General features: G+C 44.4%; 2 protein-coding genes across 2 annotated transcripts; one reads left to right on the top strand and one right to left on the bottom strand.

The window, feature by feature from the left end:
* The first annotated feature begins 135120 nt into the window (after positions 1–135120).
* CNTNAP2 (contactin associated protein 2) lies at positions 135121–879698 on the top strand. The gene is made up of 22 exons (XM_056857035.1): positions 135121–135135; positions 135604–135751; positions 172921–173130; positions 177465–177649; positions 181032–181175; positions 188757–189021; positions 285926–286075; positions 370695–370866; positions 417118–417224; positions 439750–439869; positions 476000–476200; positions 621405–621561; positions 645755–645882; positions 752961–753131; positions 772701–772919; positions 774766–775002; positions 786112–786357; positions 788729–788862; positions 792683–792776; positions 848779–849009; positions 877533–877601; positions 879491–879698. The coding sequence occupies exons 1-22, from the start codon at positions 135121–135123 to the stop codon at positions 879688–879690; spliced, it is 3603 nt and encodes a 1200-aa protein (XP_056713013.1). The 3' UTR covers positions 879691–879698.
* On the bottom strand, positions 354593–361272 carry CFAP141 (cilia and flagella associated protein 141). Its single transcript, XM_056857431.1, has 4 exons — positions 361198–361272; positions 357674–357714; positions 355842–355971; positions 354593–354694 (listed from the first exon to the last, which is right to left on the bottom strand). The coding sequence occupies exons 1-4, from the start codon at positions 361270–361272 to the stop codon at positions 354593–354595; spliced, it is 348 nt and encodes a 115-aa protein (XP_056713409.1).
* Positions 879699–892706: the final 13008 nt, after the last annotated feature.

Genomic DNA, 892706 nt, shown 5'->3' with positions numbered 1-892706 from the left:
TAGGGAAGCATGTAAAGGTAATGAAGTAGTAATAATGGGAGACTTCAACTTCCCTCATATTGATTGGATAAATGTATGCTCCAGTCAAGCCAAAGAGATAAAATATTTAGACACCCTAAATGACTATGCCTCGAACAGTTGGTCATAGACCCAACCAGAGGGGAGGCGATCCTGGATTTAATACTCTGTGGTGCTGCCAGTGACTTAGTGCGGGATGTGGATGTAGTTGAACCAGTTGGCAATAGTGATCACAATGGCATCAAATTTAATTTATATGTAAGTGGGAAAGTGACTGGGAAATCTCACACAATTACCTTTGACTTTAAAAGAGGGGACTGCTCTAAAATGAGAAAACTGGTAAAGAGGAAGTTGAAAGGAACAGTTAAGAGGGTTAAATCTCTTGAAAAGGCTTGGGGGTTACTCAAGTCCACATTACTAGAGGCTCAGGTAGCTTGTATACCGCAGGTCAGGAAAGGTAGTAATAAGTCCAAGAGGTCACCACCATGGCTAACGGGTAAGGTGGAGGAAGCAATTAGAGAAAAAAAGTCTTACTTCAGAGACTGGAAGGTATGCCCAAACGAGGCTAACAGAAGCAAATACAAACTTGCACAAAGGAAATGCAAGCAGATAATTAGAAATGCAAAAAAGATTTTGAGGGGGCATATTGCTAAACACATCAAAACAAACAATAAGAAATTCTTTAAGTATATTAGGAGTAGGAAACCAGCTAGGGAAGCGGTTGGACCATTGGATGACAATGGGAGTAAAGGAACTCTAAGGGAGAATAAAGCGATTGCTGAAAAACTAAATGAATTCTTCTCATCTGTCTTCACTGTTGAAGATACAGGGCAGATTCCTTCTCCTGAACAGAGATTTTGGAGAGGGGAAAATGAGGAACTGAGGCAAATAGTGGTAAGTCCTAGAACATCTCGACAAGCTGCAAACTAACAAGTCACAGGGACCAGATGGTATTCATCCTAGAGTTCTTCAAGAACTCAGATGGGAAATTGCTGAATTTCTAACAAAAATATGTAATATGTCCCTTCGATCAGCCTCTGTACCAGAGGACTGGAGAATGGCCAATGTAACACCCATTTATAAAAAAGGTTCCAGGGGGGACCCAGGAAATTACAGGCCAGTTAGCTTAACGTCTGTTCCGGGTAAATTGGTGGAAAGCATTATTAAAGATAGAATTGTCAAGCATATAGAAGGGCAAGGTCTGCTGGGCAAAACCCAACATGGCTTCTGTAAGGGTAGGTCCGGTCTCACTAATCTATTAGAGTTTTTTGAAAGCGTCAATAAGCATGTGGACAGGAATGAGCCTGTGGATATTGTGTATTTGGATTTCCAAAAAGCTTTTGACAAAGTCCCCCACCAAAGACTGCTAAGCAAACTTCATAGTCATGGGATAAGAGACAAGTCCTCTTAGGGATTGAGAGCTGGCTCAAAAATAGGAAGCAGAGAGTAGGAATCAATGGTCAGTATTCTCCCAGTGGCGGGATGTGAGCAGTGGGGTGCCTCAGGGATCTGTGTTGGGACTGGTGCTTTTCAACCTGCTCATCAATGACCTGGAGTTGGGGTTAAACAATGAAGTAGCCAAGTTTGTAGATGAAACCAAATTATTTAGGGTGGTTAAAACTAAATCGGACTGTGAAGAGCTCTAGAAGGATCTCTACATACTGGAAGAATGGGCATTAAAATGGCAAATGAGATTCAACTGATTGTCAATGGATTGACTCAATAAAGGAAGCCACAGCCTTCAATTTGCAAGATCTGAGCAAGGCTGTCAAAGATAGGACATTTTGGAGGACTTTCATTCATAGGGTCGCCATGAGTCAGAAGCGACTTGACTGCACTTAACACACACACAAGGGGAGACATGATAGAGGTCTATAAAATTATGCATGGTTTGGAGAGAGTGGACAGGGAGAACATTTTATCCCTCTCCCATAATACTAGAACATGGGGTCATCTGCTAAAGCTGGAGAGCGAGAGATTCAAAACAGATAAAAGTAAATATTTTTTCACACAACGCCCCAGGATGTGGTGATGGCTGCCAGCTTGGAGGGCTTTAAGAGAGGAGTGGACATATTCATGGAGGAAACGGGTATTCATGGCTATTAGTTAGAATGGATACTAGTCATGCTGCCTACCTATTCTCTCTAGTATCAGAGGAGCATGCCTATTATTTTGGGTGTGGTGGAACACAGGCAGGATGGTGCTGCTGCACTCGTCTTGTTTGTGGCTTCCTAGAGGCACCTGGTTGGCCACTGTGTGAGCAGACTGCTGGACTTGATGGGCCTTGGTCTGATCCAGCAGGGCCTTTCTCATGTTCTTAAGAAGAAGAAGCTGCTCCAGATAACAGGTGGCCATTTTGTGCCTTTTCCACTAGACTGAGAGGATGGTTGGGGGCACCTTATTAAGGGGCTATAAAACTGGACACCTTTGTCCAATTCACTTGAAACTTGGAGAATCTTTAGAAGAGAGGATGGACCAGGTCATCTGATATTTTGATACCATTTAGCGGAAAAAAAATGTCCATTCAGGAAAATCTAGCATTTTCTGCATATGGAAAACAATGGGCAGAGATCCAATCAAAGTTTTCACTATACGACAATGGCATTTCTAAGAATACTTAAAACTTGTACGTCTTCCCTTTCTTAAATTACGATATGGAATTAAAACCATAATTTTTCCAGTGCACACCCCTAGTGGAGAGCAGTGTGATTCCCAAAAGCTATCTGCAGAGCATCAGTGCCCTGTAGTAGTAGTAGGAGGAGGAGGAGGAGGAGGAAGAAGGGCAACCATTATATGATAAATATTCACGTTTCAAGTTCTGCTTTCTGGTGAACATAGAGATAGTATTTCAAATTACTAGGATTAGAAGTTTGTAATCTTAGATCATTGAGATAAAAAAGAGTATGTAATAATAGCATCGTAATAGTCATTATTCAACTATTAATAACCAATCAAGTGCTTCCAGCTTCCTTGTTTCTTAATATTTAATTCAGAAGTACAATTAATATAAGATTTCAATAGTGTAAGCTTACAAGTTGATAATGGAGGTATGTACCTATTATTATGTAGAAGCCTGGACATGGACATATTGTTCTTATTTGATTTTCTCCCTTTTCCTTCTCTTTTTTCTGTATCCTAACATATAAAAATAAAAAAAATTCTAAAAAGAAGAAGAGAAGAGAAAAGTTGGCTTTTTATATGCCGACTTTCTCTACCACTTAAGAAAGAATCAATCTGGCTTACAATCCCCTTCCCCTTCCCAAAACAGACACCCTGTGAGATAGGTGGGGCTCAGAGAGCTCTAAGAGTGCTGTGACTAGCCTAAGGTCACCCAGCTGGCTTCATGTGCAGGATTGGGAAAACTAATCCAGTTCACCAGATTAGCCTCCATCGCTCATGTGTAGGAGTGGGGAATCAAACCCGGTTCTCCAGATCAGAGTCCACCACTCCAAACCGCCGCTATTGACCACTACATCACGCATGAGAACAAAAAAAGCAAAAGAAGCCAACATAGGGAAATGTGCTTGCTTTTTAAATACAATCTGTATGGATTCTGGCATTCGGGCTTTCTTTGCACGGAAGCTTGTAAGCACAAAGTACATTCCCATCCCCATATGCTCCTTTGCATGTTTTTCTGTTCCTTCTTCACAAAAATTTGTGCAATGCTTCGTTGGCAACAGAGTGCCTTGACCAAAATGAGAAAGTCCGAGAATTTTTTTTTTTTTTAAACCCTCATACTGCAGAGTGCAGCAATATCCATGCAAAAGCAGTTTAATATCAAATGACACAGCCAGGGGACAAAATCTGGGGAATAAAGGAATGAATAAAATAAGAACAGCAGTTTGGGAACTGGCAGGGGAAAGAGCAAAAAGGGACCAGGGAAATAATTTCTAACAAAGATATCCAGGAGAACCGACTGCGACAATCTACATAAAAATGTTGAAATGACCCTGTTAGGGAAAGAAGGCCTATAATTACTTGCAAGGTAAGAAACAAATTGAACATCCCACTATAGAAGATGGAGATGGGAGAAGTTCTTTTATGGTATATTTAGGGTAGGCTTTCTCTTTCCTTCCGGGAGGTTTTTTTCTCTCTGTGCTTTGAGATTTGTCCAGTTTTTCTTTCCATTTTAATCACTGTATAGAGTTGGTCTCCTTTCTAAACAAGGCTTAGTGAACACTACAATAAGTAATTGTCCTGAATTGTTCCTCTGAAGTGGACTTAACAAAAGCAGATGGTTCCTCCTTAACTACTTTTGTAAAGACGTTGTGGGGGAAGCTCATGTAGCTTGCCTGTGGTATTTTTAGCCCTGTGAGGAGAGATGCACATGGCTTTCATACAGAAGGAGCTCTATCCTCCCCAGCTATCCCTCTTTATAGGATTGCCAACCTCCAGGTAGTAGCTGAAGATCTCCTGGAATTACACTGATCTCTGGGCAATAGCGATCAGTTCACCTGGAGAAAATGGCCACTTTGGAAGGTGGGTTCTATGGCATTATGGCCCATCGAAGCCCCTCCCCTCTCCAAACCCCGCCCTCCTCAAGCTCCACCCCAAAATCTCCCGCCGGTGGCGAAGAGGGACCTGAACCCTGTGCAAGCCTAAGGTTGCCAACTCTGGCTTGGGAAATACCACAGAAATATGCTGGTAGAGCGAGGCGACCTCTGATGGTCGGAAAATGCAAGCATAATCAAAGCAAAGCCACCAAGTAGTCGGCGGGGTGACCACAAGGAAACAGCCGTACGGTGCATAAATGGCCATAGAGTTTTGATCTTTCGCTGTCCTTAGCACATAGTAAGGAGGACCTAATAAACGGAGAGAGTTCCTGGGTCACAGTCACTCCCTTAAGAAGGGAGGACTGCGTGCCTTTTCTTGGGCAGCTCATTCGTGAAGGGGGGCCAAAGCTCCTTTGGAGCCGGTGTAACCCACGCCGGTGTAGGTGCCACTTTATTGCGGATTAAGGTGGCACCTACACCAGCGTGGGGGCAAACATGCCAGCATCGATACCGCTGGCCCCCACCTCCAACGCAGCTTTCCCTGAAGTGAGAGGGGCATTCCCTGGGTGTTCCTGGAGTGGAGCTGCCTTTAGGCAGCTTCCACAGCCCTTTCACCCCGGGATAGGGTTGCCAGGTCCCTCTTTGCCACCAGTGGGAGGTTTTTGGGGGCAGAGCCTGAGGAGGGTGGGGTTTGGAGAGAAGAGGGACTTCAATGCCTTAGAGTCCAATTGCCAAAGCAGCCATTTTCTCCAGGTGAATTTATCTCTATCGGCTGGAGATCAGTTGTAATAGCAGGAGATCTCCAGTGAGTACCTGGAGGCTGTCAACGCCACCTTGAGCGGTGGTGGTGCTGCACTACCTTTTTTGGTGGGGCAGCCTTGCTGTTTTCAATGGGGCATTTTCCACCCTTTTCATTTTAATAAATGCTTTTTTAGTTTCCTGGCTAGCCATCGCAGATCTACTCCCCCCCTTCAGGATTGCACTCGAACACCACAAAGTGTCATACTGGGGTTGTTATTTCCCCCCTCCAAGAATAAACAGTGTTTTGTTAAAACAATTAAAGAAATAGTATGATCAGATTTGATTTTTTATGTGTGACTGGGTTTTGGTGTTGGGCCATGGCAGGCCAAACTCCACATTAACTTAAACAGAGATGTAGGAATGTTTTAATACAATCCATATGCCCCAGCTGCAAAGCGAAATACTAATGGATCAGTCTCTGCCTTCACTTCCATTGATCTGCAGCTTGGACAAAGGGTAATGCGATGAAGAAAATGGATCCAGTACCGTGTGCCCTTTCTCATCAACACAGTAACAAAGCCTCGCATCAACAGTTCCTTTTCTCCTGCTTCTGAAAGTACGAAGCGAGGCAGCGATGAAAGGCTGGTCGTGACCCCAGAGAAAGAGAGCAAATTAAAACACCATAGGATGAGTTGAGCGGAGACAGCACTTAACACACGGGGTGAAACAGCTAGGCAGCAGTCCTGTGAACCTGCATTTAAGTAGCCATTTAATTGTTTCCAACAATAGGCCCTTGATGTGTAGAACCGGCAGGCGATCCAGACATGCGGGTGCTCATGATTAAACACAGGAAAGGGATTGTTTATGATTTATTGAGAAAAGGCATATTCTGTATCTCGAGAAACCTGCTTGAGGTGGCCTGTGTGGCCCTTCCAAAATAGCATCCCTGCCTACAAAGGACATCAGCATAGAACAGTCCCCTATTTCTACAACTCTTACAAAGGAGAAGGTTCCAAAACAACTATGTCCTTGCAAATATCTTCAGACGTTTATGCTGTTAGAGATTATTTCGAAGATCCTGACACAAGTTGTTTAGTAGTTCTTAAGGAGTGACTGCCATTTCATGCTGTGCCTTGGTAAATAGGTTCTAAAGGTGGAACGCGTCTCTGGCTTGCATGTGCCCCTGGCTGTGTGTCTTGCAATATGGGGTTTGTACAAATATGCGTTTGTATATTTCTATACACAATATCCCAGAATAGCCTGAGCTTGTAGCTAAGCAGGTTCCGCCCTGTTTAGTACTTGGATTAGAGATCACCATGGATAGGGTTGCCAGGTTGCTTTGATTGGTGGGCAATTGCCTGCCAATAGGGCTGTCAATTCGGTTAGTCTGAAACCGAAAAATAGCTGAATTTTCCCCGATTCGGCAGGTTCTAGTTAAGATGGAACCGAATTCAAAAAAGGCAGGAAAACAACGAGCCGAATTCGGCGAGTTCAGGGCAATCACTGAATAAATTCAGGAAATTTGGGGGCTCTGAATCAGCAGCATAACCATAAAGGCATTAAAAACCCGGCCCGGGGGTCTGACTAAAAGGCAATTAATCCTGAGTTATGGGATCCTCCCCATCCACCCACTGGAATGAATGGGAGCAGGCAATCCTTAATGTGCATCTAGAGAGCGGCAAATCGAAGGCAAAACCTCCCCTGCATAAATGGCCAGAGAGTATGTGTGGTTGAGTCTGCTAGAATTGTATTGGGTTACTCCTGAGTCCTGACTCCCAGTCCCTGCTCCTGATGGAAGAGAAGAAGAAATCCACAGTAAGACCCATTTGGGGGCTTTTCTCTATGATTCTCTATAATTTTTTTCGGGTGTGGGTGTGAGGGGGAAAGCCAAAGGGGGGTGAGTTTATCTGTTCTGCTGGGGGGTGGGCTTGATTGCCTCTGTGTGGGACTGTGCTTTCTACTGTTTTCACCGGTTGCCAACTTTGTGTGGAGTTAACTGTGGGTCAGTGAGTCCCTCTCTGGCTGGTTCCTATTGTTTCCAATGGGCTGTGCAGCCACTCCTGTTGTTTCGAATTGGCTAGCCTGTCATTCGTTTTAGTACATCCCCTGTAATGTATTTCAGTGGAGTCAATGCAAGTCAACCGACATTCCTCTCTCCCATTATCTTCAATGGACTGGGCAGCCTCTCCCGTTACTTCCAATGGGCTGACTTGTCATTCCTTTTAGTACATCCCTTTTAATGGCTTTATTCCAATGGGCAGATGGGGGGACCCCTTCTGGGCCCCATAACTTGGGGGGCCCTGACCCAATCTTCACAAAATTTGGGGGTTCTTGCAAGAAGGGTCCCCTCAAGCTACACTGAAAGTGTGGGACCTCTACCTCCAAAAATGCCCCCCCGAGCCTTGGAAAGCCTCGAATGTGTTTTTAATGGCTTTATTCCAATTGGCGATTTTAGGGAGCGACCCCTTCCGGGCCCCATATCTCGGGACTCCCTGACCCAGTCTTTACAAAACTTGGGGGTTCTTGCAAGAAGGGTCACCTAAAGATACTCTGAAATTTTGGGACCTCTACCTCCAAACATGCCTCCGCAGAGCTGCGGAAAGGTGCAAATGTATTTTTAATGCCTTTATTCCTGTGGGCGATTTGGGGGGGACCCCTTCCGGGCCCCATATCTCGGGACCCCCTGACCCAGTCTTCACAAAACATGGGGGTTCTTGCAAGAAGGGTCACCTCAAGATACGCTGAAAGTTTGGGACCTCTACCTCCAAAAATGCCCCCCGGAGCCGGGGAAAGGCACGAATGTGTTTTTAATGGCTTTATTCGGCCGATTTTTTTGTTCTGAACTCAGAACTTGGCGCTAAATTCCACGGATCCGATTCGGGGGAGTTCGGACTTCGGCATTTCCTGAATAAAAATGGGCCGAATTTTGCCAAATCTGAATTTTACCGAATTTTTTTTTCCAACAGCCCTACCTGCCAATCCATTGCTCAGCTCGGAAGCAGGGATCACTTGCACGCGCGGCTACGCCAACATGATTGTGTCACTTCTGGTTTACATCCAGAAGTGCTGCATCGCAATGGACCTTTTACCACTCAAAGTCCCAGTTTGAAGTGGTAAAAGGCCCGTTGTGATGCGGCACTTCTGGATGTAAACCGGAAGTGGCACAATTGCATCAGCACAGCTGTGCGCACGCGATCCCTGCCTCAGCTCTGCCCCAAAAACCTCCCACTGGAGGAGAGAGGGGACCAGGCAACCTTAACCATGGAAGACTGGGGTCACTATGCAGACCCCATGAGGTTGGTTGTGATTTGATGACACCCAATTGCTATTATTATATACAACTTTCCAAGCCCGAAAAGGAGGTAGATGGAACTTATAAACACCGTGAAGGTGACTGGCCTTCAGGTGGTGGTTGGAGATCTTTCGCTATTACAACTGATCTCCAGGAGATAGAATTCAGTTCCCCTGGAGAAAATGGCTGCTTTGGCAATTGGACTTTATGGCATTGAAGCCCCTCCCCTCTCCAAACCCCGCTCTCCTCAGACTCCAAAATCTCCAGGTATTTTCCAACCCAGAGCTGGCAACCCTATTGACATCCCTTCTCTAACCAGTATGCTAGCAATGAGAGACAGCAGTTAGAGATGCTTGGAAACTCACTGGGAGTTGATTTTTCATCAGTCAGCTCAACTGTCTATTGAACAGTTGGAGCCTGTTCATCGGGTTACTTTTCACTTATCCACACAGTACTGAATGGTGCAATCAGCGGCATTTCACTCACACACCTTCCCACACAGCCCAGTGAGAACTCTAGTTTCTCCCTTCTGCCCAAACCTGTTGTTATAGCATGGTGACAGGCACCTGATCATTTTAAGTGAGCTTATCAGTCTGTCAGCCAGTCCTTCTTTATTTATAAGCACTGCATTTTTAAAGAAGGCTTACTATTTGTTCATTTAAGTTGGAGTGGTTGATTATTTTGTGTGTGTTTTTTGCAAGATCTGATAGGAAGTCCTTAAAGTATAGATCTTATAGATCCCCCCCTCTCATTTAGTTACCTGTTTTCGACTATCCATGACCCTTGGCTTGAATCAGTTTCACCTGTTGTGGAGTTTCAAAATCCCCTGCAAAGTAAAGAAATAAAACTCCAGCACCCCAGCTACTGTGCCGATGCAAAGCTTTTTTGGCAGGTCCTTGCAGTGGACATAAGCAAAACAGACCTGAGACTCAGTTCACAAGTGATCATGGGCATCAAATACAGTATGCTCATCTATCAAACCTGTCTGCAGTGACTTTCTCAGCATTCCAGCATGGTGTCGTGGTGTAACGGTTAAGAGCAGTGGACTCTAATCGGGAGAACTGGGTTTGATTCCCCACTCCTCCATGTGAGCAGTGGACTCTAGCCTGGTGAACCAGGTTAGTTTCCCCACTTCTACACATGAGGCCAGCTGGGTGACCATGGGCCAGTCACAGTTCTCTCCAAACTCTCTCAGCCCCACCTACCTCGCAAGGTGTCTGTTGTGGGGAGAGGAAGGAAAGGCGATTGTAAGCTGGTCTGGGACTCCTTAAAAGGTAGAGAAAATTGGCATATAAAAACCAACTCTTCTTCTTCATCTTCTTCTAATACCAACATGATCAACTCGGCTTTTGTTTTGCTGTGAGATTCCAGTGCAGTTTGTATTCGTATGGAACAAATAAACTACTTCACTTTTATACTTCCACAAGCATCCTTGCCTCATCTCAATTTGATCCAGGAGAACACGTCCCTACAGAAAGTGCCTTTTTGAGCATTACCCCAAATGTCATTGACCAGTGTAGTCCTTGGAGCGACTGTGTGGTTGTCAGACTTAGGAAAGTCAGTGAGGTTGGGCGACTGGTGCATGTTAAATCCCAGCTGCAGACCTTTGATGACACAAAGGCAGCCAAACTAGATTATGGCCCTGGGATGTATCTGTCACTACCGCTATATCTTACAAAACTGATCAAGGTTGACAGGGCACCAGTTAGAGGTCAAGCATTTGCAGCTTGTGCATATTTTGAGCATCTTCCATGGCACAGTGTTGAAGAACATTAAGCCTTGTCACTTGTTGGTCCAAGACCAGAATAGGGTTGCCATCCTCCAGGGAGTTAGCAAAAACAAAACAAAGGCACCTCCGTGCCTATACCTTGGCAGTTTGGAAATTAGCACGGGTAAAAGGTACACAAATGCACAGAGCCAGTTAGCAAAATGCAAATATTAATAGGTGCTAGAAAAGAGAGACAAACAGTGTGAAGCAAATATTCCTAACAACTGTGACTAAACAATATACAATATATACATGGAATTAATCATTTTACAGGCAAAAAAGTCCTCTTCTTAAATATTTCAAAGATGATCCGTTCCAATGGCATAAGTTATTCTCAGGTATAAATCCAACAGGTATAGATCCAAAGTTTTATAGATGAAAACATGGGGGACGGCCGTTTCACCTTGGTTTCTTCAGCCCCACATTATTTCATCCATACAATGGTAATTTCAAAGCCTAGCAAAGTCCATAAAGGTTCAATATTAAGCCGCAGCAATGTCCACAAGTTCCCAAAAGGGATACTACCTGTTGGATTTATACCTGAGAATAACTTATGCCATTGGAACGGATTATCTTTGAAATATTTAAGAAGAGGACTTTTTTGCCTGTAAAATGATTAATTCCATGTATATATTGTATATTGTTTAGTCACAGTTGTTAGGAATATTTGCTTCACACTGTTTGTCTCTCTTTTCTAGCACCTATTAATATTTGCATTTTGCTAACTATCCTCCAGGGGGTGGCTGGAGATCTCATCAGCATGGTGTAGTGGTTAAGAGTGGTGGTTTGGAGCGATGGACTCTGATCTGGAGAACCAGGTTTGATTCCCCACTCCTCCACATGGGCAACGGAGGCTAATCTGGTGAACTGGATTTGTTTCCCCACTCCTACACACGAAGCCAGCTGGGTGACCTTGGGCAAGTTAGAGCTCTCTCAGCTCCACCTACTTCACAGGGTGTCTGTTGTGGGGAGGGGAAGAGAAGGTGATTTTAAGCTGGTTTGTGTCTCCCTTAAGTGGTAGAGAAAGTTGGCCTATAAAAACCAACTCCTCTTCTTCTTCTTTTTCTCCTCCTCCTCCTCCTCTCCTGGTGACAGAGTTCAGTTTCCCTGGAGAAAATGGCCGCTTTGACTATTGGAGTCTATGGCACTGAAGTCCCTCCCCTCTCCAAGCCCCACCCTCCTCGGGCACCACCCCCAAAATATCCAGGTATTTCCCAACCTGGAGCTGGCAACCCTAGGCCAGAATGAAAACTAGGTGAGTCATGTAAATAAATAGAAGAGCTTCTTCAAACATCTGCACGAAATGGGGAAATGTGAATTTAAATCACAAGATCATATCCAGACTATACCTTGTTTCCTTACTCATCACAATAATTGTTTATTTAGCTTGAAAGAGAATTAAAAGAACTTACATAATTTCAAAGAGAGCTTTTTAGAATAAAAACACATTTTGTACAATGTATGAATTTAGAGATAGACTAAATATTCTTTCATTTTGATGGTTGCTTCAAACTGAAGCTTTTGCCAAAATTAAAAAGCGCATTAAAGAGCTCGATTATAACAGCACTACTTTTCGTGCTCGTCGCGTCTGTTCATCCCAGTTCTTCGGAATACCCCCTCCACGTGGTCTGCCTGCCTATACATATTATCTGACAACTCCTCGTCTCTGTAGAGCTTTTTGCTTGGCTAGATTGAATGCTAACCCTTCTATGGTAATGCAGGGCAGAATTCTGAATATACCATACTCAGACAGGATCTGCCCTTGCTCTTCTGGCTCTATTGACACATTAGCCCATGCCCTTTTGGAATGCCGCTTTTACGAGGAACTTCGATCGCACTATATTTCCCCCCTTTTAACATACAAATCCAATGCCTCTGTGACTGACATAATGCCTTTTTTACTAAGCGACAGGGACCCCAAGGCTACATTGTCAGTGGCAAGGTTTGTTTCAGTCCTTATATCCCTCCAACACTAGATATATGCAGCTCAAGATCAATTGATCAAGGAGCTTCTAAGGGATAAAAGGAAAGGTTACTTCAAAAGTAGCTTACTTGATAAACATTTACCTTTCACACTTTTGTGTAGTTTTGGAGTTGCTGTTTCTCATCACTTATTTTCCTCCTTTCTTTAACCGTCCTTCTCTTCCCCTGACCCATTCAGTGTGTTTGGCTGTGGTAAGGCAGAATGTTTTGTTTATGGGCATTCAGGACAGCTTCATGAGAGTAAGTCGGAGGAGCAAAGCAGTGACGAATAACACCGAAGCGACACAAATCTGTTTTCCAGCAAGTGTTGGGAGTGGCTTTTTGCCAAAAACAGTAAAAGCCCGCCTCGTTGTATTGCGCTTCGCTTTATTGCATTTTGCAGCTATTGCGTTTTCTGCCTTTCACTTCACAGGATTTGTTTCGCAACAGCTTAGGGGTATTCTAAATGGAGATTTGCTGATGTTCAATGCTGATTTGCGTCGGAGGCAAATTTTGGTTATTCACTGCAGATCCGTGTTTTCCCCCACTGAGCAAAATAAGCCGGGTTAAAAGTGAGGCAATCCAAACCACTTCTGAGCCGTACTTTCCAGTAGAAGAGCGCTTTGTTGCTCGGATGCCCATGAAAAAATGTTTGCTTCGCTCCCCGGGACGTCTCCTTTCTCCTCCCCCAAGAACGGTGATTGGCTGGGGGAGTTGCCACTCTAACAGCATCGCACCGGCTGGAGGGAGACCCAGAGCAGACTGGCTGCCCCTCTTCAAAAGGGTGATGGGGGTTTTGGCTTGGATTTGCCGCTCTCAGGACACCCCCCCCCCCCAACACACACACACACACATAGGATCGCACTGGCTGGAGGGAGACCCAGAGCAGACTGGCAGCCTCTCTTCTGAAGGGTGACGGGAGTTTCGGCTTGGATGTGCTGCTCTCAGGATGCCCCCCCCCCAACACACACACACAGGATCATGGGAAGAGTGGGCGGGATTAGGCGGATTTGGAGCAGTGAGTCATGAGCGGCAGCAGACGTAAGCAGTGCAGAGAAGTGCGCTGTTTCTCCCGTGAAAAATTGAAAATGCCTCGGGATGGGGGGAGAATCTGCGCTGCCATGAAAAAGCTATTTAAATCGGTTTATTGTTTGCTCCGATTCGAAACCGAAGCAAAATCCACCGTGAAGAATACCCCTTAGGCAAAACTGAACTCTCCGGTTCCCCGAGTCAAACACAGCTACTGAAGACGCAGGGTACCAATATCAGAATCAACTCCTTTCTTCAGGACAGAGAGAGTTCCTTAGCGCCGTCCACTCCGTTACTCTGAGTTTCTCTCAAGGATTAACTGCACTGTGGGAGAACCTACCATATTGAAATCGGCCCGAGCTATTAACCTATAATATAATAGAATACAGGACATACCCCAGGAAAATGGAGAAGGGATTGGTTGCAAATGGGATTTTATGAACAGATGAAGAAACTGTAATTGGGCAGAACGTATTGTGGTCTCATGCGCCATTAGACGCCGGAGAAGTTGTCATAATGTTTTTAAATGTGCAAAGATATGTCCCAATAAACTTTGCAAAAAGAGTTGGTATGATTCTCTAGCAAATCTTCTGCTCTTTACTTTCCCTAGAATGAGAATCTTAAATGCCAGACCTTTTCCCCAGATTGCAGTGTATACAGATAGTATAGTGATTAGATTTACACATGACTTTCATTATAGTAAAAGGTCAATGTATGAGCGGAATTCACTTATCTTTTAATGTCAGAAGATATTGATGTAATGAGGTAGCCAAGCTGAAGAAGAATACCGTCAAATATTGGTATTTTTGATCTTTTAAGGGAGTGCCGAGACTAGGAGATCTTAATAGATGGAGACTTGATAGCTGATTAACTCAGTGTCTCAAGTGATTTTTTTCCTTCCGTTAATTTATGAAATTAGCATGGTTTTCCAAACTTTGTAACCCCCACTGCGGGCTGCTCAAAGGCTACTGTAAGCACCTCATTAAGGAATGAAAAAGTGACACTTCAAACTGGAAAAGAAAACCTAAATACCCTGGGCCTGCCTTCAAATGATGAAATAGCACTGTAAATTGCAGCTGCTGTTTAGCTTCAATTAAAGACTATACCAAACCTTCCCAATTAAACCTCTGTTAGCTGTGCAATTCTGATCACTTTGATAAAACTGCAGTTATACATTCAAATAGCCCTAATTTGGATGATTTTTTTTTCATACTGTCACCATGTTGCATCTGCTATTTTGAAATCTCAGGCTGGGAACACTGCGGGAGGGGGGGAATTGTCAAGCATCTTTAGTTTTACACCGATAGCCTCCTAGGGTTGCCAATAGGGTTGCCAACCTCCAGATAGCAGCTGGAGATATTCCGCTATTACAATTATCTCCAGCCAATAAAGATGAGTCCACCTGGAGAAAATGGCTGTTTTGGCAACTGGACTCTATGGCATTGAATTCCCTCCCCTTCCCAAACCCTGCTCTCCTTAGACTCCACCCCCCAAACCTCCCACCGGTCGCAAAAAGGGACCTGGAAACCCTAGCTGCCAACCTCCAGGCACTAGCTGGAGATCTCCTGCTATTACAACTGATCTCCAGGTTGAGTAGCCTTTATCTAGACATCCGATATCCGGAGTGACCTGAAAACCAGGTTTTTTGACCTGGCATGGCATTACTCACAGGCCCTCAGCAGCACACCAATTTGCTTTCTGATGGCTCAATGTACACCAAATTATTAAAAATATCATTTAAAATTACATTCAGGCTATGTGTATACAGTGTATACAAAACACATCTAAAACAAATGAATTTCGTGTTTAGATGTGTCCCATCCCCAAGATATCTCATTATGTATATGCAAATATTCCAAAATACAGAAAGATCAAAAAGACGGACCTCTTCTGGTCCCAGTCAATCTGGATAAGCCCTCAGTCAGGGTGGGGGTGGTTTATACATCTCCCGTCTTGCCGGCAGGGGCCAATCACAAGTAGTTCACCTTGGCACTTCTCGTGGCTAGCTGGTGATCCTCGAGAAGAAAGTCTGGCTGCACACCTGCCTGCATTTATTTATTTATTTATTTGGGCAACTTCTAAATGAGTATTGTCACTTCTCCAGGTGGAGGATTAACTCATAATAGGTTTCACCAGAGAAGCGCATCACAGCGTTCGTCTGTGGCTCAAGCGATAACTTCAGCCTCCCGGGATCTTAATCCGACATCTTTCAGAAGCGCTAAAATTCACATTACAAAATACAAAAAAAAAAGAAAAAAAAAAGTCAGGCTCTGGCTAGGGGAAACCATCAACACAGTGTTTGTCAAGAGTGTCAAGCTGCATCCCTTGCTTTTCAAATTAACAGTATCATGCTTCAGTAGATGCCCTTGGAAACCCTTCTTTGGGCTCTGAAGACTATCTTAGGGAGGCCACATTGTCCTACTCCCTCATTCAGAATCAACTCTGGTTTCCAAATGAATAGGGTTGCCAACCTCCAGGTACTAGCTGGAGATCTTCTGCTATTACAGCTGATCTCCAGCTGATAGAGATCAGTTCCAGCTGATAAAAATCAGTTCCAGCCGATAGAGATCAGTTCACCTGGAGAAAATGGCCTCTTTGGCCATTGGACTCTATGGCATTGAAGTCCCTCCCCTCCCCAAATCCAGCCCTCCTTAGGCTCTGCCCCAAACAGCTCCTGCTGGTGGCGAAGAGGGACTTGGCAGCCCTGTAAATGAAGCTGCTGAGAAGTTTTATCATTATTCTCATTCCTCCCTTGCATTTTCTCCTTCCTCTTCTCGCCATCGATGTTTACAGTGCTGAATTCTATAGTGTAAAGATGCTTCACACATCTAGGTGCACGCCGAAGAGACAAATAGGCTAGGGGCTAACAAGATGTACATATCTCTTTATGCAAATGATCAGTGAGACTTCTTTGTTGGTGCTGGGGATAGGATAGCAGTGTAATGCGCCTTAGCTAATCAGCATTGGATATGCCCTTCAGGTAGCAACCATCTTTAACTGAATGAGGCCCCTATTCCCAATGGCTGTTTGTTGTCCAGATTAAATTGATACAGATGTTCCAGTGTAGGTGAGAGGGTTAGAATGGAGCCAGCAGGGTGTAGTGGTTAAGAGCGGCAAACTCTAATCTGGAGAACTGGCGTTTATTCCCCATTCCTACACATGAAGCCTGCGGGCAGACCTTGGGCTAGTGACAGTTCTCTCTTAACTCTCTCAGCTTCACCTACCTCACAAGGGGTCTGTTGTGGGGAAGAAGAAGAAGAGTTGGTTTTTATATGCCAACTTTCTCTACCACTTAAGGGAGAATCAAACCAACGTACAATCATTTTCCTTTCCCCTCCCCACAACAGACACCTTGTAAGGTAGGTGGGGCTGAGAGAGCTCTAAGAGAGCTGTGACTAGCCCAAGGTCACCCAGCTGGCTTCATGTGTAGGAGTAGGGAAACAAATCCAGTTCACCAGATTAGTGTCAGTCACATATGTGGAGGAGTGGGGAATCAAACCTGGTTGTCCAGATCAGAGTCCACCGCTCCAAACCTCCTCTCTTAACCATTACACCACACTGGGGAAAGGAAGGTGATTGTAAGACACTTTGAGACTCCTTAAAGGTAGAGAAAAGCTGGGTATAAAAACCAACTCTTCCTCTCAAGTTGCAGGTGTACTCCTGCTTTAGGAGAAGGACACAGTGGTAGGTTACTTTTGTATCTCAAGGGTGTGTGTGTGCAGGAATTTCCAAAAGGTCTTCCATCTGGACACCGATCAGACCTGCTTAGTTTCTGCAAGTTTTGTCTATCATGTGCCATCCAGCCATTCCTTTAAACTCTTATGGGGCTATATTTTTGACCATGTAATGGTTATATTGGGTTGTAGTCCCCTACAGTAAGCTGATGGTTTTCAGTTGCCACCAGCAAACGTTTCTATTTGTAGAGCTAAATACTAGGAAATACTTCAGCAAGGGAAACGGAAGCGGCTGTTCAGAAAGAAGTTGATATGAAAGAAGATCTTCCAATTGCTGGAAAAGATTCAGCGGACTCCTACCAAGTATATGATAGAAAAGAATACAATAGAAAAAAGCACAGGCTCTGATAGATGCCGTTCAGGCTACCTTAAGCAGGTGAACAGCTAGTTGGTGACAGCCAGAAGGCCACAGTTGGTACATTGGGACATATGGGGAGTGACAGTCCTTCAGATAGAGTCCAGCATACCAGGTGCTGGAAAAAAATAATAACAGTTACCTAAGGGAAAGAATATCACCTTGTCAAACCTCAATGTCTTATCATGAGGATTAACCCAGGAAGGAGAATTTCTAGCACATTGGAATGGACACCGCACGTGGGTACTCAAGAGCAATGCAGAGTTTGTTCCAGTAATTTTGACAGTTTTGACGCTATCCAACCGCTTCCAAAGAAATCAGTGGCAAGAAAGAAAGAAAGAAAGAAAGAAAGAAAGAAAGAAAGAAAGAAAGAAAGAAAGAAAGAAAAGAAAAGAAAAATTAGCCTGCAGAAACCCGTTGGATCATTGTATAAATGGTTGGGCCAAATTACATGTTACATAATTTCTCTTAGACTCAGGGACCATCAAACGTTTATATATAAAATGTTATATATATAACCATATAACATACATACATACATACATACATACACACACACACACACACACACACATATATATGTATGTATATATATATATGTGTGTGTGTATATATATATATATATATATATATATATATATATATATATAATATTTCTTTTGTACAGGAGACAGCCAATCTTACATTGAACCTTGGATCTGTATGATACATAGGTACAACATATTTGGGTTTCCCCCTCCCAAAGTCTCTGTGGAGTCATCATCCAGTCTCCTGAATGGTTATTTGAATCTGTGAGCTGTACAATAAAGTCAGCCATTCATTGTTATTGTTACTCTAGAGATGTGGAATAGGAGCACTAGATTTATTTCAGACCTTTTTCTGCCTTAGGTTAATTCTTTCCAACAAAATTAGAGAGGGTAGAACCAATAACCAGAAATGGTGACATGCAAGGCCTTTCCCTTAGGGTTTCTCTAACTCCAACTCTTGGGTCCATCTTATTGGACTTTCTGAGAACCGCAGTGAAGTCTCACGTGGCCTTTTGTTCCTCAGACTAGCTTGTGGCAAACACGCTCTCTTCTTAATTTGTGGAAAGCTGCGGCTCATGGGGCTCGTTTCCTTATGTTCTCTTTTTGACCTATAGCTGGGCCTTTGGAACAGTTAATGAGTCCGGATCCCTGCACCAAAATAAGAACAACTCCTCGTGCTTGTTATGGAAAAAGACAACAACCACCTAGGTCCATTGCAGGCATTTCAGCTGAACACAACAGATGATAAGGCTAAGTTAAGGCTAAGTTAAGGTTAAGTGAAGACCAGCCCATTGGATTGTATATAACAATAGCCTTCAAATAGAAGTCTGCTGTTTCCATTTTTTCAAATGTGTGCATTCGTTAGAAAAACTACTAGCCTTGCCATCATTATCCCATAAGAACATTAGAAAGGCCATGCTGGATCAGGCCAAGGCACATCAAGTCCAGCAGTCTGTTCACACACTGGCCAACCAGGTGCCTCCAGGAAGCCCACAAACAAGATGACCGAAGCAGCATTATCTTGCCTGTGTTCCACAATACCTAATATAATAGGCGTGCTCCTCTGATCCTGGAGAGAATAGGTATGACTAGTATTCATTTTGACTAGTAGCCATGGATAGCCTCTTCTCCAAGAACATGTCCACTCCCCTCTTAAAGCCTTCCAGGTTGGCAGCCATCATCACATCCTGGGGCAGGGAGTTCCACAATTTAACTATACCTTGTGTTAAGAAATACTTCCTTTTATCAGTTTTGAATCTCTCCTCCTCCAGCTTCACCCATAATAAAAGTCACTGTTAAACCACTAAGGAGGAGGTTTTGAAAAGGGAAGCATTGCGCAGAAGGACAGAATCTATCTCCAATTTGCCATGGTTGTCATGGATGATTCAGAATGGCCTCTCTTTTTTATCACAGAATGTGTTCGATATATATTGGATATACTTTTACCACTCAGAGCCAGAATTACTCTGGTAAATGTTGAGGTGTTTACTGATTTGTGGATTAACAGACTTCTCTGTGGGTCGATCCATGCACCGCCCAGTTCACATCATAGGGCAATCACATGTACTAGGTGCATCGTGGTGACCGTGCACACCCAATAAATGTGTTTGGTGGGCTCTCAGCTTGCTTGAATGTAGTGTCTGCAGCCTAAGGAACCATAGCCAGTCACAAGTTCTTGATAATTGCCCCTGTATGATTCTTGTGTTTATAAATGTGTTGCCAGGCCACTGGCAGGAGGTTTTTGGGGTGGAGCCTGAGGAGGGCGGGGTTCAGGGAGGGGAGGGACTTCAATGCCATAGAGTCCAATTGCCAAAGTGGCCATTTTCTCCAGGCAAACTGATTATAACAATATTAGGACAGAATTTTCTTTTCTGCATCATGCCATTTATACATACAGTATGAAAATATGGTAGTCATTTGAACTCATACCTTATTTTTAAAGTGTATGCACACCTCTCCTTAAGACCTCCGAGGGTTCCTATGAGTAGCTATACTAATCAGCAAGCTGAGGTTTCATGGTGTAAAGTGTTTTTTTGTTGGCAGATTAACTTTGTTTGAGTTTCTAAGGGTGGAGATGCATTTCTTCGAGGTAAGCGTGAGATGCTGTCTTCTCCATTATCCACCTTGGCTGGCTGCACTTGGCCCCATGAGGGTCTCCATCCCACCTCTTTATGCCTAGCTCTAACAGACCTCCAAACAAAGGAGGCCTGCCAGTCAACAGGACTCATAGGTCTGATCTGTATCCATCCTGAACAGTAGCCGCTTGAAAGAGGAGCCACAACAGGAGAGATCTCCCAGTGTTCCCTTGCATGTTGTAAGAGTGATGTATAATTCATCCAAAGGCCTGCGATGGATGGTTCGGCAGAAAGGGAGGGGGAATTACGACATTCTGCTACAGTTCTCTACCAGGTTAGAGCAGAAGAAGGAGAGCTGGTTTTTATGCCCTGCTTTTTCTCTACCTTTAAGGAGTCTCAAAGCGGATTGCCTTCCCTTCCCCTCCCCACAACTGACACCTTGCAAGTAGAGTTGCCAGGTCCCTCTTCACCATCGGTGGGAGGTTTTTGGGGCGGAGCCTGAGGAGGGCAGGGTTTGGGGAGGGGAGGGACTTCAATGCCATAGGGTTCAATTTCTCCAGCCATTTTGGCCATTTTCTCCAAATGAGCTGATCTCTGTTGGCTGGAGATCAGTGGTAATAGCGGGAGATCTCCAGCTACTACCTGGAGGTTAGTATTCAAAATCGGGCTATAAGTGCAAAAATAGGAGAGTGGAATTCAAAGGTATGCACTAATACAAAGCTCAATAAAGCGCAAATACAACAATATGCTTTCAATTGTATTCAGAGAGGTAGTCTCACATGAACATTATCCCGAGGATATAATAACAGAGCAAGAAGATTGGTACAAAAAGAATACAAGGTGAGTATATACGCCAGGTGCGCGAAAATTAATAGTCCAGAATGGTAATTCAAAACAAGCGCAGATAATATTCAGTCGTAATAAAGCACGGAACAATATTCAATCGCAATGGGCTTCCGGTAAAATCCCCATTTCAGAGCTTTCTTCAAGCTTCAAAAGGTTTCTGCGTGCCAATAATACCACAATTGGGAAAAGACGTCTATTGTGCCATTCTGTCTGAGCTTAATTAGCGTCTCTACCTGGAGGTTGGCAACCCTACTTGCGAGGTAGGTGGGGCTGAGAGAGTTCAGAGAGAACTGGGACTAGCCCAGCAGGCTTCATGTGGTGGAGTGGGGGATCTATTTTTTATTATTATTATTTCAACTTACTAACCCGCTCTCCCCGGTCGAGACCAAGCTCAGAGCGGCTTACAAAGATTATAAATATCCTATTAAATCAATAAAACTATTAAAACAACATTTAAAATAGCCCTGTAAAAAAAGTCATATGAAACAGATGTACTAAATAACCGAAGGCGCCTCTAGAGTGGAATACACAATGCTACAACTAGGCAAGCAGATGGAATAGAATCCTAGATTGATGTAGGGAAAGATGTAACAACAGTGGGGGTAAGGTTGCCAACCTCCTGGTAGCAGCTGGAGATCTCCTGTTATTACAACTGATCTCCAGCCGATAGAGAACCGTTCACCTGGAGAAAATGGCTGCTTTGGCTATTGGACTCTATGGCATTGAAGCCTTTCTCCAAACCCCGCCCTCCTCAGCCTCCACCCCAAAAACCTCCCACCAGTGGGAGAGAGGGACCCAGCAACCCTAAGTGGGGGTTAGGGAGGCCAGCATTTATACATAGGGAACCGTAGCTGGCCTCAACCATAGCCCTGGCAGAATAGCTCTGATTTACAGGCCCTGCTAGGGTTGTCAGGTCCCTCCTCACCACCGGCGGGAGGCTTTTAGGGTGGAGCTCGAGGTGGGGGGTTTGGGGAGGGGAGGGTCTTCAATGCCATAGAGTCCAATGGCCAAAGTGGCCATTTTCTCCAGGTGAACTGATCTCTATCAGCTGGAGATCAGTTGTAATAGCAGGAGATCTCCAGCTAGTACCTGGAGGTTGGCAACCCTAGTCCCTGCAGAACTCTTTAAGGTCCCGCAGGGCCCTAGTCTGATTAGAGAGACGATTCCACCAGGCAGGGGCCAAAGCAATTAAGCCTGGTTCTCCAGATTAGAGTAGGGTTGACAACCTCCAGGTACCAGCTGGAGATCTCCTGCTATTATAACTGATCTCCAGCCGATAGAGATCAGTTCCCCATGGGACAATGGCCGCTTTGGCAAGTGGACTCTATGGCATTGAAGTCCCTCTCCTCCCTAAACCCCGCCCTCCTCAGGCTCCACCCCAAAAACCTCCCGCCGCTGGCGAAGAGGGACTTTGCAACCCATCTGAGTCTACTGCGCTTAACCACTACACCATGCTGGCTCGGTTTTAGTCTGTTTTAATCCATCTTCTTCTAAGGCGCCATTTCTTTGTGTGATTGTTTGTTGTGGGTGTAACCCAGGCCCTAGGATATAGTCTTTATTGGCTATTTATGTAGGAATTATAAGCAGCCTTCAGAGTGCAAATTCCAAACTGACTCTAACGTCAGCTCGGTGATTCCCCGAAGCATTGCGCTTCATGTTCTGCCTGCACACACCGCCTTGATTGGTATTTTATGTGCTTGCTCCAGTCCTTCTTCTCCCCCCACCCCGACTGGGAGTTTTACAACGCTGCTTGTAAAAACTATAATCTAGTACTCTAAAATGAATTAATTTGAACTCTGTAAAGGGCAGTCTTCATGGCTTGCCATATGTCACTGGCAGAAAAGGATGAACTCCGAAATGTTAAAATCTGACTCTGCGTACTTAATTAAAAACAGAGCAGCGATAATGTTTTCAAACTGCTAGGCATACCATTTGGTCAATAAGGAGCTTTCCTCCCTTTATGTTTCTGGTATAGTAGCATAAGGGGAAATTAATTTACGAATGATTTTATACTTGGCGGGCTTTATGTATTCTTGTGAAACCTGAGCATTCGAGGTCAATCTTCAGGTTAGGAAGTCTTCGTATTTGTTGGGGGATGCCATGAGGCCTTCGTATCAGACACGTGATGGGGGGTTTCATGCTTCCCAGATACACACCGGGCCTTTTTGGCATGTGACCATGGCTCACAGAGAGAAGAGGTTTCAGCCATGCCCTCTAACCGTGCCGTTTTATGCATCCTGAAATTGTCCCATGGAGCTGCTGTTGGAAAAAAATCACGTTACTTACATGCCTGCACATTTTTTTATAGGCAATAGCTGTACTCCTTGCAGTGGTTGGAGGATGAAAAAAACTGTGCCTGGGGGTAGGGGGCTAATTTAGGCAGGATATAAATGTTTTAAAGAAAGAAATAACAGTAGGGTGCAGTTTTGATTAGAGACACTGTGCTACTTTGATGCGGGACCCCACGCAGCTGTGATACATCTTGAAAAGCCTTTGCACTAAAACATGTTGGAGGCCACAGGTCTCCACTTGAGATCCATGAACTTCCTAATTTCTAACCTGAGCCTTGCAGAGAAATTTTAACGGGAATCTGGAATTCCCCGATCAGTACAAAGAACTGAAGAATTTCTATAGGAAGAAAATGGAGAGGGTTGCACATGCCTAGTATTTTGCCTTTGCCTATCCAGTATCAGAAGGAGATTGAGACTGGGAAGGGCAGCCATGAAGGAGCTAGAAAAAATTCTTAAGTGTAAGGATGTGTCACTGGCAACCAAGATCAAGGTAATTCATGCCATAGTATCCCCCATTACTATGTATGGGTGTGAAAGCTGGACAATGAAGAAAGCTGACAGCCGGAAGAAAATAGGTTCCTTTGAAAAGTGGTGTTGGAAGAGAGTGTTACAGATACCACGGACTTCCAAATATATATATATATATCGGTGGGTTCTAAATCAAATCAAGCCTGAACTGTCCCTAGAAGCCAAAATGACTATATGGAGGCTATCGTACTTTAGTTACATTATGAGAAGACAAGAGTCACTGGAAAAGACAATAATGCAAGGAAAAGTAGAAGGCAGCAGGAACATGAGAGGGATTGAATCTATAAAGGAAGCCACGTCCTTAGCTTGCAAGAGCTTAGGAAAGCTGTTAACGATACAACGTTTTGGAGGGCATTGATTCATAGGGTCACCATGAGTCGGAAACAACTTGAGGGCACTTCACGCATATGCACATCCAGTTCTATTTTCTCCCTCACAGAGAATTTTGTGGAGTTGTAGTGCTAATCTTTGCTTGAACTTTTACAGATCAGTTCTGGCTGTTAATGGGTAAATGTAATAATTGTGTTTCCAAACCTACATTGTAATACATTGGATATAAAGCAACAGTCCAATTTCAGCACGCTCCGGCTTTGATACTTCCCCCCAACTCGGTAATGCTATTTGAAAAGTCCCTTGGCCAGGGTTTAATTGAAACAATCCTGCAGCTATCCATGCCAATTTGAATTAGTTTCAGGTACAGGGTTTTCATAAAAAGTCTGTTAAACAGTCTGCTGGAAATCTACTCTGTTTTCTACCTCCCTGTCCTGTATCATTTTTATTATTCTGGTGTTGGTTGGGTGTTTTTTTTTTTTAAAGTAATGTTTTCCCAACAAGGTTTATTATTTTTTTTATCAGCTTAGGCGATGCGTTTCCCAGCTGTAGGTAAGACCATCTGTTTGGAAAGCTGCAGGCCCGGTAATTACGCTTCATGGCTTTCCTCTAGACGCAGCAGGAGTGGTTTAATGCTGCCTTTCCAAATGAGCAGTGGTCAGCACTGGGATGGTTGCGCAGGTGGGGAACTTGCTGGCTTCCTTGGCTTGATCGCCACCGGCGGTGTAAGTGGCTCCCAGCGGGTGCCAGGATAATGACTTTCCGCCCTGTGGCAGCTTTCCTTCAAAAGAATCCCCAGCTGAATTCAAAGCTACCTTACAAAGAAAATACCATCCTGGGAGCAATTTGTAGCCTGCCGTAAAGGGCACACGGGCAGTGAGGAGAAGGTCTTCCTTTCCCATAATTTCATCCTGGTTTGTTTTTTAGAGGCGTGGACATGTTCATGGAGGAGAGGGCTATTCATGACTACTAGTAAAAATGGATACTAGTCATGATGTATACCTGTTCTCTCCAGGATCAGAGGAGCAGGCCTATTCTATTAGGTGCCATGGAACACAGGCAGGATAATGCTGCTGCAGTCGTCTTACTTGTGGGCTTGCTAGAGGCACCTGGTTGGCCACTGGATGAACAGACTGCTGGACTTGATGGACCTTGTCTGACCCAGCATGGCCTTTCTTATGTCCTTATGATGCATACCTATTTTCTCCAGTATCAGAGGAGCATGCCTATTATATTAGGTGCTGTGGAACACCCGCAGGATATTACTACTGCAGTCGTCTTATTTGTGGGCTTTCTAGAAGCACCTAGTTGGCCACTGTGTGAGCAGACAGCTGGACCTGATGGACCTTGGTCTGATCCAGCATGGCCTTTCTTATGTTCTTATCAACCTCTTTGTGCAACCAAGAACTGCCAGGTGTGTCCAGAAATGCTGGCTGGGTCCTTCCTTAACTTCTTGAACTTCTGACTTTGCTTGAAAGGTCACGCACTACTGTTCCCATCCTTGGAAACAAGGTTGTGTTAAGAAGCCTGGCCTTGGAGTACTGGGGAGGATGAGATCACTGTATGTAAAGGTTCACCAGAGTCTGCCAGGTGGTGCCATGCCATTGTATAGCAAAGAGATGGTCATTATAACTTCACTTAAACTAATGTGTAGTTGAATAAGGGAGAAAGTAGATTCCTTTGAAATGTGGTATTGGAGGAGAGTGTTACAGATACCATGAACTGCCCCCCCCCCCCAAAAAAAAACAGTGGACTCTAGATCAAATCAAGCCTGAACTGACCCTAGAAGCTAAAATTAATCAAATGAGTCTGTTGTACTTTGGTCACATTATGAGAAGATAAGAGTCACTGGAAAAGACAATCATGCTATGAAAAGCTGAAGGCAGCAGGAAAAGAGGTTAGAGGAAGACCCAACAAGAGATAAATTGACTCTATAAAGGAAGCCACAGCCCTAAATTTGCAAGACTTAGCAAGGCTGTTAACAATAATACGTTTCGGAGGACATTGATTTATAGGGTCACCATGAATCGGAAGCGACTTGACGGCACTTAACACACACACAGTTGAATAAACATATAGAGCTGGTCTTTTTCTTGAGTTGGTTACTGGATGCTGTCAGGGCTCTAATCCAGCAGTTCGGAATGTTGCTCCTTCACGGCTGCCCTTCCCAGTCTCAATCTCCTAGGAATTGCAACCCGCTCCATTTTGTTTCTGTAGAAATTCTTCAGTTCTTTGTACTGATCAGGAAATTCCAGATTCCTGTTAAAATTTCACTGCAAGGCCCAGGCTAGAAATTAAGAAGATCGTGGATCTCAAATGGAGGTCTGTGGCTTCCATCATGTTTTAACACAAAGGCTTTCCAAGCTCTGTGGGAGCAACTTGACCATTGATGAGCAGCTGTCTGTCCTCGCCTGAGGCCAGCGTTACTGTTGGGTGTGTGTGATCCAGTCCACCTTGGTTATCTTAGCTCGGTCATGTCTATTATCCCACCAGGATTCTTTTCACACTTCAAGGGCAGAGGTACAGTAAAATGTGAGCCTGCTGTACAGCAATATGAGAGGGTGAGCTAGCACAAAGATGGATGGGAACAAGCACAATGTCTAAGTGCATTTTGTTTATTTTGGATATTTATGGTGGTGGAAAGTTGCAATGGACGTATGGCAACCCAATAGAGTTTTCAAGGCAAGAGATGAAGAAGGAAGTTTGATATTTCCTGTCTCTGCATAGCAATCATAGAACAATAGAGGTGGAAGGGGCCATACAGGCCATCTAGTCCAACCCACTGCTTACTGCAGGAACTGCCTAGACTAGAGCATCCCTGATAAGTGCTTGTCCAGCCTTTGCTTAAAGACTGCCAGTGAGGAGGAGCTCACCACTTCCCTAGGTAGCTGATTCCACTGTCAAACAACAGTTACTGTAAAAAGTCTTTTCCTAATATCCAGCCAGTACCTTTCTGCTCACAATTTAAACCCATTATTGCGAATTCTATCCTCTGGCACCAACAGGAACAACTCCCTGCCCTCCTCTAAGTGACAGCCCTTCAAATACTTAAAGAGAGCAATCATGTCCCCCCTCAACCTCCTCTTCTCCAGACTAAACATCCCCAATTCCCTCAGCCTTTACTTGTAGGGCTTGGTCTCCAGACCCCTGATCATCCTCATCACTCTCCTCTGCACCTGCTCAATTCTGTTCACATCCTTTTTGAAGTCCAATCCTGGAGTTCCTTGTGGTCTACCTTCTGAGTACTGACCAAAGCCAACCCTGCTTCGCTTCTGAGATATGATGGGACCCAAAGAGGTTTTGCTGCGTCATTCTTCCTGTCTTCCTCCAACAACTCTGTGAGTTAGGTTAGACTGAGAAAGAGTGGCTGGTCAAAGGCCAGACAGTGAGCTCCCATGGCAGAAGTAGGGCTTTGAACCCGAGTCTCCCTGAGCTTGTCTGACACTCTAACCACAACACCATGCAGGTTAACTATTATTGTTTGGATGGAATGCTATCCCAAGCCCATGTGACATGTTGTTCAGGATTGGAAACCCTCTCCGTTTAATGGTCTTTGATGGAAGCTGACTCAAGGATCCTTGGGGGTTGAAACGCAGGCTAGCAATCAAATCAATACATGAAGTAAGGGCTGGCTTTTTGTAACTTGGGCTGTTTCTGCACGAATCACTTACTGCATATTTTCCTCATCGTCAGTCCTCAAGGCTTGGAAAAACGTGAGACTTTTCTGTCCGCACATCTCCTCTTTGAGAAATTTTCACTCTGTCTGCACTTCCACTCCCCCTCCGAAAAATGAAAGGAGGGGCGGAGAGGGGCGGGTCTGAGCAGCTGCCCAACCAACAGGGGGAGTCCAAAGCAGTGAAGCAGAAGCAGCCTGGCCGGATCAGCTCCTGGCAGGCAGAGATGGTGCCAGGTCGGTATCCTTCCCTTTCCTCTAGCCACTGCCACCTCTGACGGGCTGGTCATGGCCAAGAGGGTTGCATTGGTATCCGTGAGTGGGATGGCGAAGTAGCAGGAGGGTTGCATTGGTATCCGTGAGTGGGATGGCGGCATTGACTTACACAATCCTCTGATGTGGATATTTTTCTCCCCCACTACCCTTCCCCTAGAGATTGCTAGAAGATTTCCCCCACCGCCTACCTGCTTGTTTGTGGGTTTCTTAGGGGCCGTCCCTGTTTCCATTTTTCACAATGCCGCAAGCACCATCTGCTCCTCTCTGCATACACAGGAAACACATGGGAAATACAGCAATCAGGACCCCACACTGATCAACATGGAGGGACACTCCTACGTTGCTTCATTGCTGTGTTAATCCTGATGTATTAAATTTTTAAAAATTACGATGGGAAATGGCTGGCGAAAACAGCTGGTGGTGGGAGGAGAGGGGAAGGGAGAAGGATAGTGTATCTAAGATGTCCTCACTAAAGGAGAAGCCATCTTTGAAACAGAGGCAAGAAATACATCATCATATAATTGTTGAAACAAATTGGGGGGGGGGCGCAGACACACTAAATGCTAGAAAAAATTAGTGCAGAAACGGCCTTGATCTTAATTTTTTATTTGATTTATATCCCACTAGGGCCAGGCTCAGGGCAGCTCACAACAACAACAACCCAATAAATATAAGATAGAAATTAATTAGAATTGAATAAAACACACAACATTATAACAAGATCAATAAAATATCCACATCTTATATCCGTAGTTAAAAGATAGCACCCACATCTAATCTGATCCCACATATGATCGATCTTTGTTGGTGTTTATTTATTTTTTAATATATATTTTTTATTTTTGAAAAAGAAAATTCTAAAAGAAAAAGAAAAGGGGAGGGGAAAATTAGGTAAAGATAAATAAGAATGATATACAATATATTCAAAATTTCTTCTCCCCCCATCCCCTTTCCTTGGCATCCAGAATATGTTGTGGTAAACTCACTAATACATTAAAAACTGCCTATTAAAATAATATTGGATGTTTTCAACATTTCTTGTCCTATCTTCTTTTCTTCTCTTCTTCTCTTCATTTCTTCTCTTCTTAATGCACATACTCAGTTATAACCCAAATTGGGTTGTGATAAAGATAATAACACAGTGAGACATACCTATAAATGTAAAATTGCAAGTGGATATTTACAATATGATTTAAGACTATAAGCCCTAATATCATTTTAAGATAAACATAGGGAAATCAATAATATTGATAGAACAGCTTCCATCTCTCTTGGAATAAATCAGAAGGTTTCGTGTTTACTTGATTTATAAGATTGGCCATTGAAGCGAATTCACAAAGTTTGTCCCTCCACTCTGATATTTTTGGTATTGTTGAAAGTTTCCAGTTTCTGGCAAAGATAATTCTGGTAACTGAAATGGCATATTTATAGTTCTTTCTGTGAGTTGTCAGTTTGAGGTGGAATCATGTTTAACAATGTGTATTTTGGTTCTAGCCCAAAGTTAGTTCTTAACATAGCTTGGAGTTCACGATGAATCTTCTTCCAATATTTTGGCTTTTTTTACAAGTCCATCACATATGGAAAAAGGTACCTTCTGAGTCTTGATATTTCCAGCAATTGGCCTGACTGGATTTAGACATCTTCTGTAAATCTTTTGGAGATAGGTACTATCTATAAAATCTTGTACCAATTTTCCTTAATAATTTGAGAAATTGTGAATTTTATCTCTTTGTTCCATAAATATTCCCATTGCTGATTGGTGCTTATTTCTGACAGTTTGAGAATTAGTGGTAGCAGTAGGGTTGTGCATATTGATATACCCGAACCGAAAATAAACCTGAAATTAGCCGTTTCGGCACTACTCGGATTTTGGGTTGACCAAATACCAAAACCTGGGAATCTGCCCAAAGCCAAATAGTATGGGTATTCAGCTTATTCCGGGTTTACTGGAAAAAAACAGGCCCAATAACCCCGAACCTGAAATTTACCTATTGTTTTTTGTGCATGACCCTAGGTAGTAGGCAAAATCTCTACTCCTCTAAGCACTGTAACCAACTTGCAGGTGAGTTCTTGTTCTGCACTTTGCTCCCTGTGCCTGATACCTTAAGACTGGTGAATTGTTTGGGGTTTGTTTCCTTTCTTCTCACAATTGAGTCATCTTGCATAAATAGTCAGTTTATGCAGGTTTGACACCTGAAATACAAGCTAAAACTCCAATCCTGTGATAATTATGATAAGGAATTTTTAAAAAACGATCAAACCAACCAGAAAGAGTAGCGAGAGTTGTTACAGTTCATTTTTGTTTTCTTCCTTTACTTTGCTTTCATCTGACATTTTCCAACCTTTGATTTCTGTTCAGCCTTATTAGTAAATAAAACAATCCCTTTGGGAAATGTTTTCTCTTGCATTCTTCCTGTTAAAAACCACACTTTGTTCCCTGTGTATCTCAGCTCTACTGTGAACCTTTTATCTGGTTCCAGGGCAATGAAAACCGGTGTCGGTAGCAATTCCACATTGCCAAACATCTAGATGACCCAATGGTTTTGCACGTCTCCTGGTTCCATGTATAAGAGGATTGATTGTGCAATATTTCACTTTGTTCCTAATTGATGAATTGGTAGATTAGGGAGTTATAATTAAATGAGTTAATTTGCTAGGGCATTGGCCTTACGATGCTTCCCCTTGTAATTAGGGTTATAAATCAGTGGTATTTCCTGTCTTTGTCACTTGATAATTTTCAACGTCTATGATCAGTTAATCATCAAACTTTTAGGGAATGATGAGAGCATCTGGGAACAGAGCCCTCTTGATTTAAGATGGAAAATTCCATGTGCAGAACTCATGAGACTTCTTTGCATATGTTTTTCTTTGGGTACCATGACTCTGTCTAGCCACAGGTGTAGCATCATATGCACATGCTCTTTCTCTGGCAGGTTTACAGCATGAGGGCCAGCGTAGTATAGTGGATAGAGTACTGAACCAGGATCCTGGGAGAGCCAGCTTCAAATCCCCACCTCTGCCATGGAAGCTTACTGGGTGAACTTGGGCCTGTCATAAACTCTCAGCCTGGCCTACATCACAGGGAGGTTGTTGTGGGAGAATGGAGGAGGGGAGAACAAAATGGGATATAAATAAATAAATGCAAACGCAAATGCCACCTGTTGCAGCTGGTGAGACCCCGTGTGGTATGGTGGTTGAGCTGTGGTTTGGAGCAGTGGACTCTGGAGAACTGGGTTTGATTTCCCTCTCCTCCACATGAAGCCTGCTGGGTGACCTTGGGCTAGTCACAGCTCTCTTAGAGCTCTCTCAGCCCCACCTACCTCACAGGGTGTCTGTTGTGAGGAGGGGAAGGGAAGGTGATTGTAAGCTGGTTTGATTCTTCCTTAAGTGGTAGAGAAAGTTGGCATATAAAAACCCACTCTTCTTTTTCTTCTTCTAGTGAGGGATGAGTGTTACTCTACCATTTCTGTCTCCATGTTTGAACCCACAAACGCAAAGCTGTTTCTCATCGGTAGTAGTCGTTGGTAGGTATAGACTCTGACACCCAAGTTGTGGCTATTTTTCTGCCAGCCAGGAAACTCTGGATGATTGTCTAGCTTCTACATAAGTAAAGTAGCCATGGGCAATGAAGGACACATTCTAGTGGTGAAGTGAGCAACAAATGAGTTATTCTCCCTCCCTGCATTACATGCTCCACTTCCTCATTCCCAAGTCAAAGCTACAGCTGACACATGCATTCCAAGACGGGTTGTTGGAAGAACTGGTACCTTGGGTCTAGCTAGTGTACAATAGCTATGGGCCAATTTGGGAAGACTTTTTTTGAAGGGGGGAATTGGTGGCTCCCCAGTAGAATTTTTGGTGGGACACATGCAGCATATCTTCAATTGATAGAGCCCTTGTCTTGCATGCAGACCTTTCACTGTAGGAGGAGTCAAGCTTAGGACCGAGATCTTAAAAGTGGGTGGGAGGTATGGTTGCCAGTTCTGGGTTGGGAAATATGTGTGTGTTAAGTGCCATCAAGTCACTTCTGACTCATGGCGACCCTATGAATCAATGTCCTCCAAAATGTCCTATCTTCAACAGCTTTGCTCAGGTCTTGCAAATTGAGGGCTGTGGCTTCCTTGTCAACCTTAAAGTTGAGAAATACCTGGAGATTTTGGGGGTGGAGCTTGAGGAGGGCAGGTTTGGACAGGGGAGGGACTTCAATGGGGTGTAATACCATCGAGTGCACCTTCCAAAGCGGCCATTTTCTCCAGGTGAACTGATCTCTATAGCCTGGAGATGGGTTGTAATCCCAGAAGATCTCCAGCCACCACCTGGAAGTTGGCAACCCTAGTAGGAAGCTATATTGTGTTGACGTAATATATCACCCTAATGTAGTTAAAATAACTTTTTAGAAATGAGAGCAGTGATTCTAGTAGGGTTGCCAGGTCCCTCTTCACCACCAGCAGTAGGTTTTTGGTGTGGAGCCTGAGGAGGGCGGGGTTTGGGGAAGGGAGGGACTTCAATGCCATAGAGTCCAATGGCCAAAGCGGTCATTTTCTCCAGGTGAACTGATCTCTATCTGCTGGAGATCAGTTGTAATAGCGGGAGATCTCCAGCTGTTACCTGGAGCATTATAGTCAGTAAGCCTAACGGACGGCATAAGGGAGAACACCATAGGCACCCCTGGCAGATGGCGGCTACTGAGCTCCTTTGTCAATTACACGCCTACAAAACAACGTAAGGGCAAGAGCCTTTCAGGTAGACATTGAGCTTCCTTGTTAATTCCATGCCCACAGCGTGGCATAGGGATGAGCGCTTTTTGGTATCTTTGGTCTGTGCCGTAAAGTTACATACCACAGATGATAACTACAGAATGAAAAGGGACACACCATCGGTACCCTTTGGACTAGAACTCTGTTTTATTGGCAACTGAAGAAGATCACCGAAACAGGAAAATTACCAAAATCCTGTTTCGCCAACGTTTTTATTTTTTGTTCGATGTTCTGGGTGTTGCACAGCCCTCCCTAGGTACTTGTCACAAATGGTTGTTAATTCCATCGTCTTTAGTTACTATTAAGTACACTTAGCTTGTTAGGATTTTGTTATATTATGGTTCTGCTATTTATACATTGTTCTATTTGAAATACAAGACACACACACACATGCCCCATTGTGTACATTTATTTATTATTTATTATATAATTATTTTCATATATATTTGTGGCCATAGCGGCTGTGAGTGAAGTTTATTGTATAAGGCCATAGGCCATTACAATCTAAAACAGTATAGTATAGTAGTGGCTGTGATTTCATAGGTATTACCTGGAGGTTGGCAACCCTAACTTGAAGCCATCATCCTCTGTCCACGGAGACATTTCCATTTTACCATTTTGCATTTACTTTTTAAGACATGTTAGCCTAGTTAGGGATTACTCTCGAATTGGTATCAAGGAGTCTGAAGGCTTTGTGGTGAATCTGTCGAGATTTCTTGACAAAGGATGCTGTCTTTGAAACGATATGTTTTGTATAGTCTACTGAAATGCACTGGGGAGAACACTATATGTGCCAAAACGTGGTGTTTCAATGTATATTCTTCTCTCCCCCCCCCCCACCGCATAAATACACAGAGGGAGAATTGAAACGGAGCTCAGAGACTGGTGGTGAATACATAATTGCTCAGCACCATTTGAAAGCAGATGATAGAATTAAAGTCTAATAAGCAATCAGGTTATGAATTACTTGTTTGGGATTTTTGAAAGGCCAGGGTCTCCTCAGAGGCTGGCGCGCCGCAACCAGCTCAGCATGTAATTCAAACGGATTTTGAAGTTTCCCCTATGGACAGTGTCTTGTATCAAAAGAGGTTTCACAAGTAATTTGGAGCGATTCGGCCAAGTTAATGGTTTTTCCTCCTAAGGGGCAGGACAAAACTGTTGCAAACATTTCTCCAGAGAACCTCACCAGTCCTTCTCGGACATGAAGCATTCTGTTCGAAGCCGTTTAGAACATATTCTTTGCACCGCTGGCAGTAGGGCGGGGAAACGTTTCTCGTTGCAAAACTAATTAGATATGAGATTGTGAGCTCCTGACCATTAAAAAATGGATACAGTTGCTATTGAAATGTGCATGAAGGCCAGGGTTGCCAACCTCCAGGTGGTGGCTGGAGATCTCCTGCTACTACAACTGATCTCCAGCCGATACAGATCAGTTCACTTGGAGAAAATGGCCCCTTTGGCAATTGGACTCTATGGCATTGAAGTCCCTCCTCTCTCCAAACCCTGCCTTCCCCAGGCTCCGCCCCAAAATCTCCAGGTATTTCCCAACCTGGAGCTGGCAACCCTAATGAAGGCCTAATGGAGGTTCACATCCCAGGGAAAGCAACAGTAATTTGGGTGGGGCGGGGTGAGGGTTAGTTAGATTTTTAGGCCATCCTTTTTGACCAGTAGGGTTGCCAACCTCCAGGTGGTGGCTGGATATCTCCCGCTATTACAACCGATCTCCAGATGACAGAGATCAGTTCCCCTGGAGAAATTGGCCACTTTGGCAATTGGACTCTATAGCATTGAGGTCCCTCCTCTCCCCAAACCTTGCTCTTCTCAGGCTCCACCCCCAAAATCTCCAGTTATTTTCCAACCTAGACCTGGCAACCCTACTGACCAGGTCAGGCTCAGGGCAGATTACAACCATTAAAACAATTCCACACAATCCCTAAAATTAACAATTTCGATATACACAATAAAAACCCAGTGCCTAGCAGCAGCAAATTTCAGATTAAAATAATGCCCACAATCAACATAGATGTGCTCTGCCACCATAAAGAGACTTCCCTGATATTTTATTCTTGACCAGCCAACTTTTCAACAATAGGCTGGCATGATAAAATATTTAAAAGTATTACACATTATTTCTCATACTCATACATTTTAATTCCTCAACACATTTTTTGCTATGAAGGATATTGAGAAATAACAGAGTTGATACTAACTGGAATTGTTTTAGAAGACTGGAAAAACTTAATGTCATTTCACAAAAATACTGAAATGAACAGCACTGAAAATATACATATTAATATGATAGGCAACGATGTCAGTATCAAGAGGTATGTGAACAACATCACCTCATGCTGGAGTGTCAGGCTAGGCTCTACGTAGGGTTGCCAGGTCGCTCTTCGTCACCGGCACGAGGTTTTTGGGGCAGAGCCTGAGGAGGGCGGGGTTTGGGGAGAGACTTCAATGCCTAAGAGTCCAATTGTCATTTTCTCCAGGTGAACTGATCTCTATCAGCTGAAGATCAGTTGCTAAAAAAAAAATGGAAACATATATCGGGTAGTGGCTTGAAACCAACAACTTCAATAGCATCTTGTATCCAACCAGATAGGTGGGTCTCCTTTTTTAGTAATCTCTACAGTGACAAGATACCACCTCCTCCACCCTTTGAATTAGGAAATTTACCAGCCTGGCCCCCAGTAACTCTAAGGGAGATCCAATCCCTGATCAATAGGCTAAAGAGAGCCAAAGCCCCTGGTCCTGATGGGATCCCTCCAGAATTTCTAAAAGAAAATGTTAAGTGGTGGGTCTCTTATTTGGCACCCATGTTCACTTTTATAGATCATACCGGGCTTGTACCTAAATCATGGGACACTGTTATAGCGGTACCCTTTTACAAAAGATGGGGAAAGAGTGACCCTGCATACTACCGGCCAATAAGTTTGTTAAACATTATAAGCAAACTATATGCGAAACATCTCCTAGACAAACTGAGAGATCAGTTTTAAACAAGGAGATCTCCAGCTAGTACCTGGGGGTTGGCTACCCTAGCTCTGGGAGACCCATGTTCACGTTGTCTCCCCCACAAAGCTCACAGGGGGACACAGGCCAATCACACCCACTCAGCCTAACCAGCCTCACAGAGTTGTTGTTGTGAGGTTAAGATGGAGGAGGGGCTCCTCAATTGAATTTATGTGGATGTGAGGTTTTTGCCGATTCCCCCCCCCCTCCTGCATGAGACATCTGATTTCTCCGCCAAACTGTTCCAGGGGGTTCCCCCCCCCCCTCAGGAGCAGGATTTCAGGGGGAGTTTTGCACTACTACAGGAGGAGGGATTGGCTGAATTCACCCCCTCCTTGTGCCTCTGCAAAATCTAGGCAGGGTAAGGTTGCCAGCCCCCAGGTGGGTACCGGGTATCTGGAATTACAATGGATCGCCAGACAGCAGAGATCGCTGCCCCTGGAGAAAATGGTTGGTTTGGAGGGTAGTCCCTCCTCTCCCTAAACCCGCCCCTCTCCAAGTTTCACCTCCAAATCTCCAAGCATTTCCTAACCCAAAGTTGGCAACCCTAATCCAGGGTTGGACACCGCCCTGAGCTCCTTAGAGAAAGGATGCGATACAAATATGCTAGATGGATTCATGAACCGAAATTGTTTTCTCACAAAAGGTGGCAAACAGTGGAAACACGATAGCACTCTTCCAAGGAGGCATTTATTAAATTGATCATGATAAGAACACTTCAAATTAATGAATGCCAATTTTTTTAAAAAATATCCTAAGATTGTAGATTTTGCAGTTCTCTATAGATGAGCTCTTGAAAAACTGGGGGAAATACTATTTTGGAAAGGCATAGGTAAGCTCCAGGAATGCCTTTCCCCAATGACTGCTTTTTGATTTCTGTCTGGTGTGTGGGGAACTGTACTGCAAGTGAGTTATTATTTATTGAGCAAATTTATATGCCTCCTCTCCAGGGACTTGATCTAGGTATCTCACAAAGTGAAAAGCAAACAAACAACCCTCCCCAATAACATCATTGCACACTACATAAGAATGATTAAAACAAGCCAGGGGCAGAGAAACAACATCCAACAACATTCAGCAGCCTTAAATGATATCTCTAAACAAACGTCAAGATAGAAGCTGACTACGAAAACAGCTCAAAAAGATCAAACCTCTTGTTTAAAAGCCTGGATTAAAAAAAAGACATATTTTGGCCTGGTGCCTCAGGGTCAGTAAGGGATGAGGCTGCAGACAAGCCTCAAGGGGGAGGGCATTTCACAGGTGAGGTGCAACCACTGAAAAGGCCCTGTCTCTGGTCACCATCTGCCTTGATTCAGAAGGTGGGGGTAGAAGGAGCCAGGCTTGTGAGAAACATCTTCGCTGCCAAGTTGCACAGTTCACAGCGTTGTTGTGAGGATTAAGTGGACAAATCATGCATACCCCTCTGAGCTCCTCAGAGGAAAAATCCAGTTGACCTGGATAAGCAGTCTTGACTCTAATCCCAAATGTTCAGGCCTTTTTTAAGACTGAATATTCATTTGAATCCGTCCCTTTCTTTCTCGGGCACCCTGTCTCAATGCCATGTTTTTCTCAGTTGGAGATAAAATTGTATGTTCCAAACTTCTATATTTAATGCAGGGGTTTGTGGTGATGATATGTCTCTAACATTGCAATGACGCCCAAAATACTGTTGAATTTGTCCTGCAACGCAATTGTCCTGCAATGCAACCACATTCCTTCTGTCCAAGAATGTGGTCTTTTCTGGTTTCATCTGCTATTGTAAATATCAAAAACAAAGTTGAATACCTTCCTTGCAGGGAATGACAACGGTTAATTGGGTTATAAGAAACTTTTTTTTTTTTTGCTGGTTTTCTTGAAGCTGATTCAGGGATAATCAAAATAAATTTCTCTCTGCAGATCCCATGCTATAATTGAGTCTTGACTCTTGTCTTTATCACTGTTTGCACCAATGCTGATGTCCCCCCCCCCCATGACCAAGTCTAGGAGAAATTGTTCCTCCCAGGACCTCCAGGTGTGTGAGTGTAGGTCTTTTTCTTCTGAGTGGTCTTTCATGCATGGGAGTTTTACCTGGGGTTCGAGGCTTTCTCAACCCACACTTTTCTGTTCCGAATCCTAAAAATGCTATGCACATTGTTGTATGTCCTGGAGAAAGTCCTGGGGTTTCCGGAGTACTGCAGGATAACCAGCAGAAATCCAGAAGCGTCTGAGTCCCCGACCCTTGAAAACGTTGCTTTGTAATTGGCTATAGAGCTTACTGTGAGAAAAACTTCATCCCCAGCTCCCCTCTCCTGCACTTTTGCTTATGCATGGAAATGGGGACAATTTGACCTGGGTTAATGTCAGGGAAGATCAAAAAATCGTGTTACAACAGGATTGAGAAGACAATTTGGGGACAATTTGACCTGGGCTAATCTCAGGGGAGACTGAAGAATTGCATTAAAACAGGATTAGGTAGACCCGGACATCGCGTCAGCAGCCTCGCGTCATCTCTGGACGCGAGGCTGGACGCGAGGTCATCTCTAAGGGACAGAAAACTCATGCATAACCCCAACAAAAAACTGAGTCGGACCGGCGAAGAAAGTGCCCATGCATAGAAGACCAATTACTACTTTGAGGTTTCAGTCTTAACAGGGTTCACGGCTGAGAGTTGGCACAAATTAAACCCAATCAGCACCACAGCAGAAGCAACACATTTTCCCCTTGCAGAATAAGGAAGAAGAAATTCCCACTGACACGTTGGCATCAGCAGCGCAACTCTTCCCCTTTCCTGGGGCGTACATACTCTGCCAGCCATGAGTGACAGCAGCTGTCCAGGGCATAGTACCCAGAGCAAATCTTGAGATGCGACTCCCCTCCCGGCTGCAGATTTCAGTTGGTGTGATGGTCTCTGCCTGCAGCGCTGTTCATTATGTGCCAAAATAATCGCCTCATGGCGGGAATTGTGGGAAGAAGCATATGTTAACCTGCACAGCTTGAGAAATCAAATGGCCAGCTTGATCTCTGGGGTGTAGTTCTGACTGCCTTTTTGAATAACAGGGCATTTATCATAGCACACCTGCTGATGAGAGGGTGGTTAGGAGGGAGGTGGATTTTTTAAAAGATATATATTGGGCCGCAAGAACGTCCTTCACTTTACATTGTGCCTCGTCCTGATAATCTCGCTGTAAAGACATAAGCCCAGGTCTGTGCCAATCTGTTATACACTTTTAAAAATGTATTTATATGCTAATGAGAGGTATGGGGAAAACCAGGTTTCCTGTGTGACTTAATTCGAAGCATTCAGGGGCTCCTGTCAGTCACCGGTTTTCTTATCAAGCTCAGCTTCTTATAAGTGGTCTTTCATGCATGGGAGTTATAAACTCAGTTTATAAGCTCAGCTCCTATGCTTATGGTGGTAAGCATAATGCCGTTTTAATTAACTGTTAGAAACGCAGAGAGGTTTCTTGTATGTCAAAGTTCAAGTTTAGCCAGCAGGCACAATGTTGCTGTTGTGATTTGAAACATAGAATAATTCACACCTCTCCTGCACATAAGAGAGGTGACACCTGCAAGGCCTGCCTTCCGTTGTGAAATTCCTCAGGGGACTGCGCTACTGGAGGGTCTCTTGAGCCACAGGCACAAGATCTTCATACCCTGTGGCCTAGTTTGCAATTTCAAGGGCCCCCCACAAGTTAAGTGGCCTGGTTGCTCCTAGGTAGTGCTCAGAAATCTATGTTATCATCACAACAGCCCCGTGAGGCGGTGTTGCGTGCAGGCAGGGACCAGGCTGAGGTGCTTGGCCTCTGACCCCACTCCCAGCAATGGAGAGTACTGGGGGGAGCAGAGCCGGTCGCGGTTTACTCTTCCCGATAGTGTGGGCGGACTGAGTGCGTACCCAAGGCAGCACTCTAAACAAGGAACGGGCTAACTCACCAGCACGAGTTCCTTCTCTTCAAGGTCTAGGCTCGGTCCTCCCAGGTTCTGCAGGGAGGCCGGAAGGGCAGGAGCGGGTAGCTGGCTCCTAAGCAAGACAATACTGTGCACAGAGATCTCAGCACGAGCAGCAGAGCTTGTGTTAATTAGCAAAGTTGTTCCCACACTGAATGACTTGACAGCCCAAGATTTAAGGCTGTTGCTCAGCACTCCCTTCCCGGGCCAGCTGCTCTGCATCACTCACTGGGGTCAGTTCTTGTAAACACTTACAATGGAGTGCTTGTAATCTCGCGCTGCGACGTCTCTCCTGCAGACTGAGCCGAACCTTTGATCTTTCCCGGCTAACTGGGCTGGGCGGGTCTGGAGGTGATAACCTTCTCTGTTCCTCTGCTCCTTGCCAATGTGCACCACCTTCCTCTGCATCTGGCTCGAAGCTACGGTCCATCACCCTGCTCTGCCACACCTTCCTCCTCTTCCTCCGAGGAGAGTTTAGGCTGACTCACGGCAGGCAGGCTGGTTTGATGGGTAGCTCTCCCTAGAACTAAGTCATAGGAACATAGTTGAGGACAGCAATGGTTTTTATGGCAAACATCGTATGCCTGCCTGGATTGTGGGACTCCCCTCTGTTGTTCTGCCACCCGGTCGCTCCACCTACCAGTCCTCCCAACGTCATCTGGACTGCCTCTAACCGCTGTACCTCTGTTTTTTCTGAAGGGTCATTATTTTATTTTAATCCGGGTTGCTATTTTTTTTTAAATTTCCATCTTTGATGGTTAGATGTAATCACTCGAGTTTATCTGATGTGGTTTTAATAGTTGTAATTTATTGTTATTATACTATGTCTGTCGTGAGCTGCCCTGAGCCCCGCTAGACAAGGGGAGGGGGGATATAAATACAAACAATGAATAAATAAACATAAGAAGAGCCATGCTGGATCAAATTGAAGACCCGTCGAGTCCAGCGTTCTCTTCACATAATGGCCAACCAGCTTCACCTAGGGAGCCTGCAAGCAGGATGACTGCAGCAGCCTTGTCCTGCCTGTGCTACCCAGTGGCTGATACAAAGAGGCATACTGCCTCTGGTATGGTGGGAGTAGATACCCATTGTGATTAGTAGCCATTGATAGCTTTGTCCTCCATGAATTTATCCACTCCACTTCTAAAGCCTTCCAAGTTGGCAGCCATGACCACATTGGTGGCAGCAAGTTTCACAAATTAATGGTAGACTGTATGAAGAAATATTTCCTTTTGCCTGTCTAGCATTTCCCACCCTCCAGTTTCAGTGGATGACCCCAGGTTCTAGCATTAAGAGAGAGGGAGAAGCTTCTCCCTGTCTACTCTCTCCACACTAGGCATAATTTTATAGACCTCTACTACATCTCCCCTTTCTCACCTTTTTTCTAGGTTAAACAGCCCTAAGCGTTTTAACCGATCTTCATAGGGCAGTTGCTCTAGCCCCCTGATCATTTTGGTTGTACTTCCACCATTCTCTTCACTCAATTCTCTTCTCTTCACTCAATTCTCTTTTCTGTACTTCCACCATTCTCTTCTTGGCTTTCCATCAACTCTCTTGCTTTTGTGATGTCTTGTCACTGGCTTGGTCTAAATGATACCGTAACAAGTTTTCTATTTTCATGTGAGATATGTTTTTCTTTGTAAAGATTATCATATGCATCTGGCATGTTATTAGCTAGCCACCTCAAGAATTCCATGATGATTTGACAGGATATAACCCATGGCATTTTAAACTTTAACATTATGCTCCCTCGAGTGGAGGCTTTTTATCAATGCAGGCATTGTGATCTGTTTACAAACTGTCTGCAGGAATGGAGACTGTTGGCCCATCTTTGAATGTGTGGTTCTCCCTCAAAATAATGGTATCTATAACTTCCTTTAGAAAATTAGCAATGGCTCATGGTATATGATACCTGTAGAACTGTGAGGGATGGGAGGACACAATTGGAATGGGGACATTAAAATATATCCTTTTACACACCAAAATATGTATTGTTTTCTCCTACCATCAACACTACAGGGCAAGTACATCATCTCACCAACTAGGAATGAGGAAAGTGTATCATCTAGACTATGCATCTATTTCCATTGTTGCTTAAGACCATTTTTGCTGCTGTTACAGCTTCTGCATTGTTGCCCTTTGCTAATGCTAATTAAATTTCTTGGAGTTGCACTCATGAATCGCAACATATTGATATCTCCACCATTCATACCAGGTCAACTAACGGCCAAGAGTATCCATAAAGAGACCTCTGTTATAGGGACAGTACTTTCATATCATTGTCATTTTTATATTATAATAGCATTGTCTGTCTTCCGCTGCTTCATAGACATATATAAAAGTTCTTTAACTTACTATCTCTGGGTACCACCAAGTACTGTTTTCATTTTTGTGGTTAATTTGTGTTGTTTCCATAGGGTCACAATCTAGATTCCACACCTCTGGGTTTTTTTTTCTTTATGTTTGTTGGCAAGATTTAATTCTCTGTGTATCTAGAGAATTGTTCGTGAAACGGAAAAAGCATGTGTTTGTTTGTGTAGACTGTATGGAAAGCATGTTACAAAGAGGGGGAAGAGGGATTTAAAAAGAGAGGGGGTGGTTGCTCGGGAATAAACAAGCTTTACTGCATCTTCCTGCTCCAAAATTCATTCTGAGTGAAGTCGGCTGTCCTATCACACTGCATTATCCTTCCTTCACTCTCCGGCACAATCAACATGCCATGCATTGCTTGCATTAGTGTGAGGAGCAATTCACCTAGAAGAGTGAACATAGGGTTGCTGTGAGCTGATATTTTTACTTGTGCTGCATTGGTCATTTTTGTGCCTAATTTGCATTTTTAACAACAAAAGCTTGTTTTGATCACTTTTAATGTAAGGCTGGAGGGAAACTGCATTTCAGAAAGGCGAATGCAAGTGAACATAGAGAGAAATTGGATACAGGATTGAATTCAGTGACGAATCTACCCACATGGATCTCTGATCCCTTATGGCTACATTAGATCTCCAAGTCTCATGTCTGTGGACTAAATAAACAAGTATATTAGAAAGGGGCATAGTTTTAAAGAGTCTTCCTTACGATCTGGCAGCAAGACAAGACATATTCATGAAACACAACTTGTAATGAACCAGAAAATTCCATCTTTGTCCATATTTCTTTTAGTTGAGATGCAATCCTATGCAGAGTTCCTCTGTCTAAACCCACTGATACCAATAAGCTTAGAATGGGTTAACTCTGCATAGAATTGCAGAGGCAGTATGTAATGTATATTAAATCGGGGGTGTGTGTCATAATTTTTTAAAGATTAATTCCCCACCAGTTTATCTTTTCAAAGCCTTCAAAGAGGCTTTTGGAGTCTTCCAAGTTTACCTGCCTTGCTTTCCTTCCTTTAAACGGTCTTCTGTAATTCTATGTAGATTGCTAGTTCTTGTACACTTGCATTTATTTTTAGGTAGTGTCTGCAGGCTGCTCCAGAAGTGAGGATGCTACGGTTTTGCGAGTTCTTCTTGTTCGTAAAGTCTTTCAGCTTCATTAATTTTGTCCCACCCTATCCTTGAAATCTTCTTTTTCTCTGATGAGTAATGCTGTTGGTGGATGCATAGATCTAACATAACCTTTTAATGTAATATGTGTTAATTGTTCATATAGCTGGACTCCCGGTCCTTCAGTTTATTAGCTCCTGATTTGCTCGTTTGTGGTAGAAATATTCTTATGTGCTGTGCACAAATGAGGGAGGAGAATGTATTTTGCAGACATCCCTGGAAAGGAGGAAAGACTCTGGAGAAGCTGAGTTTCCCCCCACTCCTTGCAAGTTCATAATGTAGCTATTTGTTTTACAACAAGGTCACTCTATTCATTGGAAGTGCACTGCAATCAGTATGAGGAGCAGATTGCTGAATCTTTCACCTATCCAACCTCCCAGAATATCACTGGCACAGCTCAGGTTGTAATTGGATACCATGGGGCCTAGAGACTGTAGAGTATGGGACCATTCACATACACAGCCCATTCGTCCAACTTGCTGTGTTTGTTTGGTGGTTACAAGGAGAATGGCCTTTTCCTTCGTCTCTCAGAGGGGAAATTCACTCCTTACTCTTCCTGCCCCAGCACCTGGGCCCTATCTATACTGCAATATCAAGTTTATTCCACTTCAACTATCATGGCTTCCCCTAAAGAATTCTGGGAGAGGTGACTAGGTGAGATGCTGAGAATTCCCAGTTAGCTATTCCCATGGTTCCCAACTCTTTAAATCAAAAGTTCTGGTACCTTGGGCAGGTCCTTGGTGTGTGGAACTTTCATTCTGGAACAGAGACCAACTTTTTTTAGGTCTACCCCAAGATCAGCCCTAGTGTTTTTTGTTTTGTTTTGTGTGGTAGAGTATGGATCCAAGGACATAGGGCTAGGGTTGCCAGCTCTGTGTTGAGAAATACCTGGAGATTTGGGGGGTAGAGCCTGAAGAAAGCAGGGTTTGGGGAGGGGATGGACTACAATGGGGTATAATGCTATAGAGTCCACTTTCCAAAATAGCTATTTTCTCCAGGTGACCTGACCTCTGTCCCCTGGAGATCAATTGTAATCCCAGTAGATCTCCAGCCACCATCTGCAGGTTGGCAACCGTAATAGGACAGCATAAGAGATGTGTGTTCACCAATGGTGCAAAACATTTAGGAACAAAGACATGGAGGGGACAAACAGCCATCCCCTTTGTGGTTACAACAATTTGTTTGGCCACCTGGCTTAATCCATTGGCATCTCAGAGATTCTTAGTTCTCTCACTGTCTTGAGCAATATCTGGGTCAAAACCAGTCCAGGAGATGAATGACTACAATAGCACAATATTTTATGACATATTGATCCAGTCCAAGACAACTGGGCATTGTATGTTCTTATTCTCAACACCACACATCCTGGCAAATGAAAGCACCTTTCATGCTGCCTCCCTCTAGTACTCTGAAATACTTCAATTGATGATCTGAGAGATGACGTGGAGCAAGGACTCCTCTGCAGATATACCTTTATCTTGCTGGAGGCAGATTCCAAAGTTCTTGAATACTGGACTGTGTGTATAATCTTTCATGTTCTGTGCCTGACTCCTCTCTATCTTGTGTATTCTGTCTTGACTCTTCCCTGTATAACAGAAGCAGGGAAGAGCTGTGGGAAGATATAACTGAGGAAGCCTCTGTGTGTGAGGCAAGGCTTTTGATTTTGGCTTGAGCACTTGTTTGTAGGTTTTAGATTGGTTTCTTAGTGTAGAATCCATCGCAGTTGACATATGCCTAAAACTTTCCTTGGTACATTTAAGCATAGTTAAATTGTGGAACTCCCTTCCCCATGATGTGGTGATGGCTGCCAACTTGGAAGGCTTTAAGAAGGGAGTGGACATGTTCATGGAGGAGAGGGCTATCCATGGCTACTAGTCAAAATGAATACTAGTCATGATGCATACCTATTCTCTCTAGTATCAAAGGAGCATGCCTATATTAGGTGCTGTGGAACACAGGCAGGACAATGCTGCTGTAGTCCTCTTGTTTGTGGGCTTCCTAGAGGCACCTGGTTGGCCACTGTGTGAACAGACTGCTGAACTTGATGGGCCTTGGTCTGATCTAGCATGGCTTTTCTTATGTTCTTATGAGTGTATTCTGGTTTGTTACTTGAATACAAGAGATCAGAGGTAGATATTATCGGACAGTTCTTGAATAAGACTAATATTAACAGAATCTCCAATGGGAGAGGAAGTAGGTCAGAAACAAATTAAGAATAGTCACCGTTGTGTTCTCCTTGGGAGTCACTAGAGGCCTCCGTCTGTCTGCTGTTCGGGATGGCATACTTGAATAGATTGGTGTTGATCATATCCAGGAAGGTGATTTTTCTGTCTGTACCGAAATCCACAGCGAGCATTCAACTGATGACCTCCCAAGAGATGTCACGTGGGGATTTTCTCTGTGTGGCACTAGTCTCCAGCTGTGCCCAAAAAGCAGACTGGGGAGAGCTCAGCCACTCTAGTCAAGGAAGATATGCCAGTTACCAGCGAAGGGCAGGTAATCTTCCCTGACTCCTCTCAAGGCTTTCAGATCAGACAACTCTGAGAAAGTATGAGAGTTGTGCTTGCTTGTTTTCTTTAACTGCAGTTTCTTAACTTTGGTTTTGCATGATCTGCAGATGCAAAAATGCTGGCTCGGTGCTGTCTTGCTCACCCTCAACCTTCGCCCTCAACTTCATGGGCTGAGTTCTGTGCATTTGAAACTTTTCCTGCTAAGTCCAAATTTCCCTGCAGCCTCCCTCCCCTGTCACATGATTTAGATACCGACCCATACATCTCTATTCATGTGATAAAGAGTAGCTTTCCATCTAGTGCCAGGGACTAATGAATGTCTCTGCACGTTCCATTTAATCAAGGACACTGTTATATATTGCGAAGTCTGTAATTAGTTGAAATGCGAAACAGTAATTGCCAAGATGGCATTCTTTAGACCGTCGGACCAGACTTGGAGAAACAAAGGAAGATAAAAAAGAAACGAGAGGAGCACAAAATAACATGCAATGTTCAAATTACTGGGGTTTTGCTTTTTATGCTCCATTATTGTGTTGCATGGAATCTGTGATGTGAAAAATTGTCAAAAGACGAGATTAATAAAAACATTAGCAAAAATGCGATTCCGGCCGCCTTTTAAAAGAACTTCCTTTCCCTAGATTTAACAGCCATTAGTTATTCATCTGCCATTTCACACTTTAGAAAAAGGGGGGAAATGAAGAACTAATGAGACAGATCAGATAATGTGCATCAAAAAATATAAAAGTATGATTTGTTAGGGTGTTTTTTTAAAAAAAAAAAAGCTAATGAGGCACATCTGATAATGTGCATCAGCAAATGTAGCCTATATTGATGAGTAAGGAGAAAACTGTAAAAGTAATTTAGTTACTTGTAAAGATTTGTGTAACAAAAGGAATGCTAAAAAAAAAAAAAACTTCAGTCATTGAAGGGCATTTGATACCAAAACCATGGTTGGTTGATGGTGTATGCCTGTGACGCATTTTGGAATGGCTTCTCAGTTCTTTGCAACATCAAATTATTATTTTTTAATCAGCACCTTTTTGGTTTTAATAGTTCTGCTCTTGAACTCTTACCTAATTAAAAATCATATTAAGGAGAGCCAGCTTTGGAGAGTGATGCATAGGAGTGTGTGTATAAATTGCCGTCAAGTTGCAGTTGACTTATGACGACCCTTCATGGCATTTTCAAGGTAAGAGATGAACATCAGTGGTTTGACATTGTCTGCCTCTTTGTAGCAACCCTGGACTTCTTTGGTGGATGCCCATTTGAGTACTAACCAGGGAGGAGGAGGAGGAGGAGTTGGTTTTATATGCCGACTTTCTCTACCACTTAAGGAAGAATCAAACTGGCTTACAATCACCTTCCCTTCCCCTCCCCACAACAAAACCCTGTGAGGTAGGTGGGGCTGAGAGAGCTCTGAGAGAGCTGTGACTAGCCCAAGGTCACCCAGCTGGCTTCACGTGTATGAGTGGGGAAACCAACCCAGTTCACCAGATTAGCATCCACCGCTCATGTGGAGGAGTGGGGAATCAAACCCAGTTCTCCAGATTACAGTCCACCGCGACAAACCACCGCTGTTAACCGCTACACCACGCTGGCTCTGCAGAGAATAGGCCTATTTCTGGATGTTAGCTATGAGAGCTGAATGGGACTTCCATGTTCAGAGCCATAATGTCTCTGATTCTCAGGTGCTGGGAAGCATTCAGCAGATTAGGGTTGTTGCTAGTGGGTCCTTCTTTTAGGCTCCCATGTAGCATCTGCCTGGCCCCTATTGGAAACAGGATGCTGGACCAGAGGGGACGTTGCTATGACCCAGCATGGACTGGATGGACCACTGGGCTGATCCATCATGGCTGCTCATATATTCTTAATGAAAAGGTGAAACTGGAGAAAATTTGATCAAGAAATAGACTTTTGAAACACGTGAAGGATCTGTTTTGACAAATATGAAACAACTTCTCTCTAGTCAACTGGAATCTCAGCTACATTGTTTGCCCTTTCAGTGGCTGGTTCAAAGCTGTATAACTCTTTAAAGCCCATTACCATCAAAAAGTAGCCAAACTGTCCTAAAATAATATTGAAAGCATGTGTGGAGGTTTTTCTTCAGGTAAAATACACAAAGAATTTCAATAGATGCTAACTGAGTTCTGCAGCTTTTCTTTTCTTTTTAAAATAAGATTATATTTTTGTTAATTAAAAGAAAAAACAGATAACAGTGACAAAATCCAGTTTTGTAGAATGAGAAAGGGAAAAAAGATGTACCAATAATATAATAAACAATAGATGATAATAACAATAACATGAAAGAATAAATGGTGATAGGATAATAAATATTGAGTGGTGATGACCATAATAATATATTGGTTAGCCCATTCCTGAAAGGGGGGAGTGTTTTGGACCTATCTTGACCTTGTGCCAGCATAGGTGCCTCCTTATCACCGAATAAGGTGGCATCTATGCTGGTGTGAGGGCAAACATGCTGGCATGTGGGCGCCGTTGGCCCCCAGAAGGGAAAGCCCGCACCAGCATGGAGCAGGTAGAGGAGACCCGGCCTGAACTCCGCCAGGCTGGCTCCTCTTTTGGTTCAAAAGTTGCCAAAAGTTTCCTAAACAAATCACCCACTGGGTTCAAGCGTCTTTCTTGAACTCAATGAAGGTAGACTGCCACCAGCCCTCAATTCAAAGGGCTAGCTTTCCTGGGTAGGAGCTGAGGGCAACTCTTCCCAGCTAGTTTCCAAAAGTCAAAAGGGAACACCGACCTTGCAGAGTAGAGGCTCTGCCAAGGGAAGGTTTCCTACAAAAGGAATAACACACTCGGTAGGTGGTTCAAAACAAACGTAGACACTGAAATTTAGCCCTGAGGCCCCACAGAGGTTGCAAGATACTTCAAGATAAGAAGATAATTCACAGTGGGTAGCCGTGTTAGTCTGTTTGCAGTAGTCAAAAAGGGCAAGAGTCCAGTAGCACCTTAAAGACTAACAAAAATATTTTCTGGTAGGGTATGAGCTGAAGAAGTGAGCTGTGGCTCACGAAAGCTCATACCCTTCAAGATAAGAATAAAGCCTTTATTTAAAGATTGTGCTTGTTACAGGAAATAAAGATATTGGTGAAGCATATAGCACAAAAATAAGAAATCTTAGCAATGTCGAACTACACAGTAAATTAAGTTCAGACAATTTGGCACGGCTTAGATGATAGTTACAAAAGACAAAGATTATTAGTTGCAAAGCCTTTACCAGAGTTCCAAGAAGCATCGCTGCTTCCAGCAGGCAGAACATCAATCACGCCTAGTTTCCCCCTAGGGCAAGAGAATCACAAAAGGTGATGAAATTTAGGACATGGCCCGCGTGTCCCAAGCTCCATAGTTTGTGGCTTGAGGAGGGTTTATTTTATACTTTCAATCTCATCAGGCAATGGCCATTTACCCAATGAAATTGCCAGGATTCCAATAAACCCATAAATTACTTGTCATGTCATCTCTATGCCTTTGATACTAAAGATGAATTTGCATTTCTGCGGTAAATGCAAACCACCTGAACTTTCTCAGGCTCAAGAGATAACAATTAGCTGCCAGATTTGTCACCTTGGGAACCAGATAGCCATTTATGGCCCCACAATGGGAGGATGGGCTTGAAGTGGAGATTGCTGTATCCGCCCTTCAAAGACATTCCCCCAAACCAAAAGTTACTTCCCACGGGAATGGTTTGCAAGAAGGCTGCTAGCTGTCATCAGCCCTCAGAGCTTGATATTAAAACATAGAAGGCCTGAGCCTGAACCAAAGTTTTGTAGCAGAAAGGAAAAGTAGGGTACTTTTCCTTTACAAAGGTGTTCCCGGGGGTGGAGCTGCTTTAGGCAGTTTCCACAGTCCTTTCACCCCAAAAACACGCCTTAGAGCCATGACGGGACTGCACCACCTTTTTTTGGTGGTGGAGCCTCGCTGTTTTCAATGGGCCGTTTTTCCCTTCAGGATTGCGCTCTAAGCATAAGTTTCCAAAAATAATTTCCAGATATTGGAAAATAAATCCACATATTGGCCCTCATGTGCCTGCTATTCATTCAAATGTTTTTCCCCTCTTAAACACTTTTTAATACAATGTAACAAAAAACTAAGAATAATACATGGCATATATATCAATTCAGTTTCTCCCTCCTCCGTTCCAAATTTTATGAGAATAGTTTGAATAATATGCTTTCCATTTATCTTGAAATTGTGTGGCTGGTCTATTATTCACATAATTCATTAATTTTGCCATTACTGCATACTCTGCTAGTTTACTTTCCCAATCGTCCTGCTGTGAACATTCTTCTGGTTTCCATTTTCTCACAAATATAACTCTGGCCGCCGTTATCATATATCTAAATTTTTAGGCAGGGTGCCCATTAGCATACTATTAGTGTCCATAGCAAATTAATTTTTTTACATTTTCTGGATTTCGCTGAGTATTTCTTTCCAATACTTTTTTGTCTTTTTGCAAGCCCACCACATATGATAAAAGGTACCATACAACTGTTTCCATTTCCAATAGCTTTTCAAAGGTATATCCATGTATGCCAAGGTTGAAATTCAAAGCAAACTTTGACAGTCCTCTTTCTGTTATAACAGCCAAGACATTTTGAGGGGAGCTGAAAGAAGTTTCTGACAAGCAGCAAAATGTCTCAGGAGTTGTTTGAAAGAGATTTAGCCTATATCACCCATATCTTTTCTGGATGTAGACCCTCAACTTGAAAAATGTCATTCACTGTCCAGTCATGCAATAACCCAGTTATTCCATGGATTGTGCTCTCTTGAGCAATGTATTTCCCGTTGTTCCTTTTCATCACTGTCATCATTTCTGATTCAGAAGATGGTCGAAACGGTATCAGGCACTATTCATGAATAAAATGCTCAGGTCCCTGCCCACAGGCCCCCAAATCCTTTGATATTCTCTAAACATAACTTGACTTTTCAATATGTTTTATTGAGTATTATTGTTGTATCAAGACATTAAAGGAAAACCCCAAGTCTGTGAAATGCACATTTATTATGAATGAACCGTTGGTTAATTGACGGCTACTATTATAAAATTGAAGGTGACTGATAAGAAACAGCAAGCCTTGCTATGCAAGATTTCACTTCAGGAGGAATTGGTGCAGTTGTCAATCACTGCACAAAAGCAACATACCAATGAGTTTCATCTTTCCATGGCCAGGGTATTTATGAGTGGTGTGCGGATTTCAATTTCATGAACACAGAATCGTCTTCGTAGACTCTGAGCTATGAATGAGGTGCAGCTCCAATTCCACTGGAACTCAGGATGGTGTCTTTTCTTCTGATGAAAGCAGATGCACTTCTAGAGTAGACCAAAATGCAATGCTAGGCTTCAGCTCAGATCTGAAGGACTCCAGTCCAACAGTAGGCTGTTTTTGTCACATTTGCCAGTGAGCCGTGGAATCTGTTCCATTCTCCAGTTACATGTAATCTCTGAAACTGAGGAATTCTGTCAGCCAATGTCAGCAGGCAGTGGGCAAAGTCCGTTGAGCTGACAGGAGTCTTCTTGGAGGGAGAGAGAAGTTCTTGATCTTTTAGCTCAGAGCTCCCAAACTGTGCACTTGTGTGTTGAGACTCTTAGAACCTGTGTGTTCACATATTACCTAGCTTTCATAAACCAAACCTGAGTGGTGACAAAGGGAAGAATGGAGTAGAAAGAGAAAACCCTTTCTTCAGTCACAAAGTGGGAGGTGGCTCCTGAAATAGGGAGACTCCTAATTCAGTGTTTTTGGGGGAAAGATTTGTTTTCCACAAGGTGTGGGCAAATCTGAGGAGTGGGAAAGGTTGTGGATAAACCTCCACTCTCTGGTGTTCTCTGTGCTAGGGTAAACCGAGTCCACACTGAGTATAATGAGTATAATGAACAAAGTCTGAATATCTACCAAATAGCCTGAAGAGACTGTACTGAAAACTAAGTACTGTGCCTGTGACCATTCAAGATCTGAACTGTACCTAACCAGCTAAGCTTAGTGCCTCTCTTGAAGTAAAGCAGTCAATCTAGCTACCTCTCTGTAAATAATAAATTTCAATTTATGTTCATTATTATAAAATCAGCTACAGCCTCTAAGTTTCTCAGTTTCATTTGTGGGGAAGGGAAGCTTTCTCCTCACACAAATGAAGGTGACAAGGTGTGGGGTTTAAGAAATAGTTAAAAGCCCTCACATTTATTGGTGGCAGTAAATTTGTGGTGTTCAAGGGAAGAAGAACCCTCACACCATCCTTATCATATTTGGATTCTGTATGAAAGCAGACCAGTGCTCCAGTCTGGCCAAGAAGAGCCATGTGCAGAAGACTTCTGCAGATGCTTGCTGATATGCTTGAAACACCCAATGCATTTCCCAGTCACACTGCAGAGTATGGTTGGAGGCAGGTTCCTGTCTGTCTATCAGAAGGGAATGCATATCCTTATCTGTCCTATTAAGCCACTAGTTCTCTGTAACAGCTTCAGAGAAAGTGGCTATTGGCATCACTGAAAACCTAATGTGCCCTTTGGCAGTACCCTGGCTGGAGTCTTTCTAGATCAAGGTTAGGGTCAGCCAGAGGAGACAAATATCACTTGTGTCATTCCCTCCATAATGTGCAAAACGTCAGCTTGTGCAACCTCAATTTGCCTTGGGGCTATGCAGGGAAGGAAAGGGGAGTTTAACCCTTTATCCTCCACTCCATTTTACTGTCCTAAACTGGCTCTCCTGCTTTGCTATTAGCATTGCAACGGAATAAATATGGATTGTTTTTGTAAAAGTGGTGAAACATTGGGGCAGCTGAGCACAATGGTTAAGCACTGTTCTTTATACATGAGAAATTCTGCTTTGTATTTGTGGGGGGGGGGCAGGTTGCACACCATTTAATGCTAAAAAATAGAAATACAGTTATTAAGACCCCCTCCCCTCCAAACCAAATCTGGATTTATGACTCGACGGAAACACAAGAAAAGTAAGCTGGGGATAGAAATAGCAGCATTTGTTGAAATCATCTTTGTGTAGCTCCTATGGAGCGAATTCATACCCAGTGGAATTGTTTGCCTAACCTTGGCAGCATCCTATTTTATTTAAGGAGATAGGGTCATGAAGAGCAAACACTAGGAAGTTAATTGGTTAGAATGTGCTATTTTGGTAGTAACGATTTCCCTTGTTCCTAGGGTCTTTTATAGAACTAACAGCGGCAGTTATGGAGGACGCTAATCATCCCCAATCCCTTTGCTGTGGTCAGAAGTTATCTATTACTATTGTTTGGAGGGAGGGAGGGCAAATAACAAGCAAATCGAAGTCTTCTCCCAAACAAAGAACCTGGCTGAAAGAGCCTTCGTTGGGGTTTTCTTAAGAGAGCCTTGTAATGTGATGCTTGGCAAAGGTAGTCCAGTGTGAACCCATTAATCACAACGGAGTGGAGTAATTCTGTGTAGGATTCCATGTGGTTTTCATTCTGGCCCTTTGCACATGTTCCTAATCGTGCTGGAGATTTGGCGGGAGAGATGCAAATAAAAACGTGGAGTAGATCTGCTAACACTGTTTTTTTAAAACCAGACCAAACTTACAGGTGTCCATGCTGGTCCAATGGGGAAAAGCTCCAACTTGCAAGAGTAGGCTTGCTTCAGACATAACGAAACCACAGTTCAGTTAAACTATGATAGGTTTTGCACGGGAGTTTTACCTGAGTTTCGTTGCTCACTGGACCCACACTTTCCTGTTGGGAATCTATGCACCAGCAGTCTCCAAACTCAAATCAGGAAGTATTTGAATCCCCACCCTTTGAAATGCTGCTTTGCAACTGGCTGTAGTGAGAGAAAGGTTCCCTCCCCCCCGCAAACCCAATTGCCACATTAAAAAGCATTTTAAGAACAAGAACAAAAAACAGAGCTATCTGAAAGGAATGGGGGGGGGGGCTCAAGCCTCATTTTTAAAAGCCTTTCTTCTGCTCAGAAAGAACTCTGAGGAAGCAGGAAGCATTTGAGTCCACGGCCCTTGACACACTGTTTTGTAATCGGCTATAGTTCTTTCTGTGAGAGAAACCAAGCTTCCATGTCCCACGCTTTGCCTTATTCATGGTGATTAGGGGAGAGGGAAGAATTGGGTTAACAGAGGGAGTCCTGGAATTTGTGAGGGCTGGCCGCAAGGTAGGTTTGCCAACCTCTAGGTACTAGCTGGAGATCTCCTGGTATTACAACTGATCTCCAGCCAATAGAGATCAGTTCCCCTGGAGAAAATGGCCACTTTGGCAATTGGACTCTATGACACTTAAGTCCCTCCCCAAACCCCACCCTCCTCAGGCTCCACCCCAGAAACCTCCCACCGGTGGCGAAGAGGGACCTGGCAACCCTACCACAAGGTCATTTCTAATGGAGGGAAAACTCATGCATAACCACTGAGACAGACCGGGGGTGAATGTGAGTGAAATACCCATGCATAAATGACCTTAGTCTGCCTGTGAGATGCAGCTATAGAAGTTTATTATACTACATCAGGCACTCTGAGTTGGGATATTGTCTCTGGTAGCCACATAGATTAGCGCCTCTCTTTAGATGCTGTCCTTCCAGCTGCCATAAATTGCCTGATTATGATGATACTGGTCTGGTTTGCTCATGGACTTGATTGTGCTTGGGTATTGAATAGTTAAGCCACACTGCAATCCAATGCAGAGTTACTCCAGTCAAAGCCCATTGATTTCAGTGGACTTAGACTGGAGTAACTCTGTATAAACCTGCACTGTTAGATGAGCATGACTTGATTGCCTATGCAAATGCAATCAAAGCAGGATGTATATATAAAGCTTCCTTGCATTTTCTTAAATTGTACCTTACGTGTCTTAATTTCACCATCCTACTTGTTCCATACATGAAGAAAGAAAGGGACTGAATTTCATTTCTGTAAGATTAATCAGTACTTTGAATGATACATTTTTGGCAGTCGTTTCCTACTCTATCATTACCTTGGTTAAGTTACATGCTTTTCAGCAGAAATCATTGGGTGCTTGACCCGAGTAGAAAATGTGTCGATGGGACACAAGATAATTTAAAGGCAGAACCACAGAAAAGAGTGTGGGCTGGGGGGACCATCTTGCCCAACTTTGATAGATTTCCAATGAACCATTTTGGAGCGGGCACTGACCCAAAATGGATAGTCTAAATTGCTTGCTTTGTTCTTGGTCTGTCTATGACTGTTTACAAGCCCATTTTTGATTTGGTGAAAACACCATCAGTAAGGTCAGTTAAGCCAGTCTAATGGTTACTAGCAGAGCAATCCTAAAAGAGTTATTCCCTTCCAGTCTCATTGAAGTCAAGGGGTTGGGTGTAACTCTATTTAGGACTGGACTGTAAGTCTATATTTATAAAATGACTGGTGGTCTGGAGAGAGAGAGAAAAACACCAACGATTGAGTTGTGCAAGGATGAAGAAGATGAAGAAGAGCTGGTTTTTATATGCCAACTTTCTCTACCACTTAAAGAAGAATCAAACTGGCTTACAAACACCTTCCTTCCCCACAACAGACACCCTGTGTGGTTAGGTGGGGCTGAGAGAGCTCTAAGAGAGCTGTGACAAGCCCAAGGTCACCCAGCTGGCTTCCTGTGGAGGAGTGGGGAATCAAACCCGGCTCTCCAGATTAGAGTCCACCACTCCAAACCACTGCTCTTAACCACTACACCATGCTGGCTCTCTGTGGATGGGAGAGGGGTCGGTACACCGTGTTAGAATTTCATGGTGTCCTGGCCGTGAGCGAAAAAAAAGATATGTGAATCAGCTGCTTTTCAGATTGAGTATTTTCAGTCTTTACCAGAAGACCTCCTAAATTAAAATGCCTGAAGTTGATTTAAAGCATGCATTTATAAAATACACAGCAATCTGCTGTTTGGATGCAGGCTGGTAGAGACACTGTTATTTTATTTTTTTTGGCAGAATGCTGCTTCACTATTTACAGTGCAATCCTAAAAACCCCTTCCTAGGAGTAAGCTGCACTGAGTAGACCTCAGAAGAATTCTGAGTAGGCCTGCTAAGATTTGCGCTGTTACTCTGGTGTTCAGTCACAAACTATGAAAGAGGAGACAACACAGTCATTTGAGGGTAAGGCAAAGTCAGTCTGATCCAGAGCACTTACCTGAGGTTTTTTCAAAGCCTCCTTGAATGGGTGTTTGCTGGTGCAAGTTAGAAATAGGGTTGCCAACCTCCAGGTAGTAGCTGGAGATCTCCTGCTATTACAACTGATCTCCAGCCAATAGAGATCAGTTCCCCTGGAGAAAATGGCTGCTTTGGCAATTGGACTCTATGGCATGGAAGTCCCTCCCCTCCCCAAACCACGCCCTCCTTAGGCTCTGCCCCAAAAACCTCCCGCTGGTGGCGAAGAGGGACCTGGCAACCTTAGTTAGAAATGTGCACAGAGGCAGCATTCTTGAGAGGAGTCAGTTGTGGGATTGAAGAACAAATATTCTGACTGGATGTTGATGTGAGGCTCTACTGTGATCTGCATTGGTACCCTAGCTTTTTCACTGTATGTGTATAAAGTGCCGTCAAGTCGCAGCCAACTTATGGCCACCCCTTTTGGGGTTTTCATGGCAAGAGACTAACAGAGGTGGTTTGCCAGCGCCTTCCTCTGCTCAGCAACCCTGGTCTTCCTTGGTGGTCTCCCATCCAAATACTAACCAGGGCTGACCCTGCTTAGCTTCTGAGATCCGATGAGATCAGGCTAGCCTGGGCCATCCAGGTCAGGGCAGCTTTTTCACTACTGGTGTATAATTTTGCACATAGTTGTACGTTGCTTCAGCCAGAGAGTCCTCGAGAGCCAGTGTGTTGCAGTGTTTAGAGCAGGGGTGTCAAACATAAGGCTTGAGGGGCCAGATGCAGCGCCTTGAAAGCACTTATCTGGCCTGCGAGCCAGTTGAGCCAGCCAGCCACCCCCCCCCCCATCTCAATCTGGGCTAATGAGGCCTGACCCAACCAGGTGACATTTATGTCATATCTTGCCCTCCTCGCAACAAATGAGTTCAAGAAGTGTGCATCAGCAAACGTCACTTTGGCGTAGTCAGAAATTTGAAAGTACCCCGGAAAACAGTGTCGGAATTTCTACATCTTTTGCCGACAAAAGTGCTTTTTTGCTAATCTTTTTTACCTTCTCCTTCCCCCCTCTTGAAACATTCTTGCCTCAAACCTTTGTATGTATATAAAAAAATGGGCCGGGGTAATTGGGGGTCAAATGCCAATTAAAATCGTTGCTTTTGCCAGTTCGTGTGCGTGTGGTTTCGACATGTCTTAGAAACGTCTTGTCTTCTGAAATGATCACTGTTTCTCCAGCACAGTTCTCATTATCGGCCCCCTTCTGTTAGAGAAAGGATGTTTAAAATTGCAAAAACAAGACAGCAAAAGAAACAGAGCTTCAGGTTCTCCTGCAGGTTTGATGATTTTTTTTTCATCCCTCTTGAAGTGAAGGTGGAACAAAAACACAAAACAAGAACACCCTGCTAGGCTTTGGGTGTCCCTAAGGGGTATGTAGATGTCATCTTCCATTGTTGACATCTTCATTTCTTCAGCTTGACTGAAAGAGAGCTTTACTTGTATCTAGCTCCCTGTTGTAGAAAAATAGAGATCTCTATCCCTCTCTCTAACCCAGAGTGATTTAATCATTCCTGGTGGCTTCCCCCCCACCAAAGGTTGTCAGCCTCCAGGTGGGGCCTGGAGAATCTTCCAGAATTATTACTGATCTCCAGGTGGTGGCTGGAGATCTCCCGCTATTACAACTGATCTCCAGCTGATAGAGATCCATTCACCTGGAGAAAAAGGTCACTTTGGCAATTGGACTTTATGGCATTCAAGTCCCTCCCCTCCCCAAACCCCGCCCTCCTCAGGCTCCACCCCAAAAACCTGCCATCGATGGCAAGAGGGACCTGGCAACCCTGTCTCCAGACTACGGAGATTAGTTTCCCTGGAGAAAATGGATGCTTTGGAGGATGGACTGTATAGCGTCACATCCATGCTGCCCTCCCCAAACTCCACCCTCCCTAGCTGCAGCCCCCAAATCTCCAGGATGTTTTCACCCCAGAGTTGGCAACCCTTCCCCTGGGTCATCCTCACATCTAGAGTTGCCAACCTCCAGGTACTAGCTGGAGATCTCCAGCTATTACAACTGATCTACAGCAGATAGAGATCCGTTCATCTGGAGAAAATGGCTGCTTTGGCAATTGGACTCTATAGCACTGAAGTCCCTCCCCAAACCCCGACCTCCTCAGGCTCTGCCCCAAAAACCTCCCACTGGTGGCGAAGAGGGACCTGACACACCTATTTATCTATCAAAACTGTGTGGTTGATTGACAAAATTAAAATCCCATGTTCAGAAAGCCTCCAGCCACTACTATAGCTAACTTCACATTACTACGTGGACTGTGTTGTCATACTGAATTTTGATTTTAGTTCATATACCCGTGTGCTGTTTGTATGCCCCAAATCCCAATGTGAGGGGAAAAATACTCTGAACTTGCTCATAATTATTTTTGTTCCCTTTCTTCCATAAACCTGCTGTTCTTCATAATGCTGCAAGGAAGCTCTGGAACATTTGAGCAGCACAAGAAGAATGCTGTAGAACCACAATACAGGCCGGGCTGAACAGAGTTAGTCAGATGGACATAATACTTGTCCCAGTATCTTAGCAGCACTTTGCAATCCGATGTCTGTTAGTCTCGAGATTCAGAATAGCCATCAGAAACAGGAGTGAGGAGCCGAAAACGATTTCAAGAAATTGCACTCAGCGGAGAAAAATAAAAGACGTTTTTCGTCTCTTAGCAAAGAACCCAATTTTGAGGCCAACGACCAAAAAGCAAGTGTTCAGCACCTACAAAAAATACAATGATAACTTAATCCCGTTCTCATGAATTTCAGATGAAGCGGTAAACCTGTTTCTTGGCAGAAGTACTTCAGAACGCATGGGAGTTCAGATGAGTGAATACTCCTCCATACAAAAGGATTCCCCACTTACAAAAAGCTATCATGTCGGAGAGAAGGTGTCCTCAAGCACACGCACACAGCACTTAAATAGTTGTGGTTTTGTTTCTGGCATCCATGCGGGACCATTGATGTCTCCATGGTAGGTACAAAACCACAGTTCTTTGCAGTTCTGTACAAAGACTGTGAAAGGCTGCTTTTCTTATAGATCAAAATTAACCCTGTGAACAACCACCTTGAGTATAGCCTGTAGTAACAGAACAAAATCTGAGTCCAGTAGCACTTTAAAGACCAACACAGTTTTCCAAGGTGTAAGGTTTTGTGAGTCAAAGCTCAGTTTGCTAGGTACCTTAAAAACCTTGAGTATATAACTTAGTTACATTACATCCCTTTCATCTGTAATCTTCGGATATTATCAAGCATTGTAATTTTACCCATATTTGTTTTGATATTAAATAGCTATGTATCTTGATAATTTTGCCATTTTAACCATTTTAATAGCAAATCCATTTTGTTTGTTTTACCCTATACTATTTAACTATGTAAATTTGCTTTATTTGATGGTCTGTGACTGCAAATAAATTAGTTATTGATTGATACATTACATCCCCTAACTGAAAATATCTGCTAAACTCCATTTTCTCTGGTCCTCTTCCCCATCATGGTTTGCTTTGTTTCTGTCCCTGCCTTACCAAAACCTAGAGCTAATAACGCAGCTGTCTTCATACAATCAGAGTATCTGAGAGACTCAGATTGTGATCCTCAGCATGACAGCTAAGAAGTCCCATTTTATTCAGTGGGAGTCACTCCCAGAAAAGTGTCTTTAGGTTTACAGCCACAACATACTTGTGGCAAAGTTCACATGAAGCACCACAGATATTCGAGGCACAATGGCACGCATCAGGTCAAGACTGGAACTCACCTGCATTTCAAATCTTATTTGTGAATATGGCAGATGCAGCTCACACCGCCCATCTGTCGTGAAAAGAGGTGACAGATTACATGGCTGGGAGATATCTAAGTCAGCATATTTGTAGATAGTGGTAGGTGTGTGTTGCTGAGAGAACATTAGTGGTATATCCCAATTTTCAACCATAAGTGTTCTCACATCAGCTTCAAAAAATGGTATAATCTTGTCCCTTCCGCCTGCATTTCCAATATATTAGCTGTCTGCTGTTTGGCTCAGAGGTTACTCCAGTGGTAGCTCTGGAACAGCATCTCTCAACCCTTTCCTTCAAGACCTAGAGAACTTGAACATCCTTGGCTCAAAGCAAGGAGGACCAACAACAAAGGGGGGGGGGAACTTAACCCTAAAACCAACAGAATTAAGTACCCAAAGGTCAAGTAAAAAATCAACATTGATTTTTTTTTCTTGATCTTTGGGTACTTAATTCAAAGCAAGGAGGAGCCATTGGCTACTTGGTGTTAGATGTTATTCCACTGGTGGTGTTGGGGCAGTGATCTACAAGACAGGCCACCTAATGACTGAGAGACAAGATTTGAATGAGAGACATTGTAGTTCCCACATCAGCCAACCCTATCTCCAGGGGAACTGATCTCTGTCGCCTGGAGATCAGTTGTAATAGCGGGAGATCTCCAGCCACCACCTGGAGGTTGAACAAATATGAAGGTTCATTGCAGGGCAGGTCGAAAGAATAACCAACCACCTTGGGGTTAGGGTTGCCAACCTCCATGTGGTGGCAGGAGATCTTGTGCTATTACAATTGATCTCCAGCCAATAGAGATCAGCTCCCCTGGAGAAAATGGCTGCATTGGCAATTGGACTCTATGGCACTGAGTCCCTCCCCTCCTTAAACCCCGCATTCGTCAGGCTCCACCCACAAAACCTCCCACTGGTGGCACAGAGGAACCTGCCAACCCTACCTTGGGTACAGAAGAATGAAGGTCTATTCCTGAAATATCCCGTCATTTGTTGAATGGCAGGGTTGGTGGTAGAGTTGCCAACCTCCAGGATCTTAGTACAAGAATATGCTGAGATATCTGCAAAAACAGTTTGTATTGGAAAACCAAACAAACAATAACAGCAAAGTGCTATATACAGAAGTAACAAATCACATCAGTGAAGTGTTATGTACATAAATTGCCATAAGCATATACAGCAATCTAGGCATATATTTTTCGTATCCTAAATGCAGGTAGATGTTCAATGGATGTTCAAATTACTGAAGAACAAGATGGAATGCTGGGATACGATCATTTCAGAGTCTTCTTCAGTCCCACATATTTCACCATAAGTGTATGTATTCACTTCAATGAAGATTAATAAGTTCCTCATATGGATACATGGTCCTGCTATATTCAATTTTCATAAAAATCTGTAGTACAGTAGTCTCAAGAATTTTAAAGCAGACCAGGTGCACAGCTTCTTACAAAGACTGTAACAGGTTCTATGGCATTGAAGTCCCACCACTCCCCAAAGTCCACCCTCCTCAGGCTCCCCCCAAAACCTCCTGCTGGTGGCGAAGAGGGACCTGGCGGATCCTATGCACATATGGGAATATACTTATGGATTTGGTATCACACACTTCATACTTCCATCTTACTGCATGTCTGAAGCAGCCATTAGAAACTGGAAACAGATTTCAGTGCTCGAAATCATCAGTCAACCATTTTCTCCAGCACTGTTTGGTAAATTTTGCTGGCTTTGCTAGAGCAATGATGAAAGGACATGTCGATTTGTCATAATTTTGGATCAGCCTGTAACTGAAATGAGTGAGATCATATCTCAATTCATATGAAGACATGGTTTTATGAAACTAAATATGATTACTGTGCAGTCCTAAGCAGAACTATACCCTTCTGCATCTGCTGAAGTCAAGGGGCTTAGAAAGATGGAACTCTGTCTAGGATTGCACTGTTACCGTCAAATGTTTGGATTCAGGCCACTCCACTAACTATGGTTAGTCAAGGTCTTCAAACAAGGATATCAAATGATGGTTTAAAGTTGATCTATTAAATGAAGATAATTCTAGTTTTACATGATGTGTGAATACTGACATCCTGGCTTAACAATGGTTTAATCTCAATGTGTTTCTTGGCACTACTTTCACTGGATACAGAATAAAGGCAATGAAGGCAGCATTTGTCAAGGCAATCCAGGATCTGGCTGATCATATGCAAGACAAATTCTGGTCTCACAAACTAACTATAGTTTAAATAAACCATAGGTTTGCTTTATGTCTAAACAAAGCCAATACATCCATTGTGCTTTTGAGCATTTGAAAGTACGATATAAATGCTCTGTTCTAAATATATAGATATAGATATGGATATAGATATATATATAACATAGTTAATGCAGAGTCGATAGTTCATTAACCCTGCCTTGTGACTTGCAAATGGAGTCCATTTTTCCCTCTTTAAAGTGGTCTAGAAATGTCAGCTTTTAATATACAAAGCCATGGAGTCAGAATGCGAAATAGCACTCCCTCCTGCAGTTCCCTGTCAAGTCTAATATCTGTTTAAGTTACAGAATGATTCACCATTAGCTACAATTTAAGGCAAATTAGATGTTATCTATAAAGCTTCTTCATTTCACACAAAAAAGGCAAGTCTAAAATTCCACCTGTAAGACACCAGTGAGATGAAAGAGACCCGTGGTAACAAAGTGGCTGTTGCCAATGGTTTAGGGAATATGAATCAAGATCTGAAGGTCTGTTCTTTCCTTTTGATGCTGTGTGGAGAAGTCCATGTTTCTGAAGGGCACTTAAAAAAAGAAGCGGCAGAAGAGAGAGAGAAAGAGGGACCTTTTGCGCTTCAACTGCTGCCTCTGTTCATTCTTGCTATGCTCAGACATATGGCAACAGTCGGGGCAAGCCCCAGGGTATATTCACAACAAGCATCTGTGCATCTCGCCAAAATGGAATGAACACTCAAAAACGCATGGATGCTATAAACTTATGGGTATCGGGGTTGCCGTTCTTGTTGTCTTCACTTGTATTAGACATCTGCTGCCGAAATGCAAATGCTTTTTAAACTGTACAACAGCAGAATGTCTGACCAGCTGCAGCGATTTTTGCCTTTTTGAGAAATGGCCCTTGTTGCTTAAAGGACGCTGCATCTCAAAATTACCATACCCACCATTCAGCTGAGCATTTGTACTGTGGATTTCAATTTCAGAATGCCCAAAATTTTGTCCCTACTGAGAGCCACAGGATTTAAAATTGTTGAGCTTCAGACTATGGCCCAAGATGGCATTATAAGTGGGGGGTTTCTTTCCTTCCTACCCATCCAGAGAGAGCCAGCATGGTGTAGTGGTTAAGAGCGGTAAACTCTAATCAGGAGAACCAGGTTTGATTCCCCACTCCTCCACATGCGCAGCAGACTCTAATCTGGTGAACCAGGTTAGTTTCCCCACTCCTCCACATGAGCAGCAGACTCTAATCTAGTGAACCAGGTTTGATTCCCCACTCCTCCTCATGAGCAGCAGACTCTAATCTGGTGAACCAGGTTAGTTTCCCCACTCCTCCACATGAGCAGCAGACTCTAATCTAGTGAACCAGGTTAATTTCCCCACTCCTCCACATGAGCAGCAGACTCTAATCTGGTGAACCAAGTTGGTTTCCCCACTCCTACACATGAAGCTAGATGGGTGACTGTGCCGGCGTAGGCCAAGGGCTGGGCGGTGCCCGCAGTCCTCAGACGTGCGGGGGGGTATCTAGCCCCTTTCGGAGCAGGCAACAAAGATTCTGCTATCTCCCAAGGTTAGTATTCAGAGGCATCGTCAAAACAAGCAGGAGTCAACAGCCGGAAAGATCAATCATAGCAGTAGCAAGAAGGCAGGGAAATTGCACGGTTGCTTCCGCAAAGTGAAAGCGTGCCTGCACTGCCTTTATCAGTCAGTGCACTTCCAAGCTAGGCTTCATCCTGCAACGACTCAGCACCAGTTCTCTGTCTGCTTAGGCTTTCCAGGTGAGCACTCCTTCGCCTACCCTGCAAAACTATACGCTGGCGAGTCCTGATATGCCTATCAGGTTCAGGTGAGCTTGGAGGGCTGCCATTCTCAGCTTCCACTGCAGGAGTTGGGGGACGAGTAGCTTCTGTCTGCCTTTGTTCCATCTCTCTGCCTAGCTGTGGTTCCTGCTGAGTTGTTTCAGGCTCCTGTACTACTGACTGCAATGGAGGTACTGAAGGCCCAGAGGCAACCTGTTCCTCCACTTCAGCTCCAGAGTCCTCCGGGTCCTCAGCTCCGAAGGCAGGGCCCATGACACCGACCCTGGGCTTGTCATAGTTCTCTCCGAACTCTCTCAGCCCCACCTACCTCACAGGGTGTCTGTTGTGGGGAAGGGTAGTGAAAGTGATTGTAAGCCAGTTTGATTCTTCCTTAAGTGATAGAGAAAGTTGGCTTATAAAAACCAACTCTTCATCATCCATTTAGATATGCAACACCTCCAAAAGCCCTTTCCTGTTCAAGAGGCAGCCCCAGGTTGCGGATGTTTTGAGTCTCATATACAAAAACCATATACAAAAGGCTCCAATTGATGTGATTTCATTAATTTATCTAATTGTTTCATTAATATCTAGCATATGTCTTCATGATATGCCAGCCTGTACTCACTTTTGTCCTCAAAACAATCCTGAAAGGTAGATTACTCAAGATCATAGGTGAAGTTCTTGTATTTTTTTAATATTTACAAACCTCAAACAGAAAAGAAATAGAAAACATAACAACAGTGGTGTCAAGTCTACACATAAGCATCTATGAAAGGTACCCAAACATGTCCATACACCATTGGTAGACCAATGGTTCCAAAGTGGGCAGTACCACCCCATGGGGGGCAGTGGGATTGCCTAGGGGGGCACTAAGAGGCAAGAGGGCAGCAGGGGGTGCTAGAGTGGGCCCCTTCAACTGTGTTGTTCACTAATTTACAGTAGATCAAGCTTGCAAATTTGGTGGAAACTATCAGAATTTTTTTCCAGACTTTGAAGAGCTGCTACCACTGGATAGAGTTCATCAGTTTCATTGAATAAATTTCAGCTAAAAAGTTTTACTTTGATTTTCAATAGATGTGCAATTAATTGTTACTGTTTTGAATTTTTCTTGTTATTATCTTCTTTAGAGAGTCACACAAACCCTTATTTTGAATAATGCTTTTTATAGGATAGAGTAGGGGGCGCTGGGGTTGAGTTTGTGGAACCAAGGAGGCAGTGGCCCCAACAGTTTGGGAACCACTGGTGTAGACCATTGTGGTATATATATATACAGGCAAGCCAGCGTGGTGTAGTGGTTAAGAGCGGTAGTTAGGAGCGGCGGACTCTAATCTGGATAGCTGAGTTTGATTCCCCACTCCTCCACATGAGCGGCAGACTCTAATCTGGTGAACCGTGTTGGTTTCATCACTCCTCCACATGAAGCCAGCTGGGTGACCTTGCCAGGTCTCTCTTCACCACCAGTGGGAGGTTTTTGGGTTGGAGCCTGAGGAGGGTGGGGTTTGGGGAGGGGAGGGACTTCAATGCCATGGAGTCCAATTGCCAAAGCGGCCATTTTCTCCAGGTGAACTGAACTCTATCGGCTGGAAATGAGTTGTAATACCAGGAAGTCTCCAGCAACTACCTGGAGGTTGGCAGCCCTAGTTCAAATGGTGATAATTTTGTAAGGTCCTCACTCCACTGGGTTATGGGAGGTGAGCATTCCTCTCTCCTGTGCTGCAATATATGTCTTATAGCAACAGTAAGGGCACGGAAGGTTGACCATCAGTTAGCCTCCAGGAGACCGGCAAATAGTTTATTTCATCAGTGGCTTGCATGTGTATTCATGGTGTGCTTCCTTCCAGTCACTTTTGTTCTCAAAACAGTCCTGAAAAGTAGGTTACTCAGGATCATCAGTGAAGCTCACAGCTGTGTAAGGGTTTGAATCTAGGTAAGACCAGGAGCAGAGTGATAAGCTGCAGTATTGCAGTCCAAGCTCTGCTCACGACCTGAGTTTGATTGCAACGGAAGTCGGTTTCAGGTAGGCGGCTCCAGGTTGACTCACCCTTCCATCCTTCTGAGGTAGGTAAAATGAGTACTCAGCTTGCCAGAGGTAAAGTGTAGATGAGTGGGGAAGGCAATGGCAAACCATCCCGTAAACATAGTCTGCCTAGTAAATCTGATGTGATGACATCCCATGCATCAGGAATGACCCCGTGCTTGCACTGGGGACTACCTTTACTTCTTATGACAAGCGTGCTTGCCCCCCCCCCCCAAAAAAAAAGCAGAAGTTGGTGTTCGCTAATGTTTCTTGTCCTTCCTTGCTATATGAAAATGCTTTCATCCTCTTTTTTGCTGAAGAAATACAGAGCTAAACAAATTTACTTTGTTTGCATAATCTGTTCCAAGCGCAAAGGGTTGCATCCAGCAGTCCAAGGCCATGATCACAGATTGTCCCTTGTTCCCTTTCCAATAACAGTTTATCCCCAAGGTTGTAGGATCTGCATGAATGAGTAGCCACACAGGAAAGGGGGGATATAAAAATTACCTTCTCCTCCTACTAGGGTTGCCAGGCGCCCGGTGGTGGCGGGAAAAATCCTGCCAATCCACTGGGTTGCCTGCCAACCAGCTGAGGGCCAGAGGGCACAGCAGGCCCACATGCGGGCTCAGCAGGCCTGCGCGTGCACATGCTATGTGCATATCACTTCCGGGTTTACCTGGAAGCGACACGGACACTCTGGCAACCTCGGCTGAAACTCTATGGAAACCATAGAGTTTCAGCCAGGATTGCTAGAGCGTCCACGTCACTTCCAGGTAGACCCAGAAGTGATGCAGGTGTAACGTGTGGGGTGTGCAAGCGTGCCGTGCCGGGGGGACGCACGCACCATACACGTCCACCGCGGCCCCGCAAAGCTCCCGCCGGTGGAGCTGCGGGGCCTGGGAAGCCTACCTCCCACTTACATCAGCATGACTCTGTTGATGTGGAAGAGGTACAAGGGTTGATTTCTCCCTCCCTCCTTTTCAATGCAGACCCTTCAAACCTTTGAGGCAACTAGTGCACATTGATCCCACCACCTTGGAAACCAACTTTCCCAAGGTCTGAAAGGATTTCTGGGAGTGAGGAACAAGAAAAAGATTTGCGTTGCTAGGCCCAACCCATAATTTTGGTTTCCCTTGTACAGAAGGTAGATTCCTTCTCCCACATTCAGGCTTCAGACCATCACATTGAGCTGCCATAGGCTAGTTCGATAAGCTGAGGCTTGCAAACTTTCAGAGAAGGAAACAGCCCTAGTTATTTTCCTATTTATCCACCATCAATGCTGGTTTCTTTTCATGACATTTTCCTATAATTGCCCATGATTGGCGTTAGGCTGCACATTGATTTTTTTCCCACAGCTGGAGAGTGTTGCTTGTTCTGTAGAGAGTCATTGGAAAACTGCGTTCTGAACTTTTGACTGGCTCCCTGTAGCCAAGTCTAAGCTGCAACTCCGCGTACACATGTTATGAGTAGTTTCAGATCCACCCCGGTCAATCCTGAATTGAGAAAGCACGAACCAATCAGCACTGTTTACAAAGTGGTAGTTCTCATGCTGAGTTCTGTAACAGTAGAAGTGTATCCCTCTGTTGCCTTTGTACATACCAGTTGCTGGGACACAGAGAAAGAGAAGAAACCAGGTTATTCAAATACAATGGTGATCCCTAATGAAGTACCTTTGGGCATCGTGGCACCTGCCAATGCAGTTCTAAGTGGCTACTTTCTCCTTCCCCAAATCAAAGAAACAGTCTGGGCCTGGGGTGTCAAGCTTAAGGCCCTTGGGCTGGATCCAGCCCCTTGATAACTCTTATGTGGCCCATGAGCCAGTCAAGGCAGCAGTCTCCCCACACTTTTGATCTGGGCTGGCGAGGCATGGCCCGGCCTGACCAAGTGACATTTATGTCATATCCAGCCCTCGTAACAATTGAGTTCAACACCCCTGGTCTAGGCTTTCCTCACTGGAGCTGCAGGGGCTGCAGAAATCCCCAAGAGATATCACCTTTGTGTCTTCAAGGAACACCCATTGCAGTATTATTATTATCATCATCGTCGTTGTTGTTGTTGTTGTTATTATTATTATTATTATTATTATTATTATTATTATTATTATTATTATTATATAGTGCTCTCCAGCTGAAGCCAGTAACAAGAATCTCCATCATAAGATGGCAGTTGGCTTGGAGCATCCCAACATTTTGTGACTGTTTCTAGCTCCAGTGGCAGACATTTTTAGGGGTGCTCATTACCTGTTCTCAACATTTCAATAATACACACATGCTCAGTGAAGTTAGGGACCCCTGAAGTGCTTGATTCAAATGTAGTACTTCCGTGTAGGAGAGATCCAAGGTGGCATCCCTTTTTTCCCCCTGAGGAACAGCAAAAGAAGCTTCAGCAAAGTAGGGGAATGTCTTGTGTCATCTAAGACTCGAAAGGTGTCCCACTTTTAAGTGAGATGGTATCCCAGATTTCCCTTCCTTGCATGGATGGGAACACTATCAGGACCTACTAAAAGGCAACGGAAGAAATATTTTTTTTTTGTATGAGAGAATGTTGAGAACTGGAACTCATCAGTCCTGCAATCTCAGTCTCATCAGTCCTGCAATCTCAATCTAGCACTTTGCCAATCTTCTGTCTTATTCCAAAGTCATTCTCTTGCATTTCAGAATCATGTTTTCCACACTGAGAAAATGGAAATGGTTCATCATCTAATTTCAGCATTCCTTTACTAATTGGCACACTAATTAAGAATGAAAAAGCCTTTACTTCTTTTTTTCCCCGTATCGTAATTTGACTGGTGACACAAAAATGATTTCATTTCCAAATGTTTTACTATTCTACATAGTAAAATAAATTATATTTGCTGATATTATTGACAGGACTAAGGGGGGTTTGCTATAAAGAACATTACCCTTTGCATGAAAAACTAAAGAAATGATTGAGACATCATTCAGAATTCCTCTAGGGTGGGGATGCAACATATCAACAATTGAACAATATTCTGGTTTCTTGTGCGTTCCGCTACCGAAAAAGAGCAGTTTTCAAACTATCTCATTTTGTTTAAGAGATAACTTACCTTTGCTACTTTTGTCTTGCAGTCGGTGACGTTGGTTCCCACTGATAACTTCAGATAATGGAAGGGGGGAGGTACCCTGGTTCCTTGCTCTCATGGCAGACCTCAGATTTGCCCACATGCTGCTCCTGGGCGTCCCTTGGCCCCCATAGTTGTATTTCAGGTGGTGCCTTCCATTAGCAGAAGTGATTGGTGAGATCCATCGACTGGTTGACAGATCGTACCCAATGAGTGCTAGTTAATGGTTCCTCATCTACTTGGAGAGAAGTGACTAGTGGTGTTCCTCAGGGATCTGTGCTGGGCCCTGTGTTGTTCAACATCTTTATAAGTGATTTGGATGAAGGAATGGAGGGGATGCTTATTAAATGTGCAGACAATACTAAATTAGGAGGGGTAGCAAATACGGTAGAAGACAGAGCCAAGATGCAGGATGATCTTGCCAGGATGATCTGGAGAAGTGGGCTAGAACTAATAAAATGCACTTCAACAAAGACAAATGTAAAGTTCTGCATTTAGGTAGGAAAAATCAAATGCATAATTATAGAATGGGGGAGACTTGTCTGAGCAGTAGTGTGTGTAAAAAGGATCTTGGGGTCTTAGTAGAACGAGCACTGAACATGAGTCAGCAGTGTGATGTGGTAGCTAAAAAGGCAAATGCAGTCTTGGGCTGCATCAACAGAAGTATAGTGTCCGAATCACGAGAAGTGATGGTATCGCTTTACTCTGCTCTGGTTAGACCTCAACTAGCGTACTGTGTTCAGTTTTGGGCACCAAAATTTAAGAAAGATGTAGACAAGCTGGAACGTGTCCAGAGGAGGGCAACGAAGATGGTGAGGGGTCTGGAGACCAAATCCTATGAGGAAAGGTTGAAGGAGCTGGGTATGTTTAGCCTGAAGAGGAGAAGACTTAGAGGGGATATGATAACCATGTTCAAGTACTTGAGGGGCTGTTATATAGAGGATGGTGCTGAGTTGTTTTCTGTTGCCCAAGAGGGTCGGACCAGAACCAATGGGTTGAAATTAAATCAAAAGAGTTTCCGTCTAGACATTAGGAAGAATTTTCTAACAGTTAGAGCGGTTCCTCAGTGGAACAGGCTTCCTCGGGAGGTGGTAAGCTCTCCTTCCATGGAGGTTTTTAAGAAGAGGTTAGGTGGCCATCTGTCAGCAATGCTGATTCTGTGACCTTAGGCAGATGATGAGAGGGAGGGCATCTTGGCCATCTTCTGGTCACTAGGGGTGTGGGGGGAGGTAGTTGTGAATTTCCTGCATTGTGCAGGGGGTTGGACTAGATGACCCTGGTGGTACCTTCCAACTCTATGATTCTATGATTCTATTATATGATTCTATGACAAAGGACATGAAAATTCAGGAACTGAATCCCCAAGAAGATTCAACCTGGCCAAGACAATAATATATGCTATTAATAAGATATTATTTTAACTATTCAAACGGTAAGAGTTATTTTTTCAATGAAGACCTAATGCAGCAACAAAAATGTGGTATGAAATACTGTGAATGAATTGGAGGTTGTGAACACAGTGAGTCGCGTTGATATAACTATCCTAAAAACAAGAAAGCAACTGTGCATGTTAATGGCTATTGACAATTTTCTGTTCAAAGGAAACTCACGTTTTATGGTGTGTGTGTGTGTGTGTGTGAGAAAGAAGACTGAAAACCCTTAAATGCTATCAGAATGCTACATTTGTCAGGTCAATTTGTTACTTTGGTACTGAACTTCTGTATTATTTCTGCCTCATTTTAAGATGTGGGAATACAGCAATAAGCCACAGCAGGATTCGTGCTAGTTAGCTTTCGCTGCCTTTCAGAAGAACACTTCCAGCACCCAAGATGTGTACTTAGAGCATACTAATGTGGCTTATTACTGTGGTGTGACTTGCTGGTTAAACAAGTACAGCTCTTGGAAATTACACTTGAGAAGGCCAATTGATAAATCAACATAGCAAAAACTCAATTGCTCCCACACACACGCAGTATTGCTGGCACCATCCTTTATGATCTGTTAGGGATGGTAAACATCTCTGTCTGAAACTGCTTGCTATTTTGGACGGGTGGGGGGTTCAAGGTTCCAAACGGCAACTGCGTCCTGTTCCCTTTTGCAGATGCAAACACATATTAATACCATCATTCATCTTCTCCATAATACTGCCATCTGTGATGCTGCGTCAAACCACATGTGGCTTGTTTCCTTGGAAAAAGCAAATATTCCATTATATTAACCCTTTGTGGGCTGACGTTAGTCCGCCTCCTGAGCCGTTTTGGCTCAGGAACGCCCCCTTTTTTTAATGAGCCCTCCCACCCGGCGCTGGAACGCCCTGGGAACACCTCCCAGGACACTGGGGCGCCTCTTGGGGTGCCGCCGCAGCCGGTGCCGGCAGCCGGATGCCGGCAGAAGGCTGTGGAGTCATCCGGGCCCAGCGCTGCTGCGGTGGTGTCTGGGGACTGGTGTCCGGGCCTGCACGCCAGCACTGGGGCCACTAACGCCGGCATGCGCCTTCTGGGCGCCGGCGGTGTGGGCCCTTGCGCCCGCAGAGACTTTCGTCGGCCTCCTAAGGCCTTTGGGTTGGGCCAAAGGCGTGTATGAGGAATGGGTTGTTAGACTGGTAGCGGCTATCCAGGGTGTCAGATAGAGACCTTGGCTTAGTTCAGACATATGAGAAAGTGGGGTTTAATAAAATTAATCATGGTTAATGCAACTGTGTAAATGCAGGCTGCTATACTAACAATGGTTAGCTAGGTCTAAGGCAGTTTCATGCATTCACCGTTTCAAGTTACATCTCTCCCAAGCCATTAACTTCCTTAAACAGCAACCCAAAAGAAAGGCGTTCTGCGAACTTATTGCAACTTTTTAGTGGCACTCTCTTAGTTTATTGCCAGCTCTTATGGTCTTTGGCTTGTTGCAGAGCAGGCTGTGATCTACAGATAGACTGTGTCCAGGAAGATCTGCAGAAAAGCACAGGGACCTCATTTGCTTTTCTACCTTCAGGCGTCTCCTTCCGTTGTGGTGTGGTGTTCTCCATTACAGTGACCTATTTTTGGGAGGGGGGGGGAATGTTGGCCAGCTGCACGGCTCTCATTCACAGCTTCCTGCCGCTCAGGTAGACGGGCAGCCTGAGGCCACACAGCGTGAAACCCAATCATTAAAAAAAAAAAAAAAAGTTAGGAAGATGAACAACCATAAAGGAACAAGGCCAATTCATGGCTTACAAAGAAAAAGGAGACTTATCTCAGCATAAAATGTGATAAAAAGCTGGATTTGTGAAGGTCATTTTAAAAAAAAAAAAAATCAGTATCCAGCAGTATATTTATGAACTAGATTAGAGTGTTGACATGCATATTTGCCAGATGGCAAGACTAAGGCTAGGGTTTCCAGACCCCAGCGGGAGGTTTTTGGGGCACAGTCTGAGGAGGGGAGGGTTTGGGGAAGGGAGGGACTTCAGTGCCATAGAGTCCAATTGCTAGGGTTGCCAACCTCCAGGTAGTAGCTGGAGATCTTCTGCTAATACAACTGATCACCAGCTGATAGAGATCAGTTCACCTGGAGAAAATGGCTGTTTTGGCAATTGGACTCTATGGCATTGAAGTCCCTCCTCTCCCAAAAACCCTGCCCTCCTCAGGCTCCGCCCCAAAAACCTCCCGCCGGAGGCGAAAAGGGACCTGGCAACCCTATCAATTGCAAAAGCAGCCATTTTTTCCAGGTGAACTGATCTCTATCGGCTGGAGATTAGTTGTAATAGTAGGAGATCTCCAGCTAATCCCTGGAGGTTGGCAACCCTAACTAAGGCTGACCCACACATTATGCAGTATGCAGGTTGGGTCCAGGATCCCTGCCTTGTCTCCTGTTTAACAGTCACAAGTGAGCTGCAAGTCCTTCTCACTTCCCACACACATGGTGCCCACTTTGGATTGCATCCACAGGCTTGGCTTCCTGTCCTGAAAACCTCCAGACTAACAAAGACTACAGTCCACAATAGCCATGCGGATTAGCCTTGGATTCCACATGTTAACAGATCACTTCAGGATACAATGGTTCCACATTAACATACCACACCCTCATTAGCACATTATCTTGATACTTACAGGACAATGATTTGCACATTGCCTTTAATACTTTGCAGGACAATGACTCAGCTCAAGCCCAACCCCCTTCTGGCTATATATTACTCTTCCTACACACTTGACACTGAGAGACACTGTCCTTCAGTGTTACTCCTCTGAAGATGCCTGCCACAGCTGCAGGCGAAACGTCAGGAAAGAAAATACCAAGACCACGGTCACACAGCCCGGACAGCCTACAAGAACTGATGAACTCTGACCGTGAAAGTCTTCGACAATAAGGTCTAGCACATTCCTCCAAAAACTCTAGAGGAATGTCTGGGGTAAACCTGGAATGACATTAATTGTCCCCCCTTCAGCTGGCCTGCTTCCTCCTGCTGGCCAGCTGAGGGGCGGCGGGCAGCCCCCTTAATTGGTGGGCAATTGCCTGCCAATACCTGGTATTGGCATGCAAATACCAATACCTGGTATTTGGCAACCCTATTTACTATAGAGTTTTACCATAATGTTTCTGGGAATTCCTAGAGCAGGCTGATATCACTTCTGGGTTTTCCCTGGAGCTGATATAGTGTTGTCGAAGGCTTTCACGGTCAGAGTTCATTGGTTCTTGTAGGTTATCCGGGCTGTGTGACCGTGGTCTTGGTATTTTCTTTCCTGACGTTTCGCCAGCAGCTGTGGCAGGCATCTTCAGAGGAGTAACACTGAAGACACTGTCCTTCAGTGTTACTCCTCTGAAGATGCCGACCACAGCTGCTGGCTAAACGTCAGGAAAGAAAATACCAAGACCACGGTTACACAGCCCGGATAACCTACAAGAACCAATGATATAGTGTTGTCACACAGACTGATATTTAAAGAATTTTTTTCTGCTGGCCACCAGAACAGTGGTGGGAAATGAGAGCTGGGGCCAGGGGTTCCCCACCCCCAGTAAAAACCTGGCAAGCCTACATTTAAATCAGGCCTATATTTCCACAGGTAAAGAGTGGAGGCAAGGCCTATAGTTCTGTTAGGGTTGCCAGCCTCCAGGCGGTGGCTAGAGATCTTGCGCTATTACAACTGATCTCGTGATGACAGAGATCAGTTCCCCTGGAGAAAATTGCCACGTTGACAATTGGACGCTATGGCATTGAAGTCCCTCCCCTCTCCAAGCCCCACCCTCCTCAGGCTCCCCCCCACCCAAAATCTCCAGGTTTTCCCCAACCTGGAGCTGGCAACCCTAAGTTCTGTCCAGTGACCTCTTTCCCACCTAGCAGCTATGATTCCTAGAAAACGATCCGCTCAAGACTGATGTATTTGTAAATTGAATCTTCCTGGATAACTGCCTTTGCCTCTGTTCTCTTGAGAAATCCATGAACATCTCCTGCAGAAGGCTGGTGAAAAGATTCAGGAGTGAAAGCCGAGATACGAGAACAAAAGGGAAATGAAATATCCTGAGTGGCAACTGACTGGGTCCCTGCAATAATATTTTCTTTAGCCCAGTGATCAAAGTCCTTGTTTTCAGAAATGTTGAAAGAGGCCGAACCCTTTCAAGAAGGTGCTTGACATTCACTGAGCCTTCAGAGACAAAGCCTGCCTGCTGCTTTTCACAAATACATATTGTCATTCCAGACTGAGAAGTCCAAAGTGTATTCAAATGTACTACTTTTGTTTTGCCTCAAGGTTGCCTCAAACAACCTTGGCAGCTGAAGACCTAGGTGAAGATTTGCTGGTTTTTCTTTCTTTTTTCTTTCTTTTTTTGAAAAGGTTTAGTGCTTGGACCAGACTTCTTTCTTGGCGTTGAAGCAGTTGCTTCTAAAGTGTTACTGTTGAGATTTTCCAGGAGCACATCTAAGATTTTCCAGGAGCACATCTTGATCCAAGATCAATTAGTATTGATCTTGCCAAAGCTCTTATCTGGAAATCACCAGATCAACACTGTCAGTTTTCCAGAATAAAAAGTGGAAAATATAAAAATAAGCTTTTCTGAATAGTTCTACATAAGTCATGAGTGATCAAAGGAGCTAGATTTCCCCCTCAGCAGAAAGCATCACAGCATGTCATAGAATCATAGAGTTGGAAGGTACCACCAGGGTCATCTAGTCCAACCCCCTGAACAATGCAGAAAATTCACAACTGCCTCCCCTCCACTCCCCCAGTGACCCCTACTCTACGCCCAAAAGATACCCCACACACACACACACAAAAAAAGCCCTCTGGCCAATCTGCCCTGGAGGAAAATTGCTTCCTGACCCCAAAGTGGTGATCAGCATTACGCTGGGCATGTAAGAAAGGGCTATGAGAGCCAAACACTAATGCAACCCTTTCTGCCCTCTGTCTCATGAATTAATTAATCATGTAGCACTGACTTTAAAAGCCTCAGTCACATTGTACAGCTTATTTCCCGAAGCCAAAACATCCAGACATCCTATAATTAGTAGACAAGAAGAAGAAAAGTTGTTTTTATAGGCCAACTTTCTCTACCTTTTAAGGAGGACCAATCTCCTTCCCTTCCTCTCCCCACAACAGATGCCTTGTGAAGTAGGTGAGGCTGAGAGAGTTCAGAGAAAACTGTGACTAGCCCAAGGTCACCCAGCTGGCTTCATGTGTAGGAGCGGGGAAACCAACCCAGTCCGCCAGATTAAAGCCCGCTGCTCCTGTAGATGAGTGGGGAATCAAACACAGTTCGCCGGATTAGAGTCCACTGCTCTTAACCACTACACTTTCTGCTAGCAAATCTTAACTTGTATTCCCCCCACATTGGCATGTATGCTTGGTCACCAGGAGTAATTCAGAATGAAAATGTGACTCTCCCATGAAAATGTTAATTAGTTGATGATTTACATGCTCAGTGAGGTGGGATGGCTATTGCATCAATTCTCCCCCACCCGTGTTTGAAAGTTGTGAAGTGTTACTAAAAAGCCCGCTGAAGAAAGCAGGCCAGAATGGTCTAATATTGTGGTGTTTGCCCATACGTTGAAAGATTACTGCAATTAGTTGATATTAGTATGCTGAAGGGGTCATGGTGAACACGTTTAGTAAGTGAACATACCATTTTTGAGAGTTCTCACATGAAGCTGCCTTATACTGAATCAGACCCTTAGTCCATCAAAGTCAGTATTGTCTACTCAGACCGACAGCAGCTCTCCAGGGTCTCAGGCAGAGGTCTTTCACATCACCTACTTGCCTAGTCCCTTTAACTGGAGATGCTGGGGATTGAACCTGGGACCTTCTTCATGCCAAGCAGATGCTCTGCCACTGAGCCACTTTACCCCCCCATGGTGATTAAATGTGTGTTAAGCCCCAGACTCTTAATTTTTGCACCGTACCAGTCAATCAACTCTTGAGAAACATGGCGGCTGCATAGTTTTTTTTTTGGGGGGGGGGCTTTTGATTACATTCATTATTTTCTTTTCCAGCGTGACCAGGGCTCTACAAGGCAGACATTGCACTGTGTGTATAGTTCCGTCTGCTGAGAGATGCAGCACGCTTGGGATGCGGCCATGTTCCTTCAAAGACAGGGTTGTAGTTTTTGAGGATCTGTGCCTTTTGATATATCACCTAGACCCTTGTCCTTGGGCAAAGTTTTTGCTCCTTTCTATACCAATTGCATGGGTGGCTTGTGATGTCTTTAACGTTCCAAGTTTCACGTGTCCATTAGCGGTTATGGATAGAATGGGCTTCTGCTTGGAATTTACAGTCTGGAGGTACGGTTGCCAACCTCCAGGTAGTTAGCAATCCCGTGGGTTCAAGAGGTATGGTTGATTATATTTCCATTTAAACAGAAGTCCGGTAGCCTTTCTGTTTCGGCTTATAGAAAGCCTTCCTCAGCGACCACTACATAAAACAAAAACAATAACATATACAACGCAAGAACTGCATAAGCAACAGAATCAAAGAGTGAAATATAAAGTTATCAAGTTACAAAGTTACAAGGTACAAAGTTACAAGGTACTTACACGCGAGCTGTTAGTAACTGGCTTTCGCGTTGGAAAAGTAGTCATGTTACTGCCCCATTTTTAACAGTTGAATCACATGATATGCACTGATCAGGTGAACATTGTAACTTAAAGATACAGAGAGCCATACAGACAAACATATGTACAAATTATTGTCGAAGGCTTTCACGGTCAGAGTTCATTGGTTCTTGTAGGTTATCCGGGCTGTGTAACCGTGGTCTTGGAATTTTCTTTCCTGACGTTTCGCCAGCAACTGTGGCAGGCATCTTCAGAGTAGTAACACTGAAGGACAGTGTCTCTCAGTGTCAAGGGTGTAGAAAGAGTAATATATAGTCAGAAAGGGGTTGGGTTTGAGCTGAGTATTGTCCTGCAAAAGTATTGTCCTGTAAGTATCAAGATAATGTGCTAATGAGGGTATGGTATGTTAATATGGAACCATTGTATCCTGAAGTGATCTGTTAATGTGTGTAATCCAAAACTAATCTGTATGGCTATTGTTGAATGTTGTCTTTGTCTGGAGGTGTTTCAGGGCAGGAAGCCAAGCCTTATTCATTCTTAAACTCTCCTCTTTTCTGTTAAAGTTGTGCTGATGTTTGTGAATTTCAATGGCTTCTCTGTGCAATCTGACAAAATAGTTGGTAGAATTGTCCAGTCTTTCAGTGTCTTGGAATAAGACCCTGTGTCCTGTTTGTGTCAGTCCATGTTCAGCCACTGCTGATTTCTCAGGTTGGCCAAGTCTGCAGTATCTTTCATGTTCTTTTATCCTTGTTTGTATGCTGCGTTTTGTGGTCCCGATGTAAACTTCTCCACAGCTGCAAGGTATACGATATACTCCTGCAGAGGTGAGGGGGTCTCTTTTGTCTTTTGCTGATCGTAGCATTTGTTGTATTTTCTTGGTGGGTTTAAACACTGTTTGTAGGTTATGTTTTTTCAAAAGTTTCTCCATCCTATCAGTGACTCCTTTAATAAATGGCAAGAATACCTTTCCTATGGGAGACTGTTTTTCTTGAGTTTTCTGATTTTTGTTTGGTTCAATGGCCCTTCTGATTTCATTCTTGGAGTAGCCGTTTGCTAGCAGTGCGTGATTTAGATGGTTAGTTTCTTCCTTGAGAAACTGTGGTTCACAGATCCGTCTTGCACGGTCCATTAATGTTTTGATTATTCCTCTTTTCTGTCGGGGGTGGTGGTTGGAGTTTTTGTGTAAGTAGCGATCTGTGTGAGTTGGTTTCCGGTAGACCTTGTGACCTAACTGAAGGTTTGATTTACGGATGACAAGGGTATCAAGAAATGGGAGTTTACCCTCAATTTCCTTTTCCATGGTAAACTGAATGTTTGGATGGATATTATTAAGATGGTTTAGAAAGTCCATTAATTTTTCTTCACCATGGCTCCAAATGGTAAATGTATCATCTACGAACCTGAACCAGACTGTAGGTTTGTAAGGTGCTGATTCTAATGCTGTCTTTTCAAAATATTCCATGTAAAAGTTTGCTATTACTGGACTGAGTGGACTTCCCATAGCTACTCCATCAATCTGTTGATGGAGTAGCTATGGGAAGTCCACTCAGTCCAGTAATAGCAAACTTTTACATGGAATATTTTGAAAAGACAGCATTAGAATCAGCACCTTACAAACCTACAGTCTGGTTCAGGTTCGTAGATGATACATTTACCATTTGGAGCCATGGTGAAGAAAAATTAATGGACTTTCTAAACCATCTTAATAATATCCATCCAAACATTCAGTTTACCATGGAAAAGGAAATTGAGGGTAAACTCCCATTTCTTGATACCCTTGTCATCCGTAAATCAAACCTTCAGTTAGGTCACAAGGTCTACCGGAAACCAACTCACACAGATCGCTACTTACACAAAAACTCCAACCACCACCCCCGACAGAAAAGAGGAATAATCAAAACATTAATGGACCGTGCAAGACGGATCTGTGAACCACAGTTTCTCAAGGAAGAAACTAACCATCTAAATCACGCACTGCTAGCAAACGGCTACTCCAAGAATGAAATCAGAAGGGCCATTGAACCAAACAAAAATCAGAAAACTCAAGAAAAACAGTCTCCCATAGGAAAGGTATTCTTGTCATTTATTAAAGGAGTCACTGATAGGATGGAGAAACTTTTGAAAAAACATAACCTACAAACAGTGTTTAAACCCACCAAGAAAATACAACAAATGCTACGATCAGCAAAAGACAAAAGAGACCCCCTCACCTCTGCAGGAGTATATCGTATACCTTGCAGCTGTGGAGAAGTTTACATCGGGACCACAAAACGCAGCATACAAACAAGGATAAAAGAACATGAAAGATACTGCAGACTTGGCCAACCTGAGAAATCAGCAGTGGCTGAACATGGACTGACACAAACAGGACACAGGGTCTTATTCCAAGACACTGAAAGACTGGACAATTCTACCAACTATTTTGTCAGATTGCACAGAGAAGCCATTGAAATTCACAAACATCAGCACAACTTTAACAGAAAAGAGGAGAGTTTAAGAATGAATAAGGCTTGGCTTCCTGCCCTGAAACACCTCCAGACAAAGACAACATTCAACAATAGCCATACAGATTAGTTTTGGATTACACACATTAACAGATCACTTCAGGATACAATGGTTCCATATTAACATACCATACCCTCATTAGCACATTATCTTGATACTTACAGGACAATACTTTTGCAGGACAATACTCAGCTCAAACCCAACCCCTTTCTGACTATATATTACTCTTTCTACACCCTTGACACTGAGAGACACTGTCCTTCAGTGTTACTACTCTGAAGATGCCTGCCACAGTTGCTGGCGAAACGTCAGGAAAGAAAATTCCAAGACCACGGTTACACAGCCCGGATAACCTACAAGAACCAATATGTACAAATTAATTATAATTCATTACAGATAGCATGCTAAGTCTAGCGATGTATTGAGTCCCTTAGGATATAAAGAATCAAATAAATGAATATATTTAGATTCTTGGCGTCTTAGTATAAGTTCTACATCAGATTTATCATGCCTATTTGTGTTAGTAAAATGCCATAGAACAAAAAATGATAGCTCCTCGTCCGTGTGGCTCTTTTCTAAGAAATGTGGTGTCAGAGGAGCCTCTAAAGTCCGGTTCCGAACCCTGGACCTGTGCTCACTAATGCAATATTTTATTGGCCTTTGGGTTTTACCGATGTACCAAAGAGGGCATGCACATCTAATCACATAAATAAGGCACCGAGAGTCACAGTTATTAAAACTTTCAATTGTAAAGGTTCGACCAGTTACAGGGTTGGTGATCTCGCGGACTGTCAGCATGAATTTACAACTCTGACATGATCCACATTTAAAGTTACCCTTGGGTAAATGTGAAGATGTCAAAGGACGTGGGATATTGTGCACCAAAATGTCTCTAAAGGACCTCGTGCGTGTATATGCAATGCGTGGTGGTATTTGGCAACCAGGTAAGTGTTGCACAAAGTGCCAGAGTTTCCGAAGGATTTTACTGATCAAAAAGGACATTGAAGTATACTGCAACATGCAAGTAATCCATGTATTTGGTTGCACAGGTGATTCTATAAGTAGCTCATTTCTAGGTTTGCTCTCAATTTTAAGTATAGCATTTTGAATGATCTGTTTAGGATAACCCCATTTAGGATAACCCCATTGTTGGAAGTCACGATCGATCTATGAGCTGCTTGTACAAAATCAGAGTGCACAGTGGAAATTCTTTTTAAACGAAGCAGCTGGCTATACGGCAGGTTATCCTTCAAATGAGACGGATGGAAAGATTCATAATGCAATAAGGCAATTCCTTCTGGCCATTCCTTCTGGTGGGCTTAGGGCTGCCAACCTCCAGGTAGTAGCTGGAGATCCCCTGCTATTACAACTGATCTCCAGCCAATAGAGATCAGTTCACCTGGAGAAAATGGCCGCTTTGGCAATCGGACACTATGGTATTGAAGTCCCTCCCCTCTCCAAACCCTGCCCTCATCAGGCTCTGCCCCAAAACCCTCCCGCTGGTGGTGAAGAGGGACCTGGAGACCCTATCTGGAGTTCCAGCTGTTATCCTGTGTTCATTCTGTCTTTAGTACGCATGGTCATATTGTTGTGAGGGTCATGCCATCATACAGTTTCAGATTGATTTTGCTTGGCAAGTTTTGCTGCTCTGTTTTGCAGGATGTTGAGAGAAATTCTGTAACCTCTTGCCTTTAGAGACATACCACTATTTGACACTCAGTTTTGATGCTTGAGGGTGAGACAGGAACTCAAATTTCCTTTACACTCTGCTAATACAGCTTTACAAGCCAGCTTCTTGTTTTCAGTATGTACCATTTTGATACCATAGTTGTAGAAAATATCGCTCTCTAAATTGCTACATAGATCGTCATTACTCACTTATCTCAAGTGGTGTGTCAGTTTATTCTGCGCAGAGCATTTGCAAACCCTGGCATAAATGATTTCTCCTTCTACAGCTTCTCCATATAATACCAAAGGTTGGGCATTTGCCAAGATCATGTCATTTGCTGCAGTATCCATAAAGTTCATTTTGGAAATAATTTGGAGATCTGCTGAGCTCATCTCTATTCTTCTGTACGCGCTTATGTTGATCATTACATATTTATTTTGTTGTTTTGCCGTCAAGTCACAGCTGATGTATGGCAACCTCCGTGGGGTTTTCAAGGCAAGAGACTTTCAGAGGTCGTTTGCCATTTGTCTGCCTCTGTGTCGTGATCCTGGACTTCCTTGATGGTCTCCCATCCAAGTACTAACCAAGGCCGACCCTGCTTAGCTTCCAAGATCTGATGAGATTGGGCTAGCCTGCACTATCCAGGTCAGGGTATTGTTGATATAATGCATGCTTTTTGCTTCTTGTGGGTGGATCACCTCCACTGAAAGAGAATGTTCATATATTACATTTTAGAAGGTTCAACATGCTTTTGCAGTGCTGCTAATAATTTGGAGCAATATTCTGTATCTGCTGATGCTATATCTAGGCCTGCTGTAGCAAGAGATATATAATCCATTCCCGTCAAGGATGATAGGGTCGTATGTTTTTTTGGTCCTATCTATTTCTGTGGCAGTTTCATGGTGCAGCAGAATTATGAAAAAAAAACTTAGCTACTGAAGATATGGTGCCCATAGGCCCATGACTTGGAATCAGGCTGGTTGTTATTGCCCAAATCTCTGTTGCTTGAGAAAGCACTGCTGCTTGATCCTTTTCTTTTCTGAAAAACTCTTGTGACACCTAGATAGTACGTGTTTTATCCAATTAATGCAGAGACCTAGTTTCAGTGATGCAGGTTTTGTTGCTACAAAATCTTGTGCTGCTACCTTATTGTACATTATTTTCAATACTAGATAGTGAATCCTGACGAAGAAAAAACTCAAAACAGGTGATTACCGGATCCCTGTCTCTTTGCGAGATCCCCTTGGGGCTCCCCAGAACCACCTTCCAGGGTTCAGAATTCTGAACTCCAGCTTTGGTGATGTTGGGATAAGCGCACAATTTGCAAGTCCACAAGAGATACAAGGACTGTTTATAGGATAAAACGTATGGACATTGTTCTTTGGATCCCATTTGGATATTTGTGTAATGATTTGTATCCACTTACCTTTTACACCATATTTGAGTATGTCGCTGGATTTATAATTGTATTCTAAGTGTTAAGCATAGTTGTCAATTACATGTTATTACAAATTGAAGATTCTTATTTATTCCATGCTTTGTGAGCCACCACTGCTGTTATTTGGTTGAACGTCTATGTGCAGCAGGCTACTCTTTTTTGTTAAGTGTTAACCACTTGGAGGTTGGCAAAACAGGAAATGCAGCTCCTAAAAAAGTCAGAGAAAATGTTTCTTGCAGCTCCCCTAGTTGGATGGAAGGACTATCTAGGGTTGTCAGGTCCCTCTTTGCCACCAGAGGGAGATTTTTGGGGTGGAGCCTGAGGAGTGGGGGTTGGGGAGGGGAGGGACTTCAATGACATAGAGTCCAATTGCCAATGTGGCCATTTTCTCCAGGTGAACTGATCTCTATTGGCTGGATATCAGATGTAATAGCAGGAGATCTCCAGCTAATACCTGGAGGTTAGCAACACTAGGCCCGGGGGGGGGGGAGTATTTTTTGCATTCCTTTCAGTCTCTCTTCTTTTTTTACTTCCCTCCATCTGTACCTGGTAAACTCCAACAGTCTCATATTCTAAACAGCAGCTAAATGGCTCATACACCATAGAATATGCAAGGAAACAACCAAACGTGGGCTATCTCCCTCCAGTCATTCTACATGATATCAACTATTGTCTCCTTTCTTCATGTGTGTGTGTGAATGCACACGGGTGTGGGAGAGAAGAATATCGTGCATCTTACCAAAAGCCTTCCTCTTAGATGCCTTCGGCTCAATCACTGTGGGCAACAGACCATGTGTGTTTGTGTTTCTTCTGCCTGGCTTACCACCTGATGGTTGTCATCAAACAGCATTTCCTTTCTAGCATCACAGATTACCGGTACTAGGCAGAAATGCAGAATGCGTCCCTCCAAATGCTAGAAGAGTCAAGGAACAAAAGAGCGATAGAAGCTGCATGCAAATTCCCCATTCATCATAAAGGACTGATGTGATTGTGTGGTAGCTTCATTTGACTTTTCTTCCCAACACGACTTCCCATCTGGGAGGAAGGGGGGGGGGAAATGGCCTTTTATGATACTTTTTTAGCATTTCTGTTTATATGTATGAAACTGTTTTTAATATTAAAGGTCACATTATGCATTCTAATTGTTGAACTCTGTAGCAGTCCCTGGCATAGCGCCAGTTGCGTAATTGCCAGATATAAATGCAAGCCAAGAGTTCGGCAGAAAACCAAAACAACGGATTACATGTTAGGCTTTTTGCTTGTGTACATTTCAGCATAATTGAAAAATTGGGCAAGATAAATAAAGTCACAGTGCGGCGCCCAGTCCTGCATTGCTTATAAACATGAGTTATTTCTCGCCAACATTTGTCTCACATACATAAGGTTGCCAACCTCCAGGTACTAGCTGGAGATCTCCCGCTATTACAACTGATCTCCAGCCAATAGAGATCAGCTGGAGAAAATGCCACTTTGTCAATTGGACTCTATGACATTGAAGTCCCTCCCCTCCCCAAACCCCACTCTCCTCAGGCTCCACCCCAAAATCTCCAGGTATTTCCCAACCTGGAGCTGGCAACCTTACACATACAGGATACAACACTCTACCCTCTTTGGTTGATTCTGTGTTTGTTTATGGGGGCGCTTAAAGCCGATGGCCAATACTTTGTACAGATAATGTATTCTGCTTTGGTTTCTTTGTAGACAACCTCCATCCACTCACCCATTCAACCCAACAGATAAGCAAACTATGTACTTTTTTGGGACCCCTGCTACCCTTTACCATAGAGTGACATTCAACTCATGCACTCCCAGATCACCATTGCCATGTAGGGTTGCCAGCTCCGGGTTGGGAAATACCTGGAGATTTTGGGGATGGAGCCTGAAGAGGGTGGGCTTTGGGGAGGGGAAGGATTTCAATGCCACAGAGTCCACATTCCAATGAGGCCCCTTTTCTCCAGATGAATTTATCTCTGTTGCCTGGAGATCAGATGTAATAGCAAAAGATCTCCAGCCACCACCTGGAGGTTGGCAGCCCTATTCCCATGTCTTGCTCATTATACCAAAATGAGGGTATGTCCAGTTATGTGCATAGGGCTTATTGTTAATTAAAACATTTCCATAGATGTCATGGCAGCCATAAAGCTGAGCTGCTCCAAACAGTGTGTTCTTGGCATGGATGGTGAAGTCCCATGGGGGGAAAAACTTGCTTGGAGACCTCCAACACTATTGACACAGTCAGCTCTGCCAAGAAAGGTAGGATAGATTGCTAGGAAGAAAGGTGGGTACCCAAAGAGTCCCTCTAGCAGCATATACCATGTACAAGCAAACCTTAGTGACAGTTGATCAGGACACTAGGTGAGGGGGAAAGAGGATGAACTAGTGATTCTACCTCCCTGTCTTGCAGAATACTTTTGACCTAAAAGGAAACTTGAGAGAAGACTGACACAGCTACATGTAATCTGTAGTTTGGCTTAATGGGATGACTAATTGCTGCTTCAGCCCAGAATTCCCTGTTTTGATTACACTTTTCCTTTGTCTAAATTGTGAACGTGCGGTTCCTCTTTTTCTGCACTTTTTTTCTATTTCATCACACTATATTTTTCACATGAATTCTTTGCATTTTTAAATGCTCATCAGTAAATCAGCATTCTATGTATACTTAAAAATGATGCACATTATACGTATACATATTTTATAGATTGCATATAAAAATTTGTGAGAGGCATACAAAGTACAAATGGATCTACAAAATCATAAGAAGTCAAGAACCGAATCCATTAATAGATTAACAGAGAAAGAAACAAAATAGGCCATTCATTCATCCCATCTTGGGAATTTTAATTTTACAACCACACTGCAACCACCTTCATTATACAATGGGAAGTTAACAGGTGGAGGAAGTGCATTGCCCCTATGCCAATGCTGCTAAAATGTGTAGGGTTCTCAAGGTAGGGTTGCCAGGTCTGTCTTCGCCATCGACAGGAGGTCTCTGGGGCGGAGCCTGAGGAGGATGGGGTTTGGGGAGGGACTTCAATGCCATAGAGTCCAATTGCCAAAGCAGCCATTTTCTCCAGGGGAACTGATCTTTGTCACCTGGAGATCAGTTGTAATAGCGAGAGATCTCCAGCTAGTTCCTGGAGGTTGGCAACCCTATCTCAAGGCAAGAGATGTTCAGAGGTGGTTTGCCCTTGTCTGCCTTTGCATAACAATGCTGGACTTCCTTGGCGGTCTCCCATCCATTTACTGACCACGACCAACCCTCTTTAGTTTCCAAGATCTGATGAGATCGGGCTAGCCTGGGCCATCCACCTCAGGGCAGTAGACAAATACTGGACATCAATAAAATGATATGAAGTTTGGGGACAGGGGAGATGATTGTGGGTAGGTATTTTCAGGGCTGAAAACCTGGTATCACTAAAGTGTGCATTTATTATGGCTGCGACCTGGGCATTTTTACTGACCTGTATTGACCACATGTTCCTATTTTTAAAAGCATAGTCTGTTGGGGTAGCTCTGCAGGGATTTTGGCTATGGATTTTCTTCTGCCCTATAGCAAGAAAAAAAAAGACCTCTCCTCTGGAGTCTCCAGTATGTCATTTTTTTAAAGCTAAGTTTCTTGCTTCTGTAAGGGTTTTCATCTTTTATTACTTTGTACTACTTATAGTTGGCTTTATCTTTCCTTCTTAAAGAAATAGCTGTGTAAGGTGTGTTTTCTTTTTCCTTTTCTGGTGAACAGAAATATTAAACTTTTAAAGCTCTGCTTCTGCCATTTTTTCCAGCTGCTGATGTCAGTGAATTTGGCTTCCTCAGTAGGATGTGTAGAATTACAAGATACAGAATTTCCCCTTCCTCCTGAAAATTCAGATTAACAGTTATTTTTGCATTTCATCCTTGGTCATTTTGATCCCATCATTACAATATTTTCCTTGAACATGGCAGGATAATAAATTACATGAATTGTTTCTTTGAACCTGTTCATTTTAAGAAGAAGAAAAACCCTTGTTTCATATGAATTATAAGATATGGTACAAAAAAAATGTCCTGAGAAATTTCACCAATCTTATTAACTCTATTGTGACTTCTTTCAAAACTTAGAATCATAGAGTTGGAAGGGACCACCAGGGCCATCTAGTCCAACCCCCTGCACAATGTAGGAAATTCACAACTACCTCCCCCCACACCCTCAGTGACGCCTATTCCATGCCCAGAAGACGGCCAAGATGCCCTCCCTCTCATCATTTACTTAAGGTCACAGAATCAGCATTGCTGACTGATGGACATCTAACCTCTTCTTAAAAACCTCCAGGGAAGAAGAACTTACCACCTCCCGAGGAAGCCTGTTCCACTGAGGAACTGCTCTGTTAGAAAATTCTTCCTAATGTCTAGACAGAAAGTCTTGATTTAATTTCAACTTTTCAGGGGGCCCTTCAGATGTTACCAGAAATAAGGGGATGCTTCTTAATGGGAATTGAAATTTGATTGCAAATTACAAAAAGCACCCTCACATACTTGAAAACAGTTGGTAATTCCAGGTAGGTAGTTGCATTAGTCTGTAGCAACAGAATGGCATGTTAAAGACGAGCACTGGACTTCGGTTTTATTTTGGGGAAAGTTGTTTGAATTCTCAAAATTGTTGTAAATTGTATTGCAGATGTTTTGTGCAAGCATATTCTGTTGCTGCCTACTCACAGATGTTTCTGTCTCCTCTCCCCATCTGCCTAACCAACTAGACATGTGGTGGGGGTATCAATGTACAAAAGAGGTGCTTTTCTTGGTTGTCTCATGTCTTCTGGGATTATAGGCAGGGAGGAAGCTACATGGCTTATTTCTCTGGTCTTCCAGACTTGCCTGTTTTGTGTGCCTGACTCCCCAAAGTGAGCATGTTCATCTTAACAGAGTGTTCTAAATTGGTTTGCAAATACTTGGTGCCACCTTTCTCTACCACCTGGGATCTATTTTTATATACTGTTATAGCAATATAAGGCTATTCAATTACTAGTTTAAAAAGAATAAAAAGCCCCCAGTGGCAAGGGAGGAAACAGTCACTACAACAGCCAAACCTCACAAGTAGGGTTGCCAACCTCCAGGTACTAGCTGGAGATCTCCTTCTATTATAACTGATCTCCAGCCAATAAAGATCAGTTCACCTAGAGAAAATGGCCACTTTGGCAATTGGACTCTACAGCATTGAAGTCCTTCCCCTCCCCAAACCCCACCTTCTTCAGGCTCTGCCCCCAAAACTTGCCACCAGTGGAGAAGAGGGACCTGGCAACCCCACCACCAATGCTGGCAGCAGTAGGGTCGCTAGGTCCCTCCTGTCCACCGGCAGGGGGGGGGGTACAGTTGCCAGATCTGGTTTGGAAACTTTTGGAGATTTGGGGATGGAGGCTGGGGAGGAAAGGGACCTCAGCAGGGTACAATGCTATGGAGTCTACTCTCCAAAACATCCATTTTTTCCAGGGGAACTGATCTCTGTAGTCTGGAGATGAGGTGTAATTCTGGGGGATCTCCAGATCCCAGTAGGAGGTTGGCATCCCTAGGCGTAGGGTGGCCAGCTCTGGGATGGGAAATACCTGGATATTTTTGGGGTGGAGCCTGAAGAGGATGAGGTTTGGGGAGGGACTTCAATTTCATAGATTCCAATTGCCAAAGCGGCCATTTTCTCCAAGTGAACTGATCTCTGTCAGCTGGAGATCGGTTGTAATAGCAAGAGATCTCCAGCTGGTACATGGAGGTTGGCAACCCTACCTAGGCTGCAGGGAGAAGCCTCCAGCAGGGATAATGCTGGCATGGTAAATCTGGGGCTATCTTCTTCTCTTTCCCTACCCACTTCCCTCCTGTTGTCTCGGGGGGGGGGGAGTTGAGAATGACAAAAAGAATGGTCCCAGCTTTTGAGAATCTGGGAACAGCAGGTAACAACACTTGCAAAAAAAAAATCGGGTTAATGAAAACAGTGTCCTGCCCAAAATCCAGATCTGAAATGATTTAAAAAAAACTGCCACCATGGGTAAAATGACGTATATGGTAAATGTAACCAACGATATGACATTTGAACAGTTTAATGAAAAATGGAAATTATTTAACAAATACGTTGAGACCCAAGGTTAACCAAAGCAAAATTAGACTTACATAATATAACAGTAATATAATATTAAGAATAGAGCAAGAAACCATTTTGCCCATTGCAATAGGCAATGGACTAGGATTAGAGGGAGTTCTTCTTTTGAAAACATTTATATATATTTTTCTGAATAACAAAAACAAAGAATAATGTAGTCTGCTTAATACGTTTCTAAGTTCCTAAGATGTCTATGTGTATGTAATCCTTTCTTTTATTGTCAGACAGATACCTAGGGTTGCCAGGTCCCTCTTTGCAACCAGTGGGAGGTTTTTGGGGCAGAGCCTGAGGAGGGCGGGGTTTGGGGAGGGGAAGAACTTGAATGCCATAGAGTCCAATTGCCAAAGCGGCCATTTTCTCCAGGTGAACTGATCTCTATTGGCTAGAGATCAGTTGTAATTGCAGGAAATTTCCAGTTAGTACCTGGAGGTTGGCAACCCTACAGATACCCTTTTTTACCCACCCTTTTTTCTTTCTGTACCCTTATCATAAAATAATTAATAAGGTCTGTACACACACTGCAGCAGCTTTGGTGTCCAGAGAAAGGGCCCTGATAGAGTTTGCCTGAGGAAGAGTCACAAATTAGATTAGAATTTCACTTTCATCAGAATTTCAGGGGAGAATATTATGGCACTTCAATTGGCTTGCCCGGATGCTTGCAGAGTACATATGACAACGGCATATGGCTAGCGGGCTTGCCCGTCCCTCTTGAGACTCTAAGCAAATGCTGATCTGCTGCTTAAAAGTTTAAAACAGAAAGTTAAGGAAGAATTCCAACCTGCTATTTCTCCAGCATTACTGGAAGAAAAGTAGGAGTTGTGGGTGGCAGGTGGACTAATTTGAGGAAAATTATAAGATCTGAGAAGAAAGATTCTTAAAGAGTACTTTCAAATGATTTTACGAAGCTTGAAGAAAAAAATAATGTGCAGGAAGACAGAACAAAATGCAAATCCTTGCATAAACTAAGGGCCACAATTGCATTTTTGTACAGAAATCTGCAATGAGGCAAGCGTGAATCTTTAAATAGCCAGACTCCCCCCTCCCATCCTTTAGAGCAGGGGTCCCCAACAGGGTGCCTGTGGGTGCCATGGTACCCGCTGACACCTTTACTGGTGCCCGCCAAGTGTTTTCTAGGAAGTGGGTGGGGCCAAGGAGGGCTTTTGGCCAGCAGGGCTTCTGATTGACTATTGGAGATTTGATTGGCCATGCAGATTTCTCCTGTTAACTGAGGGCCAAAGAAGACAAAATATCAGAGAGAATGGAGGGTCAGGTTGATTTTGGAGGGTTGTTTGTTTTAACACGGCATGGCCAACTGCTTATTTTCACACGCGTAAGATCAGTTTAGAGAGCCAGCATGGGGTAGTGGTAGGGTTGCCTCCTCGGAACCGGCGGGAGCTTTAGGGAGATGTCAGCCCTTGGCCCACAGAACCAGAAATCACCACAAAGTCGTATAGAGTCCAAACAGGTGGATTTTACTGATCAAATAGGCATACAGTGCAAACGAATAAAATGACAGCTATGAAAGGCTCACTAGCTGGGAGATATTATAAGGCAGGAAAGGCGGGAGATTACGCGGGAATACAGTTTCCCAGGAGCTGAGTTCCCAGGCTTAGGCTTAGGCATGCGACCTTGGGGGGCAGACAATACAGCACAGAGACAGAGGCAATAACGAAACCGAGATAGCAGCCTGACATTCTGCTCCCCTCAAGGCCCCCTCCCAGTTCGCAAGGGGGCTGGCCTGTTCGGGTAAGCAATGTGAAAGGCGTCAATGAGATCGGGGGCGGAGACATCCCGTGCGCGCACCCATTCGTCATAGGCAGGGGGGAAATGTTTCCAACGAACTAGATACTGGAGAGTACCATGGTGAATACGGGAGTCAAGGATCTTGGAGACTTCGAAGTGTTCTTCCCCCCCCACCATGATGGGTTGCGCAGGCGGTGGGTCCGGATGCCACCGTGGAGAAGCAACATGGGGTTTGAGGAGGCTTATGTGGAAAACAGGATGCACACGCCTCAAAGATTTGGGGAGAGCCAGTTCCACTGTGACAGGGTTTATGACCCGAGTAATGGGGAAAGGGCCAATGAATTTGGCGCTGAGTTTATGGCACGGTTGGGTGGACCGGAGGTTTTTGGTGGAAAGGTAAACCAAAGCACCCACTTGCAGATCACCCCCGGGGGAGCGATGTTTGTCAGCTTGCGCTTTGTATTTACGTTTGGCCCGGTCGAGGTTGCTAACGAGCCAGGGCCAAGTGGTACGGAGGGCGTGTGCCCAGGAGGCAATGTCGGGGTTCCCCTCCCCCTCTACATCATCTGTAGGAACGATGGGACTGAAATCTTGTCCATACACAGCAAAAAACGGGCTAAAACCTGTGGATTGATGCATGGCATTATTGTAGGCATATTCTGCTAAAGGTAGCAGTTCCACCCAGTTATCCTGGTGGTAGTTAACATAACAACGCAAATAACATTCGAGTACAGCATTGACACGTTCAGTTTGACCATCAGTTTGAGGATGGCATGCACTAGACAATCCCTGTTCCACCCCCACCAACTTGAGGAAAGCTTTCCAAAACTTAGAAACGAAACCACTTCCGCGGTCACAAATTATTTTACGCGGAAACGAATGTAAACGAAATATATGCGTCACGAAGAGGCGGGCTAGTTTCTGGGCAGAGGGGATCCCTGCACATGGAATCAAATGTATTTGCTTAGAAAACAAATCAGTAACAACCCACAATACAGTTTTACCCCCACTGAGAGGGAGATCAGTCATGAAGTCCATAGCGATCACTTCCCAAGGTTTGCTGGGCGTTGCAAGAGGTTGTAGCAGTCCCGGGGGTTTGCCCTGCGATCGTTTCGCAGCGGCACAAACGGGACAGCTGCGGATGAAGGAGTCAATGTCGGAACGCATTCCCCCCCACCAGAACTGTCTGCGCAATAAGTGAAGGGTCTTCAGAAACCCAAAGTGCCCAGCTGTCTTGGCTCCATGAGCTAAATGTAAAACGTCCTTCCGGAGAGCTTTGGGTACATACAATTTTGAGTCTTTGTACCAGGACCCCCCTTGTTCCAAAACACCAGGAGGTAGGGTATGAGCGGAACGTTCTAAAAGGCACTGGTCCCGAAGGACAGTTAAAAAGGATTCGGAGATGGGGAGTTTGGAGGGAGCCCCCCCGTCGGTTCTGGAGATCTGAGAAATAGTTATAGGGCTAGTGCTTACGTGTGGCGGCGCGCAGACTGCAGGCGGCTGAGCGGTCGGAGGGGTAGGAGGGGCGGGAACTCCGGTCTGTTGCGGTGGCGGCTGGGCAGCCGGTTGGGCTGGCGGAGCTTGCGAGGTGTGTTGATGCTGGGATCGGGTTTGCACAGCCAGCATAGGTAGGGCCCCACGTTGCATAGGGGTGAACAGAGAGTTGGTGGGTCTTTCGAGTTTTACCGGATATTGTGGTAAACGGGAGAGGGCATCCGCGAGAACGTTCTGCTTCCCAGGGACGTGCTTCAGGGTGAAACGGAACTGAGCAAAGAACTCCGCCCACCGTTGTTGTTTCGCCGATAGCTTATGGGACCCCGTGAGGGCAGCTAGATTTTTGTGATCGGTCCAAACTTCAAAGGGTATTTTAGACCCTTCCAAGAATTGCCGCCATAAAGTCAGTGCATGATGAACTGCAGAGGCCCTTTCTCCCAGATGGGCCAGTTTAATTGAGCGTGCGCAAATTTTTTTGAAAAGTAAGCGCAAGGGTGAAGAAGACCGTCCGGTCCTTGCTGGAGGAGAGCCCCTCCCATGGCTACATCGGAAGCATCGACTTGCACAATGAACATTTGATTTGGGTCTGGGTGCCGTAGCACCGGCTCCGAAGTGAAGAGGCGTTTGAGGGCCAGAAAGGCGGCTTGGCATTGTTCAGTCCATAGGATCTTTGCGGAGGGCAAGGCAGCCGAGCTTACTTTTCCTTTAGTTTTCAGCAGGTCCGTAATGGGTAGAGCCACTTGGGCGAAGTTAGGGATGAATCCCCGATAGAAGTTTGCAAATCCCAGAAATTGCTGTACTTGCTTACGGTTGGTGGGGGGAGTCCAATCGAGGACGGCTTGGACTTTGGCGGGGTCCATGCGAAGACCTTGGTGGGAGATGATGTATCCCAAAAACGTGAGTTTGCTTTGGTGAAATTCACACTTAGCTAGTTTAGCGAACAGTTGATGGTTACGCAGGCGTTGTAGAACTTCTCTGACCAGAGTCACATGCTCGTCCATAGTTTTCGAATAAATGAGAATGTCATCTAAGTAGACCACCACCCCACGATATAGAAGGTCATGTAGGATTTCATTGATGAGTTGCATGAAGACCCCCGGGGCCCCTTTTAATCCGAACGGCATTACAAGGAATTCATACATTCCGAAACAGCTAGAGAAGGCAGTGAGGTGTTCATCTCCTTCGCGGATACGGACTCGGTAGTAGGCTTCCACCAAGTCTAATTTAGAGAACACACGGCCTTCCTGTAATTGTCCCAAAATATCCGATATTAATGGGATAGGATAGGCGTTGGTTTGGGTAACCGCATTGAGCTTTCTGAAGTCAATGCACAGGCGAAGGTCGCCCTCTTTTTTCCGGACGAAAAACGCGGGGGCCGAGTTTGGGGCATTCGAAGGGCGAATGAACCCTCTGGCGAGGTTTTTGTCCAAAAAGTCCCGGAGGACAGTGCGCTCGGAAGCGCTCATAGGGTAAATCTTACTTTTGGTTAATGTGCAGTCCTTAACTACTTCAATCGCACAGTCTGAGGCCCGGTGGGGGGGTAAGGCATCACATTCCTTAAGGTCGAAGACATCTTCAAAGTCCCGGTATACAGCGGGTAGAGCCGGTGGTACTGGGGCAGTAGAGGTTAACGCTGGAACGGGCGGAAATGGCAGAGCAAAGTTTTGCCGATGCTGGTCGCAGGTGGGACTAGCGAAAGAAATAGTGTCTGTTTCCCAATCAATACTGGGACTATGTCCTTTAATCCAGTTAATTCCCAAGACCACTTCAAATCGGATAGGGGCTATAGTGAAGTCTATTTGTTCCCAGTGGGAACCAATTCCCATTGCCACCCCTATGGTGCGATGATCAACTGGACCCCCCTGGAATTGGCTCCCGTCCATTTGAGCAAATTGGACGGGGGCGGGTAAAGCCTCTGAGTCGGCTCTGAGGGCAGCAAACGTGGTTTCGCTTATGAGAGTGCGACAGCAACCGGAGTCAATTAGTGCTTTGACGGGGATTTGTGGACCTCCGTTCAGTTGTTGTAAAACTGCATCTACGTAGACGGTGGAGTCCACTTCTTTGATTTTGGTAGGAGCATTCGGTTTGATAGGAAGATCCTGAGAGGTCTGTGGAGATGCTCCATTCACCACAGACCGGAGCCGTTTTTTGACAAGTCGAGGGGAGATTCCAGGTTTAAGGCTGGAGAAATCCAAGGGTTTTCCTCATCCGAAGAGGGAAAGCTGTCCCCCAATGGGGCACTTGTAATCCGAGACCCGGCGGGGTCGTTGGAAGCAGGCAGGGAGGCTGGGTCCCCGGCATGGAGTGCAGAGGGTGTGGGCCTTCCCGGAGCTGCGCTGCGGGTGGCCGCGGTGCCTCTGCGTGGTGGACGACCTCGGGCGCGGGTGGTCGTGCTGGGACGAAATAATTCCTGGCGGCGTGGGCAAACGGCTGCAAAGTGGCCCATTTCTCCGCATGTAAGGCAGGCACCCCTCTGAAATCGGACTTCACGTTCCTGGAGCGGACGTGGGGGATTTCGTGGGACGAGCAGTGGTGCCTTGGGTTGAGGCTTTTGGGTGCCCTTCTCCTTGTGCTTTTGACGGACGAGAGAAATAAAGCGGCGGCGGCTTTCCACTTCCTCGGCTAATAGGATCCAGCCTTCGAGGGTATCGGGATCGCCCCGCATGTAAGACCAGTTCAGAATGTCAGGATGCAAGGCTTCCCTGAAATGATGGATTAGGGTGGTCTCGGGCCAACCTACAATTTTACTTGCCAGTCGCTGAAATTCATCGGCAAATTCCCGAACTGTAGCAGAGCCTTGTTTTAATTGTAAAAGTTCCGTTTTGGCTCTTTCTCCCAGGAAGGGGTCCTCAAACCTCCTTCTCAGGGCAGTCATGAAGTTGTTGAGGGAACGAATCGCACGAGAGCGGGTGTCAAACTGGAGGACCATCCAGTCAGCTGCTTTGCCTGTCAGGAGGGAAGCTACGTACCGCACCCGGCTATCTTCCGTGGGGAAAAGTTGACCTTGTTCTCGCATATAACTGTCCACTTGATGCAAGAAACAAGGCAAAGTCTCAAGAGATCCGTCATACGTAGTCCTCAATTTGAGTTGCTTCCAAGGGCCGGGCGCGGGCTGACCCGGTTGCACGGGTGGTCCGGGCGGAGGAGCAACAGGAGCTCCAGGAGGCAAGGGTGGAGCAGGCACATTAGCAGGTGGTTGCACGGGTGGTCGGAGCGGAGGAGCAACAGGAGCTCCAGGAGGTAAGGGTGGAGCAGGCACATTAGCGGGTGGTTGTACGGGTACCGCCTGACCCGGTATCGGAACGGGCTGTCTCTGAGCTATCAGGGTTTGTTGTAATTGCCTGTTCTCGTGAAGCATAAGTTCCATTACTTCTTGGAGTTGATCCACACGGTCGGAGAGCTCCCGATTCTGGGCTCGTAAAAGATGAACCTCCTCACTTGGGCCCCCAGTAAGATGAGGCTTACTGGTTCGGAAGCTCGTGGCCCATTGAGAGCTATCCCCATATAAATCCTCGTCTTCAGACTCATCTGAGTCTCGACGTCGGTCAGCCAAACGGCGTGCGCGTTGGGTCGTACGCGACGGGACAAACGCCGGGGAAAAGGTGAGACCTGATAGTCCCAGTACATAGTCCTTGGGGCGCGTGTCCACGTTCGCCTGATTCCTTGCTGCAGCCGCCCTGGCTGCTTCCGCCGCCTCTCTCTCTCTTGCGACCCTAGCCGCTTCGGCGGCTTGCTGATCCGCAAGAACTTTGGCGTTCTCAAGTCTTAGGGCAGCCTCTGCCGTAATGCGCGGCAAAAGTTCTGTCTCGAGGAGCAAGAGTATGGGGTCAGGTTCCCCGCCCAGCAGAGGTTGTACTCGAACCGCCAGTGCGGATGCCTCGGCTCCAAACGTCGGGGTCAAAACTTGAGCCAAGGTGGCTACCGGGGTGTCCTTTGTACATTCCACAAGGAGAAGAGCGGTGCTAATAGCGACTCGCTTGGCCTCAGCCTGGCAGCTGGCCGCATCCGGGATCAGGGAAAAACCCTCCGGTGGGGCTCCCGCCATGGTAGAAAGAGTTTGTCGAGAAATAAGATTATCCAGAAGTCCAGTTAATATTTGTAAATCCTCAGTCGCCAATCGGGCATCGTCCAGTAATTGATTCAAGTCCTGAAGATCTAAACGAGCATCAGTATCCTCCGATGTTAACATCCAGAGACGTCCTGTAAGAGATTGCCACTGCGCGTGTACCAGTCCCCTCAAGCGGCAAACCTCTCGGTTCGTCCGGAAAAGTTCAGCAATTAAGTCCTGTAACAGAGTAGGGTCCTCTGAGAAGGGCTCCAGGGTAGTAGATCACCTGGAGAGCTGCACAGCTCCCATCCAAGTGGCAGGCGAACCCCCCTGGGCTCCAGCCTGGCTAGGAGAACGGTGAAGATGTGAGATAGCTGTCATAATGTCAGCCCTTGGCCCACAGAACCAGAAATCACCACAAAGTCGTATAGAGTCCAAACAGGTGGATTTTACTGATCAAATAGGCATACAGTGCAAACGAATAAAATGACAGCTATGAAAGGCTCACTAGCTGGGAGATATTATAAGGCAGGAAAGGCGGGAGATTACGCGGGAATACAGTTTCCCAGGAGCTGAGTTCCCAGGCTTAGGCTTAGGCATGCGACCTTGGGGGGCAGACAATACAGCACAGAGACAGAGGCAATAACGAAACCGAGATAGCAGCCTGACAGGAGGCGGGTTCAGGGGCGGCAATCTGCGTCCCCTGTGTGATGACGTCACTTCCGGCTTGAGGAGTAAGCACCGGCATCGCTCTAGCACTTGCCCAAAACTGTATGGTTTCCATACAGTTTTTTTGAGAGAGTACCAGAGAGTCCTCCTGGTGTGATACCATCAAGCTGGAAGTGATGTAATTGTGCAGGAGACACAGATCACTGCCAGCTTCCACCGGCCGGCTTCCACCTGCCAACCAGCTGAGCATCAGCTTCAGCGATACAAATTGGCAGGCGATTGCACACCATTAGCGGGCAGCTGTGAACCCTAAGTGGTGGTTAAGAGCAGCCAACTCTGATCTGGAGAACTGGGTTCACTTCTCCACGCCTCCACGTGAAGCCTTCTGGGTGACCTCGCTCCCGTCACAGTTCTCTCCGAACTCTCTCAGCCCACCCAGAGGCAGGCAATGGCGAAGCACCTCTGAATGTCTCTTGCCTTGAAACCCCTCAGCTGTGACTTTGCGGCACACACACACAAGAACAGTTTCCCCAAATCACCTTATTAGCAGAGAACATAAGAACATCAGAAAGGCCCTGCTGGATCAGACCCAGGCCCATCAAGTCCAGCAGTCTGTTCACACAGTGGCCAACCAGGTGCCTCTAGGAAGCCCACAAACAAGACGACTGCAGCAGCACCATCCTGCCTGTAGGAAGATAGAAACAGAATGGAAAGACCTCTGCCTATCTTCCTACAATGCAAGACAATTGTGTGAGCATTTGTATGTGAGCTGCCTAGACAAAAGGAGTAGAAAATCTTCTAGCGGGATTTTTCCCCACTCAGGTTCAGCATGTCTAAATTCACATAGGGGATATCACTGGGGACAGGAGACACAGAATGGCAAGGAATTACGCATTACCTCCGTGTCTACCATTGGATTGACCTACAGCTGCCAAAAAAGAGTAACCCTGCTCAAAACCTTTTAAGAGACGGCACTGCGATGCAATTATTTGCAGGTTGGTGGGGGCAGCCATGACCCTCCTTTGCTGTGTTTGACATGCTTTCTCTATTTAATCTTTCTGAATGTCGTATCGGAGGGCTGATCCATGCTGTTCAGTCTCTCCATGGGATTGTTTGTCCAAGTAAAGGACCAGCTGGAGGAAGGTCACTGTGTAAACTGGTTGATACATACATCTCCCTTGCTGTGTCCGCCATGGTTATGGAGGTAGCTGCTGGATTACCACCGCATGCATTGCCCCTTTTATGCTTCCCGCCATAATTATGTCATGAACACAACTGTGTGGGGAAATAGCAGTCATAAAAGCTTTCTGTTTGAAATTCTAGATGCATGACACTCGGAAAAGTGTCTTTTTACAGCAGCCAGTTAATACTAACTAAAGGTAAAGGCTATTCCCCCGTGCAAGCACCGGGTCATTACTGACCCATGGGGAGACGTCACAGCACGACGTTTACTAAGCAGATTATGTTTGCCATTGCCTTCCCCAGTCATCTACGCTTTGAACACATGAAGCTGCCCTATACTGAATCAGGCCCTTGGTCCATCAAAGTCAGTATTGTCTACTCAGACTGGCAGCAGCTCTCCAGAGTGTCAAGCAGAGGTCTTTCCCATCACCTACTTGCCTAGTCCCTTTAACTAGAGATGGCGGGGATTGAACCTGGGACCTTCTGCATGCCAAGTAGATGCTCTACCACTGAGCCACGTTACCCCTCTGCAAGCTGGGTACTCATTTTACTGACTTTGGAAAAATGGAAGACTGGGCCATAATGTTTTATGTGCTGTATTTTGACAGGATCCAGAGGGTTAGAGAAACATACCCATTGGTTACTGAAATGTAATTTTTATTAACGATTGTCATCCTGATGTGGTGTATTTTTTTCTTGTAACAGCCATTGGCCATATGCAATAAAAACTGAACTGTGAAAGGCTGAGTCAACCTCGAGCCGGCTACCTGAAACCGACTTCTATCGGGATCGAACTCAGGTCGTGAGCAGAGCTTTGACTGCAGTACTGCAGTTTACCACTCTGCGCCATATACTAATTACCCATGAGTAAAAAGATGTGTTGCCAAAATATTGTCGAAGGCTTTCACGGTCAGAGTTCATTGGTTCTCGTAGGTTATCCGGGCTGTGTAACCGTGGTCTTGGTATTTTCTTTCCTGACGTTTCGCCAGCAGCTGTGGCAGGCATCTTCAGAGGAGTAACAGTGAAGGACAGTGTCTCTCAGTGTCAAGTGTGTAGGAAGAGTAATATATAGTCAGAAAGGGGTGGGTTTGAGCTGAATCACTGTCCTGCAAAAAGTATCAAAGGTAATGTGCTAATCATTGTCCTGTAAGTATCAAGATAATGTGATAATGAGGGTGTGGTATGTTAATATGGAACCGTTGTATCCTGAAGTGATCTGTTAATGTGTGAAATCCAAAACTAATCTTCATGGCTATTGTTGACTGTAGTCTTTGTTAGTCTGGAGGTTTTCAAGACAGGAAGCCAAGCCTTATTCATTCTTAAACTCTCTTCTTTTCTGTTAAAGTTGTGCTGATGTTTATGAATTTCAATGGCTTCTCTGTGCAATCTGACAAAATAGTTGGTAGAATTGTCCAGTCTTTCAGTGTCTTGGAATAAGACCCTGTGTCCTGTTTGTGTCAGTCCATGTTCAGCCACTGCTGATTTCTCAGGTTGGCCAAGTCTGCAGTATCTTTCATGTTCTTTTATCCTTGTTTGTATGCTGCGTTTTGTGGTCCCGATGTAAACTTCTCCACAGCTGCAAGGTATACGATATACTCCTGCAGAGGTGAGGGGGTCTCTTTTGTCTTTTGCTGATCGTAGCATTTGTTGTATTTTCTTGGTGGGTTTAAACACTGTTTGTAGGTTATGTTTTTTCAAAAGTTTCTCCATCCTATCAGTGACTCCTTTAATAAATGGCAAGAATACCTTTCCTATGGGAGACTGTTTTTCCTGAGTTTTCTGATTTTTGTTTGGTTTAATGGCCCTTCTGATTTCATTCTTGGAATAGCCGTTTGCTAGCAGTGCGTGATTTAGATGATTAGTTTCTTCCTTGAGAAACTGTGGTTCACAGATCCGTCTTGCACGGTCCATTAATGTTTTGATTATTCCTCTTTTCTGTCGGGGGTGGTGGTTGGAGTTTTTGTGTAAGTAGCGATCTGTGTGAGCTGGTTTCCGGTAGACCTTGTGACCTAACTGAAAGTTTGTTTTATGGATGACAAGGGTATCAAGAAATGGGAGTTTACCCTCAATTTCCGTTTCCATGGTAAACTGAATGTTTGAATGGATATTATTAAGATGGTTTAGAAAGTCCATTAATTTTTCTTCACCTTGCCAACTTACAAGGAAAAATTCTTGTGCCTTAACTGCAGTTGGATTTTGTCATTAGATTTTTTTCTCAAAGTATATCCCAATATATATAACGTATTTCATATTCTGAACTACAGAATGAAACAATGAGGCATTATAACTAATCATAAAACTTGTACAAAAACCGCTTTCCGTCTTAACTTACTATTCCATAGCTTGATAAACAATATCCAGTGCTCGATAAATTTTATGTGAACTTTGAAAATGATATATCTGGCCCCTTAATATGTTAATTTAGTTAATAAGGCAGCATTTCACACACAGAAACTATTCAACCTTCTAAAGGAGGTTCTAACTTTTTCCATTTTGTTTCACTTGCCAATATAGCAGTGATAAGAAGATTCAAGATCAGTTCTGCATCTAGAAGGGTAATGTGTCCTTATATATAACCCAACAGAATAACCCTTGAACAAACGGAACAATTTCCAAAAGTGCTGGTTTTCTAAACATGACTAACAAATATGTTAAAAATCTGCCATAGATGAGCCACACAGTAAATCCTGGTCTTGCATATTTCTGTATATACTGGCTAACCTATATGGCATGAGTTACCACTGAAACAAACTTGTAAAGACATTTTATTTTAAACTCATAGAAATAAGTTTTCGTATCACAACATTCCAAATCTACCTCTATGCCTCTGAATCAACACTGATCTGTAAGTCCCCATACAATTTTTTAATGTAAGGGAGCCTGCATGGTGTAGTGGTTAAGAGCAGCGGACTCTAATCTGGAGAAGTGGGTTTGATTACCTGCTCCTCCACATGAGTGGTGGACTTTGTTCTGGAGAACCAGATTCAATTTCCCTCTCTTCCATGTGAAGCCTGCTGGGTGACTTTGGGCTAGTCACAGTTCTCTCAGAACTCTCTCAGTCCCACCTTCCTCACAAGGTGCCTGTTGGGGGGGAGACCTGTTTTTTATCTCTGATTTAAAAACACGGGCAAAATACGGGGAAACGCAGGGGGAGAGAGAAGTGACCTCTGACGGTTGGCAAGAGCATGCATAATCCAAACTAAGACTACCTCCAGGTAGTAGCAGGAGATCTCCTGCTATTACAACTAATCTCCAGCCAATAGAGATCAGTTCACCTGGAGAAAATGGTCGCATTGGCAATTGGACTCTATGGCATTGAAGTCCCTCCCCTCCCCAAACCCCGCCCTCCTCAGGCTCTGCTCCAAAAACCTCCTGCTGGTGGCGAAGAGGGACCTGGCAACCCTAACAAAGACCCAAAGTCATTGGAGTGAAATAGCCATGCATAAAAGACCCAAGTCACTATTGCTTTTTCTAACCTACCTCAGGGTTCTTTTGAGATATTTGTTTATTGACTTCATTTGTACCGTGTCTTTCTTCTCAACTAGGGTTGCCAACCTCCACGTTCTAGCTGGAGATCTCCTGCTACTACAACTGATCTCCAGCCAATATAAATCAGTTCACCTGGAGAAAATGGCCCCTTTGGCAATTAGACTCTATGGCATTGAAGTCCCTCCCCTTCCCAAACCCTGCCCTCCTCAGGTTCCACCTCCAAAACCTCCAGCTGGTGCTGAGGAGAGACCTGGCAACTCTATTCTCAACAGGGGCTCAAAGCGGGAAAGGGGGGGCGATTATACTTTCTCGGGCAGGAGAAAGAAAACCTGGAACAAAAACCTAGAACCGGCCCTGTTAAACATGCATAGGATTTTGCTGCATGGTTGTGGGCTGATTGCGTTCCAAGCAAACACTAATGATTTGTCTCTTTCTGGTTCATGAACCTCTGCCAATTCAAAGCGTGTAATTGTGTTTTGAAGGTGTTAGCCTAGCATTTTGGACACTGCAGGAGTTTGGCAAAGTTATATTCATCACATTGATAAGCAAGACAGAGTCATTTTTAGCCCTGCTCTAAATTACGCCCAGATTCCAATCTAAATCTATCACTTTTGATGTATGCTTATTGCCACACCAAAGATGCTTTAATATGAAAGAGCATCCTTGCTATGCATCATAAAACTGATTTCTGGCTTTCCAGAGTCCCAGTCACATATGCAACTCTCACAAGAACAGCTGACATTTTAGAATTGGAATTCTTAAAATAACTTCTTTGATTACTTCACTGGAATCACATTAACTACTTAAAAGAATCCCAGACCGGCTGGACTAAATTCTGAAAACCTTTAAAAGGAACCTTAAAAAAAAAAATTGCTCTGAAACCCGACTCAAAGCCGTGCTTTGAGCTTTTTCCAGCTGCTGGCATTTGCAGGTGATCTGAACTCTGAAACAGAACGTTTGCCACTCATAAAAAGACATTCAGGCAGGGGGTCCCAGTTCTGATTACCGCTGGTCCAAATGGATCAAGAAAAGCCGCCCAGAAACCCTGTACTAGGAAGTAAGGCTTGAATGTGGTACCTCTCGCTAGTTACACTCCTCAAGCACTCTCATCTTAATTGTGTGACCCCCTTGAGGAAGTGGGTTCGCCCATAAATTTTGGTGGGTGTTCTGGGAGCCAGGTCCAAGTCGAGCATCCTTGACACACAGTAACATTGGCCACAATTTGATGGATCCTAACACCAATACTTCATGATCAGTATCTTTACTTGATGACTGCTAAATCCTGCCAGTCTTCCTCCTTCTGTGTTGTGTGTGTGTGTGTGTTAAGTGCCGTCAAGTCGCTTCCGACTCATGGCGACCCTATGAATGAAAGTCCTCCAAAATGTCCTATCTTTGACAGCCTTGCTCAGATCTTGCAAATTGAAGGCTTCCTCCTTCTACCCTCTTGAATTGTTTCCTCTCTAACCTCCCTGTATTCTTACTTAGATTTTTGCCCCTTCTGCCAATGTCAGGCCTGCTCTCTACTCTCTGCGTTTGGGATGTTTTGGTTTCTCACAGATGCTCTGCTCAAGGATTGTATACCTAACTGTTGCATTCCTCTCCATGCTTTGATGTCTGTGGGAGCCTGGTCCCGTGGGCCTGGGGGGTTTCCATACCAACCTGTACTATCTTGATATGACCTGTATGACCAATATTCCTCCATATATCCTACTGTATGTCTCCATCCCACCATTCCTGCCTTTTTATTGCTGCAAGCTCTGAACACCTGTATGTTTACCAATAAACCAACTCCAAAGTCATACATAGAACTTCCTGCTGTGATCATTTCGGCTTGGGAAAATGCCATGGAAGGGAAGGCGGGACCCTTTTCTCCCCTCACATTGCCGTTCCAAGCAGAATTGTGTTCCTGGGGAGCCAATGTTGTGTAGTGGTTAAGAGCGATGGACTCTAATCTGGAGAACCGGATTTGATTCCCCACTCCTCCACGTGAAGCCTGCTGGGTGACCCTGGGCCAGTCACAGTTCTCCTCGAGCTCTCTCAGCCCCACCTACCTCACAAGGGGTCTGTTGTGGGGAGGGGAAGGGGAGGAGATTGTAAGCCGCTATGAGACTCTTTAAGGTAGAGAAAAGCAGGGTATAAAAACCAACTTTTCTTCTTTCCTTACAGCTGCTATGTGATTGCAGGGAAAGCAAGCTGAGTCCAGAGAACCCCAAACCCAACTCAACCAAAAAATGTAGCCTGTACTTTGGCTCTAACTTGGCAGAGTTCTTGGGCTGTACTTATTCAAACTGCATGTGGGGGAATTGCAAACCTGAATGCTGCACTACCCTTCATTAAAAAAAAAAAAAGTAAAATCGTAAATGATATTAGAGCTTATAGTCTTAAATCATATTGTAAATATCCACTTGCAATTTTACATATATAGGTATGTCTCAGTGTGTTATTATGTTTATCACTACCCAATTTGTGTTATAACTGACTTTGTGCATTAAGAAGAGAAGAAGAGAAAAAAAGAAGAAAAGAAAGGACAAGAAATGTTAAAAATATCTGACTGTATTTTAATAGGCAGTTTTTAATGTATTAGTGAGTTTGCCAGAACATATTCTGGGTTCCAAGGAAGGGGAAATAGAAGAAGAAGAAATTTTGAATCTATTGTATATCATTCTTTTTTTTTTGTCTTTTTCTAATTTTCCCTCTCCCCTTTTCTTTTTCTTTTCCATTTTTTAAAAAAATGAAAAATTATATAACTAAAAAAATAGTAAAATCCTCTCCCAAATGTGCTTTTATGAGGTTGCACGAGTGAGGCTTCAAAAATACGGCAGGCATTCCTGCAGAGTGAAAAGAGACCGTCCGAAATTCCGCCTATCCATTCTGTGCAATGCGTAAGATGACCCTTCTATCTGTCTGTAATGTGGCTAATCTTACTGGTTTCTGATAAGGGGGAACCTTTTCACTCTCCACTGCTTTCAGTATTTTCATTACGAAATGCACCCTGTTTAGACAGTAGATACAAATCACAGACTTCTACTGTTTCACTGCTTTCTTTGGTTTGATCTAATGCGGTACCTCTGGTGCTATAATCACTCAAGCAGTAGCCACACATTTATACAAAAGCAGCAACTTGTTCCTCAGTCAGCTCTTATACATGACCATAATGAAGTGTCTTCACTGGAAGCACCATTTCTTGTTTATAATATGGTTGCCTCGAGGAGGCGTTCTGTTATGGAACAAAGCCACAAATCTGTAAGACATCTGGATGGGGTGATGGCTTTTCGTTAGGACTCTATTCAAGTATAATACTGCATTAGAATATAAGGTATCATCTTGCTTTGTGGGGCATCCCTCATTTTAACTGGTAAGGATTTGCAATATTTCAGGGCCTTTAATGTAAGCAATCACTGGTCTGTATCCAGCTATGATTTCACAGAACACTGATTTTCCCACGTGCCTCTTCATTCCTGCAGCCTGTTTTGCCACCAGCAAGATCATTCCTGGCATTGTGAGACCCACAGAGCAAAAGAGTTGTGTGGGTCAGGAAACTGCAGACTGCAGGGAGTAGAGGTGTGGAACTCACTCCTGCTGTGTCTTCTGCCAAGTATGGATCTGCTGATGAAAGAGACAGGAGAGGGTTGTTTCCCCACTACTCCCCGTCTTAACTGCCACACTTCACCTGAACAGCTATTACTGCATGTGGGTCCTGTTTAGAGTTGCCAACCTCCAGGTACTCTGGTAATCAAAACTTGGCTAACAAGTACAATAGGAAGTAAGGAATCAAAACCTGTACTTGTGTGAACTACAATGAAATACACTGAACATATGCAAACAAATTGTATTCTGAAAAAACCTCACTCAAGTACAGAGCAAAAGCTACAGCAACAGGGTGCAGCAGAATACAAAGATTATATACAGATAAGTCAGGTCCAAATGAATTACAATCCGAGGTAACATTAATCACGGAACACTTTTAAACCACGCAATGGGCTTCCGATAAGATTCCCATTTCACAGCTTTCTTCAAGCTTCAATGATTTCCGTGTATCAATACGCCCTGAGATTGATCCAGAAAGATTTACCACAGACGCTGCATAAGCCTTGTACAATTGTTGGCTGTATAGACGTCTTTTCCAATGTTGGTCATATTGATACACGGAAATCATTGAAGCTTGAAGAAAGCTCTGAAATGGGAATCTTACCGGAAGCCCATTGCGTGGTTTAAAAGTGTTCCGTGATTAATGTTACCTCGGATTGTAATTCATTTGGACCTAACTTATCTGTATATAATCTTTGTATTCTGCTGCACCCTGTTGCTGTAGCTTTTGCTCTGTACTTGAGTGAGGTTTTTTCAGAATACAGTTTGTTTGCATATGTTCAGTGTATTTCATTGTAGTTCACACAAGTACAGGTTTTGATTCCTAACCTCCAGGTACTAGCTGGAGATCTCCTGCTATTACTACTGATCTCCAGCTGATAGAGATTAGTACACCTGGAGAAAATGGCTGCTTTGGCAATTGGACTTTATGGCATTAAAGTCCCTCCCCTCCCCATACCCCACCCTCCTCAAGCTCCACCCCCCAAATCCCCAGGTATTTCCCAACCCAGAGCTGGCAAAAAAACCCAAAAAACCCAATTATCTTCCTTGGGGTTGGAAGGGGCTTTCAGAATGGAAAAGACCGTCTTCTACTGAATCAGACCTTTGTCCTATTGAGGTCAGTACTATTTGCTCTGACTGGCAGCAGCTCTTCAGGGTCACAGTAAAGGTCTTTCACATCATCTATTAACTGATTCTTTTAACTGGAGATGCCAAGGATAGAACTTGGGGCCTTTTGTATACAAAGGAGATTCTCTGCCATTGAGCTGCTTTTTGCTTTAATTTCTCCCTTTTAATGAGCAGTGCCTTTTAGGGCTGCATGGAGGATAGAAAAATCAGTAGTTGCACCTTCCCCGTCACTGTATTTTGATGTTATAAAAAAGCTTTGCATGTTGAATATTTGCATCTCTTGTAGATGTTTAAGAGTGCCTCTCTAAGCACAGTTACAAGCTTCTAAGTGCACCGACTTAAATGGATTTAGAGGGTTGGGAACTGTGACCCCGTTGCAAAGCTGGGGACTGACTTGGTTTCCCAATTACCTGGGCCTAGTGGGAAATTGCCTGCCCCAGGCCCCAATATCCTGCCCTTGATAATCTGAGGAGTGGCAGGAAAAAAAATGCCCTTCATAGTGATGCTCCAGGAATTTCCTTTAATCTCTATGGTAAATTTGGAGGGTCCTGCCCAGGGGAAACTGCCTAGGGTTGCCAACCTCCAGGTACTAGCTGGAGATCTCCTGCTATTACAACTGATCTCCAGCCAATAGAGATCAGTCCACCTGGAGAAAATGGCCACTTTGGCCATTAGACTCTATTGCATTGAAGTCCCTCCCCTCCCCAAACCCCACCCTCCACAGGCTCCACCCCAAAAACCTCCCACCAGTGGCAAAGAGGGACATGTCAACTCTAGAACTACTATATGAATTTTGAGGGGAACTCAGATAACTGAATTTATCAGCTTTATTAAGCGCATAAGGTGCCCTGTTGGATGGGGTGCCCTGTTGGAGGGATGTAGCTTCCATCTAGCTGCCTAGTGTTAGAAACAAGATAATTCAGTATCCTGTTTCTAACATTGGGCAGCTAGATGGAAGCAACACCCCTCTTCCACCACATATCCCTGGTATTTCGTATTCCCAGATCTATTGCATCTAATGAATGATCCCCAGCAAGAGACCTATCCTCTATGGCTCCGTTGTTGAATACAAACTTGGCTTGCAGAACTCCTAGATTTAATCCTTTACATCTCCAGTTGAAAAATCTCAAGTACTGGGAAAGACCCCAAAGAGGCAGAGGTGATAATGCCGAATGACATGAACCAGTGATTGACTCCGTATATTAAGGTAGCTTCATAGTACATGTCATATGGATGTACTAAATCCCCTTTTAATGCTGACAAAGGTGCGTTAAGCTGGAGGCCATTGTTACATTATGTAGCAGTGAACTCAATAATGCTTTGTATGAAACAATATTTCCCCTTGTCTGTTTTGAAGCAACTGCCAATCAGTTTTCTCGAGCGACTCCTGTTATTACGAATGAGGGAGAAAAAATATTTGCCCTCATGTTCAATATTGTATCCGTCATGACATTGTCTTTCTCCCTAGACTACAGAGGTTCAAATGTTTTAGTCGTTTTTCTTGTGAAGAATGTACTCCAAACTGTTAAATATTTTGGTTGCTCTAGCCTTTACTTTTTCTGGTGACTTTTGAGATCCTGTCTCTGTGATGGGGTGATTCAAACTCTCCATTCTATTTCTAACAAAAGTTATAATGATAATAATTGTGTGCTGTCAAGTTGCGACCAACTCATGGCAACCCAGGACTATCAGGTTTTAAAGGCAAGAGATGAGCATGAGTAGTTTGCCACTTCCTTCCTCCACAGAGCAACCCCAGTCCTCCTGTGTGGTCTCCCATCCAAGTGCTAACTGTGACTGGCCTTGCTTAGCTTCCAAAAGGGTTGCCAACCTCCAGGTTCTAGCTGGAGATCTCCTGCTATTACAACTGATCTCCAGCTATTACAACTGATCTCTCACCTGGAGAAAATGGCCACTTTGGCAATTGGACTCTATGGTATTGAAGTCCCTCCCCTCCCCAAACCTCACCCTCCTCAGGCTCCACCCCAAAAACCTCCCGCCGGTGGTGGAGAGGGACATGGCAACCCTAGCTTCCAAGCTCTGATGAGATTAGGCTAGGATGGGCTATAAGACTGCTAATAATAGTAATCCATCATAGAATTCTTTTAAGGCATGATGGTACTGACCATTATATTTATAATCCCATGCTAAAAATTCCAGCAGTAATTTTGCCCATTTTTTTAGGACTTTGAGTAAGCTATTCTCAACCTCAAGTTCTCTTTGCTAGAAAGTCACAGCTTAACAGTTCATATGTAAATTCAGGATTTTGTTTTGCCCCATCATGCATGTTGTGTGTCAATAGGGTTGCCAGGTGGGTGGCAATCCACCCAACGGCTCTGGCGTGGCAGCCGTGTGCACGCGCGGGCGGTCTTATGCGATGACCGCACTTCCGGTTTTACTTCTGGAAGCCCCACATCGCCGCAGCTGATTTAACACTCTAACCCCCAAATTTTGGAAGCTCCGCACCCACACTTGGACTATATGGCATTAAAGTCCCTCCCATACCCCGCTCTCCTCAGGCTCCGCCCCAAAAATCTCCAGGTATTTCCCAACCCAGAGCTGGCAATCCTATTTCCAATTTATTGCAACCCTATGAATTATTGACCTCCAGAAGTCTCCTCATTCACCGCCTTGCTCAGGTCTTAAAACTGAAGGCCGTGGTTTCCTTGATTGAGTCAATCTATCTCCTGTTGGGTCTTCCTCTTTTCTTGTTGCCTTCAGCTTTTCCTAGCAATATTGACTTTTCCAGTGAGTCTTGCCTTCTTGTGATGTGGCCAAAGTACGATAGCCTCAGTTTAGTCATTTAGCACTACTACAGCCTTTTTAAATAACATCCACACTGCCTGGAGGGTTTTGACCGACCTGACTTTCTTTTTAACTCATGCCGTCGTTCAGTTTGAGACATTCTAGCCATTATGCGACATTAATATTCTTAGGTTGAGGCGACAAGCTTCAGAAATATGATTTTGTTCTCAGTTTCTGCAGAAATGTTGAGTATTTTCCCTTAAGACTAGTAGTGAAGCACATTAAAATATGCATAAGAAACTGCATTTTAAAATATGCCAAACTACCAAAATCTGTAGTTTCAGAGCCTGGTTAGACATTATATGCTTATCAGGTTTTCACATACTTAGAGAAGCTTTGTTTCACATTGTATCCCCAAACAACAAGCCTGTGTATGCTAGCAGGAAATTTCAGATATTTGTACCAAATCTCTCACTCTAGGTTTGCCAACCTCACTCACTCTAGGTTTGCCGACCTCCAGGTAGGGCCTGGAGATCTCCCAGAATTGCAGTGGATCACCAGACTACAGATAACAATTCCTCCGGGGGGGAAATGGCTAATACACTGCTGAGGTACAGTGCAACCAATGATCCTCCTGCTATGTGTGCTCACCATGTCACGTGAACAGTATCAGAGGAGTATGTAGTATCAGAGGAGCATGCCTGTTGTATTTGGTGTTGTGGAACACAGGCAGGAGAATGCTGCTGCAGTTGTGTTGTTTGTGGGCTTCCTAGAGGCACCTGGTTGGCCACTGTGGGAAAAGACTGCTGGACTTGATGGGCCTTGGTCTGATCCAGCATGGCTTTTCTGATGTTCTTAACAAGGGCAGTGGACGGACATTTATACATGACTGTTTTCCGGCATAGTGCCACACTACCCAATTCGGCACTACTTACTGGAGCCCCCCAACCCTGGCCATTCTTGGCATGCAATAACCATCCCCATGATCCTAATACTATGATGGCCTTAGCATACAATTAAACTCGCTGAGACAGTAGCTGGCATGGAAATGGCCACAGCTTTATTGGTTACAGCATCAGGCACTGACGTTGCATAGGGGCTGGATCCAAGGCATCGGCCAGACCCACCTGCCGACCGATGTATCCTACTCTCAGCCCACCTGCTGGGAGTAGCCTGAGATGGCAGTATGTGGGACCCACTTGGACGGCAGCCTGCTGTGTGGGTCCCCTTGGCGGGAGGCCACCACCCGGACAGCCCCCGACTGGGCATGTCCCATCCTGACAGCCCCTGACTGGGCATGTCCCTGTTCCAGGCCTCCCCCAAATCCCCTTATTGGGGTCCCCAGAATGGGGAAAAGGGGGCACGCAGGCCTCCTTTCCCCAAAAAATGGATCTGGCCCCATGTCAAAACCGCCAAAAGTTGTGACAAATTAACATGAAGTTGACAACAACCAAACTGCCCAAGTATAGGGAGGGAAGGCGGGACAAATTAGGAAGCAGATTCAGCTGGGCAAGGGGGACGGCTTCTTAAATCCCTAGCTGCAGGAGCTGAGTGCAAAAGCTCAGGTCTGGGCCTGCCTGCTGCCCCTATGGAGCCAGGGCCTGATTGGTCCATTTGAAATATAGGGCGGGCCAGGAAGGTATGCAGCAGGGCAGGAAAAGTTCCAGCTAGAGTTAAAGAAGCTATGGCTCCTTCTCCAGCTTCCACACCAGCAGCCAATTTGTGGCAGTATGCTGGCTGCCCAGTTGAGTCCCTGCCCCACCAGACCAGCCCCTGAACCTTGTGCCAGCTCCCAACCCAGCCCCAGCACATGAGTAGAGTTGCCATGTCCCTCTTCGCCACTGGTGGGAGGTTTTTGGGGTGGAGCCTGAAGAGGGTGGGGTTTGGGGAGGGGAGGGACTTCAATGCCATAGAGTCCAATTACCAAAGCAGCCATTTTCTCCAGAGGAACTGATCTCTATTGGCTGGAGATCAGTTGTAACAGCAGGAGATCTCCAGCTAGTACCTGAAGGTTGGCAACCCTAGTGGTGGGGGAATACGCGGAAACCCGCGGGGAGAGAGAGGCGACCTCTGACGGTCGGAAAATGCAAGAATAATCAAAGCAAACCTCCAAAGTAGTCGGCAGGGTAACTGCAAGGAAACAGCCATGCATAAAGGGACAATGTGTTTACCTGCACAATCAGCTTCAATATGTGTTATTTGGAGAGTTCAGGTTTGAGTACCAAGCCCGTACATGCATGCATAATATGCTTATTGCCCCGTTTATGCATCATTGGCCATTTTGTGTATCAGGAGGATCGCAGGTCGTCTGCACTTCCATTCTGCATGGCAATAGGCTCACTGTATGTGTAGTTGTGTGAAAAGAACGATAAAAAGGACTACTAAATTAAATTTGCACAGGGAGTTTTTTCAGAACTGTCAAGAAAATACAACTGGAGCTGAGAGTTGTGATTTAAAGATGTTTTGCCTAGATAAAGACTATTATGTTAAGTTTTCTATTACCTATTGTAATATATATGAAAGAAGTCACAAAAGAGATGGATCAGTTATCGTGGTAAAGTAAAAACTAAATACAAATATTATGATGTGATTGATAAATTGGGGCAGTTGGTAATAATTTTACACATAGAACAATTAAGAAAATATATGCTTCTATTAATAAAGTAGATTTTGGCATGCCGTAATGTTAGAATTGTGTTGGTGTTATGTTTGTCTGATAGGTTATTTGGTTGTTGTTTTTTGGTTGTTGGTTGTTAAATGTGTTTTTGTTTTTTTAAACAAAGTAAGTGTGTATTATTTTGTAACGTCTGCTTTTGTTTGTTTTATATGGAACTGAAAATAAAGATTTATTGGAAAAAAAGGAAATACAACTGGGATGCAGTTTTAAAAACATACTCACAACTTTGAGCTGATGTTTGAGCTGATGTAGTGAAATGTATGCAAAACTGTTCGGCTCTTCTCAATGTTGCCAACTGAAGGAGGTTGGGGGAGTTGGCCTGTTTCTGTGCCCCGAGAAGCAAGTTTGTGCAGTAATCAGCAACTGAAGCTTTTCAGACCACAGAGCTAAGAGAATTCTCACTATTGCTGTGGCTTATTAGTAGAGCATCTGCTTGGCATGCAGAAGGTCCCAGGTTCAGTCCCCAGCATCTCCAGTTAAAGGGACAAAGCAAGTAGGTGATGTGAAAGACCTCTGCTTGAGACACTGGAGAGCCGCTGCCGGTTCTGAGTAGACAATACTGACTTCGATGGCCCAAGGGTCTAATTCAGTATAAAGCAGCTTCATGTGTTCATGTGCTTGGTAATACCCACAGGACCAATTGCTTTTAAAGGCACAGGAAATACAGCCCACTGCTTTCACCCATATATAAACCATTCTGAAGATAACTGCATTTACACAAGCTCCTATATGGGTGACTTTGGAGTATCTGATCCAACACAGCCCTGGACATCTGTTTAATAGCACAGTAACTATCGGGATGCCGTTTCCACTAGTAAATGGCCTTTTGTGAGTGAAGTTTTTACGTTATATAAATATATTAAAATCCCAGTGTGCTACAATTAATTGGTTACACTTGAAATTAAATGGCTCCATACAATGAATAATTGACTTCACTAGTATTGGATTTGCTTGAACGTACATGAAAGAGTAGCTACTTGAAGGTCAGTCTACCCATCTGCCACTTGCCGAGCCCGCCTTCTATTTGATATTCTATGTGTTTCAGTATCAGTTAACCTGGTATAGTGGTTAAGAGTGGTGGGTTGGAACGGTGGGTTCTAATCTGGAGAACCGGGTTTGATTCCCCACTCCTCCACATGAGCGGTGGAGGTTAATTTGGTGGACAGGGTTGGTTCCCCCACTCCTCCACATGAAGCCAGCTGGATGACCTTGGGCTAGTCACAGCTCTCTTAGAGCTCTCTAAGCCCCACCTGGGGCAGGGAGTGCGGCAATTCAAATATGCCTTGTGTGAAGAAATGCTTCCTTTTATCTGTTTTGAATCTTTCACCCTCCAGCTTCAGCCGATGACCCTGTGTTCTGGTATAGTGAGAGAGGGGAAAAAGCTTCTCCCTGTCCACTCTCTCCATACCATGCATAATTTTATAGACCTCTACCAGATCTCCCCTTACCATATCTTCTTTCTGAGCTAAACAGCCCTAAGTATTTTAACCACTCCTCAAAGGGCGGTTGCTCTAGGCCCCTGATGGCTTTGGTTGCTCTTTTCTGCACCTTCTCAAGCTTTGCAATATCCAAATACTTATCTAAATGACCTTCCAAGAGGCATCTAATGTGGCCAGTACTGGAGGCAGAATGCAGGACTAGATAACCTTTTGGTCCAGTTCAGGAAGTAGTTCTTACATAGATATCCCAAGTGCATACATGGCTTTTGTACATGCAGATCTCATGATGACAAGCATCGCCGTTTATGGTGGCCAAAAAAGGACCCTCATTCTTTTCTCACCAGCAACAAAAGTGGTTGATTTCAGCCCAAGTTTGTCCTACCTTGTGTTCCAAACTGTTCATGTTTGGAAGAGTGTGGGTGCTAATATATTCTCCTGCTTCCTAAAAAATACGCTATTTAAATCAAGGTGTTGAAGCACTCTGGAAGAAAATCATGGGGTTCTCCCCCCCCCTCCACTTGGTATACTTATGCCACCACTCACTTTGTGAGCCACTAAAAAGGAGAAATAAATGAAACACTAGATAATAAATGCAGCAGATGCGGTAGCTGTCGAAAGGTCAGTTGCTTGCAGAGTGGTCTAAACAACACTTTGCCAGAATTAACGTGACAGTGCATTATACCTCTGACCTTTTAATCTGTTTTCTCAGACATACCTTGCACACTTGAGTTAAATGCTACAGTATGTCAATTGTGTAAAAAACCAACCCTACCTATACACTTGATTCATGTTTCTTTTTTCTTCTTCTTCTTGGAAGGGAGAATCAGAAGGATTTTCCCCCTTTGTTACCATTTTAAATATTTGCATTGGTGAGTTTTGTATGGATTATCACCTTTTTTATCCAAACTGAAGAATGTAACTTCTCACATTGGATAATCCACTTCCTAGAATTCTTCATGCAGAAGGAAAACCATTTGTGGCTTTGAAGGATAACCATAAGATTACTGCCTAATGAGAGTGGATTAAGTTTGGACCATTTCCAATTTATTGCAAATCCTTGACAGAAGAATGGATTCATGTTCTGGGTTTTTTCCTCGTTCTCTCCATCCTGCCTTGGCTGCCAAAAATAGAACATCTGAAATCGTAATACCCCTCTGTAGTCAGAGAAAAGGCACTTGTCCTTTGCTGAATGTGTAGGAAAGAAAGACAAAGATGCCTCCAGGAAAGAAATGCAGAATGTACACTAGCAAGCCACTGCGTTAATTTTGTAAAATGCAGGTTGTTAACCAGCTAATATTTTATTGGTCTGACCTAGAAAGTCATTTTATGATGGGTGAGAATTACTGGAGGCTGAAAAGATGGCATGCTGCATATTATGCCCTGCCCCTGCCGATTTTCACCTGCCCAGATCCTTTTGGGATCACCCTGAACCATCGGGTTCTTCCCTGGCTCCATTGTTGACATAATGATGAGTTCTACCCTGGCCTGCATCCACAGGGCTCGTCATTTTGAAATAATAGGTTGGCAACCCTGGTTACAGGTTATGGTGTCCTGCCATGGTAGCTTCCCTTAGTTTTTTCATAAGACTTGACTAGCGTGGTATAGTGGTTAAGAGCAGTGGACTCTAATCTGGTGAACCAGGTTTGTTTCCCCACTCCTCCACATGAGCAGTGGACTCTAATCTGGTGGACCGGGTTGGTTTCCTCACTCCTACATACGAAGCCTACTGAGTGACCTTGGGCGAGTCAGAGTTCTCTCCGAACTCTCTCAGCCCCACCTGCCTCACAAGGTGTCTGTTGCGGAGAGAGGAAGGGTAGGCAATTATAAGCTGCTTTGAGACTCGTTAAAGGCGAGAAAATCGGGGTATTAAGACCAACTCTACTAACAGTGAATGCTAATCAGTGGAAAAACAAAGACCTTGTAGGGATGTCACATCCATCTGCTGGAACAAGGTTGGACTTTGATCTAAAAACCAGAGGCAGTTTAGCATTTGGGCAAAAAGAAACTGTTAGGGTTTTGGAGCCATTCTGAAAGAAGCAACATTGATGAGATGCTGTTGCTTTTTGGGGGTGGGGGGGTGCTTTCAGACTAGTTCAGTTGAGGTCTGTTCAGTCATTACAGTTTTGGTGCTCCAACCTGATGTAATGTGGGAGAGGTCGTGGCTCAGTGGTAGAGCATCTGCCTGACATGCAGAAGGTCCCAGGTTCAATGTCTGCCTGCAGTTAAAAGGACCAGGTGATATGTGATATGGAAGACGTTGACTCGAGACCCTGAGAGTTGCTGCCAGTCTGATTAGACAATACTGACCAATGTCTGATTCAGTATAACGCAGAATCATGTTTCCATGTGTCCAGTGGAAGAGAGTGGTACCCATAATCCTCTGGATTGTACAAAGGTATGCTAGCAAGGGGGAGGGAAGGCAGCATAGTACAGCCCGATCTCGTCAGATCTCGGAAGCTAAGCAAGGTCAGTAATTGGAAGGGTGACTTCCAAGGCAGACCCTGTAGAGGGAAGGTGCAAACCACCTGTTCTTCTCACTTGTCTTGAAAGCCCCTTGCTGGGGTTACCAAAAGTCAGCTGTGACTTGATGGCATTTTACACACGCATGTTAACAAGGCCTTAACTGTAGGTTTCAATCAATTCAATTTATTACGGTCATTGACCAGCAAAGCAGATATACAAAAGGATCGTGTGTGTGTGTGTGTGTGTGTGTAAAGTGCCGTCAAATCGCAGCCGACTTATGGCGACCCCTTTGGGGGTTTTCATGGCAAGAAACTAACAGAGGTGGTTTGCCAGTGCCTTCCTCTGCACAGCAACCCTGGACTTCCTTGGTGGTCTCCCATCCAAATACTAACCAGGGGTGACCCTGCTTAGCTTCTGAGATCTGACGAGATCAGGCTAGCCTGGGCCATCCAGGTCAGGGCACAAAAGGATTAATATTGATTAAAAAGATAAACTATAGCAATATACCTTTCCATAAAACACAAATTAGAAAAAAAATGTTTACAATAAATTTAATATTTGCTTTTTATAACCCATTCAGCTATATAGTACACTTTCCTTATCAGAATTAGACCAAGTACTTCTATGCTTAATACATGACTTTGCATATTTGGCGACTTTATAAGTTATCTCGTTGTTCCTAACTGAAAGTATTTTCATTAGTTGGATGGATCTTTGTCTAGTTGGAAGGCCAGCCAAAATGGGTAGTACCAATTCTTGCCGACTCTGATTGTAAATCCTGCAATCACATGTTCTGTTGACTCTACACTACCGTCCTGGCAGATGCACATGTGTCCTTGAAAAGGGATCTTTTTTATATTTGCTTTCTATCACAGCCGACGGGAGAGGGTTGTATCGCATTAAGGAGAAAGCTCTAACGTAGGTTTGCTTGTTGGCTAACAGGACTGGAGAGTTTTCAAGCAAATAGTTCTTTAGCCCCTAACGTTTCTCCTACAGGTATATTCTCACTTGTTTGGGGGAGGGGGGGTGCTGGTTGCCAGTTTCTTTATTCCCACCCACCCCCTGTGATGTGTTTCTCAACTCAAGCTGTATTCTGTATGCATTAGTCCAGGAGTTAATTCTTTTGCATATGACTGTTCCTTGCTTTTAACCAACATCATCACCATAATTTTAAAAATTGTCAGTTCAGGCTGATAATTTTCAGCGGATGACTTTCGAACCGATTTTCTGTCTGTGAAAAAAAACTGATTTACTCCTTTCAAAGGAATTCCGCTGGTTTCACAAAAGAATTTATGACGACCTGAGGGAAACCACTGCTGGTTACTCCTTCTCCATTAATACAGTGTCTTTCTCTCTGCTGTCTCCCCACGTACTCCTAGCCCACCCCTAAGCAAGTCTGGGTGAGCAAGGCTAAATGCTTACATATTTTGTACAAACGAGGCAGTGGTGAAAATTCATCTCCCGTCAATGATGCATTGACTTCTCTCGCCAGCCTTCCCATCAACTCAATATTCACCCTGTTTGCCAGTTTGCTAATAGGACATATTTAATATTTGTAAGTGCTGTTTGTAAGAGCTTTTCAGAGCAATCACTGGGTGTCGAAGCAAGATTATCGAAAATGATAGTGTGCTACGTAAGGTGGTGAGGTTCTTTTTAAATGGAAATATTAGCAATTGTGTGACTGCATTGCCTTTTGTCTCTTTGAGTTAAGCTGAATTGATGTAAAGTATGTACAATAGATTGCTTGAAGATTGTTTTTTTTTTTTTTACAGTACAGCAATCTAAATAACTCATTGTTCCATCTAAATCGAAATAAATCTAGTGACTAAGAAGGGAGGCAGTCCCTGATATTTGTAGAAATAAAGATGGCTTCTGAGCATTTTAGAAAGAAAGTACCCCTGTATCTCTCCCTCCCCTCCCAATGCCGGTTGACCACAAGTTTTCTGTTGTTTTTGGTGTCATCTGCATGTGGTAAACATGCATAAACACACAGCCAAGAGCCCTGGCAGATTGTGCATTCAAACATGTCCTTCATCTGTGACAGGGGAAAGAGATTGGCGAGGGCCATGGCTGAGTGGAAGAGCACAGGCTTTGCATATCAGCAGGCTTACCAAGAGGTGGAAGAGGATCCTCTGCTGCCAACAGGCACTTCCCTCTGCCCCACAACTGGCCAGCAGGAGGGCAGGGTGGAAGGAAACTGGGAGGGGGTTGTTGGCAGCATCTTGACATGCTAATGTCACTCCCTGTGCACCCAGAAGTGACATCAGCACTCTGACATTTGGGCAAAACTATGTGGTTAAACCCAGTAGAGTTTTGACCAGGTGCCAGAGTGTCCCCAGAGATGTGCTGATGTCACTTCTGGGCACACAGTGGGTAAAGTCAGCGTAGGGTTGCCAGGTCCCTCTTCGCCACCGGTGGAAGGTTTTGGGGGCAGAACCTGAGGAGGACAGGGTTTGGGGAGGGGAGGGACTTTAATACCATAGAGTCCAATTGCCAAAGTTGCCATTTTCTCTAGGGGGACTGATCTCTATCAGCTGGATATCAGTTGTAATATTGCAGGTGGTATTGTTTGTATTACTAATGTCAATAAAGGCTTCGTATTCGATCAGTTGTAATAGTAGGAGATCTCCAGCTAGTTCCTGGAGGTTGGCAACCCTATGTCAGCACATCACTGGCAACCTCATTATGTTGTCAGTACACTCCCCACCCAAAAGGTAAGTCTCCCACTGGATGCCATGACAGGCCTAGCAGCACGGCATATTGAAACTCTCATGTCATATAGTCATAAGTTATATTGTCACAATAGGCGTCAACTGGAGATGTCAATGGTGAAGTTGGTGGACTTATTCTGCCTCTGCATTGAAACCATATTCTTAACAAAGCATCTCTTAAAATGTGTTTCCCATCTCGGTTTGAATTGTTCTAAATGACTTCTTATTCCACAAATAATCATGTATTCCTTCTTTAATATCAATTATTTCCAATTATACATTTCTCTGTTTCGGATCAATAATCCATTCTGATATCCAGACTGATGCTGCTGCTTTACGGTACAATTTGATATTTGGTACGGCTAGGCCTCCTCTTACTTTTTCACCTTGTTCAGTCCCCAGCATATCTGCTTAAAGGTTCTTGGAGAGCGGAGCTGAGAGAGGCCTCCAGCTGAGTATAAATGAACTTCAGATATCAGAAGGTACCTTTGGGTCCCCATGGATCAAAATGAAGGTGCACTTAGCTAACTACTTCAGATGAGAAAGGGTGAGCCATCAGCTGCACTGCGGCTTCTGATTGTTTCAGGTCCTCCATCTTGCCTTCCTTTGTGCAGATATTATGTAGGGCTGCTTTCTTTGTATGCATTTGATGTGTCATATCACACTAAACTAATTCCAAGAGAGGCATAATTCCTTACCTGTTCTTACTGATTGATTGTAAGGAACTATGTAATATGAGTTGCAAAGTGATTTAATGGCCTAATTTGCACACAACAGAAACTTTCTAAATATAATTTCAACTGGTGTTATAAATCTTGGAAGTATAGGCACTTAGAGTCAATTGATCATTACTTGCTTCAGAATCATTTTTCTCCCATGTAAAAGATGAGAACATTATACACTACCGACTTTTTTGTTTGCTTTTCAACAGAATATTTTATTTTTGTTTTCTGTTACTCTTCCCGTTTTTGCAAAACCATGATTTAATCTACAGTTGCCAACCTCAAGGCAGGGCCCAGAGTTCACCTGGAATTACAACAGATCTCCGGACAACAGAGATCAGTTCCTCTGGAGAAAGTGGTTGCTTTGGAGGGGGCATCACTGCTCCCTCTCCTCCCCATACTCCGCCTTCCCAGGCACTTACCTAAATCCCCTGGGATTTCCCATGCTGGAATTGGCAATCCCAATTTAGGTTTGCCTGCTGAACTACAGTCACAAGTGGGTGCAATGTAGAAATGGTGAACACACGAAGCTGCCTTATACTGAATCAGACCCTTGGTCCATCAAAGTCAGTATTGTCTACTCAGACTGGCAGCGACTCTCCAGGGTCTCAGGCTCGGGTCCTTCCCATCACCTACTTGTCTGGTTCCTTTAACTAGAGATGGCGGGGATTGAACCTGGGACCTTCTGCATGCCAAGCAGATGCTCCACCACTGAGCCACATTACCCCTCTGCAAGCTGGGTACTCATTTTACTGACTTTGGAAAAATGGAAGGCTGGGTCATAAACTCAAGGCTGTATTCAGATAGCATCAGCAAAACAGTTTGCTCAGGACCAGAATGAGTTGGTGGCGAGGTTTATTCTTGTACTTATGACCTCCGACTCTTTTTACCAGACAACCCGGAATACTGAGCCAGGATTAAACAATCCAAATTAATTCCACGTGAAACGGTGTGCGGAGGAGAGTTTGTGAGCCCAACTGAGCTCAGACTCATCATGAACAAACTCTAGTTTGTTCATAACATGTGAGTACAAAATATCGGAAGTGAATATTTTTTAGCGACTCTGATGCTGCCTGTAGCCTGCAGAGACAGTTGGGTACATTCATTACTCTGTGATGATACTACAGGCTAAATCCTTGCCATAATTTTAATTACATTTGTATACATTATCTGTTTTTTCTGAGCTGGTGACCTTTAGTTCAAACAGCAAATGTAACAATAATATTGATCTATCTTACTGGGTTATGAGATTTACTAAGATGATGTATGCCAAGTGCTTTCGGTACTCGGGAAAGCCTCGATATAGACATTACGTTCCAAGCAAAAATGGAAACATGCCATCTGTTCCTTTCAAATATTGCCAATATCTATTGCCCCTCAAACCTGAATGCAAAGTACTTTTACATTATTTAATAAGGAATTGAGGATAAAACGGTGACTTTCTGCTGTCCCCTTAAGCATTTACTCGTCCTGTACCTTATTTTTGCACTTGACAGCAGAAAGCTTTACTAAGTTTATTAGAAAGACCAAAGGAGAAAAAATGGGATCATCTGGACTCGCACAAGAAGAAATGGAATCTGAGATTCTAATTTTATCATAATAGGAATTAAATACAGTATCTTGGACACTATAATCGATTTTCAGTAGTGACAGTAAGAGTATTGGGAAAATAGAAGTGGATTTTACCTGCCCTGACATCTCAATTAGTTCTCTCAAGTTTCATCCAGTATTTGATTAGAATTTCATAAAAGGCTGTTTTGGGGTGTGCAAAGTTCTCTGCATGCTCAATTTTTATTAATATGTTGCATGGTGGCTAAAAGTTGGATTACAATGAAATGAAAGCACAAGTGAGATTTGTAAAGCCCTTCCAGATGTAGCGCTTTGAGTTGTACATTTTATTAGGGACAGATGCTCATTTAATGAAATCAGTAAGAGCTTAACTAGTTTTAAACAGCTTCCATTTCATTCACGGCATGATCAAAGGAATCATTAATGGGATCTGTACAATACCGTTATCTCCAGAAAGCCTAACTGATTCAAAACGCAGAAGGACCCGGAACAGAGAGGCAGTGTGGTTAGAGTGTTGGCTCTGGGAGGGAAAGCTATTACCCTCAATGGGAGACATTGGGCCAGTCATTCTCTCAGCCTCCTACCTCACAGGGTTGATGTGCAGATAAAATGAGGATGGGAGAACCAGGGACACCAGTATGAGCCCTTTGAAGGAAGAGGGGCATCAAAATGTCCTAGCTGGAGACTGGTGTAAAGTAATAGGAAAAAAACCTCAACCAAAAGGAAGCTAGAAACACCATATGATCCATTAAATTGAAGAAAATCAGGTGGCAACATTATATGGTATTTCATACACAAGAGGTTACATTGCGTGAAATGAATTTAGTCTGCCTGATATTTGAAAGATTCTGCTTTGGTTGGTGAATACTTGGGTGGTGGTCAAGCTGAAAGACGCATATTTTTTGGAATATGGCATGTAATTAAAGTGTGGTTAAAAAATCCTGTTACTCTGAATATTGTCCTCTGAATGTCTCTTGCCTTGATAACCCCATGGGGCCGCTATGAGTCAACTGTGACTTGATGGCACTTTCCACCACATAGGACTAACCACCCTGACCTGGAAGGCCCAGGCGAGCCCAATCTCATCAGATCTCAGAAGCTAAGCAGGGTTCGTCCAGCCTAGTACCTGGATGGGAGACCACCAAGGAATACCTGGGTGCAGAGGAAGTCAATGGCAAACAACCTCTCTTAGGCCCCTTTCAAACTGCCCTTATAATCCAGTTGAGCAGCTGGTTAATAATGGATTGCAGGGCTCTGCCGCTTTTAATGAAAACTGCTTTCTCCCATTTTCAGTTCTTCCTTGCGCTTCTGAATTGCTCCAGTGTGCTGTTTGAACTGTTTGGAGTGCTTCCGGAAGGACCACTATTTTCCCCCACCTTTTTTGGTGGCACATTCTTTCCCAGCTGTTTTATTTTAACGTTCTAAAATGAGCGCTATAGCGCCATAGCAATCCAATGCATTCAGCTTACAATCACCTTCCCTTCCCCTCCCCACAACAGACACCCTGTGAGGTAGGTAGGCCTGAGAGAGCTGTGACTAGCCCAAGGTCACCCAGCTGGCTTCATGTGTAGGAGCGGGGAAACAAATCCAGTTCACCAGATTAGCCTCCGCTGCTCATGTGGAGGAGTGGGGAATCAAACCCGGTTCTCCAGATCAGACTCCACCGCTCTAAACCACCACTCTTAACCACTACACCACACTGGCTGCATCTGAGGTAGGGGCAGTTAAGTTTCTGTTTGTGTATTGAAGTGCTTTCTGTGCATGGATGCAGGGCAGATCTTTGGATGTAAATCAGTCACTCATTTTCCCAGACTGCAGAGGGGTAAAGGGATGTTGCTCATGGAATCCTTTCCTTCAGCTCAGGTTAGCGTGTTTTCTACAGACATATGTTCCATCATGTTGCAGACAGCTTATGGTGACCCCAGCAAGGGGTTTTCAAGGCAAGTCAGAAGCAGAGATGGTTTGTCATCGCCTTCCCAGGTGGTTCCGCCATCCAAGTACCAACCCTGCTGAGTGTTCGGGGTCTGGTGAGATCAGGCTATACCAGTGGTTCCCAACCTTTTTTTGACCAGGGACCACTTGGACTTTTTTGTTCGGTGCAGGGACCCCAAGGTTCAAAATAAAAATTCTGAGAATTTGAAAATAAACTTTAATCATAACTGTTAGTTAAACATTAAACTTAGAATAATATTTGAATATATATTTTTATAATAGAGAACTTTTAATTGAAAATATTAATTTATTATGGGTTTATAACTTTGTTTTGCGGACCTTAATTTAGTTCTCGCGGACCCCTGGGGGTCCATGGACCCCTGGTTGGGAACCAGTGGGCTATACCATACCGTTCCACATCCCCAGCATGCTTTCTAGCAACATGCAGATAGCTAGGTGATGTTCTGTTTGCAAAGGTGTGAGCAATTAGAATACAAGAGGAGAACAAAAGCAATTTGAGCAGGGGGTCTTTTGTCGTTGGGGTTTTGCTATTATGCTTCATTACACGATGTAAATTAAAAACATGTTGATGAACTACTGGGTGAACAAGGAAAGGGTGGGAGAGAGAACCATTTCAATCACTTCCAGCTACGACTAATCATAATGTTGCAACCGGTAATGTTTGGAAAGAAGGGAGGAAAGGGCTCCTAAGCAGAGCTGGCAGATAATCCTGCTTCCAGCAAAATCTGAAGTGTGTTTGGTTCCTGCCTGAGCAAAATATCGGAGGAATTTTGAGCGAGACCAAGAAGACTTTTGCGAAAAACGGTGAAATTTACCAGGGGGATGCACACATCTTTAGCCATAAAAAATATTAATTGGTCGGAACAAGGGTTCAGCCAAAACAACTTCCAGCCGTCCAGCAGCACTGGAAAATGCCTCCCTTTCCCAACACTTTTTGGGCGCTCTTTGTGAAAATGGCCACCTAGTTTACATAGTTACTTACTCTCCCTCAGCTTCTCTTGTCCTCAAGTGCATATCGACAAGAAGGGTTTTCCAGGACATGTTTCGACCCCTTCAAAATTGCTGTGACTGACCTGGAAATCAAATATTTGATTTCTGTCTCATCTGACTTGTGCTTCCTCCAGGGAGCTCAGGGCAGCATATCTGATTCTCCCGTTCTCCTCTTTATTCCACAACAATCCTGTGAGGTAAACTGGAGACCGACTGGCCCAATGTTTTCCACTTTTAAAATATTTGCTGATGTCATTCCTTTCTGGTCTCTATTTTTGACTATTGGTTTGGTAGGACGCCTTGAATTGCATCCGTGTGTTGTGAATGGTTTTTGAAACGCAAGTTATGTGTTATTTATACTCAGATTAGTGCAGCGTAGTATAGGCGGTGAAGCGGAGCGGAGTGGGTAGAGTTGTGGATTAGAAAAGAGGAGACCGTTACAAATCCCCAAGAAACCCTGAAGCCTACTACACTGATTTGATCTACAAAGACCCTCCCTAAGAACCACCTCACTGCAAATGTTCCCTGATTTTGTTAACACACCTAATGCAAACATGCAAAGAAAAACGGCGGGGGGGGGGGAGTTAATTTACACCAGATTTCCAAAGTATCTCCAAAACAACACCAAGTTATCCAATGAGAGATTCAGAGCAGCTCTCCAGGTAGGGTTGTCAGCTCCAGGTTGGGAAATAGCTGAAGATTTTTGGGACAGAGCTTGAGGAGCTTGAGGAGGGTAGGGTTTGGGGCGGGGGGGACTTCAATGTCATACAGTCCAATGGCCAAAGCGGCCATTTTCTCCATGTGAGCTGATCTCTATCAGCTGGAGATCATTTGTATAGCAGGAGAGCTCTAGTTAGTACCCAGAGGTTGGCAACCCTATCTCCGGGGTCTCTGGCAGAGGTCTTTCACATCACCTACTCCCTCATCCTTTTGACTCTTATACATGTGGTGTACGTCATTTATACTTATAATGCATCCGGTTGACTTCTTGATGTACAAATAATGTTGGAAAATGCATACCGTATGTGAGGAAATGGAGAGGAGCTGGAAATGGGTACAAAGCTGACCTCCTCTCAGCTTTCCTTGCATTGAACTTCAAACAATCCGAGCCCTGTTCTGGTTAATCATGAATACAGTGTGCGGATTGGAAGAGCTCAGACTTCTTGGAACGTCTCCTTTCCTCCTGTCCTCCTCCAACCTCACACTAGACTGATCTTTGTGGTCAATATTGTTGTCATAAGTGGGGCTTACTTTCATGCAAGTGTGCAGTTTGCCTCAGAGAAGACCTTCATTTAGGGGAGCCACATTATCCACCAGAAAGACAACCTCGATCTCAGACACACAAATGTGAACATTTGTTTTGAAAGGATCAATTATGAGCCGAAGATTTCTTGGAGAAGCATCAGCTCCTCTGATCAAATTTCGAATGAGTGTGGCAGAGTTTGATTTTGATCTACAACTGAACATAATTCAAAGTTATCTCTCGTTGAAACAGAAGGAATGATAAATTTGAAATCATCCCTAAAATAGAGTGAGGGGGGGGGATGACCCATGAGTCGCTGCTCCTGAATCTGCAACTCAGACAGGCTGGGTAAAGAGCTCAATTTGCCACAGCCGCAGAACAATGAGCCAAATAGCAGGATGCCGCTTTCTTTGTGACGGATTTGGGGAAGGGGGATGAATAGGGTTGCCAGCTTCAGGTTGGGACATACCTGGAGGATTTGAGGGCGGAGCCTGAAGAGGGTGAGGGTAGGAGAGGGGAGGGACTTCAATGCCATAGATTCCAATTGCCAAAGTGGCCATTTTCTCCAGCTGTACTGATCTCTGTCGGCTGGAGATCAGTTCTAATAGTGGGAGATCTCCAGCCACCACCTGGAGGTTAGAACAGTTACAAACAAGGTGCAATTTATATAAGCTACTGAGATGCCTATATACATACAATGTACAAACACAAGTAACCACACTATAACCAACGCACAGTATGTACAAAATAAACAATCAAAGGGAAAAAAGTCTTTCAAAGGTCTCAGCAGAGTACCAAGTAAGTAATGAGTTCAAGTTCAATATTCACATCATGCTGCATGATGTGAAGTACCTTTTGGACGTCTTATAGTAACCTGATTTATACTTACCCTGTGTGGGATATGAAAATGATTGTGTATGACTATACACTCTTTAGAAGCAATTCTCTGAAGGACTGAAGAAGGATTCTACATTATTGTGAATTTGAAACGGCCGTATCCTATTGAAGATTGTGGCTTCTCATTCATCTTGAATATTGAACTGTAACTCATTACTTACTTGGTACTCTGCTGAGACCTTTGAAAGACTTTTTGCCCTTTGATAGTATATTTTGTACATACTGGGTGTTGGTTATAGTGTGGTTACTTGTGTTTGTACATTGTATGTATATAGGCATCTCAGTAGCTTATATAAATTGCACCTTGTTTGTAACTGTTCTTCGCTCCTATACTATTTTCCTAACCTTTGGTATTAGTATAGAGGTGCCTGTTTCTCCCCCACCACCTGGAGGTTGGCAACCCTAGGGACGAAGCCATAACAGCGGGCCTGTCCCCCACCCCCTCCTCTTTTGGACCATCAGTGAGGGAGATGGCTCAAAGCTCAGAGCCGGGGTGGCCATCCCATTAATTCAGGGATGCATAAACAAGGGGAGGCCTGACTCTTCTGCATCCCATTTGGCTCAGTGTGATTCCCAAGTAAGCACGCGCAGGATTGTAACCTTAACATATCTTATAATATGTTGGACTGCTTCTCCAAGGAGTAGGGTTGCTAACCTCCATGTACTAGCTAAAGATCTCCTGCTCTTACAACTGATCTCCAACCGACAGAAATCTGTTCACCTGGAGGAAATGGCCACTTTGACAGTTGTGACTGTTCTAAATTGTAGGCCTGGTGGAATAGCTCTGTCTTACAGGCCCTGCAGAACTTTGTAAGTTCCCGCAGGGTCCTGATGTCACTAAGCAGAGCATTCCACCAGGCCGGATGCAGGGCCGAAAACTCCCTGGCTCTTGTTAGGACAGCCGCACACTCCTTGGGCCGGGGACCACCAGCAAAATATTATCAGTTGAACGTAACGTCCTTCGGGGAGTGTACTTACATTCCTGTATCTGGTCCTTCTTTCCTTCCTTGTGACCCTTTGCGTTTGTTAAATTGCATCATGCCGATACCTGCCCATCTCACTCATTCGAAAACCAGGTTGACATGCCACCGTTGAGCGTGTCTGCAATCCGTAGGGTTGCCAAGTGCCCGGTGGTGGCGGGTAAAATCCCGCCAATCCACTGAGCTTCCTTCCGACCAGCTGAGGGCCGGCGGGCACAGTGTGCACACGCGCACGCACAACGAGCCTACGTTGCTTCCTGGTTTACCCAGAAGTGACATGGACGCTCTAGCAACTTTGTGCGTGTGCACCGCACACTCCAAGAAACCTCTTGCCCATGGACCAACAGGACCTTGTAAGCCTAGCAATCCATCCTAAATTTGTGTCCCCCCTCTCCATGCCAAGTATCTTTTGAAGGTGGGGAAGAACACGGCAAGGTCAGGTTTTGCCAATTCAGAGCTTGATGCAAGTGCTGAGTGCAATTTCATGCTCGGCATCGTGCTTGTCAAAGGCCCCTCATTGTGAGTGACAGCCTGCCTTTGGCACACTCCTAGCATCCAGCAGCCCTCCGAGTGGCTGAATGGCTGTGAGCAAGCCGCACACTGCACAACCAATCTGCACATCCCATGGATCAAAATCCTGTGCATCAGCACTTGACAGCCACATAAAGCTTTACTAAGCAAGTTCATTACAACTTTTGCTGGGAGTCAGGAAACTTGGCCGCTTTCGACTTGACATTCAATAATCATATGAAATGTTGTATTATGAGTGAGCTGGCAGGATTCGATAGACCCTTCAACAGAATCAAATGTCATGGTTGAGACTCGGAGATGGAGACCCCTTATTTCAGACCTGTATTTTGTGAGAAACAGAAACACATGTCAGTCAAAAGAAAACCCTCAAACTTGAAAGAAACTTTTGAATCTCATCCAAAAGTTGTGGCAGTTGTACATGGGCGACTTGCTCAGACTTCGGGATTCTGCAAATGTCACTTTCAAGGTGTTTGACGGTTGAACTGACTGTGTTCAACTGTGACGAACAGAAGAATCTATAAACTGAGGGAGGTGACAAAAATTTAAAAATCCCGAAACATATAAAGGAGAAATCTCACAATGGTACATCACGAGGGGCCATGGCTCAATGGTAGAGCATCTGCTTGGCATGCAGAAGGTCCCAGGTTCAATCCCCAGCATCTCCAGTTAAAGGGATGAGGCAAGCAGGTGATGTGAAAGACCTCCACCTGAGACCCTGGAGAGCCGCTGTCGGTCTGAGAGGACAATAGTGACTTTGATGGACCAAGGGTCAGATTCAGTATAAGGCAGCTTCATGTGTTCATTAGATCACAGAGGCAGTTTTGGGGGTTGCCAAGCAACCCCAAGATGCTTTGGTAGGAGTGTGTGTGTGGGGGGTGAAGACTGCAGGAAGAGGCAGCTGGGGAAGGCAGACCCTGAGCTTTGGCAATTGGACTCTATGGCATTGAAGTCCCTCCCCTCCCCAAACCCCTCCCTCCTCAGGCTCCACCCCCAAAACCTCCCGCCGGTGGCAAAGAGGGACCTGGCAACCCTAACTCCCATTCTTCTCCTCTTCTTTTATTGATGTTTTTGCATCTGCATTGATCTGAGGGGGCCCTGCCTGCTTGCTGCTTCTCAATGAATGCTATATGGTACAGTGCGCCGGCGCTGGTTTTAAGAATTAGAAAATTGCTGTGGTATGTTTTATTGTTTTAAATGTCACAGTGGGTAGTCGTGTTAGTCTGTTTGCAGTAGTCAAGAAACAAGAAATCAACTTCCTAGACATCACAGTACGGATCCATGGGGGACACACAAGCACCACATTGTACCGGAAACCGACAGATCGGCAAACGTATCTACATGCGTCCAGCCACCACCCCAACCATATCAGACAATCCATTGTCTATAGCCAAGCCCTACGCTATAGTCGCATCTGCTCCAATCCTTCAGACAGAGATACACACTTGAGAGACCTACAGCAAACATTTTTGCAACTACAATATCCTGCAGATATGGTGCGAAAGATGATTGAGAAGGCCAGAATGATACCCAGGCACAACTTACTACAAGATAAGCCCAGAGAGAATGACAACAGAACACCTCTGGTTGTCACTTATAGCTCCCAACTAAAACCAGTCCAACGTATTATTAAGGACCTACAACCAATGCTGGATTGTGACACTTCCCTCGCTGAAGCACTGGGGGAGTGTCCCTTTCTTGCTTACAGACAGCCGGCTAACCTAAAACAACTTCTCACCCATGATGATAAACTACTTAACAAGAACATGGACTCTGGCACCAAGGCCTGCAACAAACCCAGGTGCCAACTTTGCCCTCATATAGATTCTAGGAACACCATCTCTGGACCCACCAATGTCAGCCATACTATCTCAGGTTCATATTCCTTCTCATCTTCTAATGTGATTTATGCCAGCAATGCCCTTCCACAATCTACATTGGACAAACAGGTCAGTCTCTTAGACAAAGATTAAATGGACATAAGTCTGACATCAGAAACCACAATATTCAAAAACCAGTGGGTGAACATTTCAACCTTCCAGGACATTCTGTTGCAGATTTAAGAGTAGCAGTTCTCTTACAAAGGAATTTTAAAGGGAGATTGGAAAGAGAAACTGCTGAATTACAGTTGATTTTCAAACTAAAGTCAATGCATTTACCTGGGCTGAATAAAGACCTTGCATTCATGGCCCATTACCAATGCTGATTTCTCCACACCCATCTCTCCCCTGGACATCACAGACTCTTCTGCATATCACACCTAATCCCATCAAGCCTGCTATTCACATTTACATACTGTTCCTCTACTTAAAGACCGATGGATTCACATTCTAGCTGTATCTGAAGAAGTGAGCTGTGGCTCACGAAAGCTCATACCCTACCAGAAAATATTTTTGTTAGTCTTTAAGGTGCTACTGGACTCTTGCCCTTTTTGACTGTTTTAAATGTGTCATTGGTGTATTTATACTGGAGGATGTGTTGATTCTATGGTTGTTACCTGCCCTGATCCTGGCTTTGGACGGGGAGGGCAGGCTATAAATTGAAATAATAAATAAACAAGTTGGGTAATAGTTCTCCACAAGCTAAGGAAATAACCATCTCTCCCCATATGTGCCTCTCTGATCCATGTGTTCTTGAAAAACCTTGTTTAGGACACCTTCTTTAAAGATGGAGCAGGGCTCTCTTTGGGGTGATACTAGCTGGGGTTGCCAACCTCCAGGTACTAGCTGGAGAGTAATATATTAATATATCAATTAATATATTAATATATAATAATTGGCCGCTTTGGCAATTAATATATTAATTAATATAAGCCAAATAAATGTAATCTGATGGCACCAGTTTAACCGTGAACACCGCTGAGAAACCCAGCCAGGCAGTCCGGTCCCCACATAATTAAGACTGAAGAGCTGGGTTTATAACCAGTATAACCTAGCCCTCTCCCTAATTAACCTATTATATATAGTTAGGACTGAGGGTGAGGATGCTGTGGTGGCTGGCCCTGCAGCAGTCAAAACCCTAGCAGACCCTGCTGTTCTTCAGTCCTCCAGCTCCCAGGGGCCATCAGGGGAAACACAGCCAACTGCTGGACCAGAAACCCAGATGGCTGATGAGCAGAAGCCAGGGCTGGAGACTGGGGCTACTAGCAAACCCACTAAAATGATCTGCCTATTTCCAGGCATCCCCTGGTCTCTCCTGAAACCTCAGGAGCAAACACTCAAGACTGGAAGCCTAGACGGCTCACGAGCAATGCCAGGGCCAGACACTCACTAAGATCTGCCTATTTCCAAGGACCCCGTGGTCTCTCCTGGAACCTCAGGAGCAGAAACTTCAGAACCTCAAAACCAGAAGCCCAGATGGCTCACAAGTAGGGTTGCTAACCTCCAGGTGGTGGCTGGAAATTTCCCACCATGACAACTGATCTCCAGCCAATAGAGATCAGTTCCCCTGGTAGAGTTGCTGATTGCACCTTGTTCTCCCCATTTAGTGGTGAAGTCATTTCTGAACCACTTATTAGCCGTCACATCTCAAAACCCTTATAACGCGATGTTTATCTTTCCACATTTTTAATGACATTTTCGGTATGGGTGCAAACTAACATGCAGCGTTTTTGGAACTGTGCTTGGAGAAAGGGTGTGTGTGGGGGGGCAATCTTGAAAGATGATTTAAAATGCTTGGACTGAAGATGACAAAGTTCAGCAGAAGGCACTAGGGGCGGTAACAGTAAAAATAAATCAGGAGATGGATGCCTTTGCCACACACCAAATGTAATTGTATCTGTTGTTCCCATGATAGTGTTCTAAATATTCACTAGTAACACCAGTATATTTATTGCCCTTTGCAGTATCCAACCCCTTTAAAAATAATAATCCAGCAGTATTGATTTGAGTTAAATTTTTAAAAACCTTTTTTTTTTTTAATGAGACATGTGTTAACTTTGGCAAAGACGAGGCTTGGTAAATGATTCCAAGTTTAGTTTTTGAAGCTAATTTTCGGGTACGCAAATGCACCGCTGTCAGAAACGGACATGTAGTGGATCCAGAACCTAATTTACAGGCCCTGTGAATTGATTCTTCCCCCCACCCACCCCACCTCACCTCAGCCTCGCAATGATGAATTTCAGCCTGGTGTTTGCTTTGTGCATTGAATGTGTGCTACTGTAAACCATTTGTCTAAATGAAGGCTGGAGTTCAAAGGATATTGTTGTGCTGAAGATGAAATGAAATGCGTTTTAATTATCAAGGAAATTGATGTTTATGTACATATTTTAGGAAATATGGCTGTGGTTGCCCTGAATTCTACCTAACTTGGAAGTAACAGTACATTCCTAAGGAGAGTTACTCCAGTCCAAGCCCACTGAAATGAATAGGCTTAGACTGGAGTAACTCTCCTCAGGAATGCACTGTAAGTCACATTGATTGAGAGTAGGTTTCCAACCTCCAGGTATTAGCTGGAGCTCTCCTGCTATTACAACTGATCTCCAGCCTATAGAGATCAGTTCACCTGGAGAAAATGGTTGCTTTGGCCACTGGACTCTATGGCATTTCCAATGGTCAAAGCAGCCATTTTCTCCAGGTGAACTGATCTCTATTGGCTGGAGATCAGATGTAATAGCGGGAGATCTCCAGCTAGTACCTGGAGGTTGGCAACCCTATTGGCAGAGCTGCCCCCCCCCAACCTACACTGTTGATGAACCACAGTTCCAGGGTTCTTGGACTGTGCACTGTGACCATTAACTCTAAATCTGTTTTAAATTTATAACATGGAATTATTTTGAGAACATTTCAGGGATGCGCCATCAAGCATCTAGGCCTGTCGTTGACATGCTGGCCCAGGTCCAATTAGTTCAAGCAAATTCTGCCACCAGTTATTAGATGCTAGGGCCTGCCACTTCTAATAAGTGCTGTGCAGCAAGGGGATGCACATCCTGGATAAATATTCCATTTTCAGCTCTCACTTTTCTGATACTCTGCCTCACTGTAGGAGGCTATAGTAAAACAGCAAAGGGATTTTCAAAGGCACACAGCAATGAAACTGTATAAAGCTGCCTCTCTCTTCTGCAGCAGGCAAGGCAGCGACAGAGCTGCTAAGTCAAAGCCAGTTGGGAGGTCAGCGCTGTGATGTCACCCCCCTAGGGTTGCCATCCTCCAGGTACCATCTGGAGATCACCTGCTATTACAACTGATCTCAAGCCGATAGATCAGTTCACCTGGAGAAAATGGCTGCTTTGGCAATTGGACTCTAGGGCATCAAAGTCCCTCCCCTACCCAAACCCCACCTTCCTCAGGCTCCACCCCAAAAACCTCCCACCAGTGGCGAAGAGGGACCTGGCAACCCTACACCCCCCCTCCATGGGTAACAATGGTAACACTGGAGACAAGTTGGATGGTTAGAGGCTCCATCGTGGTGTAGTGGTTAAGAATGGTGGTTTGGAACGGTGGAGTCTGATCTGGAGAACTGGATTTGATTCCCCACTCCTCCACAGGAGCGGCGGAGGCTAATCTGGTGAACTGGATTTGTTTCCCCACACGAAGCCAACTGGGTGACCATGGGCAAGTTACAGCTCTCTTACAGCTCTCTCAGCCCCACCTACCTCACAGGGTGTCTGTTGTGGAGAGGGGAAGGTGATTGTAAGCCGGTTTGAGTCTCCCTTAAGTGGTAGAGAAAGTTGGCATATAAAAACCAACTCTTCTTCTTCTTCTGCTTCTGCTTCTGCTTCTGCTGCTTCTGCTTCTTCCATGTTCAGATGCCACTACAATTGGACCCTTTGATCTAATCCAATTGAGATTGGGTGTGTGTGTGGGGGGGTCTTCCGTGGACAGGCAGGGCTAGGTTTCCTGCAATTTTGGCATCATTTGCTTGAAAAACAGCCAGCCATTCCAGCCCCCTGGAAAGATTCCCCATGTGGAATAATGTACCCAAAATGTCAGAATTCTGGAAGAAAAAACCCCCCAAATAACCTGGAATACCAGCGTGGTGTGGGGATTAATAGGGGTGGACTCTAATCTGGTGAACTGGGTTGGTTTTCCCACTCGTATACATGAAACCTGCTGGGTGACCTTGGGCTAGTCACAGTTCTCTCAGAACTCTCGCAGCCCCACCGTACCTCACAAGGTGTCTGTTGTGGGGATAGGAAGGGAAGGTGATTGTAAACCGGCTTGAGACTCCTTAAAGGTAGGGGAAAAATGGGGTATAAAAACTACTACTACTACTTCTTCTGCTGCTTCTTCTCCTTCCTTCCTTCCTTCCCAAACTCCAACACTGAAAAAAATGGATTTTTTTCAGGTACACACCCCTACCCCGCTGTTTATGAACTGGAACTTCTTTTATTTGGTGGTATAGAAGTGTGAAAGAGGTTTTATTTTAACAGTCAAATTAATTCTTGGTGGCAGATATATAAGGGTCACTGGAAACATGCTGGGGGTAAAGATTTTGAGCTGCCACAAAGGTTTAAGATATAGAAACTTAAGAAAAGAGCACCTCAATACTTTTCAGCCCCTGCGTAGGCTTCCCTCACCCACCTTCAATTTCTTGTCAGTTTTTTTATTTCTTGTATGGTATGATGCTTTCCAGGCATCCACTGATGTGTTTGTTATTTGAAGCTCCCTTTACAAAACTACCAGCATCTCATCCAGTTTGATGCTCATGGTGTCAGAGGGGAAACTCTCTTACCCAGCTTACGCATGTGTGTTTGGATTTCTGTTCCTAATATATAGCTGAAAAATACCTTATTGGTGTGTGTGTGGGGTGTGTGTGTGTGTTTCATTAATGTATTTAGCTGTCTGGATGTTATTTGAGGTTTTTTGGGATATCTTCAGGTTTGAACAGGTAGCTAAAAAGGCAAATATGGTTTTGGGCTGCATCAACAGAAGTGTAGTGCTCAGATCATGTAAAGTGCTGGTATCACTTTGCTCTGATTAGACCTCTCCTAGACCTTTTATGCAGGGATGTTTCCCCCGCCGTCCCCCTCGCCAACTGCTTTGGGGCTTCCTTTTGATCATGCATGCCTTTTCCACCCATCAGAGGTCACCTCGCTCCCCCCATGTGTTTTGCCCGCATTTGCCAGATTTTGGCTAAAACAGCATCTGGAAAACACAGTAGGATCACTGGGTGTAAGAGGGGGTAGTTGTTAATTTCCTCCATTGTGCAGGGGGTTCGACAGAATTGTCCCTGGTGGTTCCTTCCAACTCTATGATTCTATTCTGTGATTTGGGGCCAAAGGCTCCAGGACTGTTTCTCTTCTTGCTGTGTAGGGCTGGGAGGCTACGATAGGCATAAACCATGCCTACTGCCTTCTCCTGTGCATTTGGTGCCAGCAGTACTGCCAGTGCTTCAGTTGCTTCCTCAGAGATGTGTCCCTGGGTAACAATGCCAGAAACTGTCTTGATTTCACTCCTCCTAGGAGAATTAATGGGTCTGGTAGACTGCTGTTGGCATGCGTGCTGGGGATTTCCTACCCCAGGCTTTTAAAATGTATCATTGGAACTTAGTTACTGTGGTTGATAAAGATCCATTGAGTACTAAGAAAGAATGACCTGGGGGCCGTAATAAAGACTGACAATGAACAATGACAATACTAAAACAGTATGTTGCTCAGAAAGTGGCTGTGAGTTGTCCTGTGAAAAACTTGAGAAAACTGTCACGTGGACACATTTTGACAATGAGCTGGACTCCGGGTTGTTTTCCTCAAAAGCCATTTGTTGCCTTTGTTACAATAAGGGAGAGAAATGGAAACATTCGTCTAAAGCAGTGGTTCCCAACCATTTTTTGACCAGGGACCACTAGGACTTTTTTGTTCGGTGCAGGGACCCCAAGGTTCAAAATAAAAATTCTGATAATTTGAAAATAAACTTTAATCATAACTGTTAGTTAAACATTAAACTTAGAATAATATTTGAATATATATATTTTATAATAGAGAACTTTTAATTGAAAATATTAATTTATTATGGGTTTATAACTTTGTTTCGCGGACCTTAATTTAGTTCTCGCGGACCCCTGGGGGTCCACTGACCCCAGGTTGGGAACCAGTGCTCTAAAGAGTTTATTAGAATATGCTGAAGAAAAATAACCAGTTAAATATACAATAATTATGTATCCATTACCTGCTGGCTATGAAGGAAGATGCTGTCCCAAGTGTTACTAGGTTGCAAGGTTGAATAAACAAGGAGATATTGTTTTCATGGAGTTTCGTGCAGTGAATCTTCAGTCCAAAAGGTGCCTAAAAGAAAAGCCAGAAACTGTCTTGATTTTACTCCTCCTACGAGAATTAATGGGCTGGACAACCACTGTGTTCTTCTCTGGATTCCAGTATCTCACTAACAATTGTGGCTTGGATCCAGACTAAATAGGGGGACAATGAAGAATGACACTAGGGAGGTTTGCAGGTTTAGTCTGGATCTAATCCATAGTATTTGAATGGAAGGAGAGTAATTCTCATAGCGCTATGGTGAAGATTAGGGTACTAATCCTCCAGGTACTAGCTGGAGGTCTCCTGCTATTACAATTGATCTCCGGCCGATAGAGTTCACCTGGAGAAAATGGGCACTTCGGCAATTGGACTCTATGGCATTGAAGTCCCTCCCTTCCCCAAAACTCCTCAGTCTCCATCCCCAATCCTACTGCTGGTGGCGAAGAGGGACCTGACAGCCCTAGAGTACTCCATCATGTGGAGGTCCAATTTGTGCATTTCCTTTCCTGTGAAAAACTTCACACAGACGTTTTTTCTTCCTAGTGGATGGGAGAAGTGTATGGCATTCCTGTCCTGTCCTGTGAATGTAGGCAGATGCCCTGGTTCTTGCATTCAGACAGGTGCCTGAATGCACGAACCAGGGCATCTGCCTACATTCCCACACAAACATGCCGCAGTGTTCTACAGCTTATTACTGACAATAATACTAAAAAGGATGTTTATTTTCTTTTGCTCTAGGCATTTCCGGGAAATATAAATTCTGATGGTGTGGTGCGACATGATTTACAGCATCCAGTGGTGGCACGCTATGTACGGATACTTCCTCTAGACTGGAGTGGAGAGGGTCAGATTGGGCTAAGGATCGAGGTCTATGGCTGTCCATATTGTAAGTCCTTTGTACATCCACTCTGTTCTTCCATTTCTGTTTTCTCAAAGGTCTTTTTACCTTATGGCAGATTGTCCTATGGTGATGAAAACAAATATGTTCCAATGCATCAATTTCCTTCTGATCATGAAAAAAAAAAGTTGTTATCTGTATGATGTATGAAAAATATATATAATACAAGTTGAGATCCAAGAAGACTTATGGAGGAGACAAAGAGCGATAACGCATGGCTATTTTGTCATGTGATTCTCCCATGAATGTAGCAAATCTCTGTTGTCTCCCTCCTACAGGACCAGCCCACTTCCGTCACAAAACTTTACCTGGTTTTCCAATCCCAGTTTTGTCCCGACTTAAAATAGAGAATCGCTGAAATTGCGAGTAGTTGCTGGTGCATTTCAGTGCGCAGGTTGACTCCCCTTCCTTCCTTATGGTGCCCCTTCTTCGCTGCCCCCCTGGCAGGCTCTCCACCACCCCCAGGAACCATTCCAAGCCGGGGGAAGGTGAGGTGGAGGAGCACATGGAGCCTTTGCCACCTCTCGAGCCCCCCCACCCCAGACATCCAGCCAAGGCACAGGGAGACCTGGCCATACACTCCGTGGCACCATGCGTCTATATTTTGAACGAGGGATTGAAAGGCATGAGACATAACAGGGACAAACCAATTACATTCTAGCCATTTGTTAATGGCCAAAATCCCATTCCCCCTACTGGCCCTCTTCACTGATTCCATTTCCCCCATACCCCACTGACACTGACACTTTTTTTTTTGTTCCTCCACCTTTGGCTCTATCCTTTTCTTCACTAGCTTTGGTTCCACCCCCTTCTTTTTCTTCGTTGTGCTAGTGGCTAGCACCACTGTCTCAGTGTTTCTGTTTTGGGGAAGTGTTTGGTTGTGTGTGCATCACTTTTAAGGTATGGGAGGAATTACTCCCCACATACTTTTTAGAACAATTAGACTTGATCTGCAAATCCGAGGATATCTCCTGGGTTTGCAGAACCCTAAATTGTAGCCATGGTTGGCTGTTCTGTGTAGTTTTTATGATCCTCCAAGGGGTCAGCCCTGGAAATTAGAACTGAGGATAATGTAGCATAGTAGCTGAGCTGTGAACCAGGTAATTCCTGGTTCAAATCAAGGCTCTTCCATGAACTCACAGTGGCCTTTGGTAGCTGTTATCTCTGACCCCGTTAATCTGCATTGTGGGAATAATTATACTAATTTGTTGCAAGGGTTACAGAGAGGATACACATAAGAAGCAGTTTGAACACTCAATATATGCTACAGTTAGATTTCCAGTATTACACTTCTAGCTCTAAATTTCTAGGTACAATTTTTGTTAACAGTGGTGTCATGATAATCTTCGCTATTGTCAGTCATTCTATTCATTCTGTGTGATTGCTGCTATCAAGAAAAGTATCATACCGTTCTGAACAAACTGGTGTGGGAACGAAGCTTTTGCAGAATGTAAGGAAAACGTATTTAAAAAGCCTAAGGGGAGTAAATAGAAAGGGTAATGGAATTCACGGGTTTATACTCATGTCTGTCATATCAACACTCTATAGGTTTCCTTAATATTTCATATTATTTCTGGAAATGACTCAGTCCATCCTGCCATCCATACCACTTCCAGAATTCCAAGCTTCAGTATAAGCTGTGCAATGAATCATCTGCCACATTATACCTTTGTCTGCTGAGAGGGGCTGGACAACTTAAAACAGGGGTGGGGAACCTTTTTCCTGCCAAGGGCCATTTGCTCATTTATAACATCCTTCGGGGGCCATACCAGGTGTAGATCTCCCGGCGTGGGGTGGGGGAGAGGCTAGGGTTGCCAGGTCTCCAGCCACCACCTGGAGGTTGGCAACCACACAGAGAAGGCCTGGAGGGCACCCCTGCTCCCCCCTTCCAGGCGGGAGGGCAGCCAGCGGTGGGCCCCGAGCAAACGAGGCGCCAGGAGGGGCGCAGCCCATAGCCGATCCTCAGGGAAGGAAGGGAGGAAGGAAGGAAAACAGAGAAATGGAGGGGGAGAAAAGGATGAAAGGAGACAGACAAAGAAAGAGATGAGGGAGAGAGGGGGAGAAAGGAGAAAGAGTGACGGAAAAAGAGGAAGAGAGAAAAGCCTTCCCCCCACACTCACACCCGCACACGATGGCCTCACCCAACTGGGCCCCAGGCTCCCCGCCTCCCCCAACACACACACACACAGCAGCACACGCAGCCTCGTGCAACCGGGCCCCAGCCTCCACCCCCTCCCACCCCCACCCTGAGTCCACAAAAGGCCCTCCAAGCCCAATCGGCTCCCATGCACATGTTCCGCCACCGGGAGCCACAGGCCTCTCCCCACCCTGCCGCTTGACAGGCGGCGAGAGGGGCTTACAGTGTGCCGCAGCATTCCTGCATGCCGCGACTGTAGGGGGGCAGCCTTGGGGGAAGCGTCCCTCGCCCTCCTCTCGCCAACCATCAGTCGACAAGAGGAGGTCCAAAGGGTGCCGCTGCCCCAGGAACACCCTCGGGGAGGGCCGCGCTGTGCTGCCCCTCCACGGCTGGGCCCTGGAGCTCCTGAGGGCCACTGAAAATGTCTTCGGGGGCCGCATACGGCCCCTGGGCCTGACGTTCCCCATCCCTGGCTTAAAAGGTCAAGGTAAAGGTCCCCTATGCAAGCACCAGGTCATTCCTGACCCATGGGGTGGCATCACATCCAGTGCCTTCCCCAGTCATCTTCCCTTTACAAGCTGGGTACTCATTTGACCGACCTCGGAAGGATGGAAGGCTGAGTCAACCTTGAGCCGGCTACCTGAAACTGACTTCCGTCGGGATCGAACTCAGGTTGTGAGCAGAGCTTTTGACTGCAGTACTGCAGCTTAACACTCTGTGCCAAGGGGCTCTTTAGACAACTTAAGAACGCAAGAAAAGCCATGCTGGATCAGACCAAGGCCCATCAAGTCCAGCGGTCTGTTCACACAGTGGCCAACCAGGTGCCTCTAGGAGGCCTACAAACAAGATGACTGCAGCAGCATCCTGCCTAATATGCTAGACATGCTCCTCTAATACTAGAGAGAATAGGTATACATTATGACTAGTATTCATTTTGACTAGTAGCCATGGATAGCCCTACTATCCTCCCTGGTGATTTTGCAACCTGTATTTCGTTAATTGCATTTAAAAAGATATATGTTAGAAACCTTAAACAAAGAATACTTTTAGATAGAAAGTACTACTTGATAGTTGTTTGCTTGGACACTTTAGTACCTTCATTCCCCTTTAGGATAATTGTTTAGTACCTGGAGGTTGGCAACTCTAGCTCAAGTCATAGAGGGGATATGACTAAGCAAGATTTTCAGGAGGTTGAATGGCCTCAGGGAAGAAGAAAGGGAAGAGGATCTGGATGTACAGAGCACAGATGATCAGGGAGATTATTTTTCAAGGGCCTTGGCCAATCATGTAGGATTTTCCAAGCAGGGAGAGCTTCAAAGGTTGAGCTACAAACGATACACTATAACAAATTAATTACATTTATTGCAAGGCGTACACTATACAATTGCTAAAAACACAGGCCTGGAATACAGGCTACATATAAAAATATCAGTTATAAAATTCTTATACACGGTTGATATAAAATCAATGTAAATGACCAATGTGAGACCAGATGCGTGTCGGTCTGAATAGGCCTTCCTCAGTGATCATAAACACAGAAAGTTAAAAAACACATCCAGAAATAAACCCTATGAGATATTTTTATCTAATATTTTGTGTGGCGATGTAAACTCTTAACCCAAATCGTGGGTCTTACCTCATTAGGGTTGCCAGGTCCCTCTTTGCCATCAGAGGGGAGTTTTTTTGGGCGGAGCCTGAGGAGGGCGGAGTTTGGGGAGGGGAGCGACTCCAATGCCATAGAGTCCAATTGCTAAAGCAGCCATTTTCTCCAGGGGAACTGATCTCTATCGACTGGAGATCAGTTGTAACAGCAGGAGATCTCCAGCTAGTACCTGGAGATCGGCAACCCTATGCTTCATGGGCAGTTGCTCATACAATCTGATAATGGAATTAACAATGCTTCCGGATGTGTGTACGTCAACCTGTGATGAATCTAAATGGCCAATTATTTTGTTGTATAGTTTGTAGCTCAGCCTTTGAAGATCTCTCTACATATTTGGTTGAGTGTCCCCCCCCCCCCGCTTTTTTGTTGTTGTTGTTCTGTTGGTTTTCCCAAGCAGGCCAAATGTCTGAATGATGGGCTGTGACTATAAGCCAATAGCGTGGACTCCACCCATGCTCCCTTCTAACATCAGTGTCTAGAAAGTGACCTTAAGGCAATTGTAGTCACTGCAGGGGAAACAAAGAACTGCTTTTTCTTATTAATAAATCGTAGGTTCTCCTTCAAGTTTTTTTTAAAGAGCAGAGCTCCATAAAATTATAGCAGCATCCAGTACTGTGTCGTAACATTTTCTTCCCTGAGATCTTTCTAGCACTTTAGTTACTGTAAATAATATTCTGTCTCTTGAGTAAGCCACGTTTGCAAAGAAGGGAAAGAGGTTCTGAAACACGTGGCCTTTAAATCTAGTGGCTGGGAAATGAAGCTACGCAGGTGTCCTTTCATTCTCCTGGGGCAGGTAGAGGTGGGGTGCTTACCTTTCAGGAATCGCCACCACATCTGTTCTGCGTAGCCTTTCAAGCTGTTGGCTTGAGTGAATGCCCACGACGGCGCCAGTCGGCATTCTGCTGCCTTCTCGCTTTTGAAGCGGTGACCGATCAGTTTGTCCACAGTGACTGGATCGCCTGGGAAATCAGGCGTTGCTCTTTCTGGAATGGAAAAGTTCACCGGATGTACGGGTTGAGGGGCCGGCTTTCCATGCTGCTGGTGTCAGGCTGAAGGGTCTCTTCTGCGTGAGATTCTCTGCATGTCTGGAATAAAATATGAATCACAACGATGGCAGTTTATTTTTAGGCTTAATGCAAAATTGATCTGTTACTTGTCACTAGCATTTTCTCTGTGCTTCAGCAGCCAGTGTAAGGTGGGATGACAGGAGGTAGCTTAAGGAACAGTTTGGGATTTGGTATGATTGAAATGTTCCCTTCGGGCTCTGAGCACCAGTGATTTCCTGGAGAGGCACACTGAAGAGAGAATAATAAGCCAGGGTACCACTGCATGACTAGGGTTGCCTGCTCTGGGTTGAGAAATACCTGGAGATTTTGGGAGTGGAGCCTGAGGAGGGTGGGGTTTGGAGGGGGAGGGACTTCAATGCCATAGAGTCCAATTGCCAAAGCAATAGAATTCACTGAATAATCTGAATAATCAGGGGCATTCATGCATTAGGATTGCCAACCTCAAGGCATTAGCTGTTACAACGGCTATTACAACTGATCTCTGGCCAATGAAATCAGTTTCCCTGAAGAAAATGGCTGCTTTGTCCATTGGACTCTATGGTATTGAACTCCGCTCCCTGAACCCTGCCCTCCTCAGGCTCCACCCAAAAACCTCCCGCCAGTGGACAAGAGGGACCTGGCAACCCTACTGTTGAACCTAGGAGCAGATTTCATAGAATCATAGAGTTGGAAGGGATCACCAGTGTCATCTAGTCCAGCCCCCACACAGTGCAGGAAATTCACAACTACCTCCCCCCACACACACACACCCAGTGACCCCTACTTCATGCACAGAAGATGGCCACGATGCCCTCCCTCTCATCATCTGCCTAAGGTCATAGAATCAGCATTGCTGACAGATGGCCATCTAGCTTCTGCTTAAAAACCTCCAGGAAAGGAGAGCTTACCACCTCCCAAGGAAGCCTGTTCCTCTGTTAGAAAGTTCTTCCTAATGTCTAGACAGGAACTCTTTTGATTTAATTTCAACCCACTGCTTCTGGTCCAACCTTCTGGGGCAACATAAAACAACTCGGCACCATCCTCTACATGACAGCCCTTCAAGTACTTGAAGATAGTTATCATATCCCCTCTCAGTCTTCTCCTCTTCAGGCTAAACATACCCAGCTCTTTCAGCCTTTCCTCGTAGGACTTGGTCTCCAGACCCCTCACCATCTTTGTTGCCCTCCTCTGACATGTTCCAGCTTGTCTACATCCTTCTTAAATAGATTGGGTCGGGGGGTCAGAGGGCCCGATTTTATGGGGTTTGGAAGGGGTCACCCCCCTCCTCCATTGACAACCATTGCAAAGTTTGCAAATGTTTGTCAATGGAGGAGGGGGCAGCCCCTTCTGGACCCCATAAAATCGGACCTCCTGACCCAATCTTCACCAAACTTCAGGGGTCATGCAAGGAGAGTCCCTTCAAGCTACACTGTGAATTTGGGGGCTCTACCTCCAAAAATGCCCCCCGGAGAATTTTAAATGTACTGACCTTTTCAGACTTGTTGTCTCAATAATGGCTGCCGATCTGCTTCCTTCCTCCCTCATGGTGGATTGCAAGGTTGCCGTTCATTTTGGGAAATTGAGTTTTCCCACACTTGTAATGGCCGCTTCCTTCTTTCCTTAAGAACTCAGTTTAGGTAAGGGGGTCCGATTTTATGGGGTCCGGAAGGGGCTGCCCCCTCCTCCATTGACAACCATTTACAAACTTTGCAATGTGGTTGTAAATGGAGAAGGAAGGTGACCCCTCCCAAACCCCATAAAATCGGACCCCCTGACCCAATCTTCACCAAACTTTGGGTTTTGTGCAAGAATAGTCCCTTCAAGCTACGCTGTGAATTTGGAGGCTCTACCTCCAAAACTGACCCCCCCCCCCCAGGACACGGAAATGCCAAATAATTATTTGGCTTTTTCCGGAATTGCCTATTCAGCTTCAGCTTTCTCCCCAGGTTTGTTCTTTTGGTAAACCTGAACTGGAAATTTACTAAAATGGCTAATTTCGGGTTTATTTTCGGTTCAGTTTCACCGATATGCACACACCTAGTCAAAATCATTTGTTATGAGGGCGGGATATGACAAAACTGTCACTTGGGCAGGCCATGCCATGCTCCCACAACCCAGATTGGGAGTGGGGGAGTGACTGCCTCGGCTGGCTCGCAAGCCAGATAAGAGCTCTCCAGGGGCTGGATCCGGCTCGCAGGCCGTATGTTTGACACCCTGGTGTAGAGGCTGCATCTGAGGACACTGGCACCCCTGTATGTGGACTGTGGCCGCCATGATTGATGCAGTAGTGGCAACATGAAGAGAGTGCTGCATTTGGTGTGCATTGCAGTGTCAGCATAAGCAAACCCGATGCACATGGATTGTTTCTCAGAAATGCAAGTGGTGCTTCCCTGGAGGCCTGAAGTCATCTGATTTCAGAGATTTGTGTGTGTGTGTAAAGTGACCGCTGCAAATTCTGTTTGTGGCATTCAGTCTTTTTTGCACATGCAAGTCACGCACCTGAAGATGCAGTCATCAAATGAATGAATGAATTTATTTATACAGTATTAGCCAGAACACCTCAGCCATGTTACCAACCTAAAAAAAGGAAAACAATCTCTTGGTCTAGGAAATATCAAAAAATTAAAATTAAAAGTCATCAAATGATATTCATACGAGGTGCCAAGCAGGAATGCCAAACAGAGGTGAGGAGTGAGTAGGAGTGATATAATAATTGGTTGTGAATGTTGGCACCAAGGGAGTAGTTCTGAGTTGGAACATGTGTTTGTGCAAGCAAGCAATCATTCCTGCACAGCAGGAACCCAATGGGTTGAATTCAGCCAGCTTTTTTCACTGAACCTTACTCAACTTCCCTCCATACTGCAATTCTCCTTCTACCAGTTAGGGTTGCCAACCTCCAGGTGGTGGCTGGAGATTTCCTGGGTTTACAACTGATCTCCAGGCAATAGAGATCAATTCACCTGGAGAAAATGGCTGCTTCTGAAGGTGGTCTCTATGGCATTGTACCCCATTAAAGGCCCTCCCCTCCCCCAAACCCCACCTTCCTCAGGCTCCACCTCCCAGATCTCCAGGTATTTCACAACCCAAAGTTGGCAACCCTACACATGGTTTTTGTACATGCAAGTCCCATGATTCTTAGCATAGTCTTTTTGAGTAGTCAGAGATGGTGTTTCTTTTTCATCAGGAAAAAAAGCCGGTTGGATTAGAGTTGCCAGGTCCCTCTTTGCTACCAGTGAGAGGTTTTAGGAACCTGAGAAGGATGGGGTTTGGGGAGGGGAGGGACTTCAATACCATAGAGTCTAATTGCCAAAGTGGCCATTTTCTCCAGGTGAACTGATTTCTGTTGGCTGGAGATTAGTTGTAATAGCAGGAGATCTCCAGCTAGTACCTGGAGGTTGGCAACCCTAGGTTGGAACCAACCCAGTGTGTCTTGTGAATTCCTTTGCCACTGCTACCAATGGAAGAGCAGCTAACTCTTCCTTGGTTATGTTGCTGCATCAATATCAATGACTTTATTGAGCTACACAACTGAACATGTAGAAAACATCTGTGCAATAGCGTTTATTCTGTTGTTCCCAATGTGAGAAATATATGTATTTCAGGATGCTGCTAATATGGTTTCTTTTTCTGCATTGCGATCAGCAGAATAAAGAGATGAAACCATTTGTTTCCTCTCTGAATAGAGACGCAGTCTTGTTGGTCGATAAATAATCATTTTTACCGCGTGTGCAGAGTTTGTGTGGCAATTCAAGGAGCTGGTTTTCCAAACAATAGGTCTGATTGTTAGGGAAGCAAGTGGGACAAATACAAATTCAAATAAGGAAGTAATTAGAGCCCATATGTCGTTCCCTTGCATTTACAGCGTGCATTGTGTTCCCAGTGCAAATCGGAGCCCTGCAAAATTGAGTAAATTCGTATCATTTGTAAACTTGAAAGGAAGACCCGGTTTGCCTATATTGCTAGACAATTCATAGAGATAAATGTTTGTGGTGAAGAGGGGGCAATTGCAAGAAAACATTTCCTTAACACATGTTCAGGTTTTTGTACACACTCATTAGAACTTGAACGGGTAGCTTCAGATTTCAACATGCTCATTTGTGAATCGTTCACTGATATGGCAAAGAGTGTCAAAAGGAAAAGGGCTTCGAGACAAAAGGCCTTACTCTGGATCTTTGCTTATTCAGTACACACTTTTGCTGTGAGCTCATAATGCCCCTCTTATTTCTTCCCATCTTTAAAAAAATTTTTTTATATGCTTCCCGTAATGACCGTGACACAAAGCAAGAACTAAAGTGTCCCACAAGTGGTTGTAGTCTAGGAAGAAGCTGTAGGAGCAGCCATCTTGGATTTCCTTTCCAAGAACGCTCACCAAAGTTTATTTTGTTCACTCCAACCTACACCGTTTCTCAAATATGCATCAGGACCGAACGGAAAGCTACCACCTCAGCCAACCACAATGCTCCTTCGAGCTCGCGCATGAATGCTGCCGCACATGCGTGGGAATTTGACGGCGGTCATTACTGTGACGGCGGAAGCGCTGCCCCCGTTTCTCTCCCCAAAAATACGCTCTAAATCAGGGAGTGCGAGGGGAAAACATACGAATTCGATCTAATACAGCGGAGGAAGGCGTCGCGGGGGGAACAAAATTTTTACGTCGTGTTGGATGCTTGCGTACTGGACATGTTTAAATTGTGATCTGGGATCCCTGCATTAGAAAAACTGCTTATGTTGAGTTGTTGACGAATCCCCCTTTTAAATTCCTTGGTATCTCCCTGTAGGTAATTGTTCGGTGGCGGCAATCACTTTTAAGCAAACTGATTCACTGCTACCCTTTTATTGACTTCTGAGTTAAAAGAGCCAAGAGGAAGCTTTGGGGAGCTGCCTGTCTCTTGGTGGTTTATTACTGCAGCTTTTCTCCTGCTGACCTCGTCATTCTTCGTTCAGCGCCCCGAGCTTTCTTCCATTAAAGTCTCTCCCGTGACCTCTCATTTTCTGCCCCCAAGTGTGCAGTTCTTCGATCCCATCTCTTCCTGTTCTAGCTTTCTAATTACTGCAGTGTGGAGTGGCGTCCCGCCCGGGAGATTGTCAGCAGAGTCAAAGGGACTCTTCTTCCCCTTTCCACAATAGGGAAATTAATGCAAAGCCATTGGGGAGCAGCGTCGGGGCCTTTCTTTGACACAGAGGCTCAATTTACTTCTGGTGGCAGAAGGCTTTTGATGTGAGGCACCTGAAAATGTTCATTTTTGATTTGGAAACATTCCACACAATTTTGTGGCACTAAAGGTGAGGAAGAGAGAATTGACTTCATTGAAGTGACTCACATCCTTTAAACTGAGCCAGCGTGGTGTAGTGGTGAAGAGCCGTGGTTTGGAGTGGTGGACTCTGATCTGGAGAACCGGGTTAGATTCCCCACTCCTCCACATGAGCGGCAGAGGCTAATCTGGTGAACTGGATTTGTTTCCCCACTCCTACACATGAAGCCAACTGGGTGACCTTGGGCCAGTCACAGTTCTCTCAGCCCCACCTATCTCACAGGTTGTCTGTTGTGGGGAGGGGAAGGGAAGGTGATTGTAAGCCACTTTGAATCTTCCTTAAGTGGTAAAGAAAGTCGGCATATTAAAAACATCTCTTCTTCTTCTTCTTCTTCTTCTTCTTCTTCTTCTTCTTCAAGCTTATACTTCAGTTTTGGGTTGAATCAGATCTTCATGAGCACTAAATTACTGTGTATAGCAGTTTTTCCCTTTGGTGCCTTATAAGAACCAGCGAGTGCAAACATACCATAACTTTCTCATGTACACTGATTCATTTTACACAACTATTGGATTTTGAACACCGGACTTAAAGATCTTCAATTAGTACTTCTCAGATGAAAGAAGGTGTTTGATGTTTATTTTGAAATTGATCATTTTTTAAAAGAAACAAAACATGTCCAAATTGCATTCCAAATGTTGATTGGAATCCTGGCAGTAAATTGTGATTTAAGAATATTGTCCAAATAGCAATCTTTACAGCATTGCCTTAAATCACCATTTGCTCCTCTGGATTTATTCATTGCATATTTGAGCTTCAGCCTCTGGAGATATAGCATGCACATGGAATTTCAGGGAACAACCAGAATGTCCTAGATATAATGTGTCATTTCCCCCGCATAAGGTGTCTGTTTGGTCTGAGTTTAGTCCCTCCGCTCACAGCCAGCATGGTGTAGTGGTTAAGAGCAGTGGTTTGGAGTTGCGGAGTCTGATCTGGAGAACCGGGTTTGATTCCCCACTCCTCCACAGGAGCGGTGGAGGCTAATCTGGTGAACTAGATTTGTTTCCCCACTCCTACACACAAAGCCAGCTGGGTGACCTTGGGAGAGTCACACTCTCTCAGTCCCCACCTACCTCACAGGGTGTCTGTTGTGGGGAGGGGAAAGGAAGGTGATTGTCAGCCTGTTTGATTCTCCCTTAAGTGGCAGAGAAAGCTGGCATATAAAAACCAACTCTTCTTCTTCTTCTTCTTCTTCTTCAAACATGCACAGTCCAATCTGTAGAATCACTTCAGGCCAAGTCAATTGATTCCAGTGAGCTTAGTATTTCTTTTTTTTTTTCATAAAGTTTTTATTATTTTTAAAATATTTTACTGTCAGGTACTTTTCAACAACACATTCATTTAATCAATCATACAATAAAAAACTAACAGCGTCATCGAAAAGCATATTCATCTATTAATGAAAAGATATTCAAATAAGAGACTTCCCCCTCACCTTCCTCCATCTTGCTATAAATTTATCTATTCTTTTGCAAAGAAATTCGAATCCAGAAAAATACGTCAAGCTTGATTACTAAATTAATTCTAAATTATTCAATTCATTTACAATTAGTACGTGTTTATTATTGATTTCATATATAGTAACAAATTTTATTTCAAAACCGTTCTTAAGGTAAAAGGATTAGATCAGTAAATAAAAAAATCCCTAGTCATCATTTAAATCCCTGTTTAGCCCTCCGTTTCTCTCTATCACCCATAAACTGCATGTTTCCTTTTAGTTTTGTTCTTGCTGTGAATTTTTGTTTTTCCAACACTTCTGTTATTTTTGATGTCCTGTCTTTTTTGTCCAGATGTCAAGGCCAACTCCTTTTTCTCCTCTTCTTGTTGATGTTGTTGCTCCTGGTTAAGGCCAACTAGATCTTTTTCATAATTTTTCAAAAAAAAATTACCTCCTCCTGTGAAGAGATGGTAAATCTGACCTCTTTGTAGGTAAAAGTGAGTCCCTGTGGGAAGATCCAGCAGAATCTTATTCCAGTGAGCTTAGTATTTCTAACGGATTCCTTGTAGTGTGTACCTCAGCTGAGTTGTATTTAAATGGCAGGTGTGTGGCATTTGGCTGCCAAGAAGTACATTGAATCGCCAAGCACACGGTGACTCGCCTTGGAATTCTAAACCGAACCTTAGACTTATTTTTTCTAACACCTGAGTCTGCTTTTAACAGCACAGAAATAAGGTCAGTTCTAAACCCCATCAATGAAATAACTCTCTGTGACACAGAATTTGCTCTAGATACAGTGAGGGAATTTAAATGATTGATCTTCTGTCGTAATTCAGGCATTAAATATGGTAGGCGAGCAAACCTAACTCATGGTTTTATCACATTTTGCCGCAGAAGTTTATAAACCTCAGCCAGCTCACAAACCTTAAGGTTATCTGACCCTAGAGTGGTTCTAACTATTTTTTTCATGTACTTTACGTTTTATTTATGTTAGCTCATAAGCAAAGGTAGTATATTTGTAGCAGTAATTGTTAAAAACAATTCAAGATTCCTACTATGATCCTCCTTTTGACCATAGATGCCAGGAATATTTATGATGTGTTCCCAACTGTGTTGAAGATAATTGTCTTGAACAGGCAGCAATTTTGAAAATGTTATCAAAAAAGGAAAAGGTAAAGGTAAAAAAAAAAACCTGTGCAAGCACTAAGCCATTACTGACCCATGGGGTGACGTCACATCCCGATGTTGACTAGGCAGACTCTGTTTACGATGGGGTTTGCCATTGCCTTCCCCAGTTGTCTACACTTTATCCCCCAGCAAGCTGGGTACTTATTTTACTGACAGTGGAAGGATGGAAGGCTGAGTCAACCTTGAGCCGGCTACCTGAAACCGACTTCTGTCAGGATCAAACTCAGGTTGTGAGCAGAGCTCTGACTGCAGTATTGCAGCTTACCACTCTGCGCCACTGGACCCAAATAAAAAAGGGCAGCTTCATTGCACAGGCTGTTTATGATTGGTTGGATCCAACCAACTTTCTCACTTAACTTCACCCAATTTCCCATCACGTTAAAGTTTCCATCCCACATGGCTGTTGTAGGTACAAGTCTCATGATTGTTAGCATAGGCATTTTGGGTGGTCAAAGAGGAACACTTCTTTTTTTCTCTACAGAAAAGGTGATTGGACCCAGCCTAATGAAGCCAATTACACATACAATGTGCAGCAGTTATTCAGATCTGTACCATGAGAATGGGGACAATGATGTGCAGTTGTAGATAATAACAATAATGATAATAATAGGCAGTACCTATAGGGTGCCAAAGTAGGTAGACATACATGCATAGGTGTATTCCCAATTCCTCTCCCCCAACTGCAGAGCACATTTTATGTGTGACAAGAGGGTACATGTCCTCCACTTGTTTCTAAGGTCCCTGTTCTCCTCTTTTCATGGTGAACATGGGGAGGGGCTGTGGCACAGTTTGTAGAGCATCTGCCTGGCATGCAGAAAGTCCCAGGTTCAGTCCCCGGCATCTCCAGTTAAAGGGACTAGGCAAGTTGGTGATGTGAAAGACCGCTGCCTGAGACCCTGGAGAGCCGCTGCTGGTCTGAGTAGGCAATACTGATTCTGATGGACCAAGGGTCTGATTCAGTAGAAGGCAGCTTCATGTGTTCAACAGTTCCATTTATCCCATTCTGCAATGCAGAGACCTATTCATATCTGCAGTTATTTTCCCATTGCAGAGGACAGGCATGAGTCTCCATTTTCAGTGTGACTCTGGAATGGAGAAAAATGGATGTTAAATGCCACCCCGTCCTCTACAGTCATCATGTCTGAAGTTGCCCTTCGTCACCCAACTATGATAATTTATTTTTGGATGCCCGAGTTCTGTTTATGGGCATCTGCATAAATATTTAGTGTCTTGAGAGTAGGAAAAAAATGATAAGATTTTCAACAATACGGCTAAAGGTAGAATTTATAAGCCATAGAGTCCACTTAATAAGCATTTGAGAAAGATCAATAGGCATTTCAGAGAGATCCCTGTATCGGGAGAGATAATACATAAATTATATAGTTTAATCTTGTCTCACCAGCCCGTTTATGATGTTGGTGTTGGTAAGAAGGTATGGATTTTCCTCTGTCCAAGCAGGATGTAGGGGCGGCTGAATGACTCAAGAGGTACAATCTTGGTTTTACCAAAAGCTCCAGAGGCTTAGAATTTGACACATGCGACTTTTAATTTTACAAGTTTCTGATCAGAGACAAAATAAACAGATTTTCCCCCTCCTCCACTGAAATTGGCACGATACATGGAATATTCGTGTTTATAACTTAATTGACAGATAATGGCAATGAGTGTTTTCAGTTGTTTCTGTCTAGGGAAAGGTATGAATATTTAAGCACTTTTAAATAGTTAAGAGCGGTGGTTTGAAGCGGTGGACTCTAATCTAGAAAACCAGGTTTGATTCCCCACGCCTGCACATGAGAGGAAGATGCTAATATGGAGAACCGGGTTGGTTTCCCCACTCCTACACATGAAGCAAGCTAGGTGACCTTGGGCTAGTCACACTGTCTCAACCCCACCTATCTCAGAGGGTGTCTGTTGTGGGGAGGGTAAGGGGATTGTAAGCCGGTTTGATTCTCCCTTTCTCAGTTGAGAAAGTAGGAATATAAAAACCAACTCCTTCTTCTTCCTCTTCTTTTCAGTGGGAAATGATAACTGTACGATGAGAGCCGCTTCTTCTGGTGCCACACATAACGACGTACAAATCGCTTTGCTGGACCAGAACAAAGTCTGTGCTGTAGTCCAACCAGATGGCTGCCGAGATCCACAAGCAGGCGCTGCAGATGGTGGCCATTCCTTCTGGTGGGCTTAGGGCTGCCAACCTCCAGGTAGTAGCTGGAGATCTCCCGCTACTACAGCTGATCTCCAGCCAATAGAGATCAGTTCACCTGGAGAAAATGGCTGCTTTGGCAATTGGACTCTATGGCATTGAAGTCCCTCCCCTCCCCAAACCCCACCCTCCTCAGGCTTCGCCTCAAAAATCTCCAGATATTTTCCAGCCCAGAGCCTCAACCCTAGGTGGGTTCCTGAAGGAACCCTGGGAAGCTGGAGTTGCCATCCTCATGAGAATCCCATCGCAATATGGTAGAGTGTAAGGATGAACTGGTGATTCATATGTTACCAGTATGGCACGATTGCTTCTGTTCCATGATATGAGTTCATGTCACTCGAACATGTGAATGATACTTTCTTGTAAAGGGGATGGATTGCATAGGAAGGTCCTCAGTGATTCAGAGAGAAATCTTAAATAGGTCTGCCCCAAACCCTACGCAAGTCTAGCCAGTGGGACTAGGGTTGCCAACCTCCAGGTACTAACTGGAGATCTCCTGCTATTACAACTGATCTCCAGCCGATAAAGATCAGTTAACCTGGAGAAAATGGCCACTTTGGCCATTTGACTCTATGGCATTGAAGTCCCTCCCTTCCCCAAACCCCACCCTCCTCAGGCTCCACCCCAAAAATCTCCCGCCGATGGTGAAGAGGGACCTGGCCACCCTAAGTGGGACTTACTCCCAGGCAACTGTTCTTAGGCTGGCACAGTGAGTTATTGAAACAGCCATGGAGAAAGGGAACCTGTGCAGCCTTGATGGCCCTTATTGTTGTGTTGCTTCCGTTCAAGATGTACAGATTTTCATCTACAGCATAACTTGAGTTCAGGTAATGTGACTCAGAGCTAGGGTTTCCAGGTAGCTTGGAATGGGAGGCAGTTGCCCGTCAATCCATCGGCTGGCTCACAGCAAGGATCCTGCTCGCATGTGGGCACCAGCGACGCGTTCCCATCACTTCTGGATTTCTTCTGGTTTGAGTGGTAAATCATCTTGTTGCCCTGCTGCACTTCTGGAAGTAACCGGAAGGGACAGGTTTGCGTCGCTCGTGGATGCGCTCATGTGACCCCTGCCCCAAAAATCTCCCGCTGGAGGAGAGTGGGGACCTGGCAACCCTACTCAGAACACCATCATGTTCATGTTTTTGCCCAGAACTCAGTCCCACTAAGTTTAGTGGGGCCTATTCCCGGGTGAGTGGGCACATGGTTACCTCCTGAACCTCTGTAGGTTGCAGTTTTCCATCCGGATGGGCTGAGGGCCAACCACGTTTCTACAGGTTGAATCATAGCTGGCACCACATGCTAAATGCAGCGAGTGCCTTCTGAACTGTCTTCAGCTCCCCATCACATCCTCTGCTCTTCATGGCAATAACACAAAATGCAAATGGCTGATGTCTCAACCATGCAGCAAAGCCTTCTGAATAAAATGGAAAGGTCTTGTTACTTGCTTATACACAATCCCTGGAGGGCAGAGTATTACAGAATCCTCATTGTTCTCTAGCTCTATGAGATGACAGCATAATCCAGAGCTCAACAAGCAGAAATCCTCAATAAAACAACTCTCAGCAATGCAATAAAAACATCTTATGTTTGAATGAGGCATACATAGCTCAGAAAACATATAAATGTTAGATTCCCCCCCCAAAGTCACATGGGTGACAGACTGCGTTCATTCTCAACCACTAGTTCAGTTCTGCCATGTGGCATACTCCTTCTTACTTCTTGGATATTACCTAGGGTTGCCAACCTCCAGGTGGTGGCTGGAGATCTCCTGCTGTTACCATTGATCTCCAGGGAATAGAGATCAGTTCACCTGGAGAAAATAACCGCTTTGGAAGGTGGACTCCATGGCATTATACCCAAATCACAAAATCAAATCACAAAAATCACAAAATCACACAAAGATGGAAGAGACCATAAGGGCCATCCAGTCCAGTCCCCTGCCATGCAGGATCCCACAATCAAAGCGCTCCCGACAGATGGCCATCCAACCTCTGCTTAAAGACCTCCAAAGACGGGGACTACACACACACACACCCGAGGCAGGGCATTCCACTGTCGAACCGGCCTCACCGTCAGAAAGTTCTTCCTAATGTTTAAGTGGAATCGCTTTTCTCTTAGTTTAAAACCATTACTCCATGTCCTAGTCTCTGAAGCAACAGAGAACAAGCTAGTACCCTCATTAATATGGCATCCCTTCGAATATTTAAACATGGCTATCCCCGTTAAAGTCCCTCCCCAAACCCCACCTGCCTCAGGCTCCACCCCCAAAATATCTTGGTATTTCCCAACCCAGAGCTGGCAACCCTAATAGTACCACTTCAGGCTATAGATTGAAGGTCCTACGTTTGAATGCTTCCCCATGTAAAACTCGGTCCCTGTGTATGGAAAGCTAGTATGTTAGGCTGCAATGTTCTAGTGTAGCCTTTCCCCTGACATGCTGGTTTTGTGTATGCAGAAAGTGATTTTTGTTTCAAGGTAAAAAAAAAAAAAAAAGACAGGACACTTGCTAGTACCTCCGAGATAATTTTTTTCGTGTTATTTTACGGTTACTGTTTAAAGAGCCCTTGACTGTTACAAGATCGGATTTTTATAGTTTGGTTTCATCTTCCATCTAAAATCGACAGGGGAGGTGTTCGCAGCTGAGAGATTTGCTGGATGAATTTTTGGATATTGTTTTGCTTTCCGAACGAGCGAGGGGAGTTAGTGCGAAATCTGGATGGCTGCAACAGAGTGAAGGCGGCCATCGCTGTAACTGACACAACTGTGATTAATTTCCCAGCGACTGGGTGACCCTGGAGTAGGGTGACAACCAAGTAGCTGCCTTGCAGCTCATTCCTCTGATACTGCGATGTATCAGAGGACAGACAGGAGAAGTTGCCAGAATTTTAATCAGCGTTCTTCATTGACTGTGTTGTCACTCCCTGACATCAGTTGCCAAGTCCCATTTTTCTCTCCGAAACAAGAATATAGCCTTTTGTTTTGGGTGGGAGCCCTTGACAGACATACGGCTTGTGACATGGCGAGTCTGAATGAATACAATTTCCTTAAGAGTCATAATTCTTAATGAACTCTGTTCCTGGGTGATACTCGGGGGCCAATTCAGAACCAATTTAGAGCCGATCTACTAATTAACTCGGATCCTTGCATGTGTGGTAGTCTTTACATCTTTACATGACAGTCCTCATCAGTCCGCTTCTTGATTGGTTATTTGGGAGGCAGTGGCCTGCTTCTGGTTTTGGCTGCTTTTCGACTGTGTATTATATCTGAAGACTGTGCTCCTGGGGCAGGGACCCATTTCCTTTGTGCTGGTTTTACTCTCTACAGCTGTATGGACATTAGAAGCTCTGTACAAATGTTTTACAAGTGGAAAGCCTTTGATAACTTAGGGAGACTGGCTCCAGCTTTCTTTCTTTCTTTCTTTCTTTCTTTCTTTCTTTCTTTCTTTCTTTCTTTCTTTCTTTCTTTCTTTCTTTCTTTCTTTCTTTCTTTCTTTCTTTCTTTCTTTCTTACTTACTTACTTACTTACTTACTTACTTACTTACTTTTCCTCCCTCCCACTAGCTCCTTTCTGTTTCCAGCTCTGCTTCCCTCCCACTTCACCTTCTCCTTTTCCAGGTACCAATTTGAATTGCCATTTCCAAAATGCCAACCAAACTCTGAGGCTCATCTCTCTTCCTGTTTGGGTATTTTCAACACCCCCTGTTTCTTTTCTCTCTCTCTCTCTCTTTTTTTTTTTTTACAAAAGTAGATTTTTGTGCAAACTTGTGGGTTCCCCAGGGATTGCAGAACTATCATTTGTCAATCTGCATACATCAGTGCTTCAGTACAAAATAATGCTTTATCAAAAGAGGATGTAGGCAATCTCTAACCTCATGGACCAAGTTTCTGAACACCTATTATGTGCTTCCTAGTTACCTGAATATAGGGTTGCCAGATCCAGGCTGGGAAATACCTGTAGATGTTGGGGGTGGAGCCTAAGGAGGGTTTGGTTTGGGGAGGAGAGGGGCTTCAGTGGGTTATAATGCCATGGAGTCCACCTTCCAAAGCGGCCATTCTCCAGGTGAACTGATCTCTGTCACCTGGAGATCAGCTGTAATCCCAGAAGATCTCCAGCCTCCACCTGGAGACTGGCAACCCTACCTGAATCCACACTCTGTGTGTCATCAGGAGTTATTGAAAATGGAGGGCTTAGATAGGGTTGCCAACTGCCAGGTAGTAGCAGGAGATCTCCTGCTAATACAACTGATCTCCAGCCGATAGAGATCAGTTCACCTGGAGAAAAATGGCCGCTTTGGCAATAGAACTCTATGGCATTGAAATCCCTCCTCTCCCCAAACCCCGCCCTCCTCAGGCTCTGCCCCAAAAATCTCCTGCCAGTGGCAAAGAGGGACCTGGCAACCCTAGACTTAAAGACATGCATAGCGCTGGTTTGTATTAAACATTGTCCTGAAGAAAGGCTGTACGGCTAGAAATGTAGGTCTGGATCCAGATCATGAGCTTGTCCAAGAGTACCTGGAACTGATGTGGCTTTAGAGTTGGCCTTTAGATTTTTAAAATCTAGAAATGATTAACGTAAAAATCACATTTGACAGAACCTATTGTAACCATAAATTTAGGTTGCATCAATTAAAACATAGCTCAAGTAATCAAAAAATTTTATTCATTTATTTTCAAATTTATTTTTCAAATTTATAGGCCGCCCTCATTCCCAGCAAGCCAGGCTCAGGGCAGGTAACAACCTTTAAAACAAATAAAACCACATTTATTTATTTAGTTGATTATTTTTTAGTCACCACTCACCCAAAGGATCTCGCGGCAACTTACAACATTAAAACAGTATAAATGAGTCAAAAACAATATAAATGCAGATAACAAATATAAATTATATTAAAATGTTGAACTGCAGGCTGAGGACCCCTTATCTGGACATCCAATATGCGGACTGATCCAAAAACCAGACCTTTTGAGCCAGCATGCAGGCATTTCTGACAGGCCCTCAGCAGTGCCATTGATGGTTCAATGTACACAAAATTATTAAAAATATTGTTTAAAATTACATTCAAGCTATATGTATAAAGTATATAGTGTTTATAAAAACATATAATACACCCCCCCAAATATTTCGTTATGAATATGCAAAAAATTCCAAAATACGGAAAGATCCGAAATACGGATCACTTCTGATCCCAAGCAGTCCAGATAAGGGATACTCAACCTGCATTAAAATATGTGGCTAACATCATCCCACGAACAAACAACCCAAACATGCGGATTACACTACAAAGGCCAACTTGAACAATTCAGCTTTGCATGCCCTGTGGAAATTAAAATAGTCCGGCAGGGACTTTTCAAGCTGCTTTAGACTGGAGCTGTGTAGGGAGGAATGGGTGGAGTTAATCTTTCCACCACTGTATGGTTTGGCCTAATATTGAACCACTGATGTTAGTCTGGGGGAGGAATGGGCATAGTCTCTCTAATGCCATGGCTAAGAGCAATTCAAGGAAAGGGGCACAGTTTCAAGAGGCAAAGCCATGCCACAGTGGAAGGATTAATTTGCCCCTCCCCATTCCAATCTAGGCCACCAATAGGGTTGCCAGGTGGGTGGTATTGGTGGGCAATTGCCCACCAATCCACCCAGCCGCTCCAGGGACGCGGCCGCATCGCCGTGGCTGTTTTTGCACTCAGATCCCCAAAATGAGGGTTTGAATGTTAAATCAGCCACGGTGATGCGGCGCTTCCAGAAGTAAAACCGGAACTGCCATCATCACATTTGTGTGCCCACCCATGGCCACTTCAGCCCCACCCCCTAATACCTCCTGCTGATCTTGAGGGGGGACCTGGCAACCCTAGCCACCAAGCAGCTGGAAATGCTCAGAAAATCTGATCACAGCTCTCCCAACCTCTTGGAAGTTTTGACCTTCTTTTTAGGAATGATGGAAGACCTCTCTCTGCCATAGAGTTCTTACAACCTTCTTCCCTTATATAACTTGTTTCACCATTTGTTTGTTGCCTTTCTTCAGAACTATACAGTATGAACAACAGGATGGATGAATCTGTGACTGATAGTATCAGCTATGCATATTAATTAATTTATTGTATTTATTTAGGACTGCATTTGGTTAACTTAGTTTTCTATTTGTTGGCAGTCCTGAATTCTGATTTTAAACCATGGTCTTTTATATATTTTATGGTTTTTGTTTTATTCACACTGTAAGTCCTCTTGAGTTTCTGTAATACAGAAAAGCAGCTAATTAATTTTTTAAAGAATAATCATATGAATTCCAACTCAGCATCTTCTCACTGGAGTCTCCCTTTTGAAACTTCTCTGCTAATGAACTGCAATCTTTCAGTTTGTTATTGAATGTCCAAGCCATGAGGTTGAAATGGTCCCCCAGTGGCTTTGGTTTCCATTTTAATGTCTAATTTGTGTCCATTTATTCCCATGCATGCAAGACTGTCAAATTTGGTCAATGTAAAGGGCATAAGGGCATTCCAAGCATATATCACATTAGAGAATGTGCAGGTGATTGGAATGGAATGGTATGTTTAATGTTATAAATGTAAATGGGGAAGAAGAAGAGTTGGTTTTTATATGCCTACTTTCTCTGCCTTTTTAAGGAGAATCAAACCAGCTCACAATCTCCTTCCCTTCCTCTCCCCACAACAGACACCTTGTGAGGTAGGTGGGGCAGAGAGCAGAGAACTGTGACTAGGCCAAGGTCACCCAGCTAGCTTCATGTGGAAGAGTGGAGAAACCAACTGATTCACCAGATTAGAGTCTGCCGCTCATGTGGAGGAGTGGGAAATCAACCCTTGTTCTCCAGATTAGAGTCCACTGCTCCTAACCACTACACCATGCTGGAAGGGCGTGATATATCATATTAGAGAATGTACAGTGAATGATATGCTTTATATGACTGCGCCCTATGACAGAGTCACTCGAGTGGGGGACAGATTTGGCATGTGACAGAGCAGTGTTACCTTCCAAACAGCATCTCCTGAGAATCTAATGGGACCATAAATTTAGATATCATTTATTTACTTAAAATATTGCTACCACGACTTTGAAATACAGTCTTCAAGTTGTTGAAGGGGCCACTCCCTAGATTTGTATTTCCATAGGATGCTACATTGTTGGTGTGTGTGGGGGGGAAAGGGGGCAGTCTCTAAACAAGGACTGGTCCACTCCCCTCCACCCATGCTGTGAGAGGGAAGGATCATCTTCCAGGAGAGGTTGTAGAACCTTGATGCTCTGGAGGGGTTTTAGCTGTAAGTGGTAGGGGACAACCAGTAGCGTTCTGTTATTTTCTCTACTTGGGTATATCCTCCAGAAAGTGATTTCTGGGTCCATGTCTGGTCCTCTTGATTTATCTCTTTACTTATGCAGGCGAATACTGTAGTTTTCAGAAAATCTGGTGTAAATCTACAGACGTTTGTCCCTGGCTGCAGGACTGTTGTGGATGGGACTGTTTCTTAGGGGTTGGTTGTAGGCAACAGATCATGAGGTGTGTTTTGGATTGAAGCTAGAGATGTACAGGCAAGCATGTTGATCAATAGATTTCTAACACAAAATGGATACACTTGCACTACTTTCAGTTTTGTATGAACCACCTCTCCCATAATACTAGAACATGGGGTCATCTGCTGAAACTGAACTGTGAGAGATTCAAAATGGACAAAAGGAAGTATTCCTTCACACAGTGCATAGTTAAATTGTGAAACTCCCTGCCCGAGGATACAGTGATGGCTGCCAACTTGGAAGGCTTTAAGAGGGGATGGACATGTTCATGGAGGATAGGTAGGGTTGCCAGCCTCCAGGTACTAGCTGGAGATCTCCTGCTATTACAGGTGATCTCCAGCTGATGGAGATCAGTTCACCTGGAGAAAATGGCTGACTTGGCAATTGGACTCTATGGCACTGAAGTCCCTCCCCTCTGCAAACCCTGCCCTCCCCAGGCTTTGCCCCAATAATAGGGTTGCCAGGTCCCTCTTTGCCACCGGCGGGAGATTTTGGGGGTAGAACCTGAGGAGGGCGGGGTTTGGAGAGGGGAGGGACTTCAATGCCTTCGATCGGGACTTCAATTGGCTGGAGATCAGTTGTAATAGTGGGAGATCTCCAGCTACTACCTGGAGGTTGGCAACCTGCCCTTCTGGGATTTCCCTGCCAGCATGGGAGTGACAGCGGCGAAGCTCTGTGGGTCCCCGGAGCCGGTGTGTTTGCCCCCTCACCGGCATCTATGCCTCTTTGCTCCATGGTAAATTGGCATGGACTCCGGCACGGGGTCATGCCAGCTCCTATGGTGCTTCGCCCCCCACCCCCTTCAGGAATTCATGGTTAGAGTACACTTGGTTGTTTCTTTGGTGTAAATATCTAACATGCCTATTGAAGACCTTTTAAAGATCACTAATACGGGATTGTATTTTCATTCTCATAAACCTTAAAGGGATGACAATTAAGAAACCCATACATGGGTTGTCACGAATAACATCGAGGAGATACTTTCACCCCCGAATCACCCTTGGAACATTTATTTCATACTTACTGGGCTTGATTTCTGTCATTTATCTGAGCATCAAGGAAGATAATTAGATTGCAAAGGATAGGGCATCAATTAAAAGATAGACTGCGGTTATTAAAAATAAATTCTTTAACACTGTTTTTTTATAATTATTCTGCCTGAAGTCGAATGTACCAAGGTAGTGTAGCAATGGAGCCCAAAGGGCAAAAAGACCCTGTCATCCCATATAGAGAACAACATCAATACATTTATCTTCAGTGATCCATAACAGTTTCAGAGCCAGGGAATAGCACAGGCACTTATGACTAAACTGTCATCTAATTTTCTTATGCCTTTTGGAATGAAACACCCTGTGATAAAAATAGAGGTTGACAGAACTACTATATAGCCTTCTGGAAATGTTTTTTTTGATAGAGCTAGATTCCCCCCCTCCCCCCGTCCACCCCAAAAATCTGGGTGGATTACTGGAGTCTGGTGGAGTGTGGAATGGTCACACAGGGATTCATAATGGACCCCAGAAAGGCCATGCCTCACCATACATTGATGTAACATAGGGTCAAAAACATCTCTGGGACATCCCCAGATCATGGTAGGTCTTTCCACACTTGTGTAGATGCCTTGGATGTGCATGTTGGAGTTGGACATATTGGGCACTTCAATGTACATGTACACATGGAGCAGTTTGTATGATTGTGTCACTTTAATACTTAATGGGTCAGAGACCTTTGGACGTGTGTGGCAACACATGCGATTGGTCCAGAATTTACTGCAATCTGCTAGTCATCATTAGATTCTTCTGAGTCCTAGGGCAAAGTCTACCTCAACTAGAAGCACTAAATCTGGAATAAATTTCAGACTGGGTAAAAGTCAATGCCATCTACAGTGAGATTCATTTCCCCCCATAATAACTAAAGTCTGTGTACTTATGCCATGGAAAATACTTATGAGGGTTTACTTTATTTTAAAGAGTAACTGGAAGTTTTGACCAAAGGATTCAGGTAGGGTTGCCAGCCTCCAGATGGGATCTAGGAATCTCCTGATATTACAACTGATTTCCAGATAATTTACTGATAATTTACTGAGGTAAATTATCCTGAAGAAAAAGGCAGCTTAGGAGGGTGGACTCTCTGGTGTTATACCTTGCTGATGTCTCCCCCCACCACAACCCTGCCCTCCCTAGGTTCCACACCTAAATCGCCAGGATTTACCCAGCCTGGAGTTGGCAACCCTAGAGGCAGGATGTATTTGGCAGTATAGAAAAGTTTTATTTCCTGTTTACATAGAAGTAGGTCAAAGCCTACAAATCTATGCATGTTTTGAGCAATGGTCAAGTCGTTTCCGACTCATGGCGACCCTATAAATCAATGTCCTACAAAACATCCTGTCCTTAACAGCCTTGCTCAGATCATGCAAACTGAGGGCCGTGGCTTCCTTTTTAGAGTCAATCCTTCTTTTGTTGGGTCTTCCTCTTTTCCTGCTTGCCTTCAACTTTTCTTAGCATGATTGTCTAGCATAATTGTCTTTTCCTAGCATGGTTGTCTTTACTTTAATTGGCACTAACTTTTCAGGGTCTGTAGCCAAGACCTTTCCCGTACCTGGTATCTAAGATCCTTTTAAACCAAGGGGAAGGCACTGGCAAACCACCCCATAAACACAGTCTGACTAGTAAACGTTGTGATGTGATGTCACCCCATAGGTCAATAATGACCTGGTGATTGCACAGGGGACTACCCTTATCTTGATTGTGATGCCAAGTATTGAAACTTAGACATTCTGCATGCTGATTGACAGCCCTTTCCCTTCAAGCGCAGGAAGTCCAAGTGGGCCTGGTTACCCTGAACTTTCCCAGGACCCTGAACTTTCCCTGCATACACAGTGCAACATAAAGCATTTTTTGTGTCATGTTTTTGCATGAGATTAACATGGACAAAACTTTTGTACTCTTAGAAATACATGGGCAGTCTAAATTGTTTCCTTTACTCCATGAAACAGGCAATAAATGGTTCTATTTCACAGGTGAAACTGAGCCTCAATGCATTTTCCGTTGTGTCCCAGTATTTTGGATCTGATTTAGAATTTGTCTGTATCGGTTGTGTGTCCTCATTGCTTATTTGATAAATTCATGTATCTTCAGAGGTCAGTGCTGCTTGCTGGTACAATCTAGAACCAGAATCTGATGTCCCTGCCATTGCCAGCATCTAGGTAGGGCCTGGAGATCTTCCAGAATTACAACTGCTCTCAAGGCTATAGACATCAGATCCCCTGCAGAAAATGGTGACAGAGATCAGTTCACCTGGAGAAAATAGCTGTTTTGGAAGGTGAACTCCATGGCATTATACCCCATGGCAGTCCCTCCCCTTCTCAGACCCCGCCCTCCTCAGGCTCCTCCCCCCAATCTCCAGTTATTTTCCAACCCAGAGCTGGCGACCCTAATTATGCCCCACTGAGTTCCCCCTTCCACCCTGTCTTCTACAGGCTCCACCCTCAAATCTGCCTGAATTTCCCAAACTGGAGTTGAAAACACTTAGATGACCCCATTCCAGACTGAATCACACTGGCTCACACATCCTGTTTCCCTAGAAATGTAATTATTTTATAGTAGCACATTCTGCTCTTTCTTTGTAAACTACTTTCATTTTGAGAGATAAGAAGTATTTTGTTAGAGAGGAGAATAGAAAATCCTAACCATGCAGGATTAAGCATGGCTTTTGCCGTTCATTTGAGGAGGAGGGAAAATCCCATTTGCCCTTTAACTCGCCTCTGAGATTTGAGGCATTTACATTCCAAGTTTAAATCTCCACATGCTGTGAACATATCTTTATTAATGCCTAAAGCCTCTTCACGGCAGACATATTGAGGCTAACGGTGGGAAAATGTTTTCAGTAATTCTGTATGAAACACCCACAAGGAAGAACAAAGTGTGATCCGGAAGGAAAAGAAGAGTTTGTATTTATGAACTTATTCCAAGATAAAACGTTGCGGACCTAACGCTCCAAAGTTGGTGTGAAAAACCTGATATCTGGCTTGAGTGGAGATTCACAGGAGGGAAGAGGAAATCACTGTATGCTTTCTAACATTATGTGAAGTATCTCTGTCAGGCCCTCTATTTTGCTGGAAAAGGTTGATTTTATAATTCGGGTATACTCTAAATATGGAATGAGAAACCAGACAATCAGTACGCCCCAATATTCAAGCTTGTTCAATGCCATGTAGTTTCTTACATGTATTTTGTTAAATAAATAAGACTTCAGTTCTCAAGATCTCCTACTTAGGAACAAGATCCTGTGGCCTAGTTCATCTTCCATGTGACGGGTCCATGTGGCAGAAGCCACATGAATGGTAGATGCTGTGTCCTTTAGAGCTTGAAGAAGAAGAATTTGTTTTTTTTACCCTTCTTTTCTCTACCTTTTAAAGAGTCTCAAAGCGGCTTACAATCACCTTCCCTTCTCCTCCCCACAACAGGCACCTTGTGAGGCAGGTGGGGCTGAGAGAGAACTGTGACTAGCCCAAGGTCACCCAGCAGGCTTCATGTGGAGGAGTGGGGAAACAAACCCAGTTCTCCAGATTAGAGTCCATCACACCTAACAACTACACCACACTGGCCACCACCAGCCAGGATCCAGCTGGCAACCACTGAAGTCATTGCAGTATTGGGCTATGTGTGGGGTCCCCATGGCAGGTTCTTATAATTCTATTGTGCACCCATAATAGCCCCTCACAGAGCATGTGACAGTGGTCTAATAGTACAGAATAGTATAGTTACATACTTGTGCAGCTTAGCTCACACATCAACAAGGTGGATGTTTTCTTACCAGTATGGGTAGGGTTGCCAAAGCGGCCAAAGCGGCCGTTTTCTCCAGGTGAACTGATCTCTACCGGCTGGAGATCAGTTGTAATAGCGGGAGATCTCCAGCCACCACCTGGAGGTTGGCAACCCTATGGCTCCCCCCCCCCGCCTGCCTAGCATCTCTGGGTCCCATGGCGAGCTGGGAAGCTGCCCCTGTGGCATCTCATTGGGCTTCTGTGGTCCTCCCTGGATGAATCCTTTGGCATGGTCTAGAGGCCTCTGTCTCCTTGGAGGTAAGTGCAGGGATGGGAGTTCTGTCCCTAGGCAGAAATCTAAAAACTCACTGCTCTGCAGTGTTAAAACAATGTTATCTGAAAGGCAGAACTTCCCCCGAGAACAGTCAGTGCTGTAATCTTTCCACAAATTAAAATATTTCACCCCCTTAACAAACCACCGATTATCTAGACATCTAAAGTGTCCTTGGAGACTTTGGGATAATGGTAAAATAACAAGCCCATTTCTCCCTCTCATATAAAAATTACCTTTTAAAGTCTACTTATTGTTGTTTACTTCAGTTCTTCTTAGGCTTAAAAACTGTAGACTGAAATTAAATTTGTCATACATTACCTGGGAATCCATATAAGAGTTCCCCAGAGATAGACAATGTCTTGTGTTTTAGCATGACGCTTCTTTCTCTATTGTTTGAAGCTTCAGAGAATTTAGTCATCTGTCTGCAGCAGGGGTGTTTTTTTTTTTTTTTAAATGAAACTGGGACAGCTCTTCTAGACTTAATACCTAATCATTTATTTCTTTATTTCTCTCTTGCCTCGATTCACTGAAGAAAAAGGGGAAAGGGTTAAACTGGCAACTATATCAATCAAGATGGGGGAAGAGGGAATTTTACAGAGCTTCAAATGCTGACGGAAAATACCACAGAGTTATATCATGTACTGGAATCTGCAGAGTTATTTCATATCTGAATGCATCCTTTGTACCCAAATTGTCTACCTATACCATCTTATTGATTTCAGATTTCAGATTTTAAAGGGTATTATTGATGTGGATTCAGCACTGTTGTGGACTTCTTATATATTAGTACCAATCCTTTCTCTGTACCCTCCCAGATTCACAAGCAGCCTGCAAGGAATTCTATGAGACTAGATATATAAGCATACCTCGGACATATTGCAGATTCGGTTTGATGCCACTGCAATAAAGCAAGTCGCACGAATTTCTTGGTTTCCCAGTGCATATAAAAGTTATGTTTACACTATACTGTAGTCTGGGAAGTGTCCGATATCATTACGTCTCAAAAAAAAGTACTGTAATAATGATGGAAATGTTTGAAATGTTGTGAGAATTATTAAAATGTGACACAGAGACACAATGTGAGCACATGCTGTTGGGAAAATGGCGCCAATCAACTTGCTCGTGAGCGCAATATCTGTGAGGCGCAATAAAGGGAGGTATGCCTGTATATGTAAGAAGCTGAATGATATTCTAGGAAGATCCAGCTACAAATCCCCACCCGGCCATGAAGCTTGCTGGGTGACCTTAAGCCGCTCACCTTCTCTCAGCCAAATCTTACCTCACAGGTTTGTTGTAAGAATAAAATGGAAGGGGAGAATCACATAATCTACTATAAGAAAGAGGGGGATAAAGAAATGCCCTTGATAGCTACATTGGACCCTGAGGTAAAGAATACTGTTTTTGAATGTCTTCTGATGGAAAGAAAATATACTATGAACAGAAAACTAGCACAGCAGTGAATGGTCTTAGGGTATCCATTTCTGGTTCGGATAATTAGAAGAAGAAGAAGAAGAAGAAGAAGAAGAAGAAGAAGAAGAAGAAGAAGAAGAAGAAGAAGAAGAAGAAGAAGAAGAAGAAGAAGAAGAAGAAGAAGAAAACTTTTTTATATGCCGACTTTCTCTACCATTTAAGAAAGAATCAAAACAATTTACAATCTCCTTCCCTTCACCTCCCCACAATAGACACCCTGTGAGGTACGTGGGGCTGAGAGAGCTCTAAGAGAGCCGTGACTAGCCCAAGGTCACCCAGCTGGCTTCATGTGTAGGAGTGGGGAAACAATTCCAGTTCACCAGATTAGCCTCCGCCGCTCATGTGGAGGACTGGGGAATCAAGCCCGGTTCTCCAGATTAGAGTCCACCACTCCAAACCACCGCTTTTACCACAATACCACGCTGGCTCTCCAATTGGGGAGAATCGGGGGCAATGCCTTGAGAGGATGGGGGAGGGGGGTCAGTAGGGATCTGATGCCATAGAGTCCACAGTCTGTTTGGACCAACCCTGCATGAGGCGAGGATGGTCTTGTCTCAGATGGGGTAGCTTAGGTGAGGCCAGGAGAGTCATCTCACACAAGGTGAGGAATCTGCCATTTTAGACAGGGCTGCCATGGGAGCGGTAAGGCCAGTCTCACCAAAGGCAGTCTTAGCCAGTGAGCAGCCAGGGCAGCTCTCCTGGGCCATGCATTGGGGGGCGCACCCACAACTCCACCCTCCTCACAGAGGGTAGTAAAAAAAGTGGATTGGCAGGCTTTTGCCCACCCACCCTGGGCAATTGGTAAGCCTACTTGCAAGGCCCTGTTTGTGGGGGGGTTGGCCGTAGCAGGAGCCCTAGTGTGAAGGGCCCTAGTATAGAGCGCAGCAGTGATTCTGGGGCCCCGTCATAGACTTTTTCCCAGGGCCCCAGGATTATTAAGACCCCCTCCCCCGGGTCTCACCCAGGGCCCAGGTGACCCCAGCTTGGGTGGGGGGCAGACCCCGGGCAATCAGCCCACCTAGACTTTTTTAGGAGGCTTTCATGACCAATCCATCTTTGGATCAGTTGTTATTCCCAGAGAAATCCAGGACCCATGTTGAGATTGGTGAACATAAATAGGATGGGTGAAGTACTTGTCTCCCTGATGGGTAGGGTTGCCAGGTCCCTCTTCACCACTGGCAGGAGGTTTTTAGGGCAGAGCCTGAAGAAGGCGGGGTTTGGGGAGGGGAGGGACTTTAAGGCCATAGAGTCCAATGGCCAAAGCAGCCATTTTCTCCAGGTGAACTGATCTCTATCAGCTGGAGATTAGTTATAATAGCCGGAGATCTCCAACTATTACCTGGAGGTTGGCAACCGTATGGGCTAGGCTTTTTTTTAAAAAAAACAACCCAACAGTTATTTACATGGAAGAGTACGTTAAAATGGCGTTCCCACCTGTATCCTGAAAAGTTTCACACCATTCTGCCATCTCAGGATAAAGCCAATTCATATTATTAGCCAGGCCGGTTAATGGTCCATGTGCAAGAAACAAGCATGTGCCCTCTCTTTCCCTGGTTTCTGTAATGCTTTTATCCTGCACTCCCCCCCTGCTTGATTTTGACCTTTAAAACATCTTCTCTCAATATTTTCTTACCTAATTAGTATTCTTCTATACAACATGTTATTTAAAAAAAAAAAAAAGATTATGCAGTCTCTGAGGGCTCCTGACACTTTTCTCCACAAAAGTGTTTTTTTTTTTTAAAGTGATTTCAATGAAGGCTTGCACATAAAAAATGTTAAATCAGAAAAGGGCCACTTATATTTTGCATGGTAGACCCGTTGGAGGACTTCCTCTTCTTTTGATTAAAAAACAAATAAAAAATCAAACTGTAATGTTTAACTTTCATAACCACATACCTCAGGAAATGTCGTGTTTTTAGAGAAATAAACAATTCCAAAATGCATATTTTGGGGGGAAATGTTAATTGTAACATATATGTGGCAGAATTTTTGAAGTTGCCATCGAATGTAAAGTGGCCTATTGATAGGATAATACTGCCACTGTATTCTGCATTGGTCAGACCTCACTTGGAATACCGTGTCCAGTTTTGGACTCCACAATTTAAGAAGGATGTTGACAAGTTGGAGCGTGTCCAGAGGAGGGCGACCAGAATGGTCAAAGGTCTGGAATCCATGCCTTATGAGGAGAGACTTAGGGAGTTGGGTTTGTTTAGTTTGGAGAAGAGAAGGTTGAGGGGAGACATGATACCCATGTTTAAATAGTTGAAGGGATGCCATGTTGATGAGGGAACTAGCTTGTTCTCGGTTGCTCCAGAGACTAGGACAAGGATTTAAGGAAGAACTTTCTGACGGTGAGGGCGGTTCGATGATGGAATGCCCTGCCTCGGGGGGGAGGGGGGAGTCCCCATCTTTGGAGGTCTTTAAGCAGAGGTTGGATGGCCATCTGTCGGGAGCGCTTTGATTGTGGGATCCTGCATGGCAGGGGGTTGGACTGGATGGCCCTTGTGGTCTCGTCCAACCTTGTGTGATTTTGTGATTTATGATTTAGGACAATAGAGATTCCTGCTTTTGGCAAAACATGAAAAAATTTAGAGCTTCTTGAGAATACTGGGAAAAAAACAAAAGGGTTTTCAAAAACAATAGCAACATTTCTCAGAGGGAGAGTCCACGTATTAGAATTCATTTAAATGTGAAGGAATATGTCCAGTACTTTTTCAGGGGTAACAAAAATCCCTACACATCTTAAGGAGAGCAAAAAAAAAATCATAAGGGAATTCCACCCATCACTAATGTATCTGGTCACACAACTGAAGAGGGGTGGAGTCCCAAAAATAATAAGGTTGCCTACCTTCCATTGGTTTACTGATTTGGGTACAAAATGGAATTCTGGAAGGTCATTAATGTCTGGTCTGGGAAAAAAACCCACTACATTTGAAAGGCAGCCAAACCAAGATTTGTATTTATTTATTTGCTGTTGCGCCCATTTCCCAGTTTGCAATTCTGCTAGGTCATCCTACCTATCACTTGATCCATAATCTGTCAGGTTTTGTTCATGCTCCTCTTGAAACCTGTCTAGCCCACCAATCACTGCCCATATCTGTCCCCTTGTCTCACCTAGGAAACTTATTTCCCCCCCCCCCCAAAAAAAGTGTGGAAAACCTACAGTGTACTAATATTCTGTGAATATTGTCGATCCTTGTGCTTATCATCCAGTCCTTGGCCATATTAACACTTTAATAGATCTTCCAATCTACATTGTGTGACTAAGGTTGCCTTGGATTGGTGGACAATTGCTAGTGTTTTGGGGTTTTGAGTGGTAAAGTGGCCCGTCACAATGCGGTGCTTCCGGGTATAAACTGGAAGTGATGCAGTTGTGTCGTGCGCAGCTGCGCTTGTGTGATCCCCACCCCACCTCCGCCCCAAAAACCTCCCGGCGGAGGACAGCAGGGGCCTGGCAACCCTATAAGTGACTCATTTCTTCACTGCAAAGACACTGAAAATTAGAATTTTGTAACACTGCAGAATTCTTTCTTTCACTGTGTTGCCTTTCCATTATGTTATGAACAACCTTGGGAAGTTTAGTTTAATAAAGCATAACATCTATTTTACTCATGGACTGCATGTTTATTCATTATCTATTGAACTGGAATTTTTAGTTTTCTTTCAAGAAAGCATGAGCTTTCTTGTGGAAAATAAATTATGTTCTTGACTTTGCCTTGTTTGAGAACAAGATGTTATTTGCTGCCACCTCTAAATGTCCCTTGCCTTGAAAACCCCATCAGTGGTCACCATAAGTCAGATATGACTTGACCAGGGGGAGGGAGAGAGAAAAGGGGGGGAATTGCATTGGGTTGGCACATTGCTGAGTGCACCCCATGTATTTGGTTTCCATTAATTAAACTTAATGGACCATCAGGTTGTGGCTGTCGAACCTTTGACCTTTAGGACGTTGGCTTACAGAGTTGAAAGATGAAGCCTATTTGCCTATCTAGTGAATTGGCATTGATGGTTATTAACAAATGTAACATCATTAAATACTACATAATAAGCTCTGTAATAACTTTTGCTATGGCTATATTTGTGTATGTAAATATCAGCAGTCCCCAATGCAATGTCCACCATAGATGCTACAGTGCCTACCCGTGTGTTTACTGGTGCCCATTTGCTTCTTCCCAAAGAGCTCATCTTGGCTTTCCTTCACTTTATTAAAGCAGGAGGTGCTTCTGATGACTCAAGAAGACCTCATTTTTTGAGACTGGGGGAAGAAACACCCATTCAAAAATAGCTCCCCCTATCATAGCAGGATGCTTGGCCTGTAATGAGGATTGTCAACCTCCAGGTTGCGCCTGGAGATCTCCCGCTGTTACAGTTGATCTCCAGACAATCAAGATCACTTCGCCTGGAGAAAATGGCTTCTTTGAAGGGTGGGCAGTATGGCATTATACCTTGCTGAGCTCCCTCCCCTCCTCAAACCCTGCCCTCCTCAGGCCCCACCTCCAAAATCCCCAGGTATTTCCCAAACTAGAGCTGACAATTCTACCAGTAACCTTAAAGCATTCCTCCATAGCAGCCATTTATTGTTGGTGCCCTCTACTGTTCTTCAAAATTACAAAAGTGGCTGCATGATCAACAAGGTTGAGGGACCCCCCTGCACTCTGTTTCCTATTGACAGCATTTGAGTAGAGTAGAGTCTGCTGCCCCTAACCACTACACCATGCTAGCCTCAAGGAATCACACTGGGACATGGCATTAAGCATATTGTAATGTAACATACACTTATGTAATATTCCCAATGTTCAACCTATATTGAGTTTTGGAGAGAATTCTTTCTCTAACTCACCCCAGTTGGTGATTCAATTGATTTTTCACAATTTATCAGTGACAAAAACTAGCCATTGGATAGGTTGCAGTTACTATGCCTATTTGAAACCAGCTCTCTTAATGGTGGGGATTCTTACTGTTGCCTTTTCAGCCAAATGCTACAAGGACCGACGTGCCAAATGCATTTGCTTATAAGGTTAAGCGTTCCCTTTCAATGTACTTTCGGAGATCTCCCTTCGGGGCTTCATTCAAAGAGTGCCGAAGCCTGCGGATAGATTCCGATTGACTTCAATTGACTTTAGATCAGCCCCTGGATGCTAAAATATGACTGCTGCGGGACTCAAAGGGAATGGTAATGCGCCAGCTGCGGGGGGTGCCATAATGAGGAAGCTGGCCGAGAGACCACGCATGCAGGGGAGTTCAGTCTAGAGAGCACATTTTATGACATGCTCAACGTTATGACCTCTACAAATAGGTGAGCATGGTTGTTGTCAGGGAGGAGAAATAGAGTTGCATTATTAACATTACCAGGGCATTAGACATTCTTCAGCCATGATTGTGTCAGCTCAAGGCACCCAGAAAATTTAATTCTAAGGGTATGTGTGTCCTACCCCTTTTGTGTAATTTCACTAATCTTATCAGTTGAGGAGAAACTCCCATATGATTTCCAGTTTCCCTTTAGGTAGAACGTGCTGACAACCTAGAGGTCTGTGGAATGTCTTAGGCAACGCTAATATTATGGAACATTAGATGTCCTTTGAAATACATCCGATGAAATGCATCCTTTGAAATACATCACTCGTTCATTTTGAATTTCTCGGCGGCAAATCAGGAACATGTTCGATGGTCAAAAATAACTCTGCATGCAGAAATCCGAGCTATTTTCCTTCTTTCAGTGCCAGGGAGTTTGTGTGACTCTTGTAATTACATGGGCAAAGCCAATTATGTCGGTCGGTTCTATCCACCTGCGATCCTGATCAGATGAGAAAGGCAAATGTGACTGACCCTGCCTGTGTGGTTGCAGTATTCATACTGGGTTGGATCCACCCAGCTTTTCTGCTGGTGAAAAATGAAGGAAGGGTTCCCTTTGACCACCCAGAAGCCTGTTTTAGGGATCTCTGGCCACCAAAAATGGCAGTGCTGATAATCATGGGAGCTGCACATACAAAGATCCTGAGGAATGAGTGCTGTAGTATGGAGGGTAATTGGGTGAGTTTGAGTGAAAGAGCTGGATCCAACGCACAATCTATTGTTAGAGGATTGCATAGCGGGGAAGGTTGCATGCTAGTGTGTATGTTTGTGTGTGTGTGTCTGTGTATGAGAGAGGCAGGGAGGGAGGGAGGGGAGAGAGAGAAGGGAACTAAACTCTTGCCACTATAAATGCAGAAAGCGCAAAAATGTTACATTTTCTTGGAGCAGCTGTTAGAAATAGATTCCATATTGGTTTCCCCAAACTGTGAGAAAGTGGAGCATTTTCTGGGATGTTGTGGATATCACTTCATTTTAAGAGGGGGTTGGTTGTATCTAAGAGCCCCATGGCGCAGAGTGGTAAGCTGCAGTACTGCAATCCAAGCTCTGCTCACGACCTGAGTTCGATCCCAACGGAAGTTGGTTTCAGGTAGCCGGCTGAAGGTTGACTCAGCCTTCCATCCTTCCGAGGTCGGTAAAATGAGTACTCAGCTTGCTGGGGGTGAAGGGAAGATGACTGGGGGAGGCACTGGCAAACCACCCAGTAAACAAAGTCTGCCTAGGAAACGTCGAGATGTGACGTCACCCCATGGATCAGGAATGACCCGGTGCTTGCACGGGGGACCTTTACCTTTGGTTGTATCTCTTGGATATCTTAAGTTTGGGAACAAGAGAGATGGATTTACAAAGGAGGCTTTGTATATCTCCAAGATGGTGACCTTTTCCCGCTTGGCTTATTGTCTTCTTCGAGGTTTTTAATGAACGTGGGGACGATGGATGTTTTGCAAGACAAATTGCCAAAAGTCCCTTGTGCCCAGTTTTGATTCAGCTGCTTTTAGGGGTGTTAGAAGTGGCTAATTCCAGCTCTGCATTTATTTATGAACTAATTCCTACCCTTGAATGTATAATTGATAAGGTGATCTGTGGATTGATAGTGCCGGCTGCCCTTTCAAGGCGAGGAGAGCAATTTACGAGGAATTTATGATTGCAAGCTTTTGTTTGTTTTGTTTTTGCCGTAAAGCAAGTTGGGTGCAGTAAACTTCAGAGCAAATTTGGGCGGTATTACATCCACCTGATACTGTAGATGGATATTTTTGAAGGAGAAGAAGAGTTGGTTTTTATATGCTGACTTTCTCTACCATTTAAGGCAGAATCAAACCGGCTCACGATCACCTTTCCTTCTCCTTCCCATAACAGACACCCTGTGAGGTAGGTGAGAGAGCACTAAGAGACCTGTGACTAGCCCAAGGTCACCCAGCTGGCTTCATGTGGAGGAGCAGGGTAACCAACCCAGTTAACCAGATTAGCCTCCGCCGCTCATGTGGAGGAGTGGGGAATCAAACCCATTCTCCTGATCTGAGTTCACCGCTCCAACCCACCACTCTTAACCACTACACCAGATTGGTTTAATTTATGTGCTTACATAAAACTTCAGGAAGACTCACTTGGGGGGACGAGTGGGAACATTATTAAGTATCCTTAGGGGCAAATTTCCTGGTGGGCCGCTGCCCTGGGGGTATCCAGAAGCATGCAGAGCTAAGACTTAGCAGCTTGCCAACACCTTGGCTCAGACCCCCCAGCAGCAGTTATAATTGATGTCAGCTTACCAATTGCCTCCTCCTGCATTGATATCAGTATGCAGGAGAAAGTAACGGGTCAGCTAATGCCTATTGGCACCAGTTATGTGTTGGCACCATCAGTTCAAAACTACTTGTTGTTTCTCACAGCCATATCAGGGCAGTTCAGCTTGGCCTTCTCCAAGGTAGGGATGCCAGGCAGTGCCTGCTGACTGGCGGCATGGCTATGGGTGAGGATATGGGGGGGGGGGGGCAATGGAAAAGCTGGTTGGATCCAACACATGAACTCAAATACATGGGTACAACAAGCAAGAAACATAGATTGAGACGGTGTTCCATTTTACATTCTTTCAATAGATTAAGCCAGCAGAAACTGTTTTCTGGATGCATATTACATTTATTGCATAGTCCGAATATGAGTGTTGGTGCGGCATTTGTTAGAGATGTTCCCCCATAAAGCATAACTGCTCAGCAACTGTTTGTTTGATTTTTTTTTTCCTTTAGGGGCTGACGTTATCAATTTTGATGGCCACGTTGTATTACCGTACAGATTTGGACACAGGAAAAAAACCCTGAAAACGCTGAAAGATGTCATTGCTTTGAAATTTAAAACCTCTGAAAGCGAAGGTGTAATCTTCCACGGAGAAGGCCAGCAAGGAGACTACATCACTCTGGAACTGAAAAAAGCCAAGTTGGTCCTTAGTTTAAATTTAGGTATGATTTGTCTTATCTGCCTGTTCATCTCATGGTACAATGGTAGATCCGACTCTGAGTGTTATCCTTTGCCTTATATTTTCTCTTCCTCAGCTATCTCTGGAAGAGCTGAAATCGGTTTCTGGGTACACAGAGTGGTCATGTATGGATGGGCAGCCCATTCCTGAAGAGGGGCAGTTAGGCAGCGGGCAGGAGTGGTGCAGCCAAACTGCCTCCACAGAGGCTTCCCAGCCGCCACAAAGAAAATAAAGGCATTTTTAAAATAAAAACACGAAAACACCCCTATTGAGTAAAACAAGGATATGCCACCAAAATACCTAGCAACACCGCAGTTCAAGGGGGCATTCCTGGGGCAAGACGAGTTTGGAAGTTGCCTAAAGGCAGCCCTGCCCCCCAGGAACACCCTGGGAATGCTTCCTAGGATGTTGGCGCGGGGACTTGTGCCACTGGAACACTGCCAGGAGGCAGCACCTGTGCCCAAGCCCCACTCCTTGGTGCCGGGGCCCCAGTGTGGATGCCACCCATGATGGTGTAAGTGCCCCTTAACCCGGGTTAAATGGGCACTTACGCCGGCACACGGTGACTGTTTTCACACATGAATGCTCCATCATCATCAATAATAAACCTTCAACCTTCAGTGTTACTCCTCTGAAGATGCCTGCCACAGCTGCTGGCGAAACGTCAGGAAAGAAAATACCAAGACCACGGTCACACAACCCAGATAACCTACAAGAACCAATGAACTCTGACCGTGAAAGCCTTCGACAATAATAATATTGTTTAAATATATCTTGCTTGCAGTCATGTGAATAATAATTGTTCCCTTTGTTTATTTCACAGTTGAGGGTAATGATTTCTCCTAACACTTTTATTTATTTACGGGCATCCTAGCAAGCATATCCCATGTTTTCTCTTCCCAATAACCCCATGAGGTAGGTCAGGCTGATATATGCTGATTGTCCCAAGATGACCCAATGGGATTCATGAATGAAGAAGGATTTCAATCTGCGTCTTCCTGGTCTGTTGCACCACATGGTGCATATTATATTATTTTCTTGTGGTTTAAAGATCAACAAGTTTGCTTGATGCAAATGAGAATAGTACAGCTTCATTTAGTATAAAACTTCCTGACAGATATCACTGAAATTCTAACCATCTGCTTTTCCTTACTTTTTAAAATGTAGTCAGCTAGTTATCAGTATGATAAATGACATTCCCTACATAGGTACTTAGTTTAGGTGAGAATATATAGTCTCAGGTCAGAAACTGGGTTAGGAAGGGTCTCCCAGGAAGAGAAATTGGATACTAAAAATGCTTTGGCACAAGGTTTAGATCAAGTTGCAGTTAAAGCATGAAAAATGCAGAAGGTTACTTTGCAATGTGGCTCAGAAGTGATTTACTGCTTAGTCTAGTTCCTCTTTCACAGTTGGACCAGTTACCAGATTCCAGCTCCTAGACCTTAACAGAACAACTCAGTAAGCCTATCAGTGTCAGGGTGCCCAAATAGTAATCCATATTCAGAAGCTGTCTTGCAGATACCAGTTGCTGTGAACCCAACAGAGAATGACCATCAGGACCATGCTATGCTCATGAGCTTCCTTTCCTTTTATCCCTTAGAAGCTCCTTGATCAATTGATCTTGAGCAGCATATATCTAGTGTTGGAGGGATATAAGGACTGAAACAAATCTTGCCACTGACAATGTAGCCTTGGGGTCCCTGTCGCTTAGTAAAAAAGGCATTATGTCAGTCACAGAGGCATTGGATTTGTATATTCAAAGGGGGAAAATATAGTGCGATCGAAGTTCCTCGTAAAAGCGGCATTGCAAAAGGGCATGGGCTAATGTGTCAATAGAGCCAGAAGAGCAAGGGCAGATCCTGTCTGAGTATGGTATATTCAGAATTCTGCCCTGCATTACCATAGAAGGGTTAGCATTCAATCTAGCCAAGCAAAAAGCTCTACAGAGACGAGGAGTTGTCAGATAATATGTATAGGCAGGCAGACCCCGTGGAGGGGGTATTCCAAAGAACTGGGATGAACAGACGCGACGAGCACGAAAAGTAGTGCTGTTATAATCGAGCTCTTTAATGCGCTTTTTAATTTTGGCAAAAGCTTCAGTTTTCCCAAGATCTGATAACATATCCTGCGAGAAGCCCAGCAACGCCAGTTTCTCATCTAAGATTTTTTGCCATGAGGATTTGAAAGGGTCATACTTCAGAGAAGCTAGGAACCCCTCAGTGCTAAAGCACAGTTTAAGGTGTAGTTTAAAGGCGGCCAACCACGCCCTAGCTTCAAGTGACATTTGGCCAAACTCGGAACGAAGAGTAACGCCAGCAACACATCGAGGGGCATTTAGGAGTTTTCGTAAGAACTGAAGCAGTGGACGATCTATAGATTAATGGATGACTGTAATCCAGATGGCAACACCAAAGAGGATAATTGGGGTAATTTTCAGGTTAAAAACCTGAATAGCCCCTGGAATATATTTGCCACCTTTGGTGTGAAAAAAATTGACAATAGCACCAACCCCAGGTTTAATTTTGTTGGACACTGCTTTTTGATGGGCATTCCAATTTAGGTTATTGGAAAACAGAATGCCAAGGTAAACAAACTCCTTGACTTGGTCAACCTCAAAGCCATCTAATACCCAGCGAAAAAGAGGCATTTTTCTCCTCTTAGTGAAGATCATGATCTTAGATTTATGATGGTTTATTTTAAGACCTTCCCTAGAGCAGTACTCAGAAAAAGTTTGCAAAGATCTTTTCAAACCAATTCTTGTGCGGGACAGGAGAACTGCATCGTCAGCATAGAGTAGAATCGGGGTGGAATGGCTTGCAAGCTTTGGGGGGTGCCAAAACTCTGAGAAATTGGTTGCCATATCATTCAGGTATAGATTAAACAAGAGAGGAACAAGGAGGCAACCTTGTCTAACTTCCTTGACCAGTTCAAAAGGCTCGGTTAGTTCTCCTTGGTTGCCACAGCGAACCTGAGCTGTGAGGTCAGTATGAAATTGCTGAATAAGCCATAGTAACCTCCTATCCATAGTAGAATGTGATAGTTTCAACCATAGCCTCTCCCTCAGGATGGTATCAAAAGCTCCCTTAAGATCCATAAAACCCGCATAAAGGGTGCCATTTCGGGGGGAGGAATATTTCTCGGCTAGATGGGAGAGCACTAAACAGTGGTCCATGACAGACCAACCCCTTCTAAAGCCAATCTGTTCCCAGCCAAGGATGTCATTACTCTCAACCCAGTCCAACAGCCTCTTTAATAAGTAGGAGGAATACAATTTGCCTAAGCAAGACAAAAGGCTGATTGGACGATAACAGCTTGGGTCAGAGCGCTGACCTTTTTTAAAGATTGCGACGATAATAGTATGTCTCCAAGATTTTGGAATAGCTGCTCATGAGCTTCCAGGGACATCTGACTAGCCACGGGTAAAATTGTGGACCAGATAGCCCTTTGATATGGTAGAAGAAAGCAGTTTTCATGGTCATTATAACCTGTATTACGTAATTCTATAAATCTGGTGGAAATGGCCATTTATCCTCTCCACATGGTTTTAAAAAGTTTTAAAATTTTCTCTCTTCAAGACAACAACTACACCTCAGTAGGATTTCTTTCAAATGTCTCACTTATCTGTTTTTCCTTCCCTTATCTCACCACCATTTCTGTCCATGAAAACTTTCCACAAACACCACTTCCTGAAGTGCCCTAGTCTTATCTTTTATTTATTTTATAAATGCTAGCAAAGTACACTCATATTGGTTTTTAACAACACTTCTGAGAGCTAATTCAGACATTCAGTTTCAGTTGAGAGCCAGCATGGTGTAGTGGTTAAGAATGGTTAAACCTGGGGAACCGGGTTTATTTCCCACTCCTCCACATGAACATGGACTCTAATCTGGTGAACCGGGTTGGTTTCCCCAATCCTACACAGGAAGCCTGCTGGGTGACCTTGGGCTGGTCACAGTTATCTGAACTCTGTCAGCCCAACCTAGCTCACAAGGTGTCAGTTTGATTCTCCTTAAAAGGTAGAGAAAATCAGCAAATAAAAAACAATTCTTCTTCATCATCATCATCCTTAGTTGCAGTAGAACCAGCCAGGGGTGTATGATCTTAATTAATAAATGATATAGCTTAGAAAAGATGTAATATTTGCAAATTAAGTGAAAATACCTTATTGTGTCGTTGCTAGCCATTCACGTGTATATCCTCACAACAAATTTGTTTGTGGAACATGGTGTGATAAGATACAATGCCACGCTTCATTCCATTAAATTTGAGGCATTCGTTTTTTTAAAAAGTAATTGGACTCCTCATCCATTTTATCAGGTAGCAACCAGTATGGCTCAATTTATGGCCACACATCTGTGACAACCGGCAGCCTCTTAGATGACCACCACTGGCATTCTGTAGTGATAGAGCGTCATGGGAGAAACATCAACCTTACACTTGATAGACACATGCAGCACTTTCGGATCAATGGGGAATTTGATTACCTGGACCTGGACTATGAGGTATTCTGTTCTATGTATTGCAGTTGACAGTGTTCACTGAAACACTCCAAAAGCTCTCAGTTGATGTGTACTAACAATGCATAATTCAAAAGCTCTTGATGTCAATATTTACAGACCTTTGGGAAAAGAAGTTGTTTCGCAGTTTCCTCTTTGCACTCAATGATAGCTGGTTTCTCTGTCCCCTTTGAGAAATCAAAGCAACCAAGTAAGTCAACAGCAGCCAAATGACTTGTGATTCCTCTGCCTGCCCAGGTCTGCTCAGAGCAGATCATTCAGTGGCACTGAGAAGTCTGGCATGCAGACAGGTCAGAGGCCAAGATTGCCAGAGCACCCTTTATGTGAATCATGGAGATGCTGCCAAAGCAGTAAAGGTAAAGGTCCCCTGTGCAAGCACCGGGTCGTTACTGACCCATGGGGTGATGTCACAGCCCGACGTTTACTAGGCAGACTGTGTTTATGGGGTGGTTTGCCAGTGCCTTCCACAGTCATCTGCACTTTACCCCCAGCGAGCTGGGGACTTATTTTACTGACCTCGGAAGGATGGAAGGCTGAGTCAACCTTGAGCCGGCTACCTGAAACCGACTTATTTGCATGCAATTTAAATTTGCTGGTCTATGTTTGCTAATTTACTGACAGCAGGCTAACTCAAGTTAACCAGCATACCCAAGGCAAAAGGGGGCAGGAGGCCTGCCCCGGGAATGCCTCTCAGGACGCCGGAATGCCTCCCAGGACGCCAGTGCGGGCCTTTATGCCGGTGGGACGCTGGTGTAAGGCCCTGTCGGCGGCTCGGGGTGGCACTGCCACGGCAGCACCTGGATACCAGCGCCTGGGCCTCCCCCCCCAGCGTTGGGGCCACTAATGCCAATGTAAGTAGCCCAGACGCCAGCACGGGGGGCCCTAACGCAAGTGCAGCGCCTTCCTGGCCTCCTAAGGGCTTTCACCCTTAAAGCTCAGGAATGCGCTGTATATGTCCCCATGTCGCCATTAATTTGATGAACTCTTCAGTGGGAAAGATCGGTCGGGAAACATGGCAGAGAGGAAGGAGCCTAGTGAGACTGGAGTTTCCGATGAAAAATTGGATGGCAAGAAGAAGGTTAAGTACCCACTCGCTGCTGCAGTTTACTGCTCTCTGAGGGGCACTTTCCAAAGGAGAAAACCATAAAACTAAGGCTACTTCAGCTTACTCATGACTATGTGCTAATGTGTATTTCGTTCTTTATAGGCAGAATATTTTAAAATGATATGCCAGATCAAGCATGTATTATGGTAGCCTGATGCAACAGAATTCAGGATTGTACCTCTTCAAACAGCAAGTGGGGAGATGCTATTTTAAAATATTCCACAATGTTCAAAAAGAAATGTAGTAAATCAGTACACTAGAATGAGACTTCAAGCCCTGTCTGTGATGGCATGATGTTCCTTCCGGAGAAACCCTGGAAGTGATGTCAGTCCATTCTAGGAATCACCAGAAACTCTGTGGTTTTACCATAGAGTTTCTGTGGTTTTTCCTCTCTGGTCATCCCTAGAGAGGTGTGATCTCAATTTCCCCAGAAGTTATGTCACAGTGTCGCCCCCAGACTCCCGCCAGTTACCTGGCAACCCTACTCACATGGGATTAAAATAAGGCTAAGGCCAATGGTGCAAATAATCATGACCCCTCTGAGTTGGTATTTTGGGCAGTACAGAAAAAAAACTTGTAAAAATAAAAGGTTGCTACGAAAAAAGAAGCAGATTGTTAGACTCCAGACACTGACACCAAAAGAGTTAAATTTATCCCTAGAATTGCATCAGCTTTTGTAAATTAGGATGATACTGCCATGACTAGATACTGGTATATAGAAAGGTTCTTTAATTAGCAAATTGCTTCAGAATTCATGCTCATTTGAAGGACTATTGCAATCACTGCAGGCTGGTAGCATTCATTTAGATACAAATAAGGTGTTTTTTTTTTTTTTTTAAATGGAGCTAAACCCTGTCATGTGCTATACAGCTGTATCTTATATCTCTCTCACAAGGATTTTTTTTCTTTTTCCTCTGTGTAATCTCAAGGACGAATAAGCGCTAGCAGTTTTGCATACGGTATAGCTTGTATTCTGACTTTTAATATAGTGCTTTATTTGCCTATATAATTTTAACTAAATATTTTTTATAAACTCAGTAATGTATTACATATTGTATTTTGTAGATTCCCCTAAAGAAGCCTTTTGGGAGAAACACTTAGGGGATTTCTATTCTGAGTAATATTTTTTTAGCCTATTTTGACCATTGGCCTTGGCCTTATTTTTATCTCCTGTTACTGGTGCGGCCTTTTTATTTCTCTTTGCAACCCTACGCACATAACGTCTGTCCGAGCGGTTGGTCACTAACAGTTCATCCAGGAAAGCATTTGAAGTAGCAACATACCAATAATTACGAAATCAATAATTACCTCACACACACACACATACATGAACCTTTATTGGCATAATAGCCACATTGCCACATGCGTTTGTTCAGACACCTTAAAGGAAAACTAATGTTCCATCATAAAATGACAATCAATTAAGATCAGTATATGTGTGTGTGTGTGTGTGTGTAAAGTGCCGTCAAGTCGCAGCCGACTTATGGAGACCCCTTTTGGGGGGTTTTTCATGGCAAGAGACTAACAGAGGTGGTTTGCCAGTGCCTTCCTCTGCACAGCAACCCTGGTATTCCTTGGTGGTCTCCCATCCAAATACTAACCAGGTCTGACCCTGCTTAGCTTCTGAGATCTGACCAGATCAGGCTAGCCTGGGCCATCCAGGTCAGGACAAGATCAGTATATAACTAACATTAAAAAAGATCTCCTTATATTTCAAGTTAATAAAGCCATCTGGACCCTTTAATAACAAATACACTGAAACATCTCTATAGTCACCATTCTTGTCCTATACCATCATTCTCTCTCTTTGTCTTTATAACGATTGCAAGAAATTCAGCGTCATGCTCAGTGACTTCTGGGGTTTTATCCATCAATAAAAATTTGATACTCTTGTCTGCTGAATTTTTTGGACTGGAAGGTGAGGATGAATTAGTTGTAAATGCTGTTGAGTAAGGAATGGACAGCACAAGAGGATATGATGGACTGAATCTGGTTCTTTAAGATGACAACTACAAAACCTTTCCTCACGTGGTACTTTCTTATATCTGCCACTAACCATAGCTGAAGGAAATATATTCAGCCTGGCCAATAATTACCAATAATTATGAAATTACGAACCAGTAATTATGGAATCAACTTCTGCACAAGGCTGTAGCAATATGGTTCAAAGTTTAAAAAACAAAACAAAAACTTGCTTATAAACTCTGGTGGCAGGGTCAATGTTCACACCATTGTAAAATATTTCACCTTTTCTTTTCAAAGATAACGTTTGGTGGTATGCCTTTCTCTGGAAAGCCAAGTTCCAGCAGCAGAAAGAATTTCAAGGGCTGCATGGAAAGCATCATCTACAATACCAATAATATCACAGACATGGCCAGGAGGAAGAAGGTGGAGCCTTCTCATGGGGTGAGCGCATGGCTTGGGGATTGTGTATGTGGAAAGAGCTTTCTATACCTGTGTAACCTCATCACCAATGACAGGTTTCTTTAAATAACTAAGTGTTTCTGTGAAGAATTATAAACTGCATTAAGGGGAAGGAAGGAAGGAAGGAAGGAAGGAAGGAAGGAAGGAAGGAAGGAAGGAAGGAAGGAAGGAAGGAAGGAAGGAAGGAAGGAAGGAAGGAAGGAAGGAAGGAAGGATATGCCTCAGAGGGGAGGGGGGCTTCTTGTAGTGGGGGATTCAATCCTTAGGAATGTAGATAGCTGGGTTTCTGGCGGGTGCATGGACCACATGGTGACTTGCCTGCCTGGTGCGAAGGTTGCGGACATTACCCGTCATATAGGTAGTCTGGTAGATAGTGCTGGGGAGGAGCCAGTGGTTGTGGTGCATATTGGCACCAACGACGTGGGGAAATGTAGTCCGGAGGTATGCAGCATGACCCAGCTAGGGAAGCGGTTGGACCATTGGATGACAATAAAGGAACTCTAAGGGAGGATAAAGCGATTGCTGAAAAACTAAATGAATTCTCATCTGTCTACACTGTTGAAGATACAGGGCAGATTCCATCTCCTGAACAGAGATTTTGGAGAGGGGAAAATGAGGAACTGAGGCAAAGAGTGGTAACAAGGCAGGAAGTCCTAGAACGTCTAGACAAACTGCAAACTAACAAGTCACAGGGACCAGATTCATTCTAGAGTTCTTCAAGAACTCAGATGGGAAATTGCTGAACTTCTAACAAATATATGCAATATGTCCCTTCGATCAGCCTCTGTACCAGAGGACTGGAGAATGGCCAATGAAACACCCATTTATAAAAAAGGTTCCAAGGGGGACCCAGGAAATTACAGGCCAGTTAGCTTAATGTCTGTTCCGGGTAAATTAGTGGAAAGCATGATTAAAGATAGAATTGTCAAGCATATAGAAGGGCAAGGTCTGCTGGTCAAAACCCAACATGGCTTCTGTAAGGGTAGGTCCTGTCTCACTAACCTATTAGAGTTTTTTGAAAGCGTCAATAAGCATGTGGACAGGAATGAGCCTGTGGATATTGTGTATTTGGATTTCCAAAAAGCTTTTGACAAAGTCCCCCACCAAAGACTGCTAAGCAAACTTCATAGTCATGGGATAAGAGGACAAGTCCTCTTAGGGATTGAGAGCTGGCTGAAAAATAGGAAGCAGAGTAGGAATCAATGGTCAGTTCTCACAATGGTGAGATGTGAGCAGTGGGGTGCCTCAGGGATCTGTTTTGGGACCGGTGCTTTTCAACCTGTTCATCAATGACCTGGAGTTGGGGTTAAACAGTGAAGTAGCCAAGTTTGCAGATGAAACCAAATTATTTAGGGTGGTTAAAACAAAATCGGACTGTGAAGAGCTCCAGAACTCTGCGTTCTGGAAGAATGGGCATTAAAATGGCAACTGAGATTCAATGTGAGCAAGTGTAAAGTGATTGGGGCAAAAAATCCCAACTTCACATATACACTGATGGGATCTGTGCTGGCAGCGACAGACCAAGAAAGGGATCTTGGAGTGGTGGTGGATAGCTCAATGAAGATGTCAACCCACTGTGCGGCTGCTGTAAAAAAGGCAAATTCTATGCTGGCCATAATTAGACGAGGAATAGAGAATAAAACTGCTGATATCATACTGCCCTTGTACAAATCTATGGTGAGATCACACTTGGAATACTGTGTACAGTTCTGGTCACCACACCTAAAAAAGGATATTACAGAGCTTGAGAAGGTGCAGAAACGAGCAACCAAAATGATTAAGGGACTAGAGCAACTGTCCTATGGGGAGCAGTTAGGACGCTTAGGGCTGTTTAGCTTGGAAAGAAGGCGGCTAAGGGGAGACATGATAGAGGTCTATAAAATTATGCATGGTTTGGAGAGAGTGGACAGGGATGAGCCTGTGGATATTGTGTATTTGGATTTCCAAAAAGCTTTTGACAAAGTCCCCCACCAAAGACTGCTTTTTCTCCCTCTCCCATAATACTAGAACACAGGGTCATCTGCTAAAGCTGGAGAGCGAGAGATTCAAAACAGATAAAAGGAAATATTTTTTCACACAATGCATAGTTAAATTGTGGAACTCCCTGCCCCAGGATGTGGTGATGGCTGCCAGCTTGGAGGGCTTTATGAGGGGAGTGGACATATTCATGGAGGAGTGGGGTATTCATGGTTATTAGTTAGAATGGATACTGGTCATGCTGCATACCTATTCTCTCTAGTATCAGAGGAGTATGCCTATAATTTTGGGTGCGGTGGAACACAGGCAGGATGGTGCTGCTGCAGTCGTCTTGTTTGTGGCTTCCTAAAGGCACCTGGTTGGCCACTGTGTGAACAGACTGCTGGACTTGATGGGCCTTGTTCTGATCCAGCAGGGCCTTTCTTATGGAAAGAAAGAAAGAAAGAAAGAAAGAAAGAAAGAAAGAAAGAAAGAAAGAAAGAAAGAAAGAAAGAAAGAAAGAAAGAAAGAAAGAAAGAAAGAAAGGAAGGAAGGAAGGAAGGAAGGAAGGAAGGAAGGAAGGAAGGAAGGAAGGAAGGAAGGAAGGAAGGAAGGAAGGAAGGAAGGAAGGTTGGACCCTAGAAACAGTTTTCTATTCTGCGGGGAACTTCCTTGTAGTCCAAATGAATGCTCTTAAACCGCACTGAATGCCAGTAGAAAAGGGAATTGCTTTCAGCATGTGTACGGTTTTAACAGTATTAGGGGGGAAGGGAAAAACACACCAAATACATTATGTTCGTAAAAGTGTCCAATGTTTTGTTATCGTTCTGAGAGCCAGTGTGGTGTAGTGGTTAAGAGCAGTGGTTTGGAGTGGTGGACTCTAATCTGGAGAACTGGGTTTGATTCCCCACTCCTCCACATGAGCAGCGGATGCTAATCTGATGAACCAGGTTGGTTTCCCCACTCCTCCACATGAAGCCAGCTGGTTTACCTTGGGCTAGTCAAAGCTCCCTTAGAGCTCTCTCAGCCCCACCTACCTCACAGGGTGTCTGATGTGGGGAGGGGAAGGGAAGGTGATAGTAAAGTGGATTGATTCTTCCCCTTAAGTGGTAGAGGAAGTCGGCATATAAAAACCAACTCTTGTTCTTCTTCTTGTCTAAACACAGAATCCAGACTAGGGATTATGCCATTGTCAAGGAGGGGTGAAAAACTATGTGCACAATCTCACTTCCACCTTATATTTGCCAATCTGGGAGTCAGTCGTTAATTGGCTGCCACCTGCATGGCAGTTCCTGTGCCTTGCTGGGTAATAACATCTACCATGTGGCTTAGACATACATTAGGGTTGCCAAACTCCATGTGTTGCCTGGAGTTTCTCTCAGTATTACAACTGTTCTCCAGACTGCAGAGATTAGTTCCCCTGGAGAAAACGGTTGCTTTGCAGGGTGGACTTTGTGGCATTATATTCCACTGAGGTCTCTGTCCTTCCCAGGGCCCATCCCCAAATATCCAAGAGTTTCCCAACCTGGAGTTGGCAACCCTAAAAGTTATCATTTTGGTCATAACCCACATTAGTGGGGTTGCCAACTCCAGGTTGGGAAATACCTGGAGATTTTGGGGAAGGAGCCTGAGAAGGGTGGGGTTTGGAGAGGGGAGGGACTTCAGTAGCATAGAGTCCAATTGCCAAAGCGACCATTTCTGCAGGGGGACTGATCTCTGTCACCTGGAGATCAAATGTAATAGTGAGAGATCTCCAGCCACCACCTGGAGGTTGGCAACCCTACACATCATCTGATGCTCTGCCACTGTGGTACCTTCCAACTCTCCTCCCTCTCATGATATGAACCCCCCTAATTCTGTACCTTTCTCTGGCTCCACTGTCCATCTTCCACATCTAGGATTGCCAACCTCCAGGTAATAGCAGAAGTGGGGAGGCACGAGAACAGATGTGCCATCCAGTTTTTCCGTGATGCTGGCTGAGACCCTGGAGAGCCATGGAGAGGGGCTGTGGCTCAGTGGCAGAGCATCTGCTTGACATGCAGAAGGTCCCAGGTTCAATTCCCAGCATCTCCAGTTAAAGGGTCTAGGCAAGTAGGTGATGTGAAAGACCTCTGCCTGAGACCCTGGAGAGCCATGGAGAGGGGTCGTGGCTCAGTGGTAGAGGATCTGCTTGGCATGCAGAAGGTCCCGGGTTCAATCCCCAGCATCTCCAGTTAAAGGAATCAGGCAAGTAGGTGTTGTGAAAGACCCCTGCCTGAGACCCGGGAGAGCTGTTGCCGGTCTGAGTAGACAATACTGACTTTGGACCAAGGGTCCGATTCAGTATAAGGCAGCTTCATGTGTTCATGTATTTTATTGTCTTATGGCTTAAGAGTGCAGTAAGTCCTCTATGTGCGCTGTTCGTAATGCATGAATGATGCAGCAAGCAGCTATCGGGAGCTGGGATAATTTGAGGCTCGCTTGGTTTTCAGTGCTAAGGAAGGGTATAAAAATTGCTTTCCCTTTTATTTCAGGCTGAGTTACTTCTATTGCCTTACCTCTAGGAAAACAAGATCAATTCTGTTCTAATTAAATCAGCATAGATTTTCATTTCTCTCCCTCTCCCCCTCATTGCCCCATGGGATTGTTTTAGCATTAAAAAAAGAGGCTATGGTGGCAATAATTCTTTTAGAAATCTAGAAGAAACCCAGCATTACGCCTGGCCGTAAACCTGATTTTTGAAATGATTTTGAATGCATAGAATGGTGGTGTAGAATAATGTCTGGTGTTTGTACATTTCTGACATCCTGAAATAAATAGTATGTGCGAGTGTAATTCATATTAAGGTTAGGTAAGGAGTAGGGTTGCCAACCTCCAGGTACTAGCTGGTGATCTCCCGCTATTACAACTGATCTCCAGCTGATAGAGATCAGTTCACCTGGAGAAAATGGCCACTTTGGCAATTGGACTCTATGGCATTGAAGCCCTTCCCTCCCCAAACCCCACCCTCCTCAGGATCTGCCCCCAAAACCTCCCACCAGTGTTGAAGAGGGACCTGACAACGCTAGTAAGGAGCTCCTTAAGATAACAGGCCCTTCCATCCAGCTAAACATGTAGGGAGAGGAAGAGGTCGCAAGTGTCAGAGGGGAAAGGCTCCTGGATTCACTTGTAGCAGTGAGATTTTGGGCCTGTATCCCCCGAAGTCTCTCGAGACCCAGTGTTTGGCCAGGAGTCTTGCTAGACTTCTGATGAGAGGCAGGAATGCGACACAGAATGAAGGAGAAGAAAGACAGTATAGGGTTGTGGGTTAGAGTTTCAGAAGGGTAGCTGCATTTTGTAGGGTTGCCAACCTCCAGGTGGGGCCTGGAGATCTGCTGGAATTATGGGGCAGTTTGAGCTTGGAAAATGGAAAGCAGGAGAAGGCAGGTATCCTTCCCCCCCCCCCCCCCATACACACACCACAGTTCTGAGCAGAATTGAGCTGCTGGGGACTTTCACCACAGCTGCTGTATTACTGTGGGGAAACCAAGTCGGGCCCAGGGAATTCCAACCAAGTCGTCCCTAAAATGTAACATGTAGTTTGGCCCTAAGGACAGGGCATTTTTAATACAGAGAATGGGGTTGTGCAAAAAAAAAAAAAAAAACAGTAAATTTCGGGTTCGGGTTTATTGGGCTTGATTTTTTTTTTTTTTTTTTTTTGGTAAACCTGGAATAAGCCAAAAACCCATACCAGTAAGTATCAGACATTCGGAAAAATTCGGGCCCATTATAGTCTATGGGGATTTTTTTTTAAGCTTATGTGGGGGTATTTTAGGAGGTAGAGTCCTCAAATTTGCAGCATGGCTGCAAGGGACTCTTCCTAGATGGTCACCAAAGTTTGGTGAACTTTGGGACAGGGGTAAAATTTTATGGGCCCACAAAGGGGTCACCTCCATCCTCCAGGTATTTGCAAGCCTAGCTGTCCATCGGTTTTCAGATTCAGAAGTTCAGTGTTGCCGAGGACTGGCAGAAAGAGCCAATTGGTAGGCTGGCACCTCAAAGTTTGAGGCGCATGGCATGATGTAAAGGCAAATTAGCTTCCAAACCGAGGGAAATGGCTTAAATGCAAGAAAAATGAGGCACGGAAAACATTTCTTTTGGTGGCAAATCACATTCTGTGAACAGTCCTTTAATATTGCCATCAAAAATCTGATTTCAAGAGATGGTCACGGTGCAGGGAAATGAAGTCTCTACTCAGGCCACCTTCAGTTTGAAAGCAGGTTTTTTTTTGGGGGGGGGGGGTTGATGTTGGAGCCAAAGTCATGACCAAGGCAGCTTTTGTGAAGGAGATTGCTCATTAGTGCGAGTTGGCAGTCTTCTTCAAATGCCCAACAAGCAGCTGGAGGGACAGAACTGGGTGAGCTGAGCCCCGTCTTTTAAAGTGCAGATCAGCTCATTGTCAGTTGGCCAGACCAAGTTGGCTCCAATTACACAACCCCTACCTCAAAAGGGCCCCAACTATGGGGCCCTAACAAAACCAGTCCAAAAAAAAAAAAAAAGATCGAAGGGGAGAAAGCACACAGCCATGCATCTGAGCAAAGGTGAATAGCCAAACCGAAAAAACCTGAATAATTATTTGGCTTTTTCAGGACTTGCCTATTCAGCTTCGGGAAGATCCCCAGGTTTTGGCCTTTGGTGAAACCAAAGCCCGAATATTGCCAAAACAGCTAATTTTGGGTTTATTTTCAGTTTGGGTATATCGATATGGACAACCCTAATAGAGAAAATTCCAAAAGCCAATCCTCCACTTTCAGTCCATTCCACCACCTCAGTGTTTTACCACTTTGTTTTTTTGTCTGCGTAAATCAGGCCGGACACCCTGGCCAAGTACAAGCGATCTTGGCCAGGAAGTGACAGGCTTGTTCTGGTAAGTTAGCACTTGGTAAGGGTTGTCGTTCTTCCACAGAATAATTTCTGTCCATTTGAAGGCTCAGACATGCGGTTGGGAGCTCCCAGCATTTTCCCCCCATCACAAACCTTGGATAAAACAGTGGCACAGTGTATATGAGTGTGTGAAACCTTCCTTTTACACCATTTTCCCAATCTGAAATGGTGCCAGGGATCACTATGTGGTCATTTCTGGAAACATACAGATACACATGGACTTGTATGTTGACTCCAGTGGGGCAAATAGCAGCTTCCTGGAGCCATTTTGGATAAGGAAAATGTTGTGGAGGCCTAATTCCCCTCATTCCATAGGCCCTATTAAGGTTTCCAATTCTGAGTAGGGATATTACTGGAGATTTTGGGGTGGAGGGTGGGATTTAGGGAGGGGAAGGAGCGCAGCAGGGATGTGGTACCACAGAGTCCATTATCCAAAGTAGCCGATTTCTCCAGGGGAACTGATCTCTGTAGCCTGAAAATCTCCAAGGCCCACCTGGAGTTTGGCATCCCTACTTCCATTCTTCCCTTTACCCAAACCTTCCTTGGAAATGGCATTAACACCGTTTGCCCAAACTACCACAGTGGAAATGTGCTTAGCCCTAGTAGGGACCTCTGTTGAACGTAACACCAAAGCACTCACCATTTTCCAGAAATATTTGTCAGTTTAAAGCTACAAGGACTTTTTCTCCCCATTTTTTTTAACAGGGGAATTTAAGCTTTTCCTGTGTGGAGCCCCATACCGTGCCTGTCTTTTTCAATGCCACCAGTTATCTGGAAGTGCCTGGTCGCCCGAATCAGGATGTATTCTCAATCAGCTTTCAGTTCCGGACTTGGAATCCTAATGGACGTTTGCTGTTCAGCAACTTTGCCGAAGGACTGGGTAACGTAGAGATCGACCTGATCGAGGGCAAAGTCAGCGTCCACATCAATGTCACTGGGGGGAAGAAGAATCAGATAGATATCTTTTCAGGTAAGCACAATGAAGATACTTCTTTTCTTAAAAGTCCAATCACAATAATTTCAGAACTGCAACCTGGATTGCTGCCTGCTTTTCATTTTAAAAAAATGCTGGACAGCCTTGTGCGGGAACAAAAAAGTTGCTTTGTGTGTGGTGGGGAACTGAAAATGATCAGTTACAAAATCCTTACTTCTTCAATGGCTTTAAGAAAACTGTTGAGTATATGTTGACCATGATATATGATTTGGTGAAACCAGAGTTCATAATTCACCCTTAACGTAATCAGAAACACTGGGGACAGAGAAAGGGAAGGGAGGGGGCATAGCTGAATGTTAGAGCATATGCTTTGCATGCAACATTTGGTCAGTTCATTCCTTGACATCTTCAGCAGGTCAGCAGTTGAGACAAAAGACCTCTACCTCAGTGTGTGTGTGTGTGTGTGTGTGTGTGTGTGTGTGTGTGTGTGTGTGAAGTGCCATCAAGTCACTTCCAACTCATGGCAACCCTATGAATCAGTGTCCTCGAAAATGTTCGATTGTTAATAGCCTTGCTCGGGTCTTGCAGACTGAGGGACGTGGCTTCAATCCTAATTCAGTCCCAATGGCAGAACATTTTGGCCACTTTGGAAAGTTTCCATTTGCAGAGGGACTTTGTAGCTGTGACACAGGGAGCCTCGACACCTTGCTCCATTGTCTATTGGATTGTCCAGAATTTCATAGGTATAGAACTATGTTTGTCTCTCCATTTCTGAAGGATCTGGTTAGCATTCCAGCCAGCGTGGTGTTAAGAGTGGTGGTTTAGTGTAGTGTTTTGGAGCAGTGGACGCTGATCTGGAGAACCGGGTTTGATGACCTTGGGCTAGTCACACTCTCTCAGCCTCACCTGCCTCACAGGGTGTCTGTTGTGGGGAGGGGAGGGGAAGGTGACTGTAAGCCAGTTTGATTCTTCCTTAAGTGGTAGAGAAAGTCGGCATATAAAAATTAATAATTCTTCTTCTTCTTCTTCTCTACAGACCCTTTTAGCTGGGTGATCATAATATCACCCTGGCAGTCGCCACGTTCCCCCTCCCCACCATGTAATCAAATCTAACAGTTAGATAGATCTGAACAACCTGATCTATAATTTTTCATATATCTTATGAACGAGGTGCATGAACCTGAGGGGCTTTTCAGTTGTAGCACCTTGACTGTGGAATTTTCTCTTTGTTGAGCTTGAGGCACCAAGTGCAAATGTGGGCATTTTGGTAAGAGGGGGTTCTGTATGGATTGTTTTACCCCACTGTCCTGTTTTAAAAGATTGATTTTTATTGTCTGCTCTCAGTTGGTTTTATTGGCTTTTTCCTGGTTTTATTGAAACCCTGGGAGTTGGCTTTCATGGATCTTTGCTGGCTATTAATTGATTAACTTGTAATATTTTTATCGTTTAGCATTTTGTGGCTGTGTTTGGTGTTGTACATGATATTTTAATTAATATATTACCATATTTTTCGCTCTATAAGACACAATTTTTCCTCCTCAAAAGTGAGGGGAAATGTCTGTGCGTCTTATGGAGCGAATGTGCGCACAGAGCCGGCTGGGCGCGCTGGAATGACGCGAGCCGGCTCTGTGCGCCCCGTTCCAGTGCGCCCAGCCGGCTCTGCGCGCCCCGCCCGCCTGCCAGCTGGCCGTCGGGGCAGGGAAAGCCGGCTCGCGTCGTTCCAGCGCGAGCAGGCTTTCCCCGCCCCGACGGCCAGCTGGCAGGCGGGCGGGGCGCACAGAGCCAGCTGGGCGTGTGCGCGTCACGCTGGAACAACGCGAGCCAGCTCTGTGCGCCCCGCCCGCCTCCCAGCTGGCCATCGGGGTGGGGAACGCCGGCTCGCACCATCCCGACACGCCCGCACCCAGCCGGCATTCGCTCCATAAGACAAGTTTTTAGAGGAGGAAAACAAGGTGTGTCTTATGGAGCGGTGCGTCCTATGGAGTGAAAAATACGGTATTTAAAATCTGTTGGATGCTGCCTCTGGAGCATTCTGGTAATGCAACAGGACAGAAGTGTTTGAAATAAATAAAGTAGAGATGGATTTATCTACTAAAGAATCTGTGTATCATGTAAAGAATTCCTAACTTTTCCATCTATCATTGCTGTTTGTAAAATGATGAGGGAAATGCTGAAAATCATGTTAAGTAAATATCACTTCTATCAAGGGCATAGCAGGGTAAGTGATTTTTTGGCATCCCTTCAAGGTACAACTGCCATTATATGTCGTGCTTAGAAAGTTGATGGACAGATGTACAGCAAGCAGTACACCTGTGCTTAAATAATTCAGAACTGAGGCAGTTGGGGAAATAAGGTGTAAATGTTAAGAACAAAACCCTTCCTATTGAAACAAAGAAGAGTGTTCTTTTCTACTGGAAGAGAGCACATTCCTGAGGGGGGGGAGTCGTTTGGAGGTGGTGTGACCCCACGTCAGCGTAAGTGCCCACTTATCACAGTATAAGGGGCACTTATGCTGGTGCGGGGGGCATTTCCACTGACGCCTGGACGCTGCAGAGCTGTGAAGGGTTCCCCAGCTGGTGCAGCCTCTCCAGGAACTAAATTCCTGTAGAGAATGGCGGCGCCGGCATGGGGGGCATTCACGGGGTGTTCCTGGGGCAGAGCTGACTTTAGTCAGCTTCCTAACCCCTTCCAGCCCTTGAATGCCCCTTGCTGCTGCGGTGGGGCTATGACACCTTTTTTTGTGTTGCAGCCCCACTGTTCTCAGTGGGGGCATTTCCCCCATTTTTGCCTTTTATATTTTAAAAAAGGCTTTTTTTATTCTCCTCGGTGACCGGGAAGCCTCTGAGGAGGTGGTGTGGCTGTGCCATCTCCCTCCGCCCCGGAATGCGCTGTCCATGAGTTAACTCAATATAAGCACCTATTCTAAGTCAAGAACATTAAAATTTTGCCGGTTTTAGCTAAGAGAGCAGAAGTGACTTTGGAAGTCTCTTGTCTTGATGACTCACCAAACCAGTGGGGATAATGGGGAATAACTACTATATTGGTAGACTTGCTTAGAGCTTGGGATCACGTAGAGCAGAGGTTCCCAAACTTTTTGAGTCATGGAGCACTTTTCAGGAGAGAAATTCATCATGGAGCACGAATTTTCACCTAGCACCTATATACGAAACAGAATGACAGCAGTATTTATCTTTCCAATCTCTTCATGGAGTACTCAGAGATGTTTCGTGGAGCACCAAGTGCTCCACAGAGCACAGTTTGGGAACCTCCGCTGTAGAAGATATCCAGACAAAGAAATACACATTGAATTCTACCATTGTAATGTATAAGCATGCAACTTTGGCTGGATCCTGTTCTTCATACATGCAATTCAGAACACCATGGATTGGATTCACAGGCTGGCATTCATGTATGCCCTGACCAGGCCCGGAGATGCTTTGTTCCAGAAACCAAACTATATGAGGTGCCAAGCCATTTGTTGGTTTGAGAAACAATACATACAAAATCTAAATCCCCCCCCCCAGTAATTTGCCCTTTCCCAGTAATCTGTCCAGTGACTTTTTTTTACCTTAAATCGTCTTGCTTTGCCAAGACTTACAAAGTTTCACTCATAATTTGCACAGCATTTTAAATTCTGTTTGCTCTTTGATTATTACCTATGTGAGATTAGAAGTGTGCGGCCTACACATATTAATTTTATTCCCTTTGTGGCCCTAATGTAGAATCATTTAAAAAAAGCAAAACTACTGTAGAAGAATACTGCATTTTATCACCCAATAAAATTAATCCCTGTGAATTAGCTTTCCCAAATTTTAAGTGAATTAGCTTTCCCACGTTTTAAGTGCAATCCTAAACAGAGATGCGTTTAGATGGTGTAAATTTAGGATTGCATTGTTAACATCTTTGGTCTTGCCTGTTAGTTGTAGAAGGGTACTTTCGTCTTCAAAAGTGACTGCTTTTGACTGTTTTCCCCTCTCACTGTAGAGTGTGACTTTACCCCCTGTCTTCAGAGTCTGCCAGCCTCCAGTAGCAAGATAGGGAGGGGGCTCCGTGAGTTGGCAATAGAGGCAGGAAATTCAATCCCTGCAAGGTCTACACCACACCCAGATCACAACACACTAAGTTTTCAGCCTACAATCAGATTTCACATGGTTCAAACTCACCATCTTAATTTATTTTGTTTGTCTTTTTGATAATATTTGGTTTTTAGCTAAAAATACTCAATGTGCAATACAATAAAGGCAGCACATTAAAACAGCCGCAACAATAATAGCTTAAAAAGGGCAAGGACAACAATTCAGCACCAAAAGTAAACTATTGAGGGATCAGTTACTGAGAAGTGGGGGTATTGTTTTGTTTTTACTTGGATGTAAATCCACATAATGAACGCTTCAAAGATGTTTGGAGTTAACACACCTGAATCCAGGGAGCCCCTGTTTGCTCTGTTGGGGAACTTTTGTAATTTACATGGCTATGCATATTTTTTGCATTGGAGCAGATAGCAGTGTGGCTGGTGGGGGGGTACTAGATCTCCTGCTATTACAACTGATCTCCAGCCGATAGAGATCAGTTCACCTGGAGAAAATGGCCACTTCGGCAATCGGAGTCTATGGCATTGAAGTCCCTCCCCAAACCCTGCCCTCCTCAGGCTCCACCCCCAGAATCTCCAGGTATTTCCAGCCCAGAGCTGGCAACCCTACTTCCTAATCTCATCTGAAGGGTACTTGGGTGGGCACTCTGTCCCTCCCTTCAGTGGAATGAAGACCCTCCCACTTAGCAAACCTAGAAGTAGAAGGAGAGTAATCTTAAGGAACTTACATCCTGGGGCCTCAGAAGAACGTCCCTTGAGTGAACAATGCACAGCTTGTAACCTGAAAATGGAGCCCACCATTATGGATAGGGCTGCCAGGTCCCTCTTCGCCACCAGCGGGAGGTTTTTGGGGCGGAGCCTGAGGAGGGCGGGGTTTGGGGAGGGACTTCAATGCCGTAGAGTCCAATGGCCAAAGCAGCCGTTTTCTCCAGGTGAACTGATCTCCATCGGCTGGAGATCAGTTGTAATAGCAGGAGATCTCCAGATATTACCGGGAGGTTGGCAACCCTAGTTATGGATGAATCACAGCTATTGAGCAGGTGGAGCAACTCGGGTATGAGATCTTTATTTTGGTCCGTCCGCCTAGCCACTCAGAACCACAATATGTCCTTTAGCTACTTGGCATTTTCTGTTGACATTAATAGAGTTGAAAGTAAACTTTTATCCCAATTCTTCCATCAAAGAGCGTCACCTTTTTGGCTAACACTGTGTTTGCTTTCCGTGCCCTCAGAGCATTAGGAGCCAAAATAGTCCTTGGGGAAAAAAACAAAGCTTCTTATGCTGTTATTGTGGCCTTCAAAGAACCAGAAACTCTTTTATTTTTTCCCCCAAGCCTCTTTGCACAATCCGCTGTTTCGTTTTCAAATGCTGCTGAAGTGGCAGCGGGGATTCATTGAGGTGAAACAGAACGCCTCGGCTACTTTGGGTTTCCAAAGGGGATTCACACAATTGATATTGTCTTGAGGGAGTTTGCTCATTAACTTTATGCATTTGGTAAAGCAGCTAAATTGCCTTCCTCGGGAAACAGCCTCTATAGAAAAAAGGCAATTTCTTTTCATATCAGGAATTTTCTTATAAACAAGAATGGCAGTAGGTACAAATCTGACATATTCTGCTATCCAAATCTTTAATTGTTGATGGCAGGGTTTGAAGCCTCCATTCTGATCAATGCTAAAGAAGGTGCATTTCCCCCTCCGCAGAATACCAAAATAACTAATCACATTCTTACTGTGAAGTGTTATGACTTACAGCTCCAAGCCTGTATTTTTCCATTAACCTCTTAATCTGCTTTAACGTCTATTTTGGTGGATGTAAAGTAGCCAATATATGCATTAAAAGACTGTCGGTTTGAGTCTTTCAACTGTTCTCACTAAAAGCTAACACATGTCTCTCTTTTTTTTAAAAAAAAAAATTGCACACTAAAAGAATTTTAATGCTCACGTCCTCTTTTCTTGGTTTAATTTGAAAGACAGTACAAAGATGGCCTCATCCTGAAGTGGGCTGAGAAATGCATTGTCCTAACATAAATGGGCATTTTGCCTGCTGATGCACTGTCAGGGAAGGCAGTGTTCAGTGCTGATTTCGACTCTTTTCTGGCTATCGGCTGTTTCTGTAAGCCAGTGTAAAGAGTAGTGGAGAATTGCATTTGGAGGGAGAATAGAAAGACATTAGTAGAACTGTTTCATGCTGCTCTGCTAAACGGAGTTCCTCCAAATGACCAAGCAGGTGACTTCAAGGTTCTGCTCAATGCGATTCCACACACAAGAATCAAGACAGCTACCTATAGAGCCAATGCGGTGTAGTGGTCAGACTAGAACCCGAGACTGTCACGCTCAGATTCCCACTCTACTATGGCAGCTCGCTGGGAGACGTTGCGCCAGTCACACACTCTCAGCCAAACCTACCTTGCAGGGTTGTCGTGAGGATGAAATGAGGAGAGGAGACTGATGCAATCCACTTTCTGCTTTGGGTCTCCATTGGGGAAGAAATAGGGTTGCCAGGTCCCTCTTTGCCACCGGCAGGAGGTTTTTAGGGTGGAGCCTGAGAAGGTCAGGGTTTGGGGAGGGGAAGGACTCCAATGGCCAAAGTGGCCATTTTCTCCAGGTGGACTGATCTCTATCACCTGGAGATCAATTGTAATAGTAGATCTTCTGCTGTTACCTGGATGTTGGAAACCCTAGGGAGAAAGGTGGGGGTATAAGTGAAGTAAATAAACATATGAACATGTGGAGATGCCTTATATGGAGTCAGATTTAACTCAGTTCTGCCAGTCCTAGGGTTGCCAACCTCCAGGAACAAGCTGGAGATCTCCTGCTATTACAAGTAATCTCCAGCTGATAGAGATCAGTTTACCTGGAGAAAATGGTTGCTTTGGCAATTGGACTCTATGGCACGGAAGTCTCTCCTATCCCTAAACCCCACCCTCCTCAGGCTCTGTCCCAAATATCTCCAGGTATTTCCCAACTTGGAGCTGGCAACTAGGGTAAAGGGCCAATTTACCACACAAACTAAGAGGAAAAGGCCCCTATCGAGGCGGCACTTCCGGTTGTAAACCAGAAGTGTCGCGCACGCGCCAATGGCGCACACATGCACGCACGCGCCAATGCACCCGAAGCCCCATAGCCTCCCGCCGGAGCAGAGGAGGGACCTGGTAAGCCTACAGCAGCTGCCACCACAGCAAAAGGATCTGTACTGTCTTACTGAAGATAATCTGTTGCAATCATTTTGTGGTTGGCTCCACCTCCTGTGGTGGTAGCTATTTTGTTTTTGTACCCAACATGCCATGTCAGAATTCCAAATATGCCCATAGGCTCAAAAAGCTTGGGGGGGGGGTTGATCTACAGCATAAGAAAGCTGTATGAAGACCTATCGTATCCAGGCCTCCAATGCTCCCCCCCACATAAATACCAGCTACGTTGTATATTCTAGTAGCCAGCTAAATAATCTTAACACAAGAAGTGATTTACATGTGATTTGGACACCATTCTTCCCCCCCAAAAAAATCATAACCGTAGCTAGGGTTGCCAACTTCCAGGTACTAGCTGGTAATCTCCTGCTATTACAACTGATCTCCAGCCAATAGAGATCAGTTCACCTGGAGAAAACGGCTGCTTTGGCCATTGGCCTCTATGGCATTGAAGTCCCTCCCCTCCCCAAACCCCACCCTCCTCAGGCTCCACCCCCAAAAACCTCCTGCCGATGGCGAAGAGGAACCTGGCAACCCTACTGCACTCCCAAAATCTCCGGGTATTTCCCAACCCAGAGCTGGCAACCCTAACCATGGCCTCCTTTAGATTTTCTTGTTCTACCACAATGTACCCTTTGTTCTTCTTCCTTCTGCTACCATTTTTGAATACCCTGCTCCACTGATCCTCCTTGGCCCATAACAGAGCATTGTATCTCTTTTTCCAAAGATTTTTACCTGCCATTGTCCGCACATGTCTTTGCAACCGTAGGAGAGAGAACCTTGCTTTAGCAAAGATGAAAGCTGGGATCCAATAGTTGAATTTTGTGTCCACTAATGCTCTTGAGAACGCACAGCATGCACACCACCTTTCCAAACTCCACAGTTTTTAGGCAAGCAGCTCCAAGTGAGGGCCATTTTCTCCAGCAAATCTGCCCCCTCCTTAAATTTAAGCCAACAGTTCTTTAAAATATATATATCAAAGTGCCTGGGTGGTTTTTTGAACGTAGAATTCTGGTTTTACAGACCTTTTCAAAACAGCTGTGTGGATACATTTAATAAGAGCATCAACTTTTACTGGTACAAGATTCCAACAAGCATGAAAGGCTCTTTAATGGTTTTGGAAATCTGTTTTAAATGACAAACAGAACTGCGTTTAGTGCAGTTCAGTGGTAATGTTGCTTTTTATGTTAATTGCCCTTTAGTTAGCTATATCTTTGCGCCCTGCTTTATATGCACAGCAGCAAGTCGCTTTTTGTTTCTACTCCTCTGAAAAGTGCTATTTTTCCATGCAGTTATGTTAAATCCGAGTCTTGTTATGCAGAATTGTTACTTATTAAAATTAATCTGCTTTTTCAGAAAAAAATCATTTTTTAAAAAAATGGGAGAGGATTAGGGGTGCGTTGATTTTCTAGAACATGAGTGCTTGCAAAACCAGGCAGTGCAGTTGTCGTCTAAGGGAGCTGTTTTGTTTTATCTTTGCTACCAGTTGTGGTTGTCCAATGGAACTATATTTGTAACATTTCATGTTGCTTCTGTGCATGTTCTGCATTGCTAGCTGTCAATGGTAAAATGCTTGGATAAAAGTCAATCAACTCCAATTTTGCTAAAGCTTAATGTTTGGCCAAACCTATTTTTCGAGCACTGAATAAAAAGCCATCTCGGGAGCAAATGTGCAAACAGCATGTGCTATAAATATGTTTAATGTTTCTAATTAAAGGTTTATGTGTTCTAAACAGGAGAGAATGTGAGAAGGTGAAATTTTTAGAGTAACGGTACTTACAACTTATTTAACATGTATAAAACCCTTGCTAATGTCTCTGGGGTTGAATTTCTAGCCTGGTTGCTTGAAGTGGGGGGTGGGGGCAGGATGCACAGAGAAATGGTTGTAGACTTTTTTTCTCCTAAGACATTGTCACCTGTGCTTTAGTAAACAGTGGCTTGGATATACTGGAGTTTTTCTGCAGGAGGAACTATTTCCAGACCATCCAGCAACATTCCAGCTAAGAAATTTGCAGCAAGATGAGAGCCAGTCCTTATCAGGGAGATCTGTAGGAGACATCTCCCTAAGCAGGTTAGGATTTGCTGTAGGAGGACACACTATTATGGTTGGTTCCAGAGGAACTGGGGCATTGCCTTGAAGTAGGTCAGACTCTTGGGCTGGCTGGTTTACTAAGTCAGGAGTCATATCAACCAAGTGTTTGGGATTTGGTTGGTGCTCAGTTCTAGTAGAAAGGGAAGGTACCCTTGGTTTAGATGGGGGTAAATGGGCCTGTGCTGACTTAATCTATTTCCAGCCATGGATAGGGCTGCCAGGTCCCTACTCACCTTCGGCGGGAGATCTTGTGTGCGCACGTGTGTGCGTGCCGCCTCACAAGGAGCCTTAGACTACTCAAACTCTCCAGTGGGCACCTGGCAACCCTAGCCATGGAGTGTGATTTTCTTATGCATGGGAGGTTTTCCCTCAGATTTGCCGCTCTCTAGATGTACATTTTCCCCATTCAAACTCTTAGTTTGAGTTGTAAAGGGCCTCAGCGACCGGCGGGCAATCATGCACGTGCGCTCCGAGGCGGCTGCTTCGGCAAGTGCACGATTGCCCGCCAGCCCTCGGTTGGTTGGTGGGCAGAGGGGCACATTACCGGGGGTTTGCCTGCCACCAGTGGGCACCTGGCAACCCTAGCCATGGAGTGTGATTTTCTTATGCATGGGAGGTTTTCCCTCGGATTTGCTGCTCTCTAGATGTACATTTTCCCCATTCAAATTCTCAAAACTCTGCATGGGGGCTTATTTTTGAGTTTTGAGAATTTGGATGGGAAAAATGTGCATCTAGGGAGCAGGAAATTCAAGGCAAATCCTCTCATGCATAAATGCCTTTTGTTCCTTCCTCCTGTGGCATCCGGAAATGTTCTCCCAAATCTGTTGCTGTGGTTCCTCTGTCCCCCTGGAACAGAATTTCCAGTGGTATTTTAGGTGCTGCTTTGAGCCGCAGTTTGCCTACCCCTGGTCTAAGGAAGCATCTTTAAATACTCTGAAGAGCAGTTAATAACCCCTCCTAGAGAACATTTCCCTCACCACTGAAAGCTACATTCTTTGGGTAGCAAAAATATCCCAGATGCAAACAGTGTTAGCAGTTATTAATGACAGGAAAGTCATGCTCTGAGGACAGAAATCCTTCCCGCCTTGAAAAAAACTTTGGTGGATCCAAGCTAGCGTCTCCAAAGTACAGTCAGTTAGGAGTTACGTTTTTTTCCCCTGTAAACAAAAAACACCTGGCATATAAAATAACTCTAGAAATCTGTTAATTTTGCCATTGGGATGCTTTGTTGCCCCTGAAGTCCAAAAAGTGTCATGCTAAAAAATACTGCATGAGTTCCCCTCTCCCAGGTAGGGTTGTCAAGTGCCAGGTGGTGGCAGGCAAACCCCCGCCAATCCACCTGGCTGCCCGTCGACCAGCTGAGGGTTGGCGGGCAACGCGTTCATGCGCGCCTGCCCGCCGCGCCATGTCACTTCCGGTTTACACCTGGAAGTGCCACATTGCAAGGAGCCGTCTACCATCCAGACTCCCAGTTTGAGTGGTAAAAGGCCCGTTGTCATGCAGTACTTTCGGGTGTAAACTGGAAGTGACGCGATTGTGTTGCTGTGGCCACGCACACGATCTTGCCTCATCTCTGCCCCAAAAACCTCCAGCCGGAGGGGAGGGGAGACCTGGCAACCCTACTCCCAGGAAAACCTTGGTCAGTCAATCAAAGTATTTATTACAGTCCACAACCAGCGAAACAGCAACAACAACCTTGGTCTAAGGCAGGGGTCGGCAAACTCATTAGTCAAAAGAGCCAAATGTCAACAGTACAACGATTGAGATTTCTTTTGAGAGCCAAATTTCTTAAACTTAAACTATATAGGTAGGTACACTGTTTATTAACTTAATAAACTTTAATTAAAGTTTTAAGTCTTAATTAAACTATAGGTACACTGAATAAAACTTGATATCATACTTAATAGTGATCTTATTTGTTGATAAAAATTAAATTGTAAGTCCCTGCCATTTCCCTCCCCGTCCGGAGTCCTGGTCTACCGTCATAAAAGCCTATTGGTAGACCTGGCCTCTGGCTGAGTCCCATTGGGAGGCCAGGTCTACCCATTGGCTTTCTTGGCAGTAGACCTGGCCTCCAGAGGCCCATAGAAGCCAATTGGTAGACCTGGCCTCTGAAGGGGGACTTTTTCCCCTCCTCGGAGTCCAGGTCTACCGCCAAGAAAGCCAGTGGGTAGACACGGCCTCTGAGGAGGGAAAAAAGTAAGGTATCCATAAAATTAAATCATGACAATGACTGACAAACACTTAATGTGAACAATGGCCTTGCATCTCCCCGACCCCCACTGACCTTTCAGCGGCTGCCCTGGCGCATCCCGGCCACCTCGGCCTCCCGCACTCGCCTCTCGGCCTCCTCCTCCTCCTCGCCGCCTGGGCTCTTTCCTTCCTTCCCTCCCCGGCCGGCCTGCCATCCACCCTTCCGCCCCTCTTCAGCGCCTCGGCCTCCGAGGAGGAGGAGGAAGAAGAGGAGGAGGAAGGCGGAGGGGTGTCCTCCCCCCTCCCCTCTCGCTGGCATTCTCCAGCGGCGGAAGGGAAGGGCAGGCCACAAGGGGGATTCGCTGGAGCTTGCAGGTGAGGAAGGCGGGGGAGGATGTGTGTGTGCTGGATCGGGGCCTCCCTCCTTCTCCCCAGTGCTCGAGCCAGCATGTTGCAAAGATCCCCCCCAGGCGCGGCGGTGGCTCTGGGCTGGCGGAAAGGCAGAGAACTTTTGCAGGACTTCTGCATGCGTGCAGAGCCCGGCCGGGGCAGGGAAGGGATGCCAGGCTCTCCTCCGCCGTGACGTGCAGCCCTGATCCTCCGCCGAAGGAAGCCAACCCCCCTCCCGTGCCCTGTGCGCCCGGGGAAGGTGGCTTCTCTCAGGTGGGCGGCCGCGATCCTGCAGCCCAGAGCCGCACTCAAGGGGCCAAAGAGCCGCATGCGGCTCTCAAGCCGCAGTTTGCCTACCCCTGGTCTAAGGAAGCATCTTTAAATACTCTGAAGAGCAGTTAATAACCCCTCCTAGAGAACATTTCCCTCACCACTGAAAGCTACATTCTTTGGGTAGCAAAAATATCCCAGATGCAAACAGTGTTAGCAGTTATTAATGTCAGATGTTTTATGACTAGATTGTTAACTCCGGGTGGGAAAATTCCTGGAGACTTAGGGGCGGAGCCGGGGGAGAGTGGAATTTGGGGAGTAGAGAGACCTCAGCGGGGTATAATGCCATAAACTCTACCCTCCAAAGCAGCCATTTTCTCCGAGGGAAGTGATTGCTGTCATCTGCAGATCAGTTGTAATTCTGGGAGATCTCCAGGCCCACCTGGAGGTTGGCAACCCTAATTTTCTCCCTTTCATGAAAGTGCTTTTTCAGTTTTCTGCGTGTTTGCATGTTGTGAAGCACAATGTCTTCTGCTGCATCAGAATGACAGAATTGTTATCCTTGTCTTGCTGTCCGAGGGCTATTGGGCTGAGGACTGAAATAGAGTAAAGCTACTACTCAACTTTTTAAATATAACAATTTTATTAATTGTCGTGAGAATTTTCAGTATTGAACATTAGTTCATATTAAATAATTTATTAATTTATATTAAATGAGTTTGGGTTAAAAATGACCACATGCATACCTTAATATTATCACCTATAGTCACACAAGACCTTTAGCTGACTTCAGCTCCAATTAGGCTTTTGACCCTAAAGGGCACAGGCGCTAGTCACCCAAAGCACATTGCGTGCTCCAAATCAAGGCCGTTCAAGCAGGCGGCAAATTGTCTGCCCACTCTAGGAGGAGATTGTTTTGGGAACACTGACTGATGGATAAAGAACAATCAGATATCAAAACTGACATTGAAAGAATTATTATGGAACAAGATATTTCTAAACAATTAAGTCATGATTTGCAGAAAACTCATTTCCTAAGAATGTGACAGGGAGGGGTCATTTGAGACCCTCTCCTCTCTATAAATGAACTGTCCAAATATCCCTCCTTTGTCCTTCCCAGGGAGAAAGCATTCTCTCTCTCCTTTGGAATGACCCAGAGCGGCTCTGTTTGTGTCTGTTTGTTGTCTGTCTATGTATCATTTTCTATGTGGGGTATTGTTAAATCTGTCTGAGTACTATTCTTCTCTATGCCTTACCTTTGCAAGTTCAATAAACCTATATGCTTTACTGCTATAAATGTGTGGTCTGAGACTGTGCTAAGAACATGGTTTGTGGTTTCCTACTACACTCTCTGGCTTTGCTTTGGTAAGTAGCAGGCAGAGGGGTCCAAACATTAAAGAGCTCATGGGAGAGAACTTGCAGAATTCTCGCCACATTAATAACGAACAGAATTTTTATTGGATAAACATGGCCACAACTAAAATTAATGGCAACAGTGATATCAACGCATTGGCGAAGCATGGGAGGCTGTATGGGGGCATCAGCTTGCCTGCTGCGAACTGATGTGAGCCTGAACTCCCAGAGGTCCCGCTGGGAGTAGCAGAGGATGACGGTATGAGGGATATGCCGGGGCTTGCGCCACTTGGTGTTCCCCCGTCACTCAGGTAGACGCCAAACCTGCCGCCCCCTATGCGGCAACTCAACACCCTTGGCCTCCCCCAAAACCCCTTATTGGGGTCCCCCAGTTGGAGGAAGGGGCACGCAGGCCGCTTCCCCCCATCAAAACCCATCCAGCCCCATGCATAAACCGCATTAGTTGTGACAAATATAACATAATATCCTCACCTACAGCCCTTAGGGAAGGAGGGTGGGCCAAAGCCGGAGACAGACTGAGTCCCGGGCGGGGGCCGCCAGGACGTATGCAGAGCAGGGGAGGGGGGGCTGATCGAAGCCTCCCCTCCTTCTCCGCAACAGCCCCCAGGCGCAGCCTGATTGGCCGGAACTTAATTGGCTTACCTGAACCAATCAGGAGACGAGACCCTGGGGGCCGGGACCAGGAGAGCGAGGAGGTGCCAATGCTCCCATCCCCCGCCCTGGACACCAAAACCGGCTCCGGGTCAGTTCTGGAACCGTTGCTTTTAGGGGCAGGGGCTGAATCTTGCTGGCTATCGTAAAGCTAGCTTAGTGGGCTCATGGTTGCAGTGAAATCTGAACCCACTGAATAATCAGAATTAATAATTCATACATTAGGGTTGCCAGCCCTCCTCAGGCTCCGCCCCCCAAAACTTCCCAGTTGAGTAGGGTTGCCAGGTCCCTTTTTGCCACCAGCGGGAAGTTTTGGGGGCAGAACCTGAAGAGGGTGAGGTTTGGGGAGGGGAAGGACTTCAATGCCATAGAGTCCAATCGCCAAAGTGGCCATTTTCTCCAGGTGAACTGATTTCTATCGGCTGGAGATCAGTTGTAATAGCAGTAGATCTCCAGCTAGTACCTGGAGGTTGGCAACCCTAGCAAAGAGGGACCTGGCAACCCTATTCATGCATTGTTATTAACTTCCCTCATTTCCCCCTTTCTTGATTTTTTATTCCCGCTGGCTATGACAAGCAGCTGGAATTCACAGTGGGGGGCCCTTTGTTCGCATGTAGCTGGTTGTCTGCGCTGTGGCAAAAGAAACTCGGAGTTTAATTGTTTAAGCCTCTCTCGCAAGTGATAAGGCCGCTGCCAGATCCCTGAGCAATGCGGCAATGTGAAGGTGTGTGAATTTATCACACACATTTTTACTAACGTTGAGTTTTGCCAGCCTGGTCCAGCTATCTTCCTGACCAGATTTCCTAAGCCTTATATTCATTTTGCTATCAATGCTACCTGACAGAGTTAGTTGTCTCCTGAAATATGAACAACCATTGATCTCTTGTCACACCCGGTTGTTCCCTGGGCTCGCTATGGGTGGTTGGTCACATAATATATACTTTTATCATTTCTATGCATTTGCATTTATTATTTTTGACTTGGCTGTCCAGTTAGAAAATCTCCCTCGCTTTTTTTCAATGATATCCACCTCTTCTTGTTCCCTGCCCATTTGACTTTCCACCAAGTTGTGTAGGGGGGAGATGATGGTCAAGTTTCTATTGATATTAAGAATATAGGAGATGTCATGATGGATCAGGCCAGTGTCCATCTATTCCCCCGTGGTGTTCTTCCCGCCAGCCAGCCAGATGTCTCTGGGAGTTCATAAGTAGGCAGTGATGGAAATAACCAATTCTTCTTGTTTGTTTCCATTCTCTGCTGTTCAGAGGCATTCTGCCATTAGCAAACTTCACATCCACATATTTATCCAATATAGGGTTGAGAGCCTCCAGGTACCCTGCCATGATCTCCAGCCGATTGAGATCAGTTCACCTGAAGAAAATGGCTGCTTTGGCAATTGGACTCTATGGCATTGAAGTTCCTCCCCTCTCCAAACCCCGCCCTCCTCAGGCTTCACCCCAAAAACCTCCCTCCAATGGTGAAGAGGGACCTGGCAACCCTAATCTAATCCTTTTAAAAAGCAATTTAAATTGCAGGTGATTGCTACGTATACAGATGGCAAATCTCATAAACTGATTACAGCTTTTGAGATTCGTCTACCTTTGTCCATCCCTTACCTGGATAGCCCTAGGCTAGTCTGAGCTCATCAGATCTCAGAAGCAAAGGAGGGTTGGCCTGGTGAATATTTGGATGGGCCACCTCCAAGGAACACCAGGGCCGTGACGCAGAGGCAGGCAATGGCAAACCACCTCCGAACGTCCTACAGCGTCAGTATAAACCAGCCGTGACTTGACAGCACACACACACACAAAAATACTTTTGTCCCAAGTCCCAACTAGGGTTGCCATCTCCAGGTTGGGAAATTCCTAGAGATTTGGGGGTGGAGCCTGGGGAGGGAAGTTGGGGAGAACAGGGACCTCAGTGGGGTATAATGCCATAGAATCCACTATCCAAAGCAGCCATATTCTTCAGGAGCATTTACTGCTGTATTCTGGATATCGCTTATAATTCTGGGAGATCTCCATGCCTGCCCCACCTCTAGGTAAGCAATCCTAGCCCCTACCCAGTGCCATTTCTTTTTCATGGACTGTTTTATAATTAATTTGTTGTGTTGGTCTGTCTGAGAAACTTAGACGCTGTGTGTGCCACCTCTTTGGAGATGTGAATATATTTTTTTACATTATCGTTTCTTAAAATGTTGTACTGAGGCCCAAACTGCACATGTCCATAGGGTTGCCAGCTCCAGGTTGGGAAATACCTGGAGCCTGAGGAGGGCGGGATTGGGGGAGGGGAGGGACTTCAAGGTCATAGAGTCCAATTGCCAAAGCAGCCATTTTTTCCAGGTGAACTGATCTCTATTGGCTGCAGATCAGTTGTAATAGCAGGAGATCTTCAGTTAGTACCTGAAGGTTGGCAACCCTACATGTCAATGAAGATCTGTGATTGGATTCCCCAGTGTATTATGAAGTAGGGCTGTTGAATTAAAAAAAATTCGGTATAGTTCGGATTCGGGTGAATTCGGCCCGTTTAGATTCGGGATATGCCGAAGTCCGAACTCCCCCACTTCGGGTCCGTGCAATTCAGCGGGAATTCAAAGTTCGGGAAAAAAATCCGGCCGAATAAAGCCATTAAAAACACAACCGCGCCTTTCCGCGGCTCTGGGGGGGGCATTTTTTGGGGTAAAGGTCCAAAACTTTGAGCGGAGCTTCAAAGGACGCTTCTTGAAAGACCCCCCAAGTTTTGTAAAGATTGGGTCAGGGGAGGCTGAGATATGGGCCCCGAAAGGGGTCCCCCCCACCCTTAATGTGCATCTCTGAGCAGAGCTTGCCGCCCACGCACAAAGCTCCCAGCCCCGACAAACAGCTGATAAGTTTGCAAAGCATTGCAACACAACTGCAAGCAACACGACTGCAAAAGCAATACAACCTTGTAAGCAACACCTTTGCAACTGTGCAAAGCAACACCTGACACCTGGGAGTTTGCAAACCATGGAAAGAGACAGAGGCAGCTAGCTATGCATAATGAGCAGGGGTGGAATTTCCCCTTTTGCATCGGACTCCAAATGCATTCTTTAAGTCACCATTTGAAAACAAGTTTTGAGCAAGCATCCAAATAGACCTAACCGCTCTTATGAATGAGGGAAAACCTGAAGACACACAACTGAAACCCCCCCTCAAACCAGGGAGAGAGAGACTCGAGGGGGAACACACCCCCAGGCAGAACCGGCAAAAGCCCCCTTTGGCTTCCCCCCCACCCACAGAAACTGCTCCCTCCCCACACACACACAGACTCTGCTTCCCCCCCACACACACACAGGAGAAAAATTATAGATTAAAGCCCCCAAAGGGGTCTTACTGTGGCTGTCTTCTGTTCCAGCAGGAGGGGCTGGGGAGGACTTGTAATCCAAGACGATTCCAATTAGGCACGGGACGTTTTGCTCTGGAGATGCACAGGATCAGCTGATCCATTCATCCCAATAGGGAAAAGGGGAAAGCCCATATCTCGGGACCCCCTGACCCAATGTTTACAAAACTTGGGTGGTCTCTTAAGAAGCTCCTGAAGCTGTCTGAAGCTCCGCTCAAATTTTGGGATCTGCACCCCCAAAAATGCGCCCCCTGCAGCCACGGAAAGAGAAAAGGGGGGAGCCGATATTTCTGCCCTCACTGAACCCATCTTTACAAAACTTGGATGGTATCTTAAGAAGGATTGTCTGAAGTTATGCTGAAAGTTTGGGGGCTGTATCCCCAAAAAAGCGCCCCCTGCAGCCACGGAAATGGAAAAGGGGGGAGGGAAAAGGGATGGAGCCCATATCTCGAGACCCCCTGACCCAATGTTTACAAAACTTGGGGGGTATCTTAAGAAGGCTCATCTGAAGCTCCGCTGAAAGTTTGGGGTCTGTACCCCCAAAAAATACACCCCCTGAAGCCACAGAAAGGAGTGAATGTGCACAAGCACACCCCCCCACACACACACAAGGATTTCCCTCTCTCTCTCCCCGGCCGGGCCGCACATCAGCTGATTCCTCCAGTACCCAATCCTGACTGATTGGCCAGAAGAAGACCCAGCTTGGCCACCAATTGGCCAGGGGAGGAGAATGCTGCTTACTGATGGTTATGCTGCTTACTGACGGCCGAATTTGCCGGATTTATTCGTGAACTCCCGAACTCGCTGAATTCGCCCCCCCCCCCCCGGTTGCCCACCATTTTTGAGTTCGGTTCGTCCCGAACTAAAAACCACCGAATCAGGGGAAATTCGGCTGTTTTTCAGTTCGGGCCGAACCGAATCAACAGCCCTATTATGAAGCCCTTGTTGCCTTCTGATCCTCCTGGGAGAAACAGAGCACACCATTTAGTCTGCTTTTTAAGGCAGATGGCAATTTTAAGCAGTCTTCTGTTATTTTACCCAACTCGTCTATAACATTTAGCAAATACATCCCCAAAGACAGTTTTGATTTGTGACAGGAGGTAACTACAAAGGAGATGGGAATTACCTAGTGCTGGGGGGCCCAACCTTGTTAACCCTTTGGCACTTCTGAGAAAGGTAGTGGGATGTTCCACAAACAGTTAGGAAGTTTCAGGCCAAGTACACTCCTATGATGGAGGCAGCTGCTTCTGAATGAACACTTCCTGCAGGCACAAAAGCTTCTGGGCTCTGCTGAAGTACCTTCTACATACTCGGGTTACCAATCTTCAGGTGGTGGCTGGAGATCTCCCAGAATTGCACCTGGTCTCCAAAGTCACAGATAAATTCCCCTGGAGAAAATGGCTGCTTTGAAAGGAGGACTCTATGGCATTATACACCATTGAAGTCCCTCCCCTCCCCAAACCCCACTCTTCCCAGGCTCTACCCCTAGGGTTGCCAGCTCTGGGTTGGAAAATACCTGGAGATTTTTGCAGCGGAGCTTGAGGAGGGTGGGGTTTGCAGGGAGGGAGGGACTTCAATGCCATAGAGTCCAATTCCAAAGTGGCCAATTTCTCCAGGGAAACTGATCTCTATCGGCTGGAGATCAGTTGTAATAGCAGGAGATTTCCAGCTAGTACCTGGAGGATGGCAACCCTATCTAACCCGCCAAATCTCCAGAATTTACCAACCTAGAGCTGGCAACCCTATGTACTGAGTAAGCAGAGGAAAGCCAGGATCGGTTCTTTGATTTGGGGAAAACACCCTTTTGGTTTCCAAAAGGAGGTATTTTCTTTATGGCGGGAGACAGAGGTTTTCAAGAGAGATTAGAATCTAAATGTATGGCCAAGGGAGGAAGCATGGCTCTGAGGCACTTGCCCATGATGAGCTTAGTAAGATGGTAGGGAACCACCTTGAGCCCCCCCATCCCCCTTGAAATGTATGGACTGCAAAAGCAAGTGGATTCCAGGAAGCACATCAATGGCCATGATGGCACTCCTGGGAATCACTGACCATATGGGTGTACATCCCCATTAACTAGTGGTAATGCTTAGAAATATTCCATTTTGTTGAGGCTATTTACTAGACATAGGGTTGCCAGCTCTGGGTTGGGAAATACCTGGCGATTTTGGGGGTGGAGCCTGAAAAGGGCAGGGTTTAGAGAAGGGTGGGACTTCAATGCCATAAAGTCCAATTGCCAAAGCGGCCATTTTCTCCTGGCAAACTGATCTCTGCCACCTGGAGATCTGCTGTAATAGCAGATCTCCAAACACTACCTGGAGGTTGGTAACCCTAACCCGACATCTTATATCAGGGGAGTCAAACATATGGCCCGCGGGCTGGATCCAGCCCCTTGAGAGCTCTTATCCAGCCTGCAAGCCAGCTGAGGAAGCCACCCCCCCCCCATTCTCGATTTGGGCTGCCAAGGCAAGGCCCAGCCCGACCAAGTGACATCTATGTCATATACGGCCCTTGTAACAATTGAGTTTGACACTCCTGCTTTATATACTTTATATATACTTTGCAAGATGTTTGGTGCTCTTTTACCCTTAAGGGCGTCACGGACGAACTCCCCAGTATATTGTGGATTGTTTGCCTGCTTAATTTTGTAAGTTTACCTTTGGTGTGCTGACAGTAATCTACTTCCCCATATCTATCAGTAAATGAATGATCCCTTTTTGTTGGGGAAATTGCCACACCAGTTGTTCAGTGTATTTCAGTGCCACTCTATCTTGAAGTATCAGGGGAGTTACGAATGTGAACATTCCATTACAAACACTGAGCTTTAGAAGCTAATAGCTTGGCAGCAACCATCCCCTCCAGGTTAAAACCTGGCAAACAAACTCTCTGCCTGGGAGCCAGTAAAAATTTTTTGTTCGATCTCAGCAAAAGAACCTGATTCAGTACAGCTACCCCGTTAGATTCAAAGGTGCTATGCACCAAACGGGAAATTTGGCACCCTAACGCTGCTGCAAATTAGTATCTGATTGCTCCTAAAACGTCTGGATAAAAAGTTCATAAGCTTAGAGAGGCAGTTGGCTGTGGATTTATGCTGCAATTTTTTTTCCGCCAGCAAATGTACCCAACATTTGATTATCTCACAGGGTAATTATCCATTCATTTCCCTGCATCAACTTATTTCCCCGATAACTAGTAAGTATTCATTTGCCCTAAAGGGAGGCAGGTGGCTACGATGCCAGTTACAAGTCCACAGGGTCCTGTGACAGCAGTGGATTATCTTAAATTTCCACCTGCTTACCAGAGAAATTCTGCTTGTAAAAATCTCACAATGGGGTGAAATGATTTGTCATAACCTCTGGCTGTTCTCATCGAGTCTCTTTCCTTTCCTGTCTCCATCTCTTCAGGGTGCGGATTCTATTGGCTTTCAAAAGTCCTATTCCCCCCTTCTATATGGCACTCAACTTGTTAATTGTCTACTTTGGAAGAGGAAAAATGGCACAGAACTTACAGAACTAGAGTTCCTTACTCTTTTTGCTACTGTGAACCAAAGCCTCCTATAAAACTGACTTAGGAGTATTCCTTGCAGTTTTGGCTGACCGCTAAAGGGTGGAAAGGTGTTGAATGGAGAAGATGGGCTCCGGCTCATTACAATCCTTTTGGTTTTCTGTTCCAGCCCTTTGAAAGTAGCAGTTTCCATTGGATTGGTCCTGTTAAAGAGTATATGTGTTGAAAGCAGAAGGTGTCAAGACAGGTTTAGTCAGTGGTATCTGTAGTTGAAAGGATTGGGTGAATAGGTGATGTGGAAGGCCTGAGACATTGGAGAGCTGCTGCTGCCAGTCAGAGCAGACAATACTGACTGTGATGGACCAGAAGTCTGGCTCAGTAGAAGTTGGCATCTTAGGAGTCAACCACAGCCTCTTTGTCCGCGGATGCGTAAATAATGTGAGCCGACACCAGAGCTGGGATAATAAAAGGGCCAACTTTATTTAATCATTCAATAGGGATCTGCAGCGCACAAAACCAAAATATCCCCAATAACTGACTGCAGTGCGGGCCATTGTGGGGATGCTGAAGAGTCAGGCCTCCTCTTGCTTTTGCATCCCCGCTCTAAGGGCGAGACCCACCCTGGCTCTGAGCTCCGAGCCGTCACATGTGGTACGGCTCCCGCTCTTCCTTGCCAAGCCTTTTTAGTGCTCGAGGGAGGTGTGCCGCGTCCAATCCACCCTAGCCGCGAGGTCTATAGGTAAAGGATAGCGGCACCCCTCAAGGAGTTCCTGTCCCAGTTCCCTGCCAGGCACCGAGGCCCCAGTCCTGGTTTGAGGGTTACTCCTTCATCTTCCCAAGTGATGCCTCAGGGTGCTCACCGGAGTTGTAAAATGAACCATGAAGCCACCTTTCTCCCGCACTGCTCCCGCCACGGGGGCGGATCAGCCCAATGCTTGGTCCGCCCCCAGCCCCCACTTGCCCTCTAGGCTGCCAGGAGGCCCCGCTGCAGATCCCTCAAGAAGATGTCATAGCCTGCATCTGAAAGATGGACCCCATCAGGTCTGTATAGGTGTGGAAAGCAATGCTTGATTTCCAGATGCGCAATATGCAAGCCATCCCCCGAGACTACTGCACGCCGTATTTCACCATTCACCTTTGCCCGAGCCCTTTCCAGGTGCCCTGGGGCCAATGCGCCCTTCCAGACCCGTCTCTGGAGCATGTCTGACCAAACCAACCGTACGCCGGGCACCAGGGCCCTCAGGTGCTCAAAATCCGCCAGGGCTTGCAAAACAATAGACTTTCCAGGCCGCTTTCCCATGTCATTCTCGCCCAAGTGGATGACGATTACTTGAGGTGGGTGAGACGCCTTCAGGTGATCGTGGAGGGTTGGCAGTAACTGTTCCCACTGCATGCCCCTTCTGCCCAGCCATGCAATCAGCATCGTTTCGCTTAAACCCAGCTGCGTGCTGAAACCCCCTGTGGCTGCCCTGCGGCTAGCCCAAAAGATAATGCTGTGGCCACAGATGAGCACCCGCCTCCTCCTGCGCTGGCAGCCTGTAAAGACAAAATGTCAGTGTGCCGGCAAAGAGGATCCCTGCCCCGGACCCACTCCTTGTAGCTGTGCCACCGCGACCAAAGGCCTGACATAAGACCTGAAGGCTGCTGATCGCCACCTGCCAACTGCCTTAACCATTTCATCCCCATGTCCCAGAGTGGCCGCTGTGGAGGCAGCCCCAATGCGAAATGAGTGAGTACCAAAAAGGTGAGGGGGGGCTCCCAGGCTGGCTAAAACTCTCTTCACCACCGCCCAGAACTGGTACCTAGTAAGTGGCTTGCCATCGGCATGCTGGAAAAAAGGCCCAGATCCCTGTCCCCGTGTTGCAACATAGCTCTGCACGGCTTGCACGGGGCAAATGGCCACTGATGCACAGGGGTACAATTGAAATACCACTCCCTTACCCTTCTGATCAGTCTTAGATGCTCGGAGCGTGACCGCCAAACCCGTGGCCGTTACGGAAACATCCCGCATATGCAGTGCCCTGCCTGATCGATCCCACTTGGACCGCACTAACATTTCACTAATCCGCAGGGCCCCAAAGAAGGCCAGGAGGGCAGTTGCACGATACAGTTTGACCTCGAAAGCTGAGGCGCAGTGCGCTTCTAGGCCCAGCGACAGGCCTGCTAGCAACTCAGGGGACACAGGGGCCCTGGCATCTGGCTTCCTTGGCTTTTCTCTGGCCCACCCCTCTAGCATCCTCCGCACCCTAAAGTCGCCTGTCGTGTCTGCCTTCCCGGCTGCCTTTGCGTAGAATGCCAAAGCTGACAGGCGGCCAGAAACCGTGTACCCTGTGTCGTGCAGCTGGACGCAGTACTGCATGAGGTGGTCCACCGGTATAGGCCAAGCCAGCTGTAGCTGCTCCTTCCCCCTAAACTCCTCAAAAGCCCGGAAACTCCTGGCATAGCCATTCCGAGTACGCGGAGCCAAAGAGTTGTTTATGGCACGCCAGGCCTCACCCCTCCAAGACTCCACAGTGCCACGGGCATCTCCTCTGGTGATTCCTGGGCTAGAGGGGCCAGGCTCCTGAAGCGCTCTATCTGAAAACGGGATAGTGCATCAGCGCAATTATTTGTTATTCCAGGAACATGGCGAGCTGAAAAGAGGATGTTATATTTGAGGCACTGTAGTACAAAAGCCCGCACCAAAGACATGACTCTAGGGGAGCGGGAGGACAGTGTGTTAACGATGTGGACCACAGCCTGATTGTCACACCAGAAATGCACTGAATGATTGGCTAGAGCCTCCGGCCAGATGTGAACTGCCACAACCATTGGGAAAAATTCTAGGAAAGTGAGGTCCCGTATTATGTCACTGGCCTTCCATTCTGCTGGCCACCGCTCGGCACACCACCTGCCCCGGAAGTAAACGCCAAACCCATGGGCCCCCGCTGCATCAGAGTGCACCTGAAGTTCTGCCTCGAGCAAAAGGTCTTCCCTCCAGAAAGATACCCCATTGTAACTTTCCAGAAAATGGGCCCACATGCAAAGGTCCTGCCGCATGGCAGAAGTGACCCGTATCCTATGGTGGGCGGCCCGCACGCCGGCCATGGCCCGGCAGAGGCGACGCAAAAAGGCACGCCCCGGCGTGACTACCCTGCATGCAAAATTCAAATGTCCCACCAAGGATTGGAGCTCATGCAGCGTGACTTTCCTTGCCCGCTTAGCCTTAAGCACGAGGCCCCGTAGCTCAGCAAGCTTTTGGACTGGCAGCCTCGAAAGCTGGCCCACGGTATCCAGTTCGATACCTAGATAGGTCAGTTTGGTGGATGGGCCCTCAGTCTTTTCGTGGGCCAGGGGCACTCCCAGCCCCTGGCACAATGTATGAAATCGCTGCATGAGCTCCAAACACTTCTGCGAATCGGGGGGGCCGGCAAAAAGGAAGTCATCTAGATAATGTGTTACACCTGATAGACCAGAAAGCACCCTAACTGCCCACTCCAGCATGGAGCTGAATTTCTCAAATGCTGCGCATGATATGGAACAGCCCATAGGCAATGCCTTGTCAAAATAGAATTTGCCTTGAAATGAGAAACCTAGGAGATCGAAGTCAAGTGGATGGACGGGGAGGAGGCGGAATGCAGACTTAATGTCGCACTTCCCCAACAGTGCACCCTCTCCAAAATTGCGTATCAAACGCACTGCATTATCAAAGGATGAATATTTGACCGAACAAAGCTCCTGGGGAATGGCATCATTCACCGATCCGCCCTTTGGGAATGATAGATGATGTATCAGCCTAAACTCCCCAGGAGCCTTCTTTGGGACTATACCCAGTGGTGAAATACGCAGGTTTTTTAGGGGCAAGTCACTGAACGGGCCTGCTACTCTGCCTTCCTTGACTTCCTTATCAATTTTCGTTTTAACTATACCCTCCATCCCAGTTAATGACTTCAGGTTCCTGGCCATGCTATGAGCCCTAGGGCCCACCGCTGGGATCCGAAAACCATATGTAAAACCATCCAGCAAATACCGTGCGTCTAAGTCCCTCGGGTAGGCAGCTAAAAGGCGCCGGAGTTCGAGAACTTTAATTGGACTGGGCGCCTTTTGGAGCAGCACCTGTGGCAGTTCCCCCACCTCCTTTCTGACCCCAGCCCCGGTCCCCTCGACCCCGCCTATTGGGTCGGCCCTTGGGGCAGGAAGTGACGGGGTGGGGTTCCCTACAGATGGGGCATTCATGTCTGTATCTGCAGGGGCGATGATCACAGCGGCCGGTGGAACTGAAATCCCAGCAGAGCAAGCGGGGTTGAACCGCCTGGCCCCCAGGGGGCCTAGAGCTCGGAGCGCGATCGATGAGGTGTCCGCTGTGGGACCTCTCACCCTGCACAGCCCTTGCAGGCATCATGCACTGCATCCACAATTCACCCTGCGGGACATCCCAAGCAAGTGCCGGATTACGAGCCGCTCGCAGTCTGAAATTCTCATCGTACTGGAGCCAAGCCTGGCCCGTGAACTCGCTATAAGCACGATTAATGATGTCCAGATACTTGACCAAGGCCAAGGCCCTGGATGGCTGTTCACGCACAATCACCCCCTGGTAGATAAGGTAACCTACCAGCCAGTTGGGCCAAGTGCGGTCCACTTTCCTCCTCCGCCACTTATCGTCATCTCTATGCCCTTCCTTGTCTCTCCCTTTTGGCTCCTCATCCCCATTCAGGAGTGAAAACATATCCACATATTCCCCTCTAAGTATTTTGTCTGTGAGGGCCTGGGGAAGGTGGGATCCCAAAGGAAGCCCCATCTCCCCATGTGCCATCAACTGAGGTTGAGGGCCATGGCCAAGCGTAGCTGCAGCAGTAGGCTGCCCAGCCACTGTAGCGGGCCCTGTGGCTCCCCCGTCCAGCGTCCCCCGGGGGCAAGTGGCCTGCTGTCCTTGCCAAACCTGATTGACCACAGACATTGGATCCTGGGCAGTGGCAGCAGGCTGGCGAGAAGGCTGCCGCCCCCGCCCAGAGAACTGTGTGGGCCCCAAGGCAGGCAGTGCTTCATTTGACTGGTAAGGGGGTGGCAAGTCCATTGCCTGCTCATTAACTAAAGACTCCCCAGTAGATGTTGTGGCCCGTGACTGTGTGTGCACTGGGGACTCACCTGATTCCGGGAGCCTGGGTGGAGAGCAGCTCTCCCCTGTTGGTGCAGGGGCAGACTCACTGCCCTTCCTGGGTTCACTGGCATTCCCCTGCTCCAGCGTATCCATACGCCCTGCAATGTCATCCATACGTCCTGCAATCACGGACACAATCTGGTAAATGGATTCTAAATCATGAGCCCCCTGTGGTGAGGCCCCACCCCGAGCAGGCGGCCTCCCTTGCCCCACGATTCCTTGCACCCCACTCACTCCTTGAAAAGCACCGCCCCGCTTCCCTTTCCGGGCGGTCGTGCTTCTGGCTTGGATGTGCCGGGCCACGTGGCCAGCAGCCTGCCCCTCCAGCACTTTCAGCGTAGGCTTACGTGCCCTTTTAGACCTTATGGCCTGTGAGGGCTGTGTGCCTTTCCTTGATCCCATGGCTGGTAAGGCCAGAGGTTGAGGGGTCAGAGAAGGAATGCAGGGGCTTCCGATTCAAAAACGTGCGCGAAGCAGGAGGCAGATGCTGCAGCCGACAAAAGTTTCTGTTCTAAAACGTGCGTGAGTGAGAAACAAAAGCTAAGCCACCAGCCCCTTAACAATGGGGGCAGTAGGACCCTGTTGCCGGGCAGCCCGTCCGCAACCCGGCTTCCTAAACAGGACAAAGGATATGACCCTTAAAAGCAGAGGAAACAAAAGGAGCGAAGCAGCGTGCGGACAGCGGGAGCTGCTGATACCCTCCGTGCACAAGCAGATGCTTGCCACCCCCTTGGGAGGACTGTACTACGCGGATGCCCCCCCCCGCCTTTCTCCCTCGCTCGGATACTTAGCCACGTGTCCGGGTGTGAGTTCCTCTGTTCCTCCGACTGCCTGTCTGCTCCGTCCGCTTCCAAAAGAGGGAGGAAATTTCCACCCCGGCGCTCTTAAGCCCTTTCCCCCAGGCCCGCCCTCTTCCCCACGTCAGGCAAAGATGCAAGAGGACTGGCTCTCCTTTCGCGCCCGCAGACAAAATGCGCCCCTCCCCTCAATTCTTTGAATGTGGGGAGGGGGCGGTCTTTTATCCATCGGTCATATAGTTGTGCAAAGCAGCATTCTTTGGATTCAATTTGTTTTGTTCGATCATTTTTTCCAGACATTTTAATGTTGTTATGACACTAATCCCAGGCTGTTCATCAGTTTTGTTGCTATTTCTGTTTTTTCCAGTGAGGAACTCATTCTCACTTTGGACTCTCCCCATTTCCCCATTGGAATGAAATTCTAAGAGACTGTACACCTTTTCAAAAGTGAGCATCCCTGCCAAGATGTAGACAGAAAGGAGCAAGCATCCATATTTCGCAGGCTTTTAACATTATCCCTTTCCCTGCAGGTGTATGGAGACATGAGGATTTTCTCCTCTCTGCCTTCCCCTCTATCAGAATTGCAATATGGCAGGTTAGGCGAGGCCTGACTTCAAAAAGAACAACAAGGGTTCTAAACTTTGCACACACACGGACCTTGCGCTGGGTTAACTCCATGATCCCCCCGCTGCCAGGGCCTAGTTTACCTTACTTCCCATCAAGCAGAAAGCTGGCTTGCTTGGAGAAAATGAAATGCTTTACACATAGGTAGAGTGGCCAGCCCTGCACCAGAAATGCCAAGAGATTCGAGGTGGGGGGCTGAGAAGGGTAGAGTTTTGGAGATGTGACATGACATCCTCTGTGACGCTCTAGGAATTTCTCCATCCTCTATGGTAAGGATCATAGAGACTTGGGAAATTCTTGGAGCATCGCAGAGGATGTGAGATAACGTTCAGGTGGAGATTCAGAGAACATGACATTACTTCTGGGTGGTGCTTTAGGAATCCCTACAATCTCTATGGTCTTTACCATAGAAATTGGAAGGATTCCTAGAGCATCACCATCATTGCTATTGCCCCACCCTATTTTTTTCTCCTGCTCCTCAGATCATCAAGTTTGGGGGAAGGATTGTACATTTGCATGCCACAGGCGGGCAAAGGGCAAACCTATGGGAAGGCCTCAGTCACTTGCTCTTTTTTATTTTTCAAAATGTAAACCTATTCCCAAATGTGCTTTACAAATGATGGACAGACTCGTGCCTAGTCAGAACTAGCCCCAAATCGCTGCCTCTATCCTCTGCCCACCTTCCGGTTCTCTGTGATTGGCATTAAGAAAGGCTTTGAGAATTATTTATAACAGAGAGCTGGAACGTATATTTTCTGAATACATTTGCCCATTTCTACCATTCAGGACCATGCTGTTCTTCCTCTCTAAATAGCCCAAATAATCAAATAATCTGCCTTTCTGGGGAAATCTAAAGACAGCACAAGGAAATGGAAACCAAAGGCAGCCACAGATGAATAGCTGGAGCTACCCCAGGTCAATTAGGATCCAAAGTCAAAGGAAATTGCATTTGGGTTAGTTACCCTTCTGAGGTTTATAGAGAGGCCGTGCTTTCCCAATATCAGCATGGTTTTCCAACAGAGCGTTTTACAGATAGTCCGTGGATTTCCCAGCCAGCCGTACCACTGCGAAGAAAAGACAGGCGACTTCTGTGTTGGCCCTGTCTGTTTGGGATGTACAAAACATTATTTCTGTGAGTATTTTTTTTACCTCACACAAAAGTGGCCTCACGTGTTTGGGACATTTAGCCGCAAAAGCAGATGTGTGGTTTTCATAGGGGTTTCCAGGCTGCATGTTAATGCACAAGTTCATTCACATCCTTGTGTGTGTGTGTGCGCGCGCACAGGTGTATTGTATTTAAGGGACTGCTTGGATTCTTAATGCTTACTCTTATTCTCTATCTCAGTGTTTCCCAACCTGTGGGTTGGGACCCAGAAGTGCGTCATGAAGCCCCTGAAAGTGGGTCATTGGCCAGCCTTCCCTAATGGCCTCTCCCCCCGAGCCGCTTTGTATCATTCTCTCTCCCTTCATCCTCCTCATCAACATCTCACATTCTCATCTTCCACCTCCCTTTCGAGAATAATGAGGAAAGGGTAAGACTGCCAGGTCCCTCTTCGCCAATGGTGGGAGATTTTGGGAGCAGAGTCTGAGGAGGGCAGCCTGCTGGCAAGGATCAGCCAGACTCAAGCAGGTCTCGGGGTTCCTAACAATCATTGCCCCAATTACATAGACCAGATTTCCTTATTATTTCAGTTTTTTGTACTTTTTATATGAGACAGTTGGCATATATCATGACGTCTATTTATCCAGGGGTTTGGGATATGTCCCAGAGCAGTAGAAGTAGGGTTGCCAACCTCCAGGTACTAGCTGGAGATCTCCTGCTATTACAACTGATCTCCAGCCGATAGAGATCAGTTCACCTGGAGAAAATGTCCACTTTGGCCATTGGACTCTATGGCATTGAAGTCCCTCCCCTCCCCAAACCCCACCCTTCTCAGGCTCTGCCTCAAAAACCTCCCGTTGGTGGTGAAGAGGGACCTGGCAACCCTACATAGAAGGTTTGGTTCCTCATAAGTTGATACGTCTCTCCACTACTGAGTACTGCAAAATGTCCTCCATGCCTTTGAGTTCTGTAACTGATTTTGGATTCCCTTAATGTGATTCTCGGCTAGGTAAATAAATTTCTCTCTGACACATCCTAGTTTACATGTCTTCCAGCAGCCATAGCACTCACTTGAGTAATGCATGTTTTCGTGTTCTGATTGCCTTGCAAGATAATGTTAAAAACATAGTTTTCGAAGTCTTTTGTGTCAACACAACAATGGAAGTCCATTATATTGTACACCACACAATTTTCTGTTTGGCCTCCCACAGTTCAGCTCCCATTTAAAAGCATTCACAAAAGAGTGCTGTCAAATTGTTTTTAATTTAAAAAACCTAGTACAAGTTTACCGAAGATAAGTGTTTTGACAAGCTACCGAGTCATCGGTTTCCCAGGGAGAACAGCTAGCTTGGTTGCTTTGTGTTGTTGCCCATCTTAAATGAATTTAGCAGACAGGATTTCTGCTACTTACTTTAAAAAAGGAATGCCCTACACGGAATTTTTCTCCCACCCATTTCTTTAGTTGAAATCTGATCATTTCTGCTGGAACCCTGAGTAATTAATGAATACAACCGCATCAAAGTGAACAAGACATTTCAATGCATAAGTAAAAGAATTACCACGGTAAAGTTAAAAGTGTTGGCTTTGATGGGGAAAAAAGAAAGATATGCCTTTTGGCTGTTGTGGGTTTTTTTTTTTTTTTTTTCATTGCCATTGTGTATGACTTTCCAAAAAGTTTGAATTTTTTTACATGTCCACCATTGATGGAAATATGTTCCTTCTGTTTCTGAACACTTCCAACAGTTAGCCTGGTTTGCTTTGTACATCTTCTGCAGGCCTTTCGGAGCATAATGCCATAAAATCTTGGGTGTAGGAAATTGTCTCATTAAAGAAAAAAATAGTGTTGCTGCTGAATTTCCACTGAAGACAAATTTGAGGTGCATTTGGAGGTTCGTGGTGGAGCATGGAAGGCAGGGGCATGGGGGGTGTTTCTCAGTGGTTCCCTTTGTTCTTTTGTTTAGTTGCTGTTTCCTGAGTGAGGAGGGCAGTGTAATTGCTGGGGGTAGTTGCTGGCTCCATACTCTGCTGTAAGCTATTGAGGGGTAGGGCTGAGAGCTCTTCATTAGAAGGCTCCTCTCGCCAGAGGCCCGAGCTCTTAACCTGGGTGTTTGGCCTGGGGGCCCTGCAAGCCACTGACAACTTTCTATTTTGTGTATGCGTTGAGTGTTTTTGCTTCTTCAAGGAGGGAGCCTTGAAAGGCAGTTTGTCAGGGGAACTATCAGAGCAAGTCTAGGAAAGAAATTTCAGCAATGGATCACAGCAGTGTGGCTAGTGAGGATGCTGAGGCAGTAACATGCAAGGTCTGTGGCATGTTTTTATTTTTTTACCTAAGGGTAACAATAATTATACTTGCAGCAAGGGTAAGTTGGTAGCCCTGCTGGAGGAGAAGATACAGGGTCTTGAGGCATGCTTGTCCACACTCCATTTTATAAAAGAAGGTGAAGAGTGCATGGACGTAACTCATGAAGCACTCTTTAGTGAGCAACAGGAGGAGGAGAGTAAGGAATCTGAACAAATGGAGGTACAAGCAACACAGGAGGAGGGCGCGTAAAAGAATGTGACCCACAGGGGTAGGAAAATCAGGACTCATTCGGATCCTCTGTTGCTCTGCAATCGGTTCCTGGGTCTCCCCATAGATACTGATTCTGGACCACTGGAACAAGGGCTACCCCCACAAAGCGTGAAATAAATTTTTCAGGCTCCAGCGCATGAGAGCACTCAATCTTCTTCTTCTTCTTCTTTTTTAATTAATTTTTTATCATGTTTTTCAAAATATAAAGGAAAAGGGGAAATTAGGGAAAGGGAAATAGAATTACATTCACTGATTTTCACCGGCACACGGACTATTTCATCATCTACATACAATGTCTCTCTATTAATGGCCTTATTTCCTAAATCTAATATGAATTTCTTATACTACATCAATTCTTATTCTTAATAACTCTGTCTAATAAACATATTTCTAAACATCAGCGCATCAGTATCTTTCATAAAAAGGTTGCCATCTCTGCGTGTGTTCTTCGGTCATCTCATAATGCAATATGGCCGAAAGTCTTGCCATCATTACATATTCATGCATTTTTGTAATCCACAACTTTAAGTCAGGTGTCTCCTTGACCTTCCTTTTCTGTGCTATTAACAGTCTCACAGCCATCATTGCATATTGATAAAGTTCTTTATACATTACAGGTATTTGAGTTGGAATTATTCCCAATAGAAAATATTTCACTTCCAATTGAAAGCTCGTTTTCAACATCTCTTGTATTTCTTTGTGTATGACTTTCCAAAAAGTTTGAATTTTTTTTTACATGTCCACTGTTGATGGAAATATGTTCCTTCTGTTTCTGAACACTTCCAACAGTTAGCCTGGTTTGCTTTGTACATCTTCTGCAGGCCTTTCGGAGCATAATGCCATCTAAAAAATATTTTGTACCAGTTCTCTCTTACTGCTTGTGATCTTGAGAATTTAATATCTGTTTTCCACAGTTTTTCCCAAATTTGCATTGGAATCATCTCCCCAAAGTTTTGCATCCACTTCACCATACATGTCTTTACTTGTTCTGATGCGGTGTCTGTAGCCAACAGTATTTTATATATATTTGACAGAAGGTGATCCTGATTTTTCATAATCAAAGTTTCAAAATCTGTCTATTTTCTTTGTTTGGATCCTTGTGATAGTCCTTTCTTAATGCATGAATTATTTGGTGATATGTAAACCAAGAAATTTTTACATATTCTTCCTGAAGTTCTTGCAATGATTTTATTTGTCCGTCTTTCTTAACTAGGTCATTATAAGTGAGTAAACCATTTTTGGTCCTGCTTGAAAAGTCTGTGTATGCTTCAATAGGAGACATCATTCCTGGTGGTGAGGGGCTGAGAAATCTTTTAAGTAGATTCCATACCATCATCATCTGTATTGGTAAATTCTCTGGGTTTACATTCTTGAGTTTGGTTACAACTTTTTTGGTCCAAAGTTGGACCTGTCCTAGTCCCTGTGTTGTTCAATATCTTTATAAATGATTTGGATGAAGGAATAGAGGGGATGCTTATTAAATTTGCAGATGATTCTAAATTGGGAGGGGTAGCAAATACGGTAGAAGACAGGATGATCTTGACAGGCTGGAGAATTGGGCTAAAACCAATAAAATGAATTTCAACAGAGATAAATGTAAAGTTCTGCATTTAGATAGGAAAAATCAAGTGCATAATTATAGGATGGGGGCGACTAGTCTGAGCAGTAGTGTGTGTGAAAAGGATCTTGGAGTCTTAGTAGACCAAACACTGAACATGAGTCAGCAGTGTGATGCGGTAGATAAAAAGGCAAATGCAATCTTGGGCTGCACATGCGCAGATTATGTTTTGCTTTGTGTTGAATGCCAGCCCCAGACGCACTGCAACGTGAAGTCTCCTTTACCTTTGATGATGCTTGGGAGTGCCTTTTCAGTTTCCTAGATGATATTTCAGAGAGGGAGCAGTGAAGTTCCCTGCCTTTTTGTGCATGGCTGTTTTCCTTGCGGTCGCCCCTCCAAGGGCTTCGGGTCTTTGTTTTGATTATGAATGCTGTTTCCAACTGTCAGAGGTTGCCTCGCTCTCGTTAACTAAAAAGGCAAATGCGATCTTGGGCTGCATCAACAGAGGTATAGTGTCCAGATCACGTGAAGTGCTGGTATCGCTTTACTCTGCCCTGGTTAGACCTCAACTAGAATACTGTGTTCAGTTTTGGCAGCACAATTTAAGAAAGATGTAGACAAGCTGGAACGTGTCCAGAGGAGGGCAACAAAGATGGTGAGGGTTCTGGAGACCAAGTCCTGTGAGGAAGGTTGAAGGAGCTGGGTATGTTTAGCTTGAAGAGGAGAAGACTGAGAGGGGACATGATAACCATCTTCAAGCACTTGAAGGGCTATCATATTGAGGAGTGTGCCGAGTTGTTTTCTGTTGCCCCAGAAGGTCGGACCAGAACCAACGGGTTGAAATTAAATCAAAAGAGTTTCCATCTAGATTTTCCATCTAGAAAATTCCATCTAGAATTTTCTAACAGTTAGAGCGGTTCCTCAGTGAAACAGGCTTCCTCGGGAGGTGGTAAGTACTCCTTCCCTGGAGGTTTTTAAGCAGAGAATAGATGGCCATCTGTTAGCAATACTGAGTCTATGACCTTAGGCAGTTGATGAGAGGCAGTTTATGAGAGGGAGGGCATCTTGGCCATCTTCTGGGCATGGAGTAGGGGTCACTGGGTGTGTGTGGAGGAAGTAGTTGTGAAATTCCTGCATTGGGCAGGGGGTTGGACTAGATGACCCTGGTGGTCCCTTCTAACTCTATCATTCTGTGATTCTTTGAAACATGGAAGTGATGCTGGGTAGCTCTAGGAATCGATGGAAACCCTATGGTAAAACCATAGAGCTTCCAGTGTTTTTTTACAGGTACCCAACATCACTTCCAGGTTTCCCCCATAAGTTACATCATGGCATACATGGTGCTAAGTTGTTGTTGTTTTTTATTATTTGTCGCCTGCTGCCACTCACTGCAGCAGTGAGCAACAAGTGACTTTTGGAAGGAAACTTTAAAAGAAAAAGTGTCACTGTGATTGTTAGCAATATCAGTCAGGAAAGGGAAACAAAGGAAAACCATTGGGATTCATTTATCATTGATATGGGAACCAGGACATCAAATGTGCACTACTGCAGATTGAGAAACTTTTAGGAGTACTTTGTTAGCAATTACCCACTCCTTAGAAAGAATCAGTGTGGTATATTGGTTAGTTCATCAACTGGAACTGGTGAGATCTGGGTTCAAATCCTTGCTCATAATGAAATTTACTTGATTGCCTCAGGCCTCTTATTTTATCTCAACATAACCTACCTCTCAGGGTGGTTGTAAGGTTAAAAAAGAGAGGAGAAGCAGGTATGCTGCCTTGATTTCCTTGGACTAAAGGAAATGCACAAAATAAAACAGTCCAATTTGACACTACAAATCATGATTTTCTCCTTGATTCTACATCTTAATGATATGTCTCCGTTATACTGCAAGGAGCGCATTTGTACTGCAGCCCTCTGCATGCTTATTTTTGAGACTTAACCATTGGGATTCATTCCAAGTATTAATTTTGAATAAATGTGCATAAGATTAGACGCTCTGTCTTGCATTTAAGGTAAGCACTTCAGTCGCCGTAACCTTTGCCTCTCACAAAAGTTTACTCTGCGGCATCTACAGAGTGGGAAACGGCACAGTATCAGAGGCCTTGATCTTCCCTCTAGCCATCTACTGTCAAGGCTGGATGGCTGGACTGCGGCTGGATTTGCGGGAGATAGACGACACAGGGCTCCAAATGTGCTGGGCTTTGTGCAGTGCCGCTGCCTCATTATAAGGAGCCAGAGGGAAATGCCAAGGAGGAAGGAACCGCCAACTAATGATGAGGGCAGAGGAAGTTGCCACTTACAACGGTCAAGGTGGATGACTCACACAGCTTGAACTGGCGGCTGGTGTGCTGAGAAGAAGATCGGGAGGCAGGTGAGAGCCAGCCCCTTATGGCCGAGATCACGCAGTCAGGTCTTGCTGTCACGCGCAAACAAATGCGCAGTACTGTTGGGGATGAGATGAAGGGAAAATGGATGCAGAGAAGTCTGTAGATTTAACAATAATTTGGAGCGGTTATCTCTAATAATGCCTCTACGTGTGTGCTCTGAATGACAAATGAGGATTCCAAACGAGTTATTGAAAGAGTCCGTTCGCAGAGAGTAGCCAAACATGCCTCCCCTCGAGGATTATGATTCCAAGGGATTTGCCTGGAAATGAGCAGAAGCGTCATTTGAAAAGGCTGCCGTTATCAAAGGCCAGCTTCCTGTCTGCAAGAAGGCTCCTTAAAGGTTTTCCTCCCTCAGACTTTCACTGTGTCTGCTATCTACACCGCAATATGTTCAGAAGTCAGTCCTGTGGACTGAAAGTGCCAGAAATTGCTGTCATACAGTCCTAACAAAGTAGTTTATAGAAGCTGCCAATGAAACCTTCATTAAATGAAATAGGAGAAAACACATCTGTCATAGGTGTAGGGTCAGTAATGCAGGGCAGTGCCTTGTGCTACCAAGTTTACGGTGCACACCACCAGTCATGGCTAGTCCCACCCACCATGTTATCCCCCCCTTGTGCTGCTGGGGGCAGGGCTGGCCCCAGCCAATGGGGAGATATGGCACACATCAATTAATTTCCTGATTCAGACTAGAAACTTACTCTAGGGTCTTTTATGCATGGCTGTTTCGCTTGCCGTTACCCCTCCAATGACTTTGGGTCTTTGTTTGGATGACGCATGCTGTTTCTGACCGTCAGAGGTCGCCTTGCTCTCCCCCTGCATTTCCCTGATTTTTCAAATTTGAGATAAAACAGGTCTCTCAAAACGCGGGCAAAACGTGCGGAAACACGGGGGGAACGAGGTGACCTCGGATGGTCAGAAATGAGACCTAGCATTTCTGTCTCCAAGTTCATTCCCACACTTTGCATCTAAACCCTGTTGTTAATCTCCAAGTCAGGTCTTTTTGATGGTAGCCAAGTCAGTAGGTGTGGACACCGGCTTCTCCACTTATTGATCAACAAGTCCCCCCCTTATTTGAGCGACAACCCAGCAGAAAGCTGTCTGTTGCACCACAAACTTAAGCAGTCACTCTGCGTCTATAACATTCATTACGTACGTACGTATATGAAAAGTAAGCCTCGGTATCTGAGTAAAAGGTAGGGGCTTCTACAGGTTGGCTTCCCTTCCTTTGCAGGAAGATTTCAGGGGCTCAGAACACACACACACCCCAAACACACATACCAATTTCCATTAGCAAAGGTTGCCAATTGGTTCTTTGCTTATAACACAGGCACTGTAACTTGGAACAGGCATGTGAGCTTCGTGGGTAACAGGGAAGCAAGCACAACTCACTTCCCTTCTGCCAATATAGCGAGCCAGCAGGTGGGACGGTTCTGAATGAAGCATGGTAATGCTCTTCTGCTGTTGTTGATACCTCTTGTCAATTTGATGATGAATAAAACACTAAGAGGCAGCTGTCATTTGGACTGAGCTGAACACTCTCACACCCCAACCCCTTTCTGTTTGCCAGCAATATTATTCTGTTGGCCTAGCTTGTGATGCTGCAGGAGCTGGCCAATTTGGTCAGCCAAGGAGTAGCCTGCATTGGTCTCCTCTTCAGGCAAGCCTTAGTCTTGGAATGTTACGACCAAGCAAATCTTCAACATCAGATTACTGCCAGATTAGCACTGATGCGATTGAATGAGACAGAGCAGCTGGCATCTGTCAAATATTTGGGAGCCATTCCTTGGCAGTTCTAGAGAATGGTTGGATATCCATATAAACATCAGGTCTATCCATGTGTATCTGGGCAATTTAGAGTTGGCACCTTGTCAAACCTAACTACTGAGTTGATGATTTATTGAGATAAATTCCCTCCAACTCATCTGAATGTCACTGATACATACACTGAGGCCATCTTTGCTAGAGGCTTTGTATTCAAGTAGTTGTATGAGGACTCATTGTTTACAACTGTATGAGAATCTGAAACTTTATATGCGTGTTTTTTTTTTAAAAAAAACCAAATGTTTCCCTAATGGAAAGTTTTTAATTCTGTTCGTTCAATTCACTGCTGATTAATAAAGGAATTGTCTTTGGGGAAGTGGTGTCCACAATAGGGTAAAAACACACGGTCACTTTAGCCTCCTTTATTCCCTGTTTCAGCCAGGATTCAGCCAGGATCAACACATGAGTTTCGCCGAACGTGCGTTCGATCCTGGCTGAATCCTGGCTGAAACAGAGAATAAAGGAGGCTAAAGCGACCATGCGTTTTCGCCCATAGTGTGGTGGATCTTCTTGTACTCTCTGACATCTCTGGGAGGTAAGTGGTAGTCGTTTAACAACAGGGGCCATAGCTTGGCAGTACAACATGAGCTTTGTATGCAGAAGGTCTTGGGTTCTGCCCCTGGCATCTCCAGTGAAAAGGACCTCACAGAACAGGGCTAAGCCTTCTGCTTAAGGTCTTTTATGCATGCTGTTTCACTCACCATCACCCCTGTGACGACTTGGGGTCTTTGTGTTGATTATGCATGCAGTTTCCAACCATCAGAGGTTCGCCTCTTCTCTCCCCCCTGCATTTCCCGGTGTTTTGCCCACGTTTTCAGAGACCTATTTTATTTCAAATTTGAAAACACGGGCAAAATGCTGGCAAATACAGGGGGGAGCACGAGGCGACCTCTGATGGTTGGAAACAGCATGCATAATCAAAACAAAGACCCAAAGTTGTTGGGTGGGTAATGGTGAATGAAACAGCCATGCCTAAAAGACCTAAGATGACTCTAGCCATCATGGATAATGGAGTAGGTGGGCCAGAAGTTTGATGGTTAAGACAGTTTCACAATTTATGTTGCTAACTTTAAGTTTATATCTGGCCACAAATAGGTAAGTAAGAAATGATTAAAATACAGCTTTGGTCTTCAGCAAGGTTAGATCCGTTGTGTGCTTCAAGCTTGCTTTGAAATTCCTGGAGATACTTTGCCTCCCAACTTATTAGTAGCTATTTTGTGTGACACACTGGCAAGTGTAAAATAAAGGCAGCTAATTCATACTACATAAACATTGCCAAGTCACAACCGACTTACAACGACCCCAGCAAGGAGCTTTCAAGTGAGGAGCAGAGGTGATTTGCCATTGCCTTCCTCTACAGGTCTTCCTTGGTGGTCTCCCATCCAAGTACCTACCCTGCTTAGCTTCCAAGATGTGATGAGATTGGGCTATACCACGTTGCCTTCCCTCCCAGTTTTCACAGAAAATAGCAGGCAGCTATGTTCAAAAGACTAATTTTCACTAGAGGAAAAAAAAAGCATGGATGGAACTGGAAAGGGGGACCTTTCAGTTGGAAAGGAAAGGGAACCCATTCCATTCTGGAGAAAACTGCCAACGCTGACAGTCTTGGAGTGGGTCCCTGCAGCTGGGGCTCATTATAGTGTAGGTAATAAACAAGAGCTGGGCATCTATCTCAGTTGTTGTGTGGAAAGATTTGTTTTCAACTGCCTGGGGAAAGGGCAGGATTCTTTCAGGCCTCCCCAGGAGTTGCCTGCACCTCCTTTCCTGCTAGCTCATAGACGGAGGTGCTGCTGGCACAGAAGCCAAGTTAATGAGGGATGGTTTTAAGTGACAAACAGGATGATTTCGGTTTCCCTGCAAACAAGCAAACTTCTTGATTCCTTAACTTTTCTTTCCCAAAGGGACTGGAGGTTTAAACAGGCAGCCGTGTTTCAGTAACAATGCGGCAAGGTTTATGAACTAACTTTTTACTAGGGTTGCCAGGTCCCTCTTTGTCACCAGCAGGAGGTTTTGGGGGCAGAGCCTGAGGAGGGCGTGGTTTGGGGAGGGGGAGGGACCAATGCCATAGAGTCCAATGGCCAAAGCGGCCATTTTCTCCAGGGGAACTGATCTCTATTGGCGGGAGATCAGTTGTAATAGCAAGAGATCTCCAGCTATTACCTGGAGTTTGGCAACCCTACGTTTGACCCCAAAGAAGAGGAGGCAGCATAAAGACCTTACTGGGGTGGGTGGCTTTTTAAAAAATAAACGCTTGTGGCAAGGCTGGGTTAATATTTGATGCATCTGGCCACCATCAACTGGCCAGATCAATAAAAACCAGGGCTCTTGTACCTATTTTTTCAATTATATATTTTTATTTTCAAAAGAATAAAGAAAAAAAACCTAATAGAAAAAGGGTAAGGGGCAAATAAGGGGTTACAATAATGCATCAATAATATTGCATCTACCGTTCAATTATACACAAAGACTATATATGCTGGGTGGGACCCTTATCCCTATTTAATTTCTAGCATTCTAAGATATGATATATTTGATTTTCTTGTTAAGATACTATTTTCTATGTTTCTATATTTCTATTATACTAAACAAAACTACCTTTATAAAATAGAATACTAATAATAATAATAAGAAGAAGAGTTGGTTTTTATATGCCGACTTTCTCTACCACTTAAGGGAGACTCAAACCGGCTTACAATCACCTTCCCTTCCCCTCTCCACAACAGGCACCCTGTGAGGTAGGTGGGGCTGAGAGAGCTGTGACCAGCCCAAGGTTACCCAGCTGGCTTCGTGTGTAGGAGTAGGGAAACAAATCCAGTGCACCAGATTAGCCTCCGCCACTCATGTGGAGGAGTGGAGAATCAAACCCGGTTCTCCAGATCAGACTCCACCACTGCAGACCACTGCTCTTAACCACTACACCACGCTACTTTTAAAATATTGTCCAAATATTTAACTCCTCCTAATTTATACTATTTTACCAATACTCTCGGTTTTTATATCACCATTATTAAGTCACATAAGCATAATAAAGCTTCCAGTTAAAAAAAAATTCTCTGTCTTTTGTTTACTAACAGCTCATTCCTGAACTCCGAGGACAAAAGTCCTCAGGAGGCCAGGAAGGGGCTGCGCCAATGTTGGGGCCTCCTGCGCCGGCACCCGGGCTACTTACGTCACGGTGAGTGGCCCCAATGCCAGTGGGGAGGCTCAGACACTGGTCTCCTGGAGCTGCCATGGCAGCACCAACCAGGGACGCTGGCTGGGCCTTCTGCTGGCATCCCATAGGCGCAAAGGCCTGCGCTGGCATTCTGGGGGGCATGCCGGCATCCCGTGAGGTGGTCCTGGGGCATGCTGGGGGAAGAGCTGCCTGTAGGCAGCTCCCTGACCCCTTTTGGCCCCAGACTTCGGCGCCGAGAATGGCGGTACAGCGACTGCTATTTTGCAGGTGCAGGCTTGCTATTCTCTATGGGGCATTTTGCCCCATTTAAACTTTAAAAATCCTGTAAAAGGCTTTTTTAAAGCGTTCGGCAGCTGGGAAATGGATTAGGAGGTGCCGCAGCGGCGCCTCATCCATGCTGTCCCCTGCCGCTGAAAGCCTGCAAAAGGGCTGTAAATTAGTTAGTTTTGCATTCACGGCATATTCTGCCAATTTAATTGTTTATTCTATGTTGGGACATTAATACATTTTCCATTTCATGGCTAATACCACTCTGGCTGTTGTAACTATGTATCTATCTATACAATTCCTCAGATGACTTTTCCAGTGTTATTGGTGTTATCCCAAGTAAGGCTGTTGAAAAAAAATCGGGAAAATTCGGGTTCGGGTTTAATTGGCCTTCCCCCGCCCCCAGGAAAACCCGAATGCCAAATTCCCCTATAACGGTAAAGGTGGGAATTCGGCTTTAAATTTAGGATTCCTGAAAAATTCGGCCATTTAAACCCATTTAAAGCCATTTGCGGTTTCCGCAGCTCCGGGAAACATTTTTGCAGTTAGAGGTCCCAAATTTTCTGGGTAGCAGGAAGGGACTCTCCTTGCAAGTACCCCCATGTTTGGTTAAGATTGGGTCAGGGGGGTTGACATTATGGGGTCTGGAAGGGGTCGCCCCCCTTTCTCCATAGGAATAAATAGAAATCTCCATAGGAATGAATAGAAATGAATAGAAGCAGCACGACAAACCACACAAAAGCGCATTCTGCAGATTCATGAGAACAAAGCAATTACATTGTGGTTTCCTGTTTTCTCCCCCAGCCTGAGAACTAGGTCACAGATAATTAGAATTCTCTCATGAATCTGCAAAATGGGCTTTTTTGTTTGCAAAGCTCCTGGGGGCATTTTTGCAGGTAGAGGTCCCAAACTTTCAGGGTAGCAGGAAGGGACTCTCCTTGCAAGAACCCCCACGTTTGGTGAAGATTGGGTCAGGGGGTCCAAAGTTATGTGGTCTGGAAGGGGTCGCCCCCCTTTCTCCATAGGAATGAATAGCCGGGTCCAATGCTTTCTGATGGGGGGATGGGGGCAACCCCTTCCAGACCCCATAACATCGGACCCCCTGATCCAATCTTCACCAAACTTGGGGGTTCTTCCAAGGAGAGTCTCTTTAAGCTACCCGGAAAATTGGGGACCTCTACCTTCAAAAATGCTCCCCCAGAGCCGCAGAAAGCCGTGAATGTGTTTAAATGGCCGAATTATTCGAAATTCCTGAATTTAAACCCAAATTCCTACCTATACCGGTATAGGGGAATTCGGGATTTGGGATTTCCGGGGGAAGGGGGGGAGGAAGGCCATTTAAACCCAAATCTGAATTATACCAAAACAAATTCCCAGTAGCCCTAGGCTGACATCATAAAACATTATGATACACCATAATTCCTTCATTGTACTAATACATAATAAATATATTTAACGCTTAAAAACCCACAATTCTAAAAACTGGCCCTAAAATCCAATAGCACCCATTATGTTGACACAAGGGTCAGCAGCCATCCTGGAGGAGAGGTAATCAGGAACACCCACATTAAATAAAAAAAAAATAGATAAGGTAGGAGAATGGAGCCCAACTACAATGGAAACCATTGCTGCCCTCAACCTTAGGCCTGGTGGAACATCTGTCTTACAGGCCCTGCAGAACTGTACCAAATCCCTCAGGGCTTGTGTCTCACTAGACAGAGAGTTCCACCGGACCAGGGCCAGAGCCGAGAAAGCCCTGGCCGAGGTTGAGGACAGCTGGATACTTCTCGGGCCGGAGACTACCAGCAAGTTGTAATTCGTTGAGCATAACAATCTGGGGGGGGGGCATACCAGGAGAGGCGGACCCAGTATCACTGTAGCTTGATATTGGTTCCAGTTCTTTTACTTCATTATTGGCTCTCGCATGTCTCTTGCCGATTCTGGAATTAGTTTTAGAAATCATAATTAAACCAGAATTCAGGAGAATGGAACACAAGCCCCGAACAATGGACCAATAAAGGAACAAAATGGGGGAGATCCGCTCAATTCCATCTTAGACATCATGGTGCTGCTCAGTGAATTTTTTTTATCTCTCATTGTCTTGCTCACCTCATTTCCCCTCAATTCTAGAGGAAATTAGCTGAGCAAAGATAATGAGGTGTAAAATCTCTTGGCCATCATCATCAAGGCAAACACGCCCAAGATTTCCTTGAATGTCTGGGGGGATCCCTCAGGATTATCTGCAGTCAGAGCTGACTATCTTTCTTGTGGTGAGTGTAAGGTGTAGTTTGGCTCTGAATCTAAAAGAAGGTGGCTCAGAGCTCTGCTGAGAAGATCTAAGATTTCCCCAGGCTATTTACAAGGATACTTCAGCTGCTTCTTTCAACTGGCATTTTCGCCATAGTGAGACTTTGGGTGCCACTGCTTAGGCGCGTATCTTTCCATTCCACTCAGCGAAGTTAGATGCTTTCCTCCAGCCTCAAGAGCTTTCCTCCAACTTAATTGGCTGTTCTACCAGAAGACGAAATAAACCTTATAAATAACATCCTCGATCCTTGTCTGTCTTTATTGGATTATATTTTGCTCCGTAATGGAAAGTAATCTTTCTCTCCCCCCTCCCATATACATGGTGTATTAGTGGCAAATTAGAAATTTGTATTTATTTGTAATATCTTAATGATGGATTAGTTGGATGAACAAATATTTAAGATGGGATCAAAATGCTTCACTACAAGTTTAGATAAGGCTAGGAATATTTTCCTGCACTGCTACTAACAGGATCAGGCTGTATGAGCCGAATCTCCTAGAAGTAAAGATATAAGAGTATGAAAAATAACTATCTGCAATATGAGAAACCTAGTTTATTTCTTCTTTTAGAAGGTACCTCAAAGAATGCCATGGCTGAGTTGGCAGCCCCTTTTTTATCTGTTTACAAGGTTATTTCCCAACCAACGGAAGAGCTTTTTGATTCCCCAAAGCCCTGGCAAACACAAGGGGGTATTCTTCATGGATATTTGCTGCTGCTTCGACGCTGTTTTGCGTCGGAGGCAAATTTTGGTTATTCACTGCAGAGCCGTGTTTTCACCCACTGAGCAAAATAAGCCGGTTTAAAAGAGAGGCAATCCAAACCACTTCTGAGCCGTACTTTCCAGTAAAAGAGCGTTTTTTTGCTCGGATGCCCATGAAGAAATGTTTGCTTCGCTCCCCGGGACGTCTCCTTTCTCCTCCCCCAAGAACGGTGATTGGCTGGGGGAGTTGCCACTCTAACAGCATCGCACCGGCAGGAGGGAGACCCAGAGCAGACTGGCTGCCCCTCTTCAGAAGGGTGACGGGAGTTTTGGCTTGGGTTTGCCGCTCTCATGGTCCCCCCCCCCAAACACACACACACACATAGGATCGCACCGGCAGGAGGGAGACCCAAAGCAGACTGGCTGCCTCTCTTCAGAAGGGTGACGGGAGTTTTGGCTTGGATTTGCTGCTCTCATGGTCCCCCCCCACACACACACACACATAGGATCACACCGGCTGGAGGGAGACCCAGAGCAGACTGGCTGCCTCTCTTCAGAAGGGTGACGGGAGCTTTGGCTTGGATTTGCTGCTCTCATGGTCCCCCCCACACACACACACATAGGATCACACCGGCAGGAGGGAGACCCAAAGCAGACTGGCTGCCTCTCTTCAGAAGGGTGACGGGAGTTTTGGCTTGGATTTGCTGCTCTCATGGTCCCCCCCCACACACACACACACATAGGATCACACCGGCTGGAGGGAGACCCAGAGCAGACTGGCTGCCTCTCTTCAGAAGGGTGACGGGAGTTTTGGCTTGGATTTGCTGCTCTCATGGTCCCCCCACACACACACACATAGGATCGCACCGGCAGGAGGGAGACCCAAAGCAGACTGGCTGCCCCTCTTCAGAAGGGTGACGGGAGTTTTGGCTTGGGTTTGCCGCTCTCATGGTCCCCCCCCCCAAACACACACACACACATAGGATCACACCGGCAGGAGGGAGACCCAAAGCAGACTGGCTGCCTCTCTTTAGAAGGGTGACGGGAGTTTTGGCTTGGATTTGCTGCTCTCATGGTCCCCCCCCCCACACACACACACATAGGATCACACCGGCTGGAGGGAGACCCAGAGCAGACTGGCTGCCTCTCTTCAGAAGGGTGACGGGAGTTTTGGCTTGGATTTGCTGCTCTCATGGTCCCCCCCCCCACACACACACACATAGGATCACACCGGCAGGAGGGAGACCCAAAGCAGACTGGCTGCCTCTCTTCAGAAGGGTGACGGGAGTTTTGGCTTGGATTTGCTGCTCTCATGGTCCCCCCCCACACACACACACACATAGGATCACACCGGCTGGAGGGAGACCCAGAGCAGACTGGCTGCCTCTCTTCAGAAGGGTGACGGGAGTTTTGGCTTGGATTTGCTGCTCTCATGGTCCCCCCCCCCACACACACACACATAGGATCACACCGGCAGGAGGGAGACCCAAAGCAGACTGGCTGCCCCTCTTCAGAAGGGTGACGGGAGTTTTGGCTTGGGTTTGCCGCTCTCATGGTCCCCCCCCCCAAACACACACACACACATAGGATCACACCGGCAGGAGGGAGACCCAAAGCAGACTGGCTGCCTCTCTTTAGAAGGGTGACGGGAGTTTTGGCTTGGATTTGCTGCTCTCATGGTCCCCCCCCCCCACACACACACACATAGGATCACACCGGCTGGAGGGAGACCCAGAGCAGACTGGCTGCCTCTCTTCAGAAGGGTGACGGGAGTTTTGGCTTGGATTTGCTGCTCTCATGGTCCCCCCCCCCACACACACACACATAGGATCACACCGGCAGGAGGGAGACCCAAAGCAGACTGGCTGCCTCTCTTCAGAAGGGTGACGGGAGTTTTGGCTTGGATTTGCTGCTCTTGGGATGCCCCCCCGCCCAACACACACACACAGGATCATGGGAAGAGTGGGCGGGATTAGGCGGATTTGGAGCGGTGAGTCATGAGCGGCAGCAGACGTAAGCAGCGCAGAGAAGTGCGCTGTTTCTCCCGTGAAAAATTGGGATGGGGGGAGAATCTGCACTGCCATGAAGAAGCTATTTAAATCAGTTTATTATTTGCTCCGGTTCGAAACCGAAGCAAAATCCACCGTGAAGAATACCCCAAGATCTTTAGATGTAGATTTTTTCCCCCTTCTTCCTTTAGGCCAGTCATTTCCCAGTAAACAGAAGTCTGAGGTTAACAATGTGCTCGAAACTTAAGCATTATTCATGGTGTTTCCTCAGTAGAATTGAATAGGTAAAGGTAAAAGTAGTCCCCTGGGCAAATACTGGGTCATGGGGTGATGTCACATCACAACGTTTACTAGGTAGACTATGTTTAGAATTGAATACTTTGTGTATTTGCTTTGAGACTTGACTTACACAGCAATTTATTTATTTTTGTTTAGAGCAGTGGACTCTGATCTGGAAACCCGGGTTTGATTTCCGACTCCACGTGAGTGGTAGAGGCTGATCTGGTGAACTGGATTTGTTTCCCCACTCCCCCACATGAAGCCAGCTGGGTGACCTTGGGCTAGTCACAGCTCTTTTAGAGTTCTCTCAGCCCCACCTACCTCACAGGGTGTCTGTTGTGGGGAGGGGGAAGGTGATTGTAAGCCGGTTTGAGCATATAAAAACCAACTCTTCTTCTTCTTCTTCTTCTTCTTCTTCTTCTTCTTCTTCTTCTTCTTCTTCTTTGGTAGGCAGGTCACAAGGTGGCCCTGATTTCCTTGAAAGAAGAAGCTGTGAGACCATGCCTAAAAGATCCCCCAGCTCCCACTTCCATTATCACCTGTCACAAGTGGCGGCAGAAGAAAAATACCCCCTCACAATGCCAGCTGCAGCATCACCTCACTTTTGGTTTAAAAAAATGGAAGAGACATCAGGTACCTCTAGGAATCTCTGGAAACTCTCTAGCGATTCCTAGAGCTTCCCATGTCACTTTCAAAAATTTTCCCCCGGAAGTGATGTAATGCTGCAGCCAGCAATGTGAGTCCCCCCCATCACTGCCCACAGCTCTCCTGGTGGTTGCCCAGCAACACCTGGCAACCCTAGTATCAACCCTATGTCAAATCTCACCATTTGGGGCAAGATAGTTGAGAAAGTGTGGCCACATCTCAACCATAAACATTTCTGGGTTACTCTGATTTTCTAGACATATTTCAATTTGCCTTCTGGCCCTTCTGTTTGAACTGAAACAGCTTGGTTAGCTTGGCAGACAACCCTACTTGGGAGAAAGAGGAGGGAGTGCAAACTGTTGGTTCTCTTCAGCCTCTCAATGGCTATTAATACAATTCATACATCTTGAAACATTTGGTAGGGTTGAGAGTGAGGACGCTACTCCATTGTTTCCGTCTCTATGTAGCAGCTCTTCTTCAGTTTTGGGGGGGGAGGACCTACCTTAAGCTCCAAACCCTGAAAAGCACTCAACAATACTGCTGCTACTTTTACTGTCAACACTGGTGTGTTTTCTGCTATTTTGGATCACAGGTTGTAAGACGTACACAAATCTTCAGTGTTTCACTCTAGCCAGCAACCCTCTGAATTTTGGGCACATTTCTAACCAGGCTGCTAATATTACTACTGTGTTCATGTGTCTTATCCATTAGTTGTAACAAAACACATTCTCAGTGTTTTCCTCATAATTAAGACAAGATTCCACACAATGCTTCTATTTCAATTACTTTTAAATTGAGTTTTTCAAATTATTCAACCAGTGGGTTACATAAATCCTATGTGACTGGTTTTTTGTTCTTGTAGCTTATCGCAGGTGTCATTAAGAGGCAGATTTGATCTGGAGATATTTTGTTTGCTGTCTTGGCCATGAAGCTCGCTGGATGGTCCTGGATACATCACTTTTTCTCAGTCCAGGTTAGGGGATCCCAACTTTTTAAAGCCTGTGGGTACCTTTGGAATTCTGACCCAGGGCGGTGGGCACAGCCACAAAATGTCCACTGCAGGAGGCAGAGCCAACCACAAAATGTCAGGGAGTGAGGTCATGCATAGCTAATAGCTGCTCTTCAACACTTCAGGCAGAAGCCCTGTTTAACAGGATGCCTTGGAAAATGAACCTTTTGTTTAAAAATATTTTCCTTTCTTACCCATACAACTTACCTTTAGCCTTGCAGTGAAAATTCTTTATGTGTTTTGGTGACACCTGTTGCTGAAGGAACTTTTTACAAAATTTGCATAGCCAATCAGATCTCAAATGTCCAATCAGAAGTGCTGCTGGGCAAAAGCCCCACCGGGCTGCAACCACTTTCTAAAAATACTTCATGGGCTCCAGGAAAGGGGTCGGCATGAACCATGGCACCCATGGGCACTGTATTCAGGACTCTCGGTCTACCGTACCTTTCAGAGTTCTTGCAAGGGAAAATAGGGTAGTTTACATTGCCCCACTCTCCTTAGAGAAATGGTGGGGTACACATGTAATTAAAGTGCCATTGAATTCCAAATATGTAACTTCCCTTTAAAAAAGTCTAACACAAGCCTCTTTGCATCCCCTCCCCTCCTTCCATGCATAGCTCCTCTTCATGCAGGGGATTCCCTTAAGCTATTCCTACACAGTCTGGGGAGGGGCTATGGCTCAATGGTAGAGCATCTGCTTGGCATGCAGAAGGTCCCAGGTTCAATCCCCGGCATCTCCAGTTAAACGGGACTAGGCAACTAGGAGATGTGCAAGATCCCTACCTGAGACCCTGGAGAGCCGTTGCCGATCTGAGTAGATAATATTGACTTGGATAGACCAAGGGTCTGATTCAGTATAAGGCAGTTTCATGTATTCATGTATATAGTACAAATATGCTACAAGCAAGAATATGGAGAGCAGGGATGTGTGCTTGCTACTCTAAGTAGGCAATCTCCACTTTAGTTGGGGGAATTAGCTGCAGACAGAGAGCAAGAGGAGGTAACTGGGATCTATAACCTAAGTATACCAGGATAGTCCTTGGTGAAAACTCTCAAATGAGCAGGCAGTTGTATAATTACAATATGGTTTTATTAAAGAATAACAATAAAAACAAGAAATATATCTCAAGCAATGAGCATACACACATGAAGCTTACAAAAGGTGACTAGGAGAAAAGGGAGGAAGCTGGTAGGGTTTCAACATAATGCCTTTTCTACTAAGCGATAGGGATCCCAAGGCTACATTGTCAGTTGCAAGATTTGTTTCAGTCCTTATATCCCTCAAACACTAGATATATGCTGCTCAAGATCAATGGATCAAGGAGCTTCTAAGGGATAAAAGGGAAAAAAAGGATAGGATTTCAAGGATGGGTGATAGTTACCAGTTTTGAAGGGATGTCCAGGGAAAGCAGAGCTGAAGAGGGAAATGACCAGCATTTCCAGGAGCAAAGGAAAGGATCCCTCACACAAGTGGGGGTGCGGGCACAGATCCAGAATACATGCACACTATGAATGACCAAAGAACCAATATTTAGACCCAAAATGGGTCCTGAGGCCGTATAAGGTAAACTGGCAGGAAAGCCAGACACAAAGAATTGATTGCTTTTCAGGGGTTCCAACAAAAAGCTAGGAGAGGTTTGATGAGTCATCAGGACCCAAAGGAATGCCTGGGCTATTCTCTTGAATACTGATTGATTTCTGGGATGGGTGCAGATAGGTTAAGTAATGGTCTGCTCGGAGTGCTGATTTAATCACCTTAGAGTGACACGATGGGGATTAGCTAGCCCTATTGTCAAGCCAGGCACAATTTAGGGCCAGGGGAAAAGTTCAACAGTCAGATGCCTTCCTGCCCAGGCTTGACACACAAGGTGGATTCCAAACTCTCTGAGAGGCATCCATTTTCTGAGGAGCAGAGTCTTGCACTTAAGCCAGTCTTTGGTCCCCGTGCCTTCATGGCACCCCTTAGTGGAAGGAGGGGTCTGGCTACTTACATGCTCAGTGACTTAAGAAGACCTCACGTGAATCAGAATGTCTGGGCTTTTTGCATGGCAACTAGCAGAGAAAGGGAAGGTTTCAGCAGAAGACTACAAGGATCACCTGCATGGATGATAATGGGGGAAGAATCATGCCTATGATTCCTTCCAGATCACTGTTAAAATCAAGACTAATAGGCAGAATAATGCTAAAAGTCTTGACTTCAGTTTGCTTATGGCTAACAATCCCCCACAAGATTGTGTGTGTGTGTGTGTGTAAAATGCCGTCAAGTTGCAGCCGACTTATTGCAACCCAGTAAGGTTTTCAAGGCAAGAGAGGTTCAGATATGTCATTGCCTGCCTGGGCATCGTTGGTGGTCTCTCATCCAATAATTAACCAGGCCCAACCATGCTTAGCATCTGAGATCTGATGAGATCAGGCTAGCCTAGGCCATCCAAGTAAGGACCCGCTTAAGATTACAGGACATAAAATGCATTCAAATGTAATGTTATCCAAAGAACTAAGATCTCAACAACTTTTACAGAGCTATGTTTTCTGTGTTTTGTGTCTGTGGTGACAGTTCATCAGCATGCAGACTTCTGCGGTATCAGGATATATCAGGAAGTCTCTTTTCTCCCTCAGCTCTTTCAAAGGTTGTTTCAAAATGTTTTGAGGGCATCTTCTTCCTGTGCGGATCTTGTGTTGTTCAGTGACATGGGATATTCAAATGAATCTTTTAATGCAAATCAGAGTTAACTATACTTTATCACTTACAAGCGCAGCAGGGAGAAATCTGTAACATCTGAATTACTTAAAAGGGGAAAGTAGTAATAGGAAGAAAAAAGTCTAATGTGTTTTGACCGTGCTTTGAAAATATCTTGATTGATTTTGCTGACTTACTAATCAACTAAGTGAAAAATGAATATTTGAAAGTGATGCCGTTTGAAGTTCAAAGCATTTCAGCAATCTTTGGTACAAACTGGTATCTTTAATAAATGTTGTCATGTTTTTGTGACTGTGTGTACAATATTGAAGATTATTTGCCTTTTAATTATATAATTGTATCCTTTTCCCCTTTGGATGCTTCTTAAAATTAATTTTAAGCTCTTAAATATGTCGTTTATTTGTAACAGTTGTGATGCTAGTCTTGTTTTAGAATTGCTTGATGAACAGTGATGTTGAGCTATCCTCTCATTTTTCAGCTTATTTGCAATGTTAGAGTATATGTCAATGAGCTGTAGGGTCTCGGCCTCTGGATACAGTCGAGATTTCTTCTCAAATTACAACTGATTTCCAGACTTTATATATTAGTTCTGCTGGAGAAAATGGCAGGTTCCGAGGTGGATTCTATGGTATCACATCCTACTGAGCTCCCTTCCCTCCCCAAACTCTACCATTTCCAGGATCAACCCCCATATATCCAGGAATTTTCCATCCTGGAGTTAGCAACCCTAATGGGTTGGCCCAACTTGGTTTTCTGCTGTTGAAAAAGGAAGGATGGGCCCTTTTGACCACCCAAAAATGCCTATGCTGAGAATCACAAGTCCTTTTCCCATCTGAATTTCTCCCTAGATTTTGAGGGTTTAAACTAACTGATTTTGTTTTGCCTACCAATCCTCCATTCCCATATTTCCCCTCCTGACTGTTTGGGTTACCAACGTACACCATCTTTTAGAACACCTGAGGCTCAATGGTAAAACATCTGAGTTGCATGCAGAAGGTCCCAGCATCTCCCGTTAAAGATCAGGTCGTGGCTGATGTGAAAGATCTCTGCCTGAGACCCTGGAGAGCCGCTCCCAAGCTGAGTGGACAACACTGGCCTGTATAGACCAGTGTTCTGATTGAGTATAACCATCTTCATATGTTCATATATGGAGGCCCACTTGATAAAAAGCCTCTTAGTTGTGCTTCCTTCCTGGGATTGCAAAAAAAAGGTGTTGTCATCTAGCAAGCCACACTATATTGCTGGTGGGCTGTGTTGGGTTTCATGGGTCCCAAACTGTGCCGGCTTGTTTTGGGATTGTGCAGGCTTGTTCTGGTATAGAGAATAAAACTGCTGCTATCATACTGTCCTTGTCTAAATCTATGGTGAGACCACACTTGGAATACTGTGTACAGTTCTGGTCACCACACCTAAAAAAAGGATAATGCAGAGCTTGAGAAGGTGTAGAAAAGATTAAACAAAATGATTAGGGGGCTAGAGCAAGTGTCCTATGGGGAGTAGTTAAAATGCTTAGGGCTGTTTAGCATGGAAAGAAGACGGTTAAGGGGAGACATGGTAGAGATCTATAAAATTATGCATGGTGTGGAGCGAGTGGACAGGGAGGAGCTTTTCTCCCTCTCTCATAATACTAGAACGTGGGGTCATCTGCTGAAGCTGGAGGGTGACAGATTCAAAACAGATAAAAGGAAGTATTTCTTCACACAGTGCATAGTTAAATTGGGGAACCCCCTGCCCCAGGATGTGGTGATAGCTGCCAACTTGGAAAGCTTTAAGAGGGGAATGGACAAGTTTATGGAGGAGAGGGATAGCCATGGCTATTAGTTAGAATGGATACCAGTCATGATGCATACCTATTCTCTCTAGTATCCGAGGAGCATGCCTAGTATTTTAGGTGCTGTGGAACACAGGCAGGATGGTGCTGCTGCAGTTGTCTTGCTTGTGGAGTTCCTAGAGGCACCTGGTTGGCCACTCTGTGAACAGACTGCTGGACAAGATGGGCCTTAGTCTGATCCAACATGGCTTTTCTTATGTTTTTATGATATCATCCCAGCACTTCAGAACTACTTACATGCTTTTTTAAAATGGTTTTAATATATACTGTTCTATTCATATGACCTGAATTCCACTGACTTAAATTTTAGAATGGTATTGTTAAGTCTGCGTGGGGAGGACACACGAGGTCGGAGACAGAGTTCAAACAGCAACCACGTTTATTGTGAACAGGAACAGAACTAGGGAACACAGTGAAGCAACCCAACTTATATGCCCCCCTGGCCGCCTGATCCGGGATAGGGGGGGAATTACCCTGGGTTGCCAATGGCGCGAGCCGGCTTAGGGCCGATGGCGTGAGCTGGCTTGAGCCAATGGTGCGTGCAGGAGTTAGGATCCTTTGTCCTGGACTCAAGCTCCTAAGGTTCCTCCTGCATGTCGGCCAACTATATACATACATTACAGGTATATAGTCAGATCTTGGAAGCTAGGCAGGATCACTACTTGGAAGGGAGACCACCAAGGAAGGCTCTGCAGAGGAAGGCAATAGCAAACCACCTCTGCTTCTCGCTTACAATGAAAGCCCCTTGCTGGGGTCACCATAATTCGGCTGCAACTTGAGATCGCTTTACACATATAGTTTATTTCCAGTCTGATTCTTTTGCATTCTCAAAAATGGCTCATAGAACCATTTCAGCTGGGTCCCTGAACTTCATAGTATTTATCAGATGGGGAAAAAAGATCACTCTTTGTTATCCAGTTTCCTTTATTGTTTGCCTTCTCAGTATTCCTCTTTATATCTTGCTTCCTCTGTTCTTTTCTTGCCTTGCTGTCTCTAATGGTTTATTTCCCTCATGCTGTTGTTTTAACTCCGAGGAGAGTCCCCAGTTTCTCCTTTTCCAGACTACTCTCCCTTTGCTCAGCACTTGAATCCTACTACACAATCCTCTTAACACAGATTTTCCATTTCTAGTTTCATCTAAGAACCCCTGGGTCCTGAAGTGATATATTCTTTATACTCAATTTTTGTCCCTTTATAAGCTTCTTATTTTTGCTGACTGCTTTTTTTTAAAGCTCAAGTTCTAGAGCTAATGGACAAATTAAAAATTATCAAGTCACTTTGCTCCAGATGGTATTTTTCATTGAAAGTGTTAATAAACATGTGATCTGACAGTTATATACTTAAATTTCCAGAAAGCTTATGACAAAGTCTCTCATCAAAGGTTCCTGTAAATTTAGCAGTCATGGGATTAAAGAATGGGTTCTTTTATACATTGATAACTGGTTAAAGAACAGAAAACGGAATGTAGGAATAACTGGATAGTTTTCACAGTGGATCTCTCAAACTGGACACACAGGCAATGGTTTGCAAATTAGGTTCAGTGTTACTATAAACGGATGTACATGCAGACAAATGTTAATTTTACAGTATAGAGATGGCGCCTAATTGGTGGTGACTGATTAGGAGATCTTGCTGCCATGGGCGACAGCTTGATGAAAACATGACTAATGTCCAAACTAGACATGACATCTGATACAAGCTGGGTCAGGGTTGTCATGTCCTTTTACAGTCAGACATGACAATGGGGAATTCCCAAGTGTTCCGGGGCCTAATTTGGCTCATTGTCATGGCATGCCTTTTCTGGAGCTAAAACATTTGCCCAAATATTGAGTTGTGGAGAGCTAGTGTGGTGTAGTGGTTAAGGCGTCTGTCTGGGACCTGGGAAACCCAGGTTCGAATCCCCACATGCGCCATGGAAGCTTGCTGGGTGACCTTGAGCCAGTCACACACTCCCAGCCCTGACCCTGGCTTGTATTTGGATGGGAGACCTCCAAGGAACACCAGGGTTGTGATGGGGAGGCAGGCAATGGCAAACCACCTCAGAACGTCTCTTGTCTGGAAACCCCTATGTGGTCGCCATAAGTCAGCTGTGACTTGACAGCAAAATGCACACAGAGACAGACTCATGCATGGAGTTGCATGTGCTCTGACTGCAGCACACAGAATCAGGAATCCCAGCCCAGAATCCCAGCAGAGCTGTGGACTAGATGAACTGCTGGACTTCAGGGCAATCCTATGTTTTTATGCGTGCCTGAGACCGCAGCAACGAGTGGTTGTCGAACACCTGGCAAGTTGCATTGTTTGACTGGTGGACTGTATTTGGCTTGATGTGTTACACTTTGTGTAGGTCAGTTTTGCATTCAGAAACTTAAATTCATATATTTTTTCCCTATGAACCATCCTTAATAATATGAAACAAGTAAGTAAACAAAGAGAATGACCAATTTTCCTAAGCCCTCTCACCCCCATGAATCCAAAAATAGCCATTTTTAGTTCTGGACTGTGTGTGATGTTGTAGGAATTGAGGTTGAATGAGAATGTTAGAGATTGTCATTAACAATCCTCCAGGCTCCAAGTTTGCCTCAAATTTCACAGTAGGCAAAATTTGGTGGCAATTTAGAGATATGTAAACTCCCCGGGAGAAAAGCTGCTAATCTTAATGAAATTCTTTTAGCTCCCTTATAATTCCTGCAGATGTTCCGGTTGGCAAGATTCTCCGCATTTACCTCCAAATCCATCTGAGATGAAATTCAGCAGCAACTTTGATTTATTGAGCCACTCTGTCACTTTTAGCTGAGTTAAACTGGACAGGAACACTGTACTCTCCGCAAGCTCTTTTGTGAATTAGCTGCAAAAAAATATTAACTATGCCAGCAGAACAAATGGGATACGGTATCTCTGCTAAGTGCTTCTACTAACTGGTATAAGCCTATTAGAATAATGAAACTGCTGAATTAAAGAAAAAAAATATCAAAAATATATAGAGAATAATAAAGCAGAATCCTAGACCAAATTCCGTTTGCAGATTTACTGCACTTAGTGAATTTAGATTGAATCAGCAGGGGACAAAATAATCTATTTTGCGAGATGTGTTCTTTTTTTTATCGTTATTCTAGCGAAAGCTAGTCAAGTCAGTGACAGCAGCACGAGACTTTGAGACTTCACAGTGGAAGACAGAAGGAAGCTATCTCCCATTAGCTTGGCTCCAGCTCATTTGGTAGAGCAAGAGAATCCATATAGTCTGCAGGTTGCATTCATGCCTCATCTGTCCTCTGATTGCGCAGGACAACAATACTATACCCTGGTGCTGCTGCAAGACGGAAACAAGTTGGGGAAGTTATCCTAGCAAACAAAGATTTTAAGCTTCGCTTGTGAAGCTTCCAGGGTTAACTCCTTATCACCTCTTCTGCTGTGCTGTCCTTCTTCTCTGTTCTGTCTCCTTGCCTACTTTTGTAACTATATCGGCAGCCAGATGTAAATGGTGGGGTTGAGAGGCTCTAACAGAGCTGTAACTTGCCCAAGGTCACCCAGCTGGCTTCATGTGTAGGAGTGAAAAAACCAACCCAGTTCATCAGATTAGCTTCCGCCGCTCATGTGGAGGAGTGGGGAATCAAACCTGGTTCTCCAGATCAGACTCCACCGCTCCAAGCCACCGCTCTTAACCACTACACCACCCTGGCTCGCTGGAGGGGGAGGCGACCTCTGATGTCGGAAACGGCATGCATAATCAAAACAAAGACCCGAAGTCATCGGAGGGGTTACCATGAGGAAAACAGACTGCATAAAAGACTGGGGAGAGAGCCATGGTGGGATCCAGTTTATTTCTCCAGGTATTTCCCCCCTCCCCTTGGGTCAAGATAGTAAATGAAAAGCCATGTATTCTGATCATCCTTGCCAATGTTTGCTTTCTACACTCCCGATTTACAATGGATCTCTTTGCTAATCATACCTTTCTTCTTCCTGCCACTGAGTGTATGTAATACATTCTCCCAGAGTCTACCTACTGACCCTCTCTCCTCCAACACCTTGACAACATAAGGTTGTGTTTGCGGGAACTGCAATGCTCCATTACACCCTTATTTCTTTAATTCATAATGTTCATTGTCACAGAAGTATAAGGAGATTCGTGTAATAGATTTGTTCTACGTGAAATGCTCAGTTTTCTAATGACAGTCTGATAGGAAAGACTTCATTAGTTTTGAAATGATCCGCACGGTGCTTTTCTCTCTTTACAATATTGATTACCACCACTTGGCGGGGGGGAAGTCCCTCAGAGGTACTGCCGGTGGAACAGTTCATTGTTGAGTGAGCTGTTCTGATTATCCATTCCGATTACGCATGTCGAAAGGTAGCTGTTCCAAAAGCAAAAATGGCCGTGTGTAAGAATGTCTGTCATCCATAGGATCATAGAGTTGGAAGGGACCACCAGGGTCATCTAGACCAAACCCCTGCACAGTGCAGGAAATTCACAACTACCTCCCCCCCCACACACACACACCCAGTGACTCCTACTCCATGCCCAGAAGATGGCAAAAGAAACCTCCAACATCCCTGGCCAAATTGCCCTGGAGGAAAATTGCTTCCGGACCTTAAAGTGGCGATGGGCATTTCCCTGGGCATGTAAGAAAGGGCCACAAGAGCCAAGCACTGATGCAACCCTTACTGCCCTCCTTCTCTTGATCAGCCTAAGTTCACAGAATCAGCATTGCTGACAGATGGCCCTCTAGCCCCATGCTTTAAAACCTCCAAAGATGGAGAGCCCACCACCTCCTGAGGAAGCCTGTTCCACTGAAGAACCACTGTAACGGTCAGAAAGATATTCCTAATGTTTAGCCCGCCGAAAATCATCCATGAAAATCAGTGAGTTATTTCCTTTCTCAAGGCATCTGTCCTGTAAAGGTAGACTGGCAAATCCCAATGACTCTATCTAATTCTATATGTACTCTTGGTAGCAAATATAATATTCAAGATAGACAATGGTTTACACAGTATAACACTAGGGAACAAGAGGAAATGAATTTGAATATGTACATCAATTAGTATAAACAACCAGAAGGTAGGTGAGATCACATCATGGAGGAAAGCTCAGTGATGGTTGATACCACTGACAGTTTCTTCTGCTTGGGAAGCCATCACTGGGCTCCCAACCAGGAACTGTTCATTTGTGTGAGCTGGCTTCTGCCTAGAGAGTATTTACCTGCCTGCTGCAGTATATGAAGTCCCTGAGAAAAGGTTGCCATGATTGCTCAGATGTGATAGCCATGTGGACAGTCTCCATGTAGGGATTGCCATTCCTAAATAGCATCTCTGCATGGGCACCTGGTAGTAGCACCAAACACTCCAGAGTTAATTGCATGAGGATGGCCAGAGATATACCTGGCCCAGAGGAAGACGACTTGTTTTGCATGTAGAAGATACCACATTTAGCCGCTGGTATTTCCAATTAAAGTATCTCCTCTCCCTGAGATCCCGGAGAGCTGGTGACAGGAAGTAGATGTTACTGGGGTAGATGATCCAAAGGTTTGACAGCAGAAGGCTGCTTTATATATTTGTATAAATACGATATTGGGAACACATTTGTTTGCATTGTTTCTATTATTCCTCTGTCTATCTGATCAAGCTGAGATCAAGGAATATGAAGCAGGTGACATTTTATTGGTACACCTGTTGGTATATGAGCAAATAAACCAGTTTCTCTTAGCCCTTTTTGCTAATGGACCCTTTTTAATAGATGGCTGTGTAATTGCCCGTATGGGTTTGTGGATCCGGTAAGGTGTTTCTTCCCCACAATTTACCATAATAACTAACTTCTACATCTGTTAGGGAAGGCGAGCTGCTACATAAATAGATTTCAGCCATGGTCAGTGAGCAGACTGGCGCTACAAGCAGCTAAATTCCTATCTAAACATTAATGATAAGCCTGTGGTTTTTGACCACCTGCGACATAATTACCGTTGCCCGTAAATCGGTAGGAATGCCAGCAGTTTTAAACCTTCTCTCCAGAATATTGGGTGCATCACAGAAATGCCGCTACGGTTTGCCATGAAAGCTGGTCACTTGGGAGGGCTGTATCTCATTTGCAGAAAGTGACCCGTTCCTGATTGCCGGACAGAGTGCAGAATTTTGGTACCTACCCACTACGTAAGAAAGAGTACATTATGGTAATGTGAAACGCCGAGTTGCTTGTGTTGCAGTCATTCTCAAATAGGGTTGCCAGATCCGGGTTGGGAAATACCTGGCGATTGTTGGGGCAGAGCCTGATGAAGGTGGGGTTTGGGGAGGGACTTCAATGGCACAGAGTCCTATTGCCACAGCCAGTGTAGCGTAGTGGTAAAGAACGGTGGTTTGGAGTGGTGAACTCTAATCTTGAGAACTGGGTTCGATTCCCTACGCCTCCACATGAGTGGCGGACTCTAATCTGGTGGACAGGGTTGGTTTCCCCACTCCTACACATGAAGCCAGCTGAGTGACCTTGGGCTAGTCACAGTTCTCTGAACTCTCTCAGCCCCACCTACCTCACATGGTGTCAGTTTTGGGGAGAGGAAGGGAAGGCAATTGTAAGTCGCTTTGATTCTTCCTTAAGTGGCAGAGAAAGTCAACATATAAAAACCAACTCCTTCTCTTCCTCCTGATCCTCCTCTTCTTCTTCTTCTTCACCATTTTCTCCAGTGGGGGGACAGGAGCTTTGCCCAGGGCCCCAGAATCACCAAGACTGCTCCTAGGTGGAATTGGTGAATCAGCCCATATGAAAGAAGCCTTCCACGGGCCAGCATTTGAGCAAAACATTAGGCAACCATTGCCTGAAGCCAGAAATAGCCAATGTCAATAATCTTGAGGGTTTCTGTATTTTCCAGACACTACTCCAGAGGCTGGTACATCATGGACTGTCAGACTGTATAATAAATCAGATTGCCAGCCCACAGGTGGTGGCTCGAGATCTCCCACTATTACAACTGATCTCTAGGTGACAGAGATCAGTTCCCCTGGAGAAAATGGCTGCTTTGGAAGGTGGACTCTATGGCATTATGCCCTATTGAAGTCCCTCCCCTCTCCAAACCCTGCCATCCTCAGGCTTCACCCTCAAAATCTCCAGGTATTTCCCAACCCGGAGCTGGCAACCCTAATAATAAAGTGAACATTCAACTAACAAGGAGGGACTTTGCTTTTGCTTAATTCTAATAGCTGAGTTAGGTCCCTCTTCCTAATAAATCCTGTCCTGTTATGGAGACCCAGCGTGGTGTCGTGGTTAAGAACGGCAGACTCTACTTTGGAGAACCGGGTTCAATCCCCCACTCCTCCACATGAATCCTGCTGGATGACCTTGGGCCAGTCACAGTTCTCTCAGAACTCTCTCAGCCCCATTTACCTTAAAAGGATTTTGTTGGGGGGGGGGGAGGCAATTGTAAGTCGCTTTGAGACAGAGTAGAGAAAATTGGAGTATAAAAACCAACTCTTCTTCTCCTCCTCACCAAAAATGTCATTGTTTTTTCCTGTGAAAAGTAGTAAGTATATCATTATATACACACTGCATTTTGGAAAGCAATCTTGTTTTCCTGGCTCTAAAATCTTTTCACTGCTTTCATCATGACACAGTTTTTCCAGGATTAGTGTGTGGGTGTGGGGTTGCATTATTTTTCTGTAAAATAGTGTAACGTATGGATTTCCACCTATTTGTGCATCATCACCACCACCTGCCAAGGAACATGATATTTGCTTTGTTCTGCACAGCCACATCTACCTCAAAATAGCACACAGATGGAGTCTCTGCTTTTACACTCATCAGAGTTATTGGGGTGTTAATGCACAGCGTGTCACGTTGTTTGGGTATGGTCATTTTTTTTTCCAAAACAAAAAAAATTACTCAAAGAAAAGCCCAGACTTGAGAAGAGAAAATAAGCATGTACAGGAAACATACCAAAAACAGTGCATCAAGAGAGAAGTGAACAAAAGAGAAAACAAAAGGAGTTGTTATCAGAAGGAGAGCTGAGGCAGACATAATTTAATCAGTTATTTATGCAGGGATGGTAAAACAGTACTGTACAAGTTGAATAAAGATGGTTTATAAAAAGTTGTTGCATTAGGGATCAAACTAGATGTCACCCGAACCCAAAACTGCTTACAAATCCAGCCACGCATCTAGTACTTGTCCCGCTTCCATAAAATCAAGTCTGGCCAGGTAGGGTGGCCAGGTCCCTCCTCACCACTGGCAGGGTTTTTTTGGGTCAGAGCCTGAGGAGGGCGGAGTTTGTGGAGGGAAGGGGAGGGACTTCAATGCCATCGAGTCCAATTGCCAAAGCGGCCATTTTCTCCAGGTGAACTGATCTCTATCGGCTGGAGATCAGTTGTAATAGCAGGAGATCTCCAGTTAGTACCTGGAGGTTGGCAACCCTACTTGGAGGCCAGGAGTGGAACTGTGGGAGTACAAAATTTCGTGGGTTGCTCTGAGGGCCCTGAGAAATAGAGTTGCCAACCTCCAGGTGGTGGCTGAAGATCTCCCACTATTACAACTAATCTCCAGGCGACAGAAATCTGTTCCCCTGGAGAAAATGGCTGCTTTGGCAATTGCTTTATGGCATTGAAGTCCCTCCCCTCCCCAAACCCCACCCTCCTCAGACTCCACCCCAAAATCTCCAGGTATTTCCCAACCCAGAACTGGCAACCCTCTAGGAATTCATAATCATTTAACCCTTTGCTTTTCTTGCTGTTGTAACACGTTCTTTCTGAAGTAAGAGAGTTCTTACTATTGTCTGGTCAAGCAACGGGTTAAAGTGAGCATTTATGGATTCCCAGAAAGACCAATTTTTGCCCCCCCCTGTTGTCGGGACTAGTGGGTTCCCTCCTGTCTATTGCCTGTCTTTTAAATGTGGAGTGGGAGTAGGGTTGCCAACCTCCAGGTGGTAATCAAAATTATGCACTTGCGAGGCTGAAAATACAAGCACAAACTCTGGTGTGATGCAAAATGGTCTATTCAAGGGAATGACCTCTGTATGCAAAACACAAAACACAAAACGTGCTCAACAGAGCAACAAGCAATGACTGACCACAGTTCACAATTTCAAAGTCCCAAAGGTAAGTATAGATGTACAATTACAATTTCCCAAAGGTAAGTCTTGGTATCAATAAAAGTATATGCAATTCAGTCAGAATTCCAACAATACAAAAGTGAATAGATGCATAGGCAATAGTCCAACGTCCAAAATTGGTAAGTATCACTGGGCAATGGAGTAGTTATCAACTGCAATGGGCTTCCGGTAAAATCCCCATTTCACAATCTTTTTCAAGCTTTCAATATTTCCGTGTGCCAATGGAACCCTTTTGGGAATAAAGCTTTTAAGCTTGCAATAATGTGGACAACTTTCTAAAGCGTCTCAACCTCCAGGTGGTGGCTGGACATCTCCCAGTATTACAGCTGATCCTCAGACTAGAGAGATCAGTTCCCCTGGAGAAACTGGCTGCTTTGGAAGGTGGACTCTATCAGCCCATTCCTGGGGAGGGGGAGAAGCTCCATAGGAGCTGGTGTGACCCCGTGCCAGCATCAGTGCCCATTTAACCCATGATAATGGGCACTTACACCATCCTGGGTGGCACAAACGCCAACTCCGGCATGCCACACCACTGTGCAGGGCTCGCCCCCCCAGCTCAGCCTACTGCCGGTGTTCTGCCCAGCATATTTACCCATGGCGGCAGCCTGGGAGGCATTCCACGGGCAGTTCCAGGGGCAGAGCTTCCTTTAGACAGCTTCCTAACCCCTTTTGTGCAGGGAATGCCTTCCTTTACCCTTATTGCAAGTTATGCCACCTTTTTAGGTGGCGTAGCCCCTTGGTACGCTATGGGGCAGTACCACAGGGCTCGCAAGTAAGTGCAGCATTCTGGCTTTGGCAGAGGGGCCGGATCCTGCTGCAGAGGCACGGCTGAGCTGCCTGCGTCCAGAGCCTAGCCACCCCACCCCCCTCAGGAACGGGCTGCCTGACGGCCTCCGTTGCTGCTGTGTGGGCAGCAAAATCCTAGTAGCGAGTGCCCGCACTAGCATCAGGGGGGCTCTCCGGGGGCATTCCCGGGGCAGGCCTGACATTAGTCCGCTTCTAAACCCCTATTGGCCTGGGAACACCCCTCTATTCTGCAGCACTGCTATGCCAGGAAATAGCTGGCATAACCTCGTGTAACTTACTTCATGGAGGAGTTTCACTTTTCCTTTCCTTTTATCCGTTAGAAGCTCCTTGATCAATTGATCTTGAGCAGCATATATCTAGTGTTGGAGGGATATAAGGACTGAAACAAATCTTGCCACTGACAATGTAGCCTTGGAGTCCCTATCACTTAGTAAAAAAGGCATTATGTCAGTCACAGAAGCATTGGATTTGTATATTAAAAGGGGGGAAATATAGTGCGATCGAAGTTCCTCGTAAAAGCGGCCTTCCAAAAGGGCATGGGCTAATGAGTCAATAGAGCCAGAAGAGCAAGGGCAGATCCTGTCTGAGGATGGTCTATTCAGAATTCTGCCCTGCATTACCATAGAAGGATTAGCATTCAATCTAGCCAAGCAAAAAGCTCTACAGAGACGAGGAGTTGTTAGATAATATGTATAGGCAGGCAGACCACGTGGAGGGGGTATTCCGAAGAACTGGGATGAACAGACGCGCTTTTTAATTTTGGCAAAAGCTTCAGTTTTCCCAAGATCTGATAACATATCCTGCGAGAAGCCCAACAACACCAGTTTCTCATCTAAGATTTTTTGCCATGAGGATTTGAAAGGGTCATGCTTCAGAGAAGCTAGGAACCCCTCAGTGCTGAAGCACAGTTTAAGGTGGAGTTTAAAGGCGGCCAACCACGCCCTAGCTTCAAGTGACATTTGGCCAAACTCGGAACGAAGAGTAACGCCAGCAACACATCGAGGGGCATTTAGGAGTTTTCGTAAGAACTGAAGCAGTGGACGATCTATAGATTCATTGATGACTGTAATCCAGATGGCAACACCAAAGAGGATAATTGGGGTAATTTTCAGGTTAAAAACCTGAATAGCCCCTGGAATATATTTGCCACCTTTGGTGTGAAAAAAATTGACAATAGCACCAACCCCAGGTTTAATTTTGTTGGACACTGCTTTTTGATGGGCATTCCAATTTAGGTTATGGGAAAAAGTTTCACTTTTTACAAAATGTATTTTTAATCTTTATTTTTTGGCCGGGACACCTCCGTGGAGGCAGCATGGCTGTGCTGTTCCCTGCTGCTGACTATCTACCTCCCCCCCCCTTTAGGAATGGGCTACACAGGCATTTCACAGTTTTTTTCCTTGTAATAAATCAAAATGAAGTAATGGCATCCTTCAAAAACCAGTGGCTCTAATTGGAGGTTATCCTCAAAGGTTCACCATATTTTGTCAGTGTACTTTTATCAAGGTAACCGTGATTGCAGTTTAGTGCTGGGAGCAAGCGCTATTCAATTAGTTGCATTTCCCTCCTTTGCTTCTAGTTTCCGTTTCACAATTATAATGCTAGAGTTCACGATAAAAATAATTCTGTTATCTGCTGAAGGTTAGTTACAGTAACACCTTCTTTATCAGTCCTTCAAACACCTTGGGAGTTAGAGGCTGGTATGTTCTTCTGAAATACTTTTATTATTAATTTGCAATTCCGTCGTTGAATAGTTCATGTTTTTTTTCAGAAGCAAATGAATGAGTGATTCATTTTAATGCCAAGGCTTTGCATCTCTCTTTATAATGCCCCGTGTTTATAATTCTATCTCTTTACATATCTGTATACCTCTTATTTTTAAACTTCTTCATGAAACCTAGAAAAGGGGACGCGGAAGGCAGTTGTAAACATGCACCTGCAATAAAGCTTCTAAAATTCCTTTTCTAGGAAATGTAGAAGGGAAACCACACAGTCAAAAATGCCTCATTACACTGCAGTTAGTGTCTTTATTACACTGGTATAAAATATCCCTTTCTTCCCTTTTTGCACACCTATTTGCATGATTAGAAATGAATCCCTAACTCTTAACTGCAAAGCAGCTTCTGTGCATCTCATGCTGCAAAGGTTGCTGAGCAACCAGTGGCCAGTACTTTTGTCTATGTTATTCTCATCAGCTGGGGCTAGGGTTGCCAGGTCCCTCTTTGCCACTGGAGGGAGACTTTTGGGGTGGAGCCTGAGGAGGGTGGGGTTTGGGGAAGGGAGGGACTTCAATGCCATAGAATCCAAATGCCAACGTGGCCATTTTCTCCAGATGAACTGATCTCTATCGGCTGGAGATCAGTTGTAATAGCAGGAGATCGCCAGCTAGTACCTGGAAGTTGGCAACCCTAGCTGGGGCCTAATGCATAGGGTTGCCAGCTCCAGGTTGGGAAATACCTGGAGATTTTGGGGGTGCAGTAAGAGGTGGGCAGGGTTTGGGGAGGGGACGCACTTCAATGGGGTATAATGCCATCGAGTCCACCATCCAAAGCGGCCATTTTCTCCATGTGAACTGATCTCTGTCACCTGGAGATCAGTTGTAATTAGGGTTGCCAGCTCCAGGTTGGGAAATACCTGGAGATTTTGGGGGCAAAGCCTGAGGGGGGCAGGGTTTGGTAAGGGGAGGACTTCAGTGGGGCTTAATGCTATGAAATCCACTTTCCAATGCAGCCATTCTCCAGGTGAGCTGACCTCTGTCACCTGGAGATCAATTGTAATCCTAGGAGATCTCTAGCAACTCCCTGGACGTTGACAACACTATGCCGCTGTAACAGTCTGGATGGTATATGCTAAGCAAAAAATAATAATTCTTAGAAGAAGTATGCCTAGAAGCTGTACAAACATCATTTTGCAAACCTTGCATTCCCATTTAAGAAATATGAAACACAGGCAGAAAAGAATATTGGCACATGTTCTTGGGGGAACTTAGTTTTATTTGCTGGCCAGAAAGATATTACAATTTCATTTAAATCTTGGCTGTCCTGGGAGTAGGGTTGCCAACCTCCAGGTAGTTTGTGGAGATCTCCCGCTATTACCAAAACGGCCATGTTATCTAGGTGAATTGATCTCTATCGGTTGGAGATCATTTGTAATAGCAGGAGATCTCCAGCTAGTACCTGAAGATTGGCAACCCTATGAGGATGGCATATAAATTCTAAAAATGCTGTGAACTTCGTGGAGAACATTATAAGCAGGCAAATGTGCCGTTTTGAACAGCTGCGATCGCTCCGGAGCCTTGAATCTTTTCTCCTCGGCCCTTCTGTCTTGTGGCCGCTTTTGCTTCTTCAAAGACAATTCCTGTCTTTGATACTTTCCGTTTTTATGCATTTGAAGATGATTGCCCACATGGTTTTAAAATTTAACCGTAAACACGAGGACTAGAAACTTCCTTGGTTAAATGCTTTGAAACTCTGTTAGCATTTCACAAGCTGCAGTGATGCTCAGTGATTTATGATGGCGCTATTTCTGCCGTGCTGGTTCTTTGACTCTGCAGGCAGAATATAAAATATGAAATAAATATACCGTTTTACCATAAAGATGCAAGCCAAATAACCTTATTTCTGTATTCTGTTCCTAGCATGAACATGTACATATCACTTCAGCTTGATGGATGAGTTCTTAATACAGTTATCCCCACATGCACCTCCCCGTACCTAGAAGCAGCTGAACTGGGCTGCATTAGTATTTCCATCTGTTGCTCTCATTTCTTCTTGTTTACTGAGGCAAGACAAGGGGTAAGCTTAGTAGAGAAGAGATGTGATTAAGCATCCCTTACTACCTCTAAGGAATGTCGACTAAGAATAGCAAGGAATCAGCAAGTAGCATGTAAGCAGGAGAATAGAACTGCAACTGTAGAGTAGCTGGTACCAGAATAGTCAAAACTCATAGTTGTGAGTAACCCGTAGGCCATCCAGAGTTCCCTCCTTCTGCCAGGTATACAACCATTAGGCTTGCCAGGTCCCTCTTCGCTACCGGCGTGAGATTTTTGGGGTGGAGCCTGAGGAGGGCGGGGTTTGGGGAGGGACTTCAATGCCATAGAGTCCAATTGCCAAAGCAGCCATTTTCTCCAGGTGAACTGATCTCTGTCGGCTGGAGATCAGTTGTAATAGCAGGAGATCTCCAGCTAGTACCTGGAGGTTGGCAATCCTAACCATCACAGTAATCCATGTAACATTTATATAGAATCATGAGTATCTGATCTTGATCTTGCCCCAGGATGTGGTGATGGCTGCCAACTTGGAAGGCTTTAAGAGGGGAGTAGACATATTCATGGACGAGAGGGCTATCCATGAATACTAGTCAAAATGGATACTAGCCACGATGCATACCTATTCTCTCCAGTATCAGAGGAGCATGCCTATTATATTAGGTGCTGGGGAACACAGGCAGCATGCTGCTGCAATTGTCTTATTTATGGGCTTCCTGGAGGCACTTGGTTGGCCAGTGTGTGAACAGACTACTGGACTTGGTGGGCCTTGGTCTGATCCAGCGTGGCTTTTCTTAACAATTATGACTTCATTTAAGTCTAAGGTGATAACAGGAGGAGTATGTTGTTGATTGGTCTATACTAGACACACACACATAGTGGCTTTTTTGTCTTTTGTCTGTTGTAAGCTGCTTTGGATCTCTTCAGTGAGAAAAGTGGGGTACACATAAATAAACAAGGCTGTTTCTGGCTGTGATGTTAGCGATTAGTTGGCTAGGGCATCGCCTCCCCCCCTTTTGGGTCACTTGCAGAGACCAGCCACAACTTGCCAAAAACCCTATTTTAAATGTATATTAGCTTGCTTGTGAACTGTGTCTGGAAAGGAGCTGATGAGAAATTTTATATTTTGCGTGCAGAGGTTTGTATTTGATTAACCCATTTTCCTCCCTGAAGATTTTGTGGAACACAACTCAAAAGTCTCATTAGCACAGGTCAGCCAGTTTCAGTCACTCTTTGCAAACCAAGAGAAGCGATTCCATTAATTTTGCCGAGGTCATTTTGGTCCTTCCTGAAGATGCAGTTCTGTTTAAAAAAATAATAATAAAAAAATACTGTGACTAATATATCTGACACATTTAACATTTCAAATTGGTAGCTTTGTATTCGACTCCTTCTGTTGTAGTAGCAGGCTTTTCTCTTTGTTGTCTGCCATTTTGGATAATTCTAGCATTTGACTTCTTAAAAATGTAATACACACGCTAAAGCAAAGTTGTTTTTGTTTTTAAAAATCTCAAATCCATAACCATTTTGTTAACCTTCCCTGTATGCTGCTATAATTTTCCAACTGGTTGTAATGTGTCGTCTGAGATATCTGTTGTGTCAGCTCTTCTCAGTTTTGTTGGGCATTATTAAAATATAGTTTACTATTGAGCATCAGAAGATGTAAGAGAGTTCTGCAGGCAAGATATTCTGAAGGGCTCCTTTGAATTAGCCACAGGGGCTGTTTTCTAAGCCCCTTGCCCACATTTATGCCTGACAGATGTTGCAGAAGAAGCCCAGGATTTGCTACATGGACTTCAAGTTCCTTCATCAAGTTGTCCTTGCATTATCTTTCTGTAGGGTTGCCAACCTCAAGGTGGTGGCTGGAGATCTCCTGCTATTACAACTAATCTCCAGGCGATAGAAATCAGTTCCCCTGGAGAAAATGGCCTCTTTGGCAATTTAACTCTATGGCACTGAAATCCCTCCCCTCTCCAAACCTCACCTTCCTCAAGCTCCACCCCCAAAATCTCCAGGTATCTCTCAACTCAGAACTGGCAATGCTACCTTTCTGACATTTGCATTTCTGCCCACATGTTATACAACTTAGCCCAGAGCTTTGTATCAATTCTGACCATGACACTAGGGTTGCCAGGTCCTTCTTTGCTATCGGCGGGAGATTTTGGGGGTGGAGCCTGAGGAGGGCAGGGTTTGGGGAGGGGAGGGGAGGGACTTCAAAGCCATAGAGTCCAATTGCCAAAGCAGCCATTTTCTCCAGGTGAACTGATCTCTATTGGCTGGAGATCAGTTGTAATAGCAAAAGATCTCCAGCTAGTATCTGGAGGTTGGCAACCCTACATGACACATTGGGCCAGCAACTCTCCTTGACATACACTTTATGGTACTCAGAGCTGTTTTGTTGTCTGGTTTCAGTATTATTAAGGCAGGCAAATGCAACAGTCAAATTCTCCTAGGAATGCCTCAGAGAGAATTTGCAAATAAGTTGTCTGCTGCAGATGTCCATCTGATGTTCTACTTCGCTGCATGTTTGGAAAACATGATTACACTTTCCCAGAACTCATTCCATTCCAGAGCATTAAATCAATGTCGTTCTTGGTATTATTAGTCCATCAAAATGGAGAGCACTTTACAAATTGGTCAAAAAAAGACTGCTTTAAGCACGGGGATGAAATCGCTCCCTTCCCTCAGTAGAGCTATGCTTGCAGAAGAGAAAGAAGGAATAAATCCACCCCCTTGTTCCTCCTCTCTCTTGGCTGAGACCCAGGCAGTTACTTAGAGTTGCCAACCTCCAGGTAGGAGCTGGAGATCTCCTGCTATTACAACTGATCCTCAGCTGGTAGAGATCAGTTCACCTGGAGAAAATGGCTGCTTTGGCAATTGGACATTGAAGTCCCTCCCCTCCCCAAACCCCACCCTCCTCAGGCTCCACCCCAAAAACCTGCCGGTGGTGAAGAGGACCTGGCAACCCTACTGTTATTGCTCCATGTAGGTCCCACAGTCCTGGGAATGATCTTTCCAGGGTTTGGGAGGGGATGCAGAAATGGAGAGGAATGTGGGAAAATTCCATGTTTCATGCACGGATGGCTTGTACCACACCAGCATCTTAGTATCTCTACACATTTTACTTGAGTCGAGAGCTATTTTGGATTTTGGGCTAGTAATGAGATTGCAGTGGGGAGATGAGATATTCCAAGCCTATATCACCAATAGTATGAAAATGAGAGTGTGCAGAATGTAAAATTTTAAATTTATACAGGGGCCTGTGGTAGGCTGAACCGTAACTTCCTCAAGACAAATGGTTTAATAAAGGATGGGAGGAAGAATATCATATAACCTGAATACTTTTCCATCCTCCTTTTTTTATATTTTTTGGCTAGGAAACAATGCCTGCAGACAACAATAGGTCAAAAGTCCTCCACTCCCCCCCTCCAGATTATGGATAGGGTTTTAAAATCTTTATTAAAGCACAACTTTCTTTCCCCTCCTGTGAACTGCATGCTAAAAATATGTAATCTGCCCATTATTATGGCTTTTGGCTAGCCTGTAGTGTGGCTCTAGAATCCCTCTATCTCTTGTAAAGTGTCTCATCAACTCCCCCCCTTTTTTTTCCAGAGCGCAGCTTCTGATGCTCAGCTGGGATCATGCAGCTCCTTGAGCCAAAGCTGTTGGTCATGTTCCAGCTGCATTCATGTGGCTGCTCTTTGGGAGCTCCACTCCCGAATGAAAGCAGTGGGGAGGGGTGATGTCCAGTACAGGGAGAAGGCTGGCAACCTGGACATAACATAGATATTGTTAGATGGGTAGGGTTGCCAGGTCCCTCTTCGCCACTGGCGGGTGGGGTTTGGGAAGTGGAGGGACTTCAATGCCGTAGAGTCCAATTGCCAAAGCGGCCATTTTCTCATGGGGAACTGATCTCTATTGGCTGGCAATCAGTTGTAATAGCAGGAGATCTCCAGGTAGTACCTGGAGGTTACTATAAAGAACCAATACTCGGCCAACACACATTAAATAGAATACGAGTATACAAAATTTATATGAATCTACAATACACGGCAGTGCAGGTGAGATAACAGGTGAGACTTACGGTTACCCCTGCAGCTTTTTCAAGGCAAGAGTGAAAAGGAGGTGGTTTTGCCATTGCCTGACTCTGCACAGCAACCCTGCACTTCCTTGGTGGTCTCCCCTCCAAGTACTAATCAGGGCCTGCCCTGCTTAGCTTCTGGGATCTGATGCGGTTGGGCCAGCTTTGATTATCCAGGGCAGTGCAGGAATACCTTTTTTGGGAGGGGGCATCAAATCACATCGAACTTATGGTGACCCCGGTGGGGTTTTTCAAGGCAAGAGACATTCAGAGGAGGTTTGCCATTGCCTGCCTCCATGCCACGACCTTGGTATTCCTTCGAGGCCTCCCATCCAAATACTTGCCAGGGCCAACCCTGCTTAGCTTCTGAGATCCGACAAGGGCAGGAATATCTTAGATCCCAGTATTTATGCCTTACTTGGAGTACTTAATTATTTGACAACACCTTTGATATGGTTTTTCTTTGACACAACTGTAAATGTTTGCTTGCTGAGTTCATACTCTACTTTTTTTAGGTTTTGAGTAGCCATCTCAGGGTTGACTCAGCCTTCCATCCTTCTGAGGTCAGTAAAATGAGTATGGAGCTTGCTGGAGGCAAAGTGTAGACAACTGGGAAGGCAATCGCAAACCAGCCCGTAAACGTAGTCTGCCTAGTAAATGTCAGTAATGACCCGGTGCTTGCACAGGGGACTACCTTTACCTTTTTACACTTAAAATATCTTTGGTCTTCAATGCAGAAGGGTTATGTTGCGATACTACCCCAGTGAAAGGTGCCACTGCCATGTAGAAAAGTAGAGGAACACCATGTGGTAACTGGTTGACTGTTTCCATCCATCACCTTTTCTTGTCTTTGGTGTTGTTACGGGATGAGGAATGTCTTTTTCCAAAATTCGCTTTTTTTTAGACGTAGCCATTGGTTTATTTTGTTCTCTCCCCCCCCCTTTTAAAAGAGGGATTTCTCTTTCATTTATCTTCAAAGAGATAGCAATGCATCCTTTTGTAACTTCAGCCCTTGTGGTTGTTTTATGTTACAAATCGCAAGGTGGTGCTCTAGCAGGAGGACAGAAATGGGTGGGAAGACACTGCCCGTCTCTGAGCATCTAGAAGGTGAAATTCTGAAAATTTACAGAACTTCCCTTCCTGCCACTTCTCTCTTCAAATTTCTCATTGACCATAACAGAACTGATTAGAAACAGACTCCACATTCTTTAAAAAGAGGAAAAGAAATTGATTGTTGGATTTTGGGGATAAATTGGGATTCAAAAAAGGGATTAAGAGAATGTATCTTAGTAATGCTACTGGTCTTGTACATTGTGCATCATCCTCAGATCCACCAGTAATTCCTCCTCACATTCTCTGTGTATTATAACTTCTGCTATGCATTTCTTTCAACAGCAGAAAGCAAAGACCATGGCATTTGGAATGATTGGTGCCAATGTGACTTTTGACTGAGCCTTAAATATCAGCAGCCTTTTATCGCTGAACAAATATTTCTAGATGATTTGGGGAAAAGTGATCGCTTTCCTCATCATTAGCTGTTGATTCAAACCACTTTCACCAGAATATTGTGTGATTAATGCTCACTGATATGATTCCTCCAGAAGTCTTTGTTCATTTCGTATTAGTCTTTGGAAACGTGGCGTAATATTTATGCAATTGGGGAGAAAAGTAGGGTGTCAATATATAAGGAAACAGCTGTTTGAACTAGGGGCTGCCTGGTTTATTGAAAGGAGCATTTAAAAAAAACTCTTTCTCTTACATTTCCCCTCTGTCCTTCTCTATGGCATTGAAGTCCCCTCCCCAAACCCTGCCCTCTTCAGGCTCCACCCCCAAAACCTCCCACCAGTGGCGAAGAGGGACCTGGCAACCCTACCTGAACGGAAATGACCCGTCTTAGTGAAAACAGTAGGGAAGGCTTTATGTTAGGATCTGAAACTCACTTAATTAATCTGCTACCATTCAGGGCGATGAATCTTGGTTTTGGCTTATTGATAATAAAGGTTAATCACACACAAAAATACCACAGAGTCGTTTTCTTAATCAAATCAATTCTTTACTAACTAATCTCAAGGGTAGGGTACATGGATTAAACAATAAACATCCTACATCTCTAAGTTTCCTAGACTTGCTAAACTCCTTTAGCAGTTACTACGCTTACTCACGAGTAGCCATTCTCACAAGGAGAATGTGCTCCTCCATGCTTGCAGGTTGGTAACTTACAAGTAACTGGGCTACAGTTTCTCTTTCAAACAAAGGATATACCAAAGCAGTAAAATGCAGATTACTTTGCCTACGTGACCATATGACATGGAAGCAATGGCGATCTGCTCTTCCTGACCATTTGGCTAATTAACCCTTTGACTGTCTGACATGTAACGAATCTCGCTATCTAAGACCCAACAAATCCCCTTTTCGAGGTTCAGTTACATTCAGACATGCAAACATAATTCATCACATTTATTAACATATCATATCATATCAATAAGTCCCTTTTGTTTCTTGTCTTTCACTGAGTTAATCTTGAGTTGAAGATTTCTTCCTTGTCTTGTTTGATTTGCATTCTTGCACTTTTCTTTGCTTGAGAAATTCCAGTATTTTGTCTCTTTCTGTTTCCATATTAAAACAGTGTCTTTCTTCAAAGAGTTTGGATCCTGCTGATTTCTCCAGTTGTTCAGCAATTTTCTTTGCATTTGACTCAGTATCACAGCAAATTAAAACATTGTCCATTATTATTAAAATGTATTGCAATAGGCCATTTTCCTTTCTGCTGAGTAGACATTTCTCTTTATTTCCCCTTTTGAAGCCTTGCTTCTGTAGTTGTGAAGTAAGCTTTTGGCTATCTGTAACAGTAAACATCATCACTGTCATTTTCTTTGAAGTGGCAATGTTTAAAAGAATGTTTATCGCTGTAAGTTGTTGCAGTGATTTCTTCTCCCCACTGAGAAACTTTTGCTCTTTGTTCTCCCAGCTTGAGAAGTTACTTTTCACTTCAGAATGGTTTAAGGTGGTTGAAACCTTTATATCTCCATCAGCTTCAGGACTGCCCCCTTCTGATGCTGTATCCTGTAGACACTTTGCTACACCAGGCGGCCTAAGCTCCCATGCTGAGGATGTAACCGGCTCGGTTTCCCTTCTTCCAACCTTTGCATCACTCATTCTCTCAGTTGCATTCATCTCGTTTACAATGGAAATTTCCTTTCCCCTTTTGTCTCCCGAGATGCTAACATTTCCTTCATCAGTAGATGGCGCTAGAAGTTCTGTTGAATCACTCTGCACATGCTCTGATGCTTCAATACAAATTTCACATTGCTCATAACTCTTCACACAGTCCTTTACTGGCAAGCCAAACTCATGTAGTTGCTGCCTCACAGACTCCATATTTCTGTGTTTCAATTTCAAATGCCAGAAATACACGCAATTCTCATGTTTACATTTCTCAGTATTTAAACCTTTAATCTCCTTATTGCAGTCAACAAAGCATTCCTTCTCATCAATAACAGCATTTTCCTTTGCACAAAGTCCATTGTCTTTCTCACACTGATACAGTTCATCAGAATTAACACTGTCCTCAGTATAATCCACAATCTGGTCTGCAACGTTCTCCAAGTAGTAATGAGAACCTTCTGACAAAACTTCATATTCCCTTGCTTGAGAATCAAACAAATAGCAACCGTTCTCATTTATTGTCACTTGGAACTTAGCATTTGCTAGCCTTTTCACAGACAGTAAACAATGTTCAGATTTTTGCATATAAAGTACATTCTGTAATCTTAAGCCCATTACATTTCCACAGAGAGACTGGATAGAAACAGAAATTTGTCCTTTCTGGGTGCATATTTGTCTCTCCCCATTGGCCATTATGAATGTTTCAGCGCATGGTTCCAAATAATCAAAGGCTTCCATGATCCCACATGTATGGTTACTTGACCCTGAATCTAAAAGCAATTTTTGTACACGCTTTGGGTCATCTTTTATTGGTAAAATGTGAGTTGATTGATCTTTTAGCAAAAGCGTAGCGATCTGATCTGGTCTCTTGGGCTTGCTATAGCCTTGACTTCCTGTTGTGGCTGAATCTGGTCTTTGTCTAAAATTCGCGGGCTTTTCCCCCGGAGAGGGGGGTTTTCCCCCTTTTGATTCCCTCTGCTTGCATTGATACGATTTATGGCCAAATTTGCGACAGGTGAAACATTGGAACTTTTTCTCATGCACATGCAATACCTGTATTCCATTAGACAGTTCATTTTCGCGTGCTCTGTCTGTTTCAAATTCTTTCAAGGCTGTGATCAGCTTATTAAGGGTTAAATCCTCTCTGGCTAGCAGGTTTCGCTTCTCTGCATTAAAGCGTGGGTGGAGACTGGCAATGAATATTGTTAAAAAATCTTCTGAGCTCACTTCCCCTCCTGCAAATTTCACCTCTGATTCCAAATCTTGCATATGCTTTAAATGTTGTAAGAGAGTTACATTTTCAGGCATCTTATATGAGAGTAGATTCGCCTTGAGGCTCATCCTCTGACCTCTGGACAAAACACCATACTTTTCATTGAGTGCTTTCATCATATCTTTCGTTGAATTACTATTTAAAATGATGGATGATTCTGTTGGTGATATTGCTCCCACCAGAAGGCACATCCCCTGGGCATCAGCTTTATCAAAGGCATTAAACTTATCTCTGTCAGTCTCATCTGGGGGATCTTCATTTAGTACGTGTTTAATCCCCAGTGCCTTAAATGCTAATTCGACAGATCTTTTCCATATTGGGAAGGATGACTGACTTATGTGGGGAATTATTACTGATTGGATCCCTTTCCCATTTACACTCACGGCTCCTGCGTTTGTGCTCGATGTTACTGGCGTGGCTGCCCGGTTCGCGTCCTCTCCCATTCTTGCAGCTTGTCGCTCTCCTCCTCCAGTTCACAGGCGTGAGGGTTGAGTTTTCCTGTCGTCCCCACAGACTCGGCTGCTCGGCTTCTTTACAGGAATTCCCTCAGGCGTCTGTAAGGTCCTTTGTATTCCTCAGTTCCCCGATGGGACACGATTCAAAAATCAAAAATTGTTCTGTGTGACTTTATATCAATAGCCAAGAATAAACCATCCACTCTGATACCACTTGTTAGGATCTGAAACTCACTTAATTAATCTGCTACCATTCAGGGCGATGAATCTTGGTTTTGGCTTATTGATAATAAAGGTTAATCACACACAAAAATACCACAGAGTCGTTTTCTTAATCAAATCAATTCTTTACTAACTAATCTCAAGGGTAGGGTACATGGATTAAACAATAAACATCCTACATCTCTAAGTTTCCTAGACTTGCTAAACTCCTTTAGCAGTTACTACGCTTACTCACGAGTAGCCATTCTCACAAGGAGAATGTGCTCCTCCATGCTTGCAGGTTGGTAACTTACAAGTAACTGGGCTACAGTTTCTCTTTCAAACAAAGGATATACCAAAGCAGTAAAATGCAGATTACTTTGCCTACGTGACCATATGACATGGAAGCAATGGCGATCTGCTCTTCCTGACCATTTGGCTAATTAACCCTTTGACTGTCTGACATGTAACGAATCTCGCTATCTAAGACCCAACACTTTAAGTGACATCAAAATCCTGCATTTTGTAGGCATTCCATCTCTAGTGTTCCCATCAAGTAGCTTGAAATGGTTAGTGCCTATTTTATATTCAACAAAGGGGGTCTCCTTTAAATAAACCTGGGCTGCTGCATCCATGCAGTGGATCACTTGTATGTGCATACTTGGTTTGGAGCAGCTACTAATGAATGATGCCCTGTGCAGTGCTGCCCCCTTTTTCACTGGCCCAATCCTCTGTCATTAGCAGCCCGATGTCCAAAAACTAAAACAGGGAGACGAACCAAAAGCAAAAGCCTTGTTTAGCCTGATTTTTGTACATCTGGCTATCCTAGGGTTGCCAACCTACAGGTAGTAGCTGGAGATCATCTGCTATTACAACTGATCTCCAGTCAATAAAGACCGGTTCACCTGGAGAAAATGGCCGTTTTGGCCATTGGACACTATGACATTGAAGTCCCTCCCCTCCCCAAATCCTGTCGTCCTCAGGCTCCGCCCCAAAAACCTCCCGCTGATGGCCAAGAGGGACCTGGCAGCCCTAGGCTATCCCAGGTTCAGGGCTAGGGAAAAGCGGCCGTTGTGTGGTCCTGTATACACTTCTAAGTCTATTTATGTCAATGGTCTTAGAAAGGTATTATAACTCTATTTAGGATTAAAATAAGAACATAAGAAAGGCCCTGCTGGATCCGACCAAGGCCCATCAAGTCCAGCCATCTGTTCACACAGTGGCCAACCAGCTGCCTCTAGGAAGCCACTAACAAGACGACTGCAGCAGTACCATCCTGCCTGGGTTCCACCGCACCCAAAATATAGCCATGCTCCCCTGATACTAGAGAGAATAGGTATGCAGCATGACTAATATCCATTCTGACTAACAGTCGTGAATACCCCTCTCCTCCATGAATATGTCCACAACCCCTCTTAAAGCCCTCCAAGCTGGCAGGCATTACCACATCCTGGGGCAGGGAGTTCCACAATTTAACTATGCGTAGTGTGAAAAAATATAAGAACTATGAAAAAATATAAGATTGTACTTCCAGTCACTTGGAGAAATTCTGAGCACATGCTCTGCCTCTGGGTACCATAATAATTCAGTAGCTACAACTTCACCAAGCTGCTAGGGGTGGGGGGACACGATGGACCTCGAAATTCAAATTGGGATCCAGATTACAGTAGATTCTGTGGGTATTTTTTAATTTTTTCCCTTGGTTGCAAATTTTTCTATCAAAATGCAAGCCTCATTGGGCTTTCTTAATGTGCCATTCAGATCTCTTTATCATAACAAACCTTATTAATGCAGTAAGGGAGTCCGTTCCCCCAAAGCATGACATTTCTATGGAAACCCTGCAAAATGTTCTCATTTGGATTTAGCATCACTTTATACTATTTGAATGAACTCTGAGGATTCTGGGGGCATGGCCGCCAGAGTATATTTGGGCTCCCCAAAACAAAAAAAAAGGCATTGAATGGCGACTGAACTTGGTCCAAACTCTTAACTACAATTCAAGTTTTTTGTTTTCATTTTCTTTATAAACCTTATTAACACTGAAATGTGTAATGAATGCTTTCCCCTGCTGTGTAGTGCTCAACAAACTGGGAACCCTCAACGAACAAATTACCCTAATTACTAATATTTTAGAATGCATCAACATTTAATTACCAGCATGACAAACTCTGTCAATATTTAAAGGTCATTTGGCTCTTGTAAAGCTTTTACAAGAAGAGGAAATCTTTAAGGGGAAAACATGAAAGAAACCACACTGTTTCTTGTCAAAACTGTATGAAGAGCTTCACTGTCCTGCTTTAAACTTTGGTATGAATTGGATGATGATGGGAAACTGTGGGCAGTAGGTGGCCCTTAGCTTACCTAAATAGGTTCCTGGAAGACCAATGAATGGTTTTCAATTACTATAAATTATTTTTAATTACCCTGACCTGGATGGCCCAGGCTAGCCTGATCTCATCAGATTTTGCATGGTGTAGTGGTTAAGGGTGGCGGACTTGAATCCTGAGGACCGCATTTGATTCCCCACTCCTCCACATGAAGCCTGCTGGGTGACCTTGGGCTAAGTCACAGCTCTCTCTGAACTCTCAGAACTCTCTCAGCCGCACCTACTTTACAAGGTGCCTCTTTAGGGTTGAAAACCTCCAGGTACTAGCAGGAGATCTCCTGCTATTACAACTGATCGCCAGCCGATAGAGATCAGTTCACCTGGACAAAATGGCCTCTTTGGCAACTGAACTCTTTGGCATTGAAGTCCCTCCCCTCCCCAAACCCTGCCTTCCTCAGGCTGGAGCCCTCCCCAAAAACCTCCCTCCGTTGGCAAAGAGGGATCTGGCAACCCTATGCCTGTTGTGTAGGGGGGAGGAGGGAACATGAATGTAAGCCTTTTTCTTTTTCTTCTTCTTTTTTCTTTTTCTTCTTTTTTTCTTTTTCTTCTTCTCTGAAGCTAAGCAGGGTTGCCATTTTTCCACCTGTCTTTCCCCCCTTTTTCTAGAACTAAAAACATTTCAGGAGAGGGGTGTAATGGCAGGAGTAAAAAATGGGCATGCCCCTCTCTCCCTCCCTCCCTCCCTCTCTACTATCTATCTATCTATCTATCTATCTATCTATCTATCTATCTATCTATCTATCTATCTATCTATCTATCTATCTCTGTCCCCATGCCATGAACACATGAAGCTGCCTTCTACTGAATCAGATCCTTGGTCCATCAAAGTCAGTATTGTCTACTCAGACCGGCAGCAGCTCTCCAGGGTCTCAGGCAGAGGTCTTTCACATCACCAACTTGCCTAGTCTCTTTAACTGGAGATGCCGAGGATTGAACCTGGGGCCTTCTGCATGCCAAGCATGCTCTACCACTGACCCACAGCTATGCCCATAGCCAGACAGCTGAGTGTCTACTGTTGCCCTTTACAAACTGGTGGAAAGTTCGTTTCATGGGTCTCCATGTAGCCATGCCTAGTTGTACTGCATTTCAGGGTGGGATAACTTAAACTACTTTGGCCAGTCTGACAGGTGAGAGCATGTGTAGGGACAGGTAAAGAGCAATAATCCATGGAGTCATTTGGCAGAAGAATAATCTGGATTTTTGTGGCTGTTTGTGGAATGATGCTGTTTGAAATAGCATCTGTGTTTGTGCCCCCTGTAACCTCTGTTTTGCCTGTGAATTTGTGAAGTGGTCTCAACCAGCATACTATACATTTCCAATTCTTTCTCTTCCAGTATCCTGGAGGCAACCTGAAGCTTCCAAAAGCTCAGGTAAAGGAGGATGCAGTACGACTTTCTGTAAAGGTTTCCTACCTTCAAAAGTGTGTCCTTAGGGCCTTAACATGAAGAGACTATTTATGATTCACAATAAAGCCTAATATTCAAGATATTTCTGAAATGCAGATGATCCCAAAACTCTGTGATAATGTTTAAGCAACTGTAAAATAAACTGCCCTTAATCTTTGAATTTTCATCTCGGCTCCGTTTAAAAATTCATCTCAGGGCATATAGGGGGAAAAAGGCTTTCCTGGATAAGATGTTAGGTCCAGCATGAAATGGTGTTACCCTGAGCAGGCAGTCTCCACTGAAGTCGGGGGAATTAGTTGGAGACAGAGCGCGAGAGCAGGTGACTGGGATCGATAACCTATGTATATCAGGATCGTCCCGGGTGAGAACTCTCAAACGAGCAGGCAGTTGTTCTAATTGAAACTGGTTTTTATTAAAGAATAAAAGTGATTAAAAAAACAAGAAATATATTTCAAGCAATGAACACAGAGCATACAAGAGCCGACTAAGAGGCAGGGCATGAAGCGTAGTCCGTAGGATGATGTATCTTTCCCAACCATTGTTTTACTTCTGGTTTAAAAATGTGTAGTGGAGGGCCATCCCAGTGGATGAGCCTCAGAACAGATGCTCTTTGTAATAATACCCTTATCAGAGAGATGATAGTACTCATAACTCCCACTCACATTCTTCCAGTGACATGATCAAACTGCTAACAGCTGCTTTAAGTGGCTGACAGTCCTTTAGTATATTGTTCCTGTTGACCCTCATTACACGTTCTTAAAAGACTTGTGATGATGTGCCAACACAGATGTTTAACACTTTTTAGCCAAGCCTCCAATCTGCTTGTCTTCAAATACAGATCATTTTCTTTTGGACACTTTCTTGTATCGGTAGCTTCCAAATTCAAAAAATGATCTCCTGATCCTGCCACCCCACAACATCTCCAGATGAGCAAAACCTGTTTCCAGCTAGACTTGCCCAGACAGACATGAGTATGCCCCAGTGTGGTGTACTGGTTAAGAGCGGTGAACTCTAATCTGGAGAACTGGGTTTTATTCCCCACTCCTCCACATGAGTGGTGGAGGCTAATCTGGTGAACCGGGTTGGTTTCCCCACTCCCCCCCGCAACATGAAGCCAGCTGGGTGACTTTGGGCTAGTCACAGTTCTCTCCAAACTCTCTCAGCCCCACCTACCACACAAGGTGTCTGTTGTGGGGAGAGGAAAGGAAGGAGATTGGAAGCCGGTTTAAAACCAGCGCTTCTTTTCTTCTTTTTTCTAGGTGATGTTTTGCAATGCTTGTGTGGCACTGCTTTATCCTGGGATCATTTTTATTCATTGAAAAAGTTGGGATGGGTTTAGCTTTGCCTTATTACAGATGTTAGTAACTATCAGATTTGGGTTCGGATACTTTCGGAACTATCTGAATATGGCATTATCCGGTGAATTTCGAATATTTCTGAATCCGAATGCACATCCCTACTGGAAAGCACATCACCTCACTCCTTCTCACCCAGCTCTGAGCATTAGCTCAGTTCATGTTCTCGGTGTTTTGAATCCTGCCTTGGGAAAAGTTAAGTCTAGGAGGATTCCAATCCACAAAAATTACAAAAACAAAAAGTTAAACGAGGATTGGTCCTTAGTGTTTAAGGTCATAAATCGTAAACGTTCGTGCTGCTTCTTCCAGATACCCTGCAACAGAACTTTCTCCTTGCCAGACTCTTTCCGCTGGTTAGAAATTCATAAGTTCAGACAACCTTTCTTATTGGCGAGATGTAATGCCCTAGACTCAGCGGAGACACAAGGGCGATTCAATAAAATTATTGCAGAAGAACAAAATGTCAATTTTGTCTGGATCAAATATACTCCCTAGCCCACATCGTTTTAGCATGCCCACAAAAATAATATTGCACAAAATAAATATATCACTCCCTGGATAAAACAGCTAAAGATGCTTTCTGAGAAGTGTATACTGCATTATCTGCTGTCAAATAGATTGGTCAATTGCATGAGAGATGTGGCAACGTTCCTCTTTATAGCATCAAGGAAAAATTAAATTTCATCTCCCCTTTTTAAAGTGTGAAGAGGTTGATGGATAGCCAGTGGCTGTTAAATCTAGGGAAAGGAAGGATCCCAAGTGGCAGGGAAAGGTTTAAGCTGCCCCTTTCTTTGCCACTTACCCAGAATCCCCTTCTTTTCTATAGCTGTTATGTTTTAAAACATAGCAATGGGGCTCTGTGGCACATTTATATGCAATAGACTGTGTAGGATTTTTTCCTAGTCTTAGATAAACCTTTTCCTCCTCTTCAGAATTCTTGAGACATTTCCCCTGAAGAAACTCCTCAAAATTTTAGTAGTAACTAGACCTGAGATTTATCCAGTTAGGCTCTATGGAAAACTTGTTTAGCAGACCCAGACTCCCAAAAGGACCGCCAGTGCTGGCGGGAAGCAGATAAACACCCACAGCATTAATATTGTCTGTGGTTCCCAGGCAGGGTCACTCAGAAGCTCATGAGAAATTGCATGTGTTTTGGTATTTTTTGTTCATGTATACTTGGTTCTCTGAGATGTCCTTCTCGTCTCGACATTTTGCTTTCGGTGAAATACTTTGTCAACTTTATTCTCCCTTTTTCAGAGGGATACATTTTTAAGGTAAGAGCTGTGGAAATGTTTCCCAAGGGGATTGCAAAATAAATAAATATAAATAAATAAATAACACTAGACTGCCCAGACACATTGATTGCTTGGCGATCTTTGCCTGTCTGTCGCCACCCGACACAAATAAACTCAAAAGCAGGTATGAATGGCATCTATGTACGGGGTACGACTCTTAAAAGAAAGACGTGCAACCTCCTTCTGCCCCCTAATTTAGCGTTTGCTTTCCCGGTGAATAACCAGAACGCTGGATGACAATGCAACAGCATGCCATTTGATCAAAAGTTGTGCTATTACATCAAGCTCCTGCATTTCTTGCTCCTCTGGTCTTTCAGAAGTGACAGCAAAGCTAATAGCTGCATTAACTTTTCTATAAATTGAAGCCTTTTTACGTGAGCGCTCGGGTTTAAAAGAAACAGGCTTTTCACTTTATAATTTTTCTTCAGAGAGAGAGAGAGAGAGAGCAAGAGCGGTGGACAGATGACAAAAAAAAAAAAGCTAATTGAAGCACCGAAAGAGTTTTGCATGAGAATAGAATTTCCAATGCAGCCGTTCCCTTGCCGATTTCCAGACCACCTATGTGGGTACAGTTGTCAGTGGCAACGGTGTCTTGTGTTGGAATGAAAACTACGTTGTGCTCACCCGTGTTTAACTGACAGTGTCACGAGATCCTCTGGGACCCCCAGCTGACTGATTTATTACTATTCATCTCATGATTTGTGTGGCTCAATGATTTATCTTCATAAACGGCTCATGACAGCTGCTATTAAGCGTCAGGATGTGGTTTCCGCGAGCAAAGGATGATGCAGGGATAATTTGTTTTCATGATTTATTGGCAATGGGTCTCATAATTACTAATCGGGTGTATGGCGGGGCACCTAACGTATATAAAGTTTGGCATGGACTCTGTGGGAAAAAGAAAGAGGGACAACAGAATTGTATGTTTTGATTTTGATGTCTAGATTTTAAAAAAAGTGGTAAAGATGAAAATATTGTCGAAGGCTTTCACGGTCAGAGTTCATTGGTTCTTGTAGGTTATCCGGGCTGTGTGACCGTGGTCTTGGTATTTTCTTTCCTGACGTTTCGCCAGCAGCTGTGGCAGGCATCTTCAGAGGAGTAACACTGAAGGACAGTGTCTCTCAGTGTCAAGTGTGTAGGTAGAGTAATATATAGTCAGAAAGGGGGGGGGGGTTTGAGCTGAATCATTGTCCTGCAAAAAGTATCAAAGGTAATGTGCTAACCATTGTCCTGTAAGAATCAAGATAATGTGCTAATGAGGGTGTGGTATGTTAATGTGGAACCTTTGTATCCTGAAGTGATCTGTTAATGTGTGAAATCTAAAGCTAATCTGCATGGCTATTGTGGACTGTAGTCTTTGTTAGTCTGGAGGTTTTCAGGACAGGAAGCCAAGCCTTATTCATTCTTAAACTCTCTTCTTTTCTGTTAAAGTTGTGCTGATGTTTATGAATTTCAATGGCTTCTCTGTGCAATCTGACAAAATAGTTGGTAGAATTGTCCAGTCTTTCATTGTCTTGGAATAAGACCCTGTGTCCTGTTTGGGTCAGTCCATGTTCAGCCACTGCTGATTTCTCAGGTTGGCCCAGTCTGCAGTAGCTTTCATGTTCTTTTATCCTTGTTTGTATGCTGCGTTTTGTGGTCCCGATGTAAACTTGTCCACAACTGCAAGGTATACGATATACTCCTGCAGAGGTGAGGGGGTCTCTTTTGTCTTTTGCTGATCGTAGCATCTGTTGTATTTTCTTGGTGGGTTTAAACACCGTTTGTAGGTTATGTTTTTTCAAAAGTTTCACCATCCTATCAGTGACTCCTTTAATAAATGGCAAGAATACCTTTCCTATGGGAGACTGTTTTTCCTGAGTTTTCTGATTTTTTTGAAAAAAAAATACAATAATCTTTAGGTAGCCTGCTCGGTTAATTTTTCGTATGAGCAAGAATGTATGTCCCCCCCCCCTATGTTTTGTCAATACCTTGCCTTTCCTTACCTTTTTTACCTCCTGTATCCTTAATAAAATAAAATTGATTTTAAAAAAAAAATTACACATACCTAATGAGATCTTGGGGATGGGACATGGGACCCAAGTCTAAATATGAAATTCATTTATGTTTTATATATGTTTTATATACACATTATACACATAACCTGAATGCAATTTTAAACAATATTTTTAATAATTTTGTGTACACTGAACCATCAGAAAGCAAATTGGCATGCTGCTGAGGGCCTGTGAGTAATGCCCACATGCCAGCCCAAAAAGTCTGGTTTTCGGGTCAATCTGGATATCAGATGTCGGGATAGGGATTTTTCAACCTGTACAAACATGAATCAAAAAATGGCATTCGTGTTAATTTACTCTGACTGTTCCGTGTTCAAAACACATGTTTATGCTGCTGGATGTGCCATATAAGGACACCTTCAGAAGTTTACTGTTCCTTAATGTCTAAAAGCACATGCAATTGTCTAGGTCCCAATTCCCAAAATGTGGAGGACTTTGGCCTTTGATATTAATATCCCCATTTAAACCGTTTGAAACTCTCTCCAGAGTGGTGTATAGGGTTACAAACCTCCAGGAGATCTTCTGCTATTGCTACTGGTCTCCAGCCCACAGAGATCAATTCACTTGGAGAAAATGGCCGCTTTGGCAATTGGACTTTATGACATTGAAGCCCCTCCCCAAACCCCACCCTCCTCAGGCTCCGCCCCCAAAACCTCCTGCTGATGGCCAAGAGGGACCTGGCAACCCTAGCGGTGTAGTGGCTAAGAGCAGGGGCCTTTCAACCCTAGCTAGAAGAGATCCATGTCTCGGCTTGGTGGACCAATGGTCTGACTCCATAACGTAGCTTCTCTCCCTGTTCCACCCATGGGTAGTGTGTCCATCTGGGTGAATTGTGGAACCACCTATTGTGAAATTCTCCTGCACAAGACACATAAGCTTTGTACAACATAGTTGCTGCAGATGATTGAACCCTGTGTGCGTATCCTTTTAAGGGCAAGGAGGACTAAGAAGACATAGTCCTATAAAGGAAAGGCTTTATACAACTTCTTGTGTTTCTCTTGGAAAAGAAAATATAGAAAAAGCCGTTTCCACTTCAAGCAGGTCATAGGAGGAAAGGGAGGTCACACATCCTCCAGCAATTCTGTTTGATATTCCAGTAAAACTTGCATCGCTGGTACCAGGAGAGTTCAGGCAAATGCAATCCATGTCCTGAAATGCCAGCATTTTCATTATTTTTTGTTTTGTTTTGAATCACTTTTGCAGAAAAGAACAACAGACAGCAACCCCTTTCATTTGTAGTTCTCATTTTGTTTGTAAAGGTTTGCAGGGGGATAGGGAGAGTGGAATGGGTTTCCCGGAAATGGAAACTTAATTAGCATCTGTTTTTTAAAAAAAATCAAGGTGTGGTTTTAGATTTTCTGCATGGTCCAATAAATATTGTGGCTGTAATGTACCACTTCAATGTGCTTAAGCCAGGTAACTTAAATGGAACTGGGCACCCTTCTGTACATTCATAAGGCTGCAACAAACCAGGCAGCCCCTGTTTCAGATTTTCCCTGGCCATGCTTTCATTAGGTAGCTCTAAGTTTATTCCCTTCCCCCCCACACAAGAAAAGGAAAATGCAGCTTGGGCGTAAGTAATTTTCAGTGGGGAAGCAGAGAGAGAAACATTATATGCTCCCTCAACCTCCCTGATGATCTCTTGTTTAACATTTTCGCCCCAGCTGCAGCATTCTGTAAAAACAAATTTGCTTGGGGGGTGGGGTGGGGGAGGAAGATCTACCGATGCTGCAGATTTACACATCATGAGGATTTCTCATTATGCAAACATCTCTATCTGTAATTAATATCTTTTCATTAGATTTTCTCATTTCATTTTTTTTCCTGCAAGAAACTATATAACATAGAGTATAACATTGCCTAAACCAGGGGAGCCCCACTGAAACCTTTTCTGGTGCCTGCAAAGTGTTTCTAGAAAGTGGACAGGGCCAGATGGGGCTGTTGTAGGGTTGCCAACCTCTAGGTAATAGCTATTACAGCTGATCTCCAGCCAATAGAGATCAGTTCACCTGGAAAAAATGGCCGCTTTGGAGTCCCTCCCCTCCCAAACCCCGCCTTCCTCAGGCTCCGCCCCAAAAATATCCCGCCGATAGTGAAATGCCTGTGTTATAATATTAATTTTGAATCAATATAACACAGTGGGAGGTTGATAGTTCAAAGCAGTTGTTTATTGAGCTCAATATACATACTGGGTGAAACTGCCCTAATGCGCAGGACAGTTTTCACACCCAAACAAAGGATTGCAACCCCAATTATAACTTCTGGTTAGGGATATTCCAATTACATTGACTCACTAGACATTGAGTGTCTACCTTACTTTAATTAACATAGTATATAGAGATTGGTCAAAGCTGTCTCTAAGCAAGCACTTGGTCTTGTGATTCACATTCCTAACAGTGTAGGTAAGACACTGTTTTTTCTCTACTGGGGAAAGCCTGTACCAGGCAATGTGTTCTGTTAGCCTCTTATAGTTATGGATGCCAACGTTCCCAAAGTTTCCATGTGTGGGCAGAATATATCTGCCTGATGCTGTGCTCTATTTTTGAGCATAGCACCTTGTGAACCTATGAATGTTTATACATATGAAAGCATATATGTTTTCCCATAAATGAAGTTTATAGGCACTTCAGTAGCAAAGAGGGACCTGGCAACCCTAGGCTGTTGGCCATTTGAGATTTGATTGGCTGGACATATTTTTTGTAATGTTGCTTTGGCAACAGCTACCACCACAGGGCAAGGATCTTCACAGAACATCTAAAAGTAACCTGTGGCAACCGTTTTGTGATGGGCTTCAGCTCTTGCACCAGCCATCTCGTGGTTGCCATTATCATGCAGTATCAGAATTCCAGAGGCGTCTACATGGTCAAAAAGGCCGGGGACCTCTGGCCTAAAACATTCAAAGAACTGCTACACTAAACGAAGGAGACCAGATCTGACCCAGTAAGCAGTGTGTGACCCCTGGTGGGTCTGTCAGATTTTAATAAGAGCGGGTTGACAATTCTACCAACTTTTTCCCTTGAGTTTGGGGCCCTCTGGAGAAACTACGGTTCCCAGGGTGCATCTTGGTGCCTGGGATGGTAATGAAACAGCAGCTGGGGTACTAAGGAAAGTGGGAGGCAGGGTTGGAGGGGGGCTGTCTACCCACTAGAGTCTAATGACCAAAGCGACCATTTTCCCCAGGTGAACAGATCTCTGTTGGCTGGAGATCTGTTGTAATAGCAGGAGTGTGTGCTCCTGAATGTAATTGTGTGCTCCTGAGTGTTATTGTGACTTTTGCAGGGTTTTGTAGATGTTTTTATTTTGTTTTTAATAATGTTTTGTTTATATTGTAACCCACCTTGAGTTCAGCATAGAATAAAGGCAGCTAATAAATGTTTTAAATAAACAAATAATACATTAAACTCCATCATCATCATCATCATGATCATCATCATCATCTAGGGTTGCCAGGTGCCCGGTGGTGGCAGGTAAAATCCCTCCAATCCACTGGGTTGCCCGCCAACCAGCTGAGCCCATTCCTGAGCTGGAGAGCCATTTGGGCTCAGGAGGCAGCATGACCCCACCACCAGTGTAAGTGCCTCTTAATCCATGATAAGAGGCACTTGGGGACAATTCCATCAGCGCCTGGGTGCTGCGGAGTTGCATGCCGCTTCCCCGGCGGTACAGTTTCTCCAGTACGTAAATCCCAGAAGAGACATGCGGTGCCGGTGTGAGTGGTGGGGGCATTCCCAGGGCGTTCCTGGGGTGGAGCGGATGTTAGTCATCTTCCAAAGCCCCTCCAGGCTGGGAGTACCCCCTCCAGCCAAAGTGTTGCTGCACCAAGTTTTTCCTGGTGCAGCCTCGCTGTTTCCTATGTGGGGGGGGGGAGCCCCATTTTCAAGGTAAAATTTTTAAAAAGGCTTTTTTAAGCCTCCCGGCAGCCGGGAAACCACTTTGGAGGCGCTGCGGCGGCGCCTCTCCTACGCTGCCCCGGTTGCCAGGAAGCTCAGAAATGGTCTGTAAGTTGTGCACACAACACAAGTTGGTTAAGTTGGTCGGATTTGATCACTCATTACTCACACTTGTGTAAATATGAGGCCAGATGGAGTGCCATGGACAGTTTTACAAAGGCTAAGGCAGACACAAGGGTTGTGTAATGTGTAAGGAGAGCCATAGATATTACAACGCCTGGTTTTCAAATCAACTTCAAACCACAGTTTCTGATTTGGATTTGGCTGATCTCAAGCCACGGTATGACCAGACCACACCGCACCATACCAGGGATGCCTAGAACTTCGATGCAATTATGATTGCCAACAGAACATATCTTTACTGACCTCCTCATTAACTTGTGGGACAAACCCCCTTACTAGAATGCCATGGTGGAACAATAGATCTTCCCCAGAAAAAAATAATGCAACCCCCACTAGCCAGTACAAGAACGCTGAAGCATGAATTATAATCCTAATCAGAACAATTATGTGCCTTTCATTTTAGTTTTTCAGTGCAATGAGCAAGAAAAATAGTGCATAGAGGTTTCTATTTTTGGTAGAGTAAAAGCTTTAAAGTGAATATTTTTGCAGAAGAAACCATAGTTCCCATGAGGCAGTGTGAGGATGTGCATGCCCATACCGATTAGGATGTGGTCACTACAGCAGCCATTGGTTGACATCAGGTGATGTGGTCAAAAGACATATGCCTGAGAAGAAATTCTCATTTAATTAAAAAAAAAAACTAATAACAAATCTAGTAATGCCAAACGATATTTTATTTTAATAACGTGCCTTATAACATGTGGAGTTAGGGTTCCCAGTCTCCAGGTGTTGGCTGGAGATCTCCCGCTATTACAACTGATCTCCAGGCGACAGAGATCAGTTCACTTGAGAAAATGGCCTCTTTGGAAGATGGACATTTTACCCCATCGAAGTCCCTCCCATCCCCAAACCCCACCCTCCTCAGGCTCCACCCCTAAAACCTCCATGTCTTTCCCAACCCAGGGCTTTCCCAACCTATTTCCTCTCCCCCCCACACACACACACACACAAGCCGCCACTCCCGCTCCAGTATTTTTCCATTCTCCTCTCACGGGTGTTTCCCTCCCCCCGCCTCGGCCTTTCCTCCCCTCCCCGAATCAATGGTCCATTCCTCACCTGGCCCCTCAACCATCCCTCGCCCTTGCCATCCACAATATGAAACACGCCTTGCCGCCCTTTACCTTTCTTCTCTACCACATTTCATTTCAACCCTACTTTGCACATACCCTAGGATTTCCAGGTCCCTCTTCACCATCAGCGGGAGGTTTTTGGGGTGGAGCCTGAGGAGGGCAAAAAAAAAAAAAAGAATTCATGGAGAGGGATGGAGCAGCGAAAGTAGGGTGGCCAACTTTGGCTTAGGAAATTCCTGAAGGTTTGGGAGCACTGTCTGGGGAAGAGAGGAGCTTGGGGGAGGGGAGGATTGTGATACCATAGAGTTTGCCTTCCAAAACTGCCATTATCTTCATGGGATCTGATGCCTGTAGTCTGGAGATCAGTTCCAAGGGGCTCTGTATGGGAGGTGGTTAGGGTTGCCAGGACCCTCTTCGCCACCGGCAGGAAGTTTTTGGGGTGGAGCCTGAGGGGGCAGGGTTTGTAGAGGGGAGGGACTTCAATACCATAGAGTCCAATGGCCAAAGCGGCCAATGGCCAAAGCGGACGGTTCCTATTTTCATGTTTGGTGGACATGTCCAAAGATACAAACATATTGGAAAAAAATTCATCAAGAATTGCAGTTGATGTTAAATATCAAGTTTACATTTGACCCAAAATTTTATTTACTCAGCATAACGCCACAAAACTTGCCTTTAAAATACCACAATGTTTTTAAGTATGCAACAACCGCAGCTAGAACGGTTTTGGCAAGAACCTGGAAACAAAATCATATTCCCGAAATAGAAACTTGGAAAGAAAAATTGTTGGAATATGCCAGCATGGCCAAGATGACTCATGAGATAAATTCAAAATCCAGCGAATCTATAGAGCAATTTGACGATAAGTGGGCGCTATTTTATACTTATATGACCTGTAACTAATTAACTGAAATATGCTGGCACTGTATTATAGAACTCTGTTTTAAATAGTTGTTAAGCTAATAAACTCTTATACTATAGAATAGTATTATATATAGAGTAATCTAATGACACACAGTATTACATTTCTTCTCTTTATTACTATTACTATTATTTGGTATAGAAAATGGTTTATAATATACAATTTACAATATATTACTGAGCTTACTTTTTATATAATATCTATATTTACTGTTTTTATATTTACAATGCTTAGCCCTTTCCTTTTTTTTCCCTGTACCCCTTCAATTATATAAATAAAAATTATTAAAAAAAAAAAAAAGAGTCCAATGGCCAAAGCTGCCATTTTCTCAAGGCGAACTGATCTCTGTCAGCTGGAGATCAGTTGTAATAGCAAGTGATGTCCAGCTAGTACCTGGAGGTTGGCAACCCTAACAGACCCTGCCGTTTGCATGTTAGCTCTTTTGTGCCATCAGAAATGAACAAGACCCTCTTTAAATGCTCTGGAAGAGTTATGACATAGCCAAGGTTCAAGGTTCAAGTTTATTGCATAGGGCCAAAGGCCGTTACAAGAAGTCGACTAAAAACACTATACATTTGTATGACAATTGTTGATAACATATATGTTTACATTTACATTTTAATATCAAATTAAAACTCTGGCAGGAAGAAAGAAGAAGAAAGTTTATCTAAGCCTCTGAAACTTATCAAAATATTGAACATAAAACATTTGAAGTAATTTAAAATTCATGTTACAAAAACCAAAACTGCAACCGCTCATGACTTGAAATTGTAGCTTTCCTGAATAGAGCTCACTTTTGTGAATTGAAAAACTTGCATCTTACCATGTCGACCACTTATAAATGGGATATGCAGTTCAGCAATTAGCAACCTGATCAGGACACGGATTCAGCCCTCATGGGGCTTACCAGAGAGGTGAAAATGCAGGATAGCCAGACCGTTTTATTGAACCTTGTGAAGAAGGGGCAGGACCACGGCTGTTTCGAGTTTCCAACCTTGAAAGTGGGGGCTGGAGTTCTCCTGGAACTACAGTTGACCTTCAGATTAGTTCCACTGGAGAAAAGGGGTGCTTTGGAGGACAGACTCTATAGCATTATTCCCCATTGAAGTCCCTCCCCTCCTCAAACCTGGAGATGGCAATCGAAGAAGAAAAAAAAAACAAGAAGAACAAGAAGAACAAGAAGAACAAGAAGAAGAGTTGGTTTTTATATGCCGACTTTCTCTACCACTTAAGGAAGAATAAAATGGGCTTACAATCACCTTCCCTTCCCCTCTCCACAACAGACACCCTGTGAGGTAGGTGGGGCTGACAGTGTGACTAGCCCAAGGTCATCCAGCTGGCTTCATGTGCAGGAGTGGGGCATCAAACCCGGTTCTCCAGACTCCACCACTCCAAGCTGGAGTTGGCAGCAACAGTACCCATAGTGACAAGGAAAGGCACGTCTGACAAAGCAGTATGTAATCGAGCAAGCGAACGATTAAACATCCCTGCCCCGAATCATAGCTAAACTTCCTTAATCACGATTTGATGTGACATCTACATTGAGCCGCTGGCTCCCGCCGACACAAAAATTGCATGCACCTTTTTATGATTCCACAGGAGCTTCACTGTTGCTGATGGATAATATTAGTAAAACGAGCGTAATCTTATTTTCCTTGCAGGGCAATAAAAAGGGCACCTCTTCTCTTGCAAATTGATAGTTTAAAAAGGAACCATTTCTAAAGAAATTGCATATGAATAAATAGTGAGGCAGATCTTTAGTTTCATTCATTGAATCAGAGCAAAGGTGAGGACCCTGAGCGCTGCTTTCCTTCAAACCTTCCGAGGTAGTAATTATACTGCATTAATTGCATATGCAGCCTGGTGCATGCCGTTCTCCAGGGTGTTGCTAAAGAGCATTGTTAAAATATGCTTTCAGACAGAAGTTGGGTTGAAAGAGACTTTGCAAATGATGGTGTGTCAAGGCATTTGGAAAATAACAGCTAAACTTTTCTGCTTCGCTATCCCGAAAATTCACTCATCTCACCTTGTCAGATTCTATTTTTTATGTAATTCGTGATATAAATGGGTTGACTCCCGCCCCTGTATTGACGCGCACACACATGCGTCCATGCATACACTGTTGAACATATGATGGACATCTTTCATAATAAATTGTGGTAATGAAGATAGTGTGGTGTAGTGGTTAAGGGGTCGGACTGGGACCTGGGAAACCCTGGTTTGAATCTCCCCCTCCCCCACTCTGCCAGGGAAACTTGCTGAGTGACCTTGGGCCAATCCCACACTTTCACAGCTCATTCCTGAGCCCTCGGGCCAAAAGTCAGAAATGTAGGATAAGCATTTTGGGGCCTTTCATGTGCCCCTGAAAAAAAAAATTGGAACATGGGACAGAAGGGGAGGAGAGAGGAAGGGTGATGAAATCATGCAAAATGTGGTCCACCAATCAATCAATAGTATTTATTACAGTCCACGATCAGCAAATACAACAAAAATACAAAAATGGTAACATTATAAAAATAATCATAGGACACATCAGCCACAAATACAAATAAATTCAATGAGTTTAACATATTAACAGTCCTTAAAGAAAACTAAAAATAAAATCACCTCAAGGACCTAAAATCTATACCAATCTTTACTTTAAGATCACTTCTCAGTTTGTTTGTTTTTTATTAATGTTATGGACCTGAGCACAAAACCTGGCAACCCTTTGTGTCATCTGTCGGTTTTTATCCAAGAGAAGATATTTAATTTTATTTTATTAGATCTTCCTGGAAATCCTTCCAACAATGGCCCAATGGTTTCACTGCTGGATTTGTTGTGTAAAGCACAGTGATGTGGTCCACCAGTTGAGCTCAGCATTATTCAAGGGTTCTTTCTTGAAGTTCCCCTTTCATTTTAAGAAGTGTGCCTCCGGCCTCTCTGGAGATATAATGTCATATTCTATTTAAAAGCCAGCCACATCCCAGTTTTCTGACCAGTTAGTGCAAAGCGCACTTGATGACAGACAAATAGTGACATCCACTCAATCGGTAACAATGCCGATTTACTTCAGTAGACTGAGAAAGGTGTAACACTGCTCAGCCCAAAATCTCATCAGATCTCAGGCTAGCCTGATCTCATCAGATCTCAGAAGCTAATCAGGGTCGGCTCTGCTTAGCGCTTGGATGGGAGGCTGCCAAGGAAATGCAGGGTTACTATGCAGAGGCAGGCAAGGACAAACCATCTCTGTCCATAAATCTCTTCCCATAAATCATCTGAGCAGCACTTTCGACCACCAACTTTGCTTTGGATTGTACTCTAGGAAGCCCACAAACAAGACGACTGCAGCAGCATTGTCCTGCCTGTGTTCCACAGCACCTCATATAATAGGCATGCTCCTCTGATCCTGGACAGAATAGGTTTGTGTCATGACGAGTATCCATTTTGACTAGTAGCCATGAATACCCCTCTCCCCCATGAACATATTCACTCCCCTCTTAAAGCCTTCCAAGTTGGCATCCTGGGGCAGGGAGTTCCACCATTTAACTATGTGTTGTGTGAAGAAATACTTCCTTTGATCTGTTTTGAATCTCTCACCCTCCAGCTTCAGATGACCCCGCGTTCTAGTATTATGAGAGAGGGAGAAAAGCCTCTCCCTGTCCACTCTCTCCATACCATGCATAATTTTATATATATGTATATATTTAGAACGGTCAGCCCTGGTTAGTATTTGGATGGGAGACCACCAAGGAATACCAGGGTTGCTGTGCAGAGGAAGGCACTGGCAAAACCACCTCTGTTAGTCTCTTGCCATGAAAACCCCAAAAAGGGGTCACCATAAGTCGGCTGTGACTTGACGGCACTTTACACACACACATATATATGTAGAACGGCCACATTTGAATCCAGTAGCACCTTAGAGACCAACAATATTTTGGGGGTCTCATGGGGGGTCTCTAAGGGGCTACTGGACTGAAACCTAGCTCTTCTACTGCAGAGTAACACAGCTACCCTCTGAAACGATCACTATCCTGGTTTTAAGATTCATTTAACTAGAGTAGGTTTCCACATGCTTATTTTAGTTGCAAGCATTGCTCTGTTCAGATTTGATTTCTCAAAATCAGGTATAAAGACATTTGAGAATTAGCTGCTCTAAACGTTGTTTGAAGAAAAATTAGCATATGGCATCTTTCATTATTTCTTACTAGATTTTAAGATCTTGCAGAAAAAAATGGTATTCATTAAACCATTTCTTCCTCCATGTCTCTTATAACAGAAACATCTGTTTCTTCTTGTTCAATCAAAGTGACAATCTCAAGAGTCCTAATTTTAAAGTAATGCCATTTAAGAGAAATTCTAGCAAGACGGAATATGCTTCATTAACATATCTAATTTGCACATGAAACTGGCGTCCCTACGACTCACAGGAGGGTTGAGGTTGCATACTTTAAATAAGCAAGTTAAGGATTTTCTAAAATGATGCATGGAAAGAATAAAGCTGAGGGGAGCAAAGAGAAAATGGACTGACTGCCATGGGGAGGGTTGAAAAAAAGATATTAATGGCAGATGCATGCTCTGGCATTTAACTGTTCCAAATGTTAAGTTACAGTTCTCTTTGTCCACATGCAGCCCGAGTCACGGCACTGATAAGAATTATTGCAAAGTCAAAATGTTCAGAATTCGAGCTTTCCTTGCTTCAGAGTTTCTTGATTGTTGAAAGTAAAAGAAGGATGCTGAACCAGTCTGCAGAATTCACTTGCCACTGGAGCTAGTGTGTGTGAACAGCAGCCATTCGGGCTCCATCTACACATTACAAGAGCCTTGGGTGTGTTGGGGAACAACACGAGACCTTTGTATCATACGGGTGTTGGGAGTTTTGTGCCGCCCAGAAGCACACCGGCATTTTCTGCTTGTGATCAAAGCAGGCAGGGAGAATAGGCTTTAGCCTCCACTGTAAATATCACATTGCATGGTCTCATTATCAGTGCTAATATCTCCACTCCTACTACCCCTCTGCATATCATGCGTAATCCAGTCATGCCTGCTAATGTCATTTACTTGCTTTTGACATTTACATTGCCATTGTATGTCTAATTCACTCGTCTCTACTTAAGGATAGATGGAATCACATTCTAGCTGTATCTGAAGAAGCGAGCTGTGGCTCAGGAAAGCTCATATCCTGCCAGAAATTTTGTTAGTCTTTAAGGTGTTACTGGACCCTTGTGCTTTTCTACTGCTAGTGACAGACTAACACGGCTACCCATTGCGATTTATCACATTGTATAAGTGGCTACACACAAGATTCACAATGGAGCCAGTAGTGGTGCAGTGGTTAAGAGCAGTGGTTTGGAGCAGTGGACTCTGATCTGGACAACCGGGTTTGATTCCCCATTCCTCCACTTGAGTGACTGATGCTAATCTAGTTTTCCCCCTCCTACACATAAGGCCAGCTGGGTGAGCTTGGGTTAGTCACAGCTCTCTCAAGCCCCACCTACCCCACAGGGTGTCTGTTGTGGGGAGGGGAAGGGAAGGGGACTGTAAGCCAGTTTGATTCTTCCTTAACTGGTAGAGAAAGTTGGCATACAAAAACCAACTCTTCTTCTTGTTCTTCTTCTTCTTCTATGGGGGGTGGGATTTGAAGACATGAAAACAGCATGAGGCATAGGGTTACCAGCTCCGGGCTGGGGAATACCAAAGTGGCCATTTTCTCTGGGTGAACTGATTTCTGTCAGATGGAGATCCGTTGTGATAGCTGGAGATCTACAGCTAGTACCCAGAGGATACCTATGCTGAAAATAGTGAAGACTGTGAAAGGCGGCAGCGCGTGGCTCATAATAATCAATTTATAAAAATAAAAATAAATGAACAATTCCAATTGAGGCTGAGTTGTTTTTATGTGACCAAAACCAAACCAAAACCAAAACATTGTGTTAAGATACACACGATTTGCCTCGCCGGCGAGGCAAATCGTGGGTATCTTAACACAATGTTTTGGGTTTGGTTTTGGTCACATAAAAACAACTCCGCCTCAATTGGAATTGTTCATTTATTTTTATTTTTATAAATTGATTATTATGAGCCACGCGCTGCCGCCTTTCACGGTACCCAGAGGGTGGCAACCCTCATGAGGCAGGAGGCTAAAGCCGCTTCTCCCTGCCCGCTTTGATCACAAGCAGAAAAGAGCTGGCATGGTTCTGGGAAGCACAAACTCCAATCGCTCATGTGATAGAAATGCCTTGTGTTGTTTCCCAGCAAACACAAGGACTTTGTAATGGGTAGGTGGAGCCCATCGTTTTCGTGAGAGAGAAGCAAACTGCGGGAGAACTGTTTGCCGTCAGGGGAAGAGTTAAGAATCTCTTTAAAAGGTAAAAGTGGTCCCCTGTGCAAATACCGGGTCATTACTGACCTATGGGGTGACGTCACATCCCTAGGCAGGCTATTTTTCACATGGTGGTTTACTATTGCCTTCCCCACTCATCTACACTTTACCCCCAGCAAGCTGGGTACTCATTTTACCAACCTCCGAAGCAGTGGCGGACTGGGTCTAAAAATATTGGTTGCCAGGAGACAAAGGAGGCCCACCCACAACTATAGGTCTATCATTTAATTTTTATTAGTTCTTTATTTTTAACATATTGTCTAATGGTTAAGGGGGCCCACTTCATCAGGGGCCCACAGGGCCCACTTGCCATTGGGCAAGCTGACACAATGGCCAGCCCATCACTGCTCAGAAGGATGGAAAGGTGAGTCAACCTTGGGCCGGCTACCAGAAACTAACTTCCATCGGGATTGAGCTCAGGTCATGAGCAGAGCTTGGACGGCAGTACTGCAGTTTACCACTCTGCGCCACGGGGCTCCTTAAGTATCTCTCCCTTTAACCTGCTGCTTCCCCCCCACCCCCGATGGTGCATTATAAGAAAGAAGTGGACATCATGGTTTTATTACATGAAGTGGTTGTGAGTAATGCACAGGAAATCTGTTCTGAAGCATGTGTTGCCTCAGTTTATCCCTGTCACTCAAAGTCTTGCTTCCACTGAGTGGTGAATTAATTCTACTCTCCCCAAAGAGAAAGTGGGTGGTTGGATCCAGCCAGCTTTTTCACTCACTGCCCATTCCTGACCTTTCGGTGCCAGGGATGGTGTGGCTGAGGTGCCGCCGTGGCACCTCCAAACCCGTTTCCTGGCCGCCGAAAGGCTCACCCAGTAAGTGTCCATGGGATTTGAACCTGGGTCTCCCAGATCCTAGTCCAATTCTCTGAACACTATGCAACACTGGCTTTCAAAGTAACGTATTACTGTGGTTTTTATAGCCGGTTGTCTCCTTTTTTGCACAGTAGTAATCCTGTTTATTATATTTGCTGGGAGATGCCGGGGATTGAATCTGGGACTTTCTGTATGCCAAGCAGATTTTCTACTGTTGAGCCACAGCCCCTTCCTGATGTTACAGAGCCTACCGAGCCATTCTCGAGGAATGTAAAAGTAGTGTTGTTCAAAGAAAACTGAACCTACTCTCTTCTTTTCCTTGCAGGCGCTGGGCTCCATGATGGGCAGTGGCATGAAGTCCAGTTCTTAGCAAAAGAAAATTTTGCAGTGCTCACCATCGACGGCGATGAAGCTTCCTCCGTTCGGAGTCACAGCCCACTAAAAGTGATGACAGGAGACAAATATTTATATGGAGGTATGTGGACTGGCGAGGAAGGGGTTGGGAGAGGGAATTGTTTTGAAAGAGGACCATTTTTCCTATGAGAAGGTCTTTCCTTGGTGTTCAGTGCCCACCCCTTCACAGGCAATGTCAATACTACATTTTCATCTCTTAAAAAGCTTTCTGTTGTACTACTGAGAAAAACCTCTTCTCACAGTATCGTGTCTGAGGTGTGAATTTCCAATTAATGCAACATTACAATGTTGTGAGAACCTTATATTGTACACAGTGGAATCTGCAGCACTGGACTGAGCTGAACATTTATCCGTTTCAGATATTTGTAGATGTTGGCCTTTTTGTGGTAGAAATTTTCAGCGAAATAGAAGCCAACCCATGTGAAAATGTAAGGAAAGGGCTATAGATAGGTGCATGTTTGCTAGTTTTTGTGCCCTAATTAATGCATCAGTAAAGAAAATTCCTAGAATTAAGAAATAAATTGAGAAATAAATGCCACTTCTAATTAAATAAATCTGAAAGGATTCGTTCGCACTCTTGACGTTTTAAAAAATAGTTTCTCTATTTCAGCAGTGCCCAAACATTTCCTAAATCACTTTGAATCATAGATATAGTTGGTTTCTTCCAGTTCTTTGCCCAAATTAGTTTAGTATTTATTTTTAATTTTGTTACTAGAAGGTTAATATCATATTGTATGTTAATTTTTTTTAAAAAGCAATAGAATCGTGCTCAGCATGGTTCAACACGATAAATAATATGGAAAACTCTGCTAAAACAAATATATGCAGATGTTTAAAATTTGCTATCTAAACCCTGAATGTGAAATTTCAAGTTTTACTTCACAGTTTGAATGTTTTAGACTTTCTTGATATCTCTTGCTAGCTTTGGGATCTCATGTCACATACCCATCACCTGTCAAATACAGTCAAATATAAAATACTTTGGCATGATGAATAGAAAATATAGAATATTCTGTATTGGCTGTCATGTATCATCAGGCATCAATTCTCAGATATGAAATAAATACTGACGTCAAATCAGAGTCAGATATGGAACTGTAATCTCATGAGATGTTAAATACTAATATTAAATAAGAATTCCGGAGACCCTTTCATTTGGAAATAACAGGGAAGAAGTGTGATTTTCTAGTCACAACAGTGAGCTCTATTCAGGCAAGAGCCAAAAGCTACGATTTCAAGTTATGAGCAGTTGTGGTTTTGGTCAGTTACATTTTAGATAACTTCGAATGCCTTATGTTCAGTGCTTTCATAAGTTTCAGCGGTCTAGAGAAAGCTTTTTTTCCTTCCTGCTTGAGTTTTAATTTGGTACTAAAATGTAAATGCTATCAAACATTGTCATTTTATAGGGTTGCCAACCTCCAGGTACCAGCTGGAGATCTCCTGCTATTACAATTGATCTCCAGCCAATAGAGATCAGTTCCCCTGGAGAAAACGGCCGCTTTGGCAATTGGACTCTATGGCATTGAAGCCCCTCCCCTCTCCAAACCCCACCCTCCTCAGGCTCCGCCCCAAAAATCTCCAGGTATTTCCCAACCCGGAGCCGGCAACCCTATCATTTGAAAGTATAGATTTTTAACCTTGTTTTTGTAATGGCCGTTGGTCCATATGCAATAAACTTGATCCTGAACCTGGACATAATCAGAGCTGCAGCTGGGACCTTTGCTAGGCAAACCATGTGCTATGTCCCTGAGGTATGGATTGTCCCCTATAATATTGTAACAGCACCATCCTAAGAGCACTTTCCTGGGATTAAACGCTGTTGGGTAGAATAGGATTCTTACTAGACCCGTTTAGGATTGCTTTCTAACAGTGTGATGTTACGCAGGGTCACTGAAATGGCCGGGGGGTGGGGAACTCTGCCAAGAATTGCAATGTGACATTCCCAAAGAGCTGTTTTGAACAGAATTTTTGTGCCTTTCTTTTCTTTATTAAAAATACAGCTAACAGCCAAACATACACGGAAGCCCCCCCCCCAAAAAAAACAACCAGAATTTTGGGGCACTTTTTTTTAAAGGAACACTCTAATAAATAGACATAGATACTTGTCTCTATGATCTAATTTATTGAGAAAATGAAAGCCTTTAGAGGGAAAAGATCCATATATGTGCAGCCATTCTCAATATACAGATTGTAGGCCCAACCAGAACAGTTCCAGAGTTTACAAATGGCCTAGTTAGGGTTGCCAGCTCCAGGTTGGAGGGTGGGATTTGGGAAGGGGAGGGACTTCAGTGGGGTATAATGCCACAGAGTCCACCTTCCAAAGTGGCCATTTTCTCCAGGTGAACTGATCTCTGTCACCTGGAGATCAATTGTAATCCCAAGGGATCTTCAGCTACCACCTGAAGATTGGCAACTCTAGGCTTAGTATAACATTTGTGCATGCCCCCAAATGGGCAGGTCTACAGCTGGTATCCTTTGGAACAAATGAGTGGCTTCCAGTGCAATCCTAAGAACACTTTCTCGGGGGTTGCCCCATTGAGTAAAACCTGAGTAGGAGTCTGAGTAGACCTGCTTAGGACTGCTTCCTTAGGACAGTTGCGGGTATTCTAAAGTGTGCCTCAATGGAAAGTGGGAGGTCTTATAAGATAAAGCTTATGATGTCATCTTGAGAACTCTGAAGCGTTAAATGCTATGTGTAAACAAGGGTTGCCAACCTCCAGGTGGTGGCTGGAGATCTCCTGCTATTACAATTGATCTCCAGGCGACAGAGATTGGTTCACCTGGAGAAATTGGCTACTTTGGAAGGTGGACACTTTGGCATTATACCCCATTGAAATCCTTCCCCTCCTCAAACTCTGCCCTCCTCAGGCTCCACCCCCATAATCCCCAGGTATTTCCCTACCTGGAGCTGGCAACCCTAGTGTAAACTCACATGCTAGAACAGGTCGGCTGGAAGTGCTTTTTGCTATGAACATCTTTTTTCTAATGAATTAATAGAATTTGATTCACAAGTCTGTTATAACTTAAAGAAAGAAAGTGGTCCAAAGCCAAAATGATATAGGATGCCTCCTTGGGGGGTACTTTAAGGTGGGAAAGTTGTCCATGTGTGTGTCAAGTGTGATCAAGTCGCAGCCGACTTACGGCAACCTCAGCCAGGGTCTTTAAATGCAAGTGAGAAGCAGAGGTGGTTTGAAAGCTGGGTGCAGATGGGAAAAATTAAATACAGAATTTTAACCAAAACAAAATTTCAAATGAAATCCGACTGCTCAAAATGAAGTAATTTGAACTTTACAAAGTTTATTTTTATAAGTGTCTGATCTCACATGCCTTTTATTTTTACCCTTCTAAATCTATTCCAAGGAAAGCTGTATAAATCTGACATCTAAAATCCAACAGGTTTTTCCCTCCTCAGCAGGGATTTAAAAAAAGAACATGTCTGGAATATTTCATCTTAGTGTCTGTAGAGCATATACAGAACACTCTTTATTTATTTTTTTAAAAAATAACCTTTTTACAGTTCTGTAGTTGTGCCGCTTTTTGTAAACATCCCTTGCAGAGTTATACTTGGTGAATTATGTGTGTCCACCTGTATTAAATGTTGAAGTATCGATCGATTCCAACAGCGATCAGCCGAGATTCTATTTCAGAGCTTCCCCCCAAAGCTTACCCCTGTTTTGTGGGGAAATTATCCAAGGCTTAACATGAGCCAATGCTTGAGCCTAGGAATATGTTTTCTGTGTTAGAACTTGGCTCCGGAGCACAAGGAGTGGGGATAGGAATGAATTACTAGGATATGAAGGTATCTTCTGCTAAACCAGCACAATCTCAAACACCTCGGCCTCCGCTTGTGTACTTCCGGCCCGCGACTTACAATTCTTCCAGGATTTATATCAAAGATATACATCCACAGTTCTAAAAGTGTAAGAATCTGTTTCACTGCTTCAGTTCTCTGCCGAGGTTTATTGCAAAAGGCCCCAGGAATCCTGGTGGTTCATTCCTTTGTATGAACAAGCCCATCCCACCTGTGGGACCTAGTAAGCTCGACAGCACATTTGGTTGGTTGGTTGGTCCACCAGGAACCCAGAAAATTTTTTGGGTCAAAAAGAGGCACTGGACTCAAGTATATCTTATTCTTCCATGGTTGTTCTGTGTGGATTTTTAAAAAAAAATATTTTGCAAACACAGCTTCAGGAATTGCTTTATGAAGAAGAACGGGGTGGTGGGAGAAGAGCGGAGGACTTTAACACTTTCCTCCCCTGCTGTTTTTTTTTTTCCCCACTTTAAAAAGCATTCACCAAACTAGGATTGCTCATGCTGGGGAAAATTGCAGATATCCATATTTATGTTCTCCAGCAAGGGCAAAAGCAGCTCAAGAATGACAATGAGGTAAGGGCTTAAGTGCCCCTCTTTTCCCCACACCTGTCTCCACCGGGATAAAGCATTCCCGTGCATCGAAATCTGCAAAGGAAAAGAACGTAATTTAGAATAAACTCTGGGGGGAAAGTGTTGAGCCCATTGTCAAGAGTGGCGTCTGGTAGCTTGTGCTGAGCTTGATGGCGTGCAGCTGACCTCCAAAGAGTTCCAGCTGAGGTGCCAGCTAATTTACAGTGGGCGACGACAAAGGGAATGGTGGGGTGGAAGAGGCAAGGACAGCAGATGATGGGTTTGTTTTAGAAGCTGGTTTCAGGCTGTAGACCTCCTCTGTTGCTCTAGCTAAGCCATGTCAGTTCTACAGTGAGCCATGTCAGAGAGCCAGTGTGGTATAGTGGTTAAGAGCAGTGGACTCTAATCTGGAGAACTGGGCTTGATTCCCCACTCCTACATATGAGCGGTGGATGCTAATCTGGAGAACCAGATTTGATTCCTCACTCCGCCACATGAGCGATGGGCTGCTGGTGACCTTGGGCTAGTCACAGTTCTTTCAGAACTCTAAAAGCCCCACCTGCCTCACAAGGTGTCTGTTGTGGAGAGAGGAAAGGAAGGAGATTGTAAATCAGTTTGATTCTCCCTGAAATGTAGAGAATGTCGGCATATAAAAACCAACTCTTCTTCTTCTACAAAATAGTGTCTTTGAGTTTCTGTGGAGCGGCTTTCTCTCTCTAGACGACACCTGTGGGCTTGGTCAACTGATCACATGGAACAGTGATGGTAGCACCTACAGATTTCAGATACCTACTTGGATACTACCATTTCACCAGCTGGCCATTACAGCTAGAAAGGATTAGAGGATAGCTTGAGGCAAGACTCCTGGCTTCATAGCGTCTTTCTTTTCATAAAGGAAGGACTGGAAATACTCTGCCGGTTTCCTCTTGGAGTCATTTATGCCTCTTTGTGATTCCATTGCGAGCCTGTCCTCCTAGGTTTGTGATGATGTTTTCAATCAGCCTTTTAATTTGGAAGGTTGAGGGTGTTTTTTTGTCCTTGAGGCACCTTTTCACAACACGTCCCATAATTAATGTTTGGGCAAAGAGGGATTTGTATCTCAGAAGCCATTGTCGTAGCTACTCCTGTGAGCTGTTGTTTCCAGTTGTGATGCACGGTGCGGAGCCAGAAGGGAATTCTTTAATTCTCTGCCTCTGAATAAATCATATTTGGCGCTTTCACCATCCTCTGTCTTTTGTTGTATTATGATGAGGGTTTTTTTTTTTCCCCAGAAGATTCAGAGATAGTCTTAAGGGACTTGGAAATGGGGAAAAGGGACATTGTGCCTTCAGTTCTTTGAGTTATGAAAAGCTGAGTGTGTCTGCACAGATTGAGAAACTGTGTATGTTGGTAGGACAGGCACTATATATCTTAGTTTAAGTATCCATTACCCTTAGCCATCTCTCCCCCCACCCTTTTTACGCATGCACTTAATTCCCTTTCCTTTGCTTTTTCAAAGAACGGTGAGTTTGAAAGAAGGGAGCACCTTTCCCATGGGTCCTCTTGAGAGAGCTGCGCTGCGTTTGTTGTTTCTACAGTTACGTGCATAAAACAAAAGAGTTTCAGAGCAGAGATGAGTCCATTAACCCCAGCAGAAAGTGTTTGGACATTTAGAATTGCGGGCTTTTATGAGGCTCTTCATGCTCCTACCAACCCATTAGTATTTCTGTCCAATGCCCGGGAGAACAAAACTGAGAGACAGTTAGGCAAATGGCTCCATCCTGTCCTGCTTATCAGTGTTCTCTTGTTTTTGATTTTTCCAAGCCTAAACCAGTTCTTTCAGGTGGGGGGACAGAAATAATTTCCAAAAGTTTCTTAAGTTATGAAAATGTTTGCCTTTAAAAAAAATCCTGTTTGCTGCCAATGTTTCCTCTGTTTGCTGTGGCTATGGATGGATGCCATTTTCTTTTCTTTCCATCACCACATCTTCTTTTTTCCACTCCCTCTCCCAACAAAGATTACTTCATACCATCTAGACCCAACTCAGATATCATACAGATATCATAAAATATCAACCCATCAGATTTGGCTCCGTAAGTATGGACCTTAAGCTGCTTGGCATACAGAAAGTCCCAGATGATGCCTCTTTTCCTCTTCTGAAGCACTTTCAATGGCCTTTTATGCAGGGGCATTTCCCCAGGGCCACCCAACTAGGGCTGTTGAATTTAAAAAAATTCGGTATAGTTCGGATTCGGCCGAATTCGGCCCGTTTAGATTCAGGATATGCCGAAGTCCGAACTCCCCCACTTCGGATCCGTTCAATTCGGCGGGAATTCAAAGTTCGGAAAAAAAAAATCGGCCGAATAAAGCCATTAAAAACACAACCGCGCCTTTCCGCGGCTCTGGGGGGGGCATTTTTGGGGTTAGAGGTCCCAAACTTTCAGCAGAGCTTCAAAGGACGTTTATTGAAAGACTCCCCAAGTTTTGTAAAGATTGGGTCGGGGGGGCTGAGATATGGGCCCTGAAAGTGGTCCCCCCCACCCTTAATGTGCATCTCTCAGCAGAGCTTGCCGCCCACGCACAAAGCTCCCAGCCCCAACAACAGTTTGCAAAACAACTGCAAAGCAACACAACCTTGTAAAACAACACCTTTGCAACAGGGAAAACCAGAAGACACACAACTGAAACCTCCCCCCTCAAACCAGGGAGCGAGAGACTAGAGGGGGAACACACACCCCAGGCAGAACCGACGAAAGCCCCCTTTGGCTTCCCCCCTCACCCACAGAAACTGCTCCCTCCCCACACACACACAGACTCTGCTTCCCCCCCCACACACACACATACAGAGGAGAAAAATTATAGATTACAGCCCCCAAAGGGGTCTTACTGTGGCTGTCTTCTGTTCCATCAGGAGGGGCTAGGGAGGACTTGTAATCCAAGATGATTCCAATTAGGCACGGGACGTTTTGCTCTGGAGATGCACACAGGATCGGCTGATCCATTCATCCCAATAGGGAAAAGGGGAAAGGGGAAAGGGGAAAGGGGAAAGCCCATATCTCGGGACCCCCTGACCCAATGTTCACAAAACTTGGGTGGTCTCTTAAGAACACTGGTCTGAAACTCCGCTCAAAGTTTGGGATCTGCACCCCCAAAAATGCGCCCCCTGCAGCCACGGAAAGAGAAAAGGGAGGGAGGCGATATTTCTGCCCCCACTGAACCCATCTTTACAAAACTTGGGTGGTATCATAAGAATAACTGTGTAAAGCTATGCTGAAAGTTTGGGGGCTATATCCCCAAAAAAGCACCCCCTGCAGCCACATAAATGGAAAAAGGGGGGAGGGAAAAGGGGGAGAGCCCATATCTCGAGACCCCCTGACCCAATGTTTACAAAACTTGGGGGGTATCTTAAGAAGCTTCATTTGAAGCTCCACTAAACGTTTGGGGTCTGTACCCCCAAAAATGCGCCCCCTGCAGCCATGGAAAGAAAAAGGGGGGAGCCCATATCTCGGGACCCCCTGACCCAATGTTTACAAAACTTGGGGGGTATCTTAAGAAGCTTCATCTGAAGCTCCACTGAAAGTTTTGTGTCTGTACCCCAAAAAATATGCCCCCTGCAGCCACAGAAAGGAGCAAATGTGCACAAGCACTCCCCACACACACACGAGGATTTCGCTCTCTCTCTCTCTCTCTCCCTGGCCGGGCCACACATCAGCTGATTCCTCCAGTACTCAATCCTGACTGATTGGCCAGAAGAAGACCCAGCTTGGCCACCGATTGGCCGGGGGAAGAGAATGCTGCTTACTGATGGTTATGCTGCTTACTGACGGCCGAATTTGCCGAATTTATTCGCGAACTCCCGAACTCGCTGAATTCGCCCCCCCCCCCGGTTGCCCGCCAGTTTTGAGTTCGGTTCCTCCCGAACTAAAAACCACCGAATCAGGGGAAATTCGGCTGATTTTCAGTTCGGGCTGAATCGAATCAACAGCCCTAACCCCAACAGCTTCAGGGCTTCCTTTTGATTATGCATGTGTTTTTCCTCCTGTCAGAGGTTGCCTTGCTCTCCCTGAGTGTTTTGCCCGTGTTTTCTAGATGCTGTTTTAGCCAGAATCTGGAAAATGCGGGGGAAATGCATGAGGAGAGCGAGGCAACCTCTGACAGTTGGGAACCACATGCATAATCAAAAGGAAGCCCCAAAGCAGTTGGCGGGGTGACTGCAGGGAAACATAGAAGGCCAATAAGTTGGAGGAAATCCAGGATGGGCTATTTACTCTGGGGAAGAAGGATGTATACACCCAAGAACACATTGGGGGGGTGTGCCAAGACACCCACAGGTGTCACACTGCTGATTATTGGAACAGAGACATATTCTAGTCTCTTGTATGGGGCAGGAGAAAAGAATTGCAGTCAGGAAACACATGGGGTTGGATCTGGTGGGAAAGATTGGCATGTGTAAGGGGGTATCATTTTTGCCAGTCTCCCCCCTCCTGTGGCAACCCTCCAATTCCCCCCTCAATGTGCTCCTGGGAGTCCCCCATTCCCCAAGGACCATCATTTCAGATGGCAATTAGGGCTGCAGCGGGCTTGAGGAAGCATGCTTCCAGGCACAGAATTTAGATGCAATCCCATCTTTGAGGAGGAAGTGCAATTTGCCCCCTTAACAGACATGATTTTCTTTTTCCCCCAAGATATTTTATTAATATTTTAAACAAACAAGAAAGAGAAAATAAAATAAACCTACCTGCATTTACAGTCACGCAGATTATAGTCCTTCGGGGAATAGATTTCACCTTACATCTAATACCTCTTATAAAATTATTTCAGTGTTATACAATATACTTAATAAATTCTGTGACTACATAATCTAAACATTATCTATGTTATCTCTATTTTAATCTATTCTTTCCATTTAACATATTCAAAATAACATTCCCATTTCTTCCGTGTTTCTTCCATCGGCTTTTCTTTCATCATGTTGGTTAATCTGGCCATCACAGCAAATTCTTCCATTTTCTGTTGTCCTCTTGTTTCCAAAATGTTGCCAATACTAATCTGGCCACCGTTGTCAAGTATCCAAATAGTTCTTTATGGTTACTTTGCAGATTCTCTGGTTCCATCCCTAACAGCATAGTTTCCGGACTCAAAGGAAAGTTAATTTTGAGTATTTTCTGCATTTCTTGATGTATTTGTATCCAAAACCTCTTGACCTTTTTGCATGACCAGACATGATTTTCTGTTAACTGATAGGAAGCACAGAAAAAGGCTTGAAAAAGGAGCCCATTTCCACTTCCATTTACCTCCCTCGCCAGCTGAGCACAACATGCTGCACATGCGCAGATTATGTTTTGCTTTGTGTTGAATGCCAGCCCCAGACGCACTGCAACGTGAAGTCTCCTTTACCTTTGATGATGCTTAGGAGTGCCTTTTCAGTTTCCTAGATGATATTTCAGAGAGGGAGCAGTGAGGCTCCCTGCCTTTTTGTGCATGGCTGTTTTCCTTGCGGTCGCCCCTCCAAGGGCTTCGGGTCTTTGTTTTGATTATGAATGCTGTTTCCAACTGTCAGAGGTTGCCTCGCTCTCGTTAACTAAAAAGGCAAATGCGATCTTGGGCTGCATCAACAGAGGTATAGTGTCCAGATCACGTGAAGTGCTGGTATCGCTTTACTCTGCCCTGGTTAGACCTCAACTAGAATACTGTGTTCAGTTTTGGCAGCACAATTTAAGAAAGATGTAGACAAGCTGGAACGTGTCCAGAGGAGGGCAACAAAGATGGTGAGGGGTCTGGAGACCAAGTCCTATGAGGAAAGGTTGAAGGAGCTGGGTATGTTTAGCCTAAAGAGGAGAAGACTGAGAGGGGATATGATAACCATGTTCAAGTACTTGAAGGGCTGTCATATAGAGGAGGGTGCCGAGTTGTATTCTGTTGCCCCAGAAGGTCGGATCAGAACCAACGGGTTAAAATTAAATCAGAAGAGTTTCCATCTAGACATTAAGAAGAATTTTCTAACAGTTAGAGCCGTTCCTCAGTGGAACAGGCTTCCTCGGGAGGTGGTAAGTTCTCCTTCCCTGGAGGTTTTTAAGCAGAGGCTAGATGGTCATCTGTCTGCAATGCTAACTCTATGAACTTAGGCAGTTCATGAGAGGGAGGGCATCTTGGGCATCTTCTTGTCACGCACAGCTTGTCTGGACTTCAGGAGTTTACCTGGTAGCCACTTCACACCACGCAGTTCTGCTATGTACAGTTTATTTACAATATTTACACAGAGTCCTTTGGCTGTTAACATTCACAGCTCTGAGCATCAGCATGCTCCACCAGCATGTATATTTCAGGCAAGAAGTAACTCACATTCACTACACAGACTTATATACACATTTATGACCAATCACAGTTCACCTGAGATGAGTCATTCTGGAAATCCCCATTCCTGGCTGTACAAACTGGATCAGACCAGCATCATCACATGACTTAGCTGTCACTCTGATCAGTATGATCTGTTTAACAAACTGCAGACTAGGCATAACTTTGACATATGTTGACACTTCTGGGCATGGAGTAGGGGTCACTGGGGGTGTGTCGGGGAGGTAGTTGTGAATTTTCTGCATTGCGCAGGGGGTTGGACTAGATGACCCTGGTGGTCCCTTCCAACTCTATGATTCTGTGATTCTCCCCCTTCATTTTCCCGCGTTTTGCCTGCATTTTCAAATTTGTAATAAAACAGGTCTCTGAAAACATGGGCAAAATGTTCAGAAACGCAGGGAGAGAGTGAGGCAACCACTGACAGTTGGAAACGGCATGCATAATCAAAACAAAGACCCGAAGTTGTTGGAAGGGTGATCACGAGGGAAACAGCCATGCACAAAAGGCCAATGATACTACCCCCCCCACACACAAATTGCCATGATTAGTTTTTTCAGACTTTGGCCAGAAATGATAGGAGTACTACAGAATTATAAATTGGCCTTGTGTGTGTGTGTGTGTGTGTGAGAGAGAGAGAGAGGGGGGGGGGCTTTTCCCTGGTGCAGCTCATTAGATGCATGCACATTCCAGCTGTGAAATATATAGCAAGAAAGGGAGCAGTTTTGTGACATTTTATATGATATTTGAGAGTATGATCTGATGCCAGCTGTGGATAAGTAGAGAAAAAATGTTGTCAAGCTCCAATGAAATTTACAATTCCCCCACCCCCTGCACATGTATCTTCCAGATTAACAAGAGAGACATACCTAGTGCCCCACTCCCCCAGAAGGAAATGATACCAGCCCGTAAAAGCAGATAATTTTGCAAGGCTGTGCTAAATCGATAGAAAAGGTCTAGGGGGAGGGAATAAATACACAGTGAGAATTATGAGGCTATTTCTCTAATTTAAACACTTCTGTTTGTGAACTGCTGCCGCTTAATATACTGTATATTTGTGACAGAATCGGTGCTATGTGCAGGGATATTGTTGAACTAATACAAAAGACAGGCTTGAATAAGAAATTAAATGCTTTAAACTTTCACTCTGTTGGCAGATCAACAGCCTGCTCAGCCTGCTCTTAAAAGTGTTCTGCAGGATATCTGAACAGATAGGAGGCGAGATCCAACCCTGCATTGCAGCACCTGCCTGTATGCAAAGGATCAAGGTGCAAAAGAACCTCAGCCCCATCTCAGCCCCCTCTCTCCAACCAGGCCATAACTGGGAATGGGAAATTCAGAGCTAAATTAAGACTGATGTGCACATCCAGCAAAATTACAGGGTAAAGTGGACAGGGCCACTTTGAACTGCAGTTAGGAGAGATAGTTTTTGAACACTTTAAAAATCAGTGAGGGAATCACGCCGTGAGCATCTCTCCCCTGGTCGGCAAAGAAAATGAAGCTCCCGCCAGAGGCCAGGTAGGACCTGCCAACCCTAGTTCTAGCCCACCCTGATCATCAGCAATGTTGACAACTGCTACTACCCATGCATTCCAGTTTGCAAGCCATCCAAAAGTTGAGTTCAACCCATTTGAAAAGTTGACAAATCACACAGTTTCCCCCAAACAGAGTTCAAACCCTTCTTTTTTATGTTATTGGTTTTTACCTCAAAGCTAGGAGACAGGGATGGGGAAAGCTGAGTGAGAATGCACAAAACATTTGTGATCAATTTCAAATATTGGAAAGTAGAACATATTTTTTGTTACTCTTTGCATTTTGCAATTAAGTTGTGATCCAGGCAGGAAGGGTGGGTAGAGCATTCCTGGGTAAGAATGACCGCTGTGCTGACCCTTTTGCACACAGTTGACTGCCAATCACACCCTTGTTGTTTTTGTTCAAAAATAGAAAATAGGTTAATGTCATCTTCCTTTACCATCTCTCATTATCTCTTTTCTCTGGTGGCACAGTGAACTCAAAGCTAAGTTCAATGTGGCATTAAGGGCCAAAGTTCACAGAGGGTCCACTCAGGAAAAGTGCAGTGGGAAGACAGAAGCCCCCCCCCCGCCCACCCCAGCACTCCAGTCCTGATCAGAATTGAGCCACTGCAGTACTTATAAATGGAGTTGCCCCCATGAGCTTGCAGCTGCAAAATGGCTGCTGGTCCCTGTGGTGACTGTGTTTAATTTGTCACATTTAGTCCGATCCTAACTTTGGCATCAAATAAAAGGGTTGCAGTCTCCCTCTTCCTCAAGGCAGAGCGGAGCATAGTTTGGCTTGCCAATTGCCCGGTATTGGCAGGCAAATGCCCACCAATTGACCTTGCTGCCCAGTGACCCTCAGCTGGTGGGCAGGCGGAAGAGGGCCAGCTGAAGGAGGGGAGCAACCCCTGGTAAACCTGGAAGTGCTGCAGACACTCTATCACACTCACCCCAAAACTCTATGGAAACCATAGAATTTTTAGAGGTGATTGCTAGAGCCTCTGCACCACTTCTGGGTCGCATAGCCCCAGCCTCAGAAAGTCCCTGCCAATTACCAGAGAGGACATGGCAACCCTAAGCATAGTTGAAGTTAGCAAGCTCTGTTTGCCATGGAGGAGACAACACGGGAGACTGACTTTGTAACGCTCTGTTTATTTTATGAATGTAGGATGCATCCACATTGGTTGGATTTTGCAGAATAGTTGCAGTATAACAAGCATTGAGCTCCTGGCTTGTCCTCACAACACAGTCCAATTGTGAATTATTGCTGTAACACAATATAGAACAATGTGGGGACACAGCTACATACACAGATGGCCACTTTGTAACTATCTGTTTAGAGCCATTTACAAGTTGAGCAGGCCATAGGGAGGCCAGCCTATTGCCGGTCCTACAGCCATGTCAGTTCCCCATCCTGCGTCCCTACCAAATTCTTTTTTCCAAAGCTTCCCAACAGTTTATTCACTTTTTATATTTTGAATTCAGTACATAAAGGCTCAAGTTTGAAATGGAAAAACAAATGGATCGGATCCAACTTTTTGATTAGGTCTTTTATGCACGGCTGTATCCCTCGCCGTCACCCCTCCGATGACTTCGGGTCTTTGTTTGGATTATGCCTGCCGTTTTCGGCTGTCAGAGGTCGCCTCGCTCTCCCCGTGTTTCCCCACATTTTGCCTGCATTTTCAAATTTTAGATAAAACAGGTTCCCCAAAACGTGGGGAAACACAGGGGAGAAAGAGGCAACTTCCATATTACAGCCCCCATCCCACATGGTTTTTGTACAAGGAGGTCCTGTGATTCTCAGCATAATTTTCGTTGGTGGTCAAACAAGATGCCCTGCCTTCCTTTTTCACCAGCAGAAAAGTTGGTTAGATCTACCCTTGTGTGTAGCATTGTCAAAACTTGTATATGGCACATGTCCATTTAAATATCTAGGTTCCTAATGATTGTGCAGAATTTTCCCAGAAGTGACAGGAACCACTACTTATGCACTCAAAAACTAATTTTATTGTTTAAATAATTACAGTACATGCCAGTTAAAGTCGAACACTTTCAAAATTCCCAGTGATATCAGTCAGAGTACATTAAGTACAAGTTTCTATTCCCATTTGAAATCAGTGAGACTTAAACATTGGCAGGATCATGGCCTTCTTGTTGTTTAATGTTCCCCAAAATAGGGTAAGGCCCCATTTAAACAAATAAAATAAGGTCAGTGGAGAGACAATATTGCCTTTGAACTAAGATCACTAAGATCCCCACTGAGATCAAGGCCAATCCCACCATGCAATCCTAAACAGAGTTACACCCTTCTAAATACATCTAAGTCAACGGTCTCACGCCTTTCTAAGGCCATTGACTTCAATGGCTTTAGAAGGGTGTAAAAAAAATCTGTTAACTCTGCTTAGGACCATACTGACGATTTCAACCTAGTTATCTTAACTAAACAACAGAGAAAGGGTGGATAACTTGAAAAGCATTCTGCCGAATATGCAGTACTGCTAAACAGAAGGAAGATTAATTATACAAAACAACGATAATCTTAGAGTCATAGAAGAATCATAGAGTTGGAAGGTACCACTAGGGTCATCTAGTCCAACTCCCTGCATAATGCAGGAAATTCACAACTACCTCCCCTACACACCCCCAGTGACCCCTACTCCATGCCCAGAAGATAGCCAAGATGCCCTCCCTCTCATGATCTGCCTAAGGTCATAGAATCAGCCTTGCTGACAGATGGCCATCTAGCCTCTGCTTAAAAACCTCCAGGGAAGGAGCGCTTACCACCTCCCAAGGAAGCCTGTTCCACTGGGGAACCGCTCTGACTGTTAGAAAATTCTTTTCTTTAGCACTACCAGAATACAATTGGGTAGCAATTTGTTACTCTGTTGCCTTCACCCAATAAGGGGTCATTTGGATGTCCTGGCTAATAGTTGCTTAAGAAGCAGTTTTCATACGTGGTGCTCTCTCCCCCACCCCCACCCCAATTAAATTTGTAATTGTTGTCTTCTGCAACTCTCCTAGAAACAACCTATAGGTAGTTGTTTGTACTTGGGACTGGGAGCCAATTAAATCCTAGTGTGTTTATACTCCCGGCTTGCTCTTAGCCCCTGGCACTGCGCACACCAAATCCCATTATATGTAAGTAGTAATCTAGGGCTGCTACAGAAACATTGATTAAAATTTCTCCAATAAATCATGGTGTCACTTTTAGTGCATTTTCCTGTGAAAAATGGACACTACCTAGTTTCGTTGTCTGTGGATTAAAGCTGATCTGGCAGCTGGAATTGGACAGCAAAGCTAAAAATTGAATATTTAAAATCCTCTATTTAAATTATCATCTGTAAAAGCAGTGAGTTTACCCAACTCCTGCATCAAATTTTTTTTTTGGTGGGGGGAGAGAGAGAAATGGTTCCTGAATGTGTCTTTTCATATGGCTGCTGATGGCAAGTCGGTTTATGGTCCTTGTTAGAGTATATACTGTCAATTATGCCAGGCTCCAGGTACTAGCTGGAGATCTCCCACTATTACAACTGATCTCCAGCTGACAGAGATCAGTTCACCTGGAGAAAATGGCCACTTTGGCAATAGGACTCCGTGGCATTGAAGTCCCTCCGCTCTCCAAACCCCACCCTCCTCAGGCTCTGCCCCCAAAATCTCCCAGTATTTCCCAACCCAGAGTTGGCAACGTCTAAGTATGAAGTATAAAATGGTTCCTGATCCTAACATTTGAGTATAGGGGAACAGCAGGTCCTTTCCCTTCTGAGCTGCTTTTTCCCAGGGCCTGGTCCCCATGTGTCAGACATGGAAAGGGGTTGCATTCCACCCTATTTGCTTCTTCCTCATTCTCAACCATTCCCCCCTTTAATTAATGCACATACATGCTCCTGAGGCCCTTGTGCATTTGGCACTCTTGCAAGAAGATGCCCTCGGCCGACGGATCCTTTGCCATGACAGCACCTGCCAAGTGCTGAGATGCTGGCTCAGTTGCCCCAACATCCATCATCATGTTTGGGCCCATGGCCCAGTGATAGAGCTTCTGCTTTGCATGCAGAAGGTCTCAGGTTCAGTCCCCATCATCTCTATTTAAAAGGATCAAGTAGTAGGTGGTGTGAAAGATCTCTACCTGAGATGCTGGACAGCTGCTGCCAGTCTGACTAGACAATACTGACTTTGATAGAGCAATAGCGTAACTGGGGAGGGGCTGTGGCTCAATGGTAGAGCATCTGCTTGGCATGCAGAAGGTCCCAGGTTCAATCCCTGGCACCTCCAGTTAAAGGGACTAGGCAGGTAGGTGATTTGAAAGACCCTTGCCTGACACCCTGAAGAGCCGCTGCCAGTCTGAGTAGACAATACTGACTTTGATGGACCAAGGGTCTGATTCAGTATAAGGCAACTTCATGTGTTCATGTGTCTCAATGGAAGCTGGCTTCTGTGTTCATGTGAGCTCATGCATTCTGTTGTATGATAAGGTGGTTTGAATCTGAGCTTGGGTTGGGTCAGGAGTTACATCCACCCCTCCCTCATTGTCCAGAGTTGTAGGCTCCTAGCTGACACATTAGCTGATTAATAACGATAAAAAGTTAAAGGACCCCTATGCAAGCACCGGGTCATTCCTGACCCATGGGGTGATGTCACATCCCAATGTTTTCTAGGCAGACTTTGTTTGCGGGGTGGTTTGCCAGTGCCTTCCCCAGTCATCTTCCCTTTATACCCAGCAAGCTGGGTACTCGTTTCACTGTCCTCGGAAGGATGGAAGGCTGAGTCAAGCTTGAGCCGGCTACCTGAAACCAACTTCCGTCGGGATCGAACTCAGGTTGTGAGCAGAGCTTTTGAGTGCAGTACTGCAACTTACCACTCTGTGCCATGGGGCTCTTAACAAAAACGGGACTCTTAACAATAACGATAAAGACATGTATAAAACATGCAAGAGAATGGCATAAGCTTTGTTCTGTACAGTGACTCACAGCTGAATCTGCAAACAGACACCATTAAAACGCAACATATTTTGGAGGTGCTGTGAAAGGTATGTCTGTGATAAGTCAAAGTTGCACGTGCAAGTTGATGCTGCCATAAAAGATATATAAGGCAAGAGATGAGCAGAGGTAATTTGCCATTGCCTTCCTCTGCATAGCATCTCTATTCTTCCTTGGTGGTCTCCCATCCAAGTGCCGACCCTACTTAGCTTCCAAGCTCCGACAAGATCAGGGTAGTCTGGGTTATTTGGGCTGCTTCAGTAGGTATATGCTTGTGGACACATTTTATAAAATCAAACTCTGGCAAAGAATATCCTTTTCGGTGCCTCTGAATGTTCAGTCTATACATTCTCAAACACCTAAGGCTGGCTCCAGATTGTGGTGGGCTCTGGGCAACAGAGTATAACTAGGCGACTCTCCATCCTCTGGGGACTCCTCTTCTCCACATTGGCCCCTCCCCTTTGGCTCACCCTTCTAACCACACCCCTTGCGGCTAAGGAGGGCAGAGCAGGCTAGTGGGAAGCAGCAATCTGTTTCCACTCCCCACCCTGTCAGCCACAATAAGGATCGAGCAGCCTGGAGGGGGACAGCAGCCTACTTTCTCCCTGCTTTGGCCCCCAGGTTGCCCACAGGCCCTGGCAGCTGACCCGCCTCGCCACCTGAAGAAGTGTCATGGGGCAGCCTGCTGAAGCTTCCTCAGACAGAGAGGATGTTGAAGCAGCAGGCAGTGGAAGAGAGGAACAGCAGCAAGCTGAGCAGGCACAGATGGATGAATGTCCCCCCCCATGCCTTCAACCTCCCAGAGCAGCAGCAGCCCTGCATAGCCACTGGAATAGTGGCGCCAAAGGGGCAGAACACTACAAAGCGTAGAAGGGGTGCCAGATTACAAGCACTACAAAGAGCATTGCCAGCTGACAGCAATGAGAATAATGAGAATAATCCCTCCAGCAGAGAGTGCTGAGTCAGGCTTATTTAAGCAGACACTGGCATCCAGGATGACGTGGGAACAACTTGTTACTACTACCCTGTGTTCTCTTGGTCTTCTGACCATTTCTGAGACTCTCGTGGCCTTGACCTTGGAACAGACTGACTTAGCATTTGGACTTTGCTTTTGATATTGACCCTCGGACTGCTCTCTGACTGTGCTTACCTGCTTCTGGCCCTCAGGTCTGCTGGCATTCAGGACAAGATGAAGAGTTGATCTTTATACCCTGCTTTTCTCTACCTTTAAGGAGTCTCAAAGCGGCTTCCAATTGCCTTCCCTTCCTCTCCCCACAACAGACACCTTGTGAGGTAGGTGGGGCTGAGGGAGTTCTGAAAGAAGTGTGTCTGGCTCAAGGTCACCCAGCTGGCTTCATGTGGAGGAGCAGGGAATCAAACTCGGTTCTCCAGATGAGAGCCTGCTGCTCTTAATCACTACACCACACTGGCTCTCACTGCAGATGTTTGCATGAATACCCCAGCAAGGCTGAGCAGGCAGGTTTAGGACCATGGAGCCATGGAATCTAGACTCCCATTTAAAGGAAGATGAATTGATCCTTTTGTTAACACCATTTCCTTCATGAATAATTCCAACTGCTCCCCAAATCCAATGCAAACATTAATATTACAAATGCCTAAGCCGTGTTGTGCAGCTGCAGTTTGATTATAAACCATTTTTCCCTCTGATTGCCGTTCGGTCCGTCTCAGTCTATAGTTTTATTTTATTTTTCTCCCGTGTCGGTGTTCCCCCTTTTGTTTTCTTATTTTATACTAAGGTCTTGACCAAGGAACTGAACCTACATTGATCAGATCTTACCAAAGTTTTAATGTTTTTCCCCAAACCGAAAGCAAATCTCAACTGTTTGTTAGTCCTAAAAAAGAGGTAGTTAGGGACCCAGAATAAATCCCAGAAGATTGAGGCAAGAACCTGAAGTCATGCTGAACATACATGGGGGTGGGGGCAAGGCCAGCACATGTAGTCCTGCCCCCTTCCCCTTCCTAGTATGGGTTCAGGGTCCTGATTGCGGATGACTACTGTAGACTCAAAATGAACCCGAACAACAACAGAAAACTTAGCAGTTCAAGATGAAGGGTTCACTTCAAAACACATTGCTGCGAGGGTCCTGGTCATGCACTTGATGCAGAGATGCTTTCTCCCTGATATGAATTTGAGGTGTTTGCCCCAAAGTGGGAGTATGGAGATATGCCCTATGAGGAGCAGTTAAAACGCTTGTGGCTGTTTAGCTTGGAAAGAAGGCGGTTAAGGGGAGACATGATAGAGGTCTATAAAATTATGCATGGTATGGAGAGAGTGGACAGGGAGAAGCTTTTCTCCCTTTTTCATAATACTAGAACATGGGGTCATCGGCTGAAGCTGGAGGGTGAGAGATTCAAAACAGATCAAAGGAAGTATTTCTTCACACAATGCATAGTTAAATTGTGGAACTTCCTGCCCCAGGTTGTGGTGATGGCTGCCAACTTGGAAGGCTTTAAGAGGGGAGTGGACATGTTCATGGAGGAGAGGGGTATTCATGGCTACTAGTCAAAATGAATACTAGTCATGATGCATACATATTCTCTTCAAGATCAGATGAACATGCCTATTACCTTAGGTGCTGTGGAACACCGGCAGGATGCTGCTGCAGTTGTCTTGTTTGGGGGCTTCCTAGAGGCACCTGGTTGGCCACTGTGTGAACAGACTGCTGGACTTGATGGACCTTGGTCTGATCCAGCATGGCCTTTCTTATGTCCTTTTACAAGTTACCTCACGCAAACACACCTGAAGCCTGTAGTACTACCGTCCAAGAAAAGCATCATCGGTTTTTGCTGATTGTATAATCAGTCTTACCAAAGTGCGATGCTAGTGCCTGACAAAGAGAGAAAGCCCTGAGCATTGACTTTCACATGTAAAGACATGTGGTAAACAGCAAGGAACCCAGAACCAGGGTTGTACAAGCCTCAACTACTTCTGGAATTGCAGAATGTTTAGGGTGTAGCGTGTAGCGTGACCTGGAAGGCACATGGAGCACAGGCTACACAGTGGCACTGGATGACAAAATCATCAGGGTGTACCACTGTTAGAACCCATGAACACATGAAGCTGCCATACACTGAATCAGACCATTGGTCCGTCAAGGTCAGTATTGTCTATTCAGGCTGGCAGCAGCTGACCAGGGTTTCAGGTAGAGTTCTTTCACATCACCTACTACCTGATCCTTTTAAGTGGAGATGCTGGGGATCGAATCTGAGACCTTCTGCATGCCAAGCAGATGCTCTACCACTGATTTTCAGCCTTTCCACTTCAGGCAGAAGCCTACCAAGGTTGCAAAAAAAGGAAGGAGGAGATTTAGCTTACTTTTAGAAAAAAATGTTCCCAAGGGGAATGGGGTTTTCTTCATGGAGCATGTAATTCTTTAGCCTGCAGCACAAGTATGCAGTTGCTATGTAGCTTGCAGTGTATCTGAGTCACAGTGAAAGCCAGTCTCAGGCTAAAAATGCTCTTAAACCAACAAGCAATTTCCCAGAGGTAGAAGGTGACATCTCAAAGCTAGCATCTTTATTAAATGTTTTGCTTTGCAAGCAGGCATTGCAATATTTAAATATTTTTGCAGACAGGCATTGCAATATTTAAAAGAAATCCACTTCCAGATGAATGTCTAACCCTTCATATTTTTGAGATGTGCATGCCTGAATTCATTGCAGTCCAGTTTTCTCTCAGTACTGGGGATCCAAGCAATGGCCTTTTATGCAGGGATGTTACCCCACGGTCACCCCCACCATCCGCCGACTGCTTTGGGGCTTCCTGTTGATTATGCATGCCTTTTCTTCCTGTCAGAGGTTGCCTTGCTCTCCCCGTGCATATTGCCTGTGTTTTCCAGATGTTGTTGTAGCCAGAATATGGAAAATGTGGGCAAAACACACTGGGAGAGTGAGTCGACCTCTGATGGGTGGAAGAAGAAGAAGTTGGTTTTTATATGGTAGTTTCTCTACCATTTAAGGGAGACTCACACCGGCTTAAAATCACCTTCCCTCCCCCTCCCCACACCAGACACCCTGGGAGGTAGGTGAGGCTGAGAAAGCTCTAACAGAGCGGTAACTTGCCCAAGGTCACCCAGCTGGCTTCGTGTGTAGGAGTGGGGAAACAAATTCAGTTCACCAGATTAGGCTCCCCCACTCATGTGGAGGAGAGGGGAATCAAACCCAGTTATCCAGATCAGACTCCTACGCTCCAAACCACAGCTCGTAACTATTACACCAGGGGTGTCCAAACTTTTTTCAAAGAGAGCCAGATTTGATGAAGTGAACATGAGCGAGGGCCAACCATTTTGCCTGACATTCTTAATTAAATTAATTAAATGCAAATTAACTATTTTATGCAAAGTTTATTGCAAACGGCATACTTATTATGCCCATAACCACAGACTGCACCACAAAAACCATGGCTACATTCCTTCCTTTCCCCAAAGCCCCTTTCAGCTCACCGGACGCCCCCCAGCTTCTAAATCTCCAACCTTCCTTCTGTAGGGAGGGAGCAGGAACTCTTCTCCCCCGCTGCTCATATGCCTCTCTGGGACTGTCAACTCTCTCACTTCAACCATGCCGGGGGTATTCTGTCCTCCCCTCATCTGAGCCAGGAAATAAACTGGTTTTCATTCTCATGGAGCCCAAGATTCAAACACTCTGACATCTCCCGTGCATGGAGGAATGTGGAGTTTTTCTCCCCATGAGAGCCAGCGTGGTGTAATGGTTAAGAGTGGTGGTTTGGAGCGGTGGAGTCTGATCTGGGGAACCGGGTCTGATTCCCCCACTCCTCCACATGAGCGGTGGAGGCTAATCTGGTGAGCTGGATTTGTTTCTCCCGCTCCTACACACAAAGCCAGCTGGGTGAACTTGGGCTAGTCACAGCTCTCTTAGCCTTACCTACCTCACAGGGTATCTGTTTTGGGGAGGGGAAGGGGAGGGCGATTGTAAGCCACCCTTAAGTGGTAGAGAAAGTAGGCATATAAAAACCAACTCTTCTCTTATTCTTTCCTTCTGACCCCTTTGCTCTCTGCTCGGGGCTTTGACCTCCGGAATGAACATGGGTGTCCTCTGCAGACTCGGCCCCTTCTGAACGCGCCTCGTTTCCAAACACAATACATGCCAGGAGTCATTTATTTCCCTCACCCCATCCCTTCTTTTGAAGCAGCCACTTGCCTTGGAGAGAACCTGCTGGGGGGTCTGACTCCAAACACTCCCTGCCCCCAAATCCAGCCCCCTCTCCCCCTGCCTTTCCTTGACTCACAATCCCCCCACTCAAGACCCATCCAGTCTCTCCCCTCCTCCCTCCCACCCACCTTGCAAATCTGGATCCCTCGCGAGGCCTCTGCAATGAAGGGAAGGGGCTGCATCTCCCCCCACCCCATCCTTCTGCAGAGAGGAAGGAGGAAAGAGGAGAGCCAGATGGAGCAGCCCTTCACTCCCAGGCTTTTTGGTGTTTGTGTGTGTGTGGGAGTGTCTTTCCTCTCCCGGATTGGGCCAGCCTCTGACCTCCCTTGCATTTCCCTTCCCCCCCGCCACCTTTCCCACCCTCGAGTCCCCCCCAACCCATCCTCAGGATGCCCTTGACCCACTCGGGAGGAGCTGCTGCTGCTTTTCCATGCGTCAGAACAACAAAGGCCGCGTCCCCCTGCGCGGGCTCTGGGTAAGAAGGAAGTGGCCTCTCTAGGGTTTCAGACTCGCTGGCCTTCATTCCGGGGGGTGGGGCTGAGACAGCCAATCAAGGCGACCCTCCGCCCAAGCGTCGCCCCCTCGGTCGGGGATGCAAAGCACAGGCGCAGTCCCCACACGCCCCCTTTTCTCTCTCTGCAAAACAGGCTGGGGGGCCGTATTAAACCGGCCCAGGGGCCGCAATTGGCCCCCGGGCCGGACTTTGGACATGACTGTATTACACCATGCTGGAAAAGCATTGCATAATCAAAAGGAAGCCCCAAAGCAGTCGGCGGGGGTGACCGGGGGTAAACGTGCCTGCGTAAAAAGCCTCTGATGAAAATTCTGAGACTTGTACCCCATATGGCTTTACTTATCTGAGCCTTGCTGTCAATTAACGCCGCAAAGATCAGCACAGCCTTATTTGTCTGTCTTATTTGCACAGCCTGTTTTCCCCATCAATATGCTCTTTATTAATACAAATCTTTCTAGAATCCCTTCAAAATTAACTTCTAGCCCATGATATATTAATATGTAGGGATATTACTCCACTTTCCTTCTCTCATACACTTTCATTATCACTGCATTCATAAAAAGCTGCTCATGTAAATAGATCACCTTTTCCTTGGCGGCAAAGGGTGGTCAAATAATAATGAAGTTTTGGACTAATTTAGCACCGTCTGTTTTGTGAAATTTAAAGACACTGCAGACATTCATACCAGGGTTTATTCTAATGTGCAGTAGAACACATTTTTGCAGTAGGAAAATAAAATGTGCAGTTGGTAATCATTTTTGTTTCAGTTGGCAATATGGGCTTTAAAAAGGAACAAGGTTATTTTTTTTAAGACAGATGGATGCGAAAAAAGATAAAGAAATAGAAAATTAAGATGACTACTGTTGCCTCAGTCTTCGTAGCCATAGATTAATAGTATGTTATTGGGGCCAACTACTTGAGACTGGTCAGAAGTATTAATAAGCTCATAATGAACTTTGAAAATGAAATATTTTATACATGCAACAGTTACATAGTAATACAAATGCAGAAAAGAAAAGTCCCCCCTCATTGTACCAAGTGTCATGTCAAAATCTCCTTCAACATGGTGTAGTGGTTAAGAGCTCTAATCTGGAGAACCGAGTTTGATTCCCCACTCCCACACATGAAACCAGCTGGGTGACCTTGGGCCAGTCACAGTTCCCTATGAACTCTCTCAGCCCCACCTACCTCACAAGGTGTCTGTTGTGGGGAGAGGAAGGGAAGAAGACTGTACGCCGATTTGATTCTCCTTAAAAGGTAGAGAAAGTTGGCATATAAAAACCAATTCCTCTTCTTCAAGATGGCTGGATCATCACCATCCGGGACAGGGTGGGATGAGCAATGCTGCTTGCGACCCTCTGAGAAAATTCCTTTAAACCCCATCTGCTTTCTTGCTTTACCTGTGTCTTTCATTCCTGTGCTCTCATTTATTCTTCTATAGAAGCACTGATGCCCTTGGATCCCATTCAGACAGCGGCAGCATAGCGTGATGCATGCAGAGGTATTCATTTTCTGGCTCAACTGAAATTATATTTCTGTTTATGGACTTCAGTGTGACACTTGTACTGATGAGGCATTCAGCATCCATGCTATGAGGCTTAGCCAATAGAATACGTGCCACAAGAATGTTCACATTTCTGAATTCTTTGGATAATGCACGAAAAATGGACCCAATGGGACAGTGTCATCTTGCGAGCGTCCTCAATGTTTTCAAGTTGAAGTAGCTCATCATATTCTAGTGAAAGGTCTACCAAGTCAAGGTCTGTCCCTAGAAACGTGTGTTGACAGATGCTCCATCTGTGACCAAGGAGCATACATGAATGAAGATATGTCTAGTTGCTCTGGATCCAACTGTGTTGCTGCAGGCATTCTCAACTCCTCCAGCACTCCTCTTGTAGCACGGTTATAGAGTTCGCTGGCACCTAGAAAGTACTGCTTTTCATCACTAAATCTTGTAATGACTTTCACCATTACATAATTTTTGTAGATTCTGGTTTGGTCCACCATGCCATCACACCTCAGGGACAGTGCCCATGTATCTTCAGTCAATGTCTTGATGAGGCCGTCACTGTTACTTTCTACAATGAAGTTCAGAAATTCCTTGTGGTCATTTGGAGTCAAGCACTGAAAGTCCATCTCAGTCTTGTGTGCCACTTCTGCAGTATTATAAGGAAAAAACAGAGGCTAACCTACTCAATGGAAGTTGGTTTCGGGTAGCCGGCTCAAGGTTGACTCAGCCTTCCATCCTTCCGAGGTCGGTAACATGAGTACCCAGCTTGTTGGGGGTAAAGGGAAGACGACTGGGGAAGGCACTGGCAAACCACCCCGCAAACAAAGTCTGCCTTGTAAATGTCAGGATGTGACGTCACCCCATGGGTCAGGAATGACCCGGTGCTTGCACAGGGGACCTTTACCTTTAACCTACTCACAGCTACTCTTGCAGGAAATGAGTATGCACTCAGAGTCTGTTTCTTTGTGTGTCCATAAGTGAACACATGAACACATGAAGCTGCCTTATACTGAATCAGACCTTTGGTCCATCATAGTCAGTATTGTCTACTCAGACTAGCAGCGGCTCTCCAGGGTCTCAGGCAGGGATCTTTCACATCACCTACCTGCCTAGTCCCTTTAACTGGAGATGCCGGGGATTGAACCTAGGACCTTGTGAATGCCAAGCAGATGCTGTACCACTGAGCCATGGCCCTTCCTCAAATGAACACACACGAACACATGAAGCTGCCTTATACTGAATCAGACCCTTGGTCCATCGAAGTCAGTATTGTCTACTCTAATCAGACTGGCAGTAGCTCTCCAGGGTCTCAGGCAGAGGTCTTTCACCTCATCTACTTGCCTGGTCCTTTTAACTGGAGATGCCGGGGATTGAACCTGGGAACTTCGGTATGCCAAGCAGACACTCTACCACTGAGCCCCAGCCCAGGAGGAGTCTACCAACTTTGTCTCCCAGTTTTTCACTGGCCTTGCACATTGTGTTTCCCATAGAAGAAATATGTAATGTTTGAACAGGTGTCAAGGTTGACAGATGGAGTGCTTCAGTGCTTTCAGTGTGACAGGATTGTTCCAAATGTTTTCAAATTGTCTCTGTCCTGTAAATAGCCCCACATTCTTTTGCAATATGTAATGGGTGATTTTTGAAAACAATTGCACTGTGTCAGGATATTTGAAACATGTGTTGCATCAAATATAGTGTTGGCCATTTCGATGAAAACGTTCAAAGGTGTTGTTGACTACTTAGGAAGCTGGTTTCATAACACCCTTCTGACTTGACACTCCACCACCAGACATAGTTGGCTTGGATGTATTGCTTTCAGCATCTCCAACAACAGTGTGAGTGACTCCAATTTTATTATTATTGTCAGATGCAGGAGCATATGAAAACATTCCTTGTGCAGCAGTAAGTTTATTTGCATCAGCAAACACTAGAGGTTCATCAGCAGCTGCAGATGAGAGTGTAGTTGTGAATGAAGAAGTGCCAGCAAGGGGTGCTTGGTCTTGCAAGGGCAATCTTGGATTGATGGTTTTTTTAATGCTGGTAAAAAACAGTAGGAGCCCCATTGCACAGAGTGGTAAGCTGCAGTACTGCATTCCAAGCTCTGCTCACGGCCGGAGTTCGATCCCAATGGAAGTTGGTTTCAGGTAGCCGGCTCAAGGTTGACTCAGCCTTCCATCCTTCCAAGGTCGGTAAAAGGAGTACCCAGCTTGCTGGGGGTAAAGGGAAGATGACTGGGGAAGGCACTGGCAAACCACCCCGTAAACAAAGTCTGCCTCGTAAACGTCGGGTTGTGACGTCACCCCATGGGTCAGGAATGACCCGGTGCTTGCACAGGGGACCTTTACCTTTTAAAAAAAAACAGTACAACTGGCATCAAAAAGAAATTTTAGGAAGGAAATACAAGGGATTAACAACTGACTGACCAAATGGGTTAAAAGAAAGCAGAGCGACTGTGTTTTCCCCTCCGTTCTGTCTAATTGTATCCTTACAGACACACACAAACCTTTTATGTGCCCTAGTTAGCAGGAGACTCTTAACAAAGGCAAAGTTGGGTAATGAAGACTGGGCTTCACTCTAGCAAGCTGTATTCAACTACTGTGTTCAAGTCTCCAGCACCTACAATTCTTCTTAGCAGCCCTTCAGTGGTTGTCTTCCTTCTCAGCCCTTTAACAGAAGGTTGTCCAGGTGGCCAAATATGTTCAAGTCTCTCACAGCAAACACCTCAATGCAGAACGGGCCTACTATATTTCCAGCTGTTTGTGTAGGTGCCTTGCACTCTCCCTAGGGTTGCCAACCTCCAGGTACTTATGCTGAATAACGTTAGTTGGAGATAATAAGTAGCACCACAGCTCAATTAATTAATGATACAAAAAAATGTACAACTTTTAGGATCAATATTAAGATAAATACAATATTTATCTTAATATTGATCCTAAAAGTTGTACATTTTTTTTGTATCTTTAATTAATTGAGCTGTGGTGCTGCTTATTATCTCCAACCTCCAGGTACTAGCTGTAGATCTCCTGCTATTACAACTGATCTCCAGCCAATAGAGATCAGTTCACCTGGAAAAAATGGCCATTTTGGCAATTGGACTCTATGGCACTGAAGTCCCTCCCCTTCCCAAGCCCATCCCTCCTCAGGCTCTGACCCAAAAACCTCCCGCTGGTGGCGAAGAGGGACCTGGCAATGCTAACTCTGCCTCCGGTTCATTCTCTACTATCTTCTCTCAAGTGCAACATCAGAGACAGCAGTATAGGCCACAAATCTATACTGTGTCATGCTACAATTTCCAGGCTCCTTTGCAGCACTGTTGTTCCTGTTTGTCACTATCCATTTGGTAGGGTAGGAAAATCAGGATTCACAGTGAGTTGTGTTGCGGGTTGATTTGCTCTGGCCTCCAACTTGATTCAAACAAAGTGCGAGGCTGTGGGGAAAGCAGAGCAGCCAATTGGGTGAGGGCAGCTGGCCGCTTCTGCCTCTCACCTTCAGCCTTTTTCCTGTGCCTTGGTGGGAAAAGGCTTCAAAGACCTTCCCTCTATTGCATAGTCCCAATCCAAATCAGAACCCTTTACTATCGTCAAGAAAAATGATGGTGTATATCCAGTCATGGATCTTACAACATAGGGTTGCCAGTAGGGTTGCCAGGTCCGGGTTGAAAAATACCTGGATATTTTTGGAGTGGAGCCTGAGGAGGGTGGGGTTTGGGGAGGGGAGGGACTTCAATGCCATAGAGTCCAATTGCCAAAGCAGCCATTTTCTCCAGGGGAACTGATCTCTATTGGCTGGAGATCAGTTGTAATAGCTGGAGATCACCAGCTAGTACCTGGAGGTTGGCAACCCTAGTTGTCAGGTCCATCTTCGCAACCAGTGGGATATTTTAGGCGTGGAGCCTGAGGAGGGTGGGGTTTGGGGAGGGGAGGGACTTCAGTGCCATAGAGTCCAATTGCTAAGGCGGCCATTTTTTCCAGGGGAACTGATCTCTATTGGCTGTAGATCAGTTGTAATAGCAGGAGAACTCCAGCTACTACCTGGGGGTTAGCAACCCTATTACAGCATCTCATCGGGTTTGGTTCTCAGAACAAGGAAACCTGGGTCCTGGAAACCAGCTTGATGAGACCTCCCTTGCCCAGTTGTCATTCCAAAATGAGCCTCCTCTGATTTGTGGGCTTCGCATTTCCAAGTCTATATTTTTTTCTGTTGTACCCAAAACTTTTTTTCCCACCTAGCAAAGATCCTTTCATATTCATGTGGGGGTGTTTTCCTGTTTGATTCTAGGCAGGTTTGTAGTGATTTATTTGCACAATTTGGTCTTATTTGCAGACTTACAGACAGATGGGCCTGCCTGGCATAAAGCATTTCAAATTCCCTGCTTTTGTGTGCATCAGGTGGCAGGCAGGTTTTTGCCGGCTGTGGAAATTTCTGCATAATGTTGGAGCGAGAATTTCAAACATTTGAAGGCTCTTGCGGTTTGCAGTTCACAAGGAATATTTTCTTCCAGCGTGTTGCCGGGAGGTGTGTGTGCTCAGACTGAAAACAAATTAAACAGGATATACAGATAATTCACCATTCCTGAGGTGCAGCAAAATTGTAAGCAAGCTTCAGAATCAGATGCATTTAAAAAGAACAACCACTGGGGCACAGAAGAAATTAGAAGAAAAATGGAAGTAAATTCACTTCCTGAAAAGCAGTCTGAATCTGATAACAAGGTGTGTGTTTTTTTAAGTTGATGGAATTAAAAAATACAACAACTGCCATATTAAATGCAGTTTTCTTGTGCAAGTGACCTTTTCATCCATTTATTTTTTTGGATAGAAGGTATTTTCAGTTTTTTATTGCTCTCGTACTGTGCTGGAAGGATACTTTCTCAACAGATCAGTCTATATGTTCTCAGGAGATCCTGAGTGGTGGCATCTAGTGAGCCAGTGTGGTGTAGTGATGAAGAGCTGTGCACGCTAATCTGGAGAGCTTGGTTTGATTCCCCACTCCTTCGCATGAGCGGTGGATGCTAATCCGGTGAACCAGGTTGGTTCCCCACTCCTCCACATGCAGTCAGCTGGGTGACCCTGGGCTAGTCACAGTTCTCTCAGAACTCTCTCAGCCCCACCTACCTCACAAGGGGCCTGTTGTGTGTGTGGGCAGGAAGGGAAGCTACCTTGGGACTTCTTATGGCAGAGTTATCAGGGGAGTTTCCAGGGAACTCTTGGTCTAAGAGTGTTTCCAAGCAAAGAAAGGCCCCATTCCCCCCTTCCTACCATAACGAAGCATGTGCCTTCTGGCACAGCTGTACCCTCACTAGTAGGGTTGCCAGGTCCCTCTTTGCTATTGGCGGGAGGTTTTGGGGGCAGATCCTGAGGAGGGCGGGGTTTGAGGAGGGGAGGGACTTCAATGTCATACAGTTAGGGTTGCCAGGTCCCTCTTCGCCACTGGCGGGAGATTTTTGGGGCGGACCCTGAGGAGGGCGGAGTTTGGGGAGGGGAGGGACTTCAATGCCATAGATTTCAATGGCCAAAGCGGCCATTTTCTCCCAACGAACTGATCTCTATCGGCTGGAGATCAGTTGCAATAGCAGGAGATCTTCTGCTATTACCTGTAGGTTGAGCAACCAAAATGAACACCTCTGCACTATTACCAAAGGTAAAGAAGGAAGTGCAGGAAAGGCTGATAATAATACACAAACTACACAATAGTGTCGCAATGTGTATGTGGTGCACAAATTAACATCTAAGTGTAAAAGACACAAAACTATATACAAAACTCTTTCATAGTCCAATAGGTACAAAAATCTAGTTTCTGAATTAAGCAGGGAGGTATTCTTCATGTAGAAGTTGCTGGGAAGGCGATCGTTTCTATTTCTTCATCAGTTCCATTTCTATACATGAAAAAATACTTATATATAATATGATTTAAAAATCTATCAAATAACAACATAGAAAATGAATGTAACTTACAGTTAAGGTTTCTATATATACACATAAAAATATCCAAATTCAATCCAGTCTCTCATGGAGATGAGGAAACCAACTATGTAAAATATTAATTTTAAGGTTCCAGTACAGGATACATCATTGTCAATACATAGTTGTACAGACGGTTTTAGCAATTTGACTATTCCCAGCGGGATAACGCAAGTGTGTAGCGTTGGGATAACCCAAGCTGCAAAGTGTGTAGCGTTAAATCATCCACAGGTGGCGTATGCGGTCACGTGTTTCTTAAAGAGACATGATCTAAATGAAACATGACAAGTCATTGTCTAAATTCAAACCGTGTGGTTCTAAAGATTGGAATAAATGAATGAAATATGCTTCCTTTTGCCTAAGTAAACGTTCATTGTTTCTTTTATCAAATGATTTACCTTTCAGATGCCAAATAACAAAAAAGCGGAGTTCGTTCTCATTGTGGCATGCTTTATGGAAATGTTCCACAACGGGGGCTGTGCAGATGCCCGCCCGTATTCTGGATTTGTGTTCCAGAATTCTGGTTTTGATTGGGCGTATATTGGATCCAATATAAATTTTTTGGCAAGGGCAAATCAAATTGCTAAAACCATCTGTACAACTATGTATTGACAATGATGTATCCTGTACTGGAACCTTAAAATTAATATTTTACATAGTTGGTTTCCTCATCTCCATGAGAGACTGGATTGAATTTGGATATTTGTATGTGCATATATAGAAATCTTAACTGTAAGGTACATTCATTTTCTATGTTGTTATTTGATAGATTTTTAAATCATATTATATATAAGTATTTTTTCATGTATAGAAATGGAACTGATGAAGAAATAGAAACGATCGACTTCCTAGCAACTTCTACATGAAGAATACCTCCCTGCTTAATTCAGAAACTAGATTTTTGTACCTATTGGACTATGAAAGAGTTTTGTATATAGTTTTGTATCTTTTACACTTAGATGTTAATTTGTGCACCATATACACTTTGTGACACTATTGTGTAGTTTGTGTATTATTATCAGCCTTTCCTGCATTACCTGGAGGTTGGCAACCCTACTCACTAGGCAGGAAGATCTATTGATTATCTTGATTCATTTTTGACCACATGAACACACATGAAGCTGCCTTATGCTGAATCTGACTCTTGGTCCATCAAGGTCAGCATTGTCTAGTTGGACTGGCAGCAGCTTTCCAGGGTCTCAGGCCAAAGTCTTTCACATCACCTACTGCCTGGTCCTTAACTGGAGATGCCAGGGACTGAACCTGTGACCTTCTGCATGCCAAGTCGACCTCCACTTTTGCATGCTGGTTTTGTAGATTTGTTTCTGTTGGGTATGCATGTCATAAGGTTTTTATACACAATGTATATGGATGTTTATACAGATGTCCCATGCCATTTGTACATTAAATATAGTATAGTACATAATGCTGATTTATTGATGCCCAAGGAACATTGAAAAGTAGGTTCATTTTAACAGGAAAAGTTCAGTGTGAGGAACCAGCAAAAGGGGTGAAAATAAAAGACTCACATTTCAATCTGCACAAGGGAGAAATGAAATCAAAACAAGGGATTTTCAGGTTGAAAGAGCAAAGACGGGAAATCTGAACATTTGTGTACGTCTCATCTATAGAATGCAGACACAGCAGTGATCATATGAAGGTTTCCGACTGTATAAATCAGAAGTGCAACAAAGATGGTGAGGGGTCTGGAGACTAAGTCCTATGAGGAAAGGTTGAGGGAGCTGGATATGTTTAGCCTGGAGAGGACATGACTGAGAGGTGATATCATAACCATCTTCAAGTACTTGTCCTATAGAGGATGGTGCTGAGCTGTTTTCTGTTGCCCCAGAAGGTCAGGCCAAAACCAACAGGTTGAAATTAAATCAAAAGAGTTTCCAGCTAAACATTAGGAAGAACTTTCTTATAGTTAGAGTGGTTCCTCAGTGGAGCAGGCTTCCTCTAGAGGTGATGGGCTCTCCTTCTTTGGAAGTTTTTAAGCAGAGGCTAGATGGCCATATGTCAGCAATGAGGGAGATCATGAGAGGGAGGGCAGGAAGGTTTGCTTCAGTGTTGGGTTCTTGGGGGCCTTTCTTGCATGCCCATGGTAGTGCCAATTGCCACTTTTGGGTCAGGAAGCAATTTTCCTCCAGGCCAGATTGTCCAGAGATCCCAGAGAGTTATTTTTTGGGGGCCATCTTCTGGGTGTAGAGTAAGGGTCACTGGGGGAGTAGGGGGGAGGTAGTTGTGAATTTTCTGCATTGTGCAGGGGGTTGGACTAGATAATCTAGTTGGTCCCTTCCAACTCTATGATTCTATTATTTCTATGATCGCTACCTTTTTCATGCACAGGCAATAACAGGATTGATGCTTCCATTGTGTTTAAAGTGTCGAAGTCACACCCATGTGCTCTGGTCACCTGTGGAGTCCTGGGCTATGTGGGAGAAGCCCTTGCTGCAACACTGCTACATGCAAGCATTACCCCTAGCAGAAACTGCAGTTGTTGATGAACAAAGCTTAATATGTCCAACTGAATCCCTAATTTGGATTCTCCTAAAATCAGCTGACATTCTGGCACCACTGGAATTGTAGATCAGGCTGATAACTGAATTATGAAGAAACGGTTATATGGATGTTTGGGGAGGGGCTGTGGCTCAGTGGTAGAGCATCTGCTTGGCATGCAGAAGGTCCCAGGTTTGATCCCTGGCATCTCTAGTTAAAGGGACCAGACAAGTAGGTGATGCGAAAGACCTCTGCCTGAGACCCTGGAGAGCCATTGCCAGTCTGAGTAGACAATGCTGACTTTGATGGAGCAGGGGTCTGATTCAGTATAAGGCAGCTTCATGTGTTCATGGGTTGTATTTTTCTGCATGCTAGAATCTATATTTCCCAGCCAAATTTCAGTTTTGTTAACTTCGATATGCTACAGAAGACAATTGTGTGACTTGTTTTCCATTGTCCTTTACCAGTGGGGTAGCTGGGTTAGTCCGCAGTCATGGGAGCAGGACAACAGACCACCCGTAGACAAGGTAGGAGTCTCGGTATAATTGGAAGGGGCTCCCCAGGCATCCAGAAAAATATGGCTATGTAAATTAATCCTCTCCAAAAGAGAACAAAAAGCAAAAAGGCGTGATGCAGAGTGAATGCGCTGTAGGAATACTGGATTTTTAGAGCAGCAGAGTATCAATTAAAGCAAGAGTCTGCCGCCAATATCTTGGGAGCCAGGGCTGGCTTAGTAGAGAACCAAATATCTGATATGGGTTCCTAAAGGAGCCGCTAGGCTAAGCTGGCCCAGAGAAAACAACAGGATCCAGCAAAACAATTAGACAACTCAATACTGAGTTTGCTGGGGACACAAACTCTCCTCATTGCTAATACCCTAAATAAAATTTATGAAAAAGTAGACAATTTAACAAACTTTATTGTAAGTAATATTCAAAGGAAGAAAGTGGAGAATATCCAGACCCCAAAAAAGCAACTCACTATTGTGCCAGACAACTGCCATATAGTTCTTGACATCCACTGTTTCAAAGGGGAAATGATAAACTGGAATAGTAAGTGGCTAATAAAATAACATCTTGCCCATCTATTGAACCTACACCCAAAGTTAGTTGATCTAAAATATTTTGTTCATCTAACCAGCAACCTTCGCTCTTATAAACTAATGCTTCTATTCCACTTCACAAGATTACCTTCACTAATCATCAAATTGGGAATGGTTACATAACTGTGGTGTCTACCTTCAAGCCTCTTTTAAAACTAACACAATTTCTCCTTTACTGCCTGAAACGTTTTGACAGTAGGAGCCCTGCCTTAACTAAGGAAAAGGAGCAAAAAATATTAGATACCCCCCTTAATTGACTTGACTCAACCATCACCCCCTCAAGATGCTACAAAGCCACCTAAAATACAAATGGAGAGACTTGATGGAAATTATAACCTCACAGTTCTGATGGGCAATGATCTAGATGCTATAGACGAGAACTTCATCAATTCTTTTGAAGCTCTCCCTGGGGAAGAACAAGAACCAAATTTGGCTCTTTAAAAAGGAAAATGAAAGAAAAAGTGGCTTGTGGGGAGGGGACCAGAGAGAAATATAATGTTCTGATATGGAAGTTATGAACTACTGATAACATTTTTAGGGTTTATTCTTTGGTTAACTCAAATATGATGTAGTAATTCAAGCTGAATCATTTCAAAGTATTAATAGATTTTTGTTGTCATAGTAGAAATATTATTTATTATTAGATCATAACTTTTTATTCAAACCACCTGAGAAGCCATTTTCATATAGGAATGAACAGGAGCATTCTAAAGTTTGATCACGATGGGTAGCTGTATTAGTCTGTCAATAGCTGTAGAAAGGAGCAAAAGTCCAGTAGCACCTTAAAGACCAACAAAATTTCTGGCAGGGTATTAGCTTTCTGAAGAAGTGAGCTGTGGCTCACAAAAAATCATACCCTGCCAGAAATTTTGTTAGTCTTTAAGATGCTACTGGACTCTTGCTCTTTTCTGTTCTGAAGTTTGGTAACATTTAATTCCTTATCTTATCACATAATGCCTGTTCTTGTACTTACTACTGAATTTTTTTTAATGTTATCCCAGTAATAATACATTTCATAGTATATGTTTACTATGTCCTCTCCAAAAGTCCTTGGCATGAGTCCTATTTCATTTGTAGAAATCTCTGTTCTGTTTGTCTTTTATCCTTTGTTCTTATTAATATTATATAATACAAATATAATTAAAAAAGAAAATGAAAGGTTTAAGTTATGATATATCGCTGAGAAATAAGTTTTATTTTTAAAAGAATAAAGGAATGAACATAAAAGAAAAAGGGATAAGGGGGAATAGGGGATTACAATGATGTTTCAAACATCTTATATCTACTGTTCAATTATATTACACACACACACACACACACACACAGGGTGTGAATATACCTTATGTCCTAATTTAATCTCGAACATTCTAAAATATAATATATTTATTCTCTATTTCTGTTCAGCTAAACAAGAATACCTTTAAAGCATATTTTTTAATATTATCCATTTTAAACTCATTGCTTATGCTAGTCTCACGTAAGCATAATAAAACCTCCAGTTAAAAATAATTCTTCTTTGGATCTTTTATTTGCTAGACTAGTTAGTTTTGCCATCCCAGCATATTCTGCCAATTTATCCTTCTATTCTTCTATATTGGAACCTTCATCTGATTTCCATTTTGCAGCTAGTACCACTCTGGCTATTGTGACCATGTATCTGTACAATTCCTCAGATGCCTTTTCTAATGTTGTTGGCATTAACCCAAGCAGCATATACTTAGGATCCAAAGCTAACTAAGTTTTTAACATTATTTGCATTTCTTTATGAACTTGAATCCAATATTTCTTCACAATCCTACAGGACCACCAAATATGAAAGAATGTCCCTTCAGTCTCTTTACATTTCCAGCAATGTCCATTATACCCCTTATTCGTCTTTTGAATATTTTTAGGAGTAATATACCAACGGAAGAACATTTTGTACCAGTTCTCTCTAAGAGCATAACAGGCTGTGAACAAGTTATGATATACTGGAGGGATAGGAGGGATGCTAGAATAACCAGTATGAGAAGGGAATGGCAGGCAAAGATTTTTATGGGCCTAAAGGGCTTCTTAGAGACACTTTACAGAAAGGGAAATGATAAAGGGGAACAGTTGTTGGTAACCCACGGGCAAACCATGTGTAGAGGTGCCAGCACAACAGAACAATGGCACAGAGTGCTCCAATGTATATTTTTATGACTGATCATGAGATCTTATGTGTACCAATTCCTATGAAAGGTCTTGCAAAAACCAGTGTTGGGCCTCAGAAGCTTTATTGGTGATTGATCAACATATCAATTATCAGCTACGTTAAACTGCATGTATTCAGTGATGCAAATGGGTTTTCTTATCCGGGCTCTTTTGTTGATCTCTGGCTCTCGATTTTGACACCGTTTGGCTCTTTCATTGTAAAAGGCTGCAAACGCCTGAGTTAAAGAGAAAAAGGGATGAGAAGAAATTAGTCTTCTCAGGCACCTGAGAGTTCATAAAATCTGGTGGGAGGGATTTGGGGAGGAATTCCTACATTTCCTCCCATAATTCCTTGTGAGCCCACAGCTTGTATGCATATATTATGGCCCACGTCATTGACTGAAGCAGACGAGTCCCGCTGTCAATCTTCTACCATTCTTCTGAATATTGCCATCACTTCTTTCCTTTCCATTCAGCCTTGGGGCATCTTTCTTTGCCACTTAACTTCACTTTGCCGCCACATAGTATCTCTCAATCAAAGGGAGGAGATGGCATGAAAGAAGCCCAAGCATAGTCCAATTTGTCTTCTGTCTACATGTAGAGCAGGTTCTATCATCCGGGCTGCCAGGAGAGGTTGAGGGATGGAAGCGTTGATAGGTTTATCATGCGTTCTCATCTCTTTGAGAGCTAAATGGAAACATAACGTTCCAGAGCACTGGATGGGTACATTCTGATAGTGTGTTACTGTTGGCAGAATGAAATTTAGATCTGTACTAAACTGTCACTGTTCCTTTGTTTTTTGAAAAGAATGAATAGAAATTGGGTCTTTCTACAGCAAGCATTACGTATCAAAATGAGATAAGCATCTTTCAAAGAAACTTGCACAGCACAGTGTAAAAACTTGTGCATGATGATCAAGTCTTTGTCAGAAATAGGGTTTCGTACCCTCTGGCAACCAGTGGGAGGTAGGGTGGAGAACTTACCAGCAGCAAACTGAGGCCTAGACCTCCGTTGCCAGCAATGCATTTAGGGTTGCCAGGTCCCTCTTCACAACCAGTGGGAGGTTTTTGGGGCAGAGCCTGAGGAGGCCAGGGTTTGGGGAGGGAATGCCATAGAGTCCAATTGCCAAAGTGGCCCGTTTCTCCTGGTGAACTGATCTCTATTGGCTGGAGATCAGTTGTAATAGCAGGAGATCTCCAGCTAGTACCTGGTGATTGGCAACCCTAAATGTAGAGACATGTCTTCTGGCGTGCACTGGAAGTAGGGTTGCCAGCTCCCCATTGGGAAATACCTGGAGATTTGGGGGGTGGAACCTGAGGAGGACAAGGTTTAGAGAGGGGAGGGACTTCAATGCCATAGAGTCCAATTGCCAAAGCGGCCATTTTCTCCTGGCCATTTTCTCCAGAACTGATTTCTGTCGGCTGGAGATCAGTTGTAATAGTGGTAGATAGCGGTAGAGTGTGACTAGGCCAAGGTCATCCAGCTGGCTTCATGTGGAGGAGTGGGGAAACAAATCCAGTTCACCAGATTAGCCTCTGCTGCTCATGTGGAGGAGTGGGGGGGAATCAAACTCAGTTCTCCAGATCAGAGTCCACCACCCAAAACAACCTCTCTTAACTACTATACCATGCTGACTGTTAACTGCTACACCATGCTATATAGATAAACTCACCATGGAGGTGCCAATCTTTTGACCAGCTCCAAAGGGCCGTAGGTAGTGTTGTCATGATCTGCTCTTTCCTTTTCTCCTTACCCTCTGTTCTTCCCCAGTTCCTACCCAGAAGGTCGAGAGTTGATCTCATATCTGAGTGGTAGGTAGGGTTGCCAGGTCCATTTTCTCCAGGTGAACTGATCTCCATCAGCTGGAGATCAGTTGTAATAGCAGGAGATCTCCAGCTAGTACCCTAGGTTAAAGAAACAAATGACTAGTGCTGTACCACTGTTAGTTAGTAGAAAAATCACAGCCACTATGCCCAAAGCTATAAGTAATCAATTAATTAATAAATGAGTCTAAACACTGCAGTATATGTGTTTGAAGAAGACCACTTATGTAAACAGGAGTTTACCGGGATCCTGTTTTGCCAGTACTGATCCTTCTTTTTATTTATAATGGTGCTATATTGGGCAGTTGTTTTGCCAGCCTTGTGTATTGTCAGCAGTAGCTGATTTATACTTCTGTGGTATGGACACTGTATGGTTCTATGAATGACATGTTTTGTATTCATGTTTGCCTTTATTATAGTTAGGTGTACTTAGTTGATAGGTTCCTGTTTGTACTTATATGTGATTGTTATACTTTAATGAATGGAGATACATACACATATGCTGCAGGGTTTAGACTCATTTATTAATTGATTGATTACTCATAGCTTTGGCCATAGCGGCTGTGATTTTTCTACTAGTACCAATCACCACCCAGGTTGCAAAATATTGTGCAGTAGCAATGAAGCTACGTCGCCTTAATGTACTTCCTTAACCTGTGGAAACATAAAATTGGGTGATTCCTAATTTTGTTGGCCCTGGTTGTAAACATCTACTCTGTATGGTCAGTTTCTGTTTTACTTGTTTTATCTGCATATTAGCTGCAAATAAAATTTATTTATTTATTTACTAGTACCTGGAGGTTGACAACCCTAGAGGTAGGTCAAGTTTCACCACTGCCATTTCTTCTTTGTCTGGGCTTGGGGAAGTTATTCTTTCAAAGGAGATCAGTTGCTCTTTGATACAGCCATCCCGTCAGCCAGATCTCTTATTTGTAATACAAACACACAAAAATTGTGCCTTAGGAAAGGGAATGGGCTGTCATTTAATCTTTATGAAGATGGTAACTATAATTAGCTACTTTAAAAATGGTTCCAGATTAGATGATTCATGGAAACTGCAGACGTGGCTTTCTTCTCAAACAGCACGGGATGGAACTGGTTCTGGATCCAAGCAAAACAAATGAGTAAAAGAAAGGAAGGTGCAAAGGCTCTTCAAAGTTTTAAAACTGCACAACAAACTGGATGAGAAATCCTTAGTACAACAGATACAGATAGCTGGCAGGGTTGGCAGCTATCCCAAACCCACTCCAGAGAGGTGGCAAAATAAGGGGAAATGGGAATTTGCTCAATTTGGTTTGTGGACCGTCCTTCCAATAGAGTTCCCAATTGCCCAGTAATGGCAGGCCCATCAATTCACGGGCCTGCCTGCTGTTCCTCAGCTTGCCGGCAGGTGGAAGCAGGCCAGTAGAAGAGGGGGCGATCTGCACATGCGGGGGGGGGGCACGATAACGTTGCTTCTAGGTTTATTCGGAAGCGACGAGGACACTCTAGCATGTTTCTTAAAATTAAAAAAAAAAGTTCTATGGAAACCATAGTGGTTAGAATGTCAAACTGGGATCTAGAAGACCTGGATTCAAATCCCTGCTCTGCCATGGCACCCACTGGGTGACCTAGGGCAAGTCACTTTCTCAGCCTAATCTACATGGTTGTGGTGAGAATAAAATGGGAAAGGAAGAACCATGTACACCCCCCTGAGCTCGTTGGAAAATGGGCAGGATAAAAAAGGACTAGATAGAATATCCCATATAGGAACATACCCTGTTTGTAGAAAGCTAGATGTTAGGGTGAAGCATTCTATCCTACAGTTTACTTTGGCGTGCTAGATTTCTACATGGAATGATTTTTAGGGGCGGGGAATTCAAGCACACAGGCCCTTCCTTGCATTTTGAAGTGGTACAGAATAATTTTTCAATGGCAGCTGCTGCTTATGTAGACAGTGTAGTCCATGGCTTTATAATGCAATGTTCCAAGAAAGAGAATGCTGCTTAAAAAAAAAATCCATGTATTTATTTTTAGAATGGTATGTGCCAGCTTGCTACCTAAACACTTTCAAATCACATGCTTTGAATGGCATTGTATTCTTTCACCTTTATTGCAGCTCAACTCACAAAAAGGCTTCGCACTTAAGACTAATACTGTTAGTTGTTAAATGACGTTTCATGCAGCTGGGGGCCAGGATGTGTGCTTCTCATGGTTTAAAGGAGGGGGGAAATGCAGCACACCTTACAATATTTAGCATGGCATATGCTTCGCGTGCAGATTTTTCTGAGTTAAATTGCCCTGCTTAGCTTTAAACGTGGAAGCAAAGGATCAATCCACAGCTGGCAGGGATGATTGTGGCATTTGCAGACAACACCATTGGGATGAAAAACACACACACCATTGCTGAGCACTTCATCCTGCTGTATCCCCACCATGTTTTTACCAAGCGCTGATGCTGACTTGATAGTTTCAACTGAGTCTCAGAGAAGGTACATGGGGGTGGGGTAGGGTTTCCAGATGTCCAGTAATGGGGGGCAATTGCTGCCAATTAACAGGCCTGCCCACTGCCCCTCAGCTGATTGACGATCTGCACACGCGCGGGGGGCACATGTCACGATAACATTGCTTCTGGGTTTACCCTGGAAGTGACGGGGATGCTCTAGCACACTCTAGCTCTATGGAAACGGTCCCTATCACTTCAGGGTTTACACTGAAAGTGATAGGGACACCCTAGCGCATTCCTCCAAAAACTATATGGGTTTTTTTTATTTTAAGAAACATGCTATATCCCCATCGCTTCCGGGGTAAACCCAGAAGAGATGTTATAGCACTGTGCATGCTGTGCATGCACGGATCACAAACCCCCCCCAGCCCCACCACAATAAAGCTCCCACCGGTAGCGAGGGGACACCTGGCAACCCCAGAGTGGGGTAGGGGGTTAAGGCATAGTTTAAACAAGAGTCCAGACTTGGTTGTCAGGTTGTTCTCCTCCAGGTGGACCTTGGAGATCTCCCGGAATTACAACCGATCTCCAGACTATAAAGATCAGATCCCCTGGAGAAAATGTAGGGTTACCAGGTCCTTCTTCGCCACCGGTGGGAGATTTTTGGGGGCAGAGCCTGAGGTGGGCAGGGTTTGGGGGGAGGGGCTTCAATGCCATAGAGTTCAATCGCCAAAGTGGGCATTTTCTCCAGGTGAATTGATGTCTATCGGCTGGAGATCAGTTGTAATAGCGGGAGATCTCCAGCTAGTACCTAGTGGTTGGCAACCCTAAGAAAATGGCTGCTTTGGAAGGTGGAGTCAATGGCATTATACCCCCTGGGGTCCCTTCCCAGCAGAATGAAGAGCTCAGAAAATGAGCTCCCTTCATCACATGAACACATGAAGCTGCCTTATACTGAATCAGACCCTTGGTTCATCAAAGTCAGTGTTGTCTACTCAGGCTGGCAGTGGCTCTCCAGGGTCTCGGACACAGGTCTTTCACATCACCTACTTATCCCCTGAAAGAAATGTTCCAAGAATAAAATATAGCAGGTATTGTATGAGCAGCAGGTTAATGAATAGGGTTGCTGGTGCGGGGTTTGAAAATTTCTGGGGGTGGAGCCTAGAGAAGCGAGGGACCTCAGCTGGGACTGATGCCCATAGAGCCCACCCTCCAAAGCCGCCATGTTCTCAAGGGAATTGATCTCTGCAGTCTGGAAATCAGTTGTAATTCCAAGAGTTCTCCAGTCCCACCTCGAGACTGACAGCAGCCCCTTGAGGTAGGCGGAACAAGTAGCCTGAACCGCATGGCCAGTCACAGCAATTCCACCAAAGTGCAAATCTCTGCAAAAGCAAACTCTTATGGAGATGCTTACAAAATTCTCCATCTCTGAATTTCTCTCTTTGTTCTGAATTACCCATTTTTGTTTCTGAAGGTAGAACCAATGCATCAAAAATACTTGAGAGGTTTCAGAATAATAGAATCATAGAGTTGGAAGGGACCACCAGGGTCATCTAGTCCAACCTCCTGCACAATGCAGGACACTCAGAACTACCTTCCCCCCCACACACACCCCTAGTGACAAGAAGATGGCCAAGATGCCTTCCCTCTCATCATCTCCCTAAAGTCACAGAATCAGCATTGCTGACAGATGGCCATCTAACCTCCTCTTAAAAACCACCAGGGAAGGAGAGCTCACCACCTCCCGAGGAAGTCTGTTCCACGGAGGAACTGCTCTAACAGCCCATTCCTGAGAATGGGGCTGAAAGTGCATAGGAGGCGGCATGACCTGGCCACCGGCGTAAATGCGTGTAATCATGCCGTTACACGCATTCACGCCGGCGGCGAGGCCAGTCTCTCCGGCGGCCGAGCACCACGGGACTGCACCTCCCCCCTCCGCTGGCGCAGCCTCTCCGTGGCGCCGGCAACGGTGTGGAGAGGCCACGCTGGCACAAGGGGACATCCCGGGGGCGGGGTGGGGGGAGGAGCTGCCGCTTGGGCAGCTTCCTCACCACTTTCGGCAACTTGCGCCGGCAGCCAGAACAGCGTTGCTGCGCCTGCTATTTTCAGTGGGGCAAAAAGCCCCAGTTAAACAAACAAACAAAAAAGCCGCAAAACAGCTTTTTTTGTTGTTTAACGGCGTCGGATAAACGGTTTTGGAAGAGGTGCCACTGCGCCTCTTCCCTTCCGTCCCCGTATGCCTCAGCTCAGGAATGGGCTGTCACTGTTAGAAAATTCTTCCTAATGTCTAGACGGAAACTCTTTTGATTTTATTTCAACCCGTTGGTTCTGGTCCAACCCTCTGGGTCAACAGAAAACAACTCGGCACCTCCTCTGTAATAGAAGATCAATACAGACATCAGAAGAATATATCATTACAACTATAGCAGTGTCATGAACGACTAGTACAAGGCTATCCGTGTAATAAATGCACCCGATATATCAATGAATCCACACTTTACATTGATGAAATTAATTCATATCAGTTCATGATGGAGAAAATAGGCGAGAGAAACAAATCACCATTGCTGAAGGTTACTTAGTCTGAATTTTTCAGGCTGCCTTGTCTTGGGATTCCTGACAACTTCAAAGGCGTTCTGTTTCGTGAAATGTAGATTTTAAGTATCCTGTTAAAATCTTCAGTCATAGATCTTGTTCACTGGCGCCCTGGATCAAACTGATGTCAGAATGGATTAAAGAGGAATGCAGTCCTTCCCAATTGGTGGGACGGTTGTCGTATCTCCTCTGCTCCTCTGTGACACAATTTGAAAAATTTATAAATAAAAAGGAAATTGACAGGACTGAGAAAAAAGGCATTATTCATCTGTATTTTACAATTCCACAGTTCAGTTACTTTCTCCTGACAGGATGAAATTCTCAGGGCACTGCTGCTGTAGTCTGACAAATTATTTACAAATGGGAATACTGAAAAACTGGATGGTTTCCTCAAAATTGGCTAAGGAAATGGCCCTTTAAAATGAAGAGCAAATAGAATCTTATGGTTTAGTCAGGATATGTATAATTAAGGCCGGCATTAGATTCAATAGGGTAGAAGTTGCCAAACATTTAATGAAATTTTGATAGCTTGGATTTGCTCAGGGTAGATCCAACAAAATATATGAATTACCTTGAAAAAGATCCGCTCATTCCACGTGTTGCATGGCACATATCCTAAGTGGAATGGTCCAAGTGGTATTGGACAGAGAACCAAACATATACTGCTTTCAAAAAGAATGTTCTCCACTATACCGCAACTGCTTTTTGGGATGTTGAAACTGTTACTTGCACATGTGAAACGCTGAATTGAAAATGGAAATGGAACTGATTCTAAATGTTTTGAATTCTGGTTCAAATACAGTAGGCGTCTAAAAGGTTACCTGTGCAATCCTGAAGGGGGGGCGAATCTAGGGTTGCCAACCTCCAGGTACTAGCTGGAGATCTCCTGCTTTTACAACTGATCTCCAGCTGATAGAGATCAGTTCACCTGGAGAAAATGGCTGCTTTGGCAATTGGACTCTATGGCATTGAAATTTGTTTTTATATGCTGACTTTCTCTACCGGCTTACAATTGCCTTCCCTCCCCCTCCCCCCCCCACAACAGACTCCTTGTGAGGTAGGTGGGGCCGAGAGAGTTCAGAGAGAACTATGGCTAGCCCGAGGTCACCGAGCTGGCTTCATGTGTAGGAGTGGGGAAACCAATCCGGTTCACCAGATTAGAGACCACCACTCTTAACCAGTACACCACAATGGCTCTCATAGCTTGCATCTCCATTTAGATTCCATAGCAATGGTCAATACAAAATGTACATTGTTTTTACTCTATTCATGATGGGTACACTCTGCTCTTCGGAGCACTCTGCTACCAATATCGGAGTCACATACCTGGAATTACAGCATCTCTGTTAACAAGCTGTCCTGTCTTTGCAATGCTTCTAATTGACCCATCTGTCTTCTATTGTACCCGAACACCCTGCATACCTCTACCAAACAATCTATTGTGCTGCCATCACAAATGGCTCCAAACAATTATTGTAAACAGACACTTGATGGTTAATAAAGAAAGGGCCACTGGTTGCTCAGGTGCTCCATCAACTGCGCTTCGGATGCATATGACGGCTGCTTGCACTGCCATCATTCAAATACTCAGGAGCTTTCATCTCTCTTTCTGTTTTTCACAATGCAGATTCAAAACATTATTTGCAGATCACACGTGCATCATACTAGGGGCTTTTTACACATCATATTCCTGATTAAAATAAAACAACAGACAAGTATTTCTCTAAGCTGAACCTAATGGCCCTTTCACATTCTGGTCTTAGATGAGCATCATCTTACCCAACTAATAATCATCAGGATTCTTTTGTGCAGGCCTAACAATGATCTTCTAAAAACAACTAGTTGTTCAAAACACTGATGGGTATCCCAAAGGTTGGGTGGAAAAAGACTCAATTATGTATAGAAATATAATTATTTTAAGGTACTGATATCTATATTAAAAATTAAAAATATATTAAAAAGAAAGCACAAATGGCAACTAATACAGGTTGATAAACTAAAACCACAATCCAAACGCTAAAGAGCCTGCTGCTGTGGAATACTTTCTGCTTGTTCTTTCCTGGGCTGCGTTAGCCTTCCATACCAGTGCATATTAGTATCAACAAGGCCCATGAACGCACCAGCAACTCACCTCGCAATTTACACGCGTCCAGTACGAAAGCATCCAAGACGAGTTTAAATTTCTGTTTCCACCGCACCGCCTTTCTCCGCTGCATTTGATAAGCCCAGACCGGCACTCTCTCCACGCATGCCCAGTCGGCGCTCCAAGCAAGGATGGCGATTGGTCCAGCGTGAGTAAGGGAGGCGGGGGGAGTGCGGGGGTTGGCTGGCCGCAGGAAGTGGATAGAACACGCATCGCATCTTCCCACTTAAAGGCACCGGGTGTGGAGGACGCTTTATTTTTTTAATTCGCCGTATAAGCGGATGCGCTTAACGCGGTGCAATTGCGCTCTGGAGACGTCCTCGAAATCCTTCGGGTGAGTTGAAGTGGGAACATGCAGGGAAAGCCCGCAGAATTCGGAGCTGCAAACGTGCAGTGCGGACATGGCCCAAGATAATCAAACGTACAGTTTTCTCAATGAAGCGTGGAAAAGCACAGATTTTTGCAGTATCCCTCCTCGCGTTCCTAACCATGAGTTTTCCACAAGCTTTTGTTTGTGCCAAACGTCTGCCCAACTTCTTCCCTTCTTTCCTTTCTGAACATATGGCACCGTTTAAAAGACGGGAGCTGGAGCAGCACCCAAATCCTGAGTGCATCTGAATAACGTACGTGGCCCAGAGCAGTTGCTGAAATGGTTTGTTTGTGTGTGAACCAGCAGCTGCTGCTGTGGGGGACAATTGAGGGAGGGGGAAAGTGCCTTTCCAGCAACTATTGGGGGTTAATGATGGAATCTGGTGCCATCTCATTCAGTTCCATGCAAATGCCTGTTTACTGGCTGGCCAGCCACCATCATGAGTGTTGGCAGCTTGCACCGAGTAAGGATTGGCTAGCAATTGAGCAACCACTGAGGTGCCCCTTGCCTCGGTTTGTACCTTCTTAGGGTAAAAGCAATAATCCCACCCGCCCCCATCACCCTGCAGTATCAAAGATTTTTTTTTTCTGAATTACCCACGCAATGTTTTCTGTGGGAACAAACAAACCAATGAGGAATGCCCAGTGTGTTTGAAGTCCAAACAGCTCTTCCATCTGATGGATCCGATCTCTGTTTCTGGCAGAGCGAGATGAAGAGGGCCATCTGGTGTGAGAGGAAACGAGGCTCAAATCCACAACCTTCAGGAATGTAGACAGATTCCCAAATATCTTGGCCCACCTCATCACCATTATCCAACAAATATGTGTTCTTTTTTCCAAGTGCGATGGTGCATGATAAAAGACTATTTTTTAATAGACTCAAAGCATCAGAAGAAGAAAAAAAATGGAACATTAATTCCTGTGAGGTTGTCTACTGATAGACACCAAATAGCTTTTGGAAACAAAAGAATTTGCCGCTCTCACCAAAATAATTGGGGTCACTGCTAATGCAGTCTCTGTCTTCACTCGGTGTGGTCCAGCTATCTGTTGGAATGCAAAATAATGATCTTGGCAAATCGTCTCCATTAACATGAGTAAAATGTGATATGCATCATCAAGTGCCCTCCCCCAAAGTTGGTTTCTTGGGCTGGCAACCTCAGGGCAGGAAATTGGGATTCTGACTGTGATCGTAAATACGATGGCCGTGCCAGAGCCGTGCTGAACTCAATGGGGCCTTGGAAGTGCTTTGGAGATCATCACATCTGTTTCCAAGAGAACACATTAGCAGAACGTTGCATGGGCTAGATGAGAGAAGAGCCTCATTCAATTGGGCTAAAAAAAATATTTCAAACACTTCATTGTACTCAGATTAAACAACTGTGGTTTGCTTAAATTTTATAAAAATAGTATTTATTTATTTTTTAAAGAAGAAGAAGAGCTGGTTTTTATATGCCGATTTTTCTCTACCTTTTAAGGAGAATAAAACCAGTTTACAATCTCCTTCCCTTCTTCTCCCCACAACAGACATCTTGTGAGGGAGGTGGAGCTGAGAGAGTTTGGAGAGAACTGTGACGAGCCCAAGGTCACCCAGTTGGCCTCATGTGTAGGAGTGAGGAAACTAACCCGGTTCGCCATATTAGATTCCACCACTCATGTGGATAGGGTTGCCAGATCCCTCGTTGCCACTGGCAGGAGGTTTTTGGGATGGAGCCTGAGGAGGGCAGGGTTTGGGGAGGGGAGGGACTTCAATGCCATAGAGTCCAATTGCCAAAGCAGCCATTATCTCCAGGTGAACTGATCTCTATCGACTGGAGATCAGTTGTAACAGCAGGAGATCCCCAGCTGGTACCTGGAAGTTGGCAACCCTACATGTGGAGGAATGGGGAATCAAACCCGGTTCTCCAGATTAGAATCCACCACTCTTAACCACTACACCATGTTGGCTCTTATATCCCATTCTCTATCCTGGTGGAGGCCAAGCTCAGTGCAGCTAATATCCATTAAAACATCGTACAATAATCAATAACATAATACAAAAATAATTTAGAATTTAAAGCCATCATGTCTCAAACATTAAAATGCAATTGGCGCCCATTCATTGGCACACACGTCTGTAGCTAACCTGGGAAAGAGCAGTCAGGGGTCCCACCAAATCAACCCAGATGAAGTAAGGGAAGCGGAAGGGGCAGGGAGGCCAGCTGTGATGCAGATCAACACTGCTACCCTCCTGAAATAAAGGAAGCATTTTTTTTTCTTGGTTGATATGAACAGTTAAAGAAAGCATATGGGGCCCCGCAGCCCTTCAAATATGATTCACAATCCTCAAGGCACCATTTGTGAGCTTGTAATAACAAATAATATCCTTGGCCATGTCCGCACTTATCATTTGCGGCGCCAGCTTCCGTGGGCTTTCCTTGCATGTTCCCACTGCAACTCACCTAAAGGATTCCGAGGACGTCTCCAGTGCGCAATTTCGCCGCGTTAAGCGTATCCGCTTATACGACGAATAAAAAAAATAAAACGTCCTCCACACCCGGTGCCTTACAGTGGGAACACGCAAACTGTGTTCGATCCACTTCCTGCTGCCAGCCAACCCCCGCACTCCCCCTGCCTCCCCTTACTCACGCTGGACCAACCGCCGTCCTTGCTTGGAGAAGCCGACTGGGCATGCGTGGGAGCGTGCCGGTCTGGGGATTATCAAAAGCAGCGGACAAAGGCGGCACGGTAGGAACATAAATTTAAACTCGTCTTGGATGCTTTCGTACTGGACGCGTGTAAATAGCGAGGTAAGTTGCTGGTGCGTTTACGGGCCCCGTCGGTCTTTCTGCATTTGGCCAGTTTTCCTGTGTTAAATGAGCTTCAGTGACATGTGTCACGTTTGGTATTAGCATTAAGAAGTTCGATTACATTTTCAAAAGGAAGCCTTTCTCAGTTTCGCTAAGCGTGAAGCCAGTGAAGGTTTTTATGGTTGCTGTTGAATTTTGAAAGCCTTTTTGAATTACAGACCTTTGATTTGTAGGAATCTTTCACAGAAACCTTGATTTCTTAGAAGCTCAACTGCATTGGTCGTTTGGTCCTTAGAGACCCAATGGGGTGGGATCTTGTGATATCGTGGGCCAGGAGGACCTAGTGACATCACAGTGAAATAGTAGTGCTATTGCTAGTACCTCTGAACTCCACTAGGAATTGTACCACAAGATATCTGTGAATGTATAATAAGAAAATAACACGGAAAATTAGAATAATAGAATCATAGAGTTGGAAGGGACCACCAGGGTAATCTTGTCCAACCCACTGCACAATGCAGGAAATTCACAACTACTTCCGCCCCACACCCCCAGTAGCCCCTATTCCATGCCCAGAAAATGGTCAAGTTGCCCTCCCTCTCATGATCTGCTTAAGGTCATAGAATCAGCATTGCTGACCGATGGCCATCTAACCTCTTCCTTAAAACCTCCAAGGAAGGAGAGGTTACCACCTTTAGTCTGTGCACTAAATGCAGATTTCAGTTGAGTGTTAAGTGGCAGATTATTGCCTGCCATCTCTGATGTACATTTCCAGTGGTTACCAAAAGAAGGTATGCATAGAAAATCAGCATGGTATAGTGGTGAGACTTCAGATTAGTATCTGTGAGATGCAAGTCTGAATCCCCAGTCTGCCAATAGAAGAAGAGTTGGTTTTTATATGCCGACTTTCTCTACCTTTTTGAGGAGCATCAAACCGGTTTACAATCTCCTTCCTCTCCCCTCAACAGACACCTTGTGAGGTAGGTGGGACTGAGAGAGTTCAGAGAGAACTGTGACTGGAGCAAGGTCACCCAGCTGGGTTCATGTGGAGGACTGGGAAAACCAACCCGGTTCACCACATTAGAGTCCACTACTCATGTGGAGGAGTGGGGAATCAAACCCAGTTCTTTAGATTAGAGTCCACTGAGCTTAACCACTACACCACACTACACCACAGCATGGTTGCAAGTATAATATGGAGGAGGGCAAAATGATGATGTAAATGGCTTTGGGTCCCCAATGGGGAGAAAAGTGGAGTATAATTAATCTAAATAAATAAATGTATAGAAGTCTTAAAAGGAGCTATCGAGTGTATGGGTTAGCTGATGGTCCGAGATTTCAACCTGAGACCCTGAAATGAACCCCAAAACCTGAGCCTCAGGGACAAAGACTAAACAACTGAAAGACATATAATCTGATGATGATCCAGGTAAACAGTTGACTGTTTACAAAAAAAAAAACTGTTCTGTAGATAGAATGAGAAAATATTTATAATTAAGGATGCTAAACGATGCAAAGATCTTTGGTATATTGGGAAGACAGGCGTCAAGTCCTGCTTAAGCTCCATTTAGTTCAACAGAAGACTTAAGTTCTTGCTTACGAAGAAGAAGAGGAAGAAGAAGAAGAGTTGGTTTTTATATGCCGAGTTTCTCTACCACTTAAGGGAGACTCAAACTGGCTTACAATCACCTTCCCTTCCCCTCCCCACAACAGCACCCTGTGAGGTAGGTGGGGCTGAGAGAGCTCTAACAGAGCTGTAACTTGTCCAAGGTCACTCAGCTAGCTTTGTGTGTAGGAGTGGGGAAACAAATCCAGTTCACCAGATTAGTCTCCACCGCTCATGTGGAGGAGTGGGGAATCAAACCTGGTTCTCCAGATCAGAGTCCACTGCTCCAAACCACCGCTCTTAACCACTACACCACACTGGCTGCAGTGAGACAGCCCACTCTTTACACATGTTTACTCAGAAATAAGTCCTATTTTATTCAGTGGGTGCTATTTCCAAGTCAAGGTGGTCTCAAATGTGCTTAAACTGGGTTGGATCATGGTTTCTATGGAGATCGGATGAAATCCTCGGCATCCTTACTAGGGAGTAAGTGATGTTGAAGTCAGTGAGAGTTACCTCTGAGCAACAATTCTAAGGTTGGGCCATAAGTACAGTATAATTTATACACCAGATCCAGTAAGTGAACATGTTGCTGAGGATGTTGTATGGATATGACTGCATATCTCATTGCCTGGTCTTTATATTGGCTGCCGTGTTGCAGAATTACAAAAACGAAGAATGATTTGCTTTTCAGTGACAACATGCAAACCTCCTGCAGAGTCTGATGATATGCAGCAAAGCTAACAGAATTACTTGTGACTACAGTATGTAAGATCATAAAAAAGGAAAATGGTTAGATTCAAAGATTAACTTGGCTGCAGTGAAGAAACTAATTTATTTTATCTTTTTTTAAAAAAATGCGCGCATCAATTGGATTCTATAGTTGGCTGATTGCTTAGGGATTAAAGGTTGTTATGCGGTGGCTGAGGTACAAATTATGAGGATGGAGGGAAAATGCATTGAAATATTACCCAATTTAGATCAGTTAATGCAACAAGAATAAGACTAAGCAGTTTTCTTTTACCCACCTCTTTCATGTACCAAAGCTTTACGAGAAGGTTACAGGCCCCCTGAGTGAAGTGAGGTCTTTAAACGTTTCCCAAGGTGTACAGTAATTTCTTGACCTTGAACTACCTCTCCCAAATCTCTCATGATTTCAGTCAGTGGAGGTCCTATTTGAAAATAAAGACGAATTTCAGGAGCAGATTGGTTGTGGAATTTAGATTAACCTTTGCTAGAATTCCTAAATGTTTAATACCTGGAGTTGCTGACTTGGGTCATGGCAGATGTTCAAAGGGAACAAAGGTGCTGCCCTTATCAGTGTGCAAAGGAGTAAAAAAATCATGGGGTTATTGTAGTAACATGATGTATCCCAACTTCTTCTCAGGGGAGGGGGGCTTTTTATCTTGTTGCTGAGTGCCCTTGCACCACAGATCCAACTGTGGTCATTATTCCAATAAGGTACAAAGGTTAAAGGAAGGGAAAGAACATAGCTGAAGACACCCTGATCATTAGAAAAATCTAAAACTGGATCAGGCACACATAGGGTTGCCAGCTATAGCTGAGAAGATTTGGGAGGCAGGGCCAGGCACACTGGCCCATGATGTCACTTCCAGCAAAAGCTGGAAGTAAAGGCATCATATGGGGGTGACACTCTAGGAGTCACGCCAAACTCTGTGATTTAACCATAGAGTTTTGGGCGACTCGTAGAGCATAACTCCTAGCATCATGATGTCACTTCCAGTTTTTGCCGGAAGTGACAAAGCACCACACTTAGGCTTACCAGGTCTCTCTTCTTCTTCGGTGGGAGGTTTTTGGAGTGGAGGTGGGGGGGTCGCGCCCTCCCGGAAGTGCTGCATTGCAAAGGGTCAGTTTCCACTCAAACTCCCAGTTTGAGTGGTAAAGGCCTGTTGCGATGCTGCACTTCCCATTATAAAATGCACCACAAGGGGCCGTTTTCCACTCAAATGGCCCCTTGTGATGTGTTTTACACCCAGAAGTGCCGCATCGTAATGATGCAGCACTTTGCAATGCAGCACTTCTGGATGTGAACCGGAAGTGACCTGTCCCTGCCTGCACAGATTGCCCGCCGACCCTCAGCTGGTCAGCGGGCGGTCAGGTGGATTGGCGGGGGTTTGCCCGCCACCACCTGGCACTTGGCAACCCTAACCACACTGGAACCCTTCCCCATTTCCCCGCCACCACCTGGCACTTGGCAACCCTAACCACACTGGAACCCTTCCCCATTTCCCCTTCCCACCAGTCTTTGAAGCACCAGCAGGGAAGAGGGGGGGATCCTGAGAGGTAGTGTTGCCAGGTCCCTCTTCCCCACCGGTGGGAGGTTTTTGGGGTGGAGCCTGAGGAGGGCAGAGTTTGGGGAGGGGAGGGACTGATGCCATAAAGTCCAATTGCCAAAGCGGCCCTTTTCTCCAAGTGAACTGATCTCTGACGGCTGGAGATCAGTTGTAATAGCAGGAGTTCTCCAGCTAGTACCTGGAAGTTGGCAACCCTACTGAAAGGTATTCCGTTATAGTGGGAGACCCTTGCTCCTCTAGTCCCTTGGCTGCCACCGCCTGGTCTACATAAGTTGCATGGCTGCCACCACCCAGCCCAGGCAAGTCAGATGGTGGCTGGGCACCTCGACTGGGCAGTCATCCAGCTCAGTTGTGATGCCGCTGCCAAGCCAGATGCAGCTTGCGAATCACCCGTACTAGGCCTCCCTTCATGAGGAGTTTGTGGTGGGGAAGGGGGATGTGGCGAGGGAGGGTGCAGTCCCTTTTACAGGGCCATTTTGTTCTCCCAGCCCACAACCTTTTGGGTGAGAATGAGTGATAAAGCTGGCTGGGTCCAGCCCAGAATGCAGAAATCTGGTGCAGAAGTAACTCAAGATCGTATCCAGTTCCAGAAGTACGGTATCTTTTCCTCAAAAGCCTGCATAAAATTTCCCCCTCACATGCTAAAGATATTTCCATACCACCCAGAAGCTGAAATTTCGTATGCATTTAGGGCAAGTTGCGGTGATTATTAGAAACATTTTCCAGGGGGGAATCTTGTACATCTTTCCGTCAAAATATGGGATGTATGGCTAAGGTATTAAACTGTAGCTAGAATTTTCTGCACACGTGGCCCAAGATACCCTGATTATTAGAAAAGTCAGGAAACGAAACATTTTTATAACTAAAAACCAAAACTCATGACATGACATTTTACCTCATTCTTTGTTCTAAGTGCCAGGTGAGCCTTATAATAGAGGGCAATGCTCCATCACAGAAGTGTCAAAACAATGTATGGGGATGGAATTTTGCACTACCGGAGTTGCTGCTTCACGCAGTTGAATTGGTGGTGATGGGGAGGGAAGATTTAAAGTTTGGATATTAACGCTTCTCATATCATGCGGACATGCAGTACTTAAAGGCCAGTTTTGACATGAAAATCATATGGGGTAGGAAATGTGGAGCGATATGCAGACTACATTTCACATTTTGGTTCAAAATCATTCTGATAGGGTTGCCAACTTCAGGTTGGGGAATTCCTGGAGATATGGAGGTAGAACCTGGGGAGGGAGGGGTTTGGGGAGAGGAGGGACCTCAGCAAGGTAAAATGCCATAAAGTCCACCCTCCAAAGCAACCATTTTCTCCAGAGGAACTGATCTCTGTAGCTTCAAGATCAGTTGTAATCCCAGGATATCTCCAGGTCCTACATGGAGGTTGGCAACCCTATTAACCATATTTTAGTCGGCAGTTTCTATTTTAAAAAGTTATTAATTGCCTTCTCTTCAAAGATATGTGGCAAATTCTAGTTGAACTATCCACTGTATATAGTTTGGGGAAAATTTTGAGTAACAGTTAGTTTATTTAGGCCTAGATTGTATGATGCCTTCCTTACAAAGGGCTTCTGAGTTGAATATAATGAGTCTCAGGATGTACATTAGCCCTTTTCAGACATTTTAATTGGTACATACTGGCACGTCTCCAACCCCATGTAGATCTTTCTAATAGATAGAGTTGCCAGCTCTGGGTTGGGAAATACCTGGAGATTTTGGGGGTGGAGTCTGAGGAGGGCAGAGTTTGCCATAGAGTCCAATATCCAAAGCAGCCATTTTCTCCAGGGGAACTGATTTCTATCGACTAGAGATCAGCTGTAATAGCAGGAGATCTCCAGCCACTACCTGGAGGTTGGCACACCTACTAATACATGTGGTCACCATGTTGTCTGAAAGGTGCACTGTGTGGATTTTTCACTTTGATACAGATGACACAGACACTTGAAAAACCACAAAGTCATGTAGCATGTACAGAAACCGTATACACATGCCGAGTCTGTGTGCTGTTCATTTCAGACAACATGGCGACTGTGCATATTGGGAAGACTGAAAGTAGCACGTGCTCTCATTATATGTGATTGGCATGTATATGCAAATCATAAGGTCTGAAAAGAACTATTGGGTTCCTACATTTTGGGATTCCTTTCTCCATGGAATCCCACCTGGTACCAAAACTACATTCTATTAGGTGCAATTTAGGTTCCAGGTAGGGTTGCCAGGTCCCTCTTCATCACCAGCGGGAGGTTTTTGGGGTGGAGTCTGAGGAGGGCAGGGTTTGAGGAGGAGAGGGACTTCAGTGCCATAGAGTCCAATTGCTAAAGCGGCCATTTTCTCCAGGTGAACTGATCTCTGTCGGCTGGAGATTAGTTGTAATAGCAGGAGATCTCCAGCTACTACCTGGAAGTTGGCAACCCTAGTGACAGGTGAAGACATTTTAATTTTATCAGGTGTTTTAATTCTCCTAAATTGGTTTTTAATCTACTATGCCTATTTGATGTATTTCCTATGGCTACTTTGGTGTCGTCCCCCTCATTTATGCTGTTTTACTTTTAGACTGGTGCATTTTATGTTTGGGCAACTTTTCAGATTTAGGCAATCTTTTTAGGTATGTGTGTTTTTATTCTAATGTCATCTGTTGCCTTTATAGTTGATGTGGTGTCAATTTTAGGGGTTATGGTTTAAACATTTAATTGGTTATTGTTTGAATATGTCGTATAGGATATCATTTGCAATATTGCAGAGCGCCAATATTTCAAAGAAACAGGCAAGTTAAAAAAAAGTAAAAAACTAAGTATATGCTTCACAACTGTGAGATTAAAGCTTGGTAGATCATACAATCATTTCTTATCAAATGTGTTTGGGTATTCTCATAGTAACACACATTGCTCGCAAATCCCTTAACTAATTCTATCATTATTATGGTGTCTGTCAACCGATTTCCATCAATTATTAACCAGGGGAATCCAGCTTGTGCTTCAGAGCAGATTTCCGCTAGTAGATTTTGTCATTTATTCACTGCAACCCCGTGTTTAATACTTCATCTTTCCATAAAATGAGAAAAGGCAACAACAAATATATAGGGCCTTTCCGATCACAGTACACTCAGCCAAAGATTTATTATTTGGGGCTAGAGGCTCTAATTGAAGCTATTTGTCTTCCAATTAGTTGTGTGAACAAAGCGTCCCGGGTTTCTTGTGATTTTTTTCCCCAAGTATTGTTAATTGAAAGAAGCTTGCAACAGTAATGCAGAATTAGCGCTGGTGTTAGTTTTATCCCAGGTTTCTCTTCATTAGGTCATCAAATGGCAAAAAAAGAACAGAATGTCCATTATCTGCCTGCTTTCTGTCTCCTTTTCTTAAACGATTGAACCGGAACCGGGAGAGGTTCCATCAGAAAGCTTAGATTCCTGTGACAGTAAGACAGTGTGCTTGGAGAACCAGTGGCCTTCCAGGCCATTTATTCATGGAAGGTTTTGCATTGGATTTGCCACTCTTTAGATGCACTTTCCCCCCCATCCATATTCTCAAAACTCAACAATAAGCTGCCATGCAGAGTTTTGAGAATTCAGATGGGGGAAATGTGCATCTATAGAGTGACAAATCCAATGCAAAACCTTCCATGAATAAATGGAGAGCCCCCTCTCCCCCAATTTCTCTTCCTCCTATAGCAAGCGAGACAATCTCCAGCACCAGTGCCAAATAACAGCATGCAAAAGCCCCTTGCTTAGGGTTGAAGAGTTGAAGAAGAAGAGTTGTTGTTTTTATATATGCCAACTTTCTCTACGTCTTAAGGGAGAATCCAGCCGGCTTACAATCACCTTCGCTCCCCCTCCCCACAACAGACACCCTGTGAGGTAGGTGAGGCTGAGAGAGCTGTGACTAGCCCAAGGTCGCCCAGTTGGCTTCATGTGGAGGAGTGGAGAAACAAATCCAGTTCAGCAGATTAGCCTCCGCTGCTCATGTGGAGGAGTGGGGAATCAAACCCGGTTCTCCAGATCAGAGTCCACCGCTCCAAACCACCGCTTTTAACCACTACACCATGCTGTCTCTCTCTGGGTTGCCAGCTCTGGGTTGGGAAATACCTAGAGATTTGGGGGGTGGAGCCTGAGGAGGGCGGGGTTGGGGAGGGGAGGGACTTCAATGCCGTAGAGTCCAATTGCCAAAGCAGCCATTTTCTCCAGGGGAACTGATCTGTCACCTGGAGATCAGTTGTAATAGCGGGAGATCTCCAGCCACCACCTGGAGGCTGGCAACCCTACCCTTGCTTCACTGTCATCGAGCTACAATAGGCTCACATCACACTGGGTGGCCAAAGGGCAGAATATCCTGAGTCCCCTCCTGTAGAACAGCAGTTGTTTTTGAAAATACCCTTGCATGACCTACAGCACCTATGTCTAGGGTTGCCAGCTCCGGATTGGGAAATACCTGGAGATTTTGGGGGTGGAGCCTGAGGAGGGCAGGGTTTGGAGAGAGGAGGGGCTTCAATGCCATAGACTCCAATTGCCAAAGAGGCCATTTTATCCATGGGAATGGATTTCTTTTGCCTGGAGATCAGTTGTAATAGCAGGAGATCTCAACCTACCACCTGGAACATGTTTGATGGGTGAGCATAGCATTGACAGCGGCGGTGACTTGTGAGCCAAACATCACCGCCGACTGACTCGGATACCTTTGCGGCTGCACAGAGGCTATCATGGTAAAGTTTCATTTCTTTCTGCCTCATGGCCTAACTTCCACTGGCATGGTAGGTGAAATCAATTCTCCCCCGTGTATTGGATGGCTGAGTAAGATAACTCAACCACAACTCCCATAATGCTGTGCAAAAATGCACATATGCAAAACACAAAAACAGAGACTTAGATGGCCAAAAAATGGTAAGACATTTGTTTGACGTGTCCGTGAATAACTGGTTGGCTTGCTGGCTCTTTATTATATGCTTTCCCCTCATGCTTTAGTATGAGCTGGGAAGACCCTACATAATGAAATTCAGCGCAAGGTTCACAGAAACAGGGCTTTCTTGGTGGTGATTCTCTGTTAACTCCTACCAAGGAAGGCTGGTCAGGCTGACCCCCTCCTTCCTGTCTGGAAATGTATTAAATCTTTTCCGTTCAGGAGGGCGTTCAGTTATTGATGCTGGAATTTGATGCTTTGCATACAATCTCTTCTGGTCACTCTTGTCCCAGTTATCTGACAGTTATTGAGATGATTATGTTTTCATTGTGACGTGAGGACCCTTTGGCTTAGTCAGCAGGGTATCAAATTTTAGGAATGAAAGGAGGGATAAGTAAGTAATGTCTGACTGATAAGCTCTTTATATGGCTCTATGTAGACTTTCATATTTTACATCACTTTTGAACGTTTTGAATGTCTGTGAGAATAAAAGGCTCCTTATACCAGCAACGCTTATTGCGACAGCGGTTTTCTTCCCTCCCATGCGAAAAACATCCCCCCCTTTTTTTGCCCCCAGATTTTTTTTTTCACTTTCCAAAGGCAGGGAACCTGTGAGAAAAACATTAGAGATTCAATTAAATGGTATTTAAAAAAAAAAAAAACTCTCCCAACTCACAGCCTTTTATTATAGTCAGAAATAATGGCAGGGAAGCATATGTTTGCGGAAGATAAGGTGTTGGTTCAAGGACTGCAGCACAAGAAATTAGGGTGATACCCTCTACTTCTCATTAAGGCTGGGGTCTTTATGACATGTTCAGAGGTTCTCTTTCTCTTGCGCCCTATCGAGATGCTACGGAGGCCAGGCTTGTCAGGTGAGGCTGATTCACAGACCAAGGCTTTGTGCCAAAACCCGTCTAAATTCATTAGAAGGACAGACTGGTGTTTCAATGTCAAGGAGAACACGTTTGGAATTTGATGCTTTGGAATTTGCAATACCCTGTCGTGATTAAACCCTATGCTCCCCTCTTCAATTGGATCCCACAGGCCTTTCTGTTAGGGCTGCCAGCCTCCAGGTACTCGCTGGAGATCTCCTGCTATTACAACTGATCTCCAGCCAATAGAGATCAGTTCACCTGGAAAAAACGGCTGCTTTGGCAACTGGACTCGATGGCATTGAAGTCCTTCCCCTCCCCAAACCCTGCCCTCCTCAGGCTCCACCCCAAAAGCCACCCTCTGGTGGCAAAGAGGGACCTGGCAACCCTACTTTCTGTTGATGAACTGCCCTTCAAAGCCAGGGACTTCACCCCAAATACCTTTATGATATCCACTCAATCCGCAGGCCATTACCAATTTTATGGCTCAGAACTGAAACATGGAAAGATGTAACTGATCCAACATTTATGCATACCTGTTGCTTTCAATTTTATTTAATTTGTTTTTAATTTTATTTTGCTGTGAAGTCACAGCCGACTTATGGCGACCCTGTAGAACTTACAAGAGATGTACAGAGGAGGTTTGCCACTGCCTTCCTCTGCAAAACGACTATCAACTTCCTTGGTGGTCTCCCCTACTAGTACTAACCAGAGCAGACCCCTGCTTAGCTTCTGCGATTTGATGATATCAGGCTAGCCTGGGCCAGCGAGGGCATGGCACTACAGATAATAAAACCTCAGGAGGTGGTGAGCTCTCCTTCCCTGGAGGTTTTTAAGCAGAGGCTAGATGGCCATCTGCTAGCAAAGCTGATTCTATGACGTTAGGCATTCTGAGAGACACAGCAGTCTGCAAGCTCAGAGGCACAGCCAGAAGTACAAATGCAGGCAATCTCAGGTACACAACAAACTTCTAGCTCAGAAGTACCCCCTGACCTCAGGCCAGTGGATCAGCCTCCGAGCCCCAAATCCCCAACACCCCTGAAAACATGCAGGATGCGGCTGAGAGGAAAAAAAAACAATACAGAGGTATGCAAGTAGTTGCTTAGTTTGTACCAGTAATTGTGGAGTCTACGTGCTGACCAGTACCTGGAGGTTGGTAATCCTAGTATCACGTGACTTTTGAATGCAACTATTTTACTGAGGCTAGAAATGTTTTAATTTTTCCTTTGATTCAAAAATAGATCATGCACAGGCATTACCACTTTTTATTAGAAGATAATAGTAAGCCATTCGGATGTTGTCCAGTTTTTTAACATTTTAGTAATCTGCTTAAAACTAATAAATTAAGAAGCAGTATGAGGTAGAAAGAGAGACTCTTGATGCTGTCATGCAAATCAACACATCAACTTCTGGGGGCAGTTTTGGTGGGTAGCCATGTTGATAGGGTTGCGAAACTCCAGGTACTAGTGGAAATTTCCTTCTATTATAACTGATCTCCAGCCGACAGAGATCAGTTCATCTGGAGAAAATGGACATTTTGGCAAGTAGACTCTATGGCATTGAAGTCTCTCCTCTCCCCAAATCCCGCCCTACTCAGGCTCTGCCCCAAAAACCTCCCGCAGGTGGCGAAGAGGGACCAAGCAACCCTATGTGTTGATCTGCAATAGAAGAGCATGATCTGAGTCCATTAGAACCTTAAAGACCAAAAAGATTTCCAGGGTATAAGCTTTCAAGGCTCAAAGCTCCCCTTTGTTAGGTATCTGATGAAGGAAGCTTTGACTCTTGAAAGCTTCTATTCCAGAAATCTTGTTGATCTTTAAGGTTCTATTGGACCTTGGGTTTTTTTTTGGGGGGGGGCATAATCTTTTCGGTTCTTGCACACATATAGAAAGAAAAAGGAGTTGAAAGAAGAAAGAAAGTTTTTGTTTTTTGTTAATTAATATTTACAAAATCTCCTAGTTAAAAATCAGAATTTAGGAGAGGTGGAATGCAGGACAGAATGAGATTTTGGAATAATGAAGGAACAAAACAGGATGATTTCCCCATCCCTAATATCAATGGCTGTTACTGTATCTCCATGCATGCCTTTTCAAGTAAAGCTGGAAATAAAATCTTGCTTTTTAATTGAGATTTAGAAATGTTTCCTTTCTGATAGTAGTGGCTCAGTTGGAATTTCAGAGTTAAACTATTTAAGAAACTCTTCAGGACAAGAAAATTCAGTAATCAAGCCTACTTAATGACAGTTTTCATTCAAGGTAGCTTAGAAACTAGTTCTAGCATCTTTGAATGCATCTATGAATTCTGGGAACAAAAAAGAAAAAAGTACGCGTACAATTTTGTGAACTCCAACTGGTAAGGCACTTGAAAATGGAAGAGTTATCTGGTGTTGAGAGACAATGCAATATATTTTACATAGAAAGAAGAAGAGTTGGTTTTTATATGCCTACTTGCTCTACATTTTAAGGAGAATCAAACTGGTTTACAATCTCCTTCCCTTCCCCTCCCACAACAGACACCTTGTGAGGTAGGTGGGGCTGATAGAGTTCATAGAGAGCTGTGACTAGCCCAAGGACACCCAGCTGGCTTCATGTGTAGGAGTGGGGAAACCAACCTGGTTCTCCAGATTTAGAGTCCACCACTCATGTGGAGGAGTGGGGAACCAAACCCAGTTCACCAGATTAGAGTCCACTGCTCTTAACCACTACACCATTCTAATAATCCTAATAATTCTGAATCTTTAAAAGTCTGATTTTCTCCTTTGGCAAACTGAACTATATCTGTGTTCTGAGTGGTTTTGATGTGAACTTAAATAGTGATGAATGGCTATAGAATTATAGACAGTTTTTACAGTTTTTGTCCCTCCCAATTCCTTCATATTCAACTAAAACAGAATTCGGTGTTTTCCATGCTTATGTCTGTTGAAAGGCACTGCCTTCTCATTACATCATTTTTATTTCTGTTTCTGTGTATCACATTTTTATCCATTACGTTCTAAGGAGGCATATTTAGTCATCAGCCTTGTGATGCAAGCTAGGCTGAAAGAAAGTGAGAATCCCAAGGTCACCTGGAAGGTTTAGTCAGTGAGTGGGGATTAGAATCTGGTTTCCCCAGATAAGGTTGCCAATTCCAGGTTGGAAAACTCCAGGAGATTTGGGGGTGGAGCCTGGACAGGGTGGGGTTTGGGGAGTGACCTTAGCCACAGTCTCCATCCTCCAAAGCAGCCATTTCTTCAGGGCAACTGATCTCAACTGATCTCTGTAGTCTGGAGATCACTTGTCATTCTGGAAGATCTCCAAGCCCCTCTTGGAGGTTGGGGTGGAACGTCCTTAATGTCAAGGGACTGTGCAAGTACGGGATGTGTGTTTTGCCCCCTCAATAGGCATTTCTGATTTTAGTATGTGGGAAGAAGCAACATTCAGCCACTCACAGGGCAATCCTAAGCAGAGCTGTGCCCCTTTAAACCCACTGACTTCACCGTACTGTCAATGCCTAGGACCTGTACACAAGCAATAGTTATTTAGAAGTCTCAAACGTGTTGGTAAGAAGGCAGCTGCACTCCTGTGCCCTCTCCTACTCAATGTAAATAACATCTCTGAAGGCTTCCCTATAAACATAAATGCTGAATCAGAAGTGAAGCTGTATATAGCTTGTTCAAGAAGCAGAGTGTTTTTGTGAAACAGGCATCTCCTTCCCGCATTCACTCCACAGGATTTGTAAAGGGCTTGGCCTTTTTGAGCCTGCCTTGGAAATTCTCTAAAGACCATAAGGGCTCTTCCCAAGAATTCCCCGAAATCTCCTCCACCACTCTTTTTGGCTAGCTTCCCTCATTCGAACCCCTCCCCTTTCCCCAAAGTTGCAAGGCAGGATGAAAAATGCCCCCGAGAGGGGCTTGCAGAAACGGAGGGCTCACTCAGCTGTCTGCTTGGTCAAACTCTTTGTTGTCAACAGGTACGTTGGGAATTGTACATTTCCCAGAACTGGTGGTCCGGGCTCCAAATACTGGTCTTGGTTTTAGCCTCAGTCACTGTTTTGTCTCTCCCCCCACCCCCCACACACACTTGGCCAGATTGTGAAAGTGTGGGAAAGGTGTGAGGAGGGCAGCAACTGACAGACCAGAGGTCACATGAACACATGAAGCTGCCTTATACTGAATCAGACTCTTGGTCCATCAAAGTCAGTATTGTCAACTCAGTCTGGCAGTGGCTCTCCAGGGTCTCAGGCAGAGGTCTTTCGCATCACCTACTACAACGAGGTGCTGGTGTATGAACCCAGGACCTTCTGCATGCCAAGCCGATGCTCTACCACTAAGCCATGGCCCCTCCCCTTCTGTGCCAAACCTTTATAAGACATTCTAGAGCTGAGATTGAATGGCCTTAGGGTTGCCAGTTCTGGGTTGGGAAATACCTGGAGATTTTGGGGGTGGAGTCTGAGGAGGGCAGGGTTTGGAAAGGGGAGGGACTCCAATGCCATAGAATCCAATTGCCAAAGTGGCCACTTTCTCCAGACAAACTTGTCTCTGTCAGCTGGAGATCAGTTGTAATGGCAGATCTCCAGCTAGTACTGAGATTGGCAACACTAATTGTGGGGGACAGGCCCTTTTTCAGGACTGTTTCAACCTCCCAGTCCACCCTTGTTAGAAGCCACTCCTCTGCTCTTATGGCTGCAAAGAACATGTACATAGATTGCAACAAGGCTGACCTGTCAGCAGCTATAAAAGGGTTGCCAGGTCCCTGAGGAGGGTGGTGTTTGTCAAAGCAGCCACTTTTTCCAGGCAAACTGATCTCTATCAGCTGGAAATCAGATGTAATGGAAGGAGATCTGCAGCCACCACCTCGAGGTTGGCCACCCTAAATGGCCTAGATATGTCTCATTGGAGGGTGCGCATTTCTGACCACTACCTGAACTTCTTCCCCATCCCTCCTTGAAATAGAAGAGCTCCATATTGGCCGCTCTTGAGATCTATAGAAGTTTCCGAAGACTCAGCTTCCCTATAAAGATGCGGTGCCGTCTTCTTGATGGGGCAGCAGCTGTTGGGGAAGAGTGATTATTGCTGGCGAGGTGTCTCTCGCATACGGCATCTCTGACTTCTGCTGGTACGTGCTCGGCTTTCATAGCTTCTCGAAGCAAAATTGCCTTTTATACTCCCCCCATATGGTACATATGAGAACAAGGAGGGAGACCCTGTCATTTTGAAAATGTGGCGAGCATTATTCCGGATTCTTTGTTATGAACTAGAGAGAGAAAAAAGCCTTGCTATAAAATCTGCCAGGCAGAATGTGAACTGTAAACATATGCTGCAATTTAATCATTATCTGGCTTTCGACTGTGTTATCTTCTGTGCTATCTGCTAAAAATGGGGATGCAATTGCAAGCAATTATTGGAGCCAATTAAATATTTTTTCACTGTTTCTCCTCCCCACACATGGCAGAGTACTTGTAAACGCTGTCGCGGGCCACTACTTTAAAAATACACATGCGCACAAGCCCATTAGGTGTGAAGAGGAATGTGAAAGGCTGAGGGCCTGCCAGCGCAATCCAGTTTTGACTTTGTCCAGTGTGTGCATTTGCTGCACACTTTCCGCACAGTTGTGGCTTGGTTGGAAGGAAGCAGTGTCTCTTCCAAAAACTGAAAGCAGAGGAAATGCTATTCTTGAAGTTAGCACACCTTTATTGATTATGGTTGCATAAGTATCCCATTGCAATCATTATATTTTTGGCACTCCAACCTCACATCATGGGAGACCATGCTACTTGTGATCCTTCCAATGCATGCGATTGACATTTTGTTTGAATAGGGAAACGTGCGTTTTCAGGCTTCATTAGGTGCGACCGTGTACCTGCAATAAACCTAGTTTCAGGTGGGAAGCTGTGTCAGTCTGAAGAAGAAGAAGAAGAAGAACTGTTTTTATACCCCACTTGTTCTCTACCTCTAAGGAGTCTCACAGCGGCTTACAATCACCTTCCCTTCCTCTCCCCACAACAGACACCTTGTGAGGTAGGTGGGACTGAGAGAGTTCAGAGGGAACTGTGACTAGCCCAAGGTCACCCAGCTGGCTTCATATGGAGGAAAGGAGAAACCATCCCGGTTCTCCAGATTAGAGTCCACTGCTCCTAACCACTACACCACACTAGCTCTCTTTAAAGGTCAACAATTTTTTTTCCAGTTGTAATCTTTTGAGTCAAAGCCTCCTTCGTCAGATACTTCAAAGGTTAGACTCTCAAACGTTTATACCCCAAAAATCTTGTTAGTCTTTAAAGTGCTACTGTACCTGAATCTTGCAACAAACCTAAGTTTCTGACTGCACATATCAAAGCTGGGAAATACACACAGCCCTGACATTGTTTTGGAAATGAAAATGGATTTGGTAATAGTGAATGCAGGGAGGGAAGGCCACATGGTATAGCCCGATCTCGTCAGATCTGGGAAGCTAAGCAGGGTCAGCCCTGGTTAGTATTTGGATGGGAGAAAACCAAGGAATACAAAGGTTGCTATGCAGAGGAAGGCACTGGCAAACTACCTCTCTTAGTCTCTTGCCTTGAAAACCCCATAAAGGGGTCACCATAAGTCGGCTGCGACTTTACATCACTTTACACACAAGCAATAGTGAATTCACTTTGCAATAGATCTTGCCCTACTTCATAACTTAGACACATCTGTGTTTGGCAACTACACTTCATGTACCAAAGCGTAACACATGCTGTCACAGTTTCACAGAGAGTGATGGAATAGAACGTATCTCTTCAGACTCCTTGTAGAACGCTAATTCTGATTCACTGGTACCCTAACAATGGCAGTAATCATAATACTTAGCATTTTCCATCTTCTGGGGAGTTTAAAAACATTCAATGGTTAATCATTACTGATCTTCAGGGAAACAGCTATTAGTGTTTGCTTTTTACTGCAGTACTGAGAATTTGGAAATTATTGCCTTTTTTTATTTGGGCTGGATGCCAGAGATCTGCTCTGCTGGTGGAGGCTCTTTGCTCTGACAGAAGAAACCTTTCCCAGCCACAAGATGCTCTTCTGAGTGTCTCGCATCAGGGTAGGTATCCCTGCCAATGGAACAGATCCATGGGGTATATATGAGGCACAGAGTAAAAAAATAAGATCGTAACAGAGAGTATTGGGAAAGCCCATTCCTGAAGGGGGGTAGATCTGCAACAGCTAGGAGTTGCACAGCCGCTCCTCCTCCTCAGAGGCTTCCCAGCCACCGAAATATAAAATAAGCCAGTTACAAGAGAAATAAAAAGAAAATGCCCCCATGGAAAGCAACAAGGTCACCAAAAAAGTTGGCATAGCCATGCTGCTGTGAGAGGGGCGTTCCTGGAGCAAAAGGGGTTAGGAAACAGCCTAAAGGCACCTCTTCCCTCAGGAATGCCCCGGGAATGCCCCCCATGCTGGCATGGTGTAGTGGTTTAAGAGTGGCAGACTAATCTGGAGAACCAGGTTTGATTCCCCCTCCTCCACATGAATATGGCGGACTCTAATCTGGAGAACCGGGTTTGATTCTCTGCTCCTCTACGTGAGCGGTGGATGCTAATCTGGTGAACTGGGTTGGTTTCTCCACTCCTCCACATGAAGCCTGCTGGGTGACCTTGGGCTCGTCACAGTTCTCTCTGAACTCTCTCAGCCCCACCTGCCTCACCAGGTGTCTGTTGTGGGGAGGGGAAAGGAAGGTGGTTGTAAGCCTCTTTGAGACTCCTTCAAGATAGAGAACAGGGGGGGTAAACCAACTCTTCTTCCTTCCCTTCTGGGAATTCCCTGCTGGCATGGCTGCGCTGGCAGTGGGGGCCAGCGCAGCTCCGAGGTTCCCTGACACCGGTGTGTTTGCCCCCTCGCCGGTGTACATGCCACTTTATTCCTTGATAAGGTGGCACCTATGCCGGCACAGGGTTACACTGGCTCCTAAGGAGCTTCTCCCCGCCCCCTTCAGGATTGCAGCCTTAGTCTCTTTAATCCTGCACTAAAATGAATGGAAAGAGAGAATATGTCTGTTTGGTTGGAAATCTAAAAGGTAAAACAGACACATCAGCCTAAAAGTGTTGCTAACTTTCAAACACTTGAGCTGAGAGAAAACTGGATCCCTCTCCCTGCTTGTATGAGACTCAGAGTTAAAGTCAAATTTAACATAATGTATAGTAACAACTCTTTAAAATACCAGATAGAAAAAAAAATAATCATATTATATGCATGCTCTTTATGTATATGTGTGCGTGATTATATCAACTTCTTCCTTTATATATGAAATCATTTTTAAGGTTATGTATGGATGTTAGAATGAGGTAATCTTTTCAGTAGATCTGTGCATGATATTTAATATGCATTATTTTACACAGCTGGCTATTATAATTCCAGTTTTAGCTTTTTGCAAACATGTGAACATTATGATATTCGACAATGTAAGAAGCACATTATTATCCTGCAGTCCCTCTTAAGAAAGAATGAAATATTCTGGGATTTTTCCACAGCATCACTTTATCTAATAGGCAAGAGCTAGTGTCCTTGCAGATAGGCAAACCTACCTGACAGGGCCAGCCATTGTTATTGTTTCACATCCTGCAAATCCCAGGTGTGTATAAAAGAATCTTAGTTTAAAAGAAATCCATTGTTTGAGCATAGCGCCAAGTTAATCACGGCATTTATGCCCATAGAAGCATTGTCAAGAAGTGCCAGCATTTGAGTTGCATGTTGGACTGCACAGCAAACCCAAAGGCTTAGCCAGTGAAATGGCACACAGATGTGGGGCAGCCAGAACCACTAGGAGGTAGCAACCAAAGTAGCCAGCAGGAAGGGGGGGAGCAGAACCAGAACCAAGGGAGGATGAGAGGTAGGGTTGCCAGCTCCAGGTTGGGAAATACCTGGAGATTTTTGGGGCAGAGCCTGAGAAGGGTGGGGTTTGGGGAAGGGAGGGCCTTCCCCTCAAGGTCAGCATTGTCTACTCAAACAGGCAGCGGCTCTCCACGATCTCAGGCTAAGATCTTTCACATCACCTACTCCCTGACCCTTTCAACTTGGAGGTGCTGGGGATTGAAACTGGGACCTTCTGCATGCAACACTGATGCTCTTCCACTGAGCCACGGCCCCTCCCGAAGTCTTAACGTCTTAACAAAAAGTATATATAAAACATAAAGTGGTACTGAAAAATTGCAACCAACGTTTTACAAGAAGTTGTTTTACAACTTCACTTTGCGTTTTGTTTTGACTTTCTACTGTACTCACTACATGATCTGTCCTGTCGATTGAATGAATTTATTGATATGGTCTGTTTGACCAGCCGAAGGTTGATACAATAAATTGTCAACTTGATAAAACCGTAAAACTAATACACATTTTAATAAAAATATATTGTTAAATATTAAAATATGAGATATTAGTACATATGTGATCAAACCTTTCATCTTAATATTTCTAAAAATATAAGGTTTAACAAATTTTTCCATCCTAATTTTGCATATTTTAATTGCAAGAGTGCAAAATTTGCCTGTTGGGAGCGAATCATATGGAGTTTCACCCATCATCATATGGAGTTTCACCCAACAGGAGCTTCTTAGTCAGGAACTCAACTGGCTTGTTGGGGAATCTACTGATCAGGGGAGAAATGAATTTAATACGAGCCTCATAATAAAATGGATAGCTGAACAATACATGTTAGTTTCAATGTCCCCTGACCTCCAAGGGCACAGCCTTCCTGCTCTTGGAATCTTCTTATATTTTCCTTCTTAAGCTGCTGAAGGCAGAGTTTGACATCTGGCTAGAGTGTAGGCCTTTCTATAATTGATAAATTCCAAGTGGGAAAGATATACCGCAGGGGTAACTAGGTATCTGGATTTTTCTGGTGCTAAGAAGAATGGTTCTCTCCCCAGGTCATCCTGGCATTCAATATCTTCTACCCTTTCTTCATAAAGCTTGCTGCTTGTTCTATACCCATGGCTAATAGGGAAGATGGAGAAAGGCCCAACCGGGCCAATTTATTAAGTACCTCCTTTAGCCATGCTGATTGAAATTTATCTTGCACTAGCAGGGGTAGCAAGCCTTGGAGGTTAAGATTTAGCTTAAGCCATAAAGTGATAGAAGCCATGCAAACCCTTGCCTCCACCTTCACCAATCCTGCCTCCAATCTAGCTGTGTAGGGTTGCCAACCTCCAGGTAATAGCAGAAGATCTCCTGCTATTACGACTGATCTCCAACCGATAGAGATTATTTCACCTGGAGAAAATGGCCGCTTTGGCAATTGGACTGTATGGCATTGAAGTCCCTCCCCTCCCCAAACCCCGCCCTCCGCAGGGTCCACCCCAAAAACCTCCCATCAGTGATGAAGAGGGACCTGGCAACCCTATAGCTGTGGCATTTGATACACAACAAGGTACAGTAGGTGTTGGGCAGCTCTCAAGAATTTAGATTGGACCTGATCTGCCCTATCACTTTATCTAGCTATATGAATAACCAGACGTGTAATGTCCTCATAAGCACGCAAAAAAAGTCTTTAATCTTTGCCACCTAGTGAGAGGACAATCTCCCTAGGCAATGAGTGCAGGCTAAGAGCACTTATGCTTCCTATTACTATGGACTGGATCCCTGGGCGTGTTTGAGACAAGCGTTCACAGCCGCTCAGTGTAGAACGACTTGCCCAGGTGGTTCAATTCCAGCTGGTATTGCAGATGCTCAATGCTTAGGCGATGACGCAAGGCTTCCCGTCGAACCTGCCAAACATAGAAAGGCCGTGAGCGATTCACCCTTCGATACTGCTTTTAGATCTCCCTGATTACTTGGGGGTCCGTTTTCCGATACTGTCACCCCTGCCCTCGTATCCCTCTTTTGCTGCTAGTAGCTATGGATGCCCATAATGACCCACAAACCACGGAAATGAAATAGCTGCCCTGCATAAAGAAGAATCCGGTCTCCTAGAGTGGGTGAGACCCCTACAAAGGTATAGACTCTCACCAAGGGGGCAGGGGAGACATAAAAAACAGGGGCACGTGCAAATTTGATGCTGTCAGTAACTAGGATATAAACAAAATGCTTGCCTTTGCTGTATTTTTTTAAAATGGTTCAGGGGTTTACAAATACAGTTGTGACTATAAAATAAGGGAGAAGAGACTCATGCCAACCTGGAGGAAAAGTAGGATAAAATCATAATAGGTAGATAGTTCAGCTAGAAAGGCCATCAGAAAAAGCTGCTCTCCCTTTCTTGCTCTCCCTTTCTTGCAAAATCCTAACTGAAAGCATTCATAAAATGCCATTCTTTGGCAGTATATGGGGCAGGAGCTTAGACAGCAGGAATGCCAAGCAAAGCATTCTTGCTGTCTAAGCTCCTGCCCCATATACTGTGGATAATGCCTTCCCTATGGGTTCTGTGGCACAGAGTGGTAAGCTGCAGTACTGCAGTCCAAGCTCTGCTCATGATCTGAGTTCGATCCCGTTGGAAGTCGGTTTCAGGTAGCCGGCTCAAGGTTGACTCAGCCTTCCATCCTTCCAAGGTCACTAAAATGAGTACCCAGCTTGCTGGGGGTAAAGTGTAGACGACTGGGGAAGACAATGGCAAACCACCCTATAAACATAGTCTGTCTAGTAAACGTCGGGATGTTATGTCACCCCATGGGTCAGGAATGACCCGGTGCTTGCAGGAATGACCCGGTGCTTTACCTTCACCTGTGGGTTCATGGCTGGCAATATATATGGCAGTCAAGATGCAGAAAAGATGGGATGGGAGGATTCTAGGAAGAGCAGCCTCCCTCTCATTAAATACACGAGACAAGGATCATAAAAAGGGAAGTTATTCTCTCATTTCCAGGGGAGAGGATTTCCTGCCACTCTGCCTCCATGTTATGGGGAGGGGGGGACCTTCACCGTCATCAGCTGTTTGTTCGCCTGGTACAGCTCTTCTTTAATTTCTGCCTGCTGCCTCTGTTTGATCTTTGCAAAACTGATGTCCTCCATTTTTGCCAGCTGCAGGCCTGCTGCTCGGTCATGCTCCCAGCTGCAGGAAGAGAGGCCAGGTAGGATCTGCATTAGCAATAGGGTCGCCAACCTCCTGGTGGTGGCTGGAGATCTCCCGCTATTACGACTGATCTCCAGTCAACAGAGATCAGTTCACCTGGAGAAAATGGCTGCTTTGTCAATTGGACTCTGTGGCATTGAAGTCCCTCCCCTCCCCGAACCCCACCCTCCTCAGGCTCCGCCCCAAAAATCTCCAGGTATTTCCCAACCCGGAGCTGGCAACCCTAGTTATACAACATTAACAGCGGTGTTTACTCTTGCGCAAATCAGTGTTGTTTTGACCAGGGTGATTGCCTGCTCTTCCATAGCAAACTGCAATATTTATTTGTTTATTTAAATTTATAGCTGCCCTCATTCCCATCAAGCTGGGCTCAGGGCAGGCAACAACAGTTCAGTATTAACACCTTAGTAAAACCATAAAATCTACCAATAGCTTTGTCTTCGGATGCAGGCATTTCCCAGCTTGTTACTAAAAGCAATGTTGTTGTTTTTATTTAAGATTTTGGAATTAATGTCTATTTGGCTTGATCCAGTGTGGTGTAGTGGTTAAGAGCGGTGATTTGGAGTGGTGGACTCAGATCTGGAGAGCCAGGTTCGATTCCCCACTCCTACACATGAGTGGCGGATGCTAATCTGGTGAACTGGATTTGTTTCCCCGCTCCTCCACATGAAGCCAGCTGGGTGACCTTGGGCAAGTCACAGCTCTGTTAGAGCTCTCCCAGCCTCACCCAACTCACGGGATGCCTGTTGTGGGAAGGGGAAAGGAAGGTATTGTATGCCGGTTTGAGTCTCCCTTAAGTGGTAGAGAAGGTCGGCATATAAAAACCAACTGTTCTTCGGCATGCACCCCAAGCTAGGGCTGTCAACAATACATAATACAACGTCTTAGTATATGGCTAAACAGTATGAAGAAGTAATAGCAATCTTGCAGATTATAGCTCATGATTCGTTACAGACAGATGGCTCTTATCAGCGTGCCACAGCTGAGTGTTGACATGGCTTTCGAGCCCAGCAGTAGGGTTGCCAGGTCCCTCTTCGCCACCGGCAGGAGATTTTTGGGGCGGAGCCTGAGGAGGGGAGGGTTTGGGGAGGGGAGGGACTTCAATGCCATAGACTCCAATTGCCAAAGCAGCCATTTTTCTCCAGGCAATCTGATCTCTATCGGCTGGAGATCAGTTGAATTAGTAGGGTTGCCAGGTCCCTCTTTGCCACCAACGGGAGATTTTTGGGGCGGGGCCTGAGGAGGGCGGGGTTTGGGGAGGGGAGGGACTTCAATGCCATAGAGTTCAATTGCCAAAGAGGCCCTTTTTCTCCAGGTGCTATGATCTCTATAGGCTGGAGATCAGTTGAATTAGCAGGAGATTTCCTGCTACTACCTGGCAGTTGGCAACCCTATGAATTAGCTGGAGATCTACTGCTACTACCTGGTAGTTGGCAACCCTATCCAGCACAGAATATGACGAATCAATATGACAAATCAAGGTGAGCACTGGATTTTGGAAGGTCTTTTAATTTATCATGTTGTAATTCCCCCCCACCCCCACTATCTGCATTTTCAGCTGAGTGTCAAAAGCTTTGCTGCTGGGTGGGTTCTGTGCTTTATTTTTTCCCCCAAAGCTGAAATGACACTTTTTAGTCATTAACACCCATGGTCAGAAAACAGGATTCCAAAATGCCCTTACCTCCTAATTACTTTTGTAAAATCTGCAATTTTCTCTACCATCTGAAAATACAAGAAAAGGCAATTAGTTCAAAATAAAAGGTCATGTTTGTACCCTGGTTCTAGTGGGAAGAATATAAGTGCATAACACAAAGGGGCCTTGTAGTGGCTATGTTGCTTAGTAGGGTTGCCAGGTCCCTCTTCGCCACCGCTGGGAGGTTTTTGGGGCGGAGCCTGAGGAAGGGGAGGGACTTCAATGCCATAGAGTCCAAGGCCAAAGCAGCCATTTTATCCAGGTGAACTGATCTCTATCGGCTGGAAATGAGTTGCAGGATATCTCTAGCTACTACCTGGAGGTTGGCAACCCTATTGCTCAGAGAGGCTTGGATCCAGCCAGTTTTTTCCTTGAGTCTTCTTAAATTCCCCATCATATTACATAACTTTTGTACCTGCAGGTTCCATGATTCTTAGCATAGAGTATCATTCTCAGCATGGTCAAAGAGGACAACGTCTTCCTTTTTCACTGGCAGGAAAGCTGACTGCATCCAACTCAGTAAATTAGTCCTTCGAACGTTTATTGTGGGTTATATGCAGAGTTATGGAGGATGGCTACCTGCACAGTCTGGTTACATGATTGTCTGTGTTAAGTGCTGTCAAGTCACTTCTGACTCATAGCGACCCTATGAATCAGGGTCCTCCAAAATGTCCTATTGTTCCTTCCTCAGCTTTTGCAAACTAAGGGCCATGCCTTCCTTGTTTGAATCAATTCATCTCATGTTGGGTCTTCCTCTTTTCCTGCTGCCTTCAACTTTTCCTAGCATGATTGCCTTTTCCAGTGACTCCTGTCTTCTCATAATGTGACCAAAGTACGATAGCCTCATTGGTTCTTGTAGGTTATCCGGGCTGAGTAACCGTGGTCTTGGTATTTTCTTTCCTGACGTTTTGCCAGCAGCTGTGGCAGGCATCTTCCTGCCACAGCTGCTGGAGAAACGTCAGGAAAGAAAATACCAAGACCACGGTTACACAGCCCAGATAACCTACAAGAACCAATGAACTCTGACCGTGAAAGCCTTCGACAATACGATAGCCTCAGTTTCGTCATTTTGATTTCTAGGGTCAGTTCAGGCTTGATTTGATCTAGAACCCACTGATTTATTTTATTTATTTATTTTTTGGCGGTCCACAGAGCCCATAGCATTCTCTTCCAACACCACATTTCAAAGGAATCTACTTTCTTCTTGTCAGCTTTCTTCATTGTTCAGCTTTCACACCCATACATAGTAATGGGGAATATGATGGTATGAATTAGTTCGATCTTGTTTGCCAGTGACACATCCTTACACTTAGGAATCTTTTCTAGCCCCTTCAGGCTACATGATTAGGTGAATTTTATTATATGAACACATGAAGCTGCCTCATACTGAATCAGATCTTTGGTCCATCAAAGTCAGTATTGTCTACTCAGACTGGCAGCGGCTCTCCAGGGTCGCAGGTAGAAGTCTTTCACATCACCTACTCGCCTAGTCCCTTTACCTGGAGATGCTGGGGATTGAACCTGGGACCTTCTGCATGCCAAGTAGATGCTCTACCACTGAGCCACAGTTCCTGTGTCCAGTGTTTCCAGTCATCCCCATGGCCTGTCACCACAAATGACCTCATGCGGTTGCATGTTCCATGGTAAGCTTACAAAAAGCCAAAACTTGGTAAATGATTATCTGGATGGTGCCATTCTGGATGAGGATGCAGACCCTTTTAAAAATCTGGTTTACAGATCAGAGGTGCTCTTAGACGCCTCCCACACAGATGCACAGGTTTGCCTCAGTACATGGCACGCATAACTTGGAACACCTTTTATCAACTGCATTTGGTGCACCATCTGTGATTCCCTTCTGGGAAAGGATGGACTTGTTAGGATTATCCATACTACAGTGTTAGATGTAAGGTTATCTTAGGAAAGTATGCAGTGAAAAGATTTGGTACAAGTATTTAGAACATGGCCCCCAACCTTTTTGAGCCTACGGGCACTTTTGGAATTCTGACCCAGCGCGGTGGGCGCAGCCACAAAATGGCTGCCATAAAATGGTGGAGCCAGCTACGAAATGGTTTCCCCAGCTTACCTTCAGTCACGCAGTGATGATCCTTGTGCTGTGGTGGCAGCTGTTTCAAAAGCAATGTTTTAAAAACCTGCTCAGCGGATCAAAACCCTTGGTGGGCAAAAGCCCCACCTGGCCCCACCCACTTTCTAAAAGCACTTGATGGGTGCAAGAAAAGGTGTGGGTAGGAACCATGGCGCCCACGGGCAACATGTTGGGAATCCCTGATTTAAAAGCATTGTAGTGCTAAAGGGCTCGCTGGAGTGAGCAAATTTACCTTTTGCTCAGAGATTTTCACGTTTGGGTCTGTTTGTAGGCACACTTCAAGGTACAAGTGCTGAACTTTAAAAGACTAAAGAGTCTGGGAGTAGGATGTAGGACTACCTAAAAAGTCTGGGACCACCATCCCCTATATGAACTGGCCCTTCAGGTGTGATTGTGTCTCTATCCTTCCCCATGTGCTTCTGGAACTCCCTTAGGGTTGCCAAATCCAGGATGGGAAATTTCTGGAGACTTTGGGGGCAGAGTCTATGGAAGTAGGGTTTGGGGAGGGAACAGAGCTCACCAGGGTATAATGCCATAGAGTCCACCCTGCAAAGCAAAGCAGCCATTTTCTCCAGGGAAACTGAGCTCTCTTATCTGGAGATCAGTTATAATTCCAGGAGATCTGGAGACTGGCAACCCTGGTTAGAATTAAAGTTCAAATTAATGTTCACTAAATTTTTCACTAGTGTTTTATACACTCTGAATTGACGAAGAACCCCTAAAGGGAATGGGAGTTAGAGCTGGAAACTCTTGCTTAGGAAAAACATCTGTAGTAAATTGAGGTGAAGGTAACTGTAATACTTGCCGAAGGCTCAGAACAGGAACAGGTACAAGTGTAAGGAAACCCACACAATAATAAGTACAGAGTACCCAGTTAAATTGAAATCACCCCCCCCCCATCTGCTTAATCATAAAAGCCCCCTAAAAGAAAGCTACCCAGCTTTCTGGGGAAGTCTTTGGACTCAGATGCTGATGGAGCTGTGGAACTCCTTGCCCCAAGACAGCATGACGCTCTCAACTGCCAGCAGTTCCATGAGCGGGGACGAACTGGGCTCCTCTACTTCTTCCTTTTAGATCTGAATGTCAGCCTTAAAACCAAACTTCTTCCCTCCCCTATGCGTGGCACTTGGCTAGGCTTGCCGACCTCCAGGCGGTGGCTGGAGATTTCTTGGGATTACAACTAGATCTCCAGGCGACCGAGATCGGTTCACCCGGAGAAAATGGACACGTTGGAAGGTGGACTGTATGGCATTATACCCCATTGAAGTCCTTCCCCTCCCCAAACCCTGCCCTCCTCAGGCTCCGTCCCCAAAAATCTCCAGGTATTTCCCAGCCTGGAGCTGGCAACCCTACACTTGGCAGCTCTGTGACCCTACTTCATTAAACTCGTGGCGGTTTCAAGTCCTACCTGCTCCTCTTTCAGTAACAGCTCTTGCGTGATGGTGTGCATGTTTTTCTTCTCCTTCTCCTTGGTCTGCGCCATCGTGCCGGGCGAGGCTCCAGACAGCACAGCTCTCTCTCTCCCTTCCCCTTCCCCTGGCTCCTTGTCATTTCCAGGGCTCGGTGCCGTTGGTATCCTTGGTTGCCATGGCAGCAGGCCATGCTTTCAGGCCTGTGGGACAAACGCGAGGCTCTTGATTGGCTAACGCTGGTTGCTCAGGTGAGGGAAAGAGAAGCTCACCTACCTGCAGCATTTGTGTCCTCAGTGCTGGAATTGCCTCCAAGGTAATTTCTGCTGGATGCATGGTGGAGCAAGGATCTCTTCCTTTGAAATTATTCCACAATGATGTATTTCCTTTTTTTAAAAAAAAATTTTATTAAGTTTTTTTTTCCACAATGATGTATTTCCAAAGCATAAGGGGAAACTCCTGCACACCTCCTAGAAATGTCGCCGTTTTAATTTTCCCCCTCTATGGTTCCCTTTGCATTTTCTTAACTACCATCTGAAGCATGTACAGGCTGCGTCTTCTCTGGAATTACCCCTACGACATCTGTTTGCCACCTGGGGAGTAGGAAATTTTTCATGGCGGCGTCTCAGATTTGTTGATACCGTGCATTTCCTATCACCCATGGTGTCTCAGGGCCGTTTACAAAAGCCACCCAAACAATTAACAGGGGGGGGGGGGAATCACAATTTAAATTTTAAAATGTGAACAAAATAAGTCATGGTTCTGCAACATGAAGCTTCGCTGTCACCCTTCCTTAGAGGCGAACTAAAGCCAATCTGAGCAACAATCTGAGAGCCAGCGTGGTGTGGTGGTTAAGAGCTGTGGGCTCTAATGTAGAGAACTGGGTTTGATTCCCCACTCCTCCACATGAGCGGCGGACTCTAATCTGGTTTCCCCACTCCTACACCTGAAGCCTGCTGGGTAGTCACAGCTCTCTCAGCCCCACCAACCTCACAAGGTGTCTGTTATAATCAATGTTACAACTTTTGGGGGAGGGGAAGGAGTTCAGTGAGGGTGTGATGCCATTAGGGTTGCCAGGTGCCTGTTAATGGCGGGCAATTGCCGGCCAATTAAAAGTGATAAGCCTGTCTTATCGTATCAATATTCAATCACAATAAAACCATCGGAAGTTGAAGATTCTTTTTTTTTTATATAAATTTTATTAGGTTTTATACTAGAAGTTTTCCATTACATTGAACAACATCTATAACAATATCAAATTTCAATTCTAACTTAAAGTTGTTATAGTTCCATATCATATAATAAAAAAAAAGAAAAAAGAAAAATGGAAAAGTTTTTAGACTTCCCCTTCACCTCTATCTGCCTCTTAATAAAAAGTTCATCCCGTCGTAGGTAATCTAATCTTAATAAACTATCAATACCATATATAGAAAAAAAAACCATAGTCTGTTAGTAAATATACTTATACTTAATCATTATAAAAGAGATCAGAAATAATCCTCTGGATCAGATTAGAAAGTATTCTTCCATTCTTCCCATTTTTAACTCATATTCACAATAATGCATCCACGCCCCCCATTCCCCCAAAAACCGAACGTCATTTTCTTCATTTAGAATAGCTGTGAGTTTTGCTATTTCTGCCACTTCAAACATTTTAACAATCCAGTCTTTTTTCTCAGGAGTTTCTAGCCCTTTCCATTTCGCTGCATAAAGCAGTCTCGCAGCTGTTGTGGCATAAATCAAAAAAGTTCTTTGTATTGCTAAGTCGTCTGGAATCATACTCAATAGCATCATTTCTGGTGTGTAGTATTAATCTCAATTCATTATAGATCATGTCCCAGAAGTCTTTGGCTTTGTCACAGGTCCACCACATGTGATAAAAGGAACCAATTTCTTTGTTACATTTCCAACAAGTAGGGGACATCGTTTTATAAATCTTTGCAATTTTCTTGGGTGTTAGATACCATCTATACATCATTTTATAAATGTTTTCTCGCACTGACTGTGCTTTTATTCCTTTTAGATCTTTGGACCATAATCTTTCCCATTTATTTAAAACAATATCATGTCCCACATTTTGAGCCCAATCGATCATAGTTGGTTTAATCGTATTCTGCTCACAATATATTGTTAAAAGGAGATTATACATTTTAGAAATCAGTTTTGTATTATTATCTAGTAAAATCCTTTGAAAAGAAGATTTTTCTTTAGAAAAACCTTTTTTAGCATCTTGTACAAAAACTGATTTGATTTGGTAGTATTGGAGCCATTGTAAATCATCCTTAAGAAGTTGAAAGTCCTTTAGTGAGCATTTCTTTCCTTCCCAATTAATTAGATCTTGATAAGTAATAAATTTGTCTGGTCTAAGTGGGCGCAAAGTTAGCATTTCTTGAGGCGATATCCACATCGGTGTTTCTGGTTCCAAAATATGTTTATATCTCATCCAGATACGAAGTAAAGAGGACCTGATTATATGATTACGAAATGTTGCTTGTAATTTAATTTTATCATACCACAAATAACCATGCCATCCACTTAAATTATTATAACCTTCCAAGTCTAACAAACGTGTATTTGACAAGTTCATCCAGTCTTTTAGCCATACTAAAGCTGCCGCTTCAGCATAGAGTTGAAAATTAGGCAGTGCTAAACCTCCTCTAGTTTTTAGATCCGCCAAGTATTTATAAGCAGTCCTTGGTTTTTTCCCTTGCCAGATGAAGTTTGAAATGTCTTTCCTCCAAGTTTCAAAATATTTAGTTTGTGATATTATTGGTAAATTTTGGAATAAGAAGAGCATCCTCGGTAAGACATTCATTTGGATCGTTGAAATACGTCCCATTAGTGACAATTTTTTGTTTGACCATATAATCATATCAGTTTTAATCTTACCCCATAACTTGAGGTAATTGTTGGTTATCAGATCTTTATTCTTTGCAGTAATCCAAATTCCCAGGTATTTAACTTTGTTAGCTTTCTCCCAGCCAGTATATGATATAAATTCCTGTTGCTGTGTTTCCGATAAATTTTTAAATATTATCTTTGTTTTTTCTTGATTCACTTTAAAGCCTGATACTTTTCCAAAATCGTCCAAAGTCTCCTGAAGTATATTCATTGACTGTGTTGGATTTTCCAAAATTAGCAGTAGGTCATCCGCGAATGCTCTCAACTTAAATTCATGTTTTTTAATTCTTAACCCGCGGATGTCCTCCATACTTCTTAGTTTCACACATAGCGGTTCCAACACCAACAAAAATAAAAGTGGAGACAAGGGACATCCCTGTCTAGTCCCTTTCGTGATTTGGCAATTATCTGACATTGATTCATTAACCAAAATTTTAGCTTGTTGGGAGGTATAAATAGCCGATATACCTTTCTGAAAACGATCTCCAAAATTCAATTTATCCAAAATCCGTTTCAAAAAGTTCCAAGAGACCATATCAAAGGCTTTTTCTGCATCCAAAAATACAAAAGCCGCAGTTTGTTGAATATTCTGGTCATAATATTCCAGTGAGTCTAGTAAAATTCTTACATTGTCTTTTATTTGCCTTCCTGGTATAAAACCTGCTTGGTCCTCATGTATAAGATCCTTAATAAATTGTTTTATCCTACATGCCAAAACCGAAGCAAAAATTTTGTAGTCCACATTTAACAGGGATATAGGTCTGTAATTAGATGTTTTTTCTGGATCTCTTCCTTCTTTGGGTATCAATGATATAAATGCATGTGACCAAGTCTCCGGGGATGTTCCCTCGTCCAAAATTGCATTGTAAAGTGAGCCAAAAAATCCAACTAAATTGTCACTAAATGTTCTATAAAATAATGCAGTAATTCCATCTGGTCCAGGTGTTTTATCCGTTTTTTGTCTCAGTATTGCTTCTTGTATTTCTTCCCTTGTTACTGGAGCTTCAATACATTCTCTCTGGGTCATTGACAAAGCTTTCATCTGTATTGAGTTTAGAAATTTATCTATTTTCTGTTTTGGAGTATTTTCTTTCTGATATAACTTAGAGTAGAATGAAACAAATTCTTTCTGAATTTCTGAAGTTGAGTAAACTGGTCCTTTAACAGTTTGGATTTTTGTTATAATCTTCTTTTGGAATGAGTCCTTCAGTTGTGTTGCTAAAAATTTTCCTGGTTTATTTGCATATTCAAAATACTTTTGTTTAGCAAGTTTCAGATTTTTATTCATTTCCTCCATTATTACCAAATTTAATTGGTGTTTAGATGCAGAAATCTTTATTTGAATTTCTCTTTTCTCCTCTTCCTGTGTTACCGTTACCAATTTCTGCTCCAAATTTTGTAAGTTCCAAAGTATATTGTTTGTAAATTGCAATTGAGTCTTCTTCCAGGCCGAATGTTTCTGTATCATAAAACCTCTCAGAACAGCTTTGAATGCATCCCAAACTGTATTCAAAGAAGTTTCCCCATTAAGGTTAATTTCAAAAAAATCTTTCATTAAAGCCTGTAATTCCTTTTGTATCTTGTTGTCTTTTAAAAGTTTATCATTCATTCGCCATCTAAATGCTTGTTTATTGTTCCAATCAAAAGTAACAGGATTGTGATCAGAAAAAGTTCTAGGTAAAATATGAATTTTACGTAGTTGCGTGAAAATTGATTTACTGGCCCATATCATATCAATTCTGGAGTGTGAATCATGTCTTGCTGAATAAAAGGTGTATTCTTTAGCTGTTGTATTCATTGTTCTCCAAATGTCTTGTAATTCTAATTCTGAAGCCATGGTAAAGAAAGTTTTAGGCAAGCATCCATCATTGATGTCTTTTGCTTTTGATTTTTTGTCCAGAGATGGGAGAATAATTCCATTGAAGTCGCCCATCAATAAAATTTGGTCTTTTGCGTGCTGGACTATCAAATCGTGTAATTTTTCATAGAAGGATTTTTTCCCTTCATTGGGTGCATAAATTCCAACCACTATTGTCCTTTGTCCCAATATTTTAGTTCTGATAATTACAATTCTTCCTTCATTGTCTTTATATACTAATTCTGGACTTCCGGTGGTGCCGCTGGAGAGAGCACTCCATTTCCCCAGGCTGTCCTGGGAGAAATCCAAGTTTGCGTTATTTCTGGGGTACATAGATACCCCAATCCGACCCTTGCAAGTGGGTTGGAAAGCAGGAACTCCCTGCAGCCCGCAAACGCGGTTTGACCTCCTAGGTACTCTGAGGGGGCTTTTTTAAGCCCCTCGGAGTCCTGGACGCCGGTCCTGCGAGGGCACTAGGGAAGGACATCGCCAAAACGCAACTCTGGCCTCAAGCTCTACCCTCCACCACCTTATTACCAGCATAAGGACTATATAAAGAAAAGAACCTCACCTCTTGACACCCAAGTGAGTACAAAGAACTCTGCGTCTACTTACTGATAAGAACATTTCTGAGACCCCCATTCCTCCTTAATTCGAACTGAAAAAGTTTGATCTGAGTTAGTCATCGGGATTAGCGACAGGACCTTTATCAAATTGATCAGCCTAAACCATAACAAAGAGTCGGAAGGATACCTTTTAGATTGACAAGAACTATCACCAATGAGAAGGTCCGAGGGAAGGGGAGGGTGATCTTTCTTCCTGATTTTCCGGCGAAAAGAATTTCCTGCCACGTTTGTAGTAAGGGAGCGCCTGGAACGGAAGACTCTCTATAACACCCTCTCTATCATCGGAACTAAAACAACAGGAAGTAGCTGTGGGACTGAATATGCGTCGCACTCGAGTTACATTGAAATCATTCCTGAAGGAATAACCATCGAGAAGAGGCGGTAGAAGGTCCGCAGCACTTGCAACTTCCGGTATACTTCCTGATTAACCCGATCTAGAGCGACCGAAAAAACTCACTGGTATTTCAAAACTTTAAAATGCAATTTTAAAGTCAATTTCGACTCTTTTCAACCCGAAAAAATTATTAGGCTGATGTTTGAATTATCATCTTTTAATCAGCACCTTAAAGGCCCTGTCTGTGGACATGTATTTTACCAGCTTTTTTTGAATGTAAATGTCTCGACCCCGCTCTGGCTCACTACACAGCCCTGCCTATACTAAACTAAGGGACTCTTTACAAACCTCGACCATGGAAAAAAAGCTACAGGATATGCTAACTAAACAAACTGAGGCAACAAATAAACAGTTTGAACAGATGTCTACACAGATGGCACAGCTGACTTCTATGATGACAAATCTTGGTCAAGCATCCCAAGCTATTAATCAGAAGTTGGATGTGGTCACTGGAGACTTGAAAGAAGTAAAAACTCAAATGACTGTTATGAAGACAGATATGCAAGCGATGGATGTATCAATTAAGAAAGTGATGGATGAGCACAAGGACACAAAGAAAAAATTAACAAGCCAAGAAAAACAGATTGAAACAATACAAACTGATCAGATGGCGGCAAAAAATCAAATGGCAATGATGGAGATGAGAGTGAGAGAGACCAATCTTCGTATACGCAACTTTCCAGATATGATGGGAGACAATAAAGAAACTGCAATACCAAACTTGGCCTACTTATTTCAGATAGATGAACAAGAATTAAAACAAGCCATTAATAGAATATATAGGATACCATTACCTGCTAGAATGAGAAGATCTAAGCCAAGAGATTTGATGATAGTGTTTTATGACACCAGAGTTAAAGATAAGATTATGAAGATTCATTATGAAAATCCAGTGTCAGCAGGAGACTCCTCTCTTATACTACTGAAGGATATTCCAAGGAAGTTGAAGATTCAAAGCAGTTTGTTTTTATTGGCCAATACACAAAAAGCTGGTGAAAATTGCCTAAAGCGCAGAGCAATTTCCACACACATCAAAGGGTTGCAAGCATGGATATAGACTTCGATAATGGGTGGTTACAGAGGCGTAATACACACGTAAGACCCAACTGCCCAATACTTGGGACCTCTAAATTAGAATAGCCTATAACAGCATTGAAGGCGTTGCAGAGAAAGTTATGATCTCATGTCCACTAATGAGCAAGAAGAGTTTTCAGTGTCAGGTGCTGCTATGTTTTGATCCTAAGCTACTGAAGTTCTTATCTTGGATCCTCGCACTTGCCAAGGCTAACTAAGGGAGTGTTCCTAGCTGGCCTGAAGAGGGAGGGGGGGGGGCAGCTTATGAGAGCATACTAAGATCTTCTATAGCTTCTCTAATTAACTTCTAACAAGCAAAGCTGGGCCTCTTATACTCAAGCCCTTTAACATATGTGTGCTTGGTATGACTTTATAATGGATGCCAACTCTTATATACTGAGTCTGGCATATTCATAAGTGCAGATTATACTTTATTGATTAAAAAGAATATATTTCAAATCAAAGAATCCATTTCTAATACATTTCCCATAGAATATAATGATTTCAGGCATTACAGAAGGCCTGCCCGCTGCTCCTCAGCTGGCCGGTGGGGAAAACAGGCCAGCTAAAGGGCGGAACAATAACATCCCTTCTGAAATAAACCTGGAAGCAATGGGGACGCTCAAGCACATCCCTCCAAAAACTCTATGGAAGCCATAGAGCAACAGTTCCCCAGAGGAAAATGGCAGCATCAGAGAGTTTTGTCTCTATGGCATCTAGGGTTGCCAGATCCCCTGTTGCCATTGGGTGTGCAAGAAATAATGTCCTGGGGCAAACCCAAAAGTGACAGGGACACTCTAGCATGTACCTTTAAAAACTCTATGGAAACCATAGAGTTTTTGGAGGAATGTGCTAGAGCATCCCAATCAAACCTGGCCATGACAGGGATGCTCTAGCATATTCCTCCAAAACTCTATGGTTTCCATAGAATTTTTTAAAGAAGGTGCTAGAGTGTCCCGTCACTTTTGAGTTTACCCTGGAAGGGACATTATTTCTTGTGTTCACTGCATGCTGCAAATCACACACACCACACACCAAAGCTCCCGCTGATGGCAAGAGGGGACTGGCAACCCTAGATGCCATAAGGTCCAAATTCTGAGGCTGCCATTTTCCCTGGGGGAACTGCTGTCTAGAGATCCGTTGTAGTTCTGGGAGAACTCTATGGACCCCACTTTATGGTTTATAAACCTATGTAAGAATATGCACATTCTCTTGACTTGAAAGAGCCCTGCAGGATCTGCTTTGCTCTGCTGAGAGACGGACATGTAAAGAAATGCCCAATAACAGCAAAAGACACCATCCATCAGGAGGTTTTCTGTCGCAAGCCTCCTTGAAACGAATGGGAGTTGCTCTGTTTTCAATTTCAATTTGGCAGGCACAAGAAATACCTTCTGGGCATATGGTGACCTGAGCACAAAATGGTGCTCTGTCATCATCATTTGATTAAATCAGCCAACAGGTTGGATCCAACGCTCAAGTAAAGAAGTGCAGACCTGCTTATAGCAAGTAAATGTGGCTCTTTGTTTCTTGTTTCTGGAGTGTGAGGGGCTAATTTTCTATTTCTTTCTTTTCTTTTTTTGGCAGAAAAAAGGTTTATTAGTACGCTATAGCAGGGATGTCGAACTCATTTGTTATAAGGGCCAAATACTGCATAAATGTTACTTGGTCAGGCCGGGCCATGCCTCGCCAGCCTAGATCGAGAGTGGTGTGGGTGGGTGTGGCTGCCTTGGCTGGCTCGCAGGCCGGATAAAAGCTCTCAAGGGGCCAGATCCAGCCCCCAGGCCGTATGTTTGACACTCCTGCGCTATAGTATACATAGGCATAGACACTATATTTTTACAAGAAATATTTTCCAAATTCTTTGCAATTGTGACATATCATATCCTTTCTTTAAATATGTCAGTTGGATTAGGAGAAAGATGTCCTTAGATTTCAGAATCCTCTCTTCAGAGGTAGCACGTAGATCTGATTTCCAGTATCTTACAAATACTGGTCTAGCAGCTGTCAACAGATATTCAGTTATATTCCGTTGGTCTTTGGGGAAAACAGCTGTGTAGCTTAGTAGCAGGACCTCAGCAGAAAAGGGGAAATCTATATAGAAGATAAGCTATAATAGAGGACCAATGGCTGATGTTCTATTTCTATATATACTATTGGATGTTGTGAAAAACTATTAGATATATGAGGTTATGGAAGAATGGAAGATGCTGTTCTGTTTTATTTCCTAAAACTGTAATGTGTTTTTCCTAAGTGGGATGGGGTTATATCTAACGGATATAACCCCTAAGTGGGTATTCCCCATTGTGTCCTGCAGCTGCAATATGAAAGGCTTCATGCGACACTGGTCCGATCAGCAGAACGAAATCTTTACTAAAGATACCACTGCATTTCTAGTGTGTTTTGCATCTTGAGTCAAAACCAGTGGCTGTGAATCATGCCACAAAGCCATCACCCACATTTTATTATCTTCCCTCTATCTCCTTCTCTGAAAACAGCATATTTTTTAAAAAAATTGCAGCTAATTTTTGAGGGAGGCATACGAAGACAAGAGGATGCGATCCTGAAGGAGCTATGCATAAAAATGCTTGAATAAACCGTTAGATATAACCCCATCCCACTTTTTATCTGTGTTTTTTAAAACAGGTTTCCTGACACAGATGAATGGCTTGGAGCATTCTGTTCTTCACCTCTCCTTCCAAGGTTGCATGCAGCTTATTCATGTGGACGATCAGCTGGTGGACTTGCACGCAGTGGAGCAAGGGAAGCTGGGAAACTTCGCTAATGTCAGCATCGACATGTGCGCCATAATTGATCGGTAAGCGAGAGTTTTCATTTATCATTTAATGGATTAAAAAAGCATTCAATGAGCGTGGGCAGGATAAAGATGCAAAATACTTAGAATCATAGAGCTGGAAGGGGCAACCAGGGTCATCTAGTCACACCTCCCGCACAAGGCAGGAAATTCACAACTACCTCCCCCCCACAAACGCACTCCCAGTTACCCCTACTCCACATCTAGAAGATATTCCCCCCCCCCCAAAAAAAACCCCTCCAGGATCCCTGGCCAATCTGGCCTGGAGAAAAATTGCTTCCTGACCCCAAAGTGGCGATCGGCACTACCCTGGGCATGCAAGAAAGGGCCATGAGAGCCAAACACTGATCCAAACCTTCCTGCCCTCCTTCTCATGATCTGCCTAAGGTAATAGAATCAGCCTTGCTGAACAGATGGCCATCTAGCATCTGCTTAAAAACCTCCAAGGAAGGAGAGCTTACCACTTCCGAGGAAGCCTGTTCACTGAGGAACTGCTCTAACTGTTAGAACATTCTTCTTAATGTTTAGCCCAAACTCTTTTGATTTAATTTCAACCCAGCTTTGCAAGCCCCCTGTCCTGTATGGTTCCAGTATAGGTCCTCTGCATGTAGGATTTGATTATTTTTTGACATAACTCCTGATATTCGCAGTAGCCAGCAAAAGACCACAAGTCTCTAGCAGCAATTCACAATCAGTGTGTGGAAACCCACCAGATGGATTCTTGATCTCTGGGCTGCTAACAGTAGGCGTTCAGGCAATTCAGCTAGAGCATAAAAGTTGCATGACAAATGAATTGGGTGTCAAGTGGCTGCACAAAGCAGTCGGCGGGAGGGGAAGTAATCATTATAGCTAGATAGTGTGTAAATGTTTTTAGAAATCTTGTAAAGATATGGAGGGAGTCCAATGGCATCGCCATCCTAGCTTTGCTCCTGAAAGGACCACTTCATTTGTTAGCAAAGCCTTGAACGGAAGCCACTTGTAGCTCCTCATGGTCCCTTGACCTTATCCTAGAGGATGTCCCTGCCAGCTCTTTGAGGAATAACTATCTGCATGGTGTATGAGTAAATAAATCCCCCACAAGCTTCTGCAGTTGACTGCTTTGAAACAGCACAGATGAGCAGTCCTTAAAGGCTTATTCCTCTTTTCTCCAAATGAGCAGACGAACTGCTTGACTGTCAGTGAGCAAGATTAAAATACAGATGATCTGACTCAGGAAAGAGGCCGAAGCCTCTGTTGCTTATTCAGAAGCAATTTCATCCCCCAGGTGAATTTGCCGCGACTTCAGATTTAGTTTACTGTGGAAGAGCAGCCTCTTGGAACACAGTAATAATATGAGGATCCTCGCAGAGCCGAGTTCCTGTGAGTGCTATCACAGGAGCTCAAAGGCTTACCTGTAAGAACATAAAAGCTTTCGTTAACTAACCTAGTTAATGTTGACGCTGAGCAAGAAGTACAATTCAAATATGACTCTGTGTGCTATTTATTTATATACTTTCTAGTCAACATTTCTTCTTCCGGCTTAGAATGAACACTTGTGAGGCACCAAACAAGAGTTGCAAATATTGTGTAGGCATGCAGTGCAAATATCTGTAGCATTACTCTGCCCTGTGACTTTTCCATGCACATGTGTGTTTGGGGCGACATAACTCCAATGCAGTGCCATCAAAAGCAGAGTTCTACCCTTCTGAAACCACTGTATGTAATGAGAAGGTTGTAATTTTGCTTAGGATGGCACCGTTGAAGGATCACAGAACATAAAAACATAAGAAAGGCCATGCTAGAGGAGACCAAGGTCCATTAAGTCCAGCAGTCTGTTTACACAGTGGCCAACCAGGTGCCTCTAGGAGGCCCACAAATAAGACGACTGCAGCAGCATTATCCTGCCTGTGTTCCACAGCACCTAATATATTAGGCATGCTCCTCTGATCCTGGAGAGACTAGGCATGCATCATGACTAGTATCCATTTTGACTAGTAGCCATGGATAGGCCTCTCCTCCATGAACATGTCCTCTCCCCTCTTAAAGCCTTCCAAGTTGGCAGCCATCACCACATCCTGGGGCAGGGAGTTCCACAATTTAACTGTGCATTGTGTGAAGAAATACTTCCTTTTATCTGTTTTGAATCTCTAATGGTATGGGTTTTCTTTAAGCAGGTACAAAATGATGGGAGTGGAGAGATAGGTGGTAAGCTATCAGGAATGAGTGGATAGTGCTAAAACCACGCTCTGTAGGAGGTAACAGAACTGAGGAGGGGACTGTAAGAAGAAGCTGGAATTGTATTGTAAATTATTTTGAGGACCTTACAGTTTACAGGCAACATTTATGACCATACATTTGACATTTATGGCCTAAACATAACATATGTTCATGCGCGTTTTTGTGAAATGAAAGCTGGTTATTTCATTCTTTGAATCATGGGGGAAGGGTACCCTGGCTTTCACTGGAGGGGTGGGAGTGATCCCCTGGAGGGGTGGCTGGTTACTCAGCTGGATGGCTGTGCTCTGGCTGTGGTGGGAACCCCACTGACTGTTCAGAGGGAAGGAGGCAGGGAGAAGACTACATTCCCTATCAGAAGGGATGGCTGTCACATGGTCAAAACAGGTTAGGATGAGGTGGCACCTGTTGGCAATTAGGTCTCCAACTCTCGGGGGAAGGCCCACCTTCTTGCGAGAGACAGGTCCCACCCCCTTTAATGGCTGACCTTTAAAAGTGAGAGAGTCCGATAAGACCCAGCCAGTGATTGCTTCAGGCAGTGGGAGAGCAAGCCAGGGAATTGAGGATGATGGAGTGAACTTCAAAGTACCTTCCATTCCACAGCTGAGACCTTAAGAGATTGGACAAGTGGCCACCAGGCAGAGAACCAAACTGATGGAAAGGAGCCCAGGTGTGGAGCATGTCACATACGACTGTTAGTGAACAAATGTCCTAAAATCAAAACATACTGGGAAAGGGCAACATTGTTGGTTGCTCTTTTATGCCTAGGCTTACCAGAGTGCCCCCTCCATGGACTACCTACCACCTGTTTACTCTCCCCCATTTTGCCTCTTCTTGCAAAACATTGGGAAGGGGTGGTGTCATGGACATGGCAACGTCATCTCCTGCTGTTGCATCCTCAGCACTCTAGGAATTTCCCCAATCTCTATGGTCTTTACCATAGGACAATTCCTAGAGCATCTTACAACATGGTGATTTCGCTTCCTGGCCATTATCCAAAAGCGATGTCACTGTGTCACACAATGTTCCTGCTCCCGATGCCCCACCTCCAAAATCTTCTGGGATTGCCAGGCACAGGGCCCCTGATTAGGAGTGGGTATGACCATGGGAGGGAGACAATGGGCAGCTGGTTTTTCAGGAGTCTGGAATATGAATCTTTCTTGCCTGCCAGTAAAGGTGCAAAGGAATATTGAGTTTGCATCCAGCCAGAAGTGAACTGATTTAGATTTGGGGAGTCAGGTTTGTTCTTATTTTTGAGCCTTGTATTTGGTGTTTCGGTGGTTTTGGTTTGCACCTTTGTAATCTCTGATGAGTCTGTCCATTGTTTATGATACAGATTGATTATCCCTTATCTAGACTGTTTGGGACCAGTCTAGATACGGATTTTTCTGTATTTTGGAATATTTTGGAATTTTCGCATATACATAATGAGATGTCATGAGGGGTTGGGTCCCAAGTCTAAACCCAAAAATTCATTTATGTTATATATAAAGTACTATGCGTACTTTATACGCATAGCCAGAATGTAATTTTAAACAATATTTTTAAATAATTTTCTGGACATTGAACCATCAATGGGGCTGCCGAGGGCCTGTGAGTGATGCCTGCATGCCGGCTCAGGTTTTCAGATCAGTCTGGATATCGGATTTCCGGATAAGGGATACTCAACCTGTACCGATTATTAGAAAGACATTACAGGTAATTGAAAACAAAGTTTATCTCACAGCTCCCACAGCTCAGGAAAGGGGGAGCACAAATCAACATATTGCCGGACCGCTCTGGGCCAGAGAGCTGCCAGCGGATCTCACTGAAAACTACATGTTGAGACACGTTTGGAATTTTCTGTCGAGGCAAACCCCTGAGGAGTTTCAAGGGAAGCAAAATGAGCTTTGGAAAGACGAGCACGGTTTCTCATCGGAGACCTGCGCAACCCTACCTGAGCTGCCCCAAGGTGGCATTTGTATGCCCTTTTGAAAATTCATGGTTGCATTTGGAAGAAGGACAGAGAACCTAAAAGTTGAGCTGCAAATTTATACAAAATACTGATACTGTTTATTATATAGTGTACACAAAATTAAAAACACTAGGCCCCAAAATTAGGCTGATCAATTAAAAGACTCTAAAAAGATAGTTGCTAATTTACAAACATGGTTGATGATCATAAATATATGTAAATGACCAATAGACAACCAAACGCGCTTCGGCCTAAGGGGCCTTCTTCAGTGGTCATACATGCATTTCCATATTTTATAAACATGTCCTGAAATACATATAAAGATATGCTGAGAAGGAATTGTCTTATATATTGTGTGGCCTGTTGTCCCTTATTGGTGTAAAGTCTGGAATATTCACCATTTAAATTGGCTCACGGTCAGGAGCAGGCCATGAGGATGGTATGCGGTAGTGCGATTGTGCTGCTTCCAGGTGCTGTTGTGCTATTCTGTCCAAGGCCAGTCTATGCCCCGTGTTTAGTCTTCATAGATTCCCATACTGTGGGAATCGCCAAATTCCCTGCCTCCTGGAGGGGGGGGGGTTGCCTGGGTAACCGGTTATCTCCTTTTGCTCTTCCATACATGCTGTGTACCTTGCCTTTGACCCTTACTAGTGTCCTTTTGAATACGGCTTCTGAAACCTGTCGATTCTACCCAATAAAACTGCTTTTGTGGATTGGTTGTCTGCTGAACTCTGTTTAATGGGGCCGCAGGACTAGAGCTTACATTAGGACACTAGTCGAGGCTTATGGGATGGAATCTGAGGAGGGCTGGGTTTGGGGAGGGGAGGGACTTCAATGCCATAGAGTCCAATCGCCAAAGTGGCCATTTTCTCCAGGTGAACTGATCTCTATCGGCTGGAGATCAGTTGTAATAGCAGGAGATCTCCAGCCACCACCTGGAGGTTGGAACTCAAGCAAAATGAGCACAAGTACAAAGGCCAAAATATCTGGCACATAAACTCCACACTTAGAATATGCTGATGATCTGCATCGTCAAACGACAACCATGCAACTGCAGTTGACATCAAACAAGATATACATATAAGCTCATACAATTAACATGAAACACAAAGCGTTTAACATGTCAAAAAAGCAACGGAGCATTTAAAACGCAATGGGCTTCCGGTACATTTCCCATTTCATGAACGGCTTTGTCAAGCTTCAAATTCTTCCGTGTGCTTGAGAATTCATTTAGACAAAGATGTACTTTCCTGGTAACGGTGGACGGCTGGCCTTTGTGCTTGTGCTAATTTTGCTTGAGTTCCACCTTCCTGTTGAGCACTTGTAGCCTCTTCTGATTACCAGCTGGAGGTTGGCAACCCTAATCATCAACCATGTTTGTAAATTAGCAACTATCTTTTTAGAGTCTTTTAATTGATCAGCCTAATTTTGGGGCCTAGTATTTTTAATTGAGTGTACACTATATAGTAAACAATATCAGTATTTTGTATAAATTTACAGCTCAACGTTTAGGTTCTCTGTCTGTCTCACTAAGGTCGATGTTTTTTTCCCTTTTTGTTAATTCCATTGCTTTTGGAAGAAGACCAAAAACAAAACAAAAAAGGCTAAGAAAGGTTTACTCTGAAACAAAAACTCCTGACTTGTCTTACACGTCAGAGGAGAGACATGAAGTGACACTTGTGCTGTGGTAAGGGAGGGAAGAACTTAGAAAACAGTACGGGTCACAACCCTTTCTGCCAGAGAAAAATCCTGCCGCATTTTCCTTCCACGACCCGCATTATCGATAAGTGCCCTTATTATGGAAGTCACGTAGTTGCTGGAAGGATCAACGTGCTGTCCGGAGAATGACAGTTCCCCTCCTGTACATCTCTCTTCCTTATCACTGACAAACTGGGGTTTTGTTGTCATAGTCCAGATGGTAGAGTTGTACCTTCCGAATGCACAGGGATCATTATTCAAAACTAATTTTCTCCTGGAAGCCTCAAGAGACTGGTTGACTGTGCCGGGATTCCTGGTGGCGGAGTGTGCAGAGACCTCATTGGGATAGCGCTGACGGGATGCTAAAAAGGATTTCGAAGCCTCCCGTCTGATATGACGTTACAGATTACGCGGAACATATGTTAAATTGTAATGAAAATCTGCTTTAAAGACAAGAGTAGATAACAGGGATGCAGAAAGAGAACTGAAGCTTCACAGATCCAGAATGTTTCCGTAGCTATTTGCCAGTAGTGTGTGCACGTGTGGATGTTTTAATACCTTGTTTCACAAAGAGATATTGGTATGGCCTGCAGACTCTCTGGTAACTCAGCGAAGCGGTAGGGTTCGCCACAGTGCCTCAGCAAATGCTGTGAGATTTGGGGAATAGTGCCTGGGGAGGGTGGAATTTGGGGAGAATGTTCCAGGTGATGTTGTAGGTTACCTTTGGTTTTTACCATAGAGACTAGTAGACATTCCTAGAGCACAATTCCTGGAGCATCATTTTTCTCCTGCTCCTCAATTCCTTGGGAGTGGGAAGACTGGGTGCTAGGGGTGGATGAGTTCCAACCTGGGCAGGTAAACGGGAGGTCTGTGCAGCAGTCAAATTTAAAACAATAAAGTAGGTCAGGCATTACCAGGAAGAGGGATGAGACAATTGCTGTCCTGCAGGAGTCCAGCTTTGGATTGGCCCTCTTGGAATGGCATTTCCTAGGCTGTCTTACTGCTAGCTGGGAAAGCAATCCAGCAAAACAAAGCTGGTTCAGCATAACGGCAATGAAGACCACTCGTTGAACTAGAAAATAATTGGGTTGCATCCGGTCTAAACTTTCCATCAGCAGAACAGAACTTCTCTGCCTTCACTTTCCCACTGCGGCCCACGAGTCGCCACAAAATTCCGCTCTTGGGGCAGGGGGGAGGAGAACCTGAGGAACGACATGAGGGAGGATTTGTCTCTGTTTACAAAAATTTTCTCTTTAATTTTGCACAGATCTGAAATCCTCTTCAAATATTTTGTGTTTGCTATATAGAAGGTTCTTATTTATTTGTTTAGGGATTTCTACCCTCTTTCTCTCCAGTAGAGACCCCAAAGCAACTTACAACATTTTTCTCCCCACCTACATGTTATCCTCACAGCAACAATCCTGCGAGGTAGGTTAGGCCAAGAGAGAGCGGTAGGATCAAGGTCACCCAGCAAACGTTAGTGGCAAAGCGAGCATTCAAAGCTGGGTCTCCCCGATCCTAATCTGACACTCTAACCACTAACCCACACTGTGGAAGAAAAATCATGAACAATATGCATAGGTCATTGGATGTGACAAGTGCACATGTGTCTATTTTTGCGATGTTGCCATTACAGATTGTGCAATTAGCAATAATTTAGAATTTCATAGAATCATAGAGTTGGAAGGAACCACCAGGGTCATCCAGTCCAACCCCCTGCACAATGCAGGAAATTCACAACTACTCCCCCCCACACACACCCAGTGCCCAGAAGATGGCCAAGATGCCCTCCCTCTCATGATCTGCCTAAGGTCACAGAATCTGCATAGCTGACAGATGGCCATATAGCGTCTGCTTAAAAACCTCCAGGGAAGGAGAGCTCACCACCTCCCGAGGAAGCCTGTGCCACTGAGGAACTGCTCTGTTAGAACATTCTTCCTAATGTCTTGATAGAAACTCTTTTGATTTAATTTCAACCCGTTGGTTCTGGTCCGACCTTCTGGGGCAACAGAAAACAACAATTTAGGTGGCATTGAGGAAGAACCAGGTGAAATCCCAAAGGATTGCTCTGTCAGGGGCTATCAGCAGAAATAGCTAAGAACAGAACTGCCAGGCTCAGAGGCAGTGTTTCTCCAAATAACTAGAAGCTGATCTAGGGTTGCCAGCTCTGGGTTGGGAAATACCTGGAGATTTTTGGGGTGGAGCCTGAGGAGGGCGGGGTTTGGGAAGGGGAGGGACTTCAATCCCATAGAATCCAAATGCCAAAGCGGCCATTTTCTCCAGGTGAATTGATCTCTAACGGCTGGAGATAAGTTGTAATAGCAGGAGATCTCCATCTAGTACCTGGAGGTTGGCAACCCTAAGCTGAGCTCAAACAGCAGGAGAACAGAATGCCATTAAACTTCCTGTCATCATCTGGTCTCATATTTTTGAATTAGATGAAACCTTGAGATTCTCTAGCATGGGTGGTTTTTATAAAAGGTGCAGCGTTCCCTACCCCTCTGATCTCAGAAGTTATTCTCAATTGATAATAATTTCAGAGGGGCAGATGGGTTCTTCTTGCAACCAAAATGACCAACAAGGAAGTCTGGGGTCACTATGCAGAGGAAGGCAATGGTAAATCACCTGGTAGTGGCTGGTAGTGGCTGGAGATCTCCCGTTATTACAACTGATCTCCAGGCGACAGAGATCAGTTCTCCTGGAGAAAATGGCCACTTTGGCAATTGGACTCTATGGCTTTGAAGTTCCTCCCCTCTCCAAACCCCGCCCTCCTCAGTTTCCACCCCCAAAATCTCCAGGTATTTCTCAGCCTGGAGCTGGCAGCCCTCGTCTCTGGCCTTGAAAACCCCATAAGGGGTCGCCATAAGTCGGCTGCAACTTGACAGCACTTTACACACACACACAGCGCCACTGTTCATGCATGTTTTACTCTGGTCTGTGACCATAATAAATGATTGACTGGCTGGCTGACTTTGAAGACTAACAGAATTTCATCCCAGCAGGATATTTCATGGACTAGAACCCACTTTTGCCAGATGAAACGAGTGGATCCTCACTAGGCAAACCTTTTATGATGGAGATTGATTGATTGATTGATTGATTGATTGATTGGTTGGTTGGTTGGTTGGTTGATTGATTGGTTGGTTGGTTGGTTGGTTGGTTGATTGATTTGTTTGATTGATTGATTTTTACGCTGCCCTTTCCTGGCCAAGACAGGCTCAGAACGGCTCACAACCTGTTAAAACTAAAATCAGTACACCGTTACATAAAACACAACAATAATAATAACATAACACCAGCATCAATAACAATGTGTATTACTTGTGGGAAATAACAGAGATGGAGAAAGAAGGAAAAGGAGAGAAGGGGGTGGACCAGCCAGATGGAAAATACGTCACTGCCCTCAACCATATGCTTGGCAGAACAGCTCAGTTTTACAGGCCCTGCAGGATTGTTCCAGATCCTACAGGGCCTGAACCTCACTGGGCATAGCGTTCGACCAGGCTGGGGCCAGAGGCAAGAAGGCCCTGGCTCTGGTTGAGGACAGCCGGATGCTTTTCGGGTAGGGTTGCCAGGTCCCTCCTCTCCTCTGGCGGGAGGTTGTTGTCGGAAAGCGTGCATCCCGTGCATGTCACTTCCTCGTCACTTAGACGTTTAGAACCGAAAGTGCCGCCTCGCAAAGGGCCTTTACCTCTTAGTTTGAGTGGTAAAGTGGCCCTTTACCACTCAAACTAAGACGTATAAGGCCCCTTGAGAGGCGGAACTTCCGGTTCTAAACCAGAAATGACACGTGCGGGATGCACACACGTGTGCATGTTTGCCCGCCGACCCTCAGGTGGTCGGCAGGCAGAGGGCTAAATTGCCAGGGGTTTGCCCACCACCAGCGGGCACCTGGCAGCCCTATTTTAGGGCCAGGGATCACCAGAGGATTTTCTCCAGATGAGCTAAGTGCTCTTGGGGGGTATATCAGGAGAGGTGGTCCCGGAGGTATGGGGAAATATAAACAGCAAGGTCATAGGGCCATGGAAAGTAGCAAGTGCATAGAGAGATATCTAAAATCCAAGGATCTGCTGTTCCAATCCTAACAAAAAGTGCAAATATATTGAAAACAGGGAAGAGGGGACAAGAGAAGGGCAAGTAGTACTTTAAAATGTAAGTCCACAGGCTGTAAATCTCATTTAGAAAAGTTGACAAATTATTTTGCACAGGGGATATTTTGGAGAAGGATGTGGTGTGTCCTCTGCATGCAGAGAGAAACGCTCTGCAGTATCACTGTACTGAAGACTGGACCACCCAACGTCAACCCCAGAGAACAGAAATACCTCGAGGAAGCCCACAAGATGGCCCCGAGGCAGGAGCTCCCAGTAGGGCTGCCAACTTCCAGGTACTAGCTGGAGATCTCCCACTCTTACAACTGATCTCCAGCTGATAGGGATCAGTTCCCCTGGAGAAAATGGCCGCTTTGGCAACTGGACTCTATGGCATTGCAGTCCCTCCCCTCCCCAAACCCCACCCTCCTCAGGCTCCGCCCAAATATCTACAGGTATTTCCCAACCCGGAGCTGGCAACCCTAGAAATAGTTCATGTGTGGACCCCCAGATCCCCAGAGCCTATTCCTCTCATAGAGCCTTATCTTGGGTTCTGTTTCATGGCCTCACAGTGGGTGTTGTGAGAATGGGAAGGAATGTACAGAACTGGCTTTCAGATATATAGATAATCACCTACTGGCTCATGTAACTGATGTATGGGTTTCCATGCCTGGTTTTTCCCTGTAGATTTGGGCTCCTGTTTTAGGAACAGATGATCCAGAAAGAGCTGCACTTTGAAAGCCTCTGTGCATGCAGATACCTATCCGAAATAGAAAGGGAAGGTAATTCTTAGGAAAGAAATTGTATTAAGCCTTAAACGGGTTTTTTTCTGGGAAATAATAGAGCAAAATCCCTCGAGGAAATGAATGTCAGATGTTTCTGCTTTAATCCTTGATGTCTTCTTTGAAGGGCAGCTTAAACGAATTAGCTGAGATAGTCCTGGGGGTTAAAATGAACATCTCTTCATAGATTTTTTTCCTCTATGTTCCACACAGACTCATCTGTACCTTTTATACGACACACATATAAAGCTTGGCCGAGGCATCTAATGCTGAGGATACCCTTACACTCAAAGAAAGAGAAACGGCGGTTGGGTTTCAAAAAAAGAAAGAAATATGCATCAGACACAAAATACAATCTGATGCATCTGTTCTGATTTTCTGGGCATTAGTTACTTACAAGTGGGTAACTCAAAAGGAGTAGTTGGGAGGGCGTTCCTTTCTCCTTCCCCTGCAGGTCTCCTTTCCACCCATGATAAGTGGCACCTTGGGGTAGAAAGCATTCGTGGTCCATTTTCTACTCCAAGCTTCCCCCACTACCAGCAGTCTAATGATGGGAAAGGTGGGCTTGGAGTACAGATGCCAGCCTCCAGGTGGGACCTGGGGATCCCCCGGAATTACAGCTCATCTCCAGACAACAGAGATCAGTTCCCCTGGAGAAAATGGATGCTTTGGAGGGTGGGGCTCTGTGGCATTGCATCTATCCCACTGAGGTCCCTGCCCTGCCTCCCTCAGGTTCCACCGCTAAATCTTCAGAAGTATCCCAACCTGGAACTGGGTTGCCAACCTCCAGGTGGTGGCTGGAGTTCTCCCGCTATTACAACTGATCTCCAGGTGGCAGAGATCAGTACCCGAGGAGAAAATCACCAATTTGGCAATTGAACTTGATGGCATTGAAGTCCCTCCCCTCCCCAAAACCTTCCCTCCTCAGGCTCCACCCCCAAAATCTCCGGGTATTTCCCAACCCGGAGCTGGCAACCCTATCTGTAAAGGTACCAAGCCGCCTCACCCTCTCTACAGCTGTAAAAAAAGAAGCCCTGTTGCTCTGCTGGGGTTTGCTAGCCAACGAAAGAATGCGAACTCTTTGCATCTGTGTTCCAGAGCCATTTTCGAATGTCACTCTGTTAAGCCTAAAGCCACCAGCCAGTGATTTAGCACTAAACTTGGCGCAGTTAAAGTCCATGTAAGCTGTAGCCCAGCTTGATTATTTCTTCTTGGTGGCTTCACTAAAATGCCAGTGGTGGATTAATTCAGTGCCATTACAACCAGCTGACCTTCTCAAAATCATTACATCAGTAAATAAAATTACCTCTTTCTTTTCGACTCAGCACAAGAACAAATCCAGCCTTGAATTTATTGATATATTTTCTTAATGTGCTCCTTTGGCTAGATAGTCTCTCTCTCTCTCTCTCTCTCTCTCTCTCTCTCTCTCTCTCTCTCTCTCTCTCTCTCTCTCTCTCTCGTTCTCTGTCTCTTTCTTCTGAGTGTGTATAAATTTGTATTAATACGATGACAGTGATCCTTCTATTGTGTCAGTAGCTTATATATTAAATTTGTTCATCCGAAGCACTGCTGAAGAAAGTAGCAATTGCTCCATCTGATCTTTCACCGTCTTTTCATTCTTTGGTCAGGACCTCAGAGAATAGCAGACCTTTCTTTCCTTCTGCAGATTCTTTGCCTCGGTGTTGGATAGCTTTGTCTCCTCTGTGAATGTTAAATGGGTGTCACTCTCCAAACTCAGATAAGCCCCTGCCTTTCAAAAAGTGATACACTCACATTTGAATTTTATTTTATTTATATCCTGTTTTTTCCTGCAAAAGTTCAGAGCAGCTTCTCTCGGGCCCTCCTCCCATTCAAGCACCAATCCAAGTGCACAGTTGCTTAGCTTCAGGAAGGCTAAAGGTCGGGTAGTCATTTTTTGTTTTGCCGTCCAGTCACAGCTTACTTATTGCAACCCCATAAGGTTTTCATGGCAAGAGACATTCAGAGGTGGTTTGCCATTGCCTGCCTCTGCGTCATAATCCCGGTGTTACTTGGAGGTCTCTCATTAGGGTTGCCAGAACCAGTGGGTTGAAATTAAATCAAAAGAGTTTCTGTCTAGACATTAGAAAGAATTTTCTGACAGTTAGAGCGGTTCCTCAGTGGAACAGGCTTCCTCGGGAGGTGGTAAGCTCTCCTTCCCTAGAGCCATCTGTCAGCAAGGCTGATTCTGTGGTCTTAGGCAGGTCATGAGAAGGATGGCATCTTGGCCATATTCTGGGCATGGGTTAGGGGTCACTGGGGTTGTGGGTGGGAGGTAGTTATTTGATCTACTGCTTGATGGTATGCCAATAAAGGTATTGAAATTTGAATTTGGTAGTTGTGAATTTCCTGCATTGTGCAGGGGGTTGCACTAGATGACCCTGGTGGTCCCTTCCAACTCTATGATTCTATGACTCTATCCCTACTTGTAAGGGAAAGTATGGCCTGATGTAGATCAAAGCTTCTTAAGAACATAAGAAAGGCCCTGCTGGATCAGACCAAGGCCCATCAAGTCCAGCAATCTGTTCACACAGTGGCCAACCAGGTGCCTCTAGGAAGCCACTAACAAGACGAGTGCAGCAGCACCATCCTGCCTGGGTTCCACCGCACCCAAAATAATAGCCATGCTCCCCTGATACTAGAGAGAATAGGTATGCAGCATGACTAATATCCATTCTAACTAACAGCCATGAATACCCCTCTCCTCCATGAATATGTCCACTCCCCTCTTAAAGCCCTCCAAGCTGGCAGCCATCACCACAACCTGGGTCAGGGAGTTCCACAATTTAACTATGCGTTGTGTGAAAAAATACTTTCTTTTATCTGTTTTGAATCTCTCACCCTCCAGCTTTAGCAGATGACCCCGTGTTCTAGTATTATGGGAGAGGGAGAAAATTCTTCCTGTCCACTCTCTCCAAACCATGCATAATTTTATAGACCTCTATCATGTCTCAGTTCTTAAACTGTGGGGTTGTGTAACTGAATGTGGGGGCTGCGGAAAATTTGGCAATGGTGTGCAAATGTGTATGCAAATTAGCTTTCACTTTTAACAAATGGTAAATTGATATGTATACCAAATAATTGTTTTAAAAGAAATGTCTTTATGATTTATTATCAGTGATGTTTGATTTGTATACCTATTTTATATACCTATATACCTGGGGTCGTGTAAAAATTTCTCGGGCGGAAAGGGGTCGCGAGTGGAAAAAGTTTAAGAAGCCCTGATGTAGATGACCAAGGCTAGCTCAATCTCATCAGAAGCTAAGCAGGCTTGGTCTGGTTGGAACCAAGGAAGTCCAGGGGCAGGCAATGCCAAACCACCTCTGTTCGCCTCATGCCTTGAAAACCCTACTGGGTCTTCATAAGTTGGCACTTTCCACCACTGGTGGAAAGTATGCTTCATTCCTGATGCCAGTGTTCCCCGCTGACATTTCTAAAGGGTATATAATGTGTTATGAGGATCTTTTAGGAATGAAATTTGTATACTTCGTATTCTGCTTGCTGATGGTACGGCGTGGTTTTAGCAAATTGGGTAGTTATAGGTCAGGCTTTAAAAGACGAGGCTTTCTACCAGACCTTGAATAGAATGGCCAAATTCAGTGCGGCATGAACAAACTTCTCCAAAGGTTATCACGTCCCTGCTCCACAATGATTGGCAGCAATGAAAATAACTGATTGGTGGTATTTCGGGGCCTTTATTTGATACGCATTTGTCAGGCTTCTTGCCATGACATTTAACAAATATGAGGGAAAGAAACATGTTAATAGAAATAAAGACAGCTCAAACAGGAGGCCACGATTTTGGTTTCTTTCTCAGTTCCCAGATGTAGTGTCAACTTTTAAAGCAAGAGCTCACATACCGGCATCTAAAGGGGCCCTGGCATTCTGTGCAAATAGGGTTGCCAAGTGCCAGGTGGTGGCGGGCAAACTCCCGCCAATCCACCTGGCTGCCCGCTGATTAGCTGAGGGTCAGCGGGCAACCCGTGCACACGGCGACAGGTCACTTCCGGTGTACACCCGGACGCGCCGAATCGCAAAGGGCCGGTTTCCACTCAAACTCCCAGTTTGAGTGGTAAGCGGCCCCTTGTGATGCATTTTACACCTGGAAGTGCCGCATCACAACAGGCCTTTGAGTGGAAACCGGCCCTTTGCAATGCAGCACTTCCAGGTGTAAACTGGAAGTGATGAAGCACTTCTGGGTGCGCACAACTCCCACACACACACACCTCCATTCCAAAAACCTCCCGCCGAAGAAGAAGGATGATCTGGTAAGCCTATGTGCAAGTGATTACAAGTTGCATTAACTTAGAAAAAGGTGGCATGCAGACTTTTGAACCCTGTTTAAGAGAAATGGGAAATGTGAAAATAAACTTCCAGGCCCATATATATTAGCTCCCCTGCCTAGGGAGGTGGTGAGCTCCTCCTCTGGCAGCCTTCAAGCTGCGGCTGGACAAACACTTGTCAGGGATGCTTTAGACTGGCACTGCATCCAGCAGGATAGCCTGTACGGCCCCTTCCAACTCTATGACTCTGATTCTTTCGCCCCCCCATCACTGCTCCCGTCCCTGGAGCTGCCGTGGCTCCCAGCAACCCCCACCACCATTGCCGACACCAGCAATGGACCAGACGCACCTGTAGGGTTGCCAACCTCCAGGTACTAGCTGGAGATCTCCTGCAATTACAACTGATCTCCAGCCGATAGAGATCAGTTCTCCTGGAGAAAATGGCTGCTTTGGCAATTGGACTCTATGGCACTGAAGTGCCTCCCCTCCCCAAACTCCGCCCTCCTCTGCTCCACCCCAAAAACTTCCCGCCAGTGACGAAGAGGGACCTGGCAACCCTACGCACCTCCCAGCCTCTGCTTCCAGGCCCACCCCAGATTCTTCTCCTATTGCTGCTGTCCTCAGGGCCACTGCAGCTGCCACCCACCTAAGGTTGCCAGGTCTCTCTTCAGAACCGGTGGGAGGTTTTGGGGCAGAGCCTGAAAAGGGCAGGGTTTGGGAAGGGGAGGGACTTCAATGCCATAGAGTCCAATTGCAAGGCAACCATTTTCTCCAGGTGAACTGATGTCTATTGGCTGGAGATTAGTTGTAATAGCAGGAGATCTCCAGCTAGTACCTGGAGGTTGGCAACCCTACACTCACCCACCCCCGTCACTGACAATGCCAGCAAGACCACCATGGCTCCCGGCTTTGTGCCCAAGACCTGCTGCAGCTTCTCCTCTCCCCACAGCCGCTGCCACATCCGGGGCTGCTATTAGTCCTTCGACTACAAAAGGAATAATTTAAAATAAAAAAAAAATATTTTTTGAGAGAAATACCTTCCGTCGTAAACAATACTGGATTGTTTTATTAATTTATATTGCATTGCATTTCTCTTTGAATCGCTGCTATACCAGCTTCCTTTGTTGCCTGTCCCACTGGTCCCAATTATTTCCACAAGGGGGTGGGGAGAAAAAAGCATTTGTTCATCAGCTATTGTAAAAAACCAGGTTTTATTATTATTATTATTGTTTGTTCACTCCCATCCAACACTTTGAAGAAAATATATCCGGAGGCAAGGGCAACAGCAACCTTTGTGAAGGTCTCTGGTAAACTATTATTTATGTGACTATTGTGAAGCCATTCCATATTTTAAAGGGCAGTTTTGCCAGATTGAGAAACACGCGTTAGGAAACTACATCAACCATTAACCTTATCTGCCTTCCCCAACAAGAGGGAAGGGAAAAAACGACTGCGCCTGCAGTGCAGCGACAGCAGAGAAAAACATTTCTGGGACACAAAAGGCGGTGAAATGCAATTCCTCGGGTCTATGCTTTCCATCTTTATCATTACTCCTGCTTAAATAACAGTGATCAGTCTTTACACTGGCATGCACATGCGCGCGCACACACACAAGGTGTATCACCTCCTGATTCCGTGTTCCATTTTACTGAAGCAGCAGCTTGTGTACTTGGGGAGGGTCTATGGCTCAGTTTGTAGAGCATCTGTTTGGCATTCAGAAGGTCCCAGGTTCAATCTCTGGGATCTCCAGTTAAAGGGACTAGGCAAGTCGGTGATGTGAAAGACCTCAGCCTGAGACCCTGGAGAGCCGCTGCCGGTCTGAGCAGACAGTACTGACTTTGATGGACCGAGGGTCTGATTCAGTGTAAGGCAACTTCATGTGTTCATGTGTACGACTTTGTCCTATTTCAAGTATGACTATCTTGGAACAGTAGCTACCAAAACCCTCTTCCACATGGACAGGGCTCCATGTGACAACTTTTTTTTTTTTTGCATTTGCAAACCATCATTTGTTACTGTTGTGTGGCATTCTCTCTAGGGGAGGGGCTGTGGCTCAGTGGTAGAGCATCTGCCTTGTTTGCAGAAGGTCCCTGGTTCAAAACCTAACCTCTCCAGTTAAAAGGGTCAGGTGGTAGGTGATGTGAAAGACCTTGAAATGAGACCTTGGAGAGCTGCCACCAGTCTGAGTAGGCAATACTTCATGGCAATACTGAGTAGGCAATACTTCATGGACCATATTTTACCATAGAGTTCCTGGCAATTCCTAGAGAGTCATGAGATCACTTAAGGGTTTTCCCCAGAAGTAGTGTGTTGTTGATGGCTGCTCCTATGTTCCTCTTCTGCTGCTGGTTGCCGGGGAATCTATACAAAAGTCTTGTGTGTTGGGGGCTGTACTATGGAAGAGACATGGATGAGACTGAGTGAAAAAGATCAAACCAACATACAGCTATTTTTTCAGAGATGGGCAAAGCAACCCTGAAGGGGGGGAGAACCTGCTCAGGAGCCGGCGTGACCCCTGCGCCAGTGTAAGTGCCACTTGTGCTAGCTAAACTGGCAGTGAAGCTGGTGCATGGTTACTTACACCGACTCTGGGGAGCAGCGTGGCAGCACAAGGCTTGGGTACCAGTGCAGCCTCGCCGGCAGTGTTTCCCTGGCACAAAGGGGGCATTCCCAGGGCATTCCTGGGGTGGAGCTGACTTTAGTCAACTCCCAAAGCACTTTTGCCCCAGGAAGGCCCCCTTTAGCCAATGCGAACTTGCACCAGCAATAAAGCAGCATAGCCCCTTGAGGAGTTTCACGGGTGTTTTTTTTTCAAAGATAGCATTTTTAACTTGTTTTTCCAGGCTGGCAAGCTGCTCAGGAGATGGAGCGGCAGCGCCTTCCCTGGGCCCGATCCAACTACCTTCCCACTCAGGAGTGGGCTGTTAAGAGAAATTACACTGCTCTCCAGGTAGTTTCTTCATTCAGATTGGCCAGGGGGGATCATATTGATTTTATGAAGAATAGAATTTTCAGGCATTATTTGCTGTCTTGAAAACCCTACAGGGTCGCCATAAGCTGGCTGCTACTTAGGGCTGCCAACCTCCTAGTACTAGCTAGAGATCTCCTGCTATTACAACCGATCTCCAGCCAATAGAGATCAGTTCACCTGAAGAAAATGGCCGCTGTGGCAATTGGACTGTATGGCATTGAAGTCCCTCCCCTACCCAAACCCTGCCTTCCTCTGGCTCTGTCCCAAAAACCTCCCATCGGTGGCGAACAGGGACCTTGCAAAATATGTTTGTGTTGAAAACCCAATATTTCTTAACTATACGAAATCTTCCATACTGTTATATGTTACTGGGTTGGTCCTAATAAAAGGTGTTACTTGGATAGTGTTTGATGAAACCAGAGCAGTTTAAACTATATACAGCTCCTCTAGTAACTGGTATTGCTGGCTGTAGTGTACATTCACTTTTTGTTCTAAATTCTTTCCCACTTGCATTGAATTTTTAGTAGACTCCAAAGGTACAGCAGAAAGTCACATACATTGGTGAGTTATATATGAAAAGCAGATGGACTGCATTTTACAGCAGAAAGTCACATACATTGGTGAGTTATATATGAAAAGCAGATGGACTGCATTTTTATCAGAAATGCAGCAGAAGTCCAGTCCACTAGTCCTACATTTGAAACTGTTACTAACATTGGGCCCAAATTTAATCACTGCATAACTGTGACTTATTGAATTCAACTTAACAGGAAAGTGGAGCTCATAATGAAGCTGTAACTTCAAATGAAAATTTATGTCCACTGCTTCCAGCTTGCAGTCCCCCTTAGACAACTTGTGATAACTCATCATTCAAATGTACTCTCTGAAAATATCTAACATGAGGAGAGTGCAGCTTTTGATCTCTTGTTTTAAATTTCCAAATAGCTCTACGTGGAATACCAACCTATCTGCATCGGGCATATGTCAGAATGCAGCTTTTATTGTTATTTTACTTTTTTAAACAATTGCCACCAAAAATCGTATTTCAAAATCTGTTGGCCTAAATGTTGGTGCCTCTGTATCAGGGCATTACAAATGAATGCAGCCCCCAGCTAATAATAGCATGCAGAAGAAGGGGTGGTTAACAACACTCCAGGGCCATTTGTTAAAAAGAGAAGAAGTAATAACTTGTTCGGTAATGTAGTTCGCTAACCTAATTAAATGTGTCCTCAGCCCAACATCTGTCTTTGTAATGTTCTCAATTCTGTAAGGGGCCAGCTGTATCCTTTGCCTTATGTTTCAACGCATGTTGATAACCTGTGGATGGCATTTGTAATGTTGCTGATAAAATATCTGAATTTAATCATCTTCCGTTGGGAGGGGACTTTGTCAGCTGTGGTTTAAAACGTTATGGGCTCTATCAGCTTTCTGCAGATTTCACCTATAACATATTTAGCTGCTTAAAACAACAAGTGAGATAAAAATGTTTTTGACCCCAATTCTCAACTGCTTGCTCCGGAGTCATCCCACGGATGGCAATGGGGCTACTGAGCTCTAAGTGATCTACTGAGTATAATCTGTAGTGCTATTAGTTGAATTTACAGAGCATGTATTGGTTTGGAAATTGGGATTAAGGTTTCATGATGCTATTGAGTTAGTCTTCGATTACAGTTATATGTAAACCAATGCCGTCCCATTGCCTTTGATTAAACCAGAGCAGTTTAAACTTCCGTTTATTGGTGTTGTTGATTTGTTGAAAACAGTATAGTGAAGAGTTTCCAGGAAAAGCAGATATTTTGGCAGAGGTATCACTGTTCACCCAAGATTTATTTGTAAGAGGAGGGGTGGTGGCTCAGAAGAGGAGCCTCTTTTATTGCATGCAGAAGGTCCCACCATCCCAGGTTCAATCCCTCCCATGATGCATCTCCAGTTAAAAAGAACTAGGCAGTAGGTGATGTGAAATACCTCTTCCTGAGACCCTGCAGAGGGGTCACCAGTCTGAGTAGACAATACTGACCTTGATGGATAGATGGTCTGATTCAGAATAAGGCAGCTTTGTGTGTGTTCATGTATGTGTGCAAGTACTGAAAGCTACTTAGTAGTAATAATTGACAAAAACTGGACTGCTGGAAATGTGTGTGCCTGTGTGTTTGTATTTGTAAAGGACATAGTCAGATGTAGCAATTTTTTTAAAATATAAATGAATACACAAACCAGTGTGTGCCCATAGATCTGACACTAGTTTTGCTAGTCTAGGAAGCAAGGCAAGGGGTGGTGATGAAGGGATGGGATGGGAGTGTGTGTGTGTGTATTCATTATCTTGCATACATTTGGAAAGGGAGTGGAAATGAGATGTTTGAGATAGAGACAGATAAGACCTGTGTGTACGTAAAGTGCCGTCAAGTCACGGCCAACTTATGGAGACCCCAGAGAGTTTTCAAGGCAAGAGACTTACAGAGTTGGTTGTGACATTGACTTCCTCTGCATATTCTTTGGTATTCTTTGGTGGTCTTCCTCTGCATATGCTTTAGTATCCTTTGGTGGTCTCCCATCCAATTACTAACCAGGGCCGACCCTGCTTAGCTTCTGAGATCTGGCAAGATCAGGCTAGCCTGGGCCATCCAGGTGAGGGCAAGACCTGTGTACTATCAACTTAAAAATATAGATACAAAGTAAAACAACCTCAATCAGGTGGAGATGTTTGGCCCAAAAAGGGTTTTCAAATTGCAGGAAAGGGGTTTTGAAATGGTCTTTTATAACAATGAAAGGATATTACAAAAAGGGAAGAGTGCTAACTTTGATACTCAAGAGCCTGAACCTGGAGCACTGACACAAGATTTGGTACAAAGACGGCTCAATCAAGTCATCAATAGGTTTACTGGAACTGATTACAAGAAAATGGACTGGTGCAGGCATTCTTTCCCATTTCCTGGAAGTGGAGTTTAACATGACAGGAAGCAACTGGACATGCTGCAAATGCAACCGCACTGCAAAGTAGCGATCGTCGTCGAGTTCATTTCTCAAATTTATTTATTTCATAAATGTATTTATTTTCATGGTGTACAAAGAGTTTGTCCATGTCTTTGCTATTGTCGTGTGAGTTATTGCTCCTCAGAAATGCTGTTCTAATGAAAAAGAGAAAATGACGCAAGAAGGGTGAATCATAAATGATGTATTTGACACTTCCATTGAATCATGACTATTGCTAAGAGTGTTGCATTAGTGACTTGTTTTCCAACTCAACTAAAAAAATTAAAAGGATGTGACAGACATATTTTTCAGTATTTTTTGGGTTTGGCTTTAATAGACCCGGACATTTAAAAAAAAAAAAAAAGGCTGAATCGCATTATTGGATTTTTTTGGATACTTGAAAATTTTCAGGTTTATTAAACCTGAACCCCCCAAAAAACACACATAAAACAATTCAATATAATCCCCCCTATATACTGATAAAGTTTTTTTTTGGGGGGAGGGGTTCAATTTGGCTTTAGCCAAATGCACACTATCTATCTATCTATCTATCTATCTATCTATCTATCCACACACACACACACACACAGAGAGAGAGAGAGAGAGAGAGAGAGAGAGAGAGAGAGAGAGAGAGAGAGAGAGAGAGAGAGAGAGAGAGTATATGACCACAGTAAGCCTCTTACAAGGCAATCCTTTACAATGTTACACCCTTCTATGTCTCTTGGCAGGGTGTAACTCTGCTTAGAATTGCACTGTTGATATCCTGTTTGTTCTGCCCTATTTGGAATGATGGAAACTCTATCCATGTGCCCCTTAACCACCCTCCCCCATGCCCCCATTCATTTGAGAAACTGTGCCTCAAGATGACTCTAGTAGGGCATAGCAGCTTTAAGTTAAAGAACTTTGTAGTTTACCAGACTTGCAGGATGGTGGGGGCGGGGGGGGGGATATGGGCTGTGCTTAGTATCTTAAAAGCTGAGAGAAAAACATTTATCCTCCAAACAGCCCAGTAAGACACAAAAACAAAATGCTCCCCATTTTGAAGATAAGCAAATGCTGAAAGGTTGAGTAACTACTCAAAACCTCCTGTACACAAAAGAAAGAAAAGAAAAGAAAGGTTGGGAATCTTGGCTCATGTTCTTTACTTTGAGATCAGATTTGGCAGTGAGAAAGGACACATGAGTACTAGCAGACAGTGAAAAATGCATTCCTCATAGCTATTTCTACTTCAAAACTCCAAAAGGCTCCTTTATAAAATAATAATAGGCTTTGTGTTTATTGTGGATTTTTGTAAATTGGCACGATTGGCTTTGCATTTCCATATCTATACCCATTAGTACTGCATCCTAAGCTCTGATAGGACCCTTCGTGTCATCAGCAGCCTCCATGTATGGTGCAGGAATTATTGCCAGAGCTATCAGCTTCTGGAGGACTTAAGTAGACACGATGAGGACATTTTGCTGCCTTCAGGTCTCACCTTTGCGTTTCCCTGGTAAAATTTAGTAAAAGAAAAGAAGGGCATGACACCACCATGTACCCTACCTGCTCTCAAATCATAGGGGAAGGGGCAGCAATCCCACTTTTTGGGACAGCTCCTTTTTATGAGAATCTCCCTCCATCCATAATCTGAAGAAGAGGACAGTGACAGATTTCCATCTTAGCTGGCCTCCCTTCCCCCTCCCCCTTCCCCTACTTTTCCCTTTCCCTCCCCTGCCTCTTTACTTATATTAATAGTCATGCATATCCCAGAGAAAATGGCTGCTTTGGCAACTGGACTCTATGGCATTGAAATCCCTCCCCTAATCAAACCTCGCCCTCCTCAGGCTCCACCCCAAAAACCTCCCACTGGTGGCGAAGAGGTACCTGGCAACCCTACATTTGAAAGAGAGTTCCATCAGGCTGAGGTCAGAGCCAAAAAGGCTCTGGCTCTGGTCAAGGACAGCCAGACACTCTTTGAGTGGGGGACCACTAGTAAGTTGTATCTCGTTGAACATAACATTCTCGGTGGGGGGGGGTATATCGGGATAATTCCTTTTTTTTGAATTTTTTTAATTGTTTTTAATAATATTACAGTTAATTTCATCATCATTTGTCTTAATATAAAGAGAAAAAAACACAAACAGTTCTCATATGTTTATAATACTTTCTGTAACTTCCCCTCCCTCCTCCTCTGTCCATTTAAGATTCTAATACTCCCCTTTGCATTTACTATCTAATTCGTCATGGTTCTTTATATTTAAATTTCGCTAAAAATTTTAGTAATTAAAAATAAACCATTACCTTTAATCTATAAACATTCGAATTAGATCAATACATATCCTTTCATATTTACCAAGTTTAGTTCATTTTCACAGTATGTTATCCATGCCTCCCATTATATCGGGATAATTTCAAAGCTGTTCTTACTTGGCAAAGATATATATTGACAGCAATAGGCCACAGTAATCTTAGAGCAAGAGCTGACTAATGCCAAATCCATAATTTAATTTCTGAACTCAGGTCTAAACAGATCAAAGTTTAAATGGCACAAAACATGAAGGGGTATCAGTTGTGCATAGTATGCCTGCATTTAAACAGGTAGGTTGTCTGCAGCAAGCCCTGAAGGAGTGATCCAGAAGGAATCCAGCTTCCTTGATCGCATGGGCGAGATAGAGCTATCAATTTGACAATGTGTGCGGTCTTTATAATGGATTGTTCTTCACAAGTATTCTGTTATTTAAATTGAGGTGCCTGTGGTACCCAAGTTTAAAAGGCCCAGCTTGAATCTCTTCTAAACATGCTAATTATAAACATGTTCTCATAAACAGCAGATGGACATAGCTTGTTTTTCCACTGTACTGCTTCAGACTGCAGGTGGGGCTCAGGTGACTGAATGTTCCTCCCTGAAAATACGTTTCCAAACAAGATCAGGAAGAAGAATTCTAGTCTAGCCTTCTGCCCACCATAACAGTTTTCTTTGGGCAGGTAAATTGTTTGTATGGAGCGGCATTTCATCATGTGAGCCCCCTGCATGAGTCTGAAATGGTACAGTCCAGAGATAAGTTTACCCCTTCATCTATGTTAAAAGGGCCAAACTACATAATACTGCTCATGCAGCTGAAAAATAGGGCAGATAATTCCCCCACCCCCATGCTGTTAGAGCTTGGGGGGTGTTAAGTCCGCGTGGGGAGGACACACGAGGTCGAGAAGGAGTTCCAACAACAACGTGTTTATTGAAGAACAGAACAGAACTGGAGAACTCAGGGACTGCGCGAGCTGGAAAGTCCGTGGCCCACACATGCTCAGGAAGATCGAGCGCTGCTTGCCAGCGTCGTCAATGTCGTTGGCATCCATGAAGCAGGCAACATGATCCGCGTAGCTCTCCCACTTGCTGGGCTTGGCGGAGTCGAACGGTTCCAGTGATCCGCGGGTGGCCATAGCAGTGAAGTGTTGCATCTCAGTGTGTTGAGGATTTCAGCAAGGCGAGCCGGACTGCCTATCGGGCACTGTGAGGTCGCGGAGAATCACAGGCGATTTCTGTGAGAGTGATTTCGGTAGCAAGCCGGACTGCCTACCAGCCTTCGTCACCAATGTTAAGTCCGTGTGGGGAGGACACACGAGGTCGAGACGGAGTTCCAACAACAACATATTTATTGAAGAACAGAACTGGAGAACTCAGGGCAAACGGCCCTGCTTATATGCTCCCTAGTCCTGCCCGCGCCACTCCCCCCCTGATCCGTGATAGAGGGGAAACAACCCCGGGTTACTAATGGTGCATGCTGGCTTAGGGCCAATGGCGCGAGCCGGTTTGGACCAATGGCGCATGCAGGACTTAGGATCCTTCGTCCAGGACTCAAGCTCCTAAGTTTCCCCCTGCATATCGCCTAACTATTTACATACATTACAGGGGGAAAGGGCAGAAGGGATAAGGAGCCCCACACACATACACACCCACACCATGGTTCTGAGCTGAATTGGAATCCTGCTGATTTTTAAAATGGCATTCCCTAAAAGTGCTGTGTGTCTGCGAGGAAAAGTGAGTGACTCTACTCGCCAAAAAACTTATTGTATAGTTTGACACTATGCCATAGCCTAGCAGTGCAAAACATTTTTTTTAAGTTGTCAGATCAAGAAGTTATGGCATATTGGTAGGCGCAGTTCACTTTAGAACTCCCATGAGCAAGAATTAATTTGTTTTCACATGTAAGAGATTTTTTCAGAGTGCTTTTAAAGTGAAGAGAACTGAGCAATGTTTTGGAGAGGTGTTCGAGGTAGCACATAAAGGTCAGAAATTCAAGGTATGGAAGAAGAGGTGTTAAGGCAAGAGTCGCCAACCTTTTCTTTAATGAGAGCTACTTCTGAGTGACGAAAAAACCCAAGATACTCCCTGCCCTCTGCTAGGCATGTTACCATGTTTTGTTCTGTCCTAGAAATAAAAGAGCACCAGAAAGAAGCTATGAGATAAGCTGCACAGAGCAAGATCCTACCAAATAAAAGCTTTACAAAAACCCAGCCTAGAACAGATTTTTATTATGTGTGTGTGTGATCTTTTCTAAGTTTTTTAGAGGATGCATGAACTACTCCAGGGGTGGTGAATTTAATTGTTACAAGGGCCAGATATGACATAAATGTCACTTGGTCAGGCTGGGCCATGCCTCGGCAGCCCAGATCGAGATGGGGGGGGGGCAGCTGCCTTGGCTAGCTCACGGGCTGCATAACAGCTCTCAAGGGGCTGGATTCAGCCCCCAGGCCTTACATTTGGCACTCCTGAACTATTCAATGGCAGTTGGTTAGCCACTGGTAGCTCACAAGTTACTTATTGGAGACCCCTGTTTTAAGGATTCCTAGCCTAAAATGATATCTGCCAGACAGATGTTACAGCCCTGCTTTTCGAACCACAGATGAATAAAAGGAGTCATTTTAATTTTCAGAGTAACCATTTCCAGAGGTGATGCTGCTCTCCTAAATGCCATGCCTCCTTCACTGCATGATCGTCCTCCATATTTGCTAGTCCTTTTATAATGCATATCTTCTTAGGAGCACAAAGCGTTAATAAAGCCAATGGCAATCAGCACCAGCCATGTACAGCTTATGGTTTAATTTCACTATCAACCATGATGGAATCAACTTTCTCATTCTTTTAGTTTATGCTTCAAGCTTCCTAGCTGTCAACAAGCCCCATGCTCGGACATACATCCATGCACAAGGGCTCCTGCACAAAATATTATAGAATCAAGCCCTTCAACTTAATAAAAATCCTAGTTCTAAAGAAGGGTAATACATTTTGGACAACCTTTTTCTTTCTTTCTTTTTCATTTCAGTAATTTATCTTTGGGGGGTGCAGTAGCATTTTTTGCGCATCTCATGCATGATTAAATCCCCTTCTTCATATGCCACAGGTCATCAATTCAGTACTAGTAATAGCTATTTTTTTTCATTCACGATGTTATGGATTTTTCCGGCTTTACCTTGGAATTTCAGTAATCCATTTTACCAGCAGAGCCTCCTGACTTAAATTGTAGTTTGCATTCAATGGGGAACCATGTAGTCTTCTGTCAGTAAGAACTATCATTATCTTGTAAACCACCCCTGCTTTTTTATTGAAATTTGTAGTGTTGTATCCCAGTTCCCCCATCATTTGGAGGAAAGCTTATTTGCATAGTATCATTATTTATTACATACGTTCTCAGAATAATCTACCACTGTAGCAGGGAAAATTGCAATATAATTTCACAGCCCTTCTTTGGACATTTTGCCAGTTGGGAGCTATAGTTTCCAAGTTATGTCCTTGAGGCTATAAATAATGTGTTAGCGCGTAATTTAACTGTGACCCAGCTTTATGAGACTGGAGCCTCACCATACGAATATTTTTGAATCATTTATGAAACCTCGAACTGCTTTTGAGAGGGAGAGGTTTGTTATTCGTTAAGATTTTATTGACATTTTGGACAGATTAATTGCTACTGATAAGGATCATCAAACACAGTCAGACCCTCTTGTTTACTGTGGCAGAGTAGGTAGGGTATCAGGTTTGGACTGCAGAGCCCTTGGTTCAAATCCCCACTCACCTGTGAAGGTCAATCAGTTAACTTGGGCCACCTCCTACTTATCTTGGGCCACCTCCTACTTATTTGAAAGGAGAGAGGAAAAACAGGTTGGAAAGAGGAGTTTAACTCTGAAGTTATATGAGTTTCCCAAGAGAGGTCACATGTAGGGATGTGCATCCCGTGAACAGTCCTTTAATATAGTCATCAAAAATATGATTTCAAGAGATGGTCACAGTGCGGGTTTAGAATTCTGTTGGGTGATGTACCTGGAAAGTTGGTCAGACCAAGTTGGCTCTGATTACACAGCCCCTACCTCAAAAGGAGGAGCCCCGTGGCGCAGAGTGGTAAGCTGCAGTACTGCAGTCCAAGCTCTGCTCAGCTGAGTTCGATCCCAACAAAAGTTGGTTTCAGGGAGCCGGCTCAAGGTTGACTCAGCCTTTCATCCTTCCGAGGTCGGTCAAATGAGTACTCAGCTTGCTGGGGGTAAAGGGAAGACAACTGGGGAAGGCACTGGCAAACCACCCCATAAACAAAGTCTGCCTAGGAAACGTCAAGATGTGACGTCACCCCATGGGTCAGGAATGATCCGGTGCTTGCACAAGGGACCTTTACCTTACTTTACTTTTACCTCAAAAGGGCATCAACTATGGGGTCCTAATAAAACCAGTCAAAGACAGAAAATGGGAGGATGCACAGAGCTGTGTATCTGAGCAAAAGTGAATAGCCGAAACCCGAAAAAGCCAAATATCTGTTTGGCGTTTTGGGAATTGTGTATTCGGCTTCAGAAAGATTCCCAGGTTTTGGTATTCAGCCGAAAATATATATTCACCTGGGTACATGTTGCATCTGTGAAGGATTAAAACTGGAAAAAGATCATGGGGAGGGGGAAAGGTTTATGCTTGTTTCTTCAGCATTACTTAGACATCCTGCATCTGTTTCAAAACTTTAGGAACGGAGCCCACAGGAGATCTTGATCACTGATCTCTGAATGATATCTAGCATAACCCTGAAGAGTGGTGAGAGGTGACTGATTGGGCTTCACGGAGATATGGGGGTTGGGGAATGTGAATTCAGGCAAATCTGCCCCTCTGTCCACTATAGTGCACTAACAGAGAGGAAGTATCCCCCTCCCAAGAGAAGAAAGATCAGGCTGTGCTGCCTCTTTCCCTAAATTATCTACCAACTATCCTTGGATTTTTCCTTTCTTACTTTTTGTTTGGAAAGCGTTTCCACTCTAAAGAAAGAAACCACAGGTGCTCTTTGTTATGCATGGCATGTTTTTTAACATATGTTTGAGTGGATGCATAAATAAGGAAAACAAATTAATTGTCTATGATCGGCCTGCTGTTGAAACTGAGTGACTGGAAAAACAAATTTGTGTTTACATTGCAACTGTGTTTGTGTGTGTGTGTGTGCATTTTTCAGCTATGCAGTTCTCATAGTTTGTACTGTGCACCTGAAATTGTAGAATAAATAAATGTAAAGGGAAAGAATGGTCCTTGCTTACCAAACATTTTAAAAATCTGTATTCATTGTTGTCATCACAGAGATGCTATGGAAACCACCACAGTCTTTTGTGCAGTAGTAAGTTGTGTTAGAAAATAGGATTTCTCCTTCCAAGAAATGTGGGAGCAGGGACAGGCTTTACAGCATTGTCCCAACATGTGACATCACTTATAGTGCAAAAGCAGAAATGACATCATCATGGCAGGGTGCCACCCTAGAATCTGCCCCAAACTCTATGAGTGAACTCTGTGGTTAAACCACAGAGTTTGGGACAAGTCCTAGAGCATTGCCTTGACCCAATGACTTTATTTCCGGGTTTGTGCCAGAAGAAGAAAAAGAAGAAGAGTTGGTTTTTATATGCCGACTTTCTCTACCACTTAAGAAAGAATCAAACCAGCTTACAATCACCTTCCCTTCTCCTCCCCACAACAGACACCCTGTGACATAGGTGGGGCTGAGAAAACTCTGAGAGAGCTGTGACTAGCCCAAGGTCACTCAACTGGCTTCATGTGGAGGGGTAGGGAAACAAATCCAGTTCACAAGATTAGCCTCCGCCACTCATGTGGAGGAGTGGGGAATCAAACCCAGTTCTCCAGATCAGAGTCCACTGCTCCAAACCACTGCTTTTAACCACTACACCACAATGCAGGCAAGTCATTTTCCCACTGCTGTCTTGTGAAGCAGCAGTGGGGAATTTGGGCCAATGTCACCTGGTCCTCTATTAGAAAACCATTTCTGACATTTCAGTCCTAATCCTATACACACCTCCTTGGGAGTGATTCCCACCAGACTAGGGTTGCCAACCCCCAGGTGGCACCTGGAGATCTCCCACCATTACAGTTGATCTCCGGACAACCAAGATCAGTTCCCCTGGAGAAAATGGTTGTTTTGGAGGGTGGGTTCCACGGCATTATACCCTGCTGAGATACTTCCCCTCACTTGCAAGAAGTTCTGCCCTACCCTTGGTGATTCTAGAAGGTAGATTTAAGAGATTACCAAGTTCCGAATGGGGATGTCCTTGTAAGTCTGGTGAAGATAAGTCTATTGCACATTTTTTATGTGCTCTTTCTACAAGGAAGTCCAATCCAAGCTAATTTCCCTTCTTCTCAATCTAACAAAGGAGAGCTCTGAGGAAGGTAGACTGAGGAGTCTCCTCTGGGAAAGGTCACACCAGATGTTGAAACAAGTAGCCAAATTTTGTGCCGCAATATATAAGATCTGTCAGAGAAAGCTGGGGCTTGGTAATTTAACTTAAAAAGGGAAAATGTTACATTAATTCGAGGTCTTTTAAATTGCTTAAACTATCTAAGAAATGTATAGTATATAGTTTTAGATACTATATTATTTTCTCTTTTTCTTCCATTTTATCCTGTAATTGATACAAATGTTTTAATGGCATTAGCCGTATTAATAAATCTGAATCTGATACTTTTCCTCCTCAAACTCCACCCTCCCCAAGCTCCACCCCTCAAATCTCCAGGTATTTCCCAACCCAGAGCTCACAATCCTACACCAGACTCACCAAATAAACATTCACAGGGTTGTGCTATTAAAGCCACTTCACACTTTTGAGTAGCAGCTCACATGTACCAGTAGTTGCCACAGTAAATAAGTAAAAAGGGTGAAGGGAAACTTGCATCAAACTCTCAGGGGTATGTGCCAGGGACTGGAGCTACTATTGGCTGTAGCTTTGTGGTATGTGCCCACTGTGAGCTTGCAGGCGTGCCGGCGTCTCTTGTGTGCTTTACTGCATTCCGTCCAGCAGATGCTACCGAAACCCCAGTGCGCCTTGCCACATCCGGTGAGAAGCTTCCTTGCTTGGAATGTGTTGCACTGAAAACAGTTTATTTCCAAGGGATAAGTGGGGTTTTAGTGAGTGAGCTGCAAAACCCCGGAGTTGTTAATTAATGGGCTGCTAACTTGGCATAACGCTGCTGTGTTAGCCCTGGAGCTTTTACAAAAATAGGCGAGATAGTTTGGGTTTGGTCGGGCCAGATTCTGTTGATGTTCAGCAAGAAGGAAATGGTAAATATCCCTTAATTCTGTAAAGAACCAGAGTGGTCAAGTAAATACAATTTCCAGCCTTGAGCTGCCAGCCCACAGTGACTTCTTTTCCCCACGCAGTGCTGTACAAAAGCCGCTGCTAATTGCTGAGTTTGGGTTGCACCAGCATCTGTGGCTTGTGCAGAGCTGCCAGGCTGTGCATTCCCAAGGCAGTCTGGCATTTATCAGGGCTTGGATCCCTGCAGTAACATTGGAAAGATGTGCAGTAGCACAATGCAATGGGGTTGTGGATGGCACCCAAAATAGCCTCCTACCCACTCTTATAAAGGCTTTGAATGAAGTGAGTGATTAAAACAGGCTGTTTCAAATTAAAATTAAGTGTGCCAGAATCCTGTTAACATTTTCAAAATCAACTGTGCATTATGGGGGGAAAGTTATAATCATCCTTATTTTCTTGAGAAGTGCCTCATTTTTAGTATCTTAGAATTGGTTGTTTCAATCTCAGAACCCAGACATTTTCTCCCTGTGTGTGCACATAATAAAATTTCTTTTCCTGTTTCAGTAAAGTGGTAATTCAAGGCAATTAGTTGGAAAATGTTCAGCTATAAATGAGTTGTTTATAGCTTACTGTATATCTCTGGTTCCAGAGACTGGAAATAATTGGCTCTGAGCATAGTGTCGCATGTGTGCGCATCTTAGTGCAGGGCTGGAGCAGCAATGCAGCAACACAACCATTTTGCTGGAGCATCTCCAATGTGACGCCTCAACTCTGCCACCGATTTCTTCAGTGCATGGCAGTTTGCAAAGGGGTTCTGTTATGAGAGAAAAGAGTGGCAACTTCTGAAAGTCTTTGCACTCATAGCCAGTTCATGAAGCAGGGTGGGAACAAAGAGCAATAGTGATTCAAGTAGCATTTGCAATATTATTCCTCTGCCATTACCTGTGTGATTCAGTGATTTGGAGCAGTGGACTCTGATCAGGAGAACCAGGTTTGATTCCCCACTCCTCCACATGAGCAGCGGAGGCTAATCTGGTGAAATGGATTTGTTTCCCCACTCCTACACATGCGGCCATCTGGGTGACCTTGGGCTACTCACAGCTCTTAGAGTTCTCTCAGCCCCACCTACCTCACAGGGTGTCTGTTGTGGGAGGGGAAGGGAAGGTGATTGTAAACCGGTTTGATTCTTCCTTAAGCGGTAGAGAAAGTCGACATATAAAAACCAAATCATCGTCTTCTTCTTCTTCTTCTTCTTCTTTGTCATCATTTTTAAGTGGGCATGTCATTGACTGCAATGTGGCTATACCTGCACTCAAGAGGCTGCATAAGAAAGAAATACTTGTTCATCCTCTTTACAATAAAGATGAGAATATGGCCCAATACCACCCCCCAAAAATGTGCAGCTGATCATTATCTGGATCCGCATGTTCATTGCAGTACAGATGCACAGTGGATATATGGTGCTTTTTTTAGTTAAAAAATATGGGTGCTGTCCAGGGGCGATGCCCTGCCCCCACACTTACCTCAGGAGACTGCACACCCCAGCAAAGGCACGTGATGCCAGCAAGCCCCCACAGCTGAGGAAGGTGCCTGTCAGGTTGCAGCAGGGCCTAGCATTGGCAGGGTCTGCTCGGGAGTCGGCCAGCTTGAAGAAGCCCAGCCACCTCTCAGCAGCAGGCTCAGCAGCATGAACCTTCTTAGAGGAGGTCGGGTGGGGCAGCCAGCAGAACAGCAAGAGGCAGATCAATAGGGTTGCCAACCTCCAGGGCATTCACCGATGCCTTTCTTGGTGACCGCAAGTGTTTTTAGAAAGTGGGCATGGCTAGCTGGGACTTTTGCCCAGCAAAGCTTCTGGTTGGTTGTTCAGATTAAAAGGCATCCTGTTAAACAGTTTCTGCCTGAAATGTTAAAGAGCCACTACCACAGTTATGTATAACCCCACTCCCTGGCATTTTGTGGTTGGCCCCGTCTCCTATGGCTGCCATTTTGGGATTGTGCCCACCACCCAGTGTCACAATTGCAAAGGTGTCCACAGGCTCAAGAAGATGGGGATCCCAGCTTTACACAATAACCCTCTAAGTATCTGAAGTGAGCAGGGGTTGGCAATGGCTTGCATAAGCCCACTGACAAATTCATGGCAGAGATGAACTATGAAGCAGCGAAGTTGTGATTTGCAGTTAAGCCTAAGCGCCCATCTATCGATCGATCGATCGATCGATCGATCGATGGATCTATCTATCTATCTATCTATCTATCTATCTATCTATCTATCTATCTATCTATCTATCTTCTATATATAAATAAAAATGTAAACGTTTGTTCAAAATCTTAAATCTCCAAAAGTTCTTCACCGATTGCTTTGAAATTTTGACACAACGTTGCATTCGAATACGCGCATGTTTTACATACCTATATTATATAGATGTCACACCTGTGACAGGTAAAAACATGCTTTTTTGAAAGACGGTGCCATCTGTTGGCCGTCAAAGCAACACACGCTATCTTCTTAGATGCACCAGGAGGAACTGGTAAAACATTCCTAATTAGTCTGATTCTGGCAGCAATTCGATCCCAAAATGACATAGCCTTAGCTCTTGCGTCGTCCGGAATAGCTGCGACATTGCTACCAGGGGAAGAACTGCTCATTCCGCTTTGAAATTGCCATTGAACATGCAATTCATTGAAACTCCCACGTGCAACATTTCCAAAGCATCCGGCATGGGAAAAGTATTGCAGAAATGCAAACTTATTGTTTGGGATGAATGCACAATGGCGCACAAGAAATCGCTCGAGGCTCTGGATCGATCATTGCAAGATTTGCGTGGAAACATCAGACCATTTGGGAATGCATTAATATTGCTTGCAGGAGATTTCAGGCAAACATTACCTGTAATTCCTCGATCGACACCACCGGACGAAATAAATGCTTGCCTGAAATACTCTACTTTCTGGTGACACGTAAAGACGTTAAAATTAACTACAAATATGCGTGTCCAGCTGCAAAACGATCAATCAGCTGAGATATTCTCACATCAACTGCTGGAAATTGGGAACGGAAAGGTACCGGTTGATCTGACCTCAGGACGAATTTCATTGCCTCATAACTTCTGCAATTTAGGGACGTCAAAAGAAGAATTGGTTGAAAAAGTATTTCCCACTATTCAAACCAATTATAAGAATCACGATTGGCTGAGTGAACGAGCTATTCTTGCGGCCAACAACAAAGACGTCTACGAACTTAACAATATTATTCAGTGTCACATACAATTCTCACATGGACAATTATATGTTGCATGTTCTAGAGTCAGCAAACCATAAAATCTCTATATCTGCACAGACAATGGAACAACAAAAAATGTTATATACCCACAAGCATTGTGAAATTAAACATATTAGACACAAGCGCTTTCTCTTTTCTCTCTTTTCCATTTCACCAGGCTGGGCCACAGCAACGCGTGGCCGGGTACTGCTAGTATGCTATACTTTTCCATACTGATGAAGATACCCTGAGTTTGCCCATCTGCGTATTGTTATGATGGAAGTGAGAGCGAACATGGGCAACCCTGTTCTGAAAGCATTTCACCAGCACAGAGCAAGCTGGCTTTTGGCTGGGAGGATGGTGTGTGTGTGTGTGTGTGTTTAGTGCCGTCAGGTCGCTTCCGACTCATGGCAACCCTATGGACCAATGTCCTCCAAAACGTCCTATCATTAACAGCCTTGCTCAGGTCTTGCAAACTGAGGGCCGTGGCTTCTTTTATAGAGTCAATCCATCTCTTGTTGGGTCTTCCTCTTTTCCTGCTGCCTTCAACGTTTCCCAGCATGATTATCTTTTCCAGTGACTCTTGTCTTCTCATAATGTGACCAAAGTACAATAGCCTCAGTTTAATCATTTTAGCTTCTAGGGTCAGTTCAGACTTGATTTGATCTATAACCCACTGATTTGTTTTTTTTGGCAGCCCACGGTATCCGTAACACTCTCCTCCAATGCCACATTTCAAAGAAATCTACTTTCTTCTTATCACCTTTCTGATAGGGAGGATGGTGCCAACAGGAATATACAGGTTGGGTATCCCTTATCCGAAATGCTTGGGACCAGAAGTGTTTCGGATTTCAGATTTTTGGGGATTTTGGAATATTTGCATATACAGAGTGAGATAGCTCAAGGATGGGACCCAAATCTAAACCCAAAATTAATTTATGTTTTATGTACACCTTATACACATAGCCTGAAGGTAATTTTATAAAGTATTTTAAATAGTTTTGTGTATGTGGGCATTGTGGGGAACCTGCCATTGGTGTGACCAGCCTGCACATGTACCGTTTTATTACCCTTTGTGGACACTCAAAAAGTTTTGGATTTTGGATCATTCTGGACATCAAATTTTCAAATAAGGGATATTCAACCTGTATTGGAATTAGATATGTGAGCTGCTTTATCGCCCTGTGTCTCCCCCCACCCATCCATGTGAGATGGTGGTGGTTGGCATGTTGTGTTTTTCTTCTCGTTCAAGTTAACACCCCAAAAATGATTAGCGGCTTTAAAGAGTGTGATTTAGTGTGAGCAATCAGTATTAAAATATGCAGCGGCATTTTGTTAAGCAGAGTTCTTTGGGGGGGCACGTGGCTGCACGGGGAGGCTGCCAAACGCTCAGGAAGATTATTCTTCCCAGGCCAGTAATGAGCTGCAATAAACTGTTTGCGTTCAAAGGATGAATGAAAGACTAATAACAGCTGAAGGGGGAAAAAATGGTGCCATTGAGTCAGTTTGAGATTGTTTGGAAATATTCGGTTTTCACAGTTTTAAAAAATATAATTGTATTACTGTATATCAACTAGGGTTGCCAAGTCTCTCTTCGCCACTAGCGGGAGATTTTTGGGGCAGACCCTGAGGAGGATGGGGTTTGGGGAGGGGAGGGACTTCGATGCCGTAGAGTCCAATTGCCAAAGCAGCCATTTTCTCCAGGTGAACTGATATCGACTGGAGATCAGTTGCATTAGCAGGAGATCTCCAGCTAGTACCTGGAGGTTGGCAACCCTAATATCAAAGCAAACATCACAAATGGTTGTATGCCGTCAGAAAGTTTTCATATGTTTTATTTCCATGCCAGTGACAAATGTTGTCATCTGATTTGGTCCTCTGCGTAATTTTCTATCATCTATCTGATCCATCTCATTTTCAAAACATTTATCTTCTGTGATATCAGACACAGCTGGGATCCTGGGTAGCTGTACTCAGCTGTAGGTCTGGGGAAGAAAGGGGATTAGGGAAAACGAGGCATTAAGTAGCCAGTACTGTTCTGTTGTGTATTTATTTTTCACTCTCTGTCAGAGGCGCTCAAGCTTGGTGGTGGAAAATGATGTCAAGTTGCAGCTGACTTGTGGCAGGCTGGTAGGGTTTTCAAGGCAGGAGACTAACAGAGGTGGTTTGTCATTGTCTGCCTCAGTGTAGCAACCCTGGATTTCCTTGGTGGTTTCCCATCCAAGCACTAACCAGGGCTGACCCTGCTTAGCTTCCAAGATCCGATGAGATCAGTCTATCCTGGACCATTCAGGTCAGGGTGCATTCAGACTTAGACAATGGGGAAAAAAACCATGAACAAATGGGTTAGACACAATAAGCTTCTGGTTTATTTATTTTATTAAAAACTTTTCTGTGTCACCTTTCCACCCTATCAGGGTCCTCAAGGGGGTGAACATTAAAAACATTAAAACTTCTGAACAACTAAAAGCACATTTAAAATTATAAAATAATCCAATGAAAAGACATTAAGAAGTAATGCCAGAACCAGGAAGGATGGCCAGTAACTGTTATTGGGGGTATGCCAAACAGAACAAAAAAGTCTTCACCTGTTTGTGGAAGATGCCTATAGAAGGAGACAGTTGAATGCCCCTAGGGAGGGAGTTCAAACGTTTTGGTGCCACAACCAAAAAAGCCCTCAGATGGCAGGGGCAACTGAAGCAGGGCCTCCGAAGATGACCACCCCCTAGCCATCTCCTGGCGCATGTCATCTACCAGGGCTACTGAGGCTATTCCATAAGCAGGCCTAAAATGTAGATGTCATCAGAATTGGCCTCCTAGCCTTCCCCCCCCCCCTCATTCTTCTTGGTTTGACTTAGGGGGGCAGGCCTGTACCTGCCTTACTGACAGGCTGGATTTTAGCGCCATCCATTGCTAAGATGTGTTTTTTGCCTGTTTAGTGGTTATTTTTAATTATTTTTAGGTTATTACTGTATATTTTAATGGTTGTAACTCGCCCTGAGCCTGGTTCTGCTGGTGAGGGCGTATCAAAAGATAGATAGATAGATAGATAGATAGATAGATAGATAGATAGATAGATAGATAGATAGATAGATAGATAGATAGATAGATAGATAGATAGACAGACAGACAGATAGAGAGAGAGAGAGGGGGGGGGGATGGATGGATGGATGGATGGATGGATGGATGGATCCAAACAATCAGCTTCATCCAGGAATCTCTGAAGTTTGCCTGCCAGCCAGTGCTCATTCAATCCACCACGTGCACAAGAATGGTACATTTGAGACTGGACGGAAATTATTTGGCTCTCCTAAGGCCAGAGCAGGTTTCTTTTCTGCTGGTAAAAAAACATGAATGGGTCCTCTGAGCTCCCCCCCCACACACAAAGGGCTTTGTCAGGGATCATGGGACCTGCATGTGCAAAAGTCATGTGTGAAGGAGGCTGTGGTATGGAGGGCAACTGGGTGAGATTCTTTGAAAATGCTGGCTGAATCTAATCCTTTGTCTTTCTACCAGCCCTCACTAAGTCCAGCCTCAGTTTTTGCAGTTTCTGGAAGAAGCTTTGGGGTCTCTGCCCCTGCATATTTTTCACTTGTAATACTACCATTTTTGTTTGTTCCTTCCCATATATATTCTCCTAGGCCTTTGAGGTCGAATTGTCTCACACAAAGTAATGTTTGTATTCTGTTGCCAAAGTGATTGACTACCCGGCTGTCATATTGCTGTATTTTTATTCAGCTGCACACACTGGAAGAATTAGTCATGTGCCTTATTGCCATTGCCAGAGTATTCGCTTTCCCTCGAAATGTGTGTTCCTGCATCTTTAACCTCTTCTGGACTAGGATTTAAATCTGGGTTCACACATGCATGTTAATACTTGATTTCTTGGCACTTTATAATTGTACTGCACATACTGATTGGAGGACAAACATGTGAACTAGGGTTGCCAATTCCAGGGTTGGGAAATTCCTGGAGATTTGGGGGTGGAACCTGGGAGCAGGATTTGGGGAGGGGAGAGACCTCAGCAGGGTATAATGTGCAAGTTCTACACTCCAAAGAAGCCATTTTCTCCTGGGGAACTGGACCTCTGGAATCTGGAGATCAGTTCTAATTCTGGGAGATTGACAGCTAGGGTTGCCAGCTCTGGGTTGGGAAATACCTGGAGATTTTGGGGGCAGAGTCTGGGGGGGGGTTGGGGAGGGGAGGGGCTTCAATGCCATAGAGTCCAATTGCCAAAGCATCCATTTTCTCCAGGGGAACTGATCTCCCCACCCCAACCCCTTCCCTTCCCCAGGCTACACCCCCAAAATCTCCAGGTATTTTCCAATCCAGTGCTGGGAGACCTACATGTGGGGCTTCTGCTGTGGTGGATTGTAGAGGTTTGTAGGAGAATCTTGAAAGGAAAGGAGTCCTTTGCTCAGTACAGCAAAACCAGACTGAGTATGCACAGTGAGGTGGTTCTGAGGGCAGCCGACAGCAATGGATGGCAATGGGAGACATAAGGAGAGGAATCATGGCCCGAGGGAAAGGAGGTTACCCTGAGAGCTTAACCAGATGTGCACCCAATGGGGTGTGCCTGAGAACTGAGGTCTTCTATGCATGGCTGTTTCACTCACTGTTACCCCTCCATCAACTTCAGGTTGTTGTTTTTTAATTAGGCATGCCACTTCTGCATCTCCCCACGGTTTGCTTGTGTTTGCAGGGACCTGTTTTATCTCAAATTTGAAAACGCGGGCAAAAGGTGGGGAAACACAGGGGGGAGAGCCAGGTGACCTCTGGTGGCCAGAGACAGCATGCATAATCCAAACGAAAACCCAAAGTCGGCGGAGGGGTGACGGCGAGGGAAAACAGCCATGCATAAAAGACCTTAGTTTAAAAACACAGAGCTCCCGGCGCATGTCTTGTTTGGCTGCGAGTGGAAGACTCAATACATGGGGAAGGGGAACTGACCAGAATGTGAGCAAAACAAGCAGCCCCCTTAGACAGCTACAGGAGCAACAGTCCATGTGAGTCAAAGTAGCATCTAGTCATTTAACTTGAATGCATTGCAGATTTTTTAAAAAAAAGGAAAATAGAGAATATTTTCCATAAACGTAGAATGGAATGTATTTACATATCTTATCGTGCACAAAATGAATAAATGCTAAAAGTCTTGGGACTGGATGAAGGGGAACATGAAGGGATGCACAGAAATAAAAATAATAGCAAGGGGAGTTTGAGCAAAGATTAGAATGCAGGGAGAAATGACAGTTGGTTTGACAGGCTTATAAATTGGGGAGGGAGGATCACCTAGGTGGTGTAGGCTTTGCCAGATAAAGGAGGGCTATATAGAAAGCGGACACGTTTCTGAATCAGAGTGGAAAACTGACTATAAGTGCTATAAGCGACAGACCACAGGGAAAGAAGGGGCGGGGGGGGGGGGACCATGCCAACAAAGAAAAAAACATGATATAAAACTGTAAAAGAAAGAAGGAAATGCTTTGGTGGGAAAGATGGCAGAAAATCAGATGCTGACTAGGTAGAAAACCATAGCTCAGGTGTCCACATTTAAATAGGATTGCTATCAGCAAGGTGGGACTTGAAGATCTCCAAGAACTGAAACTGATCTCCACACTACAGAGATCAGTTCCCCAGTGGGGGGGGGGAATGGCTGCTTTTGGAGGGTGGGGGCACTATGGCATTATAGCCTGCTGAGATCCTTCCCCTCCCCAAACCCCATCCTCCCCAGACTCCATCCCTAAATCTCCAAAAATTTCCATACCTGGAACTGGCAGCCCTACCAAGTTAGGAGACTCGTTAACAATGGCCTGAAAATACCCTGTGGGGTCTTAGAGAGAAAGGACAGATCTGAACATGAGTGCAAAGATTTTGTGAGGTTAAAATAAAATAAATTAAAATTGAAACTGCTGACAGCAGCACAAACATTCCAGGGGGTGGGGGAACCCAGCTAGCAATTTAGAAAGCTAAGACAATATACTAAGTCAGAGAAAGAACTGTATATAAAAAGCTTAGAGAAATTAACATAGACTCACAAAAAGCCAGTGAGGGGGGAAATGGTAGGAATGACTATGTCCTCTAATATGAACAGCTAGCAATTTACAAACTTAATGGAATAAACTCAGTCAAAGAAGAATTGTACAAATAAGAAATACAAATAAGAAATCGGTAAAAACCAACCCTCCCCCCCCGCCAATAACCCAGAAGTATAAAACAGAATGTAATGGCTGTCTGCATAGCTCCTACAAACACAAGTGGAGCAGTCAGGAAGGGTCTGGACAAGGCAAAGAACAGTGTTCAGTTCAAAGTAAAGTTCACCAAAATATGAATAAAACTTTATTTTATATAGATGTGTATATTGATGTGTGGGACGCAGATATCTAAAATAGACTGACCATGTCTGAATAAATATTTTGAAGATAGAGTAAAAATATACACCAATATTAAAGGTTTTCTTATGTTCTTATGTTTAGCCTATACCCTGAGGGTGGCTGAGGAGCACCATTATAAAAAGTGACCTAGGCATTGCCTCGTGACATAATAAACAAGAATCCTGAAGAACAGTCTGTACCAGCCTGCGGCAATTATATATTTTAGATACATCAGAGGCAAACTGGAAAATTCAAACCTAAATCAAGATTTGCCATACAGTTTAACACTGCTAATGCTACTAACAAAAGACAATACAGGTTGAGTATCCCTTATCCGAAATGCTTGGGACCAGAAGTGCTTTGGATTTCGGATTATTTCAGATTTTGGAATATTTGCATATACAAAATGAAATATCTTGGGGATGGGACCCAAGTCTAAACACAAAATTCATTTATGTTTTATGTACAACTTATACACATAGCCTGAAGCTTATTTTATACAATATTTTTAAAATAATTTTGCGCATGAAACAAAGCTTGAGTCAATTGAACTATCAGAAAGCAAAGGTGTCACTATCTCACCAGAAGTTTCGGATTTGGGGAACATTTAGGATATCAGATTTTTGGATAAGGGATACTCAACCTGTACGAAGAAACAGGGGCAAATAAGGGAAGTGTTGCAGCTTGATCAAATAAGTGCATCAGAATAGGAGTCAGAGTTGCCAAGAGACCTGGAGAAAAATGTCCTGCTCATTTGAACAGAAGCTTAATATGTGGAAATGGGTAGCTCTTTTTCACAGCATGGGGGTAAATCATGTCACCTGGTAAACAACATGCCATTAAGCCTCTATGAAATGGATGTGACATTTTTCTCCAGGTGGTGGGCAACCCTGAAAAGAATCCCCAGAAAATATTCCAAAAGGTTTCACCACGAACCTAGTAAAGAAGTTGTAGAAATAGTGCACAGTGGGGGACCGTGAACACACAGCAATATTGTTGTAAATCCTAGGCACAGAATCCCAGTACAAGGGACCCATGCAATCAATATTGTGATCTGTTATCATATCTATAGGGTGGGGAGGTGGCATAGTATAGGCCAATCCTGTTAGATCTCGGAAGCTAAGCAGGGTGTGTACTTGGATAAGAGACCACCAAGGAAGACTCTGCAGAGGAAGGCAATAGCAGACTACCTATGCTTCTCACTTGACTTGAAAGCCCTTCCTGGGATCGCCATAAGTCAGCTATGACTGGATGGTACTTCACACACACACACACACACACACACACATCATATCTGTTGGCTTTACCATATGGTAATGGCATGGCAATGGAATGCAATTCAAGCACAGAGTGGAGTTAGGAATAAACTCAAACCTATGTGGTTTGTGTCTTCCTATTGGGCAGTCCAATATATAAGTTAGGTAAACTGTGTACATGCAGTCTGCTCCAAGGTGCTGCTGCTTGACCCAAATCCAACACTGGCATCAGAAAACAATAGGCGCTTTCTGCTAAATATAGCCAGGTATGGAACCATGACCTGGATGGCCCAGACTAGCCTGATCTTGTAAGATCTCAGAATCTATGCAGCATCAGCCCTGGTTAGTACTTGGATAGGATTTGCACACTGATTGCAAACAAGCATATAAATAGGGCTGTTGATTCGGTTCGGCCCGAACTGAAAATCAGCCGAATTTCCCCTGATTCGGTGGTTTTTAGTTCGGGAGGAACCGAACTCAAAACTGGCGGGAAACCGGGGGGGGGGGCGAATTCAGCGAGTTCGGGAGTTCGCGAATAAATTCGGCAAATTCGGCCATCAGTAAGCAGCATAACCGTCAGTAAGCAGCTTTCTCCTCCCCCAGCCAATCGGTGGCCAAGCTGGGTCTTCTTCTGGCCAATCAGTCAGGATTGAGTACTGGAGGAATCAGCTGATGTGCGGCCCGGCCAGGGAGAGAGAGAGAGAGAGAGAGCGAAATCCTCGTGTGTGTGTGGGGAGTGCTTGTGCACATTTGCTCCTTTCTGTGGCTGCAGGGGGCGTATTTTTTGGGGTACAGACACAAAACTTTCAGTGGAGCTTCAGATGAAGCTTCTTAAGATACCCCCCAAGTTTTGTAAACATTGGGTCAGGGGGTCCCGAGATATGGGCTCCCCGCCCTTTTTCTTTCCATGGCTGCAGGGGGCGCATTTTTGGGGGTACAGACCCCAAACTTTCAGTGGAGCTTCAGATGAAGCTTCTTAAGATACCCCCCAAGTTTTGTAAACATTGGGTCAGGGGGTCTCGAGATATGGGCTCTCCCCCTTTTCCCTCCCCCCTTTTTCCATTTATGTGGCTGCAGGGGGCGCTTTTTTGGGGATATAGCCCCCAAACTTTCAGCATAGCTTTACACAATTATTCTTAAGATACCACCCAAGTTTTGTAAAGATGGGTTCAGTGGGGGCAGAAATATCGCCTCCCCCCCTTTTCTCTTTCCGTGGCTGCAGGGGGCGCATTTTTGGGGGTGCAGATCCCAAACTTTGAGCGGAGTTTCAGACCAGTGTTCTTAAGAGACCACCCAAGTTTTGTGAACATTGGGTCAGGGGGTCCCTAGATATGGGCTTTCCCCTTTCCCCTTTCCCCTTTCCCCTTTCCCCTTTCCCCTTTCCCCTTTCCCCTATTGGGATGAATGGATCAGCCGATCCTGTGTGCATCTCCAGAGCAAAACGTCCCGTGCCTAATTGGAATCATCTTGGATTACAAGTCCTCCCCAGCCCCTCCTGATGGAACAGAAGACAGCCACAGTAAGACCCCTTTGGGGGCTTTAATCTATAATTTTTCTCCTGTGTATGTGTGTGTGTGTGGGGGGGGGAAGCAGAGTCTGTGTGTGTGGGGGGAGGGAGCAGTTTCTGTGGGTGGGTGGAAAGCCAAAGGGGGCTTTCGTCGGTTCTGCCTGGGGTGTGTGTTCCCCCTCGAGTCTCTCGCTCCCTGGTTTGAGGGGGGAGGTTTCAGTTGTGTGTCTTCTGGTTTTTCCTGTTGCAAAGGTGTTGTTTTACAAGGTTGTGTTGCTTTGCAGTTGTTTTGCAAACTGTTGTCGGGGCTGGGAGCTTTGTGCGTGGGCGGCAAGCTCTGCTGAGAGATGCACATTAAGGGTGGGGGACCCCTTTCAGGGCCCATATCTCAGCCCCCCCTGACCAAATCTTTACAAAACTTGGGGAGTCTTTCAATAAACGTCCTTTGAAGCTCTGCTGAAAGTTTGGGACCTCTAACCCCAAAAATGCCCCCCAGAGCCGCGGAAATGCGCGGTTGTGTTTTTAATGGCTTTATTCAGCCGAATTTTTTTTCCGAACTTTGAATTCCCGCCGAATTGAACTGATCCGAAGTGGGGGAGTTCGGACTTCAGCATATCCCGAATCTAAACGGGCTGAATTCGGCCGAATCCGAACTATACTGAATTTTTTAAAATTCAACAGCCCTACATATAAATATGTATTTATTATATTATGTGAGATGATGTGCCACAGATGCAATGTCTAGGTCCCTCTTCACTACGGGCGGTAGGTTTTTGGGGCAGAGCCTGAGGAGGGTGGGGTTTGGGGAGGGGAGGGGAGGGGAGAGACTGCAATGTCATAGAGTCCAATTGCCAAAATTGCCAAAGCAGTCATTTTCTCCAGGGGAACTGATCTCTATCGGTTAGAGATCAGTTGTAATAGCAGGAGATCTCCAGCTAGTACCTGGAGGTTGGTAACTTTAGCCATGTCCTAGGGTCCACCCTCTGAGGTGGACATTTCCTCCAAGAGAACTGATCTCTGTAGTCTAGACATCAGACATAATTCTGGGCGAATTCCAGCCCTTACTTGGATCTCTTAGAATTACAACTAATCTCCAGATTACAGAGATCAGTTCCCCTGGAGAAAATTAAACCTCACTGTGGTCCCTCCCTTCCCCAAACCCTTCTCTCTCCAGGCACCCCCCCCCAAAAAAAAATCTCTAGGAATTTTCCAACCCAAATTTGGCAATCCTATGCTACCCATGATCCACAGTTTGAGCACCACTGGTTTATTGACAACTTCTGTTTCTTCCAACGTGTGGATGAACAAAAATGGCCAAACAGCTTTGTCTGTTTGTAGACAGCATGGCACTTTTCTATTCTGCAATGTTATATGCTTTTTGAGGAAAGGCCGGAACAATATACTTACATACTTTAGATGTTAGGTTCCCTAATAGTCACCAACAGATTAGTCCAAAATGACAGAATCCTCTGCTAGGAAATGAAACTGATAAAATCAACATTTGAGATACACCTTTGCAGAAAAAAAGGCCTTAATAATATTGGATAATCATACTTCTACTCAGAAGCATTTCAGTAACCACAAATCAAATACACAAACTATATGTTCAAGAGAAAAGCTTTTCTTTGCTTCTAATTCACCAGGCTTTTGTGGTCAATTATAGGGGCACCAAGAACATCAAAATAATTTTGCTGATAAGTATAGTTTTAATCTTTACTGCCTTTCCATTTTGCAGAACTGTTTTCATTTCCCTGATTGGTAGGAGGTCTCCTAATCTTTCCCGTAATATAATAACGCCAAAGTGCAGTGGCAAAATTGTATTGGGTGAAAGGGAAACTCGACATGAAAGGAAAATTGATCAGAAAATAGAGCAACTGCACTGAACGTGGATGCAGGGAAATTTAATAAAGGGGTGAAAATTGGTTCTTTGAAATAAGGTTTCAAAGCACACTCCAAGAAGAGTGAAGTAATAGTTTCCAAAGCAAAAAAGTCTTATGGTAATTCCTATTTTTAAAAGAACCCTTGATAGAAAAGGTACCAGTCAGACTCAAATCTTTGAAATCACATTTTGTGGCTTTTCAAGACATAAATATACATCCTCTTGTTATTTCCTCCATTTTGCATTCTTGTCTGTTTGCTTTTTCTTTTGAATTACTTTCGCGTATTGACAGAAGATTTTTGCTGGCATTTGTAGCCAGAGACAGGTATGGTAAAGTGTGTCTGTTTGGGTGTGTGAGGTGCAGAATTATGGCTGCCACTGCATCAGAATCAGAGCTGTGTAATCTACGGTAGCCTATTGGTAGGGTTGCCAACCTCCAGGTGGTGGCTGGAGATCTCCCCCTATTACAACTGATCTCCAGCCAATAGAGATCAGATCTCCTGGAGAAAATGGCCGCTTTGGCAATTAGATTCTATGGCATTGAAGTCCCTCCCCTCAGCAAACCCCGCCGTCCTCAGGCTCCGCCCCCAAAGTCTCCAGGTATTTCCCAACCTGGAGATGGCAATAGGGTTGCCAGCTCCCCACTTACCTTTGGCGGGAGGTTTGTGTTGTGGGGGGGAGGTGCATCCGTGCACGTGCCGACATGTCGATGCTCCACTTCCGGTTGTAAACCGGACGTGCCGCCTGCCGCTCGCGGCTGCAGTGGCCAGCCTGCTCGCCCCAGGGAGGGTGAGGGGAGGGTTCCCGCTGGCGCGCGTGGCTGCAGCAGACAGCCCGCTTGCCCCGGGGAGGGCAAGGGGAGGGTTCCCGCTGGTGCGCACGGGCCAACACATGCACGATTGCCCTCTGACCCTCAGCTGGTTGGCGGGCAGAGGGGCACTTTACCGAGGGGTTGCCCGCCACCAGCGGGCACCTGGCAACCCTAGCTGGCAACCCTACCTAAGGGGAGCTTGCACTCACCATGTGGATAGTAAAACAAAAACAAACAAAAATATGCCCTTATTTGTCTGGCAGAAAGAACTAGAAACTTGCTGTGATGTCATTCTTTTTAAAAACATGACTCTACTTTGTCTTATAATATTTTTTAAAAGTTTTATAGTACATGTAATAGTATTTAGTGTGACTTTTAAAAAACTTAATGATGATAAGAATAGTTTCCCCTCTTCCCTCTTTCCCACCCCTATCTCTTCGCTGGCTTTTTGCAAACAGAATAGTCATGGTGTGATATATTGTCTTCGCATGCACCTGGCATCTTCATAAATTATATTAATCTACCTAAAGCTAATGAGGATTAATTGTCGCAGCATGGCAAGCTGGCACCTACAGGGCATCCTGCTCAGTCAGCCTCGCCGCGTGGACATTCATTCATTCTAGCTGGTTTGGCATTCTCCTTTTTTTCTCTCACCCTGACAGGTGTGTGCCCAATCACTGTGAACATGGTGGCAAATGCACCCAAACATGGGACAGCTTCACATGCACGTGTGATGGAACGGGATACAGCGGAGCCACATGCCATAACTGTAAGTGAATCCTGAGCTGCCTTTAGGCCTTACAAATACTGGGCATGATCCAGCCAAAGTTAAAAGCTCTATTAAATTTCTCCCACATCTGCAGTTAGTGGGACTTGAATGTGCTTAGATTTGGCTGGATCTTGGCCAATGTTATTGCATTGTAACCCATTTCATATTTAAATAATATACATATTTCTTGAAAATATTGCTATGCCTTTTTAAACCGCTATTTCTCAACCCATAAGATTTATTTTCACCAACTGAAATTGGCCCGAATTAATCGGCTCAAGCTGTATTTCACAGTCCAGCACCAGCGTAGCCGATTTCGCTATTAGAATGTAAGATATCCCTGAAACGTGTGTGTGTGCGAGTGTTTTAATTAACAATGTATCTTTGCAGTCACTGAGATAGCAGGAAATCTGTTCTTTTAACCTTGATCAGAAGCAGTCAGAAATAGGGTTGCCAGGTGCCCGCTGTTGGCAGGCAAACCCCTGGTTATGTGCCCCTCTGCCCGCCAACCAGCCGAGGGGTGGCAGGCAATCATGCATGTGCGCGCCGACACAGCACTTTCAGTTTACAACTGGAAGTACCACCTCACGAGGAGCTTTAGACCACTCAAACTCTTAGACCACTCTAAGGCTAAGGCTCCTTGCGAGGTGATCAGGACAGAAACCTCCTGCCAAAGGTGAGTGGGGACCTGGCAACCCTAGTCAGAAACCAGTCTTTTAACTTTTAAGCTGTTTGCAATGAATTGTCAAACACACAATTAGAATCTTTGTTCTACTGTGAAAAAGATGAATGCTTGTATGAACTGTACATTTTTTTTAAATCACAGTATTGTGGGATACTTTATTCACTTTCCAAGACTTGCACTTTCCAAGAATTAGAACTTTTTAGTAAGAACTAAAGTCGCTGAAAATAACTGGTATGCAGAATGTACAGGTTGTTCTCTAGATCTGATTGTGTAGCCAGCAATAGTGTTAAAATCTCAGCTTTTATGCATTTCCCCCCACCTTATCCTTCCAAAATACACAAGTTTTATATTTCCTTTCCTATGGTCATGGTAACGATACAGCTCTTTGTGCATAGTACTCATTGAGAGCTGCGGATGTTAAAAAGGCTACAGGATCTGTTCCAGGTTTTTTATCTCCATCTTTTGACATAGAAGAATAATTAGTATCTATACAGTGTTCAAAGCTCTTTGCATCAGTAACCCTCAGAACAACCTTTTTACCGTAGGTCAATACTATTCTCCCGACATTTTTGGATTCTAACCCTGCACCCATAGTATTCTGCTTTGAGTATTGCTATGTAACAGCCTATTCCTCAAAGCTGCAACAGGCGTGGACGGCATGATTGAGACACTGCCATGTTGCTTCCACAGAGGTTTCGTGGCTGCAAAAAGAAGAAAAAAGGGCTGTTTTGTAAATAAAATTGGAAAATGGGGGGGGGGGACTCATAGAAAACAGCAATGCTGCACTACCAAAAAGGTGGTGCAGCAATGCTGTAACTTAAGGGGGCATTCCCAGTGTGAAAGGGGTTGGGAAGCTGCCTAATGGCAGCTGCAATCCCCAGAACGCCCCGGGAATGCCTCCCGGGACTCCAGCACAGAGACTTGCCCCAGCAGAATGCCAGCAGGAGGCCACGCCAGTGTCCAATGGCCACACTGCCACTCTGCTCCAGGGGGGCCGGCGTAAGCGCCCCTACGCAGGCATCCGTGCTTAAGCACATTCAGCCCCCAGCCTCAGGAGGCTGTAAAACACCTAGGTCTTTTACCACTTAAAATGATACTTTTACTGAAGCACGGAGGGGAGGTGTGTGAGTTATAGCAAGGGGATCCCTTCTTGCCCCCCACACATGCAAAACCCCTTTTCATATGGCATCTGTTTTGCATCAGCCTCCAAGAATTGCTGGGGTGGTGGTCCTGGACTGGAGTTATTAAAAGAAATATTAAAAGTATTAAAAGAAACTCTTTGCAAAAAAATAAATAAGAACATTATTTCAATATTTTGTTTGCCCAGCTTTCTTGTGAGAAGACAAATGAAGGAACACAGGCAGAGCCCCCCTGCTCAGAAACTGCATTTGTTGCCCGAGGGGAAAGCATACTTTGTCACTACACCCCTTTCACTTAAAAGCATTTTTACCTGCCTTCAGCGGATAAAATAATACAATAGGAAAATGGAAACGAGGCTACTGGCTACAGCGCTGGAATCGGGATTTAGAGGCCATTGTCCTCTTTTCGCAGCTACCATGGTGATAATGCTTCCAGGATGGCGAAAGTACAGGCCATTTAGGCCTCACAGTCTTTACTTTGCCAACTCTTGAATGCATTTCTTCATGTATTACTTTGGAAGGTTGTTTCTTTCTTTTCTTTTCTTTTTTAAAAGGATTTAATTTCACTTTTTCAATGACCCTTAAAAGAGTTTCCTGCTGTTTGGGAAACAAAATCCCTTTCCAAAGTGAGATTTAGGTGAAATGTTTCAGCTTAATAACAGCATTCCGGTAAATAGAATTTTCATATCCCCCCCCCCTCTCTTTCGAGCCTCTGAGCCAGAGGGAGATTTTCGGGCCAGGATATATGACAAGCCTGAAACCCAGGAGCAGTTTTCTAAGACAGATCATGCATCCTCCAGAAAAAATGAATGTCTCTTTGAGGATCTGAATTTGGCAGCTCTCTGTGATTTTTAGCCTCTGATTAGGCAACTCTGTACCTTAAAATAAAGGGTGTGGATGATCCTGTCAAAGCGAAACCCTAAAAGTGGGCATATCACTTAGGGTGACAACCTTGTAGTTCCTGCTAGATAACCAGGGGTAGCACTAAGAAGCTGTTGGAGTGGTGGTGCAAGGAATGAGAGGAACTAAATCCAGACCCCTGTTCCCTCTCTTGGCATTGTCACTGAGTTTCTAATTGGAGTAGAGCGGCCAGTCCACCAAAAGTGACAAGAGTCCTCTCTAGGTTTTAACAGAGTTTCCAGTTATTCCTAGAGCAGTGTAACATCACTTCTAGGTTAGGGCTGTGCTCCATTTTTTGGGGGGTATTTTTCAGGTTCAGGTTTAATAAACCCAGAATTTTTTGAAAAATCAAAAGCTGAATGTGAGGATTCGGCTTTTTTGAATAATCAAATATTTTCAGGTTTATTAAACCCGAACTCAAAAAAGAAGTGGCACAGAGCGGAACACTGCGCTTGGCCAATACCAGCATTCAGTTCTGCACCACCTGCCGCCTCTGAAGTCCACATGGACTTTGGATTGGTCCAGTGTTCAAATCACCCCCACTTGCTATCCCTTCGGAGGCAATCTGAATGCTGGGCAGTCAGATCGCCACCGCCTGCTGCCTCTGAAATCCACATGAACCATTTTTTTACTGGTTAACCCCCACACACACACACAAATACCAGAAAGGTATGGGGGGGTCAGTTCGGCTCTAGCCAAATGCACACCCCTATTGTGTGGGCCTGGCAGCAGAGGCTGGGAGGTGTGTAGAGTTGCCAGGTCCCTCTTCACAACCAGCAGGAGGTTTTTGGGGTGCAGCCTAAGGAGGGCAGGGTTTGGGGAGAGGAGGGGCTTCAATGCCATAGAGTCCAATTGCCAACATGACCATTTTCTCCAGGTGAACTGATCTCTATCGGCTGGAGATCAGATGTAATAGCAGGAGATCTCCAGCTAGTACCTGGAGGTTGCATCAAAAACTCAGTACCTGGAGGTTGGCAACCCTAGTGTAGGGGTATATGTCAATTTTCAAATTTGAAAGCCCACTAAGGTGGAATACCTGTTCTACTCTGGGCTATATTCGTCTCCCATACAGAGTGTGCATGCTAGATTCAACCTGATAAAACAGTCAGCACTTAACACCTTGAGGTTGCTGAAAGGAGATTCGCATTGCAGCCTGTAGAGTAATCCAGGTTAGAGGTTTGATCTTCATCAGGATTTAACAGGACCAAATGAAAACTGGCAAAGAATTCCCTGGCTTTGTTCCTTTCAGATACGAGTTGAGCAAACATGCCACGCTTTTGCTTTTGAACGTTGTCATAATGCTAATGGAGATAGGAATGCATGGATCCACTTTCCAAATGTCAGCTCCATTTAGTGCCCTGGGAGCCTAATGAGCTTTGATTATTTTTTCTCCCGAAATGTAAATCTTTGCCCTATTAGGGAATGTTTTGAATCATTTTAGTTATGAGTTCACGGCCATCCAGGAAAGATTTTTAAGAAAACAGAATTTGAATCATCTCATTGCTACACATTATCATTAGGATGTGCAATAGGCTAATTGTGGTACTCGGTTAAAATCATTGCCAGATTTGGTAATTGGAGGGGAAGAACATATAAACAGCACAGGCTATAATTTGCATGCTGGCCTGTTTATGCTCCAAAAGAATCCTTATTGATTAGATGTCAACAGAGGTGATTCCATTTTTATATAATAACGCAATTCTTGGGAGAGTTGGGTGGGAGAGAATTCTGTTAATCTTTAAGTCTTCCTCTAACTAAAACTAAATGGATAGAGTATCTTCAGCAGTAACAAACACTGGCTTACTTTTGTACTATGTAAAAATCACTCCCAGCTAGGCTTACCTCTAACGGTAAAAACAAAGCCAGCATGGGTTGTTTTCACCTCAGTTGTTTCCTCCATCTCCTCACATAACCTGCTGTGCGGTACTGTGGCTAGAGCCCTCCACATTGTAGCAAATGGGAAATGAGGTAGTCTAGGAATCGCCGCCCTGACCTGGATGGCCCAGGCTAGCCTGATCTTGTCAGATATCAGAAGCTAAGCAGGGTCAGCCCTGGTTAGTATTTGGATGGGAGACCACTAAGGAATACCAGGGTTGCTGTGCAGAGGAAGGCACTGGCAAACCACCTCTGTTAGTCTCTTGCCGTGAAAACCCCAAACGGCACTTTACACACACACACACACACACACACACGATGAAGGCAAGGTGAAATGCAGCAGCTTTTGTTTCCTACTTCATCAATGAATTCACAGGTGAAGGGTGGCTCTCTGGGTAGCAACCTGGCAATCCTTCTTCCTTCCTTAAAATATTTGAATAACACTATCCATTTCCAACAGCCCAGACCAATTCTCAAAAGGATGCTACGCTCAGCAATTAGGGCTTGAGTCTTGTCTCTGAAGGTACATGTTTTATAGTCCGACTCTGGGAGGGAATGCAGCATGGTTTCTCTCCTGATCCCGGGAGGGGAAATGGCCATGCTGTACAAACGGCATGGAAGCTAAGCAGGGTCGGTGCTTGGATGGGAGACCCCCAAGGAAGATGCTGCAGTGGAAGGCAATGGCAAACCACCTCTGCTTCTCACTAGCCTTGAAAGCCCCTTGCTGGGGTCTCCATAAGTCAGTTGTAATTTGACGGCACTTGCGTATGTAAAGCCTGAGTTGGATCCAACTATGTGGATTCTATGCATGTACAAAAATCATGTGGAATGGGGGGTATAGTAGAGAAGGAAATTGGGGGAGATTTGTTTAAAAGAGATGGCTGGATCCAAGAAGATGAAGAGTTTGTTTTTATACCCTGATTTTCTCTACCTTTTAAGGAGTCTCAAACCAGCTTACAATTGCCTGCAAATTGCCTTCCTCTCCCCACAACAGACACCTTGTGAGATACCTGGGGCTGAGAGAGCTTGGAGAGAACTGTGACTAGCCCAAGGTCACCCAGTAGGAGTGGGGAAGAAAACCTGGTTCACCAGATTAGAGTCTGCCACTCATGTGGAGGAGTGGAGAATCAAACCTAGCTCTCCAGATTAGAGTCCACTGCTCTTAACCACTACACCACGCTGGCTCTCATTTACCTTATGTTTACGCAGAACTCAGAAGTAATCACCTACCCATCCAATGCAATTCCTGTATACAGGTGTCACCAAATAATTTGACACCAGACCACATGTTAGGGGCACCCATGCCATGCTGGTAACATGAATTTGGCCAAAACCGTGCTGTAAGAAGTGCATTTCTAACTTCATGATAGCAACTGTAAAAGAATGTCTTTTGCCATCTAATTTTAATGTGCGACTTGCAGATTTTACAAGGATCCAAACACTGTTTAATTAGATGTTGTTTATTAACAGTCATTGAGCAGGAAAAATATTACTATTATTAGCAATGAACATACGGTAAATGAAAAACATTTCCCTCCCAGTGGTACTACTGGCACTTTGCCATCATCTACTGTATCTGAAAAACCAGCCAATGACAAATTATTACTCTTTAATGACTATTTCGTACATTAATGAATGTTCACAGGATACAACGCAACCGTTTTTACTTTGCTGCTGCAACCCATATTAGCTATACTTGAGGCTACACATTTATCCCACATCAATTCTAATGATTTACCAGCAAATGTTTGGCCCCAGGATGCTGCTACAGCAAAGGCACTCTGGCTATGAAGGAAATAAGAAGAAAGTTCAGGTTGCAAGATAAAATACTTTGGGGGGTGAGCAATAATGTTGTTCCTTGAGAATTCCTTTACTGGCTTTTCTAAAGAGCAAAATGAAATTTAAGTGCACAAATTGCAATAATTAGGTTGATAAAAAGGAAGCCTATCTAATCAGTACTATTAAGGCAGAGTCAGAAGGTGTGAAATTCTGTCTTGACCTAACTTTTAGATTTCCACATTATTACAATAGGAATGTGTGGGTAATGTAATGATAATTTACAAGGCACCCTTATTCTATGAATATTTATTTCGAGCCAACCCTTTCTGAGAGCATACTGTAAGATTCTGAATCCCAGAACAGCAGTATGAGCATCCATAATTAATATGCCATGACACTAATTACAAAGGGGTGAGTTGTAGAAGAAAGAAGAAAGACGATGCATAGATCCCAATCCTTATGATAATTCCTGTGTGCGATTTTCAACCTCAGTATAGCAGTGTGAGAAGGAGAAAGAGGCATGTCCTACAACAATAATCAGCAACTTGCAGCTTTTAAGCAAACCTGGCCATGAGTGGAGGAACCCCATCCACTCCCAGATAAGACTTTTACAGCTATCACAGATCGGATTGCCAGGTCCCTCTTCCCCACTGGAGGGAGGGTTTTGGGACAGAGCCTGAGTAGGGCAGGGTTTGGGGAGGGACTTTGATGCCATAGGGTCCAATTGCCAAAGTGGCCCTTTTCTCCAGGTAAGCTGATCTCTATCAGCTGGAGATCAGTCATAATAGCAGGAGATCTCCAGCTAGTACCTGGAGGTTGGCATCCCTAATCATAGAGTCAAACTACATAATACTTTTTTTAATGAGTGGACTTTCCCAGACTTGGTTTGCTTTCACCTCAATCGCACAGCAGCAGAGAACATTGCTTTTAAAGCCTGCAGAGTGGCACAAAGGAGGGAACGCCTACTTTTCCCTCCACACCCTTTTCCGGATCCAAAATAGCTCCAGTGTAGAGTTATTTGCCTAACTTAGGATCTGCACATGCTTGGAATGCTTGACCTGCAGCTCTGAAGTTAGGCATATAACTCTCTATGGAGGACAATTCAGCTCAGGAAAAAAGTGTCAGGGGAAAGCAGGACTAGAGTTGCCAGGTCCCTCTTCGCCACTGGCGAGAGGTTTTTGAGGTGGAGCCTGAGGAGGGCGGGGTTTGGGCAGGGGAGGGACTTCAATGCCATAGAGCCCACCTTCCAAAGTAGCCATTTTCTCCAGGTGAACTGATTTCTATTGGCTGGAGATCAGTTTTAATAGCAGGAGAGCTCCAGCTGCTATCTGAAGGTTGGCAACCCTAGGCAGGATCTCCCCTTCCCCCCCCCCATGTGGTTGTCCCAAGCTAAGTCAGCTCCTGCAGGCTTTAAAACTGATATTCCCCACAGTTGCTGTATAACTGAGGCAAAATTGAGTCAGGTCCGGGGACTCTATCCTCAACTTATTTTAAAAAGTATTGTGTAGTTTGCTCCACAGATGTCAGTTCTGCAGTTTACAATAGACTCCCATGAGTAAGGAAAGGAACTTAGTTTGGGGCAGGGCTCATCTAGAGGAAAAGAGTGGCTCCATCCGAACGTATAGCTCAGCTTTGCAACGGCATGTGTCAATGTAGTTGCCAGTCAGGTCATGTAGAACAGTGGGACAAGGAGCTATGTGGGATACAAGAAGAGCTAATGTTTCTGTGGCAGAGGACTTGCACTTGTTTCAAGGGGACTAAGAACCAAACTAGATGTTACATGTTACACGAGTCAAGACATGTGTCGGAAGTCTTGATTCGTATCACGTGGAATCAGAGAAAGCTGCAAACAGCTCTTCCCCCCTCCCCAATGGCCTTTTCTGCTGGCAAAAATGGCCTGGAAGGGAAGCCGGAAGCCCCTCCTCTCCCCTCACAGCACTCTAGAGTCGAAAGGAACCCTTTCCAGGTAAGGTCCTCAGTTCATATGTGTGACAGCAAGTTGGGTCTATCCCCCATATCCCAACTCGTGTTATACATAATGTCTAGTTTGGCTGTGCGTTTTAATGTGTACAGGACCCCGCATTTCCACAGAGTGGAGAAGACCAAGTTACCCATTCTAAAGAGAAGGGGGCCACGCCAAGGCACACCAAAGGCAAGGAAATAAGAGGGAAACAAATTATTTAATAATTTTTGCACCCCTACGCGAAACACCTTCAAATTATCCACCCACCAATTGCCCATTTGAAATCAAATAATCAATTCTACGTGAATTAGATGTTAAAATTGGGGGTGGGGGATAGATAGGATTCTCCCTTGATGTTACCCAAATCACACACACAGCCCTTGTAGTTAGCAAAAGCATCCTTCTGCTAACAAGGAGAAAACACACATACTATGGGGTATTAATTACCAAGATCTTAACCTTGTGTCGATATACCAGGGTCGAGATACAGACCAACACTTGAAAGAAATAAAGGGGAATAGTCTTCTTAAACAAGAAAAGAAATGTATTGAATTGACAGAAAGAGGACCAAGTTAAAACAGGTGAGATCAGAACCTGAAATTCAGTCCAAACAACTTGCAGGAGTATATTAGTTAACACACAAAGCCTGATGTGAATTCTTCGGGATATTGCAAAGAATCATCAAAGCAAAATATGTTTGGAGACCTACAGCTATCTTCTGGGACATTGTCTAAGAATAATAATAAGAACAGAGGCTTTTTTCTGGTCTGGGTTTTGCCGAATCGACAGCCCTAGCTCTATGACAATGAAGCCCCTCCCCACCCCAAATCCCGCTCTCCTCATGCTGTGCCCCAAAACCTCCCGGTGAAGAGGGACCTGGCAACCCTATGCCTAACTCTTCTACTTACTACTGCTCCTGTATCCCATGTTTTTTGCCCCTAGCTTAACCTTTTTGTGTGGTCAGAGGGGACTACAGTTGCCAGATCCAGGTTGAGAAACTCCTGGAGATTTGGGGGTGGAGCCTGGGGAGGACAGGGACCTCAGTGGGGTCCAATGCCAGAGAGACCACCCTCCAAAGCAGCCATATTCTCCAGGGGATCTCTGCCGTCTGGAGATTAACTGTAGTTCCGGGGGGTGGGGGCAGGTCCCACCTGGAGGCTGGCATCCCTAAAGGAAACCCTTTCTCCCTTTTGTTATCACCAGAAAACCTGGTTGGATTCACTTCACTAGCGGTATTTACAGCCTTTCAAAGTGCAGTGTCTTTACTGAGGCCCTCATTGTAATAATACAAAAGAACCCAGCCCACAGTATCTCTTGAGACTGGAAATATGGACGAATGATAAGAAAACTGACAATTACTCTGCTTGAGCAGTAAAATAACAATCCATAGCTGCAGGTGCCCTTCTTGCCAGAAGCTGCTCAGACAGATGTTAGCCTCAAGAACACAGGCATGCATTATTCTCATGAATCTGTTTTTTTTAAAAATAGTCAAGAATCCTTCAAGAAAAAAAGAGCTTGAAACATATTAAACTGCACTACTTTGGAAAGAGATAATAGAGCAGAACATTCTCTAAAAGCAGTAAAATGATATTGTTGCTTCCAAGCGCATGTAAAATGGGACACTTTTAAAAATTAAATAGTGCTTTCCCATTTATTATCAGGATCCCCTCTCTCTTCAGTTTTCCATACAATTTTTTTTAATTCTTCTTATATTCGAGAGCCGCAAAATGTGTTTTGTCTTCTGCAAAAGCACCAAGCTGTTTACTTGCATTTCTTCTATGCTGTGTAAGTTTACTTAAGCATTCGCAGAGGAATAGTTATTGTAGTTAGTATAATGCTTAAGTGTTCCTTTTTTCCTCCTTCTGGGTCTACTGAGAACTTTCAAGGCTAATATTTAGAAAACAAAATTTCTTCTTTTATTTGCACACTGGGAAAATTTAATGGAAATCACAGGGGAGGGCTATGGGAGAAAAAAACCCCCAACATTACAGATTTTACACTTCAGAGTAAAAATGCACTTTAAAAGCTTCTTCAGTAAAAAAAATTCCAAGCACTAGAACATCTCCCTTTTGTGTAACTTTCTTAGGTACTTTTGAAATGAAGCTTCTTATTTAGATGCCCTGCTCTAAGAAGCCACATTTGAAAGTATGCACATAGCTTTGATGGTAATGAAAGACTGAATTGATTTACTATCCTTGCTCAATAGTGGGACACAGCATCTGAAAGTTAACTTCAGTGCTCTCTTGAAAACTATATTCTCAGGTGATTTGTTTGGATGATTAGAAACTCTGTGGGATCAACCCTAAACAGGTCTACTCACAACTGAGACCCATGTTATTCAACAGGAGTTACTCCCAGGAAGCTATCCTTATGATTACAGCCTGTGTGGCTCTGTTACGGGGGTGTTGACTTCTCTCCAGTTTCAAAAAGAACATTGGTTGTCAATCTGGTCCAAACTTTTTAGCACTTTAAAGTCTGAGCCAGGAAAGGGCCAACTGCTAGACAAACCAACCTAACAATTCAGATCCTCTTCAAAGACCCTGCTCTATATGCCTTCAGAGGTATGGTTGGTGGCAGCCAGAAACGGAGACTTTTCTGTGATGGCAATTCAACTGTGTAATTTGCACTCTACAGCAGATCACATGGCACCAATATTATTGACCTTCAAATGCCAGGTAAAAATGTGGGGCCTGGAGATCTCCCAGGATTTCAGTTGACCTTCAGAGTAGATAAAGCAGTAGGGTTGCCAGGTCCCTCTTCAAAACCGGCGGGATGTTTTTGGGGTGGAGCCTGAGGAGGGCAGGGTTGGGAGAGGGGAAGGACTTCAATGCCATAGAGTCCAATTGCCAAAGTGGCCATTTTCTCCAGGTGAACTGATCTCTGTAGGCTGGAGATTAGTTGTAATAGCAGGAGATCTCCAGATAGTACCTGGAGACTGGCAACCCTATAAAGCAGTTCCCCTGGACAAGAGGGTGGACTCTATGGCATTATATGGTAAATAAAAATACAAGTCAATAGAAACTACTTGAGCAAAGCAAAGCCCTACCTAGTGGGAGGCTAGACTCTAGATAAAGTTGCCTTGAAGACACTTGGGGGTTGCCTAGATGAGGCAAATCTCTGATGACTTCTCTCGCTACCCCATGATGGCTACAATGACCAGGGAGGATAGCCTTGCTTTAAAAAAAACTGTTAACTCCCATGTTCTTCCACAGTCACATACAGGCAGGCTGGCCAGTTTCCTGTTTGGGGCAGGGGATTGCCCACCCTCCCCCATTCCCCACAGCCATTACTGCAGCCAGCAAGTGAGAAATAATGTTAAAAAAAATGCTGTGGGGTGATGGTGTCACATAACTTCCAGAGAAAGCCCAGAAGTAGCACCAGGCCGCTCTAGGAATTGCTAGAAACTGAATGGTTTTACTACAGGGTTTCAGGTGGTTTCTAGAGTGGCATGACATCACTTCTGGGTTTTCCATGGAAGTGACGTCACACCATCACCTGACAGCGCCCCCACATCCTGCCCAGATTAATGCCTGTTGCCTGCTGCTGGCTGGCAATCCTAAATTCAGATGCTTTTCACTCCCTTCAGCAACTGAGATGCCCCAAGAGGCAACCCACTGGGGAGGGGAGGGACTTCAATGCCATAGAGTCCAATTGTCAAAGTGGCCATTTTATCCAGGGGAACTGATCTCTGTTGGCTGGAGATCGACTGTAATAGCAGGAGATCTCCAGCTACTACCTGGAAGTTGGCAACCCTAAGCCCATCCACCAGGGTGGACCTCATCTACCTTCCCCTGCTCCCCCCAAAGGAGAAGGGAATAACAGGAGGCTACCAGCTCCTCCGTCTCCAGGCTCTGCTTTCTCATTTTTTCACTCTGGATCACGTGTTAGCCGGGTGTGTGTGTGTGTGCCAAAAGTCTGTGGCCTGGCCTTGGATACCCTGAAGTGAGGCCCACTTGTTGAGACGAGCCAGATATCACAGAGACATGCTATATATTGTGTACACTGTATGATTCAGTGTGACTCCTAAGGATAAATGTGAACAATTGTTCACGAAAACAGACCAACGGTTTCATCTTGGACTCTTCCTAGAAAGATCCTAGTTCAACTGGAGATAGTTTAACAATTGATTGGCATTTTTACTGTATGTGGCCGAACACAGACATCATATTAGAGTCTCTTCCTGACTCTGAAGATCTCTTGTTAACTAGCTCCTAATTGCATACAAATATGGTTTCTAAAGTAGGATCCCCATGATGGGAATGATCTTCAAATCCAATTTGCCCCCAGTATCAATAATGTTTTAAAAACCGTCTTGTAGCAAAATACAAAAATCAAATTTTTAAAAACCCAACTCCAAACACTGGCATGTGGTTAAAGCTTTCTATGTAGGCTGATTTGCTTCCGTATTCAGTCTGAGCTGCCAGTTTTGAAATAGTCTGTGGTTGCTCAATTATAACTTCACCTCCGCATGTCAATCATTCTCTTTACCATCTGCCATGTCAAAGGCACATTCATCTCTATCATTCTAATGACAGCCCCCCCCCCGTTCCTTTTCTTCATCACCACAATAGTAATGGTCTTGTTTCTCAACAACATGATTAAGTCCAAAGTCAATTCAATGGCGCTTTGGCATCTGCCCATCTTTTTTTTTTTTTAATATTTCATGTCTGCCTTTTAATTTGCCGTCTGTTTCCACAGGGCACATTGAATATTGCACCAATAATGGGAATGTTTTATGAGTTTGTAGTACAGAGTACAAAGGAGAGAATGGCGGTGAAATCTTTGGAAGAGGATTAAGGGACGGTACCATGATTCTGAATTTTCAAAACAAGTAACTCGCCGTGCTTCCTGTTTTGTGCAGCCTTGCAGAACAGCCTTTTATTTTCTCATTCACATTAGTAATGTTCACAAGTGGCACATTCCAGACTAAAAAGAGGTGGATTGGGAGGTTGAAGTGGCCAAGGACAAGCCAAGCTTGATCGGGTCTGGATGTGGCAGTGACGGTGGTGCTAGATAGGGATGCCAGACTCCAGGTTGGACCTGGGGATTCCCTTGGAATTACAGCCCATTTCCAGAGTACAGAGATCAATTCCCTGCAAAAAATGGATGTTTTTGGAGGTTGGACTCTATGGCATTGTACCCCACTGAGGTCCCTGTCCTTCCCAGGCTCCATCCCCAAATCTCCAGGAGTTTCCCAACCTGGATAGGACCACCCTAACCCCACACACCCCACTAGTGGCCAGGGGGGACCTGACAACCCTAGTGCTAGAGCAGGTAACTGCTGATGTGACACAGTGATCCCAAAGGCCCTGAGCAGAGCAACCCCTGTGGCAATGATAGATATGTGGGGCTTGGCTCTGCTTGTTCCTGGCAGCCAGGGGCCCTCCAGAGCTGTAGCCACCATGAACTAAGTTAAATGGCCAGTCTTCCCTTAAACCATCTATTGGGGTATTTGCAGCATCATGTTTTCTGTTCATCAATTGGCAAACATCCCATGAATATCCCATGAGATGTGGAAAAATCATATCCCAACAGGTTTATCTGATATATGTGCTCCTGTGGTATATTCTATGGAGTTAAGAGCAGGGGTCCCAAACATGGTGCTTGTGGGCACCATGGCACCTGCCGACAACTTTCCTAGTGCCCACCAAGTGTTGTTAGAAAGTAGGCGGGGCCAGGTTCAGCATTTGCCCCGCAGGGCTTATGATTGGCCACTGGAGATCCAAGTGACTGGCCGGATTCAAATAACACCATATCAGTAGCTGCCACAGTGTTAGTTTCATTGTCTCACACTCCTGTTTTTAAAATTACCCCCTTGGGCTTCCTCTGTGCGTGTGGCTCCACCTCCTGCAGCAGTCATTTTGTGGTTTGCTCCACCTTCTGGGGCAGCCACTTTGTGGCTGCGCCCACCACCCTGTGTCAGAATTCCAAAGATGCCCACAGGCTCAAAAGGGTTAGGGACCCCTGGTTAACAATGTACAACTGGGAACCCATTTCAGGGGCGACTAAGGTTTCGGGGGTTGCACCTGCAGCATGGGATGAAGGATCGGGACCAGCAGGTGGTGTTACTGCAGGGTTACTGGTGTTGGACCACCACAGTCCCCTAGTGTTTGGCCAGGGAGTGCCCCCAGCTCTCTCCAGGACCTCCCCCAGCCTCTGCTGCACTCCCTCGGGGGCCAGGTGGGGGCAGGACCACCCTCTGGCCTCCTTTGCCTAGTGGGAGCAGGGCCACCCTCTGGCCTCCTTTACCTCTCCCCTCCTGTCCCCTCCCCACCGTGGTCTCCCTCCAGCATGCCAGCATGGCGTAGTGGTTAAGAATGGTGGTTTGGAGCAGTGGATTCTAATCTGGAGTATGGGGTTGGTTTCCCCACTCCAACACATAAATCCAGCTGGGTGACCTTGGGCTAGTCTCTTCTTCTTCTTCTTCTGCTTCTGCTTCTGCTTCTGCTTCTGCTTCTTCTCCCCCCCCCCCCAGTGGCCACCTGCCTCCCTGATCACCAGGTCCCCAGCTCTGCCCCCATCACTTCGGCGCACCCTCCTCAGCATCCCGCTCACAGTATTTTAATTTTTATACTACTTTTCCACAGTCGGCCATGGCACAGCAAGCCACTTAGGAAGCAGCTCAGGTAAGCCATTGCTGCGCCATTCCCAGCTGCCGCTCAACTATCCCCTCCCTTAGGATTGGGCTGCCTGTTATAGTGCAAACCTAAGCAGAGCTTACCCTTTTAAGCCCATTGACGTGGATGGATGTAGAAAGGTGTAACTCTGCTTAGGACGACACTGTCATTGTCAGATGAATTAAAAGTATGAGGAGGCATATAAAGAAAACTAACCGTGCATTCCTAAGCCTGAAGGGCGAAAGCCCTTAGGAGGCCAGGAAGGCGCTGTGCCAGCGTTCGGGCTCTCCACACCGGCGTCCGAGCAACTTACACCAGTGTTAGTGGCCCTGGGCATTCCCGGAGAGTTCCGGTGCCGGGCTGGAGAAGGAGCCACCTTTAGGCGGCCTCCTAAGCCCTTTCAGGCCAGGAACGTCCCTTTTTTATTTTTGTGAGATACGCCACCTTTTTAGGTGGCGTATCTCCTGTGCAACCCTATGAAGGGTTGCACGGATTTTTTACGCCGCGGGGAGGTTTCGGGGATGGGGACCTCCTTTGGAGGCAGCGCAGCCGTGCTGCCTCCTATGACTGGCGCAGGCATTCCTCTCAGGAATGCGCTGTGAGACCCTTTCAACGATTTCAAGAAGATTCTAATGCAGTATAAGAGAGAACTGAGCCATATTACTCCAAATATAATGTAAGGTACGCATACATTATGGTTTGCAGTAGAACAACTGCTCCCCTAACATAAAATGGTGTAACACTGATAAAGGGTACCAATTCACCCCATCATACATTGCCTTTTAAATATGTGTGTATGTTTCTCTCTCTCTCTCTCTCTCTCTGTGTATCTCCAACAGAGTTCATGACACATTAATTATTGAGCACATGATACCGTGTTAGAGAGAAAAAATACTTTTAGCCAGAACTGAGACTGAGAGCAGCAATTAAAGCTTTTACGAAGTGTTTCATGTGATAAAAACAAATGAGGTTAATATTCAGGTGCTGATAAAAAGCAGGCATTTTTAAGATTAACATTATTCTAATTAAAATAATTATGCAGCAGTAGGAAACTCTTCGTGCATTTTGTTCAAATTGCTATCCATTTGGTCGATATCAGGATCCCTCTCTTGTGATGAGAAAATTGCCTCATCTTCGAAATGTGACTCTTTGATGTTCTGCACTTTCAGAAATGATCTCGCTAATGGCAGCCGCAGACCATTTCTGCCTGCTTGCGCTACAATACACTGAGTTCTAAAGGACATCTCAAACATAGGGTTAACTCAATTTGCAACTTGAAATATGCCATTTTGATATGCACAGGTTTTTTCTTCCTGGCCAAAGTATTCTTTAGCATCTCTGAGACTTATTGACAAACCATGGTTTGTGCCCACCAAAGTTTGTATTCCAAACCATGGTTTCTGCCCCAGAAATCTTTCTTTCTTTCTTTCTTTCTTTCTTTCTTTCTTTCTTTCTTTCTTTCTTTCTTTCTTTCTTTCTTTCTTTCTTTCCTTCTTTCCTTCTTTCCTTCTTTCCTTCTTTCCTTCTTTCCTTCTTTCTTTCTTTCTTTCTTTCTTTCTTTCTTTCTTTCTTTCTTTCTTTCTTTCTTTCTTTCTTTCTTTCTTCCTTCCTGTTCTTAGACCGAGGTCTTGAATAATAAAGCCATAACACTTAAACAAAACCCATCTTTAAAAACACCTTCCTTCGTCTCTTCTCTGTAGCCTCCCAAAAATGAGCAACAAAATAAGTACGCTGAAGGTCTATGTTTGAGATGTTTGAAGGTCTATGTTTGAGATGTCCTCTAAGAGGAACGGAACGTTTTGCTCCAAAGTTGCTCGAGAAGATGCAGACCATTTGTTAAAACATGGTATAATCCATTTTAGCCTAAGTTGGTATATATAAGGACAGTGCAAAGGGATGTGTACCGAGGAGTCCACTGACTGAAGAGGGCAGGAACACACCTGGTCTGAAAAAGGGATCTTTAGCATACAGCCCAGCAAAACCATTGAAAAAGTGCAATTAAATCTTGAATGCATAAAGATTCTACAACAACCCAAGGCTCTTACTTCCTTGCCCATCTCTCATCGCTTGGCTACTGTCCAAAATGGCTCAGTGTTGCCCTTCTGCCTTAGCTACGCCCTCCCATGTAACAGCATCCCTTGATCAATGTTGGGGGGAGGGGTAAACATTGATGGATGGAACATATGTGCTGTAACAAATAATTTACTTGATTTCCATTTGGCCATTTTCTTTAAGACAAAAGCAGCAATAGAGGTGTGGAGGGAGAAAAGGCTGTGGCCAACCTGAAGATGGGAGGACAGTTTTGGGAATTGCTCTAGTGTTTTCTTTTTTCTCTTTCTGCTTACTCTAGTCTCCCTTCTCTGTGGTCAGGCAGTCTCCAAGTGCCCAATGACATCTCAAGCCATGATTTAATGAACAACGTATAATGGGAAAACGTGGTTTTCCCCCCTAAACTGGCTTGCAAACCCACTTCAAACTGTTGTTTGAAATTCTGGTTTGGGGTCCACTCTCAAACTGATCTGATGGCTTGGCCAAACCATGGTTTGTGAGCTACAGTTTCTATTTACATCTGAACCATGCTGTTGCATAGAAATGTCAGAACCCACAATTCACAATTGCTTTCTTTTTCTCTGCTTATATATATTCCACAGAGAATCAATTTTATGCAACTGACAAAAGCTTATGCTTCAGTAAATCTATTCCTTAAGAGTCCGTGTTTTGTTTTTGTTACATTAGTATGAGTCTGCAGCATAGGTACACCCCTGGATGGTTGGTAGATAAACAATGTTATTGTTGGTTAATTCTTTCGGACTGGTCTTCAGATATATTTTTTGGTTCTTATAGTGTCAGGAAGGCTGTTGTATGGATCCAGCTAACAGCCCCAGGGTATCTCCTTGAGCCTTTTATCTTTTCCCTTTGTGTATGTGGTTCTGTTGAGAAATAATCCCAGAAGACATTGGCACAACTCCCAACTTTTTGTAGGGGCATTTTGGGATGTCTGAGAGAGGTGTCTGCTCCTTTTTCACTGATCTATCAACTTTGTGCCAAACATTTTTTTTCATTTTCTCTCTTTCTCTGTCTCTTCTTCACTTTTGGAGGTGCAGCTCTTTGTGTCTCAATTTAGGGTGGGCATTGGGTGATTGGAAACTGACGTTCACCATGGTGACAGGTTAGCAGGTTTGCAGCTAGTTATTAGAGAGGAAAACAGTGTTTCTGTCATGCGCTTCTAAAAATGCAAACTCTAAAATGTAAGCTGCTCTGAGCTGCAGGAGACAGAGTACAATATGATTTCCTCGCTTTTTTGACTTTGAAAAGTAGAGCTTTGTTTTGGAACTGAAAAGGATATTTGCTTGCAGTTGTTTGCTTGAGAGCTGGAGTGGCGTACTGGTTAGAGATTTGAATCGCTTATGCATGTCCCTGGTTTGTCCCTCTCTTGTCTCACACTTTTATATCCCGAGATTGGAAAACCTCATACTTGGTGTTGCTTGTAGTTAAGAAAGTCCTGGACAGTCTCTTGAGCACAGCAAAATCACAAGAAGAAATCAGGAAGTGCCTGAGTCCCCGCCCCTTGAAATGCTGCATTGGCATTGGCAGCAGTGCTTACTCTGACAAAAATGTCACCCTCCCCCCTTCCCTTTCCCTCCTCCCCCCATGAGTGGCCATTTCACCACCCAAGATGGAGTACAGAATTGTATCCACAAGAGTAGAATGTACACATGCTGCTGAAACTGACTAGAATCCCTGTGAACCTCACAAAAGGAACGAGGGGCCGGGGGGCTCCACAGTTGAACATGCAATGACTTGAACAGAAGGGCAAGTTCGCCGTTCGGCGCTGTGAATTGCACAAAAGGAAAGGGGGGAAACTCTCCGCGTTTGGACACACACTGCTGAAGATCACTAAAATAAAAGCCTCCTTCTCTGTGCCCCCCCGCCGCAGTTTTTTACTTTTTTTCCCTGCCGCTCTGATGGAATACCGATATATCATCATATCATCCAAAATACTATTAAAAATCGCAAAGAGAGCCAGCGGAGCCTAAGATTGTGCATTCGCTTGTGCGAATGGGTGAGGGGGCACAGAGAAGAAACCAACCATCTCCGTCCGGGGGCACTGCGGAGGGAATGGCTGAAGGCTGGCTGAAGGATGAGTTGGAGGAGGGGTAGGAGAATGGGGGCATGTTGTGACATAGGAATACCGACCCATGGCTGAACTATGCACCTACTCACACTCGTGATACGCTCAGAAGTAAATTTATGTTCAGGATAAAGCAGGAATTGGAAAACCCAGGGAAATTGCGGTATGGAAGCAAGCTGAGCCTGAGGGAAGGGAATACCATGCATAATCCCTGCAGAGAATCGGGACATTCGCAGGAGAATCGCAAGGCAAACCAGCCATGCATAACCAACCTTGGACTAGGACCTGAGACAACTGACGTTGCAATCCCAGCTGTGCCATGGAGGTTTTCTGGATGACCTTGGGCCCAACATAATCTTTCAGCCTGACCTCCCTCACCAGGTTGTTGTTGTGAGAATGGAGTGGAGGAGGGGAGAATGACGTGATAAGCAGCTTTGGGTCCCCATGAGCGAGAAAAGTGGTATATAACTTTTTTACCAAGAGTTGTAAAAAAAGAGAGTGCAATTTTGATCAGGGGTGTCAAAGGCCTTTTATCCAGGGCTGTTTCCCCGTGGTCACCCCTGCCAACTGCATCAGGGCTTACTTTTGATTATGCATATTTTTTCCCTCCTGTCAGAGGTTGCCTTGCTCTCCCTGCACGTTTTGCCCGTGTTTTCCAGATGCTGTTTTAGCCAAAATCTGGGAAATGCGGGCAAAATGCGCAGGGGGAGTGAGGCAACCTCTGACAGGCAGAAAAGGCATGCATAATCAAAAGGAAGCCCGAAGCAGTCAGCAAGGATGACTGCAGGGAAATTTCCCTGCCTTAAAGGCCAAATATAAGGCCCAACAGCCCTTTGAGAGCTGTTATCCGGCCTGCGAGCCAGCCGAGGCAGCCCCCCTCCCCTACTCTTGATCTGGGCTGGCGAGGCATGGCCTGGCCCGACCAAGTGACATTTAAGTCATATCCAACCCTCATAACAATTGAGGTAGTTTGAATGGCCTGAAACAAGTTTCAACTCTTCTCCAGTTCTTACAATGAGATTTACAAGAAAAGATTATCATGGCCATGGACCAAACTAAAGGTTGCAGCTGCTTTAAATGAAATAATTGACAGCTTGATCAAAATGCATTGGTAGGAAAGCATTCTTTCTGGGCGCTAGTAACAGGCGATGCTAAGTCTATTCTACAATTCATCAGAATCTGATTCAAGGTGAGAAGAAACAAATCACAAGACACTGGCATAGACGCTGAATCTAAGGCCAATGATTTAAAAATGTAACTATTATTTGCAAATGGAAAAGAAAGCAATCATTTAGTACCCATCTCCTTTTTTTAAAAAAGCCCTGAAGTGTAGGAAGCGTTTACTCCTCTCCCTAGATAAGAAGCTTCCTTCATCATCTGTGATGCTCCATATAGTCTGCCTCTCATGCAATTTCCAAAGTAGATCATCCCATTCAGACACTGAGAGTCCCCTTTCCATCATACAGAAGAAAAGTGGAAAATCTCCCCAAGTAACATTTGCGTATTATAGTGCCATTTATCTGAATGTCAGGCTAAATCCTAGCTCTTTTCCATTGTGAATGGAAGAAACAAAAACCTGAATTTTTGAATTGTCTTCTCTTAGAAGGCAATCATATGGGAGTCCTCTGTGCAAGAGCCATTCATTGGGATAATTGAAAGTGGTGTAATTAATAAGCATTTATTAATTATTATTTTTTGCATTGTTGAAGCGGTTTGTAAACTATCATAATGTTTAGTCTACAAATTGGTTCAGACAGGCATGGAGCTGGGGGAAGGAACACCCAGGGCAGGGGGGGGAGGGTGTATACCAATACGCATGTGTGTGCCTGCACACCCACGCTGGAGCCAGGCTCAGGAGGCCCCGGGGCAGAGAGAAATACACCCGGTAGGGCATGTGGCAGCTGCACCTGCAGACAGAAAGCAAGGGAGGGCAGCAGGGGTAGGAGCTGAGGGTGGTGGCCGGCGCGCACACCAGCCAGGCTGTGGGTGGGCCGCTGCACCCATGCCACAGCATGGCGGTGTTCCTTCTCCCCATACCAGGACTCCCCATGCCCGCATTGGCACCCACCCTCTCCTTGTGCCCGGGGCAAGTGCGCCTGCCAGACCCCCCCCCCCCAGATCCAGTCCTGGGTTCAGACGAGACAGTGGCTAGGTGTTCCAATATAGCAGATTGTATAATCACCTTGAAACCTTCTTGCCAGAATTATTCACCAAGACATTTGGATCCCTTCCCCCACCTCTCAAAATATATAGTCTCATAGTATGGTTTGTGCAGAATTCCACAGGTGTAGAAGTCATCCTGTATCACTATACCTAAAAATAAAGACAGTCCTCCTTCTGCCATTCATGAAAGCAACAAAACCCGACCTCCTACAGACAAGGTAGTGGTCTCTACGTACTTGGGGGGACTCCCCATATACAAAGAAAAATGCTGTGTAAATTGACCAAAAGAACAAAAATGCACACAAACACTGACTTAGTGAGGACTAACAGAGCGATCCTAAGGGGGGGGGGAGTTGGTGCAGGTCTGGGGACGGTGCAGCCACGCTGCCTCCTGAGCAACCAAAAAATGTAAAATATAATTTTAAGAAAACCCTGTGAAACTCCAAAATAGCTTCCAAATTAAAACAAACAACCAAAACTGAGAATACATTTGGAAAACTCTTGTCTCAGTGAGTTCGTGGTTTAACTTTCTTGTAGTTCAGCTGTTTTGTTTTCTTTAGATATATTTTACATTTCTATTCCAGTTCAGAAATGTAGACAAATTTTCCATTACAGTGAAAGCGTGTATCACTTCTGCAATTTCTGGTTGAGTTGTTTGTGCTACTGTTGCAGCGTTCACTGAATTCTGTACATGCTTGCATGCCTTTTCTTGGTTTCTTTCTAAATTTGCATAGTGCTACGAGTATGCATTCAGATATTTCCAATCCAAAACAGTGCCTGAAATTACCGGCTCCATTTTTGGATCAGAAATGCCCAAAATGAAGCAATGGCCTCGAAAATTTCAAGATCCCGGAAATTGATTTCCCCAAATTGTCCAGGTTATTTTGGCTTGTTTTCAATGCACTCTGGAGACCAGGTCTACTTCCATTGTTTTCAGAGGGCTGTAGTACTGGCCTCGAAGTCCAGCGCCCAGGTCTGCTTCCTCTAGTTTCTATGGGCAGTAAATCTGGCTTTCGGAGGGAGGCTGATTTTCAGATTTTCACAAATCTGAAAAATGTACCCAAAACAGATTTCAGAAGAGCACTGGTACTCCTGACATTTTGGTGGAAATGGAGATCATGCCCTTTCTGTAATAGCGAAACCAAAATAAAAAAAAATATATTGAGGTGCACACCCTAACGCAGCATTGTAATTTTGTCTGTGATTGTGATGTTTTTTTTTCATTTTGTTGTTATAATTTATTTACCTGTGTTATTGATTTGTTTATTCCAGCTATTTATGAACTCTCCTGTGAAGCATATAAACACTTGGGGAAAGCGTCAGGTTCCTACTGGGTAGATCCAGATGGCAGTGGTACCCTGGGACCTTTGAAGGTTTACTGCAATATGACAGGTAACTACTCTGAAACTAGCATTCTCTTTCCCCCTGTATAGCATTGCTCCTTTTCTGTGTTTATGTAGTCCATGATACAGCAAAGCATAGTATGTTAGGAAACCTGGATTCAAATCCCTGTTCAAGCTATGACGCTCATCGGGTGACCTTGAACCAATCACTGTCTTCCACTTTAACCGCCCTCAGGCAAGTCACTGCGACAAAGATTAAAAGGACATAAGTCTGACAACAGAAACCACAACATTCAGGAACCAGCGGGGAACATTTTAACCTTCCAGAACATTCCGTTACTAATTTACGAGTAGCAGTTCTCTTACAAAGGGGTTTCAAAGGGAGGTTAGAAAGAGATACTGCTGAATTACAACAAATAATGAAGCTCAAAACAATGCATTATTTTGGATTGAACAGAGATCTGGGATTCCTGTCTCATTACCAATGCTAATTTCTCCACGGCTACTACCCCTCTGCTTATCACGCCTAAGCCAATCATGCCTGCTACTCTTTTTTGGCATTTACGTTGCTATTGTGTGTCTAATTCACTCTTTTCCACTTAAGGATAGATAGGCTCACATTCTAGCTGTGAAGAACAGAATCTTGTTAGTCTTTCAGGTGCCACTGGACTCTTGCTCTTTTCTACTGCTACTGACAGACTAACACGTCTAACCATCGTGATCTGTCTCCCTCATGCAGTTATTGCAAAAGTAAAGTGGACACTACCTTGTGCTCCTCAGAGAAAGGGTGGGAGAAAATAGCCAAAGGACCTGCTCAGCGAGAAATAACAAGGCTTTTCCATCAGTCTGCTAGAGACAACTGCTGCTTGTTTCCTAGAACACATGAAGCTGCCTTAGTCCATCAAAGTCAGTATTGTCTACTGTATTGACTCTCAGTCCATCAAAGTCAGTATTGTCTACTCAGACGGGCAGCAGCTCTCCAGGGTCTCATGCAGAGGTCTTTCACATCACTTACTCGCCTAGTCCCTTTAACTGGAGATGCCGAGGATTGAACCTGGGACCTTCCGCATGCCAAGCAGATGCTCTGCCACTGAGCCACAGCCCTTCCTCCTCCAGCCAACATTTCTGCAGCTTGACAACAGAGGCAGAGACAGCGACACTCCTTCCAGTAACCTACTAGAATTAGATTTCACGGCGCGTGATTTTGGTGGCGGCTTTAGTGTCACTTGTGCATATGTGCTTTTCCCCAAAGACAAATGTGAAGTATAAATATGAAAATTGATATAAACATGGATGAAATCATTGAAAGAGATGTGTGAGCTTCAATAACCACTGCGTGATTAAGCTTTTAAAAAAAAGAAGGAAGAAGAAACAATTCATCTCATATGTCAAGGCAGTGTTCTTTGATTACCCAAATAACAGGGAAAACACAGCTTCACAGAAATCCCACCATATGGAATCGCAAGTTCTGTAATTAGTACTGATATTCATAAGACTGGGAAATCTAAGAAAAAGAGAACTTGCAAAACAAAATACAGAAGGCTGCACAACTTTAAAACAAAATAGCATCCAGTGACTGATATTTAGAATTTTCTTTTTGCCTTCAGGTCACAGCTGACTTATGGCAACCCTGTAGGTAGGGTTGCCAGGTCCCTCTTTGCCACTGGTGGGAGGTTTTTGGGGCAGAGCCTGAGGAGGGAGGGGTTTGGGGAGATGAGGGACTTCAATGCCATAGAGTCAAATTGCCAAAGCAGACATTTTTTCCAGGTGAATGGATCTCTATTGGCTGGAGATAAGTTGTAATAGCAGGAAATTTGCTATTACCTGGAGGTTGGCAACCCTGCCTGTAGGGTTTTCAAGAGACACTCAGAGGCGGTTTGCCATTGCCTGCCTCTGCATCACAACCCTGGGATTCCTTGGAGGTCTCCCATCCAAATACTTGCCAGGGCTGACCCTGCTTAGCTTCTGAGATCTGAAGAGATCAGGCTAACCTGGGGTTATCCAGGTCAGGGCATTGAGAACACTTTTAGGCAAAAGGGGAGAGTTGATGGTGGTGGGGGGTGCCAATGGTTTACGTTTACTAGTGCTAGCCTTGCTCAGTGTTAAAAGCGCAAGTTACGGTTTCTGTACAAAAGATAGTAATTCGGTGGGGCAGGGGGACAGCTATCTGGGAATTTTTACCCCTCGGCTCTTTCTCCCATGAAGTGCAATGCTGGCACTGATGGTCTAGGCCAGGGGTGTTGAACACATTTGTTACAAGGATATGGCATAAATATCACTTGGCCGGGCCAGGCCAGGCCTAGCCAGCACAGATCAAGAATGTGTGTGTGGGGTGGCTGTCTCGGCTGGTTCGTGGGCCAGATAAGAGCTCTCAAGGGGCCAGATCTGGCCTCCAGGCTGTATTTTTTACACCCCTGATCTAGGCCATGGGGATGGGGTTGCCAACCTCCAGGTACTAAGCGGAGATCTCCTGCTATTACAACTAATCTCCAGCCGATAGAGATCAGTTCACCTGGAGAAAATGGCCACTTTGGCCAGGGGACTCTATGACATTGAAGTCCCTTCCCTCCCCAAACCCCACCCTCCCCACCCTCCTCCTCAGGCTCTGCCCCAAAAAACCCCCGCCGGTGGCAAAGAGGGACCTGGCAACCCTACATGGGGAGGTCTTTTTCTCCTTTTAATTCAAAGGGCATTTGTGTGCATGCGAGCACTGAAGTAAAGTGATGCACAGTCCATATTTTATTTTGTATGGTGAAATCCATTTGCTCTGCCCCCCTCCCCAATCTTGGCTATGGCGAAACTGAGAAACTTTTTTTCCTCTTCTTTTGCCTTAAATGTATGACAGGGCTTGTGATAGTTTCAGCTCCAGGAGTTCTGTTGCAGAGTTATGGCGTTATAGAACAATAAAGGTAGAAAGTCAAGCAATTAATGGTAAGAGGTGATGTTACATACCACATCATTAAACCAGGTGAGAAAATGAGAGGTCTGTCAGTTCATAAGTTATACTATATTGATGATGAAAGCTGCCCAGACCATTAAAAGTGAGCAATTAAAAAAGAACAGGGTTACATCTGAGAAACGATGAGAAATGCAACCGAAATGTTATCTGGATTCTCAAGAATTAATGTGTGTATGAATGGAATCATACCAGGGAAAGCTGCTAGAGTGGAAACATCCTTAGGATACCCTTATGGAATAAACCATATATTTGTATAGAATAATTATATAGAATTCAACCACTAGATTCAAAGTTTCCAGGAACAGAAGGAGAAAACATTAACTCAGGGTCAGGAAACAGGATGTTCCATAAATGGGCAGTAAGAGAAGTGACAGAAGGTTAACAAACCCGTAGCAGTGGGGATTTCAGTTCTGTTCTCATGATGATTCCTTTTGCACCTCAGCAAAGAATTACTGAATTCAGCACTTCCAAGACAAGATGCCATGAACGTGTGCCAAGGCTGAGCTCCTGTGCAAAGCCTGCATTTTCAATTTTGACCTATCAGCTGGAAATCCGGAATAAGTTGAACTGTACTGAGAACTTGTGGTGAGACAACAGCCATGAGGGAGACTTCCTAATGTGAGGCCCCAAGCAATCGTCCTAGAATGCAATCCCATCTCCTGTTGCTCCCCCAACTCAGATCAGCCTAGTGACCTAAAAACGTATCCCTGAAATTTAAATTTTATTTACATTTTGCCAGGATGAAGCTGCATTCAGACACCAAATGAACTTCCAGTCTGGCGTACTGTAAGGTGTGAATGCATGCTGTCTGATAAACTGGCTTTTACTTGTTGCTAAACTTGGATTCCAAACCAGAGTTTGTATCCAGTACGTTAATTGTGATCAGTGCACTTCCAAAATCACAAATTTCAGTTTGTTCAGTAGCATCACCCCACTTAGCCTCCTTGATACAGAGCCAGCATGGTGTAGTGGCAAAGAGGGGTGGTTTGGAGCACTGGACTCTGATCTGGAGAACCGGGTTTGATTCCCCACTCCTCTACATGGGCGGTGGATGCTAATCTGGTGAACCAGATTGGTTTCCCACTCCTAGACGTGAAGCCAGATGGGTGACCTTGGGCAAGTCACTCTCTCTCTCAGCCCCACCTACCTCACAGGGTGTCTGTTGTGGGGAGGGGAAGGGAAGGTGGTTGTAAGCAGGTTTGATTCTTCCTTAAGTGGTAGAGAAAGTTGGCATACAAAACCAACTCCTCCTCCTCCTCCTCCTCCTCCTCCTCTTCCTCTTCCTCTTCCTCTTCCTCTTCCTCTTCCTCTTCCTCTTCTTCTTCTTCTTCTTCTTTATAGAACAGCAGCAAAGCCTAGCCAGCAGCATTCATCTGTCAAGAGGGTTACCAGCTCCAGGTTGGGGAATACCTAGATATTTTTGGGGCGGAGCCTGAGGAGGGCACAGTTTGGGGAGGGGAGAGACTTGAATGCCATAGAGTCCACTTGCTAAAGTGGCCATTTTCTCCAGGTGAACTGATCTCTACCGGCTGGAAATCTGTTGTAACAGCAATAAATCTCCAGCTAGTACATGGAAGTTGGCAACCCTAGCTGTCAATGGATGCACTTTCCCTGTTTTTCATCTTTATATATGTACACCCATACTAGTGATGGATAATTATTTAGGACTGTGATGGATGCAGGGTCTCAAAGAGAAATTTAAAAGGCTGCGGGGGGAATCCCACTGAATCACATGTTTTGTTCCGTTCGCCAAAATGCACAACAGAAATTGCTCCACTCCAAACTCCATCTACCACCACACCTTTCTCCCCATAAAGCAAGCTCCCCCTTAAAGCCCCCATTTATATCCCAGGAGAGTGTGTGTGAGATCCTAAACAGCATTACACCCTTCCAAACCCATTAACTTGAAACAACTTGATAGGGTGTAACTCTGCTTAAGAAAGCACCATGAGTGACTCGGCCAGGATCATGGGTTGGATCCAAACTATATTTTCCAACTGTAGAATGGAATTTTCCTGCCTTCCCCCCTTTCACTGCAGCCCTCTGACCTCCACAAAATGTTGCACTTTGGAGGCAGGGGACCCTGAGAAATGTCATGAGGAGGGTTGCACCAAGAAAGGGGATTCAGTCTGGATCCAATACAATGTATTTTTTATTTATTTATTTATTCAAATTTATAACCTGCCCTCATCCCCAAAGAACCAGGCTCAGGGCGGATAACAATAATTAAAAACAGATTACATCTAAAACATCCTTAAAAACATAATCATTAAAACCATTAAAAACCCTACTCAGATGGCCGTAACTACCCTAGGTGCCACAGCGACAAATATTAGCTGATCAGCCCCCAGATTTCAAAAAGGGGGCGGGATGGGGAGGCCAGTAAAGATGGATCTTCTTCTTGTGGCTCTCCTCAATTATAGGCCCAGTGGAATAGCTCCGTTTTACAAGCCCTGCGGAATTCCCTAAGGTCCCGCAGGGCCCTGATGTCACCAGGAAGACTATTCCACCAGGTCGGGGCCAGAGCTGAAAAAGCCCTGGCCCTTGTTGAGGAACAGCCGCACATTCTTCGGGCCAGGGACCACCAGTAAATTACTATTCGCCAATCGTAAGGCTCTCTGGGGGGCATACCAGGAGAGGCGGTCCCGTGGGTACGATGGTCCCAAACTGTGTAAGGTTTTATTCCCACGCTTTCATTCCAGTGTGTGAATAGGGCCTGATAAAGAATTTCTATGAGAATCTGGCCCTGCCCTGGGTTTAGAAGTCCCTTGGTATAAATACCCCTCTGCCTGCATCTGTCAGATGTGGATGAGAGCTTTAATTTATCCCATGTGCTAAACATCCATGCACGCCTACCTCAGTGAACTTGGGTCGTTTATGCATGGGTACTTTCACTCACGCTTGCCCCCGGTCTGTCTCGGTTGTTCCTTGGAGTTATGCATGCCCGGATGAAATCTCTGTGCATAAGGCAAAGTGTGGGACAAGCAAGCTTGGTTTCTCTCACAGCCAATTACAAAGCAGCATGTAAAGAGGCTGGGATTCAGATGCTTCCGGCTTCTTTGGAGCTCTTTCTGAGCAGAAGAAAACAATGGCTTGATTTCTTCCCCCTCCCTTTCAGATTGCTCCACTATTATTATTTTTTTTGTTCTTAAAATGCTTTCTTATGCAGAAATTGGGTTTTGGGGGGGGTTTCTCTTACAAAGTAAGCCAATTACCAAGCAGCATTTAAATGGGTGGGGACTTGATTTGAGCTTGGAGACTGCTGGTGCATAGATTCCCAACAGGAAGGTGTGGGTCCAGAAAGCAACAAACCTTGGGTAAAACTCCCATGCATAAACGACCTTAGATGCCAGTTCCCCTGCATTTCCAGACTGCCCTGGAGCCTGAATCTATTTCAGAAATGCTTCTACTTTCACCAGCGGCCATAGTTCTACTTAGATTCTGGTGGGGGCAGAATTCTCCCTCATCTCCAAACAAAAAGGAACAGGGAAGTCCATCTTTGGTGGCAGATTCTGGGAATTCATTAAAGGGCAGCAAATGTTCAATATTTTTTTCACCACCATAAGGAGAAAGGGCCATCTGAATTTTCAGCCTCAGGCACTACTGTGTTTTGAGCTCATTCCTTCACTTCGTCATATCACAAAGGGTTTTATCCTTTCTTTTTTTGGTAACTCAAAGATAAAAAGGAAGTTTAAAGCACCTCTCACAACATCTAAATCAGTAATCTGTTTGTCATAAAGCAGTACATCTGTAAAATTAATCCCACAAAAGCCATGGGGTTGGTAAAGACTTCTAATGCTAAGTGTTATCTTGGGCATGCAAGATGTTTGTTCATCGTTCTTCTCAACATTCAGAGGAACGAACATTTTGTATTAAATATTAGTTTACAGAAAACTCTATTTCATATTTAACATTAAAATACAAACCATGAAGAGTTTGTATATATGACAGTTGACCATCTGTGTATTTTAACATTACGTGCAAAAATAACCATATTTCACATATCTACTGTTAGGAGTCTAAAATGATTGTAACAGTCTAGGAAAGAGATCTCAAGATTATAAATAAAACCTTACCAAAAATGCAAACTAAAAATGCAAAAATGCAACAGTGAAAAAAAGAAGTTTCAATATTAAGTTTTGTTTAAGAAAAAGACTGAAAATGTCTACCACTTAAAGTAATAATTACTTTGCTAATAATGTAATGAAATTAACTTGGAACTGATGATCTACACCATGCGTGAGCAAGCATTTAAGGACTTGCTTCCACCCCCCAGAATAAAGACATGAGACTCAAGCTGAAGGGTTAAACTAGGAATTTATTAATGGTTATTATTTTGTAATCTGGGTATTCTACATGGGGTTCTATAACTTGGTGTCGATGACAAAATGTGATAAACATAATGACTGTAGAGTGCCTTGAACATAAATAGTGACATAGAAATACCTTGTGAGGCTATGTTAGCCTGCCTCACAGCAACTAAACAGGAGGTAAATCAAGCTGAGAGACAGTGACTCTCCCAAGGCCAGCTTCATGACTCCACAACAGTAATTGAACTCCCATCAATAATAGTCCTAGTCCACATTCACTATACCACCCATCTCTCTCAAAACAACCACATCAGTTGTTAGTTGTGCCAGTGCAGTGCAGTGGTTAAAGTGTTGGACTAGGAACTGGGAGACCTGAGTTCCGAATCTTATTCTGCAGTCAAACTTGCTGGATGACCTTGGGCCAGTCACTAGGGTTGCCAGGTCCATCTTTGCAGCCGGTGGGAGGTTTTCGGGGCAGAGCCTGAGGCGGGCAAGGTTTGGGGAAGGGAGGGACTTTGATGCCAGAGAGGCCAATTGCCAAAGCAGTCATTTTCTCCAGGGGAACTGATCTCTATCGGCTGGAGTTCAGTTGTAATAGCAGGAGATCTCCAGCTCATACCGGGAGGTTGGCAACCGTACCAGTCTCTCTCTCTCTCTCTCTCTCTCACACACACACACACACACACACACACACACACATGCACACACACACTTTCTAACTAGGGTTGCCAGGCCCCCATTTGACCCCGAGAGGAGCTTTGTTGTGGTGGGGCTGCGCCGGTGATGGGTGCAATAAGGTCACTTCTGAGGTCAACCCGGAAGTGACGGAGACGTTCTAGCACATTCCTCCAAAAACTCTATGGAAGCCAATTAAGGGCAGCCCCCTTAATTGGCGGGCAATTGCCCACTGTTTCCTGGTATCTGGTGACCCTATTCCTAATGCTCCTCATACAGTTGTGAGGATACAAAAAGGAAGGGAGAGCCAAGCATTTCCTCTGGGCTTCTTGGAGGAGGTGCAGGATAAAAATGTACTAGATATGTGGGTGCTTTGTTATTCACATGTTCCAGGTGAAGAGCTGTGTCTGATGGAGAACGACTTGCTGTGCCCCATGGTATCTGAATAGATACTTGGTTTTTGCTTGGTTTTCCCTATTTCTAGATCACTTTTACATTTAAAAATATCCAGTGAAGCTTACAAAGCTAGATAAAAACAGGTACAAGTTTGAAGTGGCAGCATCAGAATTTCTTTCATTGCTCTAGCTGTGTTGAGTGAAGCAGTGCAGATAGAGTTGTCAACCTCCAGGTGGTAGCTGGAGATCTCCTGGGATTTCAAGTAATCTCCAGGAGACAGAGATCAGTTGTCCTGGATAAACTGGCTGCTTTGGAGGGTGGACGCTATGACAATATACCCCACTGAAGTCCCTCCCCTCCCCAAACCCTGCTCTACCCCAAAATCTCCAGGTGCTTCCCAATCAAGAACTGGCAAACCTACCCAGGCTCCACCCCAAAAATCTCCAGGTATTTCCTAACCCAGAGCTGGCAAAACTATATAAACAACTGACAAAAATAGTTATGTGCAGTTCCGTTGGCATTAGATTTCTCATTGTTAAGATAATACCCGAATGCATTTTACTGTCTGATGCATGTATAATGTCCCTCTCCCAAAGGCCCCTTTCACACTCCTGATATTTTCTCTTTCTAAGGCCAGAGTCTTCCATCAGCTATTTGTGACTTTGCAGATAGTGACCCCACATTGTCTTAGTCAACCAGTTAAGCATTAGTTAGAAGGTGTAAAAATACAACAATTTCATGAAAATGATGTAGCAGTCATTTCCATGACACCGTTCGTGAGCTGGAATTCAAAGAATCGTGTGCCCCAGGATTTTGTATCCCCTTCTCATTATTAATGGGTCGCAGGAGTGCTATTTAAAATGATAACATATGTAGAAACATATGGCGTGCATATAAAGATGTCATTCATTATCACATATTTGATGGAAAGGGCTCTGCTAGTGGTAAATATACATTTCTATTGCCCATATCTTGTGTAATTGTCTTCTTTAGATGGGAAATTTCACCTGGCGCCTCCTTTGATACAGTAAGTGCAATCCTAAACAGAGTTTCCCCCTTGTAAAACCACTGAAGGGAGTGGACTTAAAAAGATGTAACTCTGCTTAGGAGCAGAGTTAGCATACCTTCATCATAATCCTAGGAAGAATTTGCAGCAAATTGTAAATGATTTTATTTCTGTATTTTGTTCCAGTTTATCAAAGTAGAAGAAATTTGGAAAGACGTGTCTTGAAATCCAGTTTTGGAGAGCAGTACATGTATTTCTTCTCTTTACTGAGTATATCTACACCAGTACTAGTCCTTCTATACAGTTAGGGTTTGCTTTAAATGTTTAGGGTTTTCACCCAAAACATTTAAAGCAAAACCTACCCTATGGTCAATTCCTCAGGCTTCGTAGGAATGCTACAGAACAAGCTATTTACAGTCAAGCAGCTGATGATTTGACCAAAGTACTTCTTTCTAGAGGTTATCCACATGAAGTGATTTCTCAAGCTAGAGCTAAAGTGGATAACATGGATCGTTCTACATTAATTAGTGACCAAAGAAGGCAAAGTGTGTTTCAAGGGATTACCTCATCTTTACAATTTTCTACCCATACCAGGGATATTCAAAATATCATATATAAGCATTGGCATCTAGTACAGGAAATTCCTGGCTGTACTATAAAGCCCAGATTTGGCTATAGAAAGACTTCCTCTTTAAGGGATCAATTAATTCATACAGATGCCTTACTTAAAAAATCTTCTACTATCCCATTGGGTCATTATAGATGTGGACAATGTAACATGTGCCCATTTTCTTTGCCAGTAAAAGAATTTACCAACCCTGTTAATAATTTTTGTTTTAAATTAAAACATTTCTCAAACTGTAATAGCAAAAATGTTATTTATTTATTGAGATGTCCATGTGGTCTACTTTATGTAGGAAAGACAACTAGACCCATTAAATTACGTGTGGGTGAACACAGGTCACGTATTCGCAATAACGTGGTAGAGGCCCCTTTAGTTTCACATTACAATGAAATGAGACATGCTGACACTCACATTCAGTTCTTTGTGATCTGGCAATATGCACCCAAACCTCACACAAAACAAAATATAGACTTCTGTCTCAACAAGAAAATCGCTTTATTTTTATGTTTAACACAATGTCTCCTTATGGATTGAATACAGCCTATGATTATTCCTGTTTTTTGTAAAATGACCTGGTAGCTTTGAACATGTAATTGGCACAAGGCCTTCTCTTGTTTCTAAAATGTACTGTTTCTTTAATGCTAGTTGCACCTGTTGGCAATATAGCACATTTAAGCATTGCTATGAGTACTCATTGTTAAGAATGCTACAAGCCTTCCTCATGACAGATGTGATATTATTCACTGGCATTTGGTATGTATGTGTTAAGACTCCTCTGTATAATTATATTAGCAATATTAGTATTCTTAAGATTGTATAGCATATTCAAGTCTCGCATTTTTGTATTATTTTTCTTATATAGAGTCAAATATACTAGCTCAAGCCACCTTAAGCCCGATGGACAAAGCATCAGCGAAATAGGAAAATACCGAAATCCTATTTCGGGCTTAAAATATTCTAAGGAAATTCTCCTCAAAGTAAAGGGCAATTTAGCCCCAATTTTTGTTACAATTTACTTTAAAATCAAGTTTTGGCTCAAAATTCTTCGGCTACATACAGCCAATATCGATCTGCAACTACCTTTGCCTGCGGTACCTGTTTCATTTGCGGCTTGGCATGCCGCTAGTGCCACCCCAGTGAATGGATCTCCAGCCTTCACCTGGAACTTGGCAACCGGGAGACCTCACCTGGAGAAAATTATTTTCACCACGGGACTTTGTTTGCTTCTGTTTCACTGTATAAGGTTTGATTTTTATGACTGAATTATAAAAAGTCTTATTGATGTTTCCAGTAGCCATCAGTGCTTGTTATTTTCCTTCAGCCTCCAGGTAATAGCTGGAGATCTCCTGCTATTACAACTGATTTCTAGCCAATAGAGATCAGTTCACTTGAACTTAGTTCATCTGGAGAAAATATCCAGCCACCACCTGGAGGTTGGCAACCCTAGCTCTTGTGCCAAAATGAATGTGAATTCAACATTGTTTCACAGCAGCTGCAGCAGCAGCTTGGGCAGCATGGTAGGATATCTTAGCGCAAATGGTGAGTCAACCAAGAATACGAATGGGGGGGATATGCTAGGTAGTTGGAGAGGGGGCAATGTTTTCTCTGCTTCCCCCTGCCAAGGACAACCACAGGTGGACTGCACTGGGCAGTAGTGTGTGCTGTCCCCTGTTAGCCACATCTGAAGCAGCCATGTGTGGGTGAGGGGGGCTTCCTTTTTCTGTCTCCCTTTCTTCACAGTTTCAGAGGGTAACCGGGTTGGTCTGCAGTGGAAGAGCTAGATTCAAGTCCAGTAACACCTCAGAGACCAACACGATTTTGGAGGTATAAGCTTTCAAGAAATCAGTGGGTTATAGATGATATTGGCAACCAAGATCAAATTAATTCATGCCATAATATTCCCTATTACTATGAAAGCTGAACAATGAAGAAAGGTGACAGGAAGAAAGTAGATTCATTTGAAATGTGGTGTTGGAGGAGAGTGTTATGGATACCGTGGACCGCCAAAAAAAACAAATAAGTGGGTTCTAGATCAAATCAAGCCTGAACTGAGCCTAGAAGCTGAAATGACTAAATTGAGGCTGTCGTACTTTGGTCACTTTATGAGAAGACAAGAGTCACTGGAAAAGACAGTCATGCTAGGAAAAGTTGGCAGGAGGAAAAAATGAAGACCCAACAGGAGATGGATTGACTCTATAAAGAAAGCCACCACCCTCAGTTTGCAAGACCTGAGCAAGGCTGTTAAGGAGAGGACGTTTTGGAGGCCAATGATTCATAGGGTCGCGATGAGTCAGAAGCGACTTGACAGCACTTAACACACTCAGAAGCTTTCCAGAGTCCAAGTTCCCTTCATCAGATGCAGGTCGGAATGGAGATCCCCGAGTCATTAAATCTCATTCAGAAGGTCAGATGGGTGTTGCTAAGAAAGACATCATGATGCAGAGATACAAGGCAACATGCAATCAGCTTGATTAAAGCAACGTTTCTCCGCTGCTCTAATCAAGCTGATTACATTTTGCATCACAAAGGACTGGAATGGGAGGGGGGGAGCAGCTCAAAAGAGAGAAGAGAAGGAGGAACCAACCCCCCCTTTAAACAAGGCTAACTATGGGAGGAGGCAGCATGGTATAGCCTGATCTTTGCTGACCTTGGAAGCTAAGGAGGGTCGGTGTTTGCCTGGGAAACCACCAAGGAAGACTCTGCAGAGGACGGCAAGGGCAAACCACCCCTGCTTCTCATTTGCCTTGAAAGCCCCTTTCTGGGGTCACCATCAGTTGGCTGCAACTTGACAGCACTTAGGAATGTGCATAACTGTGAGGGGAAGCTGCTTATTTGGGATTGCTACTTCCTTGGGAGCGGAAATCCCTGAGGAGCAAAACAACCATTCTGTCCCCAGGCCCTGCCACGATGTGCGTAGGGTGCTGCAAACTGAGGGCTGTGGTTTCCTTTGTCGAGTCAATCCATCTCTTGTTGGGCCTTTTCCCAAAAAGAGGCAAAGACTGGCATTTTTCTCACCTCACCTCAGAAAATTCTGAACAAACCTCAAGAATCATCAAGCTCTGTTAAGTGCTGTCAAGTCGCTTCTGACCTATGGCGACCCTATGAATCAGTGTCCTCCAAAATGTCCTATCCTTGATGGCCTTGCTCAGATCTTGCTAACTGAGGGCCGTGGCTTCCTTGATTGAGTCAATCCATCTCATGTTGGGTCTTCCTTTTTTCCTGCTGCCTTCAATTTTTCCTAGCATTGTTGTCTTTTCCACTGAGTCTTGTGTTCTCTCATAATCTGACCAAAGTACGATAGCCTTAATTTAGTCATTTTAGCTTCTAGGGTGCATTCAGGCTTGATTTGATCTAGAACCCACTGATATGTGTTGTTGGCATTCCACAGCATCTGTAAAACCTTCCCCCAACACCCCATTTCACATTAATTGACTTTTTTCCTGTCCACTTTCTTCATTGTCCAGCTTTCACACCCGTATATAGTAATGGGGAATACTATGGGTTAGTTTGGAGATGGAGCTAGCAGTCTAATAATCTGGCAACAAAGCTGACCAGTCTAGTCACTGAAGATGAAAGGTCAGGCAACCAGACTTTCTCCTCTGCTCTTTAAGGGACCCAGGATCACGGTCTGTGTTGAGGGCGTCTGTAATGGAGGGGCTAGACTGCAATAATAGAAACAAATGTGCAAATGAATTTTTTTTGTTTTTTTTTTCTTAATTTCCATTTGTTTTCGTTATATTCATTTGATTGGATCCTGCTGGCTTTTAAAAGCAAATTTCACCCGGTTTCCTTCCATACTACATTCCCCATCGTGCTTGAACATGCAGGCCCCTTGATTCTCAGTATAGCTTCTTCTTTTTCTTCTTTTTTTTTCTTTTGGTGGTCACCTGCAGAAAAATTGGGTGGTTTTGGTTTTTCACCTGCAGACAAACTGATTGGTTTTGGGTTTTTCCCCCTGCAGGAAAACTGGTTAAAGCCAATCCACTATTAGACAAGCTTGTTTTCATTATTATATTCATTTTAGTTTCTGTCAGTCTAATTGAGAAACATTTCTGGCTGCAATTTCTTTGTTTCCCATCCAGTTTTGATGAAATTCTCCGAGATTGTATCCTTAGGGATGCTTTCTGCCAAATTTCAGTTAGAAACAGTTGTGGTTTTGTGGGCAGATAAAGGCAAAATGCCAGGAGTGGGGGAATGAAACAAATACATTGTTATTCCCATTTGTTTTGATTATCCCATTGAACTGGAATTTTTTGGTTCATGTTTTCATAAGTTTGGAAACAATTTCACATCCAAAATAGAAGATCCTCTGAAGCACAAATCTTCAACAAAGCTTAAGATTATAAAGAAGTGAGGGGGAGAGGTTATTGACTGTCCTTAAATTAGTATTGCAAGCTTCCATTATCTGCTAAAACAAGAGGTTGGGGTAGGCACTTGAGCCATGTGTAGCAAGGAACCAATTAAACACTAGGTCGAATTTCTCGATTAACGCAGCTATTTGCACGTCCACATTCCTCCAAATTGGTATCCGTTAGCGGAGGTCAAACTGAGAGCCTCCATTTAGACTCCACTTACCATAATGCTCTCCTGTCCATTTTATGGTTACTTTGCTAAAACAAAACGGGCTCTTTTATGGACTTGCAATTATTTCGGCCTCGTGAACGCCCCCCTGGATAATGTACGCATTCAGATGTATCGTATTAGCTGTTTACTTTTCCATTTCTTTGTCAAGGTTCTAAAGATTTCTTTTTATTCCCCCTCCGCCATCTCGCCAAAGGTTGCACTTCAGCGGTTTGCTAGTGTTGCGTGCAAACATGTAGCAATCACAGCTTGGTTAGCGTGAGCCGTTAGTTTTGCCGTGTCCCGCCGATATGACAAACGCGCTTTCTCTTTCTTCAGCTCTCCTTCCTAGCGGGCTCCATTGCCCTCAGGAAACAAACATTTCAAACCGTGACTCCTGGGCATGTCACATCAAGACCCGGTTGCTTCTTAGTAGCGACGCCGTTTGTCGAAGTTGACAGACAGCAGAACTGGGAATCAAACCGTTCAGCCCTGTGAGGAGAGTCAGTTTGTTTCAAAGAGCTTTGCTCTCTGACGGTGGGTTGTTTGGAGGGTTTTTTTTTTGCCACCGATTGTGTGTATGTGTGTTTTAAATCATCTCAGTATCTGAACCACTATAAAACCTCAAAGTGGATTTATGTTAAAAGTAAAGCGACGTTTAAAATTATGTTCAAATAGCATATTATGTTCCTTTATTAGCAAGATTGGTAATCAGGGTTATGAAAAGGGGGGAGTGTGTTTAAGAAGACAAAAGAGAGAAGGAGACATTCTTCCTTTGAATGCCTAATCAGTTCTCGGGGGTACGGTTCTGCACTCTGATGTTTAATTCTCCAAATTAATTTACCTAGAGAAGGGCAGGCTAGCAGCGCTGCTGCCGTTTGCATGAAAAATTCAAGACGTCTTACCTCCTCCTGTTTGTTCTGCCAGATGCAGTTTTAGAAAGCTGTGAGTCAGCAAGGAAGGAGCTGGAGCAGCCATCCATCTTTCTATGTGAGCTCACACATGTGCACGCGCGCACACACACACTGCTGATGCAAGTCTTATGGCACTGTTTTCTTACCATTGTACAATGTCTGCGTTCTTTAGATAAGGCACCATCACTGGATCTTTGGGTCTGTCACACTGAGGCAGTAATTTGCTTTCCCAGCCCTACTCTCATCCCATTTTCTTACTTACATTTTCTCCAATGAAGGAGGAAACAGGAAATCTGGTCAATTGTAGACATTTGCTACAGTATATGGAAAGAAGGCACCTAAAACAGTGCTCCCTAACGTGGTGCTAAGGTTGCCAAGTCCAGGTTTGGAAATACCTGGAGATTTTGAGGGCAGAGCCTGAGGAGGGCGGGGTTTGGAGAAGGGAAGGACTTCAGTGCCATAGAGTCCAATTGCCAAAGCAGCTGTTTTCTCCAGATGAACTGGTCTCTATCAGCTGGAGATCAGTTGTAATAGCGGGCGATCTCCAGTCACCACCTAGAGGTTATGGAAATCCCTATACAGGAAAATTATTTTTCAGTACACAACCACTAATCACTCTAAATATTCTTTTTCAAACTGTATTACACTTTGTACATATCAACGTATGATGAATTATTACAGTAAGACATACAATACTGAATGCATAAGATGGACCATAACATATAAGTGTCCATAAACCAAAGTTCATATAACTGATGTTCAAGGTTATATAACAAGCATCCATCCAGAATTGTAATGATATAATAGTTGGTACACCAGGGGGAAAAAGGGGGGGAATTCACTTATCCGGCAGTGCCAAAATTGAAAGATGCACTTGAAAGATGTGGAATTTTTCCCCCTTTTCCCCCTGGTGTTCCAACTATTACATCATTACAGTTCTGGATGGATGCTTGTTATATAACCTTGAACATCAGTTATATGAACTTTGGTTTCTGGACACTTATATGTTATGGTCCATCTTATGCATTCAGTATTGTATGTCTTACTGTAATAATTCATCATACATTGATATGTACAAAGTGTAATACAGTTTGAAAAAGAATATTTAGAGTGATTAGTGGTTGAGCACTGAAAAATAATTTTCCTGTATAGGGATTTCCATAACCTTATTTCAGTACACCTCTTGTTTATAGTATATTCATATGACCACCTAGAGGTTGGCAACCCTATGTGGTACCCATGGGCACCATGGCTCCTGCTAACACCTTTCTTGATGTCCACCAGGTGTTTTTAGAAAGGGGGGCAAGGGGGGCTTTTGCCAAGCAGGATATCTGATTAGCCATCAGAGATCCTATTGTCCTTGCAGATTTTTATTTAAGTTCCAGTGGCAGCCGGCACCACAGTGTTAGTTTTATGCTCTCACTTCTCTTTCCCAGTGGATTTTTATAAATTACCCCTCTTCTCCCCTGCCCCCCCTTCATCCTTCTTTCAGATCAAGTCATCCGCTTTTCTGGAATCATTCAAGTATTTCCTTCTATCCCCTATCCTGCCCTTCTCAGCTCTTTCCTTTAAACAAAATCTAAATAGGAGCACTAGCTGGCCAGAGATGCTTCCTCAGGAACCTGGAGCGTTTATTTCACAATCAAAGATCACACATCTGTCTATAAAATGCAAATTGCAGACTTGTGCCAGCTCAGTTTGCCTAAGGGATGTGCAGAGAAGTGACAGGATGTTTAACCCTTCAACCTCTTCTTGCTTTAATGATTCAAAACCAGGATCCTGGCTTCTTCATTAGCATGTTGTTGAGAAGACAGCCCTTTTCTCCTATAAAATGTCAATAACAAAGCAGGAAGCACATTTTCAAAGAGTGAAGCCAAGTGGAAATTGAAGAGTTAAACCGTCCATGCATGGTCCTGAGACAAATGGCGGCTACAAGAACTTGCAATTACATTTTATGGGCAGAATGGGGCACATGATCAATGACAATGGTTATAGTAGCATTAGATCAGTATAAGTTCCTGTCTGATTGTTACTGTACCCCGAACTTCTATCACTAAAGAATTACTAAAAACTATTTAATAATAACCCCTTTCAGCCATTCTGCAGAAGCATGGAAGGGAAACCAAAATTTGGTGTACAGTCATTTCCCCCCCACCCCTTCCATACATTTCTTGTAAGATCTATATCTGTACAAATGAATACATGTTTTGGCAAGTACAAACACAGAAACAGCAAGGCAGACAGATTAGATTGTACAGTTTCCCAGATTTCTTTGTCTTTGGAGCTGCATCCTCCACCCATAACCCTAAAGCCCTAAATTGTATCCAGATGAATGTCACGACCTTGTCATTGTGAAGACAGAAGAACCATTTTTGTTCTTTGCTACATCATTATTCTCCATTTTGTATGCCTCAGTATTAGCACTCAGTAATTCTCCATAGGCCTAGCTCATACTGGGTGCACAAATAACACCTGCAGCTTGTTATGGTAATGGCCTAGTCCTCAAGGTCAGTTGCTCATTTTTAGCTTTTTAGATCAGCCTTTCGCCCCATAGAGAACAGCGAGGCTGCGCCTGCTAAAAAGCAGCCGCAGCACCACCATTCCTGGCGCCGGTGTACCCGGCTGAACGGGAATAGGAAGCCACCTAACCGGCGGCTCCTCCCCCTGCTCCGCCCCGCCCCTGAGCCGTGCCAGCGGAGGGGCGCGGTGTGGCTCCACGGCGCTTGGGCGCTGGCGGAGCCACCCTCCCCACGAGCGTAAGTGCATGTAATCCCGTGATTACACGCACTTACTTACGCTGGCGGTGAGTTCACGCCGCCTCCTAAGCACTTCTGCCCAAATTCTCAGGAATGGGCTGTATGTGACCTGTATTTTAATCTACTTTTGAACTTTTTCTGTTTATAAAGCTCTTTTAAGCTTTAAGGTTGTTGAGTTTACTAGCCTAACCCAGTGATTCGGTTATTCTACTGGTACACAACTGGGACTCAGTTGTCATAGTCATCTCACAGGCAGAGCAATCCTCAGGGCCACCTGTGCTGCAGCGGCTCCCCGTGGTGTAACTGTGGCACCACTGGTCTTTTCCCTAAAGGGTTTGGTTAAACTGAAGCTTTTACCAAAATTAAAAAGCACATTAAAGAGCTCGATTATAACAGCACTACTTTTCATGCTCGTCGCGTCTGTTCATCCCAGTTCTTCGGAATACCTCCTCCACGTGGTCTGCCTGCCTATACATATTATCTGACAACTCCTCGTCTTTGTAGAGCTTTTTGCTTGGCTAGATTGAATGCTAACCCTTCTATGGTAATGCAGGGCAGAATTCTGAATATACCATACTCTGACAGGATCTGCCCTTGCTCTTCTGACTCTATTGACTCATTAGCCCATGTCCTTTTGGAATGCCGCTTTTACGAGGAACTTCGATTGCACTATATTTCCCCCCTTTTAACATACAAATCCAATGCCCCTGTGACTGACATAATGCCTTTTTTACTAAGCGATAGGGACCCCAAGGCTACATTGTCAGTGGCAAGATTTGTTTCAGTCCTTATATCCCTCCAACACTAGATAGATGCTGCTCAAGATCAATTGATCAAGGAGCTTCTAAGGGATAAAAGGCAAGGAAAGGGTTTGGTTAGGCAGCAGCTGGCAAGAAAAAGAGGCCACAGCTGGGCTGTCATGGCCTCCCCTGCGACCACTCCATAGCGTCCCAACCAGGTGTTGTGTTGCAGCAACTGGGCCATGACAGGCTGGGCAGGCAGAACCAATCAGGTGCCAGCAGGCTCGGGGGCCAAGACCGACACTCATCACAGCCCAGGGGCATGGCCAGGGAAGCTGGCTCCATATCTGTGGCACACCCACAGACTATGGTTGCCATCCTCCAGGTAGTAGATGGAGATCTCCTGCTATTACAACTGGTCTCCAGCCGATAGAGATCAATTCACCTGGAGAAAATGGTTGCTTTGGCAATTGGATTCTATTGCCCTGAAGCCCCTCCCCAAACCCTGCCCTCCTCAAGCTCCACCTCAAAAACCTCCCGCTGGTGGCGAAGAGGGACCTGGCAACCTTAAGAGATGGGGTAACCTGTTTGGGTTCAGGAATGGGAGAGGTCAGCCACACATAGGGTTGCCAACCTCCAGATAATTAGAAAAAAGAACCAGTACGACTCAATATATTCAACAATGTCTATTAATAACAATGTGCAAACAAGAAAACAAACACAAAGTGATTACAAAAGTGAATACAATATATATACAAGGTAAGTCAAAGAAGCATTTGTTTACAATATTGGTAACACAAGCATACTAACAGTCTCCAAATAGCAAGGCAACAGTCCACATCAAGGAAGGAAAAGAAAGGAATTCTTCTAGTCCAAACGTGGACAATAATTTCAGAATAGGTAGCAAAAAAGTCCAAAGGAAGGAATCCAAAGGAAAGGAAGGAAACGCTATTCCGGATACTCTTTAGCGCTTTCACCAAAGCATAGCTTCATCAGCCTCAATTATGTTAGAACCCACAAAAATTGGGAGATTTACAATCTTATTAGTCTAATTGGTCAACCATAATCGAAATAGGTTGAAAGATAAATCTTTTTATAAACGTTTTAGCTTTTACAATTTTTAATATTTTAATATTAGTCGTTTTAAGCTCCCACACAAGATTGGGCTGCTAATCTTTCAATATCATATTGAAAGATTAGCAGCCCAATCTTGTGTGGGAGATTAAAACGACTAATATTATAGTTGACCAATTGTGTTCACTTTTGTAATCACTTTGTGTTTGTTTTCTTGTTTGCACGTTGTTATTAATAGACATTGTTGAATATATTGAGTCGTACTGGTTCTTTTTTCTAACTACTTTGTTATCAGTATTGTGAGTATTTTTATACAACCTCCAGATAATAGCTGGAGATCTACTGCTATTACAACTGATCTCCAGCTGATACAGATCAGTTCCCCTGGAGAAAATGGCTGCTTTGGCAATTGGACTCCCTCCCCTCTCCAAACCCCGCCCTCCCGTACTTTAATGCTCTTAATGTTTTTTCAATATAAATAAGATTGCATGAGCATCTGATGGCATAAATAACATGTTTAGAGTCACAATTTGTGAATGATTGGAGAGCAAAACAAAAACCCATCTGGGTATGTACAAATTCTTTCACTAGTAATGCTAATGGGCAATTAACGCACCGGCCACAACGGTGGTGACTTGTTGGTAAAGTCTGACCGGTCTGTATATGTTGATGTTTAGTTGTCTTGACATATTGTAAGCAATAGGTAGGGTACATAATATATTTATTGCATTGATATTGAATCATGGTCTGCATTGCTGTAATATCTTATACATTTTTGCTAACCTCCAGGTGGTGGCAGGAGATCTCCTGCTATTACAAGTGATCACCAGCTGATAGAGATCAGTTCACCTGGAGAAAATGGCCACTTTGGCCATTGTATTCTATGACATTGGAGTCCCTCCCTCCCCAAACCCCACCCTCCTCAGGCTCTGCCCCAAAAACCTCCTGCCGGTGGCGAAGAGGAACCTGGAAACCCTAGCTCTAAGTTATGTACAGTTGAAGTATAAAGTATTCTCTCCAGGATCAGAGGAGCATGCCTTTTATCTTTGGTGCTGTGGAACATAGGCAGGATGGTGCTGCTGCAGTCATCTTGTTTGGGGGCTTCCTAGAGGAACCTGGTTGGCCACTGTGTGAGCAGACTGCTAGACTTGATGGGCCTTGGTCAGATCCAGCAGGGCTTTTCTTATGTTCTTATGTTCTTAAAGTAGCATTTCTCACTATCTCATAAAAAGTAGCTCTGGATTTTTTTCCCCAAAAAAGAAAAGGGTTAAAACCTTACAAACGATTTTCATTTAAAAAAAAAAAAAAGGAAATGTTATTACAAAGGCATTTTCTCTTCCAGCAGAAATGGGTAAAGCATAATGTGTTCTGTTACACAGCTTTACAAAATGACCTTGACCTTGAGCAAAACAAAAATAATAATGAAAATTGCATTACCACAGAACTTGGGAAACTGGAGTATCATTGTTTAAGTGCAGAGAGTGCAACGGTATATTTTCCCCTCATCCATCTCTATCATCCGGTAATTTATTAGCCCGGACCTAGAAGATATTGGTGCTTCCCTTTTTGACAGCATTCTACATAAATTGTGGAAGAGGTTATTTTGTGTTGGTTAGTTTGTTGCTTGGCCTTCTGGTGCTTCCAGTATGGAATTCGGAAGCCTCCGTTACTTTATGAGATTTATAGTTACGCATTGTGGTGGCTTTGATAGAGTAAAGATCAGCCTGAATCGGTTTTATTTGTATTTTCCATTATTTTATTATAAAGGGATAAATTCTGCCTGGTTGGCCATAGGCAATCAAGATTAGAATCTGAGGGTGAAAAGAGGCGTGATGTGGGCGACCTGTGATCAAATCCATCGACAACTTTTCCTTTATTTTGGAGTAGTTGCAGAGGGCTGCTAAGCTGAGTGGAGAAATGGCACTGATAGGAGGATGACTATTTCTCCCCATACCATTTTGGTTCAGCTAAATTGTCTCCCTGAAACTTCTTTTCCCCTCATAGGTATTGTACAGGTAGCTGTGTTTGTTTCCTCAGTGGGACTAATAGCTGAGGAGAGAGCAATTTGTGTGTGCGCCATCAAGTCACAGCTAACTTAGGGCAACCCTGTAGGGTTTTCAAGGCAAGACATCATAGAATTATAGAGTTGGAAGGGACCGCCAGGGTCATCTAGTCCAATCCCCTGCACAATGCAGGAAATTCCCAACTACCTCCCCCCACACCCCCAGTGACCCCAACTCCATGCCCAGAAGATGGCCAAGATGCCCTCCCTCTCATGATCTGCCTAAGGTCACAAAATCAGCATTGCTGACAGATGGCCATCTAGCATCTGCTTAAAAACCTCCAGGGAAGGAGAGCTTACCACCTCCCAAGGAAGCCTGTTCCACTGAGGAATCGCTCTTAACTGTTAGAAAATTCTTCCTAATGTCTAGGCAGAAACTCTTTTGATTTAATTTCAACCCGTTGGTTCTGGTCCGACCTTGTGGGGCAACAGAAAACAATTCGGCACCCTCCTCTATATGACAGCCCTTCAAGTACTTGAAGATGATTATCATATCACCTCTCAGTCTTCTCCTCTTCAGGCTAAATATACCCTTTCCTCATAGATGTTTAGAGATGGTTTGCCATTGTCTGCCTCTATGAGCTGAGAGAGTTCTGAGAGAACTGTGACTGGCCCAAGGTCAACCAGCAGGCTTCATGTGGAGGAGTGGGGAATCGCACCCGGTTCTCCAGATTAGACTCCACCACTTTTAACCACTAAATGGTTGAAGGAAGGACCTTTCTTGACAAAGTCTGTAGCAGATTCAGTGAAAATGCCAGAGCAGATGATAGAAAATGGGAAGGTTTCAAGCAGGGTGACATTTTCCACCTACCCCTGACACTCTGTACCAAGCCAAGGTAAAACAAGCAAATTCTGCCACCAGTTGAGTAGTTAAAAGATTACTATGTAAATTAGTGGATATCCACTGCAGACAGACATAATTGTCCTTAGTGACTGCAGAGTCTGAAGCGTAGTCTTAATTTTTGTATCGGTATTCATAGGATTCACAGCCTTCTCTGTTCCTTTAGTCTACGTTACAAATGAAATCTTTAGAGATTAATAGAGCTGTAATCGCATCCGTTCTAAATTTGATTAAAATGTGCCTTTAAAAGGCCACCTTTTATAGTATACGTGGTAGAAAATCCGGCTCCCTGAATTCTTTTTTCTGCTGCACGTGACACAGATTTGATAGAATAGGATTACAAAGGGGAAGAGGAACAAATCCAGAATATTAGAAGATGAAAGGCAAAAAAAAAATAGTCATCTTATTGTGGAGACAGTCAGCATGCAGCTTCTAATGCTGCCAAGGAAGACTTGAAATTGTGTGCTATGAAAGGCTTGGCTCTGTGAATTGTCTGTTGCACTTTTCTTTGACTTAGGGAGACAGCTGCCATTTTGTTTCTGAAAGGCAACGGGCTGTTTAAAGGTACATTCACAGACAGACTCTTATCCTAATGTAACAAGGCCCATATTATCACCTTAAGTAATTTAGGCGGACGTTCTGTGCATTGTGTACTTGGGAATGTTCCAACTGAACACCGTGAAACTTTCTTCTGAGAAAGTATGCATATGATTAACTTGTTACTACTATATGTCAAGGGATAGATTATTTCTATGCAGATAGATTGATAGATGAATGATAGATGATAGATAGATAGATAGATAGATAGATAGATAGATAGATAGATAGATAGATAGATAGATAGATAGATAGATAGATAGATAGACAGATAGATTACAGTGAGTCTAAGAAAAAGTGCTGTCTTGGAGATTTAATTGTGTTTTGATGCTGCTAAATACTTTTAATTGAAAGCCTACCTTAGCTCATAATGTTGTATGAAGAAATGTAAATGGCTATCCTGAACACATTTATATGCATACACCAGGCCCAGTTTATACTAGGGTTGACAACCTCCAGGTGGCAGCTGGAGATCTCCCACTATTACAACTGATCTCCAGGCGACAGAGATCAGTTCCCCTGGAGAAAATGGCTGTTTTGGCAATTGGACTCATGGCATTGAAGTCCCTCCCCTCCCCAAACCCCACCCTCCTCAGCCTCCACCCCAAAATTTCCAGGTATTTCCCAACCTGGAGCTGGCAACCCTCATTTATACAATCAGAAGAATCAAACAGGAAAGGTATTTTCTGGACTGTATCACTCCAGGCTCTGTGTAGTAGGTAACACATTTGAATGACCTGTCATGAGAAATCTTTCTTCTCATGCAAAATTAAGACACATGGGAAGAGAGAGATCAGCTTAGGGTTCTCCCTACCCCCATCATGCTCTTTTTCTATTATAGTTAGCATTGAGGGGATTCAGACAAGTAATCTTCCACCTGCAGACTGCAGTACTTGATTCATAAACTGGCCTTCAGTTATGATCAGAGACTCTGAGAACTGAGAAATGGACATGGCTGTTTACATGAATGTTGAACCCCTTCCTGGATCTGCTCAATGTTCTTATTTGAAGTTCAAATCGAACACTGTGCTGGACACAACTTTGTACCTATTTCAACAGGTTTTCTTGCATGAGTTGGTTTGTCTGATGCAGGGTCATGAGCATGTGAAGGCAGCCAATCAGAGCAGCTGTCAGTCTTGATGCAGGATGGAGAGTCATATAGGTGCCTAGAGAACAATAGGCCTTCTCCTGAAATATAGGCACTACACTTATGAGACTGTGCTACTACATGTACATATGAATTGACCCAGATATGAACTGTGTACCAGTCTTCACCATGAATAATCACAAAGTTATGCAGGATTAGGGAGACACTTGAACTCATCAGCACATGAAACTGCCTTATAGTGAACCAGATTATTGATCTATCAAGGTTGGCATTGTCTACTCAGCCTGGCAGTAGCTCTATAGTTGCCAGTGCTGAGTGGAGAAATACTTGGAGATTTGGGGGGATGGAGCATGGGGATGGAGCATGGGGAGGGTGGGGTTTGAGGAAGGGATGGTCTTCAGTGGGGGGTACAATGCCATAGAGCACAACCTCGAAAGCAGCCATTTTATCCAGGGGAACTGATCTCTGTTGTCTGGAGATCCATTGTAATAGCGGGAGATCTCCAAGTCCAACTGGAGGTTGGCAACCCTAAGTAGCACTCCAGGGTTTCAGGCCTAGATCTTTCACATCACCAACTACTTGATTCCTTTACTGGGATATGTCATGGATTGGTGGGTAATCAAACATCTGTAGCAGTAGAAAAGAGCAAGATTCCAGTAGCACTTTAAAGACAAACAAAATTTCTGGCAGGGTATGAGCTTCCGTGAGCCATGGCTCACTTCTTCAGCTGTGGCTCCCAAAAGCTCATATCCTGCCAGAAATTTTGTTACTCTTTAAGGTGCTACTGGACTCTCAGGAGGTTACCGCACTTGTATTCCCATTAAGAGTTTGAAAACGTTATAAAAAATACTATTCACACTTTGTTTGGCCTCTTTAGCTGTGAAGACTTCTTCCAACCATTTATAAGCTGTGGTATCCAAAAACCCTTTTAAAGCGATGTTTTTTATAACATTTTCAAACTCTTAATACATCTCTGGGAATACAAAGTGCGGTAACCCCTTCACTCTTTTCTACTGCTATTGACATACTATCATGGCTACCCATCATGATCTACAAACATCTGTAGTGATGGTAGAAGCAGATTATATATAAGTATTACGGATTATCTTTGATGTGATTCCCATTTGATAAGAGTTAGATGCACTCGCATAGTCTCTCTCATCCCCAATGTACACATACTGTGTTTTCATCCTGTTGCCAACTCTGGTCTGGTCACCAAGCTGACTTTGAGATCAGCACATGAACACATGAAACTGCCTTATACCGAATCAGACCCTTTGTCCATCAAGGTCAGTAGTATCTACTCAGACTGGCAGTGGCTCTCCAGGGTCTCAGGCAAAGGTCTTTCACATCACCCACTACCTCATCCTTTTACCTGCAGATGCCGAGGATTGAACCTGGGACCCTCTGAATGCAAAGCAGATGTTCTACCACTGAGCCAGAAAGCTTCTTCAATATCCTAAGGAATATCCTTAGCATAGCAGTACAGAACACTGGCCAGGGGGGTATTTTCCATTGTCCTTTCCTGGATGAAAACAGATCTGTAAGGTGATCTGTAAGGTCCATAAGAGCGTGTTGCAATGAAGCAAAATACTCTGTCATTTCTTCAGAAAAACATTTGTTTCTCACTTGGAGAAAGGATGACCTTAGAGCCATGAATAGTTAAATGTGTATTTTCTTGTGTGAAATTTGCCTTGCACTTGATAAAGGTCTTCTGAGGTTTAAGCTAATCAACCTCCACGTACCTGCGGAATTTAATCTCGTTAGAAGGAGATACCTTGTGCCCCCTGCGGAGAACCCATCTGCTAAGCTTTGCTTATTTTTGAACATATGACTGGAGCCAATTATGCTGTATTGGGTTCCCCCCCCCCCTCACACATGACTTCAGCTGCCTCCTAACATATTGCAGGGCATATTTATTGTATGACTGAGCAAACAATTAGAAGTTAAAGAAATTCATGTAGGCAAAGGAAAGGTATGCGTGGGACACTGTGAAACTGCACTACGGGTATCTGCATGCATTGTTTCTAGTTGACAAATTGGTTTCTAGTTGACATAGTATTCTAGTTGACAAATTGGGAAAATGTGGGTTAGATCCTATTATTGTTAGATGGATCTGCAACTGGTTGACAGATCATACCCAAAGAGTGCTAGTTAATGGTTCCTCGTCCACTTGGAGAGAAGTGACTAGTGGAGTTCCTCAGAGATCTGTGCTGGGCCCTGTGTTGTTCAACATCTTTATAAATGATTTGGATGAAGGAATAGAGGGGATGCTTATTAAATTTGCAGATGATACTAAATTGGGAGGGGTAGCAAATACGGTAGAAGACAGAGCCAAGATGCAGGATGATCTTGACAGGCTGGAGAAATGGGCTAGAACTAATAAAATGCACTTCAACAAAGACAAATGTAAAGTTCTGCATTTAGGTAGGAAAAATCAAATGCATAATTATAGGATGGGGGAGACTTGTTTGAGCAGTAGTGTGTGTGAAAAGGATCTTGGGGTCTTAGTAGACCAAACACTGAACATGAGTCAGCAGTGTGATGCTGTAACTAAAAAGGCAAACACAGTCTTGGGCTGCATCAACAGAAGTATAGTGTTCAGATCACGCAAAGTGATGGTATCGCTTTACTCTGCTCTGGTTAGACCTCAACTAGAGTACTGTGTGAGCAGCACAATTTAAGAAAGATGTAGACAAGCTGGAACGTATCCAGAGGAGGGCAACAAAGATGGTGAGGGGTCTGGAGACCAAGTCCTATGAGGAAAGACTGAAGGAGCTGGATATGTTTAGCCTGAAGAGGAGAAGACTGAGAGGGGATATGATAACCATGTTCAAGTACTTGAAGGGCTGTCATTTAGAGGAGGGTGCCAAGTTGTTTTCTGTTGCCCAAGAAGGTCGGACCAGAACCAACTGGTTGAAATTAAATCAAAAGAGTTTCCTCTAGACATTAGGAAGAATTTTCTAACAGTTACAGCAGTTCCTCAGTGGAACAGGCTTCCTTGGGAGGTGGTAAGCTCTCCTTCCCTGGAGGTTTTTAAGAAGAGGTTAGATGGCCATCTGTCAGCATTGCTGATTCTGTGACCTTAGGCAGATGATGAGAGGGAGGGCATCTTGGCCATCTTCTGGTAACTAGGGGTGTGGAGGGGGGAGGTAGTTGTGAATTTCCTTCATTGTGCTAGGGGTTGGACTTGATGGCCTTGGTGGTCCCTTCCAACTCTATGATTCTATGATCATGGCAAGTGACCCCGTGCATTTTTATAACAATATTAAAATATGTCAGGTAAGTCGGGTAAGATAGTATAAATATGTATGTATACTAACTTACCACAGTCGGGTAAGTTAGTATAAATACATATTTTAATATTGTTATAAAAATTTAATTCCATATTGATAAAATATTGTGTTAAATTAACAGAAGCTACAGAATTATACACACACACATACACACACACACACACACACACATATATATATATACTATGATTATTTATAGATCATATGTATTATGTAATCTGAGGAAGTTATCGAAACAAGACGCAACCGGGGTCTTTTCATCATACCCTGCTAATTATATCTTGTATATTGTGTATTTTTTGTTAGTATATCCTCCAGGTATTAGCTGGCAATCTCCTGCTATTACAACTAATCTCCAGCCGATAGAGATCAGTTCACCTGTAGAAAATGGCTGCTTTGGCAATTGGATTCTATGGCATTGAAGTCCCTCACCTGCCCAAACCCCGCCCTCCTCAGGCTCTGCCCCAAAAAGCTCCTGCTGGTGGTGAAGAGAAACCTGGCAACCCTAATAATTGGCTGTAGTGAGGGAAAATCCCCCCAAAACCTAATTGCCGCATAAAAAAGCATTTTAAGAGCATTTTAAAAACTTGCTGTCCCTTGACATGCTGCTTTGTAATTGGCTGTCTACTGAGAGCCAGCGTGGTGTAGTGCTTAAGAGTGGTGGTTTAGAGCAGTGGTGTCTGATCTGGAGAACCAGGTTTGATTCCCCACTCCTCCACATGAGCAGTGGAGGCTGATCTGGTGAACTGGATTTGTTTCCCCACTCCTCCACATGAAGCCAGCTGGGTGACCTTGGGTGACCAGTTCTGTTAAGAGCTTTCTCAGCCCCATCTACCTCACAGGGTGTCTGTTGTGGGGAGGGGAAGATGATTGTAAACCGGTTTGAGTCTCCCTTAAGTGGTAGAGAAAGTTGGCATATAAAACCAACTCTTCTTCTTCTTGCTGTGAGAGAATCAAGCTTCTGTGTCCTGCATTTTGCCTTATGCATGGGGATTTCAAGCTTGCTGAGCTCGGGGAAAAGGGCAGAATTGGGTTAACAGAGGGACGGGAAGTTCCAGGATTTGTGAGGGCTGGCAGGGAGGTCATCTCTAATGGAGGGAATACGCATACATAACTCCAAGGAACAACCAAGCGAGACCAGGGGAGACAAATGTGAGTGAAAGTACCCATGCATAAATGATCATACTGTCTGTCCATGCTGACTCTTGGAAAGAGTGAACTTTGAATGCTGGAGGATTTCAGCTGGAAGGGTAACATCTGGTTATCTGAACTAATGTTATCACTGTGTAGTTAGTCCTTTTGATTTAGCCTCTGTTATTTTAATCCTCACTGCTCACTGTTCTTTTTTAGAAATATTCTTGCACAATTTTAATAAATCTCTTTAGCTACCGTATATCTTGTGGTGATTTGTCTTCAGGTGGCTTCAATCGAATTCCAGTACCTAGGCCTACATGGACCTACCAGGTTAATTGTTTTGTGGAACTCGCTTCGCAGGTGGTCTGCCTTGCAGGAGTGACTTTCTTGACTTTAATCCCAGGAAGGTTGGAAGCTTACCCCTTGTCTCTTGGCTGTTCGGGTAGTGAAAAGGGGCTGGTGGCAGCTACTAAGAGGTGTAAGGACTCATACCCCAGGGTTTTGTAATTTTGCGTGTTGCTGTTCCATCTCAAGAATCCCATGGACTAGGGGTTCTCAGTGGTTGAGTTTATTAATTGAGATGGGAAATAGCAGAGAATAGGCCAAATAAGTGTTTTTGCACAGGCTCTGGTGTTCTTTAATATCCTCAACTACTGCATGGCACATCTGCTTTGCTAAGTGAATTTAGTGTTTAAGCAAAATGCCATATGGCCTCACTAGAGACTCAGTACAGGAACGACGCAAGCAACAGCAGCAGCCGTCCAGGTTCACAGAGACTTTCCCCTTTCATTTATTATTAACTGTAGAAGCGTGTGGAGGAAGAATGCATTTTCAGAAAAGCTTGTAAAAGATGCACTAATCATATTTCTAAAGGCGTCCCACTCTGGTCTTCCTTCTGCAATGAGCACCTTTGAACATTTTGAGAGAGTACTGCAAGCCCGATCAGACAGCTCTTTAGAAAATTTGAGCTCAAGCTGCTGGAAACTCTTTGGGGAAAACCATCCCTTGGCCTTCTTGATTGTCTACTGCAGTGGTTCCCAAACATTTTGAGTCATGGAACACTTTGCAGGAGAGAAATTTGTCACGGAGCACTAATTTTCACCTAGCACCTATATAGGGCCGATATGATGGGCAACAGATGGCAAACTTTGAGTTTGGCACAGTCAACACAGACTAGCCCTTTATAGTTATGGCTTCACAGCACTCTGCAGGAGCTAAATCGTTTCTAATCGATACCTACACACAGTTCATGGCCACAAAAAATCACAATTTTGAGATCTTGTCACATTTATTTTATTTATTTTTCATTCCAGTCTCTTCACAGAGCACTAGGAGTTGTTTCGCAGAGCACCAAGTGCTCCGTGAAGCAGAGTTTGGGAACCGCCAGTCTACTGCATGGTTCAGTTCACGCTGGGTTCGCCAGCCAACCAGCATTTGAAGGAATGTCCTGATTTGGGACTCCTGCCAGATGTCCTGTTCTATCTCTTTCCTTTTTTCTTTCTTTCTTTCTTTTTTAGTCATTGGAAGTACAGATTAAATCTTTGGCAAGATTTCATTCTACTGTCATAACATCAAGTGAGTTCGGCTGCCCTTTATTTCTGCCTTGGCAAAATGACACGTTTTCATTAAGGTAAAAGTAGGGCAGTGAGCCAGTAACCATTTTTCCAGCTTGTCAAATAGAACTCAGCAGCAGTTTCTTCTTCCCAGCCACAGAGCAACATTCCAAAGGGCAGAGGGAAGGGACGCCCCATCAAGGAGGGATAGGGTTGCTGACCTCCAGGTACTAGCTGGAGATCTCCTGCTATTACAACTGATCTCCTGCCAATAGAGATCAGTTCGCCTGGAGAAAATGGCTGATTTGGCAATTGGACTCTATGGCGTTTAAGTCCCTCCCCTCCCCAAATCATGCCCTCCTCAGGTTCTGCCCCGAAAACCTCCTGCCAGTGGCAAAGAAGGAGCTGGCAACCCGAAGTAGGGAAGCAATTCCCCAATGAGTGCTGTTCCAGGAAAGGGGAACAGGGAAAGACAGTCAAAGAAGGAACTGTGTTGGTCTGATCCAGCATGGCTTTTCTTTTGTTCCTATGGGTTTGTAGTGCTTGTTCCTCTCTGCTTTCATCCTGGCCTCTTCTAGTTCTCCCGAGTCCCTGTCCATGCTTGACTTGCACAAAGTCAAATATTCGGCATTATTTGGGGCCGCTTTGGTCTCGCCACCATTTTTTAAACCCCCTCCCTCCCTTACCTGCTGCTGGCTGGGTCTGCCACTGGCTTCAGAGCCGGTTGGACGAAAAACTGAAGTTTGTGCTGGCTTCCAGCTGGAATTGAGGGCACCCTTCAGTTCTTCCTCACCCCAGTCAAACTCCCTGTGAGGTTTGGCTGGGGTGGGAATGAAAATCTGAAAGCTGCCCTGGCTCCCAGCCAGGAGGCAGCACAACCTGCAGTTCTTCCTTGCCCCAGTCAGTCTGTGTGGAGTTTGGCTGGGATGGGGACGAAAAACAAGACTGCACTTGCTTCTAGCTGGGAGTGAGCCCAGCCTTCAGTTCTTCCTGGCCGCATCCGAACTCCACATGGATAGAATCATTTTCTATCCAATTATTGCTCTCCTAAGAAGACAAACTCCACATGGATTTCGGCCAGGAGGGGGACACAGAACGCAGAACTTCAGCTATGCACCCTGTATTTTTGGGGGGCTGGGTTGGGTTTATTAACCTGAACATTTTTTTTTATTTTTCAGGAATTGACGAATTAATTATTACGGTTTTTCTGGATTTTTTATTTTATTTTTGGGTCTATTAAACCAGAACTTGAAAATTACCAAAAACAATTGGTGCATACCCCTGCTTCTAAGTCAATTGGTTCTGATGCCTTTTAAAAGGTGTAACTCTGATTAGGATTGCATTGTCAATCACCATCCTGGTCATGGCAAATGGAAGAGGGCCGCCATTAGGGTGGGCAGCTGACCAAGGCAAAACTGCCCTGGCCTCATCATATGCCTTTAACAGCAACTTGAATTGCTGAATCAGGAGATTTAGGTTTTGCATGACAAAAAGTTTAATATTATCTGCAGCTCGAGACTCAGAAGCAGGGGCCAGCAGAAAGTTTGGTAACTGTAGCTGCCATACATTGGATTGAATCAGGGCAGTTTTTCTGCTGGTGGGAAAGGGAATGCAAGGTCCTCTTGAGCCACCAAAATGGCTAAACTGGGGACTGTGGAACAGGCATGCACAAAAAGGCATGTGTAACGGGGTTGCATTAAAGAGGGGAGTTAGGTAGGACTGAATGCAAGGCCGGCTGGATCCAAGGTGTTCTGTTTTCTGTGGAACAAGCATGGCACTGGGCTGTGCAACTGGTCTGGCTCTAGAGCTGATAAGGACTGAGCATACAGGACTGTTGTCCTGCCCTGCCATGAATGAATCCCTTGGTATGGCACAGCTGAGCTGCATTTGTGCCAATAGAAGCTTTCGTAGTAGTGGCTGGACTGGAGTTAGCATCTGAGTGTGGACCCAGAAGAAGAAGAAGAAGAGTTGGTTTTTATATGCCAACTTTCTGTACCACTTATGGAAGAATCAAACCGGCTTATAATCACCTTCCCTTCCCCTCCCCACAACAGACACCCTGTGAGGTAGTGGGGCTGAGAGTGACTAGCCCAAGGTCACCCAGCTGGCTCCATGTGTAGGAGTGGGGAAACCAACCCGGTTCACCAGATTAGCGTCCGCTGCTCATGTGGAGGAGTGGGGAATCAAACCCGGTTCTCCAGATCACAGTCCACCGCTCCATACCACTGCTCTTAACCACTACACTACGCTGGCTCTCTGTCCTCTGCTAACGATGCTGCAACTTACATACTTGGTCCTGTGAATTGCTTTCTCAGCACAGTAGCCAATGGGACCAGACACACCCCAATATTAGGAAAATTGTTTTCTATCCAATTATTGCTCTCCTAAGAAGACAACAGTTCAAGGAGTATTAGCGTTGCAGCCATTTGGTAATCCCAAATCTGAAACCGTGTGTGCAAAAACCCGTCCCGTTCTGCCCAGTCTGTGTTCATGTCAATGCTGCTTGTGTAAAGGCCATTGAAACCAATGGAGGTTGCCTAGCAACTCTGTCTTCCTTCCTCTGATTCATGTTAAATCAATGAAAACAAATACCAGCCTTTTCCAAGATTACACTAGTAACTCTTTAATTTGTACTGTGCCCGTTTCTGTGATTACAGCATTAATAATGGAGTACATAAGAAAAGTACAATTGAAAGTATTACTCTAATGATGAATAGCTTAATCATAATTCTTTCATAAATACACTCAACAGTACCCTTTAATTAATTGTTTAACATATGCCACAAATGCAGAGGTTTCCCATCATTACCAGTGGAATATTTCTATCACATAATTGCAACAAATGATTTTTTTATTTTTTATTTTTGCCGACACAAAAATATTTGTATTGGGGGAAAATATGATTATTGATTAGCTTTCCTGTTTGAAGCGGTAATATGGTCCAATATGGAGGCAGCTTTTTTCCACAGTAGCCTGGATCGATCATACTGGATTAGTATCTGGCCACTTATATCATCTCAGGGTCCTTTCTGCTGTCTGAGATAATGTGGCAAAATGCTAACCTAGTTCGATTGATTCAGGCTAGTGTGGAGGGGAGCTGCCTCCATGTTGGACCATATTATCTCTTCAGACTGGTCCCAAGAGAGACAGACAGACAGGTCTACACAGGCACGCCCATATAGGATGTGTCTGTGCAACATCATTTCCCAATATTGTGTCACACTTTAATTTAACCGAGAAACAGAGCCCAGAATGGACAATGCAGACAGGAGCAGGCTTGAATCTTATAGGTGGGGGTCACCAGAAAAAGGGATTTACAGTGCCATCCTAGGCAGAGTTGCGCACTGCTAAGCCTGTTGACTTCAGTGGGCTAAGAAGTATGTAACTCAGCTCGGAATGGCACTGTTAGCCTCCAGCAAAAAGTATTCCGGACCATGGTGGTGGAAAGTGTCATCAAGTCTCAGCTGACTTAGGGCAACCCCATAGGGTTTTCAAGGAAAGAGATGTTTGGAAAGGGTTTGCCATCGCCTGCCTCTGCGTAGCAACCCTGGACTTCCTTGGTGGTCTCCCATCCAAGTTCTAAACAGGGTTGACCCTGCTTAGCTTCCAAGATCTGGCGAGATTGGGCTAGCCTGGGCCATCCAGGCCAGGGCATTCCTGACTATGCCTCTTCTCCCTTCTCTTTCTCCTGTGGAAGTGAATGGGTGCCATTTCTTTAATCGAGGTTATATATTTGAGGATAGTGTTGTAGTAAGAACTAAATCTGCTACCACCCTTGACACTGGGTGGCCTTGCCAACAGAACATTCACAGAGATATACTATCTCAATATACTACAGTGCAACCCTAAGATATACTACATCATGGTGTAGTGGTTAAGAGCAGTACTTTGGAGTGGTGGACTCTGATCTGGAGAACCAGGTTTGATTCCCCACTCCTCCACATGAGCGGCGGAGGCTAATCTGTTGAACTGGGTTTGTTTCCCCACTACTACACACAAAGCCAGCTGGGTGACCTTGGGCTAGTCACTCTCTCTCATCCCCACCTACCTCACAGGGTGTCTGTTGTGGGGAGGGGAAGGTGATTATAAGCCGGTTTGATTCTGCCTTAAGTGGTAGAGAAAGTCGGCATATAAAAACCAACTCTTCTTCTTCTACACACCCATGAGTTATTTGAAACATGTGGTCCTTCCAAGTGCACACTTCATGTATGTTGTGATGGCAAACATTTTGCTAATTTCTAGTCCACCTTCCTTAAGAGTATAGGCTGAAGTCGACTACAAATCCCCAAAACACTGAATCAATACCATTGAAATAATAATAATAATAATAAAAAAGGCTGTCATAAAGAACAGTCGGAGTCCCCACTGCTTGAGACCATTGTTGCATGTGCCTTTTGACAAGGAACATCTTCACACTTCTTTTGGAAAGCAGCCAACCGGAGCAAGCTGGTCAGATAGGCTTCCCAGGAGAGAGAGTTCCACAGCTACAGCCTGAGGCTGACTCACATTGTCAGAAGCAGCAGCAGTAGATCAAGGAGGATTAGTAAGGGAAACTCAAATAGACACAACACCATACAAGGGAAGGCAAAAAGGTATGCTCCTTGTACCAACTGGGCCTCCCCATTCCAAAGATTCTACCTGCTTATTGTAAATTTTAACTGTCCCCAAGTACAGAGTGCTTTTCTCCAAGACCAGATTAAATGCACTGCCATTGGGGGAGTTAGCAGGCAGATTTTCAGGGGTCCCCTTTTCCAAGCAACTTTGTGATTGTGGATCAGGGAGTTTGGACACTGTTTGGCATATTTTTTTTGTAGATTGTAAGAAGCATGGTCTTGCCAGAGTCAAATGGATCAGAATATACATTCAGAGGTGGGGACCTGCCCTAAAGCAAGATATAGTTGCAAAGTTATTGGCTGATACTGACCCAAATGTAACCCTCGCTGTGGCAAAAAATTTATCTATGGTTTTTAATGATACCTCTTTTTAACTGAACTGTTTAGATATTATATTTTTGTATGTATGGTTATTTATATATTATGGAATGTACTGAATTTGTTTTGGGCCAGAAGCATAAAGAATGGAATAAAGGAAAGGAGTTTCCCAATTTTGGTGTCACAACCGAGAAGGCTACTGGGGGGCTGCCCATCTTCTCTCGGAAGGCCTTGAGCGTTTGTCTGGGGTTTGCCCCTGAAAAGTGACCTTTCAAAAAAGTAAGCCATAATTCTCTTAGAGGTCTTGCAGTAGTGGCTCTTAGTACAAAAACTCATAGAAAATATCCGTCGTGAATCCATCTCGTCTAAATTTCAAGACTAGAAGGGGACGTGCTCCCACAACTATTGAAGGAGATGATTTTAGGATATAATTCTGTCACCTGTCTTAGACACACAACTGTTCTAAAAAGAAATAGCTCTACATTACCGTACCCAACTTCTGTCCTGTGAAAATTCTTCTCTACCTCAGCCTCAGATGACTCACCTCTGATACTGTCTGCACACTTAATAATGATACAACACCTCCTCTTAAAATGCCAGAATCCATTAAACTTGGGAGGGGTGTCTTTGTTTTTCTTCCAGAGGACAAAGTGTGGACCATTGTGAATCATAACCTGCCGATGCAGTCCGCAGTGGCGAGCAACAAACCAGAGAAGCACGCTTCGCTGCAGCTTAACTACAACGCCACCATGGATCAGATCTCTGCCATCACCAGCAGTGCCGAGTACTGCGAGCAGTTCGTCTCCTACTTCTGCAAACTCTCCAGGCTGCTGAACACCCCAGGTAGGCAGAACGTGGAAAGTTGCACTGCTTTGTTCTTGTGTTGTTGTTTTTTAAAAATCATCTGGCTTTGCAGTTGGGCTACATCCATTGAAATTGAAAAGACTTGACTTGGTTGGGCTTATTAACGTGAGCCGTATTGATGTGAGCTGTCCAGGATGAGGTATTACAACACTAGAAATATTATCCTTTACTTTAAGTACCTGATCCATACTGATATCATTTTGGCTTACTTCCATTTCGTGTTCCTGACCAGGGGGTTATGTAGTGTCCCCCTGGGTCTTGCAGTTGTTTCCATAAGTTCAAGTTTTAAAGTTGTGGAAACAATTTTTCTCTGCATACATTTTCTTCTCTTAACTCCAGTCTTACTATGAATTCTATTCTCATTGCTGCTGTCATCTTGTTTCTGGTCTGATGGCCAGTGGTTAATTCAGAAAACACTCTGACTTGGAAGTCCAGTGTCTACTTTTAGGTATGCATGGCTGGGATTGCTGTAGCTACTCAGTGGTGAAGCTCCTATGTGCGTGCTTAGAAGGACTCCTTCACATATGCCATTGATATGCCCTGTCATTGAAAATGAGGTCCAGAGATCTGTAGAGCAACTTCATATGTGAAGAAAAAGGGGAGAGGGCAGGAAGTGCATGTCTCACACTTCCTGTTCCCTCCACATCTTAGATCTGGTTCAGATTTTTGGTAACCTCCATATGATTGGCTATGGAAGCCAACAATCTTGCAATTTCTATGTAGAGGTGTTTTCTGAACACACAAACCACTTCTGTTCTGATAATCTTCCAGGGAAATATCATATCACTCCTGATCACAAACATTGATGGTACAATGCTTCCCACTAGGGCAACACAATGGGGCCACCCGTACTTGAGATAAGAGGTTCTGCATTAGTGGGGAACTTCTTAAATATACTGGGGAAAGTTTAGTTTATAAATTTAAGATGTCTGAAAATACACATCTGTACCATGCATGTCCATTGTTCTTTCTGTAGGAGTATCAGTTAAATGATGGAAACAGAGAGGACCATAAAATGGATCTCTGGCAATTTGCATTATCTTGGAGTGGGTGATCAGAGTCCTGTGATGCACAGACTCTCTAATTCTTTCCTCCCCTACCACCAGGGTGCTACAAGATTTTAGGTGTTTTGACCACTCCAAAGGTCAATGCATATATCGTACTTTTTCCTCACTTGAGAATGCTTTGAGGATAAACTTGAAACATATCCAATTAAACCTGGGGTCTCAGTACTCAAGTAAAGATCATGTTAACAAACTTACTAAAACAGAGAATGCTAAATTAAGACTAAAAACAATTTTCTCACAGTTCAAAATAAGTTAATACCAGAATGGTTTGTATTCAGCCAGCTTTTTCATCCAGCCTTGCCCAATTCTGCTCCTTACTTATAGACCCTGTCCCAAGTGGCTTTTATATGTGATTCTCAGCATGGTTTAGTAGAAAAGAGCAAGAGTCCAGTAGCACCTTAAAGACTAACAAAAATATTTTCTGGCAGGGTATGAGCTTTCGTGAGCCACAGCTCACTTCTTCAAATACAGCTAGAATGTGAATCCATCTGTCTTTAAGTAGAGGAGAGTGAATTCAGACAAGCATTAGTATGTAAATGTTAACAGTATGTAAATGTGAATAGCAGACGTGATGGGATTAGGTGTGGTATGCAGAAGAGTCTGTGATGTCCAGGGGAGAGCTGGGTGTGGAGAAATCAGCATTGGTAATGAGCCATGAATGTAAAGACCTTGCATTCATGGCTCATTACCAATGCTGATTTCTCCACACCCATCTCTCCCCTGGACATCACAGACTCTTCTTTATACCACGCCTAATCCCATCACGCCTGCTATTCACATTTACATACTAGTAGAAAACGGCAAGAGTCCAGTAGTACCTTAAAGACTAACAAAAATATTTTCTGGTAGGGTATGAGCTTTCGTGAGCCACAGCTCATTTCTTCAGATACCTGTTAGTCTTTAAGGTGCTACTGGACTCTTGCCCTTTTCTACTACTGCAGACAGACTAACACGGCTACCCACTGTGAATTACATTTACATACTGTTAACATTTACATACTAATGCTTGTCTGAATTCACTCTCCTCTACTTAAAGACATATGGATTCACATTCTAGCTGTATCTGAAGAAGTGAGCTGTGGCTCACGAAAGCTCATACCCTGCCAGAAAATATTTTTGTTAGTCTTTAAGGTGCTACTGGACTCTTGCTCTTTTCTACTACTGACTACAGACTAACATGGCTACCCACTGTGAATTATCAGCATGGTTTGGTGGTCTAAGACAGTTGTTCCCAACCTTTTTGGAATGGTGACCCGCAAGACCAAATGGTGACCCATCCAAGGGGTTGCATTGGTTGCATCCATCGCACATGACCACATAGGTTCTTTTCTCTACAAAGGTGAAAAATCAATGTAGGTAAATCACATAAAAATGGCCTAGTTTTCAACCCCATTAGGGTACAAGGTGTTCAGTGTGGTACAAGCTGTGAAAGCACCCCTGGTTTCCAGCTAAACTTAGAAGACATATATGGTTCTTGGGAAAGAACCACCATGCCTAGGAGGATAGATGCTACTCATAAGAACATGAGAAAAGCCATGCTGGATCAGACCAAGGTCCATCAAGTCCAGCAGTCTGTTCACACAGTGGCCAACCAGGTGCCTCCAGGAAGCCCACAAACAAGACGACTGTGGCAGCATCCTGCCTGTGTTCCATGGCACCTAATATAGTAATACTCAACCAGCATTTGCTCAAAACTTTAACCACCTTCAGAGTGGCTGAAGTGTAGGCTTTCATCAGGGCTTGTGTTGTGATAAGAGGAAAGATTCAACCCACACATTACTAGATGTATGAGCAGTTACAGCAACCAAATCCATCCTTAAGCATGTCACGTGGGAGAAGTGGTGTTATCACAAGGGGTCTTTTCCACCAAGTGGAGAGCTGACAAAACTCCCCGAGGGCAACCACCTGAGACCCGGGACCGCTCTCTCTCTTCTCTGCCAGATGAGCCAGAGTCGAGTTGGAAGAGGTATGCAGAGATGAGGGGTGAGGAGGGGGTGAAGATGGCAGATGGTGGCAAAGGGGTTAGCAGTTCAGAGCTGGGTGTGGTACGTCTCCCACAGCAGGAAGATGGCAGTGAGATGCTGTGGGGGCAGGGCAAGAAGGGGCCGTGGCTCAGTGGTAGAGCCTCTGCTTGGCACGCAGAAGGTCCCAGGTTCAATCCCTGGCATCTCCAGTTAAAGGGACTAGGCAAGTAGGTGATGGGAAAGACCTCTACCTGCGACCCTGGAGAGCCGCTGCCAGTCTGAGTTGACAATTCTGACTTTGATGGATTGAGGGTCTGATTCAGTATCAGGCAGCTTCATGTGTTCATGTGTTCTAAAAGCCTGGCTGCTGAAGGAACGGCACTAAGGGGAAGCCCATGTAGACACCTGCCTTTTCCTTGCTTCCTCTTGCTTTTCCACGCACTGAACAGCTCCCACCAACCCTCCAGCCTTTCCTCCTTCCTTCCAGCCACTACCATAAAGTTCCTAGTTCCCCTAACATATTCCCTGCCTCCATTATTGTCACAAAGGGAGGTGGAAGGTGAGAATGTGGGAAGTTGAGAAGAATGAGGAGAGAGGGAATGATGCAAGGGGTGGGAGTGGCCATTGGGGAAGGCTGGCCAGTGACCAACTGTCCAGGGCTTTGCGAACCACTTTTGGGTCCTGGCCCACAGGTTAGGAAATATTGGTCCAAGAGGAACCCTCCTTCCCTTTTCCCGAGCAGAAAAGTTGGTTGGACCCATCCCGATACATTTTATTTGTCAGGACCAGAACCTTCCCTTGCCTTTTGGATAATCAAAGGCACTTTGATGTCCCTTTCCAGATTAAACACTGACTGAAAGCCTTCGCTCAAACGCCAGCTTAACCCTTACCTTGGTAATCCTACAGGGGGTTACTCTTCAAAGAACCTGTTGGAATTAGCAAAAAACAAACTTGTATTTTATTATTTCACATTTCAATGATAGCAATTTCAGACCCAAAGCACAGGATTTTTCAAGGAATTAGATGTATTATTATATTTTTCTCCTCCGCATTTTGCTTGCAAAGGAGGAAGAAGGGAAAACATACAAAAGCAGATCATTTTTATGCAGACCATGACAAAGGATCCTATTGTACTGTTTGCATAATGCTGCGGGATAGTCTGTACACATCCCAGAACACAGATTCACACAAAAGAAAAGCAGATGCAGATACATTTTCGACTACTGTAAACAATCTGTTTTTCAGTTCCGTTCACTAAGTTTCCCGCCCTGGTGTTCATTTTTGTTCCTCCTGTTTTGGAAATGTTTCTTATAACATATGATGGTGCCCTCTTTATCTCAGAATACATGATTTTGTGTGGCCTCGCTAGAAATTTTACAAATCAACCATGTTAGGCTTGCAGGGAGATAGAACTATGTTGTTGTTTTTCTTTTAGGATGAGAGCATTTATGCCATATCACAATAAAAATTCCCCATGATGCTGACATTGAACTAAGGCTGCATCTACCCATTGCAAAGTCCTAGCGTTGGTTGGGGAACAACATGAGGACATCCTATCCCATGTGCGATGGGAGTTTTGTACCTCCCAGATGCACACTGGGAGCCAGCATGGTGTAGTGGTTAAGAGTGATGGACTCTAATCTGGAGAACTGGGTTCGATTCCCCACTCCTCCACATGAAGCCAGCTGGGTGACCTTGGGCCAGTCACCGTTCTCTCAGAACTCTCTCAGCCCCACCTACCTCACAAGGTGCCTGTTGTGGGGAGGGGAAGGGAATGTGATTGTAAGCCACTTTGAGACTCCTTGTGGTAGAGAAAAGTGGGGTATAAATACCAACTCTTCTTCTGCTTGAGATCAAAGCAGGCAGGGAAAAGCTGCTTTGGCCGCCCCGTCCCTCCCCCCCAAAAAAACTGTTTTTGCGTCCTAAAATGGCCCAATGGAGCCACTATTGTCTCTTTTGTAAAAATCATATTACTTACGTGATTACATGTAAGCTTCAAAACAGTGTCAATATCTACAGGGCTATCTGCAGATGCAAAAACAGTATGGGGAGGGGAAGCTAACACAACTTCTCCCTGCCTGCTTTGATCACACATGGAAAGAAGCAGTGTGCATCTGGGAGGCACAGAAGTGCCATTGCTCTAATTCTTTGTGTTGTACCCCAACAAAAATGGGGACTTTGTAATGTGTGGATTAGGGTTGCCAGGTCCCTCTTCGCCACCAGCGGGAGGTTTTTGGGGCGATGCAGGAGGAGGGCGAGGTTTGGGCAGGGACTTCAATGCCATAATGTCCAATTGCCAAAGCGGCCATTTTCTCCAGGGGAACTGATCTCTTTTGCCTGGAGATCAGTTGTAATAGCAGGAGATCTCCAGTCACCACCTGGAGTTTGGCAACCCTGCCATGTAGGGATGTTGCAAATAATAAGTTGTTAATAGCAGGGATGTGCTAATACTCTGAAACTATACTCAGAAGAAAGCTTCTCTGAGCTCAGTGGGGGTTTACTCCCTAATAAGTGTGTTTAGGATAGTGGCCCTGGGAAATCTTCCTGCCTTCTTAGGGGCTCTAGAGCTGAGCATCAAAACGCTTGCTTAGGTTTGACCAAAATATCCATACTTGCTCGCATTTTGTTATTCTTGCTAAATGGCGCACGGACAGTGTTTGGATACCACCTACTGGAAGAAAAGAGGCAAGAGAGTTTTCAGCTTTCTGCCCCTGATTGCTTGTGACTCGTATTGAATAGATTCTCATTCCCTTGGAATTGCTGTTGGAATCATAGAGATGTGTTACGGTTCACATCTTAGTAAGAGAAACAATAAAGTGGCAAATAGAATATTTAGCTTCCAGAGTGGAAGGTGTAGAATGCAAGGGTAGAGGAAAAAACTGCAAACAGAATAGCTGCATATATTTTTTAGAATAACATAATATACCTGTTGGAAGTCTCGTTTAAGCCTGAATGTCTCTTTTGTTTCCCCGTCTCATAGCTAGTCTTTGGCTCAGCATTGGTCAATGGGATATTTTCAGTATGTGTAAATGTTAACATACAAGAACACGACATAAGAATGCAAGGATTTGTTTGCTGGGTCATACTTAGGGTTGCCAAGTGCCAGGTGGTGGCGGGCAAACCCCCGCCAATCCACCTGGCCGGCCGCTGACCAGCTGAGGGTCGGCGGGCAATCTGTGCAGGCAGGGACAGGTCACTTCCGGTTCACATCCGGAAGTGCTGCGCTGCAAAGGGCCGGTTTCCACTCAAACTCCCAGTTTGTGCGGTAAAGGCCTGTTGCGATGCGGCACTTCCGGGTGTAAAACGCATCACAAGGGGTCATTTGAGGGGGAAACGGCCCCTTTGCAATTCAGCACTTCCGGGAGCGCACAACCCCCCCCCCCACCTCCACTCCAAAAACGTCCCGCCAAAGAAGAAGAGGGACCTGGTAAGCCTAGTCATACTAAATATTCAACTGCACCAGCACCCCAAAATTCTCCAGCACCAGTCAGCCAGATGTCTTGAAGTCATGAGTAGGACACGGTGAAAGCCTCAACATCTGGTGATGATGTCAATTAAACACCGTCTTGTTTTCGTTTCTGTAAAATTCTTCCCCCCTTTGTAAAAATAGTCCCTTGGCATGCACAGGGACAATCTGATTTTTTTTTTTTTTTTGCTTTAGATGTAACGGCACCCCCCTCTCTCTTAGACTCCATCTGAAATACCACCTATTTTGTGAAGCCTTTGTGAAGCCCTCAGCTTGCTTCTTCAGCCATTACAGAGTACAGAGTTGAAGTTTAGGGTAACGTACCTTGTGTCTTCTGTAACAGTCAGCCATTAGTTATGGGTTCGCCTCAGTTCCCATATATGTGGTGCCCCATTCAGATCACACCTGTGTTTTGTGTGGAAAAGATGTTTCAGCTCCCCCCATGTGTAATTTTCCCAAATTCAAGCAATCCGGGGGGCACCCATTGGCTCCACATGTGTGGGAACTGAGAACCCACAACTCACAGCTAATAGTTACACAGGACACAGAGAAGGGGCCCCAGACCCAGCCATAACATATAAAGAAGTATTCTAGGGGGTTAAGCCCAAGACTACAGAAGAGGTGGCATTAGAGACAGAATTTAAAGTAATATATATAGGGAGAGGTGACACTACATAGGTATCTTGGGTGGAAGAGCCCAACATACGTGTAGATACAGGTGTAGGGCTACCAGTAGGGTTGTCAGGTCCCTCTTCGCCACCGGTGGGAGGTTTTTGGGGCAAAGACTGAGGAGGGCGAGGTTTGGGGAGGAGAGTGACTTCAATGCCATAGAGTCCAATTGCCAAAACAGTCATTTTTTCCAGGTGAACTGATCTCTATCGGATAGAGATCCATTGGAATAGCAGGAGATATCCAGCTATTACATGGAGGTTGGCAACCCTAGTCCAGGTGGAAGAAGGGACTTCCCAGCATCCTGCTAGTGTTGCCAACCACCAGGTGGGGCCTAGAGATCTCCTGGAATTACAACTGATCCCCATACTGCATAGATCAGTTCCCCTGGAGAAAAATGGCTGCTTTGGATGGAAGACTCTATGGCATTACACCCTCCTGAACTCTTTCCCCTCCCTAAACCCCAACCTCCTCAGGATCCACCCCCAAATATCCAGGAATTTCCCAACACAGAGTTGGCAGTCCTACTGTCAGCCTTCAGAGCAACAGAAATATCTATAAAACTCTTGTGTGCTATTCGCAATTAATTCTATTATTGCAGCTATATACACATGGTCATGCCATCTCTCTGAATGTCAGAAGATAAGTAGGTTAGTTATATTGCTTGTTTTCTTAACCCAGACATAGCTTGATTTGAGGATCATAAATAGAGGGCAGTGAATGATATAGATATATGTATATATAATTATTTTTTAAACTAGGAACTCTATTGATTAATCCAGGGTAACATAAAAATCAATGAACGTGCTTGCTGCAAAAATTGATTTGCACATGAACTAGCATAATCTTTTAGCTGCACCCAGTGCTTTGAAATTTCTCGCCCTTTGACGAGCAGTGTCATTGTAGAGATGGTGAAACACCGAGTCAGGCTTTCAGACAAGACCCTTGCCAACCTTGAATCAGAGTGGCCTAATTTGCAAGCCCCATGGCGCCAAGTGTTAAGCTGCAGTACTGCAGTCAAAAGCTCTGCTCATGACCTGAGTTTGGTTCCAACGGAAGTCGGTTTCCGGTAGCCGGCTCGAGGTTGACTCAGCCTTCCATCCTTCCGAGGTCGGTAAAATGAGTACCCAGCTTGCTGGGGGTAAAGGGAAGATGACTGGGGAAGGCACTGGCAAACCACCCCGCAAACAAATTCTGCCTAGTAAACATCGGGATGTGACGTTACCCCATGGGTCAGGAATGACCCGGTGCTTGCACAGGGGACTACCTTTACCTATATTACATCAAATGTCAAGATGAAAACATTACTGTGACCAAAATATCACACCCTCCTTGTTACCTGCTCGTCTTAACCAAGGCGTTCCAGAAGCTGTTCTTGTGAGTACTGCTCTGTATAACTTGATTTATATGGCCGTGTGTTCCAGAGGCCTGGTAACGCTTCGGTAGTTACCTTCTCTTCCTTGGTCCTTCCTGGATTATTGATTTGCACTGTAGTGGAGTAGCAACTAACAAACAGTACAACAGGTTGTTCTGTCTGCCCCCCCCCCCACACACACACACACATGCTGAGTCAGTTTGTAAATGACCGATTCACAGTTAACAATGCAATCATATACAGAACCCTTAGCTTAGGAAAATCCTCTAGATAGGTTGCTTCGCCAGTTTTTATTTCATTTTTTCCTCTAAAGGAATGTGCAAGTTATGGAAAAGTCGCCATTATCTTAAACGCATCAGATTGCAAATTGTATTGCAGTCCTGACTTTTTTTAAATTAAATTTTATTTTTCCAGCACAACACTTACAAGCATATACACATACACATATAAGCATGACCAATAAGGTTGTTACATTATATTGGAGCTTACCTTTGAAATTATATTTCAATTGTTAACATCTATGACTTACATTTCTCCATATTCTCATTATGTTTTCATATCTAATAATATTCTTAAACATTTCTTATTTTGATTTTTGTACTCCTTTGATTTTTGTATTTTTGATTTTCTATCCTCAGTTTTTAACTATTCGAATAAAAAATGCATTCCATTTTTCATAAAAATTCAGAAGTTGATCTATTATGTATTAATTTTGACATCGTTGCATATTCTGTTAATTTGCTTATCCATTCAGTTATTAACTGAATGGATAACTAACTGACTTTTCCAAAGGTTTCTGATGTGTATTTTCAATTTAAAGCAAGACCCCATCCGCCTTCCAGTGTCTAACGGCAAGCCTTCACTAAAGTTCCTCCAATGTAATCATGTCTTTCGTTCTGCTTTGTAAGCACCTAGGCTTAATTTCAAAAATGAAAAATGCCAAGGGAAAAACTGCATACTTTAATCATAAAGCCCTTTCCTCTTCATCTCATATACATTTTGGCTGGTTCGAAATAGCAGACGGAAGATATTCAGCCTATATAGCAGGGGTGGGGAACCTTTTTCCTGCCAAGGGCCATTCGCACATTTATAACATCTTTCGGGGGCCATACCAGGTGTAGTCTCCCGGTGTGGGGGGGAGAGGCTAGGGTTGCTAGGTCTCCAGCCACCACCTGGAGGTTGGCAACCATAGGAGAGGCCACACAGAGAAGGCCTGCAGGACGCCCCCACTCCCCCCTCCCAGGTGGGAGGGCAGCCAGCGGTGAGCCCCAGAAAATGAGGCACCAGGGGGGCGCAGCCCACAGTCGATTGGCAAAAGAGGAAGGGAGGAAGGAAAACAGAGAAAGAGGAAAAGGGAGGGAGGGAGGAAGAGAGAGAAAGGGAGAAAGAAATGAAGAGAGGGGGAGAAAGAAAGAAAAGGACGGAGAAAAAGAAAAAAAGGACGGAGGGAAACAAAGAGACAGAAAAAGAGGAAGAAAGAGAGGGAGAGAAAGGAGAAAGAGTGACAGAAAAAGAGGAAGAAAAGAGAGAAAAACCTCCCCCCCACACACACACACCTGCACATGCCGGCCTGCGCGACCGGGCCCCATCCTCCCCATCTCCCCCGCCCACACATACACCCGGCAGCGCATGGAGCCCCAAGCAACCGGGCCCCAGCCTCCATGCCCTCCCCCCAGAGTCCATAAAAAAAAACCCCAAGCCCAATCAGCTCCCGCATGCATGCTCTGCCACCGGGAGCCGCCGGCCTCTTCCCCCCCCTCGCTGCTCTACAGTCGACAGGCTTACAATGTGCCGCAGCGTTCCTGCACGCCGCAGCTGTAGGGGGCAGCCTTGGAGGAAGCGTCCCTCCCTCTCCCCTCTCGCCGACCAACAACCGACAGTCGGTGAGAGGAGGTCCAAAGGGCGCTACAAGGGAGCTGTAAGCCGTGGCCCCAGGAACACCTTCGGGGAGGACCGCCCTGTGCCCCGCCTCTGCGGCAGGGTTCCCAGAGCTTCCGAGGGCCACAAAAAATGTCCTCGGGGGCCGCATACGGCCCCCGGGCCTGAGGTTCCCCACCCCTGCTATATAGGCTCACTCTTCAGTATTACGTCTACACAAAGGCCAAGGTCTATTACAATAGGTTTGTGGGGTTAATTCTTGGTGAGCTGTGGCCCAAATTGAGCTGTGAGATGCACACATACAAAATGGGAGCCTTTTTTGCTTATTTGAGTGTCTTTAATTAGCAAATGAGCATATCTAATACTCAGAGGTCTGAGGGGAGATTGGTGAATGGCCATCGACTAGCTGTCAGACGTTCACATGATGTTTAATTAGATGAATCAGAAAAACGAACATATCTGTATGCCATCCGCAAAACTCACCTTTGGGACATGTACATACACAACATCGTAGTGGAGATCAGGGTGGGTCACCTACAAAAGTCTCCTTTGGCTAGGGTTGCCAACCTCCAGGTAATAACACAAAAAAACAGCACACTGAGTCGATGTATTCCATTATATTAACACATATACTAAATAAAGTTATAGATCCAACACAATACTATCTTGTACAAAAGCAGACAATGGTGAGGGCTTGTCACTAGGGTTGCCAACCTCCAGGTAATGGCTGGAGATCTGCTATTACATCTGATCTCCAGGCGACAAAGATCAGTTCACCTGGAGAAAATGGCCACTTTGGAAGGTGGACTCTATGGCATTACACCCCATTGAAGTCCCTCCCCTCTCCAAGCCCCGCCCTCCTTAGGCCCCACCCCCAAAATCTCCACATATTTCCTAACCCGGGGCTGGCAACCTTACCTTTGGCACGGTATCGAACTCTTATGCTTTGAAGACCTCTTGATTGTGCAGAGTCTAATCAGAAAAAAAAAGAAGAGCTAAAAATAAATTATCTTTTTTCTTTGAAGGAACAGATCTTTCTCTCAGATTGCTGTCAGCTCAACACAGGTGGTAGTAACCCGGGGGGCTAGGTGAGGGCATCATGATCAAAGACTCCTATCCAATGTAATCAGGCTGATTGTCGATGGCACTTCACTGCTGTACCGTGCTCGGCTTTTTATTACTGTTCTTTAACAACTTCTCACTTGGCGAAGAAAGTAACGGCAAATGAAAGTTGTCATTTCCTAGCTGGGTAAAGATTTTCCGTCCCCCACCCCAGCGCAAAATGTCTTCCTCTGTTAAAACTTCATTCTGTTTCCTAAAATACTATCGGTCTGTATCAATATGGAGATTTGTCGCTCTATTCCAATCACGCAGAGCTAGGTTGTGCTTTAAAAATAATTGTGCAGAATTGGATCAGACATCACAAGAGGGGCTGGGAAAGCTTCCTGATTTAAGTTGGGGTGATTTTATATTATTGTGGAAAGCTGCTGTAATAGTAGCACTACATAGGGTTGCCAGCTCCAGGTTGGGAAATACCTGGAGATTTGGAGGGCGGAGCCTGAGGAGGGAGGGGTTTGGAGAAGGGAGGGACTTCTATGACATAGAGTCCAATTGCCAAAAAGGCCATTTTCTCCAGGTGAACTGATCTCTATCGGCTGGAGGTCCATTGTAATAGCAGGAGATCTCCAGCCACCACCTGGAGATTGACAACCTTACTCTGCCCGAAAAATCTCCAGGTATTCCTCAACCCATAGTTAGCAACCCTAACAATAAATTAATTTATTTTGAGTCGAGTTTTCTCTCAGGCATGTTTTACATGTTACATTGACATATTTACAGCGGGGAGGATAGTCCCGGCCAGTAAACATCAATTGATGTTGTATGTAGTTTTCATATGTTTCTTCTGACCTCTGCTGGTCTGCAAAACGTCTGACTGAAATAGTCATGTGTACTGTCATTGAGACACCAATTGAAATCTGTGGGTCGTATCCCTCCACACTACGGGCCCCATCCCACGAGGCTTTTGTGCAAGCTATGGTTGCCAGGTCCCTCTTTGCCACTGGCAGGGGGCTTTTGGGGCAGAGCAATGATGAAAAGTTAAATGTAAAGGTGGAACATATTTAAGAACTTTTACTTTGGCTTCTTATTACACATTGGATTGTATAGTTTGCATATTTCGTGTTTGCATATGGTTGTATAAAGCAGTTTTTGTTCAACTACTACTGATATAGTCCTTCTGTGTCAGACTTGTGTTTCACCACCTGGAAATTGGCAACCCTAGCTCTACATAGGCTGTAATTAGGGCAGCTGCTAAAATCTACCCCCACCAGAAAGCAGGGAGATACCCTTGGCTTTGATTAGCGTAAGGAATAGGCTTGTCACTCCCCTGTCGGGGAATGGGATCCCCCGCCTCCAGGTTCCATTGCCCACCACTGCTTCAAGTGACAGCAGGAGGGGGGGAATTAAAGGAAGGATCACGTGCACTGTCACATCACTTCTGGGGGAAACCCAGAAGTGACAGAGGGTGGCTTTAGGATTTCCCGGAAACTTTATGGGAAAACCATGCAGTTTCTGGCAACTCCTAGAACTACCCTCTATCACTTTTTGGATTTCCCCAGAAGGAACACAATGGCACTGCCGCAATTCTCCTGCCAGTTACCAAGCCTGGCAACCCTAGGGAGTAATTTCTGATTCATTCTGGTGCCAGACCCTGTGCTTCACAGTGCATGCCTGGAGGATGCTCTGGGCTCCATATATTCAGTCATGAACTGAGTCACAAAATCCATTCTCAAAATGAAACTGAAAAGTGAAACCATTTCACTCCATGACTTCCTAGAACAGAACCCAGCAGCTCAACACATCCCTAACTATATTTTTTGAGGGTGGGCTAGGGTTGCCAACCTCCAGGTCCTAGCTGGAGATCTCCTGCTATTACAACTGATCTCCAGCCGACAGTGGCGAAGAGAGGCAACCCTGGGGGGGGGCTGCTCTTGGGGTTACCAATTTTGGCTGGGGAGCTTCCTGGAGATTTGGGGGGCAGTGCTTGGAGCAGGAAGAATTTGGGGAGGTAAACCAGCAGTAGGGTTGTCAACCTCCAGGTGGGAACTGGGGCGGTCCTGGAACTTCAGGTGATCTCCAGACAACAGAGATCAATTCCTCTGGAGAAAATGGCAACTTTGGACTCTATGAACTCTATGGCTGAACTCAAAGTAATTAAATGGGTCCTCCCATAATGACTTCACAGCGTTAACCTTCGCAGCTGAATGTGTTTTGTCTACAGGTGACGCTATCTCCTTTCTCCCAAAAATGCTATGCACAACCCTCTCAGCAGCTAGCAGACGAGGAACAGCACTACATTGACACCTGATACGGGGCCAACTCTCTCCCAGCTAGATAAGTGAATAGTCCTTATTCAGGTTTTACTGCAGGAGATAATCTCACAGCTGCTGCCTCGCCGCCGTCATCTTCAGTCAGTAAATAGTATCTCCTGTGGGTGAATTCTACGGCATTACAACTCTGCTGAGCTCCCTCCCTTCCCCAAACCCTGCCCTCTTCAGGCTTCGCCCCCAGATCTCCAGAAATCTCCCAACATGTAGTCAACAACCCTACCTAACGGATGTGATGCCATAGACCCTTCCCTCCGAAGTGGCCATTTTCTCTGTGGGAAGTGATCTCTATATTCTGGAGATCAGTTGTTATTCCAAGAGAATGCCATCTGGTGGTTCCAGGAGGCTGGCTTTCCCATCCTGGAGGCTGGCAACCCTGGCTGCTTACCATGTGGGGAGTTTTCTTGCAATGTGGAGAATCTTCACACAATCCATGTGATGAACAGCTCTCAGACACGGGGCTGTACTCCACATGGAGCAATCACCACATAAAAGCATTTCTGGGAGCCTCCTGGATAAGGGGATATCTGTCTTGAGAGATGGCCCTCAATTATTTTATATATTGATTTATTTATTTTGATTTGATTTGATTTATACTCTGCCCTTTCCCAAGGCTCAGAACAGCTAACAACACACACAAACACATTTAAAAATGTAATTACAGCCATAAAACCGAGTCAGAACTAATACACTATGTACAGATGGTGCCTTAACTAAATTGTTACTCCCTGGGGAGAAAGCATTCCAACAAGGTGGCGATGGGCCAAAAAATAGTGATAAGGAGGCCAACACCCAGCAGTGTTCCCGTTACTTTCAAGGGATAGAGATAGAAGGACAAAAGGGAAGAAGAGAGAGGGGAGGAAAGGAGAGGGGAAAGGAAAGGAGGGAAGGAAGGAAGGGAAAAGGGAAGGAGAAAAGGGAAGAAAAGGAAGAGGGGCCAGTTAAGATGTAATACTGTCCTTAACCGTATGCCTGGCGGATAGGGTTGCCAACCTCCAGGTGCTAGTTGGAGATCTCCTGCTTTTACAACTGATCTCCAGCCGATAGAGATCAGTTCACCTGGAGAAAATGGCCGCTTTGGCAATTGGATGCTATGGCATTGAAGTCCCTCCCCTCCCCAAACCCCGCCCTCCTCAGGCCCTAAAAATCTCCAGGTATTTCTCAACCCGAAACTGGCAACCCCACATGGAGGAACATCTTTGTCTTATAGGCCCTACGGAACTGGGCCAAGTCCCACAGGGCCCAAGTCTCACAAGACAGAGTTCCACCAAGCTGGGGCCAGGGATTACCAAAAGGTTGTTACCAGAAGAGCGCAATGTCAGCCATGCGATTGGGAATGGGAACAATGTTGACAATTGGCCATCAAAAGACTTCAGATCACAGCGGCCAACCTTGCTTGTGCCTTCCTGCTAATACGTGCCCAAGAACCTAGTTCAAAACCTGATTTCACACTGACCAAAAATAACCATCCATTGCCCAAAGTGATTGATTGATTTGGGGCGAGACCCCTTGTTTACCAGTGGGTGTCAAAGGAGCGGTACTTCTGTTTATTGTTCCCCCTATTCAAGGCTGTTCCATTTGCAAGTCAAAGTGATTAAGTGGTGTCTTCTGACATCTAAAGCCTCTGAATGAAAGGCAACATAAATGAACAAGAATTCTGTCAGGAGAAGGCTGTTCTGCTTTGTACAGCTATTGAATGGCGTGTGCAGTGCAGTGCCTGGGTGCTTCCACAGGCAATGGCTGGTGACACCAAGGCCTTCTATGCAGGGAGATTTTCCCGCTGTCACCCCCGCCAACTGCTTTGGGGCTTCCTTTTGTTTATGCGTGCCTTTTCTGCCCGTCAGAGGTCGCCTTGCTCTCCCCGTGCATTTTCCCTGTGTTTTCCAGATTTTAGCTAAAACAGTACCTGGAAAACATGGACAAAATGCGCGGGGAGAGCAAGGTGACCTCTGATGGGCGGAAAAGTCATGCATAATCAAAAGGAAGCCCTGAAGCAGTTGGCGAGGGTGAACACAGGGAAACGGCCCTGCATAAAAGGCTCAAGAAAATGTCCAAAGCCACAAAATGGTCTTGGACCTAAGCTTCCTTTTAACAAATCAAACACAAAACTCTGAACAATTACTGCTGCTATTTCTGTTGCTGTTTTTCATCACTTGGAACTACTTAAAGATTTGCAGTAGCCTGGAGAAAGTCACCCAGTAGGGCTGTTGAATTAAAAAAAATTCGGTATAGTTCGGATTCGGCTGAATTCGGCCCGTTTAGATTCGGCATATGCCGAAGTCTGAACTCCCCCACTTCGGGTCCGTGAAATTCGGCAGGAATTCAAAGTTCGGGAAAAAAATTCGGCCAAATAAAGCCATTAAAAACACAAACGCGCCTTTCCGCGGCTCTGGGGGGGGCATTTTTGGGGTTAGAGGTCCCAAACTTTCAGCGGAGCTTCAAAGGACCCTTCTTGCCAGACCCCCCAAGTTTTGTAATGATTGGGTTGGGGGGGGCTGAGATATGGGCCCCCGAAAGGGGTCCCCCCCACCCTTAATGTGCATCTCTGAGCAGAGCTTGCCGCCCACGCACAAAGCTCCCAGCCCCGACAAACAGCTGAGAAGTTTGCAAAGCAAACACAAGCTGCAAAGCAACACAAACAAGTAAAGCAACACCTTTGCAACTGTGCAAAGCATGGAAAGGGACAGAGGCAGCTAGCTATGCATAAGGAGCAGGAGGGGGTGAAATTTCTCCTTTTGCATCAGACTCGGGACTAGGCAAATGCATTCTTTAAGTCACCATTTGAAAATCAGTTTTGAGCAAGGATCAAAATAGACCTAACCAATCTTATGAATGAGGGAAAACCTGAGGATACACAACTGAAGCCCCCCCCCTCAAACCAGGGAGAGAGAGACTCGAGGGGGCACACACACCCCAGGCAGAACGGGCGAAAGCCCCCTTTGGCTTCCCCCCCACCCACAGAAACTGCTCCCTCCCCACACACACACAGACTCTGCTTTCCCCCCACACACACACACACACAGGAGAAAAAGTATAGATTAAAGCCCCCAAAGGGGCCTTACTGTGGCTGTCTTCTGTTCCATCAGGAGGGGCTGGGGAGGACTGGGTAATCCAAGATTTCATTTAAGCACGGGACGTTTTGCTCTGGAGATGCATACAGGGTGATCCATTCATCCCAATAGGGGAAAGGGGAAAGCCCATATCTCGGGACCCCCTGACCCAATGTTTACAAAACTTGGGTGGTCTCTTAAGAAGGCTTGTCTGAAGCTCCGCTCAAAGTTTGGGATCTGCACCCCCAAAAATGCGTCCCCTGCAGCCACAGAAAGAGAAAAGGGGGGAGCCTATATTTCTGCCCCCACTGAACCCATCTTTACAAAACTTGGGTGGTCTCTTAAGAAGGCTTGTCTGAATCTCTGCTGAAAGTTTGGGGTCTGTACCCAAAAAAATACACCCCCTGCAGCCACAGAAAGGAGCAAATGTACACAAGCACCCCTACACACACACACGAGGATTTCCCTCTCTCTCTCTCCCCGGCCGGGCCGCACATCAGCTGATTCCTCCAGTACTCAATCCTGACTGATTGGCCAGAAGAAGACCCAGCTTGGCCACCGATTGGCCGGGGGAGGAGAATGCTGCTTACTGACGGTTATGCTGCTTACTGACACCCCGAATTGGTCGGATTTATTCGTGAACTCCCGAACTCACTGAATTCGGCTCCCCGGTTTCCCGCCATTTTTGAGTTCGGTTCGTCCCGAACTAAAAACCACTGAATCAGGAGAAATTCGGCTTTTTTCAGTTCGGGCCGAACCGAATCAACAGCCCTATCACCCAGATCTTTATGGCAAGCTACCACAAAGCTGCTCATCCATGTAAATCAGGCCTTGGAGATTCAATGAGTTCCTAATCAATAGACAGAGCCTTTCTGGCAATGCCATATCCTACTGAAAATCCTAAAATACATTGGTGCTGTGATAAGCATGTTACAAAATATATTCATTATAACATTTCATTTTCTGAATCCCATAGAGAACGTAAACTGCCACGGTCTACAGAAGTGGAACATAAAATTGGCACATGACCGTGAGTGGCAGTCAACTGTTTCCCAACAGCTTTATTTTATGAAGTGCTCCAAAACCCGTCTTTAATTAATCTCTCAATTCTGTAAGGCATATCACTCTTGTTTTTGCAGATGAGAGAATGAGACTTAAGAGTATTTCTGTGTGCTGTCCTGACCAACCCTAAAAGGTGCTTTATTTAAAAGCTTTCACAGATTTAGATTAACAATGTTTTGTTTTAATAATCACTCTTTCTCTGATCTGTACTAATTATGGCCTCTTCTGCCCAGTCTTTTCATGCCATCAAATGCCTTGTGTTATTTTTTTAAATTTCTGCACACGTTTTCCTGTGCTTGGCTTTCGAAACATTTTCTCGTCATTTTTTTTTCTGTGTTTTTTCCGAGCACTTTAACCACAATGTTTTTTCCATCTGTTTCTGAGCCAGACTTTTTTTTTAAGTTCCACCCCACCAAATACCCTACCCTTGTCCATGCTTCTGTTTTGGGATTGGTTCTTTGAAGGGGCAAGAGCTACACTCAACATAGAAGAAGAAGAAGAAGAAGAAGAGTTGGTTTTTATATGCCGACTTTTCTCTACCACTTAAGGCAGAATCAAACTGGCTTACAATCACCTTACCTTCCCCCCCCCACAACAGACACCCTGTGAGGTAGGTGGGGCTGAGAGAGTGTGACTAGCCCAAGGTCTACCCAGCTGGCTTCATGTGGAGGAGTGGGGGAGCCAACCCAGTTCACCAGAGTGGCCTCTGCCGCTCATGTGGAGGAGTGGGGAATCAAACCCGTTTCTCCAGATCAGATTCCACCTCTCCAAACCACCGCTCTTAACCAGTACTCCATGCAGGCTTCCCCCCTTTTCTCTCTGCTTTCTCTTTGTTCTTCTTCTTCCCTCCCCATTTTTCCTGCTTCTCTGGTACCATCTCACTATAGCCCAAGTTATTCCCTCCGTGCCCTGCCCTGACTGCGTACACAGGGGAGAAGGAGGTAGTGACACCAGAGAAGGAACAAGCTGTAGTAGACCAGACCCCCTTCCTCTCCACAGCCCCACTGTCATCTTCTCCTCCTCCTCCCCTTCATGCTCATCACTCACTCTGTTTCCTCCCTCCCCTCATTGGTCGGTGGGATATTGGTGTGAATTAACCCATGGTGACAAGGCAAGAAGAAGAAGCATACTTGAGGGAAAGAGGGGTGCGGAATGTTTTCCCAGAAAGTATTTCCAAACCACAGAATTCGACCACTGGAAAAAATCTGTGGTAAGGTGTGCATGCAGGAAAGGGCTATCTCTATGGATAGGGTTACCAAGCCCCTTTTTGCCACTGGCGAGAGGTTTTTGGGGCAGAACCTGAGGAGGGCGGGGTTTGGGGAGGGGAAGGACTTCAATGCCATAGAGTCCAATGGCCAAAGCGGCCCTTTTCTCCAGGTGAACTGATCTGTATTGGCTGGAGATCAGTTGTAATAGCAGGAGATCTCAAGCTCGTACCTGGAGGTTGGCAACCCTAGTTATGGACTAGCTGTAATTTGGATTGGGGATAATTGTTCCCTCTGTTTAGAGCACTGGTCATCATCAAATACATTTTTGTTGCTATGACATTTTCAGGCTACCTAGTGATTTGGGCTGGGATTTGGGTGATAATCTCCCATTTCCCATTTCATCATGCTACTTGGTACCTCTTATTGGAATATTTGGTTTGCCTGATCATGAAAGTACAATTTTGAGTGCAGTCAATAAATCTCCCAAGAAGTATACTTCAAAAAGTAAAACTTACCTTGATTCAAGTACATTCTGCTCATATTCAGGTTGTAGTCGAAAGGAATAAACCTAATCTAAAGTGTACTTTTTCCTGTCATCAGCTAATCTGGTAACATGTGGATGGGTGTATGAGGCAGTTTCTCTAGGAGAGACCTGTAGATACATGTGACTCCATGAAGATCCATGTGGAGAGTGGAATGAACAATGGACTGACAGAGAGAGGAGGGGCTTCCCATTCAAGGAGATAACAGTTATATGCACATAGAGTGATGTAGACCCCCCACTGTTCAGACATGCTGAGTCACTCACACCCACACCTCTTAGGTATATGCATCAAGCCAGCTAGTGACATTATGTACTCAGAAGCCTTTCAAGCCTTCCTCAAACCAGTGAGCCAGCAGTGTGTTGGTGTAAACACTTTAGAAAGACATACCTATCAGTACAATTCTCTTCAGTGGCAAGATATGTGCTACTCAGTATGGTGTAGTGGTTAAGAGCGGTGGACTCTAATCTGGAGAACCGGGTTTGATTCCCCACTCTTCCACATGAGCAGCAGACTCTAATCTGGTGAGCCAGGTTGGTTTCCCCATTCCTACGCATGAAGCCTGTTTCCCCACTCCGCCAACTCCTCTTCTTCTTGGAAAATATCCCAGTCATGTACACTTTCTGCTGAGTCACTCTTTCCTCCTTCCTCTGATTTCTATGATTCCTTAAGTAGAGATAGCTAAATTCCAGAATACTGGACAGTGCTGAAGATTGCTTCTGTTTACTTTTGGACATATTAGCAAACAGAACATTTGGGGATTCGTGTTTTGACCATTTAATGCCCAAATGAACATCCCTACTGGACAGGAAAACATGCTCAAATGGCTGCTGAGTATCTAGTTCTTCTCTGTGATCCAGAGCCAGATAGCAAGTCATTTGAAAATCCTCACATCCCAGGGATGGGCTGTTTTGTAGGGTGAAAGAAGAGTCTGGCTTCAATTCATGCTGTCTCTCCTTTGGTTCCCTGGTTTGGTTCTTTGCCCAAACAGTTGATGAGTAGGATTTTAGTTGTATACAAAGGATGATGTTCATGCAGCCCTGACTGTTCCAGGCACGTATTTTTGAACCAAAGCCCTTAATAGGTTGACCAGTCTACATGTTCCACATGCCAAATGTACTCACATGTGCCAGATGTACTCAAATGTGGCTTTCAGTACCTCTTGCTTAACATTGTATTTTAGAAGGAGATTCTTGGTTTTGCAGCTTGATATGGAAGACAAAATCTCTGGGTTTCTTTCTTCTCTTTTCTTTTGTTATGTTGCCGTATGTTTTTTATGGCCAATATTATTACTCCTTTGCTATTTCTTTCCATTCTGTCATTGCCTTCTCTTGTGGTGTATGAGGCTTTTTGCAACAGAATAGACCATATCATCTGTTATTTGTTCTTAAAGGGAACAAATTGAAGGATATAATGCAAGCTACCATTTTCCAAAAAGCTGAACCTTACAAAAGCCAAGGAACTAATGCCTGTTGGCAGAGCACAGCTCATTAGAGTTGCTTTACTAGCATTATCTTAACACTGAGTGGGATTGTGCTTTAAAAAAAAAACCTGTGGCATGAAACTCAGCAATTTTCGTTGGTTCTTGTAGGTTATCTGGGCTGTGTGACCATGTAATATTCAGCAATTTTCACTCCTAGGGATTCACTGGGTAATGGTTTGACTCCAAGGACAACCTGAGATTGGCCTGTAACTTTTCTTTCAATACAATGCCAATCTCTATGCCGAAATGAAAGCAGCTCTTTGCATTTCATCTGAAAGCCTTTTAAAAATGCATATAGCTACTATCCAATGCCCCAAACCTTTAGGAAGATTGAAGTAAATTATGTGCACCAGCCAGGATGTGAAGACCTAGGCAGCTTAAGAACATAAGAACATTATAAAGGCCATGCTGGATCGTACCAAGTCCCATCACGTCCAGCAGTCTGTTCATACAATGGCCAACCAGGTGCCTCTAAGAAGGCCACAAACAAGACTGCAGCAGCATTATCCTGCCTGTATTCCACGGCACCTAATATAATGGTCATGCTCTGCTGATACTGGAGAGAACAGGTATGCATCATAAGAAAGGCCATGCTGAATCAGACCAAGGTCCATCAAGTCCAGCAGTGTGTTCACACAATGGCCAACCATGTGCCTCTAGGAAGCCCACAAACAAGACAAATGCAGCAGCATTATCCTACCGGTGTTCCATGATACCTAATATAATAGGCCACCTTCTGTGATACTGGAGAGAATAGGTATGCATCACTACTAGTATCCATTTTGACTGGTAGCCATGGATAGCCCTCTCCTTCATGAACATGTCCACTCCCCTCTTAAAGCCTTCCTTCCAAGCTTCCCTCCCCTCTTAAAGCCTTTCAAGCTTCTTCCCTGTATGGCACATGCATGACTTTGGGTTGGCGTGTTGACCACATGGCCACCTTTTTATTTTTAATTGAATTTTTAATATTCATAACGCTTACTTAATAACACATCACAACCATCTTTCTATTACAAAAATCCATCTTTATAATATTATCCAAGTCTCTAAATTGAAATATAAATCTCAAAATGGTAATGCCCAAGGCTGTATTGATTCCTTTGGTTTAATAGTATTCCAATATTTTATCAATATGAGCCATCTTTGTAGAAATAATTTCTGTGCAGAAAATCTCTTTTCTTCTCTTTGCCTGTATGATGTGATCTTATCCATCAGAATAATACGGCAACATCTCCTGAGCCAAGACTCGACAGAGGGACTCCTCTTTTGATTCCATTGCTTGGCCACTCACATCCTCGCTGTTGAAATCATGCAACATGGCCGCCTTTTTAAAAGAATGCTTTCAAATCCATTTAGGGTGTTGGGTGGGTACCTGTTATTTAAAAAGAAAAAAAAGAAAAAGTCTAACATTCCAGTGACTATGCCAGACCCTTTGGGTGTTCTCATGGTAGCACCTAGCCATTTTCTGCAGATCTTGCACAAATTTTGATTTTGCGATACTGCGCTGTTGCAAAATCAAAGGGATATCATTCTGAATGCACCACGAGGAAGGCAGTCCTGCCCTGCTCTTGTAACGGAGGAGCCATGTTGGTTACTCGCCAGCCTCTGCAAAATTGAATGGGCAGATCAAACAAGGTTATGATTAGGTTTAGGTTTCTATGGGTACAATCTGATGTATATCACTGCCGCTGAACCTCTGTCATCAAACAATCCAGCGCCTCTTTTGAGCCCTCAGAGAACCCAAATATTCAAAATCAATACATTATGGAGGCACTTGACTTTCAGTGAAGACTCATCTCCCATTCCATATAGAGGATGGTGCTGAGTTGTTTTCTGTTGCCCCAGAAAATCGGACCAGAACCAACGGGTTGAAATTAAATCAAAAGAGTTTCTGTCTAGACATTAGGAAGAATTTTTGAACACTTAGAGCAGTTCCTCAGTGGGACAGGCTTCCTCAGGAGGTGGTGAGCTGTCCTTCCCTGGAGGTTTTTAAGCAGAGGCTAGAGGGCCATCTGTCAGCAATGCTGATTCTATGACCTTAGGCTGATCATGAGAGGGAGGGCATCTTGGCCATCTTCTGGGCATGGAGTAGGGGTCACTGGGGGTGTGGGGGGAGTTAGTTGTGAATGTCCTTCATAGCGCAGGGGGTTGGACTTGATGACCCTAGTGGTCCCTTCCAACTCTATGATTCTGCGATTCCAGTACAGTCTGGAGTGTGTGGCTTGAAGAATTAGCCTTGTTTGCATTTATTCTTTTATAATTTTTTCAGATCAGTACTAATTGTGACAAGATTCCTGGAAACACAGCACAAACCACGATGTCATTCTGTTGTATGAGCCAAACAATATGTGCCAGTCCTTCACCCAGATGATCCAACTGTTAAAGGGTATTGTGAGAAAATATGACTACAATAATGCACAGTAGTATTTGAGGGGGGAGTATTATGGACCAGATTGCTCATGCAGGGATCAACCAGGCGGGCGGGGGGGGGGGTTCAAGATGGCCCGAGGATTCTTTTGTTCCTGGCAGGTGCATTGTAACAATACAGGTCATCTGGGAAGGAATACAAACAGACGGAGAGCTCAACGCCTTATGGAGCTCCCTGTATGATGGTGCCATTACTTTGTGTGATCTCCTGTGCAGTTCTAGACCTGGCAGGTTCAATCTGGCTCGATTCTAATCCCAGGAGCAGTTTTTGTACTAATGTGGGATCTAAAGCTCTATCCCAACCCTCACCTCTGTGTGAAGGACATGCTGGTGTGTGTGTGTGGGGGGGGGGGAAATGCCGTTCAATAATTCCACTTGGACAGGTAACTGAGAAGGCAGTAGCCCAAGACCAAGGTGCATTCGCCTGAAACAACAGCTGAAATTATTCCTCATGAGAGCGAGCGCACAAAATTCTTGCCGTGCTGAGCCAAAGAATAAATTAAGTGCAATCGTGCAAGCAATGGCAACAGAATGAACGAACTGTGTGCTTCCCAGCAGGAAAGAAGTATCTTTGGAACAGTTCCTGCCACAAATCTGGAATCTTTGAAATCGTCTCAATAATAAATTGCAGAGCGCTAAACTCTGCCCTCTGATGTGTTTGTGCATTTTCTCACTGCCTCGAGGGAGAGTTGCATGCACGCATCCAAGGTCAGAATTTAACCCCGGTGGTGATTTATTTCTGTCTAAACTTCCAGCAGAGTTCGAAAAGCACAACAAGCAAGATCGAGAAAATGCCACGAAAGAAAGAAACTTCATTTTAGCCACCCATGTCAACGTTATCTTCACACAATGGGGTCGGTGGATAGAAATGATGAAACCCAAAAGTCCCGTCGGGGCAATGGACTCATTGGATGGCTTTCAGCAGATTACTGTCACTCATGATCAGCCCAAGTTCCAAAAGGATGGGAAAAGTTGAACAAATGAAAAACGGGCAGCTCAGAACTGAGAGGGTTGTGTTGTTTTGTTGGATGCATTCGGCAAAACAATGAATGAGAGAGAGAGAGAGAGAGAGAGAGAGAGAGAGAGAGAGAGAGAGAGAGAGAGAGAGAGAGAGAGAGAGAGAGAGAGAGAGAGAGAGAGAGAGAGAGAGAGATGAAGTCTGCTGTTATGCAATGACTTATCCATGTCTATGTCATGTTTTCATACACATTTCCACCACTTGAAATCTTGGTAGGGATAAGTAAAAATATGAGTAAGTCTTCAGGGTTATAAAGAATGGGCTGAAGTCCATGGGACAGAGGAGGAGGAGGAGGAGAAGTAGTAGTAGTAGTAGTTTGTTTTTATATGCCGACTTTCTCTACCACTTCAGGAAGAATCAAACTGGCTTACAATCACCTTCCCTTCCTCTCCCCACAACAGACACTCTGTGAGGCAGGTGGGGCTGAGAGAGTGTGACTAGCCCAAGGTCACCCAGCTGGCTTCATGCATAGGAGTGGGGATTCACCAGATTAACCTCCACCGCTCATGTGGAGGAGTCGGGAATCAAACCCAGTTCTCCAGATCAGAGTGCATCACTCCAAACCACTGCTCTTAACCACTACACAATGCTGGCTCTCAAGTGAATCAAGGCCGTCATGGACTCAGAGCTGTTTGGGGAAAAAACACTTAGGCCAAGTAACTAGGTGCGAGCAGACCACTCCTCCATTAAAGGGTGCCATGTAGGCCCAGGGCCAAAGACTGGCATCAAAGCAGGGCACTGCTCTCCCCAAAATGGATGCCCCTCTGAGAGTTTTGGGATCCATCTTGGGTGTCAAGCCTCTCCCTCTCTCATAATACTAGAATATGGGGTTATCTGCTGAAGCTGAAAGGTGAGAGATTCAAAACAGACAAAAGGAAGTATTTCCTCACACACAGCACATAGCCAAATTGTGGAACTCCCTGCCCCAGGATGTGGTGATGGCTGCCAATTTGGAAGGCTTTAAGAGGGGAGTGGACATGTTCTTGGAGGATAGGGCTATCCATGGCTACTAGTCAAAATGGATACTAGTCATGATGCATACCTTTTATCTCCAGGATCAGAGGAGCATACCTATTATATTAGGTCCTGTGGAACCCAGGCAGGTTAATGCTGCTGCAGTTGTCTTGTTTGTGGGCTTCCTGGAGGCACCTGGTTGGCCACTGTGTGAACAGAGTGCTAGACTTTTGATGAGCCTTGGTCTGATCCAGCATGGCTTTTCTTATGTTCTTATGAGGTTGACAGCCAAACTTTTCCCCTGGTCCTAAGGTGTGCCTGGCTTATTAATAAAGGTAAAAGTCCCCTCTGCAAGCACCAGGTCATTCCTGACCCATGGGGTGACGTTACATCCCGATGTTTCCTATGCAGCCTTTGTTTGTGGGGTGGTTTGCCAGTGCCTTCCCCAGTAATCTCCCCTTTACCCCCAGCAAGCTGGGTACTCATTTTACCGACCTCGGAAGGATGGAAGGCTGAGTCAACCTTGAGCCGGCTATCTGAAACCGGCTTCCGTCGGGATCAAACTTAGGTCGTGAGCAGAGCTTTTGACTGCAGTACTGCAGCTCACCACTCTGACCACGGGGCTCATTGGCTTATTAATAGGGCTAACTTAACCCTATTGTGTCACCCTAAGGTGATTTAAGCAGACCATTACTCACCCTATCTGCACTCATCCCTCCAATCAATCAATATTCAAGGGAATAGTGTCACGGCTCGCGTCGTTAAGGGGTCTACACTCTTAGAATGTATCACTAACTGAGAAGTGAAGCTATCTTATTCAGCGAGATCTCACAGACAGGATTCAATGATAATTCCTACTACTGCAGCCTTTCGATTGAAGTGTGCCAGAAAATTTATAAACAAGGAACTTCCTTTAAATAACATTTATTTCACATAAAATATATATATGCATGTGAATATTTACACACTCTCAAAACATGTCATAAAATACATTATGATATACGCAAGCAGTTTTAAACAATCTTTGTAAGCACTTTCTATATATAAGGTTTTCTAACCTTAAACCTGTAATGCATTTCATTCAGGAATAAATCAGTTTACAGAAAGCCTGGCAAAATATGATTAGTATAAGGAGAGAAATTAATAGTTAAAAACATCTTAATGCAAAATACAACCTTATATTATTTCTAAACTTCTCCTAGCTTATATTCAGGACATTGCAAACCTTTTCTGTAAGAACATAGTCATTTCTCATGTTTCTATGTCTTTACCATATCTTTGATTCTCTGGTTTCTAGTTTATTTGGGAGCTATAGTGCAAAATACTTAATGAGCTTTTGGTTCATTGGAATACTGTTCTGTATCAGAGACAGCTGATTCTTGTAAAGCTGAAGTCAGTAATTTACAAGACTATGTGTAGCTTTAAATTCAATATGTAGAGAGAAACTGTATGAACCTTAGTTCCAGGTAAGAGCTCTATAGCTCTCTCTATATAATGTAATCTGTGTATGCATACTGTGTATGCCACTCATTGTCACTGAGTGTAGAAGCTTCCCCTGTGTTGTTGAGGAAACCTCTGACTCTTTACCCTGAGAGATATCTCTGGTTGCTTAGAGGAATCTCTAAGAGTATCTAAGAATCCTGTTTCAGATTCTGAGGACTGAAGAGACCAGTTCTGTAACTTGGATTTCACAACTTCCATGTTTCTCAAGGAAAGCCAAGTCAGACCATTTAGATCATTCAGTGCGAACCCATCAATCCTTGCTAGGATTAATGAGATGTCAGTGTTTCCAAATATGGAACTGATCCAATACTCTTAGACCCCACAATAAGGTTAGTAGGAATACTAAGAGCCTCCATCATATGGAATAGTCCACAAGCATTCATTCCAGACATCCAGCCTTAGCAGGTCATCTGGACATGAATCCCTCTCAAAGAGAGTCTTTCCCATTCTCACAAAGAGCTTGTGAAATGGTAGAGTTCCATATCACACAAGATATGAAATGATAGAATGAGCAAATGGCCAGACAACAGTGTTGCCCTCCAAGAACTCACTCAGTTCTTACATCTCACGCAAGAGATGATAAGAGAGTGAAGCCTGACAACCAGAGTCGTCTTCCTTCAATCTCCTTAGGTTTTACATCTTCCAAGATGGAGAGAGCAAGGCCAAACAGCTTCAGCTGTTCTCCAGTTACTCCCTTTTAGTCTCACGCAAGAGACCGAGAAAGCTGATAGCCAGACAATTTGCATTGTCCTCTACCAACATTTCTTTCCAAGTTTTACATCTTTGAAGACGTGGAGAGAGTGAGGTCAGACAGCTTCAGCTGTCTTCCATCAACTCCCTGCCTTCTGGCAGTTTGGTTCTGGCTTTTATTCTCTCAGACCAGTGGTCAGCTGAGCTGAGAGGCTAGAAGCTTCTGCCCTGGGTTGCCCATATCCCTGCACTTGGCATGGTCACACATGGTGGTGGTGTGCTATTGTCACCTGGTCTGTGAAGAAAGCACCACCATGTTCCCAGCATTAAGTCATTAAGTTCACAAGTGCAAGGTCACCATCTGTTATACTGTTTGAAGACTAGGTCTGAGTCATTCAATGGCATTATTCCCCCTTCGCACGGCCGCTTATCAGAGGGGCTAACCTTCCAGGCAGAAATGACCTTCTTGTCAAGAAGGGGTAAAAGCACCTCGGATAAGCGATGCTGATATTATTTCAGACTCAACCATCAAGCGGGCAACAGTGCATATCATAACCTTGTAGTTTTGCAGTTTTATTTATCTTAGAATAGTTTTAGCCAGCATGACCTTTACTCCACTTTATTTTCCACAGAGAAGCCTCTTTATACTTTAATCACAAAATTCATAGGGAAACCACATGTTCAGGCTACCTATCGCTCATGCCTGCGACAATAGTTCAGGCATTCTCTTAGGAGCCGCGATCCATCAAACCTCTCCTATCCTTTTGTCGGTGTCCTGGGAAAGCAATCAATTCTTTGTTCTCTGGTTTTCCTGCCAGCTTACCTCATACTGCCTCAGGGCCCATTTGGGGGCATAAATACAGGTTCTTCGCCCATCATAGTGTGTGGTTGTGTCCTGAATCCATGCACCCACCCCCCACTTGCGTGTGGGCCTCCTCTTTGCTTCTGGAAATGCTGGCCATTTCCTGGACATTCCTTCAAGACAGGTAACTTTTCACCCATCTCTAAAACCCCATCCAACCTCCTCCCTCTTCTCTAGCTAGCTTTTGTGTGAATTAAGTGCGTATGTTGTTTGCTGAAAATTTCTTTATTTGCCTCAATTTTATGATTAATAAAACCCATTTCAATTATACAACCACCTGCTCATTTAAGAGTTCTCACCTGTCCCAGTGACAGACCTGATAATTGATCCCAGTTACCCCCTCTCACTCTCTTACACCAGCTAATTCCTCCAACCTAACTGGAGACTGCCTGCTCAGAGTAACATGGGAGCACTGGCTACTCTCCTAGCAAAGTTGACCACTTGGTTAATTAGGGTTGCCAGGTCCCTTAGCTCCACCGGCGGGAACTTCTCAGGGGTGTGCCTGGGGTGCGCAATGCGTCCCATGCCTACGTCACTTCCAGGTTTACCCAGAAACGACTCGGATGCTCTAGCTATCTCCACTGAAACTGTATGGTTTTCATAGAGTTTCGGTGGAGGTTGCTAGAGCATCCGCGTCCCTTCCAGGTAAACCGTGGGTGTGGCGTACGGGTGCACACACGGGTGCGTGTTGTCTGCTGACCCTCAGCTGGTCAGCAGGCAGCCAGGTGGATTAGCAGGATTTTGCCCACCACCACCAGGCACTTGGCAACCCTGCATGTAGTCCTACAAGGAGATGTGTGTATTTCACTCCACTGGAAATTAAAGGTGCTGCACTTGATTATGCAGGCAGGAGTTCTGGTAGGACCAGAGTATCTTGGCATCTTGGGACTTGTTATGGCAGCTGAGGAGAAGCTTCTGAGACTGCAGCTGGTTCTAGGACAATGGTTGCTGAGTCTGAGGAGAAGAGTGGGTACATCGCAAGGTATGTTCTGGTTTCTCAGTGCTCTTACTTGACCTTGAGGTGGCTTCTGTAGGTGCCATAGTTGAGGACTTCTTGGTTGTTTCCAGGATCCCAGCCTCCTTCTTCTCTGAGTTTTCATGTTCTCCCACCCCCTACCTCATGCTGAGGAGGAGGTTGCATCCTGCTCCATGGCACAGCAGAGAATATTTATATGAACTAAAGGATGCAAGACTCTGTGGATTTGAAACTCTAGGTATTTTTTTCTCAAAAGGAAATGTAGCAATCAAAGCTAAGCTTGCAGACCCTCTTTAGATACTGAGACAAAAGGTTTGCCTGATGTTGCCTAGGGTTCCTGTTACAAAAACATGTAAATGAATCAAAAGTGAATTCTTGTTAGATTGCCAGCATCCTAAAGCAAACACAGCTTCATTTATTTCCCCCAATATCTGCCATTAGAATCTTTTTTCATTATTGAATTGTATTGATATTACCATTAGCACAGAGAGCCATCTGTGATGATCTGTTACACATTTAAAAGTTCTATCAATATGGCTATTGATTTGGCCTAATGGCTCGTTTTAAAGCTTCTGTAGGAATATTTTTCATATCCTCATGTGCGTCATAGCTGTATTAGAGTCTTTTATTTTAATGGCTTGAAAATCTCTTTGTTCTTATGCATATATTTCCCCTGAAACCAGGTGATATTAGATTGCTGTTTCTGCTCTTGTATTTGGGGAACCATAGGCAGAATGACAGGTTCGTTAGATACTGGAGATCATTTAATTATATTTCATCTATTTACGAAACTCAGGTATTGGTAGGGCAGCAAGTAGGTTTTTGACAATGGTCTAAAACAGTGGTTCCCAACCTTTTTTTGACCAGGGACCACTAGGACTTTTTTGTTCGGTGCAGGGACCCCAGGGTTCAAAATAAAAATTCCGAGAATTTGAAAATAAACTTTAATCATAACTGTTAGTTAAACATTAAACTTAGAATAATATTTGAATATATATTTGTATAATAGAGAACTTTTAATTGAAAATATTAATTTATTACGGGTTTATAACTTTGTTTCGCGGACCTTAATTTAGTTCTTGCGGACCCCTGGGGGTCCACGGACCCCCGGTTGGGAACCAGTGGTCTAAAAGGAAAAACTCAAGTATAATTTTTGATCAAGGCATTAGTTGCTGTAAGGGGGGACGTATACAGTGCTTATATAGAATGTGAATATGCCTGTGGTCAAGAAGTAGGGTTGCCAACCTCCAGGTACCAGCTGGAGATCTCCTGCTATTACAACTGATCTCCAGCCAATAGAGATCAGTTCCTCTGGAGAAAATGGCCACTTTGGCAATTGGACTCTATGGCATTGAAGTTCCTTCCCTCCCCAAACGCCTTTCTCCTCAGGCTCCACCCCAAAAACCTCCCGCTGATAGTGAAGAGGGACCTGGCAACCCTATCAAGAAGGAAAAGCAGGCAGCATTGACCAATCTCAAACATGTTGCATTTTACATTTGTTCTTATGAAGAAAGAAGATCTTGGGTTGGATCCAGCCAGCTTTTTCACTTGCTCTTGCCCAGTTCTCCTCCCTCCTACAGCCCCACGTGGCTTTTGAACATGCAGCTCCCATGACTCTCAGAGTAACCTTTTTTTTGTAGCCAGAGAGGACCCCTCCGTCCTTTTTTACCAGCAGAAATATAGGCTGGATCCAACCTCTGTGTGAAGATACACATGAGAAAAAAAAAGAGCCGAGTAGAACTACCTCCTTCCCGTTCTTTCTGCGGCCCAATTCACACCAGTGTCTAGACTGCACTACTTCAGACTATAAGCAGTAATTGCAGGATCTGAATGTTCCTCCGTGTTAAAAAACAACAACCAAAAACTGCATATTTTTAAAAAAACAGGAATCAAGGGAAAGTATTTTAGCCTTTGCCTAGCATGTTAGTTCTGCGGGGGGGGGGGGGTTTCCGTGCGAGAGTCTTCGGTCATATGAGCTGAGCTTGCACCTGCAGAACGAAGCGAGACAGTCGAGATACAGGTTTTACTGCCTCAGTGAACACCAGGCCTACACCGTCTGACCCTGGCTAATATTGCAAGCATTAAGTATTCAAAGTCTCCCCCTGCCCACAGAAAGCACCTGGATCATTACACAGTTTTAACTCACAGGGCATGCTTCACCTAATTGTTTGTTTTTGTTTGTTTAATTCCATTTAAACCCCGGCCTCCCCCAGCCATACCAGGCTGAGGGTGGCTTCCAACAACATAAATTACAGTATAAATTTAAAACATACATTGGTTCTTGTAGGTTATCCGGGCTGTGTAACCGTGGTCTTGGAATGTTTTTTTTTTTTTTACACAGCCCGGATAACCTACAAGAACCAATGAACTCTGACCGTGAAAGCCTTCGACAATATTTTAAAACATGCAATTTAAAACCACAACTCCTAATATGGTGGTTAAAAGTGGGAGAACCAGGTTTGTTTCCCCACCCCTAAGGGTTGCCAGGTCCCTTTTTGCCACCGGCAGGAGGTTTTTTGGGCTGGAGCCTCAGGAGGGCGGGGTTTGGGGAGGGGAGGCACTTCAATGCCATAGAGTCCAATTGCCAAAGTGGCCATTTTCTCCAGGGGAACTGATCTCTATCGGCTGGAGATCAGTTGTAATAGCAGGAGATCTCCAGCTAGTACCTGGAGGCTAGTATTCAAACAAGTAATTTCAACTGTATAGATAGTGGTAGTAATCAAGATTACAGTTGTAGGCTTGTTCTTAAAAATTATAAACAACTTATAGGGTATAAAATGATCAATACATTTGGAAATGATTATTTGGTATGAGATATATGTTATAATCACATTATTAATTTCATAATGTTAACATAAATACATCATGGTTATGTTCTTCACCATGTACATAATATACCATCAAATAATAAAGTTGTATACAACTGCAAAGAGGCGCAAAATAATATTCTTCTTAAGTTCTTTCTTTCTTTTGAATAAAGTTAGGCTGTTATCCGTTTTGGTAGTGGTACAGGATACCGGTCAATGCCTGTTTCGGTCCTTCTTCAGCCACCCCAATTGACCACGGAAGCCTTCAGCATCTGGGTATTTACCTCAGAGCTATAACTATTAGATTTAATGCCAATATTACAGCTAGCTTAACATCCATTGTAAACAAACTACATTGGTTTCCCCTAGGGTTGCCAAACTTCAAGTACTAGTTGGAGATCTCCCACTATTACAACTGATCTCCAGCCGATAGAGATCAGTTCACCTGGAGAAAATGGCTGCTTTGGCCATTGGACTCTATGGCATTGAAGTCCCTCCCCAAACCCCACCCACCTCAGGTTCCACCCCAAAAACCTCCCACCAGTAGTGAAGAAGGACCTGGCAACCCTAGTTTCTCCAGTCCTACGCACGAGGCCAGCTGGGTGACCATGGGCTAGTCACAGTTCTCTTAGAGCTCTCTCAGCCCCACCTACCTCATAGGGCATCTGTTGTGGGGAGAGGAACGGAAGTAGATAGAGTACCTGTTAAGAGATAGAGAAAATTGGCATATAAAAACCAGCTCGTCGTCTTCAGGTGTCCATGGCTAGTTGATCTGCCAGACTGTAATATGCAGTTACTCCAGTCTAAACCCATTTAGATTAATGGGCTTAGCCTGGAGTAACTCTGGGCAGGATTGCTCTGTTCATGTCTCCATGTTGAACCAGACAAACATGAAACTTGGAGATTTGGGAATATAACTTTTATAATGACACTGAATTCACTAATCCTGCCAGCACTAATCTATATATTTAATCATCCCCCCCATTTGATGAGTGTAATATTGGACTCCATGGCAGCTAAGCCATGTTATGCATGTGTTTGGGCAGTTCCAATATTTGAACTAGCAAGTGCTTCTTCCTCATCCTGTTTGTAACCATACTCTTGTTTGCATTTTGAGTTTGATGTTGGGATTACGCCACAGGTCAGCATGGTTTGGCGAGAAACAAGATGTTTAGACAACATTAATTATGGAGATTCATATCAGGCATGATTGCACATGACTAATTTTCTTTATCCTGTCATTTCAAAATCGGACAGATTTAAATTTATGATAATCCTGGTTCAAAAAGCAGTTGGGTACATTTTGCAATGCCAAGTTTCATGCAAACACCACATGAAAAAATTAGTAGTTTTTTTGCTGTGATTGTGTGGTTGGTTTATAAGAAGGGGGCGAATTAGGAAATATCCAGTCACACTCAGTGCTGATTAATATGGCTGATTTAGAAATATTTGTTTGCTTCAAGGTTAGTATGAAACATCTCTTTCAAGTGGGGGACATGGATTTGAGCCAAATTGTAGAAATGAAACAGCGAATGTGATTCAGTGGAAAGCTTCAGATTATAGCCATTTCTCCTAGTGCACGTTTCTCAGCACATTGCTTGATAAAATCAATCCGAGACTTGAAATAAAGTTGAAAGTGGTGAGCCAAAAGGAAACGGTTGTGCTGCATTTTTTTTATTATGAACAAGAATATCCAATAATATATGCCAATTACTTGATGACAGCCCTGACCTTAGATCTTGGAAGCTAAGGAAGGTCGGCCCAGGTTAGTACTTAGATGGGAGACCACCAAGGAAGTCTAGAGCTGCTATGGTAAGCTGCCTCTGAATGTTTCTTGCCTTGAAAACCCTATGGTTTAACATCTGTAAAACATCTGTATGGATTTAACATCTGTAAAAAATAAAAAATAGGAAAATGCCCCCATAGACTTCAACGAGGCTACGATGCCAAAATAGGGGTCGTAGCTATGCCACTGCTGGAAGAGGCATTCCCGGGGCAAAAGGGGTTAGGAAGCTGCCTAAAGACAGCTGCACCCCCAGGAATGCCCCATGAACGCATCCCTGCACCCAAGCCCAGCATCGTGTCCCAGCACCAGTGGGAATGCCATCCATGATGGCGTAAGTGCCTCTTATCACCGATTAAATGGTCACTTATGCTGGCACGGGGTCACACTGACTCCTAAAGAGCTCCCCCCCTTCAGGATTGCAGCCTTAGAGACATTGCTAGGCTTCCTCTCACATGCCTTGAGACATCGAACATTTCACATGACCAACAGTATTAAAAAAGCACAGAGTCCTGGCAAGACTGAAGGTGGAGATCTCCTGCAAAAGCCCCAATGAAAAATAATTGAAGCATACATGAGCACCTTTTCACTGAGTCTGATGCACAAGAATTTCCCGTCGGATGAACTCCCAAAGAAATTATAAATATCTCTTCCTAGGTAATCTGAGGAAGTCAGTATGCATAGTCACAGTGTAGTGATGTCAAAACAATGATACAGTATCAATTAAACTAAGATCCTGAACCAGTAAAAGTGAGTACCCATGATTCAAAATGGAGTGAGTCATTTGCGATGCTTCTTCAACATAAGATGCCGCTTAAAAAGATGATCATGGCCCTCTATTACTTCATTAAAGCTAATAGGTGTAAATGACTTAGCGAATGACTTACAAGCTGTTTTAATTTACAAGACAGTATATCAGGCTGCTTTTATTTTTGAACATTTGCAAGGGTAAATAAAGAGACATCTGTAGCTAGCAATGAGGACTGTTCTCTTTGTTGAGCTCTCGTAATGTGTCCGTAATGTGAATTAGCATTCTCCGTGGCATGAAATTCAGAAATGATATTTTAAGCAAGACCATCCCCTCCAAAAAACCAAAATAATAATTTCTACTTGTTCTTTATTAACTACTCACAGCAAAACTATTAAGTTTTAAAACTTTTTTAAAAAATTCATTGCATTATCTATAAAAACATGCCTGAGTCGATAAGACCCAACATTCATCTAATTTAAGTGGGTGTTTTCCATCAATAGCTGGAGGGATGCCCCAGAAGAGCACCTGAGAAGGTGACACCCCCTCATTGCTTTCCCCCCAGGTTCTGTTACTCAAATATTGCCTTCGAACATGTTGCATCTCCTTAGCTCTTATCATGGCTATTGCTAGGCCTACACTCCAGAGATCTTTTCAATACTTTTGTATCACTGTTTAAAACCAGTAGAAAAGAGTAGAAGTCCAGTAGCACCTTAAAGACTAACAAAATTTCTGGCAGGGTATGAGCTTTCATGAGCCACAGCTTCAGATACAACTGAAATAGTGGGAAATCTCCAGCTACTACCTGGAGGTTGGCAACCCTACCTGAGCCGCTGGCATCCTTAGTCCCGTTCTTGAATAACCCTGGTGTCATAGGAGCACCTGTGGGTCTACTCCACCCTGTGTTACCTGGGTACAAGCAGAAACCCTGGGATTAGGGTGGCCAACCTCCAGGTACTGGCTGGAGATCTCCTGCTATTACAACTGATCGCCCACCGATAGAGATCAGTTCACCTGGAGAAAATGGCTGCTTTGGCAATTGGACCTTACGGCATCGAAGTCCCTCCCCTCCCCAAACTCCACCCTCCACCCCAAAAATCTCCAGGTATTTCTCAACCCGGAGCTGGCAACCCTACTTGGGTTCCTGCAATTCGTCTCGGCCTCAGCATTGCCCTAGTTTCTAGGAGGGAAGATATGTGGCATGGGGAGGAGGAGTAACATCCCCCCTTAGTAGTAGGGGGATCTCTTGATACTGTAGTGGCACAGAAACAGGCAATGCAGGACCATGTGGAATCTTGGATTTTAGGGCAAGCACCAACCATAGTTTGCTGGTTGGTATGAAAGGGCAAACAAAACGTATTGGGATTGCCCATAGAATATTAAGGACAGGGCAATAGAGATAACAAGGAGGAACTGGGGTGGGGGGAGGCATTAAAAAAAACTAGAAGTGAATCAATTTCCAGTCTCTACACTTTCCAGTTCCTGCCAACATTCCTTCCAGTTTCTGAACATTCAGAATATGCACAAAGCTCTCCCATCACATGTTCAGCCTGCAGACGTGCACTTAAATACAAATGGTTAATGAATCCACCGCTTGTGCATTTTCTCGTAAATTTAATAGTACAGCAGAAGTGTTTGCTTTTTGGTATTTCTTATTGTCACTCTGAAAGCTGATCTAAGACAGACTTTTAAAAGACCATCTGGGGAAGATGGTTAGCTTATTTTGAAATCTATACAAAGTGAAGGCATCTTCACAGGTATGTGAAGCCAGTGTGGTGCAGTGGTTGGAGTGTCTTGGGAGACCAAGATTCGAATCCCCACTCTGCCATGGAAGCTTCTTGGATGACCCCAGACCAGTCACTTGCTCTCAGTCTAACCTATCACATAGGTTGTAGTGAGGATAAAATGGAGAAGGGGAGATTGGGGAGAAAGGCAGGGTATAAATATAATTAATAAACATGTACATCAAGTAGGGTTGCCTACTTGAAATTGAATAACTTCACTGGAAAACATTGTGCTTATGGTGAAATGAGATAACATGATCTATCAGGCATTTGGGGATGTGGAATGATATGGTATAGCCCAATCTCATTAGATCTCAGAAGCTAAACAGGGTTGGTACTTGGATGGGGTATGATCAAGAAGGACTCTGCAGAGGAAGGCAATGACAAAACCACCTCTGCTTAATCACTTGCCTTGAAAGCCCCTTGCAGGGGGAGGGGGGTCATTATAAGTAAGTTGCGACTTGACAATACATACATACATACATACATACATACATACATACATACATACATATCAGGTGTTTTATCTGTGATGCAACTATCAATGATGGATGGACATACATGTGTGAACCCAGGGGTAGATTGTCCACTATGGCTAGGGTTGCCAGCTCTGCACTGAGAAATACCTGGAGATGTTGGGGGCGGAGCCTGAGGAGTGCAGGGTTTGGAGAGAGAAGGGGCTTCAATGTCATAGAGTCCAATTGCCAAAGAGGCCATTTTCTCCAGGTGAACTCATCTCTATTGGCTGGAGATCAGTTGTAATAGCGGGAGATCTCCAGCCACCACCTGGAGGTTGGCAACCCTACCTGAGCCGCTGGCATCCTTAGTCCCGTTCTTGAATAACCCTGGTGTCATAGGAGCACCTGTGGGTCTACTCCACCCTGTGTTACCTGGGTACAAGCAGAAACCCTGGGATTAGGGTGGCCAACCTCCAGGTACTGGCTGGAGATCTCCTGCTATTACAACTGATCGCCCACCGATAGAGATCAGTTCACCTGGAGAAAATGGCTGCTTTGGCAATTGGACCTTACGGCATCGAAGTCCCTCCCCTCCCCAAACTCCACCCTCCACCCCAAAAATCTCCAGGTATTTCTCAACCCGGAGCTGGCAACCCTACTTGGGTTCCTGCAATTCGTCTCGGCCTCAGCATTGCCCTAGTTTCTAGGAGGGAAGATATGTGGCATGGGGAGGAGGAGTAACATCCCCCCTTAGTAGTAGGGGGATCTCTTGATACTGTAGTGGCACAGAAACAGGCAATGCAGGACCATGTGGAATCTTGGATTTTAGGGCAAGCACCAACCATAGTTTGCTGGTTGGTATGAAAGGGCAAACAAAACGTATTGGGATTGCCCATAGAATATTAAGGACAGGGCAATAGAGATAACAAGGAGGAACTGGGGTGGGGGGAGGCATTAAAAAAAACTAGAAGTGAATCAATTTCCAGTCTCTACACTTTCCAGTTCCTGCCAACATTCCTTCCAGTTTCTGAACATTCAGAATATGCACAAAGCTCTCCCATCACATGTTCAGCCTGCAGACGTGCACTTAAATACAAATGGTTAATGAATCCACCGCTTGTGCATTTTCTCGTAAATTTAATAGTACAGCAGAAGTGTTTGCTTTTTGGTATTTCTTATTGTCACTCTGAAAGCTGATCTAAGACAGACTTTTAAAAGACCATCTGGGGAAGATGGTTAGCTTATTTTGAAATCTATACAAAGTGAAGGCATCTTCACAGGTATGTGAAGCCAGTGTGGTGCAGTGGTTGGAGTGTCTTGGGAGACCAAGATTCGAATCCCCACTCTGCCATGGAAGCTTCTTGGATGACCCCAGACCAGTCACTTGCTCTCAGTCTAACCTATCACATAGGTTGTAGTGAGGATAAAATGGAGAAGGGGAGATTGGGGAGAAAGGCAGGGTATAAATATAATTAATAAACATGTACATCAAGTAGGGTTGCCCAGTCCCCCTGTGGGGGCAGAGAATCCCCCACCCCTGCCTCTCATTTCCTATATATGGGCTTTTCCCAGAAGTGATGTCAATTTTTCTAGGAATCACCAAAAAGTTTTACCATAGAGTTTCCAGCAATTCCTAGAGAAGTGTGACATCATTTGGGGGTTTTCTCTGGAACGGTTCCCCTTGTCCCTGCCCTCCTTGGTCTTCTGCTGGTTGCCAGGCTAGACTTGGCAACCCAAACACTGAGTGGTTTCTCATTTGATTACTGAACAATTGACACACGGTAACTTGAAATTGAATAACTTCACTGGAAAACATTGTGCTTATGGTGAAATGAGATAACATGATCTATCAGGCATTTGGGGATGTGGAATGATATGGTATAGCCCAATCTCATTAGATCTCAGAAGCTAAACAGGGTTGGTACTTGGATGGGGTATGATCAAGAAGGACTCTGCAGAGGAAGGCAATGACAAAACCACCTCTGCTTAATCACTTGCCTTGAAAGCCCCTTGCAGGGGGAGGGGGGTCATTATAAGTAAGTTGCGACTTGACAATACATACATACATACATACATACATACATACATATCAGGTGTTTTATCTGTGATGCAACTATCAATGATGGATGGACATACATGTGTGAACCCAGGGGTAGATTGTCCACTATGGCTAGGGTTGCCAGCTCTGCACTGAGAAATACCTGGAGATGTTGGGGGCGGAGCCTGAGGAGCGCAGGGTTTGGAGAGAGAAGGGGCTTCAATGTCATAGAGTCCAATTGCCAAAGAGGCCATTTTCTCCAGGTGAACTCATCTCTATTGGCTGGAGATCAGTTGTAATAGCGGGAGATCTCCAGCCACCACCTGGAGGTTGGCAACCCTAACTGTGTCCACCACGAATAGTCCAACTGGTCTGGTAGCCTAGGGGGCCACCTTTCCTGAGCCCCCCCCACACACACACATCTGGACTGCTGCCTGGCACCAGCTAAGTTGTCCTGCCACCAGCTGAGTTACGTCACTGAGGCCCAGCTAGGGTTGCCAGCCAAGCAGAGATTCCACACCCTAGCCAGACTCCACACACTAGGATGCGGCATGAGGAAGGGAAGCACCCTTTCCAGAGCCATTTTGGCCCCCATTTCCATATTCTCACCTTTCAAATATCTGAATAATTTAGTCCTAATTACTTATTTTGATCTGTTCTAAGGTAGAGTGATATATAAATATCGTTTTCCGTTGTCAAAGTTAATATTTTCAAGTCAGGATGGTGAAAAATATCAATTTCATTTCTGAAAGGGAATAATTTTTTTCTTGGAAATAACCATGGGTCAGTTATACATTCAAAAATCCATACCTGTCCTAGAAAATAAATATTTAGCTTAAAATTCTATAATCCTAACAAATGACAATGCAGATGCTGTAAACATATTTACAGAGAGGAATAAAGCCAATGAAATATAGATTTTTTTTAAAGCTTTGTCTATTTCTCGGCTTTTGTCAGTCTAATGACTTGCGTGTGAACCACTCAATTGACAGACAAGCCATTATCTTCTGTTAACAATCTCTAAAAAGCATCATTGTGAACATCAGTTAGTAGCAAGGATTTTGCTTCATAGATTAAAATCCCTTGAGAGTGTGTTTGGGACCTGTTGCACTAATGGATAGAATATTTTGAAAGTTCTCCTTGTATAATTACTACTTGAGGTAAAAGAATTTCTCGTGTTTCCCTGGATCAGCTTTGAACACGGATGGTTGAAGTAGGTTCTTTTAAGCTGAGGGGTGTAATTGCTGTTGCCCAGATCTGGCAACCCTACCCTAGCCAGGGAGGATGAGGAAGCAATGCATTTGGATGCTAGGCAATCATCGACATGTTCCTCTGTTTCCTCGTGTCTAAACTCAAATAGTGGGGTAATATTTGCTTAGCTTTTTCATCTTCCTGTCCTAGCAGAATAGGGCCTGATGGGGGTCTGGTGAAGGGGACAGTGGCAGATGGCTATTCTCCCTTCACTAGGGTTGCCAGCTCCAGGCTGGGAAATACCTGGAGATTTTGGGGGTGGAGCCTAAGGAGGGCAAGATTTGGAGAGGGGAGAGACTTCAGTGCTATGCAGTCCAGTTGCCAAAGCGGCCATTTTCTCTTGGGGGAACTGATCTCTGTCATCTGGAGATCAGTTGTAATAGCGAGAGATCTCCAGCCACCACCTGGAGGTTGGCAACTAGGGTTACCAGGTCCCTCTTCACCACCGGGCCTGATGGGAGTCTGGCGGAGGGGAAAGTGGCAGATGGATATTCTTCCTTCAGTAGGGTTGCAAGCTCCAGGTTGGGAAATACCTGGAGGTTTTTGGAGCAGAGACTGAGGAGGGTGGGGTTTGGTGGGGAAGGGATTTCAGTGCCATAGAGCTCAATTGCCAAAGCAGCCATTTTCTCCAGGGGAACCGATCTCTATCAGCTGGAGATCAGTTGTAATAGCAGTAGATCTCCAGCTAGTACCTGGAGGTTGGGGGAGAAAATAGACACCACTGTACTATTATCAACCGATGATGAAACTAGTACTGGGGCGAACCGGTATAATGAGGTGCAAAAAAATGTATATTTATGAGCTACTGTGTCTAACAATTACGCACAAACAATTACACATACATATTAACAAGAAATCTTATACATCGACTGTACATCCCATCTCATGGACGGTAAGACAAGGAATATATCTGAACAAGAGTGCAATGTCTCTCACTGTATGTACATCAGTCTTCTGTATAGGTATCATACAGGTAAATGAGTAGTTCTGACAATAGTAATAGATTCAAGGAGGATTTATTGAATCTATTACTATTGTCAGAACTACTCATTTACCTGTATGATACCTATACAGAAGACTGATGTACATACAGTGAGAGACATTGCACTCTTGTTCAGATATATTCCTTGTCTTACCGTCCATGAGATGGGATGTACAGTCGATGTATAAGATTTCTTGTTAATATGTATGTGTAATTGTTTGTGCGTAATTGTTAGACACAGTAGCTCATAAATATACATTTTTTTGCACCTCATTATACTGGTTCGCCCCTGTACTAGTACCTGGAGGTTGGCAACCCTACCCTTCACCTCTGTGCGTGTTCTACGGAACCAGGCCTGTACTGAGTGAGACTTGATAAAACTGTAAGTGTTTGGAGGTTGGTTGGTTTTTTCTCGTCTTTGCTTTCTCGTATCAAGGAGGTTTGCTGCCTAAACCTAGCGGATTATGAGTCGGCCAGCGATGTCAGTGTTGAAACCTGGCAGAACATTTGGGGTAAATGACAAACTTTGCTGTCTGGGTGGCTGAGATTTCTCTGCAGACTTAAAAGCAGATGCTCTCCCCCTGTTAAAATGTCATAATTAGCTGGTGCTTTGATGATGAAATATGTACACAGGAGTGGGATATGCCTCATCAGTAAACAGGGGGGCTTGTCTGACAGTAATGTCATCTTTATTCAATATGTTTTTCAAGCAAGCCAAAGGGGAGGGTGAAAGAGCTGGAAGGAGGATTCGAGTGCCTGCAGGCAGTTAAGTAGAAATTATTTCCTCTTAATTTGCATGCAGGCATTACAATTTGCATTTTAATTTCAATATTTTAAAGCATGAGAGCCTGTTTAGGTAAATGTGCTAATTAGATCTTTGTAAACAGCCATATGCTGTCATTTTTTTATTAAATTTAAAGGGCGATTAGAATAATATGAGCTTTAGTTTTCTTGGAAGGAAAAGGAATAAACGTCCATCTGCAGAAGTAACGCGACGCTTTTGGAAGCTTACAACGTTAGGTTTTTTATTTATTTTTTTACTGAGTTCTCTGTCCAGTCTGTTATTTAAAGCGAGGCAGATACCTTGGCCCAGGCTAGCCCAGTTTTGTCTCATTTTGGAAACAACTAGGGGTTCTCCCTGGTCAGTATTTGGGTGGGAAACCACCATGGTAGTCCTGAGTTGCTACGCAGAGGCAGGCAATGACAAACTGTCTCTTTCCTTGAAAACCCTACGGCCATTTATGTATGGCTGTTTCCTTGCAGTCACCTCGCTGACTACATCAGGGCTGTGATTTGATTATGCACGCATTTTCTGACCATCAGAGGTCCCCTTGCTATCCCCGCGTTTTCCGTGTGTTTCCCCCTTGTTTTCTGGATGCTGGCTAAACACGAATCCACAAAACGCAGGGGAAGAGCAAGGCAACCTCTGACAGTTGGAAACTACACGCATAATCAAAGCAAAGCCCCAAAGTAGTTAGCGGGGTGACTGCGAGGAAGCTGCCAAGTATAAATGGCCTACGTGATCGCCATAGGTCGGCTGCAACTTGACAGCTCTGTCCACCAGACAACAGGAGCGGATATCTGGACGTTTCATCTTTCACATCAAATGTGTCTCCATTTCTCCGGGATGGTGGCCTGTTGGCAAGCAAGTGGCGGATCCAAGAGCAGCTCAGTCTGTGCCCAGAGTCAATGTGTTGTTCAGGAGTTGAGCCAGTTTCATAAGATCGGGTGGAACCCTTTTGGCCCCTTCTTATCACCTTATCCCTGCTCAGCTGGTAGCCTCAGTGCCATCCTCTGACCATTGGCAGAGGCAATGCCGGCACAGCAGAAAAGATGTGAGCAACTCCTTACTCTGAGAAGTTACCTCAGAGATGCTGAGAGTAAGACTCCTGGGTGCTTCTGCTAATGTCCCACTAGGGTTGCCAACCTCCAGGGACTAGCTGGAGATCTCCTGCTATTACAACTGATCTCCAGTCGATAGAGATCAGTTCACCTGGAGAAAATGGCCGCTTTGGCCATTGGACTCTATGGCATTGAACTCCCTCCCATCCCAAAACCCCATCCTCCTTAAGTTCTACCCCAAAAATCTCCAGGTATTTCCCAACCTGGAGCTGGCAACTATATGTCCCACTGCTGGAGTTCAAGATCCTTACACAATTAACTGGTGGTTTTTATTTAAGAACATTTATTACCTTTAATTTCAGCTCATGTCAAAACACAGCAATATAAGAATTCTCACTAACCATATAAGAATCCACACTAGCAATAACTAATCATAATTGTGTGCTGTGACTTGGTTACTAATAACTAAGGCAGCAGCATAAAAAAGGTATAATTCCTTAACAATAAAAACAATGCAGCATCAAATAATGATCTAAGAGAGCAGAAACCAGTCTAAAGCGTGAGAAAAAATACCATAAAGTACAGGAACAAAATGTCTTTGAAATGTCAATGATGAATATATGCCCTACTCAGTAATAATGGCATCGAATTGCAGAAGGGTCTCAGGGTCTGGCTGCAAATGTTGGTTTAGGGACAAATGAACATCGCTGACCCTTTTCAGACATTCTAACTGGAGGAGAATGAATAAGTGTGGAAGGATCACACAACACATAACCTGTGCGTGTTCATTAGAACATAACCGTGGAGCCTGCATGGATACAGCTGCCTTCTCATGATGGGGGATGCTACCATCAAAACCTCTTCTTCAATCTCCCCAAAATTCTATGGTTTCTTCTTTGCCTTGCCCGCTTCCTCTCCCGCTGGTTGCCACTTACTAAGGCCTGCTTTCGAAGTAATTGAACAATGCCTTCCTATGGGCTCAAACCTCCAGTGTAATCAGTTTTCCCCTCATCATTTTGGAGAGATGATAACATTGCAAGCAACACTGCATCTGAAAAGATGGGCTGGCTCTTATGATTGAGTTAAAAGTCTTGCTGCATTACTTTGGTAAACATGTCTTGTCAGTGCATATACCTTTGTTATAAATTGTCATCATAAACCCCATTAGCTGTTCTGAACTCTCTCTCTCTCTCTCCATTTTTATCATCTGACAGCCTTCTAACAATTATCAAAGTTTGGTTCTGACAAATAACTAGAACTAGTTCAGAGGATGTAAAGTGGGAGGGGAGGGATCCTGCAGAATCCGTTTCATTTTTACACTGCAGTGTTTCTCATGACTGTTGCAGAACTTATAAGCAATAGCAAGATTGACCACCATGCCACAAAAGCCCTGTTACTTCTGGGATGGTTTAAAGAGTTCGGATTGAGCAACGGAATGTGAAAAATCAAAGGCTTTAATGAAACAAACTATTATATTTATTAAAGGTCAAAAAATCAGTTTATTACCCTGTGTACATTTATTGGCTTCCGGATTAATCTACCCTGTAGATGATCTTCTGGAGCCTCTGATAGAAGGAGAGATTTTGATGCAGCCCAGGTGTCCCCTGCTGATCACGTGTTCAGCTAAATGACATTAACTGTGAGCCCTCTTGCACCGGCAGATGTATGGGCTGGGCAATTATATTTCAATGTGCCAATTTATGTCAGGTCCACATTTAGGGTTCCCATTTGCCTGCTTATGGCAGGAGATCTCCAGTCAATTGTACCCCTTGCCTGCCTACTCTCAGCTGATTGACATCTCAGCGCTCACAAATGCCTGGAGGATGGAGTTGACCCCTTTGTGGGCCATAAAATTGGACCCCCTGTCCCAAAGTTCACCAAACTTTGGTGACCATCTAAGGAGAGTCCCTTGCAGCTATGCTGCAAATATGGCAACTCTACCTCCAAAAATGCCCCCATAGGAGCTTCAAAAATAATCCCCATAGACTATAATGGGCCTGAATTTTTCAGTAAACCTGGAAATAAAGCCGAAATACAAATTTACCGGTATGGGTATTCAGCTTATTCCGGGTTTACCAGAAAAAAAATGGTCCCAATAAACCCAAACACAAAATTTACCGGGGTTTTTTTGTTTGTTTTGGTTTTGCACAACCCTAGTTGGGAAAGCTGAGTTCCCCCTAGTTACCAACTGGACTTCCAGAGAAGACGGCACTGTTAATAGAGCTTGGTGGGTTCTATCTTGGGGGGAGGGACTGGAGTTGTCCGTTAATCTTCAGTTATTAAAGGTCACAGTTCAGTTAGTATTCTGTCCTACTCTCTGGTGGTTCATTGGGGACAGGTTTGTAACCAGGTTTCTGGATATTTGCGGTGGGTGGGGGGAATGCTTCAAGAAAGGAAAGATAACAGTTGCTGCCAAACATTTTTTGATTTTCAGCCCCATTGGTAATTATAAATGAACTCATTCAAGAGAACAAAGATATTTTTATCTTCATTTTGCTCTGCCTTTATCATGGTAAAACATAAGCGGTGTAGAGAATCGCTCTGGCAAACAGGGAATGATGCATAAAATGAAAAATGCTTATCCAGCACGCACAGCAAGTGCCGTCAAGTCAGCAATATCGCAACTGCAGCCTGGAGTTCCTGTAAGCTGGTGTCCTTACTGCTGTTCACAGTATTGACCTGATAAGTAGCCAAACACATCTCAGTCCTCCAAAAGAATCACAAAGCATACACAACAGAATCTTCCTCTGCCCAGTCCAAATAAGTCTTTCTGATTAAACTATATCAAAATATTAGTGCTCCTTCTTTAATTAAGTCAACTGCCGCAAATACAGAATTGTGTCAAGCTGTATTAACATTTTAATTTTTACTCCAATTAGTTTTCACTTAAGAATTCTTATCCATCACAATTACAGCCCATTCCTTAAAGGGGGGGGTAGCCAATGCAGCAAGCCAAAAAATGAATTAAAAATTATTTTTAGCAAAAAAAACCCTGTGGAATTCCCATAGAGTTCCATGGGGCTGTGCCATGATTTTGCAGCCATATCTTCTCGCCTGCGAAATGGCACGTTTTGGGGCTGAAAGGGGCTAGAAAGCTGCCTAAATGCAGCTCCTCCCCCAGTAAGGTTACCAACCTCCAGGTATTAGCTGGAGATCTCCTGCTATTACAACTTATCTCCAACCAACAGAGATCAGATCACCTGGAGAAAATGGCTGCTTTGGCAATTGGGCTCTATGGCATTGAAGTTCCTCCCCTCCCCAAACCCCACCCTCCTCAGGCTCTGCCCCGAAAACCTCCTGCTGGTGGCGAAGAGGGACCTGGCTGCTCTATCCCCTAGGAATGCCCTGGAAACGCCACCAAGGAAACGCTGTGCTGTGCCCTGGGGCCAGCATAACTCACCCCGCGCTGGCATTCGTGCCAGTTTGCACAGTGCAAGTGCCATGGACAGTGGCTTAGGGGTCACGCCAGTTCCTGTGTGGCCCCCTTCAGGAATGGGCTGCCTGTCTTCAAAAGTTCAACCCTTGTTTCACTCTTCCTCTAAAAGAAGCAAAGTTCCATCCACCAAATAATGTCAAGCTTAATTTCAACTAAATGTTTGTTTAAAGTTTTTTGCTATCTTAAAACTTTGGATTTGGACCTGTGCCCACTGAGGGAACAAAATCATGCCAATGATGTATAAATCAGGTATGGCATGTTTTAGACCCTTCCTATTAATTTCCCAGAGGTGCATAACACAAAAATGTCTGGACGTCTTCAGAGCTGTGAAAACTGGGCTCACTTCATATTAGTCTTAAGTCCTCAAACCCAATTTAATAAATGTTTGATGATTTCTCATAGTTAATTTATCATATAAAGCTAGACGTGATTCTATTATAGCAGTTTTCATAAAACCGTCTTCGATGTTTCTCATTTAGAAAATGGTGACAAACGAATTGTTGTTAGATAGCCGAACAAAGGCCAAGCACACAGAGGAAATGAGTAATTTCAGACTATTAGTATTTGGGTGTAGTGTCTTTTATCAGATTTATTTTCAGATTTACAGCGCACTGCGTTCAGCTTGTAACTGTGTAAAGGTGAACAGCAGTGGCCCACGACATCTAGGGCTGCTTTCACAACATCAAAACAAGATATAATTAAGCCCAGCTTTACCACAATGGGCATGAATGCAGTTTGTTTGTCATGCCCCTATGCTCCCCTTTCTCCTTCCCTCTCCCCTTGTGCATGGAGGGGCAGTGACTCAGCGGAAGAGCCTCAGCTTTGCATGCAAAAGGTCCCAGGTACAATTCCCGGCATATCCAGTTAAAAGGACCAGACCACAGGTGACACAAAAGACCTCTTCCTGACACCCTGGAGAGCAGCTGCCAGTCTAAGTAGACAATAGTGATCTTAATGGACTGATGGCCTGATTCAGTATAAGGCAGCTTCATGTTTGCAGTTAAGTTTCTGGGTTTGACATATACGCAGCAAAGAAGTGGGAATGGTCTGTTACAATGTAATATAATAGTAATGTTATAGTCATGCTATATAAGGTAAGGTAAGTACAGCAGTCAAAGCTCGGAAGTTGGTTTCAGGTCGCCGACTCAACATTGACTCAGCCTTCCATCCTTCTGAGGTTGGTAAAATGAGTACCCAGCTTGCTGGGGGTAAAGTGTAGACGACTGAGGAAGGCAATGGCATCCCCCCATAAACACAGTCTGCCTAGTAAATGTCATAATGTGACATCACCCATGGCCCAGTAATGACCCAGTGCTTGCACAGGGGACTACCTTCACCTTTATATAAAGTAATATATAATATTATCTGGCTTTACTAGAATCCACCCCATCCCATCAGGAGCCATCATCTGAACACTCTATAGCACCCCGATCTGAATCTTAGAGTGTGAATCTTCTCCATGACATTCAGATGTAGGCACCTGTGTTAACTGGAGTTTATTGGTTCTCGTAGGTTATCCGGGCTGTGTAACCGTGGTCTTGGTATTTTCTTTCCTGACGTTTCGCCAGCAGCTGTGGCCGGCATCTTCAGAGGAGTAACACTGAAGGACAGTGTCTCTCAGTGTCAAGTGTGTAGGAAGAGTAATATATAGTCAGAAAGGGGTTGGGTTTGAGCTGAATCATTGTCCTGCAAAAAGTAACAAAGGTAATGTGCTAACCATTGTCCTGTAAGTATCAAGCTAACTGAAGTTTGTTTGCCCTCTGCAAACTGGGATTCTAAACTAGGATTAAACCAAGAGTTAGAATTCTCTCCAGTCTTAGAGGAGCATGTCCATTATATTAGGGGCTGTGGAACACAGGCAGGATAATGCTGCTACAGTCATCTTGTCTGTGGGCTTCCTAGAGGCACCTGGTTGGCCACTGTGTGAACAGACTGCTGGACTTGATGGACCTTGGTCTGATCCAGCATGGCCTTTCTTATGTTCTTATGATGCATACCTATTCTCTATAGTATCAGAGGAGCATGCCCATTATATTAGGTGCCATGGAACATAGGCAGGATGCTGCTGCAGTCGTCTTGTTTGTGGGCTTCCTAGAGGCACCTGGTTGGCCAGTGTATGAACAGACTGCTGGACTGCTGGGGGAGGGGCAGTGGCTCAGTGGTAGAGCCTCTGCTTGGCATGCAGAAGGTCCCAGGTTCAATCCCTGGCATCTCCAGTTAAAGGGACTAGGCAAGTAGGTGATGTGAAAGACCTCTGGCTGAGACCATGGAGAGCCGCTGCCGGTCAGAGTAGACAATACTGACTTTGATAGACCAAGGGTCTGGTTCAGTATAAGGCAGCTTCATGTGTTCATGTGTGACTTGATAGGCCTTGGTCTGATCCATGGCCTTTCTTATGTTCTTATTAGAATTACACTTTCTGGGAGGCAAGCACACTCCAGTTCCCCCAAGTACCTGTATTCGGACATCACGGAGAACTGGAATTTGTTTCAAGGCTTCTGCAGCCCAGAAGTGTTAATTGTGCTCTGCACATTGACAAGAGGGATAGGAGGGCACAACATTCAAATTGTATTTGGGTCAGTGGTAGCAAACCTTGATTTAATTATACCATGCCTGAATGCAATCGTGTAGGTCCTATTTGCAATGACAAAAATCACTCCGTTGTCAGATAGTCACGGAACACAAAGGCAGTGTAAGATACCTCTGTTATCACCTAGCATTTCCTGGTCTCCTAAATTTCAGATCTAGGAGCTATAAGTTTGTCACGATATGGAGTCTGCTGGGATGGGGTGGTTCTTGGTGGAGCCAGATGATATTATATTATCTTCTATAATACCAATGCCATATATCATAAATATTATATAGCTTTATAGCTGAACTATTCCATCTGCTTTGTAAGATGAATTTTCCTCCCTCCTCCAGAGTGGATGCTATTCTCATATAGATTTTGGTTGGTGGCACACGTCTTAAATAGAGTATGTTTTCCCCTATTCCCAGGTTTTCCAGCTTTTCTCTAGTTCCCACCATTGCAGTATCTGCAGATTTCAGATGTTCCCATACGAGTTCAGCTTGCATTCTATGAGCAGGAGGTTGATTTTTCAATGATCTGTTTGCATTTAGCTCAACCGTGTTTGTCAGGTCTCTTTTTGTGTGTTAAAGCAGCACAATACAATGTATTTGGCAGTATTCCACGTGTGCACACTTTCACATTGGCTTATGGGAGTTGTAGCACCCTAGTAACTCCTCACTCTGTCCAGGGTAGCCCAGGCCAGCCTGATCTCATCAGATCTCAGAAGCTAAGCAGGGCTGACCCTGGCAAGTATTTGAATGGGAGACCTCCAAGGAATACCAGGGTTGTGATGCAGAGGCAGACAATGGCTAACCACCTCTGAATGTCGCTCGCCTTGAAAACCCCACCAGGGGTCGCTATAAGTCAGCTGGGGCTTGAAAGCCAAAAGAAAAAAAGTACCCTCCCACAGTCCCACCCATGACCTGCTTTACAGATGCAAAAGCTGCTTGCAAAGCAGAAGAAAATGAAACTGAAACACTGCAGCTACTGTGCAGTCACAAAGCGAAGATGTTCAGCAGCTGCTGGAGGCCAGACCACAGCAATGACTCACAAGTTGGTTTAGCCATAAACTGCTCTGCTGGTGAGGGCTCATTGCATTACCATACAAGAAATACAGGCAGTTCAAGACAACCACGACTTACCAGGTGGATGTTCATATCAAAGCATGTTAGTACGTGTGTTTCAGAAAACAAAACTCTCCGTTCTAGAATGCTTTGCATCTGGCACTACTAATGACGCATTCAAAGACCACAGTTACTTATTGTTAATGATAATGGTCAGGTGGGCACTGGCTGACATGAGAACATTGATACAGTGGGGTTTCGAACTGCAAGTACAAGGACCTAACAGGTGAGAGCATATTTGAGAGAGAAATTAAGAATGAATAAAAGGGGGAATCATCCCAATGGCCAGGGCATCATAGCTCTGTCCAGGAACATTTCCATTGCTTTATATGGGTTGTTAATGGCTGCCCAGATGTTATAGGGAAATTTATGAGCAGAGCATGATGGTAATATCCATCATTTGTTATTTACTTCCCAGCATCTGGTAATTAGAGCTGATGTGCGCACGTACAAATCACACGCATTCCGAATCTACTAGCCTACGCTATTAAAATTTTGCACACTACCCAGAGTAGAGGAAGTTAATGGAAGAATAAGAGGCTGAATTTTAGGAGATTAAAATACTGTTAATTTCCGTGTGCACTTAAGATTAATAAACTACTAATTAGGCTATGCAAATGAGGACTTTCTGAATTCCAGCACAAACATTCGGTCGGTACCTTATCCATAAATCACACTCTGTTAATGTATTTTGTTATGTAATTGGGGAATAACAGATTGATGAGCCAGTCCAATTAGGTCTAATTTACATGTGTATGGAATTTGTTAATAAAGTATTATGAATCTAATATGCAAGTAGGAGGAAACTCATTATAACATGTACTAGCTGTAGTCCAAGAGAAAATGGATCGTGGTGTTTAAAAAATGATTTTTACGTGGCCGAGCAAAAAACACAAACAAGTTTTTAAAGATGTGGGAAAGTTGCTAAATGCATTTTTATGAGCGAATTACTGAAATTCTTATCAAGTTGAATGGGAGTAATGTGGAAGGGGTAGCTGTATTTGCTTTTTATCCACCTCTGTGTGCCCACATTCAGTTTGACCATTTGTTCTTCGCCCCATCAAGCATAACAGTCTGTGATTTCCATAGAGGTTTTTTCCGAGTGCTGTAGTGTCCCCCCAGTGCAATGCTAAAGGGTGGAATAAATCACCAGCATCTGAAGACACAGCTAGGGCTCTCCTTCCTCAGTGGCAAGCAGAGAGTTTTTTGTTTGTTTGTTTGCTTGTTGTGCTGCATGTAAGCGTTGGGTTTCAGGAAGGCATGGGCTTGGGTCTCCCTCAGAGGAAGACACAGGGCTGGGCTGGCTCCTCAGGCTTTCTGGGTGGCTGCTGCCACGGTCGCCTTGTTTCCTCCTCTCCAGTGACCTTCCCTGCCTGCCCCAGAACCTCCCTGCTGATCAGCTGTTTTTTCAATCAGCTGTTTGGCAGGGAGGACGGGCTGCTTTTCTCTCCACCGCTGGGTTGGGGCTGCCCCAAAAAACCTGACCTGACGTCATCACGTAGATGATGCTGGTCGCAACCCCAACCCCACCTCCCTAAATCTCCTGCCTACCAACAGTGTCAGCAGGCAAAAAGAAAAATGGGTGGTAGATTGCCCGCCATAAGTGGGCACTTGGGAACCCTATCTGTTGTAATAGCAGGAGATCTCCAGCCACCACCTGGAGGTTGGCAATTCTAATTACGGTTTAACAGATTGATGAATAATCACCAAATATCTTGGGGGAGGAGTCCCCAAATTTGAATGAAGATTTTTTAGGGAAATCAAAACAGAAAATAAATGCATCATTGTATATGCAACCCAGGAAAAGAGGAAGACGAACATGAGATGGATTGACCCTATAAAGGAAGGCAGGGCCATCAGTTTGCAAGACCTGAGCAAGGCTGTTAATAGGACATTTTGGAGGACATAGGGTCGCTATTAGTCAGCAGTGACTTGACAGCACTTCACGTCACACACACAGAATATGTGACTCAGTGGCAGAGTATCTGATTATCATGCAGAAGGTTCCAAGTTCATTCCCCAGCATCTCCAAGTAAAAGGATCAGGTAGTAGGTGATGTGAAAGATCTGCCTGCGACCCTGGAGAGCTGTTGCCAGCCTGAGTAGAGAGTACTGACCTTGATGGACCAATGGTCTGATTCTGTATAAGGCAGCTTCAAGTGTTCATATATTCAAAGGTCTGGTTCTTATGACAAGCATTCCACAGCAAGGATTTGGCAGAAGATATGTGGTATTGATATACGTATATAAAGAAGAAGATACTTTAATTTATCTAATAAATCTGGAAACAAATAGTGGTAAAAAATCATATGTTGCCCTAGGTCTGTGTTTCAAAAGACTAAAAACTGCCTAAGTTTAGGATTGCCAGGTCTCCCTTTGCCAGCAGTGGGAGCTTCCAGGGAGGGCGTGACTTGCAGGTGTGCACCACACTTGTGCAATAATGTGCACAGGGATGCTCTAGGACATCCCTAAAAAAAAAAAAAAACCCTCTATGGAAACCATAGAGTTTTTGCAGGAATGTGCTAGAGCATCCCCTTCAAGCCAAGATGGCATATTCCTCTAAAAATTCTATGGTTTCCATAGAGTTTTTTTAAGGGATGTGCTGGAGTGTCCATATCACTTCAGGGTTTATTGTGCTTTGTGCCACATGTGGATCATCCCCCCTTTAGCTGGCCTGCTTCCACCCATCGGCCAGCTGAGGGGCAGCAGGCAGGCCTGTTAATTGGTGGGCATTACTTAAGGTGAACACGTGAATCTCTGGACAGACACATAAGGTCACCCAGCTCTTTCAGATCTCCTTTAAGGAATGCGACTGGTGTAATTTATCTAGCTCTTTTCTGAAAAGCTAGGTAAGGTGCCCATGTTTTGCTTCAAATTGGACTGAAGTTGGCTCCCATCAATTCATAATGTGTCTGAAGATAACATGATTATATCCTGGTGCATTTTAATCTGTATTGCAAAGTTTTGCATTTTTCCTTTTGGGGGCATTCAGGACAGCAGACACCAAAACACAGATTAGTTCTGCCATTTAGAAATGCATAGCACTTTTAGCACTATTTCCTATACCTAAAAGACAACATATGGTGTATCATTTTACAAAGGGAATTCAGAGTGCCTGGGGACTCTCCCTAATTAAGAATGTGTAACTAGATGTGGCCTAAAACTTAAGCAGTTTTTTCTGTAGCCTCTTTAATCATCCTTCAGCTATGAGCTTCAAAGCACCAGCTAAAGAGTAAGCGGACTCCAAGCTGTTGATTTTTATGTTGCACTGAATTCTTAAAAATATGATCAGACACATTTAGGGGGGAATTACAAATTACACCCCATTTCTTTTTCTTGATACAATGGACTCCTCATAATGAAGCTCCAAACTTCCTAAGTTGAAAGCTACAAATTCTTCAACTAGAAAAGCCCTTTGAAGCAAAATGTGCATGTGTGTGTGTGTAAAGTGCTGTCAAGTCGCAGCCGACTAAAGGCAACCCCTTTTGGGGTTTTCATGGCAAGAGACTAACAGAGGTGGTTTGCCAGCGCCTTCCTCTGCACAGCAACCCTGGTATTCCTTGGTGGTCTCCCATCCAAATACTAACCAGGGCTGACCCTGCTTAGCTTCTGAGATCTGACGAGATCATCCAGGTCAGGGATTTAATGGTTATTCAACATCAATATTCCAAACATTAATATATCTAACATAGAATGTAAAACAAAAGCAAAAAACACCTGTGTTTCTCCACAACCAGTGAATATATCTATAATAACTATCTAAATAAGCACCAAACTAATACATATTCTCAATATATTATTTATACAATTTTAAAAAATATATTCATAGATGGCTTTTCACCTACCGTATATGGAGTATACTTAAAGTCTCATGAGTCACCAATGGCTTTTAGCCTGTATGGCTAAATTTATAGTCTCGTAAATCAGTCTTTGTGTGGAGAGTCCAGAAAATGCCAACAAGATGGACATTCTTCTCCAGAGGCACATCAAGCCGTTTCTTGTGAGACACTTCTTCAGTTGTATTCCATTATCTTGATCTTATGTTTCAGGCGTATAATTTCCTATGTCAATACAATAACAATATATTTCCATTTTCTACTGATGAGTAGAACATAATAAATATCTTAACATGTTAGTATACTCACTTGTCCAGATCTTTTTACAGTACCTACGGCCAGTGAGAAAGAGGGACCTGCAACCCTACCCGGACTGGACACCTCGTAAGAGATGGCAGAGGCTGTTCATGGGCCCAGTCTGGCCCAGACCCAGCCAAAATGCATCCTTTTTAGATCCTGTTGAATTCAGTGAGAGAGTTTACTTTCTTCCACTGAAATCAATGGGATTTCAGTGTGCTTGATTTTGACTGGACTGTGCCCACAATGCTAAGGTTGCCAACCTCCAGGTAGTAGTTGGAGATCTCCCGCTATTACAACTGATCTCCAGCTGATAGAGATCAGTTCCCCCGGAGAATATGTCTGCTTTAACATTTGGACTCTATGGCATTGAAGTCCCTCCCCTCCCCAAACCCCACCCTCCTCAGGCTCCACCCCAAAAACCTCCCACTGATGGTGAAGAGGGACCTGGCAACCCTACACAATGCTAATGGGATTTTGTGGAGTTTCGGGTGTTGCTCGCACACTCACCCATGAGATTTGAGCCTGTTATAAAGAAACCTCAACCCTTTTTTAACTTACTGAGAAAAAAATAAAGAATTGTGTTAACTACAGGTTCGTTTTAACACCTACACCCACTAAAGCAGAAAAAAAAAATCAAAGCTAGTAATTATTTGTGTAGTAATCATCCCGCACTACAAATAAAATTATAGATTGTGTATGGGGTTTCTATGCTATAAGACACTTCCACATGCATTCCTTAGAATTGCCACTCCAAATATAAACATGCATTGAAAAACACCTATTTTTGAACATGTAATTGAGTTACTTAAAGTATATAATAAGTGGTATAAGAGAAAGAATGTGTTGGGAAAATCCAGATAAAATTGCAGCCCTCCACTGTTCCCAATTATACTTGGTACGCCACTGAATCAGACCATTGTTCCCTCAAGGTCATTATTGTCTACTCTGACTGGCAGAGGCTCTCTAGGGTCTCAGGTACAGAGAGGCTTTTCATATCACCTGCTGCCTACTACCTGATCTCTTTAACTGGAGATGGCAGGGATAGAAACTAGGATGCTCTACATGCAAAACAGATGCTCTATTACTGAGGCATGGCTAGGGTTGCCAACCTTTAGGTGGTGGCTGGCTGGAGTTCTACCGCTATTGCAACTGATCTCCAGGAGACAGCAATAGTTCCCCTGGAGAAAATGGCTGCTTTGGAAGGTGGACTCTACGGCATTGAAGTCCCACCCCGCTCCAAAAACCGCTCTCCTCAGGCTCCACCCCCAAAATCTCCAGGTATTTTCCAACCTGGAACTGGCGACCCTAGGCATGGCCTCTCCCCTCATGCTCATGTGACACACGCATGTCAAGACTCAATCCAGAGTGGTTGTTGAGCTGTCAACCCAAAATATATTAATTGGGAATTTGGCCAGTTTTCCCAGTTTTGGACTAAGAAAGGAATTGCACGCATGAAGTTGCCTTATACTGAATCAGACATCAGTATTTTCTACTCAGACTGGCAGCAGCAGGAAGAGGCCGTTCACGTGCTGCCTGGATCTTTTAACTGGAGATGCCAGGGATTGAACCTGGAGGTTGGCAACCTTAGAGAAAGGGCTGTCTTTTTGGCTAAGGGAAACAACAGCTTCGTGGCCTAGCTGAAAAGAGAAGCAGGGCTTCAAAACTTACCTGAACAAACCCAGCACAATAAGATGACAGAGGATTAGGGTTGCCAACCTCCAGTTGGTGGGTGGAGATCTCCTGTTATTACAACTGATCTCCAGCCAATATATATCAGTTCACCTGGAGAAAATGGCCGCTTTGGCAATTGGACTCTATGGCATTGAAGTCCCTCCCCTCCCCAAACGCCTCCTTCCTCAAGCTCCACCCCCAAAACTTTCAGATATTTCCTAACCTAAAGTGGCAACCCTAGAGAGGACATTTGGTAACTCTCTGATCATTCTGCCTCCTGTTAAATAAAATCCTAGGAAGACGTTTTAGATCTCAGGGAGTATGTTTATCACACCTTTTATTTTTCCTTTGTTTTGTGGGTTGAGATATTTATTTGCTCAACTATATAGTTTTCCTTTTTGTGATCAATGAGCCTAATGTCAAGTGAAATGTTTCTTTTCATGAAATTGGTGTTATATTGTGGTCATTCTACAGCCACATAAAAAGACTGTACTTGGTCAACACTTCCCAAGGGACCAGGAAAAGCCTAGCACTTTGACTTTGATGAAACATCTTTAAAGAGAGAAAGAGTCTCACTAGACCTATTAGTATTTCTAAAAGTGTGGCTGGGGTGAGACTAGAAGGCAATTAAATTGACTTCGCTCCTCCTGCCAGCATGGTGTAGTGATTATGAGAAGAGGTTAGGAGTGGCAGGCACTAATCTGGAGGACCAGGTTTCATTCCCCACTACTCCACATGAGCGGCAGGCTCTAATCTGGTGAACCGGGTTGGTTTCCCCAATCCTGCACATGAAGCCAGCTGCGTGACCTTAGGCCAGTCACAGCTCCCTTAGAGCTCTTTCAGCCTCATCTACCTCACAAGGTGTCTGTTGTGGAGAGGGGACGGGAAGGTGATTGTAAGCCAGGTTGATACTTCCTTAAGTGGTAGAGAAAGTCAGCATATAAAAACAATCTCTTCTTCTTCTTCTCTGCCAAGAGAGAAAAACTTTTTAAAACTCAAATGTCTTTTATGCAGGGCTGTTTCACTCGCCGTTACCCTCTGACAACTTCGGGTCTTTGTGTTTATATGTATGCCTTTTTGACCGTCAGAGGGAGAGCAAGGCGGCCTGCGTTTTCAGAGACCTGTTTTTATTTCAAATTTGAAAACGTGGGTAAAATGTGAGGAAATGCAGGGGGAGAGCATGGCGACTTCTGACAGTTGAAAACGGCATATGTAAGCAACACAAAGTCAGAGGGGTGACAATGAGAGAAACAGCCATGAATAAAAGACCACAGTGAAGGTTTTGCTCAGTTCAAACCTCCAAAGAAAAATACATTGTTCCACATTGCACATCCTGTAGTAGATCTGGAGGAATGCTGAAGATGTGTCCTTCCATTTCTCATCACATTGCAACTTCAGCTTGTGGAATTATTCAAAGAAATGTCTTGCTTGTCCTTTGAAACTAGTATTGCCTGCCCTTGGCTGGCAATCGCCAGGAACACTGGGGCATGTGTGTGGCGACGTCTAAGACATCACTTCCTGTTTTGGAACAGGAAGTGACATTGTGACACTCTAAGAAGAGGCCAGAGCATGGCTGGAAGGTCCACAGCCATAGCTAGGTAAGAGGCAACTCTATTTCCGACTTTGACTCTCTTATCTTTTCTTCCGTCTTGTTGATGTCTCCAAATACATGGAGCAATTCCATGTTCTTCTTTGTGGACTTTGGCAGTCCAAGTACTTGCTTTGGTTTATGTTGGTACCCACTTCTAGGCTTTTTCATTCATCAAGTTTCATACAGCACATTACAGCTATTGTGGTTGGTTCAAGAGTGACAACTAACAGATGTCATGATGCCGTACCATAAGGTTGCATGAATAAACCAGAAGTAACTATCCGCTTTCCCTCCGCAATTGATGATCTGGGAGACAAGTGGAGGGGGCATGTTGCTTAAATTTTAAATATCTCATTAAAAACAATAGCCTTGCATTTCCCACTCTCCATGAAAGCACCATTAAGGAAACTTATTAATTGTTTGGAAGAGAAAAGGGAAGCGAGATGTTGTGTGTGATTAACATATGCTGGCTTTGCCTCGCTGAAGTACTAGTTCATAAGTCCGGGGCTGCTGTCACCAAGCAAATGAGCTTATTTGTCTTACTTTAGTCTCGGGAGGACAGTTGCCAACAATCCGGCGCTCCTTCGTGCATGCCCATTAGCACAGATCCGCACGTTGCGCTGTCAAAGAAGTCCACCCAGTTTATAACTTTGAAAAGTTTTCTAAAGGAAATGGATGGAGGGCAGATAACATATCGGAGGTGATGAATTACCTTATCAGTTGGCAATGCATGAAACGTGCCGATTAATTTAATACTGGCTAACGGTGATGCCTAATTTTGAGGCGCTAGGAAAAGTATTCTGTTCTGCAATCAGTAATCACCTTGCGGTTCCCACCACCACCACCCCAAGAAAACAGACTTGTGCTTGAGAGATAAGATGGAGTTGGGAAGGGGAGGCAAGAGTGACTTTGGCCTCAAGGTCATCATAGTTAGCAGAATGTGATGGATACCCATGCCAGAATTAGTGCATATCTACACTCCCAACCTGCATCTGTTTCGCACTCGTCACGGCCTCCCCAGAAGAATTTTTTTTCTTTGAAGAGGGAGCTGAAAATTATCTAGTAGAGATTCTTCACCCTTCTTGATAAAACCGCCATTCTCCATTGCAATGAAATTACTATTAAATCGATTACTGGAATGCAGAGGGAGAGAGGGAGGGAGGAAGGAAGGAAGAACTTGTATAAGACTCTTTCTGAAGTTGAGCAAAGGAAGCGTCAAGTTCAGACGCTAAGCTTTCAGATTTTTATAGGGTTGCCAACCCCCAGGTGGCACCTGGAGATCACCTGCGATTACAGTTTATCTTTATATGATCAAGATCAGTCCCCTGGAGAAAATGGCTGCTTTTGCAGGTGGACTCTATGGTATGATGTCCTGCTCATTTGACTTTTCCATCCATTGTATGTTGCCTTAGTCAGTGGTCCTTCCTCGTCCCCTTCTTCCTGCAATAGCATCTAGAGCAGGGGTGTCAAACTCAATTGTCATAAATGTCACTTGGTCGGGCCAGGGCATGCCTCGCCATCCCAGATCGAGAGTGGGAGAGGTGGCTGACTCTGCTGTCTCACGTGCCAGATAAAAGCTCTCAAGGAACCAGATCTGGCCCACGGGACTTGACACCCCTGATCTAGAGTATGCAATTACTTTGCTCCTTGTACCCCATCCCACTTGCAGTCTTCCTGTCTTCCTGTTTTCTCCCGCTAAATGACAATGTTACATTGCACGGTTGTCTTTCCTCTTCTGTTTTCAGTCCACTGGTTCTGTTCAAAGGGGCTGACTCTGTGTGCCTGCTTTCCTGGATGTCCTGCAGCTCTGACCTTGAGGGTCCAGGTAGCATTTTCAAATTTCACGGCTTTAGCAAACATTCTGTTCAATAGAGCCAGGCTCAAAAATGTTCATCACATTTAACATTTTCCATTGGAAATGGTACATGTGGTTTGGGATCGTCTGAAAAAGTACTCCCATATGCAAATGGTAAAGGATTTCTGAAACCATCGTGATTTTAAAAACGAGCAAATGCCTATTGAATCTGATAGAATAGGCTTTTCCCGAGGAAAGCTTGTTCCACAATGCATTTGTTAGTCTTTAAGGTTCCACAGGGTTCTTTGATGTTGCTATTAAATTACGATTTGTAATGCATTTCATACTTTAAACACATAATCTTTATTATATGCAGCCTCACAGCAACTTTATAGACCATTTTATTCCCATGCTGTATAGTAGGAGAGAAGACTAAAAGAAAACCAGTGCCTATACCTTGAGCCCATGTTCTCCAGCTACAGGTTTTTAACAAGGGATATACCAACCTGTAAATTTTTAGCGGGGAGGTTGGGTACTCCTATTGTCTATGAGTCCAAATTCTTTCCTCGTGATTTTTTAAAATATCCCAATTCACCTGCTTCAACCTGTCAGTAAACATTTGAAGGGAAAGGTAGTTCCCTGTGCAAGCACAGGGTCATTCCTGACCCATGGGGTGATGTCACATCCCGACGGTTATTAGGCAGACTATGTTTACGGGGTGGTTTGCCATTGCCTTCCCCAGTCGTCTATACTTTACCCCCAATGAGCTTAGCACTCTTCAAATTCACACAAATGTGTAAATTGTATGAACTCCCTCCAGCCTTAGGATGTGTTATCAGGTGATTACCTCCTAACAATTAACACCTGTTGATAGAGTTGCCAGGTCCCTCTTCACAACTGGCAGGAGGTTTTTGGGGCGGAGCCTGAGGAGGGTGGGGTTTGGGTTTGGGGACGGACTTCAATACCATAGAGTCCAATTGTCAAAGCAGCCATTTTCTCCAGGTGAACTGATCTCTATTGGCTGGAGATCAGTTGTAATAGCAGGAGCTATTACCTGGACGTTGGCAACCCTACCTGTCGATGGCCTTTTATAAACTGGAAACTGGTTTTATAATCAGGAAACAGAAGGGAAGAATAAATGGGTAGTTTTCATGTTTTAAAAAAATAAATTGCAGAGGCCCCAAATATTTGTACTGTGAGCAGTTCTTGTAGTTTAGCAAACAAATGCTAAAATGTCCTTTCAGAATGGTTATCGGCGAAGAGTGTTTTTTAAAAGAAATATTTGTGTGTTTGATGAGTTTCTAGAACATTATCCTTCTGTGGTTTCATTAAGTAATCATACCACAACAATATTCTTTTACCTGTGATTCTGAATTACTGTGAAATGTAAACTGTATTCATAACAAGATGCTATTGATATAATAGATTCATCACATTGTGGTTATCTTTCCTCTAGGTGATATACCTTAATATCAAGATATAATAGATTCATCACATTGTGGTTATCTTTCCTCTAGGTGATATACCTTAATATCAATGCTAGTGTTTTTTATTGGGAATCTCCTCTCCCCCCTCAGGGTCTATTTTGGTTTATTTTGGTATTTTCCTCCATATTTCAAATATTTATTAGTGGAAGCATAGGAAACATACTATTTTTTTCTCTTGTGGGTAAACTTAAGTTGTTGGGTAGCAGATCGTTATTTGTGAGAAGCAACAGCGATAATCAAGATGGACGTACGTTACACACTTTGAAAAAAGAAGGAAATGAGGTTTGATCTTCATGCCACCTCTTATGGATTTCTATAGATAGCTCCTTGAAAACTTGAATGAATAGTTATATTTGCATATAGCCTTAGGCCATTACAAACATGTCAATGATACCACAAATGCATAATAAAAGGAAAATACTAGGTTAAAAAAACTGGTAGATTGATAATAAATATACATAAAACTATGCTAAATTGATGCATGAAGAGAAATAGTAGCTCAAAATTGTGGTATCCCAATCGGCCAATGAGACCTAGCAACCATTAAAATCAACTCGAAGGGTCAGCTCTCTTAGCAACCATATTGGACCTTATTTTCTTCACTGCCAGAGCATACAGGGAGGTCCTATAAGAAACAAACCCATCAGAGTCTTTTAACAAAAATACTAATTTCTCAGCAGTAGGACAAGTGCTTACTCCAGAAACTAATCCAGCAAGAAATATAGCTCTGGCCTGGGTTCCACATATAGAGGGCATTCAAATAAGTAGTGGTATAAGTCCTCCAGAGCCAATGTTCCACAGATGCAAAAAATGTTGATCTTTGGGAATTCAGCAGTAACGCCTGATCAATACAGCCATTGGCATTGTTTGAACTTGTAGGGACATAAAGGCTGCTCTAAGCTTTGGATTTGGTATGTTTATGTTAGCTAAATAAGAAGCTCTAAGATGATCAATTTTGAAAAGTTTAAACCAAGGAGCAAGTTCCTGATTTCAGAATATGTGTTCTGCTTGAGGACTTGGGTAAGGAATGAGTGTAAAGGACTTTCTGTATCCTGATTTTAAGGGGAAATGGTCTTCTGTTGCCACTCTTGGATTAATTTCCCCCAGCACAGATCATCGTGCACACAGATTCACTTCACTCACCTGCCTTCAGGGGCCAAATGACACGTGGGTGGAAATACAGCAATATTGCCTTTTCCAGCGACTCTTGTTTCTCATAATGTGACCAAGTATGATAGGCTCAGTTTAGTCAATTTAGCTTCTTGGGAGAGTTCAGGCTTGATTTGATCATGAACCCACTTATTTGTCGATTTGGTGATCCATGGTATCCGTAAAACTCTCCTCCAACACCATATTTCAAATTAATAAACTTTCTTCCTGTCAGCTTGCTTCATTATCCAACTCACACCTATACATAGTAATGAGGAATACTATGGTATTAATTGCCCTGACGTGGATGGCTCAGGCTGGCCTGATCTTGTCAGATCTCAGAAGTTAAGCAGGATTAGCCCTGGTTAGTACTTGGATGGGAGACCATAAAGAAATATCAGGGTTGTTATGCAGAGGAAGGCAATGGCAAACCACCTCTGCTAGTCTCTTGCCTTGAAAACCCTACTGGGTTGCCATATGTTGGCTGCAACTTGATGGCAATTCACACATACGCATGCTACAAATTATCTTGATCTTGGATGCTAGCGACGCACCTTACACTTAAGGATCTTTTCTAGCTCCTTCATGGCTGCCCTTTCCAGTCTCAATCTCCTTCTGAGTCCTTGGTTGCAGTTTCCCTTTGGGTTGATGATGGAGCCAAGGAATAGAAAATGTTGCGCAATTTTGATTTCTTCATTGTCAACACACGCATGCTACAAATTATCTTGATCTTGGATGCTAGTAACACACCTTACACTTAAGGATCTTTTCTAGCTCCTTCATGGCTGCCCTTTCCAGTCTCAGTCTCCTTCTGAGTTCTTGGTTGCAGTTTCCCTTTGGGTTGATGATAGAGTCAAGGAATAGAAAATGTTGCGCAATTTTGATTTCTTCATCGTCAACCTTAAAGTTGTGTAATTCCCTGGTAGTCATTACTTTTGTCTTCTTGATGTTGTCTGCTGTAGTCCTGCTTTGGCACTTGCTGCTTTAAACTTCATTAGGAGTCATTTCAAGTCTTTATTATTTTCTGCCAGTAATGTGGTGTCATCTGCATATCTCAAATTGTTAATGTTCCTTCCAATTGCTGAACACCTGAAAGGACAATTCCCTTTCTCTAATGCGCTGATCTACATTTATGTGCCTATTTTAAATGCTGGATCTTCTAGCCACAGATTCCAAGCATCATGTTAGTTGGCCCACAGATGGCTGTGTTAGGTGGGTTGTTTAGACATGTAGAAGATGTACAGTTGGGGCTAAAGTTAAAAACATCTGAGAATCACTTCAGTGTCGTTAAGGGAGAAAAACATTTCCCGTGATCAGTGCTTTAGTAATGTGAAAAAACAGTTGCAAAGCCCATAACCTGTAATCAAAAAGAGCTGATTCTCAAAAACATCTAAACCTCATGTTGGTCTTAAGGTATATATTTTATCTTTGTAAATATTGAATTTTACACACCCTCCCCAAACCATTAATAGTTTCTTTTATTTTCTGTATAAGGATACTTTGTAACAGCATATGGCTATACAAATAAACTTATGCATTCATTCATTAATAATTTCTTGTTGGTGATTTTATTATATTTTATACCAATTTTATCTACTTAAAATTAAAATGTTGACTAATTTGCTTCCTAGTGAAAATGCAAAACAGACACATCTCAGTATATTGCCCACGCCATAAAAGAAAAAAATACATTAAAATACACTTAATGAATGAATAAAAATAGACTTGAAAAGCAGTACTGAACAAAGGAAGCAATTTACTAACAATAACATCCAATTTACAGCAAAAGTCATGCAATAGAAAAAATGTAAAAGAGATTAAAACTGGGAAATAATTGATGTGTTAGGAAACAGAAAGGATGTAAAAGGAGCATACTGGGAATAGCCTACTAGAAGTTGCCCATCTTGGTGGTAACTGTGGGGTGGCATCCCTAGTTGTGAGTCTGGCAGTGGGTTGGATGTTCCAGCAGAATCAGCTGATTCCTGTGGCCTCATTATAGAGCTGGCTCTCAGCAGATCCAGAGTTCTGTCTTCCCCACAGAGAAAACTGCATAGTTCTGCTTCACAGCGCACAGGTAATAAATCCCACGTGGATTGGCACAGCAGATCCACCAGCCCTTTTGCATGCTTAAAGGGTTGTGCATTTGGAAATGGGCATAATTGTAATGCAGGATGGATTCCCACCGTTCTGTTTTGCACAATTTACGGGAGATTTGACCGGATGGTTGCATCAGTGTTTTACTGTGCATAAACAAAGCAGTAGTTTGTGACGGCCTTGAAGTGGCGTGTGAATTTGCATTCTTTTTTCCACAGTCACTCTGGATTGGTATCTGTTTAGAAAAGAAAACGCCATCCTCAAGCACCAGGGGTGCTTGTTCTCCGAATGCAAAAGCACAGCCCTCTGCTATAAACTGGGAGAGCCAATCTCTTGAGCATGAGAAAGGAGAGTGTGTGCACATTTTCCATTTTAGAAGCAAGATTATTGTGTCAGGGCATCTTTGGGCTTGAATTTATTGGAAGGCTCTGGGTGGCCGGAGGCATGTGTGCTTTCGATGTGTATCCCAGCCAATAGTAAAACTCCAGCTTCCTGGCAAAAGAAACATTCTTCTCTTCAGATGATATACAGTATTTACTTTGCAATGTCATTACAAGAATGAAGTGACAAATTAAATTGTTCTATAGAAGGAATTGTTATTCTGTAGAGTTAGCTAGCTGTACAGAGGTAGAATATATCTGGACTGATCCAAAACCCGGACCCTTCGAGCTGGCATGCTGGCAAATCCGGGCTGCCTGCTTTTAATGTTTTCTCTCACCTTAAAAAATAAAATACAGTGTACAGTGCAAGCCCGCAGTGGGCTCACCAGCCCGGATTGGGACTGGGGGGGGTACCTGCCTCGGCTTGGCTCGTGGGCTGGAGAACAGTGCTCAAAGGGCCGGATCTGGCTCTTAGGCCTTATCTTTGACACCCTTGTTTTAGAGGGACCGACACTCCTGTTGCTGCTAGTGCCACCCAGAGTGGGGGGGGGGCTCTGCAACCTGTGGCTGTAGAAAAAAAATAAAATCTCTAAATTAAGGAATATTGGAGGGGTTAGCCCTGACCTGGATAACCCAGGCTAGCCCGATCTTGTCAGATCTTGGAAGCTAAGGGGGGGTAGGCCCCAGTCAGCATTATGATTGGAATATCAGGGTTGCTACGCAGAGGCAGATGCAGGCAATGGGAAACGACCTATGAACGTATCTTGCCTAGAAAATAGCCGTACATTAAGGGAACAGCAGACAAAGATTTGTATGGGACTAAAGGGCTTCTGAGAGATGTTTTGCAGGAAGGGAAATGATAGAGGTGAACAGCTGACCACAATCCAAGTGCAAACCATGCACAGATATATACCACTGTACTGAAACAATACAATCGGAACTGTACACCTACTATGCCCTGTATATCACTGTCACAATTTGCATAGTACAGCCACTAAATTCATATAAAAATCTTTAATGCCAATTTAACATTATATCAAATACAAAATTTGATATATCACCCAGGTGTGATATATGCCTGTGTCTAACTTAACAATATCTATATAAACAGCATACAAACATGGATACATGTATTTCAAGACAGTTTTTACAAAGTTTAATGTACAAATGTATCATTGCCGGACGTTTTCCAAGTGCAACAGTGTTGGACTTTTCCTATGAGACTGAATTACATCAGTGTGAAGAATACACACAATAGGCCTAAGGCCAAACCTAAAAACTGATGTTATAGCTTCAATAGCAACTTGTTAAATTTTGTAAAAACTGTCTTGAAATATATGTATCCATGTTTGTATGTTGTTTATACAGGTTAAGTTAGACACAGGGATATATCACACCTGGATGTGCTTGTTAGATAATTCTGTATTTGATATTATGTTAAATTGGCATTAAAGATTTTTATATGAATTTAGTGGCTATACTATGCAAATTGTGACACTGTACTGAAACAATCACTTATAACAATTGTGTTTGGGCTGCTGACATTTTAGGGATTGGTAATCGATATGCCAACTAGCAATACCATTAAACGTTATTGTTCCAGCTGTGCAAATGGGATTTCTTATGCTGGCTCTTTGTGGATCTCTGGCTCTGAATTTTGAAGTCATTGGACTCTTTGATTGTAAAAGATTGCAGACTCCCTGTCCCAGCAGGGGAGGAACAAGCTGAGATGAACGAGCGGAGGCCGCAGCGCCAAGCTATTACAGCCAGCTCACTGGTGGTAGTGGAAAGTGACATCATATCACAGCTGACTTCTGGCAACAGCTCATCAAGTTTTCAAGGCAAGAGATTGAAAGAAGGGGTTTGCCATTGCCTGCCTCTGCATAGCAACCATGGACTTCTGGAAGTCTCCATCCAGGGGCTGATCCTGCTTTGGTCCTGATAAGATCAGGCTAGCCTGGGACATTGCAGGTACAAGTAGGCAAATGGAGGCAAGCAGCTGCCATTGCCTTTGTGCCGGAGATTTGGTGTTCATTAGAAACACATGCTGTGGTTGAGTAAATTCAAGACTTCGGTTGAAGCAGGGGGGCGCCAGCTATCCAAACGGGGCTGAATATGTTGAGGGAATAATCTGCAAGCTTTAGTCGACTCTATAACAGATCCCTCAATAAAGTCCAAGGATATAGATGCCTTCTCAATATGAATCTTGTTAAAATCACAACACTCCAGGTAGTCATAGCCGTCATGCTGACAGTTCTCCCAGGTAGCCCTGCCAAGATTGACTGTGTTGCACATTGTCCAAACAGTTGAAAGGGGCAGAAATAATTCATTTCCCGTCACGGCTCATTTCCACTCATTCATAAGAAAATAAAGTCAACAGTACGTCAAGTGTAACAACATTGTGGTGATGACTAGTGTACACTAGAGAGTTTGCAGGCATAGTCAAAGTTATTTTCCAATAAGCATGAGATGGAAATCTGATCATCCTTGTCATGCAACTAGGAAATATTTTGAGTGCCTAATAAACTGTGCAGAAAAGAGAAAAACAAAATATCTGGTTTAGCTAAAGTAATAGTGGATGCAGTAGGCTGGAGAGAACTCGCTTACTGCAAATATAAACATAGACTGTCCCTTCGTAGCTTTGGAGTTGCAAAGCAAATTTGTCCATGAAGAAAGTTTAGATGAGTTGAGTAAGGCTGCAATCCTAAAGGGAGGCTGAAACTCTTTAGGAGCCAGCGTGACACCATGGTGGCATAGGTGCCACCTTATCACAGAATAAAGTGGTACGTATGCCAGCGCGGGGGCAAACACACCAGTGCTAGGAAGCCACACCACTATGTGGGGCTAGGCCGCCAGCACTACTACACTGACAGCAAAATCCTGGAAGCAGGAGCCCATGCTGGCTGGGGGGGGGGGCGTTCCTGGAGCATTCCTGGGGGCGAAGCTGCCTTAGGCTGCTTCCTAACTCCTTTGGACCTGGGAATGGCCCCTCTAGCTGTAGCGTAGCCATGCCACCTTTTTTGGCAGCGTGGCCTTGCTTTGCTCAATGGGGGCATTTTCTCTTTTTTGTTTTGACATCATTTTTATTTTATTTTCGGTGGCTGGGAAGCCTCTGTGGAGGCGGTGTGGCGGCGCCGCTTCTGTCTATTGTGGATCTACCCCCACCTGTCAGGAATGGGCTGCCCAAGTAACTTTAACACACACCCAGGAGTAGATTGGGATGTGAAAATGGCCCTGGGCCTAGTCAAACTGAGCAACCCTTGCTATGCTTAGGGTTGCCAGCTCCAGGTTGGGAAATACCTGGAGATTTTGGGGACAGAGCCTGAGAAGGGCAGGGTTTGGGAGGGACTTCGATGCCATAGAGTCTAATTGCCAAAGTGGCCATTTTCTCCAGGAAAACTGATCTCTATCAGCTGTAGATCAGTTGTTATAGCAGGAGATCTCCAGCTAGTACTTGGAGGTTGGCAACCCTAGCTATGCTACCAGCCAGCACTGCAGGGCCACCCAGCTCAGTGGTACCAGCAATGGGCATGAGCTCACCCACTGCATCATCCTAGACAATGGGGGAACTGCCCCTGCTGGTGAGAGGTCTGGGCCAAGTAGCCCCTGAGGCTTGGGCAGAGTTTTGGGGACTCGTTTCTGCTTTCTCCTGGCCAACAATGGCCCTCTAGAGCAGTGGTCAATGAGGACATTTCCCTTTAAGTTAACTGTCCAGTCCTCCTGCCCCTGCATACACCTATATCATGTGCTCTGTTTTTTCACTGAGCCTACCAGATAACGTGTTGCAAACAAGGGGGGTCTTAGTGATTCCAGGCCCTGAGCAAATAGTACAGAATGGGCCCCCAGAATCACTGCCACCTCACTGTCGGCCCCTCCTGCCAAGGCCCAGAAAGGGGTGGCTGTCACCCCACATTGGATGGGTAGAAGCCTCAGCCATCACAAGCCTGCTGTCTGAGCCCCAGATGGATAGGGTTGCCAACCTCCAGGTACTGAGCAACAACAAAAATCACCAGTGCTGTATACACATAGTCACTCAACAACCAGCACAGAGGTGAAGGAAAAACCCAGAGAAATGAAATCAAGTGAATTACATCAAATATAATAAAGTCAATGTGTGTGTGTGTAAAGTGCCTTCAAGACGCAGCCAACTTATGGCGACCCCTTTTGGGGGTTAGACCTCTCATAAGACTAATAACAAGCGTTATACTGGGTTAAACATCACACAGTGGAAAAAGGTCAGTCAGGTGAAATAACTATATAAATTGTCCATTGAAGTAAATAGATTAGAGTAGCAGCGCTGAAACGTGAATTCAGTAAGGCGAGACGGAGTTCCGGTAAATGCCTGTTTCAAGCTTTCTTCGTCAGTCATCAAACTCAGAATCTCAAACTGAGGGTGTAGTTTCCATTCTCCCAGACATACCTCGTGAAATACACAAGTGTATCACAACCCCGCCTTCCTCAGGCTCTACCCCAAAAACCTTCAACTGATGGCAAAGAGAGATATGGCAACCCTACAGATGGAACAGGCATGAGTGGTCATGTGAGACTTATCTTCTATTCTCTCTTCTTTCAGAGAGGCAGGGCTGTGGGTGGTTGGGGCCCCTTCTAGTGGCAACTGCCCCTGTTGCCCACTGGCTAAGACTGCCTCTTGTTACAAACCACTGTGCTTGTGCTTATTCTGAAAACCAACTTTGATTGTCCAAAGCAGTTCTTGTTAGCAAACATGGAATTATTCAGGAGTAGGCTAGCCAATTGCCCACCAATCCACTGGGCTGCCTGCTGCCCCTCAGCTGGTCAACAGGCAAAATAGGGCCAGGGGGAGGCATGGAACCCTCGTGACGGAATCTATGCTGAAACCCTATGGAAACCATAGTTATTTAATGATATGAAATAGGGTTGTAAGGTACCCCCAGCAACTGGTGGAGGAGGGTGTCTTTGTGAAAACCATAGATTTTTAGCAGAGATTGCTAGAGCATCTGCGTCGCTTCCAGGTGAACCTGGAAGTGACATCAGTGTGACACGCGAGTTGTGTGTGCATCACACTCCCCCAGCCACACCCCCACAAAGCTCCCACTGGTGGAGTAGAGGGACCTGGCAACCCTGTTTAGGAGAGGGTATCTAAAAGGTGCTGACCTATTATTGGGGGTGGGGAATATTATGGACTGACACCTAAACATTTATTGTCAGGCATCCAACCAAATGTGCATGGAAGCATTCCTAATTTCCTCTCCATTCATACAGCCTCTTCCAATCCCAGGAAAGGTAATTCCTGGAGTTGCAGGATCTTTCTGGAATGGCAAAACAGCACTTGCACAAAAGGAAAGAGGAGCAAACACATCCCCTTGTCCTTCCTCACTCAACTCATGTGTCCATTCCTTCTTGCTGGTCCCACAACTCTGGGAATGATCCTTCAGTGGTCAGAAGAGGCTACAGGAATGGAGAGGAACAGAGGAAAGTTTCACATTCTGTACACAAACTGGGAGGATACTGCCAATTATGCCCTATATCTTGTCTACAACACAGATTGTATTTACAGTTGGGTACAACATGCATTACTGCATACGTCAGTATAATTCTTCTAGCTGAGGGACTCTTTGGTAGCCCTTTTCAATGCTGTTTGCCTTCTGCCCAAGCTTCATTCTCAGCTTTTAAGACTTTGTAACCATACCACCCATGGGATGGTTCCAAGTGTTTGCTAAATAAAAATGTGCGTGAAGTCACTTTCCATAGTGGCTTGGTCTTGGTCAAATGTTCTATCAGGCCTTCACCTGGTGTCTGGATCTGCATATGCTCATAAGTTATTTAATGATATGAAATAAGGTTTCCAAGTACCTGTTAAGTCCGCGTGGGGAGGACACACGAGGTCGAGACGGAGTTCCAACACAACACGTTTATTGAAGTACAGGACAGAACTGGAGAACACAGTGGAAACGGCCCTGCTTATATGCTCCTCTAGCTGCCCGCGGCCACTCCCCCCTGATCCGTGATAGGGGGAAACAACCCTGGGGTACCAATGGCGCGTGCCGGCTTAAGGCCAATGGCGCATGCTGGCTTTGGCCAATCGCGTGAGCTGGGCTTTAAAGCCTTTGCCCAAGACTCAAGATCCTTCATTCCCCTGCATGTCCCCTAACTATATACATACACATCACCCCTCCCCCCTAAGTCTTGACAACGCACGAACACACATAGTCCTTAAGGTGGCTCGGCTGCGATCTTGTGCGCTGTGAGCGGCATGGTGCTGGAACGAGGGCGTCTGGCGAAAGGGTCCGGGAGTAGAATGCGATCGGAGCCTCCCGCCTGTCAGGCATCTGGTGGCTAAGAACCGCACCAATGCCGTAGGGTGAGGCATCGCATGTTAGTACCACCTGCAGCTGCTCATCAAAGTGGACGAGCAGGCTGGATTCAGAAAGGAGTCTATTGGTGGCCTCGAAGGCCCGTTCGTGGGCTGTGCCCCAAGACCACGGAGTGGCCTTGTCGAGCAGGCGGTGGAGGGGCTCGGCTACCGACGCCTTATTGGGCAGGAAGGCGTGGTAAAAGTTCAATAGTCCCAAAAATGCCTGGAGCTCCTGCTTGCACTGGGGCAGGGGGCCTTGTGGATAGCTGCAACCTTAGCCGGGGTCGGGTGGATGCTGTCAGCGTCGATTAGGTAGCCCAGGAACTCCACCTGGGGAAGGCCGAGCTGACACTTCTCGTGCTTTACGGTGAGTCCAGCATCCCGGAACCTGCGGAGCACCCCCCGGACGCGGTCTAGGAGCTCCCCATCAGAGCCGGCTGAGCCGAGGATGTTGTCGAAGTAGGGAATGATGCCCGGAAGGCCCTTCAGGAGATCCTCCATTAAGTTCTGAAAAATGCCGGGTGTGGTGCTGACCCCGAACTGCAGGCGTTTGACTCTGAAGGCGCCTCGGTGCGTGACGATGGTCTGGGCGTCCGCGGATTCGGTGCCGACCAGCAGCTGCTGGTACGCCTGTGCCAGGTCGAGTTTGGAGAACACCCGGCCACCGGCGAGGGAGGCCAGGAGGTGGCGTACCACGGGCACCAGGTACGCATGGGTCTGCAGGGCCTTGTTTATGGTGCACTTATAGTTCGCACAGATCCAGATGTCGCCATTGGGCTTCAGCGGAGATACTATTGGGGTCTCCCATCGTGCGCTCGGGACCAGCTCCAGGATGCCCTGTGAGACGAGGTGATCCAATTCCGCGTCGATCCTGTCTTTGAGGGCAAGGGGGACGTGGCGAGCCTTGAGGCGGGAGGGGGCGGCAGCGGGGTCGATGAGCAGTTGGACGGGAGGGCCTTTGTAGCAACCCAGCTGTCATAGCCCCAGGCTCCGGCACGTCTGAGGAAGAATCGGAACCTTTAGCAGCCCCTCAGGAGGCTGCAGCAGCAGAACCTCCTGAAACAACAGATGACAGAAAAGAGCCGATGGAAACAACAAAGCAGAGAGAGGGGTTGCAGGGCCCCTCAGGAAGCCAGCAAACAGAGGAATGCTCTCCGGGAGAACAAAGACGAAGAAAGATTAGGCAGCTAATGAGCGAGAGGCGCAAGTCAGCACGTCTTCAAGCGAGGTGTAAATTAACAGCTGTGGACGCTGTGGACGATGAAGACAGCGATTAAGGCCTGATTTAAGGAACAGAAGGGAGTATGCTGTTTGTGGAAGCAACTTTCTGACCTCCGGCGTCAACCAAGCTCCACTCCCGAATTGCCTCAACTGTCTTGGACTTCGGACTGACTTTTGACCCACGGATTGCCTTACCTGTGACCTTGACTAAGGACTGCCTACCAGACAATGTTCTTTGCCTAGCCCCAGATAAGTGACTTTACCAGCTTGACTTCTGGACTGGACTTGACTTGTGCTTCCTTGCTTACCCTTCTGCTTGGTGCAGCCGCTGGCTGCAGAAGCTCAGCTTCAGTGTTTTCCCCTTAGCGTTCGGCTCCGCCTTTCCTCTGCTCTAGCTGCTCCGTGCTGCAACTGCCTGTCTACCCGGCCAGAACACCAGCGGCCCATTCCAGACATCTTCAAACTCGGTCCAGACGGCGTTGAGCTGGGCCATGTCGGTATGGTTGACTCCCATGAAAGCGATTCCCAAGGCGGGGAACCACTCAAGTCCCAGGGGGCTAACGCGAGGACCCTCCATGACGATGAGGCAAAGGCCGCTCCCGAACTGTTTGTGGTGAATGGTCACATAGGCGGCACCTCGAACCGGCACCCAGCGGCGCTGGTAGTTGGAGATGATTGCCTCCAAAGGTTGCAGCTTGGGAAGGGTCGTCCAGGCGGCCAATTCGTGAAAAATATCCACCGAAATGATGGAGAGCACCGATCAGGAGTCGACCTCCATCTTGCATGGGGCGCCCTCGATGGTGACAGTGATGGAGACTTTCGGGGCTCTGGGGATCTGGTGGATCTGGAGGCTGTGCAGTTCGTCATGGTGGCAGCGGCAGGGCGCGGCGTGCTCCCCTTCGGACAGTTTGTGCACGGGCTGGGCGGCGCCATCCTACTTTGCCTGGGTCATTGTCCGACCCTTCTTTGCAGAGCGGCAGACCTTTGCAATGTGGCCACCACGGCCGCATCCACAGCAGATGGTGTCACGGAAACGGCACATGCGGCGGTCGTGTAGGTCACCGCAGCTGGCACACGGGCGAGCCATTGGGCCCCACGACCTGTGCCCCTGGATGACCATTTTGTGGGTCTCAGCCTTGCCATCCCCTTCGCTGGCGCTTTCATAATGGACGGAAGCAGGAGGCAGCAGCGGAGTAGCGCGTTGCCCAAGCAGTCAGCTGTGGTGGAGGCCTCTGCAGCAGTGGCTTCCTCGACGGCCAACGTGAGGGAGACGTCCTTGCGGGTGATGAGGCGGCGGCACACCTTCTCATTCCTCAGGCCGAAGATGAACCAGTCTAGCAGGGAGCCGTTGAGGTCCGGGAATTTGCAGAACCGGGCCGTATGGCATAGGGCTGCTAGGTAGTTGGCGGCAGACTCGCCGGGCTCCTGGTCCCGTAGGTGGAATGGCAGGCAACGAGCGAGGTGAGTTGGCTGGGGCGAGAAGTGGTTGCCCAGCGCGGTCAAGATGGCTGGTAGAGGCGTCTCGAGCACCTTCGCAGGGGCCAGCAGGGACTGGGCAAGCTGAAATGTCCGCGGGCCGCACATGCTGAGGAACAGCGAGCGCTTCTTGCCAGCGTCTGTGACATCGTTGGCATCCATGAAGCACGTTACCCGGTCGGCGTAGCTGTCCCACTCGCTTGGGCTGGTGGAGTCGAACGGTTCCAGTGAGCCTTGGGTGGCCATCGTAGCGAGGTGTTGCATCTCTGGTGTGTCGTAGGATTTCAGCAAGGCAAGCTGGACTGCCTACCGATCACTGCAAGGTCGCGGAAAGCGAGGCGATTTCAGCAAGAGTGATTTCGGTATCAGAGCCGGGCTGCCTACCAGCTTTCGTCGCCACTGTTAAGTCCGCGTGGGGAGGACACACGAGGTCGAGACGGAGTTCCAACACAACGTGTTTATTGAAGTACAGGACAGAACTGGAGAACACAGTGGAAACAGCCCTGCTTATATGCTCCTCTGGCCACCCGCGGCCACTCCCCCCTGTTCCGTGATAGGGGAAACAACCCCGGGGTACCAATGGCTCATGCCGGCTTAGGGCCAATGGCGCGCGCTGGCTTTGGCCAATTGCATGAGCAGGGCTTGGGAGCCTTTGCCCAAGACTCAAGCTCCTACGTTCCCCTGCATATCCCCTAACTATATACATACACAACAGTACCCCTCCGGCAACTGGCAGGGGAAGGTGTCTTTGTGGGGGTCTTACCAAGCACAAATTGAGGCCTAGGCCTTGACGTCGTAGGTGCATTGCCATCAGTTCCTGGAGTGATGTCATCACATCACCAATGATATGGGAGACGCTCTAGTATTTGGGCAAATACTCTTTGGTAGAAGCTGTTTTTGCCCTGACCTGGATGGCCCAGGCTAGCCTGATCTCGTCAGATCCCAGAAGCTAAGCAGGGTCAGCCCTGGTTAGTATTTGGATGGGAGACCACCAAGGAATACCAGGGTTGCTGTGCAGAGGAAGGCACTGGCAAACCACCTCTGTTAGTCTCTTGCCATGAAAACCCCAAAAGGGGTCACCATAAGTCGGCTGCGACTTGACGGCACTGTACCCACACATACAGAAGCTGTTTTTACCAGAGTTTTTACCACAGAGTTTCCCACGTCGTTGGCAACATGTTGATGTCACTTCCAGAAGTGACATCAATGCATCGACGATGTTGAGGCTAGGGTTGCCAGGTCCAAGATGAGAAATACCTTGAGGTTTTGAGGGTGGGGCCTGAGGAAGGCAGGGTTTGGGGAAGGGTGGGGCTTTAATTAGGTATAATGCCATAGAGTCCACCTTCCAAAGTGGCCATTGTCTCCAGGGGAACTGATCTCTGTTGTCTGGAGATCAGTTGTAATAGCGGGAGATCTCCAGCCACCACCTGGAGGTTGGTAACCCTAGTTGAGGCCTAGGCCTTAGTTTGTGCCTGGTAAGACCCCCACTGGCTGGCTGGATGGCATGAGGGGAGAGGGCCCTAAGTGGGAGATCCCCCACCCCCAGCTAGGGTTTGGCAACCCTAATATGAAAGCTAACATGGGTATGATTTGTTATTGGAATAAGGGCTGGAACTGCAGAGATCAGGAGAAGCGCTATGCTGCAAACTAAGATTGTTACTAAAAAGAATGTGACTGAGTTAAAGGTACTCTCTTTCAGTGCACAAACTTCTAGAAGCATATATTACTGAACCTGGCTTTAACGGTGTATAAAAGAGCTGCTGCTCTTTGGACTTTCAGCTCTCTGCAGGGAGACTGTGGTTCCATCATGACTGCCGAGCAAGAATTCCCAGCAGAAGCCGTTATGAAGATAGTCTAATTGTGTTCGTGCATGTCCAGTCCCATTTCCATTTCCGTGGCAAAAATGAAACACTCCATCAATCAGCTGGAAACCAAATTCAATCAGGACCCTCTCTTATGTGTGAGATACACAAGCAGGTTCTTCAGATAATTGTCCCAGGCAACCGATTCATCTGCAAACACTATGGAGGACATGGGGGAAAATAAGGCTCCAGCTGTTCGTGCACTCTTTGGAAAAGAGGACATTTCATGATACCGCAATCTGCGAGGCAATTACATGGGTCCCCAGTGCCAGCCCGCTGTGACACTCCAACTCCTGGGGAAAGTATGGTCCACCAAATCATTTCTCAGCAAATTAACATTTCCAGCTCTTCAGTTTGTTTGTTTTTAAATGCAGCAAGTGTTTTGTGTTACTTTTGCCATAGCCATACAGGACAGTTTTCAGTGAAATAAGAAATTCTTAGGCTGCAATCCTGTGTGAACTAACTGACTTGGCAGTACGTCACGCTGAACTCCGTGGTACTTACTTCTGGAAACAGTCACTCCCGTAGTGTGGGACAAAGGGCTACTCTGTTCTCTCCTAGGTTCTTGGCTTCATTGTGATGCAAATTCAAATGCATAGTATTTGCTATGCATAAATAAATAAATAAATAAATAAGGCAGTGGTTTGCAATATTCTGAGAGCTCTGTGAATAGGGTTGCCAGGTCCCCCCCCTCCCTTGGCGGAAGGTGTTGGGGGGCGAGGCTGGGGTGATTGTACGCGCATGGGACTGTGCACGACACGATCACATCATTTCCGGGTTTATCTCCTGAAGCGCCACATCGCTGCCACTGCTTTAGCACTCGTTTGGGTGCTAAAGCTGCCGCAGCAATGTGGTGCTTCTGGCGGTAAGTTCATGATTGTGTCACGTATGGCTGCGCGTGCATGCGATCCCTGCTCATGAGCAGCTGGGTGAATTGGCGGTCAATTGCCCATCCAGCCATTCGGCTGGCGTCCCTATCTGTGAATGTCTGTTTCTTTCCCTGCTGCTCTCCTTTATGTCATACTTATTTGCCCCATTTTATCCCAAGCACAATGGATATGCTGAAGAACTTTTTAAAAATACCACTGACATCCAAAGGAACACTCCAATAAAGGACACACACACCCCATGCACACACTGACGAATGCGACAGACCAATATTTATTGGAAAATACAGAAAACCCGATAGTTATTTTTAGCTTGATGTAATAACCACATTTAGAAGACCACTTGGGTTCACTCTATAGGTAGAAAGTTGGGTAGAGCAGTCTCTAGATGAGCTATGCAACATTCTAACTCTTCTTAACTGGCATTTAAAACCCCATCCTTCACATACAGTATTGAAGGGAAGAGAAGAAGACTCCCTTAAATGGCATTTAAAACCACATCCTTCACAAACAGTATGGAAGGAAGGAAGGAAGACTCTCGCAAACCTTAGACAGTACTTATCTGGTGAGTTCAGTGAGCAATGTCTTCCAGAGAAGAAGAAGAAGAAGAAGAAGAAGAAGAAGAAGAAGAAGAAGAAGAAGAAGAAGAAGAAGAGTTGGTTTTTATATGCTGACTTTCTCTACCACTTAAGGCAGAATCAAACCGACTTACAATCACCTTCTCTTCCCCTCCCACAACAGACACCCTGTGAGATAGGTGGGGCTGAGAGAGTTCTAAGAGAGCTGTGACTAGCCCGACGTCACCCAGCTGGCTTCATGTGTAGAAGTGCGGAAACCAACCCGGTTCACCAGATTAGCATCCACCACTCATGGAGGAATTGAACCCAGTTCTCCAGATCAGAGTCCGCCACTCCAAACCATTGCTCTTAACAAAATAGAGCTTTTTACTCAAGCCATCTAAACTTTCTGTGCACATACAGTCCACATTTATATCCATATTTATGAGTACCGATGCATAGGATTCAGCTAGTGGACTGCACAAATGTTTGCTTGAGCTGTAGTGTTTAGCTCCCTAATGAATCAGCGTTCCGTCTGTGAGTTGTACATCACTGCACCCTTGCCACATTGCATGGGATGTGTAAGATAGATGTTTTAAGCAGCAAGATGTCTTGGACTATTCTCAAGACATGCTCCAGACAGGATTTCTATAGAGGCTTTCAGAATCTAATCTTGATTTGGCCAGATTCATTTTTCTTCAGGGATAATTACATTATTCTGTGTTTCTGTTCAGGGAAAGCATTGAGTCCAGTCCAGTTTTTAAAATGTGTTCCAATGAATAGAAAATTTTTAAATTGAGTATTCTTCTTCCTCTTCTGTATCTCAGGCCTGAAATTACATTGCAAACAGAAGATAAACAATACTGTTTGGGATGTTAATGAACAAAGAACTAGCTATATGTTATCTGTTGCATTCAGATAGCTCTGTTGATGGTACCCAAGTGCTCCAAGTGGGATGGGATGGGATGCCACCTCTTCAGAAGATGAAATCCACCCCAGGATGGAACTGGGCCATACCTGAACTGCAGAGTTGATAAGAAAATGTTTAATGCTCACAGTTGTCTAGGCAAGGTGACCTCAAAATGGACTCGGATGAGTTCTGGGCTTCAACTGGAGGAAGATGGTTAAGAGCGGCGGACTCTAATCTGGAGAACTGGCTTTGTCTCCCCAATCCTCCACATGAAGCCTGCTGGGTGACCTTGGGCTAGTCACAGTTCTCTCAGGATTCTCTCAGTGCCACTTATCCCACAAGGTAAGGAGGGTGAGAGATTCAAAATAGATAAAAGGAAGTATTTTTTCACACAATACATAGTTAAATTGTGGAACTCCCTGCCCCAGGATGTGGTGATGGCTGCCAACTTGGAAGGCTTTAAGAGGGGTGTGGACATGTTCATGGAGGACAGGGTTATTCATGGCTATTAGTAAAAATGGTTACTAGTAATGATGGATACCTATTCTCCCCAGTATCAGAGGAGTCTGCCTATTATATTAGGTAATTCACAGTGGGTAGCCGTGTTAGTCTGTCTACAGTAGCAGAAAAGAGCAAGAGTCCAGTAGCAGCTTAAAGACTAACAAAAATATCTTCTGGCAGGGTATGAGCTCATACCCTGCCAGAAAATATTTTTGTTAGTCTTTAAGGTGAGCTCATACCCTGCCAGAAAATATTTTTGTTAGTATTTAAGGTGCTACTGGACTCTTGCTCTTTTCTATTATATTAGGAGCAGTGGAACACAGGCAGGATAATACTGCTGCAGTGGTCTTGTTTGTGGGCTTCCTAGAGGCACCTGGTTGGCCACTGTGTGAACAGACTACTGAACTTGATGGACCTTGGTCTGATCCAGCATGGCCTTTCTTATGTTCTTATTTTGTGATGATATCTGAAGTGCGTTCAGTAGCTCATTTAAAAGAACCTTTTTGTAGCATCTAATGAATGAATGCTGCTGCTGCAGTCATCTTGGGCTTCCTGGTGGCACCTGGTTGGCCACTGTGTGAACAGAGTGCTGGACTTGATGGACCTTGGTCAGATCCAGCATGGCTTTCTTTATGTCCTTATGTTCTTATGTTCACAATATGTCTGTTGAGGGGAGGGGAAGGGAAGGCGATTGTAAGCCACTTTGAGACTCCTTAAAGGTACAGAAAAGCAGGGTGTAAAACCCAACTCTTCTTCTTTCTCTAGATCCTAATTCACCTAGGCTTGCACAGCTGAGGAAACTGGATATGGGAGAGACAAGTACTGTAGAGGCAGGCAATGGGAAAGACAAGTTCTTCTTCCTCCACTAACCATACCCCTCAAAGCTCTCTCTATGTAGTGAGTGACCACTTCTCTCACCTCAAAAAATAGCTCTGGCTTAAGGCAGGTAGAAGATGGAAATAGCTTCATGCTGACATTTATTTCGGTTCCCCTGCAGTAGGGAAGTGAACACAATTACTCTGCATGAATATCTGAAAACTTTTTGAAGGTACGCCATGCCTAATATTAGACCACGTTCATTAAAAAATTTTAAATGTCATTTACAGCATCTCTATTCTTGGTAATGTTTGATAAATTACTGTAATGATTTCAAAGTGTGAATATTAATTCTAGCTAGTCAAGAAACTGTTTATGTTGCCGATAGAGAATGGACCACAGGCTACATTGACTCTGGCCTAATTTGAAAAGAAACTGCTCCGCTTCCCTTTCCTTTCCTCCCAGTTTAAGCACCGTGGAACGCTATTCAAGATCATGAGGCTGAACCAACATTTTCTTTTTCTTTGACATTAACACACTTAACTGTTCCAGAACTGACAATAAGCGCCTTTATTATCCAAGCTGGATTTTCTTGACTACTCCTCTATAACAGAATTCTGTTGATGTCTTTAGAAGAGGCTTAGAAGTTTATTTGCACCACTGTTTTAGTGCTAAATCATTGAGGTGGGGTGTCATTGGGCATTTTGCTTTGTACACATTTGTGAAATAAATCCTGCATTGCTTCACCATGACCAGCATGTGCAAGTCTGAAGAGCCAGCGTGGTGTGGTGGTTAAGAGCATGGTGGAGTCTGATCTGGAGAACCAGGTTTGATTCCCCACTCCTCCACATGAGCGGCAGAGGCTAATCTGGTGAACTGGGTTGGTTTCCCCACTCCTCCACATGAAGCCAGCTGGGTGACCTTGGGCTAGTCAAAGCTCGCTCAGAACTCTCTCAGCCCCACCTACCTCACAAGGTGTCTGTTGTGGGGAGAGGAAGGGAAGGCAATAGTAAGCTGGTTTGATTTTCCTTAAAAGGTAGAGAAAGTCGGCATGTAAAACCCAGCTCTTCTTCTGATCTAACCATGCTTGTAACAAATAGCATTGGTCTGGAAGTGACAACAAGAGTGATAGCACTCCGGGCAGGGAAGTCATGGAATTCTTGTCCATCATCTGTGTAAGAGGTAGGGAGTATAGACAGGAGGATGCAGGAGGAAGGTGGAGCTCATAGACACCAAGGGAAATTACCTGATTCACTACAGAGAGGATCTTGGGAGACCTGTCTGTGAATTTGAAACCCCTGTGGGGAAATATGCATGTGACACCTTAAATCCTGGCTTAGACCTAGAGTTGCCAGGTCCCTCTATGCCACTGGCAAGAGGTTTTGGGGGTGGAGCCCGAGGAGGGGGGCTGAGGAGGGGGGACTTCAATACCATAGAGTCCAATTGCCAAAGCGGCTTTTTTCTCCAACTGATCTCTATCAGCTGGAGATCAGTTATAATACCAGGAGATCTCAAGCTAGTACCTGGAAGTTGGCAACCCTATATACTAGCCCTTGCAACCCGAGAGGGTACAGGACACATGATCACCATTTGCACACAAACTTGTACACAGATTTACTGTAAAACCATCATTGTAACAAGAAGGCCACCAATATAAATAATCAAATTAAGGTACTGTGAGCACTTGTCCCCGTGGTAATCCCACAAACAGCATCCACAGACGAGGAGTCCAAAAGAGAGCTGATTTATTGGAAAACATACAGGTTTGCAGAGCTACAGGTAAATTGGCACGTCTGGGGGGGGTAGCATAGTACGAGGGTTATATTGGAAAGCATGAATCACAGCGGGTCATGGTAACCCCCCTCCCATCGAGGCGCCGTTCCCACAGGAGATAGCGCTGGAATAGGAATGCAACAGCCTTGAAAGGCTTCGAAACCAAAACCGTCTGATAGGCTGCTGAGAGCAGTGGAAAGCAGGCCTGACAGGTACTTGGTTAAATTTGGGGTGACTTTTGTGCAGTAGCTATCTGACCTGGATAGCCAACTTTACCTCCTTCCAATAATATTATGTTTTATTTTAAAAACTTGGTTCTTATGTCATAGTATCCATTTCTAGTGGTGTTACTTTCTGTTCAGTTTTCTACCGTCATGGAAATTTCAGTACTTCAGTAACTGCAAAGTCAGCAGCTGACATTCATAGATGATATTTTTAAATGATAAAATCTCACGGTGTTTTACTTGCCTGACCCCCCTCCCAAAAAACCCCATAATCTGTCATGAATATAATTCAGTCATGAATATAATTCTGTTAAATCTAATTAGCCGCACAACATTATCCATTAATAATGGCAATTACCTAATTAAGTATCCATTAAAAATAAGAGCAGACAAGTTGTATAGCCATATTTGTGATATATACAGTCAGGGTGTGCCATTCTATTAATGAATTAATACAATTATAGCCATGGCCATTTTGTTAATTTAACTTGGACAGTTAACTGGATAATTACTACTTTTAGCACAGAATCCTGATGGGGAAACAAAGAACCACAATCTCTCATTAAAGTTCATTCACAACAAGAGTGGAACTGCTAGTTATGTTTACTGGTTTATTGAGATATGGGGGCCACTTCACATAAACCTTGATGCAAACCAAAATGTGGGTTGGATGGATTGCAGTAGGGTGCTTGGTGAAATGGTCACCAATCAGTAGGGTTGCTCCTCTTCACCGGCAGGAGGTTTTGAGAAGCAGGCAGTTGCACACGCGTGACTGCCCATGATGTGCTTACATCACTTCCAGGTTTAGTCCCAGAAGTGCTGCATCACGAAAGGGCCCTTTACCACTTAAACCCTTGTGGGTTTGAGAGCAGCAAACCCTTGTGGGTTGAGAGATAAAGGGCCACTTCATGATGCCGTGCTTCCAGAACTAAACCCAGAAGTGACATAAGGCTGTCATGGGCTGCCGCGCACATGTGTGGCTGCAGCTCCAAACAGGCTGCTGGTTCCAGCAACCTTTACAACCAAGTAGACACAGAGAACAAGCTCTTACACAAATGTAAGAAATTCTATATTATACCACAACAATTCTAAACATTCTACAAGCTTACAAAAATACAAACACAAAATACAATTTTCCAAAATCCCATATGGTATACAACCAACACATTCAATATTCCTATATCCACAAAGGTATGTACTTTTTCTTTCATTGCAAACAGGTGAGTATCATTTGTATTTTACATAAGTTTCATTTTATAATTTTTTTTCTTTTTTTCTGTTCTTTTCCTCCACAGGTGTCTGGTAGAAAAGGAATACGATCGTTTCAGTTCTTTCCTCAGTTCCTTCTCAAACCCTATCATCAACAATAAAATATTGTCAATCCCCTGAATATTAATCATTCTTTTTGTACCTTATATTTACTATTCAAAAATGGTTTCTACCTTAAACTGCAAGTTGGTATATCCTCTTAAATAATTTCACATAGCTCCCATGGGTAGCATTAGTTTCCTATAAAAGGTCGACAAAATATTATTAATAACAAGCCTATTACAAATATCTACCTACTGTATTATTATTGAAATATACTTACATATTATCTGCCAGCAAGTGGCTAGTATACTTTCATATATTACTAGGTTCCCTCCTGGGATACCTGATTTGCTACTCTAACAGATCCTATTTATTAGCTTTCCTAACCAAATACCACCTGCACTCTTCTTCCTACAATGATTTAAAGTTATACCTTCACTTAATTGCCAATAAAATATGAAAAATCATTTACCAAGTTTAATCCCATAGGTGAAATTGTTTGAAACAAATTGATAAAAATGCTGCTTTTTGCCTCAAAATTCTCTCCACATCTGGTCTCTCATACATTTTGCTCTGGAGGTGCCAAACAACAAATATCTTAAGTCATTTTCAGTATGCCTGTAAGTACTAAAGTGCTCCACTAGGGGGGCCTCCGGCACTTTCGCCCGTATCCTTGAACGATGTTCCAAAATTCTACTCTTTACAGCGCGTATAATTGATCCTATATAAATTTTATTGCAAGAGCATAAAATTGCGTAAATAATTCTCTTAGTATTACTATTTGCGAAGTAGTTTAATTTAAATCTGAAGTTCGAATCTGCTTTCGTGAATTCTTTCACTTCCAAACATAATGAACACGCCACACAGTTGTTACAGCAGAAGTGTCCCTTCGGTTTCCCATCCGGTGCTCTCAATCTATAGTCCGCTTGTACCCAGTGGTCTTTTAGAGAACGTGTTTTTCTCAATCCAATTTTCAGGGGAATATTACAATTCGGAACCCCTTCAATGAAATGCCAGTGTTTCTTAATAATTTGAATAATGTGATGGGAATAGTGTGTATATTGGAGAGCAAAATTAATGCCTCCCTGTTGATTTTTGTCCTGTTTTTCCAGCAATGTTTGTCTGTCCCTCGCTTCCGCTCTGGCTAATGCATGACTAATAGTATTCCCCGGGTAACCTCTATCATGTAAAGATTTTGTTAACCCTTTAGCGGCCTATCTATACTGTGTTTCTTCCGATGAATTTCTTTTTAGTCTAAGTAGTTGGCCATATGGAAGGTTTTGTCTCATATGCACGGGGTGAAACGATCCAAAGTGTAAGAGGGAGTTACGGTCTGTCGGTTTTTTATAATTTCTAACTGCCAATCTGTTTCCATTTTTGTACACCATTGTATCCAAGAATGGGATCTCAACCTGGCAACCCTACCAATCAGGTCATGGGGATTTGAGAACTGGTAAGACAAGTCATCATCTAAAACAAAAAGACTTCTCTGGGCTTCATGAAAAACAGGACATAAATATGTTGTTAGAGTCCAACTAACAATCCATCGATTGGAGCAGCGAAACAACTATTTCATCATGTGTTCATGATGCCTCACCATGTGTTGAGACAAAGCACCTTCAGTGACATTTTGAACAGGAAGTAAAAGAGGGCTCCATGTGGTACATCAAAGCACTTAGACATATGCACTCTTTGGATACTAGCCAGGAGAGCTAAACAAATTTGCCAAAATTGAAGATAACTTTATTAGTGAGGGCAAAAGTCAGTTGGTTATATTTTCATTTATCTCTGCTTTCTTTTGCTACTTTTGCCATACATGGGAATTGAAGGGCAAGGCCTTTACTTAGCCTCATGGAATTGCTTATGGCTGTCCTATATCTGCTTCTGACCTGATGAAAACACTTAGGAGTGGTATACACAATAGATAGTTAAGGTGATATAGTTTTACAGGTTAATACAGTTCACAAAAAATATTAGCAGCATAAGTCAAGAATCTGCAGTGTCTCTGCTACACTGTTGCTTTAAATTGTCCTTTTCTTTAGAGGGATTGGGAAAGGAAATGCATTATATAATGAAATTATTTTTCCCCAAACAGGCGGTAGTCCTAAGTAGAGTTCCCTTTATGGGGGAGGGGGGAGCTGCTTCATCATGGTGAAATCTCATGGCATAGGTAGGGTTGCCAACCTCCAGGTGGTGTACTGATATATGGCTAGTAAATCCCTAAGGAAATAATCTCAGTACACAGCCACTAATCGTTTTAACATATGCAACTTTACTAGAGCTATTGCAATATGCACGTTGTATATGCTTAACTCTCTATACAATAAAGTTCTGAACTGCCAATAGCCTGAAAGCGATGTAAAATTAGGCTTTAACCTTCTATATGCTTACATAATTTTCTTACTTAACTTATATTACAAACATTCCAGAACAATCTGGGGGGAGCTGCTTCATCATGGTGAAATCTCATGGCATAGGTAGGGTTGCCAACCTCCAGGTGGTGGCTGGAGATCTCCCGCTATTACAACTGATCTCCAGTCAGTGGAAATCAATTCACCTGGAGAAAATGGTTTCCCCAGTAGACAAATAGTGCCTTCTCCATGAACACGACGGTCAAAATCCAAGTTGGGTACCATGCATGTGGGAACCTGCAACTCCCACCTGACCGTTGAACATAAGGTTGCCATGTCCCCCCTTGCCATCGGTGGGGGCCTTGGTAAGAGGGAGTTGATTTGCGAGCGCACACAATAATATCCCTTCCAGGGTAAACTTGGAAGCAATGGGGATGCTCTAACATGTTCTTCAAAAAACTCTGGAAACCATAGAGTTTTTGGAGAAATGTGCTAGAGCATCCTCATCAAACTCAGAAGTGATAGGGACACTCCAGCATATTCCTCCAAAAACTCTATGATTTCCATAGAGTTTTTTGAGGGACGTGCTAGAGCATCCTTGTCACTTCTGGGTTTACCTCGAAAGGGACATTATTGTGCCATGCCAGGCTGCACACAAGTGGTAATCATCCCCCTTTAGCTGGCCTTTTCCCCTCACCAGCCAGCTGAGGGTAGGGTTGCCAGGTCCCCCCTCTCCTCTGGCGGGAGGTTTTTGGCATGGAGGTGAGGCAAAAATCGCGCGCACCAACGCAATCACATCACTTCCGGTTTACCACATTGCAAGGGGCCTTTTACCACATCTAATTGGCTGCTGTTGTCAGGAAATCTGGATGGACTGTCCTTGGTCTGACCAGGCAAGACCAATCAAATGTAGATCTGCATAACTATCATCTGATATTGGTCATAAGTTAAGTTCCGTTGCATCACTTTCAGTGCAACATTTTGCAGGACTGCGCTCATTTTAATTACATATAATTAAATAACTAATGCTATTAGAACTCCCATTTCACACCCCCTGTAAAGCAGTTGCAAACGTAAATATTGGCAAATACTAAAGAAAAAAAATGACATCCTCTCATTCTGGGTATACCTGCCACAGAAGGTGAACTTTACCTTGTATCGAGGTTGTTGGCAAGGACGTCCAGTGTTTTTCCACGTTGACCTTTCTGGCCACTTGTTCACCGGCTCACTCGAGACTGCTCATTGTTTTCTGACATTTGCTAAACTACGAAAAAGAATGTCCTTGGAAATGTGCGCCCATCTCTTGGGGACATCGCTAAGACATGCCTCTGTTGTGATAAATCTGTACCAGCCAACTCAACACTAAGCAAATGTCAAGCACTTAGAGAATACACCACCGCCAGACAGGAAAAGCCACACGGTGATAACCTCCCCTCTGACCTGCGTGGCTTTTCTGTTGGTCTCAATGAACATACAGCTGTGGATCAAAGATAGTGTGCAGGCCATGCTTTGTTAATCAACTGATGGGAGGCAGAGAGAGAACGGTGTCAAAAGGATATCGCAGAAACTGCTGGAATGACAAGAACGGCATATTGTCTACAAGTTCACCCAGCAGACCTCGGATAATATTTTCCATCTCAGATGCCAAATGGTAGGCTCTGGAATCCATATTTCAACAGCAAACAGAAAAGGCCATGTTTTTCGGACACACACTGAGCATTGCTAGTGATTTTTGTCTATAAATGCACTTGTGACTGGAGATGTACGTGACCTTTTCACCACCATGAGAAATGTTCTAGCTTGATCTAAGCTCTTTGATCAGCATTGTTATATATTTTGCATCAAAAGGAAGCCACAAACTAGCTTGGGAATTTCCTTTTAGACTACATTTTGGTGAAAACTCTTATAGCCGTTTCTGGAAAAGTAGGGTTTTTTTGTCCAATTCTCAAAAGTTTTAACCTGCTCCTAGGGTTGCCAACTCTAGATTGGGAAATACCTGGAGATTTTGGGGGTGGAGTCTGAGGAGGGCAGGGTTTGAAGAGAGGGGGGACTTCAGTGCCATAGACTCCAATTGCCAAAGTGGCCATATTCTCCAGGGGAACTGATTTCTATCACCTGGAGATCAGTTGTAATAGTGGGAGATCTCCAGCCACCACCTGGAGGTTGGCAACCCTACCTGATGCCCATGAAGATTAAAAATAGAGGGGATGGGGAACCACCCTAGTAAGTAAGACAGAATTTCATTAGATGCTACAAAAAGGTTCTTTTAAATGAGCTACTGAACGCACTTCAGATATCATAATAAAATGAGAACATAAGAAAGGCCATGCTGGATCAGACCAAGGTCCATCAAGTTCAGTAGTCTGTTCACACAGTGGCCAACCAGGAGCCTCTAGGAAGCCCCAAACAAGGCAACTGCAGCAGTATTATCCTGCCTATGTTCCACTGCTCCTAATATAATAGGCAGGCTCCTCTGATACTGGAGAGAATATGTATCCATCATTACTAGTATCCATTTTTACTAATAGCCATGAATACCCCCTCCTCCATGAACATGTCCACTCCCCTCTTAAAGTCTTCCAAGTTGGCAGCCATCACCACATCCTGGGGCAAGGAGTCAGTTCATATCAGGGAGATGCTGTCTGCTATGGCTCAGTGGTAGAATGTATGCTGTGCACACATCCCAGGTTCCATCCTTGGCACCTCCAGTTAAAAGGTTCTTGGTTAGCCGGTGTTGGGAAAGACCTTTCTTTGCCTGAGATCCTGGAGAATCTGCTCATTCAGTCCTTCCACAGTTGAATGGCTCTGAAATTGGTCGTAGGCTGTTGGGGGACAGGAGGAAAACATGTTTTAAATAAATAAATTGATACTGGTGTCAGTTCTTGAAATGCCAACATGACGTCATGGTTTGTGAGGTTCTGGGAATGTAGCAGACAGCATGCTTGAATTTGTGCATGTTTTTGCTAGAACAGTAAGTTTTGGAATTAGAGGTTTCAGTGCTCTTAAGGGGTTATTAAACCTACTTATTTTCCATTTATAAACTAGAGAAAGACAGCAATTTTATAATGACTGTCCTATGGCAGTGATTGACTGCAAAGGGTCTTTGTGATCCTGAGCTAGAAAGCATCACAACAGTGGTGATAACATAGACAGAAATAGCTCATTTTCTATTAATCATGACTCTTTTTTATTATGTTTGTCCCAAAGTTAATGTGACACCATGTTTAAAATAAATCACTATTGTGACTGCACTTCCTAAGTGATAAGGCAAGCCCGGCTTGGCGATTCAGAGCAGCATTATTCCGTGCCGCTGATGATAATGAGGCAACTTGGAGATAGTGACTGTGGAATTAGCATAATACACAATGATTTCTTGAGGTCCTGCTTGAGAAATGATAAGAATAATTAAATAATTGAGGTTGTGGGCATAATACGGCAGACGCTTCCCTCGGTCTCTTTTTGGAGCACATTTTCCATCTCTTGCCCCTAATCCTGCGGGGTGTCACTATCTCATGGCAACCACAACCCTCTGGAGTTGCATTGATGTGCCCCACTTGAAGGAGAGTGGGAGAAGTTCTGAGAGTGCTTCAAGTGGCTTTTCATGCTAAGCTTTCTCTTTATCAGTGCTGAGAGGGGTACAGAGTAACAGCAGCTTTGGGTGTTATAGCAAGCACTGGGAAACAGAATAGCTGGAAAGCATACAAATATATGAACCTGTCTTCTAACGAGTAAGTCATTTGATCCATTGACTCCTTTATTGCCTACTTTGACTGGCAGCAGCTCTCTAGGTTCTCAGGCTGGCCTTTCCCAACATCTACCACCTGGGTTTTCCAAAGTGCCCACACCTAGCACGTAATCCCCACTTGCAGTCCCAATATCCCAGCCTCAAGAAAGTGGGGAGAAAGAGAAAAAATGTCCTCATGGAAATGCTTTAAGAAAATCCCTTGGTCTCTATGATCTTTACCATAGAGATTAGAACAAAGTCCTAGAGCGTCACTCAGAAGAAACATCACAGACTTCCCAGGTCCCGGTATCGAAGAGGGACCTGGAAATTAGGATTGCCAGCCTCCAGGTAGTAGCTGGAGATCTCCTGCTATTACAACTGATCTCCAGCCGATAGAGATCAGTTCACCTGGAGAAAATGGCTGCTTTGGCCATTGGACTCTATGGCATTGAAGTCCCTTCTCTCCCCAAACCACTCTCTCCTCAGGCTCCGCCCCAAAACCTCCCGCCGGTTGTGAAGCAGGACCTGGCAACCCTACTGGCAATCCTACCTGGACATCAGTTGTAATCCAGGAGATCTCTACCCTAGAGATTGGCAACCCTATCCCTAACCCAGGGGATAGTATCCACTGACCTAAATGGCTACCACCAAACCAAGGTGCTCAATTGGTTGGTGGCTGTGGAGTTTCAGGCAATCTTGGAGGAGATGAGTTATCTAGACCCTTTTCAATCTGGATTCCGGCCTGGTTTGGGGATGAAAACTGCCTTCATAACCCTGACTGCTGATTTTCTCTGAGTGAGTGACAGGGGAAATACCCCTCTGTTGATTCTTTTAGGCAAAGGTCCAGAGCACATCTTTTTACCCATCTTTTAATTAGAGTTTTTTTCTTACTAGCTTGTTTAAAGGACTGCTTCTGTTTTATTGATAGTCTTTATGTTGTTTATGTCCACTGGCTCATTTTTAAAGATTTGTTTGAATAGGACTTGGAAGAGGCAGTACAGATATATCGTAAAGAAAGAAAGACACTTTATGCAGGATCATAGCGGCGAACACAAGCCAAAACCATTCACCATGGTAATTTCTCCACTTCCCTTCAATCCGGCCAGCCATGTCATTCTGTGACTGTGAATGTCATGCTTCTTGGTAATGAAGATCCCTGTAGGAAAAGGGCTAAATGTTACCTTATAATTATGACACCCATGACTATAGCCCACAGCTGATGGCTGATTTGACATCTAATGGAGCATTATGATGTTGAAAGCCTGTAATACTTTAGCAAGCCGGGCATTAACTGCTCCACATGAGAGGTCTAAAGGGATTATTACTGGTATAAAACATATTCAGTGATATGTAGCTGAATCTTTTTTCTTGCCTCCATAGAATAGAAACTGTGGTGCAGCTGAGTTGAAAATGCGGTAATTCTTATGTGATTAACAAGCAATTTTCCACTAGCCAACAGGCTGGATATGTTCTGCAGTAGATGGGCAATTATTATTAATGTCATCTTTGGGAGGATTACCCTACTCTTTCCATTGACTTGAAAATTTTTGAGTCTTTCTTTTGTCTTAACTTGTTTAAATGACCAGTGCTTTTATCTAGAGTAAATTTTTGTACACTATTTCCCATAAATGTTAATTCATAAATAAGCTAAAGTTGAATTACTTTAAAGAGCCAATTGAGATCAGTTTGTGCTGTTAAAGAGCCGATTGAGATCAGTTCACCTGGAGAAAAGGGCCGCTTTGGCAATTGGACTCTATGCCATTGAAGTCCCTCCCCTCCCAAAACCCCGCCCTCCTCAGACTCCACCTCAAAAACCTCCCGCCGGTGGTAAAGAGGGACCTGACAACCCTATGTTGGTCTTTAAAGTGCGATTGGACTTGAATCTATCATATATTTAGAACATAAGAACATAAAAAAGGCCCTACTGGATCAGTCATCAAGTCCAGCAGTCTGTTCACGCAGTGGCCAACCAGGTGCCTCTAGGAAGTCACAAAGTGGTATAATCTTGTTCCTGATCTTTGAACATAATGAACTGGAAATTCTGTTTGAGTCTATAGCAAGATCTCATTTAAACAGAAGTTATTGAAAATTTGACTGAAAATGTTAAAGAATGTTGTCACGGTTTCAGTGTGCAATTGTCCGTGTGCTCTATCGAAACCCCAGCATCAAAGCAAACGGTTAATTTAAGAAGGTTCATTGCTGTGTGCTGCTGCGTAATTAATCCATCACAACAACAGGCCCCTATTGTCACACTATCATCGGAAGTAGGTCATGGGCAAGGTTTTCTCATCTGCAGCCCCTTGATGATAAAAGTCTTTGCCTGTTGAAGTCACACACAAAAACCTCCCGCCAGTGGCAAAGAGGGACCTGGCCAACCTAATCACAGCTGAAACCTTTTTGGCTTCCGTTTTGCCTTCTCTACAGATAGTCTTTTTGAGTGAAGCTTTACTAGAAGAGGGGGGGGGCGTATCCACCCAGCCCATATGAGTCTCTACTACAGATGCTTTTACTCTAGAGGAAAGGTCACTTCTGATGAGAAGGAAAACTCTTTCAGATGAGAAGGAAGGTTCCAAACTTTGCAGAACAGAGCAGTAGAATACAAACCCATTTCTCTAACTTCCAAACGACCATACCACACTAATTTTCCTGTTAGCTGTGAGAAATGTGTGCCAGTCCATAAGAAAACGTTTATCTGTACCTCACCACCAGTAATTAACTGTATGTGTATCTGAAGAAAACCTTAGGAAAAAATATCTTGAAGTATCTGTGATGCCAAAACAACCTGCAGGACATTGATAAAGTCAGTGTGCTTGTCAATCTGACCCTTCATTTCCTCTAGGACTGTAAATGCCTGCTGGCTTGAAGTGAGTGGGGTTTTGTTCAAGCTTCTGGTTTCTGGGTCTACCTAGGAAACTAGGACAGGGATCCGGGGGGCTCCAGTCATTATTTCTTCTGAGCCAACGTTGAAAATAAACACTGAAGTAGAGCAAATCCCTTCAGCGTTTATGCAAGCATATCTCTGAATTCAACGGGCATTTTTGTTTTCTTTTTCCCCAAACAAAACTTTCAAGGGGAAAAAAATGTGACTCAGTGTTAGTGCAACTGAGCTCCAAATGATCCTCTTTGGTTGCTATCTTTGACCAAACGCCCATTATTCTTGGAGAGAACCAATGACACATTTCAGCAATGGCATGCCTCTCTTGTGCCACAGAGTGGCAATCAGCTTGACTTGAACTGACTCATTTATATTATGGGTTTATAGCTGTTCTGAGTTGCAAAGCAGAACGGGTACGTAGGCACTTACTTTTCTCATATTGAGCTTATTAATTATAGGAAGGCTTTTGCCCTTGCCAGATGGCCAGGCACTTCCTTCGGCTGTAGTAGAAGGGAAATATAAGAAGATCCCTAGATCAGAAAGGCTCTGCCCATGTGGGACAGGGGACATCGAAACCATTGAACACGTATTTATTTGTTGCCCATACTACTGCAAAGTCTGCTCTAAGCTTATTTCCCCCTTGCTTGGCCAATTCCCTGAAGTTCGTGGCAAATAATCTCCTACTGGGAGAAATTCCACAGCTCTCATTTCAGACCGCCAAGTTCTGCGCTGCTGCTATTAGAATACGCAGAGCTTTGCTAGAGAAAGACTGTTACAATATTCTACAGTTTTATAACCTTAATGTGGTGATTTTAATTATGGGTTGTTTTTATTGATCTTGTGTTTTCATTTGTATAGGCAATTTGTAATACTTCTATACAGCACTGTTTGTAATTTGTAATACTGCTATACAGCACTGTTGGGTCTGGACAATTTGATGTACTGAGGGTGGATTGGTCAGTCAACCCTATTAATAAATTCTGATTCTGGGTATGTAGGTGATTAGTCTCTAAGTGATGTGTATGTTACTAGATAGGCTTATGAGGACCACATCTTCCTCCAATGGGCTATGATGGTGAAGATCCTCAAAGTGGTGTGCTTATCTGATAAAAAAAGTTCAGGCCATCAGATAGAGCATTTTTTCATTGATTTCCAAAAGTCTGTACTGCTGAGGCACTTTGTCTTTTTTTTTTTTTTTTTTTTTTTGGATGACATATATAACTGGATGTTGAAGAGAGGAATGGCTTTGCCCCAGATCTATGAGACACAGAAGTGATTAAACACTATAGAGAGCAAGAGCTATACAAATTGAGTATCCCTTATAAGGACTGCTTGGGATCAGAAGTGGTCCGTATTTCGGATCTTTCCGTATTTTGGAATATTTTTGAATTTTTGCATCTACATAACGAGGCATCTTGGGGATGGGACCCAAATTCATTTATGTTTTATATATGTTTAAATATACACTTTATACACATAGCCTGAGTGTAATTTTAAACAATATTTTAGATAATTTTGTGTACATTGAACCATCAGGCTTCGGAGACACCAGCAGTGTGGAAGTGAGTCAGGTCCACACAGCCCGGCCTCTCGTAAATCAGGAGAGACTGGGCGGTGCAGATCTGCCTGCGTGGTGGATCAAAATATCCCGTTTTTGGATCAGTCCGGATATTGGATGTACAGATAAGGGATACTCAACCTGTATAAAGTTGAGAAGACAAGAGTCACTGGAAAATACAGTCATGCTAGGAAAAGTTGAGGGCAGCAGGAAAAGAGAAAGACCCAAAATGAGATGGATTGACTCAATAAAGGAAGCCACAGCCCTCAATTTGCAAGATCTGAGCAAGGCTATCAAAGATAGGACCTTTTGGAGGACTTTGATTCATAGGGTCGCCATGAGTCAGAAGTAGGGTTGCCAACTGCCCGGTTGTGGTGGGCAGTTGCCCGCCAATCAACTGGGCTGCCTGCTGACCTGCTGATGGCTGGAGGGAGGAAGCAGAAAGGGGAGAATGATGCCCTGCGTGCTCCCACGTAGGCTCCAGCCCCCTGTTCCAACTTGCAAGCCCAATCGGGCTTGTAGCGTGGAAAGGGAGGCTGCAGTGTTCCTCCCAGCCCTGCGGTGAGCGCATTCCCTTAGATTTTGCAGTGTTACAGAATTGATCATTTGTGCAATTCAATTTTATTAATGTTTTAGTCACAGACCTTAGCAATGTTCAGATTAAAACCATACAAAATGTATAACCTACAACACCCAGAGTTACATGAATAATATTTTTTAAATGTTACAGACAGCCACATATATACATATTGATTACTGAATTGAATGTTATAGTTCTCCTAAATTATTCTTTTTGTGTCAACTTCAGGGTCTAATTTTCAAGAAATTTCTTCCTTAGCTTAGAAGCTAACATGATATAAAAGGCCACACTAAGCGTGATCTTTGAATTAACGTCTGCCATTAAAAATCTAACTCGCCCCTCAACTGTGTCTAATACATCTGGGATATGCTGGGTTAATTTAAAACGAATGGAGTTGTAAAATGGGCAACTAAACAAAATATGTGGGAGATACTCTATTGAACCTGAGGAGCAGGGACATAGCCTTAGGTTATGAGGAATTTTTTTATATCTACCATGAGTGAATGCTGAAGGCATCGTTTGGAATCGTGCCATAGTAAATGCTCTCCTTAACCCTGGGTCCAAACGTTCCATTAAATAATTTGAAAAGAACTTATTCAATTTGAATAATGGATACCATGGGGAGAACTTGGACTTTTGTATTAGGCACATATCATTATCAGTTTCTTTGTCAGCAATCCATTTTTTTATATCTTTTGGGTCCCATGTGTTTAAGATTTCTAGCAAAGGCAAATTATACAATTGTAGGATGGGTATAAGGACCTTATCCCAATGGTTTTCCTTTGAATAGAACATATAGCTGTAATATACCAATTTTGAGCTAGTTGATTTTCTCAGTTTTAAGTAGAAAAGTAAAATTCTTAAATGGGCTCTCATGGCAACTGACGGCAAGCCTGCCTCCACTCTAAGGAATGCTGCAGGCACCCCTTGAGGCAAACCCAAGATCTTCCTAATAAAACTATTTTGCATTTTCTCCAAATCGTGCAATATTTTCGGGTTTTGCCCCCAGATCTCAGTTCCATATAACAACTGCGGTATTACTTTCCCCACAAAAGCTTTAATTGCTGGGGCATGATCATTTGTGACTATGCCCTTAGTTTGTTCTAGAACAGAGCTAAGAGACAGCTGTATAAGATGTTTTAGATGTAGTTCATACTGAAGTAGTTTTACACCAGTCCTCATTCTGTTAGACTGTCTGTGGACTCAGAAATATTATAATATGGGTTTGGCTATCCTGGGCCATTCATCGATGTTAGAATAGAATAGAATAGAATAGAATAGAATAGAATAGAATAGAATAGAATAGAATAGAATAGAATAGAATAGAATAGAATAGAATAGAATCATAAAGTTGGAAGGGGCCATACAGGAATCTAGTCCAACCCCCTTCTTAATGCAGGATCAGCCTAGAGCATCCCTGACAAGTGTTTGTCCAGCCTCTGCTTAAAGACTACCAGTGAGGGGGAGCTCACCACCTCCCTAGGTAGCTGATTCCAATGTCGAACAACTCTTACTATAAACAAAAATTTCCAGCCAGTACCTTTCCGCCTATAATTTCAACTCATGTGTGCCCATAACAAGACACATCTACCCAGAGCAGTTTTACAACTATTCTCAGATTGATGTTTTAATTGGATGTGTGAGAAGATAATGGCTTAGTCACATACGTACTCAGATAGTCTTTTCTTTTAAGAAGTGCACTTTCCCCTTGGGAGGGAAAGGTTTGGCCATGGCATTGACTTGTACACTGCAGTAGGAAGTGACTGAAGATAGGAAAACAGGACCTTCAGCCTCTGCCCACCAAACCAACACTCCCCTCTCTTTCTGCGTCTTCATTGTATGCCCACATTTTCTCATTAGCTATGCTAGATCTAAACACCTAACTGCTCCGCCTCTTTGCAAACACACGTTTCCCTCCCTCACAGCAGCCCTCAGGATGCGTGCGGTGAAAACAGCAAAGGCCTGAAACATGCCAGTCATAAGCTTCACAGCTTTGCCCTGATGATTGATCTATAAAAGGTTACGCTTAAGTGCCACTTAGGGTTGCCAACCTCCAGGTGGTGGCTGGAGATCTCCCACTATTACAACTGATCTCCAGGCGATAGAAATCAGATCCCCTGGAGAAAATCGTCTCTTTGGCAATTGGACTCTATGGCATTGAAGTCCCTCCTCTCTCCAAACCCCACCCTCCTCAGGCTCCACCCCCAAAATCTCCACGTATTTCCCAACCTGGAGCTGGCAACACTAGTGCCATTTGATACCTTGAATATTTTATTATGTATCAGGTTAAAGCTATCATTTAGTTTTATTACAACATCTTGTCAGATCTCAGAAGCTACGCAGGGTCAGCCCTGGTTAGCACTTGGATGGGAAAGCCCCAAGGAAATCCAGGGTTGCTACGCAGGCAGTCAATGGCAAACCACCTCTGTTTGTCTCTTGACTTGAAAACCTTACGAGGTCACCATAAGTCGGCTGGAACCTGATGGGGGGGATCAAGAGTGTGATCTCATTCCCTCTCTCTCTGTCTTTCTCACTCTCTTGCAAAGGTAGAGTTGCCAACTTCCAGGTACTAGCTGGAGAGCTCCTACTATTACAGCTGATCTCCAGCCAATAGAGATCAGTTCTCCTGGAGAAAATAGCCGCTTCAGCAATTGGACTCTATGGCATTGAAGCCCTTCCTCAAACCCCACCCTCCTCAGGCTCCGCCCCAAAAATCTCCAGGTATTTCCCAACCTGGGCTGGCAACCCTACCCAAAAAACAGAGATGAGAATGAAATTATTTTTAAATTTTTAATAAAATGTTGACTTTGGGCCTAATTATATGTTAGATTTTTCCTGGGGACATCTCTGGTTGAAGTAGAGAGGCATGTTCTGAAATTCTTTACTGCCAGGTGTACATGGGTCTGATTTGGATTGGGACTTGGTGGTGGGAGGGCTTAGACAACCCTCATGCCATTTTCCCAACCTGATGGTCCCAGTGGGATACTAGTTAACCTATGAGGAGCAGCACGTATACTGATAATCTACATGTTATGCTTCCTCAATGGGGCAAATTACTGTTTCGGGTCACAAAAGTGGCCCAGAGCAGATTTAAAGATTTAAAGCCACTTCTCTCTCCACCTGCCATGGTCCTGATCTGAATTGTGCCCATGTGCAACTGGGAAGCCTGGAACGTCAGGGCATGCTTCTCCACCCAACCCAAGGGGAAACATAGTGTGCAGTCAGGCCCTTTATGTGCAGCTAAGGCCCAATGATAGTCCAAGCTGAAAATTGTGAGAACTGCAGACTCAATTAAAGCAAACGACACCATTCTCCCTATATCTTCTCAACACGTCGTCTGACTTACCATTAGTCTTATCTGGTTTGAGCTTCAGACAGCTAGCTGTCCTCCTGAAAAATCTAATGAATCGAAAATAAATTAGATTTATAAGACTGGAATATCCTTTCAAAGAATCACTTAACACGTTTAGAATTAGACTGGACAAATCAGTTTAGAATGTAATATATTGAGCAAGCTCATGCTGGCCCTGCAGTCAAGTAAATTATCTTAATATGGCTTTACCACCTCTAATTTGTATGAGTCACATACTTCCAAACCTCTGTGTTTTATTAAGCAGGACATAGTTTGGCTGAGATAACAAGGTATTTTGCGATATTTGGCCTTGTTTTGGATAGGAGCTTGATGGGGTATGGTGCCAACCCCATTTACTCAAGAGTAAGGCTAAAATCGCACATACATTGTAAAACACAGGAAGAACAAAATACAACCTTCCTGTAGGAAAATTAAACTATTCCAAAACCTGATATGTGAAGATTTAAAGCGACTTCTCTATTTGCACACATGCAAATATGAATTTGGTCTACAAGGACTGCATTCTTAATCTAAAAGCCAATAACAAGTTACGCCAGTGTTATAACTCAAGTACGTAATTGCAAAATGACTCAACCATCAATTCCACTACTGTCTCGTTGAAGAGCCCCGTGGTGCAGAGTGGTAGCTGCAGTACTGCAGTCCAAGCTCTGCTCACGACCTGAGTTCGATACCGACGGAAGTTGGTTTCAGGTAGCCAGCTCAAGGTTGACTCAGCCTTCCATCCTTCTGAGATTGGTAAAATGAGTACCCAGCTTTCTGGGGGTAAAGGGAAAATGACTGGGGAAGGCACTGGAAAACCACCCCGTAAACAAAGTCTGCCTAGGAAACATCGGGACTCACCCCATGGATCAGTAATGACCCGATGCTTGCACAGGGGACCTTTACCTTTTACCTCATTGAATACCTCAGAAACATACTCAAGTCTATTCAGTAGGGCTCCCTGGATACTGTTCTTAGGATAGCATGGTATACTATCTAAAATGAGATGATAGCTGCCGTGTGTGTGTGTGTGTGTGTGTGTGTGTGTGTGTGTGTGTGTGTGTGTGAAGTGCCATCAAGTCGCTTCTGACTCATGGCAGCCCTATGAATCAAAGTCCTCCAAAATGTCCTATCTTTGACAGCCTTGCTCAGATCTTTCAAATTGAGGGCCGTGGCTTCCTTTATTGAGTCAATCCATCTCTTGTTGGGTCTTCCTCTTTCCCTGCTGCCCTCAACTTTCCCTAGCATGACTGTCTTTTCCAGTGACTCTTGTTTTCTCACTTATATGTATGTATTAGTATTTATACATCTTTCCAACAAGTTTCTGATGCTGTGAGCACATTAAACCATTAAAACCTTAACTCTAACAACAAGGAACAGCATAAACATTTAAAACTACAGCAGACATTAACAATATAAGAATTTATTATAATGTAATAATTTTAAAAACAAATCATATCGCTATATGATTGATATGTAGTTACTTATATCAGACGATAAGAAGTAAGTTTTATAGCGCAATCCTATGCAAAATTACTCCAATGAAAAAAGTACCAATCATAGATTGAAAGTACAGTTAACTTAGAAGAGTTGTTCATATTATCTGATGGCTTTCTCTGACTCAGTTGGCTGCCATGCATTAATAGAGTCATTTTATGGGGGTGGGGGTCCTTTAATTATCCATGCAGTGTTATCAACGGCGCTGCAAATTTTACCAGCATGTCACAAGTCCTGTGTATCAGAGGATGGCAGGTGTTCGTCAAATAAGCATCCTGCTAATTAGGAGATTCTCATAATTCACAGGTGCAATACGCTTGTGATGCATTTCAAGGGCCAAATGACATCACATGTGTGATTACACATCCCTTAGGCTGTGTTAACCTCGACTCCACAGGTTTTGCTGCTGCAAATTTACTGTCAATTTTAAATTAAGACGTGAACTTAATTTGAGAAACAAAAGAAAGCCTCCTGATGTCTGGATCATAAAACCCATCCCATTTTGATCAGGAAGCATTGCTCATTTTTCCCCCCATTGAATTCATTGCCACGACTGATGGATTAAATGAAATGATCTCCCATTCCCAAACATACCACAATCTTTCACCATTGCCCTCATGAGTGAGGTTCTTTACTCACAGATGTCAGAAAATGAATAATGATTTATGATCAAATTTTTTTCCTGGAAGGACCTATATGGAAAAGCTGTATGGACAACATGCTGGTCCCTCCAGCAATGTAAAGGTTTTTCAAGCAGCAAAATGTTGTTGCTGAAAAATTGCCTCTCCTGGCTTGATTTTCATGATTGCTATCCAGAATTGATGAACAGGTCAGCAATTAGCTGTGTAGAGGACATTGACACCAACTGTCCTAGTACAGTGTTAATATTTATTAATAATTGAAATTTGGTATCTTCAAAAATAGCATGGTGTAGAGCCAGCATAGTGTAGTGGTTAAGAGTGGAGGACTCTAATCTGGAGTTTGATTTCCCCCTCCTCCACATGAGCAGTGGACTCTAATCCGGTGAACTGGATTTGCTTCCCCACTCCTCCACATAAAGGCTGCTGGGTGACCTTGGGCTAGTCACACCCTCTCAGTCCCACCTACCTCACAAGGTGTCTGTTGTGGGGAGAGGAAGGGAAGGAGATTGTAAACCGGTCTGACACTCCTTAAAGGTAAAGAAAATCAGGGTATAAAACCAACTCTTCTTTTTCACCTTCTTTCAGTGCTCAGGGTTGCTTTTAAAAGGAATCATGCAAGGGTGTGGCATTAATTCCTTTTCAATATTGATCTGTTTCAAACTGCAGACTGGTCCGAAGATGGTGGGTTATTTCAATTGATTGTTCACAGTAAGTTACTTAGGAATTACTGCCAAATTCCATGGTCTGGTTGACTTCAAAATATATATCCTCAACTGGATTTGAAGCTTTGTCTGGAAAAGGAGGGATTTCAGATCCTCTTATTAGGCCATAGTGTTGCAGGTTATTTTCAGAATTCTAGTAGGCAGAAGGTCCCAGGTTCAATCCCTTGCAGCTCCAAATAAAGGATCTGACATGAAAGACCTCTGCCTAAGACCCTGGAGAACCACTGCCAGTCTGAGTAGACAACACTAACTTGGATGGACCAACTGTATAAGGCAGCTTAATGCGTTCATTACTGTTCCTCTGCAAAGTTCTGCTTTTTACATATACCGAACAGGAAGTGAACAAGCATGTAGACAAAAGTGACCCAGTAGACATTATATACTTGAACTTTCAAAAGTCTTTTGACAAGGTACCTCACCAAACGCTCCTGAGTAAACTTAGCAGTCATGGGATAAGAGGACAGGTTCTCTTACATATTAAATATTGGTTAAATGACAGGAAGCGATGAGTAGGAATAAATGGACAGTTCTCACAATGGAGGGAAGAAAGCAGTGGGGTCTCACAAGGATCAGTATTGGGGCCAGTACTATTTAATTTGTTCATAAATGATCTGGAACTAGGGACAAGTAGTGTAGTGGCCAAGTTTGCAGATGACTCAAAATTATTCAGGGTGGTGAAAACCAAGGATGACTATGAAGAACTCCAGGAGGATCTCCACACATTGTTTGAGAGGGTAATGATTTGGCAAATGAAGTTCAGTGCTAGTAAGTGTAAGGTGATACACAATGGAACAAAATAAAATCCCAACTTCAAATATAGGCTACTAGGATCTGAACATGCTGAGACCAAGAAAGGGAAAGATCTGAGGTCATAGTAGATAGCTCAATGGTAGTATCAACCTAGTGTGCTGCAGCAGTGGAAAAGGCAAACTCTGTGTTGGCGGTTATTAGGAAAGGGATTGAAAATAAAACATCTGATATTATAATACCCCTGTATAGATTAATGGTGCAGTTCTGGCCACCATATCCCAAATTTAACATTGAAGAGCTGGAAAAAGTACAGAAGAGGACAACCAAGATGATTAGGGGGTTGGAGCACCTTCCCTACGAGGAAAGGCTGAAGACTCTGGGACTTTTAAGTTTTAAAAAGAGATGACTAAGGGGGTAAATGATAGGATGCTGAACTAGATGGACCATTGGTCAAATTTGACATCACCGAGCTGGAAAAAGTACAGAAGAGAACAACCAAGATTATTAGGGGGTTGGAGCACCTTTCCTGCGAGGAAAGGCCAAAGAATCTGAGACTTTTCAGTTTTGAAAAGAGATGACTAAGGGGATTAATGATAGGATGCTAGACTAGATGGACCACTGGTCTGATACAGCAGGGCTTTTATTATGTTCTTATGTAAGTCATTCAAAGATGCCAATAAAGGTATTGTAATGTATTGTATGTAAGTCATTGGAGTATTTGCCTAACATTTACTACAGACCAGACATGTAGTTCCTCCGTCAGAGGCTTCCAGCTCAGGAAACAAGTTCTTTTCCTACTTCCTTATGGTTTTACATCTCACTGCTTGGTCGGGTTTGTACATATTCTTTTGGCCCATAACAACTGCTCAATGGAAGACACTGTTATTTGAAGGGGTCCAAACTCTATCCTCACTATTTTCTCTGAAAAAGAAACCCAAAAATTATATGACATTGAACTTAGTATGACTAATTGGTAAACTGTGACAGGCAGATATATTTAGCAATATACAGAATGAACACATTTCTTTTCAAAAGAAGAAGGAGGGTTGCTATAATTGACACCATTGACTACAATTAACAGTATAGCTAACAGTACATTCTTTCATGAGTAATTAGCCAGTCACACTAGCCATTAATGAGTACAATTGATTATAATTTTATCAGTGGAATTGAACTGGACTTATTTTGGAGTAGCCATTTGATGCAAAGAACTTAATGAATATGCAGAAAGCCCCACATTCCTTGTGCCAAAAACCCATCGTGTTCTGCAGACCAAAGATAATTACAGTATCTGAGCTGACTAGTAAAAGAATTAGTAACTGTGGGTCTTCTATGCATAGCTGTTTTACTCGCTGCTGCCCCTCCAGTGACTTTGGGTCTTTGTTTGGATTATGCATGCCATTTATGACCGTCAGAGGTTGCCTCTTCTCCCCCTGCCTTTCCCTGCATTTTGCCCACGTTTTGAAATTCGAGATAAAACAGGTCCCTCAAAACATGGGCAAAATGCAGGGAAAGGCAGGGGGAGAGCAAGATGATCTCTGATGTTTGGAAATGGCATGTATAAAGACCAATATTTACTCCCAAGTAGTAAGTAGACCAATATTTACTTCCAAGTAGTTATAATAATCTCAGTTTGTATTGCTGGGGGGCTGAATTTGCTATGCCGCATGAAATATAATACTGATCCATATTTCAAAGGCAGGCTGTCGTTATTTTTGCAGGTTCAGCGGGTACATTTTAATATCTATGCAAAGGCACTGTTTGCACCACCTTCTGTAGGCAAGAGGCCGCTATGTATTCATCTGGCCTTGGTACCATTGCCAGCAGTATTTCATCCAGTTGTTTTCAAGAAGTTATTTCTCTTGCTTATAAAATATCTCTTACAATGCTTCCGCCGCTGACCTTAACAGTGCTATCTATATTTGTTTGTTCTTTAAGGTTGATTCCCCTTAAGTGTTCATATAGTTCCATGGCACCTTTGCCAAATAATGTGACAAATGAGGAGTCCCTGCCCCAAATAGTTTCCACTCTACATTTGACAAAGACAGAAGAGGAAAGGGACAGAAACAGATAGCAAGTGATAAATTTGAACAAATGCAGTTATTTGTATAACTTTGTTTTTGCATACTAAATTATCAATCCATATGCAATTCTGCAAATGAGCAATTAAGAAAGTAGCTCAATGAAAGAAAACATGTGTTTGGCACAAGCAGTAAAGCTGGGTGGTTGATATTATCGTGTGCAAATTCATATAGGCTTTGGTTGTACTTTGAGCATACTTCTAGGTATGTTTGATGGTCAGGTCTTACTTTCTGCTATTGCCTCTACTCTCAAACCAGAACTGAATGAAACACAAATGCCCCTCCTCACTACTCTGTACCATTTCCCACCAGAAGAATGACAGGGAATTAGGTGCCAGAAGGATGGAGAAAGACCATGATCATCTCCTGGGTGCCAGTTATTTTCATCCAGCGTTTCCCCAGATCAGGGAGGGAGGGGAGAAGATTAACAGGCCAATAGGACTACTGAAAAGACTTGAGCAAAGAGGAGTCCTAAGAGAACCCTGCCCTGCCCTGGATAGCCCAGGCTAGCTTCATCTCATCAGATTTCAGAAGCTAAGTAGGCCCTGGTTAGTTTTTAGATGGGAGAGCACCAAGGAATACCAGGGTTGCTACACAGAGGCAGGCAGTGGCAAACCAGCTCTGAACATCTCTTGCCTTGAAAACCCTATGGCGGGGTGGGGAACGTCAGGCCCAGGGGCCGTTTAAGGCCCGCAAAATCATTTGGTCTGGCCCTTCATGGGTCCTGGCAGATCTCTAGCTCAGAAGGATCTATGACTGGTGATCTGCCTCCTCCCGCGGGCAGGAATAGCCTCTATTCAAGGCAGATATAAGTTTGTTTTGCTGAGAAAATAAACCTTTTTTCTCCCTTGCAGAAGAGTCGTTAGCTATGGAGCTGCTAGGACCACCCAACAAACTGTGTTAACCTTTTCCCATCCAGGCCATGGAGAAACATATTCCCTCTGTACTACAAGAGGGCTGGGGGCGGAAGTGGCGACAATGGAGGCGTTAAAGGGGGCAGGGCCAGAATGTGTGTGTGTGGGGGGGAGTTCTTAGCCAGTATGTCCTCATTTCATCCCTGCAGGCAGAGGAAGTAGAATCTGGCCCTGACCATATGGAGCAGGAGCAACTCCGGCATGTGGCTGGACAGCTATGCCCGGCTGGTGCAACAGACCATCCTGTGCCAGCAGGTGGGCAAGTGCAGCACCGGTTGGATGCCTGCCTGCTTGCCAGTGCCGGGGGGGTCATCTGGGGCAGCTGCCTGCTTGGGGCTTGGTCGGCTAATTTTTAAGTTGATAATTTTGTATGGCCCACGAATGATGTTATAAATATCCAAATGGCCCTCGGCGGAAAAAAGGTTCCCCACCCCTGCCCTATGGGGTCACCATAAATTGGCTGTGACTTGACACCCAAAAAAGAAAGGGGAGAACCCTAATGTAGAAACGTTATGAATTGTCTTGCTAGACATGACCAAAGTCCAACATTTTGTTTTGAAGTGGAGACAACCAAATACCCCTGGAACCTCACAAGCATAGCATGTAATTGGTGATGTTTCCTGTAGTTTGGACCTTCATGCCCCATATATTATGGACTTTCCAGGTTCTGCCTTAACTATGATTTTTGTAACTGGAACTTCACCAAATGTTTGGTGGTCCTGTTCCCAAACTGCAGCTATTTAAACACAACATATATATAAGCAGGCAGACACGACCTACAGACATGGAGGCATTATTAGGAGGCATTTGTAATGTTCTGTCAAGTAGGCAGTGCTATAATGCCAATCACCAAGAGACAAGGTTGTATAGTGGTTAAGAGCAGCAGACTCTAATCTGGAGAACCAGATTAGATCCCCTACTCCTCCACATGCAGCCTGCTGGGTGACCTTGGGCTAGTCACAGTTCTCTCAGAACTCTCTCAGCCCCACCTACCTCACAAGGTGCCTGGTATGTGTGTGTGTGTGAGGGGGAATTGAAGGCAATTGTAAGCTGCTTTGAGACTCCTTTCGGTAGAGAAAAGCAGGGTATAAAAAACCAACTCTTCTTCTTCAGACATGATGCCTAAGAAAAAGTTTAAACGTAAATCTTAACAAGTTTTCAGAGAGCAAATTAACTCTTTCTCCTGAATGGGTTTTAATAGCACTAAAACCTTTCGTTGTTCAGGTAGGTGTTTGAATAAAACAAGGTTTTTTGGGGGGGGGGGTTCACATTCATTTTGCATGTTTCTATGCCCTAATTTTGGCCTGCACAACTTGTGACCCGGTTAGCCAGATGAACCAGGTGATCATAGTAGGGACGCTCAAAGGCCATTTGGATATTTATAACATCATTCACGGGCCATACAAAATTAGCAACTTAATTATGGTATATTTGCCAGTTGGAAAGATGGAGCTGATTTTTTGTAGGCTGTTAATTTTTACATATTCAAACACTGCAGTCAAGTACAGTGCATCAGCAGTGTTTCACACATGTACATTCTCACACAATAGGAGTCCTACTCTGACACACCTGTTGTCATTGCATGCCACTCAAGCATGTGCATTTCTGCACAGCCTTATGGGAAGTGTAGTTCCCCTCTCGCATAATTTAATTACCTGAACCAGCCTTAATCTCACCTACCTGTATCTTTACAAAATTCCTCCACAAGGCAAGAAAATGAAACTCCACCACTGCTGTTCAGTACCCATTTGAGGTAGACAGGTGAACAGATCGGACATTCAGCTCATGGGTAAACTCAGAGTGTTCCCCTAACCACCGTGTTGACAGCAAGGGTAGCCAGGTCCCCCTTCACCACCGGCAGGAGGTTTTTGGGGCAGAGCCTGAGTGGGCAAGGTTTGGGGAGGGGAGGGACTTTAATGCCATAGAGCCCAATTGCCAAATCGGCCATTTTCTCCAGGTGAACTGATCTCGATCATCTGGAGATCAGTTGTAATAGCAGGAGATCTCCAGCCACCACCTGGAGGTTGGCAACCCTAGGTTGCCACGAATCGATTGCGACTTGACCGCATCTTCTCCTTCTTTCTCAGTAAGACTTCAGGCAGATCACACAGTGCAAATTGATGAAACGATGGACTTGGACTAGGATTTCAGGAATCTGAAACCAGCACAGAATATTACGACATGGTTCAGACGGCAGGAAAGTGGTGTGTGTGTGTGTGTGTGTGTGTGTGTGTGTGTGTGTGTGTGTGTGTGTACATGATAAGATGTCAGGAGATTCACAGCTCTGTGACATCTCGCACGCACCAATGACTAGCGGGAGGGTAGTCACCCATTCACTCTCAGTACTCTTATCTCCCGACACGAACTCTGCAGCCGGCGCTGTCCTTTATTCCCGTTCCCATGCCCAACAGCTACCTGAACTGTCCGCCTGGAGCCAGAATTAGTAGCAGAGACAGCTTCTTACAGCAGGCGTCAGCAATCCCCGGGATGCGTGGTGTAGTGGTTATGAGCAGCAGACTCTAATCTGGAGAACCGGGTTCGATTCCCCACTCCTCCACACGAAGCCTGCTGGGTGACCTTGGGCCAGTCACAGTTCTCTCCGAACCCTCTCAGCCCCACCTACCTCACAAGGCGGGGAGAGCAAGGGAAGGCGATTGTAAGCCGCTTTGAGACTCCTTAAAGGTAGAGAAAAAGCAGGGTATAAACACCAACTCTTCTACTTCTTCAGACAGCACCACACCTGATCATTTTGCTTGGCACACAAGGTCAGTTCTTTGTCCCAGCAGCACCAACAGAGCTCATCTTGCTCTGCTCATGTCCGGCCAACTGCAGCGCTTGACTCCCTCCACCTTGGTCTGCCAGGGCACCAAAATCTTCACAGGCAGATGTTTCAGGGGGATTTTTGGAGCTCCCGTTCTCTAATGTCCTCCTGCTTTAACACGTTCTGTCTTTATAAGTCACTTCCGCTGAAGTTATATAGCCCCACTTTTTCCACCGGGGTTGCACGATAGTCCTTAATTGGGATGGTGTCGACGGAAAATGAAGTTGTCAGCTTATTTTAGGTATTCCTTTTTAGGCTTCAGTAGTGTTTTAAAAGAGGAAAGGGAAGTCCTTTAGACCTTGGTACCGTGGCTCAACTAATTGGAAAAGTTAGGGCTCTTTAAGCATGACAGTTGTATTTTTATATAAGCAGTTTACAGACGAGGAACAACAGTCACCGAGGGAAGAAATATGCTGAGAAATGACAATTAAAATGCCTTATTTTACCTCAGCGTGTCCTTAAACATGCTGTACAATACAAGTTGCATTCTTACTTCTTTAGTTTTTACTCTTACTAGCCAGTCCGCTGGGAGATATTTGTTAGATATCTCATCTAACAGCACTTGTATTTTGTGTTGAGAAACAGTTTGCCAATAATAGTGCAGCTGTTAATACAATGCTGTAAAGTTTATTTCACTGGAAAAGATTGACATTAAATATAGGTGTCAAGTTGGGTGATTCCACCAGAATTAAACAAGGCCTGACATCTGTATTGGCAAAAATGCAGGACTCTAGCAGCCAGCAAGTGCTGACTAGGTTATTTTTATCATGTAGAAAATGCCATAGAGTCCAATTGCCAAAGCAGCCATTTTCTCCAGGTGAACTGATCTCTATCAGCTGGAGATAGGGTTGCCAGGTACCTCTTCACGACCGGCAGGAGGTTTTAGGGGCGGGTTTGGGGAGGACTGGATTTGGGGAGGGGACGGACTTCAACGCCATAGAGTCCAATTGCCAGTTGTAATAGCAAGTGATCTCCAGCTAGTGCCTGGAGGTTGGCAACCTTAGTTTTCCCCCTGTTTCTCCATAACATCATAGTGCATATAGGCACCTCAAGGGGTTTCCACGCCTTTTCTCTGATCTTTCTCAAACTTGCTTTGCTCCAAAGTTTGAGAAAGATTGCAGTAAATCCACACAGAAAAACACATATTTGGGTCCATCCTTAACAAAAATATAGTTGCCAGCATGGGATATCAGTCAGTGGGTACTTCTTTAAACACCCTCCAAAGTCCTGATGGCCAATCCTTCAGGTGGAAGTGAGACTTGGACTTTTTCCAGTCAGTCCAAGACAAGGTTTCGCAGCTGGGAAAATAGGTATACTACTGGAATTCTTGGGATTCAGTTACTTTTATCGGCCGAGGTGAAAAGCCCCATTTTCTTCAGTAGTAGCATTGGTTTTTATATGCTGATTTTCTCTACCTCTTAAGGAGAATCAAACCAGCTTACAATCTCCTTCCCATCCTCTCCCCACAACAGACATCTCATGAGGCTGAGAGAATTTGAAGAGAACTGTGACCAGCCCAAGGTCACCCAGCTGGTTGGTGTGGGGTAACCAACCCTGTTCACCAGATTAGAGTCTGCCACTCTTGTGGAGGAGTGAGGAATCAAACCCAGTCCTCCAGATTAGAGTCCACCACTCTTAGCCTGAGTAGGGCAGGGTTTGAGGAAGGGAGGGACTTCAATGTCATACAGTCCAATGGCCAAAGCAGCCATTTTCTCCAGGTGAACTGATCTCTATCAGCTGGAGATCAGTTGTAATAGCAGGAGATCTCCAGCTACTACCTGGAGGTTGACAACCCTAATATCGCTAGGCCTTCAGTAGCTCATACATTTTCGAGTGATTGTCCTCCCCCACCCCATTAATATAACCAGAGCAGGGACTGTCAGGTGCTGCTCATCTTGAAACGTAATAAATTTGGTTTCCTTTATTTCTTAAGAATGAATTCCATCTATATGGAGACCCACTCTATGAAGTATCCCATTGTAACAGAGAGGTGGAAAGCAGGGGCGAGGTTGTGTTAATTGGCAATTACCTGTCTTTGTCAAATCCTTTCTTTCTGTTTCACAACTGTGAATTAATGTGAGTGCCACCACCAAATATCTTTGCTCTCGGCAGCCCAGAAATGCTAATTCAAAACCTATGCTCGTTTTTTAAAGAATGCTTAATTAGAACACTTTTTCTTTATTAAGTTTCATTTTCCAGAGACAGTGTAGGAGGAAGGGCAATTAACGAAATGACTTAAAGTCTAAATGAAAGCAAATCTTATTATTCTCCAAGGATCCACCTCATTTTCTATATTGGGGGGGGGGGCAGAGGAGGAGATTTTATCCTGCTCTGAAAACCATCATTTGTCCTGCTTTAGTTTGGAATGTGTCACCAGGTGTAAAGTTTTGCATCTATTTTTGTAATTGTTAGGAGCATCAATTCCAATGCACTCGGCTGTGATGTGTTCCTTTCTGCATGCCAGATCCATTCACAGCAGAGAATCCAGTAGAGCCCTCTGTAATTCTCTTAGCAGATGACGGATGAGGTAGTTCTTTGTAATTAAACGCATACACACACGCTCACAGTATTTTCCAAACTGGGTGGCAGGGCAATGAGTGTGTTGCCAGAGAACTGCTGAAGTGTAGCAAGAGATGCATAAATGCAATAATTCATACCACCTGCAAACCCACAAAGGCTACCAGACCAAGAGGTGGCACCTTGCATCTCTGTGTGAATTGCTGTTTCAGCCACACCTCCCGCTAATCAGCCTGAGAGCCAGCGTGGTGTAATGGTTAAAAGCAGTGGTTTGGAGCAGTGGACTCTAATCTGGATAACCGGGCTCGATTCCCCACTCCTCCACATGAGCAGCAGATGCTAATCTGGTGAATTGGATTTGTTTTCCCACTCCTACACATGAAGCCAGCTTGGTGACCTTGGGCTAGTCACGCTCTCTCAACCCCACCTACCTCACAGGGGTATCTGTTGTGGGAAGGGGAAGGGAAGGTGATTGTAAGCCGGTTTGATTCTTCCTTAAGTGGTAGGGAAAGTCAGCATATAAAAAACAACTTCTCTTCTTCTTCATAGGAGAGGCATATTTCTACTGCTTCTCTATCAGGTGGAACATGTATCGAATCATAGCTAAGTGGCCAATTGCAAGTACCATTCTTAAACACTCGAGAAAGAGTGCAAGTTTTATTGAGAGGTCTAACTTGGTTTGAATGAGATCCTGCACACACAGGAGGAGCTGTTAGCCTTTCTCTGAGTATACAAGTTGGAACTGGGGTGTCCCCACCTTCTGGCAGGACCATATATCAGGACCACAGTACATTGGAGAAGGGGCTGCACATGGAGAAGGAGCTTCAGCCTTCCCCTCTGCACAATTTCCCAACCTGAAATAGTCCCAGGGGTGCTATTGGGCCTGTTGGGAAACTCCACATGTATCCTAGAGGACTTCTGGGTTGTTTCAGGTTGGGAAAATGTCTCAGGAGGGAAGGCTGAAGCCCTTTCTTTATGCTCAGTGGTCCTGATCCTAATTGCGCAACACATGCATGAAAATTGAGGAGAACATGCGACCCAGGTGTGATTGTGCAATTGTCTGACACGGGATGGAGACCCCACACCCAACCTGAATACTCTGTAGTGTGTGAATATCATATGTCAGATTTGTTTCCTATGCACTTAAGGGAAAGGCATGCAAACCAAATAAAGAGGGCAAACACGGTGCAGGAGATCTATATAGCCAACCATAAAAGCCTTTTAGTTGCTCTAACAGCAAGCAAGACTGACCCAAAAATGGAGATAGGTGTAAGACATGCATTGATGCAAAGGGGCTTTCTCCACTAGTATGGCTGAGATCCCTGTAAGCCCCTCCCTTGGCAGATCTGGATAGTTTTTTCCGGGCTGAATCCCTCTTACAGTTCCTTGAATCAACAATAAGTTCAGCCGGGGGCACAACCCTAGCGTTATCAAACTAGCTCGGTCAGTCTGTCAGTCACCAAAGAGACTACTGGCAAGGTTTTGGAAAACAGGCCCATCCCACCTGATACCCCTTCTCTAGAATAGGGTTGCCAACCTCGAAATACTAGCTAGAGATCTCCTGCTATTACAACTGATCTCCAGCCAACAGAGATAAGTTCATCTGGAGAAAATGGCTGCTTTGACAATTGGACTCTATGGCATTGAAGCCTTCCCCTCCCCAAACCTCACCCTTCTCAGGCTCTGCCCCTAAAATCTCCAGGTATTTCCCAGCCCGGAGCTGGCATTCCTACTCTAGAGGTAGATAGTGGCACTTTAGGGCACAGGTATTGAACTCAATTGTTACAAGAACCAGATATGACATAAATGTCGCTTGGTCAGGCCGGGCCATACCTCACCAGCCCAGATCAAGAGTGTTTGTGTGTGTGGGGGGGGGGGCTGCCTTGGCTGGCTTGCAGGCTGGATAAGAGCTCGCAAGGGGCCAGATCCCACCCCTGGGCCTTATGTTTGACACCCCTGCTCTAGGGCGTATTTCGTCAGTGACACCGTTAAACTATAAGTAGTTGACATTGCAAGGAGCCCAATGGAAAGAATATACCTTTATGGGTAGTAAGGTGAAGGTTAGGCACATGCTCAGAGCTACTGACCACATGAATCCCTGGATTGAACGGCCAGCAAAAATGCCATGAATGGGCACAATCTAACAGATGTTAGTGGTGTGACTGTCCAGCTGAAGACAATGGAATGGGACTTAGAGATAAATAACTCAAGCCCCGTTGATTTTGATGGGATTCTCTGGCACCTGTGGTTTCTCAATGAGACTGATAAGAAAAATCATGTTTTCATTTGGGGTTAGTTACTCTGTGTGTTCCAAAATATAGCTCTGCAGTGCTTTATTTTGTTGACTACATTCTTGTGCGTGGAAGGTTTTTCCGACCACATAAAATCTGTTTCTTTGACAAACAGTTTTTTAAAGAAGGTTGATAAAGACCGGAATGCTGAATACTAAAAATATGGAAACTCGTCTTTGGGGGGGGGGGGGGATTCAGTTGCAAGATCACGTGTCATCACCCATCAAATCTGCCTAAGCAGGGACTTTGCCTTTCACTAAGCTCTCCACCCACCATCTCATACATATTCATTTTTCCCTTTATCAGCTGCCAGAAGGATTATTTCTCTTGATACACAACGTAGTCATTTGGGTTAATTGCTCTTGAGCACTCTGAATAGTCTAAAAGTGGCTGTATGTGGTCTCGCTCCTTTTTTAGATTTAAGGATGCTCTTTTCAATCAGACATTTCTTTTTTATTTAAAATAGTCACTAATTACCAAATTCCTGTCCCCTCCCCTTTTCAGTAACTGTGTGCTGGTGAGGCAAGACGTTGGAAGTTGTCCCTTTTTCTAGCTCATAAACTTTGCTTTGCTCCACAACATCTTTCTCGCTCCCCTCCCTCCATCTGTGCAAACTTCAACCTCTTCTTCTGCAGTAGTCTATGTGGAAACCCCAGGGGGTATTAGCAAGCATCTTTGCAGCCAAGGATTCTTAGTGCTACTGTTGTTAATTACTGCTCTAGTTGGATGGGCTGACTTAGTGGAAGAGGACAGTTCTCGGCTTCATCTGAGGGCCATTTCTTAAAAGTGCCATCACTCCCTTTTTTTTTCTTCCTGACCACATATGGCAGGAGCTTAGATGCCTTTTACGAATCAGACAAATGCATGGAGGACAGGTCAAACAGCCATCATAGTCCGGATGGCTGATCATAGGAACGCCCCGGGAGAATGGCTTATGGAAGTGCTCCATCGAGATGATGGTGCAAGGCTGTGCTGGCATCCCTGGGTGGCACTGCTGCAGCAGTACAGGGAGGACGGCATCCAGGCCCTCCCACTGGCATTAAGTGGCACGGGCGCTGGTACAGGGGACTTGAACGCTGGCGCAGCCCCTTCCTGGCCTCCTAAGGCCTTTCATCCTTTAGGCTCAGGAATGGGCTTTTAGAGCTGTGGATCAATGTGAGCATGTGATTCTAAGTAAGTTAAGTATTGAGAGCCAGTGTGGTGTAGTGAGTAAGAAAGGCTGACTCTAATCTGGAGAACCAGGTATGATTCTCCTCCACATGAAGCCTGCGGCGTTACCTTGGGCCTGTCACAATTCTCTCAGAACTCTCTCAGCCCACATGGAGGCAGGCAATGACAAACCATCTCCAAACATCTCTTGCCTTGAAAACCTATGGGTTACCATAAGTCAGCTGTAACTTGAGGACACACACACATACACATAAGGTAAGTATCAGGATGGAGAAGTCAAGTGACTTCATATACTCATGGTCTCAAATTAAATGTACATCTTAGCATGTTCTCTTTCCTGTCTTCCCCTTCTCTTCTTATATATTGTGATCAGTGCATGGTGACAATCAGTAATGTTAAAAATTCCTCCCCCAACACATACACACTCAATCACATGGCATGCCTTCAATACATAAACCAGGACTTTGGAACTTTCCTTCTAGTTTCAGAATCCTTCATAAGATGAAAGGCAATAGTATTGGTGAAAATACTTTCTTGCCTAGGGATCAGTCCTTTACTTAAAAGGCTAGGAGAACTTCAAAGGTTCCTCAGATTCAGTAGTATTGCTTAGATTTTAAGGTGTTTAATAATAAGCAGGACATAGTAATCAAAAAAATAACTTGTTTTACAATTGTGCTAAATTGCTATCTAATAAAAGCATTGGTAACGTAGATGTGTTGAATATATTGCCTATGGTAATTAGTGGTCATTTAAAGAAAACTGTAGACTAGGTTTTAAGGGGTATAACAATAAGTATGGTATACATAAAATTAAAAACTATTAAGTGGTATAATATAGTATAATCAAAGGATATCAGAGCTATTTGAACACAGATTTTTAATACAGATACTATTAATAATTTAGTGGTTAACAATTGTAGAGAGTGGTTTGTCACATGGCACATTTTAGAAGGTTTGGAACGGAGTATGTATGGTGTTTTCTAATGTAGTGTCCAGTGTGTGTTTTTGTATTTTATATACAGTATACACACACACACACAGAAAGAGAGAGAGAGAGAAAGTTCCTCAAATTCACTTTAAAATGTTTTATTAAATTCATTTCATCAGAGGATATATATATGCATGAGCATCTATTTTTGCTTTTACAAAATATCATCATATTCATGTCATTTCATTTCTCTTCTCCTTCATTTACGTATCATATTTATGTCAGACATTCTCCATCACCTTTTAATTAAGTTCTTGTTATAATTTTGAAGCTGCTGTGTTGTTAATCATAGACCAACTGTATACTGCTACCGTTAGAGCTGCCCCCACCTCCACATGACTATATAAACTGTGCAGCTGAATTTTCAAGCTTTAAAAATACAGTAGTGGGTCACTCCTCAGATAGCAAAAAAGAAAGGGGGCCGCACCAAAACAAAACGAGAGACAAAAAGCGACAATTGGTGCAAGGGAATAAAAATTTATGAAAGGAAGTACCCCTACGTGTTTTGCACAAGCTTCCAGGATGCTTGAGCAGAGAATAGATCCCCCCGAGGAAGCTTGAGCGAAACGTGCAGGGATACTTTATTTCTTACATTTTTATTCCCTTGCACCAACCGTTGCTTTTTGTCTCCACTCCTGAGATAGCAAAACATAGATTCAGGTCTGATTCATGAATTGAAATGCCTTAACTCTGAGTTGCTGAGTTGTACAGATTGCTGATTTTTCGGGCCATCAATGTAATACTAAGAAGTCTATCTACTTTTCATAGAAGTGCATACTTTAAATGGACTATAAGGCCATCTGCAGTAAACATTTCTTGCAAGACAGGACTCTGTTTGCTGTGTGTATCACCTTCCTTTTACTGCATTGTCTTCTACTAGGGTTGCCAACCTCCAGGTACTAGCTGGAGATCTCCTGCTATTACAGCTGATCTCCAGCCAATAAAGATCAGTTCACCTGGAGAAAATGGCTGTTTTGGCCATTGGGCTCTATGGCATTGAAGTCCCTCCCCATCCCAAATCCTGCCCTCCTCAGACTCCGCCACAAAAACCTCCCGCCAGTGGTAAAGAGGGACCTGGCAACCCTATCTTCTACCTTTGCAGTGCACTTTCTGCATTATGGGACTGTCATGCCTTAGGCAGTTTTTTGTGTTCCAGTTTTGCTGTTGTTTGAATCTTTCTGCATTGTTTGTTGGCGGTCCTTGCTGTCTGAGTTGCTTCTAAATTTTTGTAATCCTTCTTGAGTCTCAGTGAAGAAAGGTATTCTATAAATGAAGCAAATAGAGATAGTCGGTGCTTATTTTGTAAAAAGAGGAGGTACTTGTATTCATATATATGGCTGCATTGACTTCCACCAATTCCCCCATCAAGACCTGGGAGGCTCCCCCCACAAAAAAAAAAGGTGCTGGTATTCTGTATCGATGAGTACCACCACAAGAAAAGCCCTGCTAATAGTAATAACAATAATAAAGTGAGCCCGCACAAAGCAGACCACAGTGTTCTTACAGTTTAACCAACATAAATGCTATTGAGCAAACACTAACAGTGTCAAAAGAACATGGGAATAATCGGTTATTCATTTGTACTGTAAAGACATCCCCCATGATGTAGCAGTTAGATTGTTAGACTAGAGCTGGGAGACCTGGATTCCACTCTCCACTCTGCCATGAAGCCCACTGAGTGACCTCAGGCCAGTCACTCCCTCATAGTCTAACCCACCTCACAGGGTTGTTATGAGAATGCTGTGGCGAAGGGAGAACCATGCACACCACTCTGAGCTCCTGGTAGGAAGGGCAAGCTACAAATGTACTAGATTGGAAGAGTTACTGGATAGAAAGATGGAATGAGTTATACCCTTCTACACCCATTGAATTCCACGGTGTAAATCTGCACTGCGAAATACTCTGTGGCTGTCAACTGTCAATGAGCTGCCACAAATAATGCCACTGAAAGCTATTATGTCACACAATGATAATTCAAACCCAATACTTCTGAAAGGGTACATTTGGCCAAGTATTGAGTGATAGAGATGCATGTGGAAGCCACATAGAAGAAGAGAAGAGTTGGTTTTTAATACCCCACTTTTCTCTACCTTTAAGGAATTTCAAAGTGGCTTACAATCACCTTCCCTTCCCCTCCTCACAACAGGTACCTTGTGAGGTAGGTGGGGCTGAGAGAGTGCTGAGTAGGATTGCCAACCTCCAGGTACTGCTGGAAAAATAGACACCACTGTGCAAGTAACATGAGGTTTTAGAAATTAGCACAGACACGAAGGATGTAACAAAGTGCAAAAAGTATATTAATATGCTACACAATTATACAATGAAATAGACTATATACTCTAATATAACAACTACATCTATCCTAAACTAAAGTGCACAAAATCACCACAATGGACATGAAAGTCTCAATAGTACAAAGTTCAAGTCTCCATATAGATAAGATGGTGGAGTATTCACAAGAGTGAGATATAATGCTGATATATCAATATATTCTTCTTATTCTCTAGGATCCTTCACCAGGTATCTCAACAGGAGAATTATCAGGTAACTGCTTTGGGAAGGGAGAATAAGTGAAAATCTCCCTCCTTCGCTCTGCCAACTGCAGCGGTGTTCCATTGGTGGCTCCAGTCTAATTAGTTTTTAATTGAAATTTCTTGTTGCAAGGAATTTTCTAAAGCTCTACAATGAGAAGGATTTGAATCTTTTCAAACAAGTCTGTTTTAGCTGTCTTTAGTTCCACTGCAAAAAGAAAAGAGGGAGCAAATTTTTAATGCTCTTCCTCTCTTGTCTGCCTACTCTACATTGTGGGAAGAATATACTGTATCGTCTTAAGGCACCACATCCCACAATAAAAAAGAGCTAATCTGTACAGAAACAGCTGCAGGGTAGCTTAGTCTTTTCACACCAAAAGACAGAGCACCCTAATAAGAGATCAATCCCATTTCTTTAAGGGGATTCATAAACCCACCCAAGCACTGGAGACTTAAATGCATTGGAAAAAATGTTCAGACAGCTCGTTTTAGCTGATGGTCTTTTCTCAAGTGTAATGCAAAAAAAGACATACAATTCCATATATCCAATAACAGTTTTGGCTGGTTAGCCCTTGCCTTTTGTTTCTTATTGAGCTTCTATTTTTCCCCCCAAGCCATATATTAGCAACAGATACCCACACTGCAGAAGTATCAGTGTATAGGTTAGATAACAAGTAACGGCATATCATACTTCTGGGCAGAGATGTCATGAAACTAACACATTAATTGTGGTGCTAGTTATTATTTTCTTTTAGCCTTACACAATTGGGTGTGTCAATGGGGACTGAAAGCCAGAAGAACTCCACAAAGGAATACAATGTTTTCCTCTTATTAAAAGTGAGCTGCGAATAGGGTTGGCAAGCTCCAGGTACTAGCTGGAGATTTCCTGCTATTACAACTGATTTCCAGCCGATAGAGATCAATTCACCTGGAGAAAAGGGCCACTTAGGCTATTGGACTCTATGGCATTGAAGTCCCTCCCTTCCTCCAAACCTCACCCTCCTCAAGCTCTGCCCCAAAAACCTCCCACCTGTTGCGAAGAGGGACCTGGCAACCCCAGCCGCGAACCCAGAAATCATATGAGAATACTGATATGTGAAAACAGTATTCTAATAGTATTGTTTAATAAGAGGGGAACATTGTATATTTTTGTAGAACTGAGTACATGCACAAAGACACGTGTAATATTTATGAATGGGTTTTTTTGTTTGCTTCGTCTTCTCCATTATATCCTCACCACAACCCTGCATTATAGTAATTCACAGTGTGTAGCCATGTTAGTCTGTCTGCAGTAGTAGAAAAGTGCAAGAGTCCAGTAGCACCTTAAAGACTAACAAAAATATTTTCTGGTAGGGTATGAGCTTTCGTGAGCCACAGCTCACTTCTTCAGATACAGCTAGAATGTGAATCCATCTGTCTTTAAGTAGAGGAGAGTGAATTCAGACAAGCATTAGTATGTAAATGTTAACAGTATGTAAATGTGAATAGCAGGCATGATGGGATTAGGTGTGGTATGCAGAAGAGTCTGTGATGTCCAGGGGAGAGATGGGTGTGGAGAAATCAGCATTGGTAATGAGCCATGAATGCAAGGTCTTTATTCAGCCCAGGTAAATGCATTGACTTTAGTTTGAATATCAACTGTAATTCAGCAGTTTCTCTTTCCAATCTCCCTTTGAAATTCCTTTGTAAGAGAACTGCTACTCTTAAATCTGCAACAGAATGTCCTGGAAGGTTGAAATGTTCACCCACTGGGTTTTGAATATTGTGGTTTCTGATGTCAGACTTATGTCCATTTTATCTTTGTCTAAGAGACTGACCTGTTTGTCCAATGTAGATTGTGGAAGGGCATTGCTGGCATGTGATGGCATAAATCACATTAGAAGATGAGCAGGAATATGAACCTGAGATAGTATGGCTGACATTGGTGGGTCCAGAGATGATGTTCCTAGAATCTATATGAGGGCAAAGTTGGCACCTGGGTTTGTTGCAGGCCTTGGTGCCAGAGTCCATGTTCCTGTTAAGTAGTTTATCATCATGGGTGAAAAGTTGTTTTAGGTTAGCCGGCTGTCTGTAAGCAAGAAAGGGCCGCCCCCCCCCCCCCAGTGCTTCAGCGAGGGAAGTGTCACAATCCAGCATTGGTTGTAGGTCCTTAATAATACATTGGACTGGTTTTAGTTGGGAGCTATAAGTGACAACCAGAGGTGTTCGGTTGTCATTCTCTCTGGGCTTATCTTGTAGTAAGTTGTGCCTGGGTATCATTCTGGCCTTCTCATGATAGGTTAGGGCCGTTAGGCTGAGAGTGTGTGCCTGGGCCAAGGCTGCTCAGCAAGCTTCCACAACAGAGTAGGGATTTGTACCTGGGTCTTGCTTGTTCTCCTTATGAGAGAACAGAAGAATGGAAAGAATCAGAAACCATGCATGAATATTATATAAAGAGGCAGAGGACAGAGGTGTCTCTTCTGGTCTACACCCTCTCCCTACCTAAACCTGAAGGACTGCCTAATCTCTTATGAACCGACCTGACCACTATGGTCATCTTTGGGGGCCCTGCTTTGGGTTTCCCCACCTTCAGAAGAAGAAGAAAGAAGAAAAAGAAAGAAGAAGAGTTGGTTTTTATATGCTGACTTTCTCTACCACTTAAGGGAGACTCAAACCGGCTTATAATCACCTTCCCCTCCCCACAACAGACACCCTGTGCGGTAGGTGGGGCTGAGAGAGCTCTAACAGAGCTGCAGCTTGCCCAAGGTCACCCAGCTGGATTCGTGTGTAAGAGAGGGGGGGAAATCCAGTTCACCAGATTAGCATCTGTCGCTCATGTGGAAGAGTGGGGAATCAAACCCGGTTCTCCAGATCAGAGTTCACAGCTCCAAACCACCGTTCTTAACCACTACACCATGCTGGCTCTCTAAGATGTGGCAGTTGGCAACCCAGGAAAGGTGCAGATCCAAACATTTTACAATACTACACTTATTAATGTTTTAACTTGGAATGGGGATAACAACAGCATTAAAATAGGATGTATTCAATTCAGGACTGATGAGAGTCTCTTCTAGAGTCTCTGCCTTTCTCCTTCAGACTCTGCTTGGTTTATCATGACAATGGCACAAATAATTTATGAAGCGGAACCTTCTGTCTGTGTTTGAAAAATGCAAGTCAAACAACGCATTTGGCATCTTCCCTAGCTTAGCATTTGCTTTGTTGTTAGAAATATGGGAAAGTTCTGACTGCCATCAAAGTAAAATGGACTCTCCTGCTCTCTGTAATAAAGGAAATAAAATGAAAAGTGAAAAATGTTGTGCTACCTATTGAGTGAAATAGAATTAGAAATAAGAGCCATGCCTGTCTCATAACGCCATGCAATGTAAGATATTGTCATACACGCCGGGGCAGAAGAGGTTCTGAAAAGAGAAAATTGATTTTGAGTTGGATCCAGCCAGCTTTTTCACTGAATCTCCCCCAATTTCTTACCCTACTAAAGCCCACATAACTTTCAAGTCTCATGATTCTGAGCATAGCCTTTTTTGGGTAGCTTTCCTTGGTCACCAGCAAGAAAGCTAGTCAGAGTCAACCCTATACTTATAAGACAGGGGATTGTGGCAGGACATAGAAAATTCCTATGATCAGCCCTCAGTTGCAGAATGAATCCCACTTCAGGCTTAAAGAAAGGCAGAAATCCAACTAAGAGAAAACTGTATACTCCAGCATTTTCTAAGCCTCCCAAGAACATTTTTCAGTGCTGAAAGTGAACATTTTTTTCCAGTTCCTACCACAGCCAGGCTGGAATTAGAAAGCGCTTGAAGTGGCCACTAATGGCAGGACATTATTTCTTATATTTTAAATCTCACCTTTCATCCTAAGAATTCAGAGCACCATACAAGGTTCTCCCCTCTTCCATTTTATTTTCATGACAACCCCGTCAGGCAGGTGAGGCAGGGAGAGTCACTGGCCCAAGGCCATCCAGGGAGACTCATGGCTGAATAGGAATTTGTACTGGGATCTTGGCAGTTCTAATCAACGACCACCCTAACCACTACTTTGCGTTGTGTCTTGGTCCCCCAGCAAACACACTGAGCAGTTTCAAACCTCACAGGGGCAAGTCCAAGGGTACTCCAAAAATCACGTCCAAGGGTTCAAGACGAGGTCCAGACAGAGCAGACAATTCACAGCCAGCTCAGCAAGATCAGGAGTAGATAGATGTGTTGCTTCCACACAGCTACGCCCTTTCCAGCTGCTTATAAACAGGATGCCGCTAAGGCAGCCTGTAACACCATGCATCTGCCAGCCACCTCAGACCTGCTCCTGGAAACCCTCATCCCCACTGTCAGTGCTGGGTTGGTAGTGAGCTTAGGGCTGTTGATTCGGTTCGGTCTGAACCGAAAAACAGCCGAATTTCCCGCAATTCGGCGGTTTTTCGGTTTGGACGAACCGAACTCAAAAAGGGGGGAAAACCGGGGAGCCAAATTCGCCGCGTTTGGGGTGTTCCCGAATAAATTCGGTAAATTCTGCCCCAGATCTCTTTAAAGGGCCCACCACACGCCTCCAGGGAAGCTCCCTGGAGGTGCGCGGCGGGCCTCAAAACAGATGTGTGCCTCCCGGCCGGGAGGCACAAATCTGTTTAAAGGGCCCACCGCGCGCCTCCAGGGAAGCTCCCTGGAGGCGTGCGGGGGGGGGGGGGGAAACAGATGGCACAGATCATGCAGAGGCGCTTGACAGCCCCCTGCCTGCCTTCCCGGGAGTCCCGGGAGGGGGGAGGGGGGTCTTTAAACCCCTCTGCGCTCTCTGCGCAGACAGCGCAGAGGGGCTTGACAGCCCCCCACCTGCCTTCCTGGGAGTCCCGGGATGGGGGGAGGGGGGTCTTTAAACCCCTCTGCGCTGCCTGCGCAGACAGCGCAGAGGGGCTTGTTTAAAGGGGCCCCCGCGCGCCTTCAGGGAAGCCCCCTGAAGGTGCGCGGGGGGGCGCATTTTCCCCCGAACTCCAGATCCCCCCGAATTTCCAGGGATCCGAAGCGAGGGAGTTCAGACTTCGGCATGGCCCGAATAAAAATGGGCCGAATTTTGCCGAAGCCGAACTATACCGATTTTTTTTTCAACAGCCCTAAGTGAGCTGCCAATCAGGCACTTCGCTGCCTGTCCTGTAAGGTTCTATGTGTTTGCCTCCTCCACAGTTCCTGAGACTCTGGTGATGAGGGGGGTGAGCAGATAGGCAGTTGGCTTTCGGCAGCCAGCTCAGAGCTGGAGGGCTGAGGGGTTGCTGCGCTGGTTCTTGGCTGTGGGTTTGGGTCTGGCCCCATAGGGGCTGCTTCTTCCTGTACCACCTCAGCCGCTGGCTGTGAATAGAAGCTAGAGCTGCTACCTGATTCTTCATCTGAGGAGTCATTGGTGTCCCCTGGACCTGGCTGGGCCATGACACATTGGCTCTCAAAGTTGTGTTCATCTACCCTACTTGAGGTACACTAATTTCAAACATATATGATATCCAAGTGAGTGATCATGTTTGATTTGTTTTATATTTGCTACCCAGCTTTCCCCCCCACCAAGGAATTAAGAGTGGTATTTTGGCTTCACATCACTTCTGTGAGGTAAGTTAGCCTGAGAGATCATGACTTGTTCTGGGGCCCTCAGTGAGCATCACAGATGTGTCACAGATGACCAGGAATGTGAGCTGGGTTTCCCCACTTAATTAATTCCAACTCACGGAGATGCAGTGCTTTCGGAAGTAAAACTGGAAGTGACATCATTGCCCCATTGGAGAAAAAGAGGTACACAGACAGGCACCTGTTTGTTTGCCCCAGCAGGCAAACTGTGGTTCCCTAAAGCCATTTCCAATCATAAAAATGGCATTTGTTTGTTAGCTTCATTGGATTTTTAGGCTGCTCTTCCTGACCAGATCAGGCTCAGAGCGGCTTACAACCATTTAAAACAATTTTAAACAACTTTAAATAACAATAAAATTATTAGTGATAATAAAATCTTTGATCATAGCAGCAATAATACCCTACTGACAGATATAAACAATACAGCAAACAGAACAATAGCTAGGGTTGCCAGATTGCTTAGATTGGTGGGCAATTGCATGTGGAAGCCAGCTTTTCTCTACTTTTAAGGAGTTTCAAAGTAGCTTACTATCACCATCCCTTCCCCTCCCCACAAGAGACACGTTGTGAGGTAGGCAGGACTGAAAGAGTTCGGAGAGAACTGTGACTAACCCAAGGTCACCCAGCTGGCTTCATGTGTAGGAGTGGGGAAACCAACCCAGTTCACCAGATTAGAGTCCACCTCTCATGTGGAGGAGTGGGGAATCAAACCCAGTTCTCCAGATTAGAGTCCACCGCTCCTAAGCACTACACCACACTGGCTCGCAGGGGTAGCCACCTTACATAAGAACATAAGAAAGGCCCTGCTGGATCAGGCCAAGGCCCATCAAGTCCAGCAGTCTGTTCACACAGTGGCCAACTAGGTGCCTCTAGGAAGCCCACAAACAAGACAACTGCAGCAGCACCATCCTGCCTGTGTTCCACAGCACTTAATATAATAGGCATGCTCCTCTGATCCTGGAGAGAATAGGTATGCAGCATGACTAATATCAATTTTAACTAATAGCCATGAATACGTCCACTCCCCTCTTAAAGCCTTCCAAGTTGGCAGCCATCACCACATCCTAGTGCAGGGAGTTACACAATTTAACTATGTGTTGTGTGAAAAAATACTTCCTTTTATCTGTTTTGAATCTGTCACCCTCCAGCTTCTACAGATGACCTCCTTGGCTAGTTGTATCAAAATTAAACAGCAATGCAGCAGCACGGTAAAGATAATGAATGTTGTTAGTCTTTAAGGTGCTACTGGACTGCTGTTGTATTTTGAGGGGCATTTTTTTAAGCTTTTCATTGTGGATACCAGGCCCGTGAACGCACCAGCAATTTACGCTATTTACACGCGTCCGGCACGAAAGCATCCAAAACGAGTTTAAATTTCTGTTCCCACCGCACCGCCTTTGTCCGCTGCTTTTGATAAGCTCCCACGCATGCCCAGTCGGCTTCTCCAAGCAAGGACGGCGTTTGGTCCAGCGTGAGTAAGGGAGGCGGGGGGAGTGCGGGAGTTGGCTGGCAGCAGGAAATGGATCGAATACAGTTTGCATGTTCCCACTGTAAGGCACCGGGTGTGGAGGACGTTTTATTTTTTTAATTCGCCGTATAAGCGGATGCGCTTAACGCGGCGAAATTGCACTCTGGAGACGTCCTGGGAATCCTTCGGGTGAGTTGCAGTGGGAACATGCAAGGAAAGCCCGCGGAAGCCGGCGCCGCAAATGGTAAGTGCGGACATGGCCCAGGATGGCTGTGCCTAATCCATCAAGTACATATTTTAACAAGCCACTCAAAAACCATCGGAGCATAGGAAACTTGTGAGTCAGAAATCTATACTATGCTGGAGGTAAGGATGTGTTCACCCCTCTTAGAAAATCATTCGAGTAGAAAGATCCAGATATGATTGAAAAGGAATGGATTTTCATGTGTGTTTTTTTTGTGGTTTTTTATTTTGCTTAAATTATTAAAAGTAATTGGAATCTTGGGTTATAATAGTTCTTGCTGTGCTGTCAAGTATTGATTTTCTGAGCCTTCTGGGTTGCTTCTCGAAACAGTGGATAAATACAATCTTGAAATAAAGCCCACTTTCTATTCAGCCATACATGTGCTTCAAGTAATCGTCAGAAGGGAAGAAATAAGTCTTCAGTGAAAGTAATTTTTGGTTTGTGTTCATAAAGAATAATGTAATTACAAAAAACGCACAACTTCACCGTGAAGGACGTCAGGAGGCAGATCAGACATGTAAACAGACGAACAGTAACCTTGGTGGAACCTTGCCAAGATCAGATGCAATTCACATTTGAAAACTAAGTAGTTAGGTAGTAAACAAATGGACATGAAATAAAGATAGTCTGCCTTTTAGTTTTGAATTAGGCTTGTATTGTGGAAGGAGACTTCCCATCATCCACCTGCTGTCTCTGCCGCTGCTTGGCAGAGCGGCGGGAAGGGGGAAATAGGGGAGAAACCGTGGTGCAAAATCACTCCGGCGAAAATCTGAAAGTGAAAACCATAGAGTTTGGGGGGCGGGATCCTAGAGTGCCAGGTCAACACCATGATGTCACTTCCGGGGTTTTCCCCAGAAGTAATGTTGCACCACTCTCATGACATCATTCACCCTGTCCTTGCCCCCCCTCCCTCTCCCACCAGTTGCCTGCCAGTGACTGGAAACCCTAGTTTGAATACATGGTAGCCACTTCCCAACTTTCCGTCACACTCTAGTGTGACCAAGAGGCCACAGTATGGGCACTGAAGATGAAGGCACAGGATTGCCAGTGCAGGTTTTACCCCCTCCCCCATGGTGTCCTGTGAGCATACCCCATACAAGTGTGGGGCTTCTACTATCTTCATTATTATGTGTGTAAAGTAGCAGCTGACTTACGGCGACCCCATAGGGTTTTCAAGGCAAGAGACAAACAGAGGTGGTTTGCCATTGCCTGACTCTGCGTAGCGACCCTGGACTTCCTTGGTGGTCTCCCAACCAAATACTAACCAGGGCCAACCCTGCTTAGCTTCCGAGAGCAGGCTAGCCTGAGCTATGCAGGTCAAGGCTTTATTAACTAATATATCTCATAATAAAGTGGGTGGCTTATGCAAGTCAGAAAACCAGGTTGACTCCCTAGGTTGCAGGAAAAAAATTAGTGTGTGAATCTTTTTTTTTAAAAAAAAAAAACCTCCCCCTAAAAGAGGCCTGTCATTGTCATTGGGATGTGGATAGTTCAGAGTCATTAAAGAAGAGATGGGGAAACAGGTCTGCTCAAGACCCTAAGAGTTTACAGCATGGTGTAGTGGTTAAGAGTGGTGGTTTGGAGTGGTGGACTCTAATCTGGAGAACCAGGTTTGATTCCCCACTCCTCCACATGAGTGGCGAACACTAATCTGGGAAACCGGGTTGGTTTCCCCATTCCTACACATGGAGTCTGCTGGGCTAGTCACACTCTCTCAGCCCCACCTAACTCACAGGGTGTCTGTTGTGGGGAGGGGAAGGTGATTGTAAGCCAGTTTGATTCTTCCATAAGTGGTGGAGAAGGTTGGCATATAAAAACCAACTCTTCTTCTTCTTCTATCTGGAGGGAGAGATTTGGAGCAGGAGAAAAATTTCCTAATAAGCCCTCCCTCTCTTCTTTCCATGATCCCTTGCAGGTACCCAACTTGCTAATATTTGTTGAAAATGTAAAACGTGGTGACTGGGAGTGGCACTGTGGTGAGGCCTGGCCTCCGGTGACAGAGATTCTGCAGTTGGCAAGTGGTCATAGAAAATACTGACAGGCACTGCATATTGTATACACATGTGTACGCACTCTGCAGAAAAGAATATTCAAACATTCCCACCCTAATGATCAGCATTTTGCTAGTGCATTATAAAAACAATATGGTTTCCTTACATGTGAATCAGTGGGTGGTTCTGTGCCATAAAGAGACCCAACTGGTCACTGTACCGCTTTTTCTACATTTTTTAGAGTAGTCGTGGTTGATAATGAATAGGGTTGCCAGCTCCGGGTTGGGAAATACCTGGAGATGTTGGGGGTGGAGTCTGAGCAGAGTGGGGTTTGGAGAGGGGAGGGACTTCAATGCCAGTTGCCAAAGCAGCCATTTTCTCCAGGGGAACTGATTTCTATCACCTGGAGATCAGCTGCAATAGCAGGAGATCTCCAGCCACCACCTGGAGGCTGACAACCTAATATGGCTAGGCCTTCAGTAGCTCATACATTTTTGAGTGGTTGTCCTCCCTCCCCCATTAATATAACCAGAGCAGGGACTGCACCTGGAGGTTGGCAACCCTAATAATGAAAAATGTGGGCTCTTCTATGTACTTAAACATGACTAATGAAACTTTATGAATGGGGAACTTCACAGAGGCTTTATTGTATGAATTGATGCTATCTCCTGAGTCAAGACTCAGTTCGGTGTATGCTTGATGCCACTCTTGCAATCTGTGTTTTTGTCCCATATAATTAAAAAAAATGCTCTTGACTAGCTAACTAGTGCTTTGGGTTTTAAGTAAGAGTTTGTAATTGTCCACGCCTTTAAAAAAAAACTTGTAGAAAAAAACCACAATTAAATCACAGAACCTTAAGAATAGAAGTGCATCCTGATAAGCGGATGTGTTTGTGAATGTTATTCTTCCAAATGTCTTCTGGGAGAATCAAATAGTCACTTCTGAACAGATGGCTTGGTCTTGGCTCTCTGACTTTAATCTTTATTGGTCCCGATGTTGCTTTTGGTACGTGCCCTTGGATTTTCGGTTGCTTCCTGCCGAATTGTTCTGTGCTCATTCCAATTTCAGCTTGAGTCCTGAAGTTTAGCCAGTCGTCTCTCTCCCCCTTTTGAAATCTATTGAGCGTAGGGCCTTCATTTCAGTGTGGAATCACGTACATTACACAGAACACTGTTTATCCTGCACTCCTCCTCGCAATGAAAATAACTTTTTCCCTTACCAAGTCTTTGACATTCCATGGTTAAGGCAAATGGAGGGCGTCCGTTTTCTCTTGTGCTCTCTCTTTTGCGTTCTAAATAAGTACCTTATGTTGTGCTAAGGGTGGAACAACACAGGTCAAACAAATATGTGTTACAAAATCTCCAAATACCTGCTTTTCTCATGCAGTTTTGTGAGGGGGCAATCTAGTGCAGAGAAGATTTGGGGGGTCATGATTTCTCAACCCTTCTCTACTTCAAATCTGTCTCTCTCTCACACACACAAAATGCTTTTCTTCCACTGGCTTTCATCTGGAGGAAATGCTGTGAAAATAAAAAGTAACAAAGGATTTATTTGACAGTCAAATTGTGGAACACCCTGTTCCAGGATGGGGTGATGATTGCCAACTTGGAAGGCTTTCAGAGGGGAGTGGACATGTTCATGGAGGAGAGGGCTATCCATGGCTACTAGTCAAAATGGATACTAGTCATGATGCATACCTATTCTCTACAGTATCAGAGGAGCGTGCCGAATATATTAGGTGCTGTGGAACACATGCAAGATAATGCTGCTGCAGTCATCTTGTTTGGGGGCTTCCTAGAGGTACCTGGTTGGCCACTGTGTGAACAGACTGCTGGACTTGAAGGGCCTTGGTCTGATCCATCATGGCTTTTCTTATGGTCTTATCACTATATTGTCAGGGATTCTTTAGTGTTTGTGCTTTTGGTTTAGCCCAGCCAAGCACCTGGACTGTGTTGAGTCTTCAGCCATGGGAATCCTTATCTCTGGGTTGCCTGGGCAATGCCGGGCAGGGACCCCAGAAGAAGTGCTTTTAGTCTAGTAACTTTCTTAGGAAAGTATTGCAACCCAAAGATAAGGATTCCCATGGCTGAAGACGCAACACAGTCCAGGTGCTTGGCCGGGCTAAACCAAAAGCACAAACACTAAAGAATCCCTGGGAAGTGAGAACAGGCCAAAGCCCTGACATACATGTATGTATTTATTTATTATTTTATTCTGTTTAGAAATTTTAAACTTACAATCTCTCTACCAGGAACAAGGCAGTTTAAGATTCACAATTTAAAAAAAAATGTTAACTTAAAATACGAAGATTTTGGGGAAGTGCATGGGAATTGGGATTGCCATCTCTGGTAGTGTTACCAGTAGGGTTGCCAACCTCCACGTACTAGCTAGAGATCTCCTGCTGCTACAACTGATCTCCAGCCGATAGAGATCAGTTCACTTGGAGAAAATGGCCGCTTTGGCAATTGGATTCTATGGCATTAAAGTCCCTCCCCTCCCCAAACCCCGCCCTCCTTAGGCTCCACCTCAAAAACCTCCCACCGGTGGCGAAGAGGGACCTGGCAACCCTACCTTCTGGTCACCTGCTGATAGATTTCTTGGCTTTATGAACAGAAATCTCTTTAAAAGCTGGATTTTCCCCCTTACCCTCTTTTTAAAACTCATAATGTGGAGGCAGTATACTCTGAGAGACACATCAAACACTGTCCTGTGGCACTGCAGTTCAAAGCACAATGGAGCGCATATGTTCAGGGTCAGCCCGTGACATTTTTCTGCCTTAGGCAGAATATTCAGAGGATGCCCCCCTCCTCCTCCATCCTCTGCAGGCTGAACATCCAGACCAGATTTTCACACTTAAATTTGAGGGGGAAACCCCCCAACTACAGCACTGGAGATTCTCTCTATCCGGAAACAGCAGTTGTGAAAATGGGAGGGAAACTGGGGGTGAGATACCCATTATATCCTCAGATATATGGAACTGCCTCATCAGTAGGGTTGCCAACTCCAGGCTAGGAAATACCTGGAGATGTTGGGGTGGAGCCTGAGGAGGGCAGGGTTTGGAGAGGGGAAGGACTTCAATGCCATAGAGTCCAATTGCCAAAGCAAATTGTTGCCTGGAGATCAGTTGTATTAGTGGAAGATCTCCGGCCAGCGCCTGGAGGTTGGCAACCCTACTCATCAGCAGGGCCCATAGGGTCAGAGCTAAATTTGTGCTAGGGCCCAATCCCAGAACGACTTCTCAATGTGGGAGGAAAAGGTGTTTTACATGGCCATCCTAACCAGAGTCAGACCTTTTAAGTCTACCGACTTCCCATTTTCCCTGACACAATATAAAACAGCCATTTTCCTCTTGGCTCTGTTTTTTGCTTGTTTTTGTAATGTAATATTTGAGTATTTTCCCAAATTGTGTCATCTGCTTTTGAAAGATTTCTATATTAATAACTGGTTTTCGTGAAAATATCAGTTTCACATTACAAGGCTGTGAGTCTTCACGGAATTTTATGAGGTAGAGATGTGAGAGGTGACCTAAACCAAAGCCAACAAAATGCCAATAAAGCGAAATACTGTCACTGATGTCAGCAGTGTAATGAGAGAACCTGAGAGCGGGAAGGAAAGATGATCTGTGGTGCTTGAGATATTGTAGAAAGAGAAGCGGTAGAACTTCAGATTATGAGGCCAACATGGGGTTTGTTTCAAACCTGAGAGGCAAATGTTGTCCTCATGGACCGTTCCAAGTCTAGAAAACAGGGCATGGCGAAGAGGGCTGGAGGCTCTTCTCTTCGCACACTGTGGTGGTCTCGGTCTAAACAGTGCACCATTTATATGAGAATTAAAAACCTGCAACTCACGTCTGAATAAACAACGAGTTGGGAAGCCAGGCACAACCCGTGTAGACTTGTGAATCAGCAATGTATGATACAGCGAGTTGCCAACCTCCAGGTACTGGCTGGCGATCTCCTGCTATTACAACTGATCTCCAGCCGACATAGATCAGTTCACCTGGAGAAAATGGCCGCTTTGGAAGGTGGATTCCATGGCATTACACCCCATTGAAGGCCCTCCCCCTTCCCAAACCCCACCCGCCTCAGGCTTCACCCCAAAAATCTCATGGTATTTCCCAACCTGGAGCTGGCAACCCTAAAGATACAGTGCTCAGTATTATTTCTCAAGTGTATGCAGTGTTGCCTGGTCCACCCTGGACACAGGTGGGGGTTGGGGTAGCCAACTCCAAGTTGGGTAACTCCTGGAGATTTGGGGGTGGAGCCTGGGGAGGACCGTGGGGTACAATGCTATGAAGTCCACCCCCAAAGCATCCATTTTCTCCAAGGGAACTGATCTCTGTAGTCTGGAGATGAGCTGTAATGCTGGTATATCCCTAGGTCCCACCTGGAGGCTGGCATCCTTAAGTGTATGACAGAATTTGGCCAGTCCTCTCTGAAGTCCAGCTTCCTGTCTGCTGGAATACAGCCTAAAATAGGGTTACCAGGTCCCTCTTTGCCGGTGGCCAAATTTGGGGCGGAGCCTGAGGAGGGCGGGTTTTGGGGAGGGGAGGGACTTCAATGCCATAGTGTCCAATTGCCAAAGCGGCCATTTTCTCCAAGTGAACTGATCTCTATCGGCTGGAGATCAGTTGTAATAGCCTTTCCTTTCCTCTCCTTTTATCCCTTAGAAGCTCCTTGATCAATTGATCTTGAGCAGCATATATCTAGTGTTGGAGGGATATAAGGACTGAAACAAATCTTGCCACTGACAATGTAGCCTTGGGGTCCTTGTCGCTTAGTTGTAATAGCAGGAGATCTCCACTAGTACCTGGAGGTTGGCAACCCTAGCCTACAAGAACTTCTAATTTCACTGCAGGGGTTGTGGTAGCAAGGAAAACATAACAAGCTAGCCTAGTTTGGTAGTGTTGCAATGAGAATATGTGCCTTAGTGAGAAAGGAGTCGTCTGTACTGCAGTGGCTTTTCAGATTCAAGATCCAAAAGTGAATCTTCCTAACAGCCTAATGAAGTTGTCAAGAATTCTTTTTCCCTGAGATGCAGCTGGACACCTGACGTGACACAGAGACCCCCGTGTTCATGCTGCTGCTTCCCCCCCCCTTTTTTATTTTTTTGCTCCTGCTAATTCTGGAAGGAGATGGGTCTCTTTCATTGCACTGCTTGTCTGAGTAGGGCTGGGGAATATTGAACATGGATAGACATGGTCCCTGTAATGAAAACGCAGCAATTCATCCATGCAATAAGCTTGTTCAGGGAGCTAAGAGAAATGTTGTTTACCTCGGTGAAAAGGGCATTTTAATCAAATGTCTGATAGCCAGGATGATATTTTGCATCTGCTGTTTTATTTCCTCTAGATCTGTGTGAAGTACCTTTTTTGGGGAGGGGGGAAAGCCATATCTCACAAAGATGATAAATGTTTTTCTCCTTAAATGCACTTTTTGAAAGCCAAAACCAGCAAATGTAAAGCAATGGCAGCTTTGCACTTCTCTGCCCATAAAAATAAGCTCCAGAACTAAATCTTGCTCTGTCGCATGGATATAATGCTCGATACCTCATTAACTCCCAGAGGCAACAGAAATTACAACAGCTACCTGCAATTTACAGAAAAGCAAATATAAGACCAAGTCTTAAACTGTCTCCCCTCATGCTCCATAAGCATGATTCTTAGGCTTTATTCTGCAACTTGTTTCAACCTGATTTCTTCCCTGATTTGGGGAAGGAAATTGTCTTGGGCCGATAACGCATGTGCATTGTAAAAAAAATGTCTCCCTCCTCTGTAGTGCGCCTTTTGGTCATGCATTCAAAAAATTGAACACATGGACCGATAAGGCGCGCTGGTGGAGAGAGAGGAAGGCAGGAAGGAGCCATTGGGCAGAGGCAGGAATGAGCCGTTGTTGCTCTGCCTTCCTCCAGTGGAGGTGAGGGAGAAGCCGGCGGCATGGAGAGGAGAGAGAGAGAGGCTGCGGGGTGGGGAGGGGCAAAAGGGACCGCCGCTGCTGCAGCTGCCAGAACAGGCAGTCTCCTGGTGTGGAGTCAACCCGGGGGCGAAAATATACTGGCAAACTCCACAAAATGCAGCGAGCCTTCCACATATATCATGACAACGCAGGACTTGAAAGTCCTGGAAAAGTCATGAGATGAAGTTGGTCAATCACATGCGTGGGAGACTCACGTGCACGATGACTTTACAGATTTGCAACATTTGCAGGAGAATAGCTGGACAAAACGGCCATGCGTTTTCGGCCTTGGTCATCCTGAAAGACAACCTTCATTGGAAGAGAGACAGGGGGGAAAGAGACAGGAGGAAGCTGTTAATTGACACAGAGGATTTTCAAACCACCAATCTTGGTGCCCATCTGGACTGGTCACCTGAGTTGGGTATTGTGGGTACCATCCTTTGATGGTTCCATTTCTATCTGGTTGATCAGTTCCACCCACAGGATTCCTTCTTCTCCCCTAAGCCAGCAGTTCTCAAACTTGATGAAATGGGAGCCACTGCTAAAGCCACTGTTAGGATTGCCAGCTCCAGGTTGAGCAATACCTGGAGATATTGGGGGTGGGGCCTGAGGAGGGTGAGGTTTGGAGAGGTGAGGGACATCAATAGGGACATCAACTGCCAAAGCGGGCAATTTCTCCAGGGGAGCTGAACTCTGTTGCCTGGAGATCAGTTGCAATAGCAGGAGATCTGCAGCCCCCACCTGGAGATTGGCAACCCTATTCAACCAGCTTTGCGATCAGTAGCCTGGATGGCCCAGGCTAGCCTGAGCTCATCAGATCTCAGAAGCTAAGCAGGGTCGGCCCTGGTTAATATTTGGATGGGAGACCGCCAAGTAGGGTTGCCAACCTCCAGGTACTAGCTGGAGATCTCCTGGGATTACAACTGATCTCCAGCCGATAGAGATCAGTTCACCTGGAGAAAATGGCCATTTTGAAAGATGGATTCTAAGCATTATACCCCATTGTAGTCCCTCCCCTTCCCAAACCCCACCTTCCTCAGGCTTCGCCTCAAAAATCTCCAGGTATTTCCCAACCCAGAGTTGGCAACCCTACTGCCCAGCAATACCAGGGTAGTTATGCAGATGCAGGCAATGGCAAACCGCCTCTATTAGTCTCTTGCCTTCAAACCCCTTCTGGGTTGCCATAAGTCAGCTGCGACTTGACAGCACTTTATACTCACCGTCTTCAGAGAGGCCCACACTAGAGCATGCCAAGGCACATACGGTACAAAACGCTGGGAGTTCTGCTGCTTATTCACAAACCTGAACAAACCTTAAGACTGGCAGCCGGCTGGAACGTGTTTTGGTTTCTAGCGGAGTAAAATAGAACTTTTGAGTAAACTGTAAAGTATTTTGTGTTCCAGTGCTTTAAGCAAGTGTTTGATTTACCTCCTTTGGTTCCACTTTGCTGAGAAGCAAGATGGTGTGGCTCTGTTGCTGGGCTCTTATTTGCGAGGCATTGAACAAGAGATCTTCCTGACAAGGAGTTAAGAGGCGCATGGATTAGGTGTCTGTTAGGACAACAACGGGGTGTGTTGGTGTGTTCTTCGGCACTTAATAAGGAGATTTTTCTCCTCCTAACATGTGAGTTGATTACGTTTTGGAAAGGTTCCAGCTCTCACCAAAGCAGACAGCTGTTTCTGTTATATTTAGGGCAAGGGAGGCCAGTCAATTAATTTAATACACAATTGTTTGCAGAGAATCAAGCGAGCAATATAATTAGCGGCGGGCCTCATTTGGAAAGAACCGTTCCCTCCCCCCATGGCCTTGCTCATCAAAGGTTGCTGAGATGCTGATTTAAATCGAAATGGCAAAGATTTAGACGTCAGTCTTTGATGTGTCAGTCCTGTTCACTTTGGTGAGGCTTGAATACTTATGACTTGTCAAGCTCATATTTAGGTTGCAAGGTGGGTTAGAATGGTGGACAATTGCCCTCCAATCCAACGGTAGGGTTGCCAACCTCCAGGTACTAGCTGGAGATCTCCTGCTATTACAACTGATCTCCAGCAGATAGAGATCAGTTCCCCTTGAGAAAATGGCCGCTTTGGCCCTTGGACTCTATGGCTTTGAAGTCCCTCCCCCCCTAAACCCCACCCTTCTCAGGCTCCACCCCAAAAACCTGAACCGTAATAGGAAAACAGGGCTTGGGCATAACTTCTTGGAAATGTGTCCTCAAGTTCCTAGCCTTCTCATTTTTAGTCGCCCACTTTCCTGCCTTTATCTGTGCTAATCACGTTTAGCAGACCGAGACCTGGAAAGACATATCTTATTTCCAGCTAAATATGATCACCGTGTCAGGGGTCGATGATGGTTGTGTTGTGGGCTTCCGACAACTAGGTTCTGATGCCTCACCTCCTGCACCAGTAGCTCTCTACTACGAGCCTTGTAACCTACAATACCAGTAGTACAACCTGACTGAGACTAATTTATTTGGGGGGCCCAAGATCCAATCTCTGTCCACAGGGCTCCAGGCTCCAGTTTAGAAAATGTATATGCTGCCTCCTCCAGAGACCTGAATTAACTCTTCGGTTTGGACAACTTGTCTCTGTGGCTAAGACAGCCTAGCTAAGCCCCCTGTCCCATTTGCTACCTTTTGCATGTTTGAACTCTTGCTTCTCTTAAACTGGGTTACTTGGCTCGGATCTGGCTGACCAGCTACTGCTTCTGGAACCCAGCCTGCCTTCCATGGTGCTATTCACCTTTGGTGCTGTCGGACTGGCAGCCAGCTCCCTGTAGATTCCTTGGGAGGCCTCCACAAGAGCATTATCCCTTGTCAGGCTGGCTGAATCCCGCAGAAGCCAATATTTTATCAGTTTGCCTATGAGCAGGATTATAATCCATGAGGGATTACAGCTATGGCTTTTACTATGTAATTCTGTGCTGCTTCCATATGTCAACAATTCTGTTTTGCTTTCATAGCTGCTGCAAATGCATTAGAACTTCTGCATGAGGGTGAGGGGGGTGGCTTTCTCTGTCGGTATCCCCTTGTACCTGCTATTTTCCCCTCACTGCTGGGGTGCTTTTTGCTGGTAGGATAGATAGATAGATAGATAGATAGATAGATAGATAGATAGATAGATAGATAGATAGATAGATAGATAGATAGAGCGTATATATATATTAATAGTGTATATATATTGCTATAGTGTCATGAAGAGGGAAGGTAGCATAGTGTGGCCCAATCTTGTCAGATTTCGGAAGCTAAACAAGGCCGTTACTTAGAAGGGCGACCACCAAGGATGACTCTGCAGAGGAAGGCAATGGCAACCCACCCACTGCTTGTTACTTGCCTTGAAAGCCCCTTGTTGGGGGTGCCATACATCAGCTGTGACTTGACGGCATTTTACACACATTGTGTCATGACTCTATAGCAATATACCTTCTACTGATTTTTTAACAACTGGCAAAAAGCCTGCAACTGGTCAGGATAGTGGAATGGTGAGCCTACTCACTAGTGGACTGCAATCCTAAACAGGTTCATGCCTTTCTAAAGCCATTGACTTCAATGGATTTGTGTGTGTGTTATGTGCCTTCAAGTCGCTTCCAACTCATGGCGACCCTATGAATCAAAGTTTGCCAAAACATCCTATCCTAAACAGCCTTGCTTAGATCTTGCAAACTGAGGCCTGTGGCCTCCTTGATAGAGTCAATCCATCTCTTGTTGGATCTTCCTCTTTTCCTGCTGCCTTTAACTTTTCCTAGCATAATTGTCTTTTCCAAGTGACTCTTGTCTTCTCATAATGGATTTAGAAAGGTGTAATTCTGGTTATGGGTGTACTTTTATCTCATTCAATCTAATGGGCTTGGACAGCCTGATTAGATTCGGGACTGTAACCCTCTCAGATCGGAAGATGAGTGTCATCTTCTGAACTCCTAAAGGTCACTGAGCTCTCTCAAAAATATCGCCACTTCAAGCACATAAATGAACTTTTTATTTCTTTGTTGCTGCCCCACTTAGGCACATGGAAAAATCTTTGAAAAATGTAACCAGAGTGATAAAATTAATCTTTTTTTCTTTCTCAAGCAACTGTATTTTGAAATAATAGGTTTTATTAAATGCTCACTAGAATGCAAAATGGTCCCCTGAAAGCCATACATTCTTCTCTTATGTCAGAAATAAATATGTTATTGACTGTTCTGAGTTTAGTTCATACTACATTAACTCTGATAGGAAAGTTTTCGTATTAAATGAAATGGTTCTCAAGGAGATATATTTTATCATATGAGCAGGCTTTCTTTTTTATGATTTGGGTGATCTATGGGTATACAAACAGCCTCTGTCCATTTTTTCTGGATGCAGTTCTCACCAGAGGAAAGAAAATGTCCTTCATAGGGGGGAAATGTACAAACAATTATTTTAAATATATAATGAATGAAGGGCACAGATGCAGAGAACATACCAAACTGTTAGTTTCCAGCGCAAAGACCATATAACCATTTTTGTGGGGAATTGTCCCAGATATTAACCATGGGAAGACGCTTCAGATGCATGCAGTTCCAAGGGACTGGATTTGAAAGAGATCTTTTTTGAGACGTGCATTTGGGTGTGGACACCACCATTTCAGTGTGCACAGAGGTGCCCACAAGCTGCCCACCGTGTACCTTGGCCATTTGTGACTCGCAAAAGCTGAATCCAGGCCATGGCTCTATCTGATGTTTTGCTGCTGCACAGTTAAGCTCTAATAGTTGCTGCGGCCTGAGTTCCCAAAAGCAAAAGACTTGTCAAACATGGCAGTTGTGTGGCTGCTTAAGTTATTGGTCACCAAAAAGCTTTCTGCTATATTTTGTTTTTTAAAAAACTTGTAGTTTGCGAGGAGTTGTCCGTCTTCCCACCTGGCTACCACTAATGTGAGACGGCGTAAAGGTTCTCAGCAAAGTTTGCATGCAAAATGAAGGAAGGAGCATAGAGAAGCAGTACAGCAACACACATACCTGTGGTGTTGGTTCACACAATCTGCAGGTGCAAAGATTGTGTCTGTTTCCCTTGTTCCCCTGCCCCAAGGTTGTGGTACCTGTATAAACCTATAACTAATAATGGATTAATCCTGGGGACCCAAAACTTGTTGAGCCTTGTGGGTACTTTTGAAATTTTGAGGACAATGAGTAAGTATGGCTACAGCCACAGCCTTCAATTTGCAAGATCTGAGCAAGGCTGTCAAAGATAGGACATTTTGGAGGACTTTCATTCATAGGGTCGCCATGAGTCAGAAGCAACTTGACGGCACTTAACACAGAGATGGCTACAAAATGGCTGCCACAGAGGGTGTTCACAAAATGGCTGCCCTGGTGTGCCAGACCCAGCGAAAAATTCTTGGAGACACCAAGTGAAGCACCCTCCCACAGTGGAGCCAACTATTTGTTTATGTGGTCTAGTAGACACAAAGGTTCTTCTGAGGCACGTTCTGCTCCACTGAGAAAAACCAGGACTGGTTATTTGCTTTGGGGAGAAGATGCTTTGTCAAAGAAGCAAATGGGCACCAGGAAACCCATCAGTGGGTGTCATTGCACCTTGGGGATCACTGGACTAATTGCTAATGCTAATAATTGATGTTGATAATAATAGACTACTAGCTATATAGCTGTACTGAGGAGAAGGAGGTGAAACTGTCCTCTCCTCCTTCAGTTGGAGCAGGGGGCTGCATAGCTTGTTTGCCACCAAACTAAATGCAACCTTGGTACTGGAAGCATGGCTGACACTATGGATATTACACCTATGTTGTCAAGGCCATGATATTTGGCTAATGGGCTGCATTTGGTTTGGTGGGGGACATGTTTGCAGGCCTTGCTAGATTATACCCTGTATAGCTACAAAACATGCAGAGGTGGATATAGGTGGGTGGTTTCCATTTCTGAAATTGCCTTCTTATAGGTATAGTTTCTGGCAGTCCAAAGCAGCTGAAGGACGGAGATGCTTGAATGCTCCAACTATGCAGAAAACTCTCCATAATATTATCTCCTGCATTCCAATGTTTGGGATTGCCTTAAAACTGTAATCAGTCACAGACTTTGCAGTTCAGTTCAGAGAGCCAGTGTGGTGTAGTGGTTAGGAGTGGTAGACGCTAATCTGGAGAACCGAGTTTGATTCCCCGCTCCTCCACATGAGCAGCGGACTCTAATCTGGTGAACTGGGTTTGTTTGCCCACTCCTACACATGAAGCCAGCTGGGTGACCTTGGGCTAGTCACAGTTGTCTTGGAACTCTCTCAGCCTCACCTACCTCACAAGGTGTCTGTTGTAGAGAGAGGTTGTAAGCTGGTTTGAGACTCCTTAATGGTAAAGAAAAGCAGGGTATTTTTAAAAGGGGTATAAAAGCAGGGTATGATAAACAACTCTTCTTCTCTTCTTCTCTTCTGTTTGTAGCTACAACTTCCCATTTATCCCATCATCAGTACATCCAACTGCTAATTTTACTTTCGTACTCTTAATCATTTGCTTTCGTCTTCATTAATCATTTCTACTTATAATCTCTCTTTTGATAAATGTAAGCAATTTTCTTCCCTTCTGGCGCTGTAATTAGCTGAGTTTGCAAGGGAAGCATTGACAATGAGGAGTTTTCGGCGCTGTGGGAGTGGGAGGTGGAAACAAGCTGAACCCTGGTTCATTAACGGGAGGGTGAGAAAGAAAGCCTAGGCAATATGGTACAGTGTAGCAATTTGTGAGTACAGTGATGAAAGTGTGCTAGGTGCTCCAAGTCTGCTAAAAAGTGTTGATATTTAAGCTTCTGTGTTAAATTGAAATGTGGTGTTGGAAGATAAAGTTACGGATACCGTGGACTGCCAAAAAATAATAAATTAGTGGGTTCTAGATCAAATCAAGCCTGACCTGTCTGTGCTGCCCCAGCAGAACGCGAAACGTTACATAGAAAATGTTTGTAGTAGTTAGCCCTTTAAGACTTAGAATCGTGGGAAATGTAGTCCAGACCAACACTAGGTCAGATGTGTCTGAACTGCACGCTAATTGGCTATCAGAGCTTCTTCTTCCCACAATTCCTTCTGGCCCGGGTAAATTGAAATCCTTTGTTCTACCAAGACCGAGTCAGAAGATGAAGGAGGCTCCCAATTCATCTGTTTTTTCACAGACTCTAGATATGTTCTGCATCTACTTCCTGTTCAGCGAAGTGTGAGTTGAGAGATTAATATGCATTTATGTGAAGAAATAATAAAGATGTAATATTTTGGACATTAAGAGTTCTGTTGTCACTACTCAAAAGGGGCCTGGGGGCCGAGCTCCAGGCGCTGGACGAGACAGTGAAAAAACAGTGACTATTAAGAGCCTATGGATATTTTGGATTTATACAGACAGACTGTATCAACAAACTTTATAAACTTGCATGCCTGCTCTGCAAACTGTTTCAGCCCATGCAAACGGCTTGGATTTTAAAAGGACATTTTTCCTGTGCTTGAAGCTGGTCTAGTCTGCATGTGAATTGCAAGGAGATTGCGTATTTGCATTTGTATATGTCTCCAGCTTACCCTCTCCAACTAGCTGAAGAAAGGGTGGGGAAAACAGATCTCCCTGCAGTTTGAACAGTTTAAAAGGTTTTAGTCTGCATGCTCCTGTTTTGCAATGTCTACAGCATTCAGCTCACTTCTCCTCTAAGTAACTCCTGGCCTTTAACCTAGCCCACAAGGACATTAAGGCAGGAAGTCTCTGGCTCCCTGAAAGCAAAGCACGTCACGGTCACTGGAGCCCCATACAGCTCAGACAGCTAACGAGGTCCAAGCACCAGACGGCTAACCCTTTGCAAATCAGGAAAAGCTCCCTGTTGTAAGTTGGAGTATAAGAGGCCAAAAGACAACCAGGGAGTGGGGAATCAGGATCCCAACATCAGCATAGAAGGAAAGTTTAGGATCATCACCACCTAGTGCCAGCCCAGAACAACTGAGGCCCGGCAACCGACTCACCCAAGCAGACCAGAACAGCGCCACCTGGTGGACGGCAACGGTACTGCGCCCCCAGAGAGGACAGCACCACCTGGAGGACAGGATGTCCACCAACGTTGCAGCCGTGGGAGCTGACAACCTCCAACCAGGAGACGAAAGCCTGATCGTGGGTCCAGATGGAGCAGACAGCAACCAGTCCACCTCTGCAGCAGCAACAAATCAAACGCACGGAACGACCTCAGTGCATCGGATGCCAATGCTCACAGCCAAGATGAGAGACTATCTGTTGAGCCAAAAGGATGAGCTTCGCGATAAGGCGGAACGCGCATGGCAGAAGGCACAACGAGAACTACAGAAAGACACTACTAGCTGCAGCGTAGAGGAACTGCGCGGCCTTCAGGCCCATCGTGTACAGCTGTACTCACAGTGGTGGGGGAACGAGGATCGAATTTTGATAATCCTGGCCCAACTGGGCTCAGAGGAGGCACCACAGTTCAAGGATCAACGGGAGACCCGAGAGAGATTCTTCGAAGGCGCTGCACAAGACCTAGACGTTCGCATTAAGGCAGCAGAAAAGGGGAACTCGACCACACAGCTCTCCTCTCCACCATCACACCTGGCATCGGTGAAAGACGTGCCTTCGACAGCCCACTCCCTTGTTTCTTCAAAACGGCAGTCTTCCAAGGCCCTTTCCCACGTTTCTGAAGGTACCCGCAAGTCCGGGGCCTCTGTCGCCTCAAAGGTTTCTTCCCATGCTGCTAAGGGCTCCCACAGGTCAAGACCTGCCACCTCTAAGGCCCGTTCTTACGTTTCTGGGAGCTCCTACAGGTCAGGATCAGACGCTAGCCTGGCATGCATAGCGCTGGAAGCCAAAGCTGACGCGGCAGCAGCCGCCAAACGAGCAGAGTTTGCCAGGAAGGAAGAAGGCGTGAGAAGGGAAGCGGCATTACAACAAGCTGAGTATGAGGTTCAGCAAGCCAAACAACATGCGGAGCAAGAAGCTTGCGAAGCCAGACAACGAGCGGTACAAAAGGAACGAGAAGCGAGACTACGAACTTTAGCTCGGGAAGGTGAGGCCGCAGAATTGGAGGCCCGGGCTCGGACCTTCGATTCGGCAGCGCGGCTGGATCTAGGTTTCCGGCCTGAGGAGCTAGAAGAAGAGGATGCACAGCACCGCGTGCTGTCCTTCGTACAGGAACAGAACGCTCTCATCAGCGTACCAGTGGACATCAGACAACTCGCTACTCCTGCACCCCAGCCATCTGCTGTTCCTGCAGCTCAGCCAACCAAGTCACCTGTCGTTCCTGCAGCTCAGCCGCTCCAGTCACCTGCAGAACAGAATGCTCTCATCAGCGTACCAGTGGAGGGTGGGTCCAAACGCAAAGCGGACATCAGCCAACAGGCTTTGAATCCAAATACTGCAACGTTTGCTCCCACTGTTTCTGCACCCCAACCATCTGCTGTGCTCGCAGCTCAGCCATTCCAGTCACCTGCCTTTCCTGCGACTCAGCTCACTGCTCAGTATCCCACACCGCTCATGCATGCCGTTCCGCTCCCAGCCCCTACCCACCTCGCTCAGTACAGTGGCAGCTACCTGGGATCACGCAATCTCAGGAAGAATTTGTCCGAACAGGGTGTGCAGAAGTTCACGGATCGCGTGGAGGACTACTTCTTGTGGAAGGTCATCTATCAGAGGGTCACGGGGGAGATGGGATTGCGGGCGGATGAGGAGTTAACGCTCCTGATCGCATGGCTGGGGCCAGCTTCTTCGGATGCAGCCAAGCGACTCTATGCAGCGCATGTCGAGAACCCTGAAACGGCACTCAGGACAGTGTGGCAAAGGCTTGATGAATGCTATGGCAGACCTACAGACGTCGAAAACGTTTTCATGCGGAAACTGAAGGACTTCCCTAAACTGACCTTGAAAGACACTCCCAAACTATGGGACCTACTGGATGTCCTGCTAGAGGTGGAAGCGGCCAAGAAGAATCCACAGCTGTCCGGTCTCGTGTGTTTGGATCAATTCAGCGGACAGGACAGGATTATCGACAAGCTGCCTGTCTTGCTGCGAGAGAAGTGGGGCACAGAAGTGGCTACCTTCAAGGTGAACAACAATAATGCCTACCCTCCCTTTTCATTTCTCGTTGACTTCATTAGGAGGACAGCGAGAGACAGGACTGACCCTCACACTGGTTTGGATAAACTCTACGGCGGAGCTCATGAAGAGAAGTTGGCGTCCAGAGACACGAAAGTCAAGGCCACTATCTCTGTGCAGAAGACGGAAGTCTCAGCTGCCACGCTGCGACCTAAGACGGAGAGGCCTGTGGGAGCTTTCTGCCCACTGCACAAGAAGCCACACTCGCTCAATAAGTGCAGAGAGTTCGGGCAGAAAGGGCTGGACGAGTGGAAGGCTCTGGTGAAGGAATACAGATTGTGTTACAAGTGCTGCGAGTCTAAGGCGCTGGACGAGACACTGTCCCTAAAGGCTAAAATGACTAAACTGAGGTTATTGTAGCCTTACAGATGCCCAGTTCCGGTGGGCCATTGCCCACCAATTAACTGGGCTGAATGCAGAAGTCAGGCTGCTTCTGGTTGGTGGAAACCACATATGTGAAGCTGCGCATGGTGCGATGACATCACTTCTGGGTTTACCCCAGAAGAAATGGCATCACAATGGGGATGCTCTAAGATGCTCCCCAAAAACTCTATGGTTTCCATAGAGTTGTGGAGGGGTGTGGGCTAGAGTATCCCGCGCGATGCCGTCACTTCCGGGGTAAACCTGGAAGTGACAACATCGCTCGCGTGGGATCGCTGCCCCCAGCCCTGCCCCCCAAAAGCTCCGAGAAGGGAAATGGTAACCCTAGGCTATTGTACTTTGGTCACATTATGACTAAAGACAAGAGTCAGTGGAAAAGACAATCATGCTATGAAAAGTTGAAGGCAGCAGGAAAAGAGGAAGACCCAACATGAGATGGATTGACTCTATAAAGGAAGCCACAGCCCTCATTCTGCAAGACCTGAGCAAGGCTCAGTGGTAGGACATTTTGGAGGACGTTGATTCATAGGGTCGCCATGAGTCGGAAGCGACTTGACGGCACTTAACACATAGGTTAAATTGAAAAATCAAGCTATAAATTACACACACGCAACCTGCCCCATGAGATGCCAGTAGCATTCTAAGCCTAAACCCACTTGTGTGGCTCTCCCTCTCGCTTCCATCACGTCTAAACAACTGGCTTGTCAACAAAGCCTCTCCCATCTGCATTCCCCCTTTTACAATGTTTAATGCAGCTGTAGGCTTGTTGGAAAGGAGCATTCTCACTGTCCAGGCTTTCAAAACATAGCCTTCCAGAATTCCCCCTTGAAGAAGGACGATGTGCACATAGGGAGTTTCCAGTTATCCTGGTGGTGGTGGAAAGTGCTGTCAAGTCACGGCCGACTTATGGTGACCCATCAGGGCTTTCAAGGCAAGACTGATTCTAAATTTCTCGATCCCACTTTAGATTCCAATCAAGCAGGTTTTCACTGGTCTGCTACCAATTATGTCAATTTAAGATCAATGGCCATGGGTCTACTCTTATTGTAACATAGAAAGTATAATGCACAGATAATAAATATTGATCTATAAACAACCAGACATGCTTAACCTCATCAGCGTCAGTGGGCTTAAGCACTCCAAATTTTGTGTTAGATTGTTTATTTAATTTAAAAATGTGTGTCTTGCCAAAATGTCTATTAAAACCCTTCAGGGCACCTTACAAAGGACAAGAAACAGTAGCAATAATGTGTGACATCAATAATCATCAGTGTATTATGGGGAGAGGGGATTACCATAGTAAAAATCCATAGCAGCTACTGCAATTCCCATTAAAAACTGCAAACTGTTCTAGGTAGAAGTTAATCCCCATGACCTCCTCAGAACAGAATGGCCTTCGCTAGACTCTTAATGACCATAATTGAGTGGGCCTAAAAGCTTCTTTTATAGAATTTCATAGAATTAGTTCCATATATATTCACTTGGGACTCAAAACTATCATCCCAGGCAAGGTTGCTTGGTGTTTAAACCAACCAACAGAATAACCTACACCTTGTATAGCATTGGCCCAGTTCACAAGTTGTAACAAATGCATGTACAGTCCATCTTTCTTTATATATCTGCTGAGTAATTCTCACATTACATTCAACATGTACAGCTGAATGTGTGATTGAGACCACACATTTATCCAGGTAGTAGTCCCCAGTTTCATTTGTATAGCAAACACATTGGCTCTTTCTTACAAACAGGATGTGTATGAGCTCTAATGTAACTTGTGAACAGGGCTATAGATAAAGTCTATTGATAGATGTCTGCCTGCCCATATGGGAAGAGAGGATTGTAGGTAGGCTGCCTTCATATACACCTTGATGATTTTAATGCAGATGAAGAGACCCAAGTGTGTGTCAACGCAGCATGCTACATCTGCATAAGTCATCTGGTGTTGTAAATGGGAAGTCAAACAGAAAGCCCTGGACTGTTAATGGTTCTCACAGTGACCTGTTGCATTCCTACCTCACTTCACATGAACACATGAAGGTGCCTTATACTGAATCAGACCCTTGGTCCATCAAAGTCAGTATTTTCTACTCTGACCGGCAGCGGCTCTCCAGGGTCTCAGGCAGGGGTCTTTCACATCACCTACTTGCCTATCCCCTTTAACTGGAGATGCTGGGGATTGAACCTGGGACCTTCTGCATGCCAAGCAGATGCTCTATCACTGAGCCACATCCCCTCCCCTGTAGAAACACTCTTGCTCTTGATTACCTGTACAACCAAGAGGGAAAAAAAAGCAGGTAGGTGGGTAAAGTCAAGAAATGACTCACCAGTGGCTACTGCTACTGGTAGAGTACATCTTATCCAGACATCCCATATCCAAACATCCAAAAACAAGAGCCTTTGAGCCAGCACGCAGGCAGATCAGTGCTGCCTGCTTTCAATGTTTCCTCTCACCTCCTAAGGGCTTTTACCCTCGAGGCTCAGGAATGCGCTGTTAGTTTGTCAATAGCAGTAGAAAAGAGCAAGAGTCCAGTAGGACATTGAAGTCTACCAAAATTTCTGTCAGGGTATGAACTTTCTAAAGAAGTGAGCATGAAAGCTCATACCCTGCCAGAAATTTTGTTGGTCTTTAAGGTGTCACTGGACTCTTGCTCTTTCCTTCTGCTTTTGCAAGATGGACTGCTTATGCTCCGTGAAAAGCACAACAGTGATTTTTTTAAATGCACGAAACAGGTGCTCCAGTACAGCACTGCTTATTTGAGTGCAAACTTGTGCAAACAGGCATATGTACTCTTTTCCCTAGAGCTGTGCTTGCATTAGACACTAATGGAGTTGTAAAAAATGCCCCACAGTCAGATGCTGGTGTCCAAGAGCATTGTCCCCAGCTCCCAATCTTGGCACAGAGTGCCAAGAAAAATGATTCTCTGATTCTTAACAATTTGAAATAGGTTTCTAGCCATAACCATTAATAATAAAGTATCCGATTCCCAAGAAACACGTGTGCACAGTGTGCAAATAACTGTTTATGACCCTATCTTTTTTAATTGCACAGGCTGAGTATTCCTTATCCAGAAATACGATATCCAAAATGATCCCAAATCCAAAACTTTTTGAGCAACCACAAAGGGTAATAAAATGGCAAGTGGGCAGGCTGGTCGCACCAACAGCAGGTTCCTCACGATGTCCCACATACACAAAATTATTAAAAATATTGTATTGAATTACCTTCAGGCTATATGTACAAGGTGTATAAATGAATTTTGTGTTTAGAATTTTGTGTTTGGAGTTTAGCATAAATGAATTTTGTGTTTAGACTTGGCTCCTATCCCCAAGAGATATATATGTAAATATTCCAAAATACGGAACACTTCTGGTCCCAAGCATTTCAGATAAGGGATACTCAACCTGCATTCATGTTTCATCGATGTCTTTTTCCTCAACAGATATTCCTAATGGCTGCTGAGATTATACATCCAAATGTAGTACTGGCACCTCTGTTACATCCAGCATAACTCACTCTGCATTCCCTTTTCTTTACAGAGGGTAATCCGTACACCTGGTGGATTGGGAAATCCAATGAAAAGCACTACTACTGGGGCGGCTCTGGGCCAGGCATTCAGAAATGTGCCTGCGGCATTGAACGGAACTGTACCGATTCCAGATACTACTGCAACTGCGATGCTGATCATAAACAATGGTAAGTGTGTCTTCAAGCCTGTATTGCCCCCCCTTCCTCCCCAGTGTTTTAACTGTGTGTGTGTGTGTGTTTTAAATCTTTTGTCCTTATTTTAAGGTCTGGTTTTAACTTCTTTTAAAGATCGGGTTGCCAACCTCCAGGTACTAGCTGGAGATCTCCTGCTATTACAGCTTATCTCCAGCCGATAGAGATCAGTTCATATGGAGAAAATGACTGCTTTGGCAATTGGACTCTATGGCATTGTGGTCCCTCCCCTCCCCACACCCCGCCCTCCTCTGGCTCCACCCCAAAAACCTCCCGCCAATGGTAATGAGGGACCTGGCAACCCTATTTAAAGATGTATTTGTGTGTTGGTTTTAATGGCTTTTCGGGTTTTTGGTTTGTATGTTTTAAATTTGTTAGCTGCCTTTGTGGCCTTATGGAGGCAGAAAGGTGGGGTAAAAAATCTTGTTAAGAATATTGATATAACATTAAGAATCAGTCTCTCTCATAAAACTAAAATGCAGGGTTATCCCATACGATGGTTTGGTTCAGGATAGGCAAAAGAAAATGCACAGTGCATAATGCACTTGTGGGATCTGTTTGCACTGGATGTGGTCTCGGCTTCTAGCTCAGAAGGCTTTTTCACAAGTCTTTAAAGAGTAGCCTATTATCCAATGTTGCTAACCAACATAGGATAAAAGAGCCTTCATGTTCAAAAGCAGTATACCTATGAGTGCTGGGTACTGGGGGCGGGTAGCCAGTTTCTCGTCTGTTTATATACCTAAGAGGGTACACTTCATTGGCTTCATCTGTGTGTGTTTCTTCTGAACAGTCCAACCATTGGTCCCCATATTGTGTAGCTATGTGTGTGTTTTTAAATACTGTAGCTTAATATTTATATTGAGCGCTCCATAGCAGCTCTGGAAGAAACAGTTTTGTACACGAGGGAGCTAGATCCATCGTTTAATGTGTTGTCATGTTCATCTCTGGTGATTATACAAATATGTGATTATAGCTCTGAAAGGCTCGGTAACGAGACATATTTCCTATTTTTATCAGCATTTTGGGTTGTTGTAATCTGCCCGTTGATGTTTGGATCGATCGTGGCATGCTGGCTATTAGAATTAAGATATTAATTCATGGTGTTATTGGGGACTGCTGAACTACGAAACATGCACCATGCGTCTGGAATAAAATAGGTTGTTAACAGCGCAATCCTAAGCAGAGTTACACCCTTCCAAGTCCATTGAAGTCAGTTGGAGTACAAGGGAGTCGCTCTGTTGGGGATTTCACTGTTAGAATATGGATTAATCGGAAGTGAGGGTGAAAGAGAGAGAGAGGTATTTTTTCACAGCGGTGTTCAGATGATCGGAGGGCAAGCAGAAAGACAAAGAGCTGTAGCAAGCCTAGAAAGTGCTGGGTAACACAGTTGAAAAGTTCTTCTGAGCTGCTGCAGAGCAAATACTCTTCCATCTCCTTGATGGCAGTAAGACATCTTAGGCAGATGATGAGAGGGAGGGCATCTTGGTTATCTTCTGGGCATGGAGTATGGGTCACTGGGGGTGTGGGGGGAGGTAGTTGTGAATTTCCTGCATTGTGCAGGGGGTTGGACTAGATTACCCTGATGGTCCCTTCCAACTCTATCATTCTGTGATCTGGGTTGACCTTCAGTTTATTGGATTACATCATGAGATGTGGTGATTGAGAGGGTCATCCTTGGCACAGTTATCCCCTTCAAAGCCTATTTACTTAAGTGGGTTTAGATGGGTATAACTCTGCTGTGGATTGCACTGTTAATAAAGCTTCTTTCTCTAAGCAAATATTAAAACACTGTTCCTACAGGAAATTTAAGCATTCACATTTCAGGGCACCACTAGTGTAGGAGATCTGTCATTGGATCTCCTAGTATTTTTAATTTTGTTTTGAAGGAACCATAAAAGTAGGGCTGTAGAATTTAAAAAAGTTCGGTATAGTTCGGATTCGGCTGAATTCGGCCCGGTTAGATTCGGGATATGCCGAAGTCCAAACTCCCCGCTTCGGGTCCCTGCAATTCGGCGGGAATTCAAAGTTTGGGGGGAAAATCGGCTGAATAAAGCCATTAAAAACACAACCGCGCCTTTCCACGGCTCTGGGGGGGGGCATTTTGGGGGGTAAAGGTCCCAAACTTTCAGAGGAGCTTCAAAGGACACTTCTTGAAAGACCCCCCCAAGTTTTGTAAAGATTGGGTCGGGGGGGCTGAGATATGGGCCCCGAAAGGGGTCCCCCCACCCTTAATGTGTATCTCCAAGCAGAGCTTGCCGCCCATGCACAAAGCTCCCAGCCCCGACAAACAGCTGAGAGGAAGGGCGGGGCAGGTGTAAAAAAATTTGCAAAGCAATACAACTGCAAAGCAACACAAGCACGCAATGCAACACCTTTGCAACAGTGCAAAGCAACACCTGACACCTGGGAGTTTGCAAACCATGGAAAGGGACAGCTAGCTATGCATAATGAGCAGGAAGGGGTGGAATTTCTCCTTTTGCATTGGACTTGGGACCAGGCAGATGCATTCTTTAAGTCACCATTTGAAAACCAGTTTTGAGCAAGCATCAAAATAACCTAACTGATCTTATGAATGAGGGAAAACCTGAAGTCACAAAACTGAAGCCCCCCCTCAAACCAGGGAGAGAGAGATTGGAGGGGGAACACACACCCCAGGCAGAACCGGCAAAAGCCCCCTTTGGCTCCCCCCCACCCAAAGAAACTGCTTCCTCCCCACACACACACAGAAAGGAAAAATTATAGATTAAAGCCCCCAAAGGGGTCTTACTGTGGCTGTCTTCTGTTCCATCAGGAGGGGCTGGGAGGCTGGGTAATCCAATATGATTCCATTTGTATCCAATATGAGATCCATATGTATGCATCTCTCGAGGGTGATCCATTCATCCCAATAGGGAAAAGGGGAAAGCCCATATCTTGGGGGCCCCTGACCCAATGTTTACAAAACTTGGGTGGTCTCTTAAGAAGCCTTGTCTGAAGCTCCGCTGAAAGTTTGGGGTCGGCACACCCAAAAATGTGCCCCCTGCAGCCACGAAAAGAGAAAAGGGGGGAGCCGATATTTCTGCCCCCACTGAACCCACCTTTACAAAACTTGGGTGGTCTCTTAAGAAGGATTGTCTGAAGTTATGCTGAAAGTTTGGGGGCTGCACCCCCCAAAAAACGCCCCCTGCAGCCATGGAAATGGAAAAGGGGGAAGAGGAAAAAGGGGTGGAGCCCATATCTCGGGGGGCCCTGACCCAATGTTTACAAAACCTGGGGGGTCTCTTAAGAAGGCTTGTCTGAATCTCCGCTGAAAGTTTGGGGTCTGTACCCTCAAAAATGCACCCCCTGCAGCCACGGAAAGGAGCGAATGTGCACAAGCACACCCACACACACACACAGGAGGATTTCCCTCTCTCTCTCTCTCTCTCTCTCCCCGGCCGGGCCGCATATCAGTTGATTCCTCCAGTATTCAATCCTGACTGATTGGCCAGAAGGAGACCCAGCTTGGCCACCGATTGGCCGGGGGAGGAGAATGCTGCTTACTGACGGTTATGCTGCTTACTGATGCCCCGAATTTGCCGGATTTATTCGTGAACTCCCGAACTCGCTGAATTCGGCTCCCCGCCGAATCAAGGGAAATTCGGCTGATTTTCAGTTCGGGCCAAACCGAATCAACAGCCCTACATAGAAGACCCTTAGTTGGATCAGGGTCATAGCAGAATGGGAGGAGGAGAACTAACTCTTTGGACCACATTGTATTCAGAACCAGTATTAAAATCACTCATGCACCTCAAAGCTTTCCTCACTAGACACATATGGATAGCTATTATTCTTTGAATGAAGTATGAAAAGAAATATGCTAGCCCATTCCATTTTAGGTGATTCTTTAATAAACATGCTGAATAATTACTATTTGGCTTGTATGTAGGACACATTCTCCTTCAAGTTGCAAAACAGTTTTTGAAGAGAGGCTGGATCTGCTTCAAATGCATTCCAAAACAAGAAGAAAAATGGCCCTTCCAATATGCTCGCAAACAACGTGTTGTTGTTGTTTTTCTCTTCCTGTGCCTTTTTCTTTTCCTGCTCTGGCTCCTCTCTTCTCTCTTCTCATTTCTTTCTTTCTTAGCATTCGGCCTGTGAAAAGACTTCCAGGGAACTTAGGAGCTTGTGATATTTTGTGACATTTTCATTGGTCCTAATAAAAAAAAATTACACTATTACTTGGATCCCTGGTAATTTCTGCAGGCAGGAGGGAATTCCACCCAGGGAGAGCGACTTCCTTGCCTTCCCCCTCCTGATGCATCCATAAATTTGTCCCTTAATGTTTCTCCTGGGAGACGGGGGATTAAGGGTCTGCCATGGGAGAGAGAAACTGGTGGAAATGCCAGGTAATCCTCTGTAGGATTCAACCCAATGGCTGTTTTTAGATTATTTTTAATGAACCACGTGTGCTTTTAGAAGTGGATACTCTTATGGCACAATGTGTTCATGTTTTAGTGGTTTTTCCCATAGCCATGTGTTCTAGAGACAGAAGGTTAAGGCGCCACCTCCAAAGGAGGATTCAGCCCCCACCCAAGGCAGAAAGCTGCCCTGACTTGCAAGCCCTGTGGAACCGCTCCATAGCATTTCATGGAGCTATGCCACCTAAAAAGGAGGCATAAATGCAAGTTAGGGCAAAGGGGTGTTCCTGGCCTAAAGGGGGTTTAGGAAGCTGCCTAAAGGCAGCTCTGCCCCTGGAACACCCCGGGAACGCCCCCTGGGATGACAACGCATGGAGGCCAAGCCAGCATCCCAGGGCCATGCTGCCGCAGCAGCACACACAGTCTGGCATGCGCAGCCCAACGTGGGCGTCCGTTCCGGTCAGGGCTGTGCAAGTCATCCTCAAACCACTCACTCCACCCCTGCCCTGAAGAAGAGTGGTTTTATTATTATTATTAATGGCACTAAAATATTGATACTCCTGTAATGGCAGGTCAAACAGGTTCTCTGAACTCCCACCTTTCTTTCTTTTTAAGTAAGTCTCTAGTGTCTTCCCTCACTGAGAAATGCCTTTTTCCTTATATCTCTGAAGAGGAAGAGGAAGAGGCTAGAGACTTACATTTTTAAAAGAAAGCTCAGAATTCAGAGAACCTGCTGACCTATCGTTATTTATTTGTTTGTTTAATTCATTTATACCCTGCCTTTCTTCCCAATGGGGACCAAAAGCAGCTCACATCATTCTCCTTTCCTCCATTTTATCCTCACAACAACCCTGTGAGGTAGGTCAGGCTGAAAGAGTGTGGCTGGCCCAATGAGCTCCCATGGCATGAGTGGGGATTTGAACCTGAGTCTTCTCTATACTAGCCCGACACTCTTTACTATTATACCACACTGGCACATTACAGCAATATATCGATATTGTAGTGCCATTTTTTAAAGAAATGTAGCCATGATATCAATATATTGATATTAAAAAAAGGTAAAGGTCCCCTGTGCAAGCACCAGGTCATTCCTGACCCATGGGGAGACGTCACATCCCTACGTTTTCTAGGCAGACTTTGTTTGCGGGGTGGTTTCCCCAGTCATCTTCCCTTTACCCCCAGCAAGCTGGGTACTCATTTCACCGACCTTGGAAGGATGGAAGGCTGAGTCAACCTTGAGCCGGCTACCTGAAACCGACTTCCGTCAGGATCGAACTCAGGTCGTGAGCAGAGCTTTTGACTGCAGTACTGCAGCTTAACATTCTGCGCCACGGGGCATATAAGCATATATATGATATAAGCATGTTTAAAAAATAAGGGGGGGTGCTGTGGTGCCACCAATGACGACAGCACCCTCCCTTGAAAATAAGACACATGCGAAGGGTTGCTAGCTCTGGCTTGAGAAATACCTGGAGATTTTGAGGGGTAGAACTTGAGGAGGGCAGGGTTTGGGGAGGGGCTTCAATGGAGTAATCATGCCATAGAGTCCACCTTCCAGAGCAGCCATTTTTTCCAGGGGAACTGATCTCCATTGCCTGGAAGAAGAAGAAGAAGAAGAAGAAGAAGAAGAAGAAGAAGAAGAAGAAGAAGAAGAAGGAGGAGGAGGAGGAGGAGGAGGAGGAGGAGGAGGAGGAGGAGGAGGAGGAGGAGTTGATTTTTATATGCCGACTTTCTCTACCTTTGGAAAATCAAACTGGCTTACAATCACCATCCCTTCCCCTCCCCACAATAGACACCCTGTGAGGAGGTGGGGCTGAGAGAGTGTGACCAGCCCGTGATCACCCAGCTGGCTTCATGCGTAAAAGTGGGGAAACAAATCCACCAGATTAGCCTCTGCCACTCATGTGGAGGAGTAGGGAATCAAACCTGGTTCTCCAGATCAGAATCCACCGCTTCAAACCACTGCTCTTATCCACTACACCATGCTGGCTCTCATCACTTGTAATAGTGGGTAATCTCCAGGTGCCACATGGATGTTGGCAACCCTACACATGCGGGAGAAAATGAATTGACTCCACAACTGTGAAAATGCAGAGGGAGGGCAGACATCCAGACGAGACATGCCCAAATTGACTCCAATGCTTGTGGATCAACTCCCAAGAAAATCAGGAGTAAGTCGAGCTTGCAGAAAAGCCCATAATCTGTAATGAGAACCAGAGCCCACATCCAGCAGCACTATGAATGGAGCCTCTGTGTGGTGATGTGATTTGTATCCTAGATTGTACACACGGTGAGGTAGCCTGAATGGTCACATTTGTCTCACACTGATCTGGCTGCTTCACTGTTGCCTTTTTTGTGGCATGGGACAATATTTGCTCATAAAATTGTCCTATTCCCCTTGTCTCAATTCTTTTCCTTTCTCGTCTGTTTTTCCCCCCACTTGGCACACATGATACTAGAACAGTCAGCATTAATAAGGAAAGTGATCCTCAATGCTCCGTTGAATCCAAACTAGTCGCTTCGGTATTTTTACGGGTTCTGGAAACGCTGTCCTCATTCGTTTTGCCGTCTAACTCCCAACATTTCTCCCACCTTGAATATTTCATCGCAAAGATGTCCTCTGTGACATATTGAAACTTAAATGTTAAAGTTATTTTTGTTATGAAATAATTTGATGCTTCGCCACCCAGTGCAAACCTTTGAAATGAAGCAATGAAACATAAAATTATTCTTTTTCATATTTAGCTTGTATTGCGTCATAGTGAGAACCGTTTTCCCCCATCCTTCTAATTTCAGAAAATCCTGTTTTAGTAGCAGATGCTTGAGTCTATTCAATTTAAGTTTGCATTATTTAGCTGAGGCTCTTTTTTTTTATTTCTTACATTTCAGCATATGAGGCTCTCAGATGTGCAGTACTTTGTCTCATTACTACAGAGACAGACCTGCGGTCCATGACCGAAAATCGAAATCTCCTTCCCCATAGTAAAAAATGAACTAAATAATTTACAACTTGCTGTTCTTCTCACTATCCGAAATTTGGCCTCCTGAGACAGGGCACCACAGCCCGTGCTATTTACATGTTAGTTAAATGAAAAGACGAGGAAGAGCTGTTTGAGGTGTGTGCCAGAGATATTCCATGAACTGTAAAACAGTGTTTCCCAACCTGTGGGCCAGGACCCCAAAGTGGGCCGTGAAGCCTCCCTAATGGTGGCTCCTGCCCTCTGCATCCTTCTCTTTCTTTCCTCCCCACCAACTTCTCACATTCTCATCTCCGCCTCTCTCTTTGGTCTTTTATGCAGGGACGTTTCCCCGCATAAACCCCTGCTGACTGCTTTGAGGGTTGCTTTTGATTCTGCATGCCTTTGCTGCCCGTCAGAGGTTACCTCCCTCTCCCCGTGCGTTTTGCCCGTGTTTCCCAGATGCTGTTTTGCCAAACCCTGGAAAATGCGGGCAAAACGCGCAGGGAGAGGGCAGTGACCTCTGATGGGCAGAAAAGGCATGCAGAATCAAAAGGAAGCCACAAAGCAGTTGGCGGGGGCATCGATTCTGAACAAGACTGCTCATCATGGATGAGCAATCTCCTTCACAAGAGCTGCCTTGGTCATGACTTCGGCTGGCTCTGATATCACCCCCCCCCCAAAAAAAAAACCTTCTCTCAAACTGAAGGTCGCCCTGAGTAGAGGCTTCGTTTCCCTGCACCATGACCATCTCTTTAAATCAGATTTTTTATTTCTGTAATAACGGACTATTCACAGAATGTCATTTGCCACCAAAAGAAATGTTTTCCATGCCTTATTTTTCTTGCATTTAAGCTTTTTCCTCAGTTTGGAAACTAATTTGCATGGACATCATGCTATGCGCCCCAGACTTTGAGGTGCCAGCCTGCCAATCAGCTCTTTCCGCCAGTCCTCGGCAATGCTGAACTTCTGAACCTGAAAACCAATGGACAGCTCAGTTTGCAAATGCCTGGAGGATGGGATGACTCCTTTGAGGGGCCATAAAATTGGATCCCCTGTTCCAATGTTCACCAAACTTTGGTGTCCATCATAAGAAGATTCCCTACAAATTTGGTGAGTCTACCTCCAAAATGCCCCCACAGGAGCTTCAGAAAAAATCCCCAGAGACTGTAATGGACCCAATTTTTTTAGTAAACCCTGAAATAAAGCCAAAGTATCCCTTTACTGGTATGGGTATTTGGCCCAATAAACCCAAACCCGAAATTTACCTATTTGTTTTTTGTGCAACTCTAACTGATAGATGGGCAGATAAGGTTCCTCAGGTATGCTCCCCTGGCCGCGGCAGGTCCACAGTGCAACTCGGGTGTGCCTCCAACCCTGGAGGGCATCAGGTTTGATCTTCTAGGAGGGTGGCCTGCTTCGTCTTCCCTGACAGCGCCACGGTTGGCCTCAGATATAGGCACTGTGGTGAGCAGTGGGAGGAAGGGAAGGGCCAGCATGGCATCCTGTGTTGCAGTGATATCATTTCCTGCTGTATAACCAGAAATGACCTCACGGGATGCTCTTTCCTCAAACTACCATAGAATTTTGAGGAACTCCTAGAGTGTCCCATGACACAGTGACACCACTTTCAGTTATACATGGGACACTTTCAGCTATACAAGTCTCCACGCTCCCTAGACTACACAGTATGATTAACTTTGTTTGAATACTACTGTTTTTTGAAAAACTTTCCAACCCCCTTTTTTCATTTATGCACAAAAAGCTCTTCCCCCCCCCTCTTTTCTGCTTTCAATAGGACTTTAAAACTATAATTTAATATTAAGGCTCTGCCACCTTCATAAACCATGAAATCATAACTGAAGCTCTGAAATTAAATACAGTGTTTAACTAGGGATTATCCTTCCATATCCATTCAGCCAGAAACGGTACCTTATTCTATATTTATTGCATATTAGTGAGGTTGCTTGAGTGCGTCACAATTTGAATCCTTCTCCAGTGTAACTCAGACTTCTGGGGCAAATGAGATGGCTTGCAGTATCTCAAGGGGTTGCATCATGGGGGCAGGAGGAGCCAGGGGGGATTGGGAAGAGGAAGATAAATAATGAATAAAGAATCATCAGGGCACACACTTAAACAAAAAATCAATTTAACCTCTAAAGACATTTCACCAAAATGTTTATTTGTAATCCAACATTTTACTGTGTTTTTAAAAGGATTGGCTTTTTTGAAGGGATGCAGCATTTATTTAATTAATTGGCTGGGTTCAATTTGACCAATTAAAAATGTGTCCTTGATTAATCAGGCAACATGTTTTTCAAAACCATGGGGGAGAATGCATGTATGCTGTGACACAAATGTGACCATATAAAAACAAAGTGTACTTTTTTTCTTCATAAGCATTATTTCTACAGATATGCACGGATTTAATTAATTGAGTAGGATTTCTTTCAGGTGCTATGCCTGTTCTTTATCCCCTTTCCACCTTTCTTTGTTTCTCATAACTTCCATATGCATTTTCATGCCACTAATTTTATTCATGTTCTACCTTCATTATTGACAATGACAGAGCAATCCTGAAAAGCGTTCTGTGGACTTAGAAGGGTATTAACTCTGCTTAGGTTTGTGCTGTTATTCCTTCACTAAATATTCCTGGAACTTGGTCAGAGAAAGTGGGGTGGGGGGTGGGGAGAAGCTAAAAGTGGTGGACATCAGATTTCTTGAGTCTGCTTCCCCTTGCCAAACTATTTTGGATATGACCTGACCCCTCTGTGAGGACACGCTGGCTTTAAGTGGGTGGTACCTAACATGACGCCCTGACCTGGATAGCCCAGGCTAGCCTGATCTCGTCAGATCTCAGAAGCTAAGCAGGGTCAGCCCTGGTTAGTATTTGGATGGGAGACCACCAAGGTAGTCCAGGGTTGCTGTGCAGAGGAAGGCACTGGCAAACCACCTCTGCTAGTCTCTTGCCTTGAAAACCCCATAAGGGGTCGCCATAAGTCGGCTGGGACTTGACAGCACTTTACACACACACACACACACACACACCTAACATGATATAGATCCTAGGGCAGGGATGTCGAACTCAACTGTTATGAGGGCTGGATATGACATAAATGTCACTTGGTTTGGCCTCCCCAGCCCAGTTCGAGAGTAAGTGGGTGGCTGCCTCGGCAGGCTCGCAGGCTGGATAAGAGCTCTCAAGGGACCAGATCTGGCCTGCGGGCCTTATGTTTGACACCCCTGTCCTAGAGGGTCAGAGTAGATGAGCACAGTCATGGCTGAAGCAGCAAGTCAGTTCTCCTCCTCCTAATGCTGATTTTTAAGTTATGCAAATAGTTAATGAAGTTCATCTAACGGTATAATGCATCCTGGATCCTGAAAGTTATTCATAAAGAAAGTGACACTCTCCAGAGTCTAATCTGAAATGGATCTCATTTAGCTTCCCCCTAACTACCAGGAATATTCCTGGGAGTCCTCCTTACTGCCCCCCTCAACACAGGGCAGCTGGAAAAGGGGCAGAAGGGATTTCTTTACACGAGAACAGACTGTGTTCCCAGAGCAAGCCTTTCAACTTTGCTGATTGTGAGTGACTTCAATTTTAAATTATGATTCACTTCCCCTATACTGTGGCTGTCATCTAAACAAATCCTTTTTAATCAGACCCATTCTGATGTGAGGTGTGGCAACCTTCTTTGAGCCCCCTTCATGACGGACTGTGCTACAATGTGAATTGAAACCAACCGCACACTTAACCACGCAGTAATTTTTCCCTAATTGGTGATAATACTCCTTATTTATGTAGCTCTTTCAAGTGTTCCAAGTGCTTTCACGCATATTAATTCATAGCAACATTTATAAGAGCCCTGTAAATAGGGTTGCCAACCTCAAGGTACTGGAAGGAAAAATACACCTATGCTAAAACGTGGCATTTAGCAAGAAAAAACAGCACAGAGCTCTATATATTGCAATTACAAAAACTATAATGAATTGAAAATACTATACATAACAATGTGACAAATGTGAAAACCACCAATAGTGTAACAAACACATAATACAGACAATACAAACATGAAAGGTCGTCTCTCAATTTACATCAACAGGATTACACTTTCTTCTTTGCACTAAACATAGTTCTTTCAAAGGTTCCACCTTAGGATACATAGATCAACAAACAGCAGATTTTCTTCTAGTGCCTTTCCCAAAAATTCCAATATTTTATTCCCTTCCCAAAATTCATAAAGATGACAAAAAACCGCCAGGACGACCCATTGTCTCCTCACGAGGAGCTCTTCTTGAACCCCTAACTCAATATCTTGATTACTTTCTGCAACCATTTACCAAGCTTACCGAATCTTTTCTGTTAGACTCTGGCAATGTGATTAGACAAATAGAAGGCTTTCCCATGCCGAAAGAAGCAGTTTTAGCATCCTTAGATGTAACTGCTCTTTATACCAATGTACCTTTAGATCGTGCCAGAGAAATTGTTCAAGAGTGTTTTTCTTCAAGGTTTAACCCTTCCCCTCCTACACATTTTTTGTTAGACATAGCTGACATTGTGTTTGAAAACAATTATTTTCGTTATGGCCATGATTTTTTTCTCCAGACTAAGGGCATAGCCATGGGCACCGCGTGCGCTCCCGCGGTTGCCAACCTGTACATGATTTCCTTTGAAAAAAGTTTCATTTATAACAACAACCCTTTCTTTAAAAACATGTTATTATATCGCCGTTTTACAGATGATTTGCTCTTCATATTTGATTCTAAATCCACTTTTCTAGAATTTTCTCAGTGGATTAATACCCTAGATGCTCATCTACACTTTTCAGGAGGGTGCAATCCCAAACATCTCTCTTTTCTTGGCCTGGATATTTTCGTTACAGCCAATTCTGTACTGGCTGTTAGACCATATCACAAACCCATGGCCAAACTACCGTAATAAATCGAATTGATTGAATTGATTGGGGAAAAAAACATGGCCCGCGACACCTGTCTCCATTTTGCACCCTACCACCTGATGCATCTTAAACACAACCTGCCTTACAGCCAATTTTTGCGCATCGAGCGCAACTCTACACTTTCTCAAGATTTCAATACAGCTGCTAATCATTTGCAAACCACACTCAGAAATAGAGGTTATCCCAAAGAAGTTTTGTATAGAGCCAAACAGAAAACGTTGACACGAGATCATTCAACACTGTTTATTAAACAACAGAATTCCAACTCAAGCAGCATTTTTTGCTCTTTGCTGTACAACTGCCATACAGAATCTATCAAACACATCATTAGGAAACATTGGCACATTGTTGCTGACGTACCTGGATGTGCCCAACCTCCCACCTTCGGCTTGCGCAGATCTTCATCACTTCGAGACCATCTGGTTCATTGAGATTTTCTTCCTCCTCCACCTCCTTCCATTCTCGGTCATTTTAAATGCGGTTCCTGTAGTGTCTGTTTCTTATGCTTACCTGTGCATGAATTCAAATCAACCACTTCCTACTTTTGTTTTAAGTTGAGAAATTTCTTGAACTGCTCCACTAGTCGTGTCATTTCTGTAATTACTTGCAGTTGTTTGAAACTGTATATAGGCAGTACAAGCAGGCAAATCAAATTAAGAATTGGCAAGCACCATTCTCGCATATGTTCTCAAACGCCCGACGCCCCGTTAGTGAGCCATTTTGTTGAGAACAAACATAATGCTGAAGAACTTAGATTTTTTGTATTATGGGTGTACCAGGGCCATCAGTACAATAGGAATAATGTACAAAAATATTACTCCAAAAGGAGGCAATGTTTATATAATTATTTAACACCTTAAGTCCCAATGGACTTAACACTGAACTTGATTTATTTTGTTTCATATAAGGTTAATTTTCATTTTTGCCATGTTTCTTTAAAACTTTGGATACCATGACCCAACAATTTCATTCTCATTGGGGAAAGTTCCACACGTGTGACTATTTAACACAGCATCGAGCGACTTTCGCCATTACAAGCTTTGATTTGCTAATAGAAACAGCTCTGAGAGGCAGAGTCCAAATAACAAGCCCTATGGGGCATAGGAGCCGTTTGTGCTGTAGACACATATGTATTTCATTACCACTTTATATCCTGTGCTTGCTTGCTACCATAGTTTGTTTGTACTAATAGTCTTACTCAAGTTAGATTAAAATAAATTATAAGATATAAATTTGCTTTCTGCCAGGCTGATGAAGCCCTCTAGAGGCAAAAACGTAAAAAATAATCCGGAAGGCGTTCCTATTTTCCTTTCTGGCAACGAAAACTTCTTGAGAAGCTTGTTCAATTTCACTTCTAGCCTTATAGGCGAAAAGAAGATAACTGTAATTGATGCACTACTGAAAGAACTTTGCAACTATGTTTAGTGCAAAGAAGAAAGTGTAATCCTGTTGATGTAAATTGAGAGACGACCTTTCATGTTTGTATTGTCTGTATTATGTGTTTGTTACACTATTGGTGGTTTTCACATTTGTCACATTGTTTGTTATGTATAGTATTTTCAATTCATTATAGTTTTTGTAATTGCAATATATAGAGCTCTATGCTGTTTTTTCTTGCTAACCTCAAGGTACTAGCTGGAGATCTCCTGCTATTACAACTGATCTCCAGCCGGTAGAGATCAGTGCACCTGGAGAAAATGGCTGCTTCGGCAATTGAAGTCCCTCCCCTCCCCATCCCCAAGATATCTCATTATGTATATGCAAAAATTCCAAAATATTACAAAATATGGAAAGATCTGAAATATGGATTACTTCTGGTCCCAAGCAGTCTGGATAAGGGATACTCAACCAGTAAAATATAGTAAAACCCCATTTATCTCCCTCCCCCAGAAAATGCCTGCAGCCTAAACCCCATTAAAGCCCTCAAAAATAAAATGGGCTCCTAAAAACATCTAAAAGTGGTGGTCCCCCACCCCTTCTCATTCCACAAGAGGTGTGTGTGTGTGTGTGTGTGTGTTTAAAATGCCATCAAGTCACAGCAAACCTATGGCAACCCCATAGGGTTTTCAAGGCAAGAGACAGTCAGAGGTGATTTGCCGTTGCCTGCTTCTGTGTCACAACCCTGGTCTTTCTTGGTGGTCTCCCATCCAAGCACTAACCAAGGCTGACCCTGCTTAGCTTCTAAGATCTGGCGAGACTGGGCATCCAGATCTGGGCCATTCCACAACGGGTGGGGGTCACTATTGAAGAAGAATGAACTCTAGTAGATGCCAAGCTGGCTACCTTAAGCAGGGGAAGTAGAAACTGGCAACCAGAAGTCACCTCATTAGACTCTTCCACCTACGGTCCGAAGCGCCACAGCCAATTCCACCATCTCAAGAGTCTATCACTTTGTTCTGTGGTATGTCTCAGCCAAGCCATTCTCACCACCCCTTTGCTGCACCAGTCAATGGTATTAGATTGAGAATGGCTTGAGAATGAGAATGACTGTCATACTATCTAGTTTAACTTCATTGAGTTTAAACCATTCAACCCATCACCTGTTAACAGAATAATAAAAGGAAGTATTTCTTCACACAGCGCATAGTTAAATTGTGGAACTCACTTCCCCAGGATGTGGTGATGGCTGCCAACTTGGAAGGCTTTAAAAGGGGAGTGGACATGTTCATGGAGGAGAGGGCTTTCCATGGCTACTAGTCAAAATGGATACTAGTTATGATGCATACTTATTCTCTACAGTATCAGAGGAGCATGCCTATTATATTAGGTGCTGTGGAACACAGGCAGGATGCTGCTGCAGTTGTCTTGCTTGTGGGCTTCCTAGAGGCACTTGGTTGGCCACTGTGTGAACAGACTGCTGGACTTGATGGGCCTTGATCTGATCCAGCATGGCTTTTCTTATGTTCTTTTGTTCTTGAGTTTAAACCATTCAACCTATCACCTGTTCTGTGATTCACTTACTATCCTGTATATTAGGGTTGTGTAAGAAAAAACATCTTCTGTCATGCCAAGACAAAACCCATCTGCTTTCCAAGCATTTGCCACATTTGAACATTAAATAAACATACAAGATTTCAAATCCCCGGTGAGGAGCCCATGGCAGTTTTCTGATTTCCAGGGGAAATTAATGATGCTATACATAAAATGCCACTTTAAAAAAATGATAAAAGCCTCATAAGCAGGCCATAAAGTCTTTAACAAACAAATGAAGCAGCATTTCATTTTCTAACAAGGTCATCTGCCTACTGGAGAAAATACTAAGGCAGCAGCATAATTGAAATGAAAATAATTCTATGAGACATATGTCCATGTTTACACACAGGCCCAAAAGTGATGTGTATCTTTTTCTCCCTGTGTTTTATAGCAGATCTATTTACATAATTTTTTTTAAAAAAAAAACTGAACCCAACCCCACATCTGTTAATTACCTTTCTGGTATGCCATTGCGTTAAATGTGTTTACGAGTCTTGGAGCACTCAATTGCCAATAATTATTTGTGATGAATGAAGGATAACATGCTCTAAAGATAGTTATTTAGCTCTCCTTTTTCTCTCCTAACAGCATCATCTTTGTCTAACTGAAACATTTCATTTAACGGCAGTCAGAATCCTCCTCTTGCCCCCGGCGGATGTGCCAAATGTTATGTTTGTAGCCCAATTTGCAGCTAACACCTCAAATCACCCTTTTAAAAGCTATTGCCGTTATAAACGGTGTCTTCCGAAACCTTTTCATAGCTTGGAAACTTGAAATGGCTCTTTTCTTCCTGCCAATTACAAAACAATTAACAGCTTCAGCCGGTTGGGACTAAGTATTATAGGGCGGAACTACCACATTATGTGGGAGATTGGGTGCACTTCTGAATATGGAGATGATGTCATGTTGAGTTCTTTCGTGTTCATCCAGGATCATGTATGAACCAACCAGAAAAGTAAGTTGCAGTTATCACGGAGGAAAAAAGTGGCCCCTAAAAGTATCATTGAAGGAAGAGGAAGATGTAGGAATAGAAGGATTCATTATTGCAGCTGTCTTTACCAGGAAACACAAGCCGGGCACCAGGATGCGTACCACAGGAAGAAATCAAAGCTCAGAGCTATAGAGGAATCCTCTCCACTGGTGACTGATCTTGTTCTTGTCTCATTGTCCTACTCCTTCTCCCAGTGAATATGGAAAGGAAGGCAGGAGGTATGGTGCCGTGCTCTCTACTCGTGCACACTAGCAGCAAGAACTTTCAAAAGGTGTCTCGTAGTCAGGGGAGATGCAGTGGCATCACTTCCAGCATGCACCCCAAACTGTACAGTTTAACCTTATACTTTTCGGTAAATACTAGAGCATCGCCTCCGACCAATCATGTTAACTTCCATGGTCATACTGGAAGTGTTGACATGCCATTGCTGGCAACACCAAGAGCCTCTCCGTTCCCCCAGGAATTTTGCCCCCACTGGCCACCTCAGCAGAGGCGGAGAGCACTAGCAGACTCCTTGCTCATGATCTAGCAGGTAGAGCTGCACTTTGCTTTGAAGCTTGCTAGGTGTTCTTGGGCCACTCAGGTCATTTATGCATGGGTACTTGGACTCCTGTTTGCCCCGTGTCTGACTTGGTTGCTCCTTGGAATTATGCATGAGTTTTCCGTCCATTAGAAATGACCTTGCTGCCAGACCTCGCAATGTCCGGGTCTTCCCATTTCTCTGTTAACCCGACTCTTCCCTCTCTCCTGAGCTCAGCCCGGCTGAAATCTCCGTGCAGAAGGCAAAGCTGGGGAAACAGAAACTGTCTTTCTCTCACAACCAGTCACAAAGCAGCGTGTAAAGAGGCAGGGATTCAGATGCTTCCTGCTTCCTTAGAGCTCTTTCTGAGCACAAGGAAGGCTTTTGAAAACTGAGACTTGGATTTCTCCCCCTCCCCTTTCTTTCAGATTGCTCCTTTTTTCATTTTTGTTTCTTGAAAACTGTTAGACTAAATTTTCATTGTGGTGGAAAATGTGAGACAGAAAGTTGCCATGTTCCTTCACAATTCCCTTCAAGTCCACATGGTCCAGGCTGTCCAGGAAATGAAGGCTAGAGAAGAAAGGAACCCTACACAGGAATTCCTACTGTAGGGTTGCCAACGTCCAGGTGGTGGCTGGAGATCTCCTGCTATTACAACTGATCTCCAAGTAACAGAGATCTGTTCCTGTAGAGAAAATGGCTGCTTTGCAATTTGACTCTATGGCATTGAAGTCCCTCCCTTCTCCAACCCCCCCTTCCTCAGACTCCATTTGAAAAAACTCCAGGTATTTCCCAACCTGTGATTCAGGACATCCTGGAAAAGGATAAATAAAGCAGTGTCCCATTCAAGTATAAGAGTGTGTACATGGCGCGGGGGGAGCAAATGAGAGAATTTGCCTTGATTCCATTAATATAGTTTCTTGGACTAATTAACAATAACTATAATTGAAAATAATTATACTTTTTTTTCATTTATCAGTGGCTTATCTGTACATTTTTGCATATGAAACTAACTTGAAAGCAAGGATTTTATTGGCTGTTCTACTCTGTCAACACTTTCTTTCAGAGGGATCTTAATGGCTCTTTGTAAACCTCATATATTATAGAGAAAGTAGAAATCTGAAAAATTATTCAGAGATGTCTCATTATAATTACAAGATTATTTGTCTCCTTTTTGGTTATTAACTGGAATATAGCACACTGCAAATGTAATCCTTTTTCCTTTGGAGCAATTTCCTTTGGGAGAGAAGGATGACAAGAGGCAATTTTTGTAGTCAAAATTTCCAAAATATTTACATAGCAGGTGTATTATTATCTACGTCCTGAATATTCCTACAGTGATTATTTCTGAATATCCACAATGAAGTCAGCATGCCGGACCAGTTCTGTGATTAACTCACTCTCCTTTGTGGACCATGAATGATCACAAATACCACCGAATGCCAATGAATTCTCCCTTGATGGAAAGCCCCATCCCTCCTATCAACAGAAGTTTCCCCCCACAAAAGAGGCTCATCTAGCCTGGCACCCTTCAGGTATTATGGAAGCCTCCGTCATTAGTAAGGTTGCCAGGCCCCTCTTTGCCACCCACAGGAGGTTTTTGGGGTGGAGCCTGAGGAGGGCGGGGGTTGGAGAGCAGAGGGACTTCAATGCCATAGAGTCCAGTGGCCAAAGAGGCCATTTTCTCCAGGTGATCTGATCTCAGTCGGCTGGAGATCAGTTGTAAAAGCAGGAGATTTCCAGCTATTACCTGGAGGTTGGCAAACCTAATACATAGATAAGGACAGCTACCTATTCTCTCCAGGATCAGAGGAGCATGCCTAATACATAAGGTGCTGTGGAACACAGGCAGGATAATGCTGCTGCAGTCATCTTGCTTGTAAGCTTCCTAGACACACCTGGTTGGCCACTTTGTGATCAGACTGCAGGGCTTGATGGGCCTTGGTCAGATCCAGCATGGCTTTTCTTATGTTCTTATGGTGCTTACCTATTCTCTCCAGTATCAGAGGAGAATGCCTATTATATTAGGTGCCATGGAACACAGGCAGGATGCTGCTACAGTCAACTTGTTTGTGGGCTTCCTACAGGCACCTGGTTGGCCACTGTGTGAACAGACTGCTGAACTTGAGGGGCCTTGGTCTGATCCAGCATGGCTTTTCTTATGTTCTTATCAGGAGAGACAGAAGCTCTTTCTGATCCTTCTTACACCAATTCTTTATGTACTTGGTTGGGAGAGCGAGACTACCAAGCGGCTAACATAGAACCCCTTTACGATGGACTGCTGTCTATCTCATTACTGTAATTCACTCTATGGTGGTCTCCCCTTGGGACTACCCAGAAACTGCAGAATAGTTCAGAATGCAGTTGTTGTTCAGGGCTCACCTGCAGGAATGTATATTGCCTATTGCAGACAGCTCCATTGACTGCCAATTTGTTTCAAAGTTCACTTCAAGGCGCTGGCGATTATATTTAAAGCCCTTCAGGGTGTGGATTTACATATCTAAAGGGACCTCTCTTCCTGTATGTCCCTGTGCCCCAGGTGATAGGGTTGCCTAGGTAGTAGCTGGAAATCTCCTGCTATTACAACTGATCTCCAGCAGATAGAGATCAGTTCACCTGGAGAACATGGCCGCTTTGGCAATTAGACTCTATGGCATTGAAGTTCCTCCCCTCCCCAAACCCCGCCCTCCTCAAGCTCCGCCCCAAAAACCTCCTGCCGGTGGCAAAGAAGGGCCTGGCAACCCTTCCAGGTTAGGACTTCAGGTTGCCACCTACCAGTTGTTCCCCTGCTTAGTAGGGTCGCCAGCTCTGGGTTGGGAAATACCTGGAGATTTTGGGGATGGAGACTCAGGAGGGTGGGGTTTGGGGAGGGGAGGGACTTCAATGGGGTATAATGAACACATGAAGTTGCCTTATACTGAATCACACCCTTGGTCCATCAAAGTCATTATTGTCTACTCAGACCGGCAGTGGCTCTCCAGGGTCTCAGGCAAAGGTCTTTCACATCACCTACTTGCCTAGTCCCTTTAACTGGAGATGACGGGGATTGAACCTGGGACCTTCTGTATGCCAAGCAGATGTTCTACCACTGAGCTACAGCCCCTCTCCATTACATCTACCTTCAAAAGCAGCCATTTTCTCCAGGTGAACTAATCTCTATTGCCTAGAGATCATTTGTAATAGTGGGAGTTCTCCAGCCATTACCTGGAGCCTAGAAACACTACTGCTTAGGGTAGCCTGGCTGCCATGAATAACTGCCCATGTCTTTTCTTAGGGAATTAGTCGCAATGGATGAATATCTATCACATTGCTCAGTGTATATACACGTAGTATTCAAACAGAAGGCTATTAGCCGATATTTCCAATAATCAAAACGATAGCAAAATGGGATTCATACTGGGTTCCCATCTCAGGGATGCTTCTGTTTGATCACAATCTCCGTTCCAGTCGCTGGTGGGCCTCTTTGACTCCACTCTGATCCGCAGCTCAGGTAGATGTCTACACCCAGAGCAGAACAACACTTACCTCGCCTTGAGCATTTCATCAGGAGTGTGGACTCATTTTCGGGACTTTGTGTTCTGTTATAGTGCCTTTTGTTATTGTGCATTGTACATTTGTGTTTCATTGCCTTTTGTGATTCATTGCCTTTAGGTATTTATTATATATCCAGTTAGCCATCAGTGCTGTTCTTGCTTTTCTTACAACCTCCAGGTGGGGCCTGGAAATCTCCTGGAATTGCAACTGATCCCCGGACAACGGAGATCAGTTGCCGTGGAGTAAATGATAGCTCCAAAGGTTGGACTGTGTGGCATTATACCCCACTTAGGCCCTTCTCCAAACCCTGTCCTCCTGAGGCCCCACTCGTAAACCTCCGAGAATTTCCATACCAGGAGTTGGCAACCCTAACAGGCATCCACACAAGTTGCTATTTACAAGTCTGCTTTAAAGCACGTAGATAGATGGGGAAAGTTGTATTTCAAAAGTAATTGATTGAACTACTAAGGGAAGAGAGAAGGATGCAACGTAAAGCACACAAATCACAACTTTAAAAGCGGCGAGGAGTTAACTGATTTACCAGAAGAAGAGATGGAGCACGCAGGATAAAAATGGTTCTTTAAAGGCACTGGGCCTCTTCATAAATTAAAGTTGCTCAAGTAGCACAGCAGAAAATATGCTAAATGGAAAGTAATAATGTCTGTGTTCTCAAGTGGATTTATAGATCTCTCTTCTGGAGTGAGAGATCACTAGCTGCCCTGAGATGGAATGATCTTGTGCGTATGTGGAGTTGTATGCATACACGTAAAAAGATGGAAACACAATGTTGTGGCCTCCAAAAACGAAACTGTCCAGTTCTGATATCCACTGTTTTCAGACAACATTTTAACTGTGTTTTTAGAGCATAGCAATTAAGCTTCTAATTATTCTTTTAATCATGGATGGAAGGCAGCCATTCCAATGAGACATCATTCTAAAACTTGACAGTGATTTTCTTAAGTACTTTAATTGGACTTCTTTTAAAATAACAGAGAGAAAGAGAGACTTTTTGTCTCACATCACTTTGAAAGGACTTGATAATGAATGGTGACCAGGAAATTCTATGGTTTCCGCTAGTCCCTGCTGAGCTGCTTTATTGTTGTAAGCTAATGACACTACATCACAGAGGCGCTGAAGTTACTGAAAGATTGGCAGGGGGTTTCGTCCACCGTAACATGTGACAATGCCCTAAATTACACCATTTGGAATCTTTTTCTGTGATTTTGAACTCAAGTTGATTTTAAGCAGAAAATGCTTTCCTTCCAAAATGTCTGGGAAGTTCTTTTTTAACACTTTTAGATAGGGTTCCCAACCTCCAGATACTAGCTGGATATCTCCTGCTATTACAGCTGATCTCCAGCCGGTAGAGATCAGTTCCCCTGGAGAAAATGTTGCTTTGGTAATTGGACTGTATGGCATTGAAGTCCCTCTGTTCCCCAAACTTTGCCCTCCTCAGGCTCCACCCCAAAAACCTCCAGGCCGTGGAAAAGAGGGACCTGGCAACTCTATTTGTAGACATTATATTTTGCCCTGATCTGGATAGTCCCTGGCTAGCCTGATCTCGTCAGATCTCAGAAATTAAGCAGGGTCAGCCCTGGTTAGTATTTGAATGGGCAACCTCCAAGGAACACCTGGGTCATGACATGGAAGCAGGCAATGATAAACCACCTCTGAACGTCTCTTGCATTGAAAACCCTACAGGGTCGCTAGAAGTCAGATGTGACTTGATGGCACACACAAAAGAAGACATTATATTTGGGGAGGACCAACCTGCACACACTGGGAGTGCACACTACCCATGATGCTTCAGATATGCGTGGACACCATTTTGTCTGAACAGGGAAATGCACTTATTTTCCAGCTTCAGTACATGTGAACCTGTGCCATGAAAAAAGGTGTTGTTCCGTTCACATGTATTGAACTTGAAAATAAGCATTTTTTCCTGTTCAGACAAAATGGTGACTGTGCATACTGCAGTAGCACTGCTCAAGGTAATGAAGTTGGATCCCCCCAAATGTAATGCCTGAACAGGTTTTAGACTGACTGTTGAACATCTCGTGGTAACTGATACAACACATCTTGTGTTGGTGACTCATACAATTTTTGCCCTGAGCAAGTTTCAGCAGTATGTCTCCCTAGACCAGTTCACCAAATCTTACTCCCCTCATACACACATACACTGTAAGACTCCTTTCCCGCTTTTCTCACATAGTGATGCAATGGCTATGGCTCAGTGGTAGAGCATCTGCTTGGCATGCAGAAGGTCTCAAGTTAAGTCCTCGGCATCTACAGCTAAAAGGATCAGGTACTATGTCATGTGAAAGATCTCCACCTGAGAACCTAGAGAGATGCTACCAGTCCGAGAAGACAATACTGACCCTGATAGACCGATAGTTTGATTAAGTATAAGGCACCTCCAAGTGTTCAGAGGCCCAGGCAGTTGGAAGTTTAATACATTTTCACTCTATTCATTTGGGCTGGTCTTAAATTTGCTTGAATCCATTTTAAATGCCTTCCCCTCTCAACCTTTTTAGCTACCCTCGGCAGCTGATAAAAATTACTTCGACTGAAATAGGATTGTCTCCTCTTCAGTACCTCTAAAGAGATTCTCTCTGTCTCAGTATTACTTCCAAACATGGAAGTGTGCACATAGGCATACTAGACTAGATTTTTCCATGGGCATTTGCTATTTGCCTACATCCTCTCTCCCATGGCAACCCAAAATCCCCTTCACATCCTGTTCTGAGGAGTTCCTTGTCCCCCAAGAACAAGATTGGGGAGGCATTTCAGGCTGCCCAGGGAGGGGGGAGAGATGGAAGAATCATGTTCCATGGGTAGAAATCCTTGTGCTCCTGGAAATGTTAGTCTGGATCCAACCTATAGGCTTTAAAGATCATGCTGCCTGGGGCAAGAGGTACATGTGCGAAAGCCACAGATGCCCTTGTTTCTTGGATAACAGTCTCATCTACTTGAAGTTAACTGGAGAGTACCATAGTGAGGGAACCTGAGAGATGGGAGAAATTGGTGAGAAGCGGGTTCCTAACAAGAATCTGGCGTGTGGATAGATTTCCATGAGAAATTAGTGAATGCATTTACACACAGGACTATCAAAAGAGGCTATATAGGCTTTAGTAAGCTTAGTTGAGGTTGGAAATTCATTGGTGGTGATGGGGGTCTCCTTCTGGACAGCCGTTATTTGGGATTGCTCTGCCTTGGATTTCCTGCATTGAGCCAGGAGCTGCCATAGAAGGCCCTTTCCAACTCTATGGTTGGTGAAATTCTCTTTCTTCTGTTCCCCCCTCAGGACTTGAACATTTGAAGCTGCCTTATACTGAGTCAGACCAATGGTCCATCAAAGTTAGTATTATCTACTCAGACTGGCAGCAGCTTTCTGGTAGAGGTCTTTCACACCACCTTCTGCCTCATCCTTTAAACTGGAGATACCAACGATTGAATCTGGGACCTTCTGCTTGGCAACAGATGCTCTACTGCTAAGCCATGGCCCCCTCCCCTTGTGGAGGGAGGGGGTGCTGTGTGGCTGGAACTCCCCATAACATGTTTGAGCACCCCCCAGCTGCCTTTCTTGGAGAAATTGAGTTGCGTTCTTGTCTTAAACCCCCCTCATGGATTTATAAGATACTCAAATGAGACAGTGAGTATAATTCAGCAGCCTCTTTCAGTCGAGTCAATTGTACCTTGCTTGTGTTTCGAGAGAGACTAAAGAACAACATGGTGGTTTATTTCCGTTTTTAGGGATAGAACTTTCTTATCGTGTTCCTTAGCCCACAATGACCTCCAAGGACAACCCTTATGAAATAGCTCATGCTTTGTCATTTCCCTTTTTTGTGGCAATTCAGGAGAAAAGACACTGGGTTCCTGTCTTATAAAGACCATCTGCCTGTCAGCCAAGTTATAGTTGGAGACATCGATCGGCCTGGCTCGGAAGCAAAGCTCAGTGTGGGCCCTCTGCGATGCCATGGAGACCGTAAGTCTGCTCTTACATACTTTCTATGAAAGATAGTCTTGTTGGTATCAATTACAGCAAAGCTTCTTAAACGGTGGGTCGCGACCCCATATGGGGTCGCATACCTGAATGTGGGGTTCGTGAAAAAGTTGGCAACAGTAAAAGGTTTGTTTATGATTTATTATCAGTAAATGTTTGATTTGTATACCTGTTTTATATACCTATATACCCAGGGTCGCGTAAAAATTTCTTGGGCAAAAAGGGGTCGCAAGTGGAAAAGGTTTAAGAAGCCATTTAACCGCCCACGAAAAAGCTTGGTTTTGTATCTGAAGAGCGGGCATCCATCTTTCTTGCAGGGTAAATGAGGCAAGTTTGACTCTCCCACTAAGCTTATGATGATATAAACAGTAATACAAACAGCGGCGGAGCGGCTCACAACATCTGTGATGCTGCCGAATGCTGCTGTTAATGCCATTAGCATTACTATTTATATTGCAATAAACTAACTTTATAGAGATATAAATAGCCACATAATGGCTAAATGCATCATTGGAAACTTGGCTTACGGCTGCATAAAATCTGATGTTACAACTAGCAAGGAGCATCCGTGTTAACATAGGTAGATGTTGGTGCGCAAACCAAGGCTGAGTTGTTCACTGCTGTCTTTTGGGGCGTGAAGTCTGAACAAGAAAGTCCAGATCTTCTCAGCTGATCAGTACTGGGTGCAGGGCCAGATTTCTCAATGGCAGAAGCTCCCATAAAGTCTAGTCCCATCAAGGACTTTGCCAGTGCGAAGGGTGAGGCTGTGCCAACCCCCAAGTGTCAGGTTCAGATCTGATGGTTTTCAGTTCAGGTTTGGGGAATCTGCTATCTGTGGATGCATTTCAGAGAAGAGCTCAGTTCTTTGTTTTATATGAAGTTGAAGTTCCAGCAGTCCCTGGATTCAGCACTCATGCTCAGCAGCATCAAGAAAGAAGGGTTTAAAGGGGGAGGAGCGTGTTCATGGAGGATAGGGCTATCCATTATACCATGTCAATGAACCAAATATTTTTGGGATGGTAGGCAGGATACAAATAGTGATAAATACTATTTCCCACCCACCCTCACCCCAAAGTCAGATATTTTATACATTTGTCTTGAGGAAATCACTAATTTAGTTTGTTTGTTCACTCATGTTTGTTCTTATTCAGGATGTGATGGCTGCCAACTTGGAAGGCTTTAAGAGGGGAGTGGACATGTTCATGGAGGAGAGGGGTATTCATGGCTTCTAGTAAAAATGGATTCTAGTCATGATGTATACCTATTCTCTCCAGGATCAGAGGAGCAGGCCTATTACATTAGGTGCTTTGGAACACAGGCAGGATGGTGCTGCTGCAGTCGTCTTGTTTGGGGGCTTCCTGGGGGCACCTGGTTGGCCACTGTGTGAACAGACTTCTGAACTTGATGGGCCTTGGTCTGATCCAGCATGGCTTTTCTTATGTTCTTAAGTTCTATTTTTGTGATAAGTCCTCATTGCTGTGAATGGTGCCTTTCCCTAACATCCCTGCTCTTCTGCTGAGGTACCCAAAGTGAAAAATGGTAGCAGAGACCAAATACAAAGAGTCTCTAGGCTTTGGCATACCCCATGGGGTACTTATGTGCTGCTTTGTTGTTGGTTCATGAGTTAGTTGCATGGTGATGTCAGTGGTGCATATTTTGTCCTTACCGTGTGTGTCTTCGAAGCACCTAGTATAATGTGACCATTAAAGCTTGCGGTTGACTCTGATTTCCTAAGTAGAGATGATAATAACAGTTATGTTTCTGTTCTGCTGATTTATGGTCTGGATGAGATTAGTATAAAGAAAACTTTGCATGGAAATATTGCCCAAAATTTTTGACATGACATTCATTATTCAATACCACAGGCTGCTACTGAGTGTGACCATTTTAAATATCTTTGCCTCAGGCCTTTAATGCATAGAGCCAAGACTCAAATAAGTGCCTTAGAATTATTGTTCCACCTCGGACATCTGTTCATATTTGGTTCTTTTAAAATAAGCCAACCTTGTTTTCTTGTTTTCCATAAAGAATGTATTGCGCCCAAATAATAATTCATCTCATGGGGGTTGTCCAGGAAAAGAACTGCAATCCATCCAGAATGGTTAATTGACATAAAACTCTATTCTAAAATTGAATTCCAACAATTTGGGTCTTCAGCTTTGGGGATGGGAGTTAATATCTTCCACTTGGATTGACTTGAAATCATCAGCAATAGCTTTCCATTACCATAAACTCTTCTGTTTCTCTGAGGATTTTCTTAAAAAATTAAAAGAAGTAAATGTTCAGTCAATGCTTCCAGCTTTTTATGTACCCATCTTTTTAACGTGGCAATGGTTTCCTGGGGTTTGCCTGCGGTTTTTCTTGTGCTTTGAAAAAAGGTATTGAGTACTTCTTTTTCCAATTTCCAACATAGCTGTGGGGGAATATTGTATTATGTGTTCCAATTTATAACCATTCTCCGTTATCAGCTTAGCCAATTTTTAACTATCTGGCCTTTATGTGTTGCTGCTGAATCAGAATCAAATCGCTGTGGGTCCCTTGATGCCCCTTGTCTATTCAAGGTACCTCAAACCAAGGTCTTCTGCCAATTCAGCTGATCAGTACTGGGTGCAGGGCCAGATTTCTCAATGGCGGAAGCTCCCATAAAGTCTAGTCCCATCAAGGACTTCTGAAGAAGATTTCCTGCTATTACAGCAGATCTCCAGCTGATAGAGATCAGTTCACCTGGAGAAAATGGCCACTTTGGCAATTGCATTCTATGGCATTGAAGTCCCTCCCCTCCCCAAACCCTGCCCTCCTCAGGCTCTGTCCCAAAAACCTCCCACCAGTGGTAAGGAGGGACCTGGCAACCCTAGGTGTGGTAAGGTTGCCAGGTGGGTGGTTTCAGCAGGCAATTGCCCACCAATCCACTGGGCTGCTCCGGAGCAGGGATCACATCACTTCTGGGTTTACCCCCAGAAGTGGTCACGGTGATGCATCACTTACAGGGAGTAATCCCAGAAGTGACATGATCGTGTCGTGTGCAGCTGCACATGCATGTGATCACCCCATCCCTGTCCCCCAAAGCTTTCCACCTATGGGGGGGGGCTGGCAACCATAGGTGTGGGTCTTTCAAAACATTTGAGCACAGAGAAAAGAACACTCATTGAAGACTTGAGTTGTCCTTTCTGAGGCCAATTTCTCTGGTAGAAATATCCCATATTTATTTATTAAATTTTGGCTACTTGTGTGGCTTTTATTCACCCAGTGAATCTCTTTAATCTCTTAGCCCTGATGCACAACTACTTACAAAAAAAATTTGTTCAGTTTCATTTTGGAGATAAGAAGGAAAGGGCTGCTGTACTTATTGTTACAGTATGACAACTCAGAGTACCATGACGTCCAACAGTATCCTGGGTTTAATGTGGAACGGAAGGAAAAAATGATCTTGAGATGTTGGGAATTCAAGAACTAATGGAAATTCGGTTCTCACCGTTGTCCATTGATCTCACGGCCTCCAGAGAAATATGCCACAAGGTTTGTGCATTGATTTTTACTATATTTTATCCTCTGACTCTGATGTCACTTCTGATTTACCCTCTAGTTCATAATTTTCAATTTCATTTCGGAAAATAGTCATTCAAAGGAGTGGTGATAATGTTCATACAGAGCTATTGGTTTGGGGGAGAGCTATAATTTGCTTATATTGTTGTCCAAAAATAAACAGCAGCCCCTCATTTTAGGTATAATTTTGGACGTGTGTAGTCCTGAAACTGAAATGGGTGAAATCCAAGAATTTCCTTCTGTAAGGGGGGGGGGGGGAATATCCCCTGTTCATATCGTAAGCATCCTCTGTTGATATGTCCTTTTATTAGCTTCATGGCAAGCAAAAAGTCAGCAGGTGAAGCTGTTTGACTCGGTATTTCCATGCAGATTGAATATTTTTATTTTATTGGATTCGATTTGTATCCTTCCCTTTCCTGGGCTGGGTCATGCTCAGGGCAGCTTACAACAATCAATAATAATACAATGCATATAAGATAAAACTGAATAAAAACATACAAGAAGATATACAAATCAATCTTGATATTGATATATTTCTAAAAGGTAGTGCCCATGCCTAATAACTCCATGTCACTTTTGAACTTTTGCTACCTGCCCCATGGGTAGTCAATTGCACCAGAGGGAAAACACCCCGTGGAAGATGCCGGGCAGTGAATGTCCAGCTTCTTCTAAATTTGTGTTTCAAGTGCAAATGCATTGGTGGTCAACATGATGCATTTGTCAGGTGATGTCATGCCTAATTATTAATATATAGGACACACTGTGAGGGTAAGAGGCACATCATGCATTCTAATGGCTGGAAATCGGTAGCAGGCTTTCCACAAGCACGCTGCTTTGCTTTTCATCAGGTTGCAGTGGGGGGCTGATTTTGGCTACCCATCATGTACTTGTGGAATTCCACTTTCTCTTTCCTATGATTGTGCAGTTTTGCTAATCATAAAAGTTCAGGTCCTTTGAAGTTGACTTCTTTTCCTTTTTGGTCCACTACACAAGATGTGGATATCTTGCAACTAATGTGCGTGCATCACATAAAGCATACGATCCAACCCCAAATATGCATTCAAAGGCTCACTGTTTCCAATAGTTTCAGAGGGTAGACATGTTGGTCTGCAGAAGAACAGGAGTATTCAAGTCCAGCAGCATCTTAGAGAAGCGGCAGCGGTGGCCCCTTCCGGCATCAGACCCGCACACTTCCAACCGCCACAAACCTCCACCCAGCCACCTTTCACTGGGTGGAGGCTGGGCGGCTGGAAGCAGCCTGGGTGCCGGAAGGGGCCGCCGCTTCGCCTCTGACAGCGGGGATCCAGGCATCAGGCTGCTCGGAAGTGAGCTTCAAATGCCAGCTGGGGGGGGAGAAGGTGCCACCACCACCGCTGCTGCTCTCCCCACCGGGGCCGGGCAGTGCCTTCTACCTGGCTGGGAAAGGAGCCACCGCTGCTGTGCTGTTGGGGCCCAGAAGTCTTCGGGCAGGGAGTCAATTTGGATGCCCTGCACGCATGGGCAAGCTCCTTCCTCTGTTGCACGGCTTCCATTTAAGTCACGATAACAGAAGAAGACGTTTTTCTGGGAATGTAGCGAAAGGGGAAGGGGTCAACACGTGCTTGTGCAAAGCACATGAGTGGGGACCTCACCATTTCGCTGCATTCCCAGGAGAAAAGAGGGAGAAAACAGCCATGCGTAAATGGCCATGGAGTCAGAAGCAAGAGCTTTTTTGCTTCTGTGGTAGTGATACAAGCACATATCTGCAAAAAATGCAAAATTTGTTTCATGCCTTTTATCACTAGTGCCTGACAAGAAGAAGGGAGAATTCAGTCTGTCTTCCACCACAAGGTGACTGTTGCAGGAAGGGATGTGGGGCCCAGAGACAGCACATGACAAATGGCCCAGAGCCCAGTTCATCCACCCTTCCATCTGTGGTCACTTCAGTGGGGCCCTGTCTCCCTGTTTCTCTGAGGCAACCAATGGGAAGAGGGACATTCGTGCCCACGGGACCGCCTCTCCCGATACATCCCTCAAAGACCATTATGCTCATCAAATAACCTACTGGAGATCCCCGGCCTGAGAGATATCCGGCTGTCCTCAACCAGGACCAGGGCTCTGTCGGCTATGTCTCCAGCCTGGTGGAACTCTTTGTCAGCTGAGATGTTCCGCCAGGCACATGGCTGCGGGCAGCAACGGTTCCACCATGACCAGGCTCCCTGCACCCACGACGCCACCTGCCTATCTTCAGTATTCTTCGCATTAGTCATTCTCTGCTGTCACACCTGGCTAAGACCCTGCCAGTAGCAATTTTAAAGGTGCCGTCGAACTCTTCGGTTTAGTTGTTTAATTCTTAAGATGTATATTGATTGTAATGATAGTTATTTTGGATGAGATGCTGTATTTTGATGGATGTAAGCCGCCCTGAGCCCGACCTTGATCGGGAAAGGGCGGGTTAACAATCTAATGAATAAATAAATAAATAAAATTTGCTGTTCTGAGTGTTGGCAGATGGAAACAAGCTCAGCCCAAACAACCACAGGCACGCATGTGGCCCCGGTGAAAGGGAGTGCCTGCACACTGATATCTGCTACCAGGTATATTTCCTGGTAACACAGATAATTGGGCATGCTTCCCTCACCACTGGAATGAGATTTGTTAGGAGGCATTCATTTTGAATCTTCACCCATATCGCTCTACGTAGGGCTGCCCTTGAGACTGACCCGAAAACTCCAGCTGGTACAGGATGTCACTGTGGGGCTGCTTACAGGGACCTCGCAGTGAGTGCAGATACAGCCAGTGTTTCGACAACAATAGCGGCTCCAGCTGGAACATCGGATCAGGTTCAAGGTGCTGGTTTTAACCTTTATGCAGTCTGGAACCTTTGTATCTGCAGGACTGCTTCTCCTAGTATGTGCCCCGGAGAACACTTGGTTTTGCAAATAACAATCTCTTGGGGGTTTCCAGCCCAAAGAATGTCCGGCTGGCCTCGACCAGGGCCAGGTCTTTCTCTGCTAGGGTTGCCAGCTCTGGGATGGGAAATACCTGGAGATTTTGGGGGTGGAGCCTGAGGAGGGTGGGGTTTGGGGAGGGGACTTCAATTGCCAAAGCTGCCATTTTCTCCAGGGGCTGGAGATCAGTTGTAATAGCGGGAGATCACCAAGCTAGTACCTGGAGGTTAAGGAAAACAACGAACAGCACAAAATATCAAATGCAAATTAAATATATATTAAGTGCAGAAGGTTCAAAGTGAATACAAAAACAACAGACAATACATAAAAGCATTGAAAAGGTGAAGGAGATTGACTTTGGCAATGCCTTTATGGTCCCTGTTCGTCCGCATCACAGTGGGATTTCCCCAGATACCATTACAGCTTGCAAAATAGGTGTAATAGTTCCACTTGCCATTTTGATAAGGGTCACTCAGTTCATTTCATCAATACGCTTTGCCTATACTCCATTACTGAGCTTCTTTCCTTTAGACTCTGCAGGGAAGGAACGACCTGGTGGGTCATCTTACTAAACCTCTTCTAAATAAATAAAGCCAGGCTATCACTGTTCTGTGATGTCTAATTAAACTGGTTTCATCTATCATGACTAAGCCTATCTTTTTTCCTGTTTACCTGCTACCCTGTATTATGGAGTAAAGTTTCCTGGGATTTATTAAAATATTACTTCCATTTTTGATCTTTGTGTGGAAGGAGGGGGAGAGGAAGAAGAGTTGGTTTTTATATGCCAACTTTTTCTACCACTTAAGGAAGAATCAAACCAGCTTACAATCACCTTCCCTCCCTCTCCCCACAACAGACACCCTGTGAGGCAGGTGAGGCTGAAAGAGTATGACTAGCCCAAGGTCACCCAACTGCCTTCATGTGTAGAAGTGGGGAAACCAACCCGGTTCACCAGATTAGTGTCTGCTGCTCATGTGGAGGAGTGGGGAATCAAACTTGGTTCTCCAGATTAGACTCCACCCTTCCAAACCACTGCTCTTAACCACTACACATAAAGGGGCAAGAATAAATGCTCCTTCATAATATCGTGATGATAACGCACGCATTCCCTGTTACCTCATCAGATGGTTGCATACCTAAGTAGTAGGGTTGCCAGGTCCCTCTTCACCACCGGTGGGAGGGTTTTGGGGTGGAGCCTGAAGAAAGCAGGGTTTGGGGAGGGGAGGGACTTCAATGCCATAGAGTCCAATTGCCAAAGCAGCCATTTTCTCCAGGTGAACTGATCTCTGTCGGCTGGAGATCAGTTGTAATAGCAGGAGATCTGCACCTAGTACCTGGAGGTTGGCAACTCTTTCAGTGGTTACTATTTTAATCAAGCGCAGTCTGTTGTTTTATTATGGTTATGCTGTTCAATACAGTTATTCATTGGTTTTAACGTATAAGTATTATGTCTTTTATATTAAGGCTTTAATGTTGTTTCCTGCCCTGATTCCAGCTTTGGACGGGGAGGGCGGGATAGAAATTTGAAGTAATAAATAAATAAATGACTTCTTAACAATGACCCTTGTCAGACTTATAAAGTATTGTGGATAGATACTGAGGCACAGATGTATTTTGGATGGTTGGTACTGAAAAGCTCTGTTACATTTTTCTTTGGCTTTTCTTATCCTTTGGGGGCTTCCATTCACATGCACTGCGGGAAGTAAATAACGAAGGAAAAGAGGAGGAAAATACTGCACAATATTTGCAGAGCTGTCATTTCATCAATGGAAGATCTCGGATGTTATAAACGGGAGCATTAGAGTTCAAGGTGGAACTGCACCTTATAAAAGATCTCAACAAGCTCTATCTTACTTTGATAATATATGATCCATGGTAGGCACCACCATAAACCATACAGCAAGCCCCAATGTCATATTTCCTGAGTGAATAGCACTGCGGTTTTCAGAACTATTATCGATTTAGGCCTAGCTGTCAATATCTTTGGGTTGCCAGGTCCCTCTTCTCCAATGGCGGGAGGTTTATGGAGTGGAGCCTGAGGAGGGAGGGGTTTGGGGAGGGGAGGGACTTCAATGCCATAGAGTCCAATGGCCAAAGCGGCATTTTCTCCACGTAAACCGATTTCTATCGGCTGGAGATCAGTTGTACTAACAGGAGATCTCCAGCTAGTACCTGGAGGATAAGAAACACAGAAACAGTACTGATGGCTAACTGGAAATATAATCAATACCCAAAGGCAATGAATGACAAAAATATGAAATATACAACCGCGCAATCACAAAAAGGCACAAAAATCAAGGAACAGTACAAAGTCCCGAAAAATAAGTCCACACAATAGGTGAAGCGCTCAAGGTGAGGTAAGTGTAGCTTCGCTCCGGGTGTGAACATCTACCCGAGCGCAGGTACAGATGGAGTCAGAAACGTCCAACAGCGACTGGAACAATAACAAGGATCATGTAGGTAGTGATCAGATAGAAGAATCCCCAAGATGGGAACCCGATATGAATCCCATTTCGCTATTGCTTTGTCTATCGGGAATTAGTCCCAATGGATGAAAATCTATCACATTGCTAGGTGTATATACACGCTATATTCAAACGGAAGGCTGTTTGCCTGTCTACGTACCTGGAGGATGGCAACCCTAAAATGTCTGATTGAACAGTGGCCAACTTGAGGTAAATATTCCTGGTGATTTGCACATATTACATTGACCTTGTTCTGTGAGGAGTGATTTTCTTTGAAGAACATTGTCCCTTTAATCTCCTGATTTCCTTTTAACTGTCAGACTGCTAGCCCAGACGTTAGGAGTTCTCCTTGGGCCTTGCTTCCTCAATAGATGTGGAATGCATGAGTTGTAATCAAGCCAGAAGAGCAATTTGGGTTTATGGTGAATCAAGACGTCTTCACCCATCCCCCAATACAGGATCCTGCTCTTGCTGAAATGTTCTGGATAAATGTACCAGTTTAGATCCCATATGGAAAATTTCCATGCTCCTCAGCATGGAGCAGGCTCCATGAACTAAATTCCGGTCCCAAATGACGGCACACAGACCCCTCCACCACATATTTCTCATACCTTGCAGAGTGTCACAAAGTTTATAGAAATTCTAGTGTAGCGCTGATAGGATTGCCATCTTCCAGGTACTTGCTGGGATCTCCTGCTATTACAACTGACCTGCAGCCGATAGAAAGCAGTTCAGCTGGAGAAAATGGTTGCTTTGACAATTGGACTCTATGGCATTGAACTTCCTCCCCTCCCCAAATCCCTCCCTCCTCAGGATCTGCCCCCAAAATCTCCAGGTATTTCCCAACCCGGAGCTGGCAACCTAAGCACAGATCAAAAGTAGCCCTTAAACATCCATCATTCCCTGGTTTCGGCTTGTAGCTTTTTCCATTCCTCAGTCTTGGATTCTGACTACTCCTACTCTGAGTTCTGCAGAAAAGACAACACACACTGTAGTGTCTTCTGCCTCCTGGTTTGTTGAGATGTATAAGCCACCCTATCTAGGTTCAGACAGTATTAGGGTTGCCAGGTCCCACTTCACTACTGGCGGAAGGTTTCTGGGGCGAAGCCCGAGGATGGCGGGGTTTTGGGAGGGGAGGGACTTCAATGCCATAGAATCCAATTGCCATAGTGGCCATTTTCTCCAGGTGAACTGATCTCTATTGGCTGGAGATCAGTTGTAATAGCAGGAGATCTCCAGCTAGTACCTGGAGGTTGGCAACCCTAGTCATTGTATTTCTCCAGACTCTCATCTTTTAAGCAGGAACTACTCCTGGTTTCAAGTATCTGTGGAGTCTACAGAGGAAGGGAGATTCTTTGCTAAGCCTACTAGATGATCCAAGGATGCACTGAGGGCTCCAGAGGAGTAGGGCCTTATTAACCTCCCCACAACCACAATGTTTCTAACAGGTTCAGATGAGGAGGGAGAACAGATCAGGAATGACTTATCTACCAGGACCTGCAAATATATGGGAAGGGAAGGCGGTAACTCAAAGGCTAGCCTAGGTTAAGAAATTCCTGGAAATTTTGGGATGGAGCCTGGGGAGGGCTGGTTTGGGGGAGGGGGAACTCAACAAGGTATAATGCCATAGAGTCCACCCTCAAAGCATCCATTTTCTCTAGGGGAACTGACTTTTGTAGTTTGGAGATCGGTTGTAATTGCAGGAGATCTCCCGGCCCCACCTGGAGGTTGTTAATCCTATCTGTTTGTCACCAGCAGCACAGAATATGCTATCACTTTTTTTAAGCGACGGTAGGAAAAATAAAAGATGTCTGGTTGAAAGTAGGATTCGATCATTTACTGCTTCCCCTAGGGTGAGTTTTACTGTGCCTCTTGTTGCCAACCTCCAGGTGGGACCCAGAGATCTCCTATAATTACAATGGATCTGCAGACTACAGAGATCACTTCCCCTGGATAAAATGGGCACATAGAGGGTGGTCTCTATCACGTTATACCTGCTGAAGTCCCTCCCCCAACTCCACTCTCCCCAGTTTCCACCCCCCAAATCTCCAGGAATTGTCCAACCAGCTGTTTGCAACCCTACCGTGAAGTAGTATATCTGGGTCACAGACTCTCTGTGAGAGTTGCAGATCTCAACTTCCGTGTTGATAAATAAAGAAGAAGAGTAATTTTAAAAAACAGGAAAAAATAAGATGACTAGGGCATCATTTTGACAGGTATAGCACTAACCTCCTACATATGCCACTTAGCAGAAAAGGGTACAAAAGAGAACGAAAGAACATTTTCCCCCATTTGAATACTTTCCATGAATAAGTTTTTAATACCAAGTTGCACCCTGTATTTGCATTTTAAATGTGCTCAGTTAAAATTCTAGAATGCAGACGAGCGCATCGGCACCTGGGGGCAAACAAATAAGTCCTGGTTCAACACTCGCACACTGAGAGCAGGTACATACTGAGAGCAGGTGGTAAGTGCCGGAAATCTTTCCTTGTCGCGACTCTTGCTCCGTGATCTTGAGCCAGGCATTCTCGTGCCGCCTAACCAATCACAGTATTTAGGTTCCAGCCCCAGATTTTTTAGAAGCCCAGATATTTTGCAGTTCCGGTAACCACCAGGCCCTTTAATTTACAAGCCCCCAACCTTCTTGCTGGTCAGTCAAAAAAGTAAAAAAAGATTAATATTTATTAACATGTCCAGAGGAGGGCAACAAAGATGGTGAGGGGTCTGGAGACCAAGCTTTATGAGGAAAGGTTGAAGGAGCTGGGTATGTTTAGCCTGAAGAGGAGAAGACTGAGAGGGGATATGATAACCGTTTCAAGTACTTGAAGGGCTGTCATATAGAAGAGGGTGCTGAGTTGTTTTCTGTTGCCCCAGAAGGTCGGACCAGAACCAAAGGGTTGAAATTAAATCAAAAGAATTTCTGTCTAGACATTAGAGCAGTTCCTCAGTGGAACAGGCTTCCTCGGGAGGTGGTAAGCTCTCCTTCCCTGGAGGTTTTTAAGCAGAGGCTAGATGGCCATCTGTCAGCAATGCTTATTCTATGACCTTAGGCTGAGGGAGGGCATCTTGGCCATCTTCTGGGCATGGAGTAGGGGTCACTGGGAGTGTGGGGAGGGAGGTAGTTGTAAAATTCCTGCATTGTGCAGGGGGTTGAACTAGATGAGCCTGGTGGTCCCTTCCAACTCTATGATTCTATACTTCCTATTTTCCTTTTGTATGAACACTTTGTACACACTTGACACTGAGAGACACTGTCCTTCAGTGTTACTCCTCTGAAGATGCCTGCCACAGCTGCTGGCGAAACGTCAGGAAAGAAAATACCAAGACCACGGTCACACAGCCCGGATAACCTACAAGAACCAATGAACTCTGACCGTGAAAGCCTTCGACAATACTTTGTACTAATTTTGTGTGCAAACAATGGGGACAAATCTATCATCCATGTCTCTTTGGCTGGCATTAAGAGGGTTTGATCATCCCCCCCCCAAAAAAAAAAAATTCCAGTGGTAGGAGGAGAGGAAGAGATGTCCACCGCTGGCTTTGAGACATAATAGATGTGAGCAAAACTTTGTGCATATCACTGGTAGTAATGTCCACTTTGGAAAGGATCCTTTTCAAAATAATGGGGAAAGACAGGGTATGATCCAGCCCTGTCTTTTATGCCCCATTAATTTAAGCAGATGCCTGTCATATTGATTTCAGTGAGAAGGGCACTGAGCAGCTCTTACATTTAGTTGGAAGTAAGGCTCCATGTGTTGAATAGGGCTCAGTCAAGTTCCTTGTTCGGAACATCTCCACCTGTTCCCTTTTGAGGTGTATGTCAGTCATTTTCTGTGCCTGCCTTGACTCTCTCCACATCTGCAAGCACAGCTGTGCTTGAAACAACTAGAATTAATCATTAAAAAAATCTGTGAATTTGGGCATGCAGATTGAGTCTGATGCATACGGACTCCCATCAGGATCTCCGGAGTTGCTATGCAATTTTCCTGTCCTGCAACAACGAAGCTTGCATTAAGAATTTACTAGCAAAATACCCATCAATTTGACAGGTAGATTTCAATAAAGAGCTGCCAGGTGGCAGGACCTTACGTGAAAGGCAGTATGTCGTGCCTGTGTGTTGTACCCCTGATTGTGAGTGGTCGGTTGTGCCACCCAATGTCAGCAGTGGGAGGCTGGTTTGCGTGGTGTAGTGGTTAAGAGCGGTGGTTTGGAGCGGTGGACTCTGATCTGGAGGTTTGATTCCCTACTCCTCCACATGAGCAGTGAATGCTACTCGGGTGAACCGGGTTGGTTTCCCCACTCCTACACATGAAGCCAGCTGGGTGACCTTGGGCTAGTCACAGTTCTATTAAGAGCTCTTTCAGCCCCACCTATCTCACAGGGTGTCTGTTGTGGGGAGGGAAAGGGAAGGTGATGTAAGCCAGTTTGATTCTGCCTTAAGTGGTAGAGAAAGTCAGCATATAAAAAACAACTCTTCCTCTTCTTCTTTTGCGCAATCAGGGCAGCATACGTGTGGTGTAGTGGTTAAGAACGGTGGTTTGGAGCGCTGGAGTCTGATCTGGAGAACTGGGTTTGATTCCCCACTCCTCCACATGAGTGGCGGAGGCTAATCTGGTGAACTGGATTTGTTTCCCTACTCCTACACACGAAGCCACCTGAGTGACCTTGGGCAAGTCATTCTCTCTCTGTCCCACCTACCTCACAGGGTGTCTGTTGGAAGGAGGGGAAGGGAAAGTGATTGTAAGCTGTTTTGATTCTCCCTTAAGTGGTAGAGAAAGTCGGCATATAAAAACCAACTCTTCTTCTTCATACATTCCTATGTTAGCTAGAGGTACACAGACATGCCCGTTTTAGTTTGTTTTTTTCATGTTTTCATTGTTTTTGCACATTGTCCTTGAGGGACCTTTTTGTTTCAGCTGTTTTTGTGGCTGGCATTCTCAGTTTGTTTCTTTCACACCATTTTCGTCTGAGGGACGCAAAAAAGAATGTTCAAAATCATGGAAATTCAATATGAAAAATTCACTGTGAGGAAACACAAAGTAAACACTTATAACTGAAATCCAAACAGAGATATTTGAGTTGAAACTGTGGGGTTGAAAAATTTGATGGTGTCCCTAATTTTATCCTCATGGCCACCCTTTTCAGAAAACGTCAGTAAAGACTGATCAAAGGACACCCAACAACTGGTTTTATGACTGGTCATGGATTTGATCTCAGGTTTCTCTGATCCAGTCTAATGTACAATTCACTATACCCACAAAAAGGTGCCCTCCTGGATCAGACCAGTGGTCCAGCATCCTGTTTCACACGGTGGTCAACCTGTTACCCTGGATGATCAACCAACGGGGCAGAGAAGCCAAGACCTCTCTCTGATGTCACCTCCTGGCACTGATCTTTAGAGATTTACTGGCTCTGCCTTTGGAAGATTCCCTTTAGTCAAAATGGCTAGTAGCCACTGATGAACCTATCCTGCAAGAATCTGTCTAACCCCCTTTTAAAACCATCTATAAGAACACCCTAAGATAGTCTACACTAGCATGTTCTGGAGCTCAAATGCATCATGTAATCACTTTGTGTCCCCTGGAGTCAAGTGGTAAGTATTTTGATCCACAATAGCCCTTTGGGATCATCAGGGTAGTCAATGAGGGGTCAGAATCGGTGTGGCTAGTGCAGTATACGAACAGATTCTGTGCAAGAATCTACAAGACCATGTCAGATCCTTTTTTGGAAGGGAGGGTGCTGCTTCTGAATGAACATTAAGCAAACCACGAAAGCTCCAAAACCGGCAGTGCCTCTGCCTGCATGTCTGCTTGCTTGCCACCCATTCAGCCTGTATATATGTAACTGAGCAGAGATGGCAAAGCCTCCAGAACTAGGATTGCCAACCTCCAAGTACTAGCTGGAGATCTCCTGCTATCACAACTGATCTCCAGCCGATAGAGATCAGTTTACCTGGAGAAAATGGCCGCTTTGGCCATTGGACTCTATGGCCTTGAAGTCCCTCCCCTCCCAAAATCCCGCCCTCCTCAGGCTCCGCCCCAAAAACCTCCTGCCAGTGGCAAACAGGGACCTGGCAACCCTATCCAGAAACTATTTGTCTATAAGGCAGCTAGCTGGCTGTTTAGAAGGCTGCCCAGAAACCTCTCCCTTTGAGCAGTGGGGAAGTTGTTGTGTGTTAGGTAGCTGTTTTCCACAGAAACGTCAAAGCATTTGAGAAGACCATCATTTATGGCTAGAGCTGCCAACCTCCAGGTGGTGGCAGGAGATCTCCTACTATTGCAACTGATCTCCAACACAGATCAGTTCCCCTGGAGAAAATGGCCACTTTGACAATTGGACTCTATGGCATTGAAGTCCCTCCCCAAACCCCACCCTCCTCAGGCTCTGCCCCAAAAACCTCCCGCCGGTGGCGAAGAGGGACCTGGCAACCCTATTTATGGCTTGCACATTCACTGACCCTTACAATGTTCTGCAAGTGGAAAGCCTCGTCCCCTAATCTTGATGCATTGTTATGTGTTGACTTCGTTAGTGAAGCGAGCAACAAAAAAGAGAGAGAAATCCTCCGATGTGGCTCTTGCAGTAAAGTGATCCAAGACAAAAATCAAACAAAATATTGTAGCCCAGAATCAAAGGCTTTGCTTCCTTACTGGAAAGGAACCAGGGCATCCAAGGAAACCCTGCCCTAGAAAGAGGCCCTGTACAGCTGTGTGCGTACTGGCTCAGCTCTTGCCCCCTATAGCTATTCACCCTCTCTTGACTATTGTGAGCAGCTAATTCTTGCTTAATTCCCTCAATGCATGAAACTATTCAGAGCCAATGGAAGTAATCTGAGAGTAGCAAGGGAATACTGTGGTAGATGTTTATTATAGGAGAGGATTAAATGGTGTGTATGGGCGGCGTTCCCAGTCTGGCAGCCAGCAAGGGGAGGGTTATAATTCTGGAGGAAACCCAGATGTGAAGTCAGTCCACTCTAGGAATTGACAGAATCTCTATGGTTTTACTATAGAATTACTATAGAGTGATTGCCAGAGAGGACTTGTGGGTTTTCCCTGGAGGTGACTCACATAGTTCCCTGGTGGCCCTTCCCCGCAACTCCCACCAATCACCAGGCTGTCTCTTGCATCTCTGTGTATGAGAGAGAAGAAAAGGGCTTCTTGGTACACAAAGTACCACTTGTCACTCGATGCTAGGAAGATCTACTATATAGGGGACAAAAACCCAAAGAATATTCTTTAAACTCAGTAGTTGACACTCTCTTCATAATGTTCTTATCCCCCTCCCTCAAGAATGAGGTCCTAAATTCTTTCTAGTGCACTCTGTGGAAATTTCTTTTACTGCCCAACTCTTAAGAAATTGTAAAATGCAATATGCTTCCCAAATGCCTGCTCTTGAATTCACCTGCTAGCATGTTATTTCTTAAATATACAGCACCAACTGAATCAGGAGGAGAAATTAGAAAGTCCTAACATACTCTTTCTCCTCCACTGGATTAATGAAACAAATGATGGATTTCCTATCGAGACAGTAATTTTTGTGCTCATGTCGAAGGAGTAAGGAAGATGTCACAGCCCTCATTCTGTTTTTGGCTAGAGGGCAAAAGCCCCCATAGGGCCCAAGCAGAACAAGCCTTTTCCTATATCATCAATTCTGTGCATTAATTAATGCATAGAAAACACTGCATCTTATCACTGCTTCTTTCCCCTGCTGTAACCTGGTTTTATGAAATCCCTGCAGGAACTTTTTTTTCTAGCCTATGGAATTGTGGTTTTAGGAGTCTGTTCAAAACCCACAAGCTGCGAAGAACATTCAACAGCAAACAGCACAAATGTCACAGTAGATCTAGGAAGGCCAGATCTTTGAACCTCCAGGTACTAGCTGGAGATCTCCTGCTATTATAACTGATCTCCAGCCGACAGAGATCAGTTCCCCTGGAGAAGATGGCTGCTTTGGCAATTGGACTGTATGGCATTGAAGTCCCTCCCCTCCCCAAACCCCTCCCTCCTCAGGCTCCACCCCGAAAAACCTCCCGCGGGTAGGGAAGAGGGACCTGGCAACCCTACCAATGGCTCCACCCTCTCTGTGAACCCTCGGCATGTTCTAGAAGTCTCAGGCCTTTTATGCAGAGACGATTCCCCGTGGTCACCCCCGCCGACTGCTCCGGGGCTTCCTTTTGAATAGGCATGCCTTTTCTGCCAGTCAGAGGTCACCTCGCTCTTCCCGCAGGTTTTGCCCATGTCTTCCAGAATCTGGAAAATGCGGGCAAAACGCGCAGGGAAAGCAAGGCGACTTCTGACGGGCGGTAAAGGCATGCATAATCAAAAGGAAGCCCCAAAGCAGTCGGCGGGGGTGACTGTGGGGAAACGTCCCTGCATAAAACGCCTGAGGGGAAAGGGCTGAGTCTTGTCTCCTGCTGAGGCCTCAGACAAGAGAGGAGAGGTTTGCCAAGTTTCTTCTCCTGTTGCTCTCTGGTCCAGAGTTTCACAGAGCGGTAGGGATTTTTTTTTTTTTTCCTTTTCAAAGTTCCCAAAGAGACACACATGCTCTCTCCCGCCTTTTGAACAGTTCCCAGAAATTGTGGGGGGCACCGAAATTCAGCTCAGACAACCCAATTGGTGCTGCTTCGGCTGTCTGTGTGAGACCGAATGCTCTGCTAGCTGCCCTGGCAACCAAACGACTGTGTCTCTTTCCTCTTGAAAATGTGGCACTTGTCCTCCATACGTAACATGTTTGGGGAGAAGCCTGCTGGTCTTGCCAGGGGTTTTTGCTGCGACCTGTGTAGGGTTGTTCCCGAATGGGTCCAGCATTCCTACTCTCCTCTCCTGCCTTGTGAGCAGAGAACAACAACAACAGAAAGGCCCTGCTGGATCAGACCAAGGTCCATCAAGTCCAGCAGGCTGTTCACCCAGTGGCCAACCAGGTGCCTCTAGGAAGCCCACAAACAAGACGACTGCAGCAGCATTATCCTGCCTGTGTTCCACAGCACCTGAAGACAAAGAAGGGGAGGAAAAGGAGGTTTTTATATGCCGACTTTCTCTACCTTTTAAGGAGCCTCAAACTGGCTTAAAATCTCCTTCCCTTCCTCTCCCTACAACAGACACCTTATGAGGTAGGCAGGACTGAAAGAGTTCAGAGAGAACTGTGACTAGGCTGAGGTCACCCAGCTGGCTTCATGTGGAGGAGTGGGGCAACCAACCTGGTTCAGCGGATTAAAGTCCGCCGCTTATGTAGAGGAGTGGGGAATCAATCACCACTCTCTACAATTTCTTCCCTTCAAAACCCAACACAAATACCTTCCTTCCACCAAGTTCTGCACTGTTGACAACAAACTTGGGGGAAAGAGCTCACTGTTGGCAAGCGGATTTGTTGGAGCCTGTCACCTCCTTGGAATGCGATTGGCTTAGCTGCTCTCACATCACAGAGGGTTTGGGTAGCTGAGGATCTGGCAACTGTCATCAGAGAACCTCAAATATGGTCCCTTCCAGCTTGCACTCCCTTATGCTGCAGCTGCAGAGGGCCATCTCCATCTTCCATCACTATCAGATATTCAATCGTTGGTCACCTGTGACAAGGCCTTCTTTACCAACATCATGGTGAAGACCTGGAATTACACTGGAATTATGTCTGATCTCCAGTCTACAGAGGTCAGTTTCCCTGGAGAAAATGGCAGCTTTGGAGGGCAGCCTCTGTGGTATGCAATAGAGTCAAGGAGAAATTGAAGTTCCACAGATAGCATGCTCATGCTAAAGTCCCTCCCCACTAGGATTGCCAGGTCCCCTCTGTCCGTTGTTGGAGGATGGGGAGGGGTAGAGTTGCCAGATCCAGGTTAGGAAATTCCTGAAGATTTCGGGATAGAGCCTGGGGAGGACAGGGACTTCAGTGGAGTACAATGCTATAGAGTCCACCCTCCAGAGCATCCTTTTTCTCCAGGGAAACTGATATCTGTAGTCTGGCGATGAGGTGTAATTCTGGGGGATCCCCAGGTCCCACCTGGAGGCTGGCATCCCTACTCCCCACCCTAAAGTCTGCCCTCCCTAGGCATCACTGCCAAATATCCAGGAATTTCCCAAGCTGCAGTTGGCGTCACTCTTTCTCGATGGCAGCCCTTTGAAACTCCCTTCTCCAGCAATGTACAGTTGGCACCATTTCTGTTCACTTTCAGGAAGCAAATTTAGGCTATCCTCTTTTCAACAAGCTTTTGGTTGAGTTAACAGTAATGGCGGAGAAGGAGCTGATTTCCTGTTCACTGGTTTTGATTCTCTGGAGGCTGGATTTTGGATTATTATCCACTTCTGATTGAGTCTTGCTTTTCTTTGGCTGGTTGTGTTGATGTTTTTTTAAAAAACTGTTCCTATTCTCTTGGTTGCCCTGATGGCTTTTCATTCATTGATTTAAAGTGCCTTTATTGTATGAGTGCTTATCTTTTTACCGTAAGCTGATTTGGAGATGTTACTGAAAAGCAGGAGCATCATTGTTAGAATGAAATAGTTACCATTTTTGCATTCTAGGGGCTTTGGATTACTACCTTGTAAGTACAGAACAGTTGAATGGTTTCTGAACGCTTGCTGCTTGTGTATGTGATGCTAGAAATCTGCATCCAAGTGCTTTGTCTGGAGTTAGATGTAAAATTCCATCTCTTTATCCCCTTGGAGTGTGGCTTGTCATCTGGGGTGGCGTGTCTGCGCCGCTCCCGGCCGCCTTGGATCCACACACCCCCTCAGGAATGGGCTGATTGTCACTTAGTTCGCACACCCACTATGCTTCTCTTCCCACTTGGATTCTAATCGTGCATACCTGAGGGGGTGGCAAGTCCTCTTAGGAGGCAGCGTGACCTCGCTGCCAGCATAAGTGCGTCTAATCACGGAACAAGACGCACCTACACTGGCGGCGAGGGCAGTTCCGTCGGCGCCCGAGCGCCACGGAGCTGCGCCTTGCCCCTCCGCCGCCAAAGTGTCCCCATGGCGCAGGCCACGGCAAAGACTTGCGACTCTGGCATGGGGGGTGATCCTGGGGCATTCCTGGGGTGGGCTGGAGGGAGGAACCGCCGCTAGGCAGCTTCCTCTCTCCTTTCGGCCCATTACGCCAGCGCTGAGAGCAGTGTTGCTGCACCTGCTTTTTAGCAGGCGCAGCCTCACTGTTCTCTATGGGGAGAAAGGCCCTGTTTAACCCAAAAAAAAGCCCTGAAAAGGCTTTTTTCCTGGCGGGGGGGTGTACGGTGAATGGCTCTAGGAGGCCTGCGCCTTCTTCCCGCCGTTCCTGTATGCCGAATCTTGGGAATGCACGGTAAGTATGGTTTCCAGCCTTCAGGTGGGGCCTGGAGATCTCCTGAAATTACAACTGGTCTCCAGATAACAGAGATCAGTTCCTCTGAAGAAAATGGCTGCATTGTATGGGATTATACCCTACTGAGGTCTCTCCCCTCACCAAACGCTGCCTTCTCCAGGCTCCACCCCAAATCTCCAGGAATTTCCCAACCCTGGTTTGGCAACCCTAATTCCACTATCCAGTCTGCCCAGAAGCCCTCTGCCTTTGCCTTGTTCCTATCTGTGGACTAGGTTACATGTTAGGGTTGCCAACTCTAGGTTGGGAAATACCTGGAGATTTTTGGGGTGGAGCCCGAGAAGGGCGGGGTTTGGAGAGGGGAAGGACTTCAATGTCATAGAGCCCAATTGCCAAAGCAGCCATTTTCTCCAGGTGAACTGATTATTATTGGCTGGAGATCAGTTGTAATAGCAGGAGATCTCCAGCTATTACCTGGAGGTTGGCAACCCTATTACATGTGGAGGATTTCCCCCTTCCCCAGTTGAACTAGCCTTTCACTTTCCTGGCAGCAGCTGCCTTATTTTGCATTATTTGATTGAGGGACCATTGAAAGTGCTTGGGGTAGCACAAGAGGAAAGTTTCCATTGGGTATTTCCGCGTCAATGCTCCCATTTTCCTTGTGTCACATTACAGACACTACTAGTTGCCAGACCTTCTCTTCATGTAAAATTGCTTTCAGACAAACAGTTCCTTTTATGAAAACCTGGTACTAGCTGGTGCCACCTTTACACATTTATATGCCCACCTTTATTCTGACCAAGTTAGGACCTCAGGCAGGTAACAATAAAATAAAATACAATAAAACTATAGGAAAGTGGATAAAAATATTAAAACAATAAATAAAACACATAACACAGTAAAACCGCTGTTTCAATAATGTCCTTTGCCTTGTGGTTGAGACTCAGACTGCCCAAAAAGCTCTGAGGATTTTTTGCAGGTTTTAAAATGCTCTAATCATTACCAGAGCCAAATCGGGAGACCAGATTCTGCAAATAGTTTTTGTTGCCCTCAGAATATGAATTGGGTTTTTAGCTGCCTTTCTAGTTGGTACTGAAAAGCCGCAAAAATGGTCACCAAGGCATTCCAAATATATATGCACATAGTATACTCTGTGTGTGTGTGTGAACACAATAGCAGGGCAGGGGAGAAAATGTAGGCGAAAAAACTTCCTTTGCTCTTAACCAATGCAGTCAAATCATATTGACTACATGGATCCATAACATTTCCATCCTTCAAAATGAGAACTTTTGCACTGGGAATCAATCATCATGAAAATTCATCACAGCGCTACTCCTAACGCTTCTGTTACAGTGTTCTTTCTTATCCATGTTTATAGATAAGGAACTGAAACTGAGAAACTGGCAGAGGCCAGAGTTAAAGAAATCTGTGATCACTTCAGGTCGGCACTCAACTCTACAGGGCCCACATTGGCTGTCAATATCTTTCTCCATATGTATTTCCTTTAAAGCATGAGCCTGCTGTAAAGGAGTCTTTTTTGTGCCTAGCGCTCACTAGATTATTACAAGACCCGAAAGGAAGAGCTAAGATGATCCTTCAAGTCTGAAAATGATTTCCCCTCAAAGAGGATAGGATTGATTGGGAACCTGAAGGTAGAGTTTTTCTGAAAAGGTTTCACTCCTGTTTTCCTAGTGTAGTTCCCATAATTTTGAAGAAATGGACCTGAGAAATGGACATAGTAATACCATCTATTTGATGATTTAGGTCTGGTCTTCCTTGAACATGCTGTGAGGTCACCCTAGGAGTTTTCCTTCTCAAAACAAACCAATTGCTAACCATGAGCAAACCACAGACAATAATCTGGAACAATAATCTGGAGTATGGAATAATTTCTGCATGCTCGATTTACTCCAGATTTTCTTGGGAGTCAGCCCACAAGCATTTGAAATGGTTTGGGTAGGGTTCTGAGAAAATGGAGGGAGAGGATCTGTCCTTCTTCTGTATTTTCACAGTTGTTTTTTTCTTCCACAAATGCCTTCAATAATCCGGATTTTTAAGGAAGGGTGCTGTTATCATCGGCAGTGTAATTGGTGGTGTAACAACACCCCCCTTTTTACTTTTTACACATGCTTATATCAATATATCAATATATATATTGCTGTAATGATAGGTCAAGCAGGTTCTCTGAATTCCCAGCTTTAGTTTTTTTAAAGAAGAAGTAAATCTCTAGGCCCCTCCCCTGGTGGAGATATAAGGAAAAAGGTTTATCTCCCTGAGGGAAAGCGTTGTTAGAGAGTTACTTTTAAAAATTAAATCTGGGGCTTCAGAGAACCTGCTATCTTTGCTAGGATTGCCAACCTCCAGGTACTAGCTGGAGATCTCCCGCTATTACAACTGATCTCCAGCCGATAGAGATCAGTTCCCCTGGAGAAAATGGCCGCTTTGGCAATTGGACTCTATGGCATGGAAGTCCCTTCCTGCCCCAAACCCCACCCTCCTCAGGCTCCGCCCCAAAATCTTCATGAATTTCCCAACCCGGAGCTGGCAACCTAATGCACCACAAAGCTGTGGGAAGCAGGGAGGAAAAACACTTCCCAACAGCATCAAACCCAGGCCAAATAAGCCAGGAGGGAAAAGGTCATTCTGATGTACAGAGAGGAATGTACTGGTGTGGGTCATTCTTTCGAGACACTGGCTTCCACTCTAGTCCCTAGTAGGTTAGCTCACCTATGTTTTACTTCACAGTCTCCCTTCCTCATCTGAGGCCTAAAACACACAGCCACTTACCGCAGTTTCTGCCCAGGCTCCTCCCTGTTTATTCCCAATTTCACCCAGGATCAAATCCTCGCAAACGAACGGCACTTGATTTGCTGCTGGCCGAGCGATGTGTCGACCCAAAACGAACCCGGATTTGCTCTCGAGGAGCCAAAACGTTATCCCTGGCTCGTTCAACTTACCCGGAAGCGGGGCGTGGACACCAGAGGCTGTGGTTGGTCAGTGAGAGTGAATCGACCAATGACCAGGGGGAGGGGGCGTTGCTGGACGACCAGGAGGTTCATTGCTCCTGCGTTTTCTGTTTGCATGGACGGAGCAGCGCACAGTTTCGCCATGGGTCATGCGTACAGATACTCCCCCGGCCCGGGTTCATTTACTCCTGGCTGGAATGGGGAGGAGCCTGGGCAGAAACGGCGGTAAGTGGCTGTGCGTTTTAGGCCTATGTCTTACTTCACAGTCTCCCTTCCTATCTTAATGCTATTCAGGCTCATTAAAAGTGTTAGAGAAGTAAACATCATCTCTTAAAGTCAGCTACGGTCTACGCTGCCTCCGTTTTATTTACACATGAAATGCCTGTAGTTTGTTGTAAATGAGCTAACTTCAGGGAGCTTCCTGGAATTCATTTATTAGTAAAACGAGAAACCTTCCAAACACAGCTTGAAGTATGCAGCTGAGGAACTAATTAAAGACAGATAGCTTTGTGGGTGAAATAATAAGTATACTTGATTATCAAAACCAGGACCTGTCTTTGAGCTCCCTCCGATACTGTTACAGGAAATTAAGTCATCATGTACGGTATTTTAATGTGCTAACAAACAGTCAGACCTTTACTGTAACATTTAAGAACAGACTCTTGCTGAAGGTGATTCTGATACATACGCTGGTGGCTGTGCATCTGGCAGATAGGATCTGCTCTAGGGTTGCTCCAGTGGCGCAATCAGTTAGTGCGCGGAACTTATACAGCAGTACTTGCCAAAGCAATGCCGAGGTTGTGAGTTCGAGCCTCACCTGGAGCACTGATTTTAGGGGAGGGGCTGTGGCTCAATGGTAGAGCACCTGCTTGGCATGCAGAAAGTCCCAGGTTCAATCCCCTGCATCTCCAGTTAAAGGGACTAGGCAAGTAGGTGATGTGAAAAACCTCTACCTGAGACCCTGGAGAGCCACTGCCGGTCTGAGTAGACAATACTGACTTTGATGGACCAAGGGTCTGGTTCAGTATAAGGCAGCTTCATGTGTTCGTGTGTTCCCAACCTCCAGGTGGGGTCTGGAGGTCTCCCAGAATGACATCTGATCTCCAGACTGGACCGACTGCTTGTTTATTATTTATATCTTTAAAACATGGCTGCTTCGGAAAGTGGAACTGTATGGCATTATACCCAGCAATGCTAATTTGCTTAATTGCTTTGTGTGTTTGTGTGTGAGACAGAAAGAGAGAGCATCAAATTCCATGTCACCAAGATTTTGCAGAGTAAAAGGTATGAACGTTGATACACACAATTCGCCAAATAATTTTGGAGGGCACGCCTTCATCTGCGCTGCCTTTTATTACCAGCCTAGATTAAATGGTTATGTAAAGCTGTTGTTTGAATGCACCCCCTGTGTATTGTCCTGCTGAAAATTAGAAGTATTCACAAACAGTGTGATCTTTCTCTCCTCTGCTTCTGTGGTATTTCTGGAAACATTACAGCATTCAGTAAACTGACATGATAAGCACTGGCAAATTACCTGTGTAAAGTGCTTTATTTAAAAGGGTATTTTATAAAGCTGTCCACACTCGATAGAAAATATGTAGCCATTAGCATAAGTATGGTCACATATTTTTCCCCCGTTACATTGAGAGGAATGCAAACTAACAGAATTGCTTGTTGCTTATTGCTTTTAAAATGTTTAATGGGGCAGTGTTGTATCAAATGTGTGAAACGCAGTGTGTGACCTTGAGCAAGCCTCTTCTTTGAGATCCATTTCCAGTGTCATTCTAAAATCTCTCCTCTCTGTATTGTTGTAAACAGTATTATGGAAAATGGCTCTTTCTGTCTCTAGAGTTTCTGCACTGCCTGGGACTTGGTGGTGGTGGTTGGGTCCTGAATAGTGGCCTTCTCAGCTGATGTGCCACCCAGGCTGACAGCCCCCTGCTCCCAGTCGCCTCACCACTGTTCATAGGGTTGCCAGGTGGGTGGTATTGGCAGGCAATTGCCCACCAATGCACCCAGCTGCTCCAGAGCTGTGGCTGTGTGCTGGTGCGCGTACCCAATGGCGGCGCTTCTGGAAGTAAAACTGGAAGTGCTGTCATCGCACATGCGCACCTGCCCACACCCATGGTTGCCCCATCGCTGCCCCCTAAAACTTCCCGCCAATCGGGAGGGGGGACCTGGCAATCCTAACATTTCAGCTTGCTAGCAGTAAGGAAACACCGCAAAAAGCTGGAGGGATGCCAGTAACATCCCGATGTACTGACATCACACCCCTTGCAATTGTTAATGATGTCCGTGCACTGCAGTTTTACCATAGAGTTCTGCTTGAATACCAGAGTGTCCCTGGCGATGCACTGATGTCACTTCTGTGCATACCAGAAGTGATGTCACCATGTTACCAGTAATGTTGCCTTGTCACTGGCCTGGGACTGCCACCACCACCACCAGTTGCCACACCCAGTCCGCCTTGGTTCAGGGCAAATGAAATATATTTACTGTATGATTCAAGGGGAGGGGGGTGGACTGAGAGCTATAACCCATTCCCCAACCACTCTCTTTGTATCCCCTCCCTCTATTCCCTTTTCACTCATGTATTACTGAGGCTTTTACCTAAGGAAGAGCAAAGAATGGAGCCAGGTCAGTTTTTCCAAGCTTAGCCCTGCTGCTCCAGGTTCCCCTAAATTGAACATGGCTTCCAAGGAAGGAATATTTCCCTCTGACGCAGAAGACCATCTGTACTTGTTTTTGAGGGGAAAGCATCAAAATGTGGTTTGTTTTTGTCCTTTCCTGGTATCTCTGTAGCTGCCCATAGAACGGTTGAAAGGGATATTGCTCTGGGCTGCATAGTCCCTGACTGGGGTGGTGGGAAGGTTTTTCCCTTCCCCCACCACAACTTCCCTGCATTTTGCTTTTAGCTGTTGGCCAATCATCTAGGAGGGAAAAACGGATGCCAGTGGAGTTGGGCTAACTCTGGTCGTTTAGGCATGGGTACTTTCACTCGTATTCGCCCCCAGTTGTTCCTTGTAGTTATGCATGAGTTTTCTGTCCATTAGAGATGACCTCACTGCCAGCCCTCAGAAATCCCAGGAATTCCCGTTCTTCTGTTAACCCGATCCTTCCCTCTCCCCTGAGCTCAGCCCGGGTGAAATCCCCGTGCATAAGGCATAGCGTGGGACACGCAAGCTTGGTTTCTCTCACAGCCAATTACAAAGTAGCGTGTAAAGAGGCGGAGATTCAAATGCTTCCTGCTTCCTCAAAGCTCTTTCTGAGCAGAAGAAAGGCTTTTTAAGACCGAGGCTTGAATTTCTTTTTTTTTTCCCCTCTTCAGATTGCTCCTTTTTTTGATTTTTGTTCTTAAAATGTTTTATGCAGTGATGGGGTTTGGGGGGGAGGGATTTTCTCTCACAGTAAGCTCTACAAAGTAAGCCAATTACAAAGCAGCATTTAAAGTGGCAGGGACTTGATTTGAGCTTGGAGACTGCTGGTGCATAGATTCCCAATAGGAAAGTGTGGGTCCAGCGAGCAACGAACCTCAGGTAAAACTCCTGTGCATAAATGACCTAAGGCTCCTGCCCTGAGTGAGAAGCAGGCAGGGCTCTCCTCTCAGCTAGATGGCAGCCATTTACGTACAACTCTGAGAGGGAGTCACTGAGAATGAAGCCAGCCCGTTTGCTGGGAGACTGGGATGAAATGCTGGGACCTGGCTTTGACATCTGTAGATGTCACGGGGTGCACGTTTGACTGAACCATAGCAATTTGTTCAAAAGATGTTTGGCGTAGAGTTTCCCTACAATCGAGAGGAGACTGATGGGTCTAAAATTAGCTGGAATTGTATAGTCTCCCTTTTTATGTATAGGCACCAATATCGCTTTGGTCCATGCCTCTGGGATAGTGCCAGGTCGGTCCACCCAGGTAAACAATTGAGGCAATACAGGGGCCCACCAGTTGGGGTCTGCTTTAAGTACTTCAGGGCATCTGGGCCGGGGGCTTTCCTCAGCTTAATATGTTGAATTAACTCAATTATTTCTTCTGGGGCATTGCAATTTGTGAAATATCTCCTAAAGTTTCCATCTGACTTGGGATCATCTTTTCTGACATACTGTAATTTAGGTAGTGAGCGATCATCACATTCACTTTGTTCCCCAAATGTATTTAAGCAGAACATGTGGAAACAGAAACCTCTGATATTGCTACACCACCTGTGAATGAACACAATCTCATTCCTTGCAGCTGTGTCAGAATTTATTAAATAACGGAATTAAAATCCCTTGAATTTAGCACTGCATCAATTCACACTTGGGGGGAGGGCTGACTTTCATAGTCCTATGAGGCTCTTGGCAACACCTGCCAAAGAGAACGAGTGAATAGCATCATTTCTCCAGAAGCCATGCTCTTTGATTTGTGTTGACAGCTCTGAATATACCCTCTTGCATATACTGTGTCCTGCAGTGCTGCCTATTGATATCCTTTATGTGCTTTGTTGCCCAGCAGGATAAATGTTCTCCAGGGATTCCAAGTCCAGCAAAGAATACTTATTCTCCACATTAATTCAGATAACATTGGCCATGCCACTCTTTTACTATAAGCTTCCAGTGGCGACCTTTTTGACTCAGCAGGACTGCTAATTTTTAGCCGCACACTGGACTTGCAGAGTGCTTGTAGAGGAAATAGTGCCTTTAAACATGTCCAGAGTGCCATGATCGGTAGGGTTTTCATTTGCCCACTTATGGCAGGAAGCCTCCAGCCAAATGTAGCCTTTGCCTGTATCCACACCTCTTGCCCCTCCGAAACAACCCATACATGCAAGCTTTAACAATGTTGAGGGAAAGGTCTGCTTCTCGTTGCATGGCATTTTAAAAAACAACCATTCGTTGTATTAAAAAAAACCCCACCTTATTTCCATAAAATGGGAAAGATCTAATGATTCAAGAAAAAAATAGTCACACCACACCAACACTGCAATCAAACCCAAAATACAAAAGCATGTGGCTAAGGCACAATACTGATAGATTTAATTATGTACCAACATTATAACTACCTATATATACTGACTGAAATACGTCCAAAATAACAATACACAATAATTGTTAGCCAGCGTGGTGTAGTGCTTAAGAGCGGTAGTTTGGAGCGGTGCACTCTGATCTGGAGAGTGGGGTTTGATTCCCCACTCCTCCACATGAGCGGCGGAGGCTAATCTGGTGAACTGGGTTTGTTTTCCCACCCCTACACACGAAGCCAGCTGGGTGACCTTGGGCTAGTCACTCTCTCTCAGCCTCACCTACGTCACAGGGTGTCTGTTGTGGGGAGGGGAAGGGAAGGTGGTTGTAAGCCCGTTTGAGTCTCCCTTAAGTGGCAGAGAAAGTCGTCATATAAAAACCAACTCTTCTTTTTCTAATTCTATTGGCATAGAATCAAGAGTCCATATACAATCCTTGAGCTTTTTCTTCTTTATAGCCATTTTTCTACCAATACTGAAGATATGATGTGAACAAAGATCAATGGTTCCATTTGAGTTATGGCCTATAAGAGTTTAGCATTGTTATTGTTGTTGTTGTTGTTAGATGAAGAAGAAGAGCTGGTTTTTATGTGCTGATTTTCTCTACCTTTTAAGGAGAATTACAAATTACAATCTCCTTCTCTTCCCCTCCCCACAACAGACACCTTGTGAGATGGGTGGGGGTGAGAGAGCTCTAAGAGAACTGTGACTAGCCCAAGGTCACTCAGCAGGCTTCATGTGTAGGAGTAGGGTAAAACCAACCTGGTTCACCAGATTAGAATCCACCGCTCTTAACCACTACACCATGCTGGCTCTCATTAGAACGATTTGCTGTGCTGTAGAATTGATACAGAAAAGGTGGCAACTTTCTCTGTCTCTCTCTGTGTGTGTCTCTCTCATAACATCCAGTTCCACATAAAAGCCTTCTGGAAAGTATTCAGTCAAGTAGTTTTTAATTCAAAAGTGTTTAAATTCCTCCTGAAAACGAGAGAACAATAAGCACTTGCTTGAACTCTTTTTTGTTGAACTACTCAAATTTAAGAGTGCTTGTGCGACATGAAATTCCATCGGTAATGTTAGAGCTACTATTCATTTCTTTAAGGTTGTCAGATGTGTTGCCAGAATGGTTTTGCTGGTTATAACCCTACTGAATAGTCTATTTTCTGTTGTGGAAGTAATTTATTTTAACAGTAGAATAACAGAGCAATCCTAAGGGGAGGTAGTTGCGATGGGCCCAGGGATGACATCCACGCTGCCTCCTGAGTAGCTTGCTGGCCCCGCACCGCAAGCAGAAAATGTAAATTTCCAAAAAAAACCATGAAACTGCTCCTTTGAGTTTCACTGGGCTATGCCACCCTTTTTGCAGGTGCAAGTTCACATCTGCGAAAGGAGGCATTCCTCGGGCAAAAGGGCTCAGGGAGCTGACTTAAGTCAGCCCTACTCCCAGGAATACCACCTTTGGTGCCGGCACAAGCCCTTGAGCCGGAGAAACGCTGCCGCTGCACCAGCACCCATGTGTGGTGCTGTTGCGTGGCTCCCCGGTGCTGCATCAGCGTTAGTGCCGATTTATCTGGTGCAATGGCACTAATGCTGGCACAGGGGTCACGCCAGCTCCAAACCTCTTTCGGGCCCCCTTCAGGATTGCTCTGCCCGAGTGCTATAGCTCTCTTTGTAACTGGCATTCCATTAAAGGCATGTTACATATGCACTCAGACTCCCACCCTCCCCAATGTACTCTCAGTATAAATATTCAGTTATTATTCCTTCCATTCTACAAGCTGTGTGAAACATAGTGAAAATGTATAAAAATAGACCAACACAGTGTGACAAAGTCAAGGGCTGCAATTCTGCATACTGTTCAAATCCCATTTACTTTGACAATTGCAGTGGACATAGTGACAAATTTGGTCTCTGTAATTTTTTGTTTAACTGGTTTGCACTGTAACTCGGAGTTTGTTTATTCCAGAGCATAAATACGTAAACTAGGGCTGTTGAATTTAAAAAAATTCGGTATAGTTCGGATTCAGCCGAATTCGGCCCGTTTAGATTCGGGATATGCTGAAGTCCGAACTCCCCCACTTCGGATCCGTTCAATTCGGCGGGAATTCAAAGTCCGGAAAAAAAATTCGGCCGAATAAAGCCATTAAAAACACAATCGCGCCTTTCCGCGGCTCTGGGGGGGCATTTTTGGGGTTAGAGGTCCCAAACTTTCAGCAGAGCTTCAAAGGACGTTTATTGAAAGACTCCCCAAGTTTTGTAAAGATTGGGTTGGGGGGGGCTGAGATATGGGCCCTGAAAGGGGTCCCCCCACCCTTAATGTGCATCTCTCAGCAGAGCTTGCCGCCCACGCACAAAGCTCCCAGCCCCGACAACAGTTTGCAAAGCAACACAACCTTGTAAAACAACACCTTTGCAACAGGGAAAACCAGAAGACACACAACTGAAACCTCCCCCCTCAAACCAGGGAGCGAGAGACTCGAGGGGGAACACACACCCCAGGCAGAACCGACGAAAGCCCCCTTTGGCTTCCCCCCCACCCACAGAAGCTGCTCCCTCCCCACACACACACAGACTCTGCTTTCCCCCACACACACACACACATACACAGGAGAAAAATTATAGATTAAAGCCCCCAAAGGGGTCTTGCTGTGGCTGTCTTCTGTTCCATCAGGAGGGGCTGGAGAGGACTTGTAATCCAAGATGATTCCAATTAGGCACGGGACGTTTTGCTCTGGAGAAGATGCACACAGGATTGGCTGATCCATTCATCCCAATAGGGGAAAGGGGAAAGGGGAAAGCCCATATCTCGGGACCCCCTGACCCAATGTTCACAAAACTTGGGTGGTCTCTTAAGAACACTGGTCTGAAACTCTGCTCAAAGTTCGGGATCTGCACCCCCAAAGATGTGCCCCCTGCAGCCACGGAAAGAGAAAAGGGGGGGAGGCGATATTTCTGCCCCCACTGAACCCATCTTTACAAAACTTGGGTGGTATCTTAAGAATAATTGTCTGAAGCTATGCTGAAAGTTTGGGGGCTATATCCCCAAAAAAGCGCCCCCTGCAGCCACATAAATGGGAAAAGGGGGGAGGGAAAAGGGGGAGAGCCCATATCTCGAGACCCCCTGACCCAATGTTTACAAAACTTGGGGGGTATCTTAAGAAGCTTCATCTGAAGCTCCACTGAAAGTTTGGGGTCTGTACCCCCCAAAATGCGCCCCCTGCAGCCATGGAAAGAAAAAGGGGGGAGCCCATATCTCGGGACCCCCTGACCCAATGTTTACAAAACTTGGGGGGTATCTTAAGAAGCTTCATCTGAAGCTCCACTGAAAGTTTTGTGTCTGTACCCCCAAAAATACGCCCCCTGCAGCCACAGAAAGGAGCAAATGTGCACAAGCACCCCACACACACACACGAGGATTTCGCTCTCTCTCTCTCTCTCTCTCTCCCTGGCCGGGCCGCACATCAGCTGATTCCTCCAGTACTCAATCCTGACTGATTGGCCAGAAGAGGACCCAGCTTGGCCACCGATTGGCCGGGGGAGGAGAATGCTGCTTACTGACGGTTATGCTGCTTACTGACGGCCGAATTTGCCGAATTTATTCGTGAACTCCCGAACTCGCTGAATTTGGCCCCCCCGGTTGCCCGCCAGTTTTGAGTTCGGTTCCTCCCGAACTAAAAACCACCGAATCAGGGGAAATTCGGCTGATTTTCAGTTCGGGCCGAACCGAATCAACAGCCCTAACGTAAACTGAAGACTCTTTGTGGCCTGATCCTGTGCATTGATTCTCAAAAGTCACTCACTGATGCCAAAGGGGCTTATTTTCCAAACAAGTATGCATATATTTTTTTAAAAAAATTACTTCCTTTATACCCTGCCTTTCTCCCCAGTGGGGACCCAAAGCAGCTTACCTCGTTCTCCTCTCCTCCATTTCCCCCCTCACAATAACCCTGTGAGGTAGGTTAGGCTAAGAGTATGTGCTTGGCCCAAGGTCACCCAGTAAGCTTCCATGACAGAGTGGGGATTCGAACCTTGATTCCCCAGATCCTAGTCCATCTCTCTCGCCACTACACCACATTGGCTCTGTGTGAGACTGGAGCCTCAATTCCACTGAGTGTCATTTCATAGTGAAACGCCTGTTGGAGAGGTAGGGCAGTGTAGGGGCTAAGAGTGAGAACCAGGAAATCCTTGGCTTCAGATCTTGCCTTCGCCAGGAATTCTCTAAATGTCTTTATAAAAGTCATTCTGTCTCTGCCTTAGCCCCTCTCTACAATATAGAGATTGACCCTTGAAGTCTTCCAGGGCCAGGCCAAAGCTATGCACCGATGTAGCAAAATCTACCATTGGAGGGTGGGCTCTCCAACCCAGAGTCCCTCAAGGGCTGGAGATGAAGCCTGGGACTGCATCAGACAGAAAGAAGAAGAGTTGGTTTTTATATGTCAACTTTATCTACCACTTGAGGAAGAATCAAGCCAGCTTACAATCACCTTCCCTTCCCCTCCCCACAACAGACACCCTGTGAGGTAGGTGAGGCTGAGAGCGTGTGACTAGCCCAAGGTCACCCAGCTGGCTTCATGTGTAGGAGTGGGGAAACCAACCTGGTTCACCAGATTAGCATCTGCTGCTCATGTGTAGGAGTGGGGAATCAAACCCAGTTCTCCAGATTAGAGTCCACTGCTCCAAACCACCACACCGGCTCTCAGAAAGCACTACTCTGTTGACCAGACAAAGGTAGAGTCCAGGTTCTTACAATTTATGCCAGTCTAGAGGCTTCTGTCTGACTGCCAGTCAGACAGAAGCAACTTGTGCTTGGTCAGGCCACACCTGGAGAATTGTGTTCAGTTCTGGAGGCCTCACTTCAAAAAGGATGTGGTCAGAATGGAGTGGGTGCAGAGGAGAACGACGAGGATGATCAGGGGCCTGGAGACCAAGCCCTATGAGGAAAGGCTGAGGGAGTTGGGAATGTTTAGTCTGGGGAAGAGGAGGTTGAGGGGAAACATGATTGCTCTCTTTAAGTATTTGAAGGGCTGACACTTAGAGGAGCTCAGGGAGCTGTTCCTGTTGGCAGCAAAGGATAGGACTCGCAACAATGGGTTTAAATTGCGGGAGGAAAGGTACCAGCTGGATATTAGGATTTTATTTTTTTTACAGTAAGAATTGTTCGGCAGTGGAATTAGCTACTTGTGGAGGTGGTGAGCTCCCCCTCACTGGTAGTCTTTAAGCAGAGGCTGGACAAACACTTGTCAGGGATGCTCTAGGCTGATCCTGCATTGAGCAGGGGGTTGGACTAGATGGCCTGTATGGCCCCTTCCAACTCTATTAGTCTGTGATTCTATGAAAAGGGCTCTTATTCTGAGAGTACACATTCCATGGTAGCTTAGTCAATTATGTATGATATTTCTTTTTGTGTAAGCTGGTCTTTGACCGTAATGAATAAATGATGATGGTAGCTTAGTCTTGATCTCAAGCCATGAGCATTCCTGGCTGACACCACACATGGTGGTGGAAAGTGCCACCAAGTTGCAGCTGATTTATGGCGACCCCATAGGGTTTTCAAGGCAACAGATATTCAGAGGTGGTTTGCCATTGCCTGCCTCTGTTTAGCAACCCGGAAATTCCTTGGTGGTCTCCCATCCAAGTACTAACCAGGGTCAACCTTGCTTAGCTTCCAAGATCCAATGAGATCAGGCTAGCCTGGGCCATCCAGGTCAGGGCCCCACTACAAAGACAGTAGCTTATCTGCTGTTTAGGACAGGCTGTGTCTTGCTGCTATATATTTCCTATTCTACTGGTGCTGTTACATAAAATTAGGCACAACACTTTGCTCATACAGTAAAACAATGAGGTAAATTCTATTTTTAAAATATATGCTATGATTTGGAGGGGAGGTAAATTGAATGTGGTGTAAGCTGCTTTGGATCGCCATTGGAGAGAAAGGCAATGGAGAGGCAATGGAGATCGCCATTGGAGAAAAAGGTTAATGAAGTAAATGAATAAATACATTTCATATAAAAGTTTTTGCAGTGAATATATAATATAAAATGGTCCTGTTCTGTTCTGCAGTGCTTATGAATAATGAGGATAATATTTGGGAGTATTTATATGATTCTTTTTTTTTTAACTGCTCAATTGTGGGACTGAGCAGGATCAGTTATCAGTTTTATCAAATGTGTTGGTTCTTGGCTACAGGTAACATCATCCAGAATTAATAGATCTTATTCCTTTAGAATTTTTTTTTTCTTTAAAAAAAAATCCTTCTGCTTCCCTTTTAGATGTGGTAGAACAGACTCCTCTGGTATTTCATAATGAAATATGTTCAGCTGAATATCTCTCTCCTGTGGCGGTTGTGACATAAATCTCACACCTTCTCCCAGAAAGTGTGCTCCAAACAGAATCTTGAGCCACCGGAACTGAAATTTGTCTCTTCTTTCCCCTCAGTAGTCTTAGCAAAGTGAGAAATAACTCTGAAGCCAGAAACATTCCCCAGGCTTGTAAAAACTTGTTTCACTCATCAATACTCAGAAGAGCATTAGACTATGGACCAGCCGACATGACATGACATTGATTCGAAGTGTTTCTTCCTAGCGAGTGCTTCCACTCCAAACTTCAGGTTCCAGGCCTTCTATAACACCTGGATTGCGTTTTGCCTGCGGACAGGCCACATGAACAAGATGCATGTCAGCTCATATCCGACAGAGAATGGCAAATACTGCTTCTGTGTTAAATCTTCTCTTTCACAGGATTGGCACTTCACTGTAACTACTTTCTGTACCTGTGACCTCAACTCTTTCTGGAAGATTAACAGTTATAGACATTACAGTCATCCTTTACTCACAAAACAGTCATCCTTTACTCACAAAGGAATCCCAGGAACTAGAATTTGGAAGTGGGGGGTGCTAATAATCTATAGCATTTGCAGTCCCTTCATCAAACTGTAATTCTCAAAAGTATTTGGGAAAGCTATGAGAGCTGAGACAGGTATAAAGTTGGTAAATGTGTTACTGTAGACGTAGCCTCATTCTCTATATTATTATGTAAACATTTATTCCCCCATTTTTCTCCCCAACTGGGAGCCAAAACTGCATTCTCACCTACTCTGTTTTATCCTCACGACGACAACCCTGTAAGGAATGTTGGGATTGTCAGAGAGTAATTGGCCCAAAGCCATCCAGCAGGCTTCCATGGCAGGGATTCAAACTTGGGTCACTACACCATGCTTATATTGCACTAAGCCTAAGGGATTCTGGAGCAGCAGCAATAAAACCTCTGCCAAGCTGCTCTAATGTCACTGAGAGACCAGGTGGGCAGAAAGTTCTCTGGCTGCCATTAGCTGTAGAGTTGCTGACCTCCAGGTAGAGCCTAAAGATCTCCCAGAATTCAAACTTCTCTCCAGGTGACAGAGATCAGTTCCCCTGGAGAAAATGGCTGTTTTGGATGGTGGACTCTATGACATTATACCTAGGGTTGCCAGCTCCAGGTTGGGAAATACCATCAATCAATCAATCAATTGAACTTTTGTGTCATAGAAACCTGAGATTTTGGGGATGGAGCCTGAGGAAGGTGGGGTTTGGGAGGGGAAAGGCTTCAGTGGGTTATAATACCATAAAGTCCACCTTACAAAGCAGCCATTTTCTCCAGGGGAACTGATCTGTCGCCTGGAGATCAGTTGTAATAGCGGGAGATCTCCAACCACCACCTGGAGGTTGGCAACCCTAGCCTGGAGATCTCCCAGAATGCAAACTTCTCTTCTGGCAACAGAGATCAGTTCCCTGGAGAAAATGGCTGCTTCGGCTGGTGGACTCTATGGCATTATACCCCACTGATGTCCCGCCCCTCCCCAAACTACTGCCTCCCCACCCTCAAAATATCCAGATATTTCCCAACCCAGAGTTGGCAACCCTAATAATCTGAGTTTAGTAAGCAGTTGGAAATAAAGGATAGACAAACAAGGACTAAGAAAGGAAGAAGGAGAGGCTTAAAGCCACAAGGGAAGCTGGTGAGGAAAGAAGACTTGGAAGTAGGGTTGCCCTCAGGCCTGGAGGAAAATGTCCTTCCCCTTAATAGAGGCTTAATTTTGGGACAGCTGAAGCTTTTCAGGGCATTGGATGTCAATAACATTCCATTAAGCCTCTGTTAAAGGGACAAGACATTCCCCTTCCCCCTCCAGACAGTTGGCAACCATACTTGGAAGAGGTGATGTGCTGGAAGAACAAGGAGAAAGAGAGCCCAAGGGAGGAAAAGAGAAGGAAACTGAAGAGAACCATGGATGATAAACAATGAAAGCAATGGAAAAAGAGGGAAAAACTCAACCAGATATGTAGAAAGAGCTTCAAAGGTTGAGCTACAAACTATACACTATAACAAAAAAATTACATTTATTGCAAGGCGTACACTATAAAATTTTAAAACCACAGAGCCTGGAATGCAGGCTGCATATAAAAATATCAGTTATAAAACTCTTATACACAGTTGATATTCAATCAATGTAAATGATCAATGCTAGACCAGATGCGTTTCAACCTGAATAGGCTTTCCTCGGTGTTCATAAATACAGAAAGTTATAGGTCGGTTATGCATTGGTACTTTCACTCATGTTCGCCCCCGGTGTGTCTCAGTTGTTCCTTTGAGTTATGCATGAGTTTTCCATCCATTAGAGATGACCTCGCTGCCAGCCCTCACAAATCCTGGGACTTCCCATCCCTCTATTAACCCAATTCGTCCATCTCCCCTGAGCGCAGCCCACTTTAAATCCCCATGCATAAGGCGAAACACAGGGCACTGGAGCATGGGGGAGGGACTTTTCTTTCACAGCCAGTACTATAGCCAATTACAAAGCAGCGTGTCAAGGGGCGAAGATTCAAGCTTCCTGGGAGTTCTTTCTGAGCAGAAGAAAGGCATTTCTCCCACACACACACACCTCCGTTCCTTTTAGGGACCTTTTTTTGTTTTTGTTTTTTAAAATGCTTTTTGTCTCAGCATGGGTTTTGGGGTGGGGGGGACTTTTCTCTCAAAGAAATCACTACAGCTAATTACAAAGCAGCATTTCAAGGGCGAGGACTCAAAAGCTTCTTGTTTTGAGCTTGGGGACTGCTGGTGCATAGCTTCACGAGAAGAAAGTGTGGAGCCAGTGAGCAACGAACCTCAGGTAAAACTCCCATGCATAAGCGACCATAAAAAACACATCTGGAAATAAACCTTATGAGATATTTTTATCTAATATTTTGTGTGGCTTGATGTAAACTCTTAACCCAAATCATGGGTCTTGCCACATGGACAGTTGCTCACAGAATCAGAGACAGAATTAATATTGCTTCTGTACATCAGCCCATGATAAATCTAATTGGATGAATGAACAGTGATTTGAACTCTGGTGTCTTCAGCCCAAGACTATCCACACACTAGCTCTAAAGATATATGCAACAAGCGTTGTAGGTAAATTTGTTTAAATAAATGTCACACACTTATATTATGAGAGCAATTAAATGCTGTTATGAATTATTAGATTATCTTTGTAAATGCGGAATAACTTTTTGTAGGCATTTAGCATGATAAAGTGTTCAAAAATAAATGAAGAGGAATGTTGCTCTCTTTAGTTATGAGTAATGTTGTTTTCTGTTATTCGGCTGCAAGTTAACATTATGGAGTGGGGGGATCATAGCTTTCACAGCAGGGAAACCAAGTCTCTGGGTCACACATTCCAATTTGGATCGTTAATTAAATTGACTAATCCAGCAGAGAATAAACAGATATGTACAGGCATTGGAAAGGACAGTTCAAGTTGCTGTAGAATTCCCTAATCTAGTTAATAAACTATGGATGAGTCATATTTTACTTCAAAGAAGTCATATACACAATGACACTAGGAAAGATTTCGCCTCCAAATTTCTCCTCCTCGCAGTGACGCTATGAAAGGATTTCTCCTTCAGTTAAGGTAAAAATAGAGCCCCGTGGCGCAGAGTGGTAAGCTGCAGTATTGCACTCCAAGCTCTGCTCACGACCTGAGTTCGATCCTGACTGGAGTCAGTTTCAGGTAGCCGGCTCAAGGTTGACTCAGCCTTCCATCCTTCTGAGGTCGGTAAAATGAGGACCCAGCTTGCTGGGGGTAAAGGGAAGATGACTGGGGAAGGCACTGGCAAACCACCCCGTAAACAAAGTCTGCCTAGGAAACGTCGGGATGTGATGTCACCCCATGGGTCAGGAATGACCCGGTGCTTGCACAGGGGACCTTTACCTTACCTTTTAAGGTAAAAGGGGGTAGATGAAATGGAGAGTAAGCATCTTTACCAGCTTTCGGTAGGTCAAGTGAACAGGTCACAATTCACCCCCAATCTAAACAGGAAAACTTTAGAACATTCCAAAGGAACCAGAGTCCTAAACCCCAAGACCCTAAGATTTGGTTGGTTCCCACATGGGTTTACATTGGGACAGTCAGAATGTTTCACCCTTATCTAAACTCGGCTGTTAAATCTAGGGAAAAGATGGATGTTCAAATGCGATTTATACCATGTCAATCAGCCAAAACTTTTTTGGATGGTAGGCAGGATTTAAAAAGGGATAAATACTATTTCCCACCCACCCCCATCTACCCCCAAGTCAGATATTTTATACATTTGTCTTGAGGAAATCACTAATGTTTATTTGTTCACTCATCATTAAGGCATTTAAATTTTATTTCAAAAGCCAGAGTTGTGTAGTGGTTAAAGTGTCAGATTAGGATCTGGGAATCCCAGATTTGTCTTCTCTCTCCCATGGAAGCTCACTGGGTAACCTTGGGCCAGACACATACTCTCAGCCCAACCTGCCTCACAAGGTTGTTGTGAGAATAAAATGGAGGAGAGGAGAAAGATGTAAGCTTCTCTGGGTTCCCGTTGGGGAGAAACATGAGATATAAATAAAGTAAATAAAAATAAATTAATAGTGTCAAGTGGTGAACAACACTGTCTTTGCTCTTACCCTACCACAGGCACCTGACAGTAGACAGTAGATTTGTGGGAAGAGATATATAAACAGGATATAGATTTTTCCTTAGTAGCACTATCTTATTGCATAAACCTTTATTGCTTAGAACTGAGCTATCAGAGGGGTCAGCTGGAGCAGGTTTGTCCTGCCCCACCCAGAAAGCAAGGCAGCCCCCACCTCCGAGCTCTCGGACACACCTTTGACCCCACCCCACGCCTGCAGCAATACTCACCAGAGGTTTTGTTTCGAGGTTTCATAAAAATGAAGAAATGGTGTATTAGAATGTAAGGTGACATTGAATCTCAAGGTCTCATTTTGATTCAGCTGAGCTGAGCTGGGGACTACAGGCAGGGGTCAGTTTAAACTTTGCCTTTTTTAAACGCTGGGAAGCCTAACTAAACTGAGAATTTAATTGAGGTTTGCTGGGGGAGGATTGTGGTTGTTGTGCCAGTGGGTGATTAAGGTTGATTGCTCCCTGAAAGCTTGATTGTTCCCTTGTTAAGTGGGGCTGTTGTGATTGGAGCTTGTGTGAGAGAGGTGGGGGATGTGAGCATTTAAATCCCAAGGCTCCTGCTCGCCAGAGGCAGGAGCTGAAGGGTGAGAGCACTAGAGCTCTTGCCCTGTGGCTCTTAGCCTGTGGATCGTGACTGGGGATCTGTAGGGTGAGTATAAAATCTTGTTATCTTGGCAGAGTAACTCGCTCCATCCAGTTGGAGTACCAAGCAACTTGAATATCCCTGTAAATTAGTAGCAGATAGCAGCAGGGCAAGGAACTTCGGCACTCAGTTCTTATTTGGTACAGGAAGAGTGCAAGAGAGTAAAAGGCAGGGTTACAACACCAAAGAATAATATAATAATTAATAAATAAATAAAATACCAGTTATGAAGGTAGAAAGCCAGCAGGGGTCGGGGGACTATCCAGTGTGCTGCATGGAGTGTCACATGTATGATTATCTGCCTGCTGGACAGAAGTGGGTGTGTGCTTGGTGCGGGGAGCTCCTGGCTCTCAGGAAGCGAGTTCACTTCCTTGAGGCCAAGGTAGCTCAACTGGATAAGTTGAGGCAGGCAGAGAGAGAGGTGACTAAGGACTCCGGGGATAAAATAGTCACATCCCAGTCCCAAGGTGATGGCAACCTGCCAGTCACGGATGATGGAGCCCTTGGGAAAGGAGGACATCTCACTGAGGTAGGGGAATGTGGTTCCTTAAGAGGGACCTCTTCCTTGGTGGATGAACAGATATCCTCTCATATCGAGGATATGCCTCAGAGGGGAGGGGGGCTTCTTGTAGTGGGGGATTCAGTCCTTAGGAATGTAGATAGCTGGGTTTCTGACAGGTGTATGGACCGCATGGTGACTTGCCTGCCTGGTGCGAAGGTTGCGGACATTACCCGTCATATAGGTAGTCTGATAGATAGTGCTGGGGAGGAGCCAGTGATTGTGGTGCATATTGGCACCAACGACGTGAGGAAATGTAGTCCGGAGGTCTTGGAATCCAAATGTAGGTTGCTAGGCAGGAGACTAAAAGCCAGGACCTCCAAGGTAGCTTTCTCAGAAATGCTACCTGTTCCACGTGCAGGACCAGCTAGGCAGGCACAGTTGGTGAGTCTCAATGCGTGGATGGGATGGTGGTGCAGGGAAGAGGGCTTTAGATTTGTAAGGAACTGGGCAACATTTTGGGACAAGCCAGGCCTATACAAAAGGGATGGGCTCCACTTGAACCAGGATGGAACCAGACTGCTGGCGCGTAATATAAAAAAAGGTGGCAGAGCAGCTTTTAAACTGAACCTGGGGGGAAAGCCGACAGGAGCTGAGACGCATCCGGTTCGGGCAAACTCAGAGCATACGGACAAAGGGAAAATTGCTTCAAATTGCCCACATAGGAATTACTTAGACATGAAAGGGAATGGGAAAAAAATGATGGATAGCCACTTAAAGATGCCCAAAGGCACATGCCAGGCAAGTCGAAAGAGAGAAACAGTGTGGAGGTGTTTCTATGCTAATGCTAGAAGCCTCCAAGCAAAAATGGGGGAATTAGAGTGCATGGTTTTAAGAGAATATAGTGAGCATTACAGAAACCTGGTGGAGGGGAGAGAACCAGTGGGATACAGTCATCCCTGGTTACAAACTGTATAGTAATGACAGGGAAGGGCGTATTGGAGGGGGTGTTGCTATGTATATCAAGAAAAGCATAGTGTGTAATAAGCTAGAGACCATAAAAAGGGCAGACTCGTCCACAGAATCCTTATGGGTGACGATTCTGGGCCCCAAAGGAGATTTAGTTCTGGGGACGTTCTACCGGCCCCCTGACCAAATGGCTCAGGGTGATCTTGAGATGGAGAATGAAATTAGGGAAGCATGTAAAGGTAGTGAAGTAGTAATAATGGGAGACTTCAACTTTCCTCATATTGATTGGATAAATGTATGCTCCAGACAAGCCAATGAGATAAAATTTTTAGACATCCTAAATGACTGTGCCCTCGAACAGTTGGTCATAGACCCAACCAGAGGGGAAGCAATCCTGAATTTAATACTCTGTGGTGCTGCCTGTGACTTAGTGCGGGATGTGGATGTAGTTGAGCCAGTTGGCAATAGTGATCACAATACATCAAATTTAGTTTAGATGTAAGTGGGAAAGTGACTGGGAAATCTCATACAATTACCTTTGACTTTAAAAGAGGGAACTTCTCTAAAATGAGAAAACTGGTAAAGAGGAAGTTGAAAGGATCAGTTAAGAGGGTTAAATCTCTTGAAAAGGCTTGGGGGTTACTCAAGACCACATTACTAGAGGCTCAGCTAGCTTGTATACCGCAGGTCAGGAAAGGTAGTAATAAGTCCAAGAGGTCACCACCATGGCTAACGGGTAAGGTGAAGGAAGCAATTAGAGAAAAAAAGTCTTCCTTCAGAGACTGGAAGGTTTGCCCAAATGAGGCAAACAGAAGCAAACACAAACTTGCACAAAGGAAATGCAAGCAGATAATTAGAGATGCAAAAAAGATTTTGAGGGGCTTATTGCTAAACACATCAAAACAAACAATAAGAAATTCTTTAAGTATATTAGGAGTAGGAAACCAGCTAGGGAAGCGGTTGGACCATTGGATGACAATGGGAGTAAAGGAATTCTAAGGGAGGATAAAGCAATTGCTGAAAAACTAAATGAATTCTTCTCATCTGTCTTCACTGTTGAAGATACAGGGCAGATTCCTTCTCCTGAACAGAGATTTTGGAGAGGGGAAAATGAGGAACTGAGGCAAAGAGTGGTAACAAGGCAGGAAGTCCTAGAACGTCTAGACAAACTGCAAACTAGCAAGTCACAGGGACCAGACGGTATTCATCCTAGAGTTCTTCAAGAACTCAGATGGGAAATTGCTGAACTTCTAACAAATATATGTAATATGTCCCTTCGATCAGCCTCTGTACCAGAGGACTGGAGAATGGCCAATGTAACACCCATTTATAAAAAAGGTTCCAGGGGGGACCCAGGAAATTACAGGCCAGTTAGCTTAATGTCTGTTCTGGGTAAATTAGTGGAAAGCATTATTAAAGATAGAATTGTCAAGCATATAGAAGGGCAAGGTCTGCTGGGCAAAACCCAACATGGCTTCTGTAAGGGTAGGTCATGTCTCACTAACCTATTAGAGTTTTTTGATAGTGTCAATAAGCATGTGGACAGGAATGAGCCTGTGGATATTGTGTATTTGGATTTTCAAAAAGCTTTTGACAAAGTCCCCCACCAAAGACTGCTAAGCAAACTTCATAGTCATGGGATAAGAGGACAAGTCCTCTTATGGATTGAGAGCTGGCTGAAAAATAGGAAGCAGAGAGTAGGAATCAATGGTCAGTTCTCCCAATGGCGGGATGTGAGCAGTGGGGTGCCTCAGGGATCTGTGTTGGGACCGGTGCTTTTCAACCTGTTCATCAATGACCTGGAGTTGGGGTTAAACAGTGAAGTAGCCAAGTTTGCAGATGACACCAAATTATTTAGGGTGGATAAAACAAAATCGGACTGTGAAGAGCTCCAGAAGGATCTCTGCGTACTGGAAGAATGGGCATTAAAATGGCAAATGAGATTCAATGTGAGCAAGTGTAAAGTGATGCATATTGGGGCAAAAAATCCCAACTTCACATATACACTGATGGGATCTGTGCTGGCAGCGACCGACCAAGAAAGGATCTTGGAGTGGTAGTGGATAGCTCAATGAAGATGTCAACCCAGTGTGCAGCTGGTGTAAAAAAGGCAAATTCCATGCTGGCCATAATTAGACGAGGAATAGAGAATAAAACTGCTGATATCATACTGCCCTTGTACAAATCTATGGTGAGACCACACTTGGAATACTGTGTACAGTTCTGGTCACCACACCTAAAAAAGGATATTACAGAGCTTGAGAAGGTGCAGAAAAGAGCAACCAAAATGATTAAGGGACTAGAGCAACTGTCCTAAGGGGAGCGGTTAGGACGCTTAGGGCTGTTTAGCTTGGAAAGAAGGTGGCTAAAGGGAGACATGATAGAGGTCTATAAAATTATGCATGGTTTGGAGAGAGTGGACAGGAAGAGGTTTTTCTCCCTCTCCCATAATACTAGAACACGGGGTCATCTGCTAAAGCTGGAGGGCGAGAGATTCAAAACAGATAAAAGGAAATATTTTTTTCACACAACACATAGTTAAATTGTGGAACTCCCTGCCCCAGGATGTGGTGATGGCTGCCAGCTTGGAGGGCTTTAAGAGGGGAGTGGACATATTAATGGAGGAAAGGGGTATTCATGGCTATTAGTTAGAATGGATACTGGTCATGCTACATACCTATTCTCTCTAGTATCAGAGGAGTATGCCTATTATTTTGGGTGCGGTGGAACACAGGCAGGATGGTGCCGCTGCAGTCGTCTTGTTTGTGGCTTCCTAAAGGCACCTGGTTGGCCACTGAGTGAACAGGCTGCTGGACTTGATGGGCCTTGGTCTGATCCAGCAGGGCCTTTCTTATGTTCTTATGTCTCTTATGTTCTTATGTCTCCCATTCCCGAGAATTCCTGAGCCCTTTCAGCCACTTCCGCCGGCACCAGGAATGGCGGTGCTGCACCTGCTTTTTAGCAGGCGCCGCTTCGCGGTTCCCTATGGGGCGAAAGGCCCCAGTTAAACAAACAAAAAAAAGCCATGAAATGGCTTTTTTTTTAATGGCGTACAGAAATCGGCTTAGGAAGAGGTGCCCCTGCGCCTCTTCCCCACCATCCCCATACGCCCCGGCTCAGGAATGGGCTGTTAGAAACCAGAAGAGATAGAAGAAAGTCCATGGTGCTAGAAACAGGCAGGAAAGTGGAATACCCACTGGAAGAAGAGACTCAGGGCTTTTCCCACATGTACAACTTAATTTTCTTGGCACTCGATCCACATGTATTGGTATTGATTTGGATATGGTTCTTCCTCCCTTTGGATATGGTGACTGCCCTCCCTTTGTATTTTCACAGTTGTAGAGTCCATTTATTTTCTTCTGCACGTATCTTCAATAATGAGGATTTTCAAGGGAGGGTGCTGCTGTCAACTGTAGCATTCTCAGTGACATCACAGCACCCACCCTTTTAAAAATGGCACTATAATATCAATATATTGCTAGAGCATTGTAATAATAGATTGAGTAGGTTCTCTGAATTCCCAGCTTTCATTTTTTTTTAAAGTAAGTCTCTAGCCCTTTCCCTTGTGGAGATATGAGGGAAATGGCATATCTCTGTGAGGGAAGAGGTTAGAGATTACTCTTTTTTTTTAAATGAAAGCTGGGATTTCAGAGACCCTGCTATGCCTGTCATTACAATGCTGTAATATATCAATATTTAGTGCCATTTAAAAACACAGTCATCTTCAGAGTGGGGGTGGGAAGGAGAGGGAGTGGGTTGACTACAACAGTCTGGTCATCAAAAAGTGGGCAGGGATTGGTGGGAGTGGGCGGAACAAAGAAAACCGATGGAAACATTATGCATGACTCAAAATCGGCTTCCAGAAAAAGATCAGGATAAAAATGGTTTCAAAAGAACCAGGGAGAAACAAACAAAAAAAAAATGAAGTGAAAACTGAAGGCACAAAAACGTGCAGAAATGTGGAAATAAACCAAAGCAATATGGGTCCAGAACCGATGAAACAAAAATGAACGTGGAAAAGTTCTCAGCTTCTGCTGCAGCTCTTACAGCCAAGAACATGGAAGGGATATATTAATGATTTGCCTTGGTAAGAAACCGTTCTTCCACATATGTTTTCCCTGTGAAGGCAAATAGCACCTCTGGGTCAGACGACACAGGTAGGGTTGCCAGGTCCCTCTTCACCACCGGGGGGAGGAGGTTTTTGAGGAGGGCGGGGTTTGGGGAGGGACTTCAATGCCATAGAATCCAATTGCCATAGTGGCCATTTTCTCCAGCGGAACGGATCTCTGTGGCCTGGAGATCAGTTGTAATAGCCGGAGATCTCCAGCTAGTACCTGGAGGTTGGCAACCCTAGACACAGGGGGAAGGATTCATCTGCCCACCACCATTCACCTGGTGCTGTGGTCAGACCCCACTTGCCTCCCCCATCTCTGCTTTTTTTAGACATTTTTCCATCACAAAGTTGCCACTTCTCAGTCCAATAATCGATCAATTTTCTGCCAGGTGCTCACCGAATTGAGTCTTTCAGGATTTTGTTCTTGCGCCTTTCCAAGGACAAATGTCAAGTTAACAGACTTTCCCAGGCCCTCCGTTTTCTCTTTCTCTCGGGCCTCATGTATATACTTTTGCTAGTAAAGAGAAATCTCACTTGTCATCCAGGAATAAGGAGTCCACTCTATTTATACCGCTCACGGCGTGCTCTGAAATTCCATCCGTGAGGATAAATCAAAGGCGGCCGCATATCGGAGCTCTTTTTTTAGCACTCGGGATCCGAGCAGACTTGTCAACATTGCTGAAGGATGGATAGTGACAGAGCAGCAGTGAAAGTCACAATGAGTTACTATATTTTATAAAGTACACATACACTTCAGGGGAAATGCTGACATCCTGGAAATTAATGGGACCTTTGCTATTACCTTTAATGAAGTCAAACATTTACCCATTCCCTTATTTTTTTTCCCCTCTCTCTCCCTCGTTCTACTCGCCGGCCAAGTCCAAACCACTTACCGTTTCCCTCATACATTTTCATGAGTGTCTAAGAGCATCTACCACTCTCTCTCCTTCCCTGGCCGCATGTTACCTTTACAATTTTCTTCTCAGTCGTATTTTCCTTCTTTTTCTTTGCCTTCCCTGTCCTCGGACCCATTTCCGGTCATTATCAATTAAGCCTTGTGTGGTTTTGTCAGTGATGTCACATGGTGACATCTGATGGGATGATGTCATGGACATTCATAGACAAAATCTGGTGGACCACCAGAGCACTGGTCTTCAGCAGCACTGTGGGTAAATGGGGCCAAGGACAGTGAGGGCAAAGAAGAAGATGGAAAATGATGTCCCAAAGCAGCAGGAGCTGGGGAACAAATAACACTGAATGTTCAGCCAAGTTGGTTGACTGTGCTCCTTTTGAAGTCAATACTGAAATGAGTCCAAGTAATTCTATCCCTGCATTCTGTTCAGTGGCTTACTTTTCCTGCCATGTAGGAAATCGGTGTAATAAACCTCAGTCAACATGAGATTGTAGCTGCCATGTACAACATCTGTTGGTTGTTAATTTTGTGCAAGCTGTGTATGTGGAACTGCTTGTATACTCGTAAAAGCACAGAAATTGGTCTGATAAAAGAACACCTTGCTTACTGTGTCCTCTCTCACAGAGAAAGTGTTAGCTTGGATCCCATGGGAAGATTCTGCCAACAGAAGAGGGATTTTGATCAGTTTCCCCCTCTGTCTGCAGATATCCATCTACCCCCTTATGTTATCCTTAGTGCCGCCCCGCCCCCCGCCCCGCCCCCCGAGCAGCATTTTTGGGACCATTTTGGGCTGCAGTTGGATGGTGAGGTGACAAGGTACCATTCTGCTGAAAGAAATCCCTTCTGTCGGAGATTTACAGCAGGATCCAAGCCAACTAATGGATCTCCAGACTTCACAGACTGTCTTCACTCTCTATGAGAGTCATATATGTCTGATTATTTGTGTCTGGACTTTAACATGATCTTTCACTGTCTTTATTAAACCTGTGAGTTTGGAACTATTTAGAATCACAGCAGTGGAAGCAAATGGGAGCCCCACTAATTATATACAATGGTACATGATAATCTGTGATGTACTGGAAAGAAAAGGGACATGTTTTAGAAGACTAGAGAAGTGGGGAAATAAGGTGTTTGGTTTTGTTTGAGGAGGCGGCTGGAAGAAATAGCTTAAACAGGTGCACATTTGATGTAGATATCCAAGATATAGATGTACTTGATAATGAAGGTACAGACTGCCATATTTAAAAAACAAGTTTACAACACTAATTGTTCTGAAGGATGAAAATATTCTGGTTTCCATAATTACATGCATTGTTGATGTACAATGACTAACCTAAACCTCACATGAGATACCTGTTGAAAAATTATTAAAATTATGAAGAAATACCTCTAAAGATCGAAATGACTGATAATCTCAGTCTCTCCCTCGTCACAAACATATGGTATTTTATAAAGCTATTACATGTAATCTGAAATGCAGTTATCAGAGTGTCTGACGAAGATTTGGGAGACCTGCGTGGTGTAGTGGTTAAGAACAGTGGTTTGGAGCGGTAGACTCTAATCTGGAGAATCAGGTTTGATTCCCCACTCCTTCACATGAGCAGCGGACAGTAATCTGGTGAACCGGGTTGGTTTCCCCACTCCTATACATGAAGCCAGCTGGGTGACCTTGGGCTAGTCGCACTCTCTTAGAGCTCTCTCAGCCCCACCTAACTCACAGGGTGTCTGTTGTGGGGAGGGGAAGGGAAGGTGATTGTAAGCCGGTTTAAGTCTTCCTTGAGTGGTAGAGAAAGTTTGCCTACTGAAAGTTTCTACTACTACTTTGCCATGGAAGCTTGCTGGGTCATCTTGGGCCAGTGACACACTCTCAGCCTAACCTACCTCCCAGGGTTATTGTGAGGATAAAATCGAGGACAGTATAATGATGTAAACCGCTTAAGGTCCCCATTGGGGGGAAAGGCAAAATAGAAATATAATGTAAATAAATAAATAAGTCCACTCTCATTATGGGACTTGCTGAATAATGGAGCCCACACCATTTCTAGGTGGAGCTTCAAATAAAGTATTCCAAACTCATTTGTTTCTTCATGCCTACAATTAAATTCCATGTCACCGAGGCTATGTATATTTTAGTGTCTGTGAACTATTAGCATAATCAGAAACATACAGTTCAAACAAGGAGAATTAATTTTAAGTTTAGAGTTAATTTTAAGTTCAGAAGCTTTTCTCTACTTTTAATAAACACACCATCCCTCCCTTAAACAAACCATCTTTTGTTTGGCTCTAGCACGACTGGCTGCCCTCTCCTGAGCCCCAGCCGTGTTGTAACGTAACCGAGCCAGGCCAAATAACTCAAACCACCTTTTAAATGAAAAGGTTTATTAAGAAATAAAAAGCATAATTAATTAAAATGTGAGTACAGTAACCTTAAAGGCACACTGGCAAAGAAAATAAGAAAGTCTTTCTAAGTATATTTACTACTCTACTACATAGCTGATGTTTCTTACTCTTAAACAACCCTAATTGGCTACCAACCACTTTCAGTGTCAAATGGGAGTAGAACAGGATTGGAATTGGGGAGGGGCTGTGACTCAGTGGTAGAGCCTCTGCTTAGCATGCAGAAGGTCCCAGGATCGATCCCCGGCATCTCCATTTAAAGGGACTAGGCGATGTGAAAGACCCCTCCCTGGAGAGCCACTGCCGGTCTGAGTAGACAATACTGACTTTGATGGAACAAGGGTCTGATTCACTATAAGGCAGCTTCATGTGTTCATGAAGGGCCCAGACCTTCCCCAGCCATTTATGGTAGGGGGCAAGCAGCACATCTAGCCCCTCAGCTAGACCAGGGAGGCCATATCTGCTGTAAATTACTTTAACCACCCCACAATGCTCACTGTCATAATGACTAAAGGAGATTGTTTGTAAAAACTGGGCTGTGTTCCCATTCTAATTAAAGTGGAAGCTGTCCTGTTGCCAATTTAAAAGCTTGCTTTTCAATGGGACAAAATGTTGTGCCAGGCGGGGCAGTTTGCTCACTGACTTCAGTTTTGGCCGCAGCCTTGAACAGATCGATGCTCAGGTTATGAAGCTTCTCTTATTAAAAACCTGTCAACGTGCTTAAATGTTTATTGTCTTTGTGCATATGCTCAATTATTGTCCTCTGCCGTCAATGGTTTGATAGTATTGTCGTCGCAATTAAAATGTTTGACGCCCAAGCTCAGACCACCCTGTCTAGCTTGAATTCAGTGACTGCTTAATCGCTTTGCATAACGAGAGGCAGCAGCATCGAGGGATTCGGAATAGGAAACATTTTCAGAAATGGTTGCAAGATGCTTGAGCGGGTTTATGAAAATCAAATGGGCGAGAGCCAGGATAATCTGTCACTGTGTGACAAACATCTTCACCACAGTCGGCCTCTCTGGGCTACGTTTCACCTGTTGAGATCTGTATGAAAAGCAGAAAGGGAGGACAACGGGAAATTAACAGATCCACCAAGGGGCTGAGCAAACATTTGATTTGGTTAATAGGGAAGGGAAATACCATGCAGCTGAGCTAAATATCCCTGTTAAAAGATACCTGGTCCTCACAATTGACCTTCATCATGCATTCCCACTTGATCCTAGTCGTGTTTATTCAGAGGTTCTGCAAAATTCAATGGGAATGCTTCCTAGTAAATATTCAGAGGCTGGCATGGCGAGGGCCCTTGTGCCCGTTCTGCCTCCCTGTGCATTGAGTGCCCATGTGGACGGGTCATCTGCATAGGGTGATGGCTGCCAACTTGGAAGGCTTTAGGAAGGGAGTGGATATGTTCATGGAATAGAGGGCTATACATGGCTACTAGTCAAAATGAATACTAGTCATACCTATTCTCTACAGTACCAGAGGAGCATGCCTATTCTATTAGGTGCGGTGGAACACAGGCAGGATGGTGCTGCTGCAGTTGTCTTGCTTGTGGGCTTCCTAGAGTCACCTGGTTGGCCACTGTGGGAACAGACTGCTGGACTTGAGGGGCCTTGGCCTGATCCAGCAGGGCTTTTCTTATGTTGCCAGTTTCTGTTCATTTATACCTCTGTGTTTACCTATATAAACTTTGTTATATAGTTCTGTACTTTGGAAGGCTTTGAGTGAAATGGGGTTTTTTTAACTTAAATTGTCTCGCAAGTTCTGTTCCTGAACCAACCCCATAGAACCCACACAGGCAGAGGTTGTATTAACTCACCAGTCCCAGACAGCAGCACAACAGGATCAGCTGTGTGATCTCGCTCTCCCGCTTGTTCTCTCTGAAGGGACTGCATTTCAGAGGACTATATAGAGTCCCCAAACCTCCACCCCAGGTAAGGTTGGCAGGTCCCCCCTGGCCATTAGTGGGGGTGGGAGTGATCTCACCAGGCTTACAGGCTTCTGTTAATGACAGTGAGGGAGACACTCTCGTATTTGGGCACAAACTCTATGGTAGAAGTTGTTTTTAACATACAGTTTTGCCTAAATACCAGAGATTGTATATAGTTTTCACTGTCTGTTGCTATAATTAAGCTCCTACTATGTACTATTTATACTGTGCTTCACCTTTGGTTGGTTTTCCAGATCTCTATAAGTCAAATGCCTATTGCATTGTCTTTTGGATATCACACTTTGTTGATTGTACTGATTTATTTCTATGTAATCTGCCTTGAGTCCCAGTGAGAAAGGCGGACTATAAATAATGTTCATAAATAATAACTAAATAAAATTATCTCCTGTTTTAATATGTTGTGATGTACTTTAAATAGCTTATTTACTGTTCTTATCTGGGTGGGGGGGAGCTTGGAAGCAAAACCCAGCAAATAAACATTTTAAATAAACATTTATTTCAATTCAATAACTTTTAATAGGCATAGTACAAAAAAACAGCTCATACAGATTCTCATGAACGAAAACAATTCACACAAATCCCTGCTGAACAAACTAGGGCCACATTTATTTCCTCTGAGGTACCCAGTCTACGTGCTTGCTGTTTCAAATGAATTGGCATCGTGTGGATTTTCCAAGCATGAACAGCTTAGGTTCGGCTGAGAGTATGGGTAGGGTTGCCAGGTTCCTCTTCGCCACCGGCAGGAGGTTTTTGGGGTGGAGCCTGGGAAGGGCAGGGCTTGGGGAGGGACTTCAATGCCATAGAGTCCAATTGCCAAAGCGGCCATTTTCTCCAGGTGAACTGATCTCTATCGGCTAGAGATCAGTTGTAATAGCAGGAGATCTCCAGCTATTACTTGGAGGTTGGCTGCCCTAGGTATGTGACTGGCTCAAGGTCACCCAGCAAGCTCCATGGCAGAGTGGGGATTTGAACCTGGGTCTCCCAGATCCTAGTTCAGCACTTTAACTACTTTTTTCCCTTTCAAGCTTGTTTCTTTCATGCTATTCTTTGACAATTTAAGGAATGCTCCATTGTAGACAGTTCCTATTATTCTTTCTTCACTCCATCAAGTTTCCGCAGTCTTTTTGTGTACTATTACTGCCATGGTGTTCTGACATTTGGATTTATCTTGGGTTTCCCTCTCTCTCTCTCTCTCACTCTCTCTCTCACTCTCTCTCTCTCTCTCTCTCTCTCCCTGTTAGCAGCAAATTCTCGGCTATTCTTGTTGGTTATTCTTGTTGTGTTATTAAGTTTTTCTACAAATACTAGCCTCAGTCTAGACTTCTAACTCGCTTTTGTAGCCCTGTTCTTCTATGCCTTTTCCGGCTCTACCATATCCTTTTTGAGGCAAGACAACCAGAATTGTACACATTTTTAATGTAGCTGTATCATGTATTTATGAAGTTTATACCCTGCCTTTCCTTTAGAAGTAATATTCAGGGGGTTACAATAGGGGTTTACGATAATATTTTAGATCATTTTCCCAGTAATTTTTAGCATATGATTTGCTTTTTAGAATACTGCTTCACACTGAAGTGGGCATTTTCATTGAACTATTATTTTATTTTTGCCCTGACCTGGATGGTCCAGGCGAGCCCAGTCCCATCATACCTCAGAAGCTAAGGAGGATCACCCCCTAGTACATAGACCACCAAAGAGGTCTAGGATTGCTACACAGAGGCAGGCAATGGCAAACTACCTCTGTTCATTTCTTGCCTTGAAAACCCTACGGGGTCGCAACTTGACAGCACTTTCCACCACCACCATTATTTATTTATGCAGAAAATGTATTTATGTAGAAAATTTCTATGCCACCTCTGACCTGCTTGGTACCCTGACCCAGTCAGTTACTCCCCGCTTAATCCCAATCAGTGCATACATTGCTAGGATTTTTGCAGAAGGGTTACCGTGTTAGTCTATTGTAGCAAAATACATCAGAGGTTCAGTGGCCCCATGGGAATCACATCCCGCAAGTAGGGTAACACATGAAAGTTTGATTTCTAAAAACAAACATTCAGGATGGTTTTCTTCAACAATGCTTTCTTTATGACAATTTATCAGTGCCTAGTTGGTGGTGGCCCTTACCTTTCACTTATGCCACCTAGGCTGTTTAATTAATGTGGCAATAGGATGTTAATCATAGTCTATAGCCGCACCCACAGCTTGTTGAATAGCACACTTATCTTTGTGCTGTAGTGATAATTTGCAACTGGATAGTGTCACCAACACAAGAAAATTCAGTTGTGTGTGGTTGCTGTTGTGTAACGATAACACACTATCCAAATGATAAGCAGTAATGATTATCAAGATTCACCAGTTTGAATGGCATGATTTGAGCATTTTTTTTAATATATGGATATATAAGCAACTGGAGCAACTCCAATATTTTTTGTTCAAACGTGCTTTACCAGCACAGTAGCTCTATTCACGTTAGAGGAACACACATACATCCTGCCTGTGCATGCGTAAATCTGTTTGTAAGAACAAGAACACTTGTTCACTTTAAAACCAGGGACCAGGGCCTGGATAAATGTGGCATTTTTATCACACATTCAGCTGTACATGCGTTGACTATAACATGAGAATTCTGTGTGTAAAGTGCCTTCAAGTCGCAGCCGACTTATGGTGACCCCTTTTGGGGTTTTCACGGCAAGAGACTAACAGAGGTGGTTTGCCAGTGCCTTCCTCTGCACAGCAACCCTGGTCTTCCTTGGTGGTCTCCCATCCAAATACTAACCAGGGCTGACCCTGCTTAGCTTCTGAGATCTGACGAGATCAGGCTAGCCTGGGCCATCCAAGTCAGGGCAACATGAGAATTGTGTGTGTATTAAGTGCCATCAAGTCGCTTCCGACTCATGGTGACCCTATGAATGAAAGTCCTCCAAAATGTCCTATCTTTGACAGCCTTGCTCAGATCTTGCAAATTGAAGGCTGTGGCTTCCTTTATTGAGTCAATCCATCTCTTACATGAGAATTACTCACACACAAATAACAATCAAGTGTAAACTGTACACAGATTGTACGTGCGTTTCCTTTAACCTAGTGACCAGGACTAGTGACCAAGCTGTAGGCTTTCAGATGAAGGACATGATTTTAATTTGCTAGAAGATTTTGTCTCTGCAGTCTGACTTTTATATGGCAGGATATGTGCACTACAAAAAGAATTTAAGCAGCCTTTCAGGGAGCAGGTTGACTCCTTTAGGAAGTGTTAATTTCATGAATTTCTATGGCGTTTGTAAATGTACCTCCAGAATGACTCTTCAAATGGTGGTGAGCTCAGCAATGTAATTGTGTGGGCAGTTTCGAAATTCTAGTAGCGTTCATTAATGGCAGATATAAATTTCCCTTAAGGAGACGGAAGAGACGCTTTAATAAAAAAAAAAATCTAATTAGTCTTGGAAGCATAGACTATACAAAATGTTGCAGACTTGGGATTTTTGTTGTGTTTTGGTTTTGCAGTGTTAGTTAATTGCCCCAATTCTTGTGCAAATCTGTCTTGTTACAGACACAAACGGATTTAGAATCCTGCTGGGTTGTGGGCGAGCTGTAAAGAAAGCTACATTAAACCTAAATGCCTAATCTCTAGTGATGATTGATGCCTGAGTTTAATGCGGTTGGCAATATTTAGGGACTGTATTGGGGGCTGCCAAGAGGTTGCAGGAGTGCAGACTGTGTGGTATTGGGTACAGAGCAGTGGTTCCTGAGAACTTCAGTTTCCCTTTTTTTAAACAAAATAATGTTCTAGTCCTCATGGTTGTAAATATACGTTTGAAAGTATGTGGGCTCCCATAATATCTCAGAAGCGCGTGCGTGTGTGTGTGTGTGTGTGTGTGAGAGAGAGAGAGAGAGAGAGAGAGACAGAAGGGGCGTCAATTTGCACCCCATAGGGTTTTCAAGGCAAATAATTAAGCAGAGGTGGTTTGCCACTGCCTTCCTCTGCAGAGTCTTCCTTGATGGTCTCCCATCCAAGTATCGACCCTGCTTAGCTTCCAAGATCTGACAAGATAGGACAATGGTATACCATTCCACATCCCAAATAGTAGGTACTCCTGCCAATATTTCCTTCAGTCCCTTTTGCTCTGCCCGTTTCCTGTGTACTAAGTTTCTATTGCACTTCTATCCTATTCTAGTTTTAAAATGTATTTATCTGCATTCTATAAAGTATTATTTAATGGGTATCATGAATCCTTTCCCTGATCTGGAGGGCCCAGGCTAGGCTGATCTCATCAGGTCTCTGAAGATAAGCAGGGTTGGCCCTGGTTAGTACTTGGGTGGGAGACCACCAAGGAATGCCAAGGCCATTATGCAGAGGAAGGCAATGGCAAACCACCTCTGTTAGTCTCTTGCCTTGAAAACCCTACTGAGTAGCTGTAACTTGATGGTGACTTGATGGCACTTTCCACCACTGTTGTGAATCCTTGCTTCTGTAATAATGGTTTTTGTCCCCACTTTGTTCCCTCAAACTAGTTATTTCTAGAATAGCCCCCACAGAAGCCACAATGGTGTCTGAAAATGTTTTTCAGCCATTGGTGATGGGGTTTCATTGCCCTGCTTAGGTGTGCCAACGTCAGGGGGCACAACGGGGAGGGGGCAGAGAACGACACCTGCATGCTTGATTTGAACAATGCAAGGTCACCATTTTACTAATTACAAATCCCTTCAAATTTGACACATGATGAGGAAGGAGTCGTGACTCTGACAGCCCTGGTGTTGACAGTGGTTGCTTCAACCTGTCCCATTGGGCATGTCCAAGGGAGGGAAAGTTGATTAAGGTAGGAAACAGCTGGAGACAGAGTTTGTGCCTAAAACCATCCAGTTGGGGGCTTGGATAACATGTCCATCTTTGACATAGCTGCCTGAACCTTTGCCCCTGTGGACCTTCTCTAGGGTTGCCAGTTCCCTCTTTGCCACTGGTGGGAGGTTTTTGGGGCGGAACCTGAGGAGGGCAGGGCTTGGGAAGGGGAGGGACTTCAATGCCATCGAGTCCAATGGCCAAAGCAGCCATTTTCTCTAGGGGAACTGATCTCTATTGTTTTGTGATCAAGAAGGCGAACCCCCAGGCCACTCAGCCAATCCCACTTCCAAGTAAAATTCCTTCCCAGCCATATTAAGAGCACTTGCCTATTGACCATAGGAAAGGTGCCTAAAGGCCGGTAAAATGATTGAGAACTGGGCAGGAAAATGTGCAGGCAAAGAGTCAGTGAGTGTCGACCCAGCACTTGATGTAGCTCTAGGGCTCACTGAAGGGGAATAGTCTCCACCCAATCCACCCAGAAACTGGGGCCAAAGGGGTAGCAGTGGTCAACCTGAAGAGAAATATTAAAAAGAAAAATAAGGCCATGGGTACTTATAGGAAGTTCCGACTGTAGAGTTCCTGACAATTCCTAGAACTACCCAGAAGTGACATTGATAGCTCTAGCAATTGCAGAAACTCTGTGGTAATCATACCATTGAGTTTCTGGTGATTGCTAGAGATACCACTGGCAATTCCAGGTAGCTGTAGGAATCACTAGGAACTGTATGGTCAGACATTCCATTAAGTTGCAGAGCCTACTTTTTCTTTTTAATTTTTCTCTTGGGATGATGCCCCACCACCACAGTCCACTCACTGACTGCCAAGCACTGCCCGGCAACCCTGGGCCCAGTTTGAATGAATGTTTTATGAATTTGAATATTTAGCAAGGGTTGCCAACCTCCAGGTAGTTGGCACAGGAAGAAATCAGTACAATAATACAAAATGTGTATATTGTGTTTCAAAACATTTCAACAAGTACAATGGACTACAACAAGTGACAATAAACAATATATACAAAATATACAAAACGTGTTTGATGCAGTCTATGCTTAATGAAGATTTTGTGATCATTTATACATGTACCTGATGGACTTTTAAAAATACTTTTCTATATACTAAGAAGATTCTACTATTTACAGACTGTACTGTTCATAGACTGCATCAAACACGTTTTGTATATTTTGTATATATCGTTTATTGTCACTTGTTGTAGTCCATGGTACTTGTTGAAATGTTTTGAAACACAATATACACATTTTGTATTATTGTACTGATTTCTTCCCGTGCCAGTTTCCAAACCTGACGGTCTTGTTTTGCTAACCTCCAGGTAGTAGCTGGAGATCTCCTGCTATTACAATTGATCTCCAGCCGATAGAGATCAGTTCACCTGGGGAAAATGGCCACTTTGGCAATTGGACTCTATGGCATTGAAGTCCCTCCCCTCCCCAAACCCCACCCTCCTCAGGCTGGCAAAGAGGGACCTGGCAACCCTGTGTAAACTGAACACGACCTCATCGCGTCAGCATGGCCACCCGTGTGGGATCCCTGCCCCAGCTCTGCCCCAAAAACCTCCCGCCAGAGGAGAGGGGGGACCTGGAACAATTTGCCCATATTGCCAATTTGCCCATATTGTCACATTGTGCTTTTCACTCACACCCAGTCTGCATCATCAGCTGCCTCCGGCAGGGACAGAAAAATGTGCAGTGCTCCTACGCGTATATGGGAGGTGGGGAAGAATTCAATACAAGGTTGCTGTTTTCGGCTGCTCCCTGTTGAGCATTATGTCTCGCTCTGCCCAGAGGAAGAAAAAACATTTCATACACAATCCAGGACAACTTGACATTTATCTTAGGATCAAAATATATTATAGTCCCCTATTCAGAATTTACTTCTTGAATGTCATTGCCCGCTCACATTTCTCACTTTCAGACCACTGAAAGGTTACTTTGGTCTTCCATGGAAGCCTGATGAGCCCCTCTGCGCGTCTCTCAAAATCATGCTGTTCTTCTGAATTTTGAATAAACCAAAATTTTGTCACTGTATGCCTCCAGCAACAAAAAGAATCACTCTGGTTTGTCAAATAATGAGATCTAAAAAGTAGGGTTTTTTCCCCCTCCATTCCAAAGGTGATTTTTGTCCTTTGTAAATTTGGCATATTAAATAATTATTTGAAATTATGCTCTTTGTTGTGCCACTTACAAACTGAGGATTCGCAGAGAAGTGAGAGCAGTCAGCTTTTTACAGGTGATAAAAAAAAGACGCTACAGACTGTAAGGATAGTTGGCAGAGCTCTTGTATTAAAACTGTAACGTTCGATTCTATGGGAAACTTCATTGGTCGCTTGTATCAGAATAGCATTTTTAAAAGAATAACACTACATGAAATGTTGAGTGGTCTACCAACTGGCTTGTTCAATCAAAGTCAGCATGTAGATCCCAGATTTTTCAAATAGCAACTGATCCAATCAGGAAACATGACATTTCTGGGTAGTCACATGGTTCTTCCATATCACATGGAAAATTTCTACTGGGCATTCATAACCATGGTCCAGGAGAACCAACAAAGTTGTACTCCCTCTGTCCATCTCCTGGCATAGGTCATCCGCCAGGATGACCAAGGCTTTTTCAGTCCCATAACCCTGGCCTAAAACCACACTGGCAAGGATCTCAACAATTTGCCTTGTCCAGGAAAGCTTGAAGCTGTCCAGCCACATTTGGAAGAACATTCTGACATTTAGAGCGGTTCCTCAGTGGAACACCTCCTTGGGAGGTGGTGGCCTCTCCTTCAATTGGAGGTTTTTAAGCAGAAGCTAGATGGCCATCTGTCACCAGTGCTGATTCGGTGAACTTAGGCAGTTCATGGAAGGGACGGCAGGAAGGTTTGCTTCAGTGTTGGCTCTCGTGGCCCTTACATGCCCAGGGAAATGCCAATCGCCACTTTGGGGTCAGGAAGCAATTTTCCTCCCGGCAACATTGGCCGGGGATCCATCTTCTGGACATGGAGTAGGGGTCACTGGGGGTGTGGGGGGGGAGGTAGTTGTGAATTTCTTGCATTGTGCAGGGGGTCAGATTAGATGACCCTGGTGGTCCCTTCTAACTCGAAGATTCTATACAACTACTACTACTACTACAAAGAAGAAGAAGATGATGATGATGATGCCCCTTATTTTCTCGTTGCCATTAAGTTCTGGCCATGTATCTCCACTTCACCCCAGCTGACATCAACTTTTGAGCCACGTTGGCCTCATTCGAAGCATGGCAGGTAGCCAGGGAAGAGAGATCATGGTCTGCAGTGGCACTATGGCAGTAAATGATGGAGAAAGAACTGGCCCAGTTTGCCTGGGGGCCTGCTGAGAACTTGCTATGGCAAAAGGTGCATACTGTTACACAATTTTTTAAAAAAGTGTTCGTTTTGCAACAATTGTCTTGGAGTGCTGAACTTTCCCACTTGTTTCACATTTGTTGTTTGCATTGTGAACTGGCATGACACGCCGCTTAGAGGGGTCAACAAATCATTATGAAAAGTTGATCTCAGTTTAGCAGTTGCCAGAATAAATTGCAGTCATCCCAATCTCGGAATGATTCCCAAGCCACATTTATTATAAAAAAAGTTTGCTACATGTCCATGAACAAATCAAAAAGGGACTCTGTTGTTTGCCGAACACTGTTTGCCAAATAATTTCATACTGTCTCTTGGGGAAAGTTGGGACCTCAAGGGTAAAGGCCCTAAATGACCTTTTGTGGGGGTAAGAAGAAATGTTATTCCCCTTTAAAACTTCTTGTGGATAGTTTGTGTTTATTAACTCCGTGGGCAAGGTGGATTAACTGCATCCAGCAGAGTTCTGCAACTGCATAAGTGCAGGTGTAATAAAACCTGTTATTTTCTTCAGTTTGATTCACAAACGTTGTTCAAGGTATAATTTTTTAACTCTGCCCAGTCACAATGGAAACTCCAGTCCTGCCATGAGATTTGTGCAAAAAGATTTCCACAGTATTCAAGGATTCCAGTATTTAAAGCTTGACGTGGCTTGAGACTGGAGTATCTGAAGGACCATCTTCCCCCATACGTTCCTACCTGGGAATTAAGATCACAGGGAGGAGGGTCTCCTGACTATCCCATTAATCAAAGAAGCTCATTTGGTAAGTATATAAGAGATAGGGTTGCCGGGTGGCTTGGAATAGCGGGCAATGCCCGCCAATCCATCAGCTGGCTCACAGCAAGGATTGCGCCCGCACGGCCATGATATACGCAATCCTGTCATTCCTGGTTTACTTCTGGAAGCACCTGTGAAGAAAGGAAATTTTGGTATTAGGGGTTGAAGTGTTAGCCTCAAGGATGCTCATCATTCTAAAGGGGGGTTCCTTCTGACTCCAGCAGCTTTTTCAGTTAATATTTTGCTGGAGGCAAAAGATGCGTTTTTTTTCTGGTTCCTTAGAATAATTAGACAAGTAAGACTTCAGGTTATTTTGTTTGCTAGAGTGCCTCTGCCTAATTTATTAATTTATCTGTTTATTGGTTTATCTGTTTATTTTAATGGTTTTGGCCTTTGTTTGTAAAATAAAGTTATTTATGTTATTTTAAAAGAGCCTGCTTCATTAAGTTACTCAAGCCAGAGGTAACCCTCGGGCTTGACAGCACCACAGCACGATGGGACGATTTACCTCTCAAATGGGGGTTTAAGTGGTAAATCGTCCTGTTGCAGTACGGCATTTCTGAAAGTAAACCAGAAGCGATGGGATTGCGTCATTCGCGGGTGGGCGCATGCAGTCCCCACCCAAAAAATCTCCTGCCAGAGGAGACGGGGAACCTGGCAACCCTAATAAGAGGGCCTTTCCAATGGCAGCCTAGGGTTGCCAGCTATGGGTTTGGAGATACCTGGAAATTTTGGGCATGGAGTCTGAGGAGGTAGGGGTTTGGGGAGGGGAAGAACTTCAATGGTACAATGCTGTAGAGTCCACCTTCCAAAGCAGCCATTTTCTCCAGATGAACTGACCTCGACCACCCAGAGTTCAGTTGTAATCCCAGGAGATCTCCAGGCACCATCTGGAGGCTGTCAACCCTATGGCAGCCCCACAATGATGGAACAACCTCCCCAGGGAGGTGTACATGACCCCCTCACTTTTGATCTTGAGGAGGCAATTGAAGATGGTTTTGTTTAGGACCACATTGGATTAAGTTACTAGGAGTCCTAATCTGTGATTTTACATTTTGGTTTTTATGTATTTTATGTATTCTATTTTATGTATTATATTTATGTTGCAAACCCCCTTGAGCTCTGCAAGGAAGAAAGGTGACTAATAAATGTTTTAAATAAATAAATATCCTGGGGAAGGAGAGGATTGTTCATCTACATGTTCTATTTTGTATAAATCTAGGATACATTAAGATTTCCCCATCTCAAAGTTACATTGCTTTAAAAGAAACATGCTAGGTAGAGGACTAGTGAAATTACCACTTCCGTTCAGAGTAGGGTTGCCAACCTCCAGAAGGTGGCTGGAGATCTCCCCACTATTACAACTGTTCTCCAGGTGATAGAATTTAGTTCCCCTGGAGAAAATGGCCACTTTGGCTATTGGACTCTATGGCATTGAAGTCCCTCCCCTCTCCAAACCCTGCCTTCCTCAGACTCCAACTCCAAAATCTCCAGGTATTTCCCAACCTGGAGCTGGCCACCCCAGTTCAAAGGATAAAAGCTTCTTTATAGGGGGGAAAGTCTGGTTAAAAAGGGGCAGTGTTCATGTCTGGTGCCCTGCGACACAAACGGGGTAGTGCTCAAACTTTACCCGCCTACCTTGCCCCATCTACAGAAGGTTCCTTCAGGCTTTGGGTGACCTTTTGAAGAACATTATCACCTTGGCAAGGCTATGCTATGCAGTGCTGCTCCAGTCTATGCCCACTGAAAGCAATAAGCTTAGACTCAAGTAACTCTGCATAGATTTGCACTGTAATAGAAGCCTGATAAAATCCCACCTTTAGCAATTATGCGTAACACGGGCCTTAAAAGCACTAAGGGGTAACTGAAGGAAGTGATTATTTATCTAAGGAAGGGGCTTGTTATAAGCAGGTAAAAGCTCATGAAATTACAAATAACAAATATTTATTTTCTTCATTTACTCTGTTCTTCCTGATGGGGATCCAAAGCAGCTTATATCTTCTCCTCTTCTCCATTTTATCCTCACTACAGCTAGGGTTGCCAGGTCCCTCTTCACCACCAACAGGAGGTTTTTGGGGCGGAGCCTCAGGAGGGCGGGGTTTGGGGAGGGGAGGGACTTCAATGCCATAGAGTCCAATGGCCAAAGCGGCCATTTTCTCCAGGTGAACTGATCTCTGTCGGCTGAAAATCAGTTGTAATAGCAGGAGATCTCCAGCTAGTACCTGGAGGTTGGTAACCCTAACTACAACCCTGATGAGGTAGGTTAGTAAGGTTAGACTGAGAGTATGTGACTGGTCCAAAGTCACTCAGCAAGTTTCCAGGGCAGAGAAGGGATTCAAACCTGGGTCTCTCAGATCCTCGTCCTACACTCTCATCACAACGCCAAAGGATAACCATTCTTCCTGCGTTTACGTGATGCTAACAGTTAACAGACACTAAAGTACATGCGTTCAAAGTAGAAAGGAGCTGTTTACAGCTGTGTTGCTCCAAAAGGAAAATCCGAAACAAGAAAACAATCCATGTAACCACTTTTATTACGGCCAATCAAATATAACCCAAAAGCAAAATAAAAATAAAAAAATATGTCCTTTTGGTTGGTCCTAATAAATGGTATTACATAGAACGTGTTCTTTTTTATGAGAGAGAGATTTGTCTTGACCCTTGCAAGAATGTTACAGAAGGTCGGTTACCTATGAGAAAATCACTGATTTTCCAGCCTGACCTACAATTAAATTACTTCTTCAGTAGAATGAGGATCAACTACTCCATTACAGATTTCCCTTCCCCAGTCCAATTTCATTCTTGCATCATTTCTGTGTTGGTTTTCTTCACACATAAAATATGTGTCGGTTGTGGGGGGGGGGAGTTAATAGTTGCCTGTTCCAGAGAAATGATATTTGTGATAACCAAGCCATCACCCAATTAAGGTACGCCTGCAAGCATCTGCTTGCCTCAATCACAGGCAAGTTATTTAGAGGAGAGGTTTTCATACTGTATTTCAGGGAATCTTGAGGTTCCTTAAAGCTTATTAAAAGTTTCTCGAAGAGGAGATTAATAACAGACATACCTGAGCGTGCCCAGTACTACCAGTCCCCCCCCCCAAAAAAAAGCACAGCACCATCCCATCTTGGCAACATTTTTTCTGTGCCCACTACTAACTAGGGTTGCCAGCTCTGGGTTGGGAAATACCTGGAGATTTTGGGGGGCGGAGCCTCAGGAGGGCGGGGTTTGGGGAGGGGAGCGACTTCAATGCTATAGAATCCAATTGCCAAAGTGGCCATTTTCTCCAGGTGTGCTGATCTGTATCGGCTGGAGATCAGTTGTAATAGCAGGAAATCTCCAGCTAGTATCTGGAGATAGTAGCAACCCCAACTACTAACACTCACTCGCTTCTGAACTCATGAGCCTCCTTTATGATATATTCCAGCAGCATCTACACCTTCTCTTCCTTGGAAGCTCTAGATCAGGGGTGAGGAACCTTTTCTCTGCCAAGGGCCATTTGGATATTTATAACGTCATTCTGGGGCCATACAAAATTATCAACTTAAATCCGACTCAAGTCCAGTCAGTGGGGCTTACTCTTCGAAAAGTGTCAGTAGGTTTGTCTTGCAGATGTCTAGGATCTTAACCTATTGCATGCAAGTAGATGCTGTACCACTGAGGCCACAGGAGAAGTGGGAGCCACACAGCAAAGGTTCAGATTGGGGAGAGGCACAGAGTACACAGAGAGAGATGCTGCACATTTGCATCCTGCACCTGGGACCTTCTACATGCCAAGCAGATGCTGTACCACTGAGGCCACAGGAGAAGTGGGAGCCACACAGCAAGGGTCCAGATTGGGGAGGGGCACAGAGTACACAGAAAGATGCTGCACATTTGCATCCTGCACCTGGGACCTTCTGCATGCTAAGCAGATGCTCTACCACTGAGGCCTCAGGAGAAGCAAGGGTCCAGATTGGGGAGGGGCAGTCACACCCAGCCTCTTTCTGTCCCTCTCCCCTCCAATAAAGCCCACTCCCCTTCACATCCCAATGCCTCTAGAACTGGGCTAATCCCACACTGCCTCCCCGCACAAGAGTGTGAGTCCAGGCGACAGTGAGGCTCGAGGCAGCCCTGGCCGCATGGAGGAGTCTCTCTTTTTTTGAATGACTCCCAGCCTCCCCGGCCAGAGCCAAGCACTTTAGCCGAGATCTTCCAGTGCAGACCTAGGCTGCGCTCTCCATTCCACAGCCCCTTTCCTCCCAACCTCCTTCCCCTGGCAAGACCCCTTTGCCTGTCTGGTTGTAACTTCCACTTCGCCCTCTGGTGGGCCTGTCCCCGGCCTGTCTCCCACTCGCCTCCCCTCAGCTTGCCTCTGAGTTGGGGTGGGTGGGTTCCTAGCAATGTCTCTCTAACAGTGGCTGCGTTGCGCACCGCTAACGTGCCCAAGGCCCAGGTTGCTGCTGCCAGCCCTGCAGCTGCCTCCCTCGTCATCCGTCCCCACGCCGGCTGCATTGCCCCCATTGCCAGCAGCCCAGCCCCCTTCAGGACCTCATCTCTCCCCCCCCCCCGCGCTGCTGCTCAGTGCGTGGGTGGGGTGTCGAGCTGCTCTCCCCCTCTTCTCCCTGACCCGGGATAGCCAGGTGAGTTCCCGCCAGAACTCACCCAATCAGCTTTGAGTTCTGCGTGCATGCGCACCCACCTCCCAATGAAGCCCAAAGTGCTGAGGGAAGGGCCTCGTCTAGTGAGAGCTGGAGCGGCATGAAGAGGAAGTGGCGCCCTGGAGCTCTCGCCCTTGGCTCGCGGGCCACTGCAGATGATCTCCCGGGCCGTAAACAGCCCGGGGGCCGGATGTTCCCCATCCCTGCTCTAGATCCTCTTTTTCTGTGCTGCGGTTTAGTTTTCTCTCATGACCTATATCATTTCAGCAGCAACCACCAATTGCTGTTAATTGTTGCTCTGGCAGTTTCTCCTCTGGGCCTTGGGTGTCATGGAAGCTCAGCACATGGATGAGATGTAGGTAAGGATGACAGCCACCTGGTGGTGGCTGGAGATCTCCCGCTATTACAACTGATCGCTTATGGTGGCCATTGGCTGTAACAACAATAAACAATAAACAACTGATCACCAGGCGATAGAGATCAGTTCCCCTGGAGAAAATGGCTGCTTTGGCAATTGGACTCTATGGCATTGAAGTCCCCTTTCCAAACCCCGCCCTCCTCAGGCTCCACCTCCAAAATCTCCAGATATTTCCTAACCCAGAGCTAGCAACCCTAGATGTAGGGAAGCCAAGCACCTCCTGGTATAGTGGGAGGCATCCAAGCAATGCCTTTTGATGCCTGCCAGAGCCTCAGGCACCAGCAGAAAGAACTGAACAGGAGCCTGGCACACCGGCATTGTGCTGGCACACCTATGTCACTTCTTCCTGTCAGTTTAAACAGGAAATGGCAAAGGACACCCTAGTGTTCCACAGAAATGCTGTGGTAAACCATAGTTTTTGCCCAACTGTTAGAGTGTCCCTGCCGATGTCACTTCCGGGTGCACGGGGAGTGACATCAGTGTGTTGCTGGTGATGACATTACCCACCAGTTGCCAGGCTGTGCCCAGCATCCCTAATGACATGGCAGAGAGATAAGGAAAACAAAGATGGGAGAGGGCTGAAAGGAGGCCTTAATTTAGGTCCCATTGCTCTGGAGCTTTTCACTCTTTTTCTTGGTCATGGCCTGTAATTCAGCCTGACTTTTGTCCTGGAGTTAGTCTAGAATGACAGGTAGACTTTTTGTATCACTAACTTAACATGCTTTGTGACTTTGCACTGGCGGAAAAAACTAACAATACTTCTTTCTTAAGTCCCTACTGATTGGCACATCAAGGGTACGCTCCACAAGGAAATTCTTCTGCACCATCACTTAATTAATTTCAGTGGGATTGCACAGGACCGCATCCCAAAAGATTGTACCCAAACATTTGCAATGAAACCTCAAAGCAGAAACTCTCAAATGTTATCTCTTACCAAGGTCAGTCTTTGTTTATTTAAAGTTGATTCTACATTTGACCATAGGCCACAACGGAGCTGAAAAAGCACTCCGTAGAAATTTAACACAAATGTTTGAAAATATAATTGATGTAAGTAATTGTGTAACAAAATAGTGGCTTGGATCCTGTGATAAATTTCTGCTGAGAGAAGCTGGGACTTCTTCGCCTCCCACTGCCAGAGGGCAAACGGAAGACCTAATAGGAATAGAAGCATATTTGGGGTGTTGAGCTTAAACTTTATAACACTGATAACGTGGAACTCTTCAATAATTTCTTATCATATGCATAGCACATTAATTGTACAGAAAATAAGTCATATTTAAACAATCAATGAAGATTGATTCAGGTGGGAACCCATGTTGGTCTGCAGTAGAAGGCGGGAGAAGAGAACAAGAAAAAAGGGTGCAATGGGAAAAGAATAGTTTTATTCCGTTATACAACCCAACACATTTTGTCTACACTTCTTGAGGGGGATATGCATAATATTTTCTAGCAGCTCCCATAGCAATCGAATTTCAGGGAGAGACTCTCAAAAGCTTATAACCTGGAAATCATGTTGCTCTTTAAGGTGCTACTGGACTTGAATCTTCCTCTTAAACAGACAACGTATTCTTGAAAATATATCATATATTTCTGTGGTATACACAGAAATGATCAGTGTCTAATGTTGTACATAATGTCTTACATAAAAATCTTTTTAATATACATTTTGAGTGACTAACACCTTGTCTTTAAAAGGGCAGGAAGTGATGTCACTTCCAATTGTGACATCCCAGCACTCTAGGTATTTCCCAAATCTCTATGTTTGTTGTGTTTTAAGTGCCATCCAGTAATTTCCAACTCATGATGACTATGAATTAATGACCTCCAAAATGTCCTATCATTATAGGGTTGCCAGGTCCCTCTTCGCCATCGGTGGGATATTTGGGAGGCGGGGTCTGAGGAGGGTGGGGTTTGGGGAGGGACTTCAATGCCATAGAGTCCAATTGCCAAAGCAGCCCTTTTTTCCAGGGGAACTGATCTCTATTGGCTGGAGATCAGTTGTAATAGCAGGAGATCTTCTGCTATTACCTGTAGGTTGGCAACCCTATATCATTAAAAGCTTTGCTTTGGTCTTGCATACTGAGGGCTGTGGCTTTCTTGATTGAGTCAATCCATCTCACCTTGGGTCTTCCCCTTTTCCTGCTGGCTTCAACTTTTCCTAGCCTTATTTTCTTTTCTGTTAAGTCTTGTCTTCTCATAATGTCACCAAAGTATGATAACCTCAGTCTGGTCATTTTAGCTTCTAGGGAGAGTTCAAGTTTGATTTGCTCTATAATGCACTTATTCATCTTTTTGGGGGTCCATGGTATCCATAAAACTCTAACACCAAATGTGAAAAGAATTAAATTTCTTCCTTTCAGCTTTCTTCATTGTCCAACTTTCACACCTGTACAAAGTAATGGTGAATAATATGGTATGGGTTATCTTGGTGTTGGTTGCCAGCAACACATCCTTACACTTAAGAATCTTTTCTAGTTCCTTCATGGCTGCCTTTCCCAGTCTCATTCTCCTTCTGATTTCTTGGTAGCAGTTTCTCTTTGGGTTGATGATGGAGCCAAGGAAAAGAAAATCTTTAACCACTTCAATTTCTTTGTCAACTTTAAAGCAGTGTAATTCCCCAGTAGTCATTACTTTTGTCTTTTTTATGTTCAGCTGTAATCTTGCTTTGGCACTTTCTGCTTTAACCTTCACGAGGAATCGTTTCAAGTCTTCACTATTTTCTGCCAGTGATGAGGTGTCATCTGCATATCTCAAATTGTTAATGTTCCTTTTGCCAGTTTTCACTCCACATTCATTTAAATCTAATCCAACTTTCTTTATGATATATTCCACAGATAGATTGAAGAGGTGAGGAATTAAAATACATCCTTTTCTAACACCTTTGCTAATTGGAAACCATTCTGTTTCTCCATATTCTCTCCTAACAGTAGCTTCTTGAGTACCGGTTGCGCATCAAAACAATCAGATGTGGTGGCACACCCATTTCTCTTAAAACAAACCATAGCTTTTTTACAGTTCACACAGTTAAAAGCTTTGCTGCAATCTATGAAACATGAGAAGATTTTCTTCTGATATTCTCTTGTATGCTCCAATAACCACCGTAAATTTGCAATATGATCTCTAGTGCCCCTTTTCTGAATCCAGCCTGGACATCTGCCATTTCTCATTCAGTATATGGTAACAGTCTTTGTTGTAATATGTGGAGCATCACTTCACTTACATGAGAAAGCAGTGTGATGGTCTGATAGTTGCTGCAGTCTTTGATGTCTCCTTTTTTGGAATTGGAATGTAAATTGAGCATTTCCAGGCTGTGGACCATTGTTTTGTTTTCCATTGTTGTTGTTGTTTTGTTTCTATTGTTTTGTTTTCTATGATTTTTACAACCTAATTTCTCTGCACTTGATAATGGTTGCCTAGATGTCTAGGTCCTAGGTGAACATTGAGTTTGAGATGAGATGTGAGATTATGTAGAAGGCTGGGCCAGGGGAGTTCATTCACATATGGAAATCACCACCAGCAATCCTGAACTCAGGTCTACTCAGTTTTTTTCAATGAGACTTACTCTCTAGAAAGTGTTTTTAGGATTGCGCTGTAAGTTACCCATTGAGGAACACACCTACGTGTGACACTTGGGGTAAACAGTTTAAAGATGCCCGAGATTTCACAGTGCCACTGCCACAGACTTTTAATTTCCCAAAGACAAGTAACATTCTGTCCTATTGGCCAAACTTTTATTCCTAGTTTAATATTCTGGTAGATTTGGCCTGCATTTTTTATTTTCTTGCTCCCTGAAATAATTGCTTCTAAATGGCTTCTCTTATGAGAAAACAAAAGGATACCAATTACTAAATGTAAACTGGCCTTATTAAGGGGAAAACGATAATGCAATCAGATTCCATTATGTATTTGCTATAGAAATAATTGCTTTTCTTTACTGCAATCTATTAAATTTCCGTTCAACAGATATACCCTGAGACAAGCTTCACAAGAAACTATTAATTTTTTTAAAAGGCTGAAACCAACATGCACCATATTAATTCCAACAATACAGTAATTAAATGCTTTTTAACAGCCATGCTTTTTGCTCTCTACTACTGCTTTCCCACAACCCCTTCTCCTCAATTCATATCCCTTGGTTACTTTTTTATTTTAATCTAGCTTTTTTGTTAAAATTCAAATTTACCTTTCTGATTCTAGGGCTGCAATCCTAAAAGTAACCTGGCAGTAAATAACACTGCAATTCATAGGGCTTACTGCTTAGTAAACATGGTTAGGGTTGGACTTTTCAATAACTAATAAATAATGGCACCAATGGACACATGTATAGCTTCTAACTTGGATGTAGAAGAAGGCTTGGCAGCTGCACTGTGGCTCAGCTTTGGAAGGACGCAAATGGAGTAGACTTTCCCTGAAAACCTCAAATATTTTCAAAGCGTTGTGGTCATGCCTAAAATTGCTAGGTGCTGTCCAAGAATACAAAACAAAGCATTCTCTGCTTCCATTCTCTGGATCTTCATTCATTTGTCAAAGGCAAATGTCAAGGATGCATGGCCACAATTCCTTGTTTAAACTGAAAGGGGAAAGAGTGTTGAACTTCTGGAGGAATTCAAATTCAGCAATTTTGCATTGGATTCTCTCTTTGAAGTCTTCCTCCTCCCTGCGTGTTGATAAGAATGCTGGATTTCTCAGCCACTAGAGATGCTAATGCTATATCCCTATACCTTTCTAATCGAATTTGCTTGTCACTTTTCATCCCACACTTTCTTAAATTTGATTGTATGTTAATCCCACTTTGCTTGTCTGTTGGCCATTGGGGTAGTTGTTACCCGTTCTGAGAGAACTGCTTATTCCTTTGATTGGGTCTTGCTTTAAACTGGCCTCTTTCTTCCTTTTTTATCATTTATACTCCACCTTTCTCCTCAGTGGGGACCCAAAGCAGTCTACGTTGTTCTCCTCTCCATTTTTATCCTCTCAACAACCCTGTGTATGGTTTGGCAGAGAGTGTGCGACTAGCCCAAAGTCACCCATGGATTTTGCATGGCAGAGTCGAATCTGGGCCCACCACCTCCTAGTCTGACCCTCTAACCACTACACCACACTGTAACGGATGTGCACATCATGCATTTGGTTACGACAGCTCTGGCTCGCGTACGTTCATGCTGGAACAGATGTTGTTTGTCTTGAAGTTGCCCTTGAACTCCTGTCTTATTTTGCTGCTTACAGACTTAACAGGGGCTGCCCCTCTGGAATCAACTTGGATGTGGTTTCACAATTCAAAACCCCTTACTCGTGTGTTGTTGTTACTCATACAGAGGGGGAAAGATTGGTTGTTAAAAGGCACCCCTCAGTTTAACCATTCAAGAGTTCTTGTAGGTTTGTCGCCCACATTGCCAGTGGTATCAAGCAGTGACACAACCCTGGTCCAACAGTCATGGTTTCTGAATCAATACATATATATAGTGGTACTTTGGTTCATAATGACGGGATGTTAATATTTTGACTAGTTTTGTTCCTTTAATAGTTTCTGAGCCAGCGTGGTGTAGTGGTTAAGAGCGGTGGTTTGGAGCTGTGGACTTTGATCTGGAGAACCGGGTTTGATTCCCCACCCCTCCACATGAGCTGCGGAGGCTAATCTGGTGAACTGGATTTGTTTCCCCACTCCTACACATGAAGCCAGCTGGGTGACCTTGGGCTAGTCACACTCTCTCAGCCCCACCTCCCTCACAGGATGTCTGTTGTGGGGAGAGGAAGGGAGGGTGATTGTAAGCCAGTTTGAGTCTCCTTTAAGTGGTAGAGAAAGCCAGCATATAAAAACCAACTCTTCTTCTTCATACCGACCTCAATTAGCTGTCAGAATTTCTAATGATTCAGCTATCTTATTTTTCTAAACAAACCAAAAAAAAAAAAAACCAAATAACCCTTAGGCTGAGTGATTCGCTTGCCCACGGCCACCCAGTGAGGTTCATGTCTGAACAGGATTTGAACCCAAGAGCAACAAGTTTGTCCATGTGCCCTCAACATCCCTTATTGTTATGCATAGTTTCAAGTAACCATGATTCTTTTCCTTCCTACATGGAATATTCTTAGAGTATAATTAGTCCAAATCATATCTACGTTAATAAGCAGTCTAAAAGAAATTTGTATGTTTAATTGTGTGTGAAGTTATTTGCCTCATCATTTTTAATTTGGGAGACAAGGACCCACATTCCTGGTTTCTCCTCTTTTAACCTTTAATTCTAAAAAACAAAAATGGTCTGAAACAGATTTCGGGAGTGGCAAAGAGCCTGCCCTGTGGCTTCATACCTCTTTCGATGGTCCGAAACGCTCTCCTTCTTCCTCCACTCATGACCTCGGCCACCTCTGCTTTCACAAACTTTCTTGATCAGCTGTCTTTAATTGTTTGAGCTGTCCTGATGTCACGAAGAGACTAGTCTGCTTTGGTCCAGGTATTTGGCTGGGTATTTCAGCTTCTCTGTTGCTAAGTAAATGAGCATCCTCTGTAACATTAGACCATTCACCTTATAGCAGTATTCCTTGGGGTGTTTGAATGACAAGTAGTGTTGCAGAAGGCCAGGAGAGAACAGGCCTTCTGTAGACATGTTTGCTTATTGACAGGGTTGCCAGCTCAGGGCTGGGAAATTCCTGGAGATTTTGGAGGTGGAGCCTGGGGCTTGGAGAGGGGAGGGACTTCAGCAGGGTATAATGCCATAGAGACCAACTCCCAAAGCAGCAGTTTTCTCCAGGGGAACTGTTGACTGGAGACCAATTGTAATTCCAGAGACCTCCAGCCACCAGCTGGCGGTTGGCAACCCTACTTGTCTGATCCTTTTGACACTTCTGGGCTGGGAGGGCTGGATCCAAGTACCTTTGGGGCTCCTGAGAAAAGAAGGGTGGTCCCCTTCAGCCACCAGAAGAGGCTGAGAATCAGGAAAATTGCATGTCCAAAAGCCACAAAGGACAGGGACTGTACTAAGGAGGAGTATCGGAAGCCATGGAGTGAAAAAGCTGGCTGGCTCCAATCCTATAGATCATAAGCTGCACGATCCAGCAAGGCTGTTCTTTTGGTGTCAAGTTGTTATGTGTCTGTTGAACACATGATGAAGCTACCTTATACTGAATCAGACCATTAGCCCATCAGGGTCAGTATGGTCTGTTCAGACTTTCAGGCAGCAGCTCTCCAAGGTCTCAGGTATAGGCCTTTCACATCACCTGCTACCTGGTCTTTTAACTGGAGATGCAGGGGAATGAAACCTGGGACCTTGTGCTCACCAAGTAGATGCTCTGCCACTGAGCCACACCACCTGTTGTTGCAGGACTTCTCTAAATTTGCTCTAAATCAAATAATTTAGCATAGAGGTTAGCTGGCTGCCAGCTGCCATTCCTAATCTCTATACAAAGAGGCTGAAACAAGGAATAAAAATTTCTTGCACGCATCGTTCTTGCCAGTGCTGTTTCATGAGTTCTGATTCATCCATGAATTTACATTATATATTTTGGACTGGCCTGGTGTGTAAAATTAACCTTGTGTTTAAAGATTTTTGCAAGATTGAAGCTGCGGGCCTCAGTTCCAAAAACCTATTCCAACAGTTTGATAAGGGCATGCTATTATTTGTATTGCTTCAAATTAAGGATATATTTATGTTCTGCGAGAGGGTTTTTGAAGAGATGTTTATTGCCTGCTCCAATTATTCCTTGGAGGAAAATTACTTTACACCAGCAAGAAGCTTACATATAAATCGGGTATAAGACAATGTTCTAAAAATACTTTGTTTTGAAACCCACACAGCTGTTAATATTTTTTTTCCCCAAACACACATTGTTATTTTTGGATAAATTATACTCCTGTATCCAAAATGATTAATGCACCTGCTATCCGCAAGAACCGATTTTTACCACGAGTCCCGACATTGCTTATTTTCATCTTGCTCGTGAATAAATTACAAAGTGGAGGTTAAGAATCATGGCTTTTCAGTTATCATCTGCCTCCAGTGAAACCACAAACAATGGGAGACGCTTCGAGCCTTCAGAATACCTAAAAGCAAAAAATGAAAGAAATGTTGACCTGGAAAATGTCTTTAATATTAGAGTCCCATAAGATTTATGGCAACCTCTGGCTGCAGTTGCCCTGAAGACTCACTTCCTTTATGTCTTCGGGGAGGTGGGGGTGCAATTGAACAAGACCCAAGAGAATGATAGTTCTGGTTGGTTGCGGAATAGCAGCGAATGCTTGGAATGCAAAATTTTGTTGCCTGCAAAAATATGCAATGCATTGCGGAAGACTGAAAGTTTAATTTACTGATATAGTAAATAACAATGGAGAGAAATGTGGGGATTATTGAAGAACTTGGTGACAGTGCAGTCCTAACCAGAGTTATCCCTTTCCAAGTCCATTTACAATAGGGTTGCCAACCTCCAGGTGGTGGCTGGAGATCTCCTGCTATTACAACTGATCTCCAGCTGATAGAGATCAATTCCCCTGGAGAAAATGGCAGCTTTGACAATTGGACTGTATGGCATTGAAGTCCCTCCCCTCTCCAAACCCCACCTTCCTCAGGCTCCACCTCCAGATCTCCAGGTATTTCCTAAACCGGAGCTGGCAACCCTAATTTACAGTGCAGTCCTAAGGAGTCTTTCCTGGAAGTAAAACCTATTGAGTAGACCAGTTTAGGATTGCTCTCCTAATGTCAATGGGCTTAGAAGGGTGCAGCTAAAACGGCATCTGGAAAACCTGCGCAAAACGCACTGGCAGAGCAAGGCGACCTCTGACAGGCAAAAATGGCATGCATCATCAAAATGAAGCCCCGAAGCAGTCGGTGGGAGTGACCACAGGGAAACGTCCCTGCATAAAAGGCTGAAGTAAAAGGATCAAGAGAACAGTGGACGGTTCTTTCTGTTTGATTTACAATGTGGATCGTTTTACCGGTTGATTATGAGCCCATAGGAAAAATTTTATTCCTTCCAAAGGAAGGTCTGCTTTTGGTTCTGTTTTGAATGCTGTGCAACATCCGTTTGGATTTCTTCCTCTGCTGTTTTATTGTAATGAAATGGGTTTGCCTGCTAATTAGCTGCACTGAGCATTATTTAATCACGGGAATTATTTTTTCTTTATGCTTGCAGTGCAGTAAATGCTTGTCAGATTTGCTCCTCGATAACCACAGCTCAAAGCAGCTGTGGTGTTCTTGTTTCGAATGTCTACAGAATACATAATATAAGTCAAAGCCAGCAGAAATGATTTCAATTTGCTAGTTCAAAATTCAGTCTTTGCCATCCCGGCCAACTTCAAGAAAGATCGTCATGGGGAGCAATGTAGTAGGCCAAGGGTAGGCAACCCCTGGCGTGTGTGCCAAACTGTAAGACCATTCTTACTCAGAACATTTTGCTTGGTACTAGGGTTGCCAACCTCCAGGTATTGGAGAAAGCAACAGCACGTTGGCTCAGTAATATTTTTGCAGTAAAATAAGCACAAAATTAAAGGTAAATACACAAAAAATGTATGTACCATCCCCCCAAAACAAAATTCAATAATTCCCAGTTATTTGTGTATTAAAGTCATACCGCAATGAGTACATTTCACATATGCCATGCAGGGCTTAAGACAGCAAAAAGAAAATTTCCTGTAATGGTTACAAAAATCCGCTCAAGGAAAGCGGACTCAATATCTGGGGAGATGAACCACGCTCCGATATAAAAATAAACAACTCCACCCGGAGTATTAAGGAAGTCCAAGTGTAGGAATCTATAGTGGCCCTATTACATGATCCAAACTGCCCAGACCCCACCCCCCAGTCGACTTGATCTCACTAGGACTTCCCTTATGGCCTCCGGTCGAAACTGATGAAATTAGACTCCTGATAGCTAAGCTGAAACCTAGGAAGGCCCCAGGTCCCGATGGTCTCCCTGGGGAAATATTTTCTGCATTTCCTGAGATATTGGCCCCAGTTTTGGCTGCTCTTTTTACTAAAATTGACAAATGCGGCCAATTACCTGTGGCATGGACCATGGCCATTGTGACCCCAATTTTTAAAAAAGGGATTTCAACGAATCCTGCAAACTATCGTCCCATCAGCTTGCTCTCAGTGGTGGGCAAGTTATATGCTAGCCACTTGCTATCTAAGCTGCTCATCTGGTCTCCTTCCCAGATAGGCCGGGAGCAAATAGGCTTCTCCAAGGGAAAATCTACGCTTGACCACCGTGTGATTCTTTCTCACTTGGCCAGCAAGTACAGTGGTCACAAAGGGGGGGTACTGTACGCGGCCTTCTTAGACCTGAGGAGCGCGTTTGACTCAATTCCCAGAGAGCGCCTCTGGCACAAATTGGCCGATATGGGAATGGATCCTCGTTTACTCATTTTGATTCGACAACTATACTCCTCCAACAACTGCCAAATTCAGTACAATAGATCTGGCCAACTTACTCCCCACATAAACTCTAATAAGGGAGTCAAGCAGGGTTGTGTTTTGGCTCCCCACCTTTTTTAACTTATATCTTGCTGACCTTGCCTCTTATTTGGGGAAGGCTGATGGTCATCCCCCCATTTTAAATGCCCAGGCCATCCCCCTTCTTCTCTACGCTGATGATGCAGCCCTTTTATCCCACACGAGAGTCGCCTTGAACCGCCTCCTGCAGGCTTTTGCCGACTTCTGCGATGAAAACTCCTTGCTTATTAATTTTGATAAATCCAAAATCTTGGTGTTCTCAAAGTCTCACAAGACGTGGTCTTGGGTGCTGAAAGGAAATAACATTGAGCAGGTTAGGGTGTTCAAATACCTAGGTGTTCATTTCCAGAGCAACTTGAATTGGAATAACCAGGCCAACCTGGCAATCAATGCCATGAGACTTCGGTCTGGGGCTGTCACTACATTTTTCTACTTCAGGGGTGGTCAACATGTGCCAGCTGCTCTCAAAATATATAAAGCAAAGCTGCTTCCCATCCTACTTTATGGAATCCCCATCTGGGGGGTTACCCTCAACCAAAAGCTAGAGTCAGCCCAGTCTTCCTTTTTTACGACGACTACTTGGAATTCCCAATTGTGTCCTGTACCCCGCTCTTTGTTTAGAGACAGGCATAGATCTTTTAGAAACCAGGGTCTGGCTGATTATTTTTAAATTCTGGTTGAGGCTCCACTATAGAGCCACCCCATTGTGTCTGACGTGGCATATGATTTCCGACCGCTCGATCTCCCTCTGGAGCAGGACCATCACGGATAAAATTAAATTCATAGGGACCTCCTTTGAGGCATTACTTCCCTTAACTGAGGCACAAGCCTTTAGAAACCTAAAACAAAGGATCTCTGCTTGCTAGTGCCGTAAGCTCTTGCTCACCTCTACTCTATGGTATCTCCATGACCCCGAGCTCTCTACCTGGTTACTTCCACACTCTGACCTCCCCCTCCCTCAGACGCCTTTTTATGCAGGCCCGCTTAAATACCCTTCCCACGGCCTGGCCAGGGGCAGATATGCAAAGATCCCCCACGCGAAAAGACTATGTTCTTGTGCTCATGGCCAAGCCGAAACAGTGGCCCATGTTTTGCTACACTGTGAGCATGGCGCACCCTTTCGCGAACAGATCATTGAACCCCTCTTGAAAGACAGCCCCGGCGGCACTGACAAGGAGCTAGTCAGATTTCTCTTAAGCGATAGTCACTCTCAGGTTACTGCAGGGGTTGCCAGCTTCCTGGGACTTATTTTAAATTATTCTAATCCACGTTTATGATTTTAAGTAATAGTCCCACTTTAGTTTTAAAACTTCTTTACCTAAATATGAATATATTTATTTTATGCCAATAAAGGTTTTGATAGGAATCAATCGCAAATGCCAAAGGTAAGACAACAGCAAAGCAGCAAGGACGCCCGTTTCGGATAGTCCTTCTTCAGCTTGCTACATCAACTTGCCATTGTATTGTAGCTGACTTGTAAGCATCAGTTTGCAGCTGTATCGAAATTGACATGCAATTTCGCTACTGTTTGGGCACTCTGTTACAATGTACAGAAAAATTATGTTATATTATACTTCCAGCATTTTAAAGGGTATAACATGCAAGCAGAACCAAAAGACAAAAGAGAAGTTTAGCTTACCCCATTTTAATGTCTGTTAAACGTGAACGTCAACAGGCAAATTCTCCCAGAGTAGTAGGGAGTGGCCACCATGAAAAGATTTAAGTACTTATTTCAATTTGCTAGTTCAAAATACAGTCTTTGACATCCAGGGCAACTTCAAGAAAGATCGTCATGGGGAGCACCTTCAAACTGAGGAATAATGTAGTAGGCCAAGGGTAGGCAACCCCTGGCATGTGTGCCAAATGGTAAGACAATACTTACTAAGAACATTTTGCTCGGTACTAGGGTTGCCAACCTCCAGATACTAGCTGGAGATCTCCTGCTATTAGAACTGATCTCCAGCCGATAGATAGGCTTGCCAATTGCCTGGTGGGGGCGAGCAAAATCCCACCAATCCACCGGGCTGCCCGCTGACCAGCTGAGGGTTGGCAGGCAAAAGAGAGGGGGAGGCACATGATGAGCAGGCGTGCCCTGCGTGCTGCGCCAACATCACTTCCGGGTTTACCTGAAAATGATGTGGATGCTCTAGCAACCTCTGACGAAATTCTGTGAAAACCATAGAGTTTCGGTGGAGATTGCTAGAGCGTCTGTGTCGCTTCCAGGTAAACCCAGAAGTGACGTCAATGCATCATGCGGGGTGCTTGTGGGCATTGTGCAGGGTGTGCACATGTATCACACGTCCCCAGCCCCGCCCCTGCAAAGCTCCCGCCGGTGGAGCAAAGGGACCTGGCAACCCTACTGATAGAGATCAGTTCACCTGGAGGGCACTTTGGCAATTGGACTCCATGGCCCTCCCCTCCCCAAACCCCCCTCTCCTCAGGCTCTGCCCCAAAAACCTCCTGCTGGTGGTGAAGAGGGATCTGGCAACCCTACTTGGTTCACAGAGCTGGTTCCCCATCCAAGAGACTGAAGCAAGCCCCTGCATCAGGTAGTGTACCCAACACAACCTCAGCAAATGTTGAAGATTTGGGGGGTGGGGCTTTGCCTGAGGGAGTTTTGAGAGGGTGTAATGTCACTTCTGGGTTACACCCTAGGCTTTCTCCTCTAGTCTCTATGGTCTTTACCACAGAGAAAATCCTAGAGTATTACAGTGTGGAGACTTTTTTTGCCTACTTTTATGTTCCTTTGAGGATAGGAAATGAGGCTGAGGGCGGGTAATTCTCTACCCCGGCAGGTAAATGTGAGGCCTAAGCATTAGTGGGCCTCAGGTGGCTCGAAGTACATCTGGCCAACTACCCCCTTTGTCTCTCCCTTCCCCTTTAGTTTGCCGGCATACCGATATCTTCACACATGGGGGGTGGCACTTGGCCCGAAAGTTCACCTATCCCTGATGTAAAGGGTTGCCAACCAGTTCCTACCTCTATGGAAAGTAATAGAGGTAGGAGCCGGTGTAGGGTCCACTGCGCAATTGTGTTTGAGAGGGGTGTTTTATGACCGTTAGTCATGGTGGGCAATGAACACCCACATAAATGATACATTATTCAAAGTAAAAAGATGAAGACCAACTAGCTGAAGAAGATCCGGGTTGGACTTCGTGCTTCATCATTTGATTCTTTTGGATGATGTCCCAAGCTTGTGAAGAATTTCTGGAGTTTGCACTTTGCTCTTACGAAGACACACCAGGGGGTGGGCGGTTCCAGTTTTCAGCGAAAGAAATTGCACTCTGTGCCAGGGAGCTGTTTGGGGCATTCCTGTCCTATGGCTCAGCCGCCTCGTGAGTAGTTTTTGCATCGAGACCACGGTGGTGCGGCAAGCTTTGGGTGGCTGCCGCCCCTTGGAGGTTTCTACCTGCATCTTCACCGCAGCAGTTCAAACTCTTTAGAAAATTCTTACAACCTGTCCCGGCGGTTTGCTGGGTCCAACAGGACTGTGTGGTGATAAGCTCCCCTGAAGAAAAGGGCTGCTTTGGAAGGGGGAACTCTATGCCATTATACCCTGCGGTGGTCCCTCCTCTGCTCCAGCCCGCCCTCACCAGACACTACTCCCAAGTCTCCAGGAATTTCAGAACTGGGAGTTGGCAACCCTAGGTGATGGGAAACTTAGGGTCCGATCTTCCCAATGTTTTTTTTCTTCATTAATAACAGCCACGGGGGCTAGCAAATCCAGTTTGGGATTGCACAAGGGGGAGGTAACTCTCCCTGTATTGTACTGACCTTTAAGGGCCTTGGGATAAACAGGCACACAAATAGTTTGCCTGTTTATCTCAATATGACAAAGGACAGCTCTCTGGGCTGTCCTAGAAGAACACAGGGAGGGAAAGGTTTAACCGCACCTTCCCCACGCCATGGTCTCAAACCCAAACAGGACACTGCATGGCATAGTTGACAAGATATTGTCGAAAGCTTTCACGGTCAGAGTTCATTGGTTCTTGTAGGTTATCCGGGCTGTGTAACCGTGGTCTTGGAAATAAAACGTCAGGAAATAAAATTCCAAGACCATGGTTACACAGCCCGGATAACCTACAAGAACCAATAGTTGACAAGATTCATCCATTGGCCCTCTGTGCAGATTCATTGACTGTACAGGTGTTGTCTCTGGGGTTTCCACATGCAAGTCGGCCTTGAGGTTGCAGTCATGAACACATGTGTAGGAACTTGCCTTCGCTTCCAAATCAACATGCTTAAGATCAAGATGTCAATCCCAGGGAGAGCTTTGTAAATCCAGATTTTCTGCGGCTTTGAAGGTGGCGTGTACGTTCTCCAGTTTCAAAGGCAGGGCAAGACATTTCACAAACAAGCGGTTAAAAAATGCACGAAGGATGTGTCATTTCGATTACCGGTTATTAAGCCCAGGCTGTTTCATGTCTTCTCTTGGTATCTAATATTAGGACTCACTGGTGAGCGTTCCCCCCATTGCACAGCAACGATAAGAAGCCGCTGTTTTATCTTTGGCTGCTTCTGATAACCTCCGCTAAACCCTTGAGCTCAGATCATGCCATTTGTATTGTCTGAGGAAATCTTCATTCAGATAAAAGCTTGGTATCATTTGTTTTGCACATCACACTTCTATAAACACACACGCACACACAAACCAAGCTGTATGAGTTTCGTTCATTTCTGATTTTTGGACAGAAGTAGGCAGTAGGCCAAATACTGGAAACCCAATACAATTCGCGACATCAAAGAGTGGAATAACAAACTCTCTGACTTTGCATTGATGGCCAGACTAACGCATCTGGTTAACATGAAGTCAACAGATGATTTTGTGTTGAAATGGCAGCCTTTTTATGATTACCATATAGGTGACAAATAATTTAATAAGGCAGAAGGTACTTTATAAGAGAATTTACAGTGATATAAGCTATACATACGTTTTAGACATTTCATAGAATGCTACAGTTTTAGATTTTCTTAAGTCTAGCTGATGTGGAGGCTTAGAGGACGAAATATATTTTTTCTCTTATTAGTGAATCTTAAAATGCTGAAATGTTTAGGATGAATGATAGAATATTTGGTAATATATTTTATTTTTATTTTCCTTTTGAATTTAAACTATGTGGAAGCTTGGAGCATGATATATCTTTTATTTTATCTCCCCCCTCCCCCTTTTTTCCCTTTCTGCATCCCTTTAATATAAAACAGAAATTAAAAAAAATAAAAAAGTAGACAGTCTTACAGTACCACACCTAAACAGTAACCGTCTTCCCAATAACAGAACCAATATTAGTGCTATATTGGTAAAATGGTTCCCCTGTGGGCAGGTAAGGGGGCTTAGGGGGGAAGACTGGAGGGGAGGATCTTATCTATCTTGGTGGATCTTGGAGGATCTTGGTGGCCCTTATGTAGGTACATAAGGGCCACCAAGTTGTGACTGACTTATGGTGACCCCAGCAAGGCACCTAGGGGAAAGGGTTCTATGAGCCATTTTTGAGAATGCAAAAGAATCAGACTGGAAAAGAAACTGTGTGTGCAAAGTGCTCTCAAGTCACAACCGACTTATGGCGACCCCAGCAAGGGGCTTTCAAGGCCAGTGAGAAGCATAGGTAGTCTGCCACTGCCTTCCTCTGCAGAGTCTTCCTTGGTGGTCTCCCATCCAAGGACCAGCCCTGCTTAGCTTCCAAGATCTGACGCGGTCGGGCTGTACCATGCGTATATATGCCATCCATGGCCAGAACTGCTTTTGGGGGAGAGGTCATGACCCCCCCCCATGTTTCCCTAAACGGATAAGTGGTCTGTCATCTGTAGAATATCCCAGGCAGTAAAGGGCACTGCGCCTCCTCCCAAATTCGCCTCATGTAAGGTTGCTAACCTCCAATTACTAGCTGGAGATCTCCTGCTATTACAACTGGTCTCCAGCCGATAGAGATCGGTTCACCTGAAGAAAATGGCTGCTTTGCCAATTGGACTCTATGGCATTGAAGTCCTTCCTCTCACCAAATCCCGCCCTTCTCAGGCTCTGCCCCAAAAACCTCCCACCAGTGGCGAAGAGGGACCTGGCAACCCTAGCCTCATAGGTGAAAAGGCAGATGGATGTTCCTTTCCCCCTTTAATGCTTCAGCGAATGGGAAGGAAGAATTGAGCTGTGAGCCCAGGGACTCCCTCTCCAAGGTCATTTTGAAGAGGGAGAGCCCGAGTGGTGAAGTGATTAAGAGTGGTGGACTGTAATGTGGTGAACCAGATTTGTTTCCCCACTCCTCCACATGACGCCTGGTGGGTGACCTTGGGCTAGTCACAGCTCTTTCAAAACGCTCTCGGCTCCACCTACCTCAAAAGGTGTCTGTTGTGGGAAGGGAAGGTGATTGTAAGCCGGTTTGAGACTCCTTAAAGGTAGAGAAAGGTGGGGTATAAAATCCAACTCTTCTTCTTAGTCTAGTGTTGATTTGTGATTTTTAGTACTTGGGAGGGGGCATCTGTTTTTGGTAGCTGGTTTGATATCTCCCTGCACAATTTTGCAAGTCACTCCTTGGATAAAAGGGCTCATATTCACTCCATGTTGAATGAGGTTACTGTGATGTTCCTGGGTCTTCCACTGGTCCTCTCTCTACAGAGGCTTTTCAGCCGGCGTTGCCTAAGGATGTGGGTGCACACCACAGCTTGCATCCTTGCCCCTCACAGCTGTTAAAATCTGCCTGGGATGGGTTGCTCCCACATCTGTAGAGTAGATAAGAAATGCCTCCTGACGTGATGGGGTCCTTTCCAGCAGTCTTAGAGAGAATATTTCTTGGTGAGAAAAGCCATCTTTGGGTCCTCAAGGTTTAAGTAATTTCTGCCCAGTGTCCAAATTCTCCTTCTTGGAGAAGATGCTCAAGGAGATTGGTGGTGGACCAACTCCAGGGTTGTTGTTTTTTAGCAGAACTGATTATTCTGTTCTGGCTCAAAGCAGCAGTCTGTTCTGGATGAAGTCGCCATCCCCTTGAAGGGGCAGATTTGCATCCTGGGACTAGACCTGGATCCTGCCTTGCTGCTTGAGGGAAAAGGTAGCAGAGTTATCCAGGATTGCCTCATTCAAAGTTAGGCTGGCTCGAAAGCTGTGACTGTTCTTAGAACTGATAGCCCCAGTTAATCATGCCTTGGTAATGTTGAGGCTAGACTACTGTAATGTGCTGTACATGGGGCTGCCTGGGAAATCAGTTTGGAAACATCAACTGCTTCATCGTAACGGTGGCCAGGATGGTAACAGCCTCCCTCACTGCAGCAAACCTATTTCTCCTATTTTTGGAATTTGGAATTGAACACATGTAAAGCTGCCTTATCAGACCCCCGTGGCGCAGAGTGTTAAGCTGCAGTACTGCAGTCCAAGCTCTGCTCACGACCTGAGTTCGATCCCAACGGAAGTTGGTTTCAGGTAGCCTGCTCAAGGTTGACTCAGCCTTCCATCTTTCCGAGGTCGATAAAATGAGTACCCAGCTTGCTGGGGGTAAAGGGAAGATGACTGGGGAAGGCACTGGCAAACCACCCCTTAAACAAAGTCTGCCTAGAAAACGTCGGGATGTGACGTCACCCATTGGGTCAGGAATGATCGGTGCTTGCACAGGGGACCTTTACCTTTTTTAAAGCTGACTTATACTGAATCAGTCCATCGGTCCATCAAGGCCAGTATTGTCTACTCAGACTGGCAGCGGCTCTCCAGGGTCTCAGGCAGAGGTCTTTCACATCACCTACTGCCTGGTCCTTTTAACTGGAGATGCCGGGGATTTAACCTGGGACCCTTCTGCATTGCAAAGCAGAGGCTCTTCCACTGAGCACATTAAGGAGAGAGAGAGAGAGAGAGAGAGAGTTCTTTGCTGGGGCTCCCAAGGTCCCAGAATTTCCTCCCTCTGTGAATTTCCAGCATTTTTGAATAAAAGTCCTGGACAAGCTTACTGGGTTGCATTAACATTTAGTGGGATTTCACATCATTTTTTTTAATTAAAAAACTTTCTCTATGAAGGAGGGAAGCAAGATCATTTTGTGTGTCTGCTGTGCTTGCAATTGCCCAACTTCTATTTGCTGGCAGAAGTATTTGTACTGTTTTATAGTATTACTCTTATATCTTAAAATGCATTGGAAGCTGCTTTGAAAACCTATTGCTGAAGGTTGGGATATAAATGTTTTAATGAAACAAAACTAACAAACAGAATACTAGAAAACATGAGCAAAACTTGAAAAAGCTTTCCCTACCCTAATGGAAGACAGGTTTGTTTTAAATCTTATATCCTGCTGCCCTCTAGTGGAAATGTTTAGACACTGCAACTGTCGTTCATGGCCATTTGAAAGCAGCTTTTTTTTCCTTTTTCTGAGAGCTTAGTTCACACACCGTGACAAAAGTTTAGAAGATGCTAATTAAAACAATTTGAAATCACTCCAACTCGGCAGGCATTAGTTCCAGGAGGCAATTCGTTTAAAGCCTCTTGAAGATGTACCTTGATTTATTTTTGCCTGTTCTCTCACTTTCTCTCTTTGTAATGTCTAACACCGGAGCTGTTCCTCAGGCACAGGGCAGGTAACAATATAAAATATGCAAAAAAAACACTGATTGTTTTTTTAATGGGCTTGATCCAGCCAGATTTAAACGGTGGGAAAGGCTGAAGGGTGTACTTTGGTTTCACTCTCTCGTTGAAATGAATAGAATTTTAAAGTATTGGATGTTGTCTGGATCGTGTCCATGGTACACATGCAGAATATTCCCTGGTATCTCTAGAAGCACAGAAAATCAAACACTTTCCTGTTATAATGAACAGAATTTTAAAGTGTTGGATGTTGGCTGGATCGTGTTCATGATAAACATGCAGAATATAGCCTGATACCCCCAGAAGTGCACAAAATCAATCAAACAAACAAAAAAATACTTCTAGTTCAGAAAATACCTCTAGCCTGGCTGACCATCCATAGTTCCAGAGCTTTGGAAGTAATCTTCCTCCCCGACACCTATTGATTCAAACTTCCTTTCCTTTATCCCTTAGAAGCTCCTTGATCCATTGATCTTGAGCAGTATATATCTAATGTTTGTGGGATATAAGGAGTGAAACAAATCTTGCCACTGACAGTGGGATCCCTGTCACTTAGTAAAAAAAGGCATTATGTCAGACACAGAGGCATTAGATATATATGTTAAAAGGGGAGAGATATAATGTGATTGAAGATCCTCATAAAAGCGGCATTCCAAGAGGGCATGAGCTAATGAATCAATAAAGCCAGAAGAGCAAGGACAGGTCCTGTCTGGGTATGGTATATTCAAAATTCTGCCCTGCATAACCATAGAAGGGTTAGCATTAAGTCTAGCTCAACAGAAGGCTCTAGAAATACGAGGAGTTGTCAAATAATAAGTATAAGTAGTAGGGTTGCCAACTGCCAGGTAGTAGCAGGAGATCTGCTAATTCAACTGATCTCCTGCCGATAGAGATCAGATCACCTGGAGAAAAATGGCCGCTTTGGCAATTGGACTCTATGGCATTGAAGTCCCTCCCCTCCCCAAACCCTGCCCTCCTCAGGCTAAGCCCCAAAAATCTCCCACCGGTGGCGAAGTTGGACCTGGCAGCCCTAATAAGTAGGCAAACCACGTGGTGGGGGTATTCCGAAGAACGGATGAACAAATGCGGCGAGCACAAAAAGTAGTGCTGTTATAATCAAGCTCCTTAATGCGCTTTTTAATTTTGGTGAAAGCTTTAGGTTTCAAACTTCCATCATCCTTACTTGATGTATGGAGCACACACAGCTGTTTACAGCCATGGTTTTCAACTTTTTTACAGGCCCAGAAATGAAGTAGGAGGTTAAGTTCTGGAGAAAGGCTTGAGGAATCCCCAGGGGCAGCTAACAACACTGAATCATGTAAAAACAAAGGCAATAGAATATGTCTTATAAATCTCACAAAAAGCAACAGTGAACGAATCCGGCATCACTTCAGCCTCCATCGAGCCAGTAAAGCCTTTGTTTTCTAAAGATAAAAATAGGCCATAACGAAAGAATCTCATCGGGGAGGGCATTTTATAATGTAGGGGCGACCACATTTAACATTAGTCTCCTCTGAATCCCTTTAAACAGGCCAGATCAAATCCACCCAACCTTTTCACTGCCTTTCCATACTAAAGCAGTCCTACATAACTGTTGTACCTGCAGGTCCCATGATCCCACACTTTGCTTTTTTTGGGGGGGGGGGTGCTCAAAAGGAACCCTTTCTTGCTTTTATCCAACCCACCCTCAGTGTCAGTGACGAATATTTATTATGTTTCATTATGTTTTTATCCCTGATAGCAAGACATAATGAAAAGTGCCATGTGTAAGGCCTGACTTGGCAATCCAAGTTGTAGGTCACAAGTTAAGCCCAAAGCAAGTTGTTTTATCTATGAAGAATGTGCTGAACTTGTCGCAGTGAGGAAAAGATTGTGCTGCCCTGCAAAGAACATAACAGTTTGTTAACCTCAAAGCTGAGTTGCAGTTCCTTCCATTGTGTGTTGCGTTCAAGCAAATATATGAATATTGCTGTATGGTATGCAAAATCAAATCTTTACTTTAATGATACTGCTCATTTAGACTACAGGCCCTGAGCAACGTGACACTAGATACAAGAAAAATAATTTAAAGAACCAACCAAATACTGGGATTGAGGTTCTTTAAATTTAATTACATGAGCAAAAAATTTGGCTATGGCCAATGTAACTCCTCAGTCCATGTTGGCCAAAAGTTTCTTAACCTTATCTGATGTTAACAAGCCCTCATTATAACAGAAAAGAGGAATGATCCACAAATCCCTAATGCTGCAAAAGATACCACATTCCAGTAAACAATGCTCCATAGTTTCTATCCATCCAGAAGCACAGTCACAAAGTCTATCGGAGGTCCTTTGCGTCCAGCCTTGCATTACTTGAGAAGGGATAGAGTTGAATCTTGCAAGCATAAATGCTCTCCTGTATTGAGGAACAGTTTAAAAATCTAAATATGGTAAGGGTGCCTTTGGGTAAGACCATCTCAAGTGTAAAGGGGAGCATACCCTACGGGCTCTCTTCATGGTGCTGATGAAGTCCAAGATATTTTATTTTATTTTGTTAGATTTATACCCCACCATTTCCTGACTACAGTCAGGGTATACAAACATTTATTCACCATAGAGTGAGCAGCTGAACGCTGATCTTCCCATATCTCCAAATAAAATCAGCAAGAGCTGTCTGGGCCAACAGGTAAGGTTTTACTTTCAGAATTAACTGCAGTTTTAAACCCATGCTGTCTTCACACTCTCACCAGGAAAAGTGGGTGATAGTTTCCAGGATGCTGCTCCTCATAACGGTCACATCCAGTCACATATGATGACTGACAACCAATCACATATTATGACTGATGCCCCCGCATCAGTTGTGATGGGTGAGACCCCCCCCCCATGTTGGTTCAGAATGGGACTGGATAAAAGATTTTATTTCAAAATAACTGGAAAATAAATCATTTTCACCCAAACCCATCATGCCTAGAAGATGCTCTGTTCCCAACCTCTGTGTATGTATGGCAGGGCCCTGGGCATTATACAACTGTGTTGTGACACAACATCATCATACTGGGCCAGAAACAATGGGAAATTTCTGCTAACAGTGGGGTGGATTTATGCCAATATCTCCTCCCACTACAGACCTCCAGTTCCTCCCCATGTTGTCCCTGGGGGTTCCCTGTCCTCCAAAAGCAGCATTGAGAGAGGTATTTTGGGCAACAGTGGGAGGAGGGAGTCAGTGGAAATTGCCATGAAATCCAAGCCACTGAGCTTTTCCACCTGTGGCAGCCAAGGATGCGGTGCAGAGACAGGGGAATGCTCAACCTCTGCGTTCACACACCTGGAATAATATACTTTCAGTAGACCTTCCATTCATTTGAGAAGAAGAAGAAGAGTTGGATTTTATATGTCTACTTTATCTTTTAAGGAGAGTCAAACTGGCTTACAATCTCCTTCCCTTCCTCTCCCCACAACAGACACCTTGTGATGTAAGTGGGGTTGAGAGAGTTCAGAGACTGTCCCAAGGTCACCCAGCTATATCTTCATGTGGAGGAGTGGGGAAACCAACCTGGTTCACCAGATTAAAGTCTGCTGCTCATGTGGAGGAGTGGGGAATCAAACCCGGTTTTCCAGATTAGAGTCCACCACTCTTAACCACTACACCACACTTGTGAAGCAATTGTTTGCAAGTGGTTTTTCCTGTTTCTCACAAAGTGCATTATTCAATGTGTGTAAGCAAGTCAACATGAAGACCTCGCCCCTGAGCAAGCATCCAGCAATGTTGCAGGGAAGAGGGAAAGAAACTATGAACTGGGTGTGGGGGGTATTTATTTATGTATTAAAACATTTATATCCTGCCTTTCCATTTGGTTCAAGTTGGCTTACAATGGTCTTTTATGCATGGGAGTTTTACCTGGGGTTCAACGCCTCTTGACCAACACTCTTCTGTTCTGAATCCTTAAAATGCTATGCATGTTGTTGTGTGCCCTGGAGAAAGTCCTGGGGTTTTCAGAGTAATGCAGAATCACCAGCAAAAATCCTGAAGCATCTGAGTCCCTGCCCCTTGAAAACGCTGCTTTTTAATTGGCTGTAGTGCTTACTGTGAGAAAAATGTCAACCCCCACCCCTGTTCCCATCTCCCACACTTTGGCTTATGCATGGAAATGGGGACAATTTGACCCAGGCTGATCTCAGGGGAGATTGAAGAATCACATTACAACAGGAGCGGGAAGACCCAGACATTGTGCAGGTTGGGCATGAGGTTATCTCTAAGGGACAGGAACATAAGAACATAAGAAAAGCCCTGCTAGATCAGACCAAGGCCCATCAAGTCCAGCAGTCTGCTCACTCAGTGGCCAACCAGGTGCCTCTAGGAAGCCCCCTCTAGGAAACTCATGCATAACCCCAATGAAAAACCAAGTTGGACCTGTGGAGAAAGTAAGTCAAAGTGCCCATACATAAAAGACCAATAATAGGTAAAACATCTCCACCTAAAACCAAAGATCAAATAGCAAGCCCCAAATCTCTCCCCACCTCCCTCCCTTAAAAGATGCCTGCCAATTCAGACTCCCTCAATAGCCCTGGCAAACAGGCAGGCCAAGCAGCGCCTCCTGAGGATCTCCAAGGAGGGGCCCCCTCCCCTCTTCAGGGAGCCCATTCCACAGAACTGGAGCTATGATGGAAAAGCCAAACAAACCACCCTAAGTGGTGGAATAGACAACAGGTGGCTGCCCGACGACCATAGTTGGGACACAGGGGCATATGGAAGGAGACAGTCCTTCAGCCCCAAGTCATCCTGAATTTCCAGTGCTCTCTCCTTGAAAGAAAACAGCCTGCCCTTGACATTCCCTGCTGCTGAAAGAAATTAGGAGCAAGAGACGATGGTCATTTATGCATGGGAGTTTTACCTGAGCTTCGTTGCTCGCTGGACCCCCACTTTCCTGTTGGGAATCTATGCACCAGCAGTCCCCAAGTTCAAATCAAGTCCCGCCCCTTTAAATTCTGCTTTGTAATTGGCCTACCGTGAGATAAAATCTCCCCCAAACCCAATTGCCACATTAAAAAGCATTTGAAGAACAACAATCTGAAAGGAAGGGGGGGAATCCAAGCCTCAATTTTAAAAAGATTGCCTTCTGCTCAGAATGAGCTCTGCGGAAGCAGGAAGTATTTCAGTTCCTGCCTCTGGACGTGCTGCTTTGTAATTGGCTGTGAGTGAAGCCAAGCTTGCATGTCCTGCACTTTGACTTATGCATGGGAATTTTGCCCAGGCTTCGCTCAGGGAAGATGGAAGAGTCGGGTTAACAGAGGAATGACCTCGCTGCCAGACATTGCGAGGGCTGGCAGCGAGGTCATTCCTAATGGATGGAAAACTCATGCATAACTCCAAGGAACAACCAAGACAGACCGGGGCGAACGCGAGTGAAAGTGCCCATGCATAAACAACCGATATCTTCAGAAGCCAAGCTTCCTTCTTTGGCCAGCTTCCATTCAGAGCATCCCAGGCCAAACTGGCTCCTGCTTCTGGTTTGCAAAGTAAGCCAGCCCTGATGCTTAACACCCTGATGATCTTCTACGCCTTTTATTAAAGAATAAATCAACATTTGGCTTTATGGCATCGTGTGCTGCCCAAGACAGTCATTTAGCTGGTCAATTTCAGTGGAGCCATAAAACTCTGAGCAAAGGGAGCGGAGCTGGTAGCAATCTGAGCTATTTTGCATTAGGTGATACTGTAAATTAAAGTTCCCAAAGATGCATTCAATTTATGTTTCATAAGAGTTAATACATTCCTATGATAAAGAAGAACGGATTATTTCTAAGGTTCGCAGAGGGCTAGGTGGGGGTGGAGGAGACTCCAGAAATAGTTGCTGCTCATATTTTCTTGCTTCTTTTGCAAAATGGAGGAAGGATGCAATTTCTAGCTTCATTCCCTTCAGAAATTATAAACAGCAGAACCATCTGCTCATATTTCTTCTAGCTGATTGGGTTCCAGGCTCATGGAGAAAATCTAGCGTATGTCACCTTAACACAGTTGGCATGGATGAGCTGGGGTGGTTCTTGAGAAAAGGAAGGAGAAGAAGAAGCAGTCACCCTTCCCCAGAGAAGTCCTGATACCTAAGGGTAGGGTTGCCAGCTCTGGGTTGGGAAGCCCCTGGAGATTATTGGGGCAGAGCCTCAGGACGGCAGGGTTTGGGGAGGGGAGGGACTTCCATGCCATAGAGTCCAATTGCCAAAGTGACCGTTTCCTCCAGTTAAAACTGGGTGGGCATTCCTTGGTGAAATCTCTGAAGCCAAAGTGGACTCAGTAGGCTTTCCTATATAAGATGAGATTTCACTGTACTGGGTAGCTCATCCTCTTCTCTCTCTGTGCACCAGGTCGGAATAAATTTTGGAAATTAAGGACATTTGTGGAAATCAGCAAAAATCACTTTCAAAAATGAATGTGTCTGGATAAAGACATTAGGTCAGTCCAGATTTGTGTGTGTGCATGTGTGCGTGTATCTGGACATGAGGAATCTTGGAGGTATACCCTGAATGAACATTCTGAACGGACGTTTATCTTGTAGTATTGAAAGTATTGCTCTTCCAGCCATTATCGATTGTCCCCATAGTTTACATCTGGGAATGCAGCTAGTAGTTGGCTAAGGCTAAACTAGGCAACTTTATGACAGAGGTAAGATTTGAACCAAGGACTTTCCAGTTCACAGTCTTCACCACTACATCATCTCTCTCTGCCGACGTGTATGTGATTGCATCTAGAAGGGTAATGAACGTACTCATCCATCTCAGGTATAGCCAGCAGTAATTCCTGCCACTGTGGTGGCAATTTTTACTGTTGCTGAGATCATGGAAGTCACAGCTGTTTATATCCTTGATGTACTTCGTAATATTTTTTTTTCCCAATGAAGCAAATACCTAGGGCAGATCTAGAAAAAAGAATTGTTAACCCTGGATACTGAGATCAAGAATAAGATGCTTTAGACTGCAGAGAGAAGGCAGATTTGAGTTAAATATTAAGGGACACATCCTGACAATAAGAACAGCAATAGGGTAAACTGAATTTTTTTTGATTTGTAAAGGGAATTAAGAGAAATACTCATGTGGTATGTGTGTGTGTTTGTGTATTTTGCCATCAAGTCACAGCTGACTTATGGTGACTCCGTAGGTCCCTTGCCCAGTGTGCCAGCGGTACAGGACTTCAGGGGATGGCCTCCTGGGTCATTTATCCCTGTGGGGGGGGGGGGTCACCTCCTGTGCAACTATGCATGTAGCAACTGGGCTATGAAGCCTCCCAGTGCAACATTCACTCATCTGGTCTGTTTGTTTAGAGTGTGCTATAATCCTCTCTCCTTTGCTGCCCTGCATTATGTGTAATCCTCCATCTATTGAAAAAGTCTTTATCACTGGTGTGGTCTAGCCGATTCCCCTTTTACTGGGTCATATAACATTTAAGGGCTGTTTCCCACACATGCCATGGCAGACCTGGGTTACAGAAAGCATCTTAAAAGGACATTCAAAATTGTAATGTGCGCACACCAGAGGTCTCGTGCATTTTCATCTTAGAATGTGACATGCAAAGGCAACAAGCACTTGTTTACGTATCGTATGAGTTCATCATGGAGTCCGACATTGTGCTAGGGGAGCATTAAAGGTGACCATGGGGTGACGTCACATCCCGATGTATACTAGACAGACTTTGTTTACGGGGTGGTTTGTCATTGCCTTCCCCAGTCATCTTCCCTTTACCCCCAGCAAGCTGGGTACTCATTTAACCTATCTCAGAAGGATGGAAGGCTGAGTCAACCTTGAGCCGACTACCTGAAACCGACTTCCGTCGGGATCGAACTCAGGTCATGAGCAGAGCTTTTGACTGCAGTACTGCAGCTTACCACTCTGCGCCATGGGGCTCCACAGGGATGGGGGGGCATTACTGTCCCACAATTCACAAAACAGCCTTTAGGTAGTCAGCTCTTGCAAAAGATTCTTTGCGTGAAAGAATCCCTGTTCTCTTGCATCATCTGTGAGCATGTTACTGTCAGCCTGTTCTAAGACATACCGTATCCAGATTTCCCATCATTTTGACTGATGGAAACAATGATGCCATTGGGGGCGGGGGGAGGTGAGCATCTTAATCAGATACTTTGACCAGAAGGTGAGGCTTCTGAAAAGGGATCTTCTGCTGATGTATGAGAAGAGCAGTGCAAACATGGGAAGGCAAAGTGCATCCATCATTCTACCTATCACTCTACCCCAGGGGTGGGGAACGTCAGGCCCGGGGGCTGTTTAAGGCCAGTGAAATAATTGGTCTGGCCCTTCGTGGGTCTTGGCAGATCTCTAGCTCAGAAGGATCTAAGACTGGTGATCCGCCCCCTCCCACGGACAGGAATAGCCTCTATTCAAGGCAGATGTGAGTTTGTTTTGCAGAGAAAATGAACCTTTTTTCTCCCTTGCAGAAGAGTCGTTAGCTATGGAGCTGTTAGGACCATCCAAGAAACTGTGTTAACCCTTTCCCACCCAGGCCGTGGAGAAACGTATTCCCTCTGTACTACAAGAGGGCTGGGGGCAGAAGTGGCGACAATGAAGGGGTTAAAGGGGCAGGGGCAGAATGTGCAGGGGGGGGGAGTTCTTAGCCAGTGTGTCCTCATTTCATCCCTGCAGGCGGAGGTAGCAGAAGCCGGCTGTAGAATCCAGCCCCGACCATGCAGAGCAGGAGCAACGGCGTGTGGCTGGATGGCTACGCCCTGCTGGTGCAACAGACCATCCTGTGCCAACAGGTGGGCGAGTGCACCACCAGTTGGATGCCTGCCTGCTTGCCCGGGGTGGGAAGGTCATCTGGGGCAGCTGCCTGCTTGCGGCTTGGTCGGCTAATTTTTAAGTTGATAATTTTGCATGGCCCGCAAATAATGTTATAAATATCCAAATGGCCCTTGGCCGGGGGAAAGTTCCCCACCCCTGCTCTACCCTTTCATTGACAAATATGGCATCTCTTTCCTTTGATTCAACCAATGTGGTAAGTGGAGGGAGGTCTAGTCACTTTTGCTCTCTCTTATCTCTTCTAGCTATGTTTCATGGTTTGTGTCACTTTTGGCTTCTTCCACACTGATCGAGGCAGATGGGTTAATTTCTAACCCGTCACAAAATTACAATAACATTTAAACCATAGCAAAAAACAAACAAACCAGCACTAGGTGAGGTCCCCTCCCTATATTCTTCTCCCTCTCTCTCTTTCAAACTCCAGCTGAAAACACTGTTTGGAGGGAGGAGGTATGCAGAAGCTCCATTTGCAGGTTCTTGGCCTCTATGTGTATCAAAGGTCAGGTCTCTAACAAGGGCTGCCAACCTCCAGGTACTAGCTGGAGATCTCCTGCTATTACAACTGATCTCCAATAGAGATCAGTTCCCCTGGAGAAAATGGCCGCTTTGGCAATTGGACTCTTTGGCATTGAAGTCCTTCTCCTCCCCAAACCCCACCCTCCCCAGGCTCCACCCCAAAAACCTCTCGCCGGTGACAGAGAGGGACCTGGCAACCCTATCTCTAACTCATTAGAAAGTACCCTTACAATTTCAGTCCCTTGGTCAACAAGTCAGTCAGTGAGGCCTGATCATATTAATTATAAATATAATTTTGATGTATGATCTGTTCCCATGCGGAGCAGATGTATAATTTGAAGCATATTCCATCAGTGCTGTGCCCCCTGCAATGAAGATGCCATTGTCTGTTTCATGCATGCATCCGTCAAGAAGACAACATGAATTAGAAATGGCAGCACAAAGCTACACTCATGTTAGCTACCCCCAATCCACAGTGTCATACCAAAGAAGGTGTGTGAGACCCATTTTTGTATGCCAAGTGTAAAGAAGGCCCCGTCTTTTTGTTCAGCCTAGCAATCTGCTTCGCATTTCTTCCATCTGTCTGTCACTCTTAAGAGAGAAAGTATGTTCTCAACACATGCAGGGAAGTCTGAAGAAGGACCATGATTTGGGGGGGGGTGAGAAAGGGATATACTAAAAAGACCAGAGGGATTGCCCAAGTTTGAAATGAGGATTTCTTGAACAGCAATCAAATGTTCTGTCACTTAAAGGTAAAGGTCCCCTGTGCAAGCACCGGGTCATTCCTGACCCATGGGGTGACATCACATCCCGACGTTTCCTAGGCAGACTTTGTTTCCGGGGTGGTTTGCCAGTGCCTTCCCCAGTCATCTTCCCTTTACACCCAGCAAGCTGGGTACTCATTTTACCAACCTCAGAAGGATGACCTCTGTCATTTAGTGATGCCCTTTCCCTCCATGCTGTTTATCTCTTCCTCTGTCAAAACATGCAGATTCTTACTGTGTGAATCTTTCACCAGGGAAATTCAGGGCCAGAAATGTCATTCACATTTTTGAACAAATATCTGGCTGAGAGTTGGATTTATCAGCAAGTTAAGTAGGCTACAGTTTAGGGCCTCAAATTACAAGAACGATAAAAAAAAGTATTACTATTATTTGGAAATGCTGTGGGGGAGTATAAAATTTGACATAACACCTCAACGTGTCTTAATCCTGCCCTGATTTAGTTTCATATGCAAGCAAATATGAGTGAACCCTGCTCATATGCAATAGTTAAAAATAATAATCCCTCCTATTCTATTTAGTATTCCTGCTCTGACCTGGATGGCCCAGGCTAGCCTGCTCTCGTCAGATCTCAGAAGCTAAGCAGGGTTGGCCATGGTTAGTACTTGGATGGGAGACCACCAAGGAAGTCCAGGGTTGCTCCACAGAGGCAGGCTCTCAATGGCAAACCTCCTCTGTATGTCTCTTGCTTTGAAAACCCTATGGGGTCTCCATGAATCAGCTACAACTTGACAGCACTGTCTACCGGCATCTAGTGATCAACTTTCTTTTTTTCTTCCCAGCCATACTTCTTGGAGACCAGTTATACCTAAGACGTACAAAAAAGTGTTAAAGAACATTTATTGCTTGAGAGACATCAGAACCTTAAGACCCTATAAAAATTCCATAAAGTCTAGATCATGTGGAAAGTCAGCATGATTTTATCCCATCCCATCCCCCTGTAAGAATGTTAAGTGCTGTTTTCTTGAGAACGAATCGATTTCCACAAGCAAGTGTTAAAACAACTTTTTATTGTACTGCCACTGCTGTTAAGATTTTTGCCAAGCTATTTCAGGGAGCTCTTTTCAAAGACGAGATTGTGTGCCTCGTCCTTATCTCTCTCGGAATCTGAATTGCTTATTGTTCACACATACAGCAGTGGTCCTGACTTCTGGATTTTGTAGATACCTACAGCGGAGTTTGTACTGGCCTTGCAGATAGCAGCCATTTGTCACTTGCTGTAAAGATGAAACGCCCCCCTCATTTTCTGTGTGAAAATCCAACCTGTCTGCATAACATAATTCAAATCTGATCCTGATGGGAGAAAAGAAACGGTGTTGTATGTGGGCAACGTTGTTTTTGTGTTCTTACAACAAGGTTCTTTTAATAGACATTTATTTTTGTGTTACCCTAGATGTTACAGACATATGGAAATGTTAATTTTGTTCTGTAGAAATGAATGAATTGGGGCAGTATTATTATTGCAATTGCTCAAATTCCATCCTTCACGTATTCAAGGAGCATTTTCACCAAAGCTTCCTTTTCCTTTTATTATTAAGCTCACATGATCAAACGTCTTGAGCGTAAAACCAATACATCACAGAAAATCAAACAGACAAACCAATATAACATGACAGGACAAAAAAAAAAAAGATACCAAATCAGTAAAATACAATAAAATACATAGATCTCATAAAACCTATAACACATTAGGAAGTAAAATTGAACAAAGAGCCTATAATGTTGTCGAAGGCTTTCACAGTCAGAGTTCATCGGTTCTTGTAGGTTATCCGGTCTGTGTGACCGTGGTCTTAGTATTTTCTTTCCTGACATTGCGCCAGCAGCTGTGGCAGGCATCTTCAGAGCAGTCCTTCAGTGTTACTCCTCTGAAGATGCCTGCCACAGCTGCTGGTGAAATGTCAGGAAAGAAAATACCAAGACCACGGTCACACAGCCCGGATAACCTACAAGAACCAAAGAGCCTATACATTTTCTCTTAAAAATCACAAAATAGTACTCATTTTAACAATGTTTCAGGGAGATCACAACTGTCAGAAATTTCGCAACAGATTGTGTTATTTGTGGATCACAATCTGCTAATAATAAGGATACCCAACACCAAAGCTTTTGCCTCTTTGCCTCTGAAATTCTTTCCTAACAGCCAGATAACAACACTCTGAAAGTATCTCACCTGATGTTTAGGTACATTTCAAAGAGTTCCATCCATGTTAAAGCAATATTGTCTTCCAACTTAGCTGATTTAATTGCTGTGAATTGCTTTGAGAACTATTATGGTTGAAAACACATATGCAAATACTATACGTAAAGAAGTAAAAAATTCAGTGACTTGTATATTCTTATAGATTTGTATTGTGATTTAATATTAGATAAAACTGTAATGGACCACATCCTTTGCAAACCAGGATCGAGAGGGTCATGTACATCCAACTTCTAGCCTTCTTGTCAAGACAAGGGAATTTAACATAGTGAAGCATCAAATTTCCCAAAAATATCATGGAACGTTACATTGCAAGCTGTTCTGTCCTGTTATGCCTATGACAACTGAGCCCTAGTTGTGTAACAGCAGAGCAACCGAATCACTGGGTTAGGCCAGTGATCTCAACAACCTTAACGCTTAAAAGAGATTTATTCATAGAAAAAGTTCAAAAGTAGATTAAAATACAGGTCACATGGTCAAATAGGCAAATTGGCATAGAAAATAATAAACTCTAGCTGACTACATTATGCTTACTAAGATGTCACAGAGTTGCTGATCTTAAAAGCTAAAAATATGTTGTTTCAGGTGACAGGATAACATGCTGAAATTGGAGCATAGAGAAAAGGTTACCACCATAAGGCATAGCCAGACTCATGGGAAAAATGGACCCAGGTCAGATGACCCATTCAAGGTGGATTCTAGGGAGAAGTCTCTAGATCACTGGTTCCCAACCGGGGGTCCGTGGACCCCCAGGGGTCCGCGAGAACTAAATTAAGGTCCGCGAAACAAAGTTATAAACCCATAATAAATTAATATTTTCAATTAAAAGTTCTCTATTATAAAAATATATATTCAAATATTATTCTAAGTTTAATGTTTAACTAACAGTTATGATTAAAGTTTATTTTCAAATTCTCGGAATTTTTATTTTGAACCTTGGGGTCCCTGCGCCGAACAAAAAAGCCCTAGTGGTCCCTGGTCAAAAAAAGGTTGGGAATCACTGCTCTAGATGGTTCTAGACGGTTTGACCTGGAATGATGTTCTCAGGAGGAAAGAGTGATCTCATCCCCTTCCCATCTTCTCGCAGATGTGCTGCTTCACTAATTAAGATAGTATGAGCTAATGACCTTGAAGGTTCTGCCCGTTAGCGTAACAAGCTGCAGGTGTTGTTTGTGAGACCAGTGTGAGGCCTATGGAAAATTACTGAGTGCTAAGGCTGAGGCATACAAAATGCAGAATAATGATGTAGCAGCAATTCCTTTATTTTGGATCGTTAGAGAGGAACTCTCCTTCACCAGACGAAAAGCTGGTTGGATCTAACCTTTAAACATTTGTACAGCCTGGTTCCTTATGAGGGCAACATACCACAGGCTGAGAACCTGCTGTCTAATGACCTAAGGTTGCCAACTCTAGGTCAGGACATTCCTGGAGATTAGGGATTGGAGCCTGGGGGCAGGGTTTTGGAAGTAGGGTTGCCACCTCTTGGTTCAGAACTACCTGGAGATTTTGGGGGTGGAGCCTGAGGAGGGTGGGATTTGGGGAGGGGAGGGACTTCAGTGGAGTATGAGGTGATATCCACCTTCCAAAGCAGCCATTTTCTCCAGGTGAACTGATCTCTGTCACCTGGAGATCAGTTGTAATCCCAGGAGATCTCCTGCCACCACTTGGAGGTTGGCAGCTAGGGTTGGGAAATATCTGCCAGCTCTGGGTTGGGAAAGATCTGTAGATTTTTGGCGTGGAGCATGATGAGGAGGGAGGAATTTGGGTAGGGGAGAGATTTCAATGCAATAGAGTCAAATTGCCAAAGGGGCCATTTTCTCCAGGTGAATTGATCTCTATTGGCTGGAGATCACTTGTAATATCGGGAGATCTCCAGCTAGTACCAAGAGGTTGGCAACCTTATCAGCAACCCTATTGGGAAGGGAAAGGGCCTCAGTGGGACATAATGTTATAGTCCAGCCTCCAATGCACCCATTTTCTCCAGGAGGACTGATCTCTGTACTCTGGAGATCAGTTGTAATTCCAGGGGCTCTCCACCTGGAGGTTGGCAAGCACACAGTGACCATACCAGGAAGTCCATTGTTCTAATAATCTGAAATTTAACTCAGCTTGTACCAACTTGCAAGACTGAAGGCAGAAACTAGTCTTCTTAGTCAACAGATGTTCTAGGGGAAGTATGAAAAACATTGTGTTCAACCTGTATATTTATCAGGTGATTTCAAAGACATCACAGCAATGATCCCTCTTTCAAAGGAAATCCACTCAGAAAAGTCCAAGCGCTGCTTGAATTTCTTATTGTTCAGGGAAAGGAGAATATGAAGCACACTATGTGAAAGTTCCACACACAGAGAATCCAAGGAGAACAAGTGGATGTGCTGAGTGTAATTGTATAGATAATGTTGGTCCATTACTTTATGGGCAAAAGCAGTTTTGAATCCACATCCATCGTCGGTGAAATAGGAAAGTTTCCTACATATTATCCTGGTAATGGCTTTGACATACAAATTTGTTTTGCAGCACATGAGAACCCTGGAGGGTTGGGGTCTTTTGTTGTACATAAAAAGGAACCTGGCTTGCTGCATTTACTTTGCTATGCAATTGCTAGGGGGGCTAAATGCACTGGACTTTTATTGAGTTCTATTGCCATTCTCCATTTCAATAGGAGGCATGTGTAAAAGGGGGATCAATGGTCCTTAGATATCAATTTCAGTCATGGCATAACAAAAAAGGGAGGACAGCTTTCTCAAATGGAGATCCAGCAGATATGACAGAACTGGGAATCTAAAGGGCTGCACGTGCTAAGGTGTCAAAAAATGTGTAATGTGTAGCCTACACGAACATACTCTAACAGGGCTTACCTCCAAAGCATTTACAAACCCAATTGCATTTCCCAATTCCCCACAATGACAATCATGCTCTGTGATATCATGTAGAGTTATCCCAGAGTGCTCTTCTGCTATACCAGAGACCCCCAATGCAGTGCCCACTCTTAAGTAGGGTTGCCAGCCTCCAGGTACTAGCTGGAGATCTCCTGCTATTACAACTGATCTCCAGCTGATAGGGATCAGTTCCCCTGGAGAAAATAGCCGCTCTACTCCTAAGGTACAACATACACATAGGGGTTGAGGAGAATCTGCAATTCATGTCTGATTATTACACAGAGCTGGGGCCCAGACCCACTCCACAACATGTGAATCGGCCTCACTGAGCAACCCTAGAAGAGCGAATAAAACATCCCCTCCCCTCTGTTTCTGAGGCCTTGGAGAAGGAGTGCCCCCCTTCTTCTGCTCACAGATACCTTAGCCATGTAATCAGGACACAAATCAGGATTAAACCTTTACGTCAGCCTATTCTGTTCTTCCATTTATTCACATTGCTTCCTTCTTTTATCATGCAAATGCAAATCATATTGAGTTTTAATTTGGATTTTACAGAGTTGCTAGATGAGTTGTGTATGATTCACACTTGGGCAAAGTGATTATAGTCTGTTGTTTTGAGAAGTATACCGTCAGTTGGCATGCGGCATGATTGCAGACAGAAGGAAGGGCTGAAGATGAAACTCTGCAGTGCATAACAAGCCGTTCGCTGAAGTTTCTATCCCTTTCTGTATTTGGCTCATCCTTTGAGGTATGCAAATTTAGACACACCTTATTAATACAATTCAAGAAAAGGGATTAATGATATTAGAAAGCATATATTAGGGCCTTGGTCTCCATAATGTCTTTTAGTCATTCATCATAATATGTTAAAATAACAACCACCACCACCACTACCACCTTTGGAACTGCAAAAGATCCACAAAGCTTAGGGTCTCATAATATATCTGTCTCTTAAATAGAGAGCAAAATGTACCATATAAATTAATAGGAAGAATTCAAGGTTTGTTTTAGGGTTGCCAACTCAGGGTTAGGTAATACCTGGAGATTTGGCAGTGGTGCCTGAGGAGGGTGGGGTTTGTGGAGGGACTTCAATGGAGTATAATGCATAGACACCACCCTCCAAAGCAGCCATTTTTTTCTAGGGGAACTGAGCTTTGCATCTGGGGATCAGATGTAATTCTGGGAGATCTCCAGGACCCCACCTGGATGTTACCAACCCCATCTAGAGTAGCAGTGGAAGGGAAACGCTCTGGAAGGGGCTATCATTGGGAAATTACGAGTGGGTCCATATAATTAAAATGTAGATCTTTCACTCAATTTCATTTGACTCTGGTCCTTGTTTATTCAAAGAGTAGAGTTGCGCTAGTCTACCATAGAGTCCATTGCCAGGTGAGCCCCTCCTCCTGAGGATTTGTAGTCTGCAAGTGATAAAGCCGCATCAAATTACACCTGGAAAAAATATAGCTTCTATTTATGCTGCTTGAAACAGACTGTGTGAAGGTGCAGAGAGTTTGAGCAGAAATAGTTGAGTTGCAATAGCATCCTAAGCAGAGTTCCACTCTTCTAGCCATGGCTGCTTTGGAGTGTGGACTCTGTGGCATTCTACCCCACCGAGGTCCTACCCCTCCCCAAACCCCTCCTTCCCCAGGCTTAATCCACAAAATCTACAAGGATTTCCCAACCCATAGTTGGCAACCCTAAGAGATCTTCTAAGAGATGTGATGTCACTTCTGGGTTTTCCAGGAAGTGATGTCACACCATAGGCCAACAGCCATGTTTTTATGTTTCTTCTGCCACCACTCAGAGAGATGGTAGGAAATGGGGAGCTGGGTTGGGGGATTCCCCCCCCCCCGGGGGGACTGGCAACTCTGATGCATAGGACTGTTTGTGGAAAGCCACGACTAGCAAAGGGGTCTAAAATCAGTCTGAGTTTGAAGTGTAGGTAATCATTATGAGTATCAAGAAAATCCTAGATATTAGTGAAAGAATTATAAAGGGCTGGTAAATGTGGCTGAAATATCATGAAACTGTCATGGATCTGGTCTGGTCTGTGCTGTAAATCCAGTGAACCTTTGTATTTTCATGACTAAAAATTACTGTGCAGAAGAACTCAGGATTATACCAAGACTTAGGACAAGGCTAATTCTTGCCACCTGAATATTCTATTTAGTTTTTTGTTACATTTGTGGTCATTTGATTTTTTTCTGTTTATGTGAGATACGGCAGCTCTTCCCTGATTACTAGTTACTTGTTTTTCTTAGAAACAAGCACTGCAAAATACGCATGTGCATACATTGTATTACATAGGGCACGTATGCCCTTTGGATTTATTGTTTCCAAATGCAAAAATATTTTGCGTGAAGTCGCCATTAGAATAAGAAGAGCTGGCTTTTATATGCCAACTTTCTCTACCACTTAAGGAAGAATCAAACTGGCTTACAATCACCTTCCCTTCCCCTCCCCACAACAGACACCCTGTGAGGTAGGTGAGGCTGAGAGAGCTGTGACTAGCCCAATGTCAGTTCATGTGGAGGAGTGGGGAAACAAATCCAGTTCACCAGATTAGCCTCCGCTGCTCATGTGGAGGCGAGGGGAATCAAACCTGATTCTCCAGATCAGAGTCCACCGTTCCAAACCACCACTCTTAACCACTACACCACTCTGGCTCTCATTAACCACTGCACCACGCTGGCTCTCATTAGATAACATTGGACAATGACTGACTGTCACTCTGAAGGCACTGAGAAACATCTCTCTCCTTTTAAATTCCACCTTCCTCCTGATAGCTGCAGGGCGGCATAAAAGGTTTTCCCTTTCTTCGAATCTCTTACAATAGCCCTGGGAAGTAGACTAGGCTAAGGGAGAGAGTCTGGTTGGCCCAAGCTTACCCAGTGAGCTGTGTGGCTGATTGGGGATTTGAACTCACCTCTCTCTAGTCCTGCCCTACTACTCCCACAGTGACAGCACATTGGTTCTCTGTACATGTGTGTGATGCAAATGATTAACAACCATTGGATTTATGCATAGGGCTGTTGGGGAAAAAATTCGGTAAAATTCAGATTCAGCAAAATTTGACCCGTTTTTATTTGGGAAATGCTGAAGTCCGAACTCCCCCTATTTGGATCTGTGAAATTCAGCATTAAATTCGGCATTCCCAAATAAATTCGGCCGAATAAAGCCATTTAAAGCACATTTGCAGCTTTCTGCAGCTCAGGGGGGGCATTTTTGGAGGTAGAGGTCCCAAACTTTCAGGGTAGCTTGGAGGGACCCTACTTGCAAGAACCCCCAAGTTTGGTTAAGATTGGGTCAGGGGTTCCCGAGTTATGGGGTCTGGAAGGGGTCCCCCCCATCCGCCCATTGGAATGAATGGGAGCTGGCAATCCTTAATGTGCATCTAGAGAGCGGCAAATCCAAGATAAAACCTCCCATTGTTTCTGGGGCAGCCAGAGAGAGACTCACTGACCCACACTGTGAAACCAGTAAAAACAGCAACAATCACACTCGCAAAGAGGAGATAACCCCCCCACCAGGACAGGTAAGGTAAACCCCCCCCCTTTGGCTCCCCCCCCCCACAAACAGTAGAAGCCAGTCTGTGGCTTCTAAGAGCCGATGTAACACAAGCAAGAAAAGCTTTCATACTACGCCGAAAGTGCATCCTAGAACACTCAAAGCGTAAGTAAACAGCATAACTAGCATGGGTAACATATCTTTTCATTTTTCATAGCCAAAGTGCATCTTATAACACTACTAGCGTAAGTGCGACCTGCACAAATTCCTTATCTTCAGTATTGATAGATTTCATGCTACTGGATTCAGATCTTCCACAGCAACAATCACACTCACAAAGAGGCAATCACCCCCCCAGGACAGGTAACCCCCCTAAAATCACACTCTACAGAGGCAATCAAGCCCCCCTAGCAAAACAATCCCCCCTGAACCAGAAGACGCAAATTCCAAACGAAGGAGAAGAACGGGCCAGACAGAGAGAGACTCACTGACATGGGATGTACTAAAACGATGACAGGCTAGCCCATTAGAAACAACGGGAATGGCTGTACAGCTGCACTCAACTCCAGGCAAGGGTGGCAACAGGCAAAAAAAGGCAGAATGCACACTGCCGCAGAGGCGAGCGGTCCCCCCGGCGGAACAGGCAACCTCCCCCCAAACCAGTATGGCTCAGCTCAACCCCAAACAAACGAACCAAGGAGGAGGAGGCATGGGTGCCGAGCGGAGGGAGACTCACGCCGCACCGCCACACTGACTCAACTCCAGGCGAGGGTGGCAATGGGCAGAAAAAGGCAGAACGCACACTCCCGCAGAGGCGTGCAGGCACTGCCCCCGGCAGAACAGGCAAAAGCCCCCCTTTGGCTTCCTCCCCACCCACAGAAACTGCTTCCCCCACACACACACAGAATCTGCTTTCCCCACACACACACACATACACACACGAGAAAAGGTATAGAGAAAACCCCCAAAAATCAAACTGTGTGGATGTCTTCCAGCAGGAGCAGGGAGGAAAAGTAAATCCAATCCAATCCTATTCCAGTAAGCAGGATCTCTCAGGAGCAGCACCACAAAAATGGAAGGAAATGAATACAGACACTGGACGGGAGTTTTTATACTCTTCTCCTGGCCAATTAAAAAGGGAGAATCCCTGCTCTGATTGGCCAGAAGAAGACCCAGCTTGGCCACCATTGGCCACGGGAGAATGCTGATTCTGGGGCTCCAAATTTGTACAAATTCGTACGGTGTCCGCCCGAACTCGTTGAGTTCGGCTTGTCATTTCCCCACCTTTTTTTTTCCTTCGGCTCTATCCGAACTGGAAACCGCCGAATCGGGGGAAATTCGGATGTTTTTCATGTTGGATGGAACCGAATCGACACCCCTATTTATGCAAGCATCTGTTAGTTTTGTACAATATGAATTTTTTGTCTTCCCTTTAACTTTATCACGACAACATAAACCCAAAAACATATAGCTAGTTTCTCTGTTTTAATAAAGAACAACTTACCAAATTTGTTTTTGAAAATGTGTCCCATGCCCTTTAGGGTTTTACCAGTTAAGAATAAGAGTTTTCAGGTGGTACAGTTCTGAGCACGCCTCTCTTTTCTTCAGCGTAAAAAGTTGTTCTTCTCTTTCAGACGCCATTCTTGTTACACATCCAGAACCCATTAGTGTGTGCAACCAAAGTTGCCTGTCAAGAACTAAGAATTTCAAAAACTGCAAACTTTCCCCCTCCCTATGATTTGAATCATAGCTCTCCAACTGTGATAGATGTCGGGGACTTGACTGATGGGTTTTTCTGCCATCATCTCCAGACGGGTTTATCAATAACACAAATCCCTCGCCTCGCTAACATTTTCTTGTTCAGTTGGAATGCTTTTATGTTGTTTGCTTTCAGCCCCTTCCAAGCAGGCATAGCAATAGCTAAAAGACTGAGCTTCAAATGAGAATCTCCTTGATTTCAGTCCCATCTCTGCCATGAACCCCTTGGGGGGCTTTAGGTTAACCATTCTGACTCTTCCCCCAATTTTCCTTCCCTTCTGAAATGCCTCCCTCTGGCCCTACCTTTCTTCTCATTCCTCCAGACTCCTCCCTTACTTATCACTCCTATCTTTGGCCTCCACATAGGGATGCCAACCCCCAGGTGGGACCTGGAGATCCCCTGGAATTACAGCTCATCTCCAGAGTACAAGGATCAGTTCCCCTTGAGATAATGGATGCTCTAGAGGGTGGACTCTATGGCATTGTACCACACTGAGGTCCCTGTCCTCCCCAGGCTCTACCCTCAAATCTCCAGGAGTTTCCCAACCTGGATCTGGCAACCCTACCCCCCCATCCCCCGCCAGGGGGGACCTGGTAAACTTAATTCCACATTGGTAAAATCTAATTCCAAATAGTTACAGTATTTTCATATTAGTGTACAGGAGAAACTTCATAATGCTGTACCTCCTGCATGATAAACTATCCTGTTTTCACATTACCTGAAACTTTGTCATTGTTTATTTCATACACGGCTGGGAGTTAGTACCTTCTATACTTCTATGCATTTGCCTGTATCTAGACTTAATTGTTGTTGTTCAGTGTAATAGCCATGACACACCTATTGCTATCTGTAGCGTAGCTTGACCTTTTGACCTCACTTTCCTGTACATGTGTGCGTGGCGCATGTGTATCAGGCACATTCCCATTTAAGAGACCGCTTCATGTATTTGATGAAGTTGTCCTGGTGGATGACCTGTGCCAAGAATGGGTGTGGGGAGGGCAGCCCTGTTCATTCATCTGGACCTCTGATGGCTTTTGTTACCATCAACCAGGGTATCCTTCTGGACCGCCTTTCAGGGTGGGCAGCATAATTCTTAGGGTTGCCAGGTCCCTCTTGGCCACCGGTGGGAGGTTTTAGGGGCAGAGCCTGAGGAGGGTGGGGCTTGGGAAGGGTAGGGACTTCAATGCCATAGAGTCCAATTGCCAAAGCAGCCATTTTCTCTGAGTGAACTGATCTCTATCGATTGGAGATCAGCTATAATAGCAGGAGATCTCCAGCTAGTACCTGGAGGTTGGCAACCCTAATCATTCTGTGATAGTTCAGTCCTAACTAGTAGGTAGGTTTCAGAGGGTGGTGCTGAAGGACAGCTGCTCAGCTGCTTGTCCTCTGGCCTATAAGGTCTAGCAAAGTTCCATCTTTCCCCCTGTGTTTTTTAACATCTACATGAAGCTGCTGGAAGAAGCCATCCAGAGCTGGGCTGGGCTGTCATCCATATGTGGATGATGGCTCTATTCTAGACTTCCAGCAGATCCCAGGGAGGCTGTAGAAATCATGGACCAGTCCCTGGAAGAAATTTTGGAATGGATAAGGGCTAACAATCTTGAAAATCTTGACAAAACAGAGGTGCTACTGGTAGCCAGAAGGACTGACCCAGCAATTTAGGTGTTTCCTGTTCTAGAAGGGGGGGGGAGAGATCTAGCCACTGTGGTGCATGCCCTGGTAAATCCATTCAACATGGGGCTGCCCTTAAAGAGTGCCCAGAAACTATAATTGGTGCTGAATGCTGCAGCCAGAATGCTGACTGGAATGGGTCGTAGGGACCGTGTCTTTTCAGTCTTATTCCACCTATAGTGGTTCCTAATTTGCTTCCAGGCCCAATTCAAAAGCTGGTGTTGACCTTTAAAGCTCTGTATAGCTTGGGACCAGCATACCTGAAGGATAACCTACTCCCCAACCACTGTGGTCATCTTCAGGGGCTCTGCTTCAGGTACCTCCATCATCTAAGGCAAATTGTGTGGCAACCCAAGAAAGGGTCTTCTCAGTTGTGGCACCAAAACTACGGAATTCTCTCCCTAAGGAGATTCATCTGTACCCCTCTGCCATTGTTATCTGCCAGCAGATGACTTTTCTGTTTTGTTAGGTGTTCCTTCACTGACCCTCCTTCCTATTTATGTGTATGGTTAAATTGTTTTTTGTGTGTGTATTTTAAAGCTGGTATTAATGTTCTTTATTGCTGTCCATCTTGGGGGTTCTACGTCAGGGGAAAGGTGGCATAAAAATGTTTTAAATAATAAAGTAAGTACGTGGGCTTTGGTCCACAAAAGCTTGCATCGCTTTTGTTTTTTAGTCTTGAAAGTTTCACTGGACTTTCTTGTTTTTACCTCCTAGTAGCTTATCTAAGTATTGAAGTATTTTCTTATTAGTTTGAAACCTCATAAGAGATGCTGGTGGTCGATCACAGAGTAAGTCAGCTCACGAAGGGAATGGAATGTGGACCTTTGGGAAAACCATTGGTCATTCATGTTCCTGATCCAAGTTTGGCATGCCAACTTTGCAGTGGCTGCCATGGGAAGTTGGCACGTTGAATGAGAAATGGTAGGGAGGGTGTCTGTAACCCTTCCCCCTCACAATTTTTCTATACAAAATCACACACCCCCAAGCTGCTTATAGGGGGAAAGTTACTTTTTTGTGCAGAATGTAAGCAGAATTTTATAGCACATTTATGGCAGACGTGAATTTGAAAGCATCTTGGACACCAATTTATCAACGTAAATAAATTATAAATGAGCTTTTTTTTTTTTTTTTTTTAAAGGAGGAATTGTTTCTTTTGATGGATGTGGAGAGTGCTATCCTGGGTCTGGCATTTAAAACTTCAGCCTCAGCTTTCATTTTGATTCCTTCTGTTTCTAAGTAACATTTAAATCAAAAGAAATGCCGGTGGGGAAAAATCCTTTGTTTTCCCTTTGCTCATGTCTCCACAGAGAATTACTGGAACGCAGCATCGTTCATTACTCCGTCTTCATATCTTCACTTCTCCACCTTCCAAGGGGAAACCAGCGCTGACATCTCTTTCTACTTCAAAACATCAGCCCCTGATGGAGTGTTTCTCGAGAATCTGGGGAATACAGACTTCATCAAACTTGAGCTGAAATGTGAGTATCTTCTGTCCTTCCACCATTAATGGTAAGAAAGGTAAAGGTGTTTAGCATCATCCATTCAGCATGTGCTATAAAACTAACTACTAAGCAGTGACCCCCCCCCCAAAAAAAGGGTCTGATAGTGCAGTCCTGCCTAAGTACACTATCCGGGGAGTAAGCTCCATTGAATAGACCTAAGTAAGATTCTGAGTAGATCTGCTTTTGGTTCCAGGATGAATAATAGGTTGCCTCTAGCTGTAAATTTCCACTAATGGAAGGGGCAGGCAGTTTTTTATGATTTCCCTCCTCCCATGCACACACACACACCCAATTCATTTCTTGTGTTGTTCCTAGAGGTCCCCTATTTGCTGTTGCCTGGGGGTCCCTGCTCCTGGAGGTCCCCTGTTAGGTGTCCATGTCAGACTGAGGGGGGAGGGGGAGACGAGAAGTCTTGTTCACCTGATGGAAATTCTTCTGTCAGTAGAAATTACCTCTGGATCCAACCCTAAGTCTTCCATTGAATGGACACACTCCAAAACAGTTGATTGGGATAAATTGCAGTTGTTGAATCTAGCACTATCCATTAGATTTTTAACGGGTGTTTGCAGGTAGGCTGATTTCTTGCCTGATCTTCCAGTTTCTTAGGTCTAAACAGTTCTCCAGAATTTTTTTTTAAATGAAACACTGCCATGGGAAGTTGACACATTGAGTGAGGAATGGTAGGGAGGGTGTCTTTAACCCTCCCTCCCCCTCACAATTTGTCTACACAAAATCACCCTCAGCTGCTTATAGGGGAAAGGTTATGGACTCATCAGATCCAGTTCCTCTGAAAAGGAACGCAGTCTGTAGTCAATAGGTCTTGTTGCTCAGATCAGTGAGAGAGGTATTCCAGAATATTTTATAGAGGGTCTCTATCATATGACCTGCTAGAAAGCAAGCTTCCTTAGTTAGTGTGGCCAATTTCCTTACAGTTCCTCCTTTGGCCAATCATGGATGTTACCTCAAGTTGCCAACCTCCAGGTGAGGCCTGGAGATCTCCAAGAATTACAACTGATCTTCAGACTACATTGAAACTATCAGTTTCCCTGGGGAAAATGGCAGCTTCAGAGGACAAATTGTAGGGCATTATACCCTGCTGAGGTCCCTCCCCTCCCCAAAACCCACCTGCCCCAGGCTTCATCCCCAAAGCTCCAGGCATTTCCTAACCTGGAGTTGACAACCTTGGTGGTACCACACAGGCTGAATTACAGCCCCAAATCCTTCAGGTCACTAGGATGCATAATCTACCTGTCTCTCCTGATTCCACCAAACTTGGATTTAACTCATTTTTTCAAATGGCAGATCTGCGTCATAAGGTACTATAATTACAGGTGGGTTGCGTTAGGCAGCCCACAACAACCTTTATTTGGACGACTCCACTCTTGTTCCAAACTCAGCCAGCTGTTTTTGTGGGCTTCGTGTATCCTTGGCTGCACTTTTACTGTGGTAAGAGGTGCCAGACCTTGTACACCTACCCCAGCCCACTATACACACAACTAAGAGCCAGTGTCGTGTAGTGGTTAAGAGCAGCAGACTCTAATCTGGAGAACCGGGTTTGATTCCCCACTCCTCCACATGAGCGGAGGACTCTAATCTGGTGAACCAGGTTGGTTTCCCCACTCCTCCACATGACGCCTGCTGGGTGTCCTTGGGCTAGTCACAGTTCTTTCCGAACTCTCTCACCCTCACCTACCTCATCAGGTGTCTGTTGTGGGGAGAGGAAGGGAAGGCCATTGTAAGCCGGTTTGAGACTCCTTAAAGGTAGAGAAAATCAAGGTATAAATACCAACTCTTCTTCTTCCTCCTCTAAGGGATTGGCTGATGTTGCTCAGCATCAGGCGTGTTTCCTCCCAGCCTACCCAACTGTATCATAAAGGGTAGGCTATTACAAGAACGGCCCTCACTGGTTAGTCCTACCTATCCTCAGCAACCTGCCCTGTTTCTGCCATCCCTAGTTATGGCCCAGCCAGCCCGAGGACCTGTTCTCTTTCTCCAAAACCTCACAAGGCCACATGAATCAGGTGAATAAATCATCCCCCCATAAAGGGCCCATCATCGGAGACCCAAAAAATCACGTTGGCCCCAAAAGGATCTGCTGATGTTCCCCTCTCAATAGCACCTGACAAAGGCTCACAAAGGGGAGGGCGACCTTTTGAGGGGGGGCCCAACAGCCAACTGCTGTAGACTGGACAATCCTGTCCTGGGCCTCACTCGAAACTAGAAGGGGCCGGGACAACAGCACCCGTGGCCCCAACCGCCAAGAATGAATTTATTAATCAGTCCATGAAAAAGGATCCACTTCGTATAAAGTAATATAGGGTTAGTCGTGTTAAAGCTCAGATTCTCTCATTTTGTAAACAGTGAATGAATCTCTGAGGTAATTAAGCGAAGAGCTCCCGCTAACAATGCCCATTAGACTACTCCACTAGTTAATGTTCATTTTTAATTTCATGAACATGGCGGGGAATTGTTTGAAGAGGAAACGTTTTGTCAGTGTGTTAGACTCAGCAGGGTATCCCTGCAGGCCTCTGTGTACCCTAAGCAAAGTCCCCAACTTTATTTCCTGAGCCAAGAGAGTGCATTTATAATTGGGAAGGGGGGGACCACTTTTCAAAATAGCTGACAAGATGTGCTGTCATGAAGAACACATTGATAAAATGCACCTAGGAGAAGGGCTAAAGCATTTGACTGGCCCATTTATCATATTGCTCTTTTTTCAGTCTTTCACTTGTCAACATTCGAGGAACAGTTGGCAAAGATGGAGAATTATCTCAGGCTTCATTTTTACATACCTCAGTAAATTTGCAGAACATAATTACTTTTACAGACTGTTGGTCAGCCGTCACATCCAAGGTTAACCTAAGTAAAAATTGTTTTCAGAAACTAGATTCACTCCACACTTCTCTGTGTTTTGTTCTACCCCCACCCCACCCCTTCACATGGTCCTTGCAATTTTAGCCATTACCTTTTCTGCTAACCTTAACATGGATGGAGTGTTCAGATGGTATCTTCAGGCAAGGCAGACAACGTTGAGATACCTGCATGGCAAAACAGAGAAGACATGGGTTTTGTTTTTGTTTTTTAAAGAGAAGGATTTAAATGAGCAAAGAAACATTGTTCTTATTTTAAAAATTAATAATAACTTGTGGATTTGTACACTTGTCAGTTTCCTCAGCAGTCCAAATAATGCCGCTCCCCTGACCATTTGTGGTCAGGAAAAAATGTGCAAAGGGGTATTCTTCACGGAGATTTGCTGCTGTTTCGACGCTGATTTGCGTCGGAGGCAAATTTTGGTTATTCACTGCAGATCCGTGTTTTCCCCCACTGAGCAAAATAAGCTGGGTTAAAAGAGAGGCAATCCAAACCACTTCTGAGCCGTACTTTCCAGTAGAAGAGCGTTTTGTTGCTCGGTTTATTGTTTGCTCCTATTCGAAACCGAAGCAAAATCCACCGTGAAAAATACCCCAAAGGGAAAGCTGAATCCATCGATCCATGTGTGTTATAATTGCAATCAGAATTGAGCAGGACCTGCGACTCACGTCTGTTATGCAGGACATAGAAAAGGGACCCCAAACTCAATCTGTGCACTTTGGAATGTGTCAAATGGCATAATGGCATCTCATCACTTAGTCATAGGCCGCTGACGCACTGCCTGAATACGAGGGTAACTTTCAGCCTAAAAGTGTAGAACGAAAGCCAACAGTTCTGAAAGCATGGAGTTTGAGGTGACAGACAGAAGACAGTGTCCCAAACTTGTGGCTGTTTTAGTGGAGGTTTGGGCTGACGTTTGAAAATGTTATACTACACAAGTTGACATCCGTCATGGACTATGAACCTCTGTAATAAAGTTGGCACCATCTAAGCTGAAAGCGCAGTTATGAAGCACAGGTACATGCACACAGCATTACATAATAAATCCAGAAAGAATATTTACTGCACCTTCATCCAAATTTGCTGCCAAGGACTAGATAAAATTGCTTGGAAGCAGAGCCAGGCACCCAGGACGCTAATTTCCCTCTCCTGATATATACATAATGCTTTGTTCCCATCACCCAGGCTACTCATTTTCCCTCCCTGCCCTTTTTATAGTGGCAGTCTCTAAAAATAACCGTGAAACTGAGAAGGAAAATTCATCATGTAATTAGCATGAGCCTTGATAATTAAACATCCTCCTTGAAGATTTAGGACATGAGAACATAAAAAAGCCATGCTGGATCAGACCAAGGCCCATCAAGCCAAGCAGGCTGCTCACACAGTGGCCAACCAGGTGCCTCTAGGAAGCCCCCAAACAAGACGACTGCAGCTTTATCCTGCCTGTGTTCCACTGCTCCTAATATAATAGGCATGCTCCTCTGATTCTGGAGAGAATAGATATGCATCATAAGAACATAAGAAAAGCCATGTTGGATCAGACCATGGCCCAGCAAGTCCAGCAGCCTGTTAACACAGTGGCCAACTAGGTGCCTCTAGGAAACTCCACGAACAAGATGACAGCAGCAGCATTATCCTGCCTGTGTTCCACAGCACTTAATATAATAGGCATGTCCTCTGATACTAGAGAGAATAGATATGCATCACGACTAGTATTCATTTTGACTAGTAGCCATGGACAGCCCTATCCTCCATGAACAGGTCCACTCCCCTCTTAAAGCCTTCCAAGTTGGTGGCCATCACTGTATCCTAGGGCAAGGAGTTCCACCATTTAACTACGTTCCACAATTTCCCTAATTCATCCTAATGTTTCAGCGACTGTTTAACGCATGCCTGACTGCACAATTGGGGCAGAATACTGGGTTTCTATGAAGCTGTTTCGGGGAGGGACAAAACTAATAGCTCACAATGGGAATTGCGGGAATGGATGCTTCATCTGTGCCCTAAAACATGAACAAAGTTATTTTTTGTCTGCATTGGCAAGCACCATCGGCAATGAAACTTCTCTTAATCCACGAGGTGCCACTTGGTAGCTCATCAGCAGTCACCATTTTTCAGTTGTTGAAGAACAATCAAGCTATCAAGATCATGTAATCAACTCACAGTGTGAGGTAACATTTCTCACGGCACAGAGAGGTGGTGCGCATTGGCATGTACTTGATTATCCACAGCTCAACTGCCTTAGCTCAGAGGTCGGCCACCTGTGGCACAGTACAGAATCAAGTACAGCTTTTTTTTAAAAAGAGAAGGAAGTCTTTAGGTCAAGAAATATTTGACAAGTAGGTGGGATGCTAGAATAGCCAGTATGTGGACAAAAACGGCACGAAGGATTTTTATGGGACTAAAGGACATTTCAGCCCTGGGAGTAAGTGAATTAAAGTGAACTGGATTAGGACATTTGCAATCAGAAAATTACAAAGTGTTTTATTCAGGGAATGACAAAAAGAGAAGAAACGGAGTTGCTTTAATAGTGAGGTAAGATGTAGCAAAGGCAGTCAGGAGCTATAATGCAAAGTCTGACCGAATAATATCAATCAGACTTCAGGGAAAGCCTATCAACAGAAGCATCCTTCAAGTTTATGCCCCAACTACAGATGCTGATGAGGAAGAAATTGAAAGTTTTTATGCCAGTGTTCAGGAAGAAACTGACCACACACCTAAACAAGATATGCTGATAATCATAGGAGATTGGAACGCAAAAGTAGGAAACAAAGCAGAATCAAATGTTGTTGGCGGATTTGGGCTAGGAGCACAGAATGAAGCAGGAGAGCGCCTCGTAGAATTCTGTGAAGACAACAATCTGTTCATTGCAAACACATGTTTCAGGCAACCAAATAGACGATTGTATACATGGACATCACCAGACGGCCAGTATAGAAATCAAATAGATTACATAATTGGAAGCAGAAGATGGAGAAGCTCTATTCTCTCGGCCAAAACAAGACCAGGAGCCGACTGCGGTACAGATCATGAATTGTTAATATCAAAAATCAAGATGAAGCTTAAGAAAAACACCAAAACATTCATAGCACCAAAATACAATCTAAGCAATATTTCTGAAGAGTTTAAAGACCATGTAAGGAACAGATTTGCATTACTGAGTTCAAGTGAATGTAAACCTGAAGAACTATGGGTGGAAACTAGCGATATTATCAAGGAAGAATGTGCAAAGATTATTCCTGTAGCCAAAAGAAATGAAAAACCTTGATGGAAACTCTTAAAATTGCCAAAGACAGACGAGAAGCAAAAGTAGAAGGTGACAGAAACAGAATCAAAAGTCTAAGTGCAACGTTCCAGTGACTCGCACGTAGAGACAAAGAGACCAATTATAATAACCAGTGTAAAGAAACAGAAGAGATCAACATAAAAGGAAGAACAAGGGATCTGTTCCACAAGATCCAAGAAATCAAAGGGAAATTTAAAGCACGGTTAGGCATGCTGAATGATCAGCATGGAAATACATTAACTGAACAGGGCAAAATAAAGAAAAGGTGGGAACAATACACTGAAGAAGTATACAGAAGAGATTAAAGGATAACAGATTCTTTCCAAGAAGAATCTTTTGAAGAAGAACCTACAGTTTTAGAAAGTGAAGTGAAAGCTGCACTGAGAGCAATCGGGAGTAACAAATCACCAGGAGCAGATGGGTTATCAATAGAGCTATTCCAAGCCACAGAAATGGAGTCCATCAAAATCTTGACAAGAATATGCCAACAGATATGGAAAACGAAACAATGGCCCACAGACTGGAAACGATCCATTTACATTCCAATTCCCAAGAAAGGAGACATCAAAGATTGCAGCAACTATCAGACCATCGCATTAATATCTCAAGCAAGTAAAGTGATGCTCAAAATCTTACAGCAAAGGCTGTTACCATATATGGAACGAGAAATGCCTGATGTTCAAGCTGGTTTCAGAAAAGGAAGAGGCACTAGAGATCATATTGCAAATATACGCTGGTTACTGGAGCATACGAGAGAATTTCAGAAGAAAATCAGCTTGTGTTTCATAGATTACAGCAAAGCTTTTGACTGTGTGGATCACGAAAAGCTATGGCTGGTTTTAAAGGAAATGGGTGTGCCTCTACATCTGATCGTTTTGATGCGCAACCTGTACTCTGGACAAGACGCCACAGTTAGAACAGAATATGGAGAAACGGAATGGTTTCCAATTGGCAAAGGAGTCAGACAAGGATGTATTTTATCTCCCTATCTCTTCAATCTATATGCAGAACATATAATTAGGAAAGCTGGATTAGATTTAGATGAAGGTGGAGTGAAAATTGGAGGGAGGAACATTAATAATTTGAGATATGCCAATCACACTACATTATTGGCAGAAAATAGTGAAGATTTGAAATGACTACTGCTGAAAGTTAAAAGAGAAAGTGCCAAAGCAGGACTACAGCTGAACATCAAGAAAACAAAAGTAATGACTACAGGAGAATTACACAACTTTAAGGTTGACAGTGAGGAAACTGAAATTGTTCAAGACTTTCTATTCCTTGGCTCCACCATCAACCAAAAGGGAGACTGCAGCCAAGAAATCAGAAGGAGATTGAGACTAGGAAGGACAGCCATGAAGGAGCTAGAAAAGATTATGAAGTGTAAGGATGTGTCACTGACCACCAAGACTAGATTAATTCATGCCATCGTATTTCCTATTACTATGTATGGGTGTGAAAGCTGGACTGTGAAGAAAGCTGATAGGAAGAAAATAGATTCCTTTGAAATGTGGTGTTGGAGGAGAGTGTTACGGATTCCGTGGACTGCCAAAAAAACAAATCAGTGGGTTATAGATCAAATCAAGCCTGAACTGACCCTAGAAGCTAAAATAACTAAACTGAGGCTATCGTATTTTGGTCACATTATGAGACGACAAGAGTCAATGGAAAAGACAGTCATGCTAGGAAAAGTTGAGGGCAGCAGGAAAAGAGGAAGACCCAACAAGAGATGGATTGACTCAATAAAGGAAGCCACAGCCTTCAATTTGCAAGATCTGAGCAAGGCTGCCAAAGATAGGACATTTTGGAGGACTTTCATTCATAGGGTTGCCATGAGTCGGAAGCGACTTGACGGCACTTAACACACACAAAGGGCTACTCAGAGATGGTTTATGGAATGGGGGGAACAGTTCCCAGTAATCCAAGATTTGTGCCAATGTACTAAAACAATTATGCAGGGTACTGCTGTGCATATTTATGATGTATTATAAGAACTTATATTTGTCACTTCTCAATAGAAGATTCGCATTAGTGTTTGGTTGGCTTTTCTATTGCCCAGGCCTGGTGAGGAATTCCTCAGCCCCAATCTCTTACCCTCGAGAACTTGGGTAGTGGGAGAAAGAAATGGCCTGCATAGTGACACTCTAGGAATCATCCCTAGTCTCTGTGGTCTTTCCCACAGAGATTAGAGAAAATTCCTAGACTGTCACATGGTAGTGATGTCACCTCCCCAAATGCCACCCTTGCTGCCCCCAAAATCTGCTAGCATTTGCCTAGGCAGTGTTGAGACCCCTACAGTTTGGGTTGCAGAAATTTTAGGTTATTAACCAACATTTCATTTATGAATAATGATAAGTTGTATATTTTCAGTTAGGCATAGAGCTAGAGGTGGGGAATCCCTCTGTTTGGGCCCTCTCCCCCCAGTGCCATTCAGCCAGCCAACCAGGGTCTTGTGTGTGTGTAAAGTGCCATTAAGTCACAGCCAACGTATGGCAACCCCTTATGGGGTTTTCAAGGCAAGAGGTGGTTTGCCAGTGCCTTCCTCTGCATAGCAACCCTGGTATTCCTTGGTGGTCTCCCATCCAAATACTAACCAGGGCTGACCCTGCATAGCTTCCAAGATCTGATGAGATTGGGCTGTACCATGCTTCCTTCCCTCCTAACCAGGGTCTTACCAGCCCTAAATTGAGTCCTCAGCCTGATTTGATGACATCACTTCTGGAAGTGATGTCATCACATCACCGATGATGTGGGAGATGCTTTGGTATTGTTTTCTCCCAAATACCAGAGAGTCTCCCATGTCATCATCATAATGACGGCGACCAGGCTGAGGCCTCAATTTACGGCTGGTAAGCCTACCCCAACCCTCCCCTGCCAGTTGCCAGGGGGTACGTGGCAACCCTAGTTAGGCAAATGGAATTCATGCATTCCAGAGAACTGTGTATCTGGGTTGCTGACCCCTGAATTAAATGAACCACAATACGTTGGACAGTGATATGAGGCAATATTAACATTCTATCTGAGTTTGAGTCAAATAGAGTTCATATCTAAAACGTATTATGACGAAAAATACGAATATTCAGGCAGAGGAATTAGAAAGTATGGAGCAATCACATAACACGCTCAGTGCACACTAAAATGCTGGAAAATTCCAACAGCCCAAATTAGATCACCCTATACAAAGAACCTCTTAGAAAGACATGCTGATGTGGACTTAGCGGTTTCCAAGGCTTGAAATGCTACTGCTGGGACAAACCCCACTCTGCTTAACTTAATTAACAGCCTTAATTAACAATCTCAAGGCAAGGCACAGGTTGAGATTTGATTCCTCTCAGAGCTGCTGATGCAGCCAGTGAGCTTGTGGCTATTAAGGTTCTTCTAGCTCTCAGCCTTTCTGGTGAGGGGCTGTGGCTCAGGGGTAGCGCATCTGCTTTGCATGCAGGAGGTCCCAGGTTCAATCCCCGGCATCTCCAGTTAAAGGACTAGGCAAGTGGGTGATGTGAAAGACCCCTGCCTGAGACCCTGGAGAGTTGCTGCTGGTCTGAGTAGACAGTACTGACTTTGATGGACCAAGGGCAGATTCAGTATAAGGCAGGTTCATGTGTTCATGTGTGAGAAACCTCTGTTTCATGGCTCCTTATAGCTAGTAGACTGAAGCAAGTCCCATATCCTCAAGATGGTGTGGGAAAGAGAAAAGCCAACAAAAATGGAGTCTTGATGGTATTGCTGCTGGCTTCCCACAATGTGCAGACTAGGATCAAGGGATGATGCGATCAAGATCCATCCTGTGTCAGCGAGGGATGACAGCCATCTTTCTTTTCCCCCTTTCAAAGAAACCATGTGAAATCTCTTGTATTTTATCCGGCGACTTGAGGAATATCAGCCATCTCTTCCAATCTCATTATGGGAAATATTGTCAAACACCCTGCCGTAGCACATGAGCCTCAGTCGGGATAGCCAAGAGGGATGTCAGAATGAAGCCAAGATACAAAGGCTGTAGGCTGACTGGGGAATCATCAGGACCAGGCATGAAAAGGAATGATTTGAACATTATCAGCTGTCTTCTTGAGGCTCATTAATGGCACTGGGCGGCCTCCTGTTCAAACTGATGCGCCAATGCGGGACTCATTGAAATGAGTGGGATTTATGGTTGCAGAGAGACACAGTTGGAGAAGAACCATTTACTGATTATGCGTATGTTCCTTTGACTGAAAGCTTTTCCAACCCTATTCACCATTCTTTAAAAAAGAGACCTGTGTTGCAATTTTGTTGGCTTGTCCGGTTTTTGAACATGTACATCTAATTTTCCAGCCTTTACAGAGACATCTCTTGAAAGCAGAGGCAGCCCATGACATGTTGGTCCTTGAAGCAGAGAATCCAATCTGCACCCTCATGCTGGTAGAAATATGTATTATACAAGTTGAGTAGCCCTTATCTGGACATCTGATATTCTGGAGTGACCTGAAAACCAGATTTTGTGAGCTGGCATGCAGGCATTACTCACACGCCCTCAGCAGCACACCAATTTGCTTTCTGATGGCTCAATGTACACCAAATTATTAAAAATATCGTTTAAAATTACATTCAGGCTATGTGTATAAAGTGTATATAAAATATATATAAAACATAAATGAATTTCATGTTTCGACTTGGGTCCCATTCCCAAGATATCCCATTATGCATATGCAAATATTCCAAAATATACAAAGATCTGAAATACGGACCACTTCTGGTCCCAAGCAGTCCAGATACTCAACCTGTACTTTGCAATTTAGTGTTCTTTAACGCTAGCCCCAGATCTGCAGCTTGGATCACTTAATATTTGGGTGTGTTGTAGTTCAGGGGTCCCTAACCTTTTTGAGCCTGTGGGTACCTTTCGAATTCTGACACAGTGTATGGACGCAGCCACAAAACGGCTGCCGCAGAATCGCTGCCACAGGAGGCAGAGTCCGCCACAAAATAGCTGCCGCAGCTTACCTTCACATATACAGTGAAGATCCTTGTGCTGTGGTGGCAGCTGCTGCCAAAGCAGCATTTTTTAAAAATCTGCACAGCCAATCAAATCTCCAATGGCCAATTAGAAGCCTTGCTGGGCAAAAGCCTCACCTGGCCCCACCTCCTTTCTAAAAACTCTTGGCAGGCACCAGGAAAGGTGCCAACAGGCACCATGGCACCCACGGGCACCATATTGGGGATCCCTGTTCTAGTTCATTTTCTACTGTATCTTTCTAAGATGGTGTACACTCAATGTCAGCAGTGCCTGTAGGATTGTTTCTCTGACTGCACACGTTCGGCCCATTAAAAATAAAAACTACCTCCCCAAATGCAGAGCCCAAACGGCATGGTATAGTAGACAAACAAGGTAATAACATACAAAGCTGCAGAAAACAAGTTGTGTGAGGACACCAAAAAGAAGCAAATTAAATAATACAGGTTGAGTAACCCTTATTCGTAGGGTTGCCTCCAGGTACTAGCTGGAGATCTCCAGCTATTGCAACATCTCCAGCTGATAGAGATCAGATCACCTGGAGAAAAATGGCCAGACTTCTATTAAAAAGTGAACCTCAGACTGCACATAGTCCCCAAGTCATCTGTTCAGCCACCTCTGTTAATATCCCAGTGCCAATGGCTTCCAGTGAGGGACCAAGAATAATTTCTCTGGATGTGGTAAAAACTTGTAACATGAGTTCCTCTTCCTCGATCCTACCCCATACATATGAGTTATGAAGGAAACATTTCTGTTCTGTTTCTGAAATGACATAAATTGACTATGTTTTGGTCAACTTGCAGCCCAGCTGGAATCACCGAGAACTTTAGAATTGTAAGAGCAGCCCTGCTGGATCAAATCACTGGTCCATTCAGTCCCACCCCAACCTCCTGTCTCATGGAGTGGTAGGGTTGCCAACCTTCAGGTGGTACACAGAGATCTCCCACTATTACAACATCTCCAGGCGACAGACATCAGTTTGCCACTTTGGAAGGTGGCCTCTATGGCATTATACCCCACTGATGCCCCTCCCCTCCCCCAACTCCACCCTCCTCAGGCTCCACCCTCAAAATCTCCAGATATTTCCCAACTTGGAACTGGAACCCTATGTAATGGCCAACTAGAGGACTTGGAAAGGCCTAGAAGAGGAGGCCTCTACAATAGGGTTGCCAACCTCCAGGTAGTAGCTGGAGATCTCTTGCTATTACAACTGATCTGCAGTTGATAGAGATCAGTTACTCTGGAGAAAATGGCCTCTTTGGCATTTGGACTCTATGGCACTGAATTCCCTCCCCTCCCCAAATCCCCCTCTCCTCAGGCTCTGCCCTCAAAATCTCCCACCGGTGGCAAAGAGGGACCTGGCAACCCTACTCTACAAGCTGATAAGTTTATGACTGGAAGGGGGAAGAAGGTATGGAACAGGATTGCTTTTCACAGAGCATTTCAGGTCAAGAGTATGACCTATATTCTTGAGGAATCTGGGCCTGATTTGTAATGCCTGGAGGGAAGCAGGAGGGAGGACTCACGAAGCTAATTTCCAAGCACTCTACTATGAACTCCGTCCTCATCGCTATGTAAATCTGTAGCTATTTGGTCCTTAATTCAAGAGCTGTGTTGGCTGGGAGTGCAGCCTATAAATGTTAAGGGGGAAAATGATAAAAAGTTAAGGGGGGAAATCTTGTAACATAATTTACATTCTCTTAAAATATGAAACTTGGGGGGAAATAGCAACAATGCTAATGTGGTAAGATTCCTCTTCTTCCTGCCTCCGTTAGGATGGGTGGTCAGATAAATCCAAAATAGGAAATGAGCCTTAGCAATGAGGACCAGAAATAGAATATGTTTGTAGGCATTTGCAGGAATAAATTTCTGCCACATCGGAAGTTGTTTCCATCAATTTCCATATTTTTTTCTAGTCCAGTAGCCTGGCATACAGATTTCTAGCTCTATGGTCCAGCGGTTTGCACAGTGTATGCTTTAAATTATGCTGGTTTAGTCCATAGATTATTCACTTCGCTTGTGCTTTTCACCTCCAAGAAATGCAAGTAGCAGCACTGAGAGCCAGGGAGCTTTATCAAGCTTACAACATTTTTCTCAATAGGTTTGAGGATCTCCCCCCTCCCACCTTTTGCTTTCCCTGTTTTTTCGTCAAATAAACTAGATGGCATTTGCACTGAGTAGATACTACTTGTGTTCCCACAAGGTTAGTGTGTCACAGGCACGGCCCACAATTTCCCCCAACCAGCATGCATTTGATTGGACCTAAATGAGCAAAAGCAAACTGGCGGCTGTCCAAATTCAAATTTGAAGCTACATCGAAACCAGCAAGGAAAAGAATGCGCTCTGTCTTGCTTCTGTCTGTTTTGATGATTGATGTGGCAGCATCAATGTCTGGATGCTTGAAAGAAGAACAAGCAAAACAGGTCAAGTCCCACAACACAAATTTTGGACAAAACAAAGGAAGGAGAGAGAAGAGTAGCAAGGATGAATGTGAACAAAAGCAATCCTACTTTTCCTCCACATACTGTTAGGGTGTGCAGACTGAGGGTTTTAAGGGCACAAGGTAGCAATTCTGGGAGATCTGTTTTTGACTCTCCAGATGTACTTTTACCCCTGTTATGGAAACAGGACAGGAAGAATGTGGACACCTTCCTCTTTTCTCTGCCAGGTGGCTCTGTGTGTATGTAAAAGTGCTAAAAAGCCTCTCTCGGCTTTTCCGCACATGTTATTTTGACATAAGAACATCAGAAAGGCCCTGCTGGATCAGACCAAGGCCCATCAAGTCCAGCAGTCTGTTCACACAGTGGACAACCAGATGCCTTTAGGAAGCCACAAACAAGACAACTGCAGCAGCACCATCCTGCCTGTGTTCCACCGCACCCAAAATAATAGGCATGCTCCTCTGATACTAGAGAGAATAGGTATGCAGCATGACCAGTATCCATTCTAACTAATAGCCATGAATACCCCTCTCCTCCATGAATATGTCCACTCCCATCTTAAAGCCCTCCAAGCTGGCAGCCATCACCACATCCTGGGGCAGGGAGTTCCACAATTTAACTATGCGTTGTATGAAAAAATATTTCCTTTTATCTGTTTTGAATCCCTCGCTCTCCAGCTTTAGCAGATGACCCCGTGTTCTAGTATTATGGGAGAGGGAGAAAAACTTCTCCCTGTCCACTCTCTCCAAACCATGCATAATTTTATAGACCTCTATCATGTCTCCCCTCAGCCGCCTTCTTTCCAAGCTAAACAGCCCTAAGCGTCCTAACCTCTCCCCATAGGACAGTTGCTCTAGTCCCTTAATCATTTTGGTTGCTCTTTTCTGCACCTTCTCAAGCTCTGTAATATCCTTTTTTTAGGTGTGGTGACCAGAACTGTACACAGTATTCCAAGTGTGGTCTCACCATAGATTTGTACAAGGGCAGTATAATATCAGCAGTTTTATTCTCTATTCCTCATCTAATTATGGCCAGCATGGAATTTGCCTTTTTTACAGCAGCCGCACAGTGGGTTGACATCTTCATTGAGCTATCCACCACCACCCCAAGATCCCTTTCTTGGTCTGTCGCTGCCAGCACAGATCCCATCAGTGTATATGTGAAGTTGGGATTTTTTGCCCCAATATGCATCACTTTACACTTGCTCACATTGAATCTCATTTGCCATTTTAATGCCCATTCTTCCAGTACGCAGAGATCCTTCTGGAGCTCTTCACAGTCCGATTTTGTTTTAACCACCCTAAATAATTTGGTGTCATCTGCAAACTTGGCTACTTCACTGTTTAACCCCAACTCCAGGTCATTGATGAACAGGTTGAAAAGCACCGGTCCCAACACAGATCCCTGAGGCACCCCACTGCTCACATCCCGCCATTGGGAGAACTGACCATTGATTCCTACTCTCTGCTTCCTATTTTTCAGCCAGCTCTCAATCCATAAGAGGACTTGTCCTCTTATCCCATGACTATGAAGTTTGCTTAGCAGTCTTTGGTGGGGGACTTTGTCAAAAGCTTTTTGGAAATCCAAATACACAATATCCACAGGCTCATTCCTGTCCACATGCTTATTGAAGCTTTCAAAAAACTCTAATAGGTTAGTGAGACAGGACCTACCCTTAAAGAAGCCATGTTGGGTTTTTCCCAGCAGACCTTGCCCTTCTATATACTTGACAATTCTATTTTTAATAATGCTTTCCACTAATTTACCCGGAACAGACATTAAGCTAACTGGCCTGTAATTTCCTGGGTCCCCCCTGGAACCTTTTTTATAAATGGGTGTTACATTGGCCATTCTCCAGTCCTCTGGTACAGAGGCTGATCGAAGGGACATATTACATATCTTTGTTAGAAGTTCAGCAATTTCCCATTTGAATTCTTGAAGAACTCTAGGATGAATACCGTCTGGTCCCTTGTGTATTGTGTATTTTGACGCTTGTGTATTGCATTGGGAGGGTTCTCTTCCACGTGTGTTTTGCTCTCTCTAGTGGTCACTTCAGGTATTTCATCACTGTATCACTGGTGTATTCCTGAGCACTTTAAAAATGCAGGGAAATAAACTGGAGATACAGAGATAAAATATCAAAGCAACCACCAGAGGGAGCAAAATATGTTCAGAAGAGGAGAAAAAACCCAATGCAGTATGGGAACACAAGCAATGAAAATAAGTAGTGCAGAAAAGCCCTCCCTCTTCTTCCTCTCCCCTCCCCATGCTAGCACCTTCATCCAAGTTGCACTCTCTTGTAACTGTTTTATTACCTTTTTATTTTGTTTTATTACCTTTTTATTTTTTTAATGGAGATCCAAACATCAATCTCTCACATTAACATATAGGTTGGTCCAAAAAAAGGTATCTCTACTTTTTTACTATTTCAATTAAGTTTTATTATAAACCTTTAGAATATAATATTACTTTATACATCAAATTACTTTCCATTAACAAAACCCAAAAAGGGGAAGAAACAACCTCATTGCTTACAAATGTAGGGGGGGGAAGTGATGTATGTAAATAAAAGAGAGAGAGAAGAAAAAGAAAAACTTAAATATAACCATTTCAATACATTTTAAGACTCCAAGGTTCATTACCTCCTCTAGTTTAACTTGATTCTGATAATGTAAGAATAAAGACCATCTTTGCATAAAGAGAAACCATTCCTATTTCTCCCCCACCCCATCTCATTAGTTTGTAAACTGCAATCTTATCCATTACCATATTTAGCCAACGTTTTCATGGAAAATGGTAGAGGAAGGGGTTGTAAGGGCAAGTGAACTCTGTGGGGAAAGGGGAGAAGCAGAGGGAAGGTTGGGGGGTCAGTGCTAAATATAATAGGAAATCGTTGTGTCCGATCTGATTGGGTAGACTTGGACTGAACAAATACGTCTGTGTTGAATTCAACTGAAGTATGTTTCTGTTGAACTGATCATTCATCATTGCCTATTATATTGAACACCGACCCCACATTTCCCTCAGCTGGCCTCCCTTTTTCCCATAGATCTCACTTGACTTTATGATCCTTTCCCTTACCATTTTCCATGAAAAAGAAAAAGTAAACAGATAGGATGTTTCTGGGGTCATTAATTAATAAGGTTGCCTTAAGTCAGAAGCAATTTGATGGCCCTTAACACAAACATACACAGTCAGAAGAGAAGGAGAAACATATATATGGAAAGGGGAGGTTGCAAACCACATCTGTCTGTGTGTCTGTTTGCTGTGATGCAACAGAGGTGTTTTCAGACACCCTCCTCCCCTCTGTCTTTTTTTAAAAAATGACTATTTTAGTGCTTCAGTCTTGTCCTTCTTTGCTGCTTTTTCATTAATGTTGTTTTGTCTGCTTTCTTGCTTTTATTGAGTCGTTTTTAATATTGTTTTGATTTTACATTTTAAAGCTCTGGGAGTTCTAATAAAGTGAAAAGAGGTTTTTAGAAGGGTAGTTGCCTTTTATCTAGAAGCTGTTTTTATTTTAAAATGCTATTTATTTATTTATTTATTTATTTGTCTGTTTGTTTATTGCTATCCCCATTTTGCATCCAAATGCATCTTAGAGCTTCACATACTTTTCTCGCACAAGATCGCCTCTTCCTCATTTGTTACTTTATTTATTTATTTTTATTATTTGGATTTTGGATCTCTATATATTTCTATCCTTGGTGAGGTGTTGTATATATTTTATTTCTGATATTTTCCTGCCACTTTTCGGGTCATATCAAAGTAACATCATAAAGTTCCTGAGCACCATCTCGTTTATGACCTCAGGTAATTTTTTAAATAAAATTTGTAAAGATGATCCTTTTTTAAAAAGTTTATATTCTACATTTTAATTGCAAATTAAATCTCCATTGCAGAATCAAATTAAAATATTGGTTTTGGGAGGATACTGGGATCCTACCATCTTTTCAAGTCAGACTTGCCTAATTTTCCTCCTCACTTAGAGTTGCCAGCTCTGGGTTGGGAAATACCTGGAGATACCTGGGTCAGTGTGGTAAGTGCTTGGATGGGAGACCACCAAAAAAGATTAGGGCTGCTAGACTGGCAATGGTCACCACACCTAAAAAAGGATATTACAGAGCTTGAGAAGGTACAGAAAAGAGCAACCAAAATTATCAGGGGACTAGAGCAACTGTCCTATGGGGAGCGGTTAAGACGCTTAGGGCTGTTTAGCTTGGAAAGAAGGCGGCTGAGGGGAGACATGATAGAGGTCTATAAAATTATGCATGGTTTGGAGAGAGTGGACAGGGAGAAGTTTTTCTCCCTCTCCCATAATACTAGAACGCGGGGTCATCTGCTGAAGCTTGAGGGTGGGAGATTCAAAACAGATAAAAGGAAGCATTTTTTTACACAACGCATAGTTAAATTGTGGAACTCCCTGCCCCAGGATGTGGTGATGGCTGCCAACTTGGAAGGCTTTAAGAGGGGAGTGGACATATTCATGGAGGAAAGGGGTTTTCATGGCTATTAGTTAAAATGGATACTAGTCATGCTGCATACCTATTCTCTCTAGTTTCAGAGGAGCATGCCTGTTATATTAGGTGCTGTGGAACACAGGCAGGACGGTGCTGCTGCAGTCGTCCTGTTTGTGGCTTCCTCGAGGCCCCTGGCTGGCCACTGTGTGAACAGACTGCTGGACTTCATGGGCCTTGGTCTGATCCAGCAGGGCCCTTCTTATGTTCTTATGTTCTTATTTTTGGGGCAGAGCCTGAGGTGGCCGGTGTTTGGTGAGGGGAGGGACTTCAATGCCATAGAGTCCAATTGCCAAAGCAGCCATTTTCTCCAGGTGAACTGATCTGTATGGGCGGGAGATCAGTTGTAATAGCAGGAGATCTCCAGCCACCACCTGGAGCTTGGCAACCCTATCCTCACTGCAGGTCCCCAACCCTGCATGGCTTTTGCCCATGCAGGTCCCATGATCCCCAGCATAGCCTTTTGAATGGCTGCCTCCCTCTCCCAGCAGCCTGTGTGGCCCAGGCTAGCCCAATCTCTTCAGAGCTGGGAAACTAAGCTGGGTCAGCTGTGGTAAGCACTTGGATGGGAGACCACCAAAGAAGACTAGGGCTGCTAGACAGGCAATGGCAAACAACCTCTGCTCATCTCTTGCCTTGTAAACCCCATGATGGGGTCACCATAAGTCAGTTGCAACTTGACAATACATTCCCTCCTTTCACCTATGGGAAAGCTGGTAGAGTCCATCTCAGTGTTGTTGTAGTTGTTGTTATTTAAATTTATACCCTCCCCTCCCCAGCATCACAGGGCTCAGGATGGATTCCAACAGTACAAGAATTCATAAAAAAATATATCAGCATTAAAACGCTGAATAGAAACTTTAAAACTATAGCCCAATTGATATAGATAGCACCCAAAACTCAGCACTGATGCCCATAAATAAGTGCCTCACCAAGGAGGATGGCCAAACAACGTCAACTGAACAGAACAATGTCAACCGAAAGCGCTGTATTTTTCAAATGCATTGTTTTAACCAATAATGCATCAGTTGTTGAAGTCTGTCCACTCCCCAGTCTGAGCAAGGATTCTTTTCTCTCTAATGGAAAAGCTAAAAAGTAGACCCCTTGGATCCATTCTACTAATGGCAGTCCTTTTCTCCAGTGCAAGCAGCCTTCCATAACATAACATCTGTATATACCCACTAGGGTTGCCAGCTCCAGGTTGGGAAATACCAGGAGATTTTAGGGGTGGAGCCTGAGGAGGGTAGGGTTTGGAGAGGGGAGGGACTTCAGTGCCATAGAGTCCAATTGCCAAAGCAGCCATCTTCTCCAGGGGAACTGATCTCTGTCGCCTGGAGATCGGTTGTAATAGCGAGAGATCTCCAGCCACCACCTAGAGGCTGGCAACCATAATACCCACATACCTTTCACATTTAATATGGGGGGGTCTTGTCGTTGGTATTTCAGCTGCAACCGACGTGTCCTTTTCATTCGATGTCGGAAATGGCCCGGTGGAAATCATTGTGAGATCACCCAGTCCACTCAATGATGACCAGTGGCATCGCGTCATTGCTGAGCGAAACGTTAAACAGGCCAGCCTCCAGGTAGATCAGCTCCCACTGGAGATCCGGAAGGCCCCTACAGAAGGCCACACCCGGCTGGAGCTCTACAGCCAGTTATACGTTGGTAAGTAGATGTTGTACATTGGTTGGTATGTACCCTGCACTGTATTGATGTTTAAGTGCTAAAATCCACTTTTTCAAAGCAGTTGGGAAATGACCCCTGATCTGCTGCCAGGTAAATTTGAAAGAAGGGAACGGCACAGAGCCTTTTTTGAAGGGATGTTTCCCCGCGGTCACCCCCTCTGTCTGCTTCGGGGCTTCCCTTTGATTATGCATGCCTTTTCTGCCCATCAGAGATTGCCTCGCTCTCCCAGCTCATTTTGCCCACATTTTCCAGATTCTGGCTAAAACCCAAATTCAAGAGAACCTGGGCTCCCCTCATTTTTGTGAAAGGCTTTCCAAGTGGCAGGAGTTTTGTAAAACAGACTTCCCCAGGTCAGAATTTGCCCCCCATTACTAGCCACGTTGATTCAAGCTCTTGTTCTGTATTTCCCTACACAGGGGAGTAAAAAGGGGTTTTTCTTACATGCTCTCTTTAAGGAATTAAGACATGTTAAAAGTTACTCATGGGGACATTCATTCAATTTATATTCCATTTTCTAAGGCATGTGCATTATGTGGGAGCACATTTTTATCTTTTGGATCTTCTTGTTATTTAAGTGTTGCACCTTTTATCCAGTTTTATTCAGTAAAACATAAGCTTATTCTTTATTTTTGTCAGTTCGTTGGGAGGTTGCTTGGTGTCCTCAAAATAATTGAGTATGACAGCCTGTACCCCAAAGATTATTGGGGGTGGGAGAGCCAGCATAGTGTAGTGGTTAAGAGCGGTGGACTCTAAGTCCAATTTGAAGAGGGGATGGAGGAGGATAAAGAAAACCCTCAAAGTGCCCCAGAGGACATTAGGGGACATTGTGTACGTAGATACATACCATCAAGTTGCAACCAACTTATGGCGACCCCAGCAAGGGGTTTTCAAGGCAAGTATGTCCAGAGTGGTGGTTTGCCCTTGCTTTCCTCTCCAGAGCCTTCCTTGGTGGTCTCCCATCCGAGTACCGACCCTGCTTAGCTTCCAAGATCTGACAAGACTGGGCTATACCATACTATTCCACATCCTCAGGAGACATTAGCTCACCCAGAAAGATACCACAGGCTAATGTGCTCTGAAAAATAAAAAAACGAGTTTTCAAAAAAAGAAAAAAATAAGTCCACTTTGAAGAGGAGGTGGAGGAGGACAAGACAGGGACTACAATGCAATCCTAAGAACACTTTCCTGGGGGTAAGCCCCATTTACTAGACCTCAGCAGGATTCCTAGTAGACCTACTTTGGATTGTACTGTTACGGCCCATTCCTGAAGGGGGGGATCTGCAGTGGCTGGGAGCGACACAGTCACGCTGCCTCTTTAGGGGCTTCCCGGCCGCCTCAGAGAGAGAAAAGGATTTTCTAAATAGAAAAATAGAGGGAATGGGGGAAATCCCCCATTCCTGGGGCAAAAAGGACTGTGGAAGCTGCCTAAAGGCAGCTGCACCCCTGAGAACACCCCCCCCCCATGGCAACACGGGCTTTCCCTTCTGGGAAAGCCCTGCCAGCATGGCTGTGCTGGCAGCAGGGGCTGGCAGTGCCCAGATGCCAGTGTGTTTGCCCCCGCACCGGTGTAGGTGCCACCTTATAAGGAGCTTCACACACACACACCCTTCAGGAATGGGCTCAAAGTCTCTTAGGAAGGCTTGATGGAGCAACCATTGCTTCCTCCACTTTCCTTTGAGGTGCCATGGTGGGAGGAGAATTGTTCCTGCTTGTGGGGCAAGGTGGCATCTGGTTATACAGTACATGAATAGGATTATTTACTACCCAGAAGTAACTAAACTGTTTTTGCTGATTCTTAAGCTGTCTTTTTTTTGTCCTTGTCCAGGTGCGGCAGGTGCACAGAAGGGATTTCTGGGCTGCATTCGCTCTCTACGAATGAATGGGGTCACTCTGGATTTAGAAGAGAGGGCAAAAGTCACGCCGGGAGTGAAGCCCGGGTGCTCTGGCCATTGCACCAGCTTTGGGATGTACTGTGAGAACGGCGGCAAGTGCGTTGAAAAGTATAACGGCTACTCCTGCGACTGCTCCAGGACGGCGTACGATGGTCCATCTTGCAAAAAAGGTAAGGGTCTAAACAGCATAATCAAACTGCATTTCCCAGTGAAACACCTTGGAGCTGTCCTTGATACACTGAAGATGTGCGTATCCCTGCCCCAGGATGTGGTGATGGCGGCCAACTTGGAAAGCTTTCAGAGGCGGATGGACATGTTCATGGAGGAGAGGGCTATCCGTGGCTACTAGTCAAAATGAAGACTAGTCATGATGCACACCTATTCTCTCCAGGATCAGAGGAGCATGCCTATTATATTAGGTGCTGTGGAACACAGGCAGGATGGTGCTGCTGCAGTTGTCTTGCTTGTGGTCTTCCTAGAGGCATCTGGTTGGCCACTGTGTGAACAGGCTGCTGGGCTTGATGGGCCTTAGTCTGATCTGGCATGGCTTTTCATGTTCTTATGTGTGTTTTTTCCTATGCCTTGTGAAAATATATTACATTCAGTTTTTTTCCCCAATGACGTATGGGAGAGCTGAGACCAGTTGACACCATCAGCAGAGTCATATAATAAACCTTTTCACAAACTCTACCTCTTTCAGGCTGCAAATGTGTGAAAAGGGTTGCATGCTTGAATATCCCTAAGGGAAACAAAGGGCAGCATGGTATAGCCTGATCTCATCAGCTCTTGGAAGCTAAGCAGGGTCAATGGTAGGATGGGAGACCACCAAGGAAGACTCTGCAGAGGAAGGCAATGGCAAACCACCTGCTTGAAAAACGCTTGCTGGGGTCGCCATAAGTTAGCTGTGACTTGACAGCATTTTACACGCACACATGAGAGGGGGAGTCTCCCTGGACAGACACAAGTAGCATTTCAGGAAGAAGTCTAGGTTGAATGCTTTCCTCTTGGTGTTCATTTCTGTGTGCAGGGAGGTTTGTCTTAATGGGGGATCATTCAATAGGCAGCATCCCTGCAGCATCTGCTTGGTATGCCCTCCAATGGGCATCTAAAGTGGTTTACGTCATTCTCCTCTAGGTAGGCTGGGAGTGTGTTACTCGCTCACAGTCCCCCCAGGGAGCTTCCATGGCAGAGTGGGGGACTCAACCTGGGTCTCTCAGATCCTAGTACAACTATCTAATCGCTACACTACACTGGCTTTGTTATATGGACATTGTTATGTTCCTGTAGGAATGATGTCCATAAAGTCACATGTGGATTGACCTTGGCCATGTGGTTATTAATCTTCATAAAATCCAGGAAGTGGTTTAGGCCTATGCATGGTGGACATTATGTGTTATAGCTGAGCAAATGTTATAACTAATATATTTAATGAGCTTAGAAACTTTTAGGATACACTGTAAGGTTGTTTTATTTACCAGAGCTTTCAATGGAGTGTAGGTTCTGCTTTCCTTCAGGGAAGGGGCTGTGGCTCAGTGGTAGAGCATCTGCTTGGCATGCAGAAGGTCCCAGGTTCAATCCCCAGCATCTCCAGTTAGGGACTGGCAGGTAGGTGATGTGAAATACCCCTGCCTGAGACCCTGGAGAGCCGCTGCCAGTCTGAGTAGACAATATTGACTTTGATGGACCAAGGGTCGGATTCAGTATAAGGCAACTTCATGTGTTACAAGTATATTATTGTATTGTATTATGTTTTATTAGATTGGGGAGAAATTTGGGTTTTATTGTTGTTTTCTGTCTAGTTCTATATTGTAATCCACCTTGACCCATGGGGAAAGGAGAGGTCTAAAAGTCTTAATAAATTAATTTTAAATATTTAGATGTTTGTACCCCATGTTTTCCCCCAGTGGAGACCCAAAACAGCTTACAACATTGTTCTCCCCTCTTCTATTTGATCCTCACAACACTAACCCTATGAGGTAGGCTAGGCTGAGAGAGGAACTGGCCTACGATAGCAAGCTTCCATGGTAGAGTGGGGATTGGAACCTGGGGCTCCCAGATCCTATGCTGACACTCTAACCACTACAATAAACAATAAGAGGACCACAAGGAGGATGGTTGTACCCAGTGAGTTAGACATACTGCATGTAGGCTGTGCTGCTGAGATTCTCAGAATTAACCGTAGGGCTAGAAATGTCTTGATTTGTGTATTCGAGAAGCAAATATAAGATCCTGCTTATTCTTACACAACAGTGCTTTTTTTCTGTTTGAATGCATTTAAGGGGCCAGTAAAAAGGACTGATATGAAAAGTCTAAGCAAATAAATGCTGTTGACACTGGGGACCAGCCTAGATTGGTTTAAAACTAGCCAGCGCTTCTCAGGGTAAGAATATACTTCCCACTATGGGGATATTTTTTATTGATGGCATTCATGCTCAGAATTCCTGATGGATGGCTTCTATGAAATTACACTGTTCTCACTCTTAGCGGGGCCGGATACCCCACGCATGAGTGACACGTTAGGTAGTTGAGTTTTACAGTCGCTATACCAAAGGCAGAGCTGTCAAAACAGAATTTGACATCTCTTTCTATTAAAGGATTTCTTTTTGGGGGGTGGGGGTGTATAATCAGCTAAAATTGTTCTTTCAGAGATCTGAGAAATTGTTATAAGGAGAGGCTGAAAGGAGTCTGCAGTCCCACAGATTGCTTTCCTGACCTCATTTTGCATTTTTTTTAATATGTTTTTCCTCCCTCGTGGATGCAGGCCAGTGGCAGTTAATGGCGATTCTGAGGGCCGAAGCACTTTGTATTCATTTTTTGCATTCTTAATGACTTTCTGCCTAAACAGAGAGACTGGAGGGGTGGGAGGGGGTACACCCTGAAATTAATGGGCTTTTTTTAGTGCAAGCAGAGCGTCTCTGCTTGGAAGGTTTGGAAGACAGGCTTCTCCAACAAAATGGCTGGGGCGTGAGTAGGGTTGCCAACTGCCAGGTAGTAGCAGGAGATCTCCTGCTAATTCAACTGATCTCCAGCCGGTAGAGATCAGATCACCTGGGGGAAAATGGCCGCTTTGGCAATTGAACTCTATGGCATTGAAGTCCCTCCCCTCTCCAAACCCTCCCCTCCTCAGGCTCCAAAAATCTCCTGCCGGTGGCGAAGAGGGTCCTGGCAACCCTAGGCATGAGGGAAAAGTCTAGGCCTTTGGTCCGTACCTATGGTTTCTGGAGGGACAGTTGAAAGAAGGGACTGAAAGAACGTAGGCCAAGACCCCCAAAATGAGCTATTGGCAAGTCCCATGGTCACTACTACCAATTTCCAAATGAGGCCTGGAGATATCCTGGAATTACAACCAATCTCCAGGCAATAGGGATCAGTGGCTGCTCTGGAGTATTGAGTGTGTAGCATTATACCCTCCCTACCCCAAAACCCACCCTCCTCAGGCTCTACCAGATCTCTAGGAATTTCCAGCCCCAGAAGTGGTGACCATTGTCTACCATATACATTCTAGCCTTAAATTTGATTCTCTTTATTGTAGTACATTAAATTTTACCCTTCCATTTTTTCAAGGAGCTTTGGATGACGTACAGTGCCTTCAAATCATCCCTGAAAGGAAAGTTAAATGTTGATCAGTGACTGGCTGAGGGACGCCAAGAGAGCTTCATGGATGAGCAGAAATTTAAACCTTGGTCCTCCTGACTCTCACCCTCAGCTCTCTACACCATTTCAATGGTGGCATTTCAAGAAGAAGAGTTGTTTTTTTATATGCCAACTTTCTCTACCACTTAAGGAAGAATCAAACTAGCTTACAATCTCCTTCCCTTCCTCTCCCCACAACAGACACCTTGTGAGGCAGGTGGGGCTGAGAGAGTTCAGAGAGAACTGTGACTAGCCCAAGGTCACCCAGCTGGCTTCATGTGGAGGAGCAGGGGAATTGAACCCAGTTCTCCAGATTAGAGTACACCTCTCCTAACCACCATCCTTAACCATGACACCACGCTGACAACTGGTGACCTGTCTCCCTGAAGAGTCCAAGCCTAGTGTCTACTGTGACACTTCTGGGACTTGGTACTAAATGCTCTGGATCGCCATTGGCTGTCCTGGGCAGCCCATTGACCCTGAATGTCAGGAATACAAGGAGACCTGGAGAATCAGACCAACGGGCCATCTAATCTGTCATCCTCTCTCACACAGTGGTTAACCAACAGGGCACGTTCGTGCGAAGTGCCGTCAAGTCGCAGCCGACTTATGGCAACCTTGTAGGGTTTTCAAGGCAAGAGACTCACAGAGGTGCTTTGCCATTGCCTGCCTCTGCACAACAACCCTGGCATTCCTTGGTGGTCTCACATCCCATTACTAACCAAGGCCAACCCTGCTTAGCTTCTGAGATCTGACAAGATCAGGCTAGCCTGGGCCATCCAGGTTAGGGCCAACAGGGCATAGAGCACAGGGACCTCAGTATGGTACAATGCCATAGAGACCATCTTCCACAGCATCCATTTTCTCCAGGGGAACTGATCTCTGTAGTCTGGAGACCAGCTGTAATTCCAGGGGAGTCTGGCATGCCTACTCACACACTTGGAGTACAACCTTATGTAAGATCACATCATCTGTGGAAAGATTCCCTGAGAGAACCATATGATTTCTTCATTGATTCTTTCAAGTCAAAGATATTTTTTCAAATCCTTACAATTTCCATTTTGTTCTTGGGGAGAGGAAGTACTTTTGAATTCTTTTGGTGGAAGTACTTTGAATTCTTTGAGCCAGTTACTTCAAGCCATCTTCTGCTTGTTGTGGATGGAGAACAGAGAAGCACAAAAAGAAAATAGCAGGCAGGCACTCTGATATCGCTACCTGTTTGACAGCCCTGCAGATAGTTTGCCATGAAAAAAATCTAAAAAGCATCTTAATCTAGACAGGCTGTTTTTTGTTTGTTTTTTTAAAAGATTTTATTCATTTTTAAAGGGGGTACAGAAAAGGAAAAAAGGGGAAAGACAGATAAGGAAGATATTACAGTATACAGAGGCTGTTTTAGACTCTGCTATCATGAAACTCCTTTGGTTCACGCGGTGATGTATAAGGAAATCTTTTTTGCATTCTTACCTTTCCTTTAATTTGTATCAAAATTACTATGAACATGTATGGAAACATAGAGCTAGATTTAAATGCTTTATATTTGTAAAGGGAAGATTTGCTACTTTTTAAACAGGTCTTGCTAAAGTCTATATGGTGTAATATATACACCACTGCCCTAGGGCATCAAAATTAGTGCAAATGTGTCTAATGCACATCAGTATCAATGGGGAAAAGTCCATCGACAAGATAACTTTTCAGGGCTCAGTATTAGAAAATTGGTGGCTTTCTAACGCTGCAATGATATATTATCAAGGACAAAATTGGACGAGAGTGGAATGGGAATATAAAATAAACTAGAAAATGGCTTGGAAGTTTCCTGCAATGAAAATCCCTTCTCTTATGTACCATCAAGAGCCGATGTTCACATCCCACATAGTCATGTAATAGCCCAGTTGGAGACTGTACTGCTTCAGAAGAACATAAAAGGTTCCCCATTGGAACCAACCAGCGGTCCATCTGGTGCAACATCCTGCCTCACTCTGACCAATTAATTGTCCTAGAGGGCCAACATACAGGGCTTAGAGCAGAGTTGTCAAACTCAATTGTTACAAGGGCCAGATATGATATAAATGTCACTTGGTCAGGCTGGGCCATGTCTCGCCGGCCCAGATCGAGAGTGGGGGTGGGGTGGCTGCCTCGGATGGCTCATGGGCCGGATAAGAGCTCTCAAGGGGCCGGATTAGGGTTGCCAGGTCCCTCTTCTCCACTGGTGGGAGGTTTTTGGGGGGTGGAGCCTGAGGAGGGCAGGGTTTGGGGAGGGGAAGGACTTCAATGCCATAGAGTCCAATTGCCAAAGAGGCCATTTTCTCCAGGTTAACTGATCTCTAACGGCTGGAGATCAGTTGCAATAGTAGGAGATCTCCAGCTAGTACCTGGTTGGCAACCCTAGGCTTGATCCAGCACACAGGCCTTATGTTTGTCACCCCTGGTTTAGAGGCTGAAGCCTTCCCCTGATGTTGCCTCTGAATATATAGGTTTCCTTTTAGTCACCTTAGCTAGCAGCCACTGATGGACCTATCCTCTATGGCCTTTTATGCAGGGATATTTCCCTGTGGTCACCCTCGCCGACTGCTTTGGGGCTTCTTTTTGATTATGCATGCCTTTTCTGCCTGTCAAGAGGTCGCTTCACTCTCCCCGCACTTTTTGCCTTTATTTTCCAGATTCTGGCTAAAGCAGCATCTGAAAAACACAGGCAAAACATGTGGGGAGACTGAGCGAGGCGACCTCTGATGGGTCAAAGGCATGCATAATCAAAGGGAACCCCCAAATTCCACAGTTTAATTACTCATTGAGTTAAATAGTCCTTTTGTTCACCCTGGATCTATTGCCCATTAACTTCGTTGAGTGTCCACAGACTCTAGTATTGTAAAAGAAGTAGATTGTAGGTGAGGTGTAGCATGCTTGACTGTCCCATAAGTGACCCATATTTTTTTAAAAAATGTTTTCCAAATAGAAAAATAGAATATCAAGGCTAAGCTACAAAGGACCTTTTCTGTTGTGGCCCCTAATCTGTAGAATGCATTTCCTGTCTCTTCTCACCTGTTGCCAAATCTGTTAACTTTTCAGCTTCAGGACACAACTTTTCTACTTGCTTGGGCATTCAGAAATTGCTAATGGTGTGTTGGCTTGATTTTGTGTTTTATATACCTGTGCTGCTTTTAATTTTGTTACTGAGGACCTCTGCTGCCTTTTGAGCATTATTTATATTATTGCTGATTATTGTTTTTAGGGATTTTATATCTGGCATGTTAGTCTGATTTTGATGTTATTGTTGTTGTCATTGTTATTAGTAGTAGTGGTGGTGGTGGTGGTGGTAGTGGTAGTGTTTTATAGTTGTAATGTTTTACATGTTGGAAAACGCCTAGAGGATTTTAGTTGTGAGAGAAGTACTTAAATGTATTAAAGAAAGGAAGGAAGGAAGGAAGAAAGGAAGAAAGGAAGAAAGGAAGAAAGGAAGAAAGGAAGAAAGAAAGCTTCTTTCCTGCTGTTATGCCTGCTTTTCTATTTGTGGAGAAGCATTTCCACTTGCGAGAGAGAGAGCATTTAAGCATTCACTCCCACACCTGTAATCTGAAGTGGTAAAAACCCAGCAGTCCTCTCTGTGATTGTTCCGAAAGTGAAGAGAGGGAATCCAGCCAAAGTACAGTTGACTCTGCTGAGTGGCTATTTAGAAGCGCCAGTCCTTCCATAAATCTGTTTCGCGCCTGCAAGCAGAGATATATCCAAGGGAAGACGAAGACCGTAGCCAAGTTGCTACAGAGTAATGGAGCTAACAAAACTCAAGAGAAGGAACAATCGATCTAGTGGTTTCTTACAGGTCGGGAACAGCAAGCCACACGTAGCTCTCCTCACCCCCCAGTTTACTGCAACTAGTGACCAGGTGGGTAAATTACCCCTTCAGGTAACCAAAGCCCTGGCCTGCTTTCCTAGCAAGCTTTGTTTTTCAAATGTAAATATTACAGGTTTGTGAATAGGGTTGTCAGTAGGGTTGCCAACCTCTAGGTAGTAGCTGGAGATCTCTTGCTATTACAACTGATCTCCAGCCGATAGAGATCAGTTAACCTGGAGAAAATGGCAGCTTGGGCCATTGGACTCTATGGCATTGAAGTCCCTCCACTCCCCAAACCCCACCCTCCTTAGGCTCCGCCCCAAAAACCTCTCGCCAGTGGTGAAGAGGGACCTGGCAACCCTAGTTGACAGGTCCCTGGGGATGGGGGGGGGTAGGGTTGCTAGATCCAGGTTGGGAAACTCCTGGAAATTTGGGGGTGGAGCCTGGGGAGGGCAGGGACTTCAGTGGGCTACAATGCCATAGAGTCCACCTTCCCAAACATCCATTTTCTCCAGGGGAGCAGATCTGCAGTCTGGAGATGAGACGTAATTCCGGAGGATCCCCAGGTCCCACCTGGAGGCTGGCATCCCTGTTTGTAAAGTCTGCCTTTTCAAATTAAGATTACATACCTTCCTTAATAAAAAATTTGTAATGCTTCGCAAACTCTGGTCATTTTTAACCCTTATCTAGATGACTGGTTAAAATTTCCTTTATTTGTATTTCTTCAGTATCTGCCAGTAGAGCGTGACTGCACTGTGTATTTTTTTAGATTTTTTTTACAGGAAACTACTCTTGCTGGAATATCTTTATCTCCCTGTGGCTTTTATCTTGAAAGGGCCAGCCTGCCTGGCAACCTGTTACTATGGCAAATCTCCTAGGCCTTTTGAAAGGTTTTCTGTTTCCAAAAAGAGAGTGACTGTGAAAGAACTGTATCTGAAAGACTCTGATCGTTAGGGTTGCCAATCTCCAGGTGGTGGCTGGAGATCTCCCACTATTACAACTGATCTCCAGGTAACAAAAAAGATCATATCAAGCCAGGTTTGGGAAAGATTGTGGCAAAGCAGGAGCAAACGCCCAAGCAGGACAAATATCATGGGGATGCTCCTAAAGACACCAATGCCATAAAGAAGCCAAGGAGGAGCAAAACACCCATGTGGAAACAGCCACAAACTTAGATGCAGGCGATACTATTCCTTCTCACAATTATTAACAGCCAAGGAGGCTGTATCAGAATTTCCACTCACCACCACCCCTGCCCCTCAAACACACAGCTGCTTACTCCCTTCCATAAGCCAAGATGCAGGCCTGGTCTACACATGCAGAAGAATAGGGTGGTGGCTGGAGATCTCCCGCTATTACAACTGATCTTCAGGCAATACAGATCAGTTCCCCTGGAGAAAATGGCCACTTTGGCAATTGGACTCTATGACATTGAAGTCCCTCCCCTCTCCAAACTCTGCCCTCCACAGGCTCCACCCCCAAATTTTCTAGGTATTTCCCAACCTGGAGCTGCCAACCCTACAGAAGAATGAAGTGGTCACAAGGTGGTTGAGTGCTTAAGTGGATGGAATGACCTGTTCCACTAATGAATATAGGTCAGTTCCCCAACATTAATCCGGTTTTTTTGGAAGGAGAAAATGAGCAGAGCATATAACAAGCTAAGCTGAAATGGTTTCTCCATGGCGTGACCCCTTTGGTTTTTCACCAGGTAGCTTGGGGGGAAAGTAAAAAAATGTGATCTCTTCAGTCTGAGGTGGTACAGTCCTACTGAGTCAGGATTCTACCACATCTACCTATGTGGGCAAGCTCCAAGAAGGATGGGGGAGACAAAGAAGACATGAGGAGGTCCAACGGATTGCGCCACTTCCGACTGCTGATGGAGAATCGCAGTTTGGAATGCTTCCCTTTTTTGTTAAAAGAGAAAAGGAAACTCCCGTCAAACAGAAAACCAGCACAGAGGGCAAAGAGAGGAGGAAGAAACTTTGATATGCCAATTTTCTATTTGCTTGGAGTTTTTGAATGTTAAGGAACATTCAAAGCTGGAAGCCGCCACCTGCCTTCTTGTGGCACAGTCCGTTCTACCCACATGTTCCCCTGCCTGTGTGAACCAAGTTTAATAGTGGCATCCTAAATAGGGTTGCCAACCTCCAGGGGGTTACAATCAATGCAGCATACCTGTGCCAGAATTAAGAAAGCGTAAAGAGATTGGCAGCACGAGGGCTCAAATATAATAAACAAAAATAACAACTTACAATTTATTAGCTATTAACAGCATGCCCAACATACCACAAACTGTGGTTGGGTAAATATGAAACCAACAATATGAAACAAAGTATCACAAATAGAAACACAACACAATGATGCAGCTGGGGCAAAAAGCCCTGAAAATACAGCAACACCCCACCCACGAGTCCAATAGGATCAGATTAGTATGTCATGTGAGTGCAGAGTCCAGAACGACCCAAAGGTCAAGGTCCAACAATGTAGAGCTGGAGAACGTGCGGCTAGTCTTGCATCCACGTTTCAAGAGGCTTCTTCAGCTCAAAGTGATAGAAATTGACCGGCAAAATTAAGGACGAATTGTATCAATTGTTGCCGATAGAACCGTCATGCTGTAAAAAATTTTTTTAACAAATTCTATAACATATAATTACAGCTAAAACATCATTCCCGATACAGAGTAATGACAGAATTAGGTTTACCTAGGGAATGCGTCAAATGAAAATATAAGCGCGCATAATTTTCTCCTGAAGCGGTACGTAATCTAACTCTAAACTCACCAAATAGTGTAACAAGCCAATGAGGACAAGGAATGTGGAATCAATACGCCAGGGACTGTGAATCAGCTGTTAAAGAGACAGAGACCCTAAATAAAAAATCAGTCAATGGAACAGCAACCCTGGTATTCCTTGGTGGTCTCCCATCCAAATATTAACCAGGGCTAACCCTGCTTAGCTTCTGAGATCTGACAAGATCAGACTAGCCTGGGCCATCCAGATATATAGATATATACTCATACATGTATACATACACACACACACACACACACAGCATTTAACAAGCTGGTCTTGTAACAGATATGCAGGTGTCGTGTGTATGTATATGTGTGTGTATATATATTTGCCTGCACATCTGTTACAGGGCCAGCTTGTTAAAAGCAATAGGTTGAAGCCAAGCATATTTTCTGCAGGTAAAAAGGAAAATAATGATCCACTTTGATTACCAAAAAAGGCTATGCTGGAGATCATAGTATATGCATGGACAAGAGGCATGTGGCATTGGGGGGGGGGGGTAGTAAGAAAAAGAACTGGACAAATTTGAGTGGAAAGGATGGCTGTGTGTCAGACTAGGATCGGGGAGACTCCAGGTTCGAATCCCTACTGTGCCATGGAAGCTTGCTAAGTGACTTTGGGCCAGTCATACACTCTCCATCTAATCTACCTCACAGGGTTTTTAATGAGAATGATAGAAGCCTCTTTGGGTCTCCACTAGGGAGAAAGGTGGGGTATAAATGAACAAATTAGATAAATAAATTAAACCCAATGAAACCCCTCCAGAGCCTGACCCACACTGGATAGCATGGGTGGCGGAAGGCCGATAGTAAACATCTTTGATGATAAACATCAGTGTTGCCAGATGGTTTAGAAAGTGTTGATTTAACAAGCTGAAAAATTATAGACAAGTGCATTAGAAGAAAATGATGTAGTGGTAAATGAGAGTACTGTGGTTATTGAACGTGCCCTTCGAAGCATGCCATAGAGTACATTCACTGTCCTTTTTGTTTGTTTCTCCTCTCCTCTCCCTGCCCCTTCCCCCAAAGAGGTCGGAGCGTTTTTTGAAGAAGGGATGTGGCTCCGGTATAACTTTTCATCTGCAGGAAATAACCTGAAGGACTTGGTGAGCAGGACTCTCTTCAGCTCCACAGAACCGGAGAATGCTGCGTCTGACTTGACCCTGGATAGAGAAGAGCTTAGCTTTAGTTTCAGCACCAGCAAACCCCCCAGCGTCCTTCTATACATCAGCTCTTACACCAAGGACTATATGGCGGTGCTTTTGAACGCTTCTGGTAAGTGGCTTGTTTTTGATGGCCAAATTTGTTACAGGGGTTGGTCACCTCAGCATTGTTTCCAACCCTAAAGCCACAAGGAAAACTGATGATGATGATACTATTACTACTACAAATAATAATACATTTTATTTGTACCCTGCCCTCTCCAAGTGAACCGGGTTCAGGGCAGCTAAGGAGGAGGAGGAGGAGAAGAAGAAGAAGAATTGGTTTTTATATGCCAACTTTCTCTACCACTTATGACAAAGTCAAACTGGCTTACAATCTCCTTCCCTTCCCCTCCCCACAACAGACACCCTGTGAGTTAAGTGAGGCTGAGAGAGCTCTAAGAGAGCTGTGACTAGCCCAAGGTCACCCAACTGGATTCAGGTGTAGGAGTGGGGAAACAAATCCAGTTCACCAGATTAGCATCTGCCACTCATGTGGAGGAGTGAGGAATCACTACACCATGCTGGCTCTCACTACACAGTATAAATACAAGTTAAAATAATCTAAAACAATCTAAAACATCATTAATTAAAATCCCACACAGATGGCACCCAACTACTCCACTATAGGGATAGGGTTGCCAACCTCCAGGTACTGGAGCAAAGATACACAAGTACTAATATAGACAGGCTGAGATAAAGATAGTACGATAAGCGCTTTGAGCGGAGCAGCCAGTCGGGCGCAAGAAGTTACCAGCTGAGTATTTATAATATTTTTCTTATATCTAAGGAGCCTTGACTCCTTGCAAACGAAGAGCTGAAGAAGCCGCCCTGGCGGCGGTGAAAACGCAAAGCATCCGGACGGTGTTCCAACTCCTCCTGGCATCAGTTTCTTCTCCCGGTTCTTGAGGGAACTTAAAGAGATATATGAACAGTTACTGAGTCTTCCTGACCATATTTGAGACTTATGAACTGTATGAGAGTCCTTTTATACTCGATTTTGTATATAGCAGTTCGTTGAATTGTGTTGTTATGTTCACTACGTCTTAGCTAAGTTTCCTTTGATACGTGTTTGCACGTTCACTTACTTTTTTGTCAATACATGTTTTTGCAGTTATTTGAGAGCCTCGTACTATCTTTATCTCAACCTCCAGGTACTAGTTGGAGATCTCCTACTATTACAACTGATCTCCAGCCGTTAGAGACAGTTCACCTGGAGAAAATGGCCGCTTTGGCAACTGGACTCTATGGCATTGACGTCCTTCCCCCCCCCAAACCCCGCCCTCCTCAGGCTCCTCCCCAAAAACCTCCTGCCAGTGGCGAAGAGGGACCTGGCAACCCTACTTAGGGAGGATGTTATAAAGGAGATGTGTATCGATGCCTACCATAGCTATCACCCATTAATGTCACCTGTGGGTGGGGAGAGAGGATGGAGACAGAGAGACATGGAGACAAGGGAAACACAATCAGGAGAAATGGAGGGAAGGCCCAAAGGGAAAGGGGGGAAAGGACTGAGGAGGTAGGAGGCCAGGCTCTAGATTTATACCATCGCTGCCTTCAACCATAAGACTGGCAGAACATCTCTGTCTTACAGATCCTGCGGAATTGGCTTAAACCCCACAGACTCATCAAGACTCAACAAGACTGGGGATCCTTGTTCTATCATCTTGCCCACTCCCTATTAGTGAACTAAAAGTGATACCTGTTCCTTGAAACTTGGGGTCGATTCCTTTTGAATTTTACACCAACTGTAAAGTGTCTAAAAGTGTGAATGTGAGAAATGTGTTTATAAAGCACATGTATCATGCAACAAACATTCAGAGTTGGCACCTGGAGATCTCCCAGAATTACAACTAATTTCCAGGTTGGAGAGAAAAGTTCCCCTGAAGGAAATGGCTGCTTCAGAAGGTGGACTCCATGACTCATAGCCCACTGAGGTCCCTCCCCTGCCCAAACTCTGCCCTCCACAGACTCCACCTCCAAATCTTCAGGAATTTCCCAACCCTAAACAGGCAACCCTATTTGGTGGGGATTGATTGACTCTGCCGTCAAAGTTGCTGATTTTTTAAATGACAACAATTGTTAGTTTGCTCTGTGTGCTGAGTTTTTGATTGGATCTTATTGAAACTGTGGTTTTATATTTGTTATTGTATTGTATGTTGTCAGCTGTCCTGAGCCCCATTTTAAGGGAGAGGCAGGATACATCTAATAAATATACAAATAAAATTTGTCTGGAAGCTATGACTGGCTGCAGTTTTGTGTACGCTCAGTAGCAAACCTGAGTTTGTCCCTGCATAATTTGTGAAATGGCCCCATATGGAGCTCAATTCCTGAGAGCATATTTGCATACTAAAAGGATATGATAGTTAAAAAGGCGAACGGGTTTATAATCAGTACTGAGAAAAAGAGCCAGAAATAACTAAATGGCTGTTCTTTTTCTGTAGGAAATTTACAGATTCGATACCATCTTGGAGGCACCAAAGAACCATATAACATCAATGTAGATCACAGGAAGGTGGCAAATGGACAACCACACAGCATTAATATCACACGGAAAGGGAAGGAGATCATTGTTCAGGTAAACGCACAGTGATGATTGTTATGGGGCAGTTATAGCAGTAAAATTAATACTAAGGATGGGGAAATCTAACCCATCTAACCATCAAGAAAAGAACTTCAATGTGAAACTGCTGAACTGGGATTCATTATGAGGCTTCACATTCCACTAGGCTGAACCAACTTGAGATTTTTATCTCCCTGCAATTAACAAATTTAGCGAAACCTGGGACTTCCCCACTATTTAAAAGTGTTGGCTAGTATACCATAACTAATTAATGGTCTTCTGTTTTTTCTAGATTAGGTTTGAATTTTACATAATAACATTTCACCCTTACTTCCCTCCTTTTTATGACCCTTTGATCTCATAAAATAACAATATAGTGAGAATCCACCCATTGCACGTGAAAAAGGGGGCTCTGGTCACAAAAGTTTATGGTGGAATAAACATTTAATAGTTTTTTAGCATGCCTCCTTTAAATCCTTGGAAATCTGTCTTTTTATAAAGGAACTGGGCCAAATATTAACCTTTCCTACATCACTGTTAACTCTGGATTAACACTGTTTTGTTGTATAAGTGTAACATTGAGAATGGGACTGAATTGACCACTATAATTCAAAATGGATTAAACGTTCCAAAGAAAGTTGGGCAATTTTTGTTCCCATTGGCTTCATCCTGTCCTTAAATTTCCCATCCAAGTCAGTGGGATTCTCAGCTACATGATTTTGGCTGGATCAAGCCCATCATGATAAAACACCCAACATTTATCTCTGGGATTATCATCATCATCATCATCATCATCATCATCATCATTATCCCGCCTTTCTGCCCCCATTGGGGCACCCATGCGGCTAACAAATAAAAACATACAAATTAAAACTCATCTTAAAAGCTATTAAAACCAACACTCAAAGACATTGCTGAAACAAGCTAAAACCAGAGCTTAAAGTAAGCATAAAAGATAACAGTTAAAACTTTTATGGCATCATTGTGTTTTTCTTCTTATTAGTTGTTGTTATACTGAGATGCAATATGCTTTGCAAACAACACATTGCCATGGTATATTTTTATTGTTATGAATGCTGTTACATTTTATTCGTGTGAGCTTCACCAAGCCCCATAGAGGACTACAAATCTTCCTCTTTTAGTGCCTTACTCCTCATTAGCCACTAGATGGCAGCACACCACAACTTTTAGGGATAATCCTGTCTTGTTTCACTTGTTTCATTTGTAGTCTAGATTTCTAGTCTAGATTCTTACAAGATTTGTCTTTTTAGTAACAAAACAAACTCTGAAAGCAGTTAACCACCTGTAGATTGGGAGTAGGAACCCATCCCCTCTACCAAATGAATTACTGTGTAATTCCAGGTTTCCAATAGGGTTGAGTAGGAAGAAAGCATTTCTGATAAGGAGACCATTGCCTTCCACTGAGGTTTTCAACAAACACCTGAGGATTCATGATCTATGTATGTATTGATCAGGAATGGTTCGATAACGGATGTATTATTAGTTCTGGGATACTTGCAAAATTCTCATGAAGCACAATCCATCTCTTCTTTGTGTGGTCTTGAAAGGCTGGTCGCTCTGAGTGACATCATCCTTTCAAGTATCCCTTTTCCAGGTTTCCCCCTGCTTTGCTCTGATCTCTCCCAAGCCTGCTTTGCTAAGGTCTTTTTTGAAAGGACACAGTCCAAGCATGTTTGCAGGCCATGGGGTGGGGGGAGGTGGCAGTGGCATTTTCGAAGGTTCCCCGGCTGCCATTTCCCCCTCCACGCCGCTGGAGGGCTTTCCCTGCCATCTAGACAAGAACTGCCTGCTCTTTTTTTTTGTTTCAGAGCACTCAAAGACCCTCTCCAGTGGAGTGGTGGGGGAAACAATGGCTTTGACAGGCCAGTGATGCAGACATATAAGGGGGAAAGTGCAGGTCGGCTTTGTTCCCGTTACCTGGAAAAGAATTGGGATGGAAAGCTGCAAGAAGGCATGTGCAGGGCAGGAATCCATCCACTCGCATGGGCACTCTCTCGCTTTTGAGAACGTCTCTGCCTTCACAGTGGCAATGCAAGAAACACCAAGAATCCTTGTGGTGTGGTTGCAAGAAACACCAAGAATCCTTGTGGTGTGGTTGCAAGAAACACCAAGAATCCTTGTGGTGTGGTTGCAAGAAACACCAAGAATCCTTGTGGTGTGGTTGCAGCCTCAGAGGTGGGAACATAAGCTTCCAAAGCTAGCATGGGACTCAACTTTGTTCATTTGCTCTATAGAGTTCAATGTTACTTATTCAAGAAAACGAATAAGGAACTGTGGGAGTCTTTCCGCTTGATCATGACCAAAGTGAACTTACACGGATATGTTGCCCATTCTACTGCAAAGTCCAATCAAAGCTTATTTCCCCCTTGCTTGGCAAACTCCCTGAAGAGTCAGCTGAGCTTTTGGTAAAGAAGCTCCTATTAGGAGAAAATCCACAGCTTACGCTCCAAACTGCCAAGTTTTGCGCTGTTACTATTAAAATACACAGAACTTTATTAGAGAATGATTGCTAAAATACTTTACAATTTTATGAATTTTAAGGGGATAATTTTAACCAAAGGAGCCCCGCGGCGCAGAGTGGTAAGCTGCAGTACTGCAGTCCAAGCTCTGTTCATGACCTGAGTTTGATCTCGACAGAAGTCGGTTTCAGGTAGCCGGCTCGAGGTTGACTCAGCCTTCCATCCCTCCGGGGTCGGTAAAACAAGTACCCAGCTTGCTGGGGGTAAAGGGAAGATGACTGGGGAAGGCACTGGCAAACCACCCTGTAAAAGTCTGCCTCGTGAACATCGGGATGTGACATCACCCCATGGGTCAGGAATGACGCGGTGCTTGCACAGGGGACCTTTACCTGTTTAATTTTAACCAGGGGTTGTTTTTATTGATCTTACACCTTTATTTATACAAGCAGTCTGTAATTCTACGGTACAAAACTATTAAGTCTAGAATTCTGATGTATTAACATGTGATTGGTCAATTGACCATATTAATAAATTTGATTTGATCATGACCAAAGTGTGCCAAAACACATTCATGAAACATGCTTCTTTTTCTCCAGATCTCCACATCCGCTCCCCTAGGCAATGGACTTCAGAGTTACCATGCTGTGACCTGTTCTCAATCGGAGGCTATTTTGTCCCTTGTTGATTAGTGTTTTAAAGTGTCACGTTCAAGGATTCCCCAGAATAAATTAATGCTCACAGGGAAATTATAATTCAGCAGATTTCAGGCACTTTAAAATGTGGACACAGTCAAAGCAAATTTGGAATCTTGTTTGGTTTTTAAGGTCAACAACTCAAGATGGGAGACTGCAAGCCAAGCCTTTCTTCTTTGTTGTAACTCAAAATCCAAAGCATGGACCTCAAAATAAGTTTTTTTTTTCCACTGGTAACAAAATTTGGCAGTTCACCATTGAAGCATATAGTAACCAATTTGAAGGTTCTTCACTTACAATCAGTTCCACTCAAGAAGGACAGTGGAGGGGTGACAACATTTCTTTGTCCCTTATTTCTAAACTCATTGTTTTAGGATGCTTGTGTCTAGTAATAGACTACAATTTTTCGTAAGCAATAGGATGTGAATCAGAGGGGGTATGAGACTGATAGTGCTCACTTGTTTTGAAGTCTGTTCTTTGGAACAGTGGCTTGACCTTGGTTCTCAGGGAAGCTCCTTAAAAGTCACCAATAAAACAAGAACATCTGGAAGCAGAGAGATCTGTGTGGTGGTGCTGTGATCTCTTCCAGGAAGGGCTGGTTGGGTAATATTGTAAGGGCATGCTCATCTGAAATCCTGGCTTCTTCGTTTTGTGTTTCTGCAGCTGGACCACTATCCTCCGACAACCCACATCCTGCCGGGAACGTCAGACCTTCAGTTCAGCTCCCTGAAGTCCCTCTTTCTGGGAAAAGTAATCGGTGAGAATCCATTTTAGATAACGGAGCAGGATTTGAGTCCAGCAGGGGATAAGCTTTGCTTCCCAAAAACCTAGACCCTGGAAAGCTTGTTGGTTTTTAAGGTGCTGCTGGACTCGAATCTGGCTCTTCTACTGCAGACCCAACATAGCTACCCACCCGAAACATTTTAGATAATACTTTCTTTGTTTAGGGCTTTGAGCTTTAATAAGCGGATTACCGATGAAAACTCTTGTAAATTAGGTGGAGGGGGATTCTGTGTTTAATCACTGGTAGAATAAAGGATGTGTGTGTTTTTCAGCCTCCTTAGGTTCTGCAATGGGGAATTTTTAAAGGAATTTATGTCTGTTAAATACAATCAATTAGTTGGGGGAAAAGGAAAGTAGTAAATCTGCTGAAAAACCTTCTAAGTGCCAGACAGCCCTGAATAGTTTAAATGGGTTCTGCAAAGGGATTGGTTTGATTAATTGTTGGATTCTAATCTTAAGGCTGTGTGGCTTTAGGCTTCAGGACAGGAACAGTTATACAGAAATAGGGTCATTTCCCAAGCCTGAAATAACAAAGTTTGGGATTTGAGGAGTCCACTCACTGTTGATCCATTCCCAGCAGGACCCTGAACTGCTCGGGCTCTGGGGCCAATACAAAATGGATCCTGCTTGTAAGCTTCTAAATGACCTGATCCTAATGCAAAATGATAATATCTTTACTGCATGCCAGGGATGGGAATTTGATATGGCCCTCATGTTACAGTGTGTGGTCAGGGAGACACATGTGTGAATGTTCTTCATTTTCCAATTCAGCACAAACTGACCCAAGGACAGCCCAAGTGGAAAGAAGAAACCCATCTTTCAGCCGCTTCTCAATCCTCTGGTAAAAGAGCCGTTGTCTTAGGTTTTACACCTGGCTAGGGAAGCATCCCCAAACTGGGCAGTGACTAGGGCTGTTGAAAAAAAAATTCAGTAAAATTCGGATTCGGCAAGAACCCCCAAGTTTTGTAAAGACCCAACCTTCACAAAACTTGGGGGTTCTTGCAAGTAGGGTCCCTCCAAGCTACCCTGAAGGTTTGGGACCTCTACCTCCAAAAATGCCCCCCAGAGCCGTGGAAAGCAGTGAATGTGTTTTTAATGGCTTTATTCCAATTGGGGGGGACCGCATAACTCGAGGGCCCCTGACCCAATCTTTACAAAACTTGGGGGTTCTTGCAAGTAGGGTCCCTCCAAGCTACCCTGAAGGTTTGGGACCTCTACCTCCAAAAATGCCCCCCCAGAGCCGTGGAAAGTAGTGAATGTGTTTTTAATGGCTTTATTCCAATTGGGGGGGACCGCATAACTCGGGGGCCCCTGACCCAATCTTTACAACACTTGGGGGTTCTTGCAAGTAGGGTCCCTCCAAGCTACCCTGAAGGTTTGGGACCTCTACCTCCAAAAATGCCCCCCCTGGAGCCGTGGAAAGCAGCGAATGTGTTTTTAATGGCTTTATTCCAACGGGGGGGACTGCATAACTCGGGGGGCCCTGACCCAATCTTTACAAAACTTGGAGGTTCTTGCAAGTAGGGTCCCTCCAAGCTACCCCGAAGGTTTGGGACCCCCCTCCCCCCTGGAGCCATGGAAAGCCGCGAATGTGTTTTTAATGCCTTTATTCCAATTGGCGATTTTTGGGGGGGACCCCTTCCAGGCCTCATATCTCAGGACCCCCTGACCCAATCTTTACAAAACTTGGGGGTTCTTGCAAGAAGGGTCCCCTCAAGCTACACTGAAAGTTTGGGACCTCTACCTCCAAAAATGCCCCCCCAGAGCCGTGGAAAGCCGCGAATGTGTTTTTAATGCCTTTATTCCAATTGGCGATTTTGGGTAGGACCCCTTCCGGGCCCCGTATCTCTGGACCCCCTGACCCAATCTTTACAAAACTTGGGGGTTCTTGCAAGAAGGGTCCCCTCAAGCTACATTGAAAGTTTGGGACCTCTACCTCCAGAAATGCCCCCCCGGAGCCATGGAAAGCCGCAAATGTGTTTTTAATGGCTTTATTCCAATTGGCAATTTTGGGGGGGGGACCCATTCCGGGCCCCATATCTCAGGACCCCATAACCCAATATTTACAAAGCTTGGGGGTTCTTGCAAGAAGGGTCCCCTCAAGCTACACTGAAAGTTTGGGACCTCTACCTCCAAAAATGCCCCCCAGAGCCACGGAAAGCCGCAAATGTGCACACGCACCCCCACCCACCCAAGGGGATCTCTCTCACACACAAACAGACACTCTCTCTCCCCGGGCCACGCAGCAGCTGGGCTCACGCACTCATCCACAACTGATTGGCCAGAAGAAGACCCAGCTTGGCCACCGATTGGCCGCAGGAGAATGCTGCTTTGGGGCGCCAAACTTGTACGAATTTATCCGGTGTCCACCCAAACTCGCCGAGTTCGGTTCGTCGTTTTCCCGCCTTTTTTGACTTCGGTTCTATCCAAAGTAGAAACCACCGAATCAGGGAAAATTCGGCTGTTTTTCTTGTCAGATGGAACTGAATCGAAAGCCCTAGTAGTGACCCACACATGTGGCTGTAAAGGGACCTACTGATCAAGTGGCAAAGCTCCCCTATGTGCTTGAAAAATGTGCTGGGGATCCAGACAGAATAAAATTTATGAATGGGAATGATACAAACGTTTGGCCTGAAGAAGAAGCCAATTCAGACAGTCACAATACATCAACTGTACAGCGATCCTCAGCACTAGAACCCATGTTTACTGTGAAATATTCCAATCAGCCAGATTCACAGTGCTCTTTGTTCAAGAAAGGGGAGGCAAAGGGTCAAAAAGGTAGACCAACAGCGCATTCCTGACCGGAATGTCTACACCGGGCTTAGGAGGCAACGCAGTAGCACTGTCTCCTAAGGCTGAAACCTCCACCTGGCGCCAAAAATCCATGCATAGGGTTGCATGGGAGATACACCACCTAAAAGGTGGCGTATCTCAGCCAAAATAAAAGGGGGCGTTCCTGAGCTGAAACAGCTCAGGAGGCTGCCTAACGGTGGCCCCACCCCCTGGCCGGCACCGTAACACCCCGGGAATTCCTCCCGGGTCGCCTGATAAAAGAGCATCCAGAATGGATATCTCCATAGCTAGACAGAGCAGGGTGGTTTGGAGCCAGTCAGAAGTGCACTTCTCACGATCCCCAGCTAGCACACCCACATAAAGCGCCAGGGAGCATGTAGTGTGCCAACAAAAAGCTTCTGCAACAAAGCATGGGAATATGGCCAGCGGAAGTACTCAGGAACTTTAAATTTTGGGGAAGATTCTGGCTCCAGTTAGTGGGCAATAGGCATGAGTTAAAACACACACACAAATTCATTGCAAACTTGGAAGAGAAAAAGGGGCCAAGAGAGCTAATAGAAGTGTAAGATAAGGAGGAGGAAAGAGGTCCAGGATCCTGGGAATATTTTCAAATAAGGAATTTAGGGGACATATCTGGATGGGGAAGAGGTGGGTTTGCAAGCATTATTAGTTACCTTATTGATGGAGGACAAAAGAGAGGGGCCAACAGAAAAGGACAGCAATAATCTGGCCATGAATGAGGCCCTCTATGCCATATGGTACCTACAGGCTCTACTGGAAAGGGCTCTAATCACTGCCTCAGGACTACAGAAGCTTCTTTGACATTAAAGGTAAAGGTAGCTCCCTGTGCAAGCGCCGGGTCAATATTGACCCACAGGGTGACGTCACATCACGACATTTACTAGGCAGACTGTATATACAGGGTAGTTTGCCTTTACCTTCCCCAGTCATCTATACTTTACCCCCAACAAGTTGGGTACTTGTTTTACAGACCTCAGAAGGATGGAAGGCTGAGTCAACCTTGAGACAGTTAGGGGCACCTTACTAAGGAAGTTATTGTCTTTTGTATAATTAACTATCAACCTAAGGAAGAAAGGAAGTGGTAGTGAAGAGGTGGCATCTTGTTCCTTTTATGTACGGATTTTTTGCTTGCATCAGTCTAACCATGATGCCTATCCCTGAATCACATAAAGATGAGCAGAGTTTCCATCCCTTCACTTATACTGAAGTAACATGAATCATGGTGTTATACCAGGAAAGGAACACGGGACCCCCTGGGGGATATGTGCTGCTGTAGCTTTATGCATTATGTCTGGTCCCTTTGGAACCTTTACTCTTGGGTAGAACTGCCACCACCTGGGTGAGGTATAAGGCTTTCTGAACCTGACTGAGTACCCCAGATTCCAGAATAGTCCTAAGTCTACACAGCCAGGACTAGAGGAAGTCTTGAAACTTGAAGGTCACTGGGGGTGTGGGGGGGAGGTAGTTGTGAATTTCCTGCATTGTGCAGGGGGTTGGACTAGATGACCCTGGTGGTCCCTTCCAACTCTATGATTCTATGAACCAAAATATGAGATGGGTATAAATATTTTATGAATGAATGAGTAAATGAATGGTAGGATCAAAGTAGGATCTACCCCAATGTTTCTTATTGGAGTCTGATCTGGAGTCTGATCTGGAGAACCGGGTTTGATTCCCCACTCCTCCACATGAGCGGCGGAGGCTAATCTGTTGAACTGGATTTGTTTCCCCACTCCTACACACGAAGCCAGCTGGGTGACCTTGGGCAAGTCATGCTCTCTCACCCCACCTACCTCAAAGGGTGTCTGTTGTGGGGAGGGGAAGAGAAGGTGACTGTAAGCCGGTTTGATTCTCCCTTAAGTGGCAGAGAAAGTAGGCATATAAAAACCAACTCTTCTTCTTATTTGCCCAGGAGGTATGTCTTTTGTCTCCAGAAAGGCAACTGTCTCCCTCCTTCTTCAACCGAGCAGTGAGTCATGGAAGAGATTTAACCTAAAAGAAGTATTTTAGTACTACAATCCAATTTTTATAAGTTTATTCTAAGCACAAAAAGAGAGCCAGATGAGGGGAACTGGGAAAGGGAAATACATAACATACAGCCCATTCCTCAAAGCCGCAGTGGCCGTGGACTGCGTGGCCGTGGCATCACTGCAGTGCCTCCAAAGAGGTTTCACGGTGGCTGCAGAGTGGGGGAAAGGGGGCTTTTAAAAATAAAATTTAGAAAAGGGGGGAAATCCCCATAGCAGTCAGCGATGCTGCACCAACAAAAAGATGGCATGGCAACACTATTGCTGTAGGGGGCATTCCTGTGTTGAAAGGGGTTCCACCCCCTGGAACACCCTGTAACCCCTCCTGGGGCACTGGCATGGGGCTTGTGCTGGGAGGATGCCGGCGGGACATCCCACCGGTGTCCAAGGGCAGCATTGCTGCCGCAGTTCAGGGTGGGGGGCGCAAGTGGCACTACGCCGGCATCCATGCCAGTTTGCATGGCGCAAGTGACACAAGCTCCGGCATAAGGATGACGCCGTCTCCTAGACCCATTCGGCGCCAACCTCAGGAATGGGCTGTTAGAAATCAAAAGGAATGAACAGTGTCTAGAACAAGCCAAATGTACAGGGTTTTCCAGTCTCCTATGCTGTCCCTGTAGCCAGGACAGTCCTTCGATGTTACAGGATGAAGGCATTCATTGGAAAAGAATGCAGGTGTTTTTTGTCCAATCAGAAAGCAGGGCGAAGTATGTGAATGCTCTCTCCAAAAAAGTAAGACCAATGAGTTGTTTCCCCAGGATCATGTGAGTTTAGCACTTTACATTTTGGGGGATCATATTTTGAGGTGGACTACAAAAGTCTCCTGACTGGTGTGAATCAGAAAAACAAAACTAGACTAACCAACATCCTGAAAGAAAGAACGATTGATGACTCACAGAAGAAATGGGAATGCTATTTTGAATATGCTAACTGGAAAGCATAGAATAAAAATTTAACAGAGATAGAAAATAATAGTCATATATTTTGAAAGAGTTATAAAGATAAATTTAGAGCATAAACGTAGACACGTTCAGTAATGTTTAAGTAAATATCATAACAATAGAGCAATGTTTATGTAAATTGATTCCTGAAGTAAGCGCAAAATGTATGAATGAAAGTGAATGTATATGTTTGTTTGTTATCTTTTCTTTTGAAAATGTTAATAAAATATCTTTAAAAAAGAAAAGAAAAAGAAAACCAAATTTGGGGTTCCAGGTGACTGGTGACAGCTTGGTAGCTTTGTAACTCACCTACGCATTTTGCTGTAGAAGCCTCACCAGGGGGATCTATAAAAACATAATTTCATAATAAATACAACGAGTAAAAGAACCAAGCTTTAAAAAATATATTACCAACTTTTGAAATTAATATTAATTGAAAAGACAGGATAAAATAAGCGCAAGAGAGGACACATATTGATCAGAATACAGAACGTGATAAATAATACATGTCACCTGTCACATGGCATCTTTTCCCTTCTTTTTGGTTTGCTGGCACGTTGTTAGGTTAGCCCTATTTTTCTTTCACTTTTGGTGTGTATCAGAGGCATCAAACTGGAGAAAGGAGAGGAACTTCTTCTGAGATCGGCCACTAAATTTGCAATGGTTCCACCATTGTTTTCCACTTCAGAGATAATTTGATCAGGTACTTCACAGTTGGCCCTGACCTGGATGGCCCAGGCTAGCCTGATCTCGTCAGATCTCAGAAGCTAAGCAGGGTCAGCCCTGGTTAGTATTTGGATGGGAGACCACCAAGGAAGTCCAGGGTTGCTGTGCAGAGGAAGGCGCTGGCAAACCACCTCTGTTAGTCTCTTGCCAGGAAAACCCCAAAAAGGGGTCGCCATAGGTCGGCTGCGACTTGAAGGCACTTTACACACACACACTTCACAGTTGCCTGGGTGTTCCAGCCTTCGGGCTTATGTGACTTGCCCTAGTCGGTGAAATGGAGTTTTGATTACTAAGAGCACAATCCTGAAGGGGGGACGAATCAGTATAGCAGCCAGCGTGACCTTGTGCCAACCTAAGTGTCCATTTATCCTGAGATAACAGTCACTTACGCCATCCTGGGGGCAACACACACTGGCACCGGTGAGCCACGCCACTGTGTGGAACTCCGTCGCTGGCACAGCCGTGCAGGGAGCTAAACCTGGGGGTTTGCACTGGCATGGGGGGGACATTCCAGGGGGCGGAACTGCCTTTAGGCAGTATCCTAACCCCTTTCACCCCGGGAACACCTCCTTGAGTTGCAGGGTTGCTACACCACCTTTTTTGGTGGCATAGTCTCGTTGTTTTCTATGGGGGGCATTTTCCCTATTTTACATTTTTTATGATTTTTTTTCCTCCTCAGCTGCCGGGAAGCCTCTGTGGAGGTGCTGCGGCTGCACCACTCCCAGCTGCCACGCATCTATTCCCCCCCCTTCAGGATTGGGCTGCCCGATCCTCACAAAAAAACTGCTAACAAGCTCAGTGGACATGTCCAATTTCATGTTCTGAAGTGAATGTTCTTGAAGAACATTCTTTGAATTGCTCAGTGTTGTTTTGGTTCAAAAGGAGAGTGGAGTCCATAAATGGAAATGTGAAAGAATCAAATTGACCCTAGACAAATAGCAGTATCGTTCGAACTAAAAGCCACAATTTTCGACAGTTTCTCTTCTGACTCAGTGCTCAAGGTCACTACAGTCATCGCTACTGTGTATTTTCCGTGTCTGCTACCACAAATTTGTTCTTCATTCATGCTATCCATCAGGAATGCACCAGATCTGCCTTCCATTTATGTCACTTTGTGACAGGAGAAGCTGATCTCTGAGGGGATGTGGGTAGAGTCTGCTGTTAACCCACTAGGTATTCCCAGCGATGTATTAAGAGTTTGAAAATGTTATAAAAAATGCTGTTCGCACTTTCTATGTATTCCCACCGATGTATTAAGAGTTTGAAACTGATATAAAAAATACTGTTCGCACTTTGTTTGGCCCCTTTAGCTGTGAAGACATCTTCCAACCATTTTTTAGCCATGGCATCCAAAAACCCTTTTAAAGCGATATTTTTTATAACATTTTCAAACTCTTAATACATCGCTGGGAATACCTAGTGCTAAGTCACAGCGGGAGGCTGACCTGAATGCTCTTTTGATCCTTTCAGACATGGGCTGGATCCAGCCAGCTTTTTCATTGAATCTCACCTAGATCTACAGCCCCCTTCCCACAGCGATTTTGTACTTGCAGGTCCCATAATTCTTAGGATAGCCTTTCTTGATGGCCAAAGAGGACCGTTCCTTCCTTTTTCACTGACAGAAAAGATGGTTGGATCCAACCCTCTTGTATTTAAAATTACCATCAATACTGTCACGGTTCAGTGCGTTTCAGTGCCTATGCTCTTAGAATGGACCCCTTCCTGAGAAGGAATATGTTATCTTATTCAGCCGGGCATCTACTAAGCAGGAATCACTGCTTCTTACCGGAGTAAGCTTTCTTGTGAGATGCGCCAATGAATTTGTATGTCTATGTGAATTTATGAGATGGAGCATAAAAGTATATAAGATTTATTGTACATAATGTTATATATGCATGTAAATGGTTTAAAGTTACATCAGTTCAGACATTATAAGTCTTGAACAGATTCATGTTGCAAGCAGTCATTTAACAATCTCTATGCCTCTATATGAGAGTAATATTTCATTCAGGAAATAAAACAGTTACAGAAATCATGTAAAATATGATTAGTGCAATTGGATAAAATATAAAATAGTTAAAAGCATCTTATTTCAGAATACTTAGAATCTAAGACATACATTACCTAGTCATGTCATTTGCAAACCTCCCCATCACGGCTTAGAAAGATCTGTCAAGTTCCCAATGCATGTTTAGGATGGTTCAACCCTTGAGTTGAGTTCTATTATTGCCATATCTTTGGTGTATGCAAAGGTAAGAGAAATCTCTGGTTCCATGGAGTCATGTTAGAGCTGAAGTCTGGAGCTCTTAAAGCAGTCTATGTCAGGACTGATGTCATGTAACCATAGAGAACTGTCTATATGTTACTAGCCTATGTAAAGGCCTCTGATCTATGTTAGGATCAGGAAGATCTATGTGTATATGCAAAGCTGAAGCTATGCATTACTGTAGTCAGTCAGTTGTAGCTATGTGTAAGCTTAGAGCTGTGTGTTAGCTATGTGTAAGCTATGTGTAAGCTGTAAAATGTTCTCTCTGGCTGTGCCAATCTCAGAGAGTTCTGTGAGTGAACCTGTAGGAGCTTAAAGCTCCATGGATCTTACTATATGTAAGAGTTCTACATGTACTATATGTAGAGTTCTGTATGAGAACTAAGTGTAGAGAACGTTCACAGTCATCTCTGCTAGGCAGAGAGTCTCTGATGCATGCTCTGAGTATGTCAGAGTTCATGCCCTCGCTGACAGAGTATTAGCTCTTGATCTTCTGAACGGCACAAAACAGGGTCTGATGATGGTCCGGCTTCTGTTCCAAAGGTCGATTGAAACATGTTCTTTGAATCTGTTTAAGTGAATCTGCAGTTGTGCTTCACTTAGTAATGGGTTATGCTGAATCTGTTGTAGTAGTTTTACTTAGTGTCTTTAGTAGGGACTAAATTTGGTAATTTAACTGCTACTGAATGGATTGTGCAGAACTGTTTCTTTCCCATGGAGGACGTGCTTGCTCAAAGAATTAACAATCTAGCGGTTCTCTTAAAAGAATGACACAGACCTGAGTAATGTAGCCAGGCAGAGTTGGGTCACAGTATAATTTACAGTGCAGTCCTAAGCAGTCGTGCCTTTGGATGTCCGTCTACTTAAATGGGCTTACTCGGTTTAAGATTGCACAGTTCTGCAGTTTTCTAAAGTAACTCTTTCCATTTTCTCTTATAACGGTAACTTCCCCTGTACAAAGGGCGCGGTCATTGGTCATTGAAACTACGTTCTGAGGTTCCCACTGAGTGAAATAGACCAAAATGAAATAGACAGACGACAAGGTGGAATTTTCATTAAGAAATATATAATATTTTAAAAATCCAAGGGTACTGTCATCAATTTTTAGGAACGAAGGAGTACTATACAAATATGGATTGACTCCATGAAGTGTATTTATTAATATCATGTGATCTGTTTTCATATGAAGCTCAGGGTAGGGTCTGAGTGGTGTGAGAAGGCAGCAAGCAGCAGGGTCGGGGGGTTCTCCGCAACCCTGCTGCTATGCAGTGACTCCTACCATTACCCTAGTGACATTACCTCATTACCTATGAGACATACAGTTAGACAACACAACACCATATAAAGTGACCAGATTGAAGGAAATATAGCAGAAATATTTGTATAGGTTTATGTAGAAGAAATCGAATTCCTCTTTGGGAATTTGATTTCTCCTACATAAACCTATACAAGAAAGAAACAAAACTGAAGATGTATGAATTCTTCTAGAGACATTTCAAATATTTCTGCTATATTTCCTTCAATATGGTCACCTTATATGATGTTGTGTTGTCTAACTGTATGTCTCATATGTTGTTGGGTTTATTGTATGTTGTATATAGTGTATGAATATGTGAGTAGTGTGTTGTAAGATCCTAGTTTAGTAGCACATAAAAGTCTATTTTTGCACTTTAAGTGAATTTTGCTCCTGTACTGATTTCCTAATCTTCTTGATACTAGTACAGTGGTGTCTATCTTTTTTCCAGTACCTTGAGGTTGGCAACCCTAGCTTTAGCTCCGTCACTGCCATGCGCCGGCAACCAGGTGTAATGGAGATTCTAATCTAGACATTTTGGGTGCCAAGGCCTATTACTTGTATTTGACCCTTGTGAGGATGCAGGATCTCTGTTTTGCAAAGAGCTGTTCCTCTCTCATTGAAGACACGGCTGTTCATCACTGTTCAAGCCTTGTGTGGGCCTGGAGACTCCGGTGCACGGCTGGCAAGAAATACCACCCACCATTCCTTCCACCTACTGTTTCCTATTTCCTTTCTCTCCAGACTGCGATCAAGAGTGTCCTCATGGTTTCTAAATTATAGATTCCTGTTCCTTTCATTCCCAGCCTGATTCTGAGTAGGTTCTTATGAGTCACTGTACACAGCCAGGCAGGGAAAGAATAGAGGGCAGTCTTATTTGTTTATTGCATAACGTAAAGTATTCAAGATGCTTTATAAAGCACACGAAAGATTATGTGAATGCAGAGATTGTCTAAATGTCTCAGTAGGCTGCTATTTTGGAAAGATAATTGGAAGAGCTTTCTTTGGTATTTAGAGATGTTAGAGAAAAACCATCGAACAAGTGGAAAAAACTAAATAGCAGTAACTATCCTTACAGATGGTATATGAAGCTATGTGGTAAGAGTGTCTTGATTTTTTTTAGTTAGTATAGTGAAAGAAAAATGGTTGCACCTGTATTGTGCGACATCAGTGGCCAGTTTATTTCAAATACTCGTGGAATGCAGTCTGAATGTTTCTTTTTGGACTGGGCTGACCTTACATACAAGGTGCTCATAGCAGTATCAACCAAATAGTCCGGAAAGAAATGTGTTTTTAGATGATCAACCTTGTATTTGTTGACATGTAGCCATGTTGGCGAACCTATGGCACGCGTGCCGGACCCGGCACGCAGAGCCCTCTCTGTGGGCACTCGCGGAGCCATTGCGTCTGCCTAGGCCAGGGCGGTGCCGTGTTGCCGCCCCTCCCTCTCTCTCAGCTGAGCTGCGGTCACTTCCTTGCCTGGCCCAGCTCGGCCTCCAGAGGGCGCCAGCCGGCTTCCTTTCGCTGGGGGTTGGGGAAAGCCTCCCCTGGGTCCGGTTTCGCTTTCGCCGGCCCTGCCACAGCGGGTGACATCAGGCCTCCTCCCACAGCCGTGGGGCGGGTCGCCTCACCGGTCTGGGCGGCGCAGCCTCCCTCCCACAGCCCTGCAAAGGCAGGCAGGTAGGCCGGCTGGCTGGCCAGCAAAAGCAAGAGGCAGGCAGGAGTGCGTTGGGCTGGTGCTCCGCCGAGCGCCTTGGGGAGCGAGCGAGCCCCTCCTGTGCCCCCCAGGATGAGAGCCAGATAGCGCGCAGGAGCCTCTTCCCCCGATGGTGAACCTCATGTGGTCGGAGCAGCCGCAGCTCAGCTGTTTGTCGGCGCCGCTCACCTCTCCAACTCTGTCCTGGAAGACGGGGGCCCCGGGGGAGAGAGAGCGAGAGAGAAGCGAGTCCTGCTCCGGGAGGCCAGGTCATCCAAGCTGGAAGACCTGGCCTCTGGGAAAAGCCACCCGGGCTGGTAGACCTGGCCTCCGAGAGAGAGAGAGAGAGAGACAGAGAGACAGAGAGACAGAGAGAGAGAGAGAGGCGATCCCTGCTCCGGGAGACCAGGTCATCCGAGGTGGTAGACCTGGCCCCTGGGAGAAGCCACGTGCTGGAGGCCAGGTCATCTCTCTCTCTCTCTCTCTCTCTCTCTCTCTCTCTCTCTCTCTCTCTCTCTCTCTCTCTCTCTCTCTCTCCCTCCCTCCCTCCCTCCCTCCCTCCCCCCCCTACCCCCGGAGAGAAATGGAGCCATCCCTCCTTTCAATAAAAAGTTGTTTGTATAATTGAAAGCTCTGTTATTGTGTTTTTCTTTTAAGATGTTAAACTATGAGTTGTTTTTTTCTAAACTAAAACCTCAGTATTCAGGTTAAAGTGCCGCGTTGGCACTTGGCGATAAATAAGTGGGTTTTGGGTTGCAGTTTGGGCACTCTAAAAGGTTCGCCATCACTGCCATATAGGCTTGTTTTTAATATCAGCATGAGTGCTTTATATTACCTGCATGAGTGCTTTATAATAAATATATTTCATAGTATAATTGATTCCGATGGGTAGCAGTGTTAGTCTGTCACTAGCAGTAGAAAAGAGCGAGAGTCCAGTAGCACCATAAAGACTAACAAAATTTATCACGAAAGCTCATACCCTGCCAGAAATTTTGTTAGTCTTTAAGGTGCTACTAGACTCTCATGCTTTTCTACTGATAGTATAATTGAGTTCTTTTCCACCCAACCTTTGGGTACCCTTTGGGGAAGGGCTGTAGCTCAGTGGTAGAGCATCTGCTTGGCATGCAGAAGGTCCCAGGTCCAATCCCCGGCATCTCCAGTTAAAGGGACTAAGCAAGTAGGTGATGTGAAAGACCTTAGCCTGAGACCCCAGAGAGCCACTGCTGGTCTGAGTAGACAATACTGACTTTGATGGACCAAGGGTCTGATTCAGTATAAGGCAGCTTCATTTGTTCATGTGTCTTTAGGTTGCGTTCCCTTCCCCCTGGTTTAACCCTACTCATCAGGCCAGCGAGTCTGTGAACCAGGGCCAGTGTTTAAGAATTTTAGTATTCTACCAGTGTGAATGTAGGAGCAGTTTCAATATAACATTTTGTGGCCTCATTCTTCTACAAAAGGCAAGTGAGAACAGGATGTGACATCATCGCCTGTCTGAATTGTCATAGCCATGCTATACTGTTAGAAGTATGTAACTTTATATAACTTGATAGCTAAAGGTGCTTGCCTAGGGGGGGTATTGATGGTCTGTTGATGTTCTTCTGCTTGGGAGTACATATGTACCAAAGATACAAAAATAGGCAACATTTTAATCTGATCGACCAAAGGAAAATGGTGTCTGTATTTTCTGATTTTGTTAGCAAGAAACAGCCTTGGAGTTTCTTTTGGGGGGACCGAGGCTGCATTAAGACTAGGATTAATTTCAGATGGGCTCTTTAATCCATTTTGGTATCTGATGGAGAATGGTAGTTTGTTTTGCATTTCAGACAGTTTTTTAAAAAACCTTTGCCAGTTTTCATGGCAAATTATTCTTTTGTTTTTCCATTTCAGGTGTCTTAAATAACAAGCATTGTTGGCCCGTCTTTTATGAAGGTTCAAGCCCCCCCTTTTTTTGTGAAATGCCTTCAGGTTTTGTTATATGGTTGCATTTCTGAGTCATAGCAAACACTATCTGAACTGTTCGTAGCACTTCGTAATGAGCCACTTAATTTTCCCCACCCGTTTCTAGGTCTGTTTGTTTTAAAAACTGAAGCAGTTTTTTTTTCCAATATAATGATATATCGATATAGCGCACAACTGAGAGAGAAAAGCACAAAAAGCCAGGCATTGCAGGAAACCATGGTACCATCTGAAATTCAAAATCCGGTCCAAATGCGGCGTGCACAGTCTGGAAGTGCCCCCCGTGAAATAATCCCACCTCACTTTTACAACATTCAAGTCTGAACCTGATTCAAAATAAGACAACGTCTTCTTGTGAAAGTCCCCTAGATCTGTGTGCCTGCCATCTACCCAAGTGTAACTCATATACGTGTACTGCAAATTAATAAGTACTACAAAAACAATCTAAATCTTTAGTGCTCTCTTCTCTTGAGGATACTGGCTTTGTAAAAGGCTGCCGCTGAAAGGTAACTTCATCTTGGGAAATAGAGAGCACAAAAGAATATACCTGGAGAAGGAAAAGGAATCAATTCTCAGCCCATTATGTTGGCCTTCCCATTACCTTCCCAGACTCAGAATTATACGAACTGGCTGTTCCATTAATTCACACCAAACCGTTGCAACAGAGAAAAGAACGCTTGGGGATTTTGCGATCAACATATCAAGTTAGACACCTTTCTGAATATATCCACATGATTGACATTCTCAAAGATCCAAGGATGTATATGTGCAAATTCAAATTCTCTCCCCCAGTACATTCACACACCCACACACTTTTACATGTTATATGTTTATTACTGCACTATCAAAACAACAACAACAACGTTTTGCTACAGATTTGAGTAGAATAGGGGGAAAGTTGCTAACTGGGGTTAAGTGGCATGCGAAAAGATTTTGGGGATGTAGGGAAAATCTAAAGAGAATTAACTGTGCGATGTTCTGGTTAGAGCGTGCGACTGGAGCAGGGGCGGGTTCAAATAACAGCTCTCCCTGGAAATTCACTGGGTGACACTGGGTCTCTCATTCTGTTGCAGCCTTACTTATCCAAAGGATGGCTGTTGATGCAGAACTAACCTCAGCAGATTATTACCGTCACAAAACTCCTGAGGAATACAGTTGAAATAGTTTAAGGCATTGAGTAGATTCAACCAGGTGTTTTTTTCCTGGTGAAAAGGGAAAGGAGGGTTTCCTCTGACCACCCAAAACACAAAGCGCATGGGATGGAGGCTGCAGTGGAGGGAGAAATTGGGTGAAATTGAGTGAAAAAGCGAGTTGGATCCAACAAATGGCTTCCCAAAATTTCAATAGCCAAGCCTTGCCTTTTTTTTCCTGAACTACACTTCATTTTTACACTAACCCTCATTGCAAGCTGAATAGGAGGAGAAATCATGCAGCGATGCTGCAGGTAGCCCTGGGTGTATGTTGGGGGTACTTTAGGCTCACAAGAACCTATAATTATTTTTTACATTTGTTCATATCACAGTGGCAATTCTCTTGCAAAGGCAGTAGTAGCCTTAGCAGTAGCCTTAATTACGGATCTAAAGATACGTCCAGCTTGGCTCAGAATTAGCCCTGAGCTGACAATCTTTCTTCCTGAGAAGTGCTAATGGTTATGAATTTGACAGGAGGTTTCTTTTCACGCCTGCTGCATTAAAAATGAGACAACTGAGATTCTTCCAACGCTGTCAATTGCTCCTGGATTACCCTGTGATATTATTTCTATTCACAGTGTCACCTTAGAGAATTGCAACTGGTTATTTTCCATTAGAATTCTAAAGCAGATACGATTTTCCATTTGTAAACTCTGACAAATTTCCCCCAATTCTTCTGCATACAACAACCCACATCCTACATGGCTTTTGTACATGCAGGTCCCCCGAGTCTCAGCATGGCCTTTTTAGGTGGACAAAGAGGCTCCCTCTTTCCTTTTTCACCAGCAGAAAACCTGATTTGATCCACCCCCTCATCTTTTATTTTCCAGAATCTGATACAGCCTTATATTTTTCACTTGAAAACAGTGGCTGTTTTGAATGCCAAATTTATCATTTGGCTGTCATCTCTGCAAAGCTGTTTTTTGGGAGCATCATTTTAACATGTTAGATGTGCCTTCCCCCTCCACCACCACCCTTCCACCGGCAGAAAGTGAGAGCTGTTTGAAATTTCAGGAGCAGGGATTGTTTCAGTATGTACTTTAACAAAGTATTTTGTAGAAAGAGAATATGAACGGTAGTTGTTACAGATGCCCCGTCTGTGGGGAACTGAGGAAAGATTGTGCTGGATTTTTTTTTTCTCCAATTAAAAAAATGGAGTGTTCATACAATCACAACCTTCTACTACACCTTATAATTTGTGGTGACTCGGAGCCTGTCTTACTTGGCAAGACGAAACAAAAGTGCTTTATTTCCCCTGGTATCTGTAATGATTGGGAAATGTTTGTTTTTCCCTATCTGTCAGACTATCGAAATTACTGCATTCGACAGGTAGCATTGTAGAAGTGAAAACATACATAAGATTGCACACCGTCTGAGAATTTCATATTCCAGTGTTCAATGAAGAAAACCTCAGTTTTCACAGATTTGTTTGACAAAGGCCCTTTTATAATAAGTTAACTTGATCAACAGCATTACCAACCATAACTTCTTATACCAGTCCCTCATTAAGATTGGGGTTCCTGACTTCCATGCTTTTGCTATGCACATTCAGGGTACTGTAATCAAATTTTAATTAGTTCTTTATCATCCCTCCCAACATAATTTTTTTTTAAATCCCAATAAAAAATACTTTGGGTTCTATAGGTATTTCCTAACCAAAGTATGTGTGTTAAGTGCCATCAAGTCGCCTCCAACTCATGGCGACACTATGAATCAATGTCCTCCGAAAACGTCCTATCTTTGACAGCCTTGCTCCAGTCTTGAAAACTGAGGGCCGTGGCTTCCTTCACTGAGTCAACCCATCTCTTGTTGGGTCTTCCTCTTTTCCTGCTGCCTTCAACTTTTCCTAGCATGACTGTCTTTTCCAGTGACTCTTGTCTTCTCATAATGTGTCCAAAGTACAATAGCCTCAGTTTGGTCATTTTAGCTTCTAGGGTCAGTTCAGGTTTGATTTGATCTATAACCCACTGATATATTTTATTTTGACAGTCCACGGTATCCGTAACACTCTCCTCCAACACCACATTTCAAAGAATTCTACTTTCTTTCTATCAGCTTTCTTCATTGTCCAGCTTTCACGCCCATACATACTAATAGGGAATACAATGGCATGAATTAACTTGATCTTGGTTGCTAACCTATACTTTCCGTAAATACAGTCTGAATTTATTTTCAAAATAACTTAATTATTGAACAGCTCCAGAACATACTCAGCAGGCCTTCATTTGGAGCCTGACAATCTGCCTTACTTAAATTATCAATATGTTTCCGCTGTAATGGTGTTAGATACCATCTCAGATCTAATGTAGAGCAGTTTTCTTTCATATCCATATCGATTATATTCCTGCATGTGTTCTTCCAAATCCATTCCTACTCCTGCATGTTTATTGTTGTCATTGTTGCTTTTTAGGTTTAAAGGCAGTCACAGAGGGTGATTGTTTAGATTTGGGCTGCAGAATGGGAAGGAAGAGAAAAACCCCTTTCACCTGCACAAGGTATTCATAGTGTGTTTCTATGGGCCTAGTCAGATTTTCCTGGGATATATTTATGGGTAACTTGCACGTCTCACGTCCATCTGGTGGAACCAGCTAAAAGGTCGCAATCTGGTGAACTAGCTTTTGAGTTCCTCAGAACTCTCATTAGCTGGATGACCAAAAAACGAAAAGGAGAGAGAGATGATAATTCTGCAGTAAAATGGAGTACAGACTAGGTAGAGGTAAAGGTAGTCCTCTGTGCAAGCATCAGGTCATTACTGATCTGTGGGGTGACATCACATCACAACGTTGACTAGGCAGACTATGTTTACAGGGTGGTTTGCCATTGCCTTCCCCAGTCATCTTCTCTTTACCCCCAGCAAGCTGGGTACTCATTTTACCTACCTCAGAAGGATGGAAGGCCGAGTCAACCAGGAGCCGCCTACCTGAAACCGACTTCTGTTGGGATCGAACTCAGGTTGTGAGCAGAGCTTGGACTGCAATACTGCAGCTTACCACTCTGCACCACGGGGAGTACAGACTACATAATGATAAAATTTAATGGGTGCAAAAAACAAAAAATCTCCGGAAGGAGATAGTAGCAGAGTAGGTGCTTGCTTAAACCCTGCAAAATATGGCCAAGAGGATTGCATGTACAATACTCAGCATACACTCAGAGGCACTTTTTACTAGATAACTTTACATACCCCAGAATTCTAGCACAGAGTTTGCTTGGAGGTTAAACTTTCCGGTTCTGGAGATTAGCCCTGGTAAAATTTCAGATGCTGTAAAGGTAAAGATCCCCTGTGCAAGCACCGGGTCATTCCTGACCCATAGGGTGACGTCACATCCCGACATTTACTAGGCAGACTTTGTTTTATGGGGTGGTTTGCCAGTGCCTTCCCCAGTCATCTTCCCTTTACCTCCAGCAAGCTGGGTACTCATTTTACTGACCTCGGAAGGATTGAAGGCTGAGTCAACCTTCAGCCGGCTACCTGAAACCGACTTCCGTCGGGATCGAACTCAGGTCGTTAGCAGAGCTTAGACTGCAGTACTGCAGCTTACCACTCTGCGTCACGGGGCTCTTCTTCAGATGCTGCACTGCCCCCTAAAACATCTCTGATCTATTTAATAAAGGGGGGGTGCTCAAATGGTCAAGATGCTGACCATAAAAAGAAGAGGTTGAAGATGGAGTGGGAGGTGAAAAACAGGGAAACTGAATGAAGGGATATAACGCCATATCTTTTCATTCATAGGGTTGCCAACCTCCAGGTGGTGGCTGACGATCTCCCGCTATTACGACTGATCTCCAGGCAATAGAAATCAGTTCCCCTGGAGAAAATGGCCACTTTGGCAATTGGACTCTATGGCAACAAAGTCCCTCTCCTCTCCAAACCCTGCCCTCCTCAGGCTCCACCCTTCAAAATCTCCAGGTATTTCCCAACCCAGAGGTGGCAACCCTATTCATTCAGTTTTTCCCAGTGTCATCAACTAGTACCTTTAGTTTTGTAAACACATCTGAGTTCCTGATTGTATTGTTTATATTTTAAAAGGTGCTTATTGCAAGATGCAGGTCAAAGGAGAATGTAGTTTGTGGAAGGGAGCCATTAATTGAAAGCATTGTCCTAAGCGCTGAGACGCCACGTGAACCACCAAGGGCAGGGCCATCTATTGCTAGGGTTGCCAGCTCCGGGTTGGGAAATACCAGAAGATCTGGGGCAGAGCCTGAGGAGGGCAGTGTTTAGAGAGGGGAGAGACTTCAATGCCATAGAGTCCAATGGCCAAAGCGGCCATTTTTCTCCAGGTGAACTGAACATGAGTCAGCAGTGTGATGCGGCAGCTAAAAAGGCAAATGTGATCTTGGGCTGCATCAACAGAAGTATAGTGTTCAGATCACGCGAAGTGATGGCATCGCTATACTCTGCTCTGGTTAGACCTCACCTACAGTATTGTGTTCAGTTTTGGGCTACACAATTTAAGAAGGCTGTAGACAAGCTGTAACATGTCCAGAGGAGGACAGCAAAGATGGTGAGGGGTCTGGAGACCAAGTCCTATGAGGAAAAGATGAAGGAGCTGGGTATGTTTAGCCTGAACAGGAGAAGACTGATAGGTAATATGATAACCATCTTCAAGTACTTGAAGGGCTGTCATATAGAAGATGGTGCCGAGTTGTTTTATGTTGTCCCAGAAGGTCGGACCAGAACAGATTGTAATTAAATCAAAAGAGTTTCCGTCTAAACATTAGGAAGAATTTTCTAACAGTTAGAGCGATTCCTCAGTGGAACAGGCTTCCTCGGGAGGTGGTAAGCTCTCCTTCCCTGGAGGTTTTTAAGCAGAGGCCAGATGGCCATCTATCAACAATGCTGATTCCATGACGTTAGGCAGATCATGAGAGGGAGGGCATCCTGGCCATCTTCTGGGCATGGAGTAGGGGTCACTATGGGTGTGGGGGGTAGTTAGTGTGAATTTCCTGCATTGTACAGGGGGTTGGACTAGATGATCCTGGTGGTCCCTTCCAACTCTATGATTCTATGATCTCTGTCACTTGGAGATCAGTTGTAATAGCGAGAGATCTCCAGCCACCACCTGGAGGTTGTCAACCGTATCTACATCACAGTCTATCACGGTTGCTTTTCGATATTTGTGTGATGCATTATAAAGGAAACTCAAGGTTGCCTTTCTCTGTTGCCTTTAGTCTGACTCACTTCCCTTTCCCCTCCCCCACTGCAGAGCCTTTGAAAGCATCCTCCTGCAACTCTCTCTGAAAATAAATTCAAGGGCATTTGTACACAGCCCCCCCTCCCAACCAGCATATGGAAGGAATAAATTGTGCCTTTTGCAATTTACATGCACATTCATTGCAGTCTAATTAAAGGGGAAAGATCAAAACTTGACAAAAGTGTTCATTTACATACAGTATGCAGCAAGAATACCTTGCTTTTTTAAAAGGAACAGAACCCCAGTGTAAGCAAGGAATTTAATCATTTCTTCATCACACCTATCTAGGGTTTCCAATCTCCAGGTGGTGCCTGGAGATCTCCCACTATTACAACTGATCTCCAGGTGGCAGAGATCAATTCCCCTGGAGAAAATGGCCACTTTGGCAATTGGACTCTATAGTATTGAAGTCCCTCGCCAAACCCCACCCTCCTCAGGCTTCACCCCTGAAATCTCCAGGTATTTCCCAACCCGGACCTGGCAACCCTACACCTATCCGCAGCCACAGTTTTAAAAAGAAAAAAAATGAATTTGGATTTAGAATGCCTTGTTTTACTTGCCAGCTACTTAATTCAGTAGCTAATTGAAATACATTTGCTGCAGGAAGAGCATGACTGGCCTTTAAAAGCAGAAAGGCATAGTAGCATCCAAGTTTGGAGCCCATGAAGTCACCCTGAATACATCCTTTCAGGGATTGCAGGCCTGAATCTCAACTGGGATACACTATTCTCCTTCAAAAGACCTTCAAAGGTAGATTCTCATGGGAAAATTGTTGGATTCGCATTCATCAACAAATTCAACACTGTAACTCCAACAGGGACCTGCAGAGTTATACCTTTCAAGTCCACTGAAGTGAATGGGCTCAGAAGTGTATAACTCTACTTAGGATAGCACTGAAAATCACTTAAGGCAAACACTTGCCCTGCCTTAAGTGGCTACTTTGGCTACTACTGCCATCGTTTACCATTTTGACCTCTGCAAACTCAGGCAGGCTTGCATTTGTGAAGCTGCGTAGCCGAGTTACCACTCAGCCATTAGTGATGCTGCTGTGAGTTTGCCATGTTCAATTCCCAGACCAGGGGCAGTTGCAACTCCTTTGACAATTGACAGCTGCACTGTGGCTCAGTGGCAGAGCATCTGCTTGGCATACAGAAGGTCCCAGGTTCAATCCCTGACATCTCCAATTAAAGGACCAGGCAGTAGATGATGTTGAAAGACCTGTCTGCCTGAGACCCTGGAGAGCCACTGCCAGTCTGAGTAGAAAATACTGATTTTGATGGCCTTAGGATCTGATTCAGTATAAGGCTGCTTCATGTGTTCATGTGTCAGTTTATCACTTCTCAGCAGGGCCTGAAGTTTCCCATCTCCAACTATCCCTCAGGTTTTCTGGGGTTCATCTGCATTTGCCACCACAGCACCAAAAAAAGGAGAGCGTTTTCCCAACTCTGTAGAGGAATATTTTTGTAGATTAGGGTTGCCAGGTCCCTCTTTGCCACCAGCTGGAGGTTTTGGGGGTGGAGCCTGAGGAGGGCTGGGTTTGGGGAGGGGATGGACTTCAATGCCATAGAGTCTAATTGCCAAAGTGGCCATTTTCTCCAGGGGAACTGATCTCTATTGGCTGGAGATCAGTTGTAATAGCAGGAGATCTCCAGCTAGTACCTGGAGGTTGGCAACCCTATTGTAGATAATTCTCATGATTGCCCAAGATATGGTCTAACCTGTTTGCTCTATGCCTATGTATACATATTGTTTGCTTTAAACTACTGCAAGCTGCTCTAAGCCTTCATGATGGGGTGGAATGGGAATTCTAAATCAGTAGTATTCAAAGCAAAGACACATGTTTGGTATGCTTTGTCAGCGGGAGGAAAGGCAGCATGGTGTGGCCTGATCTTGTCAGATCTCAGAAGCTAAGCAGGGTCGGTGGCAGATTCTGCAGAGGAAAGCAATGGGAAACCACCTCTGCTTCTCACTTGCCTTGAAAACCCCTTGCTGTGGTTGACATAAGTCAGCCGTGACTTGATGGCAGTGTATATGCTACACACACATATCTTATCAACAGAAAGGGACAGGATCTCGCGGACAGAATTGGAAAGCTTGCTTTGCACATAGTTCCAACCGAGTGCTGAGTAATGCAGGTCCCTAAAAGCCACAGTGTCTGCCGTTTGAGCAAAGCCATCAATATAAATCAGAATATTTACCAGCAAGGAGCTATTTCCTGTGCCAGAGGAGCAGACGAGAAATACTTATTAGCAAGCCAGGAGACTAATAAATATCGCTGTGCTATTGTTCGAGCTACTCTTTGGCCAGACTCTCCTCAAAAGCAGTAGGGGGTTTAAACTGGCTGCAAAGTGAATATGCTATATAAACCTCCTTCTTACACAGTAGCACCAGAACGGCATTGTGTGCTTGGGAACTGTCCTGCCATGCAATGAAATATTCACCACACCACACCCACCCATTTTTTTTAAACTGGCAAGAGCCCTTCAGTGGTAAAGATCCACTGTTGCTGTTCTGACCCAGTGGAAGGGTCAATGCTGTGACATTCTGGCAGTTCATCTGTCTCCTTACCCCATTCCTAGGGTTGCCAGGTCCCTCTTTGCCACCGCTGGGAGGTTGTTGGGGTGGAGCCTGAGGAGGGCGGAGTTTTCGGAGGGACTTCAATGCCATAGAGTCCAATTGCCAAAGCGGCCATTTTCTCCAGGGGAACTGATCGATATCAGCTGGATATCAGTTGTAATAGCAGGAGATCTCCAGCTAGTACCTGGAGGTTGGCAACCCTGTCTACTCGCCAAGTTTATACTCCAGCTAAAGACCTGGTTGTGCGGTGTTGCTTTGGCTAAACTGTTTACACGTTGCATATCTTTTATCCGGATTGCTTGGGATTAGAAGTGGTCCGTGTTTTGGATCTTTCTGTAATTTGGAATATTTGCATATACATAATGAGATACCTTGGGGATGGAACCCAAGTCTAAACACGAAATTCATTTTCATGCTCTACCACTGAGGCACAGCCCCTCCCTGCGGGGTAGAAATCTTTTCAATAGATAAATAAATGTTCACTCCCAGACTCTGACTTTATAATCCTTATGCCATCTTGACTGCCTCAAGCTTGCTCAGCTTTATTGAAGAAGTCGGTTTCTTTGGGATTCTTCAGTTGCATGTGTTTCCTCTTCTTTTTACTTTGGATGAAAAGAAGCTTCTATCTATCTTACTGGGTTTTCTTATGTCTGCAGCCCTGGCAGGCTTGAACAATTTGTGGTTTGTGACTGGTGATTATCCCATTCATCTTAAATCTGTCGCTCAGGCAGAAATTTAGACACACACCACGCACTGAATATGAAATTTATAGCAAGGCATGAGTTAAGGACGATATTACTGCTTTCTAGTAGATGTATGAAAACTAAAGAAACCAAGATGATAGGCAACAGCGTTTGTGACCAATTCAAACCAAAGTTTTCTCTTTCACAGAGAGAGAATAACCTTCTAACCCTGTTCTTTCGCTCTTACCGCTCTTCTCAAGTACCTCTGTTTCTTACACAGTTTTTCATTGTTGTTCTGCTTACATCACCTTAACATCTTCCTAATTTCATAGATCAGGATTTTTCAGACTTTTGATTCTTGGGGGCACAAGTCCCTGCCCCCGCCCCCCTGCCCCTATTAAAAAAATGGAGAAACAGCTCACTTTTTTCCCCCATCAAGTCACAGCTGACTTATGGTGTCCCCATAGAGTTTTCAAGGCAAGAGACGTTCTGAGGTGGTTTGCCATTGCCTGCCTCCAAGTCATTCTGGCATTCCTTGGAGGTCTCCCATCCAAATACTAGCCAGGGTCAGGGCTGAGAGTGGGTGACTGGCCCAAGGTCACCCAGCAAGCTTCCATGGTGCGAGTGGGGATTAGAACCTGGGTTTCCCAGTTCCTAGTTCAGCACCTTAACCACTATGCCACAATGGCTCTCAAGCAGTTCATTACTGCGTTCAAAAGGGTACATGTATCTCTTCTGGATCAGCTCCTAATATAAAAGGCAGACATCCTATTTGCTGGTGCAGGAGAGCTTCAACGATGCTGTCCTTCCGCGAAGACTGGCAGGATGGGATATCGTCTGGGCAATGGTGATGCCTCCGGCATCCTGACACCATCCCTTAAGAGGATGTCACTGCCCATGTGTTGGCCAAGACTATGAGGACCAATGTTGCATTGGGTCTTGTAGCATTAATGAGCATACAGTGAAGGATGCCTCTAGTATAGTAGCTTTTCTTGAAGACTTTTTTTCCCCATCCCTTTCGAAGCACTCACTTTTAGGATCACTACCTTTAGATTTTTGCAGTGGCTAAACATTTAAGTATATGTCTTAATGAATGTAGATGTCTTTTGTTTTGGTTTGGATTCTTTTAACCTTTCATGAACACAAGAAGCTGCCTTATACTGAATCAGACCTTGGGTCCATCAAAGTCAGTATTGTCTACTCAGACCGGCAGCGGCTCTCCAGGGTCTCAGGCAGAGGCCTTTCACATCACCTACTTGCCTAGTCCCTTTAACTGGAGATGCCGGGGATTGAACCTGGGACCTTCTGCATGCCAAGCAGATGCTCTACCATTGAGCTACGGCCCCTCCCCTTCATCTGATGAAGTGGGCTCGGGCCCGGGAAAGTATGTTTTATTTATTTATTTATTTATTTATTTATTTATTTATTCCCTTCCACTTCTCCAAAGAACCCACTCAATAAATTTGATCATCTTCTAAGTCACCACAGGACTCTTTGTGATTCCTGTTGCAACAGACAAATATGACTGCCTAGGAATGTCACCCTGATTATTCATTTATCCTCTCGTTTGCTTGATGCGCTGCTTCAGAAATTAGGAAGGCATCCAGCCAAGGCAAAATAAACACTCAAAGCAGCAGGAAACAACTCTACCATATCAAGATGGAGCATTTCTGTTCTTATCAGGAGACTCCCAGCAATTCCAAATCAACTGAAGTAGCCAATTATTGCAAAATTAAATGTGAGTGTTATGTTCTCTGCATGCCAATGAGAAATTTGCCTCCCCTCACAATAATTTTCACCATTTGGGGATTTGGAGAATGAGAGTATATTTCCATTTTTCTTTTCTTATACAGCTATGAGAACTCTGGGGTTACTTCAGCAATACTTGCTATTCCTATGGGATTCCTATGGCTCTAGTTAAAGGAATGGAAGTCTATCCAGGAATATGTTCTGACTCAGTTCCTTTTAATTATCAATTTGGAGAAGCCATAGCGCACATTTTCCAAACACACACAGAAAGTAGTTTATTCCTGATTTACTTTGCAGGAACTAGTATTTGGATTTGAACCTGATACATGGGTAAACCTGATACATGGGAGCCAGCATGGTATAGTGGTTAAGATCTGTGGTTCCGTCGCAATGCAGCACTTCTGGGTGTAATCCCGGAATTGTGCGCCAATCTAAGTGTCCTGGCAGCCCTAGCCGCAGATGAAATTTGGGGGTTCTGGATTAAAAATGGGAATGTTGTTTCTGGATTAGGCCTTTTCCTCCCGGGATTGTCCCCAGTCTGGCTGGATTCCCACCCCCAGCTAGGTTAGCATGACTGAGTCAGATGTGGTCAGATGTAGTCCTCCTTCTTCCTTTCAATCAGTCTCTATCTTGTGTTCTGTGCCAGCCAGAGATTTGTGACCTCTTTACCCAAGTTTAAGATGGGTTATTCAGGTGTGTCTTTCACTGCAAGGATCCTTGATTCAGCTGACCGATTCCCGGACTTTTTCTGCATACAAGGTTTTATATCAGAAAGATGCACGTAACTCTCCTTCTGTGAGGTTTGTGTATTTCAAGGTCATTTAGGGTACGATAAAGGACATGCTGTATCCCTGGAGTCACCCAGATCAGTCTGCCCTCATTAAAACAGCAGACTGACTCTGGCTAAACTTGCCAGACGCTGTGATAATTGACTTCTACCAAGGTGTGAAACTTTGATTTCCTGACGAAAAGGTGTGTACAATCTTATTTCATCCTCCTTCCGCACAAGCCAGTTTTATTCCAGAATCCAGTTATTGTGAGGAATTAACTCTGTTTGAATTAATTCTGTAATGGTGTAAACCTTTCTCAGAGGCAATAAATAAACCTGATAAAGAATTACCTGTTGAGGTGATTTTTTTAGATGGGGGGAATATCAAGCAACCAATACAATATATTTCAGGAGTTTGCATTTAGGCCATGATAATGTTGGGAGGTTTGGGCCTGATGATGCCTGCCTTGGTGCTGTTGACATTTCCAAATGAAACTAATTTTGTGACAATGCAGAGAGCCAGCATGGGGGGTTACCGCACTTGTATTCCCAGCGATGTATTAAGAGTTTGAAAATGTTATAAAAAATACTGTTCGCACTTTGTTTGGCCCCTTTAGCTGTTAAGACGTCTTTCAACCATTTCCCGTTGTATCCAAAAACCCTTTTAAAGCGATGTTTTTAATAACATTTTCAAACTCTTAATACATTGCTGGGAATACAAAGTGCGGTAACCCCCATGGTGTAGTGGTTAAGAGCAGTGGTTTGGAGCGGTGGACTTTAGACTGGAGAACCAGGTTTGATTCCCCACTCCTCCACATGAGCGGCAGATACTAATCTGGTGAACCAGCTTGGTTTCCCCACTCCTGAGGAGGGGAAGGGGACGTGATTGTAAGTTGGTTTGATTCTTCCTTAAGTGGTAGAGAAAGTCGGCATATAAAAACCAGCTCTTCTTCTTCTTCTTTACCATCTAAAACAGTGGTTCCCAACCTTTTTTTGACCAGGGACCACTAGGACTTTTTTGTTCGGTGCAGGGACCCCAAGGTTTAAAATAAAAATTCTGAGAATTTGAAAATAAACTTTAATCATAACGGTTAGTTAAACATTAAACTTAGAAGAATATTTGAATATATATATTTTATAATAGAGAACTTTTAATTGAAAATATTAATTTATTATGGGTTTGTAACTTTGTTGCGCTGACCTTAATTTAGTCCTCGCGGACCCCTGGGGGTCCACAGACCCCTGGTTGGGAACCAGTGATCTAAAACATGGTGCTGGAGAATTCATAGGATCCACAGGGATTCATAGGATCTGTAATAGACGCATGGGCCATACATGAGACCGGAGACAGAGTTCCAACAACAACTGCTTTATTGAATGAACTAGAACTGAACTGTTGAACTGTGCAACTGTTGAACTTATAAGCCCGACCCAGCCACTCGTGGCCATGCCCCCCAGGGCCGTGATTGGGTGGCTGTAGTCCATTGTCCAGTAGGCACACACACAGGTGAAGGAGCCTGGAGAAACTCCAAGTTCCACATGAGGTTTGCTTTCCCAACTCAATACATTATAGGATCCATAGTGATCCGTTCTCATTTCCATCAAATTTAACATCTGCAAGAAGCCAAAGTTCTGGATTCCTGTGCCATCAATATTCTCCTGACACTCTGCATCTCTTCTCTTTCTGACTCCCTGATGTGACTTGGCCCCCATCTTACTCCTCCTTTCTGTTTGGGGTTGCCTTTGAAAAATTGCTTGGAAATGTTATCTGATGCAAAAGATGGCAGCCAGGCTATTAGTGGTCAGCGGTCATGAGGAACATACTACCCCAGTATGGCTATAATTGCATGTAACTGAGCCTGGAAATAAACTGGCTTGCAATTTGGTCCCAGGCTCAATTCCAAGTGTCGGTGATAACTTTTCAAGAACTAATTGATCTGGGACCTGAGTATCTAAAGAACTGCCTTCTGTGTTAAAATCTTCCTATGATGCCCTTCTCCACTGATGGAGGCAAGGCAGGTAGCTACTGGAGAGAAGACTCTCTCTCTCTCTCTCTCTCCCTCTCCCTCGAGAAATGCCCCCCAGAACCTCAAAAAAAAATCTCCATAGGATAAAATGGAGCCGACTTTTTCCAGGAAAAACGGGAGAAAGACTTTGGCTTATTTCGCTTTTCCCGAAAATTTTTGGCACAAATAAACCCGAACCCAAAATTTACCTTGGGGGGGGGGGATGCACAGTTGTAGTCAACATTTAAAATCAAGATTCTGTTCTCTTGTGCCTTGAATGGTTTATAAGGTTCTTTTATCTGGTTATGATTGCTGTTCTTGATTGTATTTCAGTCCTGCAGCTACTATTTATAGGTCTGGGGCGTATGGCTTCATTGCTGCCTTATTATGTTTGTTTTAACCTCTCCTATTTTTTTTACTCACAGACATATAATATATTGTAACTTTCCCTGGGGGCTCTTTATTGATTTTTTTTTTTAATTCCCAGAAGAAAAGTTAGACCAAAGGGACAGACTGAACCTAATTTGCTTCTCCTTTCCCACTTTGTTCCTTTTCCAGGGACATCGGGGGGGCGGAGGGGCAGAGTTGAAGAGATGCCATTCTGCATTTAGATTTCGTCACCTAGAGACCTTATCCTTTCAACCTTTTTTTTCCTGTCATGTCACAGCTGACTTATGGTGACCTTGTAGGGTTTTCAAGGCAAGAGACATTCGGAGGTGGTTTGCCATTGCCTGCCTCCGCACCATGACCCTGGTATTCCTTGCAGTTCTCACACCCAGTTACTAGCCATTGCTCATTGAAAGTGGTCCTCTGGTAAAAGAAATTGCCAGAGGGCTCCAAGTAGGGATGCCAGCCTCCAGGTGAGATCTGGGGATCCCCTGGAATTACAGCTCATCTCCAGAGATCAGTTTCCCTGGAGAAAAAGGATGCCTTGGAGAGTGGGCTCTATGGCATTGTACCCCACTGAGGTCCCTGTCCTCCCCAGGCTCCATCCCTAAATCTCCATCCCTACCCAGCGTGGTGTAGAGGTTAAGAGCAGTGGTTTGTAGAAGTGGACTCTGATCTGGAAAACCGGGTTTGATTCCCCACACCTCCACATGAGCGGCGGAGGCTAATCTGGTGAACTGGATTTGTTTCCCCACTCCTCCACACGAAGCCAGCTGGGTGACCTTGAGCTAGTCACACTCTCTCAGCCCCCCCTACCTCACAGGGTGTCTGTTGTGGGGAGGGGAAGGGAAGGTGATTGTAAGCTGGTTTTATTCTCCCTTAAGTGGTAGAGTAAGTCTGCATATAAAAACCAATTCTTCTTCTTCTTCAAATCATAGAATCTTCCTTAAGAGATAAAGTCAGCATATAAAAACCAACTCTTCTTCTCCTCCTCCTCCTCCTTCTTCTTTGTGTTTCCCAACCAGGCTCTGGCAACCCTAAACCCCCATCCCCCACCAGTGCCCAGTGGCCAGGTGGGACCTGGCAAACCTAGCTCCAAGTTACACAAGGTGTTGTCAGCCGGAGACTTTTCTAATGCAGAATGGTTATTTGCCTACATTCTATTTGCTGGCTTGTTTGATTTGGATTTGTTGAAGTTTTGAAAAATAATTAGCATGGCAACCTGATCAAATGACAAAAAATACCAGTTTATAGAAAAGACTATTTTTTCCGACTTCTCTGGATCTTATCATCTTCCTTCCCAGCCAGTCACCCACCCTAGGCAAAAACAATCTGTTCCAAAGTCTGTTTGCAACAAGGTTGCCAGGGAAATAGAAGTGGAGACCAACCAGTGGGTCATTACAGCTTATAAATAGGAGTATTGATTGATGATGTCCGACATCTAGTAATTTGCAAAGCAGCACTTACAGCAGATGTCACACACTGGGTGTGAAAGGCACAGTTATTTTTGTAGCTTACCTTTGCCACTGTTGAGATTTCACGTGTTCTGAGGGAAATTATTTATTTAATATGTGACCGGTATGGCTTAGATCCTGTCTTCCTTCCAAGGAGCTCCTGGCACCTTCCAATATGTGAAAGGTTTTATTTGCATTTAGCCGTAGGCCATTACAAACATGTCAAGGATACCACAGATACATAATAAAAGGAAATACTAGGTTAAGAAAATTCTGGATTAATAATAAATATACATAATAAAACTATGCTAAATCGGTGCAAACAAAAATAACAATAAAATAATAACTAAAAATTATGGTAGTGCCCCAATCGGACAATGGGACCTAGCGACCATTAAAATCAACTTGACAGATCAGCTCCCTTAGCAGCCATATGGGCCCTTATTTTCTTTGCTGCCCGAGCATACAGGGCAGTTCTATGAGAAACAAACCCACTGGCATCTTTTAACAAAAATACTAGTTTCTCGGCACTAGGACAAGAGTTTAGGCCCGAAACCAACCCAGCAAGAAATTTAGCCCTGGGTATGCTCCTGGCACCTAACCCAGATCTGCTTACCTTCGAAAATAGGGTGGGGCTATTTGGTGTCCGGGAGATCTCCTGGAATTACAACTGATCTCTAGACAACAGAGATCAGTTATCCTGGAGAAAATGGCTGCTTTGGAGGGTGGTCTCTGTGGCGTTATACCTGGCTGAGATCCTGCCCCTCGCCAAACCCCGCCCCCTGAGACTCTACCCTCAAATCCCCAGGAATGTCCCAACCTTATGTTGGCAACCCTAAAGAGAGCCAGTGTGGTGTAGTGGTTCAGAGCGGTGGGCTCTAATCTGGAGAACTGGGTTTAATTCTCCCCTCCTCCACATGAGAGACAGACACTAATCTGATGAACCAGGTTGGTTTCCTTATTCCTACACATGAAGCCTGCTGGGTGACCCTGGGCTAGTCACAGTTCTCTCTGAACTCTCTCAGTCCCACCTATCTCACAAGGTGTCTGTTGTGGGGAGAGGAAAGGAAGGAGATTGTAAACTGGTTTGATTCTCCTTAAAAGGTAGAGAAAGTTGGCATACAAGAATCAACTCTCCTTCTTCTTCTAAAAGTTGCCACAGCATGTATCTTCAGACCACATCTGGGTGGTTGATTTTCCTGCAAACCACAAGATCATGTCACAATAGCTCACTTTTTCAATGACTGGCCTGAAATTTTGTCCTTGATCTTTCCCAGGTTTTTAAATGAAGGCCGGAGAGTCACTAAAGATTATGTCATTACTAAAAGTCTGCACCTGCATCAAAAGAAACAGCACACAGGGTTGGATCCTACCAGCTTTTCCACTCTCACAAGAGTGAGGAGGGACCCCTTTTTGACCTCCAGAAAGGTTGTGCTGAGAATCATAGGACAGGACTGCAGTGAATCACGCAAGATTTCCCTTCCTCCCTCTTGAGCCAATGGGGAAAGCTGGTAGGATCCAACCCATGGCTTTTTCCAAAATAAAAATCTTTTTTGTTTGTTTCTGATAATAGCTAATAGACTTTATCTAGTAAATAACCTAGCCGTATCCAAGGTAGCACTTCAGTCTGATGATTTGCAAAAACATCTCATGGGTAGTTCACATGAGAGAATAATGGATTCTCCAAATACTATTGACTCAGTGCTAAGATTACTGTTGGCATATTAGCTACTGTGTACATAAGTCCCAGGGCAAACAGTGAATAATAAAGCAATACCAGGTACTTACTATGATCTTACACTTTTTCCCATTAAAGCAGTTAGCTCTTTAGATGCTTATTAGGGAATTATTTTTATGATGTCTCTTTGGTTGCTTCTGTAGAAGCAGTTTAGTATGGAATGGACATGATTGTTTGCTCAGTTTATTATGGAGAATTCCATCAATATGGTTGCACTTCTGGGTTTTTTCCTGTAGTGTTTTCCCATCTTTTTTAACATAAACACTTTTAGATCTGGTTGTTTTAAGGGTTATTTATTATTTATGTTTTATGGTCTTTGTGACTGACTGTAACAATCTTTGACTATATACAATAAATCCTATCATTCATTCATTCATTAACACCTGGACACATGAAGCTGCCTTATACTGAACAGATCATTGGTTCACCAAGATCAGTATTGGTTCTTGTAGGTTATCCGGGCTGTGTAACCGTGGTCTTGGAATTTTCTTTCCTGATGTTTCGCCAGCAACTGTGGCAGGCATCTTCAGAGTAGTAACACTGAAGGACAGTGTCTCTCAGTGTCAAGGGTGTAGAAAGAGTAATATATAGTCAGAAAGGGGTTGGGTTTGAGCTGAGTATTGTCCTGCAAAAGTATTGTCCTGTAAGTATCAAGATAATGTGCTAATGAGGGTATGGTATGTTAATATGGAACCATTGTATCCTGAAGTGATCTGTTAATGTGTGTAATCCAAAACTAATCTGTATGGCTATTGTTGAATGTTGTCTTTGTCTGGAGGTGTTTCAGGGCAGGAAGCCAAGCCTTATTCATTCTTAAACTCTCCTCTTTTCTGTTAAAGTTGTGCTGATGTTTGTGAATTTCAATGGCTTCTCTGTGCAATCTGACAAAATAGTTGGTAGAATTGTCCAGTCTTTCAGTGTCTTGGAATAAGACCCTGTGTCCTGTTTGTGTCAGTCCATGTTCAGCCACTGCTGATTTCTCAGGTTGGCCAAGTCTGCAGTATCTTTCATGTTCTTTTATCCTTGTTTGTATGCTGCGTTTTGTGGTCCCGATGTAAACTTCTCCACAGCTGCAAGGTATACGATATACTCCTGCAGAGGTGAGGGGGTCTCTTTTGTCTTTTGCTGATCGTAGCATTTGTTGTATTTTCTTGGTGGGTTTAAACAGATTTGTCAGATTGCACAGAGAAGCCATTGAAATTCACAAACATCAGCACAACTTTAACAGAAAAGAGGAGAGTTTAAGAATGAATAAGGCTTGGCTTCCTGCCCTGAAACACCTCCAGACAAAGACAACATTCAACAATAGCCATACAGATTAGTTTTGGATTACACACATTAACAGATCACTTCAGGATACAATGGTTCCATATTAACATACCATACCCTCATTAGCACATTATCTTGATACTTACAGGACAATACTTTTGCAGGACAATACTCAGCTCAAACCCAACCTCTTTCTGACTATATATTACTCTTTCTACACCCTTGACACTGAGAGACACTGTCCTTCAGTGTTACTACTCTGAAGATGCCTGCCACAGTTGCTGGCGAAACGTTAGGAAAGAAAATTCCAAGACCACGGTTACACAGCCCGGATAACCTACAAGAACCAATGAACTCTGACCGTGAAAGCCTTCGACAAGATCAGTATTGTCTTCTCTGACTGGCAGCAGCTCTCCAGAGTGTCAGGCAGAGGTCTTTCACATCACCTCCTACCTGGACCTTTGGAGATGCCGGTGATTGAACTGAGGACCTTCTGCATGCAGAGCAGGTGCGCTTCCACTGAACCACAGTCAGCCCCTCCCCCTCCATTTCTCTTTTTTTGGATCTGACATCTGGCAATTTTATTTACTTAAAATATAATTGCAGTACTAGCTTGTCCAGAATAGATTGGCAAACCACTCTCGAGGGTTACTATCTCTTTACGTTTTCATTCTTCCCTCTTTATTCCACCCTGAGCCCGGCCTGACTGGGAATGAGGGCGGGCTATACATTTGAAACATAAATAAATAAATAAAAATTATTGCTTCTGCTTCTCAGCATAATTAATTACTCCCTGTTCATCCACAGTAGCTGTAGCATTTCTGGAATTTTCATTAATCCGTTCTTATTCCAAGAAAGGGGAAAGGGCTTTAATAATTGCTTTTCTTTTTCAAGCAAGACATTTGGTTGTTATTTGTTTTTCTTTTCTTATAATCATCATTTTGTGATTATGCATTTACAATGATAAAAGAGAAGAAAATTAACTAACAACCATTTTTGTTACAAAAAGAAAAATGGGAATTAACCCCTCCCCCAAAAAAACTTTTTCCAGATCCCATTGAAAAAGGTACCCAGAGATGAAGATCAATCAAGTAGTGTTGCCAACCTTCAGGTGGGGCCTGGAGTTCTTCCAGAGTTAGAGCTGTGCAAACTATCGAGATCAGTTCTCCTGGAGAAAATGGCAGCTTCAATAGGTAGAATGTATAACACCCCTCTCCTCCACAAACTCTGGCCTCCCCATGCACCATCCACAATTTCCTAGGAATTTCCCAAGATGGAGTTGGCAATACTATATCAGTAGTATCAAAGGTCTCTGATGCCAGCATGGTGTAATGGTTAGAGTATCACAGTAGAGTCTTGGAGCCCTAGGTTCAAATCCCTATCATAGAAGCTTGGTGGGTGACCTTGGGCCAATTATACTCTCTCAACCTTAAACTACTTCACAGGTAGGTTTGCCAACCTCCAGATACTAACTGGAGATCTCCTGCTATTACAACTGATCTCCAGCCAATACAGATCAGTTCACCTGGAGAAAATGGCTGCTTTGGCCATTGGACTCTATGGCATTGAAGTCCCTCCCCTTCCCAAACCTTGCCCTCCTCAGGCTCCACCCAAAAAACCTCCCGCCGGTGGCAAAGAGAGACCTGGCAACCCAATTCACAGGATTGTTTGTGAGGATAGAACAGAAAAGGGGAGGGTGTAATAATCCATTTTGGGTCCCTAGTGGGGAGAAAAGTGGAGTATAAATGAAGTAAATAAAAAATAAACACACACACACACCATCCTGATCAAGAACTGATTGATTTACATTGAAAACATTGTCATCTAAGCTGAGAAACAGACAAAACAAAGAGGGAAGAAATAAATGACTCCAGTATTCCTTCCTTCCTTCCTTCTTTTCTTTTCTTTTCCTTCCCTTCCTTCCCCTTCCCTTCCCTTCCCTTCCCTTCCCTTCCCTTCCTTTCCTTTCCTTTCCTTTCCTTTCCTTCCTTCTTTCTTTCTTTCTTTCTTTCTTTCTTTCTTTCTTTCTTTCTTTCTTTCTTTCTTTCTTTCTTTCTTTCTTTCTTTCTTTCTTTCTTTCTTTCTTTCTTTCTCCTCTTTTTTGAGATGCCATTAAAACAATATAACCAGGTTTCCATTTCTGAGTTGCACACAGATTACAGTGCAAATAAAATAACAACTTCACAAGTCGAAAACGTATCGCTTGGCATCAAATCCCAACATAATTGACTTGTGAGTAAAGTTGCATATGAGTGTGGCCTTTAAACAGTTAAAGCCAGCAACGGTTGAGTGGAACCCACAGCCTGAGGTACTGGGATACTCATCAAAAATTAAAATGACTTTCAGTATACAGCCCAAGGTTACGTTTTCATCTACGCGTGCTTGCTAGTTCGTGGTACTGAGTGACTGTGAGAACTGCGTTTTGCTATTGCCGAAACTTCTGCAGTCATGTTCACCTTGCAAGCACTTGTTGAAAGGAGCAGAAGTCAGGTTGATTATTCCTTATCTGGACAGCCAATATCCAGACTGACCTGAAAACCAGACTTTTTGAGCCAGCTTGCAGGCATCACTCACAGGCCCTCAGCACCACGCCAATTTGTTTTCTGATGGTTCAATGAACACAAAATTATTTAAAATATGGTTTAAAATTACATTCAGGATATGTGTATAAAGTGTATATAAAACATAAATGAATTTAGTGTTTAGACTTGGGTTTCATCCCCAAGATATATCTCATTATGTATATGCAAATATTCCTTTCCTTCCTTTTATTTCAGGCTCATCTGACCAACAGTCTTGAGCACAACATGCATAAGATAAAATAATTTTAACATTGAAAAGGTAAAGGTCCCCTGTGCAAGCACCAGGTCATTCCTGACCCATGGGGCAACATCACATCATGACGTTTACTAGGCATACTGTGTTTACAGGGTGGTTTGCCAGTGCCTTCCCCAGTCATCTTCCCTTTACCCCCAGCAAGCTGGGTACTCATTTGACCGACCTCAGAAGGATGGAAGGCTAAGTCATCCTTGAGCTGGCTACCTGAAACCAACTTCTGTTGGGATCGAACTCCGGTCGTGAGCAGAGCTTGGACTGCAGTACTGCAGCTTACCACTCTGCACCACGGTGCTCTATAATTTTAACATTAAAGATTATTAAAATGTACAACAGCAGTAACTTTAAATTCTTAAAATACTTGAAAACTTTAAAATTAAAATCACAATAACCAAGAAATGAGTTAACAGTAACTCATAACAGTAACTGCAATAATGATATCACTAGTTAACAATAGTTTAGCCTTGTCGTGCCTTTAAGGCAGTGGTTCCAAACCTTTTTTTAACCAGGGACCACTAGGACTTTTTTGTTCGGTGCAGGGACCCCAAGGTTCAAAATAAAAATTCCGAGAATTTGAAAATAAACTTTAATCATAACTGTTAGTTTAACATTAAACTTAGAATAATATTTGAATATATATTTTTATAATAGAGAACTTTTAATTGAAAATATTAATTTATTATGGGTTTATAACTTTGTTTCGCGGACCCTAATTTAGTTCTCGCGGACCCCTGGGGGTCCATGGACCCCCGGTTGGGAACCAGTGCTTTAAGGAAACTATTATTACCAGATATTTCACGACACATTTGGTTATTTCTGGGTCAGCATCACCCAACAGAAAAGGGACCACCTAAGAGTCAACAGGAAGATGATATCTTGATAAAATGGGTTCAATCTAGGTGGCCCTGGGTGTAGCCCCATAGATCACAAAATAACAGAAGGTGGTCTGTTGTCTCAATTGCTCCTGATGCACAGACACATAGCCTATCTGAAAATGGGATTTTATCAAACCGACTGCTCAGTTCAGCTGTCGGGAGGAATGCAAATATTCTAAAATACGGAAAGATCCAAAATATGCACCACTTCTGGTCCCAAGCAGTCCAGATAAAGGAACTCAGCCTGTACCAGTATTTCTTAAGGCATCAGCTCCAATTGTTCCTTTTTGCTGGAGTTTTTGTTTTCTGGGGGTTGCCTTTAAAAAAAAAATATTGACAAACTGTGCCAGTTTGCAAAATGTTAGAAACTAAGTTACACATGCTCACCTTTGTCTGGCCATGCAGTGCGGGGCTTCTCTGGAAGCCCATAAATGGATTTTTTCCCCAGAATAAAATTCTGAGGCCTGTGTCGGGATTTTTGTGACAAGCTCAGAACTGAAACTGGAGTGGTTCCATTAGAAATGAGGGTCTGTTTACTTGGGCGTTCGTTTCTGGTTTAAACTAAACCTTACACCAGATGAGAGACTTCCAAGGCAATATTTATGCAGTCTCTCTGTATCACAAAATGGCTCAACTGATACAAACGCAGGGTTTCCCTGGGAATTGCTTTTTTGGAAAGCTGGCATCGGCTGCTGTACTGGAATTTGACCAGAGCCTCAGAGCCTTTAAAAAAAAAATGCAAAAAGACGGTTTCCTCTTTTGCAGCTTGGGATACTGGGATACAGTTCAATCATGGCCTGGGAAATTTATCGGTTGGAGCTGGCTAAGTTTGAATACAGACAAGCAGAGAAAAGCCGTATATGTAAGAGTGAGTTAATGGTTTTGTTTGGGTCCTTTTCCCTTGGTGTGAGAGTAGGGGGATGACAACAATAAATCAGAGTCATGTGTCCCCTTAAGCACTAACAAGGTTTAGTTTTAGAGTTGCCAATCTCCAGCTACTAGCTGGAGATCTCCCGCTATTATAACTGATCCCCAGCTGGTAGAGATCAGTTCCCCTGGAGAAAATGGCTGCTTTGGCCATTGGACTCTATGGCATTGAAGTCCCTCCCCTCCCCAAATCCCGCCCTCCTCAGGCTCCGCCCTGAAAAACCTCCCGCCGGTAGGGAAGAGGGACCTGGCAACCATATTTAGTTTGAGAAGGAAGGTTGTTAAGGGGAATCATGGTAGAGGTATATGAAGTTATGCGTGGTATGGAGAGAGTGGACAGGGAGAAGCTTTTCTCCCTCTCATAATACCAGAATGTGGGGTCATCTGCTGAAGCTGGAGGGTGAGAGATTCAGAACTGATAAAAGGAAGTATGTCTTCACGCAACACATAGTTAAATTGTGAAACTCCCTGCCCCAAGAAGTGGTGATGGCTGCCAACTTAGAAGGCTTTAAGAGGGGAGTGGACATGTTCATGGAGGAGAGTGCTATTCATAGCTTTTAGTGAAAATGGATGCTAGTCATGATGCATACCTATTCTCTCCAGGATCAGAGGAGCAGGCCTACTATATTAGGTGCATTGGAAAACGGGCAAGACAATGCTGCTGCAGTCGTCTTGTTTGTGGGCTACCTAGAAGCACCTGGTTGGCCACTGTGGGAACAGACTGCTGGACTTGATGGGCCTTGGTCTGATCCAGCATGACCTTTCTTAACTGCACCCCCCTCCCCAACCTGGAGATTGGCACTAGGGTTGCCAGCTCTGTATTGGGAAATACCTGGCGATTTTGGAGATGGAGCCTGAGGAGGGAGGGGTTTGGGGTAGGGTTGCCAACCTCCAGGTACTAGCTGCTAATCTCCCGCTATTACAACTGATCTCCAGCCAACAGAGATCAGATCACCTGGAGAAAAATGGCTGCTTTGGCAATTGGACTCTATAGCATTGAAGTCCCTCCCCTCCCCAAACCCCATACTCCTCAGGCCCCACCCAAAAAATCTCCAGGTATTTCCCCACCCATCGCTGGCAACCCTAGTTTGGGGAGGGGAGGGTATAATGCCATACAGTCTACTTTCCAAAGCAGCCATTTTCTCCGGGGGAAGTGATCTCTGTCGCCTGGAGATCAGTTGTAATAACAAGCAATCTCCAGCTACCACTTGGAGGTTGGCAACCCTAACTGGCACCCCCTATTCATAATAGTTAATCGGTGGTATCATAATTACCCTAGTTTTGCATCTGGGGATGTGGATTCTAGTCCATTAAAGTTTATGCTGGAACAGAATCGTGTTAGTCTTTGAACTGCTGTAACACTCTGATTTAGTTTTGCAGGTGTTCCCTCTGGATGTTAAAGGTATTATTATCTGTAAATTTTTGCTGAAGGTTTCTGCAAAGCATTCTCAACTCAGGCTAGCTAGGCAGCTTCTGGGCGCTTGGTAGTGTTTCAACTTGTAATGAAGCTGGGCATTATTCATGAAATATCTAGTTTTTAACTTCCCGTCGTAGCTGCAGTGAGATGCAAAGCAGCTCCGTTCCAAAGGGCTTAGCTGAGCCACATGGCAGTGAAAAGAGAATCTTTTTACTGTAGAAAACACTCACTTGTAATGTATGCTCTGTGCACATGTACAGTCAGATCGAGTCTAGCACATGCATTGTGGCATAAGCATTTTGGGAGCCAAAGCTGAGGCATGCATGCAGGGCCAGTCATTTTTGCACCCTGGGCAAGGCTAACTACTTGTGCCCCCCCCCCCATTGCTAACCAATTTTCAAAAACAGATGTAGAAAAAATCAAAGCACAACACTTTTTTTTAATAAGACATTATAATTAATTGTATTCCACAGTGCTGCTGTGGTACTTATCTTAAAATTAAAAAAATATAAATTGTCAGTTGCATTTGTTTCAAGAAACTAATCTGTTTAAAGCTGTGCCCCACTCAGGCTAGTTCGGTGAGCCAAAAATCCAGTCCGCATCTTCCAGTTGGCCTCTGCTCTTTCTTGCATTGAACGTCCTTCATCAGGAATAATATCCCAGCTGATGCGGAACCCGCTCCAGGTTTTCCCTTCTGCTCTTCACCTGCATTTGTCTGTAGGGTGCCAGGATTTTTCTTTTCCTTTTTGTGAATGTGCCTCTCGCAATTGGTTGCAATCGAGCATCAGCAATGCCAACAAAAGGAGAGGTTCGTCCATAGGGGTGCTCCAAGTCAGGGACTTTCCAGTCTCCAGAAAGAAGCAAGGATCACTGGAGGGAGCGGTGAGAGGGGGAAAGAACAGGTAACCCAGATGGGAGAAGCATTGGGGGGGGAGATCCTGAGATGCCTTTGGTGGGTAAGCTGTTTGCATGCTGTTCTCCAGTTCTGGGGGACGCAGATCAGACTGCATTTAAGCTGTTTTCCCTGTGTTGAGCTAGGCTAGGCATTCCTCTTCTGCAAACTCTTTGGTAAGCTTTTTTTTTTTCCCCATGATGAAAGTAAAGCAAGGATTCTGTTACGATTTTACTTTCCCTGCCCACATTTTGGGTTTTCCTTTGCCAAATGGGGATGAGAGTCCACCCTGGTATTTGACAGAACTCCTCCTCTCTGTAGAGGTTTTTGCTTGGCTAGATTGAATGCTAACCCTTCTATGGTAATGCAGGGCAGAATTCTGAATATACCATATTCAGACAGGATCTGCCCTTGCTCTTCTGGCTCTATTGACTCCTTAGCCCATGCCCTTTTGGGATGCCGCCTTTACGAGGAACTTCGATCGCACTATATTTCCCCCCTTTTAATATACAAATCCAATGCCTCTGTGACTGACATAATGCCTTTTTTACTAAGCGACAGGGACCCCAAGGCGACATTGTCAGTGGCAAGATTTGTTTCGGTCCTTATATCCCTCCAACACTAGATAGATGCTGCTCAAGATCAATTGATCAAGGAGCTTCTAAGGGATAAAAGGAAAGGAAAGAAATGAATCCCATTCTGAAAAAGAACTGTTAATCTTTTGGGGAGGTGTGGGGGAACTGGTCATGTGGCATTGTGAAGACTCACAGTTTTATCACGGCACATGCTTTCGTGTTAATGAATCGGTGGGGGATCCGTCTTGCCTTGCTGAGTTACGTAGACATAAGCTGTATCCTGCCTTTAAAACCTTCCTTCTCCTTGTGCTAAATTCTCCTGAGCAATCTCAATGGCAAGCATCAGTGGGGAACAAAAGGAGGCTGGGGTGATCCGGTTCACCTCCATGGCCCACCCCCACCTGGACTGTTTCTTCAGTGTGTGCCTCTCGGTGAAAGCAATCAGGATTTTGGAAGAAAATGACAGCAAACATGTTCAGTTTTCCCCCCCATCATGATTGTAAAATGGAAGGTTTAAACATGAGAACAGGTTTTTATTGGATTGTCGCTGTCAGCAAAGGATTAATGACAAATAATATACACGGTCAAGAGAAAATAGTGGAAACAAACCAAAATGGGGGGGGGGGAATCAGGTAGTCTCAACAGTCAACAGACCACCTGGATAAGGTATCGAAAGGTTAACCTTGGCTGATCCGATTCCAAGCTCAATGTTACCAATGTTACTTTCCAAATTCCAACCCCCTCCCCATTTTGAAAATTATGGGAGCGCGGCATTTCAAACAAATAGCCCAACCAGTGTGGTGTAGCGGTTAGAGTGTTGGATTAGGATCTGGGAGACCCAGGTTTGAATCCCCCACTCTGCCGTGGAAGCTGTCTGGGTAGTCATGGGCCAGTCACACTCTGGTCTGCTCTAACTCACAAGGATAAAGTGGGGGATAAAGTGGAGGAGGAGAGAACAGGGTATAAATAAAGTATATTGTTCTATCTACTTACTTTATGGCTTTTTATAGACCTCAGTACTGAGGGACTGCAGACAAAACCAAGTATTTCTAAGGTTTTTTTTTTTTTTTTAAAGCCCCTGCTTTTTGTCATTGTGAGTGAGCAAGAGGCTTTATCTGGTCAGAGGCACAAATATCAATCAACAGTGTTTGAATTCACTTGATTGCCGTAACATGTGGTAGCAACCAAATTAGATGGCTTTAAAAAAAATTAGACAGCTTCATGAAAGAATGGTCTGTGGTGGATATTAGCAGTGACAATCTAAGTGGAGCCTCCATGGTTAGATGCAATGTACCTCAGACTGCAAAGTGCTGGGGGCAAACAAAGCACACCCATTATGTCATGTCCTGCTTCCAAAGGCTTCTGATTGGCCATGCTGGAGAAAAAAGGTTGGGAAAGCATGGCCATCAAGCCAGACAGTTCGTGAAACTTACACCGGCACAGCGCACGTTCCACTTCTCTTTGTTGTGACGTTCCCCCTATTCACACCTACCGTAAATAGCATGAAAGAGGCTCAGAGATGTGTTACGAAAATGTGTTAACGCTAATCCAAAGCGAGGCTAGGCTTGGCAGCTTGGGGTATCGGTTCAGAATTTGGCTCTGGTTCTTTGCTCTGGTTTGGTTGTAAGAAGCAATTACATTACAGTGGTACTATCTGTCCTCAAACATCAGTCACTTATTTGTTTCGCTGACGGGCGTTTTTCCCCCCTTCGATTGAATTTGGCAGGCGTTGAACATTTTTGGCAGTCTTTGCTTGGGGGACTTGGGGGCTTCCATTTGCTTTGTCAGGGAACCCAACAAAATTACCCATCTCCTTCCCCCCTTTGAAGATATCAAGACTCGGTAATGTTATTAACACATCGACAAGGGAGCAAGAGAAGAAATCTCAACAGCTACCAAACAAACATGCTTTCATCAGTGATATTTACATGAAGATAGGTTGCCTATCTTAAGAAACCTTGGTCATACCTTTCAGAAGTGGTCATTTTCATACTTGAGCTACCATCAGCTGTCGGTTTCTCGTAGTCAGCCTTTTCAAAACCACAATGAAGGGTGTGCTTAAAAAAACACAAACCCCTGAAGTCCCTTTTCTCTCCCCGTCTTGGGAGTGGAGGGGAAAGTTGGGAAATGGACCTCTTGAGGTTCTCCGAAGCATCATGCTGTCATTTTCATTCCTAACTTGCTTCTTTCTTTTGAAGATTTTTTTTTTGTCTTCTCTGCCCCACTAGCATCCATTGAAGGGTCTTTTTTTTTTTTTACATTAGAAATTGTGACTGTGACGTGGGGGAGTTGTCCTGTCTCAAAAAATTCTGATGGGGCGGCAGTTTTCGCTGAAAGGCTTGGTTGCGTAAAAAGGGTTTTCCGGGGGAAGCTCGGGGTAATCTCTTACTGGGAAGGTGGCTGGGACCGTAGTTTTTCCTCAACGTTTTAAGTTATACAAACCCACATATACTGACTGTGGGAGATAGCATCTAGAGATAACTGAGGTGCGTCATCAGAAAAGTTGACCAAAAAAGTTGGGTGGGGTTATTGTGGAATGCATCTTCAGGATGCAGCTAATCGTTTTCCAGAAACCCCTGATATACATTTTAGGTGTTGTAATTTGAGGTAAATGTAAATGGAGTGTGTTTGATATTTGGGGAGACTGACAGAAAAGTACACCCTCCCTCTGGAGTTTAAAACTGGAGTTTAAAACTTCCAGTGTGAATGTTGATGAAAATCTATAAAAAATGACAATTCTTCTGGATTTGAAAGACTGTACTGCCCTTCTATTTCTTGAGAATTAACAACCCCCCAGGTGCATATTGCTGAAGATTACCTGTCTTCAAATATGTTTTGGGATTTATGTATTTGCTTCTATCCCGCTCATCCTCCGTGGGACCCAAAGTGGATTACAGTTAGGGTTGCCAGGTCCCTCTTCACCACCGGTGGGAGGTTTTTGGGGTGGAGCCTGAGGAAGGCAGGGTTTGGGGAGGGGAGGGACTTCAATGTCATAGAGTCGAATTGCCAAAACAGCCATTTTCTCCAGGTGAACTGATCTCTATCAGCTGGAGATCAGTTGTAATAGCAGGAGATCTCCAGCTACTACCTGGAGGTTATGGCAAAGCAAACAGTCAGCCTGCTGTAACATTAGTTACACTTATTCAAACAGCAGAACTAAGCCCAATATTCACAATACAAAGAGTGCTATATTTTTATATACAAGTGAACAGTCACATTAACAACAAACCACAACATACAATAAATTGCTACCTATGATATCATGTTTTTTTTTTCTTGGAGTCATTGTCCATATTCAAACATGATAATAAGTCCAGAGTCATGTAAGTAGACGACTCGCTATCTGGTGAATGCGTGGAATAATATCCCGATTAATGCACAATCCTGCTGTATGAAGCTTGGGTTCCACGAACCGTGTAGTCCAATGTGTACAATTTATAGGGGTCCGGGTACCGCCTTGTTTTGACCCTTGTCTTCATCAGAAAATATCCAAGGCAGTTGCTATACCTGCTCTCACCACAAGAGCAAAGGCTCATGAAACATCATAGGAAGTAGAAAGGGGTTTCCAGCTCTTGCCCCTGTCTTTTCCCATAGCATCCCCAGAGCCAGTGGGGTGTAGTATTGACTAGGATTTAGAAAACCCAGGTTCAGATCCTCACTTTGCCATGAACCTTGCCAAGTAGGGTTGCCAACCTCCAGATAGTAGCTGTTACAACTGCTGTCTAGGTCCTGCTATTACAACCGATCTCCAGGTAATAATCAGTTCCCCTGGAATCCTGGATAAAATGGCCACTTTGGCGATTGGACTCTATAGCATTGAAGTCCCTCCCATCTCCAAACCCTGCCCTCCTCAGGCTCCACCCCCAAAATCTCCAGGTATTTCCAACCTGGAGGGCAACCCTATTTCCGAGTTATATGAGCCATTCATTCTCTCTCATCCTAATCTACCTCATAGGATTGTTTTTCTGAGGTTAAAATGGAGAAGAATTATATATGCCACCCTGAGCTCTTTTGAGGAAGGGTGGGATAAAAATTTGTCAAATAAAATGTACTTAATGATTTTTTAAAAATTCGCCCAAGCATTCATTTGCTGCCAGGTTTCTCTCCCCTCTCCAGTACTGCCTTGGCTTCCTTCCTTTTAGCACCAAGCCTCTGTTCTCCTGTCTGATGTTGTCTTTTAATTTTCCACGCAAAAATGAATGGCAGCCATAAATGTCGGCAAAAATAAGGGATGCAGCCAGGGGGCAGGGACTAAACTGTCTGGTTATCTCGACCATTAATAAACTACTCTTCTAACTGCATAGGATTTTGACAGGAAAACTGTTGAGAGCTGGCTTTTATACATATAGATGATTCAAGGAAGACCCATCTTCTCTTATTAGTTTTGCAAATTCCTGGTACTCAGTTTTTGGGGAACAGGAGGGACTTTGCACTGTTTGGAATGTACATCAAATGAGGGATATGTGACGCATAGCACACATGAAACATACTTGCTTTAGTGAGCGTAGGCCAAGATAAGACAGATGGGAGGCAAAGGAAAGTGAGAAATAATAAAACAATTCATACAAACAAAACAAGCTGTCATTACCCAGCGTTTCCCAAGCAACTCACATGCAGAAACCGGTGTGATTTAGATTATCATTTACCTAGTCAAAGGTGATGACTAGGATCCAAGAAACTCAACTTCAAACCCCCATGTTCCATTAATTCAACCATTCTTTTTCTATTCTTGTTCCATTTCTTCTTCTTGGTCTTAGCTTCCAGAATAATTTTTCATACAAATCATGGCTGTCTTGCCTCATTCACCGACCCACACTGAGTGGATGTTTTCCCCTGCCTTCATGAACAGTGTCTTGTCTTCCTACTGTGGTTTGTGAGCAAAAGAATTCTGTACATATTAGGTTAGATCCAGCCAGCTTTTCTTCTGGTGAAAAAGAAAGGAGGGATCTTCTTTTGTGGGAAAAAGTGCAGTCAAGTTGCAGCTGACCTACGGAGACCCCATAGGGTTTTCAAGGCAAGAGACAAACAGAGGTGGTTTGCCATTGCCTTCCTCTGCATTGCAACCCTGATATTCTTCGGTGATCTCCCATCCAAGTACAAATCAGAGCTGACCCTGCTTAGCATCTGAAATCCAATGAATTTGGGCTAGCATGGGTCAGGGTGGGCTCTTCTTTGCTGAGACTATGCTGAGAATCAGGGAGCTTGCATCTACAAAACCCATGGGGGATGTTACAGGAAGGTTTTGGATGATATTCAGTGAAAAAGCTGGATGGATCCAACTCACCGACCTTACCATATGGACCATCCTCAGCCATGAAGCTGACCAGGTGACTTTCACTGCCATCCTAAGCAAAGTTACACCCCTCTAAGCCCATTGACTTCAACAGACTTAGAATGGTATCAAATTACTTAGGACTGCAGTGTTTCAGTCTCTCTCTCAACCTCACAAGGTTGTTGTGAAGATAACATTAGGGGAAAGAATCCTATGATTCCCATCCTGGCCTGAGCTCCCTGGAAGAGAGACAGGATAAAAACATGGAAGTAGCCAAGTGTCCATGGAAGCTGATAAGATGCATACAGAATGTAGCCAAATTCAGTGACGGAGCCAGAATATCAGAAACAGGATTACTGCTGCAGTTCTAATAGAGAGAGAAAAAGAAATATCTGGAGTATTTAATGTACTGTGCTCAGCTATTTATAAATCATTGTTTGTTACCCTCCTTTGGATTGTAAAAGGTTACTAAAGCAGATAACAAAAGACATGAAAGAAACTACCTCTTGAGAGGAAAATTGCTTCCCCCCCATTCTTCAAAGACTTCTCAGATTAATATTTTTCTGTCTTTCCTAGCTACACTTCTTTTTTTTTTTTTTACTGCAATAGATTACAGCAATTGCAAAGTTGGACTACCTGCTTAACTGGCATGGCTCATGCCCTCAAAACCTCAAGAATTGTAGTTATAGATCTCTGGTCCCTTCCTATAGCAACAGTTCCCATCATAAAGAAGCCATAATAGAACCTAATTTTAGATCATGTTTTTATCCTTCCCTTCCTCCTAAGTCCCCCTTGGGCCTCCCTCTTTTATCCCTGTGAAGTAGATTGGGTTGTGAAGTGAGGATTGACCCAACACATTGTGGCTGAGGAAGGATTCTAACCCAGATCCTTCTGGTCCAAGACTGACAACCTTATTCACCACACCACCACGGTGGCTTCCCTTATTTAGCTGTTCCTGGCTTTGCTTCTCAGAGCAATTTGTTAATCACTGCAGCAGCTTAAACCATGGCAAAGTTATCATGCAGATGCAACCAGAAATGCTCTCTTGGCATTATGAAGGGTAATGAGTCAGTGTGGTGTAGTGGTTAAAAGCAGTAGACTCTAGTCTGGAAAATTGGGTTTGATTTCCCACTCCTTCGCATGAGCGGAGGACTAATCTGGCGAACCAGATTGGTTTCCCCACTCCTACACATGAAGCCAGCTGAGTGACCTTGGGCTAGTCACAGTTCTCTCCGCTCTCTCTCAGCCCCACCTACCTCACAAGGTGTCTGTTGTGGGTAGAGGAAGGGAAGGCGATTGTAAGCCGGTCTGATTCTCCTTAAATGTAGAGAAAATGGGGGTATAAAAACCAACTCTTCTTCTATTTTTTGAGAATGACGGGCCTGCAACTGAGTGATGCTTCTTTTCTCCTTTGCGTAATTGGAACCAAGAGCAATTAGTGGTTCCTTTAATTGAAAGGGAGATTTCACTTCTTACAGTTCATTATCATTTTATGCAGAGATCATTTGGCTTCCATTTAGCTGAGCCATTCCCCAGTGTTCTTGTGGAGATTTGTAATGGATACCTTTTATCTGCTCCGCAAATGGATGTTTAGTACTACAATAAATAAAAATAGCATTCTATCACTGGAGAGACAAAAGGAGTGATATAAATAGAAACATGAAACTGTATTTATTGGAGGATAAAAGAGCTGTCATTTGCTGAAATGTTCATGTGTCCCATTCCTTCCATCTCACTCACTGCTGTGTGCTCTTATTGGCAGGGATTTTCCAGGGGCTGAAAGCACAGCTACACATTCCAAGGCAAAATCTGGAGACCCCAAAGCTGTGTTTGTCTCATTAATGCTAGTGCAGAAGCTGGGCATTCTTGCAACAGAACCCTTTCCCTGCCCGTGATATGAAGACATTTAAACATATGAAGCTGACTTTTACTGAACCAGGCCATTGGCTCATCAGACGGTATTGTCTACTCAGGCTGGCAGTGGCTCTCCAGAGTCTCAGGCTGAGGTTTTTCACATTACCTATGACCCACACTTTCTTCTTTAGAAGCTATGCATCAGCAGTCTCCAAGCTGAAAACAAGAAGCCTGCCCCTTCAAATGCCGCCTTGGGATTGGCTGTAGTTCTTTCTTTGAGAAAGAAGTCCCCATCCCCATGGAAATCCAAGTACCCAGCCAAAATGCATTTCAAAAGACAAAAAATGGAGCACCCAAAAAGGAATTGGGGGGGGGGGGAACCCAAGCCTCATTTTAAAAGTCCCATCAGAAAGAGCTCCCAGGAAGCGCTTGAATCCCTGCCTCTGGACATGCTGCTTTGTAATTGGCTGTGAGCAAAACTAAGTTTGCGTGTCCCGCACTTTGTATTATGCATGGGGATTTCATCCGGGCTGAGCTCAGGGAAGGTGGAAGAATCGGGTTAACAGAGGAATGGGAAGACCCGGGGTTTGTGAAGGCTGGCAGCGAGGTCATTTCTAACGGAGGGAAAACTCATGCATAACTCCAAGGCACAACCGAGACAGACTGGGGGCGAACATGAGTGAAAGTACCCATGCATAAACGACCCAGGTTCTTTTAGGTGGGGATTGAACCTGGGACCTTCTGCATGCCGAGCAGAGGCTCTACCACTGAGCTGCAGCCCCTTCCCAATGGTCTTCCCCCTCCAGACCATTTTTTCACAAGGAAGAACACCTTCAGCTGTTCTGGAGGAAGGCTGGGAGAAAAAATGTATTTGTTTGATGTACTATATATTTCTTTAAATATGGCAGTAATGGCTGGAGTGTGAGATACCGATATGGAAAATCTAGGCTCAGATCTCCAGTATTTTTCAAATTCCACAAGATGAAATGACTTAGGGAGGCTTTTTGAGGAAGAAAAAAATGGCTCATGTAGGCTTGCCAGATCCCTCTTCACCAACGGCGGGAGATTTTGGGGGCAGAGCCTGAGGAGGGCGGGGTTTGGGGAGGGGAGGGACTTCAATGCCATAGAGTCCAATTGCCAGAGCGGCCATTTTTCTCCAGGTGAACTGATCTCTATCGGCTGGAGATCAGTTGTATTAGCAGGAAATCTCCTGCTAATACCTGGCAGATGGCAACCCTCATGGGATAAGGCTGAAGTGTCACAGAGTTTTCTGCTTTTCTGCCTCTTCTTATTGCCCCCTCCCCAAAAAACCTTTCTGTGCATAAAGGTGCTATGAGGAAATTGTTGCTTTTAATTGGACTTAGTTTGGCCTGGAAACACTCACACATTTTCCTGAGACATTCTTGTGCAGCTATACCATTTGGAAGGGCTTTTTAGAAAAGTGGGAGATATTTTGTTAAAAGCCTTTTGAAAAAAAAATGCTTTTTTTTTAGCTGATGGTTTCTGACACCATAGAGTCCAATCGCCAAAGCAGCCATTTTCTCCAGAGGAACTGATCTCTATCGGCTGGAGATCAGTTGTAATAGCAGGAAATCTCCAGCTAGTACCTGGAGGTTGGCAACCCTATATCCTGGTGAGGTCTCTCCCCTCTCCAAATGCCACCTTTCCCAAGGCTCCACCCATAAAATCTCCAGGAATTTTCCAACCTAGAGTTGTAGGGTTGCCAAGTGCCAGGTGGTGGCGGGCAAACCCCCACCAGTCCACCTGGCTGCCCATCGACCAACTGAGGGTCAGCAGGCAACGCATGCACGCACGCCTGCCCAAGGCGCTAACAACACTTCTGGGTATAAATGCATCGCAAGGACCTTTGAGTGGTAGAGTCCCAGATTGAGTGGTAAACAGCCCCTTGCAATGCGTTTTACACCCGGAAGTGCCACATCGCAATGGGCCCTTTACCACTCAAACTCCTAGTTTGAAAACCTCCCGCCAGAGCAGAGGAGCGATCTGGTAAGCCTATAGAATTGTCATCCTTAATTGAGGATGGGTTTTATTGCTGCTTTCTTCATTTGCTAGTTTTTTTTTCCCCCTTATAATTTATTGATATGTTGTTATCCAGCTCAGGCAGATTGTGGGATATAAATCTTTTTAAAATAACTGTAATCTACAACAGTAGGAATCCTAAATTGGGATCCTGCTTCATGAACAGTTCAACGGACTCTTTCAAAGCAATGAATATCATGAATAGGTTTGCCGGCCTTCAGGTACTAGCTGGAGAGCTCCTGCTATTACAACTGATCTCCAGCCGATCAAGATCAGTTCACCGGGAGAAAATGGCATCTTTGGTAATTGGACTCTATGGCATTGAAGTCCCTCCCCATCTCCCACAACAGGGAACTGTCAGCTTCTTCACAAAATCATATCATAAATTGGGCTTACTAGTTGAACCAGTTTGTAGTATAGATATATTACACTAAATGTCTATATTGGCCCACTGAATTATCTCCATCCAATAAAAGCCGAAACATGCATTTCCCCTGCGACCTTCCACTACCTCCAAATTAAACTGATATGATACAGCACAAACATTACCATGCTGTTTTCCCCCTGTTTTATTTATCCTGCACAGCCAAGGGGAAAATTAAGTTGGATTTTTGGTTGCTGTGCAAATTTTCTTATTTGAAGTTACTGTAATGCCTTGAAATTTAATCCATGTTCTTCTTCGGTGGAGTACAGATCCTGAATACCAATTGTCATCACAAATGGCCAATGTACAGTGAAAGTAAAGTAATATATCTGAAGCATATGATCTTCAAGGACAGTTCACAGAACATGTCTGTAGCATACTGGGCTGTTGGTCTTTGAAGTAAAATATGTCTTTTTAAATAATTTAGTAATGAAAAAGTGGTCAGATGCTTAAATAAACTCATTCATGTGTACATTTCCAATCCAACATCCTATATAGTTATCATTATCTAAGCCTTTTTGGCCCTGCTGCCCTGTGTTCTCGGAATTCACTCCCACTTTTAATATTTAGCAAAATTCCTGTCATTATTATAGGACTAGTGTGTGTAGAAGGAGGTCTTGTATATTCCAAACATCAGGCCGTGCAGTTTGTGGGCTCTGCCCACAAGGAAATACTGTACCCTCTTCCGCCACATAATCTCTTTCACTGGGGTTAGTGCCAGCCAGTATTAAGTGTCAATGTAATGTTTTGTCTTTGCCGCAAATACGTACCCAGGTGCAACACTTTTCCCCATAAGGGAGGGAACGGCAGCCATTGTTCAGTGATATGGGAAAAAGTAAAAACATGCCCTCGGGGTCACAAGTGAGTAGAGGACACCTAGCATGGTGTAGTGGTGAAGAGCGGTGGTTTGGAGCAGTGGACTCTGATCTGGAGAACCGGGTTTGATTCCCCACTCCTCCACATGAGCGGCGGAGGCTAATCTGGTGAACTGGATTTGTTTCCCCACTCCTCCACACGAAGCCAGTTGGGTGACCTTGGGATAGTCACACTCTCTCAGCCCCACCTACCTCCCAGGGTGTCTGTTGTGGGGAGGGGAAAGGAAGGTGATTGTCAACTGGTTTGAGTCTTCCTTAAGTGGTGGGGAAAGTCGGCATATGAAAACCAACTCTTCTTCTTCTAACGACTCTAGCCAGGAAGAACCACGATGTTCACCTTTGTGGTTTCTGTGCAGTCCCCCACATAGGACTGCGCATGCTAGGGTTGCCAACTTCCAGGTACTATCTGGAGATCTCCTGCTATTACAACTGATCTCCAGTCGATATAAATCAGTTCCCCTGGAGAAAATGGCCGCTTTGGCAATTGGGCTCTATGGCATTGAAGTCCCTCCCCAAACCCCACCCTCCTCAGGCTCCTCCCCAAAAACCTCCTGCCAGTGGTGAAGAGGGACCTGGCAAACAAGCTCATGCGCAGGCCAGCCATAGAGATTGAACTTCTACAAGCTTCTAGAAAGCTCAGCTCCAAAGCAGTGCTCCCCACTCCTCTCCATCTCGCGCCCGGAGTCAACTACTCTTCCTGCCCAAATGGGCACATGAAGGAGGGGCAGGGGAGCGCTCTTCCCTCAGTTCTCTTTTTGCCACCATGGAGAGAGGACGTACGTAGCTCCAGCTCTTCATTCTGAGGGACTTCATATTTTCTGAAATTTCTTCAACCTTTTGGTGTCTCCACCTCAGCGGCACCATGGCATTAGTTTAAAAATGCCAGCAATGAGGTACTAAAACGGCTCAAAATGGTGAGCATACCGATTGCCTTATATGCCTTGGAGAAGGCCATCATATGGCCACTTATAGAATCGTAGAGTTGGAAGAGACCACCAGAGTCATCTAGTCCAACCCCCTGCACAATGCAGGAAATTCACAACTACCTCCCCCCACACCCCCAGTGACCCCTACTCCATTCCCAGAAGATGGCCAAGATGCCCATCTCGTGATCTGCCTAAGCTCACAGAATCAGCATTGCTGACAGATGGCCTGTAGAGGAGCACGGGAGCCTCCGCTCCTGGTCACTTGCGTAAGGTGGCTAGCATCCTGCCACCAGCCCTTAATAACCAGTTCAGCCCCAGGCAGAAGATAAGGGCAGCCTCTGCCACCTAGCCCAGGGGTGTCGAACTCAATTGTTACTAGGGCCAGATATGACATAAATGTCACTTGGTCGGGCCGGGCCAGGCCTCACCAGCCCAGATCAAGAGTGGGGGGTGGGTGGCTGTCTTGGCTGGCTTGTGGGCTGGATAAGAGCTCTCAAGGGGCCCGATCTGGTCCTCGGGCCTTATGTTTGACACCCCTGATCTAGCCTCTTCTTAAAAACCTCCAGGGAAGGAGAGCTCACCATCTCCCGAGGAAGCCTGTTCCACTGAGGAACCACTCCAACTGTTAGAACATTCTTCTTGCTGCACCTGTAGCCTTTCTTCAGCAAAAGCTAGGCAGGAGTGGGCATTGAAGCTAAAAGCGGCCCTTTGGGAAAAGTCCTTGGGTGTGCCTGTACACTTCCCCCACATAATTTCTTCCACTGGGGGTTGTGTCAGCCAGTATTCTGCATAAATGTCACATTTTGCCTTCACATGGTTCACTGATATGGGGAAAAGTAAAAACCTGCACTCGAGGTCACAAGTGAGTAGAGGACTACACCTGGCAACTCCAGCCAGGGAGAACCACGCTGTTGTATCTGCATCTTCATCTGTGTAGGTCCATCCTAGGTTCTGGGTCTTCATGACAGTAGGCTGTGAGGAAACAGAGAGAGAGGAAGAGCTCAGAGCAATGTACTAAGACAGGGGTCCCCAACATGGTACCCATGGGTGCCATGGCACCTGCCAACACCTTTCCTGGTGCCCACCAAATATTTTTAGAAAGTGGGCAGGGCAAGGTGGGGATTTGCTTATCAAGGCTTCTGGTTGACCATTGGAGGTTTGATTGGTTGTGCAGTTTTTTAAAGAACAGCACTTTGGCAGCAGCTGCCACCACAGAACAAGGATCTTCACTGTGACTGAAGATAAGTTTTGTGGCCGGCTCCACGTCCTGCAGAAGCCATTTTGTGGCTTCACCCACCACACAGTGTCAGAATTCCAAAGGTGCCCACAGGCTCAAAAAGATTAGGACCCCTATACTAAGGGTTTATTTTCTTTTCACAACAACCATATGAGTTAGGGTTGCCATTTGCCCAATTCTGGCAGGGCGTTTCCCACTGGTACACCCCATTTCCCTACCAATGCTCATTGGGTCTGTGGGGGAGAAATGGGGAAACACCATTTTTTACCATAGAGATCAGGGAGATTTTTGGAGCACTGTGGTGACCTCACTTCCAGTTTTTCATCCAGAAATGGCAATGTGGCGTTGCACAATGCCGTTCCGTATATCTCGGCCCCGCCAATCCTCCTGGTGGTTGCTAGCAACCCTAGTATAAATTAAGTCAGTCTGACTGGAGATGACTTGTTCATGGCTACCCAATGACCTTTATGGCTGAAGGCTGTTTCATATAATATGTGGCAATGAAAGGTTGGATCCAACCATCTTTTTTTTAACCAATCTTGACTAATTCCCCTCCGTACTACAGCCTTCATCCCCCATGGCTTTTGAACATGCTGCTCCCATGATTGTCAGCATATCTTTCTTGGGTGCTTGCATAGTGGTTAAGAGTGGTGGACTCTAATCTAGAGATCCAGGTTTGATTCCCCACTCCTCCACATGAGTTGCGGACTCTAATCTGGAGAATTGGATTCAATTCCCCACTCTTCCACATGAAGCCTGCTAGGTTCTCTCTGAACTCTCTCAGTCCCGCCTACGTCACAAGGTGCCCGTTGAGGGGAGGAGAAGAGAAGGTGGTTGTAAGCCTGTATGAGACTCCTTAAAAGTAGAGAAAAGCGGGGTATAAAAACCAACTTTTCTTTTCACCAGTAGAAAAGCAGGATGGATCAAACCCTATGTTTGCTGCTGCAATGTTAAATCAATGTTTGCTTTGGTAAAGTTGTTAGGGCAAAGAGGAGAAGGTTAGATCCTGAGGCTTTTGGGAGGGGATAGCAAAGAAGGGAAAGATCAACAGCCCCTTTAATGCCATTTTCTTCAGTGTCACCGTAACTTAAAAAAATATCAGGAAAATAGAGGTTTATATACAACGTTGATGCCCTGACCTAGATAGCCCAGGATAGCCCAGTCTCGTCAGATCTCAGAAGCTAAGCAGGGTCGACCCTGGCAGGTATTTGGATGGGAGACCACCGAGGAACACCAGGGTTGTGACGTGGAGGCAGGCAATGGCAAACCACCTCCTGACGTCTCTTGGGTTGAAAACCCCACCAGGAGGTACCATAAGTCACCTGTGACTTGACAGCAAAAAAAATGTTGATAGGGAGCCTCATAATGATGCTTTCAGCTTTCCGTTAGGCTTCAGCTTTTGTCTTCTTAGTGCAGAAAGAAAGAAATGTGGCTGCCTTCTCTGAGATCAGGGTAACTGGAGGGTGAGGCTTTCTCCCTGGCCAGAACTCTGAAAAGCATTTATGTCCTAGATTAAACAGTCCAGTTGCACGGGAGGGTGTGCCCGTTATGGATCAGAATGAATGGACAGATGCAGCCACTGTGGCCTTTTGGATGAAAGGTGGGGTTTGAACTTGAGCGATGCCGCTTCAGATCTTTTTTCCTTAGTCCTGTGAATCCACTGTATGGTTTGCTGATTGAGAATTAAATTCATTTCTATCACTTGGTTCCCAATGAAAGTGTGTTTAGTTTTAGGTGCAAATGTGTTTTTAGAGCCACAAATTTGTTTTTCTGGCCTTGAAAATGTCTGCCTTCCCTAGGCCATTTTTAAGTGAGAAATCCCATTAGCACATTAGGGATGAAAATGAGAAAAAGCCGTCACTCTGTTGATTCCAGCCAGCTTGTCTAACTCCGGGGTCGCTTGTGCCACAGTCGGTTATCTTTTCTTTTACTTTTGGAAAATCCTCACTGGACTGTTCTAAATCTTGAGCAAATGAATGATTAGAAAGCCCTTTTGCATTGTAAAAATTATCTAAAGGTAAAGGTCCCCTGTGCAAGCACTGGGTCATTCCTGACCCATGGGGTGATGTCACATCCCGACGTTTCCAAGGCAGACTTTGTTTGTGGGGTGGTTTGCCAGTGCCTTCCCCAGTCATCTTCCCTTTACCTCCAGCAAGCTGGGGATAAAAATTATCTAGACATCAATAAATGTTGTCATAAAACAGCCACATATACAGCTGGCTAAAAGACTGGAGCAGTCCATCATTTTTTAAAATTCTAAATGGTAGGAAAGGTTTTGCATGCTGTTTTTGATTATTTACACTTTTCTTTCTCAGGAATTGGTATCACACTACTGGTAAAGACAGCTACGATGAACCAAGTACAGCAGGGATAGTTTTAAAGTGCCTTTAAAGTTGATTAAGCAAAAGCACATCCATTTTTTGGAGAAGCAAGTTTTCTGGAGCTAGGAGAAGCAAGTTTAGCCCTCATTTCCTTTTGTAATGTAACTGTAACCTCAGGTTAATAACTTTGGTCAAGAGAGGGTGAAGAGTGAGGATTGCTAGCCAGCAGCTGGCAACTGGCGAGAGTCTGGAGGCGTGGGGACTTGGGGGTTGTCGGTGCAACTGATGTAACTTCCAGGGTAAACCATAGAGTTTTCACTGATTCCTAGCGTGGTGTGATGTCACTTCCAGGTTTTCCTGCTGGCTACTGGAGCAACGAGTAACTGGCAACCCTATGAAGAGTAGAAGTTACACTTATGGAAAGGTCCACACCATGGTTATATTGGGTTGGATGCAACCAGCCTTTCTGCTGGTAAAAAGAGAGAGTGCAAATCCCTAAGAAAAAGATCTCAATACACAGCCACTGTGTATAATATATCCTTAGGGATTTGCACTACCTCATATCAGTACACATCGTGTTTAAAGGTAAAAAGAGAGAGGCATCATCCTCCCAAAAAGGCTATGCTCATGGGACTTGCATGTAGAAAAGTCATGTTGGATGGGGGCTTTAATATGGAGGGAGATTGGGTGAGATTGAGTGAGCAAAGCTGGCTAGAGCCAATTCATTGTTTGTTTCTACTTTAATAAATTCTGCTATTTTTCTTTCCCTTAGAACTTGGGACGATTGACGAAGAGATCCGTAAATACAATACGCCAGGATTCTCCGGCTGCCTGTCTCGAGTACAGTTCAATCAGGTCGCCCCACTCAAAGCAGCCTTGAGACCAACCAACATCTCCTCTCGTGTCCACACAGAAGGTCACCTTGTAGAATCCAACTGTGGGGCCAATCCACTAACCATCCAACCAATGTCTTCTGTGACAGATCCTTGGCATGCCGATTCAGGTAAGGTCAGGACAAATTTTACTCGTGGCTTGCGCTGAGTGCATATCAATCAAACCATAAGACTATAACAATTACTTCGTTACATCAAACAATTATCTATCTTCGCCAGCATTCTTTGGAAAGTGAAGGTAATATTCATCCCCACCCCCAGCCAGCACCTGGTATTCCAGATTCTCCTACCTCTGTACATGGAGGTTTCAGTGCTAATATTCATTAATAGACTTATCTTCCATCAATGTCTAATCCTTTTTGTGTTGAGAGCCAGTGTGGTGTAGTGGTTAAGAGTGGTGGTTTGGAGTGGTGGAATCTGATCTGGAGAACTGGGTTTGATTCCGCACTCCTCCACATGAGCGGCGGAGGCTAATCCTACACACGAAGCCAGCTGGGTGACCTTGGGCAAGTCACTCTCTCTCAGCCTCACTCATCTCACAGGGTGTCTGTTGTGGGGAGGGGAAGGTAAGGTGATAGTAAGCCAGTTTGAGTCTCCCTTAAGTGGTAGAGAAAGTCAGCATATAAAAACCAACTCTTCTTCTTCTTTCTTCTTCTTCCTTAAAATCTAAATTATGGGCCCTTGTAATTTTGTTGTGTATAATCAGTGCCATTCTAAGTAACAGGTGCAAGGGATTGGTAGCTTAGACAAATGTATTGCTCGCTGCAGCGTTCTTTTCCTCTTTTAATTGTTAAATGAATATTTGCTGTTGTTTGGATGCAGCTTGGAAACTATATCTCATTTTAAGAGCAAATTTGGTTTTTTGGAACTGCACATTTGTTTTCTGCTCTTGAAGCATCTGCATCCCGTAGGCTGTTTAGTGCTTTAATTGCATGAGGAAAATGACAAAGAAGCCATCAGATTTTTAAAAATGTTTTTACTCATTCCATCTGGCTTATTCAGTTCAGTGATTTACTGCATTTGCAAGAAGCATTGGATTCCACAATTAAGGACTTTGATTTTGTTTTTGGGCTCAGATAAAATGTTTGACTTTATTAAAATAACAATTGATCTCTGCTGACTTATGCAGTTCACTCTCAAACTTCGATGTGCTCTGCACCTCAAGATCATATTACACTCAGGGAGACTATTACTAACTTTGGGGAACTCAGTCCTGAATCATGGGATAAATTTTTCCATCTTTTGCCACCATTTCCCATTTCCGTCATTTGCCACCATTTAAAAAAATCCATGAACTACTTAATATATTCATGATTTGCAAAGTTTATTAGAAGGCCTCTTGCAAGTTTTACCATGGCAAATGCAAATCTAGCAAGCCTTCAGATTACTAAATAGGATACAAAATTGCTGTTAAAGGTTTTTAAACTACAGCCAGTTTTTATATGCATGTATGAACATTATATAGTTATCATTGTATGTTAACATGTTCACAGCTCATGGTCTTCGGAATAAATTCTGTCACCAGAGAACCTATGGTGGAGCTGACTTATCATTGGGTTAGCTGCTGTGATGAAGAGAGCCAGTGTAGATTTGGACCATGCAGTTGACTATCAAGAGAAAGCATGAGACCCATGAGTTGCATTTAGCTGAGTAACAGTGCATTCCTAAGGAGAGTAACTCCAGTCTAAGCCCATTCATTTCAATGGGCTTAGACTGGAGTAACTCTCCTTAGGAATGCACTATAAGTATTGGCTATCCACTCTGGGCAGTTTTGGTGCATGTCCTTGCAAACAATTAACCACATTAACAAGGTTCCAGGTGCCCCAAATGTCATCTGCTTGCAGGCAACAACAATATTTTGACTCATATTCATCCAACACCATCACCTGGATGGCGCAGGCTAGCCTGATACTACATCTTTAAGCTGGCCTCCCTCTCCCCTCCTTCCCCCCACTCTTGAATTCATGAACGGTTAGGTTATGGCTAGGGTTGCCAGCTCCAGATTGGAAAATACCTGGAGATTTTGGGGGTGGAGACGGAGGAGGGTGGGGTTTGTGGAGGGGAGGGACTTCAATGGGGTATATTGCTGTAGAGTTCATTTTCTAAAGCAGCCTTTTTCTGCAGGTGAACTGATCTCTGTCACCTGGAGATCAGTTGTAATAGCAGGAGATCTCCATCTACCACCTAGATGTTGGCAACCCTAGTCATGGCCGCCATGCAGAACCATCTCTCTCTATAGTAAAATAGTGATTATGGCGCCATCCATAGGAAAATGTACTGATGTAGCATTGTTTTAACTGTATTTTAAATGTTTGTATTATTGTGTATGAATATCTATGGTGTTAGCCGCCCTGAGTCCAGTTCTGCTGGGGGAAGGCAGGGTATAAATAAAATTTCTATGCTATTCTGTTCAGATCTCAGAAGCTAAGCAGGGTTGGACCTGGTTAGTATTTGGATGGGAGACCACCCAGGAAGTCTAGGGTTGCTACACAGAGGCAGGCAATGGCAAAACCACCTCTGTTCCTCTCTTGCCTTGAAAAGCCTACATGGTCATCATAAGTCTGCTGTGACTTGATGGCAGTTTCCACCACCACCATTCATCCAACAAATAGGTTTTGCATGTTATGTTTGGCAGGAAACAACCAACATGTGCAATCCATTTATGTTCGTGCAAATTTTACTCTAAAATGTGTTATTATGGTTGTAAAAAGGTAAAGGTAAAGGTCCCCTGAGCAAGCACCGGGTCATTCCTGACCCATGGGGTGACGTCACATCCCGACGTTTACTAAGCAGACTTTGTTTACGGGGTGGTTTGCCAGTGCCTTCCCCAGTCATCTTCCCTTTACCCCCAGCAAGTGGGGTACTCATTTGACCGACCTCGGAAGGATGGAAGGCTGAGTCAACCTTGAGCCAGCTACCTAAAACCGACTTCTGTCGGGATCGAACTCAGGTCGTGAGCAGAGCTTTTGACTGCAGTACTGCAGCTTACCACTCTGCGCCACGGGGCTCCTTTGTTATGGTTGTAGCCCATTTATAATTTTTATGAATTGGTCACATTTAGAGAGTTTAGCACCTGATAAACAGAAAATGTTTTATGGAGGGGTTTTTTGGTATGGCAGAATCCTACTTTTCAGTTTCATAAATATAGCTGTATTCCTATGTAATGACAATATCCGCTTGCGGCCCATAATGTTTGAGAAGGGGTTCTAGAGACAATTCATACAGAACAACAGCAATTGAAGAAGAAATCAAGATGAGTACATTGGCTTCTATAATGCCTAATGTTAATGGTCTGTTTTCCATCACCGCGTGGAAAACTGAAATTGCCGTGTCGGATAGGAAGGCATCATTAGGCCTGAGTACTTCCCCCCCCTCCCCAGCTCCATATTTAGCAATTAATTAAAGCATTAAAGCTAAATACATTTGGCTGTACTGTGGCTACAGTAAGTCCCTTGATGACCCATTCATTTTGTGGGAAAGGTGAGACTTGCCGTAATTTGTTGGCTGAAATGGCGGCCAGCCTAGATGCACCCGAGCTCAGAACAGCGGGCCCATTTGGAGAGGCAATGGCCATCTGGAACTTGGCTGCGGGGCGACAGTTAAACAAACAGCTTGCAGAATCGTCGTCTGTGCTCCAAATGCAAGGACAGCAAATTGAGGCAGCCTTTTTTGTCTTGCCACGGACAGCCGCGACATGCGTGAGCAGCAGAAACCCTTGGAAATGATGAAAGCAGCATTTCCATTCCTGATCAAATCCCTTGCTAGAGTTAACGCCCAACAACAGTCTACAAGAGAACCAGAGTTCCCAGTCCCGTGCTTTCTTTACAATATGGGAACTTTGCCTACAGAAGTTGATTGGTCCAGTTTGTAGAGAAGATCGTTTTAAAAGTGTATCCCTTGAAAAAGATTCTCCCCCCAGTAATTACTCCCAGTGCCTGCTTTCTCCATTATACCGGGGTTATACCTGACAGGGTTTCTCGGTTGGGTTGGGACCGTATATTTGCAGAGAGAATAGACAGTTTGTTCTGCAAATGGCTTCTCTGAAACCCTCACCTATACTCTGCCGAGTTACCAAACGGTTATCATGAAGTGTGAGCTCCTTTACCTTGTTGGCAATTCCTTCTTTCCTGTTGCCATGGTGACTTCTCATCTTGGTGATGAAACGGCAGGACTCAACAAGTCTGTCTTCTCCTCTGAACAATGATGAGATGAAAGCATAGCAAAAAAGCAGCAGCCCTCCTTCCCAACCCTAATTAGCCAATACATTCATATAGGATAGACAGACAACCTTAGGAGTTAAACGGCAGCCATTTGCTTGCGGAAATCTGCAAACAAATACTGCACTTTATAAAATGCCATCTGGGTTGTTCCGGTGTGTTTTCAATACTGTTGAAAATGGACAGTGAATTGTCTTCTCAATAGGGCTGTCGATTCGGTTCGGCCCGAACCGAAAAACAGCCGAATTTCCCGATTCAGCGGTTTTTAGTTTGGGACGAACCAAACTCAAAAATGGTGGGAAAACGGGGGAGCGGAATTCAGCGAGTTCGGGAGTTCACGAATAAATTCGGCAAATTCGGGGCGCAGCAGCATAACTGTCAGTAAGCAGCATTCTCCCCCGGGCAATCGGTGGCCAAGCTGGGTCTTCTTCTGGCCAATCAGTCAGGATTGAGTACTGGAGGAATCAGCTGCTGCGCAGCCCGGCCGGGGAGAGAAAGAGAGAGAAATCCTCGTGGGGGGGTGGGTGTGCACATTCGCTCCTTTCCGTGGCTGCAGGGGGCACATTTTTGGGGGTAGAGACCCCAAACTTTCAGCAGAGCTTCAGACGAGCCTTCTTATGAGACCCCCCAAGTTTTGTAAACATTGGGTCAGGGGGTCCCGAGATATGGGCTCCACCCCTTTTCCCTCCCCCCTTTTCCATTTCCGTGGCTGCAGGGGGTGCTTTTTGGGGGGTGCAGCCCCCAAACTTTCAGCATAGCTTCAGACAAGCCTTCTTAAGAGACCCCCCAAGTTTTGTAAAGATGGGTTCAGTGGGGGCAGAAATATGGGCTCCCCCCTTTTCTCTTTCCGTGGCTGCAGGGGGTGCATTTTTGGGGGTGCAACCCCCAAACATTCAGCATAGCTTCAGACGAGCATTTTTAAGAGACACCCCCCCCCAAGTTTTGTAAACATTGGGTCAGGGAGTCCCGAGATATGGGCTTTCCCCTTTTCCCTATTGGGATGAATGGATCACCCGATCCTGTATGCATCTCCAGAGCAGCAAATCCAAGGCAAAACCTCCCGTGCTTAAATAGAATCGTATTGGATTACCCATTCCTCCCAGCCCCTCCTGATGGAACAGAAGACAGCCACAGTAAGACCCCTTTGGGGGCTTTAATCTATAATTTTTCTCCTGTGTGTGTGTGGGGGTGGGAAGCAGAGTCTGTGTGTGTGTGGGGAGGGAGCAGTTTCTGTGGGTGGGGGGGGAAGCCAAAGGGGGCTTTCGCCCATTCTGCCTGGGGTGTGTGTGCCCCCTCGAGTCTCTATTTTGATGCTTGCTCAAAACTGGTTTTCAAATGGTGACTTAAAGAATGCATTTGCCTGGTCCCGACTCGAGTCCGATGCAAAAGGGGAAATTCCACCCCCTCCTGCTCATTATGCATAGCTAGCTGCCTCTGTCCCTTTCCATGGTTTGCAAACTCCCAGGTGTCAGGTGTTGCTTTGCATGGTTGCAAACATGTTGCTTTGCATGGTTGTGTTGCTTTTCAGTTGTGTTGCTTTGCAGTTGTGTTGCTTTGCAAACTTCTTCGGACCTGCCCCGCCCTTGCTCACTGCAGCTCAGCTGTTTGTCGGGGCTGGGAGCTTTGTGCGTGGGCGGCAAGCTCTGCTCAGAGATGCACATTAAGGGTGGGGGGACCCCTTTCGGGGCCCATATCTCAGCCCCCCCGACCCAATCCTTACAAAACTTAGGGGGTCTGGCAAGAAGGGTCCTTTGAAGCTCCACTGAAAGTTTGGGACTTCTACCCCCAAAAATGCCCCCCCGGAGCTGCAGAAAGGCGCGGTTGTGTTTTTAATGGCTTTATTTGGCTGAATTTTTTTCCCGAACTTTGAATTCGCACCGAATTGCACAGACCCGAAGCGGGGGAGTTCGGACTTCGGCATATCCTGAATCCAGACGGGCCGAATTCGGCCAAATCCGAACTATACCGATTTTTTTTCCAACAGCCCTACTTCTCAAGACTTTTTGCTGACTATTTATTTAATTTACTGTATTTATTGTCCACTTTTCTCACTGAATCGCAAGGCTGACGATACAATGTAAACATCTTCAGTCAGTACGATGAGGCAGCTAATAAGCAATGTAATAGGACTAGGATTACAGAAATCTGAAGGAAGGCAGAGTATTAGACATGAAATGTTAAACAATGCAGAAAATGATATCTGATGAAGGGAGCTCATACCCTGAAAATCTTGTTGGTCTCAAAGGTGCTACAGAACTCAAATCTAGCAGTGCAGAAATTGTACCTAAGTAGAAAACAATGCAGCGAAGGTAGGATAATCCATACAACAAGATAATACGTACTATGCACAGTGGCATAATCCAAAATCCCTGTCGAAAATGCCTTCCTGAACCATTCTGCTATAATGTGGCTCTATTTCCTTTACATAAATGTCCTCCTTAGCAATTCCATTTTACATAGGTTCCAGAATGATTGTTATTTATTAATGTTCTGACTTGTCTTTGGCAGGGACATGTGGGATTACGAGGGTCAGTGCAGTTAGACAGAGGTGCATGTTTGAATAGACATTAATAGTTCAATCCTACACAGAGTTACACCCGTCTAAATCGATCCCTTGATGGTTCCTTTCTGACCTGGGTTGATGATTCAGCTGGGCTGCATGGGTCATTCTCAACAGCTGCACCTTGACTTGTTTGAGAGGCTAGACACAGAATCCCAGTACAGACAACAACCTCATGCATTCACTAGGGTTGCCAATTTCAAGATGGGTAATTCCTGGAAATTTGGGGGTGGATCCTGGGAAAGGTAGGATTTGAGGAAGAGAGGGACCTCAGTGGGGTATAATGCCATAGAGTCTACCTTCCAAAGCACCCATTTTCTCTAGGAGAGCTGATCTCTGTAACCTGGAGACCAGTTGTACTACCTGGAGATCTCCAGCCACCACCTCAGGGTTGCCAGGTCACTCTTGGCCACCAGCAGGAGGTTTTCAGGGTGGAGCCTGAGGAGGGTGGGGTTTGGGGAAGGGACTTCAATGCCATTGAGTCCAATTGCCAAAGCACCGTTTTCTCCAGGTGAACTGATCTCTATCGGCTGGAGATCAGTTGTAATAGCAGAAGATCTCCAGCTAGTACCTGGAGGTTCAGCAAACTAGAAACAGCACTTCACAAGCTAGACACAATGATTATAAAGTAGTGGTATTTAATAACATATCCACCACTGATAGTATATAGGCAAAAACATGTGTTGTTAATTATTGCCTTAAAAGTAACACCAAAGAGAGGACTATGCCTTGTTACAAACAAATAACAGTATTATAGGTAAGTCCATGAAAGGGGGTGCCAACCTCCCTTTCTTCCACAGATATGCTTCTTGAGAGTAGCAATTCAGTAGTGCAGTTGTTCTCAACAGAAGCCCGGTGATCTTTCTGTTTCAGCGATTAATGCCTTCTTCAGGGACCACTATATCATAAATTAGTACATAATACTAATTAACAAATAATAATTAATATAAATATGCTAGCAATTGGCTTAAACAAGGGAGAAAATAGAGAGAAGATAGAGCATCATACTCACACGCTGGCTGTTATTAACATTCTCTGCATTGGCAATTTACCAAAGATACTGCCCTTAATTTTAAATGGTGCAGTCACATGTAAGAATCAACCATTAAAGAGACAGTTACATTTTGCATTACAGAAAAACTGAATTCAATTAAAGAGACAGCTGTTACATGTATTATGTTACAAATAGCATGCTAAATCCATCGAGGTATTCAGTCCTTTAGGATACAAAGTATCAAACATGTGGATGTATTTAGATTCTTGACGCCTTAATATGAGATCCACATCAGACCTATCATATTTCTGTTGATTGAATCGCCATAACACAAAAAATGAAAGATCCTCATCAGTGTGATTATTGTCAAGGAAATGGTGTGTTAGTGGGGCCTCCAATACACGTTGCCTAATCCTGGACCTGTGTTCACTTATGCGATATTTGAGTTGTCTATGGGTTTTTCCAATGTACCAAAAATGGCAAGCACATTTTATCGCATAAATTAAATGTTTGGAATCACAGTTATTAAAACTCTCAATCATGAACTTTTGGCCAGTAGCTGGATTAATGATTTCTTTGACTGTTAGCATGAACCTGCAACTTTGGCAGGAACCTCATTTGAAATTACCCTTAGGTAAGTTGGCAACTGACTCCTCACATGCTTTATTGCTTATTAGAATGTCTCGGAAAGACCTGGTTCTTTTATATGCCATTCGTGGTAAAGACTGGCAGCCAGGCAAATGTTGGACTAAATGCCAATGTTTGTGAATCATCTGTCTAATTAAAGGAGATAATGAAGTGGTACTGCAAAACGCAAGTAACGCGATCCGAACGTTGTGCCATTGATTGAGATAATAGTTGAGTTCTAGATCTATCTCGTGTTCTGGACATGGCTTGCTTAATAATTTTGTTCGGGTACCCACGTTGTTGTAATTCAACACTAAGCTGATTTGCAGCCTGTGAGAAATCTTCGCCATTTGTAGAATTCCTTTTAAGTCGAAGTAACTGGCTGTAAGGTAGGTTATCCCTTAAATGGGGTGGATGAAAAGATTCATAATGCAACAGAGTGTTGCGTGCCATTGCTTTTTTATAAGGACGGACTCCCAATTTACCGTCCTGTGTCTTAAAGACACGCACGTCCAAAAAGGCTATTTCCAAGCTGTTGTTTTCTCCACTGAATTTAATATTCGCATCGCACTCATTGATCCATATAAGGAATTCTTTGAAGGATTCTACATCCTGCATCACCAAAAAAACATCATCAACATACCTAACGAAGAGATGGATCTTATCACTGAATGGGTTATTATGATAGATATAGGCTTGCTCAAAAGCAACCATATAGATGTTCGCGATTGACGGCGCGCATGCGCAGCCCATTGCAATGCCGTGAATCTGTAAGAAAAATTCCTCATTGTACATGAAATAATTTTTCTCCATGACAATATCCAACAAATTAAGTAAAAATGAAGTTGGGGGTTGTGGATCAGGTCTAGAGTCTAACAACCCAGCTATTATACTACGGACGGCTTCAAACGGCACATTCGTGTACAGGGCATTCACGTCCATTGTGCACAACACTGAATTTAAAGGGACAGAGATATTTTCTACTTTTACTATGAAATCACGAGTATCTTTGATAAATGCACTGGTTTTAGTGGTATAGATGTTCAAAAAGGATTCTAAGTACTTAGCCATCGGTTCTAAGATCGATTCAATACCTGCCACAATAGGTCTGCCCAAAGGAGGTCGGGTTGGTTTGTGAATCTTAGGTAAGATATAAAATCTGGGAATTTTGGGATGCTGATTATACCTGGAGGTTGGCAACCCTACACCATGTGGAGACTGGCAACCCCCACCAGCTGTTCCCACCACTGCTCAGCTCTGGTGGCCGCAGGGGAAAAATACTGAGGGAAATGGAGGAGCTTTCAGCATCATGCCAGTACCGTCCCTTCTGGTGTGACCTGTAAATGGCATCATTGCTTTGGGTAACATTCTAGCTAGGGTTGCCAACTCCAGGTTGGGACATTCCTGGAAATTTGGGGGTGGAACCTGGGAAGGACCACAACGGGGTATAATGCCATAGAGTTCACCCTCCAAAGCAGCCATTTTCTCCACGGGAACTGATCTCTGTCATATTGAGATCAGTTGTAGAAGGAGAAGAAGAAGAAGAAGAAGAAGAGTTGGTTTTTATATGCTGACTTTCTCTACCACTTAAGGCAGAATCAAACCGGCTTACAATCACCTTCCCTTCCCCTCCCACAACGGACACGCTGTGAGATACCTAGGGCTGAGTGAGCTCTTAATAGAACTGTGACTAGCCCAAGGTCACCCAGTTGGCTTCATGTGTAGGAGTGGGGAGACTAACCTGATTCACCAGATTAGCGTCTGCCGCTCATGTGGAGGAGTGGGGAATCACTCCAAACCACCGTTCTTAACCACTACACCACGCTGGCTCTTGTAATCCCAAGAGATCTCCAGGGCCCACCTGGAGGTTAGTGATCCCCATGTGTTCACTGAACACATGAGGAGGGAGAGCTGGTGTGCGCATGCTGGCTTCACCCCCTGCCTCTGCCTGACCCCCTAGTCGTCTGCAGGGTGTAACCATGTGGAGCAAGGGGCTGCACGAACTCTCCCTCCCCATGATCAGTGATGATCGTAAAGCAGCATCCTGATCACGGGGAGAGGAGGGTACACAGGCCCACTTTCTCATCATGGTTGCACCCTGCGGTTGATCAGGGAGGTAGGGTCAGCAGACTCAGGCCCACTCTCCCCATGCATTCAGTGAATGTGTGGGGCTGTCATGTGTACTGGGCTCTCCTCTGCAGAGTCTATATCTGACTCACCAATTGGGAGCCTGGCAGACATAAAAACAAAGAAATGTTTCACGACTGTACCAGTGCGAAAGGAGATGCAATTCTGAATAGCTGTTCTTTTTCAAAGCTTGTTGATAGATATGGTAATATCTTTTCTTGGTCGGGCTGAAAACATTGAGGATGCTTCCAGATTGGCCTTACTGCTCTAAAAAATCATGTCCAGTAAGACTCTTCTAATAGCAGCCAATGTCGTATGGATTTAATAGAATATTTGTTTTCCTTACAAAAATGCTAATCCATGTGAAGAAGAAGAGTTGGTTTGTATATGCCGACTTTCTCTACCTTTTAAGGAGAATCAGACTGGCTTACAATCTACTTCCCTTCCTCTACCCACATCAGGCACCTTGGGAGGTAGGTGGGGCTGAGAGAGCTCTTAACAGAACTGCGACTGGCCCAAGGTCACCCAGCTGGCTTCATGTGTAGGAGTGGGGAAACCAACCCAGTTCACCAGATTAGAGTCTACTGCTCCTAACCACTACACCATGCTGGCTCATGGTCTGTATCCCCTCTCCCCTCAAAGTGTCTTGGTCTGTATCCTCTCCCCCTTCAAAGTGGCAAGCCAAGAATCATTGATCCAATCACCTTTTCTGCTGGTGAAAAAGTAAAGAGGCAATGCCTATTGGCTTTCCAGAGGCAATGCAAGATCCACTTGTTACAACAAGCTTTTGGAGGCTGAATAGCTGGTTTGCAAATGACAGACTACAGAGTCTGACTCTGGGGTCCCCACAGTACATAACAGTCAGATGTGATAGGGTTTCTCCTCAATGCCCATGCATGCAGTGCCCGGTCCGGAATGGGACCATGGAGCACATGGAAAAGGGGCTTCAGCCTTCACATTCCCATTCTAATTTCCCAACCTGAAATGGTCCCTGGGGGCATTATTTGGCACCTTGGTGTTCCCTGGTGTTCCCTGGGATCCTTGCTGAGTTTGTTGAGTTCTTCTTGTTGGTGAATTTGTATTGGGCTAAATCATATTTGAGAGTGTCCCCCCCCCTGTTTTTATTACTATGATACGATAAAGGTTATTGTGTGCATCCGAAGGCAATTACAACCTGTCATATAAAACCTAGCCATAAATAATAACATTTAAAATGATCTGACCAAAAAATGCTAGTATTAAATGCATTAAATGCCTTGAGCAAATACAGCTTTAGTCCAAATTTTCTTGGCTGTTAAGGCAAAGAGTGACACTCTATAGGAGTCAACTGGATCGGCAACTGAGAGGAGAAAGACCAGCTATTTTAAACCTATTTGGGCCAAAATAAGATTTTGTTCAATTAGAGGTAGTTTCCCCCAACTTAAAAAAAAAACACACCCATACAGGTTGCGCCCTGAGACCCAGCACAAGAGAAAAGAACTTATTCTCCTCTCTGCTGGCTTTTCTGATAATAGCCTCTGCCCCAGAACAGCTCAGTACACACACAGGAGAAAAAGAAGACGGTTAAAGTTAATTTTAGTGCTGGAGAAGAAAGGGTCAAGCAGTTCCCTCTCCCCACACCACAGATTGCAAGCGCCACAGATGCATTTTGTTTTTTAAAAAGGGAAAGAAAACATTCAGTTGAACACCCATCTATGCCCCCAATTCTTTTAAACGCCTTCATGTTGTTCTGTTGTTGGCTGCTTTGGATGTAGGAGAGGCAGGATTTAAATTATTAATCACGAAAGTCACGTTGTAACTTACCTCTTGGTTCCTTCGATAGAATGAAAGAGCATTGTATTGGAATTGTGACAATAAGCACATCGATTTTATTAACTGATTTAAAAGCTAAAGCTCAACCGGCTAAAAGTTCTTTAATCAGTGGATAGCCCTAACATTGTTGTTTTTTCTCGTATGAACAAAAAAGAGTAAGCATAATCTTTTTTCGGATCCATTCTTTAGTTCTCCAATGACTGACTGATGATTCTTGAGTTTCCTGTAAATCTTTCCTAATGGAAAGCTAGAAAAAAGGACCCTTCAGTCTTTGCCTGGTTCCTGACTCCTCTGGGCACATTCTTTTCTCCTCCTACCCAACTTAATTACAATCTCTGCACCACCCCTGGCATTTCATCAGAAGTGACCGATAGTTGATGTTCAGCTACCTGCCAAAGCCATTGATTCTCCAAGTGTTGGCTGAGACACACACACACACACACCGGCATTTCAAGTTGTTCCATGTAGCCCTGGGTAGAATGTAAATGTAGTAGAAGATAAGCAGATTCCATCACAAAAAAAGCTTATTTCTTGCCACTGGAAGGAGAGCCTTTATCTAAAAAGCCCTTGCTAGAAATTCTGCATTGGTGGAGTTACCAAGATGAATTTCAGAAGGGAGCGAACAGGCATTTTAATACATACCCCGACCATTTTCCTTCCCCTCCATGAAAATTCGAGCCAGCATTGCACTTAAACCAGACAATATTTGTATTTGATTTAAATTTATTTTTGTGTTTGATTTTAACTGTTCTCTTGTTGAATCCGATTTTATTTTGTCTACTTGATGGCCTTTGGCTACATACAATAAATCTGTACCTGTACCTGTTCCTTTGTAGGCTAAAACCAGTGTTGAGACAGGAGGGTATTTTCCTTTAGTTGTGCAAATCAAGCCTTTTCTTTCTAAGTATTTAACTCATTCTGCTCTCCCCCACCGATTGTTCCACACATATGTTAAATATAAAAAAAATATTCATTGTGTGACTGAAGTAAGCCTTGGCAGCCATTTTGTGACCAGCTCTGCCTCCTGCGGCAGCCATTTTGTGGCTGCACCCACCCCATGCTGTGTCAGAATTCCTAATGTGCTCCCATGCGCAGAAAGATTGGGGACCCCTTCTGTAGCTCATCTGTGCTAGAGAGGACGTTTCATGAATATAGTATACAAAGAAACAAACCTGGTTTAGCGGTCAGCAGGGAGTTGCCATCTATCCCTTTTCTCTTACAAGTGTGCCTGTGAGAGAAATGGATTCTCAAACACATTTGTTGCCTTCATACTATATATATTTTTGGTGTGAACCTACGCACTGCAATGTGTGAAGTAGGCCCCGGAGGAGATGGCTCTAGGTTCCTATGATTTCTGACCATAATGATGTACTGGAGTGCCAACATGCAGTCAATTATTTTATGTATGTAGTTATTTATTAAAACATTTCTATCCTGCCATTCCTCTTGGCTCAAGGCAGCTTACAATAAGAAGCGCTTTGGGCGTCTGTCCAAGGTCCTGAATGTGCCTTTGGACACCTTTTTAACCCCAAAGCATCCCAGGGCTCTTGGCAGCAGCAACCCTCTCCTTCAGTAGCGGGTTGGCCATTATGGCCACAGGGACTTCTCCCACTGGGCCGATCACCTGCCCTTCCACCTGGGCTGAGTCAGCCCGGTAGCAAGAAGGGGGTGTCCTGGACAAGCCCTGCGCAGTGTCGGGCTGGCTGAGCAGGTGGGCTAGCAAGCTCTCTCCCTCCCTCCCTCCTTCCCTCCTTTGGGGAGCAGGGCAGGGGGATGGTGCCCTTTCCCAGGGTTGGTTTTTCCTCCTAGTCCACCCCTGCTTTCCTCCCCTGATGGGGGGAGGGTCCTAGCTCCTTTTACCCTTAACCATGACTGGGAGCAAACACTTTGCTCTTGCCTCCATCATGGGCTAGAACTCACTTCTCCAGCGGTAGTGTAGCAGGCCCTACCTAGGTAGAATAGGGTCTTTTATGCAGGGACGTTTCCCCACGGTCACCCCCACCGGCTGCGTCGGGGCTTCCTTTTGATTCTGCATGCCTTTTCCGCTCGTCAGAGGTCGCCTCACTCTCCCCGCGCATTTTGCCCGCATTTTCCGGATTCTGGCTAAAACAGCATCTGGAAAACACAGGCAAAACACGTGGGGAGAGCAAGGCGTCCTCTGATGGGCAGAAAAGGCACGCAGAATCAAAAAGAAGCGCCAAAGCAGTCGGTGGGGGAGACCGCGGGGAAACGTCCCTGCATAAAAGGCCTAGGTAGACTGTGAATACGGTTCTATGATAAAAGCCCACAAGAAAAAAGCCCACAAGAAAATTGCCCACAGGAAAAAAAAACACGGTCATAAATGCACACAAGAAAAAAGCCCACATGGGAAAAAGCCCACACAGAAAAAAGTCCACATGGAAAAAGCCCACATGGAAAAAAGCCCACACGGAAGAAAGCCCACACGGAAGAAAGCCCACACGGAAAAAAGCCCTCACGGAAGAAAGCCCACACGGAAAAAAGCCCACACAGAAAGAAGCCCACACGGAAAAATACTCAAAGTAGAAAAATTTCCATATTCACAATATGTTTGGAAGCAAACATCTTATTTGTTTAAAATGATGAGTACCTTCATAGTCCATTTGAAAGGCCTATTGCTGCTATTGTCATTTTTTGCTAGGCATGGGGTGTATCCTTGATTGAGAACAGTCTTTTGCATGGTAGTGAGGGGGGCGGCTTCAGGTACTCCTAAGCTCTTCTTTCAATTTCAATTTCTCCCCCTAAGAAGGGAGTTTCAGTCAGGTTGCAGCCAAAGCCTTAGAAAAGATCTGTTCTGAATTTGGAGGCTCTGCCAGGCAACACCTCCAAGTTTCTCCCCTCAGAGCTGACACAATTCTGAAGTGTCTTTGTAAAAGGTGTTATGGATCAGGATGTTTTTTGGGCTTTTTAGTTGGAGCTGCCTGTTTGGATCTTTTCAGCCCCTGTAGTTTTTGGAGAATTGCTGAAGTGTGTGTAGTTTCCTATGCTTGTGTTCTGAGACAACAAGAACACTCATTTGTGAAGACCCTCGGAGGCCAGGTCTACCCATTAGCTTCTATGGGCCCCTGGAGTCCAGGGAGTCTACCACCAAGAAAGCCAAAGGGTAGACCCGGACCCCCAATGGGACTCAGCTGGAGGCCAGGTCTACCAAGAGGCTTTTATGGCAGTAGACCAGGCCTCCAGATGAGGACTCCGGATGGGGGGCAGGGGGATGGCAGGGAGGTGCGCCAGAGGCCTACTTCAGCGTTTGCCTCAAGTCTGAGTTGCACAGGCACACTACTGACTTGCACAAGGTGGGTCATTCATATCCGCCACGTATTTACATTTTACTCCAAAAAAATAACACAGACACCTATAATAGAATGTTTCAAATAATGACGCTATTGATTCCAAATCTGGCACCTCAAAAGGTTTTAGTCGATTTTGAGAAGGCTTGTATGAATGCAGTGAAGATTGCCTTTTCATCTGTGTCAGAGTCTCATTAGGAAAATCAACAATGTTGGCTTGAAGTTGGCGCTGTGCAGGGGGGGGGAGGGAGTGGTATCACACCCAGCTCCTGTTCCTTTGCAGTTGAGGGTGGGCTGCAGATACCCCCTCCCAGCCTTTCCCTGTTCTCTTCGAGAGCCCATGGGCCAGGGGTTCTACCCAGATGTCCTTGGTTTGGCAGTCCTGTGGCAGAGCGCCCACTTAGCGTGTGGAAGATCCCTGTTTCGACCCTAGAGTCTCCCCTGGGGCAGCTGCTAGGCAAAGGGGAGGGGCCGTGGCTCAGTGGTAGAGCCTCTGCTTGGCATGCAGAAGGTCCCAGGTTCATCCCCCGGCATCTCCAGTTAAAGGGACTAGGCAAGTAGGTGACGTGAAAGGCCTTTCTCTGCCTGGGACCCTGGAGAGCCGCTGCCGGTCTGAGTAGACAATACTGACTTTGATGGACTGACGGTCTGATTCAGTATAAGGCAGCTTCATGTGTTCATGTGAAGACTGAATATGAAACTAATATGAACATAAAAATTACACTGAAGTCTCTTGCTGCATTAGCCTTTGTCCCAATAGATGATGTAAGAAGTGTTTTTGAAAAGCTTGCCACCACATTTCCAGATGAAGACAGCTACAATGAGGTGCTCACGTACTTTTCTACATATATCGAGGGTGCAGCAGGTAGAGATACTCAGTTTCCTATCAGAATATGGAATCATCATGATGCAGCCCTTGAACGGTCACCAAAAACTACCAACTGTTGTGAAGGATTTCACAACGCTCTTAATTCCCTGTTCCACTGCAGTCATCCCAGTGTGTGGTTTCTATTTGATGGACTGCAGAGGGACCTGGCTTGCCACAAATTAACATTGGCTAATGCACAAGCAGGTTGCCCAGAGATGAAAAAGAGAAGATACGAGGCACTACATGACATGGTTGCCACTTCTGTGCAGGAGTATGAGCAGGTGGAAGATAAACTTACTTAAGGAGATTGGCTAATTTGCAGTAAAGATTTATATCTGAATTATTATTTACTCGATTTATTATTGAATGTTGGTCCCTCATTTAATCCAGGGGGTCCCCATTCATTCCGGGTTTGTTTTCAACAGCTAGCGGAGATATAAAAACAATGAAATAGCTTCATTTTCATGTCAAATGAAAAAATTGGCAGGGATATTAAAACAGTGAAATGCCTTTAATTTCATGTCAAATAATCACTGAAAAGGAATAAAGTATATAGTTAAATAACAAATAAGAGACTTTTACAGAAGTGTGAATAAAATTAATGTGAAATGTAAGTATAAAAAATGAATAATTATCAGGTATTATCATACCAGTACAAATAGTGTTTTTCATGATTTGGAAATAATAAAATATGGTTCTTTCTGATCTAGTTATTTTTTATTAAGTAATTGTTAATGTTAATGGTTGTGAAAGTTATGTTATGGGTTGTAAAAATTATGTTATGGCTGTAATTTTTAAAAAACAAAACAAATACATAATATTAAGTATTAAAATGTGAGTATTTCTCTGTGTGGGCTTTTCCCCATGTGGGCTTCTTTCCGTGTGGGCTTTTTTCTGTGTGGGCTTTTTTCCGTGTGGGCTTTTTTCTGTGTGGGCTTTTTTCTTGTGTGCATTTATGACTGTGGGGTTTTTTTGTGAGCAATTTTCTTGTGGGCTTTTTTCATGTGGGTTTTTTTCTGGTTACCGTGAATACAAGGGACATGCATTTTGCAGGCAGGTATATCCACAGGTAGAGTTTTCAGGAATCCGGGACTGGCTTCTCCTTCTCAAATGTACATTCAGTGTCCAGCTTTGGTACCTCACCTGCGAAATGGCTCTGATTGAGGAGTCCATTTCTGCACTGTTCACTGACCCATAAAGGGACAGGAATGAACTCAAGCTGCTCTCGCTCATGAAATTGTATCCACAAGTGTACTGCAAAGCTTTACACCTGCAGATAAAACACTGCCACGCTCATTGAGGGGAGGGAGACATCATCTCCCTCTACATTTTTTATGAACAGAGAGAATATAGATGCTGAGCCTTGGTAATAGATTAATGTGCAAAGCCTTGCTATAAAAGCAATTTTCTTGCTCTCAAGATAGTTTTACACTGGTGAATCTTGGGGTCCATTACTAATGACTGTCTATCTTTATGGCTAGGCTCAGTGAGTGCTCCGCTTTACGATCCCTCGGAGACCGCTGGTGCATTTCATATCCCGTGTTAATTACAAAAGGTACTTGCTTATCTTCCCCTTAACAGGTGAAATATAAGCCCAGCTTATAAAACTTTCATAAAGGCAATAACTTAGGCAGGCAGAGCCAATAGACGAGCTGTCTTTGTCTGGATTCGAGGTGGGAGAAAAGCAAGGCTAAAACGATCAAAAATGTTAATAAGACAAAAAAGAGAGCAAGCAAAGAGCAGACAGTAAACCCGTTTAGGGACGTATGGTGTACAGCTGCCACTTGATGGTTGCTTAGATGATAGCTGTGGGCCTGGCGTCCGGGCCTGCTTAGGGAGACTCCAGGCCCCTTCCTTGAAGGTTCAGCTTTCATTGTATAGGAGGAGAAGAGGAAGAAGAGTTGGTTTTTATATGCCAACTTTCTCTACCACTTAAGGAAGAATCAAACCGGCTTACAATCCCTTCCCTTCCCCTCCCCACAACAGACACCCTGTGAGGTAGGTGGGGTGAGAGAGTGTGACTAGCCCAAGGTCACCCAGCTGGCTTCATGTGGAGGAATGGGGAAACAAATCCAGTTCGCCAGATTAGTGTCCGCCGCTCATGTGGAAGAGCGGGGAATCAAACCCGGTTCTCCAGATGAGAGCTGACAGCTCCAAACCACTGCTCTTAACCACTACTCAACATCACGCTGTCTCTCGAGCCTGTAGCTCTTGTTTCCTTGGAGAGATACAAGGGTATATGTGTAGGCAGCAACCCAGATGCTCAGTGAATCATATCCCTGCTTCCATCTGGCTTCCAGTGTGGGTTGGATGATGAATTCAGAAGCAGTGGGATGACTGGCTAATGCTTGTCATGTTCTTTTAATTTTAGTTCAGAATAAAAACATTTAATTCCTTTTTAAAAATTACTTGATGTAGTATAGATGTCACAGCCTAAGGGACAACCCCCCCACACACACACCATTATTGGCACTTTGTTTTTATCAAGTACTGGCCACTTTGTATCCCTTGTGGGAAAGTTGTATACCTACTGTAAGACGCTTACACTGGCATATTTGAGTCCTTTGGAACTATTGATTATTGCAAAGAGTCATTGTGCAGCTAAAACTTGTATCCCTTTGAGGAACTTGTTAATTCCCCTTGTGGGTTAAGACAATGAGTCATGATTGAAATGAGTGCATACACTCTTGGTGATATAATTGGGACTGAAGAAGACTTCGAAACGATCGTATCCCATCTTTCCATCTTATTCTTCAGCATGATGGTTACCATCTTGGACATCATTTGACATATAATATGGACTTAAATAAATTGTTGTATATATTGCATTGACCATTCACCTTTTGTATATAGCACTTCAGTATTATTTGTCTTCCAGCATTTAATACAATTTGTTTTGCATTGTTGATATCAGTAATTTCCTGTACTAATTTCTAAACCTATGGTAACAGTACAGAGGTGTTTCTTTATAGTACCTGAAGGTTGGCAACCCTAAAGTGAACTGATTTCTGTCACCTGGAGATCAGTTGTTATAGCGGGAGATTTCCAGCCACCACTTGGATGTTGGCAACCCTACCAATGCCCTTTTAGAAAAAAAGTTAACTTTTTGCACTAGCTGTGATGTGCGTAATTAAGTTTGGAAGGGCCTTCCAGCTTCCTCTGTCCTTCTTCCCACGAAGCTCATCCTGCCAAAACCACACTTGGTAGGACGAGGAGAGGAGGAGTGGGTAGGATCTTCCCGGAGGCATTTCACAGGCTCAGACTGTTTGCCAGGGTTGCCCTGCAGCCAAACCCTTGCCCTCCCTCGGCTGTTCTCCCCTGATCTCTCACTCACTCGCCCTCTGCAACCACCACCAAGGGAGCTCGCTCTCCAGCTCTTTAAATGAATCGCAGCTTTTCCAATTCCTCAGAGAGAGTGCCATTGACACATAACAGGGTTGGCGTTAGTATCACATAAAACTCTCCCCCCTCCCCCCCCCACAAAAAATTACTGGTTTGGTTGTTGCTCAGCTTATCCCTGGCACGTGCAGCTGAGAGTTGTTCACTTTAATCAGTTTTGGCTTGCTTAGGGGCAAATGTTTATGCCTGGCCCAGGAGATGTGAATAAGGAAATGGGAACCAACTGGGAACCAACTTCAACCTACTGCCCAGTAGGAAGTAGCTGGAAAGAGGTAATTTACAGTACAATCTTAAGAAGAGTTACTCCAGTCTAAGGCCATTCATTTCAATGGGCTTAGACTGGAGTAACTCTGCGTAGGATTGCACTGTTAGTTGCAGAGGTTGTAGATTGAATGTGAGCTGCTTATCTCTTCTTGTTATTATTATTAATAATAATGTTATTATTAAATTTATGATGGTGTCTCCCCATCTCCATGCAAGAGAATATTATCACTGCTCTAACATACGGGTGCTGGAATAGCCGCTGGGGGAGTTTCGTTCCCACAGAGACGGGCAGACAGGAACTCACTAGTCCTTGGAAAGGCTTATGCAGCAAAATCAGGTCCCTGCAACATCCAGCAAAACCACCAGCTCGCCATAATAAATGAGAAAGTCCTAACCACGTCACATTTCGTTAACGATTCTCTCAGAAGTGAGCTGTGCATGTTTCCACACAGCCTTTGGTTGCAGATATATTGGCATGCACCATTGAAGCAGAACATAAAACTCAGAAGCGGAGTGTGTTCTTGTGATAATTGTGTTATCGTAGTTGTGCAAAACAAGGCAAACTCACTTGGGGATAAAGATAAGAATGGAAAAGGCATTGCCGTGAAAAATAGATTGCCTTTTTTTGATCCAAGGGCATTCGAAATGGTGTGTGGTGTGCACACTAGTTCTTGAGCCTTTTGGAAAAGGGGTTTGCAAATTAATCGACGCATCCCCTGTTAATAAATATTAGAATTTGGGCTTATAAGTCTGTGTCTTTGCAGTCTTCACACAATGTTGGGTTTCAGAGAGCGTTGCTCCTGCCCAGTGGCACTGTTTTGCATTCAAATGAATGCACTATTTTGCTGAGGACTGTCCAAGTGTTATGTTCTAGCTTGCATTTTGCCATTTTAAGCCTATTCATAAAAAGTGAATTATTTTCACTAAGTCAAAGAAACCCAAATCCTGTCTTTTTAAAACAAGACAAAATTGTTGGTAGCCGTGTTGGACTATGTCTATGAGTGTGTGTATGTGGGGGAGGGGGTATATTTAGGGCATGATGGGAAAGCCTGAAGTCTTCCTCCCTCCCTCTCTATTGTTTCTCCTGTTGTATTTGTTTTTTGTGTTTAACATCCAGTTTGATTAAGAGTTTTTGGGATCTGAAAGCTGGTGCTCACTGTTTGTGACATGTCAACTGTTTTTTGGATTTTAAAATGAAAGGGGGCTCCTTTTTGTTGTGTGTGTTTGTTTGTTTGTTTTTAACTCAGTGGGACTCACCCATAAATAGGGTTGCCAGGTCCCTCTTCACCACCGGCATTTTTGGGGTGAACCTGAGGAGGGCAGGGTTTGGGGGGGAGAAGGACTTCAATGTAGGGTTGCTGTCCTCCAGGTACTAGCTGGAGATCTCCTGCTATTATAACTGTTCTCCAGCCGATAGAGATCAATTCACCTGGAGAAAATGGCTGCTTTGGCAATTGGATTCTGTGGCATTTAAGTCCCTTCCAAAACCCCACCCTCCTCAGGCTCCGCCCCCAAAACCTCCCGCTAGTGGCGAAAAGGGACCTGGCAACCCCATTCCAATGCCATAGACTCCAATTGCCAATGCGGCCATTTTCTCTAGGTGAACTGATCTGTATCGGCTGGAGATCGGTTGTAGTAGCAGGAGATCTCCAGCTAGTACCTGGAGGTTGGCAACTCTGCCCATAATTGAGAATGTACACAGCATTGTAACCCTATCTTCTAGCGCCAGAACAGCAGCAATCCCTATCTTGGGAAGTTGGATTCATGTGCAGGGCCATTGAACAAATATCAAGTGTTCTGCTCTTGAAGATACCTGTTCCCTTAAACATAATCCTGCTTCCATCATTTGCTTCAAGTCTACTGACATGTTCAGTGCACGATATGACTTGCTTTATTTATTTACCACGTAATCCTAATCAGAGCTACTCCAGTCTAAGGTCATTGAATTCATTGGTTTTAGATAGGCATAACAATTTCTAGGATGGTAGTTGAATTAAAGCTTTGAGTGTGTGTGTGTGTGTGTGCGCGCGCGCTCACATTTTATTGCATAGCATTTATGGGGAGTAATAGTTACTGGGTGCAGTACAAAGAAACTCAGGGATGACTTGCAACCAACCCAATCCTCTACCCACCAAATGCTAGGGAAAAGAAAGCAAGAAATAACGCACTAACTTTTCATATACTGAAGTCAAGTTGATTTGGGTGTGTTATGCCGGATTTGTGATTGCTTTTATGTGTGTTCAGATAGAGACGCACTATATCCTGAATTTTTTAATTAGTTGAAAAATGCAGTGTAGACAGCAAACCAGGCATCAGTATATAAAAATGACTGTGAAGCTTGGCACATCACAAGCAAAAAAAAAAATCTATTTGAAGCAGTAAAGTGTTGTGTATCTGTAATTGCATTGAAATTTCCACAGAGACATGAAAGTCACTAGATGAGTCCGGGCCAATCACAACGGGTTGGATGCAACCCAGTTTTTCTGCTGATGAAAAGGAAAGTGGTGTTCTCTTTGACTACCCAAAAAGCTATGCTCAGAATCATGGGATTTGGATCTCCAAAAGCCATGTGGCTGCAGTATGAATCGAGTGAGGTGGAGAAGCTGGCTGGATCCAATCCAGCCTAACCACAAGGATGACCGGGTACCCTCCCTGAAAGAAGGGAAGGAGATGAGCAAAGTAATAAAGAGGACTTCGACTAAAGGAAATATGAAGGCTACTAGTGATGAGCAGTGAGAGCCAAGCAATCGGTCAAGGAGCTGTGGTAATTAGAGGAAGGTAATGAAATCAGCAGCCAGAGCCAATAATGCGCTAGTCTGGAAGGCAATTTTAATTGCAATTGAACAAAGAGCAAACAGAATAATAGGCTCTAGTCTGTCCGTGTCCCCCCACCCCACCCCCGGCACAAGCACACACTGCAGTGCTCTGAGGATTATTCTAAATAGACTGATCTTTATCTGCAACACAAGCTTTTGTGAGGGAATTGAATAGATTGTCATACTTAGTTAGTGATCTGCATAACACCAGCCCAGTGAGTCAGAGGTCAATGGGCAAGGATGGAAGGGAGAGTGAAAAGTTGGAGGCTGGTTTCAAATGTGTGCTGTGTTTGTTTCCTTTTGAGCCACTTCTGCTGGTTTTGCTTTATCTCTCTGGGCAGCCTTTTGATGTCAAGAATACCTTCTGGTTGACTATGACTACGTGAATGCAGTCAAATGAATCCTGGCTTTCCTGCTGTGAAAGATTTGGGTGCTGTGAGTCAGGTGTGTTCCTAGGCAAGGGATGGGCAACTGACGGCCTACAGCAAGGGTGTCAAACATAAGGGCCGAGGGCTGAATTCAGCCCCTTGAGAGCTCTTATCCCACCAAGACAGTCACACACACACATACACACACTCAATCTGGGCTAGCGAGGCATGGCCCGTCCCAACCAACTGACATTTATGACATATTTGACCCTCGAAACAATTGAGTTCAACACCCCTGGCCTACAGGCTGGGTACAGACCCAGATGCTCTTTTCCACCCCAGATTTTCTGGCAGCCCTATCAATAGGGTTGCCAGCTCTGGGTTGGTAAATACCTGGAGATTTTGGGGGCAGAGCCTGAGGAGGGCGGGGCTTGGGGAGGGGAAGGACTTCAATGCCATAGAGTCCAATTGCCAAAGCTGCCATTTTCTCCAGGTGAACTGATCTCTGTTGGCTGGAGATCAGTTGGAATAGTGGGAGATCTCCAGCTAGTACCTGGAGGTTGGCAACCCTACCTATCAAATCTTGACCCAAAAATAGTAACAAGTTGTTCAGGTTCATTCATATGGACAAACAAAACCAAACAGGTTTTCTTGCAAGAAACGGAGGTATTCTGCGCAGTGTAAAATTGCATCTCTCTCATTCGTTTTTGTATGTGACACTAATGCTTCTTTCCATCTCTAGATGGAGATCCTCAAGGCAGTTAACAATATAAGAAAAAACCCAAAAACCAAATAAAAGCACAAGTTAAAAACAACAAATGTTATCCTCAAGTTAGTAAATCAACAGCTACTGATACAAGCATAATCACTGCAACAAAATGCCTAAACTATATGATGTGTTCTGAAATAGCCTTATCTTAGCCTAATACTGCCTTGAACCAAGAAGAAAGGTGGAATATAAATGTTTAATATAAACGGGATATAAATGTTTAAAATAATACCTAAAAAGATGAACAGGAACGGTGCTAGATGGGGTGAGAGCTTTCAGAGTTGAGGACATATCTCTAAGAAGGCCTAATCCTATGTATTTACCTGCTGTATATCCAGTATTGGTGGGCCAGAGGAGGTATCCAGACCCTGTTTAGGGGTTTTAAAGTCAAAAGCAGTGAGTTGGGCTTGGAAGCCAACTAGAAGCAAATGACGATCGCACAGTGTTTATCTGTTTATTTTTACAAATTTTACTCGGCCTCTCAAATGAAAGTTTCCAAAGCAACAACTAGAGATAAGATCAAGAGCTAGATCAATTCAATAAATGACAGGCAATAAAAACAACAAACAGTAAACCCATCAAATTACTACAAGCAGCACATAATGTGTATGTATACATGCATACATGCCAAAGATCACCTTAATAAATAAAAATGCCTTGGCTTGATGCAGAAAACAGAAAGGAAAAAAAACCCCTACTCCATCTGGCACAGTTGTGGGGAGGGGGTCCCACAGCTCAGATGCACTTTCAAGATAGGCCTTATATTTAGGTGCCCCCACCTCACCTGTGAAGGGGAGGGCTCCCAGAAGAGAGCTTCCATAGAAGATCTTAGTTGTCCAGCAGGTTTATATGGGATTATTAGGTCAGAAAAAATAGGTCCCAGTTAATGCTCTGGTTGCTGCAATCCAAACCAAGCTCTAGTTTTCATATCCTTTTCAAAGGTGGCCCCATGTTCATTTTAATATTTTGTATGGATGATCACATCCATAGGTGGCCCCATGTTGACTGTGATATCCACTACGGATGTAATCAAGGCATGTGTGATACTGGGTAGATGTGCCTTGTCAAAGAAAGGTTGGCACAGCAGATTAAGCAAATCAAAAGCTCTGTTGGCCACTACTGCTATCACATCAGTATTAGGTCTGGGAGCATGCCAAAGATGAGTATAACCCGAACCCAATCCCACTTAGCCCTGTTCCGCTGATCAAAAGCATTGCTGCCTCATCTGAATTAAGTCTCACGTTGCTAAAACCTTCATCCACTTTATCTCTGATTCAGGGCAACCGTTGAGTCTCCCTGCAGCCTCCATAGAACTTTCTAATAAAATGGAAAGATATTACCAGTGTCATCCCTGCACTGATGGTACCATGCTACAGATCTCTATGTAATCTCTTCCAGGAATTTAATGTAGATATTAAATAGCACCACCTTCTGGATCCTGTACTCAGGGAAGGACTAGATCTAGCATAAACCAGCACCTTCAGTCACCATCCCAGAAGGATGCTGTGTTTTATCAAGAGCATGCGTTGAGGTGTTTGTATCAAAAGTTGCTGAAAAGTCCAGCAGAAGCAGCCGGGATACACTTTCCTTGTTTGTTTCCCAGCAAAGTTTGTCTGCCAGGGCAGCAAAAATCAAGCCTAGAAACGGATTGAAAAGCATCCAAATAATCCCTGCTGCCCAGGAATATCTGTTTGGCTTGCGGTTGGTATTTGAATATACTGTAGTTCCATCATCTTCTGATCTGTACTGCTTATTTGGGAGCCAGTTGGGTTTAGCATTACAATGAAATACCTCATCAAAGAGGATATTATCTTCGCATGCTCAATACCTGTGTGGTTGATTAACATACCTCTCAGCCCAGCATTCCTCCCTCCCTTTCAGAATTCTTTCTTTTTTCTTTCTTTGGTTTAAAATATCCGCATGTGTGTCTTTCTACTGATTCATCTGCCTTAGGCAATAGATGCCCGCTGTTCAGTTGTTGTTCTTTAATGGAGATTCTCCCCCAGCCTGACTCAGATCCACTAAAGAATAGCTTGCAGCACTTGGGGTGAAATGATTTCTGCAGCAAAAACTGTTTTAGATTGCTGGGGGGGGGGGGTTTACAACTCCAGGCAGCATAGGAAAGGGAGACCCCTGCTGCCTCAATATAGATGTTGCCAGGATTAATAGACTGCTTCTGATAGAGCAGGGATCCCCAAGGTGGTGCCATGGCATCTGCTGACACCTTTCCTAGTGCCCTCCAGGTGTTTTTAGAAAGTGGGCGGGGCCAGATGAGACTTGCCCAGCAGGGCTTCTGGTCAGCCATTGGAGATCTGATTGGCTGTGCAGAGTTTTAAAAGCATTGCTTTGGCAGCAGCACAAAGAATGTAACTGTGTGACTGAAGGATAAGCTGTGTGTGTGTGCAAAATGTTGTTTAAAACAATATGTTCATTTATAAAAGGCATCGTGTGAACCAGCAGAAATGCCTGAATTGCTGAAGAGTTACTATGAGAATTATGCACAATCTCCTTCTCCAACATTTTGTGGTTGGCTCCGGTACCTGTGGTAGCTATATTGTAGTTGGCCCCACATCCTTTGGCAGTAGGGTTGCCAGCTCCAGGTTGGGAAATACCTGGAAATTTTGGGGGGTGGAGCCTGAGGAGGGCGGGGTTTGGAAAGGGGAGGGACTTCAATGCCATAGAGTCTAATTGCCAAAGTGGCCATTTTTCTCCAGGGGAACTGATTTCTATCGCTTGGAGATCAGTTGTAATAGCGGGAGATCTCCAGCCACCACCTGGAGGTTGGCAACCCTATGTGGTAGTCATTTTGTGGTTGCATCCACCACCCTGTGTCAGAATTCCAAAGGTGCCCTCAGGCTCAAAAAAGGTTGGGGACTTCTGTGATAGTCTTGCCTGACTACGTAAAACAAAATTGTTCAGGAGGGCATTTCATAGGACTGTATTATAATGAAATGGTCCAGGAAGGAACAGTACTGTAGACTGTGCAACTGTATGTGTATGTATTATGTGTTTGCTGGATGTATTACCCTGCTCTCACTGTATTGCTCCTTCTGTAATGCCATTTTCTGCCTTGTTTCACATATGATGGCTAATGCTTTGTTTCAGAGTTTTGTAATCCTAGTCCTATTGCACTGCTTTTTAGATGCCTCATCCTGTGATTGCGTACATTGAGATTTGTAATCTTCTTTGCGTCTCAGTGAGAAAGGTGGACTACAAATAAAGTGAATATATATATGCACCCACCTTACACTGTGCCTGACCAATGATCCATCTAACCTAATATTGTCTATTCTGACTGGCAGTAGTTCTCCAAGGTCTTGGGCACAGGTCCATCCTACCCTAGCTACCTCAGATTCTTTCAGCTGGAGATGCCAAGGACTTTGCAGTTGAGTCACAACTGACTTATGGCAACCTTCTAACCCAACCTTCATTGGGTTTTCAAAGCAAGAGATGCGCAGAGGTGATTTTCCCATTGCCTTCCTCTCCATAGCAGCTCCAGTCTTCCTTGGTGGGCTCCCTCCAAGTACCGGCCTTGCTTAGTGTCCAAGCTCTTACTCTTAATATAAAGTGTATTGGTAGGGTTGCCAGCCTCCAGGTGGTGACTGGAGATCTCCTGCTATTACAACTGATCTCCAGGCGACAGAGATCAGTTCCCCTGGAGAAAATGGCCACTTTGGAAATTGGATTCTGTGGCATTGAAGTCCCTCCCCTCTCCAAACCTCGCCCTCCTCAGGCTCTACCCCAAAAATCTCCAGGTATTTCCCAACCCAGGTCTGGCAACCCTATGTATTAGCCTGCAGTTATATCCGAGCCTTCTGCACGGGAAGCTGAAATTCTTGACAGAAGGGTGCTGGGGTGAACCTGAAGATAATGTTGTTCCTGACTGCCCAGTGAGCTTACTGCCAAATTGATATTTTAATCGACAACTTCCTAGCCTATCGGCGATATTGCTCTTTGCCACTATGCTAAGGGTTGCCAACCTCCAGGTACTAGCTGGAGATCTCCTGCTATTACAACTGATCTCCAGCTGATACAGCTCAGTTCACCTGGATAACATGGCCTCTTTGGAAATCGGACTTTATTGCATTGAAGTTTCTCCCCTTCCCAAACCCTGTCCTCGCTGACACCTCCTCAGGCTCCACCCCATAAACCTCCCACCAGTGGTGAAGAGGGACCTGGCAACCCTAACTACACTCCACTAGCTATTTGTATTTCACTGCCAATTTGGCAACAGTAGTGCAACAGGAGATGAGGACCAGATAAAAACTTTATAATATTCAGGCTTCTCTTTCTCATATAAATAGCTGAATAGAGAAATTGAATTTATGATGCTTGTGGGTTTTTCTACATCAGAATATAAATAGGAGACAAAAGTTATTTCCATGCTGATGGGTTGTCTGTGTTGGTTTAATAATCCTGACACTTGAAGGGGGGTGCTAAATGAGGGAGTGAATATTTAAGGGCTGTTCTATAAATATAACTTCTTTGCTTTTTCTTTGGTCTGCAGGTGCCGATCCCTCCCATGACGGTAAAATGCTGGGAAGTAACGTTAATAGAAATTCAGCTATTATTGGAGGTAAGGAAAATGCATGTACATTAGAGGTGAGCATAGGTGAGATATGAATTAAAAATCCCAAGTACTACCACTGAATGTGTGTGTTTGTTTAAAATATGCATATCTCACCGCACTATAAGAGCATAGTTGGAGACAGGATAGATAAAATCAACAGCAAAAGATTTAAAGGGTTATAGAGAATAAAGAAGTCTTCTAGCACCGGAAAGGATACAGATTTGATGCCAGGTGAGCCTCTGTGGAGAGAGAGTTTCAAGGCATGGGCACCATTACCAAAAAGGCCCCGCCTCTGGAGCTCACCCACATAGCTTCAGAAGGTGGGGCAAAAAAGGACCTCTTACGATGACTTCAGCTGGTAAGCAGGTGCATTTAAAGGTTTGTCTCCCATGTTAATAAAATACACAACAGCAATCAGCAACAACAAAATAACTAAGTGGCACAGCGGCAAAGGCAACAAACTGTGAGCACAATAGAAAAAACAACACAACAGTTTGGCAACTAAAACTCCAAAGGGTAGCATCCAGGCACCTAGAAGGAGTTCAAAAGATGAAGCACTTCTGAATGTTCTCTTATGGTCTCACTTTCATAACATTTAACTGCCAATGAGTTTCCCAAGGAACCCTGGGAATTAAACTTATTGAGCAGTAAGTGACTGATGCCCAGTCTACAGGGTAGCTTTTTTATTGAGTCGCAACAAGAAAAGCAACCTACAAATAAAGTTAATAAACTCCACCTCTAAGTCTGCTCTTAGCTCTGACCAAGCAACCTACCTAGATCTTCCACCAAATCAATTTTTGTAAAAGATCACTTGAGTTGTAGTGATCTTAGCACTTACCATGCTGTGGTAGGTTTTGAAGCAAAATTCACTCTTTTGCCTTTAACTATGAGTGTGGCAAAAGTTTGTAAATAACCTCATTGCTTGTGGCAGGTAAGAAATGCCACTGAATGACCAGCCAGGAAAGTTTTGCTGTAGTTGTTGATGGACCAAGGGTCTGTTTCAGTGTAAGGCAGCTTCATGCGTTGAGACAAACTAGAAGTTGGTAAGCTAGAAGGCCATAGCTGGTGCACAAGTATATATGGAGAGAGATGGTCCTTCAGGAGATGGCATTAACCACTCAAAAAAGTATCCATGAATTCATTCACATTGTACACTGCATTTCTGAAGTGATAGGACGCTCACATTGTTAGGATTGAGAAAGGAATGCCATCATTAGGCCCTCTTGTGCAACTGGCAATCCTCCATAGAGCCATCAAGACAAGATCGGCAGAGCTAGTTGCCAGTGACACTGACATACATTAAGATTTGAATAATGGCACAATAAGATTATCTTGTGATAATGTTGGCAAGAATGGCAATAATAAGAATGGCAATAATAAGAATGGCAGGATTATCTTTGGTACAGCAAAAATAACTGTAGCAATGATCAGATCACCAAATGTTGTAGCCAGAGTGGTGCAGTGGTTAAGAGTGGTGGCTAGGAGTGGCGGACTCTAATCTGAAGAACTGAGTTTGATTCCCCACTCCTGTACATGAGCAGGGGACTCTAATCTGGTGAACCGGGTTGGTTTCCCCACCCTTTCACATGAAGCCAGCTGGGTGACCTTGGTCTAGTCACAACTCTCTTAAGAACTCTCTCAGCCCTACCTACCTCACAAGGTGTCTGTTGTGGGGAGAGGAAGCAAAGGCGATTGCAAGCTGGTTTGGGACGCCTTAAAGGTAGAGAAAGTCAGCATATAAAAACCAACTCTTCTTCTTCTTCTAGCCATGACAAATTTGGTCATAAGATTTGAAAATATGAATTCCTCGGTGCTTAGTTAACATCAAGGCTCTGCTATCAAACACCTGACTGTTTCTTTTTTTTTAATCTGTTAAAATCTTCCATCCCTCTTAGGCATCATTGCTGTTGTGATCTTCACCATCCTCTGCACCCTGGTGTTCCTCATACGCTACATGTTCCGCCACAAGGGGACGTACCACACCAATGAAGCCAAGGGAGCGGAATCAGCCGAAAGCGCAGACGCAGCCATCATGAACAATGACCCCAATTTTACGGAAACCATCGACGAGAGCAAGAAAGAGTGGCTTATCTAAGACTGGGGGAGGGGAGCAGAAGGCTTGGGAGGAGGGGTTGGGGAGGGACCGGGGAAGACTTTTTTTCAGCGAGGAGAAGAGAGCTGTCTTAACAGACTCTTGAGCACATCTAGTTTTAAAAATAAAAGATCAGCACAACTGGAGGAGAAAGTGACAAACATTGAGACTGGAAACCATGACAGCATTTCCTAAAAGTACTTTTAAAAATTGATTTGCAGTGAATCACCCCCCCCTTCTTGTATGCATCTAAACCAAGAGCATCAAATCCAGCATTGGTTCACCCATGTCAGTAATATCTGTCTTCTTCGTGTGTGGCTAGAGGTGTTCAAAAATCCCTGTAAGTAACAGGGCCCACTTTTCTATATTTTTTTAAAAGCCCTTTAAAATGTAAATATTTATCTCCTGAGAACAGCAAATCAGACTCTGAAATCCGGAACTGCTCTTCTTTAGTGTTCTCGCACAGATAATTCCCTAAGGAAGGTTGCTGTAAAAGGCCATGCTCACATAGTGTTTCAGCTGTCATTGTTTCAACGTACGATGAGAAAGTTTTAGCTCAGGCTAGGGTTGCCAAGTCCTAGTAGGGAAATTCCTGGAGATTTAGGGGCGGAGCCTGGGGCAGGCAAAGTTTGGGCAAGGGAAGGAACTCAGCCGGGGCGTGATACCATACAGTCTGCCTTTCAAAGCTGGCTTTTTCTCCAGGGAAACTGATCTCTGTATTCTGGAGATCAGTTGTAATTCCAGGAGAACTCCAGGCCCCACCTGGAGGTTGGCAACCCTAACACAGGCATATCTGCACTACAGAATTTAAACTGGCTTTGCAGTCATTCCCAAATAATTCTGGGAACTTTACCATTCTGTAAGTAAGGACACAGAATCTTCCTACCAACGTTATCTTTAGCAGCGTGCCCCATCAGACAGCTGAAGAAATGTGGTCAGAACCCATGTCCTAAGGCCTTTTCTTCCCCATTGTCACCCAAGTTCCCAGGGGATGCAGGTAGCCTTGGTTTCTCTCATGTGACTTTGGGCTTCCAAGAAGCATTGGAAAGGGCCACATTGCAGTAGCTAAAGGCAATGTTGGAGGGCCCCTAATAGCAAATCCTCCGCACCCTCATCAAAGTACAATTCCCAATTTCTTTGGTGGAAACCATAACAGTTAAACTAGTTTAAAGCTGTTAGAGGTTTCTCGTGTAGATCTGTCCTCAGCCAGCAAGGAAACTGGAGTGTGGGGGAGCACAGGGGCGGGGGAACCATGTTTGCCTGTTTTCGATATTCCATCAACCCGTGCCAACACTTTGATGTCTGATGTGGGCACCTGATGACAATTGTGTACAGTACTTATCAACAATGTAAAAAAAACAAACTCTTACTATCATTCCTATCATTGTCGGAGGGGAATATCATAAAGCAAAGGAAGTCTTGTTTCGTTTCTTGCTTAAATCTGAAGAGAGGTCATTCCATTTAACTCTGTTACGACTCTGCGGATCTGAGGTCCTTGTGCCACATCAGATGTTATTCTACCTGTGCCCTATTGGCATAAGTTGTATGTATGTAGACATAAGCATCGTAGTAGGGAATTAGAACCAGAATTTACACGTTTGTTTGCTTCTGTTTCTTATATATAGACTGTTGTAGAAATATTACTACAGTTCTAGTAAATGCATTTGATCTGGGAGATGTCCACAGAACACGTTTATCGGCCAGCGGCACACCAATTCACTTCCTTTCTTTCTTCAAAACTGCAACTGAAGCCCTGTTGGGAAGTGAAGAATATTTGTGGTTTTCTCTCAAGGTGAAAGGTGGAAATGAAGGAGTTGAGTTGTCCCATGCACAGGGGGACTTTCAGAATTGCACGCTTCTGGAGCATGGCTTCTCTATAATGCACAGAGCTGCCTATTCTTATTCTCTGTTAAGGTCATTTGAGGTCAGATAAGGCAATAACTAATGTTTCAGGGATTTTTTAAAAAATCTCATGGACCAGTTGAAATTTATGTGTCACTAAAGTGGAGCGGTCTGGGCCCAATTCACACATCTATGTAGGGTTGCCAGCTCCGGGTTGGGAAATACCTGGCAATTTTGGGGGTGGAGCCTGAGGAGGGCGGGCTTTGCAGAGGGGAGGGACTTCAATGCCATGGAGTCCAATTGCCAAAGCAGTCATTTTCTCTAGGGGAACTGATCTCTGTTGCCTGAAGATCAGTTGTAATAGCGGGAGATCTCCATCCACTCCCTGGAGGTTAGTAATGAAAATTGACACATCTGTGTACACAATAGATAATGCAATACAATAACGCACAGACTGGCACAATGCAGGAGATCAAATAAATATAATAAACACAAATTCAAGTTAACCACCACTGGTCTGAGTGTGCAAAAATAAAGATGCAGTACATTCAGTATCACATCCAAAAGTCCAAATAGGTACTCAGTATAAATGAAGTTTCTTTCTTCCTTATAAATGATGTTCCTTTCTTCCTGACAGGAGAGTATGCCTGATATAATAGTGTAATATACTATACCAGTGGCATTTTAAATCCAAAGCCTATGACCGGGTGGATGTGGAAAAAATATTGTTACAAAAGGAGGCTTTGTTCATTCATTTATTTGATACAGTTATGCCCAATGGCTTGAACCTTACTAATGACTTGTCTTGGTTCCATTATGTATTTCTCTCTTTGCTGTGTACTTTTTGACCCTTCGTTAACTTCAGCATGTACCTTTAACAGCTTGTGGTTGTCTCCACACTTGTTACCCATTTTGATGTTAAATGGGATAGAATCAGATTAGGATCCACCTTTGCAGTTTTGTATCCTGCAAGAGATCTGTTAACATTACACTGGTGAGTTGTTTATTTTGTATATAAGGTTTTCCATTTTATTTCACTAGTATATTAGGCTAGCATGACATTACTGTTTATTATACATTAGGAGAGTTTCCTTATGAGTAACTGAGGAAGAATATTGTATATGCGAAACGAGGATTTCTCAAGAAAAGGCATTGTCTTCTTTGGTGACTGGCATACTCTCCTGTCAGGAAAAAAGGAACATCATTTAAAGGAAGAACGAAACTTCATTTATACTGAGTACCTATTTGGACTTCTGGATGTGATATTGAATGTACTGCATCTTTATTTTTGCACACTCAGACCAGTGGTTGTTAACCTGAATTTGTGTTAATTATATTTAATTGATCTGCTGCATTGTGCCAGTCTCTGTGTTATTGTATTACACTCCCTGAAGGTTGGCAACCCTAGATTAAGCTGATCTATTAGCTTAGTATGAACACATACAAAACAGCTTTATGTTTGCATAGTGGTACTTTTTCCAAGTCATTTACCACCTGGAGGTTGGCAACCCTACCTCTATGTGATCCAAGCCATGGCTGTGTGAAAGGGCTATGTCCGGTCAAAGACTATGGGCTTTCTTTATGAAGTGAATGGAGTAGCTGCCAGTAAAGATGTGTATCAAACGGTAACTGAGGCCACTTCTACACTACAAAGTTAAATCAGTTTCAAACTATGTAAATCATCACAAAGAACCTCAGGAATCCTAGTGCTATGAAGATGATGAGTTTGTCATCTCTTAGTAGGCCTTGGCCTTTCAATGGGCTACAGTTCCCCAAATTCCTTGGCTGGAATCTGACTGTTACGAAGCTGGTGTAAATTTGTAGCGTGCGCAAGTGTCTTGTCCCTTGATAACAACTCTCTTCAGCTGACCTTTAGACCTGGCCCTTTCTTTACCATAAAAATAGGATCAACAGGGATGTTCTTTGATGCCAGAAAAGTGACTTAAAAAAAAAAGATTTTCCAGTGCAAATGAAGACAATTCTCCATTGATGGGGCCGAATGGAAAGTTGTATAGTGCAACCTAATGGAGTTGCAATTGTATGGCTTATCATGTATTTAAAAATTTAATTATTTCTTGTGAAAAGGTTTTATGCCTATCATGGATCCATGTAGCCCTTCTGCTCACAGTTTTTGGTATGCACAGCTTTGAAATGTTTCTATCTCAGCTACTTCTAAGAAAGATCAATTGGAAATCCAAAATAACTGTAGCTTGATGTACTAAAGTCTACTATTCTCTTTTAGCTGTCTCCTCACTTGATTCCTGGGAATGGGGGGGAGGGGACTGTGTTGTTTATATATTGGGGGAAAGTGTTGATCTGCAGAGATAATTTTCTTGAGAAATCTTCTGAATAATATTCTGCATGGGTCTACCTTCTCCTTCCGAACTGTTGCTGGAGTGGGGGAGAGATGTTTTCTCAGAAAGTAAAACTATGGTGCACTGGCGGGGGGGATACATGATGTTGTCTTATAATGGTTAAGACTCTTGGCCCATCCAAGTCAGTATTGTCTACTCAGACCAGCAGCGTCTCTCCAGAGTCTCAGGTAGAGGTCTTTCACATCACCTACTGCCAGATTTTTTTTTAAATGGCGATGCCGGGGATTGAACCTGGGACCTTCTGCATGCCGAGCAGATGCTCTACCACTGAGCCAAAGCCCCTCCTCACATCTGGTCCATCCCCATGCTGTCTGGATTAGTTTTTTCTGTTCTTTCTAATTTTCATCCCTGTCATAATGCATGACAGAAACTTTTTCAAGACAGACAACAGCTTTTATACTGAACAGTATGTAGGTCTATAAACACTACACACACACACACACCCTGTCTCTCTCTTTCAGTAGATTAACAGCCATGACCTGGGAAGTGCACACTTGACTTGCTCTGTCATAATTCTCTGCTGCTTCTGTAATATATTAGTTTGTAATTGATTTGCAGTTGCTGCTGCTGACATTAAACAGGCTTGAAGCAGCCGAGTTCCCACTTAGGTCACTTTAAACCCCAGCAAAGGTATCGATTGGAGATAACATAGCGCAGGCCGTGCCGCCATTAATCTCAATAAAAACTGCTTTAATAGACTCTCAGGATTTAATGAAGCTTACTGGCAAGGCATGGTAAGGCAGGCAGTGACTGTTACTAGGTGAGAAGAATTAGAAATGATTGATTTGTATGCCACTGAGACTACAATCCTTTGTAGTCAATCCTACAGCAAGCCTACAGTTTTGCTTTGGAGTCAGTGGAACGTACTTTTAAGAAAAACACACACTGGATCCACTGTCAATGTGATCTTTTTGCAAGACAACAGCAAATGTTTACACATATCGTGATCTGAGGATATAACACAGTGATTGTGTGTGTGTTTGAGCTCAATCATACATCATTTTAGTTATAAGCTGCCAAATGCCCCCCCCCCCAAATTGGAACAGTGTACTGGGTGGGTGGAGTGATTGAACCCTTTCCTCTTTGCTGCCCCCTTAAACGAAAAAAGTATCCTTGGGATGTGTATAATTTAGCGGGGGTGGGGTTAATACACCCCATAGGCACCGTGTCAGTTGTGTGTGGCACTACCAACTTTACAGCACACGCCCATCAGGGCCAGCCCCACACATAGGGTTGCCAGCTCTGGGTTGGGAAATACCTGGAGATTTGGGGGGTGGAGCCTGAGGAGGGCGGGGTTTGGAGAGTGGAGGGATTTCAATGCCATAGAGCACGCTCTCAGCCCCACCTAACTCACAGGGTGCCTGTTGTGGGGAGGGGAAGGGAAGGTCATTGTAAGCCGGTTTGATTCTTCCTTAAGTGGCACAGAAAGTTGGCTTATAAAAACCCATTTTTCTTCTTCTAAGCAGAAGATAAGTCCTTCTAAGGACTACCCGTCTAAGTCTGCTGACCTTAGTAGGGTGTAACTCTGTTTAGGATTGAACCGTTGGTGTAGGAAGGTCTATGTTCAAATCCCTGCTAAGCCAAGGGTGGTTTGGGGCAGGTCACTATCAGTATGACCTATCTCAAAGGGGTGTTGTAAGGGGGAAGTGGGATAAGCCAGTAGAAGGAAGGAGCAATGCAAATATAATAATCATGTTATAATAATGTAGCAATCAGTCATGGAAAAAAATTCAAGCTGGGCTCTAATGAAATATGGAATTGGAATTTCAGATAGGGAGCTGTGAGAGAATGGAATATTATTTGCCCACCCTGGTTTCTCTACCTGTTAATTTCTCTACCTGTTCAAATTAATCAACTCCGACATGATATACCATGCAAAGAGGCAGGTCCACAGGTCCACAGCAAAGGAAACCATATTGCTGGAGAATTATAGATGTGTTGCACTGGGGAGAGGAAGGGGTGCGCCATCTGCCTCTGGTTGCTGACTTGTGTTACTGATAAATGTATAGATTTGTTTTATTGCGATGTTTCTAAGTGGCCTTTACATTGTCCTGTCCTAGCTTCTCACTTTGCACCAATCTCATGAGGATGTATGTAGAAGCTACAAAATAGCTGTAGTTGTACACTAGAGCCTTTAGGAAATGGTCTGCGACTTGTTAGACTTTAGGGAGGACGGAAAGCTGGGTAACATGCAGTTTGTATAATGTAGAATTGTTTTCTTTGAGTCTCCTTTTCATTAGTACTCCTTTGTCCAGAACCTAGTTTCAGGAAGTGAAGTGAATCCTTTTGGATATGCGGAATTGGTCTTGCAAATGGACTGACTTTCCAAAGCATTCAGAAGTGTAGTTTGAGCTGCCTGAGCCTTGTACAAATCTATGGTGAGACCACACTTGGAATTAGGGTTGCTAACTTCCAGGTAATAGCTGGAGATCTCCTGCTATTACAACTGATCTCCAGCCGATAGAGATCAGTTCACGTGGAGAAAATGGCCACTTTGGCAATTGGACTCTATGGCTTTGAAGTCCCTCCCCTCCCCAAACCCTGCCCTCCTCAGGCTCCACCCCAAAAACCTCCCAGGGGTGGCAACGAGGGACCTGGCAACCCTACTTGGAATACTGTGTACAGTTCTGGTGACCACACCTAAACAAGGATATTGCAGAGCTTGAGAAGGTGCAGAAAAGAGCGACCAAAATGATCAAGGGACTAGAGCAACTGCCCTTTGAGGAGCGGCTAAAACGCTTAAGGCTGTTTAGCTTGGAAAGAAGGTGGTTAAGGGGAAACAAGGTCTATAAAATTATGCATGGTATGGAGAGAATGAACAGGGAGCTTTTCTCCCTCTCTCATAATACCAGATCACGGGGTTATCTGCTGAAACTGAAGAGTGAGAGATTCAAAACAGACAAAAGGAAGTATTTCTTCACACAACACATAGTTAAATTGTGGGACTCCTTGCCCCAGGATGTGGTGATGGCTGCCAACTTGGAAGGCTTGAAGAGGGGAGTGGACATGTTCATGGAGGATAGGGCTATTCATGGCTGCTAGTCAAAATGGATACTAGTCATGATGCATACCTATTATCTCTAGTATCAGAGGTGCATGCCTATTATATTAGGTGCTGTGGACCACAGGCAGGATAATGCTGCGGCAGTCGTCTTGTTTGTGGGCTTCTTAGAGACATCTGGTTGGCCACTGTGTGAACAGATGGCTGGACTTGATGGGCCTTGATCTGATCCAGCATGGCTTTTTTATGTTCTTTTGGGCCCAGCTTTGGCCAGGAAGTATAAAAATAACTAGAGAGATAGAGAGATAAATGAGAGTGCCTGGACTTCCCTGGTGGTCTCCCATCCATGTCTTAGCCAGCTAACCCTGCTTAGCTTCCAAGTTCCAATGAGATCAGGCTAGCCTGGGCCATCCAGGTCATAGCATCTGTCCAAAACAGTGGCTTAATTTTTCCAGGCAGACTCCAGCCCCTCTTGAAGCACATCGCTGTGGTCTGGAACATAATTTGGGAAATGGATGAGAAAAGAAATGAGGTTCAAAGGTCTTGATGTTCTAAATCCTGGTTTTCAGAATGGGCATAAAGAAATAGTCTCCTGATTGGCCTAGAGCAGTGGTTCCCAACCTTTTTTTGACCAGGGACCACTAGGACTTTTTTGTTCGGTGCAGGGACCCCAAGGTTCAAAATAAAAATTCTGAGAATTTGAAAATAAACTTTAATCATAACTGTTAGTTAAACATTAAGCTTAGAATACTATTTGAATATATATATTTTATAATAGAGAACTTTTAATTGAAAATATTAATTTATTATGGGTTTATAACTTTGTTTCGCGGACCTTAATTTAGTTCTCACGGACCCGTGGGGGTCCATGGACCCCTGGTTGGGAACCAGTGGCCTAGAGTGACAATTTCAAGAGATAATTCACAGAGAAGTTCAGAATGGAGAGGTTCTCGGCATAGTCAATGCCTGTATCAGAGACTGCTTTGGAGTCCCATACAAACCACTCTAAACTTCCAGGAGAAACAGAGAAATGTGAAATGCCAGTTTTTGCTAGCGATCAAATGCCAGTCATGGAGATGCCCATATCAATACACGCAGCTAGAATATGAATTTTGACCTCAGTATCTGAGGCTGAATGTGTGATCCAGGAACTAATTGGAGCCGATGCTGAACACAGTATTCTGGTGCATTATGGGAATCTGACAGAGAGATGGGCACCACACCTTTCACTATTAAGTATTTCCTAATTTGCCACACATCTTATTGAATGATATGACATTACAGAACTTCATAAGAGGACAGATAAGGCACAAGGAAGAAGCTGGACTTGCACAGACACAAGGAAGAAAGAAAGTCAGAAAGAGAGATTAGTTCAAATGTTTTGATGCCATGCTGCACCATCCTAAACAGTTTCACCCTTCGAAATCCACTGCTTAGGATCGCACTGATGTCACAAATGTGTTAAAGCAAAAAACTGCCACAGGTTCATTCTGAATAGAGACAACTTTCATTTCCTTTTAAACTCTCTCTTTTATTTGTTGTTCAACATCCGTTTAGATCTGTCTGAGGCCTTAGTACCCGTTGGGGTTAATAAGAGAACAAAACCAGCCTCCTTCATTTAATCTCATTCCCGCTCATTCAATTGCTGTGCAGTCTAGATGAGAACACAGAACAGCATCGCCAGGTAAAGGTAAACCAACCTGCCTCTTCCCTCAAGGGTACAAGACTAAGTTGTGCCAAAGGTAATGTGCTGAGTGCAAAGTGGCCTTTAAAGTAGTGCACAGTTTCTTCACTGTGGAGAGTGAATGTGTCTGGAAAAAAAATATTCCCCCTCTGCAAAACCAGAGCCAAGAATACCATGTGTCCAGGATTCTTGCATTCTGCACATTTGGTCTACCAATATTGATGGCCATGTTTGCTATGTTATGCCACAATAAACATATCCATATCCAAGTACACAAGACTGATAAAAATAAGACTGTCTCTTTAAGGAGAATAAATGGTTTGTAAATTTATAAAGAGCGTAATCTGTAAGGCCTTATTTGAAACATGTAAAAGTACATTAAAGGAGCCTTGCCAGATCATTGTGCTGTGTGTGTGTGTGTGTGTGTGTGTGTGTGTGTATTTTACCCTCTCATTTTTTTAAAAAAATTGTTTTTCAGTAGCAACAATAACAACTCCAGGTTCTTCACAATTATGAGCTGTAGGACACAAACGTAAGTGGTTTATGGTTAATAGCTCTCCATTGTTTTACGTCAACACTATTTACGTTTAATATTTTAATTTATAATAATAATATAGAATGGGAAATGGCTGCTATAACTGTAATTCTCCAAGGAAGAGTTTGCATGACTTGAAATACATTCCATTCCCCTAGCCAATATTTTATTTTTTTACATTATTAGTTCCCCCTTTTTCATGTGGTTCTTTCATACTTGGATGATGTCAGGGTTAAGCCCTCTCCCTTTACAAACTCTACCAATGGCTGCCAAACTCCAGATGGTGGCTGGAGATCTCCTATGATTACAACTGATCTCCAGGCAATAGAAATCAGTTCCCCTGGAGAAAATGGCTGCTTTCGCAATTGGACTCTATTACATTGAAGTCCCCCCTCTCCAAACACCCCCCCCCCTCAGGTTCACCCCCAAAATCTCCAGGTATTTCACAACCCGGAGCTGGCAACCCTAATTCCACCCCATAATAAACAGAGGAAAAGTAAACAAATTATAAAAACACACACAAATATAACAGGGGGGTTATACTTAGTGGCAGCGATGACAGCATAGGTATCTAGTAGGTATTTGTAATAATTGGTCTATGACTGTTTTTTTTTTAATAAAGATTGATAACAATTGGTGAACAAGATGGCACACATCTTGGACAATTTGCAGTTTGGGTGGTGGCAAAACTAGATTATTCAGGAGCAGAGTTCTCCTGTGGAAGGCATCAATATTCCTGGCAATGACTGCATTCTCCTCTCATGCAAAAATAGGGTTGGCAACCTCCAGGTGGTGGCTGGAGATTTCCTGCTACTACAACTGATCTCCAGCCAATAGGGATCAGTTCACCTGGAGGAAATGTCCGCTTTAGTAATTGGACACTATGGCATTGAAATCCCTTCCCATTCCAAACCCCGCCCTCCTCAGGCTCCGCCCTCAAAATATCCAGTTATTTCCCAACCCGGACCTGGAACCCTATGCAAAAACCAACTGTCTGATCACAACTTATGGCCCAAACTGAACAATTCAGTGGTGGCTACTAGGGTGTAGGGTTACCAGGTCCCTCTTCTCAACTGGTGGGAGATTTTGGGGGCGGAGCTTGAAGAGGGCGGGGTTTGGGGAGGGGAGGGACTTCAATGCCATAGAGTTCAATTGCAAAAGCGGCCATTTTTCTCCAGGTGATCTGATCTCTATTGGCTGGAGATCAGTTGAATTAGCAGGAGATCTCCTGCTACTACCTGGCAGGTGGCAACGCTACTAGGATGGGAGGAGCCCCATGGCGCAGGGTGTTAAGCTGCAGTACTGCAGTCGAAAGCTCTGCTCACGACCTGAGTTCGATCCTGATGGAAGTTGGTTGCAGATAGCCGGCTCAAGGTTGACTCAGCCTTCCATCCTTCCGAGGTCGGTGAAATGAGTACCCAGCTTGCTGGGGGTAAAGGGAAGAAGACTGGGGAAGGCACTGGCAAACCACCCCGTAAACAAAGTCTGCCTAGTAAACCTTGGGATGTGACGTCACCCCATGGGTCAGGAGTGACCCGGTGCTTGCACAGGGAACCTTTACCTTTTACTAGGGTGGGAGGGGGGATCCTATGTGACTGCTGTGCTAACTAAATAGTGAAAATAGATGACATAGCACAGTGATGGCGAACCTTTTAGAGACCGAGTGCCCAAACTGCAACCCAAAACCCACTTATTCATCGTAAAGTGCCAACACGGCAATTTAACCTGAAAACTGAGGTTTTAGTTTAGAAAAAACAACTCATACATTAACATCTTATGCTCACAAGCATAAAATGATCCAAACAAAGTAAGGAAAGCAATCCCAAGTGCTTTCATTGATTTAAAATTATTTGGCAGAGAATTCCACACTTTAAGGATTTCATTTTCAGAACTAACTGTACTATCCTTTGTCATCCATAAAATTAAATCATTGCAATGACTGACAAACACCATTTTCCCCATCTGCATTCTCAAAACTCTGCAGGGGGACTTATTGTTGAGTTCTGCATCTGAGTGGCAAGTCCAAGGCTAAACCTCCCATACACAAATGGACAATACCCCCCCCAATGCAGTTTTGAGAATCTGGATGGGGGAAATGTGCATCTCAGTGGCAAGTCCAAGGCAAAACCTCTCTTTCACAAATAGACAACAAAACCCCCCATGCAGTTTTGAGAATCTGGATGGGGGAAATGTGAATCTCAGTGGCAAGTCCAAGGCAAAACCTCTCTTTCACAAATAGACAACAACCCCCCCCCCCCCACTGCAGTTTTGAGAATCTGGATGGGGGAAATGTGAATCTTAGTGGCAAGTCCAAGGCAAAACCTCTTTTTCACAAATAGACAACAACAACAACAACAACAACCCCCATTGCAGTTTTGAGAATCTGGATGGGGGAAATGTGAATCTCAGTGGCAAGTCCAAGGCAAAACCTCTTTTTCACCAATAGACAACAATAACCCCCCCCCCCCCATGCAGTTTTGAGAATCTGGATGGGGGAAATGTGCATCTCAGTGGCAAGTCCAAGGCAAAACCCCTCTTTCACAAATAGACAACAACCCCCCCCACCCCATTGTAGTTTTGAGAATCTGGATGGGGGAAATGTGAATCTTAGTGGCAAGTCCAAGGCAAAACCTCTTTTTCACAAATAGACAACAACAACAACAACCCCCCCCACTGCAGTTTTGAGAATCTGGATGGGGGAAATGTGAATCTTAGTGGCAAGTCCAAGGCAAAACCTCTCTTTCACAAATAGACAACAACAACAACCCCCCCCCCCCATTGCAGTTTTGAGAATCTGGATGGGGGAAATGTGAATCTCAGTGGCAAGTCCAAGGCAAAACCTCTTTTTCACAAATAGACAACAATAACCCCCCCCCCCCCAATGCAGTTTTGAGAATCTGGATGGGGGAAATGTGCATCTCAGTGGCAAGTCCAAGGCAAAACCCCTCTTTCACAAATAGACAACAAAACCCCCCATGCAGTTTTGAGAATCTGGATGGGGAAAATGTGAATCTCAGTGGCAAGTCCATGGCAAAACTTCTCTTTCACAAATAGACAACAACCCCCCCCCCATTGCAGTTTTGAGAATCTGGATGGGGGAAATGTGAATCTCAGTGGCAAATCCATGGCAAAACTTCTCTTTCACAAATAGACAACAACAACAACAACCCCCCCCCCATTGCAGTTTTGAGAATCTGGATGGGGGAAATGTGAATCTCAGTGGCAAGTCCATGGCAAAACTTCTCTTTCACAAATAGACAACAACCCCCCCCACACACTGCAGTTTTGAGAATCTGGATGGGGGAAATGTGAATCTTAGTGGCAAGTCCAAGGCAAAACCTCTTTTTCACAAATAGACAACAACAACAACAACCCCCCCCCCCATTGCAGTTTTGAGAATCTGGATGGGGGAAATGTGAATCTCAGTGGCAAGTCCAAGGCAAAACCTCTTTTTCACAAATAGACAACAAAACCCCCCATGCAGTTTTGAGAATCTGGATGGGGGAAATGTGAATCTCAGTGGCAAGTCCATGGCAAAACTTCTCTTTCACAAATAGACAACAACCCCCCCCCACTGCAGTT

This window comes from Euleptes europaea, chromosome 11 (assembly GCF_029931775.1).
Source record: "Euleptes europaea isolate rEulEur1 chromosome 11, rEulEur1.hap1, whole genome shotgun sequence".
NCBI classification, from domain to species: domain Eukaryota; kingdom Metazoa; phylum Chordata; class Lepidosauria; order Squamata; family Sphaerodactylidae; genus Euleptes; species Euleptes europaea.
Note: the sequence above shows the minus strand (reverse complement) of the source record. Positions and strands in the feature narration are given on the sequence as shown.

Bases quoted from the DNA above. Each gene is read 5' to 3' on its own strand.
- CFAP141 (XM_056857431.1), bottom strand. From the start codon at position 361,272: ATGGCGCAGACCAAGGAGAAGGAGAAGAAAAACATGCACACCATCACG. The intron at 355,972-357,673 runs GTAAGGGCATTT...CTCTTCCTGCAG, and splicing joins TTTACAAAAGTAATTAGGAG to CTGGGAGCATGACCGAGCAG. The intron at 354,695-355,841 runs GTGAAGGTCCCC...TATGTTTGGCAG, and splicing joins CGAACAAACAGCTGATGACG to GTTCGACGGGAAGCCTTGCG.
- CNTNAP2 (XM_056857035.1), top strand. The intron at 645,883-752,960 runs GTAAGTCTGCTC...ATGTCTCCACAG, and splicing joins TCTGCGATGCCATGGAGACC to AGAATTACTGGAACGCAGCA. The intron at 792,777-848,778 runs GTGAGAATCCAT...TCTTTCCCTTAG, and splicing joins CTTTCTGGGAAAAGTAATCG to AACTTGGGACGATTGACGAA.